This window comes from Canis lupus, chromosome 1 (genome assembly GCF_048164855.1).
Source record: "Canis lupus baileyi chromosome 1, mCanLup2.hap1, whole genome shotgun sequence".
NCBI lineage: Eukaryota > Metazoa > Chordata > Mammalia > Carnivora > Canidae > Canis > Canis lupus.
The window spans coordinates 36,538,473-37,546,347 of NC_132838.1; the positions used below are offsets into that span (position 1 = coordinate 36,538,473).

General features: G+C 37.5%; 2 protein-coding genes, 2 long non-coding RNA genes, 2 other non-coding genes and 4 pseudogenes across 25 annotated transcripts; 7 read left to right on the top strand and 3 right to left on the bottom strand.

Moving 5' to 3' along the window:
- The first annotated feature begins 1,901 nt into the window (after nt 1-1,901).
- On the top strand, nt 1,902-42,730 carry LOC140633723 (uncharacterized). 2 transcript variants are annotated; one of them, XR_012031313.1, is made up of 6 exons: nt 1,902-2,214; nt 7,358-7,417; nt 13,327-13,382; nt 21,748-21,874; nt 37,098-37,154; nt 41,586-42,730. It is a non-coding gene; the product is annotated as an uncharacterized lncRNA (long non-coding RNA). The 2 variants fall into 2 exon arrangements; XR_012031312.1 differs by lacking the exon at nt 13,327-13,382 and having other exon boundaries at nt 1,911-2,214.
- Nucleotides 2,136-2,217, top strand: TRNAL-UAA (transfer RNA leucine (anticodon UAA)). Its single transcript has one exon. It is a non-coding gene; the product is annotated as a tRNA-Leu (tRNA).
- Nucleotides 39,347-39,961, bottom strand: LOC140633720 (glutathione S-transferase P pseudogene; annotated as a pseudogene).
- Nucleotides 42,731-56,694: 13,964 nt separating the features above from the next.
- On the top strand, nt 56,695-554,643 carry UTRN (utrophin). Of its 12 annotated transcripts, XM_072826601.1 has the most exons (75): nt 56,747-57,214; nt 63,861-64,031; nt 161,402-161,463; nt 177,713-177,805; nt 179,246-179,323; nt 179,666-179,758; nt 180,070-180,242; nt 182,621-182,736; nt 183,816-183,976; nt 188,615-188,818; nt 189,737-189,918; nt 190,636-190,786; nt 192,024-192,143; nt 193,979-194,080; nt 197,326-197,433; nt 197,720-197,899; nt 198,768-198,937; nt 203,044-203,167; nt 206,296-206,383; nt 211,685-211,926; nt 212,089-212,269; nt 214,660-214,805; nt 215,474-215,686; nt 227,169-227,279; nt 227,945-228,100; nt 231,812-231,982; nt 233,805-233,984; nt 238,572-238,706; nt 240,317-240,466; nt 241,735-241,896; nt 242,354-242,482; nt 243,383-243,556; nt 245,253-245,408; nt 251,389-251,559; nt 258,633-258,812; nt 261,311-261,439; nt 261,748-261,918; nt 265,599-265,760; nt 266,126-266,263; nt 270,934-271,125; nt 271,988-272,160; nt 283,115-283,265; nt 284,533-284,708; nt 288,535-288,670; nt 290,627-290,776; nt 293,916-293,991; nt 301,892-302,106; nt 304,636-304,753; nt 307,951-308,156; nt 309,622-309,776; nt 322,222-322,411; nt 406,136-406,308; nt 418,007-418,163; nt 445,364-445,493; nt 459,634-459,902; nt 465,390-465,536; nt 468,020-468,098; nt 471,435-471,495; nt 485,232-485,293; nt 486,947-487,021; nt 493,698-493,899; nt 499,768-499,853; nt 504,496-504,653; nt 506,210-506,376; nt 507,291-507,402; nt 523,327-523,463; nt 528,622-528,660; nt 528,886-528,951; nt 530,012-530,077; nt 539,035-539,193; nt 539,583-539,823; nt 542,873-542,981; nt 544,194-544,286; nt 550,225-550,247; nt 552,623-554,643. In XM_072826601.1, the coding sequence occupies exons 2-75, from the start codon at nt 63,953-63,955 to the stop codon at nt 552,629-552,631; spliced, it is 10,299 nt and encodes a 3,432-aa protein (XP_072682702.1). In that variant the 5' UTR covers nt 56,747-57,214; nt 63,861-63,952; the 3' UTR covers nt 552,632-554,643. The 12 variants fall into 12 exon arrangements, with proteins under 12 accessions (XP_072682697.1, XP_072682702.1, XP_072682677.1 ...); XM_072826596.1 differs by lacking the exon at nt 550,225-550,247 and having other exon boundaries at nt 56,695-56,900; XM_072826576.1 differs by lacking the exon at nt 550,225-550,247.
- On the bottom strand, nt 166,893-167,021 carry LOC140609056 (U4 spliceosomal RNA; annotated as a pseudogene).
- On the top strand, nt 431,764-431,870 carry LOC140608871 (U6 spliceosomal RNA). The gene has a single exon (XR_012010857.1). It is a non-coding gene; the product is annotated as a U6 spliceosomal RNA (small nuclear RNA).
- A 66,930-nt stretch (nt 554,644-621,573) lies between the features above and the next one.
- LOC140633725 (uncharacterized) lies at nt 621,574-727,580 on the top strand. 8 transcript variants are annotated; one of them, XR_012031323.1, is made up of 7 exons: nt 621,574-621,849; nt 638,293-638,353; nt 642,661-642,845; nt 651,183-655,083; nt 656,894-657,033; nt 724,741-724,793; nt 727,279-727,580. It is a non-coding gene; the product is annotated as an uncharacterized lncRNA (long non-coding RNA). The 8 variants fall into 8 exon arrangements; XR_012031328.1 differs by lacking the exons at nt 724,741-724,793; nt 727,279-727,580 and adding an exon at nt 686,627-688,888 and having other exon boundaries at nt 651,183-651,268; nt 654,962-655,083; XR_012031314.1 differs by lacking the exons at nt 724,741-724,793; nt 727,279-727,580 and adding an exon at nt 686,627-688,888.
- Nucleotides 727,581-783,964: 56,384 nt separating this feature from the next.
- LOC140615209 (aurora kinase A-like) lies at nt 783,965-785,874 on the top strand (annotated as a pseudogene).
- A 119,210-nt stretch (nt 785,875-905,084) lies between these two features.
- LOC140604284 (large ribosomal subunit protein uL4-like) lies at nt 905,085-917,035 on the top strand (annotated as a pseudogene).
- Nucleotides 917,036-918,156: 1,121 nt separating this feature from the next.
- Nucleotides 918,157-918,777, bottom strand: LOC140615298 (large ribosomal subunit protein eL18-like). The gene has a single exon (XM_072795233.1). It carries the CDS (start codon nt 918,754-918,756, stop codon nt 918,346-918,348), a length of 411 nt encoding a protein of 136 aa, XP_072651334.1. The 5' UTR covers nt 918,757-918,777; the 3' UTR covers nt 918,157-918,345.
- Between the last annotated feature and the right edge of the window lie 89,098 nt (nt 918,778-1,007,875).

Genomic DNA, 1,007,875 nt, shown 5'->3' on the forward strand with positions numbered 1-1,007,875 from the left:
ACACCTTGTTTTGATGATACATGTGTCAAGCGTCCCAAGAGAACAAGGTGAATGACCTCAGAAATCACATAGTGCCATTCTGCCACAGACGCAAGGCTTCCCAGTTTCAGTGGGAAGAACATAGACACTGTGTTTTGATGATACATGTGTCAACATCGCAGTGGAAGAAGATGTCACATGTGGAGTGGGAGATACTGTGGTCCTCTTTGGAAAAAGACAATTCGCTACATAGCAGATTGAAACTTGTCTTCTCCAACACCTCAGAGTTACCTGTAACTCTGACTAGACTGACATGTGTTCCAAGGCCATCCTTAAGCAGTGGCTCAAAGATACTTAATATAATCTCAAGGCTGCAGGAGAGGCACTTCTAAGGGGTACCCTACAGTGCAGCAGTGTTGTTCAGAACCGTTTTATACTAGAGGCTTCTTGGAAGCTAAGTCTGGGGTTAAATAAAAATATCCTTCAAATAGTATATTCCCATGTTCCAGAAGATGATTGAGGATTTGACGGCTGCATGGTGGTGAAGCTGTATATTGGCCTTGAGGTGCCGCCAGCAGGTCTAGGAGGCATCTTGTTATATCTGAGTGAGTCTGTAACTGGGCTTCTATACTTGAAAATGGTGATGTAAACACTTGCTATGCAGAGTTGTTTAAAAAGTCAAGTTAGACAATATATGTAAAGAGCTTAGAGCAATGACTGCCCCACAGTGACCACCTAGTGCATTATTTTATTACCATTTTAAGTACTCTGAAAGCCCAATTTTATGAGATCTGAAGCCTCTTGACAATCTGGTGCAGTAAGATGGAGATGGCAGTAGTAGGAAGTGATCCTGTGTCATCGCCCCACGGATGCCTCCACATCCGGCAGAAGAGAAGTTCCCCTTCTTTCCCCGCCTGAGCGGGCAGCAGCTGAGGCACTGCCTGCGCCTGGCCGTCGTGCTCCTGCGGGGAGCCAGGCCTCGTGCTCAGCAGGAGGGACCCCGCGAGGCTGGGACCTCCCGATGTTAGGTGGCCACGTGAGCAGGATGCCGAGCCACCGGCTGTCAGCCTGGGGCTCTCGGGGTCGGTCGATGCGCTGGGCTGGACCCCAGGCCAGGGCCAGGCCCCCGGGGACCACCCGGGTTGGAGGAGGCGGCGGGGCCGGTGAGGAGCCGGTCGGGGCGGTCCCCCGGTCAGGTGCACTCGAGCCGTCCGCAGGACGATGGAAGCTCTTGGTCAGAGACAGCCGCCTGCACCCTAGGCGCACGGACGTGGCTGCCAGGTGGAGCTGTCCCCAGGCTCCCCGACGCTGCAGGACGCCCAGGCCTTGGCTCTGTGGAGGATTCGAGGTCCCGCGTGGTGGGGAATGGCAGCCCGGAGGTGACGGGACAAACCGAGTCTCCCGTGCACGGAATGGAGGGAGAGCGTTGCAGCAACAGTGCAGAGAAGGTAAAGGTCCAGGAGCACAGGCGGGTCGTGGGGACGCCGGCGGCCCTCGGTGCCTCGGAGGCGGTGCAGCAGCAGGTGCGGGGCGCGCAGCCGGCGGGGAGGCCGCTGCACACTCCCTGCCTCCGCCGCGGCGCCGGACACACGCCGCTTTCTCCGAAGCTTCCTTCCCGCGCCGCTGGCGAGGAGGGGCGGCCCGCAGGCCCGCGGGTCCAAGCACCCGGCAGCTGCCCGCGCAACTCACTCCCCCGAGATTTAGTCTCTTTCGAATAAAACAAACCAAACCCCACCCGCTGGGCCCCCGCCCTGCACCCCGGGCCCCCCGCGCCTCCCAAACGCGCCGCTAACAGCCGCCAAGTTGACGCGCGTGTTTGTTTCCCGCGCCCGCGCACGCCGAAACCGAAAGCAGGGGCGGCGGCGCGGGGGTGCGGCCCGGATCGGAGCGAGCCTCGCCGCGAGCCTCGGAGCGCCGGCCCCGGCTGCAGTTGCCCTCGCTGCCGCCGCGGGCCGGGGGCAACAGTGAGCTGCGGCGGCGGCGGCGGCGGCGGCGGCGGCGGCGGGAAACCGAGGCTCCGGCGGGGAGGTCGCTCCAGCTCGGCAGGCGAAAACCGGGGAGGCGGCAGCGAAGGATCCTCAGAAATTCTTGAGGGAGGGAGCGAGGACGATGGGATACAGCTTGTAGGAAGAGCGAAAAGCAGACCGTTCGCCTGTACCAGGATGGCCGAGTGGTTAAGGCGTTGGACTTAAGATCCAATGGACAATGTCCGCGTGGGTTCGAACCCCACTCCTGGTAGATGTTTGGTTTTGCTTTTTTTTTTCACCTAAACTTCTCATTTGCTTTTTGAACATCAATTTCACCGGGCACGCCACGCCTCGGGCCCCAGGATTCCGCCTTCTTGCTGGCAGAGACGCACCCTGTCCCCCCACCCCCGCGACGCGAACACGCCGCGCGGCCTCGCTCCCCGCGGGCGGGAGACGACGCGGCGGTCGGGTTGCGCGAGGGCGGGCCGCGGACTGGGGCGGGCGGGCGTCTCCCCGGCCAGGGCCGCGCGGCGCCAACGGCTCCCGGGGCCGAGCCCGGGTGGGGACTGGGGCGCGCGGGCCCGGCCAGGCTTCCCCGCGGACGAGCGGGCGCCGGGCCGGGCGGGGCGGGCGGGCGCCCCTGAGCTGCAAGCCTCGCTCCAGGCCTAGAAAGCTGCTCCTGCAGAAAAGGCAAAGATCAATCTCGACCTTTTTCCTTTTCGCTAAAATTAATTGTGCGCGCGCGGTTCTTCCATTAGCTCCTTGAAGGCGGAGACAGTATGCATGCATCACAGCTCTAAGATGGACTCTAACTTGTATTCCGTTTACAATTTTAGAATACTAATGGCATGGTCTAGTCTTTATATATATATATATATATATATATATATATATATATATATATATATATATTTCTTCAATATGAAAATAATCTAAAACCTAGAGGAAAAAGTTGCAATTACAGTGCAAAGAACAGTTTTAAAAAAAAAATCATTTGACAGTAAGATGCCGACTAGATGCTCCAATAAAACTATTAAAATCAGGAAGTTAACGTTGATAATTTACTACATCTAGTGTTTAAACCGCATTCAATCACCAGTTGTCGTTTGTAGTAACAAGCTCCTGTTCAGTATAATGTGTTGCATTTACTTGTCACATGTCTTTAGGCTTCTTCAATCTCTGACAATTTCTCAGCGTCTCCTGACTTTCATGATCTTGACACTTCCGAAGATAAATAGGCCAATCATTTTGTAGGATGTCCCATTGTTAATTTGGGTTTGTTTGATGTGATTCAGATTGAGTTTCTGTAGCAAGAGTATCACAGAAGTATCACATTGCATCTTCTCAGGTAGAGTAGTTTTGATGTGTCCTGTTAACGGACTTAATTCACCTGATTAAGCCTCTGCGGAGTCTTCACCACGATAAATTCACTCATTTTCCCTTTGTGATTAATACATAATTGGGGGGAAAGTGCTTTGAGGCTATATAAATATCCTATTACTAGTCAAACTTTCCATTTTATGCAGCTATTTAAAGGATCATAAGCAATCTAAGTGTGCACTCATGCTATCCTATTTGAATAAATGGTTACAATCCATGCTGTATTTGATGCTCAAAGTGTCCCAGATTGGCCAGTGGGAATCCATTCAAGCTTAATTTTGACGTGTCTCCATCATTTTTTAGCACTTCCTTACCTCCTAGACCAAGATATTCCATGCTTACCTTGTATTTGCTGTGACCCAGCCCTAGAATCAGCCATTAGAAACCTAGACCTCAGTGTTGGTGTGATCATTCTTTTGATATGTTATTGTTCCCAGGCCCTCTGAGTGGACAGAATTAGGGAGCCTGTGTCGACCTGTACACATCTATATTTATCTACTCTCCATTTATACTTATATCCAGGAATTTATAACAATATCTCCAATTCTCATGCATCGCTACAGATTTTTAGTTTTTCTATCCATAATTGTCATTCCCTAAATTTGCCAATGTAAAATTTATTTACCTTGCTTGAGCCTATACAATGGCTTTAGAATTGAATTGTTCAAGAAGGGAAGGGAAGAAAAGAGGAAAAGAAAGAGTGTCTGAGTAGTTTGGAAATGAGCACCCTGCCAGCATCTGAGAACTGGCTATGAGCCAGTCACTGTTAGACATTTGGGATGTGCAGATAAATAACCTAGCATCTGTCTCAAGGAGCTCAGTGAGGGATAGATTTCAATGAATCACATAATGACAAAATATGAATTATGTCCAAGAGGCTAAAAGACCAGTGTGAGAAGTCCTAAGTCTTTCCTAGAGAGGCAGCTTTAGTTGGGAACTAAAGAAAGGGAAGTAGGGCTCTGGGAGGGGAGGGAGAGAGGTACAGGTGGGGTAAGCCATCTTGAAACCAAGCTAAGTATGGTCTCTGCACGAAAGGATTCAAAACAAGAAGCAACCTGATTAGTGTTGCATTTGGAAGTTTCTCTAGCGACACAGACACTCTTGGTCCATCTATATAGGTTTGGAAGAAGGGGGAATATTGAATCAGAAGGAAATATTTTTGGGTGAAGACTATTTAATACACTCAATAGCCAGTTCAACCGAGTTCAGTGTACCTCCCTCTTTCTCCTTAAAGGCCAAGCAAGAGAAAAAAACCATATTGATTTGAAGCCTTTCCAGCCTGAACTTAGGGGCTTGTGCTATTTAAGTATTCTTATTACTATGTCCAAGTGCAAATGTGGAACAGTACTACCAAGAACAGGCAAAGAGTAGTGTGGAGTTTTACTTTGTTTCTTTAAAAACTATATTGTAAATTAAGCTTCTAGTTTGTATTAACCAGTTACTGTGCATTAGCAGAGATGGTAAAAGACTCATAAGTATTCTTGAGATTGCTGAAATTCGGCCAGGTTACTCTGAGATGCCACAAAGAGGGGTGAAATGATGTCTGAAGACTGCTGGCTCAGAAACAAGAGAATCTCTAAGATAGACATTGAATTCCAAGTTTTCTATTGATTAGTATGTAGGGACTACTTAACCACAGTCTTCACACACCAAATTAAGTGGAATCTTTCGCTTTACTCTTTCCTTCTCTACCTAATGTATTATGATCAGCAGGATTCCCTAACTGAATTTTGATTTACTGCAGCAAACATTAAGGATCCGATTCAATTTATAAAAGTTCAAATCATGTGGTGACTGAGTAGAAAGAACCCAGGCTTTGGGCAACACAGGTTTACCAATTTTCTCAGGTTACTAGTCTTCCTTTTCTCAGTTATAAAGAGGAAAATAATACTTACCCCACTGAATGTTTGTAAGGCTGAATCGACTATGATAATGCCTTCTTTGTGATAATAAGAAATATTAATAATATTATTAATATTAACTAATATTGGTCTCATAATAATGCCTCCTCACAAAAGCAGATGTTTCATACCTCTGAGTTCTCGTCCCCTCTGTGGGAAATACAGAATAACTACACTGTCCAAGTCGGAAGAAATCTTACCTTGCACGTAAAGATCACTTTGCGATTTTTCAAAACACTCTTACATTCACAATCTTCCTTGAGAGGCAGTTTTATGCAGGATCCATTGTACCTATGGGGTAGATACACTTATACACCATCTTCTTCAACAAATGTAAAAAGTAATGTTTTCTTTCACTCAAAATTATAGAGAGCTAGGAACATCAGTAGTTCTTAAAGATTGAAATCCTGTCCTAAAACGTAGCAGAATCTTTACTTTCCCATGAAAGTAGACCTGTTATATTAAACTCTTTATTTTTAAAAATTCTTAGAAGATTTTGAATTTGAATCATTTGTAGGTATACCACCACTAAGTGTAGACTGAGTTTCCAATAATTATTTGGACAATAAGAAATTAAGTCACTAGTTAATTAGAATTATAAATTATGAGTATGGATTGTAAGGCTTCTCTTTGTGAGTTTGAATTGGTTGTAAGTCATTCAAAATTATTTGATTATTTTCTGTTGGGCTTCTTTACAGAGAACTCTGTGGAAGACTGTTGCGAATGCATTTAAACAGTGACACCTACTGGTTAATTTGAGGCAAATATATGTGTTAAATTGCCTTATACGGACTATAAAATCCTGAAAAATTGTTGTTCCTATGTCAACTATGTGTAGGAGCACATCAAGGCTATGTCTTACGCAGCCACTATTTTGACTTTCTTTTTTCTCTTTTAGTCATTGATGATAAATCTGCCATTGAAAAGATTACTAAGTCACTGACACAATTTGCACGGGCCATTATTTAAATTGTATGAACAGGGCCCTTATCTCATCATATCCATCATCTTTGTTTCAATTTTTTTTTTCAAACTCGGAAACTGTGAAGTTGAATAGAGATTTGGGTTAGCCACTAACTTGAAAACACAGAAACCACGCCCCGTTTGAGAAATCCTGAACAAGGAGCTTTCTTTGTCCTTTGTACCAAGTTGGAATTTGGAGATCTTAATTAGTCATTTTGTATTATATCTTGCTTTTAGGTACAATTGCAGCTAATTAATGAACAACTTGAATGCACATCGCACATTTGCTAATCGTTCAAGTGAGATAAATGATAATGCCTCTAGCCTTCATGAGTCTGTTCGGTTACAAAGATGCCAGGTAGGAGTCAGGGAACATAATTCCAGGTTCCTTACATCTACACTATTGCCAGAAAGAAGGTCATTGTGAACCACATGGTTGATTTGTGAACTACTTGGTCTCATTTTCATCTAAATAGATTTTGATGTCTCTGAACCACTTATTGGAATACCTGGCAGAGAAGCAGTGATTTAACTGGGTCATTACTCAGGTGGAAACTGCCTCAAAGAGTGTCTATAGCAAATCATATACATTGTAGAAATGCCTGTGGAATAAATGAACAACTTTGAAATCCACTGACTATACTTCACACTTCATCTGTTTATTGTACACATTAATTCTCATTTAGGATGTGTGTTTTAAAATGTATTCTGGATTTGTTTTAGTTAAGTGTAAGACACATAAACACAGAAATGACTGACATAAGGGAACACTTTTTTATACTTACAAATCTCTAGAAACAAGAGTCATGGCATGCCATGTAGGGGCACATACATGAGGGATGTGTCAAGAAGCAGAGGAAGCAAAGGGCAAAGCATGGGCAAAAACCTTTTATAGTGGTTTTCACAAGAAGGAATGGGTGAGGCAGGGTAAGCCGGCTTAGGTTTTGGTAGTTTGAATAATTTCAGTAGGCTCTGCGGTGTAGGGACTTTCTGAGTTGTCTAGCATCCCTAGGAATTAGCTAACCCAGAGAGGGGCAGTACCTCCCTGATCAGCAAAGGCCTAGATGCCAGAATGTCAGAATATGGAAAATAGGAAAATATAGTTAATTGAGTATGGGTTCAGGCATTCTCACACTTCTTTTTCTTCTCTTTCTCCTTCTTTTGCAGCTAGAGTGGGTCTCATCTGATTAGAAGAATCAGGATCCAGAAGCCCAAAGAGGCAAACACGTAAGTGGTTTTTGAATCATTCCTATCTGGGTAGGCTATATACACTGTACTTGTGCAATTCTCATCTCAAATTTATCTTTGGGTTTAGATTATCTTTTCGGCCATTTTATTCATGGCTGTAGTATAGTGAAGCTCACAAATTACTGAAAAAGGTAACTTTTTAAATTGTACTGAAAAGATGGATTATTAAGAAGTGTGTTGAATATTTGTCTCAATTCTATAATCTTCTTTGTACATAAATACAGAAGTATGTGCATTTGTGAACTACACAGAATAGGTCCTAAGAGGCAATGCAGAGCTGTGACTAGAAGTCAGCCAGCCCAAGTTTCAACCCCAGCTCCAACCCTGATGAGCAGTGTGACTTTGGACTGGTTATTCACCTTTGCCACATCTTTGTTTTCTCATCTGTAAAATGGGGGTGATAGTAGAAGTACCTATCAAGTGATTTCTTGTGAGAGTTAAATGTGCTGTTGACAGAATGCTTAGAAATTGCCTGGCATTTGGATGATCAATTAGAATAAACTATTGCTATACTTTAGGGATTCTGATATAGTGTACCTATAGATTGACTATGAGACCAGTTTGATTCTGCTTTGGAAATACATTGTATTTGCCATAACAGTTGCAGTAAAGTGAGATTGTTAGCAAACGACACGATTTTTTTTTTTTAAGGGAGATAGAGTGTAGGCACATGTGCATGAGGTGCAGAGAGGCAGAGGGTGAGGGAGAGAGAGAATCCTAAGCAGGCTCTGTGCCCATCACAGACTCAGCACTCGGCTTAATTTCACGACTCTGAGATCATAACCCGAACCAAAATCAAGTCAGATGCTTAATTGGCCCACCCAGGCATCTCAAAAAATGCTATTTTTAAAAGACATGAAATTTGGGAGAAGGGCATAGATTGCATTTTTCATTTTGTTCACTAAACTTTTTTTCCCATTTAAAAGTCTTTTTTAAATGCCTAACTTTCCATCAACAATCTTTTCTTAAATAAAAATGGGTAATGCCTTGAATAAATTTTATGTTCAAAAAATAGCACAGAGTTCTAAACTCTAACTTTTCAAATTCATGATAAGTGAGCTTATTGTTTCCCCCTGGGTGTCACACCCACTGGGTTAGTCACAAACAGCTATATTAAGGATGTTGTTCACATTTTTTAAATGCTAACATTCTGGCCCACCCAGTTCTGCTTCAATTTTCAATGCAACCTGACTTATTTTTTTTAATTTCACATAAAGAAAAATAAAGACCCCTATTACTCAGAAGATGTTTAAAAGAATATGTAATGTCATGCTTTTAAGTGTGGCAAAGTGCTTCATACAATATAGACTGACCTTGGAGTCTATGATTATGCAGAAGAATCCTTTTACTATGATTCAGTACAATGCCTAATTCTACTAGTACACCACAAAGAACAACACATAGAAGGATACATGGAACCAAAATGAAATTTTTAAATGGCTTAATGAGTTGAAATGACACAGTTATATACTAATTGTATCAATTTCTTTTTTTAAAGATTTTATTTATTTACTCATGAGAGACAGAGAGAGACAGAGAGAGAGAGAGGCAGAGACACAGGCAGAGGGAGAAGCAGGCTCCATACAGGGAGCCCGACATGGGACTCGATCCCGAGTCTCAGGATCATGCCCTGGACCGAAGGCAGCGCTAAACTGCTGAGCCACCCGTGCTGCCCGAATCAGTCAATTTCTTTAATGCTGACTTTAGTCTCTGAGGAGGTATCCTCAGACCAAAGTAGGATGAGGATGAAGTTGGATAATTTGAGGTAGAGAGCCTCGGGTAGATTTGGAGTGAAGCAGATGTTTCCCAGTGGATTTCTCTGTTTTGCTTCTACATCTCTGTGCCATAAGCCAGTCTAATGCCTGCTTAGAAAACACACAGCTACTGCTGCCTTTTGCCCATGTTTTCAAAATGTCTAGGAAAGTCTTGTAGAGAAACACCAGCACTGAGAGATGGGCAAACTCTAGTTCTAACTGAACAATTCATTCATTCATTCATTCATTCAGTATTTTTTAAGTGATTAGAATGGACAATTCTCTGCTGGTTGCTCAGATATGGTTATGAATAAGAAAGACAAGGTCTTGTCCTCATAGATCTTACATTTAGGGAATACAGGCACCAAACAACTAATCATAATGTTAATTGTTTTCCCAGTCATAGTTTCCCTCCTAGAAGTGTGGGCACAGTTTGGAGCAGGAGAGGAGAAGCGAAGGCCTTTCACAGAACAGAAAAAATGTGAATGGATAGTAGCCATCTGCCCTTTGCCAGAAGAGAGCCTGAATTCAGCCCACAGACAAAGAAAGTGAGAGAAAGATGAGAGAGGGAGGGAAAGAAGAGGGGAGGAAGAAATAAAGACAGAGGATGAGCTAGAGGGAGGAGAAACAGACAGACAAAAAACCCAAGGCCTCAACCAATTTCCTGGAGCCAGTGGTTCTAGAATCGGCTCCACACTTGTATTTCCAAGTTAAGACTATGAATTCCTCTTTTGTGTGGCTTCCTATTTGAAGCTAAAAGAGTCCTGTCCTGAATAGCATAGCTTTTAAATATTGATATAAAGTTGAGTACCTTCTTGAATAGCAAAGGAGTTTTAAAAAACTGTAGTATTTCAGAAGGGGAACAAGTGATGGCTTTATGACATTTAATCATGGGTTTGTTGACTATAAAAGTTGGAAGGGATTTACTTAGACAAAGCTTCCAGTGAAGCAGAAATAACCCACTGACCACTCCCTGGCAGAGGTAAACTAATCTCTAAACCAGTGGTCCTTAATAGTGATAGCACTAACCCTGGGGAGCTTCTGGAAGAATGTGGTGGCACTCTGAGCTTGTCATGTTAATTTGGAGGGAGGTTACTGTCACTGGGGAAGGGGAAGGGATGCTGGGCATGCTGCAGTGTGTGGAAGTCCCACATAATAAAGAATTATCCTTCATCCTGCAAGAGTTTGGACTGTCCATCAGAATACTCCTGTAGGTTAAAAGTCTGTTTGTCTGGACCTATAACCTAACTGCATCTTCTATGTTAAACACAAAATGTTTTTACAAGCTTTCAGTATGCAGTGAATTTTCCAAGTACCCAGCTACCATGTAAATCAAGGAAAAATGGTACTTCATTTTATTTAGAATTTCATCAAGAGCTGGTTTCCATGTTAGAAAACACATCACTCATAGCAGCAGCACTATTTGAGTATCTGTTATTTGATTCACTAACTCAACACGCCTGCATCAGAATACATGTATTGCTGTTGTATTCTTCATGATTTGTTGGGCTCTGTCTTCTATGGTATGTCCATGCTCTAGCACCTACATATTGAGATATCCTATAGAACCAGATGTTTTCCACCTCCTCACTCATCAAGCTGGGCCTTTCATCCAGCCCTGGCTCATTTGTTCTCTTGTTGACATAGGCACAGCCTGCCTGCTCATGCCTCTTCTTGAAACATCTGCTTCCCACATTTACTGAAGCCACGTGGGCAGGATTACATCACCTCAACCTCCTTGCATCAGTTGACTCAACAGGGCCAATTATGTTCTCTTTCAACCATTTGCAAGGATCCATAAGGTCATTTTCGGCTATGTGCACAGAGAAGCAACACGATCTGATGTGTAAAGAGATAAATGGATGAAGCACATGCAGAGAAAAGCAAAGATGAGTGACCATGTGTCCAAAGAGAGGAAAAAACACCAGTGAGCAGCTGCTTTGGTCCCCAGTGCATTTCCTAATGCAAGTTTGTGACTTCAGGAAGCCTGGATGAGTACTCTTCTGCTTGTACCTGTGATCGAATGGTCGCTGACACAAAAGGTTGCCTTTGACCTGGTCATATCAGTGTACCAACTCTTTAAGACCTGAAAGTCAGATAGAATGAGTCTTGAGCTACTCTAAGGTTTGAGTTTCTCCCTCTAACACTGCTGATTCACGTGTCTCTATGTTGAACTTATGTAATTGTTTTTTAAAAACTTTTATTTGGGGGATCCCTGGGTGGCTCAGTGGTTTAGCACTTGCCTTCAGCCCAGGGTGTGATCCTGGAGTCCCGGGATCGAGTCCTATGTCAGGCTCCCTACATGGAGCCTGCTTCTCCCTCTGCCTGTGTCTCTGCCTCTCTCCCACTCTGTGTCTCTCATGAATAAATAAACGAAATCTTTAAAAAAGTAAAAATAAAAACTTTTATTTGAAATTATTTAAAACTTTCTGAAAAGCTGTAGAAACAGTGCACCCTTTACTCAGACTCCCCAGTCTGTCAGTTTGTCCTATTTCTGGTGATATTGACTTTTAAACTTAGATAAAATTATCTTGGCCAGGTTTTTCTCAACTGTGAAGCTAATTACTGAATATTTTGTGCTTCCACTCACTAGTATTAACTTCCATTGATAATTTGTATTTGAATCAATTATAACTATGATTTTTGCCAAATGGTGTTTTTTTCTATGTCCATCATTCCTTTTATGTTTCTTAGTTAGTGTTCTACTGTAAGATAGACGTTTCTCTTCTCCATCACATAGTAATTCAATTACTCAATATAAGCTCAGAGATTCCTATTTTATTCAATTGGTTATAATCCATACAGTCATTAAAATTTGGCTGTTCAAAATTTCCCGGATTTGGCCAATGGAACCCCTTTCAAGTTGGTCATCTCTTCTCCCTAACTCTCTCCATGCAGACCGGCCAAGAGGGTCCTGTGTACTTCCACTGGTCATACTGACCTGACATTATCCCCAACCCCGCACCATATCCATATCCCAGGTAACTATGACTCTAAATGCTGAATTCAACACAGCTGTTAATAGCCTTTATTTCAGCTATTCTTTTAGGTTATTGAGATCATTTCTGAACTTTGATTCTCCTCAAAGCATTCACTTTCCCTCCAACTTTTAAGCTACCCAAGTTTTTAATACATTTTTATTCAAGCCAATGATAAAATCTTGAATACAACAGGGGCTAAGACTTTCCTGCTCTTAGAGATACTTTTTTTCAGGTGGAATTGATACATTAATACATACTTTTTGTATGTTGTTGTTCAGCCAGCTCCAAACTTATGTTTAATGACTATCCAGTTTGCATTTGTTCATTGTGACCACAAGCGTATCTTGAGTTTTTTTCTAATAGTGTGCTGAAATTAAAGTGCATTCTGTCTATGTGTAGTGTAGTGACCTTATTAAAAAATACAATTATATTAGTTTGACCTAAGATGTAGTAAATGAACCCATGCTGACATTTATTGCTTATTGCCTTCTTATAAAAGGAGTTAAGTGGGATCCCTGGGTGGCGCAGCGGTTTGGCGCCTGCCTTTGGCCCAGGGCGCGATCCTGGAGACCCGGGATCGAATCCCACATCGGGCTCCCGGTGCATGGAGCCTGCTTCTCCCTCTGCCTGTGTCTCTGCCTCTCTCTCTCTCTCTCTGTAACTATCATAAATAAATTAAAAAAAAAAAAAAAGGAGTTAAGTAACTTGCTCTAAGTATAACCAAGTGAAGATCTGGAATCTGAGTCCAGGCTGGTGTATCTGTCTCTAAAGCTTTGCTTTTTTCACAATGCCTCCATCAGTTTACATGGGGATGGAGAAAGATCTCTCCTCTTTCTGTTTTTACATTCTATGTTACTTTATTGAGACATTGCCAGTGCAAGTCTTGGCACTTAGGTGTGCTGGAGGGTAAGATAAACATTACCCTGGTAGGATCCAGGAGTTATCACTACCTCAGTTCTCTGGGGGTATACAGGCAGCATTCAGGCCATCCCTTCACAATGTCCTACTACATTGCCCATGTATAGATTGATACCTAGATTAGAAAAGCAGACATGAGTCTCTTAGAGTAAGAGCAAAGCATTTCTAAAGCACAATTAGGAAATTACATTATTTGTACTGTGAAATATTTATCCAACATTATTTTATGTCTCAGAACATCAGTATTTCAAATATGATGGGTTACTCTGCAGCCTTTGAGTTCATGGAAAGGTAAGTTTGTTGTTTCCTTCTTTTTTTAACCCCTATAATCTAATGCTCACCACAACTTGGAAATGCTACAAAAGCCATGAAAGGTATACCACTCAATGAAGGTAGCTTTGCTAGACAAAGAAGGAAGACGAAATAAGCAAAAATCTCCTTAAGTACTAGGAATGGTCTATTGAAGCTGTTTTTCTGGAGTGGGTGAATGTTGTATGCAAAGATCACATTCTTGTGGTTGTGGTCGTGTTGAAGGGACAAGAACACAGGAAGAGGAAAGATTCTGAACAAAGGAATATTTAAGTTAACTAGCAGGGAGAAAAATTCCCACATAGGAGTCAGTAAATTCAAGAGAAGTGGTGGGAGTCATCATTTCAATGCTGAGAGATGAACTGCACAAAACAACAGAGGCACTTCTGTGGGGAACACTCCCAAGCTGGCAGCCGCTCAGACAAGTCCACCCTCCAGGACTTGGCAACATATGGCTCTATGGCTTTCCAAGCTTCTGGGATAATGGCTCCCTGCCTACCACCTCTCAGGAAAATGGCCTGTGGGCCCCAAAGCCCATCTATCCTGTGATGCACCTGAGCTGAGTGAGCATGAGTACCCCTGAAAAGAACTCTGCAAGTTCATTGATTTTTTTTCCATACAGATATCTTTTTTTCTCTACAAAATCTTCATAAAGAAGTAGAATTTCCATCACCTGTTGTCATCAAATAAATCTAGATATTTTCTCCTGGTTTTATTCATTGTTTGAACAGAATATGGTTGAGACTTCTGGTTACCCACCTTCCCCTATCTATTCTCCGATTCATCCAAAGTAATTGAAGCACAATGTTGGACAGGGACACAGAGCTGCCTGGAGTAAAGACCACATTGTACAGCTTTTCTCTTACCAGCAAGCAGCAATGTGTGTAAAAGCCAGTGACATAGGTAGAAGTGCTACTGGAAAACTTCCAAGAAGACATCCTTAAAGGACTGTGTGACATCCCCTTTGTCTGCTCCTGTGTACATGGATAAGATGAGTGGTCATACTGGATCACAGGAAAGAGGCCACATACTGGGGTTGGAAGAAAAGAAAGCTAAAAAGAGCTTTTTCCTGAGGTCTTATCTTAGTAAAGCAAAACCACCATCCCAACTCAGGACTACCGAACTTTAAATGCCCATGAAGACTGAAATAGACTGTTACCTAGGAACTCCACTAGTCCTACCTGATAGTAGCACAAATCAGTATAAATATCATATTAGTATAAGAAATACAAGAAAGAAGTCCCTGACCATTGCTCTATACTGACATTTTAGCTCTTTCTTTTCATCATGTGTCCTCTCTGTCTTGCCCTGAAATACTGAAATAGAGTTTAAGAGAATTGTCAAATTTCCAACCTGTCTACCTGAATATTAATATAGAAAAAACATGGTCAGATGCTTGATTTTTTTTGGTTCTAAGTGAAATTATAGCCAATGATACCAACATTAAGATGCCAGGAAAAGCAGATAGCAGCCTCTACATAATTTTTTTTTTTCTTTTTAAGTTTCTTTAGGACACTAAAGGAGCAACAGAGTTTCTGAAACTGAAGGCTCTGGTCTCATTTATGTGTTCCTCCTTTCTGGATCCCTCCATACTCTGCCTCCCCAAGGACTCTCAGTTATATGAGATTAAAACTGAGGAGGGAAATGGGTGGCTCAGTTGGTTGAGAATCTGATTCTTGGTTATGGCTCAAGTCATGATCTCATAGGTCATGAGATCCAGCCCCACACTGGGCTCCACACTTAACTTGGAGTCTGCTTGGAATTCTTTCCCTCCTCTTCTCCTTCCCCCTCTGACCCCTTCACTCCTTACCCCCATGCAAGTATGCACTCTTTCTCTCTCTCAAATAAATCAATAAATCTTTAAAAAAGAAAAAAGTTCAGGAGAGAGGCTAGATATACCAGATGGGAGTCATCAACCTAAAGGTGACAATGAAAGCAAAGGAATAAATAAAATTACACAAGAGTAAGGAGATGAGTAAGAAGAGAGTCCCTGATGGATTTCTGCAGAAAGCTCATATTTAAGTAATCCATAGAGAAAGAGACCTTCCTCATGAAGACTATGAGGGAGTAGTCAGAGATGCTGAAGAAAAAGCAAAACATTATCAATGTCTTCTATTGATCAACTGGTAAACAGCATCAACTTTCTGTGATCTGGAATATAAGACATGAATTGATATATGGTCACTTGGATCTAGAAACTAGGAGGCCACAGTGATGACCAACACAAGAGCAGTTTCAGGTGGCAGGAATGGGGCTTGGGGAGAGGTTCAGGCAAGAGTTGGGGCAGGCCAAGATTCTGCGCATCAACACATCCAAGACTATTTCCAGCACATAAACTATTGGGCTGCTTTTTGTTTGCATTCGCTGGCAAAGTCAGTGAAAAAGTCATTTGTTTGATAGATTGGACCTTTCGAATCCTGTGAAACAAATTAATATTTGTGTGCAAACCTAGTCTCTGTTAAGAGAAAGAGAAAACTGGCAAACAGCCTTTCTTGGAGGGTAAAATCTCCTTTATGGCACCACAGTCCTGCCAAAGTGCCTCTCACTGGCATCTGGAAAGGTAATGGAAGCCACCACTAGCTTGAATATTCACATTAGCCTTGAAAGGCTTTAGAGATCTAAGCAAGTGCTGCATTGCATCTAGAATTAAGCACTATTACCATATGGACAGAGCCTGAGAAGTTGGAAAGAAGAAATCCAGGCAAAAGGCCTGAGAAACTGACCTGCCTTTTGGGGGATAGAATTAGGGTGGAAATTTGGAGCTTGGAAGACTTTCTGTTATTTTTCCCCCACTGTTTCTATTTTCTACAATTATTTCTTTTTTGTAAAATCTCAGTATTTTGTAAAGTTCTTTAATCATGCAAAGACAGTTTCTTCTTTTATCTCTGTTTCTCAGTGCTTTGTATTATCGTGTGCTAAATATATTTCACCATTTTATTTACTTGAGGCTGAAGCACTGACACCATTATGTGACTTCTCCACATCCAACTCCGAGCTGCACATTTCAAAGATAAATCACTGTAATTATTTATCCTCTTAAAAAGGAGCAGGAGGTTTAAAAGCCAAACTAATATGCACCTTTAGCCCATTTGAATGAGTCTTTGAAAAAAACCAATTGCTTGGAACATTTAACTTTGACTCTGTTTCCAGATACTCTAATAGTATGAGATAATTGTGGTTTGTGGCATGAGTTGGGAAATTTTACTTATTTTTCCAACCATAGCTACATATTTATTAGGATTCTCATTGAGTCCTACAGTGTCCGTCCACAGGGTTGGTTAGCTCAACAACAACCTTACAAAGAACCTGAAAACTAGAGGTTTAGAATTCAGAGTGAACACTTTCAAAGCGGGTGCTCGAGAAGTTTCTATTTGGTTGCTTCTGGTTTATTTTTAGAAGGCAATTCTTGTCTCACTAGCGCTTTTCCTAGATAACTTAAAATGCAATCATTATCACAAATTTGAGTCTCCTTCCCTTCATGATGGCAGAAAATGAAGTTTGCTAAAATTTATTTCCTATTCCACTCTAAGATGGAAAGAATTTTCTGAAAAATTCTAACCTTAAGTGGATGGACAAAAAATTGCCCACATTATAACTTAACCTGACTTTAGAAATATAATATGCATAAAGGCAATCACTATTTTTATTCAGGAAATGTACTATCAGGGCCTTCATGTCAAATACAACCTCTTACACCAACATAGTCAAAAGTCCTACTCCTTTTTTTATCTATTTGCTGGATAGAATTCAATTTGCTATACAAATTTCTTGGTTCATTGTTGGAATTTCTCCCAGGTTCTTGGGAAAAACCTTGGCTGGTCAGAAGTGGTTCATAGTTTTCTTCTCTCTACTCCTGCCTTTTTTATTTTAAACACTTTCAAAATGCAGTCTCTTAATCACATGCTATACAAGGAAATCTTGATGGGAAATACCAGTTTAAAATTTCTCACATAAGCAAATTTTTTTTACATAATGGAAGCTAATCATAAGCAGAAGCCAAGAATATCACTTGCAGAATTCCAATTTGTTGAAGGCCAGTTTTCCAAAAGCTGATTTATAGAATATTCTGATCTATTACATTTATGGGAATTTTGTAAATTAAAAAAAATTCAATTTCTCAAAATTTCAGCATGTTCTGTGAGAATCCATCATACTTTTTTTCTTAGAATACAGGATCATTTTAGGTAAATTCTGATTCCTTTTAGATGGTTTTAAATTTGAAATAAAGAGAGATTCCTGGGTGGCTCTGCAGTTTAGTGCCTGCCTTCAGCCCAGGGCGTGATCCTGGAGTCCTGGAATCGAGACCCACATCAGACCCCTGCATGGAGCCTGCTTCTCCCTCTGCCTGTGTCTCTGCCTCTCTCTTTTTCTCTATCTCTCTCTGTCTCTGTCTCTCGTGAATAAATAAATAAAATCTTTTTTAAAAGTTTGAAATAAAAATTTAAAGCTGATGAAGATGTGAAAATATTTCTGTTAAAGTTAAATATGTCAGAAATATCTATAAATCCGCTAAGGTGGTTGTTGAGTAAATTTGCTTGATGCTAATTTAGTGTGTGGTGACTAGATTAAGACATGTCTACCCTGTATAGTGCAGTATGTACATTGCATACATCTAGGACATTATTCACATAGACTATCCTGTGAATGGGTCCACTCTGAGTTGTATACCACAGTGATCCTAAACCTAAGATAGATCATAAGACATCAGGCTCCGGCCAAGTAGCTTGTTGGCAGCTCCATTAACCAGACCAGCAGTTCCAGTCTAATTCGGAGGGACATACATATCCTAGAAGTTCAAACTAAGAGGATAAAACAAGGCCAGAAGCATAGCTTTTATATGTTAGAATTACCTGGAGGAAATTTTAAAAATTCTTATATCCAGGTTGCACTGCAGACCAGTTAGTTCTTGGTGGGATCCAGGCATGAACTTTTTTATTTTTAAGACTTTATTTATTTATTTATTTATTTATTTGAGAGATAGAGAGCACGTATGCACCCATGGTACACATGTGAGCAGGGGTGCGGGGAGGGAGAAGAGGGAGAGGAAGAATCTCAAGGGGACTCTCAGGAAGTGAAGCCCTTCGCATGGCGGTACCTCATGACACTGAGATCATGACCTGAGCAAATCAGGAGCTGGACCTTTAACTGACTGAGCCACCTAGGAGCCCCGGGAATGAATAAAGAATTTCCTGAGTGATTGCATTATGCAAGTGTTATATAATAAATAATTTGATTGGCATTTGTCCCTGGTTCTTGAGGAGGAGGGAAACTCCAAATTCTTGGAATTCCCCAGTGTTAGGAGTGTCTTTGTTTTTGGTAGTGGGCCCTAGGACCATACCTGAGTTTATGCTAAGTAGATGACTCAGACTGAGGGCTGGTCCTGCCTGAAAGACCAACCATTAGATTAGAAAACTCCGTCTTGAGCCATAAATGATATTAGCACAAACTTTCTTTTTTGTTTTTGTTTTTGTTTGTTTCTCAATCTCCATCATTTTATTTTTTAAATGGCTGTCATGCTCTTCTACCTATTATTTTTTAACAGCAGTATTATTGAGATATAATTCATATATCATCCAACTTGCTTGTTCATAAACTACAATTTAGGGTATCCCTGGGTGGCTCAGCGGTTTAGCGCCTGCCTTTGGCCCAGGGCATGATCCTGGAGTCCCGGGATCGAGTCCCACGTGGGGCTCCCGGCATGGAGCCTGCTTCTCCCTCCTCCTGTGTCTCTGCCTCTCTCTCTCTCTCTCTCTCTCTCTCTCTCATAAATAAATAAATAAATGTTTAAAAAAATAAAAATAAACTACAGTTCAGTGGTTTTTAGTATGTTCACAAAGTTGTGCAACCATCATCACTAATTCCAGAACATTTTCATAACTCCAAAAAGAAATCCTATATTCATTTGCAGTCACTTTCTATTCCCTCACCCCCACATCTGCCCTAACCTTAGACTTGAATTGAAAAAATCAACTTAAAAAAATTTTTTTTAATGTTAAGTAGACTCTACACCCAGTGTGGGGCTTGAACTCATGATCCTGAGATCAAGAGTCCTACATTCTACCTCCTAAGCCAGCCAGCCAGCCCCAAATCAACTCTTTGAGTCTGGAGTCTGCTGTCTTTTGGACTTTACACTATTGTTTCTCTAGCTTGCCAGCTGCAGATCTTGAGATTTGTCAACCTCCATACTAAAGTGAGCCATTTCCTTCTAAACTTCCTCCCTCCTGCTACTTCCCCTCTTCCTCTTCTGCTCTCATTCTCTCTCCATAATTGGTTCTGTTTCTCTGGAGAACCCTAATAACAGCCACTTTAGACCAATCTGTATTTCAGACATTGAAAGTTCTGTCATTATTATCCTTAACTGATGAATCAATCTCTCTCATAAAAGAGGAAGCTGTTATCTTTTTTAAAAACACATTTTTATTTAAATTCAATTAATATATAGTGTATTATTAGTTTCAGAGATAGAGCTCAATGATTCATTAGTCTTTTTTTTTTTTTTGTATATTTTTTTGTTGGAGTTTGATTTGCCAACATAGAGTATGACACCCAGTGCTCATCCCGTCAAGTGCCCCCTCAGTGCCCGTCACCCAGTCACCCCAGCCCCCTGCCCACCTCCCCTTCCACTACCCCTTGTTTGTTTCCCAGAGTTAGGAGTCTCTCATGTTCCGTCACCCTCTCTGATATTTCCCACTCATTTTCTCTCCTTTCCCTTTTATTCCCTTTCACTATTCTTTATATTCCCCAAATGAGTGAGACCATATAATGTTTGTCCTTCTCCAATTGACTTATTTCACTCAGCGTAACACCCTCCAGTTCCATCCACATTGAAGCAAATGGTGGGTATTTGTTCTTTCTAATGGCTAATACTCCATTGTATACATATACCACAACTTCTTTATCCATTCATCTGTCGATGGACACCAAGGCTCCTTCCACAGTTTGGCTATTGTGGACATTGCTGCTATAAACATTGGGTAAACATTGGGGTGCAGGTGTTCTGCCATTTCACTGCATCTGTATCTTTGGGGCAAATCCCCAGCAGTGCAATTGCTGGGTCGTAGGGTAGCTCTATTATTAACTCTTTGAGGAACTTCCACACAGTTTTCCAGAGTGGCTGCACCAGTTCACATTCCCACCAACAGTGCAGGAGGGTTTCCCTTTCTCCACTGCTGCTAGGAACATTGGGGTGCAAGTGCTCTTTCGGATCACTACATTTGTGTCTTTGGAGTGGATACCTAGTAGTGCAAAAGCACAAACTTTCAACTTCCAAGGAGGGAAGAAAGGCTAGAGATTGAGTTCAGTCATGTAACCAATGATTCAATCATTTATGCTTACATAATGAAACTTCAATGAAAACTCTGGACACCGCGGCTTGGTGAACACATTGATGTGCTAGGAGGATGATGGGTCCTGATCCCATGGGGAGAAGACATGGAAACTGTGTATGTGGGACCTCCCAGGTCTTACTCTATGTGACTCTTCATTAAAGATTTGTATCCTTTGCAATAAAACTGACAGTCATATGTATAGTACTTTCCTGAGTTCTGTAAGTCATTCTAGAAAATTATCAAACCTGAAAGGGGGTACAACGTCCAAAATTTGCAACTAGTTGAGCAGAAGTGCAGATGACCTGGGGACTCTGAACGTGCAGCTGGTCTGAAGTGAGGGCAGTCTTATTGGGGACTTCCCTGTGGAGTCTGATGCTAACTGTAAGTGATTAATATCAGAATTGAATAAGTAGTATTATAGCAATAAAGTTGAGAACCACTCTCCTAAGAAAAGATGCTTTAGAGCATTGAGAGAGTGCCAAAATCAAAATGTCCATCCATGTCAAGGCAGGGACACTATCAGGGTCCAATTAGCATGGGATAGTGTGAAAGGAGGTTGAGGACAGGCAGGACTGAGATAGAGGTGCTTGGCCCAAAGTTCCATATAGGAATGAGAGTAGAAGTTATGAACCAGGACACAGTTCAGTCATGAAAAGTACCTATATGTTGTGGGATACTATTGCTCAGTGCTCAAACAAATAAGCTCCATTGTCCCCAGAGACAGACACATGGTCCCCCAGAGGCTTTGACACAGCCACAAATTCTTGATGGTGGAGCACCACCACCAGCAAAAGTTGTTGGAAGGAAGCTCTCTATTTAACCAGGACCGGTTTTATGAGTAAGGTGGAATTGAAACAGCTAGTGCTGGAATTATAGTTGCTATGGCTGGATGGATCTGGAGTCAGTAAGTACAAGATTTAAATAATTTATATTCTTCCTATAAGTGGTTTCTTAAAAAAATATGCTGAACATACAATAATTTAAATATATCTTGTGTCTTGCATTTCTTGATATTGAAGGCTGAATGAGAAGCTCTTGTCAAGGTTGAGATGTCACTGAGCAAGGTCAGTTGACTGGCTGGCTTCCAAGAGGTGGCATTTATCCTGAAGAATTTGCCACAGTCCAGAGTCTTCCTCAGCTTTCCAGGTACATCATTTTCCTCTTGCTGCCACTCTAAAGTTGATTCTACTTGGACAAGCTGACTCACACTGAAGTAGACCTTAGCAGTCCAAAGCATATAACCCAAATAACCCAAATGTGTGTGAATTCATAATCTATCAATATGAATGGGCTTTCTCTGTACACAAGAGTAGTGGGAAAAAATTTATAAAAATGTTATATTGTGAGCATGCAGTTAAAACAAGACAAATCCATTAGACTGTAACTTAAATTGTCTAGTGCTCTGAAGTCCTGTGAGATGTACAGCATCCATCTCTATCATGGCGTGGGCACACCCACTCTGGGACTAGCCTTCAGCCTCACTGCATGGTATTGGTTAGGCCCTGCAACACTTGCCTCTGTGACTGTCCTTTTTCTTTGCTTTCTTTATTGATCGATGTTCTCTGCTGATTGATTCATCTTTCTTTAGGTGTGTTATTAACTGTAATCAGGCTACTGCCAGATCTTGCAGGCCCGAGAGCGCTTTTGTCTTTTTGTCAAGGTGACTTTACATAACTCTCTGCTGCTCCATCATATAGTGATGTTGTTTGATTCCTTTCAGAGTACAATTTTTCAAATTTTCTCCTGATTTAAAAACTGGAAAATGCATAAAAATATAAACATCATTCATAGTTTCACCACATATAATATAATTATATTCTCTTTACTATAAAATTTGTTTCTGGGTTGCTTTGAGTATTGTTTTATTTGTTTATTTAACCTACTGAGAGATAATTTACATATAAAATCCACCTATTTTAAGTGTACAATTCAATGATTGTTAATATATGGAGCTGTATAGCTATCATCACATTCCAATTTTAGAACATTTCCATCAGTTCAAATCGATCCCTTGTGCCCATTTGCAGACAATTTCCATTCTGACCTCCAGTTCTAATACCCACTAATCTATTTTCTGAATCTATAGATTTGCCTATCTGGACATTTCATAGAAATAGAATCATATGATCTTTTTGTTACTTAGCATAATGGTTTTGAGGCTCATCGATGTTGCAGCAAGTATTTGCAATTTGTTCCTTTTTATTGCATAATAGGCTTCCATTGTGTGGATATACCACATTTTATTTATCCCTTCACTGCTTGATGGAAGTTTGAATGGTTTCCACTTTTTGTTTATTATGGATGGTGGTACTGTGAATATTTATGTGCAAGTCTTTGCAGGACATATGTTTTCATTTCTCTTGGGTAGATACCTAGAAGTGAAATTGCTGTACGACATGGGAAATTTATGTTTAACATTTTAAGAGTCTGTCAAATTCTCTAAAGTGATCATGCCATTTTGAATTCCCACCAGCAAAATATAGTTTCCAGTTTGCTCACATCATTGCTAACACTTGGTATTGTTTGACTTTTTTAATATAGCCACTTTTAATAGGTATTAATTTGCATTTTCCTAATAACTAATGATGTTAGATATCTTTTCATGTGCTTTTTTAGCTACTGGTATATCTTCTTTGGTGAAATGTTCATCAAGCCTTTTCTCTCTCTCTTTAAAGATTTTATTCATTTATTTGACAAACAGAGACACAGAGACAGAGAACACAAGCAGGGAGAGTGGCAGACAGAGGGAGAGAGAGAAGCAAGCTCCCCACAACTCAGGGAGCCTAATGCAGGACTCTATCCCAGGACCTTGGGATCATGACCCAAGCTGAAGCCAGATGCTTAATCAACTAAGCCACCCAGGCACCACTTTTATCTCTTTTTAAAATCCAGTTGTCTTATTATTGATTTGAAAGAGTTCTTTATATATTCTAGCTACTACTCCTTTATCAGATATATGATTGACAAACAGTCTCTACCACTTATCCTTTCATTTTTTGAATGGCATCTTTTGAAGTACAAAAGGTTTTAATTTTGATGCAGTCTAATTTAGCATCCTTTTACAACTTGCTCTGTGATCTATTTTGAATTATTTTTGTGTATACAATGTGAGGTGAAGCTCTAAATTCATCTTTCTGCATGTGAATATCGAATTACTCTAAGACTATTTGTGGAAAAGATAATTCACATTGAATTTTCTTGACTCTTTTCCAAAAATCACTTGACCATAAATATTTCTAGACTCTAAATTCTGTTCCATCAATTGATATGTTTTTTATATTAATAACACACTGTCTTGATTACTGTAGTTCCATACTGAGTTTTGAAATTGGGAAATTTGTTCTTGGCAATTCTACTCTGTTTTTTGAGTTATAGTCACCACTTACTATGGTTTTTCTTTCACCTCTCCTGCTGTCAGTCCCCACACCTGGTTGCTCTCAGGGTGTCTAATACTAGAATAGTCTCCCCCACCTCCTTCTTTTTTTTCTTCTTGTTCTTCTCACCACTCATGTTAATTATATGCTTTGGTCTGGAAACCAAAGAACACTGTCATATATTGATACCATGCTTTCTCTTTCTCCCAACATGCATGGGTCACCAACACAGAGAAATCATAGACCCTGGTATTGTTTCAGAATGAAAAACACTCTCTCACTCACTCCTATATTGACATTTGAAGTTCATAATAAAGGAGGCAACTGTCCTACTGTATTTACTGGTTTTACCTTACCCAGAGAACTGAGTTCATATCTGGACACACAATATGAGTTTTTCAAGTAAATACAGTTTGGTTTCCCTCTGAGACATCAACTTTTTCCTCATCTAAGGCCATGCACTTCCAGTAAAGTTGTCTTTATTTCTTACTTCTGACTGAGTAGTATATTACACTCTTTTGGTGATAGTGGTTGCCTCAGAAGAAAGCATGCAACACATTCAGAGCTGCTAAGATACCAGGAGACTTTTCTGGATTGCTGAAAGATTCCCACTCTGCCCTACTAGACTTCAGATTACAAAAATGTAAGGCTGTACTTTTTAACCTTTTTGCTATTCTGAGGGAAAAGACTCCCTAGATTTCTTTCTTGGAGAAATGGGGCCTTGAAATGTGAGAGACAGTGAATTCTGATTCTGGTGATCTTCTGCGAGCTCCTGTTTCAAACCATGCCTTTAATGAAACTAACTCTGGAGCTTTTTTTTTTTTTTAAGATTTTATTTATTCATGAGAGACACACAGAGGGAGGCAGAGACATAGGCAGAGGGAGAAGCAGGCTCCCTGCGAGGAGCCTGATGCAGGACTCAGTCCCAGGACCTGAGCCAAAGGCAGACACCCAACCACTGAGTCACCCAGATGCCCCTAATCTGGAATTTTTTAAAATTACATGAGCCAATAAAGTCTTTTTGACTAAGATAACTGGGTTTTTTGTTTTGTTTTGTTTTTGTTTCTGTTTTTGCTACATGCAACCAAACTTTTTATTGATTCAGTTTAAGGGAGACACTAATAATTTAGAACAAACCCAGAGAAGAATTGCTGGCGGCAAGGGGGGTGCAGGGAGTGGGTGGGGAGTGTGACCAGAACGGTGTCAAGGGGGAAGAAATGAAAGAGTATGACTTGAAGAAAGAAGGTCTGGTGTGTACATGTTGCAGGAGAAGAAGGGTGTTAAAAGTATGGGGAGTAAACTAAAGAAAGGGAAGTATCTTCAAATATTTAATTAGAATTATGGATAGGAAAGTCCTGAGAAACATATTTCAACTCAAAGTGTTAAAATTTTAACAGCTGAATGTGTGTAAGTGGAATGAATTGCACTGATAATATTTGCTATATCTAGAAGGGTTTTAAATTATTTATCAGAGATATTGGAGAGTGAATTCAAGTGACCCAATGGATGGTTTTTTTTTGTTTTTTGTTTTTTTTTTTTTTGGAACTTTAGTCATTTGAGTAAAGTTCTTCTTCACAATTTTTGCCCTATTGGAAAGGTACAACTTGTACCATTCATTGTTCAATATTTTCTTTGCATCAATTTTTTTCTTGTCCAGACAAGTTTATTTTAGAATGAAAATTGAAATCAGTACAATAAATGAAAAAGAGTCAGAGGCCAAAAGGAAATATAATAAAAACAAAATGATGTTATTAAATCCTAACTAGAGTTTGCACAGCCAAAGCTCTGTATCTGTGATCTCTTTGTTAAATGGAAGATTAATAGTTGAAGATAAAACCAAACTGATCATTTATATTTCTCTAGTCAGAAAGATTAAACAAAAATTGAATAGGATAATTTTTTCTCACTAAGCAATCTAGTGTTTTTAATGGCATGCCTGTGCCACCTAAAATCATCAATCTAGTCATACATTTGGAAAGCCTACAGCCTGGGTGTAATTCACACCAGTGCTTCCCAGTCTTTTCACAACTCATCACACACAAACAATATTATGTGGCACACTGGGGTAAACTTAGTCAGCTGCTCACCACCTGAGATGACTAGCTCAGGGGAGCTGGCGGTGGTCCATGGGGCCTGCCACCCCCATTCTTGGAGTGGAGGAGATGAATATATTGACACACAAATAACTCTTGAAGTTAGCATTCTACTAAGAGTTTTTGCCAAGAATCTATAATTCTATACTATTTATTCTTCAAGTTTCTGGAATCCAAAAATTCAGCTTGAAGTAGTTAGTTACTTTTTCTATGTATGTCTGAGAGCTCAGAGGCTGGGTAAAGACCATCTCTACACCTTCTGGAAAATTCTCTTGTGGGATATTTGGCATCTCCTTTCGTGCATATGACAGAGGAGCAGCACTGACCACCAAAGGAAACCACAGGCAACTTCTCTTCTTGGATTTATACTACCCTTTTCTCCAACTGATACACTGGAAAGTCTGACTCAGGAAAAATGTGGTGTGTGTGTGTGTGTGTGTGTGTGTGTGTGTGTGTGTGTTTAAAGAAACCTCCACAATCCTTCTAGTCTTAGGTGTACAAATGCACTTCAGTTCTGACAACAGTTCATTCTAAACATATAGACAATCAGGTAAGAGGAAATTGTTGTCTTTAAGAGAATAGCTTTTGGCCGGGGCTATCTTATTTGGAAGAATTTCAAATGTTGCTAGCGCTCCCTGTGGCTCTATGACTGGAGAACATCTGATACCAGTTTACAGATTCCATGATTCATTAAAGGATTTTGGTCTGTTCCCTACTCTTTTAGAACTTCCTCACAGACTTTAGGATTTTTCTAAATGGACAGATTATTTCTCCGAGTTTATTTCTGTCTGTTTTTCCTGCATTGTCTTTTTTTCTAATTGTGGTGATTTACTGTCACTGGTGTTTTCATTTGAGTTCTTTGAGTCCGGGTGGGAGGTCATTTTTGGCTTCAGACTGGAATGTCCCAGAATAACTGCTGTTTAATAGGCTACTTGTGTGTTGCAATTTTAAGTAACTCTCATGATTGAGGCTGAGATCTATCTATAGGCACCAAATAGAGTGGGAATATTTATATTTGGGATTTCTGTTCTAAGACTCCAATCACTTCAAAGTACATTTAGCCCAAATCTCTACTGAGACCTGGAGGAAACAAAGCAGTAAGTGGACATTGAAGAATGTGCTATAGACTGTGTCACCTAAAATTCCTATGTTGAAACTGGTTTGGGGTAGTCTTGCCGTAAGCATCTTTGCCTCAAATGTTTTTGCTACATAACTAATTGGTTGTCAGGCAACTTTGCCATAAAAGACAAAATCATGCAAAATAAAAGAGGGACTTTCATTAAAAAGGATATAATGAAACATGAAAAATGAATGACAAAATTTTAAAGACTGTATTGCAAAATGCAAAACATTGGAATATATCTGAAATATATAGCACAGATTCATGGCAATACTGCCCAAATAACTGATTTTATTTTGTGAATTGTACCTAATTACTTGTCTTCAATCTTTAATTTAACCCCCCCCAAAAAAAACAAATCTTTCATTCATAGCATTATACTTTTATTCTTGTTGATTCATCTGTGTTCAGCCTCATACTTTCTCTTTTCTCACAAATTTCTTCCTTCGTTAAGAGAAGTATCAGTCTCTAAATACTAGCATGCATATTTGTAGATGTGCTTTGTATTGACCTATGAAAGCCTTTCACACTGTTGTTTGTTTTTGACGTATTGTTACATGCCCATTCATAGATGTTCCAAAATCCCATGGGAAATGGGGGTTAAAACTCTGTGCTACTGTGTAGACCATTATGAAGGCCAAGATTTATATAATATATATAATACAATATAAAAATGGATCTCTGCATTAACGGAGAATTGATAATATCGATAAGTTATTATTTTTTTATCATTTACAGCAAAATTGCCTTATAGCCAATTAGTTATGCAGTGAAAATGCTTATATTGAAGATGTTTACAGCAAGGATACTTACAGCAGAAATACCTGACAAAGTTTCAGCTTCAATCCCAGATGTGATGATATTTGGAAGTGGAGTTTTGGGGAGGCAAGTAGGTCATGAATGGGATTAATACCCTTATAGAAAAGGCCCCAGAGAGCTCCCTTTCCCCTTCTGCCATGTGAAAACACAGCAAGAAGACAACTGTCTGTGAACCAGATAGTGAATCTGCCGACACCTCGATCTTGGCCTTTTCGGACTCTGAAACTACAAGAAGTGCATGTTGTTTAAGCCACTCAGGCTATAGTATTTTTATAATAGCAGCCCAAACAGATTTAGACTAAATGATATAGTAAGAGGCAGGATTTCAATTCTAAGTGCTTTTCAATTATCCTGGGGTCTTGTTAAAATACAGATTTGGAATCAGGAGGTCTGTAGTGGGGACTGAGAAGTTGCCTCTTTGACAAAGTCCCAGATGCTGGTGCTGCTGCTGGTGTAAGCACTGTATTTTGAGAGCCGTGGTCTAAGTATTTCCCAAATTTGCCTGAAGATAAGACTCACCAGAGGTGGCTGTTAGATATATAAAATACTAAATCTTTACCCTAAGAATATTGATTCATCGACACCTGGGTGGTTCAGCTGTTAAGCATCTGCCTTCTGCTCAGGTCATGATCCCAGGGTCCTGGGATGAAGCCCCACATCTTGCTCCTTGCTCAGCAGGGAGTCTGCTTCTCCCTCTGCCTCTGCCCCTCCCCCTCCACTCATGCTCTGTCTCTCACTTTCTGTCAAATAAATAAATAAAATCTTAAAAAAAAAAAGAATATTGGGACACCTGGGTGGCTCAGTGGTTGAGCACCTGCCTTCGGCCCAGGGGGTGATCCTGGAGCCCTGGGATCGAGTCCCAAATTGGGCTCCCTGCATGGAGCCTGCTTCTCTCTCTGCCTATGTCTCTGCCTCTGTGTGTGTGTGTGTCCTCTATGAATAAATAAATAAAATCTTAAAAAAACAAAGGATATTGATACAGAAGGGCACCCAGGTGGCTCAGTCAGTTAAGTGTTCAACTCTTTTTTTAAAAAATAAATATTTAAAAGATATATATAGAGAGAGATAGAAAAAAATTGATTCAGGGGTCTGCATTGGGATCTTTAGCCTCCCCTTTCAAGAGCCACTTCATGCTGTAGTTCCAAACTACCTCTTCACCTGATCTACTAGGACTCCTCTACTGTTCCATTTATTCATTTTCCTCCCACCCTTTCAATCTGTCTCTTTCTTTCCCCTCCCTCCTTTCTTTCCACATATATTTGTTGAGCATTTCCTTGGGATATAGATCTTAAAAATAGAGATAGACTCTACCTTTACAGACAATAGACAAGTAAACATAAATAAATAGGTGAATTACAGCTTGTGATACAAGCTAAAAGGAAATAAATATGATGATATGATGTAAAGGGGTAAAGCCAAAGTAGGAAACCATTTAAGCCAAGGTTGTGAAAGATGTTCTCTAAGGAAGACAGTTTATTTGAAATACATATCCAACCCTCCAATCTAAGCCATACTACTTGCTGAACGTCTGCCTGTGTTTTAGGGATGCATTGCGTGTGTTCATGCTGTTTATTTCACCATGGATATCTTCTCACGAGTCCCATCAGCCAGTTAAAAACCAACCTAAATGCCACCCCCTACATCCAGGTTCCCCAGCCATATGTGAGATCTCACCCTTCTGAGCCCCCAAAGCACCTGCTACACCTGACTTTGTCTTGATCTTTCTACCTTAAATTGTAGTTGTTTTGTAATAATAGTGGCTGCATTTCCTGAAAGCACACTATTAATTTACATACGTTATCTAAATTATTCAACAACAGTGGCAGGTGATCCTATTATCTCCATGTCATAATAAAGAAACTGAAACTCAGGAGAATCTAAATGACCTGCCCAAAGTCACACAACAAATGAATGACAGAGCTGAGATTCAAATATGCCCTCCCAGTTGATCTGTCTTATTTCCTGTAGCAAATCTTAAGCAACATGGGAGAAGTGATTACTTTGTCTTTATATTCTTAAACAAACAAACAAAAAAATCAAGTTGTGGAAGAGCTCTAGCATTTGCGGAACACTAGGAGAAAAAAAAAAGAGAATAGAATTCCCCTCCCAAATTATATTAGTTAGGATGCTGTAACAAAGTACCAGATACTGAATGGCTCGACCAACAGAAATTTATTGTCTCACAGCTAGACAGTCTGAGATGGAGGCTAGAAGTCTGAGATGAAGGGGTCAATGGGACTATAATCTCTCTGAAGGTGCCTGGGGAGTATTTGATCTGGGTCTTTCTCCTACCTGACATAGTTCCTTGGCTTATGGAAGCATAACTCCAACTAATCTGAACAGTGTTTTCCCTGTGTGTGAATCTCTGTTCCCCAATTTCCCCTTTTTGTAAGAATGCCAGTCATATTGGATTAGTGGCCCATCCTACTGACCTTGATTAAACTTAACTGATTGCACATGCAAACAATCCCTGTTTCAAATACGGGCACATCTTGAGATAGTGGGGCTTAAGATTTCAATGCATGAACTTTTAAGGGACTCAGTTCAACCTACAATGCAGTTCTACCACATAGCATCTATCACAATGGTGACCCCTAAGCCAGACAATCTGGCATAGTTGTTCTAGTTGTCTTCTCCTAAAACCAACGTTATAGAGGGGTCACCTGATCAACTTAGACAAATTTTATTATGTTAACATGGAACCTGGATTTAGCTTTGGTCTTCAAATGATTCCATCAATCTGACATCAATATTAGTTAACTTTTAGCATAAGCAAATGAAGTCATCTACTTAGTACCAAAACTTGGTCTACTTGAAGCTACTCTAACTTGTGATTCCTTCTGCCTCTCATGAAAGGGGTGAGTCAATTTCTGTGGATAAGGTTACAATACCTAGAGGTTACATTTGATGGTACTTAAAATATTTAAATTTTATTTCAAAATTGGTTTAGTTTAGTGGGTTTCACTAAGTTTCAGCAGTAAAAGAAATGAAATATTAATATCAGGAAATTTTCCCACCAAGAAAGAAGTAGGGCTGGTAATTTAGGAATCCCTAAATGGGAAATGGCCTATACAGAGTATATCATAATGCAAAATAAGTTAGAATGTTGCAAAGTCAAAAATGTAAAGTCCAAAAAAAAAAAAATGTAAAGTCCAACCAAGCACAAAGCATGGACATGTAAATGTGAAGAATATTGAAGAAGCCAATTTTGCTTAAGAGACTGCAGGATTCCTGAGGACAGGGACTCTCTCATCTGATTCAGCTTTGCTCCCCGAAAGTGCCTAGCCCAGGGCATTACACAGAATCACTTTTTAAAAAAGATTTTATTTATTTATTCATGAGAGACACACAGAGAGAGGCAGAGACATAGGCAGAGGGAAAACAGGCTCCCCGTGGGAAGCCTGATGTGGGACTTGAACCCAGGACCCTGGGATCACGACCTGAGCTGACGGCATACCACTGAGCCACCCAGGTGTTCCTATAATAGAATCACTTTTTTTTAATTTTATTTTTATTTTTTTATTTTATTTATTTATTTTTTATAGAATCACTTTTAATACATTAAGTTGAATGAAGTGTTTTTTGGTTTTTCTAAAATCTTTTCCTTCTTAATAGAGATAGGAAGCATTCACAGTTACACTGAAGAAGTTAAATAAAGATGGTTGTTTTACTATATTCCAGGAACCATTTTAAGTACAAGCAAGAAATGAGGTAGACTCTATTATCTCCATCCTAAAGATAAGGGAACAGAGAGATGAAATAGCTCACACAATTACGAAATGGTAGCCATGGAATTCACACATAGACTATTTACATTGAAAGCCTACCTTCTGAAGCACCACTGGTGAGCAGCCAGAGAAAGAAAGCTTTTTATTTTTTTCTTTCCATAAAGAATTCTTTAACTGAGATGTTTACTATCAGCTAATCAGTGTGTTACTCCTGTTGAATTTCACAAATTCAGTGTAGTCACTAAGCATTCCATCTTTGATGGTTCTCTAGACCTAAGTTTAAGTCCTGGCTTTGGCATAGCGTGTCTTTGTAATCCTGTGTTACAAACTTTTCCAGGACTCCATTTCATCATCTTTAAAATAGGCTGATGAGGGCAGCCCAGGTGGCTCAGCAGTTTAGGGTGCCACCTTCAGTCCAGGGCCTGATCCTGGAGACCTGGGATTGAGTCCCTTGTCAGGCTCCCTGCATGGAGCCTGCTTCTCCCTCTGCCTGTGTCTCTGCCTCTCTCTCTCTCTCTTTCTTTCTCTCTGTGGTTCTCATGAATAAATAAATAAAATATTTTTAAAAATAGAGTTGTGATTACATGTTTAAGGTGTTGGACATAGTGCTTGATACATGATAAAAACTCAATAAATAATATCTAAAATGTTTACCTATTTACAAGCAGTATTTTCATTGTATGGATATTTGATTATTCACTGTTGAAACATATTTGGATTGTTTCTAGCTTTTAACTATTACAAGTAAAACTACTATGAATATTCTTCTGCAAGTCCTTAATTTCCCTTGGGTAAATTTCCTAGCGTGGAACAGGAGCATATTCAATTTTTAAGCAACTGCCAAAGGAATTTAAGAAACTTTCCAAAGGAGTTGTACCACTTGATATTCCCACTAGCCATGTATGAGAATTCCAGTTCCTCTACATTCAGTGCTTGGTATGGTCAGTTTTATTTATGTATTTGTAGAATTTATTTTACTATGGTAAAAAAAATTTACTATCTTCACCATTTTTAAGTGTACAGTTCAGTAGTGTTAAGTATATTTGCATTGTTGTGAAATTGTGTGCATAGTATTGTGAAACATCCTCAGAATCTTTTCATTTTGCAGAACTGAAATGCTATACTCATTAAACAACCACTCCACCCTACCCCTCAGGTCACCCCTGCCAACCAGCATTCTACTTTCTATCTCTATGTTCCTGACTACTTTAGATACTCATATAAGTGAAATCATGTAGTATTTGTCCTTTGGTGACTGGATAATTTCACTTAGCATGATGTCCTCAAGATTCACCCACATTGTAGCATGTGATAAGATTTCTTTCCTTTTCTTTTTTTAAGATTTTATTTATTTATTTGAGACAGAGACAGAGCATGAGTGCACAAGTGAGGGAGTGGAAAGGGGAGGAACAGAGAGGAGAGGGAGAAGCAGACTCTCCATTGAGCAGGGAGCCCAATGCAGGGTTCCATCTCAGTACCCCGAGATCATGACCTGAGCCGAAGGCAGACTCTTAACCAACTGAACCACCCAGGTGCCCCAATTTCTTTTTAAGGTGGTATAGTATTCCTTTGTATGTATAGACCACATTTTGTTTATCCAGCCATCTGCCGATGGACATTTGTGTTTCTTCCCCTTCTGGCTATTGTGAATAGCACCGCTGTGAAGATGGATGTACAAACATCTCTTAGATGGTGCTTCTTTCATTTCTTTATGGTATATATTTAGAAGTGGGATTGCTAATCATATGGTAGTTCTACTTAAACTAAAATAATATGAATAATTAAATTAGTAGTTAATTTAAGGTATTAATTAATGAGTAATTAAAATGGTATGAGGACCTGCCATACTATATTCCAAGGTGGTTGCAACATTTAAAAATCCCACCAACAATGCTCTAACTTCACACCTCTGTCAACACTTGTTTGACTTTCTTTCTTTCTTTTCTTTCTTCTTTCTTTCTTTCTTTCTTTCTTTCTTTCTTTCTTTCTTTCTTTCGTAGTCATCCTAATGAGTATGTGATGATATCTCATTGCGGTTTTAATTTGCATTTCTCTAATGATTAGTGATATTGAGCATGTTTGTTTGCCATATGTTGAACCCTCTAGGAATAAATTCTACTTGGTCATGGTGTACAATCCTTTCAATGTTCTGTTGAATTCCGTTTGCTAGTATTTTGTTGAGGATTTTTCAACAGAATTCATTGGGAATATTGGTTTGGAGTTTCCTTGTAGTGTCTTTATCTAGCTTTGGTATCAACCTAATACTCATAGAACGAATTTGGAAGTGTTCCCTCTTCAGTGTTTTGCAAGAGTTTGAGAAGGATTGGAGTTAATTCTTCTTTAAATGTTTGGTAGAATTTTCCAGTGACACCATCTGGTCTTGGGCTCTTCTTTGTTAGGATGTGTATATATTTTAGTCTTTGTCCTTAGAAACTATAGAAACTATATATGATTTGGAAATGAGACTACCAAACAATGGCTAAAGAGGCATAATCAATTCTATGGCTTCTTTTTTGTCTGGTCACCTAGACATGTGTTACCTGCTATAATGATCATTGCCTGTCATTTGGAATTATTTTTATCTGTGCATTCACTTGAATCTACTTTCCATCCCACATCAGTTCAAGATGCCCTTTCACCTGCTGGTACACCAAGTCTCTGAGGCCTGGCCATAATACTGATATTCTGTGCCATGCTGTGTTTTGACTGACATTGCCCATTTGGTATACCGCACTTTCCTCTGATTGCCACATCTTATTTGCTGCTAGAGAAAATATTGTTGCTGGATTTTTTTCCTTCCACCTATATCATGACAGAGTCCTGACCCACTTTCTCAAATAACTGCACACAATTTAGAGATCTATTGAGAACCAGACTACTAGCTATTTGAGACTCATGTCTTATAAACTGATGAATACTTGTAATTCAGGTCTTTGAAAAATGGCTTCTATATTTTCTTACAATCTAATCTTTAGTCTTTTCCTGATGCTCTAGCTCAGACATCTATGAGCCAGAGGAATCTGTTGGGAGGTTTTTGTTTACTGATATAATCTTCTTAGGAGTTATGGTCTGTTCAGACTTTCTTTCTTTAAGTGATTCAGTCTCCGTAGGTTGTCTGCTTCTAGGAGTTGTTCCATTTCTTTTAAGTTATTCTGTTTGTTGGCATATAATTAGTTGTAGTAGTCTCTTATAATCCTTTTTATTTCTGTAGCACTGCTAGAAATGCCCCCTCTTTCATTTCTGATTTTAGTTCAGTTTTTTCTCTTTTTTTCTTAGTTAATTTAATCTAAGGATTTCTCAATTTTGTTGACCTTTTCAAAAAGCAACTCATAGCTTTGCTGATTTTTTTCTATTCTCAATTTCATTAATCTCTGTTTTGATCTTTGTTATATCATTAAGATAATAAATTTTATGCCGTGTGTTTCTTTTATTACAATTAAAAAATAGTTTTTTTAATTAAAAAAAGAAAGTTGAGTGCCTGACTGGTTCAGTCAGTAGAGCATACAACAGTTGATCTCAGGGTCATCAGTTCAAGTCCCATATGGAGCTTACTGAAAGAAAGAAAGAAAGAAAGAAAGAAAGAAAGAAAGAAAGAAAGAAAGAAGAAAACAGATCAGTTTGCTTGGGGGAAGGAACAGGAGGGAGAGAATATAAAGGGTCATGAGGAAACTTTTGAGGCTAATGGCTTTACTTGATTGTGGTGATGGTTTCACAGATTTAAATATATGTCAAAACTCATCAAATTGTACACTTTACATATGTGCTGTTTATTGTATGTCATTATACCTCAATAAAGCTGCCAAATTGTAGATTTTCTAAAAACCAGTCAAATATTTAAATTTCTAGATATATATTACTACAGGTGATTTTTCCCCAAGTGTAGTCTATTCAAAATTTCTTAACTAAAAAGTTATTACGAATATATTTGTCTCCTTTATGTTACATGTTCATAGCTCTCCAGTTTTGATCTTGATCTGCTGTTACAATTCTGAGTCCATTTCTCTCAGCTTTCTTCAGAACAGGCAGTACCTCCAAGGATTGAAGTTCAACTGAGATACACTTTCAACCATTTTTCAATTAGGCTTTCATCATGTCTTCAGATAGATATTCATCCCATCAAAAAAGATTGTATCGATGAGATGATATTGTTCACTTAATTTTTTAAAGCATACAGCATTTATGACATTATTGCAGACATTTCATATGTTTAACTTTGAAGTTTATTTTTCAAGAGCTTTATCAACAACAAAACCAGCAATGATGTTACACTATCACAGATGGCTTTAGGATGTAATAGTGCTGTAGAATTTATATAGTTTAAACCACATATGTGACTACTTTTACACTATTGCCTTTAAAAAAATCTAAAACTCCTCTTTGTTAAAACAAATTGAACCTAAAACACTAATATGTGCTATATAATAAATGGAACTTTTTTTTTTAAAGTAGGCTCTACATCCAGCATGGAACCCAATGCGGGGAGGGGGGGCAGGGGGAGGTGGCCCCCGAACTCGTGACCTTGAGATCAAGACCTGAGCTGAGATCAAGAGCCAGATGCTCAACTAACTGAGCCACCCGTGCACCCCAAGATGAAACATATTTTAAAGCAGCCAAACCTAGGAGAAATTGGCATTTTTTTCTTTGATTCTTAATAATTACCAATGTCATCACACCAGGTTCAATGCAATTGCAAGATTCTTCTCTGCTTTTGTCTTCAAAACTAGAAATTCACCCTGTTCATCCAATTAATTCCACTATATACTTTACTACCTTGGGTACATATAGCAACTTCAACTCCCCATAGTGGGTTCATCTGCAATTTAAATCTTACTAGTTCCAATCACCCCTGTTGAAGGCTATAGCTTCTATGTGATTTATTAAGCATTTTGATCAAAAGATGTTTATTGAGCATTGAACAGGGCTCTAGACCAGAGATGCAGTAGCAGATTCCATAGTCACTCTCAGGGAATTTATAATCTAATTGGAGGACAGATATTGAACAAGCAATTATAAGACTGATGAGTGTTATAATAAAGGAAGTACAAGATGTTCACTATGAGAACATTTCTTTTTCCTCTGGGCTTCAGGAGAAAAAAAACAACAGGTTAAAAAGTGACTGTTTTTCCTCCAACTCCCTGCTCCTGGCCATCCAAAGGAAAGATTTCATGTAGAAAGTATCTGTATCAAGAACTCGAAACAAGTCTCCATAACTATTTTTTTTTCTTCCTTTTTTAGGAATGGAGAAGCAACCTTCTTAGCAACTGGCATATTTCCAGCTTAGCTGCTGACTGGGTAAGACCAGACATTTATAACAATTCTCTTGGTTTTCTCTTGGCGACTCCAGTTGTTCCCATTTTATTAGCTATCCCTGCCTGGGAGATACTTAGAAACAACCCTCAAAAAGAGGCTGCATTCCTATGTTTTAAAACAATGGTGAAGGCAGTTGTTTGACGGTATCTACAGATCGGTTTCATGAGAGCCTTGAAGAGATTTTTGTTTCCCCCTTCGGTCTTAGATTTCTTGAAATACCTGGGAGCTCTCAGAGAAAAAGCCTTTGCTGATTTTAAGGCTACATTTACAAGTCAATAGTATTTTTGCTATGAAAACCATTTGGTGGATCTCCATACACAGTTAAGAGTTACTTACTCTTATCGGAGAGTAAGTAAATGAACAACTTGGGTCTTCTGCAGGATCAGTGGGTTCAGCCTCAACCCCAGTGTCAGCAGTGGCCAAAACAACAGAAAAAGAGGGTCATGTCTGGTTAAGAATACAAAAGAGAGATAAGATGCTTTTCAAAAGGCTAACCTAGGATTATTTTTCAAACCGAGACTAAGCCAAATAGAAGATAAATGACATGTTTACGTGCAGAATCCTATAGAATTTATGCCAGGCCAAGAATGCAAGCCCGTTCAAGTGAGTTACCTTTTCTCCATGTGTGTCATCCTAGCTCACAGAGGAAGGGAGGTGAGCTCTGGCGCTTGCCACACAAGCCTTGCTCCTTCCCTCAGCTTTCTAACAGCCCTGGTACTTAGGAGGAGGGGTGTGGATGTGTGAGACTAGTTCAGCATTTCTAGTGAGTGTCTAATTCTTTTGGCTGGCAAGGGTGAAATACTGTCCTGGTGATAGACCTGGGATAATCAGGCGGGACATCGGTGTGAATGTTAACACCCTGTGGTAGAAAGAGTCCCGAACTTTGGGAAAGTCATGCAACCTCTCTGGGTTTTTCTCATTTTAAAATGGGCTCAGATAGAAAGCTGTGCCGCTGAATCGTGTGGGCTACTTGTTAAAAGTGAGTATTTCTGACCCACCTGATTAGCAATCAGACTCGGGGGTAAGAGGTAGGAGCGGGGTGAGGGCTGGGAGTATGGATTGTGATCTGTTTTTGAAAAGCTCTGCTAGTGATTCTGCCGGTGACCGGTATGGTTCTGCTCTAAAATCCTCCGGGATGATTTCAGGAAACCACAAAGTTAATATTCCACAAGTAATACACTAGTATTGTACTAGATAAATCTCACAATCTACTATGAAAAGAAAGTATTTGTTGCTCTTTCCTCCCTTGTCCCAAAGATGAATCTGGATTAATCCCAGGGTTATATAATTAGTAATAATAACAGTAATATAAAATTTACTACACTCCAGCCACTGTTCTAAGTATTTCATTTATTTCCATAAAATTCTCTCAACAATGCTGTGAGATAGACTATTACTATTATCCCCACCTTGCAGGTGAAGAAAGCAAGGAACAGAAAAGTCAAGTGACTTACATGTGGTAACACAGACAGCAAAGTATACTGGCTGGATTCAGGTGGGCTCTGGGGAACGTTCTATCTGGAGAAACCCAAGTAGTGTTCCTTCCACATTGGGTGGCAGTGGGGTTTTGTGGGAGAAGTGCAGGCTTTGGCAGCAAATACTTAACCAAATTCTGATGCAATTACTTACTAGCTGTATGATCTTGGGTGACCTTACTTAGCCTTGCTAAGTGCCTTAGTCAGCTCAGACTGCTGTAACAAAATACCCTAGACTGGGTGGCTGCAACAAGATTTATTTCTCACAGACCTGAAGACTCGGGAGTCCAAGATGAAGGTGCCAGTGGGTTTTCTTCCTGGGGAGAGGCCTCTTCCTGATTTGCAGAAAGCCATCTCCTCGCTGTATCCTCACATTACACAGAGAGAGGGTACTGGTCTCCCTCTCTTCTTAGAATGGCCCTAATTCTACCATGTGGGCTTCATCTTCTTGGCTTCTTCTAAATCTCATCAATATTCAAAGGTTCTGTCTTTAAATACTGTTGCTTCAGGAGTTAGGTCTTCAACATATGAATTTTGGGAGGAAATAAGCATTCAGTCCATAGTGCTAAGGTTCAGTTTCTTTCTCTGCAAAATATATATCACACTTGTTTTTTTTTTTTCTCACTTGAAAATTTTATTGGTCAGGGAGAAAGGAAGTCAGGCAGCCCCCCAGCTTCCCGCCCAGGGTGCCACAAGCTCTCAGTGCTTCCCGTTGCCATTGACGGGGCGGTTCATGAGCTCGGGGGACACCAGGAATGCCTTGAGCTTGAGTCTGGTGCTGAGGCATGCCACATAGGCCGAGAGTAGGAGGAAGGGGTCCAGCAGCTGGGGGCCGGGACCTGGTGAATCAGCAGCAAGTCCAGCAGGTTGTAGTCCGCAAAGGAGACCTGGTTACCCACGATGAAGACCTGGCCCCCCTCATTCTGGAACAACAGCATTTCAAAAGGCTTCAGGTAACCTGGTAGTGCCTTCACATACTCCTCCTTTCCTGCCTCATAGTTAGTGTAGATGAGGAGATCCTCCACACCATCGTTCACTACGTCCAGCAAGGCCGCCTCCTGCTGGTCCTTCCCGTAGAGCCCAAGGGAGAGGCCCAGGTGTCGCAGGATGGCATTGGACTGGTACAGGTGAGGTCTCCGTCCTGGAACTTGGGGAGCTGCCCATACACAGACAGGAGGCCTTGAGTGAGCCCTTCATCCAGGTCTCCATGGTCACCACCTCCTCCTTCCAGCTCTGCCCCTGGTCAGCCAGCAGCATGCGCATGGCTTCGCAGCACCCTTGAACAGGGAAGTAGATGATGGTGTAGGGTGGCATGGTGCAGCGTGGGTGATGGTGGCGGTGGTGGTAGCAGTGGCAGCGGCAGTGGTGGTGGCGGCGGCGGCGGCAGCAGACAGACATATCACACTTATTTGTAAGGTTTAGCAAAGAAGTAAGATTTTTATAAGGTCTCAGCTCAGTCTCATAATAAAAACAAAGTAAAGTATTCAAAACTTTCCTGACTATGTAGCAGGTACTGTTAAAGAAAATCTAAAGAATAATAATGATTTGTGGAATGCCATGCTTTCAGAACTATGCTACATGCACTTATGCATTGTATTCCCTGGATCCTTCATAACACCTGAAAAGCATTATTAGTATTTCTGTCACTATTTTATAGATGGGGAAACTGAGAGATTAAATATTTTCCTGAAGTCACAGCTGGTGACTAGCAGAACTGGGAATGGAAACACATCGTATGCTCAGAGTGCTAAGATATATGATATATGGCTTCTTCTGTTTATTTGGGAATATGTGAAATTCATTATTTGAAATTGTCATGAAATAAATAGAAATGAATATTTTTACCTAAGAGTTCTGAGTTTGCAAGAAATGTTTACTATGAGCCTCACAAGGAGAGAATTCAACTCTTTCTCTTAATGATGGCTTTATTTGCTGACTAAAAATAAGAATACCCAGGGAGGGGGAACTGGGGAGATACTAGTCAAAGGGCATACAGTTTCAGTTACACAAGATGACTAAGTCCTAGAGATTCACTGCATAGCACAGTGCATATAATTAACAATACTGTATTATATACTTAACTCTTTAAGAGAGTAGATCTTATGTTAAATTTTCTTTTTAAAAAAGGAGGAAAAAAATTAAAAAATTAAAAAATAAGAAAGAAGGAGGGTGGAACTTTCAGAGGTGATGGTTATGGTTATTGCATTGTTTATAGTGACAGTTTCAGAGGTGTATGCTTATTTTCAAACTCACCAAGATATGTACTTTAAATATGTACAGCTTTATTTGTATGTCAAGCATACCTCAAAAAATACATATAAAGATATGTAATCTTACAATGGGACGAAATGTCCAAAAAGGAATACAGTAGCCCATATCTCTGTTTTGTCCCTCTTTTCCCACCCTCCACTCTTGACATCTATTACCAAAGGCCAACTTTAAGGAGAGAAATATGGCTCTGAAATCATTTAGCCTGAGGGCAACATTCTTTTCTAGACTTCTTCTGTGTGTGAGCTGTCACCCAGCCCCTAGTTTTCTGTTTCTGACTCATCAAAGGAGTGTAGAAACATTTATATTCTCTCCTTTGGAAGAATTCTTCTGTGACCTCTTCCACCTCCAGTCCAGCCTGCAGGCTGAACGTGTTGGTTAAAGAGAGAAACACTTAATTTTTAGAAAAACCGATAAACTGGGATTGAGTTTCCTTTTTAGGAGAATCTTCTAGATTTAAAAAAATCAGTATTAATTTTAATATTTAAAAAATGTGTTGGTTATGAAATTCTTGGAAAAAATATCATAGTAATATTGAAATTTTTTGAAGAAACTGCAGTGTAATCATAAAACCCCACAATTGGTATTAGAAACAAAAGCACTGACAGAAAATCCTCTTTTCCAACATAACCGGAAAAATGAATATAACCACCAAATCTCTCTTTGGCAGGATCCAAACACTTGGCTACTCAAGGTAACCACTGGAGAGGCAAGAGGTCAAGTCCAGGGAAATGCCAGAGTAACCACATGATTCATCTCGCCAACCCCAGACAGTTAATCAATCACAAAGACAGAAAAATGAACAATGAGGACTTCTAGAGTTTAAAGAAGTTAACCCTGGGAATCTTGGTACCATTGATACAATGGCCTCTCAAGTTAATATTGAACAAACCATATCATTAGCCGAAGAAAGATAAGCAAAATATGTAGGTTTCTGGTGCAGCTGGATTGAGCCACTTTGGGGGCTAGTTCTCAGGGAAGATTCTACTAGTAATGGCCTGATAATAAATAACATTTTGTGATAATTAAACAAGGATTGTTATTCACAAAAATTGTGGCACAATGCCAAGAAATGAGCCAACATTTATTCATATGTTTTTGTGTTCTAATTTTGTTACTGACCTTATTTTCCAACTTATAATTTTGATTTGGTCCAACTTTCCCCCTCTAGTTTCAATTTTATTTAGTCATTATATAACCTTAAGTCCCGTAGAGAAATTGGTAAGTCACTCAATAGTTAAATACTTATTAAGATAATGACAGCAAGAAATTCTCTTTTTTTCTCCTCTCTATTTTTTAAACAAAGATTCCTTGAGAATCTGGTGACCTCAGGCCTAAAGTATTTGGCTTTCCCTTTTGTTCAGGACTCTTGGTAAGCAGGGGTGGCCTGGTGATCTACAATTAAGATGACAATCCCCCTCCCTTGCCTTTTGCCCCAAGCTTTGCACGTAAAAATTAAGCCTTTGGGATTTTACAAGGTGCTTGCACTTTTAAAGACTGTTGATATTATTGTCTTTTTGGTTAACAGCTTTGTAATTCTTGTGACCAACCTGAGCCAAAAGATGAATTAGAGGTTTTTGCAAATTCAAACAAAACCTACTAGTATTACTTTGCAAAACAAAACCCAAACAAATGAAATAACTCTGCTTCCATAATTAATTTCAAAGGACAACCATCTACACGGTAGCCTTTCCCAGAAAGTGGGAAAGTTTTAAAAATATGTATTTTAAATGATTTTGTAACTGTGAAACAAAAAGAAATCTCCCCACTTAAAATTTGAAGTTAATAAAGTGTTTAGAAATCTTGCTAAGTTAATGAATGAGACCTGTTTCCTCAAGCTGTCCCTGATATGTTGTATCTCAGGGAAGAAAAGCCTCCTTTTCCCACCTCTTCCCCCATCCTGAAGAGCAGGAGCTAGAGGCTTGCTGAGAGGCCACACCTAAAGGAGGGGTTTATTCCTTCCCAGTGAGCCCGGGTACAGTGAGTCCCGCTAGGACAGGATGCAGGTTGAGTACAAGTCTGGCTGGAATTCCCAAAAAAGAGGCACAGCTAGGGTGGGGCAGAAGCACAGTTCTTCAAATCCACAGCTGTTTGAGTTTCCCAAACTGTTTTTAGAATCCTCAGGGCTTGGGTAGACTGGGTTATGCTCACTTAGGATGGTTTGGTTTGCAAATCTGGGAAGAGAGCCAAATAGACCATTTTCTTCCATAATTCTGGAGATGATGTGTGCTCTCCAGAGAGATGTAAAATCATGGACTCATAGAACTGGGCCTTTGGAGATTATCTTGTGAACCCATTCACTCATTTTACAGACCAGGCAATGGAGGCATAAAAAGTTAAGAACTCAGGGTCCCTGGGTCACTCAGTCAGTTAAGCGTCTGACTTTGGCTCAGGTCACGATCTCAGGGTCCTGGAATGGAACCTCTGGTCCAGGCTCAGCAGAGAGTCTGCTTCTCCCCCCTCCCTCCCTCAGCTCATGCTCTCTCTGTCTCTTAGTGAATCAATCAATCTTAAAAAAAAAAAAAGTTAGGAATGTGCTCAAGTCATTACATAGATGATCTCTGATAGAGCTAGGACTTGAATCCTGTGTTTTCTTCCAAACCATTCATATTTGATAAACTAAGTAGTAGAAACTACAAGTTTCAGATATAATTTGAAGATATATAAAGCATGAACTTTGGGGTGTATATGTATGTATATAATTTTAATTATAAAATATACATAACATGAAATTTGCATCTTAAGCATTTTTAAGTGTACAGTTCAGTGGTATTGAATACATTCACATTTTTACCATGCCCTGTTTCTACATGGAAATGGAAGAAGTCAACCAAAAATATTTTCTCTTTATCAGTCTATTATTGAATGGACACATACCATGTGATCAACACTATGTTAGGATCAGACAGATTCTAGACCCTCAAGGAGCTTTTAATTTGTTCAGGCAACAAAGTACATAAATAAGAGGCTATAATTAACCATAAAAAACTGTGTATGATATGTTTTAAATGGGTATACTGACAACAAAATGTTAAGAATCCAAAGAACACAATCATTATGGGATGAATACTTAGGAAAAGCTTCCAAGAGAAGATGGACTGAGCCACATTGATAAAAGGGAAGGAGAAGCCATGAGAAGCCATTCCAAAAGAACGAACAGAGTGACCAAAGGCATGGGGGTTGCTCTAGAAAGGACTTTTTGACAAAAAGTGGATAAAGAAGTCTGAGAATAACAAGAGTAGTTTGCTACTAGACACAAATGACTGATTTTATCCCATAGGCAACTGCAAGCTGTTGGAGACTCTTGAACAGCGTCATTATCAAACTAACAAGTTGCTGTGAGGGAAAAGTGTAGGATGGATTGAAGGAGGAAGAATTGGATGAGTGAGGCCAATTAGGAGGCCATGACAGAAGTTTCAGTACAGAGAAGAGAAGGGGCAATCAGTTTGAGAATGAGTAATACAAATGTGTGAAATAATTCGAGGAAGTCAATAGAGCTTACTAATCCATTAGATATTGAGAGTAGGGAGGAGAAACAAGAATACTAAATTCAAGCTAAGATCAAGCTGGAGCGACCAGAATTATAGCAATTGAATGGAGTGAGTAACTCAAGAGAGGGAGAGAATACTAAACAGAAGTTCCATTCTGGATAGGCTGAAATGGAATGATAGAAAGACATCCAAGTAAAAAAGATAAAGTACTCAGAGAAATGTATAAAGTTGTACAGCTGAGAGGTATTTTTGAAAAGATTTTTAAAGCAATTCTCTTAGTTTTCACCTCCATCTTTGGGAACAAAGTATTGATCTTAGCTTAATCAGTTGAAATGGGAATGATTAAGCTGATCACAATATATGACATAATCTTCATATGGACATATAAAGATTGTAACTCAAAGGCAAATGTCAGGTTCACTTTAAAATAATGGAGAAAGAATTAGAGGCATAAAAACCTTTTAAATTATACTCAGTTGAGAATAGCCCTATGGAAAATTGGAAATATATACAAATTCAATACTGATTTACCTTAAGCTGCTGGGTTTAAGTGTTTCAACATGATGGTATTGCTATGAATTAAGTTTAGAAAAATTAAGAGAAAAACATTGTGTAAGATGGTTTTGTATTAGCACTATTGGGATCACAGCAAATAAATCTTTATTGTTTATAAAGTCATCTAATTTGCCATCATTCTGACCTAGAAATTTTGATTCCTAGCAAAAAGAGCTTTGTTACTTAGAGAGAAATCAGAAATCTGCGTTTTCCTCCTTTCTTCTTCCTGCAGGGAGGATTTATCCAGGAGGCCTGGTGCTTAGGGTCAATGATATTTTTAAAGACCCTGTGAAATTTTATTGAATTTTGCCTAAGAAGACAAAAAACTCTTTAAGTATTTTAAATTATATGAAAAAATAATTTTAAATATGCATATTATAGTGGGAGGGGCCCACAAAGTCTGAAATGCCTAGGACCCATGTAAGTCATAATATATCCTGCCTCCTGTACTTAGATCTGGGTCTCTGGTTCTAACCATAATCCACCGCTCTTTGTACTATTTTGTATGAACTTACAAATTCCATGAGCTTGTTACTTTTATTAAAGTGAAATGTGCACAAAATTTTAACAATTAGCTAGTTCCATAAAGTTTGCAAAGACAAATAGTCTCTAACCATTTTTCTCCATATCCCCTTTTCCAGAGGCATTTAATCTACTTTGATCCTTTAAAGACACTTCTTTTTTTTTTTTATCTTTTAAAGATATTATTGATGGTCATTTAGATCGATAGATGAATGGATAGGGAAAATGTAGTGTATATATGCTGGAATAGTACACAGTAACAAAAAGGATGAGATGGTGCCATTTGGGACAACATGAGTGGATCTAGAAGGTATTTCTAAGTGAAATAAGAAAGTGAAATAAGTGAAATCCTCTTATTTCAAAGTGAAACTCTCTTATTTCACTGCTAAGTGAAATAAGACTGAGAAAAACAAACTGCATATGATTCCACTTATAAGTGGAATAAAATAATAAATAAACAAAAGGCAGAATCAAATCATATAGATGACAAACTGATAGAAAGGAAAGGGGGTGGGAGGTTGGGCAAAATTGGTAAAGGGGAGTGGGAGATACAGGGTTCCAGTTATGGAATCAAAAAGTTACAGGGATAAAAGGCACAGCATTAGAGGGGAAAAGCACTACTTCTTCTGTTATTACCTGGATATATCCAAGTATGAAGCTTGTGATATTACTTTTTTTTTCAGATTTGGATATTACCTATTGACTTCCTATCATGAAGATGAGGATTTAGATATCTTGTCTCTTCCACTCTTACCAAACCCAGTCATAAACACTTCTCAGCTATTCATCCTGCTGATTGAGACTGATTGTAATTTTGATTGACTCAACGTTCAGGGTTACATTTTTATGACTCTGTAGGCTACTTGGTGTTGAGTCATATAGAAAACTATGATTACTTCTTTACTGCTCGACTTACAGTTTTCCTTCAGTTAAGAATTGTCTTGTTTTCTCATTTGCCTAGTTTTCTATGTACACATTTATTTCTGTGTACACATGTCTACTGGATGTTGAAATATCTTCTTGATACATTAATATGTGTTAGGTATTATATCAATTTGTATTTTCAAATCTCTTCTGAAGTCTTTAGGCCTAGATGAGTCCAGATGTGTTGCCACCATGCTTGATGCATCATCCTGGGTAAATATGATAATGCCTTGGTATTTTTTCCTGTGTTGGATCTCTTTTTCCTGTAAAGCATATCTTCCTTTTTCTTGGTTTACCTCCTTGTTTTGGTTGCACATATTCATTAGAAACTCTCTTAGAAAAGGTGTACGTGCATGTGTGTTTGTGTGTGTGTGTGTGTGCGTGTGTGAAGTGGGGGTAAAGTTTTTCTCTGAGAAATCTTTACTCTCATATTTAGTTGAGAAGTTAGTTATTTAATATTAGAAATAATTTCCCTTCAGAATTTTGAGTGCATTTCTCCATTTTCTTCTAATTTCCTGTGTTGCTGTTGAGAACTTTGGAGTTATTTGGATTCCTGTTACTTTGTGTGTGATCTTTTCCCCTCCACCTTTCTAAAAACTTACAGCATCATCTTCCCATTGTCCCCTAGGTCCTAAAATATCTCTGTGATGTGTCTTGGTGTGGGTCTGTTTTCATCACTGGACACTTGGTAAGCCCTTTCACATTGGAAATATATATCCTGAAATTTTCAGAAATCTTAAATTATTTCACTGAGGAAATCATTGTTCTCCCTAGTTTATCTTTGAGGTACTTCTCATGCACTGGTCTTTTAATCTGCTTATGCTTTCCCTCCTACCTTTCATGGTTTTTTTCTTTTTGTTTTCTTTCTGCAAGATTTATTCTACTTTCTCTTCTGGTCTGTCTATTGAGTTTTCATTTCTACAACCATGTTTACATTTGTTGTTATTGTTGTTCTCTGTGTCTTTTTTTTTTTTGGTCCTTCCTATTATTATTTTATTAATTGAAAGCTTTCTATTATCTTCTGCAGACACAAGTTAAATGTTTCTTTCCTTGGCGGCCTAATCATTGTTTCCTTTTTTTTTTTTTTTAAAGATTTTATTTATTTATTCATGAGAGGCACACAGAGAGAGGGGGGCAGAGACACAGGCAGAGGGAGAAGCAGGCTCCATGCAGGGAGCCTGACCTGGGACTGGATCCCGGGTCTCCAGGATCACGCCCTGGGCTGAAGGTGGCGCTAAACCACTGAGCCACCGGGGCTGCCCTCATTGTTTCCTTCAAGTTGCTTTTTTTCTTTTTATGTATTTTATTCCAACATGTATGCAAGGGCTTATATCCTTAGATGACTGATAATTCTTTTTAAAAATTATTTATTTATTTATTTATTTATTTATTTATTTATTTATTTATTTAGAGAGGGAGAGAGGGCCAGGGGAAGAGAGAAAGAATCCCAAGCAGGCTCCACATCCAGCATAGAGCCTGGTACAGGGTTCAATCTCATCACACTGACATAATGACCTGAGCCAAAATCAAGAGCCAGATACTTAACCAACTGAGCCACCCACATACCCCAGAGGTCTGATAATTTTTAATTCTGAAGCACGATTAAGGGTGTTCAAATAAAAAGCTGTGATGTAGGTGATGTGAGATAGCTATTTGTCTTGGAGCCTCTATTGTCTACCTTTAAATGTCTTCTTAGGTTGTTCAGATTCCCTGCAGAATGCGCTTCCAGTCTCCTGTGTGGAGGATAAATGCCCATCTGCCATTGTTCTGGGAGTGAGAGGGGAGACTGGGTTTGGCAGCTTTGAATATGCATACCCAATCCCCCTGGTTCTGAGCACAGTTCTTCTGCCCTTCACTTGATTTCCCAATCCAGGGATCCCCTGGTTTCTTGGGTCCAGAGAATACATTTCTGATGTTCTGCTGGGGGAGGGGGAGAGACAGTTGCCCTGCTGTCTTAAACAAGGCAAATGACCTGAGACACCTAACTACTACTACTTTTTTTCTAAACAGAGAGAGGCAGAGGCAGAGACACAGGCAGAGGGAGAAGCAGGCAGAGGGAGAAGCAGGCTCCATGCCTGAAGCCTGACATTGGACTTGATCCCGGGTCTCCAGGATCATGCTCTGGGCTGAAGGCAGCGCTAAACCGCTGAGCCACCCGGGCTGCCCCTAACTACTACTTCTTAAGACCAATCCTTTTTATCTTCTTCCTTTCACCCTCCTCTCCCAGGGTACCTAGTGCTTTTACTTCCTGGGATTCAGGCTGAGGTTTCAGGGGAAACTAGATTTATCCTTAGCAGCCATTGCTGCTGACTTAGAGTGAAGCCTATTCAGGCCTGCAAGATAATTTCTACTTGACCATCTATGTACATCCTTCAAAAGTGTTGCTGTCATTGCCTTCTTCACCTTGTGGTCTTATGTCTTTAAGCCTCTCTAGTGTAGTTTCAGTAGGATTTTGGAAGAAGCAATATTAGAAGATGTTTTCAATCTCCATCTTTATCTGAAAGTAACTTCAAATCACTTTTTGATTATATAGTTTGAAGTATTTAGCTTTTATACAAACACAGTGACTTCTGAGGCTTTTGATGTTTCTGATAATATTTTATAAAAATTTATGATCATACCAACCAGCCTTAACACAGCTATTGTGTTAGCCGAGCGCTTTGCAAACTTTAGTAATGTTCTAACCCTATTCAAGGAAAAATAAAATCTATGGACTTCAGGCACTGAGTTACATTAAATCTATTACTTAAATGTGTACAAGTGTAAGTATAGATTATTTATACTTATAGCTCTTGTGTATTTATATGAGCAAAAACAAAAAAATACAAGAAAATCACATATTTAATTCAAATTAACAATATAAATTTACATATTAACAATATAGATTTAATGTAACTGATGTTATTTTAATGCAACTAAATTGCTACCCTAAATATAAATGTGGTACTTAATGCTCTGTAATGTAATGCATTATTTTAAGTCCATTGTCCATGTGCTACCATGTGTTGCATGAGAAACAAATCTACCCATCTCTCCGAATTTGAAATAAGTACAGGGAAACCTTTATTTAGATAGCAAGGTTTGTCGTATGGGAATCATTTAGCAAGAATGTACCCTCAACCTATTAAGCCTGCATCTGTACTTTTCATATTAGTGTAACAAATAAAGTAGCACTTCATAATGCCAAGACAATCATAAATGCAAACAAGAATTTGGCCCTTATTTTAATTTAGAACTATCCTCTGAGGAAAGCTCTGGCTGCACACTTGAGTTGAGTGACAACCCCATAGGTCCTCAGATTTCTGGGACACCTCCTGGGTAGAGGGGACTGCTGCGTCAGAGCAGGAGCACAGTGTGCATCTAAGGACAACTACAGAAATGGAAAATGCTTTTTTCTTTGCTTTTCTTTGCGAAGAGCAGAAATCTGAATGAAGATGCGTATTGTAAGAACGGTACATTTGACGTGGTGACATGATTTCATTCTAGTGGCAGGCAGCCACTAGTTTGAGATCTGTGGTGATTGTAAACTATGCCAAAAAAGCAGTTTGCCCTAGCTTTGTAAAACAAAACAGTCGCATTTATTAAAAAAATCAATACTTGAAATTATCTGCCCAAATATTTTACCCTGTTACTGTCATTGGATCCTTGGGCTTTTCCTTAGGGCCACGTGGCCAGAAATGCCCAATACTCACCAAGGAGGCACTGACCAGTGCATCTGGGACCCCTTACTAGGTCTTCAAGGGAAGGAGGCCACTGCCCTCCAGGCAAACATAACATACGATGGTGAAACTATGTGGCAATGGCAGGGTAAGAACCCAGAAGAATTTGGTACCTATTTGAAAACAGTAAGAGTGTTTTCTAGATGTAAAAATGGAGGGCCGGTTGGTTAATATCATCACATGATTAGGCTCCGGTTTAAGTCATGCTGGCTCTCTTCACAATATAGAGGGGCTGCTGCCAGAGGGAGGAGCCCAAGAAAGGGGGGCCATGGAGACAGTCTGGGCTGTAAAGCTGGTTCATTTCAAATCAGTCAGCTGGACAATGGAATGCTGGGCCTCCAGAGGGGCATCAGGAGCCCTGACCTCACCTAATCAAGCCATCCTGTCTCAGAGTTGTGTTGGAACAGAAGGAGCACAACCCAGGCTGGATTCTGAATGCTAGAGGGCTGTATCTATTTGCAAGTGGACCTGAGGATACATCCAGGAGCCTGAAGCCTGGCCCTGGGTAGAGAAGCAGGCAGAGTTGGGTAAGGGTTAGGGCTCTTGCCAAAATGGGTTGTGATTTAGGACATGTTTCAGTTCCAATATGGGGCACAATCTAGGCAGATGAAATATATGCAAACTGCCTGGAAATCTCAATAGTGATCCCCACCTTACCAGAAGAAGGCAGTGGATGAATTTGGGTTAGCGTATCTAGCATTGTCCCTAGGGAATTGGGCGTGGGTGGGGGTGGGGGGCACATGAAGTAGGACTTCAACAAAAGGAAATGTTACTCCTGAAACTGAGCACCACACACACAAACCCTATGTTCTTCTTTATCCTCAAGCCTTCATCTAGGCCTCCTCTTTTCCTGGTTACTTTTTAAATTAGACTGGGCTTGGGTAGTTACAAGTGAATTCCAACATGCACTAACATTAATAAAAAGCGGGGGTTATAAAGAGGGAACTGCCTCTGTGTCTGGAAAGCAGGGACTCTTGGGTCCTCAAGACTTTCTCTGTATTTTTTTTTTTTTAGCTCCTTGTGCATTGGTTTCATTTTCTCCTTTTGCAGGTATAGAACTCCAGCTAGTTGCAGGGGCAGGAGAGGGATGGAGGGAGAGTCTCAATTTTATGCTACTCTAGTGTATTCATTCCAAAGAGAAAAAAAGAGAATTTTCCCTTCTAGGGTTATTCTGGAAATTTCTCTGGAAGGACATATGTGGGTATAGGCTAGATCTCCCATTGTCCCTCTTGGATAAATCACTATGCCTGGGGTTGAGGCCTGTGGTCAGTGGTTCTTGAGTAATAAGCATACCCCAAGGCTAGGTGGAGAGGTGACTGACAGCCCCACAAAATTTGATTGGAGCAGGGGAGGAGCAAATTATCCAAAGGAAGGGGTAATGTTCCTTTACAAAGAAGGGAAAGATGCTGGTCAGAGGCAAGACAACAGATGTCCTTCAGGATTCCTATTCATCTGTTAAGGCTTGACTCAGGTGTCACTTCTTGATACCCTCTGTCCCTCCCTGTCTTTCTCCTATTGGGTTACACATCCCTCTTCTGGGTCATGTTACATCTTGGCCTACTGCTGTACCCACTAATAACTTAAAATTGTCTAGTTATGTGTTGGTGTCTCTCATTAGACAGTAGCTTTTTAAACCTTTTTTAAAATTTTTTTTTTAATTTATTTACGATAGTCACAGAGAGAGAGAGAGAGAGAGGCAGAGACACAGGCAGAGGGAGAAGCAGGCTCCATGCACTGGGAGCCCGACGTGGGATTCGATCCCGGGTCTCCAGGATCGCGCCCTGGGCCAAGGGCAGGCGCCAAACTGCTGCACCACCCAGGGATCCCCTAGACAGTAGCTTTTGAAGACAACCACTGTAGCTTATTCCCATTGGCACACCCAGCCCTTCAGCAGATAATGGGAGTTCCAGAAATGTTTTCAATAAAATAATAAGTGAAGATGATCACAAAATGGCAGCAAGTCATCTCGAGTTAGGAAACAGAGGAAGGAACATCATCATAAAAAAATACCAGATACTGTGATAAATGTTTCATAGCAAATAACTCATTTGATTCTCAAAACATTTGAGGGGGTTTTCTTTCTATTTCATAGACAGGAAGCCTAAGGTTAAGCAAGTTCCACAAGCTCATACAGCTAATAACTGTCAATTTAATAATCAGCACTTAGGCAACTTAAATCTAACCTCTTTACCTTCAACAACTCTGTCTTCTGTTTCCTCCTCCTGTTCCTTCTGCAGGTTAACAATGAACTTATATCACCTAAGGATGCTCTCTTTACTTCCTAGTGATTCAGACCTTTTCCCTCAATAGATTTTTATTTTACCTAAATAAATGCACTCCCTAGCCTGTTTTACATCTTTGTCATTTGTTTCTTTAGCCACACAGTCAGAGGGTTGAAGGAGAAACCGTAAAATCACTTCCAGTACCAACATCACAAAATTATATAAAGTAAACAAAACCAAGTAAAAGTAACAAGTTTGACAACCCCAACATAGAACACCCCTTTTGCTCAGAAGGCTTTTGGTTCTCAGGGGCAGCACACCGTGAAGGTGTGGGTCTGGGGGTCCAGTTCCACTCTCAATTCGCCTCTTCCTTTACTTCTGGGGACTCCTTTATTCTCTCCTTTTGCTCTAACAGTTGCTCTTTTCTCCTCAACCGCTTAGTCTTTTTATTTTGTCCATAACTTTTTGGGACCTTGCATTTCACCTCCCTTGCCTTTATCAGTCCTTTCCTCCCTGTCTTCCTTCTGGCAGACTCTTCCTGAAGAGCCCTTGGTCAGAGCTGGCCTGGCTTCCTACCTAGGGCCCGCTGACTTGCCCAGGATGCTCCTGAGGTGTTCGTGATGCTCGGCAAACTCAAGGGTGAACCACAACTGAACAAAACACTTGAATTCAAAGAGATAAGGCTAATTGTGGGCATTTTGAAATTATGGTCGATCCAGTGGGCAATGTTTTTCTTGTAGCACAATTTTTAGACTCCTCCAATCATCCAAAGTGGCCTATTTGAGGCCAGCTCCTTAGGGAACAGTGGCTCTAAGTGAGATTCCCCAACCGGCCTGATCTAACTTCAAGCATTGTTAAAACTGCAGCTTCCTCACCAGACCAAGAAAATCAGAATTTCTGGGAGTTAGTAGGCAATCTGAATTTAAAATATTATTCTTGGTGATTCTTAAGCTCACTAAATTGTAAGAAACTCTGCTTTTGTTTTAATTATTCTCTAAAAGTTTTATGCGTTATTACTATTAGTTTCCTTAAATGTATCACAAAGAATTTTATTTATATCTATTTTCAACTTGCACAATAAATACTAGATATTTGACTGAAGCATGCAGCAATAATATTTAGCAAATATTCTGGTATCTATTCTAATAAGCTATTTTCTTGACCTGGAAAAGATAAATTCCCTAACCTTTGTCTCCCTTAAATGCTTCCATGTGGGGCTTTATTCATAGTTAACACCAAGGGTAAAGCTGAAGGAGTGCCTTGCTTTTTTATCCATTATGTATTTCCCTGTTTATATTGTCTTTTTAGAAGTTTTTATTTATTTATTTGAGATAGAAAGAGAGAGGGAGAGCACAAGGAGGGGTGGGCAGAGAGGGAGAAGCAGGTTCCTCACTGAGCAGGGCGTCCTGCTTGAGCTCAATGCGAGCTTCATCCCAGGATCCTGGGATCATGACGTGAGTTGAAGGCAGATGCTTAACTGACTGAGCCACCCAGGTGCCCCTCTATGTTTTTATTGTTGAAAGAGAAACTACATTTATATACTCTTGCTATATATACCAAATTCATTATATACAAAGTTAGGTAAGAAAATTTTCTTTTCAGTTCTAATGTTAGGATGTAGTTCCCTACACCCTACATCCTAACACATGATTCTACATAGATATGAACAGTATCTACGTAGAATCATGTCTCTCTATATTACATATACATACATACGCATATATTTCTATATCTGAATCTATAAGTACACTACTCAATATTTTCTCTTATGTTGAGGGCTTTGTCACAGTGACATCAGTTCAGTTTTCTTGAATCTTTACTGTTCTGTGGTGACTGTGGGGCAATTCAGAGTTTGAGTTAATGGTAGACTCTGGGCCACATTCCTATCACTTTCTCTGAATGTTCTACGTTGCTCTTTGGGGTGGGGAGACAAAACCCACCGAGTACTGTCATTACAAGCCAATGCCCCTGGTGCACTGACCGCGGATGGAATGTTGGTTGCAGGTGCACTAACTACTACCCAGCTTCTGACAGTTTCTTTCCACTTTCCCCACAACTTGATTCTCAGGGCTGGAAGGAAGATCACACTGCCTGCTGTACAGAAAGGAAGACTTCTGTGGTTAAAATCTTCCACTAACTGTGGTTTCTTCACTTGCAAGGGAAACAGGAATGGGACCAGTTTGGGACCTGTTTGTCATCCCAACAGCAAGAAATATTTGTTTTGTCTCTGCCCATGGCCTACAGAGAATATGTCTCTGTGTGTGGGGAAAGCCTGGGAGAAGGGTTAGAAACAGGTCACAGGTTCCAGGGAATGTGCCATCATCCACTAAAGCCAGGGGTGTGGGTAGAGTCACTTCTGTACAGATGGTGACTGTATTCTTATGACCTTTCCTTATGGCCTTTTTAGGGAGGCTTAACTAAACATCCCCTCAGAGTTTTAAAAACTCAGAAATTCTAGGTCCCCAAGCAGCCGTGTTTTTCAAAAATTCTGAGTTAAATAAGGTAACATTTGTCCAGCACTTTGCAGTTTACAAAGTGCTTTTCACTTACAGCCTTTCAGGCAAGGAAATCCTTAAATACTTAAATGTTTTATTTTATTTTATTAAGATTTTATTTATTTATTCATGAGAGACACAGAGAAAGAGGCAGAGACACAGACAGAGGGACAAGCAGGCTCCATGCAGAGAGCCTGATGAAGAACTTGAGCCCCATGTGGGACTCCATCCTAGAACTACAGGATCATGCCCCGAGCCGAAGGCAGACGCTCAACCGCTGAGCCACCCAGGCGTCCCAATGTAGTTTTATTTTATTTTATTTAAAGATTTTATTTATTTATTCATGAGAGACACACAGAGAAGGAGAGAGGCGGAGAAGCAGGCTCCGATGTAGTTTTATTTTAAAGGAGGAATCTGAGTTTCCATCAACTCAACCAAGAGGATACTGTGGACGATGAACAGCTTAAGGGTCTTTAGGATAACCAGTTAAATCTCATTCCCTTGATACAGAAACTCAAATAGCACTTGATCTGTCCTTTTCTTATGGCACTTACCACTGATCTTGCATATCCTTACTTGTTTACATGCCTTATCTCACTTGCTAGATTTGACATTCTTTAAGGCAAGATCTCTATCCGATTGTTATGTGCATCATTCACAGGGCTGATGGAACCAGCAGGCCACAAACTGGTATTTGTCAAATGAATGAACCAATGAAAGTGAATGAATACATTATATCCACTTCAAGTTAATCATCCGGATATGTTGTGAGGTTTGTATGAAGATTTCCCAAAGGAAAGAAGCTAAGCTAGAGACTTTATAAAGAACACTATCTTTCAGGACCTCTCACCCCCTCCAACAGCATTTAGGGACTGGGGAAAATTGTCACTTTATAACTAATAAAAAACGAGTGAATTCTTCCCGGCGCGGGGGGGGGGGGTAGCATTTGAGTCCCCTAGTGGTTCAACTTTACTAACTCATAAATTAACTTTCAAATATTAAACCAGCAATAAGCCAGAGCTGCTCGTGTATCAATCATCCTTTCCCTTTTCCCAAACTAGGAACTTGGGGTGCTGTCCCCACCCCCACCCCCACCCCCGAGTGTGATGGTCACGGAACAGAATCACAGGAACACAAGAGGGATGAAGTATGTAAATAGGCAAGATGCCCACGTCACACACGTTTCTCCCCAGATTTTTCTTTGACCAACGCCTCGACCGTGAGACAGGCGCTATTCTCAACGTGTGTGTCTGTGTGTGAGAGATTAGGCCAGCATAAGCTCTGTTTGCAGGCGTGACCGAATGCTCCACTTAATTTCAAGTTTTTCTTGACATCTGAAAGCGACACTAAGAGAGCGAAGATCGAAGCACCCTTGAACTAGGACCTACACAGCGGCAGCGGCAGCAAACGGCGGGGCGAGCGGGAGGCCCGCGGAGATCCACCTCCGGAGGAGCCAAACCGGGGCCGCGGGGTGTGCGGGGTGTGCCCGGGGTGTGCCCGGGGTGGGGGCGTGCCTCGCATTTTCGGGCGCTGGTGTCTGCGCCCGCCGAGCCGCCGCGGGAGGGGAGGGCGCGCGGTCAGGTGACCCGGGGCGCCGCGCTCCCGGAGCCCAGCCCGCGGGGGCCGCCTGGGCCGGGCCGGGGGCCGAACCGGAGCCGAGAGGGGCCGCTGTCCCCGAACAAAGTTGCTGGGCCTGCGGCGGCGGGGCCCCGGCCGCCCGCCCCGGAGAGAGCAGCCCCGGGCGCCCGCACGCGAGCGCGTCTCCCGAGGGCGCCCCCCCCCGCCCGGCCTCCCGCGCGGCTCTCCAACAAAGGGGCAGGCCGGCGGCGGCGGAGGAGGAGCCGCGGGGGCCGGCCGCTCGCGCACAAAGTTGTGGAGTCGCCTTTCCTCGGAGGAGGGGAGCGGGCAGCCGCGGGCCGCGGGCCGAGGAGGGGCCTCTGGCTCCCGCAGCCGCTGGGGCGGCGCGGCCGGCGGCGCCTCCTCCCCTCGGGGTCGCTGCTGCCGACGGGAAACTCGCCGGCGTCTGGCAAACTTGGTTGCCTGCGCGCCCGTTCCAGGTTTGCACTTGGACTGTTTTGTTTTTGTTTTTGGCGGAACTACCCGGGCAGGAAGATTGCACAAGTCGGGGGCGTTTTCCATCGGGTGTCCCCCCCCCCCCAATTTTTTTTTTCTTTTGGATTTGTCTGGTTTTCACATTTCCTTTTCCAAACACGTCGCCCCGCAGCGCTCAGGCTCGCGCAGCCCCCCGCGATCACGACGACCCCAACGCGCCGGGAGGAGCCCTCTGCCGGCTCGGGGCGCGGCGGCCGCGGCTGGGAGGCGGCTGGGAGGCGGCTGGGAGGCGGCGCGGGCCCGCGGGTCCCGGGAGCAGGTAAGCCCGTGCGGCGTGTCCGCCTGCGGAGGCCGGGGGATGTGGCCGCAGCGCCGGGGCAGCGCCGGGGCAGCGCCGGGGCAGCGGGGACCACGGGCTTCCTGCGGCTGCGCCCCCGCGTCCTGGGCCCCTCCTGAGGGCTGGCTGTAAGAGGTCACCAACTTTCGCGTGCACTTTCCCCGGAGCCTGAGTCCAGCCCCCCTCGGCGGGAGAGGGAGTGCGGGGAGCGTGGGGAGAGCCCGGGCGAGGAGGTCCGCACACTCGACCTAGTGGGGAAGGACCCCAACTCCCCCAGCGGCTTCCGTGCGGCCGCCCGGCTCCCGCGGCTCCTCCCCCGCTGCTGGGAGGGAGGGTCGCGTCTCCGTGCCCCGCGCTGTGGTCTCCGAGAGGGGACGTGGCTTCCTAGGATGGCCAGTGGCACACGCCCCGGCCCGGGGGGGCGGGGCCCGAGGGGTCCGCCAGGAGAGGGTGGGAAGGGGGTGCCGTCCGCCGGGCAGGAAACGTGCTCGACCTCCGAGCCGCGGCAGCTGCCGAGGGTGGGGCTCCCGGGAGGGGCCGCAGGCGGCCAGTCGGTGCTTCGTCCCCGCGGTAGCCTCCTCTTTCCCGGACTCTTGGCATCACTTGCTGCACCAGGTAAGGTCATTTGTGTCGCCTTCGGGCCCCGGGTCCGAGGTTCTGATTGTCCAAGGCCACTTGCACAACCAAGGAAGCCCTCATTTTAGGCTGTGCAACTTTTAGAAGGCACGCCGTTACAGGAGAACCGCCCCCCCCCCCCGCCCCGGATTACGAAAGGGGCTACTGTGCACGGTTGTTCCAAGGGAAGAAGACGTGCCCGACCTCCAAGAGACGCGGGACCCGCACTGTTTTGCTTCGAACTGGAGAGCCCCGGGGCTAACTTGGAGCTCTCCGCTGCGCGCTCTGGGCCGTCCCAGGAAGAGCGTCGTCGTTCCCAGCCTCCAGGTCGTCAGGGTCACCAGGGCCTCGCGGAGCAGTTCCCCCAGCCGCGCCCGGGCGGGGGGTCGGGGGGGGGTCGGAGGGGTGTTGGAGGGGGGGGTCAGTGGCCGGGCTGCTGCTCCCGGAACGCACCGAAGTCGCGGTTCCCCGGTCCGGCCGGGGCCGGGTCTCGAGGCCTCGGCGACCCGGGCCGCAGCCGCTTGCACTCGTGTGTAAGTTGCACGGGCCGCAGGAAGCGGCGGGGGCCGGTGGGCGTGGGGGCCGCAGCCTGCGCGGGGCGCAGCGGGGCGGGCGCGAGCTGCAGGAATGCGAAGCTCGTGGGCGCTTGGGCTTCCGAGTACCGGGCGGCCCGGGCCGCGGTTTACGCGGAGTCATTCCCCGCCCCCTCTGCCCGAGTTTATGGGACTCAGGAGACCGCTCTTTAACTCTCCTTTGGGTGTTTACCTAAAATTTATTGCCCCTGTAAACAGTATTAATCACCGTGGTGCTAACCTTCCCTTGGAGCGTTTGCGAGAGGGAATGGCAGTCCTTGGCACCGGCGGTTTCTTGTCCTGTGCTTCCAGAAGGGCGGCAGATTCTTGGCCCCTTGGCTTCCCTCTCCACTATCTTCAGCATTCCTAGGTTTTGGTTTCTAGTTTAAATGCATGGATAGTGTCTGCCCTGGGACCCATACCGCATTTCCATCCTAATGACACATTGTTGAACGTACTTGTATTCTTAGGTGGTCTGATTGCCAAATGGTTAATTTGGAAACATTAGCTTTACTTTTAAGGCATCTCCCCACCCCACCCTTTGACCCCCAAGTTTATTGCCACACGCTGGTGGCTTCTGTTCCATATGACAGCCAGACGTGTTCTGAAGAAAGAGTTGCTGAATGTAGCAGAGTCGAATGCATTGGTTTCCGAGAGAAAGATCTGGCTAACTTTGCAAAACGTAATTTTGAGGCAACAGAAACCTAGAGTAGTGGTAACAGTAAATTACAAAAATTACAATTATATAGGGCTTAAAGCTTGTAAGGCAATATCTAAGGCAATACCATTTATTCTCAGTTTTTCACTCAGCTTTGTGTGGAAGATGGCCTCTCACACTCCAGAGAGGTGGTAGGTCTACACCTAGGCACATTGTTCTTTTTTTTTTTTAATTTTTATTTATTTATGATAGTCACAGAGAGAGAGAGAGAGAGAGAGAGAGAGAGAGAGAGAGAGGCAGAGACACAGGCAGAGGGAGAAGCAGGCTCCATGCACCGGGAGCCCGACGTGGGATTCGATCCTGGGCCTCCAGGATCGTGCCCTGGGCCAAAGGCAGGCGCTAAACCGCTAAGCCACCCAGGGATCCCTGTTCTTGAGGAAACTTGGATTTTTGTCTCTGACAACCTATTATAAATAGCTGCAGCATTTAGTGATTTAGAAGGAGGTATCATTTTTTGTGTGTGCTCCTCAACCTAGGGTGGGTCCCCTGCCCATTCCTACCAACAAGTGGCAGTCAGTGGCTCTCTCTGTTCAAATGGCCTTTTGTGGGCAGCCCGGGTGTCTCAGCGGTTGAGCACCGCCTTCAGCCCAGGGTGTGATCCTAGAGACCTGGGATCAGGTCACATGTCAGACTCCCTGCATGGAGCCTGCTTTTCCCTCTTGCCTCTCTCTTTCTCATTCTCTCTTTCTCTCTCTCTGTCTCTAATAAAAAAAAAAATCTAAAAAAAAAAAAAAACCCAAAAACCAAAACACAACAAATGGCCTTCTGTGATTCTCCCTTTTCCCCATTCTTTCCTTGTCCTGTGATCCTCTTTCTGCTGTCTCTTTGCAGCATATATGGGATTTTGATTACCAGGAAGAGAAAATTTGAGAAATTATCTTACAGTGGCAAAATAAAAAAAATTATATGGCAAATATTTATGTGCAAATGAAGTAAAGTCCTGTGTCAACAGTTTACTTTTCTTCTTTAAGGAATGGGAAAGGTCTTTGGCAATTGCTGAAGTGAAGACCTTTAGCTAAGACTAGTTATGAAGGAGAGGAGTGTCAGAAATATCTTTTAAAGGGAATAGTTAGTTGCTTTCCAGTAGAGAGAATTTTTGCTGGGCAAACCGGGTTTTTCATAATAAAATTTTATTTATATTCTTCTGAATAAAGCTTTAAAGTCTTGAATATATTAAAATACTCTTAATTCAGCAAATCTTTTACAGGTATGTACCCCGCAAAAGGAACTTAATCACATAATAATCCCTAAGGTCTTAACGGTAGTAGAACAATATTAAAAAAAGAGAAAAAGTTTTTTATCCTCAAAATTTGACAGACTGATGATCCAGTCCACATGGTCCTCTCAACAGGAGAGGAGATTCTTCCTAAAGCTTTAGTAGTCCACCAGTTTTCTTCTGCCTCAGACTGTTAAATACTTCAAATATTTTTTAAAGATAATTTTGAACTCTTTATTATTAAAACACACCCTTTTTTCGACTGGTCAGGAAAAAATATAATAATTGTCTTTTATATGTATTGATATAAAATAATATGGTATTTCCTTGAATGTTATATATAATTAAACATAATATATAAAATACAAATATTACATAAGTATGCCAAATGAAGCATATCATACAATAATAATACTACATGGTATGTCCTTGAATTAAGTGATTGAATTGCCTAATTGTAGCTAGCAGAGTTTACTCTTGTTTTGATATCTGTTGTAATATATGGATTAATGCCCATTATTTGCATGCAGATTAATATTTGGATGTGTTGACTATAGCTAAGTTGCTGAACCTCAGATTGAATTCTGATTCTGTCTGGGTTGTAGGGCCACTATGTTCCAGGAAGTATTAGGGCAATGCAGAACTCTCATCATTGACATTCTTAGAGAAAAGGTGGTTCTGCCGAGTAGAATCCTCAATTCCTTAAACTTTGAAGATGATCCTTTTTTTTTTTTTAAGATTTTATTTATTTATTAGACACACACACACACACACACACACACACACACACAGACAGGCAGAAAGAGAAGCAGGCTCCAAGCAGGGAGCCTTGGCATGGGACTCAATCCCAGGTCTCCAGGATCACGCCCTGGGCTGAAGGTGGCGCTAAACAGCTAAGCCACCGGGGCTGCCCTTGAAGATGATTCTAATTAATCACTAAAGATTAAAATTATTTTATTGCTGGGCACCTGGGTGGCTCAGTCGTTTTAAGTGTTGACTCTTGGTTTCTGCTCAGGTCATGATCTCAGGGTCATGATGTCAGGGTCTTCACATCGTCCCTGCCTGGAGTCCCATGTAGGGTTCTGAGCTCAGTCCACAGGCAGCTTGAGATTCTTACCTCCTCTTTCTCTTTCCTCTTCTCTTCCTCCCTCTGCTCAGGTACTCTCTCTTTTTCAGAGAAATAAAATCTCTAAAATTATATTATTGGTAGGTTATACCTATACTCAGCAGAATTCATGTGATATACTTTCTAGAATAAAATCTGTGTCGATGGGTATAACGTGTAACTATCCAGATTTATATTGAATCCAGACCATTTTTGAGATCGGACCTATATATCCGACTGTCTTTTTTATTTTCTGCACTTACATAACTTGGAGGCACCTCAAACTCAGCAAGTCCAAACCACATTCATGATTTCTTCCGCCAGTGGCTTATCTGCCAGTGTTCCCCAGATCAGTGAATGACTCACCTTCTACTCAGTTGCCCAAACCAAAACTGGGCAGTCATTTTACTCCTTAGTATTCTGACCATCTCATATCCAGTCAGTTCCCAAATGCTATTGACCTTTTGTATTTGATATTTAAATATCCCACATATCTACCCATTTCTTTCCATGTATCCTTGTTTAGACCACAGTCATTTCCTGCCTGTAATATTATAGTAGAAAGATGAGTAAACACCCATTCTCTGCATTCTCTTTGCATTTCCAACATTTGTTTGCTTTCTTTCTCTCTCTCTCTCTGCATGTATGTATATGAATAGAGAGATACTTTTACATAGATAGACAAGTATATGTTACGTTGTCCTGTTTGAACTTAAGTTGAAGTTATTGTCACACTTCATTGATTAAATATTTTGGGGCAGCCCGGGTGGCACAGCAGTTTAGCGCCGCCTGCAGCCCAGGGCATGATCCTGGAGACCCTGGATCGAGTCCCATGTCGGGCTCTCTGCATGGAGTCTGCTTCTCCTTCTGCCTGTGTCTCTGCCTCTCTCTCTCTCTCTGCATCTCTATAAATAAATAAATAAAAAATCTTAAAAAAAATATTTTGTCAAGCGTCTCCCATAATAAAAGATACCCACTTGCATAATGACAAAACCGTTAACCAGTACTAAAGAACTTCACTATTGATATAATAACATTGTTTGATAAATAGCCCCTATTTGCATTTTTCACATTATCCCCCAAATGTTTATTTTTGAAATTCTAAATTCAGTCAAGGATTACACTTGATTGTCATGTTTCTTTAGTCTTCTTCAACCTACAAAGTTACCCCCTCCTTCAGGTGTTTTTGTTTTTCACGATGTTGATAATATTGAGCAGTCCAGATAATTTATTTTGAAGATGATCTACAGTCTAGATTTGATTATGATAAGCTTCAGGAGGATACTATATGGACAGTATAGTATATTTCCCATTGTGTCACATGATGCCCCATTATTGGTCATCACTTGGTTAAAATTAGGAATTATTTTTCCTAAAATTCTGTTATGAAAAAATTTCAAAAATACAGAGGAATTGAAAGAAATTTTCATTCAACACCCATGTGTTCATGGCCTAGGACATTTTTTCCTTTAAATATTTTATTTATTTCTTTGACAGTGAGAGAGAGACAGAGTGCACAAGCTGGGAGGGTCTGAGGGAGACAGAGAAGCAGGCTCCTTGCCCAGCAAGGAGCCCAATGTGGGACTCAATCCCAGGACCCTGGGATTATGACCTGAACCAAAGGCAGACACTTAACTGAGCCACCCAGGTACCCCTGGCCTAGGAACTTGAATGAACATTTGCTCTATTTTGCCATAGTCTTTATGGCTCCTAACTCATCATTCTGGTCCTCCTACAAACCAGAATGATCTTTTCAGAAGGCAAATCTGGTCATGTTACTTCCCAGCTTAAAACCATCCATTGGATCCTCTCTTCCTCTTTAGAGAAAGATCAAAAGACTTGGCCTGGTCTTCAACACCCTGTCATTGGTTCTGTCTACCTACTTCACCAGATTTCTCTACTCTTGGCTGTTTTTTCTCTAAAGACAGTGGTTCAGCTTCTAGAATGCTCCATGATTCTTCCTGCATGTAATCCTTTCAACTTCTCTTCCCACCTTTTTTTTTTTTTTTTTTTTTTTTTTGCCAATTAAATTTTTTTCATCATTGAAAGCTTGGCTCAAATGTCACTTCTTCAAGAAAAACTTTAATTGCCCAGGGCAGGTCAGATTCCTCTGCTGTATGCTCATATTACCCTGTGCTTCTCATTTGTACATTTGTAACATATCAGTATTATAATAAAATAATTCATTATATAATTAACAGCTTAGTGTCTATATGCTTCATTATGGCAGAGTCTTTTTTAGTCATATACCCATTGCCCAGATCAGTGCCTTATACATAGAAGGTGCTGAATAAATACCTGCTGAATGAATGGTTAGTATATTTAACTATATGATTATATATATTAAATAATATATATGTATACTTCCCCCCCCAAGTCAATATATTCCCTTTTCTCTTTAGGTATTGATGTCCAGCTGGACCATCATAGAAAATTGGAAGTCTTAAGAAGAGAATTTAATAGAGTCTTTGGATTAAATTGAAACTCCGCAAAGATGGCCAAGTATGGAGAACACGAGGCCAGACCTGATGATGGGCAGAATGAGTTCAGTGACATCATTAAGTCCAGATCTGGTAGGTCATGGAAGCTTAAGAAAATGATGGATTATTATGTATGAACTACTTAGAAGACATAAGTTTTTTGGCTTGTTTTTGCACTGTTCTTGTGAGACAAACTTTTGAGAAACACAGTTCTGACAAATGACTATTATATTGTAAAAGGTAATGTACTGTCTCTGAGTATCCTGTCTTAATTGCTAATCCATTTTGGTCTTGTTGTCTGTTGATGGGCACTGCTTGGTGAAACGCCTACCTGTAGTTGAATGCTTTTGCTCAGTGAAGCTGTGCCTTTCCACGCAGGCGTGAAGTTGAGCAGTTTTTTCTTGTTGGTCTCTTTTATGAAGTTGAAGGGATTGCATGCTCAAAATACAAAGTTGCAGTTTCTGGCCAGGTGGATTTTCATGAGTTTTTCTTCCATTACTGTATATCCTCACCCCTATCCTTTTTGGTGGCAGGGTTGGGTCAGCAGGTGTCCTACCTTTGCTGTCCTTTTTGAAACTTTTTGTGAGTGTTCTGAAGGTACAGTTTTCACAGTGTCACCTAAGACAGATTGATGGTTTTCATATGAACATTTAAATTGGAGACCTAAAGCTACCACTCCCTCCCTAAGTCTTTTATATAAGTGAGTGCTTTTTGACTCTGGCTGTACAAGTGAATCAACTGGGGAGTTTAAAAAAAAAATACAGATGCACTGGCTGTACTCCAGACCTGTTGAATAATTTCTGTATTTTTTTAAAAACTTCAAATATGATTTTGAGACAGGCTCTAAGGGGAGATATTTTTGAGTAGGCAGGGCCTTTCTGAGCTTTGGAAATTACATAGAACTCCACCCTGGGTGTGAACACTATACTTAAGTAACTTTCACAGTAACTTTGAGGTATAAAGTTACGTCCAGTGTCACTTTAAAAACGGAAAAGGAACTTAAACCCTCTGTTTGCTGTGTGAACCATCTTTATAGAATGTTAGGATTCTATTTCTTAATTATTTGAAATTGCAAAAATATGTACTGAAAATAAGCTATAAGTTAATAGAGATACACATTTTTAAAAAAGATTTTATTTATTTGAGAGAGAGAGAGAGGGAATGAGAGCACAGAGGGAGAGGGAGAAGGAGAAGCAGACTCCCCCGCTGAGCAGGGAGCCCAATGCCGGGCTCAATGTGGGGTCTGGATCCAGGACCCTGGGATCATGACCTGAGCCGAAGACAGACACTTAACTGACTGAGCCACCCAGGTGCCCCTAGAGATACACATGTAAGATATACTTTTCCCTCCATGATACTGGTATTTGTTGATTGGTAAAGATTTTGGTTATTACAGTCTTGGCTCTAAATATGTAGCTTCTATTGTGTAACTTTAAAGATCTTTTCAGGGCACAGCTTAATATCCTGTGTTAAAGTTCACTCTTAGGATGTTTTGTTCCTCTAAATTTTTTTTTTGTTCAAGTGTTTTAGTAGTGTATATATGTATATATAACAAAGAGGAAAATAAAAGACACTACATACCCATGCTTGTCATGTTTTATAAATTGTGAGGTGGAATATTCTTGGATAGTTTTCTGAGACATGTCCGTAACAGTAAGACCTTTGGTATTTATAACTATGTATTTTAGCCATGTTCATAGAAAGGTTATTATATAAGTTTGAAAATATTGGGTTTATATGATGAGTACACATAACTTCTAAACTCTTTTTTAAATATTATCATTTAAAAAGACAATTCTCATATATTTTTGGGGGACAGTGGGGCAGAACTTATCACATGGTTTTGTCATATACATACCAATTGGCTCAAGAGTTTTCCCCGAGGGAATGCACAGACATGTACAAGCAAGTTGATCACATTATATTTATAACAAATAAATAAATAAATAAATAAATAAATAAATAAATAAATAAATAAAACACCATAAAAACCCAGAATTAAAGATTGGTTAAGCCATTATTTCACAAAGTATTTATGAAGGAGCACAAGTTCTGATGTATAATTCAAAAAAGGATGTTGTGGGCCAATTACTTTAGGAAATAGCTGGTTAACGTACTCTGTTCCTTTAATGTAGGGCAACTGAACAGATCATATAGAATCTCAGTGGAGCTGTTTAAATTAGGGTGTATCCATGAAGTAGAAGATTGTACATTCACAAAAATGTTATGGATGTGTAGAGTAATACATTCTTGGTATTGTTAAGTAAAATATATGTACAATATGAAGTCTTCTAGATGGGAAATATTTTTTCAAGAAGATTTAACAGAGCATACGCTAAAATATTAATAGTGCTCATCTTGGCATTGTGGCATTATTATTTTTCTCTTTTTCGCTCATACTTATTTTCTAAAGTTCTTTAATGAGCCTGTATTACTTGGTCTTTATAATTTTAAGGGCTCTCAAATTGCTTAGAGTGTTTTAATGCCAAAGCTATGACTGTTACCTTGGACACACCTACTTCGAAACACATTGAAAAGCTAGCTGTTGCATGGCTGAGATACGAGAATCACATTCTTTTGGCTGGATTATGTTGCAAAAACCGGTAGATAAACTTGGATTTGAATGGGCCTATTAGTCCCAGTCTTGTTTTCTGGGAGGTACTTTTTTGATTCTTTTAAGGCGAATATTAGCATCCAATGGTCAGGTCTCATAGTGCTCTAAAATTTACATATTGAAAAAGGAGTTTCAGTTTACCTTACAGTCAAGGCATCATCTACATACAGAGATCCTCCTTGGATGTGTTCTATGCTGAATTTGTTGCCTTTTCAGCTTTTTAAAGGAATATTTTCCCATAGGAAAATTTTAATTCTTACCTGTTCTTCTGGGTTTCTTCCTTTTGGAGGACTGGATGTGGAGTAGGGGTAGAGTTTGGGTGGGAAAAAAAAACCGTTAAGAATATATTAATAAACTTAATCTCTTGGTTTATGAAAATTCTTCTCTTTCCTCTCCAAACCTTGAGTTTGGACAGTCTAAAAGCCTGGCATAATAGAAATGTTTGTGCATTTAAGTTATTAGGATTCTTTATATTGCCCTTATTCAGTATTAATTTGTTTTAGGCTCTGTGTGAGGTTTAAAATTTTTTTCAAATCATCTGCACCATCTGAACAGATGGATGAAATCATCAGGGGTAGGTGATAAAGTAGTGTCATGAATGTAAAAAAACGTACATTTCTTTATGGTTGTAGTACTTTTGTCTAGGATTTGAGTGAATTTCAGAAAAGAACTTGAAAGGATATGACCTTTAATGGTTAGGGGTTGGGTTGGGTAAAAATAGACCTTTCTGTCCCTAACTGAAAGTCACATAAGTTCATTGTCAGTGACTGCATCTCTGATGGCCTGAATTAGTGGGCTTCAGAAGGCTTAACAAGTTAGTAAATATTTTGAGAGAGTGGGCCAAGAATTAGAGGTTTGTTTTTCTTTTTTTTTTTTTTTTTCTTTAATGAAATATATAGCCAGTAGAGTCTGTGATGTGTAAGCTTCTGCTTGGGACATTTTTTTTTTTTGTTTAAGATTTTATTTGTTTATTTGAGAGAGAGAGAGAGACAGTGCTTGGAGTGCTTGCATGAGCAGGGGGAGGGGCAGAGGAAGAAGCGGACTTCTGCTGAACAGGGAGCCAGATGCAGGGCTCAATCCCAGGACCCTGAGATCATGACCTGAGCTGAAGGCAGACGCTTAACTGGCTGAGCTACCCAGGTGCCCCTGCATGGGACATTTTAAACATAAAATAATAAAATAGTTTGAGATGCATATAAAGTCCAAGAATATTCTCATTGCTATTTCATTCTTACAGTAGCTAACACACTTTAAAGCCAGTGATGTAGAATTCATCATCCTTTTCTGTCCTCAGTGCTGTTGTAATTTTCTTAGCACAGAGCTCCCTAACAAGGGTTGACCTCAGGGCTGAAGGCAGTGTGTCAGCTAGCTACATGTGAGGATTTTGAGAGTTTGGTGTTTGGAATCAGTAGACTCTGAGATTGGAGAGGGCCGTTTGTTCAATGAATTCGGTGAGCCACACACTGTTGTATGATTCAGTATGCTCTTTAAAAGGCCTTGGGTAGGAAGCCTGAGTGTAACAAATTTTATCTTTTCCTCCTTAATATTTTCTCTTTTTGCCTAATATCAATGTCTAATGATTGAAGGAGCCTCTCAGAGGCCATATAACCTGGCCCTGCCTGTGGAGTGGTTCCCCAGGCTCTGCTTTCACATGTCTAATGATGGGATCACGTTGGTGATGATGATGATGATAATTCTAGCAGTTTACATTTATTGAACATAGACTGTGTGCACATAGACTGCTATGAGTTTAATCCTAACAACCACTATTTTATAGATGACAGAAATGAATCATGTAGAAGTAATTTGACACATTAGCCTGCTTCCTATTTCTCCAAAGGCCAGGGGCCTCTACACATCCCTCTTTTCCTTATCTTTGCCTGCTAGCCTCCTTCTTGTCATTTAGATCTAGGCTTAAATGTCATCACTGAAAGGTCTTCCCTGCTGACTTTAGAAAGTAGATCTCCCAGTCACTCCTGACTATATCACTGTATTTAAGTTCCCTATATGTTTTTATTGCTATCTGGCATTTTTCTGTGTGTGTGTGTGTGTGTGTGTGTGTGTGTGTGTGTGTTAATATCCTTCCCACTAGAATTTAATTCCACAGGAGCAGGAACTGATACATCCCTTGCATCATGCCTGGGGCCTACCTCATAGTAGGTGAGCAATGTATGCTTATTCATTGAGAAAGGCTGCAGAGCTGGAAAGTGCCAGAGCTAGAATTAGAACTCAGGTGCTTGGGATCCCTGGGTGGCGCAGCGGTTTGGCGCCTGCCTTTGGCCCAGGGCGCGATCCTGGAGACCCGGGATCGAATCCCACGTCAGGCTCCCGGTGCATGGAGCCTGCTTCTCCCTCTGCCTGTGTCTCTGCCTCTCTCTCTCTCTCTGTGACTATCACAAATAAAAAAAAAAAAAAAAAAAAATTAAAAAAAATATATATAGAACTCAGGTGCTCTGACTCTAGAAACTCTGCATTTGACCTCTACATATTGCCAAGTCTCCTAATTTACAAGGTAGTTTATTCCATTGCTGCAGGATGATTCTTCATTTGTGCCTGAATCTATCGCTTATACATTTTGCACAGTATTAATTCAGCTTATACATCCCTCTGCCTCTTTTCTCCTATCCAACAAGGTTGGAACCCTGGGCTGTGAGGTGGAGCTTCTCTGGGCTTCTGCCAAAGGAAGGCCAATTGTAGGAGATACAGCCTGCTGCTCCCAGACTTGTCCTGGCCTTTCTTGGCTCCTGTCTCTGTCCCTTTTTCTAAGAGTGAGCAAAGGGGAAAATACCAAAGGACAGGCAGTCTTCTGGTTGGAAGGCAGAAAATTTGGTAATTTGTTTCTGACGTGAATTCCCTGTTCTTTTTGCCTCCTGCTGCTGGAGGCTTTTCACTGGCTGGTGAAAAAAAGGTAGTGGATTTCAGATGCACTGCGATTTGGCTCAGTTTAAGCCCTGGTTTGATGTCCAGATGGATATCTCTGGGATTGAAAGAGTTGGTAGAGGTAGGGAGAGGGGAGGGAAGAAAAGAGAAACCAGTGAAATAAAAAAAAATGAATTATTTAATATGGAATATTATACTGGTTACATTTATAGCAGGTCTCCTGAAAATACGCTGTGTTTGCAATAAAGTGAGCTTTCCTAACAAGATTCAGTTTTATAAAAATTATGAGGAAGATTACTGTATTTGTTTATCATTCAGTGGCCTTTCTTTAGGAAGGACGCTGGTTATGTTGCGTTTAGGGAGTCCTTGATCTACTTTCTCTTTCATTTAGAGAAATACCTGTGAGGGGATTTTTCTAAATAGCTTAAAAGACTGAAAAATTGTCTTTTACAATTTTACCCCCCAGCTTTACTTGGCTGGAATACCTGTTCTTTGGAGGGAGCTCTTTGAGTAGGTTTGTTTTTTTCCATGAGCCCTGGGGATTTGTGGTGAGGGATGGTAACCTCAATGGAAATCCAACTCTGACAGAGCAGAACAGCTATTCTCATAACGCGTGTAAAAATATTCTCCGTGTTATCGCCTCATTATGCTGAAGTAGTGTGATTGTGGAACAGTTTTCAGTATTAATGCAATTCTTGTGACCTATTACTGTGGTTGTAGAAGCTTTGGAGGTGATCCATTCCCAATCAGGAAGCATGAATTGCTGAGAATGTTGTAAGCAATGGAAGTACATTAATTATATGGACAGAATGGAAAACTCAATTTTATTGAACCTTACTTGAGGCCAGAAGTTTGAACTAGATGCTGATATGATGGTTTTCTGGGAACAAGAGAACATGCACGATCATTGCAGCAGTTGTAAATATTAGTTAAAATTTAATTGTGAAAGGATACTCAGGTGGTTAGATAGATTGGCAAGACTGTTTTTCCCTAAAGCTGTGTGTGGAGGCAGAGATATTTACTATATTACTATTTTTATTTTTTTTGGAATGCCTCAGCTGTTTAAAAATAAATCTACTCAATTCAGTATTTGAAATGTGACTCATTGTGAGATTTTTTAAATATATATTTACTCTTGAAATGGTGGCTTGGGGACTGAGAAGTCTAAGCCAGGTCTAGCTCTTTCACTTTTGTTTCCTCTGCCCTTGGATTTACATAGGTCAACTATAGGAGGCAGGTAGTTTTGAGCTTCTAGGTAGCTTTTTTACTGGGGCCATTGAACAGCCACTTATCTAAGGTTTATTTAAATCCTGTGGGTCTTCTCCATCAGAAGCTTGTACTCCTGGCCTGGTTAAGAAGGAGATTTTTTTTTTTTTTGTGCCTGCTCATGGGGCACCTGAGATTAAGGTTTGGGGTTGGTACAGTCTCACATTGGTTTTGAGAACTTTGTTTCTTTAAAAATAAACCAGTTCTATCACAGCTGTTGAACTCGAAGTATAAAGCAGTAGAATAATATTTCATAGGTGAATATTTTCAAATGAATTTTTTGATGGTGGGGATGGGGGCTGGGAGGCTGGGTGGTTAATTATTATGATTTCTGCCCAGTTCAGTAATTTTAGCATTTAATTATGTAACAAAAATTGTTTTTCAAGGAGCAGAAAAAGCACATAATAACATTTTTTATGTATCAGAGAAACCCAATTACAAATTGACTTTGTGGGATGCCTGGTGGCTCAGCGGTTGAGCGTCTGCCTTTGGCTCAGGGTGTGATCCCAGGATCGGGATCCTTACAAGGAGTCTGCTTCTCCCTCTGCCTGTGTCTCTGCCTCTCTCTCTATGTCTCTCATGAAAAAATAAATAGATCTTTAAAAAAATTGACTTTGTGGGGCACCTGGGTGGCTCATGGTTGAGTGACTGCCTTTGGCCCAAGTCATGATCCCCACGTTCTGGGATCAAGTCCTGCATCAGGCTCCCCACAGGGAGTCTGCTTCTCCCTCTACCTATGTCTCTGCCTTTCTCTCTGTGTCTCTCATGAATAAATAAATAAAATCTTAAAAAAAAATTGACTTTGTCTCTAAAGTGGTACAACTTTGAAATAAATACATCTGCTATAGTTTAAAAGGTATTATCTATTTAGATATTATTTTTTAGTCTCACAGTTTTAATATTGAGAATTTCTTTCATTTTGGTATGTGATATATATAATATATACTGGGGGATGGGGATAGCATTTTGAGGTTGATCCTCACTTATTAGTTCTCTTGCTCTTCATGAGCTGAGTCATGTTATTTAACATTAATTCAGGGGGATCCATGGGTGGCTTAGCGGTTTAGCACCTGCCTTCAGCCCAGGGCGTGATCCTGGAGACCCGGGAGTCCTGCGTTGGGCTCCCTGCATGGAGCCTGCTTCTCCCTCTGCCTATGTCTCTGCCTCTCTCTTGTCTCTCTCATGAATAAATAAATAAAATCTTAAAAAACCCATTAATTCAATAATTACCTAGATGTATATGTATGTTTTTATTTTGAAAGTTGGGTTTTGGACTCATCCCATGTGGTATTGTTAACTCATGCTGCACATCAAAACCGCCCTTGTGGATTCTAATTCAGCCGTGTGGGGTAGGATCCAGGCATCCCCATTGCTTTATGGAGAAAGAAGGCAGGTTTAAGACTTTTACAGCTAAAGTGAAAACTGCATTTCAGAAGAGTGAGGAGAGCTGGAGTCAAATGTTGAAGATTATTTCTACTTATAAACACTTCCCTTTGAACATTTTCTTTTTTTTCTTTTTTAAATTTTTATTTATTTATGATAGTCACAGAGAGAGAGAGAGAGAGACAGAGGCAGAGACATAGGCAGAGGGAGAAGCAGGCTCCATGCACCGGGAGCCCGACGTGGGATTCGATCCCGGGTCTCCAGGATCACGCCCTGGGCCAAAGGCAGGCGCCAAACCCCTGCGCCACTCAGGGATCCCCCTTTGAACATTTTAAAAGGATAATGGATTCTTCGTATTGGACAATTTTTCTTTTGCCTTGTATCTTGAAGATTGTGTTGAGCAAAGGTAGAACCATGGAGAGTGGGCCAGGAGAATGATGAAATTTGGTGCATTTCTTAGCATGGCCCCTTACACTAGATCATACCAAAATATTCAGCAGCAAATTATTTCTTCATTGAGGAACTTGGTCTTCAACTCAGTGTAATTAACTGCTTCCTGCTAGAAGTCACATCCTGAAGTGTTACATGGAGTCCTCTGATTAATTCATTGTAAAAATTTATTGTGTATATTTTTGGGGCATCTGGGTGGCTCAGTTGGTTAAGGGTCTGCCTTCACCTCGGGTTGTGATCCTGGGGTCATGATCTGGGGGTCCGTGACTGACCCGCTGGTTTGGTTCCCTGCTCAGTGTGGTGTCTGCTTCTCCTTCTGCCCTGGTGTGGTCCACCTGTGCCTCGCCCACACATGCTCTCTCTCTCTCAAATAAATAAATAAATAAATAAATAAATAAATAAATAAATAAAATCTTTTTTAAAAACTTATTGTGCACATTTTCTAAGAAGTTATTTCTAAGACAGATATGTTTTTGACTCATGTTGGGGAAAAAAATTCTCATGTCCAATCTTGTATGCTAGTTTTTCTTTTCTTTCTTTCTTTTTTTTAGTTATAATTTATTGATACAGTGGAATAATTTGAGATAAAAAATCACCAGGTATTTTTTTAATCAATATAGGGGGATTTCTAAGATGTGATATAAAGTAGGAAACATAACATTTTGCTAGTTTTCTTATGTTCTTCAAGATTAGAGACAATATTACTTATATATTTCCTTCCCTGTTTTGTCATTTTAAATAGGTGACATCCATTACTTATATTTAATATAACTAGACTTCCTTTTGATACAAAGTAATTTGCCTATCATTTTTAAATGAGTGCATTTTAAAATATGAATAATTGTTTTTATGTCAAAGATGATATAGGAGTTAAGTGGCTTTTGGCCACTATGGCAAGTTCCTTGAGGATCTGTAAACATACCCCAGAGGTCTTACGATGTCCTTCTATTCATTTAACTAAACCAAGCCAAACACTAAACTTTTACTCTTAAAGTCCTTGAGTTATTCGCAGTAGTGTTTATGAGCTCTAATCTTTAACTTCTTTGAAGATATAGGAAGGGATTTTCATTTCTTCATTGATTAAACAAGTTTCAGAGTAGATCAAAATATGTAATTGTTCTTACATATGCCACTATGTAGAATTTAAGGTCATGTATCAGAATTTAATGGGACTTGTTCCTGAGACATTTTTAAGATCGAGGCTTAAAAAGGGAGCATCTGGGGAGGCTTGAGCTGGATGACAATTTATATTTGAACAGAGACTTTTGTGTAGCGTTTGGCCATGTGGGAAGTATTGGGGAAGTTTCAATGAACTACTTAGGAGGGATCCTCTTCAGAGTTATTTGAAACAAACAGACCACAAAATAAAACCAACAGAATCTACCCCAAACATACATACTTAAACACAGCATTTGGTTCTGAGTTGTAAACAATCCATTTTCCAAAGTGAATTGTTGTATTGCCAGTTTAAAGATACTGTCTTTTTAAAATTGAGATAAAATTGACATGTAACATTCTATTAGTTTCAAATGTAATACAGCGATTTGATATTTGCATTTATTTTGAAATGATCACCACAATGAGTCTAGTTAACATTCATTACCATGTATAGTCACCTTTTTTTCTTGCAATGAGAACTTTTAAGATCTTTTCTCTTAGCAGCTTTCAAATATGCAATACAGTATTATTAACTGTAGTCACCATGCTGTACATTACATCCGCATGACTTATTTATTTGATAATTGGAAGTTCATACCTTTTTACTCCCTTCATGTATTTCTCCTATTACCCCACCCACCCCTGCCTCCAGCAACCACCAATCTGTTATGGGTGTCTTTGAGCTTTCTGGTTGTGGTGGTGGTTCACATTACATGTAGAAGAGGGATCCTAGGGCATTTGTCTTGTTTTGGCTTATTTCACTTAGCATAATGCCCTTTATGAAGGTGCATCCATGTTTTTGCAAATGGTGAGATTTCCTTCTTTTTTTATGGCAGTAAAAAATAATAATAATTGTCCTATATACACATCACATTTTTTTGAGGGGTGGGGGTCCATGCATCCCTTGGTGAATATACAGGTTGTTCCTACATCTTGGCTATTGTAGATAATGTTGCAATGAACTTAGGGCTTTATATATCTTTTCGAGATAATGTTCTTGTCTTCTTTGGATAAATACACAGAAGTGGAATTGCTGGATCTTATGGTTGTTCTGTATTTAGTTCTATTTTTGAGAAATCTTCGTATTGTTTTCTGTAGTGGGTGTACCAGTTTATACTCCTACCAGTAGTGCACCAGGATTTTCTTTTTTTCCACTTCCTTGCCAACATTTTTTTCCTGTCTTTTTGATGATAACTGTTCTAAGAGGTATTAGGTGATATCACATTGTGGTTTTGATTTGCATTTCCCTGATGATTAATGATGTTAAGCACCTTTTCGTCTATGTGTTGGCCATATATTTGTCTTTTGAAAAATACCTATTTAGATCCTGTGCCCATTTTTATTTTATTTTTTAAAGTTTTAATTTATTTATTCATGAGACACACACACACACACACACACACACACACACACACACACACAGAGAGAGCGAGAGAGAGAGAGAGGCAGAGACCCAGGCAGAGGAAGAAGCAGGCTCCATGCAGGGAGCCTGATGTGGGACTCGATCCCAGGTCTCCAAGATCAGGCCCTGGGCTAAAGGTGGTGCTAAACTGCTGAGCCACCAAGCTGCCCAATCCTGTGTCCATTTTTAAATCAGATTTGTCTGGTTCTGTTCTTTTCTTTTCTTTTCTTTTCTTTTCTTTTCTTTTCTTTTCTTTTCTTTTCTTTTCTTTTTCTTTTTCTTTTCTTTTCTTTTCTTTTCTCTTTTCTCTTTTCTTTTCTTTCTTTTCTTTATTACCTTTCTTTCTTTCTTTCTTTCTTTCTTTCTTTCTTTCTTATTTGCTATTGAATTGTATTAGTTCTATATGTATTATGGATATTAAACTGTTGGAGGAGGGTATTGATAAGATGTGACCACTGGTTGACCTGGAAGTTGGACCTGGGCTGTTGGAGGCTCCTCATTTCTTCATGTCCTTGAAATGTGTATTGTACCCACTGTTCTTGCCCTAGGAGCTGTTTCAAGGAAGCAGCCTTGAGAGAGTGATGTGCTCCTGAGACCATTTGGATGATATACGTGACTGAACTTTGTTAAAGCCTCTATATGAACTTTTAGGATTCTGTTGGGCAGGTGCAGAGACTTACTTGTCCTGCTGCTGCCCTCTCCCCACAAGGCAACCTTCATGTGTAAGTTCCCTTACTGATCGAACTTGCTACCTACCAACCTGGAATGGTCAGCTTGCTCTTTGGGTTCTCCTTGCCTTTTGTACGTGGGGGCAAGTTTCAAATTTCACCTGGGGAACTCTAAAGGTTGTAAGCCAACATATGCCCTTATCAGACCATATGATTTACAATATATTATCTTTTAAAATTTAAAAGTATTGCAAGAATTGACTCAGAGCTGAGAGAATGAATCAGTCTTATTTTGTGATGAAGTCTCCTGGCCTTATTGAAAATCCACCTGCTGGGGAGCTCTTAAATAAGTGTGTTCTAGTTTACTCTGTGACCCTATGTAGTTCCTTCATAGGTGGTTAGAAAATGTTATATCGAAAATGCAAAGATACTTATTTTTGTGTTTTTACGTGTGGCATCAGTGGCCAGTTCTATAACATATCAGACCCTTACTCATATATTAGATCCCATTTTAATAACACATGAATAGAGAAAAATCAGAGCAACTTGAATTCTTTTAATTTATATGTGCTTTTTCAAGAGAAGTAACCTGTTACAAGTTAGGACAGTATTAATATTTGGTGAATGGACATATATACTTGCTCTCTTTCTTGGACTGGCTTTATTGTGCATTTGGTGTGGGACAGATCTTATTCTGGAGACCTGGCATGGAGGCAGATTGCTCAGAGAGGGGAACTCATTTGCATGTATGTTTAAATGAAACATTTGAGATGTCTGCCACCATCTTATCTTTCTACCAGCCCTGTCTTTCCCCCTGTTACCACAATACCCTGTGAAGGAGGCAAATGGCACCATGTGAGGACTGCTCACGGCCTTTTCTTGCCTTTGCAGGGTGGCTTGCTTAGTTTTCTGTGCTTGGTTTTATTCCCCTTTCCCGCCCCCCAGTTTTGAGACCTCCAAACAGCGTAAGTGCCACAAAGCATTCTACTTTCCATCACCAAGCAGAATCAATCTCTCTCTCTTGTTCAGTCTTTATTTCTATTTTTGGCTCTTCTTGCTTGTGTATGGTCCATGCTTCCCTAATTTGACTTTCTGATGCCAGCCTTTAGCTTAGTCTCCACACACAGTAAGTGCTCAATAAAGACTTACTGTGTAGTTAATGGTTTAAAAAAAACTCAGACTTGCTTAGATACATATCTTATTCACTCAGTTAATATCTGTTGTTCAGTCATTATTGCTAGAGGGTGGGCTCAGAGGTGAGCAAGACCTTTGTCTGTTCTTCATATATTCTCAGGCTAGTTGGGAGGAGAGGAATAAATAGACATCTTGCACAAAAAGCAGTGTAAAGCACAGAAGGCCATGGGAACACGGAAGGAGTGAGGACAAGCTCTTGCCTTGGTGGGAATGAGGGTACGGCTGGTAACAGCACTGTGATAGGAAGGAATTTGAGTGTGCCTTCAAGGTTGCTTATGAGGTAGACATATGGACAGTGAGGGAAGGACATGCCAGATTGATGGAAAAGAGGAGTGCATTTTGAGGCTGTATCTGCTAGGTGAGTGTGGCTGGGCATTGTGGATGGTGAGAGAGGGTGGGGCCATGTTTTGAAAGGTCTTTTGATGCAGGCTAAAGGGTTTGATCGTTTTGTTCTCTGGAGCCACTGCAGGATTTTAAGTGAGTTCATGATGGGCTGGTAGTATTTTTCAGAACCATAACTTAGTTGGCAGTTTGTGAAAGGTAAATTTAGGAGGGAGCAGAGTTGGAGGGATGCAGAGAGCAGGTCGGGGGTGTGAAAATAATTGAGGTTAGAAATTATGGAGGCTTGAACCAAAGTGGTAGAGGTGGAGAGGGAGTAGGGGAAAGGATCTGAAAGATGGTTAGCAGTTAGTAAAAACTTGTGTAAAGGCACAATATAACTTCACCTTCACGGGGTTTGTTTTATATTTTTCAGTCGCTTGGATGGTTTTTTTCAAATCATGTTTAATTCAGGTTCTCAGCACTTTTAAGTATTAGCTTTTCCTCCAGAATTAATTTTCTTAATGTGCTTAATTTCTGCATTCTATTTAATTAATTATTATTATTTTTTTTTAGAGAGGGAGAAGGGGAGGTGAGGCAGAGGATCTGAAGTAGGCTCTACACCCAGTGCAAAGCCCAACATGGGGCTCAATCTCAAGACCCTGAGATCATGACCTTAGCTGAAATCAAGTGTCAGACACCCTGAGCTATCCGGGTGCCCCTAATTTCTACATTTTAAAGGTAGTTTACTCATCAGTTACATTGACTACTGCTGTTTTTCTAAAGTGTTGTCTCTCGGTCAGTTTGTTTCAGTAACTTTGAATTGAATTATTTCAGTCATATTTGTACTTTTTTCTATAAGTATATTCGGAAAGAAATGTCATGCTTCAGAAAAAAATAGATTAATTAAAATAAGAAGAAAGAGAAAGTTTATTCATGTTTACTTAATATAATATAAAAGTTCTTTGAAATGGTAGCAAAAGAGAGGTAGTATTTATCTCATCTTAGAGTACAAATAATGGTCTTGGACAGCTAAAAGAAAAGCCATATGCAAAATGAGCCTGAAAAACTATTTCAGAGGAACTTTGATTGAAGAATAGAATGTTTCATGTGACTGTGAAGATAACGTCGTCCGATATTACTAATTTCAGCTCCAACAGGTGGGCTAGAGTAAATGCAAATTAAAAATAAATTAAGAAAAGGTGTTGAGAAATACCCTTCATTTAGGGAGTGATTAAATAGTGGAAAGCTCTTCATTGGAGTTCAGTCAATAAAGCTGGGATGCTCAGAACTCAAAATTATTCAAGTAACAGATGCTTTTCTTAAAGTGGTGTTTTGCTCTGGAGGTTCAGGTAATAGGAGAAAGAAAAGGCAGTCACTGTCATATTGTTTTTCTTTTGAGTTCTATACTCCAAAGTCATATATTCAATGGGCTGACTTTAAATTCTGGTGTGTAACTTGGTATCTCAGAATGGTGGTTCTCTTGACCTTGTAGACAAAAATAAAAGGTCTCATTTGAAAACAGTGCATTGTTGGGCTGGGCATTGGTGGTGTGTAAGGTCTGGATTTGGCCAATTTAACTGCTTGGTTGTGAATCTAGCTTTCTTTAAGATTCAGCTCTATCTTATGTTATGGAGCTTTTTAGGGAAGGATTTGTCTGATTCTTTTTGTATCTATATTTATCTATCTTATCTATCTGTAAAATACATTTTGTTTTTTAAAATTTTAGTCGTTTTTAAAAATGTTTTTATTTTAAAGATTTCATTTTTAAGTAATGTGCACACCTAACATGGGGTTCCAACTCACAACCCTGAGAGCAAGAGTTGCATTGTTCTACCAACTGAGCCAGCCAAGCACCCCTGTAAAAGACACCTTGAATGGCATTTTGTTTCCTTGCTCGTACTCTGTGTCAAGCACTTGGATTGGCACTGTGTGATGAAGACACAGTTCCAGTTGTCAACTGTTTTTCACCTAGGGAGGGCTGATCTCGTCAGATTTGCTGTTTAGGAGAATAGATGCCTTGGGTTGGAGTGGTGGATGGGGCCAGGCTGGAATCCTGGAGGACTGCTGTGTGACCGACCATCACAAGTGAACCATAAGTAGTATTGTTGGCCTGAACTAAGGCATGGTAGTTGGGATAGAGGAGAGGAATGACATGGAAAGCTGTAGGTGGGAGACAGACTTAATGGGACATAGTGGTATAGGAGAAGTCTGCCTTCTGGCTTCAACACTTGGCAGGTAAAACTTTTATATTAAGATTTTGGTGTGAGGGAGGTGGGTAAGGGAATATATTTCAATATATATCTAACATGTAGGATATGTATCTATCCCAGGAGAGTGGCCTGGACAGGAATCACATCCTTGAAAATTGGCAGCTGGACTCTTGACTGTTTTCTTCAGTAGTTCATGGAGCTCTTTTAAATATATTCTTATTTCTCAAAATTTCATCAAGAGCTGTTTTATTTCACTTTATATTTTCTGACATTTTTGACTGACCCTAGAATGAGCATCTGGAGAAAGAATTTAAGAGATAGTAGATAGCAATGGAAGATGAGAAATTAAGAAGTGGTTTTTGATTTTTATTATTTTAGCAGATATTGGTACTAGACACCTCGAGAATTGACTATATATTTCACTCCTAGTGTTATAAGAAGCCTACTTGCAGATGTTTTTCTACCTAACCTGGTCAGCTTGGGGAGGGAGTGGGAGAGGTTATTAAGAAATGCTTGCAATATATAACTTTTTTTTTTTTTTTTTTTTTTTTTTTTTACAAATGTGCCTCTACACATTTTCTGGGCTAAAGTACACAGTCCATGGTTTTCATTATATTATTAAAGGATGCCTATGACCCACCTAAAAAGTTGAGTCTTACTAAGGTTGTGTCTCTCATGGGGTTTCATTCTTTTCTGATGAAAATGAAATGGGCAGTTGATACTCTGGCGTGAGGTTGGGGTCCTACACTATTGACACACTCAGATTCTGGACTTTATGCTATAGCCCCTGTTGTCTCAGAGCCATTCAAGCAAAGGACCTGATTGGTAGAATTAGGCTGACTAGACACAAAGTTTGAAGGGCAAGATTTCTGATAATGTTTGACCCAGTTTTGCATATAATGAATTTTTATTTGTTGATGAATCTTTCCCTTTTGTTGCTAAAAGTGGCAAATAATCAGACATAAATTACTAATTAACAGTCTGGTTCAGATTTTTTTTTTTAATTAATGGAACTTGTGCTTCATCAAGCTGAGGTGGAGGGGGTATCACAATGCTTTATTTTTTCTAACATCAAAGGTTATTTCTTTTTCAAAAATGTTGTTATATTTGTCTCTCCCATACTCATGGAGTAAGAGTAATAGTTCTCACTGAAGGACTCTATTACCTGATTGCTCCTCATTTTGCATTTGGACCAGACTCCTTGCCCCCAGCTTAAATCTCATGTCTTCAAATTGTGTCACGAACTAAAGATGTTGTTGAGATACCACTCTGTCTCCTATCATTCCCTCTTATTTCTTGGGGACTTTAGCTCCTGGTTCACTGTCACAGTCTCTAAAAGTTACTCTTGTACTTTGATTTCAGTGTAAGCATAGCTGATCCTTCCAATAGCTGTGTCTCAATTTTTGAACTTCTCTTTCTAGTGATCCTGTCTTCCATTGCGATGCTAATATCTTGGCAAAACCAGGTCATCATTTTATGACTGTGACCCCTCCATAATATGAATTTTAAGTGTCACACTTGCTACCCACCGCGTCATATACTTCTGGTTCACTTCTTCTTATATCACAACTCCAGCAATCTCTGATCCAGGGGGGTCTATAATCCATTGCTCCTGCCACCATTGTGCTGTTGGCCGTACCTTTATATCCCCTCTTTGCTTTTTACTGAGATTCCATGGTCAATCACAATTACAATCACTCCTTTACTTTCCTTGCTGTTCTTTCTTTATCACAGCTGTGTCAAACTCCACCCCTGGTTAAATCTGACTCCTCACTTACTCTGTACCAGCCCCCATGCAGAGGAATGAGGCTGGAGAAAAACACAACCCTGATGCCTTCAGTGAAATTCATGATCACATGTGAGACCTTAAGGCTGCTTGGCAATCACTGTACCACTGTTCTACGTGATTATTTCACACTTCCTCTCTCCTGAAACATTCACCCCTTCTTCCCTATCCTGATGCTTAACTAATGAGTTTGCCTATTCTTGTCCTAAGAAAATTGAAGCAAACTGAAGAGGAATCCTCAATCTGTCTCAACTAGCAACTTCCCAAGGCTACCTCAACCATACATCTTCTTATTTACTCAAGTACATCATCTCTCTCTCCTCTACATCCCTATTATTTCTCTCTCTAGTGGATCCTTTCCATTGGCATATGAGGTATTATGTTTCCTCTTCTAAAAGAACTGTACTTTTGATCCCACCCCTCTATCCAGCTATCACATTTTTTGGTTGTCCTTTATGAAGGAGTTCCTCAAGAATTGTATATGCCCACGGTTACAATTCCTCTCCATTCATTCCTCTTAAAACCACTTTAAATAGGCATAGTCCCTACCATTCAATTAAAAGTGCCCTGAAGATGCTATAGACTTCCCTATCGCTAAATCTAAGAGTCAGTTTTCAGTCCTTATTTTACTTAGCTCTTGGTAGCATCAACACCGTTAATCATTCTGTACTCCATGAAGTACTTTCTTCACTTGGCTTCTAGGATATCCCACATTCTCCTGGTTTCCCTCTCATTCTACTTTGCTCATTCTTCTTCCTAACATTGGAAGGCGTAGTCCTTGGACCTCCTCTTTGTCCTCCTCACTCCCTTTGTCATCTTCTATCTCCTGGTTTGAAAAACCATCTGACATTGGACTCACATTTCTAGCTCTGGCCCAGCACTCTCCCACCAAATTGTATACTTCTATTTCCTGTTGTCCTCTTGACATCTCCACATGTTTCTTCAAATCTGAACTCCTGATCATTCCCCATGAGGCAAACCTGGTTGCACACTCTTGCCTATCCCTTTTAAAGGCAATCTACAGGCAATCTGATTCTCCCATTTGTCCAGGTTGAACATTTGGGAGGCATCTTTGTAGTCTTTTCTTTCTCTCAGAACCATATCCAATCTGTCAGCAAATCCTGTCCTATATTACCTACCATCTTTACAGTTACTGACGGGCCACCATCATTCCTGCCTGAATTTCTCCAGTCGCCTCCCTACTGGTCTCCCTGTTTCCCCTTTATCCCACCAAAGCTGGTAGCAGCAGAGTGAGCCTTTTTAAAATGGAAATAGATCCTGTCACCCTGGGTTCACAATTCTGCCGTGACCTCCCATTTACTCACAATAAAAGCTAAAGACCTTACATGATTCACAGGGTCCTGAGTGATCCTGCCTGACTTCGCCTCCCCTTACCCTTTTGCTCATTGTTCACAGCCAGTGGTCTCCCAGTACAGGGCATTTGCCCTGGAGACCTCTGCCTGGAGCACTCATCCCTAGGGTGACCATCTGGGTGACTCCCTCCTCTCCATGACCTACCTGACCATGGGTGAAAACCACAAAGCCTCCCTTCAGCACTCTGCACCACTTTCCCTGGCTTTATTATGTTCCATAGCGCTCATTACCCACTAGCACACTTGACAGTTTACTTGTTGGCCTGCCGATGTCTGTCTCTTTCCATTAGAATGTGAATTCCAGAGGGTAGTGTTGTCTTGGTTCAGTCACTAGTGTCTAGAAAAGTACCAGGCACATAGTATATGCCCAATAAATACATGTTGAGTGACTAAACAGGTTGAGTTTTTTATTGCTTTCAACAAATGTAGACAAATATCATTTTGGTCTTTATTGTTTGTTTATTGTACTGATTGATTAGCTCCATGCTAGCCTATGACTGTTTTCCTAAATGCTGGTTGGCAGACCGCTTGATGTTTTCAGTAGTTAAATGTGAAATCAGAAGGCTAAGGCCAATGTAATGTAGATGTGTGTAACTGCAAGGTTGTCAACTGCACTTTGTTTTTCAGGTTTGTTCATTATTTTGAGAATATGTTAATTTATTTGGCATGAGAATACCTATTTATTTGGCAGTTGGAAGCCTTCTTTAGGTTAAGCATCCCAAAAGAGCCCAGGAATAGGGTTCTTGAAAGTAAGGATGCTAATATTCCCTTTGTTATGTGATTTTCACCCTCCCACTCTCCTCCCTTTCTTCTCCCTTCTCTCTCCCCTCCCTACATTCCTCCCGCCCTTCCCTTCTTTTCTTTCTTACTTTCTTTTGTCTCAGAAGTCCTTCTGGAAACATGTTTTAGATGGAGGATCGTTTTAGGAATGTGACAAGCATTGCTGTTCTCTTTAGAGTAGAGTGGACAGGCAAGATGTAGCTTTCTATAAAGCAGTGTTTTTAGGGAATGGGAGGAGTGGTAGGTAGCTCGTCCCAGGCTTCATGGGTTTTGGGACATAATTTACAATCACTGCATCAGTTGAGGGGCACCTGACTAGCTCCGGTGGTGGAGCCTGTGACTCTTAATCTTGGGGTTGTGAGTTTGAGCCCGACATTAGTTACAGGGATTACTTAAAAATAAAATCACTGTTTTGGTTAATAAATTCTAGAAAACTTGCATGCCCATAAAAATGAAGATCTTACCTTAGTCTCAAAGAGGAGTTTGGTTCTGCTTTTGGTTCTGCAAATAACCTTGAATAAATCTCTCGATCTGCGCAATTAATTGATTTGTTTGTAAAGTTAGGATTGTGGACTAGATGACCTCATACTGATCAGTTTATAAGCCCCAGAGAACCAAATTGTTAAGACTTAATTGTTGAAGTGGTGCTAGCGCAGTGTTGTGTTCTGTTATTTTCTTCCTCGTTGCTATAATTTCAGTTCTGTGTGTACTGATCTTGTGACTTTCCCAAATATTGTATACACTTGGATTCTTGCAAGCAATATTGTTTTGGGGATTATAGAAGGAATTATATGACAGCATTTGGGAGAAGCATGTTATATCTAAATTGGGTTAGGTATCAAGTATAGCATGATGTTATTATTTTATAAGATTTAAAAAGCAATATAAGAAAATCCTGTAGTATTTAAAAATTTTATTAGCACTCTCTTGTAGCTTATAATACAGCTCTGAACAGTGGTTCAGAGTTGTATTAGTTGATGTGGCTTTGAATCTAAACATAGTCACCTATTATTGGCTCTGTGAACTTGGGCAAATTGCTTCGCTGCTCTGTGCTTCAGTTTCCTTATCCATAAATTGAGGATAGTAATAGTACCTACTTCCTTGTGTTATTATAAAAATTAAAGAAACTGATATATGTAAAACACTTTGGTACATAGAAGCACTCAATAAATGGTACATAGAAGCACTCAATAAATGTTATTACCAACATAATGCAAATTCTTAGTATAATTGTGTGTATTCTTTTCAGCCTTTTAAAATAAGCATGTAAAAATAGTTTTAATCACATCACATAAGCGAAATTTGTGTTTTTCTTTCCTAAGTAGATCTTGGATTTTGCTTTATTATTATTATTATTGTTGTTAGTGTTATTTTTAAGTAAGCTCTATGCCCAACATGGAGCTTGAACTCATGACCCTGAGATCAAGAGTCACATGTTCTACTGACTGAGCCAGCCAAGAGCTTCTAGAATTTTTCTTTTAAATATTTTCTTTTTTCTATTTAATAAGACATTCTATGATAGACTGAACATTTATTTTCAGGTCATTTTATATGCTTTTAGATGCTATGGTTATTTTTCATATGGAACTCATTTACTTTTTCTTGTTTGTGTACCATACAAATTTTCTGGTAGGATTAAAATAACTCTGTACCCATATATATTTCCTCATCTCTTTTCCCGTTTCTTTTTTCCCCCTTCTTCAAAGGCTTAGTATTGTACTCTTGTCTGAGATCACTGTAGTTGACTCATGCTTTGCCTAAGCATACATTCCCCATATCTAATTTTTAATCAGTTTAATTTAGAACATTTGCAAATGTATTAGTGATAGGCTACACTTCTGTACCAAAGAAAAAATTCAATTACTCAAATAAAATCAAAGTTTATTTCTCTCTCACCTTACAGTTCAGAGTTGGTGGGTGGCTTTGGTGGCTCTGGTCTGAATGGCCTTTCAATGGTCCTGGTCCCTTCTTTCTCATGGTTTGCCGTTCCACAGTGTGGTCTCATCTTCTTTGTTGTGGCTGACCCCTCAATACTATGTCCATGTTCTAGTCCAAAAAAAGGGAAGAGAAGATGGAAAAAAACCAATTTCCTTTGTAAAGGCTGGGACGTAGCAATCTCTTACCATCCAACTGGCTGCAACTAAGTCATGTGGCCTCATTTTGCTGCATTGGAGCTTGGGTAATGTGTTTTGTGGTGAGGCTGCCCTGTGCTGAGCTCAAACTACTAGGGGAGAGGGGCGAGGGCTGGCTTTCTGATACCAAAAAGAAGGGGAGAATGGATAATGCTAAGTATACTTTTTTAACAACTTGGTGAGCCAGGTTCAAATTTAGAATTCTCCAAGTCCTCAGAGTTCTGTGCTGGAACCTGATGGCAGGGAGAGTTGGTGTGGACTTTATCCTGTGTTTTCCCATGTGGGCTTCATTCTGCACTGAGGAAAGCTTTGCATACAAGTCGGTGGTCACCCTGGCTAAACATCTGTGGTCTCCCTCCTATCCCACTTGCAATCAGTGGTGTGAGAAGCAAACTCCTTGGGAAGGGAGCTCAGGGCTCATTTGGGTGGGATTACAGGGAGCCTGGGTCCCTAGAGTATGTTTTGAAAGAGGTTGTATGGGCTTTCAGGGCACGTGTTCATCTGCTTGGCCCTGTGATCTCTCTGTCCCCCAGGGATGGTTGGGACTAGAAGAGGGGACCACAGTCAGAGTCTTGGAAAAGGCAGTGTTGCAGGCAGGACCCCTGTAGTCTAGGGCTTAGGGTGGTACTATAAAGAGAAGCAGTAATTTGATTTACTTCTTAGTTTTCCACTTTCCCCATGCTACTGCTTCATTAATACCCATATTTATCATTTATAGTGTACGTGCTATATGTTTAATCTACTAAGAGCGGAATATTTTTGGCATGAATGGAGTGTCGTTTTAATGGATGATAAGGATGGCTAAGGGCACAGTGAAGGAGGCTGGACAATATTCACTTATTTAGCTTAATGTTTTCAACAGCTTAAAAAAAAAAAACAACCCTTTGAGTGGCTCTTGTGATTCAGTGGCAGTTTGCCCAGACTCGAGGGAGCCAGTGTTAGGAATGAAAACTAGATTCACTTTGAAAATCTAGAAAAAAAGTGACTGAACAAGTTTTAAGAATGTGCTTGATGGCTTGGGTCCTCTGAGAGCAAGCGCAGTATACTACAGCAGGCTAGGTTTCCACATTCCCCCCTCCACTCAGCCTTCTGCTCTTTCCCCCTCTAAGCTCCATGCCTAGCCAGCTGAGACCAGGATACTGATTTAACCAGTCCCAGGGCAGAGCCACCGCTGCACTCAGACATCCTGACCACTTGTCTGGGGAAATGTCGTTGCAATCTAGCACATAAGACTGCACTTGGGTAGAGGCAGCAAACCACTACCTCCTTCAGTTTCAGGATGGGTTATGTATGATACACGCTCAATCTCTTACCCCAACACTTGGAACCAGGTGTGTTTCAGGATTACTGTTTTTTTTTTTTTTTTTTAAGGTTTCAGATAGCTTTTGGTACATATATCACATATTATGCAGTGTCTCTGGGGGAGATTGGGACAGTGCCCTATAATTAAATATATTAATATTTCTGTAGCAAAGTGTATGAATATTCATAGTAAATGGGACACAAACAAGGTTATAAATAGCCTCAGGTCAGTTCAGGTCATGTTTTGCTGCCAAATGGGTTATGACAAAACTGTTTGTTTCCAGAACTTTTCAGATGCTGGCATTGTGAATCAGGGATTGTGCACCTGCGATGGGGACTGTTTTCTCAATGTTTACACTGTGCCAGATACTCTCACTACCGAATTTTATAGTGTTTACAACAGACCTAGGAAGAAGGTATTTTATTATCCCTTCTTCTTTTCTCCCTTCCTCCTTTGTTTCCATCCTTGGAAACTGAGGTTTAGTGAGGTCAAATGACTTGCTGTGAGATCAAGAGGAGGCGACCAGGACTCCAGGCCTGGACACTTACCTGCTGTAAAAAGTTCCTAATTTGCTTGTTTGGCACTTTGGAATTGTAGTTGGCTTATAGAATCCGATTTCACATTTAATGGTAGCTGAAAGACAATACAGCACTAAAAGTGCCATTGGATGTAATGAACCCTTACAACATTGTTTCTTGATAAAATGCCTTTTAAGTTCACCCAGCAGGGGCAGGAAGTGGGAGTCCTGGGACTTGCCCTTGTCTGTAGATGACCCACCTTCCTGAGCTTCATGGGTCCTCCTCCAGGCCTAGCAGGGGTAGTAGGTCAGGGCACACTGTTCTTGGACCTATGGGATTGTGCTCAGGACATGGGCACAATGTAGGGTGGAGTGGGGAAGTTTGGGGTTTTTGGTGTGATAGGAGAGGTCAGGGATGGGGAAACTGGCTGAAGTTCTGACCCTACTTGGTCAGGGCTTCATTCCACACTAATGTTCCTGTTCTCATAGCAGTCACCAGACATTCCAGAAGGACGTATCAGAGAGGTAGTGAGTTTAGCATTATCTGTTAGGTAGGGCTGTCACTTGGCTGTATTTTGAGTGTGGTGGCTTGAATATGGCTGCTTGACATTAGTAGGGATCTGCCGTGTTAGAATCCTTGGAACTGTTTTGTGATGATCCTGTGGAATGAGTAGCTGTGACTGCCTTTGGCAGGTGAGGACACTATGGCACACTCACACTCACTTAAGCTGCTTAAACTCATCTCAGGAATTCATGCCTCATGGGTCCTTGTTATCCTGGTCAGGACAGTTCCCTGCACTCTCCCTCCTCCCAGATGGAAGAGACAGCTGAAGGATTTCAGGATCCGTCTCCTCCAAGTACTTCATCCTTCATTGCTACTCTTGTTTTATCACTGTATTAAAAAGCACATAGGCCGATATTGATTCTTATTTGGCCATAAGTGGGGCTGGTTGGCACTTGCCTCTTAGCTCTCATTCATGTAGTTTGTGTTACAATGGGCTCCTTGGTGTGTCATTTGGATTGGGAGATGCAGTTATATTAAAAGAAAACATCGGAAATTAGAAGGTCTGTGTAAATATATTAGTATACCAATCCCTTTGTTAGGGTTACCTTCATTTTCGTGACCCTTACTTAAAATTCAACATGATTTGTTAAACTTTTACTTCACGTAATATATAGGTCTAGGAGTCTTAGCCAGAGTCAGTGATTTTTATGTGAAGTACCGGATATACATTAACCTTTAAAAATTGTAACCAGTTAGTTACACCATAAAAACTAGCAATGTGTGTGAACTAATTGGTTGCTTGCTAAATCCAGAGCACACGAGGAAAATTAATTTTATATTGACAAAGTCGTTCCTGGGAGTCGTTCTACAGGAGCCTGAGAGCTAAGCTTATGTGCTGGGACTTTTCAAATACATAATTTCATTTCTTCCTCACAGTAATTCTGTGGGGCAGATGTAATTTTTCTGTTTCATATATGAGGATACTTGAGTTATTCATCAAGTCTTATAAGTTTTTTGCAGTATTTAAAAGATTACACCCCATCTTATTCCAGAATCCTACAGAAAGTCACATAAGGAGTAGAATTTGGAAAAAAAAAAATCAGCCAAAATACAAAGAGGGGAAGAAAGAGTTGATTAGTTAGATAAGGCCAAAGGGAGTTAGCGTTCTACTTGTTTTAATATAAAACAATGTCCCATTGTTAAACTTGGATGCAAATTTGTCTCAGAATGTTGTATTAGGTATTGCAGAGAGGAAAATGGTCGTTACAAGATTGATATGACTCATAAATTTTTATTTTTAATTTTTTAAATTAATTTTTTAAAAGTGGGCTTTGCACTCAGCATGGGGCTTGAACTTACCACCCTGAGATCAAGAGTTGCATGCTCTACTGACTGAGCCAGCCAGGCGCCCCTATCCATAAATATTTCACACGACATTTACTAATGTGAAATACAGTTTTTTCCCCCATGGCCTTGAGGCCCTGAAAACCCTTTTTTCTCTGGAACGTCATAATGGGACCATGAATGATAGGGAGAAAGCTATCTCCTCAGCTCTACGTGATGCCTAGACTAACAGTCCGTTGGCAAGTGGCATCCTTTATTGGATAAGCCAAGTACAAATTTATAAAATCATTTTTGAAAATAGAGATGGGAGGAAATTATCCAGTGATTTGCCTTAAATCAGCAACAACTTTAAATGATCCTGGTATCTCAGTCAGTTATCAGACTGTTGAGTGTAATACCTACTCTTGTCTTTGTTTTCATAAATTAATTTTAAAAATGTGGTCCTCAGACTTCCCTTTAAGAAATTCTTTGCTACTTGATTATATCTCATGGAACTTGCCCCTGTTGTTGTGTATGTATTTCTACTCTCACGGTTTGTAATTCTTAATAGAAGCTTTCTTTCTGGATTTTATTCTCTCCTTTCTTTTCCTGGAAATAGCTTCCAGATGGGATTTTTTTTTTTTTTTTTTGACAAACCTCAAGTCCTTATGTTTTACCATTGTCTGACTTATTATCTCTTTTCTGAGTTTCATTTTTGGCTTAGATACTCTGCTTTTAGTATTTTTTAATACTTTGTAATATATACTGAAAATACTTGGCAGCTATTACGAGGCTGCACAATAATCTGGTAATGATACAGTGCTCTGGGCTTCTCTGTCGCTCCTGGTTTATTAAGGAAAAATCTTTCTTCACTGTATTCTATTCTTTCTTACTCCTTTATGTTTATTTAGAAGATAGCATGAAATACAGTGTTGCTTTGTATAATTCTTTCAATGTCTGGAAAAAATAGAAAACAAATTTGTTTAAAATTTGTTTGAATTAAAGTAAATTTTTATAATACTTAATTGGGCTTTTAAAAATTAATCTTTCATATTTTTCTGAGTTGAGCCACATGTATCTCAGCCTTTAAACATCATGGCCCAAGGTGAAAGGTCCATTGATCAGGCCTTTCCCTAGGGAATGCTATTTTGGGGCATGTCCAAATGCAGTGCAGGGTTTCTGTACTTTCATGTTCCCTTTTGCCAGAGACCTTGACATTTAAACATTGGTTGCTTAAATGCTTTAAATTATTTATGAGACGTTTACTTGGACTGGGGATTTAGGTTATTGCTCCCCAAGAGTAATTTGGTTTACTAATATCCTTGTGCCCCTTTCTCTTGTCTTCATCCTTTCTGTGAGTAAGGGAGTCTAGTAGGGTTTCCTGTAGAATTTTATGTAAGATTTATTGGAGACATTGTATCTATCATCAGTTTTTGGACTCAAGTTATTTAAAGTCAGTTTTAAAAAAATGTAACCTCTGGGCACTAAGGAGAAGAAACTTAGTGGTTCTGCTACATTTGAATGGATCTGCAGAGTTGCTGCAATGGGCTAGCACAGATAGAGGCTCTTTTGTCCTTGTCATTATTACTGTTATTTCCTGCTTTCATTCTTGGCCATCCTTTCCCCTTGCATCATTTGCTCTTGACTCTCTACAGGTTGTTGAGGGAGATAGCCACTACATCTCTTGGGCCAAGTCACCTGGTCTGGCTGCATGGACTTTGACCCATGCCAGCCTCTGATTTGCTGGCACATGGCTGATGCTCAGGCAGACACAGTTTGACATTGTGGTTGGATTTAATAGGGTCAGGAGTTGCGGGGAGGGTGCAGCAGGAGATGGAGGAAGGATATAAACCCAGGCAAGGAGGGGCATTCAGGAGCAAAGGACAGTTTCTCATAGGAAGGCTTAGAGAGGTACAGGCATTGATCAAAACAAATTAATGCAAAAACATTAATCAGAGAAATTAGTGCCACTCTCTCTGTTTTCCACCCCTTCCTCTCAGTCATGGTGTAAAATGTTATAATTCGGGCTGATGATGGATTCACATAAGCCTCATTTAATACTGGGAACATTTACCCGAGTCTGCTGTTTAAACTCTGTTAACTACTTTTCCAACTCTGAGATTCTATTTGTGCTTTATGTACCAGATTCTCTTATGGGCTCTTCCTGGAGTGGGTGAGGGGGGCAGGTACTGTGCAAATAACTCAGATAAGCTGATTGTTCATCAGTGGCCATATGGGCACAGGTGTTGGGAATCCACTGACAATTTTAAATAATCTCTAACTCATCCTGTTAAATACATTTGTACATGTTTAGTGTTTGCTTAGCTCTAACCTGAACACTACATGAAGTAATTTGGTGTATAAGAAGCATTATAGTAACAAAAGTAGCTTGAATAGGTTTTTGCATGCTTACTATGTATGCCCTTACTATTTTTTTTTTAGATTTTTATTTACTTATTTGAGAGAGAGAGGGAGAGAGTGGGAGAGTACAAGCGTTGGAGAGGGAGAAGCAGGCTGCCCGTCCAGCAGGGAGCCTTATGTGGGGCTCAATCCCAGGACCCTGGGATCATGGCCTGAACCAATGGCAGCTGCTTAACCTACTGAGCCACCCAGGTGCCCCTGTTTTAATATTATTTATACACACATCCCACACCTTCCTTACATATCCATATATGTGTATGTGTGTTTGTACACACATATATGCATATATACATATATACATACACATATGAATTCATTTAATTCTCCCTATGAAAGTGGCACTTGTATTATCATTCCCATGTCACAGACAGGAAACCAAGGCACAGAGTAGCTAAGAACATTACCCAGTCTAGCACAGGTAGCGAGTACCAGGGCTAGAATTTAAATCTGCATAGCTGTGCCACACTCTCTGTCACTACCCTGCAGTGCTTCTCAGTGCCTAGTCTTTAACTCCAAGCAAATACTAACTATAGCTAATTAGTCCAAAGTTATTTTGTTGTAAGAAAATCTAAAAAGCTATATAGTTTTTAAGAATGGAACCTGGTTTCTGTTGCTTAGCATGTATGGTTTTTGTTTGGGGTTTGGCTGTTTCTGTGTGTTAAGTAAAGACTTTAGTTGTCTGGATGTTTGTGTGGCAAAGTCTTTATGACTCCCCACAGCATGTCCTATGTTAGTGAGCGTCCATTGAATGTGTGCACTGATTTACCATCTCTCATCAGGGTACTTTTATCAGCTGATTCCCAAAAGTTTGTGAGTGGCCTATCACAGTGGTCCTGCAGGTGACTCTGTGGGCCAGGGATTTATTTCAACCACTTAACTCACCCTAGTGACTTACCATCTAGGGCTTCTGTCTTTCCTTAGTAGGTATTGGGAATTAAAGAAACTGACTTAGAAATGTTTTCCATTCGGGGACCTGTTAAATGAGACTGATACTTTGGTGAGCAGAGTGTTGAAGAAAAAGTTAAAGGACTTCATGAACCATTTCATGTCACCACCATTGAACAGTGTTTGACATGTAGGGACTGGATATGTGTATCAAGGATTATCAAATAGAACACTTTAGGCTTAAGTCATAGAATATGTACAGGGAGGATTAGATTTTGACTTTTTTAGAAGACACATTCTGTTTGTTTATTTTTATTTACTTATTCATGAGAGACACAGAGGCAGAGACATAGGCAGAGGGAGAAGCAGGCTCCCCGTGAGGAGCCCAATGCAGGACTCGATCCTGGAACTCTAAGATCGTGCCCTGAGCCAAAGGCAGATGCTCAACCACTAAGCCACCCAGGCGTCCCAGGCACATTCTGTTTAAATGTAGAGAGTGGCACTATTTTGATTTGCCTAGAGATTCAAGGTCTGATTAACAAAAGAGATTTGTAGTTATGCAGGAAACTTGGTAATTCTTAAATTTGGTGATTGGATTGATTATACTTCCTTTCCTAGGCTATTAAATTATCATGACCACAAGGTAAATTGTGGATTAAATGCCATAAATATTGTTTGTAAATATTTTAACATCATTCATCTCTATTCCTCTTAAGACCAATTGATTATTATAATTGACAAAATTATTATTGTTTGAATGAGAGCAAAACAGCTCAAATTAATGACATGGTGGGAAAGAGCAAGGAAATAAATTTTTCGGATATTTTGTTTTGAATGTTAGGGACTGCTAAGTATTCCTGGATCAGAATCTATGGAGCACAGCATTAATGTTCATTTGGCTTTAATGTTTGAAGTTACTAATAGTAGTTACCTTTATTTTTTTACTTCAGCTAAATCAAAATATAAAGATTTAAGAAAATGAAGGACCTTATTGCATTTCTTGCTTTCTATCTTTTGGTGATACATTAAAGATATATCACAATATGAGCAAAATAAGGCTTCTAGGACTTCCAGTGACTTAATCAAACAAGCTGTATGTGAGCTTCAAAACCAAGTAATTTTTAAGAAAAGATTTATTTCTTTATTGGGGCGGGGGAGAGAGAGAGAGAGAGAAGAGAAGAGAGACTGAGACCTAGCAGGGGGAGGGGTAGAGGGAGAGAGAATCTCAAGCCGACTCTGCATTGAGTATGGAGCTGGACACAGGGCTCATCTCATGAACCAGAGATCATGATCTGAGCTGAAACCAAGAGTTGGTAGCTTAACTGACTGAGCCACCCAGGTGCTGCAAACCAAGTAATTTGGGCAAAAGTTTGAAATTTTATGAATTTGCTGGCAAACTTTTTCTTTCTTCACCTGAGAAGTTTCCATTCTCCTTAGGTCCCCATAGTCAGTTTCACTGGGTTTTGTGGGAAATATTGGCATTTAGCTGTGAAGTTCTTTCTGGTTCAAAAGAAGGTCTTGGAAAATTATTTCTGTATTTCATAATGTTACTATTAAAAACATGCATGTTCCCTTTCAGCCCAGATGGGAATTACTTCTGTGTGTGTGTGTTTTTTTAAAGGACTTTATTTATTTATTTGAGAGAGAGAGAGAGAGAGAGAGAGAGAGAAAGAGAGAGGCAGAGGCACAGGCAGAGGGAGAAGCAGGCTCCATGCAGGGAGCCTGATGTGGGACTTGATCCTGGGTCTCCAGGATCAGGCCCTGGGCTGAAGGTGGCACTAAACCACTGAGCCACCAGGGCTACCCTTATTTGAATTTTCAAATAAAGTTTTAATGTATTTTAGTATTTTCAGTATGTAAAGTGAATTGAGGTCCCCAAATAGCTGTAATTTGGCTGGATTGAATTACTGAATGTACAGTAAAATCTCACATTTAAAGATAAAGGAAAAAATTTAATTTGATGCTGTATCTATAAAATTTTGCTCTATATGAAATGACTGAATCATATTATAAATATTAAATTCAAATTCCAAGTTGGACCTAATCATGAAAAGAATAATTAGCTGACAGTTACATCTGATGTTTTGAATATTATTGTGCAAAGTCTGGTTTTGATCATAAGATATTCAGCAAGATTGTCTTCTGAAATTTGAGACTGTGAGAATCAAGTCTTCCGTGCACACTATCACCATGTGAAACCAGTGCCTGGCTTATAGTAATAAGACCATTTTTGGACTCTTCCTAAGAATAAATTGAAGAGAACAGAACTTGTAGTTAAAAGTGGAAGAGTAGATATGCGTTTGTCACTGCTTGCTGCTGTAATGACACTATAATTACAGCAAAATAACAAAAAAGAGGAATAAACAAATACAGTCAAAGGGAGGTAGAGACAAAGTGGCTTTGAATGGGCAAGGCATGTTGGAAGATGATAGCAGAGTGGTAACTACTGAGGGGTCCAGGGAAAAGGGTGGTGACAGGCGGCTTTCTGTTGCACCCTTCATACATTGTAAGCCCCCTAATTCGGAGTAACTAGTACTACCTGAGGTTGGGTTAGGGGGAAATGGGAGTTTATTGGGGCTAAAAACTAGCAGTTTGGTTCAGATCTGTAAACAGTGTGCCTCGACTCCCAGATCTTTTCTCTTCTTCCCTACCTGCATAGGAGAATATGGATTTGTATATTCTCTGGAGAAATTGAACTCTTGTCTTGGGATCCCTGGCCCAGAGAGAATGGCGAGGTTCTGGTTTGACATCAAGAAGATGAAGGGACACCAAGACTGGGAAATCCCAGACGTCCTGAAGCTATACCAGCCTCAAGTCAGAGGATGCTTTTATTGGGAGGATAGTATAGTTATAGGATGGAATTTGATTACCTACTTGAGTCCACAGTTGCCAGGTGACACCCAAGTACATAAAACTTGAGCATTTGACTGTCTCATTTTGAAATGTGAGGTGCTGCCAGGAGTCAGAGGTTTGAGGAAAGCTTCCATTACTCAAGCCAACAGGAAAAAGAAACTTAGGGGAAAGAGCGGGAAATGATCTAAAATATAACAAATATCCTCAGAGAAGTGGGAAAATAATTGCATTTTTAAAAAGATTTTATTTATTTATTTATTCATGGCGGGGGGGAGGGCAGAGACGCAGGCAGAGGGAGAAGCAGGTCCCATGCAGAGAGCCCGATATGGGACTTGATCCCAGGACTCCAGGATCACGCCCCAAGGCCAAAGGCAGGCGCTAAACCCCTGAGCCACCCAGGGATCCCCAATAATTGCATCTTTGAAACAAATGAATGCTATAAAAAATCAGATTCTGAGAATAAGAAAGGAATCTTGGAAATTGTATGATACCAGAAATAAAAAAATGGATAGAGACTGTAAGAGTAGATATAGCAGAGATAAATCTTGAATTACCATAACAAATATTTTGTAAGTAATGTCTGACTTAGAATCAGAAAATAGCAGTCTAAGTACAATATTTAGAAATGCATAAATGTCAGAACAAATAGCTAACAGATGGAAGGGGGTAGGCCCTTGAAAGAAGGACTGAGGCAGTTTGCTGGATTTTATTATAATCCTATTTGATTAAAAAAAAAAAAAGACCAACTATATGTATCTATCACTTCGATAAAAATTGAGATAGAAAAATCTCATGTAATGAGATATTTACTTTGGAGATCATTTTGCTGAAAAATCCTACTGACAGTGTAGAAAATTCTGCACAATATCATTTCTTTGGCAGTCACATAAGCCTCTGTGAATAATATGGTCCCCTAAATTTTTTTAGTAGTTGTCTTTTCTCAGCACCGGTTTCTAGCCGCAGTTTAGGTATGGTTATTGTAATGTTTTGTATACCTTCCTTATGCTGGGGCGGGACAAACTTTTAACAATCATTTATTGTGCATGTGAATTGTAAATGTCCCAATTATTCTGAGACAAGCTTCTCCTCACATTACAGCCACATACTTTCTGTACTGCTAGTGATTATGGGAATATTTTCTCTTAGACATTTCACATGTTGTGCTTGTAATGAAATACAAATGTAAGGAACTGAACATTTTGAGTGAGCCCTAGAAGCAAGCAGACCTTCAAGCTGAAATGGTCTCTTCCCAGCATTTCCTGACTTATAAACTTCTTTTTTGGTAATAAATGGCCTTCTTCTGCTCTTCTCTCTCATGTATCACCATGGATGGCTTATTGTGGCAACATGGACCTTCACAGAATTTTAGAGCTAGATTTTTTTTTAGATCTTGTTTATTTATTCATGAGAGGACAGAGAGGCAGAGACATAGGCAGAGGGAAAAGTAGACTCCCCATGGGGAGCCTGATGTGGGACTTGATCCCAGGACCCTGGGATCATGCCCTGAGCCGAAGGCAGATAATCAAACACTGAGCCATTCAGGCATCCCTGAAAGATGTTTTAAGGGATCATCTTCTCCACTTCTGTTGCCTGGTAATTGAGGAAACGGAGTCAAGGAGGAAGGAAATGACTTTCTTAAGATTAAGTAGCAGTCCCAAACTCAGTATGCTTCGGCTACCTGGGACATTGAGGGAGAACTTTTTGCTCACTTTCCTTCAGATCTCATTTGGTGGTTGATGGTTTTCTACTGGCTAAGTACCTGGCAAGAAATGCTTTCACAGATTTCCAGCAAATGTTCTGGTGGGAATGGTGGGGCATCTGAACTTATAGAAAAACTTTAGGTTTATATTTACTGTGTGAGGTTGAGGGGGTTTTGTTAATATGCTGAAAGAGATGTGACTCCTGCCTGTGAATTAAAGCAGGCAGACCTTGGGCTCCCAAGTCCTGAGTGTCAGCAGAAAACGGGAGAGGGGTAGGCAGAAGGGAAGTGGGAAGAAGAAGAGAGCAAGGTTGGGAGTATCTTTTCTATCTTGTTTGTTTTCCTTTTGGTGAGAGTGAGAAGGTTACTGAATATAACTGGAGCTGCTGAACTGAATTGGCCCCAAACTGTCTTAATTTGTGTGAGAGAAAAGCTGTGGTATTTAATCTTCCAGAGCAGTTCTCATCACACAGCTGGGGCCTGCTGGCTGTCATTGAGGTTCTGCAAAATTTGATTTTTGTACCTTCTCTGAACTTTTTTCTGGTGACCCAGCCTCTGAATGCTGTTCACTGGTCTTCTAACTCCATCCAGGCCTGGACTCTCCTTTCTTACCAGAGCTCCTTTTTTTTTTTTTTTTTTTTAATTGGTGAGGTGGATATTAATGGTTGGCTGATTAAAGAAACTCATAGTAAGATGTTAATGATTACTCTGTTACTCCTCCAGGGAGTATGTGCATATATTCACAGAGCTGTTACAGAGATGAGATGGGGTGAATCTTCAGTTGATAGGTTGTAACTATGGAAACATCTGGTAGAAAAGAGTGTAATATATTTTGTAACCTTGTCTGGCTCATATCCTCATTTTACAAATCCCAGGGGCTCATTGGCTCAAAGATGTGTCTTTCTGGAAAGAAGTTAGAGAAGTTTCATCATTATTTTTTTAAAGGGTTTTATTTATTTATTCATGAGACACACACACACACACACACACACACACACACACACACACACAGAGGCAGAGGGAGAAGCAGGCTCCAGGCAGGGAGCCTGACGTGGGACTCGATCCCGGGTCTCCAGGATCAGGCCCTGGGCTGAAGGCGGCGCTAAACCGCTGAGCCACCGGGGCTGCCCAAGTTTCATCATTATTAAGAATATGTCAAAAAAGTGCTTGATGTCATTAAAGACATGGAAACAACCTAAGTTTCTGTCAGTGGATGAATAGATAAAGAAGATGTACACACATGCACATACACACTGGAATCTTATTTAGCCATAGAAGAAGGAAATCCTGCAAAAATTCGCAACAATGTGTATGAACATTGAGGGCATTTTGTTAAGTGGAATAAGTCAGACAAAGATACCAGACAAAGGCCAAATACTGTATGATCTCATTTATATGTGGAATCTAAAAAAACCCAAACAAACCCAAACTCATAGATACAGAGAAAAGATCAGTGGTTGCCAGAGGCAGGGAGTAGGATTGGGCGGGAATGGGTGGAGGTAATCAAAAAGTTCAAACTTCCAGTTTTAAGATAAGTAAGTCTTGAGGATTAATATATAGCATGGTGACTATAGTTGACAATACCGTATTGCATATTTGAATGTTACTAAGAGAGTAGGTCTTAAAGTTCTCATCAGAAGGAAAAAAAATTCTAACTATGTGTGTTGATGGCTGTTAACTAAACTTACTGTGGTGATCCTTTTGAAATAGAATTTTCTTTTGAAATTTATTTCCATTTCAAATTGTTGTCTATAAAAATATTCTTCATGACATACTGCTGTCATTGCCAAAGCTCTAAGAATATAAATGTACATCTTAAACCATCAGCTTCATCACGGGTTATTACAATGCAAGGGGTCCATGAACTTGGACAGGAAAAACAATTAGCTATTTCGCTAACTCCTAACAAAAATTTGCATCTCCTTTTATTACAAGCATAGATCATAAAACACAGGATTGGTAGTAACTTTGGCTGTAATACCAACAAAAATCACAGCCATTTTCACTTCATATTACGGCTGAAAAATCATCTGGCTCATCATCCCTGCACAACATGTATGGACCCAACTGTTGGATCATGACTTTGAATGTAATCATAAAAAACAAAGATTACTCTGTCACAGGTCTTTTTACTATTTTGTAAGTGAATTTCAATATAATTGGTTTTCCTTTATAATGCCATCTGCTTTATTTTATGCATTTAAAAACATTGGTCTGGTGTACCACGCTGCCAAAGGGGACAGTGGGAATTAAAAAAAAGTAGGGGGGGCGGTGATAAGAATAAAGAATAAAAACTCTAATCTATATCATTATCATGAGATATAAACATTTGGTATACCAAAGAATGCTCATATTCTCTCTTCAATGGGTTGAACATATTTTTACTCATGGGGAAAAGGAATAAAAGACAATTCAAAATAAACAGAATTATTAAAAGTTATTTTTTATAATAAATAGAAATATTTATTTCATTAGTTTCAATATAAAACAACTATAAAAATTATCAAGGGACATTTACAAGTTTAATAGTTACTATACAGTTCAACTATTAGATATTCTTGACATACTCTTTTTTTTGAGATATAATTGACATATAACATCCTACTAGTTTTAGGTGTACAACCTAATGATCTAATTTATGGAAAACCTAAGGACAGTTGAGGAAGTGCTTGGCTCCTGTGTATTTTGAGCATTTTGAATGGTGATGTTTGTAGAAATGCATACCTTACCTTGCTGTTCCTAGGCAGGTAAGTGCTGTCACACCTGTGGATTTTTTTTTTTTTAATTTTTATTTATTCATGATAGGCACACAGTGAGAGAGAGAGAGGCAGAGACACAGGCAGAGGGAGAAGCAGGCTCCATGCACCGGGAGCCCGACGTGGGATTCGATCCCGGATCTCCAGGATCGCGCCCTGGGCCAAAGGCAGGCGCCAAACCGCTGCGCCACCCAGGGATCCCACACCTGTGGATTTTAAGGCCACAGGCTCCACAGCCTGGCAGAGGCTTAGATGGAGTAGACTGGGATTGGGCTGTGCACAGAGTCAGGAATGTGACCATTCTGGTCTGGGCAGTTGGGCAGGGACTCCTTTCTCCACAGTTCCCATGCTGTTTGCTTCTGCTTTTCAATTTGACTCCATCAAAGCACACTCTCTAGCGGAGGGGGTCCATATATCTTTGTGACTTCAGAAAATATGCATGGTTGGTTTATGAATCTTAACCACCTTTGAAGGATGTGCTGAATCAACGAGAAATGGAAGTGACATCTGATTCTATACATGGAGACGACAAAGAGTCACAGGCAGGTATGAACCCTTGTTTAGAATGTTATGGTTGCTTGAATTTCTGCCCAGTCGTTGTAGACAGGAAGCCCAGGCATGACTCAGTGAGCCAAGAATTAGTGTGAATATTACTGAGCAACAGATTCTAAATTATTTTCTCCTCTGGATGATCTTGGAATTAAAATTTTCTTCTCTCAATATTATGAAGGAAGTTAGTTACATGTAAAGAACCTTACAATGTCCGTCATTAACAGCGTTTCAGAAGTATGATTTGCTCTGCTTACTGGCATTGTAGATCTTCATGGATAGGGCCACTGCTGACCTGACAGCCTCATGCAGGGCCTGGCACTTGAAGCATGCTTATAAGTGTGTTTGAATTAGTGCCAGTGTCTAATGATACTCTGTGAAAATTATTCCATCTTTATTCTGTGATGCAAGATTTGCCCAAAAGTGTTTGTTGTATGACAGTCATGGGGGGATAAAAATCATGCTGCCCCCAACATATTCTCTCATATTCATAGGGTTGTGAACTGTATCCATGATGATGCTCCAAATTTCCAACATTGGGTAATGAATTAATGCTGGTGGTGCTCCTGCATTCATTTATTTGTTCATTCCTCTTTTGGTTTGTTCATTCATTCACTTCATTTCCTATCTGTTGGGACCAAGTTCCTTATGGACTGCTGGGAAACAAAGGCAAATAAGGCAAGATCCCTGCTTTATGGGTCCTCGAACACAGTGATTCAGCACAGTGTGGTAAGAGGTATAATAATGTCACATATTAGGTGCCATGGGACCACAGTCAGGAGGGATTAAGTCCTGGCACCTTTGCTTTTCCCTGGAGGATAAGGGAATGTTTTCCAGAGGAGGAACCTGTGAGGTGGCAGAGGAGAGTGTGGAAGAGAAAGATTCCCAGCCAAGGGAAAGTGTGTGTAATTTCAAAGGCATCTTGGGTGAATCATGTGGTAAGATGCCATTTCCATATTTATGATGCACCTCTTCTCTCACTGCCCATGGCCCCATCCATGGCCCCATCCATGGCCAGTTTGCAGCTCTGGGTACAGCCTCTTTATAGGTTCTTTCCTCTGCCTTCTTTCCTCGTCAGCTTTTGACTAGACCCTCCTATTCTTTCTGGAATTGGGCACTGGATTAATTGCATCTCTTTGGAGATGCCTGTCGTGACTGCCTGTCTGAAAGTAGTTTTCAGCCTGTTTTTCTCCTACCACTTGTCCTGTTGTTTGTTTTAGCATGCTAGGCACAATACCAATTGCTTTGTTGACTTGGTTGTTGATAAGTCCCCCAGACTGTGATCTCCGCAAGGGCAGGGACCAAGATTTTCTTGTTCACCACTGTGTCTGTAGTGCTTCATCTCTACTATATCTCATCCACACTCCTATTTATCTCATACATGTCACATTTAGCACATTTTCTGTAACATATTACCGGTGGGTTACTTTTATCTTATTAGAAAGATTACACAACAAAATTTATTTTGTATATTTTGTAGTAATGGCAGGTGGAAAATGCTATGTGACATGGCATGTTGGAAGAAGGGAAAATCTAAAGGCTGAATTGCTCAAATAATAATGACTGTTTTCCCTATTTGGTCTCCTCCAAATGAGATTGCTTGTGTGTAGGTCTGTTTAATGCCAAGGGGTGGCCGACAGGCCTTCTTGGTATCAGCCAGGAGATGGATGGTTGACAAGTCCTGATCTGTTCTTAGTGATAGCTCTTGCTCTTGGCTCTCGATTCCAACTTTCTGTTCTCTGAGGAAATGGGGAAAAAACTCATTGGCATACTACTCTGAAGGTAAGACTTTATCTTTATTTGTGGAGACAACTTTTTATTGTTGTTTCATTCATTCATTTGGTAAGTATATGTTACCCACCTACTATATACCGGATGCCATGCTAGTCACTAGGCATGAAAAAAATTTTAGTATGATCAACATTTAAATTATTTTGGAGTAAACTGGGGTAGAGGGCTATGTGAAAGAACTCACGTGTCAGCAGAGAGACATATTTTGTGGTCTGTGTGGTAATTTTTTTTTTTAAATTGCTACTGGTGAGAAAATGATGATGATTTGCACTTCTGACATCACTGCTAATGTTAGGTTTCTGGGCTTGGCTCTTTGTGCTGCAGAGGCAAAAGGCATGTGAGAGGCTTAATTTCACCAGAACGCTGCACCTGTTGCTGGCTATTCTTGCATATGAAATCCAGAACCTAGAGTCACTTGCTTTCATTTCCTTTTCCTCCCCACTCTTTCCGGTGTGGAGGGGGTCAGATTAGTAGCTCTTGTGAAGAGTCCGCACCTTCTTCCTTCAGGGTATGGTTGTGATGCCCTCTGGAGCAGCAGTGTTAGGTCCTTTTGTCCTTTTGTGGCTGGAAGACTCCCCTGTGAGCGGCCACAAGATTCGGAGGCTGATGTTTATGCCAGTTTGGACTGGGGTGGGGCAGGACTGGCTTTCAGCAGCTATTGCTGCTACCTGATACTTGGAACCTTCCTGCTGTTGAGGAACATAATTTCCTCTTGGTTTCATATGATTTTTGGCTATGACTCTGAGGAAGAGAGGAAATATTATATAGTATCACTTACTTTTAGGAAGCTGACCTGGGACTCCCTGGGCTCCATGCTGGTTCGGTCATTGCCCTTGAACGTCAGCGAGCTGCTTTGGGAGGCTCATGATCAGTGAACAGAAAAGCTCTGGGGCTGGGAGCTGTCTGATTCTGATTCTGAGGTTGAGAACATCCAGAGCGAACTTGGGTTTCATTTGGTGTCATGAGATGCAGTCATTTCATCTTTCAAATGGGAGTTGATACTGGCCCAGCTTAATTTGTAGGAACTTTGCAGGCATCAGTAACAATAAATGTGAAGAAACCGTGAAGATTAGGGTCCCCAGTGTCGGCGAGTCTTTACTGAGCAGTTACATATTCCTGTTCCAGTAGGGACATAAGGGCCTCCAGCCCTCTACTGAGTTGGCAACCTTCAGGAAGATATTTTAGTCCAATGTTTCCGATTTAAGACCAAGTCTGTTATATTCGCTTTATTTATACTTTCATAGATAGACAGGTTTACTCATGGACATTCCCCAAGGGGAAACATTTTATGGAAAGTTGAGCTTTGTGTGGAATGGTACCTAAGTGATCCCAGGCTGCATGGTTGGGCATGGCCTGTTCACCACCAGGGGCTGCCCTGGGATAAGAGGGCCTGTTTTTTGTTTTTGCTTTGTTTCTAGATCAGTGTTTTCTCCTTTGTACCTTCTGGAATTGTTTCCAAGTTCCACCCTCCGATCTTCCTCTCTGTTCTTTGTGACTTCTTAGACTACTTTAACAATAGGCTGCTTGTACATTTCTTGCCCTCCGAAGTGATCACTCCCACCGTGTTTGTTCAGCCTCTGCCCTCTCCTTTCCCTTTTTACAGGCTCCAGCCTGTCTCGGTGCTTTAGCTGGATCCCCGCAGGGATCGTGAGTGTCCCAGCACACCCTTCTGTGGCACTTGGTGTTGCGTCACTCTGCCTGGCTTCGGAACTGGTTCTCGCCACAATGCATGGAACAGAGTAGGCGCTCAGTAAACCTGGCTTGCCCCCCTCCCCCATTTCCCCTTGAGACCTTGTTGCTACGTCCCATGGCTCATAAATTCTTGACTGATAGCCAGTACTTGCTTTTCCTCTCCCTTACCTGGTTACCCCTTGGAAATGCTATCATCTCAGAAATCCTGGAGCTGATGAACACACTCCTGGTCAGTTCCTCGGCACTGGTTCTGCCTAGTTATTACCTGGATTCTTCCTTCGTCTTCTCCCCACGCTCAGCCCTAAGTGGTCACAAGCAGATGATTGCACCTCATTCCTAAGTTGAGAGGGAGGACCCGTGGCAGTTTGGGTGGGCGTGGCCATAATTAGACAGGGCTATCTTGGTGTGGTATCAGCTTTGGGAGGAATATACAGATGACTCACATGTGTTAATACCCATATCTTCCTGAGTGGCCAGCATCCTCGGATTTACATAAGGGCATCAGAGCTCCAAACAGAAGACATGGGCTTGAGATTGTCACTGCAAGTGACTGAGGGGCCAGGTGTTAAGAGTTTGCATCTGGATCCACAGGCTGGTGTGCCCTATGGGTGTGTGACTTAGGTCACTTCTCCCACTAAATGTTTTTTTCTGCTAAGAAAGCGTGCTTTTCCCACGCTTTTCTTCATACCTTCTCATGAAGCTTGGTGTTACTAGAACCCTCTGAAACTAGAGTTTTTCTCACAATGCCAGCAGATGCACTATAAGCAAAATCACTTGTTGACCTCTGCTCTGCACTGTTGTTAGTGCTATCGCCTCTACTTTTCAAAATGAGTCCACCTTTGTATCTGAAAGAGCCCCTTTCACCTGGCCACAGCTGTCTACTCCCCTGTGGAGTTCCTTTCTCCAGCTTTGGGATCTGCCCCAGAGCCACAGATTTTCATTCTGCCCCCATCGTAGACAGGGACACTTCCCTCTACATCGGCTGGGCCTGTCGCCCGGACTGTGCTCGTTGGATGTGAGAGCCGGTCTGGTTCCCCTCGCTGTCCTGCTCCGCTGTTAACCTCTGCTCGGATGATGTCTTCCACATCAGCTCATCTCTCTTCTTTTAGTGAGTGTTCATTAATTTCTTGTGCTAAAGGGATGGCAATATTTCTTTTTCACCTGATTTATAAAAACAGAACATGCAGAAACTTCAGAAAAATCACTTCCATTTTCTTCCCTTTTAAGTAATGTTTAAAAATTCCTCTTTCCTTTTAAAGTATTTGTGTGGTTATTTTATGCAACTCTTTTTATGTCCCCTTAAGTAACTATTCCTGCTCTCTGAAGAACCCAAGCAGTGACCTTCCTTTCTTCTGCTAGAGTGAGTTGCTTGTTTCTTGAGTGGATGTCCCATGTACCCCTGCCTTAAGCAGCCGGTACTTTGGGGCTCCTTCTACTGGCCTGGCAGACTGGATCCTGGCTTCTACAAAGTCTTGGCATCACTCAAAACAGCCATGTAGTGTTCGCCTGTTCTAACGCGGATCATGTCAGTTCCTGGGGACCTCACCTCTGTTGATTCCAGGTTGTGGCCATTTCTGTTTGGAAGTAGCATTGCTTGTGAGAAACCCTGCTACACATGAATAAACATACATGTGCACAGACACACACACATATGCACACACCAAGGCTGCCCTGGGAGGGAATCCAGGTTCCTGCTCAAAGCCCTCCTCACCTGTCTGGATGTAGGGAGTGGAAGTGTGCACCCACCATCTCTCTCTACCCATCACCTTAAGGGATTTGATGGTACTTGTTCCTTACTTCTGAATCTCAACTACTTTTGTGCAGTTTTCCTGAGATAATGGCAAGGACATTTATAATTTAATCTTGAAATACAACTTCTAGGAGTTTTTCTTTTAATTCATTATTCCAAGTAGGTATCTTTGGCTATTTGCATGCTAGGGAATAAAACTAATAATACTTAAAATATGATTTCTTTCCTCCTTCACTGGCATGTTCTTAAAGTCTGTGTCTGAGGTCAGCCTCTATGTGATTGGGGATAAATTCTAAGCTCTTCAATGGTAAGGATTTTAGCTTAACTCTCCCTAATGTAATTTTGTTGATTATAATGTCATTCCATTCCATTAATATACTAATATGGAAACAAAGGCATGATTTCAGATTTTATTTATATCTTCATGCTTTGGGAAAACAATCTCATGAGAAATCACTGAGCCCATTAAATACCATCCTTGATGTTACTTTTTTGGTTTTGCTTGTTTTTAGAAAAGTTTTCCTGGCTTTTACTCTTTGTAATTGTTTTAACCATACCAACAGTAGCGTCGTGAGTATTTTTAGATAGGTTATTAAAATCATGTGAAAAATCTTTTTCATGTCAACATGTGGAATTTTGTTAGTGATCTTTAATGTGATCAAGAACTAAGGTAGAATTTCCTAGCTAGGAAAAAAATGAGTAAACGTATCCTGATACAGTCTTTGATTTTTCTTTTTTAAAGATTTTTATTTATTTATTCATGAGAGACACAGAGAGAGAGGCAGAGACACAAGCAGAGGGAGAAGCAGGCTCCATGCAGGAAGCCTGATGTGGGACTCGATCCTGGGACTCCAGGATCATGCCCTGGGTCAAAGGCAGGCACTAAACTGCTGAGCCACGAAGGCATCCCTCAGTCTTTGATATATTAGAGAAGTTGTATTCTAAATAATAATTACTCTCATGAAAATATGAACGGGATTGGATTCATTACTAAGAATCTTGAGGGATAGAGACTATACCTTTTTTGTAATGCTGTGTAGATGGTCTGGACTGTCAGGGGACTTGGCTCAGATGGTGAAGACCTGTGTAAACTTCATGAAGATGATGGGACTCCAAACCTTCTTTTTCTGGCATGGGAAATCTTTGAGGATTATGAGTTTAGGGAATCGTAGGTATTTAAGAAAGATCCCTCTGGGGAGCCTGTGGAAAGGTGAATTGGAGTGGAGAGAGCCAGGAGGCAGAGAGGAGGAAGGACTCTACAGATGGCCTTGCCAGGAGATGGAATGAAAAAGGATGTGGTTGAGGCAGGTGTGAGATGAACAAGGCCATGAATTTCATAGGTAGTTCCAGCATTCCTCATCTGCAGTTACAGTAGTTTGAAAGAACTCTGAAAACCAAAAGGTACTTTCTTTGTAATTCATTTGAGAGTAAACCTGATCTTGACTTGAATTCATTTGTTGGTGAAATCTGACTTTTACTGGTAGGATGCTTTTAAAAGTTCTTCTTATCTATCCCACTTACCATTCATGACACACACGTATTTGTTGCAGGACTATTAATGTATTTGATTGGGGGAAATTGCTCTGGATCTTGCTGTTTTTGTTTTGTTTTGTTTTAGTGTAACATATACCCAATTTGCTCTATTAACTTAAGTGGGGAAGGTTCTAATTTGGCAGAACAGCTGGTTCAGGGGTTTTGGACAAGGGATTGTGAAGCTCTATTTGGCCTGTTTACGCGATAAGGTTGATAAGACTGACAGATTAAATATGAAGAGAATTGTGAAGGAAAAGCACATTCCTAGCCTGGAAGACTCCATGGTTAATGATGACACTTACTCATTAGTGTGAAAAGCAACAGAACTTTTGGAGGGATCAGAAACGTTCATTAGATAGTGCCTGATTTATTGGAAAGGACACATCCTGGATTTTTGAAGTGTTGCTTATGTGCAGAATCTTGGACTGAATCACGAATCCCTGGAAAAGACAAGTGGAGAATTTTTTTTTTTTTAAGTGGAGAAATTTTAACATGACCTGTGGAGTAGTTCATAGTATTGCAGCAGTGCTAATTATCTAGTTTGACAGTCGTACTCTGGTTATGTAATATGGTAATGTTTGGGGAAGCTAGGTGAGGGGAATATGATAACTCTGGATACTGTTTTCATACCTTTTTTGGTAAATCTAAAATTATTTCAAGTTTTAAAATATGAGATAAAGGGTTGCTTGTCATACCAGGAAATGGCATCATCCATGCTGCTTTAAGTAGAGAATATCTATTAGCTGCAGCACAGTTTTCTTGGAGATTCAAAGTCTAAAACAGCAAGTCCAGTAAAATTTCAGTCAGGTCTCCTTCCCCAGTTATTTTTAAAGCTGACCTTGTTTTTATCATAAGATTAATTTAGCATTTTGTGATCTGAGAAAAATGTTTGATTCTGGCCTAAGTGCACATAGAAGAATTACAAAGTGAAACCAGTTAATGTCTAGAGAGTTTGCAGGAAGCGCCTGAAGTCCAGTGTTCACTGGCACTTGGCCTCCCTCATGTTGGAAGGTGTGGTTTGTCGCTAGCTTTTGTCTGTTGTTCTGCAGGGTTAGATGTAAGTTCATTAGTTAGGTCTGACAGTTATAATGAGATGTTCAAAGCCAAGAGGGTTTGTAGATAACAGAAAGGATGAAGAAAATGCGTGCCTTCAGCAGCCAAGGTCAACTCACCTGTGCCTGACCGTGTTGAAGCTGCTGGGCGTGTGCCTCCCCAGTGGAGAGAGCTTAGTCTCCCAGGGGCTCTGTTTCACTTTCTTGCTTCTACAACACCTCCTGTAGTTTCAGCTGATTTTTTCTGTGATTCTCTCACCAGTCCAATCCTTTCTTTCCTTTTTGGTGAGACAGTAGGCCTAGGCTGGCAGCCAGTTGCTGTTGAGCTATAATAGAGCTAGTGGTATGTACAAAATTTGATTATTGCTGTCAACACCAGATTGAAGAAGAAAGCGTGTACCCTAGATGGATACTTGCAACATAAATGGTCTATTGGTTTCCCAACAACTAGAAATGAGGTCAACATGTATTCTAGAAGAAGGGGTCTGTGGATAGAGTGGGTTCTGATATTATAGAACAATTTAAAAATGTGCCCTTCTATTAGATCGTTTTAGAAGAACTTTCAGAAAACTTTGATAAGCTGATGGTTGCTCCTGATTTTCTTCACCACCAAGTATTTATAGCAACTCTGACAAAGCCTTTGTACTTGTGTTTGATCAATGGTTTGCTTTTCCTGTATAGAATCCATGTTAGAATTTGTACTGGTTGACACAGACCATATTTGCTCCTGAGCTATGATGACATTTCCACTTAGCTTAATATGAATGTTTTAGAAATTTCCCACAATGGAAAGTTCTATTTGACATAGGAAAGTTCAGCGGCCAGTTTCATAGTCAGCTGTATGCCAAGAAATAACTAAAACAATGGATTACATAGTGCAGCCTTGGGACATGGAAAATTTCTTAGAAGAGGGATGAATCATATTATTATTACATGTTGTAAGGCTTGAGGCCTTATCTTGGAAAATAAGGAAAAAAATATTATTTTTAAAAGTGTATGGCATTTTTGTGTTTTCTTTGTCATGTTTTATATAGGTTTTATTCTATTTTTCTTTTCTTAGGGATCAAGAAAATGAAAATCCTAAAATAGGTTGCTTTAGGAAAGAGATAGTTGACATCATACATGAATTTGTTCAAACACCATAAAGTCCGAAGAAAATTATAATTTCTCTAAATTAGATTGAATTAGATTAGATAATCCCCTCATTTTTTAAAAAAGATAATCTCTGAATTAGATTATAGTTTTTGAATTTAAAATTAGATAATTCTTTAAATTAGATTGATAATCCCTTTGAATGAGAATAATTACTGTCCTCCTCATATCACATTTCTTTTTTACTTGAAGTAACATGTGTAACATGTTACACAATGTTACATTAGTTTCAGGTATATAAAACATAGTGATCCCACAGTTGAGTGTGTTACACAGTGCTCACTATACTTAAGTATAATTACCATCAGTCACCATACAAAGTCATTACACAACTATTGACTATATTCCCTATGCTGTACTTTTCGTTCCTGTGACTTATTTGTTATTTTATAACTGGAAGTTTGTACTTCTTAGTCCCCTTGACCTGTTTTGCCCATCACCCCACCGCCTCCCCTGTGACAATCACAAGTTTGTATTCTGTATTTATGAATCTGTTTCTGTTTGTTTATTTGTTTTGTTTCTTAGGCTCCATATATAAATGGAATCATATGGAATGTATTTTTCTCAGTCTGATTTATTTTGCTTAGTGTAATACCCTCTAGCTCCATCTGTGTTGTTGTGGATGGCAAGATTTCATTCTTTTTTATGACTAATATTCCTTTCCATTATGACTAATATACATATACACACATACATACATACACACACATAATAGCTTTTTTATCCATTCATTTATCAAAGGGGTCCTTTGATTGCTTCCACATTTGGCTATTGTAAATAATGCTGTGATAATCTTAGGGGTCCATATATCTTTTTAACGAATATCACATTTTTAAGAGGTAAGGGGAAAATATTGCTAGTGTCTAGATCCTGACTTGTTCCTCTTGACTATCTACAAAATTTATTTGATTTTTAAGTCACATCTGGTCTAAAATTTCTTCCTATAAATATCTGTGGCTGTCCGAAAGCTGCTTTAGTTGAGCCTATGTAGTTGTTTTTCAATTTTATTTATTTATTTTATTTTAGAGAGAGAGTTTGTAAGTGGGGAAAGGGGGGAAGAGCAGAAGAAAAGAGAGAGAAAATCTCAAGCAGACTTCTGCTGAGTGAGGAGCTCCACGTGGGGTGGGGCTCGCTTCCATGATCCTGAGATTATGACCTGAGCCAAAACCAAGAGTCAGGTGCTTAACTGACTGAGCTACCCAGGAACCCCAGAACCTATTTGTATTTAAGAGGAAAACCTATATAGAAACACAGAGGGAAAGGAATGATTGTAAATGGTTAAAATATCATATTTACATTGAGAATTTCATCTTAAAAGTTTTCTTCAGCAGCCTTTTGGTAGAGAAAGAAGGGCCAACTGCTTTAGCAGTCTGTAACTGGAGATCTAATTCAAAGGTCAGTAGTTATTTAGCTGGCATGAAACCTGTACAGCAACACCAGTTCAAAATGTTGAAATTTTTTCATAGCTGTTGGAAAATATCCACTGTTAAAGCCAGACATCTTTAAGATCTTGTTTTGGAACTGTAGCCAGTTTTCATTTTGATTAAGTGATCTCCATGTCTTACTAGTTGTTCTGTATTTTGAGTATTGAGCCCTGCCTACAAGAATGGAGGCATTTTGGGGCTACTGATAAAATTAGGCTTTGATAACCACCAGAGAAATGTATATCAAATCACAATGAGATGTCAGTCCATACTGACTGTTTGTTTGTAATTAAAAAGACAGATAATCATAAGTATTGGTGAATATGTGGGGAAATTGGAACCTTTATACACTGCTGGTGGGAATGTAAGATGGTACAGTCACTTTGGAAAACTGTCTGATGGTTCTTCCAAAGGTTAACCATAGAGTTACTCTATGACTCAGCAATCGTATAGAGAAATGAAAACATGTCAACATAAAAACTTGTTTCTGAATGCTCATAGCAGCATTATTCACATCAGCCAATAGTTAAAAACAACATAAATGTCCATCAGCTGATGAATGAATAAATAAAATGTGGGGTATTTATACAATGGACTGTTATTCAACCATAAAAGGAAGTGAAGTGCTGATGTACACTGCTACATGGATGAACTGTGAAAACATACTAAGTCCAAGAAGCCTGTCACAAAAGACCACAAATTCTATAATTTTATTTAAATGAAATGTGCAGGAAAGGCAAACCTATAGAGACCTGCAAGTAGATTTTCATAGTTGTCTAGGGCTATCCAGTAGGGAAGAAAACAGAGGCTACCTTTTGGGGTGATGAGAGTGTTCTGAAATTGATTGTGGTGATGGATGCATGTAACTGTGAATATGATCTCTGAATTCTATACTTCAAATGAGTTAATTACATACTATGTGAATTATATCTTAATAAAGCTCTCAGAGAAAAGAATTGGGGGCACCTGGGTGGCTCAGTTGGTTAAGTGTCTGCCTTCGGCTCAGGTCATGATCCCTGGGTCCTGTGATAGAGTCCTGCATTGGGCTCCCTGCTCAGCGGGGAGTCTGCTTCTCCCTCTGCCTATGTCTCTGCCTCTCTCTCTATGTCTCTCATGAATAAATGAATAAAATCTTAAAATTAAAAAATAAATAAAAAAGTAAAAGCCTTAAAAGTTATGCTTTGGGGCACCTGGGTGTCTCGGTTAGAGACAGGCTCAGGTCACAATTCCAGGGTCCTGAGACCAAGCCCGGCATCAAGCTCCCTGCTCAGCAGACAGTCTACTTCTCTCTGTGCCTCTCCCTCACTCATTCTCTCTCTTTCTCTCTCTCTCAAATAAATAAAATATTTATAAAAAAAATTGGGCTTTGACCATGTGGTATAATCTGCAGCACTGCACTTTTCGCTGTCTCATTCCTCACAACAATCCAAGGAAAGAGGTGGGGCCACTACTCCCATTTTACAGATTTGGCAATTGTATTAGAACGTATTTTGCCAGAGTCCTACAGTTTCCAGTCTAGGAAACACACAGAGATGAGGAGGAGGAGGCAAGTTCCCTTTATCATACCTCAGCCAGTAGCAGGGAAAGAAGTGGCTTTTACCTTAAGCCCGTGTATATCCTGACAGGGGTCCCTATTCTATGAAATATGAAAATCTTTGCTTAGGAGAAAAAGTTTCTATTTCAGAGCAGGAGAGAAAAAAGAATAGACAAAGAATAGGGTGAGGTTCTCTGCGTAAGGATTTTCTTTGCCTGTTGTGTGTGGATACTGTGCAAGAGAGCACAGCACATACACAAAATAGTAGAGGCTGGAAAATCTGAGTCAAAAGTTTTACTTCTTATTTTATAACTCTGTGTGGTTAAGCTTATTTTTTCCCTCATAGTAATGTGTAAGGAACTGAGAAGAAATCCTTTGGAATTTCATTTCTCCAAGGTCTATATGCATGTGAAAGTAAAATCACAAGTCCAATTTGCTCTTTGAAGTATAGTTAATATATAATGAAACTCTTCAGCCCAATCTGTAACCAGGGCAAGTGCCTCTATTTATATACATAGTGGGTAGGAAGGTGGGTGGAGGTGTCCCTTACCAGCCAACACTGTCAAAACAGGAAACAGAGTTATAATCTCTTTGTAATAGATTAGAAACATTCAAAGGCCCTTATTTGTGACGACTAAACACACACACACACACATACACACACATTCAAAACAACAACAACAACAATAATAAAAATGACATGAAGAGTTTTCACTGACTGCTAAATGTAACTTCCTGTCTGGAGGCTGGGTTAGTTTTAGTCAGATCCTCTCATGGGAAAAATAAAAGCCACCCCAACACAGGACATCCCAGTGTGCAGTTCGCAGGCTGCTTTTGTTGTCCACTTCCTCTGCATCTTTTTCCTCGTCACTGAAGCAATTGTAGGTGATGAGCAGCCCGGCAGCCACCCCGTTTCGTTGGAAAAAGTGCAGACTTGACTTGCTGGGGCCAGGAGCTCGCCAGGCCTGCAAGCACTTACCAGGTAAGTTTGTCAACTTGCATGACTCCAAGCCTGTGAGGTTTTGGAAAGGGGGTGACAGCCAAGACAGGGCTCTCTTAGTTGCTTAGTGAACCCAATTTGTTAAGTAACAGAAGCACGGAGGGCAGGACCTGGCTGGTGATGGAAACATACTGGTTTGTGCTTCCTGATGCCACATCTTTCTAGACTCCAGATAGTGGAGACCCAACACTGCTTCATCCTTCTCTTCAGAATGTGACAGCCGGTTATTGGCTTCTTTGGAAGAAACACTCAAAGATCCATAAATCTCTTGTGACAGATGTGCTTCAGTTTATCTGCCTGCATTTTTCAAAGTAGCTTATTATGTTTTGACTATTTATTGTCATAGACAGTTCTCTGTGCTGTTGAATAGTGATGGAGCTCATCCCATGGTGTACTTGATTTATTGTACTCACTAAAAAGATATTTTACTTTTTAAAATACATTGTATAGAGCTGATAAAGGGGCAAATAGGACATTTGTACTTTGGGGGGTCTATAAATGAAGGGGTTTTCGTTTCAGTACAGTGTTATTGAGGAGAAACATAGATGCAGAACTTCACGTTGGATGTGCTCATGCACGTTTCCCTAGAAAAACTAGGGTCACCTGGTTTTTCTCATCAGGTCAGATGTCCGTATCTTGATTAATGTATATATTTGTGTACTGGTCAGATAAGCTTTCTGAGTAAGCAAAACAAAACAAAAGCCCAAGTGATGGGTGTTGCTTGACCTCACATATCATGCTTGGATGTTGTCATTGTGGGAAAACTTTCAGGCTGGTTAGAAGTTTTACAATATGTATTTCTTTCCTTTGTAATTACTCTTTACCTCGTTTCCCTTCCTAACTCCATGTGAATGAGGTGGTAAATGCTGGTAGGCATGTTTTCTATGGAGCACATTTAAACTAAAATAATTGGAGCAGGGGACACCTGGGTGGTTGAGCTGCTGCCTTTGGCTCAGGGTGTGATCCTGGGGTCCTGGGATTGAGTCCTGCATCGAGCTCCCCGTACTGAGCTTGCTTCTCCCTCTGCCTGTGTCTCTGCTCCTTTTTCTGTGTCTCTCATGAATAAAAAAAAATCAGAGCATGTTCTTTTAATAAAAGTAGCAAACCAATGTGTATATGATTTCAAATTCCACAAAGACTGAGGCTCTCTTCTCACTGGATTTTTGTGAACTGAATATTTCTGTGTATTTGCTGGGTAGATCTCTAGTGATCTTATTAGAAATAAAGATACAGGAAATACACTTTAATTTTTATTTTTTAAAGGTTTTTATTTATTTATTTGAGAGAAAGAGATAAAGAGAGCATGAGCAGAAGTGGGTGCAGGAAGAGGGAGAAGCAGGCTCCTCACTGAAAAGAGAGCTTGATGTGGGACTTGATACCAGGACTCCAGGATAATGATCTGAGCCAAAGGCAGACAGTTAACTGGCTGAGCAACCCAGACGCCACCTCCAAAATACATTTTTAATGGATGTTTGCAGTACATGGACTTTTTTGGCTTTCAGAGCAGTCTCCATAACAGATTAAACTTTGAGATGAATCCTTTTTTGTGGGGTGGGGGGATGAATCTTTTATTTACGGACCTTACTTTAGGTAGAAAGAATGAAACCTTAAGTGCTTTGCATTTAACTTTTGATAATGCAGAAGACCGTTGTAGAATCTAAAGGGAAGGGAATAATAAAAAACGAGGTATAAAGTGGAGTGAATTTTAGATATATATTTGCTCAAAATTAGCTATTCAGTGTTGTTTTTGAAATTGTCAATTCTTTGCTCTGTGGTGTCATCTGGATTGGGGAACTCCAGTGTATTTGCCTCCCAGTCATCCACTGAGATACAATAGGGAAAAACTGAGTAAGTTGAAATCTGAATTTCTATATCTATCTATCATCTATCTTTCTTTAATAGAGACCCTTTTTATTTTACAATATTAACCCTAAACTTTCATAAAATAATTCCTTTCCTTGTCTTAATCTTGATGTCTGTGTACAAATGATCAAATGTTAAAAATAATCTCATTGGGGGAGACCAAAGTTAATAAAAAAGTCTTGAAAATGTGAAATAAAAAATTACTTGGTACCATTCTAGGACTTGCAGGCATCTACTAATGATGATTTATGTCTAGAAATTGCCCTGCCCAGGAAGCTACTGCTGGGAGGCCCAGCTTTTCTTGCCATCCTTCCTGCTTGCTTGTTGGCTGACAGGATTCTGTGTCAGCCGTTTCCTTTTTTGATGGGTTGGTTAAGATATCCTCAACCTTGACTCCACTTTAGAATCACCAGTGTTGGAACCGTACAGCCAGAGATTCTGATTTAAGCAGACTGAGGCCTTGACTTTCTAGCCTTTCAAAAACTCTCTGAGTGCTTCTACTGTAGATTCAAGGTGGAGAGGCACAAGGGAATGTTACTTCTTCCCTACGAGACCGAAAGCTCCATGAAGAGGACAGGAAGGAAACTTCATTACCATTGTATCCAGCTCCTAATAACTGTGTGCCTGGCATGCAGAAAAGGCTCAGTGTCGCCTTGAGGAATGAATGAATGAATGAATAAATTCCTCTGAGCAACAGGAAGGGGATATCTTTGTTTCTGGTTGGTGCTGGTGTAGCAGAGTATGTTGTATTAGACAGTGGCTCCTCTGAATATCAGCTGTCATATGGGAAGAGATCACAGGGGAACAGGCTAACCTTGGGGCATACTGAACGGCCATCTCAGAAGAGACAAGCCTCCTGGTTGGTAGTGTCTTCGTGAAGCAAGGCAGGTTGAATATGTTGGAATAAGAATTTCATCAGGGGCTGGGGTGTCTATGTATGTGTGAATGGGGAGGTGGGGCCAGCTGGGGGCACTACCAGGAGGTTCTCTGCAAGGACCCGTGTAAGGGTTAGTTTGAAAGGAAGGAGTGTGTTTATCTTTGCCAATATTAGGGGCTTCCTGACCTGCCAGTTGACTGCATCAGAGTGTAGTGAGGTTTGTCTGGGAAAATTTCTCAGGGCTTGTGAATTTTTAGCTGATCTTAATGCTTAAAAAGGAAATGCATTGGTGGGTAGGAAGACCAGGTGGCATATAATCTGCAGAGGTTAGAGAGAAAATTATTAAATTGGGAGAAGGGTAGACAGAGTGACTTCTTTGAAACAAAAGAATTTCGGGGGAAAATGAGGTGTATGATTAACATGGTACTGGACAGCCATTCAAGGGATGACCTGGATTTGATCTCAGTTCCCCCTATGATCAGCTGTAAGCCACTGAAACTCTGAGGTAGGTCTCCCAACCAGTCAGATTCCCCAGGGGGCATTTTAAAGCACCTTGTAAGATATAGTAACATTCAAGGGTAAATAAAAAGAGTAAGATCTATAAAAATTATAAAAATCTAGTCAGTTGATAATGGGCTTTGCCTGGTACTAGAGTCTAGGAATAGGAATACAAATACTATGTTGATTATGGTACTTAAAATACATATAAGCTGAAGCTGTGCACCCTGCCATCATTTTAGTTGTGTTTTTCCTTGGCGATATTTGAAAGGTGTGCTCATGACTTGGGTCCCAGATCCGTTTCATGTTACAGCTGGGTTCTTTGACTCTTCCTTAGAGGGCACCACGTGCTTCCTATTACAACCATTTGCAAATTCCAGATTTGTTTGGAGGGCCAGCGAAAAGACTGGTAGGAACAAGGACAGGTAGGAACACTAGATAGGATCTGGGTGCAGTGACTCCCTTGATCCTGCCCCAATATTTTGACCTTGATTTGAACAGTTCAGTGAACTGGCAACTCAAGTAGTTTTTTTCCCACTGAACTAGAACTTTCATTGTTCTGCAGAGGAAGATGAGTCATAGCCTAGTTTTACCATTGTGTCAAAGTGAAATTTTAGTCTAGGACTAAAGGAACACAGGTCAAACTTTCTGTCTAAACCAGAGGATTGAAACTTGGATCGTGAGCTGGGCAAAAGTAAGTGTGTCTCCCTGTGAGGGTGACTGTCAAGTTAGAGAGGTATTTTATTGTAAGAAATTTTTGATCCTAAACATAATTTTTATTTTTTAAAAATATTTTATTTATTTATTCATGAGAGACACAGAGAGAGAGGCAGAGACATAGGCAGAGGGAGAAGCAGGCTTCATGCAGGGAGCCCAATGTGGGACTTGATCCTGGGACTCTAGGATCACACCCTGGGCTGAAGGGAGGTGCTCAAACGCTGAGCCACCCAGGCGTCCCTAAACATTTTTAATAATGTGTTTTTAAGTACCTTTAAAAAAAACTCTTAAGTAATCAACCTCTTTTTTTAAAAAAAATCATTGCAGAATAAACATTATACAGAGTAGAAAATTGTCATTCTCTCTTCCCCTCACAGCCATTGTTAATAGTTTTGTTTGTCCACCACACCTTTTCCTATGAATATACAAATGTGCAGCTTTATATCTAAGTTCCCACAAACAGAATGGTTTCTCTTTTTGAACCAAAGTCAGAACCATCCTGCTTTAATAGCCATTCCATTAAAAAAATTATTAGAAATAGTGAAACGTGTACATATATCTTAGTTCATTTGGGTTATTGTGGGATCAGGTAAGTGTTTACTGTTAATTTGCTGTCCATGAGGTATAGAAAGATGAAGAGTAGTATATAAATGTTTTGAATTTGGTTTCTTTTCTTTTCTTTTTTTTTTTTTTTTTTTTTTTTTTTTTTTTTTGAGAGAGAGAGTGCACACATGAGTGACAGAGGGGCAGAGGGAGAGAGGAGGGAATCTTAAGCAATCTCCACACTGAGCAGGAAGCCTGACCTGGGGCTTGATCTCGGAACCCTGAGATCATGACCTGAGCCGAAATCAAGAGACAGATGCTTAACCACCTGAGCCACCCAAGTGACCCAGACTTGCATTTCTTTTTCTTTCTTTCTTTCTTTCTTTCTTTCTTTCTTTCTTTCTTTCTTTCTTTCTTTCTTTCTTTCTTTCTTTCTTTCTTTCTTTCTCTTTTCTTTCTTTTCTTTCTTTTCTTTCTTTTTTCTTTCTTTTTTCTTTCCCTTTCTCTTTCTTTCCTTTCTTCTTTCTTTTGAAATTGAACTGCATGTGTTTAATGGCTCTTTGGACAAATTCTTCAGTGGATTTCATTTTCATACATTAAATACCTCCCAACCCCCACCCTTTTTTCTGTTGTTTGGATTTCTGACTTTTTTTTTTTTTAAGATTTTATTGATTTATTCATGAGAGAGAGAGAGAGAGGCAGAGATACAGGCAGAGGGAGAAGCAGGCTCCATGCAGGGAGCCCGACGTGGGACTCCATCCCGGGATTCTAGCATCAGGCCCTGGGCCAAAGGCGGCACTAAACTTAGCTACCAGGGCTGCCCTGGATTTCTGACTTTTATTTTTATTATTTTTTTTATTTTTTATTTATGATAGTCACACACACAGAGAGAGAGAGAGAGAGAGAGAGAGAGAGAGAGAGAGGCAGAGACACAGGCAGAGGGAGAAGCAGGCTCCATGCACCGGGAGCCTGACGTGGGATTCGATCCCGTCTCCAGGATCGCGCCCTGGGCCAAAGGCAGGCGCCAAACCGTTGAGCCACCCAGGGATCCCGATTTCTGACTTTTAAACTGATTCTGAAGGAAATTCCTACAAAATGGTAGATTTTGAATAACTAACTTGAATTTATTTTGAGTTTGAAGGCAGTTGACTTCCAACTTAAAAGACAGAGGTGATTTCTGGATCTCTGGGCTAGAGGTTTCAGATTTAGATTCTGTATTTTCTCTCTCTCTTCTGACTGATGTGGCAGCTGTCATCATCATCTGAGACCGTGCTGAGACTGGTGATTCTTTAGGTGCCCTCCCTATTTTATTACATTTCCCTATACAGATAAGTTACTTTCATAGGGATGGCAAATCCCAGAGTATCCAAAGGATGCCCATTTTCCATGTAATTTGTGGAGCATGATACAGTTCGTGGGAAGAGGCCATGTAGTTGGATTTAAAGTTGAATCTCAGCCATCCTGCATCCTGGGTCTCCTTCTTCACTTGCTAAATGGTGATAATGGTGGTGTTGTGAGTCTTTAAAGGTGTATCCGTGTAAAATCCCTTGCATATTACTTGGCAAATGGCAGGGAGGATTATAGTAAATGGTGGCTGTTTTGTTAGTAGAGCTTTTCTTTTCTTTTTTTTTAAATTTTTAAAATTTATTTATGATAGTCACACACACAGAGAGAGTGTGTGTGTGAGAGAGAGAGAGAGAGAGGCAGAGACATAGGCAGAGGGAGAAGTAGGCTCCATGCACCGGGAGCCCGACGTGGGACTCGATCCCGGGTCTCCAGGATCGCACCCTGGGCCAAAGGCAGGTGCTAAACCACTGCGCCACCCAGGGATCCCTAGTAGGGCTTTTCAAGTTAATCCAGGAAAAACAGATGCATCCTAGATGTTAAATAAAGATAAGACAGTTTAGATGAGGACCCATATGCATCATCATACTGAAAACTGACCCGTTTGTCCTCATCCTCATATAGATCTGTTAGTGATCTTCCACATCAGAGTGTCAAGGCTGTAGTTCTGTGCTGGACTCATTTAACTGCAGATCCAGTACATGGCAAGAGATACAGAGCTATACATGACAGCAGAGGGCCTGCAGTTGCTTGGAGAATATCTTTGTGGCAGGGTGCCCGAAATGTTTTCTTGGTTTCAAAGTTCACTTTCATTTGTTCAGAAAGGTTTTTATTGTTTTCAGGCAAACAAGGCAAGCACAGGAAAAGGGCATACAGCCTCCCATATGATTCTGTGCTGTACGACCTATTTGCCTTTTGGTACCTTATATAAAAAGCTTTATTTAGTCTGCAGAGAGGACTGCTTCTTCAAATAGAGGGGAGCTGTCATAATGGTCTGGAAACTTGATAGATTTCAGTTTAATGCTGCTGATCCAGATACTGTGAGAGGCTGGAATGCACAGAGATTGTAAGATAGGCATCTCGCACAAATTCTTCCAGGTCACTTGCATATCATCAATGGAAATGCCTCATCAGATAGCAATCTTCTTGGCCCTCTGAGAGACAGTTCCTCCTGTCACACCAACACTGACCCTTTTCTCCTGGCCCAGCCAGGAGCTAGGAACCTGCTGCCAGGGTAAGTCTCCTGGCTTTGACCTGGCCTGTTTTCTTGTTCTACTCCAGAATTTTGTACCTTTAGCTTTAACTCTTACACAATAACTCCCTTTCTGGTGTGAGTAGCTCCTGGATTGTGTTTGACAGAAGAAATCTGTTTCCCCAGCAAGTTCACTTTCTCTCTAGATAACTCCAACCCACCCATGCAATCTGGTATCTGGCATTCCTCTGAGAAGGGTTTAGTTAGTTTTTAATAAATATTTAATGGCTAACTCTGAATAACTAGTGTTACAGCCTGAAAAGGAAAAGCATAGCGTGTGTGTGTGTGTGTGTGTGTGTGTGTGTGTGTGTGGTGCAGTGACTTATAGGACTTTTGGAAATAAGAAAGACATCATGAAATGAAAATAGTTATTATATTTTATCTCTGCCCATGCAAATTCTTTAAAACAATTATTCTATTCTATCTTTGCTCATGTGGATTTAAAAAATGGTGGATTTCACAATGATGGATTTTAAGCTGGGAGGTTATGGATATTTTGCAAGTAGGTTGAGAAAACAGTTCTCAAGTCCTACTGGATCCTTCTTACCTATCCACCTCCTTCCTACCTATTTCTTCTACTGTTGCAAGAAGAATCTTTGTTTTGTGATGAGAAGTTGCTTTGTGGCTAAATAAGCTGTGTACTATTGAAAAAATAAAAAGTCTTTGAGATTCTATTCTGTGTATTCACTGACTTTGTTGCTGGGCCTTATACTGCAAAATTTCTCAGAATAATAAAATCTAAATAAAAATAAATGGTGTTGAAGGTATATCTACCTCTTGGTTACTGAAATAAAGAATTGGCATTTACTTCCTATAACTTGGAAATCGTGCCTGGTGTTTACAATGAACAATTTTTTTTTTTATGATGGACAATTCTTATAGTGGATTTGTAGTAAGAAGAAAGTCAGCATTGATTTCTCTGTAATTTTCTAAAATTTCTCATCTGTTTATATTTTTAAATCAAGTAGTGCTTACTTTTCTGCAAACCTCAAGTGAGCCACATGTCTAAGAATTAGAAGTGAGAAGGAAAAAAAAAGGAGCCCCAAATCAAAAATTGAGAGAACAATTATAGAGATTTGCTGTTTTCTGGGTCCTGTCGTTGCTGGGGCATTTTAAAAGTCTGGTTTTAAACCTAATGATTCTCCTCACTGGTAGCCCAGGACCACTGTATGTACCCCACAGATTGCACAGAGGTGACAGTGGACATTTGTTCCTTGGAGTGTGCAGTGCAGGAACATCTGTGAAACACATTAGGCCCTCTTTTAGTGACTGTTTTCTTAATTCACACTTAGGTATTTAGTTTCTAGATCTTGGGCAGTAAATCAGAAGGGTAGCAGGCCGGAGTGCTGCTAAGTATCAACACAGTGACGATAATGAGATGTGCTAATTATACAGAAGAGAGAGAGAGAAAGAGAGAGAGAGAGAGAGAGAAAAGAGCAGTGCGAAAAAGCCTCAAAGCCAAGCAACCTGGGTCAATATGGCACTAGATTTTGCAAGCCCTAATAGGCTGAAAGTGAAAAACCATTAACGTGTGAAAAAGCTTTTCCCTTGAAATGGCTATGCAGTTGAGGGGAGGCAGTCTGCTTTTCTGGGCTGCAGCAACTGTTCAGGCCCTAGAATCCCATTTGCATATTTTGTCAGACCCCACTGAATTAAGACAAAGCCCCTTTCTCCAGCCCTAGCAGAGGGTTAGGCTCCCCTGCATTGCTGGTTTCCCCCTGCTGTGGTTGGTACTTTGTAGCCTGAGCTCAGTGACTCTCAGAAGCAGTGTAAATGTTCTTGGTACTCTGCCATCCTTTCTGTAGGCAGGGTGTATTCTCAAGGTTTATTCTGCTGTTAAGGGATCAACAATTCACTTCTTTTCCAGGAATTCTTTGCTGACCTTCAGGTATGGGTTGGGTGTCACTCTCTTCTGCTCCCACAGCTTCCCTCCTTGGCAAATTCGGTGATTCCTAGATGTGTTCATCTATCACAGCATTTATGACAGATCTTATCGATCATTGTTTTTTAAAGCGTGGTCTGTCTCTGTAGAGTGTGGCCTGGAAACCTGCATTTTTTCTCTTCAAGTAGTCACTGAGCATGCTTCAGAATCTCAACTGTAGACTATGACCTTGAAAGACAGGCCCTTAAAAAAAAAAAAAAAAGAAAGAAAGAAAGACAGGCCCTATGCTTCTTTGTCTTTGACTCCTCAGACCCAACTCAGCGCTTGGCATATTTTTGTTGCTATTGTTTAATGAATGAGCAAGAATTTCATTAAAAAATGTATGGAAAGCAAGTGTTCATGTGGAATCCAGCACAGTCAACACCATGCAAGTGATTCTCGACCACTTTTCCTTATTGCTTTATAAATCAACAGAATGTGAAACTGAAGATGTAATATGGATGTACCAGAATTAGCTTCTCCTATTTTCTTGCTCAAGAAAATCCTGAGCAAGGATTTGTATCCTGTATGTGATTACTTTTATTTTTACCTTGTTTGAAATAAACTTTTATTTTAGGCTAGTTGTACATTTATAGAAATGTAAAGGCAAAAATACTGAGTTCCCGTATATTCCTCACCCAGTTTCTTCTTTCTTCCCTGATCAACATGTTACTATGTTACATTCACTGTGTCACAATTAATGGACCAATATTGATCCCTTATTGTTATTAACTTATTAGTAATCTCATTAATCAAAGACCTCCATAAGAGTTATTATTAAGTTTGTGGATTAAGAGATGAAATAATGTTTATAACATGTACTAAGTGTTTCTTGAGGTTGAGGTTTTGCACTTGAATTCTTTTTTTTTTTTAAAGATTTTATTTATTTGAGAGAGAGAGAGAGAGCACACTCATGAGTGGGGTGGAAAGAAGCAGAGGGAGAGAGGGAAGCTGACTCCCCAATGAGCAGGGAGGGAGCCCACTGCAGGGTTTGATCCCAGAACCCCTGGATCATGACCTGAGCTGAAGGCAGACACTTAACTGACTGAGCCACCAAGGCACCCTGCCTTTGAATTCCTACCTGTAATCCCAGTTGCAAGTATATTCACAAAATAAGAAGGCAAATTTCCTCGGATTATGAAACAGATTTTTCAGGTGCAGGTCTTTTGAGATCTAAAAGAGGAGAGAGTTATTATCAAAGACCAACATTTGGTTAATATATCTCAGGTACTCCATATTAATAAAAATATTTATTGACACCTCAGGTTTTGTTAGGATATTTTATCTATTTACAGTATATTCAGATAGAGTTACTATTCAAAATATTTAACAGCCCATAAGAGAATGGCCTGAACCAATCAGATAGTTGTCCAAATAATCAGAAGGGGTGATGGCTGATGAATATGATCGTCAGTTCTACTAATGTCTGAAATACCCTAAAATTGTCTCTTAACATTGTCAAATGTCTTGCAAGATAGCTGCCAATTGAAAGCCTCTGATAGAAAGCACTTAGAACGGCCTCCCTAAGTGCTGTAGAAATATTTGCTGTCATTATAATTGTTGGCATCTGCCTTCATTTCAGTTATTTATTTCTGGTATGTTTAAAAACATACTGCTAAGAAAAAGACACCTCTGGATTCTTTTCCCTCGTGCAGTCACCACATGTATTAAGAATAAGGTTCTGCTTGGTGATTAAATTTACTCAGTTTGTCAGAGCACGTACATATGGTAGGAAGAAATGCCTCTTCCATGGAGGATACTTTTCGCTGCCCTCCTCTACCATCTTCTTTCCTGGTAGTGCCCTGAAACCGGAGCCTGACAGGACAGTGCATAGGTGTAGAATTGGAGACCAGTTGTTCCTCTGGGTTTCCTCCCACCGCCTTGTATCCTGCTTGCCTTGACGATGGCTCAGCCAGGGTAGGAGCCTGTTACTTTGGCTTATGCCAAATTCCCCTCATTTCCTCATGATGATAGGTTATTAGTATCCTGATCCCTCTTATTTGTTAAGTTAATCTGTGCTTCAGGGATCTCAGCAGATCACAGCATTTTATTTTCAGTGACTTCATGTCATAATATATGCTCTGGGTAGGTGAGACTAGACAAGACATTTAAGCTCAACAGTTCGTTTGTTTATTTATTTATTTATTTATTTATTTATTTATTTATTTATTTATTTATTTATTTATTTATTTTTAAGCTCAACAGTTTAATTTCTACAAATAGGGATCCCTGGGTGGCGCAGCGGTTTGGCACCTGCCTTTGGCCCAGGGCGCGATCCTGGAGACCCGGGATCGAATCCCACATCGGGCTCCCGGTGCATGGAGCCTGCTTCTCCCTCTGCCTATGTCTCTGCCTCTCTCTCTCTCTCTCTCTATGACTATCATAAATAAATAAAAATTAAAAAAATAAATAAATAAATAAATAAAAGTTAAAAAAAATCTACAAATAATATTTTATAGTCAACCTTCCTATCTGTTCCTCTTCAGTATTCTTGGAAACAGTTGCTTACATTGTTTTACAGACAGTCCTGTTGTTGCTTATCTAAATTATCCATTTTCCTATTGATGGGATATAGACTTAATTTTTTAAATTCTCAAATCCGCAAGAACTGAATATCCAGTGGGATCTGTGGATCAACTGAGATCCTCCTATGTTAGAATCATTGATCATGCGGCTTCTGGTGGAAACTCTTGATAACCTTATATTTTTCTCCTTTGAATCCACTCAGCAGTTTTGGTAAACATTTATTTGTCAGTATCCATTGATTATTATAAAACATAATTTAAAAATATCTAAATATGAGATAAAAGATAGTTTTAGTAACTTAAGATTATTTAAGATAGGAGATACTATTGGTTAAATCATTGTTAGATCTATTCACACAATTAGTAGCTGTACTTCAGAGGGTAGGTTTTACAGCCAGGCATCAACTATAATCAGCTCATTGCTGATGGACTGGAGGAAGGTTAGAACCTATCTTTTTTTTTAAAGATTTTATTTATTTATTCATGAGAGACACGGAGAGGCAGAGACATGACATGGGCAGAGGGAGAAGCAGGCTCCCTGCGGGGAGCCCGATGCAGGACTTGATCCCAGGACCCCGAGGTCATGCCCTGAACCAAAGGCAGACATTCAACTACTGAGTCACCCAGGTCCCCGGGTAAAGCCTATCATTCTATCACCCCCACATTGTCCCCAAGCACACTAGGGGCTTTGAAGTCAGGCTGCTTTGAATTTCAATCCTGGGACTTCCACTTACTAACCCTGTGAGCCCTGGGCAAGTTGCTTAATTTTAAATGTTTTTGACCTCTGCTGAAAAATGGAGATCATGAAAGCATTCACCTCAAATGGATGTTGTGGAATTACATTACATAGTAATCCTATGTAGGAGGCATTCAATATATTGTGCTAATAATGGCAACAACAGTAATGTCACTACTACTAATTTTGCTATAACTATTGATACATTAAAAATATTTGAAATTACCTTATGTAATAGAGTTGCTAAAATGAATCAGACTTAGCTGAATTAAAGTTTGGTTTTTTCTGTTCATTCTCTTTAGGTGATCATAAGCCATGAAATAACTGAAAGAGAGAGTGGTAGATATAAAATCTAGGTTATCATTCTTACACTGAACTGTTGTATTATAACTTCAGAATTTAAAGCACTAACATTTGTTGCTATTCCGCGGAAATCCTTCTTTCTAATTTCTTGATAGTAACTGTCTTCTTAGCTTGTTAATTCTTGTGTTATTAAAATAATTAGCCTGGCTGGCTAATCGGTAGAGCATGCAGCTCTTGATCTCAGGCTTATAAGTTTGAGCTCCACGCTGGGTGTAGAGATTACTTAAAAGTAAAATCTTAAAATAAAATGAGGTATTCCTTTAGATTTTATTTATTTATTCATGAGAGACACAGATGGAGAGGCAGAGACCTAGGCAGAGGGCGAAGCAGGCTCCTTGCAGGGAGCCTGATAGGGGACTTGATCCCATGATCCCGGGACTCCAGGATAATGCCCTGAGCTGAAGACAGATGCTCATCTGCTGAGCTACCCAGGCGTCCTCAAAAATAAATCTTTAAGGAGAATTTCAAATTTCTTATCTCTAGTCTTGAGTGTTTTTCATTGAAAAAATCAGAGTAGGGACACCTGGGTGGCTCAGTGGTTGAGATCCTTTGTCCCAGGGCATGATCCTGGAGTCCCTGCTTCTCTCTCTGCCTCTGTCTCTGTGTCTCTCATGAATAAATAAATAAAGTCTTAAAAAAAATCAGAGTAATGTCAAAGAATGTTAGAAAAAAACGACAAAAATTGATTCCTATTTCTACCACGTTAACACAGTAACTTTAGTATCTTCCCATTTAGTCTCTATATTCATAGTTAAAATTATTGTAATTATATAATACTCCTAATTTTTTATTCTGATATTTTAGTTTTATATTATTTCATAGATATTTTTCAGTTTCTTTAAGTTGTTCTATAATTTAACTTTCTCCTTGTTTTTTGGTATTCCTAGTTTTTCAACATTATGGATAATGGTGAGTGAAAGTTATCTTTATTGATCTGTAAAATGGAGGTAATAAAAGTATCATAAGGTTGTCATGAAGATTAAAGAAATGGATACAAAAGAGGGTATCTCAGGCACAGTCCTCTTACCATTTTGAGCAGATAAATCCTTGCTATGGGGAACTGTCTTGGGCAGTATAGATGTTCTATAGCATCCCTGGCCTCTATCCTCTAGTTTTGACAAACAAAAATGTCTCCAAACATTGTCAGGTGTCTCCTAGGAGGCAAAACCATTCCCATTTGAGAACACCTGATTTAAAACACTTAGAACAGCCTGGCACGGCTCTAGTGAGCACTGTGTAAATATTTGCTATTACTATAATTGTTGTTGATATCATTCTTTGTTTCAGTTATTTATTTCTGATAAGTTCCTAGAAGTAGAATTTCTGGGACAAGGGTTTCTGACATATATTACCAAATGCTTTCTAGAAGGACTGTGTTAAGTTTAATGCTGTCAGTTGAATATGAATATGTCAGGAACTTTGAGATCCAGTCAGTATGCACTCAGTTGTGAATTCCACATATTATTTTACGTTCAGTTTCTATAATTACTAGTCAAGAAGAGCATTTCCTTTGTTTCTTTACTAGTATTGCCTTATCTGCAGGTTCTGGTAGTGGTTTTGTAGATTTATCCCTCCCCCCAGCCTCCCCACACCACCCTCCTGCCCTTTTTTGAGTTGCTTTACCATCTACCACTTGAGGTTGAAAAGTCATACCCTCAATAACCAAGTCTGTATTACATTTCTTTGCCTGATCTTTAGTAGCATCCAAGTTGAACATTGTTGAGATCCTTTCAGATTACTGTATTTTATCCAAACAGTCTTTGGCAATTTCAGATTAAAGCACGGTAATTGACAGTATCCCATAATCATAGAACTTTCAGGGTTTAAATATAAGGTGGCATCCTCTTTTTTGAAGGATAATTTTGTGGAGAAGTCAACTTTGTATTCTGTGATGTGTCACCTAATTTTGGAAATAATCCTAATCCTTGCTGTAGGAGAGCTGTTTAGTGCCCCATCCATAACAACCTCCCCTCCTCCTCCCCAACATTTAGCCCTTCATTGCCTTTCCAGCTGCAGTCACTTTCATTCCTTTGCCTGAGGGCATTCTCTGGCTGGAAAAGCTCACACCCAGGGTTGGCAGGAAGTGCCTTCCGAGCTGCCAGCAGCCAACAGCCAGTGACTGCTATAGTATAAATGAATCCCTTGCTCTCTTGCATCTCAGGTGAGCTCCTTTGGAGAGGAGCATTTTACCCTGAGGTTCTCAGAGTTCCCAGTTGGATTATGATTCGGTGGTCATTTGCTTGAAAATGACCCTTTTATTAGCTAAGTTTCTTTTACTGTCTCATTTCTTCGTTCTCCACCCAGTGATTTTTGGGATCACCTCCAAAATAAGTTGCAGTTGATCTTGAACAACACAGGTTTGAACTGTATGAATCCCCTTATATGCATATTTTTTTCCAGTACATACAATATTATAAATGTATCTTCTTTATGATTTTCTTAACATTTTCTTTTCTCTAGCTTGTTCTATTTTAAGAATACCATATGTAATACATATGACATACAAAGAACATGTTAATCAACTTTATGTCATTTGTGAGGCTTCCAATCAACAGTGGGCTTTTAAGTTTTTTTGGGAGTCAAAACTTATATGCGGAGTTTTGACTGTGGGGGGTGGGGAGTTGGCATCCTGAACACAAGTTGTTCAAGGGTCAGTTGTACTTATACGTGAATCCTTGTCTCAGAGTCTGCTTCTGGGAGGAACCTAAGATGTTAGCCGACTTTTCCTTTGATCTTGACCCTTTTGTTTGACTATGATGAAAGAAGAGGAAAAATCAGACCAGGAGAATAGAAATCTTTTGAGGACCTGGCTTTATAGAAAGTAGATGAGTTTCGTTCCACCAATTTAAGAGACAACCTGGACAAGTAAATATTCTAGTTTTGCTGCTGCCCAGGAAGTTTTCGAGAATGAGTGGCTGGACTGTATGATGGGATTAAAGCCACAGCTGGATGGCTTTTAGTGTCGTCACCTAATGTGACTTTCTGCCCACTTCGTTCACACCCTGGACTGACTCAGGGGCTTTACTGAGTGTCAGAAAACCTAGTTTTTCAGTTTGTGGCTTTCTCTACATGGGGGCTGACTAATGTTAGGAAGAAAAAAGAATCCTCTCTATTGCTTTCCTAATTTTGTCCTTGTTTTTGAGATATTATTAATGCTTTGGGAAATTTTCTGGCTTGTACCTCTGCTACTTTGGCAGGCAGGGCATTATTAGTTTCAATTGCAGACTTAAACCAGAGGGCTGTTTGAATTAAAACCATTTAGGAGTTGAGTGATGACCTGATGGGTCTATTTCTAGTTGCTAAAAGTGGCTTGGGAGGACAGTTAAGGGTGGTCCCTTTAAAATTAGAGGCACAGTGGGGCACCTGGATGGCTCAGTAGTTGAGTGTTGGACTCTTGATTTCTGTTCAAGTCATCATCTCAGAGTCCTGAGATTAAGCTGTAGGTGGGGCTCCACACTCAGCAGGGAGTCTGCTGGAGATTCTCTTTTTCCCCTCTCCCTCTGCACCTCCCTGTGCTCATTCTCTCTCCCTCTCTGTCTCTAAAATAAATAAATAATTTTTAAAATGAGAGACACAGGTTGGTTGATTCCAGGGATTTCTGTCATTATGCAGCCACTTTCTTACTCAGATTTAAAGAGTAGAAACAAAAGCCAAATTAATAATAGTAAAAATAATAGGAAATAAAGTTATAAAATAAATGAGGTAAATATTTGCTTTGTTAATTAAAAATAATCAACTCATTCAACCTGATTTCTAAAAAGTCAAATGTGGCTAGAAGAGCTCAATGTTAGTGGTGTAGTCAGAATGCTGAGGTACTATGTGGGTATCCCACGCTAAGATAGAGAGTTCTCTCTCAGGCACATCCTGAAAGAGCCCTCCCAGGGAGGGTAATTGATCAGCATATTACATGGGCACCTGTCTCCCGGACCCATTCCACACCTTTCCACCTGTGCCATCCATACAGCTGCTTTCCTTTGGTGTCCCCTCTTCAAACTGCAAACTTCCAGGAGCACCAGAATAAAAGTCTCATTGGTGTTTTGGTTCCTTTCTAGCAAAATATCGAAAGTAGTTTCTAAAAAGCAGAGGTCATTACACGGTTTTCAATGACCTTAGCTGTACATGAATGTGACCCAGAGTGAACCATAGTGAATGTTGGCCAGCATAGGTTTCACATTTTATGTGTGAAAGTTCTTCCTTTGTTGTTTGTGATTAATAACTGAATAGGATATAAAGCCAAATGATTTCATTGTTGAACACAGACTTGAAGGTCATGAGAAACTGCCTGTTCAAATTAAACTTTGCCAAGATGTGGGCAAAAGGTTTGCATTAACATCTGGATAGTTTTTGAAACAAGGCAGAGAAAAACAAAACAGTGAAACACCAACAATGTGAAAATTGATGTCAAGTAGATCAAATGATGTGTTGGATCCTTACCATATAACCTGAGTTTGCACTGGGAGAAATACTTTAAAACAAAGGTGTACTGAGGACCTATTGTGAGCCAAGTTGTTTAGAATGAGTTTGTTGTGCCAAGAAATGTGGCAAAGAGTTAGTTGTAAGCATGACTGCTTTAGTAGCCTGATTGTTAAGCTTTGTATTGTATTGGTTTGCTTTTTGAAATATGATTTTGAATTAAATTTCTTAGTCCTTGGCACTTTGAATTTTATTGTTTTCAGAAGAATTTAAGAGTCACACATAATAACTGATGAAAATACAGTGGTACTTAAGTTTAAAAATAGTGAGACTCCTGCACATGACACATAGCATCTTCAATAACTATATTTTCTGCTTATTTTCTATCCTGTGTATTGTCTAGGCTTTTGCATTTAAAAGTGATGAAAAGACTTTCGTCTAGTCTATCATCTTTACTTTCGCTGTTTGGAGAAAGAACTTCCCCAGTTCTTAGTTATGTATTTGTAAAGATATGTCCATTTGTTTGATGAGTTGCCCCAAGATCTTCCAGCTATGACTTCTAAACCCTAAGGATAGATCGTTTTTGAAAACAACATACTGGAAGCCTGGCTTTCCCAGGACTGGTGTGATGTAGGATGGTTAAGGGATGACTGGGCCTGGCTGGGTCCTGTTCCTTCCTCTATTATTACTTGCTTTCCAGCTGGGTCTTAAATCTCTCCTCCTGGGACAGCTTCTAGGCCCTAAGTCAACTGGTAGGAATTTGTGTGGTAGAAATAACTGCAGATGGGTGGAGATACAAACTACTCACTTCATTCCCATTAGATTTTTTCCCTGCTGAAAGCAAACAAACCAAACCAAACAAAATCCTCTAAAACATTATAATTTTATTGGAGTTGCATTATCCCTGTCAAAGAAGTTTTCTTACATGGCTCACTCTTAGTTTCTTCTGAATAATTAGGATTTTACTCTTTTTCCTAAGGATATATCAAGTTGTTTCTTTGATACCTGAGTATTTATTGTATAGTTATGATGTGTAAGAAACTATGTGAGAGAGGCCAGAGGTTAAGATAGTTTCTTGCTTGAGGGAACGAAGAATCTCATGAGGTGGGGTGCCCGGCTGGCTCAGCCAGTAGAACTAGCATGCAGCTCTTAATCTCAGGGTTGTGAGTTCAGCCCATGTTGTGCATGGAACCTACTTAAAAAAAAAAAAAAAAGATTCTCATGAGGAGGGGAGATGAACATGGGCACGCATATATGTAAAATTAACTCCCCCAATATTTTGTTATAATTAAGGAACAAAATATGTGAATTTAAAAAGTGGGGGTGGGGTGGATATAGGGCTGGGGAGGAAACTCTAAAGCCTTCATGAAAGAGGGTGTCATTCCATGTAGAAACTGGTGGGAGCTCTGGAGCCAGAGGAAGATGTTCCAGAAAGATGGTACTGATCAGTAAGGGATGACTATAGGGAAGCATGATGAATGTCATGCAAAGTAGGTTACTTCACGCTGTAACATAGATGTGCCTGACTGGAGGCAGTGGATGATGTTTGGTAGGTTTGGTGTGTGCAGAGTTTCATGATCACAGGAAATTAATCTTTCTTTTTAAAAAAAATTTATTTATTTTATTTATTTTTTATTTTTTAGTTGTTTATTAAGAGAAACTATTCCATAACCCAGTGTTCATGTTTCATAGCTCAGGAACACAGGTCAGTGATAAGCTTCAATGAAACACAACCCAAAGAAATTCTTTATATTCCAAATTCACTTTGCACTCTGAAAGATACCAGCTTTCTTCATCTCCTCAAAAATCTTTCATGGAATCATAATTTCTGTAGAAATCTGCATATGCCTTCTTTCTTGGTTCAGCCACAGCAAACTTATAGAAAGCTGCAACCCCCAGGGATACAGCGAAGGCTCCAACGATATGAAATTGCAGACGCTTGGCCAGAAGGCCTTGCATCTAAGGTTTTGTCAAAGCACTTGAAATCATGGTCGTTATTCTCCTCAAACCTAACGTCCTTCCTAACAGAAATGGACTGAAATTAATCTTTCCAAAGGGGTTTAGGATGCAAATAAGAGGGTGGATGGTATGAGAGGTTGTTGTAATACACTGAAGGGAGGATGCCCAGGAGCTGGACATTGAGGCTGATAGCTTGGGAATATCTTGGCTCTGGTGAAGAATTAAATTGAATTATGTCAAAGCTCACTTCATGTTTTTAATATTTAAGAATCTGCTGCCAGAAGCTGAGCTCACTCTTCTCTTGGGTGTAACTATGGCCGAAAGAATATGTGTGTGAAAGATTCTTTCCTCTCGTATTTACAGTATCAGTTTCTAGTTTAAGAGCTCAACTGACACCTGCAGAAATTGTTTCGGATTGTGACTTGCTTCCCTCTGCTGTCTTTTTGGTGCCTTTTCTTAGTTATTTTCCCTTGGAGGATAAAGGAAGTACTTAGGCCACATTTCATTGTTCTAGGTCAGTTTGTGTGGGATTGCTCCTCTTTAGTTGTGTTTGTATTTGGTGATCTGTGTATTTTGCCCCGTTAGGGCTAGAGGCTTGGACTTACAGTTGTCCTGTCCCTTTTCTGTTTCTGCTTTTGATTTTATATTCTAATTTGTGCTTCACAGGCAGAGATGAATGGCTGAGAAATGTTGCAGATGAGTGGGTGTGTTTCTTTCCTATCACTGCTGTAGCAAACTAGCATGAATTTGATGGCTTCAAACAACAATGCAAAGTTATTATCTTACAGTTCTGGAGGTCAGAAGTCAGATACAGGTCTCACTGTACTAAAATCAAAGTATTGGCAGGATTGCATTTCTCCTGGAAACTCTAGGGGAGAATCAATTTCCTTGTCTTTTCCAGCTTGAAGAGGCTGCCTCCGTTCCTTGGCTCATGGCCCACCCCATCTTCAAAACCAGCAGCTGTGGTCCAAGTCTTTCTCACATTGTGGTGTATAACCCTTAATTTTTCATTAAAAAAATTAGAAACTCTGTACAAAAGGTGTGCACAGTGGTTAATTACCCAGTCTTTCTGCTTGTTCAGAATAAATGTCATCACATTTTTTGGGGGGGGGCAGCTGATTTATAATTAATTTTAAAAAGTAGTTAAAATGGCCTTTCTTTTTTTGTGTATGTGTATGTATGATGTATACATTTGTCCAGTGATGGGGAAAAGGGAAGGAATGAACCAGGTGCTTTCAACTGCATGGTCAGGCATTGGATTGAAATTCTGGAAAGGGTCATGAAGAGTAGAAGTAACTTTGCTGTGACAAAAACATCTAAATCACTCATGATTCTCCACTTTTCACCCTTTGTTCTGAAGCCATATACTTCAATTAAATGTGATTTAATGGTGTTCTCTCAGTGTTATTTGGCAGGATGTTGTTAAGGAAAAACATCCAACATGGTGTTGAAGTGTATTTGGGAACAAAACAGGGAGTAGGTAAACTAAAAGTGAAATTTAAAGAGTTTTATTTTATGAGACTAAAGGTGATCAGAGGTTAGTTAACAGAGTGTTTCTTTGTTCATTTGTGAGTTCAGTGATAGTTTGGCCTTTGGAATTTATTTTAGGAAAGCCAAATATTATCAAAGCAGATTCTAGATTTAATGCTCATTGCGTTCTACTGCAGATATAAGAACCTGGATAGCGTAATTATCACAGAAATAAAAATTTGATGTATTATAATTATGCAATTCATGTTCATTTAATTGGAACTAGGGAGTCTACTTATGGGAGATGTCACCTCCATGAAATCTCTACCTGAATTTTTAGAAAGGAGTCATACATGAGTCAAGGATTTCTTAAGAAAACACTTCTAACACAATAATAAATAAGTCACTTAAACCCACCACTACTTCTGTGTTAATTGTATAGATAGGATTTTTTCTGACCTCCTCTCTACTGATCATTATATAGACAATGCAATTGTCATTGAATAATATTTAGACTTTTAGAGTGATAATATTTAGGATAATTTTTAGAAAATATGCATTTCTGAAATACTCTAATTACCATTAGAATTAGAGTTTTGTCATAGACAAATAAGGTGTCAGTTTAATAACCTACAAACTTAGCTACTGCCTAAATCTTTCATTTTCTTCTGATAAATTTGATTAGCTTTTATTTTCAAGGAGAAACTTATCTTCATGGAGACAGTTGAGTTGGATGAGGGCCAAGAGAAAAAGTCTAGGAAGGTTAATCCCCCATATAAGGGGAAGCTTGCCTTTCTTTTATTACTGATAATCCTTACTGATCTGAGGACTGAGTCCCATAGGTTTGTTAGTGCTCTTCCTTTCCATGTCCCTAAAGAGTCATTGTACAGGCAGTTGGCACATGTACATTTAAGATGGCCTAATGCTGGACATTTATTACTCAGTTTCTTCATTCTGCTGCATGTAGAATGACATTAATGAAACAATGACTCTAGCATGTATAGATGCTTAATAAACCATTTTTAAAGAAATGAATCAAATAACTTGCTTATGTAGTTAAAATTAGTTTTTATAGGGCAGATGATTTCTTTCTCTCTTTTTAGGTAAGTTGTTTGTATTGTGTCTTAAAGGAAAGAGAAACATATCTTTAATAGAACTATAAATCTCCAGCTTAAAAATAAGATTAGCCCAGTGTTATCCTAAAAACTACAGAAGACCAGAGATCCAGTGCCTATTCTTTCATGATTTGAAAAGGTGCTTCAACGTGGATGGAACTGGAGGGTATTATGCTGAGTGAAGTAAGTCAATCGGAGAAGGACAAACATTATATGTTCTCATTCATTTGGGGAATATAAATAATAGTGAAAGGGAATATAAGGGAAGGGAGAAGAAATGTGTGGGAAATATCAGAAAAGGAGACAGAACATAAAGACTCCTAACTCTGGGAAACGAACTAGGGGTGGTGGAAGGGGAGGAGGGTGGGGGGTGGGGGTGAATGGGTGACGGGCACTGAGGGGGGCACTTGACGGGATGAGCACTGGGTGTTATTCTGTATGTTGGTAAATTGAACACCAATAAAAAATAAATTTATTAAAAAAAAAGAAAAGGTGTCTTTTCTTTTTTACTGTGTTTAGCTTAAGGGGTTTTGTTTTGTTATTTGATCCTTAAATTTCTTTCTTGACCTTCCTGTAATGAGACCATGTAATATTCATTTAAGATATTCTTAAAGTTTTTGGGTCAGAGAGAACTTACAAATCAATAGAAACTATGGAATTTCTTGCCCCCACTCAAAATCATATATGCAAACACATAATTCTCCTCAGAACTTAAAAAAGTTTGTCAAGTCACTAAAACCCAGATATGTAGCAAAATATAAACTTTTGATCATTTATTCATTTTATTCATATTTGTCCATTCATTTCCATAGTTTTATATAGGTTTATAGGATCATCTAAGAGAATGCTACCTTTGTTTTTGTTTTAAACAAAATATTATATACTTATGTTTTAAAAATTTGTTTAAAATTTATGCCCTGCTCCCAGGGGAGATAATTTCCATCATTAGAGGAATAAAATTTTTTTTGTTTGTGTGTGTATTTAGTGTATATATTAATATGTTCCATATTGCCTGTTTTTTTAACAAATACAAGATCATATTATTTATATTGTTTTATAGGTTTTTTTTTTCTCCCTAGGTATACATACTCAGTCTTTTTCCATGACAGCATTGATAGATCTAGCATATTCTTTTAAACTACTATTTTATCCTTCATTTAGCATGAGTATAATTCTATAGACATACTAAAATAATTTACGGATTAATTTTTATAGTTAACATGGTTGGTGGCAGAAATAAGAGGAAAAGAAGGGGAACTGGTTGGAATGACATGTCTGTTGCTAAAACTCCCCTTTGTTCTTCTTTTCAGAGAGTAGTTGTGTACGGTATGGCTGGGGGAGGCATACATTCTGAACAGGGGGTTGTTGGCCAAGAAATAGGCCTCCACCTAACAGAACACCCACTGTGATGATTTACAATGTTTGAATCTCAGCAAAAATACCATTTGTATTCTGAATTCTTTTGTTTCAACTACATAACTCAATAGAAAGAAAGTTTCCTACAATTGAAAAGAATAGACACTGTTTAGAGGCCAAGTTTTGCCTTTTAAGGCTGAGTGTGCTTTATTTTAAGCTGCTCTTTCTTCTCAAGAAGACTGGTATAAACAAGAGAAGGGCCTTCTGGTATTTCTATGCAAAACATCAGTAATACTGTTTTTTTCTTTCATTTTTTTTTTTTTGAGAGAGAGAGAGAGCGCGCACGAGAGAGAGCAAGAGTGCTTGTGAGTGAGTGGGGGAGGGGAGGGACAGAGAGAGGGCGAAAGAGAATCCTAAGCAGCTCCACGCCCAGCGTGGAAACCAACGCAGGGCTGAATCTCACGACCCCGAGATCATGCCCTGAGCTGAAATCAAGAGTTGGATGCTTAACCTACTGAGCCACTCAGGCACCCCAATACTATTTGTTTTTACATTAACTATTTTACTCCTGTTTATCTACTTAGTACCCATTGCTGCAGCACCTGAGGAGCTCTCTGTATTTTTGACTGTACATCCTGTGGATGAGTGGAGACAGCTTGTCTGGGTTGGAAGCTCTGCCTCAACTCTTACTAGTTAGGAAACCTCACACAAGTTTATTACCTTTGTCTCCTCAGCTGTGAAATGGAGGCTACTTGCAGTACTCTCAAATGTTGTTGGGAGGATAAGGCAAGTGAGAAAACAACCCAAAGAATGGGGAAAAATATTTGCAAATCATATACAGTAGGTCTCCCTTATCCATGGTTTCTGTTTCTGAGATTTTAGTCACCTATGATCAACCATGGTCCAGAGGCAGGTGATCCTCCTTCTGACTTATGGTCGGAGGGTCAGTAGTAGCCTAATGGTACATTCACAATGACTATGGCATTTCCCTCACTTCATTTCATGTAGACATTTTATCATCTCATATCATCATGAGATGGAGGGTGAGTGCAGTATAAGAAGATATTTTGAGAGGGAGACCACATTCACTTAACTTTTGTTACTGTATATTGTTATAATTGTTCTGTTATTATTGATTATTTTTGTTAATTTCTTACTGTGCCTAATTTATAAATTTAACTTTATGATGGATATGTATATATAGGAAGAAATATAGTATATACGAGGTTCAGTACTATCTGTGGTTTCAGGCATCTATTAGGGGTCTTGGAAAGTATCACTCACAGATAAGGGGAAAGTATTGTATCTGAGAAGGTTCTAATGTCCAGAATATATAAAGAATTCTTATAACTCAACAATAAAATGATAAATAGCCCAAATGAAAAAAAGGGCAAAGATTTGAATAGACATTTCTCTATTGTATATATAGTGTATGGCCAATAGACCTGTAAAAAGATGTTCAAAATCATTAGTCTTTAGGGAAAGGTAAATCAAAATCACAGTAAGATTTTATGTAACACCCACTGGGATGGATAGAGTAAAAAATACGGAAAATAACAAGTGTTGATGAGGATGTGGAGAAATTGGAACACTCCTAGGCTGCTGGTATAAATGTAAAAGAGGTACAGTAGCTTTGGAAGACAGTTTGGCAGTTCCTCAAAAAGCTAAGTGTTTACTTACTATCTAACCTGGAATCTGCCTCTATATTGTATCCCCAAGAGAATTGAAAAGTATGTCCATACAAGAGCTTGTACATGGATGCTCATAGCATCATTATTCATAACAAGCAAAAAATGGAGACAGCCATAATGCCCCTCAGCTGATGAATAGATCAACAAAATACGGTCTCTCCATACAATGGAACATTATTCAGCTGTAAGTAAAACACACTATCTATATGAGTTCCAGCATGCGTGAACTTTGAAAACATAATGCTAAGTGAAAAAGCCTGCCACGGAAAGCCACATACCATATGATTCTATTCACATGGAATGTCTAGAATAGGAAGAGCCATAGAAGGTCGAGTTGTGGTTGTCTAGGCCTGGGGGGAGGGTGGGTTGGGAGATGATTGCTCGTGGATACAGGGTATTTGGAGTAATGAAAATGTCCTGGAACTAGATAGTGTTGATCAATGTGCAACTTTGCGAATATACTAAAAAAAAAACACTGAATTGAGCACTTTAAATGGGTGCATGTTACCAAATGTGAATTATATCTCAATTGACAAAAAAAATAAGGTAATGCATGGAAAGTGGTACCATCCCTTCATGGTAGGGACTACTCTGCTTGTAGTAGCTACTTCTGCTACTGCTATCATTATCATCATCATTATTGCAAAAAGATAATTGCTTTAATGTGGTTATGTATGTTATTTCTAGTTCTTTTTTTTTTCAAATTACACAAATACTAGCAATTTAGTGCTTGCAAAATATTTGTAAAGATCTGCATTTGTGAACAGGTTTCGTGATGGGGAGCCTTTGAGTTACTGTGTGGGTGTAAGTGTTTTTCCCATATGCTGGTACCACACCTTAGCATAAAACATGGTACTTCTTGGCAGGTCCTATGAATTTATAGTTTTTTTTTTCTTTTTACTTTTTTTTGTTTGATTTATCTGATTGGACACACTCAACTTCTTGAAGGAGAGAAAGCAAAACAAACAAACAAACAAACAAACAAAAAAAACCAGGAATAGGATAATCTAGAGGAACTCCTCAATCTTGGTGAAATTTCCCTTTTAGATTTTTCTTGTTCAGTTAAATGAGGTTTTTCTTCTGCGCAATAGATATATAGCTAGAGATTTACAGTTAGTACAATATGTTAACATAATCACACTTGGATGATTTTTGAAAATATTTTATATAGATAATATGTAAAAATCGATTCTTTCTTTAGTCTGAAATAATGTTTGGACTATGTTTGCTGAATATCTTGACTGTATCCTAAACCCTATGATCCTTTAAGAACTATGGGGATCCCTGGGTGGCGCAGCGGTTTGGCGCCTGCCTTTGGCCCAGGGCGCGATCCTGGAGACCCGGGATCGAATCCCACATCAGGCTCCCAGTGCATGGAGCCTGCTTCTCCCTCTGCCTGTGTCTCTGCCTCTCTCTCTCTCTGTGTGTGACTATCATAAATAAATAAAAATAAAAAAAAAGAACTATTAATAGGTGAGATTTGGGGGCATTTCATGGTTTTAAGGATTAAATGGTATTTATACAAGTATATAAACTTTAATTATAACATGTTAGAATATTTGATTATGGCTAGGGAGATGCATATTATCTGCCTATATTAGGGTCTAAAGTTGATCAGAGCTTTAATTTTCATTTCTGGATTTACTCCTTCAACCTTAAAGGGTATTCTGATTTCATTGTTGTCAATACTAGGACAAGAAGATCATTTCCATTTTCTGAGTATCATGGTGACCACTCCATCCCCCAGCTCCCACTCTTGCTCTTTGTATGGACATTAGACTTGTCTTTGGTTATTATATATCTCTACCCACTGTCTGCCTTTGCCTGGCTACTAGTTTGCGACTTTGACCTTTGATAGAGCTTTTACACTGACTCTCTCTGAATGGGGACCCATCTGGTTGTTCTGATAGTTGGACGCTTCGGTCTTGCTTGCTGGTTGGATTATGTCTCTTAATGGCTTTATGTGTTGGCATTCTTATTTCCTAGCTCTTGTCTGAGTGCTGCCCAGGGGCAGTCTCCTCTGTTCTAGTGCATAGACTGGTCTCCAGCAATTGCCACCTTCTGCATGGCAGCTTTAAAGCATGCTTCACCCACCCCCAAAGAGTAGCAATCTTTTAATGAATTGTGTGCTTAACATGAGTATTAATAGTAAAATCTTACTTATATGTGAATAAATTATATATAGTTATTGTTTTGATACCTTATGTCATTCTGATTTGAAATTTTATATTATGTCCTAAACATTTATATCATTTATTTTCTTATTATTATTGAGAAAAAAATAGTTTAATCAGTCTGTTAATTTATACATTAAAGAATTATGTATACAATTGCTATAGGTCTGTGGTGAAATTCTTTTATTAAAATTTCACTTTTAGTGAAGTGAAAAATTTACCACAGTAAAAATGGTCTAACTTTATTACTTGATTTACAAAGTGGATAAGTGTAATTAATATTAATGATATTATACTGTGAGCTACAAAAAAAAAAGTGTCCCTTATTTGTCACAGCAAGTGGAATGACCAAAGTGATAGTTTTTTAAATTCATTGACTATTATATCTTTTTCTCTAACAAGTGACGTTTATTTCTCTCTGTGCAAGTGTATAATATACCTGTGTTTATAGGTTTCATTGAGCTTATCATAATTTATCTCTATGTATTCACATGAATCTATCAAGTTAAAATATGTGCCGTTTATCAAAGTTCAGTACAATTACGTGTTTATCCATAAACCTGTAAGATGCTGGAATTTAGTCTTGGTGTGTGTGTGTGAATGTGGTTTAGATTTCTTTCCTCCCTCAGTGCCATGCAGTTTCTTTTTTGGTTAGTTGCTGCCAACACTGCTGTGGGGCTGCTCCCTGTGTGTGGCTTCACCTCATAACCCACACTGTCTGTTTCCAGACCCACTCCATCTCTGGTTGCAAGTCAGTGTAGTGTTTCCTGGAATTGTGACTGGGCGTTGCTGCTTTACGCTGTGCTTCGGCTTGCCCTTATTAGCATTTCTTGGTTCTCTCATCAGTGGTCTCTGATTTCTTTATCCACAAATAGTCTTGTGCAGAGTCATGATCCTCCTGCCTTTACAAATCAGCCAGGCTCTGGCAAGGGAAATGATTATTCATCAAAACTCTAAACACCAGGATAAAATGTTCCTATTTAGATGAATCAGGGGTCAATTTAGTTTGCTAATGAGCTTCAGAATTGCTCTGCCTTTAGGGACTATTTTTATACTAGTGTTTCTTCTTTTTAATGTTCCTGGAAATCAAATTTTCATTCTTTGCAAATAATATAAAAGGACCTCCAAACACATGAAAAAGGAGAAGTGAGAAAGAAAATCTGTGAATCATCTTAATCATCGTTTTAAAATTTTGTAGAAGGATGAAAAGGCCACAGATATAACAGAATTATTCTTTTTAATCGAAGTGGAAAAGTTAGAGGTCTAGATTGAATTATAAGGCAATACATAGTTTGATAGGCCTAATGAATATATTAAATAAATTAATCCAATGATTTTTTTTTTTTATGGAAACCTGTTTTGGAAGCTGCATGTAGTATGGCAAGCAAAGGAAACTTTTCTTGTCCTCATAAGCTTATACAAATAATATGTAATCAAATTGAGGTAAGTACTAGGGAGCAAAGGAAAAGAAAACAGATGCTTTGAGAGACTGTGAAAGTCCTAAAAGTCTGTTCTGAAGAAAAGATGTTTAAAATTATACCTAAGATAGCCATAGGAATTAAGCAGGTTGAGAATAGGGTGAAGAGTACTTACTGTAGGCAGGCATAGCAGCATGAGCAAACATCCTGGGGTAGGAAGGGCTGGGAACATATACACAGGACACAAAGGACAGTGGAGCTACTGAAAGGAAGGGAAAGTGTTGCAAGATAGGATTTGGCTTGGGTAAGAAAGGATCAGATGAGTCAGAGTCTCTTGTAAACCATGTTAATTTAATCAATCTGGCTACCTTTTGAAAATGGATTAGTAAGAAACAGGAGCAGAAATGTCAGGCTTTTGACTTTAGGTTAGTGGATTCCAAGCAAGAGATGACAGTAGCTCAGGTGGGAGGATGGCCAGGAGATGAAGAGCTGTATGTAACTGGATTCAAGGTATATTGAGGAATTGGAACCAAGAGAATTGGTGATGGATTGTGGCATCAGGTAGATTGTGGAATGCTAAGGATTGGTTTTAGAGTCCTGGCATGAACAAGTGAGTGGATGAAGGTGCTGGGTACCGAATTAAGAAAGATTAGAGACATAATTGTTAGGAGAAAAGGCCAGCAGTTCAGTTTTAGATGTGTTCAGTTTCAGATGAGTCCATGAGATATCTCAGTGGAGAAGTCAGATAGATGGTTGGATACATGCTGTTTTTATCTCTTGCCGCATAGCAAATTACTCTGAAACTTAGCAGCAAACCTACATTAATAAGCTATTGCTGTATAACAAATTACCTCAATCTTTAGCAGCTTGAAACAGCAAATATTTATTATTTCATATAGTTTCCTGGGTCAGGCATTTGAGAGTGGCTTTGCTAGGTGATTCTGGCCCAGAGTCTCTTAGGAGGTTGTAATCAAGGTGTTTGTTGGCCAGGGCTCCAATCATCATCATGAAGGCTTGACTGAGGCTGAAGGATGATTCAAAGATAGTTTATGCACATGGCTTTTGGCAGAAGGTCTCAGTTCCTTGCTGGCTATTGGTGGTCCAGCATATAGTTCCTCACCATGTAGACCTCTCCATAGGGTTGCTTGAGTGTCTTCATGACATAGCAACTGGCTTCTCTTAGAGTGGGTGATATGAAAGAGTGCAAGGAAGAAACGGCAATTGCCTGTTACACATAGTCTTAGAAATGTTACATCATTACATCTGCCATATTCTACTTATGAGAAGTGAGTTACCAAATATAGCTCACATTAAAGGGGAGGGGAATTATACCCTACCTCTTGAATGCAGGACTAACAAGTAGTTTGTGAACATATTTTGAAACCAATACACATAATTTTGTAATTTAGTAGAAAGGTTTTGGTTGGCAGTACATCAGTGGGGCTTCTGCACGTAGATGATATTCAGAACTATGAGAGTGGATTAGAAACTACTTGCTAAGAGTGAATAAACTGAGATGTGACTCAGGACTGATCTCTTAGGAAATCTGACCTGCTGCAGAGGAGTAGAGGAGAAGAAGGAAATCAAATCTGGAAAGACAAAAGAGATTTTTGAGAGGTGGGGAGTAGTCTACTGTGTGGAAGGCTACTTGAGATGTCTATTTGACTTCACTTTTCAGTGTTTGTTCTTTAAATGAATGAATGAGTAAGTAAATGAGTCATGCATATGTACAAAATTTTATCTCTAAATATGTTTGTTATAGAAATGCTTTTAAGCTTAAAAAACAGGAAATAACATCAAGAATGTACAATAATAGGGTGGTAATAAGAAAGAAACTATTGAATGCTCAGTCAATAAAATACCTATGGAGCTTTAAAGGTGACATTATAAAAGAATATGTACTGTAATGGAAACATGCTTATAGTATCTTTTATGTAAAGGTGATAAAATACTGTCGGGTTTTTTTTCATTCTATTTTCTTAAAAAAAAGACAAAAATGTCTAGGAAGATGGACAGAAACATGTTAATAGTGAATGCCTCTGGATTGAGGGAATTGGGTGATTTAAGTTTTCTTCCTTTTGCTTATTTGAATCTTTTATTTTTATTTATTTTATTTATTTATTCATGAGAGACACAGAGAGATGCAGAGACATAGGCAGAGACACAGGCAGAGGGAGAAGCAGGCTCCATGCAGGGAGCCTGACGTGGGACTCGATCCCGGGTCTCTAGGATCACACCCTGGGCTGAAGGTGGCGCTAAACCGCTGAGCCACTGGGACTGCCCTAAAGTGGTAAAGTTTGTAGTCTCTTGAGAATATAGTAGTCAGCATTCCCTTAGACCAGTCTATCTACCCCCTCTCTCCCCCATCTCTGTGTGACAGGGCACCCTCCTGGCTCAGTAAGCCTGGTTAGGGTCAGGGAATCTGTGTTCTGAGGAAATTGTCTAAGGGAGGCTGGTGTTTAATTACATCTGGGAATGTCTGCAGTTCTTTCTTTTTTTTGGATGAGGATTCCTGTCACTTTTTATTGAGCGTTGCCCTGAGCCCCATGCTACAAATACTTTGATCATATTATGTTTATTCTTACTACAGTCATTTGAATGTTGCATTTTTCTCCCCCTTTTACACAGGAGGATAATCAGAGAGACTGAATGAGTTGTTTAAGGCATAAGCTATCAAAAAGCAGGTCGTTGGAGTGATTGGGAGTGTGAGTTCCGCCTTGTGAGGTTGTTGGGATTTGCATTGCACAGAGAGTATCTGGCTTGTGTCTGCCATACAGCAAGCATTTAATAAATGTTACGTTTATTTTATTATGAAAACATATTGTGGGGGGAGGCTCTGACAGCATCCTCAGTATACTGTCTCCCTATTCTAATCATCTTTTAGTGTTACCTTATAAATGGGGCTGTTACATTTCAGTCTGACCCATGTCCCTTTTGCAGAGGTAGGATATAGAACTCCATCTTCTAGACCAAAAATATTCCTGAGTTTCTTCCCTCAGACTTAATCTCAGTGGTGTCAGATTGAAGTAGGATTGAGTGGAACTGCAAGGAGGAGAAAGCCTACTACTCTGGGTTATAAGAAATAATTCCTTTTTCTTCAGAAACCCTCAGTCTGTAGTTAGGCAATCCAGGGCTGGTTGCCTGCTCAGGGAAATTGGCTGCTCCTGTCTTCCTGGAGAAAGATGGAGGGGCAAGGGTAAAATGTTTATGCCAGCTGCATGTATTAAGTTTTGTCAGAGAGCTCATAGCTCACCCGGAAGTTCCACTCAACACTCTTTTTGCTCATCATTGGCCAAAATGGGGCTATAGTTTATCCCTAGTTGCAAGGGTAGGTGATTATTGTAATTGGTCACCTTGTCTCTAGGAAAAAAAAAATGAGATTAGATTTGAAGCAAGAAGAGGGGAGAGGTAGGTGATTGAGAGGGTAACCAGCAAGTATCTACCACAAGAAACATTTGAACGAGTGTTTTCTCTCTTGAGTAAGAGGCCTAGAGGAATGGCCATTGTGAATACAGTTTGATTCTAGAATTCAGAAGATCTGCATGTATATCAAAAGAATAATTATGTTGCAATATAAGTTTTGTAAGATGAAATTGGAACCAAGTGAAATTTCCCCATTCGTCTCCTTGGAGAATGTATGAAGTGAAGCATACTGAGTATCTCTTCTGTGAAAGTCAAGTTGAAATTGGAATGAAAAATGTTTATTACACACGTTTCTCTCCCAATTTTTTTTGTGGTGAAAAACATATAAAATGTAACATTTTAACCATTTTAAAGTGAACAGTTCAGTAGTATTCACTACATTTGCCACCCTCCATCTCCGTAATTCTTTTCATCTTGCAGAATGGAAACTCTGTACCCATTAAACAATAACTCCCAATTCCCTTCTCCTGCCAGCCTCTGGCAATTGCCATTTTACTCTCTGTCTCTATAAATTTAGCTACTGTAGGTAAATGGAATCATATAGTATTTTGCTTTTTGTGACTGGCCTTCTTCACTTAGCAAAATGTTCTTAAGCTGCATCTATGTTTTCTTCCTTTTTAAAGGCTGAATTGTATTCCTGTGTGTGTGTGTGTGTGTGTGTGTGTGTGTACATGGCACATTTTGTTTAACCATTCATCCATGTATGTGTACTTAGATTGCTTCCACTGTTTAGCTATTTCGAATAATGCAATAATGCATCTTCACACTCATACTCGATGAGTATGAGTGTGAAGATGTTTCTTTTTCTTTTTTTTTAAAGATTTTATTTATTTATTCACGAGAGAGAGAGAGAGAGAGGCAGAGGCACAAGCAGGCTCCATGCAGGGAGCCTGACGTGGGACTCCATCCCGGGCCTCCAGAATCAGGCCCTGGGCCGAAGGTGGTGCTAAACCGCTGAGCCACCCAGGCTGCCCAAGATGTTTCTTCAAGATCCTGCTTTCAGTTCTTTTGGGTATATTATTGCACGTGCTCGTACCTCAAACTCAGTCAGGTTTGCTAGCTTGTGTGTGTCTTGAGAACAGTGCTAAAGCTTTGTTGAAAAATTATCCAAATCTTTTTGTTTGATTCACTCTCTTGCTAAAACCTTCAAGAAAAATTTGTCACCATGAATTAGATTTTCTGTAGTCTAGCATGATGGAAAGGAGAGAGTCGTGGTAGTCCTCTCAGAAGACACTGGCAGTTGTCTTGTTGCACTCTAAAAGGACCTAGTTTTTAAAGCTTCATTAGGAAGGAAACAGAGAAGAAAACCGAGAACATTATCCTTCCTTTGCAAAGCTGCATTGACTGTACACATGGATTACTCTCTGCGATTCTGGTCTCCTAATTAAGAAGTGATTTAACAGTGAGAGGAGTCTAGTGAAGGAAACTTAGAGTGAATCCATTTGGTGTTTTTGTACAACTGACTAAATTGATTAGGGCTCTTGAGTCTAAAATGATGAAAATAGTGAAGAGATGTAATTACTGGGTATAAAGTCATTTATTTCAGAAGAGCAAACATGAACATGTTCTTCTGATCTTCAACTGAATTAATTAAATTAATCTCCAACTAAGTTAAATTAATCTAGATTTTTTGATGCTTAAAAGAGGCACATTTTAGACAAAAGAAAGAGCTGTTTTACACAGAAGTTGATCTCCACATTTACTGTACTCAGAGATGGTATAGTCTGAAGTTACGAATTTTCAAAAAAGGCAAATAAATGCTAGACCCCCAGTAAAGTATTAAAAATAGTGGTGATTTGAGTCAGGATCTTAATTTTCAACAGCAGCTTAGAGGATGAATGATCATGAAGGATAACATTAGCATGCTGGAGAAGTGGCTTGATTATCAGGGTTCTATCATTTTTGGTTCATACTGTGGATTTTATTTCTCTTGTCCAACTCCACCTGAATAAGCTTTTCAATAAAAAAGTATTAATGGCTCATGTGAACTTTTACATAGTTATTAGCTATGTAAATTGAAAATGAAGAAGTATGCTTTTCCAATATGAGACTAATTATTTAAATTTTACTCATTAACTTTCAGTTTATACAGTTTGAAGCAGAGTGCTGTCCTTCATCGACTGAATTCTTAAGTGTGAGGTCCATCAGAAGAAATCTTTGCCCCTGAGTTTTTTTTTTTTAAGATTTTATTATTTATTCATGAGAGACACAGAGAGAGAAAAGGAGGCAGAGACACAGGCAGAGGGAGAAGCGGGCCCCATGCAGGGAGCCCGATGTGGGACTCGATCCCAGGTCCCCAGGATCACACCCTGGGCCGAAGGCGGTGCTAAACCGCTGAGCCACCCGGGCTGCCCTGCCCCTGAGTTTTTAAGGGGAAACATAGTGTTCCTTTCTGGCATGTCCATCTGGCTTATTATAAATATTTTACTTGGATAAAGGATTGCATTTTAATGCATTTGAAATTTTGAAAATATAATTGCTAAAATGACTCTTCCCCCTTTTAAAATTATGTTACATTTGTTTTCAACTTTTTATGGCTTACTACTAGAAGACTCTGAAATAGAGAATTCAAAAAGTATTTCTGAAATACTCTATTTTCTATTTTAAAAATTCTATTTATAGAGAGTTGTATTTCATTAGAGTCTCTGAACAAAGGACAATCATACCCCATTTTTCTCCAGGTGTGTGTGCATATATATGCCCTTGAATAAGCCTTGGTGGCTTAGTGTGATCTGTCAGTAACGTTTTTTACATTAAATTTTTGTTTTTGTTTTAACATCTTAATAACTGATAAGTACCCTGATAATTTTACCTTAAAATACTTGGATTTATTGCAAAAGGTGTATTTTAAATGATGCAACTCCCTTTTCAATGTTTACATAACACATAGACTAGACGATGGGAGGAGATGACCCTCCATAAGCACAGTTATTTTACATGTACCCAATTATCTCCTCAGACTGAAGTGGGAAAGTCAGTGGAAAGACAGAAGGAAAAGCAATTTAACCTGGATAGTTTCATTTTTAGAAATGTGTCACCTTAACTGCACCTTGTGGAGGACCTTGAGGTTTGGTCTCTGAGGGAGCTCTTTCTTGTGTGTTGAGTGTTGGCATATAAAATCCTAGATCCTTCCTGTCTGCCTGTAATTACAGACAGGCCATGTCTCTCCTATTCTCACCATTTCCCACCAAGGCAGGGAGGCAGACTGCTCAGTCCAGGTTATTTTTATAGTTGCACATTCTCTTCCCTTCCTACTTATTTCCAGTAAGGTGGAAAACAACACACCTTTTGCAGAATGGGTATTTTAAAGAAAAAAAAGTGGTACAGAAGTATTATTTGTTATAGAAATTTGAAAATATAGCTCACAAAAATAGAATATAAGAATCTCTCAGGATCTTAGAACTAGATGGTGCTAATGTTTTGCTTTTTCTTTCTAGTCATATATGCACACAGTGTATAAATGAAACACCGTGCTCTTTAATAATCTGCTTTTTTATTCCTTAATATATGGTGAAATCCTTCCATATCTGTACATTTTCTCTTAGTATAATTTTTTGTAAGATTTTATTTTTAAGTAATTTCTACACCTAATGTGGGGCTTAAGCTCACAACCTCGAGGTCAAGAGTCATGTGATCTACCGACTAAGCCAGTCAGGCACCCTCTTAAATATCATTTTTTAAATCGTTGCATTTATGCATGAAAATATACTTTTAAATAACCCCTATGGATGGATATTTAGATTGTTTAAGGCTTTTTTTTCAATTATGAAGAGTGCTTTGAGGAAGTACATTCTTTTAAATGTATCTAAATACGTATGTCTAATTATTTCCTTAAAATAAATTTCCAGAATTTGTGGGTCAATGGTCATGTAATCTTAAATATGTTAGTATAGATGTTGTCATATTGCTCCAGAAAACTTATAATATGCAGTTATGTCTGCCAGCCCAAAGCCAACTTCCTTGCTCCCTTGTGTCATTGGATGTCAGCTGGTTCTTGATGGTCAGATTCACTATCCTTTGGGCATCCTTTTCCTGGCTCCTCTGGTGCTTTAACGCTGTTAAGTATGCCTTTCTTCTGAACCGGTTATGCTCGGATGGTCTCCATTTGGTGAAGACATTCTCTTTACTGCCCCGGTCTTGCGTTGTCATAGGCTTGCTTGACATCTTCACCTGAATATCCAGGTAATCTCTGACTCATTAGGTACAAAGAATTTTCTTTCTTTTAAATGGTTTCTCTTCCTGAGCTGCTATTTTTTCTTTTTCCTTTTTTAAATGGAGAGGCACTGCTATCCTTCACATTACCTGAAAGTACATTCTGATTTCTCTTCTTCGTTGCCCTTCCAGTAATTCAGTAGCCAAGTCATGGGAACCTCACCTGTATAGTCAATTCTTCTTGCAGCTATCTCTTCCTTTCTAATTTCATTGCTACCTCACTGCTTCTGGCTTTGAGATGTCCATCACAGGTGACTGTAATAAGCCTCACATTGGCTTCCTTGCTTCTAGCCTCCCACCTCTATGAAACCATTTTTCATATTAAACTCACTACAGCATACTTTGTGTTACTCCTTTGCTTAGAAAAAAGTCAGTGGCCTACATTGCTTGTTCATTTGAACTCTTAGCTTGATTTTATAAGTCCTCCACAATCTAGCCACAGTCCATTTAAATAATTCAATGATATCGCAGCTGTGATCAAAAATCGTCCAGCCAGAGAAACAGCTCATAGTTTTGTCTGTGTCCTGTTCTTTATGCCTCGAGGATTTTGCATGTTCTCTCTTCCACAAATGCCCTAACAGTTTTATATGCCTCAAATAAATCAGTTCAAATGCAATTTATTCCTTGCATCCTCTTCTGATTCCCTCCTCACCCCCATCAAAAAGAAATAATTTCCCTCTACATTTATGAATGTATCTGTACATAATATATTAATTATAATTGTCCATCTGTTATCTGTGTACTTATCCTTTCCCCACCCTCATGCTTACCTCCATGATAGCTTCTTGAAAGCATCATCTGAATCTCTCTTGGGGCCAGCATAGTAGATGCTCAGTAAAATACTACCTGGTGGTCAGTAAATGTCACTTTCTGTTTCTTTGTTTTCCACAAAATAGACAAATAACTAATTTTCATTAAAAGAGTAGAAAATAGGGACACCTGAGTGGCTCAGTGGTTGAGCATCTGCCTTCAGCTCAGGGCATGATCCCAGGGTCCCAGGATTGAGTCCTGCATCAGGCTCCTGCAGGGAGTCTGCTTCCCCCTCTGCCTGTGTCTCAGCCTCTCTCTCTCTGTGTCTCTCATGAATAAATAAATAAAATCTTTAAAAAAAATAAAAAATTAAAGAATAGGAAATATAAAACTTTAAGTGGTGATTGTAACAAAGAGGTGAAACCTTTCCAATTCTTAGTATGTCTGTTTATCGGACAGGAAGTCTTATAAAAACAACTTAAACTAATTTGTCCATGCATGACTGCTAATTTTTTATTTTTTGCTCAGTATTCGTAGCTCCCAGAGCTTAAAAGTAGGTTATGGGGCTATCAATTGTCCGCCTGTGAGGGCTGTGATAAAGACAGCTTCTCAAACCGGCTGTGCACATTGGCATTCATTCAATAATCACTATTAGTGGGTAGCTTGAGTGGCTCAGCGGTTTAGCACTGTCTTCAGCCCAGGGTGTGATCCTGGAGACCCGGGATCGAGTCCCATGTCGGGCTTCCTGCATGGAGCCTGCTTCTCCCTCTGCCTGTGTCTCTGCCTCTCTTTCTCTCTCTGTGTGTGTCTCATGAATAAATAAACAAAATCTTAAAAAAATAAATAATCACTATTAACAAGGAGGCTAAAAAACAGTTCATATAGCCTGTTTCATAAGCTTCGTAAGCTACAGTTCTCTGTCCTCCTGAAGGACAAGTAGGTTTTAGTTGGAGTCAATGCAGCAGTATTCCAGAACCATGCAATGCAGCGGAATGGCTACTGTGCACCTGAACTGTGCCCAATGTGCGTTGGGATGAGCTATAAGTGTAAAATTCACCCCAGACTTCAAAAAGTATACTAAGAAAAGGAGTGTAATAGTTTTTAAAATATTGATTATTTGTCAAAATGAGATTTTGCATATATATGGGGGGAAAAGACACATAGTTCTAAAATTGATTTAATCTCCTTTTTTAACATGGCTACTAGAAGATTAAAAATTTTTATATTATCTGGCTTGTGTTGTGCTATAGAACAATGCTGTTTTAGAGAGAGGACTTATAGGTCAGTATCAGGCAATGAGGATCATCCCAGCCAATGGCTAAACACAGGATTGAACCTCCTACCTATGTCAGATTTTTATCCTCATAGTCAGTGGTGGGACTTGTCTGTAAAATATTTTGGCCAATCCACATTTATTGACTAACACTAAACTCACCATTGGGAGAGTGTTTCTAACCTTCTAATTATGCCAATTACTGAGTGCAGTAAAAGCACATTTCTCACGTTCATTAAATTAATTGGCAAAGTCTCTGGTGTTAATGGTAACAAAGATAACATATCTTTGTAGAAGCCACCTCTAGGGTTTAGCCTTTCTAATTAAATTACAACTTCTTGTCTGGAGTTGTAATCCTAGGTTGGGATAACATTAAGCCCCTGGAATGGTTTGCGTACTGGAGTTTATGTGTTCCTCTGTGTCCAGCCTTTCCAGTGGTTAAGTAGCCTGCCTTTCCTTTCCAACTTTTCCTCTCAGGATTCCTCTCCTCCACTTTACAAAAGAGAGACACACCACTCACCCTCTCCAGATCTTGCTGTGCTTCATTACTGTATGGTGGCAAACAAGGGAGCAACAGTAGAATGCAAAGTAAAGAACATTCTCTTAAGAACTATTAAAATGGCTAGTGCTTTACTGCATCCAGGAGCAAGACTTTGTGCCTGCCATCCATTGACCATCCATCCATCCATCCATCCATCCTCTCTCTGTCCCTCTCTCCATCCCTCCCTCTCAGAATGAGAATTATGATGTGAGCCGTTGCCCAGTTACCCTGGAGACACATATGAACATGGTTTATAAGTAGAAAACTAAAGTCAGACTTCCTCTTCAAAAAATAAGTCTGATTAGCTCGTTAGTTTGACAATGAGGACTAGTTTTGCCAATTAGGTAGTAGAGACATTTCCTAATAATTGAGCTGAATTTGTGGCTTTTTAAAAAGATTATTTATTTATTTATTTATTTATTTATGAGAGACACACAGAGAGAGGCAGAGACATAGGGAGAGAGAGAAGCAGGCTCCTCCAGGGAGCTCAGTGTGGGACTTGATCCTTGGACCTGGGATCACGCTCTGAGCCAAAGGCAGATGCTCAACTGCTGAGCCACTCAGATGTCCCAAATTTGTGGCTTCTTAACAATGTGCTAGAAGTTATATCTTTTTAACTATTTAGATTTACTATAGATATTGTCAAATGTGCATGGGAGTTCTTTTAGAGGTTCGTGAACAAAAATGTTTGAAGCCTCTGACTTTAACACAAACGTAGCATCACACTTTCTATGTTGAAAATTTATATTACAGACACCATACAGGAAGTTTTAAGTAGAGAAAGAAAAGGTGCAGAAAGACACTACAGGAGAGAAATGGTACAGAGACTAATTCACTAGTACATGGTGTTGGGATTGCTTGAGGGTGACCACACCCGTGCAGCCAGGTGAGCTTTTATGGCTGAGAATTCCAAAATGGTGACCTAACCCAAGACGGGTCCATGGAGGGTTTTGGAAAAGAGTATCAGAGAGGCAGGATGGAGGGAAATTTGGATGTCTAAAAAAGCAAGATGAGTGGAAGAAGGAGGTGAGTAATAAAAATTAAGAGGAGAGGTGGAGGGAAGAATCTAAGCCCTAAGAATTCTCCAAATGATGGATTATAGTCAAGGAAGCTTGTAGCTCTGGACATTTTGGAGTGTTCATTCTGGCCTCTAAGGTTGTGTAGACTTTTGTGAGTCTAGTGTTGATGAGCTGAAGATAGTTTTTCCTTGATTCTCAAATTCCTTGGGGTCACACTGCTCTTTGGGGCTACCAGGGAACTGTCCTGAGTAGCTGAATTGACAGGCAGTACTTGAACTTGCATGAATTGTTGTCTGGGTCTTCATCTGTCCCAGGGTATTTATGTGGGCCATGACACACACAGAATTATTTGAAAATAGTTCCAAAGAGGGAAACTAAGCAGCACTGTCACACCCTTTAATTCATTGGGGTTGGTGGCTTCAGATAGTTATCACTGGTGTCTACAATGCTCATTCACTGATTATTAATTGCTTGCTGCTTTTCAGTATATATTTTTATCTGACTTTGATGACCCAAAGCTGTAATTACAGAAGACATGTAGTTTTCTTACATCAGTTCTATAGAAAATAATAGCATTCCTACATAGGAGTGCAAGGAGATATTTGGGTACTGAAAGTACTGTTTTCTTTTTCTTTGGATATTTTTTTCCCAAGATTTTTTGTTTGAGAAATGCTATTTGTTGGATGTTTTTGTTTTATAACATGGATTTATTAGGAATCTAAAAGAATCTAGAAGAATCCCCTAGATTTCCTCATCATGTGGGGAAAATAATTAAATAATTAAAATCAGAAAATTCCTGTGTGAATATTTAGCAGTCTTGACATGTTTTTGCTCCTATTTTAGAAAGTAGAAGTTGTCATGACAAAGTTTTAAGTCAGATCAGTGGAATGCTTATTCCATTCAAAAAAATTTTCCCTATTCTCATGAAAACTCATTTGCATAAATTTTCATACATCTGGAAATAATATGCTTATGAAGATTTCTGTAGACAGTTTGTAGAACATAATAGATCTTTAATAAGAATAAAGTAAAGGAATTTCACATTTTCTTTTTAACATTCTAGCTATTTTATCACTAAAATCACTAAAAAATATTAGTTTATTGACTTTTCATGACAGTGATTCATCATCATTATGACTCATTCAGCTCTTCCTAAATAACCTCTTCTTGTGCTATGACATTTCAAGTGATTTAAAAAAAAAAAGATTACTTATTTATTTATTTGAGAGAGAGAGAGAGTAGGGAGGAGAGGGGGCAGAGAGAGAGGGAGAAGCAGACTCCTTGCTGAGCAGGGAACCTGATGCAGGGCTGGATCCCAGGACCCTGAGATCATGACCTACTGAACCACCCAGACTCTTCTCAACTGATTTTATTTTATTTTATTTTTTAAATATTATTTATTTATTCATGAGAGACAAAGAGCATGAGAGAGAGAGGCAGAGACACAGGCAGAGGGAGAAGCAGGCTCCCCATAGGGAGCCTGATGTGGGACTCGATCCCAGGTCTCCAGGATCACAACCCCAGCTGAAGGCAGCACTAAACCGCTGAGCCACCCGGGCTGCCCCTCTCAACTGATTTTAATAAAACTCCTTCGCTCCTGGGACAAAAGTCCAAAGTGAAGTGTTTGTATGTAAAATTTGTAATTTTTGCTCCTGTAAATTGGGTGCTTGTTCTTTTGCATTTGCAACATATATACTGCTGTTTATATCTAAGATGTGAAGAGTTTTTCCAAAAGATATTTCCAAAGAGAAGGTTTCAAACAATTTTGAATGCCTGTAAATCTCACAGACTCAGTCTTTAGACAGAGTTTGGCAACTCTAGAAAATGAAAGTTGGAAAACATTCCCTTCTGTATTTAAAAAACTTGAATTCATCAAGTAGAAAATAGGTGAGAAGTGAATAAACACTCAAATTAAAGATGGTCAGGAATTAATGGGTTATATCTAATTTTGAAAGTAATTCTTTAGGGAATAGATTGTTTTGCAATATTTTGCAGATTAAATGCAAAAGACCTATCTGTGAACCCCAGTGACTTTGGAGTAAAATGCTGTTGAACTGGGACTAGTTCAGAAAGTCTTCTGGTATCTCAGAGTTTGGTGGTTTTGCTTGGTAGTTCTTGAGTTTTTGCATTTTCAAAATGCAGTCTTATGGTCAGCATCATGAATCATTATAGAAATGCAAATCTGAGCCCTGACATACCACTTCACACCTACCAGGATGACTATAATTAAAAAAGGAAAATAAACGTTAGCAAGGATGTGGAGATTGAAATCTGTGTGCATTGCTGATAGGAGTGCAGCCGCTAGGGAAAACAGTTTCCATGCAAGGCAGTTTCTCAGAATCTAAACATAGAATTACCACATGACCTAGTGATTTCACTCTATATACCCAAGGGGACTGAAAACAGGGATTCGAACAGATACTTGCCTGCCGATTTTCATTGTGGCTGTATTTTCAATAGCCAAGAGATAGAAACAACCCAAATGTCTATCAACAGACGAATGGATGAATAGAATGTGACACTATGGGACACCTGGGCGGCTTAGTCAGGTAAGCATCCGACTCTTGATTTTGGCTCAGATCCGATCTCAGGGTTGTGAGACTGAGCCCTGTGTTGTGCTCTGCACTTAAGCATGGAGTCTGTTGGTCCTTCTCCCTCTGCTCCTGCCCCCTGCCCCCGCTCACTCTTGCTCTCTCAAATAAACAAACAAATACAGAAAATCACTTAAAAAAGAGGCATATATGTACAATGAAATATTATTCAGCCATAATAAGGAAGAAAATTCTGACACGTGCTACAACATGAATGATTCTAGAAAACATGATGCTAGGTGAAATAAGCTGGATGCAAAAGGACAGATATTGTATGATTCCACTTATATAAAATATCTAGAAGAGGCAAATACATACAGATAGAAAGTAGGTTAAGGGCTACTAGGACCTGGGATGAGGGAGAATGGGAGAATTATCATACTTTATTTTTTTAAGTAGGCTCCACTTCCAACAGTGGGGCTTGAATGTACAACCCTAAGATCAAGAGTCACATGCTCTATGAACTGAGCCAGCCAGATGCCCCTGTGAGTGGGAGAATTATTGCTTAAGAGTTAAAAAGTTTCTTGCTTTTTTAAAAAGATTTTATTTATTTATTCATGAGAAACACAGAGAGGCAGAGACACAGGCAGAGGGAGAAGCAGGCTCCTTGCGGGGAGCCCGATGTGGGACTCAATCCCAGGACCCTGGGATCATGACCTGAGCCGAAGGCAAATGCTCAACCACTTAGCCACTCGGGTACCCCAAGTTATAAAGTTTTTATTTGGGCAGATGAAAAATGCTTTGGACAAAGTGGTGATGGTCGCACACCACTGTAAATGTAACTAACATCACTGGATTGTGCACTTTAATATGGTTAAATTGGCAAACTTTATGTTATATGTATTTCACTACAATTAAAAAAATTTAATAATGCAATATACCAAAAAATTGAATCGTAGACTTTACATGGACAAATTGTATGGTATGTGAATTGTATCTGAATCAAGATGTTAAAAAGTTTTGCAATCATGGGAGGAGTACTGGATAAAGACATATGGATTCTGATTTGATTTCTGGCTCACCTAACTTCATTTTATGGGATAAGCTTCTGACATGTCTACTTTCAGGTTTGATTAGATGTTCTTTTTATATGCTTTCCTGCTCTCATACTCACTGACTCTGTGATAGTAAGGTGGGTAGTTTGGGTGGGTTAGGTTGGTTCTCTGCTGAAACATTTTCCTCCAATAGTAAAAATGACAGAAATCCTAAATACAGTGCAAGTGGGGCTGTAGACTTTGGAATCCAAGGGTTGCAGAATTACCATAAATTTGGGAGCAAAGTGAATGGGTCATACTAGAAGAGCATGTGTTTACTTAAAGAGGTTGCTTTTCAAAGACTATGTTTTCTTAAGAAAACATTTTTGAGCATATATTCGTAACTCTGTACTCATCTTCTTCTTATGGATATAAACATTTTTCAGGATTAAAAACTTTCTAAAGTTTGGAGTATTTTAGAATTATTTTAATATTATATGTTAAATCCTCTGCTTTCTCATAGATATGCAATTATGTTTTATTTAAATATGCTCTTTTTTGTGAGTATTGATTTTGAGTCTGAAATGAAGAGGGTATTAATCTACTTTCACTTATTCTGTCTAGAATGCCCTTCTTTGCAGGAATCAGACTTCATCTGTCCTTCAAGATATATTTTTGATGCCCTTTTTTCCCCGATGAAACTCTGACCTTCTTGTACTTGGCATACATTGAAGGCAAGCTCAGGAGTCTGTGGGACCTGGTTCTGTCTGTGACTGTCACTTGCGCAGTAGGTGATGCTGGGCAATTCATTTAGCTTTTGTCCCCGGATTTCAGGCTTCTTATTTGATAAGTAAAGTTGTTTTCCTCTTGTCACTTCACCCACCTTCACATCTTCCAAAGAGACCATTGAATTGTTTTTTGCTTTTTATAAAGTGAAGTCAGAAAGACTGTTGCAAATGCAGTTTTTACCCTTAATAACTTCAAAGTGTATGTAAATACGATAAACTTACGAAGATAAATTTGAAATGCTAATCATCTAAACTCCACATATACTTAGGTAGTTTTGACAATTTTGAAAAGCACATTTTAAAGTTCTTTTTTTTTTTCCAGGCCCTCTGGGATTGTCAGATTTTGAAACAAATTTGGAGTTTATACACTCTAATTGAGAGCAGTCTGTCTCCTCTTGTCTCTGTGTCTTTGACTACATATTTGTAACATTTGGCAGATTAGTACATAATATTTACATATTTCTATGTGCCATTTTAATGCATGTTGTTTCAGTAAATGAATTGGTGGCATTCAGAGGCCAACCAAGTGGGTACAAGACAAGAGAGGAGAATGATCTCATTAAGCTGTGGTAGTAGGTTTCATTGGGTTTGATTAAATACAGTAGCCAGAAAAAGAAGAAGTGGGAGTATCATCTGAAATGCTGTCATTGCTTCTGAAATAATCTCTTTTGCTAATGAGAAACTGGCTTTCTAGGGTGAGTTGCATTTCATGAGAGACTTTAATAAAGCCAATCCAAGTTTTGAATCATCCAACAAGACAAATCTTTTTTGGCTTAAAGTATAGGGACTTTTTCTCTGAATAGTTGTATTCTATGGAACTCAGATTATTGCCAACCAATTAGACATTCTTCAGTTGTTTTGAAAGATGTAGAGCCGAGTAATGCTTTCTCTCTAATAGTGGTTCAGTTTTAAAGGCAGTATACATGTTCTTAGGACTAGTAACTTTCCATAAGGGAAACAGGTCCTAATTTCTCTACTACATTTCCAGTATAGGATTTAAATTGAGATTTGTTGCTATGTTCTGGTGAAAGAATTTTTGTATGCATTTGAGCTGGTGAAGTGAAAAATATTGCAAGCCGATTTCCTGGAAGATTTATCAGGCAGTTTTGTTGATGTTTCTTGCTTCACTTCTCTTACCCATCACAGAAATAAAATTCCAGACGAGACAGCAGCAGAGGCCCTTGGATCTGTGTGAGCATGCCAAAAGCATTTTAAGAGGAGCAAAATATTTAGGGGAAGAATTTGGAAAATCAGCCTTAAGGGATTTAACACATTTTTCTTCTCCTAATTCAGTCCCGTGTTTGTCCCCCTAATGGAGAAAGGTCATTAATGGAATAAGGTTTGCTAACTAAGCCCTGAAAGGCTTTCAGAAACTAAAGGGTTTTTCTAAAATCCAAATCTAAAGAAAATGCTTATTTGGAAACTGGAATGAATACATTTAAAGTGTAAATTATAGTAACTTATTTGTAGAAAATAATCCAATTATGTGTAAGATGGTGTTTTCTGCACATTTTTATTTTGGGGAAATTAAATGACAGATTGGCTTGATAATGGAGAGCTGGAATGACTTTGAGACTTTTGAAGTTCTCTATAAATTTCTAGGAAGGGCAGAATGATTGATCAGAATTGCATGACTAAGATTTTTAGTTGTTTTCCCACCACTTAGCTATCATATTTTCACCTTCCCGAAACAGGACCTGGGCCAGGGTTGTTATCTCAATTGTTGTGGTGCAGAGGGCAGTTTTCTATTAGTAAGTGTTCCAGATTTGTTACATTTTAATCTCATAATTGAAAAGCCACAGGCTAATTCCAGTTCTTTTACTAAATTCCTCTGTGTGTGTGTATGTGTGTGTGTGTGTGTAATTGAACAAAAGGAAATGTGAACTAAAACTTTATCGAAATATGAACTCTCCTCCCTCTTTTTTTTAACTGTATCAGGAAAATGAATACAGGGAATGTTTATAAATTTGGGGGTATTTTTGAAATATTTGGATGTTGGACAACTTATCTTTAAAATCTCATACTTTATTTCATATTGGTTACATAAATTCATATTCAAACTTTGATTTGACCCCAAAAGAACAAATATTATTATAGAAACATTAAGTTTTATAAACATCTCTGTATGGCAGAAATCTGTTTGTAGACCTTTTTTTATGTGTTCAGTTGAAAAACCTTACTTATCATTTGGTAAGGTGCAGACACTCATTTCTTTGACCAGTCTACATCTGGAGAGGTACCTATGAATTATTAAATATTTTAATATGTTTTTGAAAATAAGGTTAAATACTCAGAAAAGATAAGAAAAAAGCAAAATTTATTAATATGAATCCCTAAGAATTTTTCCCATTTTTATGGTGATAAAATCTTTAAGATGTATGAATGTTATGAAATTAGGAAAATATACTATTTATGACCTTTATATGTATTTTTATTCATAGCATTATGGAATAATATGTATGGTAAAATTTACAAACATAAATTCTTTCTAAGGTTAATGGGACAAATAATTACATTTTCTAAGAGCTCTGAAGACTGATATTTCATATTATATTCATATCGGTGGGGCTGTTTTAGTGCTCTCTGCAGGTTGATATATGTGACTGACATCTATTCTGTGTATAATCTCAGCTTCGTCCCTCTTAGGTGTGATTGCAAGGTGGGGACTCAAGAGTGTGTAACCAAGTCCTCTTGGTTAATAAATGGCAATGTGTGGCATTGATCGATGGTAGAAAGCCTGAAATCAGGTCTGATGCTGACTGCATTATCCTTTCTGAAGGGAAGGCCACCAGTACAGTTAACATCAAGACGGTTCTTAGACAACAGTTTTGCTTTTCATCCAATTGCCCCTTTTGTGTCTGAGTCAGTCTCTAGTTACCTTTATGGACATGTCAACATGCACTCTTCTGGAACTGCTGCCATTCTACTTATTTCAGGAATGACCTTTTAATCACAAACTCTCCTTCCAGAAGGGAGTTAAGGACCAAAGATATCACAAACTTGGGGAAGTGGTGGCTGAACTTCTAATTCTGCTGATAGAGATGAGCAAGGAGGTCTGTGTTGAAGGCAGCCCTTTGAAACTGATGCACAGAGAGCAGAGAGCACTTGGGCCTCTCTGTTATTATTTTGCTGTTGTGCTGTGGGAGGCAGCCTGGCAGGATGGATGGCACCGGGGCAGACAGTGTATTTATACACACCACACACACAGAACCTCAGCTTTCTGCACGATTCCAAATACTCCTGAGGCAGCTTTCAGAACCAGTTAGAGATTGTTAATGTGCTGTTTTGTAGGCTTTAAGCCAACAGTGACTCTTGCTGGTGGTAATTGAGAACTGGGGAGCTGCTGAAGAGGATACCATTAGAAGTAACAGGAAGGGTATAGTGGGTATTTATCTGCCATGTTTACACACATACTGTAGCAATAATTATAGCAATAAGGAAGAACTCAATGCCAGCTCTTTGCCAAATGTTTTCCACTCATATTCACTAATCCTCACAATGCCCTTGCAAGCTGGGTGTATTTATCTCTTTGGCAGATGAGAATCTGGGGTGACGAGGCATTGTAATGATTGACCCGAGGTCACAAGCTAAGTGGATTGGGGTGCGGTCTATTTTGTTCTAAAGCCTTTTTGTTTTTTTGGATTTAGCACATGGTTTCCTTGTACTTAACTAAATCATTCTGCCTATCTTCCAGAAGTTCAAGATGCTATAATTTTTAAAGTCGAATTTTACTGGCTGTGGCTTGGAGCATGAATTTATAATCAAAACCAAAGTTGATAATTTTTTTTAAACGACTCTGGTTTCTCCACTTGTAAAACCTGTAGATTATGTTTATAGCTCAGGATCATTAAAACCTCGTCCTGTCAATTTTAGTACAGGAAAACAGGTTGTGGAATACCGTTATACTAGTTTTTGTTCTGGAGGGTATAGGACTTGTATGAAAAAGGAGGAAGATCGTGAGTTTCCTAGGTTTTTGTGGATAACTTTGATTTTGTTTTGGACATGCTAACATCTCTCATGCTGAAATTTTAAACTGCAACAGGAAGTATGTGCAAGAGTGTGAAAATGAGGTGCTAATTCTATCCCACACACGTAGATGTAATGGTTGACGGTAGCAGGCTGAGGCCCAGGACAGGGCTCCCTGGGGAAGGTGCCTGAGCTTCATGTTCTATCTGAGCTTCAAGAACTACTAGTAGGACTACTATTTTAAACTCTCCATGATGGGGATGATTGTATTTAGAATCCTTCCCAAAGGTACAGACTTTCATACTTTTTCCCTTCTCTCCCTTTCCCTCCCACAGATGAACACAATGACGTGCAGAAGAAAACCTTTACCAAATGGATCAATGCGCGATTTTCAAAGGTAATGGAGACTTTATTTTCTTTTTCTTCTTTTTTTTTTTTTTAAAGATTTTATTTATTTATTCATGAGAGACATAGAGAGAGAGGCAGAGACACAGGCAGAGGGACAAGCAGGTTCAATGCAGGGAGCCTGATGTGGGACTCGATCCCCAAACTCGGGATCACTCCCTGAGCCAAAGGCAGACGCCCAACTGCTGAGCCACCCCCAGGAGTCCTGGTAATGGAGACTTTCAAACACTTTATGATGATCCAGTTTTCTCTTTCTGACTGATGGAGCTTGTTTGGAAGTGCAGTGAATTTTCCCATGGCAGGTAACCTAGCAGAAATCTTCTGAGTGTGCAGATACATTTATACTTTTTAGAAATTCTCAAATATGTTTAAGTGGAAATCCTGGTACAAACCGTTCATGGTATAAACAGCTTTTAATTTTTACCTGGCATTCTCCAGATAAACAACAGTTGGCTGCTTTTGACTCTGTGAATCCTGGGTACATTTAAGAAGTGAATATATCACTAGGCAAATTTGGTGTTCCCGTAGCTAGATAGATGATGATTTCACTTTGCCTGGTTAAAATCAAAGTTATACAGGCAGCCTTTCTACCCCATGCAGAAATGTTTAGGCATTTTCTTACCTGTGGATTTGGCTAATAATGTTAATCTGCATTGTGGTTCTATTTTTTGTGCACTTCCTCACTTCTTTCTCCAAGGATCTAATCTCTCTCAGCATTTCTAAACCACTTGGAACGTAATCAGTGTTTTGAGCAATATTCTTTTTAGGGGCAGGGAAAACCAAAAGAGTAATTGGCGGGGCTATTTTCAGACTTGTTCTTATATAATTATCCATTGGTTATTGACATTGGAATTTGGTTCTTTACGTTTGAAGTGGGAGGAAGATTTTTAGGACTCCATGATAGAAAGAGGAGAAATAAAGTTTTCTTGGAGAAATATCATCGTAGTCTTTTAAATAGCATGAACGCTACTTAAATTAAGAGTTATTTTTTTCAAAAGTTTCTGTTTGGGAAGGTTGCAAAGGTCAGGAAAATAAACATCAGTATTTCTTTGAGGCAACCTGAGAATGTTTTAGGATTACTTTGATTAGCAGCACAGTTTAAAAATTGCTTCATATCCCAGTATTTACATATGATTATTTGATTGCAGTGTTTTCTTAGGTTTTGCACGTTTTTGTGGAGGGATGTTTTATCTTGCCTCTAAGAATGTTAGGAATGTGAAAACTGACCTTGACAGAAGGGTAAAAAATATAGAAGTGCTTGCATAATTGGTGGTTTTATGTGTAGGATTTATTCTAGAGCAGATATAGGTATTTCTGGGGAAATTTTAATTTTTTTTAAAATATTTTATTTATTTCTTCTGAGAGGCACACACAGAGAGGCAGAGACATAGGCAGAGGGAGAAGCAGATTCCATGCAGGGAGCCCAATGTGGGACTGGATCCTGGGACTCTGGGATCACATCCTGAGGCAAAGGCAGACGCTCAACCACTGAGCCACCCAGGTGTCTCTTAATTTGTTTTATTTTAGAGGCACAGGTAACATCTGGGTTCTTTGGATTTGACATTATGTAAAACTTTTGAAGTATTCATCTGCACGTGACCATATTCTGTGCAACATAGTTATAGCAACTGAAAGAGTCTGGATATGAGATGTTTTATTCCCAGTGTTTTCTTTTCTTTTCTTTTCTTTTCTTTTCTTTTCTTTTCTTTTCTTTTCTTTTCTTTTCTTTTTTTTCTTTTCTTTTCTTTTCTTTTCTTTTCTTTTTTTTTAAGATTTTATTTATTTATTCATGATACACAGAGAGAGAGAGAGAGAGAGAGACAGAGACAGAGAGAGACAGATAGAGAGGCAGAAACACAGGCAGAGGGAGAAGCAGGCTCTATGCAGGGAGCCTGACGTGGGACTCAATATCCCATCTCCAGGATCAGGCCCCTGGACTGGAGGCGGCGCCAAACCACTGAGTCATCCAGGCTGCCCTATCCCAGTGTTTTTATGAGTGCTGAGATGTGTTAAGATTATCCCTCCTGATTTTTATTGAGGAGGATATGGTTATTTCTAGGTAGAGCAAATTAAATAGACCTACGTTTTAGCAGCTCAATTTAGTTTTGGGGGGAAGAATTGCCTTAGAACTCCTGTTAAAGATCATTTGGGGGCAGCCCGGGTGGCTCAGTGGTTTAGCGCCACCTTCAGTCCAGGGCGTGATCCTGGAGACCTGGGATTGACTTACACTTCGGGCTCCCTGAATGGAGCCTGCTTTTCCCTCTGCCTGTCTCTCTCTCTCTCTCTCTCTCTCTCTCTCTCTCTGTGTGTGTCTATGAATAAATAAATAAAAGCTTAAAAAAAAAGATCATTTGGGGAGTGCCTGGGTGGCTCAGTGGTGGCTCAGATCATTTGGAAGCATCATAATCTTGGTAGATCTATGTTTGAGGGACATTTTAAACTGAGTCAATGACTTTTACCCGTGTTTATGAGAATGGAGAGAAGTAGTGCCATAGGTCAAGGAAAGGTGGAGACAACTGAGAAGGAATAATTGAAAATGTTTATCAGTATTACCATGAATTTGGCTCAGACAAGATAGCACCTTGACAGTCTGTGACAGACTGTTGAACTGGAGCATCAGCCAGTAGGTCTGCTTCATCTCCAGGTCCAGAACCTTGTCCTGATGGATGCAAGCCTGGCACCAAAGCTTTAGCTCATACCCAGCATGGCTGAAGTACTTCCTTTGTTGAGCTTTAAAAATATCCTCACTACAGTTACTTCTTTTCCATTGGATGGTTCCCAGTGTCTGTTGATGATTTGGTCACGTACCTGAATTCTCTCAAGAAATAGCTTGGTATCAGATAAGCATCCGACTCTTGATTTTGGCTCAAGTCATGATCTCAGGGTTGTGAGATTGAGCACTGTGTTGGGCTAAGTGCTCAGCAGGGAGTTTGCTTGGGATTCTCTCTCTCTCTCCCTCTGTCCTCCCCTCTGCTCACTTTCACACTCTCTCTCTCTCAAATAAATAAATAAATAAATAAATAAATACATCTTTTTTTAATGACAACTTTGTCTTTTTGTTTTTTTTTTAAGATTTTATTTATTTATTTGTGAGAGACACACAGAGAGAGGCAGAGACGTAGGCAGAGGGAGAAGCAGGCTCCCTACGGGGAGTCCCGTTTGGGACTTGATCCCAAGACGCCAGGATCGTGCCCTGAGTCAAAGGCGGATGCTCAACCACTGAGCCACCCAGGCATCCCAATAAATAAAGAAATCTTAAAAAAGAAAAAAAAAAGAAATAGCTCAGTATTTATTGCTGGTTATTAACATCTTTAAAAAGACCTCAGATAACACCAAGTCCAGTACTACCAGGATAGTTTACTTAATGAACTTGATACTTAAATTTGTACATTTGTAATGTACATATTCTTCTGTTAAATGAAGTGAGGGTTTTAAGTCCCATGTAAATTATTTGCCCCAGGAAGCTTGTAATCACTGTGAAAAGACCAGGTAATATTATCATTTTTAACATTTTTAACATTTTAACAGTTCCAGTTATGTAAACTGACACAGAAGCTAAAAGCTTATTTTGTTTGGAGAAAAAGTATCAAAAGTAGAACTGACCCTGGAAACATTTCCTTTCAGATCCTTTTAGTAAGAAATCAAAGTAGAAGGAAAATTTGATGGTTCTAGAACACACTTATCAAAGAAATTATGACTATTTGGATATAAAGAGATGGAGGAGGGTTCATGGCAGTGACATTGAACTTCATCCACATTTTTTCTTTTCTTTCCTCTGGCTGTCTTAAATCCATAAATCAGATTGCTTCCACACTGGTGACCAGGAAAGAGAATACATATTTCTATGCTGGGAGATTTCCATAGATTCCCTATACAGCTTAATTCTACTCAGCTGGGAAAAGGTAGTTTTTGGGCTTGGTGCCAGTAGGTAATCCAGAGGCTAGCACGAGAAAAAAAAAATCCTGGTGAAGAGAATGAATTTGATTTCATTTATTTTTTTTACCCATGTCTTTTGGTATATTGTGGTAGAGTTTAAAATAGAATTATTGATTGAGTCTGATGCTTCCCTGCAGCATGAGTCCCTCCCCAGAGCATTTGGGCCCTTGTGCTGAAAAATGCCAATAGGTACGGATGGCATCTTTCATGATTAGGAATTTATTTTGAATTCCATCCCTGGGCATTTATTGGGGGTTCCCTCCCCAGTACATTGCAATCAAACAGCAAATCTTGTTGATTCCACTACCTGTGTATATTCAAAATGTTTATTTCCCTCCCTCTTTTCTGACACCTCCTTTTGACAAGATGCTATTATCTGAGATAGGAAAAAATGTGAAAGACTTTAAGATAGGCAAAAAGATTAGTGAGAATTCTGTCAAACTCAGACCTCTGGGTTATTGGCATTCTCTTATCTTTGAGCAGCTCTACAACTTTGAGAGTTTTAGAAAACAGATAATAATGCAAATGATTCTTATCCATAAAATGCAAAGTAGGTGGAGTGCAATTGATTGCTGTCCCTTGGCTAGACCTATTTTTGCATCTGTTGTAAATTTATTTCTGCTTTCCTTTATTGCATATAAACATGTTGTGTTTTGAATTCTCCTTTGGACCGGTTTAACACCTCACTGGTTCTCTTGTCAATTAATAAGTTAAAGTCACATGTGTATGAGAGTCAGGATTTTACTGCCCTTTTTTTTTTTTTTTTTTTTTACTGAAAATTATCCCTGAAGACGTGGACCACTGTGATAATCTACCAGCTGGTTCTGTCATGCCATGCTTCCCCTTACCTATTCTTTTCTACTTTCTACAGAGTAGCCGGAGTGATCTTAAAGTGTAAGTCTCAATAACCTTTCTCTTCAGTTAAATCTTTCAGTGACTGCCCACTGTTCAGGCTTTTAAGGCTCTAAATTGTTGCCACCTCCAATCCACTCCTGATTGCATTTTGCTTTTACTCTTATTCCCTCTTGGTGCTCTAGCCATCACGATGAGCCTACTCATGGCTTCTACCCTTGCTCCTTCTTCCGTCTTTTCTTGGCCAACTCCTTCTCTTTCTTGCCTGAGCTTAAATGTCATTTCCCCAAGATACCTTTTCTGAGCTCCCAGACTAGGGTAAGATATGCATATGCTCTATACTCCATACTCCTAATGCATTATCTGCTGATGCACTTATCAGAATTGTACTTGAAATATTTGCACCTGAAAATATTTGTCTCTCCTCTCCTAAACAGTGGGATGCTCCATGAGTGCAAGGATTGTTTATTTTGTTCATTGGCACCACTTCTGGCATTTAGGAGGCCCCCAGTGAGCATTTATAGACTTGATAGATTAGTGAATGATAGTGACAGAAACATATTTAAGTTCCTTATACTTTATATCTATAAACCAGTTGGAAGTGGTTATATTGGAAAGAGGTAGGAGTAAAGAATTGAGTGCAAAATGGCATAAATGGTGTTACTTCATGGATATGAATACGTTTTGGGAAAAGTTTTCAATTAGCAATAATTGCGCCTCGGATAAACCTCATTGGCTACGATACTGCCACTGTGCAAAGCTATATATGAATATGTTTTGCTGCATTACTTACAAAAAATGAACAAACAAGTCTAACTATGCAATTTCCCTATTTACCTGTTTATTTGGAGTTGCATTGGAAAGATTGTTAAATCACCTTTTGGATTTAATTCATGATTCTCACATTCGCTGCATAGGATTCTTCAAGTAGGATCCTCCTATTAAATTTGGTGTTGAAAAATGAGATTTAAAAGTTAAAATTGGCTCAATTCACTCCTGGATAAGGGATTGTTGAAGCACTTGAGAATATTCAGTAATACGGATCTAAAACCATTTTTGATTTTTCACTATATCAAGAAAAATGATAGCTAAGACAGCATTCACTATAAATATATATTCTTTTTGCTGCAAATTCTTGTTAATATTTATAGAAATATGCTTTGGAGTTTGGGAATTCTGAGAAGTCACCCAGTGTAGAATAACTTATGGTTGCTGGATTTTAAAAAGTTATGAAGAGCTCAGAGAAAGTGATTATCTAAAGGTGCTAAGAGTTAGGAAATTTAACACTTATTCCTGGATGTGCTGCTCATTTATTTATGACCTCAGGCAAATTATTAGCCAATTTTTCCAGGTCACTTGATTTTTATTCCTTTAGCTATAAAGCACACTTGATCATAATTACTCCTCATATTGCTAAGAGATATTGAGGCATTATTATGAAACATTATGGAAGATTATAATTACTTAGGAATGCTAAGTTAGGACCCTGTCAGGTAAACCCCACCTTGGGGTATCCCTGGTCTGTGCTACACATATATTTTAAAACAGAAATTGCAAAAAAAAGCATTGGCTCATTAAACCCACTTTATTCCATTGTCTGGTGGGTAAAGCTTGAGTGTTTGGTTCCCTCTCATTTTTGAGAGTGTCTGGTTTCTTAGTGGGCTGGTCTCCCAAGGGAGGCAGCGATGGCCTCATTGCTTCACTGTTGGGAACTTTCTTCTGACTCCCAGCCTGCATTTTCTTTGGCTGACTTTCAGAGGTGCTCATCTGGCGGAGCTGAGATGTACAAATTGCAGAAGCTCTTTTATCAGTTTGGTGAGGCGATTCTCAAAAGAGGTTTAACAAATAAAGGTTAGGTAGAGAATGTGCAAACTGAAAAATGCTGAACTTCAGTTTGGGCAGATTTCTGCCTTTCTCTTTTTGAAGACAAAGATGAGCCAAGTTTTCATATAAATTACTAAATTCCAAACTTGAAATTTGAATTGATGGAGCAGAAAAGGAAATCTATGAAGCCTTTTTTTTTTTTTTAAGAAAAAAAAATAGATTTCAATGTGGAGAGCTATTCAAAGGTGTTCCTTTTGGAGACAGTAGGACAGTGCTTGTAGTGTCTCATTGTTTTCTTCTCTTTTTACATTGGAAGTTGATGGTCCCGAAAATGAGAGCAGAAGATGTGTAGGGAGCTTTGTGGAAGATGGGGCAAGAAAAGCAGCCTGTAGATGTTCATCCTTCCTTTTAGTCTTGTGAAGGAGACAGCACAGGCTTCCTGTGTAACAATCTGTAGCATCCACAGTAGAGATTTGAGCTTTGAGAGTTACACATTGGGTCCACTGTTGATTTATTTTCATGAACATGAGGACAGCAACTCAACTAATTGTTTTAGACACTGTTAACTGTGAAGCTGATTCCTTAAGAAGTTTCAGTGTATGTTTTCTCACCATTACCCCTAAAAAGCAAACAATAAAATGCACTCTGCATTCCTAAACAGTTCCAAGCTATGTTTTGGCTACATTCTGTAAATTTGGTTCTGTTGTTATTGTTTGTTTTCATTCAATTTGATTTCTTTTGTTTGTATTGGTTCCAAATATTATACTTGCAAAATAATTTTCATCTGGTTACTGTGGTTACAGTAAAAAAAATTAATATGCTGTGTTTTGTACGTATTGAGTACTTAATAAATGATTTTGACTGAGCCTATTAGTAGTTGTAATTGTTAAGCAAATTTGATAGTATTTGCTGAGTTTTGTAACTAAGGGTCAGTTTTGAGATTGACCTGCTGAGGGGAGATGCCTTTTCACCTTCTCCCTTCAAAGGGGTGAACAGAGCCAACCTGTACCTTGATTTTCCATTCAGCCTGAGCGACCCTACAGTCCCACATTCAGAAATGGGCTCTGGTTGCTGCAGGGGTGGTAAGCCTAAGCCAGTATGGATCAGTGAGCTGTAAGGACAGCATTGTTGAAGAGGTGACAGTTTTGGGGGAAAGAAGCTTTTTCAGTTAAACAGAGCCAGGAGACAGTAGACCCATTTTCAGCTGTACCTAACCTTAGGAATCCTTTAGCTCCAATTGCTACATGTGGTAGTCACCTGCCAACCATGAGTGGAGCCAGATTGGTTGGGGAAGTGGGAGAGTTGATGCTGTTAGTTTTGTTTTTATCATCTGTTGCAGAAATAAAAAAAAAATCCTGCCAATAAAAAAAAACCTCTATTTGATAGACTACAGAGCAAACATAATTTATTATTATTGAGTGTTACTATGAGATTGGGTGAATGCAAACAGAATGTCTGGACAGAACTTCACACAAATATGCAGTGAAGTCGAAGAAAGAATGATGAACACTTATCTCTTGGAGAGAACAAGTGGATGTACCTTGCCTGGGTCTCTTGTGTATTTTCTCTTGGGAGACTCCAGAGTTACTCTGAAGTCTTTGCTATCTTGAATTAGAAAGCTGGAGTTGGGAGTTTATTTAACTCCTGACCAAAAAGTTGGTCCTGTTGTGTTTTTAAGGAGAGACCGTAAGGGGAAAGAAAGGGCAGGGCAGCTGCCTCTCCTTTATTAAATACAGTGTCATTTTATTTACCTTAATATTATCATTATCAGTATCATAATGAATGCCTTGCGGTGGCCCCATGGTAGCCTATCTTTTGAGGAACAGCACTTTCCAAACATTTCCACTGCTTTGCCAGTTGTACATATATGGAATGAGCTGTATTGTTACAGACCTTGCCTGGTAGGCAAGTGGGACGGGTTTATTCAGCCTGTAGACCTCACCTGGTTGTTTGTTCCTGGATAATGCAATTGGCCCTGCCTCTGGCTGCCAGCTGTGTGAGCTTCATGTGCGGTTACTTATCATCTGGATTTATCAGCCCTATCGCAGTTACTTCGCTTACCCAAAATCAAGGTAAAACTTTTTACATGCTGTACGACTTTTGATTCTCAGAAAGATACTATTCGGTTCTACTTGCGTTTTACAGTATTTTTTTTTTTTAAGGAATCATTGATTTGATTCCTATGTGAATAGTGCATAAATCATTGCTCTGTAATGTGTTGCTAGTGTGATGACCTGAGCCATGTTTCTCCAGTTACTCTCCTTCCTTTTCTTTCCTCCCTCCCTCCTAGCTCCAAGCAAGCTTCTAAATGGCATCGTTTTCAGTTCTTAAGAACTTGTGCTGACCACCTTGAATTCTTAAAAAGAATGGCCGAGAGCCACATGCTCACTGGTTCTTTGACTGTAGCAATCTTGCTGGCTTTCCTTTGGAAGGTATTTAAAGACCTCCTTAGGCATTTCATTGCACTCATTTTGCTATCACTCTTCCGGTGGAAAAGAAATGCTGCTTTCATGCTTTCCCTATGGGGTGGAATCATAAAATGGTTACTGACCATCAGAGGTCTTCATTTCATTGGTGAAGCTATAACTTTATAATTGTGATGAGCCTAATTTTATCAGTTTGCTTATTTAATCTTGGCTAGAGATACTATTGTTTGTTGTAATCTGTTACTTATTTTATGCAATAAAACATATTACAAAAAATCAGATAGAATAAATCCAAAGAAAATATTCTTCAACTACATTTAATCCCAACACCACGAGAAAAAGCATAACATTTTTGTTACAAAAACTTAAAAAAATACATTCATACATAAATACATTCATACATAAACATAATTAACCAAAATGGCATTGTTCATGGTGCTTACTGATAGATTTACTGACTCTTTAAAAAATGAAGTATTACAAGAGCTAAAAGGATGCTACATTTGCATCAGTGCTAAGATTTGGGATTCATAAATGAAAGATTCTGTTTTTAAAAATATTAAAAGAAATGTTAAGTTAAATTGCTTTTTTCTTTTGATTTTTGAAAATAACCAACCCTTTGCCAAAAACAATCAAAAAGAATAAAAGAGAGGGATGCTAAAGCTTATAATATGTTATCAGAGGCTGGGGACATTGGCTTAATCTCAGATGAATCTGAGAAGAATGCAAATATGTCATGGTATATATGGTATATATGCTATATAGTATATGTTTAATATATGTATATGCCATTTATATCCAAGAATACGATACACACGTGTGCGGGTGCGCGCGTGCACACAAACACACACACACACACACACACACACACACAGTAAACAGTGGGAATAGTAACTGAATTGCATTGGCTGCCTCAAATCCTATTTTGAGAATAGAGCATAAACAAATAACGAAATAGCTCAACAGTGTCAAAGAGCCCAAATTTATTATTTGTTTCTAAGATACCATATGAGATGTTAGTTGTGAAAGCATTTAAAAACTTTTGTTTTCACTCATCTTATTATGCTCAGTTGTAACTTAATTATTTATAATGAGATTAGGTAAATCATAGGACAGATTCTGTCTGTGTACTGTATCTGTCGGTACAGATTTGGCAGAAGCACACTAGCTCACGAGTCCCTCTTAATGTGCTCAGCATGCTGTGTTGATACTGGTTTTGTTTACGTCTGCATTCTGAGGGCCTTGAAAGCAAGCCCTGCATTTGTCAGCCTCCGGTGGTCAGTGTCAACCCAGCACCCCAGAGAGAAGGCACTGATCAGTCTTCCAGATGGAAAATCCAAGTTTCAATTCTATCTCTGGTTGATTGGTTGTTGATATACATAATTAGCACTTTTGCCCTTTTAAGAACTCCAAACTGCACTTCCTAAATTTTACTTTCTTATTCAATCTTCTGCAGATTTTTTAAAATTTCTTTTAGCACTAGTGCTGTTGCTGAAAAACTTGGCCTCTGTGACGGAAATAACTGTGATTTGGGAGTATCGAAGAAGGAGGAAAAAAAGACAGTGTCAGATTAGAGACAGGGTGGGGACCTGAACCCAGAGGATCTTTTACTTGGAGTTTGGATAGTCTTTACCTTTCATGGGAGTCCTTTGCCTATAATTAGAGTTATTCTAGCTCTTCTGCAGAAGCAAAGGGATCATTTAGGCTAGTCCTGCAGGAGCCATGATGACAAGGGGAAGTGGTTACGTTTGAAATGTGTGTTTGGAGGTAGAAACATGAGGTGGGGAGTGAGTGGGGAAAAAAAAGGATATGAAGCAACTACTTTGTGTTTTGGTTTGAGCCATTAATGACTGCTGGTGTTTTGTATTAAGTCATGTTCTCTAGTCTTCGGATGGTGTGGTGTCTGTGTGTGTGTGCATGTGTGTGTCCTTTCCACAGAGTTTGTCAATTCCTCAGAGGACTCACTGTTGAGTAAACTTACATCTCACCTCTGTGTGGTTATGTCCTGCATGGAGATGATCTGGTATGCCTGTGGACACAATTTGTTGATAGGCACCATGTTTTCGGAAACTACAAATATCAGGAGATTACACAGATCAATAGAGATTTCCAGATTCTATTTATTTATTTATTTATTTATTTATTTATTTATTTATTTATTTATTTATTTATTTATTTATTTATTTTAGTCACAGAGAGAGAGAGAGACAGAGAGACAGAGACATAGGCAGAGGGAGAAGCAGGCTCCATGCACCGGGAGCCCGATGTGGGATTCGATCCCGGGTCTCCGGGATCGCGCCCTGGGCCAAAGGCAGGCGCCAAACCGCTGCACCACCCAGGGATCCCGAGATTTCCAGATTCTTTTGAAAAACCAGAAGTCTTGCCAACAATGAGCTGGGATTCCTGCATGGCTGCCGGTGGCTGGAAGTGAGCTTGGCTGTTACTGCCAGGCTTTGGGCTGATTTCTCTGGGTGTGATAGAGCCCATCGGGTTTGCTTCATGCAGTTGTCCTGTCACATATTGCCATCAGTATTCTCTGCCGCTGCCCTCCAGCAGACCCTGGATGCTCCTCATGCATTGTGATGACAGTTTGCTTCTATCCTCTGACACTCTTAAATCCAGAAGCTTCTGTGTCCCAGCTGCTGGTATTAATGCTGGTCCCTCTTGTCATAATGGTGGGGTTAAAGCTAGTGTCAGGAGAGTGCACAGAAGTACAGGGCAAGAGGGTTGGAGGAGGAAGTTGCCAGTGCTAGTTGCTTGCAGCATCTGTCATCTGGACTCATATCATGTTGCTTTTTCAATTTTTTAAGGTTAAATGTGACCCACAACTTATCTATATTCCAAGTCCAAGATTGTTCATTTGTACTATTTTGTGTTTATTGGAAAACTGTGAGAACCCTCTCTTGTGAATAAAGAGGGTGGCCTGAACTTGGCATTTCTGCAGGGCCAAGCACAAAGGGGGTATTTACCAGATATTTGTCTGATTGAATTATTAAACTGTATTTTCTCTGTCAGAGAAGTCTCTGCAAATATGTCTTTGCAAAAAAATTAAAAATCTAAATAAGAGATTGACTGTCAGGATGAATCAGTTTTTAATTTTATTCAATGATGACCTCTGACATTTCCAAACAGTTTCCAGGGTGGGCCCCATGTTAAAGCTGTGTGCTTGGGAAAAAAAACTGTCTTCATTTTGAGTTCATTTAAATCTGATATATATTTTGTTGCTTTCTTTGGGAAGTCATTAAATATAACTTCCTGTATTCTATCCCTGATCAATTAAGTATTTTCTTCCTTGTATGTCACACTCTCATCCCCTTGTAATTTTATTGACAGCTTAGTACAAACTTTGAGAATATGCATTTGGAACCAGATTCTGTAGCATTAGATCCTGGTTCTTCCCCTCTCACTTGTCACGTTACCTTTCTCGTTTCCCTACTTTTAAATGTTATTATCAAGAAATAATGAATACATGTAACTAATACATCTAAATCTCTCTAAATCTCTTAGAACATATCTAAGTGGTTGCTATTACTCTGCCTAAGAACATTTCATGTTTCCACTGCCTGTTTTTGTATGGTCCACAAGCTAGGAATGGTTTTGACATTTTTAGGTGGTTGCAAATAATAAAGAATAGAATTATTTCATGACACATGGATATTATATGAGATTTAAATTTCAGAGTCGACAAATAAGGTTTTATTGGAATATAGTCATCATTATGATTGGCTCATTTGTTTCTGTATTGTCTAGGCTGCTTTCATATGACAATAGGATTGAGTAGTTTTGATAGAGACCACCTGGCCAGCAATGCCTAAACTAGGCATTCTCTGGATCTTTACAACAGAAATTTTCCAACCTCACCTTATAGGGCACAGAGCACTGAATAATTGTATGTGCAGGTGTTACTGTCTTGGGTGATAAGTGGAACTTGCTCTTTGGCAGAGTCTGGTTCTTTCCATCTGTATATGGGACATTCCTAAGTTGTATTTGTCAGGAATACATAATATTTTGCAGTGACTGGCCATGTGTGTGGTGAGTTTGGGTATGTGTTTTCTGTGTAAGCTTTGAACCACGGTTTTGGGTTCGTAGGAACCCAGGTACCTTTTTTTTACTTTGTCCAGTGAGGAGATTCACAGGCTGTGTTTTCCTCTCCTTGGCTATCCTGCAGGTGCAGTCCTTTTGAGGATTCTCAGTAGGAATATATACTGATAACACCATCACTGGCATGGAGTTAGAGAGTGTTGGAGAAAGGGACATAGCACAAAACACGTTTTTTTCCTGATTGCCATCAACATTCATCTGAAATTTGGAAACAAAATAAAGAAATTGTGTTGCTGTTACTGTAGGGTTTTGTTTGTTTAATGTTTTTAAAGAAAGTAAGGGCACTGGTTATACTGTGTGAATGATTGACTTCTAGAAGGACAGGACCCTGCCTGGGTCATGTTTGTTTCAACAGAATGCTCCGAGGGAGCCTTTCTTAAGGTTTGTTGCTCAGTAAACTAAGAACTAGACAAGCGAGAGAGGAAAAGAGCGTCTCATCTAGAGAAATTGATGCTACTTCTTAAGGCCTCCTACTTTGCCGTCCAACAAACAGTGGAACTTAGGGAAGAATCTAGTGAGTTTGCTGTTGAATTATGGCTTGTCTCATGGTACAGACCTATGGCACAGTGTGGTGTGCTCCAGTATTATCATGTTCATGGTTTTGGAATGGGCTATATCTCTCCAGGTCAGCATATTAGTGAATTTGGGACTTAAAAGATCTTCCTCTTTGAATTGACACTAATGTGTACTCCAGCTCAGAATCGCTTTTACATTCTTGCCTGGGATGAAGTGCTTATTTGCTTTTTTCATCCCTTCAGATATTGTTGAAATTTTATGGCACATTTATGGCAGTAGAAACACTGAAGTTATACTCCTAAAATGAATGATAATATCAAACATTTATTGAACATCTGTCATTTTAGTTCTTAACAGATGAGCAAATAGATGTGGAAGGGCCAAGTAACTTGCCCAAAGTTACATGGCTCATGGCCATTCATAATTATTTGTTTTTTTTTTTTAAAGATTATATTTATTCATTCATGAGAGACATAGAGAGAGGCAGAGACATAGGCGGAGGGAGAAGCAGGCGGGGAGCTTGATGTGGGACTCGATCCCAGGACCCTGGGATCACGCCCTGAGCCGAAGGCAGATGCTCAACCACTGAGCCACCTAGTTGCCCATAATTATTTGTTGAATGGACTAATATTTATATTTATATTATGTTGGTTTATGTTTTTTTATTTGTTTGAAAATGGATAGTGGACTTGAGAAGACATTATTTAGCAACACTTGTTATCAGTAATTTTTAAGATCCTTTTTATGCCTAGATATATCCCTCTTTGCTTCTCGCATGAGCTTTATCTATATTCTTGTCTTTTCACTCTCAGAGCAGAGTTATTCATCTGTCCCTGAAAGGGAATCTGATTATTTGGTGGTTAGTTCTCTAAAGTATATTCGGGTGGTTTAGAGAGAAGTAGAGGTAGTAGATGATGAGGGCCATTTCTTCCCTTTGCTTTTACTGATGGCAGGTAGGAAGTCTCAATGTACAAAGAGCTCTTCCTTGCTCTGCCTCCTGAAGTATCACCTTCAGACCCTTAGGCCCCACCTCCCACATCATGCAAATCAGTTTTTATTATGATTGATGGACATAATCCATGTGTCCCTGACACCGTCACTGCTCAGCAGAATGGCAGGTGGGACTAGAAAAGCAGCTTTGTTTCAGACACAAATAAGTCATAGTTTATTTTTTGACTGATTCTGTGGTGAAAACTTTACCCTACTTCTCCTCATGTAGAGCATGTGAACTATCGAAAAGCCATGCTAGTCATCATTAGTTGACAATACTTTATACTGAATTAAAAATGTAAAAAATCAGGAGAAGAGAAAGAATGGAAAAGACTGAGTTTTAGGAAACCTCAGAATGGCTCCCTTCACCATCCTCCATTTCAAGCATGAGCTTGTGGGGAAGGGCCAGAGGGAGAGGGAGAAAATTTTCTCTCAAGCAGATTCCCCTGAACTTGGAGCCTGACAATAGCTCCATCTCAGGATTCCATGGCCCTGAGATCATGATCTGAACCAAGAATCAGAAGCTTAAACAATTGAGCCACCCAGGTGCCCCTATGTTTTTTTAAAGTGAAAAGTGAAGACGATGAAATAGTTGTCAGTTATAAAATATCTTTATAATTGACAGAACTAGAACTATTAATCTCTGTGGAGATTTCATATTAAAGAGGAATAATTTGATAGTGATGTCACATTTATTACATTGTGCTTTATAGTTGTCTAGACATTTTCACATAATTTTATTTATTGGATTTTTAGCCTGTGATTTAGAGGAAGGTTAAGCAGTTGATTTAGGTTTACCAGTTTAATTCCAGTTAATGATCAAACTGGAATCAAAACTGAGGCTTCCTGATTTTCTGTGTAGTAATCATCCTTTTGCATACAGCCATCATATTACATAGGATCTGCCTGTCAGTGGCTATGATTTTCTGGCATCAGACACTAGGATCTGTTGGTCAGTGTAAATTGATGCTATTTATCAATCGGGGGATGAGAGTTTAGGAATTCTATAAGCTTTGCGATTCAAAATACTGGACTGGTACCTCACTTTAGACACAGAGCCTAATATGTCATAATTGTTTAGAATTTATAGCTAGAAGTATAGGTGTAGCACCAGAGAGCTGAAATTGTGGACAAAATAACCTGTTCCCGTAATGGAAATGCCACAAGACGCCATCATACTGTGAATGCAAAGTGTAGTAATGGAATGAGAGAATCTGCACACTTTTCATTGGCCTCTGCACCCGGGTGCTATATGCTCATTTACATTTTCAGTGCATCTTTTTATCATTCTTTCTCAGGAATATACACCATAGTCAAGGCATATGGACATTAACTATAGGTTTATTTACTCCTTTTGTAAGAAATAATGCAATTTATATAAGGAATAATGCAATTTATAGCATTCAGCTTAAAGTATTCGTGTTGGATTTCAGAGTTTCTCTGTATTACATTTCTTTCCATATAAGGCAAAGCTGAATAGTTGCTGCCCATCCAGACTTTTAATTGGAAAAAAACCCAAAACCACTCATTTATTTGCCACATATGTATGGAATTTCTGCTGCTGAAGAAACTGATAATTTACTTTTTCTTTTATAGAGTGGAAAACCACCCATCAATGATATGTTCACAGACCTCAAAGATGGAAGGAAGCTCCTGGATCTTCTGGAAGGCCTCACAGGAACATCACTGGTGAGAGGAGTCTTCTTTGAGAACCAGGCTAATGGAGTGTCTTCTCATCATTACTGATACTTGAAGATTCTCTGGGGGGTACTTACAATGTAAAGGCCCAAATGGGAACATTTTTAAAAAAGGTGTTTCAATGAGTCTTTGATAGTGTAATATTGAAGCTTTTATAGAGGCCTCTATTTTTTATCAAAGGTAAAACTATTTATTATACTTATTGCTCTCAGAAAGCACAGGAGAGAATTACAGAGAAGAATAGATATGGAAAATGGGCATATGGTTTTGATATGAGTTAGATATGTTGATATATGATATCATATATGATATGATATTAGTTGATAGCACATTAGAAAATAATTTTTTGTTTTCTTAGATGTTGTAGAAAACATATTCAAATGTTATTTATTCATTTTTAAAAATTTTTATTTATTTATTTGACAGAGAGCATGCACACATTCACACAAGTTGGGGGAGAGGCAGAGGGAGAGGGAGAAGCAGGCTCCTCTTGGAGCAGGGAGCCAGACATGGGGCTCATCCTGGTACCCTGAGATCATGACCTGAGCTAAAGACAGCTGCTTAACTGACTGAGCCACTCAGGCACCCCTAAAATGTTATTTAATAAACTCTTGGAGAGTTGTTAAAAGCTATGACATTTATTTTTATTGAGTTTTTCAGTATTCTCTTTGTTTTTATTTTTTTCATCAAACCCAACTCTATTACTTTACATGCAGGTGCTTTGTACTCACACAGAAATAACTCCACTAATGTAGAGGATGCATTTTATGGGTACAAACTTTTTTTTTTAAAGATTTTATTTATTTATTCATAGAGACAGAGAGAGAGAGAGGCAGAGAAAGAAGCAGGCATCATACAGAGAGACTGACGTGGGACTCGATCCAGGGTCTCCAGGATCACACCCTGGGCTGCAGATGGTGCTAAACCGCTGCGCCACCTTGGCTGCCCACAAACTTTAATACTAGAGGTAGAACTACTATAAAAGGTATAAAGAAATTCACTCCTGAAGATGAATTCCTTTCTTGCCGAAGTGTGAGGTGTTATAGTCTGCATTTTGCCTTCCAGATGGTGGGGAGGTACCTGTTGGAGAGGCTGATCCCTCTCTCAGATAAGATTCCCTGGCCAGTGAGGCAGAAAGGAACCTCCCAGATCACCTTGCCCCAGATGGCTCTTCCTGCCTTCCCAGTGGGCTTTTGTAATGCTACCTGGAATCTGGGATAGTGCCTCTGAATCCTCCCTGCCATCTCAGGATGTTAGTGGGATAATTTGCATTCTGTCAACATTAGCTTCCCTGGTGGCCCAAGAAACCAGCCAGAGCTCTTGGCAGAGAGGGGCTCTGCACGCCGAGCTGTTCTGTGTACATCTCAGGGTCTGTATTTGTTGGCAACGTGGAGAGTTCTGTCTCATTTGATTTCATGTTTTGTTTTCTAGCCAAAGGAACGTGGTTCCACAAGGGTACATGCTTTAAATAATGTCAACAGAGTGCTGCAGGTTTTGCATCAGAATAATGTAAGTGTGCATTGTGACTTTGGGGGCCTTTGGTGCGATCAGTATTATTTATTGTCAAACCAGCCACCTGCTCTGTGCATTGTCATCAACTGAGTTTTGGAAACATTTTTCTTATAAGTATTGAGCCTTTTCTGTAAGTGGAGGAATAGTCCTCCTTTTTCTGATTACTTTATTGATCTATTGTATAAATAATACATTTCTGAGATTTAGGTTTACCTGATTCTCTAAAGTGAAATTTCTTTTATTGACTTATATTGCTGTCCAAAGGTGCCAAAACAAAATCTTCACTTCTATGGCAAAATTGTCTTATGAGTTTATTTTTTCATTTTTTTATTTTAATAGGTGGATTTAGTGAATATAGGAGGAACTGACATTGTAGATGGAAATCACAAACTGACTTTGGGATTACTTTGGAGCATCATTTTGCACTGGCAGGTGGGGAAATTTTCAATTACTTCTTAATAGAAATTGAAAATGTATCATTTGTGTGTTAGTTTCTTAGGGTTGCCATCACAAGGTACCACAACCCATGTGTCTTCAACAACAGAAATTAATTTTCTCACAGTTTTTGAGGCTAGAAATCTGAGATCAGTGTGTTAGCAAGGTTGGTTTCTTTTGAGGCTTCCCTCCTTGGTTTGTGGATCAGTTACTTGATCTATAATGGTTAATTAATGGAATATTCCTTATTTAAGGACATGATAGCAGCAACTGTTTTAAGTTCTAGACAGCATGGTTTCTTTGAACAGGTAAAAGATGTCATGAAAGATGTCATGTCAGACCTGCAGCAGACAAACAGTGAGAAGATCCTACTGAGCTGGGTGCGCCAGTCTACTAGGCCGTACAGCCAGGTCAACGTCCTCAACTTCACCACCAGCTGGACAGATGGACTGGCCTTTAATGCTGTGCTGCACCGACATAAGTGAGATATGATCCTACTTAGATGTGGGCCTTACAAATTTGTATCTCCTCTCTGTCTCTCCCTTACTACCCTGACTAAAGCCCCCTCCCCACTACCACCACTCTTCTCTCTGAACACCCTTAAACATTAAGAAAAGAAACATTATGGAAGAAAATATCCACTGAGTCATTATTTCCATAGGACTTAAATGCCACAGTGCAGTGTCCACAGTTTCTCCTACATATTTATACGTTTAAAAAATGTAAAATAATTCACATGTTCAGTCCCACTATTCAGCATGAACCAGTAATATATACAATGAATTGTGTTAAGTTTTCATTCTCATACTGAAGGGAAACTAGAGATTCAGTGCAATCTCAGTTAAATAAAGACAATTGATTTTTTTTTGTGTGTGTGTGTGAAACACGTAATTATTCAAAAGACTAGAGGCCCAAGAAGAGCCAGGACATTCCTGAAGAAGAACCAGATTGAAGTACCTTCTGAACAGATGTAAAATTATTTATGAAGCTATATTTATTAAGACTATATATGTAGTACTAAAAATAAATACAATATAATAATGGTCTGAGTCATGTGAAATTGCCAACATTTTACCGTTTTGACAATAAGAATGGCAGTTGCATATAGATCAGCCTAACAGAGTAAAGAACTCAGAAATAACTCCATCCTGATATACCCCTGAGCTGATGTTGCAGATGAGCAGATGAATAGATAGTATGGGACAACTGGTTACTCATATGTGAATAAGTAAATTGTATCCTTACCTCACTATACCCAAAAGTAAATTCTAGATGCATCAAGATTTAAATGTGAAAGGCAAAATTTATTATATGTAAATTATTTATTGTTTCAAGTTCTATTTCCTAGAGGCTTTTTTGCTGATATATAAAAAATGCAATTGACAAAAAAAAAAAAATGCAATTGACTTTTCTATGTCTTAGATCTAGATACTTTTTAAATTTTTCCAAATTTTCCAAAAATGTTTCTGTAAGGGTTTTTTTGTAGATTATCTATGAATCATAATAGTTTCTTCTGTCCTTTTTTCTTCTCTTCCCCACTCATTTATGCTTAGTCCTTCAATACAATATTGATTTGAATTAGTGATAGTGAGCTGAATGTTTTGTTTTACATAATGGAGCGGTTTCATTGTTTACCCCAAGACTGCTATTTGCTGTAGCTTTTTTCATACACTTTTTATCTACTAAAGAATTCCCACTCCCAAGTATCTTCTACTTTTCCCTTATCAGTTTAAGAGGATTGGCCTCTCTTCCTAGCTGGTTTAGAGATGTTATTGAAGAACTTGAATTTTAGCCAAAACTTTTCCCTATTACTTAATTGGTTTAGCAAGTATATGTGGAGTGCTTTCTATATGCTGGATACAGAGCACACAGCAGAGAACAAAACAAGCAAAAATCCCAGTCCTCCTGGAATTTCCATTCAAATAGAAGGAGGAAGACAATTAAAAAAAAGATAATGTAGGTGATATAGCATATAGAAATGGTAAACATGCTGAAGAAAAATATATTAGGTAAGAGTGCAGGAGGTACCTGGCATGTTGGAAGTCAGTGGGTGCAGTGGAATGAGTAAGAGGAATATGGAGATTAAGTAGAGGAGGAACTGAGTGTGGGAGTAGGGCAGGCAAAGCCCAGAAATTAAGTGGTCTAAGATGCAAGAACAGATAGAGTTCAAAGAAAATGATCAACTTTTGGGTAAGTCAGAGCAACAATAATATCCAGTTTGCTGAATTAAAAGAACATCAAGATAAAAAGGAAATACTATATAATAGTAGTATGGTGGGGGATGATTGGTGAGAAGTTCTCTCAGGGCTTTGTTGTAGGAATATCATGTAAGCAGATCAGAGCTGGATTTTCTTTTCTGCTAATCTTGGTCTTTCAGTTGGATAATTTAGTCCATTAGCATTGATTGGAATAATTGATGTATTTAGGTTCATTTTGTACCTCTTGTTTCAAGCTTCTCATTTCTTTCAACTTTTCTGTATCCTTTTTCTTTGTTGTCTTATATGGATAGGTTCTTCTTTTTTTTTTTTTCTATTTGGGAATAATTTAGGCCATATTTAATCTTTCTGTGGTTACTTCATAAATTTTATCTTATTTTATTTTTTTTACTTCATAAATTTTAATAGGTGTACCAAACCAACACAAGAAACTTAGAATGTTTTACCTATTGTTTTCATATTGTAAATTACTTTAAAAAATATATTTAACAAGTTTTTAAGATATAAAAGATAAAAATTTCTTTGTTTAAACTTACAAGTAAAAGTAAAATAACCTAAAACTGAAATGTATTAAATTATAACAATGACTACTTTTGTTCACATATTTCATTTTCATTCAGTTTTATTTGCGTTATAATTTCAGACCTGATCTCTTCAGCTGGGATAGAGTTGTCAAAATGTCCCCAATTGAGAGACTTGAACATGCCTTCAGCAAAGCTCAAACTTATTTGGGAATTGAAAAGCTGTTAGATCCTGAAGGTACTGTTCAGTGTTTAATTTATTTTTCTTTTTTCTTTTTTTAAGATTTTATTTATTTATTCATGAGAGAGAGAGAGAGAGAGAGAGAAAGAGAGAGGCAGAGACACAGGCAGAGTGAGAAGCAGGCTCCATGCAGGGAGCCCAACGTGGGACTTGATCCCTGGTCTCCAGGATCATGCCCTGGGCTGAAGGCAGGCGCTAAACCGCTTAGCCACCCGGGCTGCCCCAGTGTTTAATTTCAACCTTGATTTTGCTGTGCAATTTTGAATACTTGGAAAATAGTTTTTTTTTTTTTCCTTTTTAGAAAAAATAATGAGGATTGTGGAGTGTTTTTTCTTTTGGATTATGGTGCAAGACATTTTATTGCAGACCAGCTATTAGTACTATTGTACTTAATTTGTAGGATAGTTTGGGAGGAAATTGAATTACATCATTGGAAAATAGTTACTTGATATAAGCATAAGATTTAAAGGTTTAGGAAAACATAATTATTAGAGAAACAGTTCAATCTTGGGTTATTTAATTAAAATGCATTTTTATCTGATCTTCTTGCATACGATGTGAAAACTTTAGTTACAGATGTTACAGAGTTGAATTCTAGACTTATTTTCATTTATTTATGAGAGACACAGAGACGCAGAGAGAGAGGCAGAGACACAGGCAGAGGGAGAAGCAGGCTCCACGCAGGGAGGCCGTCCTGGGACTCCATCCCAGGTCTCCCGGATCACGCCCTGGACTGACGGTGGCGCTAAACCGCTGAGCCACCCAGGCTGCCCTAGACTTATTTTCATATTATAAATGATGTCCGTGTCATCTTAAATGGTAGCTAATCTGAACATTTTGGGGAAGCTTTTAGGGAAGATTTTTAAGAAATGGGCTACTGAACGAAATAAATAATCTTTGCCTTTGTCCCTTTTATTATTATTTGAAATAGAAATTTACTGAGCTCTGGTATTGGAAAGATTATATGCTGGTATTATTTATGGGTATTGAGGGTAGTTCTTTTATAGCTAATATTGAGCAATTCACCTATTTTGGACATCTAATTTAAGCTGTTTCTTCTTTCCTTCCACTTTTAGATGTTGCCGTTCAACTTCCTGACAAGAAATCCATAATTATGTATTTAACATCTTTGTTTGAGGTGCTTCCTCAGCAAGTCACTCTAGATGCCATCCGTGAAGTAGAGACACTCCCACGGAAATATAAGAAAGAATGTGAAGAAGGAGAGATTAGTATACAGGTACAGGTCGATTTTTATTAAAAAAGTTTGACTTACTATATTTGTTTTCTCTTAGGTATTAGATAAAAACACTGTCAGAGGATTCTCTTCTTGACTGAGAACATCTTGGGTTCTCAGCTTACATAGGCATAAGAAATTCTGTTTATCAGCACACTGTCATTTATCACATGCATATAATGGAAAACTGTAGCTCAACTGATTTTATTGAGAAGGAACATACATTATTTCACATAGTAAGGCTGGAGTTAGAGTCCAGGACTATGAGCATGCTGCTGCATGATAGGCTTAAGAACCTAAATTAAAAAAAAAAAAAAAAAAAAAAGAAAAGAACCTAAATTTTCCCATCATCTGTTCATTTTATCTTTGTTGTCATGTGCCGAAGAAGATGGTTTTCCTACATTAGCCTAGTTTTGTTCTAACTGCTGATCTTCCTTTTTCTTTTTTTTTTTTTTTTTGCCACTGGGAAAAAAAAAGATTTTTATCATTATTCTCACAAAGACTATCAAAATACAAGCTTTATTTCCTCTTATATTTAAGAGGAGTAATTGACAATTGGCTGCTAGGCAAGTTTTCGATTAAAGGCTTCTAGTAGTTTTATTCATCAGAATATATTTGGGAGGAGATATAAAGTCATGAATTTTTCTTCCTGAAATATTGTGTTTTGAATCAATCTGTATTTTCTTACTCTGTTTTAGTCTAACTAGTTCTCTCAATTCATATAATAAGAGAATCTTAACAGTTGAATGAGACCTTAAAAAGTCATTCGGAAAAAAAAAAAATGTCATTCGGTCCAACAGTGTAGCAACCTAGCAACTAAGGGATACACATGGATTTCAAAATGATAAGAAATACATTTTAGAAAGGAAAGGCAGAAAGCATGGGCTTGGAAGCTCAAAATTTATTCCTGTTACTGTTTGTTTTGAGTTGCTTACTTACCTTTTCAACCACAGCGTTAGCTAAAAAATCTGGATAAAGCCACCTACTTTTAAAGGTAAATCAAGGGGATCCCTGGGTGGCGCAGCGGTTTAGCGCCTGCCTTTGGCCCAGGGCGCGATCCTGGAGACCCGGGATCGAATCCCACATCGGGCTCCCGGTGCATGGAGCCTGCTTCTCCCTCTGCCTGTGTCTCTGCCTCTCTCTCTCTCTCTCTCTCTGTGACTATCATAAATAAATAAAAATTAAAAAAAAAAAAAAAAAAATAAAGGTAAATCAAGGCACCTAACAGTGATATTGATAGACACTCAATAGGCAGCAGCTATCATCATTGTAACTTTTCCTTCTAAATTTGTTTTGGCATTGCTATTTATTCTCATTGAACAAGTTCTTTTTAAAAAAATGTTAGTTAATTCTCATATAATGACATTGGTTTGAATTGACATAGCACTTATTTTTCATATTCCAAGGCTCAGAGAACTTACTTATTATTTCAGATATTCTTTGGGTAGTAGGTGCCAATCCTTTTATGTTCTCCATTTAAAAAAATAGCATATTGAAAAAGAAAAAGAAAATAACTTATTGAAGGAAAGAGGGCAAGAGATGGCAGATTATTTTTTTTATTTTTATCTAAAAGATTTTATTTATTTATTCATGAGAGACACAGGGAGAGAGGCAGAGACATAGGGGGAGAAGCAGGCTCCCTGTGGGGAGCCTGATGCAGGACTTGATCCCAGGATTCCGGGATCACTACCTGAGCCCAAAGGCAGATGCTCAACCACTGAGCCGCTCAGGTGTCCTGATATGGGCCAGATTCTGAACCCAGGACTCTTCAGTAGTTTTGAAAAGTCCAGTGATATTGAGGAAAAGCCCCAATGTTTTATAATTGACTGAAAAAAATGCTGAGAAGCATTTGTCTTGAGTAGCATAGCTATTATCCTTTATTAATGATGTACCCTGCTGCTAAGTGACTCAGATAATCTTCTAAGGTTGCCTTTTGGTTTTAAAATCATTTCGTTATGGGATCAGGGTTCCTTTTGTTAGAAAGATAGTATATTTTACTTTGTACAATTAAGGCCATTCTTAAAAAGGAAGGAAATTTCATTTGCCTTTTAGGATATGTAGATAAAATAATCATTTCTGTTTGGTGCTCAGGATTACATGAGAAGAATTGCAGAAGCCATTTGCTGTTTGATTAAGAGCAAGTATATTAACATTAACCTCTTCATTTTCATAGTTTCATTAATGCTGTAGAGGCTGAATTAGGTTAATTCAAAAAATAAAATGTGACCAAGTTTTAATCATCTACTCTTTGATAGAGTTTGCCACCCACTACTTCCCAGTGATCACTGATAGCCAGCCTTCTTCTCTCTGGCTCTTCCTACAAACATATGCTGTAGAGCATTAGGTGGTCAGCAAATATTTCCTGCGTTTCTCTGTAGATGAAAATTTCAGTTGAAAGTCTCATCTGGTGTTTGAATTAATACCCTCTGAACATTTGCAGCTAAATGTCACCTTCCATCTTACCTCTAATGAATCCTAGTGCCTATCTAAGTGACTGTTGGCTGGTCACTGACTGTCCTTGTTCTCAGATGTCCTCATTGTAGTCTAGAAGTTTGGTACTAAATGATCCAGGGTTATTTTATCTCCATAGACCCTACCTCATTTTTCCTTTCTCTGTCTTTGGCACCATCTGTGTCTTAATTATCCAGTGTTTTGTCTGTCTGCTCCTTGATTGATTTTTTTAACTCCTGTATATGGATTACCAGGTCTGTTTGACTCTTCCACCAAAATGTTTTTGGTGTATGTTTTCTTTCTGTTCCAGCCTTCATGCTAATTAAAGGCTTCATCTTTTTCTTTTCGTTTACAAGACCCAGACTACCTCTGCAGTTCATCTCAGGCCACTGCACTGTAGTCATGGTGGACATTGTCTCTCCTTCCCCAAGACTTTGTTCATGTGGGTTTCTGTCTATGAAATGTTCCTCCACCTACTATTTACGTGGCAAGCTTTCCTGTCTTTTCTATTTCAATGGGGCTTTTTCAGAGAAGTCTTCCCTGAAATCCAACCCCCATACACACAACACATATACACACATGCACACACACTATTTCTTGCTGTCACAGTATTTTGGTAAACTCTGTTAAGAATTTTAAACTATTTCTTGAGCGCATTGGGAAAACAACAAAAGATTTTAAGCAGGGAAGTCTTTTGATGTGATTATGTTTTCCAAAGATGCTTCTGCTCCTCTGTGACAAATGGATGGAGATGGGAATGTGGGTAACAGTGGTTAGCAGGCAGTTGAGCTCTGATAACAGACATTGGTTTTTGTGGAGATGGAAGGTTCTGGATGGATTTGAGGTAGATTTTGAAGGTAAGGATTGCTTGTACATTAAATATGGGAGGTGAAAGAAAGAGAAACCAAGGCAGGCTCCCTAGTTTGTAGCTGGAGGAATTAAGTGCCCTTCCAAGGGGGATGAAGGAGACTCCTGAGGCAAAGTATACAGAAAAGAAAAAGGGGCCCGGAACTTAATTTTGAGGAGATGTATTACTTAGAGGTTGACAAATACTATTTAACCAGGAGGAAAGCCAATGTGGTGTTACTGATGCAGGGAAAAGAGACCCTGAAGACCGTAGGGAGTAGTTAGCCATGTGGGAGAAACATAGGGTGATCAGATCTCTGGGAATAGTTCTGGCTTATGTGGGTAGTCTAGCACCATTATTACCAAAAATGTTCTTGTTTGTTGGTTAATTACATGGTCACTCTAAAGATGATGCTAGAAAAATTAATTTTTCAATGGGAAGGTTATTGGTGACATTGGCCAAAGCCTTTCAGGTGAGTAATGAGGACCAAAACCAAACTGGAGTAAAAGAAAATGTTATCAAAACATAGGTGCAAAATATATGAGGATTTCATATATTGTTCTGTATACATTTTGCATGTGTGAAACAAGTACAAATTGTGGATGAGAGGTAATAAAGTGGAGGCAGGCTGCACACAAATTTTAAAGAAGTTTTGTTCTGAATAGGAACCGATGAGTGAGAGAGAGAGAGTTGGTTTGGTTATAAGATTCTAAGGTATATGAGAAAATACTGCTTTGCTTAGAAAGAGCTTGAGATAATTTTATTGAATGGGTCCTCAAAAAAAAGGCCAGTAAGTAAAGTCAAGGGCTGTTGGCTTCGAAATACAAAGTGCATACACCCACCTGAATGTGTGGCTGTGTTTCAGTGTCTAAAATGCAATGCTAAATGCTATTTAGTAAAACTGGGGGTCAAAGCAGAGTCCCAGTCTCTATTTTTCTTTAAATTATATCCATCCTTCAAAGTCTGACATGTTCCAGACTCACTATATAACTTTCCTGTTATAGCCCTTAGTGAACTCAAATAGCATCCCTTGTTGGATCCATGGAATGTATCACTTTGCTAATAGCCATTTTATTTTTGTTCAGAAGTGATTCAACTACGTTAGAATTTCCTTGAGTACAGAATCCATGAGTGCATTCTACTTTTGTACTCTTTGCCTTCCTGGCACTCTTAATAAATGCTTCCTGCTGAGCTCATGGCATTGCTTGCCCAGCTTCTGAGAACTGGATGAATGCCCGAGTCATGGTAGTACCTCCCTTACTGTTCTCCATACAGTGTGTCTTTGTTGAACACCTTCTCATTTTCACGATGCTTGTGGATGTTTCTTGGGTTGGTTTTTCCAGAGCTCAGCGCCAGAGGAGGAGCATGAGTGTCCCGGAGCTGAAACCCCCAGCACTGTCACTGAAGTTGACACGGATCTGGACAGCTATCAGATAGCACTGGAGGAAGTGCTGACCTGGTTGCTTTCTGCCGAGGACACTTTCCAGGAGCAGGATGACATTTCTGATGATGTAGAAGAAGTCAAAGAGCAGTTTACTACCCATGAAGTAAATAATCTGTAGCTGATGAACAGGATATATCCACCATGGTGTCTGTACCTTAATCAGGGGAGCTACCCTGATGTTTGTTGTTTACTGACTTCTCTGCAGAAAGATCATGCCATATTTTAGGACTTGTGATATTTAAATAGTGCTTTGTTATAAAATTGGTGTGGGTGATTAACTGTGCCTTGGAATTATATTTCAGATTTTAATCTTATCATGACTTATATATACTCTGTGGAGCCACTGACAAAAATTAATTTCTAGTACTGCTTGTTTCTGAAGTTATAGTTATATTGTTATAGTTAAAGCACAGCATGGCTAATGAATAAACCAAATCTTTAGATTTTGAGTGCTCCCTAGAAAGTGATTGTTTTTATTTATTGCACAATAAGCAAACGTCATATCCAGTATTCCTATATAATCTTATATAATGAAAATTTCCTGTTATTTTGAGGAAATATGCATATCATAGTATAACAATTTGATTATATGTGGAGATTTCCTATGATTAAGTAGTTTTTTGTGTCGGTATATTAACAGGTTTTATTTGCTCTTTTGATTTGAAAATAATAGAAAATGGTAATATTTCTTAAGCAGTTCCTCTTGGGTGACCATGGTGTTTTATTTATTCTATTTTTTCATAATCCCATGTTCACAATCAGTAACATAATCAATCAGCCTTTATTTAAAAATAGCTGGTATTATCAGATATCACACTGTCCCCTTAGATCTGTTCCCCTTTTTACTCAGGCCAGCTGCTTATTTCCTACATTCAGAGCTTAAACAATTGGATCAAAGTCGATTTTATTTCTGCTCTACATGGCTCCTTTTTTCTGCAGCACTGCTATTAGGCATTAACAATTTATTAAGATTTTTTTCTTCAGTGAGCAGCTCACAAATCATAATGATGTACCTTTCTAGGCTTTTATGATGGAGCTGACAGCGCACCAGAGCAGTGTGGGCAGTGTCCTGCAGGCAGGAAACCAGCTGATAACGCAAGGAACTCTGTCAGATGAAGAGGAATTTGAAATTCAGGAACAAATGACCCTGCTAAATGCTAGATGGGAGGCACTCAGGGTGGATAGTATGAACAGACAGTCCCGGTGAGTGGAAGCAAAGAAATCGACGCGTTATTCTGTCCACTGACTTGCCTACTGTAGCTTTAGTGAAAACCTGAGTGTCTGTGAAGACAAGATCATTTCAGAACTTGCCTTGTAAAATCTGCCCGTTCTTTTGGTAACATTGTTTGGATTTTGTGTGATCTTTGTTTCCCCTGTGATATGTTAGCCGAATGAGAAAGGTAAAGGTTGGAATACAGAAATTAGCAAAAAAAGGAGAAAACGTGTCATCTGGACAGTTGTCTCTTCCCAGTATTAAAATGGGAATCGGCTAACCATGTACTCAATATGAAGACAGGGCTGTGTAGTATTTATCTACAACCCCATCTTGTAACACTTTTTAGAGCAGCCTCCCCCCCACCCCCGTGGTTCATTTTATTTCATGGATTGTATATTAAGGAGCAAGCTGTATTCCGTTGCCATTTCCACCTATTTAATAAGCAGGAATTCCGGATTGAAGAAACAATGATTCTGATATGAATAGAGGGGACTGTTATTTGCATCCTTTGACTGCATTTAATTGACTCCATTTAGGAAGAAAGTAAAAGTTTTTTCTTGTTTCTCTATTTAAAGACTAAATGGTACTTCAAATGGTTAGACAAAACTGCATTCCCCTGCCCCATTTCTTTGGTGCCTGGAGCATGTGTTTGCTTTTGCAAAGGGAAAGAGGAGTGGGGCTGATGTGTGTTTGTCTCTGGACAGGCTGCATGATGTGTTGATGGAACTACAAAAGAAGCAGTTGCAACAGCTCTCTGCCTGGTTAACACTCACAGAAGAACGCATTCAGAAGATGGAAACCTGCCCCCTGGATGATGATTTAAAATCCCTACAAAAGCTACTAGAAGATCATAAAGTAAATCTGGCTCATATTTCTTTATACTGTATCAGATATAAAAAGGCAGCACTTAGCCTTCTCAGGGGCTGATGGCTTCTATCATTAGTGCAGAGATGGGACACTTTGTTCAGTGTTCTATTCAGTGTCTGATAGGGTGGAGTCGGTGGGGGTGTGACTTTCTTAAGTCATGGATGAAAGTTCAGGTAAAATGTTATAGAGGTATGTGTAGTTTTCTTATGAAAGTACTTAGCATTCATAAAGCTCTCAAGGGTTTTCGTTTTGGACCTGTAAGTGGTTAAGGACCCTAGTCTGTTGACATTAATGCAGGGTGTGGGGAAAGAGGCAAACCCTTAGATTTGTCTGTACCTAATCCTTTAATGAAAGCTGTGCTTTAGGAGCACATCTGATTCTGTGATGTAGTAGGGCATCAAGCATTAGATGATAAATCGAAATTTGGTAGGCAACTTAATTTGGTCACAAACTTAGAAGAAAACTTTTCATAGTCAAGGAAAGGCAGAGTGAAATAGCATCTCAGCAAATTATTTGATGAGTTATATTTTTCAGTGGAGTATCAAGATAACTGATTAGATAACTGATAAAACTTCAGAGATAGATTAAGCACAACTCAAGAGGCATTTGCCAACACTGTTGATAGCATTTAAATAGATCACCTATATACAGACATCTTATGGCTTATTGTGCTCTTCCTACAGAAAAGGGGAGAATGGAAGGTCCATATATCCTGAATTGCTTTCCTGGGTAGCTAATCTGAACAGCTTCTGACTTTCCAGTAGCATTCTCCTTACCTCTCTCACCTTACATTTTGCTTCACTTAAATGATCTGACTCTGTATAAGTTTTTTTTTTTTTTTTTTGTCTTACAAATTCTACATACTTATCTTAATTTCTAATATATTTACTCAAGTGATGGCTTGGCTATTCCACTTTTTTTGTTGTTTTTTTTTTTTTGTTTTTTTTTTGTTAGAACTTGTAATAAGAGTGATGGAATGCTGTTTATGATCTGTTATGGCACTGCATTTTCAACCTGCTTTGGTTCATAATGAAATGTAAAGATGTATCAGGGCCTTGTTTCATTAGTAGAACACTTAGGGTAATGATCAGAAATTTAAACACGATGCCTCATTAATTGTCCTTAATTACTATTGACAGCTGAGTGGATTTTAAATAGGTAAATGTGAAGAGAGTAGAAATTACCATGTACCTTAATTTTTTTTTTTTTTTTTTTTTTTATCCAGCGTTTGCAAAATGATCTTGAGGCGGAACAGGTGAAGGTAAATTCACTAACACACATGGTGGTGATTGTTGATGAAAACAGTGGTGAGAGTGCCACTGCTGTTCTGGAAGATCAGTTACAGGTATGGAACCTGGAGATGGGATGTTCGCAAGGACCTGTGGTCTGAAACCTTGAGATGGCACTTCTGTTCTTCAGCTCCTGTCTCACTGGTCATTTTGGGGAGTACGCTAACCTTTAGTTTGTACTTCCCAGTGGGGGTCTGCCAGCCTGTGGGTTTACAGGAATACCTCGGTATCTTTCTTTTCTTGCTGCCTTTGGGGTGGATGGGCAGGGCTGCTTGTGGTCACCACCTTCCTCATGCAAAATGGAAACAAGATCAGGAAGGATAAGAACTTATTTCAACGGGTGCCCTGCAGACAGACTTCTTGCCCAGAATTGCTTGAAGACTTCGTTAGGATGTAGATTCCTGGGCTCCACACAGACCTAAATCACTGGAAGTGGGGCCAGGGGGTCTGCACCTCTGGGTGTATTGAAGTTTGAGGATTTCAGCTGTGTAGGACTGAATATCCCTGATTCTTTGTAAAACTATTTGTACAATAATTTTGGGAACCCCAACAAATTGCTGCTTTTTGCACAAAGTCATTAGTGTATAAATCTTTTTTTTTAAGATTTTATTTATATATTCATGAGAGACACAGAGAGAGAGAGAGGCAGAGACATAGGCATAGGCAGAGGGAGAAGCAAGCTCCCTGTGAAGAGCCTGATGTGAGACTCAATCCTGGGACCCCAGGATCACTCCCTGAGCCGAAGGCAAAGGATAAACCACTGAGCCACCCAGGCATCCCTAAGCCTTTAATAAGAGATTTATTGGCATTTTATTTGAACAGTATTTGGATTACCTGAAATGATTACCAAATGATTTTCAGTCACTTTCAGACTATAATCTTACATGAAATTTTTTCTTTTGTAACATTTAGAGTTGGCCACTGGTTGGGAGACTTTTTGGTGTGGTAGTACTTAGTTATTACAGTAACCTGAGAGCTAGGCATTCATGTCTTGCCTGTTTAGTAGTGGGGAGACTGAAATTCAGAAAGGTCACATGATGCCACTGAGCTTTAAGCAGGCAATGAATTTTTATGGCAAGACCAGAGACCTGTCTTTTGGCTCTAACTTCGCTACTCTTCGTATTCTACAAAGCTCACTCTGGTGTTAAATATTGAAATAGTACAATATGAATTAAATGATTTTTTGAACATATAAATAATACAGAAATTAAATATAACATAATGGTAATCATTATTTATAAAATGGTAATAAAATAATTTGTTGGGAAAGTCATCATGAATAATGATTTTTAAACAACGAAATTTATTTATTTAGCATTGCTAACACCTCTAAGACTCTGTTCTTGATTTTTGCATAACATGAATAGAACAAATCAAGCATTTTAAAAAATCTTATAGAAACTCAAAACAATTTTTATAAGGTTAAATTTTTTTTTCGTAATTTTGCTGTTACATATGAAAATTTTCATGGCATGTAAAAGGTGGTTAATTGATGCAATGAATTTTTGAAAAGATCATGACAGCCTGAAAAATTTGAAGCACAAAAAGTAGATAAGTATGCTCTGTTTTGAAGGTATGTGGAAAAATGTCAACTTCCATATAAAAACTACTGATACGGAAAGAGCAAGGATTGAGAGTCAAAAGTTAAAGAGCAGAGTTCTAGTTGTACCACTTTCTTGCTATGTAATAAGGAACAGTTAAATTCTATTGGAAATCAGTTTTTCTCATCTATAAATTTATAGGATTTGTCTGTATTATTTTAAAGCAATTTTTATTAACAATATTCATAAATTTCTACTGTATTGTAAAGAGCTACAGATGTCATGAATTTCTTTAAGGATCATTATTTTTTATGGTTCTGTTGACCAAGGATGGTTTCTTCCCTTCCTAGAAACTTGGTGAACGCTGGACAGCAGTGTGCCGTTGGACAGAGGAACGTTGGAGTAGGCTACAAGAAATTAATATATTGTGGCAGGAATTATTAGAAGAACAGGTATGAAGCTGTCATCCGTAATGGGCAAGACAGATGGTGAAAAGTAACCTCTCTTTAATTATGGCATTATGATAAACTTGTTTATTTTCCTTTAAAAATAAAATATACAAGTAATGTTTATTATTTTCAAAATCAGATTTCTGTGCATTTTATAACTGATTAAGTAGCTTATTTATAGAAATCATATTATATGGCTTTATTGTAGTAACACTTGATTTGATGTGTTCATTATTTAGAATTTAGAATGTATTTAGACATTCTACTTTCATGATGATGATTTTTTATTGTATTTGTGTTGGGTGTTGTGTTTGAACTTGTCAACCTAGTAGTGCCTATCACGTTTAGCTCAGTAAAAAATGCATAATGCATAAATGAATCCATTCAATGCTTTGTGAATTTTAAATCACAATTTTTCTTGATTTTTAACCAGAGTAACTACTGAAATTAATAAGAAAATATTATTTAGCAACACTATTAATTTAATACTGGGCCAATACTGTATTTTTTTTTAATAAGGATTACTATAGCAAATGAACTTTTGGCACAAAGCTGCCAATTTAAGTTTTCAGTGGGATTGGTGGCCCTTTGCCCATCTTCCATCCTTCCAGAAGAGCAACAATCAAAACAGAATACAAATAAGCAAAACTTTTCTCCCAAAATGTCAAACATTTGTGGTTTTAGAAAATAAGCAGATACTTTATTCCCACATTTCAGTGTCCATTTAGATTCTTTTAAATGCATTTTATTTCTATCCACAAAAAGCAACTATATTCTTTTCAAGGGATAAAAACAAGTGTATGATGTTTTGTGGTTTACTAAATATGGTGGCAGAGAGAACATCTTAAAGAGTAGGTTGCAAAATTTGTCCCAGTATAAATTGTTAATCACTACCTCCTGCCCCCAACCTTTGGCCAGAATTTTCTTATTAAGGATCCTTTGATGAATCTTATTCTAACTTCTGAAATATTTACATTTCACTTCATAAATGTTTACATTTACTTGGACCCTTTTATTCAAAGAGTCATAGAGAATAATTAAATTTTCCTTCAGTAATGACAATGGGAGACATTGATTGCTAGAGAAAACCATTGTGTTATTCTTCTACCAAGGAAAATAATTTTAAATTTGAAAATACTTTGAATTTTTCAATTAAAAATATTTTAAAACTAGGGATTGACTAGTATTTTAGCCATTTGTATTACTTTAGATTTAAAACTAACCTTTGAATGGCTTTCTACTAGTGTTAGGGATGGAAGAAGCTTGTTTAGATGTAGAATTGGAAAAAAAAAAAGATGCAGAGTTGGAGCCAACATTGGCACTTAATACAGAGATAATTTGCTTTTGCATGGAAGGAGACCAAAGAAAATGGAATCTGAACTAAAAAAGTCTTTCAAGGACTATCTTTCACTTGGTTGCAGAGGCTTTAAGTTAGTTAGAAATGGGCTCTGGGGGATGCCCTGGTGGCTCAGTGGTTAGGCACGTTTGCCTTTGGCCCAGGGCGTGATCCTGGGGTCCTGGTATCAAGGCCCACATTGGGCTCCCTGCATGGAGCCTGCTACTTCCTCTGCCTGTATCTCTGCCTCTGTCTCTCTCTGTGTCTCTCATGGATAAATAAATAAAATCTTAAGAAAAAAATAGAAATGGGCTCTGAGAATTAGTTCCAACCTTATGCAAGATAGACTGATTTTAAGTGTGGCACGCAGGATATCCCATAAAAGATTCCAACCTACTTTTCCAACTTTAATTTTCCCTCCTTCCTTCCATGTACCTAGGTTCAAACCCTGAATTCCCACTTTGTGACCCATTCCTAGATTGTCAATGCTATGAGATTAGTGCTGTTTCTTTTTTTCACTGTTCTATTCCCAGTGCACAGCACATCACAGATTCCTTGTGGTTTGTGGTATTGTTTGGTTCTCGTGTTTTTGAAAGAGTGTATTTCATTTGTTTTATAGCCTCTCTGCTTTTAAGGTGTGATATCTGCTATGGAATGTCTTTTTACCAGTTTTTTAATTTTAAATTTTATTTTTGAGTTCTCTTCTTCCTCAAGGAACATGAAATCATCTGTAAACTACCTCTCTCTCCCCCACTATCCTGAAACTGGAAGTCATCTCATCTTCTTTAGAATTGCTGTAACATTTAATGTGTGTGTATGTGTGTGTGTGTGTGTGTGTGTGTTTGTATGTATTTAATTACCAGATTAAAATATAATGCAGACACCATTATATAATACTATATTTTATATTATATAATACATATTTTTATATATTATAAATACAAAATAAGCTATTATATACATGTTTTGCGATATTTGTACTTTCTTTTGCCACAGTTATTTCTGTACATATTTTATCAGCTTCACTCTATTGAGGACAGGATCTGTATTTGCTATTTAATTTCTTAATCTTCATTTTTTTGGCATAATATACAGGAAAGGAATAGTGGTTAAATAAAATGATAAATAAAACAGCTGGAGAAAGAATTGATTCCACTGCTAACACAGACCCAAGATTTTTCCCTCCAACTATATAGAAAAGAGCTTTTGCAGCAGATATTATATTTTGGGAAGAATTATCCCAAGTAGCCATATGGTTTTCCATACCTCTTTCATGTTTATCTTTGTACATTGTTAAACATCTTCTGCATGTTGATCAGTGAGGTTTAAATATCTTTATGTTGATTTTGGACTATCCTTAAACTTTATCTTCTCATCACAATTGCTGGTGAATCTGGAACATTAGTGTGGTTTTCCTGAATGATTCTATGGAAAAACCATTGGCTTTAGGATGTGAGTCTTTGATCTGATTCTCTCATTAACTAGCCAAGTGATCTTGGATATATAATGGCTTATCTCTCTGTACTCCCTAAAATGAGGGTCTGGGACAGGACGATTTCCAAGCTACCTTCTGCCTCGAGAGAGTTATGATGTATGATTCTTTTGGAGATTTGGACAGTTGTTGAACTTAGCTTTTTAGATCCACCTACCTCCCTGAGAATAAGGTTTAATTACCCAGGTCTGGGGCTAGTGTCAGGATGATCTGTTGCAAATCTGAGAAGAATAATATATTCAAGAAAGATGTATTTCTAGGCCATTCATGCCTCGACCTTGGTTATTTTAAGTCCTTCCTACCCTAGGTAAGAGTGAGGCCTCAACTGGCATAAAAGTTAGAGATTTGGGGACTTGATTGAATTGAATTACCAATGATTCTCCAAATATATTTCTTTCTAACTTTTGTTATTACTTGTAGTGCTTGTTGAAAGCTTGGCTAACTGAAAAAGAAGAGGCTTTAAATAAAGTCCAGACGAGCAACTTCAAAGACCAAAAGGAACTAAGTATCAGCATCCGACGATTGGCTGTAAGTGGTGTCAGTGTCAGCATCTGTCTTGACAGCCTGTGATATTCTAATGTGTTATATCATTAGTTAATGCAGTTTGGTGAATACAGATTATGACCCATTACCCAACACTAGAATTCTGCCCAGTAATGATCTAGAACCGGGACTCTTCTGTTTTAGTGTTAGTGAACTGCATGGCCAATACATTTTACTATAAAATGTATGTTTACATTTCCTGACTGAGGAGCAGGAATATAGAGAGAGTCCTTTTAAGAGGGAATCATCTAATAAATATTTGAAATCCTAGATTTTGAAGGAAGACATGGAAATGAAACGTCAGGCATTGGATCAGCTAAGTGAGATTGGCCAGGATGTGGGTCAATTAGTTGATAATCCCAAGGCATCTAAGAAGATCAACAGTGACTCAGAGGAACTAACTCAGAGATGGGATTCTTTGGTTCAGAGACTAGAAGATTCCTCTAACCAGGTACTTTTTGCTTTGGATTGTATGTTGTACCATGAAGTAGAAATTAAATATTCAGGTTAGTTTTAGTTTTTATGAAATAAAAGAATAGTAGGTAAACTGCAAAGTAAAGAGAAGGTTTCTTGCACCTCTCTTACCATAGTATTGAAAATTGACATATAAAAAATCTTTACTGTTCTGCAGTAAATTTTAATAGATCTTCAACACACTCCTTAATATCCAGTAATTTAACTCTTAGTAAACTGATGACACTTAGACATGAATCCATTAAATCATCTTTAAATCATAAATAATCATATTAATTTAAAAAATATATTAGTGAATTGATTGAAAGTACAACTTTGGTTTGTACGTGGATGTTCATAGCAGTATCATTTATAATAGTGCAAAAGTGAAGCCGCCCAAATGTCCCATAGATGGATGGATAAACAAATATGGTATATTCATGCAATGGAATATTATTTGGCAGTTAAAAAGCATGAAGTACTGACACATGTTGCAATGTGAATGAATCTGGAAAATGTTACATTAACCACAAGAAGCCATGCACAAGATTAAAAGCACTGTAACTCTTTCTATACAAAATGTCCCAAGTAGGCATATCCGTAGAGATAGTAAGTAGATTAGAAGTCACCAGAGCCTGGTGGGGGAGAGTGGATGGAGTGGTGGACTATTAATAGGTATGGAGTTTCTTTTGAGGAAATGATAAAACTGTTCTGTGGTGAGAATGTATGGATGGTTGCACAACTCTGAAAAAAATGATAACTACTGAACTGTGTATTTTCAAAGGGAGAATGACATGGCATGTGAATTATATCTCAATAAAGCTGTGACAAAACCTTAAAACATCTGGCTGATTTATATACTTCAGGTGACTCAGGCTGTGGCAAAGCTGGGGATGTCCCAAATTCCTCAGAAAGATCTTCTGGAGACTGTTCGCATAAGAGAACAAGTAACTACAAAAAGGTCTAAGCAAGAACTGCCTCCTCCTCCTCCCCCAAAGAAGAGACAGATTCCTGTGGATATTGAAGCTAAGAAAAAGTGAGAACAGATAGAGGAATTTTCTAAATATTGTACTGCCCATCATGTCTTTTGTACTGATCACTAATCATATGCAGTCTTAGATGTAATTTTTTTTAGATGTAATTGTTATGGAAATTCAACCCGGAACAAACCCCTGAGTCTTTTGAGTGTTCTCCTCCACTCTGGCTAGGCATCTAAATGGTCTCAGGTGATTTTATTTATCCTGTATTCAATCTGGAACACATATTGGGTTCTGTGTGACAGAACCCTTCCTTCTTCCTTTCCATTGTCTACCTTGGGAGGATGGGACTGTCTGTGATTCCTCATTTATTCTTTCTTTCACTGTGAGAATCTTGTCTGTTTTGCTTTAGACAGAGCTCCTTATTCTCTGCACCTCTTCATGCCATTCAAAAATACTTAATGCAGGGTAGTCATTCCTTTGTAGTCTCCCTCCCCCTCATACTTACCCACATTTTCTTTCTTCCTTTGTTAATTCTTTTGTCAGATTCACTAACACATTCTTTATGTTTGTCTTAAAGATCCATCTTTGACATAAAATGTCTTTTTTGTGTCTTATTGATTCAGAGGAAACTCAGGCTCTTTAGAAAAGGACTAATCACAGCTGATGGAAATTGAACATTTCCTAATGGCAGCTACTCTGTTGAGCTGTGCTGTGTGACAGCCCGGTAATGTACCTCACATGGGCTATAGCAGCAGCGCCGTACATCAGCCCTTCTATTCTCTCCCTTTTATGGGAGAATCCCAGTGCTTGGCTAAATGGGCAATTATTTTGGGCCCGAATAAAAATGATATGATTTCCCCAATGTAGCTTTTGTTAGGCGAAGTGGGATTCCAATTTTACTGGATGATTTTCATTTTGATCATAAGGCTGTGTTTCGGTCTCCCACCAGCATCTCCCTGTACCCCCAGAGTACCTCCAAGGTGCAAGCGCCGGCAGTGGGGCCTTTGCTTTTGGAGCCAAGGCAGCCCAGGAAGAAGATGCTTCTGATGTTCAGATTGCCATAGATCTTTTATCTGAGTGTTTATTTTCTGCCAGGTGGTGTGTCCCTCCAGTGTTGACTCCATGCATTCAGAAGCAGGGAAGGTTGTAAAAGACTGGGGGGGGGGGGCATAACTCTAATACCTTAAACACGATCATGTTGTAGAGAGTGTGTTCTGCTTCAAGACACAGAATGCTGTACCAAAAGTGACCTAAACAGTGAGGTCATCAAGTCACATTACAATAAATCTGGAGACAGGGCATTTTGATGGGTATGGTGGGGTTTGGCCTCCTGCCACCTGCCTTTCCAGGTCCTTTGGCTTTTACCATCAGGCTTGTCCTCTCATGGTCCCAAGATCCTGCTGGAGCACTGGGTATAACATCTTTGTATAACCTGAAATATGTGTAGGAAGGGCAGTTTTCCCTTATTTGTCTTTTTTCTTCCCTCTCCCTCTCTCCCTCTCCGTCTCTCCACCTCCCTCTCCCCCTCTCCCTCTCCCTCTCTCTCTCCTATTTTAAATCAGGGAGAAAGACTCTGCCTGGAAGACATGGGCTAACTTCCCCCGTGGTCTCACTGGCCAGGAGTCAGTCACTTGCCCAGCCCTTTAGATGCATGGGAGGTTGAGACTCGCTGGCTGGCCTTTTTAGCTTCTGTAATTGTGTTCTGGAGGACTAGACAGCAGAGAGAAGTGTGGGGAAGGGAGTGTGTGTTGATTGGGCAACCAGCTGTGAGTACCAGTCTTCCAGTCCATGATTTGATTGATGCAGAACTTCCTTCAGTTAATTCCTGGGCAAATAGGAGCTAGTGTATATGCAAATCATTATGATAAAAGGCAGTGAGATCTCATTATTAGAAAGGTTAGTTTTTTTTTTAAATTTATTTATTTATGACAGTCACACACAGAGAGAGAGAGGCAGAGACATAGCCAGAGGGAGAAGCAGGCTCCATGCACTGGGAGCCCGATGTGGGATTCGATCCCGGGTCTCCAGGATCGCGCCCTGGGCCAAAGGCAGGTGCTAAACCACTGCGCCACCCAGGGATCCCCAAGAAAGGTTAGTTTTATGGGCAGCCAAAGTCCACCCCCTCCACATCTACCCATGTATACTAGTTCTGCTTTTGGGCCCTCTTCAGTAGGTGCCTCATCAGTACGGAAGGGGTTTTCATGTTTCCATTTATGTTGGCCTACAGTGTAGAGTATCCTTAACCATGCTGGCTATTAGATGTCTTCCAGACCCTTTAATAGTTTCGGTCTGCTGTAGGAACAGCTATTGGCTGGTCTTAAAATGGGCTGTCAGAGCAGATGCCAGCTTAGTATAGTTTCTAATACATGTTTCAGAAATGGCAGTTTATTTCCCCTTCTCTTGGTGCTGCTGGTGGCTTTTTTTTTTTTTTTTTTTTTTTAACCAGCTCAAGGTCCAGAGGGACAACTCTTTCATATAATTGAGATCTCTGTTAACATGACCTGAGACCATTCCTGCTCTGTAAAAGCCAAATATTCATAATTCACTAGAAACACGTTAAGCTGTATCCCAAAAAGAATCAGACAACCTGTACTTACCTTAAAGTACCTAAAATTACCCAGAAGTTGTTTTGAGAAGGCCTGTGGGAAGTATACTGGTGAGAAGGATGGATTGCCTGGTTTGAACCCAAGCTCCACCATCTATAGCTTCATGGTCCGGGGCAGTCATTTCAAACCTCCATGAGCTCAGTTTTGGTTTTTTTTGTTTTGTTTTTTTTTTTGCATTTAAAGGGATAATAATAGTAAAGGCATCTCAGGGTTGTTGAGAGGATTACCTGAGTTAATAATACACGCAAAGCCCTTAGCAAAGGGCCGGGCATGTGGCCGACAACCTGTGAGTGCTTCTCTCTTGCCCCTCCTCACTGGTTTCCAAGGGCCTTCTTGGGTTTGTCCATGCTTTTTCCTTCCTATCGTCATGTTTCAGTTCTGGCTGCTGGTACTACCGCAGCCTATTATTTGCTGTTCTAGCCTCTCTTTATTCTTTCTGCTCAGTGAACACTAGAAGATAAATACAATCATGCCAGTCCTGTGCTTTTAAGCCTTCACTGGCTCTCTGTTGCCCTTCGATTGTGCCCAGACTCCTTAATCAGTCTTGCAGGGCCTTCCAGGAACTGGCTGGTGTGGCTCTCTGCCACATGGGCAGTTGATCTTCCCTGCTGGGTACTCACGATTCCAGCCATGCCTAGCCACTTGCTGTGTGCAGAGAGTGGTCCTCCTTTTCTTTGTTCTCCCTTTGCAAGGAAAAGTCCTGTGCATAATGCTGCTGTTGTGCTCCATGAGGCCATCCCTTCCTGACTGAATTAGGAGCCATTACTATGAATTCCTGGAATTAGCACCTCTTGTGATTGCTTGGTACTTTCCATTGCTCCTACTAGATCAGAAGCTCCATAAGGGCTGGGATTGTGTCTGATTCACCTTTGTTTCAAGAGCCTGGTCCAGGGGCACCTGGGTGGCTCAGTGGTTGAGTGTCTGCCTTCAGCTTAAGCCATGATCCATGATCCCAGGGTCCTGGAATGGGAGCTCTATACAGGCTCCCTGCTCAGCAGGGAGTCTGCTTCTCCCTCACACTACTGTTGTGCTCTTGCTCTCTGTCGCTTGCTCTCATTATCTCTTCCCCTCTCAAATAAATAAATAAAATCTTAAAAAAAGAAAGTGCCTGGCATATGCTGGACTCAATTACTGTGTTAAAGTAAAGAAGGCATTAACTTTAAGACTATCTGTACCTGCTGTTTTTCTGTTATTTTCTAATCAAATCTTTTTCCTTTTCTACAGTTTATAAAAATACAAGTGATTTCTTACAAAGTTTAAAAATTATATAAGTATTTAAAAAACTATTTGTTAAAATACAAGTGATTTCTTACAAAGTTTAAAAATTATTTAAGTATTTAAAAAACTATTTGTTAACGTTACAATATGATTCCTCTTATCAAACTTTTAATTGTAATTGTGTGATTTTGTGTGGTTACTCTATGTCTGTGTTGCCTTTTTTTGAGGAATATTTAGAACACGTGCCTGGTGGGTATTTTGCATGCTCTCTATCTTGAACCCGGTGAAACAATAGAAGGTTAGGAATGACAAATAGTAACATTTGAATCTTAAATCAGGTTTGATGCTGTAAGTGCAGAACTGTTGAACTGCATTTTGAAATCAAAGACTGCCATTCAGGCTGCAGAGATAAAAGGGTATAAGAAGATGCAAGAGACTTCAGAAATGAAAAAGAAGTTGAAGGTAAAACATAAAAATATCCTAGTGAATAAAATATTTCATCGGGTTTGATTTGCTGTTGACATAAAGGTGTGATGGGATCCAAAGGCTTCCTGTAAAATAAATGTAGCCAGAAGGTAGCTGTTAGAACACTGTAGTAAATTTTGAATAAGTCAAGCTGGCTGGCATTCAGATCCTTGTGTGGAGGGAAGAATTTTTTTGCCTCTTTTTTCTTAACCTCTGAGATGTACAGGAAGGAACACTTCTAAGGTGATCCAGTTATTAGTATTTTTTACATTGATTAGATCTACCTTAATCTAGTCCCTAATAATTTATGACTTTGTGTATGCTGAAGATATTTTGCTTTCTGAATATAACAAATTATTTCAATTCTCAAAATCCCTTTGATATGTTTTCTTTAGAGAAGAGACACATTCAAAAAATAAATACTGTTAAAATGTCTGAGATCTTAACTCTACAACTTTGAACCTCACGTGTGTTATTGTAAATTGTGACAGGAGATTGTAGTGACTTATGTCTTTGGTGTTCATTAAGTGTGTGTGCATCATTTCATGAAGTGTTTCAACACCTAGTGCACGTCTGTAGTCCATCTGGTCTACGTTGATGATGGAGTTTGTCTGTGAAGAGTTTGGAGAACATTTCCAAAACAAGATGTAGATAAATATCAGTGATCTAAGCCAGAAAGTGGTAGTACCATGGTGGTTGAGAGGAGGCCAGGATGGCAGTTATCTCTGTTCACTGGTGAAGTCCAGAGGGGGAGGTAGCATCATGCTAGAATCAGAAGGGACATGCTTGGAGCTGGATGGGAAGGCACAGCAGGCAGGGGTGCCCCTCAGCAGAGGCATGAAGGTGAACAAGTATGTTGTGATAGTTTTTGTTGTTGTTGTTCTGTTTAGTGCTAGGTGTATGTGTAAAAGTAGTGGAGAGTTAAGGTTGGAGAGGCGGTTTGGAGTCAGACCCTGGTTGACATATGTTTAGGTGAGAAGTTCAGACTGACTTCTATCTTATCATTGCATTGTAAATATAAATCTGATTAGGTGGCTCCTGTGGTTGCAACTAATGGCTTTCCACTGCCACGGGGACAGAATTGAAATGTCCCTGACATGCGCCCTGAGCTTACAGCCCTCCTGAATCCTGCTCTTTTCTCATCCTCTACCTTCAGCACGTGCTGTTTTCCATGCTCAGAATGACCCTTATTAAGCCTTTGTGCTGTGTGGTTGAAAAGCCTTCTACTCCAATAAACCTCTTTCAGCCTCATTAGGAAGAGTTAAGTGATTTATCTTTGGACTTCCATGTTGCTTTGACCATACCCTGGTGAAAGCCCTTATTGCATTTATGTCATTATTTGTTTCTATGCCTGCCTGTGAGTGCTTAGAAGTGAGGATAATTTCCCATCGAACCCCCTATTTTCGGCACTCAGCAAAGTTGTTGGCTGATGGAAGGAAGGAATGAATGATGGCTGTGGAAAGGGGGATGTGGGAGGTTGTTAGCCTGGAAGCACCATTATCTGAGCCCTCTGAGTAGGGAGTCAGGAGGTCAGAAAGGACAGCTGTGGTGCATCATTTCATATGCTTCTTACAGTGCTGAAAAACCAATAGATGATAATAATGAGCATTTAACAACCCTATTCTCAAAGCAGAGGATTTGGAAGTTATAGTGATCTTTATCCAAAAAATATTAATAAGTTAAATTCCATCCTATCTACAAACAATTTTACTCCTAGATTGTTACTATAATATTGGAGGGGATGAAAATAACCACTGTGTTTGTTACTGGAAGGCATGATTGGTAGTTCACTCGTTTTCCTTTAATATTTGTAGGTTCATTTATTTTGTTGTTTTAGACAAGTAGTGATAGATGGATGCCAAAAGAGTTGGCAAAATGTAACATGAAGAGAAGTTAACTATCACTTTAATCTCTAATTTTTCTTGCAAATTGGGGAAAGATCAGCTTAATTGTGTTTTAATGAAGAACTGCCTTGTTCCAACTGCTGCCTCACCTGGGTGGAGGATCCACAGTTCAATCTATCACCACAGAAAGTAGCAAAAAAATCAATTTGTATAAAACAGGTCATAATTCTTCAGTTTGTTGGTGACTTTTTGCATTGATACTTGGTTTAACAAAAACAAGTGGTGTTTCTTTGAATCTCTTGTTATTTCTTAATCTTTGTGAATTAGTCACATTAAAGCTGTGCAGCTCAAAGTAGGATTGTTTATTTGCTAGTGCTTTTATGTACAGAAGTTAGAAGGATTCTTCTCTGGGTTGTCTGGTTGAAATAATATGCCTAGAAGTTTTGATTGTGCTCTTATGGGCACTATTTGAGTAGTTAATTTTATCAGTTGTGGATTGAGGAATGGGAGAAATATCAGATATTGAGTGTTCATGCATACGTGTGTGTGTGTGATTTTGTTCAACCCTTTCTTACTAGTTCTGGAAAGATTTTGTCTTCCCTGTCTTTGAGATATAGGGACATTGAGAATATCAAACTATAGAGACATAAATATTAAGTACCATTCTTCAAACATAAGGAACAAAATGCTTTAGTTTGGGTCCCAAAGCAGATTGTCATAGTTTAGAAATTATATAAGAATTATGGTTGTGGTTGAAGTCTGCAGTAGATCCTAAACTTAATATAATATCAACAAATAATAGGCTCAAAATATTTCTATTTTTCATGTTAATTTTTGTCCAGTGATCTCTGTTATAGAATATTCAGTTAATTTGCCTAAACTGTTATTTTTATTGTGTGGCATAAACATTGAGGTTATGTATGTAAATAGATATCCTGGATCTAAAACACTAATTTTAATTGTTCCCTCTTGATAGGAACTATAAATGTACAATTTTTTTCTTATAAAAGTAATCAAAGTTTTTTTTTTAAGTCACCAAAATTTTGTGTGTTTGTGTTATTTGTTTAAATTTGCCTTTTGAAATTTAATCAGCTTTGAAATTTTGTAAGGCAGCCTGGAATTGCATAGTTTTGTCTTGTAGTATTTCTCCTGTGTCAACCTTGACTATAACACTGAAAGGGAATGCAGGAAGGCATGAACCATGAAACTTAGAATAGCGTGAACATTGCATTCATTGAGAAGAAAGTTTGCAGTATTCTTATGTTGGGATTTTATTTTCAGGGATTACAAAAAGAACAGACAGAAAGAAGCCCCAGACTGGATGAATTAAACCAAACTGGACAAGTCCTTTTGGAGCAAATGGGGAAAGGTGAGACCCTTGATCTTTTTTAAAAAAATGTTTTTTAGATGGTAGCATTGAATAACATTTACAGTTTGACAAATTACACATTTAACACTGTAACCTCTTTTTTTACAAGTGGTTTAGACTTTTTTTTAGACAAGTGGTTTTCAAAAATTTTTTTTAGGTAACAGTTTTTTTTTTTCAAATGAAATCCTATGCTAAAGTTTTTATAAAACAGATAAAAGGGAAGTTGTTCTGCTTTATAGAGTCAGACAACCTAAAACTCTGATAGCTTAGCTGAATAGTTGAAATTCACTGTTGTGGAAGATTTTAAAATCTCTTCCTTTGGGGTTATATATTAGGAATTTTTTTGGAGAGGGGTGGCAACAGAAAATTTTACTTTGGCAATATTTGGGAAATGAAGTTGTATTGAAGTGAATTCATTAAGGTTGTTCAATTTTTATCACTTTCAAATTAGTATATTAATTTAGTGCAGGTATCTTTTTATAGTTAAACTTGATGAAGTTGTTACTTGTATTTGAAATTTTTACCTGTATTTAAGGACTTTTTTTTTTCTTTACCATTAGCCCTCAGTTACTCAGGGTTGTATAAAGATAAATATTTTTCCTATCAGCTTTACATATGAAACTTTCTTTGGTCTAGCTCTGAAAGACCTTTCTTGTAAGTCCTATTCCTTATTCCAGTGATGGTAAATGCTTTGGAAGACTGCTGCAATATTCTTTGACAAAAGCCATGTACACCCAAGGCAGAATATTAGTTTGACAAGAATTTTCAGTGTAGTGATTTTCAGTCTTTTTTTTTTTTTTAACTTTTCATTCTGGAAAATGTAAATATATACAGCACAAACAGAATAGTGTAATGAACCTCTTTGTACCAATTACCCAGCTTCAGTAATTAATGGTATCCTGCCATTCTTGAATTATCTATACTTCTACTCATTTCCCACTTCCTGGGTATTATTATCATTGTTGTTTATAGTTTTCTAAAATAAAATTTATAGGCCACCTGGGTGGCTCAGTCAGTTAAGCATCAGACGCTTGATTTCAGCTCAGGTCATTGGGCTCTGCCCTCAGCAGGGAGTCTGCTTGACCCTTTTTCTCTGCTTCCCCACTCTTACTTGTCAGCTCTCTCTCTCTTTCAAATGAATAATTAAATCTTTAAAAAAATAAAAAGTAAATTTTACTTACATTGAAATACATGAAACCTAAATGTGCTGTTTTGACAGCCTGTATGCATATAGCAATATATGGAAAATTTCTATCTGTCCAGGAAGTTCCCTGGTGTCTGATGGATCAGTCACCCCTCCTCAAAATAACATTTTTAAAAACTTTAGATTATTTTTGCCTCTGCATTTAAAAAAATGTAAATTAATTATATACACATACAAACTATGGACACACATACACTTATACACGAAAATATGTGTGTGTCTAATATATGTCCATTTATTTGGAAATTATGCAAAAATACCAGTGTCAATTCATAGATGTTAGTATAGCTTAATTTTTTTCTTTCTTTCTTTCTTTCTTTCTTTCTTTCTTTCTTTCTTTCTTTCTTTCTTTTTTTTTTAAATAAATAGAGTGGGTTTTCACTAGCAGAGTACAGCTTTTGTTGCATGTGTTCTTATTGTGAAAAGGCATCCCCTAAAATATATACTCTGGAAACTAAGTTCATGTGAAAATGTTCCTTGTAAAATATCAAATGCAATATCAGAGGATATGTCATTGATGGTTTTGTAAAGGAACGAATTTTGTGATGTAATGCAGACTTGTTTAATTTCATGGGAAACCCTTTGTATTTTGTATGTTTTTGGAACATTGGTAGGACTGGAAATGCATTCATTAGAGGATACTAATTTTTATTTATGTACTTATTTTTTTAAAGATTAACTTAATTATTTTAGAGAGAGAGAAGGGAGAAGGAGAGGTAGAGGGAACAAGACAATCCTGAAATAGACTCCCTGCTGAGTACACAGCCAGATTGTGGGAGAGAGGGGGCTTGATCCTAGGACCCAAAGACCATGACCTGAGCTGAAATGAAGAGCCAGCTGCAGGGCATCTGGGTGGCTCAGTGGTTGAGCGTCTGCCTTTGGCTCAGGGCATGATTCCGGAGTCCTGAGATCAAGTCCCACATTGGGCTCCCCATGGGGAGCCTGCTTCTCTCTCTGCCTATGTCTCTGCCTCTCTTTCTTGTGTCTCTCATGAATAGATGAGATCTTAAAAAAAAGGGGGGGGGCCAGCTGCTTAACTGACTGAACCACTCCGGCACTCCCTAATTTAATTTATTTTAAAAGACACATTTAAGATGAGGTGGGAATGGCAATGGGGTATTGATCTTAATAGGGTGTTTATGTTCTGGGTTTAATGTCTTGCTTTTTGAAGAGTGTCTATGTGTTAGAGAATAAAAATGAATTTTAAAAATCTTCCCCAGTGTCTTCCCATTTTATCTATTATTCTAATTTTATAGTATTGTATATTATTTTTCTCCATATGGTTTTAGTGCTCTTAATCCTACTGCTCTTATAAACCAGAACTGTTGAACAGAAATGAAAGCACAATTGGGTCCCTCTTGCTGCTCCCCTCATCTTGGCCATTTTCCCCAAGCAATTTGAAATAAATCCTAGAACACAGATAGTTAGCATAGAGGGTGTTTTTAAAAGAGTGTAATTTGGCCAGAGCCTGCCTGGGTCAGGATGTAGATAAGTGACTCAGTCCTTTGGTAAAACAAATGTTCCAATAATCATGTCACTGATTTCCTCAAACTAGTTCATCAGAAGTCATACCACACTGAAATTTGATGGGACTTTTCTGCCAAGTGCATTTGAATTGCTTTGTGGTATCTTGTAAAACATAGAAACATTTTAAACAATGAAATTTTCTGTTTCATTTATCTTTTGTGGCTGTTTTATTCGGTTTTCTTGGTTCAGCCTTATCTTTTTCCTAGAGATTGTGAGCTAATAAAGTAGAGTAGTTAGGCATTTGGATAATATGGCTTTATGAATTGATGTTTACTATGACTAGCCTATGGAATTTGATAGTGGTCCTATGTTTTTTAAATTTCCCTAGATTCTTTTTTTTTTTTTTAAAGATTTTATTTATTCCTAAGACACAGAAAGAGGGTGGGGGAGAGAGAGAAAGAGAGAGAGAGAGAGAGAGAGAGAGAGAGGCAGAGACACAGGCAGAGGGCGAAGCAGGCTCCATGCGGGAGCCTGATGTGGGACTCGATCCCGGGTCCAGGATCAGGCCCTGGGCTGAAGGGGGCGCTAAACCGCTGAGCTACCCGGGCTGCCCCAAATTTCCCTAGATTCTAATAGTGATAGATTGAAAAATATAGTCAGGTGAGAGTAAGTGGCAGGAGTATGTTATATTTTATTCCTTTTAGTAATAAGATGACAGTCTATCGATTTGGGCTTTTGATTAGTCATTTAAGAGTTGAATATCCTGTAGAAATAGAAAATTTATAACTCAGGATCTCTGGGAGCAAAACCATTATTTTAAAAGACAATATATAGTTTTCCTTGCTTGATGTGAAAATTATGCTTTACTTACTACTTGATGTCTATCCAACTTACAATATCTTAAGCTTAGAGGAAGGAAGATTTAAATTTTGAGAATTGGTTTGAAGAGGCAAAATGAATGAATTGTGATGTATTATCAGTGAATAACTACCTCTTCCTTGTTTTCTAGATGAGTGGTGATATTTTCCATCTCAAAATTTTACCAGTTTATTTTCATTTTTTTTTAAAGATTTTATTTATTTATTCATGAGAAACACAGAAAGAGAGGCAGAGACATAGGCAGAGGGAGAAGCAGGCTCCCAGCAAGGAGCCTGATGCAGGACTTGATCCCAGGACCCCAGGATCACACCCTGAGCTAAAGGCAGACGCTCAACTGCTGGGCCCTCAGGTGGCCCCAGATTTTAGCAGTTTAATCCTTCTTTATTGTTTAGCACAAATTACCCTGACATGAATGTAAAGTGGCTGATGTTATACCTTTTGCCCTCTTAGAATATAAATGACCTGACAGAAGCAGAGCCTGGATCACCATTGTTCAGTTGGGTTGTTAGGAAAATGGTGAATTGTTTTGTTTATGACCCTATTAATAGAGATAAATGAACTTGGACGTGGTGTGAACGATTTGCTTGGGCCTAATATTCTATAACCTGTATGATGCTGGCTAGTGAACCTCAGCAACTGACATGGGTGGTGTATTCAGATTATGTCGTGTCATGTTTGCATTTCTAATTTTCAGTGGATACAGTGTGTTGTAGTATTTTAAAAATTGCATCGGCTGTGGATCATAAGTGACCTTTTGTTTTACATGCCATTTTATTCCTTAGAGCTCTTATTACCCTGATTTCAATCGCATCTATTTACAAAGCACCATTCTTTTTTCCCCTCCTACTCAAATAATAAAGATGGTAAGCCCATTCTTTCAACATGCATGCCCTCCTAAGGAGATAAAGATTCCTTTGTAGATTTTCTATACTTTTTCATAGTTATTTTCAGTGATTTGGTGTATTTCATATTAAGGGAAGGACTGTGATAAAACTTATTATTACATATAACTATTATTTCTCCGACCATATTTTACCTTTCAAATATATGAGACAAAATTGTAAGATTTCAGTAATAAACATAATGGCATTTTTTTCCCTGTTGTGTTTCTGAAGTAGATCGTCTTACCACTGTGTTGATATTTTCGTATTTTCTGGTCAATGTGTGGCATGCCCAATAGGCTTGCTAATACCTCTTGGGCCTGGCTGCTGGCTAGGTGCTCCTACACTCAACAGGTTGCTCCATGGACTAGTTCTTGCCATCCATTTTGCAATTCTTATGACACTGTGGTTTGGTCACCAAAGAATCTTTTGAGCTCCTCAATTGTTTAGCCAAATGTCTTTTTTTGTGATGATAGAAGGTTTACCTTCTTACCTCAGAACTTCAGACAAGTCTACATAATTCATTATATTTCCCTGCTTCTGTCTAGAAGCTAGCAAAGTGATACAGTGCACATACTCTATATAAGAAGCCATGGTTGCAGCTCCACTGATGTGCCTTTTGTGATGGCAGTACTACTCCTGAATTGCTATTTCAAGCTCCCCCTCTCCCATCTCAGCCAGAGAATGAAGCATAGTTATTCTTAACGGCATCATTATAATTTTGTTGTTATGTTAGAAGGGACTTAAGGAAGTGATCATTATATGTGACATCACCTCATTATTTTGAATAGGCTAGAATGTTTATAACAAATTCAAAACAAGTTTTATAATAACATATGTAGTGTCTGCTTATTTTTTATGTCTGCATAGAGGGTATTCCTACAGAAGAAATAAAAAATGTTCTGGAGAAGGTGTTCTCAGAATGGAAGGATATATCACAGCATTTGGAAGATCTGGCAAGAAAAATTCAGCTACAGGAAGATATAAATGCTTACTTTAAGCAGCTTGATGATCTCGAAAAGATCGTAAAGACAAAGGAGGAGTGGGTAAAACACACTCCCTTTTTAGAAGCTCCTCAGCGGCCCTTGCCAAGTTTGAAGGACTCCTGTCAGGTAAAGAAAGAATCATCCAGAACATGAAAGCATTCTCTGCCTAGTCCTGTATTTAAAGAATGCTACTTTTATTATGAACTTTAGGTTAATGCTGCTCTGATTAACTTTCTGTGAGGATAGTTATCTTCAATGAGTTCCGTGACCCAATTTTCTCTTTTGTAGCGGGAGTTGACAGATCTCCTGGGCCTCCACCCCAAGATTGAAATGGCGCGTGCCTATTGCTTAGCTCTGAAGTCTCGGCCTTTGGCTCCAGATTTTGTCCAGCAGGGCTTCGAGAGCCTTCTGGGCCGTTACCAAGCTGTGCGACAGGAGTTAGAGCATCGTCAGCAACAGCTGGAGAATGGTAAACCCATTCTTTTGGCTTTCTTATTAGATGACTCTACTATCTTCTCTCTCAGTTTGCTGTAATTAAAAAATTACCCTTGATATTTAGACAAAGAGCACACTTGCTTGTTTTGCACCAGCCACATTTTGTTTTCCTCTGTGCCTGCTACTGTTCGGGGTCTTAAAGTATATTCTTAATATTCCGTGGATTCACACTTCTTTAGAAAAGTACAAACAGCTTTCACCTGCTCTAAAATCATGCTACTAGGACATAATAATTTTTTTAAAGGATATAATAATTTTTAAGGAGTTTTTTTAGAGGGTGCTGTTCTTCCCTTTTATTGAAGGAGGCCGGCTAATATCAATACTAGTAGGGCTAAAAAGAATGATCACTTCTGTTTGCTCAGAATGGTTCAGGTTTTGGCAATACCTTTTCCTCTTAGAAAAGAAATTATGTTTATCTTTCAGAGTCTGAAATTATTTATGTATTTATTTATTTACTTACTTATTAGAGGGAGGGAGGGGCTGGCGGGGGGAGACAGAGAGAGAATATCTTAAGTACGTTCCATGCTGGGCTCAATGTGGGGCTTGATCTTACAACCCTGAGATCATGACCTGAGCTAACATCAAGATTCAGATGCCTAACTGACTAAGCCACCCAGGCGCCCCTCAATGTCTGAAAAATTTTAAAGAATTTTTACTTTTGGAATAAACCTGAGTTTGGCAAGTTAACTGTTAACTGTTTTGAGAGCTCATTTCTCATATGTTCTGGGTTTTTTTTTTTTTTTGTCCTTACCTATCATATAAGTCAGGAATTGTGTTGTATTATGTAATGTTATGGGTAATGCATGTTAAAAAGCTGTATGTTGAACCATACCCTTCTTGTAACAAATGTAGATTGTGTAATAACTTGTAGGAATCTATATGTGTACGTGATAAGCAAATATGTCATGTCTTTCTTCTGGAAAGGGTTTTGGACACCATGCTTTTTTGTTCATTGAATTTAGTTACCCTAAGGTGTAAAATAAATGTTTGAGAGTATTGCTTTTCAAATTTACTCTTATAAAACATGCCTTCATATCGATCCTTGTCAAAAACAAAAGTATATTTTGTAATAGTAAATTGAAAAAGCAGTACACTGAAACATCTATTTAACATTACAACACAGTTCCCAACCTGAAACTGAAAAAAAAGTTCAAAATCTATTTTTTTTTGTTTTTTTAATTGTGGTAAAATATGTATAACATAAAATTTATTATTTTAACCATTGCTTTATTTATTTTTTAAAGTTTATTACTTAAGTAATCTCTACACCCAGCAGGAGGCTCAAACTCACGATCACAAGATCAAGAGTCGCATTCTTCTCCAACTGAGCCCGCCAGGCACCCCATATTGTAACCATTTTAAAGTGTAGAGTGCAGTAGTGTTAAATATATGTGCAACTGCTCTCCAGAAGTTTTTCATCTTGTGAAAGTGAAACTCTGTACCTATTAAACAACAGCTCTTCACTTCCTCCTTCCTCCAGCCCTTGGCAACCACCATTCTACTTTCTGTTCCCATGAGTTTGACTCTTCTAGATACCTCATATAGGTGGAATCATGCAGCACTTTTTATTTGTGACTTAGTGTAACGTCCTCAAAGTTCATCTATGTGGGCAGCATGTTGTCAGAATTTCCTTCCTTTTTAAGGATGAATAATATTCTATTGTATGTAGTCTACTGCATTTTATTTCTCCATCCCTTTGTCGAGGGCATTTGGTGGTTGTGACTAATGCTGCTAATTTCTTAACGTTTGCTTCTCGTTGGTCTCACATCTTTGTATTCCAGATCATCTTACTTCCTTTCCACACAAGTGTTGCTTGTTTGTGATTTTTACCTTAATGATAGAGACACACACATTCCAACTGCCTTCTGCAGTCAGTACCTCTCATAGGACCTGCCATAGCTGGGCTGTGGCTTTCTGGAAATGCCCACCACTCTGTAAATGGCGGTTTGTCTACCCACTTGAGCTCAGAGGAAGACTGGTTGGGGGGATCCTGGTTTTCTTTTATTCTTTGTGTAGCTACTAGGGAAAAGGAGATTATATGAGACAAAAGAAACATTGTAGTACGATTTTTAGAGAGACATTTCATCATGTCTCATCATCATTTTTCAAATAAAGAAAAAATGATAGTGAGTTAGTTAATATTTCAAACATCAACCCCCAGGAATGAAGTCACTGTCTGACTCTCAGAAATGCCAATGGAATGATTTGTCATAGCAGCTAACAGAGGCCCTTCTAACTTTTAATTGTGGAGTTTAACTTATTAGGTATTAAGATTCACTTATATAGAGAAGATTAATGGTATGTATATAATAATATAAGGTTCCTAAAATTATTTTCTAAAAGTAAGTATTTTTAAATAAACAGAACTGAAGAGCCAACCTGGACGTGCATATTTGGAAACATTGAAAACACTGAAAAATACACTGAATGATTCAGAAAGTAAGGCCCAGACATCTTTGAATGTCTTGAATGATCTTACAAAGTTGGAGAAGGCCCTTCAGGAAAAAAAGGTAATATATATTTTTAGGTCTTAGAAGTCTGGTGTCATTTTAAATACCTCCTGTCACTTATTTTGAAATGTTTTTTTCCAGCTATTTAAAAAATAGTAGTCATTTTTGGTCAAAATTGGTCAAAAGTTCCTTATAGTTTAAAGGTTAGTTACAATAATGTAGTACCTTGGCTAAAAGAAGAGATACTTATTGAATACCACTAATAGAATAAAAGTGTATTTTCTCCTTCTACTGTAATTAGTCTAGAATTCCCAACCTGTTCATAATCTGCTAAAATATCTTTAATAAAATGAATATCACTGGAATTGATGTGTTCTTTCTTCTGTGTTGAATAAAAATGCTTATCTGGTTATTTAGGATATATGACTCTGCATTATTTCATCATACAAAACAGATCAGCCATTGAGCCCTGCACACACTTGATCCTCACTGAGTGCATTGTTTTACTGGATTTTAGTGTAGAGAATATATTATTTCTGGCCCACACACAACTCATGAAGGGAAAGCTTTAACTTTTTTTGGTTATGTGTATTTTTTTCATGATTTTTGTACAATTCTTTTTTAATTGAATACTTTTTAAAAAGTGACAGGCTTTTTATAGCCCATATTATTACGTCTGTACAGACAAATTATTGTGCATATTTTTAATCTTTAAAATTTTTTTCCAGGCCCTTGATGAAATCCTTGAGAATCAGAGACCTACATTATATACACTTGCAGAAGAAACAAAGGCTTTGGAGAAAACTGTTTCTCCAGATGTAGAAAAAATGTATAAGCAAGAATTTGATGATGTTCAGGGAAAGTGGAATAAACTAAAGGTCAAGGTTTCCAAAGATCTGCATTTGCTTGAAGAAATTACCTCCAAACTCAGAGCTTTTGAGGTAAATCCAGAGCTAATGGTGTGTAAGTTTATTAGAGAACAAAGTGGTAATTTATCAAATAAGACTCTAGTGTCTATTATTTGGATATTTTTCATTCTTTCATTTCCCATATTTATTATGTGTGTAAGTTGGGATTTCTAACTTGCTTTTGATGTGCTGGAAAACACACTTATTTGCTTTTTCTTTGCAAATGGGCTTATTTGTAGAGGTGAACTGGATCTTGAAGATAAGAGAAAATTACTTAAAACTGGTCAAAGTAATGTTTCAGGGATGCAGAGTTTGCGTGATATTCAGACTGGTGATTAGATTGCAGGGGAACTTTGTCGGAGTGGTAAAATTGCCCAGGTAGTAGCAGACGGCTGAGTCCTTGAAGCTGGTGTTTGAAGACTTTAGACATTTGGAGATAAAAATCTGAACTAGACCATCGATAAACAGTGTCCAATTGGGAAAGCAGGTCATTTGAGGAACATGAAAGTCAGAAGTAGGATCCTTTGCTACATCTGAAAATGCCCACGGATGAAACAGTGATAAAGTTCCAGACGAAAGAACAAAGGTTAGAAAGTAAGGAGAAAGTAATAAAAGTCAATTTCAGATAAGCTAAGATTTTAACATTTCACCTGTGAGGAATATGGAGAAGTGGTCTTGAGCAAATTGTCTGGTTTTCTCCTAGGAAAGGTTGGGAGGAAGAATGAATCAATCGGACTCTTTGCCCTATTTTCCTGGTCTCTCCTTACTTTGGTATTTTGTGTTGTATCTCATGATAGACTTTTGGTTTCATGCCTGGCAAAGAGAAGGCACTCAAGAAATATTTTTCAGTGAATGAAATGAAATTAGTAATAGGAGATTTAAATTTGGATATGTATATATATCCAACATTAATTAATAGCTAATATAATGTTATGTATATATTTGGATTTAGATTCTAAGAGATTAGATGAGACTTTATATAGATATATGTATTTCATATATACATGAGAGTTTGTGTAAAGGATGATGTTAAAAAAGTGAAAAGATTGAGAATGAAGACAAAATTCATGAAAATGATGTTTTAAAAATCAAAATCAGGGAACATGTGGTAGGAGAGGGGTGGGTAGACTGTACAGATCCGTGTGAAGATATCAAGAAAGATGAGACAAGTGGAGCATGGTGACTGCTAAAATTAGAGGGAGACTTTTTGCCCCATTGGACAGTTGTAGTGAATGACCAGGAAAATAAAGATGGTGACATTTCTGTGTGTGTGTGTGTGTGTGTGTGTGTGTGTGTGGTGCTAGTAGAAGGAACTTTTTTTTTCCTAAGTGCCAACTGCAGTTCTCTACCAAAACTGAGATCTCCTTAGAATAAAGCTTGATTTTTGAAGAGGGGTGTGTTATGTGTTGCTTAGTATTTTTGAATCATTTAATTTGTGTGAGCCGATCCACTTCCCCTTATGTGTCTTCAGGTGTAGTTTTTCCCAACTTCAAAAACCATAATTACTCTTATTCATGATCGTAAAATTTGTGGTTATGGTCCAAGCACTTGTTACCAGTGGTTCTCAGCCAGGGGTGATTTTGCCACCCCTACCCCTCCACCCCACCCCACCCCACACCCCCCTCCAGGACATTTGTTAATGTTCGGAGATGTTTTTTGGTTGTCACAACTGTGGAGGGAAGGGGGTATGCTATTGGCTTCTCATGGGTAGAGGCCAGAGTCACAGCTAATGCATAAGACCTCCCCCACAACAAAAGACTTTTCTGACCCTAAATGTCAATAGTGTGAAGGTGGAGCAATATTCGATTAAATATTTCTCATCTTTTCAAAAGAGCAGTGCTTTGTTTTCAATTTAAATCTAAGATGTAGTTAAGAGAAATTTACGGGTGAAGATTAACCCAAAGGTTATTAATCTTTTGACTCTCAGAAGTGTATTTTGGGGTTAGCTAAGTGTGTGCCAGTATTTAAATATGGAATTTTTTTAAAATATGAAATTTAAAGAGAATAAAGAGTGTTCCAAAACACAAAAGAGAGTCCTGTGGCTATAGTAATCCAGCCTTAGGCTTTAGTGGGTTGTTATACTAATGTAGCAAACCCAGGCACTTAGAGTGGCCAGTTGGAATATATGCCAAATTCATTCCATGATAAATAACCAATATTTAAATTTTTTTGTAATCACAGTAGCAGATTGATAATGTCCAGCTATTCTTTCTTTATTTTTTAACTACAAGATTGTTGATAGTCTGTGTGTATTTCCTAACTGTGCAACTTCTTTATTGACATATGTTTTTTTTTATTATAAAGAAAACTTTTACTCCTTTATTTGCTTTGCTTTGAAGGCATTGCTTGTTACTTAACTACTTACAATTCACTTAGGAAACCTTAATTTTTCACCAAAGCTAGTTACAAATAAATATTCTTTAGAGGTTAGCATTGTTTCCCTTCAGTGACCTGATGTACAGTTTTCTAGCCATTTAAGTTCTATTTGTCTTTAAGGCATGAAGCACAGTAGGTTTTTTTTTTTTTTAATTTATTTATGATAGTCACACAGAGAGAGAGACAGAGACAGAGACACAGGCAGAGGGAGAAGCAGGCTCCATGCACCGGTAGCCCGACGTGGGATTCGATCCCAGGTCTCCAGGATCACGCCCTGGGCCAAAGGCAGGCGCCAAACCACTGCGCCACCCAGGGATCCCCACAGTAGGTTTTTGATTCAGTGTGTTGGTTTAGGATGATGTTTCTTAGGAGAAAAGTGATTGATTTGTTTATTTTTAAAATGCATTTTTAACTATATAACTAATACATAGAGGCTGGTTGTTGTGAAGAAATTGAATAATAGAGAAGTATTAGAGTGAACATTTAGACTTCCCTGCCCCTCCCCCCAATACCATTTCCTTTCCTTTTTTTTTTTTTTTAAATTTTTTTATTTATTTATGATAGTCACACAGAGAGAAAGAGAGAGAGAGGCAGAGACATAGGCAGAGGGAGAAGCAGCCTCCATGCACCAGGAGCCCGACGTGGGACTTGATCCCGGGTCTCCAGGATCGCGCCCTGGGCCAAAGGCAGGCGCTAAACCGCTGCGCCACCCAGGGATCCCACCATTTCCTTTCCTGAAGGCATCTAATATTAATAATGGGTCCCAAGAAGACACAAAGAAATGGGAAGACGTTCCATGCTCATGGATTTAAAGAAAAATTTTGTCAAAATGTCTATACTGCCCAAAGCAACCTACACATTTAATGTGGTCCCTATCAAAATTACAACAGTGGTTTTCACAGAACTAGAACAAACAAATCTAATATTTGTATGGAATCACAAAAGACCCTGAATAGCAAAGCAATCTTAAAAAAGAAAAGCAAAGCTGAAGGTATCACAATTCTGGACTTCAGGTTAAATAACAAATATCGTCATGTGACATGAAAATAGACACATAGATCAGTGGCACAGAGTAGAAAGCCCAGAAATAAACTCACAATTACTTATGATCAGTTAATCCTCAACAAGGCAGAAAAGAATATGCTATGGGAAAAAGACCATTTCTTCAACAAACGGTGTTGGGAAAACTGGACAACATGCAAAAGAACGAAACTGGACCACTTGCTTACACCATACACAAAAATAAATTCAAAATGGATTAAAGACCTAAATGTGAGGTCTCAAACCATAAAAATCCTAGAAGAGAACATAGGCAGTAACCTCTTTGACATCAGTATAGCAAGTTCTTTCTAGGTACGTTTCTAGGGAAACAAAAGCAAAAATAAACTTTGAGACTACATCAAAATAAAGAGCTTTTTGCATAGCAAAGGAAACCATCAACAAAACTAAAAGGCAAACTATGGAATGGGAAAAGATGTTTGCAAATGACATATATGATAAAATGTTATTATAGGAAATACATAAACTTAAAAACTCAACACCCCAAAAATGAATAATCCAATTAAAAATGGAAGAAGATATGAACAGACTTCTCTCCCAAGAAGTCATCCAGATGGCCAACAGACACATGAACAGATTATTAACATCACTTACATCAGGGAAATGCAAATGAAAACTGCAATGAGATATCACCTCACACACCTGTTAGAATGGCTGCGCTCAACAACACAACAACACAAGGTGATGAGATGATGTAGAGAAAAGGGAGCACTGTGCACTGTTGGTGGGAATGCAAACCAGTGCAGCCACCGTGGAAAACAAAATGGGAGTTTCCTTAAAAAGTTAGAAGTAAAACTACTCTATGACCCAGCAATTGCATTACTGGGTATTTACCCAAAGAATACAAAAATACTAATGCAAAGAGATAATGTACTCTGGTGTTTATAGTAGCATTATTTACAATAGACAAGATATGGAAGCAGTCCAAGTGTCCATTGACTGATAACTGGGTAAAGAAGATGTGTGAATACACACAAATACACACACACACGCACATACACACAGTGGAGTATTACATAGCCATAAAAAGAATGAAATCTTGCTATTTGCAATGACATGGATGGAGTGAGAGAGTATAATGCTAAGCAAAATAAGTCAGAGAAAGACAAATACCATATGATTTCACTGGAATTTAAGAAAAAAACCAAATGAGCAAAGAGAAAAAGAGACAAACCAATTGTAGAGTGCAAACTGATGGCCACCAGAGGGGAGAGGGGTGAGGAGATGGGTGAAATAGGTGATAGGGATGAAGGAGGGCACTTGGGATGAGCAGGGGGTGATGTATGGAAGTGTTGAATCACTAGATTAAAAAAAGGGGAACTTTCTGGGGGTTAACAGATTCCAGTCCAATAGAAAAGCTCATGAATGTTACCAATTCTAATAATTTTTTTCACCTAATAGAAATGAATGATGTTGGAGCTCCATGAGGGTGGGTTGGTTATTTATTTATTTATTTATTTATTTATTTATTTATTTATTTATTTTCATGAGGGATATTTAAATAGCACACAAATATATGAGCTTGGAGTGTGAATCCCAGTACTGCTAATGATGGTGCCTTTCATTGGCACAGCATACTTCAGCTTCGAAAGTATTTCATAGCTACGTGCTTACTTTTTCCTGCCATTCTACGGTACTTATAAAAACATCTTTTTGTTTGTTGGTGTGCAAATTTTAGTTTTCTGTTACTTGTTGGCAAATAGGGTTTTTTTCATCTGCCTCTATTTCCTTTGTCTTCATGGCTGGTTTCTCTGTACAGTTGGAGATTTGGCCTGCGTATTCATATTCAGTGTTATAAGTTCTTAAATTCTTTTTTTATCTATACCATGCCAAAGTAATGACCTCAGTTCCTGTACTTAGGAATTAAAATGTTAATTGGTATTTTAAAAACTACTTCACAGAAAATCCTCCCACTCCTTCCAGGCAGCAAAACATTTAAAAATACATGAATATTAATATTTTCATTATTGATTTTACTTGATTTTTTTATGAATTATGGGGATTAAATATTATAAACTTTTAGGAGGCTGGTTGTATATCTCTCATCACCAGTAATGGTATCTTTGCATTTGGGAGCTATGGGTGTTTTGTATTGTTTGTTGCTTCTTTTTTCTTCCTCAAGATCTGTGATGTGGTATAACTGCAAATTGTGAAACAATTCATGAGGCCCACACAAAACTCTGTCTTATGTTTATCACCGTTTCGATAGCCTCTCCCTGCTGTGTTCAGACTCCCATAGAGTCCCTTGCCCTGATAATCCCATTGCACTTTAAAGCTGGCTCTCATTTCCAGTCTCTTCCCTCTCGAATTCGACTTCCCCAGTGGTGCCAGAGTTCTGCTTCTGGAAAGGATCTGGTTGTCTTTGCCGTGGTGATAGGGTGCATTCACATCGTCTCCTAGCTCCTGCTTCCTCCTTGCCCTGAAGCCCTTCCTGCAGCGCCACCCCCTGCCTCTCCCCTCCTTCATGAGCTTAGTCTGGCGAGGAAACAGTGTCTTGGATCACCAAAACCACATTGGACAATTTCTCCGGAAATGTCACTTCCTTGCTAGGAATTCACATCTTCTGAGCTCACCCTTTAAGAGTAAGCTTGTTCTACAGTGTTCTGTCTTGCTCACCACCATCCCCACGGCTAATTATTCCCTCCTCTGTGATTCTACTACACACTGTTGACACCTTCCCAAACCCTCATCTCAGACCAGCTTTTATTAAAATGAGACCTGTGTGTGTCTCTCCTCCCCCAGAATGGAGTTCTTTGACTACAGGAGCCTTGTGTGGCCAACAGCAAGTAAGTGGATGTGAAGTAATTGCTTTGTAGGTGCCTATAGACATCTCTACAGATGCATTTCTCTCCTGAGGTTGGATCTGTAAAGTATAGATGGACCACACATGGAAGGACCCTATGTCATCAGATCCCTGTAGTCAGTCGCTGACCAGTTGGATGGGCTCTGACCCAGGGTGTGGAAGAGGCTATGCCGGACCTCTGAGACATGCAGAATCTGGCTTTGAAATTACTGTAGAAAGAATTTCAGAGTAAACACACATTGGTCATATCTTGTTAAGAGTGACCTGAAATAAGGCTGATTTAACTCTTTCTAGGTAATATATGATTGATATAGTGATCTTATAAAGTTTTTTCTTTCTCATTTTGAATGCATTTTAGTTTATTTTTTATTTTTATTTTTTTGCATTTTTTTGGGTTTTTTTGCATTTTAGTTTAAAAGGGAGTATTGGTGCATTCTAAACCTTAGATTTAAGAATTCTTCTTAGTTTCAGGTAATTAATGTTGTAGTGATGTCATCATGGCTCTTCCCTATTAAATGAAGGGACACTTTTTAAAGAGTATTTTTGAGGTGCATGAGTGAAATAGAAACCTCATTATGTTAAATTACTGTTTTAATTCTGGTTTCACACTTGCCTCTGTCTTGGGTTAGAAGTTGCTTAAAAAGCTGTGGACATTCCAACAGATGGGGAAGGAGCAAAATGAAATGCCAAGAATTTAGCCGTCAACAAAATCTTGGGAGGTAGTTGTGTACTTTGGAATCTCATTGTCTTAAATCCAGAGCTACCAAGCTTCAGATTTCCTCCATCTCTAGCTCAGGGGCTAGGCTGGGAGTTTTAGGGTTCAAGGAGTTATTTTCATGACCCTGCATTCCATTTATGTAACCAGCAGCTTGTATCGCCCATCTCAGATATGTACAAATCCGTGCTTTTGAGCAGTGATGGTCAGTGTACAATTTTGGCCCTTCTAAAACTTAAATTTTTGATACTTTGGTTTTCAAAATACCCTTAGTCATTTTATATTTGTATCAGAATTTGCGAATATAAATAAGAATGAGAAATGGTTGCCCTAGGTTAGTACTTACAGTTTATTTACTTTGTGCATATGAAATAATGGCAGATATTTATTTTAGAAGTTTACTGGGATTTTAAAATGTTTTACATTGCTTCAAAAGAGATGAGGTCCCCTAAAGGAGAGAGAACATTAGAAATTATCCAATTCTTATATATATTAGAATATATATGACATATATATAATTCAGAACATATATGTAATATATAATATATTATTCAGAACATGTAATATATATATGTAATGTATATGTGTGTATTCTGCAAATGGATGGAGGTGGAGAAAAAATACTTGTTATTGTACATAGAAACTCATAAGTGTGTAAGCTGAGTGATTTTTTAATGTGCAGAGAGGTACTTTTCATGGGAGCTCTTGCACTTTCTTTGGAATTTCTTTCTTGTATGATTGATTTAAAGATGAGCAGACTTTGGGTATTTTTTTTTAAAGCATAGGAAATACTTGCCACAGGTAGACTGAGACAATATTGTCTTTCTGGGGAAGAAGAGGTATTGGAGGGTGGAGCAGAGCTCCCTGTCTCCCACACTTACCTGCACACAAGCTGTAGCTAGTATTGATCTTACTAATCTATTAACCCTTCCATATGGTGTGGCCACAGGGTGGAGATCCTGTGAGAATCTGCTGCCACCAGGAATTTCTAAAGTTCAGGCCTTCCCTCATTTACTGGGTTTCCTTCTGCTGAGCTGAATTCAGAAGATCTAGTAGGTCTTCCAAACAGTTGCTTTTAAACACCAATAGAATAGAACAAGGATTAATGCTGGCAACAGTTAAAAACATTACACTGATTCATGCCAGCATGTACTCTCCCTGGCCACTCATTCCTAAACTTGGAAGTGGTAGCTCTTTATGGGTTCATCTTGATAATAAAGCACTTGGTTTTATAGATCTTAGTAATAATAGCATTTACTGCATGCCTGCTTTGTACCAGACCCTGTCCAAACATTATCTTTGTTTTTCAGAACAACCAGGCGAGCTGGTTGTTATTATTCCTATTTCATAGATGAGCTGCTGAGCCTCAAAGAAGAGAAATTAGTTTCTCAAGACCTTGTGACTGGTGAGGTGCTGACCTTGGTATTCACACTTTTGTCTTTCTTTCCATGGGTCCCACTGCTTCTCTTAGAAGTTAGTGTGGCCAGGATTACGTGAAGGATTTTTAGTAGAAAACAAATTGTCAGATTCTTGTCTCTTTCTTTTGTTACTGTTGGGATGATCAATTGAACTTCATGGCTTATCTGTGTCTGTTGCTTTCCTCTTTCTTTTTTCTCGTGTTGAAGTATGAGAGAAGGAACAGGTGTGTGCGAATTGTGTGTGCTCCCCTGGGTCTGTATCTGGCAGAGGGAGGAAAGGAAGGGGGTTGATACCATTCCTCACATGCCAATGATGGATTGTTGAGGCTCCTCACTTCAGTCAAATCAGATTGTGATAAAAAACCTCTGTAGAGTGTAATGCTTCCCTACAAATTTCAAAAATCCTTGGCCCAGAAGACCATCAGCTTTTTAATTCACAACTAAGAGTTAATGAATTGCCAAGGTACACAGCAGCAACACTGCTTTGAGTTCTTAAGTAGTTTAGAATGGAGAGTAACCATGCAGGATGTGCCAGGTTAAATGGACAGTTTAAAAAAAAAGTCCTCCATGAACTCTATAGATACATTTGTACTTTCTCTCATTTTGTACTTTTATCTTTTTGTATCCCACTGCCCCCTGCCCTGGGTGTGTCTTACTGAGTAGTCCAATGTGGTGAGATCTTAGGACGAGGAGCAAACACAAAGAGAGAGATGTCGCCAATGAAAATAATACATTAGAGGAAGAGTGCATGAGCCTGTGAGAACAGTGACAGGCTAAAGAACAGAGGGAAAGGCTTGCCGTAAGCACACAATGAGACTGAAAGGGTTTTTGAAGCTGTATTTGGAAGCATTTTCAGAGTGCACAGTTGTCAACAGGGGAGGCTAAAAGGCCAAACAAGTGCATTTTGCTCCCCGTCTTCATTAGAAGAGAGCCCTGTAAATTGGGAAGTATCAGATGATCATTATTGATGGAGTATAAGTGCCTCGATTAGGAGTTAGATAGGAAGACCACCCCAGGGCCTACAGATGCCTAAATCTACATCCCAAGTAAGGTGGGAATTTTACTTTCCGTCTCCTGGCCACATTCTTCTCTTATGAGAAGTTACCAGAAAAATGAAGATGGATGAATGTCCTGATTTGTGGGGAACATTATTTTCTAGAAGTTTAAGATCTGAAGTAAGCTTGATGCCAGTTCCTGGCAGAGCTATAGGTAAATGACAAGCCAGAGATCTTATGTGTGCTTAGGAAAGAAAGTGACAGTTGCTAGGAATCATCATGGACACCACTGAAAAGCCTTGCCCAGACTTCTTTCCTTTAATTACTGTGTTCATGTATTTATTTTTTGGAAGAGGGATACTACATTATTAGATACACAGATTCATAATCTCACATTTCACGTGTGCTCATTTGGTTCAAATAATGGGTCCCAAACTCATTTTTGGCAAGTCTTGACTTCTTTGGTAAAGTATTTGAGAAATCATTTCCAATCCTTTAAGAAGGAGGTGGCAAGCTGGTTAGATGTGTTATGTAGATTACCATATTTTGAAAACTAAGCCAAAGCTTTGCAATTAATGAGTGACACAAGTCGTCTTGGTAGAAATGCTCAGGTAGTCACTGTCATTGGCCCTGGTTTTCACCAGGAAAAAAACTAAAAACCCAACAACAACAAAAAAATCAGAAAAAGAACAGCCCACTGTCAGATTTGCAGATAAGAGGAAGCCAGGAGTAAGAGCTGGTTCAAAAGTGGTGAGACTAAAAATTTGAATCATTCTGTTGGCTTTTTATTATTATAACTACTATTGTTGACATAACAAGGGAAAACATAATATTTATAAATATCAAGTGTTGAATTTATTCCAGAAGTCATTTAAGTAATATGAGATAAGGGAAATGTAATTTTGAGGTAGTTATGGCAATTTTGGAATTCTGGCTAACCATAAATAATACTGTGACTAATATACCTATAAACAAAGGAAGAAACAAAAACAACCCTACAATAAGAAAAATAAAACTTAAACAGTTTTAGATGGCATTTTATGAGTGTAATAGCCATATGTGAAATAGGTTGTATTGTTACTATTTATTCCAGTGTTATAAGGAGAAGAATTATTGGTTCTGTGTGGTATGTTATAAGGACATTCAAAACATTGGTGTAGTTTCTTGAGCATGTTGATGAGTGTGATGAGTGCCATACCTGGATCTCATGCCTTAGAGACATCCTAGAAGGAATCCGGAATGCTTAGCCAATTGGAGACTAATGGAAGACAACAATGGTTGCTGAAGGTCATTTTTGAGCAGGATTGTAAATGTATCCCCATTCTTAGGGTTGAACAAGAAGCAAAGAATTGACAGGATATAAGGGAACAGATTCAGCTCCATTTAAGGGAAACTCACAAGTGAGACTGACCAGTAACAGAATGGGAGGCGTTGGGAAGAAATGACCATTGCTTTGCTCTAGTACTGGAGATCAAGTTGGATATACCTATTGGTGTTAGTGGCCCAGTTCCAATGTTACTGTCTCTCCTTCTCTCTGCAGTGTTATCTTTCTCACTTGTTTTTGAGCTGCAGCACCATACACAGTTAAGATTGTAGTGGGTGCCTAGTAAATATTGGAGGAAAGGATGAAGCTGAGTGGTAGACTATCCAGGGTTCTTAGGTAACAAGGTGTCCAGCAGCAAAACTAAGAGCAAGCAATCTATTGTATTTATTCCAGGATGCTATTAATTTATTCCTGCTTTGAGTAGCTAAGTTTTGGAGAAAGTCTGTTCTAACTTCTGTGAGAAGTTGTAGCTGGTTTGTAGCTGGTTACATCTAGAAAAGCATTTCCTGTAATTTGAATTTTTAATCATTGATATTGCTTGCGTTTAAGCAAAGTAGCTTGGTTCACTGTAGAGCATTTTGAAACTTTGAGAATCATCACCCGACTGTCATCTCTTGAGGATTTGAGTCAGTCATCAAGAAAATCAAATTTGGAAGATTTTTTATTTTCAAATTTGTAAGATTTTTAAAAAAGAAATACAATAAATGAAAATGATGCTATCAAGGTTGTGAAACGTTGCCTTTCTTTCAGTAGGTATAGATCTTGAGATGCAGTAGGTTGAGTGTCACTGAGTAATTTCCCCCTCTCTTATTGTGTTCTACTTAGGCTGATTCAAAAGTCATTGAGAAGTGGATGGATGGTGTGAAAGACTTCATGAAAGAGCAGGCTGTCCAACGAGACGCTGAAGGGCTACAAAGTCAACTTGACCAGTGTTGTGTGAGTTCTGCTGATTTAGGGACGCTGCTGTAATAAATAACATTTCCTTCTTCTTCTTCTTCTTTGTTATTTGCTATTATTAAAATTGCAAGAATATGACATGACAATAAACCGAGATAAAATATCTCTCATCATAAGCCCTTTTTTTGGACTTTATAGTTATTAAAAGAATGACTGGTTATTCACATTTTCATTTTTGGCTAGGGTTATAGAATTTTGCATGGAGAGAACAAGAGCAATTTTAATTCATTAGGAGCTGCTATTTCATTTTCCAATGATAATTTTAATGTCATATTACCAATTGTATATTGCTCTTACTATGCCATACAGTGAGACTTAAAGAAAAACATATTTAATGAGTAAAATTGCTGATAATACTGCATGCAATTTATATTTGGTTAAATCATTAGGCTTCTCTAAATTAATTGGGAGTACTATTCCCTGCTGAGAGTCAACTATTTCCAATCTGATTTGGCAGATGGCTATATGAAGCACCCAGGTGAAATGAATTTCTCAGGGCACACTATTTCTTAAGTAGTTAAAGGTCCTGACTCCCAAGCATTCTGTTTTTATAATATTTTCAGGGATGCAAGCAGAGACAAATTAAAATTATGGTACCCACTTATATAGGAATGAACTCAACATGGGCTTGTTTTATATTTCAGGGCTTTGTTAATGAAATAGAAACAGTGGAATCATCTCTGAAAGACATGAAAGAAATAGAGACTAACCTTCGAAGCTATCCAGTTGCTGGAATCAAAACTTGGATGCAGACAAAACTAGTTGACTACCAAACCCAATTGGAGAAATTTAGCAAGGAGGTAAGTTTTTCAACTTTGCTATCTGTGGTTTTTAAGAGGCAGATTGTACCTTCTCTTCAGTGATTGAATTGATTTTATAGCCCATCCAGTTTGAAAAACAGTGGCCTAGAATAACTATAGCATGGATGCCAGGTTGGGGCAAAAAATGGATTTTTCTTTTAATTAAGGGAGGGTACTAATTGTCCAATTTGGCTCCTTGGGGCAAATGAGCTTGACATGTTCAACAAAGAACTAGAAAGGCAGTGAAGCTGGAATAGAATGAAGAGAGCAATTAGCAGGTGGGTAAGGTCTGAGGTCAGAATGTAGGTGGGATAAATTGTATATAGCCTTTGAAACAAAATTTTATTCACACAAAGCAGAGGGTTTTGAGCAAGGAATTGACATTATCATATGAGTAATTTGCTCTAGGAAAGCCAGAATGAAAACAGACTTATTTAAGAGGTTATTGCTGTCTTGGTCCTTTAGACTAGAGAGATAGTAGTGGAGGTGATGAGGAATGTTAGGTTTGGACTATTTTGAAAATAGAGATAGGAGTCTTGTAATGGATTGGACATGTGATCTTGGAAAGGGAATGAATAGTCCAGGACAGCTGAGGGTTTGCTCAGAGTTTCCACTTGAGTTGTACTATTTGCTGAAATGGTGGAGACTCAAGGAGGGGAAACTTTTGTGTGAGAGCAGGTGGAACAGTGATTTCCATACTGGAAGAGTTAAGTGAGATTATGAGGCCTGCAGATGGGGCTCTTCAGGACTGACTGCTGAAAAGAGGAAAGGGTAAGTCCAAAGATGTTGAGAAGTTAGAGTCAGCCAGTAGAGAAATGCCAGGAGGCTGTGAGACCCCAGGGCCAGGTGGAGAAAGCTCTCACTGGTGCCCATCTTGAGGATTGCTGAGGCCAGGGAGAACTGAAAGTCAGGCTTTAGATCTGACAAGATGGAGGCTTTAAATGACCTTGAGAAAAGTAGTTCCAGTGGCATGGGGGGAAGAAAGTCACATTGGAGAGTCTTGAGAAGAGAATGGGAAGTGAACACCTGGGGCAACAAGTATAATAACTTTGAGGAATTTCTCTATTCAAGGGAGCAGAGAAATGGGGTGGGTGTGGGGACCTGGGGACCCAAAGAGGTGTTTTTGTAATTTTTAGAAATAAGAGATATTACAGGTTATTTGTATGCCAAAGAGAAGGACCTCACTTAAAAGGAGAAAATAATGACGCAGAAGAGTTTGAGAGAAGATAGTTTCTAGAGGGAAGTCTGCCCTATGTGAGAGTGATGAGGTCCACTCTCTCAGTGAAAGAATTGCTGTTGGATAGTTTCTCCAAAGTAATGGAAAGAAGACAACTAAGTATAGTAGGAATGTGGTGTAGCTCTCTTCTGATTGCTCTGCTTCACTTAGTGAGGTTACACAAAGCTGACATGAGTGAGGAAAGGGGAGAATGGGAGGAGAGGGTGAAATACAGGAATGTTCCACAGACAGCCCTTAGATGGTCTACATCTCTTCGTGCAATATTTTTTGGTTAATGTTTATGTAGGAAGAATTTATATTTGCATTCTTGAATATTTTGTTTTCATTGTTTTCCTCCAAATTTCATATTTTGAATATGTTCAAACTTAAAAGAAGTTTGAAATAATGGTAGAGGGAGCAGCCATATACCCATTTTAGTTTGCCAGTTGTTAATGTTATACCACATTTGCTTTCTCTCTCTCCTTCACTCTCTTCACACACACATACAAACGCGCGCACGCACTCGCGTTTTTCCTAGATGTACTTTTGACAGGAATTTGAAACTATCATTATGCTTCATCCCTAAATACTTTATCATGAATATTAAATACTAAGTACTTATGTCATGAATAAAGACAGTCTTCTGTCTACTACAATACCATTGCCACATTTAAGAAAATAATTTTATAATATCGTCTATTCTGGCCAAATTCTGATTTCTCTAAGTGTGCTATAATCTGATGGTTTGTGCATGAGTTTATTGATATTTTGGGGAAAGTAAATAAGGAAAATGGTTTGGGAGTATCAGCAAGGAGCAAAGAAAGTGACAGATAGGTAGGTACATACATACATAAAAACATGGATATTTAAGGCAGCCTGGGTGGCTCAGCTGTTTAGCGCCACCTTCAGCCCAGGGTGTGATCCTGGAGACCCCGGATTGAGTCCCACGTGGGACTCCCTGCATGGGTCCTGCTTCTCCCTCTGCCTGTGTCTCTGCCTCTCTTTCTCTCTCTGTGTCTCTCATGAATAAATAAATCTTAAAAAAAAAGACATGGATATTTAGATCTATGTATCTATCTACATATATACATACATACAGATATGACAACATAGACATAATTATGAATTACCATTAATTCATTGTATGAGAGTAAATATATGGGAAAATTTTAAGTGTCCTCAGCAAGAAGGAAACCATGTGTTGTGTGAGCAATTATCTAAAAGCAGTTCCAGCTGTTGTGTTCCGTTGAGGAATATAAAGGTTGAAGAAGTTTTGGACAAATATAATGCTGCCAAATTTTTATTTTGCTAAGAAAGGATAGACATATAAAGTCAATCACCAAATAAGACAATCTAATCTCATATGTCATATCCATGATATCATGAAACATGGAACATTTTAATGTGAAAAAATATGAGGTATATAATCTCAGGATAATTAATTATGGTTTTTGAGTCCCCCCCCCCCCCCGCTTTTTTTGAGTTCATTACAGTGTCTTTATTTGTTTCTGGATCTATGAGAATTATATAATTGACTAGTGTCCAGAAACTACTAGTGAAGAGAGTATTCTGGAGGCGGAACCCAAGGGATCTGTATTTATATATATATTTAAGAACAGCCACTCCACTTAAAGTGCTGATGAGCAGGACTTGGGAACCACGGCTGCAGAGACTGCTGGCAGGAGGCTTCTGGGGCACCGTGCAGCTTCTTTTTGGTCTCTTTCTATTTTTATGTCTGTGATCCTGTTTGGAGAGTGGGAACAAGAAAGCCTCTAAGGATTCTCCCTTTCTCTCAGGAGAGCCGTCCTATTCCTGTGCTGGCTTTTGGTTACTATCAGCTTTGCAGCCAAGCAAGCCCTGGCATGGTGACCACAACTCTGAGACTCAATTTGAGTGGGAGGAATAGTGAATAATGAAGCCAGCACTGGGTGATCTCTGTGGGATGGTATCTACTCTCACAGTAGAAGTCCATTTGTGGTTGGAGGGAAAATCAGACAAAACCTTTTTCTAATGTAACTTTTTTGCATCTGTGTGCAGTACAGAAGTATAGTAGATTATAAAAACCAAAATTTTGTACAGCAGTGTTTTATGGGAGAAAATGGGCATTTCAGTTGCTTCCAGGTTTTTTTTTTTTACTATAAACAATGTTAAAGTAAATTTCCTTAAAATATCTGCTTTTTTTTTGCTATAGATTAGATTCCTTCCTTTGAGATTACTCTATCAAAAGTTATGCATTTAAAAATTATAGTAGATATTTCCAGATTAGATAAATATCTGAAATGTGGTACAGAATCCCAGTTATAATTATTGTTTTCATTGTTGCTTATATTCCACATCATCAGCACAAAATGTATAAAGGATTTTATCTGAAACAAGACTCTTAAACAAGACTCTTTGTGGAAAGTTATCACCATGTCCTTAGATATTAGAAACTAGAACTTGACATTTCATGTTTTAGCATTTGCCTATTCGAGTGAATGGCTTTTCCTTTCCAGATTGCTATTCAAAAAAATAGGTTGTCTGAAAGTCAGGAAAAAGCAGTGAACCTGAAGAAAGACTTGGCAGAGATGCAGGAGTGGATGACCCAGGCAGAGGAGGAATATCTGGAGAGGGATTTTGAGTACAAGTCACCAGAAGAACTAGAGAGCGCAGTAGAAGAAATGAAGGTGAGTCTGGGCCAGTGTCAATAGGCTTTATAGCTCCCTTTCTCCCTTAAATATGAATGAATGAATGAATGAGTGAGTGATTGAACCAATCTATCTTCTGTAAAGCACAATATGTACATATAATCTTTCGTAGTTGGATTTCAAATTGGAAAAAATATGGAAAGATAGGTATTATGATCATAGGAGGAAAAGGAAGCTGAGACTCCACTTGTTCAGTTTGGCCCATGACTTGAATCTATGAAGGCCCCTGAGACCATCTCTTCCATTCGAACCTCAGAGAGCCATAGAGAATGACTCAAAAATTTAGTTTTATCATTTATATTCAGTGTTTTGCAACCATCAGCGCTGTTTCCAGAATTTTTAAAGAAGAGTTGTCTTTTGTTAGGAACAAGGGCAACATCCCAGTTCAGTTATGATTTGTCTTCATTTAATCAAATGTATTCTTCTGTTAATTCATGGGAAACCCATGAATATCAAAATTTTTTTAGAGCAGGTAAGAGTAGCAGTAGGTACATTGTCAAGGGATTTAATAGGAATTGGATCCACAGGATGGATTTCCTATAAACTTATATCCTTGTGTCAGTAGTCTTGAATGCTTTCTTTTTTTGTATAGTGAAAGAACTGGGCATCATTCCCAAATTTCTGACATTGCTTCAAGTGTCCTTCAGTGTTCATGCCAAAGGAGATAGTGTTTTAAAGGCTCTTTCTTAAAAAAATAAGATTAAGCCACACATTGACTGTTTTTTTTTTTTACATTGACTGTTTTATGTTGAATTTAACTTGCCTAAAAGTATAATTAAAGCAAAAATCTCTGTGTAGCAATTTAACAAAAGGATTATTATTTCATCAATGCATTATTGAATATGAATCAAGTAAATATGATTAGGGGACTTTTACTGTACTTGTATGTAGTGTTTTCACTGAAACATCTTTTTTTAGGGTTGTTTTTTGAAAAGCTTTTAAAATATTCAATATGAGGTATTTTAAAGGTAGCCTACCATGTTAAAAACCATCTTATTTAATTTATTCTTTTCCCTTATATTATTGACATTGTAGTTTTGTGGTTTCTTAAAGTCACTAGGGATGAGAGCTTGGAGAAATAAGTTTAAAAACCTTGATTGGGCAACATTCTATTTATTTGTTTTTATTCTTCCAAACCATTATGATTTTAAAAACCACTCTACTTAATTACTATACCACAACCAGGGGAAATTTAAAACCATTAAGTAGTGAAGAAAGCTGAAAGTAAAAGGGAAAAACGGTTTTGGACTGATTTTCCTGAAAATGAGACTTCATGCCTAGCACAGAGGGAGAGTCAAGAAAGAGGCTATTTCTAGATTAGATTTTCCTAGTATAACTTCATCATCTTAGAAATGCTATTAGTTATCAGAACCATAGCTACACCCATGTTCCAGGAGAAAAAAGATATGTTTAAATTACTTAAATTACTTTTAAATGACACCTCTACTCCATCTCAGTTTTTGTGAGAATTTATTAAAGTTTAATATGCTTAGACCTCTCCTGTTTAATTAAAATTACCTCACTTATATTCTTATCATGAGCCTAGATTTTGAAAATACTTCATGTCCGTTACGGAGGGGTGACTTAGGTGTTCACATTGCTTGTTATTAAATGTAAACGTTATGGTTAGCATTCTTATTTGAAAGGTACTCTCTGTAGTGATTATCTAAACACTGTCCCATTTCGGTAGTTAGAATCTTGTTGGCATTTTAATTTTGGTTTAATTATCTTTTTAAAAAAAGAAAGACATTGGTTACTGAGAAAGGGAGACAGTTTTCAAGTTCATCCTTTCTTGGAACAGAGGGCAAAAGAGGACGTGTTGCAGAAGGAGGTGAGAGTGAAGATTCTCAAAGACAACATCATGTTACTAGCTGCAAAAGCGCCCTCTGGTGGCCAGGAATTGACGTCTGAGCTGAATGTTGTGCTGGAGAATTACCAACTTCTGTGTAACAGAATTCGAGGAAAGTGCCACACGCTAGAGGTATGTTATTTTATTAGTGACATATTTCTGAGACCCAACTCTGTAAAGTATTGATCATTTCCATATCTTGGAAAAAACTCGATTTTTCTTTTCTGGGATGAGATCATAAGGGAAAAGTCGTTCTTGGATAACAGGTGTATAAAAAGAAACTGGGATAAAAAAATTGGAAACCAAGATCCGCCTTCAATTAGTAGAAGGTTCTTGGGACAGCTGTTTTGTATCTTTAGAATTTACTTTTTTTATATGCGACGTCAAGATTTTCATATTTCAGATGATCTGTAGGATCCGTTCCAATTCTAAAATACTAGAACAATGTAATGTGAGCCTCTCCTTCGTTTTGTTTTGCCTGGTTAGTACATGGAGGTGAATTGAGGTTCTTTTATTATGATTGGTGTCTGAAGTTAGAGAATCACCTGACAGAAGAAAGAACAACTTGCATGTGTTGGTATTTTCCTGGACCATTTTCTCTCTCCTAGGCTGTTGGTTGAAGATGTAGATGTGATTCTAGGAGTTTTTTTTTTTTTTTAATTAAATTTTTACTTGCTTGTTTTGACATTGTTGTGACTTTTGTTGCATCCTACTGAAAAGATTTAAGAAGCATTTCAGTTTATAAACAATATAATTGAAATTCAGTTCAGCCTAAAATGAATGTATTGTGGTAAATCCTAAAATAGTAAACAATCACAGCTGTGATATTTAAATTCATTCAATACTTGCTTGTTCTGAATCTATTTTGTGCTAAGATAAGTATGTATAATTCAGACTGGTTAATGAGAAAGCTGTAAGTCAAAAAAACCTCATTCCTTAATGTTAACATACGGCTGATCTTTGAACAATATGGGTGGGAAGGCGGGTAGGAGCACTGACCACACCTAATGTCTAATGTCACCCAGTCGAAAATCTGTTTATAACTTTTGACTCCCCTAAAACTTAACTACTAACAGCCTACTGTTGACCAGAAGCTTATTGATAACATCAGTGGTCGATTAACACGCATGTTTCTTGTATCATACTGTATTATTACAATAGTAATAATGTAAGGTAAGAAAATGTTAAGAAGATTATAAGAAAGAGAAAATACACTTCTAGTACTGTACTGTAAAAAAAATCCATGTATAGATGTATCCACACAGTTCAAACCTGTGTTGTTGTTCAAAAGTTAGCTGTATTGTCTAACATAAAATACCTGAGGTTACTCAATTGAGAATTTAAAATTTAAAATTCTGTAAACATAATATGTAATATTATGTATGCCTAATCTTGAGACCTAGTGAATGATCTTAGACTTGAATTTTACTGTAGTTTTTTTACCCATATTTTTGTTTTCCTATGTATCTATAGCCAAAATAATGACTCATAATATGTGTAAATAATGAACAAAGTCCCCAAGTTGCCATAAGCTAATAAAAGACCAGTATGTATTCTGTGTCATTTCTTCAAGTTGTGTTTGTGACCCAGAGGTGAAAATTTGAGGATGAGAAATAAAATATGCATGTTGAAAATTTGGAATTGCTTTGAGAATTACCTTGGAATTAATTTGGCAGAATTACTTTGAGAGAAAAGGAAAAATGCCAATAAAAAATGATAAGAGAGAAGAGAGATGAAGCTTTGATATCTTTAAAGGGGGAAATGAAAAGATGAAAAAAGAAGTTTAAAAACTGAAATGCTCTTAAATGATGTCCAAGATGACTAAGGAATCTTGGGCAGAAATAGCCCAAATTCCTAAATTAGAGTAAGAATGCTTTTTTTTTTTTTTTTTTGGCAGTGTCCAACTTTATTTATTACCTTGATTATTTTTGGATTCCTTAAAAATGTTTTTTTACATCATGAAATATTTCAAACTTCTAGGAAAGTACAGATAGCACTACTATCACCTACATAGTCTGTATAACCTACGTATCATCTGTGTAAGTATCCTTCAGATACAGCTTAACATCTTGCCCTATTTTTCCAGATCTTGTTTTCAAAATAAAACAAATTAGCATTACAGGCTGTTTCCTCCTTTTCCATCTCATACCATCTTTCTCAGTCCCTTTCTCGAAGTAATCATTATCCAAGAGTTGGTATATATTCTTCCCATCCATGTTTTTATATACTTAATATATGCACTTATATTTCAGTTTATCAATTGTAATACCAATTGCTAATACGCAAACCTCACCGAAACATACATAGTGGCTTACAAAAATAGCCGTTTATTATTTCTTATGATGCTGTGGGCTGATTTGGCTCAGCTGAGTGACTCTTTTGCTCCATATGGTATAGGACAGCTCACACAGGTAGCTGCATTCTTTTTTTTTTAATTAATTAATTTATTTATGATAGAGAGAGAGAGAGGCAGAGACATAGGCAGAGGGAGAAGCAGGCTCCATGCACCGGGAGCCCGACGTAGGATTCAATCCCGGGTCTCCAGGATCGTGCCCTGGGCCAAAGGCAGGCGCCAAACCACTGCACCACCCAGGGATCCCCAGGTAGCTGCATTTGTCTGGGCGTTCAGCTGGGGCATTCACGATGGCCTCTCCTGCCGCAGGTCTTTGTCCATACAGGCTCTCTGTTTTATGGCTTCTCTGCAGCAGGGCAGCTGGATTTTAGGAGGGAAAGAGCAGAGGCTGCCAGCCCCCTTAGAGGCTAGGTCTACAGTTTGGTAGAGCATCACCTCTGTAGTATTCTTTTGTTCTAAGCAGGTTGCAAGGCCAGCCCACATCCTAGGGGAGGAGAAAACAATTTTGCCACTTAATGGGAGTAATGGCAAAAATGTGTTGTGGTTATTATTGGTCTGCCATATTTTGCTCTCTGACCATAAATCAGTTACGTTGTTCCCTCATGCAAAATGCACTTAGGCTCTCCCAGGCACGCCCAAGGTCATATCCAGTACAGCATCAAGCTCAAAATCCAGTGTATTGTGATCTGCATCAAGTTCAGATGCAAGTAGCTTCTTGAAGCAGTTTCTTCAGATGCAGGTGTGTGGGAGAAGTGCCTCTGGATCTGGTGACCCTGACATAAAAAAGATAGGTTAGCTGCACCTTATAGACCCAACATACCGTAGCGGGATGGGCACAAGAAAACCTCAGTGGACACTTCCATTCAAAAAAGCTGGCAGAATAGAAGGCAAATAACAATCACTGGTAATGGTGACTCTGAAATCTAATAATAGTAATTCTGGAATCCAGCTAGGTGCATGTGTGGGGTCAGTGTCCTACTCCAGAGGTAGGGCTGTTAGTGTGATTAGGGACCAGTTTGTTTCTTGGGAGTGCCTCTCTGGAAACCATCCTTTTTTTCTCTGTAGGAAATAAGGTTCTGCTGGCAGCTGAGTAGATCTTGGTCTGCTTTCTGTCTGTAGAAACTTGGAGGACTAGACACCTCTTTTCCCCTGTTAAGTCTTAGCTGGATTGGCAGGTTATAGCAATGATTAAATACACTTCATGGCCTGTTTCTGTATGACTTGTGAACTAAAAGTGGTTTGTATATTTTTTAAAAAGGTGGTTCAAACACCAAAACACATACACAATAAACAAAAAAGAATCTGGGACAGAGGCTGAACATGGCCTCTGAAACCTAAAAGATTTACTGTCTCGCCTTTTATAGAAAAATTTGCTGCCCCCTGACCTGGTAAACACACTCCCTATGAAGTCCTGGAATATGCCTTCTCTTAGTAAATGGATCTGAAAAAGGCTCTGTGCTGAACTCTTTCTCCTAAATTTATCAATCATATAAGCTCATCCTGTATGGGAAGGGGCAGCCTCTCTCATAATTTTGCTTCTAGAAAGTGCAGTATAAATTTATCCCTCTTCCCACAGAACTCCTCTTAGGAATAGGAGATAAATGATTGGGACTAATAGAGTGAGCGTGGTCTAACTCCATTTGGTTGATTGTGATTCTCTTCATATATAGACACATTCATAGGAATTTAGGAAAAAATTGGAGAGAGTATACAGCAAATTGATATATTGGTAAGCTCTCAGTTGGAATAGGGTAGACGCCAGGGAATTCTAATTTCCTATATAATTATTAAAAAGTGTTGCAGTATTGAGTACATTTTATGTTTCTATTAAAAAAAACTAATAGTTTTCCCTCTTGTTTTTTTTCTACTAAATATATAGTTTTGTTTTCAGCATTTCAACAGATCCTTGGAGTTTAGTGTACAGAGAGGGGCAACTTGTTTTTCTTTGTCCCCTGATCCCCCACCAACTGGTCTAATTTGATTTGTTGAAGATTCTTACTTTTGTCACTTAAAAAAAAAAGGATTTTATTTATTTATTTGTGTGAGGGAGACAGAAAGCGCAACAGAGAGCACAAGTCAGGAGGAGAGGGAGAAGCAGACTCCTGCTGAGGAGAAGAGCCCGCGTGGGGCTGGATCCCAGGATCCTGGAATCATGACCTGAGCTGAAGGCAGACACTTAATTGTCTGAGCCACCCAGGCACCCCTTGTTTTTTCCACTTATTTGAAATTCCACCATCATCAGTTTGTAAAATTTCAAATATACTTTGAATGAAATTGTTATTGATTAGGGAGACTGTGTAGTACTGGAGCTGCATTGCATCTGAAATGACTTCTTATATAATAGAGCTTTCTTCTTCTCACTTTAGGAAGTATGGTCTTGCTGGATTGAACTGCTTCACTATTTGGATCTTGAGACCACCTGGCTCAACACTTTGGAGGAGCGAATGAAGAGCACTGAGGCCCTGCCTGAGAAGGCAGATGCTGTCAATGAAGCCCTGGAGGTGGGCATCTGTGTTGCGGGTGGCGATTCTTTTCATTGCAGTGAGGCCAAATGAGTAATTCAATGAGGAACACGGTGCTTGATGTTGACAAACGCATTTGCTTTCTCCATAGTTTTCAGCGTAACTTCCGTTGCCTGAAGTATTTATACAGTCATGTATGTTTAGATTATTGGTGACCCACTAATAATCTAAATAATCAGCCTTGTGGGTTGGGTTAGCTGTTTGATAATTAGTACATTTTAGACATTAGTACACTTAGTGAGGCACTCTAGTGGTTTTCCAACTTGTTTTTACCATTCCCCAGATAAAACTCTGCCTTCTGTTATTTAGTTTAATTGCTCTCTTGTTTCTTCATAAAGTTATTTTTGCTTGTTCATGGCAACTGCTGTGTTTACAATAGCTCTTGCTCTGTTATCTTTCGATGTGAAGAGATGGGGACAGGTTAGAGTGGTTAGTATTTGACGCCCAGGATTCTGTCCTAGGAGCTTGTGTCCAGGTCTGGGCTTGAGCTCCACGAGGCTAAGAAATGGACCTGCTATCTCATTGTTTCCAAGTTACCAGCACAGCATGTGGCACACGATTAACTTAATACTTGTTTCTTAAATGGATTAAAATGTGAAGAGAGTAGATTTGCTTAAAATAAAAGAGGAGGAAGAGGGTACATTTGCTTTTAAAATGGAAAGGACACAGTGTGGTGACTGAGTGGATCACTGGACTGAAGGTCAGAAACGAGTCCAATGTGATAACTGAAGTCTAAGAGCCAGACACTAAGAGAAAAGATGTCGCTTCTAAAGTAAGATAGAGAAGTTGAGAGAATACGTAAAAGTATGAAACGCTTACTTTAAAACGTATTTTTCTAATATGAGAACTAAAATATGTGCTTTCTAGAAATATGAAAAATAGAAGTAAAAAGCAAGTAAAGCACTTTTAAACATTTTGGTATATTTTTTCATTATTATTATTATTATTATTATTATTATTATTATTATTTTCTATCCATACTGGAAGGCAGTACATTATAGTAATGGAAAAAAGCCTTTAGAGTCATAAAGTTGGAATTGTAGATCTTCTTTTTACTGTGTATTTTTGTATTTATTCTCTGTGAGCTTCAGTTTTCCCATCTGTAATATGGAAATAGTATTTATCCCATCTAGCTAATTAGATTTATGAATATAAAAAGTGTATATATAAAACAGTGCCTAACATTCTGTGTATGTTGTAGAAAAATGAGTACCTGTGTTTAGTGATATAGTCAATAAAAATTTGAGATAATTTTGCTTGTATGTGTTTTTGCTGTGCATCAAACCATAAATTTCTCTATAATATATATATTATATATAATATATAATATAATTAATAATTACTAAAGTTATTTTTATGAAATTCTAGTAACATGTATCATCTTCATTCATAATGAGTTTTCGATTTTAGGTATTTATTAATACCATGATGGATATTTTTGTAAATTAATCATCTACCTCATTTCTGATCCTGTTCTTTAGGTAGATTTCTAGAGAATGGAATTACTTATTTAAAAAAAGTAGACATTTTTAGGATCCTTGATACAGTTTGCCTCAGTAAATGCATATTTTTCCCCTTTCCTTGTCTAGTCTCTGGAATCTGTTTTGCGACATCCAGCAGATAATCGCACCCAGATTCGAGAACTTGGCCAGACTCTGATTGATGGGGGGATTCTTGATGATATAATCAGCGAGAAACTGGAGGCTTTTAATAATCGATACGAAGAACTGAGTCACCTGGTAAGAATTGGGGGATACCAGGGGTGTTGATAGGTCTCACGTTATAGAGCTGACCTCAAGAACTTTTACCGAGGGGACGAGTTGGGGTGTTGAGGACATTGAAATACTGGGGGGGAGGGGGGAGAGTAAACTTAACACTTACAGAGCAAGCAGAAGTTTGATGATTAAAAAACTCTATCTTTGAGATTGTTTCTACTTAAGAACTATGTAATTTCCTTTAAGGATATTGTAGCTGTATATAAGAATAATAACTCATATTATCCTAGTAAATATTAGGGCCACCTGAATTTCATATAAGTTGCTGTTATAAAATGTCATTGTCTCTTAGACACACATCCAGAATGTATCACAACATGCACGTTCATATCAGTAAGTATAGAACAGAGATTTTTCTTCATAGGAGGGTTGGATGGATATTACATGTTTTCAAACACATATTAAATAATGATTGATGTTTAAGTCATGAATAGTATCAAACTTACCCCAAAAGTGCAGCACATAGTGGTTCAATACATATGCCAATCTGTAGAATTTGAAACTGTGGGGAAAAAAAGAGATTTAAATGTTCACTCTACTGATGGGCAATTATGTTATATTTTATATAGTTATTGATAGGCTTATTGTGGACTCCTAAAAATGTCTAAATTGGTAATAAATGACATTTTTATTGTCTCTGTTTAATGTTATATGGGAAAACTTTACTGTTTCCTTTTTTTATTGAGATATAACTGAAATACAACATTTTATTACTTTGAGGTATACAACATAATGATTTGATATTTGTACACATTGTGAAATGATCACCACAGTAGGTTTAGCTAATATCCCTCACCATACATAGTCACAATTTTTTTTTCTTGTAATGAGGACTTTTAAGATCTACTCTCTTAGTACTATCAATTTGTTCTTGTATCTGTGAGCTTGGTTTTCTTTTTGTTTGTTTTAGATTCCACATATAAATGAGATGATATGCTGTTTGCTCTTCTCTGACTCATTTCTCTTAGCATAACGCCCTCAAGGGCATTCTTATATTTTGTCATTGTATATACAAAGAAGTAAAAATTAGTAATTCATTGTAAGGTAAATAAGAGACTAGAAGAATCTTGTCACTGTTATCTTTGCTAGTTATTATTTATTTACAGTGTAGGCCAAATATACTGCTTTTACATTCTGTTTCTTTCTTGGTGACCAGAATATATGGGTTTTCTTATATTCAGCTCTTTATATTTGTGCTGAGCAGCTAATGATTTGATTTTTCCCCTGTGTAGGCAGAGAGCAAGCAGATTTCTTTGGAAAAGCAACTCCAGGTCCTACGGGAAACCGACCACATGCTTCAAGTCTTGCAGGAGAGCTTAGGGGAGCTGGACAAGCAGCTTACAACGTACTTGACTGATAGAATAGATGCCTTCCAAGTTCCACAGGAAGCTCAGGTACTGCCATGGATTTTGAGGGCTTTTGAGTTGTAAAAAGAGCATATTTAATTGCTTCCTTACCCACAAGATAACTGGCCCCTCTTGCCATTCCAAACGGAGTCATTGAGAGAAAGATTGACCTCATTTGTGGAGCAGCATATGGGTTTTGGAGTTCTTTTGCTTTCTCTGTGAGACCTGACAAATGTTAAAATAGTATTTATGAAGTTGGGAAATTTCCTTCTTTATAAATAAGCAGTGAGCATTAGAAATGACAAACGCAAAGATCTTAATTTTATGTTCACATAGTAGTCCTGCAATACAGGTGGCCCGTATTATTATTAAACTTTTTAGAGCTTAAAAAGTTTACAGTTACAGATGCTAATGTATACTGGTCAACATATTCTCATGTATTGTGTGACTATCTGGAACTTTTAATAAAGAAGACGTTCTCCCCTTTCTAATCTCTTTGTTGTAGAAAATCCAAGCAGAGATCTCTGCCCACGAGTTGACTCTGGAGGAGTTGAGAAGAAACATACGCTCCCAGCCTCCGACTTCCCCAGAAAGCAGGAATGCCAGAGGAGGAAGTCAGATGGATGTGCTACAGGTGAAGAGGGAGAGCAGCTCCTTTTCACTTTTTGATGCATTGGGTGTAAAAAAAAAAAACAAGAAAAAAAAAAAACGAGAAAAAGCCAATTACTAGTATGCTTTTGCTCTTCTTTATGATGTAAAGAGTGGGATGGAGATAATGTATCGGAGGTGCATTGCATCCTGGGCAAGGCAGCAGAAACAAATTGTTGTATGGGTGGAAAATATTGAATCTGATTTTATAATTGCATTGAGAAGAGAGAGCAAGCTAGATTTAGAAGTTATCTTTCTATAGATATTTCCATTAATGCAGCGCCTCTGGCAGTTCTGGTGTGACTGGTGCATGGGGTAGCCTGAGAGCATGGGACGCAGACCACCTAGTTGTTTCATGGTGGATGCAGGATTGACTTTGACTCTGAGCTTGCTTGGAAGGGCATTTTGAGTTTTAGGTTCCTAAGCTATATCTTTCAAACAGGTGAGAAATTTTGCGAAGTTTTAATTTCAGCGAGGCCAGTTTAGCTTTTTATTATGTCTTAGACTGATACTCTGTCAAGTAATTCATGACATTGTGCTGTGTAGTTCACTCAGGTGATTGGGTAGCCTCTGTTTCTTTAAGGAATTAAAAAAATTTATCTATGTATTCATGAGAGACACAGAGAAAGGCAGAGACATAGGCAGAAGCAGAAGCAGGCTCCCTGCAGGGAGCCCAATGCAGGATTAGATCCTGGGACCCTGGGATCACGCCCTGAGCTGAAGACAGATGCTCAACCACTGAGGCACCCAGGTGTCCCTTTAAGGAATGTTTTTATTGCTGCTTTATCTTGTAGCTTTTTAGTGGTGTGTATTGTACTAATATCATCTGCTGAGAGAGATTATCATTCTGATGTGAATTGCTTCTTTTGTTCATTTCTGGAAACAGAGGAAACTTCGAGAGGTGTCCACAAAGTTCCAGCTTTTCCAGAAGCCCGCTAACTTTGAACAGCGCATGCTTGATTGCAAACGTGTGTTGGATTGTGTGAAAGCAGAACTTCATGTTCTGGACGTGAAGGACGTGGATCCTGACATCATACAGAACCATCTGGACAAGTGTATGGTGAGGCCATTGGGTGGCTAATGTGTTCAGTGGGTTTTTCAGCAGCTAATATGGCTTCATCTAGTGCTTACATACATGCTTTAATAATTACTAGTCTATGGTGAGCTAAGAATAGAGTTTGATGGTGAAGAAGAGGCTAAAAATAAGAAGTGTGGTCCTGTCCTTCAAGGACATTAGAAGAGATAAAGAGAGACAGGTAGGAGAGAATAAAATCAATTATTACAATGTAACAAGATAAGGAAGCTGGAATAGACATGCATATAACATGATTTAAAAAACAAGGGTAACACATCTTAATCACAGTATGAAGTTAGGGAAGATTTTGACAGAATGTGACTAATAAGTTAAGCTTTAAAGGATAAGTTTGAGTCACCTAGAAGAACCATACTGAGAATAGATGTCAGGAATATTATAGTGTAAAAGAAAATCATTCTTAAAGAAAGTAAAACTTTGAATTTTAACTTAAAAAAAGTTTAAGCCTAAAAATGACAGAAATTATACTTAGAATGAATGTCAGGAATATTATAACATAAAAAAGTCATTCTCTAGGAAAGTAAGATTTTAAATTCAAGTTTAAACCTAAGATGTGAAAGAAGAAGTTATTTATAAGGCCTTATTACTATTTTAGGCTTGAACATTATAGTGCAGTTGAGTAGAAATTTAAAAATAATGTGGCTAAGTATACACAATCTTACAATTAGTCTTCTTTTTGAGGAGAATCATGAAGAAACTTAACATGATACTTGTTAAGATGAAAGTCTGGGGAGAGTTTTTTATGCTTTTCAAAATTGCAGTCTCTTTGTTACACACTGAAGTTTTGTGTACTCGAAAGCTGGAATGGGTAGAAGAATAAACAGGGTAAATTTGTGGCTGTATAAGTATATGTGTTTGTGAAAGTGTGTATGTTTGCATTTGTGTGCATGTATGTGTGTGTGAGTGTAGATGTAAGTATTTATTGATTTAATGAGACACAGAGATCAGCAGAGTAAGCACTATCCTTGACCTTGTGTAACTTAGTCCACTGATTCATTATTATGTGACAACGCCACAGGAGATGTTTCAGGTCAAGATCATGGTAGACAGAACAAGAGAAGTTACCCAGATAAAAGCTTTTTGGTTTCAAGGTAACTAGGATGAGGATAGCTCTGAATTTGACCTACATAACTCCAATTTCTTATAGTTACATACATCTTGATATATGGAGTATACATTCTTATTGAGGTAGACTTGGTACTTCAGAGAATTCTAAGAAAAAGCAAATGTTAATACTCCAAATTTCAACAGCTGGAAATAGAGTCAGTGTTGGCTTTTTTTTCTAGTAATAGCATTTATGGTTTTTAAAAAATGTAATTTAAAAAATGGTAGACATTCAATTTTTAGTCTTAATATTTTGCGATTTTATGTAGGAAAAATGTTTTTATTACTAAGTATGTTCATAAACCTTGAAAATACATGTTTGAGGGTTTTTTAAACAAGTATAATTCCTGTTAGTTTATTTTTTTTATCTGACTTTAAAAAGATAATGCAACCTTGATTTCATTTCATTTATCCTTTGAGCCCAAGCCGAGGAAGATAAAGCCCTTTGATCTCCAGAGTTACTTTGTAGCTGTCAATCTGTATAAGCTGTGTTCCGAAGTGATTCCAATTAACAACTTTTCACCACAGTGTATAAAATGTGTTTTGCTTTCTTTTAAAGAAACTCTATAAAACTTTGAGTGAAGTCAAGCTTGAAGTGGAGACTGTAATCAAAACAGGAAGGCATATTGTCCAGAAGCAACAAACTGACAACCCAAAGGGGATGGATGAGCAGCTGACTTCTCTGAAGATTCTCTACAATGACCTGGGTGCCCAGGTAAGGGCAACTCCACTGCTCGCTGTGTCTCTCTCATTTATGTATTTTAAAATTTTGCTCCTAGAAGAATGCATGTTTGAATTTTATGGCACTGATAATAGTCTTCTCAATTATCCCAGTATTTTTTTATTGTATTTCTTTACATCTGTATGTTAACATTACAATGATGAATAATTGTAGAGAAATTTACTTTTGATATTTAATCCAGACTCATTTATACACACACACACACACACACACACACACACATATATACATTTTAAAGATTTTATTTTTCATGAGAGACACACACACACACACAGAAAGAGACAGAGAGAGAGAGAGAGGCAGAGACACAGGCAGAGGGAGAAGCAAGGCTCCATGTAGGGAGCCCGATGCGGACTTGATCCCCAGTCTCCAGGATCAGGCCCTGGACTGAAGGTGGCGCTAAACCGCTGAGTCACCTGGGCTGCCCTTATTTTTATATTTTCAATGGCTAGTCACACTTCCTAAGTTATTCTAAGAAAATTCTACCAGTAATAGCCTCTGTATAAACTCAAGTTATTGGTCCTTGGATTTTTAAATGGAATAGTCTACTGAGAAATGTTAAAACATTGGGACTCTAATAAATGGTAAGCGTCAGCAAGTTTACAGTAATCTAGCAGGATCTAAAAGCCTTTTAAGAAACATATAATTTGTGCATCTTAGTGCCTTAGTGAATCTGCAGGGGGATTTTTGGCCATTTATTATGGATGACTATATTCAGCAGATTTAATGTCTTATCTTACTGAGTACTCTACCCTGAAACCAGGAAAGCAGAGCAAAAGAAAACAAAATAACAATAAACATGTTTAAATAAAACCTTCTTGGCAATATTGTGATGTGTTAGATAATATTTTAGATCCTTCTTGGGTTATTAAACATTACCTAAGTTTCTGCATAAGCCCAGAGAAACCTAGCTGAAATTTTGTTATCATTTTTGGGTCAGTAAGAATGAACAGTGCCTACATTTCCTGGAAAATTTTGACTTTCTTACTTTTGCAAGATAAAACTGACAATCTGATACATGTTATATTATTTTTATACATTGTATATCTGGAACATATAGTGTCAAGCTTCTTTTTGGTATTATACAGTTGAAGTTATTTATCAAATATTATAGTTATTCATCAACTGGGCATATTACAGATGGGAATGATGTTGCTGGTTTTAATATCAACTCTCCAACTGAGACTGGTTTTAGTGTTAATTTTCTCATTCAACACAATTGAGACTGTGCTGTGTGACAGGAATCATATAGGCAGTATAGATCAAGAGGTGAGCAAAAACGTAATTTATCCTTGTCTAGTAGAACTTAGGATAATGAAAGAAGAAAACACTAATCAAGTAGCCAGACAAAGTAATGTCACATTAGCAGTCTGAAGTGTTATGAAGGAATGTATGTGGTGCTTTAAGAGTATATGTAATGGAGAATTTGGCCCAGTCTGGGTTATAAAAGCTTCCTTGAAGAAGTGATGCATAAGCTGAGATCTGAAGGATGAGTAGGAATGGCCTGGGTGAAAGCAGTGGAGGAGACTTTGAGGTTGATGGAACAGCATGTGTAAGGGTCCTGTGGCAGGAGGCAAGCATGGTACATTTGTGTGGCTGATTCAGAGAGAGCAAGTGTGGGGAACATGGTGTTGGAGAGAGGGCTGAGACCAAGAGCAGAGTAGTATCTTAGGATTTGTGATAAAGATTTTAATCTTAAGAGCAATGAGCAGTTATTGCAGGATTTTAGCAGTGAGATAACAAGCTCATGTATTTGCTTTTTAAATGATCACTCACTGCAGTTTGGAGGATGAATTGGAGAAAGGCAGCATTGGATGTGAAGAGAGCAGTTAGGAAGTCATTGTGTTCTTAGTGAGAAATGAAGATGAAATGAACGAGAATGGAACAGTGGAGATGGCATGAGCAGATGGGCTTAGACATATTTAAGAAGTGAAGTGAGTAGGACTTGGTGATGGATTAGGATGTGGGAGTACAGGAGGGAGGGAGATAAAAGATGACCCTTGGGTTTCTGGCTTGGTTACATGGAAGATCATGATGCCATCATTGGGAGGGGCCACTGGAAAGAAAGGCAGAAATGTGGAAAAGTCATAAGTTGGACATGTTCACATTTTAAGTGCCTTTGTGAGAGTGAATTGAATATGTCAGGTACTCACAAAGTTATTCAAATCTGGAGAATATATCTGGGCTGAAGCTAGGAAATTTATGAGTCATCTGCATAGAGATGGTAATTAAAGTTTTCAGTGGTGATGAGATTGTCTTGGGAGAGGATATAATGAGAAAAGAGAAACCTGTACAAGCCACAAAATAAAAAAATAAACGAGTGGGATGACATCAGACTAAAGAGCTCCTGCACAGCAAACAAAACAAAACAAAACAAAACAAAACACCAAAAAACAAAAACCCATCAACAAGATGGAAGGACAACCTACAGAAGGGGAAAAATTTGCATATCATATATATGATAATGGGTTAATATAAAAAAGTATATGAAGAAGTCATACAACTCAATAGCAAGAAATCAAATAATCCAATTAAAAATGGGCAGAGGATCCGAATAGACATTTTCTAAAGAAGATAGTTGAATGACAAACAGGTACATAGAAAGGTACTCAAGCATGACTAATCATCAAGGAAATGCTAATCAAAACCACAGTGAGATACTACCTCACACCTGTTAGATGGGTAGTATCAGAAAGAGATAATGCTGGCAAGGATGTGCACTGTTGGTAGGACTGTAAATTGGTGCAGCTGCTGTGGAAAACAGTATGGAGGTTCCTCAAAAGGTTAAAAGTAGAACTACACTACACTCCAGTAATTTCACATCTGGGTATATATCTGAAAGAAACAAAAATACTACATTGAAGAAATATCTGCACCCTCATGTTCATAGTAGTGCTAGTTAGAATTGCAAGGCATGGAAACAACCTAAGTGTCCATTGATAGAAGAATGGATATAGAAGATATGGTGTATATATAATGTCATATAATTCAGCCACGAAATGAAGGAAATCTTGCCATTTACAACAATATAGACCAACTTTGAAGGCATTGTGCTAAGTGAGATAAGCTGACAGAGAAAGACAAATAATGTATGATCTCACTTATGTGAAATCTAAAAAACAACAACAGCTAAACTCATAAAAAAAGAGATCAGATTTGTGGTTACCAGAGGAGGGGGACTGGTGGGCCTGGGAATTGGATGAAGGTGATCAAAAAGTACCAACTTGTAGTTACAGGGTGCATAAGCTCTAGAGATGTAATGTACAACATGCAGATTAAAGCTAATACTGCTGTATATGTACATATGGAAGTTGTGAAGAGGATAAATCCTATGAGTTCTCATCACAAACAAGAAGCTATTTTATTTTATTTTTTTGTTTGTTTGTTTTTTTGGGGGGGATCTATATGAGATCATGGATAAACGTTTAAAGTTTTTGTGGTTTTCATTTTGTAATATATGTGAGTAAAGTCATTGTGCTATACACCTTAAACTTATACAGTGTTATAACTCAATAAAACTGGAAAAATTAATTAAAATAATTTTTAAGTAAATTAAGAAAAAAGAAAAATAAAAGGGTCTGGAGCAAGTCTTGAGGAATTAGATCATTTAGTAAGACATTTGAAGAAGGTGTGTTTGCAAAAGAAACTAAAGTATATCTGTACCACATTTTATTTATTTTTTCATCAGTGGACATTTAAGTTGTTTCAATGTCTTGGCTATTATGTGTAATGCTGCCATGAACATGGGCATATAATATATTTTCTAAATACTGATTTCGTTTCCTTTGGACATATATGCCAATGTGGAATTACTGGATCATATGATAGTTTTATTTTTAATGTTTTGAGGAACCACCATACTGTTTTCTATAATTATATACTTGAAATCTACTAAAAGAATAGATATTAAGTGTTTTCACCAAAAAATAAAGGTAACTATGGGAGAAGATGGATGCATTGATTAACTTGATCGTGGTAATCATTTCACTCTGTATATATACGTAAAATGATCACATTGTACACCTTGAAAAATCACGATAGAAACTACATGTATGTATATGAAACAGTAGCAAGAAGTAGTAGACACCAGGAGAGTGCTGGGTTGGGGAAGCCAGGAGAAAAGGGTGTTTTGGGAAAGAGTGTAGGCCCTAGTTTTGAATTATTGTACATTACATATAATGTCCACTTAAAGATGTCAAATTAGATCTTTGCCCTTGGAGTTATTATTGAACTTAGCAAAGATAATTTCTGTGAAGTGATAGGGGCAGAAAGCAGAGCAGGAGGAGGTAAGAAGTGTGAGGAAAATAAGAAAATGCTTTTCAGGTTGGTAAGGGGTGATGGGAGAGAGCACGTTCTTAGGAGAGATAGAGCCAAAGAAGGAAAAAAAAACATTTTTTTTAAATGCAAGAGACTTATGTATGTTTCATAGCTGATGGGGATGATCCTATTGAGAAAGAATGGTTCCATAAGAAGTTCCATAAGAAGAAGAAAGGATAAATGGTTAGGTAAAATCTTTCCAAGTTGATACTGCTTAATTCAGAATGCACTATAGCTCATAATGTATTGGTTAGACTGAGAAGAGTGAATTGTTATAAGTGGAACTGTAAATTATTTTCTTCCTGGTAAATACAAATCTTTGGTAGCATTAAATTTTATGATTGTATAGCTTCCCAGTCATGTCAGAGTCCAATAAGATCCCTTGAATACCTAATATCTTTTAATAAAATTCATGTATTTGTCTCCTAAAGTCTGCATTGAGGGGCTATTAATTTAAAGTTATGAATTCTAATTAAACTCTGTAGAGAAAAATATTTCACTTTTAAGAAGGAATTTAATAAAAATCCATCCTTGAGGTAACAAAGAGTAAAATGGAACCAAGGGGATCAGAAAAAAGAAATGTAATTCCACATTACTTATTAAGAAAATTCAATCGTTGTATCATCTAAGAAAATTTCATCCCATACCTGACTTATTTATCACTCTACTACTTAGGTAATGTGAATTGTCTCTACATACATGCTCATGAAAAGAGGGACACATTTTTATTTATGTATTGTGTTTTGGTGCCCTTAAAAATGTTATCTCAACTTTAGATTATGAATGATAGTTTTGTTTGAGAATACCATCCTGTAACATGAAGGGTCAGACCAGGCTCAATCCAGTGGTCGTGTGCCCCCCTGCTCATGGCTTTAGACCCTGTAAGCTTCACTGCCCTGACCTGCAAATAGGAAGGAGAGGGCCCATTATAGATGCCGTTGTGGTGCTTGTTTGCATGGCATGTATCAGATTCTTCAGCATGATATGGGAGCTATGTAAAGAGCCTGGTAAATGTTAGTTCAGTCCATTTTGCTTTTCTGTCAACCACAAAAACAAAATGATAAAGGTCTATGTTGCATAGTCATCTCTTATATTTTAAATTAAGTACTTAATTGCTAAACTTAATTATGAAAACCATACTATTCCCCCTCAACTTTCTAAAATATAGGGTATATGTGTGTGTTTTTTAAACAGAATTCTTCGTTGAGAGGATTGTAAGGCATTTTCTGTTCAAAATGATAAAAGATACCATTTACTGATTCTGTAACTTTGTTACAAGGACTGGGCCAAGCCCTCTGTGTGTGTATCTTTCTCATTTAATACAGAACAACTTTTCAAGGGCAGTGCCTCCACCAAGGTCAGTTAGAAAGTAAGTGGGAAGAGATAAGATGAAAACCCAGGGTTGCCTGACAATTAACCTCTACACAGTATATTGTCTCCTTGTGGAATTACAAGAGTGGAGTGATTCCAGGTGGGAGAGGTAAAGGTTATATATGTCTTGGGGGTTAAGGATGGATAGTTTGGATCCTTAGTTATTATTTGGATTCATTCTTTTTGTATTCATTTCCCTCTTCCTTGCCCTTTCCCTCTCTCTCCCTTCCTCTCTCTCTTCTTTCTCTCTCTTTCTCCTTTTTAGGTGACAGAGGGAAAACAGGACCTAGAAAGAGCATCACAGTTGGCCCGGAAAATGAAGAAAGACACTGCTTCTCTCTCTGAATGGCTTTCTGTTACTGAAACTGAATTGGTACAGAAATCCACTTCAGAAGGCTTGCTTGGAGACTTGGATGTAGAAATCTCCTGGGCTAAAGTAAGTTGTGGTTCGGTTACCTGCCAATATTACGCTAGGGTTTCTTGTGGCATTTTGTTCGGGATGTCATTTATCTCCATTTCATGTTAAATATAGCATTTTTTTTAAAGATTTTTTTCCACTTCCCTGTCTTAAGAAAAAAGAAAAGACTTTTAAAAGAACAATTTTAAGAAGACATTTTTATATTGATTCCAAAAGCATTAAACTCACATGGATTATCAGTAGGGGCTTTATAAGCATTGTGCCTATGTGATACTTAAAAACATTCTAATCATTATTACCTTCACAACTGGTGACATTTTTTGAGTATTCATTTTTCACAAAGTAGTGTACTGAGTTTATTCATTAATTCTTCTATAATAACTTTTATGCCAGTAAATAATATTCTATTGCAGATGAACTGATATAAAGAGCATAGGAACAGAATTAAAAAAAAAAAAGCAAAGGTCCAAGAGTTTTCTGTAGTTCCATAGTTATTTTGAAATCACAGAGATTAGAGAGTAGATTTGCCAATTCTCTCTTTTAAGGTGGACAAAGAATTAAACACAAAGCACTTTTTCTTTCAACCAAGGCATTCTCTTTTCGTAAATTTATTTCCTAAGAAAGGAGCATGTACTAGAGATAAGTGCTGAATATAAATGATCAATACTGTGACAGAAATTTATATAAAGCCACAAGTATCAGTGTTGACATCTAAACACTCCACTTTGCTTGTGGAAAGTGGAGAGCAGGTGCTCTGAGATCATGAATGATACAACCATTTCTTAAATTTGAACACTTCGTAGAGGTAGCAGTTGAAAGAAGATCAGGATCTGAGGTACTACAATAGCTCCTGAGAAGTATAATTATGCCATGGGCTATGTGACATGACAAGGAGATGGAGAAAGGGATGAAGGAAGGAAAGGAGAAACCCCACTGATTTGAGATGCTAAATTCATGTATTCTTTTTGCCTATTGCTTTTCTCTGTTTTCTGCTTCACTGATCTGACCCTCTGAATTGTTCTTCAGCTGTTTAACTCTATGGCTTCATAATATATTTCAACATGTAGTTAGTGGATTCCCTGTCTTTATGCTTCTGTTTGTGTGTATGTGTTTATACTCATATAAACTTTAGAAATATTAGTCTGAAATTATTTTAAAAATTTGGAAATTTTGGTTTGAATTGCCATTATTTATAGATTTTTTTTGAGGAGAATAAATATCTTTGCTATAAGTCGTCTTAGTAACATGGTATGTTTCACTCCCCCTCCCCAATTTTTTTATATTACTACATAATGCCTCAAAGACATTTTATATATATATACAAGGATATTTATTCTTATATACTTATTTTTATAGGTATATAAAAAGTATGCTTTTTTTCTTTTTTTACTCATTACTTGTAGCTTGTTCATAGGTGACACTGATTTTTTGCATTTTTAATTTTTAATCATCCATCTTTGTATACTGACATCAATTCAGTTAGTTTTTTACTCACATCAATTCAATTCAGTTCAATTAATTGATTCTCATAATTTTTAAAGGTAAAGAGCTAAAACAGTGGTAAGTTTGCCTCTTCTGGTACTACTTATTTTAAAATTCCCATTTAATCTTATTTCAGGTTTGAAATAATGAAGATGGTAAATACAAGTCATGAATTCACAGTACTAGAGTAAATCAGATGAAACATCAGTAGGGGACCCACTTTTTCAATATTGTTTCTAGATTTAAGAAACATTAAGATTTCACAACATTTTAATGTATTTGCACCTAAAAATTGTGTAAAAGTTTTGCATTGTAAATATTTATTTATTTATTTATTTATTTATTTATTATTTATTTATTTATTAATTGGAGTTCAATTTGCCAACATATTGCATTAACACCCAGTGCTCATCCAGTCAAGTGCCGTACTCAGTACCCATCACCAAGTCACCCCAACCCCCCGCCCACCTCCCTTTCCACTACCCCTTGTTCGTTTCTCAGAATTAGGTGTCTCTCATGTTTTATCACCTTCACTGATATTTTCACTCATTTTCTCTCCTTTCCCTTTATTCCTTTTCATTAATTTTTATATTCCCCAAATGAATGAGACCATGTAATATTTATCCTTCTCCGATTGACTTACTTCACTCAGCATAATACCCTCCAGTTCCATCCACGTCAAAGCAAGTGGTGGGTATTTGTCGTTTCTAATGGCTGAGTAACATTCCATTTTATACATAGACCACAGCTTCTTTATCTCTTCATCTGTCGATGGACACCAAGGCTCCTTCCACAGTTTGGCTGTTGTGGACATTGCTACTATAAACATTGGGGTGCAGGTGTGTCGGTCTTTCACTGCATTTGTATCTTTGGGGTAAATCCCCAGCAGTGCAATTGCTGGGTCGTAGGGCAGATCTATTTTTAACTCTTTGAGGAACCTCCACACAGTTTTCCAGAGTGGCTGCACCAGTTCACATTCCCAGCAACAGTGCAAGAGGGTTCCCCTTTTCCACATCCTCTCCAACATTTGTTGTTTCCCGTCTTGTTAATTTTCACCATTCTCACGGGTGTAAGGTGGTTATCTTATTGTGGTTTTGATTTGTATTTCCCTGATGGCCAGTGATGCGGAGCATTTTCTCATGTGCTTGTTGGCCATGTCTATGTCTTCCTCTGTGAAATTTCTGTTCACATCTTTTGGCCAGTTCATGATTGGATTGTTTGTTTCTTTGCTGTTGAGTTTAATAAGTTTTTTATAAATCTTGGATACTAGCCCTTTATCTGATAGGCCATTTGCAAATATCTTCTCCCATTCTGTGGGTTGTCTTTTAGTTTTGTTGACTATTTCTTTTGCTGTGCAGAAGCTTTTTATCTTGATGAAGTCCCAATAGTTCATTTTTGCTTTTGTTTCTTTTGCCTTCGTGGATGTATCTTGCAAGAAGTTGCTGTGGCCAAGTTCAAAAAGGGTGTTGCCTGTGTTCTCCTCTAGGATTTTGATGGAATCTTGTCTCACATTTAGATCTTTCATCCATTTTGAGTTTATCTTTGTGTATGGTGAAAGAGAGTGGTCTAGTTTCATTCTTCTGCATGTGGATGTCCAATTTTCCCAGCACCATTTATTGAAGAGACTGTTTTTTTTTCCAGTGGACAGTATTTTCTGCTTTGTTGAATATTTGTTGACCACATAGTTGAGGGTCCACTTCTGGATTCTCTATTCTGTTCCATTGGTCTATGTTTCTGTTTTTGTGTCAGTACCACACTGTCTTGATGATCACAGTTTTGTAGTACAACCTGAAATCTGGCATTGTGATGCCCCCAGCTATGGTTTTCTTTTTCAATATTCCCCTGGCTATTCGGGGTCTTTTCTGATTCCACAGAAATCCTAAGATGGTTTGTTCCAACTCTCTGAAGACAGTCCACGGTATTTTGATAGGGATTGCATTAAATGTGTATATTGCCCTGTGTAACATTGACATTTTCACTATATTAATTCTTCCAATCCATGAGCATGGAATATTTTTTCACCTCTTTGTGTCTTCCTCAATTTTTTTCAGAAGTGTTCTGTAGTTTTGAGGGTATAGGTCCTTTATCTCTTTGGTTAGGTTTATTCCTAGGTATCTTATGCTTTTGGGTGCAATTGTAAATGGGATTGACTCCTTAATTTCTCTTTCTTCAGTCTCATTGTTAGTGTATAGAAATGCCACTGATTTCTGGGCATTGATTTTGTATCCTGCCATACTGCCAAATTGCTGTATGAGTTCTAGCAATCTTGAGGAGGGAGTCTTTGGGTTTTCTATGTACAGTATCATGTCATTGGCGACGAGGGAGAGTTTGACTTCTTCTTTGCCAATTTGAATGCCTTTTATTTCTTTTTGTTGCCTGGTTGCTGAGGCTAGGACATCTAATAACTATGTTGAATAGCAGTGGTGAGAGGGGATATCCCTGTCCTGTTCCTGATCTTAGGGGAAAGGCTCCCAGTGTTTCCCCGTTGAGAAGGATATTTGCTGTGGGCTTTTCGTAGATGGCTTTTAGGATGCTGAGGAATGTGCCCTCTATCCCTACACTCTGAAGAGTTTTGATCAGGAATGGATGCTGTATTTTGTCAAATGTTTTCTCTGCATCTAATGAGAGGATCATATGGTTCTTGTTTTTTCTCTTGCTGATATGATCTATTACATTGATTGCTTTACGAATGTTGAACCAGCCTTGCATCCCAGGGATAAATCCCACTTGGTCATGGTGAATAATCTTCCTAATGTACTGTTGGATCCTATTGGCTAGTATCTTGCTGAGAATTTGTGCATCTGTGTTCATCAGGGATATTGGTCTATAGTTCTCCTTTTTGGTGGGGTCTTTGTCTGGTTTTGGAATTAAGGTGATGCTGGCCTCATAGAATGAGTTTGGAAGTACTCCATCTCTTTCTATCTTTTGGAACAGCTTTAGTAGAGTAGGTATGGTTTCTTCTTTAAACGTTTGATAGAGGGCAGCCCCGGTGGCACAGTGGTAGGTGGCGCAGCGGTTTAGCGCCACCTGCAGCCCAGGGCGTGATCCTGGAGACCCTGGATCAAGTCCCATGTCAGTCTCCCTGCAGACCCTGGATCAAGTCCCATGTCAGTCTCCCTGCATGGAGCTTGCTTCTCCCTCTGACTGTGTCTCTGCCTCTCTCTCTCTCTCTCTCTCTCTCGTTTCTATGAATAAATAAATAAAATCTTAAAAAAAAAGTTTGATAGAATTCCCCAGGGAAGCCATCTGGCCCTGAACTTTTGTGTCTTGGGAGGTTTTTAATGACTGCTTCAATTTCCTCCCTGGTTATCGGCCTGTTCAGGTTTTCTATTTCTTCCTGTTCAGGTTTGGTAGTTTGTGGTTTTCCAGAAATGCATCCATTTCTTCTAGATTGCCTAATTTATTGGCATATAACTCTTCATAATACATTTTAAAAATCATTTGTATTTCCTTGGTATTGGTGGTGATCTCTCCTTTCTCATTCATGATTTTATTTTATTTTATTTTTTTTATGATAGGCACACAGTGAGAGAGAGAGAGAGGCAGAGACACAGGCAGAGGGAGAAGCAGGCTCCATGCACCGGGAGCCTGATGTGGGATTCGATCCTGGGTCTCCAGGATCGCGCCCTGGTCCAAAGGCAGGCGCCAAACCGCTGCGCCACCCAGGGATCCCTCATTCATGATTTTATTAATTTGAGTCTTTTCTCTCTTCTTTTTAAATAAGACTGGATAATGGTTTATCTATCTTATTAATTCTTTCAAAGAACCAACTCCTGGTTTTGTTGATCTGTTCCACAGTACTTCTGGTCTCTATTTCATTGAGTTCTGCTCGAATCTTTATTAATTCTCTTCTTCTGCTGGGTGAAGGTTTTATTTGCTGTTCCTTCTCCAGCTCCTTTAGGTGCAAGGTTAGCTTTTGTATTTGAGTTCTTTCCAGTTTTTGGATGGATGCTTGTATTGCGATGTATTTCCCCCTCAGGACTGCTTTTGCTGTATCCCAAAGATTTTGAATGGTTGTATCTTCATTCTCATTAGTTTCCATGAACTTTTTAATTCTTCTCTAATTTCCTGGTTGACCCTTTCATCTTTTAGCAGGATGGTCTTTAACCTCCACGTGTTTGAAATCCATCCAAACTTCTTGTGGTTTAGTTCTAGTTTCAAATCATTATGGTCTGAAAATATGCAGGGGATGATCCCAGGCTTTTGGTATCGGTTAAGACCTGATTTGTGACTCAATATGTGGTCTATTCTGGAGAAAGTTCCATGTGCACTTGAGAAGAATGTGTATTCGCATTGTAAACATTTAAATGACATTTTCATTCCTGACCTTTAATAGCATTTTTATTCAATAGCTTAAATATTATTTTCAGTGTAGTCACTTTCTTTACAGTATAGTCTATTAGCATGTTATTTACATTTAATTACTTGTAGATAATTATTTCATATAGTTTTTAAGGACTGTTCTAGTCAGTCAGTACATTCCCAGTGAAATAAATGTATGTAGAAAGTCTTAACTGTAGAGAGCATGGCTGTGGGTTGTTTTTCTTTTTTTTTTTTTCTTCCTTCTGGACAAGAACATTTAAAGGAAACATTTTAGTGCCTTTATAAATATACCAGTGTTTGATATGGCCAAGTAAATGTTTCAACCTTGACTCATCTGGGAATTTGCAATTTTTATATCTTCCAAAATGTCATTTAATGATGTGAGATTAAATATAAATGAGCTCCTTGAAATGATTTGTTTAAATGTTGGTTTAAAAAGGTACAATAGCAGTGGGGTAGATATGCTCGTTACTTTTGATTTTATAACTTCATAGTTTTAATTTTGGAAGATAGCATTTTTGCTGTATTTCTCTGAGTACATGTCTTGCCTGGTCAGACTTACAAATGTACAAATCAAGTTGTCACTATACTACCCAGAGTATTATCTTTGCATATGGCAACTATATGACTACAGCTTAGACATGCTAGTTCTCCTATGATTTAGTTAAGATGAGGTATTTTTTGTGGTGTTATCCTTCCAAATAAATGTCGTACACAGTGTTGGTTTCCTGTAGTAGTCTAGGAGATAAATTCATTATAAAATTTGTAGAATTGTGACTTCTGGGATAGTTCTGTTTTGGCAGCTTTTAGTTACTGAAAGTAAAATTCATTTTTTATGTCTAAAGGAATGATGAAGATATTTGGTGTTTGTGTGTAGCAAATAGCATTTGTATGTAAAATTAATGAAATGATCCTTTTTCACAACTGAATTTATTTTTTGTATTTGCATAATTAAATGTTTTATTTTTTATTAGGAATTTCAGAACCCTCAACATATTAGTAAGTTGTGGAGTTTTGGAAGCCTTTGACATGTTGTGAATAATTATATAGGGGAGTTGTGGACTACTATACATAAGTAAAAAAAAAAGTCATTTAAAAATTTAAGTTGTATAAACTGGGTGTTATATTCAAGTGCTGAATCACTAAATTCTACCCCTGAAACTAATACTACACTATATGTTAATGAGCTTGAATTTAAATAAAATCTTGAAATAAAAACAGCAACAAAATAACCTTCATACAATGTTCTGAAAAATCAAGTAGATCATGGTATTTTTCTTTTCTAGAATGTTCTGAAGGATCTGGAAAAGAGAAAAGCTGATTTAAATACCATCACAGAGAGTAGTGCTGCCCTTCAAAACTTGATTGAGGGCAGTGAGCCCATTTTAGAGGAGAGGCTCTGTGTCCTTAATGCTGGGTGGAGCCGTGTCCGCACCTGGACAGAAGATTGGTGCAATACGTTAATGGTATGTTTTAGAGAAAATTTAATGATGAAACCTTTTCCCCTTTAATTATTTAAAAGCCAATACAGCTTTGATTGGAATCTCTTTTTTGTGTGTCACTATAATATTTTGCTTCAAGTGAATTAGTTTCATTTGGTTACATGTTATTTTTTCCTTTGAAAACATAGTAAATAGAAAGAGTTCAAAATGTCTCTATTAAGTGAAAAACCATTTGTGACATACATAGGAACATGTACTTTAGTATCCTAGTAAGTGTACCTCATTTGTTATATTTTAATGATTTTATTTTATATTTAATTTTCATGCTATTATAAACTATATATATATATATATATATATATATATATATATATATATATGTATAATGTTCTAATAATGGCATACTAGCATCTGGTAGCCTAAGTAAAAATTTTGACTATGAGCTGTATGACACTGGTCATCACTTGAATGCTCTCTAAATCTCAGTTTTCTTGGGATGCCTGCGTGGCTCAGTGGTTGAGCATCTGCCTTTGGCTCAGGGCGTGATCCCGGGATCCTGGGATCGAGTCCCATATCGGGGTCGGGCTCCTACATGGAGCCTGCTTCTCCCTCTGCCTACGTCTCTGCCTCTCTCTCTCTCTGTGTATCTCTCTCATGAATAAATAAATAAAATCTTTAAAGAAAATAAATAAATCTCAGTTTTCTCATATATAAAATGGACATTACTATAATTTCTACCTCATACAGTTTTTGTGATGATTATGTGATATAAAACATGTATATATGATCTATAATTAATACTTAAAATAATCAATTGTAGATATCATGATGATGCTTATGCTACTTATTAAAGGTTGTATGGTTTTAGTCTTTGATTATACTACTAGTAATGACCATTTAAGTTTCACAGTGGTTTTCTGTCCCTCTTATATTAACAATAAATATATGGCAACTTCCCTTCTCTCTTCCCTTAGAAGAAGTTTTATTTATAAATTATTGTTTTGTTTTGTTGTATCTGAGATAGGACTTTTTCAAATTCATAGAATTATTGGATAATAATAAATAGAGACAAAAATAAATTATTTTGCGTTTGAGCATTTATTGAAATCAATCAGAATGTGTAGGGCATTGAGTTTCTTTCATGGGCTCACATCCTGATCTGTCAGCTTCTTATCCAAACACAATTTATCTGCAAAACTTGGGTAAATTACTTAAATATTGTTACATTTTAATTTCTGTATATATAAAATTAGAATAAAAGAACATATCTCAGAGTTCTTAAATGTTAAATAATGAATATGAGACTCTTGGCTCGTAGAATATGTTCATTATATATTTTATATATTCATTTTTATTGTAACTAACTTTGTTCCACGTTCTCACAACCCTTACTTCTATATTCTTAAATTTATACCTTCCAAATTCTCCTTTCAAATTCAAATGATACCTTTATAGTCCTATTAGAACATTTTTTTAAAGAGATTTTATTTATTTATTTGAGAGAGGGAGAGAGAGGGAGTGAGCATGAGCCTGGGGGAGGGCAGAGAGAGAGGGAGGAGCAGACTCCTAGCTGAGCAGGGAGCCCAATGCGGCCTGATCCCTGGACCCTGAGATCATGACCTGAGTAGAAAGCAGATGCTTAACTCAATGAGCCACCCAGGAACCCCTAGAACATTTAACATTAAATAAGTGGTGGTCATCGGTTCTTTGTTAGACACCAGATCACTGTCCAAACTGTTCTTATTTATGAGTTCTCCTTTTCTTTTTTTAACTATTCTTCCATATTATGGATTAACAATTTGTTTTCTTGTCTTTTAAATACTTCTAAGATTTTTTTCTAGTTTCCTTTATTCTATAAAACACAGCTCTTAAAAGCTGTTAATTTCATCAAAAGGCTTCCCTATTCTTTTTGGTCAACTCCTAAATTCTTGCCTTAGCCTCAGCTATTTTGCTTTGTTTTAATTGGCTTAACTGTTTTCTGGTGGTTTTCACATTTATTCCCTCAATCACTTTTTCTGTCCTACTCCAGGAAATGTTAGTGAGGACTGTGCCAGCTCTGCTGTTAAGTGCTGGCGGCACTGAGCTGACAAGCCGCGGGCCTGCCAGTCAGTTATAGTCCACTGAGCAAGGAATCTTCTTCAACCCATACTTTAAGCATTCTTTTATGTTATTACTTTTTAAGTTCATTAAAAAATATGATCAAGGGGTGTAAATGGAATTACTTAGAAGAATGAAGAATAAGGGAGACAAACAAAATGAAATTGAAAAAGTTTTACCTTTTATCCTTCTTCAAATTTTTGTTGTATTGAGGCCTAAATCAAATAGATTTACAAAGTACATAACCATAACTGTGCTTTTTTAGGAATGAGATTTATTTACTGGGAAGGTACTTCACAGAAAAACAGAATCCTGTCTTGAAATTCAGCATGTATTTGGCTTTTTGCAGGTCTTTTAAAGGTCATCTAAGTTTATTGTCTTAAATACTGCATCTGATTGCAAGTATTTTATTAATTCCTTTCTAGAATCATCAGAACCAGTTGGAAGTATTTGATGGAAATGTAGCTCACATAAGTACCTGGCTTTATCAAGCTGAAGCTCTGTTGGATGAGATTGAAAAAAAACCCGCGAGTAAACGGGAAGAAATCGTGAAGGTACCAAGCACAGAGCATCAATAACAGTGGGAGTGGAAGGTTTTGGTGTGGTCTTTTCTTTAATGCTCCAAGTTACTGGTGCACTCATTCTTCCCTTGCAGTAGATTCATTAGTTTTTATTTTGGTGGGAGAAACTGTGGTCTTGGATGAGTCCGATATGAACAGCTCTTCATTAAATTGATTGTTCTAAAATCTTTTCCAGGGATCCAAGAAATTCATGTAAACTGCCTGTAATTCTGAGTTAGCGTCATGCCCATGTTTGGTTTTGATATTTCCCACGTGATAATTCTGTGTTTTCTTACAATTAGCGTTTAATATCTGAGCTGGATGATGCCAACCTCCAAGTTGAAAATGTCCGTGATCAGGCTGTTGTTTTGATGAATGCTCGTGGAGGCTCAAGCAGGGAGCTTGTAGAACCAAAATTAGCCGAACTGAATAGAAACTTTGAAAAGGTGTCTCAACATATCAGGAGTGCCAATGTAAGTAATTATATTTTAATATAAAACTATTTTTTCCTGTGGGCATGCATCTCCATAAATGATTTTATAGTATATACATCAAAAAATTTTGAAATAAAGTGATTTTAATCACTTGGGAGTGATTTTAATCACTTGGGAGTGATCGGTCCCTATTTGTGATTTTATGTATAAAGGAGAGACAACAGGAAATTAGTGTTGAAGAAAATAACCCATTTGAGAAAAGCTTTTGAAGTGTCAATGAAAAGGGATCCCTGGGTGGTGCAGCGGTTTGGCGCCTGCCTTTGGCCCAGGGTGCGATCCTGGAGACCTGGGATCGAATCCCACGTCGGGCTCCCAGTGCATGGAGCCTGCTTCTCCCTCTGCCTGTGTCTCTGCCTCTCTCTCTCTCTCTCTGTGTGACTATCATAAAATAAAAATAAAAAACAAAAAAAAAAAAAAAAAGAAAAATGAAGTGTCAATGAAAAGTTAAAATTGGTTATAAGACCACCCCCTGCCCCTCCCCACCCTGTGCTCGTGTTCTAGCTCTCTCTCTGTATGTCTGTCTGAAATAAAAAAAAATAAATCTTTAAAAAGTGGGGAGGTGCCTGGGTGGCCCAGTTGGTTAAGCGATCAACTCTTGGTTTCTGCTCAGGTCATGATCTCAGGGTCATGAGATTGAGCTCTGCTTCAGGCCCTGTGATCAGTACAGTCTGCTTAAGTTTCTCTCTCCTTCTTCCCACTTTGCTATTCCCCCTCGTCTCTCTATCAAATCAATCAATCAACCAACCAGTCTTAAAAAAAAATAAAATTCATTCTCAAACCAGGCATGTGTATTAAACCCAATATTGTGTAGTCATACTTTATAAATTTGTGCATACTACATGCTTGTGAACTTGTTTTTATTTTGTTGCATCTAAAAGTTACAAGAAATTTCACAATTTAAACCTAATGCAGAAAAGCTGCTATCTGCTTATAAATTTGAAAAAGGGCTTTATAAATTTAAATAAGAGGATAATAAATAGAAATTTCCCTTAAAAAAGTTATTTATGCTACCGTATTATAATTTTTCTCTTTGTATGTATCTTACTAATTCCCTTTCTTCTTTCCCTGTTTCCTGAGGGGAGGAAATGAAGCATTTTACTGTAGTGTTCTTAAGTCCTGGAGTGTGCCGAGTGCTCAGTAAATGTTAAATTGAAAAGATGAGAACATTTTGATGGTTTGCTAGGGCAAAAAACAAAGCAGCATAGCTGACTTTGGGGGTCACCCAAACCAGGTGTTCATTCTGACAGAGGATTATGAGGTTTTCAGAATCCCAGCTGGGCCCGTGGGTTGACATTTTTGAGTATTTGGTTAATTCTACCTCTTGAGAGTTGTGTGTGTAAATTATCTAAGAGGAAGCACCCTCTTTTTTTTCAGGAAGTAAATATTGTCTAAGTCTGCTTTAACTTGAAATAGCTGATAAGAAAGGGAGACAGAACATGAGAGACTCCTAACTCTGGGAAACAAACTAGGGGTGATAGAAAGGGAGGTGGGCGGGGGATAGGGGTGACTGGGTGATGGGCACTGAGGGGGCACTTGATGGGATGAGCACTGGGTGTTATTCTATATGTTGGCAAATTGAACACCAATAAAAAATAAATATATAAAAAATGAAATAGCTGATAAACATTATATGGTTTCATTCATTCAGGGACTATAAAAAATAGTGAAAGGGATTAAAGGGGAAAGGAGAGAAAATGAGTGGGAAATATCAGAGAGGGTGACAAAACATGAGAGACTCCTAACTTTGGGAAATGAACAAGGGGTAGTGGAAGGGGAGGTGGGCGGGGGGGATGGGGTGACTGGGTGATGGGCCCTGAGAGGGCCATTTGATGGGATGAGCACTGGGTGTTATGCTATATGTTGGCAAATTGGACTCCAATAAAAAATATACAAAAAAATAATTTGAAATAGCTGACATAATAGGCTAAACTGTCTTTCATAGCTTATGAATATACTTAGATTATTCACAACATAAAGAAAATAAATAACTGCTTTAACTCTCTCTTCCTTAGCTTTGATGTTACTTCTCTACCTTCTGATCTAAGCTCATTTGTACTTTTCAGAAGGTATTTAGGAGGATTTTCCTGGTATAAAAGAGGAAGGCATGAGATAGGGTTGGAGTGAGAGGAACTACAAAGAAGAAAAATTATTATTGTTCTGATCAATAACTTCTGTTACTATTTGGGCACACATGTCTACTTTTACTCCTATGTATGTGATATTAAAATATCAAAATTTTTATATTGTCTTATATGTTCTCCTTTGACATGATTTTTAGCAGCTATGAGGTTTTCCGTTATATGATCTGTTATACTTTTGTAAGTCAATTTTCCACTTTCAGTGTGCTTTAATAATACTGAATTGTCAAAATCCTTTTATGCATGTCTTTTTGCTCATTTGTTAACATGCCCTTAGGGTCAATTCTTAGAATTCCTTGAAATTGTTGTAAAAGTTGTGCATATAAATGCCATTAAATACATTTTCCAGAGTCTTACAAAAGTTTGTGCCAATTTCTACTTCCATAATCAGTGTGAGAACCTTGTTTCCCTATGCTCAGCCAACATCCTGTTATTTTCCTGCACGTTAATTTTATTAAAGTTGTTACACTGAGTTTAGTCATATAATTATAAAGTTTTTCTGTAGTGATACTGTCTGAAAATACCACATTGAGAAATATGTACTTTTTCAGTTTGGATATCAAAATCCAAAGGGGATTCCATGGGGGAAGGTTACCTGGGAGACATTCTATGGGATGTACCTATACTCCGTGGTGGCCCTTTCTCTTCTCTTCTCTTCTCTTCTCTTTTCTTTTCTTTTCTTTTCTTTCTTTCTTTCTTTCTTTCTTTCTTTCTTTCTTTCTTTCTTTCTTTCTTTCTTTCTTTTCTTTCTTCTTTCTTTCTTTTTTCTTTCTTTCTTTCTTTCTTTCTTTCTTTCTTTCTTCTTTCTTTCTTTCTTTCTTTCTTTCTTTCTTTCTTTCTTTCTTTCTTTCTTCTTTCTTTCTTTCTCTTTCTTTCTTCTTTCTTTCTTTCTTTCTTCTTTTCTTTTCTTTTCTTTTCTTTTCTTTTCTTTTTCTCTTTCTTTCTTCTTTCTTTCTTTCTTTCTTTCTTTCTTTCTTTCTTTCTTTCTTTCTTTCTTTCTTCTTTCTTTCTTTCTTTCTTCTTTCTTCTTTCAGATTTTATTTATTCATTCATGAGAGACACAGAGAGAGGTAGAGACATAGGCAGGAGAAGCAGGCTCCATGCAGGGAACCCAGTGCAGGACTTGATCCCAGGACCCCGGGATCATGACCTGAGCTGAAGGCAGACACTCAACCACTGAACCGCACAGCTGCTTCACCCTTCTTCTTTCTGTGGCCAGGGCAGGGATGGTTTTTAGGCCTTGGTCCTATTTTGTGTTGTGCTCATATGGGATCTCAGAATCCTCCACACAGCACTCCAGGGAGCCACTGTTCTTTGCACACTAGCTCACATCTCTGGCTGGAGTTTGGAGAAAATGGATAGCTCTGAGAAGCCCAAATAGATAAACTCATTGCTCTGTGAATGAATGAAATTAAAGTTAATTCAAATAAATGCTAGCTCCTCTCTTGACACTCTATCCCTCTAATTAATGATGGTCTAGTTAAGAATGTATCTTTTCAACGAATATTTTAACTTCTGCAGTTGCTAATTGGCCAGGAACCATTATCGTACCAACGTCTGGTTACCACTGAAGCATTTGAAGCTGATGTACTTTTCTCTGATCTGGAAAAATTAGAAAGTGACATAGAAAATATGTTAAAAGTTGTGGAAAAACACTTGGAATTCAGTGGTGAAGATGAAAAGGTTAGTTCAAGGAGATTTTCAAAGTCACGGTGTTCTTACTTTTCTGTTAATTATATTTTTATATCAATGATGTTTAGCCAAAGAATCTGCCAAATCATGCCAAAGAATAGACCCAAATGTGATTTTCTGCCAAGTGTTGTCTAAATGTTCTTTAACTTCTGCTAAACTAACATTCTTTATAAGATATTTTAACTTCAAATTTGAAATATTTTTAAAAAACATGAATTTTTGTTACTTATTCAGATGAACAGATCTTGACTGATCTCACACTTTGTAGGTTAGTTCTCCTTCTTGGGAAATGATTAGTAAGTGATGCTGTGCATTTTTTTCTTTTGAGTAAATTGTTTTTCCTATTAAACATTCAGGTGGATGAGGAGAGAGCCCAAATTGAGGAAGTTCTACAAAGAGGAGAACAAATGTTACATCAACCTATGGAGGATAATAAAAAAGAAAAGATCCGTTTGCAGTTACTACTTTTGCGGACAAGATACAATAAAACTAAGGTATTATCTCCCAAGGGACTCTGTATTCTTTAAATAACTTATTTAGCTCTTGCCATTCCAATATTTGATGCTGGTTTCATGGATACCTTAAAAAACAGGTGGAATAGTATCCCTTTCTCCTTCCTGGTATGCATTACTAAATAACATTTGTATTTTTAGATGGGACAGGATTCAAAGAAAATAGAAACAAAGTCCTATTTTTGGGATCTCTTTTGGACTTCTGATAATGTATTAAATCTAAAAGGCATCTATCCTTTTAAAAGTGACTTCCTGGGCAGCCCCGGTGGCGCAGCGGTTTAGCGCTGCCTGCAGCGCGGGGTGTGATCCTGGAGACCCGGAATCCAGTCCCACGTCGGGCTCCCTGCATGGAGCCTGCTTCTCCCTCTGCCTGTGTCTCTCCCTCTCTCTCTCTTTCTCTCTCTCTCTGTGTCTCTATGAATAAATAAATAAAATCTTTAAAAAAAATAAAAGTGACTTTCTCCTTCAGTTCTGTATTTTATATATGGAGGTCTTAATCACCTCAAAAAATATTCGTTTACAAATAACTAAATTTATGAATTGATGAACTATGATTATATTCTAGAAAAAGATTCACTACTAACTTCCTTTTCAGTGGCCATCTTCCCAACTGCATTGTTAAGTGTGTTGGTGTTCTCTAAAAGTCTGTTCTTAGGTAATCCCTCTAAGAACCATTTTTATTTATTTATTTTTAAATGTTTATTTATTTATGATAGTCACAGAGAGAGAAAGAGAGAGAGGCAGAGACACAGGCAGAGGGAGAAGCAGGCTCCATGCACCGGGAGCCCGACGTGGGATTCGATCCCGGGTCTCCAGAACCATTTTTAGTTGAGGATGTTGAACCTAGTAGAAGATTCTACTCCTCTCAGCTTGCTGCCTGTGAGATGTCTCTGTTTGTATGTGCCTTATGCATGCAATATTGTAACATGTCCCAACCTAAACGTGTCCTCTCGCTTCCCACCCATATTTCCTAATGTATTCCCTTAGTATTCCTTATATTTCCTCAAAAACGATGTATTCTCAAAATAGAAACCTCAAAATCTTTTCAACTATTTCTTGTTCCTCACACCACATCAAGTAGGTATTAAAACCATCACTTCCGAAGGAAGTAAGATGCAGCTGAGCCTGAAATTAGACACAGCTCTACTTGCTTTACAACCCTGGGGAAATGACTGAATCTCTTTGTCCTCTCTCCTTTCCATAATTCAGACTCCTGTGATTTTTCTCCTGTTAGGCACTGCAGTGTGTCCCAAGCCGGGTTTTCTTATGTCTAGTTTTTCTTAACTCTAGCCCATCCTCCAAGTGGTCCTCAGAATTATTCCCCTCCAGAGTTATGGCTGGTCATGACATTCCTTTAACTAAGAAAGTGTTCAAGAAAATACTGCAAAATACAGAAGAAACTACAAGTGCAAAGTTCATCACTATAATGATACACTAAGGCTTCTTCTGTCTGGCTTCCAGCTACCTCTTTGACTCACTGGCACTCACCAGGAGTATAGCTATGCTGGCTTTCTGTGCATTTTCCCAAACACACAGGTGCCTTTGCATCTTTGAGATCTTGCTAATTTTATTCCTATTCCCTGGTGTGGGTTTTATCTCTTTATTTTACCTGATAAATGTGTTATCTTTTTAAGGCGTGGCTCCATTTTTATTTCTAACATTTTTGAGATGATATTATAGTTCTTTGCTTCATTGATACTTTGAAAAATATCTTGTTTTCCTAGAACTTTATTTTTGGGTTTCAAATCGTCAATCATTACTGGTCTAAAATAGAAATAATTTTTGGACTTTTAACAAATGAATAAATATGTTTCTTAAGAGTACTAATATACTTTACAACAAGTTCATTTCGTTTTGGATTCAGTAGTTTAGTTATTGTAACTAAAATGTTTTTAAAATATTTGAAATGTTTTTGTCCTTGTTTCATTAGGTAATATACTTCTTCGAATTTGCAATTTTTTAAATTTGCAGTTTTAAAACCGTGTCTTACGTATAAACATTAGAATCTCTTGGGGAATTAAAAAAATCTGACCCCCAAAGCAGTTAAACAAAATCTCTTAGGTTGGACCTATATGTGAACTCTCTTGAAACAAACACAATTCTAATGTTCAGTCAGAATTGAGAACCACATTTAAAGAACTCATTTTCTTACTTGAAATGTGTGTAAATGACCTTTTCCATTTGTTTATTGAGAGTATGTGTTACTATTTTTAAAATATGTGTGAGCCCTTTATAAAATAAAGATATTAGTCTCCTGTCATATTTGCTATAAAAGTATTTTCTTGTTGATTTTCATCTTCTAATTATTTTATCATTTTTTTAAGGCTTTGTTTATTTGCGAGAGAGAGAGAGAGAAAGAGAGAGAGAGAGAGAGAGAGAGAGAGAAAGAGTTAGTTCATAAGCAAGGGGAGGGGTCTAGGGAGGGGAAGAAGCAGACTCCTCTCTGAGCAGGAAGCCCTTTGTGGGGCTCCATCCCAGGACCCTGGGATCATGACCTGAGCTGAAGGCAGACATTTAACCAAATGAGCCACCCAGGCGCTCCTACTTTTTTTCCTAATTATTTTATCTTTAACATGGAACCATTTAAAATTTTTGTTTAGCCCTGCATGAGTGTATTTGTCCTGTGTGAGTGTGTGTGTGTTTTCCCTCAGCCTGTTTAGGATCTGAAAAGTACTTATTTTCCACAGAGATAATGAATATTCAGTTCTGTTTAGTTCTGGTTTTTCTCTATGGTTTGATAAAAACAAAACCTATGACCTTTTTATAAAATGTTCATGTAAAATGAACTTTTTAATCTATTTATCTGGAATTTAGGTTGTATATTATATGAGTAACATCATTTAACACTGTCTAATGTTAGCATTAGCTTGCAGTATATTTGCATTTCTGTGTCCTGCAGAATTTTTTAAAGATAAAATTATCCAGAAGTAAAGTCTGGGTCAGATCTCGAGGACTTTTTTTTTTCTTCTCCTAAGACATTTTGATTGATTACTCTCTTGGGATAAAATCTATTTTGGGAATACAGAAAGCTCATGTTTAAATTTCACACTGCCCTTGCTGCTTCTACAAGAGTGTGGAGACTCAGAAAATCCTAGGTTATCTTTATAGTCTGAATAGGAAAAGGTAGTCTTTAATGAATGTGATTTTTTTTTTTTTTTACTTGGAACTTCCTATTTACAATACCTGCAGACCTTCCCATTTTTTAATATTTGCTTAAAAAATATAATTTCCCTTCTTGGACTCATGGGTAAATATCTAGAAATGCTTTCTGAGTAAAATTTGAATGTGTGGCATCGGGATAATAAAACTAATATTAGAATCAAGTATAAATAATCCTGTGGATAAAATCAGGAAATCTTTGGCTTGCCTCTATCTTGCTAATCAATACTATCCAATTGCTAAAAGTATTTTATCGCATTCTAGGAGACAAATAAATGCACACCTCTATATTCAACACCATGTTGTTGATTCACTGGTTTTAGTCTTGAATCTTGGTTTCATTTAGGAAGTATAAACATAACCATTTTTTAAGGTTTTTTTTTGAAAGATTTTATTAATTTATTCGTTTGAGAGAGAGAGAGAGAAAAAGAGAGAGGCAGAGACACAGGCAGAGGGACAAGCAGGCTCCATACAGGGAGCCCGATGTGGGACTCGATCCTGGGTGTCCAGGATCAGGCCCTGGGCTGAAGGCAGCGTTAAACCGCTGAGCCACCCGGGCTGCCCAAACATAACCATCTTTAAGATAGTACCTCATTGAACATGTATTTATGATCATTTTCACTGCCATATTTGAATATGCAAAGGTATACCATTTTTTTAGAGGTTCAATAGAGGAAAATAGTGAAAGCATCTGGGAAGCCACCTTAATTCATGAGAAGATGCACTTTGCTGTTTACAAGTAGTAGATGGCATTTAATGAACTGTAGCCATTTGGAGTAAAGGACTTGAATGCCTGCAAGGCTGGTAGCCCATCCCAGAGAGCATTGTTTTGTTGAGAAAGCTCTGATGGAGGATATATGAATAAATGTACCCAAATAGGTAGTCCACCCGCCTAAGGATCTGTCTGAATTGATTGTGTTATATAGGAGTCATGTTCTGTAATATTGTTCTCAAAGATTAAGGTCATATACTGAATTACCTGGATATTATTTTAATCAAAACCACTGTTGCATTTCTTATGTTATGAATACTTGTTTAACTTATTTATGTTTTCAACAGTGAGGCCCAGAAGTTTTTAATCTAATTGTGACATTTTACAAAATGGGTAAAATGATAATGATATTAAAATGTTTTATTTCATATAAGATTTTATGATTTGTGGCATATTCTCATTTCCCCAACAGGTCAGGAAAGGAGTTGTTGTATTTTCTTGTTTACTAAATAAGTTTAGTAAGCACATGTCTTAAAAACCTTTCAAACTTTAACTTCTTTATACTCTTTCACTGCAGGCTACAGAAGAAAATCAGAGTAGAGATTGTTAGAGTTTCTACAGCAAGACAGGGCAAAAATATAAATAAATAAAACTTAGTTTTTTTTATTTGTGTTCATGGTATTGAATTGCTCCACAAAATAGTACGGTGTTTTCTTCTATTTGCTACTATTTATTGTGAGGATATTATAAGAGATGTATCCTATTATTATTGTTTTTATAGACAGTCCCTAATCAACAGAGGAGAACAGGTCAGCTTGCTCCTGGAATTCGATTGTCACCTCTCCCCACAGATTATCTAGTTGAAATTAGCAAAGTTTTACTTTCCATGGATGATGCTGAATTATCACTTAATGCTCCAGAACTAAGCACTGTTGTCTATGAAGACTTCTCTTTTCAGGAAGACTCTCTGAAGGTAAATCTCCAGGCACCTCATCTGAGTAGCCACCATTAATGTAGGAATAAAGCAAATCTGTCCTTGTGCCTTTATAGATGGCCTATAATTTAAAATTTGTGCCAAGGAATTAATAATGTATATGAATAATAAAACTTTCCCAATTCACCAATAAAATATTACCAAATTTTTAATTTTTAAGAGCAGTTAATGGATTTTTAACTATGCAGTTAGTAATTCCTGGCAACATCAAAAACTTCTTTAATCAAACACGTGCATGAACCATATACCTTTCTTATAAACTTGATTGTCAGTTGATGTACAATATCAGCATTTATGTTGTAATCTATAACAAGTTAAGATTGGCCAGTTTTTAGGGTATGGAATAGCATGTTGCTTAAAGTTAATAGAGACTTGGGAAGTTTTTAGTTATTTATAAGACTCTTAAATATCATCAAGGCCTTTTCATATAATTTGATTACGCTTACATATAAATTTCCAATAAATTACTATTAGATTTGATAGGTTTGATAGCTTATTTCTGTCATTTAAATTGGCATTGTTAGCTATTTGAAAATATAAATCATTCCAGCTTCAAACATTTCATTACCTTTACAGAATATTGAGGCTTTTGATATTGTACAAATACTGCTTTGAACAACTGTGAGGATTTTCTTTTCTGCCATTAGGATATTAGGTAGTATTTCTCACACTTTGGCAAATATGGGGTATTATTTCATTAAAAAGCTTTCAGTTTTGATGAGCAACAATTATTATGTCTCATATTTTAAATAAATGTTATGCAAGATAAATTTTTGATCTGGGATTTCATTCTTCATGTCTCTTTGCTGAATTTTATTGATGTGTGATAATATATTTGTAGAATATCAAAGAACAACTGGACAAACTTGGGGAACAGATTGCAGTTATTCATGAAAAGCAACCAGATGTTATCCTCGAAGCTTCTGGACCTGAAGCCATTCAAATCCGGGACACACTTACTCAGTTGAATGCAAAATGGGACAGAATTAATAGAATGTACAATGATCGTAAAAGGTATGTGTAAATTAAATTAATACCTACTTTTCCTAAAAAGGTCTATAGGTTCATGGGCATGACAAAGGTCATATGTATGCTAAGATTAAGTGTAAGCTTAGTAACATAACATAATAACATAATAACATAAGCTAAGATTCACATCCTTGTCCTATGCCTTGTTTAATAAATTGTGATGAGTGTGGTTCCTTAAAGAAAGAGGAATTGCATCACACATAGATGATCATTTGCAACATAATATTTAGATAATTAAAGGAAACACCTTTAATTTTTAGTATCTAAATGGTGTTCATTTTCTTTAAAAAACTTAAAAAAGATTTTCATTAATACATCTCTGAAACACACTTGATGATTAATGCAAGTGAAGAACAGAAATAGCTATTGATAATTTGAATCTGTGTATAACCCAAAACTGTTTTTTAAAAATAATTTTGCTTAATGTTTTTTGAGTCTTCTTCTTCCTAGATTTTGACCAGGCCTATTAATAAGTAGAAATAAGGGCAGCCCGGGTGGCTCAGCAGTTTAGCGACACCTTCAGCCCAGGGAGTGATCCTGGAGACCCAGGATTGAGTCCCATGTTGGGCTCCGTGCATGGAACCTGCTTCTCCCTCTGCCTGTGTCTCTGCCTCTCTCTCTCTCTCTCTCTCTCTCTGTTTCTCATTTTAAATAGATAAAATCTTTTTAAAAAAAGCAAGTAGAAATAAAAACTGATAAGATTTTTGCCAGTAGCTGTGTATGTGGTGGAAAGGCAAGTGAGGTGTGAAATAGCCCAATATAAAGTACTGTGTGTAAGAGGAAAGTTAACCAGAAAAAGGTATTGGAAAACTTAAGAGACACACACACAAAAACTAAGCCTCATGTACTTTGTCTTTGTTTGTTTGTTTTAGCCCTCATATTTCAAGTGAGTATACAGTCCTTGAACGGATCACTGTTAATGGCCTTTGGGTGTATTCCTTTCTATGGATTTTTAAAATCATGTCTGTATGTTTAGAGAATTTTTTTACATACATCTTTATGCATAGTTTTGCTTCATTAGATTTGATTATTAGAAAATGAGTAATTTGTTAAAACATAGCAACTTTTTAAAAGGATTTTATTTGAAAAAGTGGGAAAAAGAAAGCGCACACGTATGCATGTGCGTGTACAAGTGGAGGGTGAGGGAGAAGCCGACTCCCTGCTGAACAGGGAGCCCCATGGAGGGCTTGATCCCAGGATCCTGGGGTCATGTCCTGAGCCAAAGGCCAATACTTAACTGACTAAGCTCCCCAGGTGCCTCAAAGCATAACTTTTAAGGCTTTTAGTTTTTTAAATTTGTTTATTTTTTGAAAAGATTCTATTTGTTTATTCATGAGAGAGGGGTGGGGGGCAGAGACATAGGCAGAGGGAGAAGCAGGCTCCCTGCAGGGAGCCTAATGGGGGACTCTATCCTGGGACTCCAGGACCACGCCCTGAGCCACCCAGGCATCCCAAGGCTTTTAAAGCATAACTTTTAACTTAATGAGGATTTGGATTGCATCATGAAATTAGTTGTCATATATCTGCCAACCATATTTGTCAAAGGGATCTTATGGAATCTGGTTAATATCAACGGTTTATTTTTGTTTTTGTTTTTTGGACAAACTTTTGATAATTGTGTTGTGATGGATTGCATCTCAGTTTTATTTTCCTATTTTCATTTTTTGGTTATCAGTGAGATTTCAATATTCTTATATATGTTTACTGACCCCAGTGTTATTTCTTCTGTCAATTGTTAGGTGATCCTCCTTGCTTGTTTTTCTATCATGATATTACTGTTTACTTACTAATATGCAAAAGTTAGGGATATTAACTATTCATATTTTTTTGTTTATTCATGGGCCCTTTAATTTTGTTAGTGGTGTTTTTTATATATGGAAGTTCTAATTTTATATAATCATATCTCATAAGTCTTCCTTTGTGATTTTGTTTTGTTTATATGCATATAAATTACCTTTTAATTATGAGATTAAGTATGTATATTTTAAGGACAATTTTATTTGACTTGAAGTTTATATTAAATAGCTAACCCATCTGAATTTTATTATGGTATGTATTTTGGGTTAAGCCTCCACATTGGTGGTTCTGTACACTGCCTCTTTAGTAACAAGAGTAGATAGAGTTCATGCATCCTACCTTTTAAACACTCCTCAGTTCATTTTTTTGGTATAATCTGGGTTAAGAAACACTAATCTGCTTTGTCTTATTTTTCTTATATGAACAACTAATTTTCTCATACTTTTTGTAGAATAATTTAGCTTTTCCTTATTTTTGGTGATAATTTCTTTATTATAAATTTTAAGTGTATTCTCATAGCTCATTTTTATTTAATTTTTCTAATTTACTTTATCACACTGTCATTTTTACTCTTATACCATAATACTTCCATTTTTAAAGCATTATAAAATATTTTCGAGTAGCATATCCAGAAAATTTTTTTATCCAGTATGTCTAGGAAATTATTTTGAGTATATCCAGAAAATGTACTTTCCCTAATTATTCTAACTTTAAATTCATATTATTTTTCTATATTTTTCTTCTGGTAAAATTTTTGTCATTTCAAACCAATTTGTGAAAACGTGATCAATTTGAAATATAGTTTTTTTTCTAATTTTTTGAATTCTTCTCTGTCTTCTCAGTAAAGATTTGAAGGTTTATCTATACCTCTCTCCCCAGGACTATTATTGGTAGTTTTGTGCTTTACTTTTTTTCTCTTTTTTCTTTTATAAATGAAGTATTTTTGACATATAGTGTTATATCAACTTGAGGTGTACAACCTGGTGATTTTATAATTCCATACATTATTCAGTGCTCATCACAACAAATATAGTCACTGTTTGGCCCCATACAACATTATTATTACAGTATTATTAAATATATACCCTATGCTGTACTTTTCATCTCCATGACTTACTTATTTTATAACTAGATGTTTATTCTTCTTAATTCCTTTCACCTATTTTGCCCATCCCTTCTCCTACTCCTCTTCTGTCCAGCAACACCAATTTGTTCTCTCTGTTTATGAGTCTGTTTTGTTTTGTTTTGTTTATTTGTTATGTTTTTTAGATTCCACATATAAGTGAAATCATCAGTGTTTGTCTTTTCTCTGCTTGACTTACTTCACTTCACATAATACTCTCTAGGTCCATCTATGTTGTTGCAGATAGCAAGATCTCATTCTTTTTTTGTGGCCGAATAGTGTTCTATTGTGTGTGTGTGTGAGTGTGTGTATAAAATCTCTATTCATCTATTGATGGTCATATAAGTTACTTCCATATCTTGGCTATTAAAATCATGCTGCAACAAATATAGGGTTGCGTATATCTTTTCAAATTAGTGTTTTCATTTCCTTTGGGTAAGTATCCAATAGTGGAATTCCTGGATCATGTAGTATTTCTGTTTTAAGTTTTGAGGAACCTCCATACTGTTTTCCATGGTAACTGCCCCAATTTACACTCCCTCCAACAGTGTATGAGGGTTCCCTTCATTCTACATTCTTTCCAACACTTGTTATTTCTTATCTTTTTGATACTAGGCATTCTGACTGGTGTAACATGATATCTCATGTGGTTTTGATTTACATTTCCCTAATGACTAGTGATGTTGAACAATTTTTTCATGTGTTTGTTGGCTGTCTGATGTCTTCTTTGCAAGAATGTCTATTCAGATCCTCTTCAATTTAATGGGATTACTTGTTGTTTTGGATTGAGTTGTAGAAGTTCTCTATAGATTTTGGATAACAACCCTTTATTGGATAAATCATTTACAGATATTTTCTCCCATTCAGTAGGTTGCTTTCTTTTCTTTTCTTTTCTTTTCTTTTCTTTTTTCTTTTCTTTTTTTCTTCTTTTCTTTTTTCTTTCTTTCTTTCTTTCTTTCTTTCTTTCTTTCTTCTTTTTCTTTTTTTGATGATTTTCTTTGCTGTGCAAAAGCTTTTTATTTTGGTGTGGTTCCATTTTAGCTGTGTGTGTGTGTGTGTGTGTGTGTGTGTGTGTGTGTGTTGCCTGAGGAACATATCCATAAATATGGATATTTATGGCCAATGTCCAAGAGATTGCCTATGTTATTTTTATGGTTTCAGATTTCACATTTAAGTCTTGACTGTATATTTGCTTTTACCAGTGATTTTTTTTTTTCATTATTCTCTTACTTTTCTAGTTGTGGCCTTTTATTTTTACTTTGAAGAATGGTGATGAACTCCTTTAACTTTTGTATGTCTGGGCAACTCTGTCTCTTCTTCAATTCTGAATGACTTTGCCAGGTTGAGTATTGATTATAGATTTCTTCCTCTCAGCACTTAAAATACATTATGCCGCTCGCTTCTGGCTTGCAAATTTTCTGTGGAAAAATCACCTCATAGCCTCATGGGATTTCCCTTTTATGTAATGGTTTGTTTTTCTTGTTGCTTTTAAGATTTCTTCTTTATCTTTAGTTTTGCCATTTTAATTATTATGTGTCTTGGTGTTCACTTCCTTGAGTTCATTTTGTTTGGGACTCTTTATGCTTCCTGGACCTGGATGTCTTTTCCTTCCCATTGTTAGGGATATTTTCAGCTATTATTTCTTCAAATAATTTTCTGCCCCCTCTGTCTTCTATTTTTGAGATCCCTATAATGCGAATGTTATTACATTTGATGATTTTTCAGAGTTCCCCTAATCTATTCCCAATTTTATTTTTATTATTTTTCTTTTTGCTGTTCATTTTGGTTGCTTTCCATTCCGCTGGCTTCCAGATTGCTGGTCCATTCTTCTGCATCCTCTAATCTGTTGATTCCCTCTGGTATATTTTTCATTTTAATTATGGTATTCATTAGTTTTCTGACTGATTATTTTTTATAATTTCTATCTTCTTGTTGAAGTTTTTACTGAGTTCAAATATTCTTCTGTCAAGTCTGGTGAGTATCTTTATGACCATTACTTTGCTATCTTTATAAGTCCTATTGCTTATCAGTTTTGTTTAGATTTTTTCCTGGGATTTTGTCTTGTTCTTTCATTTGGGACATATTCCTCTGTTTCCTCATTTTGTCTGCCTCTCTATGTTTGTTTCTGTGTATTCGGTAGGTCAGTTACATCTCCTAGTCTTGAAAGCATTGGATTTGTGTACTGCCCTGTAATGCAGTCCTACACTACTGCATGAGCCCTCCTGTTGTGGCTGAGCTATGGTTTTTTTGGCATGCTTGTGTGTCAGGCTAGCCTTTAGCCCAGCTGGCTACAGTGACCTACTTTGCCTGCTATGGGCCCACTGGGCAGGGTTTGTACCCATGAAGAGACCTGGGTGCAGCCTCCTTGGGTTTGTTAGTGGGGGGGCCAACACATAGCCTGGCTCTCTGCAATTAGCTGTGGCAACAGCTGCTGGTGCAGAGTAGGACAGGGCTTGTTCCTTATAGCCAGCTCAAAGGCCCAACTGCAGAAAGTGTGGGCACTTTGGTGTGTGTCTTCTCCTCAGGTCAGGAGTCACGTTAGAGGGATGCCTGCCCAGGTGAATTGGTTGACTGTGTGGGTCTGCATGGGAATGCCAGGATAGGGCATATGGTGCTAGCAAGGTGAATGGATGCAGAGTGTCAGAATTAGCTTCCAGCAGCATCTGGCTATCTATTTTGGGCAAGGGCAAGAAAAAATGGCATCTGCTAGCACTTTTGTCCCTGAGGAAAGTTCCTGCAGATCCCTGTCTTCTGGTAGTTTTGTGTTTCTCTTGTTTGTTGCTATAGAGTTGGTGTGTGATAGCTTTCTTCTACACTCTGGGTGTGTGTGCATGTGTGTGTGTGAGTATAAAACTTATTTTGTTGACTTTTGTATATATTGACACATCAGTTGTATATAATGATAACTTCTTTTTAAAAATCTTCCTATTCGTATATATGCATTTGGCTAATGTGGTAAAATGTCAAGAACATTGTGGACTAGTAATACTGATGGCAGAAATTCTGCCATTTTCTTGATTATAAAAATGTTACCTTTTAGAAAAGAGTTTATTCCATGGGAATTTTCAAAAATTTTAAGCACTAAACTATATTTTCTTATGCTCGAAAAGTCTCATCTACCATAACTTTTATTATCTTCTGTCCTTTGTTAACTTGATTACATTTGCTAGAGGGTTATCTCTTTTATTTTATTCCAGCACTTGGATGCCTTATGTTCTTATTTTTAATTTTCATTCTCTCCCAACTTTAGTACCCTATCCTAAATGTTTATTTTTCTTTATCCATGTTTATCCATCTTTCACAAATAGTGAGAACTTTTGTATATTCTGTTTTTTTTTCCATAAAACATCTAGGCAATGGAAAACATCCTGTACTTTCATGGTTTCAGTTATCAGTTATAATCACATGAGGGTGATCACCAAGTCCATTTGTCTATACGAGGTCCCTGTGCTATTTGACCTATAAAACTTTTCAGACTTCTTCAGGAGTAGAATTTAGTGATTCATCACTTATGTACAACACCCAGTGTTCATTGCAACAAGTATCCTCCTTACTACCCATCACCCATTTAGCCCATACCTCCCCCCACCTCACCTTCAGCAACCCTTAGTTTGTTCTCCATAGTTAAGAGCCTGTTTTATGGTTTGCCTTTCTCTCTCTTTCTTTCCCTGATGTTCATCTGTTTTGTTTCTTAAATTCCACATATAAGTGAAATCATATGGTATGTGTTTTTCTGTGAAATGACTTATTACATTATATGTCAACTAACTAGAATTTAAATAAAAACTTGAGGGATCCCTGGGTGGCGCAGCGGTTTGGTGCCTGCCTTTGGCCCAGGGCGCGATCCTGGAGACCCGGGGTCGAATCCCACGTCAGGCTCGCTGCATGGAGCCTGCTTCTCCCTCTGCCTGTGTCTCTGCCTCTCTCTCTCTCTCTCTCTGGGTGACTATCATAAATAAATAAAAATTAAAAAAAAAAGAAAAAGAAAAACTTGAAACAAACAGAAAAAGAAATAAAACTAATCTATGGGGAAAAAAGCTTTTCATCTTTGTTGACCTGTCGTAAAAGTAAGATAAATACCATGAAAATATAAATCAATCATCTTTCTTTGAAAACTGTCTTATGCCTCTTTAACACTGGTGCATGGTATTAATTTTCATGTTTTTCCAAATAAGTAGTTTTCCAACCATCTTAGGTAAATAATGAAACCCCCTTTTTCTGGATGAATTTCTTCCCTTTCTTTGAGCCACTTATTTCTTCCTTCTTATCATGGATCCTTGGATCATCATGTATCTTCTCTCCTAAGAATGTCTTCTCAGGTATTCATCCTCTTTATTTCCTTTGGTGGTGAACAAAGTTCAGACCTCTCATCTTGAACTTAGAAGCTTTTTAACAGTGTTCTCCAGGTGGCCTAATTTCTTATACCTTGGGCATATTGCTCAGAAAGAATTTCCTTCATTCATGTCACACAAACTTGATTAAATTTTTCTTTACCTTCCAGTTTCTGATTCTTTTTTTTTTTCCTTCCAGTTTCTGATTCTTACTCAGAATTCCATCTTCTGCAAGGAGTAGTTTTCCTTCTTAATTTTCTCAGTCATTCTTTTTCTATTATTTAAAAAGTTTTTGAAATTCAATTTTAAGACTTTACCCATCCACCTACCTCTGTATACTTGTCTATCCGTCTGTCCATGCACCATCTGTTTGACCAATATTTACTGAGTAAATGACTAATTCAAGGTATTCATATAAGTAGCTACATATAAGTAGTTATAAAAGGGTTATAATGCAGATGTACTAATAGATACAGTCTCTGTCTCAGGGTCCAAATGTACATAGTAGAAAAATAATGACAGGCACTTATTAAATAGTGCTATGGTGGGGAAAATACAGGACCGTGCTAAGAACCTTCAAAGATGAGAGAGAGAGAGAGCACGTGTGAGTGCACTGCTGTTGAGGAAATGAAAATAGTCCAACAGAGTTAGAACTCATAGCAGAAAGATGAAACTAGAAAGGTCTGAAGGGACTCTATTAGAAGGACCTTATATATCACGTTAAGTACAGTTGACTCTTGAACAACATGGGGATAGGAGCACTGACTGCCCCTGCAACGTAATAAAAAGTATGTGGGGGAACCTGGGTGGTTCAGTGGTTGAGTGTCTGCCTTTGGTCAGGTCATAATCCTGGGGTCCTGGGATCGAGTCCTGCATCAAGATCCCCAAAGGGAGTCTGCTTCTCCTTCTGCCTATGTTTCTATCTGTGTCTTCCATGAATAAGCAAATAAAATCTTTTTAAAAAGTCTGTGTATAACTTTTGACTTCCCCAAAACTTAACTATTACTGCTTACTGTTGAGTAGAGCCTTACTGGTAACATAGTTTATTAATGTATTTTGTATATTATATGTATTGTATATTGTATTCATATAATACAGTAAGCTAGGGAAAAGAAAATGTTATTAAAATCATAAGGAAGAGGAAATATATTTACAGTATTAGAAAAATCCATGTGTAATTGTAGGGAGCCATGACAGTATTTTATACCAAGGGAATGAGAGTTTGCTGATTGTAGAATACACGGTAGAAGACAAGACTGAGAGCTAAGGGGACCTATCTGTGCTGCTCACATGATAATAACTTGATTAGGATAGTGACTGTGGAAGTAGAGATTAAGGGAAAAATTGAGAATTAAATAGTTGAATCAGTAAAATGTGATTGGTGGGGTGTCCAGAGTAAAGAAGAGGGAGAAGTAAAAACTGAATCCCAAGTCTTGGGCTTGAGGATGTAGGTAGGTGGTGGTACCATTGCCAGAGATAGGGTACATCGGTGGTGAGAAGAATTTGTGGGGAAGATGGCAAGACCAGCTGAAATATTAGAGAGAACAAACAAATATGCTTATAGTTCAGGTCTAAATCAAGGCTGCAGTAAGGCTGGGACTTGGAGTCTGATTCTCTGGAGGTCCACAGCTCATCACAATACTCTGCTGCCTCCTCTGCAAGCTGGTTGGGTTAGAGAGGAGGTGATGATGGCTTTGTGAGTCCTACCTGAACATGCATCTCCTCCTTTCCTTTCCTTTCCTTTCCTTTCCTTTCCTTTCCTTTCCTTTCCTTTCCTTTCCTTTCCTTTCCTTTCTTTCCTTTCCTCTTTCTTTTCTTTTCTTTTTTCTTTTCTTTTCTTTCTTTTTTCTTTTCTTTTCTTTCTTTTTTCTTTTCTTTTCTTTTCTTTCTTTTCTTTTCTTTTCTTTTTTTTCTTTTCTTTTCCTCTTCTTTTCTTTTCTTTTCTTTTCTTTTCTTTTCTTTCTTTCCCTTCTCTTCTCTTCTCTTTTCTTTTTTCCTTTCTTTCTTTCTTTTGACTTCCTATTTAATCCATAGCTATGCTGCTTACATTAGTTTGAGATTTATGTTCCATTACAATGATACTTATTGTTACTAAATGTCATGTTTGTATTCTCAAGGTCTTCAGATCTTTGAGGCAGCCTTTTTTTTTTTTTTTAGCAATTTTCTATTCACTATTGCAACATTTGAAAAGTTAGCATCTATGTTTGTTATTTAGTTATTGCATAGTTTTATGAAATGTCATGAAAATTGTCTCTATATCTTCTCTTAGTGATGTGTTAGAAGTGCTCTTATTTTTGTCATGCCCAATAGAATGCTGCTTCTCTCTGGGCACTCAAAAAATATTAACAGCATTTTCAAAGTGATTTTCATGGAAGAAGGGAACATGAACATTTTTAGGAGTTAGTGATGCCAGGGACCATTTCATTATTTTTTGAAATATTGTTAAAATCTCAGGGATACCATCTAACCCTCTCCTAGCAGTGCTACTTTAAAAGAAAAGGCATAGGGAAATTTGTTAGGATCCTAATTCAACAAAGATTTTTCTTAATTCAACAAAGATTTTTCTTCTAACTTAATGTGTTCCAAATGTGACAAGAAGTGTAGTGTGACTTTATCTCCTTTCTAAAGGAGTTATGTTTAAATAGAAATCTTGATAGCTCTTTCATTGACGAACAGTTCTATGCTATGTGAGCACCTCCATACTGTTCTATTATCAGATAAAGGGGACACTCCACATTAGCCATTGCACAGAGGGTATTGACTGGCTGAGGCTGCCATCCTAAGATGCCATCCACAGATGGGGTGGCTTAAACAGCAAACACATTTCTCTCAGTTCTGGAAGCTTAAAGTCTAAGGTCAAGGTGCCAGCAGGGTTAGTTTCTAATGAGGCCTTTCTTCCTGGCTTGCAGATGGTCACCTTCCCACTGTGTGCCTACACATTGTAGCCTTTCCTCTGTGTTCTTGCAGGGGGAGAGAGAGAGAGAGAGAGAGAGAAAATGATCCATTTGTGTGTCTGTTTCTCTTCCTATTAGGACACCCGTCTCCTGGGATTAGGGCTCCCCTCTTATGACTTCACTTAACCTTAATTACCTCCTTAAATTCCCTCTTTCTCCAAATATAGTCACATTGGGGGATGAGGGCTTCAACATATGAATTTTGGGGGACACAATAGGGTCCATAACACAGAGATAATAGAGCGCAAGGAAACTTTGGGGGTTTTTCGCCTTTTAGATTTTGTTCTAGCTGGGAACTACGTATTCTGGAAATAAAACTCCTCTTTTTTCCCCATAAGAAAATAGAATAATTAATCATATTTTACATTTCATGGTATTTAACATGTTAAGTATGGAAAGTTGGGTGGGTTAGTGTGGCTGCAGCTAATCAATCTTGATTTTCCAAGCTGGAGCAGGCTGTCTTTTCAGGTAAAAAGCTGCCCAGTGTGTTTGTATATGTATGCCCACATGTTAAGACAGGGCAGGGCAGGAATCTTCTTGATATGATGCATGTTTCTCTAAGAGGCATCATTAACCATAATCTTTCATGAAAACTGGTCTTAGAGATCAGTGAGCTGTGAATTCACTTGTTTGGGGGCATTCAGTTTCGATGAGACTTGAATTTCCATGTTGGAAAAATTGCCTCTAGACAGTCCTGGAAACTTTGGAAACCTCTTTTGTTTTTTGTCCTTTAGTCATTTTGATAGGGCTGTAGAAGAATGGAGACAGTTCCACTGTGACCTTAATGACCTCACACAGTGGATAACGGAGGCTGAAGAGTTATTGGCTGAAAGCTTTACTCCCGATGGTGGCCTTGACTTGGAGAAAGCTAGGATGCACCAGCAGGTGAGTGCTCTCCATCAGAGGGTAGGGGTCTGCTCAACAGGTGGCACATTTCTTTAGGATGTGCCATTTAAGGCTGATTTTGAAAGGAAGGACTAAATATATTAACTTTTCAGGAATATGTAGAGAACCTATAAATTTGTTCCAGTTCTCCTTTCCAAGTTCCAAAATTTAAGAAACATTGGCGTTTAGAATTTTTTTTATTTATTTTTTATTTTTTATTTTTTTGGCATTTACAATTTCTAATTAGGGTTTTAAAAATTTAAGTTAAAAGTGCTCTTTAATGGTTAATGGAAAAAAAATTTATCTTTAAGGTTTTATGTTCAGTGTAACATTTGTTAAATTTTGTATATAAGACTTTATTAAGGACAGAAGGATATCTGCATATCTCACCTGTTTTCTGTACTTTAATACTCTTCATCTTATTTTTCTTTGCAGAATTGGTAATATTCATACAAGGAAATTATTCTGGAGCTGAGTCAGGGCCACTGCTCATGTGAATCTAATTCAGTCTCAGGGAAATATAACATAATAGCTAAATCAGTTCTGTTAATATTGGGTCTTTAAAAATAATGGTCAAAGCAAGCAAAATTTCAGTTTACATTGTTAAAGATATTTTCTCTTTTATTAAATCCTTAAAATCTACTTTATGTAGAAGTCTCGCAAGGAGTTAGAACATGTAAAAAAAAGAAATTAGAACATGCTTTTATTTTTTTCATGAGCATGTTAATTTTCATGAATTTTACTTTTAGAGTTATAGATAAGAACTTAAATTTGACCTTACAATATCCTTTTTTAGTTTGTTACTTAAAAATTTACAGAGTTATAAAGCCATATCTCAATAAAATACACACTGAGGTTTATTTACATATGCTGGGACATAGGAGTTGTAGTGGTCTATACATATATATGCATTTAGAAATGCTTTCAAGCACATATTTGGAAGAAGAGAAACAGTCCACTTTACTCAAACATAATTGATGCTTAGGCTTCAATATAAACAGCTGTTATTTACATTATTGGTTGTCCTCTTCCAGTGTATTTTGCATGGTGACGTTCAGGAGAATGGGTTAGATTTCAAAATAGATTATTCCATTTAGTGTGTTGATTGAGATGTTAGTAAAGTGTTTTAAAATGCCTTTTTCATGAGCAGAAAGATTCTTCTAGGACTTTCTCTAACACTTAAACTGTACCTGGTACACATAGTAGCTTTGTGCATCCATTGCATAGTTAAGTAGTGGAGTTCATCCTGAGTTGTACTCTGTTACAGGAACTTGAAGAGGGGATCAGCAGCCATCAGCCCAGTTTTGCAGCCCTAAACAGAACTGGGGAGGGGATTGTACAGAAACTCTCCCCCACGGATGGAAGCTTCTTGAAAGACAAGCTGGCAGGTTTAAACCAGCGCTGGAATGCCATCTTTGCAGAAGTGAAGGACCGGTGGCCAAGGTGATTTAGCTGTAGTAACTTGAGGGCACAGGGGTAAAGATATTTTGGTAGAGCCTTTTAAGATGCAATCAGATGAATTCAAAAAATCTTCTATTGTCTGATATCATGATAGGAGTTGTACTGACATTTACCTCTATTGTGATGTTCTCTATTTTTAGAATTTTGTCTCACTGTATTTTTAGGTTACCTGCAAAGCCTCACTTTTCTACTCAGTCATACAATGTGAAAGATTTATTTTTCTCATTTTTGACATTTTAGTATCATGTGGTGACTATGTGGCAGGAACTTGAAGTAGGCGAAGAGCAGTCTTGACTTGCAGTCTCAAGATCTGGGTTTGGGGTCAGACTTCTTACACATTTCCTGATTGGGCCTTGGGATCTTCCTCTAAAATCCCTCTTACTTGGTTATTCTTAAAGTCAAAGGGTGTGTTACATTCATATATGCCAGTGCTTTGTAAATAGTATAATTCCTCATCTATGTAATATAATAAACATAATGAATTATTGTTTGCTTTTATGTCAGATTATGTTATAATGCCCAGCTTTTACTGAGTGTCTTCTGGTTGCAAACATGTTTGATTACCAGGGAATATAGTACTGAACATTACAAATTATTTTATATGTTACTTTAAAATTATTTGAAGTTATTTTTGAGATTCAAGATTTAATGGTGGACTTCTACTTTGCTTAACATGTTTCACCCCATTAATGATCTTATTTTTAGGTTGATGATAGTTTGGGTTGGAAAGTCCTCTTTTTTTTTCTGCTAATTTTAACTCTGTAGATGATGTGTTGGTTGAGGAATAAGCTATCGTTTTTGTTAAAAAAAACTAACCTAATATTTTATTAAGTCCTATTTCATAATGTGAAATACAACAAAAAATATGGAACTATGAATATTTGGCATATGGCAGCTTTTTATAAAATAAAATCATCTATTGTTTTGTGTGTTTTGGTAAGAGGCAACTGATGGCTTGTGCATTTGGGTGGAGAGATTGCCATGTGGCAGAGACTGTGTTTGGCACCTGGCACACATTGTTTCATTTTATCCTCTCAACTCCTCTGAAAGGACTTAGACCTATTGTGCAGCTTTTGAAACTAAGGCTCAGAGAGAAGAGGTTAAGTAGCTTGTCCAAGTCTCATACAGAAAGTTAGTGATGGCATGAATTTAGGCTCTCAGATACTGTGCTTGAACAAATTCGGCAAGACCATAGAACTCTCCAAGGGGAGGGATCTTGAAGCTGAGTGTTGAAGCATTTGTAACAATTTCCCATAAATTAATCCTCGAGAGGGCGTTCTAGGGAAACGAGTAGAACAGGCTAAGGTTGGAAGCATGAGATAGCATGGCCAGGTGAGAGATCTGCAAAATTATATGATGAGGAGGGTTCGAGGGACCCTGGGTGGGATTGGAAGCTGAGGTCCCAAAGGGTTTTATGTGCCTAGCTAACGCATTTGCATGGAGAGTTCTCCTGGTTTGTAAGTCATCTAGCTCCCAGGTCATCTTAAGGAAAAAGATGTACCTGCTGGCATGATATTAGCAATAATAGCAGAAATTCTCCTAAAGATTTTCAAGTGGGTCTCTGGGGAATATGGTAATTATTGCTCTAGGAACTAACAAGGTGAAGCTAATACATATTTTACTCATCTTGAGGACAAGATAATAATGAATCTCTTCTCCAGCTTCTTGTATTTTAACTAGAGCAATATTTATTTTCATAAATTTATGTTTAAATTCATTTCAGGTTGTAACTTATCTTAAATTGGGGCCACCTTGCAATTTTAAGAGCTTGTATATGTACTGTTATCAGAATCATTGAGGAATAACACAGTGTAATTTGTTTTTATATTGAGTGCTTGTAGTTAAATATTTGCACAGTTCATCAACGTATGCTGTTATTCCTTAATGAGCAATTGTTATCTCCTGTTTGAACATAAATTTATAACTTGTTTTTACTCTTAGGGATAACATTTAAAATAGATTATATTTTGCTGGTTTGCAGATGAAAATTTTGTGTGACTCAAGTATATCTTCTTGAAATTACTTGATGTTAGTTTTTTTCATAGATATATTTTCAAAATACTGTTAGTCATGATCACACAACATTGGAAATATAAATGCCAGCCTTTTTTTTTAATACAAGGTTTAAGGGGATCCCTGGGTGGCTCAGCAATTTAGCGCCTGCCTTTGACCCAGGGCGCGATCCCGGAGTCCCGGGATCGAGTCCCACGTCGGGCTCCCGGCATGGAGCCTGCTTCTCCCTCCTCCTGTGTCTCTGCCTCTCTTTTTCTCTCTATGTCTATCATAAGTAAATAAATAAATCTTTAAAAAAATAAATAAATACAAGGTTTATAATAGTGTTTGGGTGCTTACAAAGTTGTTACATTAACTAGTCTTCGATATAGAGGGTAAATTACCTGTTTTGGTATTGTCAGTGTATAACAATTAGTACCATTGCTTTCTTGCTTGATTGATTTTATCTTGAAGTAATGTTCCCTCTTGAAGGATACTTAAAAATGTAAACTTGTAATTTTTTAGTGATTTTCTTTAGTTTTTAACATTAAAATACTCTTCTTCAAGTATTACTCTCTGTTAAATATACAAATATTTCTTTAGCATTCGATTATATTTATATATTGCATCATGTGTTAGGTATTTTGTGATTAAAAAGTCATAGCCATAAAAAATGTAAATTTTTATTCAGGTTGACACAATGCAATTAATTAAAAAATTGCACTCAATTTTTAAACCAGCAGCTAATAGCCACAACTATAAAAATGATGATACCACCACCAAGCTGTAAATAGCTTGCAAACCCTCTCTGAAAAATATATAATCTTGTTCATCTTATGAGTTCTAGTCATATTCTCATCTTCTGACAGATGGTTTATATACTTATAAATGTTATTCTTATAACATTTAAAAGATCTAATTAAGGCAGTTCCTTTTTTATATTCATATGACTATTTGTTTCCTTATATCCTTTAAAACTTTTGCTTTGTTTCTTCTAGATCTCTTTTTATAACTTGGTGCTATATTCAAATATAATACTTATTTTAACGAGCTAACAAAATTTCCATTTTTTCTTAGACTTTCCTAATACTTGTAAAAATTTTCCATTCTCAGTATCTTGCCTTGTTCTTATTCTTTTCTTCCTATGAATAAAGTAGAGTAATGGTTGCCACCTAATGTGAATAATATGTCATATAATGATGACTTTTTATCTTCATGCACTACTCAAAGAAAATTAGGTTTTTCCTTTTTTTTTGGAGATAAAGACATTTTCTTTCTTCTTCTTCTTTTTTTTTTTAACCATCCATTATGTTGTACAATGGTCTGTAGCTTAAAATCTTTGGTATTGGGACTCCTGGGTGGCTCAGCGGTTGAGCATCTGCCTTGGGCTCAGGGCGTGATCCAGGAGTCCGGAAACGAGCCCACATTGGGCTCCCTGCAGGGAGCCTACTTCTCCCTCTGCCTATGTCTCCGCCTCTCTTTTTTTGTGTCTCTCATGAATTAATAAATAAAATCTTTTAAAAAAATCTTTGGTATTAAATTTCTGCAGAATTTTTCATAATGGGAGAAGATAATGCATAGTTTCAGTGTTTTTTAATTTAATGAAGGTAGAATTTTTATTCTCATATTACCAAATAATCTTTAGTATTGCAGCAAGTATACATTACTATTAACACTCACTTAAAATATATATTAAAGATAATTATTGAGAATTTTTATGTGTGGTGTATTTAGTCAGGATATCCAAAGCAAATATATAATGTTCTTCCTAGTTGGATAATTTTTGTCAATGTTTTTCGATAATATATTCTTTTAGGCTAAAAGGAGAAAATAAGCAGGTGATGGAATATAGAAGAAGACTAGGTGAGATTATGTGTTGGTTAACAGAGGCCGAGAATGCCATGCAAAAGAGATCAGCCGCTGAGCTGGAAGAAAACTTTCAAGAACTGACAGTAAGTGGTTTATTTGTTTCCGTATTTGCCAGTGTTTTTTGGTGCATGAACACTCACACCAAAAATAAGATATTGCATGACTGAAGAAGAAAATGGGAAGAAGCTTTGCACTATGTGGTAAATGTGGTGAACTTTCATGAGGAATTTTTTTTTAAGAGCTGATATAATTTTGTTCTTGCAGAGGCAAGGTTTCACACACAGAAAAGTGGTAAATCATGTATCCTCAGTATTAGATCAAATATTTTTAGGATATTTTAAAGAGAGTTTGTTTTAGAATATAATAGTATTGTGAAGTATAGTTCTTTCCTTTTAGATTGAGAAAATAATTACTTGATTACTCACTATAAAATTGAGTTTTACAAGAAAACTCAAAGTGACTTGAGAGCAACTCATCTCAGCGTACTTCAGGCTTACCATGATGGTTTTATGAATCAAATATCCTTTGTTGATCCACAACCAACAGGAATTGTTTATAGTTGTATATGTATACAATATATAAAAATACATAATTATGGATATATGTAAATGCATTAAAATACATTTTTATATCTATAAATTTCATAATTTTTGTGTTAAGAATTAAAACTTATTGCAGAACAATAAGACTTATGTGCTCACATTTTTACTAAAAAAAAGAAATTGTGTATGAGTGTTGATACATGTGCTGAAGGCACATGTGCATGCATTAAAGTATGCCTGAAAGGATACTCACTAATTTGATTAAAGATTTTAAGGAGGATGATTGAGGCATTTTGGGAAAGAAACTTTGCATAATGATGAAAAATACATGGCAAACGATGACTAAGAGTTCTTTTCAAAATGTGACAAATATCTAACAAACTTGTTCCTTTTTTTTCTTTTTTTCAAAGACTCTATGTATTTATTCATGAGAGACACAGAGAGAGAGGCAGAGACACAGGCAGAGGAAGAAGCAGGCTCCATGCAGGGAGCCTGATGTGGGACTCGATCCTGGGACTCCAGGATCATGCCCTGGGCCAAAGGCAGGCACTAAACCGCTGAGCCACCCAGGGATCACACTTGTTCCTATTTTATCTAAAAATTTCAATAGTTTTCTTGGAACATTCCATTTTGTAAACAATTTGGGGACAGTCACAAAGAGTGGGGCAGTATATTAGGGTAGGTAAAGAGAAGGTAGAGATGGATGCATAAAATGTTCCTGGTGCTTCTTTTTTTGCCTTTGATTAGAATACACATTATTTTCATTATCTAAGGACAGTATGTTAAAGTATCAAAGAAAGTATGATATGATATGACCCTGTTTAAGAGATGGGGGTCGAGGAGGGACCAGAACACAACTTCATACAAATGCATCCTGAAAGTGTGTGTTCATTCCTGGATCAGTTACAGTTTGTTAACATAAGTTTAGGCTTCTTACAAATTTATTTTCCAAGAGAAGTTAAAGACAATAGAAGACATTCATAAAAATATTTTAAAGAGAGGTTTTTTTTAAAAAAAATATTTTATTTATTTAAGAGATAACAAGCAGGGGGAGCAGCAGAGGGAGATGGAGAAGCAGACTCCCCTTGGAGCAGGGAGCCCCAGATGTGGGGAGCTCAAATGTGGGGAGTCTCAGACGCAGGGAGCCCTAGACACGGGGCTCCATACCAGGATCGCAGGATCATGACCTGAGCTGAAGGCAGATGCTTAACTGACTGTGCTACCCAGGCAGTCCTTCCCAAAGAGATTTTTTTTAAAATTTTTATTTATTTATGATAGTCACACACAGAGAGAGAGAGAGAGGCAGAGACATAGGCGGAGGGAGAAGCAGGCTCCATGCACCGGGAGCCCGACATGGGATTTGATCCCCGGTCTCCAGGATCGAGCCCTGGGCCAAAGGCAGGCACTAAACCGCTGCGCTACCCAGAGATCCCCCCCAAAGAGATTTCTGATATAGTTCTTGACCTTATAACCACAACTCTATTCTGACTCTTTTAGGACTTAACCCAGGAGATGGATGTACAAGCTGAAAAACTCAAATGGCTGAATAGAACTGAATTGGAAATGCTTTCAGATAAAAGTCTGAGTTTACATGAAAGAGAAAAAATTTCAGAAAGCTTAAGAATTGTAAATTCAACATGGAATAAGGTGTGCATTAAGGATTACTGTGATGACTCTCTCATCGTTATTGATTTTGTTGTCAAAGGAGTGAGATCATGTAACTTTTGCTTTTAAGTGTATCCAAATTTGGGCACGTTTACTAATGCTTTTTAGTTTGTGATTATTATTTTTTCATCTGTCATAGAAACTTATATTCTCAGAGAATACTTTTTATTTTAAGTGGGATATTTTGGTCTGGGGTTTTTATATTATATACTATATTACATAAAGAATATATTTTAGAATGAGGCAATAAAATGCCAAATAAAATTATAAAGTTGTAAATTAAGAGCATTAAAATAATTCTCTGATGTTGCACATGACTTTTTACCTATGTAGGTTTATTTTTATTGATTTTATTCATTTAATTATTTTTATTTTTAATGATTTATTCATTTATTCATTGATTTACTAGGTTCCAGGTAGAATGTAATAGCATGTGCTACGAATATGACTAATACAAGATCCTTTTCCTCAATCCATTATTATTATTATTATTATTATTATTATTTGCAGTTAAGACAATCACAAGCAGATAAAGTAATAGATTTCTATTTCTTTTGCGCTGGTACACACCATCTCAGAGTGTGAGGTCTGTCTGAAATACTGAATGGATATGTCTCTGTCCCTGGTTTGGTAGATGCCTTATTAGTCATTTTTCCCCCTTCTTGATCCTCTTGAAATGATAGCCATCATCCTGTATCTAATGATGCAGATGCTTTAGTGATCTAGACTCTCTAATTGAGAATTACTGCCTTGATGATTCACTATTACTGATGACTCAGATGTGTATATCTCTGGCCTTGACCTGTCTCCAAACTCTAGATTTGCATGTACAGTGGCCTGTTCAGCATGCCCGCTTGGATGCGTAATAGGCATCTCAAACATACAAAATTGAGTTCCTGTCCTCCACCTCTTCCTTGTGCTTTACTGTACTTCTCCCATCTCAGTTGTTGATAATTACTCATTATTCTTTGGCCAAAACCTTTAGAGTCAATCTAATGTGAGTTATATCTCAATTTTAAAAAACTCCAAAGCTTGGAGTCACCATTGTCAGCTTCTTCTTCAAAATACATATCAACTTTAATGGATGATTTGATGAATGGCTACATGGCTAGATACATGATAAAACAAATATAGTGAAATTCTAACAACTGTCAATGTTGGGTGGTACAACTGGTATTCTCTGTATATTTTTTTCATTTTTTTTTTTTAGGTTTGTGGAATTTCAGAAGTTTGACTGCTTTTCGCTAACATCATTGCCACTAACTTGTTTTTAAGCTGCCATCATCTCTTGTCTTGATTACTGCCATGGCTTTCTCACTGGTCCCTGCTTCCTCCTTGGCTCTTTGTCGAAGTAGCCAAAATATTTGTTAAAACTTAATTCAATCCAAGTAACTCCTCTGAGCAAAGCCCACTAAGTGTTTTCCATCTCACTCAGAATAAAGGCCAAAGTCCTTAATGTGACTTATTAGGCCCCTGATGTTCTGGCTTCCTGTTTTCTCCCTAACTTCGTATTCTCTTCTCTCTGCCTTACGCTCCTGTCCAGACATGTTGGCTCTCTGTCAAACATGCCAGACTCAGCTTGTGCGTATTCAGTCAGAGCACACATCTATTTTTAACATAAAGAATGACAGTGAACATTGTGTAGAATAGGGCACCCTGGTTAATTTGGGGGCACTGTGTTAGACAAAGCCAGAACTACCTTTATCATAGGATTCCATGTAGAATTTACTCTACTTAGGTAAATTATGACTGTTCAAGGTCAGACAATGCTTATTGTGCAGAAAATTTTGATACATGCCTGTTGGAAAAGACTAACCTAAGGTATTTCATTCATGCATGCATTTATTCATTCAGTAGTTTTTGATGGGACTCTTGCTTTATGCCAGGCACCATTTTTAAGAATTAAGAATACAGCAAAGAGTATGACACTGCTTCTAACCCAAAGAGTTTATTGTGGATGAGACAAGTAGGCAAGCAGTTATAACATAGAGATATCCATAGGGACATAAAGATAGAGCACTTACCTGGCTTTGGGTGGTAATCATGGAAGATTTTCTGAAGGAGATCATATCCATGTTAGTTTATAGAGAATGAATGAGTATGGGTCAGATGAATAATGGGGGAAGGGGCATGGCAGGGAGGAGAAGCAGCAAGTGAAAGGGTCTAGAGGAGACAGAGAATGAGCATGGTGCATTTGGGTCTTGGAAGTAGCTTAGTGTGAAGTGGATGGACAAGAGATGCTTGTAGAGACCAGATCCTAATGGCCTCAACATGCATCACAAGGAAATTGAGCTCCACCTTGAGAACAGTTTACCACCTGGAGAGCAGTGGGCAGCTACTGATGGGTTTCAATCAGAAGAAGGTTACATTTTGAAAGATCACTATAGCTGTACAGTAGAGTGGATGGAGCGATCCTAAGATAGATAGCCTTAGGACATCAGGATATGAGGTAACTCCTCTGAACAAAGGCCACTATCCAGATCAGGAAAACTGATCTGAAATGGTCAATTAGAGTCATTAGACTGCCTTGTGAAGGGGGTTATCAGGAAAATGGATGATGAATTCAGTATTGGACATGTCTGAATATCCAGTTGACAAATGAGCTGGACTAAAAGATGTATTTTTTGGAGTCTTCAGCCTCTTAAGACTCCATATGATAAATGAAACCATTAGAAACCAGGACACAGAGAAAGCCAGGGTCAAGGGTAAGAAGACCAAAAATCCTACCCTGTAGAATGTCAGTATTTAATGGATGGGCAGAGGAGAATGAGCTGGTGAAGGATGCTTAGAAGATCCATCAGAGAGGTAAGCATAAAGACAGGATTGCAGAATATTAACAGTATCCCAAGGAGGGGGAGGGATAGCATTAAATATTCCAAAGGGCTCGGCCAACTGAGGACTGGATGGCACTCTTCACAGTAAAGTCAGTGGCGGCGGGTGGTAGGGGAGAGGAGGGTGCTCTGGGAAGACTGCAGTGGATATGAAGGTGGAGACAGAAGCTCAGGCGTTGAGGGGGAAGAAAAGCAGCAGAACTATCACTTAGAATAACACTTCCTCTTTCAAAAATATAATCATCTTTATTTATATAGTATTCTTCTTTTTGTTTGGCCTGATGCTGTAGATATGCAGAGAAGTGCCTAGCACATTGAAGGAACACATCCAGGAACCCTGTTCTGTGTCTCAGACAAGAATTGCTGGTAAGATACAGTTTATTTCTTAACCAAAAAGTTTTTTTTATAAGCATAACAAAATTTTATGATTATAAGTATCATATGTGAGTTAGAAAAACTTATTTAAAAACACAATGCCATTGTGATTTATTATTCTACTTTTCAGTTATTTGAAAATAATTTTTTTTTTTTGAACACAAGACAGGGATCCCTGGGTGGCTCAGTGGTTTAGCGCCTGCCTTTGGCCCAGGGCGCGATCCTGGAGACCCGGGATCGAATCCCACGTCGGGCTCCCGGTGCATGGAGCCTGCTTCTCCCTCTGCCTGTGTCTCTGCCTCTCTCTCTCTTTCTCTCTTTCTCTGTGTGACTATCATAAAAAAAAAAAACACACACACACACACACAAGACATATGTCACTGCCCGGTGTGTGCAAGGCATTCCTTTCCATGGCACCTAAGACTTCTCACCCTTCCTGGGCCTCCTTTGCAGAGGCCGCTGAAGGCAATGGGAAAGTCAGATGCGGGATTGAGGAAGATCTTCTGGGGACCTGCAGTTTCTCAGGACATTGGCTATAATCTGCTATGTTAACGTGTTCTGGTGTTGTGTTAATTAGACACTGATCATGACTGAAAACAAAAAGTTTAGATGGATATCCTTGGAACCAGATGGGAGATGGGGATTTAGAAGAGTTCTCCATCCCAGGGAAGGTATTTACTGACAAATGATGATGACTAAGATTGGGAGAAAGAAGAGTTTTCTCACTTTTTCATTTCCATATCTCTTTGTCTGGAATAGAGGGCAGGCTACTGAGCCAGTAGCCACTGTGGTCACTGCTTATCACTGCCTTGTGGGCTCTCAAGACCTCCTTGCCCTGCTCTTCTTCTGTTGAGTTACCAGGCAAACCCCCAAGTGTGATGAACCCTAATTTTCCACTTTCTCTGTGCCAGCTGATTCTCTCCCTCCTCCTCTTCCTCTCCTTCCCCTCCCCTCCTTTTCCTCCTTCTTCCCTCTGCTTTGCCTCACTCTTCCCTGTCCTCCACCCACCATCCTTGCCCTCCTTTTCCCTCTTCCTTCCCCTTTCCCTTTTCCCTCCCCTTCCTCCTTCTGTTTCTCATTAGGATTCTGAAAAAGTGGTGAGTGACAAGATTTTTAAAAAAAAAACTTTTTTGAGAGCAGCCCAGTGGCGCAGCAGTTTAGCGCCGCCTGCAGCCCAGGGCATGATCCTGGAGACCTGGGATCGAGTCCCACGTCGGGCTCCCTGCATGGAGCCTGCTTCTCCCTCTGCCTGTGTCTCTGCCTCTCTCTCTCTCTGTGTCGCTCATGAATAAATAAATAAAATCTTAAAAAAAAAACTTTTTTGAGGTTGCAAGCTTGGTAAGGGCCAAGTTAGTGTTCTGTTTTACTTATATTTCTTAGTACCTTGCACAAAAAAAATACCTGGGGCCTGATTGGTTGGTTGATTATATTAAAACTATTTGAATTAACATGTGGGCACTGTTGCCTTGCAAACACAGCTCCATTCTATACCTACAGGGAACAGACTTGATGCATTTTATGAAAGAGCAATAGGTTATCGTACCTTTTTAAACATCATTGTGACAAAGTAACAGAGAATATTTTAATACACATTTAGAAATATAGAAAAGCTAACAGCAGAACTATACCTTCCAGTAGGTTAAATCGTAATGAATAAGATATTCATCCCTGGGACAGGTAAGAGACCTGAAACTTATTTCAGTATGTCCTTCTCCTCCTACACAGTGTTCTAATTCAATTTATTCTTCTTTTTATTGTGTTAGAAAAAGAAAACCATTTTTTAAAAGATTATTTATTTATTCATTCATTCATTCATTCATTCATTTATTCATTCATGAGAGTCACAGAGATAAAGAGAGGCAGAGACACAGGCAGAGGGAGAAGCAGACTCCATGTAGAGAGCCCAACATGGGACTCGATCCCGGATCTCCAGGATCACGCCCTGGGCTGAAGGTGGCGCTAAACTGCTAAGCCATCAGGGCTGCCCTAAAATTAACCATTTTTTAAGTGAACAATCCAGTGATACTTAGTACATTCACAGTATTGTGCACTTCAAACCTCTGTCTAGTTCTAAAATATTTCCATTATTCCAAAGTAAAACCTCTTACTCATTTAGCACTTTCTTCCCATTCCACTCTACCCCCATTTTGTGGTGACCACCAACCTGTGTTCTGTCTCCATGGACCACCTAGTCTGGATATTTCTCATACAGTGTTTCTTTCACTTGGCATATTGTTTTTGAGGTTGATCCAGACGAACTTCTTGCTAACCATCCTCGAATGGATGCTCAGCACTGGTAGACAATCCTACTGCACTTTTTTCCGAGTGCTCCTTGTTCCCATCTCTCAACTAATGACCTCTTTTCGTTTTTAAAAGATAAAATACTTTTTGTCCAACAAGATCTTATTTTTCCCATCAGAGAATCCCTATAAGTAGGTTTACCTACATCTGTTCTCACAAACTATGCGTACTTCCTTCCTATGCCATGGAAGAATGATCTCCCTTTCTTTCTAAGATCATCTCCTCCACTTGTGCTTTGGATTACAGCTTTTCTTGATTTTTTACTTACCCTCCTTCTCTCCTCCCTACTGGATCATTCTCACTGGCATATATTTGATGCATGCAGCTCTCATCTGTGCATTTTAACTGATGTATAATGTTCCACCGCACAGATCCACAGCGGTCCTCAGAGCTCTCTCTTCTAGTATGCTTACCAGTTCCATGGCATTAGCCATGTTTTAACTTTAGAGGGTTCAGCCAGTTCTTAGGCCAATACATTTGAAGTCACCCTTGACACTTCTCTGTGTTTAACATCTAATCCATCAGCAAATTGTTAGTCCCTTGTCTCATCCCAGCCACTTCTATGGTCTTGAACACCATCTGTTTCATCTGTGTTTCTGGAATAGTCTCTCACTGTCCTGATTCTACTCTTGCCTTACCAGTCTTCCGTAGTCTATTCTGATAGCAGCTAAGTCACGCTTTATAAACATACATTTTATTGTGTCACTCCTGGCTCACCACAATCTTGCTGTCTCTTTCGTCATCCATAGTGAGTGCTAAAGTCTTACTGTGGGCCAGAAGACTATGATTTGCCTGCTGTCCCATAGCTCTAATTTCATTTCTTATCACTTTTCCCTTTGTTTATTCTACTTCAAATGCATTGGTCTACTTGCTATTTCTAACATGCTGAGGATGTTTCCATTTATGGCTTCTGTGCTTGCTGTTTATTCTTTCTTCTTCAGATGTCCTTTCAGATCTCTACATGTTCTACACACTCCCCTTCATTCAGTTCTCTCCTCAAATGTCACCTTAGATAGGCCTTTCCTGACCTTGCCCACCATATCTCAAATATATCCTGTCTCTCTCCATCTTGGATTGCTTTTACTACATATCCTCTGTCCATTTACCCCACCAGAATGCAGGCTCCATGAGGGTGGGCTCTTCGTCTTGCATACTCCCATACCTGCAGCATCTAGAAGAGTAACTTGTACACAGTAGGCCCCCTACTAGATTTTTGAAGGCTTGAAACAATGAATGTTTAGGTTGTTTTGGGTTTTTTAAACTATAAAGAAAGTTACAGTGAAGATTGGACAGACTGTTATGTGAGGTATTCTTTAGGGTATATAGTAGTAGAATTGCTGGATCATAGAATATGGATAACTTCTACTTGACTAGATACTGTCTAGACCCTTTGTTCCAGTTCACACTTCCACCAGCTGTGGGAGGGCTCTCATTGCTCTACATGTTATCAGAACTTAAACATTGTGTTCTCAGGACCCCTTTATACTTTTAAACATTATTGAGGACCCTCAAAGAGCTTTCCTTGTGTGAGTTATGTTTATAAAGATTTACCTAATTAAAAAACAAATTTGAAGAATTATGTATTAATTTGTTTAAAACAGCAATATCCATTTATTGTTAGTAAAAATAATATTTTTTATAAATATAATGTTAGAAATGAGTTTTTTCAAGACAAAAACAAATTTAATTAGAAAAGTGGCATTGCTTTACATATTTGAAAATCTTTTAGTGTCTGGGAAATTAGAGGACACCTGGATTCTCATTTCCACTTCTGCATTTAGTTTGTTACGATATCACATGTCATGTAGCCTTGAGTAAAAAAAATACTCAAAACCACAATGAAATACCACCTCACGCTGGTCAGAATGGCTAAAATTAACAACACAAGAAACAACAGATGTTGGCAAGGATGTGAAGAAAGGGGAACTCTCTTGCATTGTTGGTGGGAATGTAAGCTGGTGCAGCTACTCTGGAAAACAGTATGTGGGTTCCTCAAAGAGTTGAAAATAGAGCTACCCTGCAACCCAGCAATTGCACTACTAGGTATTTACACCAAAGATACAAATGGAGTGATCCGAAGGGGCACCTGCACCTCAATGTTTATAGCAGCAATGTTCACAATAGCCAAACTACACACAAAGGCCAGATATCTATCAACAGAGAAATGGATAAAGAAGATATGTAATATAACTCAGACATCAAAAAAAAAAAAAGAAATATTGCCATTTGGAACAACATGGATGGAAAAAAGAGGGTACTATGCTAAGTGAAATAATCGGTAAAAGACAATTATATGATCTCATTCATATGTGGAATTTAAGAAACAAGCAAGATCATAGGGGAAGGAAGGGAAGAATAAAACAAGACAAAATCAGAGAGAAACAAACCATAAAAGACTCCTAGGCATAGGAAACAAACTGAGGGTTGCTACAGGGGAAGGGGTAAGAGGATGGGATAACTGGGTGATGGACATTAAGGAGGGCACATAATGTAATAAGCCCTGGGTATTATAAGACTGATGAATCACTGAACTCTACCTCTGAAACTAGTAATACACTCTATGTTAATTGAATTTAAATTAAGAGAATGATTAAAAAAAAGAATGAGCATGAAAATGTAAATCACTCATTATGATAATCATAATTTGGGCATCCACAGCCCTTGGAAGGATTTCTGGGTACTTAGAGCTTCCTAGATCCTACTTTGAGAGCCTGTGACCTATAGAGATAGGGCATTTCATTTCAATTAGCATTTTCTCAGATACTTGTGTGATTGAGCCCTTTTTCCATGTTTATTTCTTTCTTGTTTCCTCTTTCATGGATTGCCCATTGATATTTTTGGAGTTTAAAAAATTATTTTGATTTCAAATTCTTTGTTTAGAGTGTACATTGCAAATACCTTCTTCCTTAGTCTATGGCTTCTAACATTTTTGTTAATGTTGACATTTTCAGAATTCTTTAACATTAATGGTCTATTAATAGCTTCCCCTTTATGAGAGTTTTTAGAGCATTTTTAATACTTTCAACTCATATTCTTTTTTAAATTAATTAATTTATTTTTATTTTTATTTTTTTAAAGATTTTATTTATTTATTCATGAGAGACACACACACACACACACACACAGAGAGAGAGAGAGAGAGAGAGAGAGAGGCAGAGACACAGGCAGAGGGAGAAGCAGGCTTCACGCAGGGAGCCCGATATGGGACTTGAGCCCAGGTTCCCGGGATCACACCCTGGGCCGAAGGCGGCACTAAACCGCTGAGCCACCAGGGCTGCCCAAGATTCTTTTTTAAATATTCTCAACTAACAGTTGTACAGTTTTAGTTTTCATATTCAGGTCCTTAATCCATCAAGAACTAATTCTCTCAGGGTATATATGAGGTCAAATTCCATACCATCGTCTTCCTGCTCCAGCTTTGGGTGTCCACGCTTGCCAGTATCATTTATTGACCAGTAAATTTCTCCTTATTGATCTTTAATGCAATCTGTGCCAAGGTCAGATTTCTCTGCCACCTATGGACTGTGGCTCTTATCTTCCAGTAGTCTCTTTGAATGTCTGGGTCCATAAAACAGTGAGTTAATCATTCGTTATTAGCTAAGTGATACAACTAAATATCGGATAGGGCATAACCCTCCAACTGTTTTGGCTGTTTGTGGTCCTTTTCTATATTGATTTGTTTTTTGTTTTTTCTCTTTTCTCTTTCTCTTTTTTTTTTCTATATTGATTTGAAAATCAGACTTTGAATATATGATTTTGTCAAGTTACACACAAACTAGCTGGGATTTTTATTAGAATTGCACTTATTTTACAGATTGACTATATTTTTGGAAAATTATTTGTCTCACTTAATATACCATATGCTAAAGTGGATTCCAGATAGATCTAATAATTAATTTGATGCTCTCATTTCAAAGCTAAAGAAAAGCAATAACCAAACTTCCATTCTTAAAAACAAAACAAGACAAACCAGAGAAAAAACAAAAAGTAGAAAAAATATTTATCTCATCTTTAGAAAAGACAAGAGTCTAACTTAAAAAGTTCTAGGAAAACATTCCCTCAAGACAAATTTGTGGGTTTGATCACTGCGTTTGTTATCATCTATATGTTAAAAAGAAAAAAAAATTTAAATCCTAAAGTAGAAATGTTATTTTCAGCAATGGCAAAGGCTCATCTTTCCTGTAAAAAGAATTCATCCCAACTGATAAGAACACAGTTATAAATTATACCATATTTAGTTAATAAACATAAAAATATTTGTGTTCATTGACAATCAAAAAAAAACAATAAATGAAGACAATGGTGAAAGATGTGTTTATCCACGGAACTAGAATATTGTCCATGTGGATGTAGGAATTTCATCTGTTCCACACACTGCTGCTGGAAGTCTAAATGTTCGATTGTTAAGGAAAACAATTTGTCAATAAGTATTAGATACATAAAACTTTTTCATTTTCTGATCTAGTAATTCTACTTTGGGAATTTATACCAAGATGATAATCAAAAATGTGCAAAATATGTAAGATAATCCTTGCACATTCTTTTTGAAGTAGAATTTCAGAATCACTTTAAAGTAGCTGCAGTGCAGGATAGGGGTTAGCTAAAAGTTAGTATATATGTAGATTATAACAGAAGTATTCACAATGATTTTGGAGCTGGGGCCCAGAGGTGCAGGGGCACCTGGCTCTGGCTCAGGAGGCTCCCAAACAGATGAGTTCAGCCACTGGCCGCTGAAAAAATCCAAAAGCAGAGGAAACCAGTGGTGGTAAAATAAGAAACAAACTTATTTCAGTAAGGCCAACATCAGGAAGACAGTGGACTAGTGTCTCAAAGACTGTCCCCAAGGTGCTGAAAATCTTTCCAGATTTATTTTAGGAAAATGTGGGACAAAGGTCGGTGGGTTACCTGCAGGTGGGTGGTGAAGGTCAAGTTAGTGAATGCCCTGTCATCAAGCGGGTGGGGTCTTGCTGGGTCAGGGTGGTTGTTATTGCTTGAGAGGTTTGTTTCAGGTGCTATCAGGGGATGCTTTGCCCTCAGGGTCTTTTGCCTGAGTTTAGCGTACACTGGAAAGCAGAACTTAATTAGAAAATTTGAGGTTGAAATGGAGGTAGTTGAAGCCCCCTTTCAATTTTATTAAGAATGACCCATACTCATATTATAAAAGTTAATTAGAAAAGAATAGAAAGTAAGAATAAATTGACATTATAATTAAGTCAAGCATCTTAAAATAAAAGCGCGGTCCTCATTTTCCTATGATTGATTTATTTTTTATTTTATTTATTTTATTTTCTCATGGTGTCAGTGTTCGTTACTTCTGAGTTTTCCTGCCCTGGAATCTTGTGGGATGATTTAATTGATTTAATTGGCTTTATGGCTACCATGGATATGTAGATACTACAGGAAATGCCATTGTCATTTTAGTATGAAGAAATAAAAACTTTCTACAATTTTTTTTAACTTAAACTGCATTTCATTTAAATACACACACACACACACACACACACACACACACACATCACCCCTAGGCCACCACAATCAGAGTAATATCCTGTTGATGTATTAATACTTTGCCATGTTTTCTAAATTTCAGCTCATCCTGGTGTCCAAAAGGTGGTGCTAGTATCATCTGCGTCAGATATTCCTGTTCAGTCTCCCTGTACTTCGGAAATTTCAATTCCTGCTGATCTGGATAAAACGATCACAGAGCTAGCTGACTGGCTGGTCCTGATCGACCAGATGTTGAAGTCCAACATTGTCACTGTCGGGGATATAGAAGAGATCAATAAGACAGTTTCCCGAATGAAAGTAAGTACATAGCGTAGAGACTTGTCAGGGAAATACCACAACACAGAAACAGACAAGATCTGTTTGGATCTCCTTTGTTTGTCCTAAACTCTGGGACAATGAGCTTTAAAAAACTCTTTATCTGTCAAAGAGCCATGCTATGTTTGGTTAGTTCCGAAGAATAAAGCTTTTCTTGCCTTTCTAGTCTTTTCGTGAAATGAAGTTTACCCACTTGAAGTAGAGATTCAGTGTATTTTAAAATCTAAAACTGATAGACCATCAAGTGAGGCACATTAACACAAATGTAAATTCATGTGAGATTTAATGCCTACTGCGATGTAGGATATTTTCCTATAGCACCTTTTCAACCTATATTTCATAATGAGCTTATTTAATTGCTGACTTTAGAAATAAGCATCTCCTGATTAGAATTTTGTCACTATACATATGCCATCTAATAGAAATGTTTGATATTCACTGTGTGCTAGGTTCTAGGCTATGTGTCGTGTAGGGATTCTAAAAAGAACATACCAGATAGAAATTGTGAATGTGTCGTACAATAGTTACAGCGGCTGTTGCTTTTATTAGGTGTTGAATCTGTACTGGGTGGTTTTCTAAGTGTTTTAAATATATCATCTCATTTATTTTTTTGACAGTCTTTTGAGGTGGGTGTTGATTTTATTCTCAGTTTACAAATATTCCTGAAGTGAGGCAGAGGCACCAAATGCACATAGGTAGACAAGTTGGCTGCAGCAAAGCAGAATCTAAGAGCAGCGGAGGATAGGTCTAAGCCACCTGTTAGGGGAGCCAGGGTGAGGAAGGAGGGTAGTTCACAGTGGTGGAAGGCAGACCGTGGAATGTTGACCCCTGGAGATAAATGCATGTAGGGAACAGAGTGAATGAAGTCATGAGGTAGGGGAGTGTGAAGGATGTTGGGTCAACATTTGTGCAATAAAGAAATGTAGTGGGAAGTCAGAGAGCAAAGACAGGTCCAAGTTCACTTTGGAAAGAAGCTTGTTGACTTGCTAGGTCTAGGCTTTTAGTCTCTAAGCGGTTGGCAAGCATCTTTTCGCCCTTTTCTTTTCCTTTTTTTAATGGTGGGGGCAGACTGATGATAAACAATGCTTTGCTTTGATGAGAAGACTGGGACGCTTTTTAGTGCTGAGGATAAATCGGAGGTGAGAGATGCTTAAAGCAAGCAAAAGAGCCCTTTCTGAGTGACTAAGATGATGCTGTTGCAATTAGCAGAAATCAGGAATAGAAGAAATGGGCTGTGGATGAGGTTTTGAGTGATTTAGTTTTGGGTATGTTGTGTTGAGAGGTTCTTGGGCCATTTAGAATGAAATAATCAGCCTTCATTGAAATGTCTCTCTGGGATTCAGGATTACAAGATGTGAGTAATCCATTTAGAAATAATATTTGACACTTCAGGGCTAATTGAAATCTGCAAAATTAGTGAATTTATGAAGAGGAAGAGCTGAGAGAGAATCTTTGCTACCCTGTTTGTACTTATGGGGAATTGCATTTTCTAATCTTTATGGCTATTTATTAGTTCTGTGCTTTAAAAAAAAAAGATTTATTTATTTATTTATTCATGAGAGACACAGAGAGAGAGAGAGAAAGAGAGAGAGGCAGACACAGACAGAGGGAGAAGCAGGCTCCACACCCGGGAGCCCGATGTGGGACTCGATCCCAGGACTCCAGGATCTTGCCCTGGGCCAAAAACAGGTGCTAAACTGCTGAGCCACCCAGGAATCCCCAGTTCTGTGCTTAAAACACACTATATTCTGATTTTTAAAAACTCTTTGCCGCTGTTAATTAGTACTGAGGCAAACTCTCTAGCGCAGCATTTTTCATGTCTGAGATTATTTAATTTGCAATTATTCCAAAGCATTTTTTGAATGCCTCACTACCATTCCTGTAGGTGACTTTGTTTGTGTTTGTATCTCATGTAGGGCAGATACATGAGGTGTCATCAGAAATCACTGCCAAGGTTTTCAGACCATTTTTCCGAAGGAATTTTCTTTTCTTTTTTTTTTTAAATATTTTATTTATTTATTCATTAGAGACACAGAGAGAGAGAGAGAGAGAGAGAGAGAGAGAGAGGCAGAGACACAGGCAGAGGGAGAAGCAGGCTCCATTCAGGGAGCCTGACATGGGACTCGATCCCGGGTCCCTAGGATCACACTCCGGGCTGCAGGCAGTGCTAAACCGCTGAGCCACTGGGGCTGCCCCCGTAGGGATTTTCTTCATCAAATCTTCTCCAACTTGATATGGCGGAGCTGTAAGTTTTCTGTTATTTCTTTTCGTGAAAACAAAAACAGTAAAGTGCCTTGCCAGGTGACCCAGATGATAAGTGGCAGAGCTGTATTTTAAACCCAGGACCTTTGACTTCAAACCTTGCTCTTTTCTGCTATCTTGTTGATGCCTCACTATCTTGTATAAAAGGACAACAGCAATTTTGATGTCAGCACACCAGTTCTGTTTTGTTAGCAGTATCTTTAGGGTAAGGCTTATTAATCTATCTTAATTATCATTTTTTATTAACAGATCACAAAGTCTGACTTAGAACAACGCCATCCTCAGCTTGATTATGTTTTTACATTGGCACAGAATTTGAAAAATAAAGCTTCCAGTTCAGATGTGAGAACAGCAATCACAGAAAAGTGTAAGTTTAAAAAAAATTTATATATCTTCCTCTTCCTCTGAAGATAGTAACACACACACACATTTTCACATATTATTCAACCAGAAATTAATATTATTTGATATTTAGTACCCTATTAATGACCACAGTTTTCCTTTGATTTTTATTTTTTGTGAACCTTGTTACTATTCCCTTATGAATTCCTTAAAGTGCTAGCATTATTACTCTTAAGTAATTACTGGTACATTGGATGTTTTTTCTTTTAAGTTAGGATTTCTTTTTATTTTTAATTTTTTAAAAAGATTGATTCATTTTGGGGAGAGAGTGAGAGAGAGAGAGTGCACGTGCAAATATGAGTGCAAATATGAGTTGGGAGAGGGGCAAAGGGAGACTAGGAGAGAGAATCCCAAGCAAACTCTGAGTGCGGAGACCCAGGCAGGGCTCCATCCTGTGACCCTGAGATCATAACCTATGCCAAAACCAAGAGTGGGATGCTTAACCTACTGAACCACCCAAGCACTCCAGGTTAGAATTTCTTTTAAAGGAATCAAAACACAAAAGTTAGAGAAAACATTGGAATGCAAACTCATACTTCCATTGTAATTAATAAAACCAGATCTTGCTGTGTCTTTTAACTCATCTTCTCCAAATTCATTCCAAAAAGAATTTATTGAGCAACACACTTGTACCATTGGGCCTGGTCCTAATTTGGGAACAATTTATTTAAGAGCAAAATAAATAAATGTACAAAACAACCATAGCAAAGATCCTTGTTTCATTTGCTTTCTGGCTTCAGAGCATCTGTTAAATCTGTATGACAATAAAACAAAGTCTCAGTTCTCAAGAATGTCATGTAGGGATGGTCACAGCCTGCTTTCATCATCCCCTCTCCCATACGGCCCTCTATCTGTCTGTAGCCATTCTATATTGTAGGTATTCTTTAAAATGTCCTGGAAGTTCCTAATTATTTGCAATAGTTTTTTTCCTCTTGGCCTTTTTTTCCCTGGGTGAAATTCTACTCAGCAGCTAGAATGTCACCCCTCTTTGTGAGGTCTTTCCCACCCTTGAATAGTCCTTGGTGAATAGGATTTTCTGTCTTTAGTTCCTGCTGTGCCCTCTCCCTCCATAATGTCACTATAGATCTCACAATTATTTTAATTTTTTCTCCCATAGTTGGTGAACATTCACCTATCTGGCCCTTGGGCTCCCAGTGTCCAATACAAATTAAGTACTTAGTAAATATTTTTGGCAGAATATAAACTGGAAGGTATTTTATTACCTCGTCTAATATTTCTGAAAGGAAAAAAGTCACCTCTTCCTCCTCTTAAAAGTGTGTTTTGATTTTAAAATAAATGTGGCAGCAGCAATGTTATTACAAGAGATGAGTTAACAGAGAACTTTTAGTGTCTTACAATGTTGGTTTATTTTTACTACATAAGCGATCTTTCTTCTTTCTCCCTCTTTTTTTTTAAGGATTTATTTATTTGAGAGGGATAGAGCAGGGGGGGAAGGGTAAGAGGAGAGGGGGAGAATCAATAATTCCCTGCTGAGTGCTGAGCATGGAGTATGATGTGGGACTAGATCCCATGACCCTGAGATCATGACCTGAGCCAAAACAAACCAAGAGTCAGATGTTCAACTGACTATGCCACCCAGACACCCCATCCTTGTTTTTGTTAAATTGATGGATTGTTTGTGCCTGCTTTGGAACTCTGGAATGAGTTCCTTTCATCGTTTCTTTTAAGGTTTTTGACAAGACTTTTCTTTCTTCTGAATATCTTCCCTTTCCAATTTAACTCCCTCTCTGTTTTCTCTCCATTTTTTTTATCTGCATAGAGGTTGCATAATCTTTGTCATTATTCATTATATGAAAAAAAATTCTCAGCAGGAGTGTACTGCCTATAATAACCTGCTCTTAGCGCTTATTCACAAAGAATAGAACAATTTGCTTATTTTTAATGATAAACCCATGATAGGTGCTCTCACTTGATGTCTTTCATTTTATTTGTTCAGTATTAAAGGATTCTATTAGTAACAGAATTGGTCATAAGTACTTTATGTAACTTTTTAACTGACAAGTAGAACAGTATTATTAAAAACAGGCAATCTGTTTAAACTCCTAAGACAGCTTAAAACAGATAATCTCATTGAACAATTAAAAAAATTATTATATGTAAGTATAATTTTCAATGTTCTGAACAATCTTAAATTGATCACTCTTATGGCTTGCTATAACCTTTTGTTATCCCAGGAATTTTACCAATAGGTCCCAATATGACTTAGCTGCAATGTTCTTTTATAGTTAACGTCTCGTTGGCCTGGTATTTAACTATCACTCTCCAGTCTGTGTGACATCCAAAGCATCTTCTAGAAGTTTCATTTCCTAGCTACCTATCATCAGTGGGTTGTTGAAGTCATTCAAAGCTATTGTTTATTAGTGCTTCAGTTCAAGATGTTGAACTGCCCATGAAGTAATTAATCAAAAGCTTAAGTTTTTTTAGGTCACTCTTTCTTTAGCCCCATGTTAAAAATGAGAAGAGGAGAGAAGGGAGAGGATAAAAAGAGAGGAGACGGAAGAAAGAATGAGAAATAGAAACAATAAAAAAAGAAATAGGAAAAGAGCTAATATGGACTTTTTTATGATCAAGAGCTACTGGGTACATAGAACTTGAATCTGATTTGCTTTTAGTGTTTCTCTTAAGCGTATAAAAATACTTTCTTTTAGAGAGGTTTCATGCTAGAGTAAAACAAACATGAAAAATATTCTTATATAGATTATTTCCTTTTAAAATCTTGACAACCTTAGAGTATCTCCTTTGAGGATGACAAGTGATTACATCTGTGTCTTAAAGCTCTGTTATGAAGTATTGTTAAACTCTACCTTCATCAAACCAGGTTCTGTGAAAATACATTAGACAGGAATTTACTTTCTTTATAATTTTTGGTTTGTTCATTTAAAATAGTAGATATTTGTATTGTGAGATATTTCAGTGGATTTAAAATAGTATTTAATTCAGGATTCTTCTTAAAGAAGAGTTTCAGAAATATATCAGTTGTATTGTGTGCCAATATGTATTAAATTCCCTTAAAAGGTACATGCCAACTTGCCTTTTTCTTTTCTATTTATAACCTTACTTGTGATAAATTTGGTATCAGGTATTTTTTCCCTTTCCTAATCATTACTTTTACTGGGATTATTTTTATAATGCCTCCACTAGTGGAAAAGGTGAAGAACCAGTGGGACAGCACTCAGCATGGTGTCGAGTTAAGACAGCAGCAGCTGGAAGATATGATTATAGACAGTATTCAGTGGGATGACCACAAGGAGGAAACTGAGGAACTTATGAGAAAATACGAGGCTCGGCTCTATATTCTCCAACAAGCCCGAAGGGATCCTCTTATCAAGCAAATTTCTGATAATCAAGTAAGACTCATTTGATTTGTGGAGGGATTTTTGGGGGCATTATCAGCTTGTTGGATGTACTTTTTTGTTCTATTGTTAACTGTAATTTTTAGGACCCTTGTCATGATGTTGCCTCAAGTGCTGAGAATATACATTGAAATTTATGTAAAGAATTTGACCAGGAAGGTTTTTGAAAAATTTTAGGATGTGTAACAAATAGAAATGTATACCTGTATACCAGATGTATTGCTCACTGCTCACTGACTCTTGGCAAATGGAACATGACCATGAGCCAGCATCTAGAAAAAGAATATTTTCAGGATCCTTGAAACCCTCCTTTTTTTGCTACCTTCCATGTCTACCCTGAAGGTTATTTTTATTTATGAAGTTTTCTGGGATTTTCATTTGAGGCTACTGTACTGAACGAACCAGGTAATCCGTTTAGTTTCTTTTAATAATTTTATAACCAATCTGTTTTATTTCTACTGTCAGAGTAGGTAACTTTTTTGGATAGGTTTAAATATAAAGATGATGTTGAACATTAATGGTATTTTTAAAGTGCTATTTTAAATTCTTGCTATAATTATAGAAAATGTTCTCAAATTGGAGGTCATAGTTTTTAGGTTATATTTTGGTGTAACATTTATTTACCCTTCAGAGGCCTAAGATGATTGTGTGCATTTGTAAAGAATATATGGGAAAAAAAATCTAAAACATGAGAACAGGGTTTTATAATTCACACATGTAGACTTTCCATGGTTACAATTTAAAAACCAAGTGTGGCCAGTTGTCCTGGTTTTGTGGATCATTTTCTGTGTTTATGATATCTGCTGATTGTTTTCACCAAATGACTCAAATATAATAATCAGCAAAGCCCCAGGATACTTAACCAGAAGAATATACTTAAAAGTGAGATCAACACTTCAATCCTCAGATATTCAGAATATTCCTTTCTAAACAATAGTGTACCTCTTTTCTACTCAGACTTTAGGATGGATTTTTTTTGCCAGTTGCTATTAAAAGCATTATAGGAACATTTATTTGTTATTTAGATTTCATGGGGAGTATCTTGATCCAGAGGCTCTGAGAAGTAGAAAACCAGTGCCTGTAGGCACACTCAGCTTCAGTTTAGTTACTTACACAACTCTAAGAAAAAGCTTGTTTGGCTGATTGATCCACCCAAGCAGTTAACTTTGTCAACAGACACAGTGATCCAGGGACACAGAAAACTGCCGTATTGTTGGCCCTTTTCATTTCTGTAGCCTTTTAATAGCATCTTCTGTATACCTGATCATTTCTTAGACATTTGCCTTTTTACTTCCAGAATTATTTTTATTTGAGCTCATGTTCAAGAGTTTGTCCCATAATTAGCTTTTTTTTCTTTTGATACTTATGTCTAAAACATGTAAAATGGGGAGACCCAATATTTAGATAAGTAGTTACTGAGCGACCCAATATAACAATTACACCTGCAATTACACCTTAGATATTGCTGCAAGAACTGGGTCCTGGCGATGGTATCATAATGGCGTTTGATAACGTCCTGCAGAAGCTGTTGGAGGAATATGGTAGTGATGACACCAGGAATGTGAAGGAAACCACAGAGTACTTAAAAACATCATGGATCAACCTCAAACAAAGGTAACATGAAGGGCCTGGTAGGTGAGTGAATGTAAAGGCAAGAATTTGATTGCTTTGGCTTTCTCATGGAAACTGGCCAAATATGGGACTACTAAAAGTACATCTTATTATATTGGTTTTTAAAAAATTTTTGTACTGTGCTAGGTTAGTATTATCACACTTAGTACAGAAGGTGTATTTGTACATTATCTACTTGAATTTCTACAATGGAGTTTTTCCTTGAATGAGTCTAAATCTTGACAAAGATAATTTTATGTGTTCTGGTTTTTCTCTACCTCCCAGCATTACCTAGAAGGCATCCTGTAGTAATCTGAGGGTAAGGACTGGTTAGGTATTTACAGATAATATTAGGGTAATATTATCCCTAAGTATAACTAAAATAGTGTGCTGTTTGGCCAGGTCATCCTTAGTTGAAGCTGAGAACACATGGATCCAACATCAGACTTCTGAAATATACTGCATATATTTAGGGCTTCAACTAATTTGTTTTCTTTCGATTACCCTGTCTAGTCAGTATATTTGGAACAGTCTAAAATAGAATAAGAATAGAATAGAATATAAGTGTTTATAAGAGAGATTTTTCTGTCACTTGAACACCTAGGGTCTAAGGAACTATCAGCAGTGGTTAGCATCTCTTTAAGATAGAATATTTATATTCATCATCAGGAAACAGCGTTTACTTCCTGCATAGTATGGGGAATGCGTGTGTCTAATGAAATTATGGTTTCACACGCACCATTATATATTCAGATGTAACTACCTGAAAGCTAATTTGTATCAAAACACATTTATTTTGCAGTGAATAAAATGGATAATACTAGAATACTTTATGATACATGTTACTAGAATTAAAGTATGGCCAAGCATTTAATCACAGTTTGACTTGGAGGTCTTTTATACGTTTTTAGGATGTCATTTTTAGTTAGAGTCTATAAAGTAGATGTTTGGAAGAATTACGAGGCAGCATATGAATGTGAATATATATAAATATGTGTATATACATGCTGTTACATATACCTAGGATTCGGGAGGAAATAAGACTAGGGTAGCAAATTCAAAACTTCAAAGTAGTTGAAACAGAAAATAGCTATAATACTGCTCTTTCTAGCATGTTAGTATTATGGTTTTCCTTTGTTGTAACAGGTTACTTGGATATAGTAAGGATCCCAAAACTAAGGCAGGTAAGAAGGTGAATTAAAAATGGCTTTAAAGTTTAAACTTCCTGTTACAGGATAAATAAGTCCTAGGGTTGTAACATACAGCATGGTGACCATAGTTAACAAGACTGTATTGGATATTTGAATGTTACCTAGTAGATCTTAAAGAAAGAAAACCTCACAAGAAAAAAAAAAAGTGTAACCATTGTGGTTGATAGATAATAACTAAACTTATTTTCTTAATCATTTTGCAATATATACACATACTTAAATCATTCTGTTCTACACCTAAAACTAATACAATGTTATATGTCAGTTATATATCAATTAAGAAATACAGATTTCATACTAAGATAGTTCTTAAGTATACTTTAACTGCGTATTTCCAAAAATCTGTATGTAAGAATTATGGCTTTGTTTTTGTTGTAAACGATACCAGAAGAACTGATCACTTAGGAATGTGAAGCTGCTTTATTTTAGCACCTCAATTCTTTTTTTGCTTTTACTTTGTAAATATTTTAAGACAGCCTACAGCAGTAGTTAGATTAGATGGAAGAGGCAATTAAAAATGAATTATATTCCAAGGTGATCTTTCATTTATCAGAGCTAAGACAAGCACAGTGTTCCATTTTTATGGTAGTTACAAGTTGTTGTGCTTATTCTGTTTTCTTACTGCATTTTTTGGGGAAATACATCAACATTAATATTTAGACATGATTTAGGTATATTACTATCTATAAAGCAAGGAAAATAAAGCAAAACTGTGGCTCACATGATCCTTTTCATGAGTGACAGCTGGGGTTTCTATGTATTGTGAGGATTTTGTCTTTTTAACAGTGATGTTTACAATTTATAACTCTTTAAATTGGAGACTTTTCTAGAATATACAAATCTTTCCTTGCCTTAAACAAAATATATGAACCTATGAGTAACATTTAAAAAAAATTTTGGCTTTATTGTTGTGAGGATAGAATTAAGGAACTCTAAGAGCTTTACATAGTCTTACAGTGCATTTAAGGCAGTGTTTCTCAACATTTTTACATTATCAATCCCCAAAGAGCCTTGTTAGATCCCCACTCCCATGAAATGTTTATACCATGGATATACTGTGTATCTGTTTCTGTACTTTATAGTTGTGCTTTATACATAGAAAGAGTAGATTTTTCCACACCTCTCCCCAACTTGCTCCACCAAAGAACCACTTCTCACCTCCATTGAGAATGCGTGGTCTAAATGTAATTAATGCTCCTGGGCTCAGAGAAGGTGAATGACATGTTCAAAGTCACGTAGCATAACCAAGATGATTTTTTCCTATACTAAGTTATGATAATGCTCTTACTGCTCTGAGTTCTGAAGAATTGGTAGTAAATTTATTCAGGCTGTTATGCTTTGGAGATTTTCTGCTTTATTTTTAGGGTATGGATTTTATTGGGTGTCTTCCCATTGTCAGACTCTGTGCTAATCTCTTCACATGCTTTATTTTATTTAATCCTCAAACCATAAGAGACAGGCAGCATTTTCATCAGCACTGTGTCAGTGAATAAACTGAAGCAGAGGAAAATTAAGGAGTACCCGAGATCACACAGCTCATAAGAGCAAAGCTGAGACTGATATCCAAACCTTTTTGACTGTGCAGTCAGGCTCTTACATTCTTTAAAAATAATTTTGTTTTCTTCCTTTGTTATCAGAATGTCAGCTATTGCTGGTGACTGTTCTGTGTACCCGCCTCTCAGATCTGTCTGTCATTCTACTTACTGTTTGTTATCTATGTCGAGTTTAGAAACCAGATCTGATTACAGATATGGGGGCCTCTACTATGAATAATGTAACATTCTCCAATATGTGACCACTGTGCCCTCTGCAGTGGTCTCTGAAAGGACTTATATGAGGGCTGTCTTATCTTCTAGCTGTGTTCTGTATATGCGTCATTGTCAGCCAAATTCGGGGTGGTGGTGGCGAAGGGTTATTATACTTGCTCATGGAAAACTGTCATTGAGGCATAATGTGTGAAGTTTAATATCAGCTTTCAAAGGAAATGTTTTGTATGAATTGCAATTGGCCTAAGTAATTTGGCTATTCACAGTTACAGGGCCTCATTCCCTTATCTCTGATGCCAAAAACCAATATGCTCTGATAACAGAAAGCTTTGAATTGACATGAGGACGTTTATCATAGTCTTTATTTATCCTGCTTAGTATAAATAGCCTTGTTCCTAGCTGTAGAAATATTAATGTTTTTGCTGCCTCAGATCCTGCTTGGGTGTAATATGTCATACCAATACATTTATAATAATCTTTATTATACAGAAAATTCTTAATTCTGTAAAACAACTAGCTCCCACTATGTCAGATTCTGCCAACAAAAGTCCCATCTCTAACATTTGTAACTAACTGATATACATTGACCACTCCTGTTTCTCATCTGTGAAATGTTTCCCCCCTTGTATCTCTTAATGATAATTAACAAAATTTTTAGTGTCAATTGAGGTGTAGTGAAAGTTGAAAAGTGCTCAAAGTAACTTTTCACGTGTGGATGCCTGATTTGGATCTGAAATGTTTAGCCCAGAGTGCCTATGTATATATACCCATATACTCACATACATGCATACACATATACACACTTAGTTAATATGTTGAAATAGTGTAGAGGAAATGAGACAATATAATTTTGTGCTATAAGGAATGTCTTATACATCATTAATCACTATGTGGTAGGAAGATGGAAGATTCTCTGCAGTGAGTCTGCTCTCTTTAGGCTCCATGAATATGGGGTCAGTGAGGCTGGAGGTGGGGCTGGCCTAGAGAAATTTGAGTAGGATCACAGATAACATCAGAATCCCGGTGGGCAGGGCAGAGAGCTTCCTGGGGGATCTTTAGTTTTGCTAGGCAGTGATGACTTCCTAATTGTGGTTTATAATAATAAATGTAAAGAGAAGATAGCCCTGTGACAGTGTTCTTTAGCAATGCTCGTTTACTCAGAGGCACGTACAAAGATTGCAGATGGAAGATTGGGAGCAAGGGAGAGAGGAAGGTGTTTGACCCGATCTCTGTGTAACAAAGACTGGTCACCAAAAGATCATAGATTGTGGGGTATAGTTGCAGGGACTAATTCTTCATTAAATCAACTGCATTTCCCCAAAGTGTGCTTTAATATATATATTTTTAGCTAAATGTTATTTTATTGACCAAAGAACTTTAAAATTACCTTGTGAAAGTATCCATTGAAAAACTTAAAGAATTGTTTCACTGTAAGTTTTCTATATGCTGCTCAATTTTTGATGCCACTATTTTCCTCTCAAAAGAGATAAATATATTTAAATCTCATGTAACTGTAAAGGTCACCTTTTAAGTATACCAAGATTTAGCAACACATAACTGTGGGTTTTCCATTAGAATAATAAAAAAGGCATATCTATTTATGTTCACTCTTAACCAATTATAATAAGCACATGCACATTTGATTAATATATCTTATAGCTTAACATACCAAGTACTATATGACATCTTTAAAATGCCATTAAAAAGTCAGTTATGTGGATGGCCATGTTTTCTTATGCTACAAAATAACTATAAGTTATTTGTAGAATATCAGCTGCTTTATAGCTAAGAGTTTACATTTAAAAAATCCCAGTTCCCTTTAATATAAACTATTATAAATTTGTCGCCCATGGATTCCTCAAATCTTTTGTGAGAAGTTATTTATATTTTCAGTGTGCACCATTTCCTGTCCCAAAGAATTCTATAGTCTATTACTCCTGTTTGAAGTAAAAACTCTTGTTTCTGCTAAAGTTGCCCTTCTATACTTCAGATATTGTTATCTTTTAGGCTTCCAGGCTATCCTTACTCTTTATGATTTATAGGCTAAAAAAGATTTTAAACAAATCTTCTGTCTAGTAGCCACAATTCTCTAAACTTGAAATCTTTTTTTTTTTTTTTTTCTGTGACAGTGCTCCTTCTCCTATATTCTCAATTTCTTAGAACCTCCTTTGGTTCTTCTGATCTTGAGATGTAGCAGCCTGAACTGCCAAATATAAACTCTTCCCTGAGAGTTGGAGACAAATGGGAGTTCACTGCTGGATGTGTTCTTAGGAACTTGCATATGGATCTTAGGAATTTCCCAACCTTTTTGCTGCCTGCACAACACTCATCTTTCCCTATCGGTAACATTTCATTTATATGCAGTTATATGAAGCTGAATTTGAAGATAGGGACGGGGGTGATATTGGAGGGATCTCTTCTAGCAGGTTTTATAATCTCTGTGATGGATTATGTAGTTTTATTTAAAAGGACCCTTGGAGACTCTGATATGGGTCCTTTACTCATTTAGTCTAAGCAGCTTATTTTAAGGATGGAAAAAACAAATTGGAGATTTGAAGGATTTATCCTAAGCCATATAGCTAGTAAATGGCAGGGGTGGTAGAAGTAGGTCGTTTTCTTCTGAGAGCAATGCACAAATGGCATTAAAGGTAATTTATTAGCCTTTGCGATAAACTGTGCATACACATTCCTGAACCTCTCGTTTTACCAATTATTTTTGGCCTTACGGTAGTATGATAAATCATGTGAAGTTCCTTGGAAATGGATAAAAGTTTCTTGCAGTGTCTAATATACCATGCTCTGGCATTGGATCTAATTTTAAGAAGACTAACATAGGTAGTATGGTTACTCAGAGGTTACTCTGAGCTATATTCTACTGACATTACATATGAAATTACATGAAAAAATCAGCCTATAAATTAATATACATTATTATTAAAAGGTTTTAAAATATTTATTTATTACAATAATATGAAGACAGTTTGGGCTGCTATAAATAGTGCTTAGTTTCTAGGATGGTTATTATTTTTATTTTTATTTTTTTATTTTTATTTTTTAAGAAATTTTACATTTCTTTTTTTTTATTTTTTTTATTTATTTATGATAGTCATACATTGAGGGAGAGAGAGAGGCGGAGACATAGGCAGAGGGAGAAGCAGGCTCCATGCACCGGGAGCCCGACGTGGGATTTGATCCTGGGTCTCCAGGATCGCGCCCTGGGCCAAAGGCAGGCGCTAAACCGCTGCGCCACCCAGGGATCCTGGTTATTATTTTTAAAAACTGATTACATTCATGATAAAAAATATCTGACACCCAGATATATGTGACCTTGAAAAAAATCTCCAAGATCTTTATTATTAAGCTGCACATTTGCACGCTCTAAGCAAAATGAATTTCCCAGTATTTCACTCAATTAATGTACAGATTAGGGAAAATATTATTTCTTGGGTATTTACTACATCTTGATACATTTATGTATGTATACCTCATTTTTTCCTTAAATTATTGCAGGAAGGAAGGTGCTATTCCTATTTTTGTATTAGTTTATTTAGTACATACTTGAGTTGCTACTGTGTGTGGGGCCTGGGGATACCAGGGACACTGATGATACAGAAGCTTTAAACAGACAACAAAATAGTCACTTACAGTCATGATTAGAGATATGAGGTGGGATATGGACTCCCACATCCCACCTACCATTCCAAAGGTAGGGAGTCTGTCTTGGATCATCTGAGTGGGCCTAGTTCTATCACATGCATCTTTAAAAGTAAAGATGGCAGAAGTCAGGAGCCAAGGAATATGAGTGACCTCCAGCCAGAAGCTGGAAATGACGAGGAAAAAATACTGTCTCTAGAGCTTCCACAAAGGGACACAGCCCTGCTGACAACTTGATTTTAGTTCAGTGAGCCCCATTTCAGAAACTAACTGACAGAACTATGAAATGATAACAACCTTCAGGTGCTCTAAGCTACTGTGTTTGTGGTGATTGTCACAGCAGCATGGCATGATAGCCAGGTTAAGGGATGTCATGTGATGTGTGGGGTGAGGTGCCATAGAAGGTGTCTGCACTGAGTTCTGGAGGGGAAGTAGAAATTGATTAGGTCAGAAGGGGAAGGTTAGTGGGAATGGGGAGATGGGGTAGAAGGATATTTAAGATAAAAGAAGTAAAAAGTAAAACTCTGGACTGAGGATTAGTAATTGCTTCATTTTTATAGGTAAATAAATAACCCCATAGAATTCTCAGACATTGCATCCTTTTCTTCTAGTCTGGGCATTCTTAAAGGTTTAATAGAGCTAATCTATAATGATCTGCTTTTACATTAGCTGTTTGCCACATAACCTATTTTATTCACATGAATAGTCTTAAAAATAAGTGATATTCTGTAAAATTAAAGTGTTTGACTTTATCAAATTTTATAGTCATTAGTTTTATGTGAGTGTTAAGAATTGCCTGCCTGTTCATGATCGATTAATTGCATGTGTGTACTCCTTTAATTTTTTTGCTTTTTCAGTACCTTTTGGGAACACCCTTTTTTTGGATATTCTTAATGTCTTTTTATTATTGTTTTAAAAATTAAAAATGTGGCTGGGGTTAGGTGGAAAATAAAACACCAGCACCACCAACAACCACCCAAATTCTAGTGGGTAACGTCTAAATTTTAGAAAGTAAAGAAATACATACGTATGATTTAAAAAATTAGAAGGTTTATTACAAAATACGGCAGTTCTCTCACTACTCACCACTGTCCAATTCTCTGGGGGCAACTGCTTTTTCTTCTTTTGGCTTTTCTGTATATCATTTATACATTTCTATATTCTAAATAAAATGCATACACCATTACCTTCTAGTACATCAGTATTAGACTTATTTGGTATCCTGTTCTACTAAATATATAAAGTATAGTTTCTCATGTTTTCCCTTCCTCATCATTTAATTTTTTCACTTTTTATTGTGATAAAATACACATAACATAAAATTTACCTTCTTAACCATTTTTAAGTATACAGTTCAATGGTAGTAAATATTCATGCTGTTGTGCAACCATCACCACCATCCATTCCCATGATTCTTTTCATTTTGCAGAACAAAAACTCTTGTCTCATTAGACAATAACTCGCTATTCTTTCTTTTTCCCATCCCTGGCAACCACCATTCTTATCTTTGTCTTTATGAATTTGACTACTCTGAGTACCTCATATAAGTGGAATCATCCAGTATTTGTATTTTTGTGACTAGCTTATTTCACCTAGTATAATGTGCTCAGGGTTCCTCCATGTTATAACAAATGTCAGAATTTCTTTCCTCTTTAAGGCTGAATAATATTCCATTGTATGTGTATTACATTTGGCATATCCATACATTTGTTGATGCACACTTGGGTTGCTTCCATGTTTTCCTTGTTATGAATAATGCTGCTATGAATGTGGGCATATAGATATCTTTTCAAGATCCTGTTTTTAGTTTTTTGGGGTGTATACCCAAAAGTGGATCATATGTTAATTCTATTTTTAAATTTTTGAGGGATCACCATATTGTTTTCCACAGTGGCTGTATAAACTCATTGCTGAATTTTTAAATAAACAGATATTCAGTGTTGACATTGTTAGGTGTGTCTAAACATTATTAACAGCCAGGCGCTAAAGTTTACTCTAATTTTGCTTCCTCTCTGTTTTTTTCACCTGAAATTAATAATTGCCTTGCTTTCATGTGCTTAGATTTCTTTGCACCTATTATGAATTCTTCCCTCATTTTCCAATGATCTGACAGTACAATTTCCCACAAAGTCAATCATAGTAAGCAGTCTATCACTTCTAATATCTTTTCTTAGAGACATTTCTTCTGTAGACATACTTTCTTTCTTTCTTTCTTTCTTTCTTTCTTTTTTTTTTTTTTGTAGACATACTTTCTAGGCCTGCTGCAGAACCATAATCCTAGAGATTTTCTGTGCTTTTCTCCTATTTTGGAATCCCTATTTCCTGGATTTCATGTGTGGGTTTGTGTGTGTGTGTGTGTGTTTCTTTTCTCTTTTGGGTTATTTCCTTGTTTTGTCAGAGTGTATCCTTCATTGGTTTTGTCAAGGTTTTGTCAAGTTAAAATAAGAAATCATAGCAGTTGGAATGGTGATGACAGTCCTCATCTGGCCCAGTTCATCACTGTCCCTTCTGAGATCTCTTTTCACCATTAGCACAAAAGCCTGTTTGCGCTCTCTCGCATTCTCTGTCTCTCTCTCTCTCTGTCTCTCTCTCTCCCTCAGATCTTTTGTTTTTATGCTTTTCCTATCTTTTTTTTCTCTTTTGATTTACAAACTGATTTTTGTGGAGGCCTTCTCTTAGTAGCTTCTTGAAAACTGGTGATTGGGAGGTAAGTTTAAATACATTATAGACTGTCATTATTCTATAAGTACTTATTAAAATACTGTAATAAGGACTCTGAGAAATATGGAGATACATAAGACTGTTTCTGCCCATAGTAAGTCTATAAAACAGGAGAACAAAAAACAAACCTATGTAATGCTGTCAAAGTATTAAATTCATTTGAAAGTATTTGAAATTCATTCAAAGCATGAAACTAGATCACAATCCAGAGGCTTTTCCAGGATACATGTGATAAATTTCTGTATAAGTAGGAGTAATGACCTTTTATAATCTCAGAGCAAGGAAATCTAATTGGTCTGGATGTTCTAAAGAAGGTAGACCTTAACCTTAAGGATCAGTGGGATTTAGGTAAGTGGAGGTGTCAGAAGGACATTTTGATGTGTATGCGAAGTTTTGGGGTAAGCACAGGATTAAGAATATCCTAGAGAAAAAAAAGAGTATAGTATCCGGATCTGACCAGAGCATTGGCGAGAACTGGGGGATAAGCTAGAAAAGTGAATTAACGATAAATTATGGAGGACATTGAGTTTCAGGAAAAGCATTTGGGTTTATTCTGCAGGCAGCCAAACACTATTGGAGGTTTCTTAGTAGGTAAATGCTCAGATGAGGTTGATGATTTTCTAGAATGGCTTATGAGTAGAAACATAGAGCTTTTGTGTCTGGCATTTTTCACCTAGCATAATGCATTTGAGATTTCATCCATGTTGTTGAATCTATCAGTATTTAGAGTAGTATTTCATTGTATGCATATACCATAGTTTATCTGTTTTCTACTTGATGACATTTGGGTTATTGCCTGTGTGGGGCCATTATGAATAAAGATTTGCGTATAGGTTTTGTGTGGGTATATATTTTCATTTCTTTTGAGTAAATACTTAGGAATAGGATTGATTGTTGGATTGTTCTTGAGTACATGGTTAACTTTATTTAAAAAATCTGCCAAACTGTTTTTCAGTGGCAGTACCATTTTATACTCCCACTTGCAATGTATGAGAGTTGGCAGTTACTCTGCATTGTCACTAGCACTTGGTATATTCATTTTCTTAAAGCCAGTTTAATAGGTAGTGATATCTTATTGTAGTTTGAATTTACATTTCTCTGATGATTAATGATGCCAAGTATCTTTTCCTGTGCTTATTTGCCATCCATATATCTTCTATGATGATCTCTGTTTAAATCTCTTACCCGTTTATTTAAAGAATTTGTTTATTGATGTGTGTAGAAGATACTTGTTCATTATAAATTCATAGAATACAGGAAAAGTACAAATAGGAAAGTAAACCACCTTAAATCCCAGCACCTAGAAATAATTTTTAATATTAACATTCTGGACATTTATCCTTTTATCTATATGTACACAGATAATACTGTATATAGGACAGGTAGATAGATGCATGTTGTATGGATAGATGAGTGGATGAGATAGAACATATATATGTGAGATCATATTACACATGCTGACTTTTTATTGTGATATAGTTCATATTACTATGAAATTAACCCTTTTAAAGTGTACATCTTAGAGGTTTTTAGTATTATTCACTATGTTGTGCAACCATCACAGTGCTCTTTTTTTTAAAATTTTTTTTTAAATTTATTTATGATAGTCACACAGAGAGAGAGAGAGAGAGAGAGAGGCAGAGACATAGGCAGAGGGAGAAGCAGGCTCCATGCACCGGGAGCCTGACGTGGGATTCGATCCCACATCTCCAGGATCGCGCCCTGGGCCAAAGGCAGGCGTCAAACTGCTGCGCCACCCAAGGATCCCCACAGTGCTCTTAATTTCAAAAAATTCTATCACACCAAAAGAAACCAAATACCCAATTAGCAGTCAGTTCTGTTGCCTTCCACTCCAGTCTTAGACAACAGCTAATCTCTTTTTCTCTCTGTGTAGACATTTCTTATAATATGAAGGGAATCACACAAAATGTGGCTTTTTGTGTCTGGCTTCTCTCACTTGATATTTCAAGGTTCATACATGTTAGGACAAGTATTAGCATTTCAATCCTTTTTATGGTTGAATAATTCATATATGAGTATACTACATTTTATCTATTTCTTTATCAATGGACATTTGGGTTGATTCTGTTATTTGGCTATAATAAATAATGATGTTATATGAAAATTTGTATACAAATTTTTGTGTAGATATGTATTCAGTTCCTTTGGGTTTAAACCCATAGGGTGTAATTGCTAGTATCCATTTTATTTATTTATTTATTTATTTATTTATTTATTTATTTATTTATTTATTTATTTATTTATTTTTGAGAGAGTGAGTGGCATAAAGAGGGGTAGAAGGAGAGAGAAAGAGAGAATCTTAAACAGGCTCCATGCCCAGCACAGAGCCCTGTGTGGGACTTGATCTAATGACCCTTAGATCATGAGCTAAAAGCCAAGAGTCAGATGCTTAACTGACTGAGCTACCCAGGTGCCCCTAAAATTGTTTGTTTTCTTCTTAAGAAGCTTGAGGTTTATAAAAATTTAAAGATTGGATTTACTGGTTTGAAAATCCTTAAATCATGCAACTCTACATTTCTGTGTATTAATTTTGATGTAGATTTACTGAAGGGTTTATAAAAGCTTGATTTTCCAAATATAATATTATTAAATGAGCTTAAAGAACCAATTTGTATTGACCTGAGTTGTTTTAAAATACGTAAACTAAGCCCTTTAAATTATTTTCCTTTTACTTAAGTATTCTGATGTTACTGCTTCTTAGAACTCATTTAGTCACTTATTGCATGAATATTTATTGATATTTCCTCTGTCAGGCATAATACCAAGGTATCAAAGGAAAACATTGGAGGATAACTTAATATACAATTAGGAGTTGCAAAATGGAGTCATAATTATTTTATGATATGGATGTGATTTTGTTAATATTTATATGTCTCTCTCCCTCTCCCTCTTCTCCCTATTTACATTACTCCTTCCATTAAGGATGATTCCAGACACCCATAGAAATAAATGTCTGAGTTACATTAGGTACTTAAACAAATAAAGGTTCCTTGGAGGCTGGCTGTTAATTTGTTTTTTAGGGTGTGCATGATGTGGACTGTCACACTGTAAGTAATGTCATCCTTTGACTTGCAGCATTACTGACAGACAGTGTGCCTTGGAAGCAGAGTTGAGGGCAGTGCAGGCCTCTCGTCGGGACCTGGAGAACTTCCTAAAGTGGATACAAGAAGCAGAAACCACAGTTAACGTGCTTGCGGATGCCTCTCAGCGGGAGAATGCTCTTCAGGACACTCTGTTGGCCAGGGAGCTCACACAGCAGATGCAGGCAAGTGCATGGGAACCTGCACCCGGCATTTTTATTTTCCCTGTGTTGTTTGACCCAGCTACATGCAAACATTACTGCGGAAGGGGGAGGTAGTTACCTAATTCTGAGATCCACGCTCCCGTGTGAATCATTGGTTTCTGGAAATCAGATCTCTAAAATATTATACTTAATAATAGAGAAAAAACACCTTGTTTTATGGAAGTAATAATTGTTTATTTAGACTCATAGGTTTATAGCTGTTCTGTTTTTGTCATTTTAAACCGTGTTTCACTTTGCCTTATTGAATCCTAAATTATAAGGGCATTTCTTTTTAATATGTAGTTTCTCTCTCCATTTATTACAACATACTTAATATAAAGCTGTAAAGGCTCTGTGGCTTAATTTACAACTGCAAACATTAGGCTTTGGAGGTATTACTTTTATGTCTTTAGCTTGATGGCTATGATTGTATATGCAGTCTGAGGTTCAAAGTTCTCTCCTCCCAAAATGTGCTAACACAGAATCTTCCCTTTACAAAAAATTGTTGAGGAATGTCACATAGCATGTCTGTATCTTTCTCTGCCCCAAGTACAACTGCTTCAGTGACCTTGAATTTACCATATTTGTGTTGAATGACCTACTCTTGCCAGTTGCAGACCATCTCCTTCAGAACTTGGTTTTAAAACTGATTTTAATGGAGGGACGCCTGGGGGTCGCAGTGGTTGAGCATCTGCCTTTGGCTCAGATCGTGATCTCAGGGTCCTGGGAGTGAGCCCCACATCAGGCTCCCTGCAGGGAGCCTGCTTCTCCCTTTGCCTCTGTCTCTGCCTCTCTTTCCGTGTCTCTCATAAATAAATAAAATCTTTAAAAAACCCAAACAAACCAATTTTAATAGAGAAGTTCCCTTGCCTACTACAGTTTCACATCTGCTTACTTCTGTATGCCATATCATCCTCACATCATTTTGACCATCATTATTCCTGATATGCCTGTGAACTTGTGAACCAGTATCATCTGGGGCATGTCTCCTCTGGTCCCAGCTGATCACATGACTTCTCATGGGTAGAGATTACGGTATTCTAGGTACTGTAGAATGTGCACATTCTAGGTAAATACTGACTGTGGCCCATGGACCCCGACTTCACCATTATGAAATTCAGCATGATGACCTTTCTGAGTCTTTTCTTAGAATTCTTTTCCCTTGAAACTCAGAATGTTCACAAATACGTGGATCTGGATAGCCTTCTTAGAACTATTCTTATTCTTACACATTTTCCCTAAGTTTGAAATTGTTTACACTAAAAAGAATAAACATTTTTTTTAAAAGGACCTTTTGGGGAATGGGCCTACTTTAACTTGTTCCCATGCATAAGGACTGTTAGGGTGTTTTATGGTGGAGTTCTCAAGACTAATTTACCGGAAACCTATGTTTACTTATATTACTTCTTATTTTGTATTCATTGCATTATACATTTGTGACTTAGTAATGAGGGTGGCTCAGCAAGTGTCAAGGTTAAATATGTTCTTTTGTGTCACCATCTAGAATTTCAGGACGCCACTATCCATGTTATTTGAAAAAAGATTTAGCTATTACCTCATTTTCAGGGGGTTTAAGAGGGATCCAAATGTGTGCTGATGCTAGAATGTATTATTTTTTATGATTTAGACAATTGGAAGCCTGACCTATAAATGTTCATGGGTGCTTACTTTGTGTAATGGTGTTAAACTCAAAAGATATGCAGGTTGTGCACTTGACAAGGAAGCAGCAGTTTTTAGACAATGAGCAAAAGAGGCTTGAAATGAACCTAGATGATGAGCATTGGCAAAACATGGACCTGTTTTAGAGTTTACGTCTCCTAGCGCATTTTATCTTGGGATATATTCTTAATATTTAATGAATACTCAAACTGTAGAAATAAATGTAAATGAAGATGTTTAAAATCTTTCTAAATAAAAATAACTAAGCACAAGATTTCTTGTCTTATGGCAACTGGCACCAAGAAAGAAAGGTTACTGACTAAAATAATAAAGCACATTATGACATGTATAGTAAATGCCTCTCAAAAATAGTTTAATATTGTTGAAATTTAATGTTGTGGCTCATAAGAAGTATTAAAGAGTACAGTTATTAAGAGCCTATTTCAGTCTCTTTGTCTAAAGATAAACACATGTATTTTTTTTTTTGTTTAGAATATTTCCCGTTATGGTAATTTGCATGATTTTTCACTGCCTTGCTCCTTTTAAAAATGATCTTCATTTTAAAACATTCTCTCCGTTTTATTTTTAAAAATCCTATGGCTTTATTTTTGGCACTTTATAGGTGGATGCATTTAGAGACTTAGTACCTTTTGCTGAGTATTTCTGAGACAAGAGAATTTTTTTAAGAGATTGTATTTATTTGAGAGAGAGAGAGAGAGAGAGAGAGAGACAGCATACTAGTCAGAGAGAGGAGCAGAGGGAGAGGGAGAAGCAGACTCCCTGCTGAGCAGGGAGCTTGATGCAGGTCTCTCCCAGGATCCTGAGATCATGACTTGAGCCAAAGGCAGACACTTAACTGACTGGGCCATCTAGGCGCCCTGAGACAAGAGAATTTAAATTATGCTATGACTTTTTGTATTAATGACTTCTCCATTTGTGTGACTGAACAGATAGTTAAAATGCAAACTTGTTTGGGAGTGGAAAGATGTTTGTTGAAGAAAATGAATATATAAACAAAAGTGTCTGAAATTATAAAAGAAATTTTCTGGTGACGTGGTAGTGGTGGTGGTGGTGGTGGGGGGAATTTATGGGTGCACTAAAGAGATGGAATAAGGGGCAGCCCTGGTGGCTCAGCGGTTTAGCGCCGCCTTCAGCCCAGGGTGTGAACCTGGAGTCTCCGGATCAAGTCCCACGTCGGGCTCCCTGCATGGAGCCCGTTTCTCCCTCTGCCTGTGTCTCTGCCTCTCTCTCTTTCTGTGTCTCTCATGAATAAATAAATAAAAATCTTAAAAAAAAAGAGAGAGAGGTGGAATAAGGATTTCAGCCCATGTGTGCTCTGTGCACAAGGGGTGTATGCAGAACTGCTTATGTGACACTGGGTTGTACTTGCTTCATGTCTTTATGACAACTGGATGCAGAGTCATAGGACCATTTCATGAAGATTATTAAGCTATTGTGTATTCAGTTTAAGGTGAATTTGGGTAAGTTTTGATAAGGGATAGTTTAGAAGCACAGTAGAAAGTGAAGATTAACTGGTGGGAGTATGCTATGATCCATACCATTTCTATTAAGGTTGGTTGATCATTTGGACTTACATATTTATGTCTCATTGCTTGTCTGCAAGGCAGTTAGGCTTTACTCCTCCACACAGTTGGCAAGAGAAAACCCAATCCTTTGGAGAGGGAAGCTCCTGAATTTCTGAGTGGTCCAAATCATAGAGGGTCTTGTTTGACTTGCTAAGGATTTTGTATTTTAACCTGATGGCAACAGGGAGAAATCATTAAAGAATAGTGAGTAAGAGAGTGATGCTATGGGATTTGTATTTTATAGGGATCCAGCTGATGGCATTGTGAGGAATGAATTTGTGCTGGGTAAAACTGACAGTAGTGTGTGCAGTCTGCTATGACAGTCTTGCAGCCATCTGGTCAGAGAGGTAATGACCAGAAATGAGGCAGTCACACAGGGAATGACAAGACCTGATGACTTGATAGTATGGGTAGACAAGGGAAGGGTAGAGACTAAGAAGACTGCCAGCTGGGATTAGAGGTTGATGGAATATAGGGCAAGAATAAGTCAGGGAGGTGGTGCAAGTTAGTGTGGAGTGTGAAGGAATGATAAATTTCATTTTGACTACAGTGAACTAAGCCATTTGAGTAACATCCAAGAGGAGATGCTTCACTATGCAGTTGTCACTGTGGATCTGTATTTAGGTAACAATTTGACTCAAGAGCAGAAACTTTTTTTTTTTTTTTACACTTTTGAATGAAAATCTATTATTGGCTTCTCTGTACATTTATCTGTTGGTTCAAATGCATTTATTCTGAATTTTCATGTCTACATTCTAGGATATTTTATCATTTTAATTACATTTCAAAATACAAGTTTTGCAGTTTAGCAGTAACCAGGTAATTGACATGATCTGATTCTTTCCTGGATGAAAATCTGCTGCCCTGTGCCTTTCTGAGGTGGTCTTATAAGAGGTAGCTGTTTCTACTCTCACACAGGATGTGTTTGGGGATTATTATATTTTCATCTCTCATGTTCTCTTTCAGCCTAATTTTCCTCCTCCCATTCCATAGGTGCATTTGATTGTCTAGATGGTTGTTGATCATGCCCGGTACTCAGCTCCATAACCAGCATAGTGTTTGACGGGTACTACCTTCATCATGTAGCTGGTTCAGGGACAGGAATGAAAACTTCCTATATTTTTTAAATTGCAGCTTTATTGACATGTAATTCACATTCCACACAAGCCATCCATTGAAATTCTACAATTCAGTTGTTTTTAGTGTATTCACAGAGTTGAGCAACAGTCACCATGATCAAATAGAACATTTTCATCCTCCCTAGAAGAAACCATATAAAGCTTAGCAGCTATTGATACCCCTCACCAACTCCCCAAATCCCCAAACTGACATCATTATGAATCTACTGTTTGTTTCTCTGTTTTTGCCTTTTAATATTTTTAATTACATCATTGACTGCCTCTTCCAATTTTGGCTTTGTGTAGATATTTTGATGTTGCTAGCCTGTCCAGAGGGAGGCAGTGTAGGTTCTCAGTATAGACCTACAGTGAAAAAATATATAAGCAGAAGCAGAAAAATATACAAAAACACTGCTTGGTAAACACAACTCTGAGAGCTGGTATAGGGCTTTCAATCACACTAACATGAAGGACAGAGAAGAGAAAGTAAAAGAAGAGAAACAAATACTTTCAGTATTGCATTTCTTTTAAAGAATCATGACAGTAGTAGAGAAATAGCAGCCTTACCTGGGTTATTAGTTTGAGCAGGACACTGATAATGAGAAACGTCTGGCTTCTATTTCTGGCTGTGCCCTTTGACCCAGTCATTTAATCATTCTGGGTTATTTTGCTCATTTCCTTAGAGTACTTTACCTCAATTGGTATTTGTAATAGTATCCAAGCCACAGTAGAAAACACATCTGACATATACACATACATATAAAACCCCCAAATTCTGTCCTGGGTTTTTATATCATATAATCCTATTTTATGTTTCTTACTCATAAAATTAAAACAGCATTATGGCAAATCAAATGAGATCATGAAGATGCTAAGGGGAAATGTGGTAATTTGGAATGTTAATAGTCACAGACTTTTTTTTTTATTTTTGTATTTTACTAACTTCATTGTTTAATTAGAGAAGTCCCAACCTAACATTAGAAATTTGATTTCTTGCGACTTTTCTCCCAGGCAGGCATCTGAAAGCCCATGGACGAAGCTGCTTTTAGGGTATCCTAGGTAAAGCCACATACCCCCTGCAGGTATTTCTTGTTTTGTTTTAAGGAACTTGTTCTGAGATCTGTCTGGAGGTGATTTATTAGCACTTAATGTATGGGCTGATATCATTTAAGCCAGGTACCCTTCTGCTCTTCTCAAGATTTATAACAATGTCTATTCACTCATCCCACAGAGCACAGCCAGAGCTGCATTTAGTCTGGTAGTGAACGCATCTCTCTTAAGAGTGAGTGAATGAACACCACTCGATCTCTTAATATAAACTCGTCTTGAGGCATGCACCGTGGTGGTGATGTGTTGAATCTTTGTTCCCAGGGGATGTCTGCCATGTATCTGCAGCTTTAATGTTTCACTTAATATCCTTTTTGGCTACGGAGTGCACTCCTCTCCGGCAGCAGGCGTTTGGCTCAACAACTTGCTCATTGTCTGGCCATGCCGTGCTGAGCAAGTACCGGCTGTGAGCATCTGCTGGGGGGCTTCCTTTGTGTCGTTTGTATGTGTGTGTGTGTTTTTTTTTTTTTTTTTTTTTAAACTGAGAAGAAGTTGAAGGAATACCAGTCTCCTTTTGCCTAGCACCTAAACCCCTGTATCTTTCAAATGCATTCCTGGAAACGAGCATGCTCAGAGAACTGGCAAATCATTGTCCAGTGACCGGGAGGAAATGATCATTGCTCTTCATTTATAATGCAAATTCTGAGGTGTCTCCAGAAGTGTGGTAAACTTAAAATGATGGCTGTGGTGAGAACGTCTCTGCAGAAAGTTGTGGTTTTGTTACATCGTTTACAAAGGATGGCAGTTTCTTCTCCTCGGTATCAGAAGCTCTGTAAGGTAACTGAGTGATTGAAATGAGGATCTCGGGTGTCTGACAATTCTGTTTCTCAGGCTCTAAAAACTAACCTTTCAGCGTTCTTACCAAGGAAAGATCCCTTCTCTCAGTGACTGATTATGAAAGCTCTTAAAGGGATTTGCTTCATTAAATTTTGTTTGGGGTATCTGAAACAAGTATTGTTTTAGTGCATGTTTTATTTTGCATTTGACAAAATCTTATCTTCTGAGAAGGACTGATAAACTGGAGAAAATATGGCAAAACTACATTCATTAAGACCTGTTACCTCTGTGATACTTTGGAGTGTCTTAATATTGAATGATATATTAATCTTGTGTAAATTTCAGTAAATTTAAAAGAAGAGTTTAAAATAATTCAGTAGATTACTTAATAATCATCTGTCCCTTTACAGCTAATTGTTTTTCAATTAAAAAATTGAGGCATATTTTAGAAACTACTAGACTGAATCGCATCATAAAATATCCCCTCTCTTCTTGAATCTTCATATATTATAGTTAAAACTTGAAGAACTTAATTTTATTTGAGCAGGTGGATTAAGTACACTTTGAGGAGGCAACTTGTTTGACAGTTGCAAATTTCAGATACTACGTCATCCTAAACATACCCCATTGAATAAGCTGCTGTATTTTAAAGAAAAGTTGGCTCTTGTATTTTTGATCATAGTTTTGATTTGTACCATGTTCATACTGTCTCATTACTTTGTCAGAAATTGGAACAATTTGATGAAAAAGGAAGGGGGGGAATTGCAATAGGAATGTGAAAGCAATTTACACAGCACCGCAGTACCACGTTCTGCCTTCATAGTACCAATTTCAAGAATGCATTTTGCTGCCCTATTAGCTGCTCAAACTCATTTGTAATTGGAACAGCTGTCTCTAGGACAATATGACTTTTCTGATGATAGAAAATATAACACGCTCGAGCACCTAAACCGCATCTTATGTGGCAGTGCATTAGGAGGGTAAAGCAGTATTCTATTAACTTTATCATAAATTTTTATTTTTTCAGCTTGATCAATTAAAGGTATTTCTGTCTAAAACTTATTTTGGAAAAGTTTTAGGAGACATCGTTAGTGGGGCATTCTTTGCAGAAATACTTATAAGTGTTTTCATTTGCATAAAAGTTGATTAAAACTTAATACAACTTAATAATCACTTTAGTAACAAAAATCCATAAATTAATTATTTCAGTGTGTTGTGTTTTGCTTCACTTCAGAGAACAAGCTTATTCTGGTATTATACATTTTATGTATTTCAGAAACAGGCAGCTTTGATAATAAAGCTCATTCACTAATGCATGTTATTTTACCTCTTTAATTACAACTGTGAATATATAAAGCATTCTTTTTTTAGTAGTTGGGTTATTTTCCTCACCCATCTATATGCATACTTTCACAAAATCAGGTCTTTTTCTCAGGTCATGTGACCAAAGTATTACTGTGAGGTCGGAAACAGTAGAAGTTCAAATAGTAGAGAAAGTTACGTAGTTTCTTAATTATGCCCCAAATAAGCACAAGTTCAACCTACTGAAGTCATTGGGTAAGTTGATTACTATCAGAAGTACTCTTTGAATAGATTTCTTGAGACTTATAATTTCCTAAGGAAACCATTAAAATTTAAATGTTTAGAACAAATGTACTTTGGCTTTTAAAAAATTAAAGCTTGTATTATTTGCAGTTGAAATGTCTTCCAGATTTCTTTCCTCAGATGCAAAATTAGCTGCCCAGATAATCAAATGAGAAATATACAATTCCAGTACTTTCCAGCAGGTGTCAATATAAGGCAGTGATATATGAGATTTTGGCTGAGGAACTGGAAGTCTAGAATAGGAAGTGGCAAAATTACTATGAAATAAATCAGCTGGTAACAGATATTATTCATTTGCTTGGTTGTATTTTGAAAATTGATCTTAGTTACTGAGCTATGCTAACTTATATGGTATAAATAAAAGTTTTAGTTGCAGAATTAAATATTAACAGTTATCCCAAATACTGACATAGGAGCTATCTATCTGTAGAAAATGAAAATACATAATTGTATTATAATTATCAATAGTTTGAGTGTACTATTTAAATGTTTAAACAAGTTTGGTGTTGATTTGCTTTAAGATACCATAAAGTCTTTCCCCCTTAAATTGTGAATGTTATAATGACTATCTCTCTGTGTACCTCCTACATTCTCTAAATTTAGTGTCTTAGAAAGGAAATGCTGTAAATTTCAGTGTTTCTTCATAAAAATATAGAGGTCTCTTGTAAATACATTTACAGATCAAAGTGAAAAAATGTTGCATAATCTAAGGGAGATGTAAGTTTTAAATTCATATTGGCATTTGAAATTTAATGTCTGTTAATATTCTTATCCTCTTTTTTATTGTTTCAGGATCTCTTTACATACATATAAAAATTTAGTCTTTTATCAGACTTTCCTCTGTGATACCTTGTCTTTGCTTATTTTCATACTACTCTTGGGTGTCAGAAGATAGTCCATATGTTACACATTTGGAAATTTATGTTGAATATTCTCATTTTGTGTTTCCTCTATGTTTTCAAGGCAGAGGGTAGATAGAGCCTGGAATTCATGGCTCCCAGAGTTAAAATATGCTTTTCTTCCTCTCCACCTATTTACACATTCACTGGCATTTTGTTTTTAAAAATATTACTTCCTTATTATATATATCCCATAAAATTTAGGCAGGAAACTAAAACAGAAGTGCTGCTTAGTTGGAGATATAATTAGCAGCAGTGAAATTGCCCTGATGACCTAAAATCATCTCATGCTGGATGCTAATTTTTCCAGATTTGGTTTTGATTGCTTAGTTCCTTTAAAATATTAATGATTATAAAACAATTTTCTTCTTATGAAGCACAGCAAAACAACTGAATGTAAGTGATTAAAAAAACAAAATTGACTTTAATTTGCTTTCATTGTTATGTGATTATTTGGGGATATTTTATCATTAAATCTTGGTATGAAAAACTGAATTTATATTGAGTCAGAAAGGAATTTTTTAAGTCCTGTTTTCTTCCTTAGTGTCAATTTTCATAAAATATTTATTAATTGAGGACATGATAAAAGCAGCTTTTTTTTGGTAAAGCAGATTAAGATATGAACCATTTTGGCAAAATAAGAAAAAAATATACAATTAGTGTTATAATAAATTGGAATCCTCATGACTTAAGCATTTAAAAATTTTTGATTTAAGTAATATAATTTCTATTTGCCTACATGTGTATATAAATCACTTTAGCTTATGTGGCTTTAATCATATGCAAACTTTTTTGATCTTGTAGTCCTACTAGTAAAAATATCTTAAGCATATATACACATATAAACATGTATTCATTTTAAAGGCATACACATACACTATGGGCAGATCACATATTAAATATTAGTAGAGCATAATTTTGTTCTTACATCTACTGTTCTCTTCTTATACCCCAGTTAGTTGTCCTTTTCTCTCTGTGTTATACACACACTATTTTGGTGACCACTGATTCAGTGAAACCATGGCTATGCCTACTCTTGGCTTATGGAGCACTCAGACTTTCATGATGGTGCTGATCTTGAAGTCATCCCTATAAAACCGTTATCTTCTGTGATGTCAGAGTGGCTGTCGATGAGTACTCTGAAAAATAGAAACTGGAAGATCTTGAGATTTTGCCCTGCAAATATGGATGGACTGGTGATGTCTATGGAAGGCTTGCCATCCATGTATGTATGTGTGTATGTGTGTGTTTGCATGTAGACAACATAGAGCCATGTGGAGGACTGTGCTGTCATGGGGCAAGGATGTTTGACCACAAAGGCACATAGTCCCTGAACAGAGCTTTATATATATATATATTTTTTTTTAATTGAAGTTCGATTTCCCAACATACGGTATAACACTCAGTGCTCATCCCATCAAGTGCCCTCCTCAGTTCCTGTCCCCCAGTCACCACATCCCCCTGCCCGCCTCCTCTTCCACTATGAACAGAGCTTTAGATTCACTGAACAGAGTCAATTGACACACATTTTTTATCTACATGTGTAGGTTCCCTTTATGTAGAGGTAGTTAAGGTTGATTATGTATTTTTAAGAAGATGTAGAATGCAATGGTATATTTTCAAAAGATTTACACCCCACATAGTTAAATTTTATGTTTTTTATTCCCAAATATTTCCCCACTTTGTTTTCCTGCTGGAAAACTCCTATCCTCGAGTAATCAAATCTTAACATGTTTTAGGGTGCTGGCACTTTACTTTGTCATGATCTGAATGTTGAGATGTAGGTATTTTAAGAAGCTCTCAGTCTTCACAATCAAATCATATACATAAGTGTTTGGTCGGTAGAAGGTTAGTTATGGTCTGTAGCCTGGAGGTAGAACTCCAGTTGATAAATGAAGCTTTGGCTCTTCTTAGTTTTATGAGAAATTCTCAGTTTGGTTACTTCAGAAAATTTGTGAAGGCTGAGGTTTAATGGAGAAAAATCCATCTGTGGAAGGATTTGCATACATCTAACCAGTCACCATTAATGAATTAGACATGTTGCCTCACAGCTGTATGGACCCCGGGCAGACTACTTGTCTTACTCTCCATCTTTTTCCGGGCTCTTTCAGGGGGCTGAGATAATAGATGAAATGAGGTGGGCCAAGGGATACAGTACTTACATCTCTACGTGTCATCGGATATTTCCTGTCATGGCTTCTAAAAGCAGCAGCATGATTTTAGATGATTCTCTGATCTCTGTGTTGCCATAGCTCTCCAAGTCAAGGTGTATATCAAAATCATTTTATTTTATTTTATTTTTTTTTAAATTTTTTTTTATTTATTTATGATAGTCACACAGAGAGAGAGAGAGAGAGAGAGAGGCAGAGACATAGGCAGAAGGAGAAGCAGGCTCCATGCACCGGGAGCCCGACGTGGGATTCGATCCCGGGCCTCCAGGATCGTGCCCTGGGCCAAAGGCAGGCGCCAAACCGCTGTGCCACCCAGGGATCCCTCAAAATCATTTTAAAAACTAGTTGTCTAATGTTTTGGTAATCAGAAAACTCGTGTTACCAGTGACTTTTAGCTAGATGTAGTATAGTTAGCTATGATATGATGTTTTGTCAATTAACTAGAAAGTAATTAAAAACATTCTACAAGATGTATTTTATTTTTTATTTTTTTTTAAATTTATTTTTTATTGGTGTTCAATTTACTAACATACAGAATAACCCCCAGTGCCCGTCACCCATTCATTCCCACCCCCCGCCCTCCTCCCCTTCTACCACCCCTAGTTCGTTTCCCAGAGTTAGCAGTCTTTACGTTCTGTCTCCCTTTCTGATATTTCCCACACATTTCTTCCCCCTTCCCTTATATTACCTTTCACTATTATTTATATTCCCCAAATGAATGAGAACATATAATGTTTGTCCTTCTCCGACTGGCTTACTTCACTCAGCATAATACCCTCCAGTTCCATCCACGTTGAAGCAAATGGTGGGTATTTGTCATTTCTAATAGCTGAGTAATATTCCATTGTATACATAAACCACATCACAAGATGTATTTTAAATAGTTCCTAAAGGGGCACCTGGATGGCTCAGGTGGTGATCCCTGGGTCCTGAGATCAAGCCCCACATCAGGCTCTCCACAGGGAGCCTGCCTCTGTCTCTGCCTCTCTGGATCTCTCATGAATAAATAAATAAAATATTTTTAAAAATAAATAGTTCTTTAATAGCCAAGATATTATTTGTGTAAGTCTAGAAATCAGGGACAAAGTCAATCTGACAGAGTTAGAATAGCATTATGGATACGGATAAAAGTTCTTTATTTTTAGAGTAGCATTTGATAATTGTAACTAAAATGTTGATAATCTGTGTTTACCTAGGGGTAAGGTATATTAAATTTCAAGGGGAAATTTCCAAGCTAAATGTACTGCTAGATTTTAAATGTACAGACATTATCCACTCCCTCTTACTAGGGACTGTGAACACTGCCAGCTTCTCTTGGTATATTTGGTAGTTTATTTTTAGCTCTCTAAAATAAGCAATTAGTAGAACTCTTACCATAGAGATAAAAGAATATAGAAAATTTCATGCTATGGTAGCTTTCTCAGTTTCACAAAGTTTATTCATTTCTGAGCAAGGTAAATGAGCCCAAATAATTGAAATTGGAAAGCATATGAAGTGCATCAGACGGTTTCTTTTCATTTGTCTTCTACTTTGTTCAGTTCTAGGGAATTATAGAAGATTAATTTATAACAAAGCTCACTTATAAAAGGAGACAGAGCCTTTTAATGCTTAATAAATAACAGGCTGATATGAGAGTATGGCTTGATAAAGCTTAAGCAAGAATTTTGGAAAAACATCAAATGGAAGAAGGCATTGTACTCTAAAATAGACTATTTTACTTTTGCTTTAAGAAAATTGAAAGAAAAATAGTCAAATACAGCAATAAAATAACAGCAAGCTTTCATGACTGAAGAAAGTCTTGTTACTACTTATTTAATTTCCTTTCATTTTTAGAGTTTACAGAGTGTTTTCTCATATTGCATCATTAATACATATGGTGTTAATTAATAATTATATTATTACTTATCCTTAAGAGATAGGAAAGAAATCATCATTCTTCCTATTTAACAAATGGAAAAATGGGATTGGTAAATTGACAGGTTAAGGAGCATGTCAATAATTGCTTACCTATTGGCACCTGGGTGGCTCAGTTGGTTAAGTGTCTGACTTGAGCTCAGGTCATGATCTCAGGATCTTGGAATCAAGCCCTGTGTCCTTGGCTCCGAGGTCAGTGGGAAGTTTATTTCTCCCTTTCCCATTGCCCCTCCCCCTGCTCATGCTCTCTCTCTCTCAAATAAATAAATTTTAAAAAATTGCTTAGGGTATGTGGCACACTCTGAACTAAACATATGTTGTCTAAATCTAGTGTCTCCTTACATTTAATTTCAGATAGTTTTAGGGATTATACTGGGCTAAAATGAGCCATGCACTATAGAAGGTATAGAAAGAGAAATCACAATTAACTAAGTAGTAGATATTGTTTTATTCTACATTATCTTCCTATGCATTTCATTTTCTAAAGAAATTTAGCCTATGGTATCCTTTAAAACACTAGGAGATGTTGGAAACTCTCTGATTGAACTATTTCATTTCACAGATGAGGAGACAGATCGTCTATAGTGGATATTTTATTTAGTTTTGTTGGAGGGAAATGTATTTGTTTTCTCCTAGAAGTTTAAACCTAGCAAAATATATTCTTTTCAAAACTACTTTGATATTTGAATTCTGGCTATATAATTTTAAGAGAACAAAGATTTTGTTCTAGTTTAAACTTATACATTGCATACTCTTTTAATGAGCTTATTTTGCAGTTTTATAAAAAATAGATTGGTTCATTTTAATGCAAATTAATATAGTTGGTTCTGGATTTTGATTCATAATTTAGTTTGGTTTGAGTCTCAATACACAAGTATTGAATTATGTATTCACTGAAACTTATTCTCTATACTCAAATGTAGTTTTTTATCATTATATCTAAAAGTACATAATAGCTCCTTAAAAGAGTAAATTGAAAATAGTCAACTAATTTTCTAGACTGAGTCTTTTCTAATAAGAAATTTGTGGGGGGTTTTTGTCATTATTTTTTTTTCCGCAATTTAACTCAAAGAACATGTATTGAATGGCTGTCATGTGCCAAGGCACATGTTAAGCAGCATAAGCATAAAATACAATATTGCGTTTCCAAATAAAATAAAGAAGTTCCAATAACTTGTTCTGAAGACTCAGCTTGAAATAGTGCAAGGAAAAGTTTCCCTTGACCACTAAGCTTGTGACAGAAACTCTGTAGGAGGGAGTATTCCTCAATTTATGGGAGCTCTTCTAGATTATTGATTTGGCCCCAGATAGCACTTGAAAATCTAGATAATCCACAGTGAAATTGATGTTATCTTAATATACAAAAAACATCACATCTGGAAGAAGTTCTTTTCCATTGCCAAAAATTGAACAGAGCATATCTTTACTATGACTGACACAGGAGGAAAAACAAGTATGTTTGCTTAGAGGAGAATGGAAAGAAATTGCTGAACCTCTTAATGTATTCTTATCATCCTTAAGAATCATGGGTATGGGTGCCATCAATTTTGAGTCCAAGTTTACTTCCAAAGCATTTGAATAATTGTTCTTCGTATAGGTATACTATTAATTATAGCCTTTTGTGGAAAGCTCTTGGCATGTGGCTCAAAATCAATATAGAGTAAGTTGTTTTACTTTTTTTCAGGGCACACTTTGCAAGAGTTTAAAGACAGAAAGAAAACTTTTTTGCTTATAAACATTATCTGATGCTATATGTATGCCAGGTTCAGCATTTTAAATGACCAAGGTGTGTGCATCTACCCAGTGTGAGCTCCCAGGGGACTGTCATTCCTAGTGCCAGTGCTTGCAGTATGCATGCAAAAGAAGTGTTGTTTGTGATTAGGGTTTTTTTTTTTTTTCTTTTAAATAAACTTTCTTTTCAACTTTATATATTGTGAGTGGTTTTCTATGTCATTAAGCTTTTCTTATGTTGTGATTTTTTTTTTAGTAGTGTTAAATATAATTCTGTTGAATGGCTGCAGGATAATTTATTTAAGGAATTAACTATGGTTAGTTAGGTTATTACCAATTTTCTCATGATAAATAATTCTGTGATGGACATCCTTATACATCACTGAGTACATCCTGATTATTTCCAGAATGTGTTTTTGGAATGGAATGACTGGACCAAATTAACATTTGATGGCTTCAGTTTATATATTGCCAAATTATCCTCTTGTGAAGTGTTACCTGTTTATATGTCCATTGGCAGCTTGAATGCCTGATTTCGTCTACTCTCCCACAAAACAGGCAATATTAATTGAAAAGTACCTTATGAATCATTAGAAGAAAACTGTAGCTGTGCCGTAGAATGTAAACTAAAATCTAGTGAGGTAAACTGATTCACCTAAGGGTGGGAACACCTAATCTATTCCAGGTCTGTCTGAATTCCAGATCCTGGGCTGGGAACCCAAACACTGTAATGTCTAAAACAGGTATGACAAATGCCATATAATAAAGCTAACAGTTTTTTAAACACAGAGGGGAGAAAGTAAACTGATTTGAAAATGTCAGGGAAGTATTTAGAGAAAAGGTAGTACTTCATAGAGATCTTGAGGAGTAGGTTGAGTTTAACACAGTAGAGAATTCTGAGAATAGACAAGTGAATGAGCAAACACACAGGACACAAAAGTGTGTTCACCATAGTTAGAAAACTTGGGGTACTTTTTATCAGAAATAGCTATGAAACTCATTCACATATTCATTTCCATAAAAAATTATTCTTTTGGTGGCCAGCTGTGCATGTCAGATTGACTTTTGATTGTTTCCAAATTTAGTCCAGTTTTTTTTAATTTAAAAAACATTCATTCATTCATTCATTCATTCATTCATTCATGAGAGATAGAGCGAGAGAGAGAGGCAGAGACACAGGCAGAGGGATAAGCAGGCTCCATGAAGGGAGCCTGATGTGGGACTTGATCCTGGGACTCCAGGATCACGCCCTGGGCTGAAGGCAGTCACTAAACTGCTGAGCCACCCAGGCATCCCTAGTTTTTTGTTTTTTTTTTAGGATTCTATTTATTTATTTGAGAGAGAGAGAGAGAGAATGAGCCAGAGAGAGAGAGCAAGAGCATGAATAAGGGTTTGGGAGAGGAAAAAGCAGACTCCTCGCTAAGCAGGGAGCCTAGTGGGGCTTGATCCCAGGACCCTGTAATCATGACCTGAGTAGAAGGCGGGTGCTTAACCACCTGACCTACCCAAGTGTCCCAAAATTGAGTCTAGTTTTAAAGGAAAAATGTTTGTGAATATTGGTAATATTCAGACATAGAGGACATTCCAAAAGGGAATTCTAAACTGAAAAATGGCATAATATTCATGTGTTTGAAATAACATAGTTCTTTCAAGTGTCTCCTTGAAATGGAGCAACCTTCCTTTGGATGTAAGTCATTTTGGTATGAGAGTGACAAAAACAGTTATAGTTTTAATTGTAACTCAGTTGATGAGAGAATGACACAATATTTCAAGCAAAAATAAAAGATAATTCACAGTGGAAGTCAATCTATTCACTATTAAATTATAGATTTATAGAACTTTAGTTTTTGAAAAATGAAACTATTTGGCCAGTTTCCTTGTTTTATATATGAGGAAACAAAGCCTTAACATTTATGTGGAGCTTTGCTCTTAATGTTCTTTGCTATATTTTTGCTGCCCTGGATCACACAGCGAAGTGATTCTTGGCTACATATTTAAGTTTCCAGGAGATTACTCTAGTGTTCCTTATACTTAATGTGTGCTTATTTTAATAGAATATGTATTTAACTTTGCCTAATACTATAATTTGATGTTTATTTCTGTGTTTCTCTTTTTAAATTGTCAGTTTCTTGAATTTAGGGCCATATCGTATTTTAGAGGAGTCTTTTTGATAGGACAAGTATTTGCAAATGTTGAATAGAGAAGCCAACTTTCATTTTTGCCTGAGATCTACAATGTTGTTATAGTATAGTTGAAATAATGTACTTGGACTCCATGTTTTTCTTTTTTAAAGAGTTTTTTTTGAGACATAATTCATATACAATACAATGCACTCTTTTAAAGTATACAATTTGGTAGCTTTCTTTCTTTCTTTCTTTCTTTCTTTCTTTCTTTCTTTCTTTCTTCTTTCTTTCTTTTTTCCTTTTCTTTTCTTTCTTTCTTTCAGCATGTTCACAGGTTGTGCAACCATTACCATGATTAAATTTTAGAACATACTCTCTCCTGAAGGAGTCATAAGCAGTCTCTCCCCATTTCCCCCAACTCCACTTTCCTTGCCCTACCCAACCACTGATCTATTTTCTGTGTTTTTGTTGTTGTTGTTTTGTTTTTAACATAAGCTTGTTACTAAGAGTTTGCAACCTTAAGTGTTAGTTAATAAAAGGGCTGGAAAAATAATCCTAGATTATTTTTTTAGATTTACTACCTTATAGACTTTGTTAGTTTTGGAGTTTTAATTATTAATAGCAGGATAGCTTTTGTTAAACAATTTGTAAGCCTTATAGCATTAAAAAGTATGGTAGTTATTTTCATATTAATTATTTAGCGTACTGTCAAAGTGGAGTATAATGGGGAAAATGCTGAATTTGGAATCCAAAGATCTGGGTTTGATGACTCTTGCTTGATCTTTTGTAATGTTCAAGTAATACATCAGTCCTCAATTTCTTCATATAGACAGTGGGAATAATATGCATTCTGGTTACTTTAGAAAGATTTTGCAGAACTGCTAAGTTAATGTTTATGAATTTGCTATAAGTGCTAGAGTATTACTAAAATTAAAATACTAAATTTTCTGTAATTTCATTTTTTATAAACCAACTAACCAACAAAAACAATGACAGTATTTATCCATGTGTGCTTTTACCTTGGCTCACTGCTGGAATAATTTTTGAAACAGTGAAAGAACATACTAACTTAAAGCTTCTATTTGTCTCAACTCAGGCGGCAGAATGTTGAATAACCAACTACCTCATGTCTTTGCAGTGTGGGGTCATCTAATTTTTCTTTTTTCCCATGGCATCAAGCCAGCTTCCATTAAGGTTCATTCTCTGCCAGCAAAATCATACTATTTCCAAACAACTTAGATTCACACTGAAGCTACATGAAAGGGACCATGTCTTTAGAGAAGATACTGGTGCATCAGTATCTAGTCAAAAGAAATATTCTGAAATTTTTATGCAATCCAAAATTAGGGCAGTTATAATTTTTATAATCTATACATTTTTTGTCTTACATGCTGGTGGGCATCTGACTTAAGGAAGATCTTTCTTGAATTTCAATAATGATTAAATATTCTGGTAATTGTCAGATGATTTTGCATAATCTCTATTTTGAGAGTGAGGTTTTGATAGGTACTAAATAACCTGAATTAATGACTATAATGACTAGTGCTGTTTTGAACTAATTCTTGAAGCAAATCCTAGATTGCTTCATTACATAGCCTGTCATTATGGAAGATCCTTATATAGTGTGGTGGTAAAGAAAGGGAAACATTTGCTCTTTTTGAAGTAATTATGTCTAATGGAAGTCTAATGACCTATTATGCTTATTTCTAAAAGCTAAGCAGTAGAGCTTGAGAGGAAGCTAGTGAAAGATTCAAGAAATGATAATGTAAAGCAAAATCTCAGGAAGTCTCATGTGGTTGAGAATCAGTACTTTATGACAATTAAATAATTCAATAATTTACTTGTGCCAAATGTCATCCTTACTTTAAAAGCTGGAGTGATTTCTTGAAATGTGCCCATACTACAGAGAGCTGGGGTGCTTCTGGGTCAGTGTCTTGCACTTTTAGGTGTCTTACAGCTTCTCTGAATTTCATATGCATATTGAACAAGGCAGTGCATATTAGTGTTCTTGCGGGTACTGAAATCATAGAAATTAATAACCAATGATGATTTTGGGTATTTTAAAACTTATTTTCTTCATTTTTTACAGATGAGAAGACAGAGGCTTAGGGAGGTTAATTGATTAACATATTACATATGTTAATTACATATACCACTCACATATTAATGTTGAGTCGCAATAATTGAATTGCTTTGACAAGGATATAGTCTATTTCTGGATTTCATGGGACTATATGATAAAAATGTATTTTATAAGTTTCTGAGATAGGTTATTGACACGAAATGAATCAAATAGTTGATATAAATGATTTACTTGATGAGCCCTGAAAATAAATGAATAAAACTTTATGTTTAGATTAAACACATATAGGAACCTCTTACAGTTTTAAATTTGGTTGTCAATATAGCAGTGCTTACCTTGCTGTCTTTCAACTATTCTGTATCCTTGAATATTATCATGATAAAATGTTTCAAAAGTAGTAGCAACTCTAAAATGATAAAGGTTGGAGAGATTACCTGAAGCTGTGCAAACTTAACTATTGAGACTCGAAAAAATTTCAGTTGCCATTTATGTATATTCTTCACATTTTCAAAACTTATGACTAGGACAAAATGCAAAATAGTTTAAAAGTGTCTGAACTTACCCAACAGTAAATATTTATTGAGTCTGTAGCTTTTCATTCTTTTAACTCATTTGAATTTGAACAAGTCATTTTAAAATGATCATTTTTCCTTTACAAAAGTTGCACATGCCTACTACAAGTTTGAGAATTCCTGAAGCATGAAATATGTAGTGTTGATACCCTCATTTAGTATTGTTTACTCATTCTTGTGGAGATTAGAAAGAAAATTGTCTTTGTGAAAGCATTCAGTGTTTGAAATGTAATATAATAAGAAAGTTTGGTTTGTACCTCTATTTAACAAGACTTTGCAAGTCCTGTTTGGAACTGATAGCTTTTGTCCAGGCAGGCTTAGAAGTGCTTGACATAATGTCTTTCTTTTGGGGTACTGACATAATGTCTTCATCTTTCATATTTATCAAAGTGATTAGAAATTCATTGACACAATTCTTAAACTCCTTAAATTCTAGAACTATCCTTACATCTATTTAGGAGTGACACATCAGTTTTACCAAAGGAACAATCTACTTGTAATACATTACTACAAAAACCATTTATACTGGTATCGTTTTGTTTTGCTTTTCTCATTTCTTCTGAGTCCCTACTTAAAGTTGCTGCTTTATAATAATTTGATTTAATTATACATGGTATGGTTCTTTCAGGACTCATGATGTTATTTTTAAGCTTTCTATCTGCCCCGCCATCCGATATATACACATACATATATATGTATGTATACAGAACACTTTCACATTGCCAAATAAACCAAAATTTCTCATCTGTTGAAAGAATGATAGAAACCATACTATATGAAACCTGGAGTTGTTCCTTATTTACTAAAAATAGTATGAAACAATTTTTATGCTGTTTTCCAAGAATGAACTGGAATGGCATATTTGGATTAAATTGGAATGAGGGCATAAATAACAGAGAGTGGTTGGGAGATTTCAAAATTATTTATTTATATTGTAGTTTGTGCTTGTGATTAATTGCTCTTGATTAACCTCCCTGCTCTTTAAATTAAATCAAAATTAGCAATTATTTATTGCAGTCTCAGAGAAACCTCATTTAAGGCTTAAAGCACCATGGAGAGCAGTAGGATGTTTTCTTTAATAAAAGCCAGAATGTGAAGACTAGGAAGCCATCTCCCCATTTCTTGATATATACCTGTTTAGGACAAGTGCATATCAGGAAATGGGGTGGTTGATTGGTCTGGAAGGAAGTGAGGAAGGAGGAAGGATACTCATTTAAAGACTTGCCATGATACTATTTTACATTGATGAAAATCTGGATAAATAAAGAGAATAAATAAAGAATTAAGGTACTTGTGAAACAGTGTGGGGCATCGGAGGAGGGTCCCCTGCAGAGGGCCTGAGAGATTTGCTTTCTGGACATGCTTTTTACTGTTTTGAATGAAATAGGTAGGTTACCGACCTTTGCTGAATTTTGGGGTTTCATCTTGAAGTTGGTATAGAAGAATGTTTTTTAGAAAATTCTGTGAAATAACACTGCCAAGGAAGTATAATGACTGCTCTTAAATATGCATGTGTAGTAAATCACTTTTAATTTTGTTTGGCAAATTAAAGCATATTTCATTAGTTTTAAAAATAGCATTTACAGGTTTACTCCTGGATATATTAAAAAGGAAGTGCTCCTTTTGTAAAATGTAGAGGAGAGGAAAAAGCAAATAAAACTTAACCATTAATTCTGCAACTCAGAAGGGAATATTATTGTCTTTTCCTATTTTATGTCACTCTTGCTTTCTTTGTGTACATATATTTGTATGAAGCATATTCATACAAATTTGGAATCATGTTTTATATAATACTTTTGCCTTTAAGGATATTAGTGTTTTACTTCTCATAACAGTATTCTATATACATTTTTATATTTCTTTATTTAAAAAATCATGATTTTTTATGGCAGTGTTAGGTATTCCATTATGTTTTGTGAACTGGACAAATAACTTTTTTCCAATTTTGACCTTATAATGCTGCAATGAATTCTTTGTGTATAAATTTTGACTATAATTGATATTTTTTGTTAGGATGAATTCCTGTAAAGGAATTTTTGGACCTTTGCTGGATCAAAGGTTATACACTGCCAAGTGGCTTTCTGGAGAAAGGCTGTTCCAAAGTATACTTTAAAAAATGTTTTTAAAATAAAATAAAGATTTTATTTATTTGAGATGAGGAGAGAGAATGAGAGCAAGTGACAGCTAGCAAGAGCACAAGAGTAGGGGGAGGGAGAAGCCAACTCCCTGCTGAGCAGGGAGCCTGATACAGGGCTCTATCCCAGGATCCTGGGATCATGACCTGAGCAGACGCTTAACAGACTGAGCCTCCAGGCTCCCCCCAAAGTATACTTTAATAGTGTATGAGGATATTGGTCCTACCATACTTTAGTTAGTCTTGAATTTTATAATTTTAAACTATTTATCAATTTACTGGTTTTATACTGCATCACTGATTACTTGTTATTACTCTAATAAGAATTTTTTTCTTACTGGCCCTTTGTCTGACAAAATTTTAATTTCCTTTGAACTGGTTTACATCTGTTTGATGTTCCAACACCTGATCAACATCTATTTGATGTTAGGGAATTCAAATTACTTAGGAAGGAATTCTGTCATTCAAGTCATTAAGTAAATAGTTTCCAAAGTATTTCAGTGCAAAATCGCAAGTGAGTCCCTACAGTAAAATTTTTGATGTGAGAAAAAAAATCAGACATTACAATGGTTTATAAGAAAATGTCAATTCATAGGTTTCTTAGTTCCCAAAATGAAAACAAGCTACAAGGATAGTGTCTACATTATTTGAATAATCATTATTTCATTTTTCTTTTTTTTAAAGATTATTTACTTATTTATTCATGAGAGACACATACAAAGAGAGAGAGAGGCAGAGACACAGGCAGAGGGAGAAGCAGGCTCCAAGCAGGGAGCCTGACGTGGGACTAGATCCCAGAACCCCAGGATCATGCCCGGGGCTGAAGGCAGGCGCTAAACCGCTGAGCCATCCAGGGACCCCAAATAATTGTTATTTTCTAGAGAATTCACTTTTATGGTTTTAATTAATTCTGAAAGGTCTAGTCCACTTGTGACATAGCAGTAGTATCTCAATATTCATATTCTCATTAAGATTTAAAAAATATGTTTGAATTAAATGATTTCAGAATATGAATGAATATCTACTTATGTAAAAAATAAAATCACTCAGGTCTGCAAGTATTTGGTCTGATCCTCTCCTCTTGTAATGTTTATGGAAGGACCCTCTCATCATTGTCAACCTTGCCTTCCCTATAGCTCTTTTGGTGTTGAGCGAAATTCCAGTGCCATGAAGTCTTCCCAAGTTCCCAGTGAACACAAGATTTCTCTTTGACACTGGCTTGACATTACCTTTTGGTTCTCAGACCGGACTGTATTGCCTCTATACCAACTCATAGGACTTACTCAAGTCATCATTTATTTCTGACAGTTATATTCAAATCAGCAAAGTGCAAACTTTATAACAAAAATGGATTTTCCATGCATCAAAGTTCTGTAGCACATCTGTCAAAGGTTTGCTGTACATGGAAAATCACAGCTTTGGTATCCAACAGTTGGCATGTAATAGATTATCAGAAATATTTGATGAAATGAATTAGAATAGAATATCAGTTTGCTAGGCAGGGCATTGATAATAGAACTTCTCATGCAGTTTCATTGTTAAACTCTGATGTTCAGATCTGTTCCCACTCTTCTTTTATTAACCACTAAATAACTTTTGCCTTATCATCCATTTGGCAAGAGATAACCTGTCAATTACTTGTAGAAAATTACTTAGAAATGAATCAATATTCTATTTATTGTGTCACCTCTACTTTAAAAGGCTACAGTCCCATGTTTCTTGTGCTTAATCCCTGAATTCTTTCATTTTAGTGAGGGCACCAATTTGCCTTCTATCTTTTATATCTAATTCCTAAACTTCATATTAAGAATGAAGTAATAAATCTTCATTTTCAGATTTCATTAGTATAGATGCAGATTAAGATAAGTTTCCTGATATGTAGGATAGATATTTAGACATTAAGCAGAAGAAATTATTTTGACGATTTCAGACAGGTTTTATTCTCATTTTGGATCTCCCCTTTTTTTTCTTTGTAAATGTTTGCTTTTGTGAGTTGCTAAAAAGAATAATTTTGAAGTTATATTCCTATTTTAGTAGTATTTAAGTTCACACTGCAATGTTTCTTTCTTGAAAAGCTAACATGGAATATATTTTGAATTCTTTTTTTTCATGTCTTAACATTGTAATTGAGTGTATTTGATTATCTGAACCTAATCTAAATAAATTCTGATTTTACCTTCTCAACCTGAAATGTGGCAATGATCAGAGACCGTAGATGAACTTAGTTTCATTCAGTATTATTTATAAAACAGTGTTCAACATTGGGAAATAAAATAACTGATTGCTTTGCTATTTTGGTGTGATGACATCATCCTACACAAAACACACTTTAAGTCATGTGCCGTTTATACATACACAGATGTAATTGCTAATACAAACCAAAAAAGAGGGAGAGACAGAGCAAGAGCTAGCTAGATGGTGTCTAGGGCATATAATAATTAGCATTTTTAGTAACAACATCTGTTGCTGGCAATATTGCTGGCAGTATTGTAGGAGAAAGCAGTCATTAAAATTAGCTAATGTTCAGTTTAAGTGCCACACAGTGTACTGACATTTTCAATATTTTTACTAGTTTTACATTTTCTCATTCCAATAAATTTGTGTTTTTGAGTTTGTTTGAATGCCTTGTATTATATTAAAAATGTTCTTCATATCCCTCCAAATTGATCTGGGGCTAATGATTGTATTTCCAGTGGGTCAAAGTAGCATTGTTCCAAATTGTAGACATTTATTATCCAACACCTTGGAATGGATCTCTGAGTTTGCTCCTACTTGATTGAGGTCCTCTCTGAGTGAGAAAGTACCCCCCCAACCTGCAACACACATTTTCCTCAAATCTTATCTTCTTACCATTGTTAACATTTTATTCTGGAATTCTTATTTGCGGCTTAAGTAAAGTCTATTGAACTTAAAAAATTTAGTGAAGCTTAAGTCAGTTGGATTAACTTGACAGGTAACCCATTGACTCCCAACCTGTGATTCCTCACTTGTACATGGGTGTGTTGCTTTCAAGTCACAGGTGAACCCCTCTGAAGGAGAAGGAAAAATGAGAGGCTTCTGTTCTACCATGTGGTGTCCTTGATCTTTTTGTGCAGCTTTTGTTTTACGCTTGTTTGCTAGTTTGGGAGTATGTCAAAGTGAAAAAGGAAAAGGAGTCTATTTTCTCTTCAAAGATAAAACTCGCTAGTGAATCAACATTTGAATCATATACCAAACCAATTTGGAGTCTGCATAATTGTTTATGAAAATAAATACAGAGTCAGAAATTACATTTCTGGAAATATTTTGATGAGCTGAAATATTTCCCATTTATATTTTGTTAGTCCAAACTGAGTATCTGTCAAACCTTGTCTGGGAGATATTAAAATGTCTACTGTGAAAGTGGTTTCTGTGGTCCAATTAGTTTGGAAAATTCTGCAAATTATGTCCTCCTTCGGTGCCCCATGGTGCACATTATATATTCAAGGCAATGAAAACTCCTGCAGTAAAGAAACATTCTGAACTTTGCTCATCTCAGTGTTTTCCAAACTTTTTTTTTTCCTGAGTCAGTTTTTATTATGGAAACCAGTTTAAGAAATGCCCATCCAGTCCTCCTATAGTTTAACTTGCCATTTATGTTTGTTGGAGGTTGCAGAAAGGGCCTCTAGGTAAAGGTTAGTTGTCTGACTTATAGCAGGCTTTTTGGCTCTTTGTGATTCTGACAACATCTTCATGGCAGAATGGACTCCTAGACTTTATTAGTATCATTAGAGATGGACACAGATGATGGCAGAATTCATAAAAAAAAACTGTATAAACCACAATGAATTTATTCATTTGTATCGGACAGTGTCTCTCCCAAAGACTGGGATGCCCATGAACTTAAATAAATGTAACTTAGAAGGTCAGAGATAAGTTGAGAGAGTTATTGGCAAGATTTAGACAAGTATTCCCCTCATTCTGAGGTTCCTAACAGTTCCCAACAAACCAGGATTGTTAGTAACTCCACTGCGCAGTAACTCAAAGCACATCTGCAGTGGCTTCTTGTGTTCCCCACATTTCATTTTTCTCTCCCCTCATAATTTGTGATGGTTAATGTTACATGTCAGTTTGCCCAGGCCATTGTACCCAGATAGTTGGTTAAACATTATTCTGGATGTTTCTGTGAAGGTATTTTTTTAGATGAGATGAACATTTAAATTAGATTTTTTTTCTTCCAAATTTATATTTAAATTATAGTTAGCATGTAGTCTAATATTGATTTCAGGATTAGACTTTAGTGATTTATCACTTACATATAACATCCAGTGCTCGTCATAATACATGTCCTCCTTCATACCAAAAAGAAATAAAAAACATCCCAAAAAGCAAGGAAAAAGTCAAACTTTAATGGTTTGCAGATGACATGATAGTTGGTAGACTTTTAGTAAAGCAGATTATTCTCCGTAATGTTGGTGGCCTCATCCAATTAGTTGAAGGGCTTAAGAGAGAAAGACTGACCTTCTAGATGGAGTTCTGCTAGCAGACTTGAACTGCAACTTTTCCATGGGTCTCCAGCCTGATAGCCTGTCCTATAGATTTTGGACTTGCCAAGTCTCTGCAATCATACAAGCTAGTTACTTAAAATAAATCTCTCACTCCTCCTTCCCTTCCCCCTCTGTCTGTCTTTCTCTCTCTCCCTCCACACGTATACACACACACACACACTCTCTCTGTCTCTCTCTCTGTCTCTCTGTCTCTCTCTCTCTCTCTCACACACACACACACACACACACAAAACACATTTTGTTGGTTTTGTTTTTCTGGAGAACCTGTTTAGTACAGATGTTAAGGACTGGTTACCAGATTTTGTTCTGCTCTTTTCTTGTGTTGGCCACCATTTTTTCTTAGACCTTTGTTTTTTTAGACACATTAGTAAATTTGATTAAACTCTTCTCACTTCCACCAGACCCAAGGGACAGGAATTCACTTTCTTCTTATTATGATTCAAATGTAATTAACTTTACTTTTGAGGGCAATTTTCCTGGGAGGTAACTCTTTTGTCACTACTGTGTGCCAGTTTTTTAATACTGAAAATCCACAACAGTGTGACTAAGCAAATTTTGCCTAAGAGAAGGATTTGTGATATATAATTGTTATCAGTCATGACACCCAATAACATTATAGACTCTAGCTTGGGCAGACATCTCTTAAGGTCATAGTCTTACAAAGAAAGAGGATAGTAAATATTAAAATTCTGTTTTACTTTCTTAAGGAATGTTCAAGGAGAATGATTCTGCAACTCTGTTTGGTAGTTTCTTCTGATATTTAATAATCAGTTTTACTCTCAAACATTTTTTCTTTGTCAGAATCCAAGCAATCTTGTAATTAAACTCATTTTTTATTTTATTTAAGGATCTCTCTCTTTTTTGTAAGTAATAAGCCCAAATATCCAAGACATTACCGTTCTGAAGGACATGAAGTACATGAAGATTAAGGGGCCATCACGTTGTATGGCAAAGCCAGCACTGAAAGTTAGCATGGCCTTCTAGGATTCTAAATCTTGCTCAATCCCAATGAAATTGAATTGAGCAAAGATTTCAGTAAATTCCTGCACTCTTTTAAGAAAATAACATGTGGAATTATAGGATAGAGGGAACTCACTGATTTTTTGCTTATTTCAATTGAAAGGGTGTCCACATAACACAGTATATAGTAGAGAAGTTTTGAGAAAACACTTAACTTTTTCTGTTTCGGTCTTATTGAGTGAGCACGAAGCCAGTGCTGCCCTTCTCACTGGAGCCTCATCCTTTTCCTCTTCCCTAACCCATCCTAGGAGAGGAACATCATTGTATTTTTAAAAGACAAATTTTGGATTTGACTTTCTTCTTGGAGGAAGATAGGCAGGCAGGCAGATGGACACTCACACACATGTGCAAACATTTTCAAGGGAGGAGAGAAGAGTTTGGGAATGATTTTGCTACTGAGGCAACCTTAGTAATGACTCTTGGGAAGGACTTTGCATTTTATAATGACACAGAAGGGCAGTTAGGCTGGATTATTTGCAAGGAATGAGATAAACATAGTTATGAAAAGTGAATATTAGTAAACAGCCCTGATCTGTGATAGTGTCTCATCATTGATCCCCATCAGGGAGGCAGATGCATCCTTTTCTTTCATTTATTTATTCATCCAGTTCCAGATTTATCCACAAATATCAGTTGGAGTACCTGCTGTGGTGCAGGCACTACCCTAGAGCTGAGGATACAGCAATGGGCAAGTTCAACCAAAAGGCCCTGCCTTCCTGGTATTCACACTCTTGCTGGGGAGTTGGGGCAAGGGTTGTGATGGGGAGAGAACTCCATTCTTGAGTCCTCAGAGGACAGACTTTTCATACTTGCAAGTTCATGAGCAGTCAGTTCTATTTACCCTCAGTTGTGTTTGGAAGAATAACAACAGCTGCTTTGGGAGATATCTTTGCCCTGCATAGGAGCAAGGGCCACATCAGTTTCCCATGTATTGTGAATATTGATTTTGGCCAACTGTTTTATAAAGGATGTAGGTTTGCAGAGAATTTTCACCAAAGTATCACTGGAACTTTATAAAAAAAAAAAACTTGTGAGAGCTCTTTTAAAGCTCTAGGTCCAGTCATAAAATAATTGTCCAGAAATGGCTCTTGCATTGTCAAAATGGTAACAAGAGTGACTTCCGTATGCTTTATATACTGTCCTTTTCCCTGGTGGCCCTTAAATGGATTGAAAGTTCTCTATGGAAATCACTAAATTAAAAAAAAAAAACAGAATAGCTCTGTTAATGGCATTTAAAAGTGTTTAATGATCAGATGAAGAAAACAACATATATTTTCCACAGTTGAGTCCATGAACTGTTTTTTCATCTGGATGTTTTATCATCTCTCATCATCGCAAGAAGGGTGAGTATAGTACAGTAAGATATTTTGAGAGAGAGACCACATTCACATAACTTTGATTATAGTCTGTTGTTATAATTGTTCTATTTTGTTACTAATTATTGCTGTTAATCTCTTACTGTGCCTAATTTATAAATTAAACTTCATCATAGGTACATATATATAGGAAAAAACTTAGTGTATGTGTAGGGGTCAGTATATCTGCGATTTCAAGCATCCACCGGGGTCTTGGAACATATTCCCCACAGATGAAGGAGGAACTACTGTAGTATATAATATAATGCCAATATATCATGCTTTCTCCTGCTTCCAAAACATGCTGTTTTTCAATGTGTTGAATTGAGATTCCTGGTGGCAAACAGGAGCATAAATTCAAATATTGTCTTAAAACAGAATAGTAAAGCTTGGAGAAAAGATCCAGGAATGTTCAAGATTCTAGGAAGAGCAATTGAAGGAGAAAGAGGAGTCAAAATGTACAAAAGTTTCTCAGGATGCTCCCTGAAGATGGACTCCTAAGTTTTGAACCTAACCATTAAGTCAGATATTTAGTCTCAACTGGTCTTTCAAAATGAGTAGAAATTCTAAATAATTATATTCTTTTGTTAGGTATCTAAGATAGATTACAGGCCAGTTCCATATACCTCAGACCAGGTGGTTGAATGAATGAACAAATGAGCAAATGAATAGAAAAGGAGCCTAGTTGTCATCTTCCTTTGGTCTGTGGTCTGCTCCATCACCAGCAGCAGATTTGTCAGCATGAATCCTAGTAATTAACTCATACATGAAATTGTTGAACGTGCTTCTCTACAGCAGCAGTTTTCGGTATTTTGGGCTATGGAATCTGCATCAGGTTGGAAAAATAAACTTTTCCTAAGTTGTTCCCCTCCCAGGGAAGTTATTTCCATGATAATTATAGGAGTTTGGAAGCAATTCAGCTCTTAAACAAATATAATTTCTGGCCTTCAGTATATGAATCTTTAAGAAACCCTGAATATTCTAAGGGCATTCCAAATTAGAGGACTTTATTTCTTTTTATCAAAGCTTTGCCTTGGGTGATATAAATAACAGACCTCTCTTTCCTGGTGTTTATTTAGAAGGGTGTAGAATATTTGATAGAGAAGATACAGAAAAATATAATATTGTTATAAAATATGGTTAAAAGCAATTCTAAGTGGTTTAGTTTGTGAAAAACTTGTAATCACAAAGAAATGGTTTGTTGAAGGATTGTCCCAAACTGGAAGATCTATAGTTTCAGTGAGGAGTCAGAATATATATTTTACAGAATTGCACACTTCCTAGGGGTCTACTTTCAGGAGTCATTTTCTTTATTATTTGGCTGTAAAATATATTAATTCAGATTTTCAAATGTATGGAGGTAATCTTTTAATTTGGAGCCTTTATAAGTATTATTCCCTCTGATTAGGTAGACTGTTCTCATTAGGAGTCACATGTCTAATTCCTTCGGTTGCTTACTCAGATAGTACTTCATAGAAAGCTGGTCCCAACTGCTTCCCCCTGTAGACATCTCGCCTCAGAGTCAGAGTCTCTTTGTGCCCACACTGTGCCCTTTTCCCACCCCTGTCACTGTCATCCTGGTTAGTTTCCTTGAATTTTGTTGACTCAAACCAAAACCCTCTGAGTAGTTCTTGCTTGCTCCTTTTTTTCCACCTATCTTAGGCTCCATCCATGTTCACACCATGTCCAAGCAGGTATATTGGTCTCTGCCCCCAAAGTATATTCTCCATTAGGCCATTTCTCTTGATCTTCATTGTTAATCAGTCAATGCCGTGCCATTTTAACTTGACAAATGTAGTACCCACTGACTGTTCTTATTGCTTCCGTAATTATGTCCCTTATAGTCTGATCAGCAGCCCCAGTGATCTGTCAGCAAGTCATGTGTGTTCTCTGCTGAGAATACAGTAAAGGCTTCCAATCACACTTAGAATAAAATTCAGACCTTTTAACCTGCCCTACCAGGCCCTGCATAATCGCCTTCCATTTGTCTGTACAACCTTATATTTTTTTTAAAAAATCATTCTTGTTCCCCTGACCCACCACATTTGAGCCACACTGACCTCTTCCCTCTTTCTTGTACACATCAAACTCATTCCCACCACAGAACCTTTGTGCCACTGTCCCCTTATCCTGAAAAGTTTTTGCTGATCTCCATGTGGTAATTCCTTATTAGCAGTGGCACGGGTTTCTAAGGATGAATGCCATTTTATCCTGTGTTTAATTCAGTTGTTTTGAACTAGATAAGTAAAGGCCCATGTAATACATAATGGTGAAATCTTGAAACATTTGAGAAATTATTGACTCTGAACTACCACTTAAATAATTCTCGCAGTTAATGATAATTAGCATTGTTATTTAAAAACTACTTAATAAAGCAGGGTTTAGGGCTAGAAGACAATTTATTGGATATCTTCAAATAATAAAAATGAGTCACACAAATGAGAGAAAAAACTATTGCCATATTTTTTTGGATTAAGCCATAAGCCATAATAATTTGCTGCAGCAAGCATTGTAATACTAATCACAATTGTGAATCACTTATATTTGTTTCTTACTTAATCATGGTTCAGTGGTTGCTTTGGAAGTTTGTATTTTCTCTGACAAGTTTTTCTTTGATAGCCTTTTAATTTAATTCAATTTAATTTAATTTTTTTTTGGATTTTAAAAAGAGGTTAAATTCACATTACATAAAATTAACCAAGTTGAACATCTCTAATAGATGTTAAGTTTTGATTCTCATCTATATCACTACAGTTATTTAATATGCTTTAAAAAGACCCAGCGTGTCTCATCCAGTGTTTGAGAAGAATTTTTTCATCTCCCCAGATCATATGCCCACTGGCACATTGGACAGGCTCTCTGAAATCTACGCCAGGTCTGCTCTTGTAAATTGCAAGCCTGCATTTCTTGTGCCAGGTTCCACTCCAGGCGCAGGTGGGCTTTTGCACGGCCAACCCACCATGGCACTGTACCACCTGGTGAAGAAATCTGTTAGGAATATGGGGAGACTCTTTGTGGCTTTTATCAGCTATTCTTTTGCCTTTGAATCTGTGAACAAAAATCCACTATTGAATAAAGCTCCATGAATTCAATTCAGACCCTGCATTATTGATTTTCAAGCAGAACCAGTGCCATAATACTGTTGCACTGTTGGTTACATTCAAGATCAATAGGAATGTCTCTTGAGAAATCAGAGGGCAATTTTCATTGGGATTAGACAGGAATGTGTTTTGTCTTCCATCTGTCCACCAGTTTTAAGTTCTTAATGATTTAATTCCACTTTTGGATGAATTAGATCTACTATATCCCTACTCTGGCAAATAGAAAGAGAAGCATTCTCTAGTATGCAGATGACATATTTAGTAACAGAAACTAACAATATTTAAAATCACTCATTGACCCAGCTATTCAGTACTGCCATTGGTTAATTATTTTAAAACCATCATTGTGATTTCACTTGATATTCCTTGCATTGAAACTAGTATAATTGGAAGTCTGAAAAAGCCAGTCGTCTCAATTTGGTACCCAGGTTTGCATTTTAGACTTAATTCCTCATACCGGCATTGGGAAGGTATATTTCTTAAAGCTGGACCTAGTGAGGGAATGTTTATGAAGGCTGGGGCTTTGTGAGTGTTGCATTAGTTTGCTTTGAACATCTTCTAGTCTAAAGTCATCGTGGCCATGCTTTATGGATGAACTGCAGGAATTTTGATCACCCTTCGGTTTGTGTGAGAGTGAACTTAGCCTGAATACTTTTCAGGTCATCCTGGGAGAATTGAGTTGGACTTATCCTTAGAAATACATTCCTTTAATTGAGCTCTTCATACACGTCCATCAACTCTGCTTTACATAGTCAGGTTGTTGAAGCAGAATCACTTTGCATTTAATAACCTACTTGGAGTTAGTTACTGTTCTACTGGGGAGTATACTTACAAGGAGCATACTCTCAAATTTATTGCCACCCACTCAGTACTATTCAGAGCTTGCTTGAGAATTTAAGGAGAACTGTCTGACCTAAGTGGTCCAGCCATTCTTCCAGATAACCAAAATCTATCCCCAGATTTAGCGGGCCTTTGGATAGTCCCTTAACTTTGAGAAGTGTTGGTTCTCTAAAAAGTTGCTTTGATTAAATTGCACCTGAGTACTTTAAAAAGAGAATACACATGAGTATTAACATACTTCCATTACAATTCAGGAGATGTATCTTTTTTGCAAGCTAAATTGAAAGGTATAGTGACTATTCAGAGAAACCATCTGTCAGTATTTGCAAATTCTAATTAGAATAATAATTTTTAATGTCATTGTCATACATTGGAAAAGAAAAGCTTTAGGATATCAATTGGAGATCATTCCCCTTCTCTGTAAGGCCAGACTAGTTCAAAATTTGGAAGTGGCTTTAAATCTTTCTTTCAATTTTTAAATTATATTTATTTTTTATTGTTGATACTGCTGGCATAATAATGTCTTCTTGCATGTGATATTCCTTACCAAATATTTCAATTATATGAATACTCTGTGACAAGTCTTCAATTTGAAATTTGAATTTATGCTTCTGTGTATTAAGTAAGTATAAAGCACAGGAGATTAGTAAATACACTTTAGTTACAGACTAAAAAACTTTAGAGTTGACTTCAAAATCCATCATGCTTCAGGTAATTTTACTAGTCAGCAGTTAACCATGAAGTTAAAAAAAGATAAACGCTGGGATGCCTGGGTGTCTCAGTGCTTAAGCACTGCCTTCAGCTCAGGGCGTAATCCTGGAGTCTCAGAATCGAGTCCCACATCAGGCTCCCTGTATGGAGCCTGCTTCTCTCACTGCCTGTGTCTCTGCCTCTCTTTGTCTCTCATGAATAAATAAATAAAAACTTTTAAAAATATATAAATGCCATTTCAATTTTCAATATTTGTTCAGTTATTCATTCCTTTGATAAATATTTATTTTTGTGCCTCTTAGGTACCTGGCACTATGAAAACCTTTGCTCAGTTCTTTTCCTCTGTTACAATTATTTAATGTTTGAATATTAAAATATTTTATGTTTATGCGTTCTATTATTTAGAACTAAGTATGATGCTGTATCACCAAACACAGCAATAATAACAGCCTCCCCCCCAAAGTCAGGATGCACCAAATTATATTTGATTTATACTCAAAGATTTAATATATTTAGATGCAATATTTAATAAAGCATGTGTTCCATCAGAATTTATATTCTTTCAAGAAAAATCGTTTTTGAGTTGAAAATTAAATTGACTACGCACAACTCTTGATAAAACTAAACTATTTCATCTTTAAAAATTGAAACATTTGATTTTGATACTTAGCAAATAGTCCACGATATTAGGTATAATTGCTTTGTGATCTTAGGAAGTTTAAAATCATAAATGACTCTCTTAAGGTCTTGGTGTGACATATTAGAAATTTGCTATCTATATGATTAAATAAGCACAGCAAATTCTTATCAAATTGAGCATTATACACATTTTATTTTTGTGCCAGTAGACTTGCCAGCTTTCAGGTTATTATTTTTTTAATCAGCAAATAGAAGTATAACTACAATTTCTTATTCATTGGTAAAGTACAACTGTTTTTTAAGCCATTAGTATTATTAGGCCTTTAAGCAATTTTTTTCTACTTTAAATGATGCAATTATCGTTTGAGAACTCTGCCTATCAATTTGGTAAGTCTAGAAATGCAACTTATTATAGGATGAAGTAGAATAACTACTTAATGAAACAGAATATGACTTTACAAGCTCTTAAACCAGAAAATGGGAGAAGTCTAGTTTACCTTTAAAACTGTTTAGTGTCCGTATGGCAAAAAGTGTTAATGTGCCTCATAAAATTTCTCAAGAAGTATGCAATGGTTAATACATTTCTTGTTCTACATGGTTTCTTTCTGAAGAGTTCCTTTCATCTTTGTAAAGTTGCCCTGAAATTTGGTTGAGTTTGTCAAAATAGACCAAAAATGCAAAGTATCTCACCTTTACTACTTGTTGCATATAATCTGGAGAAGACAAAGTTAGATGGACTCTATAGGTACAAAGAAAATGTAAATTATTTCTTGAGATCTCTCCCAATCCTGAGAATATGATTTTGTGAATTAATGTTTATATTACAATTGGGTTAGAAATAAGGAAGCATTTGAAAACAGTGTGTCTGATTGAAATACTAGACCACCCAGAAAGGCCATTCTGTGTCCTAAAACAAAGGTCTTTAAACCTGGGCTAGTTTACCACATGTCTTATGTAACTACAGACTTCCTTGAACCAGAGCTCTATGTTGGATATCCTGTGCGCCTATATGAATGCCTCTTTCTTTCTTTCTTTCTTTCTTTCTTTCTTTCTTTCTTTCTTTCTTTCTTTCTTTTCTTTCTTTCTTTCTTTCTTTCTTCACTCTTCTAAGAATGCAAAAGGAGTGGAGTATATTGAATTCCTCTAGTATCATTGATTTACTTAGTCTCCTTCTGCTTATATTGAGCCTGGTTTATTTTGGGTTAGCTTGTGAATTTAATGAGATCATAACACATTGTGATGGCCATGATTGCAGAATGGAAAATGTCACTACTACGTGCCAGTTCATTTAAATCATTTTTAAGTACCCACCTGTGCTCTGAACTCTGCATTTGAATTTTATTGGCGAATATGTTTTTGCTCCAATTTCGGTTCCTTTAACTCTTCTACTTTGGTAAGTTAATCTGGGAGCATGTGCTGTTGCCCTTTCGGCTTCTGTTCTTGTTCTAATAAAGGCCCCCTCTGCTTGATGGGTAGACACATAGGCCTTTCTTTTTTAAAAAATCAATTTGTAAAAGCATAGTTTCTAAAGGGCAAGAAGAACCATAACACTTTAAAACATATTATTTGGGAGATGTTCAGTTTCTGCTGTCATGTGCTGAAATGTACTGAATGAGAAATTGCATCCAAAAACAATACTGTTTTTTTTTTTTTTGATTACTTTTTTCCATCCTTTGTGCATGTCTTTTTCTGTATTTCATGAAAGTCTGCCTTCTCTGAGAGAGGTTTGGTGAGCTGGGGACAAGACAGCTTTGGGGATTAACCTGTCAGACTCAGACTGACTACCTTTTTGCTCTTAATCCTGCTGCCCTATTGGTGACATTACCATGAGAATGAGGAGAAAATAAGGGATTAGTGTAGAGAAGAATGGCAGTTTTGAGGCCTGAAAGGATAAGAGGAAAGAAGGAAAGTGAGTGGAAAAATCTAACTGGTGGCAGGAGGTGAGCTTGAGGTCTGGGATGCCCTTTCTTTTTGTCCAGAAAATACTTAGCTTGGGCAGATGTGAGGAGATGTATGTACAGTAAGAGCAGCCCTGATGCTGTGTAATTAGGATTGAAACTTCAGTATGTGGGGCAGAACATGACTGTAAGGGCCTCCTGAGGTTGAACTGTGTCACCTTGGGCAAATTAGTTAACCTCTCTGGTCCTTGGTTTCTTTATCTGTATAATGGGAACACTGATAATAGTGTTTGCTTATTACTTCCTAGGGTTGTTGCGAGGATTAACTGAGCAACTATAAGTAAAATGCTTAGAAAATGCTTATTTCTTTGTAATATTCATTTTTAATAATTATTAGGGGGGCATAGCAATGTGGATGAGTTAAAAACATGAATTGTGGATCATTTTAGAGAAATAGTGATTTCATTGCTGATGTGAACAGACAGACCATAGTGGATCTCCAAAGAAACCATGTAGTTTCCTGATTTCATGCCTCTCCTTTTGCCTAGAATATATTCCTCTTAGAAATTTTTACTAATCCTTTAGGGGCCATCTCAAATGCCATCTTCTCAGTGAATTCTTTTGACACCTCCCAGTTTGCCCATGGCACTTAGTTAATATCTTCAATATGATACCGCATTAAAAGTAGATCATCTTTTTAACATTTGTGTATTTTCTCCTTGCTGACAAATGCAGACTCCGATCATTTTAATAATCAGCATGTGTAGCTGATGTATGCGAGACAGGTAGATGTTGATATTTGGTTAGGAAAAGTATAGGATTCTAGTAGTGTTCGGGTAGGATTCTAGTACCTGTATCACCTCTATGCCTTTCACTCTGTGTATGGGATCCCATTTTGAGGGTATAATAAGTACTTGCTTCAGATCCTAGGAACTGCTCAAAGGAACTGGCAAGCTAATCTGGATGGTTATGGAAGAAAAATGTTTATTTTATTGTCCTTCATCCTTCCCTTCCTCCTCCATGCTCTTATTTCTCTTCCCCTCCTCTTTTTTTTAGGGTAGTTTATTTAAAGCTCTTGTTGAATTTTGCTCATCTATTTAGAAATTTACTTAATCTTAGTATGAATAGATTTTCATTCTATTCATGAAGTAGTTACCACATTTTCATGAAATCTTAAGTAATAACCAGTTGAATATTTTCTGTTATAAACTACTTTTGTATACTTATAATAATTCCTTTCCAATCTGTTATTAAATCAGTGTTTTACCTTATAAGAGATGATGTCCTATAATTAAGAAAAAATAGTGTTATTATGACACTGAATTTAAGAATAATGGCCATATACAAATTTGTGGGATTGGCTGATAAGAAATTTATACTGATTTATTATTCTTAAAGGGCTTAATAATATATGTTTTGTTCTGATATCTTTATAAGTATGTTAGAAATCATCTGTATTATAATGTATCATCTAATCCAAAGGAAAATAAGGCATGGACATTTATAGGCTTTTATTTATAAATGGATCATTTAGATATGTTTCCTCTCAAAGAGGAAATTTAGCTACAGAAAACAGGAAAGAATTGTAGAAACTCCCATGTGCTTTGGAAAATGACTTTTGCTCTCATACTGGACCAGTGATTGTTACAGATTATATCCATTTCACTCTGAATCACCTATACTTAAAAATTAGGTAGAACTAATTAATATGAGGAGTATTAGCAACTCTAAGTATTAGCAACTCCATAGATAGTAGTATATAATGACAGTGCTGGTAACTGTCCTTGGTTTGGAATGCCAGTTATGAGAGATACTATAAAGAAACAATTTATCAGGTAGTACTTTCAATTAATCAGGATTCTTCCAGAAATTTATAAGGCATCTTCCATATAAACTTATTTTCTTGCTGGCTGTATTTTATCACCCAAAGTAGTAGTTCTACTGAATAGAGAACTGGATGCATGGGTGTGGGTCTTGATTTTGCAACTTGCCTAACCGTTTGAATGAGTCAAGTAATTTGTTCTCTGAGACTCAGTTTCTTCATCTATAGGATGAGAAAGTTTTAAATGGTACTACATTTTATCAATATGAAAAACATCGATAGAACATTAGTAATATCTGTAAAGTTTAAGCCTATAAAGTCATTATTTCAATAACTTGAGGAATTCAGATATAAAATGTATCTTTGGAAATCTCTACAGTTTTGCATTGGTAAATGACAGTGATAGTAAGGTTTAGAATGGAAAGCTATTTTGCAGATGACATTAAATGATTCTAATTACCTAGACTCTATTTCATTCATAGGAGATAGATCCCCTTTAGGACACTGGAGAAGGTTTCTTTTCATTTCATTGTGACACACAGAATTTGGTGAAGAAAAGAGAGCGCCCCCTTTAAAGTAGATTACTAAATCAGCTGTTTGAAATCCTTGGTGTAAAAGGTCCTAGGGCCTTGCCAGCTATGGAGATAGGAAATGTAATTGCTTTCAATATTCCCAACTCTTTCTTTATTTTATCAGTGTTTTACAGATTTCAAGGTGGGTTTGAAAAAATAGAATTTATTCCATTATTCGACACAGGTTATATGGCACAATCTTGGGGAAATCATCCTGCATTGATAGGGGAAAGAAAGATGTAAAGATGAAAGATATTATGATGCCTTTAGAAAACTCTGGAATTTTGGAGGGCAGATAAAGTTATGTTGCTGAGGCAATAAAAGAAAATAAGGAGAATGAAGTTATTATCTAAAGAGAACTACAGAGTCCTACAGTAAGTCAGACCCAGGAGACGTTACTTCTGGTTGTGAAAATTGGCAAACTGGTGACTGTTTCTCTGGATGGATGGGAATGATAGGAAGGAGGTGGAGGACATTGGGAGCAGAGGGAGACAGACAGTTTGAGTGGTGGCTTAGGAATGGGATGAAGCCAGTGTTGCTAAGGAGTACCTATTAAAAGGAGCATTGTGAGAAAATCAGGAGAGAAAACAGCATAATGGGAAAATAAGAATAGAGAGATAGAATTAAGTCAGATTTCAGATTTCTTGGATTTCTTTCAAAGAGTTTGAACTTGATTATATCTAAATTTGAAGAAATTATTAACGGTTTTTGAGCATGGGGGTACATCACTATGCTTTAGAAAGGCGAATCTGGCCACAGCCGTGTAACGTAGAAAGAAAATAGGCAGAAACAAGAGGGAGAACCAGTACAAGGATGTTTTCATACTTCAAACAAGAGTCAGTAAACAAGAATGGAAATGTCAATGAAAATCAACAAGCAGTAGTCAATTTGGGTAGTTAGAACTAGCGGGAAATAGTCACTGGTACTTGGTTACCAGGGCTGTATGAGAGAGGGAGACAGAAATGGTAGAGAAGCTTCCAAGACTCAGCTCAGAGGATAGGAGGGGGTGGCTGGGAGGACCATTACCTGTAGGAGGAAATGAGGCTAAGGTTGGTTGGGACTGGGCAGAGTTGGTTAAGTGGGAAAGGATGAGGATTCATGTTCTGAATTCATTGAGATTTTGACAAACACATTGGCTGTCCCACCAGAGATGCCTGGCTGACAGCTGGCAATAGGGAATAAGCTAGTAGAGGAAGTCAGACCTTTAGGATAGCATTAGAATAAATCACCCTGGGAACTTAGATTAAAAGTCAGTGTTTGGGCAGTGAAAGTAAACCAAATACCATGAGTAGATTGAGGGAGTGAGGTGACTAAGGGGATTTCTTTTTAGGAAAGTAAGATAGCCAAACATGTTCTCACCCTGAGGGAGAAGAGCCAGGACATAGGACAAGGTGAAAGATATGAGAGATGAAATAATGAAATTCCATGTCAGTTACCATGACATTGGTGAAAATTGAAATTAAGACACTTAGATGGCGGGACGCCTAGGTTGCTCAGCGGTTGAGCACCTCCTTTTGGCTCAGGGCGTGATCCTGGAGTCCCGGGATCGAGTCCTACATTGGGCTCCCTGCATGGAGCATGCTTCTCTCTCTGCCTGTCTCTGCATCTCTCTCTCTCTCTCTGTGTCTCTCATGAATAAGTAAATAAAATCTTAAAAAAAAAATAAAGACACTTAGACGGCTACCAAAACTGAATTACTGGATTGGTGATAAAGGCCTAATGAAAGTATTAGGATTTGTACCATTAGACCATATACATGGAAGAATTGATGAGATGCCCTTGGGAAGAAACCAATGGTTGTAACTGAGCTTGAGCAAATAAGCAAACCGAGTATTAAATACAGAACAAGCATGGTAAACTTCCATAATTCTCAGTCAACAATGAATTCATGCAAACTGGGTAGATTTCTTACAAAAACATCTCTCCTATGTTCATCAGATATTTCTGGTACCCATATAGGATACTTGGCTTATGAGAAGCTGTGTAATTATACAATTGTGAGTTACATTCTTGTGGTTTATACTTTCCATGGAGAGATTTGATAAAATAACTTGTTGGTGAGGTGTTTTCTTTGTGTATTTCATTCCTTAGTCTATCTGTGACTTCTCTGCTTTGTCAGTTCACAGAATCAAAAGCTCGAACTTGGTTCGAAGCATTTTGTTTCTTTTTGGTTTGTAAATAATACCTGATGTAATGTTACTACCATAAAATTCCCTTGGATTTTCAAGGGAGGTGGTTGAAAAGCTTGAGGATTCAGGTAGAGAAGTTGGTATGCTTTGTTCAGTGAATAGCTACCAAATTCATGAGTAAGTGCAATCATAAAATGTTTATAAATTGATTTCATCTAAATATGTTCCCTAGTGCCCTTTACTCCTTTGCTACTTGTTAGAACCAACCCTACGCAGCATGAACAAAGCCTAAATGCACCCCCCAGCTAAGGTTCTTTCGGCTCCCTCTGGATTACCTGAATATACCTCATCTCTGCTTTATGCATGCATATATGACAAAAATGATTAGGCAGCATTGAGTGGTGCATCATGACTCTGAAACCATAAACACAGACATTTTATAAAGCCAAGTCCTAAAACCGAAATGGGGGAAAATCCACTTCTGGCTGAAAAACTTTCTATTGACTCTAGCCGAGTAAACAATTTTCTTCTCAGACAGACAGTATTTCTGTAGCTGTATCACAGATATTACCGCCCAACAGTGGCCAGGAAATAGTTCATTTTCGTTGGCTCAAGCTTAAAATAAAAAACAACTAAAACCAAATATGGACTTCGAAAATTACTCTTTAAAATATATATATATATAAGTGTTGGGTGTTTATTTAAAGAATTAATTTACATTTTTAAACTAATTTTGCATTTTTACATTTTTTTAACTGGCCTCCCTATTATTGCTCATCTTTTCAATTTGTGTTCCATGGTACTACAGAAATCGTTTCACTAAATCTGAGACACCCTATTTATTCCAGCATCAGTAATAAATACCCATTATTCTTAGCATGGCTTTCAGAAACATTTACAGATTTTCTGTTCATACGGTACCCCTCCAACATCTTCAGAGTCTGGATCTCTCTCTTGTTAAAGGACCAGGCTCTGTTAAGTATCCAGCACAGTGTCTCCACCTCAAATATGTCATCTGCTCCCTTGCCCCATTTTTTTTTTTTTTTTGCATTTCTTCTCTATCCTCAAGAACAAACTTAAGGACTGTATTTTATGAGAAGTTTTATTGGCTTTAGTTGAAAATAATTTATCTTGGAAATTGGTAGTTTTGGCAACAATGGATTTGCACATGGCAGCAACAGCCTGGCAGTGTGCTGCTGCTCCCCAAGATCCTGGCCAGCTGTCACGTTGTTCCCAACACTGAGGTTGTCTCCTGTGTACTATCAAGAGTGTGCTGTTGTTTTTCTTATACACAGATCAACTTTGCGCATATGGTACCTGTATTTCTGCTTGCAGCCTCTGGTGTATAGCTTATGTCTGAGTAGATCACTGAGGATCAAGATTTGATCTACACAAAGGAGACACTTTACCAGCCTCAATGGCATTCTGGGAGGAAGTGGAGGGGTGGGATAGTCTGGGGTGGGGTTGATGTTGGCTTATCCCCAAGAGAAGGGCTGTTGGGTGCAGATGTGTTTTGCCAAGAGTATCACGTCTGAGTGGTGTCATTCTCACTGCAGAGACCAGAGATTTGTCTAGACTGATAGCTGGTACAGTAATTTGTCAGTTTACTCTCTATTTCTTCACATGGTTTCAAATAAAAGCCATATTTTGAATAATATTGTTAACTTTTATCTTTCCGTCTTTGGATTTGCAGCTCTATTTGGTTAGTTTGACTGTAAACATGACCATTTTATTGTTCTAACATACATATTGTATAAAATGTACCATATTAGCCATTTTTAAGTATACAATTTAGTGATACGAAATACATTGACAGTCTTGTGCAACTATCACCACTAGTGAGTTCCAGAATTTTTGTATCCTTTCAAACTGAAACTCTTACCCCTTAATAATTCTTCATTTCTATCCCACCTCAGCCTGGTAACCACCATTCTACTTTTATATCTATGAAATTGACTACTCTAAGCACCTAGTATAAGTGGAATTATGCAATGTTTGTCCTTTTATATCTGGACTATCTAATTTAGCATAATGTTTTCAAGGTTCATCCATGTTATAGCATGTATCAGAATTTCATTCCTTTTTTTATTTTTTTATTTTATTTTGTTTTTTTTTTTTTTAAAGATTTTATTTATTTATTTATGAGAGACACAGACAGGGAGAGAGAGGCAGAGATACAGACAGAGGAGAAGCAGGCTCCATACAGGAAGCCCAACGTGGGACTCGATCCCGGGATTCCAGGATCATACCCTGGGCCAAAGGCAGGCGCCAAACCACTGAACCACCCAGGGATCCCCCATTCCTTTTTTTAACCTCAAGTATAGAATATATTCATATTTATTTTGCATGTAGCCACTAGAGGGAAAAGGCTATTTTGAACCATTGTAGGGAAAAGGCTATTTTGAACCATTGTATTTGAACCATATGTATTTATATATATAAATTTATAAAGTTAAATACTTGTATAGTTTTAATAACAGGTATGCTATAAACTAATTTTGGTATCATATTGGTTGATTTTTTTTCTCTTTTTAAAAAATTGTGCATAGTATATATATCACACAATTTATCGTCTTAACCATTTTTAAATATATGGCTCAGTGATATTAAATACATTTACATTGTTTTGCAAGTATCACCTGCATCTGTCTCCAGAATTCTTTTCATCTTGTAGAACTGAAACTCTATTAAATGATTGCCCTCCATTCCCCCTTTCCCCTAGACCCTGGCAATCACCATTCTACTCTCTGTCTCTATGATTTTTAGTACTCTAGGTACCTCATAAGTGGAATCATACAGTATTTGTATTTTTATGACTGGCTTATTTTGCTTATAGTGTCCTCAAGATTCATCCAGGTTGTCAGAATTTCCTTCCTTTTTGAGGGTAAATAATATTCCATTGTATATCTGTAATACATTTTGTTTATTTGTTTACTATTAATGTATACTTGGCTTGTTTCCACCTTTTGGCTATTGTGAATAATACTGCTATGAACTTGGGTGTACAGTAAGTCCCTACTTTCCATTCTTGTGGGTATTTATATATGCATGACTTTTTCATCTGATATGTTATTCATCTCCCAAAGCTCTTGTTCCAATTTATGTATCTTGTGAAATCGGTATGCATATAGCATTCTTTCATTATTTGTATTACTAGGAGGAGGTTGGTGGCCCTTTTCTTTGAAATGTGTACAGTGCTAGAAACTTCCATCTAAAATCATTGGTTCCTATCCCATAAGAATTCCACCAGAGCTCTAATCTTTAAAGCTGTGCTGAGCTGTTTAAATCATGTTTCTTTAGAACTTCCAACATTTTTAGCTTTTCTTTGAATTTTTCCCTGGTAGAGTTGCTTTGGGAAAGGCTCCCTCACTTATCCATCCATTGCTGTTTGAACTGGATTTTCTAGCTTACTAACTCATTATCTAAGTCGAGTCATCTAAATAGAGGACATAGAAATGTTCAGTTGGTTTTATTTTAGTTGGTGTGCTGAGATGGAGAATTCTTACTCTGTAATGGATCTGTGTTCCTACCCTGAGTGCTCTGAGATGTTATAGATTGGATAATTCACAACCTTCATCTCTTCGGGGACCATCAGCCATCTTATAGAGGAGCACAGCCTGCCTGGGAGATAGGAAGATCTGGGAGTAGAATTGGTTCAGCTAATCAGAACATTGGACATTCTACCTGTAATACATCGTGAATCTTTGGGCTGTATAAATAAGGCTCTGGGGATGCCTGGGTGGATCCGTGGTTGAGTGTCTGCCTTTGGTTCAGGTCGTGATCCCGGGGTCCTGGGATCGAGTCCCACATCAAGCTCTTCACCGGGAGCCTGCTTCTCTCTCTGCCTGTGTCTCTGTCTCTCACTTTGTGTCTCTCATGAATGAATGAATGAATGAATGAATAAAATCTGTAGTAAATAAATAAATAAGGCTCAGCACCTGTTAAATTTGATTGATTACCATGCATATGGAAAACTGGTGAATAAATATGTAGCTCTCTTTTTGAAGTTTTCTTTTATGCTGAGCATGGGCACCAGCAGCATTTACTTCTCTATTTTTGGAGAGATTTCCCTTTAACCATGAGATGTGAATCTTCATTGCTTATCTTTAATTTTAATGTGACATATGGGCAGAGTTGTTACATATTTACTTATTAATTTCTCCTACTTATTTTTCCAAAGGTATTACATATATTTAGTTAAAAAAAGGTGGAAAGGATGTGTAGTGAGGCATTTTCTCCCAGGCAACAGCCACTGATGCTAGTTTTTTGTGTGTTCTAGAGATACTTGCTGTATTGCTTTTTTTGTCAAGTACAGCATATGTACAGAATGGTGTGTAAAGCATATACAGAAACTATAAAGAATCATAATGAAAACAAGCATTCAGGAAAAAGTTATTGCTGGTCTTTTGACGCTGTCTGCCTGTGTCTCCCTGGTGGACCTCTCTTCTCTTAAGAAGTAACCACTATTCTGACTATTGTGATAACCATTCTCTAACTTTGGCAAGGATGCAGGGACACTGAATTAGAACTGTCCTTGTTACATATAGTATCTAAATATAGAGACAAAGTCTTTTTAGCATGGATGAGTTGTTCATTGTGTTTTTTAACCACATTGCAGATACTTCCATGTGGTCACAGTGCTGCTCCTCCTCTGAGCTAAGACTGCTTCTCCCTTAGCCATAGCATGATTTAGATATTTGAAAGGCATTTCCACTTATAAGACCACTTTAAAATTTAATACATTCATGTTATTTTAGGCATGTTGCACACCTGCTCATGTAGAATGGTGATTTGGAAAATAGAAGACAATTATAAAATTTTAGAGCATTCAAAAATAGTGTTCTGATTGGAAATAGCTGCATTTATTTATTATGGGAAGGATTAACATTCAAAAGGAGAGCTCAGCCTTGTTAATGTTCATGATTTGCAGGGAGCTTGATACATAGCAGGTTATTACTGAATGTTTATTGACTAGTTCTGAATTGAACCCTCTGTCATATACATACTTAAGTCATTCTGCACACCACTCATTTTGTGCTGTGTTTGGTAGCTTGAAGATTTGGCTTGAGTTCAGTGTTTATCAACTTGACTACATGTCCTGTGTTCCAGTTGTTACCCCTCCTTGCCCCTTACTCACAATGAGCGTCCTAAAAAGACTTCGGGTGTCTTCTGAGCTGTGTGAGACAAGAAAGAGGAAAAGAAGATGTAATTATTATTATCATTGTATTATTTTGGTTTGGGTTTTTTCTCTCTTCCTTTTGTCCGTGTAGGTGTATTAGCAGTGATGTCCCCTGACTGGTTGAACTGAAGCAGGGGCTGTAGTATCCGTGCTGCAGTGGAAACTCTCAGTCCTGGTCTGTTGGCTGAACCTCATAACTGGCTCTGCTTCCTTGGATGAAAATGGAGCACAAGGTTTTGATACTGCTTTACTAGAAGCAAAACCAGCGTGTGTGTGTGTGTGTGTGTGTGTGTGTAACTATTGTTAAGATGTAATGGGACTGTGCCTCAGTAACATCCTGTCTGGAATTCACTCATTTCACCTGGCAAACTCCAGCTCTGCGGATCCTTGGAACTCATACCATAAACTTGTATTCCAAATGTTGAAGCAAAGAAAGGAAGCTTGTAAAGAAATTTCATTTTACAAAAGTTGTAAAATAGTCACAGTTTGCCATTCCTTAAATTCCGGAAATAACTGGGTAATGTGTGGGGACAAATAATTAAGGGGAAAAAAAGATTTTGTGATGGAAAGGAGGAGCAGGGAAAACGGAGAGGCTGGCACATATATTGGAAAATCATGGTAATTTAGCAGGTAATCAAAGACATTGAGAGCAGTGCTTGTCATGATTTCAAAGGAGTGTAGACTATTTTCTCTCATTTCCTCTACTGTGGATGGATTCTCTTCCAGTTTCCCCCACCCACTTCTTGTTTGTGAGGGTTTGGGGCTCTTTTTTCCTTGTATATATAAATAAAACTTTTTGTTTTGTTTTATTTTAACTGATATTCCAGTGGGCTTTGGGAAGATAACATGTCTTCTGTTTCACCGTGGCATACTATTGCTCTGAAAAGAAAGAAAAGAAAAGAATTTAGAAGAAATGGAAGCTAAATTTTCCATGGTGAAGTAATGCTGAACTTTTCTTAGTAATCCTAGAGGATCAACATTCAGATGTTAAGGAAAAAGTCAGATTCTTTGGCTTCTGAGAGACTTGAGGAGGCCCCAGGGTCCATCAAAATGTAACAAAATTTATTAGAACATGCACCTCCATAAGCTGTCTGAGTACCCTGGGGGTCACCCAGCCTTCAGAGTATCTTGAGAGAGTTATAGTGAAAAACCCATTTCCCCTTAACTCAGTCTTGTTTGAAAACAGCTTAAATTGTAGCTGCTCTAAAGAATATGAAAATGAATGAACTTGTTTTTCATTTATTTATTTGTTTGTTTGTTATTCATATTCTGTATTCTATTTGACAATTGTATCCAATAGTTAAATCTTTTCTGAATATACTGAAACTGAAAAAGAAATCAAGAATTGGGGCGCCTGGGTGGCTCTATTAGTTAAGCGTCTGCCTTCAGCTCAGGTCATGATCCTAGGGTCCTGGGAAGCCCCATGTCGGTTCCCTGCTCACAGAGTGCCTGCTTCTCTCTCTCCCTCTGCCACTCCCCCTGCTTGTGTTATCTCTCTCTCTCTCTCTATGTTAAATAAGTACAGTACTAAAAAAAAAAAAGAAAAAGAAAAAAAAGAAATCAAGAATTGAGAGACATTTGTGGCCATTTCTCAGAAAGAGAAGGACATCTCTCCAAATATCAGATCTAGGAAGTAATAGAAACTTGCAGGCAGATTAAGCTACAGTTTTTTATCTGAACTGCCTTTTCCCTCAGAAATTCCAGAAATACGAGGAATGAGGTAATGGTAAACATGGCTCCCTTGTCCTCAGACCTTTAAGTGGTTTTTCATAATGACAGAGGTGTATAGTTTGGTAAAATGTTTTTAGTATTGAACCATGGAAATCCACCTCTCTTATGGCCACTAATATTTGGTGTTCCATATTTCTTTTCACTCTTGGATGACAGAGAACAGACCAGTGATTAATTTTCACAAGTGTTTGAGGTGTGTAAGAATACACATCATTTTATATTCTAAATGTTCACCTTTTTAAGGTTCTTACGTAATTAATACATAGTATAATTTAGTACTTGGCCAGTACTTTATTATATCTTTGCCATGAGGCATTTAACAGAATAAGTTGGAAGTATGTATTTATTATAATTCTTTGACCTTTCAGTCAGTGTATTTCTGAAGGAGTAAAGAAACTCGAGACATAACCTGCTGTTCTTCATTTTGGTCACAAAAATATTTTTTCCTGAGAAGTGTAGCATTGAATGTGTCTATTGTTTTATAATGAAGACATTATCTCAGAGAACGCACAATTTCTTTCAGATAGTTACCAGAGTAAACATCAAAAGGAAAAGCAGTACCATCTAAGGTGCTATACTCCATGAATATTGTTTAGAGTTCTGTTTGAGGAATTGACTGGATATTTTCAGTGATCTGTTAGGATAGTTTTCTTTTTCTCTCTTCCTTTCAGTATGATACATTCTTTCAAAATGATTTTATTTTATTCATTGAGAGAAATGACAAAATCTTATTTTGCAGTTTCTTAGAAGAGATTTCATCAGAACATGACAGTGTCATAATCTTAAGGGTGGTCAGTATAGTATGTATTTACAAGGTACAAGGTTCTGGGGTTAGATGAGCTATGATAGACATTCTCTCTGCCTGGTGGTGTCCACCTGCACAGCTGGACAGAGGCTCAACCTGGCAGCTAGCTGAGGTTGCCCAAGAGAATTCCCATGGTCCAGCCAGGCAAACCATTGCACAGTGGTAGCCCAGTGTCCAGGCTGGAAGTGGAGCTCAAGCAGGACAAATAGGAACATGAGATTTATTGATGTGTAGTCTTTCCAGCGGTTGAGAACTCAGGAACTTAGAGTCCATAAATAGGGTAAATAGGCTAGAAAACTGGGGTTTAGAAAAAAATTGTAATAGCTAGGAGACCAAGAAGTATCTTGGGTTGTGAAATTTGGACACAGAAGCTCTGTTATCAGTTGGGAGCACTTCAGATACCTATCACTTTGAAATTGTCCTTTGGAGGAATCTGGTGGTCAGTTGGGGTTGCCATGTGGGTGACTTTTGGAAGACTTTGCACTAATTCTCCACAGATGCATGGCTGAGATGGTTTAGACTCTTGCTGCCCCTGCGAGTGTTGGCTCAGCAATAGGGTTTGTGAAGTTGAGATCAATGAAGACAATAGAGAAGGGTCTTGACTCATTAATATGTACCTTATTTATTTTAGTTTTAAAATAATAATTATTTTTTAAGATTTTATTTATTTATTCATGAGAGACACAGAGAGAGAGAGGCAGAGATACAGGCAGAGGGAGAAGCGAGCTCCATGAAAGAAGCCCAACATGGGACTTGATCCTGGGTCCCCAGGATCAGGCCCTGGACTGAAGGCGGCGCTAAACCGCTGAGCCACTCGGGCTGCCCTAAAATTATTTTTAAAAATTCTTTTATTGAGGTATAATTGACATAGCATTATATTAGTTTTTTAAAAATATTTTATTTATTTATTCATGAGAGACACACAGAGAGAGAGAGAGAGAGAGAGAGAGAAAGAGACAGGCAGAGGGAGAAGCAGGCTCCATGCAGGGAGCCCGATGTGGGACTCGATCCTGGGTCTCCAAGATCAGGCCCTGGGCTGAAGGTGACGCTAAACCGCTGAGCCACCCGGGCTGCCTGCATTATATTAGTTTTGGTGTACAACAAGACAGTGAGATATTTGGATGTATTGGAAAATGATTGCCATGATAAATCTAGTTAGCAATCATCACCATACATAGTTACAGATTTTTTTTCTATGCTGAGAACTTCTAAGATTAATTCTCTTAGAGAATTTCAAATATGAAATACAATATTATTAACCCTAGTTGCCATGCTGTACATTGCCATGACTTATTTATTTTGTAACTAGAAGTCTTTACCTTTTGAATGCTTTCACCTATTTCATCCACCCCTAACCTCCTGCCTCTGGTGACCATCAATCAGTTCTCTGAGCTTGGTTTTTTGGTTTGCTTTTTTTTGGATTTTGAGGGGGTTTTGTTTTAGATTCTACATATAAATAAGGTTATATAGTTTTTGTCTTTCCCTGTCTTATTTAATATAATACTCTCAAAGACCATCTGTGTTGTAAATGGCAAGATACCATTCTTGTTTACAGCTGCATAATATTCCATCATGTATATATACCATGTCTTCCCTTTGTTTAGCTTGTAAGATTTTTAAAGTTTTATTTATTTATTTATTTATTTATTTATTTATTTATTTATTTATTTATTTATTTATAGAGTGCAGCTGCACAAGTGGTGGGAGGGGAAGACAGAGAAGGAGAGAGAATCTCAAGCGGACTCTGTGCTCAGTGTGGAAGCCTGACATGGGGCTTGGTTTCACTACTGTGAGATCATGACTTAAACCAAAATGGAGAGTTGGATGCTTAACTGACTGAACCATCCAGATGCCCCTACCATGTTTTCTTTATCCATTCATCCACCAATGATACTTAGGCTATTTCCATGTTTTCACTATCATGACTAATGCTGTAATGAACACGTATACCTTTTTATTTTAGTATTTTCATTTTGTTTGGATAAATAGCCAGGCATGGAATTGCTGGATCACATGGTACTTCTATTTTTTAATATTTTGAAGAACTTTCTTAATGCTTTCCACAGTGATTGTACCAACTTACATTCCCACTAACAAAACACAACAGTGCATAAGAGTTACCTTTTCTCTGTATCCTCTTCAACACTTATTTCTTGTCGTTTGGGTAATAGCCATTCTAACAGGTATGAGTTGATGTTTCATTGCGGTTTTGCTTTGCATTTCCCTGATGATTCTTGATGTTGGCCATCTTTTTGTCTTTGGAGAAATGTCTATTTAGATCCTCTGCCTCATTTATAAAAATGATTGTTTGTGGGCAGCCCCGGTGGCTCAACGGTTTAGCGCTGCCTTCAGTCCAGGGTGTGATCCTGGAGACTGGGGATCGAGTCCCACATCGGGCTCCCTGCACGGAGCCTGCTTCTCCCTCTGCCTGTGTCTCTGCCTCTCTCTCTCTCTTTCTGTGTCTCTGATGAATAAATAAATAAAATCCTTAAAAAGAATGATTGTTTTCTTATTAAGTTGTATGAGTTCCTTATATATCCTGAATATTAACCTTTTACTAGATTTATGACTTGCAAATATTTTCTCCTATTCAATAGGTTACCTTTCATTTCATTGGTAGTGTGCTACATGGGAACTTTTTAGTTTGATGTAGTTTCATTTGTTTAGTTGTGCTTTTGTTGCCTTTGCTGGGGATGTCAAATCCAAAAAAATCACTGCCAAGAGCAGTGTCTAGGAGATTACTGCCTGTTTTCTTCTAGGAATTTTATGCTTTTGGGTCTTACTTTTAAGTCTTTAATCTGTTTTAAGTTAATTTTTGTGTATGGTGTATGATAGTAGTCCTATTTCATACTTTTGCATGTGCCTGTCCAATTTTCCCCATGCTACTTTTTGAAGAGACTGTCCTTTTGCCATTGTATTTTCCTGGCTTCTCTGTGATAAGTTAATTAATGTATGGGTTTGTTTCTGGGCTCTCCTTTCTGCTTCATTGATCTATATGCCTTTTTTTTTTTTTAATGCCAATACCATACTGTTTTTATTGCTTACCTTTGTAATGCAGTTTGAAATCAGGGAGTATGATGCCTCCAGCTTTGTTCTTTCCCAAAAGTATTTTCATAGTTTGGGATCTTCTGTAATTCTACACAAAATTTAGAATTATTTCTAAAAGGTTCTGCGAAAAGTTCCCTTAGAATTTTGATAGGGATTGCACTGAATCTGTAAATGCTTTGGGTAGTATTTTTTATTTGTTTTTTAGATTGTTGAATAGTTTCTTTGAAATGTAGTTCATATATACCATGTAACTTAACCCTTCTAAGTTGTACAATTTAGTGGTATTAAGTATATTCCTACAGTTGTATAATCATTACCATAGTCTATTTTTAGAACATTTTCATCACCCCCAAAAGAGACTTCTTACCCCCTTGGCAGGCCATATTAATCCCCACATTCCCCCAGACCCTGTCAACCACAAAGTCTGCTTTCTGTTTCTGTAGATTTGCCATTCTGGGTATTTCATGTATATAGAATCATACAATCTGCAATCCTTTGCAATTGGCTTTTTTCACTTAGTATCATATCTTTAAGATTTGGCTATACTATAGCTTGTATTAGTGTTTCCTTTATTTTTATTGCTGAATAATATTCCATTGTATGATTATACCACATTTTATTTATCCATTCATCAGTTGATGGACATTTGGGTTATTTCCACTTTTGAGATATTATGAATAATGCTGCTATAAACATTGTGCACAAGTTGTTGTGTTGATATGTTTTCATTTCTTTTGAATATTCTACCTAGGAGTAGGATTGCTAGGCCTGTTAATGTGTTTTAAATTTTCTGTGTATATTTGGGAACTGAGTGAAATAGTTTGTGAATACAATCAGTAGTATAAAACCTCTAGTTATTCGTGGTTTCCATTAAAAAGCTTTATATTATATTTTATATAATATTTATAGATTTTATGTATATGTATTATATGTTTAATATATATTTTATACATATATGTATTTTGGTGCAATAATGTTTTCTGAGTTGAGAGACCTCTCAGTATTACCAGCTAGCCCCTCCTATTTATAGGTCAGGCTCCTATTTTTTCATTTTGTTCTCTAGTTATATTGCCATTCACTATCCTCTTTACTGTTTTGCATTTATTTATATTAGATTTTTTTATATTATAAAGTACTGCATGTTTCTTGTGAAAAATACATGAATATGGTAGCATATAAATACATAAAATGAAATATCTTCCCCACTATGATTCTCTACCTCCCAAGTACCACAGCTCCGAACAGTTTCCTATGTAGCCTTCCTAGAAATTCTCATATATATACAAGCACTTATATTCACATATATATTTTTTAAAAGAAATGGTGTTATTCTGTACATTACATATGTTTCCACATCCTGCCTCCCCCCCATCTATAATTGACACTGGATAGTAATGTAACTAATTTCTGCTTTTCTGTTTGGTTTGGCAGCCAGGGAACTCTGCACTCATTTACAATTGCCAGGAGAACTGTACTCAAAATACTTGCCTATTTATAGCTCCAGTTTTCTGATTTAATTGGTCTCCTCCCTTAAAATTTTTTTTTTTTTTTTTTTTTTTTTTTTTTTTTTTTTTTTTTTTTTTTGTGGGGTACGCCTGGGTGGCTCAGCGGTTGAGCGTCTGTCTTTGGCTCAGGGCGTGATCCTGGGGTTTCGGATCGAATCCCGCATCGGGCTCCCTGTTAGGAGCCTGCTTCTCCCTCTGCCTGTGTCTCTGCCTCTCTCCGTGTGTCTCTCATGAATAAATAAATGAAATCTTAAAAAAAATTTTTTTGTTTTATTATGGCTTCTATATGTCAGCCATTTAAACAATTTTAGTGAATAGGAGAATTGAATAATTATGATTAATAGGAGAGATATATTTGACCTTATGCACCAGATTTTGTTACATGCTACTTTGTATTATTTTAGTACCTTGGAAGCTGTAATTATCAAGGTGATATTTAAGAAATTGCTTTTTCAACGTAATAGTTGGTACTGAAGTACTTCAAAGGGTTACTGTAGTTCACAAACTCTGAAAAGCTTTTTATCTTACCAGAACACTATGAAAGAAAGACCCACTAATGATTTTCTAGTTGAAACATCTAAACAATTTTGAAATGCAGGTTAATTTTTTAAAGGCAGTGACCATTTCATCCTTAAGATAAGGTTTTGTGCATCTGTCATCATCCTTGTTGATGTAATTACACTGTTTTTATTCTTTGGTGTTGTATTTAAATAGAAAATATATTTTGTGTTGTTGTTGGTCTCTCAGTCTGCAGTGTTTTATTTTGAATGTAGTAAATATTGGTTTTATTACCCTTGGGACTGCTTATCTCTAAACACTAGGTCCTTCCCTTAAACATGGATTCACAGACGGTAAATCACTAGAATTTTTGTTCAACAGCGAAAGAAGTCACTTAGTACAGGCCTATCTTGTTTACCACTGTTTATATAATTTCTTAGTAGCACAGTATCCATTTGCTTAGCAAGGAGATTCTGGGACATATCTGTTTGGAAAATTAGATTAAAATTGATTTTCAATTCATTGGAATTACTAATTAGTGCTCCTGATTACTGGTGGTATTTAAAAAATTAATTTTGAAAGATGTGTGTCTTGTTTGTTTCCTTTTTTTTGGATGATAGAAGCCCACACATTAAATTATGGCTCTTGGTTGTGATCCTTTCAGAGAGCAATGAGGTAAATTAGCTAATCTGTCATTGTCAAGTAACTTTAGGGGTAGGATTCCAGTATTTAACTAAAAGAGCTAGAAGTTACTGTTACCGCTACTGTTCTTACATTCTTCCAGTTGCTCATGGTTAACTCAGGCAACTTTCTTTTTTGGTGTTTTCTGGATGGGTCAGAATAAGCTTTCTATACCATTCATTAAGTCATCATTTGTTTTACAAGCGTTTTGAAACAATTACTACTCACATTGTCTTGAAGTCAGTCACTTCCCGTTTGCTGTCAATATAATGCAGTCTAGCTTTTACTTCAACCACATGTTGCCATTGCCAAGATCATTGGTAACTTTACTGCTTTACCTCTTCCCAGGTTTCACCTGATTTTATCTTTTCTTTTATTTTTTTATTTTTTTTTTAATTTATTTTTTTATTGGTGTTCAATTTACTATCATACAGAATAACACCCAGTGCCCGTCACCCATTCATTCCCACCCCCCGCCCTCCTCCCCTTCTACCACCCCTAGTTCGTTTCCCAGAGTTAGCAGTCTTTACGTTCTGTCTCCCTTTATCTTTTCTTTTAAAGAAAAGATATGGGGCAACCGGGTGGCTCAATGGTTGAGCACCTACCTTCGGCTCAGGTCATGATCCCGGGGTCCTAGGATCAAGTGTCCCATCAGGCTTCCTGTAGGGAGCCTGCTTCTCCCCCTGCCTATGTCTCTGCCTCTCTCTCTGTGTCTCTCAGGAATAAATAAATAAATAAATAAATAAATAAATAAATAAACAAACAAATAAATAAGAAAGATTTATTTATGTATTTGAGAGAGAGAGAGAATGAGCAAAAGGGGCAGAGGGAGATAGAATCTGAAGCCGACTCTGTGCTGAGTGTGGAGCTTCCCTCGAGGCTTCATCTCAAGACCCTGAGACCACAATCTCAGGTGAAACAAGAGTCAGAAGCTTAACCAACTGTACTACCTGGGTGCACCCTGATTTTATCTTTTGTACCATTTTAAACTGATGGTACTCTTCTTCATGTGTTCTCATCTCTTGGTGTATCATGTACTGTTTTTTTTTTTTTAATATTTTACTTATTTACTCTAGAGAGTAAGCACGGAGGGAGAGGAGAAGCAGACTCCCTGCTGAGCAAGGAGCCCAACTCAGGGCTCAACCCAGGACCCTAAGATCATGACCTGAGCCTAAGGCAAATGCTGAACTGACTGTGCCACCCAGGCACCTCTCACATACTCTTAATTAATTTTATTGCTGCAGTTGTCTATTCCTTCCCTCTTTATTCTTTATTGGCTTTCCTTTGTTCAGTACTTAAGTAGTTTTCCAGAGTTCTGTCCTCAAACCTCTTTTGTTTTCACTTGATGCATTCTTCCTGGGTTCTGTAACTTCTGTATTTTCTTGTGACTCTCAGGTCCAGTTGGTGATTTCACAGACCCATTAAATTCATATCCAGTTGTCTTACTGAATTACTTTGTTTGGTTAATCTTGCCCAGTTACCCAAGCCAGAAATTTGGGTACCATTCTTAAATACTTTCCATCACTCCCCGTATCTAATCAGATACCAAGTCCTATTGATGCTTATTTTTTTCTTACCTTATTGCTTCTACTGTCAGTATTTCTTGAATCATGAAGCCATGTAAACAGGGTTGCTGCAGGATACTGCTATGGGAGTTTCTATGTGGAAGGGGTGGGGGATACTTAATCAATTTTCAAGATGTCAGGTTCAAAGAATGTGTCGCCATTATTGTGGCCAGAGGGATATATGCACTATCAGTGGGAGGAGAGAGGGGCTATTTTCAAGAAAGGCTCTGGCATGTGATAGAGACCATGTAGGCAACATTAAAATAAAACTATACAATCTAGCACCAGAAAGGAACATGGGAAAAATGGCTTGGTGAAAGAAAGCATTTTAGGGTATATAAAGCAAAACAAAACAGAAAACTGAGTGAGTCATGATAATTACATTGAAGTCGAGGAAGATTATCTTTTAAAACTGTGAAACTTTTCCTATAATATAAGAAGAAGTGGGAAAATGAGGCATATAAAAGTTCTTTTTATCTACTTTAATATAAAGAAGCAACTTTGGAACTGACATAGTGAAAAGCAGTTCTCCATTGTGTCAATGTTCACATAGAAATTGGAAAATACTTATCGATTATATTATAGATGGAATCATTATATTGATTATTACAATAAACATTGACAGTAATGTAGTGATGTTGAATCCTTATATTAATTGAAATGTTTAAAGGTAGACTCTAGAGAACCTCTAAAAGCTACTCCAAACATAATATGTTGAGTGTATCTTTTCGTATAATACTAAAGAAACTCAGAAAGTTTATGATTCATTAAGCATGAAAATATTTGCAAGAATATACTACTGAATACACAGAATATAACCCCTTTTACTTCTGTTTTCTCAACAATTATCATAAGTAAAATTTATAAATTTTTCTTTATTAAGATAATTAGCTTATAATTTCTTGAGAAATTGCCAGGAAAAAAAGTCTTATTAGTTGTTATGTCCCCAAGATCATATTGCAACATACAGATTTGAGTCAGGGAGATATATAACCATGAGTACAGTTTATATTTATTTGTTCAAAGCTCTGGTCTCATGAAAATTGCTATATAAATACTTATTTTAACAACTGTTGTTATTAGGGGTTTGTATGAAAGTCTGCCAACGTGGTCCCAATATTTATATCCTAGATCAAAATGTTTTGAATAGAGCTGATTCTCAACTGTGATCTTTATTGTTTTGAAATTCAAAATGTACTGGAGTTATTTTCATTTAATGTAATTGAAATGGTTTCTATTGCCAGGTTTTTTCCCTTTTTAGTTAAAGACCAGAAGTCCTTGGACAAAGAATATCTATTTTAGACTAATAAGTAAATAAAATGAAATAAGAGAACTTTTTTTCTTTTTCTGGAACTGAGGAATAAATAAAAGTTCTGCCCTTAAATGTTATTATCTTAGTGATCCTAACCCACTGTCACCAGTGATAATAACCCATTATTGAAATTATTCCTTGGCTCTCAGATAATTATAGATTCTGGATACCATGCTTATATTAAGTGATAGAGCAAAATGCTAATTTTAGAGTATGTGTTTGTCTTATGCTTTTAATCAGTTCAATTGAGCACAACTCAGTTAAAAAAATACTGAAGATTTGAATAATATTTCCTGAATAAGGTAATTAATTTGTGATTGGTTGATTTTATGCTTTAGGTTCACAGAAATCTTATTGCTCAGGAATCTTGATACAGGCAGTGCAGGTGTTTACATGAATATAAAACTAGCAACTATATTTAGCTATAATTAAAATCTAGTATGGTATGTAAAACCTGTTTGTCTTTGACTGGAACTTTTTCCAAGTTAATGAGATCTCAAACAGGGCATAGAATGTATGTCCCTTTTTGAAATATGATGATATTAATTACTTTGTGTGTGTTAGCCCATTTTGACTCACTTAGGAAGCTGCAAAAGTATGGTCTGAACTTCTTCGTATTATGGCTAATTTTTCTTTAAATTTATACTACTTGTACAAATACTCTGTAATATGAGCCAGGAAATTTTATAGGTGTGGATTTAATTTGTAGTGTTGTCCATAGGGGTGGTATATATGTATAAAAGGAAATTTTATAGGTGTGGATTTAATTTGTAGTGTTGTCCGTAGAGGTGGTATATATGTATAAAAGAGGTGGTAAATATGTATGTCCATAGAGGTAGTATATATGTATATATGGTATATGTATATGTAGTGTTGTCCGTAGAGGTGGTATATATGTATGTAGTTTCCTTTTTTGATGCCCTAGTCATATTTAGATACTCTTTCTAGTAATTTCTTTGTAACTTCCTGCTAATTCTACATCCTTCTCACTGTCATAAATTTCTTTTTTTAAGGCAGTTTTTTGTTTTTTAACCCTAATCATACCAAGAGGCAAAATTGATCTATTTTGAGTAATCAGAGAGGGATGTTTCTTAATTTCTGAGTTCTCTGCTTTGCTTTCCTCCCTTTCAGACAAGCTGTACTGCTTATGGCTTAATGCCAAGTGTTTTGTGCACCAGTGACAGAAGGGCAATTTAGAGATAAAATGTCACAAATCTACTCACCTCCTCCATCTTAAAGAACTCTATAACTTCCTATTCTCTTAGCTGGAAATGCTTTCTTTGTTTTGGAAAAAATAAAACAAACAAACAAACACTGATATACTCTGTCCAGCCCAGGAAGAAAGAGATGTTTTTCCAAGAGGACATTTTTAAAAATTCTGATTATAAGAACTAGAGGAATAATATGGGTATGATTTTATTATATGGATTTCCCTGAATAGATTATACTTATGTAGATTAAGTGCAATGTATTATGGGATATGCTTCTTAAATAGATATTCTATAACCAGGAAAATTTTCACCTTGAGCCCGATTTAATACTTTTTGTGCTCCTTCTGGGTTTACATAGGCAAACTTTTAATTTTCCCAATGGAGTATGTCAGAACCCACAGCATTCTGTTGCATGCCCCCTTTCATTCAACATAATCATGTAGCTTTAGGGAAAATAATAGAAGATTGTCCTGGAAAGTTTACCGATGCATGGAAGAGAAGTAGGAGGCAAAAAGTTAAAGATACTGTGTCATCAAAGGCTCTTGTCTCCATCAGAGAATGATGGGGTCTGGGATGTAAAGTACATGAGTGATGACCAGTTTAGAGTTAGAGCAGATGTCATAGAAGAAGCATAGATAAGGATTTAAAGGTGGAAGTTTACATTTTGATTTATCAGAGGGGATTAGAAGATAATGTATTTTAAGGGAACTACAAATACCCAAAGTCTAGGTTAAGGTTCAAAATATTGTGTGTTGGTGAAATAGAAATGAAATGAGTTTAACTTTGTTTAGTGAGACAGTAAGTTGAATTGGATAGTTTTCATGGAAATATGCAAGTTTTTGTTTATTTTGTAAATAATTAGGTTTTGTTAAAATTTGTGTTAATTGTGCTTAAGTGATTCTATGTCTGGATCAAAAATATTATTGCATACTTCTGCATACATACACTCATGCTTTCTAAAATTGTGTACAGTTGAGTCCATGGTATTTATGGTTTGCTATATTTATTGTTTTGTGAATTATTTTCATCATCTTCCTAAAAAGGGCAAGATCACTGGGGAAGTTTACTTCATAATACTGTGTCACATATGACTTTATTTTTATATTTGCAAAGGATGGGTATATGTAAATAAAAGCATGGCGGCATAGGTACTTAAATCAGTCCGTATGTAGGAAAAGCAAAACCCTATGGAACTATGTACAAAACTCAGTAGTTACTAAGTAAATATTCCTAATCTTCATCTTTGTCAAATGACAGAACTATAACAGTTTAGTAAAGGAGTTTGATATCCTTTATTCAAGGGAACACAGTCCATGGGCGGGAGGAGTACAGTGCTTCACAAGCAGTGGAGCACTATTCCAGGAGTATTTGGGGTAAAGAGTGAGTTTTATAGAACCTTAGAAAAGGCAAGGTGGATATAGGGCTTGCTTGGCTGAGAAGTGGGATTTCCTTATATGGCTAGAAAGTCTTATTTTCTAGGATAAGGGGAGCTAGCTAGAGCTGAGCTGGAAGATGGTGATTAGCGTGTGGTGGGTGTGCTTGACAATGGGGTGTTTTGTCAATGCAGGCTGATTTTGGCTTAGATTTGTGACATGGGCTGGGCCACTAGGGCAGCCTCCATTTGGTAGGTCCTGATTCATAACAGATTACCTTTATCATCCTATTATGCCATTTTAAATGAACTCTAAAATTAGTACTGAAAAACTTTGACTAGTTGAAATGGCTTATATTTATATGTCACTTGGATCCAGAGATCCAAAATACAGAGTTTCATAGAAGTACAGTCATTTTCTAACTGAATTAGGCTTATATGTAGAATACTAGGGTATTTAAAATTAATGGTCTCTCATCTCAGTGACTGAGAATTTAAGAAAATATTTTATAACACGTAATATTATTTAGTTTTATAAACTGTTAATATCCTAATAGTAATCCAAGGAGCTATAGAAGTGAAGAGAAAATTATGATAGCTAGGTTTATGTATAATTATGTATTTGCTTATATGTTAGTCATACATTTATTTTTAAAGGCCTAATTTATATTTTTTCCTAGCAGTTTGTTTTTAGTTTTATTTTTTCATAGTGTTTTATTTAAAAAAAATTTTAATGTTCATAGCTTATCAGAGAAATTAACTTCATCTTAATTTCAATATATAGTGCTAATGAATTTAAATCATGTTGGCATAGAATTAGCTAAAGGCCTGTGAGTATGTCCATGCCAGTTGTTAAATTGAATTCTTTTTTTTTTTTTTTTTAAGATTTTATTTATTTATTCATGAGAGACACAGAGTGAGAGCCAGAGACACAGGCAGAGGGAGAAGCAGGCTCCCTGCAGGGAGCCTGAGTGGGACTCCATTCCAGGACCCCAGGATCGTGACCTGAGCCAAAGGCAGACGCTCAACCACTGAGCCACCCAGGCATCCCTAAATTGAATTCTTCTCATGTGATTTCTTTTTTTGAGAATACTATAGTTTGTTTGTTTGTTTATTTATTTATTTATTTACTTATTTATTTATTAATATTATAGTTTAAAGAATTATTTTTTCTGTCCTAACCACAATAATAATAATTTTGTTTTTTTAATGTAATAGAATCATAGTCTACCTTTTTAAAAATAGTCATAGAACTTAGATACTGTTTAGTTCTATTTTGTTTTGAAAACGTACATAGATGTGGGCAGCCCCGGTTGCCCAGCGGTTTAGGCCCACCTTCAGCCCAGGGTGTGATCCTGGAGACCCGGGATCGAGTCCCACGTTGGGCTCCCTGCAGGGCGCCTGCTGCTCCTTCTGCCTGTGCCTGTTCTCTCTCTCTTCTCAATCTCTCTCTCTCTCTCTCTCTCTGTCTCTCATGAATAAATAAATAAAATCTTAAAAAAAAAGAAAATGTACATAGATGTAATGGCTGCAGAGACAGCTTCTGTATAAATGATGGAAATATGATCCACATAGTAGAATGGTGCTTGCAGTATGAATAAGGTCATTGATACAAGTCAGCAAGGTAATTTGAACTGAGCTCTTTGATTAATAAAAGGAGATAGAATCTTAAGGGTTAAAGAAAATACATAAAAATCTGAAAAAAGTAAAATAAAACGAGCCAGAGAAAGCAGCCTTGGTGTTGGTGATCAAGAAATCTCTGCATAACAGAGGGGCTGGGGCAGCCTAGGTTTGGGGAGACCTGCAGAAAGCTGTGTTGGGGATGGAGTGTTTAGAGCATGGTTCTGAGTGGCAGATTGTAGGAGATGCCAGAGTGATACTGACTGCTAGTAAGGTGGGGGGAAGGTAGAGGAAGGAGGGAGGGGAGGGGAAGCACATCTTTAAAAAAATTTATGTCAAAATGGTGTTCAGTGGTCCATCACATTGAATCAACACACCTCTATTGAAAACTTATTATTTAGCACACGCTGTGGTGGCACATTTCTCTTATTCTTTGAACTTGAAAACCTTTTCTTGTTGATCTTTGATATGGGTCACTGAACAGATTCTGTTTTACCTGATTAAATAAATGGTAACGAGACTTAGGTTGACTTCCTCTATTTTACTGGACTTACTTAATCGTTCACTTTGTCAAGCATCCACCCTTTCGACAAAATTAAGGAAATTAGTGGTTACAGTGTCGTGTAATTCTGTTTAGTTTGAAATGTTACTGAGGCATATATTTCCCTGCCTTTTTAACATTCATTTGTTAGAAATGTTATTCCTTAGGTGTATGATGAATCAACATTTCTTTTGCCTAAAGTCCAGTAAAATCAAAGCCTTACTTAATTTAAAATGTTATAAATCATATTCATGTTAATGTCTTTTCCTTAACATTTAATTGGAGACTTTTTCTCAGTTAGCTCACCAAAATGTTACAAGGTTCCTCTGTGGCTGTCTGGTATTTGAACAGAGAGGCAACTAATTAGAATAATAGAACAGCATAATTGTCATTCCTGCGTTTTATATGGGTTGTTTTAAAAAGAGATTTTTTTAAGGAAGCTGTACCAAAAATGTATTATATTAGTAAATACTAGGCCCATACTCTTCCTTAAGGCACTTTTTCACCTCATTATCCAGACACTCCTTTATTCTCTATCATAATACTAATCAAGAAATGGAATGTTTTCCTAAGTTAAGAAAACCTCTGATGCATAAAAATTCAAACTGCTAAAGCAAATAAATCAGGAGATGTCTTTTAATTTGAAAAAAAGTTCTACATTACAAAAGAATTTCCTGAAGATTACTTTAAATATACAGCTCCCTTACAGTGCTGAGCATCAAATCAAAGAATATTCTAAATTTTAAATGTGTTCTTTTATGGGCACACCTGTTCCTAATATTCCTATGTTAATGGTAACTATTTACATGTGTGTCCCAATGTGGTGGGTAAATGAAAACTGGTTTGTGAATTACTCATGTTTGGGTAATGTTAGAGAGAGATCAAGATGGTTAGTTCTACTCTTACTATATACTCTTTGTCCAGCCAACCTCTCATTCTCTTCCCATCCTAGGCCCAGAGAACAGGATGGGAGGGGAAGCAAAATCTCATTCTAAAGAAGCTCACTTCTTAGAAAAAAGGGAAACACTATGGGATTGACACTAATTTTTCTTTCTCCTACCCTAGTTCTTGATACCTTTAAAATTGAGATGATCTATTATTTGTCACCCAAGTAAACTGACATGTTTAATTGGATCCTTAAAGGCCATAGGTTTTATAACAGGCATTTCTGTGAATTGTGAGTCTACTCACATTTGTTCTTCATGAAATTAGGGAATGGTTTTCCACGTATTTCATAGATAGCTCACAATGTGAGCTCCTTCAAAGTAATACTTTTATGTCTTTTTTATGGCACCTGGTACTTGAACTGTTTAATAGATGCCCAAATAAAAGATTACATATATTGCAGTTGTTAGACGTTCTGAGGGATTTTATTGCTTAAATACCTGTTAAGAATGTAATCTTATTTATGGTAATATTATTACTGTTGGCTCAACAATCTTTAATAAACACTCACCATATGACAAAGATTTTGCTAATTATTTTACCTCTGATATTTCACTTTTCTCAATACAAATCTTTGTAGTTTGAGGTATTATTAAAATGCTTTCTATGTAAATAAGTGGATTTAAAACAGATTAGACTCTTGCCCAAGGTTAATGAGTTGACTCAAAACTTCCCACGTTATCAGTGACTCATTTTCTCTGTCACTGGCTCTTCCATGGTATAGAGTATTTAAAAACTACAGTCTTTCATTCATTCCTGTTACAGTGAAGATATTCAGATCATTCATTTTTTATTTTTCAGTTACAGTACACTTGTGAGGAGTCTAACCTGATGACCCATTCATCATTTGGGTGGAAAATTAACTGAGACCAGAAGGGAGAGACCTCAGGGGAAATAGATACAACTTTGAGATAAGCTCTGTTTTGTTTCAATGTTAAAATTTAACTTTTAATACCTTTGCAATATTTACTCAACTGTCCATGAAAAGATAAATCTTCTACCTCATTTCACAAGAGGGCAGCACTTTCTTTTAAAATTTAAAGTATGACTCTTAAAAAATACAGTCAAGTTAACTTTTTGTCAAGAAGTTAAGCTTGAGTGGTTTACAGAAGAAGGACTGGAATCTCTGGAAATTTATGAGTAAGAAAAGTATAAAATCTTTAGAGTAACTTGGGATCCTTTCAGAAAATGGAAAGATTAAAATAACTCCTAGAATTTTTTACCTGAAAGTTGAATTAGATTAACTACTTTGGTACCTTTGTAAATATATGTGTCTGCCAAGATCATGGCTTTCTCTTCAATTGTAAAATCACATTAAGGATGTGAAATTTTAATAAATTATGATTGTTTTATTCTTATTAATTAAAACTGTTGAACAGTGATTCTATGTTTAGAATTCTATAGGTTATTTGGGGGACAAATAAATTCAACTTTTTTTTCTTCTTCCTCTCAAAGAATCTACTCCCTATTGGGGTTGGAGGGAAGATAAAACAAATTGGCAAAACAGCCTGCAAGCAAAGCAAAGCAATATGTAAGAAAAGTATAGGATAACATGCAGCCTGATAGAGATGAGTGCTATGCATAGGAAATTCTTGAATTAAAGCTATGGTATAAAGCTTTGAACAGAAGATGGAAAGTGAATTGGACCTTGCTGACTGGATAAAATTTCAATGGATAGAAAAGAGGGAGGCTACTGGTTAAGAGATGAGAATCCCATCAATGGAGAAAAATTAGAGTGTATATTGGAGAAAGTTAGAAAAGCACATCCTTGAGAATGTTGTGAACAAATCATACCTGATATGTTTAGGGATGCCACTACCCATATGTGACTGTCTACATTAAAATTAAAATTAAATAATTAAAATTTAGTTACTCATTCACACTAGCTACATTTCAAGTATTCAGTAGCCATACCACTCCATTGGGCATCAAAGATAGAGAACATTTCTGTCATCACAGAAGGTTCTGTTAGATAGTGCTACATTACAGTTTAGATGTTTTTGGGTTGGGATATGGAGAAAAGAAAGAAAGAAAGAAAGAAAGAAAGAAAGAAAGAAAGAAAGAAAGAAAGAAAGAAAGAAGAAAGAAAGCAAGCTGATATGGTAGTATCAAAAACTTTTGGATTTTAAAGCTATGAGCAGGGAATGGGCTTCTATTTATTATTATTGCCTGCTTTCTATGGATCAAACACAGTTTGCCAGATATAAAGGATGTTTGAAAAAAGTCATGGTTATTAATTTATGTTTGAAATTAGCTGTTATGTACTAGTTTTATAGATGAAGCAGTAGAGGGGGAGATAAAATAAGTGACTTTTTGATTGAAGTAGTGTTTGAAGAGAATGTAGTTTGGTTTGTCATGCCAAATGATAACAGAAGAGAATTTGAGGAAAGAGCATCAAGAAATCAATTGCTTGAATCAATTCTGTTAGGAGGTAAGTGACAACTGCAGCAAGAGGGTATCAAACAATGTTAAGACACTCTGATATTTAAATAGTTGGTCATTGAAGTATATTGGTGATTTCAAGTTTGTGAAGTCTCAACATTTTATGAGCTTACTTAGAGATTGTATGTATAACTTTGATTCAGTAATACAATGACTATTTTTTGGTTATCTACTACATGTCGGGGAGTTGTAACCTCTGGGGGGTACATTAGGGAAAAAGCTATTTCAGGAACCACCTCACTAATATAATGGATATTTTATTACTTAATATTGCTTTTTAATAATTAGCAATCTGTGATGAACTTTTTAATAATTTGTGTATATTTGTTTTTAAAATTTTTTTGCTCGGGATCCCTTGGTGGCTCAGCAGTTCAGCGCCTGCCTTTGGCCCAGGGCGTGATCCTGGAGTCCTGGGATCGAGTCCCGCATCGGGCTCCTGGCATGGAGCCTGCTACTCCCTCTGCCTGTGTCTCTGCCTCTTTCTCTATCTCTCTATGTCTATCATGAATAAATAAATAAAATCTTAAAAAATGATTTTGTTCCTCATAATAGCTGATGTTAACACTTAACAAGTATGAACATTTTAGTGAAAATATACAGGAATATTAAGAAAACATACATATGCTTCTTAAAATAATCTATTGTATAATATATTTTTCAAAGTTTTTATTAATTTAGGGGGAATATATGAAAACATTCCTGGTAATGGATAGAATTGTATTAAAGTCTCAGCTGTGCTATAATTAAAATTATCCAACTATCATTGAATTTTTGTTGAAACTAATGATCAATCAACTATATAGTGCTGGTGAATGTCTTTCTTGATAAGAGTATGTGAGTGTTTAAGTATGAGCGCTTCATTTTACAAAGAAAAATCAAAATCTAGACAGGGGTTCAAGTATCTTTTTCTGGGTCAAGCAGGCTAGATAAGAGTTACTACAGATCAAATCACAAGCCGGATCTCTTGACTTTAAGAGTATTATTGTTTCTTATTTATCCTATGAAAGATATATTATACTAGGGCTGGGATGTAGTAATATAAATAAGCAACCTAGTTCATATGTAACATTTGAACATATGTAACCATAAAATGGTTCTATTTTAGACTATTATAGTAGTAGTATGATATGATTCATAATTTCTAGTGAGAAAGTTATGTTCTAATGATATGTTGTCATTCTGAGCCATAATCATTTTTATAAGAATATGCGGTGTTGACTGAAAGGTAATTAAGAGACAGTTAAAAAAAATATGCCCAGCTAAGAAGGAACAAACAATGGCTGTAGGAGAGGGAATAGAGGTGGAGTGGGATGAATCTAAGAATGTTGAATTCTCTCAAAATATCTTGTAGCAATGTTTAGATTGCATTTAAGTTTTATAAATTTGTTTAATATTTTCCAGTGTTGTGCAATATTTGTAGCATCCTTAATAACATGGATCATGTTTTGAATCTACTAATTAATGGCAAACTTTAGACTTAGGAGTGTATACTTGGTTTTTGAACATTACCAACAGTCATTCTAGTGACCAATAAATCTAGTCATCAAGATGGGTATTAGAAGTTTGGTAAAGGAGGAATTAGAACTGAAAAATGAAATCAATTTTATTATATGGCTCTCATTAATTGTAAAGGTATTTCTGACGTGATATTTTAAAAAAATATTTGTGCAATAGCAACATCATTTGGGTATTTGTTTAGCTTTTTGAGCTTACGATTTTGATGCCAGTACCTGCTCTATAAGCATAAATATCAATTCAATATTGTGCATTTAATGGCTCTATTACATTACATTGTAATCATCCCATATTTTTATTTTAAAATTTTGGATTTATTTATTTAAATTCAATTAATTAACATATAGTGTATTACTTGTTTCAGAGGTAGAGTTCAGTGATTCATCAGTTGCATATAACAGTGCTCATTACATGCAAATTCTGAATTTGAATTGTGCTTTACATTCCTTGGTTTGGCAAATTTAAAGTAAGCTAGAGATTATAAACACCCCTCTCTTACTTGATTTAGTCCTAAAGAATAATGTGCCTGACCTCGGTGTCTGATGGCTGCTTCACTGGTAGTGGCATATCTCCTTCAGTATTATGTTAAATTCATTGATAGTTGGATAATTTTAATTATAGCACAACTGAGACTTTAATATAAGTGAAGCATACCTTCTCCAGACATAAGAAGCAGCCCTGCAGCTAGTATTTTCTTGTAGCTTCTGTAACTTGTTACATGAACAAAATTGTAACTGTTGTGTACCATCTCTATAGCCAGTAGTAAACCCTGGCTCTCACTTTGCAGTTCCCTTGATTGGATTACATAACTCAACTTGAAAGATGAAAGGAGGCTTCAGTTGCCTTGAACAAGACAGGCTAGATATTCTTTTGTGGGTATAGGTCAATTGATTTTATGAACATTCCAAAAAATTATATACCATAGAATATCAAGTATTAGATAACAGAGATAGATACCAGTTTCATTGGAAAGAGAACAGTTTGAATTATAAACGCCTATTTAGACACAAAGTTATCATTTAAGTAAATTGGAGTTACTGGTTATTGAGTAACTTACAAGAACAAAAAGGCTTTGTTTCCCCCTTTGAAAAGTTTACCATTGACCAGCCCACTGCTGTTGAAGGCTTATTTCTATTAAGGGCTGATTGGCTAGAATATCAGACCATCTGGCACCTCGAAACTTCTGAAACTTTCAGAGGCCAAAATGATGGTCTCTGATGGCATTTACTTTCAAATCTAATTATGCCATTAAAGTAGATACTTACTTGGAAAGACAAATGTGTTTTGGTTGGGAATTTCTAGTTTATTTGATTTAATTTTGTGTGGGAAAAGGATCATGTGCTTGTGGTAAAATTTTTACACACTATAAAGACTGTGTCTATTCAGGACCCTCAGATCTCCAGTCTCACTCGGAGGTGACTGTCATTGCTATCCTCTTAACACATCTTTCCAGAGATATTATCTGTATTTCATATAACATACTTTTGTGTGACTGTGTCAGCCCCCCACCTTTTGGCATATATATATATATATATATATATATATATATATATATATCCTATAATACATACCTATATATTGGGTATTATTTCTTATGAGCACATAGAAGCCATCTCCCTCTTTTCCATAGTGGCATAGCATTCTGTTGTGGGAAATCTGCCATAATTTATTTACATAGTTGTCTACTGATGGACATTTAGATTGTTTCCAGCTTTTTGCTGTATCAGACAGGACTTACTGAGCATCCTTTTACAACTATGTCTTTCCACGTTTGCAAATTAGATTCCTAAGGACAGAATTTCTGACTCACAGGTTATATACGTTTTAATGTTTGATGAATATTGCTAAATTATCCCCTACCCCCAATTTGACAGATTTTGAAAAATCAATTCTGCTGCTTCTGATACTCTCCAGGAAATGTAATGGCTCAACTTAATTCTGTCAAACATGAGAATTTTTCTTTTTTTTTAATTTTTATTTATTATTTATGATAGTCACAGAGAGAGAGAGAGAGAGAGAGAGAGAGAGGCAGAGACACAGGCAGAGGGAGAAGCAGGCTCCATGCACCGGGAGCCCGACGTGGGATTCGATCCCGGGTCTCCAGGATCGCGCCCTGGGCCAAAGGCAGGCGCTAAACCGCTGCGCCGCCCAGGGATCCCGAGAATTTTTCATTTTGTGATCAGCCTATTGATTTTATTATGAGCTGTGTACTACATTGTCTGGACTCACTGTCGATCCAGTGCTTTATTGAAAATTTTGGGGGAGTAAACAAAGACATCATGTAGAACTCATAATATAGGACTCAGAGTAAACATATGAAGGAAGTGATATAAAAGTGCGGAAAGGAAATACAAGTAAAGATACTCAGAAAAAAAGGATGATGATAGTCTGTGTCTTTTGGAGGAGCCATATTTGCAGGTATAAGTGGCTTAAGGGGTAAATGCGTTAACTGGTTACCGGTGAGACTGGTGCAGGTGAATTGTGATAACGGAGTCAAAGAAATTATGCGGTATGATTTTGCAAAGAATTCCAGAATGGATGCTAAGCAGGGAGATGGCAGGAGCGTGGAACAGAATTGAAGCAGGAACTATTCCCCATATGGATTGGCCTACAGGCATCAGTAAAGCTCCTCTGCTTAGTATGATCCATAGAATCATAGCAGGTCTCACTGGGTCAGTTTGAACTTCCTCTGGGTTCACTTAATGTATAGCTCCTTCAGTATATGCCAGGGACAGTGCCCTCCTGGGAAGAGTATCTGTTTCTTTACTTGTGACTAAAAGCAGTACCTACAATTTTGATTTATCTTGACATGTTCACTGTTACTGTTAAAATTTGTATTTTAATTTCGGCTTTAATTTTCTAAATCTGGAGAGCTGCAGAAAATTACAAAGGCTTTCACAAAACCTTCAGAAAAACCTGTAAGAACTTTCTCCAAAGCCCTCTGTGATTTAGTTGTATGTCCCACAGGCTTCTGCTGTCAATAGACATCTGGAATTATGAGGCTTGGCTGCCTGGGATGATTTCACTCTTGTCTGATACTGCATTTTTTTTTGAGGAAGGATATGGTTTTGAAACATTAACTTGTCTTGGCATTATTTTTAGTCACCTAATAAAGTGGTCTCTGAATCATTAAATATTTAGAAGTTTGCTGAAGTCTGACCCCTGCACCTGGTTGGCTAATTCAGAAGCACATCAGCTGGCATTTCTCTTCCCCACCCATCGACTCCTCTTAAAAAGAAAAAGTTCTGTGTGCCTTTTAAAATGTCTTGTAGAATCTTCTGGCTGTAGGTTATGGAAATTAGAAAAGTATTGAATCTTTTTCCTATGAAGTGTAATTTTTATTTTCCAACTGCCACCTGTATAATTATCAGAATAGATGACATTATTGAACAGATGAACGTTAAAAATAATTCTTTGTGTACAAAGCGTATTGCTTGAACTTTCTGGGATAAAAGGAGAGTTCCGCCTTTCATCAGGGGGCTCGGGCCTCTATTTTAGATTGAACCTCCTGCCCTTTAGGGCTGTATATTACTTTAAATGGCTACCAGCTGACAGACTTGGTTGCTGGCTGATGTTAACTAGAGAGCTGTAATGTGTTGAGTAGACTCCTCTTCATAGAACTGCAGCAGAGCAGGAATTGAAATCTCAGATCATGATTAGGCCTTGAAGCTATTTTATTTTTGAATTATAAACCCTGAGTTAGAAGGGTTAGAAAAAGGAGAATTGTGTATATTCTTTTCAAAGGCATTATAATCTGGATCTTTCCTTAAGTCCAAATGGGTTTATAACAAGTACATTTTTTGTACCCATTCTTGAAGCTCTTCGATTTGAATGAAGCCATGATGTACTGATTTATTTATAATCACCTATTGACCTCCATATGCTTCACTTTAGAGGTTCCCAAGAAGCTTTTTTTTTCTTCTCTTTTCTTTTCTTTTCTTTCCTTTTCTTTTTGTTCTTTATATTGACCAATGTAAAAAGAAACCTGTTAGGCATTGCATAGAAAACATACTTTATATATCATTAAATATATAAAATATATAAAGAGTTTTTAAAGCTCTGAATTCTGTGTATAGACTACTATATGAGTAAGACATAAATTGCTTTTCACCAAAACATTTAGGCTGCTCCTTTTGCTTATATTTGAACCCTAGAGGATGTTTTATTGCCTTGATGAAGTGGCTAAATAAGTCATCTTTTAATAAATTAAATGAAATATAGTTTTTTAGACATAAAAAGTTTTTAATTAGCCTAGCTTTTGAAAGTTTTTGCCAAAACCATATATACATTTAGCCCTTTTCATATTGGCAGTGGAATGTGGTTTTTATTAAGTAATTTAGATTTAGATTTTATTGATTCCATTATTGAATTTTTCTTTGCTTCTCTCTGGTTCTATAACTTTTACTTCCTCATGGAATCATGTGTCCATGTTTGAGACATGGCTTATTTAGCTGGAGAATCATGCATATTCAGTGTTGATCTGTTATAGGGATTGGCAGTATTATGTTTTTTTCACCTCTTGAGGATTAGTGCACAATTTATTTGCACACTAGTTTAGACTGGCAAAATGTCAACTACTTCAAATTTCATCATCCAATTTATTAAGTCTCTCTGGTGATGTACTGCTTTCACCAGAGGCCTCTTATTTTTTGTGTTAATGATTGCAGGATTATAAGAGATAATGTATCAAAGAGGTGCTTGGTAAAAATAGAAATGGCTACGGAGATGTAAGGTGTATTACCAAGATGATATTTTGTATACAGAGTTTAAACTGAGAAAGTGTTTTTATTTATAGATATCAAACAAATAACATAGTAAAATGTGCTTACAGTTATACAAGCAATTAACTTTTTTTTTTTTTAAAGATTTTATTTATTTATTCATGATAGTCACAGAGAGAGAGAGAGGCAGAGACACAGGCAGAGGGAGAAGCAGGCTCCATGCAGGGAGCCCGATGTGGGACTCGATCCAGGGTCTCCAGGATCATGCCCTGGGCCAAAGGCAGGCACCAAACCGCTGCGCCACCCAGGGATCCCTCAAGCAATTAACTTTTATATTTTACAAGTCTCATTCTAATGTGCCAGTTATCAAAGAGCATAGTACTTCTGACTAATATATTAAAATTTAGCTATTTTAATTTTATAGAATATTTTGGATTTTACATAAATAATTTGTCTTTCAAACTTTACATTTTTAATGTAAATTACATGTCAAAAATAATATTTTAGTTGCTTTTCAGTGTTTTAGGGAGAGTATAATTACCCCATTATTAAAATTAGGTGAGAATTAACATTTTTTTTTTCCCTTTGGAATGATTCCATATGGATCCACTGAGTATATTTTCCCCTTTTCCTTCTAAAAAGGATGTCATCATAGCTAAGTTTGTCCATATCTTAGTTTTTGGCATTTTATAACTGTAACTCAGGAGCTTTATTCAAGTATTTGTCTGACCGAGGATGTCCGTTCTGAGAATGGGTGTCAAGCATTTGCAAAGACAGTCAGAGAAACTAGTAGTTGTTACAAAGATTGACTTGACTTCTGAACACTCCACTTTAGAATTCCGGGTGGGAACATACTCTTCCCCTCTTTATTTATCCTGTGTTTGTCTCTTCTAGGACACAGGTACCTATCATGCTTCTGGGAAGATTCCCTAATATGCAGGATCATGTTGCTTTTCCGTCATAGATTAGCCTTGTCTAAAGGTAGAGGATACTTGGAGCTCTAATAATAACAATCATACTTGCTCTGGTCTAAGAGCCCTTTTAAACATAAGACTCTACTTTAGAGAAAGACTCTGTTGTTCCACAGAGTTTTTATTTAATTCATTCTTCTGATATGTGCATGAGGGATTGCGTGTTTGCACGTGTCTCTGATCACAATCATCCAGCACCCTGGGTGGTAGTTGGAAGTTTGCCCAGCTGAGAAAGATTGTTCTTTTTTGCTCTCTCCTTTATTTATTTATTTTTTTGTGGCGGTGGTGCTGCTGCTGGTGGTGTTGGTGCTGGGGCTGGTGGTTCCTTTTGTTTTGTATTTATGTAAAAAGTTTATTTGTTGCTGCTGAAAGATCTCAGCATGTGGCCCCAGAGCCCTCACAGATCAGGGTCATCTTGGTCAGTTTCTGATGATTGGTCTTCAAGCTGATGTCAGTGCTTTTTGATACAAACTTCACAGATTAATTTTGCTTATAAATTTCTGCATAATCACTAATTTACCATACTTGTTTTTGAAATTAATCATGTGTGTGTGTATAAATCTGAATTGGGCACTTTGAGGTGAAATACATTCTGCTAGAAATCTCATAAAGCCATTTTCCCCCAGAGACATGTTGGTTTTATGAATAAACGATGAAAATATTTTAAAAGCTTGTTAAATTTTGTGTAGATCCGCATATGTAAAACACATGCTATTGAAATACTGATATGAAAATAAGCTGGGAATGAAATGGAAAGAAAAGTGGTTTGCAAATCCAAAAAATAATAACCATATTGTATATTGTTCCCTGATAGGTATTTTTTTTCTGTTGTTAATGGAATCGCTTTCTCCATGTGATTGAGTGCTAACAATTTTGATATTTAACTAACTTAAGTAGCCTTTTAGAAGATATGTATTCTAATTTCAGGGTTTTTTTTTCCTTTGCTCTCTGCCCCATGCAAAAAGTAAACTTAGTTATATTAAGATTAATACCATTCTGTGTGTGATCGTGTCACCTTTAAGAGCATTATATATTTATGAAAATTTCTACACACAGCTAGAGAAGTATGTTTCATATGGACATATCTGTCAGACTTTTATTGGCCTACTAAATAGCTATGTAACGCAAAAGCAAAACCACATTTTTGCCTTGGAATGATGTCCATAACATCAGTGCCGAGAATATATCATTTGGATTGAACTTTTCCCTTTAAAGCAATTACACTTAAAAGTTCGTGGAAGTGTTTCTGTGAGTGGCAGTAATAATATAACATCAAAATTTAATATTAAAAAGTAACTGGCTCTTACGTTTTGGGTATTTTCACTTAAGTTTTATTTCAGAAATAAGCAGATGTTCCACATGAAAAGAGCCTGACTGTGTTTTCATTGTATCAGTGAGATAAACTTTCCTTTAAAGTTCTTTTCCCCATCACTTTACCAATAAAACCTTTTTAGAAATAGTACAACCAATCACACACATTTTTCTTGGTGTTTTGTGCTGTTTGCACACACACACACACCCTTTGATTTTTATGGGTGGGCTCCGAAGCGGAGCATGCATCCCACCATCTATTCTGGACTGAGAGCATCTGAGAGATACCGCATGGCAGTTTGGGGAAGGGAGGCCTCCAGGAAGTGGGAGTGAGCTTCACTTCGAACTGCGTGAAGGGTGGTGGAAGGGAGGATGCTGATTAAAATAATAAACAACTGCTGGAAAGAGAAGGGGATTACCACACTCCTGTCAGATCAGCGAGGAGAGCAGGGGAGCAGGGGAGCCGCCTCCCGCCGCCCTCCCGGGCCTGCAGACCCTGCAGAGGGGCCCGTGAGCTCTGCCGCTGGAACTTTTCTCCGGACTGAACAGCTAGAACAACTTTCCAAACTACTTAGTTCTGTTGCACTGACAGCATCCCTTAGGCAGAGCCTGACCTAGGGAAATGGAGTGAAACTAGCTTGGTGGTTGCCATAGCGACGCCGGCTGCGGTGTCTGGGAGAGCAAGCCGTGGCCTCTTGTCCCGTGTTTGGGTGTTTCTTCAGACGAGAAGAGTACACTCCTTGCTGTTCGGACTACTACACAAGCCATGCTCTTTGCAAACTGGCTTCTTACCCAGGATTTTGTTTTCCTCCTTTTTCTTTCTGAAACCAGTCTGAATGGAGGAAGTTGGTAATACTTGGCCTTTTTTTTTTCCCTTCTTTTCTTTCTTTCTTTTTTTTTTTTTTTTTTTTTTTTTTTTTTGCCTTCTCTCATGCAAGTTTCCAGGATATAGCTTCTTTTTTGCTCTGTGTAATTGAGACCAAACTCTTAAGCTTGGGGCTCAGGAGAAAACAGTTGTGGGCTGCAGGTCATTAGTGAGGTGAGCAGGAGGGAATCCTGGACTTCCCAGAGCAACAGGAGACCATGCCAGCCTCGTGGAACACAGCTACCTGGAATTATAGAAGCAGGTCTATTCCTTGCGAACCCCGAAGTCCATGAGAAGACGGACCCACGGTGGGGTGGCTAACATGTCCCCGCGCAAATGCAGCTGCTCATGGACCATAGCTCAAAGGCAAGGCTTGTCAAGGATTTTACAAAGGATTTTAAAGTATAGCCAGAAAAGATACGGATTTTAGAAGTTAAAAGCTGTTATCTGAAGGAAGTTCGCTGGAAAGATGTAGGCTTCAAGGGCTACTGGACGATGATTGGTTTGAACTTCAGCTTACGGGAATTGCTGACAAAATTTGAAAAGGTATGCAGAAAGTGGACTTCATGAATGTACTTTTTTCCCCCTTCCTTGTCTGTTTTTTTTTTTTTTTAACTGTGCATTTACATGGCAGATCTTCTCTTGACTCTTTGATTATTTAATTCCTAAGGCATATTTGATTTGATATCCTCTTTTACCTTTTTTTTTTTTTTTTCCAACTAAAGAGCAAATTCGCAATTCTTTCCTTTGGTCAGGAGGGCTTCTCATGATGCCTGTCAGTGTTAGAATTCCACATCAGAAGTGATCCTTTGTACTCAAGTCGACTGGTAATTTAATTGAAAGTTATTTTGGAAAGAAAAAAAAAAAAAACAGCAACAACACTGGGTTTTCATGCCAAAGTCTGACTTCATCAGGCATGGGTTCTGTTTTCCATAGCCCATCAGGCTTCTCTCCCTGCAGTCGGAGGAGCTCTGCCTTTCCCAGCCTGCTTTCTGAAGATTCAGTTCTGAGTAGGAAGAAGATGCCTCCCAGTGACAAGGGCACATCCGATCTTAAACATTTTCTTTTCATTTATGAGTGTCTTGTTTTATATGTGGAGTGCTTGCATGCACTGTGAAGCTTTAACGCTTGGATCATTAATTTTGCACTTAGTTCTTTTTTTCCATAGGAAAGTTCTTGGCACACTCTAGGATTGAGCCCAGCCTGCCAAAGCTACCTTACATTTATAGTTAAACAAAACAGAAAACCTCAACGTGCTGCTTATGGGCTCCTGCCCTTCCCTAGCCTTTGGATGCCAAGCACTTATCTTCTTTCAACTTCCAGTCTTTAAAGAAAAATAAAGAAGTGAAGTAATTGCACTGTGTGCATAAATCAATTATCAGTTGTTAAAGCTGTGCTCGGTGGCTTCACCGTGAAAACCCTGTGGTTCGTTACAAGTAAGCAAGACTGTATTGAGTCATTAAAGGAATAATGGGCTTTTTCTTATGAAACTACAATTGCCAGAGGAAAAAGGCATAAAACCATGTCATCTGAAAAATTTAGAAGTTTTTCCAGAACAATTGCACTTATTGCTTCCCTCCTGGTGATAGAAACAGTGTAGTGGGAAGACTATGGATAAAGAAGAATGTAGCTTCTTCTGGCTGGAAGCTCCCCCCTCCCCCATCTCTCCTGCACCCCAACTGTAGTAATAAGGATTGTAACACAGGACGCACTTTGATCTCTCACTTTAATATGTTGTTAAGCACCTAAATTCCTTAGAGTGGGGATGGTTCCCACTTGGTCACCATTTAAAAGGGGCAGAGGAGGCAGAGAATATCTTTTTTATGGCATCTGGGAACAGCAGGTGACAAACTTTATGACCATCAAGAGATCTGTTAGCTTGGTTTGTATAGATTTGTCTGTTTCTTCCTAAAAAGGTATAGGGCATATGTTGCATGAATAATTCATTACTTAGACCCCCTAAGAGGCAGTAATTGTGGGCAATAGCTGGACTTTTGTATTGTAATTGCTGCTATTAGTCTTAAAAGCCTAGGTCAGATACCAGAGGTTATTAACCTGCCTGGTCTTCTGGCCATTTTATTGGCAGTTACAAGTTCTGGTCATATTAATATATTTCCTCTTTTAACTCCCAGACCTTACTATCTGCCTATTTCTTATTCTTACTTTAGTAGTTGAATTGACAGTAAAAGAAGTCTGCTGGCTTATTCCTATCAAAGGCTTGATTTGAGATTTTTTTTTTTTTGAGACAGAGGCAAATTCAAAGAAACAATCCTGTTGCCATTCACAATCTGAAGTTCTCCGTATATGTTTATGTTTTAGAGACGCTTTTATAAAAATCTGTTTGAGAGTTACTCTCTTTGCCATATTTCTTTTGTAGGAAGTTGTCGTACATGAATATATTTTTTCTCCACGTCAGGTATTTTTTTAAAAATCCTTTGTGTATTTTCACAAAAGCTGTCCCATATAGTATAGCCTTTGCTACATTGATTCATTGCCAGGAAAACTGGTGTTATGGAAAGGTGCCACTACCTCACACTTCTCAAATACAACTGCCTACCTTCCCCCAGCTCTGAAAGCAATAATGCCATTTTTAAGCAAGGACCAAGGCCTTCTGCTGTAATGCAAAAGCCATATGATACCTTCAGAAGCTGAATAACAGATTTTTCCTTAGTTCTTTTACTTTCAGTTCCCTTAGACCCGTCTTTTCCTCAGTATTAGTGATCTGCTTCTTGAGAGAATACTGACCATAGTGATTTAACACTTCTCATGTCAGTAGTTGAAATTCTGCAGTCTGAGATTTAGGTTGTCATAGCAAAAAAGGTAATTTTGCTGTGCTCCTGAAGCCACTTCAGGCTGTAAGAACACAAGGGTCCAAAGTTGGGATATGGTGGGTCTTCCAGTGATGGTTAATCTGAAAAATTATAAACTGCTCAGTAATTGAAATTTCCAAATGACTGCAGACCTTCACCATAACTTCAAGACAGCAATTGACTTGTGAGACAAATTGAAAGGGAGTATTCCGATTGACATTTTTGAATTTCAGAGACATCCAGTGGTTTTGTGATTTATATTGGAAATCTGTATAAACATGAATGATTGGCACATGATTGCAGTCTGTGATTTTGTTATCTAGTCTCAAAATGGGTGATAACCAGGATTGGTTTTCCAGCATAGGCAGGGTGGACAAATTATACTTGTACTCATTCCTAATCTCTTAGAGCCAGAAAAGGCAATGCTGAATATCCCTGGAAATCCAGAAGGCAAGAGATGTTCTCTACTACTCCCTCAAGGTGACAGCTCACCAAGGATCAGGAAATCCCAGCTGACAGAAACCACCTGTATCCCAGACTGGTGGTAAAGAGGAGGTTGAGACTGGAACCTCTTACCAAGGGAGGATGACCTTGTGGCAAGATGTGCCTGCCAGCAAGCAGACCCTTTTCATTAAACCAAGTGATGAGGGGTGAGCACTGTGACCATGTGCACAGCGTGATTGATTACTCTGGCCAAACTTACAGTTGACTTGACATAGAAAGCTGGTGTACCAACATACCTCTCTGAAATCCTATGAGTTGGTGTTAGTGTCACCTTGATTTTAGTGAATTAATTTTCTCCTTGAAAGTACTAAGTAAAAGGAGGTATCTGATGGCTTCAGTGCCTAATATACTGTCACACTTGAGCCATTTGCATTGTGTACTGTCTATTCCATTTATTTAGTAGTCACAGAGGATAGAGTAATGGACAGTTGTAGCTCGTTGACATTTTGAGAGACTGATGTCTTTTTATTAATTTATGCAGTTCTGCTGCTAGGTGATTAATGGTAATGACAGTTTTTTAATTGGGGGGGATATGTGTGCATGTGCATATGTCTGTGTCTGAGTAATACTACTCTCTTGCTGAACCCTATGGGGAAGGTGACTTCCCATAGTGATAGAAAGAAAGCACTCAATGATAAATTTGCTTTATGGCATTTACCTCCTTCAGGAAGAGTACTTTTAAAAATTATAATTTGAAGCTATATTTTATTGCCCAATTTGCAATGTTTAATATTCAAACAAATGTGTACTTGAAGACACAGTAAACTTCCAATTTCAAGGTCTATTCATTTGTTCAACAGTTAGCAAATATTTATGAGGTGTAGAGTTTGTACCAGGCATTGGGCTGAGTTCAGGGATGGAGTAGGGGATAAGATAGGCATTCCCCCCATTGAACTTAATGGCGTAAGGGGCAGATACAGACTTTAAACAGGGAAAATCTCTTACTACAAGTGTGTCATGCAGCAAATGTAGAGGGAGCTATGAGGGTAACAGGTAGCCCTAATCTAACCCAGGTGCAGAGAATCTATACTGCAGAAATTACATTTAAACTGGGACTTAAAAGATGGGTTTGAGGTTAATGGTTTTGAGGTGAATGCATATGGAGAAAGAAACATCTTTCTGAGCAATAGGACAGATCAGGAGGTGAGAGTTGGGTGCTCTGGGATTATAGTTTTAAACATTTAACATGTCATTATCTTTGGGTTTTCAGACCTGTTCAGTTTTGATTCTGTTGTCTGATTTGGGGGAATTAAGGTGGGGCAGTAATATGGCTACACAAAGCATTTAATAACTGCTCCTAAGAAACTTGTGTTCATGTCGATCAAACCTGCTCAGTTAAGGAGGGAGGCCATTGTGTTTTAATTCACTAGGATTTTAATATGTTTCAGTAACAACTGGTATAGATTCAAGGATTTGGAACACTTTTTGGTTATGAAAGATACTTTGATTAAGAGCAGTGTTTGGTGTGTTGAAATTTAAACCATATTTTGTTTATTGATTCTTTATCATTGCAAGTTGGCTTGTTCAAATTATCTTGGAAGGGCAGTTAATTGTGAGCCTGTTCCACTTAGTAATTTAACTTTTTTTCGACCCTGTTGTCTAACATTTTTGTAATCATAGATAATGGGAAAAGGCATTACTGGCATTGGTTTCTTATTTAACAAATGCTGCTGTAGACCAGGTAATATTACTTTCTGTTGTCTGTCAAATGTGATTCCATAATTATTAATAGAGTGATTAAAATCTATGCGATTAGTTGTTGAATGAAAATGTAGCTTATAAATAATTAATTGAATAGTTTATTGAAATTAATCATAATAATTAGTTGAATAGTTAATTGCAATTACCATCCCAGAGGCTTCACAAAAGCCCCAAAGCATATTTACATATCATATAATGACCTCTCATGATGTTATTTGGTTGTTATATTATTTTTGGGTAATATCTGACTTGTTACAAAAAAGTTATGATTCCTCCTTTTCAAAACCTAAATCTCTGGCAACAATCCCACTGAGCTCCTGTTAATCAATCCCATACTGTCTCTGAATTCCAGTCTTGTTTTTGAAAGGAACAGTGGATTTCTTTTCCCCTAATGGTTAACTTTGTTGATTTAGCCCGAGCCTTTGGATACGGTAGGGAAGTCGTTGCTGACCTTACTTCTTCACCTTCAGGAAAGGGGTTAGGACTCCTTCAGAGAAAACATTGCTGTGGCCATGTAGGGTTAGGTAAATATGCCATGCAAAAATAAACCAAAATTATGTGAACAAGTTCTGAAGAGGTTGAATATATTCCAGCACCAATTCAGTTGCTGAATTCTAATGGTACTATATTCTTAATCTCTGTTTCCTAGCAGAGGGTTCAAGCAGTTCTGCTTATTATAACCCAGTTTTTTTGCTCACATGGTTATAGCCACTATTGATTATAGAACATTAGAAAGAAGTAAAATTGGGGCACCTGGGTGGTTCAGTCAGTTAACATGTCTCTCTTCAGCTCAGGTCATGATCTCAGGGTCCTGGGATTGAGCCCCATGTCAGGCTCCCTGCTCAGGGAGGAGCCTGCTTCTCTCATTCTCTCTCCCCACTCATGTAGTCCCCCTTGCGCCCCCCCCTCCACTCTCTTTCTCAAATAAATAAATAAATAAAGTCTTAAAAAAAGTAAAATGTATGTGACTTACATTGTAAAGTGTCAGCATATAATATCTCTGTAGGTTAGGTAATTAGAGAAATGTCCAGTTAGGGGCAAAATTGGTATGGAAATATCAGTTATTAAATAAGCAAGCAAATACATATTTTCCTTTATTTATGAGGTTAATTTTGACCTGGGCAGTGGGTGTTGTGCACAAGAGACTTATCAGTGAATCTCTGTGAGATTTGTAGCTATCTTCTGGAAGGCTGTGCTGACAGTGTACAGCTTATGCATTTGATGGTGTTTTCCTATATAGTCCTTTTATCCTAACCCCTGGCTTCTCCTAACCTTCTACATTATGCTTATATTCTTAGAAGGTATGTTTCAATTGAATCCTTACATACCCCTTTGTCTTGTTTTTAAATGTTAGTTCAACTGCTTGAATACTTTGCTTTGGCCTCTCTCTGCACATGACTGGCTTATGTTAAATGCTTGGGAGAGCATTGCTTTGTGCTTCTGCATGGATTACATTCCCATAACTAATTATCAATAACTATTTTGTGCTGCTTAATGTTCAGAATGGGTTACAGGTGACAGAGGTGAGCATTATTAGGGCAAGTCCCTCAGCTATGCAGTGAGAGTAAACTCTCCTTCATGGAATTTCAATTTATTTTAGCATTTGGTGTGCTACATCAGGGTCATGATCTAACAGACTCCTGTGCTGGCATCTTGATTTTAAAACCAGTGTATCATTGTACAATCATCTATGAAGGAACGTAATTCATTAACTCCATATAATTCTAAATTTCCAGTGAAAGATTAGGCAGGGTTTTGCACTGCAAGCTTCTAAATAATTGTAGGTTTAGGTTCCCATATTAAATTTTTTTAATGAAGAGATTAAACAAAATGATTACTGCACTCCCTTCCAATTGTGTAATTGTCTGATTTTCCTTGGCATTATAGTGGTTAATATGTCAGTCAAGATGAACTTGATATTTTCATTCATGCATTTATACATTTATCTATCTACCTATCTGTTTTACTCTAGGCTCATTCTGTGTAGCAGAGACTGTGAAGAATACAGAAGAAATATTAAGATGATTTTTCTGACTTTAGGAGCTTTTAATATATTTGGCCAAGTAAATATGCCACCCAATTTTAGTTACATAAAACAAAATAATGTAGGCTGATTTCCTTTTCTCTGATCATTTTCTGGTTGTTGATCTTCTTCCTAACTTTTGTGGAGGCTCATGTGTGAAAGGGTTTTTCACATACTGAAATATGCATATATGATGTTTGGTAGTTTTCTTAACCAAGTCCTGATAGAAATACCTACAATCATGACTGGCCAGTGATGGTGCTCTGTTGTACTCCATTTGTCTTTGTGGCCGGGTTGGAAAAGGCATCACTTGATTGGATATCAGGAGCCAAATTTGGTCTATACTCTTGGTAACCAGATTTCCTGATGTTGTAGGATACTTCCATGAAGCTTAAAAAGTGTTTATGGATGTTAATATACTTCTGTCTTCCTACTTCTCTTGACTATGAAAGGAAGCAAATATGTCAGGCTACTTCAGGAAGTAGTAGTTGGAAGTTTCCCTGTGATTTGGGGTGTAGTTCATTAATAATGATTAGGAACCTGTACAGGAAATTTGAGTGCAGATTCATGTTGGCATTAGAGAGCAAAGAGATGCCTTGCTCATGGTGTCATTGAGCTTCTTTTTGTTAAGATTTTATTTCTTTATTTTAGAGAGAGCATGCGGGAGCACAGATGGGGGGAGGGGCAGAGAGATAGGAAGAAGCTGACTCTCCTATGAGCAGGGAGCCACTTGCAAGGCTCAATTCCAGGATTCTAGGATCATGACCAGAGTTGAAGGCAGATGCTTAACCGACTGAGCCACCCAGCACCCCTATTGTTGAGCTTCTTAAGAAAGATGGTTATCGTGCATATGTACAACATGAACCTAAAATCATTGATCTTTTTATATATCTCTTTAGATGTCTTAAAATGCATTTCAGAACACAAAAATAGAACAGTTACATCCTAAAGAATAAGGACTAGGTTCAGATGATGACACCAAAGAACCTTTCAATACAATTTTACTTACCTTTTTCTTTTTCACCGAGAATTTCTATTTGAAGCATCCCAAACTGAAATTATATTGAGATTGCCATTTTCCATGCATAATGTCCAGCCTGAGTACCTTGAATCAGGACCTGGCTCTGTCCCCTGTTCCCCTGTTGGTGTCTGCTTTGCAGTCTGTGGGATAGAGGTGCTAGGGAAATGCACAAGAGTCATCAAACTCCTGAGTTTTTGTTTGGTGGTGAACACCAATTATGTGTGTACCCAAATCACACTTTGCAGGTAAACCTTTGGCTCAGGTCATGATCCCAGGGTCCTGGGACTGAGGTCCCTGCTCAGTGGGAAGTCTTTTCCTTCTCCCTCTGCTGCTCCCCCCTGCTTATGCTCTCTCACTCTCAAATAAATAAATAAAATCTTAAGAGGAAACAAAAATGTCCTTTAATTTTTTTGTATAGATATTATACTATTTTGATATTTTGTACAGTTTTTGGATGTATGTATATACAATGATATATAAAAACATATGCTAATTTAAACACCTATCTTAAATAAACATCATAATGTATAGTTTTGTATCCTTCACTTTTAAACTTAATATTATATACCATTAAAGTATTATGATAGTTTCTAGTATTTTACTTTAAAAACAATTAATGTGATAAATGTGTTTATACATAAATCTTGTAGGATAGGTGATTTCAACAATATTAAGGCTTTTGATACAGATTGCCAAAATACGTCTTCAAAGTCCAAACCATTCTTTATTTTTAATTTATAACAAGTCTTATTTTATAGTAAAATTCACTTTAGAAAAAATTTTTTTCTATTTAACAGGACAAATATTATTTTGTCATAAGTTTTTAGTTCTTAATGAGGGTAAACATTTTTATGAAAATGTTCTTTTTTTTTTTAACTTGAATTCTGTTAACCAACATGTGGTACATCATTAGTTTCAGATGTAGTGTTAAATAATTTCTTTTAAAAGTTTAGGAATAAATTTTATTAGATTGGAAGGACAAACTATTAAATTTGTCCAAATGTAAAAAAAAAAAGAAAAACAAACCCGACAAGTAAAATTATGTAATATTCCTGTAAAACATCATACTTTGATACTTTGAGGGCAGTTTTCCCCACTTACAAAGGGGAGAAAGAATCTGGGTATTAAGCAGGAATCAGTGATTTGGCAATAATAATTATGTAAAATTTCAAAAATTTCTCATGAATCTGAAATACTAACATTTGTGGTGCCTAGGTGGCTCAGTCGGTTAATTCTGCCTTCAGTTTAGGTCAGGTTCTTGGAGCCCTGGGGTCAATCACCATATCAAGCTCCCTGCTTAGCTGGGGAGCCTGCTTCTTTCTTTGTCTCTGCCCACTCCCCACCTCTCACCCCTGCTCATGCTCTCTCTCATATAACTAAATAAAGTCTTCTAAAAAAAAAATGAAATACTAACATCATCTGACCCATTAAATTTAGATTCTAATACATTCCCTTTTTAAGAAATGGAAAATCAATATACTGAAGATTTGAAGACTATTATTTTCAACATAAGAATTGTGGACACACTTGAATTTGTTATCATTTAAGATGAATTTAACTGTTTTGATTTAAAAACAAAAAACCAAAAAAAAATAAAAAATAAAAACAAAAAACCTCATTTGTAGAATAGAAAAAAATAAAGTTCTAGATAGCAACCCCAAGGTAGTGTTGGTACTAATATCTAACATTTACATTGTCTCTGCTCTTTTCTCTTTAGGACATCCAGGCAGAAATTGATGCACATAATGACATATTTAAAAGCATTGATGGAAATAGGCAGAAGATGGTAAAAGCTTTGGGAAATTCTGAAGAGGCTACTATGCTTCAGCATCGCCTGGATGATATGAACCAAAGATGGAATGACCTAAAAGCCAAATCTGCCAGCATCAGGTCAGAACAGTCAATAGTGAAATAAAACTGGTGGGGGAGGGATATTTTATGATTTTCGTGTATCGGAAAGAGAACTGGAAGTCTTACCATCATGCTACTTTCTGAAATTTAAACGCAGAGGTGCCTGCCTGGCTCAGTTGAAAGAACATGCAGCTCTAGCTCTCAGGCTTGTGAGTTCGAGCCTCACATTGGTGCAGAGATTACTTAAAACCTTAACAAAAAAGATATAAATGCAAAATTTTTTTTAAAGCTGCAGTTTTAGCTCCATTCATATACGGGGCCTCCTGCCAAATATTGACTGTTCACAAATTTAAACATCATATATTTTTTTAAGATTGTATTTATTTATTTGAGAAAGAGAGCCCTCAAGAGAACATGAGCTCGGGAGAGGCAGATGGGGAGGGAGAGGCAGACTCCCCACTGAGCAGGGAGCCCTAAATAGGACTCCATCCCAGGACCCCAGGATCGTGACCTGAGCCGAAGGCAGATGTTTAATCAACTGAGCCACCCACGTGCCCACACATCTTATTTTAAATCTGAAACTAAGAAAAATAATTTTACCAACACCTGCTGGTTATTGAGTGTTTACCTTGACCAAGTACTCTGTTAACATCTTTACAGACATTACTTAGTACTCAAAATCTCCCATTAGGTGAATAGTAACATCCTTCCTTACATGAGGAAACAGAAGCTTAATGAATAATGGGAACTTGCCAAGTTTTTGAGCTAACAAGTGCCAAGCCAGGATTTGAACCTAGATCTTTCTGACTCTTGGCCGTAGTTGTTTTGCTTCGTCATGCTATTTGTATATCAATTGGTAAATATATTTATAGAGATTAAATATTGTTCATGGACACTGACATGGAAAACGTATGATTCATGTCTCCCTTTGGAGAGAGTAAAATTAAATCAGGGTGAATTTGAGGACCAGAGTGCTGGCTAGGAAATGACCCTGAAAAACTACCAAGGGTGACAATTATTAATGCTATTAAAAGTTTAGAATTACATTTAATAGATGGTGAACAGTACCCAATGGATATGAGTTTACAGGAAACTGAGAAGGTGCTACTGAGCAAAGATCAAAAAGAGGGGGGCACCTTGGTGGCTCAGTGGTTGAGCATCTACCTTTGGCTCAGGGCGTGATCCCGGGGTCCTGAGCATGCTTCTCCTTCTGCCTGTGTCTTTGCCTCTTTCTGGGTCTCTCATGAATAAATAAATAGAATATATTTTTTAAAAAAAGATCCTAAAGAGGAATGCTGGTAGAAAGACCTAGATCTTGGAGTACCTGGGTGGTTCAGTTGGTTGAGCATCTGACTCTTGATTTCAGCTCAGGTCATGATCTCAGGGTTGTGAGATGGAGCTGTGCATTGGGTTCTGTGCTCAGCTCAGAGTTTGCTTGTCCCTCTCCCTCCTTCTGCTCACAGACTCTCTTTCCCTTTTTCTCAAATAAATAAAACCTAAACAAGCAACAAAAACACAAAGAAAGACCCAGATCTTACATCTGGGTCAGTTTCTTTTAAGGTTCAGAAACTGTATGATGTATTGAAAAGTGTACAACCTTAAACAAAATGATCGTAAGTTGGATTCTTTGACTTTGCTGTTTACTTACTGATCTTAGACAAGTCCCTCAGTTTCCCTGAGCTATAGCTTTCTCATTCACACAATCAAGATATAAATATTTAATCCATAGGATTGCTGTGAAGATTGAATGGGATAATCTGGTAGTTCCTTCACCTACATAAAGGTTGTCTAATATAGTATCTAGTTTGTTTTTGTTTTTGTTTAAATATAAAGGGGCTCAGTGGATCTGCTTCATCTGGCTTCTGGATTTTGTAGAATCAGCATCTAGAGAGTAGAAATCTTTCGTGATTATTTATTGTGAATAAACTTTAAAAAAAATTTCTTTCTAAAGAGGTGTCCTGAAAGGTTTTATTCTTTGGCATCTCGTAGAGGGAGATTCACACTTCTTTTTACCCTTAAGGGAAGGGGGTAATTTATCATGACCATGGCAGCCCCTTTGTAAAGATCCTCTTGGAAATTATGTCAACATCAGCCAACTACTTTTTTTGATGAGAGGAAAATTTGGGAGTATTGCATAGTGAGAGAATATACTTATGCTTATTTTAAGAATGAAATATCAAGGGATGCCTGGGTGGCTCTGTGGTTGAGCATCTGCCTTTGGCTCAGGTCGTGATCCTGGGGTCCTGGGATCAAGTCCACAACAGGCTCCTCACAGGGGGCCAGCTTCTCCCTCTGCCTTTCTCTCTCTCTGTCTCATGAATAAATAAATAAAATCTTAAAAAAATTAAAGGATTGAAATTTCAACTGGCCAAATCCCATTGAGTTGTAACTTTCTGTTCCTCAGAAATAAAAATAAATAAAGTGATTTAAAATGTTAATTCAGTGAAAAACATTCACTGAGGTCCTAGCAAAACCAACATCTGATCTAACAAGTAAAAAGTTACAGTGTTGGCCCTGGGAAGGATTGTGTGTGTGGTGCTGGAATTTTGATACTTTGGAGGATGAATTCTGTAGGAAGGAGAGTTTATTGAAGGCTTACATCATAAAGAGATAATTCCAAATGGAAAGCTACAGACAAAAAACATCTTTGATCTTCCACAGATGCTATTCCTAAGCCAATCAAGTCACATTTTTTTCTGACCTGAAAATAAAAATCTCATAAACTTGCAATAGTATCTTTAAAAAAAAAAGATTTATTCATTTATTTGACACAGAGCACAAGCAGGGGAAGCAGCAGAGGGAGAAGGAGAAGCAGGTCTCCCACTGAGTGTGGAGGCCAACACTGGACTCTATCCCAGGACCCTGGAATCATGACCTGAGCCCAAGGCAAATGCTTACCTGACTGAGCCACCCAGGCACCCTGTTGCAATATTATCTAATAAATAAATTAATATTATTTTTAGAATATGGGAGAGTAAACTTTTGCTGGTAGATTTCTACATCAAGATAGATCACATATTCCAGTAAAGTGTGTGTGTGTGTGTGTGTGTGTTTAAGATTTTATTTATTTATTCATGAGAGACACAGAGAGAGAGGCAGAGACACAGGCAGAGGGAGAAGCACGCTCCATGCAGGGAGCCTGACTTGGGACTCGATCCCAGGTCTCCAGGATCACACCCCAGGCTGCAGGCGGCACCAAACCGCTGCACCACCAGGGCTGCCCAAAGTGTGTGTTTTTTAAGTTTAAAATTTTTTAAATTTAAATTCTAGTTAGTTCATATGCAATTCAGTCTTGGTTCAGAAGTAGAGTTCAGTGGCTCATCCTTTACATATAACACCCAGTGCTCATCATGGGCTCCCCATGCTCCCCTTAGTACTCATAACCTATCCCATCCCCCACCTCCCTCGCTCCATCAATCCCCAATTTGTTCTCTAGAGTTAAGAGTCTCTCATGATTTGTTTCCCTCTCTCTCTCTCTCTCTTTTCCCCCTTCCTGAATGTTAATTGGTTCGTAAAGTGTGTTATTAATGTGATTAGAATTAAAAGAATTTTTAGCCTCATTACCGACCTCTGGAGATTCAGGCATTTATTCAAGCAGTTAATAAGAACAAACTTCTGTGTTTAAGGCATTGCAAATAATAAACAAGACATGCTGCCTGTCCTAGCAGGCTCACAGGTCTATCCAGGTTAAGGTGGGTTCAATGAAGGGTGGTTACTTTCTCTTCAGATGATTATCAAAGGCTTCATGAAAGAGCCATTCACTAAGCTGAGCCTCAAAGGGTGTATATTCTCCAGATGGACTGTAAACCCTGGAGAAGGACATGTAAATAGGAGGCTTGACATAATACTGTTTTCACAGAATAGTGAAGAAGTTCAATCTGTCTGAGACTAGAGTTTTCTGTGGGTATGGAGGGGAAAGATTGTGGCCAGAAAAAAAGGTGGAGAGGTGAGACACACTCATGGAACAGCTGTGTGCACCATGTTAATTCCTCTAGTAATAGAATTTGAAAACTCTTAGGTGACATGATTAAATGTGAGCTTTGGAAAGATCCCTCCCACATGCCCATGGAGGATGCTTTATTCAATAGTGTAGTTCCGAAGACAAGGAGAGCTGCTAACAGATCTCTTCAGTATCCAGGAATGGAAAGACATAAGTACTCAGTTCACGTTATTGAGACACTAAGTGAGATATCTAGAAACAAATTGCCAGTAGCCATTGGATGGACATCTCTTTGAAAGAGAGCTGTAGGCCACATAAAGAAATGGTGAGATGAGGAGTACCTAGATGGAGGTGGCAGGCAAGGCACTGTGAGTAGGCAAGAGGGCACAGCAAAGAATCCCAGGAAACCCTATTATATCAGGAATAGGTGAAGGAAAGGAAAGCCAGCAAAGGAACCTGAGAAGTGGGTGGCTCTGAGGAGAGGAGAACCAGGAGTGTTGTCAAGAGCTGAGAGAAGAAGGTTTTTCCAAGGGAGAGGTGTGGTTGGTGGTACCAGCCCCTCAGGAGGTACAGCAAGATCAGGATGACAGAGGCCAGGCGCAATGGGAAGAGCTTTGGTGACTGCTGGGACAGAGATTTGGTTGAGGTGAAAATCTGATTTCAGAGGAACCAAAGGTCAGAATGGGAAGTGGAGAAGTGGAAACAGAACTAGTCTACATAGTCTCATTTTCTCAAATAACTGTTATAAAGGGAAGAAGCGAGAGACAACACATTGCTGTAACTATGTTATGACACATAACAGCATTATAAATGTATAAGAACTGGAAGCCTAGATCTATACCTGTATTGACTTGTGTATGTTTTTTTTTTAAGATTTATTTATTTATTCATGAGAGAGAGAGAGAGAGAGAGGCAGAGACACAGGCAGAGAGAGAAGCAGGCTCCATGCAGAGAGCCTGATGTGGGACTCAATCCTGGGACTCCAGGATCACACCCTGGGCCAAAGGCAGGTGCCAAACCGCTGAGCCACTCAGGCATCTCTTGTGTATGTTTTCATATAGATCAGATATGCTTCACTAAATAAGTGAGTGATACATTCTTCATTATTAACTTCAAAAAATGGGCAAAACAAATTATCTTAACATTCATTCTTATTTGGGTATTTATAAAATATGTATACTTCTTTATACAAATATATATCAATTTGTAACTCTATGTGGTGATGGATATTAACTAGACATATTGTGGTGATCATTTGGCAATACACACCTATATTGAATCATTGTGTTGTCCACCTGAAAGTGATAGAATGTTATGTGGTAATAATATCTTAATTAAAAGAAAGATAAAACAGTTTATTATACTCAGCAATAGGCCCTCATATAGGAAGCATACCTCAAAGAGCAGTGGTACAGGATGGTGTTTAGTAGTGTTAATGCTATGGAGCTGTACTGCCTAGGTTCAGAAACCGGCTTTGCCACTCAGCAGCTGTGCCACTATGGACAGGTTATACGTCCCTTCTGTGCATTCTGTATTTCAGATTGTGCTGTAATTGTGTTAAAGTCAATGTTGTCATGGCAGGGAGCATTGCCTCTAATTTATCATCATTTTTAGAGAGAGAATGTCTGCCAAAGATTACAATAACAGCTAATATTTATTGAATATTCATATGCCGGACCTACAGAAAGTGCTTTACAGACATTACTTCCTTTGACTATGGTGTGGTCATTGGACCACTGTGTAATAATCTGTGGCTCAGTACCTTGGGTTCATATCTTAAATATTATTTTGCACTCCTTTTGGATAACTTTGATTAGACTTTTAAATACTGAAGTCCAGTGTGCGAAATATTCTTTGCAATCTACAAATTATACTCACAAGTATATATTTCACTTAGACTGATAGAAGAGACAATAGCTAATGATTTGAAATGTCAGCTAGAAGATAGCCTCTTAGGGAATTTGACAATATTTTTTACTCTCTGGAAAAATGTGATCGGAAATAAATTCAGTAATATGAATGACATGGCTTAACTTTTTATGTTAGATTTATTTAATTTAGGACTATGTTAATTAAATATCCACTTATCAGCTTAATGATGTTTAATATAGATTCTTATTAACATATGGTTTCAAAGGCCAGTGAAATTGTCAAATCTAATGAAAACAGAGTTCAAAGATAAAATTCTATCTTTCCTTTCTTTTATGAGCCTCTTAAAAATTCAGGGAACTCTTTTAAGAGCCCTGAGAGAAGATTAACCTTTAACATCATGATTACATCTAATGTTATCACATCTTACAATGTCATTGACACCACTTTTAGCTTTAGCCAGTTGATTTTACTAACCATATTGTAAAACTACTAAAATTTCCTTATCTCAAGTCGAACAGAGAAAGATTCTGTTCCTCTCTTTTTTCTTTTTTCCCATCTAGTTCAGCACTTTCTGATAGAACTTTCTGAGAAAGTGGAAGTGTTCTGTCTCTATACTGTTCAGTGTGATGGCCACTAGCCACATGTGGCATATTGAGTGCTTGAAATGTGGGTAGTGCAACTGATAATGTGAATTTCAAATTTTATTTAATTAACTTCAGCTTAAATGGAAATCGCTACATGTTGTTGGTGGCTGCCATATTGGAAGCATAGTTTTGGTGTTCTTTTCAACACAGACTGAATTCCCTTTTTCTCCTAGTCATCTTAACTCCCTTTCTCGGAGCAAGAATAACTCCTACTGTAACTGGTTATTCTTGCACTAATAAGGGTATTGTCTTTCATTATAACTAGATTTATAATCTATGGGTTTTACCACAAATTAAAAATAAATTTCATTTGTCATAAAAATGCCAAATTGGACATTTACTTATGTGTGTTCCTTACATGATAGAGGATAGTATGTATTTGTTCCCCTTAATTTGGGTCATTGTATTCTTTGGTAGACCTACTTTGCAAATGTATCTTCACTTGTCTATAAATATGTCTGGGCAGTTTTTTCTGGCCTCTTTAAATGCTGTCCATAATGAAAGCAGTGAAGTGGAAACAGTTTAGACTTCAGTTTGAATCCCAAATTCTGTCCTTGAGCAAGTTTTTTTCTTCTCCGAATTGTGGTTCCTGCAGAGAACTGTTGTTAAATTTCTTATATCAGAGTATATTTGGCTAACTTGTCTTTCTCCTAATCTGACCCCAGGACTTTTTATTTCTGAAATCATGTAGTGCCTGGTATCAGTGCGAGTGCTCCATAGATGTCTGTAGTGAATAAATGGAAAGCTAGATTTTATTTTTATAAATGCCCCTGCTTACTCATACTGTTTGTTCTCTGTTTTCATATCTATACATTGGGAGAAGGAATAAAGACTTCTTTGAAGAAACATTGAAAAGTAGAGGATTTTGTGATTGATTGATTTTAGATAGAGATCGTGAGCAGGGACAGGGCAGAAGGAGAGGGTGAGAGAGAATCTCCAGCAGGCTCCACTCTCAGCTTGACTCAGGGCTCAATCTCCTAGCCCTGAGATCAGTCATGACCTGAGCTGAAATCAAGAGTGGGACATTTAACCTGCTGAGCCATCCAGGTGCCCCAAGGCTTTTGTGATTTAAAAACATATTAATTTAGAGTTTCCTCCATATTATATTTGAATGGTAGAGTATCATTTGTGTGGATCCTTACCTTCTAAGAAGTTTTCACATTATATATATATTTTTAATTTTTTAAAAATTTTTTATTTACTTATGATAGAGAGAGAGAGAGAGAGAGAGAGAGAGATTGAGGCAGAGACACAGGCAGAGGGAGAAGCAGACTCCATGCACCGGGAGCCCGACGTGGGATTCGATCCCGGGTCTCCAGGATCGCGCCCTGAGCCAAAGGCAGGCGCTAAACCACTGTGCCACCCAGGGATCCCCCACATTATATATTTTTAAAAATAGTTGGTTACTTAAAAATGTTTAGAGACTTGTAAAATAAACGATTCAGTGTAATGAGAGCTAACTTGTGTAAACCCTGTTCTGTAGTAGACATCATCCTAAGTTGATACATTCAGTGAAGGTACCTCTAGTTTTGCACATGTCAAGCACCCAATGAATAAACTGAAACAAGTGAGAATTAGGCTAATAAGTCAGTTATGCAGAATGTGAGTGCCCGCAGATAGGAGTTAAAGAAATGTTTTAAGGTAGGGCAACCTGGGTGGCTCAGTGGTTGAGTGTCTGCACTCAACAAGTATTTTTCCATTGAGCACATTAGGTGGTATTCCAGCAATAGACATTCAACAATATCCTAAGTCCTTGTTTAAGAGTTCATAATGCTCTCAGAGGAACAATTTGATCTCTAGTTCATAAAATAATGACCATGGTCTATCAGCCAATATTCTTGGCTAAGAAAAATAAATAAATAAAAATGGAGTTCTGCATATCTCCAAAATACCACATACTAGCATTTAGTCACATACAAAAGGCCAGTTGTTGAGTCCAGGTCATGATCCCAGGATCCTCAACCTATGTCTCTGCCTCTGTGTCTGTGTGTCTCATGAATAAATAAATAAAATCTTTAAAAAATAAAGAAAAACGTTTATAAGATTCTGAAAATTTGATGACTGACTGGTCATCCGTAGTTGTGGGGAAGGGAAAGCTTTAAAATGTTTAGAGTAAAACTGAGAAAGTACAGTACACCAAAAACAACTTTAAGTTTTCTACGTGCAAAGCATTCAACCCGGTGCCCAAGAAAAGGCTTTCATCTTAAAAGATGAAAGAATTGAATTGAAACGAGAACACTGAAGGCTACTATGGAAGCATGCATGTATTTGGGCATATGGTAGTAATCCACTGAACACACATAATCTATTGGAGAATAACCAGAACAGATTTTCCAGGCAATGACTCTGGCACATCAGCTTGCTTTTTATGTTGGAAGAAGGAAGATGCAGAGAAGTACGGACACTAATATTATCTCATTTATTTCCAAGTCACTTCAGTACTCTCTATAAAAAGCATTGTCTTCATCTTTATGAACATAGAGTCCTTCAGGTGCTGAATGCAGTAGATTTCAGTGATCAATTTCATTATTTTATGCAGTCGAAAGAGTTAACTACATTGGGGAAAAAATTTGCTTGCTCTTCACTGGAAAAAATTTGCATGCTCTTCAAAATCCAGTGTGTAACTGGATTTCAAAGGAATGTAACGTCCGATTTAGTTATTGATTAGAGTCAAACTGCAGATACTGAAGAAGCAGGATCAAATAATCTAAAAAAGGAGGTCAGGGTATATGCCTAAATGTTTTGCACACAGACACTCAAGCGCATCTTGATCGACTAAAGGCCTCTGATGTCATTCTTTTTTGCATTTAAAAATATTAGAAAGAGGGCAGCCCGGGTGGCTCAGCGGTTTAGCGCCCCCTTCACCCCAGGACATGATTGTGGAGACCCGAGATCCAGTCCTGCATCAGGCTTTCTGCATGGAGCCTGTTTCTCCCTCTGCCTGTGTCGCTGCCTCTCTCTCTCTCTCTCTCTCTCTCTCTCTCTCTCTGTGTCTCTCATTAATAAATAAATAAAATATTTAAAAAAATACTAGAGAGAAATTGCAGCACCTTAGTGGAATATATTTATGGCAAAATAATTTGTAACCGGCAGAGTTTTCAGTTAATATAATTGAAATTATTTGGTTCTGCTCTGTGACAAGTAAAATTACTGTTTATCACAGATAGGTAATTATATATTTGGCCTAAAATTAATCAATATGAACACAGAAAAGCTGGCACTCAGGCAGAATCTGGGTCTCATTAAAGCAAAATTTTGTAAAGTGAGGTCAGTCATAGCACCTGTAGAGTGAATAGAAAAGATTATAAATGCTAGAGAATATAACAAACTTTTTAATTGTACAATTCTCAAAGAATTATAAAATACCTCAAACTTCTTTCTGTATTTACAAATTATTTTTTATTATTTCATATTGAGTTCTTTTGAATAAGACATAGCATTTTAGGGTTTGAATAGTTTGTTTTATATTAGCCAGCTGACAATGGAGCTATAAATAGATTGCAGGACAACTGGCCTTTTGTATGTGACTAAATGCTAGTATGTGGTATTTTAGAGATATGCAGAACTCCATTTTTATTTATTTATTTTTTTTAGCCAAGAATATTGGCTGATAGACCATGGTCATTATTTTATGAACTAGAGATCAAATCGTTCCTCTGAGAGCATTATGAACTCTTAAACAAGGACTTAGGATATTGTTGAATGTCTATTGCTGGAATACCACCTAATGTGCTCAATGGAAAAATACTTGTTTGAATTAACTATAGTGGAGCTATCAGCTCCGCTGATAGGGCTGAGGGACAGTAATGGGTGTCCCTTGTTGATTCGTCTATTACTCAGAGGAGGAGCAGTTTTGTGGAAGAGGGGATCCTAATGCCAATGTCAAGGTCACAGCTAACTGAGAGGATGTGAAGCCTGGACAACAGAGGTTTCTTGCACCTGAGGTTGCCCCAAATGAATCATCTTTTGCCATCATTGGCTTTAGTCTTTGGAAGCCAGTGTGTAACAAACCTAAGATCTGTTTCCATCATCCCTCCACCTCTCATTCTGAAAGATCAAGCACACTTAAGTCCACATTCACCATCTGCCCACTGGGGTGGTACAGGGTTGGGTAAACACTGACTCTTGCAGTGCATGGAGTTATTGATCTGATCTCTCCTTTCAATTCCAGCCCATGAAGTGTAGGCTTGAGGCTGGGTATGTGCCCTTTCTTTAGGGCCCCAGATTTGTGCTTTTATTTTCATTTCTATTCTCAAGAGCTTTTACTCTTATTGGAATCTTCATCAGATAAAATTGTATTTCTGAAGCATGGTTTCCTGATTATAAAGTTCATAATTTAAGAATCTGAAGATACTTTTCTGTTCTAAAAGCAGAAATTGTTACTGAAAAAGACCTCACCTTTAAACCAGAGTATGAAGTACTGTAATCAATGGTTTTTGCCCAGTTGTTTTGTATTCCCAGTAGACATTTGTCACTGGACACCAATCAGCTTGAAGCCAAATAGCGTTCTAGCTGAGCAATGGGTGATTGCTTCCCAACTTTGAGGTGAATGCTGGTGATATTCTGCTTTCAGTAATTTATTGAGTTCTAAGGGAAATTAAGATATTAGTAATTATTTACTGTGTTTTCTGTAGTTACCCCATCTAGTATGTATCTTTCTAAACATGTTATATGCATATAGTTGCTTCTTTTCCTCTCTCTACCCCTCTTTCTTCATGTATATGGATGAAAGGAGAAAAAATTATATTTGAGTATGTATATATACTTACATAAGCTACTGAAATTTGCTTTTATAATTTTATATTTTATCACAGACATTCTTGAAAGCCTCATATTTATGCCTTTGTGGAGTGTAGTTACCTATTGTAAATTTTGATAGATATTACCAGCATATCTGCATATTTCATCTTCAAATTAACTGTTTCTTACAGGATCTTTTCTTTTTCATTTATTTTATATATTTTTAAAAGATTTTATTTATTTATTCATGAGAGACACAGAGGGAGAGGCAGAGACATATGCTGAGGGAGAAGCAAGGTCCCTGCGGGGAGCCTGATGTAGGACTTGATCCCAGAACCCTGGGATCACATCCTGAGACAAAGGCAGATGCTCAACCACTAAGCCACCCAGGTGCCTTGATTTCTTTTTATTAAAAAAGAGTCCGGCTCTCTTGGATGTGAACATTAGTTGGTCATACAAGATTATGAGCCTAAGGGAAGATATATAATTTTTTTTAACACAGTTCAAGTTTCTAAATGTGGTCAGTGCTGTCTCTCAACAGGGCCCATTTGGAGGCCAGTGCTGAGAAGTGGAACAGGTTGCTGACATCCTTAGAAGAACTGATCAAATGGCTGAATATTAAAGATGAAGAGCTTCAAAATCAAATGCCCATTGGAGGGGATGTCCCAGCCTTACAGCTCCAGTATGATCACTGTAAAGTAAGTTGACTGCATATGGTGGGGACCTTTCCTATTTTTTTTTTATTTTGGCAAAGTAAATACTCAAAATTTAAGATTAATATCTGAGTTGAAGCAATCAGCACAGAATTTCACTCCCAACCCCCCATTTCTTTTATTTATAGATTTAATTTATTTATTTGAAAGGGGGTGGGGAGGGCAGAAGGAGAGGGAGAGAATGCTTAAGCAGACCTCTGCTGAGCATGGAGCCTGTTGCAGGATTTGGTCCCATGACCCCGAGATCATGTCCTGAGCTGAAACCAAGAGTTGAACCTGAGCTGAAGCCAACCCAGGTGTCCCTCTACCTGCTGTTTCTAATTGTCAGTATTTAGACACTTAATTTAAGTTGCATGCATTGCTTCCATTTGTTTGTAATTAATTAGTCTCTTCGTATTTAATTAATTTTTTCCCAAAGATTACAGATCTCTAAAGCCTTGTACTGCTTTTAATGTTTCATGACATTTATCTAACTTTCTAAATAGATTTTAAAATATTAATATATTCTATTGCAGAATTTTTTTTTACTGTAAGTCTTAAATTCAGAAGGCATAGTTAAAAAGAATTACAAACTATTGTGTTCATAATAAATGGAAGTAAAAAAAATAAGGACCTATAGAAGTAGAGTATAGAATAAAGTCTTAAAGCAAGTGAGGGTGAGTATTTAGATCATTTTATAGGTTTTATTTTTCTAGACTTAGACCTTTTTTTGAGTTACATTTTTATTCTGCTCAAATTTCTGTCTCTATGCAAATTTGTATTTTTACTCTGAGAAGTAGATATGCTGAAATGTTACCAAACTGACACATTAAGTCTTAGGTCTTTGTGTTATTTAGAGTCTGACTTATTAATTTTACATTCGTTTATTTAATATTCCTTCATGCCCATTTTCTTATGTACTACACATTGGCTTGTATTGTTATACAACTTTTTACTCTTCACATGCATGTTCTCTTTCTAAATCTGTACATTTTAATATGATGTTAGAATTCTGTTTCCTTTGGAAAAGTGATGAACACTAATGCATGCATCTTCTAAAGGAAGAAAGGAAGAGGTCATCTAGGTAATAAGTTTGCTTCAAAATGATAAGAGTTTGAAATTTATTTTACTTTGGATCCCTGTTGACTAGGTTATTCAAATTATCATTTGGGTAAATTTTCTCTTTCTACTTGAGAAGAAACTGATAGAGAAATAGTTCTAAGATAAGAAAAAAGAAAACCCTGTGGAATATAACATGCAAAATAACAACAGCAAACCATGATAGAAGATTTTAAATCACTGATTTAGGAAAATCACAGTTCTCCCTTTTTTTCAGCTTTTTCTTCTATTGATTATTCATAGACCTTTTTTGTGGATTCAGTGATGAAATAGAATAATACAAAGCTCTTCTAATAGAAGTGCTCTGTTAAGGAATAAAATCTGCTTGTGACCATCTTCAACTAGTTTTGGTTAAAACCTCAATTCTTGAGGCATGAAATGATTTTCCTCTTCTGGCCTTAGCAAGTAAAGTGCACATCAGTGTTTCCAGTAAGTGCTGGCTATGTTTTTCTAAGTCCTCCTACCAGCAAGGTCAGCCTATTTTAGACCGTGTTTCACTTAGAGTCTTAGAATGCAGTTGCTCTGCACCAACCATTTTGGCCTGGGCATTTAGATAATAAAGATAATGCTGATAATGATACTGATGATAATACTGGTTCATTCATTCAGCAAATATTTATTGAGTGTGTAATATGCACCAGGCACTATTCTAGGCATTGGTGAGTCAATGAACAAAATAAAGCTCTTGCCAGATTGCAAGTAGTAAGAGACAGACACTAGACAAGCAATAAATACATAATATGTCCCATGGTAATAAGTGCCATGAAAAAGGTAAAGCAAGGTCAAGGGGAGACAGAGGGATGGGAGAGTATAAACAGCAGAGGTGATGTTTTATGTGGAGAAGGTCAGAAAAGTGCCATAAATGGGGTGTTTTTTGAGAAGAGAACCAATGTAAATGTGATGCAGTAAATAATGCTACTCCCTTTGGAAGATACCATCAGAAAAGGGGACAGAAACACATGAGCTATAGAGATTTCCATGTTCTAGTCATATTTGAGGAATAGCATGGATACCAGTGTTGTTGAAACAATTCAGCCAAATAAGAGGTAGGAGGTGAGGTTGGGGTAGAGGCAGGGGCAAGGGGCTTAAATCACATAGATACTTGAAAGTCCTTTGTAAGGACTTGGCTTTTACTCCAAGTGAGATGGGAAACCATTGAAGGTTTTGATAATTATACTGCTGTAATATGACTTACATTATATAATAATTATAGGTGAAATTATGAAGAATAAATTATAGAGGAGTTCAGAAGTGTATTTCAGTAATCTAAATGGGGGATAATGATGACTTGAACAAAGGTATAAAGGTGGAGGTAGAAGTAACTGGTTTCTGAATATATTTGGGAAGAACCAACAGGATGTGCTAATGGATTGGATATGTGGAATATAAGAGAAAGAGAAGGGCTTATAGTGACAGGAATCTAAGGTTTTAGGACTAAGCAAATGGGGGCAGTACCTGGAAACAGAATGTGGAATCAGATAATGGTTTTATAAGGAGAAGGACAAATTCAATTTGTTTCTCTGCTAATGGGAATGATCTTGTAAAGTGGGAGAGTACCAGGTAGGGGATGGGATGGGATCCAGTGTAAAAGTGCAACAGTTGATCTTGGGTAGGAGGATAAAGAGTTCATCTGTTCTAACAGAAAGGTAGGTTTGTAGATTTGCATTTGACAATCATTAGATTCTCTTTTTGATTGCCTCTGCTTTCTCAATGAAATAAGGAGCAAGGTCATCAACTGAAGATGAGAAGAAGGAAGACGATTTGGAGATTTGGGGGAGAGAAGTGGCAGGAAATGTAGTCTAGAAATGGGTGAGTTAAACTAGGAATGTACAAGAAGACCACAGGACATTCTGGAGAGCCCACTTGAGGTCACTGCTCATAAATTTAAAGTGAGAAAGGCCAATGTGAATGTTTTTCTTCACCCATGTTGAGTTGCTTTACTGAAGATGAGGAGTGCATTGAAAAGTTGAATTGAACCAAGCATATATAATGGAGTAAGAGAGAGGCAAGGGAGTTACAGAAATAAAAGAGACCTATAATAATGAATGCATGTGACATTGAGACCGGGTAAAGGAAGATATGAGGATCTCAGAGATGAGGGACAGACAATAAAATGATGTTAGAAGTCAATGAATGGGATACAGCAGTGGAGCTAAGAAATCATTCATATTGGGGAACTGGGGAGGGGTACAAACTATAAAGAAAGCTGGTTGTGGCCAGAGAAGGGATACTAGAAATTGAGTTTGTGGAGGGATGCATTTATTGTTAATGACAACTTCTAATGTCTTTTTGTGAGGGTGAGTTGCACAGGTAGGGTGGAGAACACAGTTCTTTGGGAGGAGTGGATAAGGAGCTGAGAGGCTGGGTTAGCTACAGGGACAGTAAAATCACCATGACCAGGAGAGAGACCCTGATGGCAAAATGGGGATTATGAGGAGGAAGGGTGATGGTGGTATAGGCTGGGATTAGTATAGTTGGAAAAATGATATCTTCACATTCCTTTTATCTTTTGAGTCTTATAACTATGCACAATACCCTTGGTTGCGGCCGAGAGAGAGGAATAGTGTAAGTTGGATATAGTTGAGCACATTTCTAAATGTCTTAGTGCCTTCTAGTAGACTTTTGGGTTACTGTTACATCTTTATCACAGTTGCCATCACTTAGCACATTGTGCATAATCCTGACTACTGTTGAAGGATGTTCTTCATCCTGAAGGATGTTCAGTAAGTAGGACTTATCAATAGTTTTCATTTAATAGTCTGTACTTTGAGTTTTATATTAGAAAGTTTATATGAATAGCAGGGATTAAGTCTCTGAGTATGGGGCCAGGTGGTTTCTCACCTCATTGTTACACCCTCATTGTTAGAATAATCCTTTGTGGAGTTTCGTGTTGATTATAGGTTCTAGAATATGATACTTTATTGTGATCTATTATGGTCTGCCTTCTAATTTATCAGTGATAAAAACTAAACTAAAACTATAGGCTGCCTTAATATCATATATTATTAATGTTTTGACCCGTTTCATATTTAACTCTGAAAACTAAGCAGGCTCTTACGCCAGAAATAAATCATGAAAGAGATTTCCAAGTAGAGTTTGTGGAGGTGTGTAATCGTTTGTGGGAGCCACCATAACAAAGCACCATTGATTGAGTGACATAAAAGAAATAAATCTTCTCACAGTTCTGGAGGTTCAAAGTCCGAGATCAAGGTGTCTGCAGGGTTGATTTTTTTCTGAGGCTTCTCTCCTTGTCTTGTGGGTGGCTATCGTTTCCCTGTGTCTTCAGATGGCCTTTCCTCTGTACCTGTTTTTAAAGCCGCTCAAAATACCCTCTTTTAATAAGGACATCAGTCTTAATGACCCATCCTAGTGACCTCATTTTTACTTAACTACTTCTTTAAAGACCCCATTTCCGAATATAGTCACATTTTGTCAAAAGCAAACTTCTTTGCCAACTGTCAAGTATCATGTTTCTAATCACTATAAATTATTACCATGAGGGCAAATCACTATGCCTCAGTACTAGTAGAGTAATATTTAAAGATGTGACGCTATCTGCAGTTATTTACCTTTCTTACTAAACTTTGCCAATCATAATCATTGAGTAGTCTAACTGTAGTTGAATCTCCGACTTGCCAATGTTCTAACTTAACTATAATTCTGTATTTTGTCTCTAATCTTTCCTTAAATTTAAAATCCTTTTGGATGTACATGTGGTTACAGTGTTTCAGGGCAGCTTTTTCTTTCCTGTGTCCCTAGAGATGTCTTATCCCCCTGCCTTCAGATTCTTTTTATCAGGAAAAAAATACTTATTTAGAATTAGAATTAGGAATGATTAAAATTGAAAGAAGCCCATGAAATAGTTTAGTCCAATCCCCTTATTAATAGTGGAAGAAAATGAGAGCCATGGTGTGTTTTGATGGAATCTGAGTTTTCATCCCTCTCTTCCTTTCTCACTTCCAACAAATCCTTATCATTTACCCTCATGTCGGACAGTTTCTGGGACACCAGAGAGACACAGATACACAGAAAAAATGCAGTCCCTGTCTGCATGGAGCTTGTAGTAAGGAGAGAGCCTGTGCCTGCCCTTCCTCAAACTTACAATGCCTGTTTCTTCCCTGTGTTATGAGAAATCATTTCCAGCAAGCAGTGGGGCTGAGCTGTGAACTAACTGCACATTGCTGTCCCAAATCTCTGGTTATCTGCTTAACTATCCATTTCTCTAACCCCCAACTTCAGTCCCTTGGTGATAATTCAAGCGTGCTGTCAGTTCTTGTACACTTTTATATCTCATCTTTTCTGTTTAAGGGATTCTATAACTGTCTTCAATTATAACTTATGATGTAGCTTTAAACAGAATAAAATAATTTAAAAAAATTTTTTCATAGGTATGTTTAGCATTAAATTTAGGTGCTTTTTAGTTTTGTCCATATTATAAACTGTATTTTTTCTAGCTTCTTGCTATATTTGGTCTTTAATTGTCATAATAAAGTTTTTTTAAAAAATCTCTGATTCTAAAGAACTCTTGCTTTATAACTTAAAGTATATAGTTAGAATCAAGCCTTAAATGGCTTGATACTAATATTAGGCAAGTTATCTTGAAATTTCCCTATAGAAAGAATGAGATTTTATATTTGATTTCTGACTTTCTCTTCTTGCTGATAGTTGTCTGAATTACTTTATTTTGAATAACACAGTACAATGTCACATAATGTGACATAATCTAATAATACTAAATTAGAATGTCTAGAGATTCCCGGATGGAATTTTTTTTTAAATGAAACAAAGAAATCTAACACTGATTTGTTTACCATTCTAGGAGATACAATCTCATAAATGCAAGTGTTGAATGTCATTGTATTCAAGTCTTTTAAAGATCAATTTAAAAAGCAATACCACATGTCTTTCTGTTGTGGACAAAACGAATACACATTCACAAGATGCATTAAAAACCACCTGTGCTGATGTCACACAAATTAGCACTTAAATTCTACATTAAAATTTCCAGTGACATCATATACAAAGTAAAAAACCAAAGCTATAGCTTAGGTGGATTGGGGATTACTGTATGCTAGAAGACCACCGTGTAATTTAAAAGCTACTTCCAGAGATGTCAAACTCTGATGTCAAAGAGTTACGTTAAGAATTTGAATAAGATAATTCTAAGTAGAAATCTGACGAACCGGGTATCTCTGGGTGGCTCAGCAGTTTAGCGCCTGCCTTCGGCCCAGGGCATGATCCTGGAGTCCTGGTAACGAGTCCCACATCAGGCTGCCAGCATGGACCTGCTTCTCCTCTGCCTGTTTCTCTGCCTCTGTTTGTGTGTGTCTCTCTCATGAATAAATAAATAAAATATAAAAAAAAAAGAAATCTGACTAACCTCTATCCTCAGCACTTTATAAAGTTGAGTGAAAATTTTTTTGGCTCTTCCCCTCTGGAGAATGGCATATTAGCCACTATTCTGAGGCACCTTATGCTGGGACTTCCTATACAAAGTTAGGGAACTAGCACCTGGGCTTAGGTAGACATGGTTTTAGTGCTCCTCTCCTGCATCACTAGGTCTGTGATCTAGCCTCTGTAGCCGATAGTCCCATCTCTTCAGTCCTGTTTCTGACCATCAGTATGTATAAACCACTTAGCATAGTAAATTCAGTAAGTGCTCAATAAGCAATGGCTGTTAGAGTTCTTCTTTGAACTAGGACTTATATTTTCTAGTGTATTTTTCATTTAGTTGTTCAAAATGTCCAAATTTTAAATTTTTTCTCAGATTCATGATGTTTGGGCAACCATAAGTTTTGATGTCATAACTTACACTTATTATTTTAGCCTACTGGTGGCTTCAGAGATAATTTAGACTACTCAGGAAATGGGATGAAGTCATTGAAATGACATTTTTGAGAATTTATATAGGATAAGATATGAGTCTAGGGACTGCAAGATAATTTATATCTTGTTCTTAATAAAGAAAACAGCTTATCATGGAAAGGCCAAGCTCATGAGATGTGTCTGTATGCACTACTCTTAGTAACTTATCAAAGGTTTATAGGCAAATGATAAATGTTTAACTATGAATCTAACTACCTTTAAAAGCAATATTTGAGGGGCAGCCCAGGTGGCTCAGCGGTTTAGCATTGCCTTTAGCCCAGGACCTGATCCTGGAGACCCGGGATCGAGTCCCATGTTAGGCTCCCTGCATGGAGCCTGCTTCTCCCTCTGCTTGTGTCTCTGTTCTCTCTCTCTCTCTCTTTCTCTCTCTCTCTCTGTCTGTCTCTCATGAATAAATAAATAAAATCTTTAAAAAAGCAATATTTGAATGTTACCATAATCTCTAAGTAAAAAAAAATATATATATATGATCTTACATTTGCATTTGCATGACCTTATCCTGAGTCCAGTCTGCTTTCACGGTCACAAATGACTATGGTTAGAGACCCTGGTATCTCAGATTTATGTGTGCAGTCACCTTGGATACTTGGAGGTTGGCTTATGGGAACTTACATACTCTCAAAGTCTTCTGGTTCCTATCTATATTTCTATATTCTAGATCTTTATATGTGCATCAGTGATTTAGTGATGCTTTTATATAACCATTCTTCAAAAATGGCAGTGCTAATCACTTTCCCACCCACCTACACTATTCACCGAATGCCTTATGTGTTGAAAACAATGTTAAATATACAAAGGGCAATAAGGCACAGCCTTTGCACTTCAGTGGCACATTTTAATAATTTCTATTCATAAAAGCTCTGTGCTTGTGGCTGTATCCAGATGGAATATTACATATTTAAATGTTTAGGGGACAGCTCTGAGACTTTTAGTTAGAATGGTACTGTAAAGTCATGCTTCAGACCACCTTGTCTGCTTAAAACCTAGCAATTATAGATAAAATGTAACAAAAAAAAAAAAAAAAAAAACAGGAAACCAAGCATGGCAAAGATGGGCTCCAGAACATAGCAGACATTCCATAGACCAGAAACAGAGCAGAAAAGCAAAATAGTAGGGTTGATGCTGCTGGGGAAAAGTACGAGTCTTGGATGCTGAGCAAGCAGGAAGCCATAGTGCGGGCTCTGTTTAAAATTTCTCTCTTACACATTGAAATGAGTGTCTCCCAGATTGGCATTCTTTTCTCCTGTAAAATAAAAAAGGAATGTCCCAGGACCCAGTATTATATAGCATCAGTGTATTTTGGATACTTAATTAATACTCTGCTTATACTTTGGATATGTTGGATATTTTAACCAGTGAGTCAGAACATTGATAAATTTTCAGCAACAACAATAAGAAATACTTTGTTCGGTGCCTTAACAACATATGTGCATAGGCAGACCCATTAAATAATAATAAAAATTAGTAATATGTCTAAGGGTTCTGACAGTAAAGCATTTGGCACTGAGTCTGGTGCACAGTAAACAGTGCTGCATATTTCTTCACATAACTGCTGTGAGTCTGTCTTGACAGTTTAGATCATTTTTATTTTGTTTAAAATTGTCTAGGCTATATGAGTTATCTAAATAAAACCAAATTAATACCTACTATTTACCATGTAATACTGCCCAGCAGAAGTAACCCTATCCCCCCACCTCACTATCTAGGATTAACTTGTAAAATTAGTCACTTTCCAATCTTACCAGTATCAGTTTGTAAACAACACAATCGTATTATTTTTTTTTCTTATATGGGTACGTATTTAATATCCTCAAATATCAAAATATTGCTACTTTAAAACATGTTTTTTAAAAAAAGTGTTTTTAATTTTTTTAGAACAAATGGATAGAGTTGAATTTTCCCATCAAATGACCCATATTTTTTGTACATTTTTAAAGTTTTATAGAAAATGAGGTCACTCATATGCAGCTTCACTTTCAAGAACGTGAGATTATCATTTAATCAAGAATTACTTAGAAAGTACTTACAGTGCATGTAGCATTGATTTGTGGGTTTATTTCAGTCACATACTTTAACATTGGATAAAATTGCAAATGCAGTGTTTACTACTCACTCTACACTTCATTTTCTACACAATGCAAATTCTAAGTTATAAAGGGAGCAGTAACCACCTTTCTCCAAAAGAATGCGTGATTGATTTTAGACAAGGAAACCAGGGGCACCTGGATGGCTCAGTGGTTGAGCGTCTGCCTTTGGCTCAGGACGTGATCTCAGGGTCCTGGGATCGAGTTCCACATTGGGCTTCCTGTAGGGAGCCTGCTTCTCCCTCTGCCCATGTCTCTGCCTCTCTCTGGGTCTCTCATGAATGAATAAATAAAATATTCAAAAATAAATAAATAAATAAATAAATAAATAAATAAATAAATAAGGAAACCAAAAATAATTGAAAGTGTATAATTCTGGTATAATGTTTTATAGGTTGAGGTCCATTCCCTTAGGCCTTTCTATCCGTTACTTAACTCAATTTAATTTCTCTATTCAAGTCTCATTATATGGGCAGCCCCGGTGGTGCAGCAGTTTAGCGCTGCCTGCAGCCCAGGGTGTGATCCTGGAGACCGGAATCCAGTCCCACATCGGGCTCCCTGCATGGAGCCTGCTTCTCCCTCTGCCTGTGTGTCTCTGCCCCCCCCCTCTCTCTGTCTCTCATGAATAAATAAATAAAGTCTTTAAAAAACAATCTCATTATATAAGAGTCAGAACATTTGGGTCTTTAACTGACTTGCTGAAATACATTTGCAAAGTTGTTTTCTTAACACAACAAATTCAAACATTGTCTTTAAATCAGCAACACCCCACCATGAAATTGAGGCTGTGTATGTGTAAGATCATTGTCCCTCTTAAAGTAATCTGAGATTCTACCTGCAAATCTGTAACTTCAAGGTCTTGCTGAGTGATGAAGTTACCCAATGTGGGAGATTGACCTTTTTCTAAAATTGATTAAATTAATTTCCAAGTTCCCCCTCCAGCCTTTGGCACCTCTGTTGACTTTCTTCCTATTAAATGCATAGCCCACCAAGGACTGTTACTTGTATTCATCCCTGAAGCAGCAGTTCTGGAAATGAGGCTACACCGAACTGCCGTAATCCATTTAGCTGTCTGCAGTTGATTTATCTCCTATGCCTGCTGGCTGTCATTGAGACTTTACCCCAAAGGGCAATGGAATATCCAAGTTTAGAGGGACAGGTAAGATAGCCTAATAGCTGGCATTGTCTAGTGGTGAAATTGAGAGTGGACAGCAAATGTAGCAGGAAGTAGAGGTATGGGAAACTAAGCAGTTACAGTCCACCCCCTGTTAATATAATAGCCCACTTCCAATGAACTGCCTCTAGATATGTTTAGCCCAGTTTCATTTATCTGACAATTTATGTATCCATTCAACAAACTTCTATGTTCCTGCTATTTTCCCATACTTTGTTAGGCACTGGGCATGTATCACTTCAGAAGACTCATTTTGCTGTCACAGATTTCACCATCTGGCAGCAGGGACAGGCCTGAAAAAAGTTAACCGCATTCGGTACCAAAAGCACAGTAATGTGAACAGGAGCACACAGCCAGGGAGGCACAGATGAATCATGATTATCTGTGCTTGGGAAGATTGGGTAAGGCTTCACAGGAGAGAGTAGCCTTTGAGCTAAAAAGAGATCTCAGAATAAGAATTCACTAAAGAATGTTATCCAAACTCCTGGAGGGAAAATACTCCAAAGCAGTCATGGTATGACTTGGTGTATTCAATAGAACAAGAGGTGTTGCTTGCCTCCCTTTTCAGTTATACTTGAAAGAGAAAAAAAATACAAGTTCACCCTATATGGTGCCTGGTAAGAGTAGATATTGCCTATGTTTGCCTAGTGAGGAATACATTTGTGTGTGCGTATATTTTGAGAAGCTTAAGGAAGAATACTCTTTTATTACTGTGAGAAGCTGGAGGATTCCTGCCGTAGTTTTCACATTCATACTTGGTGTTCTGACTCAGGCATCACTTTTTATGTCAATGGGGTGGAACCAAAATGAATTTATATATTAAATGTTCATTTAGGAACGTTAACCAAAACTTTTAAAGCTCTATGAAGGAGGGGTTTTTTTTATTTTGTCGGCATACTAATGAAAAGTAAGCCTGTTTTCTCTCCCTTTTCTCATGTAGTTTTATTAGTGCTATCAAATTTAATGACTCTTCTGCCCTTTTTTGCTGTCATACTATAATGACTTCAGATCCATATATGCTGATTTAGCTTTGAAAGCAAGTTGGGAAAAAAAAGTAAATTACATTCTAACAGATTCTCCTTACGTTTGTATCATTTATTTTTTTCTGCTTATATTCTCCGATAAGTAGTTAAATGTTTTTTTGAAACCAGAAGCTAGGGAAGCCTGCTGTACCAGCAGTACATGTATTTGTTATAGTTGAGATGCTTTGCCTCTGGGGCCAGCTTCATGGGTGTGTGTCCCATGCAATTACAGTCACATGAGGTCCACTCTTAGAAGGGCCCTGCACTTGGTTTAATGCTCTACTGCTGCCATCTTGAAATTCTTAGTAATATTTGAAGAAAGAGCTCCATGAATGACATAGTCAGACCTGCTGGCATTAAGAAAAACATTTAAGTTTTGACATACATAAAACGACACTTTTACCGTAATGAAAGCTCTTAAAACTTATTTCAAGCATTCTCTTTCTCAAGTAAGCCATCCTGAGCCTTTGCTCTCACATATATGCTCCTCATTATACCTTATACTGTCTCCATATGTTAGTGTCAGTGGAGTATAACCAGGGGTCTATTCTCAAACTTTCCTCTCCTGTCAGCTTACTAACCGTTGCTCTGTTTGACCTCTTTCCTTGACTCTTAGGATACCACTCTGTGCTGATTTTCTTCTCACCTCACTGGTAGTTCCTTCTCACCCTTCTTTGCTGGCCCTTTCTTGTTTCCTCAGCCTCCTAAAATTGGGATGCACCAGGGATCAGGAGATTCCAACTACTCCATACCCATTCCTTCCTGAACTCATCAGGTCCCTTGGTTTTATATGCCATCTATATGCCAATCACTGCCAAATTTACATCTTTTTACAGATCATCTCTATTGGGTATCTAAGAGACATCTTAAACTTAGTATGTCTAAACTGAATTTTTTGAACTTGCTACTCAAAATCATTCTACCTACTTTCCTCCCATTTCAGAGGAAAAAAATCTATTCTGGTTGCTTATATAGAAAATAATAATCACCTTCAATCCCATCTTTCTCTCATATTCCATTTGTTAGAAAATCTTGTTGGTTCCATGTTCAAAATATATAATCAGAATCTGGTTACCTTTTACCAACTCTTAGGAGCTACAGTGATCAATCTCTTATTCTTACTACAGTGGCTAGAGTGTTCTTATTCCAATGAATCAAAATCCTACAGTGGTTTTCTATTTAATTCAGAATAAAAGCCACCATTCTCAGAATGGTCCGCAAGACCCAACATGATGTGCCCTATTTCCCACTCACACCTTGCTCACCTCATTCTTTCTATTCTCTCTTTAAAGTCTGGTTTTAACCACACTGGCCCCTAGCTGTAACTTTATTACATCACCGTGTTGTCTTTTTTACCTAGAATGCTCTTTCCCTGGCATCCAAATGGTTAACTCCACTATTTTCAAATGTTTGTTCTGTAGCACCTCCTCAGTGAAGCCTCCCAGACTTCTTTGCACCAATCACAACCCCCTTCCCAGTGCCCCTAATCTCTGTTACCCTGTTCTGCTTTTTTCTTTTTTCATAACATTTATCATCCTCTAACACAATTACTTACTTATTTTCTGTGTCTCTTTGTCTACATCTGACATGTTAGATAATCTGTATTTGTTGAATGTTAAATGAATGGAATATATCCAAAGATAACATGTCCTTTGGTATGAGTGTTCCTTTTTTTCTCTTTATCTCTCTGTAATCCTTTTTTACTTATTCGTGTTCAAAAGAATATTCCCTTTTTAAAAATATTTCTATTTTAAATAGCCGAATCTTTAATAAAGATTAGCTGACAGAAATGTAAGTAACAGTATTTCCTCAAGAGCTAGAGATAATTTCAATTATATGCATACTTGTAAGAAAATTAATCAACACCATTATACTTTATGGTTTAATATTATAGCCAGGTAAGAGGCTACCTTCTTTCTGTTTTACTACCTAAATTATTCAGATCAGAAATTGGAAAGATTTTTATATAAGGGAGAAAGAATTGACATATCTCTAATTGTTTAGATAGCCTTTAAAATATAGCATGTTATTTTATCCTTATGTACTGAATGTTGCTGGGTTCTCTCTCATGTGGAAATTTGACTTCCTGAAAGTGGGATGGATTAAGATTCCTCATAGACATAGGCAGTACCGATAACATAGGGAATGCCCCATTCAGTAACTCTGTTGTCATGTATTACATGTTTAAAAGAAGTCTAGCTTCAGAGAGGTTATGAAGTAAAACATAATGGGAAAGTTTTATGGTTGTCATAGATACAAAACTATGCTTCTAAAATACCTTTGTAATTATTAATAATGCCATTCTTTAAAAGTAGTAATTTGTGCTGGCTTGGGCAGTACCTATACTAAAATGGGAATGATACACAGAAGATTGGCAAAGCCTTCATGCAAGGAAGACATGTAAATTCATGAAACATTCCATATTTTTTCAAAAAATTAGAAGTAGAACCACTGTATGATCCAGCAATTCTACTTCTGGAAAATTATCTGAAGACATTGAAAACATCAGTTTAGGGGATCCCTGGGTGTCAGGGGTTTAGCGCCTGCCTTCCGCCCAGGGTGTGATCCTGGAGTCCCGGGATCGAGTCCCATGTTGGGCTCCCTGTGAAGAGCCTGCTTCTCCCTCTGCCTGTGTATCTGTCTCTCTCTCTCTCTCTCTCTCATGAATAAATAAATAAAATCTTTAAAAAAAAAAAAAGAAAACATCAGTTTGAAGACATATATGCATGCCTGTATTTATTTACAATAGCCAAGATATGGAAGCAACCTAAGTGTCCATTAATAGATGAAGAAGATGTGGTATATATTCGTTGGAATATCACTCACCCATAAAAAAACAAATTAAATATTGCTATTTGTGACAACATGAATGGACCAAGAGGGTATTATATGCTAAGTGAAATGAGACAGAGAAAGACAAATACTGTATGATCTCACTTACCTGTGAAGTCTAAAAGTCAAAATAAATGAATAAAAAAAAAAAAACAGAAATAGACTCATAGATACAGTAAATAATCTGTTACCAGAGTGTGAAGGCGGTGGTGGATGAGTGAAATAGGTAAAGGGGATTAAGAGGCACAAGCTCAGTGTTATGAAATTAAGTCATGAGTATATAATGTACAACATAAGGATTATAGTCAATAATATGGTAATAGCTTTATATGATGATACATGGTAAGTAGACTTATTGTGGGGATCATTTCGTAATGTATAAAAATATCAAATCACTATGATATACCTGTACTAATAGAATATTTTATGTCAATTATATTTCAATAAAAAACCAAAAATAAAAGTAATTATTTGTTCAATGATAAATGAGCTAGGTTCCATTTTGTATTCCTTTCTTAAAAGTATAATTTTAAATTATGAACATAATATCATTATAGATTTTATAAAAGCAAGAACAAAATGTGGCCTTAAGTTTACCACTGTAACATGACCATTTTCATTTTGCATGAATATTTCCTTTTTGCATATTTATCTTTCACAGAGTTCTAAGAGGGTATTTAGTTTTATCTTGTCTTTTTTTTTTTAACTTAGATATATGTCCTATCTATTCCTTCATGTAGCTTTGTAGTCATTATCACAGTAATTTTTCAAGGTTACATAATGGTCCCTAGTGTAGCTGTACTGTAGTGATCCTAAATATTTTCCAGGTGTTAGATATTTAAATTGCTTTCAAAATTTTTTGGTCATAAATAACTTTATAATGAAAACTTTTGTTTTTGTAGCTTTTTCTGGCACATTTTCCTAGGACGTACTCTCAAAGGTGAAATTCTTGTTTCACACAATATGAACATAATAATGACTCTTGATATATTGCCAACCTACTTTCCCAAGTGATTGAACCAATTTTCCGCCTCTAGCAATGTATGAAAGTGAAGTTTCACTGCACCCTTGCTTGCGATTTCTTAGTTTTTCCCCCCTTTCCTTGAATCTTGTATTGTTAACATTAAAATGCTGGTGCTCCATGCCAAGATGGGAATTTAGAAAGCAGTTTTAAGATGTCAGATGTCCAACTCTGATTTTCTCTCAAAGAGAAGGGAGATAATTGGTTGGATGTGTTTGATTTTGTTGTACCTGGAAAGATTGGGGTAAAGATACACATTGTTGGGATGATCAGTTGAAGAAATTTGGTATTTATATCAAATGAGTGTATGTGATATAACCTGGATAATCATTTTTGCCATCACAGAGCTTTACCTTGCTGTTTTAGTCTGGAACAAATTGGTTTACAAAAAGACATTACATTTATATGTTTGTTTTCTAAAAATCTAAAGTGACAGAAGAAGCTTGCAACCCAGTTTTATACTTTCCGAATATTTTTGCTTAATTTTGGAGGATCATATGATTCCAGTTTTCTTAAAATTAAATAATTTATCCCTTAAAAGAGTTAAATGTAGTTGTTCCTGCTAATGGAGGGATGGAGACTGGTATTGGTCATCGAAAGCTATAGATAAAACAGCTAGAACTTTCTTCCACAAGTAATGGTGAATAGAGGCTGAGGGAAGAATTCTGTCCTGGAAAAGAGGGGAGAATGTTGGTAAGACTTCAGGTTAGCATCATTTTAATAGTAACTAGATACTCTAGAACACTAAACCGTTTTGAGATATGTTCAGATCCACTCTTTCACCTGTGGAGTTAGTAGGATGGGAGATCTTGTTATAAACATGCAGAGAAGCTTTGGGATAAACCCAAGGGCTGGTGGTGGGTAAAGATGTGCCTTCATGGTGTGTACTGGACTGTCACACAACCTTAGCTTCAAATCTCTGATTTTATTATACCACAGAATAGGTTTTTTAAACATCTCCTTATTCTCTCATACATAAATTCATTGAGTTCCTACCTATCCTCTGTGGCATAGGTATGTGCCTTCATAGATGGCTCAGGTGGTGTAGGAATCAGGTCTGCAAAGAAAGCAGGATAGTATGTGTGGTAAATGATTCAGCAAAGCAGATGCCAAGATCTGGACAGTTCTCAGAGGCGAGAGGGCTGGCTCTTCTGGAGAACCAGGTGATATTTATATTAATGGAGAGGGTGATAACGGTGCTGGGTTCTTGAAGGGTCAGGAGGGACAACCCTTGTGAATCTCTTTGACTTTGACCAATAAGGGTCAGTGATATTGCTAAGAAAGTACACAGGTCTTGTGTCAAGAAATAACTTTTTCTATGAAGGGTACAGGAGATGGCTCCTTCCCTCCTCTGCTGCTCAGAGTTGGTTATTCTGTGCTGCTTTCTTTGCAGACGAGCTTCGTAAGAGCTACTCTCATTTCTCAGGAGTTCACCTTCCTTGATTCCTACATTTTCTTTCAAGTCAGTTTACCCATTTTTTCATTTATTTATCCAATAGATGTACTGGTTGCTGAGATCTAAATAATGAGAAGGAGCCTTTGAAGATTCGAAGCAAATACTTTCAGGATTACACAGGACATGAGGAGTGAACACTTGGCATATTCTAGGAATAGAAACAAAGACTTTGAGACTGGAAATTAGGGGATTTAGTAGTTGAAGTTGGAGAGCAGAGAAGGCCCAGATCTGATATGAAGTTTAGAATTTGCTCTAAGTACAACAGGAAGCCATTGGAGGGTTTTAAGCAAATAAGCCAAAGGATCTGTTTTATCTATAATTTTAATATTATGGTCTAGAAAATTTTAGGAAAAGTGCATCTCAGTGAATTGAGGCATGTAATATACAGACAGTTTGGATGATGGCTTTAGGTTAAAGAAAGGGGAGACAGTTGTTACTTACAGAAAAGGGGATGACACCAGGATTTAGTTCACACTCACATGTGTGCATCTCTGCTTGTCTCAGCGCAGTGGGACAGATTGCCAGGTTAGGACCGAAGGGAATACCAGGAATTCCTCTCCTCCCTCCAGGTTTCCTCAGATCTTATTTTCATATCAAGTGATTTGCAAGATACTGCCCATGTCACTGCTCCATGAATAACTGATATTACTGCCCTTTGCTTGGCAGCAGCCCAGCCACTCCAGTGAGCAAGTGCCATGTTTCTGATGAAAATGACAGCTGATTGACTTGAGAGACTTTCAGACTCAAGCCACCCCAGTCACTTCTTTATGCAAACAGTCCCTGATGTAATGGTGGTAGACTTGCAATTTTTCAACTTTATGATGGTGCCAAAGCCATAGGAATTCAGTAGAAACCGTCCTTCCTAATTTTGAATTTGGATCTTTTCCTGGGCAAGTGTCATGCAGGATGTCCTCTCTCATAATGCTGGGCAGCAGCAGCCTCAGATCCCAGACCCCCACACAGTCACAAGGGTCAAGGACTGATCCTATTGACAACCATTCCGTCTCCATGCAACTGTTCTGCTTTTCCACTTTCAGCACAGCAATTTAAGAAGTTTCATGCACTATCCAACTTTATTTGAAAATAGGCTTTTTAAAGATGATTTTGCCCAGGGGTAGGCTCATGTAAGTGTTCTGAGCACATTTAAGGTAGGCTAAGCTAACCTGTGATGTTTGGTAAGTTAGGTATATTCAGTACATTCTTGACTTAGGATATTTTCAGCTTACAGTGGGCTTATCGGGTCTTAACCCCATCGGCAGTGAAGGAAGATCTGTACCTTCTTATCCTTTAATCCCCTCTCCTTCCCAATTAGAGCAAGTGGGGAAAAGTGTTCCTAGACATTACAGGAGGATCATTGAGGATCTCTCTTTAGGCATTTAAAGTTGAATAAGGAGCAATAGACTCTGCTGCCTGACACTCATACGACTTTGCTGCCAAACAGTAGCTTGAGTTTGAAAGAGGACAGAGAAGTGACCGGAAAGGTGGCCTCTGCTCAGTGGGGTTTGGGGCTTGGGGAAATTCTGTTGGGAATGCAAACACTGAGATTTTACTAGTTGAGTTCTAATATTCAAATCTGGTCTTCATTAATCTGACATTCCAGGGCTTCCTTTAGTTTAAATGAGCATGCAGAAGCTGCTTAACAGGGAAAAGAAGGACAGACTGGATGACTTTACCTGTGTATTCTGTTTCCTTTAATTGCTTTTCTCTTAATTACCTTTAATCTAATTTCAGTTTCCTTTACAACACACAGCTCATGTATTTTTGGAAGGGTTGCTTGTGCCCCATCCACCTCCCACCATCTTCTCTGTATTTCTCTGATTGGAATATTGGCTTATTAATTACTGTGCCCTTTGTGCTGGCATATTTCCTTCAGATTATATGAATTTAATATGTCTTAAATTTTTTATTTTGGTGGAAATCTTTGTTGAAAAATCCTATCATATACTCTTATGCCACCTTAGGGTGGGAAAGGAGTAGAACATTTTCTTACGGCCATGGGACAATCATTTTGCTCTCCATTTATTATTATTCCTGACTTCTGAGGTATCTGATACCATATTTCCTTATATTAAAAATTTCAGAGCATACAACTTTTAAAATACAGTTTCAGTTTTTGAAATTATTTTATATCTCTTCCTTCTTATAACTAATCTGGTCTACTGCTACAGGCTGGAGCTTGATTTCACATGTGCTTGCCTGGAAGGGGAATTGAAGTCTTTGGACTATTAGAATGGAAAATGCATAAGCTTTGTGCTCAGGTTGTCACACAGGGCTTTCATAGGTCAATGGCCAGGCCTTGAGTCAGTAAGGTAGCTAGATGTCTGTTGTATAAAGAAGGATGTAGTTACTAGGTGCCTTTCCTATCAGCTAGAAAGATTTATTTCCTTCTAACATTCATGATTCGAAACATTTTTACAGAAGCAGCCACCCTCATCCTTTGTTTACCCAGCTCTGACAGTGCCAGCCTGCTGAGCCAGGCAAGCACTTCCCTCAGGACTTTTGTATTTGCTGTTCCCCTGCCTGGAATTCTTTTGCCAGATATTCTCATGGTGACTTCCCCACTTCCTTCAGCTCTCCAGATATCACCACTGATATCTGGGACTGTCTTTGAGATGCCTTCCATGACTACTTATATAAAATATTACCAGTCCCTGTGCCTCCCCCAGCCCTCTCTGTCCTCTTTATCCTGTGATTGATTCTTAAAATAATGAATCGTGATTCTCTAGATCTCAGGCCCTATGCTGAGGATCATTGCTGTTCTCCTCACCAAGCAACGCATTGTACTTCTCCATTCTCTTGAATCTGTGCTGAGCCTCGTGACTTGCTTTAAATAATAGAATGTGGCCTAAGTGCAGATTCCAGAGCTGTACTGTGTGATGTTGGTAACCCTTAGCTGTATGTGACCACTTATATTTGAATTAAAACAATTACAATTAGATAAAATTTAAAATCTGGTCCTTCAGTTAAATTAGTCATATTTCAAGTACCAAATAGTTTTTTTTTTTAAGATTTTATTTATTTATTCATGAGAGACGCAGAGAAAGAGCGGCAGAGACATAGGCAGAGGGAGAAGCAGGCTCCATGCAGGGAGCCCGACGTGAGACTCAATCCCAGGACCCCAGGATCACATCCTGAGCCGAAGGCAGACGCTCAACCACTGAGCCACCCAGGTGTCCCCAAGTACCAAATAGTTGCAAGCAACAAGTGGTTACCATTCTAGACAGCATGGTTTTAAAACATTTTTAATCATTGCAGAAAGTTCTATTGGATAAGTTCTAGAGCCTATGTCTTAAGATATCTTGTAGCTTTCACTCTACTCTTCGGAAACACTAATTACCAGGCTTCTAAGGAGCCCATTCTAGCCTACAGGGCATTTAGAGACCCTATGCAGGGAAACTGCTGAGGTATTCCAGCCAGGAGCCTATAATAATTTCTAGACATGTGAATGAGCCCATGTTGGATTTGCAATCCTAGTTAAAGGGTAGATGACTATAGCTGTAGGAGTAACCTTTGGTGGCACCAGCAGAGGAGCTGATCAAATTGCCAATCCAAAGAATCTTGAATAATAAATCGTCATTCTGCTGAGTGAAGTAAGTCAGTCGGTGAAGGACAAACATTATATGTTCTCATTCATTTGGGGAATATAAATAATAGTGAAAGGGAATAAAAGGGAAGGGAGAAGAAATGTGTGGGAAATATCAGAAAGGGAGACAGAACGTAAAAACTGCTAACTCTGGGAAACGAACTAGGGGTGGTGGAAGGGGAGGAGGGCGGGGGGTGGGAGTGAATGGGTGACGGGCACTGGGGGTTATTCTGTATGTTAGTAAATTGAACACCAATAAAAAATAAATTAAAAAAAAATAAATCGTCATTCTTCTAAGCCAATGCATTATTTTATTATTTTTATCATCATCATTATTATTATTCATGAGAGACACAGAGAGGCAGAGACATAGGTAGAGGGAGAAGCAGGCTCTGTGAGGGGAGCCCAATGCAGGACTCGATCCCTGGACCCCAGGATCATGCCCTGAGCTGAAGTTTCGTTTCGTTTCTTTTCTTTTCTTCTCTTCTCTTCTCTTCTCTTCTCTTCTCTTCTCTTCTCTTCTCTTCTCTTTTCTTTTTTCTTTTCTTTTCTTCTTTTCTTTTCTTTTCTTTTTTCTTTTTTCTTTTCTTTTCTTTTCTTCTTTTCTTTCTTTTCTTTTCTTTCTTTTCTTTTCTTTTCTTTTTTTAAGATCTGATCCATTTATTCATCAGAGACACACAGAGAGAGAGAGAGAGAAGCAGAGGCATAGGCAGGGGGAGAAGCAGGCTCTACTAGAGAGCCCGATGCGGGACCCAATCCTGGGACTCCAGGATCATGTACTGGGCCAAAGGCAGGGGCTAAAACCACTGAGCCACACCGGGATCCCCTAAGCCAGTATGTTTCAAATGGATTTGATACACAATAGTAATAACAGATTCAGCCTTCAGTCTAATGACTACAATAGTTTTGAAACTATGTTCTATGCAGTTACCTCAGGATTATGGAGTGAGCCCATACCACCCCTTTCACTGAAATCTGTTACTTGTTTATCTAGGGAGAAAAAAAGACTTTTGCTATTAGTTAAATGATAATCAATAATAAAGTAAAATGCTTAGTATTTACTAGCTGATAATTAGAAGATAGGAAGGGGTGCTTGGCTGGCTCAGTCAGTGGAGCATGTGACTCTTGGTCTCTGGGTTGTACATTTAAGCCCCATGTAGATGTAGAGATTTCTAAAAATAAAATCTTTTAAAAAATACTTCTGACAATTAGATGATAGGAAAATCTAACTGTGCCTCAAAAAATATTTACTAAACATTTGCAAAGTATATAGTTTAAATAATCCAGAGCTAACTGGACTCCAGTAATTTAGGATATCTAATTTAGGTTAATCACATGTGGGAGACTTTGTTTTATTTTGCTTCACCATATTTTGGAATCCTACCTAGTATTTAATCTGAAAGCATTCCTTGTTTCATTCCTTATTCCTAAGCATTTATTGAGTACTTTCTATATGTGTGTAGGCAAACACTGAAGAGAATTTTGAATGATTAAGATGTGAGCCTTATCCTAGAACTGACAATATAATGGAGAGGACAGATGCATGGTCACAATATATCAGGATGAGCTGTGCTAGAGAAATAGAAAGTGCTCTGGAAACTCTGAGATGGGAACATACTGAACATATAGAATGAGCTACTTCTTTGCAGATTGGTGGGGATAGAGGTTAGAAATAAACAGATTATCTAGAGAACTTTTTTGGGAGAAAGAACAATTATTATTTTCATAACTTTATTGAGATACTATTCACACAGTATAAAATTCAAGTGACCAGTTCAGCAGTTGTTAGTACGTTTACAGAATTGTACAACCATCATCACTATCTAGATTTAGAGCATTATCCCAAAAGGAGACCCCACATCCATGAACTGTCACTCCACCATTTTTCCCCCAAACATCCAGCCCTAAGCAACCACTCTTCTACCACATGTCTTTATACACTTAGCCTCTTTGGACATTTCACAGTAATGGGCTTCTGTGTCTGGCTTCTTTCACTTAGCATAACGTTTTCAAAGTTCATCCGTGTTGTGTCATGGATTCATCCATTCATTTTTATTGCTGAATAAGATTTTCATTATATGGATATACAACATTTTATTTATCTGTTCACCAGTTAATGTTTGGGTTGTGTACACATTTTGGAGACTATGAATAATATTGCTATGAATATTCATGTATAAGTCTTTATATAGACATATACTTTCATTTCTCTTGGGTATGTACCCAAAAGTAGAATTGCTGGGTTATATGGTGATTTTATATTTAACATTTTAAGAAACCGCCAAATTGCTTTCCAAAGTGGCTGCACCATTATCATTCTACCAGCTGTATATAAGGGTCCCAATTTCTTCACATCTTTGCCAATACTCATTATTGCCTGAGAACAGAATTGTTTTGAATGAAAATATAAAGTCATTAAAATAGAAAAATTCCTATTAGATTATGTTATACTCACTTAAGGCACTCTATATATGTCATGTGATTTTAGAACCTGCAGCTGAATGCCACTTTGTAGCTCTGTATACAAAACAGCCCTGTCGGAGTCTAATTATCTTATCATTAATGTTCACCAGGTGGTTAGGAAATTCTGACTTTCTTTTATGTCTAATTGAGAGGTAAAAGGTAGTGAAATGATTATATATAATACTGTTGAAAGTTAAACCCATTTCTGATGTGCATTTAAATGTAATTGAAATAGGACAAATTGAATAATAAAATTAAATTTGCAAAATATATGAACAGGTATTATTAAATGTATGTTCTTCCCTAAGATATTTGGGTGGTGAGTTGGCACATAGGACTCGAGCCCCACATTTTTGTGGGGCTTGCTTGGCGTGGTTCCCACCTGCCCACACTTGCCTCTTCTATTTCCCTCCCTTGGCATATCAAAGGAGTACATGAGACATTCCCCTGCCAACGCCCTATGCAAAGAGATTGTTTTAAAAAAGTGCTGAAGTTTAATGTTAGGAAAGAAAATGGATTCTCCAGTCCTGTGGGCATTCTCAGAATCAAGATTTGTTTTTCATGCATCTGGGAGCCCCAACAATGATACTGTAAAAAAACCAGAAATGTAAATTTGACAGTCATGGCCCCCTACTACCTTGTCCGGCTAGTTAGTGGTTTCCCACTGTCTGTTATTGGTTGCTTCAGATGCTTAATTAGGACCTCATACAGTGGTTTTTGTGACCTGCTATCTGCTCGGCTCTTCAGCACTTAATGTTTGTAATTCCCTAAGTGCACACACTACCATATTCCCTTGTTCTTCTGCTCGTGCTTTGTTTCTTCTTTTGGAAGTACTCTTCTCTCTCTATGAGACTCCGTTTAGACACCACTTCCACCAGGAAGCGTTTCTGAGCCCCCTAGCTCTACTAGGTCCTAAAGCACTGCTGTGGGTGCCTTGTTTACCACAGTGGAAAAAAAAAAAAAGGCAAACAAAAAAATAGAAGGTATCCTTGGCCTTGTGGAACTTATATTTTATCTGTGGGAAACAGATGATAAACAATAACCATAATAACGAAAGACCTAGTTTGCCTAGTAGAAGGTGATGGGAAATGTAACGAGTGGGAGAGGTGGAATTCTACACTAAATAGCATGGTTGGGTGGGCCTCATAGAGAAGGCCTCTTGGGATGAGGAATATGCCATGTAGATTATCTAGGGAAATTGCCTTCCAGGCAGAGTCCACAACCAGCCAGTGAAATCTCCCTTCATGAGAGCATCTGTGTTAAATTGGCACAATTCCAGTCATCAAGGAAGTTGACTGACTAGTTTTCCCAAGTATCCTTTCTTTAGGCAAATATATATTTCCATTTGGATGTTTGAAATTCTAAAAATAGTTTTAATGCAAATCTCTCCTGTACTGTTTCCCCTTCCCAGATCTGTAGCCAGTGCACGTATTGTGGACTAATAATAATCCAGAACTTACAGGTGGGCGCTACTGTACACCTAAATCGTATGGATCATATGATCTTCTCTCTCCACCGTGAGATCAGGATTCACCCTCTGTGACATATAGGCCCCATAATCATTGTATGTTTCCAGAGGGCCAGGACTGTTTCTGTGCTCTGTTCACTGAGTCACATTCCTTTATGTTCTGTCTTCTCTCAGTTTTTAATTTCCATCCCCATCATCACCCAGTTGGTGTTTCCTGGTTTCCCTTTTGTGCCTGTGCATCCTTATCCGATTTGATCAATAAGATGGGGGAAGTATTCTTCTGGTTCCTTCAGTTTCCTTTTAGAAACTTGCATTAAATAGGTTCATGTCTGGGACGTCACTTTCAAAAAGAAGAAATCTAGCATAGCTCTTGCACATTAATTGAAGAATCTTTACTTCTCCCACATTTACTGGTTAGATTTGGGTTTGGAGGAAATACATACTCTGGATCACTAAATTTTATGTAAATCTGCTGCATTACCCACTGTTTTTCACTGCTGTCTTTTAAGCAACATGCTCTTTGCTATCATTATTTTATATTTCCAGGTGGTTTTGGAAGTAAATATTGGAGTATTTTCAGTAATCTGGAGCTTCTTGCTGTAACAACACAATAATTTAAATTTAAATAGGCTCGGGCAGCCCAGGTGGCTCAGTGGTTTAGCGCCACCTTCAGCCCAGGGCGTGATCCTGGAGACCTGGGATTGAGTCCCATGTTGGGCTCCCTGCATGGAGCCTACTTCTCCCTCTGCCAGCCTGCCTGTCTGCCTGTCTGTCTCTCTCTCTCTCTGTGTGTCTCTCATGAATAAATAAATTTTAAAAATCTTAAAAAAAAAAGAATAGGCTCAAGACCTGAAAATGTATATGTTATATATATTTCTAGATTAAAATGTATTTTCCCCACAGCTGGAGCACCTGGGTGGCTCAGTCAGTTAAGCATGTATCTGTCTTTAGCTCACATCATGATCCCAGGGTCCTGGGATGGAGCCCCACAAGAGGCTCTGTGCTCAGTTGGGAGTCTGCTTCTCCCTCTGCCCCTCCCCCTGCTTGTGCTCTCTTTCTCTGTCAAAATAAATAAATAAAATCTTTTTAAAAATGTATTTTCCCCATTTCTCTTACGTTTCTTATATCTCCACATATCAGAAACTTTAAATGTCAGAAGATAGTCTTGAATGTCACACCTTGGGACTTCTTCACGAGCTGCATTTCTCAATAGAGATGGTGAAGGTTTTGTCACATAGTCATTTGATGCTCACAGGTGCTAACTGATGTGAGAATTTACTGCCTTGTGCTTGCTTCATTGTCTGGTTATATAAATGCTATAAATGTATCTATGGATTTTAGGGAATGGTGCTTTTTTGCTGTTGTTCGCATTACTCTTTTAATTTAAATTTTTTGTCAAGGTAATAATTATAAGTAGCTTAAAAGTCAGATAATATTTACATTGCTTATCACAAAAAATCAAAGTTCTGTCACTCATCTCCCTTCACCCTTCCACACCAGTAATGTTCTCTTTTAAATTTATTATAGGTGGGGCACCTGGGTGACTCAGTCTGTTGAGTGTCCGACACTTGATTTCCACTCAGGTCATGATCTCAGGGGTGATGGGATCGAGCCCATGCTCAGTGGAGAGCTGCTTAAGATTCTCTCCATTTTCTTTCTCTTCTACCCCTACCCCCTTTCACTCGCTCCTGTGTGTGCTCTCTTTCTCTCTCAAATAAATAAAATCTTTTAAAAAATAAATTCATTACTGATGTTTTTCTGGTGTTTAGCTCTGGTTTTCACATCAGATGATTGTTCTGGTGTTTTTTAGATTTTTTTTCCCTTTATTTAGTATGGAAGATGAAGATTTAGCCTGCAAATATCCTGACATTCCAACATAGTTATGTTAAATGCTACTTAAAAAAACAGTTGTGGGATCCCTGGGTGGCTCAGTAGTTTAGCACCTGCCTTCAGCTCAGGGCGTGATCCTGGAGACCTGGGATCGAGTTCCACATCACGTTCCCTGCATGGAGCCTGCTTCTCCCTCTGCCTGTGTCTCTGCCTCTGTGTGTGTGTGTGTGTGTGTGTGTGTGTCTCACATGAATAAATAAATAAAATATTTTTTTAAAAAATTGTATTTAGAGGCAAAACCTGTATTGATTTTAAAGTAGTACTAGAATACAATATTTTAGAAAACAAAAAAAAAACAGAGTTTTCATAATGCATTGTCAGAGAAGTGCACTAGAAGCAAAATATTAGACCTAGCAGGTGTTTATGTACATAATTTTAAGAGGATAACAATAATATTAGCAACAATTCTATTTGGCTCCAGCATTCAAATAGTACATGAGGAAATCTTCATTTCCTCTTACCTTACAGTAGTCAGTGAGTGAGCTTTGTTTTTAAACTCTAGTCAATTAGAGTCCTAATCATCAAACATTTTATGGGAGCATAGGTGAAAGTTTAACCCCACTTAAAAGAACAAAAGTACTAAAGGCAGACTGTTCTGAGAATCATAAATTTGCATGAAAAACCTCACAAGGGAAAAATCATAATTGCCTCAGCATGAGAGATGGAACGTATTGGAAGATAATTGGAGACTGTCTTTTATGTGTTCTCTTTGGTTTAGTTTTGATTTCATGTACTTTAATTTGTTTCCATCTCTTAGTTTTTTTCCTTAATATATTCTAAAGAATGTAAAACACTTCGAGGATCTCATTACTACTTGTGAAATTGCCTTCTTCTGTACCATTGGATGTAATTTTTTTTGTCAGTCTTACAAGACAAAGGTATCTTTGAACAGGCTATTTTACTTTAGCAATCTGACAGTAGTGATAACCCTAAAACTACATTTTGTGTAAGTTCAAATATACTATAACAGTTTCCCTTAGGTAAACACGTTAAAGATTTTTGTTTTGCATATTTAAGCCCTATCATCTTTGCTTTTATTCATGTTTCATCATTCGTATGTGTCAAATTTATATTTTCACTTCGAACTTTGCTTAAAGGGTATATTAGTCATTCCCTTGACAAGTATGGTCAGTAGTCTAATTGAAGATGTTTCATTACTTGGTGAACACAGTAGGTTACAAACTCAACTTTTGCTTCTCTTTGCAAAGGCCCTGAGACGTGAGTTAAAGGAGAAAGAGTATTCTGTCCTGAATGCTATAGACCAAGCTCGAGTTTTCCTGGCTGATCAGCCAATTGAGGCCCCAGAGGAACCAAGAAGAGACCTGCAATCAAAAACAGGTGAGATTGGGGCGCCTGGGTGGTTCAATGGGTTATGCATCTGCCTTTGGTTTAGGTCATGATCCCAAGGTCCTGGGATTGAGCCCTACATTGGGATCTGGGTTTGGCAGGAAGCCTGCTTCTCCCTCTGCCTCTGCCCCTGCCTTTCTCCCTGCTTGTTCCCTATCTCTCTCTCTCTCTCTCTGTCAAATAAATAAATAAAATCTTTAAAAAAAAAACAAGCTAAAAAAACAGGTGAGCTTTTTTTTCATACATCATAAAAACACATGTGAGGGGAACAAAAACCCGACATCAAGTAGGAAATTTCCTCTCAGCATTTCAGGATCTGATATAAAAAAAATTTCTTCCAAGTATTCGTTAGTTTAATCCAATATGTCATTATTTAATATCCAGATTTTTATATTAAAAAATAAAATGTATACGTCAATATTCTTAATTTAAAAGGAAATTAACTGCAAATAGATTTGGTAAAAGGCATGCTGTAACTAAAAGTAATTTCTTTGAGAAAGAAAAATGTACATTTCTTCTATTCAAACACATTACGTGATAAATGATTGCAACTGGAGGAGTGATATTTAAAATACAGTTCAGGGTAGCCCGAGTGGCTCAGCAGTTTAACACCGCCTTCAGCCCAGGGCCTGATCCTTGAGCCCCGAGATCAAGTCCCATGTCGGGCTCCCTACATGGAGTCTGCTTCTTCCTCTGCCTGTGTCTCTGACTCTCTCTCTTTCTGTGTGTCTCTCATCAATAAATAAATTAAAAAATATATATTAAAAAATAAAATAAAATACATAGAAATATTTAAATAATCATAAAGATCTTTTTAAGCTTCTGTTTTTACAGATTGCTTTTTAAAATTAGACTCCAAAGTAAACACTTTTCTTTTCCAAGCAGACAACAGAATTTAGGTAGTTTAAAATTAACCTGGGACACTTGGGTAGCTTGGCGGTTGAGCATCTGCCTTTGGCTCAGATCATGATCCCGGACTTCTGGGATCGAGTCCCGCATCAGACTCCCTGCATGGAGCCTGCTTCTCCCTCTGCCTGTGTCTCTGCCTCTCCCTGTGTCTCTCATGAATAAATAAATCTTAAAAAAAAAAAAAGTTAACCTATTTATGCACTCTTTATGTACTTTGGCTGAAAATGGAAACAGTAACTGCCTTAGTAGGAAATAGCAGTCAGTCACACAGTAAATTTAAGAGATGAATTTGGAGGCCAACATAGATCTTTATTGTGATTTTTCACTGTTGGCAATAAAAGCATTCTGATGCATTTTTAAAAACAAACATGCCATTCAAAATATTTTTTCATCATTCACTTCACATAGTGAAGGCAGATCTGAAAGACTGCCTCATGCTGTGTCCAGCAGCATAATTCATGAACATTTATTACTTGTAAGGAAAGTACATTTGGAAAAATGCTTTCTTTGTGGCCGAAACTGGAGCAGGCCTTTGGAAAAGTAGCTATTTTCCTACTCAGCCTTTGTCAGAGTAGTTCTACTTCAGACTGAATAAATTTACCATCAAGATCACTATCTTCTAAAAAAAAAAAAAAGATCACATTTATGTGTGTACTATACACACACACACACACACACACGTCTATGCACCCAGCTTACACACATACACACAAATTGGGTGCTTAATGCACAGTTGCTGAATGAATGCGTGCATGAGCTGAGCGCACCTGTGACGATGCTTGGTCAGTGAGCAGGCTCAGTTAAGAGGAATGACCCACCGGGACAGGATCATCACAAGCAGCAGTGCAGCAGTGAGGAGCAAAGCGGCCCTGTGCCTGGGCAGGAGGTGGCAGTGAGGGGCTTGTACGTGCTGTCTGGTTCAGATTGCAGAGGACCTGGAAAGTCGGACAGAACATTTCAACTCAATACAAGAAAGAAGGCACTATTACAATTGCTGATGTTAAGCGTGGAAGAAAAATAAGTTTACTCATCTCACCCTATCCAATTTGAAATTCACCTTAAATCTGAGTTTCTTGTCTCCCTGCTTCCCCAGTACTTTCCAGTGAATAGAGGAAGCATTTTATAATCTACTTCATAGCAGTAAAAAAGTGTTATTGTATCACTAAAGCTTCACTTTGCTATACATTTTCCTTCTCCTGGTTAGTCCATTTCAGGGGTAAGATAATATCACTTTTTTGAGTTCTTATTTTGCTGTTACATTAGGTATGTTTCTAAGCCCTCTTTCAAATATTCTATTGGGGGGGGCAAGAGAAAAAGTCATTAATGTAACTTTATGATTTTCTTTCTTTTTGTTTTTTTTATGATTTGCAATTTTTATGCTTTCCTCCTTTTGTGATATTGCTTTCTGCAATGGTGGCTGATTTTACCTGCTGTTAAAAGTAAATGAAAGAAAATTATCCGTAATAGCTTTTATACTTTTGTTGTTTACCATGAATTATGTAGAGCTGCTATCAGAAATAGAGAGCATTTGAACATTAGTTATCTTGTGTGATGCTACGTGAAGTACTCACTGTTAAAGGGAATAGAGCGGGGAGAAATGATATGATTTTTTATTCTATTTAATAAGCATTTATTTATTGAATATGCTCTGTATACACCAAATGGATCCATCTCTTTACTTTTAAGTAACTATTTCAGAAAGTACTTCTCTGCATGTTTCTAAATGCCTTTTTTCTTCCAGCTCCTTTTTTTTTTTGTTTTTTTCAATTATCAATTCTTATAGTGTTATGTGTTTGTGTGTGTGTGTGTGTGTGTGTGTGTGTGTGTGTGTGAGGCAACCTGTGGCATTTTACTTTACTGCCCAGTAATATAGGTATGAATTGCTCTCAGGCATCTGTTAATTGACAAAGGCTATTAAAAAGAAGCAAATTAATTATTTCAACCAAATGATAAGTTGCTGATAAAGAATCTCATAAGGTATGCTCTGCTAGGTATTTCCCCTCCACCCCCTTATTATTGAGATATAATTGACACATTGTAGATGTTTAAGGGATACAACATAACGATTTGATGTATGTATATATTATAAGCCAATCACCATAAGTCTAGCTAATATCCATCACCATATACAGTTACATATTCTATTTCCTTGTGATAAGAACTTTTAAGATCTAGTCCCTTATCATCTTTTGAGTATGTATATTTTAAATATTTAAAAATCACTACTGGGTGACTCAGTGGTTGAGCACCTGCCTTCGGCCCAGGGTGTGTGTGATCGCGGAGTCCTGGGATGGAGTCCCACATTGGGCTCCCTGCATGGAGCCTGCTTCTCCCTCTGTTTGTGTCTCTGCCTCTCTCGTGTCTTTCATGAAAAAATAAAATCTTAAAAAAAAATAAAAATCACTAATATTACTGCCTGGCTTTAAGCCCTTGCCATTTCTTGTTAGGAGTATTGTCAGTTCTTTCTCAGTTGGTATCTTTGCATCAACATAGACAGTACAATGATAAATTGGAAACTCAGAACTGGCATTTGCTCCCCTGGTTTAAAAACCACCAATAGCCTCTAGGATGGCACCTGAGCTCCTACACCTGGCACACAAGCTGCACAGGGATTGGCCTCAGTTTACTGGGTAGCAGTCTCTCCTCTCTCTCTCTCCTCCCCAAACTGATGTCCATTTGACACCAAACTGCTAGGGACGATCTGCCAGTTATGGTCTTCCTTGCCTTTATCCTGTTGCCACCTATCCTGTTTTGTTGTTGTTGTTGTTATTGTTGTTGTTGTTGTTGTTTGTTTGTTTTTTTCCGCCTGCGGGTCTATTTTACCTGATTTCTGACTCCTTCCTTGTTTGCCCACCCAGCCCCTGCTCATCCTGTCCCAACTGTCGAAGGCTCAGTGTCTTCCTGATGCTTCTCTCTCTCATCTCTTCTCCATGCTTTCCTGTCATCTCTCTGCTGTGTTGCCAAGATCTGTGTCCAGAGCTCAGCCCTTCCCTGGCTTAGTGACCTTTCTCACTTATTGAGAAGCTGAAAGAGTGTGGAAAAATGATCTAGGCAGCCAAAAATAGATATTATACAGCAAATACAGTGAAGATCCTCCCCTTACTCATAGCAAAGCTGCTCTCTCAGAGGTATTAACTCCTACTTTAGATACTGTTGTAACTAGTTTAACTTGATTCCCAGTGAGTTGTGGATATGTGGCAAAGTGGAAATGTCAGGACAGGGAAAAGGGTAGCAGTGAGCGATGACTGCTGGCAGTTTGACAGCAAGAAAGAGAAAGAAATTATAGAAAGGATATATGAGACTTCTAAAATAAAACAAAACAGAGAGTCTTTGGGGTTTTTTACAATAAAAGAAAAACTGAGCTATGAATTATGGTTTATTTTTGAAGACAGAACATAAATCAGCTATGAGAAGGCATAGGAATTTATACTATATTTTAGTATATTTCTTTTTTAAATGGCAGCCATAAAAACACAGGGCTAAATAGGTAAGGTGTAGCTGTCTGGAGCACTAACTCAGAATAACTCATTCCACTTATAAATGGTTCTTAAGTAAATATGATTTTTAATTGAACTGAAATCGTCTGAATAATTACAGATATTTTGTGGAGTTCACAGCTTTATCAGTAGCCCTCCCTTATCTGGTTTGAGCAATATGAAACTTTTTAATTTGATTACATCTGTATCATGTCATTTAACACATTGAATTGTTTTTCATTTGATTTTAATCACCTGGTCTATATCTGTGAAAAGGTAGAAAGAAGAGTAAATCTCTCATCATCTTTGTATTGTTCTTTGTACTTCTTTTTTTTTTTTTTTTTTTTTTGTTCTTTGTACTTCTAAAACCACTCTCTAACTATCCCAATGAGTCAGGCACATAAAGCAAGATGCTTTTTCCTTTCTCTCTCTGTCTTCCTTCCCCTTTCTGTTTCTCCTTCCCCCTCCCCTCCCCCCTTTCCCCTTTCCTTCCTTTCTTTCTTCTTTCTTTCTTTCTTTCGTTCTTTCTTCTTTCTTTTTTTTTCTCTCCCTTCCTTCTTTCCTTTCTTTCTTCTTCCTTCCCTCCCTCCTTCCTTTCTTCTTTCTTTCTTTCTACCAAGAAAATACTGTGATGTGGAACAAGGCCACCAGCTAACATCGGGGTAGATCCAGGAACAGAGTTCAAAGCTTTTATGTGGGTGACCTTTCTTAACCTGCAGTGTTTTGGCTGACTTTTACCATCTCTTCCTTTTTTATCTCCTCTGTGTCTCTGCTTATTGGCCACTGACTTGACTCCTCTACTTTTGGAATCTGGAGCCTATTCACCCTGCACTGCTGTTCCTTGGTTTCTCCCTTAATTCCCCTGCCTTCTTTTACCCCTGACTGTTCTCAGCCCAGCTTGCACTTCCTTCTGAAAATCACCTGGCTGCATGGTGAAGGTAGACGTACAGGACACCTGTGGACTTAGCCATAGTCAGCCTAGCCCACTTCAGCCCCTAAACCTCTCGAGATAATAAAGGAGAACATGTGCTTTCTCACCTCTGTGTCACCTGCAGTTCAGGTTAAAAGTCGGATTTGCACAGAGGAGTTAGTGATTTCACATCAGCATCCCTGTCTCCACACCGCATAGAGATGCCGGCGTGCATGTGCACAAATGTGCATCTATGTTTTATGATTTGAGGTTATGGTATCAATTGCTAAATAAGCCTGCGAACACTTTTATAGGATAGATCACCTCCAAAAGTATTTAGAAAGTTGTACAATTTATTGTATCTGTGGGTATAGACAAGCTCTTTTCCTCTTCTCAGCTTTTCATTTTTAAGATAAAAAAGATTGCATTATTTTATTTATCAATTCCCCCATGAGTCCTCTTTAGAATCTATTCCAGTTAAGGCATTACTATTGCTATAACTATTATTTTATTCCAGGCTCTTAGAACATCATTTCTTTTTCAGCCTGTTATACTTGATGAGTTGATTCTGTTTCATTTTTAATGATTAGTCCTGGAAAAAGGACATCTATTATTTTATTTATTCTTTTTATACTTTGTAAATTATTGTGTGTGTGTGTACTTCATATAATTATGTATGTCTGTACTTCTGATTAATGGTTGATCATTTTTCAGATACAAAAGTATTATGGATTAATATTTTTCATCTTTGATCTTTGACAGCTGGCTATTTTTCTTTACTAGTAGTTAATATTTAAACTCACGGTGTACTATTTTCTTTTAAATATTAAATGTTTCATAGTATTTTAAAAAGATAATTATTAGGAGTATTTTTCTCTTATGCAAAATCTTATATATGATGTAATGAAGTAATAAATGACATTTTCAGTCCACTGTGTGAGTCCATTTTATGCCAATATTAGCAAACTTGTGTGAATAAAATTTCACGATCATTAAATGAATGAAAATGTGGAATTATCATATAGTTTAGTAGAAGTTACTTTTATACTGATTCTTAATATAACTTAAGTTTACAGGAAGAGATGGCAGTAATTATTTCCTTGCATCTCATAAAATGAGACCAAATTACATATTATAGCCTAAATAATTAGGCTAGTAAAAATGATGGGTGTTTTCTCTCAGGGCATTTTTGTTTTCCTAGTAACAGCTTTATTAATTAGAACCCTAGTCATAGTAAATGGCAGACACCCAACATCCATAAGCAAAGGCACAAGGGGAAATGTATTAACTCCCATAGCCAAATTACATTAAGGGCAAGGTCACAGCCAGCCACAGGGACTGAAATGCCACCCAGAAGCCTTTTTTCTTTGTCTTCCTGTCTCCCTCTACAAGTTTTGATTTTCTTAGCTTTCCTATGATCACATACCTCATACCACCAAGGAGAGACAGCGCTTCTTTCAATCCAGCACATTACAGGAGAGGGCTCTTATGGACTCAGCTTGAGTAACATGGAGCTCAGAGTCTACTGGGATTTGGCACACCCATGCTACAAAAATAATATTAAATGGGGGAAGAGCCAATGCCCAAGAAGAAAGGGAGAGAAATGTTAGTAGACATAGATGTTCACAAGGCAACATTGATCAGGTGCTTACAGTGTGCCAGGCACTATGCCAGGTACCTCACATACCTTGTTACCTTTAATCCTCGTAACGACTCATTGAGGTATGAATACTGTTACCACCCATTTGAGATAAGGAAATTAAGTCTTTGAGAGGTGTGGAAGCTCCTGTCACTCATGACAGAGCTGAAACTCCCATGTCTGGCTTAGTGTCAAACTTAGTGCTCTTAACCACCATAGTATACTCTCTTCATTACCCCAGTAATCATAAGTACTTCCAGCTATACAGTAGAAATAATTTTCTATATTTTTTGACTTTAAAGAAATGTCATACAATAATTAAATACATTTTGTAACTCTTGACTTTTCCCTTTGCTGTTGCTTTTTCTTTACTGAAATACCAGGCTGCTTAATAGAATGGCATACCAGTTCACTAATTTCTAGCATCAGGAGAAAAGGTGGTTGGGCAATGTTAGACTTTGTCTTTTTAATTTTCATATAAAAACTTGAAGGATAAATCATAGCTTTCAGGCCTATAGACCAAGACAATAATTTAATTAGCTTCTCAAATCCAAACTAGATTAGTAATGTTGTAATGCATGAAAAAGCATAGAAAAATATAATGTTGCTTTCTTTTTCAGTATTCTTAAATACAGAGCAGCAATGTGATCCTTCCCAAATTAAAGTTCTATAATGTATGTATGGGTGTAATGAATCTAGTCTTCAGCTTTCCTAAAATATATGTGTTGGCTGACTAAGCCTACTGATTGGGTAAAAATTTCTAAAACTTTTTTGCATGACAATGAGTACCATAGTAATGAAATCCAATTTAAATAAACATATCAACATTCTTGATGAAGAATTATATAATAACAAAGGTTAGTTTGATGGGCACAACATTTTAAATTAATTGTTTACCATCTGTTATATTCTCTAATCACTGTTGCAACCATCCATAAATTACATTTGCCTCATAAAAAGGATGACAGTATTTTACATGTATGTATTCTGTTGTAATAGACATCTGGGAAGTTACTTTTTTAAACATAAAGAATAGGGGGATACTAAACTCTTTTAATGGGTTGGTGTACTTATTTTGTTGTTGTTTCTGTTGTCCCTCTGGAAAGCTGTAATCTTCTAGAGTGAATTAGAGGAGTTGCCATTTTTAAAGAAGTTTAAGGCTAGCAAAGACGTAAAATCTTCTCTTCAGTTAAACTCCTCACTTATTATGGCATTACATAAACATAAGACATACTTCACTTCTTCTGCAAGAATGGCTAAGTATTCTAGATACTGAAGATACAATAGTGAACAAAACATATCCTTTCCCTCCTGGATTTTACATTCCCAGCTTCCCTTCTTTCTTTGCAGTGCCATCCCTCAACCCCCAGTGACCTGTCTGCAGCTGTTCTAGCACTCATAAATGACTTGAATAAATTACAAAATGGCCATTAGGATGAGGACATTCAGGGAATACTAAGTTACAGAAGATTGAAAGCTGGATGTCAGGTGGTTTAGCCAGTTCTGTTCCATGGCATCTCTTATATTCCTGTTCCTTTCCTTAGAGGTGAATTTTCTTAACAATCTGTCCTTACTTCTTGCGCAACTCAATGCTGGGTTTATTTACTTTGGCTCACTTTACAAGAAGAATAAAACTTAGAAGTGTCTTGACTTTGGTTCTACCTCCATTTACCTCTGAACAGAAGCACCATTTATCTCCCTCCACAGTGTGCTCTGCATTTCTAGCTTCCTCTCCATTTTCCTTCTCTCTCTTAAGACTTTGCATGTGGGTTTTTGTGGAAGATACTCCCTAAATTTCTTTACTTTGGAGTTCTTGCTTTTCTCTAAATGTCTCTGTTCACTGTCCTTTTTTTCCCCACTTAAGGATTTAAGAAACCCCTTGGCAGCATGGATGAATCCATATCATCTTTATGATATTCCTACTGAAAGATTTAGGCTTCACATTAACAGGTTAATCTAGTCTGGGTAACATCTTACTATTGTCACTCTTACAATATATAGATTAACATAATTAGAAATATTACAGTAATCAGCTGATGGCCCTTGATGATGCACTTGTAATCTAGTTCATAATGATTGTTATCATCATACAAAATAGGAAATGGGTGGAGTCCTCTTAAACACTGATCATCAGAGAGATTAAGTTAATCTTAATCATGTAATCAGAAAACGTGAAGAGAATATATTTCCCATTATTTTAATCACCTTTTGGTTATGAAGGAAAGAGAGAAATGGAGGGCAGTTAGAGAACGAGAGAAAGAGCAAGTCGAGTCTCTAGACATGGGAGTGCTTTGTTTTTTTCCTATGAATTCTTGTTAGCTAATCTATTGGTTTGCTTGTCTAAAAATCCCTACAGATGTCTAAACCTCCCAGACTTAGTAATAAAATCATAAAAGGAATCATAAAAGAAATTGACCTTTGTTGACGCCCTCCTGTGTGCCAGGCATGTGCCAGTTACTTTATAGTTACTAACTGAAGTTCAAAGAGATAAGGAATATGTTTATGATTACATAATTTGTTAGTGTTTGAAATGGCATATGATCTCCTAATCTTTCCATACACTAGATTGTCCAGGAGTGAAAATGCTACTCTGGAAGGTTTTAATTTTTTTTCCCTATGTTTGCTTGTCTTAATATTTCCTTTTCATCACTTGGTGAAATACATGTTAAAAAAAAAGAACAGTGCAAGTAAGATATTTGGAACTACCATACTTGAAATAACTTTGTAAGGTTTATCCTTCTCTTTCACGGTAAAAACCTTTTTTATAACTCACTTTAGATCAGTGTAGGGAGGAGGAAGGAAAAATAAATGGAAAGATTTCCACTTGAAGTTATAAAGTTGAGTATTCTCAGGAAAGAGTTAAGCTAAAAGTTCCATTGAGCCCAGCTCAATTCACTAATTATATATTGAGGACATACTGGTCTCTAGACTGGATATTGCCAAACCAAGATGGAAAGAAAGAAAACATGTATGACATAAGACTTTAGAACCTATAAATAAAAAGTCACAGTGAAGTTATAAATGTCAATTTCCTATTGAAAAAAAGAGGATGCAATAAATATGGAAGATCTTTAAAGCAATTGGGCTGATTCTAATAGAGTTTTATATTATTTCATTGGAGAAACATGTAATTTAATTTTTTTATTGTAAAATGTTTTTGTATAAGCATGCATAAGGAGACTATTTTCCTCTCTACTGTTAAGATTTCTTTGAGATATATGTTGGCTTTGGCTTTCTTATAGAATTCAATTTTAGGGATGCCTGGGTGGCTCAGTGGTTAAGCATCTGCCTTCAGCCAGGGACATGGTCCTGGAGTCCCAGGATCGAGTCCTGCATTGGGCTCCCTGTGTGGAGCCTGTTTCTCCCTCTGCATGTGTCTCTGCCTCTCTTTCTGCATCTCTCATGAATAAATAAATAAAATCTTAAAAAAAAATTCAATTTTAGAGGTAAATGAAGCCCTTTGTCCAAAAAGTTTTCCCACTGAGAAATATGAGTTCCCACTTGATAAAAGTGAGATGAGCATCATTTAGCTCTCCTAGGAGCAAAGGGCATGATACAATCATGGCTGGCCCCAACCCTAGACTCTGCTCTTGGTCCAGTTTTGTTTGCCACCTCACTCCAGGGAATCATGGGGCAGTCTTTCTTTCCATGGCATAGTAAGGTATAAATACCACCAATTAATTTGCATAGTTGAAGAATAAAAATAATTGAACAAGAGAGGAAAATTTAGGTCTGATTGTTGCTTTCTTCCCTCTTTTGTTTTCTTTTTCTTCTCTTCTTTCTAAAAGATTGTTACTAAATCTGTCTTAAAAGATAGGTATCTATTGTAACATAATAAATCACTATTTTAAATTATATAACTACGAAATTAATATAACAATATGGTTAACAAAAATTAACCTGTTACATGTTTTGTATAAATGTATAATATAAATCTAGAAAGTAAATATAATTGCACCTGAAGTTAAAAAGGGAAGGCCTGAAGTTCAGTTAAAAGGGAAGGCCTGAAGTTCCGGACGAGAATGGAAAAAGAGTGCTGCCCCTCAAAAATATCCAGAGAAGGACACACACGCACGTGCACACACACACACACACACTTCAGGGAATAGGAAAGTGACAGAAAAAGCTCTTCTGGTCTGAAAATTGTCAGTAAATTTATTTGGTTTTTATCCTGCTGTTTCCTCCTTCTCTCAGATTAGCCTCTATTACTGCCTTTTCAAATGCAAATTAGATTACCCTCTTATCTCTGAGCTTCATTTGCTCTGTGGTCTCCAGTATTTAGTGGCCCTGCCAGTTGCGTGGGAATGACACAACTCACCGGAGTGGAAATACTCCAGCTTCAGCAGCAGGGACCAGAGAGATCAATTTGTAAGCCAGGAAGCTGGCGGTGCTCTGTCCTGGCAACACATTACAATCATCTGGGAAGCTTTTAAAATATACCCATCTTGCCCTTCACTGTTGACCAACTAAATCTGATCTCTTAATTTTTGGGGGTAGGGCCTCTGGGGATCTGTATGTAAAAACAAACAGGCAAGCAAACAAACTCTCAGAGGGGTTTCTAATATGTACTCTGAATTCTGAACCACTGGGTCTGAAAGATTCTCCACTTCCTGCATGAGGGTCTTAAAATTTATGGCAAAAAAATCTCTTCAGAAATTTTGAAGGAAACAGTCCTTTGATTTTCAAACAACTAGAGGATTTTACAAATGTAATTATATCCTTTTATTAGTTTCTTCTCTTTTTTTGTTTTCTGTGTGTGTGTGTGTGTGTGTTTGCTGCTTTCATTTGTTTTTCTATTCTCTTAACCCCACATCATCATGACTTGATATTTCATCTGTTGCTACCTGTTACCTGTTTCACAAACGTTCTGAAAAATTTTTGTTTGGTTTCACGCTTCCCTCTGTTCTTGGTTTAAAGTATGCATTAAACTGAGATTGGTACTGTAATAGGGAGGCACTTTTATTCTGACTCTGTGATCAGTTAATAGGTATCCTTTCTGGCAAACAGATGGGGAATTGAACACAGAGCTTTTCTTTTCTTTTGACTAGCTGCTTGTGTAGGAATTATATAATAAATACCACACAAAGGGACTGCTCAATCAAAAGATTTTACATTAAGTGAAGACAAAAATGTCCCATCCATGTTGAGTGTTTTGTCACAGGACAAAGAAGCTGTGTGTCTCCCTGCCAGGTTATTCAGTGACTGACTCAGAAACAGTTTTTTACTTTATCCAGGGAAAAATCATCATAATTAAGTTGTCTGTTCAGAAATTAGTACTGTATCTTTTTCTTTTACAAAAGCCAGTGAAACACAAGTGCTTAAAATAGATCTTTGGAAAAGCCTGAGTGACTTATTAACAAACACAGGTGCTGCCATCATAAAAATTACCACTCCCTTTCTCATGGGACTAGTAAGAGTGACTTTTTTCATCTCACATAAATAACATTTATTTATTTTCTATATTTTATATTATTCATGATAAGCATTTATAGAAACAGAGCATATAAAATATGGCATTTTATATTTATATTAAATATATTGTATATAAGTGTGATGTAGTTCTCATTTTTTAACTTAGGGATTTAAATAAGGTTTGCCTAATGACCTACTTTTCCTCCAGCACTGTTGTCCTGGACTGTATCCCAGCTCAAACACTCCTAGAAGCTGGGTGTTTAATTCACTTGTTTTCCTTATTTATCACTTCCTGGTGGAATCAGTTTATCTATCTATCATAACATGGAATCTCCTGGTAATCAGTTCAGTTGCCAAGGGATTATTCATGACTCTCTATAGCCTCTAGCAGTTCAGCAGTGTAATTCGGAGTTCTGTAGCTTCTGAACTCTTCATGGTCCATTTGGTTCGCAGAGATTCATTACAGCTGTTTTTAAGTCTAAATATTGATGTCTAGAATTTTTCTGGAAATATAGGTAGGTAAGAATATGTGTTCTGTCCCCTTCAACTTGACTTGTTATAATACTAAAGAAAGACAGGGGGACGAATTTATGTTAAATATGAGTTATGATTCGGGAGAGCTGGCTTTATTTATTTAGTTCCTCTTACCAGGAACTTCAGTGAACTTCAGTTCATGTTTACGAATGCTATGAAATATTTTGAAGTGAAGTGGAGTTGCTTCACTGTGATTGATACTAAAAGTTGGGATCTTATCACAGAGAAGAATAATTATTTCTATCTTAAACTAATCCAAAGTTTACCTTGATTGTATGTTTCTGACTTGCTTCTGTTTTCAGTGGACCCAGCAGAACAACCATCAAAGCAGTGAGATAGGAAAGGGGATTGCCTTGGATATGGAGAGAACTGAAGACCAGGAGTGTTCAGTTGGCAATCTACCTAAACTGCTTTGAGGGTGTCTGCTTTATTTTCATCAAATTCCTCTGCCCTTGTCTTCTTGTCAGCTTCTCATCTCTGTGTTTCTGACAGCTGGATTTGAACTTGACTTTCATTTCTGCCTCTTTCTTTTGCTCGTCTTGTAGCCTTTGCAGGGCCTTGCATTATGCCTACCCTTTCCTGTCTGAAAGTCTGACTTTAATTCAGATATCCTGGAATCTTTGAAATCTATGAAATATTTGGGATGGTCCTTGAAATCTTGCTGTATTCCTGTTGAAGTGTTTGTGAATGTGCTACATGTCTGGACTATAGAAAGTACCCTATATTAAAGGTGAACTGCCATACAGATTCAGCAATGATGAAGTAGCTAAGATATATTATTTGTCTTCAGTTATTTTTTTCTAAGGAACATGATAATTCAACCTTATTTTCTCAGAGTCTTTCCTCGTAACTTAAAGCTGTTTCTCTCCTAACTATATTTCCCATTTTTATTGAGGACAATGAAATGAAAAAGACTGTCTTTGGATTTTATATAACTGAATTTATGTTAAAGAAAAATTCTTTTGTTTTTTGAGTTATTGTGTTACATTTCAAGGTTTGTAAATATATTAAAATTCAAGTCACTGAAGCCACTGGGCCACTTATTACTCTGTGTAACTATTTTCTTCTTTTGATAAATAGCAGGGAATCCATTGGTGAAGGTGAAGGGAGTAGAGAGAAATTTTTTCTTCCCCTGATTTGTGTAAACAATGTCTCCATGTACCTGATGGCAACCCTTCAAAAGGTGGTGTTCACACCTGGCTGTTGATCAGGTTCCAAATTTTTTTTTTTTTTTTTTTTTTTAAATCACAGAATTGACTCCTGAGGAAAGAGCCCAAAAGATTGCCAAGGCCATGCGCAAACAGTCTTCTGAAGTCAAAGAGAAGTGGGAAAGTCTAAATGCTGTCACTAGCAATTGGCAAAAGCAAGTGGACAAGGCACTGGAGAAGCTCAGAGACCTGCAGGGAGCCATGGATGACCTGGATGTTGACATGAAGGAGGCGGAGGCTGTGAGGAATGGCTGGAAGCCTGTGGGAGACTTACTTATCGACTCACTGCAGGATCACATTGAAAAAACCATGGTCAGCACCACTGCCTCAGATAAGGATTTTAAGAAATGTTTTATTGTTAAATATAACACAAAGAAAGTCATATATAAAAACTGTCATAAGAGATTTTATGAAGCCAACCCCGTGACAACTCCACCAAAATCAGGAGATAGAGATTTCCCACACACAACAGATGTTTTCCATATGCCCCTCACCATCAGAACCCCTCCCCACCAAAATAACAACTAATGAAACTTTCACAATAATTTACTTTTATTTTTCCTTATACTTCTTTTTTACCCAACTCTGTGTCCCTAAACACTTAACTGCTTTAAAAAAATAATGCGAAGTCCTTTTTAATCTCTAGATTTCCCTCTATACCCTTTTGGTTTTCTTTACAATGTGTTTGTTTAAGAAACTGAATTGTTTGTTTTATAGTATTTCTTATAGCCTGGGTTTTGCAGAATGGCATCCACATAGTGCAGTTGGGCAGGTTCCTCTCTACTCTGTATTTCCTGAAAATTGGTAGTTGGACTTAGGGATTTAATAAAAAACATACTGTTTCAGACTGAGATCTTCATGTAAAAATTTCATCTCACTGTCTGAATATATTATGGAAGGATTAGCTTAGCTATAAATTTTGTCTGCGGTCAGGAATTGCCCAAAATTAAGGATGATAGATCTGTGGTCTAGAGCCCCTTTGGCTCCTATATTATAGAACATACCCCCAAAAAATTTAGTAGAATTTAGGCAGTAAGAGACATAGTAGTAGGGTTTGTGATATTGTGATAGCATAGTAAACTATAAGGTAGCCATGAGTCAAATCAAAGAATAAATCAACAAAAAAATCAGAAGGTATTAGATTAACAATATCAATATCATGAATGGGATTTTTATTGCAAAAGACCTACGTTTTGTGCACAGACTTGGATAACATTTTCCCTTTGTTTGATGCATGTGGCTGAAAAGGAAGGAGAAGGGTGTAGGAAGTGAAATGAATATACAGGCAAATTACATAAGTAAATATATGTGTGTAGATATAGGAATAATAATGTCTAGCATTTATTGAGGATTACTGTGTGACAAGCTATGTACCCACTTTACATGGATACCTCTTTTAATCCTCACACCACCCCGATGAGGTAGGTATTATCATGCCCATTTACAAATGGTGAAAGTGCAGGTATTGCTCAAGCCCACATAGCTGGTAAGTGGTAGAGTTTTCATAATTTCTTTCTTACTCTTCTCTTTCATTGTAGAGACCTCACTCATACTAAGTAATTAAGCACAACTTTTATCCACTATTGGAATTCAAAGCTTTAAAAGTCACCTATTAAATTTTAAACTTAAAAAATTTTATTACTAAAAGAATGTTGATGTCTGCCACCTTTCATTATAAATATACAGAAATATGCAGAACTCTATAAATTAAGTGGGCCTCTTCCTACAGCTCTGGCATCCTGAAAACCATTTCTGTGGACGAATCTGAGTTTAAAATAATAAACTGAAAATAAAGCCTTTTAGTAAAGATTATTTGAAAGTTACACACTTCTTGCAGTTTAAAAGATGGTTTTTAAACACCAGAAATCTTGAAGTCACTGGTTTATAAACAGTATATTTTTTTGGACTACAAAGATGCCTCTCGGAGCAAGACTTTATTCATTTGAATTTGAAAGTATCAATTTTTAATGCAGTCTGATTAGTGTTGAAGGAAAAATGAAAAGTGATATGTAGGCTTGTTAAAGACCTAAAAGTCTGAGAGGTGTTAATTCCATTTGATTAAAGAAATTACGCACCTCTGCATCCAAATCCTTTTGTTCAAATCTCTACTTAAGTGGAAAGCCAGGAAAAATGCAATTAGTATTTAAGAGGAAGAAATAAACTGTGGATTAAAATATTTTAACATCTTATTAGGAAAAAAGAAAATAAAAACCCACATCTCATTAAACCAAATAAAATGGATTCAAAGTCTGAGATGTTTTACCTGTACTCTAAAGTACATGCCAAATCCCAATGAAGCTGTTGGCAAATGAAAGTAAGCACTGATTATTGTATTGCTAAATATTATTAAATATGTCAAAGCAACTGGAAAACAAAAGCTTCGGGGGCAATCAAATAATTTTAAGGCCCCAAAATTATCCTTAATCATTCTTATTTGCCGAATACACACCTTCCAACAGGAGAAGGTTTTTTCTTTTCCACATCTGCCAGCAGGCTGCCAGTCAGCACCTTTAATGACAGCAGATGTTTCTGTTTTTTATAACAAAGAAGACCACATACTTTTCTTCTTCTATAGGAAAGTGCAGCCAAACGTGATAAATTGGTTCTTTATATTAAAACACACAGTGGATCTGAAACCATTTTAAAATTTGCTTTACTTCAAGCCTCTTAATTTGGAAGCTCTTAAAAAGCAAAAGATAAACTCTCTTATTTTTTTTAAGATTTTATTTATTCATGAGAGACACAGAGAGAGAGGCAGAGACACAAGCAGGCTCCATGCAGGGAGCCCGACGTGGGACTCGATCCTGGGTCTCCAGGATCACACCCTGGGCTGGAGGCGGCGGTAAACCGCTGAGCCACCTGGGCTGCCCGATAAGCTCTCTTATTAGAAAGATTCCACACTGCCATAAAACACCCGTGAAAATAAAATCCAACGACCTTTTTGGTCAAAGGTCTTTTAATATTTTCACCTGTGGCTTATAAGAGAAAAACATTATTTTTACAGAGAAAGAATTAAAACTCCTCAATGTTCTATAAGACTTTAAAAATCTGTCTTGAAGTTATTCTCTAATTTTGAAAACTTTCTCCATCTTTTGAAATCAAGCTCATATTATTTAAAATTATGGAAACCCAAGAACACTTCCTAGCATTTCATTTTTCATCTTTGGTACCTGCAAAACGCAAAGACATTGATTTTAAAAGCTGATTAAAATTCTTGAGTCCCCCCAAGTAATCTAGGAGAGAATATTAATGTATACTGTTAAAATGCAACTGAGGAAACCTGGAAGGATTTGAGTTCTGTCATTATTCTAGACTGAATCTGAAGGAACTCAGGTTTCTTCCAAGTCCAGACTGAATAATTCTCCTTCCCCACCCTAACCCCCCTTCTGTCCATGCTTCCATGTTAGTGGTTCATTCTTTAGGCTTAGAACACCTATTATCATATAACTGCTTTTCTCATTGAACTGTTTTTGTGCATCTGTCTGTCATCCGTGAAAGCTCAACATCTGCAGCCATGGGAGAAAAACTATCACAACTTGAAAAGATTTTTCTTTCCATTTTCCAGCAACTCACATGCCTTTGTGAGCTTCCCTTCTTCTGACTTTGAAATATGGGTGCTTTCAGGGTTCTAGCAATGTTTCTTACTTTACACACATTGATTTTCATGTTCACAGTTCCAGATGTTATTTATACACTGCTCCCTCCTAGATGTGTAACTTTCACTCTGACTCTGGGCTCTAGGTCTGTTCTTCTGACTTTCCATCTTGAGTTTCTTCTTGTGGTTTTTGAGCATGTTCAAGAATTTTGAAACACTAAAACATATTCTCTGATTAACCTAAAATTAATTTCCTTTTTAAAGTCAAGTACTTTCATAATACTATTTTGATTTTTATCAACCATAATGATTATTTTTAGCCAACCATAATGATTATTTTTAGCCTGTGCATATTATATAAGGGGGAACTATATAGAGTAACTGGTTTTGGAGAGAGAAGGGAGAAAGGAAGTGGTTAAAGAGCCATTCTTTTTATTAGCGTAATGAAGAAGCCAAATTAATATTGCAGTGTGCCAGTGAAAATTCGTGCTCGTTAAAGCACTCTGATGTATAATATTTCATTAACTGAACTTGGTATGGTGAAAAGGAAGAAAGAAAGTTTGTAGACATATTCTGTCTCTTAAGGGGTGGGATGGTAGAAATAATGTAATTTGAGGGCTGGTGCTGTGTGTTCACAACATCTATTACATATAAGTTCAGTTTGGTACATGATTAGCTCTGATTTTGTATTATATTAAAGAAATAACAATCTGCTGTTCTCTTTTAGTAACTCAATTCTGTTCCCAATTATACATTGGCATTATCTTGCCTCAGATATCATTTTTATGGGCCTTCATCAATAGAAGTGAATTCTCCCCTCTTGTATTGCAGACTTTGTGCTGAATACTGGAGAGTGTCTGTTCTCAAGAAGCTTCTGTTCTTCTTTGGGGGCATCAAGAATATGCATGTACTAAGAGCTCTGATAAGGAATGATATTTAAAATGTATAACAACTGGCTTGTATGGCACCAAACAATCAGTATGACCTCCACCGTAAAGCCCCATTTGTGTGGCTGCAAATGTGCTGGCTGAAAGTCCTACCTGGATTCAAGAAATCAGAGAGAATGCTGGGGAACATGCAGAGGGGCCTTCAGCTAAGAATGCTGAGGGAAGGGCCTCAGGGAAATCTTCCCTGAAATAGGGTGGATGGGGCACCTGCGTTGAGTCTTGTAGGGTATCAATGGGATGTAGGCAAAGACTTTCTTGGAAAAAGGGAACATGAACATAGAGGCAGGGCGAATTATGTGGAGAATGGAGAAAACTTAGTGTTTTCATTATTCTGTTTGCTTCTACAGGACATATTACTGTTACTGGCCCAAAATATCTTTTGTTTTTTTCTTTCCCTCTTTACATACATCCTCCACCCTGACTTGTACCATTTCTTTGTCCTGTGCCCAGAGATAGCATTTGTCACTAAGCCTCATTTACCTCTTTTCTTATAGACCTCACTCTTCCTGACCCTCCTCTAACCATGTGATCATAATGATTTGGAAAGGATGAAAACTTAGCTCTTGAGTTTATAATAGTCATAGGTTTTGTGGCTAGACAACTTGTTCTTACTGGCCACTTTCTAACTTATTTTAAATGGAAATGTGTTCAAATCAAATTGTTGCATCAGGTGCAAAAGTAGCAAGGTAGCCATATTAAGAAAGAAAAAAGAAGGAAAATATGAAAGAAAATGAAAAATCGAGTCAAGAGTAGAAACTAGTGAAGTGGATAATAATGGCCATCATTTTCCATATGAAATTATATAAAATGGTAGATTCATTTCAATGAGTTTGCATTATGATTTTTCTTTTCATGCAGCTATTTAGATTCTCCATGTTATGTGGGATGCCTGGGTGGCTTAGCAGCTGAGCATCTGCCTTCAGCTCAGGGCGTGATCCCACGTTGGGGGATCGAGTCCCGCATCCGGCTCCCTGTGAGGAACCTGCTTCTCCTTCTGCCTGTGTCTCTACCTCTCTCTGTATCTCTCATGAATAAATAAATAAATAAATTTAAAAAAAAGATACTCCATGTAATGAAGGATGACTCTGTGGCCAGTAGTCCGCATTGCTAAAGACCTGAACTGAACTGTCATTGAGTGTACAACTGCTGTCAATGGCCTCTCAGCTGGTCTTGCCATTTTCATTGAAGGAAAGTTCAAAGTACCACTTTCTGTTATGTTCTTTTCCAAGGTCGTAATTTTTGTTTTTATTCTTCCAGGCATTTAGAGAAGAAATTGCACCAATCAACCTAAAAGTTAAAACAGTGAATGATTTATCCAGTCAGCTGTCTCCACTTGACCTGCATCCATCTCTAAAGATGTCTCGCCAGCTAGATGACCTTAATATGCGATGGAAACTTCTGCAGGTATCAGTTTATCCCTCTTCATGATCCAACTTTTACACCCCAGGTGGTCCTTAAAACCTGCCTCATTATTTTACTGCACATTGTCATTTTCTCCTTCTTTACTGGTAGGTGTAGCATATAATATCGTCAAGTATCTGTCTTTTCATGTCTTGAACCCAGAGGCCTCATGTATTTATGAATCTAGGTTTTAGTGTAATTTTATGATATACTATTCATATGATATTTGTAGAAAACTGCACAGGGTCAAATCACGGTAATTGAGACCTGTGATAGGTCACAGAAACATTTTCCCATAATGGTTCATGAAGGAGTAATTTTTCTTACTTTAATCATGTATTTATTTTTTCCTTTTGAAAAGTTAAGAAATCTCCCTTCTTCCATTGTTTGCTATTTAGGTATCTTATTCATTTTTTTTTCAGTTAACACAGTTGTACTGTTGTGGTGTTTTTACCTTTAGCTCTGTTGAGTATTACTAGATATTAGCATTTGCAAGTCACATATGTGAGTCAATAGTTTTGGGTTTTAGTCTTTGCAGACTAAATGTTCAGTGGCTAGTTCCTTGGAGTCATCATAATCATTTTTTCCCCCTGAAAACTAGCAGGATAACTTAAGTGGAATATTGAAAAAATAATTCTTACCTATTTCTCTATTTGGAGCCTAAAATGCAGTATTTAATGAGACAAATGTGCAATTGGAGGTGGTACACAAAAGCATTTTATTTTAAAGATATAACATACTCGGTTTCCTGAAATAACTCAAAATACCACTGAATACCTAGTGGTTCATATGTTTTTCATGAAGTTGAAAATGTAAGAAATGACTGCATAGTGTTAAACAATCTTTTCTATCTTTGAAAAGTATGTTAATAATCTGGTATTAATAAGGCAGGATCTGTTAAACTCATGTAATTTTCTAAAGAGTGGAACACAGATGGGTTTGACTTTCTCTTTTTTTCCTTCTGCACCATTTCCCTAATTCATTACCTTCATGTAGGTATTCCTGTGGCCCATCGTGATGCCTTTTGCTTGTATTATCACTATCTCCAAAGATGAGAAGTCAGGGAATACATTATGCTTAAAAGAGGATATGTATTCTCTTATCCTTATCTCTGAGTGTTGTAACTGTTAGAGCACAGATGTTAGTTGCTGGTTGAATATGAGGGAAAAGAATCCATGCTGGTAGTAATGTCACTACATTTCAGGACTAGTATCTTCTCTTCTTAATGTAAAGTATGGAACTTGAGTGCTTTTTGGCTTTAGTGAACGAAGCACTTGCTAATGCAATTTAAATAGCTAACCAGAAGAAACTAGAACTTCCCAGTGAACCAGAGGTATACATGTTTCATTTAAAGGCAGCTGAAAATAAGATCGACAATCTAAGCAGAACATCTGACTCGCACTACATAGACCAGGACCAGGAAAAAGAAGATGGAAGTGTCAGTAGGCTATGTGCAGTCATTACTAATTTGCATTTAGTTTCTTGGTATACCAACTCTCTGCATTTTCATAATGTAGAGAGCTAACAGTGGAAGTTTTGAGGACAAATTTAGAGATTACACTAATTGACTGGTATACACTTGAATACCCCCAAGTCGAGATAATTGGACACAAACATGAAGGCAAATAAGAGATTCCATTCTCATAAATCTTTGTACTCTCCGTCTACCTCTATCTATCAATCCATCATCTAATACTATCTCTCTGTCATCTACCAGTCTTTCTGTCTGTCTGCATTTATCTGTTTTTTTTTTGTTATTTTGTTTTTGTTTTTTTTGTTTTGTTTTGTTTTGATTTGTTTTGTTTTAACCCTGGGAGTATTTTAGACTTGTTTTTCATTTGCTTCCTGTGGCACTTTTTAAAAGAGTAAAAGAGAGATGAGTGGCCCCTGGCCACAAGGCCACATCTTAACTTTAGATGCTTTAGAGCTTTACTGCTTTTAATGCAATGTAGAGGAACAGTAAAGCAATAGATTCTGGCACCAGATTAATACTGTCCTGTACTCACTTTCTGTCCTTGGACAGGTCTTTGTGTCCCAATTTCTTCATCTGTAAAGTGGTGATAACCCAATATGATTATTGTGAGGGTTAAAATAGTTAATTTGTATAAACTGCTTAGAAGAGTACTGTTTGCTGTCTGTCACTTTGTACCAGAAGTCTGTTTTAATCCTAGTACTTTGATTCCAGAGATAAAGAGTCTTTACAGGAATCCTATCTTGGGCAGTAGCATCATTTAGTAAACTGAGGGATGCTGGAGAGAGAGGTGGGTGGGGGGATGGGATAATTGTGGGATGGCCATTAAGGAGGATACCGGATGTCATGAGCACTGGGTGTTACATACAAATGATAAATTATTGAAGTGTACATCTGAAGTTAATGATGTACCATATGTTGGCTAACTGAATTTAAATAAAAAAATACTTAAATCTAGTATATTATTAAAGTCATTGTTTTCAAAACAAATTATTTCTTGCATTTATATGTGTAGGTTTCTGTGGATGATCGCCTTAAACAGCTTCAGGAAGCCCATAGAGATTTTGGGCCATCCTCTCAGCATTTTCTTTCTAGTAAGTACCAACAAAGTTGACTGTTCTCATTAATTGAATGAATGAGTATATTCTCTCACTTTCCCTCAAGGAGCCATATTCTTTGCTACAGATATATTTACTTACATTAGATAAATGTATAAGAAGTAATATTAAGATTAATTACAATATTGTTTATTGGTTATTACTTGTAATGATCTGTCACAGTCTTTAAAATGGAGCAAAACAATATGTCTTTAGCTATGGATTTTCACTGGACCATCAGCTATAATAACTAATGTAGTATCATATTGTCATTGCTATATCATCAGCAAAGGTTATGAACTTTTTCACAATAAAGAGATCATTTTTATATTTTAAGATTTCTAATTAGTTTTTCTTCTTAAAAAGTGTTTATTAATTTAAAATGTACCTGTATCTTTAGAAATTAAAAAAAAAATAGCTCCCCATGAATCTTTGAGATTTTTATTAGGTTCACTGTAATCATACTTAGTTTTTCTTCTGGTCAAGTATTACAGATGTAGCCAAACCACATATTTAGATTTTTATGTAATATTCTCCAATCGAAATGTTAAATGTTACAGACTGCTAATAAGATCTTATGTAAGTAATTTAAGCTCCTACTTTATCATTCACTGCTGGGGAAGCTCAAGAATGTAGGACTCAGAATCATCCAAATTAAGATTAAAATATTAATTCTGCCTTTCATTAGACCTGTTGATTCCTGAAAGTTAATTTCTTTTTTTTTTTTTATAAATTTTTTTATTTATTTATGATAGGCACACAGTGAGAGAGAGAGAGGCAGAGACACAGGCAGAGGGAGAAGCAGGCTCCATGCACTGGGAGCCTGACGTGGGATTCGATCCCGGGTCTCCAGGATCGCGCCCTGGGCCAAAGGCAGGCACCAAACCGCTGCGCCACCCAGGGATCCCGAAAGTTAATTTCTTTATCTTAAAATTACTATAACAATACTTATGTTTTTCGGATCACCTTGAAAATTAAGTGAGAAAACACAATGAGTTTCACAGCACCTAACACAGTTCCTGGCACTGGTGCTTTCACTATTAATTTCTTTACTTTTGTTTTTCCTGGCAAACGTATGTCAGAAAGGTTTGTTTAGTTCAATATAAGTGAAGTTTAAAACTTAAGGCTCAAAAAAATAAAAAAAATAAAACTTAAGGCTCAGCTTATTTCCCAATATGGCAACTTCTTTGTATCTATAATAATAGAAAAAACTGAAGTAATACCATGTCTTCCAACTAAATTGATTTCATTTAGGTTTTCCATTAATCATTTGTTATGGTCAGTAATCTGCTTTACCTCAATTCAAGGTCAGGCTTTTCTATTTTCACAGTTTTAAGAATCTGAATTAGTCATTTCCTGCCCTTCCTGTCCTCCAGAGTCATGCTCTCCCTCTTCCCCTCCTTCCCCTCCCCACAGGCACACATGTTTTCCGTTTCACACACCTGAACCCTTAGATAGCCTGTCTTTGAGGATTGTAGACCTTCCTGCAATATACTGAGTATAAGGATGCATTTCTAAAGTTGGGATGCTATCAGTATTGATAGTCATTAAGTTTGCAGTATCCTCATTAGGTATGAACTACTTCAGATTTCTTAATCTTAATTTAAGCTATGTGCTAATGCCAAAATAAGGAGGAATTTAATAAATAAATAATTGTGACACTATTTACAGTTTTTAGGATTAGTTATCTATTAGTATTGATGAAACCAAACCCTACACTTTCACCTACCCTAGCAACCATTCTTTCATAGTAAAAATCCAACTCATGCACTTTAGGAAAGGAAACATGGTAAAATTCACATGCACTTTGTGAAATTCAAGTATGTTGCCTTTTAGTGTATGGCACTGATATTCCAAGGAGGTCGGAGTTTTTCGAATCAAAACAATTATTAACATAAATGGAGAAGTATAAACAAAATACCAATTAATAAATTGAATAATTGTTATCTCTTGCTGCTTGGAATCATTGACCTTATAATATTTCTTGGACTTCAGCCATGGTTATAAAAGTAGTCTGTTTAGTTAGACACAAAATAAAAATGACTTGTTAGCCTGGTGCCAACACTGAAATGAGGTTGGCTCTAATGAGAAATTTAATATACCTACTTCCACGTTTTCATCATCCTTTTCTATTTTCATGGACATAATTGGAGGAGGGAGTGCTCACATGTTACAAAGAGAAGGATAATTGTTGAATAGAAAAGTTGCTGAACTAGTGGTCAGAAATCTTGAGATCATATCTGAGCTCCGCCTTATTTCTAAGGCAAGTTATTTCACTTCTGAGTATTTATTAAATTCTTTATGTATCAAGTGGAGCTCTAATATGTTTTTGTTGGCTTCCTTATCAATGGATATATTTGAAAATGGTTTGCTAAGTTTAGAATGCTCTATTTTTGTAAGATATTAATATGACATGAATTCAGAAAAAATCATTGACGACAATTGGCTATATGAGGGTCTAGTGATAATTGCAAAGATTTGTTTGAATTGCTTGTTTATTAGCAAAATTCCTTAGTTGCTCTAGCTTTGCATGTATAAGTCTTAAAATAATTGATTTATATAGGAATAATATGTTTTTATAAATAAGGAATAACTGGAAGTGTAAAAAATAAGTACCTCAACAAAAATAAGTACCTAAAACAAAGTATGAAATCTCAATCATAGTGATATCTAATGTAAAATTAGGAAACTGTGTTTTTTGGGCATTTCAGATGAAAGTAAGTATTTGGAATTCTTCTATCCAATAATTACCTTGGTTTTTGTTGTTGTTGTTGTTGTTGTTTTTTACAACCCTTTGCCTGTGTTTATCTTAATCTTTCCTTTTAAAAATTCATACAAATGAGTTTGTTTAAATGCCATCTGTCCTAGATAGTTATTCCTGTGAAGCAAAGTAAAGTACGTTATTAATGATCTGGAAAATTCAGTCGTGCGAAATCTAGTGTATAATCTGGATATACCAGGTAAAATTAATTTTGGCTTTAGCTTAATCAAAAAGTATATACAGAGTGCATTTTCTGGTTAGCACAAAGTTTTCAATTGTGGTGGTTATAAACAATAAAACTTGATTTTTAACAGTATTTTTAGCAACAGGTTCAATTAGTTAGAGTTGGCATTTGAAATTGAACCTGTGTTGTTTCTTTCCTGGCTTCAAATGAATCTTTAAAAAAAAGCCACTCTTTGTTTAGCCTACAGATTTCATAATTATAGGAATCCAGCTCAAAAACCAGAACAGTTCTCATTGAATTGGCTATAAAATGTGTTCAGTTGTTCTGCATTATGGCATGAGGCTTTTGGGTGAGCAGTGTTTCCAATAACCTCCCTTTGTTTCTTCAGCTTCAGTCCAGCTGCCATGGCAAAGATCCATTTCACATAATAAAGTGCCCTATTACATCAAGTAAGTTGATTTTAATTCTCCTTTATGATACCAAAAAAGCTAAGTTATGTTGATAACTTAAGAGGCTTTCCCTTGTAAGTTTAGAAAATGGAATTCAATTCTATTATCTGAAGGAAACTATATATATTTAATATTTAAAAGAAGTTAGTTTAAAAATCAGAGTAATATTTGTAGTTTATTAGGTTAGGCTATAGGTATGTTTATTATATATTTTTTAAAACAGATTTTAAAGTATTTGAGGAAAATGACAAAATTTCTAAATATGTCAGACTCTTGGGGTGCCGGCTAACTCAGTCAATGGAGTTTGAGACTCGACCTCAGGATCATGAGTTCATACCCCTGTTGGATGTAGAGATTACAAAAAAAAAAATAAATCTTTAAGTAAATAAATCTGTCAAACTCTTGACATGATGTTTCTCAGACTGTACTGATTCTAAACCATTTTTATTTCTCCCTAAAAATCCATGTAAAAAGTGCTGTACTCTTCTAATTTTAATCCATCAAAAAGAAGCAGTGTATTTATCCAAAAAATGTTCAGTATTTTCAGGGTTTTTTGACTTATGGAAATTACCTGCAATGTTAGTTTAGGTTTATCATCCTTCCCTTTTTATTGTCAATTGACATTTCTCCTTTTTACATACTAAGTTTCTCCTTATTATGTAACATTTCATGCATTTTATACCATTTACACAAGGTCTGAGTAGGATTTGATCTTTGGCTTAGCCTAAGTATCATCCTAGGACAGAATGATACAGTCCCTTGAGGTGTAAATTAGCAAAGCTGTTTCTTTACAATGTGTTAAAGTGGCAACAGCTGACTAGCTGACTCTGTTTTATGTGTATGGTGAATAGCATCATAATTATGGGAAAAATAATCACTATTATTAGAGTCAACTCTGTCTCAGATTAGCTAACTGACCTCAGGCGAGTTAGATGAAGATCTCTGGGTCAATTTCCTTTGTAACTTTCGTAAATGGCATGTAGATCTCCAAAATCCATGTTGATACTAATAGTCTACTCTTCCAATATCCCTCTTCCTGAAAAATTTGTGAATGAAGTCAATGTTTGTGAAATAGTATATGCTTATGAAGGTTTTATTGTAGTCTGAGATGTGTCCTCAGGGTAAAAAAATCACCATACCATATATGAAATATAAAAACAGTATATGTTACATTGTCTTAATGGAATTTACTACTTCTTGCAGTGTACAGTCTGTCCTTACTGGGTTGTGATAAACTTAAGGATAAGGTAGGAAAGCAGTTGGCTGGTGTCAGATTTGTGCAAGCATGAATGGAAAGAAGTCGGAGGCTGGGTAAATTGGCATGTCTTTATTGAGAGAGGGTGTAATCCTCTCATTCAAGTTTAAACCATTTTTAAAATGTTTATATTTTCATTGCTATAATAACAATAATAGCAGCAGGTGGAAAAGGGAGCATGAGTCAAGAAATGCTTGAAGCCTCTAGAAACTGGAGGAGGCAAGCAAATGGGATTCTCTTTCAGAACCTCCAGGGAGGAACATGGACCTGCAAACCTCAATTTTAGCTTAGAGAGACGTTTATTTTGGAGTCCTTTGTTACAGCAGCAATAGAAAACTGATACATGTATTATACAAAATCAAGAAGTCCATGAAATTATTTGAAATTAAATTGTTTTTACTATAAGTGACAAAGAATCCTCATTATCTGATTTTTTTAAAAATGTAGATTGGACCCAACAAGGCAGATTTTTGTCTTTACTGGATAAAGAAAATATTAATTCTCTTGTTTGATTATGTCATACAGTGGTTATCTATTTGATTTGTCATTTTAAAAATCCATCTTTAACTTTAGCACTGCTATTGAAAAGGAATTTCTATGTCCAAGTTGGTTATATATGACTAAAAACAATGTTATAAAAGTCAGAGTTTCACTGATTCAGAATTTTTTTGGTAGGCTCTCACAGAATTATATTCTTGCTCAGACTATGAGTTCTGATGGGGCAGACCAGTACACTAAAAGCTGGTTTCTCTGGCATCTCATTGGCTAGAGCACCATGACCAGCACTTCAAAATATGTATAATACAACGATGGCCAATATGTTTAGTGGGACCCATAGGATTGTAGCATCTTCCACATTAGTGAAAGATTGAATTGTCTTGAATATATATAGTTTTACTGTTCAGTATCTTTTAGGATTTTGAAATATTTAGAAATCTCTCCAGGTATATAAGATGAATTCTCTTATTTTTAGAAAACTTTTTAGCCAGATTCTTTCATTACCTGCTCTGTTGTGTAACTTAACTGTTTATTTCTTTATTATAAAGTACATCAATCTCTGGAGGGAGAGTTAATGTGAGCCAGTATTTCCAGATGAAAAATTGTTATGAAAACAGAATTTAATTCCCAAGTAAATTAATAAGCAAGTAAAAAAATGAGTGAAAGGGCTTTTAATATACACTTCCTTTTGCATGGCTGCGCAAGTAAGTAGAGAATGCATGTTAAAAACAAATTTAGCATGATTGTCATGCAGCTAGAGTTTCCTGGAGCATATTAGGATGTATTAATTTGGCCAAAAAATAATATGAGTCGGGCAGAAATTTAGTTATATTCAATATGCACATACACTGTTTTGTATACTCTAATGCCAGAATATAGAGAGAAAGTTACGGGAAGAACAAATTGTCTTTATTTCATATTTTTATTTCATAGATTAAAACATATTTTGATGGCTTCCCAATGCATTTCTTTCTCTAGAGGTGTTTTCTCATTAATATTTTGCAATGCGCTGCAGCGATTCCAGGACTCACTTGTTTCTGTAATGACAGAATGCAGATCTGAACTGTAATAGTCGGTGTAGTATAAATCTCTCTATGTTACTATCTTAAGTTGAAACTCATATCTTTAAATTATATTTGGTGCTTCTAAGGTAGGTTTTCCAAAGCTGATATAGTTATTTTTTTTCTAGTATAATCCAATGACAGCCCATTGTTCTATCAGTTTAAGGAAACCTAAAATGGCTCTTGCTGCCTTTACAATATACAAAAATCTACCATAAAAGCCAGATTTCTTTCTCTGTGAATTTTTAGTTATGTGTTTGTGTTTCGCATACGTTTTTCATTTCCTCAGCTAAAAGTTAGTATCCAGGGAGTTTCAGTCATCAAGGGAATGATGAGTAAAAGTTTTGAGTTGAAAAAAAAAAAAAAAAGTTTTGAGTTGAACTTTCCTAATGTCACATTAACCATATAAAACTCATTGCTTCTCATTTTGACCCAGAAATAATAATAATAATAATAATAATAATAATAATAATAATAATAAATAGCCATAGTGGGTGATAATAATGATCATTATATTTTTTGAATATTCATTTGCCAACGCTGTGCTAATCCTGTGCATGAATTCTGTCTTCATTCTCGTTGAAGTGTGGGTACTGTCGTTACCCCCATTTACAGGCAAGGCTTAGATAACAACTTAGATAACAAGTACACACATAGCTTGCTTGAGTTCCACAACCGGTATGTGGAAGAGCTAGTGTTGAAACCCAGGGACTGACTCCAGCTCCTACCCTCTTGACTGCTATGCCTCCAGTTCTCTGTGTTGCCTGAGGTAGAGAACATAAATTTTAGTCACATGGAAAATTTGGGTAGGATGAAGACATATTAAGGAAGGAGCAATCAGGTGGAGAAAATTTGAGCAGACATACTGTGGACTGATTGCCTTTTACGATGGACCTACTATGTGCCAGCAATTGAGTGCAGAGCTAATTTTCATAGGCTAATTCTGTGCGGTAATATATGGTTTATATGTTTAAGGAAATGTCACACTGCAGTACAGTAATAGACAAAGGCGCTTATCTGTAGGTAGAAAAATATTCTCCACAGTCCTGCCAGTCAACCTTGACAGGAGTTCAGAGGTAGTGGAAGAAACTCTGTGGCCCCCGTTACCTTTCCTCATTTACAAGGTCAGAGATTTCTGTCATTGGACAGATTTCCATTGATGATTAGGATGCTCAGCAGGGCTGACTCATAAGTCCCATAGGGCTTTTAGCATATATGATTCAATACATGTCCAGGCTGTTAGTAAGTCATACTCTTTCATAGAAGTTAGTAAGGTGAAGTTAGGAGAAATGGTTTGGTTTTCCTTTCTCCCTCTACGATGTCATCTATAAACCCAGAGTGTGTGACTTTTTGGTAAGCATTAGCTTTGGATGGAAGTGATTATGCAGCTCTTGTGACAGGGCTGCACATTCGCATCTTAACAGGTTTTCCTCTAGAATCTGAGGTGCAAACCTAAATTCTTTATGGAGTCTTAAGTGTGCTCATACACACAGCTTTAATATGAACATTTAGTAATCTCTTCTTAACAGATAATGCATATCACATTTTCTAAAACTGGCATTCCTCAATATTACAATGTATTCATCAGAATAAACTATATATACAGATACCACTACTATGCATTCTCTGTCTTATTCACACTCCTCTTGATGAATAGGCCTAAATCAAAATTTTGCTCAGTTTATTACATCTCCCTTATATTTTCCTTTTCTTTTCTCATGTCCATTAAGGATAATTCTCCTTTCTTGCCTCCCAAGGGCATTCTCTGCTGCCCTAATCCATCAATTGCTCGGGGAGGTGGGGGGCAGGGGACAACAACCAAAGTTTATAGTTGTAAATGAAATCTTGGAGAGCAAGTTGCTGTTTTTTATAGCAGTCATGCAGTTTATTTGCATAAACTGTATATACTTGTCTCATTACATATGTACAATCTAAAGGAAAGAATTAATGCTTATTTCTTTAGAGAAATTGTGGACCTGTTTAGTGATGTAGGTAAAATATGTCTTCCTTAAGTAAGAGCAGAGAGGAGTGGCAGCAATGGGCTATCCAAATATTCAGCCTAACAAGAAAGTCCAGGCTAACAAAGGTGTGTGTATAACAAAATAAAGAAGAAATCAACATAAAGCGTTTTATGTTTAAAGATTGGAGAAAACTCATCCCAAAACAAAATAAATCCATAACAAAGATGTAACTAACAATGAAAGATAAATACAGTTCTCTCTGAAAGGTCTCCTCAGCTGTCTTCATCTCTCTTCCTCCTTAATCAAAATGAGAGATTGCATCCTTTTGGTGCCAGACTTTTAAGTGGAGACGACTTGAGACACACGTGAGTCTCTTTCCAAAAATACAGCTTGTGTTTTGGTTTTAATGATAAAGAAATGAAATAGAAGCCTAAGAGAATGTACTGGAGAGTCCATTTTTACAAGAAATAGTCTGAGACTTTATCTATGTTGAAAAGAAATATTTCAAACTCATTGGGCCAACTCTGCTGATGAGGGAAAAACAAAATTGTTTCATGAAAGAATGTAAGCATCTTGGGATCCCTAAGCCTCCTCCTGCATTTAGAGACAGCTGCAGACAAGTGAACACACCTTGGCTAATGAGAAAACTTAGGAGCAGACCAGCTGCCCTACAACAGCCTTTTGCTGGCAAACGGTAACCGGACAATTTCCAGTATATTTACCAGGGCCCTGATGTACTAAGATAATTCAGGTGAAGTTGACACTGGGAAGAATATTGACTAATGCAGGACTTAAGAAGTTATTATTTTCCTGTCATTCATCTATACATTGCTGGGGTACCATGAAGTGGAATTGGGGCTTGGCATCTTATAGATTACTTGGTTCCGTTGTATTATAGTAGCACCATCAGCCTTACTCTACAGTTTGACTTTTAGGGTCAGGGATCCAATTAATAAAGGTCTACTCGACAGAACAGAAAGGTCGCTATGGGGCCACTGGAGAGGAGGAGATTTTCGTGCTTTGATTTGTAAAGATTAAATTTTTAAAATAGTCACTGAAACTAGCAAAAGTACAAAAGTGATAATGATCAAGTAAATTGTGAAATAGATCATCTTTTTTCTATGTGGATTATAAAGTAAAATGATAGTGTAAGATTCAATACAACCATATAGAAACACTTTCTCCTTTAAAAAGTTACATATGAGAGAAATAAAGTAGTACATTTTAAAAAATCTAAATAACATAAATTCAGCTTTAAAAAAAACAAACCAGAAGGATACAATGATAAACTCAACTCTGGTGAGAAATAATCCTGGAATTGACACACCGGGTATGGATATAGAGGACTCCCCAGAGCCAACTCAACAACAGATGACCTGCAGGAATTTTGATTAATGTCCATTACTGGTCTGACCCTCCCTAGTTTGAGAACTTATAGGGACATGGGGGTAGAGTTTGGGTCAGAGGTGAGGCTCCTTCTGAGCTCTGGGCCGAGTTTATGGAGTGTGATACAGGTATCACCTGAAGCTCCTGGCACACCCAGGCACACCCATTTTGGTCATGAATTCTACTGCTTTACTTAAAAACAACTACAAGCAAACTTTGTCGTTTTGTTTTGTAGCAAATTGTTCTGTCAACTGTGACTGGAATATTGACGTTTGTATTTTGAGGTGCTGTAGCCTTGATCTCTATATAGCCCTTCACATGTTTGTGTTTTTTAACTTACTCTTGAGCCTGAAATTATTTTAAGTGCATTTTAGACTTAAACCCAATATGTTTGGAGTTATCCATTGTTGACAGTTTAGTGATCCTGCCTTGTGTCTTCATTATCATGACAAGCTAGTGGCATTTTTTTTTAAGATTTTATTTATGAGAGAGAGAGAGAGGCAGAGACACAGGCAGAGGGAGAAGCAGGCTCCGTGCAGGGAGCCCGATGTGGGACTCGATCCTGGGACTCCAGGATCATACCCTGGGTTGAAGGCGGCGCTAAACCGCTGAGCCATCTGGGCTGCCCGCTAGTGGCATTTTTTAAGGAAGACTATGCATTTACAGTATCTTACCAAATCGGATCCTGTATCCTATTTGGAATTTAAACAAAAAAGTTTTTTTCTTGAAATGTTGCATTCAAACTTTCTTAGGTTTTCCCTTAGATTGATTCTTACATTTCAAAAAAATGTAACTTTGTCTTTCCTGCCTTTAAAAGCCTCGAAGATGGCAGAAGGTGTTTGTTGAGGGTTCAGGAAGTTCTATATAACCTGAACCCTTAAGTCTCCCCAGTGGAGGAAGGAGCCTCCTGATTTCCTGCCCAAGCCATCCCCCATGGGCCCCTCCATACAGTCATGCACACAAGCTTACACACAAACAGTAAGAATCTGCATACTGGCAGGAGTACTCCAGATTCTTCCTATTTTCTTTTTATTCTTTTTATTTTTTTTTTATTTTTTTATTTTTTTCTATTTTCTGGTCTCAAGTGAACTAAAGATTGGGGGGATTATAAATTCCAAAATGAGAATGTCATCTCTTAGATCTTTAAGAAGATGCTACTCAGATAAACAACATTGCATCAGATTGCCAGAATTTGTTTTCACTCTTTATACTTTATTCACCTGAGTGCAGATTGATGATTTGGGAGCTCCTGCTTGACTCCTATATTCTTCTATGAACTTTCAGAAGCATATGTAAAGCAGATATTAACAGAGCAGGCAAAAGCCCAAGTCAGCTTCATTCTGGAGATTCTCTTTTACACAGCATCTCTTCGCTTCCACTTTTGCTTTGTGACTTTTGGGGTTTTTTTCTTCCCTATTTCTCCCCATCCTGAGAACTGGTCTGGGGCATTGAAGACAGAAAAGCAGCCACTCCATTGGACAACATGCAGTTCACTTGTAATTTAATAGGGCCAGTTGGGTAGAGGAGTGAAGTTGGAAACTAAATAGATGTGCATTTAGTAGTGAATAGGACATGAGGTTGTACACTGTTTGAGAATTTTGTCTGTCAAGAGGAGAAAAAGGTAATAGAGAACAGGAAATGTAGATTCAAAGTAGGGATGAGAGAGAGAGAGAGAGTGTGTGTGTGTGTGTGTGTGTGTGTGTATGCATGTGTATGTTTGTGTAAGGATGGTAGACACTCCAACATTTATAATTTAGAGAATGGTCTTACTGAGAAGGAAGTTAAAAACAAGTTCTTAAAGAAATCTTTGGAAAGAATCAGCCTTTGATAGGGAGGAATTCCTCAGGAAGGAGGAGAGAAGAAGACAGTCTGGCAGATAGAAGGAAATTTATTGATTTGATGGTGGTAAAATGAAAGAGTCCTAATCTGGTGGTTTCTAGTTTTTCAATGAAGTATGAGATCAAGTGAAATGATACAAGGCAGGGAGGGTAACTTACTTAGGTTTGGGAGGGAGAAGGCAGTAGTAAATTGTCTTGGGGTCTGGGAAGCAAGTTTATTAGGGAATGTTGTGTAGTTGCCAGCAGTTGGACATTTGAGGTTTGAAGTTAAATATTTAAAGTAAAATTAGTCTGTCTGTTGAGTGATTTTCTCCAGCTGTATTCATGCACAGCTGCTCAGGTCCAGCGAAGGCAAGTAATTGAGCTGATCCATGCTTGGGTTTTGCCAGGAGTGAGAGAGAAGCAAGGCAGATGAGAGTGTTTACAATGATTATAATGATGGACCATGGACTCAGATTTAGACAGATTCATCAGAAAGATGTTAAAGTCTCAGTCATGCAAGTATACTTCCATATTAAGAACTCAGGCTTGAAATAAGACCATCTGGGTTTAAATTCCATTTCTACTACTTACTCTGAGACTTTGAGCAAGTTATCGAAGTGTTCTCCCTACCCTAGTTCCTTCATCCGTAAAATGGGCTACTATTGGCACTTAATTCATTGAATTTTTATGTGGATTGAGTTTACACAAGGAAAGTGTTTGGAAGAACACCTGGTACAGACTGGACACTCAAATAATAGGTCATTATTGTAATTAATATTATGCATCCTGACCTGTGTTATCTTTCACTATTCACAGCAAAGAAGAAATAGTTCTCTTTCTGAGATTGTCTTATCCCTGAACAATATGGGTCATTCTTTTTCTCTCATTTGCATTTTCAATTAACTGACTCACCTTTAATTTTTTCTCTTATATGTCCTTCAAATGGTAATTGAAATGAAAAGGACACATGGCAAAACTCAAAAAATCCAGTTTCAAGCATAAAATTGAGTAGATAAGTAACAAGTAAATGTGTTTGTCAGTTTTGGGGTAAGCAGTATGCTTTCTTGTCATCATTTAAGGTTTTATGGAAAAAAAATGAGACCACTCTAATGAGGACAGATGGGTTTAAAAAGTATCTTCCTCAGAGCAGTCTGTTGCCCAGAAATCAATATCTTACCAATCTATCATAAAAGTTACTTTGCCATTGGTTCATTGTCTCATATATTGGACTGTTGTTTTACAACATTTTGTGTTCTATACATTGATGTACAAGCTTGTGTTTTACTTTTGATGGCTCATTAGAATACATATGAATAATAATAGGTAGAAATGTGTATGCCTTATTAACCTTATTGGTTCATTATTTCATCAAAATCCATAAAATACAGGGAGCACATGTTACCTCAGCTGGGACATATAAGAGTAAAGGAGTCCTCTTTTAATAAGTATACAGGATAGCAGGTATAAACCAGAACTATCCAGGGTGTTAAAGGATGATTTAAAAAAAAAAAAAAAACAGTTAACAGAGATCTTATGCACAGCACAGTGATTACTCGAAACAGTACTATGTTTTAAACTTCAAAGTTGCTAGGTGACTACATATTAAATATTTTCACCATAAAACAGAAATGATAATCATGTGATGGGATAGAGGTATTAGCTCACAGAACCGTGGTAATCCTACTGCAGTGTATAAATGTATCAAACCAACACATTGTATACCTTAAACTCACAGTGTTACATCTCAATTTTAAAAAATTAAATAAATAAATAAAAATTAGGTAAAATCTTGAGTCACATATAAATATAAAAAGAACATGTGTCAAAGATTTCATTTAACTCACTAATGGAATCAGAAGTTCTAAGAAGTCCTTCTTTATAGTCAAACAAGGGATGAAGTGAAGTTTCCCACAGGTGCAAAGCTGATAAACCGGTCAGAGTCCACAGGTAGTAATCACTTGCATCCCAATGAACACGATTTACATTTCTATGCATAAGAAACATTTGCATTGCTATGAGTTTTCTTCAGTTTGCTGAGTTTAAAATAGTTCAGAGACCACTAACTCTTTGCCCACATGAAAGGCCTCAGTTTTTACCTATACAAGTAAACCTAGCCTCCCTCAGCCCCTACTTATATGTCATATGCTCTCACTATCGCTCGCTTCATATGATTTTGGACTTACCTGTTGATGGCTGCTTTGTTAGTTTTTTTAGTAGTTTAGCAAGCTGCGCAATATTAGGTTCTAAGAGTCTTCTTTCGGATTTGAGGTAGGCCAGAACCTAAACTGTTGTTATTTGGCGGGGGTTGAGGGAAGGTGGAATGCTACTTTGATTCTGTTTTGGTTGCCTACTCTGGGAGGACTTGGAAGCATTTTGGCTGGATGAGTTGAGCCATCTGCAGCTGTTCAAATACTTAGAGCCTTTGGGGTGGATTTTTGCTTTAAAACCTTGCCCCCACTAGAAAAAGAGAGAGAGAGAGAGAGAGAGATAAAAAAAAAAAAAGAAAATCCAACAGTCAACTATATATTACTTTTTTTTTTAACTGTTGTTTGGTAAGCTGCAGTTATACTTCTGTAACCAGAGGCTGTGTTTATTTTCAGCATTGGCAGTTCTGCCTAATGAATCAACTGGTATTGAATTCACAAAGGGAGATGCTGTTTCCCTCCATCTGTTTGCCAAATGTGTGTGTTCCCTCAGCTTCTTGTCCGGGGTTTCACTCAGAAGAGCCATTAGCAAGCCGGTCTTCTCATTGAATTCTTAGCCACTGCCACACTGCATGGTGGTATTTCCCCCTTGTGGCTCCATAGGAGTTGTTTGCCAAAGCTCCACACTTGTGATTCTAGAGAAAGAGTACTTACATTAGTTATTTAAGTATAAAGTTTGGCTCCAAGTTACTCAGAGCTTTAGTTTGGTTCTTGGACTTTGATCTGGTCCTTCATGATGGGATGTCTGCCTCTGGACAAATTGCCATGGGGATTTAAATTAATTCAGAGAGGGCAGCCTGGGTAGCTCAGTGGTTTAGCACTGCCTTTGGCCCAGGGCATGATCCTGGAGACCCGGGATCAAGTCCCATGTCAGGCTCCCTGCGTGGAGCCTGCTTCTCCCTCTGCCTGTGTCTCTACCTCTCTGTCTCTCTGTTTCTCATGAATAAATAAATAAAATCTTCTTTAAAAATTAATTAATTAATTAATTCAGAGAGATAAGCATTGTGGGAATACTAGTTGGCTGTCTTAACATTTGGATCTCCTGATGGATTTTTTTTTTAAATTACAGTGTATTTCCAGCAAATCCTTCTTTAATTCTTATTGATGGTAGGGAGGAAGTTGTTTTATTAACAAATCTTGGAGGTGTCTTTATTTTTTGTTTTGTTTTGTTTTTTACTTCATGCGTTAGAAGCTTTTGAGGTCAATTACTTCTCACACATGAGTGTACATACTGATCCCATGGGATTTTGTTAGATTGAAGATCCAGTTCAATAGAAGGAGTAGAGGTCTAAGATTCTGCATTTTTATCAAGCTCTGGGCCACACTGAATTGTAAGAATTTTAGGTCAGACAGCTTCAGTACTTTCTCTGTGGTTGTTGGAGCAACTTACAGAGTAAACTGGTAGAATGGTTTGGTTGGTGTTCAGGAGCAGAGTACACAGCGGAAACATTTTGCCTCTGCATTGGTGTCAAGAACCAGGTAGGAGAACTAGACAACTTTCCAGCTCTTCCTGAGATAGACCTTCACATTTTAGGCATGTTAATCTGTGTGAGATTTTAGAATTCTCAGGACATTTTACTTACCCAATTTCATACCTAAACTTTAAATATTTTTCAAAACAAATTATGGGTTTTTGGACAATTCTGTTATATATGCCTGTGTAACAGTGATGATGTCCTTTTCCTGGTGACATGTCCCACTTTTGGATATATAACATAGATTTTTAAAAATCTCTTTTATTTGATTGTATGAATATTTTAATACCATTCTCTTGTGTACTGTGCCATTTCACTTAGCTTACTAAACAGTTTTGTAAGAACTGCGCGTTATCCAAGAAGTCTTTTGAGTACTATTAAATGTTATTACTCTATTCTGACCTAGAAAAAGGACAGTAAACTATTTTTAAATATAAGGACACTGACCCATGGAAGTTAAGAGCGGTTGACCACATACACACACGCACACATACACATACACAAATGGCAGGAACCTAATTTAAGCACTATGTGGATCTGTTCTACCTTCATCTTATTCCTGAAAGACTTCAAATTCTGTGAATTAGTTTTAGAATTTTTAGAAAAAGAGAAAATTTAAAACTTAACTTCTCAAGTGCAGAATAAGTACCAGGAGAAAAACTGTTTGATGCCTGTTAAAAAGTCCTGGTTAACCAAGGAAGGCTGATTGCTGAGACAAGCATGAAGTCACATTGACAAGAGAGATTCATGCAGAAGGGGAGCGGAGAATTCAGATACACACCAAGAAGGGTGTGTTGGGAGGAAAAACAACTTTTCTTCCACTTTCTTAGGTTTAGTTTCTGGGGTTCTGTGAATTATGTTGACAAAAGACACATCAGCAAGAGAAGAGCATTTGTTTACACATACACTGATGAGTAACTCAAAGGGGTGGTTAGAATTTGGGGCATATAGACCTCACTGAGTAGGGGAAAGAAGTTGGGGAGAAAAGGCTCCTTTGTGAAGACCCAATAGGTTTCTTTAGGAAAGATAAATGGTTTTTTTAGGAGAATAAACACAAGATAAGAAAGTTTGTGATAATGTTTGTTTATGCAGGTGCAAGTGGTTTTTCTTCTTCTTCATAGCCACAAACCTCACCCAGAAAAAGGATTTATGGAAGCCTCACTTCCCAGAAGTTTCTGCTTTTAGTCAGATAAAGGAGGCTCTGAAAAGACTTCTTTCCACATCTGTTCAATCTCAGATGTCTTTAGCTTGAAATAATCTTTGTATCAGGTCTAGGGCTCTGAGTGAGCCCCTACAGGGGCAAAGGACTAATTTACACTGAGGCAGGAGAGACTCAAGGTTAACAAGGAGGGAGGCTTACTTGATTGTGAGGTGAAGATGTTATTCAGAGTTAAACTCTTCATTTCTCTGTTCTTTGGAAATTTGATTAGGACTTCTAAAGTTTAGCAACTCTTTACAGCACTTCTGCTCTCGGAGGATTTTATTCTGAATAGGGATCTATATCTGCCTAACACAAGCAGAATTATTCTGGAAACTACATTGATCTGGCTGCATCAAGCCTGAGGCCCCTGGGTCACACTTCCTATCTCGGTTCTAATTTTTAGTTGTAAATCTTTTTGAAAGAGACAAAAATTTTTTACTTATATTTTCACAATATATTTGCCCAAATAAAAATTTATTACTGTTGTTTCAAATGTTATGTAATAACTGGACATCAGGATTCAGAATGACCCAATATAGGGATCATTTTGCATGTATTTTAAAAATTTAGGGGATGCCTGGGTGGCTCAGTGGTTGAGCATCTGCCTTTGGCTCAAGTCATCATCCCAAGGTCCTGGGATTGAGTCCCGCAATGGGCTCCCCACAGGGAGCCTGCTTCTCCCTTTCCCTGTGTCTCTGCCTCTCTGTGTCTCTCATGAATAAATAAAATCTTTAAAAAAATAAAAAAATAAAATAAAATAAAACAAAATCTTTAAAAAAAAAACCTTAAGATAAATACTCTCTTTGCATATGTTCTGTGTGATATACATTAATTTGTATGCTCTTTAATTTTAATATATTACCTTTTTCCCCCAGCCATCAAACACAGACAACTTGTTGGGACCATCCTAAAATGACTGAACTCTTTCAATCTCTTGGTGAGTGCTATTTTATTTAATTAGCCTAAACAACTGATAGTTGTATATTCTTAAATGGAAACTAACCACCAGTTTTTCCTCCATGACACAGTATGTTTAAAAGCTTGTGTCACTGACATAGAAAAGCAGTAGAATTTCTGAGGGCAATGCAGGAAACTGTTTTTACCTTTCTTCTCAAGGGAACATGTGGTTTGAAATAGCACGAGGTTGATTTTAAAAACAAGCTCCTTCACATTGAGTCATCTTAAACTTCAGCTTTCCCTAAAAACAAAACAATTATGGCACAGCAACCTCCAATTCATTGCTTTAAATTTCCTGTTAGCTCACATTTTATTCAATTAATCTTACTAAATTAGCTTACCTAATTTCATTTTGTCATGAAAAGCTACAATCATTTTAATATAAAAATGTAAGAAAACACATGAGACGAGAAATCTGATCTTGTAGATTTCTAGTAGCATATGACTTTGAATTGATGATCTAGTCTGTTTCCTTTAGGTTGGTCCAGTGGTTTTGAAAGAGTTTTCTCTTTGGGTAGATAAGGCACTGTTGGAGAGGCAAGTAACACCCCAAGACTCACACCCACTCCCATTTCAACAGGGAGGGAGCACCCCTTATTAATCTCTTTAAATGTCAGGCTTCTATTGAGCTTTCATGTGGATAGTTGATGGCGACCCCAAGAATTGAATAAGTGGGAGAAAATCAATGGGTTTCTTTTGTTTGTAAAATAAGGGTACAAACTGATGATTTCTGAGTTTGCTTAAGTTCCAGTCTCTAATACAGATACTCTGTCTATAAGAAACAGAGAAAGAAATTATGATATCTTTTTTTTAATTTGATACCAAATCTTTTTAGGTACCAAAAATTTGGTACCAAACTTTGATACCAAAGTTGTTTTTTTAAACTGCAATATAATTGGCATACAAGATTATATTAGTTACAGAGGTACAATATAGTGGTTTAATATTTGAATGTATTGTGAAACTGTCCACCAGAATAAGTCTAGTCAGCATCTATCACCTCATCTCACTACAACATGTTTTATTTTTGTGATAATTTTTAAGATCTACTCTTCTAGCAACTTTCAAATATACAATACAGTATTATTAACTACACTTAACCTTTTGTTTCTAAAGATCTGAATATAGATAATGAGATAATTTTAACCATATCTATAAAAGGGCAGAAGAAGTAAACAGATCAGGATGGAAGAAATAAGACTAGCTTTATGAGTAGTGAGAGGGACAGGACAGCCTCATCGACAGAAAACTAATTGTCCTTGCGGAAGATTCCCTGGGAGGAGAGTCCCTCCCAACAGTAGAGAAGAAACAGCCCTGAGCCTACAATGTGATGGATTTATTAAGCATTCAGAAGTTAACAGGCCATGTTTCCTTTTCCTCATTTCCCTCCTTTTCCTATTGGATAACGCCCTCTTGAAAGCTGTGTAGCACTGCTTTGGAATGTATCTCACTATGGTCCTGGTGAACATTTAATTATTCTCTTAAATAAATGCTGTGGAATTTGAGAGAAGACTTCTTAATGAAAACAGACATAATACCTTTCCATCATCTGAAGTAAACAAATATATTCTTGCCACTCAGTAGAAGTTAAATAATAAACATGCTTTCAAATGTGTTCCCTTTTCCATTTCAGCTGACCTGAATAATGTACGTTTCTCTGCCTACCGTACAGCCATCAAAATCCGAAGACTACAAAAAGCACTGTGTTGTGAGTTATTCTACCAAAGTTAATCACTCTGTTCTTTGGATTGCTTTTTTTTTTTTTTTTTAAGGCAGAGATAAATGAAGAGGGTGATGTATTTGTAGAGTTAATCTCATTTTTAGTGTATCTCACTCAAGGAATTGGCTGTGTTTCTATAAATGCTGTATTATTTGTCCCATCAGCACGCATGCAGTAGTAAAACAAATGAACATATGCCATTCTCAGTTGGAGAACAAAATTAGCCAAAATACAAGAGTAACATAAAAAGCTTTTTCAAAAATTATGCTGCCACCCAATTTAAAAGGATTAAATTAGAAAATCAGAGTAGTAGATCATTGCCTTCTTAGTACTTTGTCTTCATTTGGAAGTATAGGATTCCAAACAGTTTGATTCAATGAAATAATACAATAAAGAAATACTAAAAAATAACTTTCCTGATCCAAATTTGAACTGGCACCTAGAAAATTAGATAAAAGCTCCGTTTTTATTTAAATATATCTTGAGATGTTTGGTATTATCAACATGAATTTCTCCTGCAGAACGTTTTCTCAGAGTAATGTTCTGTGATAGCCATTTTTACCAAAGAGTTATTCCTCCCCCCAATACAAATGCCCAAACAACCTAAATTTAAATAGAAATATGAATACTTGTAATAATAAAGTATAGATATAACCTATCTGAATTCTCTTTGTAGTCATAGTTTTAATGATCGAGTCTATTCAAAGAACATGTAGGTCTCATCAGATAGTTAATATGGAAACTGCCTATGTTTTTAAGGCAGGATAATCTTAATAATTCCAAGTATTCTTGCGACCTTTTGTTAACAATTATATTATGTCTAGACAGTTCATGAAGCTTTGAATATTACTCTGTGGAAAATGATATATTAAGGTTAAAAATCTTCTCTTTAAAAGTCAGTAGAAATTAGAGTTACATTATGAGCTGGTTACATGAGGAGAGGTAAGGAAAGAGAAGTGTAGAATCATTCAGAAAAAAACCCCACAGCAATGCAAAGCTTTAAAATGAGAGAAACTTAAGTTACATGTGGAAGAGAAGTCTCAAGGGCTAAAAAAAAAAAAAGAAAAATGCCTCCAGATTTATGGATGAAAGAAAAATGAGATGATTTTGATGCACATAATCCACAGAGCCCCAGATAACTGGAAGCAAATGGTGCAGAATTACCAGTTCAACACAGTAAAGCCAACACTCTGGCCAGTGATCTGTATGTTGAGCCAGAGGGGAATAGGAAGTGAATTAGGAACACACAAAAGGGATGTTCAGTGAGCTCAGTGAGTCCATGGTGACAGCAGTTTTGAAAGAGGCTCAGCTGCATGTCCAGTATCCAGCTGACAGATCTGGAAGGTCTTCTGAGGCCTGATGAGCTATAAAATGAGGACAAATGACTCAGCCCCAAATCTCCATTGACCGAAGACCACTTTTTGTCGTGATGAACTTCTGTAGCACTTCTGGCTGGATAAACATATTAACACATTTGGTGTTTTCCTCCACTGGTTCTTTTGAGTTCTCAAGAAAGAACTCCCTCCTTCGGCTCCATCCTTCAAACCTGAAAGGAACAGAAGAGGAACACCTCCTCCTTCCAAGCTCCATGACATTTAGAAATGAGGGCTAAGAGGACGCCTGGGTGGCTTCGTGGTTGAGCATCTGCCTTTGGCTCAGGTCATGATCCCAGAGTCCTGGGATTGTGTCCCACATCAGGCTCCCTGTGGGGAACCTGCTTCTCCCTCTACCTATGTCTCTGCCTCTCTCTGTGTCTCTAGTAAATAAATAAATAAATAAAATATTTTAAAAAAGAAAGAAATGCACTGTAAGAAAAGGGCTGGGTTGCATTGGGTTTTAAATATTCGAGGTGATGTGTTTGGAACCACCTGGCCTCACTTTCACCTCACCTCTGCCTCGGCCCCTCTGGCCCATCAGCCTGAGGCCTCTGGATCACTTGCTGACTCACCTGTTCATGATTAATCTGTTCCTCCTCCTTCCACCCTTTCTGTTTACTTGAAATGCCCTGACCCTTCCTCTGCAAAGGTCCATAACCCTTTATTCCTTCCAGACACTGTTAAAAATTTACTTCTTTTGGAAATGTTTACAAGCTAATCCCACCTGCCTCCAATTGTTCCAGAACTTTATGATTGCCTGTAACGACTGTTTCTCACCTAAGCGCCATATGCTTGCCTTTGTTTGATAGATAATGTCAGGAGGAGTGCCCTACCTCCACTGCGAACGGCTCAGGTCAGGGGTCGTCTCATTTTGTCTAAACCCCCACCCAGCACATGGTCTTAGTGTAGAGGGTGTGCAGTCACTGCTCTGTCGTTGTTCATTCATTTATTGGATGCCACGACTGTGCAGGAGATAAGACTGTGTAAAGAGGCTTGGTTCCCACACTTGAGAAACGTCCATTTAGAGATAGCGTGTTACACATGGACATGCTTTCAGTGGATTCCTCAGAATGGAATGGTCTTTGCCATCGCGAACAAGGCAAGCTTCCTTGAGTATGAAGCACACAAGCCAGGCTTTAAAATTCACACAGGATTTAGGCACATGGCTATTAACCAGGGGTAAGAAGAAAGGGACTTCTATACATCAGCATCAGAGGTGTGGATGGTTTTCAGGGAATGCAGTGGAGTCTGAATGGAGTAGGTTATGAGCTATCTGTCCAGGATTCAGAAATGTCCTCAAAATCAGTTTAGATCCACTTGGAAGGCCAGTACTTTTTTTCACAAAACCTTTTCTGATTCCTTTAATTTTTTGTTCCTCAGTCTCTCAAAATGTTTCATTTAATATTTGCAGTGTTTTTCATAGACTCATTTTCTGTTTTGTGGGAGTTCAGAGATAGGCCCAGATGCAGATGTTTCCTTTAGACAATACCTGAGGCAAAAGGAAGGACCGAGCGAACAGGGACAAATACATAGTTCAGGTAAAAAAAAATCACAGGGGCTAAGCTGGCAAATGGTGGGAGCAGGGAGGAGAGAGTAAGGATTTATAAGGAGGAGGGAGAACTGATGACTAAGGGGGATTTGCCAGTTGATAACTGGCAGAGGGTGAAAGGAGAATGTTAGCACACTTCAGGATTTGCAGACTCCTGGTCCATAGAAGATGGTAACACCATTACTGGATTGCAACATAATAAGTCAAGACCTTTATTTGGAACATATGAAGATGGAGGTCCCCAGAAGAGAATAGTATAGTTCTTTTTGGGAACAGAACAGCAGGAATGTGGATTGGGTGTTTAGACGGGAGATGGGGGATGAGGAAACAATCTGGAGCCATCCAGAAAGAAGGAATTACTGAAATATTGAAAGAGAGAGAGGGTATCAGTAGTACCGAGTGAAGGGACATTGATACAAGACCTTGAGCACCACCTGTATTTCTGACATGTCTGGGGAAGAGGAAGTAGGAGAGTGTTGAGAAGGAATGGTCAAACAATTCAAGAATATAAGGGTTCTAGAAGCCCAAGGTCAAGTGTTAAACTGTGTGGTTTTGCAGAACAGGAGAATGATGATCCATTTCCACTCGATCCCCTGTGCCTCATATGTGAGATTAAAGAGAAAGCCTGAAAGTCAGTTAGAAAATGATTCTGCTGTTTGTTTCATTTGCCACATGACTGAGCTGTCATATGTCTCCCCTTGAAAAGAGAAAATCATAATTTTGTGTGATTTAAATGTAGTCAGTTTTTTAAAGGAACCTAAATGTGACACATTTCAGGAAGGATGTATGCCTGGCTTAGGCACTAAGGCAAAGTGTCAAAGTAAATCACTAAAAACTGAAGAAATGATAGTCTGTGAGATATGGCAAATTACTGTCACAGCTACAAAGTATATCACAAAGGAGGCCGTTCTAGAAGAAATGCAAGGGCAAGCACGATTCAGGAAACAGTCTTTTTGGAATTTGGTCTCTTGTCTCTTTATGACATGTGTGGATACAATAGCAGTGCTGATTTGTTGGCATAATTAGTGTTGGAATTCAGAAAACTTAGAGCATTTTGGCAGTAGTTGAATATGTTTCTTTGTGACTCTGTGGAATTATAGTTCTGTAGCTACCACCATGAAGCACTTCTCCTGTGAAGGATGAGTTTGAATTTTGCTCCTGCCCTCTGGAAGTTTGTAATCTAAAATGGTGTACAGTGCCAAGAAGTGGGGTAAAAATGATATTGAAGATCCAGATGGTTCTTAGCTTTTTCTGATACTGTCTCTAACTCATGGGAAGCTTACACAAGTTATTTTCATACTTAGCTGAAATTTTACCAATGATATATTTGACACTGGATGTAAATGGATTGATCTATTATCCAGACTTGTGTTTTAATTTGTCTCTTTCTCTCTCTTTTATAAAGTCTTCCCTATTGAGTTGTTTTAGAAATAATTTTAATCTGTGTAACTTTAAAGCAGTTCTTTTCCATTACAGATCACTTGAAAAAATAGATCATTCTATGGTATTTAAGTAGCAAGAGTAGACACATTTCATAAGCATCTTTAAAAATTCAAAATGAGTGGTTATTCAGTGGTTAAAAATAGAGAAATACAAAGGAAGCCATTCATTTTATTTAACTGTCAAAATATGTTCTTATATTTTTTTGAGGGGATAGTTTTATATCAGTCAAGGAGGAAATAGTTGGTTATGTTAAAAAGTTCCCCTAAGCTTATTTCTTTTAATGTTGAAAAGTTAAGTATGGTGGGGCACCTGGGTGGCTCAATCAGTTAAGCATCTGACTCTTGATTTGGCTCAGATCGTGATCTCAGGGTGCTGGGATGGAGCCCCGTGTTAGGCTCTGCACTTAGCAGGGAGTCTGCTTGAGGATCTCTCTCTCCCTTTCCCTCTGCCCCTCCCTGTGTTCATACTTTCTCTCTCTCTCTCTCTAAAATAAAAATAAATAAATCTTCAAAAAGAGTTAAATGTGGAGATAAGGAAAACATTTTATAAAGCAGGAATTTCAGTGAACAGAACTTAAATTCATATGGGTTCTATAATTTTCCAAACCCATATCTTTAGATTTGATCATCTACTATTTCCCTGTTTTCCATTAGCTAATGAATAACTCAAAGTTAATTAAAAAGAAAGGTTATGTGAGTTTTTTTCTTTTTTGTCTAAGCTTTTCCTTCTGGCTTTTGAGGATCTCCCCTAGTGCAACACATGCCTTCCCCTTTCATGACAAGTGTCTGCCTCACTGTAACCAATGCCACCCATGTGTAAGCCACATATTGTCCATACTGCCATTGTCATTTCTGAGAGCCTCCTAGACTTCCTTGAATTCTTGTCTTTTCCTAGGCAGTTCTATTTTCCTGGAATTCTTTCCTTGCTTTATATGGTCTCTTGTATCTTCTCTTCTTTATTATGTTTTAAAGATTTTATTTATTTATTCATGAGAAACACACACGAAAGAAGCAGAGACATAGAGTGAGAAGCAGGCTCCCTGTAGTGAACCTGATGTGGGACTCGATCCCAGGACCCTGGGATCAGGACCTGAGCCAAAGGCAGACACTCAGTTACTAAGCCATCCCTCTTCTCTTCTTTAAGGCCCATTTCAAATCCCCACCTGCCCAGGGAGCCTTTTCTGGGCTTCTTCTACTCCCCTGTGGCAATAGAAATCTGTGTATTCTGGAGCACCTGGGTGGCTCAGTGGTTAAGTGTCTTGCCTCCGGCTCAAGATATCGTGATCCCAGGGTCCTAGGATCAAGTCCTGCATGTGGCTCCCCTCATGGAGCCTGCTCCTCCCTCTGCCTATGTTTTCTGCCTTTCTCTCTGTGTCTCTTATGAACAAATAAATAAAACTTTAAAAAAAATCTATGTATTTTTGTTGCAGTTTCACTCCTTTTAGTAAAGTTATCAGTGGTATGCTTAACCTCTTCTTCTGACTGGCCATCTTTGTGAGCAGGAGCCCCAGCTTGTCCTTCTGTGCCCACTCTGCTCTAGTACCAGCCAGTCCCACTATAAATGTTCTGCATGTGAAGTGTAAAAGTGGGAGCAAATATATGAAGACCCATGGATGTGGGCCTATACTGTGGACTGCTGCAAATCTCATGTAATTTAAATGGCCCCTATGCCAAAGGATCATGGGCAGCAAACCAGGTTAGGGCCAGACTGGGAAGGCATTCTAGATCAAGTTTGTTTGGCAAGCAATAGAGAACTACTTTGACAGGACCCATTTTTTTAACTGAACATTTTCAGTGAATTTTGTATACCATGATGTACATGTTGAGAAACAGAATGATTAGTTTGGCAGTGGTATAAAGAATGACTGGGAGGGGGTGAGCAGGCTGTTCTCAGGAGTTAGGAGAAGAGCCGTGTCATATTTTAGATGTTCTACTATTTGGACTAGATTTATTTATGCCTTCCTATATTTAAAAGTAGAAAGAGCCTAAAGAGAGGAAAGCCAAAAAGGGAAAGTGGAAAGAGTTGATATTCCAAAGAGAAAAAAAAAAATGGGATCAGATTGAAAAGTAACAGAGTTTAGATGCAAAAGCATGAAAATAAGAGATACAAATAAAAGAAGTGTTTAGAAATGTAAGAATGGAAATGCTATTTATTTCTTTAAAAATTGAAATTAGCTTGAAAGGATAGATTCTTAAGTTGAAGAATCAAGCTAAAGATTTAAGATTAGAAATGTTTCTGTTGCAGTGTTGTTGTGTAATGTAATGACAGTGCATATTCCTTTTTCTCACCTGATTAGTGGATCTCTTAGAGTTGAATACAACAAATGAAGTTTTCAAGCAGCACAAACTGAACCAAAATGATCAGCTTCTTAGCGTTCCAGATGTCATCAACTGTCTGACAACAACTTATGATGGTCTTGAACAAATGCATAAGGATCTGGTCAACGTTCCACTCTGTGTGGATATGTGTCTCAACTGGTTGCTCAATGTGTATGACACGTAAGTTGCATTTTTTCTTCTTAAGATATAATCATTGAATGAAATATATTGATAAGGCAAAAATGTCTCAATTTTGAAATGAGTTTTTAAAAAAGTACTTTCAAAGTACTTTTCATAGTGGAAATATTTACGTTAATTGTTGAAAAGAAGGACTTTCCAAAATTTGAGCTCTTAACCAACAACATAACAAAAAAGCATGTCCACCTATTACTTCAAGATTTTGCTTCAATTTATAAATGTTGTCAGATTTGTAGCATCACGCTGGCTAGGGGAAACCTAATATGAATAAGTCCTATTTTCTCCTCTCTTCTTTTGAAAGACAAAAATTTATATTTGTTGTTATGGGTTACAATAATTGACTGGCTCCTAATAATCCACTCTGCAATTTTTGTATGACAACTTAAGAGCAATTTGAATGGCAATTAAAGGGATTTAATTTATCTTTTGGTATTATCTTTATTTATTGCAATAGCAGTTATGTGTATGTGTGGTGTTTTAAATAATTTATGCTATAAGACACTGTAATATCTGTAATTTAATTAGATGCTCACTGTTACATAAAGAGCACTCTCAACTTGCAACGTAACTCATTCGCCATTAATTTGGCTTTTTTTAATGTGACAGTGCATTTGTGAAATAATCAATTCTAGAAAGACCTGCTGTGGGCTGACATTTCTAAAACATTAGGAATTATTCATTCTTCTGGTAGGGGGTTAAAGTATGCAAAGATGAAATAAGAAAATGAGAACTGTTGATTTTCTTTCAGAACCTAAAAGTTATTTTCTATTAATTAGCTGCATGAAAATTTATGTTTGTCATCCTTTTATTTGATTTAGAGAGAAAGAAGATAGGTGATAGTTTATACATGCACATGTATTTAGCAGTGGATTGATTCCATATAAGAAGTAAATGGTGACAATTGCTTTAGGGATGATTTAATTAAAATTGTTTATTCTTTTGATTAGAAAGTTTGTTATCTTTCAATATTCACAAATGTCACAACAAAGTTGTTTTTTTTTTCTTAAATAATTAAATAGCCACCATGTGCTAGAGGACTCTTAAGAAAGTCACTGAAGAACAGATAGGTAGCATAAATCTCAATTATAATAATGAATGTGGGATTTACTATATCCCTGTCTGGTATCTTTTAATACATTTCATTTTATCCTTTTTTTATCCTTCTAGAATAAAATATGGCTTTGGCATTAATTCACTATTTAGCTGATCTTCAATTTTTTATACCTCAAAAAGAAAAACATTTTCTATATAGTAAATTCACCAAGATAGTTGGTCAATTGAATGTGTTAACTACAAAAACTATAACTTAATTTGAGGGCCCAGGAAGAATGCTACATTCATAGATTACTTGGTTGAGAACTCCATTAAGTTCTATAAGGGCATGGTAGAGGTGGATGTTTTGAGCAATAATTTCAGGAAGAACTGGAGAAGATGTTAAACCACCCTCATCTAGTTCAAACACCCTACATTAGTTTGCTAGGGCTGCCATAACAAAGTACCACAAACTAGGCGACTTAAATAACAGGAATTTTTCTCACTAGAAGTCTAAGATCAAGGTGTCAACAGGATTGGTTTCTTCTGAGGCCTCTCTCCTCAGCTTAGAGATGGTTATCTTCTCCCTGTGTCTTCACATGGTCTGTCTTCTATGTGTGTTTGTGTCCTTATCTTATAAAAATATCTGTTGCATTGGATTGGGGCCTACCCCATGATCTCATTTTGGGTCAATTGCTTCTCTAAAGACGCTGTCTTTGAATACAATCATATTCTGAGTTACCAAATGGTTAGACCTTCAACACATGAATTCTAGGAGAATCTAACTCATAACATGTCACACACACATATGTTGTTTTCACTGGACAGCCCAAAGGGAATAGTGCCACTTAGTTGTGAAGGAAGCAGAATGTGAAATGTTGTGATTCATATTTTAGGGAATCAAATGTTGGCATATTTCCACTTTCCATCATCAAATGTGAACACATGGGAAATGCTACACTGAGGTACTGTTTCTTATTTAGACAGTTTCTTGAAATTTTCCATTTTAAAGGAAAAAAATAGCTTTTAAGATTTATTTCCCTTCCATGCCAAAGAAATATAGTGAAGACCATGCTGGATCAGAATGCTGTATGCATCCAGTCTAGTGTTCTGTCCTAGAGAGGAATATCATGCATTAACGTAAAGGGAAAAAATATAGCTAATCATATGATGGCAGTCTCAGATAGCCAGAGTTGATTACCCAAATTTCTGTAACAACCATAATTTATCTAAACAAGACTTATTCAAGTTACTAGTTTTCTTTGAGCATTAGAACATTTTGGACCCTAAGAAGTCTCTGAACCTTGGAAATAGTACTACGATCTTACCTTTCCATTCATTCAGCTTTTTTGATATTCACTATTTAACTATATATTTTTGACTGCCTTTGTGTAGTATGCTACAGCCAGAGCTGATACTTTGAGTTCTTGAAGTATATTCAAACAGCTCTTGAAATAATGAGTGATGCATACACAGGAGATCTTAGAATTCTAAAAGGAGAAGACTTTGAGGACCTTCCATCTTCCATTCTGCCCTTTTCATTTTACTCTGCTCTCTTCATTTTACTGATTAAGAAATTGACCCAGTGAAATAAGACAATTTATCCATAGCCACTTCTTGCACATTAGTGGTAGATAGGGAATTAATACTCTGGTTTCTTTAATAATCACTTGATTATTTCTTCCATATTGCCATATCTAAGAAACATAGTACTTTATAAGTTATATTAAGCTTACTATTTTTTTTCAAGTTTTAACATGTATCCAACTCCTAATACTCTGAATTTTACCAAAAAAAAAAAAAAAGTCTATTCTGTTGTGAATGATGAGAATCCAAATTTTTGATTCTGGTTGCTTTGTACCTTGGCAGCCACTCAACTTTTGGCATCTCAATTTCTCATCTGAAAAATTGAGGTAAAGATATCTACTCTGCTTACCATACATAAGATATTTGTGAAGGGCAAATGAACTAGTATATGTAGAAAGGGCTTTCTAAACTATAAAGATAAAATTTATTCCATCTATGAGTTCACAGCCTCACTCAGTCTTCATCTTCCCAGGTTAAAATGCCTTAACTTCTGATCTTCCTTCTAAATTTAATAGAAATAAAAAATGTTTAAATCATGATTTAAAGCAATAGTCTGGAACACTTGGTTTAAATATTTTTGTCCCTACAGAAAATATTAACCTCATTTACTGCAGTGTTTTTTTTTTCACTATGCCAAGATGGATATAATTTTATAATATACATATTTTTCCAGTTAAACTAATTCAGGAGTTACTTTGGAAGACAATCAGGGACCAAATATTAAATATTGGGTTATATCACTCACTAATAAATTTCTTTGCCTCCCTCTTCTTTTTCAAATCTAGATGTCTTATTTAACATCAGAGCTCTCTATCGTCTGGTTCCAGATGGTAAAACCTGGACTACTTTATCAACTGTTTAGCCTTAATACAAGTCTTTCCCGCACCTGAAAGCATCTAGTGTCTGGTGCTCCACTCCTGCTTTTGTCCCCTTGCCCATGTTTTTCCTATAATAATCTACTCTCTTCTAGGGACAGTCCAGCTATGTCATGCCTTCAGTGTTTGATTTGAGACTTATCTCCTCTACCAAATGTTATGAGACTAATAACAAGTCAGCCACAACTTTCTTATGCTTGTTTATTTCCATGCATAAAGGTTGCTCTCCTGTTTTTTGTGCATTTCCCATTGTTTTTTTGTCCCTCCTCTCTAGCTGTGTGTGACCTTATCGTGGGTAGGAATTGTGCCTTAACTTTTCTGCTGGTCCTTCTGGTACACAGAATAATGCTGGGACCACAGTAAACCTTCATAACTGCTAATGGTGTGATGATTGGATGATTGACATTTTCAGTAGCCTTCCTGATGATGCCCCTTTCTTCTATTGTCACCATAGTCTGGAGGTTATCCTCTAATACATGACATTTTTATCTTTTTTCCCTTAAGGGACTGCTTTGTCTTTCCCTGTGTCCATGTGCTAGTCTATTTACCAGCCTTTTGCTATCTTCTGTAACTCTATTGCCTGATTATCCAGAAAATAAAATTTCTTGATTCGTGAGAGAAGAAAAACAGACATGGTGTATTTTGGGGTGATAATTAGGAAACACTTAAAAATGTAAACTAGAAAAACAATTTGTAGCATGGCTCAGTTTAACTTGAAAATATTTTTATAATGGCAAGAAACTGGAATGAGTACATTAACTTAGATTTCTGCTTATAATGGCTATATGTATTTAAAAATTTAAGTATTAATTATTTCATTGGTCACTTTTGAATGTTGCACACATGCATATTAATGGTTTAATAAGTTTATTGGATGTGATTTCATATAGATTATAAAGTCTAGGCTATTAAGTGACTGTTTTGAAAATACATTTTACTGATCTCAGCATGTTTTTCTCTTTTATTTATTTTATAACTTATATGTCATGGTATATATACAGAAACTTACCTGCATATTTATAATTTGAGAATAGAAGATATCCATTAGTATTAATAGTAGGAATATCAATAAGAACAAGATTTAAACACAGTTTGACAAAAATACCACCTAAAATTAAAATGACATGACACAAATATTTATCTGTTTTTTAGATAGCATGAGTTACTAAATTTTATGTAATGATATGATTTATCAACTTTAATGATATTTATCAACTTTTAAATGATATGATTTATCAACTTTAATGATAAAGTTATGTAGATATTAGATACAGGTATGAAGTATACTGTACTTATATATTGAAAACATGTCTTGAGAAAAATTAATGTTAAAAACCTAAACTGAAAGCAGATTCTGACTATGAAATAATAAAGATAGCAAGAAAGACTTTTTTTCTAGATTGTGTGTTGCTCCTTAGCAAAGATCAGGTTATCAATTTTTGTGGTTTCTGCATTTCCCATTCTCCATCCCCAGGATCTAATACATTAGGACATTTGGTAGACAACTTAGAAATACTTTGACACATAACAGGAATAAAGACAGCTCTATGCTTTTAAAAATAAAAATTTTCTTCTAGTCAACTTATGGTCTCTCGTCGGCATAGTACAAAGCTGTTTCCTAGTGTTGATTAATTAATACATTTTGTATTTAATTATAATTTGAGTCTTCCCCAAATAGAAATTTCACACCTGTCTAAGATCACCATCTATTATAATTGAAATAGTAACCTGAGAAAACTGAATTGACAGAGACCAATGAAGACAACAGCTTTAAAGTATCTAACAAGTTATTAGCCCTCAATATAGTTAATTTTATATAGTTTTTGTACATGTAGTTTTGTACATTTTTGTAGTTCTGGTACATTCTATAGTTTCTGTACATTAATTTTCTATAATTTTTGTATATTTTGTACCTTTGTTTTTAGATACATCATATTTTTCTCGCTATATTAAGCCACATGCATATTATATATACCTTTTGCTATCTATTTTAAATTTTGCATTTATGATTATTAACAGATAGATTTTAATTCATACTATTGCCAAAAATATCTTTTCAGCTTTGTAATTATCATTTTCATTTTACTTTTATTTGTTCTTCCAAGTTCATGTATTGCATGTAAAGTGACTTCAGGCTCTATATTCTTCAGATTGGGTCAAACATGCTATTAAAACATGCCATGAAATTATGGTATGGGTTTAAAATTAATTGTTCAAAGTGAATAGAATATTTGCATCTCTAAGGTGCAATCATCTTTCAGTAATTTACCGTCAAGAAAACAGATATTCAGAAACAATTAGTGTCCTATCTACAGCTTTAAATACATCTAACGTGTTGAAATTCTTACAATTATAGGGGTCGAACTGGAAAAATAAGAGTGCAGAGTCTGAAGATTGGATTGATGTCTCTTTCCAAAGGTCTCTTAGAAGAAAAATACAGATGTATGTAAGACTTTTCCTGTACAATTGTGTTTTTAGTAATATTAATGATAATAGCAATTGATTGGAGGTTTCCTTTATATGATTTACTTGTAATAACAATTTCTATTCTTTTTACCCCTTACTAGACACATCCTGGGCTAGACAATGGGTCTCAGTGAGAAGTGATGTGGATTTGTGTGAAATGAGGCAAGGTGCCTCAATGAAGTGAAAACCAACTGCACATTATATCTCATCTAAGTCTTAGAATAATCACTTCAGAATGTAGGCATTGTGACTTTCGTGTTCCAGCTAAAAAAAATTAATTCTGAGATGGGTTAAAAATCTCATCAATGGCTGCAGAGACAATAAATTATGGGAGTAGAATGAGATCATGCAGATTTTTCTGACTCTAAAGCCCAAGAGTCTTTCTCTCTGTACTTCTACTGCTTGAAAAAAAATTAAGATGGACTAGAACTTTCCTATTATTCTTTATTATAGAACCTTGTGTACTTCTAATGCCCCCTCAGGAAAAAAAAAATGAGATGGACTAGAACTATTACAGGCTTTGGCAAAGAATTATATTTTATAACATGAGAAAATAATAAATTTTGTTTGTCCTTATTCACCAAATAAATCAGTGGTATCCTTTTAGCTTTCAGTTAACAAAGGGCAGGCATCCTGACATTTTGAAAGGGATAGGCTCAGGAGCCAAGGAGACGTGCCTTCAAATCTCAGCTTTGCCACTTAGTGGCTGAGTGACTTTAGGGATTACAGGATCCCACTAAAGACCACCAGCTAAAAGGCAATATTACTCACATTTCACATTTCAGCCTCCAGAATGGATTTCCTTCAACTGAAGAATGAAGCCAATAGTTCTTGCTTTGAAAGCAATTAGAGATAATATGTGAAAAGTACCTATAAATCACAGCTGTTGAATAAATGGTAGCAGTTGCTGCTGTGCCTCTAAACTCTTTTAACTACTGTAAAGTTTTTCTGATTTAATTTGTTCATAAAGTCTGGGTAACTTGGTCCTATCATGCGTATCACCAGATGATTCTTTTTTTTAAAAAAAAGATTTTATTTATTCATGAGAGAGAGAGAGAGAGAGAGAGAGAGAGGCAGAGACATGGGCAGAGGGAGAAGCAGGCTCCATGCCAGGAGCCCGATGTGGGACTCCATCCCGGGACACCAGGATCACACCCTGGGCTGAAGGCAGACGCCCAACCTCTGAGCCACTCAGGCATCCCTCACCAGATGATTCTTCACAAAATATATTCATAACATTTTGGGGAGAGTGGTAGGGATATTTCATGAATGTGGAGAGACGAAAAACAAGAGGATATTTGTTTTTTTTTTTTTTTAATTTATTTTTTATTGGTGTTCAGTTTACTAACATACAGAATAACCCCCAGTGCCCGTCACCCATTCACTCCCACCCCCCGCCCTCCTCCCCTTCTACCACCCCTAGTTCGTTTCCCAGAGTTAGCAGTCTTTACGTTCTGTCTCCCTTTCTGATATTTCCCACACATTTCTTCTCCCTTCCCTTATATTCCCTTTCACTATTATTTATATTCCCCAAATGAATGAGAACATATAATGTTTGTCCTTCTCCGACTGACTTACTTCACTCAGCATAATACCCTCCAGTTCCATCCACGTTGAAGCAAATGGTGGGTATTTGTCATTTCTAATAGCTGAGTAATATTCCATTGTATACATAAACCACATCTTCTTTATCCACTCATCTTTCGTTGGACACTGAGGCTCCTTCCACAGTTTGGCTATCGTGGCCATTGCTGCTATAAACATCGGGGTGCAGGTGTCCCGGCGTTTCACTGCATCTGTATCTTTGGGGTAAATCCCCAACAGTGCAATTGCTGGGTCGTAGGGCAGGTCTATTTTTAACTCTTTGAGGAACCTCCACACAGTTTTCCAGAGTGGCTGCACCAGTTCACATTCCCACCAACAGTGTAAGAGGGTTCCCTTTTCTCCGCATCCCCTCCAACATTTGTTGTTTCCTGCCTTGTTAATTTGCCACAAGAGGATATTTGATCCCAGGTCCTATAAACTTAGTTAAGTTTAGCGTCTTCTGTGAACAGACATAAGTTTTTAAAAACTTATTTTCTGGGATGTCTGTGAGGTAATTTGTGAATTTTAAGTCTAGATCATGATGGCTTGTTTTTCTTAAACAGTTTGACAAGAATGTCAGTGATAAGAGATGTGGGATTTGTATGAAACAAAAAGCTGATAGTAAGATCAGGTGAGGTGCCTTGATGGGAGTCAGAACCTAGTAGAAGCTTTGCAGAAGGCTTTTATTTGGTTGGTTTTTATCCAAAATTTAAATCCTCTACAACATCGTAATTGTCAAAAGATAATCATTTTCAAAGCTAAAAAGATTATTTTTTGTAATGAGTGGGAAAGAAAAATGTTAATAAAAACATCACTGTAGCACTATTTTAAAAAGGACTTTTTATCATTTATAGTTTGGGGTTTTCATGTGCTTCTGAAAGAATGTAGGTTCCTTAAAGGTAACAGTTACATCATGATGCTCATCTTACTCTGAAACAAATACAAATTCACTCTCAAAGTATACCATAAATATTAAAATATAAGAATGTTCTGTTTTCCTAGATCAATGATTTCTCCTCCCTTCCTTTTCAAGTTGGCTATCAAAATGCAAGCTAAGACCAAAAGAAAGAGTTATAACACGGTGACTGTAGTTATAGGGCAAAACCAAATATAATATATAAAGATTTCTTTTATCTGTATACATACCTTCAAACATATGTCTGAAAGGTATAATTTTCAAATGAGGAGCATATTTCAGCATACCTGTATTCACGCACTCGTAATACAATGGACATACTTTCTACAAATACCAGCAAATTCAACAATAAATTTTCAGATTATGGCAAAGAAAGCAGAAGCCCTGCAATGAGAATTTCTGATATTTATCTTAATCCATGAAGTATGCCATTTTAGTACTTAATTAAATAAGACATCCTTTGGGTTAAAATCTTTAAACTTTCCTGCAAGTATTGAGACTCCGGAAATGTTCTGGAGTTTTGTTTTGTTTTTTATTTTGAGGTCCTTAGCAACTCTGATTTTAGTTTTGATTTCCCCAGTGATATCAGAACACTTCATTATTATTTCCATTGTTAGATTAATATTGAAGACAATTTGCTCTCCAAACTCAATGGCATAGGTGCTATTCTGGTTCAATTGGTATCCATCTGCACAGTGATTTTGCAATGGCTAATGTCAATGTCTTGACCCTGGTGACACCTCCTTCTCTCTTAGCACCTTCTTGAGAATATCCCTTAGTTACATTCTACCAACTGCTGGACATTCTTGCTTATAGCTGAGTGGCTTTCTTGCCTCATCAAAAAATGCATTTACAAGAATGCATTTTGCATCTCTTCTGTGTTGATTTGTTGGAACTTGATTTTTAGATTGTGACCTGTTCCTACATCCTAATACTCCTCTTTGTTTCTGACTATAATATGAAAATAAGAACTTTTATCAGAATTCAGAAGTATGTCAAAATGTTAAAGAATCTTTTCTTCTGTGTTTTATGTGTAGCTTTACCTTAACTGTGGCAGAGTGGTATAGCTGTCTTCCTCAAAAGAGGAAAATTTGACATGATTCATGTCACTGAAATGTGTACTTCTCTGTATAGAGAGCATTATTACTTAGAAGGTCTCTTCCTAGCAGTGGGTTTAAAACAAGAGTCATAAGAGTCCTAAATAAATATTTTCTGGCTATGAGAGTCTTATTTTTTTTATTTTTTTTTTGAAAGTCTTATTTTTAACAAAGGGAAGAAGGGTGAAGGGTAGACAGAGTGAGTGAAGGGGAGTGGGAGATATAGGCTTTTAGTTATGGAATGAGTAAATCACAGTAATAAAAGGTATGGCATAGGGAATATAGTCAATGGTAATGTAACAGCATTGTATGGTGACAGATGGTAACTATACTTGTGGTAGTGAGCATAGCATAACGTATAGAGATGTTGAATCATTATGTTGTACACCTGCAACTAATATAACATTGTGTGTCAACTGTACTCAAATTTTTATGAAAGGAAGAAAAAAAGAAAAACACAGAATTCTGACCAAATCTAAGTGAACAAATGATAATAAAAATTAAATTTATCTTACTTGGATTCACTTCCTCTGTGTAAACTTAAAGTTACATTTCACTGTGATTACTATGTCAGTATCACTGAGCTTGGTTCAGTTGTTTGAAAATTCACTGTTGGCAGTGTTAGATTTAGCTTTATTTCCCTTAAAAGAAAAATACATCAAAATGATAGACTTTCATTTGATGTCTATTTACCAAGTATTGTTTAGGAATGATTTTTAGGACCAAATACATATTTACTCTCCTTTTTTTCTGTTCTCATTAAACTTCACATGAAAAGCATTTAGAATTTGTGTGATTTTTTTTTAAGTTTTTAAAACCTGGAAATTCCTTTCCAGAAAATATTTGTTTCTATAAGAAAGTGGATTGCTTTTACATGAAATTTAAATAACTCATGTGATACATGTCCACATAATTTTTTTTTTAAATCTACATCATTCACTTGACAAAACCAAAGATATCATTTACATAAAAGAATAGTCTAGGCAGATGGAAGTTAACCTCTGGGCTCTCTTCTTTGTAGATCTCTTTAAGGAGGTGGCAGGTCCGACAGAAATGTGTGACCAGAGGCAGCTTGGCCTGTTACTTCATGATGCCATCCAGATCCCTCGGCAGCTGGGGGAAGTAGCAGCTTTTGGGGGCAGTAATATTGAACCCAGTGTTCGCAGCTGCTTCCAACAGGTAAACGAGAAGGATCGCTGGTATGTAGAACGTATCAGGAATGGTGTTGAGGATGTTGTGAGAATTGGAACAGGGAATTTGTGCTAGAACTGAATTGTAGAAGATGTTGGGTACCATCCCAGTAAGTTTGTGTTTTAAATTTTTTCAAACACATTTCATTCAAGGAATAGCAACCTTCTCAAGGAGACTTACTGTTTGTAAATGGATAAAACGCCACATCTTTAAAATGTGCTACTAGATTGCTGTGATTGACCCTCACTTTGCCCTGGGCCTCACCTTTTACCACTCATCTCCTTCCTGTCTGTTTCCAGTGGCAATTTTACTTCCTTCATTCCTGCCCTAGCACCTTTGGACATGTGCCTTTTGTTTAGTATATTCTTTCTTACTCTTCACCTACAAACTATTCTCCTGCTAATCCTTATTCTTTCTTTTGATCTTTGCTTATTTCACATTCTCTGAAAATCCTTCTCTGAGCCCTTCAAGTGAAGGGCTTCAGTATGTGTTCCTACTGTATTCACCTGAATCTCCTCTGTCTTCTTATGATGTTCATGAAAGTATAACCACATACCAAGTTATATAATTGATTGGGGTTTTTTCTTCCATACAAACCCCCAAATTCTTTTTAATGCATATAAAAGCATTCTGGAAATGTTACTACTGACGTTATATGTATGCATAAAGGAAAAAGCTATAGATATTTTGCCAAAGCATATCCAGTGATTTATTGTTGCTGAGAAAAAAAAAATGCTCACACCATCTCTTTAAGGAGAATTGATGTTATGGGTTATTACATTTTATAATGGCCCTTTTACTTGTTTTAGAAATACAAAAAATACCAAATGAAAATTCTAAATATGGTTCTACCATGTACTGGTTCATAGGGTGACCTTGACAAAAGTGGGAGAAAGATGTTACAAATTTAACTTTGCACATATGAAAATTAGTTAGGATTAGGTTTATTTTTTTTTTATTTTTTTTTTTTTTTTTAGGATTAGGTTTAAAGAGAGATTCAGACTTGAATGCAGTTAATCATAATAAATTTGGAAATGTTGCCAAATATATTCATAGTAATATATTCCTAGTATGATGTTGTAATGGGTGGACCAGGACACAGAAATAATAGTTTTTATTTAGCATCTGTAATGACCTTCAAGTTTGGGAAGTTACCAATGAGTTTTTCTCAAATTTTTACTTAGATAAACGAGTTTTATAGGATTAAAATATTTATGCGAAAATAGTACCTTGAATTGTGTGGTTTGGGGTTTTGTTTTTTGTTTTTGTTTTTAATCTGAGTCTATTAGGGAGGGCAATGGGATTTTTTTTTTTTCTTCTTCCTTATAAGATTATTTGTTTTTTTCTGATTTTAAATTCTAGATTTTTCTCTCCATTAAGAACCTTAAATATTTTGTGATTTAACTGACCTGGAAAGAGTTCTATAACTTTTCTTTCACTTCATACAGATTTTCAGAAGATTATAAAGCAATACCTGCTGCAATTTCAATGAAGAGATTTTCTTCACTTTTAATATATATATATACTTTTTTTTTTTTAACCAGAATAACAATAAGCCAGAGATAAGCGTAAAAGATTTTATAGATTGGATGCGTCTGGAACCACAGTCCATGGTTTGGCTGCCAGTTTTACACCGAGTGGCTGCAGCTGAGACTGCAAAGCATCAAGCTAAATGCAACATCTGTAAAGAATGTCCAATAGTTGGGTTCAGGTAAGATGATCTGTTGCCAGGGATAGCAGGAGACTATTTTCTGTTCTGTTGTTATAATTTCAGTATACATTTACCATCCCTTCCCACTGATTCCATTGGGGGTTTGTATCCTCAATAAATGAGAATCTTAGCATATTCCATCTATCTGAAAATGGCATTCCTTCTTATAATTACTACATGAAGCTTATTTTATTATTATTGTTATCTATACCACTTGGCTCCAGAAACGGAGATTATTCTGAATTTCTATTTACGTAGATTCCAGAAATGTTCATGCATAATAATTGTATGACGCAATTTACATATATGGCTCTGATGGAATTTGCTGATGTTGTAAGGCCTTTGGGGTCAAACTTAGTAAGCAGAGAGCAACATTTAAATAGTGAGAAGTAACTAGATTTCTTTATGTTACTTATGCCCAAGTTTGCTGTGAAATCAATTAACCCTGATTCATTCTCACTGGAGAAAGCTTTGTCAGGGAATTTTGAGATTCATTTCTTATTGACAGTGTAATTTAAAAATCTGATGTGTCAAGCTAATAAACATGACTCTCCTTCTCTGCCATTTGCATTCACTTTCATACATTACAGAAAAATGTCTGACATGGATATTTGTCTTCTCATAATGTTGAAAACAATGGCAAAATGCTTTAGAGACTTGGATTTCAAAAATTTGCTTTTCTTTTTTTTTTTTTTTTTTTTCACTTGGGAGGTGGGTTACTTAATTTCCCATGTGAAATCCAAGATTTTCTTGGCCCTAATTTGGAGCTAAGATACAAAGAAAATTCTACATTTTGTGACCAATCTACCTTTATTTCCATGGTGATTTGGATAAATGGCATTCCTGCCCACAGCCGAATGATTTGGACTAAAATTAGGCATGCAAGCTAATGAATTTTCTTTTCTTTCCTCTAGGTATAGAAGCCTAAAGCATTTTAACTATGATGTCTGCCAGAGTTGCTTTTTTTCGGGTCGAACGGCAAAAGGTCACAAATTACATTACCCAATGGTGGAATATTGTATACCTGTAAGCACTGAGCCACTTGGTTGGTTGGTTGGTTGGTTGGTTGGTTGGTTGGTTGGTTGGTTGTTTGGTTGTTTAGAGAAGTGGGGAACAGAGAGAGAGGGAGAGAAAGAATCTTAAGCAGGTTCCATGCCCAGTGGGAAGCCTGACTCAGGGCTCCATCTCACCACCCTGAGATCGTACATGACCTGAGCCAAAATCAGGAGTTGGATACTTAACCAACTGAGCCACCCAGGTGTCCTTCTTGTTTGTTTTTTTTTTTTTAATGACATATTGGTTTTGTATTAATTAACATCAAAATTATTTGGTGTATTTAGACTTAAATTTTTATGGAAAAAATCAATTTTAAGATTATTTAACTAATTTTTTTGTGTTTTTGTTTTCTTTTAAACAAATACTTCTATGTTGAATTCATTAACAGAATAATTAATTATCCTTTTTTTCAGAAAAAATTATTTATTACATTTTGTTTACATCTGTGCTTTGATTTTAAACTTAACTTTCTTGGTAGCAAACTCTTTTTAGGAACTTACACTGGTCTGCATTGAAAATGATACTGTGTGACGAGAAACCGTCTCTTTTAGACAGTTAAAGTACATTTCCATAATTAAATATATTTATATTAGCAAAAAGTAGAAAACAGAGAAAGTAAAAAATTCATAAATCTGACTCCTGAATCAAATCAAATCAAATCAAATCTCTTATTTTGTCAAGATTAATTTCTGTATTTGCATTATTTCAATCCTGCTTTAATCACTGAACATGTGGTATAGTACATGTTCCCCCTAGTTAACTGAGTAAATTACTAAAATTTATCCAACCACTCCCTCAAATTTACTTGGACACTTAAGTTTATTTTCAATTTTCGGATATTACAGACAGCAATCATATGAATATCTTTGTGAAAATAGCTTTTTCTCTATATTGCATAAATTATGTTTCCATAGAATAAAACACTGAAAATAAATTATCTGGGTCAATGAATATGAGTATTTTTATGGCCATAATTCTTCATGTCAACTTATTTCCAAAATATACTTATACTACTTTACATTATTACCACATTTTGTTAATATCCTGATTCTATTACAATCTCACTAGCATTGGATACCAAGTCTTGTTCCTTTGATTTAAAGCTATTTTTTTCTGAAGTTATCTTCATTTGCTATAAAGAGCTATTTTCTAGCTTCCTTTCAAATAGTGAACCAAAATTTATTCATAGAGTTGTATATTTTCTTTAGGTTTAAGCAATTGAGTTACTTTTGGGATTATAAATTGACAGAAAAACAGCAATACTTATAAAACATAACCATATAAATCTCTCCATCTTAGGTATCTTATCTCAAATAAATAGGTGCTGCATTTGTGGAGAGGAAATCTCTAGAAAATGCTGTGAGATTATAATAGATTATAATAGATGAAATAGTGCATGATAACTAGGAAAAAAATCCCCCAAGAAAATTTATGAAACACCATTTATTACTATGATTAACATATTTATTCACTCAACAAATAAGTATTGAGTACTTGCTTATGTCAGACACTATTCTCAGCTTTAATTCATCAGTGTACTACCAGGGTAGACAAGATTACTGTCTCTCCTGCTACTTTCCATTTAGGTGGAGGGAAAGTGTGACAAGGAACAAGGAAACAAATAAATGAGATCATTACAGATTATAGTAAGCGCCTTAAAAGAAATAAATGGGTAATGAGATAGAAGATTAGAGGAGGCGCTTTAGATAAAGAAATCAGGAAAGGTCAGCCAGAGAAGTTAACATTTGAGTTGAGATTGAAGGATGAGAAAGAAGCAACTGTGTGACAAGTTAGTAGGAAGGTATTTCAGAGAAGAAAGAGACACAGAAGTCTGGACATGGGAAAGAGGTTGGCATGGTTGGAGCACAGAAAAAAATGGAGCAGATTCCACAAGGAGAGGGCAGTAGGTAGCACCAGCTATGTCATTTGAAGTGCCCAGAGCACAGGGAAGAGGTGGACCCCTTATTTGGAATGTCTATAGCTTTTAAGATGACAACAGCAGAGCATTAAGCCAAACTTAGGGAGCTTGTGAGTATGAGATCCCTGTAACTGCACAGGTCACACATCCATGAAGATGGGAAAGAAAGAGGTAGGAATGTTGGGGGAACAGAAAAAAATGGGTGAATTTCTCTGTCTGCAAAAGGGAGAGTGGTAGGAGATGAGATGAAACATAAAGGCGGCACAGATTGTACAGAACCTTGCTGGATGATGTAAGAAATTTGGGAGAAATATAGCATTAATATTTACATGATTAGAAGTAGGCATTTAGGAAACTGATTATAAAGAGCTAAGGTCAAAACAGAAGAATCACAAAGTAAATATATGTTAAAGATGTACACAAATGTGACAATATGTTTAAAGATGTATAAAATTAAAATTACGGTTTTTCCTGCGCTTAAATATGATTCCTAATGATTTTGTAAAATACACAATTCAAAATATACATCTCTTCAACATTAGTCATTGGCCAATTGGGGCATGCTTGCAAATCACTGATACGTTGATGCATTTCACTGATGCATAAAAACTGTCATTTTAAAATGACATCTGTAGGTTACCCAAAGCTCCTCTTGTTACATAGATTTTGCAGAGTCATTGTTGTCATATCTAAGATCACAGCTTTGTAAGGGATCCTGCGTTGTAAGGGATGGCTTCCTTTTTTGTAGATGTTCTTTGGGAGGTCCTTTGCCCCTTTCTGGAGTTTGTATAGTGATCTTAATTAGCAACCTACTCATAAATCATCTTATGACAGGTTATTTTCTGCATTTGACCTCACAACTTTTGATAAAGTAGCTAGAAATATATGTAAGTTGAATTTTTGAATGGTACACTCCAATTTAATAGTAACGAATTACTACATTGATGAGTTTCCAATTTTCTTTCTTTTCATCAGCATTCTTTGGATTTTGCTCTCTTTTCAGTAAACTTTATATATATATATTTTTTCATCTTTTATCCTATATATATATATATATATTTCATCTTTTACCCAATATTCCCTAAACTCATTTGATTTCTGCCTTAGAAGAGAAACTCAAATGTGAGTTTTTCAATACAATGATAATAAGCACCGTTTGCAAGTAAATGGATCAAACCTTTCCATACAGATCTTGGTGTTTGCATTTCTCATAGTGCTGGGATCTCCATTTGTGGCTGGGATGGTTCTCTCATTATATTACTGACTTCATTTCTTTCCCCTTTAACTTCCTTTTTCGGCTGAATCTCAATGTGTCTATTGTTAAAGGTTTTCTGAAGCCTTATTTTAAACCCTGAAAGCTCCAGAAATATTTCTTCAAATATATCAGCTTGCTGTGACAATGTTTGTCTTTAGATGTAAGCAGACTAATAGTGTGTGAACTCTTGATCATAATTTATGAAGGCATTTTATGAAATTGATAGCAAAACGTTTATACATAGAAGTGAATTCTTCTTTCTCTAGAAGAATCTTTTTTTTTTTAATATTTTACTTATTTATTCATGAGACACACACACACACAGAGGTAGAGACACAGGCAGAGGGAGAAGGAAGCTCCATGCAGGGAGCCTGGCGTGGGACTCTATCCTGGGTCTCCAAAGATCAGGCCCTGGGCTGAAGGCGGCGCTAAACCACTTAGCCACTGGGGCTGCCCGAAAATGACTTTTTTAAGCTCCTATTTTATTCCATTATTCTATAACCCAACTTTGTACATTTAAGAAGTTTATGATTGGACTCAGTAAGAGTTCATCTAAAACAGCCAACATAACATAGATTCTGTTTAATCCCTGTCACCACTCTCTCTCTTTGTCCCTACAAATCCCACCCCTTCACAAAAACAGCTTGACTCTTACTGTGTGTATAAAATCTTCCCAATGTCCTCTGGCTTCCCTTCCAAGGGTGCTTCTTCACCATGTGGTCTCCAACAATAGCCTCTGTTACACCAGTTAGCACTGGATTGTATATTATCTCATATTGTTTTCCATGTGTTTTTCCCATTTACTCTCTTTTTAACTCCTTTAAGACAGAAATGAATCTTACTCTTTTTTCTTTTTCTTTTTTTTTTTTTTTTTTTACTATGCTTAGTTAAAGCCTGGCTCATAAAACGTAAATGAATTCATATCTGACATTATAAACACTAATTATAGTATATTAAAGCTGGAAAGATCAAGCAATCATCTAATTCATTCTCATTTTAAAGAGAAAACTAAGTCTTAGAAAAAAGGTGATTTGTTCAAAGTTGGTGGCCTGGATTTAATGATTTTACTCCCTTGGGGAAATATACACAATTTGGTGCATTAGCAGACTGTTTCCTGTATGCTTGCTGGAGTGTTATGTTTGTTGAGTACCCAATTGTACAGGCATTTTGCTGGGGACTGGAGGTACAGTGAAAATATAATGAAGGAAAGAAAAGACCTCTATGTGGAGAAATTTAAGACTATGTATTTTTTAAATTGACCGAATTTATGGATTAAAATAACAGTCAAAAATGTATATTGTTACCTGTGACCTCTACATTTGAACTCGGGGATTCTTTATTATTTATTTAAAATAGTGACATTTTATATTAAAGATGTACAGATTTTAAGTTTCTTTTTTTACATAAAGATTTTATTTATTTATTTGAGAGAGAGAGAGAGAGAAAGAATGAGCAGCCAGGCAGTCGCAGAGGGAGGGGGAGAAGCAGACTCCTTGCTGATCAGTGAGCCCCAGCTTGGAGCTTGAACCCAGGACTCTGAGATCATGACCTGAGCTAAAGGTAGCTGCTTAATCACCTCCCAGGTGCCCCTAAATTTCTTTTTTATTGGAATTAGAGTTTGTAATCATTTAATTTCATAATTAAAATTATCCTAATTTTATCTTTTTAAAAATTGCCTATATTCTCTGTTGCAAATAACCAAAACTTAATTGATGTTAGACACATTTTTTTTTTATGTTAAGGCACATAAGATAGTCCTTTAAACTAGAGCAAGAGGATGATGAGTTTCATGTATGATTTTAAGAGTTTATGCAATTGCTACCAGTGAGAGAGAGCTGGATAGGGTTAAATATTAAGGAGAATGGAAAATGTTTCAAATTGCTACTGGGGGCAAGCATGAGTCAATAAGACATGAGTAAATTGATTGCTATATTGCCACAGGGGTGGATCTGAAGTTAACTGGCAGGGATTTGCACTTGCTCAGTCACTTTGGAATTAAAAGACGGTGGATATAGTTGAAGGCCAAGGGAATGAATGATACAAAGGCATTAATGATACTGGGATACCAGGATTGCTTTGAACTGTCCCCATACTGTATAAACCAAAAGAAGTTGAAGAGGTTTGTTCATTTTAAAGAAGTAGGAGTAAGGATCAGGCTTTTTTCCAAGTTAGAAATTTGGAACTGAATAATGTTTTGAGTTGAGATGAGGTCTGAGGTTTGAACTTACCCCTGTGTGTGTGGCTAATGTGGAACATGAAGAATTCTGAGCTGAGATGGCATTTAGAAGATCATAGTATATCTCTAGAAATGACAGGTGATAGCTTGTCTGGCCACGTACAGTCTAAGAGGAGAGTGGATGGGCACATTGGTTTTCATTGATGAGAAGACTAGGGCTCAGGGCAAAATGCTGTAAGCCTCATTTATTCTTGGCCTTGGTGGGGGAAGAGATTATACAGCCCATCATGGAGAGGAAGGTAGGGGAGATATGGTATCACAGGAGCATCCAGATTCGTCAAAGGAGAAGGTTTTGAAGCCACAGTTATGAACAAGATGTAGTAGAGTGTGTTTATACATCAAAGGGCACAGAGTCCATGATAGTGGGGAAAGAAAGGTAACTAAGCAGAGACTGTGTGCATCTGGTGAGGGACAGTGGTCCAGGAGAGAAGAGAAGAAATGGGGAAAGGTAATAGGATACTCGCTTGTTGGCAAATACAGGTACAAGGAACGGAAGGGTGAGCCGGAATAGGAAGATGGTTTGAGAGGTGTTAGCTTAGGGAGAAGAGATGGGATGTTTGCAAAATTTTATTGCTGAAAAAGTCAGCAATGTTAGCTATTCCCAGCATTCAAATTAATGGAGTGGAATCATTACAAAATTCTCTGCTTATATGCAAGGTTTGGGCAGGACTAGTTTACAGCTGACAGTTTCATTGAGATTTTGTTAAGAACAGTGGAGGACAGGAAAAAATGTATCTCTATGGGAAGCAGCTTGTTACATTAATAACACTTAAAACACATTTGTATTGTATTTTTTAAGCAAGTACGTGTTACTTTCCAAGCAACAGATTCAAGCATATTCTTGCCAATATTGATTAAATATATGGGGAAATAAACCAAAGTTTCATATTTTCAGCATTTCTAGAAACTGTAGAAAAATCTATTTTCTTACAAGAAAAAACAAAAAGTTTCCTTTTAAAGTTAAAAGTGAAATCACGTCTTTTCTTTCCAAACTATATGTTGTTAGCAAGAATCAAGCATGAACAAAGGGAAAAACTAGAATTAGTTGTTCAGTCCAGTTCCCAGCATCAGTGTATTTGTAAGAGTATAAAAATCAAAAATAAGAAAATGCTGGTTCATTCTTTGGAAAGCTCTACATTGTGTTAGTGTAGTTTGTTTTTGGCAGTCTTGCTTCTTCAGATGAGACTTGGGATGTTTGCCAGCAGACTAAAGATGCAGCATCATTGCAACTTCTCTGACCTCAGCATGCTGAAGTAGCTTTTCAGTTCTTGCTCACCTTACCCTGTGTTCCCAGTAAGTTGAATAATTTAGAGAGTGTCATTGGCTCTTAAGTTGAGGTTTGGACGATATCCATTTTCCTTTGGCTGCCTTATTACCCTACTTATTTTTGACCCCATGGTGATTCTGTTAATGCTAATTTTTTAGTTTCATGTTTTTCCATTAGAACTTGAAAGACTCCAAGCTTGTCTGACTTATTTCATCCATTCATGGAGTTCAGTGTATCTGAATTTCAACTTTTGACATCAGTGAAACTTAGCTCAATCCTGAGAAGTTTTTTTTGCAATTAAAAAATATATTGGAACATCTTTAAGATAAGTCCTGTGATAATGATATACTCCTTAGAAGTATGCATATACCACTTGGGATTATTGACTTCTGTGTTTAAGAAATAAATCTTTCTAATGATGATGCTGTTTAATAGTGATTTTTGCACTTGTGCATAATCCAAATGGTAGTGTTTAATTATTCTACTCATGTGCCCAATGACTGTGTTGTTATATAACTTTGGTTTTCCTCCTTGTTTTTCTCGGTCAAAAAGTTACTCATTTTTGTAGTTAACAGTTAAAGCTCTAATGTTAGGAGTATTTGTTAAAGAATTAGAGAATATTGCCACCCAAGTTATGAGCTGACTAGAGGAATTTGGGGAAGATTTTAGATAAACATGATTTTGCTTATTTATTTGCAGTTGTTTTGGTGTTTTGCTAAAATTGCTAGGTAATTAGAAGTTGGATGTTTTGGCCTCGGGCTTATTTGACATCATTGTGAATAGTCCCTTTTACGTTTTGCTTTGTGGCTCTTTTGTGTTATTAGGAGGAATTTTGTGAGCTGAAGTAGTAAAGCAATGTATTCAAGGATCTAGTTGACTATAATACTATGAGAGTTCACATTCCTAACTTCTAGACTTTTTTGTACTTTAGCCTTGTAGCTCCTTGTAATTCACATTAATGAGAAGGACAAGACTCTCAGTCACATATCCATGTTTTTGAAGTTCAATAATACATAGATGTCAGCATTTACAATAAGAATATACAGTTTAAAACATGAACAGGGATATATATAATAATACATATGGATTTATATGTAGATATACAAACACAAGTGAAAGATAACTCTAAATTTGGTCTATATGATGTCTATATTTGTCCTCAATCAAGGAATAAAATGAAGGAAAATTTAAAATACTCCCAACTTTGGCTTAGAAAATAGACCTTGAGTGAAAAATCATCTGATACCAGCTTGCACAAAAATTTTTAAGACTTTGGTAAGGAGTACATGCATAGAGTTACCCCAGGGTAGCTTTTGTAATTCAGCAACATGTTTTTATATTTTATGCATTCATTTGTGTTAGTCGGTGTGATGCAAGTTGAGAGCTAATTACTTTTTATTATCCAAATAAGTTTTCATCATTATCTCTGTGCTACTTAATAGCAGCATAGTGGGGGGAAGTATAATTTTGAGTATTCACATGCCCACTTGTCTATGTAGGTTTAGTTTTAAAATGTTTTTCACAATGACTCAGCTTCAATGAGCTTTCCAAAAATGACAATTTGAAAGACAGTCCTCATTTGGATAAGTGAGTTCTTATGTGCTTATTAAAAATCAAGCCAGAAGGATTTAGGGGAAATGGCAGTAGAAGTGGCTTTAGAATTTTTCAAAAACTTTTGTCCTTGTCATTTTCTTCCCATTTCTAAATCAGTTACATAAAAAGAGAGCAACTAGATAATAAAACTAAACCCCTGGGCAACATTTACAATAAAACTAGGTACTAAGATATCTGCAAAATAAATCTGGTGCTGACAAGCCACCATCAGCCACAAAACCTGCATGAAGATACTATTATCTCTAAAAGGAAGGGAAAGGATGCAAGGTGCGTGAGAACTGGAGAACCCTAAAACAGACAACAGGTATTTAGTGGAAAGCTCAAAGAGCTGGTTTGGGAGCAGAGCTGTGAACCTAGAAGTCACCCAGAGAGGAAGATCTGAAGGTGCTGGGGGTGCTCTGAGCTTCTGGAGCCCTTAGACCCAACCCACTAGGGCTTCCTTCCGGTAAAGAGCCTCAGACTAGATAAACTGCTAGGAATGACACTAACATAGCAGGTCAACAGAGATGAAAGAAATGATCTAGTCCAAAGTAGGGCAAGGGAATAGGACCAGGAAATCCCCAAACTCAACTGCCCTATTTTTGAATACCCCACGAAAGCAAAAGAAGAAGGAACCCTATGAAGTTAGAGAAGGTTTCCTGAACTGTACAAAGCTTTCTTGAATTAGGAATATTAATTTCACAACAATGACAAAATTCAGCAGCAGAAAGTATCAAGATCAACTCTCATGTAAAGCAATTATTAAAAAAAGATAGAAGAACCAAAAAATATAAGTGTAGTAAAGCCTACCAGAAATATGTGCTCCTTGAACAGGTCAAAGGTATAACCCACCATTGCAAAATAAGCTTAAGAAAATGATCCCACACATAAATCAGAACTGGAAAATCTTGGAAACGAGGTGATAGAACTCAGGGAAGAATTAGAAACAAAAGAAAAATCATTTCAAAAATTAAGACTAATTGTAGTCTTAATAAACAGGAGAGGTAAATATTTTGAGAGAAATAGAAGGTAGATAAGAGACAAACTCTGAAAGTTAACAAGAAATGAAGAGAGCAATATGAAATATCCAAGAGAAAATGACAGATGTTGAAGATAGGAAAAAAATTGAAGATATGCTGGGAAAATTGGACATCCACATGCAGAAGAATGAAACTAGACCACTCTCTTTCACCATACACAAAGATAAACTCAAAATGGATGAAAGATCTAAATGTGAGACAAGATTCCATCAAAATCCTAGAGGAGAACACAGGCAACACCCTTTTTGAACTCGGCCACAGTAACTTCTTGCAAGATACATCCACGAAGGCAAAAGAAACAAAAGCAAAAATGAACTATTGGGACTTCATCAAGATAAGAAGCTTTTGCACAGCAAAGGATACAGTCAACAAAACTAAAAGACAACCTACAGAATGGGAGAAGATATTTGCAAATGACGTATCAGATAAAGGGCTAGTTTCCAAGATCTATAAAGAACTTATTAAACTCAACACCAAAGAAACAAACAATCCAATCATGAAATGGGCAAAAGACATGAAGAGAAATCTCACAGAGGAAGACATAGACATGGCCAACATGCACATGAGAAAATGCTCCACATCACTTGCCATCAGGGAACTCAAATCAAAACCACAATGAGATACCACCTCACACCAGTGAGAATGGGGCAAATTAACAAGGCAGGAAACCACAAATGTTGGAGAGGATGCAGAGAAAAGGGAACCCTCTTACACTGTTGGTGGGAATGTGAACTGGTGCAGCCACTCTGGAAAACTGTGTGGAGGTTCCTCAAAGAGTTAAAAATAGATCTGCCCTACGACCCAGCAATTGCACTGCTGGGGATTTACCCCAAAGATTCAGATGCAATGAAACACCGGGACACCTGCACCCCGATGTTTATAGCAGCAATGTGCACAATAGCCAAACTGTGGAAGGAGCCTTGGTGTCCATTGAAAGATGAATGGATAAAGAAGATGTGGTTTATGTATACAATGGAATATTCCTCAGCCATTAGAAACGACAAATACCCACCATTTGCTTCGACGTGGATGGAACTGGAGGGTATTATGCTGAGTGAAGTAAGTCAGTCAGAGAAAGACAAACATTATATGGTCTCATTCATTTGGGGAATATAAATAATAGTGAAAGGGAATATAAGGGAAGGGAGAAGAAATGTGTGGGAAATATCAGAAAGGGAGACAGAACATAAAGACTCCTAACTCTGGGAAACGAACTAGGGATGGTGGAAGGGGAGGAGGGCGGGGGTGGGGGTGAATGGGTGATGTGCACTGAGGGGGGCACTTGACGGGATGAGCACTGGGTGTTATTCTGTATGTTGGTAAATTGAACACCAATAAAAAATAAATTTATTAAAAAAATAAAATAAAAATGAAAATTCAAGAAAAACTTTCTTCCCCACCAGAAAGGAAAAGGTGAAAAACTATGTACCAAGAGTATATCACATGCCTGAGAACATTGACTCAGAATGACTGATACTATAATATGTTCTGATAAAATTGCTGGACTTTAAAGTCAAAGAAAAAAAATCTTCCAGTCATAAACAAAAGGAACAACATGACTTAAAAAGGAAAGAAGATCAAATAATAGCAAAGCTTCATGTGAAAAGGAAAATGAAAGGACTTTTTTTTTTTTAGAAACTCAGGGAAAAAGCATGTGAGCCAAGGATTTTATATTGAGAAAAACCAGCCTTCTACTGTCTAGTAGGACACAGGAAAATTATCATCAACATACAAGAACTCAGGTAATATTGGTCCTATGAGCACTTCTTGAAGATTTATTAGAGACCAGGCTTCAGACAACCAAAATAACCAAGGAAATAACATCCTAAGAATAGGTAGAGACCATTAAATATATTGTTACCTGTAGAGCTTAAACAAAGCGGGGCTAACTGGAAGGGGCTTCTACTGGCCAAAGGTAAGACAATTTGATCTCCAATAATGATAATTGCAAGACCCAAACCCATTAAATATGTTAAAAAGCTATGAGCTCATAATAACATGTGAAAATAATTTTAAAAATTGGTTATGTTTGGGGGATAATAGGAAACCAATGTGTTACTGCAGAAATTGGTCAATAAAAGGGAAAATCAAACATGTAATCCTGCCTTTCCTGAATAAACTATATTCCTGAGTGTGCCAAATAGCAGACAAGGGGACATGTCTTTATATAGTTATTTCAATTAATAAATGAAAATGAATGATAGAATTAGGATGTCATCATTTTGACATCATTTGACATCATTTTGAAGCCCCCATTGGATTTTCATTTCACATGAAATCTGCTAGGATCACAAAAGAGTGATAACCAGACACTACTGATAGTCTTGCCAGATCACACCTGAAGTTGATGCATTCTCTGGATCCAGCTGCCAGTTTGCAGGATATCCAAAGGACTGAGGAGCATGCTGAACTGCATCAAACATATGCCATCCGCAAAGCCTAGCTAGGTCAATTTGCCTGTGTTTTCCAACAGATGAACTATAAGGAAATGGCAAGTATGGAGGAGAATCTACAAAGTGAGTTAAAATATATCAGATTTTTTTAAATGAACTACAACACATAGGGATAGACTTTGGGGTGAAAAATTTATTTTTTTAAATACAAGATAGTTGTTGCTTATAAAAAATGAGGAAAATGGTTATTATGGAGACAACAGAAGGGTGAACAAGGCAAGGTTATTGCTAGGTGGTCAAAGAGCAAGAGATTTTAATTTTTCTTTTTTCTCTCTCGTGTATTTTTCCCCCTAATTCTGCTTACACTAACATGTCTTGGACATGCAATTTAAAAGTTATAAAATGAAAAAAATAAGTCATAAAATGACATTTCAATATAAACTTGGTAAAACTCAGCTTAATGGGTAGCTTAATGTAGTAATTAATAGTATTTTAGTAGATGGCTATGGGCTCTTTCTCTTACAAAACCTAGAACTGTTGTGTTTTTCTAGGAGAAGGGATATAGTGCTGGTATAGTGAAAAAGACCCAGGCGTGCAAGAGCAGCTTTTTCATTACTGACTTGTAGGTCTGAATCCCTGCAAGCTTTCAGAGGGATCAAAAAAAGTGATGCTAATCTCACCACTCTTGATGGTAAAATGAGAATTAAGGAAAGCTGTTTATAATGTGCAGAGTTCTATGCCTTTATGTTACCCTTGTCTCATATGATGAGATGTGCAAAATCTTTTGTCCTCCTTCTTTCTTTTCTTATAGCAATAAATAAAAACCTGGTCTTTCAAGAAATACTTGATTAACTTAAAATGTGGGATAATTTGTGTAGTAATGAGTGATTCATTCCATTTCATCCTCAGATCATAATATCAATAGTTATTTGCTTAAAAAAGAAAACGAACAAAGCATTATACCTAGCATGAAGATTGAGTTGAATTTGATTATATTCATTACGGTAGGTGGGTGGTCTTCCTTTTTGCTTTTTACCAAACTATTGCTCTAGTGCTTTGAAATAGATAGATATTAGCTACTGTCATTAGATAGCAAATTAGACCAAATATGTAAAAATATCTTTTAACTTTTTTTTGGTGAGAAATAGGTTTAAATCATTTTCTTAGCTCTCCTTCAACTAAAGAATTACATTTTGCTAACCTGAATAGAACACCTAGTTCTTGTGGGATGAATTACTTTCATTTTTTCTTTTAATATTGCAGAAAGTTTATGGCATTAGTGAACTCAGTGCCTTTAGATTATAACTATTGGTGAAAGCTTTTTTTTCTCTTCAATATGAAAATTGATGAGGAAACAAAAATATGCTTTTTCTGTATGAGAATGCACTCTTTTTTTCAAATATTAAATTTGAACATTATCACAAATTCAAATTTTTTTAATTTATTTTTTATTGGTGTTCAATTTACTAACATACAGAATAACCCCCAGTGCCCGTCACCCATTCACTCCCACCCCCCGCCCTCCTCCCCTTCTACCACCCCTAGTTCGTTTCCCAGAGTTAGCAGTCTTTACGTTCTGTCTCCCTTTCTGATATTTCCCACACATTTCTTCTCCCTTCCCTTATATTCCCTTTCACTATTATTTATATTCCCCAAATGAATGAGAACATATAATGTTTGTCCTTCTCCGACTGACTTACTTCCCTCAGCATAATAACTTCAGCCCCTGCTATAACTTTTGGGGAGGCCAGTAGGTGCTTTTTATTTGTTTCTTTGTATTTTTGTTTTGTGGGAGATGAGTTTTTTGTTGTTGGTGGTAGCTGGTTGGTTGGTTGGTCGGTTGGTCAGTTGGTTTTGCTTTGTTCTTCCATGTCTTGAATGTATTTAGTTAAAGAATGTTAGATGTGGAATTGGATGTGTACTTTTGGATGATGTGTCATTTTTTTCCCAAGCAAAAGTTCATGTTGAAACCTAAATATAGATAAGCTAGAAGAACATTATGCTAAGTGAAAGAAGCCAGTCACAAAAGACCACATATTGTATGATTCCATTTATAAGAAATGTCCAGAATAGGCAAATCCATAGAAACAGAAAGTAGATTAGTGGTTGCCAGGAGCTAAGGAGAGGAGATAGGGTTAAGGTGGGAGTGGGAGTGACTGCGAATGGGTACAGGGTTTCTTTTTTGAGGTGATGGTTGCCTAACCCCATGAATATATAAAAAGCACTGTATTGTAGACTGCCCTGGAGGAGGCAGGCAGGGCAAGTAGCGTGGTACCTTGCTCACATGGCCTTTTCTCCCACTACCCCACTCAAGGACTGCCTGAATTGAAAGCCTGGGTACGATTTGAAAACCACAGGGCTAAGTGGTAAAAACTTTTTTATTCACAGCTGGATGTGGAGCCGGAGGCCAGTACTTCCTTATCTCCCTGTATATTAACAATGTGTTAAGAGCAGACATAAAAATAAATGGAGTCATAAATGCTTATCTTTGCATAGGAGCCTTCTCTTTCTATTTCTATCATGGAAAGCTTCTTCCCTTTTTTTCTTTTTATCAAAACATTCAGGGAGAACTTACCTATAAATGTAATGATCTGCCGCTGTGAAACCCATTGCCAGAGGTCCAAATGTCCTTTTACAGTAGGTGATATGTCCTTTTGGCTTTATTCTCAGTCCCAGACATTCCTTCTCTAAAAATTTCCTTGTTTACTCCCAAATGTTATTCTGCTTATTTTTCCTGTTCTATCTGGTTAGATCTTAGGACCTCCAAGCCATTGTCTCTCTTAGCAACACTTTCCCCTACGGAGCGCCTTGGATTCTTTTTCTTTTTGCTAAAAGCTTATTTTCTATACTTCTTCTTTGTCTTTGGAAGGATCTGTACCTAAATAACTATGGACATTATATAGTTTATTTTGAGTTATTCAGAAAAAGATTTGACATGGGTCTGATGGTAAGGCCCAATGATAATGTGAGTGGTCCTTGCTGTGCTTTTTATTTTTTTATTTTTTTTTAGTAAAATGGAAATTGATGAACTTTAATTATAAATAGCTTGGGCTTATTCCTCTCTTCTCTGCAAGCCTAGAGAATCAGAAGTTCTCTTAATTGTGTGCTAGAAGCAGACACATGTAGGTAGAATGAGAGCAGATGGAAGGCAACAAAACCACATAAGGGCTGACTCAGAATTTAGTTGTTTTAAAAAATAATTATATTTTTTAAGCTTCTGTTTGCAAACCAAGTTTGTATGAGTCCTGGGCATGCTTGTCATGAAGGAAAAGACTGACTGGGGAGTGTATTTAGCACTTGTTTTGTTATTATCGAAGCGTTCTCTTCGTTTGGTTTTGTAAAGTGATAGGAGTGAGGTCTATCCAGGTTTTTAGACTGAATAGCCAACTGGGAATCAGACAAACAAGGTTTTAATTTAGTTCTCTGCAGGTATAATAAATATTTTATATTCCTCTTTAGAAAGACTAAAGTTGGTGTCTGTATAACATATTGCAAATAAAAATTAGAATTGGTGATAGTAAGAAACTGAAGCTTTGGGAACAGTTCATGGGATGGGAATAAGGGATGAAATAGGGATAGGTTTTGGCCCACCTAACCCTAAATCATCATGAAATGGTTAAGGAAACAGTAACATGACAAATTAAGTCTGTTTCAAAAAATTATATATTTGTATAGTTGGGAAAGACAAACTCGACAATATTCCTTACAATATTGTCACCCTGTTCATCTCTTTTATTTATTACTTTCTCATTTTCCAGACATTAACATATGCTGGCTCGTGTGAAGTCAGTAGGAGCTATATACTCACCCTTACTTACTCACCTTAGTTAAAACCATATTATATGAATCTTTCATCATGCCTAAACACTTAATAGCAATTGCAACTCTTTTATTAATAGGAAGCAACCAGTAAAATTACCAAAACTAATTTTACTTTTTGGCCTAGTTTTTTAAATATTGGGGAAATGAGCTAGTTACGGTTTATTTTCAACAGAAAATTTTAAAAATTATGAACTGATTGCTGGATATATTTAATAATAATGAGTCCTGGTTGTGATTTCGTGACATGACTTGTTATCCCAAAAATACATAAAGCTACTGAAACTGTTGATTTATATCTGCTCAAATTTTATTGTAGCTAGATCTCTCCTTCCATTTTAATGAGAGAAGTATAATTTTTTCAACTTCCTAGACAACATCTGGGGAAGATGTACGAGACTTCACAAAGGTGCTGAAGAATAAGTTCAGATCAAAGAAATACTTTGCCAAACATCCTCGGCTTGGCTACCTGCCTGTCCAGACAGTACTTGAAGGTGACAACTTAGAGACGTAAGTTTAATTTTAATATTAAAACTTCTTTGTACTCTCTTCTCTGACATCATCTGTTATTATGTCAGAGACACAAGAGAAATGATCTGATACCAGAAAGAGTTTGTGTTTTGGTAAAATGTTTCATTTTTAAGGAGGTAAATTGAACTTAGAATCAGTCCTCATAACATGAATTTTTACTGCTTGCTTTTGACAAAATACCACAGGTAAAATTTTAGGTTTAATTTTGCATGTATTGCTCTATCTTAAAAGTATGTATTACTGTGTGTTCAACCTTGGCCTTGGTCACCTCTTTTCCTCTTAAAAATACTTAAAGTAAATTGTGTTATATGCTGTTTCATGATTTTATTTATTTTCCATTTTTCCTCCTGTAAGGATATTTTGCTATTTCATGTAGTATGTTTTACTTATTTTACGTTTTTAATGTAAATTTATTAATAATTTTGAATTTCTTATTTCAGATACCTCTGTGCTAAAATCTCATCAAAATCTTATATTTCTAACTTTTGTCTTGAACATGAAGTCAGCAAAATGAGATAGCTTTATATGAGACATAAAACAGACAAAATTTCTTCTAAGTATATAACTTGAGTTTATAAGCATAAATGAAACACAATCTCAAGGTAACAAAATTATGATAGCATTATAAGGAAAAGAAAAAATAACAATTCATAACCTGAAATGAAAAGAGAAAGAATTTTTAAAGCAAGCCAGAAGAAATGCAAGAAGTAACGTTAAATTATTAAACAATTACATATCAGGATCAAAGCAGATCTGATTTTAAGTCTTTGAATCACTTTTTTAAATCTCAGCCTAAATACACCTGCTGAGGCAATTTTCTTATGCTTGAATCTTGGGAAAAATTAACTTTTATTGCTAATCATTAGCAAAGTGCCTAGTCATAAAAATAGTGATGTTCTAGTTACAGAAAGATACCCTCCCAAATGACTACAGAAAAGTTGAGGTGTGAAGTGTGAAACTTTCTACATTCTCCAATAGAGAAAATTGTAGTGAGATACATAAAATGTGTGTTGAATGCAATCTTTGTGAAATCCGTCTTTCTTTAATCTTCAAAATTCAGTTCCTTTTATTGTGTGTACAAGAGATGCAGACAGCAGTCATGGTCTAGTATTATGACAGTCCACGACTCAACGATGTCAAAATAGAGGGATAGACTATTTGGGCTGGATTTTCTTTCCATATAGATTTGCAGACCATTGACTTTGCTGCATTTGTGTACAATTGTATGTGTTTTTTGTTGATTTGTGGAGCTTCTAAGAAGAAGAAAGACCACAGCCAAAACACAGTAGATATTTGATCCCTCTATAGAGAATAAGTCCACAACAGTATATGTTGATAGATCTCAAAATACCACACACACTTAAAGCATACAAAAAAAATTCCTTTTGATAACTTTGCTTGATATCAAACTGTGTACACTTAAAATATTATGCCTCCTGGTTATTTTTGCACAGTACACTTCTGAACAAATTTTATTGGAGAAATTTCAGTTTAAGGAGAGCTATTCATTTACTTTAAATCCATAAGAAAAAGTCGATTTTTGGTTCTCTCTTTGTTTTGTGGGTATATTTTTTTCCTTTTCTTCAAATGGTTATATGGTGCTACACTCTTGTTCATTTTACTATCTAACATATAGTTTAACTGCTGAACACCTCATGATAAAGGCACAATTTTACTTCCCTTGATATCAGATCTAATTAACCTTCAGAATAGCTAGCTGCCTGAAGCACAGAATTATCACATAGTGCTTTTATTTACAAGATATTTTTGATAGGCTTGTACTAGTGATGTGCCTTTCATTCTTAGGATAAACCATTGGCATTTTGTGTTCCAAAAGTCTACATCTTTCATATGAATCGTGCAGGCAGATCGATCTTTTATACTCCTTTTAAGCATTTTGGGTAATTTGCCTTTTAATGTCAAAATAATCATTGACATCAATCATCCTATTCTGAGTGACACAGTAAAAGTGAAAAAGAACAGAAAAGCATAACAAATAATTTTGTGCTATGATTTTTGGCTGTAATTCTGAATATGCTTCATTTCATCTTCATATTCATCATGAACTTACCAGCATTTCCAGGGAGAGGAAAACAAGAGAAAGAATGGAAGTAGTATAAGGTTAAATCAGATGCCACAAGTTGCTTTTTGAAAAAGATTTATGAGATAGAGTGGGTAGGCTTTCTTCTTTTTTTAATTCTAGAATGCATTCTTAAAGTCAGTATAGTTCATTTTTCTGCTGAGCCCTTTCCAGTATAGGGCCACTTAATCTTCTGGTGTAACAATTTATGTGAGTGGGTAGTAAAGTTTGATTTCATTTATTCTCCTATTTGTGGGAGAACATTGGAGAAAAACCAGTCAAGTGGTAAATGTGTTGAAGTTATTTATGAAGCTGATTAGAATTTCCTTTTGCATCTTTCTCTTTCATCCCTGCAAAATGTAGTATCTTATCCCCTCTCCAGTAATTATACGTGCATACATAAAGGGAATTTATGAGAAAAATGAGTCATAACTAAAAGGAGCTAAACAAACCCATGGTTAGGTTTATTCAATTAATTTAGTAACTGTGTGCAAGAGTTTTCAAAAAATAAATAAAAATAAATGAGTAGAATTCGATTAAAGACTTAACCATTGAAAATAAACCTAAGCAAAAGTAATTTGAGAATTGGGAGAGATTATTATTGGCTGCAAGGTAGGTTGGTTTCCCTAAAGAGTAAAAAAGTAAAAATGGACACTTCTGCCTCGTATTGGTTGAAGTGGAATGGATAAGTTTCATGGTCCAAGTGTTGTTAAGTGTAACTGTGATTGTAGGAACATTGGACTGGGAGGCAATGACAGCTAAGCTGAGACCTAGAAGATTAATAGGGCCAGACGTTCAGGGTTTTTCGTGTGGGAGAAGGAGAGGGAGAGTTTCTAGGCAAGGGATGTATTTTCAAAAGCCCAGAGACCCAAGATCGTTTTTGGAAACTGGAGGGAAGCTGGGAAACATGGCAAGAAATGAGAGGGAAAGGGAAGCAGGACCCATAGAATGAAGGGCCTTGTAAGTCATGCCAAGGATGTTTGGATTTTATCCTGAAAATAGTAGGGAGCCTTTGAATGTTTTATATGTTAGAGCACACTGGGAACCCCACCTACTATGGTGCAAATGGGTTGAAGAAGGCAAAAGGCTTGGAAGCCTAAAGCATTGAAAGAATCATGAAGTTCTTCAAGGAAAGAGTGGATTATATTTCAAAAGTATATTTAGTAGAGTCTAATTCATTGCATATTAGTGTACGATTAAGTAAAACACCGCATTCAGTCCCTGCTTCTGGAAAGTAGGGATGGGCCACATTATGGACTGTGTCTTATTTTGAACCCTCTTTTAACTATAAACTCTATGCAGTGGGGATATTGCCTTGTTTTTGCCAGAATTAAATGAGAAAATTTATCACTTAGCCTTTGTCTTCTACAAATCAAAATACTTTGAAGTTAATGAAGCCTAAAGCTTGATTTTTTTAATCTTTATTTCTTTTCTTAGAAATGTTCTCAATATGTAAGAAACTTTCTTTTGAGAACTTCCGTTCAGCTTTATACCTCTGCCGTTCTTATCTTAGTTCAATGAATCACTTTTGTGCTAACTGAATAACTTCACAAGAACCAATCATGCAGTTTCACAAAGCCTTTCCGAGTTCAATTAAGATCAAAAATACATATTCTTTTTGGACTTAATGTTTGCTGCAGATGTCGTAGTTACACTTGAATTTTAGAAATGCTCTCTTGAGTAGCTACTGTTTTTTGGAAAGTGTATAAACCAGTCATTCACTTGACATTTAACATCCACATCTCAGAGTTAAGGAAAGGTAATGACTATTGAGTAATGCTGTGTTGTTTCATTGTCGTAACTAGCAGGTATGTGGATGATTAAATTTATTTACAGATATTCTGACAAACACAGTCTGGATAAATGCCTGTTTTTGAAAGTAGGGCTTTGTATTTTCTTTTTCAGCCCAGTAAAATTCCCTTCATCTCCTTTTAATCTTTGCTATTCAGACATTAACTTGTACTTCCCAGTAGAAGCTAATGAGATCGTTAACTTTTTCTTAAGTTTCTGTGTATAATAGAAATACAGGATCACGTGGATCTAGAATAATTTAAACATTCCTTCTTTGTTTCTGTCAACATGAACTTGTACAGGAGACTTTTATTTATTTAATTAAATAGAGAACTAATTTTCCTTAGACTTTTAAATTCCCACATTCATCAGTACTTCCCCCCACTCTCCTAAAAAAAAAAAAAAATAGGGTTTTTCATTATGTTCAGTTGTTTTCAAGAGATATTTCATGGAGACTTGAGGATTTCTGGGCAGTGGTTGAGGTTGGAGGGTCCCCAGGGCTCGGAGTCCATACTGAAGGATCAATCTCCAGAGTCAGGCCCAACTCAGGCAGAACATGTTTCCTTATCATTTTCATTGACTGAACTTCTGGAAGAAAATATGTTTGAAAAAAGTATAGCATCATGTAGTCACTTTCAGCTTTATTGATAATTTGAAGTTTTTTTGGCTGGGTGTAGGAGAGAGAATCTAAGTAGCATCTTTTTGCAAAAAAATAATCTTTTTGCAGTGTCTCTGGGAGGAGGGGATACTTTGTGCACTCTCGGATTTGCATTTTTACATTTAAAACCGGACAAAGAATCAGAAAAGAAATCTCATTTTATTGCAATTCTGCCATTAGTGTTTAATGTAGTCTTTGGAATTTCTGACCAGGTTTCTTCAGGAAAAATAAAGATCTGATTGCATCATCCCTCACTATATTATGGAACATTATCTTTAAAATTATTTCATGTTTTCAAGCCATTTTAGCACATTTCGTTTCCTTTTTTCAATGAGACTATTTAGACATGTGTTTGCTATCCTGTAACAAATATCCTGTAATATCTGTGAAAAGCCCCTCCAGGCACTTGAGTACACAGCATCTTCTCTAGAATAAACAGGGACTTCTGCTACTTTTGATTCCCCGTGGTGCACCTCAGGGCAACCAAACGTGAGAGTGGAAGACAGTGGAGAATGTCCTCCCCACCCCACCCCCCGCCCGCTGCTTTTGTCTGAAACCGCTCTCAAGTGCTAGCTCTGTGACCTCTGTTTCCCTCTCCCCCTCTGCAGTCCTGTCACACTCATCAGCATGTGGCCGGAGCACTATGAGTGAGTATTCACAGCTCCATCTGCAGGAGTTGGTACTCTGATCCGTGTCATTAGCATGGGGGTGATTATGCAACTCTTGAGCTAAAAGAATAGTCTGCCTCCTGGGTAACAATCCTCATGGTTTGTTTGCATGGCAAATTCACTATTTAACTAAGCTAACATTCCTAATAGTAGCATCTATCAATATTTGGGCATAAAACTATTTCTTTGCTTTTTCCTTTATAGCCCATCACAGTCTCCTCAGCTGTTTCACGATGACACCCATTCCAGAATAGAACAGTATGCCACACGGTAAGAGGCTTTGAGAGGAGTCCTCTGCTGCGCTGCCACCCAAAATGTATCTATTTCTGTATGAATCCTATGTCATCGACATGCCTTGATTTGAGAGATGTTTTGCAAGAGTCTTGACTCTATTTTATTTGGAATCTGGGCTCTCATCTTTCCATGTTGTGATTTCCAATCTACCAAACACCTGCTGTACATTCTATGAAGAGTAAATCTCCATGGGATGTGATTATTGACCTCATTAGAATCCATATGCTAGACAAGCAGGATTTAGATAATGTAACTCATTTCAATGAATGAGAGTAGGAACAGAAAGTGTTCTCAGGAGATGGTGCACATGTGAATTAAAACATGTAATTAAATTTATGCTAATGCTTTCTTAATAGAGGCTTATTTTAGAGTCCTTAAACAGTATAGAGTATAGGCAGGTTTTGATGGCATGTACAAACTTTCAGAAGTGTATAGAAGTGTCAATGGTGCTAGCAACTAGCTATTCCTAAAAAGGTTAGTTCAAGTATTGTATAAATAATAATATATGAGCTGAGTCTTGGCCAGATAGAATTTCTGGAAAAAGGTAGGCTTAGACTAATGAAAAAGCATACTTAAAAGCAATGAACTGAGAAAGAACATGGTTTGTTTAAAGGAGTGAGGAGTCAAGGAACAGAAGCCAAAATCCAATAATGAAGGCCCACTTGCTAAGGAGTTGGATTCTGTCCTCAGGTAAAGGGGGAGTCATAGTGAGTGTTTAGACAGGAGAGGAGCATAATCAGATTTATGAGAATGGAGACCCACTGCAGGGTGCAGGAGATCAGTGAGGAGCCTAAGTTAATTAGAAGTCTATGTAACATGGTAAAAGATGAAAGCCTACAAGCTTTAAGGCAGGTGTGATAGAAACATAACTCAACATTAGATGTTCTTTTAAGTTCCCAATCTTTTTAGGAGACCTAAAAAGACCTTTTCATATTTTGTCACAATTAGGACCACTTGAGAACAACTAGAGACTGTAGCACAGTTGACCATGCCCTGTGGAACCACATGAGGGAACGTCTTTATTTTCATTTTTCAGGCTGGCCCAGATGGAAAGGACTAATGGATCTTTCGTCACTGACAGCAGCTCTACCACAGGAAGTGTGTAAGTAAATCATGAAATAAGTGGTGCCTGGGGAGGTGAGTTCTTGTGTCATGGCTGTCGGGAATAATCTTCATTGATGGTGGCTCTGAATTTTGATCCCAATCAAAATTGATAAGTGTGGTTACAAAAATGTCTAGACAGATTTTATGCTTTCAAGCCATGAGAATATAAATGGGATATGTTTATTTTGTTTCATAGAAATTAATGAAAAAATCCTGTATTTGCCAACTAATTTGCCTCAGGAAGATTAGATTGTTCTATTTAGAATTACAGGTATAGATATTAATTCCATTTGTCGTATATTTCTTGTGGATTTAACAAATGTATTTCCACAGAATACATGCCCTTCTATAGAATCCTCTTCCTTCTGCTGGCTCACTTTTTCTCTATAATCCCTGCCATTTAACAACTTTGAACCACACAGGCTTGGACATATTCTCCCCATGCTTCATGGAAAAGTGTTATTTCTTCTGCCAGTATTTTATTATATTAGCAACCAGGAAAAGTCTCGTTGACTTTAGAAAAATACTTAAAAAGACTTTCTAGGCAAATTTTTTTTAAGGATTGTATGTATTTATTCATGAGAGACACAGAGAAGGAGACACAGGGACATAGGAAGAAGAAGAAGCAGGCTTTCCGTAGGAAGCTGGATGTGACTTGATCCCAGAACCATGGGATCATGCCCTGAGCCAAAGGCAGATGCTCAACCACTGAATCACCCAGGGTCCCAACGAGGCAAATATTTTATCTCTGATCATCCTACTACTATGTGTCATCTTGCTTTGGAACTCTTCCCTTTTGCTCCCCCTCCTTGGAATTAACATTTTTTATTTTGTGTGATGTCTAAAAGATTTCAGTAGTGTCAGGTTTACTTGACTTAGGTAAATTCACTGTTGTTTGGATCTGGTGGGAGCTGGAAGGCAACCCAGGAAATTACAGAACATAGTGCTCAGGTGTTTTATACTGAAAAAAAAGACATGGAGAGAGCCAAGGAACAGTACCTGAAGCAGTCTACTATAGACTCCCTATCAATATTTCAAAAACTGTTTTACTGTCCATTAAGCTTACAAATAAAAATGTCTGGAGGTTTTTCAATTTTAAATTTCAAACATTAGCATGTTAATACTTTACAAGAATAGAGTAGTGATTTATACATTATTATTCATGTGCTATGAATATGAAACAATTCCCAAATCAAGATAATAGCATATTTATAATGCTTGTTTCATAGTTAGCTACTAGTATGTATTTTATAAAAAGCAGTTAGATGACTTGAGTATTCCCTAAATCAATGTAATTTCCACAAGGTTGAATTCGATGAAATAAAAAATAATAATTAAAACCAAAATAATTAAAACCAAATTTAAATTATTTAAAATGAGTTTGTCACGCCCTGTGAATGGAGGAAAGGTAATGCTCAAATTTAGTACATCCTACTTCAAGGATTTTAAACTCTATTTTAAAATTTAACACTGATGTCTGAGAAAAAGTAATCAGATGACTAACAGCTGAATACATTTTAATACACTGTCATTAGCTATATTAACTCATTCATCTGTTCAAAAATATTTATTATATACCTACAGTGCAGTGGTGTGCTAGAGCCAGTTGTTACCTTTTTCCCAAAGTTCGTAAGCTGTTCATTAAACACAGCCATTTATAGAAATTAATTTGTATACACTTACAATTAAATAAATTAGATTCAAATGATAACAAAAAAACAAACCCCATCATGCCCTAGTTATCTACTTCATTTTACTATTATCTATGTTTTCTGGGGTAATTTATTGTATTTGTCAGTTGGTGTTCCACTGTGTATCTTTTCCAAACTCTACTTTCAGTAAAGTCATTAGCTTGAAATTGGCCTTGGTGAAAGTATTTAAGCCATAGAAATTGCAAAAGCTACAATTCAGGGCCTTTTTATTCATTTATTTTCTGGAAAGTTTTTTTTTTTTAAATAATAAATTTATTTAAAAAATAAATAAATAAATCTTTTTTTAAGATTTTATTTATTTATTCATGAGAGACACAGAGAGAGAGAGGCAAAGACACAGGCAGAGGGAGAAGCAGGCTCCATGCCAGAAGCCCGATGTGGGACTCAATCCAGGGACCCCAGGATCACGCCCTGGGCTGGAGGCAGGCGCTAAACTGCTGAGCCACCGGGGCTGCCCTGGAAAGCTTGTTAAATCTATCAGCATGCCACTGCTACACACCCAGTACTGTAAAAGTCTACTGTAACTACTGTCAAGTAAGACTGTAAGTACTGTAACTACTTACTGATGTAAGTACTGTCTCCATGAATCGTGCTGGCTAGAGGAGAGTCCATTGATGTTTCTATAGAGGAAGAACATGGGAAGGGAATTTTTTTTAAAAAGATATATTTATTTATTTTGAGAGAGAGAAAGCACACAAACAGGGAAGGGCAGAGGGGGAGGAAGAGAGAATCAGACTCCCCACTAAGCAGAGAGCCCAATGCTCAAGCCCTGGACCCTGACATCAGGACCTGAGGCGAAACCAAGAGTCAAATACTCAACCGACTTGATAGACAGATTAATGACCCCCCCCAAATAACTTCACATCCTAATCCCTGTAAGCTATGAATGTGCCACTTTATTTTTTTTATTTTTATTTTTTTCATTTTATTTTTTTTTAAGATTTTTTTAAATTTATTTATTCATGGAAGAAAGAGAGAGAGAGGCAGAGACACAGACAGAGGGAGAAGCAGACTCCGTGCAGGGAGCCTGACGTGGGAATCGATCCCGGGATGCCAGGATCACGCCCTGGGCTGAAGGCAGTGCCAAACCGCTGAGCCACCCGGGCTGCCCAATGTGCCACTTTATGTGGCAAAAGGGACTTTGCACATGTGATTAAGTTAAGGATCTTGAGATGGGGAAATTATAATATTTCCTTAAGCATTTCCGTTTTAGCCAGTACTCTTGACAAAGTGAGTAAGTATTGCACATCCTACCATAAATACCTTTTCTCCCAGTGCATGGAACCTTACAATGAGGATGCTTCTTACCTCCTTTGGGCTAATGACTCCTCAGAATTTGTGATGGGAGGGTTAACAACCAAGCCCCAGTGTTTCTTTCTCTGACTGCCCTTCTGTGTTTCTCATCTAATAATTGAATACCTTGGATCACAAGATACATGAAGACATCTTCACTGCTCTTATCAGGATGCTGTGCTGTTCTTTCTTTGCTCTCACCTTGTTTCCTACACCATCTTACTGTGGAAGCAGGAAGTATGCCACATACTCTAACCTTGGCCTTCTTTGGAAATTTCGTAAAGCTCCAGTGTTGAAATGGTCATGACACAATCCTGCGACTATAGATGACAGTTCTCTATACCACTTGACAGTATTATCAGCTTGTGAGCAAGGGTTCGGTGGCTTCTTAAGGAAGCCTTGGCTCTTTTGCTTCAGTCTGAGGTCTGCCTTGAGGCAACCAGCTTCAGAATATTAGCAACTTGTATTGTTGTTGGCTAAAATGAAAAACTAACCCAGAATGACTTAAGCAAAAGAAAAAAAAAGTATTAGCAAATTTCTAAAGTACATTTTAGAATTTTTCTCATTCCTGAATTCCCGACCTTTCCTCCAAGTTCTTTTGAATGGTGGTTTTGTTATTCTAATAGGTAATAAAAATATTAGGTTTCTCTTAACAAAAGGTATGATTCAAAAACAACCACCATCTCTCCCTCCATGAATAGCATATTAGGAGCCTGGCACTGCTCTAAACACTTTGCCCACCTTTGCTTATTTAATCCTCATAGGACCCTTGGAGGTGCTATTCTTGTTTCTGTGACTGCCATTTTACAGATGAGTACATTGAGGAGGCCCTGTGAGGTTAAGGAGCTTGCCTAGGGTCTCGCTGTCAGTAAGTAGTGGGATTCAGACCCAGGCAGCCTGGTTCAAGACACAGGCCCTCCTGACCACTCCTGACCACCTCTGACCTGTTGCTCCTCCACTGCGTGGGAAGGGAGGGCTTCCCAGATAGGAGCACTGCCATAGGGGCGGGGATGAAGAGGGTCAGAGCATCCACAGTCTTTGAGTTCATCACTTTCCTTGGCCCAGTCTTGTCCATTCTCTATCCACACTTCAGCTTCATAGTGCAGACCTAATTAAAAGAGTTTGTAATTCACTACCTCCAATGCTGATCTCCTAAATGTGGTTTGGGATGATGTCAGCAGTGGGTAATAAAAGAAATCTTTATGCTTTCAGGTGTGAATTTTGAGATTTGAACCTGTGATTCTAAGTTACCCAAGGTCCTTTTAGTCATTTGTGTCTTCAAAAGCAGCCATCCTACCCTGCAGTTTGAGCCTTTCTCTGTTCCTCAGATTGGTCTATGGAACCAATTCCCTGGCTCCCGACAGTGTTCATCTTCGGTGAAGCTGGTTAATTAGCTGCTTCGTTCCCATGCATCACAGGCTGCTGCCTCCCCAACCTAGACATGAGTCAGTTTCACAGCTCTTCCCCCACACAGACCCAATTCTCAGTGCTCCAGTGCTCCCTTTCCTCCTGAAAGTCTGACTCTGGATGATTTAAAAAGGTGTCAATTTTGAGGATATTAATTTTCTTCGAAGGAGGAATTGAACATCCATGACTCAAACAGAAACAGGAGCCAGGATAGTCCTGGGGAATCTCAGTAGCAGGAACTCAAGGATAGATCCTTAGGCCACTGCCATCAGGATGTCTCCCTCCATCTGCTATCTGCCCTTGAGTGACACTATTTGATGTGGAAAGATCAAACTTGGGTATGGTTTGCACTGGCATCGCTGTTTGCACCTCTGAATCCTGGAACAGAACAATCTTTGAAAGGAAGGAAATTATTGTTATTTTTATTTATGTCTTACCTACTTTCAAAAGGTCATTGAATGACTCACAGTTCTTTTGTCATCTGATATGTACTAATTTTGTCATCTAGATAGTATTTACTATGAGTGACTTAAACATAATATAATTATATTCCATTTAATGGTATTTCAGTGGTGCAGACTTATATTTTTGCAACCTTTTCTATTTTAGTACTAATGACATTTAAAGGCCCTCATTTGGTACTTCATATGAAATCTGTATTGAAAGGGTATACTCTTGGTTTTTACTACATATAATTAAGAACTTGAATGTATTTATTTTTGTATTTAAGTTTTAGGCCTAATAACCTTGAGAAACAAGGCAAAAATTATATGTTATACATAAATGATTTTTTTTTTTTAGAAATTGCCTTATATCCCTTTCAGATGCCTTAATGAAAAAGTGTAATTATGGTGGTGATTATGGTGATTACAATAATAAATTAAACCGTCAGCTCCTCAGAAGAAATGACGCTTGTAAACATGTCAATGTTTACAATAGAATGTATCTCAGATCTAATTTTGACTTGTTTGTGTGTGTATTTGTTTCACTGTGGCTAGTCCTCAAATCTTGAAAACAAAAATTTAGTTGGTGTTAATATCGAGCACTGAGTATAGTACCTGAGTCAGATAGTTGCTGGAATGAATGTTCTAAGGGCATCAGTGGTCTGATGGTGTCTTGTGACAGGGGAGGAGGTCTAGCTAGGATCCATTATCAAGTCATAGACCCACCAGAGAGCTTACGGGACTTGAGTTTTCCTTTAGCTCTTCCTGTCCACATTAAATATTTTTTTTAACTTTTACTTTTAGTCCTTTATTTTCCCTTACGTGAATTGTTCATAGGAATCATATGACTGTTTTTAACCAAAGTGAGGGGATGCCTGGGTGGCTCAGTGATTGAGCATCTGCTTTTGGCTCAGGGCATGATCCCAGTTTAGGGATCAAGTTCCACATCAGGATCCCTGTGAGAAGCCTGCTTCTCCCTCTGCCTGTGTCTCTGCCTCTCTCTGTGTCTCTCATGAATAAATAAATAAAATCTTAAAAAAAAATAAATAACCATAGTGAAATCAGTTTACCTCTTATTTATTGCAATACCTGAGATTAGTATCTCCTTTTGTTTTATTTTGCATTATTCTTGCTTGTTCTTTTTGCGCATTTGCATGATCTGGCTAGTCACATGCATGGCTGGGTTAGGACTCTAGACATTGCTCCTTAGCCTTTTGAAACTGGATATTATAGAGAGGCTAAACCTTTTGCAAGAGTGACTGTTTTGTTTGATTTCTGGTTGATTGCTTATGATGCTTTATCCTTAAAATATAGAAATTTCATGAGGGTTTCTCTTTTGTTTTTGTTTGGGGGGGATACTCAGTCTTTCTAGTTTCCATACTTTTTTTGTCTCAGCCTGAGAAATATTTACAAAATGTTGTGTTATACTCTTACTTTGCTATTACTTTATGTCCACTGTATCTTTATACTTTTATTGTTCCTCTCTATGTATTAGTTCTCTATTTTTTAATCCTCTCTTACTTTGCCTTCTCTCTCCACCTGAACTAGATAAAATGCCTCCAAACACTGGCAATGATAAAGATCACAGACTTAAAGTCTTTCCAACCTTAGCAGCTAATTGGTGTTGCATCATGTTGATACATTAGCCTGTAGCCAGCTTCTGCCCTTCATAACAGCTAGGGTTAGCCAGGCGCCTGGTGGCTCAGTCAGTTAAGCATCAACTCTTGATCCTTTGCTCAGGTCTTAATCTCAGGGTTGTGAGTTCAAGTCCCATGTTGGGCTCTACACTGAGTATGGAGCCTAGTTAAATAAATATATAATAGTTAAGTTTAGGCTATTGACCATATATTTCCCATCAGGAAAATGGCCACCTGTCACACATACCCTTGCCACATTTCTATCTGATTTAGCTACATGTGCAGCCCAGGGGCTTTTAAATGCTACTGCTCTGCAGTGATGCCATACCTATTCCCTCCTCTTATCCTCATCCTTCTTAAGTTAGGAATAAGCATGGGATTCTTCTAGAAGCTACTTTATTTGTTTTTCAGCTCACTGCATTTTCTCTGGAAAGGTCATCAAAAGTTGGTGCCATAGCTTATTTCAGTCTTTATCCCATCCATGTTCCTTATTTCCAGTTTCTCACTGAGTGGTAAAGGTCCTACTCCTTCCCATCTGAAGTTGATAGTAGAAGGATGTGAGGTTAGATATTGATGTTTATATTGTGATCCTAAGTAAAGTGTATGACCTTTATTTTTGCTAAATATATGTCCACACACACTCTCTCCATGTAGAACTTTGAGAGAAGGAGAGGCTACCAATTAAGGAAGCAAAAGATATCAATCAGTAGTTTATCTGAACCTTTGCTTTGGCTGTTCTGCAGGCATAACACTCATCTTTCTCTTTTGCTTCATCATATCATTCTGCTCTCAATGCTCAGGACAAACCTTTTCTATGAGTTCACTAATTCTCAGAGGCAATTTCAAGTCCCCTTTAAATCACATAGGAAACTGTGATCACACAGTGTTGCAATTTCAAATCAGACTCAGAAGAATCAAAGAGCTTACCTCGTATCAAGTGTTGCTCATTAGGCACAGGGCACAAATAAGAGGTCCCAGACTGCCATCACAGCTCACTAGGTTCTTTCTGACTGCGTTAGGGTATGCTCTGACCCCAGTGTGACAAGACGAGGTCTCTAAAGCGACATTTGCAGTTACATCACTTTCAGAGGAGCTGGTTCATCTTGAGATAGCTCCATTTTATACCCTAAGAGCTACATGTTTTACATGTTTTTCTGAAGCCCTATCCTATAAATCCATAGATTCTAGGATTTGTTTACCAAACACTATCAAAACAGACCAGGTCCAATCTGCTAAAGTATATATTCCACAGCTAGAGCATCCAGCTAGCATTAGCCAGGAGGTCTTTCCTTTCCATGACTATAGAGAGATCCAACTGAATCTCCCCATAAAAAAAGAGAAGGTCTTCCAGGCATGCTGCTGAACATTTCCTTCTCAAGATTGTATCAATTTTGTCTATTTTATGATGCTTCTGTTTCTGTCAGTTGTTACATTCGACCACATGATCGATATGTCTGATTCATTAGACAAGTAGTTAGAAAAGTAGGAGAGTCTAAGTAACTGTAGTTTCTTGTTTTAATGCAAAATGATTGATCCTAGTGAAGACATGCTGATAAATCAAGTAAAATATCTGCAGATATTTTATAAATATCTACAATCATAATTTTTGCTATGTCTTTGGATGAAAGAATCTGAGGATTATATTCTTCCATTCTGTGGGTTAACAAAGCATGACAAAATGGCTTTCAACCAAATGCTAAAGACGGTGAAATCAGCTTAGGCCTTAGTCCATTTGTGCTGCTTTAACACAATATTATTGGCTGGGCAGCTTAGAAATGACATTTATTTATCACAGAGTTGGAGGCTGGAAGTTCAAGATCAAGATACTAGCAGATTTGGGGTCCAGTGAGAGCCCTCTTCCTGGTTCATAAATGGCTTTCTTCTCACTTTGTCGTCATGTGACAAAAGGGGGAAGCCATCGCTCTAGACTCTCTAAGGACACTAATCTTGTTCGTGAAGCTCCACCCCCATGATCTGATCACCTCCCAAAGGCCCTGCCTCCAGGTGCCATCACACTGGAAGTGAAGTTTCCACATATGAATTTTGGTGATATACAGTTTATTTTTAAGTCTTTTAATCTACTCTTTTGGCATTCAATTACTGATTATGCCTAACATATCTTTTATATTAACTGTTTAAGTAGTGTACCTTCTTGGATACTTCTGCTGAGTAGAATCTCTTCTAAGGTTTGTCATATGTACATGTTAGCCTAAGGCAAAACAGGAAATGGTGGTATGTAGAGTACACGTACCTTTTAGATAAATATCTTCCTAGAGTTTTAGAGGTACATTAGAGGGATTTTGAGCTTTAAGGCAAACCTGGCCCAGCAGCCATCCCCATCATCATTATTTCTATTTCCCTAATATCCAAAGACATCCATACCCACATGGGAGCCTCCATATGTGTGTGTGTGTGTGTGTGTGTGTGTGTGTGTGTGTGTGTGTGTGTGTTTTGTCTCCCTAGGGAGGACGAGCATGCCCTCATCCAGCAGTACTGTCAGACGCTTGGAGGGGAGTCCCCAGTCAGCCAGCCCCAGAGTCCAGCTCAGATCCTGAAGTCGGTAGAAAGGGAAGAACGTGGAGAACTGGAGCGGATCATTGCCGACTTGGAGGAAGAACAAAGGTGCGCCCAACCTGGGAGAAGAAGCTAAGTCCCCCTGGGCAAACTTCTGAAGGGAAATTCTTTAATAATAACTTCAGTATGATCCCTACCCATTCTTTTTTCAGAGGTGTTTTCTAAGAAATCAAGGTGGAGTCCAGGTTTTAGAGGAGACTAATAAACTGGGACACTGTGATCACACATGTGAGGGTTCCTGGACCGTGTCTGTCAGAACACTTGCTTAAAGCTATAGTTTTGTTCATGCGTACTCATCTCACTGTCAAGAAATGTTTTTAGAAAGAATGTTTCTAGAAAGAAAGAAGTAGCCTCAGTTAAATCTGGAGCTCATGGGCAGTTTCAGAGAGAAGACGATGCACCCAATGGTAATTCCAATTTTTCCTTCTCTGCGTTAGAAACCTGCAGGTGGAATATGAGCAGCTGAAGGAGCAACACCTGAGAAGGGGTCTCCCTGTCGGGTCACCTCCAGACTCTGTTGTATCTCCTCACCACACGTCTGAAGACTCGGAGCTCATCGCAGAAGCCAAACTCCTTAGGCAGCACAAAGGGCGGCTGGAGGCTCGGATGCAGATTTTAGAAGATCATAATAAGCAGCTGGAATCTCAACTCCATCGCCTTCGACAGCTGCTGGAGCAGGTAGAGTGTGTGGAACTCAATGTGGCACCCGTGCCCCCCACCCTCAGCTCCGTCTGTCTCGGGGGGTGGTCCCAGCTTCAGCAGAGAGGCTCCCCTACAGCCTCTCACCTCTGTGCTTAATTTAGGCTCTTCAGATGGAAGCATCATATTTTCCACAGGCTCAAAAAGTGGGCTTGCCCCACTTAAAATGGAATTTCCCATTCTTGTATAACCCTGAAATCTAACCCAGTTCTGAATATTTAAAGGGAAAAGACCCTGTAACATACATCTGCATAAATGACATGTGGGAACTCTGTAGAGACTAAGGGGAAGGAAGCCATTGGAGCTCTTCATACTACAGCCTTCCTTTCAGTGAGCTCTTTTCAAGAAATTCAGTGACAGATGTTTATTAATGAGCAGCTATCACTTCCTAACATCGAGCCATGTTTTATGGCAGTTGTTGGCACACTTTTCTGATAGTAAGAAATATAATTTACATTATGATGAATGTATACCTGCATGATGAATACAACATAATAATTGCCATTATAAAAAATGCTCTCATTTTCTTTTTTTTAAGATTTTATTTATTTATTCATGAGAGACATAGAAAGAGAGAGAGAGGCAGAGACACAGGCAGAGGGAGAAGCAGGCTCCATGAAGGGAGCCCGACGTGAGACTTGATCCCAGGTCTCTAGGATCACACCCCGGGCTGAAGGCGGCGCTAAACCGCTGAGCCACCGGGGCTGCCCTTATTTTCTATCTTTTTAAGTTTCTTTCCTTCCTCTTTCTGTCTGTCCTTCCTCTCTTCCTTCCTGTGTTTCTCGTTTCTCTTTCTCCCTCCCTCATTCCCATTTTTCATCTCTCCCTTTTCTTTCTTCATGCTGGGTCAGTACCTACCAAATCAATTTTATAGCTCATCAGGGGATAATAGCCCACAATTTTGAAAAACACTCTTCTTTGGGATATAAAAGAAGCATCAAACGTAGTTTTTTTCCTTCTTGTTGCTTTGCAGTCCTATTAGAGACGGAGACAAGACAGTATAATATACAGCAAGATAGTATCACACATAAAGACACAACACTATGGAGAATTAGCTACTTGCTTAAATCTAGCAGTTAAAGAATAGGAGTTGTATCAGAGAACTAGACATGAAGATGCCTGGGTAGCAGGTGCATATTGGGTAATCCCCACAGATGGGGCTAGACTTTATCTTTCTTGAAGAATCCCTGACATCACCATTCATGTTGTCTTTCGCCGTTTCCTCTGGCCTGTGTAGCATGGGGCCCCAGGCAGTGAATAGGCCATGCCTTTCTCCAGAAAGGATTTATCCAGTCAGAGGCCGAAACAACTTTTCCTCCAGTGATCTTCTCAAATGTCAGAAAACCATCTTGTCACAGTTGCTGTCAGTATCTTTTAACTTGTCAGATTCATCCAGAACAGCGTGATTTCTGCATTACCTACACAGCGGGCCACAGATCACCCCTTTTGACCATATACTTTTCTGTATATGTCTGTCACTGTTTCAGGATTTGTGTCAGAATGTTTTAAGGAAGGCTTGCTTTGGACCTCCAAACCGAGCATCATTAGAAAACACTAGTTCCCCTCGAGCTTTCCTGAAGCCCTCTGGAATGTTTGAGTCTTCTCTGGTGCTGGTCACATACGTTGGAACAGCCACATTGCAAGCCCCGTGTTTTTGAAGTTTCCCCATGGTGGCTGTAGAAGGGATGAATTTTTCCTTGAAATCTCTGATTTAAAATATGAAGTGTTATTATTAACCTAGTGCAGCGATAGAATCACTGCGGAGGGAAGCCGTGCTCAAAAGCTTTATTTGCCATAGCCTGTTGGAGAGCTAACGGCTCTTCTGCTTCTCTACTCCCCTCCCCCTGACTCTCTCCATCCCATTAGACAGAGCTGCCTAATGGCTCATGTGCCTTCAGAATTGCACAGTAATGCTTTTAGAGATAGCTGGTATCTAAATGGCTCTGTATATCCCAGACTGTGGGCCTCTTATCTCTTCTTAATGATTTAGCATGAATGCCAGAAGTAGATGGAAAAATCACCTGACAGTAAAAAACGGGCAAAAGCACCAGACTTCAACGAATATAAATTGAATGGGAAGACTGGCATCAAAAATGTTGTAATGTCTGCCTTCTCTGTAAAATGGATCACACTTTGTAATTTGAACACATACTTGTCAGTGTGTCCGTCACCATTTCAAAGCTTTGTGCAGAGCATGTTTACAAAATGCTTACTGTGTGTAAGATTGTATTCTAATCTCTGTGGAAATACTAACCGATCATCCTCCTCACAGAATCCTTTGGCACAGGCACTCTTTTTACCATCCCCAGTTTCTAAGTAAAGAATCCAAGGCACATAAGGTTATAAAATTTGCTCAGACTTAGGTAGGTTCTGAGTGGTGGAGTTTGAATTCAAGCATGTGAATCCAAAATTGTGTCCTTACCTTTCCAGTATTGCCTTCAAATGTTAATTTAAATAAAGAAATTAGCTGATTTTGAAATTAGATAAATTTACTGTATGAGAAGCAGTGCTCCTTTTTTTTTTTTTAATTTTATTTTATGATAGTCACAGAGAGAGAGAAAGAGGCAGAGACACAGGCAGAGGGAGAAGCAGGCTCCATGTACCGGGAGCCCGACGTGGGATTCGATCCCTGGTCTCCAGGATCGTGCCCTAGGCCAAAGGCAGGCGCCAAACAGCTGCACCACCCAGGGATCCCAATGCTCCTTTTTAAAAGATGAATGCAACCTGTTTCTAAATTCACTTGGTTGACATAAAAATCATAGAAAAATTGAGGGATGAAACTGACACTGGTAAAGGTCACATTCTAACCCACTGAGCTCTTCAAGGAGCCCAAACTGAAGGAGACAGATCACTCAGTACTCATGTAAAGTACTAGGGAGCCCACCAAACTGATGAAAACGTGTATTCTAAATTTCTGTGGCCCAAGAACCCCACATGATTTAATTATCTACAGATGTAAGAACCGAAAATGCTTTCTTTAGCAGTTGTTTGAATCCTTCCCTGCTTTAACTTCTGAATGTGATTGCAGCCTGAATCGGATTCCCGAATCAACGGCGTCTCCCCCTGGGCTTCACCTCAGCAGTCTGCTCTGAGCTACTCGCTGGATCCTGACCCTGACCCACAGTTCCACCAAGCAGGTTGGTGTCCCCAGGACCTAGCTAACCGCCCCCTCCCCAGCTCTGCTCTGCACTTTGCCATTTCATTTTAAATAGTCTTCTTACTCACCCATGCCTTAGAGCATAAAGGAGTTTCATATTCTCTTTGTGTGCAGCTGCATACAAAGACATTTTAACAACATCCAGAAAGCAAACATTTTAGAATAATAATCTATAATACATTTGCTTATATAATGTGTCAGAGTGGATTGAATTTTGGCAAAAGATGAAAAAAAGTGCTCTTTCCTTTTGAGATGAGCAATAATTTGATTTTTGCTCTGCCTTCAGAATGATTTTTTTAAAGTAAATATTCTGTCTCTAAAATTTATATTTGTACATATTTGGAATATAATCCTAAAGTATATTATATCAAGGATGGGTTTCTCTGCCCAGGTCTGGAAACTGAATAGTCTGCTTTTTCCATGCTAGCTTCTATCCTATAGATATTGCCATCTTCCTTGTCCCCATCTGAAACCAAGGTCTCACTCACTCGGCCCGTCCTTGGTCCAAAAGGGGCTTGCCACTGCTGCTAGGAAGGACTCTGTCAACCAGCATTCAGGAATGACATTTTGTTATTGATGAAATTTAAGTTCTAAAATTCCCCTTAGGACCACACATTTTAACCAAATTAATTTGTTTATATCTTTTACTATATTAATCAGAAAAAAACTAAAATATCAATATTCTCTTGTTTTAAATAAGTGAATTAGTTTGCTATTGGTTATAGAATAAAAAACAGCAAAGTAAAAAGTATCTTATAAAATACTTCTAGATTTGTGGCAATATAAGCTAGCCCATGCCACACTCTTTAAGAAGAAAGAAAGAAGGGGAAAAAAAAACTGATAGAATATTTTTTTTCTCTGAAAAAACACTTGGAATGCAAAATAATGGAATTCCATTTAATAAATTGAAGTAATGGGACTGCATTACTTATTTTTCACTACTAAATTTTCCCCTGGCACATGGAATCTTCCAACAGAAACATCTAATACATTTTATTTATATGAAATTACCAACAAAGTGATACAAAAATGGTTTTGGTAGTGTTCCCTAAAATTGTCCTCTTCAAGGAGAATGATTTTCATGTTGATATTGAGAGGCTAGGGTTAGTACTTTCTCCCAACATTGGGTTTTGGTAGATGGCTGGGCATTTCTTTCAAAACTGTTTGTTCTTCTTTTCCTCTGCTGTGGCAGTGGCCGAGGACCTGCTGGCTCCCCCACATGACACCAGCACGGACCTCACAGAGTTTATGGAGCAGATCAATAGTACATTTCCATCTTGCTGCCGTGAGTATGAGAGATCCTAACACTACCACTACGACGTTCCCTTCCATTTCTTTTTTCCTGCTTGGGGCCCTTTGTCTTCTTTGGTAGGATAGCAAAAACCAGTATTAGAAAGAGGATTGAATATTATTTGGAAATAAATCAAACTTTCTATGTGTCGACAAAGCAAATGAAGCTCAGCTTAATGCCATCACATCACTGGGCTGCAGTGATATAGTCCTGTTCTTTGAGAGGTTCCATTGTCCCTTATGAATGATATAGCCTGACGGCAAATGAAACAAGCCCCTTTGTAAGAAATTACCCCTCTCCAGCACAAACTATAGTAAGAAATGTGTTATTATTTCAAAAAAGAGCTTTCGGCAGCATACCAAACAAAGCATGAAAATAGCTTCTTCTGATGTAATTCCCTCTTTAAAAAAAAAAAGTTATTTTTAACTAATCTCTACATCCAACATGGGGCCCAAACCCACAACCCCCAGATCAAGAGTCGCATCTCCACCGACTAAGCTAGCCAGGTGGCCTCACTCTCTTTTCTTTTTTTTTTTTTTTTTTAAGATTTATTTATTTATTCATTCAGAGAGAGCAAAGAGAGAGGCAGAGACACAGGCAGAGGGAGAAGCAGGCTCCATGCAGGAAGCCCAATGTGGGACTCGATCCTGGGTCTCCAGGATCACACCCCGGGCTGCAGGCTGCAGGCGGCGCTAAACCGCTGCGCCACCGGAGCTACCCCTCACTCTCTTTTCTTCACACATTGTTCCCTGATGTCATCAGATTCAGTTCTGCAAGGGGATTATCTTCAGGATTTTTTTTCTCTTTGATTTTCTTTCTTCTGGTTTCTTTCCTTGTGGAATAAAACAATCACTGCATAAAGGCCAAATAATTGAAGGCATCACAGATTATGACCCTGTGACTTTTCTATATGAACTATCAAGAGCCAGAAAATAATCAAAAGAAAGCAGCTGAAATCCCAGGGGAAATTATGTAATGTTATTTATTGATTTTTTTCCCCCAAACTTTTTGACTTTAGCCTCTTGTCACCTCACAGTTTCTACTGAGCTCTCACCAGAAACACTTATGCTATTTCAAACAGAAGCAGCTTACTTGTATGTATGCATACTACTTGATGCCACAGTTTATTTTAAATAATCTTTTAAAGAAATATGAATATATCATTTATTTTAGGGTGATTTCCTCTCAAATTTATTTTAAATCTAGACAGCCACTAAATTAAGATTTTAGCATGTATATATACTACTGTTATGTATAATATATATTATATCTGGTACCATATATATGAAACAACTTCTCATATATATCTTATATATGGTGGTACATATATAAAACAGCATCTTATGTCACCCTTTTTCATACTGTCCCAGAAAATACCATCCTAAATGATGAAAAAAGGCTTTACCAGGCAGGTATTTAAATAAGATATATTGACTTCATTAAAAAATATGCTTCAACTTATACAACTCTACAGTTTATAAAAATGCCATCATTAGGAGGAAGTGGAAATAGCTATTTGAAATATAGTCTTCCCTGAATTTTCAGAAGTATTTGCCTAAGGGACATAGTACAGCTTCCACAAGCACATAAATATATTTATATTTGAGAATGTGTCATTTTCCAATTATTATCTGTGATTATACTTCTCGAAGTTTCCTTAATTGTATTTACTGTATGTCAGTCCCCCTACTCCCCAAAACACATGTGCCCACTTGTGCAGATGTATGTGCCCTCTAAAGTCTCACAGAGGCTTAAGAGGTCAAAGACCATATTGCTATCAGACTGTTTCATATATTCTAGGCCCTTAATACCCACAGTAGATGAGCAGATTAAATATTTTATATTAAAGTTGGATTTTTTTTTTAGAGATTTTGATTCAGAGTCGTATGTTACTTAATGGCTAGATAAGACCTCATCATGGTCATGATAAAAGATAGAATTTCAAGATTGAATTGGTAAATGAAATTACTTTTTAGTTCAGCTTAAATCCAAATACATTAATTATCAGTTAAGAACAAATTTGGTAAATCAAAGTCTGTTTAGAAGTTTGTATTTAAATGTGATAGACATATTCAAATGTAAAAGTCAGTTGGCAGTGAGAGTTAGGATGTTTAATTATGTTTATGTGTATTTAATTAAATTCTTTACAGTGACCATAGATGTAGAATTTCCATATTAACATTATGTTAGAAATTCATGATGTGTCTTTTTTTAAGTTTGTCATACAGCAGTGACACGTAAATCTTTTTCCTAGTATATTCTTGTATCTAGATAGTATAAAAGATTAATCTGTCTTATTTTAGAGGAGAATATAAATAATAATCATAATTATAAGGCAAAACGAGTAAAAAAAAAATTATGTTCATCTAATTTCATGGCTTCCCTTAAAGGTACATATAAAATTCCTTTTGGTTGGAATCTCATTAACAGATGCTATTGGTTCCTGAGCAGAGTGTATACCTTCAGTGGTACCTTCATGACAGATTGAATTCTTACTCTGCACTGGTGCCCTCTTCATCCGTGTCCTTTTGTGTCGTGAAGGTGGATTGTGGAGCACTAAGAATTCTTCATGGGACGCTGGCCCCATGTTCTCATAGTCTTAAGTTTGTATATTCACAGATACTTAACAGAATTATAATTTTCTATGCATGACCATTACTGGTCATCTGTTATTTTGAAGAGTTCAGGTACCTTCCACATATGAAACGATGAGTGGGGTATTTTAGAATCCTCTGACTTGGGATCCCTGGGTGGCGCAGCGGTTTGGCGCCTGCCTTTGGCCCAGGGTGCGATCCTGGAGACCCGGGATCGAATCCCACATCAGGCTCCCAGTGCATGGAGCCTGCTTCTCCCTCTGCCTGTGTCTCTGCCTCTCTCTCTCTCTCTCTGTGACTATCATAAATAAATATAAATAAATAAATAAATAAATAAATAAATAAATAAATAAATAATTAAAAAAAAAAGAATCCTCTGACTTTTCAATCTTATTATTTTTGGTTTCTGAAGTTCTGCTATTTGAGTTTAGTCTGATTTTGTTCATATCTATATCCTGTATTTTGCTTTGGTAATAAAAAAACTCTCCAAGATAAGGAACAGTGTTCCCTAAAAATAAAAGATTAGTTTACTTATTTATAAAGTTGATACATATTTTTAGTTGCATCTAAAGTTATTAAACCTTTTAAAAATTGGTACAGAATAGACATAGCACCTGATTTAGACTTTGTGCCCTGTTCATGTTCTGAATTGAATGAATGAATAATTGTATTTTCTAACCTGGAAGATTTAATTGGTAAAGTTTCCCTGGGTAGTATATAGAAGGTTTGTAGGATTCATTTTCTTTGTGGCCCCTTTTAAATTGCTCAGCTAGCAAATCTTTTAATAAACCTTTGCGTTCCCAAAGCTTCCTGACCACCTTTGGAGGATTTTTCTAAGCAAATCAGATTGGCACTCTCCCAATGCCAAACCAATCCCCTGAGCCCCTGTTACTAATGAGAACTTTAAAACTGCTTGTCACCAGCATACAATGCATTGATCTGCATGTTAATCTTGACTTTTGATCCTTTGTGGATTAAAAATTAGCATGGTCACAAGTGAATTTACACTCCTGGCAATCCTGGAATTATAATGAAACTGTATTCATAAATCGTAATTGCATGAATTGCCTACTTAAACATGGCATTTTTTTTTTCTGGGTCTGTATACTATAGCACATAACACTTTAGAATTTCTGTCTCAAATTAATATCCCAGTTGTTCCTGATAGCATCCTTGAATTATGGCCTTTTAAAGTCTTCTTTTAATTATTTACATAAGTTTCAGAGCAGAGAGGAAGGCATTTTCATCTTTTCCTGACAAGGCGTTAATGAAGGGAATTTCACTGTGTTGCCCATTAACTAATACACATACCAAACTTTTCAGACTGCCTAATTTTTTTAATGTGAAATCCTTTCAGTTTTTTCATTTTATGTCATCCAAATATACAGGATACTAATACTGAGTATTTTTGGCTGACAGACCATTATTATTATTATTATTATTTTAGATTTTATTTATTTATTCATGAGAGACACACAGAGAGAGGCAGAGACATAGGCAAAGGGAAAAACAGGCTGCCTACAGGGAGCCCAATGCAGGACTTGATCCCAGGACCTCAGGATCGTGACCTGAGCCGAAAGCTTATGCTCAACCAGTGAGCCACCCAGGCACCTCAAATGCTTTTAAAATTATTTTTTATCTACAGGCAAATTTTCACTGTGAATTGCCCATGTCTATTAAACTTGAATGACATTCATCATAAACTCAAAACCTACTAAAACACAAGGATTTCCTGATTTTTCTTAGAAATAGATTGTACAGTTTGTTCGGTGGAGTACTCATAGCCTTTTATTTGGTAAAAAGCCGTAGAGTTAGGGGATCCTAGGTGGCTCAGTTGGTTAACACTCCCAACTCCTGATCTCAGTTCAGGCTTTGATCTCTAGGTTGTGAGTTCAAGGCCTATGTTGGGCTCCACACTGGGTGTAGAGCCTACTTCAAATAAATAAATAGCTGTAGGGTTAATGATGCTGATTTGGAGCAAATGGATTCAATTTTGGTTTGGGTTTGGCTGTTCATTATGCTGAAGAGAAGTGTAAGTAGCTCTGGTGTACTTAATAGTAATGCAACGGAGCACTCCCTAGGTGTAACTTAGTGGGAAGCACGTCTACTCTTGTGTTTTCTTGCTGTAACTTATGTATCTGGTAGAACTAGGCTGGATTTTAGCCTCATTCTTCCCCAGATATGATGGGTGCTCCTACTTTCCCTCCAAGCATCATAAATAGGCCCTTGTTCATTCTGTTGTTCTCACAGAGCACCCACTGTGTGGTCATGGATGTCTTTTTTCCCCCCCTCAGCACACAAAAAAATGAGAGATGGAAGGAGTGCAACATGGTAGATAATAAGGGACGATTCTTATTTGACGCAGAGCAGATGTTGCCATCCTTGAGAGGCAGAACATCCCCAGACCCACTTCCTGTGCCCCCCGCTACAATGCCCACTGAATCATCTATGCTGGCCGTGCTTTCTGTAACCAGGAAGCAATGGAGCAACTCAGCCACAAAGGCGAATTGGCCACCATATTCCAGCTTCTCCAGTGCTCTTGACTGGGCCCCTCCATAGCACAGTGATTAGCCTAGGTGCCCACAAGACTATGGGGGTGAGGCCAGCCAGCCCTTTGTCTGAGGCAAGCACATTGCCACCAGCTTCCTAGGCCTTTGGGGCCAGGATGAGCCAAGGGGGTAGAGACTGAAGATGCTTGCCCCTTCATTTCCCTGATCACCTGTCAGTCCGAATTTGTGCTCTTCAGCAAAATAGGCAGAACTTGCTGTGTGTGGATACATAAACCAAATCCAGGGCAGGATTTCAACAGGGAATTTTAAGATTTTTTTTTTTTTAAACTAGTTATTCAGTGAAGGCTTTGGTGTACATACTTGAGAGCCAGCATATGTTTTGCATGTTTTGGTAGAATGTTTATATCCTAAAGGACATAGGATATGAGAAACTAGGGAAAAGAAACTAGTCTTTGTTAAAGAATCTAGCCAAAAAAAAAGGAAAGAAAGAAAAACCAAAACCTGTTTCGTATTTCCTTTTTTTTTTTTTTAAAGATTTTATTTATTTATTCACAAGAGACACAGAGAGGAAGAGACATAGGCAGAAGGAGAAGCAGGCTCCATGCAGGGAGCCCATGTGGGATTCGATCCTGGATCCCAGGATCATGCCCTGAGCGAAAGGCAGACGCTCAACCTCTGAGCCACTCAGGCATCCCTGTTTCGTATTTTCTTATTAACACCCACTTAACAGCTGGGAGCTGTGCATTCCCCACTTTTGCATGCCTGACAGGGGGAGCCAGCAAGGCAGCCACAGCACCTTCCACTGATTTCTTTTGTTTTCTCTTTCAGCCAATCTCCCCAGCAGGCCACAGGTAAGGGTCAGTGGGTCGATGGGCTCAGGTGCTGCTGATTATAACCCAGAGGGAGCAGATTCTCTGCTTTTGATTTGAGTGCCAGACATTATTCCCCGTGTAAAACAGTAAACTTGCTTGACCTTTAAATGCTAGTTAATTCCGTACAACAGTTGGTCAGTCTGGAGAGGGAGAAGCCCCTCCCATGCCAGTTCTTCCAGATGCCCCAAAATACCTGGTGCCTGATCCTTTGTGTTCTAACAGCATTTTACTGGCCTCATGCATACTGTGCAGAGTCGCCCTGGGTAGATTTGGGGGACCACCGCTCTCCCAGATATGTACTTAAGGCAGCTGTCACAGACCGTCGACTTTAAAACTGTGACTGCAGCGGTACACGAAGTGGTTTTGTTACTTGGAGGAGGCTCAGGTTTTGATTTTTCTTTTAAAAGTTGACTGAGGAGGGGAGGGGAAGAATTTGCTGAGAAAGGTGGGCAGCTGTACCTTTATACCTTGCAGGGTTTTCCTTATCTGGTCCTCTTAGCACTAGGGAGCCACAGGACCTCAGCACATCTTTGGAGAACATGTTCTTTCATGAACTTGTTTATGAATCTTTAACCTTCTGATTGTGCTCTTGTCTTCATGGCATGAGGGGCCAGGGTCCTAACAAGAAGCACAGACAAGTGGTCTTTAGAACCTGGATGGGAAAAAAGGAAATCTCAAATCAATTAGCAGATGGGAGGTGAGAACTCCAGAGATGGCAGGACTTCACCTCAGTGAGGAAAATTGCTTGTGCTGTCTCAGTGACTCGGAAGCCAGGGCTTCAGCAGAGAGTGAGGATGGGAGGGGGTGTCAGAGGTGTGAGGAGAGACTGGAGGATGTGCCCTACCTGCTTGGGGACCAGGAGGTCGGCAAGGAAGTCGTGTGACTGTGAGGTGGCATTCAGCATGACTTATGGTGCCTGCATATGAATTTAATGTGAGGCCGGTCTGCAGGGCTGTGTGTTGTCCCATGGCCACATTCAAGTTCATAAGCACAAGCACCAGGGTTGGCTGAGGGTTGCTTTTAACCAGAGTTGAAGTTGTGATTTGGCCGAGAGGGTACAATAACAATTCAAGGGAGGCATGCTGATACTGATTGAAGCAGGCATCTAAGCTTGTAAGGCAAGAAGTGATGACACTGTAGTTGCAGGAGACAGAAGAAAACGGGGGAGGAGGAATGGCTTGTGGTAGCAAAGGGTGGGTGGAGTTGGGGTCCTAATGGAAGTAAATGGGAAGGTAGAGGTAGTTGTCAGAAGACAGGGTGATTGAAATTGAAGTGTTGGAGGGGTTGAGGTATTGGCAAGGTCCATTTGAAAGTTTGAGTGGCTGACAAGGGTGGAGGAGAGGAGCTCGAGGAACTGAGAGGCTAGAGTTCTGAAGACTTAATCTCTGTGGGTATTGAAGTCATTAAGATTTAAATATAGTTTTTGTTTGGTGACAGTGAGCCATTCTTCAAAAGTAGAGGAATGTGACCCAAGGGGTCAGAAGATAACTGCACAGTGGGTGATATAGTCTGATGGCGTGAGATTCAAAGTTGGGTGGGGGAGAGGGAAGAGAAAGAAAGGCCTGAAAAAAACAGAGTATATGGACCTAGAAAGCACTTATCCAATATATAAAAAGTATGGGAGATTAAAAATAGTCAAGTATAAGAAGGTTGTGGAGAAGGCTGTATCTTCAGGAGAGATCCAGATATTGGTGGGAGCAAGCAACTGGAGGATGCATTCAGAAGTGAAGGGTATGATTTTAATGATGATGGATCCTGCTCTTTGACATTTCCTTCAAAAGATTGATGCCAGTTGTCTAAGTGCAGCCCAGATTTATATCCTCTCTGGCCTATATGGATATTGGCCCTGGTCCATTAACTGGCACCACTACACACCTTTAGACGATGAGTCCTGTCTTTCATTCCTCTTGTCTGGACCCCAGCATGAGTTGGAGACCAGTTGAAATTGTCAAGGATCCCCCCTCAGCAGTAGACCTCCCACAGTTCCCCAGGGAGAGACAGGGTGCTTGCACCAGCCTAATTCATTCACCCTTGGTACCTCTAGCAAGAAACAGCCAAGTGCTTTCGATTTTAACTTGGTTTCCAACTTGGACAAGGGAAAAGTCTTCCAAACGTCCTCTACATCAGCTGCAATGATAAAAAGCAGACTAGATGCCTTCAGGATGAAAGAGAAAGACCTCATCCCAGGGAGCAAAAGTCACACAGCTGTAGAGGGTCCCCTTCACACACAGCAAAATGGGATTTGACTAGTTCTGAAAGAAGCACTTTTATTTCTCAGAAGAGTTGACAGGTCTCCACTACGTGTAATGTTCTATGTAAATGTTGTTCTGACAGTACTGTTTCCCCTCCCGCAGGCAATGTGAAGTGTTCATCTAGCCAACCAACATTTCCTGACATACAGTATTGCCCTTTGCAGCAAATGCCAATTCCAAGTTCCATTTAATCAGAAGCTCCATGGCTCCTTGAAACATGCTGTTGAGCGCTGTGTCTTCTACTGAAGGAGTAAAACACTGACTATCCAAAGAGAAAAGGATATTTTGTTTTTATAATAACCATATATTATTGTTTATTGTTTTCTTCCTCCCTTTCTATGCAATTGTAAATTAATGAACAGAGTGGTATTTGGAAATGGTAATACATTTGTCACTGATTTGTATACTGTATTCAGCATTGGGAAAGTGGGTGGGGGCTTTATAATATGATACCTTCTTTTTAATAACCATGACAAAAATTGCATAAGAATTAGAAAACCGTGTTACATTTTTACATTCCTTCATATTAACCTTGTACAATAACTTCATTTATTTTTTTCCACTCTTTTACCATTATGTCTTGGTTATTTATAATTCATCAGCCACATGACCAAATGGATTTCCTTGTATTTGTTTCCATGATTTGGCCAAATTAATAAGTTTATATATTTCAATCAAATATTTATGTATATGAATTAAGCTACATCTCTGTGTACTGCTAAACTTTATTTGACATCATATACTTAACTTCTTTAGTAACCACTTGGATAACCACAATAAAAGTCCTATGGGGCTTACCTGGTATTCCTATCAGGACTTGTTTCCTGCATTTTATTTCCCTGCTCTATGTAAGTAGGTCTTGATTTCTTTATTTATTTCATGTCCCAATCTATATGATAGAGGAGACTCAAAGCAGGATTATGATAATCTGAAAGATTATTTCACCAAAGGTTACCGGATTTAAGTATATTTTCATTTTGACACAGAAACAAAACATAGGATAACATTTCCTTAGTTGCTAGATCTTGATTTTCACCATTAAATATCCAGCAGACCTTTACTTATTTCTGCTACCAGGACACATCTTTGTCTTTCATTCCCTTTGAAGAGACTTTTATTTTTGTTTATATATACTCAAGCCATTTGTAATCCTTGAAATTTCCAGTTGTTTTCTTTCTGACAGCAAACACAAATTTAATGCATGTTTCATTTTACCTTTTGGGTGAATGATTACATTTTTTATTACTTTTCATTTGATCAATATATTTGGAAAGGATGTTTATCAAACGCCTATGTCACTGCTTCCATAGAGGAATGAAATTAATACTTAGATGGTGGTACCCTTGCCTGTACCTTTGAATACATTCAGTTAGTTATTTGGTTCAGCTTCTGATTTAACATTTACTTGATTCAGTTGAAACATGTAATTACCAAATGTAGAGAAACCAAAAAAAAAAAAAAAGAAAATAATGTGTTTTAATTCAAGCATATGTGTATTTAAAACATCAGGACATTTTAACTTTGGGTTCTCTTGACTGGGATTTGGCCAGAAGGAGGCTTAAAGTTAGAAATTGCTATTCTTTTAGAATAGGTTGGGTGGGTTGGGGGGCAAGGGTGTCTATTTGCAGCATAGATATTTTGAGAAGAAAATTGTTTTATATAAGAGGAAAGCCATGACCACCTTTCTACCTCAGATCCATCTTCATCCATTGTGTTGGAAATAGCTTTATGCCGCTGCAGTCTGCGAAATCTAGAGCTTTTATCAGGCCACATCAAACCCAAGAAAAGCACCTATTTAAAGAAAAAACGTTCCCTGAACTCTGAACTACAAGTTGTAGATTTGGTGTCTTCCTTGTTCTTACTTTGAAAAGATATGTATTAATTTTTTTCTGCTTGTAATTGTGTGTAACATGTCTTCTCTCTGCTATTAAGGAAAAACTACATAAAACACTACATTGTAACCTTCTAAGTAATAATAAATAAAAAAGAAATATATCACAATAACAAGGGGAAATAAGTATGTAGTTCTTTTGAAATATGTGGTAAAGAACTAATCATAGACTATCATCTAATCTGGTCACATGTTGTATTTTTCATCCTGAATAAAAGTAATTTTAACACAAGATGACTTTGATATTCCTCAGCTGTGTTCATTGATAGATGAGTTCTGAGCATACATTCATGAAAATAAAATACAAAAAAGCCTTATACTGATAAATCTGCATGTTTTCCTCTACTTTCTGTCATACACACTACTGCATTGTTCTTGTTCTCATTGTCTCATTCTTTCCCGTGTCCCTCTTTTCTCTCTTCTTTATATAATTCTCAATTTCCTTTACAAATGGAAGCTTATGGATAGGGAAGAAATAATGTCGCTGTTAAGAACGTGTACGTGAAGCCTATTGGGCTTTTGTTTTAATAACCTAGGTGCTGTTGGTATTTACTTGATTACTCTTCCAAATCCACTTTTAGCCTCCTGCCCTTAAATAATGTGCTTTTTCTATGTGCACTGAATTTTAACCATTCTGGTACTAGCTTTAATCTCTTCCTAAAGCCATCCCATGGCAAATAGTGGTGAGAACTGTATTACTTGATTCTAAAAGTAAAAGCAATATATGAAATAGAAAAATCCCCAAACGTGTAATTTGTTAAAATAAAATGGATATAGTCTAATGAACATAAATTTTATACATCCTGTCTACCCCAAAGTAATAGTCCCATTAAATATTCCTAAGGAGACCGTTGTTGAGTTTTAGTGACCTATTGAGTAAGTCTTGAAAATGGAAATAAGGACAGAAGAAAATGTTTTGTCTTTACACAAAGACTTCAGCTTATTACTTCTCTCTGCCTTTGAGATTATATGAGCATTTTTTTAAAAGGGTTTATTTATTTGAGAGAGAGCATATGGGGGAGGAGGGGTAGAGGGAGAGGGAGAAAGACTTTCAAGCAGACTCCACTGATCAGCGAGCCCAAAGCAGGGCTCGTTTTCCCTGAGAGCATGACCTGAGCCAAAACCAAGAGTCGGATGCTCAATCGACTGGGCCACCCAGGTGTCCCTCTACAAATACTTCTAAAGAATGTAGTTTGCTCTTGGATATCTCCCTGCCTACCCACTCCCATATTAACTGTTTCAGTTAACCAGCTTTTTCAGGGACTTTTCTGAGTTCATTAGTTGAAAATTTAATATAAATACAGTAAAACACCACTAACACCACACCACCCAGCACTATAGGCAGGATCCAAGAACTTCATTGCCATACAAAATCAGCTAGTGTTTTTGTGATGTGACATTAAATAAGTGATAGGAGTGAGCCCTTGATGGAGGCCAAGAGCCAATCTCAGTCATGCTGTCTACTCCCTGGGGTATGAGTTTTCTGTTGGGCATGATAATCAGTATGGCAACTATAAAACCTCAGCAATCAGCAGGTTTTTAGCTCATAGGATGTGAGGTTCAGCTGACCTCAGCAGGACTTTGCTGCTCACAGCTGGACTTGCCCATATGTCTTGGGTTGACTGGCTATTGAGTGGTGTGGTGTGGTGTGGCCAGACTGGATGATTGCAGCAATCTGTCTGGGTTCTTTAACTCACTAGTGGGCTAACTGGGTATGTTCTCATAGAGTGGCCCAAGCTGCAAATGGAGGGCTCTGCTGAGAAGTGACACACCACCACATCTCCTAAGTCCTGTTAGTCAAAGCAAATTGCAAAGTTAGGTTTGGGGACTAGATCCCACTTCTTTTATGAGAGCAACTGCAGAGTCACTGAGGGTGTGGCTACAGAGAGGGTTTCACTGTATGAACTTCGGTTCATCAGTGAACCAAAGGTTTCACTGTATGAACTTCGAGGTAGGTAAAGCAGGGGACTTAGGCCAAAATATCAAAGTGTCCATTTCCTTGGGCATTATGTACACTGTCTCAGTGGAATGAGAAGGGGGTGGACTTCGTATGAAGCATTCTTTTAAAACAAAGGTCGAGATAAGTCCCTCCTCCTCAGGCTACCAATCCAATTTCAAAAAGAGACACAAGTAGGAAAACTTGGCATGTCTGTGTCCAAAACTCTCTGAGTGGGAAGGGACCTCGGGGCTGATATTAAAATTAGAAAAAATAACACCAAAGAAAAAAAACCTAGATGAGAAATGAAATAGAAGCGATACTATTTTAACTGCTCACAAGGTTTGCTCAAAATGAATTGTTAAATTGGAAGAGCACACAATACATAGGAGATTCTTCACTTTGACCAAATGAGTAGGCACATGTGATACTGTGCCCCTGCCAAGCATTTGTTTAGAAACATGTAATTCATTTGCACTTTTTATAAAGTTAACCAACCTGGCACTAATCTCATTTTGAAGGCATTCCAATTGGTGACACAGTCTCATATTTTAGAATATTTGCAGTGTATGCTCTGCTTCAGATAGTCTTTTACAGACAGCTTATTTTTTTTCGGTACTCTTTCGAATTTTGTATGTGAGTAATTAGGAAAAATTAATTGACAGTTTGCCCTCAGCCTAGCTCTGTCCTCTTCTAGAAAGCACAAATGTTGAATTTGTAATTAAATGAGATGAGTTCCCAGGCTGCCATAGGATATAATTACAATCAGTTCCTGATACTACTTTTTTAAGACTACTTTTCAAAAGTATTAAAATACTTATTTTTAAGTTTTTACTTCAATTATTTTTTTAATTTACATAAAATAAAATGACATTCTAAAACTATTGGAATTGAGGCATTCTAGTATAAATCTGACCGAAGTGAGCCTATCAAAATCTAGAACATTCTGATTATTCTACCCTGTGAATCTCATGAGCCATGTTTACTACCTGGCAAATTGTGGACAGCCACACATACCAGTGGAGATGTCTACGGGTACACTTCACTTTCAAAGGCTCACCCCTACCCACCCCACCCCCCACCACTGATCCTCCTGTATCCTGTTCTCTCAGTTCCACCCACACTATGCAGGTTTATATTGTCAGTGATGCCTAAAATATGGTGCTGCTTAGTATCAAACAAAATGCAGCCTTGATACTATCTCCCCAAAATGTCAATGATGAGTTAATAAAGTGAAAAGTGTAAAGAGGAGTCTTAGGATCAACCATGGATCAAAATTTTGCCTTGACTTGAAATGTGGCTATAACTGCATTAAAAACAAAAATATCCATGCGCCTAGGATGTGTGAGGAGGCGCTGCTCAAGTTGCCAGACAGAATTAGGAAATAAATCCCTGCCTTAGGGAGTTCCTAATCCGATGGTAAGCCCCATAGTAAGCAAGGAGTTACAATAATAGTAACAGAAGCTGGATAGGTCCCTATAAAAACATGTAGTGTACTCTGGACCCCACAGGATGCGTATCCAAATACAGAGATATAGCTCACAGGAAAACATGAAATTTACCACCACTTATAGAGATCCATATTAACTTCACTGGGATGTTCTCAATGTACATATTAGTGATGTTAGAGTCCTAAGAAGATACCACAATGACCACTAAAAATGCACTGGATATAGCAACATTTCCCCAATAAAAAGATTCCCTAGTTAAATAATTTGGGAAGCACTGCATGCTCTAACACCCTTTAAAGATTCACAGTGCACATGAACATATTACAAGTTTTTAGAAATCCTGAAGAAACCTGCCTATGTGTCACTCTGCATTTCTAAAGCACTTAACAACAGAACCCTTTTGCTGCTTGCCTATTAACATCCTCCAGTGTACACTTTGGATGCTGAATTGATGTGTAAGTTTTAATCTTGCAACTACATATGGGTGGTGATCCCATGAAATCTAGAGAAGTGGTAAGTGAATAGTAAAATAATCATATTAATTCAAGAAAGTAACCTCGGATGACAACCAACATATTCCTATCATTAAAGAGATATGCTAAAGCGTGGGTAAGAATTAAGACAGTTTGCCCTTAGCTTAGCTCTATCTTGGGCTCAGAAAACCTATTTCTAGAGGAAAATTATTTTTATTTCTAAAATCCATGTCTTCCTAGATGAGCTATGCACATGCTAAACCAGGTATGAATTATAAAAACAACAGGATTTAGGCATGGCTGGGGTATCCAAATACTGCTTCCTGAGATCCCACTTTTTATTTATTTTCTTAATTAATAATGGGAATTTCTGGAGTGCCTGAGTGGCTCAGTCAGTTAAGCCTCTGCCTTTGGCTCCGGTCATGATCCTGGAATCCTGGAATCAAGCCCCACATCAGGCTCCCTGCTCAGTGGGGAGTCTGCTTCTCTCTCTCCCTCTAACCCTTCCCCCTACTCATGCTCTTACCCTCTCTCTCTCTCTCTCAAATGAATAAATAAAAAATCTTTAAAAAAAGGGGGGTGGGGGAATTTCTGGTTCATGCTAAAACAGAATGTTATCCAATCACAATGTGGTTGTCCTGTAATAAGTAGAGTTATAAATACCATTTGTTTCCTCTCTTCCAATAGTTCCTTCCTTTTGAATTCCGGATCCTTTTGCATGCAGGTAAAAACTTTCATTCCCTCCACCCAGACCTATTCATAAGAGTTTTTTTTTTAATATATATATAACAAAACAAAGTGCTAGTTTGTCACAACCTATTTGAATTATTTTCCAACTCTATTTCTTTAGTGTATTGAGCACACAATGCTCTAAATTGTCACAAACTGTTTGAATTATTCTTTAAATCTGTTCATTTTATGTATTAAGTAAACATGTACTGATTATTAATTTTATTTCCCACATTTTATTCATAATAAGAAGAGGAGTCCTAAATAACGGTTATTAGAAACGTTCACTAGTTGTGAACAGATCCTTTTGAGATTAGGTATCAAGCATCAGAGCTCCTGGGTGTTATCTCCCATGGATAAATTGTTTAAGTGGAGTTCCTGAACCAGAACAGTTTAGAGTCAAACCCATGAACAGAGGGACTAAAGTATATACCACTGCAACTAGCCTAGCGTCAAAGATTAATGAGTTGACTAAGTCAATCTTAATTAGTTTTTGAAAGGATAAATGCAACTAGATGTTAGAGCATTAAACTGTGGTCCTTATATCACCTTCTTCAGAATCACTGGAAATCTGATTAGGCCCTTCGCAGACCTACTGAATGAAGCTTTCTAGACCATACTCAGGAATCTATTATACAGGCCTGCTGCTTCCTCAAATAACCTGTTGATAAGACCAAGTCAAGTAATTTTTTGTTTGTTTTGGTAAAAGTAGTAAGGGAGAAAAATACTACTTGACAGAATTCTCATAGTGTCTCTGAGGAGAAAGGTCTTGGTTAGGATTGCAGAACAGGGATAATATAATAGTTTAGGATTGGAAAGCATAACAAGGTGAACATTCTGAGGGAAGAATTTTGAAGAATGTAGGGGAATACAGTTGTTTGATGCTGCCTGCTGAAGAACTGAATAGTTTGATGTTCACATACTAAGTTTTTCAGGAAGTTTCTGGAACAAACAATGAAGTTTTAATAAAATCATAATGAGGAAGGCAGAGGAACACCAAAACTATGTTAGTGAAGACAATGGATTTCTAAATTCATGACCCTGTAGACAAAGCCAAGTGGACTTAGATATCATGGTTTTCATGTTTCTGAGAACATCAAGCCACAGCTTCACCGCAATTTGAGGTGTCATAATCAAGGGTCATGTTTCCAGTGTGGTCATTTCAACTGACATTGAGTGTCTGTTTTCTCGTTCTTTTTGCCGGATTTGTTGGATCATTAGATGGGATCACAGCTACACACAGTATGCAAACCTCTGGAGATCACAGATATGAACATTGCAACCCAGACAAATAGCAAGAAAAGGCTGGTAATCAGAGTTTGCATTCCAGTTTTCAGCCAGGAACCATGAGTACCCAAACAAAACTCACAGAGTGGGTACTATCACCCATCTGACAAGCCTACAGAATTGGATAAAGGAGTTACTAGCAAAAAATCTTTAAATTTGCAATTTCTTTGTTCGCATCCCGGGATTTGTTAGTTATGTTTTAGACACCAAAAAGGTCTACAGAGCTGTAGTCACAACATTCTTTCTCTAATATAGCACCTGTTCACTTTAGAGGTCGATATTACAGGGCAGCTCTATTTTGAACCATCTGTACTTATCCTTTTTTCTTCTTCTTCAGTTTTTCAGTCTTAAGATCTATCCCATCAACAAACAAAGCTAAAAGCTAAGTCTTGATTTTCTAAAGTAATTCCTAGCAGCTATTCAAGGATCTAGACAGGTTGCAAACAGATGCGAGACAGTCATAAGTGCCTCCTTCTTTAAGATAATGGAAGAAGAGTAGCAGGATTCAAAGCATTATAATGATGTATAGAAATATGTGAGGGAGAAAAGAATAGGATTTTGTAGGAGATAAGCCTACTTGCAGAGAGATGTTGTTTATTTTCAATGAGCAACAAAGAATCCCGCCCCCCAGAGGGATTTCCATTTGAAGGAGATGCTAAAAAAGGAAATTATAGAGCCTCCACTAGTTTAGCTGTTGTGCTAGTGCCCGAAGCAAGGGGAGTAGACTTTTGCCACCAGGTCAAGAGAGAAACTGTAGTACACTGTTGGGATCTGATGATTCACAAAAAGTTGGGTCAGAACACCCAGGCCTTGTTCAAATATCTCATATTATATATAATTAGACAAACATGTGATAATTAGGTAAGGCCCAGAGTGGGAGGTTTTTTTTTTTTTTTTTGGTTTTTTGTTTTTAGTTTTTTGTTTTTTGTTTTTTGTTTTTGTTTTTGTTTTTGTTTTTGTTTTTGTTTTTGTTTGAGTGGGAGGTTTTTGAAGAGTTAATTGTACCTCAAGAAAAGAATGTTTGTCCTTAGAATCCCGAAGGGGTTGGTTATCGAGGATTTGGTTGAGTCACACAGTGATGTGAAGTTTCAGAACAGCTAGGAACTGCAGTAGCCAGTGAGGTTCAAAAATCCTCTTCATCATCTCTCAGTTCCTGTGCTAGGAAGGTTCGGCAAGGCCAAGCCTGTTAAGAGAAAGAAATTTACCTCCTTGGGATAAACCTTGTTCTAGGTGATGAACTTTACTTTGACAAAATTATAAGTTTTCTTTCAAAATCTTATGCTGCCTCTGGGCTAAAACAGTAAGCAGAGGGATGGAATCAATCTTAGAGCTCACCGCATCTCAAGAACACAAAAAATGGTAGTCCACACACTGGATAAGAATAGAATCCCAAGGAAATTTAGATCATAGAATTGGCAGTTGAAAAACTTCTGAAAAATAGGAGGGAGATTTCATAGTACTTTTGGCCACAGCAGTCAGTTATATTGTGGATTTTTCTAGGAGAAGGCAACAATTATTGATTATTTTGACCTAAAGGGACACAAAACAAGCAGAACACAGATGTACTGGTGTACAGTGGATGCCTTCTAGGAGTCACCTAACAGGAAATAGTATTTAGGTTTGCTAACTACAGGGCATCAGGGAGTAACAATACTCATGGCCTGGACAAATATATATTCCATCTGGGTTATTAACAGTGATGCTACCAGTGTTAAAAGGAATGCTCCAAGGCGCTGAGTCTATTATTAGACTTTTTTTTTTAATTTTTTATTGGTGTTCAATTTACTAACATACAGAATAACCCCCAGTGCCCATCACCCATTCACTCCCACCCCCCGCCCTCCTCCCCTTCTACCACCCCTAGTTCGTTTCCCAGAGTTAGCAGTCTTTACGTTCTGTCTCCCTTTCTGATATTTCCCACACATTTCTTCTCCCTTCCCTTATATTCCCTTTCACTATTATTTATATTCCCCAAATGAATGAGAACATATAATGTTTGTCCTTCACCGACTGACTTACTTCACTCAGCATAATACCCTCCAGTTCCATCCACGTTGAAGCAAATGGTGGGTATTTGTCATTTCTAATAGCTGAGTAATATTCCATTGTATACATAAACCACATCTTCTTTATCCATTCATCTTTCGTTGGACACCGAGGCTCCTTCCACAGTTTGGCTATCGTGGCCATTGCTGCTATAAACATCAGGGTGCAGGTGTCCCGGCGTTTCACTGCATCTGTATCTTTGGGGTAAATCCCCAGCAGTGCAATTGCTGGGTCGTAGGGCAGGTCTATTTTTAACTCTTTGAGGAATCTCCACACAGTTTTCCAGAGTGGCTGCACCAGTTCACATTCCCACCAACAGTGTAAGAGGGTTCCCTTTTCTCCGCATCCCCTCCAACATTTGTTGTTTCCTGCCTTGTTAATTTGCCCCATTCTCACCGGTGTGAGGTGGTATCTCATTGTGGTTTTGATTTGTATTTCCCTGATGGCAAGTGATGCAGAGCATTTTCTCATGTGCATGTTGGCCATGTCTATGTCTTCCTCAGTGAGATTTCTGTTCATGTCTTTTGCCCATTTCATGATTGGATTGTTTGTTTCTTTGGTGTTGAGTTTAATAAGTTCTTTATAGATCTTGGAAACTAGCCCTTTATCTGACAGTCAACAAAACTCAAAGACAAGCTACAGAATGGGAGAAGATATTTGCAAATGACATATTATTAGACTTTTGGCTATCAGCTGCAGTCTATCTTTCAGTCTGGTTGAGAAACTATCATGTGAGTTTGAGTTGACATTTAGACAGGACAGTCTCAACCCTGATGGGCCCAGCCCCAGTAATGCTATCTATATGAGTAGAATATTTGCTCACAAGAAGTCGAGTATCTCCTTGAGATCTGCAATGTGGGCTTGATTTAGACACACAGACATTGGAAATCACTGTCCAAATTCGTTATGCCATTAGGATGAATGGGGGCCCTCAGGAATTTCAGAAAAGAACTATTAGCATATTTAGTCTGGCAATTCAATTTGCACAGTAAACTACTCTTTATGAAGTTAGCAGGTGTGCATGTTCATTAAGGAGGAAAACATGTTCCTTGGTTAGAGACCCCAGGGCGATGGTTATGGACTGGGACACAGGGCGTGTCTGAAGATATTAGAAGCAGACACCCACCACCTGAGTATTCGAATAGTTCTGTGTTCTGTTTTAATATAGTCTAATAGTTCACTCCAAAGGCAAGGTTGTATAACTGGTACAACCTCAGGTGGATATTGCAGCACCTGTATCAATAAAAAATTTGCAAGGTTTCCCTCTATTATTTAGAGAAATTTCTCCCTGTAAGTTTGAGGCTAACACAGTTCCCCCCCAGACCACCTCTACTGATTAGTTACTACATTTTGTTCCTGTAGATTCTTGGCTAACAAGATAATTCTTTATCCAATGCATTTTTGTTTAGTAACATTTTGTTTACGCTTTGTGTCTATACAAAAGATGATCTTGTCCCACATAGACGGATGGGATCATCTAGCTAATTTTTTGTTTTTGCTTTCCGTAAAACCACATATTCATCCTGAGTCTTTTTAAAAAATATTATTTATTCATGAGACACACACACACAGAGGCAGAGAGATAGACAGAGGGAGAAGCAGGGTCCTCGGAGGGAGCCTGATGTGGGACTTGATCCCCGGACCAGAATCATGCCTTGAGCTGAAGGCAGATGTTCAACCACTGAGCCACCCAGGTGGCCACCCACCTCATCCTGAGTCTTATTCTAGTTTTGTTCTTTTTCAAAATATTCGGCAAAGTATTAAAGATCTGGTAATGGGGCTATTAACCATTCTAGTTTTTCCTCTCATATTAAATTCCCTCTTTCTCATTTAAGACTATTAACAAAAAGTGAGGAGAAAGGCAGGGTCACATCTGCCTCAAGTCTACTTCTAAATTTTGCCTAAAAGTAGTACAGAGCCTGTTTCTGAAGTACCAGATAAACTCATCCTTGCTTTGCCTTTGAGACTGTATCATAGCCCAATCCATTCTCAATGGAAAATCTCTGGAGCTAGCCACCAGACAGCTGTGCCCTGTGCTTCCATCTTTTCTAAACCTCTCTAGATCCCTATGTAATTAGGACTCTTTTCAGCTGCTCTTGAGATCCTCCCAATCTGGTTTATTCTCCTAATTTTTTTGCATCTGAGTTCCCACTAATGCACCCATTAATTGTTGTAAACCTGGAAACCTTGGATTATTGGTTTCTGAAGCTCTCCTGCCTTCCTCTGCAAATTTCCTTCTATGTTATATAGGGTTTGGAAACTGTTTGACAATGGCTTTCAGCCCAGAGTGAGACCTGGACTTAAAACCAAGTGTAAGAGGTTTTTCCTGCTCTGTGTGTACTTTAATTTCAAGAGTTAATTGAGCTTTGGGGGTTTCTGACCAGCCAGGCAACAAGGGGAGAGTGCCAGAGGGAGAGATCCCATAGAGGAGAGATGTGTACTGTGGTGGAAAAGAAATAAAAGCGATTAAGTTCATCTTGTGATCTGAAGAAATCCAAGAGGGAGAGAACTTTACATTTTTCACATTTTCTTTTGCTTTGGTTGAAAATGTTCTTAAGAATATGATTTTGGATCGGAATTTCTTTGAGATATTTCCTTATATCAACCTAAGTTTGCAGATGGTATGTGTTTGCACTATGTTCCCTTTGTGTTTTTACAGGGCTTCTCCAATGAACGATTTTGATTATACCGAAAGTCCCCAAAGTACTGTAATTCTAGATTATCCTTGGTGAACGATGTCATTTAGAAAGTAAAACTCATGATTTGGAATTGGAGTGTAAAAATGTGGGGACTGGACACCCAGCCATAGGGTGTGTAGTTGTATGCGTGGAGGGAGAAAAACCCATGGGAACAGTCAGTCAAAGGGGGGCTTGTGTACCTCATAGTTTGACCCCTCAGCCTGAAACCCAGGCCATCTCTGATTAATCACAGAAGACAGGAAAGCTTGAAGGGATCTTTCACAGAACTGGACTCCCATAGACAAAGCAAATCAAGACTGAAGAAAGTTCTCTAGGTGTGAGAAGTGATCAGGATAATTTGTTCAAAGGTTAAGTTCTAACAAGAAAATTTCTAAACATCTCAGTCCAAAGGCCAGTTTGATGAAGGGATTTATTGGTATCTTTTTTCTATATACTTTCTCTTATAAATGTACAACCAAAGTGACAAAGACAGATAGAAATGAGGAGTTGTACTAAAGCAGTTTGCAACAAGAATAAAACTTTTTTTTGGTCAAATTTATGCAGATAATAAAGCATTTCTAAAGTGAGTTTCATTTTCCTGAAAGTTAAATCAGCATTTTGGAAGCTCACCACCAGAGTTTTTGATTAAATAGGTTTGGGGGTGGGGTTGGCGGTGGGGATGGAGGTGGGGATGGAGGTGGGGATGGAGGTGGGGATGGAGGTGGGGTAGGGTTAAGAATTTATATTTCTAACAAATTCTCCTAGCAGAAGGCCAAAAACACTCAGAGTAGCAATCTCCTAGTCAAAAGCCTAGGGCTGCTACACTAAGGAAGTCTAAGTAGAATGTTGATGAGAACTCCAAGATCGTCAAATTCTGGCTCCCTATAACAAACAACAACCCACTAAAATAATCTATTGTGAATACAAAGCTGACTTTATTTTTATTTCTTTTGAATGAGAGCTCTCCTTGAAAAGTCCTAGATAGTCATGTATATGAAGTTCTGAAGCCTGGTTTATAGTGAATCGTTCAGTGCAGGTATTTGATTAGGCCTGAATAAATATCATGATATCATAGTTTAGGATTTGTGGACACAGCAAAGCAAAGATTTTAAGTCATAGGCTTTAAAGAACAATGAGGAGACAACAGATGTCTAATGCTATCTATTGAAGAGTTGAATGCTTTGATGTTCATTTAAATGGTGTTTTGGGAACCTCCTGGAGTAAGCAAATGGGGTTATTTGCAACATTTATCTTCCTGGGCAAGAAATTCCTGAAATAGTAAAACCATGTTGACAAAGAACTATAGTGGCATGCTGAAGTTATGTTAGTGAGGATAGCCTAATAGCAAAAGTACATAAGCAGTAAGCTGTACATGCATTGGTCTTGGAGATATATTTTTACACTTCATTTCAGTTATACCCCAAATTGACTGCATATGCAACTATCATATCATTGATAAAAATAGACTGCAAACTTAGCAATGTTGATATTAAAATCAACCAGTGAGCATGTGATTAATAGAGCTGAAATAACACATCTTCATCTTCTACCTTCATCTTCTATATCATAAAAACATTTATTCAAGGTTACATTGTGATTTTTACATTTTGAACTTGAGGAAGCCTCATGACAAGGGTTAAGAAACAGGATAGGGAATTTATTTTGCCAGAGATGAGGCATGATGAGGTAGGGAACAAAAGGGATTGTCTGATTTTACCAACTCAAAATAGAAACACAATGCATACATTTGTTGACTTACTTTTGAATAAAAAGATTTTGGGTGAAGGAAGTGGGAACAGTGGCTTAATATATTTAAGAGAAAACCCAGAAATCTTTAATCAAATGAGAAAATGGTTGTCAAATTTATGAGGGAAAAAAAGCTATTATTGATAAACTCCAAAGCATCTTTGGAATAATATTAGATGATCCTTCTAAGTAATATAGTTCGTATATTTAGAGTTACTTTTTTTCAGATAGCACTTCTCAAGTGTTGTCCCTGGATCATCAGTATCAGCATCACCAGGGAACTTGTAAGAACTACAAATTCCTGGGCCCCATCTCAGATCTATTGATTCAAAACTCGGATTGAGTCCACCCATCTTGCTGGTTCTGATACAGGTTCAAATTTGAGAGCCACTCGTGTAGGGGGGAATCAAATTGCACTGAAACAGATCACCATGTTTCTTCTGGATGTTTTGGGGTCCAAAGATTACAGGCACTGAAGAAGCCAATCAGAAACTCAACTAAGAAAAAAAAAAAAAAAGAAACTCAACTAAGGCTGGGAGAGTTTCTGTTTTTAAGAAAAATCATGACTCTCATAACATGAAAAATATAAAATGAACACATTTCAAAATTTTTATGTAGCTCATTACATCAAAAGATCTAGAAGTTAAACCCATGCAATGGAATATTTGAGACTGAAGCAAAAACAACAAGGTTATGACTTGGGATTTGCAAGTGAGAATATGTGAGTCCACAAACTTTTTGAAGGAGGAAGTGTAGATAGGAGAAAGTAGATTTCCAATGCATTCAAGGAACTTATAGATCAAGAAAAGACATGAAAATTGTTGTGGAGGTCATTAGAAACTTTAAAAGTACATTTTAATGGAGGGTATATACCGATTGCAGGGGACTAATTGGAAAAGGGGATTATAGGAACTGACCCATATTAACTCGTTTAAGAAGTGTGAAAGGGAAGGAAAATGTAATATAAACCATAGATTAGCAGTGGAGACATAGGAAGTTCCTTTAAGATGTGATGTCCATTTCAGAGGGTTCTGGTCTGCAGGGCAGAGTGCCAAGATAAAGGAGAAGAAGTTAAACCCAGAGCAAGAGAGAGTGCATCTGGAATCTTAATAGTCTCTTTCAGTCAATCTCCATAATCCATGAGGAGCCTGGAATTTAAGAAAGCTCTGTATCTGCTTACTTTACAGTTAACAAAGGAGGAAGCCTCTCTGAAACTTCACTTTGGGGACTCTGATCTTCTTTCGAATAGAGAGTTGACCTATATTCATTCTATTAGTAACTGTCTAACTCTGTCTCTCTGTCTCTCTCTTTCATCCTCTCTCTCTCTCTCTCTCTCACACACACACACACACACACACACACTCAAAGGCAAAGGAGAGTTTGATTTAATTCTTTCATTGACAAAAAAAACTCCACATAGAAGTTATAATGTTCATTTGCTGCAATCATTTCAAGGGGACTCCTATTTACCATTAAGTCTTGTGGAAAGCAGTAAGGAAAGATGGAGGTTTCTAATGCTGAGAAAGTAATTTTCTTCTAAAAATAGGAGTTTTCCTGTTGCCCACAACAAGCACTCTGTGATCCTTTGAACAGGAGTCTTTCCTACCTAGCTATCTTTAAAAGTTAGTAAGTCTCCAAGCAGTACAGGACTTACATATTTGACCATCTCTCCCTCCAAGGTCACCATTTTCTTTGTGATTAACAAGAACTCGCTGTTTTCTTCAGTGAATCATGGGATAATTCCTTTGACAACATAATTTCTGAAAAAACTGAGAAAGAACATGTGCTATTATTATTATTAAACTCTTTTAAATACCTTTAATCATGGTGAATATTTAATAAGCACAGAACTTCATGGCTTCATGCTTTCATATGGGGCTTCCCCAATGTAAAACTGGTCACTAAATCTGGTCACTTTTTAATTGTCAGTGGGCCTTGGGAAGATACATCACCTCTAAGCATATCAATCCAGTCTTCCCTGACATTTCACTTGAAATTAAAAGAGCAAACTCTGCCTTTATTGTCTATGTTGTCAGACACTCATGATAGAGTCCTGACACACATTGCTCTGGCCCTCATAAAATCCTAAGGGTGGGTAATTTGGTCCCATCTTATAGGCAAGAGAACCTGTTCATCATGGCTCCTTCTCAGGTAACAGGAGGGCCTGCGCCTTGAGCCTAAACATGCCTCTTGGTCCAAAGTTGTGTTCTCACCTCAGAAGTCGGCCTCTCAAAAAAGTAAGATTGCCACAGATAATTCAGCATCAATCACGGTAAAACTTCAAGGAGGCAAGGACACTGTGACATAAGGTATGGAAATGCCAATCGCTCTCAGCAAAATTCCAAGTTTTTCTTTATGTTTATTACAAGATGGTGGCTCAGATAAGGCAGATTGGATGGATATTTCAGGTGCCTTCCCCAACTCCCTCACACTGGAGACGTTTTGGACATGGAGTCTCCTTCTTTCCTTCTCTCCTCCCCCTACTACCAAGGCAAACATTTTAATGTGTCTGATGCTATCTTCTTATTTTCTATGTTCTTGAAAATGCTTGTTTTGGTTTCTGTGCAAATGTGTGCATGTTGGGCCTCACTGTGAGGCATAAATCCTGTGCTGGAAACATCGTAGAGCTAAGAATATGGACTCCAACCCAGCTCCATACCTCACCAGCCAGAGGTGGCTGGTGATAGCAAGACCAGCTATCCTCTGTGAGCCTGTTCCTCCATCTTGAAGTAAGTATAAGGCTACCTTACTGCCTTGCCTTTTTTTTTATGGTTCTAATGACCAAATGAGATAATGATTCTAAAGATATTTTTAAGCTATAAAACATGTTAAATCTATAAAGCATTTAAAGCTGTAAAACTCTTATGTATGATTTTATCTCAGAAATCACCTGTGTTATGAATAGTGGTAGCTGTTTTGACCAAAAGGGCCACTTTTTGAAGTTGTCCCATTTGGGAGAACTTTGATCCAAGGTATTATGGATTGATATGTGTTCCCCCAAAATACATTATGTTAAAGAACTAACTTGCAATGTGATTGTATTTGGGGATGGGGCTTATAAGGGGCTTATAAGGGGCTAAAGTTAAACGAGGTCCTAATTTGGTGGTCTTAATCTGGTGGTCCTGGTGCCTTTCTATAAGAGGAAGAAGAGACACCAAAGATCTCTCTCTCTCCCCCGACGCATGCATAGAGAAGAAGCCATGTGAATACAGAGGGGGAGACAGCCATTTACAAGCAGGAAGAGAGGGCTTACTAGAAACAACCCTGATAGCACTTTGACCTCAGATTTTTGACCTCCAAAATTATGAGAAAAGTAATTTCTGTGGTTTGAGTTACCCTGTCTGTGATATTTTGTCATGCCAGTCTGAGCAGACTAATGGAGAGGCACTTCTCAGAAATGTATGGTTTGAATGCAAGAGAACACATTTAAATGTATGTTTCCTAACCCTTGGATATGTCTCAGACCCTGCAGTGACAACAGTTTCTCAATATGAAGTTAATTTGCATTTTACTTAACATAATATGTGATAGATGGCACTTTTAGGGCGGTGATGCTGGGTACAGTATACTTCATTGATGGTGCATGACTAGGCAGGGCTCCACAAGCCCCTCCCATTGTTCAGGGGGTCTGGGATGGAAACTGTGGAGGTTGAGAGATTCTCAGGGTGTTGGGGGATGAGTTGGGATACATACTCTCCAGAACTGAGGGCCTGTCTCTTCCTCTTGCTTCTTCTTCCACCAGTCACTAGGGCTGGTGATCTAGGTTGCTCTTACTCCTTGGAGGCCATGTAGACCATATGGTCCACCACTTGGTTGCAGTAGCCAAATTCATTGTTATACCAGAAAATGAGCTTGACAAAGTAGTCATTGAGAGATGGCAATCAACAGATGGCACTTTTGAAAGGGAGCCACAAAATCATCCAGCACTGTTTCAAATGAGAGCAGAGTGGTAAAGCACGCATAAGGGAGGTCATGCTTAAGACCTGGTGACCCAACAACAGTTCCTCCAAGGTTGTGTCTCAATATAAAAACACAAAATTCTAGAAAATCCATTTGTTGCTAACACCTAGAACAGGAAAACATAAGACCTGAGAAAAGTCTGGTTAGGTAACAGATAACTAACTTTAATTAACTAACTTCCATCCCCCGACTCCCCACTTTGGTGCCTCATTTTTCTATCCCTTCTTTAGCAATAGGAAACACAAATGCCATTTCTGAGATGGTCAATATAACTGATAGACATCTGACATCAGAATTTCCCTTTAGAAGAGAACTGTTTCCGTATTTGGAACAATACCCTGGCAGAGCTTGGGGATAATGTAGTGATGTTTCATGGTCTACTGGAAGAAATACAACTGTTCTATACAAGATGAAAGGAGAAATGTGCTTTTTATTCTGGAAAAGGGGTTGGAAGGAAGGAGACAGAAAAATGTCATTGAGGTCAAGGAGGATTTGCTGAAGGCTGCCTATTGTGGGATAGGACCCTTCCCTGAGTCCCTACACCTCCAGTAAAGTTAACATCCTCACACATGGTGTGACATGAAGACATCTATTATGGACTTAGGTGAAGGTGAGGCGTTTGCCTTGGCAGTGACATAAGTGGCTCCCCTAGATACAAGGTGGAGGCAGAAGGCAGCATAAACATCAAGAATTGGGAGAAATCTTGTATGGGCTCTAGGTTCTTACAGGCCTTAAGATTAAGTATGTGAGTTAAACTGACCTACAAAAACCAAGGTAGACATTCAAACCACATGAATTGAAGGAGAGAACCAGGGATGCCTGGGTGGCTCAGCAGTTTAGCGCCTGCCTTTGGCCCAGGGCATGATCCTGGAGACCTGGGATTGAGTCCCATGACAGGCTCCCAGTATGGAGCCTGCTTCTCCCTCTGCCTATGTCTCTGCCCTCTCTCTCTCTCTCTCTGTCTCTCTCTGTCTCTCATGAATAAATTTAAAAATGATAATAATAAATAAAATATTAAAAAAAAGAAAGAGAGCCAAGTTGCCCCACATTTCTTAAACATCCAACTGGAGTTTGGAGGTATGTGCCTACCAAAATATTGTCACTGCAACCTAATCCCCCTCTCTCGTCCTCAGCTTCATGCTTCCTCCTGGTTGGCTTTCCCAGGAAGCTTGAGACCGCAGTGGCAGACTGAAGAACAAGAGTCAGGTCAGGTTGCAGGGAGGACCATCAGTTGGCCAGTCAACGTACCTTGAAAGAGCTGGCTGGCTTGTAGGTCCTGAGCTTAGTGCATCTGCCATTCTGCTCCATGGCTACAGCAAGCATGGAATCCTATAACTTTTTCTGACACACAGGGAGCAGATTGGACACAGATGTGAGTCTGAGATGGCACATCATTTTCCTAGATATTTCTACCCTCCTTCATCTTTTAATTGCAGCAATTTCCTGAGGCTTGTCCTCAGTTTCTTCCTCTGTATAGCATCTTAAATGGTTGCATCATTTTAAACTTTGGAAAAATAGAAACAGAAAGGCCTAAGGTATGTAGGACTGGCAGTTTTGCAATGAACTACCTACCAGGATAAGAGGCACCTCTCTGACTCCTGACGGTTAAGGGGCCAATTTCATTTTTTGTGCCTTCTCTTGGTGAATAGCGCTAACCAGCTTTTAATCTCTAAAACAGAGGAGAGAGTGGCAAACAGTGTCTCTGGTCAGATGCCTCTCCTTGGCCTCTGAGGCTCTCTCTGCAAGCAAAAGAGTGGTTCTGACCTCTTTCTTTCTAACAGTAATTACAGTCCCTATTAATTTTCCATAAAAAGATAGATCAGGGAAAAAATGAAAACTTGATGGAGCAAGACATGAGGTTGAACAAGAATATCACTTCCCCTCCCCTGCTCCACATTTTTATTCACTGTAATGAACACATTCCCTTGGAGGCAGAAACCCAAGGCACGTTGTGACAGAAACGGATATCAAGCAATTCAGGTTCATTGCCATAGAAGTGTTATGATTCAGTTTCAGTAGACAAGAGGTACTCAGGGAGTCTTCTTGTCTCATACACTCTCATACATTCTCATCTCCACTCTTCACTAAATATACTTAATCAGAAATTAGAATTTACATTATGGGAATAAGGATGTTCTTTCTCCCCCTCTAGGGCCATCATGTGGGTGGAACAGCCTTATCACGGTGTCCACTCACAGCAGGATAGAGGGGTTGCAGGAGACAGAATGCTTCCCTGGAAGAGAGTTGATACATTCAGGTTTTATCCTTCCAGCCAGCACATGCACTGGGGATACAGTAGAAACCCCTAGAGATGTTAATGTGGAGGTAACTGGAAAGAAACTGGCTTTTCTAATGAAGTTGTTGGTTATTTGGAAAGCCCAATTTCTGGGTGATGGGCATTAAAAGGGGTATACAATGAGATGAGCACTGGGTATTATACTATATGTTAGGAAATTGAATTTAAATTTAAAAAAATAATAAAGAAAGCCCAGTTTCATGGTAAATGTGTCACTAGGCTTTCAAACATTTCGTGATGGCAGAAAGCAGAATGGGTGTATGACTGGAAGCTGTATGTGACTCACAGTTTTAATGGTAAGGATGGGGGAGTGGAGGACACCAAAACGTTGGGTGAGATAGACATGGAGAAAGAAAAGAGACTAGAGGAAGCCTACAGATGGCCTGCCTGCCCTTGAGCCCTGCTCACTGAAACTTTGCAATGCATCTCCTCGTCCCTACCACCTGAGATGGATACGACAGAGATTTCCTGGTTATGTCAAAGCCCAATTATGCCAGGGTATAAACACTTCACTGTAAACCCAAGAGGAAAAATACAACATTGCAAATATGGATGAAACAACATTAAGTGTTTGGAAATTGGAAAATAATTGATAAAAACATCTCTTCCTTTTCTGCTCTCATATATGACTAATTACCTGTTTCCCAGATACAAATGACATGAGACAGCCCCAGGAGTCTCATTGTGTGATTGACAGTGACAGTTTTGGAAATGTTCACTCTGGTTGGCCAACAGCAAATACCCATTGCTTTCCTAAAACTCACAGAGTTTAAGGTCAGCCTGCTGTGTTCATGGGAATCCTTGGTAGATATCCCTGCATGTTAGCTGACACAGAAGACAGAGATTTTCAAGCAAACAGACATGTGGTTAAACATGGCTCATCTGCTTTGATAAATATTCACAAGAACAGCACTATCCAGTGTGTGGAGCTAATACCTGCTTGACTCGAACTGTGGGAGTCCTCAGAGTCTGACACTTTTAATGGAGTTCAGCATCCTGATCAGTCAGAGAATGAGCCCATGACTTTTCAACAGGGATGGAAATCCAGCAAGCCTGTCAGTGGTTATTGTTAAAAATATGAGTTTAAAATGGCCCATGTGTTTCTGAGCCAAGAGGCCAACTCCACTTTGGAAGCATCACGCAGGCTGAGCACATGGGGAAGAGTGCAGACCATGAGGAATTCTTGGAGCTGAGCCTGGGTTCTCATGTACCAAATGGGCATGAATTTCCTAAATGTTGCAGAGAAGGATTCCATGGAGGATTTTTTTCCAGTGGTGCAACAAACCCTTTCCTTCCCTGTAATGAGCTGGATTGTGTCCCCTGAAATTCATTGTTTGAAACTCTAATCCCCAGGACCTCAAAATGTGGCTGAACTTGGAGACTGGATTTTTAAAGAAGTGAGCAAGATAAAATGATGCTGTTGGGGTAGGTCCTAATCCAATGTGATTGGTATCCTTCTGGGAAGAGGAAATGTGGGCACATAAAGAGACACCAGGTGTGGGCATGCTGAGAGAAGGGTGTGTGAGGCCACATGGAGAAGGCAGCCATCTGCAAGCCAAGGAGAGAGGCCTCTGAAGGAACCCAACCTGCAGGCATCTTGATTTTGGACATCCAGCCTCCAGAACTATAAGAAAGTAAGTTTGGGGTGGTTAAGCCACCCAGTGTGTGATGTTTCTTTATGGCCACCCTAGCGAACTAAGACATTCTCTTTATCAGGACTTTTGTTTCCTTCCCCTTCTCTGTTCTTCCATTTGAAAACTCAATCTAAAGAAAAACATCACAAATTCATTTGCATAAAGATGCCTGGAAATGTCCCTTATCTCGGGGCTGTCATATCATTGGAATGTAACATAATCCCTACCGGGATCCTGGGATGGAAGATCTAAGTGAATGGCTGGGCACTAGAAGGGATATGGGCAGACAAGGGTCCTCTCCGAGTGTTCCATTGACATCAACCCTCTCACTCTTTTTCATTTCCTGGAGCCTCAGGCCAATGGTCAAGATATGGACCAGAAGCTGACTTGTGTTTCCTGCTGCAATGGGAACCAGGCCTGAAATATCAGGACTTCTGTTTAAAATCTTCCCCTATCATAGGAAAACCCCAATGGCTCACCAGATTTCTCCAACATCTTCATTGTAAGAAATCTTCAACTGAAAGGAAGGGGAAACTCAAAACTCCAAGTACAGTTTCTACATGGTAATAGGAACTCAACTCAAACACGTTTAAATGTAGAAGACTTCTCATTTTGACTAATGGCAGGGCAAGGAGTCAGATTGGCTTTAGGTTGATTTAATGGCTCAGGTCTATCTCCAAAGACCCTGTTTGTCCTTTTTGTCTCTGCTTTCCTCAGCGTCCACTTCCTTCTTGGACACACCAGCAACCAGAAGCAAAGGAGACTACATCTTCCTGTAGCCTTTTCTTGGGATAAGAACACTTCCCAGGAGCCTCCTGGAGGATTTCTCTCCATTTCTCAGGTTTCTCCAAATACGGAAGGCCACAGGTGGGAATAGATATCCAGTAGTGACTCCTGCATTACACCCAAAGTAATTATCAGATTTGAGAGGCTAGCACAACAATGAACGCGTAGGAAAATGTGTACTGGTTTAGGCCATTTGATGGTCCAGAGCTAACTGACAGCCTCCTCCATCAACAGAGCTGCAATCAGATCAATGGCATGAGGAGAGACTAGACTAAGGGACACCAGACAACTGTGCCCGAAGATTCAAGGCACCTCCAGGCCAACCTAACTTATTTACCCCTATGACTGTACTACTCTTTTGCTTCTGCTTATCTTCGTGTATTTTGTTTTTATGTCTTTCCTTATCTACCCACTGCCTATTTGCTCTTAGTGCCCTATCCGAATCCCATACAGAGACAGGCTGTGTGGTCTGCCTGGCAGCACCTTTTGTTCTTGACCTCATAGTGGACCTGCCTAGCCTATGACCAGGTTGCCCTGAAATGGAGGTCTAGCTCTGGTCCCATCAACGACTACTTCTTCCCTTCAGAAAGAATCTGGGGACAGAGCAGGAATTTCGGTATATTCGATATGGTTACCAACCTCTCTCTTACAGACTCCAAGAGCAAATATATATTTAAATTTTCTTAAATATGTCAACACCAAAAGAGAAAATTATGTTATAGTCCAAATCAAAATTAAATAAAAGCCTAATGTCATTATCTTCTTAACTAACATAGCATATTTTCTTCAGCGTAGAAAAAGAGAGAAACAGAAAAGATCAGGGACTATAATTATTTATGTTTATATTTTACTTGTTAAACCTAAATTAGAGTTTTGGGTACTGCAATATTAAGCCATATTGGAGTATATAAGGATGTTAAACAAGTCCCCAAGTCCTTTATTTTCATGTTATATAAGTGTTCATCTCTCAAATGCCATCATGGAGCATAGAAGAAGGGAATAATGATGTATGAACTTAAAAATGAATTTAAAAAATCCTGATCCACATATTGTTCCTATAAAACACTCAGCCACCACCCAGGAGAGCTTACATACTGTCCGGAGCCAAGACTATGAGAGGCAACTTCTCTGTGTGTGTGTGTGTGTCTGTGTCTCTCTCTCTTTCTTTGTCTCTTTTTCCCTCCTTCTCTCCTGGAAACATCCAAAGAGAAAAGAGGAACTAGGGACATACCTCCATCATTACTTCTACATCTGTCGTTTCTAAGATATTTACTAAGAGTCTGCTACTGTTCTGAGCTACCCAAGTATCCACTTTGGCAAGATCTCATAACTGGACAGAATAAATAGATGAAGGAAATGCCTGCAGAGAAATCTGCATAGATGAGAATGGGGCAAGAGGAGAAAAATAGTCTGTGGGAACTCGGGAGCAGGTGTGCGGGGAAGAAGCAGTAGGAAATTTTCAAAGGGAAGAATTTTATTAAACTCAGCACATTTTATTGTTTTATGACTTGCTCTGATTGTTTCATGTCTCTTCTCTTCTGTCTGGCTTATTAACAGAGACAAGCCTTACACATGAATACCATGTAATAGTAATACTCTGAACACATAACAATCAAGGAATCCTTGTCAAGTTCACCAACCAAGGAATGGCTGTGAACTGCCATAATCCAAATTATAAGGACAATTGCTATAATAATCAGTTCAATCATGATTGTTAAAAGTTATTGTTGTGGCAAAAAGCTAATGCTTAATTTGATGTTAAGGGATCAGTCCAAAATGGATTATAATGAAGGTTGAATAGTACTGAAGCTGAGTGAGTAAAGGAGAGTTAAAGATGTGGGTCCATGTGTGTGAACTCAAGTAGACAAAGTTAATAGAAAGTTAAGATAAAGTGAAACACAATGGGAAAATGACAGTTATATCATAATGTCCCTGGAGTTGAAGCAGAAATGAAACAGGACCAATAAAGTGGGAGCTGGTATGATCTGATAAGCATACTCTGTTAAGATCACCGATGCTAAGGAGAGTCTGAAGCAAGAGAGATTAGAAATAAGAAGACACTATGATAACACATGAAAATAATTTAGAACTGTGCTTTCTATATGCTAAGAACTTAGTAAATATCAATATTGCACAAAATTGTATCTCAGTTAATTGTTAAATTTTCAGACTTCTGCGTGGGTAGCTATTTTTTTTTTCCTGTTCGCTACTGCACAAATCCATGTAATACTGGAATAGACAGATGTGTGACTTTCTTCTATGCCTGCAAACATGCCTGACACAGTCATTGTGGATGCCCAGAGAAGCCTTAATAAAAGGTTTTCTTTTTTCTGTTTTAATTCTAACAAAGGCATATATATATATATATATATATATATGCCATATATATATATATATATTAATTTCTGTTTTTCAGTGGTAGAGAAAAACCATACCTGACTGAAATATTAAAGTCATCTTGCCATTTTTTAGTAATGTTCATTTGGTTATGTTGACCAGCAAGTGCTTTCTTATCCCTGTTTGTTCACTAGCAGCAGTGACTGGGCTAATTGCTAGTCTAGTAGATGTTTCACTTTTTAACACTTTCATGCTCACCTATGAATACATTACATATGCAGAAAGACTGGCATGAACTTGGATTTTCATTTAAAAAAATAAGAAAATGAAATTTCCTCAGGGTATCACATCAAATAGAGTAAAGCTGCCATCTGCTTCTCCCTGATTATCGCTGGCCATTCTGAATGAATTATGGTACCTATTAACTACCTGTGTTTCTTTCTCTCTTGCTTTTCCTATATAAAAGTCAAAGAGATTTATTTGGAAATTAGAATGCTGTATCTGTTCATAATGTTTTCCTTTGCCTTTTTCTTTCACATTTTTCCATATAAATAGTATTATTTTAAGAAAAGTCCAAAGAGACTTTTGAAATATTTTTAAAAACATGAGAGTAATACATTTGTAATTAGAGGTTCAAATCTTAACTAACCAAGTAATCTTTATCTTGATGTCCACTTTAAGATTGAGCACAGAGAGGCATACAGTTTACTTTGAAAGCCTTCACTGAAATAATACTAGAGTTTTAAACCCCCCAAACATGAAAAGAATGAAAAAGAAGCTAACAGTAGATTAAAATTGCAGCAAATATATGGTGTCTTAGTCACAGTTCTTCAGAGAAACAGAACCAATAGAATATTTTTGTACATATTAAAATATTTATTTTAAGGAATTGGCTCATATAATTGTGGGGTCTGGCAAGTTTGAAATCTGTAGGGAAAACCAGAAGGCTAGAAATTAGGCGGGAGCTGATGCTGTTGTCTTGAGGCAGAATTTCTTCCTTGGGAAACCTCAGTTTTTCTTTTAAGGCTTAGTGGTTGGGTGAAGTCCACCCACATTATAGAGGGTAATCTCATTTATTTAAGGTCAACTGATTGTAGATGTTAACTGCACCTACAAAATACTTTCTCAGGATCACCTGGATCAGTGTTTGATTAAATAATTGGGCATTGTAAGCCTAGTCAAATTGACCAATAAAACTAACTGGGGACTGATGAAACAGGGAGAAGAGATTTGTAAACAGAAATGACTACAGAGGAGCTAATCATTCTCCTTCTAGTTAGGAAACACACACACAGACACACACACATACACATACACATACATGCACCTGCTCTTGTGCCTAAGAACAAAACACTTAGAAGACAGGTCCTTAATGATCTCCAATGATCTGCACCTTTCAGTATTCATATCTTTGTAGAATTCCTTCCCCCTGAATGTGGCAGGACCTATGTAGTTTCTAACTACCTGACTATGACAAAGTCTGCAGGATGTCACTGCTGTGGTTGTGTTACATCATATAAATTTCTGTTTTCCAAGACTCACGCCAGAGGTTCTTTTTGTGAGTTTTATAAAGTAAGCAATCGTGTTGAGGAAACCTGTGTAGAAAGAAATTAGAGGCCACCTCTTGCAGCTGAAGGTGACCTCCAAATGAATTCTTTCAAGAACCTAAGTGTTCTTGGAAGTGAATTCTTCCCCAGTTGAACCACTAGATGAGAATTGTCTTTATTCATAGATGTCATGATCTTTTGTAAGGAAAACATGAAATCTACAAAAAAAGCTACTAGAAATAAAAAGTGAGTTTAGCAAGGTTGCAGGATATGAGATCAATTTACAGAAATCAACCGTATTTCTAAACAAATAACAATTGGAAATTGAAATTTAAGAAACAATACCATTCAACATGGCATAACAAATATAAAATGCTTAGAGATCAAATTAACAGATATTGTGTAAGATCTGTGCATGTAAAACTATAAAGCTTTACTGAGAGAAATTAAAGAAGCTTAAAAACACACTCTGTCAAATAAATAAATAAATAGATGTCTTTGAAAAAAGAAATTAAGGAAGCTTTATACCTATTAAGATATATATAGTATGATCATGAATCAGAAGATTCATTTTTCCAGATGTCCACTGTCCTTAAATTAATCTGTATTTTCAAAGTAACTTTAATCAAGATCAACTTAGATTCTCTGTAGATTTGATACGTTTATTCTAAAATTAATGTGGAAATCAATGCAAGATATCTAGAATAGTCCAAGTAACATTGAAAAGGAAAATAGAGGACTTATTTTTTATTCCAAATGTTATTATGAATCTATAATAATCAAGACAGTGTGATATTGCATAGTGATAGATCAATAGATCAAAAGAACTGAATAGAATCCAGAAATAGATTCATACATATGTGGTCAATTGAAAATTCAAAGGAGAAAAGATAGGCTTTCAACAACTAGTGCTGGGACAATTGGATATGTATATTGAAAAAAGAAATAAACCTGAAACTATATAACAAAGTGAACACATAATGAAATAGAGTTGTGAATGTAAAACCTCTAGAAGGAAGATACAAGAAATATTTGACATTGAGTTAGACAATGATGTTTTAGACATCACTAGTAACACAATCTACAAAAGAATATATTGCTAATTTAACCTTTATCAAGATGAAGACTCTCTGCTCTTATAAACTCACTGTTAAGGGGCTAAAAAGACTTGCCACAGAATAGAACTATTTGCAAAATACATTTTTGATAAATTACTTATATGTAACATTTGTGAGTTTCAAAAGATTTGAAACAGCACTTCGCAAAAAAAAAAAAAAAAAGTGTATGTATAGAGAGCTAGTCCAAGAGGCTTAATACTGTTAATCATTAGGACAATGCAAATTGAAACCACAATGAGATACCACTATGAAGCTATCAAATGACTAAAATTAAAGACTGACTGTACCAAGTGTTCCTACAGGTAGGGAGCAGCTGAAACTCTTATACACTATTGAGAATATAAAATGATATAACCATTTTGAAAAACAGTTTGGCAGGTTTTTTTTAGCATATTATATATATACACTTACCATATCACCCAGCCATTTCAATCCTAGTACTTATCCAAGAGAAATGAAAGCATATATACTCACACAAAAAACTGTACAAGAACTTTAGCAGCTTTATTTGTAATAGGCCCATATAAGTTTCCTAGGGTTGCCACAACAAATTATTACAAACTTGATGGTTAAAACAACAGAAATGCATTGTCTCATGGTTCTGGAGGCCACACATCTGAAATCAAGATGGCAGCAGGGCCATACTCCCTCTTAAAGCTCTAGGGGAGGGTCCTTTCTTACCTCTTCCAGGTTGTCATGGTTCCTGGAATTCCTTGGCTTGTGGCTGCTTAGCTTAGTTCTCTGCTTCTGTCTTCACATGGCTTCTTCACTGTACTTCTATATATCCTCAAATATTTCTTCTCTTTTCTTATAAAGACACTGGTCATTGGATTTAGGATGCACTCTCAATGAAGGAGTACGTTCTCAAGTCCTTAGCTTAATTACCTCTGCGAAGACCCTATTTCCAAATAAGGTCACCTTCACATGTACTGGGGATGAAGACCTCGGCATATCTTTTTGGGTGACACAATTTACTTCACTTATATCCCTAAACTAGAAACAATCCAAACTTCCATCAATATGGAATGCATATACAAATCACAGGACATTTTTACAATGGAATACCACTTCATAATAAAAAGGAATGAACTATTGATACATGCCATATGTGGATGAATTTCAATATAATTATGTGACTGACAGAAGTCAGAAGAGAAGGCATGCTGTATGATCCAACTTTTTTAAAATTTAGAAATTAGAAACTAACTTATAGTAACAGAAAGCTGATTATTTCTCACCCATGGAGAGGGATGGGGTGGAGGAGTAGGAAGAGATGAGGCAGGAAGTTACAAAGGGACACAAAGAAAACGTTTTGGAGGAAAATCATATGTTCATTATCTTGATTATAGTGATGGTTTCACAGCATATATTTGTGCCAAAACTTAGCAAATTAGGGGTGTGGTTAATATTTGCTCTGTCTTGGAATCCCTGGGTGGCTCAGCGGTTTAGCGCCTGCTTTTGCCTCAGGGCATGATCCTGGAGTCCTGGGATCGAGTCCCACATCCCTTCCTGGAACCTGCTTCTCCCTCTGCCTGTGTCTCTGCCTCTGTCTCTTTGTGTCTCTCATGAATAATAAATAAATAAATAAATAAATAAATAAATAAAATCTTTTAAAAAATATATTTGCTCTGCCTCTGAATGCTTCCTTTGCTTAAATTCCCCATTCCCTACTCCATGTGATTCTGATAAGCCTGACTATCAAACGAGTACCCAACTTCTCTACCAGGTAAGGTTAAACAGAGACCTTTGCAGAGACTAATGTGTAGGCTGGAACAAAGAAACCTCGGGTATGGACCATGAATGCCTGGAGCAGGTGCAGCTTGGAAGGTCACCTCTGCTACATGGAGAGAGAGTCTTGGTTTAAATAAAGTCTGCAGAAGAAAACAGGGAAAGGGAAAATAAACTCTGATGACATTGTTTCAATCCCTAAATCCAACCATTCCTGAAGCCGGCGATAATCTTGGATTTCCCAAATAAGTGAACTAAATGATGCCCTTTCAGGCTTAAGATAGTCTAAGTTTGTATTACCACAACTGAAAAGATGAATGACTCGCAAAATGCTGAATCCAAATTTGTGTCACAGCTTACAGCCTAAACTCAAAGCAGCGGTGCTACTCCACCTCGGTGAGTGTCTTAGTGTGCAAGAATCAATCCAGTGGAAATGTTGCCTCGGAGGGAAATGTACAATTAAATGAAGTACAATCCAGATGTATAGGGAATGACAGTAGTATTTTCTCTATATTAGAGGAAGATATAGACGTCAAATAATTTAGAAATAATTCAGAAATCTGCTAGAAGAATGGAGTTGTATGTCTTTTGAAGACAACAGAACATAGGGCAGAATTATTCAGAGTGAGAGTGGGTACTGTCAAGCTAACCTAATTTCTTTCTCAGAATAAAATGCCTGCCAGGTAGATGAATGGCAAGTTTTGCTATAACAGAGCACTAGGCTCCAGACAGCCCAACCTCAGTGTTTGACCTTGGGAGAGCAGCATCTTCCCTTGGGCCCTCAAACACTGCATCTGTAAAATGAGGTCATCTCAACATTTCCATTCTTCAATTCCATAATTTCATTTTATTTTTTAAAAAGGGAGGGGGATATCTGGCTGATGGGTTGGAGGGGTGGGTTCTAGAAACCTTTCTTTGGAGGGACCTTACCAAGGCCCTTGAGGGCTAAATATTCCTCTGGAGCAGAGTCCCTCAGGCTCAGCACTACTGGCATTTGGGGCTGGATAATTCTCTGTGGTGGGGCTGTCCTGAGCATTGTAGGATGTCTAGTAGCACCTCTATTCCCTACCAATTTGATGCTACTAGCAACCAACTCCCCTGAGTTGTGACAACTGACAATGTCTCCAAACATAGACAAATGTCCCCTGGGGTCAAAAATCACTACCAGTTGAGAACCTTTTTAGGTTTTGCAATGAACTGGAATGCTCAATCTGGAGCTGCTTTCAGGAAGGTAATGAGGCAGGTAGTTTCAGCCCCGTGGTAAACAGGATCTGAATGGATCTTGAGGACTTAAAAGAATCAGACAGAGGCAAAGAGGCTGGTGCTCAACCAGATCCAGTAGAAACTGGGGACCTAGGAACCAAAGTGTGCTCCTATAAAATGGGAAAACAGGCTGGGGGTGAGAGTACAAGCAAGAACATTTGGATCTCAAGGGAAAAAAAAAACAATAGCATAAAACCAATGGCAAAAGGGCCATTTGTGACTTGGGGTGTGGAAGAAGTAATTTTAAATGAAAGTCTGGAAGAAAAGCATTCTCCTTTGATCCAAACTAGCTGCACTTGGTCATGAACTTGTGCTACCCAGGTTTCTGCCCCCCAGCCCTAGAGAACTGGGGGGGGGGGTAATTGGAGAACTTATAAGGAAGGGCTGGTCAGCCTGTGGAAAGAGTGGCTGCCATTGTCCATTATGGATAGATTGCAAAATCCAGCCAGAGAAGTCAGGGTCCACTTCTTGTGTGGGTTTCTGGTATTCCCCTCTCTATCCCACTGCTCCAGGGGAAAAAGTATTCTTTTCCTTCCATTTCTTCTTATTTTTATTTGTACTTTGCAAACTCTCTTTGATCTACTAAAACTTTGTTCCTTTCTCCTGTTCATTCTGCTCGCCCTAAAGGGCTGACTTACTGCTGTCATTGAGTTTCTGTAGAGACTTAAATTAGACCCTCTGTGTTTAATTTGCTCCACCCCTTTGTTTGGAGTCCTGCCTTTTGCTTGTTGAATGTCATGGGCAATTTAGTTAAAGGATACTAGGCAGGTTGAGTAGGAACTATATTTGAATTCATGCGAAGATGACAAAGGAAGCAAAGGAAACAGTTGTTGAACCTGGTCCCTCTCTCCCTCCTTCTCTCTCTCTTTTCGAAAAGACATGATTAATCTTTATCTCAACAAAGAGAACCTATAAATGGTGGGAAAGATAAATAAGGACCAAATAGAAAATATGTCAGAACTGTGGGAAAGTAAGACACATAGGATTGTTTGTCTCTGAGGGATAAAGGCTCAGAGTCTTTATAAGTCAACAAAGCGACAGCACAGGATCAGAATTCCAGGTGTGGCTATTGGTATTAGGAGGCAGAAGGTGGTGCAAATTTATTCACCCAAAATTGAGACTTCAGGGAAACTATAATTTTTGTTCTCCTGTCTTACTGATCATTTTTACACCCACCACCCACTAGATAGTGGGAGAAATAGTATGTGTGTATGTGTGAGGGAAATAATTGATTTGTCCAATCCAATAATCTTAATATGATAAACATAGCATATTTTTTCTGATTAGATAAATCATTCAGGCTCATTGAAGAAAATCCAAACAGTACATAAAACTAAGAAGAAAGTGAAAATCACTTGAAATTTTGTCACCCCTGAATATATTGGCAAGCATCCTTTCACTGATTCAATAATTAAAGCAGTCCTTCTGGGTTGAATGTTTGGTCTTTCATATCTCCTCCCCTCCCTTCCCTTTCCCAGGATAGCATCTGGTTGTGTGAAGAGGCTTCCTGTGACTTCCTGCCAGCAGAGCAAAGGGTTCTTATATTTGATTTCTCTGGTTTCTAGAGCACGGTTTGTTGCTACAGTCTCTCCTGTCATTCATAGTCGGAAGTTGGAGGCTGCTAGAAGTCATGGTTACATCTTTCTTGGCTTGGTCAGGGCTCTTTAATTGGTCTTCCCTCAGCTTCTGCTGAAACTATAGGCCTGCCAAGCTTCTGTTTGGCTCCCTTGTTCCTACCAAGACAGGCCTATGGCAGGCCCTTTCATGGTCAACTGAGGTATTTTCTGAGGCCACTTCAGGGAGGTAAGATGAATAAGTTCCAGGGTTGGAATACAGTATAGTGAGCCAGTTAATAATACTGTATTGTACTGCTTCAAATGTGCTGAGAGTAGATCATTAGTGTTCTTACCCCCAAAAAAGTGACAGATGTATTCATTTCATAAAGGATATGCATATCAAATCACTTACATGGTACACTTTAAGTATATATAATTTTGTGAATTGTAACTCAAGGTGGGGGAGGGGAGGATCTCTGCCACTTGTCCATGAGGTGAGGGCAGCCTCCAGATGATCTGTCCAGAATCCAAATGTGAACAAGTGCAAAATCCTGTGGGCTCACATCACTCCCCTTGGTTTATTTATTACTACATTCCACCTCTAGGTCAAAGCCTGGAACAGGGCCATTGGCTCTGTTTCACCACTGTCCATGCGCCATCCCACAGGGCTAGAAATGATGAGCCTCTCTCCCCTATCAGCCCTAACCTCCTCTACATGCTCCTCCTTGCTCAGCAGCTATTCTGGTGGACGAGATGAGAAGAGAGATGAGCTGGTTTACCAATAAGGGGGAATATAATGCCTGTTACAAGGCACAGAGACCGGATGTTCTTGAATCTGAGGATTGGCCCACTGGAGAAAGAATAAAAGGAAAGGGATTATGCTTCTCAGATGAGCCAGCTATTGCAGTTTTGTTGAAGATTGTGATTTCTCCCATTCTGGAAGTTTTAAAATTGGATGTCTCAGATCTATTAAATCTTCAATCTATTAAACTTCAGGTCTATTAAAATCCCCCTTCCTCCCAGACAAAGAAAGATGCTCCCACTTTGTTTGAAGACCCCATGGCCCTTAGATACTCTGGCTGTTTCTCAGTGACCCTGGGGGAGGAGCTGGAGTTGTACATGACTGAATACTGTGCACCTAACCCAGCTCCTGGCACATAGTTGGCTCTTTACAAACATCTGTTAAAGCGGAGAATGAAAGAAGAAATGATAGGTAAGTGCTGTTCTACAGAGCTAGACAACAGTTTATTTTGTTTGAAGACCAAGGAACAGAGACAATGCCCCTCCAAGGTCGCGGGTGAGTCTGTGAGTCTGTGTATACATTCCCATGGCTAGACACCAAGATATTAAAATCTGCCAACGTTTTCATGCTGTCCACCTAGCCGCCTGCTCCGCTTGGCACTGACATCTGTAAACAGGTCATTTGTATTCTTCTGTCACCTACATTCCTCTGAAGGAACATCCCTCAGGTTCACAGAAATTAGTTATCCCTCAGGCTGGACAGATGATGGATAGGTGGCTTTTCCACGAGCCACACTTGGTTTGGAAAATGCCAGATGCCTCCAGTGTTCCACCTATGCTGTTGGTGCACATGATTAGAGAGCCTGGGGCACACTCAGAGCAGGAGCACAAGAAGCAGACGTTTCTCCCCTAAGGGAGCCGTCTCAAGTGACCCAGGACTGCCCTTGCGCTGGGACCATCTGTGACGTCCTCTCCTCTCCCCAGCTCTCCTCCAAGAGAACCTTGACAGAGTTACAACCTTGGAGCAAGGAGGCTGCCAACCTCTTATCTCCATGGTTCCCCGGCGGGGTCTTTCTCTGTCTAATTGTTCCATTTACTCTTTCTGTCCTCTTTTAAAAGCCTGGCATTCAAAGCAGAAATCATTCTATTCTAGTATGTGTTGCAAGGGAGCAACAGAAACCTACCTGCATTTGGATGCCAAAATCTACTTTATTCCTCTGTTTAAATAAAAGCAGGACATTTGTTGGTATGTGTTCTTCTGATACCTCCCTCTCTTGTCTTGATTTATCAGAGCTCTCTGTGTCCACCATTCCATCGATTAAGATGAAAAAGACACTCACATTCCTAATGCCACTGGGCAAGCCTGGTCATAGCATTAGGTCACACTGGGACAGGAGATTGGCTCAGGGGATATGCTCATATCCCGACCCTTTTATTTTATTTTTAAAAAGATGTTATTTATTTATTCATGAGAGACACAGAGACGCAGGCAGAGGGAGAAACAAGCTCCATGCAGGAAACCTAATGCGGGACTCGATCCTGGGTCTCCAGGATCACACCTTGGGCTGAAGGCGGTGCTAAACCGCTGAGCCACCCAGGCTGCCCATATCCCGACCCTTTTAATGTTCTAGGCCATTATGAGCATTTCATGAAACAATATCTGGATTTTGTCCTCCATTCTTATCTTTTGTGCCTTAGATAACTCCCCAGAAGGCAAACTTCAGTTTACTACTTTCAACTCTCTAAAGAGTATGGTATTTTATGTGCTGTGTAGTATATTATTGATAGAAGCACTAGCAAATGTTCTTTTTATTGTTTGTTGATAGAGAATCCACAATGCCAATGAGAAAGGCTCTCTTCTGGGTTCCTTACATTTCTTACAAATACATATTCCCCATAGCTTAAACATGTAGCTCATATTCTTGAACATGGGCTTGAAACTGTATTAGCTTGCTAGGGTACTCATAATGAATTGCCCCACCCTGCGGGGGGGTTAACCAACAGAAATTTATTTCTCACAGCCTGGAAGCTGTGAAATCCAAGACAAGCTGTCAGCAGGTTTGGTTCTTCCGAGGCCTCTCTGCTTGGCTTGCAGACAGCTACTGTCTCCTGGTGTTCTCGCATGGCCTTTCCTTCATAGGTGGGAATCCTTAGTGTCTCTGTGTGCCCAAATTTTCTCTTCTTATAAGTAATACTTATATATTATATGTATACATACATATATACATATATATATATATATATACATATATAAGTCAGATTGGATTAGGACCCAACCTAATGGCCTCGTTTTCATTTAATTACCTCTTTAAAGGACTGATATTCAAAAACATTCATATTTTGAAGTATTAGAGGGTCAGGGTATCAACATATGCATTTGTGTGTGACACAATTCAGCCATTAGAAAACACCTGAATATTTTTCCCGAATATTCTTTTGTGACAGCCATTGTAATAAGCACTTATGCTCTTGTTTGAGCCTCACCATGATCCTGAGTGGTAATATTAATTGTCTACTGGGTCAGATCCTGTAAACCATTCCAACCTTCCATAGATTACCCACACAATTGTCTATGGAAATTTCCTGGCAGTCAACCTCCATTGTGAGCTATACCTCTTTATCCCTCTACAACTGCAGCCCCATCTTTCACCGATGATCTCAGGTTCAATACATGCAACCCTCCTACATGTTGTGGCCTAGAGCCTGCAGGTTCCCAGTTCCCTCTATACTGAGTCCAGTCCAGTAAGAGTGCTTTGCAGATGAAAAAATGAGATGAAAGAGATCCAGTGACCTCCCCAAGGTCCAATGTATGACAGAGCCATGATTCTGACCTCTGGGTCAAGCCCAGCCCTGCCTTCTTTACCCATGTAGCCCTCAAGCAATGATTTGAATCATTTGGAATGAGTAACATCTCTGTTTAGAACCCTCAAGACTCTCATCATGTCTTTAAAACATGTATTCTAAATAAGTAGCCTCATCAGCTCTATGTCTATAAAGCCCTAAATCAACTAATTTCTCAATTGGAGATAAAATAATTTATTCTTTCTCTGGGTAACAAAAATTCCTCACTGCCTTTAAGAAGAACCGGGCAGGAATCTATTTTCATCCTGATATAGTTATAATTCTATTTGCCAAGGGGGTGCTGTAAGCAATGTGGGGCTCAGTCATTGAAGTTTCCAAGACTAAGTGAAGGTCAAAGCCTGTTGTCGGTTAGTATCTCTTATTTCTGCAAGTGACTCAGAGGTTTTTCTTCCTGAATTGCCATAGCCCTCATTTTTTATTTACAATGCTCAAGAAAGATACTCTGAGTGTGTCTGAGTAAAAGCATGATTTAGGGTCCTGTGCACTGTTGTTCACAGCCCAAACTGATTCTCTGAAGTTTCTTTTTTCATGATGAATTAGAAATTTCTCTTGGATCTGACTTTGATTTCTGTTCTTGGGGATTTCTTGAAAGTTCCTCCTAATTGATGAGGTAGTTGTGAATCAGGTGATGTAAGGCTTTATGACAAAGACAACCTCCCTTCCTCTTGCTTCTGTATGTCTGCCAGGAAAAAATGTGCCCTGGGTTCTCTGAAATGACAAAGACATCGTGGAAAAAATATTCTGCCCCTGCAGTTTTATTAAGTACTCACTCATTCTTGGAAGCTTGTACATATTTTGTTAAATTTATCCCCAACTATTTCATGTTATTGCTGCTTTTCTGAAATGAACCTTGATATTTTTAAAAATTTCATTTCCCAGTTGTTTTTTGATAGTATTTAGAAATGCAATATATATCTCGTATGCTAGTGCCTTGCTAAATTCATTTATTAGTTTTTTGTATTTGTGGTTTCATTATGAGTTTTTACTCACATGATTATGTATCTGTAAAAAGAGAAGTTTTATTTCTTTCTTTCCAATACATGCGCTTTTTCTTTTTCTTACCTTATTGCACTGACTAGGCTCTTTAGAACTATGTTGAATACGAAATGATGAAAATAAAAGCCTCTCTTCATTTTTGATTTTAAGTAAAACAAGTTCAGGCTTTTTCTAGGTATAAAGCCAACTGTTGGGTTTCATGCACACACACACACACACACACTCACAAAGAGACACAGATACACACACAGTATCAAGTTGTACAGGTTTCCTAATATTAGTTTATTGAGAGTTTTTGTAATAACTTGAGAGTTTTGTAATATCTTAGAGTTTTTTGAATTATCTTAGTTTGTATTTGATAAAATTTTTTCTTCTTTTTCAAATTTTGCCTGTTTTTACTAAGATAAATTCACACAACATAAATTTAATCATTTCAGAGTGTACAATTCAGTAGCACTTAGCATATTCACAATGCTATCTCACCATCAGATATTTTATTCAAAATATTTTCACTACCCTCAAAGGAGACCCTGTACCCATTAAGCAGTATTTCCTCATTTCCTCTGACCCTCAGCCCCTGGCAACACTAAAAATATGGATTTACCTATTCTGGATATTTCATATAAATGGAACCTTACAATATATTGACCTATAACACATGACTTTCATTTTGTATAATATTTTTGAGGCTGATCCATGTTGTAGAATTTCACAGAACTTTATTTTATAGCTGAATGATATTCTAGTATATGGACATCCCATAATCTGTTTATTCATTCAGCCATTGATGGGCACTCAGGTTGTTTCCATCTTTTGGCTGTAATAAGCAATCTGGTATGAACATTCTTGTATACTTGTTTGAGTCTCTGTTTTCAATTCTTTTGAATATATAGCAAGGACTGAGTTATTGGGTCATATGCTACTACTATGGTTAACTTTTTGATGAACCCCCAAACTGTTTTCCACAGTGGCTGCAGCATTTTACATTTCTACTAGGAATGTCATGCGGATTCCAATTTTTCCATATCCTTGCCAACACTTGTTATTTTTCTTTTTTCTTTTTAAAAAGATTATTATTATAGCCACCATAGTGGGTGTGAAATGGCATTTCATGGTGGTTTTTAAAAAATGATTTTATTTATTTATTTGATAGAGAGAGCATGAGGGGGGAGGTGGGCAGAAGGAGAGGCAGAGGCAGATTCCCTACTGAGCAGGGAGCCTAACAGAGGGATTGATCCCAGTACCTGGAGCTCATGACCTCATCTGATGCTTAACGAACTAAGCCACCCAGGTACTCCTCTTTGTGTTTTTTTATTTGCATTTCCCTAATGGCTAAAAAAGGCCATTGGCATTTTCATAGCAAATGCATTGAATCTGTAGATCACTTTGAGAAGTATTGTCATCTTAATATTTAAGTATTTCAATCCAGGAAGACAAGATGTCTTTCCATTTATTTACATATTCCTTAATTTATTTCAACAACATTTTATAATTTTGTAGAATTTCCAGTACAATGTTGAAAAGAAGTGGTGAGAGAGAGCATCTTTGTCTTATTTCTGATCTTAGAGAACAAGATTTCAGTCTTTTACCATTTAGTATGATGTTGGCTATGAGTTTTCACAGATGTGCTTTATCATTTGAGGAAACTCCCTTCTAGTCTCAGTTTGTTTAGCATTTTAAACAAATGCTTTGTGTCAGATGCTCTTTGTGCATCAACCTCAGTTGATGCATTTCCCCTCCTTCATTATATTAATACAGTATAGTACAATGTTGATTGATTTTTACATTTCGAATTACTCTTGCATTCCTGGGGTAAATCCCACATGATTCACTTAACCTTTGAAAGGCATTTTTGCTGGTTATAGAATTCTAGATTGGCAGTGTTTTCTTTCAGGAATTAAAAATATACTGTTATTTTCTAGCTTGCCATTTTTTCTGACATAAAATCTGCATTTGTTATTTTTTCTCTGGCTGCTTTATAATGTTTCTGTATCACTGGATTTTTGTGGTGTTATTAAAATGTGTTTTGATATAGTTTATCTTTGTTTCTTCTACTTCTAGCTTGTTAATTTTCTTGGATTTGTGTATCAATGATTCCCATTGCATTCAGGAATTTTTTTCGTATGTTATTTAATCAAATGTTTTTCTGTGCCCATCCCTTTCCTCTGGAGCTTCAATTACAGTCTATCAGATTAGAATATTGTCTCAGAACTTACTAAGGAGCAGGTCTTTTAAAATTATTTTAGGTCTTTTTTCTCTCTGTGCTTCAGTTTGCAGAGTATATATTGCTGTTTTCAAGTCATTGAGATTTTTTTCTAAAGCACTGATTCTTCTCAAAGTAGCAAGACTTCTGTGTTATTCTTTGTTTTCTCTTTCCTGAACTCCAGTAGAGAAAGTGTTTCCAAGCAGAAATCCAGAGCAATTATAATGCTTACCTTGTTTGATTCCCTTTCTCAGGAATCACAGTTCAATGCTGTTTGTTGTCTGGTGAAGGTAACTATTTCATATACTTCTTCCAGTTTTTAATTGTTGGGGAGAATACTTTTGGTATTAGTTTCTCCATTATGTCCAGAGGCAGAATTTTCTTATTACTTTTCTTTATTTTAGTGCCCAAATGATAGTTTGACTTCACCTTTTAAACTGGTTACCTCAATATGCATGCCTACAAATGGTTGACTAAAACGATTGATAAATCAAGTGATCTGTCATCTTGACTCCAGATATTTGAAACAGAAAGTAGGTATTTAGACTAAAACAACTGCATTGAACAAATCCAAAAGTCCAATGATCTATGTGAGGGTCTAAGTCTTGAAAAGGTAGGATAGGATTAATGTCTCTTATTCTGAGATTAGTTCTCTTGACAACACATTTGATTTCCATCCCATCTGTTCACAAAGAGCAGGTGTTGGCCCTAAATATTCTAAGAAATATCACTATCACCAACAGCAAACCATCAGTGGCCATCACCATATTGCTCTCATTCATATTTCATGTATCTTTTTGCAGAGTACCATGTATGATTTGATTTAGCACATCAAATGCAGAATAAAATAAGTATAATTTTGGGACGTCTAGGTGGTTCAGTGGTTGAGCATCTGCCTTTGGCTCAGGGCGTGATCCTGGGTCTGGGGATCTAGTCCCACATTAAGCTCCTCCACAGGGAGCCTACTTCTCCTTCTGCCTGTGTCTCTGCCTCTTTCTCTCTGTGTGTATCTCATGAATAAATAAATAAAATCTTTAAAAAAGAACTATAATTTCAAAAGAATTGGAAAAACAGTTTCAACAAAAATTTATTATCACATCCATCATATATTGAATGCCTAGTATGTGCTAGGTACCTTGTTCGTAATACTGCTAGTCTTCAAAACCATGCTAAAAGGAAGAGATTCTAATTATCATTTTACTGAGTTAGGAACTAATATACAATGAGACAAAGTACTTCCAAAGTCCCAGGCTATGTGACAGACAGAGCTAGAATTTAAATTTCTATCTGATGTATTCAGAAGACTTCTTTCTACTATATCATATTGAAACCAGAAAATTTTGGAAAAGAAGCAAAACCGCAGGCTCTTGTTTATCTCTTATTTTGCATTCTGTGGAGAGATGATCATCATGCTTCTCTCAGCAACAATTCCCTACTGGACCAATACCACTACTTGGTTCTATTGCTAAAGCACTGATGGGATTCTCACATATAGGGATTCTCATAATCAGCATAGTTTCCTTTATGCCTCCAGAGACTTCATCCTGTTCAGATCCCAAATACTCCTCTAAGGTCTTCATTCTCTTTAGCAATGACAATATACTTACAGGAAAATCACAGAGATTCATTATAGTAAAACACTAGAGATTCCAGCTCCAGCATGGATAATCTATGTATTAGTCACATGGCTACATTCAAATTTTAAAATACTCAGGTCAATAATCACACTCACTAAAATTGTATTTAACATCCAAAATGTGCCTTTTGTTAATATAAAAATTAAAGAAACCTCTATATAAGCCTACATTCATGTATGTATTCTAAGGGCTATTAAGATCTGGTTATGTCCCTTTGCCTATTACTTGAAACTTAATGTGGAAACAGTAAGGTATAGTTTGAAAATATTTGCAATAGTTTTGGATTGAAAGAAAGCATTCTAGGTACAGAAAACAAATTGTGTCTGTCTAAAAATCACTTGCAGTATGAGATTTGGAGCCCCTATTAGAATAAATGCACTTTTCCTCCTATTTTTCCAATTGACAGTAATATTAGCTTCTGGCTTTTGTCAATGGTTCATTTCCAGTTATCTTACAAGTATGCCTGAAAGCAAGGAGATACTATTTTCCTTCCTATAAAAAACGGCACACTGAGTAATTTCTAGCAGCATCTAAATAGCAAGGTTGTTTCACTTTCATAATTTATCAGTGATTTTTCTGGGACTAAATATTGTATTTTGGCCAGAAACAGTGAACTAAATTTTAAAATTACAAATATTTCTTTTTTTTTTTTCAAATATTTCTTTTTTAAAAAAGATTTATTTAGGGAACCCTGGGTGGCGCAGTGTTTTAGCGCCTGCCTCTGGCCCAGGGCATGATCCTGGAGACCCGGGATCGAGTCCCACGTCGGGCTCCCGATACATGGAGCCTGCTTCTCCCTCTGCATGTGTCTCTGCCTCTCTCTCTCTCTAGTGTGACTATCATAAATAAATAAAAATTGAAAAAAAAGATTTATTTATTTATTTGAGAGAGAGAGAAGAGGGGGGTGGGGCGAGAGACAATCCTCAAGCAGGTTACTTGCTGAGCATGGAGTCAGACTTGGGGTTTGACCCCAGGAACCTGAGATCATGACCTGAGCCAAAATTAAGAGTCGGCTGTTTATTTTTATTTTATTTTTTTATTCATGATAGACATAGAAAGAGAGGGGTGGGGGGCAGAGACACAGGCAGAGGGGGAAGCAGGCTCCATGCCAGGAGCCCGATGCGGGACTCAATACCGGGACTCCAGGACGGCGCCCTGGGCCAAAGGCAGGCGCTAAACCGCTGAGCCACCCAGGGATCCCCAAGAGTCAGCTGTTTGAGCACCCAGGTGCCCCAAACACCAATACTTCTAACAAATTTAAAGATGAAGTATGAATGCACAAGCAATAATGTTTCCTTTGCAATTCCTTTTATAATTTCTTATGTAATTTGAAATGTGTATTTAAGTAAATGAAAGTTCAAACTATTTCATATTTCATTCCCTAAAATGTTCAAAGATACATTGTCAGCCTTGCTGTTGGAGATTCTCATGAAAGTTTATTGAGGATTCTTCATTGCTGATATATACATATCATATATATATATCAGCAATATATATTTTTATATATTATACACGTATATATATATATACACACACACACACATATATATATATTTAAGAAATTTTAAAAATTGGAATGGTAAAAATAATTCAAGTACCCATATTCCTGCCATGTTGAATTAATAATGGTTAGCATATGCTTCTATTTTTTTCCTTAAAACAAAACTAAACAGCAAAAGAGCATTGTGTAGATACAGTTAAGGTCTTTTTAATGGCCTTTCTCCATTGTCACCCCTCCTATATATAGGACATAACCAAATGCTACTATTATATATATATCCAAATAAAATACATATTTGGCACATTTGTTTTAATTTGTATAATATGATATGTATTAATATTTATTCTGATTTTTTCACTTAACATGGTGTTTTGAGATTTATTCATGTAGATATGTTATGCATCCATTTCATTCTATTTAATGTCTCTGTAGTATTCCATTGTATAGAGTTTAATGCTATTTATTTATCCATTCTCGTGTTGGTGTTTATCATTACAAAAATTATTAGTTTATGTAGTTAATCCTTATGTAGATTTATCCACATTTACCTGAAATTTGATCATAATTCCTTTTCTAGTATGTAATAAAATAGAAAACGAACACAAGCTGTGACCAGCAATCCTACGTATGGTATGTAATTTGGAGACATTCTTATGAATGTACACAAGGAGAGCTACAGAGTGTGTAGCTTAGAATAGGTTGTATTAGGCTTGCTCCACTTTACTTTTTTTCCTGGAGTAAAGTAAATTTATTTAGAGCATATCTATCCAAATGGCTTCTTGTTCACCTTCATTTTTTGTTGGTCTGTATAAGATCTTAAACACACAATATTATTTTCTCTCAATGATCTGAAGATATTATTCAATTCTTTTCTGCTTTCAGTTATACACATTGATATATCTCTAGTTTAATTCATTCTGTGTTTTTTTAAAAAGATTTTATTTATTTATTCATGAGAGACACACAGAGAGAGAGGCAGAGACACAGGCAGAGAGAGAAGCAGGCTCCATGCAAGGAGCTCAATGTGGGACTCGATCCCGGGACTCCAGGATCAGGCCTTGGGCTGAAGGCAGATGCTCTACCGCTGAGCCACCCAGGTGTCCCTAATTCAATCTGTGTTAACAAAAAATATATTCTTTCTTTAAAAAAACAATTTTGGTATACCATATATTCATTCTACTAGTTGTAGATTTTATTTATCTTGCCTTGGATTAATGAAGCCAAAGCTTCCTTATTCTGGCTATTCATATCTTTGATCAATGCTGGAAAATTCTCATCTCTTCCCCATCTCTCTAATCTCCTCTTCTGAAACAATGTTTAAATGGAAGAAATGTATGTTGCATCTTCACATTCTGTATATTTTCTAACTGTTCAATTCTTCTGATGAATGTGGGTTAATTTCTTGAGCTCATTCTTCCATGTTATTAATGATCTCTTTAGCAGTGCCTAATTAGTATTTAGCTTATCAACTGAGATTTTAAATTATAAGCCAATTTAAATTCCACTGTAAGTATTTAATCATTTTAATTTTGAAACTATCTTTGACAATTCTATTATCTTAGGTTTTTAGGGCATTAAGTTTGTTTTTGGTTTGCCTGCTGGCTTCGGCCTGTGAAAAATTTCTTCCTTGTGTGTGAGCTCATGTTTGGTGGGGCATGATTTGTGGGGCCCTGTGTATCTTAAAGAAGGTAACTTCTTCCAGAGAAGGTAACCTTCCCCATATATGGACTATCGCCATCTTGTGATAATTTTCCTGTTAATTTCTCACCCTAGAATTTCTTAGATAACAGATAGTATAAATTCAAATTTGAAATTTGTGTGAACACAGGCCTAAGCACTGTCTCTTTTCACCTAGATGCTATCCCTAGGCTGATAAGAGATATTGTGATCTCCCTGGGCTAATGGAACATAATACAAAACAATCACCATACTCAAGAAATACTATAATACTTGATAAACCATTGTAATAAAGGACATTAAAGACATTTCCTAATTTAAATTTCAAGACTCACATATAAATATGGATGAAGCATCGTTGCTATGAAAAGCTTAAAACTGGCTACAGAACAGAATAAAATGCAAAAACAAAAAAATCTATGTTTTGATGAATTGACATGATACTTCAGTGGGAATAAAGTGCAGATATCACCTTGGCTTTTGGAAAGATGTAGGTCACTGCTGACTTTAAGAAGGTTTGCTCTAGGACAGTGATAACTATAAAAGTCTTTATTGGAGTGGATGGAAGAGAGAAAATGGTGGAAGGAGTTAGAGACAGTGAAGCCAGAAATCCTTTGGAGAAATTTCATCATGAAGAGAAGCAAAGAGGACATGAAGTCATGGAGGATTTCTTGTTTTAATTTAATTTTAATTTTCTTTTTTTAATTGAAAGGGGACATGAAGTCATGGAGGATTTCTTTTTGTTTAGTTGATATTTAAAGTGTGTTTATATGTCAGTTGGAATAACCCATCAGAGAAGAATAGATTAACAAGAGAGAGAAAGTTAGTTAATTGTACAAATGACATCCTTGAGAAGGAGACTGTACACAGTAAGTGGAGGGATAGTGGTGGCTGGAGGAGGAGTATTTCTTTTGTTGTAATAGTGAAGCAATCAAAGAATGAGTCAAGCACTAAGAGGTTAGTGAGAGAATGGACTTCTTCTAGGCCAGAAGTTTTCAAAGTTTCTCTGCAAGGGCAAGATAGTAAATACTAGAGACTTTTCAGGCCAGACTGTCTCAGTTGCCACCACTCGGCTCTGCTGCTGCCTCATGAAATCAATCAGACACAACATCAGCAAATGAGCACGGCTGTGTTCCACGAAAAGTACTTTATGGACACTGAAATTTGATTTTTCATGTGTCATGAAATAATTTTTCTTTCTCTTCTTTCCCAGTCATTTTATAATGTAAAACACATTTTTAGCTCATAGGTAGAGAGAGGAAGCTGGGGACCAGATTTGAGCTGCGGGCTATAATTTGCAGAAGTCTGCTCTGCACTTACTGTAACTATTTTAGTATTAGGTGTGAACCAGGGCCACCATCATCTGAGAGCACGGAGAATGTGGGTATGGGATGATAAATTATGAGAGGTGTTAAAGAAAACCAAAGCCACACAGTGGTTAAAGTGGTAAAAACAGATTTCAATCAGGAACTCTTACAATAAGGGAAAAGAGATTTCTGTATAGAGCTGGACTCAATTTCAAATCGACAACAACAAGTGGGATTGATAAACCAAGAAGCAGGCTTGGGGTGGGGTCAGTGGATAGAAACTACTGAGGAGACATCAAGGGTGGAGGAGGGGGGATGTCCTCACTCATCTGAGTGAACAGGATTCCTGCTGAAGGTGAGAGGGATCATACATCACTGAGGGGGTTGATGGAGGATAAGGAATTTGATCAGGTATTGAGGGAGATCTGATATCAAAGATGAGAGATTCTCACTAAACTGACTTAGCAGGGTGTTTGCTAAAACCAGGCCAGGTAGGCCTATTTGAGAAGGGGGGTTTCAGGAGCCTGACTAATGTTTGGTCAGAAGAGAGGCTTTGTTAGAGGAGAAGAGAAGATGTAGCATAATCGCTTTGAAGTGAGCCGGATAAACTTTATTAAGGTTATATAGTAGAACTATTTTGCCAAGTTAATTGTCCAATTGAGATTTGTGGTGAAAAAAAAAATTAGAAAAAAGCAAATGAAGGTGAGTTCATCGAAACCAGCTGTGTGAATTTCTCCAGGCTCATCCAAGCTGACTGGGTGCCGGTGAGATGCAGGAAGTTGCTCAGGTACCACTAGAACTGAGTGTTGCTGATGGAAGTTGAAGGAGAGGGATGCAAAGGCATTAGCAGTGTTGGTTCTGCCCTGAACCCCAAATAGCTATAGGAAGTGAGGATGTTAGCATTTTATAATTCAGTGAGAACATGGCGTTACTGGTGGTCTCCGCAAAGTCAACACATCATGGCATTGGAGTTACCAGCGTACCCTGAAATACAAAGTTGAGAGTCTGAAAGAGAAGTTAGGAGATGATACATTAGAAATGGTGAGCTCTGTTGATGAGGTGTGGCCCTGAGTTGCATGGCTAAGGTAGGGTTGAGAGAAGAATTGGAACTAACAGCAAGAACCTAGGAAATGTCAACAATGTTTGTTGATATCATTCAAGCCAGCAGGAATGGTGGAGATTGAGGCCAGCATTCAGGTCCTCAAAGACTCCAGTGAGTAAGGGGGAAAGATTAAGGGGCTGTATTTGAAGGAAATAGTAGTGGTTTTGAAGAAGGAGTTTTGAAGTTGGCCTATACTCAATTCAAGAAAGCAGGTGGAATATTTTGTTTTGTTTTCTTTGTTTTCCAGAAGAAGAAAGAAATTCTGGCCCGTCAACATCTAGGCAGGTATTTATTGTTTGTTTTCGATTGACTGTTTCCATGAATTAAATATTCTAACTGAAATGCTTCTCTCTGGGTCCAGTTTAGAACTTTTATACTGCCTTCTTGTTGATTATGTTTCGATTAGGATCACTAGTCTTTTTAACTGTGTCACACAAAGGAGTGCCCTTCTTAGACTTTCAAATAGCTCCCAAATAGTACTTAAGAGCTCTCTGTTCTTCATAATACTCAAACTAAAATTCAAAATGTAGCACATAAAGCACAGTTTAGCTGCATATCTGCATATTGTTGGTAAAATGTATGAATTTGCCTTTGACCCGCTTCGCAAGAATCAATAAGCCATTGCAAATGCAAAACACAGAAGTGGGAAGAAACAGTTTTCTCTCTGGGCTGAAGCCACATTGCTTCTTCTAGCTGAAGACTAAAAATCCCCTTAAAGAAGCTCTGGGTATCATAGTCCCAAAACATAGGACAGCAGTTGGGTCATACAACATTCACTGAGAAGTTTGGAAAGAGCCAGTGTTTCCTAGCACCGGTAGGGGGCAGTAAACACAGGCTAGTTAATATTGGCTGGACCCACAGAGATAACTGAACTGGTCAGTTGTCAAGAGTTTATTATCCATCCGATAAGAACTTGAGAGCAAATCATTAACATAAGGATCAGATTTTTTTAAGATCAAGAGAAACAAGATTGTTTATGGAAAAAATAGGAAACGGATGAAATGAACATTTTTAAAAGAAAATGACAGATTAGCATAATTGACTTAAAAGCAACTGAAAGGCTGCATAGACTAATAACCATTAGAAAAATCAAATTCTAGTAAAATTTATTCCTTTACCTATTCACCCACCCAAAAAAATACCATGCCAAGTTTATAGGCAAATGTTTACAAGTTTTTAATGAGTAGTTAAACCGTATCTTTAAAAAAATGTGCCTAAAAAATATTTTAAAAGATAAAACTATCTGACTTATTTTTATTACCTTGATATAAAAACTGGAAAAAAACAGTTCAAGACATAAAATTGTAGGCCAGGAAATTGAACCTAACAGTGTATTACAAATAATCATCATAACCAAGTTGGTCCATTGCAGAATGAAATGGTAGTTCAACATTAGAATATCTGTCAATATGATGCTCTACATTACCTGGAGATTAATAATGAACCACTTGCAGAAAAAAAGCATTTGATAAAGTTCAACATCAACTAATGATAAATCTGGTAGCAATAAAAACTCTTAGCAAGCCAAGAGCAAAATGGAATTGCCTTAGCCTGGTAAAGGATATAAAATATCAAAAGTAAATATGATGTTCAATGGTCGACTATTAGAGTGTATTCCCATTAAATTCAGGAATAAGACACCATGCTTGCTACACCCGCTCTTGCTTACCCTGAGACTGTAAGTCCTGGTCATTTTAATAAGAAAAAGAAATAAAAGGGAAGATATGATGATCAGAAAGCCAACGGTAAAACTGAAACTGTCATTGCTTCAAATTCTTAGTATCTCTTAAGAAACAAATTAAGAAAATAAGTGGGCAAACTCTGGGCTAAAAAGGAGCTTGACCATATGCGAAATTCAGTAATGTTTCATTACATCACCCATAGCAAATGAAAGAATGTAATAGAAAAAGTAACACCAGTTGCAAAACTACAAGAAATATGGAAGTCCTTTTTGAGAGCTAGCCCAAAGTATGGCTGGGCTGAGGGTTTAAAAAGATGAATGAATGTTATTTCAGGGGATAGGTGGAAGCAGAATAGAGCAGAGTCAAGCAGTATAATGTTTTCAATGACATGTCGGTGCTCTAGACTCCTGTTTTTGGTTGTGTTAAGTCCAATAATTCTCCCCACTGGATGGTTGCCCTTCTTAAGCATCTGCTTGTTACTCTGCCAAAGACTGAGCTCCTGGAGGGCCTGTGTCTCCTTCACCTCTGTATCTTTAGTGCCTGACAGTGCTGGGCACAGGGGAGGGCACAACATAGCTTCTTGAATGGCTGACGTGCAGAAGAGATTTTTTTGTGTACATATTTTTATACATTTTCTACATGCTTGGTCACCTGATGTGATAGATTGGAAATGTTTTTGTGTGGTGCTGCCCACATGTGGAAGGTTAATATTATAACTTGCATATCACATAATGATACCATATCTTAAAAATTAGATATCTTATAATGCTTGGTCAAAAGAGACTCATCTATAGAAACTTTAAGCCAAGTTTGTGTTTGTGATAAAGTGCACTTTTCCCAAGAAAAGGTTAAGCAGGGCAGTATTTCAAAATAAGGTCAAGCCCAGAGGCTACTGAAAATATACCCTGTCAAGGATTCTATGTAGGCCCCTACCACTTGATTGGGAGTTGCATACGCCATTCATTTGGAGCATTTACCACTCAGGTTTTTGTTTTGAAGTAATCAAACCAGGATCAAATTTCTTATTCCTGCTTTCTCCATTAAATGATCTATTTTAGTGGCTTCTGATAGATTACCTTTTGCAAACTGACTCAATCTCAGAGAGGGATATAGGATTGTTTTGCTGCACTCCATGCCCTATCCTATCCCTGCAGCATCTGTGGCTATGCTGGTATTGTAAGTGCATTGCTGTTTTTCTTTATGATTGCATTTTTGTCCTAATAGAAAAACAGCAATAGTTTATATTTTTACACTGTTTTATAGTTTATAATTTTCTGTTTTTTTTTCAAATAAAAAAAATTCCTGTCTTCAAATAAAATCTTACTTAGAAACTTAACATAGATAAGTAGATTAAATGACCATACTCTGTGTAGAAGGTGGGAGGAAAGATGTGTCTCAGATTCTGAAGAGCTCCTAGCACTTGGGGGAATAAAACCACAAAGCCACTGAAATGATTATTACCTCAATCCTTCAAACCAGATTGGGCTTGTATTTTTCATTCGAATTTTCCAAGTAACTGAATTTAAGCAAACACTCAAGACCTTCTGCTAGTAATTTGGAATCTAAGAAAGATTACCAGGCTCCGGCCAACATCTTTTCAAAGGAACCTGGTAATTTTTTCACAAAAATGATGGGTAATTACAACCTTGGTAAAAATGAATCTTACATGTGAAATGAGTAACCATACATAGATTTTAGTTAAAGTTATCTTACACATAAATATTTTTCTTCAACTGAAAATTGATCCAACGGATTAAATAAATTATGATACATCCTTTCAATGGACACTTTTGCAGTCCTTAAAAAGAATAAGGCACTCTATATGTACTGAAACAAAGTAATTTTATTATTAAATGGAAGCAAATAAGAACAGTGTCTTGCATATAGTTTTTAATGTGCTATCATTTGTGTAAAAATGTATACATGTATTCTTGTATGCATGTATGTATATGTATATGAATAGAGTATAATGGAAGGATATACCAGACATTGACACTAGTCCTTCCAGACGAGGGACAGGATGACTGGGGACTCCGGGTGGGAGGAAGAATTACTTTTGGCCTTATATCATGGTATATTTGGAATTTATATCACCTGCATTTAACCACAATTAGAAAGTATTTTATATAAAAACTTGGCCTATGACAATGCATTTTTAGTAAGGGCTACTTTCTGACTCTCAACCATATCAGGTTCCCCATAATATGTTCGCATGCCACTCTATACCACGTCTTTAAATTATTGATCAATTGGCCATTATTCAGCTATTTTGTGATTAATTGATTAATATCAATCTCTTTCACAAGACTGTGCTCCAGAAGATCAGGATCCTATTTTTGCTCTTATAGGGAAAAATTGTCTAGGACTTGAAAATGTGTAAAAAGAGGTTACTGGATGTCCTTTCCTTTTCTAGTGGATCCTCTAAACATGATCTGACTCTCTAAGGGTCTGCATCTTTGATTGTTTTTCTACTAAGCTATTTGAGAGCTCTGTATGTGCAGAACTTACATAAAACTGGTAGCTATGAAAATTATTCTTGTCCACAGGACTGCAAAAAATTTGTGATAACTTATGTATGCCTTATTAAAAAGGTAATAGCCCAAACATGACATTTTTTTTGCCTTATAGAATACTGACCAGTTATGCATCTATTAATCAATTAATTACAGAATGCTTGATTATAAAATCTAAATGAGCATGGATTACACACACACACACACACACACACACATACACTTCTTTGAACCGGTTTTTTAACATTTTAGCACAAAGTCAGAACCTGTGAAGGATAAAAAAAAAAAAAAAAAAAAAAAGAACCTGTGAAGGATCTGAGATGTTCTCTTAACTTGCAGAAATATCATACTCTGAATAGGATGTCACACCTTTGTTATTCACAGCAATAGCAGCATGGCATTGGGTCCTCATGCCCAACACCTCAGTAGGTGATGTGATGAGAGCCAGAGTGCACAGGGGGGTTATACCACAGGATAGAAATTCCAAAATTGTTATTCTCAGAGCTTACATAGGAGCTAGAGTATCTACCTCTCTTCCTCCTAAAGTAAGAGAGATTATTTTTTACTTAGAATGTAAACATATTCTATCCTTTTTTGAAGGGAGGGAAGATTATGCTGGAAAGTACGTCGTTGGGTGCTGGGAGAGTTAAGAATGATTTTATTCATCTGAATGGGAGCAGATATCTCTAAAAGAGGCAAACAAATTAAAATGGAATATCCTTAAAATGTAAAGAGCAAATGCTGCTGGCAGAGAAAAAGGAGATATTCCCTTTCACTGTAGCATGGCAATTTCAGTGCTCGGAGGCCCACACTGTGCAGAGATATGAAGTAATATAAGATGGATTGGTTGCTAACAGTTACCTCATTAATAAGTTGAATAAAATCTTTGACATGTATTCACCTTGTAATTATACAAAAGTCAGAATTTTACTTCTGCAAATTTTTCTTGAGAAATCACAATGTCTTTCATAGTATCCAAAAATAAGAGAGGTTCAATAAATATTTATTGAATAAATAAATAGTAAATAGATTTAAAAATGCAAGAATTTAATTTGTTCTATTTTCCAAAAATGAGTATAGAACCTTAATGACTTAAACAATATTGCAGAAAATGCCTATCCTCCCTTCCCTTTTCCATTTTTTTTACTGGTAGGACTTGTGAAATAAGTATTATTAATTGAACTGACTTTATTCTAAAAATAGGTTTGTCTCATTTTGCACATTATGTACTGCGTTCCTTCACTTCTTTTCAAGAGACTAGCCCTTAGACATAACATATCTTGTACCAGCTAGCAGTGAGAAGGGCTCGATGCTCATATGTGATGCTTTGAGAAGGAGAAAGGGCCTAAATAGGCAAGTTCTAAATTCTTTTGATTGCAGTTTATATTGATTAGGACTCTTTTGCTTACAAATAACAGGAAATCAATTCAAACTATTCTAAACAAAAAAAAAAAAAGAAAATTTATTGAAGGGATAATGGACAAAGTCATTGAATTTGAGGGTAATAAGCATCTGAATCTTAGGAATAAAACTAAAGATTGCAGTGCTGTAGGGAACCCCGAGAGCCCTTTTTCCATCTCTCATTTCTGTCACTTTCTTTGGACATATGTTTCATTACTCTCTCGTACCACTTTCTTATTTGCTGCATGGCCTGGTAGAAAATGGCTGGTGCTTCCTACTTCTAAGTAACAGTTACTTATTACAGACTGGTGACCCACTAGGAGAAAAGATCTCTTGCTCACTCAGACTAAACAATTGCTTTCCAATTCCCCGGAAAGAGACTGATTACCCAGCTGGGTCAGGTATCCAATCAATGAGACCAGAGGGTGTGGGCATGGACTGACACACTATACAGATATGTGTTGGTTTCTGGCATGACCTTGTGGATAGCAGGGAAGAAGGTAATTTCTAGAAAAGTAGAGTTAGTCAGAAAACTCCGTAAGGACTCACTAGAGTGACTTTCAAAACAATTTGTGAAAAAGGAGAATATCAACCCAGCAAATTGGGAAAGCCTAAGAGAGGGCAAAGTCACAGTCTGGGAATTAAGGAAAAGAATGGAGACTGTAGTTATGGGAAAACAGAATAAATGAGACTCAGGGAGAATGGAGAAGGTGGAAATTTTCCAGTAAGGTGACAATGATGCTTCATGTTTTCCTAGAGGTGTTTGAAAGTTTAACAAACAAATTTATGAAAGTGTTTTGTTCAATAGAATTTTCTGCCATGGTGGAAATGTTCTTTACCTTTACTACCCAATTCAGCAGTCTGTTAGCCACCTGTGGCTATTGAACTCTTGGAACATAGCTAATGTGACTGAGCAACTGAATTTTACATTTTATTTAACTTTAATTAAATTGAAATAGACACATGTGGCTACCATATTGGATAGTGCAGCCTCATACTGAGGAACTGAATCTGCAGACAATGGTACTACCACAAATAAAAATAGAACCCACAACTTACAGCAAGTTACCAAGGAAACCAACCCGCTTATCTATAATAGTCAGCCCGGGAGGCCAGTCTGCTATATGTCAGACTTGTAGGAAGGTAGGCCATTATGTGTAGTAACAACCAGGAAGTCAATCAACCACTGCTGTAACATTCAGCCTCAAATGTTCAGGACTTGATCAGTAATGGATAGTTTCACTAATTTTTCCCCATGTTTCCAACTTAGGATTAATTAGGAGAAGCCAAATATGTACCCCTGACCAATCACGTAAGGATGCTCCACTTCCAGTTGGCTGGCTACAGCTTCCTCATACCAACAGCGTCCAATCTGGGCACACCTGAAGCTATCTCTTTCTTCCCCTATAAAGCTTTCCCACTCCTCTGCCTGCCTTTGAGTTTCTGCCAAAATGCAAGTGATGATGGTTGACTTTCTTGCTGTAGCAACTGTGAATAAATAGCCTTTGCTTGTTCTCATTAGTGTGGTCTTTGTTTATTTCCACATAGCATTGATTTGATATGCTTTTATTCTTTCACAGGAACCTAGGTGGAGAGTTAGAGATGACCATGCCTTTAATTGGTTTGGCATGTGGTTCTTCGTGCTGTATTCTCATGGTATCCTAATGGGAAACCATATTTTTTAAAAAATGATAACCTAAATCAGCCTTAATATGAGGACATGCATTCAGTTGTCTATGTGTATTTATTACATGTGCCTGTTCATAAGCATACAGTTTAAGTTGGCCAGAGTGCACACAAAAACATAGGATTCTCAGGGTGCCTGGGTGGCTCAGTTGGTTAAACATCTTGCTCTTGATTTTGGCTCAGGTTATGATCTCAGGGCTATGAGATTGAGCCCCGTGTCAGGCTCTGTGTCAAACTCCCTGCTTAAGATACTCTCTCTCACTCCCAATTCTGGGAAAACAGAGAGTTGCAGAAGGGGAGGTGGGTGAGAGGATAGGGTAACTGGGTGATGGGCATTAAGGAGGGCACATGATGAGATAAGCACTGGGTGTTATAATATATGTTGGCAAATTAAATAAAAAAAGATTTTCTCTCTTTCTCTCTCTCTTCCTCTCTAATAAATAAAAACATAAGAAAAAATAGGATTCCCAGTTAAATCTGAATTTTAGATAAAAAACAAATTAATTTTTCATATTATTATTTACATGTAATATTTGTCCTATTATTCTTAAAAAGTGATTCATTGTTTACCTGAAGTTAAAATTTAAGTTGGCATCCTATATTTTATCTTGTAGCATTAGTATACATGGTCTTCTCAATGTGTGACCATCTCTTATACAGCCTCATGCTGGGTATGTTTGATATAGGAAGAAACTTCAGGAGACAGGATAGGCAGAACCAGAAATGTTTCTGGTTACCCAACTTTGTCATGTCCCCCTTTTCTTAGGTGGAAGGAAAGAGTCAGAGGACAGTAAAACAGGAAGATATAGCAGATGGCTGGGAAGTTTACATTTGCTCAGGTGGGCCAAGGGTACCAGAGTGGTTGGAATCCCCAGGAGAGCAGCCCTGTGTCACCTATAGCATCTGTGCTTAGTGGTTCAGTGTTGTGCAGGGTTCCCAGGGAGAATCTATAGCCTCTGTAATCTTTCCAGGTACTGAGAAATACTGTTCATCTCACTGAATTTAGATAGATTTCTGTGTCTGCTTGTCTCCTGATTCTGGCTCGGCAAATATACAGAGCTCACTCATTCTTAACAATTTTAATGAGATTTTACTGTGTGCCAGACATTGTTCCAGTTGCTAGAAATATTGCTGAGAGTAAGACAAAAAAAAAAAGATCCCTGCCATTATGGATCTTATACTCTACTTTAGGTGAAAGATAAATGGGCAACAAATAAATGACTATATATGAACTGATAGCAGTAAATGATATGAATAAAAATTACACATGATAAGTAGAAAGAAAGTGTCCAGATTCAAGAGCCAATTTCTCTCCCAAATCATCAAAATAACCTGATAAAGCAAAGCTGAGTAACCATCTCTGTGATTTCAGTGCTGAAAGGGAGAGCTGTACCTTGACAATGTCAGAAACTGCCTCCAACATGGAGAAAGGAAGTGGGATCATGAGAGTTTGGAGGGTCTGGTGTAAGGCAGGTTTTTCAATATCAGGCCTCGTTGGGATTGGTATACACAAAGAAGCTTGGGTTTAGAAGAGAGCTTTGAAGAGGAAACTCTGATAAGCCCAGATGAGCAGTCTGTTGCTCTAAGAATTTACCTGAATTAATTCTGGTGTTGCTTACAAATGGATATTGAGGATTTCCTAAAATAAGCAATAACATTATCTACAGATTAATGTTTCTGAGCAACAGTTTCTTAAGATGGCAAAGTCCTGTTCCTGCACATAGTGAGCTGTGTGGTTGAGATCATTTGAGGGCTAGGTACTGTTTTGGTTTGGGTTGTAAGGGAAGGCCTCTGAAGTTGATGACGTCTAAGTAGAGGCCTGAATGATATGAAGGGTGAGCCACGAGCAGTGCTGGAAGAGAGCATTCCAGGGAAGAGAAAGACAAGGACCAAGGCTCTGGAATGGGAATGATTTTGAATTTTCAATGACCAGTGAGAGAACCAGTGTGTCTGGGGAGCCTAGTGAGCAAGGGAGATACTACTTTGGAGATATGGTCAAAATCTAGCTTATTCAGGACAATCTTAACCCCAGGAAGGGGTTTGGATTGAATTCTAAGTAATATGGAAAGTCATTAATGGTTTTCAAAAAGAGGAGTGAGCTAATTTACAGGTTTAAAGAACTCCTTGGGCAGGATACCAGTTTTGGCAAGGAGGGTATTACAGTTGTCCAGGTGAAAGATCAGGTGGCTTGGTCTTGGTTGTAGTTCTGGAGGTGAGAAGTCACTGATGTAGCAATATATTTTAAGGTAGATGGGGTAGATGTGTGGCGTGAGGAAAAAAGAGGAACCAAGGGTAACTACTAGTATTTTGGCCTGAACAACTAGGTGAAAAGTTACGCTATGGGTTATAGACTGTATTGTGTTCTCCTCAAATTTATATGTTGAATTACTAACTCCCAATGTGACTATATTTGGAGATAGTGCCTTTTGGGTGGTAATTGAAGTTAAAAGAGTTCATAAAGGTAGGTCCCTAATCTTATTGGACTAGTATTCACTGGAGATCTCTTTTTCTTTATGCTCATACAGAGAATAGACCATGTTAGGACACAGTAAGAAGGTAGCCATCTGTAAGACAGAAAGAGACCTCTCCCCAGCACCAACCCTGATGGCACTTTGTTCTTAACTTCTGGCGTCCAGAACCGTGAGATTATACATTTCTGTTGTTTAAATCACCCAGTCTGTGGTATTCTGTTATGGCAGCCCTAGCAGGCTAGTAACCTGTCGCTGTATATAGAACACTATGGAAAGAATAGATTTGTTGGGATGGGAGGGTGGGCTGAAAATCAAGAGTTCTTGTGGAGATGTGGTTGGTTATATGAGTCTTAAAATCAAGGTAAACAATGTTAAGATATAGTAATGGAGTCAGTTGGGTGGCTCAGAGACTTTGATTATTTTTCTGTTCTTCCTTAAACATCTGACTCCATCATCACCATCAGCTTCCCATCCTGCCTTCTCCAATACTTGTTGCTTTAATGCCATTTCTTATCTTCTTACTGAAAACTGCTTTGTGAAAAAGACTAGCTGTGGTGGAGTATAAAAATCTCTGGACTGGATATCAAATATGCTCCATTCAGGTGCCATCGCTTATCATTTCTAGCCAGGAAGTCTTGGGCAACCAATATACTTACCTCACTAGGCACCAAGCTTCTTCCCCAAATAAGGATAAGAATAAAGATATTTGCCTTAGACGGTTACTGTGAAATAACAACAGTGCAGGAGAAAAATGAATGTGAAAGCATTTTACAAAGCGAAAATTTCACTAAAAATGCATAGATAGGTTCATTAGTTTTCAATTACATTTTGGTGTGGTGAGTTAGTTTCCTTGGGGTGATTGCACATACAAATATTTGACCCATGCAAAATATGTCTGGAATTAATGGTGCAAGAGAACTTCTATTCACTTGCTTTCCCTAAATCTCTTCAAATAAATAAGTGACTAATCTATTTACACCTGAAACCAGTATGGCCCTCAATTCTCTTTGGAATGTGTCTATTTCTTTGCACAAATAGACTGCCTTGTTCTAGAAGATATAATACAGAGCATAGCATAGAATTATAGAATCATAGAATGTTAAAGTAAAATAATCCTCATATGTATTTCTAAGGATGGCAAAATTGCAATTTAAATCACTGCTTCCCTATCCTTTGACCATGTTTGATGGAAAACATCACCTATCCAAGACATTGGAGTACACTTTTCTACTAAACTATTACATAGCTTCAAATCCTTTTCTTAAATCCTTTAATCCTTTTCTTTGTAGTATTCATGTAGCTTGCCATCCAGTTTTAGTGAGTAAATTTCATTTCCCATCTGTGATTTTAGTTAAAGCCCCTCATTATTCATGTGGAAAAACTGAGACACTGAAAATTAGTCCAACAGTGCTTAATGTTTTCAGTAGGTGCTAAAACTATCCAAGCACATAGTTGATTCCATTACTATTCCTGTGTAAAATTAATGTGCTTGTTATGAATGTGTGTGTCATCTCCCTGATATCTCCCCACAACCTATGTCCAGATCATATAGATGATTCCTCGTTTGAAGTATTTCTTTTTGATTGAAGATACACCTAGAGAAGCTAGAGATGGCATTCATCTAACAAATCTTTCTTGATCAACATTGGCAGTATTGAGGCATTGTTTCCTTAGAGATATGGCTCTTGTCTTTTGCCTAATAATTAATTATTAAGTGAGTAAAATTAAAGTGAGGACAGGGATTATTAGATTCTTATAATCTGTTGTTTATTATATTACAACTAAGATCTTCCATTTTTAAATCTCTTTGAAGTTCTGAAAAAGACAAGCAGAGAGGTCTCTTCTCCTTTGATCTTCTTAAGGACAGTGATACATTAAGGGATGCTATCATTTCTCTGGCTGCCAAAATAAGATACTAATAACACTGTAATCTCTCTAAACATAATATCCCTCCTACAATATCTTCCTTTGACTAGCATAATTGAGTATTCACAGGGGCCTCTTAATGAAACTTCCCATGTTTGTGGTCACTTTTGTTTCATTTAATTAGCAGTCTGCATGAATAAGGAAAGGAAAATGTCAACTCATTTCTAAGAATGGATGAAACTGAAGGTACCTAAATTAGAAGACTCACTTTCCTTTTGGGCTAAGCAAGCCCCAAATACAAGAGCCCTCATGTTACAATATATCTTGTCACCTAATCTTACCTATAAATTTGCAAACCTTTCATCAGACTACTCTTGTAACAAGATGCCAAATTGGACTCTTCCTATCTCAATGTTAATTGAGGCCAAAGACAGTAAGTGCTAGGTGCCTCCTTCAAACGTGAATTTTAACTCAAACTACTATGGTTGAATTCACTCTTAAACCACACTGAAGTTCTAAAACTTGTTCAGTTTTTGAAGGTAAAGAGAATTGGAGAGGATTTCTTTGGAGAAATCCACCCTTTTGAGATTGTTCTATCAAAAGAGAAAAGCATGTGTGTATAGGGGGCAGTGCTTCCTAATCCCAAATCTAGTGAGAGGAACTCCAATGAGATTACATTGAGAGCTTGGTATGGAATCTTTGAAGGTGTAGGACACAGATGCATGAGGTTTGGTTCATGCTTGAGGAAGCTAAGGTGGCTGGTGGCATGGAAGTGGACTGTATCTGGTAAAGTACTACCTGCCTTCCTGCAGATCAGAGAGCATGAATTCTAGGGACCAAATGTGGAGCCCACACAGGTAATGTCAGCCTGAGATAATTTTTTAAAGGGCTTTAAAGGGATTTCCAATTACAGTAGTACGAAAAAAACTGGTGAATCCTCTCAAACAAGCCGGACAGAATTTGAAAGAATTCTTTCTTTCTTTCTTTCTTTCTTTCTTTCTTTCTTTCTTTCTTTCTTTCTTTCTTTCTTTCTTTTCTTCTTTCTTCTTTCAAGAAAGTTAGGGCTCTGAGCCAGAGAGCCCAAATTGTGTGGACCACAATTTGAAAAGCAAATATTCTTCAAAAACAGGAATGCTCTGCATAAAAATAGCAGAAGTGTATGGCCTTTTTGCTTGAGCTACTTTCATTCTCTCTCCCACCCAGTAGAGTTAGCAATAAATGTTGGTTTACCAGCTAGGAGGTGGTCAAAAAACCCAGCAGCTTTATTGTCAGATGGGACAGAATCTATTTGGGGAAGGTGACAAAAATCAATAGCCATGTCAAACAAAACTGAAAAATTTGGCAGAAAATAAGTAGAGAAGAACTGTACATTTATTTGCCCAGGCTTGTGGTCCTAGTTAAGGTGAGCAGTGGACTAGCTGAGGAAGTCCTGGAAAAGAAAGATCTATTAAAGGACTGAAAAGCTCTCCATACTTCCTTTATTTACTAGGAAACTATTTATCCCAGCTTTATTGCAGTAGAAACTGTAAATCAAGAGACCTGAGAAATTGCTGCAACTTGAAATGTACTTGCCAGGGGCTCCTGGGTGGCTCAGTCCATTGCGCATCTGCCTGTGGCTTGGGTTGTGATCCCAGTGCTCTGGGATTGATCTCTGTATGGGGCTCCCTGCTCAGTGGGGGAGTCTGCTTCTCCTTCTCCCTCTGCCTCTCCCTCTCCATTCATGCTCTGTCTCTGGCTTTCTCAATCTCAAATAAATAAATAAAATCTTTAAAAAGAAAGAAAGAAGAAAGAAAGAATGAATAAATGAACTACTCTTGCCAGTCCATATACAGATCAATAAGCAGAAGGCATCAACCCAAATGACTGGGTTATCACTAAGCTATGCAGCCACAAAGATGACCTATAACAATAAAAATTGAGAAAAGTGAACCAAATCATCAGTAGGTGCACATTGTGGGCAGGCAAGCATTGCCATTTATATCCAGGCAAATGAAAACAAATCTCAAAGAAATAAAACAGAATCCATGGTTGCTATAATTGGTTATCTAAATTGTCCTGTTTTTAACCAAAAATTATAAGACATGTACAGAAATAGGAAAATGTGACCCTTACTTTACTCAAGGAAAGACACTCAAGAAACAATAGAAACCCACCCTTAGTAGGCCCATCTATGGGCTTTCATAGACAGATTTCAAAGCAGATATTATAAATATGCTCAGAGAACTAGGGAAAAAGACTATAACAATGACTCAGCAAACAGAAAACATGAGAATAGAAACTCTAAAAAAGAAAAAACAAATAAAATTCTAGAATTAAAAATTGCAAAAACTGAAATGAGGAATTCACAGGGTGGGCTCAAGAGCAGATTTGAGATGGCAAGAGAAATTATTTACAGAGTAAACTTGACATTGGATAAATCTGCAGAACAGAGAGAAAAAAGATGGAAGAAAAACGAACAGTCTTAGCATCTGGTGGGATAATGTCAGTGTACTAATATACTTGTGATGGGCCTCCCAGAAAGAAAGGAAAGAGAAAACAGTATTTGAAGAAATAATGGCTGAAAAATTCCCCATCTGAAGAAAACAGTTATTTTCAATTCCAAAGAGTTCAACAGATGTCAAGTGAGATAATCACAAAAGACCTAATTCTGGGGCTTCATGGTACAACTGATGGATGATAAAAACAAAGAGAAAGTACTGAAAGTATCAAGAAAAAGGTGACTCATTACATGTAGGGGAGTTTCAATATAATGAATGGTTGACTTCTCATCCAAAACAATGGAGTCCAAAAAAAATGTTGAGAAAATGAAGAGAAAAATAACTGTGCATTAAGATTTTTGTATCCAAAGAAATTCTCTTTCAAAAGTGAAAGAAAGCTATCTCCAGATAAAAACTGGGGAAATTTGTTGTTGACAGACATGTCGTACTAGAAATTCTAAAGGAACTCCTTCAGGCTGAAAGGAAATATCAGACAGTGACTTGAATTCACAGGAAGAAATGCAATAAATATGTGAGCATATATAAGACTGTATTGCGTGTATTTATATGTATGTATGTGTGTGTGTATGTGTGTGTGTGTGTGTGTGTGTTTGTGTATTCCTCTCTTTTACAGAGATGTTGGCCTGCCAGTGAGGAGCCAGCCAGTGAAAAGGCAGGATGGTAAACTCAAGGGGAATCAAGAGTAGTTAGTTGGGCACAGGACCCTGTGAATGACGAGGATTGCAATCAGAGGGGCCCACAAGGAGGATCTGTGAAGAAGGCACAAAAGTGCCCTTGAGAAAAGAATAAGCTTTAAATACTTGCCAGATTTAGAGAGCATGAAGCCAGCTTTAGACAGGAATAGTCAAGTCAGAAATTTCCAATCCCTCCCTACTCCTCCTTTCACCTGGCTCTACTTTCATTCTGGCAAGGGTTGAAGAAGCAGTTAGCGGGTGGGGAGAAAGAGAGAAGAAGCCAACCACACCCCTTCCAAGTGGTAGACGGCCCACCTATAACAAGCTCTGACTCAAGACAAGGAGAGAGACAAGCCTCGCCTTCTAATGGGAATTGAATTGTGGACTGATATAGAACTGGACAGTTTTGATTACTGGCTTGTCTGTGAATGAAAGGATCTATAGAGCTGTTCACTACCTGAGAAAGGACAGAAGAGTTTCGAGTCTGCTTACCCAGGAGCAGAGGACATTCTACCCCTTGCCCTTACCCCACAGGTTTAAAGAGTAAATGGGAGCCAAAAGTAATGTTCCTTTTATAAATTCATCTCATCCTTCCCGTGTGTTACACATAAATGGTATCCTTGCTTGTTCTTTGCCATCATTGAGATCTCCAAAACCTCAATTCATTTTTTTCTTCCTGTTCATTCTTCCTATGATTTTTCACTTTCTTAGCTATTCAAAGCAGTTCTCAGAATTTGTTACTTCAACCAAACTCTTCCCTATGTGTTTAATGATTACCTCTGTTTGTCCATCACACAAATCTTGAATCAATCTCGCCTTAGAGAAAATCCCCCACCTGAGTTCTTGGCACCAGGATTACTTAGTGGCCTCCAGTTTCAGATGGGCCATTTATACACTCATCAAGACTTTCATCTGCCTCTAGTCAGTTTCCTTTCCCATTCACTCCATGGTTATCACAGATGTTAACCACACTGTTCAAATTTCTTTTTCTATACCAGCTCTTTCCTCTTTTAGCTGGTGAAGAAGCTGCTATCTACCTTTCAAAGATAATTGAAGTTGAAGTGGGATATAAAGAGGAAAAATTTAATGCTCACTCACATTGTGCTTCTTGCCCTCTAGCCTTAGGAAAAGAAGCTTCTATTTATAGCTGAATTTGAGTTCATTCATCCTTTCCCATCTCTTCTATATTTACCCCTCTTCTCTATTTTTAAACTTATTCTCTTCACTGTCTTCTGAGCATCTTATGCACATGCTAAAGGTGTTCTCACTTTAAAATTATCCCTTCTGTCAGACCCTGTATTCCTTCACATAAAGCCCTATATCAGGGCACCCTTTTACAACCAAGTCTATTGAAAAGGGGTCTCTATTTTCTGTCTATATTTTTTTAGAACCCATAACTTTCCTCCTTAAAATAGATGTTTACACCTTGTATTTGACAAATAAAATATATTTTCTCATTAGCCCTGTGAGATTGGATACTGTTGATGACTCTTCCTACTGTAGACTCTCTCCTCCTGTGAGGACCTTCTGGGACCCCACTCTCTTCTGGTTATCTTTCTTCCTCCCTGATGCTTCATTCCCTTTGCCCACCCCCTTATTTCTGAGAGTTCTGTTATTAGAGTTTTATTCTTTTACTCTATTTTTTCTGTCTAAATGATGGCATCTGATCTCAAAGTTTTAACTGTGGACTTGTATAACCTGGGTCCCTGGACCGGAGAGCTGTGTATCCAAGTGCTTGGACTTCTTTGCTTGGATTTCCATCTCCCAAGCACTACAAAGTGTCTAACAGTCATCTTATCTCATCCCAGCACATGTACCATGCTTATCTTGGTAAATGGCATCCCCTATCATTTTACTATTGAAACCATTTACCTGAGATGAATTCTCACCTATGTAATTTACTTATTTTTATCTACTCATATTCAATTGATTTTCATATCATATAGATTTTACCACCTTGGCATTTAGCCTATAGTTCTTAACCTCTTCTGTAAAAGTCTCAGTCTAGACCCTCAAAGCTCTAATGAGCAATTACTACATTCTGTTTCTACAACTCTGCCAGACAAATGTTTTAAAATGCACTGTCTTTAATCTCCATGGCTTTCAAGTTAAAGCCTAAATTTTTTATCAGATTTATAAGGTCTTGCATAATATAGTCTCTGCCTCTCTCTCACACACTGTTCCCTACCTCCCTGGATGCAATCCTTGCTCCTTACCTTCCCAAAATAGCTTAGGTCTTTTTATCTTCACTCAACTATTTGTTCTTATTCAAATCTACTATGTGTTTCATGCCTCAGTCCCCACAGCATGCTATCCCCACTGCTCCTATGCCTTCCCCTATTGGCCCCTTACGCTTCAAGTCTCAAAACTTTCTCTTCTTCATTTCTGCTTCCTCCCTTATTGCTGTTTTCACTCTAATCTATAAAAATACTGTTGTGTCACCTGGGATTCAGGCGGGTTTCCTGTAAGGTTCTTGGGGGCAGAACCTCATCTCATACATTATTGTATATATAACACAGAGCATAGTGCCTGGCACATGGTAGGCATTTATCAATATGTCTTCAACATAACTGAGTACTAGCAATAAGTTGCTCTGTGTCTATATAGCACACTTTTTTTTTTTACCAGTCATATTCTTTCAGGCTCTGTGTGGGGGTCAGGACTGACAGCCCATATTTAAATAGGTCCAATTTCATCACTTGCAGCCAAGTTGCAGGTGGACTCCTAGATCTTTCTTTGGATTACTACTAAGATCCTTTAGTGAGCACTCAGGCAGTCAGTTAAAGTGGAACATGTTATACGCCATTATTGTTTCTCTTATTTATGTATCTATTTTAAAAATAAATAATCAAGAATTTTGGAATACATGCTGTATAAACTCAGTCAATATTTTAGTGTGTGGCACAGTGCAGGTCATCTAAGCTTCTTAAATTAACTGGCCTAGGGCTATGTCTTCATTTTTTTCTAGAAAAACAAAGGCATGTGGGGTTCGATGACTTGCCAAAGAAGGTTTCTAAGTTTTTGGTGAAGTAGAAAGAAATGCTTGCTTTTCTTATATCCAGGCCTGGACCCCTTCCCATGTCCTTTTTAAATGAACCAGAAAATGAAATTGAGGTGTAATAGAAACATTCTTCTCATATTGCTAGTTTTTTAGATTTAATTTTTTTTTACTTCATTCATTCTCTTATCACCCAGTCCATCAAACAATATTGGCTGACTAACTACCCTTTACATAAGACATGGTGCTACAGATGACTTACAGCCACCCAGAGCTGATCTTAAATCTCACCCTGCCACCTAGAAGCTGTGGGATCTTGGACCAATTGGTAACCCTCCTTAAGTCCCATTTTCCTACCAAGTAGAATGGGTTTGGAGGAATTATAAAAAGTGTGATTGACTCTGACCCTAAAGATTTGTTCTTTAACTGGATGCATGTGCATGGTAATCCATAGAATAACAATGCCATAGCATAAAGGTATCATTGCTGGGCTGCAGTTCCGTGTGAGGTAGTTAGGGTACAGGAGAAGGGAAGGGTCAGCTGGAATCCCAAAATTGTGAAGTTGTGAATAGAAGCCACTGATTTCTTTTTTGTAAACTTTAAGTGCCTTCTTGGCTCAGTGATGGTAGAAGAAATTGCCCTCTTTAAATCTCTTCCCATCCTCACTTGTTTTCCTCTATTGCCTCTCTCTGTGGTGGCTGTCCTCCTTTAACCCAAGTCTTTTATATGGTGCTTATTTTTCACAAACTATTAGCCTGTCATGCAGGCTTATTTTCTACCTTCTCCTTCTTTAGAACTTGGAAAGCTCATTGGTCTAGTTGATAAAGCCATGGCTTGAAGCTCCAGAATTCTAGAGATCTAATCCCGGGACAGAAAATCTATGGTGAACTCAGGGAAAGAAGCTGTTATCACTGTATTTTGTTTTACTGACTTTGTAGATTCGATATAAGTATAACCTGAAGAATGGATGTCAGATACTCTGCTTAAGTATTGATAATTCAAGATAGTTTATGTATTGAACACATATTAATAAAACAACCTTTTGAAAGTAGAGTCCCTTCTATGGATTGATTCCTTTTTTGTTTGTCCCACCATACCTTTGAAAATTGTCAAGAGAGATACATTCTATAGCTACAACACAAATAATGTTGATGAAGGAAGGCTGCTTAGCAAAACATCTGAGTTTCCCCTGCATGGTTTCTTCTGTTCCTGACCCCAACATCCACCCCAAACATCAAGGGGCAAGTCATACTCCATTTGTGAAGCAAATGCTTCCCTTTATTTGAAGTATAGTCAGGATATACCAAACGCCTGGGTTGTTTTTTCTTAGTAGCAGGGAAAACCAGGTAAATGGAAGGGGTGGTCCAAGCACTAATCTCTCTGTCAATCTAGGCAAAAGTGAGTTAAGAAAAGATATCACAAAAGAGTTGGTGACACTCTTCCTTACCCTATAGTGCTCATGTTGAGAGGCATGGATTTCTGAGCAAGCAAAGTTCTTTTTTTTCTTAAAGATATTTATTTATTTATTTAGTTAGTTAGTTAGTTAGTTAGTTAGTTAGTTGTTAGCTAGTTAGTTAGTTATGAGAAACAGAGAGAGGCAGATACATAGGCAGAGGGAGAAGCAGGGTCCATGCAGGGAGCCTGATGCAGGGAGCCTGATGCAGGGCTCTATCCCAGAACCTCAGGATCATGACCTGAGCCAAACGCAGATGCTAAACTAATGAGCCACCCATGTGCCCTAGAAAGGTTCTTTTTAACAACTACTTTCTTCTAGCATTAGAAATAAAGAGACTAAAATCTTGAGATAATCCTTGGGAGAAAGTAGAGTAATACAACTCTTATTCTTGATGCCAAGTAATTGTTTTGCCTTCTGGATTATGGCTATGAAAAATTTGTGAGACCCTAGTTGGTGATGATTTTCAGGCATGTCTCTTCAGCTCCCTAAAAATCCTCATGGACTTGATTCATTGAAGATTCATTAAAAATCCTTAATTATGAAAAAAAATCTTTAATTATGGCCAATTATAATTTAGGTAAATGGCTTGGAAAAATGTATCATAGAATTTAGGAATATAGAAATAAGCAGAAATTATGAAATTTAGGGAAAGCATGGTGAAAGGATGATTTACTTAGAAGTAAATAGTGCAAAATGGGACAAAAATCTTCCATATTCAAGGATAAGATGACCTGATAAGGCCAAGGCCAAGCAAAAAAAAAAAAAAAAAAAGCAATATTGATTAAAGTAGTTACTGATGAGCTTTGGGACATTCTTCAAGTACATTCACTTCTGTTATCCAATGCCATTGCAAATACAAAGGACACTGTGATATGTCTGTGAATCATTCATGAAGTGACGTTAAAATGTTCTCTTTAATTAGTGATGACAACCGGCTGGCCAGTTTAAGGGCCTCAGTGGACTGGATTAGATTAAGTCCACCAGGGAGAGTGTTCCATAACCCAGCACATGGGAGAAAGTCCTCCCACCTCATCAGAGCTTCAGTGAGAGTAAACTCTATGTCTGAGCTGGCTGGGAAAAAAAAAAAAAAAGAAAAAGAAAACAGCCTTTTGACTTTTAGAAGAGACTTTTTAAAAGTGGGCATAATTGGAGCAATGCATTTTCTAGGAGAATGAGACATAAAGGAAATTGACTCCACAGAAAGCTAAGGCCTTTTTATATTAAAAAGGAAGAAATGAAAAACAGTGTGCCTGACTCTCCCAGGGATCCAGAGAATGCACTTTTCTAGGGAGTAGAATAAGTATTATGTTTTCGAAATCCCATGTTTTTTTCCCCAGGATGCCAGCCCCGACACAGAGAATCTCTAGACTGAAATTGATGGTACCTGCCTTGTGCCAGTTAAAAATGGCATGGCCTCTTCAGAAGACAATTTGACAGTTTCTTTCAAAGCTAAACATGGTCTTACCATATGATCCAGTGTTTATAATCCTAAGTATCTACCCCAATGAGTTGAAAGTTTACATCCATACAAACCTGCATATGGATATTTATAGCGTTTTTATTCATAACTGCCAAACTTGGAAGCAACCGAAATGTTCTTCAATAGGTGAATGGATAAACAAATTTTGATACATCTACACAATGGGATATTACACAGCAAAAAAATAGAGCTATCAAGCCACAGAAAGACACAGAGGAAACTTAGGTGCATATGGCTAAATGAAAGAAGCCTGTCTGAAAAGACTACATACATAAGATTCCATCTATATGATGTTCTGGAAAAAGACAAAACTACAGACACTAAAAAAGATCAGTGGTTGCCACAACTCAAGGTGGGGGTGGGGTGGGGATGGTATGAATAAATGGAGAACAAGGAATTTTTATAGTAATAAATCTCTTCTGTATGTTACTGTGATGGTGGGTACATGACATGCATTTGCCAAATCTCATAGAACTATACAACACGAAGAGTGGATCTCAATGTGACAGATGGACTTTACTTAATAGTAATATAGGAATATTGTTTCATCAATAGTAACTAATGTAAGATCTAATAATAGAGAAGACTTGGTCGGGGGACTGAGGACTTAAGGGAACTCTCTGTATATTTTGTTCAATTTTTCCATAAACCTTTAATTACTCTAAAAATAAAGTCTATTAAAAAAAAAACTTTGGTATCCTACTGGACTCAGGAGTAGAGATGAGAGAGGGTAGTGGGGTGGCGGGGAGCGGGGGGATCAATGGAAGGAAGACAAAATATCACCTCTTTCCTCAAACAGTATATTAAAGAGTCCAACGTGATCCAAATCACACTTTCTAATTAATGTTAGAATAAACACCAGCTTCTGAGGCTGGAAGAAATCAGCACTAGATTGGGATATGGACCAAAGATCAGTTGCCCAAATATCTCTTGGCCCAAATATTGAAGCAGAGGAATATAGTCTCTTTAATGATGTATTAGTGCCTGATTTTTGACAGAAAGTTATTTGCAAGATGGGCTATGACCTGAGTTATAGAACAGACCATTAAAACTTCAAAAGAAGATTTTTATTATATCCACAGTGCTGGTCAATGTCAGTGAAGGGCAAGTAAGATTTCTGTTCTTGGGAGAAACAGCTGTGCCAGGCTATGACTCTATGTGCCGTCAGAGCATCATACGTTTAAAAGTTGTTTTCCTAAGAGTGAGGATGAGTTGCCCTGTGATAAGCACCCACATTTGCCCAATCTATCCTTGCAGGCTGGCGTTGAGCCTGCATTTTAAGCCCAGACAGGAGACTTGTTTGTTCTTTCTAAGCATTGAGGACAAACCTCAGAGCACAGAACAATCTTTTAAAATATTAAAATCTGGTCATTTAATTCTCCTGCTTAAAACCGTCAAAGCTTCCCAGTGCTCTTAAAGTAATGCTCAACATTTTAAAAGAGCCTCCAAGGTCATACAGTGTATGACATGTATCCACCAGCTTTGTTTTCTGCCACCACGCTTTGCTCACAGTGTGCCAGGCATAGTGACCTTCTCAATGTTCCTTGAATTGTACAAGCTGCTCGTCCTTTCTGGAGCTTCTTTCCTTGGCACACCTCTCCCTCTATACTTATACAACCAATTTCCTCTCTTTATTCAAGTCTTAGATTAAATGTTACTTAAGAGGAAACTCCTTGTCTGAAGTCTCCAAAGGTAGGGGCCTGGGATTTTGTTACTGCACCTGGTACATTTTTATAACCATCATCATGATTGTAATTATTTAGCTATTTTTGTCTTTATTGGACTACAGACTTCATGAGGTTAGGAGTTGTCTCTGTCCCAGACACTGCTCTAACTTTATTCCTTGCTTAGGGTTTGGCACAAATTAGGTGGCTAAGAAATACTTTCTGATGACTGAATGATTGGTAACCATGAGCTTAGTCATTTTAGTCTCATGCTGAGATAGTTCTATGATGAAACTGCATTGCTGGAAGATCCTTGAAGACAAATATTTTAAGCTTAACAAAGGGGATTTGTTTTTAATGTAAAAAGGCAACAGCAGAACTCTAGCAGAAATAAAATTGCAAGAAAAATTCGGTCCTCATGCTTCAGAGAGTAAACCAATCACCATTTCAGGGTAAGTTGAAAGATTTTTTTTTTCCTCATCCATCAAAATATTATAGTTGGCAGACTTCTTTATGAATTCACTTTTCTTCCTCTGAATGATCTTGGATGTGGCCTGGCACATTTCTCAGCGACACTACAAAGCAGAGCATCAGTACATTCCAAAAACAGAGCTGACTGTGTCCCCAGCTTAGTGCAAAAGGTGAATATCCAAAGGGTACCACTTTCTCAAAGAAGGTTTGGCCTACTACTCCTGAAAGCTGAAGGATGCTTGTGGCAAGTTAATTCATTTAGGTTCATATCTAGTGCTATGGTGACCAAGCCCTTTAGAGTTCTGAAGAGGAGAGCTTCTGTTCTTAAAATAAAGGCAGCTGTGTTCCAGCTCCTGAAGAAGATCTCAGAGATGTTCTATCATCTCACAGCTCAGAGGCTCAAAACTCCTCTTTGTAAAGAGGGAGAGAATTTTCTTATTATCGTAGAATTCAGGATCTTGACAATTTTCATGATTAGCTCTTCTGAAACTTGAATGCAAATGAAAAGATATGATGTAGATTATGGTATTTTATGTGTTTATAAATATGCAATATATTAGTGTTTATTAATGCATTAACATTAGGTAGAGATCTTTCTAATATGAACATGTGTGTTCTTCTTATTTAGTAAATTCAATGCCATGGAAATAATCCATTTTTCCTTGAACTGGTGGAATTCTCCATATCTCCATGCTATGAATATTAGTTTTTATTTTCTAGAATTATAATTGCAAATACAGAAACTGTGAAAGATTGGAATAATGTTTATAGACCCAAAGACATAATCTGAAAATTTTGTTTCTTGGAATTTAAATTACTAATATGAGTTTATTTTCTCCTTACTTGATCCTGCCCTCTAAAATTAAATGCCAAGGAAAATTCTGAGTAAGTCATCTAATTTGAGGAGTTCCATTTTTTGGAATACTTGTCATAAATTTAAGAGTTGTAATAATTAATAAATCTTTAACTATGTCTCCTACAGTAATCCACAGGGATGATATTTGTTTGATTTACACTTAGGGGAGAAAAACCCCCAAACCAAATTAATCTGATTTTTTGATGTCTAGGAATCAAGTGTTTTTACAGAGTTTAATAGGCAAATTGTAAATAGATCTGTGTGTGCCTGTGTGTGTGATTCTTTCATCACAACTCCCTATGGAGGAATAACTTTTATTTTATTAATGTTTTACTTTGATTGCTTATGCCAATGTAGGAATTGTACTTCTAGAAGGATAAAATTGTACTTCTAGAAGGATAAAACTAGTTGTAGGATAAAATTGTAGTCAGTAACTAGAGCATTACAAATAGAAGGCAAGTTGCATGAATAAAGGTGATAAAAGAGAAGGGAGACTAAGATAGTTTCTCCTATTTCTTAACTGGGAAAGAAAGATTTGTTTGTAGATGATGTGTAAAAATGATGACCTATGCAAAACATGAGCATTCCATAAATAAGGAAGCTAACATTGTGGGCCTACTATGTGCCTGATATTACATACACCTGTATTTCATTCAGTCTTTATGGTAGACTTGTGAAGTAACCGCTATCATCTACATTTCATAGAAGTTAAGTTTTGCCATAGTATATGTGAACAGTAAGGAACAGCTCTCTTTGACTCCAAATTTGATATCTTCCTATTATACTAATAATATATCACATAAAAATAATGAGATTTTTGAGCATATTCAAAAGTGAAACATCTAGGGATAATGCTTGTCTAGACCTTGGTTATCAATGAAGGAAAAGTATCCCTTCCTGAGAATTGATCATCACAATCCTGCCCACAGGTGGGTTTAAAAACCTCAAACCAAAAATGTCATTTATAGTAGTTTCAGATTTGACCTTCCAGCTAAGTAAAAATTTCATTTAAAGTAGTTTCAGGTTTGACCTTCCAGCTAAGTAAATAAATAAAAGACCCCCCCCCCAAAATCTACAAGGAAGCAAGGCACCATGAGCAAGAATAAGAATTACCAGTATCAGATCTGCACAGTTTCAGACTGAGACTATGAAATAAATATCTTCAGCATGATTTGAGACTCTGAAGAGACCTATCAAAATATGTGCAAAGATCAAGAAACTATAAAAATGACAAAAATACTGTCAAAGAATTTTGGAATTTATAGGAATAAAAACATTGTAATTAAAATTAAATGCTAGGACTAAAAACATTGTAATTAAAATTCAAGGAATGCTAGATCTAAACAGAGGTTTAGAAACAGAGCTAGAGAAGGAATCAAGAAAACTGAATATGATTCTGAAGAATATGATCCTGGAAAGAAAAAGAAAGCTGTTAATCCATTTGGAACAGAGAGTGATAACTTCTAATATATATCTAATCCCAGAAGGAGACAATATAGAAAAATGGAGAAAAATAAATATTTAAAGAGATGATATCTGAGAATTTAGAAAATTATCAAAAGACATCAAATCTCAAATCCATAATTACCAGAATGGAAAATAAAAAGCCACATCGTGGTAGAGAGTGAGATGACAAAGAATAGATCTGAAATGTGTGGAGAGAAAAGGTTGGTCACCTTAACGGAAAAGTAGTTGGACAGAGGGTTGGTTAGTGGCTCACTGACGAGAAAAAAAAATGAAAAATGACTTTTATATTATCTTTAATATGCTGAGAAAATAAAAACTCCTGAATTTAGAATTCTAAGAATTGGAACTCTAAATGAAAGAAACTACTTTTCAATTACAAGAGCACAATACAGACATTTTCAATAAGATTAAAAATTGAGTTTATCACACTAAATATGTGTGAAGGGAAATTCTAAAGAATGTGCTTTAGGTAGAAAGAAAATAATCCCAGATGGAAAGTTTGAAATCTAGACATGAATGGCAAGGGGTCGGGGGGAATGGTAAATATGGTGTGAATCTAATAAACTTTAACTTCATAAAATAATAACGTCTAATTTGTGGTGTTGTAAAACAAGATGAAACCAAAATATTGGACAAAACTAAAATATAAATTAGTAGGGGATGACCAGAATTACATCATTCAAAGAGGCTTGTATTCTTTAGGTAATGGAAAAGCTTGACCTTAAATGTAGCAAGAATGCATGTTATGATACCTAGTATAGAGAATATATAATTTGTAAACTAATAGGACAAAGAAGAGTGAGAAAATGAAAACAACAGTTACTTTAAAAGTAATGTATAATTTATATAAATTTAGAAAGTAACTTATAAAGAAAATTTATAAAGTGATCTCTAATTAATCCCTCAAACATAAGGCTAGAGCAATGGTTTTCAACCAGGGGTGGTTTTGCCAACATCTGGAGACATTTTTGATTGTCACATGTAGGGGACGGGAACACCACTGGTATCTAGTGAGCAGAGACCAGTGTTGCCATAGGACAGGTCCCTATGACAAAGAATTATCCAGCCCAAAATATCAATAGCACTGAGATTCAGAAATTCTGGAATAGAGAAAGATTAGAAGTAAAAGAATCAAAGAAGATATCCAGATATATCAGTTTTGACTGGTTTGTTGTGGTGTCAAACAACTCCAGAATCTCGGTGGCTAAAAACAAAAGCATGTATTTGTCACTCATGCCTATTGCCAATCACTTAGGGCTCTGTTCCTATGTCTCCTGCCTTCAAAGCCCTGATGACAAACAGCCATTTCCTTGAATTGGGCTAATCATAATGATAGCAGGAGGGTCTAACATCTCCTTCTTGAAAGTGAGGCACTTTGTTTCCATCTACAGATCACTTGCTGGAATTTGTGCCATAGCTCAACAAATCACGAAGGGTCCACAAAGTACAGTCTTAATCTGTGACCCAAAGGAAGGAGAACAGAGGCCTTCGGCAAACCAGAAGTATGACTACCACATCAGGCACATATTACCCAAAGAAGGCTACCATAGCTACATTAGCATCAAATGAAACAACTTTGAGACAAAAGCATTCCTAGAAGGGGAGCCTGGGTGGCTCAGCGGTTTAGTGCTGCCTTTGGTCCAGGGCCTGATCCTGGAGACCCAGGATCGCGTCCCCCATCAGGCTTCCTGCATGGAGCCTACTTCTCCCTCTGCCTGTGTCTCTGCCTCTCTCTGTGTGTGTGTGTGTGTGTGTGTGTCTCATGAATAAATAAATAAAATCTTTAAAAAAACAAAACAAAACAAAAACATTCCTAGAGATAAAGAGTCCCTTCACAATGATAAAGGAATTCAATTCACTCAAAGCTGTAACAATTCTAAATTTGTATTCACCCAGTAGCATAGCCTTAAGATCAACAGAGCAAAATCTGACAGTCTACAAGGAGAAGGAGAAGAACAAGAATCCATCAGCAGGGCTTCTGAGAAGGGGTTTACCCAGTGAAAACCAAATTTTCAGGTTCTTCAGCAAAAATAGATCAGGTCCAAATCAACACAGGTTTTGCCCCAGACTTCCTTAAGATGGGCGTTCTAATTTGAATGAGATTTCTCCTTCTCTCAGGAGACATGTCCGCCTCTTATAACCAAAAGTTAACATGTGAAATAATTTTACTCTTCTGCTCAAAACACTCCAGTGACTTCCCGTATCACTCAAAATAAAAGGAGATGTCTTTACAATGGCCATTAGGCCCTTGTACAATCTGACTTTTCTCCCACTTAACCTTTCTGATCTAATTGAATACTGTGCTCCCAGGTCACGTCTCTCCAATCATACGGTCCTTCACTCTTCCTCGAAAACATTGCTTACACACTGTTGTGGACTGAGTTGAGTTTCCCCTCCTTCTCCTAAATTGTTATGTTGAAATCAGAATGTGATTTTATATGAGGACAGAATCTTCGAAGAGCTGATTGAGTTAAACAGAGGCTGTTAGAGTAGCCCCGATTCAATTAGACTGGTGTCTTTGTAAGAAGAGAATATTAGGATACAGAGAGATGCCATGCACAGAGGGACAGCCATGTGAAGAGGGAGCAGGAAGGCAGCACTATGCAAGCCAAGGATAGAGGCCTCAGAAGAAACCAACCCTACTGATATCTTGATCTTGGCCATGTAGGCTCCAGAACTGTAAGAAAAAAAATTTCTGCTGTTTAACCACCCAGCCTGTGGTATTTTGTTTTGGCAGCCCTAGCAAGTGTATATACAAAGTCACCCCAGGGCATTTGAACATGTTCTCTTTGCCCAGAACCCTCTTTCCACAAATACACACAGGTCTCATTTTCTTACTAACTTCAGGTATGCCTTTATACCAATATCTTCTCAGTGAGTCCTTCCCTGGTACCCTATATAAAAGTGAAACCTGCCTCTCCCAACACTCACTCTACCCCTCCCCTGCTTTATTCTCTGCACAGCACTTCTTACCACCTGCCACCTGTATATCATACCCATTTCATTGTTCTCTGTGTCTGTCACTAGAATGTGAGCATGTCCACTGGGTAAGATCTTTGTCTCTTTTATTTCCTCCTTTATTCTCAGAGACAGAATAGTGCTTATCACAAAGTAGGGATGTGATGAACAATTATCAAATACATTTTAGCAAATTCTCAGTAATCCAAATATTAAAGGCTTAAATGACTTATTTTTAAAGGAGAGGGCAGGCATTGCCTACAGAGAAAAGCAAGCTCACTGGCAAAGGGATCCAAGGCCTGACGAGGCAGGTGGGCTCATGGAGCAAAAGCATGGGACTCATCATAATTTCACCAAGAAAGCAAAGTAAACATACCATTTGTAGAACTTCTCTAGGATTTCAACATTCAGTCAGTAATTCCAAAAGCTAGGGAAAAAATGATTTCCTTTTATCTAGGGTGGCATTAGCAGATACAAAATTTTCTCTTTTAATGGGTAGTTTCTTCTACTTCCATTTTTTTTAAGAAAGTAGAACTTCTTTATCTAGTTTAGAGAATAGATGTTTAATAATATAATATATATATAATATATATAATATAAACTATAAAGAATGGTACTCAGCCTGTTTGTGTAAGTGTATTAATAATAATTAATAGGTGGACTCATTTAAATGTTAAGATACTGAAATGTTTGGGGGGACCTGGCTAGCTCAGTCAATGGAGGTTGTGACTCTAGATCTCAAGGTTGTGAGTTTGAGCCCCATGCCAGGTGTAGAGGTGACTTAAAATCTTAAAAAAAAAAAAAAAAGTTGTACTGAAACGTCTTAATGTGAATACAGCAGGCTTTCAGACTTTTTGGCCCTCGGGGCTCTCCTAATTTTTATTGCGCTCTGTAATAATAGACGGATTTGTCATCCTGGGATAGTCTCCACTGATTTGAGTTTAAAGATATACTTCCTTTCATTCTGCACCCATGCATGACACAGGAACTCAATTGTGCGTAAAACATGTTACTTTAAACAAATAAGCAAAACCAAAATATTTTCAGATGACTTGGCTTTTGCCAGTAGGGTGAAATGTGGCCAGGAGTGGTTTGAATATATTTCATTTCATGGGCATTGAGAATAGTTATGGATCTTGACTTTGGAGTTGTTCAGAGTTGGTTTGAATCCCGTGTGACCACCTCCAAATTACTGTGGTCAAACCATGTAACCTCTTTTCTGCATTTGTGGAATTCATAATTCAGAAATGTGTAAATGAGGATCATAACACTTACCTCATTTAATTCATGTAAGGTTAGATGAGATAATGCACATAAAGTATTTAGACACCTAGTAAATGTGTAATAAATGTTAACTATCATTAATGTCATTATCTCATGCATTGACTTTTATGCTTATTTCCTCTGTGGTTTTCTAAGTTTTCACACTGACAGGAAGGTTTCTTTAAAAATATAATAACACACAAAGAATCCATAATCTTAAAATGTACTCCCCTTTTAAGATTATTTAATGAAGGGCCTTTTTAAAAAAAAGATTTTATTTACTTATTCGTGAGAGACCAGAGAGAGGCGGAGACACAGGCAGAGGAAGAAGCAGGCACCATACAGGAAGCCCGATGTGGGACTCGATCCCGGGACTCTGGGATCACACCCTGAGCTGAAGGCAGATGCTCAACTGCTGAGCCACCCAGGCATCCCAAATGAGGGGCCTTCATTAAGAAAAGTCAAATCTCATGAATCAGGCCACCTTTTCCCTTCCTTATGAGATCTCCATAGTTAGATGTAAGGGAATAAAATTGAGAACCTGAAGAATCTTTATTACTGTAGAGACAAAGCAAGTTTCTCTCTGACAGCTTTGAACACAATAGAGTGCAAACAAGGGATTACCAAATAAACCTATTGTTTTCTAAAATGTTTCTATTTATTGTTTTATTAGGTTAGATGTGCAGAATTTCTTTTTTTATTTTTTTTTATTTTTTATTTATTGAAGTTCAATTTGCCAACATATAGCATATCACCCAGTGCTAGATGTGCAGAATTTCAAGGCCAGAAAAATAAATTAGGGACAAAACAGTTATTTGGTAACTTGTTTGCCTTAATTTGATAGTTGTAGGCTCTGGAGTCATGGGCAGTGCAGTACCTTTCTTTGACACAGAAAAGAGGATCCCTGCTTGGAAAGTCATGCTTTATAGGACTCTCCTTTGGCCTTCCCTTGTGCTACTCCCTCCCTATCAAATGAGGAGTTCAGGGGGCCAACTGTCTACCCCCCTTTTAGACCATACATGAAGTACCTAGGACCCCCATATTTCCAAGTTTGTTTTCCTTAAGCAGACTTAGAAACTCTAGGTTTGTCCCCTGAGTATCACCCTTCCTCTTGTCACCAATCTGCCAGTCTTCTCCAATCCATCACACACCTAACTGTGATGGAGATTGAAGAAGTGTTTTTCTAAAGGATCAAATTTCAGAGGGGATGGAATCTTTTTCTAAGGAAAGTGAACCATGGAAAACTTTCTCTCCTGTTCTCCTTCATCTCTGCCCTTCTCCTGTCTATGCTGCCTTTCCCATCAATTCCTTTTCTCTGGTCTTCCATACCTTTCCTTGATAATTTCCACTACTCTCCATGTAGAGATGCTCCCACCACCATTTCTACCTTCCTAAACCTTAGTCCAATTATTAATTCAAGAAGTTTTTGTCTGCTCCATCATTCATTATTCAGAGGAGAGACTATGGGCCATAGTCCTGCAAATGATGATGGTTTGAGAATTTCCAAATCCACTGCAATCTCCCAACCAGAGATACCCAGGCCAATCTCCTCACAAGTTTACCTGGGATACTGGCTCACACTGCCACAGCCCAAACTTACTCTGTGATAATACACTCAAATTTCTTATGCAGTCATCCTAACCCCCTTGAGAACAATAAACTCTGGCATTATTGTAAGGGTCTTAGACTCTTTTCTGAGCTTGGATCAGGTTACCAGAGCCTCTACTAGGTTCAAGTCTGTTTCTTTTTGTTGTCAAAGAAGGATAAACCATTTCCGATTAATTTTTTAAAATTTCAAATCCTTTCTTTCTCCACAACAAACTCAGTTCCCCTTTCCCAAGGGAATGGGGTTAATTGATTCCAGCACAGTGTAAGAAAATGGAGCCTTAGAGAAATTAAGTGAATTACCAAGCAATGGCAGACACACACACTACAATGTCTCACTCATAAATATTAATTGTCTACTTTGCAAGTAGAGATTTACTGGCAGCTCTGAGGAAACTTCTGATGGTAAATTATTGAATCTATTTGTTGATCTCATTTTCCATATTTCTTTCATTTCCTTTCCAGCTCCTTCTTTTTTTTTAAGTGTTAAATATATTCAAAAGCTTTTGATTTAGAATGATCCAAGATGTAAAGTTTTGTCTCTTACATTGACAAAGTGGAAATGTCTGAAGACAAGAAGGAAAAGGTTAAATATTCTTTATGTCATAACTTCTTCACAGATCCCCAGAGTTAATGTTCATAGCATTTATATTCTGATTATCCCCTCCAACAACCCTCTGCCTTACACAGAGTAGGAACTCAAGAGAATCTCTTAGAATTCCATGTATGATATATTGAGAATTTTTAAGTAAAATCATCCTGGAAGTCTGATCCTTGCCAGTAAAATTCATGCCAGGTCAATTCCCTACCAACCAATTCTGCTCAGCTGTTGAGATTGTTCTCTCTCTCTTTTTTTTAATTTTGTGGAAGTTAATGTGTTTACCAAAATGGAAGGATCTGAAAAATATTTTTTCCCTTTATTTTGAAGAGTTCCATTTCTGGCAGAAAAATAATTCTGGCGCATTATTTTCTTTGCAATGACTTGCTTAAGGAGATGTGTACTTCTCCCCCTTCCTCACTCAGCTTTTCGGGTCAAGCCTAAAGACAGGAGCTAAACAAACACAGCTCTTCCTCACTTTGCCTCTGTCCAAAAATTTCATTTCACCTTTGTGAAGCCCCCTCTCTCCACCATATTTTTCTTTCTCTCTCTTTCTCTTTTTCTCTCCATCTCTCTTTCTCTCCCTCTCTCTGTCTTTCCTATATCTAATATATACCTGCAGAAAGTGGAATTTCCTTTGGTAAATGCTTGTTACATATGTTTTTAACAATTGCTTTAAGTGCCAGGAATTGGTCTTTTCACTTCTGCCAGCAGCCTAAGCATCCCTGGAACATATTTCCAGATTTTCAAGGAAAGAAGCCCTGTTTTCAAGCTAAGAGTAATGAGCCCTCTTTTTTCATACTGGTGAGTATGCCACAGGATGGGTATGACCCATGGTCTTTCCAGTAGCCATGAAAGAATGTGATGGACTTCAAAGGCATTACTTTCAAGCTCAGGGAATTGTAGATGAAGGTGTGCCACACAGCAAGAGTGCAGACTGAGTAAATGTTTCATGGGATGGAAAATGGAAGTCAAATAAACCCAGTAAGACCTTATTAGAATAAGACCTGATTATTACAGTCATGGTCAAGGGAGCCTTTTTACTCCTTATTTTTCCACCCTTCTGCCACTACTCCCCTTTCCACCGACACCAACGACAGCATAGTGAATTGGAGGACAGTGAGTGGGGAAGCGGAGCAAATGGGAACCAGACGGAGTCTCTTCCTGCTGCTCTATGGGTTTTTGAACCTGAATCAGGCTCAGGCCGGAGGATCCAGAAAAACTTTGTATCAGTTGAGAGATTGAAATGAGATACGACTAGCTTTTTTTATATATCTAAAGATGATATGTTTATTATTTCCTGAAAACCATCAGAGATGCTATGAAATCTCTCTAAGAAATGTCCCAAGAGAATGAAGAAAGGCATACATGAGAAAGGATAAAGATTTATTTTTCTTCCCTCTTCATATACAACTGTGCCCAACTTACTCAATAAATTAGTGATATATTTCATGAATAAATTTTTGGCAAAAGCTTTACATCAATTTATTTTACTTTGGTTGAGAAATCCACATGACCAGATCCCCTGCAGCACGTTAACCTTAAATAAACAGAAGAAATTCCGAATGACTTGGGTGAGAAGAAATCGTTCCTCATTTAAATAATGAAGATTTAAATATCCTCTATAAGCTTTTCTAGCATTTGCTCAAGATGCTTATGAGCTCCTTTCAGTTAGGCAGTACTTCAAATAAAAATGCTCTCTGACACTGGAAATACAGCTTGGAGCAATTCAGATAATGGCTCATAGCCTTGGTCCTTGCTAGAATCTTATTTCACATAACACATTATGGGGAATTATGAAGAAGTTCATAATCTTCCTTTGAATAAGAATGCAAGAGAACTATTTATTCCAAGTATTATCTTAGATAATGTGTAATGTTCTCTTAGGCTAGCTAACTTTGGTCTGGCCATGTGCCAGAGTGTAGTTAGTACACACGGGCTTAGGGGAAATTTTACGGTGGTGAATTGGATAATTTCTTGAGGATGGATATTCCATTTCTTCCAGTTATATAATAATTTTGATATTTACTCTTTGGAGACTGTTACCTCTTGCTCTATACTGTGCCAAAATGTAGGCTGGGCCCCTGTGCAATAATTAAGACCCCAACCAATGAAATGTTAGGGCTTCTGTGAAAGCAATGGAAGTGTCATGAAACAGAGAATGTGCACACATTGAGAATGTCAGACTCACCCCATGTGATTGCCAAGAATTAAATGCATTTTAAATGCATTTTTCTTTCCAGAAGAGATTAGACTGTAATCTCCAAATACAGTAAGAAATGTGTATGTGAAGGGTAATTGGTTTCTTCTTTCTTTTCGTATCCCATATGGTTAAAGAATATCCAAAGAATTAAGTAGAAAATATTACATCTAAGATTTAGATTAGACAAAATAAGAAAAACTTTAAGTAAGGATTGCTAAGAAAGAATGTGGAATCCCTTGGACCAGTTCTATAGTAAAGGCAGTACCCTGGTTTTGTTGTTGAGATATATGTCACTGATGGCAAGTGGTTGAGCTCTAGAAGTTCATCCAGTGCCCTAAGGTACATTCCTCATGTTCCCGGTTTTCACAAACATTTCAGTTTAGGATATAGAGAGGTCTGTGAAATGCTTGGTGCCTCCTGTGTTGCCTTCCACTTGTGGGTTTCCAGAACATTAAACAAAGATATCATTTAAATTTAAACTAGAACCTAGGCTTAAATGTTTTCAAACTGAACTGCTTTTCCTAAAAAAAAAATTATAACTTTGACATTCAAAAATAAAATCAAGAATCTTATTTATAACCAACTATTTAAAAATCGTCAAACATTTTACTCATTTCCATGTGGGAAGGCGCCTATTTCCAAAAAGCTTGGGAATAGGCATATCCTTTCAGAGATTCTACCAGAAACCATCCTTATAGAAGTTGTGAATGCCCATGTCATCAAATAGGATACTCCTATTAAGTTGTATGGTTGGTGGTAGATTAGTGAAATCTAATCTATGCTCCCAATTGATTGACTCAATGAAATTATACACAAAAAGTCTATGATCTTGAAAAATAGAAGGCAGAAAAATGCAAGTTTCTATCACTGTTGTGCAAGCAAAATCCTTAGGAAAAATAATGATGACAGATTCAATGAACCTGTGAAAGTTATAGTTTCAATATTAGCCTACATATTTATATAATCTATTGGCATAAAATCATGATAAACATACTCATGTGAAAACATCATTTATTTTGAAAGTTCCTTATTATAATCTTCTTAGAATTATCCAACCATTTAATGCATTATTTAATACCTATTAAAAAGAAAAATCATTCAACTTAGAAGACAAATTATAGGATTGCTTTTCTTCAAAAAAGATTTGATTTTCTGTAATCAAACGCAAAGCTTTTTCCCTTTGAATCTCCATTTCTTCCCAATTCATACTACCAACAATTTTCTTCTTGTATTTTTATTGTAACCTTGGAAAAATCTATAGGCTATAACTATGTCCCTCTGAGTTTTCTCTTTTCAACTACATAACTTTAGCTTTCCTTGGCTCTTAATATGTTGTCTTCTCTAATGGCTGAGTTATTCCAGCTTGTCCTTTGCATCTCCATGGAGTTGTTATTATACATGTTGCCCAAGTAGTTGGGAGCTGAGATGCACATGAGAGCCTTTGTACAATCAGTCCCAATCTGCATCTTCGTTTATACTTGGGGCATAAACCAGACACAATCTCAGATTAGGTGGAATCTACTAGGCTCTCTGCCGCCTCATAGTGGGGCAAGGGTGGAAAGAGCTTCTTGTATCACTGGGTTTGGCTTAATGTGGCAGTGGCCCTTTCAGACCAGAGAAGGAAGAGATCCAGTGCCTTCTCTCCCATGGCATCCAGCATGGAACTTTCTTCTAATGCATCGCCAACAACCAAGAAGAAAGGCAGGTGCTGAGAAACTGATTCTTCCCAGAGCTTTAGTTTTATCCTATATCCAGGGCTTCTTCCTTAGGTAAATCGAGGGCTCTGGTCTGTTTGTTTACACAGCAGCCTCATTATATCATAGTCAGGTGGTGAATGAAGCAAAAGATGCCATCATAAATATTTGAAAAAAGAAAGATAAATACCTTGGGAATTCTGGAATCCCCTACATATGGCATTTGAAAATAGATCCTAATTCTCTGAACTTTGTCTGACTCTTCTATAAGGAAGTAGTAGAAACAGTCACAGCACCAATGGTGTGCTAATGAGTGTTTAACAACAGGCTCTCCGAAAAAAAATTATGCACTTATATATGTATATAAGTGTATTATAAATTTTACTGATACAACGATGTGTAGCACACAACTGACAAATAATAATAAAATACACAATAATCTTTATTATAAATTCCATATAGCCAATTGATTCTTACAGACTGATGTGATTGAATTTTGCTAAACTCTTAGTATGTAGCCAACCTACAGTTGTAATTAATGAATAAGTATTGTTCTGAAGTGAGTGATGATTGATATTTCTATTTACATTAATGAGCAAGACCAAAGTGAAAGTGAAACAATGAAGATGTATGTCAAAACTTCATTAGTGTATCAATGATGTCAGCACCTTTTTGCTTCAAATCTTGGGAGAACAGTCCTTAATTTTTTTGTGCTACTTGCATTGTAATGGTGACAGATACAAGTTTAATCTACATTAACATTTTTCTTCATTACTTCTCATGACTAGACAATGGAAAAAGGAATAAATCAGGTTCTGACTGGTAGCTACCATGATCAATTTAAAGCTACCAACATAATATTACTGATTGCAGAGCTGAAGAGATGCACAGCTGCACCTCGTCATATATTCTTCCTACCATAAAAATGGAATATGTGTAATAACCTCAAAGGCATAAATAATAGAAAAATGTAGTATAATAATGAGGATGTGATGAGTTTGGGATATTTGTTATGTTTCTTTTTAATATGATTCATTTAATACGTAAGTTTGCATAATGTAATTTTTAATAATGGCTTTAACAACTGGCTCACAAAATCCCTGAAAAGTTATTAGCCCTTGTAAGCCAGCACAAGTGAGCTCCAGAATATCATGGATCATAGCTCAGAGGAATTAAAACATTATAATAATAGGAAATTAGAGCTGGAATGAATCTTATCCATTGTTCCTGGTAAGTGTGGACTCTGACGTGTAATGGTTTGTGGAAAAGACTATCAACATAGTAAGTTCTGGTCTGGTTCCCAGATCCCTGGTGGTATGAATCACTGAGAAACCATCTCTAGTACGAGTTGGCCCTTTTCATGGGGAAGCTTGGCAGGGGAGTGGCAGTTCTTAATAAAGTCCAGGCCAATTTCTGTGTCTGTTTGTCATACTACATGTTTTGTACATATATGTGGGGAAAGGTGCAGCAGAGAAAAAGGCACATGTTGGGAAGCCATATCCTACTGCCCAGGACTCTAAACCCTAAGCAATCTGGAGCTTTGGGAATGTCTGGGTTCCAGGAGGAGAAAGATTTTTCTTTCTATGTTCAGAAGCAATCAGTGAGAGTAAGCATGGAAATGGTAAAGATTTAGGAGAGAAATGAAGTTTCAATATTGTGATTATGCAGAATGGGAGACAGAAAAGTTAAAATCATCAACTCCAGCTGGTTCTAGAATCATAATAGCTCAGAACAGTTAACATTTACTGTTTCACTGCATATTTATAATATGCTAAGTGCTTTACATGCATAATTTCACTTAAACTTCACCACGACTATAGAAAATAGATATTATTTTTCTTGCCATTTTTCAGATAGGGAAATTGGATGAAGTAGTTGCACAAAACAATACAGATAGAAATGGGAAGAGCTGGAATTGGTAGGAACCACAAACCTTTGAATCATGAATATATGCAGTTGTCTTATTTTCTCCATCAGCTGCCCACTTATTGGGACCAAGAATAATAGGGTTGGGTTAGTAACCAGTAATCTACTGGTTAGATTGGAGAGAAAAACAAGGGAGAAGTGGGGAAAGAGTTGTTTATGGTTTTCTGGAATTCTTATCTATGACCAGGATGAAAAAGGAAATAGACTATTTCTACCACCATTAAAACCTGGGGTCAAATACCATCAAGAACAAAGTGTTATGAGTAACCAAAAGATTGTCAAATTCCAGGGTCTTGAACTAGGAATGAAGACTGTAGTAATAGTTCCCTCAACGTAAGTTTCTGGAATCACTTAACTATTTGTCTTCATAGAATGTAATCTTTATCCCAAAACTGGCCTGAGAGAAACAGAGGCAAATGCCTGCTGGCTGTCAGACTAAAGATAGGGATTAATTAAGAAGTGGCAATGGTATTTGTCCCTGGATTTGGAGTAATGTCTCAACAGGCTGGTCTATAGCTGCCTGAAGCTCTGCTGGTAGTGGGAGTAGACAAGACAAAGTGGGAGAACCTACATGGATCTGCTCCACTGTAGTTCTGAGTTGGTGATTTGGATTCAGTATGGTTTTAATTCCATACCTTCAAGGTGGCAAAACTACTGGCAACAATTTTCTTTCTGTTATACAAATCATCTCTCAGCTCATTTAATGTCTTAAGATAGGGCTTATTATAGCTTTTATTGTGGTGGTTTCAATGGCTAGACCCAAATGCAAGTCAGGACAAAGATGAAGGAAAAAGGACATGCTTGCTAATATCATCCATGGCAGTTTTAAAATATGACCCCAAAATATCAAGGTGAGAGTCTATGTCTTTTCAGTAGTTGCAGCTAGAAGCTAAGTGGTGATCTCTGAGCCCACATCAGAAAGTGCTGTGTAGCTCCTACCTGGTCTTCTTAGGACTCTCTGGGACACTCCCACTCAGAATCCAGTCTGCATAGTGTGAGATGCATATGCCTCATGGAAAATGACAGATAGATTCTCTGTTCATCAGTTTAGTGGAACAAAGTCATCTCAGCCTGCCAGACAAATGAGTGAAGAAGCCATCTTATAAATGGCTCCCCTTCTTCCAGATATATCTTGTTCCAGCCATGTAAGTCTTTCTGGCTAAGTCCCCAGATATTGAGGGCAGAGAAAAAGCTGTCCCAACTGTGCCCCTTCCTAATTCATGACCTACAGAATCTGTAAGCATGGTAGGATGGTCATTGTTATATGTTACTAAGTTCACAATGCTGTTTTTTCAGAGGTTAACAAGAACACATACTAACAAACATCTCTGCAAGCGTAAACATTAGAGTGCATCTGACATGTGAAACACCAGGAAAACACCAGGATCACATTGTTGTGTGCTTCAGGGGCAAGAGTTTCCTGGGTTCTTGGCTCTTGGAATAGTGGAGGTTCTGTGAGTCAGAGTCCCCTCATCAACTTTCAAGAAAACTGGCAGTGACTGAGTATTTCAAGCTAAAGTTGATAGAAGAAACACAAAAAGGAATAAGGACAGTTATTATAATCCCTATAATAATTATACTAGACATCTATTTTCACTGCGGCGCTGATTTGGGACTATTTCTGTATCTTCTTATTCTATTGCACTTCAGTATTTTGGGTACATAGTGTTTGGGGGCTATTTCCTTCTCCTTATTCTATTTATACTTGAATCTTGCATGTTTTGGGTGCACATTGGCAGCAAGCATTCAGAGCAGTATTATGTGCCCAGTGGCAGCATGAAGCACAGGCAATGATCATACTTTGGTCCAAATCAAATATGGAGTTGAATGACTCATGTCTCTGTTGCTCTCCAGAGGCTACCAGGAATGTAATTGGTGAGATGCTTGCTCCAGGTTCTGGGATGATCAGACCCAGGTGAGCTGTCGTTGAAAATTGTTCTGGGGGTAGAATATTCCTATTTCCATACTTCCAAGATAATATAACCAAAGTGAGCTCCATATTAAAAGAAATGTGTAAAGGATGCCCAGTTTCAACAATTGTATCAATATCAAAATTGTCTTTTTAATATGGTTTCCTGTTGATATTTTACTGAATGGTTTCTGGGTTAAAGTTCACTTTTTTAAGAATGGAAAAACTGAAAAAATTGGTACTGACTTGGGTATTGTTATATACAAATTAGGTTAATCTGTGGGTTGATAGATCTGCTTGTTCAATCCAACAATTTGTCATTTCCCTCAATCTTTGGTAGCGTATTTCCTAAAAATCATTCAGCAGTATTATTGAATGAAATAGTTGTTTTTATGTAACATTGTTATGATCTAGGGCAGACATTATTAATAATATAAGTAAATAAATATTAAATAATGTACCAATTAAATATTTGCATTATCTGCAATCAAAAACATTTCCAGGAATTATAGTAACTTTGACATCCAAAGTTCTTCCTACAATTACAGAAATCAGATTTCTGGGCAGTATATTAACTTTTTTTTTAAAGGAAATTTATTTTTTTTAAGATTTTTATTTATTTATTCATAGAGACAGAGAGAGAGGCAGAAACACAGGCAGAGGGAGAAGCAGGCACCATACAGAGAGCCCGACGTGGGACTCCATCCGGGGCCTCCAGGATCACGCCCTGGGCTGCAGGCGGCGCTAAAGCACTGCGCCACCGGGGCTGCCCCAGTATATTAACTTGAAAGAAAAGGAAATATTGTATATTCTGGAAAAACTCTCATTAACCATAACTTTCTTCTAAAAATAAAGATGGACTGGTGAGGTAGGCATGACTGTTTATTTTCCCCCATTTAGAGCTCTACAGTCTGAGTGAGGCAGAAAATGTCCTCCCTCTCCTTATAAGGGGTGACCATATATCCCAGTTTGCTCTAGAAACAGTCCAACTTTATATCTGCTCTCCTGATATAATTATTATTAGAACCCCCTTACACTCTCAAAAGTGTTCTGGTTTGTATGATAAATTATATGGTCACTCTATTCACAAGTCTAAGAGAAAAATTCAAGCTCCCTACCTACACATACATCCTCGGTATAGATTCCCTTCATGCACATGAATTGCTGGCCATAGCATGAAATCTTGTGTCCAATTTCTTCTATCATGTGTAAAATGGAATCCATTAAATCTATATTCCCCTTGGTTTTTCTCTATAAAACCAAATTACCTGCAATCAAGGCTCAGTTTATTTCATTTGTATGAATCAAACACCCATGACTTTCATGGAACATCATTTAGGATTGGTTTAAATTTTGCAAACATTTATAATTAACTACGTTTTGCAAACATATATAATTTAAACAGTACACACTCTAGGATGGACTAGGTGCTGTTTTCCAGAAGAATGTCTTAGTTTCAACTATATCAAAAGGCCAGATACAGTAGAGAGGAAAGAACCTCAGACTTGGGGTCTGGAGCTCTACACTCAAGTCCATACTCTGCCCTCTATGTGGAGAGGGACAATAAATGACAGTTTTCCCAAGATTGTCCTGATTTACACCTGCTATTCAGTGTAGCTATTAAGAGTACCCCTTCTCATTCTCAAAAGTGTTCTGGTTTAGAAAGTAAATGATATAGTCACCCTACTTACAAGCCATGTAGAATCAGGCAAATAACTAACCCTTTTGTGTCTCCATCTCTTATTTGCCTAAAATACCCATCCCAGAACTTTATCTTGAGGAGTGAATGAGAGTGCAAATATGAAAAAGCATTTAACAACCCAATATACCAAGCAAGTGTAACATATTAGATAAACTTGCTATTTTTCATACTTCTGCCTGGGGTAAACAAGATCAAGGATTTGTAGATTTCCTGTGGCTGAGGCTGATTCTTGCTAACAGTGCAGTTGCTGCCTCTTCTCTCAGGGGCCCAGGCAGCTCAGTGAAAGGGACAGTGCACCTTTTTTTCACCCTGTCAAGGCTCTCCGCCACATCCTGTGTATACCACACTCACTCCTGCTTCCTAACCGTTCTGCATGTTCTCCCCATTTTCTGGAATATCTTCTCTTTGCCTCTCTCACTGTTCACATTCTTAGTTAAACAACCCAAGATCACATCTTTTGAAAGAAGACTTTTGTTAGTATGTTCAGGGGTTTGGGGGTGCTAATATTCTGGCCACTTAAGTTTAGGTACAAAACAATGAGTAAGAAATGAAGTATAGTTTTATCAGTAATGGAAAGCAATGATGCTACAATGAATGGAGAGCTCTGACCAATGGCTGGATTAGCTCTAGGCTGGAGTGGGGAATTCTATTTCCTTCTCTATCTAGATCTTGAAATTCATATTCTTAGGTATGCCAAAAAGGGAGAGAGGAAAGAAGAGAGAGGGCTGACCTATAAAGCTAACTCTGAGCCCACTGGTTAGAAGACCTCAAACCTTCTCACATTTGAAATCATGAAAGGATGACAAATTCTCTCATCCCAAACTAATTATGTTCTTCTTTAAACACCATTTTTACTTAGAGACAACACTGCACACTTTAATTAATTGTTTTCTTATTGTTTCTTGATGGTCAGTTTTTTTTTTTTTAAAGATTTTATTTATTTATTCGTGAAAGACACAGAGAGACAGACACAGGCAGAGGGAGAAGCAGGCCCCATGCAGGGAGCCCGACGTGGGACTTGATCCCAGGACCCCAGGATCATGCCCTGGGCCGAAGGCAGACGCTAAACCGCTGAGCCACCCGGGCTGCCCTGATGGTCAGTTTTTAAACAGTGATGATATTATTAGCTCTCAGATATCACTGATTGGTTCTTCATTTCTTCAGTATCTTTGAGAGAATCTTAGGAAAACTGGACTCCTACTAGGTAACTGTTATTGGTTGAATGATTGAGTTGCAGGCTTAAATAGCTATACTTTTGGGGCATAAACCTTGAACTTTTAAAATTTGATAAGATCACATGGTGGGACTGTCCCATAATGCTGAAAATATCCCTGTCACTATATTACTGTAAAGACCCTAGTCCTGCAGAGAAGGAGAGGAACTGAGATTGTATCTCTACAGTTGATCTGCTTTGTTTGCTCTCATGTCCCACACCTGCATCTCCTCGTACACTGCAGGAACTCAGTAAAATTTGTTCAATGATGGACTAATTCCACATTTAAGAAACTAAATGGTAATTTATGAATTTGTGATAAGAAATCTAACTTGATCATGCTGCCTGCAGCATTCAGGTCTGTGTGAGGAGGAATTCTCCATCTGCAGTTAAGCCTCATGGGAAAGTGAATGACAATGAGCAGCATGGATTCAAAATCCAGAGGTATCGGGTGTTTAATGGCATCATGGCGTGATGCATGTTAGCAGGGCTTCTGAACCATGTGAGAGGAAAGTATGTGGAGGCAGAAATCTTACCTCTTTATGTGGACTCCTGAAGAGATGCCTCAAGACTGCAAAGCTGAGTTTATGTATTTATTTGAATTGCAGTCTTCTGTGTGTTTTTTTTTTTTTAATCTACAAAGCTGTTTGCTCTATTTGGCTCTAAATAATTTCAAGTGGATGATTTGTTTCTGATGACTATGTTTAGGTCTCTGTGAGGATGTCTCTGTCACTGGAAGAGGAACACACACCATATAAGAGCTTGCCCTACTCAGACATGCCTTGAATTGGCTCTTCATGGCAGAGCAGTAAGCAGGGACTGTGTCTTGCCCATTGCTGTATCCCTAGTGCCCTGGCACTATAAACTCTGTGTATAGCACCTGGCACAGAGTTTGTGCTCAATGTATATTTTATGAGTAAGTTGTAACTATTAGCCAGAATGGGTGTAAGGATGAATCAAAGCTGAAAATCATACCAACTCCTATCTGGAATTGGAAGATAATATTAGCCCTATTTTTCGAGTTTTTTTTTTTTTTATGAGCCAGGCATTCTGCATATATCATCTTATCTAATATAAAAGGAAAACACTGGGATTGTTTCTAAAATAGAATTTGAGAATCAGAAGGACAAGCCATTTGCACAGTCACAAAGCAACAGAGCTCAGATGTAAGCTGAGGTTTGATCTCTGATTAAGCCATTCTTGCCCACGATGCCTCATGAGAAATGGTGTGCTTTGAGCAATGGAATAGCACCATTGCTCTGACATGACACAGCTCCAGCTGTGCACACTCCTACCTTCTTGATGGAGGCGCCTGACCTCAAATCAGCAAGTCCACACAGAAGTGAAGAGTGCTATTTTTTGAGAAAAATAGTTCTCAGTTGAGCCGTGCTCTTTCAGGTACCAGCCTGAGGCATCTGTGGCACCAGGTGAGAGTAACCATGGACTGATTAACCACAAGCCATCTATTTCTTCAGCTGCTCAGGACCTGCAGTGAGTTCCAGATGCCAGTTTATGCAGCATAATATTATAGGCTGAGTGACCAAAACATTTGCAAGGACAAGAACTTCTTCGAGGTGCTAAAGGTAGGTCTCCCTTGGGAAATGAAAAGGTTGCAATGTCATCATTCTTTAAGTTCTAACAAAACACTCATAGCTTTCCTTTTAATCTGAATGAAAAATCAATACAATTTTACCCTGTGGCAGAAGAGAACTGAGACTTATATTTCAAAATAAACATCTCTGACATCCTCTTTGATGCACAGTTTATTTTGATTCAGACAGTTACAATTTGTTTTTCCTCCAGGAAGTAGGGGTGGCAGTGTGCATGTCACCCCCTTTGTTCCTTCTCCGAGTCCTCACCATTCTTACACTCATTCACAGCCTCGTACAAGCCACAGATCAAAATGATTTTTACATGTGCTGGAATAGTTCAAGAGAGTTCATGTTTCAGGTTGGTCAGCAAGATAGCACCTCTATTTTATTCAGTGCTAGGAACGCAGCTCAGTGAGATCATTCTCAGAGAGCTGGTTATTTACCCGGCATTAGTTTCTGTAATAGTAGTTTGCAGAGGTCACGAATGCAATGCTCCCTGTTCTCTGAGTGCTGATTGGAAACCAGGACATTTTGTAAACATGGTGATTATGCCTAGAAATTTTTACGTAGGTCCAAGACCAGTTAGGGTCGCTGATTACTGTGCAGAAGCGGGCAGTAGAGAAAAACCAATCAGGACAGAATACTGTACCCTAACGTGACATGCTTCTACCCCAATTTTTGGCCTAAATAATGAAGAAAATAAGATGTTCTACAGAACTTAAAGCCACTCACTTTCTACACTGTGTCTGCAAAGGAGAATAGGAATTGCAATCTTTAGGTGACATGGACTGTCTTTGAAATTATTGTCAATGAAAATAAAGCCCTTAATATATTCTTTAGCTAGTATCACACCTTGTCTATAATGACACAGGTCTGTTACTGGCTCTCTGATGGTTGGGATGGCTTTTAGAAATAAGTGTCTCTCACGGACTATTGACATAATAATGGTTGTGGACTTGCAACCACAGTCTCAATCTGAGCATGCAAGATGTGTCATATTGCTCTGTTGTCAAATAAAGTCTATCCTGAGCCTCCATCTTGTCAAGCTGGTGAGAAGTTGGTCATTGTTGGTGACTAGGAATTTTCCAGTTTATTCTAGAACAACAGTGGCAACCACAATGAGAAGAGTAACAACACCTAACCCTAACTTCAAGGTGGCCCCTCTAGTTTCCTGTTAGAATGCAATACTCCAAGCCTTTAAGGGCCTTAAAAGTCAGTGTCTATGTGGCTTCCATGCCTCATTTTGGCAAGAGATATTTTTCGATGCCAAGAATTCAGCTTCATCACACATCACTATTTCTTATATTCTGCATATGAGTGAAACCATATGATGACTGTCCTCCAATTGACTTATTTCACTCAGCATGATACCCTCTGGTTCCATCCACGTCGAGGCAAATGGTGGGTATTTGTCCTTTCCGATGGCTGAGTAATATTCCATTGTATGTATATACAGCACATCTTCTTTATCCATTCATCTGTCAAAGGGTAGATCCTGTTCAGTGCCTTCCACATATGATTGTGTTATTGCCAGCTGTAGGTAGAGCGTAGGAATGGCTTCCAGGGACCCTCCTTATATATGACTCATTCAGCATTGTAAAACAATGGTATAGGACCAGAGATTGGTTGTAATATATGAACCTATCCTGAGACACTGGAAATATGTGGGTATTGGAGGAAAAATAAGGTTTGAAATGTTTAGAGCCAGAAGCTAGTCCGTGGGGTATTCTCTCAGTCATCAGGTGTTTAATGTTGTAATTCCTACTGATGCCTCTTGAGGACATTCTCTAAAAGGAAATATCTGTTGATGCATTATATAATTATAAATGTAACATATATTTTTCTTTTTAAATTGAAAATAATGAAAAACATTATCAGAATTTTTGCATTTGTAGAGCATGAATCTATAGCAGAATTTTAAGTACTAAGTACTCCTCTATGTGAAATCACATGTTTTATGCATCCCAACATATTAGCTCACTTCCTGGTATATCTGAGGTACATTGCCCTGAAGTAACCTGGAGGTTCCAGAGGAACTGGCATACAAAATTGTTACCAACATAGCAGAAATCCTCAAGAAATAAATGGTCTAGTGACAGAACTAGATTCATTGATATGTCACTAATAGTAATTATATATTACTATATTAATGCTATAATGTTTAATATATTAGTTTTATCAGTGTACTTAATAATGTTTTAATCTATGTAATTGGATAATTAATGGAAATATCATATAACTAGCTAGCTCACTATAATAAGGCAGCAGACTAAAAATAAATTTTTTATATGCCTTACTTTCAGATTAGGATAATTTCATACATTATTATCCAGAATTATTAATTATATATAAATCTGGATGCTATGGGAAGAGAATATTCTAGTGGAAGCCAAAAATGTAACAGAGACAATTCTGGCAAAAGACAATTTGGTTCAGGGATGCTTGGATGGCACAGTCAGTTAAGTGTCTAACTCTTGGTTTTGGCTCATGTCATGAACTCAGGATTGTGAGATCAAGCCCTGCATGGGGCTCTGTACTAAGTATGGAGTCTGCTGAAGTTTCTCTCCCTCTCTCCCTCTACCCTTCCTCACATACACTTACATACTCTCTGTCACTCTCTCTGAAATAAATGAATAAATCTTACCAAAAAAAAAAAAAAAAAGACAATTTGGTACAAAAAGACAAAATTTGGCATATTGAACCTCTCTTACTGCAACCAAAACTAAAAATTTGTATGGCCATCAAAGCACACAGGGATTTCAACAACTTTATTGGGAGAATTCATTGACTTTGATAAATTCCATACTTGGCTTTGTAAATTGACTTTAGCACTGTTTTATAAAGAAAGTAGTTGTTTTTTTTCCCCCCAAAGCATGATCCTCGTTATATTTATAGGGAATTAAACAGAATGTACAACAGACAGTAGAAATATTTTTTAAGTAAATATGAACAACAACAGCAAAAACAAAAAGAACAATGTTCAAACTGCTATAAAATCCCAGGTAGTGCATCCAAGATACAATGTTGTATATATTGTATAATTTAGAAAGTATTTCAATGAGTCAGACATAACTTCCTGAAAGTCAGGAGGACTTTCTAGACAAGGAGGTACTTGAATGACACATCAATCAAATACAAATGTGCAACATGAACACCTTGAAGAGCAGAGAAGAAAGAAGAGTCACTTTTATTGGTAATAGTTTGTATTATTTTTAAGCATTCAAAAGAGTAGTTATGCCTATTACATTTTAAAGTGAATAGGATTTGCCCTTCAGAGGGTACAATGAAAAATAGTGTTCTTTAAATAATGATAATTACTGAAATCATGGGAATTTTTTTTAACAAATTGTTGTATTTGATTTACTTCTGTATAAGCACACTGAAAAATGTCAAAATGAAAAAGCAAATGTGACTCAATTATTGCAAATCATTTGTCAGAATTAAATCATGGGAAAATGTGTAAATATGAAATGTTATCTAGATAAACAAAATACCAAATATTACTACTTTATTGTTGAGTCTACATCAAATGTGATTGGGTGACCTTATTGTATGCTACAGTTCTCAAACCTTATGAATACTTTTAATTCTTTTGTCAACCAAAGATTCTATGAGAGGAAGTGATAAGCAGAGATAATGAACATGCCCTTGGCTTGCTTGATAATCCAATTAGAGAAGAGGAGTGACTCATATGAACACATTGGAAAAAGATTTAAATTGGTTGCCAATTTTGGATACCTGGGTGGCTCAGCGGTTAAGCATCTGCCTTTGGCTCAGGGCATGATCCCAGAGTCCCAGGATCGAGTCCCACATGGGACTTCCTGCATGGTGCCTACTTCTCCCTCTGCCTATGTCTCTGCCTCTGTGTCTCTCATGAATAAATAAAAAAACCTAAAAAATGTATATAAATTTCTTGCCATTTTGACATAAAATAGTGACTTCGATGACTGTATTGTAAATGCATAATGCAACCCTACAGTGAAGACATTGATGTGCCAAATGGGTCAGTAGGAATCATCACTGAAAGAGTATTTAAAATTGGTCACCCCAAAAAAAACAAAACAAAACAAACAAAAACAAAGCTTGAAATGACCTGAAATCCTCCAGCTCATATATAAAATATAGACTTGATAGAGATTTCCTAAATTTGACAATTCTAAAGATTTACATGATCTTACCAAAAGGAGTGTAGAGCTGCAAGAAATGCTTCTAAACCTAAATAAAGATCATGATACTGCAAAATTCAGTGGACCATGCTAGAAGAAATACTGAATTATCCACCTTTTATATTGAAAATACACAAATGTCATATGAAAAAATCATTGAAGAGTATGCGGCCGAAAAGTGTAAGCAAAAGCAATTTCACATAGGTGTGTGAGACAATTCTTTTAAGAAAAGTAGTTGTACAAGTAAAGCTACTATATTTATGGATTTGTAATGTTTTCCTTTTTTAAATGCTTTTAAAATTTATAATCTGCTATGATTTCTCCTCCTAAATTTATTTTTAAATCTAATTGTATATTCAAAAATTTTTAAAGATTTATTTATATGAGAGAGAGAGAGAGAAAGAAAGAAAGAGAGAGAGAATGAATAGGAAGGGCAGAGGGAGAAGAGGAAAGAATTCTGAAGGAGATCCCCTGCCGAGCGTGGAGCCCGAGGGGGGGCTCTATCTCATGACCATGACATCGTGACCCCAGCAGAAACCAAGTCAGATGCTCCATTGACTACGCCACTCAGGCACACCCATAATTTTTTTATTTTTTAAAGGAGACTCACTAAATTGTATAAGCTTCACATCCATGAAACCCTTGGTCTATCACTCTCATTTTAAGTTCCATTCCAATGTGAAGGTTTCTCCCTTTCCCCTTTTTGGACCACTCTCCCTTCTTGCCTAGAACACATTGTGCTTCACACTTCAGCTGGGAAGATCAGAAGATGACTTCTGCTTTAGGAGCAATCACCTACTTCCCAGAGAGAGGCAATGTCAGGGAGAGTGGGGGAAATAGCAACCAGAACAAAAGCTCTTCCTCTGGGTAACACTCTGCCACATTCAGCTTATTAATAAGCGTGCCTTCCCCTTGCTATGCCAGTCTCCTCTCCTGTCTCCTGTTCATTCTTCATGGCAAAAGCAAAAATTAAAGCAATAAATGAAGACCTTACCTGATCATGTGACTCTCACTGGTTTATTTATGGGGCACCTGCTCTGCCTGAATGATTCTGTGCTGTCCACTGGTGTTGTTTTCAAAGATTTTGGGCTTTAAAGAATAACCCTGTATGGTAGTGGGAGATAAGGTTGTGGGTAGCCACTCAGGAGCCCAGAAGAGCTGTCATTTTCTAATTGATATGCTGGACTTCAGCATAAGATTTCCTGAAAGAATGTGTCTGTGTTTAAAAGGATTTCAAATATCATTAGTCTTTATGCAATTTAAAATTCATGATTTGTTAAGTCTCCTCAAGATCCAGCCTAATCTCATTGACTGCTGGTCCATGATATATGTTCTCTATTTCAGCCACAGAGAACCACTTCTTTTTTCTCAAACATGCCAGGTGCTCGGGACCGCCCCACCTCGCACACACTTTTCCCACTTGTATCCAGGAGTGCCTTCCTTCCCTGTCCCAGACACAAACTTCTTTTCCTCTCACTTCCAGCTTAAAAGCCATGTCTGCTCAGTGGTGGCTCTCTTGACCCTGTTCTCATTTCCTCTTGCCCTCTGGCAAGCCCAGGCAATGATTTATTGATTGATTCAGTTTCAGCACAGGACTTTGACATTGCCTCATAATTATTTGTCCTGTTCACTCATTATGAGTTTTCCTACAGAATTTATCATGTTAATCTTGTATCTTTGAGACCTAGCTCAGGACCTAGTAACATAGCAGGTGTTTGGGGAAAAAAAAGTATTCAATGAATGAGATTTAAAAAATAAGATAAGCTGAGTGAAGTAAGTCAGTCGGAGAAGGACAAACATTATATGTTCTCATTCATTTGGGGAATATAAATAATAGTGAAAGGGAAAATAAGGGAAGGGAGAAGAAATGTGTGGGAAATATCAGAAAGGGAGACAGAACATAAAGACTGCTAACTCTGGGAAACGAACTAGGGGTGGTAGAAGGGGAGGAGGGCGGGGGGTGGGAGTGAATGGGTGACGGGCACTGGGTGTTATTCTGTATGTTAGTAAATTGAACACCAATAAAAAAAAAATAAAAAAATAAAAAAAAAAAAAAAATAAAAAATAAAAAAATAAAAAAAAAATAAAAATAAAAAATAAGATAAGCTAAACAGTGTTTGTCAAGTCAAAGGAATACTTCCCTGAGAAGTCATTTCTTGAGCTACAAGCTTCCAATTTGTGTTTGTGCTAAACAAACGAAATGACAGATATGTCTTGCCTTCATTTTACTCAGTATTCCCTCTTCCCCTCTCTGATTCGCACAGCCTTAGGCTCCCCACATGATGTTTCCTTCTGGTCAGTTCGAGGAATTGTATAAATCAACAGATTCTTCCCTATTAGTTGCTTCTTTCCTTTGAAAGGAGAAAGTGCAGGGTATGTGTTTGTCCATTGCTTTTAGCTATTTTTTTCCATTGCTTATTCCACTGTGAAAAATCTAAGGTCTCTGTTTTCAGGCATCTAAGGAAAATCCTTTTCCTCTTCTTTTGCATTTCTGAGACAATCTCCTCAAACCACTGCAAGGTGTAGGATCATGTGAATATAACAGTTTTATCAAGAAAAGGGAAAGTTCCTTTAAAAATACATGAAGACAACAAATATTTACTGAATACAGGGTATGCTATGTAATATGTAATAGCGGTCATAGAGGTGACCAGGATAGACAGGGTCCCCGTGGAGCTAGTTGTCTAGCTGTGGAGATGGGATAAAAGGAATACTCAGTAACAAATTATAATTTTTAGTAATTATGGAGACAAATGCATGAATGCCCAGCCCAGGATGCTATGTTACTGTAGAAGAGCCCACTGTCAGGTGCATGGGCCTCTAGTTTGACATCTGAAGATGAGCAGCTGTGTGATGTGGGGAAGATGGGTGGAGGAGGGGAGCTTTAAGGACAGAAGGAGCAGCATGTCTAGAGATTCTGAGCTCACAGGAGCCAGCAAAGATTGAGGAAGAGAGAAAACGTCTGTGAGACATGAGCAGAGAGGGTTAGAGAGAGTGGCTGGAGATGAATGTCATGGACAGAGTAGAATAACAAACCATTGTGGTCAGCCTCGAAGCTCTGATACTTCTAGAGGTTCTTTTTCAGACTGACTTTCTTATCTCCGCTTTCTTGCTTCTTTCTGCTGTTCAATTATGAATAAAACACAGTATTTTCTCCTCTTTTCCTCCCAACTGTAGTGCATTTTAGCCAAATTATGGGTAATTTAGGCATTTGTGGAGATGCATGGAACTCCCACCATCTTTTCTGTGTTTGCCTCTGGGAAACAAAGCCTCCTGCAATTAAAACAGCCTACTTCCTGTGTTCTTCTGGAGCACCCCTGTTTCCAAGTTAGAAGGTGGCTGCCTTGCCACACAGGTGTCTTATCTCTGATGACTGCGAGGAATGAACATTTAAACTCATTCTGAATAGCAAATGATAAAGCTCTTCTATCTGCCAGGGAAATTGTGGTTTCCATAATTTTATTGCTGAAGAAATAGTTGTCATGGCAATAATTTACATAACTTTGAACAGCCATTGGTTAAATGCTGTTAATGGTGTGCTTTCAATGCACCAAGAAAGTATTGTATAATGAGGATTTGCTCAATGCTTTGTCAGAGATGGTGTATTTCCTGGTTTTGCTGACATAATTTATCAAGTTTTGAGAGCCTCAGGTGATTTCTATACATGTTTATTTTAATCCCTCAAGGTGTTCCATTATGTCAGGAATTGTCCCTTTGCTTCTTTGTGCTTTAAACCTTCATACTCAATCCATCCAGTTTGGTCGTGTGGGTTTACAGAATGCGTTTGTGAGATCTGAATCTTAGCAACTCTAAAATAATTTAATTGAATTAAAAAATATTTTTGAGTGCCTACTGTGAACAGTACATAATACCAGGCTTGGGAATAGAATGTATTCTGAGGCATGTGCCTAAAAAATGCAGAAGGAAATTTGGAAATAAAATGTGGTGAGAAAAAAATTTAAAAAAAATAAATAAAATGTGGTGAGATGTTATGATTAATATCAGAACATTATGAAATAAATATAAACATTACTTAATGTTATGATTATATTGCTATGAGTTAGAACTTGCAGATCATGCCACATGAGACAGAGGTTGGTGTGTGAGCACTGGAAGTCACTGCTGAATTTTCTGTACTCCCTTCTGGTTTATTTTCTTACAGTTCTTGTAAAAGGGAGGCAGCATAATGAAGTCATTAAGAATGGAATCTGGGACTCCTTCAGTTAAGTACATTTCTTATCTTCTCTGGTGAGCCCGTTTCTTCTGTAAAATGAGGTTATAAAACTATTTTCTTTAGAGATTCCTTTTGAGGAATAAATGACTTACTACACACAAAGTACATAGAGGAGTGACAGCATATGCTGAGCAATTAATAATAATAATGACAACCTTATGATGATGGTGATGTTGATGAGTGAAGGACAGTGAACCACTTAGGTACATGTGGCACAAACTGGTTTCCTGATTCAGTCAGGAAAACTAAATTTCTTCAGCAAAGTTGGATTTAGTCCAACTTTGGGTTTTTCTTTTTTTTTTTTTTTTAAGATTTTATTTATTTATTCATGAGAGACACACAAAGAGAGAGGGACAGAGACACAGGCAGAGGGAGAAGCAGGCTCCATGCAGGGAGCCCGACATGGGACTCAATCCCAGGACTCTAGGATCACGCCCTGGGCTGAAGGTGGCGCTAAACCACAGAGCCACCGGGGCTGCCCCACTGGGTTTTTCTAATCAGTGAATTGTCTGGCTTAAACAGATGGACACATCCATCAATCCATCCATCCATCCATCCATCCATCCATCCATCCAGTCAGTAATCACTGATTGAATAAATATAAGTTGGGAGTCACAGGTTAGATGTTAGAGGTATAGTGATGAATAGACATAGTTGGGGTAGGAGAACAATCAATGGTTGTAGCTAGTTTGGATTTCATGGAGGAGTAACATTGTAAATACACATTGGGTTACTGGCGCTGGGCTGCTAACATTTTACTTTGCCGATTCAGGGTGCTTAAAAGAGCCAATTTCATTTTCATTTTCATCACCACATCTTAACCCCAAAGCAGTAGAAAGAATATGATATCAAAATAGATGTCTATAAAATTAAATATATTTAGCATTTAGGAGAAAAAGCTATTAACCTGGCCCAAAATAGATGCTTGATAATTTCTTGTTGAATGAACGTACCATTTCCTTATTTTCTTCAGGCCTCTACAGACCAGTGAATCGTTGTTTGCAGACCAGTACTTAGGAATATGGAAGAAAGTGGTCTTCTTTTCGTGTATTTAGATTAGACTTTGCAGACACCTTTTACTGCGTACCTCTTCAAGGAGAAAACTAGATGCAGAGGTGTAAGGTTATCCCTTTAACAGAGGTAGTCAATGATGTTTAAATAAAAACGGCTTTCAAGGGGAAGGCTTGGAGTGTTCTTTGATAAATTATGGGAATGGATTTTAGTTCATAAATCAAAAATTTGTATGAGCTTTTTGTGAATTTTATGTGCTTTGTGGTTGAAGGTTATATTCCTGAGAGTTTAAACAGAAACTTCATGGTTAACAGTTAAATATCTTAGGGAACACACTGCTGATGCTCAGTAGAGATAATGAGACAGGACCCATAGACCTATAACTTGAGAGACCTTTTATTCACCGGGATCATCTTTTATCAATTTCCCTTTGTTCACTGTGATCCTGTTTTTGAGGAATGTTACTATTTTCTCACCTTCTATCCTTTATCTTTCCAGCACACAACTATAATAGACTTGTGTCAGCAGGATGTTTCTTCCTAAGGCTTATCAGATACCACCATGTGCAACATTTTCATTTAATTTTCACCAAGGCGGAACAATTTTTTTCTTAATAGTTTTATATGCATAGGAACCACTGATCCAGGATTAGCTATAATCCAACTGAATTCTTAAGATTGAAAGTAACAACTTTTCTTTTCATAAGGATAGAATATGTTTATCTAATAAAAGGGTGACTTTATGCTTTTTAAAGTGCCACAAGTTGAAGGACAGCAAATTAGTGTGGGATTGGCACATTGAAAGGGTGTACCTCTCTGCCTTGTGATTGTCCCCATAGACTTGGATTCTCTGGGGCTTTGAGAGGCTGACTGATGAATAGTTTTTTTTTTTTTTTCTAGAGATGTCAAACTTGCAGGAATGAAGAGTCACATTTCCTGCAAATCAGAGAGTCTTCTTAAGGCCTGTCTCAAGTGGGCTGTGACAGACAGACACAGAATGGTGATAGGGCCAGGAGTCCACCTTAGCTTCCTTGGGATATAGAAATCAAGTTATTTCACCAAGAAATGGCATTGTTATCATTTAAATTTTCTATTTTGATTGATTTTTCAACTTCCTGTAATGAAAACAAGTTACTTTTATAATCTCTGAAAAAGAGCATTATGCTTTTTCAAATAAGAGGTCAAGTATTATATGCCAAACACCTAAAGTTCTTAAGGAGTAATTCATATTTTTATTCAAAGCCTATTTGCTCTCATTCTAATGTGTTAGTTATTGTGTTATTAGCTTATATCAATGGAAAAAGTGTAAACAGCAGAAGATAAAAGAATTTACAGTTGCAAAAGCACCAGTTATAATTTCAGAAGAAAACACATCCTGACAGCATGAAAAGTGGCAAAATATTCTGAATCTAAACATAAAAGAACTTTTTTAAACGTAAAAATTCCAATCCATTCCACTGAGTATAGGGGCATAAACTTTGTATTCCTTGATTCTTTCCCCCCAAAAAAGTAACATTATATTTTATATCTTTTAAGTAAGAAGACAGAGATCTATGTATTATGCATACATTTTTTTCTTTTAAATGTGTTAAAAAGGAAATTCATTATATAGGTCATTACATGGGTTGGTCTTACCTTATTTGAATCTCAGCTTCTTCATCCCTAAAATGAGTATATCAGTCAGTGTTCTTCAGAAGTGTAGAACCAATAAGATATATAAAAATGATTTTTATTTATTTATATTATTGATAATGATTGGTTTATGACAAATAATGGTAAATGATGAATTTATATTATATTTACTTATGTATAATGTGGTTAATTATAAGGGATCAGCCCACATGATTATGGAGGCTGAGAAATCTCATGATCTGCCACCTATAAGCTAGAGTCCCAGGAAGCCAGTGGTGTAGTTAGAAGGGCTGAGAGACAGATTCAGTGATGTAGATTCCAGCCCAAATCCTCAATAGCTGAGAACCAGAAGCACCAAAGGCAGAAGAAGATTGATGTCCCAGGTCAAGTAATCAGGTAGAGAGCTAATTCATCCTTCCTCTGCCTCTTTGTTCTATTCAGGCTCTCAACAGATATCATGTCCACCCTCGCTGGGGAGGATCATCTACTTTAAATGCTAATCTCTTCCAGAAACACTTTCATAGACACCCAAAAATAATGTTTAATCAGATATCAGAGCATCTCATGGCTCAGTCATGTTGATGTGTAAAGCTAACCACCATATTAATATATGATGCTAATGCTACCTGCCAGTCAGTGTCTAACTAGAATATAGAAACTACACAGGAATTATTAAAGATGTTTCATATAAAAAACTGTACTCTATAACAGAGGATTACTGTAATGAGGGACTGGCTATTAGGAAGGAAAAAACTCCAAAGAGTATAAAAATAGTGAAAGTAATGGCTGAGATAGAGCCCCCAGGGAAAGGATCCTTCAGAACTAAGATCCAGACCTCATTGGAAAGGGCATGGCCATGGCTCAGTGAATGGCACAGAAGATACTGTGGTACCATGCTTGTAGCTCTTGCCAGAACTCCACTGAGGTGCCAGTGGAATATTTTGTGAAGCTGCCTTGGGGAGTAGGGGGTGTTGGGTGGGGTGTGTCAGAAGTTTCTGGATAAGCATCCAAAACACAGGAGTCTCTTTAACCCTGTTCTCTAGTTAACACTCTATCTCTTGCCAGGTATCCCTGACTCCAATTGTACTCTGATATGAAATAGGGCAAGTCTCTGGAAAGAGTATAATGAATTTCAAGTCCTTTGAAAAAAATAAATTTTGAGCCGGAAGTGAGGAGAGAGTGAGAAGGTAATATACATACACTGAAAATGTTGAGACCTTTCTCCAGGAGGATTTAAGGCTTATTTTGCTGAAAATATAATTAGCTGAAAATATAATCAGCTTGGTGGTTTCTCAGCTACATCCCAAAGGAAATATTAATTTGATTTCTTTAGGTTGCAAGAAACATAAAAAAATTATTTCTAGCTTAAAGAAAAAAAGAATTCATTGGAAAGATATTAGAGAAGCTCAAAAAATGAAAAGAAGGGTTGAATGGCCCTTGAAATATGGAAGGGAAGGTCCTAGTGCAGCACTGGAGTTTCAGAAGCAGAAATAAATACTATTTCTATCTTCACCTGTGCCATGACCTCAACTCAGCCGCAAGTGAATGTCAGTCCCCAGGCCTTGCCAGTAGGCATAGGAGACAGCCTCTGACTGATCCAGCCTGGGCAAGATTAAGCCTTGCCTGAATCCTTCAGTGATGACCCAGAGCATGGGTCACAGGGTGTGATCATTACCAACAGACATCTGAACTGAGAGTCAGAGTCAGAACTAGAAATACTGGCATCCTGTTGAGTTAAGCATCCAATGGAGAGAAAGCTACACAAAGAAGAAATTTTATTTGTAGCCTGTTCTTGCTAATAAAAATGTGACGAGCTATCTGGAAGCAGCCAGCCCTGTTCTCTCATTTGATAGCTGGTCCTTATTTGGGAATCTTCAATTTGTGACTGGTAGGACTTCATTTCCATCAGATAAAGCCTAGCAATAATAAACATCTTCCTGATAACTGCTGTCACTCCTTTCCAAGGAACTGAAAATGGTAATTAATGCAAAAGCTGTGTTTATTGGTTCGTGAAATTGAGTGTGTACAGTCCTTTGATACTGTGTCTTCTTGATAGTGAAAGTTTGGGAGGGGGCAGGAAGCATACTGCACATTAAAGATTCAATTTATTTTACAAGATATTACAACAAAGGCAACCTCATGTATATGAAAGTCTTGGGCTTTTGTTTGCTTTGCCAAAATAGAGACAACAGAACAAGAAGCAGGTGTTCTTTCCATTCTCTCTCTTCCCAGAGTCTCAACCCACTCCTGTATTTTACCTGCTTAATAAGGCAGCCACAGAGTTGGAATGACATTCTGTTTCACTCAAGGACACAGCTTAGAGGTCTGTCCCTAAAACTCCTCTCCTTGTTGATTTTTTAGTGGGAGGCCAGGGTGAGCAATTTTATCTGATAAATTCCCAAAGCCTGCAAGGGGGCATTGAGGCATGGAAGAGTAGAAAGACACCTTCTTCAGTAGAAGGAAATAAGAAACTGTTTAACTAATATGGATTCTGGAACTAGTAGCCTCACAGGAAGCCCTGAATATGCTCTACGTTTCATTATTTTAAGTTGTGAGTTTCAGCTGTGGACAATTCTGAGTTGGGTGGAGTTTTGTGATCAAATATTAGTCATGATGGAAGTGAAAGAAATACTGAAGGGAGTCTCTGAGGAATTTTACACACACATACATGCACACACAAATGAGGAGGAAGCTGCATAACCACAGAGACAGAGACTGGAGTGATGCAGCCACATGCCAAGGAATACCACCAGAAACTGGAAGATGAGTTTAGGCAAGAGTTGGAGACTTTGAACAGAAATAACAGGAAAGATCGTCAAAATTTGGAAACTTTCTGGATTGGAAAAATCTAGTGCTCATTACTGAGTAACGAAAAGGAAAAGAAGTTTGAACAAAGACTCGTGATTTTTTTTTAGTAAAGCAGAAATCTTATAATTAAGACTAATTAAGAACTTATTAAGAACATTTACTTCCCATCAACATCTATTTTTTTTTTAGGTGACTTCACAGAGGCTACTACCATTGAGCTGAAAGAAAGACATAGTGGCAAGAAGACCATGAAATTAAGCAGTATTGGATAAAATGTCACAGATTCTTGGCACATGGAGCTAAATAGAAACAAGTGGATCAGAAGCCCAGTAAGTTTTTGAGGGAATTGTATTGTTAAAGTCATCACAAGCCTGGACTCAAAAAAAGCCTGTGATTATAAGTCAACCAGAAGACTACTAATTTACCTGTAGGATATGGGCTAAAGAAACTGTGTAGCCCCCCAAAAGGGAACACTTCCCAATGCCCAATTCAAAGGTGACCATAGAGTATAATAGAAAGAAACTCCTCAGAATAAACAGAGGCAGAGTCCAAGTGCAAATTTTTTTCCATTGCTAAGGCAGAGATTCTTTATTTCCTCTTGGAAGGGTTGCTTTTTACTGTGAAATCTCCCATTCTCCCTTTTACACAAGGAAATTTTAATTCCTTGAATAAATTCAGTGAACTATGGGTCACTGGTATATAGGAGACACACCTATCCCCAAACACCATATGTCACCAAGGGATCCTGGCCTTTGTCCCAGACATGGTGCCTGGATGGGACTTTGAGATGACCAATTTAGGGAAGCAGTGAGTGTGTTTTACTTGTAGGGAAAGGGTGCACCAGAGGGTCAGACTGTGCAGAGGTGGTTACTGCCCATAAACATTTATGCTTCACCTTCTATCATACTGCTGAACAATGGTGTCTTGTTGAGTGTCGCTGTTACCAGTCTTGATTGCTTCAGGGTGAGGTCATATGATCAGTACTCATCAAGAAACTGAAAAAAAAAGAGATATGTATAATTTCTGGTTTAAGAAGTGGGCTTGCCTTCTCTGCCCTTTCCCTTTCTGCCTGGATGCAGTGAACTCTGAGACCTTAGGGAATGGCAGAGCCATGAGATGGCAGGAATGAAGGTTCCTGAATACAGGTGAAAACATTCACTAACTAGGAACACCTGAATTGGGTTGTTACACGAGAGAGAAGAAACAGCTTTTATATTAAGTTGTAGGATTTATTTATTATAGCATTTTGTGTCATACTAATGTATGCCTCGGTATACATTTATACCACACACACGTATGCACACACACACTCAGACATACACATACCACATACTACTCACAGCCACACAGACAGAAATAGATCATACTCAATTTTGTATATTCCATTGGGAGCCTGTCTGACTTCAATGCTTCTGCCAGCCAGCACATGTGCCAGAAGGTCCTCAGATCCATGATCTCTTGGGACCATTGAGGACATATTTACAGTTAAAAGACCAAGTTCTTGGTTAGCAAAGACTAATGCTGTGGTTTGGGATTTATCCAAAATGCATTGCTCCTTTGAGTCTTATCTCTATTAAAAGGGCTGGAAGCCTTTCGCTATACATGGAGATGGGTACATGAACTGGTAGGGAATAGAAGCAGCTAGAACTGGAATGGACTTATGGATAATTACGTAGGTGAAGAAGTGAGGCAGTTTTCAGGAGATGATGACTTGCTGGTGGTAGAACTAGGTTTAGGGGTAGTATCTGCTAGTTCTTTGTTCAGTGGTCTTTCTGCCTTACTGGTTTTCTTCCCAATTTCAGAAGCCACTTAAGTCACACGTTGGGGACAAATCAGTAGCTCTAATAAAAGGCTTATTCCTAGAGGAAATTAAAACTATTGGCAACAATAAAGTTCAAGATTACTTGTAAGCTCCAATCATCCTGCTCTACATAGCTTCATGAAACATTAAATAGAAGGTGGTTATGGGGGATGCCTGGGTGGCTCAGCAGTTGAGTGCCTGCCTTTGGCCCAGGGTGTGATCCTGGAGACCTGGGATTGAGTCCCACATCAGGCTCCCTGTATAAGGCTTGCTTCTCCCTCTGCCTGTGTCTCTGCCTCTCTCTCTCTCTGTGTCTCTCATGAATAAATAAATAAAACCTTTAAAAAAAAAAAAAAAGAAGGTGGTTATGGCCAAGAATCAGCACTGACTCTTCACTCATTATGAGATTTACTGTTTTCTTAAAAAGTATTTTCTAATTTGCATCCTTAATATTTTATTTTATTTTTTAAATATATTATTTATTTATTTATTTATTTGAGAGAGAGAGAGAGAGAGAGTGAGAGAGTGTGTCAGAGACACAGGCAGAGGGAGAAGCAGGCTCATGTAGGAAGCAGGACGTGGAACTCAGTCCCGGGTCTCAGGGATCAGGCCCTGGGCTGAAGGCAGCGCTGAACCGCTGAGCCACCTGGGCTGCCCCAATATTTTATTTTTTAACTTCATTATTTCTCAAAGTTCAAAAATGTATTTAAGTGTATCTTCTGCTCCTTGCTTCTTAAATTCTAGTAGATGGCCTTGCCATATTAACAAGGATCTTGGGTACTATTAACATGAGCTATTTTATTTTATTTTTTAAAGATTTTATTGATCTATTCAAGAGAGAGAGAGAGAAAGAGAGAGAGCAGCAAGCACAGGAGAGGGACAAGTAGACTTTGTGCTTTGTGATTGTGAAGCTGGATGTGGGGCTCTGTCCCAAGACCCTGAGATTATGAACTGAGCTGAAATCTGGAGTCAGACACGTAACCAACTGAGCCACCCAGGTGCCCCAAATGAGCTGTTTTGAATTGTGACTTCCATCCAGATCTACCTCTACTGCTGTACTATCTTATCCAACTTCAGAAGACTGGAACTTTCACTTTCCATCTAACAGTGAACCATTCACCTGACCCCTAGTACCATTTCTGTCTAGTGCTTCCTGAAGTTTGCACCATCACCAACTCTCTCATTCTCTGTCTCATATGTTTAAAGTCTCAGCCTGTATACATGTTTATGTCTCTAAAAACAATCCCCAAATTAAATCTCTCAACATTGAGCCTAAATAATAAAATAATACAATAAAGTTAATACTTTATCTCCTTCTTTCCCTTGGCTATCTGTCATCAAAATTCTTGAGTTTTCCATATTCGCTCTCTCCATGTCATTTCTCCTTTGCTCTGTACCTCATTGTAGTAAGGATGTCCTCCAAAAGTCATCAGTAATTTCCTAATTACAAAGCATTGGAATCATTTTATTCCTACCTTCTTTGACTTCTTTGTAGTATTCAATGTTGGTTATTACTCTCCTTTTCCCTTGGCCCTCTCAGTTCTCCTTCTACCTTTCTAACTGCACATTCTCCATCTCCTTTAACAAAACATCCTGTTTCCCTTGGGATTTAGCATTTAAACCAGGGATTCACATAGCATCTACTCTTGAGATTATTGTGTGAATGAAATGATATAATTTATATAAAAGTTATGACAACAACTTGGGACAGAGTAAGCGCTTAGAAAAAATGTAATCACTATTACTGAGTTCAATTTTAGATTGGTTGATTTGAAATGAATGTGTCAGCTAGAAATAAGGATCTTGATTTCAGGGGTGAAAGCTGGGGTTGTGGATCTGGATTCATCAGTGCACATGTGACAGCTAACGATATGGCAGTCCATGAGTTCACCTAGGGAGCACATCACCAAGGTAGGCTAAATTAAGTTGAGGTAACATCCCCAAGACTTAGTGACTTTCAGCAACAAATGATTAGTTTCCACTCCTGTTATGTGTCTACTGTTGGTCTGCAGAGGAGTTTTCTCATTGCTGTCATTCAAGAACTAAGACTGCATGAAGAGCTGTGGATTCAAATATGGACAAGAGGAAAAAGAGCTCTAGATAATCTGACATAAGCAAGGAAGTACTTTGGCCTACTAGGGATGCAAATTTCTTTGGCTCACAATTTATTGGGTAAAGCTTATCATGAGGTGCACTCATCCATAAACATGGGCACCAATCACTACCAGAGTATGTCTAGAATGAAAAGCAAAGAGAATACTTCAGAGAACGTGCTGTATTGTCTTTTACTACCTTCTACATTTCCCTTCCCCACCCCATTGCCTACATTGTTTTTCAAATCTCATTTTTCTAGATACTCGAGCCTAATACTTTTTTTTTTTTTTTTTTTTTTTTTTTTAAGAAATAAGTGGCTCAGTCAGTTAAGCATCTGCCTTCAGCTCAGGTCATGATCCCAGAGTCCTGACATAGACTCCTACATTGGGCTCCTTGCACATTTGGGAGTCTGCTTCTCTGCTCCTCCCCTGGCTTGTACTCTCTCTCTCTCTCAAATAAATAAATAAATAAATAAATAAATAAAATCTGAAAAAAATAAAAAAGATTTATCTATTTATTTTAGAGAGAGGGAAGGAGGAAGAGAAGCACGGGGGAGGGGCAGAGGGAGAGGGCAAAATAGAATTTCCAGCAGACTCCCTGCTGAGCATGGACCCTGACTCCAGGCTCGATCCCAGGATTCGGAGACAATGACCTGAGCTGAAATCAGAAGTCGAAGTTTAATTGACTGAGCCACCCAGACGCCCCTCCATCTTGATACTTCTAAACATCTGTGACTCTTTACTCTCATTCACTCTTTCCCTCTAATTTAAATATAAAATTCTATCAATTCAATTAGCAGCATATTTGCTAAATTCATTCCCTCCTCTCTATCAGCTCTGGGACTATTATTAGAGCCTTCAAACTGCTTTCGATCAGAATGACCTTCTAAAACACAAATTTTGTCATCCCTCATGGCTTTAAAAATAGATTTTTGTAAATAATAAAATAACTATCAGGATTGGATAAAGATGGAGTGATGTGGTTATGTACTAGAGTTTTTATTTATTAAAATACAGACTGGGAGTGGAAAAATTGTAGAAAACAGAAAAAACATAAAGGAACAAATGTACATGTCTCCCTGTGGCATTTGATATTATCAATTGCTCCTTTTTGAAACTACTCATATGGTTCTATCAGACTCTCTAGTTTTCTGCTCACTGCTTATTTGCCTATTTGCCCTTTACTAGCCCTTTCTTCCTCTGCAGGGTGCTTAAATATTGGTAATCCTTGGGGCCCTATTTTGGTTCAGCTTTCCTCCTTCCTCTCTTACTCTTTAACTTCTCTCTAGTGATCTCATCCATATCTCACCATCAGTCCCCCTGCCACACCCAGCAACAACCTTTTTATTAATGTTCTCTTAGTATGTAAAGTATAGTATGTTGAAAAGTTAGCTCATTTCCTCCCCCCACCAGTATTCTTCTGCTCAATTCTTTACAGGTTGCACAAACCAGACATACGAGAACAGTCCTACAGTCCTAAGTTTCCTGTCTTCTCTACTCTCTACGCACAATTAGAACAAGCACTTTTGCTTCTAGGCTAACTCCCTGCAACCTTCTTACTATCTTCCCCATCCCCATTGCCGCTGCCTTGATTCAGGCACTCATCTAACTGCAACAAAGATTCTTCATGTATCTCCCTCTACCTCCTTAACTTTCTCCCAATTCTCAATCCACCAGTATATCCTGTCTCTACTGCAGAAGTAGACTGATTCTTCTAAAACCCAAAGCAGATCATAATATTCTCCTTTATTTCTTCAACAGCTTTCTATTGACTTCAGGATGAAATCTGAGGTCTTGAGCATGGCACAGGTTTCCATAACCTGGCTCTCATTTGCTTCTCAGTTTTACTTGCATCTTATCTCCTCCAAATTCCTCAGGAGCACCTTGATATTCAAAGATGCCAGTTTTTGGTCTTGTAAGGTACCACACTGTTTATTTCTCTGTAAAGATCATACACAGTCCCTTCTGCCTGAGATGCTCTTCTCTTACCCTTCCTCTCTCCACACACCTGTTTCCTTATAGGTCAAGTATATTCTACTCATCATTTAAGATGCCACTCTGGGGTAAATTATTTATAACAGTTTTCCCAGCACTCTTGAAACCTCCCTCTCTGTTCTAGGTCCATTCTCTGGCTTCCATAACATTCTTTATTCACCTTTAACCTGGCAATTGGTTATCAAACTATAAAGGAATTTTGTATTAATCATTTTGTATTCCCTCTTGAGGGAAAATACTTTATTTGTATCCCTAGCACCTAGACTAGTACCTGGCACAAACATGGCATTCAGAAATACTTGCGAAATAAAGGACCATGTTTAGTGATCCCATGGCACTTTGTCCAACAATTTTCTCAGTGCCTCGTAATTATTTCATTTATATATCTTTCTCTACTGAATCATGAAATATCCCTAATATGCATGCAATTCGAGACACAAAGTACTATAGAAATATTACCTGATATTGTCCAATTTGAAATTCTTTATATTTCAAAATACTGTTCAATATAAGGATTTATTTCAGAGTTTAATATAAAGAAGGATATATGAACTGTTATTATTTTAATGGTGACTGTAAGATACAGAAATGGAGAAAACCTGATGCCAATTTCATTTAGACTTTTTTCCTCCTCTATAGTTATTTTAATTCTCTTAGTTTATCAAGATTGTCCCCAACAATCTTAGGATAAGATTGGACAAAGTCATCCTAAGGAAATTTGAAGGAATAAGAAGAAAGGAAGAATAGAAGGGGGAAAAATGAGCAAAGAATAAAGGAAAGAAGGAAAGGGGGAAGAAAAGAAAAAGATAAGAAAGTTTACTTATCCAGAGTTCTTTTTTTAAAAAAGATTTTATTAATTTCTTTGACAGAGAGAGAGATAGCGAGAGAGTGGGAGAGAGAGCACACAAGCAGGGGGAGTGGCAGGCCAAGGGAGAGGGAGAACCAGGCTCCCTCCTGAGCAAGGAGCCCTATGTGGGGCTTACTCCTAGGACCCTGGGATCATGACCTGAGCTGAAGGCAGATGTTTAACCAATTGAGGCACCCAGGTGCCCTCTTATCCAGAGTTCTGATGTTTATTTAAAAATAAGGACAATTTTTTTCTTAAAGATTTTGTCCATTGATTCATGAGACACACACACACACACACACACACACACACACACACACACACAGAGGCGGAGACACAGGCAGAGGGAGAAGTAGGCACCATGCAGGGAGCTGATATGGGGCCCAATCCTGGGACCCCAGGATCATGCGCCCAGCTAAAGTCAGATGCTCAACCACTGAGCCACCCAGGAGTCCCCATAAAACAGATATAAAGTTATCTTTACATATATTTAAAACCACATACAAATATTTATACATTTTTTAAAAGATTTATTTATTTATTTATTTATTTATTTATTTATTTATTTATTTATTTATTTTAGAAAGAAAGAGAGAGGGTAGAACAGAAAAGAGGAAGAAAGATCTTATGTAGACTCTCTCTTGAGCATGGAGCCCAATGAAGGGCTTGATCTCACAACCCTGAGATCATGACCTGAGCTGAAATCAAGAGTCAGATGCTTAACTGACTGAGCCACCCAGATGCTCCAAAGTACTTATATATTTTTATTTATTTATTTTTAAATATTTAATTTATTTATTTGAGAGTGAGGGAGAGGGAGAGAGAGAAAATCTTACCCAGACTCTCCGTTGAGCATGGAGCCTGACTTGGAGCTTGATCCCACAACCACAACGTCATGAACTGGGCTGAAATCAAGAATTGGAGGGACACCTGGGTGACTCAGTGTGTGAGCCTCTGCCTTTGGCTCAGGTCGTGACCCCAGGGTCCCAGGGGGGGTCCCTGCATGGAGCCTGCTTTTCTCTCAGCCTGTGTCTCTGCCTCTCTCTGTGTCTCATGAATAAATAAATAAAATCTTAAAAAAAAAAAAAAAGAGTAGGATACACAACTGACTGAGCTACCCAGGCGCCCCATAGATTTTTAAAGAATTAATTAACAAGTGCACTAGATCTAACATCATGTTTAACTTGTAGATTTAACATTTATTAGAAGAAATGAGTAAGTTTTGTTCCCTCTGATATTAGGTTTAATATCACCTTTTGTTATATACTACAATGAGGAGACACTATGATGCTGGTGTAGAAGAAACTTTGTTTCCAGCACATCTTAAATGCCTATAGGCAATATTTGAGAATAACAAATAATTTCTGATGTGTTTTCCTTATCTGTCCCCTTTTTGTATTTTAACAAAACTCTTTAAATTTATCGGTTAAATCTATTCCATCAGTTTTGAATTATTTTCTTGGGGGAAATGATTAAGGGAAAAAAATCCCTGTTAGGGGAAAAGTTCTCAGTAACTTGAGTTAATCAAAGTACAAAAAAAAAAGGATTAAATTCAGCGAGGCAGCTACACTTCTAACTATGTTTTCCATCTCTTCAGTCAAGACAAGGGGCTTGTTTTTAAGAGGCTTATAATCTAATTAGGGAGACAGAGCATATACATAAAAACATGAATAGCACTATAGGGAATCCAAATGAGTAGTCCAGACAGTAAATGTTTCCAATTTCAGAATCCGGAGGAGGGCCTGAAAGCTGGGGTGGCTGGACTTGAATTGATCGTCACAAAAGTGAAGTGATCTTCAACAAGGGGTGTGAAGAAGTGGGGAATGACTGTTAATGCATACAAGTTTATTTGGGGGTAATGAGAATGTTCTAAAATTGATTGTGCCAACAGTTTCACATCCCTGTGAATACACTAAAAATCATTGAATTATACATTTCTAATGAGTGAATTGTGTATTAGACTGAAGTATATCTCAATAAAGTTGCTATATTAAAAAAAAATCAGCTATGATCTTGGCACCAGTTACAGAAATGGGGACTTCAGGAGCTGTGGATATCATTTCTCCCCACCCTTTCCTTTCTCTTCTTTATTGTAAAGGGAGGCTGGTGGTGCTTAACTTCACAATTTAGTTCACAAGTCATTAGGCAGACCAATGAGAAGCCATATCCAAAATAGATGATAGATGTAGATGACTGCATATTACCTGGAGTTCCTGAATTGTTGAGACAATGTAAGGACTGATGTACTCGTGTCTCCTTTCTTTGAAACAGCGTTGAGAATGACATTCTACAAAGAATAGTTGCAACATGTTAGGTAAAACCTTGATAGTGCTCTATGAGAGTAAAATATGATGGAATTCCAGAATGGATGCAGAATGACACATCTTTGGCTTGTTTTGTTTTTAGATACATTCCCAGTTCCTTTCTGACTAGCTCTGTATAACCCACCCTGTGTCTGTGGAGTGCATTTTTCAGGGTATAATGGCTACTGGTATTGGTTTGACCAGTAGGAGGCACTAGCTGGTTGGAGGACAAGAAGAAATCAAGGGTATTTTTCTGTCTTCCTGCTATAAACAGCATTTCTGGCAACAGCTGCATCTTCTCTGTTGCTGTAGCTTTTGCCTTGGCTGCAGCTTTGCTCCAGTGACCTTAAATCTTGAGCTTTCTATCAAAACCTCCTCTCTTCAGTCTTCTAGCTGAGATTAGCTGGTGTTATTCTATGTGTTGTCTCACTATCCCTTGGTTGGCTTCTCAGCTCTCCCATCACCTGTGCAACCAATTTTCTGTCCTAAATTCCATCTGTTTAAAGCATTTTGAGTACTTTCTGGTGTTTGGAAACTTAAACAATATGAACTTAATAAATATTTGTTAAATTAGTACACTTAGTAAATGGGGAACTAGAAAAATTCTGGGGCTGCTACAAACAAAAAGGAATGCAAGACGTGGAAACATTTGGGTGGAGATGAGTTTGATTTTAGACATTTAGAATTTGGGAGAATAAGGTGGTAATGAATCATTGGTTAAAGGAGGGAAGAGCACTGGGACTGGGGACCAAAAACTTAAGTACCCCTATATTCTGTTTCCATAGAACTAAGTTCTGAAGTTGAAACAATTGCAATAGAAAACATGAACAAGGGAGAATTTGTAGAAGATGAAGAACAATAAAAGATTATGGAGGAAAACTTGGGGACCCAAAGAGACAGACTACGAGAGAAGCAATAAAGGATGAGAAAAGTTAGCCATAAAGATATAGAAGGGGTCTGCTTAGCATTGAGCATGATGTCATGAAAACCAGGTAAAATAGAAAAGGAAAAATTAGCTAAATGCTAAGCAATACAGGGTAGTCATGGAAAAGAAAGACTAAAAACGATTACTGAGTTTGGTGATTAGGAGGTCATTGTTGATCTTGAAAAGTGTGGTTTTATTAATATGTGATGGCTGATTACCCTTGCGAAGTGGTTAAGTGGTTTAAAAATAACAGAGAATGTGATTATAGAAATGAAATGAAAGACAAAGCTAGGGTAACAGTTAAAATGATAAGGTAGGCAGCATGTTGTCCTTTTTTGTTGTTTTACTTTTAAGATAAGTAAAATCTAAAAATATTTGTAGACAAAGGGGAAAATAACAATGGTTATTACATGAATGAAAATGAAGAAATCAAAGAGGAAAAATGATGGAATAAAATTCTGGGGAAAAGAGCAAAAAGATCACTCAGGACACAGGGGAAGAAACACATTGGGGAAAATGTGAACTGCTTATTTGGAAATAGAAAGTCACAGATACTTACAGGGAGAGTGGAGATTGGGGAAGTTAAGGAGCTCGTGGTAGATAGCCTGGTGAGAATGAAGGGTCCCACATAGTGATGAGCAGTTTGGAGAGAGTGTTTGAGGACAAAGAGCAAGAAATCCTGAAGGCTGTCAGCAGAGAAAGTGATTGGTAGGCTGGGTTAAGGAAATGCTGGTGGACAAGGGTCAGTTAGAGAGAAGTGGGGTGTGGTAGGAGAGTCAATAGCACTTGGTAATCATATGAAGGAGACAGCCTAGAAAGTGTTAAGTGAAGGCTGCACTAAGTTTATTGCCAATGATAAAAAAAGTTTCTGTGTATGGGAGGGTAGATAAAAGATAATGAGCTTGATGGATGGCATCTTTAGTTTGAATTGGAAATCTCTAGTATGCAGTTAGAGATTTTGGACTAAATCTCAGACAAGCAGATGCAAATTTGAAGTCAATGAGAAAGAGTTGTTAAGGAGGCCAAAAAAGGGAGTAAGAGCTCTTAGGTACATAGTGTAAAATAAGAAAGTTAGAATGCCAAGGACTGAATGCATCACCACATCTGGGGATAAGAGAGGAAATGGAGCCAGAAGAATATGCAGATATGAAAAATTAAGAACTTTTCTCAAGTGGAAAGTAGCAGCGCTTCTCTCTAAGTTAAATTTCCCTAACTCAAATGTTTCACAAGTAGAGCTACTGGTTTTGTCCATATCCTGCACATTTGCATCCCTAATAGATATCTTGCAGAGTGCTTTGAATGGCCTTAATGTTTTTCCACATTTAAGAAGATGAGCCCATTCACAGAGAAGCACTTGAAGTGAAAGAGAAATTTCTGCAAATAGCACATTCTTGGGCTACAAAGCACACTGCCAGTTCTTGGAGATGTGTGTGTAAAAGCTTAACTCATGCGTGTGGATAGTTGAGAGTGAGAACATGGAGCTGTCATAGCCAAACCATCGAATTCTTTCTTAAAAATTAGGAAGATGACTTTTCTGTTCCAAGGTCTCTGAAATAGACTACTATTCCCATGTTCTTTCAGGAATTCATTGTGGCCAAAGACTGTGCTATGATAATTTTGTCTTTTGTAAGACATTGGGCACATTTATGTCGTTTTATTCATCTAAGGTAAGCTGTTTATGACATAAAAAGCTCTAGGTCCTCAGAGCTGACATATTTTTGAAGCTGTGGGCTACATCCTGGTAATAGTCATTTCCCATTCCCAGTGGGGTCAAGCTGAATTACTTAGATCAGGGGCCAATAAAGTGTATGGAGGCAGAAATAGGGGTTATATCAATACTGGCAAAACACAACCAACTTAAATTTACTTTAGGATACTTTCTCGTAGTTGTTAAAAGAAACTTATACATTAAAAGAAATCAAACTTTCTTCTTTGAGGCCAAATTCCTGATCCAAAGATCTAGAAGCATCTAAATATTTCTGTGCCAGCCATCTAGGAATTCCTTCAAACTTATAGATTATGTCCTGGTTTCAACATAAAATCTTACCCACATAAGAGGATTCTAACTACTTGATAGGATTCAGATTTGCTCTCCCCTTTCCATTTGACTGTCATGTGCAGCTCAAACAACCATCATCTCTGGCTTGATTATGACACTTACTTCTTGACCCTCTCCTTACCTTTCATCTTGTTCATGCAAACTTGTTTTCTCACATTGTGATTGTCATAGACTTTTTAGAACACAAGTTGGTAATGTTATTCATTCATTATTTTTGAAGATTGAACACCAACTATTTGTCAGACACTATCTTTGATCCTAGAAATAGAATAGTGATAAAAAAAAAAGAGTCCAAAACAATCAAGTATTCACATGCAAGAACATGAATATATAACAAAAGAAACTGACCTACACAGTGATGTCAGGAAAGTGAAGCCTGATAATGGAGGAGGGGCGAGAAACAGGGAGGGGGAAAGAGAGCTTAATCCAGATGGAGGGAATAGCATGTGCAGCAGGGGTAGGGGTAGGAGGATGTGGTATGTTTGAATCGCTGAGAGAAGCCGAGAGCAGGATAATAGGAGTTGGGAAAGGTAGCAAAGGCCAAATATGCAGATTCTTATGGGTGCTTTTAGGGTCTTTGGTTTTCATCACAAAGAGCTTTGCAAAGTAGTAGCTTGACCATGTTTAATGGTCAAGGTGGGATTAGATTTACATTTTAAACAGATCTGGCTTTGCTGTATCAGGTTGGAGGAGAATCAGTACATTTGGGAAGTCTGGACAGTTCTTTACCACCATAGGCCAGATGAGAGATAATGACAACTTGGACCAGGGTGGTGATAGTGGAAGAGGAGATAATTGATGGATCAAAGAGACATTTTCATAGTGATATGGGGACAAGATGAATACAGGAATGAAGACAATTTAATATCAAGGATACCACTTATGTTTCTGGCTTATGAACCAGCACAGATGATGGTGACATTCACTGGAATATGGAACACCAGATGAGAGCAAGTTTTGGAGGGAAACTAGATGTATTGAGTTTAGATACATTGAGTTTAAAGTGACTTTGAGATTTCTAAGTGTTTAATGGCTTCCCATTGCCCAAAGAGTTAAATTAAATCTCTTTAAAATGAACATTTCAAATCTTTGTGACTTTATCCCAGATCCATCTTCTGTCACACTCACATATGCTCCATATTTCAACTATTTTGAATTAGCGGAATGCTCTTGAATACCCCAAAGTGTTTCACAGCTTGGTAGACTTGCAAATACTGTCATTTTTGTTGGACAGATCTTTTTCTCTACTCCCTTCTAGAATACCAAGCTAATGCTTCTTCTTCAAGACTCAACTTAAACATCATCTATTCTGGAAATTTTTTTTTTCAGTTTGTCCCTAACCTTATATCTGTGTGTGTATTTCTGTGTGTGGGTATGTCAATATGTACATACACATACATAAGTATATATATCTATTGTGTGTGTGTGTGTATATATATATATACATATATATATAATTTTTTAATGATTGCCAGTTTATCGATCTCAGCCACTAGATTGTGAACTCCTTGATGTCAGGAACTATACTTTGCTGTTTGCTATGAACAAATTTCTGTAACTGCAGAAGTCAATGAATGAGTCCAATGATGAAATCAATGAAAAAAAAGGAATTTTGAATTATTTCCTTCTTTCCAGGAAAATATTTTCTTAAATAGGCTTTTTTAGTTAACATAACCACTGATAAGATTGCAAAATTAGAGCTCTTTTCTTTTTCCATTGAATAATTATTTACTGAGGATCTACTTAGTGGCTCATCAGCAAAAAGACACATTGGAAACCAAAGTAAATACAAGTTGTCAGCATCTAATGTCTGTTTCACGAAGGGCAGGATACAGGGTGGGGATACAATGACAATTTGCCAGCCCTTGAGGATCCTGGTCTGATGCAGGAGATTGGACAAGGAGTTTGACCTTGAGGTAGGCCTGGGTGTGAGTAGAGGTGGATCAGGAGCTCTTTGAGCTCCTTGGGTGTGGGTGTGCTGTGCACCATGGATGGTAAAGAATGAGGCTACAAAGCAAGAATTTCTGCTTAGATTTTGAAAGGTCTAAGTGACAAATTTTGTACAGCTATATAAGACTTTAAACACTAGGGCAGAATCTAGATTTGAGCTGATAATGATTACAGTTTTGAGCAGGAGATGTATTGAGGACATATATTTTGACACCAAACAATCACTTAAGCAGCTGATAAAGCATCATAATTATTATGATGTTTTTGAGGGTAAAATACCATTATTCCTGTTTTACATAAGAGATTAAGAAGTATGCAGGTAAATAGTGACAAAGCCAAGTTTTGAACCCATAGAACTCCTTTCCTTACAAAAGATTCCTATTAATATTATTGAATTAAAGAATATATCAATCTCTCTTTCCCTGCCTGATCAAAAGTAAAACTCCAACGAAAAGCCCTAATGTCTTTCCTAAGATTCATAGAATATCATTTTAACATGACCATAAACTAAAAATCAAAACCAGTATGAAAAATCTGATTTTAAATGTTTTTCCTGTTTATAGAAATTACATAGGTCCACTATGAAAAATATAGAAAGAGTACAAAAAAATACAGAACATAAATATAATCTCACCACCAAAAGAAAGCCACTTTTCATATTTTATTTGTAAATCTCTCCTGTCCTTTTTCTGTGTTATCACCTACACTCTGACAGCTTTCCTAATGAAGGAAAGCATCTAGATGTGCAAAAGGCCAACATTCCAAGCCACCTTCCAATGGGTGATCAGAATGATTATGTGCTCAAAAATACATGAAAGATTTCTAGTTCTCTCCAGGGCCTGAACCTTTTGCATCCTCTCCAGAAAAGGTTAGAGGAAAAGTCAGAGCCAGGCTCTTATGGGGCAGGCTGGCTCTTCTGTCTGTCTCTCTCTCTCTCTCTCTCTCTCTCTTTGCAGAAATAAACAAACGTGGTAGCTTTAAGAATCAGGTTTGGGAGGAGTTAGGAAAACACCACATTTGGCCCTCAAGGCCTGAGCTTTGTGCTCAACACAGTTTTTAGACAGGCAGCTTTGCTATCGGGGATATTTTTCAACTACTGGGAGTTATTAGCTCAACTGCTGGAATGGATGAGTCATACTCTAAGATTTACTTTCTTATAGATATATCTCTAAAGAAGTATGTGGGGGGGACAGATGATTGTTGAGCGAGTACGCAGGCATTTCTAGCTTCCCAGGACACAAATGAATTTGTAATTCCACATCTGAGTTTTAACACCATGCATCTCATAAGATTAAGGGAAAAAATGGTAGCAAAAGTGTATACAGACCACATGTTTGTCTAGACAGGTGGGATATCACAATACAGTCTGAGGGATTATAAATATATATACACATACAACACATATATAATTTATTCATAAATGTGTATACACATTCACATGTAGGCACATACTATTGCATCATCAAAAAAGTAAGGTCCAGACCTATGATATTTGTCAGAATTATTTCTGTTTATTTTATGGCAATTTTGGAAACCCCAAATATGTTTGCTTTACTTTTGTTTGACTCTACAAAAGGACTGTATTTTTAATCAGTTAGTATAGTTCAATTCTAATATGGCAGAGTGGCTTGTTAATTATTAGACATCTTTTCCCCTAAGTGTTCATTCATTCTCTTATTACTCACTTGGTTACTTGGCTGAGGAGAAATGTCACAATAATTGGCTGTGGATTTCTCAGCTTCATTTTTAAGGCAACATGAACACTGTCAATGTTTCCCTTGCCTTGTCTGTGTTTGTGTCTCATCCTGCCATCTGCTCATGCCTAGGTATAGCAGTTTGCATATACTTTATTCATGGCCCCAGATCCCAGTCTGCTCTCCTACCCTATGAATTGCAGTGAATTGTGTGGAAATCTGGAAAGAAGGCAACATGACAAAATACCAAAAGTACCAAATCAGCCTCTCCTGTTCAGAGCTTAGCTGGTGCCATCTTTAAATACATTGCTTGTATGCCTCATTTTCCCAAAGCCCTCATTTAGGAGGCTTGTTAAAGATTTGGAAGGAATCATTGTATCACAAAACACCATTTCTAGGGAAATATCAGACTGTTCAAAGGAATCAAAAAGACCTTCTCAGATTTCTTTTAACTGGAAGATCTGAGAGGGCTACTCTCTATGAAGTGCGAATGAATCTTCAGAAAAAATGTCTTGTTCGACAGTGGTGCAGCATAGTCTGACGATGACTCAGAAGCATGTATTCTGTTAGGGAGCCATTGAACAAAAAAGAGACCAATTTCTTAGCTTAAATTATCTGTTATTACTCTTAACTTTCCTCCTTTATTGTTCCTTTTTGTCTTTGTCTTAGTTTCCCTAGAAAGAGTAATTTAAAAATCAGGCCGTTATGTTATTTTTATTGTTATCCAAACTTTCACTCTGAAATATAAGTGACTTTTATTCAAATCATTGGTCCTTCTTTGAAATATCATATATTCTTACTTACAGAGAACCCAGCATATAACATAAATGCAACTATAATCCTATACTGTAGATTATTGATGCACATTAATCACCTTAAATAGTTTTCCAAATAAAGAAAATGGGCTTTATCAACTCATATTTTTAAGGATGTTGTTAGATATTGAATAAATTAATAATCATGTTTTATCTGTTTGAACTTTGTGTTCCAAATCAATGACACATAAAAGTTACATCATTAAAAACAAAGTAAAGCAAATACTTTGAATACAAAGATTACATCAATCAAAAGGAAGATATTTGTGGTAAATTTGTAGTATTTTTTATTTGTTGCATTTTACCTAAATTCTTTGTTGAGGACCAAGGTTTTTTTTGTATATTTTTTTATTGGAGTTCAATTTGCCAACATGTAGTATAACACCCACTGCTCATCTCGTCAAGTGCCCCCCTCAGTGCCCATCACCCAGTCACCCTAGCCCCCCTTCCACCTCCCCTTCCACTACCCCTTGTTCGTTTCCCAGAGTTAGGAGTCTCTCATGTTCTGTCTTCCTTTCTGATATTTCCCACTCATTTTCTCTCCTTTCCCCTATAATCCCTTTCACTATTTTTTATATTCCCCGTATGAATGAGACCATATAATATTTGTCCTTCTCTGATTGACTTCCTTCTCTCAGCATAACACCCTCCAGTTCCATTCACGTTGAAACAAACGGTGGGTATTCATCGTTTCTAATGACTTAGTAATATTCCACTGTATACACAGACCACAGCTTCTTTATCCATTCATCTTTCGATGAGCACCGAGGCTCCTTCCACAATTTGGCTATTGTGAACATTGCTGCTATAAACATTGGGGTGCAGGTGTCCCAGCGTTTCACTGCATCTGTATCTTTGGGGTAATCCCCAGCAGTGCAATTGCTGGGTCATAGGGTAGCCCTATTTTTAACTCTTTGAGGAACCTCCACACAGTTTTCCAGAGTGGCTGCACCAGTTCACATTCCCACCAACAGTGCAAGAGGGTTCCCCTTTCTCCACATCCTCTCAAACATTTGTTGTTTCCTGTCTTGTTAATTTTAGCCATTCTCACTGGTGTGAGGTGGTATCTCACTGTGGTTCTGATTTGTATTTCCCTGATGGCCAGTGATGAGGAGCATTTTCTCATGTGCTTGTTGGCCATGTCTATGTCTTCCTCTGTGAGATTTCTCTTCATGTCTTTTGCCCATTTCATGATTGGATTGTTTGTTTCTTTGCTGTTGAGTTTAAGAAGTTCTTTATAGATCTTGGATTCTAGCCCTTTATCTGATATGTCATTTGCAAATATCTTCTCCCATTCTGTAGGTTGTCTTTGAGTTTTGTTGACAGTATCTTTTGCTGTGCAAAAGCTTCTTATCTTGATGAAGTCCCAATAGTTCATTTTTGCTTGTGTTTCTCTTGCCTTCATGTATGTATCTTGCAAGAAGTTGCTCTGGCCAAGTTCAAAAAGGGTGTTGCCCATGTTCTCCTCTAGGATTTTGATGGATTCGTGTCTTACATTTAGATCTTTCATCCATTTTGAGTTTATCTTTGTGTATGGTGTAAGAGAATGGTCTAGTTTCATTCTTCTGCACGTGGCTGAAGGACCAAGACTTTTATTTATAAAAATAAATTATTTTAATTATCTCACAAATGATTTTTGAGCATCTTTTATATAGTAGGATGTTGAATAAGACAGACATGGTCTTTATCCTCTTTTAACATAGAATCTATCAAGGTAAATGGATATGGGACAAGTAATACATTTGATAACTAACTTGATAAGAAGCACAAGATAATGTGGGAAACTTATATTAAAAGTGATATCTGGGATGCCTGGGTGGCTCAGCAGCTGAGCGCCTGCCTTCAGCCCAGGGCATGATCCTGGAGTCCCAGGATTGAGTCCCACATCGGGCTCCCTGCATGGAGCCTGCTTCCCCCTCTGCTTAGTCTCTGCCTTTCTCTCTCTGTGTGTCTCTCATGAATAAGTAAATAAAATCGTAAAAAAAAAAGTAATATCCTACTTTTTACTTCCCGGATTGTAGAATAACAAGAAGACAATTTCTTGAATTTGGAAGTTTCTCTCAATAATGAGACTCCTTTGCAACAGACAGAAATATAGTTTTATAATTTCAGTGTGGAAAATAGAAATAGCACCCTGCTTGGGGTCATCCAGCTTTAGCTGTTTTGCTATAAGCCTTTGCTCCTAGCTTTCTGATGGTTGGCTCCATTACCTTCTTCAAGAATAGTCACCATTCCAGTATTTTTCTGAGCCTGTTTCTTTTCTGTATCTTGCTTATTCTCATCATAGCACTTAATACTATTAGTAATCAATTGATATCTTTTATGCCTATTCTTTATTCCCAAATGGCAGGACCCATATTTTTTTATTTACCATATTTTTTTATTTATTTATTTTATTTATTTATTTTTTATTTTATTTATTTATTTATTTATATTATTTATATAATACAACTATTATTATGTCAACATATAGTTTGCTCTGAATAAAAATTTGATGACTGAATGGATAAGCAAAACGCATAAGACAAAGAGACAAAGTAGTGTTTCTAGTTGTTCTAGAGAATAAAAATGATACTCTTATCCACTTGACTATGTTTATTAAATTATGACCAATGAAGTTTCAAGAGATTTTATTAGTTGTTTTTTAATGGGTGCTACAGTTGAATAAGTTTGGTAATCATCGACTTAAATGAACTTAATCTGATTCCCTCACTGCTGGATTTCCCATAACATGTATATATTTTACATATAACTTCTAGTAGACACACATGCACACACACACACACACACACACACACACACACACCCTCCAAGGGGTATGGTTTAGAAAATGCTGGCTTACTTTGTTAGCAGGTGGGACATATTAAGTGACAGGTAACCAAATTTTGCAGTCTTGTCCAACAGTTTGCAAGAGTTAGCACAGCTGGATCTGATTCAAAGATGGCCTCAGGAAAGCACTAGGACATGAACTGATCAAATAGGTTGTGCCTCCAGCCTTTGACTTCTGTGTAAAGAAACTTCCTAGTCACAGCATAGACCTCTGCATCCTGTGAAGGAATCGAAAATGATCAACTTCTTGCCCTGCTTCTTCTTGCTGAGCTGTTGCCTGTGTTCTCCAAGGTTCACCCTCCTGAGATTTTCTGTCCTGGAAAAGCCTTTTATCACACTTGCCACTTTTTTCTTGAAAGTAGTTTGCTGGTCTTACCCCTGCCCTCCAGGAATCCTATATTAATACACTGCAGTGTAAGAAATATTTTAACATCAAGAGAAGCTGATTTCTACCCCCTGGACAATTCATGCTCAGAGTCCTTGTCTCTGTCCAGTGGGTATTCTTATTTCCATGTCAAAATGTAAGATTCTCTGATATGACAGGGGGACAGACCTCTGGTAAGGGTCCATCTGGCCTTCCACCTCTGCAGATGGTCAAATAGACAACTTATAAAGAAGAAAGGAGGACTCCTTTGTGTCTTTGCCTCAGTGTGGCTACCATCTGGTCATTCTCCCTTCTCCCGGTAATATAGGTCTTATCGGATAACTTTATAGGTCCTCATCTTTCCAGAACTATGCTCATTTGGAACAGGGCAGTTGGTGAGTGTTAGGGAGCCTTCCAGACACTAGCCACTTCCATTAAGCCTGTGCAATACTATCCTCATCTGCCAAGGCCTGAGGATGGTATCCTCACCCATCTTTCCTTGAGGAGCCCAGATTCATGTATTACTTATAACTAAAATTTAATTTGAATAGCAGTGTGTTTCAAAATTTCTATTTGCTCTTATCTTGACTCTAGCCTATCCAGTTGTATTCCAATTCTACACTGTAGAAATGAATTTGTCTAGCATGGCTACGTGTGCCACCTGTCCCAAGAGGGTTATATTATGGGTCACTGCTTCCCCCTTTCTGAAAGTGTCCCTTAGCTATTAGGAATTGCTAGTGTTGCAATCTACCTTAAAAACATTAACATTCTCTTGAAGGCAGCCATTTTTTGCTCAGATACCATTACATCATTCTGACTTGGAGTAAACTCTTTATTTCTTTATCTTTAAGTTGACCACGAAACTATTGGAGACATGAATAATAGTGTCTTCAAGGTGTTTTAGCACCATAAAGAGTTGAGATATTTTCTTACAACAAGTTTATTGTGCAAATGTAATGAAATATGTAATGAGATTTGCACATTGCCTGGCACATATCAGATACTCAGTCAAACTTAATTCTTTTTTTTTCTTTCATAAATCTAATACAAAGAAAATGAAAATACATTTTTATGCTTGCTTTCAGTATCCAATTTTTCTCTACCAGAACCCTAATGCTCCTGGGTCAGAATTCTCACTGTTATAAGGTATAAATTAAATTCTTTTGCAGGTTATGCTGATGATGGGGAGGAAGTTGGGAGTATCTCCTCTGAACTATATTTTTAAATCAGTGAACAAAACGAGAAGAGCCAACTGCACAGACTGAGTATTCATTTCTCCGTATCTCATTGACATGCAGCTGAGTTAATACCTTCAGCATTCCCAACCCTTCCATCTCGGTGGCCCATAATCTCTTCTTTCTGCGAGAGAGGCAAATAGTATTTTTGATCCTGATTACCTGGATTAATATTGAAAAACCTCTTCAGGCTGGTGTCCTAAAGAAATTGGAAAAGTTCCCTTTCCATTTGAAATGACTTAAACTGTTAGGCTGGAACAAAAGACTCATCTCTCCGATAATCATCTCACCTTCTTGTCACTCGGAGTCCAATTAAATAAATGACTCCCTGATCTTTTGTCAATTGTCAGCAGATCTGGCTTTCACTTTTAATCAGCCTGCACATCATGTGGACTTTAAATTTTCTTTTCGCCCTTTCCTTTGTCCATAAATATGAGGAGAGCAGGAGTCGAAAAGAGGTGGTCTAAGAATAAGATAAATATGCAGATTTCTCTACGCATTCTTCATATTCCTCCTGAGCCACCTTTTCTCTTTCCTCTGCAAAAATAGTTGGGCCACTTCCATTCAGAAAGATGATTTTAAAGACTGTTTTTTCTCATTTTCACTGCTATTTCTATCTTTAAAGCACATAGCTTCCATTCAAACAACAAAAACATGCTCTTTAACTGGAAATTGGTTAGGGGAAAAATAAGTGCTTGAAAACAGGAATGTTTTGTCTCTTTGAAAGACTTCAAAGTCTATCCTCCTCATCAGTGGCTCAGTCCCATAATGAATGTTTCATTCTACTCAGAATGGATGAGATCTGATCCTTTTTCTCAAGAAAAAGTCCTTGACTCAAGGAGGAATGCAAGACAAGGGGACACTGGAAGAGTAAACAGAAATATAACAAAAGAGGAAATAAAGATACAGTGGCATCACACACATTTATGTAGAGACTGGAATTCAGTCACGCCCTGCAATGCAAGCAGCAGTGCCATTGGGAGGGGAGTCTGGAAGTTACAGTCTTTTCTGGAAGCAGTACAGATGTCCTGCCTGGCTCCTGGGATAAGTTTACCTGCCATCTTTTCTTTATCTTCAACTCAGATGCAAATGTAAGCTTTCGATTAATGTGAGTCAAGACCAAAAGCAAAATGACAAAGGAGAGTTAAAAATAGCTTGTAAGCCTTTTATTTTTAGCACTATGACCTACCAGTATTCTACTACCCTACTCCTCACCACACACACACCAAATGTTGCTAGGCAAAATTTAACAAGACACTTGGATTGTATGGCTGAGTTTTGAAGCTAGAAAATGAAAATCCCTGAGAGGAAGGTGAAAATCAAAGCACTGAGCTCTCTCAGGGGCATTTGGTGGATTTTGTGACAGATTTTAATTGCCCTTTGGAGTGGTAGACAAAGACTTGCACTCCAGAAGGTGGGGGAATCAAAGAACTTTTCCATGTACAACCAGTATCCTCACATTTGGTGAAAGGGTGAACTAAGAAAAAATATGTATATAACTTACTAGCTGAGCTAGACTATGAGGAAAACTACCTATGTTTGCTTTGGTGGTGGTAGAATTAAAAAAAGCCCTGTTTGAGAGTTTGTAACCCAAGGCCTGGCCCCATTTCATTCAGTATTTTGAAGAGATAATGTTTACCTGTTGAGAACACTGGAGGTGATCGTGCATGTTAGCATAGTCCCCAGGGAACACTGAATGAAGCAAATGCATATCCTCTCAGTAGAGCCATGCTCTCTACATAGGACATGAGTAGGTGTCATTGGAATTAACAGAAAGGAAATTAGGTCCCCCAAGAACTATAAATGGAACATCAAGATTCATCTGACTTTCTTAAAGGTATAATACAAATAGTTCTAAAAAAGAAAGATGAAATAAATCTATGATCAATTAATAAGATAGTAGAACAAAGCAGGCAGGTTGAGAAAAGAATCAAAATATACTTTCTGAAAATAAAAAATATAATTGCAATGAATCATTTCATAGATAAGTTAAAGAATAGACAGAAGAGAAAATTTATGAACTAAAAGCTAGACATAATGGAATTCTTCAGAATACAGCAAAAAGAGGTAAAAACGGAAATCTGAAAGCGGTGTTAGAGGATGGAGAACAGAATGAGAAGCTGTCACATACATTCCACTAGTATCTAGAAGACAAAATAGAAAAAATGGAGAGGCAACATTCAAAGAGACAATGAGTGAGAATTTCCAGAATTGAAAAGAGATATGAATCTATAAAATACAGTTGACCCTTGAACAATGATTGGGTTATGGGTGCTGACACCTTGTGTCTTTGAAATCCACATAGAAATCTTGACTCTCTAAAAACTCTACTATCAAAAGCCTACTGTTTTTTTTTTTTAAAGATTTTATTTATTCATGAGAGACAGAGAGAGAGAGAGGCAGAGACACAGGCGGAGTGACATTGAGGGAGCCCGACGTGGGACTCGATCCCGGGACTCCAGAATCACACCCTGGGCGTAAGGCAGGTGCTTAACCACTGAGCACTCAGCGATCCCCATCAAAAGCCTACTGTTGATTGGAAGCCTTACCAATAACATAACAGTCAATCGACACATATTTTGAATGCTATATGTATTCCATACTGTATTCTTACAATATAAAGTAAGCCAGAGAAAAGAAAATGTTGTTAAAAAATCATAAGGAAGAGAAAATGCATTTACAGTAGTGTAAATGATATTTAGTAGTCAATCAGTGCTGTACTGACTGAAAAGAAATATCCTCATAAAAGTGGACCTGAACAGCTCAAACCCATGTTATTCAAGGGTCAGCTGCACCTAAGCAGGATGCATTCCTTTTAAAGAAATCTCCACGTAATCACATTGTAATGAAATTGTACAATACCAAAGACCTTAAAAGCTGCCAGAAAGAAAAGACAGATTACTTGCAATGAAATCACTCTGAGTGGTTTTCTCTACAATAGTAAGAAAGAAAAGAGGAAAAAATGCTTGGAACATAAAAGCAGAATAGAGAGCTCAAACTGGTTTGAATCAATCTAAATAAGCCAGTATTTACAATAAAATCAGTGAACTAAAACTATTACAAAAACATTCTTCACTGAAGAATTTTATGTGATTATTTTCCCTAAGCAGCACAAATTAGTCTTTTGCTATCAATGAGGCCATTCATTCATTAAATATGAATAAATTCACTTCGCTATTTCCAGTATCTAGTAGGCATATAATGCCTACTATGTTCCAGGCATTATTTATTTTATGTGCTGGAGATAGCAAAGTGAATAAATGTGGTGAAGTCTCTGTTGTCATGGATCCTACATTCTTTCAAAAAGCCATTCACTAACTGGCTATAATGTACAAGGTATTTCTTAAAAGATATCGCATTTAAAAAAAAAAAAGACAAAGGTTTTTGAGCCAAGGATATTTTGTAATTTTCCTGTAAGAAAATTAAAATTAAAACTTCCTCATTTTTATTTAAATAAGTAACAAAACCATAAATAAATGACAAAACCCTGTAACCAAGATTATGAACTGTACTTTTACAACAAGATCATAGTTCATAGCGTTTTTGCTTCTACATTAATAATATCTGAAAATTTTCTGCCGAAACAGCCTACTGAGAGATGAGTAAACGTCAAATAATTAAGCTTAATTCAATAATTAAGTCCATTAGGTAATCCCATCTTATTGGACAAGGAAATGATCCAAAAATTAAGAAATTAAACCTCTAGAATTTATTTCCAGTTGACTAGAAGAGCATCCAAAAGCTCCTCAGAAGTAGGAACTGTGTCTGTTCTGTTGAGGCTCCTATGCCCAGGATGTAGCACACTTCCTGGCATGAAGTGAGTACTCAATAAATATTGATTGAATACCATACTGTGAATGAATGACCACTGCAAGTCAAGTAAACTAAATGGCACCATGGAAGGCCAATCAGAAAAATAGAAATCAAAATTAATTCCATTTTCCTGTCTACATTCTAGAGAACTAGAGAAAATAAATGAGGACATAGGAAAATATGTATGATCCTTTAAATGAAACCTTATATGAATTAAGCTGTGATGGTTATTATAGTTTTAAGTTTTATGATCTGAATTTGTTCTTCACCCAATTGTGTTAAATAACAGAATAAGTAGAGAAAACCGAGTCTTACCATACTTGTCAGCTAGAATCACTCATTGGCAAATCTTCTGTGTCTGGGATTAAATGGATAATGCAGTGTGTATAATGTAAAGGAAAATTAAATACAATGGCTGTCTACCTCTGATAAAAAAATATCTTTAACATTTGCTGATCTCTTCATTTTTCGGATAAGAGGATGAGCTCCGGATTAGCATAAAATGAAGTAAATTGAAGATGAATTTGTGCCAGAAAATTCAGTCTGCATTTTTCAGCCAGGGATGGATGAATGAATATCGTAATCCTATGTGAGATCTAATTCATCTCAAAAAGAAAGCCCTTAGGGGCTAAAGAGCACCTCTTTTAACATCTTATGCATGGTGGGCAACAGGTGTAGGTCTGATCCATTCTCCGTTGCAGAGATGGCGGCGAATAAAAGCCCATCCAAAGATAGGAATTAGCCACACCTCAATATGGACTTTGAAGCGGCAAATATTGCTGCAGGGCAGAAGCTCATCATTTCAAAATCTTAAGGGAAGAAGCTTCTCAATAAATTCTAAGGATCATTAGCAATTGACATAAATATATTAGAAAAGGACATCTTTAGACCATTAACTGATTTGTTTTTTTTTTTTTTTTTTAATGATGCTGGTGATCATTTGAATGCATGAAATCATTCCCATGTGCCTAGACTGCAGCAATAGGAGGAGGAAATGGGTGACAAAAGTAATCTCAATGCAGGATGTCAAAGCAATTAGATCACCTAAATCAAACCAAACGCTACAAGTGGCCCTTTGGGCCAGTTACCCAGAATCTAACAAGTAGGAGAAAGGGCACATAGATAAGTAAGCTCTTAATTACTAATTTTTTTAAGAAGTGAGCTTATTTTTTTTTTTTAATTTATGATAGTCACAGAGAGAGAGAGAGAGAGGCGCAGAGACACAGGCAGAGGGAGAAGCAGGCTCCATGCACCGGGAGCCCGACGTGGGATTCAATCCCGGGTCTCCAGGATCACGCCCTGGGCCAAAGGCAGGCGCCAAACCGCTGCGCCACCCAGGGATCCCAAGAAGTGAGCTTATTATAAAGATATTGGGGAGACAAGAAATTGGAATAAGCACTAGGAATATACTTGTTTGGTGGAGGGTATCTGAACTGGCCTGAGATCCTCTGGGGGCCATTTTTCTATTGGGGAACATCATTGGCAAACACTGAGAAATAATATCTTAACTTTCCCTCAAGACCCAGCATAATCATATGCACTGTTTTTCAATTTACTGTTATAGGGATTTTTCCTTTCCCCAAATAAATACAGAAAACAGAATACACATACTTTTTGCAACCTCTCATCACTGTTCTATTGTAATGACTGAAGACACATTAAGTTTTTAATTATTAGCAATCTGGCTAGTACTTCATAGCAAAGTCTACTCACAAATAGAGATGAAATGTGTTTTGTCATCAACAAATTGAAACAGTATTGTCTATGCATTCTGCAATATTTGTTTCTTTCTTTTCATAGCCTCCTATGAAAACATCATTAGGTTAGCACCATTTGGTCATCATACCCTCTCTGAGTTTCAGAGTAATTCCAAAAGAATCAGATAGTCTAACACAATGCATTCAATATGTTCAGCTCCACTCATTAATTTTGGAAATTAAATAGTTATGCTTATTAATGTGACCTTTCACCACTCTCTAAGCTTTCAAAATGGAACTGAAAAAAAATGGCATTACATGAATCCACATTGGGAAAATGTGGATAATGCCAATGTTCTTTTATGGTGGGGGAGGGATTCTTCAAGGGCAAATCAAATTGTTCCTGTTCTATATGCATAGGTTGGAGAGAAGCAGCTTATCAAAAAGACAGGAAATAAAAGAGCAGGGTAACTACACTAGAACTTCAATTTAGAATTTTTGAATTCTTTGTGCTGCTCAGCCTATTGCTCATGGTGGTGCATCTGAAAGTCACAAAGATCAATTTGAGAGAGTTTTAGAAGACAGATAGCATGCAGGCCTGATCTGCTGCTTTAGTGTCTAACTCCTCCAGGCTGGCAAGGGAGTTCACCAACATATATTTTTTTGATTTACATGTATTTCAGGTTGGGGTACCTTCTTTGAAAAATGGAGATATTAAAAAAAAAAAAAAAAAAAAGAAAAATGGAGATATGACTGGATAATTGGCCTCAGTGTTACCTCTTAACCACAGTATTTTCTCTGTAAGTCAATGAGTCTAGGAAAACAAAACAAAACAAAACAAAACAAACCGAGGAATGCCCTAGGTTTTATCTTAGCACTCCCGTATACTGATGCAGCATGAAAGAGGAACATGCCAAGAAACATGAGAAAAAATCCAGTGGTGAAGAAGCTTCAGATGAATGGTGAACTCTTTGTTACTCTCTGTATGTAATCTTTCATGGCAAAAATCCATAGCATTGAAAATCAGGCATTTCCGTTTCTGGCACTTTCTGCAAAAAAGAGTTCATTGGCCTCACCTGGAGAAAGAATTATGCTGACAGGCAGTAGCCAGCAGTGACCTGAACAATTTCATCTTCCACGCTATCTGTCATCTTGTGTCCCAACCATTTGTTTTAGTGTCATCCTGTGCCTTAAAGAAATGAGACTGCCATCTTCTGGTGGCCTTCAGTGTAGTTAGGTGACTGTCATTAATATTGTCATTTTCTTTGCTCTCCAGGTGACTCTATTACTGTTTGTATCATTAAAATATGCTTGTCTTAGGTATTAGGAATAAAAATTCAGATTTAGTCAACAAAATGGGGAACCAACTGTGTGCCAACAGATTTGTCATTTTTTTCTTTTGATGTTCGAAACAACCCATCTGTGCGGTAGGTATTGCAGTAGAATAAAAAAATACTTGATGATTCATTTGTAGAATCAGCACATCAAGTGAATATTGCATGTAGTCACAACTATATGAGAAAAATCATGTGAATTGCTCATAAAGTAAAATAAACTTGATTTTGTGTATACAATCATACATAGTAATATGTATATCACCAGTACACAATGTATGCAGTGATTATACATAATAGAGTGCACAGATACAAATTATAACTTTCTGGTATATTTGAGTTATGTAAAAGACAGCCATATGGTTGAATATCCAAAGTTAAATGCAACATTATATCTTTACAAACGAGATAATTAAACCTCAGATAATATATACTCCAAGTCATATAAGAAGCAAAATTCAATTGTACAATATTGAATGTTTTCTGAATCCAAACCTGAGACCAATTGCTGTGTAGTTATAAGACCTTAAGCCTTATAGAAATACCAAATGCACTGGCATACAATACTTTTTCAAAAGATAAAATTTATCTGACTTCTATTTTTCTGCACTAATATTTGTTGACTAGATTAGTGATTTGAAAATATTTCTTCCTTGTACCTGCTCTCTCACTCCTGACCTTGTCTGTTTGAACATATACCGTGTCTTAGCTCATTTCTTTTCTCTTTTGTCAGGGAGAATTCAAAGAACGTATAATTTCGGTTGGGAAAAAGCTTTTCTAGTTTTCACACTGTTTATCCATATTTATATGCTATCTTCTTCCAGAAAGGATTTTAGTTTGTCCAGTATACAACATGAAAACATGTCTACTGCTCAAGAAAAATCTATGAAAGCAGACATTTATAATATGCAATGACATTTAATAAACATGGTCTATTGCTATGGGTCAAAGAACACTAATAACACACCTGTATCAAACAAAGTTAAATTTATTAGTGTTATTATTGATATTTAGCAAGATTACTGTAGAATGTTTCCCCAAAAAGTGAGTTAGGGAAAGATTCTTGCAGGCTGGAGTTGATCACAGGCTGAGCTTTTCAAGGACTGGTCAGAATTTGTGACTGAGAGAGTTTTTCAAACAGTCAGAAGTTTTATGAATCCAGACAAAGTTAGATCAGTTTATCTGTGGCTTGTCATGGCACACATGGGTCTGAATAAGGTAGGAATTTGAGTTTAGATAATTTGCTTGCATGTCATGATTTGGTATAGTTTAATCTGTTTTGTGAGTCAGAGAGCAGTTTTGCAATTTTTTTTTTTCTATTTCAGTTTTCAGTATTAAAATAATTTCATTGCTGGCAGCCTGGATTCTGTAGAGATAAAATTTGTGATTCCTCTCTCTTACCCTCTAATAGCTATTTTTTTCCATTCATTAATCAAATATTTATAAATGATCAGACATGTGGCAAGCATTGTGCTATTGTTATATAGAGCTTATAATCTAGCTAGACAATAATTTAATTATATGATTAGAACAACTTTATTTAATTTTTATTATTGCTTTTTAAGATTTTATTTTTAAGTAAGTCATCTCTATACCCAACATGGAGTTTGAACTCACAACCCTGAGATCAAGAGTCACGTGCTCTACCAACTGAGCCAGCCAGGTGCCCTACAACTAGAGCTTTAATTTGACTTTTCCAGTCAGCATTATTAAGAATGATTCTAATTTTTTTTAAGGAAGATTCTACTTTTTTTTTTTTAAGATTTTATTTATTTATTCGTGAGAGACAGAGAGAGAGAGAGAGAGAGAGAGAGAGAGGCAGAGACATAGGCAGAGGGAGAAGCAGGCTCCATGCAGGGGGTCTGACTTGCGACTCAATCCCAGAACTCCGGGATCACACCCCGAGCCAAAGGCAGAGGCTCAACCACTGAGCCACCCAAGCATCCCAAAAGATTCTATTTTTTAACTGAATTACTCTCTGCAATGAACTGAATGTTTGTGTCTCCTTCAAAATTCAGATGCAGAAATCTTAACCTTCAATGTGATGCTCTTAAAAGGTGGGGCCTTTGGAAAGTAATTAGAACATGAGAGTGGAGTCCTCATTAGTGGAATTAGTGCCTTTATGAAAGGGACCTCAGAGAGCTTTTCCAATTTCTTTCTACCATTAGAGAATACAAAAGGAAGAAGGCAATCTGCGATCTGAAAGAAGATACTTACCAGAACCTGGCCATGATGGCAGCCCCATCTTAGATTTCTAGTCTCCAGAACTGTGAGAAATAAATTTCTATTTTCAATACGCCATCCAGCCTACAATAGCTTGTTATAGCAAACCAAACCAAGATAACTCCAAACTAAGGTGGTGGGAAAATGTTTGGTTTTTACCTATGTGACAGAGAATGTTTACTGCTCTGAGCTATAGAGGCATTGTTTTGTAGATGAGCACATGGCTGTATTAAATTACAACTTGATTTCTCTAATTTTGTAATTAGTAGCAGCCATTCGATGAAGTTACAGCAATGGGGTGTAAGTAAGAATGGTATTTCCACACCAGGAAGTGTATTCAACTCAAAGGAAGGCGAATGCCCTCTTAAAAATTTTTCCCCTTCTGATGGCTGAAACGATGTAATGGCTGAAGGCTGACCAGCCACCTTGAGCCATGAGGTGGGATGTTGTTACAATGATAATGACAGAGAGCCACAATAGAAGAAACCAGAGTCCCTAAGGATGATTGAGTCCCATGGACCACTAACCTCCAGAGTTCATTTACTTGAGCAAGAAATAAATATGTATCTTCTTTCTATTCCAGCTCTACTTTAAGCTTCTGTCACTACTACTGAGATCTACTCTGCTCAAGAGTTTAAAAGCAAGAATTGAAATTATTGCATATGATAAGCACCCCCAGAGATGGACAATGGTTGTAATATTGAATATTTTAAACTTTAGAAATTTTCAATCATGAGACTCAGCAAAGCTTCTTTTGTTGTTCTTCTTACATTTCAGGAAATTTCGCAGACATGAGATTGTTTGATCCCCATGGCAAACTTGTAAAGGAAACAGGAAAAATATTAATGGCCTCATTTTAGCATTGAGAGTACTGAGATTTGGAGGAATTATCACATGCCTAAGCTTACCAAGTTGAGTAGTGACACATCATGGTTAGATTCCAGGCCATCCCTGATCCAGGGGTTTTACTACCACAGTTCTTAAGTGGCAACTCATGCTTTCTCTTGCACTCAAGATCATGAAAGGTTAATTCAAATTCTATGTTTTTGTGGGAGCAATTTTCACTTGAATCTCAATCACAGCTGAAATCTTTTTGGAGACTCCTGACTGAAAAAGGTAGTATCTGGGAGCCCTGGATCCTAACTGTGACTCTGTTCTAACTTGACTTCTTGTGTGTTAATAAAAGAGGTAGAAAAATTATCTCTAAGGAATGCATTCTCTCTAGGGTTTCATTCAGCCCTGATACTCTTTGATAACAAGAATCTAACATATACCTTATTGCTAACAAGAGTCTCACTGACATTCACCTGTGTGCTTCCAATTTTGGGAGAAATTATAAAGAACCAGAAAATGTTTATTGGTTTAAAAAAGAAAATGTTTTCATTAAGTATTTGGGGCATTCTATTGAGGGAATCTTTAACTGAGAATAAATATTACCAAAGCTTTGAATGAATTGGGAATAACTTCAGCTTTTATTGATTTCCATGGCAGTAGGGTTGCCATGCTTAGCAATTAAAGCTACAGGAAGCCCATTTATGTCTGAATTTCAAGTAAGCAATAAATAATAACTTTAGTATCAGTATGTCCCTTGCAATATTTGGGAAATACTAAGAATCATTTGTTGTTTATCTGAAATTTTAATTTAACTGTGAGTCTTATATTTTATCTGAGAATCTATGTGGCACATACTAGAGACTGGCTTATTCACTCTCTAGGTCAATCCCTTTTCAGTGCTTCGCTATACCATGGAAGCTGTAAAGCATTTTGCATGTGATTTAGGTACCATCAATCTGACTCACTTATCCAAGACTTAAATTCAGAACTGGCTTACACAGTGAGAGGAAGAAGGCATGAAGCTCCATCTCACTGGTGCAGATCATACAAAGGCAATGTTCTCCTCCTGGAGCTAACAGATATGAGCAGAGCTTTTCAGTTTTGCAAGTTGCTTGCTGGTAATGGCAGGAGAAGCAGCCCTTTTGGGATCCCAGTTCTATGGTATAGCCTTGAGAATTATCCCTGGCAACTCAGCCTTGTCTATTTCTCTAACCATTGCCTTGATTCTGTAATAAATGCCATTCTGCTTCATTTGGTCAGAATGGTTTCTCTTCTTTGTAACTGGACCATGACTGATAAATTCCAAAATTATTTTAACTGGCAAAAGGAAGCGGGGCAGGAATAAAATGTTCTCCTCCATTTTTAAGCTTATAAACAACACAATAAAAATAAACATTTGCTAAAAGCGAAATAAAGCCTCCATTTTACCATCCTAAATAATACTATGTTTCAATTCATAAAAAAAATTCATTTTGTGTTTCTTCCAGTATTAGTTCATATGCAGAGCTTGTTTCTCACATTGTAATCACAATGCAAATATAATTTTACATTCTACTTTTCTGCGTTAACATTATACCATAAATACTTTCTGTGTTGTTACATAGTTTGCATAATTGTTTTAATGGCTATTTAACAGTTCTTCTAGTTGAAGTATCAGTTAATTTAATTATTCTCTTATTTTTGGATATAAAGGGTTTTTTTTGTCATTATAAATAATTCTTTCATTAATAAGAGGTTTTTTTTTCCCTTCTTCTGAATTATTTCCTTAAGATATATTCCCAGCAGTGGAATAACTGGGTCAAAAGGCTGTGAACATTCTGTGTCTCTTAAAAAGCTTTTTCAAATTGCTTTCTGCAAGGGATGTGACAATTTTAACTGGATGGCAAATTTTATTGATGACTGAATTAAGGAAAGCCAGGGAAAGCTAAACATCATTCAGAATGTATATGGCCTGACGATACACAATCCACACACAGAAAGGGAAAATGCATGGAGCATGTGGCCAGAGAGTATGAAACCAGCAAAAAACATATGAGAAAGCTTTGTTTTTAATAAACATTATATTCTCTGATTCTTTAAATGAAATATATCTAATTAATTTAAAAAAAAAATTTTAAAGTCTTTGCGTGAGGAGCCAGAAACAGCTTCTCCAGCCTTCTGTCTTGTGTTCTCATTTTCCCAAACTTTGCCTCTTATTCAGTTGGAGCAAACCAATCAAGAATTTGTTATTGGGATGTCTGAGTGTCTCAATGGTTGAGCATCTGCCTTGGGCTCAGGGCGTGATCCCAGGATCCTGGGACTGATTTCCACATTGGGTTCCCTGCAGGGAACCTGCTTCTCCCTCTGCCTATTTCTCTGTCAAGAATTTGTTTCTTTTATTAATGCAAATTAACACCAAGTGTTTATTATTTGGTTTCATATTTGGCTCACAAATATTGCTGTTGAATCCACTTGGATGTACAGTTAGCTTCTTGTGAGGAGAAAGGGGATAGGAACCTTATTTACTTGTTTTAAACTAGTTTGTTCTTTATATTTTCTTTCAAAGATTTTCAAATTTGGAGGACTTTTTTTCAGTCACTAAATTTAATCTAGACTTATGAATGTCACATCTTCCTATTTTCCCACCAAAATTACCCCCAGTATGGCTTTTCAGGTGTTCAACTCTAATGAATTGGTCATTTCTGGGAGAGGATGCTTAAGTAGAAGATCCTGGGTGATTCCCATTGGAAGATCATAACTTTGGTTTCATTTTGAGCCATTAAAATAGAAAATATTTTCAAGTGTCAGATCTCCTTTAGACATGTTGCTATCTTGGTGGAAAATTTTGGGCAAAACTGACTACTTAATAATCATGACAATAGGCAACTTTTTCTCAGAGACAACCAACTTTTGTCATAGTGGTCTGACAGTAAAGCTTTCTCTGACATCTCATGTAGTAAATATTTCAGCTTTGCAGGAAAAACATTCTCCACCCCCACTATTTAATTATGCCCTTTTAGTGTGAAAGCAGCTACAGAGAATATGTAAATTAATGCATGATTGTTCCAATAAATGTATATTTACACAATCAGGCTGCAGGCCTTCTTGGCCAGCTGGCCATCATTTGCCGACCACTGACTTCAGAGATCTAGCTTTAGATGTCCTGCAGTTGTAATACAACTTCATTTCAGGAATCTCTTAACACTAATAGGATTATCAACTTTACAATGAAAGAAAAAATTTAATAAGAAAAAGAAAACTTGGCTTAAAATAAACTCATATGACATTTTAAAAAGAAATAGAGGTTATGTTTTTATGAGATAATCCAGTAGCTGTAAGAAAGGATGACTAGGAATCAACTTGGAAGAATGATCCAGAATTTGAAAACGTTTTGGAAAGTGGATTCCCTTAAAAAAGTCCACCCAAAACTTAGGATAGGGATTGAGGTAGCTGACCAGCCTCAGCAAGGATACTTCTGCCCTGGCCCTCATCTTATTATAATATTCCCTCTTTCAGAGTCTGAGTCAATTTAAGTATAGGGTTATTGACCCTTGGACAATGCCTTTCACTGCCTAGAGTTGCCCAAAATCCTTGGGGCTCATGAGACAGACTGCCAACCACTGCACCCTGCGCCCTCTGATGTGGAATCTCTGGGGGTCTTTGGAGTCAGACAGGTCTGACTGAGTCTCTGGAGTGAGGAGAACTAGGGGAGGGTAGGAGTCATCACTAGTCTTTGGTAGCTGCCAATCAGTGGGAGAGTCAAAGCAATAGCTAGAAGTACTACATATATCGTTAATGTGTTGCTGATATAAGTGAACACTGATTTTTCACTTTTTAAATTCAAGTTTAGTTAATAGGCTCTCTTTAGTGATATGTGCTTATTATTTATTCAGAGTTGGGACCTGCTCAACTATCTTACTTGTAGTAAATATAATGCACATACTGAGAGCTGACTGTTGAGTGTATGTGGAGGTCCATGTGGAACTGAACATAATTCTCCCCACAACTCTTTTAAGTGGGGAATATGATTATTCACATTTTACAAGTGAGGAAACAAAGCCACCAAGAGATTAGAGAGTTGCCCTGAGTTACACCCTGAACGTGGATCATTACATACACTCAAATATCTGAACTGTAATGCTCTTAAACATGACACTATAATAAGCCTCCTTTTGGTTAGGTAGGAAACAGAACCTTTTTCTTTTTTTTCCCTCTATTACTTCAAGTAAGCAAGTGGGCAAAAGTGAAAAATAGAACACTTCCTTTTACGTCAGAGAGGTCCAGTACCCTTCAAAAGGGCCTGTGAGAAACCTGAGAAGTAAGACCTTTCTGCACATACAGAAATGCTACTCTGGTTGCTTTTCTGCTGCCTGTTCACTAAAGATGTACCTTCACGAATGAATGCAAGTGTCCCTTCAGCGGGTAAAACCCTGCAGAGGTATAATACCAGATGAATCCCACAGAGGACAAGGATTTTCCTTTTCTTTTCTGCATGAGCAATAATGTACATATTTCTTCTCAATCTGACTTCTCTTCCTACCATTGGACTCTCCAATTGCTGTTTTTCTTCTATCTTTAGTATGGTCTTGATTTTTCACTCTCTTCAGAACGATTCCCTTGCTGTCTGTCTCTAGTTCCTTGATGGCTTGGTCACAATTAGAGAGCCTAACTTTAAGTTGAAGTGAGATCTCTCCAAATTTCACATGTTGATGTGAACATGGAATAAATGGGGGGAATAACCTATAAAGATGCAAAGGCGCCCTCTTCCTCTATGTTCCATGTTAAATCCCCTTTCCTACAGTCCTGGTTCCCAGGCTCTGGAATTCCATGAGTGGCCAAAATATTGAAAACATTCAGATTCCATTAAAGCCTGGCCAAGTTTAAATTTTATCCAGTAATGATGCTAAAGAAACCCAAAGCAAATAATTATCACCATAACCTCTATCATTTTGTAATAGAAAGAACATTTCTCACAGCAGAAGTAGGCCATAATCTGAGAAAAAAGAACAGTAGTTTAAAGTGAATTTTTCTTTTATAAAAAAATTTGTGACATTGTCCTAATATTTTTCACTTTGCCTCTGACAGCTTATAACTTAATTTTGAGCTGGCCCAGGTCCAAGGGCTGGTATTTGGGAAGTGCTGGTATAATGGAAAGAATCTTGTTTTGGAGTCAGACAGGTCTGGCTTCAAATCCTAGCTTCTACGCTTGACCTTGAGCAAGTCAAGTGATGAGTCTGAGACTCTCCTTATGAAGGATTTTGGAGGCTTCCAGGAGGTAGTCTTACCAGGCACCAGGTGTGCACCCGGTAAAAGCCTGTTCCTGATTGACGTCTGCTCTGTCTTCCTTTCCTCCATGATGTATCATAACCATTGAATTACAAGAAACAAAGCAACCTTACCATGAAGCTAATGCTAATGGTTTGGTTAATGGTGTTGTTACTATTGATATAAGCATATCAGTTATTTTAAGTGTCACCTTTCTATAAATTCACAAATACTAATTGGTAAAAATGATTTGGATGATTCCTAAATTATACCCTTTGGAACAGTTGGCAAATAAACCTAACGTAAATAAACAAACACAAAAACGTGGGGAAATCTGATTCATTTCTCAGACCTCGGGCTAATACGTACAGTCTGTTAATATGAAAGCTACATGGGTGTATCATTTGACAAGGGCTCTCATTCCTAGATCAAACTTTAGTCAAGCTCCCATAAGCCCTCTTCTCGACTAGGTCTTGTCCTTGGCCTGCTAATCCGGTTCAACAAGAATCCTGCCAAGTCAGTTTAGCAGGATTCCCTCCACCCTTGATACCAAACCAAATTCCTCTTAATCATTTTCTACCCACTCTCTTACCCTGTCCATTGGCTATAACTCCTCATCTGTCCCAGGTTGTACTCAGAGTTGCATTTAATCTCTCTCCCCTGATGTGATAGTATTGAACCGTATTGTGGTAACCCTGAAAAAAGTTTTCCTTGTCTATTTAACTCCATCCAGTGCAATTTTTCTTTGTCATACCACATACCCACACGGTATTGGAAAGAGACCTATACAGGTGAATGTGGAAGCCACATGAGGAATTAACCTCAGGGACAGTCAGCTCCAGGCTTTATAAATTATTAAAAAATTAAAATTCAAGGGTTAAAACCAGATGAAATTGTTTTATTTGATTATTTTGGAGAAAATAGAAGTCAATTTCCACCCCTAGGGGATAAACTACTAATTTGGGAAAATATTGGGTAAAAGAAGAGTCATTCCTTTTTCATTCATGAAATGGTTGTGAAATTTTTTCCATTACCATAATTATTTTTCTAGTGTTTGGAAGACTAGCAAGGAAGGCTTCACTGATGACAGATTTGTTATACGTAAAAGTGCCAGAGGTTTTTTTCTCCAGCAAGTGTCCAGCACTGATGCTGCTATTAGTAATTACCTCCCCACCAACGCTTGTCCTTCCCGCTGCTTCACGTTGGCTTCTTAATTATGAAAGAGAAAGGAATCCTGAGGGAAGGCGGAGAAAAAAGTAGTTCAGAAAGAGTACTTTTCTTTCCAGAGCTGCTCAAGAAACCAGATAATTTGCACCGTACCTTTTTGTCCTAAAGTTCTTTTTTTTTTTTTCTGTGATAATTTATAAGTCATTTCATAAAGCAGCCCACTGCCAAGTGCTCACAACTTTCATCCTCTTCCTTGTGTCATTCTGTGGCCTATGTTGCTAACCTGACAGGATTGTGCTGACATAAGAGCATTTTGACTATGTGGCAATCAGCTCATTGGAGTGTGCTCGTGTGAGCAAGGGCTTTCTGGGCACTCATTACACACCTTACGGCCTCTGACCTGGGCCTCTCTGCCCTGCTTACAGTGCCATCTTTCTGGCGGTGGTGGTAAGAAGGACCTAGAAGACTCCAAAAACGCTCGCAACTTGTAGGTAACACCAAAGTCTGAGAAATGGAAAGTTGAGGTGAATCAGAGGGATGAAACATGGAGATATTTAAATGGCATTTTGGAGACTTGTGGTGAGCTAATTTCTGTAGTGGGCAGGACTGTGCCTACATTTGAGAAAACTGAACTCAGATGAACAAGGGAGCCTGGACCGTAGTTCTGAGGTCTGAACAATAAACTTCTTTCTGGGCCCCCATCTCCTCTTAATGTCAAGGGCTGAATCTGCATTTTTTTTCTTTTTCTTTCTTTTTCTTTCTTTTTCTTTCTTTTTCTTTCTTTCTTTCTTTCTTTCTTTCTTTTTCTTTCTTTCTTTCTTTTTCTTCTTTCTTTCTTTCTTTCTTTCTTTCTTTCTTTCTTTCTTTCTTTTCTTTCTTTCTTTCTTCTTTCTTCTTCTTCTTCTTTTTTTTTTTTTTGAGAGAAAGGGGAGTGTGGAGAGGGCAGAGGAAAAGAATCCCAAGCAGGTTCCACAACTAGGTGGAGCCCAACTTGGAGCTCTATCTCATAGACCTGAGATCCTGACCTGAGCCAAAATCAAGAACCAGATGCTTAATTGACTGAGCCACCCAGGCACCACTGCATTTTTATTATAGAACAAAATCCAGTCAATTGTTTTCTATAGAAATGCCTTGAAATTTGCTAAAACACATCATTCACGTTAATGGAAAGGCTAATCCTTAGTGCCAGTGGAGGGAGGGGGATGTCTTAAGAATATAGTTTGAGTGGGATTCTATTGTTGTTTCAGAGCCTATGTATGAGGCTGGCCAGGTACTGCCATAGTTATATTAGTGTAGTAGTTTGCTAAGGCTGCCATAACAATACCATGAACTGTTTTTTGAGTGGCTTAAAACAACACAGCTCTTATTCTTATTCTTATTCTTATTCATTTTTCTCTCACAGTTCTGGAAAGTATAAGACTAAAATCGAGGTGTTGGCAGAACCACACTCTCTTGGCTTCTGGAGGCTGCCAGCCTTCTTGGCCTTCCTTGGCCTGCAGCTTCTTATCTCTCGTGTGTGCTTCCATCCTCATGTGGTCATACAGCAGTCTTTTCTCTGTGTCTGTGTTTGTACAAGGTGCTCTCATCTCTGCACATGTCTGTCTCTGAATCTCCTCCTCTTCTTATAAGGACAATTGTCATATTGGATTAAGGGCCCACCTTACTCCAGTGTGACCTCACCTTAACTCATCTTAATTACATCCTCAAAGACTCTATTTCCAAATAAGATCATTGTCACAAATACTAGGGCTTAGAACCTCAACACACATTTTGGGGGGAATATAATTCAATCCACAACAGGAAGTGTACATCATTCTTTTTAAGCAGTATTTCATATATGGATATACATGGTTTATACAATAATTCTTTTAGTATTGTTTAGGTTGTCTCTAAATTTTCAATAGTACAAATAAGCTTTAATCTTATCTTTCAGCCCTTTGTTTCACATTTGTTCGTTTGTTATTTGTTCATGTCTCCCATTAGAATATAAGTGTCCCTGATGTTAAAGATGATATTTATCTTTTTTGTTATAGTCATCCTAGTGCAGAGCACTATGAAAAGCACATGGCCAGTGAATGTAAATATCCTTGTCTACTCATAAAAGTACTATTAGTAGGAAGAACTTCTGGAGGTAGATTTAAAAATGTAAAAGCTATTGCCAAGTTGTTCTAAAAATCAGCTGTACCAATTTACATTCCCCTTATCTTACGCATTGCCACATGTACTGTTTATTATCAATAAAGTTTTCCCCAACCTGATGGGTGAAAAATGGCTATTTGCTGTCATAAAATGATTTTATTTTAAATCTATTTTATGAAGTTATTCAATTCTAAGCTTCTTTTTTTTTAAAAAAATATTTTATTTATTTGAGAGAGAAAGAGAGAGAGAGAAAGAGTACAAGCAGGAGGAGAAGTAGAGGGAAAGGGAGAAACAGACTCCTTTCTGAGCAGGGAGCCCAATACAGGGTGATTCTAGGACCCTGGAATTATGACCTGTGCCAAAAGGCAAATGTTTAACCAACTGAGCTATGCAGACACCCCTGATTCTAAGCTCTTTAAAACCAGGATCTGGTCATAGGTATATTCATATTTTTTGCAACCTTGATTTAGGGCATAGTAAATACACAATAAATACCTATTGAATTGACTTGCTATCCATTTTTGAATTTTGATTTACTTTTCTTCTCAGGCCTATATGAGCTTCCTAGAGTGGCTGTGATAAATTACCACAAAATGGGTGGTTTACAACCACAGAAATTTATATTCTCATAGCTCTGGAGACTAAGCATCTGAAATCATTGTGTTGGCAGAGCCATGCTCTCAGAGGCCTCCAGAGGAGAGCCCTTCCATTTATTTTCCTAGCCTCTAGAGTTTGTGGTAATCCTTGTCATTATTTAGCTTACATCACTACCATCCTTGCCTCTGCCTTTACATGGCCTTCTCATGCACCAAATTTTCTCTTCTTGAAAGAATGCCAGTCATTGGATTAAGGCCCATCCTTATCCACTTTGAACTCATGTTAATTTGATTATGTCTGCAAAGAACTGATTTCAAAATAAGGTCATATTCAGAAGTCCTGGGTAGATATGAATTTTGGGGGTTACTGGTTAACCCAGAATGCAGAATCCTTTACCTAAGAAGAGTAGCAGACTATGTCACCACAAAATATGCCACTTTGGCATAAGAATTATTTTGAGCTGAATGCAATTGAGAAGAAGCAGATGTAAGGAAAGTTCCCTGTCCTCTCACCCTTCATTTGCCCAAATATATTTTGCAGAAGTTAGATGTGTCTCTCTTCTTCTCTGTACCAGCAAAGGTTAAAGTTAATTACTGGAAACAGTTTTAGACCCTATTGAGTTGGAAACAGCAAAAAACCTGTAACTTTGCTAACTAGTCTTCATCTACCTTTGATTTCCTCCCATATATCTCCTTTCCCATAGTTTGCCACCATTGGAAGCCAAAAACTGCTTTCTTTCCTCCTGTCAGTTCTCTATAGATTTATGTTCTTTGTTGAAGATGTTCTGTAAGCTGGAGTTTTAAGCCATCACTTTGAGTTACTCAGTTTTCCTTGGGTGTCTCCCATGTGTACATGAAACATAGTTGTCAATAACCTTGTTTATTTTTCTCTTGTTAATATCTTTTATTACAGAAGTTTCCCCCCAGAACTCAAGAGGATAGAGGAAAATTTTTTTCCTCTCCTACTCTACATGTCTCTTAAGACTTTTGTCATGATCTTTATAGGTCCAATACCTTGAGATAGCTCTGGGCTATGCCAGGTATCAAAACTTCCTTTGGCTCTGAGTGATACCAAAAATTTCTTGAATGCCTTTGATCATCACTTGTTTCAAGGTGCTCCCCAGCTCCTCAGTTTTTTGCCCAGGAGAAATAAATGGCATTTTGCTCCACACAGCTCAGCTAAAAGCAGGTGACAGATTACAACAATCCCAGGAGCCTGCCATGCTGCTGTGAATCTTTCAAGACTGTCCTTTTTCAATTAGTATGAATAATTTTCCTCCTCTGACTACTTTTTCTCAGATTCTTGCCCTTTGAAGCCTGGAACTGGTATAAATACTAATTTGAAATTAACATACAATTTATTTCTTTGCTAACCTCTCCTGGCTAACTTCCAACTCCTTAACTTGGCCTCTTACAAATACCTTAGGCACTGATTTAATTCCTTTTTAAGGAGCCCATAACCGTTTTTCTTCAGGTAATTTTGAAACCTTTTAAAATTCTCTGTCTCTAGTGTGTATGTGTGTTGCGGGTTGTACACATGTGTAGGTACACGAGCACAGCTTAAGAATTGGACTAATTTCTTGTAACGTCCTGTCTGCCTCCAGTACCTATAAGAGCAATACAAAATTTCATCTGGAAGTAAATGGTCACTTTTCTCTATCCCTAAATTTTACAAGTTTCTGGCAGTACTTACTCTTCAGGGATAAATGGTTGAGAAGACACATGAGCAGGTGGTTCCAAAAGACATCACCTTCCAGACCATCCCTTTGCCTTGGAGGATAAAATTTTTGCCAATCATTATGATTTTTTTTTATTTTCACATGATGCCAAGTAGCTTCCTCTAACTGACATCTTTTTGGACTGCTGCACACGATATTGATGTTTTCTCCTGCTGTTTCAATGTGAGCCACTGCTAAGCGATGCCACCAGAAGACATGTTACCCAAGACCTTGTAGAGAGACTTCAGTGCATTTCTTCTCACATGGATACCTCTCTTTGCTAACCATACTTAGAGTTTACTGACATTTGGGCTTTTTACTTCCCTCCCTCAATCCTTTTCTTCTTCTCAAATATTTATGGAGCTTCTATTCTTTCCCAGGATAGGGGCTAGAACTTAGTGAGAAAAATTAAAACAAAACAGGATTTTCCCTGAGAAACTATATATACAAACAGGCAGTGGAAAGACCATATAATAATAAGACTTTGACTCACCGCCTCTACAGCAATGGACCTGAAAAGTCAAACCACTGCCTCTGCAGCAATCAGCCAAGAATGGTCAGAACTTGGTCTATGAATGACAGCTTTCCACTTTTTTGTGCTTGCTTCTAACTCAGGACTAACAAGAAAAAGCCAGTTATACTCCCCAAACCAATCACATAAGACATCTTGCTTTTTAGATAGCCTAACTCCTGCTTCTTCATGTCATCAAACTTCCAATCAAAGCCTACTTGCAACTTTCCTTTTTTGCTTATAAAATTTTCCACTCCTTTCCAGCCTTTGAGACTCTGCCAAAAATAAGTGATGATGACTGACTCCTTTGCTATAGTAAGCTCTGATTAAGAAGCCTATTTGTTCTCATTTGGATGGTCTTTGTTTATATCCACAGTTTCCCTGGAGGTTCCACTGGGATCTGCTTTGCACTGCCCATCAATTGTTTGAACAGGTGTGATTTTATGGAGGTCCCCGTGCTTTGCTGCTTGAGGCTTACTGAACCCATGCCACTGTGGTTAAGTCAGCCTATGTCTGATTTACATTGAGTTCCTTGGTGATTTATTCCCACTTTGGTGCCTGACTTTTTTTATTGATTCCCACTTTTTTGGCATCCTTGGTGGAATCGGACCATTCATTTTTATATGTTTTGCTCTCTTTTGTGCTTCCATTTTGTGTTGTATGTCTAAAAGATTTTTTTGTAATCAGAATGAGAATCACTAAATAGAACATAGGCATAAACCTATAAGCCTATTGTTTGCTGACAGAGGCTCCCATATAAAATTCTCATCAAAAATTGCTTAACAATAAGGTTCTTTGGCCAACAATAATGAGTAATTGATAAACTCATGTAATGAAAGATTAGGCTCATTTCCTAAATAAATTCTCCCTATCCTTGTCCTCCAATTGCCTCTCTATTCCAACACTTCCTTTTCTCTTTTACCTTTCTGATTTCTTCTTCTATGCCTCTGTTGACTCTTTCCTTCTCTTCCTCTTATCTAGCTCACCAATCTTATCCCACTGATTCTCTTAAGAATCCAAATGCCAGTTTCCTATAAATATCCATTTCTCTTCAAGTTATGCATATAAGCCATTGTTGAATTTAAACCATGGGATTAAACTAAATCAAGAGTTATAACTGAGGATTCCCTAAACCCAGACAAGACCAACAAGTAGTCATAGAAGAACTTAACATTCTTTGGGAGCATATGCCCCAGGACTACTTGATCTATGTTAAATTGTACACATGTGGTTGGAAATTCAGATGCTAAATTCTGAATGCCAAAAGGTGTTTGGACTAATTTAAAGGGAACTATAGGATTCTTCTCCCACAATAAATTTGAGACTAACCCCCACCCCCATCCCTATAGGGCAAAGTCTTCTAAAAGCTAAAATTTTTCCAATAAGAATCAATTGAAGATCTATTGCCTGATAATGTGAATGCAGTTAACACTACTGAACTGTACATCAAGAAATGGTTAAGATGGTTAAATTTAAGATTTATTTATTTATTTTAGAGAGAGAGTGTGTGAGTGGGGGGAGAGACAGAGGGAGAGTGAGAGAGAGTCTCAAACAGACTCGCCATTGAGTGAGGAGCCTGATGAAGGGCTGGATCTCACAACCCTGAGATCATGACCTGAGCCAGAATCAAGGGTTGGATGCTATTGTTGTTAAGATTTTATTTATTTATTTATGAGAGAGAGAGAGAGAGAGAGAGAGAAGTAGAGGAAGAAGCATCCCGGGATCATGACCTGAGCCAAAGGCAGATGCTCAACCACTGAGCCACCCAGGTGCCTCAAGAGTTGGATGTTTAACTGACTAAGCCACCCAGGCCCTCTGAGATGGTTAAGTTTTATGTTGTGTGTTTTTTTTACCACAATTAAAAAATTGTTTTTTAAGTTGAAGACTTGATTGAACTATAATTTAGTCACACAAACAGTAAAGAGATGAAATCAGGGGAGATTTTTGGAAAAATTAGAGAATACCTTCTAAAATTATTTGGGAATTTAATAAAAGGCAGTCCTTTCATTTCATTTTGACAATGGAGTTCAGCATGAAATTGAAGATCTAATTGAAAAGCAGAAATTGGAATGGAAAATTGTCCCTTTACCTGAATTATACCTGAAAACATTTTTGAAGGGCATTAGAACAAAAATGAGATGGAACCCCAAATAATTTTAAGACTCTATGGATCAAATAGGTGCCCATTTCCCACTCTACTGACAAGAATGCTTGTAGATATATGTAAACAAAAATGACACTGGAAAAGAAGGCAGTTCCATCTTACAAAATGAAAACAAAAACAAACCTAGGTAAAGAAAAATCTTTTAATTTAGATGATTGAGGGATACTTCAATGAAAGAAAAAAGCAAATACCCTGCCTTACCTATAAACACTCAAGGTGAACTAAATATAAATATGCATGGCCCACTTCATCAATTACTGGGAGATATAGATATTTCTCATTCTACATTAAACTATGCTATGTTTGCTCAACCTCCTCCAAGGAGTAAACATACCAGTCAAATGGTAGGTATTTCAAATAGCCACAGCTGTTCCCTATCTCCCAGTCTTTAACTGTAACCCTTGGGCCCTAGACTGTAAAACATTCCTCCTTGACCTATGACAGCACTCCTGCACACTTTTTTTTTTTAAGATTTATTTATTTTGAAAAGAGAGAAAGAGTTGGAACAGGAGCAGGGGGAGGGGCATAAGGAGAGGGAGAAAGAGAATCCTCAAGCAAACTCCCTGCTGAGCATGGAGGTTGACTCAGGGCTTACTTATTCTCACAACCCTGAGATCATGACCTGAGCCAAAATCAAGAGTTGGACACTTAACTGACTGAGCCACCCACATGCTCCACCCATGCAAATTTAATAGACAGAGACTTACTTAGAAATGAGATTGTACTATTAAATGCACTCCAAAGGGACCGTTTCTTGATATTTCAGAGGTTGCCTCTAATCAAGTCATGTTTTTTTCTGGATATTGTCTTACCTTTTCCATTATATTTGATACATAGCTCAGATAAAAGATCTTCACATCATAACTGACTCTGAACTAAAACTTCAGCTGACATACATAAAAAAAATAAAAGGAGCAGAACCTACTAAAGTTCAAGTAGATCCTCAATTATCCAAACTTCCCTAATATGTCTTGAAGCCAGAAGCAAAAGAAGGGATCAAATTTGTAAATAAAAGTCTTACACATACAGGCCTTCTCATTTACATGCCAGCCTACATACATGCTACATACACCTGTCCTCCCAGTAAAAAAACCAAACAGATGAGGATATCAATTTGGTCAGACTTCAGAGCTGTCAATAAAATTGTTATCCCTTACTTCCTGGTTATACCTAATATGAATGCCATCCTGTCATCAGTTCTAGCTGAAGCTACTTGCTCTACTGTATTGGAGCTTTGTTCAACCTTTTTCAGTATGCCTTTACACTAGAATTACCAGTACCATTTTGTCTTTACTGAAAGAGGACAACAATATACTTGGTCAATCATACCCCATAGTTTTTTCCTCAAATCAACACTTAAATTTCCCTTGTGACTCAGTTCTGATAAAATTTGTGGATGACCTCTTACTTAGTTCTCTGGAACAAGGAAGCCTGTAAAGAGAATGCAATTTACTTTCTCTTAGTCTTAGCAGGAAAAGAACATAAAATTTCAAAAGACAAATTAGAATTTTTCTAAAATGCAATTCATTATTTAAAGTATGATCTATATAATGAGAGAAAAAGCACTCTCCTTATACAGTAAAGATAACCTAAACTTATTTTAGGTGCTTCAAAAAATGACTATTGATTTTCTACATTTTGCTGGATATAGTAGATAATGGGTGCTAAATTTCACTGAAATTGCAACATCTCTTTAGGAATTGACTAAGTCTGCTGCAAGAGACTCTCTTCAGGAAGCTCAAACATTAATGGGCCTTCAGCAACCAAAAGAGGGCTCCTTAACAGCTGTACTTAGGCATCACTAACTGCAAAAAGTTCTTTTGAAGTTCTGACTCAACTTCATGGCAATCAGCAAAAACCTATTTTTTTTTTAAGATTTTATTTATTTCTTCATGATAGTCACACAGAGAGAGACAGAGAGGCAGAGACACAGGCAGAGGGAGAAGCAGGCTCCATGCAGGGAGCCCGACGTGGGATTCGATCCCAGGTCTCCAGGATCGCGCTCCGGGCCAAAGGCAGGTGCCAAACCGCTGTGCCACCCAGGGATCCCGAAAACCTATTGTTTACCATAAGCTCACTCTTGACATGGTAGCTGCTTCTGTAAAACTTGTCAGTGCTGGCTAGGCTCTCTGTGTGGCCTCATGGTTCCTCATGAAGTATAGACATCAGTGCTGACATCAGTGTATAGACACAGCATTTTTCAGCTAGCCAATTAGCTTCTTATGAAATTCTTTTGCTCTCTCCCTCTCACATTACTGTTCTCCATTGTAACACCCTGAATCCCACCATTTTCTTCTTCCTTCCAAAAGAAGGGGAGACTCATGATTGTCTTACCTCAGTTGGAAAACTCTTTGTACCCTGATCAGATTTATGGAAACTCCCATTAAGAACTCTGGCCTAATTATTGATGGGTCATACCATCAAAACTGAAACTGAAAATTATCAAATAGAATATCATATGCTATCCCTAATTTAAGTTCTCCTTTAAACTACAGTCCCCTACCATAGATATATATAGTTCTGTACCATGGGCAAAATCAGCCAAGATGAAGAGGTTACACCACTTACTAGAGCTTGTCAACTAACCAAAGACCAGAGAGTAAACATACGTCAGATAGATATATATAGTTTTGGAGTAGTACATTACTTTGCGATATTTTGAAAACGAAAGGAGTCTCTCACTTTGGCAAGAACCCCCATCAAAAATGAAAAACAAGTTGAGGGAATTTTAAATGTACTACTACTTCCTAGAGAGGTTGACTATTTTAAGGGGTTCAGCCTATGCAAAAAGACATAATATGGAAGAAAAAAGAAATGCTCTAGCATTATGATAGATAGGTTATGATCCTATCTAATCCCTGAAGAGATTAATTTCTAGAGGGATTCAAAGAATCCGTTATAAAATACTATATAAGGCTCCACTTTTGTAAGAGTAAAATAAGAAAAATCCAATTGCACTCTTTGTGCAGATAGTATTTGGTGCTCCTAAAATGGCCTGAAGCCACTGAAGCCATTCATCATGGTACAAACTGGTTACCATCCTAAATCAACATTGGTGGGAAATTTTAAAAAGGTGGCTGAGGTTATTTTTGGGTCCAGTGTCAAAAACACAAAAACATAATTTTGGGAAAATTATAAAGGTAGGACACGGTCAGAAACCAAAGCTTCAAGGTCCATTTGAACACCCTCAAATACATTTTATCCAGCTTCTACTTCCATGGGATTTGATTTTTTTTTTTTTTTTTTAGTTGTTGCATATCTCTTTTCAGGAAGAGTTGAAGCATTTCCTTCATATAAAACTACAGAACTTGTTAAAAAGCTGCTTGATTTTGTTTTCAACCTGTTACATGTCAACTTTTATGCCAGTGACAAAGATACACACTATATGGGAAGCAATATAAAAGAATTCTGTAAGTGTTACCCCTTTCCCACAAGCTATTCTGTCCTTACCATCTTCAATCTTCTGGAAAAGTTGAAAGAACCAAAGGCTTCTTTAAATTAAAATTAGAAGAATCTTCAGAAACCTCTGAGCTCCCTTGGCCAATGGTATTCTCATTAGTTCTTCACTTGATCCACTCCCTTAGGGACACATCAATAACTGGAAGACTCATGCATTTAGTAATTACATCTTCAAATCTAAATTCCTCCTTGCTACATGCAGATAGGACAAAATACTGCAAGGGACTCATATGCTATACACGTTCCCTTTTGTCAACAACATCTTCCCACGTAGCCTCTTTATGGTAATCAATCAGGAGATTTCACATATTATAAGACACACCAAAGAAAACCTACTCTTGAACCTTCCTGGAAGTAACCTTATCAGGAAGTGTTACCAACAAATACAGCAGTGAAACTCCAGGGAGTCAATTTTGGGTTCACATTTTGCAAATAAAGAGATGATTCAGAATTCCACACAATTGGAAAAATCATAAGGGTAGGACAAAAATAGGGGAACTTGAAGTGAGAATTCTCAGAAATTCTCTAGAACAGCTTATCTTCAGAAGCAAACTCTAACTCAAAAAGTTTGGAACAAGCAGATGACCTCAGATAGCAGTGCCCAAGACATTGGACCCAAACATCTGTCTAATTCTCACTTTGTTTTTGATGTGCTTGTATATATTCATTCTTTCTCTCATTTTCTAAAAGCCATTGGTTTTTTACTACCTGTGACCCTTTTTTCCCCTTCCTTCCTAATAATAGTGTTAAAGCATACTCTAATGCCATTTTTAAATTATCCCAAATGCTATCCACTCCCCTCAATGTTACTGACTGCTAGATATGTCATCTGCCACCAGAGCCCTATGATCAAAACCTCTGGGCAATTCTGGTCTCATCAAGTGAGACCATAGACAGTTACAGCTGGTCACATTTTCACTTGCACCTACATAAATAGATGACCTTAAGAAAAATCAACCTGTGACATTGCTAGTGTCCTCTTCCAGAAAAAGAACCAATTATTACAATCTCTTGATCACATCCTAGGTAATTCTAAATTTTAATTCAGCAAACTTTGAAGGGCAATGGGCCAAATACTTGTCATCTGAAAAAGACTAATAGAGACTCAAATATATAATTCAGTTGATGTAATGTCTTGGTTCCAACTTTGTGTCATAAATGTCTCTTTTTTCCCTGGATCCCCATGTGTCCCAACAGGATAATACTTCTTTTGTGGCCAAGACACTAATCTTGTTTGTACCACACCAACACCTCATTTACCTTAGGAATAGTACTCTGAGAACTCTCTATACACTGAGAACTTAATTATATAAGTCACTAAGGCTGAAGACAAGTATTTTAATTATAATTGAATAAAAATGAAATTCTATATGTAATAATTTTATAAATTAGATGCAAAATATGCATTTTGCATAATTCCTAATGCAAAATTCCTAAATAAGGAATTATTCACTCTACCTGGAAGAATTACTATTTATACAAACAGAGCAATATTCACAATAATAGAAATTAGACAAACAGAAAAGACTCCAGGAAACTTGGAAAAACCATGAGAGACTCTTCACTATAAGAAACAAACTGAGGGTTGCTGGAGAGGAGGTGGGGGATGGGATAACTGAGTGATGGGCATTAAGGAGGGCATGTGATATGATGAGCACTGGGTTTTATGCTCAACTGATAAATTATTGAACACTACATCTGAAACTAAGGATGGCTGAAACATCTGTTGGCTAATTGAATTTAAATTTAAAAATAAAAGAAGTTATTAATGATACTATCTCTGCCTTAGATGGAAAACAGATCAGTTACAAATGGATGGCATAAGTAGTGATACATGTTTGTATTGCTGTTTCTTGCTAATTCCTGAGGCATCTGTGACATTGCTTATACACCTTGCTGTATTTGGATCAATGAAATGGGTACAAGGAAGGTGTAATAGGGGCGCCTGTGTGCCTCAGTTGGTTTAGCATCCAATTCTTGATTTAGGCTCAGGTCATGATCTCAGGTTCATGAGATTGAGCCCCGAGTCGGGCTTTGCACTCAGCAGAGAGTCTGCTGGAGCTTCTCTCTCTCTCTCTCTCTCTCTCTCTTCCCCTCCCTCTTCCTCTGTCCTTCACCCCACTCACATACTCTCTTTCAAATAAATATATAAGTAACTAACTAACTAACTAACTAAATAAATAAATCTTTTTTAAAAAAGGAAGGTAGAACAGAAATAAGTAAAGTCCTTAAGGAAAAATCTACTTGGCTCTCTAAGGCTGATCTTCATAGAATATAGGATTTATTCTTTCAACCGTGGTTAGGCAACTGAATTCCTAGTTCTGAATCATCTTTCAGGGACAATTTGTTATTCTCGTTTTTGTGATAGTGGTTGATACTGGTTTGTTATATTTTACCAAGTCTTAAATGCTTCTGCATATCCTAGTCAGATGATTGCTATGATGTTATAACAAAAAGATCAAGAAGATTTTGTGATACTATTGAGTATGGAGACGATGAAACAATCCCTATATAATGAAGATATGGACATCTATCTTCTACTAAATTGGTCAACTTTCTGCAAGAGAGTTGATGATAAAACAGGAGACTTAGAGACTGATATAAAAACTGACAATGAGGGATCCCTGGGTGGCACAGGGGTTTCACGCCTGCCTTTGGCCCAGGGTGCGATCCTGGAGACCCGGGATCGAATCCCACGTCGGGCTCCCGCTGCATGGAGCCTGCTTCTCCCTCTGCCTATGTCTCTCTCTCTCTCTCTCTCTCTATGTGACTATCATAAAAAATTTTTTAAAAATTTAAAAAAAATGACAATGATAAGTCTTCATATGATAATAGAATTTTGACCTACAATTTCTGCAGCGATTGGTCCAGAATGCCCAGAACATGGTAAATGACTTACCAGTCTCCTATTTTTTTCCCTCTGCTTCCAACTCAAGACCAAGACTCAAGACTCAATACTCCACAAACCAATCACATAAGATCCACCACTTCTATTTAGCTCACCTCTTGCTTCCTTATGCCAACCTTTAATCAGAGCATATCTGAAGCTTTCCATTTTTGGCATTATAAAGCTTTCCCACCTCCCTTGCCCACAAGTGAGTTTCTACCAAATACAAGTGATGGTTGGTGACTCCCTTGTTATAGCAAGCTCTGAGTAAATAACCTTTCCTTGTTTTCATTTGTGTGTTTTTATTTCTATAGCTCTTTGAGTACCTCACAACCCAAAGCGAAGAGACAGTATTAAATGTATAATTATCACACCCTAATAAAAACAAAGCAATAGAATTATAAATCAAAAGGTATAGAGGAGGCAGCAAAAAGAAAGCAATAAATATTTCCTTTTTTGATTGGCTTATTTTATTATATCACTCTTCTTCACTTTTGGTGAAAAATGTTAGAGTAGCCCGAGGATTCTGGTGAATTCCTCAGGAGACTTAGGTTGTAGCTGAGAAAGCCAAGAACTGTGGATGATATCCAGTCATCATTAGCTAGAGATGCTGACTCTGTACCACAGCCACTGATACTACTTACTACTAAAGGCAGTAAAGGACACTACAGCCACCAAAATATCTATGGCAACATGATGGTGAAAGAACTTGTGTAGGATAGTTCTTGCCAAGGCTTAGCTGATAATACAGCATGATCTGACTGTATTGAGGCTGAGCTGGAGGAAGAGCCGTACAGTTGGGATATTGTAGTTATGATTCTAGTTAATAGAATCATTGATGAGGCTGCAATGAAAGGGGAGCTTTCTGAGGGAAAGGATTGTCTGCAGACTTTTCCTAGGTTCAGTCCATTGGTGAACATATTTGTGATGGTTGGATGTTGTGAAAAAAATTCTGGCTACTCAGAAGAGAATGACAGATTTTGGCTTGTCATTCCACCTGGAAATTGAAGCTTTCTGGAATAAGCCCATCCATCAGTCCATGCAAAGCAAATGGCCTTCTCTTGCCATATGGGCCTCATGATAGTTATTGCTCCTCCTTTCTAGGTGCCAAGAACAAACTGAGTGTAAAAACTGGGAGTCTAAAAATTTCAGTGGCTAGGGAGTTTTACCAAATGTTCTGGCTGCCATACAAAAAAAGCATGATTGCTTGATAATCTGTTTTGGGGAGCAAGGGAGGCACAAGGAGCCCACGTAGTAGAATTTTACTAGTAGAATATAACTAGTAGTAGAATTTTAACACCATCATCACCAACATTAGCAGAGGTTCAGTTTTATAAAAATGTTTGATAATTTCAAGAGAAAATGGCCTAATACATCTATCTTCACTATTTGAGTATGTCTGCCACTGGGCCTGGACAGTCAATTCTTGGGCTGGACACACTCTAGTGGGGACAAAGTTGGCTCAATAATGCCATGGTTGCTGTTGAAGCTGCTTGTTCTCCTCCTCCATGATTAACTAACCTTATTTTATATGGCAAACTATTTTTCTTTAGATATAATTATATTTTCATTCTGATCATAGTTAACATTTGTGGGCCTAAGTACAAGTCTTCCTTTTGAAGATGAATTTGCTTAATTCTTTTCTAATTTTTTAAGCATTGATTTTTTAAGCTCTCAGAGAAGATATTTATTTCAGAGTTTGAAGAGATGCCTCCCTGTAGCCCATGAGAACTATCAAGAATTCTTACTTTAAAAATAACCCCTTTTCTTATTCACTGATTGGCCTGTTTCTTGAGTGTCAATTCTTATAATTATTCCTTGGTGTAAAAGATCAGAGCTGTAATGAAAAGCTTAAAAAATTCACTCACGTATTCCAGAGGGTAAATTTGAAGTTATACTCTTATTGAATCTATCTGATTTATTATATAAAAATCTTTAGTGAGAAAGTGGAAAGCACTCTTGACTTCATATTATGTTTTTTTTTATCATTTGATAATTATGCTAATATCAAATGTTTGATATTTGTGAAATCATCCACATCAAATTATGGGTAATAATTTTATTAATAAAGGAATTAGTTTAAATTCCCTGAGCCTAGATTTTTTTCAAATATATAAATTAAAGATAAATTAAAGATAATAATATCTAACCTAACCACCCCAAAGATGTTGTGAGGAAAAATACAATTTTTCAAAATACTTCATGAATAGTAAAGTATCCCAAAGTCATATGATTTTATAAAAAACAGTAATAATAATCATAACAACTCTTAGGCTACTTACTTAATTTTGTATAGAGCCCGTGTTTTACGGTTTTGCCCAGAATCTTTACCCAGGCTAGAGCAGAGCAGTTATTTGCAGAAAGGCTAACAGAAGATGACCCTCTGTTGTCAAACTTTCTTAGGAATTGTCTCAGTTGAGGTCACACCTTACTCAAGATCATGCCTCTTTCCTGGGGCAGCCTACATCCAAAGACTAGTTAATACAGTGTTATAAAGAGTTGACCAGGTCAACTCAACCATCCAAATTGTAGGTCTCCCCTTGAGGTCAGCTAATGCTTTCATTGGGATTTCATCACAGCTCAATCTTTCCTTGGGCCAATCCTGTTTTTTTCTGTTCCCTTGCACAGGTGTTGAAACACAACCCTTCTGTAATAAACAGCTTGCATTTTAATCTTCATGTCAAAATCTACTTTCCAGATGTATCAAAGTGTGAATTTGGGTGCCAGATCCAAGACAGCACATGCTAAGATGGAATTTTGAAGCTAGATCACCTACCACCCAGTTGGAATATGGAACTGTTTGTCCGTGGAATACAGGGAGACCTTGGCAATAACAGGGGAATTATTTAAATGTTCACTGGTGGTCAATTGGGATGATATGCTTAAGAAAGGGAATTGTGCCATTAGTTGGTGTCATGTATCAGGCTTTTGAGAAATAGTAACTGTAAGGACAGTATAATTGGGTAGCTATTGATAAGATTGCACTCTGAAAAAAGATAATGGAAAGCTAAGAGTGATTAACTGGCAATAAAAGCCAAGTGTAAAAGCCAGGGGATCCCTTGGTAATGTGTAAAGAGGCTCTCATTTCCTTCAGTTTAAATGCAGAGAAAGCAGAAGTCTGACTCCAGACTTTAGTCAAAAAGAAATTGAGATTCAAAAAGGGTAAACTCCAAATGAAGGCTGGTCTGTCATACCAATGTAAGAGCCCTGGTTGGAAGAGAATGGGACTCACAATATGGAAGGGAAATATCTGAGTTGAATGTGACTTTCAATCTTGCATCATTGGGTTCCTCTGAGCCTATGGAGGTGAGAAGCTAGCATTCTCTCCTTGTTTGAAGAAGCCTCTCTCTTGCAAGATAATATATGCCCCTCAGAGTCTGCCCCTCTGAACTACTAAGCCAGTAATTACAGTCAAAGATGGGGACATACAAGGCCTTCTAGGGGTGGAATGGGACTACATCCCCTAGAGGAACTGTAGGACTGAGACAATACAGGCTATTAGGAGCTAGAAGAGTACATGTGGGACTGTATTTTCTTTTTAAGATTTCATTTATTTATTCATGAGAGACATATAGAAAAAGGCAGAGTCATAGACAGAGAGAGAAGCAGGCTCCCTGTGGGGAGCCTGATGCAGGACTCGATTCTGGGATCCTGGGATCCTGGGATCACGACCTGAGCCAAAGGCAGACACTGAACCACTGAGCCACCCAGGTGCCCCGTGAGACTGTATTCTAAGAGTAATAGAACAAGAGGTGGTAGGACATAAATTTGGATTAGGAGAATTTGTTAATTTAATGAGAGCACTCTCCCAGAATACGTAATTTAATACCCTGCAAGCACCCGGGAGATGCCATGAATGTTCTGCTAAGATGGCTCCTGGAAGTGTGGAAAAATTATGGCCCCCACCAAATGAGGTAGAAATGCCAGAATTGTCCTAACCAGTAGTGAAAGAAGGAATTAAAACTTCACAAAGGTGGGCTTGTTTAGAGCAGATATACAATGTAATTCTAGAAATTCTATTAGATGACCATATGTCATGGGAAGGCCTAAATAATATGCCATTTGCCAAAGCAATAAAGAATGCACTGGTGAGGACACAGGTAGCATCACAGAGAAAGCCAGGGCTGACAATAGGCAGATCTGGACTTTGTAAGCGCACTTAAAATCACAGAATCCCAAAACAACATTGAAGCCAGAGAGCAATATTTAACCATCTTAAGTCAGGTGGACTCTGTTATCATAATTAAGAATAAGATTGGAGTAACCACCAAGTGAGCCTAACTCATAGAGAGTTATCAAGATGGTTAAGAGAAAATAGCATACCTAGGGACAAAATAGATGGGCAGTCAACAAGTGTTCTCAAATTTGTGCAAAGGAAATCAGGTTGGATGATCAGGAGATTGTGAGTAGATAATTCAATAAAATATCATAATTTCTTACTTGGTTTCTGGACTTGAGACAGTTTTCAAATCCAGAATTCATCGACTGAAAGACGGGCTGGGTCCCCAGGAGGACAGGCCATATAATACTGGCCAAATGTAGCTAGTAATAATTTCCCTAGTATGCCCTCAAAGGCACCTAATGCCCACCTGTGAAATTAATTGTATATTGAGGAAAGGGAGTGCCTAATCATTTTGAGGCCTACTGGATAAAGATATGCATTGATTCCTGGAGACTGGAAATATAATCATGCCTCCTTCTCTGTTAGAGTAGGAGTATTATGGGGATCTTGCCCAGATTATCCTGGGTCCTGCGGGTCCACAGAACAACTTGTGCTCATTTACTTGGCGCCAAAATGTATAACTGGAATAGACAAATTTGGTAATTGGCGCAACCCCTTACCATACCCAACTGCCTTCCTGCCCAAGGATCACATTGGATTCTTAGCCTATGAGGTAAAAATTATTGAAGTAGGGATGGCCAAGTGAGAGCCCCTGAAACTTTCCCCTATCCTCTATATTTTATTATTAAACTAATAAGTATGACCCCCCCCAAAAAAATATCTTGGGTAGATGGCAGAAGTTAGTGCCATTCTTTTTTTTTAATTTTTATTTATTTATGATAGAGAGAGAGAGAGAGAGAGAGAGAGGCAGAGACATAGGCAGAAGGAGAAGCAGGCTCCATGCACCAGGAGCCCGAAGTAGGATTTGATCCCGGGTCTCCAGGATCGCACCCTGGGCCAAAGGCAGGCGCCAAACCGCTGCACTACCCAGGGATCCCAGTTAGTGCCATTCTTAAAGCCCTAAAGAATTAAGTTGTGTTGATTCCACCATATCTCTACTTAAGTTACCAATCTGGATCTTGCAAATACTAGATGAGTCCTAGAGGATGACAATGGATCACTGCAAACTCAACCAGGTAATAGATCAGTTGCAGCCACTGTACTTGAAGTGGCATCTTTGCCAAACTGTGTTAACGTAGTTCCAAGTATATAATATTTGGCCATTAATCAGATATATTATTTTTCATTTCTATCCAAAAAGGAACAGAAATAGCTTGTATTTGTTTGACTGGACGGTAGTGTTAATCATTTTTTCCCAGTGTTCTGTTGACTTTCCCTTCAGCTGTCATAATATAGACTAGATGAACATCTTCTAGAACATTATACTGGCCAAATGTATTGATAATATCATGCTAAACAGAATGAATAAGCAAGAAATGACTAACAGGTTGTAGAAATTGGTAAAGACTTATGCACTCTAGAGAAAGGAGAAGAAAGCCAACAAACAGGAGCACCTGGGTGCCTCAGTGTTTGAGCGTCTGCCTTTGGCTCAGGTCATGATCATGGGATCCTGAGATAAAGTTCTGCATCGGCTCCCTGCAGGGAGCCTGCCTCTCTTTCTGCCTCTCTCTGTGTCTTTCATGAATGAATAAATAAAATCTTTAAAAAATAATAATAAAAATAAAAAATAAAAAGGCCAACAAACATTCAGGGACACTTTTCATTCTCCACAACATACCCCTCCTCCAAATTAAGTGACATTATTTATTTTACAATTTCTACCATAAAGAAGAAAACCCAATGCCTTTGTAAGTCTTTTCAAGTTATTATTCCAGACTTTCCCACATCTGGAAACACAGCTCCGACCTATATATTCAGTGATGCAAAAGGCTACCAACTTTGAGTTAGGCCCAGGACAAGAAAGAGTCCTGCAGAATATTAAGGCTGCAGTGTGAATACTCTGCCACTGGAGCCATATGACCTTACAGGCCCTGTGGTATGAGATACCACTGGTGAAGAAATATACCATGTGGAGTTTATGTAAGTCTCAAATAGGGGAAACCACAGTGCAAGTTCACAGGACTTTGGGGCAAGAATATGTCATGTGAAGCAGAGAATTATACACCTTTTGAAAAACAGCTGCTCATCTATCACCAGGCCCCAGTAGAGACAGAATATCTGACCATGGGGCACCAAGTACTCATTTGGACAGAACTGTGCATGATAAGCTGAATTTCATCAGGCCCACTGTGTTGTAAAGTAGAGCACATCTAACAACTAACCTAGATGATAGGATAGAAGATGTTCATCTGAATCAATTATAAACAGGACCAAGGACACAAGCAATCTGGATGGGCATGTAGGCCAGATACCCACTTTCTCTACCCATATTGACCCAAGATCTCTCATTCAGTCTCTCATTCAGACTCACGGGTCATCTTTTATACCAGCAAACAGAGGAAGAAAAAGTCCAAGTATGGTTTGTAGGAAGTTCAGCTGAAAATAGACAGTAGTTGCACTACAGTACCAGAGTATAGAACATACTATTCAGACATGTTTTTGAAACAGGGTGGTGACAAAAAGTCCTTTCAATGGGTAGAGTTTCAAGCAGTACATCTGGTCTCCTACTTTGTGGCTTAATGTATGAAACATATACACATGAGCAGTGGTGAATGGTTTAGTTGTCTTGCCTGGGCCCTGGAAGGCAAAAGAGTAGAAGACTAGGGGCAAGGAAATCTGGAGTAGAGGCACATGAATGGACATATGGTATGAACACAAAGTATAAAGATATACAAAGTACACCAATATGCCCACCAGAGCATATCTACCATGGAAGAGGCACTGGACAACAAGAGAGAGTGTTGAAATAAGCCAGCTTTTGTCCTTGAAATAAGCCAGCTTTTGTCCATATACACTCCAATGTTATATATAGATGCATGAAATGAATAGCCATGATCGCAAGGATGTAAGTTCTACACAGGCCCAATAGTTCTTAAGAAGCCCTGACAACTGCCAGTAGCAGAGACCAAAGCCAAGCTACAAATATAGCACCATTCCTTGGGAAGACCGGTATCTACTTGGTGGCACATTCTGACTACATTTGAACCCTTCTATTATGGAAAGAGCTGTGATTCACTTTCATAGGAAGAGACACATATTGCAGATAAGGATGGTTTGCCTTTCCTGCCTGCAAGGCTTTGGCTAGCACCACTATTCGGGGGCTTATAGAATGTTTGATTCCCAAGCAAGGATCCCTCTGTATCAGAACAACAGACACAGTTTACAGAAAAGGAGGTACAGATGGGGGCCCATGACCATCGAATTCACTGTTCATAATGCATACTACATTACCCAGGAGTTGCCAGCCTGGTAGAATAGAGGGGCAGCCTGTTAAAGGCCCAGCTGAAGACAAAACTCAAAAATAATACTTTAGGAGGATGGGACTTCATTCTCCAGGACAAAATATTTTGAATCAAAGACCTTTTGATGGTGCTATGTCCATAATAGTGAAATACATAGTTCAAGGACCAAGTGTGGAGGAAATAGGAGTTACCCCACAAGCTATCACTCCCATTGATCCTTTTGGGAAATTTGTGCTTCCTATCCTGTCAATTTAGAGATTCTTGTCTCAAAAGAGAAGTATTTTTTTAAGATTTTTTATTTATTTATTCATGAGAGACACACACACACACAGAGGCAGTAACACAGGCAGAGGGAGAAGCAGGCTGAAGGCAGGAAGCCTGATGTGGGAATTGATCCCGGGACTCCAGGATCATGCCCTGGGCCAAAGGCAGGTGCTAAACCACTGAGCCACCCAGGGATCCCAAAAGAGAAGTATTTTCATCAAAGGGGGAAAAAAAAGCATTTCCAGCAAAAGTCTCATTGAATCATAAGCTAAATCTGTCATCTCAGTGTTTGGGCTCCTTGTGTCAAAGAATAGTAGGTAAGAAGATGAATTTCCATTTTAGTAGAGAGAGTGATGCTGATCAGGAGGAGAGTGAGGCTGCTGTTATACATGGAAGCATGAAGGAATACATCTTGCACCTGAGTGATTCACTTGGGTATTTCTTGGTACTTCTTTGTCCTACATTGACTATAAATAGAGAAGTACAGTAACCCACAATCAAGCAAAGACACAGTGATAAGATCTCAGGGATAGGGTCTAAGTCATATCGTCAAGAAAATTATGGAGACCAGAAGGAGTGCTGGTTGAGGCTGAGAGGAATCTAGACCGTGTAGTAGAGGAGGGAGACAAAGACCATCTGTCACAGCATTGAGACCAACTCTAGCAGAGGAGGGTCCAGTTCTTCTCATTAGCCTTCCTCTTCCAAGCTTCCCCCTAAGAGATATCTGCACAAATCTTGGAGGAGCTGTTCCCAGAACCTATAGGAAGAAATGGATTCAAATGGTTCAAGAATAGCTTGTGGTGAATGATGTGCTGTGCTGCCCCATTGCCTTTCAAGAATAAAGGACTTTGTGTCCAGCTGGTGGGAAGGCTGTGAGATGCCCTGAGCTGTCAGCCTTGTGTGAGAGTTGTTTCAGCTGAAAGAAATGGGCTCACCCAAAGTCACACCTCTTTCCGGGGGCAGCCTGTATTCAGGGACTGACAGTATGGGGGCATATTACCCTGTATCTTGCCCCACTTGGATCAACTCTGGACTGTTGCCGTGCTCTGACTGAGGCTGCTGGTAGCCTTGCATTGCATTCCATTTCTCTCTCTGTACAATCTACTTTCTGTCCTCCATTGGTGTAGCTCCCACTGTTCTGTGCAAGACTGGCCTAGCCTAACATTTTTGCTGGGGATGGCAACAGACACTACTGAGGAAAGAAAATCTAGTTGGGGAGTGGGGGCCTGAGATTATTGGGGTCATATTGTTTCCTGCTGTAAAGGTAAAGTTTGGACCTTGAAAAACAGGGACAATTAAGCTATATGGAGCCAAGAGGGAAGGTTGGGTAGAATGAGTGTTTGGTTGGAGTTGGGGGTAAGGTTAGTGAAGAAAGGAGGGGAAAATGCATCATACATGATGAGAGGCTGAGAGAGAGAGAGAATAAGAGAGAGTCTCTGATATGCCTACTTTCCATTTCCTGGCTCTGGTTGAAGCCCAATGTACCTCCCTGACATGCCTCTGAACCAGAGACCTACTCCTCCTGAATCTCCAGATACACACAAACAAATGAACTGCTCTAAGTTAGCTTGAGGTGGTTACTCTCTTTCAACAAGTCTCCACTAGAAAATTATATCGTATTATTAGCTTTCCAAAGTGTTTTTATATGTATTTTTGAATTAATATGGAGATTAAGAATCTAAGCAAATGTTTTAGATGCACAGAAAGGAAATGAATTGAAATTTGTATTAGACAATGACCCATCGAGAATATTCCAATACTGTATGAACTCTTGGTCTACAAGTGAAGTAGAACTAGGACAGAATTATCATTGTTTTCCTTGCATTCAAATGTCTTTGGAATAGCGAGGATTCCATGAGAATGAAAAAGCTGCTTCATTTTCCCCACTGAGACATTTTACAAAGAGGCAGGTTTGGGAGTGAGGGCCAGAGAGAATAAGAGTGAAATCATACTAACATTATTTACTAAGCATAAATTTATAATTAGAATTCTGATGAGTTTGTCACTTCTAATTTCAAAAATTAATCATCATAGAGAAAAATATTAGTGAGATTTGAGGAAATATATTGTACTGTTATCAAAATAAATATGGGAAGTTATTATAGATGTACCACCATGCAAGTCTGTTTTTGTGGACGGGATGAGATAGCACTGTGCCTGAATTCAGGACATCTGGAGATGTCTGGGCAGGTAACCATGAGAGGAGGAAGGGAATTTATTGGCAGACCAGTGGTTTTCACAGTTAGGGCCCCAGACCAACAGCAGTACCATCCCCTGGGAGCGAGTTGGAAATGCCCATCACCTCATTCCCCACTGTGGGAGATGCTCTAAATCATAGCCTCCTAAAAATAGTATCCTGTAAACCCCATTGACTTTGGATGTCAGTAGCTAGTGTTATTTGATTTTGTTTTCCCAGATTGAAGTGATTTCGTTAGAACAACTTTTAGCCTTGGGTTTTAAGAATAGAGATTGTAAGAGTTCAGTGCCTGCGGCTTCCAGGCCACCTTGTTGCCTCAGCTGCAGGGGGTTTATAGTTTATGGGGTCTGAGGTTTACACTACTCAGATGGTAGAAGATGGGAAACCAAGAAAGGAGAAGGGGAGCAGGAAGTGTAAGTTAGAATCGTATTTTGCCCTCTTGCTTCTAGTTTATACATGCACCCCTTTGAAACATAATACATTTTACTTAATGATGGTAGTGAAAGACCTTTCTGGGCCAAATACTTTAATTACATAATCACATAGTCTTTTAACTAAGTTTGTTTTCTAAACACTTTCTTATTAGAAATTAACTAGAATATACACCCAATACATGGAGTCTATGTATATCTTTGTGACTCATTGAATTTTCTGAATCCGTTTGCTCCTACTCCATAGGCCAGCTGTATTCATTCTGGGTCAAAACCAAAAATCACCAGACTGAACTTAAACTCCAAAAGGTAGCAGTAGGGCTCAGAAAATGTGTATTTATTTCCCTATCTTCTTTAAGTCTTCATGAATATTGTTGAATTTTCTGAAAATTCCTCTATCCAGAGCCATGTCTACTCATTACTCACTTATTAGATGGTCACGGTTGTGTGAGAAAACTTGGCATTAAAATGCTAGCATCTATTATCATAAAGTAAGTGGTGAAACCATTGTTTTCATTGAGTCTCAAAATACTAGTACACTAATAGTAGGATAGCATGTTAATGAATCACCAAATTTATTGAACTTCTAAACAAAAAACCTAAGTCACTATCACCTTGTATTACCAGTTACTTAGCATCACCTGAGAAGGGAAAAATGGCTACTAGATTACAATTAAATATGCACTTTACATCTTTTCCCACTGTCTTTTTATTTTTCCTCTTATGTTGTGTTTATTATACCAAGTGAGTGAGGAAGTGTAAATTTGATTGTTCAGTTCCTAAAATTTGATTAGAATTTGGGTCTCTGGGTGGATGCATGGAACTTGCCACCAAGAGTATAAGCTGATTTGAGTAAGAAATGGGATTTAAGGTCTCTGTCATCATAATCAATGTATTTCATCCACCTCCATCTTGTTCAGGTATTCACGCAGAAAGAGCAAATTCTTACCTGATCCTTGAAACTTCTTGTTATCACCCAACCCTGTGTGATCCCCTGATTTCTCTGCACTTGTATGTACTACTTACTTGACACTAATCAGCTACTCCCCAACATATAATATCTGCTTTGTTCTGACAGCTGGCTTGCAAGCCCCCAGAACCAGGGACACGTTTTTAACCTATGGATGTTAGAGCCGTATATTCTTGTATAAAATGTTAGGAAAAATCTAGACTAGCTTCCCACTCACTTGGGTCAATAAATATTTATTATTTTTAATGTACTATGCTAATAGCTCTCCTCAAAGATTTTCTCATAGCAAGAACAACAAAATGTTTCCCCAAGAATCTCAGAAGCCATGCAATTCAGCAATATTCTAGAGAATGTTGTTCTCTAAGGCATGCTTGAAAAGAAAGCTGTAAAGGGAGAAAAGAATATTACAAAATTAAGCAGAAGTAAATTGTGCCACATCAGAAAAGACTGCATACATAAGTAAAGAAAGCCAGATGGTTTTCTTCAGATATGGAATCTGAAACCAACATGCAGAAAGAATTTTGGTTGTCAGCTCTTCAATTCTAAACTTCACCTTAGAGTACAAGTTAAATTGATGCTTCCAAAAAATTGTTGAGTGCTTTATAATGACTTTGAGTTTGTTTTGGGGGATTAAGCTGATATTTTCCTTATATAGATCACACTTTCCTAGCTCTAGAATAAATCCATACTCTCTCTTTTTAAACAATGTTTCTTTTAGTTTATGTAATCTAGATATTAAATCTTGCTTCATGTCTTACTGTCTATTTTTTCTAGGGTCCAAAGTGTCAGAGTTCCATATTTTTCTGCCTCTGATGTTTTTCTGGGCTCACTACCTGTCCTTTCTTTTCCTATTTATTGTGTGTACTCTTGCTTTCAGTGACTTAAGATATTATGTTATTGAGTTCATTGCTTAGTGTCAATATAATACATGAATATAGTTAAAACCCTGTCGTGGCGGTTGAGCAGTGTATTTTTACTATAAAGTGAGATTTGGTGCTAAAGTTAAACAGTTCTATTAAGACCTTATCTGCATTGGTTATGTAATAATACATATTTGTAGTGTTTAAAATATGACAAATATGGGGATCCCTGGGTGGCGCAGCGGTTTGGCGCCTGCTTTTGGCCCAGGGCGCGATCCTGGAGACCCGGGATCGAATCCCACATCGGGCTCCCGGTGCATGGAGCCTGCTTCTCCCTCTGCCTATGTCTCTACCTCTCTCTCTCTCTGTGTGACTATCATAAATAAATAAAAATTTTTTAAAAATAAAAAATGAAAAATATTTGTAACTCTTGAGAATTCCAATGATGCCAATGATGTTAAGTATATAGAAACTCTCTGTCCATAAGTTGGCAATAGACTTTGAAGAATATTCTTTAGTATCTGTGATGTGCATCCTTTTGCAGTCCTACCACTCATTTTATTGTGATACCAGATGTAGTTCTTAAATCTGGTTACTGGCATTTAGGGTGATGTCCCTCCATTCCCGAGGAGAATGCCACCTCCTTATCTCAAAGACACATTTGCACCAAGGGAAGTCACTGAGGCTTTTCAAATGAATCAGAGCTAGTAATTCATTACTCAGGTCTCCATTACAGAAATCTTAAAGGTGTTAAGTATCTCCAGAGGTAATGTGGCTGCCTAAGTGTCAATAACTAAATGTCTACAGGCCCCTAGGGAATCAATGTATGGGCTTCAGAGAGCCTAGAAACCCTCTGAAGTATTAGATATTTGTGCATTTGTTCATTTTTTTCTAGGTAGCATGAGCATTCTATCAAATTTGTGACAAGGTTAAGAATCATGACCCGAAAGGGAGGCAGCTTTGGAAAACTGGAGACTTCAGTGTAAAAACCTGTGTTTAAGTCATTGATGTAAGAATGTTAGATGATAATGACCCCTGGGAAGCTGATTGATTGTGCCATTTACCTTCCAAACAACTCCATATTTTATCACTTGCCATTGTTTTGAAACTTACCAGCACCCAAATGTGGCATTTGTTTTTCAATTCATTCATTCATTCATTCTATATGGAAAAGGCTGTGATTTGTTGCAAAGCATAATTATATAGCCAATTTAAAGGAAGGCCAAATAATTTTCAAAACCAAAATTTTAAATTTAATGGCCTGGGCCAAAGATTTAGTTATTTTTTGGAGATCTTAAATGTATTAGGGGGGAAGACTGCTTTTCCTCTTTGCTCTTCTCTTTTTCCTTTTGTGGCCTTTCCCCTCTTTTACTTTTTTTTTCTTTTCTTTCTTCTGATATTCTTGTTTTGAAGTGATCTTTCCAGTGGAACTGGATGAATGAGACCTTTTCCTTTTTTTTTTTTTTTTAACTTGACTCATCAACATCCAGGATCCTCAGTCAAGGGTGGCATAGAGGGGAAGAAAAAGATACTACCACCCCTCTAAGCCATGCAAGCCAGTTCAGAAAGAATGTGCTGGACTTAGAAAAGGTTTCTGGAAAAAGACTGTTGGCAGTTGTGCTAGCCCTTGTGTCAAGAAGTACATTGGAAAATTCCCTACATGTGTTCAAGATGGTCTGGATAAAGAATCCAATCTCCAGGCAGAGGGATGCAGTGGAAGTTATTTTTGGATATTAATTGGTTTTACATTTGATAAGAAATAAAGGCTCAGTGAAACCCTCCTGGCTATCTTTTGATGCTCTGGATTTTCCAGCTCAGTGCAATAAGTAAGAGTTAGAGCACCATCTTACCTAGAGAGGGCAAAACCCCATTTTGTACAGGCTTTGGAACATTAGAATTTTTAAGGCTAAAGTATTCTGATGGGCCTGTGCTGTGATTTCCTCCCTCAACCTCAACCTCCTGTTACTTCTTCTTCCTCATGCCTACACAAGATGAGAAAGCTCTTGAAAAGAACCCTGAATTTACCCAGTAAAATTATAAGATAGTTACTCAAACAAAGAAGCAACCCAGTTCAAACTCCTATCACATGTGAATTTATTCTAAAATATCTTCAGATTTGGCTGTTTTAAGATTTGCTTAAACAATACCAAATAGACTGAAATGTAGGCTATACATTAAGGCTTTTAAGGCATGGAGGATGATTCCTAGGGATCTCCGTGTAGGAGAATAGTGAAGATTCTGGGATATCAGATAGAAACCCCCAGGCTGGGTAGATGAATACAGACAGGCACACTTCTTCTTGGCCAATGTCCTCCAGATGTCCATGGAGCAAAGAGCTACATCCTTGTGCATCTTCCTCAACTGAACTCACACTAGTCTTCAAAGAGGGTTTGAATTGCCCTTTCACTGATTCCTTCCTAAGTGTCTGGAACCAGAACAGAGAGTATTTGGAATAAGTGCTGGTATAACACAGGGTCTTTTTGGTAAGCCTTTCTTTAGAAAGTAACTCAGATAAATGCTCCTTCCTTCCATAATGCTAGGCTTCTGTTGACAATCTCTATCCTATTCTAACCCTTCCCATGCAGAGTTAACCCTTTGCTACTCACTGTTTTCACACTCTCCCTCAGGACACACCAAACTGATCAAAGACCTTACTCAGTCCTAATGTGCCTTTTCAGTCCAGTCCTTGGGTATCTTGGTTGGATGTCAGTGAGCTTTTATCTGCTCTTACAAGTCCTGTCTTCTCATGGCTGAATGGGGCCTTCTCATCCCAGGTAAGATGGGGTGGAGATGATGGAAGATTCTTCAACTCTTGTTCTACCTCTGTCCAAAAACATATCTGTGGTCTTATTTGCTCCTGAATTTTTTGACACAAACAGTATGATAATAATGAGAATTAATTTTTTTCTTTCAATACTCTACCAAATTTCATTTACATAAGAACTCTATAATCCTGCTTTTAACAAATATTAGTCATACTTTTTATGAAATAAAAAATCAATTTTTAATATATAAAAGTACATGATTCTCTCTTTTTTTTAGATGTCTCTCCCCCTTACCTCTCCTCTTGATGAAGCCATATATTGACAATGTTTCTACAGTTCAGATAAATGGCACTTTCTTCTCAAATTTCTTTCTAATCCTCAAGATTCCCTTTTATCCAGAGAAAGGGGTTTTGGTGCTTCCTCTCCAATTAGAAATTATGATGGCCAAGGATTCTTTAGATACGAGGCCAAGGATTCTATCAAAGATGATGTATTGGGGTTTTAAATATCTTTGCCTTTGAAATCTTGGTCTTCAGTTTCCACTTAACTTTTCTAAAGTGGATTTATGGTTCAGAAATTGAGAATTAGAACCAAGTCTTGAAATATATTCAGAGCTTGAAGGGAATCTGTTGTGATAATTAGTGTGATCCAGCCATTAGCTAGACCTGTCCTCATGGTGCATATTCCCTTAAGGTAGAATTTAATCAACTTTGCTGGATCTACACAATACCTAGTGATACATCTATATGAACAGGTAAGTGCTCCCAGACCTTTTTCAAATAGATTAAAAAACTACCTTGTTTCACAATCTCTAGAGGTGTATGTAACGGTGATGATTTACAAAGTTATAGGAAAAGACAGATTGATAAGAAGTAATTGGTCCTAAGTCGACAAAGTACTTGGGAAAGGTAGACAAAGGATTTGGCCATCCAGGCAGTGAGTTAAAGAAATACAACACTGAGTATGTATGTTATAAAGTAGACATCTTTGTCATTTTGTATAAAGCCTACAGAATATTTGCATAACTTCATTTCATTTTTGGTGAATGTTTAAAAATGCACATTTAAACAAAAGAAATGTAGTTAATTTTACATTTTTTCCAGTTTTTCAACTTGCCATGTACAATGACTATGTATGATTATTGTGTTGTGAATGAGTCATTGTGTCAAACTAAAAGAATTTCTGATATTAAAATTTCATTTTTGTCCTAAGAAATCTAATCAAAGTAATAGTAACATATTCTCACAAAGGGTAGTCTATGATATGATGGAGTACATTATTTACATGTTACAATATAACAATCAGAAGACCATTACACTTCATAGAATACTATGCCCAATGACAATACCTGTGATAATTGCAGCCATGAGCACTGGGGGAAGAAGGTGTATGAATCATTGAACAGACATTATTGTCATTAATAATAAACACTGGAAATAAGGCATTAAGGTTTTCATCATGACTGCTCCTGCTCAGACTATAGATTTATTTTCAGAGTTTGAATTGATGACTATATAAAACTAGGAACCCATGCACAGAAATAACAAAATGTAAGTTAATATATTACAGAAGCTTTGAAAGCCAGTCCTTACTAATTGTTGTAATGGATAGATATTTACATTTAATGGTTAACTGCTGAAATAATTAGGTAGTATTTTCCAAACAATGATGTGGAGCTTTAATGATTTCTATACACTCCCTTTGGAGCTGCTTTTGGTTACAAGTGGGAGGTGGATATAGTGGTTGAATGCCTTTTCCTTCTAATTTCCTATTCAAATGCTAGACTACCTTTGAGACATATTTAAGACTTTCTTTCCAGAATGCTTTCTTTGGTTCCTAGACCCTCTGTTCTCTCAATTCCCAAACTGTTTATTTGGAGGCTGCCTTTTGGTACTTAGGCACATATAGTCCGACACTGATGGACTTCTCCATAAATATTATAAGTTTATTGAGGTCAGAGACTGTGCATTATGTTAGTTTTTATTTTCCAGGGCACATGGCATTGTATACATGGCAGGCACTCAATAAAAATTTGCTGAATTATGTGCAAATAATGTTATCATAGCATTTTTGACCTTATGAGACATTCAGAAATCATTTAATTCAAGTCTCAGTTTTGTAGATGAGGAAAATGAATCCAACAGAAGTTATGTTCTTGATCAAGGTTATATGACTAACGTATAATTTAAAAATAATCCAAGCACTTTATTTGCTTAGGCAGTAGATGTCTCATTCATATTCTTACTTACCCTGTTTGTTTTCCTAACAGACTTCCCTTTTCACAGACAATGCAAAATTTCACCTCATCCCAATACTGCTGGGGTAAGTGAAAATTTGGCATATTTGATAGTTCTCTTTGCAGCTCTGATGCTGTGGTTAATATGCACAAACACATTCGCCAATGCTTGTAAACTTTCTTTTTTAACTTGACAGTTACAGGTTTCATCGCCCAACCTCTATCCTTGGTCCCAATCAGAATTATTGCATCCCTCTGGTCAAAAACAGCTGTGTTTCTGCTCCAGTTTTGTTACTTACTACAATCAGACCTGTACTGTGGTTTGATGAATAGATGTTTATCTCTCATATTATTCTGGGGTTGTTTGAGGGTGAGGGATTCATATAATAATCACCTTGACTTCTCCATATCACCTAGCTCTGTGCTTTGAGTATAGTAAGAGCTTCAGAAATGCTGAAAAAAGGTTTTCCAGTCTAACATGATTTAATGATGATTATAAGAATCTGTCCCTGAGAAATCGTTTTGTATGAAAATGCTAACCAAATCATGTTGCTCATTATTAAAAAACAATTATGATATATTACATGTCAACACAAACCAACCAACCAGTTTCCTAAAATGTAATTAAAGCCCAGTAAAATATCTAGTTAGAATTAACTACCAGGTTAGGAGTAAAAAGCTTAGCCATTTCATATTATAATAGTGATGGATTGGGACAGATGGCAGCTACACTTGTGTTAAACTTGTAGAATCACTATACTGAACACTTGAAACGAACATTGTGTTTCCACTATACTCAAAAAAAAAAAAAAAAAGCTTAAACCATCTCTTCCTGATCACTGGACACTTAGTAAGGCTGTGCACAATGTTTTGTATGCAGTAACATGTATAGTTTTAATTCCATGTCATAAATATTATGTTTGTGATAAGGTATAAAATGGATACACAGCAATAAATATAGTTGTTAGGGAAAAAAACAAATACAAATTTACAATAAAAAGTTCACTTCTTATAATGAACTTGTCATTTGCAGCTTGAAGAAAGTTGAGAATAGAATTGGAAAGAACAGTTGAAGCCATTTTTTGTCAAGAGTTACAGAAGGAGATAATGTGAGGCATTGGTGTGACTGGGTGACAAAGGGGCAACTTTATGCAAATATCAGACTCAGAGGAAACTGGTAAAGGGGCACCACCTTTCTGATACTGAAATAAATCTTCAGGGAACTCACTGAGACTTTAGGATGCAAAAACACTAAAATAAATAGCCAATTTTGCTTTTTTTAAAAGAGGAAAAGTTTTTAACCAGGATTCTTGTCATATTCCACTATATACCAGCATGTTTGTCATCTCATCTGCATGACTCCTTGCGCCATGGTCCTCTCTTAGGATCTACTCTTTCAGCATCGGCAACAGTAGGGACACTCCCATGACCTTTAAATTCCTGTTTTTTAGATGTAATTTAAGACTTTTATCTGCACATCCTATCGTTAATAATGCCGTACTGAGTTTTAACAACCTAAGTATATTTTTTTTCCTTTATCAGAAATGACAGGAAAACATTGTATTTAAAGATACATGTGTTTTATGAAGTTTGCATATTAAAATCTAAGAAATGGCTAATATAGGATATAGTCTGTGGAAATATATATGATAAGATCTCAGTTTGCTTTTTTCCTCTTCAAGGGGCATACCATTCTTCCAAGGGAATAAAATTCTCAAGTCATTAAAAGTATTTATTGGGCGCCTAGAGTGTTTATAGCACTGTCAAGAGCATTGTAGAGGCAACGTAGACAGATCAGATAATAATAATGAGATAAGGTCTGTTCAAAATCAGCAGCACAAACCCATGGGAAAGGATTATAAATAAGCAAGGTACAGGAGTCTAGAGGAGTGGGGTTCTGTGTCATAGAGGGAATAGTAACACCTAGAAAGAATTGGTGGCATCTTCAGGGTAAAGGTAGAAATTGGGTATGGGTATGAACAAGTTGGCCCTCTTATTTAAAGGCATATTTATTCTTTATATGGAGAAGTATTCCCATAGGGAATAGGGAGTAGGGGAGAGGGTGATTCTATCTGGGAGTTAGATATTCAGTAGTAGAGAATGGCTTGCACTAAGGTGGTTCTTTGAGAACTGTAGCATATTAGAGATAGTGCTTTTAATCTGAGGCTTCGATGTAGAGAAAATTCAAAGGCCCTGTTGTTATGAAGCTTTCTGTCTTCAGTTCCTTGAAAGAGGGGAGATAGGAAATGGGGTCAGAAACACATCAAAACTAATACTAATTAAGCATTCATTTGGGAACTGAAATTCTTGCAAGGGACTCTGCCTTAAGGCAGCATGGAGTGTGTAAGTCCAGATTTTTAGGGTATAGGAACTAAACAAAATTATAGCTAGCACCTACTATCTGAGGTGAATATCTGTTGTTTGCTGCCTAGCATTCACTGCCCCCTCCTTAATTTCTTTTGGTCACACCCCTCATTCTCAGCCATCAAGGGTATGGTTTTGACCTCACTGCTGTCTCCAGCAATGGGTCATGACTGTCTTGAGTCTTATCAGTGTATTTCTTTCTTTCAGTTGATTGACTGGATCAAGGATAGTCATGTCATACCAGTGGACAGAATTCAATGTGAGATGTTTATAGGGGAAGCCACCAAGGAGAAATTTCTACAGGAAAGAAAGAAGCTTCTTTTCTTTCTTCTTTGGACAATGTAAGGAAGTAGGGTCCAGGGATCCCTGGGTGGCAGCGGTTTGGCGCCTGCCTTTGGCCCGGGGCGCGATCCTGGAGACCCGGGATCGAATCCCACGTCAGGCTCTCGCTGCCTGGAGCCTGCTTCTCCCTCTGCCTGTGTCTCTGCCTCTCTCTCTCTCTCTCTCTCTCTCTGTGACTATCATAAATAAATAAATAAATAAATAAATAAATAAATAAATTATTTAAAAAAAAAAAAAAAGAAAGTAGGGTCCAGAACTGACACTGTGACTTCTGTTGTTGCTTTTTGTGGTTTATTCTGTTTTCATTTGCTTTTGATTTGCTTCGGCTTCCTAAGAAGAAAACTTAGAGCTCTTGGAGGATAGAGTGGATGCCTCAGGGTGGGTCAGGGGTGGGCTGTGATAAAACAGATACTAGCAGAATACAGAGATGGAGAAACCAGGCCCTTGATGACAGTGTCAGGGCTACTGGATCAAGCTTTACCCTGAAGCTGGCCCCTATAGGGATAAAGAATATTCTGACACTGTCATATTATAAGTCTCCTAGTTATTGTTTTGGCATGATTATGTGTATGTGTATGCACACGTGTATTGAATGTGGGGGTGAGCACAGCAAGGGCTAACCAACTTTGTAATAGGACAATTGTAACAATGAGCATGGAATGGGTCAGAACAGAGTGAGTCTACGTCATCTTAAGCAATAAAATGACCTACCATCAGGGTCCAAATACCAAAATTATCTTGGAAAATCCAAGTGAAGTAAGTGAAAGATTCTCAATTAACAATAGTTCAAAACCACCTGAATCAAGAGAAATACACAAAAATCAATATTTCTCTATACCAGGAACAACTGGTAAGCAAATATAATGGAAAAAAATTCCACTTATAATTGCACCCCAAACCCATTAACTAATTATGAGCCAATATAAAAAGGTTTTATATGAAGAAAATTACAGAAGCTTGAGAAAGACATAAAGAACATTGGGGGTACCTTTTAGCTAGATGGAAGGAGTCACTATTGGAAAGGTATCAATTCTTCTTAAATAAATATTGTAACACTATTACAATTTATATTTATATGATTTTTTAAAGCTTAAATGATTCTAAAGTCTTTAGGAAGAATTTATTTGTGAGAATAGGTGTTTTAGAAATTGTTATTTTTGTCTAAATCTCAAAGAGGGTCTCTTCTTGCCTGGACCCACATTAACTGAGTCTTTTTATAGAGCTATAAGTATAAATGTCAGAACTTTGAGATAGACATCAGTTTGAAGGGTTTTTCAACAAAGATATTTGATTTTTCTCCCCAATATAATATTAAGTTAAAATAAAATATCACCTGAATTGATTTCTCAGTCCTCTATTGATGGTAACCGTTTCTAGGAATCCCATTCAATGTTCTAGAGGAACTAGGGATTTATTCCTCCATCTTATGTGGGACAATAGTCACAGCCTTTCCTCCAGAGGGACATACCCATCTCTTTAGAGGCCAAACAGGCATTTAGTGATATCATCAATTACAATGTTTCTTTCTCTTTTGAACACTGAAGTACAATTCCTCAGTCCTCCAAAAAAAGAAAGGTGAAGTTGCACAGACTCAAAATTTTTGTGAAAAGATGCAGCCTGAGAAGAGATTATACTTTGTCTCTCTTTCTCTTACTAAGATTTGTATAATTCATCTCATGAGAATAGAATGATGGCCTCAGCCTGGCTGCATTCTGCTCCATGAGTGACATACTGTCACAAGCAAAGAAGGTACTTTCACATTCATGTTCACACTTCATATTCATTCAGCAGATGTTTACAGCATCAATTATCAAAGAAGTACAAATTAAATCAAGGAGACAACCAGCTTTGGATAGATAGGTGGTGCATACTGGAAAGCTTTAAAGTTGCTGATGGGTACATACTAGAAAGTGAACATGCATATCAGTGAAAGAATCACAGCTTCATACTGGAAGTATGCATGCATAATGGTGCAACCTTTCATTTTTTTTTTTAATTGGAGTTCGATTTGCCAACATATAGCGTAACACCCAGTGCTCATCCCATCAAGTGTCCCCCTCAGTGCCCGTCACTCAGTCACCCCCACCCCCTGCCCACCTCCCCTTCCACCATCCCTTGTTCATTTCCCAGAGTTAGGAGTCTCTCATGTTCTGTCTTCCTTTCTGATATTTCCCACTCATTTTCTCTCCTTTCCCCTTTATTCCCTTTCACATTTTTTATATTCCCCAAATGAATGAGACCATATAATGTTTGTCCTTCTCTGATTGACTTATTTCACTCAGGATAATATCCTCCAGTTCCATCCACATCGAAGCAAATGGTGGGTATTTGTCGTTTCTAAAGGCCGAGTACTATTCCATTGTATACATAGACCACATCTTCTTTATCCCTTCATCTTTCGATGGCTCCTTCCACAGTTTGGCTATTGTGGACATTGCTGCTATAAACATCAGGGTGCAGGTGTCCCGGCGTTTCACTGCATCTGTATTTTGGGGTAAATCCCAAGCACAGATCTATTTTTAACTCTTTGAGGAACCTCCACACAGTTTTCCAGAGTGGCTGCACCAGTTCACATTCCCACCAACAGTGCAAGAGGGTTCTCCTTCCTCCACATCCTCTCAAACATTTGTTGTTTCCCACCTTGTTAATTTTCCCCATTCTCACGGGTGTGAGGTGGTATCTCATTGTGGTTTTGATTTGTATTTCCCTAATGGCAAGTGATGAGGAGCATTTTCTCATGTGCTTGTTGGCCATGTCTATGTCTTCCTCTGTGAGATCTCTGTTCATGTCTTTTACCCATTTCATGATTGGATTGTTTGTTTCTTTGCTGTTAAGTTTAAGAAGTTCTTTATAGATCTTGGATACTAGCCCTTTATCTGATATGTCATTTGCAAATATCTTCTCCCATTCTGGAGGTTGTCTTTTAGTTTTGTTGACTGTTTCTTTTGCTGTGCAAAAGCTTCTTATCTTGATGAAGTCCCAAATAATTCATTTTTGCTTTTGTTTCTCTTGCCTTCATGGTTGTATCTTGCAAGAAGTTGCTGTGGCCAAGTTCACAAAGGGTGTTGCCTGTGTTCTCCTCTAGGATTTTGATGGAATCTTGTCTTACATTTAGATCTTTCATCCATTTTGAGTTTATCTTTGTGTATGGTATAAGAGAATGGTCTAGTTTCACTCTTCTGCATGTCCAGTTTTCTCAGCACCATTTATTGAAGAGACTGTCTTTTTTTCCAGTGATAGTCTTTGCTGCTTTATCTAATATTAGTTGACCATAGAGCTTAGGGTCCATTTCTGGGCTCTCTATTCTGTTCCATTGATCTATGTGTCTGTTTCTGTGCCAGTACCACACTGTCTTGATGATCACAGCTTTGTGGTACAAAGCTGAGTACAACCTGAAATCTGTAGTACAACCTGAAATCTGGCATTGTGATGCCCCCAGCTATGGTTTTCTTTTTCAATATTCCCCTGGCTATTCAGGGTCTTTTCTGATTCCACACAAATCTTAAGATGATTTGTTCCAACTCTCTGAAGAAAGTCCATGGTATTTTGATAGGGATTGCATTAAATGTGTAAGTTGCCCTGAATAGCATTGACATTTTCACAATATTAATTCTTCCAATCCATGAGCATGGCATATTTTTCCATCTCTTTGTGTCTTCCGCAATTTCTTTTAGAAGTGTTCCATAGTTTTTAGGGTATAGATCCTTTACCTCTTTGGTTAGGTTTATTCCTAGGTATCTTAAGCTTTTGGGTGCAATTGTAAATGGGACTGACTCCTTAATTTCTCTTTCTTCAGTCTCATTGTGAGTGTATAGAAATGCCACTTCTGGGCATTGATTTTGTATCTTGCCACACTGCCAAATTGCTCTATGAGTTCTAGGAATCTTGGGGTGGAGTCTTTTAATTTTTCTATGTACAGTATCATGTCATCTGAGAAAAGTGAGAGTTTGACTTCTTCTTTGCCAAAAGAACTCAAATACAAAAGCTAACTTTGCATCTAAAGGATCTGGGGGAAAAACAGCAAATAGATCCTACACCCAGCAGAAGAAGAGAGTTAATAAAGACTTGAGCAGAACTCAATGAAATAAAGACCAGAAGAACTGTGGAACAGATTAACAAAACCAGGAGTTGGTTCTTTGAAAGAATTAATAAGATAGATAAACCATTAGCCAACCTTATTAAAAAGAAGAGAGAAAAGACTCAAATTAATAAAATCATGAATGAGAAAGGAGAGATCACCACCAATGCCAAGGAAATATAAATGATCTTAAAAACTTATTATGAGCAGCTATACACCAATAAATTTGGCAATCTAGAAGAAATGGACGCATTACTGGAAAACCACAAACTACCAAAACTGGAACAGGAAGAAATAGAAAACCTGAACAAGCCGACAACCAGGGAGGAAATGGAAGCAGTCATCAAAAACCTCCCAAGACACAAAAGTCCAGGGCCAGGGGAATTCTATCAAACGTTTAAAGAAGAAACCATACCTATTCTACTAAAGCTGTCCAGAAAGATAGAAAGAGATGGAATACTTCCAAACTCATTCTATGAGGCCAGCATCACCTTAATTCCAAAACCAGACAAAGACCCCACCAAAAAGGAGAATTATAGACCAATATCCCTGATGAACATGGATGCAAAAATTCTCAACAAGATACTAGCCAATAGGATCCAACAATACCTTAAGAAGATTATTCACCATGACCAAGTGGGATTTATCCTCGGGATGCAAGCCTGGTTCAACACTCGTAAAGCAATCAATGTGATTCATCATATCAACAAGAGAAAAAACAAGAACCATATGATCCTCTCAATAGATGCAGAGAAAGCATTCGACAAAATACAACATCCATTCCTGATCAAAACACTTCAAAGTGTATAGAGGGAACATTCCTCAGCATCTTAAAAGTCATCTATGAAAAGCCCACAGAAAATATCATTCTCAATGGGGAAATACTGGGAGCCTTTCCCCTAAGATCAGGAACAAGACAGGGATGTCCACTGTCACCACTGCTATTCAACATAGTACTAGAAGTCCTAGCCTCAGCAATAAGGCAAAAAAAAGAAGTCAAAGGTGCAACCTTTCTGATAAGCAATCCAACAATACACATTAAGATATTTTAAAGTGTTCATGTCTCCCCCAGTAATTTCACTTCTTTTTCCTAAAAAAATATTTTATTTGAGAGAGAGAGAGAGAGAATGGGCAATAGAGTACAAATGGTGAGGAGAGGCAGAAGGAGAGAGAAGAGGAGACTCCCCACTGAGCAAGAAGCCTGACTTCACATGTGGGGGAGGAATGGGGGCTTGGGCTCCAGGACAGGAAACTGGGATCATGACTTGAGCCAAAGGCAGACACCTCACCAACTGAGCCATCCAAGTTCCCCAGTAATTTCACATCTAATAATGTCTCCCATGTAATAGGATATACACTCAAAGATTGACAAAGGCTTATTTTCCTCATATTAAAGTCAAAAACTCCGGAAAAAGAGACATTAAACATTTTTAAATGGGAAAAAGGTCATTAGGAAATAACATGAAGCCCTTAAAAATCAAAACATATTTTTCCTGCACATTGTATAATTTTTAAATTGAGCTCTAACACATATGAAGTGCACCAATCTTAAATCCAAAATTCAATAACTTTTATATACATTCATAACCACCATCCTGATTGAGAGTACCCTTGGCACATCAGAGAACTCTCATATTGCCTCTTACTTAGTATCACTCCTCAAAGGTAGCTGCCATTTTTGTTTACATTGATTACAATTTCCCTGTTCTCTAACTTTTGTAGAGAGTTGTACATTACACACTCTTCTGTGCCTCCTTTCTATGATGCTGAATGTAATTATAGTTCATTCATTTTCATCGATGCACACTGTTTCATTTTATGAATATATCAAAAATCGTTCATCCAACCTATTGAGGGATATTTGAGTTGTTTCCAGTTTGGAGTTATCGTGAGTGAAGTTTCATCTTTTTTTTTTTTTTTTTCAAATTGTATTTCTGAAGAGTAATGATGTAAAAAAGATGTTAACATAAAGTGTTAATTTTAAAAAACTTGGAAATGTGCATCTGATAAAATGTGGTATCAGTTTGAAAAACTAAGCTGCTTAGAAAAAGAGATTAGAAAGAAATGCAGGAAATAATTGACAGTGGCTTATTCCAATGGTAGTACTACTACAGATAGGATTGTGCATGAAAAGTATATTAAAATGGGACTCTATTTCAGTTTTGAGAAAAGGTGCCCCAAATATGAGTACAGGTGGATTCAGGGCTGTTGGTATCCTGCATTTTGGCTATTAAGGTATTGAAGATGAAATGCCTTAGAAGTTTGCAAATATGCAAGAGAACTTGATCAGGGAGAGGAATTTCCTGCAGCAGAGGAGTTTTTTCTTCAAACCTCAAGATAGAAGATTATTAAAGAACACTTGAAAGACCTCCTGCATATCACCATTGTTTCAGGCAGTATCAGACAGTATCAGACAGAAGTTGAAGGAATCTACAGGTGAGTAGCTGTGGCTCAAATTGACAGAGTTGGCATGGGATAGGGACAGGGTTGCACTGAGAGTTGGGTTCGTAAGTACCAATGGCAGGGCAAGGATGCTCCTATATCTTGCTTAATGGGCTACCCTGGGGACATTGGTGGTGACTTATATCCTCTACTTGAAGGGTAGCTGGAGGAGGAGACTGCTGGATTCTTAAGAGGTTATGGGAAGAAAAGTTAGTGGCCAGCTCAAGGAAACTCATTGCCTGTATAAAAAGCACAGTCTAGTGATTCTAGTGAGGTCTCCCCTCACTAGAACCCATGAAGAGTACTGCTGAGGCAAAGATCAACTTTCCTCACCCACCAGATGTGGAAGAAACCATCACCAATGGCACTGGGATCACTCAGGGCAGGCTTTTCTGGACTCTCCTCCCACCTTCCGCTTCTCTGATTTTATTTTATTTATTATTATTTTTAAAGATTTTTATTTTTATTTATTCATGAGAGAAACACAGAGGGAGGTAGAGACAAAAGCACAGGAAGAAGCAGGCTCTCAGTGGGGAGCCTGATGCAGGACTGGATCCCAGGACTCTGGGATCATGACCTGAGCCAAAGGCAGACAAACACTCAACCACTGGCCACCCAGATGCCCCTGCCTCTGATTTTAGAGGCACCAGACAATGCAGCCAGTGGAGGATGGGAATGTGAGGGCTGGAAGCAAAAGAAAGGAGTCAACCACCTTCTCCCATCACTATAGGCAGAAGAAAGGAGCTTTATATATTTCAAAACCTTAGGATTTTTATTATTACACAGACCTATGCACTTAAATTACTGCAATGAGGTGATTTTTATGACTAACAGTGACAAGGACCCATTTTTATTATTTAAGAATGAAAATAAATATCATAAAACCTGCCTTAAATTTCACCAGGGGAGTTGAGAGGAAGCAGGCACAGAGATTAACCTACATAGGCAATAAGGAGAAGAATAAAGTGATATTCAGACTGTACTTTTGAGATTCCTGTTGACACTTCAGTATGTTTTCCAGATTTTATGCAATAGTACTAGTTAATTTTTAAATAAAAAATGAGTTAAAAATAATAAAAGAGAATGAAATACAAAGTATGGACACATAGAAACAAAGAGAGGGTTAACCAAACGTGGCAATGTCCTCTGCAACAGCATTTGTCATATTTTATGGCTACCTAACTTCTAATGTTTGAGAAATTTCTCATATTAAGGGCAGCCCTGGTGGCGCAGCAGTTTAGCACTGCCTGCAGCCCGGAGTGTGATCCTGGAGACCTGGCATCAAGTCCCGCATTGGGCTCCCTGCATGGAGCCTGCTTCTCCCTCTGCCTCTCTCTCTCTCTCTCTCTCTGTATAAATAAATAAAATCTTTTAAAAATTTCTCATATTAAGATATATGAGAAAGGTATAAACACTTTCCCAGTGAAATTCACTTTCCCAGCCTTTCTTGTAGTTAGGGTACAGTCAGGGGACCTCAGCTTCACCAATCAAATGCATCCATATGAAATCTTGCATTAGAAGAATGTAATTTGAGGAAGCAAGTCCTCAGCAAATTCCAATTACTCTGGCATGAAAGGTAGTGGAATTGTTTTGTTTTCCCTAGAATCAGTGGGTGAGTCTCCTGTGCTCAGCATCAGCAGTGTGGGCAGCAGTGTCTGTGTCCAGCAGGGACAGAAGCAAGGCATCATCTTCTCCCATGGTGTGATTGGTATTGCCCTTGGCTTGTAGTCTCCAAGCCTCTGGCCTTTTGAAGATTGAATAAACTAACTCATGTCATCTCACAAGTAGTTCTACTGCTTAAGCTAGCTAAATTAGATTCTTTTATTTTTAACTAGAGGAGGGGATGCCCTGGACAAAGTATCCTTCACTCTTCTCTCCATGGAAACGTATGCATTGAATTACCAAAGCTTGGTGCTATTGAAACATTTAACAAACTCCCTTGCTCATGAGACAGTTTCATGATTATCACTTGTGTCTGCTGGGAGAAAATGCACAGAAAATGCTGATGTGTTCTAGGCATTAAAACAGTTATGTTTCTCATTTTTAATTCACAAATTATAATTCTGGTTTATGCACAAGTCTTTTGTGAGCTTGCTTTATTACGAATTAGTACTAAGATACAGATTTAGCCTCTGTATGCTGACAAAATCAAATTGCTAAATTTAAAAGCTAGGATTGCAAATTGGGCCTTGTAATATTTTTTCTTTGAATTAGTTGACCTCTTGTCAAGACACAACCGTGCTTATTTCTTGGTGACACTTTGATATTGCCATGAGATTTTCCTTTCAATATTTACAGTTATTTATACAAGCTCAAGAAGAATTACTTGTGTGACCTTTTCTGATCATGTTGAATATATCAATAAAATATGCTTTTAAAAAGGATAGAGCAGTTCACCTTTAACAGCAATTTCTACATAATGCTTTAAAGTTTCAATTTCAGATGCGGAGGGGCAAGATGGTGGAAGAGTAGGGTCCCCAAGTCACCTGTCCCCAACAAATTACCTAGATAACCTTCAAATCATCCTGAAAATCTACGAATTCGGCCTGAGATTTAAAGACAGAACAGCTGGAATGCTACAGTGAGAAGAGTTTGCGCTTCTATCAAGGTAGGAAGACGGGGTAAAAAGAAATAAAGAAACCAAAGGCCTCCAAGGGGGAGGGGCCCGCGAGGAGCCGGGCTGAGGCCGGGGCAAGTGTCCACAGGCGAGCAGGCGAGCCCCGTCCCGGAGGAGCAGGAGCTGCACCAACCTTCCCGGGCGGAAAGGGGCTCGCAGGGAGTTGGAGCAGGACCCAGGAGGGCGAGGATGCCCTCGGGCTCCCGGGGACACTAACAGACACCTGCGGGCCCAGGAGAGTGCGCCGAGCTCCCTAAGGGCTGCAGCGCGCACACGCATTGACCCAGGACAGCTCGGAGGGGTTCAGGCAGAGGAAGAGGCTCCGCGCGGAAGGGGCTGCGGGGCAGGAGCACGAATCCAACAGCGCAGGCTGCGGAGCACAGGGCGCCGGGACACAGCCCAGGATTCAACCTCCCCCCGGGACAGGCAGAGGCCGGGAGGGCACAGGACCGCAAGGACGCTCCTGCCCCAGCTGAGCAGATCAGCGGCCCCGCCCCGGAGCCTCCAGGCCCTGCAGACGGAGTGCTCTGGAGTTACTGCGGGGGCTGAATCCAGGGCTCCAGAGCTGGCCCCGCCACTGGGGCTGTTCCTCCTGGGGCCTCACAGGGTAAACAACCCCCACTGAGCCCTACACCAGGCAGGGGGCACAGCAGCTCCCCCAAGTGCTAACACCTGAAAATCAGCACAACAGGCCCCTCCGTCAGAAGACCAGCTAGACGGACAAGTTCCAGGGGAAGACAAGGGACTTAAAGTATACAGAATCGGAAGATACTCCCCCGTGTTTTTTTTTTATTATTATTATTATTATTATTTTTTTGCTTTTTGATTTCTGTTTGCTTCCCTCCAACCTTTTTTTCCCTTTCTTTCTTTTTCTTTCTCTTTTTCTTCCTTTTTTCTTTTTTCTTTCTTTTTTTCTTTTTTTTCCTCTTTTCTTTCCTTCTTTCTCTCCTCTCTTTTTCTCCTTTTCCCAATACAACTTGTTTTTGGCCACTCTGCACTGAGCAAAATGACTAGAAGGAAAACCTCACCTCAAAAGAAAGAATCAGAAACAGTCCTCTCTCCCACAGAGTTACAAAATCTGGATTACAATTCAATGTCAGAAAGCCAATTCAGAAGCACTATTATACAGCTACTGGTGGCTCTAGAAAAAAGTATAAAGGACTCAAGAGACTTCATGACTGCAGAATTTAGATCCAATCAGGGAGAAATTAAAAATCAATTGAATGAGATGCAATCCAAACTAGAAGTCCTAACAATGAGGGTTAACAAAGTGGAAGAACAAGTGAGTGACCTAGAAGACAAGTTGATGGCAAAGAGGGAAACTGAGGAAAAAAGAGACAGACAATTAAAAGACCATGAAGATAGAATAAGGGAAATAAACGACAGCCTGAGGAAGAAAGACCTACATTTAATTGGGGTTCCCGAGGGCGCCGAAAGGGCCAGAGGGCCAGAATATGTATTTGAACAAATTCTAGCTGAAAACTTTCCTAATCTGGGAAGGGAAACAGGCATTCAGATCCAGGAAATAGAGAGATCCCCCCCTAAAATCAATAAAACCGTTCAACACTTCGACATTTAATAGTGAAGCTTGCAAATTCCAAAGATAAAGAGAAGATCCTTAAAGCAGCAAGAGACAAGAAATCCCTGACTTTTATGGGGAGGAGTATTAGGGTAACAATAGACCTCTCCACAGAGACCTGGCAGGCCACAAAGGGCTGGCAGGATATATTCAGGGTCCTAAATGAGAAGAACATGCAACCAAGAATACTTTATCCAGCAAGGCTCTCATTCAAAATGGAAGGAGAGACAAAGAGCTTCCAAGACAGGCAGCAACTGAAAGAATATGTGACCTCCAAACCAGCTCTGCAAGAGATTTTAAGGGGGACTCTTAAAATTCCCCTTTAAGAAGAAGTTCAGTGGAACAATCCACAAAAACAAGGACGGAATAGATATCATGATGACACTAAACTCATGTCTTTCAATAGTAACTCTGAACGTGAACGGGCTTAATGACCCCATCAAAAGGCGCAGGGTTTCAGACTGGATAAAAAAGCAGGACCCATCTAATGCTGTCTACAAGAGACTCATTTTAGACAGAAGGACACCTACAACCTGAAAATAAAAGGTTGGAGAACCATTGACCATTCAAATGGTCCTCAAAAGAAAGCAGGAGTAGCCATCCTTATATCAGATAAACTAAAATTTATTAATTTAAATCATTTATTTAAATCATTAATTTAAATCAATTAATAACCAAAGTGAAGAAATACTTAGATAATAATACACTTATACTTGGTGACTTCAATGTATTCAATTTATTTATGTATTCAATGTATTCAATTTATTTATAATGTATAATACACTTATACTTGGTATAAGTATAATACACTTATACTTGGTGACTTCAATGTATTCAATTTATTTAAATCATTTATTTAAATCATTAATTTAAATCAATTAATAACCAAAGTGAAGAAATACTTAGATAATAATACACTTATACTTGGTGACTTCAATCTAGCTCTTTCTATACTCGATAGGTCTTCTAAGCACAACATCTCCAAAGAAACGAGAGCTTTAAATGATACACTGGACCAGATGGATTTCACAGATATCTACAGAACTTTACATCCAAACTCAACTGCATACACATTCTTCTCAAGTGCACATGGAACTTTCTCCAGAATAGACCACACACTGGGTCACAAATCGGGTCTAAACCGATACCAAAAGATTGGGATCGTCCCCTGCATATTCTCAGACCATAATGCCTTGAAATTAGAACTAAATCACAACAAGAAGTTTGGAAGGACCTCAAACACGTGGAGGTTAAGGACCATCCTGCTAAAAGATGAGAGTCAACCAGGAAATTAAGGAAGAATTAAAAAGATTCATGGAAACTAATGAGAATGAAGATACAACCGTTCAATATCTTTGGGATGCAGCAAAAGCAGTCCTAAGGGGGAAATACATCGCAATACAAGCATCCATTCAAAAACTGGAAAGAACTCAAATACAAAAGCTAACCTTACACATAAAGGAGCTAGAGAAAAGAGAGCAAATAGATCCTACACCTAGCAGAAGAAGAGAGTTAATTAAGATTAGAGCAGAACTCAACGAAATCGAGACCAGAAGAACTGGAACAGATCAACAAAACCAGGAGTTGGTTCTTTGAAAGAATTAATAAGATAGATAAACCATTAGCCAGCCTTATTAAAAAGAAGAGAGAGAAGACTCAAATTAATAAAATCATGAATGAGAAAGGAGAGATCACTACCAACACCAAGGAAATACAAACGATTTTAAAAACATATTATGAATAGCTATATGCCAATAAATTAGGCAATCTAGAAGAAATGGACGCATTCCTGGAAAGCCACAAACTACCAAAACTGGAACAGGAAGAAATAGAAAACCTGAACAGGCCAATAACCAGGGAGGAAATTGAAGTAGTCATCAAAAACCTCCCAAGACACAAGAGTCCAGGGCCAGATGGCTTCCCTGGGGAATTCTATCAAACGTTTAAAGAAGAAACCATACTTATTCTCCTAAAGCTCTTTGGAAATATAGAAAGAGATGGAGTACTTCCAAACTCATTCTATGAGGCCAGCATCACCTAAATTCCAAAACCAGACAAAGACCCCACCAAAAAGGAGAATTACAGACCAATATCCCTGATGAACATGGATGCACAAATTCTCAACAAGATACTAGCCAATAGGATCCAACAATACATTAAGAAAATTATTCACCATGACCAAGTAGGATTTATCCCCGGGACACAAGGCTGGTTCAACACTCGTAAAACAATCAATGTGATTCATCATATCAGCAAGAGAAAAACCAAGAACCATATGATCCTCTCAATAGATGCAGAGAAAGCATTTGACAAAATACAGCATCCATTCCTGATCAAAACTCTTCAGAGTGTAGGGATAGAGGGAACATTCCTCGACATCTTAAAAGCCATCTACGAAAAGCCCACAGCAAATATCATTCTCAATGGGGAAGCACTGGGAGCCTTTCCCCTAAGATCAGGAACAAGACAGGGATGTCCACTCTCACCACTGCTATTCAACATAGTACTGGAAGTCCTAGCCTCAGCAATCAGACAACAAAAAGACATTAAAGGCATTCAAATTGGCAAAGAAGAAGTCAAATTCTCCCTCTTCGCAGATGACATGATACTCTACATGGAAAACCCAAAAGTCTCCACCCCAAGATTGCTAGAACTCATAGAGCAATTTGGTAGCGTGCCAGGATACAAAATCATTGCCCAGAAATCAGTGGCATTTCTATACACTAACAATGAGACTGAAGAAAGAGAAATTAAGGAGTCAATCCCATTTACAATTGCACCCAAAAGCATAAGATACCTAGGAATAAACCTAACCAAAGAGGTAAAGGATCTATACCCTACAAACTATAGAACACTTCTGAAAGAAATTGAGGAAGACACAAAGAGATGGAAAAATAGTCCATGCTCATGGATTGGCAGAATTAATATTGTGAAAATGTCAATGTTACCCAGGGCAATTTACACATTTAATGCAATCCCTATCAAAATACCATGGACTTTCTTCAGAGAGTTTGAACAAATTATTTTAAGATTTGTGTGGAATCAGAAAAGACCCCGAATAGCCAGGGGAATTTTAAAAAAGAAAACCATAGCTGCGGGCATCACAATGCCAGATTTCAGGTTGTACTACAAAGCTGTGGTCATCAAGACAGTGTGGTACTGGCACAAAAAGAGACACATAGATCAATAGAACAGAATAGAGAACCCAGAAGTGGACCCTCAACTTTATGGTCAACTAATATTCGATAAAGGAGGAAAGACTATCCACTGGAAAAAAGACAGTCTCTTCAATAAATGGTGCTGGGAAAATTGGACATCCACATGCAGAAGAATGAAACTAGACCACTCTCTTTCACCATACACAAAGATAAACTCAAAATGGATGAAAGATCTAAATGTGAGACAAGATTCCATCAAAATCCTAGAGGAGAACACAGGCAACACCCTTTTTGAACTTGGCCACAGTAACTTCTTGCAAGATACATCCATGAATGCAAAAGAAACAAAAGCAAAAATGAACTATTGGGACTTCATCAAGATAAGAAGTTTTTGCACAGCAAAGGATACAGTAAACAAAACTAAAAGACAACCTACAGAATGGGAGAATATATTTGCAAATGACGTATCAGATAAAGGGCTAGTTTCCAAGATCTATAAAGAACTTCTTAAACTTAACAGGAAAGAAACAAACAATCCAATCATGAAATGGGCAAAAGACATGAAGAGAAATCTCACAGAGGAAGACAGAGACATGGCCAACATGCACATGAGAAAATGCTCTGCATCACTTGCCATCAGGGAAATACAAATCAAAACCACAATGAGATACTACCTCACACCAGTGAGAATGGGGAAAATTAACAAGGTAGGAAACCAAAAATGTTGGAAAGGATGCGGAGAAAAGGGAACCCTCTTGCACTGTTGGTGGGAATGTGAACTGGTGCAGCCACTCTGGAAAACTGTGTGGAGGTTCCTCAAAGAGTTAAAAATAGACCTGCCCTACGACCCAGCAATTGCACTGCTGGGGATTTACCCCAAAGATTCAGATGCAATGAAACGCCGGGACACCTGCACCCCGATGTTTAGAGCAGCAATGTTCACAATAGCCAAACTGTGGAAGGAGCCTCGGTGTCCATCGGAAGATGAATGGATAAAGAAGATGTGGTTTATGTATACAATGGAATATTACTCAGCCATTTGTCGTTTCTAAACGACAAATACCCACCATTTGCTTCAACGTGGATGGAACTGGAGGGTATTATGCTGAGTGAAGTAAGTCAATCGGAGAAAGACAAACAGTGTATGTTCTCATTCATTTGGGGAATATAAATAATAGTGAAAGGGAATGTAAGGGAAGGGAGAAAAATGTGTGGGAAATATCAGAAAGGGAGACAGAACATAAAGACTCCTAACTCTGGGAAACGAACTAGGGGTGGTGGAAGGGGAGGAGGGTAGGGGTGGGGGTGAATGGGTGACGGGCACTGAGGGGGGCACTTGACAGGATGAGCACTGGGTGTTATTCTGTATGTTGGTAAATTGAACACCAATAAAAAATAAATTTATTTTTAAAAAAAGAAGATGTGCTATGCATATACAATGGAATATTACTCTGCCATCAAAAAGAATGAGATCTTGGCATTTGCAACAACATGAATGGAACTAGAGGGTATTATGCTAAGCGAACATACAGTAATCAGAGAAAGACAAACACCGTAATTTCATTCCTACATGCACTTAAGATACAAAACAGGTGAACACAAGGGAAGGGGGAGGAAAGAGAGGGAGGCAAACCATAGAAGTTCAACTATAGAGAACAAATGAAGGTTTCCCCAGGGGAGGTGCGATGATGATGGGCCAAATGAGTGATGGATATTAAGGAGAGTCTTGTTGTAATGAGCACTGGGTGTTTTATGAAGTGATGAATCACATCCTGAAAGCAATATTACACTATATCTTAACTCACTAGTATTTAAATAAAACCTTTTTTAAAATTGATAAATAAATAAACAAACAAATAAATAAAGTTTCAATTTCAGGGACGCCTGGGTGGCTCAGCGGTTGGGCACCTGCCTTCAGCTCAGGTCATGATCCTGGGATCCAGGATCGAGTCCCACATCAGGCTCCCTGTGAGAAACCTGCTTCTCCCTCTATGTCTCTGCCTCTGTCTCAGTCTGTGTCTCTCATGAATAAATAGATAAATCTTAAAAAAAAATTAAAAAAAAATAAAGTTTCAATTTGATCGAAGTAGCTTCTTCTTCTTCATGAGTCCATACAACCTAAATGAAAAACAAAAGAATAAGACTCTTATTGGAGTTAAATTCAGGTTTACAGCTTTATATGTAAAGTGGGGAAGAAGAGCAATAAAAATAACATGTCAATTTGGATATGGAATCAATAATCTCTCTCAGATAATAGGACACATCTTCATTTTGCAGAATTCTTTTTATAGGAATGATTCCCCTTCAATATTTAAGCAATCTTATCAAGTCTTATGAGACTCTTGGTACCTGAGTTACAATCTCTCCTTCAGTCAATATATCACAATTTCTTCCATATTCTTTCAAGTAATTGAATCAACATAAAATATTGACTTGGTGACCAACTAAATAAGGAGCTTGTTGACAGATAGTGATTTAGATGTGATGATTATTATTTAGTCTCAAAAAGTTCTTCTGTGAGAAGCATAAAGTAAAAGTATTCAAGGATACTTCAGGGAATTAACAGTAAACTTGAAAATGGTTTTAGAGGGAGTAGAAAGTGCCTGACCTAGATAAAGCACAAAAGTTGCATGGGAAGCATTTAAAGTGACTTAACCATCAGAAAGTAAATGGTTCTTTTACACAAAGTTGTCCTTTGTGTAATGATTTCTATAAATCGTTAAAATCAGGACACTTCAGTCAATTGGTCTTAATTTAAATTTGATGGAGCAAAATCAGTTGAGGGAATAAATAGATATTTTTTGAAAATATCAGAGAAGCAGTGGAATAACTGAAACCTTCTTACATTGCTAGTGAAGAACAAAGAACATGGCAATCACATTTGGAAAACAATTTGGCAGCATCTCCTTTAACAGATGCCTAATCTCTGACCTAACAATTCTACTGCTAGATATATATCCAAGAAAATGAATGCATGAACTCACAAAAATACATGTGCAGCAATGTTCATAGCAGCTTTATTCATAATAACCCAACTGGAAATAATAACCAAAATATCTATCAATAAGACTGGATAAATAAATTGTGGAATATCTATATAACAGAATGCTACATAGAAAAAATCAAGAAGAAACTCCAGACACACATGATGGTAAAAATTTCATAAATATAATGTAAGAGTGAAAGAAGTTAGAAACAAAGGAGTACAAATTGTGTGATTATATTTTTGTGAAGTTCAAAAACAGGCAAAACTAAACTATAGATTTAGAAGTCAGAATAGTGACTACCTCTGAGTGAGGTATTGAGTGGGAAGGGGCACATGGCAAATTTCTGAGGTTCTGGGAATGTTCTCTATCTTAACAAGATGGTGATTGTAGAGGCACATATACATGAAAAGTACACTTGTAATTAGTGTGCTTTTGTGTATGTTATACCTCAATAAAGGAACTTTTCAAAACATAATAAAGTCAGTATTCAGAGGAAAAAATCATACTTGATCATATCTTTCTTTTTTTCCTTACTTCTCAACTACTTTCAGCTTAACAAACAATATTATCAGATATTATTAAATAGAGCCAAAGGTTAATTGGTTCTCTAACTACAGCTCAGCTGCTGGATTGTTTTAAGTCTTAGTTGGGAAAATCTTTTGTAACTATTATATTTTCCATCCCTTAAATCTAGTATCATCAAAAGCCTTTCCTATTATATCATTTATTCCTCCTGAGTGGCATTTACCATAGTCAACAAAAGGCACCCTTTTCTGAAAGAGATGTTTTTCTCATTAGTTTGACTACCTATCATCATGACTTTATCAAAGCATCATTCAGGTGAAAATTGGTGGTTTGTCCATTCAAACATATTCTTGTCTCTACACAAAACTGCTGTGCGTTGAATTGGTATAACTTAAAACTTTTTTCCAGTTGCAATAAAAAGCAAGCTAAAATTAAAAAAAAAAAAATCAAAACAAGAAACAGTAGCATGTAACCCCTGGAAAACTAAAGGGCAGGAGTAAAGTTTTGCTAAAAAACTAGACTTTAAACAAAAGCCTACAAAATTTATGTTGATCCTTATACCCCACCCTTTCTTCTCCACCTTATTCCCAAAGTGCTGGCAACCATATTTATGACTTTCAGCTTTTCCTGACCAGCCAAGGAGAAAAGAGCAATAGATATCATTTGGGTAGCTGCTTCCCTCCCAAATCCTGATTTCCTTATAATCACTATGCAGAGTAGTGTTATGAAACTTATAGTGCCCCATTCCCAAAGATGAATGAACAACCCAGGGTACTGGAGATTTCAGGAAAGATTTCAACATGAAAGACACTAAAGTAAAAAGAAATAAAAAAAGAAAAGGAAAAAACCACAGAAAACTAATGCCATTTAAAAACCTATAAATAATATTCTTCAGAGAAGATATTTTCTTTAATTGAGAAGATGATACTGTTAAGAAGTAATGGAGATAAGAAAAAGTTCTTAGAAAATAAAAAATACCATAGTAGAAATTTCAAAGAGATCAAGAGAAGAATGGAATGCAAAAGTTGGTCAATTCTCCCAGAAAGTGGGGCTAAAATATTAAGAGATGGAAAGTAGGAGAAAGAACAAGTTAGAGGAGCATTCAAGAAGGTATAATATCTGATGAGTAGAACTTTTAAAAATAAATAATAGATAAGATGGTGGTGGTGGTGATTGGAGGTGGTTATCAAAGAGAGTACAGAACATGATTTCATGTTAAAAGGGCCCACTACGTGGCCAGCAGAATGAATAAGATGGGTCTTCCACCACCAAAGTAGTTTTGGAACATATACTGGGAGCCAATGAGTGGAACACAGCTGAAGAGAAGAGGGGAATTTAAGTTTCATGCAAAGGACTGTGAGTCAGACTGACACTGAACTTTTTAATAATATATTGGAAGCTAGAAGATAATGGAATAATGACATTAAGAACACCAATGGAAAATTCTTTCTGACTTGGAATTTTATATCCGGATAACCTTGAATAAATGTATAAAAACTCATTTTCATATAAGCAAGATCTCAAAAACTTTTACCTCTCACAAAGTCTTTCTGGTCAAGCTAATGAAATAATTATGCGATAAATAAATCAACAAAGAAGACATATCATCCATAAAACAGAGGATTCAACAAAGGAGAAAGGGCACAGGCTAATGATTAATGGAAGTCCCTCTGAAGACAACAGAATACCAGAGAGAGAAATTGGCATATAATGGATTAGAAGGAGCAAAGCTCTAGGAATAATCTCAGAAAGGGAAAAAATAGACTTGTAATATTCCCTGATGTGAATGACTACACTGAATGGTGATTTTCCCAGTTCTGTTGAAAATTTGGGAAGGAATTAGCGATGAGAAAGCAGATATTAAGTAAAAAAAAAAAAGAGGGGGGAGAGAAAGTATAATCATTAACTTAATTAACTTCTAAAAAAGTGAAATTATGTAAAAGAAAAGTGACATAATCATTGTATACTGTGTGGCTAAGCATGGAGAACACCGACATGGTGATAATATGCAACAATGCAAACACTGAATATTGAGAAGACAGAGGAGGCATGTGCAGATTGGAATAAGTGCTGCAGCAGATTGTATTCTTCCAGGATGGCCCTATCAATGCTTCCCATCCAAATGCTCTGCTACTATGTGATCTTGCCAATCTCCCATCCAGGGATAGAGTCTAATCTCCCTCTGGCCTTATAACCCAGTTGTTACCAACAGAATGCAGTCAAAGCAGTGCTAGATGCTAGATGACTCCAGACACTAGTCAGAAAAAGCCATATAACTTATATCTGGTTTTCTGGGTACTCTTGCTTTTAGAGCCTTCACCTGCTATGTAAGAAGTCCGCTTTCCCTGAGACTGCAATGCTGGAGAGATCATGTAGAATGATAGATAGAGGGCCCCAAGCTTTAGATGCAGCAGCCTCCAGCCATGTAAACGATTGCAGCAAAAATCAGATTATGTGAATGCTGAGGATGATTCCTTCAAAATGACTCCAGCCTCAGGTGCCGTTTGACTGCAGCCACATGAAGGGCCCTGAGACACCGGGATGAGCCCATCTGAGCCTCACAGAACCAAAGAACTATGAGGAATGATTATAATTGATGGGCATTTTAAGCTTTTACATTTTGGGGTAGATTTTTATAAAGAAATAGCTGAACGAAGCAAGGGCTCAATCCTTATTATCTGTAGTTGGAAGTCAAAGAAGAGAATATAAAGTAAAAAAGCCAAGAAACAGAAGTATAAACATCTAGTTTAGAAATGTGATTATAAATACAAGAAACAATCCAAAGAGATAAAAGTATTTGCTTCTAGAGAATAAAATGTTGAAAGCTCTTAACCAACTTTGGCCTCAGTTTTCTTATTAATAAAGATGTGGGTAGGCATAGATTTGACATTAAAGGTGTTGCTTCCAAAATATTCCATAATTTATGAACTCTACCCTAAAGCTCATCCTACTAGGTTCTAAGAAGATAAATTTTAAACGGTCTAGGACAGGAGTTGTCACTTCCTGCTCTCAGAAGCTACTTATGCTTTTTAAATCACTGAGGAACTAGCTTTAGTTTATATGAGTGACTTCTTTTGATATTTATCTTATTAGAAATTAAAAACAAAAAAATAAAATATATTTGAAAATAACAATAAACCTATTACATGTTAACATATTTTCTTATAAAAAATCAGTTTTCCTAAATATAACAATGAGCAGAGTGGCATTGGCTTACATTTTTGCAAATTACTTTAATGCCTGGCCTAAAGGATGAGAGTTGTATTATCATATCTGCCTTTGCATTCAATCATTGTATCACTCATTAGGTAACCTCTGGAAAACTCTTCTGTGCAAATGCTTACAGAATTAGAGTGAAAAGGGCAATTAATATTTTGATATGATTATAAAAATAGTTTAACGTCACATATCCCATGGAAAGGCTTTGAGGACCTCTGGTGTAAGACATTAAAATGCACTGACTTTGAAGAACTTCAAAGATGTAACCTCTAAAAAGCGAATCTGACTTTAGAAAGTTAGCAAATAATACAGATGAGCCATTTTTCTTTGTTTAAAAACCATGGTTATGAACAGGGTGTATCAATGGACTCAGAGAAGCGGCATAATGCAATTGGTTAAGAGCACTGCCTCTGGAATCAGACTGCGCAGGTTCCAATCCTGGCTCTGCTATTTATCAGCTGTGACAACTCAGGCAAGTTACTGAGTCTCTCTGTGCCTCCAGGGTTGTTATCCCGGTTAAATAAGTCAGTATCTCTATACGCTTGCACATAATCAGCACTAACATATGTTTATGAAATAATAGAAGCTTCTTCCAGGGGAGAAAAGCAAAACTCAGTTCATCATGCGAATGCTGATCATGAGGCAGAGGGTCTGTGTCTGTCCAGGATTTACCATTCATAGTTCACATGACCATAAGCAACTCTTCTATCCCCTGACCCCTACTTGCTGGAAGCATGTATTCTCTGCAAGACTGTTGTGAGTCTCAACTGATAAGATATTTGTGAAAACATTTGGAAAAAGTTCAGTGTTGTGCGGCTTTGCGTTTGTAAAAGGTTATTCTGATTTATATTCTCACCTATGGGATGATCTGCCTTAAGTAACTGTTATGATTTTGATAACTTTAAGCATCTGCTGTCCTTCTGGATTTCCTTTGCCTTTGGGTGTCAGCAATGTAACTCATGAAACATTCTTTTCTCTGCCTCTTGGCATTCTGATTTCTGTTTTCTTTGGTGTTCCTTTCCAAAGTAACCTCATTAGGCAGCTTTGGGATATATGATTTAGTTTTCACATCATGTAACATTTGCTGAGTTTATCAGTCCCCTGGGGCCTCCACAGGACAGTAGCAGGGAGAGAGACAGAATACTCTTAGAAATACCATTATTATTGTAATTATTCACTGTAGGCAGAGATGGTTTTATTTTAGATTCAAAGCATTGCTGGGAGGAGGGGAGAGGAAGGAGAGCCTAGCCAGTGACGCTGTGTGGCCTGTGAGCACCTGAACTGGGAGAGTAGGCAGATTGAAAGGATGAGAAGCCTTGGAAAGTCTGGCCCCTTCCATCAAGTTTAGATGAGGGAGATGAAGTAGGTCCTGCAGTTCAGTCTCCTAGACCCAACATCAAGCTCTCAAGCAGAGCTAGTGATTGATCGATCAATCCACTTGAGCTGCAGCTAGGAGTTTGGTTTCTTAATTTAATGATTCTGTAGCTTATAAAATACCATCAAAAACTTTTTACATAACAAGGTCCTGACAGTCTCCCTTTGTCCTGTCATGGTCATGGAACTATGATAATTTTCAGAATCTGCTGGGCTGCTTTTGCATCTTTGCCTTTGTACATGTTAGGGCCTGAGTGATACTTTTTTTTTTTAAGGCTTGGTAAACTTTTTTTTTCCTTCAAGATTCAGGTTAGTTGCTAATTCCTCTGGGACCCCCCCTAAGAAAGTTTAAAGGGTTCATTTCAGTCTATTTCCGTCTAGCTCTAACTTCCAGCACCTAGACTTACTTAAAGCCTCTATGGCATTTACTTACTCATACATATTAGCTTGGCATGTATATTTCTACACTGGACAATGAGTTTTTTGTAGGGAAGAGGTCTTACCAGGGTACACACATTTCTGTAGCCTTAGGACCCTTCACAGTTCATACTGGAATATCAATAAATGTCTGTGGAATAAATGCATGAGAAATGCCAAGATTGCTATACATTTAGAGTTCTACCGTAGAGCAATAATGCTAACCATCTGTGGGAACCTTCCTTCCTTGGATCCTGGGCATCACGCTCTTGAAGCAGATAGTGAGAAGACAGGCAAAGTGAGTGGTGCCAATGAGGGGACTGTGTAGATGAGGATAAAATTAAGCTTCCTATAGACTTGGTTGCATGTGGATGAGGGCAGGAGCCAGTGAGGTAGGAGCATGGCTAACCAGAGAACACTGCGATTCAAGGCTCCATCCATCCAGCACTGTTTAGATAATATAAACATGTAGATTTCAGTCTGAATTCAAGAGGTAAGATGGTACGCTAGATGGATTTTGGGCTTTGGGCAGAACTGGGTTCACATCTTGTCCCCACCACTAAATGGAAGCTTGATTTTGAATGAGTAATAGAATACCTATCTCTATTTTCTTGTTTAGTTCTGTTTGAAAACAGTTCTACATAGTCTTAAAACTCTGAGTAGTTCTATAAATTGATGGTGATTGATTTTGTCACCCTCACACTGATGGTAGTGTGAGGGTTTTTTTTCTGTTAAAATGGGTATAAAAATAGTACTTGGCATGTTGTAAGCATTAAATGAAAGAATACATGTAAAATGTTTTCCATAATACCTGACAAAAGAGTTTAATAAATGTAAGCCAATATTTTTATTAGATAATATATGAAAACATCCAGCACATAACAAGCACTCCTCACATGTGAGCTCCTTCTCTTTCTGTAAGATGAAGTGGGACAATTACATTGGTTTGGCCCCATTCCAATGGTCATTTATTTTTATAAAGGTCAGATGAAAAAGTTGTATGTGAAATATGAGCTCCTTCCTGCCTTACTGCTTTCCTGCCTTCCTGCCTCAGTAGAGCATTTGAAACGACATAGGTATAGTCCTTATCTTCCTGGAACATGTGTTGGGTTTCACACAATGCAAAAATCACATACCTATAGTGGTAAATTTCCTGTGCAGCCTGGGGATGAAGAAGCAAAGGATAATGGCCATTTTCTCTATGTTAGGTGACTATGCATTTATTTCCCCCAAACACATAAAACATTGCACTGAAGAGGGTCAGCTTCAGAAACTCTCATTCCTGCTAACCTGTGACTCTAAGGATAAATCACAAACTCACTTCCACATTGGTGTCTGGGAAGAAACATATTGGAGCTAACAAAATATATTTTAACTAAAAATAGAGTTATAAGTATTTAATCTCTCCTGAAAAAGTATGAGGTGGGAATGGTTAGGCCCTGGAGGAGAAAGGGAAGGTGAGGAGCCAATATTACCAGCTCAGCTGGAGTTTCCCCCCCTTTTCCAAAGGGCATTTGAAATACAGGTTCCTGAGCCATGGCTGGGAGAGCCTCCTGTGGGGTTTGGGGCTCAGGTGGATTCTCAGCCTTATCTAAATCTAAATCAACTCTTTTTCCCTCAAGCCAGTGAGAAGCCAGAAAAGTCCTTGCTTCTACAGTAAAGGAGAGTGGCCTGGTTCAGGGGATTAACAAGTATAGTACAGCAGCTTCAGCTTCAGTGATTTTGATCCAGGCAAGATAGTTAGGAATATCTCAGGGCTGCCTGTGAGCTGCTCAGTGCCTTATGAGAATTGCGTGTGGATAGTGCAGTGTTCTTTTAGACAAAAATTTTTATAAGCCTCCAGAAAAGCCTACTTCACTATGCTATAGTTTAATGAGTATTTACTCCTAATTCCTGAAAACATTGACAAGGGAGATTGCCCAAATGTAAACTATTATAGCTATAGTAACATCCATATCCAGAAACAATTTATATTTTAATTTTATTTATTTATTTTGAGAGAAAGAGAGGATGTGTGAGCAGGGTGGAGAGGCAGAGGGAGAGAGAGAATCCTAAGCAGACTCTACACCCAGCCTGAACCTGACACTGGGCTTGATCTCATGACCCTGAGGTCCTGACCTGAGCTGAAATCAAGAGGCAGACACTTAACTGACTGAGTCATCCAGGTGCCTCGGAAACAATTTCTATTTTATTATTATTATTATTTAAAGGTTCTATTTATTTATTCATGAGAGACACAGAGAGAGAGAGAGAGAGAGAGGCAGAGACACAGGCAGAGGGAGAAGCAGGGTCCATGCAGGGAGCCTGATGTGGGACTCAATTCTGGGATTCCAGGATCATGCCCTGGGCTGAAGGCAGGCACTAAACCACTGAGCCACCCAGGGATCCCCACCAATTTCTATTTTAGACAGCTGTCTTGGTCCACTCAAACTGCTCTGTAGCAAAACTGGGTGGCTTAAATAATCTTTATCTCTCACAGTTCTGAAGGCTAGGAAGTCTAAGATCAAGGCACTGGCAGATTTGAACTCTGCTTTTAAAAGAATTTCAGCCCTTTAAAGGGCACTAATCCCATTCATGAGGCCTCCTCCTTCATGACAGGATCACCTCCCAAAGGCCTCCTAATGCCATCCCCTGGGGGGTTGGGATTTCAATATGAATAGGGGACCAGGCACAAACATTTGGTTCATAATGGATAGCTTTATCCAAATTATAAATGTTAGGATAGTTTCTGGTACTGATAAACAAGATCAATGGCACTGACCTTTACTCTGATAGAAATAATTGTGTGGTTTTCCTGACTCATCCAGCCTGCCACCCAAAGAATGTATGTTATTATCTGTTGACTGTATTGATCATGGCAGGTGTAGACCACTGCATTGGGACAGTCATGGGTCTTTGTGCAGATAAATATGCAACTTGTGTTCAGAGGGTGTGCTGCTAATACTTTGGGGATTAAATACTTGTAACTAGAGAAAACAGAATAACATACCATGTTGGCTCATCCAATGAGCAAGAGCTCTTCAGTGAGACCTTTTATGTGCAGAATGACTTTGAATAAGACTTCTGAATAAGTCTCTTTACCTCCTTACCTTTTGAAGTCATGGATTTTAAGACATAGAATTTACTTTAACAATTTTATATTTAAAGTGGGTTTTAGGGACTCCTGGGTGGCTCAGTGGTTGAGCATCTGCCTTTGGCTCAGGGCATGATCCCGGAGTCCCGAGATTGAGTCCAACATCGGGTTCCCTGCATGGAGCCTGCTTCTTCCTCTGCCTATGTCTCTGCCTCTCTCTTCTCTGTGTCTTTCATGAATGAATAAATAAATAAAATCTTAAAAAAAAATTAAGTGGGTTTTAGAATCAGTTCTAACACTGACTACTTTTGTGCAGTTTTTCAGCTTTTGACGTTTAATTTTCTCAATGTGGCAATTGGGGTGGAATCAGGATTGTACTAGATATTTAATCAATTTCCTTCCTGCTCTATAACTTTTTGAAAAAAATCTTTGGTTATAAACAGTTTCATACCAAAGAGAATTTACCCATAAATAATTCATAGACACCAGTAAATAGTGGTCCACTCATTGGCTCCCAGTATATGTTCCAAAACTACTTTTTTATATAGGAGAAGAAAGAGTACTTTGTTGGATGTTTTTGAATCAGAGTCACAGTCTCAATAGTAAATAGCTGGGACACTCAAATTGACACATTTAAGAGGATTTAGGTGAAAGAACTATTTATATATGAATGGGATTGAACTATACTAACAAAGTATAATGAATAACCCCAAATAAACAACTGTAAGAACTATCTCTTCCTCTAGGCCTGAAGGTGTAAGAGAACAGAGTGGTTTCCAGGACCCAGAGAGAGACCTAGAGCATTAGGGTAGGAAAGGGCCATCAGACAGGCGCCATGATCTTAAGTAGGAAGGATACAGTTCTTGCCAACCTGTGGTCCTATAGGAAGAGAGCCAGGGAATACCTCACTCTCCTTCTTTCCTCTAATTCGTGTCTCCTATTGACCAAATCAAATCCAAAGCCTGAGAATAGGGGGCCCAGGGATGTATACACAATGTATATATATGGGGGGAAGGGAGAGAGGAGGAAGAGAGAAAGAGAAAAGGAGAGAGAAATATATTTTAAAGAATTTTTCATCACAATTAATTAATCTATTGAGTTGCCTGCCAGACTGAAGACCAGGGAAGAGCTGATATTGCAAGTCTTGAGTCTGAAGGCAGTCTGAAGGTAGAATTCCTTCCTTCTTAGAGGACCTCAGTCTTTCTTTGTAGGCCTTCAACTGATTATGAAGCCCACCACCATTATAGAGGATAATCTGCTTTACTAAAAGTCTACTAATCTAAATGTTAATCTTCTCTAAAAAATCTAAATGTTAATCTTCTCTAAAAAAATCTTCACAGCAATATCTAGACTGGCATTCGAACAAATAATGGACCAATCCAAGTGAATACATATAATTAACCATCATGGTACTCCTATAGGTCAGCTTTTATGGGTACAGAAGATTGAGAAAGGTGGAGAGAGGATCTGAGCAGAGATGGACACAAACAGGGATTATTTGGCAATACATGTATATAGAAATGCCTGCCAGGCTTCCTGAAAGTAGAAGGTAGAAACACTTTGTACATTGCTGGGTTCCTAGTGCCTAGTCTAATACCTGGCACATACTGGGGTAGGTTCCCCAAGAGTGTTGGCTGAATTGACTTCAATGTTATAAAAACAAATTCAGAGAAAAAAGTGTTTAGTGAGGTGGCCCTGGGGAGTAGCAATATCTCAAGAGCTATTTGCAAGAAAAAGGTAAATACCACCATGGTTTTCTATCATCTTTTGAGTATAGGAAAAAGCACTACATCAAATCAATCAGATGCAATGATATCTTCTAAGGTTCAAGACCAGATGACATTTCCAAGCTTTGCTCTATATCTTAATAGAATAAATTTAGTCATTGAACTGGATGATCACCTATGCTGGTGAAGACTTTAAATTTCTCCCTTTTTAACCATGCAATAATATAAAGGATTGGTTATATTGCTGGGCTATGATGGAAGTCATTTATCAGGTAAATAATCCTGAAAACAATCTAGCCTTAATGGTCCACATCTGCAAGGAATGTGACACCAGATTTACTCCCAACAAAGAAATGAGCTGGGAATCAGAATGCATCTTATGTGTCTTAGGACAGTGAAGATAGAATGCAAATGAATAAAGTTGAAAAGACCTGTAAGTGAGGCACACCCTGGCTTATATGACACATTATTTTTGAAGTCACGGAAATGGTTGTTCAAAAGTTACCAAGATATTACCCTTTGAGAAATCAGTTTTGGGCCAGTTCATTTTCATCTTCTGAAAACCAGGAGCAGGGCAGCTATAAAGGGAGAATGGAATGATGAAGGTCATGGAAATGCAGAATGACACCTCCAAGGCCATTGTGTCACCAAGGAGTGCAGCAGCTATTGCTCAAAATGCCAGCTTGGCTTTATGTATCAGTTGGTTCTGATAAGAATCTTGCTCTTCTTTCTGTTGCTTTCCTGGTTTGCTGTCATAATGAGCAGATCTTTGAAATGGAAAATTAGTCACTGAGCATCAGAGACAAAATTAAAGGAAATATGTAAATACGTCATACAGGCATGTGAGGCACAGTGGTGCTGCTTCTTGTGATATTATAAAAAGAATTGTCATACAGGGACAGCTTGAGGCAAAAGTATGAAGTGACTGAAGGTTGTCACTGGAACACATGCTTTCTGCACCTGTTTCTGCCCCTCGTCTAAAGTCCTCACTATTCCCATAACGCATGTGCACATGTGCATACCCATGCACACACACACACACACACACACACACATCTCCAGCAGTTATCCTGGGTCTTATTCCTATAGAGCCTGATTTAGCTATTTCTCAACGAAGTTGGAGCCACCGGATTTAGCTCTGTGTCCCCAGAGCTTAGCACACCACCTGGACTAGTGAAGGTGCCCAATAAATCTTTCATGAGTGAATTTAACTTCAAAAAGACATTAGATGAAAGTGGCTCTGACACTTCTGGGGCTGGGAGTGTTTACAATTTATTAAGAGATTCTTAAAGCTAGAACCTCTGAGGACCAAATTTCTGGCAATGTGATAGGCAGCAGCCACAAATATGAGCAGCTAGTCTTGCCTAGTGGAGATGACATCATGGCCCTTTTCTGATTGTCAGCAAAGGCAATTCCTGGCATTTCTCAGAATTCTGGGTTCTATCCCCATCAGGAGCATCAGTCACAGAGGGCTTCCAGAGTTGGAGGCCATCTGTCCTCTTCTCCCATGTAAATGAGAGACTCTTTTGCCAGTCTTCCGAGGGAAGCATGGGCTAGAATGGTCCAAGCTATACTTTGTCCCTTTGCAGATATCGCCCTGTCTGTTCGGCTGCCTCTCTTCTCCAGATAACCTGTTCTACCAATTAACTCAAGCTTTGTAACGTCAGGCCTATCTGTGTCTTTGTTTTCCACCAGAGCCTAGTAAAATACTATGAGATAAAAAGGTTTTAAATGAAGACTTTTTTATTTATTTATTTATTTTTTGCTTTGTGGATTTCAACTTGCTGGTAAGAACTGTAAACCCTGAACCCCTGGCTTCCCTAAAGAAGTTACTTTTGAATTTTCCAATATCTTCTTTTTTCCTGGTTTAATATTACATATGTAAATTCTTGTTTAGAATATTCTTTAGTGAGTTCTCTTTCCAAAGGTCAGTTTTTCCCAATGCATGGCCAAGAATAGATCCCAACATGCTGAAATACTGACCATCCTTCCAGCCTGAGACCATTCACAGGGGGCTCTGAGTAGCTCAGAGCTCTGGCCTGGCTGCAAGGAACAGCGTCTCTGTTCAACCTAAGTTTCTGTTCAAATATTATCATTTTCCTTGTTCACCATGATGTGGGGAGAAAGAATTGAAAGCATTATTCTATTGCAGAAGTCAGCAAACTTTTTCTATAAAGAAGCAACTGGTAAATAATTAGGCTTTGGGGGCCATATGGTCTCTGTCTCAACTAAACTCGACAATGTAGCATGAGAGCAGTCAAAGTCAAAATTGAATAAATGGATGTGGCTGTGTTCCAACCAAACTGTAAAAAAATAGGTTGTAGGATGGTGATTTGGCCTGAGGGCCATGTTTGCCCACCTCTAGTGTGCATAAGATGAACTGTATTTTCCTTGCTACAGGGAATCTCCCAAGGTCCTCTCCCTGGTCAACCTTTTCAGCTCTTGTACTGGCTCAAACTCCCCAAATCTTGAGAGGCAGTCCCCCTCATCTCCAAGCAGAGTGATGTGGCCCATGTCTGCTCCCACAGCAATGAATTCACACATCTTCCCATTTTGATATAATAATATGTTGTAAGGTCAGTCTTCTCCTTCAGACTGTAAAATCTTTTATGGTACAGACTGTGTCACACTTATATCTGTACCCATTAGATGTAGCATAGTATCTGTCACATTTGGTTTGGTTCTCCAAATTTATTGCATGAAGAAGGAAAAGAAGAAAGGAAGGAAGGAGGGCAGGAAAGAATGAAGAAAGAATTCTCTCTGGTTGAACATTTTATGTAAAGTTTCATTGCCTCCAAAGGGGGTCAGGGGTAAGTGTTGGTGATAAAGATGAGTGAGGGCAGTAAAGAGAAGTGGTAGATGGAAGATTTAGGGAGGAAGTAGAGCTAAAGAAGTAGGTAGTTATCTGAATTCTACAAAGTTCATTGGCTGCCATTGAGTCTGCATTATGTCTGAATTACTTGGTATTATCCCCAAATAAACCAGCATCATAAAAATATATGCTTTAAGCAGTTAAATAAAAGGTTACTGTGGCAAAAAGCAATTCAGCAATGCACTTGCAGTACCTCTGGGGCTCTAGAATTTATGACAAGCAAATGAACCAGAAGTAAATGAATCAGAAACCATAATAAGGAACAACGGCAAGCTACAATTTAGTTCATAATATACCTCAATTATAAAGTACATCTAGAAACTTTATGAATTAATTTCTTTTTTCCCTCTTTCTTATGAATTGTCTCCAGGTTTCCCCTGTGGTATAAATAATCATATAATGGTATTTTCAGTGTAATTTCATTTCATCCCAGGCAAGACCTAGAGTAGAAACTTCTCCAGCCTAAAAAAATAAAAATTAAAAAGCACAAAGTTTCATGAAGTAGTCTTAAGTGTATTTCTCTGAGTCATGTTTTTCTGACTGCTAGGGCTTAATGCCTATATTTTAATGATGGGTAGTATATAATGAAATATAAAAAATAAAATACAGAGAATGCCACAAGTTAAAATAATATTCCTCTATTCATGCCATAATTTGTAAGCTACAAATGATTTACTTCTATATACATCATTTTTACTTGTCCTTAAGATCTGAATATTATAGGAATCTAGACTATAGATACTAAGGCTTTCAGTCTTTTGATTTTTCGATATTGCCTTATATGCCTGTTTAGAGGCATTGAAATGACAGGCAAATCCAAAACTTGGTATTTCCCACCCAAATACCAGTTTCCTTCAGCATGCAATGCTGTCATGGCTTGGTAAAAATAAGTTTTTTTTTTTTTTTACTGACTTGTTTAGCTTATATTAAATGTTCTATGCATAGCACTATGACTTAATAACAAATAAGTTGTAATAGGTACAAAGATTTGCCTGATAACAAGTTGTTTTTGAAATTTATTTCCCAGGCTAGAGTTGCCAAACTTTTTCGGTCCTTCCAAAGTAGTCAAGGCATTACCATCTAGAAGGTAAAATCAATAAGTTAGAAGAGGCCAATTATTCAAATAAAGGCGACAGTATAAAAATGAAATAAAATATGCATGCTATGCCCATTCTTGGGCAAGAGTTACAATGGGTTGAGCTATGGCTGTTCAGTTAGGTCCATAAGGATAAGGCTTTTTCCCTTTGCAGTGTTTATGGCCCCTCTTAAGGGAATAGTCATTCCTGATGTCCATTACCAAAGAAGAAAGAAGTTCTCAGGTGAAAAAAATGAAGACTGTGAACATAGGTCTTAGGTAGGGCAGAGAGAGCACTACCTTTGTCTCTCTGAGTCTTGTTCTCTTTGTTCTAAACAGAGTATAAATATCTAGCTCTGTGTTCTCAGGAGACTGGGAGGATGTGATGGTACATGTACATACTCTGTGGACATGGACCCAGAAAGAGGATGAGTTAGTTACTGTGAGCCCCAGAAAGCAACTGATATTTGTTATGCCAAAATATCTACAATCATGTTTCTCTAGAATTTTTTTTTTAATTTTTCCTTTTTTTATAGCTGAAACAGAATAAGTCTTACCTAAATGTTTAAGCCTTGCATCAGCTATCCCAGTAGATTCACAAGGTCAGGTCTGGAGCTTCTGCTAGGTACTTGAAGAAGTGGCAGGGTTCTCTGAGACCAGAGTAGAAGCACCAGAAGGAAATAAGGAGAGCTTTTCTAAAGGTAAATGGGTCTTATGATACAGTTCAGTGTATCCTAAGCCTGTACCGAATAGAACTTCATAGTTCATTGGCCACCGTCCATGTAAAGACTCTTTTTCAGGTTCATTATAAATAGAGCCATGGCTGCTTAGGCCAGATAGGGACCTTCCAAAATCATACAGACCATTCTCCAGGGTCTAGATAGGATTGAAGCAAATGCAGTGTCAAACCTACACAGCTGTGAAACAACATATTGGCTTATAACACTGCTTTAAATCATTTCAACTTATGGTAATAATTCTCTGATAACATTAAGCATGTAATTTGAAAACACAAAAGATAATAGTTTATATTTTTAATGAGCTTAGTTTCTCAGCTTTTAACAAGATTAGTTTTTCCTTCTTAGCCTCACTTGATTCTTCTATTTATTGCTACTCACAACATACCAGAGGACAATATTTTTTTAAAATCCTAAATGTATACTATGGTGATGGAAGTAAACAAATATGAAAAATTTTCCCTAGTTGTCCTAACTCAGTTAACCTAGGACATTGTCATCACTACCAAAAGGCGAATATATTTTTGGCTTTTACTCATGCTTAACTACACCTTGTCATACCCACAATAAAACTTTTCTTCTCATGTTTCTCAAAAATTGGGGAAAAAAATTGGGAGACTAGTTAAATTATTAATCACAAGGTAAAGTACACGTTAAGCTCAGCTTTTGCTAAAACGTTTTTTTCCTGCTGTCAGTTATGCCCCTAGGATACACTGGATTTATGCAGAGGCAACATTCCAGGGCATTTGGGTAATAAATCTTGCACAAGTTCTCTGAGGAAGCATATTTCACTGGCCAAGGGAAACGCTCCTTTTATTTAACCAGCAACATAAAGGAAGCAAATGTTTTCAGCATCAGCATTTCCCTTGGCCTAATATATGTTTTAACGTTCTATAAGCTTAAATGATTTTAATGGTCTTATGTTCAGGAAACAAACACATAAACAAGATGCAGAAGAATTTTTCCTTCAGTGTTTTCCTTTCTGATGCCTATTTGGGGAGGGAAAAAAAATCCAATTTCTATGTTTTGAAGAAAATATTCAAATCCTTGAAGTTATCCCTGGAGCATATCAAGGGATATGTATTATTAATTATTAGAATGTAATAGCTAGCATTTATTTAACGTTTACTATATGAAACAATTTTTTTAAAAATGTTTTGGTTGTTTAAAAATGTTTTGAATCCTCATAATGAAAGCTCTGGGATCTAGATGCTTTTATCGTTTTAATCTTCATTTTATAGTTGAAGACATAGAGATACAAAGGGATGACATAACTTATTCAAGGAGTGCCTGGTAGCTCAGTCGGTTGAGGACTGACTGTTGATTTTGGCTAAGGTGGTGATCTCAGGGTCATGAGATTGAGACACCCCTCCTCCCCCATTGCCCCAGTTCTGTGCTCTGTGGGGCATCTGTCTGAGATGCTCTCTCCTTCTGCCCCTCCCCCTGCACTCTCTCTCTCTCTCTCTCTCTCCAAAATAAATAAATAAATCTCAAAAAAATAACCTACTCAAGGAACCACATCATTAAGCAGTGGACAAAGTGTTCAACTTGGGCTTGTTATAGAACCTGTGCTCTTCACCACCAGGCTACACCCTACTGTCTATATGTGCCGCCTGGCAGGTACCTGACATGCAATATTGCTAATATCTGCCACCATGGTAAAGTAGGTATTTTTGCCTTCCATTTTCTAGATGAGACACAAAAGGCTCACCACACCCGAAGAACTTGCCATGGGTCACATGGCTCATAAGCAGTAGCTCTGGGATATGAACTCTGATCTTATGATGTTATAAGCTTCATTCTTTCCAAGACCACACATTTTTGCTCCAAGATGAATTGCAACAAAGATGTTTAAAGTTTTCACTGTGCACTCTAAGATCTACTTTGGAAGAATAACCTAAGAGCTAATTCTAGAGCTTTCAAATAATCTTTCCAAGAGACTTTACATATTTACAAAAGAAATCAGGTTAAACTCGGGACTAGATTCCCAGGGTGCTAGTAAACTCAGAGGCAAGCTGTGAGTTGGGGATCAGGCTGGACTGGTTTTCTAAGAAGGTCCCCTGGGAATTTAAAGTGGGTGGTGAAGTATTAGGAAAAAAGGAAAAGATGAGGCAGCACAAAACAGTACTTGTGAATGGTATCTAGAATCAGGATTTGGGGTTTCTGGAAGCCCTCATAATGCTTTTATGAAATCAGCTGAAAATGGGTCAAAAGCCATAGATACAAATAGATAAAACTTTTCCAAGTAGATTTAATTTTGGGGGCCAAGCTTTAAGAAGGTGAATTCTAAAGACTACTAATATATCCCAATATTTTCATTTACAGCTGTCATTCAAATTGTTGCGTGCTCTGCAGCAACACGATCAGGGTCCCGAGGGTAAGGGGATGAGGAAAATAAAAGAAAAGTAAAGAGATGGGGACAGGAGGGACACAGTGGATGATGTCCAAGCAGTGTCAACTTTATTCAGGGTTCTTACGGTATTATATAGCACAAGCAGAACAAAAATAAAAGAATACCCACATGCGTGACAGACCCTACTGACACAGGAGGGTCCTAGTTAATAGATAAACATGCTATTCTAGGTGCATACACTTTCAAAAGGACAATGGATATGATTAACAGACCAGTAAGAATAGCACAGACCCGTATTTAACTTTACCACTAGGCTAGAACACATTATATCAATTGTATTATGTGGGTGATCATGTAAAAGCGAGCTCCGGAAACCATTGCTCAAGCCCTTTCTCAAGCGTCAACCAATTATTTACCCTTTGGGCTCCCGAGCCTTAGGAGTAAATGAGGGACACAAGTCCGAGCTTGGTTTGGTTTAGTAACTCTAGCTAGTCCGTGGCCATCCACATCAAAAGTGTGACTTCAAAATAAAGAAATAGGGGACGCCTAAGTGGCTCAGCAGTTGAGTGTTGCCTTTGGTCCAGGGCAGGATCCCAGAGTCCTGGGATCAAGTCCCACATCAGGCTCCCTGCGTGAAGCCTGCTTCTCTCTCTGCCTATGTCTCTACCTCTCTCTCTCTTTCTCTCTGTGTGTGTGTGTGTGTGTGTTTCTCATGAATAAATAAATAAAATCTTTTTTTAAAAAAAGAACAAAATCAAGAAATACCCGGGGATGCCTGGGTGGCTCAGTGGTTGAACATCTGCCTTCAGCTCAGGGTGTGATCCTGGAGTCCAGGATCAAGTCCCATGTCAAGCTCCCTGCAGGAAGCCTGCTTCTCCCTCTGCTTGTGCCTCTCATGCATAAATAAAAAATTTTTTAAAATACCTGGACTAATCTTTTTTTTTTTCTAGAACATCCAAAAAAGAACCTTTAAACTACCTTAGGGAACACAGTGACTATACTAGTGAAAGCCAAGGGTTGTTTAAAAAACAAATGGTTACTCTATTTAGGTGTTCATCATTTATTTAGTTATTTTAAAAGTGTCCATCTATAAAGTGTTTAAGACACACATACGAGAGATTAAAAAGATAGTTAAGATATTTAAAAGACCTAGTAGGAATGCTAAGTACAGCAGGACAAAACCAGAATTAGTTAACTGGTATGACGCAAAGTAGCTGAAACCTCCTGTCCCGGCAGGAACCACAGTTTGTGATAACGTCACCCTGCGGATGGCAGAGAGGGAGCGGGCTGCAGTCCACCTGGCAGGATGGTAACAAGCCTCAGCAGCAACCTTTGTATTTACAACAGTGGCTCACTCCTGGTTCTGAAGCATGTCAATGTGCAGGTTCTCCAATGTGCAGGATGGGGACAGACTTAGGCAATTGGTGGAGTAGGTGAGCTGCATTTCTCTATCCTATTCTTTTTTTCATATTTCCTCCTCTCTCTCTAGGCAGGTCCTCCTGGACTTGTCCTTTTCCTTATAGAGTGAACTGTCCAATAGTCCCTTCATTCTGAGCCCACGGGGATTTAAGGGTCATTCACCCCTGGAACATGTTTAAAAGCAGGATTGGAGGTGAAGGAGGGCTGATGAGGCGTGGAGAGGTCCTCACACGGGTTCTGTTGCACTGCTTTTTGTATCGCTTGTCATAATCCATGAGAGCATATGTATCGTTTTGTGAAGCTTTTACTTTAATTATAGTGTGCGCGTGCGTGCACGGCATGCACACGGGTGCTAAGAGGTAATGAGAACTACATTTCAAACCATAAGTCATGGTAAAGAACATTTGCACTCCAGGGCAGCTGGGTGGCTCAGTGGTTGAGCATCTGTCTTTGGCTGAGGTCATGATCTCGGGGTCCTGGGGTAAAGTCCCCAATAGAGCTCCCCACAGGGAACCTGCTTCTCCCTCTGCCAATGTCTCTGCCTCTCTCATGAATAAATAAATAAAATCTTAAAAAAAAAAGTTGCACGCCAGTGGCAGTGTGGTTAATAACCCAGTTTTGTGAACCCACGTGTCATTGTTCAAACCCCCGCTATGCAACTAAGTAGTTTTGTGACTTTGGGCAAGTTATTTAGCCCGCTTGCAACTGAATTTCCTAATGGTAGATAGGTATAAGGGCCTTTCTCCCAGGGCTGTTGTTGCCATAAAATAAGTTAACAAAAGCAAAGCACTGGAAAAAGGCCTGACATAAAAAAAAAAAAAAAAAAAAAAAGTGCTCAATCAGGGATATTGGCTCTTCTGATTGTTACTATTCCAGTCATTACTGTCACTTGGGTAGGCTGGTGGCCTTAGTGCCACTATCCTCTTTGGACAGACCTCCTGAGAGCCGAATCACTCCTGCTGTCCACAAAGTGACTGGGTTCCCCAGGGCCAGTCGGGAGGATGGCTGGGCAATAGCTGATGGATGTCTGATTGCACCTGCTTGCTTTCCTAAGCCAGTTACCTTTAGATTGACTCATCTGTGGAATGAGGACAGGTATCTGCTCACCCACACATACATTTGCATTGTGCAGTGCATTCATAGAGTCCTCCTAGAGCTGTTCCACATGCTGATGATCCAGCAGTAAGCAGAATGGCTGAGGTTCCTGTGTTCACAAATTTTTCAGTGGGAGAAAGACAATAAACAAGTCTGTGTTTAATATGATAGATGGTGGTAAGTGTTATAAAACAATGAAGCAGGGTAAAGAGAGTAGAGGTTGAAATGGTGGCAGGGGATATTGGGATTATGTTATTTTAGTTGGGATGGGCAGTGAAGGCCTCTCTGGTAAGGTAACATGGGAGCAGAGATCTAACTGAAAGGTAGGGGTAAGGTGTGCAGCTGTCTGGGAGAAAAGCCTACCCTACAGAGGTCACTTAGGCTCTAAGTGGGGGGGTTATTCAGTGTATTCTAGGAACATTAAAGAGGCTGGTATGGATAAAGTGCAGAGAGTATGAGACAGAATAATGGAGATGAAGTCAGAAGGATCAGAAGAAGCTAAGTTATGAAGAGCCTTAGAGGTCATGATAAGGACTTCGGATTTTATTCTGAGTGAGATGAAAAGTCATTGGTGCATTTTGATTGGAGAAATGACTATCTTATTTAATTTTTTAGTTAATTCTTTTTTTTAAAGATTTATTTATTTATTCATGAGAGACAGAGAGAGAGAGAGAGGCAAAGACATAGGGAGAGGGAGAAGCAGGGTTTTCACAGGGAGCCTGATGGGGGACTGGATCCCAGATCCCAGGATCATGACCTGAGCTGAAGGTAGCTGCCCGACTGCTGAGCCACCCAGGCGTCCCAAGAAAGCTCACTCTAGCCATGGTGAGGAGAGCATAATGGAGTACGGGTAGAAACAGGTAGGGGGCAAAAATCCAGGGGATGACAGTGACGAGAAATATGGGGTAGTTCTCAAAGTAGTGAGAAGTTCTGGGGTCCCGAACATCCACTGAGGAAGGAGCCAATGCGATTTGCTGATGGATTGCATCTGGATTGTGAGCACAAGAGAGAGGTCAGTTAGCCTTCTATTCTTTTATTATTTTTTTTTAAAGATTCTATTTATTTGAGAGAGTAAGTGAGAAAGAGAGAGAGCATAAGCCAGGGAAGAGGCAGAGACAAAAGGAGAAGCAGACTCCTGGCTGAGCAGGGAGCCCGATGCGGGGCTCTATCCCAGGACCCCAGGATCATGACCTGAGCTTAAGGCTTAATTGATTGAGTCACCCACGTGCTCTCTCTCCGTTCTTAAGTGTTGCAAACTTAAATGTTCCACCAGCCAGGCTTCTTGGTTGCAAATAACAGAAGCCCAAATCAAACCTGCTTTTTTTTTTTCTTTTTTTTTTTTAAACAGTGAAACTAAATGGAAAAACACAGAGGTAATGCTACCCCCAGTCCACTCTTTCTCAGTCTGTCCCATATACTCTCTCTGCAGGCAAGCTTCTTTCCCTCAGAATGATGTCTTCATGCAGTGGGGACATGGCTGTGGACATTGATGAGCTGAGGTTCTTATCCACTTGTACTTGGAGAGGAAAAAAGCCACTTGGTCCTATGTGGGTATGGGTCACTTGTCAAAAGCATCCTTGAAATAAAGTCTTTCTGTTACCACAAAAGTATTGACCCAAACATCCAGGTGAGTTTCTGCCCACCAAGCTCAATTAAGAGCTATCTGAAGTACCCCAAGGATAGGTCACCTCTCCCCTGTCCCACTTCAGTCCCCAAATAAGAACATAGACCAATTCAGAAGCTACAGACCTTCTGCCTGACAAAGTAAATTTGGGAGGAATTTCAGTTATCTGTATAGACCAAACATTAAAAAAAAAAAAGAAAAAAAAAAAAAAAGTCAGCAGTAGGCACCAGCACGGGGGAGGACGTGGATGGCTGGGAATGAGTAAGGCCTGGAAATTTACAGCAAACCCATCAAGACTGGTAGGGCCTTTTTCTGGTTTTCAAAATCCTTTCACAGTTTAGTTGATCCCCATAATAGTTCCTGAAAATGAGTAAGGCAGGAAAGGAACCTCCACCTTCTCTTCATGCTTCTTCTCTCTCCTCCTCTCCCTCAACCATTTAGGGTGAAGGAGATTCAGAGTTTAAGTCATCAGTCATGGCCAAAACTATTAGGTGGCAGCTTCAGGTATGGATTCTTCAATCTTCTCTCTGCTGTTCCCAACTGCATAGAAAACCATATTCGATCAATCACCAGTATGTTCCCTAAAAGAAAATGCTGATGATTCTGTGGCTTTTCTAAAGAGACTTACCAGATAGTGTAGGTGCTGTGTGACAATAAAACAGAAGAAACCCAAAACACCAAGCAAAGAAAAATAAATCAGACAACTCTCAGGCTGAAAAATGCAAATTGCTGCACAGAAGTATTATGGGAGACCTTTATAAAATATTTTGGACAAAAACATCAACACCATATCTGATGAGAAAGCAGCCTACCCAAGGAGTGAAAGACTCTGTAAAACAAACAAACAAACAACAAACAAACAAGAAACAAACCAACCCAGAACAAACACGAATAAGAATGTAGGGGAAGGGTTTTTGGTCATTCTCTGATTTGAGTAGCCTCCCTACCACCCATTTAGAGCTTGGTGAACATGGCATCTCCTTCAGAAGTCAAGGGCAGCGATCTGACCTCATGAGATAAGTTAGTCATGCAAACCAAATTTTTCATGATGGGAGGTCATGAAAATTCTTCTTAGTTCGGCTCCTGGCACTGTCTGAACTGACAACAATGACAGACACAGCTTTCTAGGCTTTGTCTTTCTGATGTCTAGAGACAATATATGTATTTTTAATATACCACCCACAATTAATCTCCCTTTACAAATGGCTATACAGTCCTTAGATTTTTATAACGAAGTCTTGATACTTGTTGATGTGAATGATTTTTCTCAAGCCACTGTATTACATATCAGTTCAGCATTTATTTCCTTATTCACTCACGCATTCACTCCCACTTTCTCACCTTCCATAATTTCTCTAAACATGTCATGAGTGCCAGTACTGTACAAGGCTCCAAGCTAGATAGGACAGGGTTTGGTGAATGGGGTATGAATATCCTGAATGGGTGAATTCTGCAGTCAAGGCTATTGATATGGTAAATCATCAGAATCAAGCCTTTGCCTTGAGCTTGAGCTGTAAACAAAACAGAGACTATTTTGTTAAGGAAGTCAGCCACTCAGCCCACCCCTGGAGTCTTGCTTTTTTTAGTAGTTCTCATTTCCTCTCCAATAATGAGGACAATTAGCTCGGGGTAGAGATTTATCCAGGGCAAGCAATTCTAAATAGACTTTGGTCTGTATGTGCTTTCATTGGATGCTGACAAAATCTGCCATTCAGAGGTAGGTGGCTTCTGATGAAGGGTTTAGAATTTCAAATTTATTTCTTTGATTGAGGTGATAATTGTTCTTGAGGATTCACTTTGGAAAAGCAAATAATGACTTCACTGGTATTTTGTACTTCCCAAGACTTTGAGACTAATTTCCTAATCTCATTGCCTATCCATATAAGTCAAAAACAGTATCTATGATTTGGAAGCTCTTTAAAAAAAGAAGGGGCATTGGGAGGTAGGAAGTGTTTTGAACTTAGACGTTATGACTGAAGAAGTAGGGAAGGAAACTTAAATGATGATTTTCTATGGCTTCCTTTTAATTAGTGCCCACAACCTGATTTACTGAGTCTTCAATAAGAGTGATATTGTTATTCTGACATCTATGTCGACTTTGAAGAAGCCACATAATTTTTTGGCTTGTTTGAATTAGCTCTGAGCCACCAAAAAACATTATGATTTATTCATCCCACAGTGGAGCTGGCAAATGAGCAGGAGTTCAGATGGCATCTTTTATAATTATTCTATCTACCTACATCCAAACAACTTAGATCTTATCTAGATAATTTCTGGAGGTTTAAAACAAATCCACAAACTTCATATTTAAGATCAAAGATTCTTTCCTTTGTCTTAAAAAGAAGTAAATCGCCTTGAAATGCTCTCATTAGTTTAACCCAGAAAGGATACACATTGCCAACCACTTCATTAAAATAATGTTTGTCGTTAGGATTATTGCTCACTTCACATTTGGAGCATGAACAGGAGCTGTGAAATAACACAACACCATTGACTTTTTTTTTTTTTTTTTTATTGTGGTGCTAGTTTAATGTTATGACTCTGTGGCCCCATTTGCCCATGCTATAATCATACCAGGGGCAGGCTAGAATTTGTCTTTCTGATGTATTGGCTCCCTGGTGTATTTAAGCAACCTATCAGTCGTAGCCTTATTAGATGCTCACAGGGCTTTTACACTCACTCAGCTCCACTTAAAACTTCTCTGCCAATGCTCCTCTTTCTCCAATAAGAACTCATTTTGGCCTGTATTATTATTATTTTTTTAGAGTGTGTTTTTTTAAAGGGGGCGTGGGGTTGTGGAGGGACAGAGGGAGAGGGAGAAAGAGAATCGCAAGCAGGCTCTATCCCCAGCTCAGAGCCCGAATCAGAAGCTACAACTTTGAGACGATGACCTGAGCTGAAATCAAGAGTCGGATGCTCGATCAACTGAGCCATCCAGGTACACCTGTTTTTTATCTTTAACAACCTGAGTGAGGTCTGAGCTGCCTGGGCAGTGGGCCCTCCTCTAACAGAATGATTGACATCTGAGAGGCTGGCGAATACATTTCTCTTTATAAGTGGACACACCAACATGTAAGGATTGCTTTGAAAGACATTGGGAAAAAATCCTCTTTTTCTCAAAACTATAGGCTTTCAAATACTCTTCAAGATTCATACCAAAGTCACAGTATCTGAACCCCATGTGGAATATCTGTCAGCAGTTGGCAACAACATATATTCTGATGCCAGACTTAGCTGTATTCCCCTTGGTAATTCTCTAAATTCTCTAAATGTGTCAGTCTTCCAAGGTTACATGGCACTATATTTCTGAGAAGCAATGAGGGACATGTGTTGAAGATTCCTTTGGATCTGGTGTGTAAATCTTTTCTTTTGTGTCACATAATGTGACAAATCCCCAAAAGACTTTTTTTTTTTTTTTTAAGATTTTATTTATTCATGAGAGACACAGAGAGAGAGGCAGAGACACAGGCAGAAGGAGAAGCAGGCTCTATGCAGGAAGGCCGATGTGAGACTTGATCTTAGGATGCCCGGAGTCAAAGGCAAACACTTAACCACTGAGCCACCTAGGCATCCCCTCAAAAGACTTTAAAACAGAGATGTAACTAAAAGAAATATTTATTTGAGGGATATGGCTATAATGAGTACTTTAGGTAGATTCATGTGTGACATGTATAATGTTTTCCTGGGGAAAATATTTAACATAATTTTTTCTTGTATTCAGGAAATCAGATGAAGCAACTGGGGATGCAGTGAAGCCTGAGTTAAAACTTAGTTAAAAAAAAAAAAAAAGATGGAGAGAGATAGAAATATGATCATGTGTGAATATCCAAATAAATTTGCTGATAACAAATTTAGCTTCCCAGTAAAAAAATTAGGGTTTTTTGTCTTTGCTCTCTCACTCTTTTCTGAAATATTGGAGCTATCTTTCAATGTCTATTTTTAAAAGATTTTCTTCTGATGGTCTATTTTGAAAAATGTCAAACCTACAGAAAATTTGCAAGAATAGTACAATCAACACCCATATGTCATTTACTCTGATTCACTAATTGTTAGCATTTTGTCACATTCAATTTCTCTTTCACTCTCTGATTATTTGATGATCTATTTTAATGTCAGTTGCAGATAATCATGAACTTTCAGTTCATGAAATACAGATTTCAACAAGTATTCTCTAAGAACAGGGACTTCTTATAAAACTACACAACAATTATCAACTTGGTAAATTTAGCCTTGATTTTATATTATTACATAGCCTATAGCCCATATTAACCTTTCTACATTCATCTCAATAACATCCCTTACCCATTTTTTAAATCCAAGATTCAATTAAGGATCATATATCTCACTTAGTTGTCATGTTCAATATACCATTTAGGGCAAGAAGAAAACCATACCCTTTGAAACACTTCCATCCAATAAGACTTTTTTTTTTTTTTTTTTTAACCTACGAAGGTACCACCTTTTTTCCAAATCAAGAATGGTTGCTGGGTTTGCTTGCTCTCCACATGCACAAGGGCCTGATTCTATGCTGTTTACTCTGTCTAGACTTTTCTGATAGCTCTCTATCAACTTAATTGATGCCAACATTTTTTAAAAGTTCATATTTTAAATTTTATGCTCATGGGACTATTCTTTCTCCTGAGATAAAAAGGTAACACATAAATCTAGGCCAGTGGCAAATCTGTTATGTAGAGGACCAGATAGTAAATATTTTAGGCTTTATGGACTTAAAATGGTCTCTATTTCAACTATTCAGTGCTGATGCTATACCTTGAAAGTATCACAGATGATATGTAAACAAATAGACATGGTTGTTTTTCAATAAAACCTTATTTACAAAAACTGACGCTGGCCAGAATTTGTTCCTTGGAGAATATTTTGCTGACCTTTTACCTAGGCTAACATGATAATTGATGATGATAGTTAAGGAAATAGTATTCTTGGGTAGCTTAATTTTTATATTAGCTTCAGCAGTCTGGAGACAGTCCTTCTATAGGTGAAAAAAATTTCTTCTGGTCCTTGGAGAATATGAAGCCTGATTTAAAGAGACCCACAAACACTATTTTAAGAAATTATTAAGTCTTACTCTCTGAGAATATTTTTTACTTGTGGATCATCCATGCAAAAAAGAAACTCAGTTTTTACAATGACAGAGTATTCAAAGATTTTCATGCAAATAAAAGAACAAACAAAATTAGAAAATTCTACTGGAAACTTCAGACCCACTTTTTTAGGCTTTTATTTAAATTCCAGCCAGTTAATATCCAGTGTAATATTAGTTTCAAATATGCAATAAAGTGATTCAGCACTTCCATACATCACTTGGTGCTCATCACGGCAAGTGCCCTCCATAAGTCCCATCACCTATTTCACCCATCTTCCACCCCGCCCCCCGGTAACCATTTAGAGTTTGTTCTTTAGAGTTAAGAATCCTCAGACCCATATTTCATAACTATTTTAACCTCCTGGTATGACTTTTAGGGATTGTAACCAGTTATTGGGAACTAAGCTTTCTTGAGGAAAGAAGGGTGGTTAGTGAAACTTCCATGACCTCAAAATATAACCTTATGCTCTATCTACACTGGGTGGCCTGCCCGGCTGCTCCACTTGTTCAAATACACATTGGCATAAACTATGCAAATCCTGGACTGCCAGGTGATCAGTCCTAGAGCCTTCTGGTGCTTTCAGAAGCTGCATGCCAATTTACTTCCCTCATCCTTCTTTTCCAACTTCTTGAGTTTGGTTGTATATATTATTAAATAGAAAAACAACATGAAATCGTTCTTTACAATCATTTTTTAAGGGACATCTGGGTGGTTCAGTGGTTGAGCGTCTGCCTTTGGCTCAGGGCATGATCCCAGAGTCCTAGGATCGAGTCCCACATCAGGCTCCCTGTATGGAGCCTGCTTCTCCCTCTGCCTATATTTCTGCCTCTCTCTCTGAGTCTCTCATGAATATAAATAAAATCTTAAAAAATAAATAAATAGATAAAATCATTTTTTAAAAGTGAAATTTAAGGAATGCCTGGGTGGCTCATTTGTTAAGCATCTGACTTTTGATTGCAGATCAGGTCTTGATCTCAGAGTTGTCAGTTCAAGCCCCATGTTGGATTCCACACTGGCCATGGAACCTACTTAAAAAAAAGAAAGTGAAACTTAACATTTCTATAGAAAAACATGCACAATCCTAAGTTTACTACATCAGTGAATTTTTATTAAATAAATACAGTAAATCAATAAATAAAGCATACCAGACTGCTACCAGCCTCTCTCATCATCTGTCCCAGTAATTGTTTCCCCACAAAGGAAACCACTACTGTTCACTTTTATTCCATGCATTAGTTTTGCCTGCTTTGGAATGTTATAATCAGAATTATATACTGTGTACTTTTTGGTGTCTTCTTTTGTTTGATGTTATGTTGGTAAGATTTAAACATTGCTTGTATGGCAGTAATTTATTCATTGTCATTGCTATAGAATATTCCATTATATGAATATTTCACACTTTATCTATTTTGCTGTTGATAGAAGTGGAATTGTTTCTAGATGTTGGCCAATACAACTAATGCTGCTAGGAACCTGCTTACTCACATCTCTTTGGTCTTTTGGATCTCATAGTACAAGGGGTAGAGTTGCTGAGTCATAGGTTATTCATAAATTCAGCATTAATAGGTAGTGATAGTTTCCCAGAGTAATTACACCAATATTCATCCCTACCAGCTGTGTGAGAAAATTTTAGCAACTCTTTTGAAATTGTTTATTTTTTCTTATTTATCTATAAGAGTTCTTTTATACTTCAGATACAAAGCCTTTTTAGGATATGCATATTACAAATACCTTCTGCCATTCTATAACTTGCCATTTCATTCTCTTAATTATGTTTTTTGATGAACAGATGAACTTGACTTTAATAGCATTGCATTTATCCATCTTTTTCTTTAGAGTTAGTGCTTGCTATGCTCTAAGAAAACTTTGCTTATCTCAAAATAAAGAAGATATTCTTCTGTCTTTTTTCTAGAAATTTTATTGTTTTACCTTTCATATTTTATTCTTCAAGCCACTGAAAAATGATATTTTTGTGTTATATGAGGTAGAGATCAAGATTCTAATTTTACAATATGGATACCTGGTTGCCCTTTATTGTCAGTGTTCTCCTAAATAACCATACATGGTTCTCTATTCTGTTAAATTTTGTACTTTGTCTATGTGATAAGTAATTTGCTACAGATGCTATCTGAGCCCAGAACTTTTTGTTGTTATTGGAAGGTATTAAAGATATATATATTATATATAGACATAGTATATGTATAGTACAGATTTCTTGTGTCAGTTTTGATATTTATGTTTTTCAAGAAACTTTATTTAAATTTCAAATGTACTACCATATAATTATAGCATAATCTCATATTTTTAACATACATAAGGTTTGTAATTATATACTACTTTTATTACTAGTATTTATAATTTGTTCCTACTCTCGTTTTTTCCTTAAGCTATTTTACTAGGGTTTACTCATTTTATTATTCTTCTCAAGAACCAACTCTGGATTTAGTTAATTCTTTTTCTGCTATATACTTGTTTCTCTTTCATTTAATTCTATTATTATCTGTATCATTTTCTTCTACTTTCTTCAGATTTAATTTGCCATTCTTTTCGTAACAGCTTAAGATGGACATTTACATAATTTTCAGATTTTCTTCTTTTCTAATATATGCATTTTAAGGATATAAATTTTCCTCTAAGAATAGCTTTAGCTGCATCATACAAATGATGTTATACCACGTTTTGTATTATTATTCAGTTGTATTACCTAATATCCACTCTTGCCCCTCAAAATTAGGCAAATACCTTGAGGAAGAATATGATGTAGGATATCATCATATGTATCATATCAAGTTCATTTCTTTGAGGTTATCTTTTCTTGGGGATCATGACCTCTCAAGTACTTAATACTTTTTTAACCCCTGATCTTATGGCTGCCAAAACCTTCATGGTGCCAAAAACACCAGTTTCTGCTCAGTCTGATTGTTGCTCTATTCATGAACCAGGAAATAGCTAGACAGGGAAAATGGTGACGAATAGTGGGAGCAACTTCCTTCCTTCTTTCCAGATCTTTTACCTTAACCTCTTGACTGCCTTCATTGCTGTTCCATTTTTCTTCAAACAGCTCTTTCTTAAAAGTTTTATTCAGTCTTTATAGATCTCCTCAGCAGGAAAGCTGCCCTGAATCAGATATTCTGTCAAAGCAGAACCAGAAATTGCCTCAGCAAATAACTTTGGAGCTGGGGAAGACCTTAGAGATTAAGGCTTCATGGCTGATCAAATTTCATTACCTAGGTTTCATTACCTAGTGACAGAGGCAGCACTAGAATGTGTAATTTTTTATTCCTTATAAAGTACAAAGAGCATAGGGATGTGGCTCTGGGTTCACAGATATGCACACATGGCAGCTGGGACTTCTCATTCTTCTCTACAGTCTCAGATTTAGGAACAAGGATTTTCTAATCCTGTAAGATCTCCCAAATGTCCCAACTATGTGAATTATAGTTTTGAATACAAGAAAAAGTAGACTGTGCTCCTAAGCCCCTAAACCATCTGTTGACAGTTGATATTGTATGAAATGTGGTTCCTGCATTTACACGTATTAGGACTAAGACCATGGGTATAAGAATGAAAAGCACAAGTTTTTCCTCAAACCCTCAGGGGAAAAGAAAGAGACAAACAAACAATAAGAAAATGGTTTTTATGTGGGAGCACCTGAGTGGCTTAGTCAGTTAAGCGTCTGACTTCGACTCAAGTCATGATCTTGGGATCCTGGGATTAAGCTGCAAGGGGGGCTTCCTGCTCACTGGGGAGTCTGTATCTTCCTCTCCCCCTCGGGGAGGGGGGGGAGCGGTGTGCCATCGCTCTCTCTCTCATAAATAAATAAATAAATAAATAAATAAATAAATAAATAAATAAAATAATTTTCATGTGATTTATACAGTGCAATGGGAACACTGCTGAGGAGCAAAGAATTGCCTGCGGAGTCAGGAAAGCCTTCAAGAATGAATGTTGAAATAACTTTCTAGGCCCACGATGGAGCCGAGCCACTCCTGCCAGAGGTTCCACACCAGTAACTTCGGTGTCTCTGTAGATATCTGCTCTGCTTGACCAGAAACAAAGTAATGCCAGTCATCCAGTCCTCAAATGCCAAGCCACCTCTGGTTCTATACTCACTTCCTGTTCCTTATTCATTTTCTTATGCTCACTTCCTATTCCTTATTCATTTTCTATTTTTCTCTTCCCCATTCCTTATTCTCTTTTTAAAAAAGATTTATTTATTTATTCTTGAGAAACAGAGGGAGAGAGAGAGAGAGAGAGGCAGAGGGAGAAGCAGGCTCCATGCAGGGAGCCTGATGTGGAACTCAATCCCAGGTCTCAAAAAAAAAAAAAAAAAAAAAAAAAAATCCCAGGTCTCCATGGGCTGAAGGTGGTGCTAAACCACTGAGCCACCCGGGATTTCCTCCTCACCCCCCATTCCTTATTCTTTATTCCATAAAAGCTTCTTACTTCCTACCACATTTTGTGGTTATCTGGACCCTTGGGAATGGAGACTGTCCACTTCTCAAAGTGTTCAAGTTTCTTTTTCACACCTAACTGTCTTTTAAAATCATTTTAACATGTCCTAACATATATACTCACATGTTGTATGTGTACAAAGCTTGCCCACACACACAGATAAACAGATCAACACACAGACTAACAACTATGCATCCAACTTTGTGCACTTTCATGTTCCAAATTACTCTCTTCTGTAGAACTCAGGCTGGCAATCTACTTTTGATCTCTTGGTTTGTCCCCTGCCTCAGTTCTGCATTCACCTCTCAGACCTGCTGCTAGATATTGACAACCTCTTCTAGCTCCCTCCCCAGACATGAGTCACAATTTATTTCCACATAACAGCTCCCTCAAGTCCGCAAAAGCACCAAGAACCACCCAGCGGTGTCCATGTGGTTCTGGAGTTGTCCTGAAAACCCTGGAAGTAAGTTAAGCACATGTTGACCCTGCCGGTGAGTCTCAATCCTGAAATTTTGGTAACTGTGTGAAGCCCTTTCCACTCCCTCCATCTCATCTTTTCCTTTGAATCTTATGAATTTTTTTTTTTTTTTGTATTCCCAGGAAAAAACAATGGGTAGCCAGTGAATAATTCATTCTACCCCATCTGTTATGAATAAACAGTTAAGGCATAGAGGCCTTCTGCCTTCCTCTGCTATGCCCCCTCCCCAGCTCCTTCCACCCTACCACTGGGAGAGCCAGGGGATTTTCCTTCCCTGATGTACAATTACAACAGCAAATGGCACATGAAGTGAACACTGGAAAGCCTTCAGTGTGCTATTTATTATGGGCTGCATCACTGGATTTCCATTTCTGTCTGCTATGATGCTTCTTTGGAAATATAATGGAAACTAGAATAAAAATATTAAAAGTATATATAGACATTTTTCTCTTAGGGTGTATTAATGTCATACTTATGACAAGAAATTACTAAGAACTAGGGATGTGGATATGAATAAGAAAAATCACCTGTGTTCAAAGAAACTCGATAAAGACACAGATAATGAAAATAAATATAAGAATTATGGGATTACGGAGAATAGAATAATTAATTTGGGTATTTTGAAGAGAAAATAATAATAATTGTTCAGTATTTGAACTGTGCCTTGGAGGTGGGATAGAAATTACATAAAATTTCATACATGTAATTAACTGGTAAGATGAGATCTGCCTGCCTTTATTTCCTTTAACTTCATAAATATATAGAAGTTTAAGGAGCAAAAACCTTAAGACTGATGTACTCCTGAGAATGGATTGACAAGGAGATTTTAAGGATGAAAGTAAATTCAAGTAAACAGCCAAGGCACCAGGACCCACATTTGTTATGTTTAACAGGTTTGTCTACTGTCCTTCGTGGCAAGATAAGAAATATTGACCTGGGAGATGTATTGCATAGGACTCTGGCCAAGGAGTTAGGTGATATTCTATTCTTGGCTCTACAATAAATATGCTTCCTGACCTTGAGTAAATATCTTAACTACCCTTTGTTTTCAGAATCTCTGTATTCCATTGACATTTGGATTATTTTGTTTTTCATAGATTGCCATCACCATGGTCCTATCTCCCAACATGCTCTCATTTCCCAAGGAGAATAGAAAATACACAAATCATTTTGCTCAAATATGCCTACCAAGTTAAGAGGTTAAAAGTCCAAGTCTTTGTAATGAAAATAGTCCCACTAATCAGGTTAACTAGTGCAATCATAATCGATTCTTAAACTCTATGATGAAATCTGTGGAGAGCCACAGGTTTGAGTGATGAATGTGTATATTCCTTGTTTTAACATACAGTTTCAAAGTGAACAAAATGTTAAGGACAAGGGAAAAAGATGGATACATGTTGACTAGAGCAACAAAGACAGATATATATGAAAACCAAATGGAATATACAGGGGCCAGCTCTAGTTTACAGAAGAACCATATAGAGCAGAGGACGTGTCCTGGAACTAAAATGCCTCATCAGAGTCGTCTCACACTGAGCCAGCCTGTCCTTGAGATACAGGTATCCTTAGAGTACAAGGGTAAACTACAACAGGATATATTGGCTTGGTGCAAATATTTTTATGGCAAATATTCTTTTGGTGGTTTCCTTACCATGCACCTTCATGTATCACTTAGTAGCCCTCAACATGTAGCCACTGCACCTTATTTCCAAGGCTTATCTAGTCAGAGTAATAGGTTAACAGTCTAACAGTGAACCCAGTTTCTTGTGAGTCTAGAGAGCTTTTGGGCTACAAGAATGAAGTTTCCGTGCCTGCATGTAGAGAACCACCCCAGCACCATGTTGAAAAGGCCACTATGCCCTCACTTCATCCACATAGCAGCCTTCTTCACCCTGACCTAGCTCATAACTGGCAAGGCAGAAAACAATCGAAACTTTAGCCATAACCGTATTTAGTATCTATAGCCATATATCCACATCTGTACAGCTCTAGATCTAGGTCTATAACTATCTGCCTTGCTATCTATCACTTTCCCTAAAATACTTGCATTTGAATTGAGGGAAATCTTAGGTGCACATTCAAGACTGCAAGTTTTCTTGGAGAATGCCTTCTGTTCTTTAGAGGTGGCCCACAGTCACCCCCAGTTGTAGGAGTATGAAGAGTAGTGTTGGGGAAGCTGGGAGAGGGATGATGTAATCCAAAAGCAAGGCCTCTGATGTATCATTAAGTATTTCTTTTGTCATATGAAACCCATGAGGTGGAGATAGAGGTGGATTTTCCTGTCCCACTGGAAGCCTTCAGGAATGAGGCAGGGACCAAGAATGTGCCTCAAGGGAACTTGCAAGTAACCACAGTGGTGGGTGGTGTGTTGTATTAGCTGCAGTCATCCACAGCCTGAGGCAAGGAGGCAGAATGAATGATGTCTGTGTGAGAGGTGGAGAGCCTAAGCCCTGGGAAATGGAAAGGACACCTGGCAGCTAGACACACGGCCATATTGATGGAATTCCCAGAACACTGAGGACTCTATTTTTCAGGTGGACACTTTCAAGGTACTAGATGTATGGATTTGCTCCCTTTCTACTCCTTTTGCTCTGCCATAATTTCCTCTGACGGTTGGAGAAATGGACCTGAAAGCAGAACAGGAATTCTTCCCTTGAATATTTTTTTCCCTTAAATTTAAAATTTTTTATATGTTGCTTGATTTAGACTATTTTAAGAAACAGCAAAGGTATTGAATAGAGTTACACCCCACCCCCCCACCCCCAAATAATGTAAATAATGATTACATTATTTGAAAGTAATGTAATCATTGTTGTGTGGATAACAGGACTCTGTGTGCCTTCAAGGCGCAGAGGGCTTTGCAGAGCTCCACTTCACTACTGAAGAACAGCATTCACATACAAAAGCTCTAGCGCAGCACCCTACGGAGGATACATGATAACAACTGATCCCCCCCTCCCCTCCACATTTTACAGGGGAAGAGCTAAAGCTTAGGGAAGTTAAATAGCCTGTCTTGGGTCTCACTTTTGAGAAGAGACGACTTCTGTTCTGTTTGATCCCAAACCTCAGGCTTCAAACTACTGTACTCAAAAATTGTTCAATAAACATAGCACAAAGGAAGCATGTTTCCAATGCTGCTATTACAGAAATGTAGGAGTCCTGTAAGGCAGGAACAGCCTGACAGTCTCATCTTCAGCACTTTTCCTTGTTTTCATTTCCATGGGGCCAGCAGGTAAGGACGGAACAGAGGAATGGAATCTATTAGAAAGCTGCCGATAAAACTGTGCCTAGTTTCTATTACTGCTTATGGTTAATGCAAAGAGGATCATTAATTAAAAACAACCCTCTTTATATGGCTGTTTGCCATTTACAAAATGTTTTTGCTGACATTATCTCTTCCTTCATTTGATTATGTTGCAATCCTATGGAATTTATCAGTTCAGCCCTATCTGCATGATTTCAAATATTGAGTAAAATGTTTCAAGAGGGAGGAGATGTGAAAATTAGTCATTCAGCCATGGCCAGATGCTTTGCATCCCAGAGACACAGCATCTGTATGATTGATTGATTTTTTTCTTATTCTGTGTGGATGTTTTGTTATAAACCTCAAACTAACCTTTAAAAAAGGGGAAAAAAAACCTTGAAAATATATTCAATATTTTTTTATCTGGCTGGTTTCCCAGATATTTCAAATATATTTTATTTACTAGCATCAGAAGTTAAAGTAGGCCATTGTGTGGTATGATCTCATTCAATCACTTCTTTTTTTCATCCATACCTACCTGCCTTTTAAAAATTCATTTATCCATCTTCTAAGATTCACACCAATATAAATACACACACACACACACACACACCAGCACCAAAATATATAATATAATATTTGGGTTAGGGACATTCCATGTGATTTACTAACAAATACTCCTACAGAAACTGTGAGCTCTGAATTATTAAAACTTAGGTCTCTAATTGACATATTAATTGATTAATCAGAGTAAAATTATTTTACGATTATTCCCTGAAGTATGTATTGATTGTATTTGGTTATCAGAATTGCAAACTTAAGTAGATGGGAATTAGAAAAAGGACATAGAGTCTCCTCCAATTTTCACCCAGATAACTCTTAATCCCTTTATTCCCACCGATTGCAACTTCTCAAAAATTATTGTTTCCTTCATATCTTAGAAGACCATTCATGAAAGTCAAAGTTTCTCATTTGCCATGCACTTGAATTAACTGTTAGAGAAACATGCATATTTGCTAAACTGTTATTTTTTTTGTTATTGCCCTTACTTTGTGGTTAACATAAAGGTTCTGATACCCTACATGTATCTTCCCCCCCTCACGCTTCTAATTCCCAAGAGAATGAGAGCTAAGTGTTACCTTTATATACAACAACTGCTGTCCTTGATACCGACTTTGGCCTAGGTTCTTTAAGCATCTTTTACTCTTCTTTGCTTAGTGTGTATTCTTCTTGTTATAAGAGCATGTAGTTAGAAAATTTCTAACAGATTCCAGTGTCTTATGGACAAACCCTTGTCCCAATTAATTCCTGATATATATAAAGGCCCTAAATTTATACAGCAATTGCAAAGTCCTTGATGAATCATCTTTCCATTTTTGAATGGAGGATCTATTCAGCCTGGATGTTGCCCTTACAGGTGTAGTCATGACCACCATGACAGCCTCCATTAGAGTCACTGGGAGTTGATCACACTGTGCATCCTCTGTAGCTATCCTCAAAGAGCTCCTGGAGACAATTCACCTATCTCAACACAAGAGTGGCATCTGAAGCTCTTGCAGTAAGAGCTTAAGAAACACATCAGAAAGATGTCCAAACTGTTCATTATTTAACCACTTCTATGTACCCTAAGATTTACCTCAAAGTGTGCCAACGGTTGGCCCACATCACATCACCTTTGGAGCTGCAGTGCTCTTCTGGGTTGTAGGTGAGTTCAGCTATTCACTGTATCTGAACTGCAACCTCAGAGCTAGTGTCTTTTCTTCCCAGGTATGGTAAAGTTGAATGTTCCACCCCCAAAGATCTCCCACTCTCTTCTTGGGAGGTTGATATGAGGTCTTACTTACCCTCCAGTCTCCACATATCAGGCACTAAAAGGCCCTTGATATTATTACCTAAGACTTTCAGAGAGCAGTAATAGCACAAAGCATATCTCAATTTAAGTTGAAATCTAAACAACCTGCTAAAGGCACACACCTAGGAAGCCCTGTACTCAGTAGTTCCAAGACCATTGGAAGGGGAGACCTCTTAAATTCAATCCATTCAAGGAGAGATAGAGAAGTTCAATTTAAGCTGCAAGTTTCTATCCTAGAAATCTTTTTGATAATTCACATTTTCTGAAGACCTGGTCAGCTATTCTAGCAAATAAGTAAAAAGGCTTTCTTGAAATATGGAAATTCCTAGTCTGGGAAACAGGAAGCCAAATTTCAATTTCTGTTTGTTTGTTTTTTCTCTCCCAATACTACATAATTACAATTAGTCAAACTACTCACCTTCAAGTGATTATTCAAGACTTTTGCTTCTCTGCAAAGAAATTACATTTTGAATGGAAAAACAAGGTAATATACAACAGAAGGCAAAAATTGTATACCAATGCAGGGATCTTGGAAATAATCCACAAGCTATGTGGAGCTTATGGAGATACTTTGGAAGATGTCAGAAATTTTTTTTTAATTGAAAGTTAAGAGCTGTCTTATTGACAAAGATTACAAAGCAAACAACTATTGTGCCAACAACTCAAAAATTCAGAAGTCTGAATTGACATCATGTCATTGCCAGGGGAAGAGAGTTCCTAATTTTAAAGACTTTCACTACAAGGGCTGAGTTTACTAGTTATTTCACCAGCCAATTAAAGAAAACTAGCAATTAGAAAGTGATTATAAAATCAATGTAACAGATTGTAAGATAGGGAACAGAGGGGAAAAATGGAGTGATTTTACATTTACATGATTACTCATAAAGAATTGCTACAATCAGTAGAATGTGAAAAATATTTTTTCTTTTACTTATTGCATAAACTTGGTTTTAAAAAACCTGCCACTTTTATTTTTTATAGATTTTCACATGCTACTATTAAATGAAATCCATCTCTTTTTAATTGTTTCCAGACTTTATCATTTCAGTCTCATTAATTCTATGTTATAGCATCAACAGTTTTTATAATACCAAATATATGCCCAGAAATGAGCACACAAAAGCAAGCCAACAGAAATGCAGCAATTTGGGGGTTTTTGTCTATCTCATCTCTGCTGCAGGTGAATATTTTTTTCTGACTTATTCCCAGGGTACCCCTAATTGTCTTTTCCCAATATAATCTTGGCTTTAACAGTTTCATAGACCAAGGGAAATTATAGGTAGTTGGGTCAGACAACCTGCATTCACATTCTAGCTCTGGTTCTGAGAGTCAGTTTAGATAAATCATGTAATATTCAGAGGCCCAGCATCCTCATATGTTATGAGTAGATAATAATGTCTTTTAATGGTAGACTGTGAAGGACAGGTGGAAACAGATTGTTTCCCCAGACAAATTTACCTTGTTTTTTTCTTTTTAACTAGTCTCTACTTGGCTTGGTCTCTCTTTCTTTTTAGATAAATACTATTATTTATGAGGGGAAGGGCATACATACTTTTTATGTAAATAAAAATGCTCTAGCTATTACATTACCCAGAGTTGTCAGCAACCCCTTTCTCAAATTCTTTGTCTCCAGCTCTCTCTATCTCTCTACCCATTTACTCTATTCTTCATTTGGACAAAGAATAAGTATATATTCTTACCTGGATCACCTAATTCTAAATTGCTTATGCATATTCTATATGAGTGCATGGAAATATTTTTCTTAAGGCCTGAACTGCTTTGAAAATAGCTGTTATTCCTTAATGATGTGAGGTCTTTCAACAGTGAGATAATATATGCAAAATATTCAGGAGACCATGTCACAAGATAGAAACTCAGGAGAAACTTATTTAAGGTCCCTTCTCAGTGTTCTCATCTTTACTCTACCACAGTAGTTATTACTCCATAACATATTTTCTGGCTTATACTGCCTCTAATAGATTGTGAGTTCTTTTTAGGGCACAGTCTTTGTATTTAAAGAATCCAGCATGTAGCCTAGCTCATGATAAGTCTTCAAGACAGATTTGTTGAATGAATAGAATAGTTTGCCAATATTTTAATATTTCTTTACTAGTAAAAAATCTAATGATAAATGGAATATAATTTTTACAATAAATAATATTGCTTCTGCCTCTCATGAGATTTTTTAAAAATCTAAGATTTGGAACATTTAGCTGTTTAAATGAAACTGATGAATAAATGGTAAAATTAGGCCTTCATTCTGGGTCTAAAATGATTTGCATATATAAAGTAAAGAAGTGGTCATCTGGCAATGCCCAGCCTTAAAGATAGCTCATTTATTGTCATTTTAGTCAAGTTCAAAGTCCTAAGACCAAAGACTCTCTGGCTTCTTCTGCAGAGGTCCCTGCTCATAAAAGAGAACATGTATTTGAGCCATTCTCTGTGACACCAGGGAGTGAAGACAGGACAGGGGAGTTGGTAGTTACCAAGTGAACTAGTCCAGAGAACTCGGGTAGAAAATTAGGTTAGAGAATCCCTAGTGACCTAAAGTAAAGTAGGCAGAGTTAGGAGACCTAACCCTTTGGCAGGGAAGCAGAGCCTCTGCTCTGCTTTCTCATCCAGGTGCATGACCTTCAACAGGTAGAATTTCTGTCTAGGAAATCACACTTGGACAGAATGCATCAAATCTTATGACATTGGAACTGATCGTTAGCTAGTAATAGTGCCTGCTGCCAAATAAATTAACAAACAGGTTGATTTGGTGCTCCCTTCCGTGCTTACAATGCCCTGTAATGTATTAAGATTCATTTAAATAAAACTTATTTTAGATAAGTTGAAGTACTGTACAAAGAGGCTATTTCTGTAGAAACTGGCAGACGGCCAATTGTGCTATGCTTTACAGATTTGTTTCCTTGCCTACAATTCATTTTGTTCAATGACAATTCTTGATGAACCAGCTTGATAACCACTTCCTGACTGTGGGGGAAACACTCTCTGTAATGAAAACAACATTTTCTTTCCTTCTGACTTTATTTATTGCAAATACAGTATTGTTGCAACAGAAAAAAATCCAAGTTACATTTGTGGTAAGTCAGTATTTGGGTTTTTAAGTCATGATGTGTGTCTTGTGGGTGACCTGAAGAACCAACTATTGAGAGGTATAGGGGAAGTAATTAGTCATTTCAATGGAAGAAGGAGTGAGTTGAGAAATATCTCAGAGGACATACCATACCTATCTTGCTTTGTGAAAAAAGTTGCATTAAATTCATTGGCAGGGCTTGGGTCGGAGGCAGCTGACGGGCATCATGGACAAATCTAAAGAAAACTGCATTGCAGGGCCTGTTAAGACTACAATTGCACTTGGTGATGGTCCAAAACGTGTTCTGGTGACTCAGCAAGTTCCTTCACAGAATCCGTCATCTGCAAATAGTGGCCAGGCCCAGTGGGCCTTTTGTCCTTCAAATTCTTCCCAGAGAGTTCCTCCACAAACCCAAAAGCTCATCTCCAGCCATAAACCGTCTCAGAATCTGAAGCAGAAGCAATTGCAGGCAACTGGTGTCCCTCGTCCTGTCTCTAGGTCACTGACTAATACCCAAAAGAATGAGCAACCCTCGTCATCAGCTCCTGGAAATAATTCTGAAAAGGAACTGGCAACAAAACAGAAAAAATGAAGAATCAATAAAAAGGCAATGGGCTTTGGAAGATTTTGAAATTGGTCGTCCACTGGGTAAAGGAAAGTTTGGTAATGTTTACTTGGCAAGGGAAAAACAAAGCAAGTTTATCTTGGCTATTAAAGTATTACTTAAAGCTCAACTGGAGAAAGCAGGAGTTGAGCATCAGCTGAGAAGAGAAGTAGAAATACAGTCCCACCTTAGGCATCCAAATATTCTTTGGCTGTATGGTTATTTCCATGATGCTACCAGAGTTTACCTAATTCTAGAATATGCATCTCTTGGAGCTGTCTACAGAGAACTTCAGAAACTGTCAAAGTTTGATGAGCAGAGAACTGCTATTATATCACAGAGTTGTCAGATGCCCTGTCTTACTGTTGTCACTCAAAGAGAGTCATTCACAGAGACATTAAGCCAGAGAACCTATTCCTTGGATCAGCTGGAGAGCTTAAGATTGCAGATTTTGGGTGATCAGTACATGCTCCATCCTCCAGGAGAACCATCCTGTATGGCACCCTGGATTATTGGCCCCCAGAGATGATTGAAGGCCAAATGCATGATGAGAAGGTGGATCTCTGGAGCCTTGGGGTTCTTTGTTATGAATTTCTAGTTGGGAAGCCTCCTTTTGAGGCAAGCATATACCAAGAGACCTACAAATGAATATCACGGGTTGAATTCACATTCCCTGACTTCCTGCCAGAGGGAGCCAGGGATCTCATTTCAAGACTATTGAAACATAATCCCAGCCAAAGGCCAACTCTCAGAGATGTACTTGAACACCCATGGATCACGGCTAACTCCTCAAAACCGTCAAGTAGCCAAAAAAGCAAAGACTCAACTAGCAAACAGTCTTAAGGATTGTGCAGGGGGAGAAATCTGAGAGGCAGGCCTGCCCATGACAGAGGGCATTACAGACAAAGGCCTACTGCGCAGGTAGCACCTCAGCCTCCCCACTCGAGTCTACTTAAGTGAACAGTATGCTCTGGAGTGAAAGTATCCACAGGAATTGTGGGAGTGTCACTAGTTTCACAATTTGGAGGTGAGGTTCACCTGGACCTCCCCACAGCCTGTTTCGAGTCAGGCCTCCTTGTGGAGGACCCACTCTGGGTCTTACTGCAGGGAGAGTGGCTACCTCCCCGTGACTCCATCAGTGAAAGAGGCGTGCAATAACCTTCCAAGTACCTACATGTGTGTGTAACTTATTGGGTGGCCAAATCTGGTAAAGCTGTCAGGATGAACATGTGATTCTTTCTTTTAAATGTTAAAATAAAGATTTTTATAAAGACTTCTAAAAATAAATAAATAAATAAATAAATAAATAAATAAATAAATAAATAAATTCATTGGCAGGAAAGGTTATCAAATATAAAACTAAACTTTTAAATGTTAATGGAGAGATGAAGTAACATATTTACGAATGTTCATAAGAGCAAAGGTAGTATATTTTACCAACAAACATGTATTAAGCATCTGCTGTGTGCTAAGCATTTTAGTCCCTGTGAACACGTAACCTTAAGGGAAGTATGCAAACAAATGTTTATAATCAACTACAATATTGGCAATAAAAGAGGTTCATACAAAATGCAATAAAATCACAGAGAAAATAACACTTAAGTTGGCACAAAGGAATCAGAAAAGATGTCACTGGATATTTTGACTCAGTGCTTCTTTATTCCTTTGACATCCTAAGAAACAACTTAGACTGACCTGAACTGATATTTTTTCTATCACCACCAAAACCAGTTCCCCACACCAACCCCACTCTATCCTCCCTACACACATTTGGACCAGTTCTGTGCAAGGCACTTGGGCAAATATCTCCCCATGCCTTTTCTTTTCCTTGGGCTCATGAATCCTTAACTGCAGAGTGACAAGATACCTCTTTGATTTGCTTCTGGGAATAAAGGGAAGGGTAACAGAGGTCACTAAGCCTACTTTTAGTGAAGGCCATAGGCCAGAGACAGTTAATAAGTCTTTCCAGTTCTTCTGTGGCCTAGCCCAGACCCTAGCCATTTGAAATCAAACTGTTTTATCTATTTATTCAAGAGATGTTTATTGATCTCTTCCAGTATTACCCTCTTATTCTAGGAGCTGAGGATAAAGTGGTAAAAGTAACAAAGTTTCCACCTTCTTAGGAAATTGAGGTGGGGAGAGGTGAATTTATGTTCTGAAGTAAATGGAAATCCACTGGCAGAATCAGGCTAGCTAGCCCCTCAGACCTCTTAGCTCCCAGAAGTCACCGAGGTGTTTTTCTACTGTTTTGCTACTTAAATGTTGACCTTGAATGTGCAGGATTCTGCAAGTGTGTGTGTGTGTATGAGAGAGAGAGAGAGAGAGACAGAGAGAGAGAGAGCACAAGTGTATGTGGTATATACTAAGCTTATTGGGTTCTGCTATTCATCACTTAGCCCAGTGCTTACCATGACCTTATATTTGACAAAGTCCATGTCCTCAATAATTTTCTCTATTAGGTAAATTTTAGATAGTGCCTTGAGCCTAGTATGCCCTCAATAAATATTTATAGAATGAATGAATGAATATATGACAAGTAAAATGCCTGGTGGACAATTTACTAGGACTATATTAATCATGCAGAAACATACAGTAAAATAAATGATTCACAAATGGAAAAGAACCCCAAATGAGGCTGCCATGAGAAAGTCAACCCTCTAATTTGAAAATGTTCTGTTGCCAAAACGGGTTCCCTTCTAATTTCTTCACCCAGGGTCAGTTATTGAATTGGTTTGACCTACATTGATATTGTTCCCATGCCCATTTTCAAATTGAGCTAGGATTTCTGAAAGGCTGCCAGTGGTCTTTACACAAAGCAAGTGCACTCTCACCCCAAATGCCTGGACTGTCACACAGCAGGTGATGCAATCACTTCCACTGCTTCCCAGTCAGTGCGAATTACTCTGCCATCAGGGCTGATGGGGAAAGTGGCTGAAATGACCAGGAGACATACATGGGGTCAGCCCAAGTTTGCATCTATTTTCCCTCTCAACCTACCTCTTAGAGCTTATTCGTTATTAATAATCACCCATTATTATAACTTGAGAGATTTCATGTGCACGAAAGAATTAATTCCCTTTGCTGAAATGAGCACCATTTTTTGAAGTTCTAATATCCCCTCGATGGCATTTTTCCTCCCTTGGCCATAGTTCTGTGGTAAATTATTTCTGTGGTTGTCTTTCATTTCTCTAGGGCCTGCTTTCCCAGTAAGGAGGCAAGCTTTAGCTCTGACATCGCAGAGTATATTCAAGCCACAGTGAAAATTGTATCTAATTTATTCTCTGAAATGTGGAAAACAATATTGGGGAAGAAGCTAGAAATCAAACAGTAATAAGGTTTGAGGAACAATTCTGACATGGCTGTCAGAATGTTGATAAAAGACAGTCTCTCTTCATTTAATCAGCCATTTCAAAGCCAGGAGAATGAGAAAGACAAGGAACCAGTACTTTGCTTTCCAGTGACTGAAAGGAAACTCCAGGAAAGAGACAGATTGAGGTTCCGGTGCTGAGGGTGTAAGTACCTGTGTCATTCGTGATAAATCTCATGCTTGAGTCTGCAGGACTGGCATCCTCATGAAGATAGGAGCCTGGCTGCCACCACCGCACACCCTCCCAGGGAGCAGCACATTGACCTAATGCCCAGTGGCCCCCCTGGAAGTAGAGAGGAGGGATGCTCTTGAAATAATTTCCTATGATGGAGAGCACCTGGAGTAGGGTGTGACGCACATTGGCTCTTTTGGTAAAACAACTTTGCACTAAAGGATCTTTATGAATCTGAAAAATGTCTATTTGTGCAGGAGTCAATAGGAACTTAGTTTTATAATATTTTAATTAGTTGATATGTTTCATTTTGTATATGTTTATTTTATCTTTTATACTTATTTATAATTATAATGCAATAAATATATATGTATTAATACATTATATATTAAAACATAAGAGGTACTTTGTGGAGGGTGGGTTATGTTACACTGGGTTTTCTGGAGGCAGAGCCAGAGGCAAGGATTTGGGTACACACATTTCTTTGCCAGAGGATGCTAGGAAGCAGTGACAAAAGCATGGGAAAAGAAAACAGGGATGGAAGGAAGTCAATACACATACCATGTGTAATGAGCAGACACTGTAGGAACTCTGTTCCTCAGGAAACTTCTGAGCTACTTTGTAAAAACCATGGCACAGAGTTCTCCTTTCCAAAAAGTGAGGAAGCTAAGGTGCCCATCCACCAAAATCTACTCCATCACTGGTTGAGGGTAACTGCCAGAGAGGCAGTATTAACACTAAGGAACTTTGAGCCTGAGTTTCAACCAAACTGAGCACCCTTCTGTAGCCAGACAAAACCCTTGAGCTGAAAGTTAGAAGTTGGCAGCAAGAAGCCGGGTGTATTTGGGAGCAGTGAGTATTGGGAAGGGAGAGACGGAACATCCACAGCACCTGCCACAATGTGCTGGATCACCTCCTGTGTGGGAAGAATCATTTTCAGAAGGACACTAACTGTACAGCTCAGGACAAAGGATTCTTGTCCTGTCTACCACTTGTCCTCTGTCTACCCCAGAGATTTTTAAAAATGCTTTCCAAAAAGAGAATTGCCTTTGAGAATTGCATGTAAATAAGAAAAACACGAAGGCATTCTCCTCATATTTTCTGCAGACAATCTCCAGTTCTGTTGCCTTCTGCAAACAATTCTGACCCCAGCTCATAAAAAAAATAATGTATTGGTTTCTTTCCTTTTAGTTTATGAAGTGTTCTCACACTTTTTCACTCCTTTGATCTTGAGGACACACAGTCCGTTCTCACATTTTCACAAGAAGAAGCTAAAAGTATGTAGTTATTAAATGAATTGCTTAATAGAGCAGGGATTGAATCTACATCTCAATACATATTTATTGAGCATCTATATTCTAGAAGCCATGCTCAGTTTTAGGGATATAGAGACTAATGAGACATGGCCCTCATCCTTGACATAGTCAACCAACTCACCAACTCTCCTCCTGCTGATTCTATTAGATCCTTTATCTAACTCATGTCTTATTGTCTGACCCATCTTCTCATGATCTTGCCACTACCTAGCCTGCCAACCTCTTTTCCCAGTTTTGCATTTTAAGTTCAGCAAAGGGGAAAGAAAAAAGAAAAAACTTATAAATTCCCCAAAACACATTCCACTCAGGGTTTTGTCTTTTTGCACATACGGTTGCCTCTTATGGAAATCCCGTGTCCTGTTTGTTTACCTTGAAACCTCATCTCAGTCTTGCCTCCTGTTGAAATAACTTTCTAGTCCCAAGGTGGAGCCACTCCTGCCCCAGTGCCACATCAGCAAACTGAAGTTTAAGTAACTTTGGCATCCCTCTTGCTGTTCCACTTGACCAGAAACACACTATGTCCAGTCAGCCAATCCTCAAACACCACACCAACTCTGGCTCCATACTTGCCTCCTTGTTCTTCATTCATTCTCTATTTTTCTCTTCCTCATCCCTTATTCTTTATCCAGAAAAAGTTTCTTGCTCCTGCCCCATTTTGTAATTCTCTGGAACTTTAGGAATGGAGACTGTCTGCTTCATGAAGTGTTAATAAAGTTTGTTTGTATCACTGGATTTGTCTTTTTAAAATTATTTTTGATAGACATTAACTACTATAGGACTAGGAAATTGCACTTTGAAAATCATGGTGTTTTATGTTTTGGGGGGCTTTTGGGTACATTTAATTTATGTATGGGTCTTTTCATTTTTAAATTAAAATTCCCATGGGAGGAATTTTTATCTCAAGTGTGCTAAGGGAAGCAAGATAGAATATTGGTTTGTTGACATGCAAACTGTTTTATCGCTTGACTGATTAATCATTTTATATATTGTTGGGCTCTGCAACCTTAAAAAGGAACACAGCAAGGTCTGGTTAAAAATGGAAATAATCACTATTGAACTACTGGGCTGTGGGATTGCAGAGGACTGCATGTGTTCCCAGAATGAGATTTCATTTCAGCCTGGCCAGCCTTCAGATCCCCCAACTTCCATTGAAAATACAGGCAAGTGTCCTTGTACGGATAATATGTCACCTTCATCAGTCTATACCTGGTGTGAATTCATCAAAGGTCTTTGAAAAATGTCCAGGGCACAACTTTGGAGGACTTGAACTGTCAGCCTACTCTTCACTAACCTATCTGTCCTGATAGGCTGAATGAGTCTAGTTACCTTGTGCTGAATCACTGGCACAGCACAGAGAGCCCACATTCTGTGGCCTCCTCTTTCTTCTTGTTCTCACTCATAGGAAGCGTTCTTAGGATGGCCCCCCTCGGGTTTATCCTTCCATGGACATTAGTCTCAGTTGATGAGACACCATTTACTCCTTTGGAGGAAATACTTTTTTAATTTTCTAATTTGACAAGAGGGAAGGAGAATTAGAAGCAGAATTTTAAGGGGAGATGATGTGCTCTCCTGAGGTCTGGTGGAAGGGCATATCAGTGAGAGACCCACTTTGGTGGGATCTTGTCTCCCATCCAGAAATTTATTCCCTGCAGCTTTTCTCTAGTCTTTCTTTCTTTCTTTCTTTCTTTCTTTCTTTCTTTCTTTCTTTCTTTCTTTTCTACTCTAACTTTAAAAGGCTTTTTGCTTGTTTGAGTACTTTGAAACAAGATGCTTTTCCCTCACAGAATTCCATTTTATTATAATTAAGAACTATTGTTTTAAAAGATTTATTTGAGAGAGAGTGAGAGAGATCCTGTGTGAAAGCTAGGAGAGGGGCAGAGAGAGAGAATCCTCAAGCACACTCCCCACGGAGTGGGGAGCCTGACATGGGGCTCAATCTCACCACCCTGAGATCATGAATTGAGCCAAAATCAAGAGCTAGACGCTTAACGGACTGAGCCACCCAGGCGACCCAAGAAGTATTTTAGATAAAAACTCCTTCCTTGATCTTGATGCTTTTGTTAAAAGTGACCAAACAGTGATTGTAAGGAGCATTATTTTCCCTCTTGTTTTCTTAGAGATCACATCATCATTACAAGGAGAACAGAACAGGAACACAAATGCCAGATAAAAATAAATCAAAGGGCTACCAAAACAAGTGGAAACAAAGCAGAGGAAGTGTAGGGAGGGAAACAGAGAGGACTCCAACCTTGGGAAGCACTGGCTCCTTATACCTCTCTGATGGGAATAATACAGACCAAATCCTGGGCCTGCCCAATAGGAACAGGTCGATGCCTGGCTGCAGTGGAAGTTCCTCTGCTGACAAAAGATGTTTGTTAGAAGCTGAAATTCTATCGCAGGGTGGAGGGGAGAGACTTTACGCTAACCATCAAAGTTGACTGGGAACCAGAAGTCTGCCGTTTGGTCTAGGTCCTGCTGCTCACCACCTACCCCTTCCCCCAATTAATTACATAGTTCCTCATTATTTCTTATTCTTGTCTTTCCCTGCACTTCTCTTTCCAAAACATTTCATTTCCTTCTAGAAGGCTGCCTGTTTGGTTTTGGTGTTACCTGTTGTTGCTTAACTTAATCTAAGTTGACTTTTAATTTTTGCTTAACTACAGCAGTTTCTGACTTTGTTAAAAATGATTAAAGAAGACAATTTAGGTGATACACACTTTATTTAACACTTCATAAAGCAGGCAGTCTCCATTCCCAAAGGTTCAGAGAACTGCAAAATGGGTCAGGAGGCAGGAAGCTTTTTTAGGATAAAGAATAAGGAACCAAGAAGAGAAAATTAGAAAATGAATAAAGAAGAAAGAAGTGAGTATAGAGCCCAGAGCTGGCGAGATGTTTGGGAATTGGCTGACTAGATATGGTGTGTTTCTGGACAAGTGGAACAGCCAGCAGGACACCAAAGTTACTTAAATTTCAATTTGCTGACATGGCACCAGGGCAGGGGTGGCTCCATCTGGGGACTAGAAAGTCATTTCAACAGCTTTAAAAATCAGTCTTAAGCTTCAACCAAAAGCGGGCCAATTTTTGAAGACAATTCACCAAAAACCAACTTGCTGAAATATCCATTTGTTGAATGGAAATTCTTTGAATAGACAAAAATACAAAACAAAAGGTCTATATACAATCTTTTTAAAAAGATTTTATTTTAAAGTAATCTCTACATCCATCTTGGGGCTGGAAGTCACAGCCCCGAGATCAAGAGTCGCATGCTCCACCAACTGAGCCAGCCAGGAGCCCCAAGGTTTATATAAAATCTTTTAAAAGAAAGAAATTTTCTCAAATGTATACAATGATGAGAATATTCTTGTCATGAATATTTTAATAATGGCATTCTTCTTGAATATTCAATAAAAAATATTACATTGAACACATTGTTTTTAGCTAAATTTTAAGGAATGCTTAATTTGATAAAAGTTAAGGATAATTTAGCTCTTTTGAATATATGCTTTAAAAATTTATATACATAACTTTTTAAGAATTAACTTCAGCTTTATTGATATAAAATTGACAAAAATTGTAAGATATTTAAAGTGTACATCATAGTGATTTGACATATATTGTGCATACATTGTAAAAGGATTTTCACCATCTTCTTAATTAACACATCCATCATCTCATATATTTACCTTTTTGTGCGTGTGAGATCATTTAAGTTCTCTCTTAGCAATTTTAATTATATAATACACTGTTATCAACTATAGTCATCATGCTATATATTAGATCCTCAGGGCTTATTTATCTTATAACTAGAAGTTTGTACTCTTTTGCCAACCTCTACCTATTTCTCCTACTCAGCAGCTTCTAACAACCACTTTCCTACCTCTCTTTCCATGAATTTGGCTTGGTTTCTTTTCTTTCTTTTTTTTTTTTTTAAGATTTCACATATAAGTGATACCATACAGTATTTGTTACATACACGTGCACACACATATCTTCTTTATCTATATCTATGGATGGACCATTTGGTTGTTCTCATATATTGAGTATTGTGAATAATGCTGCAATGAACATGGAAGTGCAGACATGTCTTCGATATCTGTTTTTCATTTCCTTTGGACATATACCCAGAAGTTGGATTGCCGGATCATATGGTGGTTCTAATTTTAATTTTTTTGTGGAATCTCCAAACTGTTTTCCAATGTATGTTTGAATATATTAAATACATTATTCTTATGAATCCATCCTGAGCTTCAGCATTTCACTTTGAATTTTTAAATTTTAACCTATTCTTTTTTTGCCAATCCCTTTGAAGTCACTTCCTATCTTATAAACGTTTTGGCATTTTTAGGTTTAGCTTTGCTGTATGAATAATGACTAAATTTACCACACTAACAAAAGATAATTCTCTTAACTATGTAGAAAGTTTATAACAATTAGTGTGGAATTAGGCCTGGAATTTTTTTTTTAAGATTTTATTTATTTATTCATGAGAGACACAGAGGGAGAGAGGCAGAGACACAGGCAGAGAGAGAGAAGCAGGCTCCATGAGGGAGCCTGTTCCAGGACTCCAGGATCACGCCCTGGGCCAAAGGCAGACACTTTACCACTGAGCCACCCACCCAGGCATCCCAGGTCTGGAATATTTATAACAGTTTTCATGGATTTTGGTGTTTTTACTCTGTATTGAGGTATAACAAGGTCACAGCAAAATGCTTGAATGCTAAGGATACATAGATCTGTGAATTTTAATATATGCACATACCTGTGCAACAGGGTCCAGATATAGAACACTTCCAGCATCCAAAAAAACCCTCTCCCTGCAACCCCTTTCTCGTTCATAACCCTCCATATCTATTAAGACCTCTATTGTCATAGATTAGTTTCATCTTTTCATACAGGTTTTTTATTTTTTAAAGATTTTATTTATTTATTCATGAAAGACACAGAGAGAGAGAGAGAGGCAGAGACACAGGCAGAGGAAGAGGCAGGCTCCATGTAGGCAGCCCAACGTGGGACTCGATCCCGAGTCTCCAGGATCACACCCTGGGCTGAAGGCGGCACTAAATCGCTGAGCCACCTGGGCTGCCCTTCACAGGTTTTAAAAGAATGTGGAAACAACAACAACAACAACAACAACAAAGAAAACAACCAACCAACCAACCAACCAATGTGCAGTTTGCCTCTGTTCCTCCTCCTTTCTACCTCAGCAGCTTGAAGCTGAACAAAGTAGAGGAACCTTCTACTAGCGGAAGAGAAACAGAAGCTATCAGTCCCAGGGAAGGCAGAGCCTGAGGGGAGAGGAAGACACTGAGGCAGGGAGAGTGTGAAGGAGCCTCGCTTCACCCAACCTGCAGAGACCCTGCTAATACTAGAGGCATTATAAACAATTTTTAAAAATCTATTTTTGGTCAATAGGTAAGTGTAGAAAATAAATCATTTCAGTGTGTCTCTGTCAGTGAGTTAGTCCCTGATTGCAGATTCCAGGTGAAGGTAGTTCACTGTAGCCTCTTCTTATAACAGCCAGGCTATGCTACTAATTAAAGGCTGGCTTTGGAGCTAGAAGAAAGGAATGGGTGAAATGCACAGGCTTGAAGAACTGCATGTCAGCAAGGCCTTAGCTGAGCGGCTCCAGCTCCACCCACCATGAGACAATGAGAGCAGAAACAGACCCAGGGGGCTCATAGAAAGAGGGAACTACCAACTCATGACCCATGAAGGATTTGTCCTGCCCTGACAGGCTGGTACAAACAGCTGTTGCAACACAGGGAAGTGAGAGTGGCCTTGAGTAATTCCAGGGAAAAAGTCATAGCTTGCCATTAGATCCCAGTTGTCACAATGATCCTGATGATGGTCTCAAACTCTGCAGACTTGACCAGACCTGATCATATATCCTGTTTTGTGTGTCAGTCAGGGAAACCAAGGAGAGGAGAAAACAAGGTCTACCCAGAGTTTTCAAGCTTGATCAGCTGGGTTCAAAGTAGTGTCACTTGCTAATTGGGAAAAGTAAAGATTTGTTGGAAAAGTAAGGACCTCAATTTTCACGAGGTTACATTTGATTTTCTTACAAGATGGGCAAACGGATATGGCAGGTAGGCAGCTGGTTTCACAAACCTGGAAGTGAGAGGAGAGAGATGAATTTAGGAATCTTTAGCATAGAGATGGTATTTAAAGTCACAGGAAAAGCAGTGTTTTTGGAGCTATGAGTCACAATTCATTATCGTATTACATCAATTTAGTGGGTTATGACCAATATTTTTTTAAAAAAATGAAATAAAATAGGATATAGTGTAGTAAAATAGAAAATATCAGAAAGAATCATATAGACTCCTAAATGATTATTTTGTAAAACAATTAATTACAATATATGAATCATATAAGCTATATAATACATACATACATATACATATATATATGTATCTGACATGCATATCATTAAGGAAAGAGTGAAGAGAACCCAGAACTAAGTGCTTAGAAGTCTTGCAAATGAGGAATTGGGAAATAGTACTGAGATGGATTAGCTGGTGTTGGTATAAGGAAAACTGGAACTAGAGGGATCATAGAATTCAGGGGACAATGTTTCAAGTATAGAGAGCAGCTATGTCTAGTATTGCCAGGAGGTGGGACAGATGAGGGCAGAACTCTCTCTATAAGATTTGTTTCCCATAGAGTATTGGTGACCTTGGCAAAAGTTCTTTGAGTGGATAGTGGGAAAGATGCCAGATGGGTGTGGGTTGATAGAATGGGAGGTGAGAAAGTGCAGAGAGCATATATATGTAATTCTTTAGCAGGTTTGACTCTGCAGAGGCTGAAACTGAAAGGGGCAAAGGCTGCAAGATAGTTTCATCTTAAATCAAATAATAATAATTTAAATAAAATTATTTTTAGATATGAGAGAATGTAAAATATCCTTGCATCTCTACTCTATTAAGTCTAGCCCCATCATTGGTTTCTTCACTTAGACCAGAGGGCAGTGTAGGTGGACTAGGAGTGGCTGCCTGAAGCACACTATTGAGAAGAGATAGGACGCTGTGTTTAGTAGCACATTGCTATCCTTGATTTAGATGGAGATGTTGGAAGACAGGTAAATGAAAAATGATTTTAAAGGAAAATGACAGTGTTCAGTGGTTAGATTTTTTTAAAAATATTTTATTTATTCACTTTATTTTAGAGAGAGAGAGAGCACACCCTTGAGCAGAGGGAAGAGCCAAGGGGGAGGAAGAATGAATCTTAGGCAGACTCTGTGCTGAGTGTGAAGCCTGACATGGGGCTTGATCTCATGCCCCTGAGATCATGACCTGGGCTGAAACCAAGAGTTAGATGCTTAACCAACTGAGCCACCCAGGTACCCCTCAGTGATTAGAATTTGCTTAGTTGCCTGAAAAAACCCAGAACAATCTCATTAATTGAATAAAAATATGTTGAATAACTATGAAACAAAACAGAAGATGGTATTATACCATCAAAGAACTTTTTTTAAAAAAGATTTATTTATTTACTTATGATAGACAGAGAGAGAGAGAGAGAGAGGCAGAGACACAGGAGGAGGGAGAAGCAGACTCCATGCTGGGAGCCCGACGTGGGACTCGATCCCGGGACTCCACAATTACACCCGGGGCCAAAGGCAGGCGCCAAACCGCCGAGCCACTCAGGGATCCCCCATAAAAGAACTTAAAGATAGGGAAGTAAGGCATACACACAAAACTAAATAGTAGTATATAATTACATGCCTAAGCAGTAGAGAAAGTAAATGCTACAAAGTAGGGTCATTAAAATCTGTGGCAGGAGTTGAGAAAACGCTCATAGAGCAATGTTTTTTGAACTACAGATCTCAACCCATTAAGGTATTGTATTCACTTGCTAGGTCTGTCAAAACAAAAAGCAATAGGTGGGTGGCTGAAACAATAAAAATTTATTTTCTCATAGTTCTGGAGGCTAGAAGTCCAAGATCATGATGTAGGCAGGTTGCTTTCTTCTGAAGCCTCTCTCTTTGGCTTGTAGGTGGTCATCATCCTTCGGTGTCATCACATGATCTTCCCTCCATGTGTGTCTGTGTTCTAATGTCCTCTTCTTGTAGGGATAGCAGTCATATTGGATTAGGGTCCACCTCAATAACTTCATTTAACTTTAATCACTTCATTAAAAATAGTTACATTTTGCATTACTAAGGATTAAGATTTCAACATGTGAATTTTGGATGGGCGCAATTCATTCCATAACAGCCATCACTCTGAAATCAATTTAGCCATTTAAGACTGGAATTATAAAAGAAATAAAGTACAGTAGCATAGAAAATATCAATGTATATCATATAGAGCCATGTTAAATAATTTCTTTTTACAGGTTATAATAAAAACAATAGTTTATAATATAAACTATCATAGAGGACTCTGGAATACAGTAATATGTGAAAAATGGAAGGACAGAGGGAAAATTATGGATAAACAGGAGATAAGAGGATATAAAACATGGCATTTTCTTGGGAGGCTAGTAAGACTCATCTTCTTGGAAGTGAATTCTCAAGCCAAGCCATAATTAGACCTTAAAGTTGGATTATTCTATAGTCTTGAAGCCCGAGCTAAGAACATGGATTTTCATCCTATTGGCAAAAGATGATTTTAAGCAGTAATGAATTTGATAATTTATAAAGATACTCTGGCAAGTCTAGAAGCAAGAACATTTTTGGAGACTGTTGAGTTTCTCTGACATAGATTGAAGGGATCCTAGACAAGCTGGTGACAGTGGAAACTGAAAAAGAAAGATAGCTACAGATATACATCAGAATAAAAAATCGGTAGTACTTGCTAACTGAATAAACATAGGAGACAGAAGACAACCTGTGAAGGTGGGAGGGGTTCTGGTTTGGGGGAAGTAAATAGAACTGTGTTTTCTGATACAGTAGCCAGTAGCCACATATGAATATTTAAATTAAAATTAATTAAAATTAAATAAAAAATTTAGTTGTTCAGTAACACTAGACACATTTCAAGTGCTCAATAGTCATTATGTGGTTGATGATTATAGTATTGGATAGTGCAGACATGAAATATCTATTATCCAACAAGTTTTGCTGAACAGTGCTAAAGAGAGCTTCCTCATAGAGAACTTACCTTTGATATACTAACTAGGCATCCATGCCTTTCATGCTCAGAGGCATTTTCAGCTATAACTTTGATAAAATTATTTTATGGTCATTAGAAAAGCCCATCTGTTCTCAAATCATTTATTCATTGGCCTATTATATTCCTACCATTATGCTTGGGCTTAAGCCCTAGACAGATCTATTTAAATCTCAACACTCTAAAAGAAGCATGAGTAAACAATCATACGATACAGGTGTGTTAAAAGTTATTATTTTTTTAATATGTGAGAGGTAAGAGTTTAAAATCCTTTTTAGAGTTAGAACCAACTTTTAAGCATCTGTCAGAAATTGAAAATGGGATAATAAAATATGAAATGTGATTTAAAAAATTATTTCCAAGTTAATTAGCTATTTATTCTATGGAAAGAAAATGAAACCCAAGAAAGTCAACACCTGGGAGGGAAAATAAGTGTTTTCAGGCCTGATATTCTGGTCAAGGGCAGGTTTAGAATAGAGGGGAATGTTTGCATATATTCACTAATTTCATCCTGTGAGATAGTTACTATTTTCCTATTTTAGAGCAGGAAGAAAGGGTGTATGGAGAAGTTCACCAACTTGCTAAAGGTCATTTAGCTACTCAGTGATAGGTGCAGGAAATGCACTCAGGTATTTGGCCAATTCCAGAGTTGTCATGTGATTTAGCCACCAGTATAATGGAACACAAGCATCTCTGGTTGCTTACTGATTGAATGATGGGCTGAGCCAAGTAACTGAATTTTTATTGAGAGACTAGTATGGCCTAAGGGTATCCTCTTTTTACCTGGCTTGAAGTTGGATGGTACCCCAAAGTTTGGGATATGATCACCACTGGGGAAAACTGGTAGTATTTAAACATTTCACTCTATTATACCAACTTAGTTCTGTCTAATAGCCACCATAAAACAGCTCTCTGATTTAGTTCATTATTATCACCTATCAAAATATATTTTACCAGTATGATTTTCTCCACCTTTACTGGCTGACCAAACACCCTAAACAATCCACTAAACACAACCACAAATAGAGACAAATCACATCGTTGGGCACTCAGGTTCCTTTGTAGCATATAAAAATATTACCATACTTTAAGTGTCACAAGGGATGTGAGTAAAGTGGGAACTAATGAAGCTGATCTGTATGCCAACTTTTTGGATTTTTTTTTCAGGTTTCCAGGCAATATGATTTAGGATTCTTAATGAGTTAGATTGTTGCCAGAAAAATATTTGGTTTTATTTTATAGGGGTATATACTTCAGCTCATATGTAGATGATGTCATCCCATATGAGATTTCTCTAATTATTAATACATATGTTCTCCCCACTTGTAGGCATTAATGGTGCGGTAGTAAAAATCCTGCCAACATTTCATTGAGGCCATGATTAGCTTGCTTTTCCAGATGTATTATACACGACAATATGTCAGGAATTAATTTTTCTTGTAGGCTTCAGCAATAAGAAGCCTGGATTTTATTCCTGGGAGGTTGAGTATAAAACACTGTAGAACTGGAATGTGTTGGGGGAAATGTGGCCTGCCTCTGAAAACAACTAGATGAGCAAAGAGGTGAAAAAAAAAGTTAAATTCTTTCCATAGTCCCTGCAAGTGCAGAACAGTATTTATAGGTTGCTAACTTTTGCATAACAAAAGGGAGACCATAAATTTCTATGTATAACTGCTTAATGTTATACTATACTAGCATTTTATATTAAATATTAATTAGGTATTTATGTATGACATGCCATATTAATATTTTGTATTTGACATGGAGAGTATTAATATATAACATTTCCATATATTATATTTATATGATATATTCCTCATATCATGTTTTTCTACTATATCTTTGATAGAGATTCTGAGGAGTGGGATTGCTAGGTCAATGAGAAATTAATATGCATGTAGTTTGGTTATATTTTGTCAAATTTTGTGCCATGTGAGTTATGTAATTGTGCATTCTCACCAACAATGCATTACAGTACTTGTTTCTCCCACAGTTTTATCAAAAGAAATTATGGATTTTGCCAATCTCATAGGTAGAATATGGTTTATTAGTGAGTTAAAATTTGTATCTCTCTCATTGTGAGGCTAATCATTGTTTTCTGTGTGTAAAGGCCAGTTGTATTGATTGTTCTGTGGCTTTCCTATTCATATTTTTTGCTTATTTTTCATGTGTGTGTGTGTGTGTGTGTGTGTGTTTAATTCTCAATTTTTAGGAGTCCTTCATGTACTAAGGATACTGGCTCTTTACTACAAGTTTCCAAAATTGTTATATACAATATGTCATTTGTCTTTAGACTTTGCTTATGGTGTTTCTTGTCATTCACAAGTTTTCATGGTTATATTGTCAGATTTATTAATATTTCAACTTGCTCTTGGATTTTGAATTACCTGCGTTGCTTAGCAGTACTCATTTCATTTTTAATTTTAGATCTGATTCCTTTCACTTCAGCATTATGAATTCAAAATCAATATATCAAAAAAATAATTTCTTTTCTTCCCCTTCTCTCTACCCTCACTTTCTTCTCATGACTTCCTTATTTCTACTAATGACTCCTCTTCATCTCCTTGTCATTTGAACCTCAAATGTCCAACTCCTTTTTGATTACTTGCCTACCCTTCTTACCTCTGAATAGATTTCTTAAAATTCTGGTTGTAATTTTTCTTACCTGGTAGGAGAGAATTTCATAGAATACTGTTAAGATTATAGAAAAAGAGTCATAAAATTTAGGCTGACTTAGGAGTAAATATTGAGTCTATTTTGGTTTAAAAGTATAATAAATCAAATATAATATTTGTTAATATTATTATTTGTTACTGGTCAGTAATATTTAACTGGAAGGATATATTTATTTTTATGTCTGATAAATCAGTTAAACAAATAATTAATAGACCCTCAATTCTCTGAATAGATCTTAGAAAAAATTAATCAATGAGAAATAACTTTTTTTTTTTTTTTTTTGACAACTTAGGTAAGATGATCACTCATGACCATGCCTGCTTGTAAAGAACAGTTAACTCAGGGATGGGGCAACTGAGTGCTTATCTTGTTTGGTCTAAGATCAAACATTCCTGAGAAAAATTGTCCAACAGTTACCAAATTACAGCTTAATAGGAGTTATCAGCGTGAAATCTGTTTACAGTTACATCCAATTTGTAGAAGAACACCACAAGAGCAAAATGTTTGGACCAAGAGTACGTGAATAAGGGCTTGGTGATTGTCGTCACTTCTGTTTTTCTTTTTTCTTTCTTTTTTTTTTTTTTTTTTTTTGCCTGTAACACCCAATAAATAGGCTTATTTTATTTTTGAGACTGTTTGATGTTTTAAGATTCTGTGTGGGAAGTTTGTGGTCATTCACATAAGCTATTGCTTAATTGCTAAAAGGAATCCAGATGTCCAATGTCATTTGGTTACAGACATTTAAGGCCAAATAAAGTTTGTAGAGAGCAGATATTGGAATGTTGTTAGTGGTTTGTGTAGATGACAAAATTTGTGGTCAACAAGACCAGAATTTTACTTTTATGAGTATTTAGCATAGTACACACAGTTCTAGGGCTACTGCTGTATCCAAAAATTATGAGCAGATCTACAAGTAGGCAATCAGAGTGTTAATTTTTTGTATGTGTTAAAGGAGCAACAACATTTTTTTATTTTAGTTTGTCACCTTCATATTTGAAAGAAAGCTTTTAATAATTGTCAACAATTGGGCAAAATAAGGTTAGCTTTAAAGACTGGAAAAGGATAGTTCTGACAAGCAACAGCAATCTTCTTGATCGATGATATTTAGAAATAGATTTAGAAAATGTTAGAGTTAAATTTTGTAGTCCAAACTGATCATTGATTCAGAAAAACTATGAAACTAAAAGATAACTTATTTGGTTGATTTCACAAATAATAGTCAAAAGTAAAATGTCCAAAGGTATAAGGATATAATGTAAACCAAAGTATATAAACACACTATTGATAGTTAGCTTTCTACTCAGCTTTCCACTCTACTTTCAATTTCTGTCCCTTATTCTACTTACATCATTTTGTGCTAGTCAGTGCTGTAGCAATTTGTACATGATTTGTGATTGACAAATAAGTGATGTGCTTAGAATCAGGTTTGGTCCTGGTCTTACACTATGACTGATGAAAAATTAGTGACACAGTTTTCCCCAATTGTCTAAATTAAATACTGTGCTTCTAGACAGGTCTTAGGTAAGTTGGCTATATTTCACTTTGTGTGTTATTGTTTATTAAACATCAATTAATACACATTATCCAATACAAATAAAATGAGAGGAAGGTACATTCATAAATTGTATTATTCCAAATTGCATAGCAGAGCTGTGGAAACTGCCCTATGAAGTAAAAACAGAGTCTAAAAATAAATATTTATTTATTCATGAGAGATACAGAGAGAAAGAGAGGCAGAGACACAGGCAGAGGGAGAAGCAGGTTCCTTGCAGGGAGCCCAGCGTGGGACTCCAGGATCACGCCCTGGACCAAAGGCAGGCGCTAAACCACTGAGCCACCCAGGGATCCCAGGATTTCTATATCTGTCAATATAATGAAATAGATAACTTGAAGGACTCTTATGACTAAACCAAGTAAAATTCTGAACAAAATATATTTTGAAAATCTTTTTAAACACTAGTAATAAGGAAACAATATGCAGAGGCAAAACCAAAGTTAAATAGGAATGCTGGTGGGCAAGCAAGTATTGATGCTAGCTTTTATTCTGAAATTATCTGCACTGAGATTTTGAGCTTTCCATCTGAAGGCTATACAAGTAAAGAGGATGGATACAAGGCCTCAGAACTATGTCAGTTGGATAACCTAAGAAGATTTACTAATAAAGATGGAAACCCTAGAGAATTATAATCTTAATGTAAGAAAGAAAGCTCAGTGTGAAGAGGGACAAGGCAAGAAAACTACCTTTATCGTGATGTGAGGTAGAGGAAAAAATAATCTTATCTGAGAATTTGTAACTAAATCCAGCCCTCATTAAGATGTATGATTTTAACTTATTCTATCTATATGATTGGAAAAACCTTAAGTTTAAAGTGGCCCATGTTTGGAAGTGATCCCAAGCTAGTGACACAAGCAAATATAAATTACCTCTGGAAAAAATACCCAGTCTTCAAAGAATTCTAAGGAAAGTATCAGCCCACAATCAAGAATCATAAAGCACACAAGGATCCATGACAATAGGTGAGACAAGAGACATAAGAACAGAACCCCAAGGACTTCTGGTATTATCATAAGTTGAATGTAAACTGACTATGGAATATATCTAAATAAATTGAAAAGAAGCTTTCAAATTGGAGCAGACAAGACTATAAAAACCTAATAAATTAGAAGAATCAAATAGAACTTCTAGAAACTAAAAATATGCAAAATAATTTAAAATCCTATGGCTAGATTAAATAGATGAGACATAGCTAAAGATAAACTGAGTAAACTGTAAAATAGACCTGAAGAATCCAGCATACAGATCTAAAAAGACAAGGTAAAGTAAATTATGAAAGACAGATTAACTCCTATGCTTATGAAGGTGATAGATAAGATAAAAAAATATATATATGATATATTACAAATAGGGAAAAAATCCAAATGTGGACTTATTATCATAAAGTAACTGAATATAAAAGAAAAACATATCTTCAAAGAAGACAGAGAAAACAATAGGCCACCTAAAGAAGAACAGAAATTGCATGAATTTCTAATTTCTCAAAATCATCAACAAATGCCAAAAGACAGCAGAATAATATCTTCAAACATGCTAAGAAAAAAAATCACTGCTGACTTAGTATTTATTCCCAGGAAAACTATCTTTCATTAATGAGGGTAAAATAAAGACATTCAGAAGCAAACAAAGAGTGATTAATTTATCGGCCAAAGTTCAGGAAACTCTAAAGGAATATAGGTAGAGTGTTTAACAGGAGTATATGAAAGGTGAATAAATATATTGGTGAATGTATGGGTAAATTGAAACAAACATGAGATATATATAATAGCTATAATAATTATTAATTTGTAGGCATAATAAAGGCTAGAACTAAAATATGGAACCATAATAACATTTAACTGGAAATGTGAGTGATGTAAGTTAAAATATTCAAATTTGTTTAGATAGTTTGAGAAGTGTATATGGATATTGATAAAGCTTAAACTTTGTTAAGTATACATATTAAAAGAGCCAGGGTCTTAATACAATATGAAGCCTTAACTGGATACTGGAACAACAATATAAAAAGGGTTTTAGTAAAATCAAAGTAAAACATGAAGTTTATTTGATAGTAATGCACCCAATGTTGGCTTCTTAGTTTGATAAAAGTACTATGGTAATATAAAATGTTAACAATAAGAGAAACTGGGTGAAGGTTATGTGAAAACTTTCTGTAATACCTCTGCAACTTCTTTGTAAATCTAAAATTATCCCAAAATAAAAACTTCATTTAAAAAAATATCTAGGGTAACTACAAAAAATAGCAAACACAGCCAAACAAATAGAGGGGACAAATGGATAGAAAAAAAAAAAAGAAAAAGAAAAAAAAAGAAAAAAAAGAAACCTCAATTGATCCAGAGGAAGAACATAGCACACACACATATATACATGTATGTGTGCATGCATGCATATGCACTTGCACATACACACACAGAAAAAAGAAAAAAAATGATCAGTACCACAAGATTAAATGGTAGAAATAAAGACAAACATGGTATCACAATAAATATAAATGGTCCAACCTATCCAGTTACAATGACAAAGAATATCAAGTAGATGAAAAAAAAAAATACCTAACAAGTATTCAAAATATTCATTGGAAACACTAGAAATCAGGCAGTTTGGTGGTAAAAGTTTGAAAAAGACACTAAGCAAATACTTACCATAGTAAGGTTGTAGAACTATAGTAATATCAGACAAAATAGACTTTAGGGCAAATGTTCATTAAAGATGGTGATTAAAAAATGAAAGATTCAGCACAGTACACACAAAAAATGTTTTTATGGAAAGTTGCAAGAATTCCATATTTTATATGTCTAATCTAAAAGCTGAAAAGAGACAAGATAATGGATTCTGCCCTAGAGCCTTTGAAAGGAACACAGACCTAGCAACACCTTGATTTCTGCCCCACAAGGCTCATTTCAAACTTCTGACCCCACGAACTCTATGATAATAAATTTATGCTCTTTTAAGCTACTACATTTGTGTAATGTGTTTTAGCAACAATAGGAAGATAAAAGGAAATACCTCTTAAAGGAAATACCAACAACCTATAAATGTACAAAATGATGCTCAACTTCATTAATAAAAGAAACTGAAATAAAACCATAATGAGATAATATTTCAATACCATCATATTAGACAATGAAAAGTTGATTATTCCAAGTTTATGGAGAGGATATGGAGCAGTTAGATTCTCACCCACTACAGGTAGCGTAAATTTAGAAAAACAGTTAGACATTACCTAATAAATATGAGTATGCACATACCCTGTGATCTAATTACTCTACCCCTAGATATATACACCTTCATGAAATTCTTGCATATGAGTATCTGGAGACCTGTATAAAATCTTCACAGCAGTATTGTGTATAAAGCAAAAACTTGGAAATGATTCAAACGCTCATGATTTAAGAATGGTTAAACAGTGTTGGCTTTTCCCTTCATACAATTGTACAATATTGTATAGCAGCAAAAGTAAATGAATTAAATTTATACATATTAATGTGGATGTATCTCAGAAATGTAATGCAAGTAAATGAGGCTGGTCTGAGTGGATTGCATACAGTGTGATTTCACATACTTAGAATTTAAACATGAAAATAAATTACAATATAATGTCTGGGATAGCAGAATCATGAAGAAAAATAATGGAATGATAAATCATATTTGAGATTGTGATCACTTGAAGGGGAGAAGTTAAGTGGGGTGAGCCACAGAGGGGTTTCAAAGATATTGCTAATATTCTATTAATCTTGCTGCTGAGTTCATGTGTGTTCATTTTATTATTATTCTTTAAACTACACATTTATGTTCTTGTAGACTTTTATTCACATGATTTTTCATAATATAAAAATTAAAAAAAATTTATTTCAATAGAGAAGAAATTAAGGAGAATTCATTTTTAGGTTAAAACAGATTAAAAGGGCAGCCCGGGTGGCTCAGCGGTTTAGCACCGTCTTCTGCCCAGGGCGTGATCCTAGTGCCCCGGGATTGAGTCCCATATTGGGTTCCTTGCATGGAGCCTGCTTCCCCTCTGCCTGTGTCGCTGCCTCTCTCTCTGTGTCTTTCATGAATAAATAAATACAATCTTTAAAAAAAAAAAAAAAAACAGATTAACATGTCTATGCTCCAACAGTTTAGGTAAATATATTTAGTGATTCTAAATTTGCAATTTAGAAAAGTACAAATCTTTACCAAAAAGCCTTCATTCATTTTTTAATTAATTTATTCATTCATTCATAAATCCTTTCAATGTGTATTTATTGATGTCTATCAAGTGCTGGAATTGTTCTATTTAGATTACTATTTGATTAAAACATGTAGAGCATTTGTTTTAGATAACCAAGAAGCAATATTTTTAAAAGACCGCATGAATATACTGACCATGCTTAAATGAAAGGTAGAATAAAATGGGTTGTGAGAGAATATATTGGAAAAATTAAACGACAAAAAAAAAAATTACTGAAACAACTTATCTTACAATATGTAGTCATCTGGGAGAGATGTTTGTTAAGAAATGGTAGCCTAAATTTAAGAATTAACTCCTGGCCAACATCCTCATTTTCTTATAATATTTTTACTATATTTTGTAATATCTCTCATAATATTCTAGTGTATTGCATGTTCATTTGGTAAAGCTCATGCTTTGTGTTCTCAAGTTCAACAGTGGGTGTAGAGAATTAATCTCAAGTCAGAATCAGTCCTTAGATACAGAAGTTTAAGGCTTTGCATCTATTCTCGTTTCCACAGCAACAAGATTTTCCCCCCAGATTTTAGGTCCTAAATGTCACTTTGATGCTTTTACCCTAAATTTTAAAACTATATCTTAGCTACTGCTAATTCTATTTATAATTTTTCAGAATTCTAACAGGCATAAATAACTCCAGACCTTACTGTAGTGGAAAAAAAAAAAAAAAGATTACTTCTTTGGTCAATTTTGGAAAATGTAGATAAGATAAAAATAAATAGCTGGAAGGAATTTCTTTTTGTTTGTTTGTTTTGTTTTACATATTTGTTTAAATTTTAAACCTGCTTTATTTTTCCTCAGGAGAGTAACAGGGCATTTGAATAAAAAATTATGGTAGAAAAAAAATTATGGTAGAGAAGAAATGTGTCTGAGACATATAATAATGGAGACATTTCTTATGGTTAGTTGGTTACCAGTTCTTGATGATGATAGGTTCAGTTGCATGCTTTCCTGAGTTGGGTAATTTCTAGTGAAATCCAAATTCTAGTTCTGTGCTGTCTCAGAGACCCCTAAAAATATAAATGTTCAAATAGTTCCCTTAGTTGAAAACTCATGCCTTATATTATTTTAAAACTATCACATTTTGGTCCTAAAGTGCACAGGTAACTATTTTTCCAAGCTATCAGGAAATCTGATTGCCATTTATACTTGAAATTCAAAACTTCTAAAAATTCTCTTCTCTACTCCACAAGATGAAGGCAGGATACCTAATAGCTCTTCTCTTGAGTCTCAGAGATGAGTAATTATAGTCCTAAAATGCTATACAGAAATCACACACCATCCTTAATTGTACAAATACCAAACTTCCAAGGATGAAGCTATGGAAAGTATATAGCTCTCCATAGGAATTTCCGTAAACAATTAAAAATGCAGGAACAGTAAGGCCTGGAGCCCTGAACAAGCAAGTAGATAATAGCTCCATTCGAAGGGATTGTCACTTCTCTCTTGTCCTTTTCATTAGTCACTGCTACTCTTCTGTATTGCCAGTTTCGTTTTTTCCTCCAGGCAAATGTCCTGTAAGGCATAAGAAAAGAGGGTGGGAGACTAATTAGTGTGTCAAGAAGAACTAGAAGGTATGGTGAGAAATTCAGAATCTCATTTTCCTTTTCCCCCCTTAGAATTGATTTTGCTGTCACCATTTAAAAAATAACAAATGGATGTGCTTCTATTATTTGATGGAGATAAAGTACTTTCTTCCTCTCTACATATAATTCGCTGCAAATTCTATTAACCAAATATATATTTCAGAACCAAAATTAATAAAAATTCTGCATAAGTCTTAAATAGTTTAATTATCTAAGGCTATAAAATGGATTGATTTTTATTTGTTTATATATGTCATTAGGATAAATCCAGATAGAAGTAAGGTAAAAGACATAATCAGATTAGAGTGCTTGCCAGAAAAGTAATGATTTTTTAAAAGCTATGCATTAGGGGGAAAACTTTGCAATCTGCTATTAAAAGCATCCTATTTATATCATTTATTTGGTTGCAGATTGAATGCAAGATAAGGCTTTGTTGTTATTTGTTTTTAATCCACCTCTAGACTCTTATACTGATAGAAAGTTTTGTTTATAGTGTGGTTTGTGATTGTTGATAGAAAGTTTTCACAGATGAACTTTTATATTAATGCCTTTTTTTTTTTCTTACTGAGGAAGGAGGTGGGCAGGCTGCAGTGCTTTCTGTAAACTACTTTTATTTAATACTAAGAACCTGGTGCAGTTTGACTCTTTTCTGTTGTTATCATTTTTTGACTGATGCTCACATCCTTCCCAATTGGGTGTTTGTGATATGGAAAAGTAAGACTCTTGCCAGGTCCTCATTAATCTGAGGTGTTAGGTATTGATTAGGTAAATGTTAACCCTACACTTGAGTTTCATTACTTTGTAAGCTTTGCTGGTTTCTGTTCTTTTCCCTTATCCTGTTTCCCAAGTGATCAATTTCTGTAACAGGCCTATTTGTTTCCAATGGGACTGTTTTCCTATATAGTTTGATTCAAAGAGATTGATTTATTTTCCCCCTCCTTCCTCTGGAATGGTATTTTTGATCTTATTTTACTTTATTATTTATATTTATTTATTTGCCTCATTAATTTGCTAGCAAAAAATTTCCCCCCCTGCTTTCTTGTGGAAAGTTATTTCAATGGTCATACCCTGTGATTGGTTAACAGCAAAGTTGCATGATAGGGGAATAGATCTATTCTTTCTGTGGAAAACGTAGTCTCTACCTTTCTCCTGTCCTCCCTCCCTTTCTCTCTCTCTCTCCTCCTCATTCTTTTTCTTTTCATTTCTTTTCTTTTCCTCACCTGTTATCTGCTTCAGTTTTTAAAAATGGAATCAGAGAAAGTACCAGAAGATATTGAGTTAAGAATCAGGGTCCAAAAAAAAAAAAGAAAAAAAAGAAAAAAAAAAAAAAAAGAATCAGGGTCCAATTCCCATGCCAATAAGTGTTAAAGAGATTAAACAGGACAAGGGAAAATTAGGCAGGTTGAAGAAGTGGGTATAATTTCAAGAAATGGATATAATTTTCTCTAAGCCCCTTTAAGGTCTGGTTTTCATGATCACCTGTGGAAGGCTGTAACAACACCAAATTTTGTTGTTTTCATAGGGCTTTCAACAACTAGATTGAAAACTAATTGACTCTTATCAGTTAAAAATGCCTGACTTCTCCAAAGGGAAAAGCTAAGGAAAATGCTCAGAAGTTAGAATGGAAGACCACTGGGGAAGTAGTGAGGAGCAAGGGCAGAGTGAAGCAGGAAATCTATGAGGCTGAGTCCTGGCGGAAAAGCTAAGGGGCTGCCCCTTGGTTCAGTGTCCACTGTGCCTCACCCTGACTGTGTGACTTTGGACATATTCCCTCCGTTTCTGACTTCCAGTTTCCTCACATGTAAATGGGAAGATATCAGGTACCTCACAGGGTTTTGTGAGGATTAAAGGGGATCATGTTCACCCTCAACAGTGCCTCCCTGAGTACAGGAAATGTGTCTTCTGTACCTTTCTATGCCACAGAATCTAAGATGGGGCTGGCATACTGTAGGTGCTCAGTAAACATCTGGCCAGAAGGGAGGAGGGATCAAGGAGCCTACAAGAGCAGTGTATTAAATAAGTGGGTGGGGAAGATAATAGAAAACAAAGGAGGAGACATGGAAAGAAAAAAGAAAAAAAAAATGGTGAAGCATAGAGAGCTGACGAGGACCTTCAGGTTAAAACTGTGAACTATCCGTGAGCCACCTGTCCCATTACTTGTCTTATCTACTGCAGAGGGGCTCTTCTGCTGTTTTTTTTTTTTTTTAAAGTCCACCAAGACCTAAATTGCCAACATAGGATAAAAGTTTACAGTGTTAGTAAGGACACTGGGGATAGTCTTTTTTTTTTTTTTTTTTTTTAATAAGTTTGTAAACTAAACCTCACTTCCCCACCCTTCCAAACACTGATGGTAATTGGTCCGAATATTCCCATTTTAACCTATATGGGTATGAAAACTATAATTTCAGTGTCGCTACTCACCCTGATTCACATGAGGCAACCACTAAAATTGTCCTCTCTGTCATTGTTTAATTTATTTGGGCTAGCAAGCACTGAGAAGTGGTGGTGAGTTGTTTCTTGTTTTCTCAGTGATTTTTATTAATCTGCATTTGATACTCTGAGAAACATTCATGGATTGTAGATGGTCAGTTCAGAAAGCTCATCTAATGTCAGCTCAGCCCATGGTGTATTGCAAATGAATCCTGACTGTAGTGCCCTTGCATTTTGGTGCTTTATTTATCATAAGTTTTAAATCATTCTCTCATATTTCACCCTACAAATTCCATCATGTCTTGGTGGATCTGGGGGGATCACTCCCCTCTGTTTATATCAAGATCAAGAACTTGGGACGCCTGTTCTTGATCTTGACCAAGAGTGACTCAGCAGTTAAGCGTCTGCCTTCAGCTCAGGGATCCTGAGTCAGGGGATCAATTGTCTCGTCAGGCTCCCTGCATGGAGCCTGCTTCTCCCTTTGTCTGTGTCTCTGCTTCTCTCTCTCTCTCTGTCTCTCATGAATAAATAATAAAATCTTAAAAAAAAAAAGATGAAGAACTTGAGGTTATCATGGGATTTTTTAATGCAGATCTACTTTTGAGTTTCTTAGTGTCTTAACACTTAAAATAACAAAATCCACATGTGCTAATAAAAAAGAAGGCAATGGTAAAAACAGGAATGGACATTTCAAAAATCATCAATATCAGAGAAGTCACCTGATTAAAATACAACTAAACAAAATATTAAAACCTCAAAATAAAATAAATCTACATTTTAAAAACCTGATGTTTATAGCAAAATGAAAGACCTGAGCATCTGTTGGGAAGGGCTAAAGGAGAAACAGAGCCTTTACCTCCAGCCAGAGGCACTTGCCTCCTTTATTGTGGGCTGTCATCCCAGCAGCTCCTTAGTCATCGCTGAGCATTGGATGGTCAGGGTCTGTAACATCTGGGCTCTGAGCAGGGATGGCTGCTACCCTGTTTCTGCATCATTCTTTTAGACCCATGGGAGGAGTTCTTCCATGTGAGGTTAAAGCATAGGAGTGATTAAGTCATCTACTTTGCAGCTCTATCAATTTCATGACCTTTGTACATATTAAATTCTCCAAAGGTTTTCCATGTATGAAAATTTCTTTGAGCACTGAAATTTGATCTTTCAGAATGCTGACTTTCAACACAAGAAGAGTGTTAAGGAGGAAAGTATAAGATATTAGATTCAGTTGTCAATGAATTTTAATTAAAAAACTACTATGTTCCAGCACTGTCCTGGGCATTTTCAAACAGAGCAAGGAACATGGTAGCTACAGAAGGTTAACACATAGCTCCGTACCCTGGTAATTGTCAAGGTAATGGTGCAAGTGTAAGTCTTATAGTAAATTATGTTGACATAGCACCTCAGATGGTAGGATCTTTCTTACTTGTTTTACTATCTTGTGCATTTTGTAGCCTCCTGAAATGCCAAAGTAAAGTTCCATTTTGGGGAATAATTCACTTACTCTATTAGAGTGATAAGTGGTAGGCCTTTACTAAAGGAGAGAGAGTACACAGAGCCACTGAAAATAAAACGTCCTTGGATTCTATCATTACTCATACACTTGTGACACTTTGTTTCCTCTGTGTTATAAAATGGCCTTTCCTCATGCTGTTATGAGGGCTGAAAGGTCATATAGCCTTTGGTTTATTATTCAGAGCTCTCAGAGAAGGGTTAGTATTTTTTTAACAGCATTTCTCCCACTACATTAGATGCATGTCAGATTGGAAAAATCAGGCGAGAATGGGCTAAGGTGCTTCCTTTATTTGTCATAAGCAACACATTTTTCATTATTAAAAATATGAAATATGAAAAATTTGGATGGAACATTTACTCTGAAGGACACTGTGTTCTCAACTATTCCCCTATTTGTCTCCAAAACAGCCCAGAGAGGTAAAACAATGGAGCAAATATTACTGTTCCCTTTATACAGATGTAGCAACCGAGGCTCACAAAGATTAGGTGTCTTGCTCAAGGTCATTTGCGGGTTTATTTGTTGGGTCAAAAAGTATTTGTTGGTCATAGAGTAGTTGGCAGAGCTGAAAATACAATTTGATTTTCTACCTCCGTTTTCCCACTGAATTAGGTTTCTACTACCTTTTAAATAACCAGATACAAAATGTACTTTGTAAACACATGAGTGCATAAGATCTCAGACGCAAAAAATGTCTACTATGGAAGAGAATTGTCCTTGATGCAGAACTTAGCTTCCCAGACTTGAGTAGGAGGTGTCTCCAAGTAGGAGGTGTCTTCTTCCTTTGGAAATCATTGCAATACATTTTTGAAATGATACCAACCATTGGTCACATGTAATAGACTGACAATGAAATGTAATATAAAAATATTCCTGGCATGTTTACAAACAACCTCAGAAAATATTTATATTGTTTTTCCCATTATTCTAGGCTCTTATCTTATAAATTTTAGATTTTTTTTTTCACTCCAGTTTTAAAGATGTCACCTCATTTCTTGTGACACTTAGTTGGCCAATCTCAACAGGGTTTAACAGCAAAGCAGAACTTTTTTATGGAGGAAGACCATCCTTAGAAAGAGGGATCTCGGTCAACGAGTGTGGGTAGGGTGTACTATGTTCAATTAATGGAATGGCAGTGTACCAAACGGAGATCCTTCTCTTTTCATCTCCTGTGCAAACACCTGCTCATCACATCTGTTCATTTCTCCTTACTTTTGGCAGTTAACACAAGGGACCAGTAACAAAAGAATGCCAGTGTATGTTTTTGAAGAACATTCCTCATTAGGAATGTGTTTTAAAATGTTGCTTGCCTTAGGTTTCTATGACCTAGCTTTAGAACGAACAAGATTTTAGTAATTATACTCCACCAAGCACCTTTATTGACGCTTCCACCCTGTGTGGGCAGAGGAAAAGCCAACAAAGGGAACTGGGCAAAAAGGACGGGGCAAAGAGGAATTCAAACACAAGAGACTTTAAGCCCTCAGTAAACATTTATCATTTTTTCTGATAAGTGGAAACCAATATTTGTATTAAATATTGATCTTAAATTACATCTTAAATAGGACATTATTCTTACAAGTTCTCAACACAAGAAAAAAATTGTAACTATGTCTGGCATCAGATGTCAATTAGACTTACTGTGGTGACCATTTTGCAATATACTCAAATATCGAATCATGATGTTGAACATCTGATACTGATACAATGTTATGTGTTAATTATATCTCCATAAAAATTTTAAAAAGAGGCATGCCTGGGCGGCTCAGCATCCACCCAGGTTCAGCATCTGCCTTTGGCTCAGGTCATGATCCCAGAGTCCTGGGATTGAGTCCCACAACAGGCTTCCTGTGAGGAGCCTGCTTCTCCCTCTGCCTGTGTCTCTGCCTCTCTCTCTCTCTCTCTCTCTCTCTGTGTCTCTCATGAATAAAATAAAATCTTAAAAACTTTTTTTTAAAGAATAATTGTTATTATTCTAATATCACTCCCTTTTTACTGATACTCTAATTCACCCAGCAGGTAAATTGGAGAGGAGAGCCTCCTTGTAGTTCCCTGCTACACTTTGTTCCCTCTCCATTGTCTGTTTAATTACAACGGGAGCTCTCTCAGGGCTAGGACTGTGTCTTTAATAGTGTCACCTCCCCTCCAAGCATACAGAGTCCACACACAGTGGTAAGTCAGTAACAGCCGTCATCTGTCTGATGGGTAATAAAATTTTGTGCATTAGTGGAATGGTGATTTTCCTTCTCAGTGTACTGTGGCTGAGCAATCCCATCTGCTATCTGCACTGCTTGCTGTAATTGTGGCAGTAGCCTGTGGCTAGAGGGCCAGTTTTGGTTCAGAAAGCCATCTTTTGGTTTCTCAGATACATGTGGCTTTCAACAAAATGGCTGATTTTCAAGCATTTTCGAGGAAGATGAAATTTCATACCCATGAAAACAAGACAGCAACTGCTCTGGTAAGCAGACATGGTAATCTAGCTAAGTTTAGTCTTTATGATGAATCATCTATAGACTATTACTTGCTCTGGGTCATTAGCTGTTTTATTTTTAGGAAATCTGAATTTCAGTTCAATCCATTTGGTGGTACATAATCAGAGTGGATTTAGTCCAAACTAGGTAATTATAGGTCAGCTGGAGGTGATTATCTCCATCTACGAGACTGCCCGGGGGTAAGAAGCTCTCTATAAGGCTTTGAAAGCAACATTTTCTTCCTCAGCACCAATTTAGTATAAATGAGGCTCTTTAAGGGCTTTTACTGAATCATCTTAACTTGATTTGTTGTCTTTCTGCCTTTTCTGGGGGTAAAATAAATCTTCTGGCCAGAGTTCTATCTGAACCGGTGAAGAACAAGAGGGTGGTTGTGCTGAGGTGACACCAAGAGACATGTCTGCTGTCGTCAGGCCACCTTTATTTTGGGTGTCCCTTTTGGGGTCTAGTTCACAAAGGCTTTCCAAGACAGCTTCAAACCATCCTCCATGATCAGAGAAGAGATTTCACTGGGATAATCTTTCTCTTTAAATTTTGTAGCCCTTAAAGAAAGTTCTAAAGATTGGCAGTACACTTTTCTTTATAGCCATTAACAGGAGAAAGCACATGCAACTGTCTTAAATGGTTTAAGTTTGCTAAGCTGGTTTGTGTCTTTAATGGGAGGGAGAATGCTTGGTGTGGCAGTGAGAATTTTTCAAATCCAGCAGGTGCTTTTCCCTGGGCACCTGATGTTTTTCTAGCTGTCAGCATCTCTCTCATCTGGTTGGCTCTTCATCAAGCCTCTGCTTCCTCCGCATCCCACCTAACTGACATGATGAAGTTCAAGAGGTCCTAATAAATGTGTCATCCACATTAGGGCTTTAGATCTTCTAGTTGTCACTATCTGCTTAGGGATCTTAGCAGGGAAAAGAAGAAATGTCTATCATTTAGACTCTGCTAGAAAGAAGCCTAAATTCTTCTAGTGGTGGTTGTATGTTATTTCAGAAAATGTTTTTTGGGAACCCTTTTGATGACCATGTAAGCCCAATGGCTTCCTTCACTTACCACCGGCTGCAGACATTTCTGGCTTCATATAACTTGGATATGCACCTCTCATGACTCTTGCTTCTGTCTTTCACTCTTGAATCCAAATTGCAACAAGTGCCATATGTTTGTGCTGCTGAAAACATGATATACTGAAAGGAAATTAATTTGTTAAGTTAGAAGAACATGACCAACCAGTGGAGTAGTGATTCATTGTTTGAATCATCCTGGCATGTTTAATCTCTGTGAGTCTCATTTCTTCATTTAGGTAGTAGGATGATACGTACTCCACAGGATTATAGAAATCATCAAATGTGGTTTATGAACCAATACTCCAGAGTGTATAATTGTTAGCCTCCTCCCAATTTATGCATCTGTATGGTCTAATTTTGTCACATTTATAGGTAGCAGAATTCATTATTGTATATTAGTATGTGTCTGAGGTCTGTGAGTACTACCTATGTGATCATTTCTAAACTAGCAGTGTGACAGGTACAGATAGAAACATGCCATGTGAGTATGGAATGGATGAGCTAATAATTGAGAAAAAGAAAACTTAATTATAAAAAAAAAAAAAACAAGCACAGAGTTCTAGAATCATAAAGCTGGAAAAGATTTTAAAGTGTAATGTGTTCTGATTTATGGGAAAGTAAAGTCCATAGATGATATGGAACCTGCTCGAAGTCTCCCCAGCGATGTAGTCACAGACCTGGTTTAGCCTCAAATCTAATCCAAGCCGTCAGCCACCCCTGCACAATCATTACAATATGATCTGCTTAAACTCTGTATGCGAGCACATTAGATAGGTATGAAATGTTACCAATTAGAAGAGAGAGAGAGAGGGATGCCTGGGTGGCTTGGCAGTTGGGCGTCTGCCTTTGGCTCAGGGTGTGATCCTGGAGTCCCAGGATCAAGTCCTGCATGGGGCTCCCTGCATGGAGCCTGCTTCTACCTCTGTCTGTGTCTCTGCTTCTCTCTCTCTCTCTCTCTCATGAATAAATAAATAAATAATCTTAAAAAAAAGATACAGAACATTTCCCAAAATTCAAATCAATTCCCAAAACTTATTTTCAGGGGAAAACATCTGTTTTCCAATAATTTGACCAAATGACAATCTTATCAGGCCTCAATATCCTCTGTAAAACAGGGATAATAACTATTAGTAGTGGTAAAGTGTGTGATGAGGTCATGAACTTAATGTATTAGCACAGTGCCTGGCATATAGCAAGTACTACTGAAAACGGAAAACTCTTCCCCTCCCCTCGAAATCAGAATTTGAAGAAAGAAAAAAAAATCTCATTTTGTAATAAAAAGAAAGAAGGGTAATATCTGCAGGTTGTATTAGATAAAGTGCAGATGTGAGTTTGTGCTGTGTTCACTACTTTGATTAGAGGACACAATGAGTCAGGCTCCAGGTCAGCTTACTGGCCCATCTCTAACTTTGTAGGGTGTCAGCTTTAGACACTTGAGCTATTCCAAATAGGAAGCAAGATACCCATTTTAGATAAAGTTTTATAGGTGAATATTAAGAACATTTTTGGTTCATTAAACTTTCATTTAGATTGGTTTAAGTGCTTCCTAAACTGATATTTAAATTCAGGGAACACTTTTTGATTCCAAATGTCCCTAACCTCAGTCCCTGGAGTAGCTATAGTTCTTGCTTCTGAATTATCACTAACTGATTTCTGGAATTGTCTGGCCAGTGTAGTCCTGGCCTTAGATAATGGCACAAAGAAAAAGTATAGAAAATCTATAAAAAGACTCTCTTTCTCTTATTAGCTGTATGGCCTACAGATAAGATGTAATGCTGTGTAAAAAAAACCCTAGCTGATTAGAATGGATATTTAAGAAAAAAACAAGCTAGAGATAATGAAAACTTTTGCCATCTATTAAATTTTAATAAATTGCCTTTTCATATTTTATTAATATATGTTTTATCTGACTCATTTTAAATTGGTAGACATTATTATTTTAAAACAAAACGAAATAACTAGACTTTTTCATTAAAGAATCTGAATTCATAGTTTTCTGAAAATAATTTGGAAATTAAAGTGTATTTTAATAAAGCAAACTTCAAAAAAATTTTTAAAGATTTTATTTTATTCATTCATGAGAGACTGAGAGAGGCAGAGACAAAAACAGAGGGAAAATCAGGCTTCCCAAAAGGAGCCTGATGTGGGACTTGATCCCAGGACCCCAGGATTACGACCTGAGCTCAACCACTGAGCCACTCAGATGCCCCAATAAAGCAAACTTTAATAAGAGTTTTAGACTTGAGATACTCACAAAGATGACTGAATTCTTTTAAGATTATTCTAATTTGAGAGGAAAGAAGAGTGATAACTTCAACCTAACTTCTCAAACACTTCTAAAACTTCTTATTTTTTCCTGAAAAAATAAGGAAATTGATGTATTTCTTCTGTCTCCTCCCATTCCATGGATCCTCTTTCTCTTGTACAAGATCTCACAATGATGAAAAATACTCATTCAGGTTTTAAACTGTTTCCCTTCAGTTTTTGCTCTGTTGATAAACCCTTGAATTACTCTGTTGGCTAGGCATCTTGTCCAGTATTTTATTTCTATATTTAAACTTTAAAGCATAATAAATCATCCATCTATTTATTCAACAAGCATTTATCTAGTGCTTACTGTTTCCCTAGGTTATGAAAATATGAACGTGAGTAAGATCTACCTCTGTACGCAAGGAGCTCATTAACCTTTATCATCTCTCCCTATCAAGGCATCCAGGGACACTTACCCAGCACATTCAGAGTATCCGAGTTAGTCACAGATTCAAGTTATTAATTTTCCTTTATCTTCATCCCTATGGCATTTAACTCTTGCTGGTGACATGTTGTTGCCTTCTTTCCCCTTTTTTGACTGAAAATTAACTACTGAATTAACCAGATTTTTTTTTCTAAACAAAGGTGGTCCATCACTTTTTAAGGGTATGATAGGCAGTTTTTCTCCAGAAATAAGGCTCTAGAATCGTATTTTTTTCCTTTTTTCCTTTTTCTGCTACTAATTTTTTTTGTATAACCTCATCAATTTCTTCCACAGCAAAATTCTATTAATAAGTCTGCTAAGAGCTGCTTGATGATTTGCCAAAGTTAAATCGGACATAAAATTTTGAGCTTTTGAACAAAGTAGCACAACTAAGTTTATCACAGGGTGATTTTTATCTTCTTTCAAATTACCTGATACAAAACGTTCACTTTGCAAAAATCTAATCGATAGCTAATTCCTTCGTAAATGATAGGCAAAAAGATCTCAATAGCTTATCTCCTTTTTACAGTAGGAGATATTTCTGATTTCTACGGCAAACTACCTATTCCCACTATTGTATTGTATACAGGAATACTTTCCCAGAAGGAGAAACAAAGTATGACAGTGCCTCCCCTATCACACAATACCTAATTTATTAACGAGCATTCTATTTTACTTGTTTTTAAAATAGACCATTTAAATAGTTTACCTTTTCCCATGTACAAGCTTGTTCATGTAATTTTCCTATCATGCCTTTTCAATACATTAGTCAAATGGCTAAATTATTGAAACTTGCAAACTCATTTGAGTATGGGGCATATGTTTAAGTGGAGCACACAATTTCCCCAGCCTCAGAGGTCCTTACTGACTCTGGCTTTGAATATTTAAACAGTCATACTGGTATGTCATTGCTTCAGTTACGTGCTAGGCCATGCTAATTGTGTTAGACCACTGGATGCATGATTTAATCAGTTCACCCACAGCAGATGCTCTATGTACATTTTTAAAATGTAACATTTTTTTTAAAAAGATTAGACTTCTAGAATTAGATCATCTAGCCCAATCTTTTACAAGAATCTCTTTTAAGGAAACTTTGAGGGATGGTCATCCAAACACCATTTGATTATGTCAAGAATTGGGTGACTCACTACTAGTTTGTGGGGCATTCCATTCCAATGGTGGTCAGTACAAAGTCCCTTTGCAAAGGTCTAGTTATGGGCCTTGCAAAAAAACAAAGGACAAATCTTCCTTTTTCTCAGAACTGATTCTTAAATATTTGAAAAAAGAACTGTTTCTTAAATATTTGACGACAATATTAGGTGGAATCAAACTCCTAGCCTATTATTGTCTCCATTTACATTTTCCCCATATTTGGAATTCAGAAATGCTGACTGAGAAGGCTTTAAAGACCTTGGAGGTTTCCAATTCCATTTATAAACAGCTAGGGGCAATGTGGAAGGCAAGAGTGTGGCAGACCTGAATGGTCATTGTGAAATCTGGTAGCTCGGCAAGGATAGAAAAGTATAAGCCTAGTAGAAGAGAAGGTCAAAGGAGCAAAGGATTTACACAGCAGAAAGTCAGAATATCCTGACAGTGGTTACTCCTTAGCTCCCTGAATATATGTGCTTGAACCTTGATAAGTGTGAAATTAAGAGGTGCTATAAGAGAGAAATTAGTGGTAAACTATGTTGGGGAAATCCTGGATTAAAGAAGATTAGACAGTTTTCTTTAATGCAGGACATGTCAGTCTTCAGGTCCTACAGTAGACTGTCATTCTCCAATGGAGGTGTAAAATACAGTGTTTTAAAACATCGTTAAACCTAAAATCCTGTTTTTTGCGAGCAGTTTGTGTCTATCAGCTTATCCTCAGTTTGGCTCACCAGCTTCTCTGGGCTTAAGAGTTTTTAGTAATTTCTCAAGCATTTAAAATAATCCCAGATCTAAAAGTGACAGTAAGTCTATGCCAATTCATGGGAAATATGTATTCGTATTTCCTGCAATAGTTATCAAAGCCTGGTGTACATCAGAATCACCAAGGGAGATAATAAAATAAGATATTTGGACCCTATCTCAGAATCAGAATTTCCAGTGTGGAGACCTCAAATCTGCAAGTTCAAGTTTCTCAGTGTCTTCTATTCAGCCATTCTGTCACTGACATCAAGTCTACAAGACCCCTGGTTGGTTATTTGACCTGTCTCTTAGGAGCTGGGGCTTTGTGGTAGACCTCAGTCTCAAATTGCCTGTTACTTGCTCTGTGGCTGTGGACAAACTTTTTAACCTTTCTAAACTTTGAATTCTTCATCTACTTAATAAAATCTTCCTCATAGTGTTTTTCTGAGGAAAAAAAGAATTTTTTAAAGTAGAATGCATAGTATGTTTCATGGCACACACTTAGTTCTTATACAATACTTGGGAGCAATTATTATGGTCATAAATATGTTAGAATTAATTAAATGTAGCTGAAGAGGATAAATTATTCAACATCAAAGTTAGGAGCATGTGGGCATCAGGTACCTTCTCCCTCCTTTTACAAAGAGCAACACCTGCAGCTCAAAATAGAAGGCAATCGAATGTTAGAGTTGACTCAAGGCTTTGTTTCCTCTTCCTTAGAGGTTAGGCTTTGACTCCAACAATGGCATAGGCTCAATACAGCTTGAGAAACTTCTCTATGTTATGCGATCTGTCATTTAACAAAAGCTAAAAAGTGTATTTATGAATGTGTTTCAAGGATCCCACTGAAAGAGCCTCTTTGCCAGATGCTGACTAGTGTTTTAAGATTCTACCAAAATCAGTGTTTTCCATGGTACAAATGGTGAGGAGCTCACCAGCTCTTGAGGCAGCAAACCACATTTCTGGGAAGCATCAGATGAGAGAATATTCTCTCTTATAGCAGAAGTCTAAGTAGCCTGAGCTCTGGAAGTTTCCTTCTACCAAAGCAGAGATAAACTTCTCTCTGAATTGGTGAGCAGTTTTCTCTAGGGCATATCCTCTTTCTTTCTTTCTTTCTTTCTTTCTTTCTTTCTTTCTTTCTTTCTTTCTTTCTTTCTTCTTTCTTTCTTTCTTTCTTTCTTTCTTTTTCTTTCTTTCTTTCTTTCTTTCTTTCTTTCTTTCTTTCTTTCTTTCTTTCTTTCTTTCTTTCTTTCTTTCTTTCTTCTTTCTCTCTCTCTCTCTCTCTTTCTTTTTCTTTTATTGGGGGTATATCCTTCCAAGTTTCTGATTTATGCACAGGTTTCTATTCCAACTCTCTACTCCACTCTGGGATCCAAGAATCTTAAACTCCATCCTTGTCCCAGTAGGTCCTTTTGGTCATTAGGGCCAATTTCTGGGGCTAATCAGTCTTCTTCCTCGTCCCATCTTAATTCCATCTGTGTTGGCATTCTTTCTCCTTCATTTCTGTCCCATGGAGATTTTCCTTTCCACTTACTGGTTTTTTTGCTATCTTCTGATGTCGTCCAAAAGGTCTTATTCTTTTTCCACACAACAGTCATTTGTATATTTGCAGATAGTTATGTCATTCTATTTCCTTCCTGTGGATATAACATTCACAATTGCTCAGTATATACAGACTGTGGTCTGCGTTCTTTAAATGCTCTTTACTTTTTCAATTTGCCTTAAAATTGCAGGCCCAAAGTAATGCCTCAGGTGCATTTCAACCTATGTAAATAGACTACACTATTCCCTCTTTTGCTCTAAATGCTATTCTTGTTAATTAGCAATCTATGATTGTACTGGTCCACTCTGACAATTCTGGAATGTGTTGACTCAGATTCAGTTTGGAGAAGAAAGCTCTTCTATGTGCTGCTGTAATAATGGGTGGAATTGAAGTTTAATTTTGTTGACCGATTTCAGTCAATTAAAAGAGATTGAAGATATACGTTAATTGCATTGGCTTTGGAAGACTCAGCGATTTCTATTATCTGAAGTTTTTGGTTGGGCTAAGGAGAAACGAAAATTCTCACAAGTGAAATTAATTCAGACACCAGAATTTACCAAGTATAACGAGGCAACACTTTACTAAAATGTAGTCAACATGTGACCGATTTGGCCTTTTCCCTTTTTAAAAACTTTTTTTTATTTAAATTAAGTTTACTTAATATATAGTGTATGATTAGTTTCAGGGGTAGAATTTGGTGATTCATCAGTTGCATATAACACCCAGTGCTCATTTCAACTGCCCATAACCCAGTTACCCCATTCCCCAGAGGTCCCCTGCCTTCCAGCAACCCTCAGTTTGGCCTTTTCACTTTTATTAGTTCCGTTTATAGTTTTTATTTTTCTTACAAAGGTCAAAGTTTTGTATTTTCTACTTTGATTCCTTTTAATTTTTTGTCATTGGGCTTATGACTGTATTTTTAATTTAACATATAAAGTATTCAATCTACTTATTTTTTTCGCCATTGTTCCTCCCACCAATGAAAATTTAACTCTACAAAACACATGGAGATAAATTTGTTTTAATTCAGCAGGTTGTTTCCATTTTTAAAAGAATAGGCGGTGCATTTACTGCCATCTGGTGGAACATTTTATAGGAAAGAGAAATAGAAACGAGATTACGTATAACATTAAAAATACCTAACCAGGTAAAACTTCATTGAATCAGCATTCCTGTTTAACTGGACGTGTGGAAAATTAATTCAGGTCCACATGAAACCTACACTAATTGAAACCAAAGAAAAAAAGTGGTATTCAATTTTCTCTCTTCTAGCTGTTACTTTACTATCCCAACTGTGTAGCAATACTTCAGATTGTAATTCCACTTTGGTTGCTTACAATGGAGGTGAAAGTCAGAAAAACTTAAACAAAAAGATTTATATCTTAAGTTTTCTGAATTTTTGACTTAATATATCAATGTTTGATTTCCTTAGTGGATTAGCTTCATTTGGACTTTTTTTCTTTTTTTTAAACTCTCATCTGAGTTTCACAGGTTGTCCTGTTTAACATCCTTACAAATAAAAATCAGGCAGATTTTATACTGGTGTTTCCTCACACTCTTCCCTTTCTTCCCAAGGATTCTTCATTATTCATCTCCTTTGTTCATGAATAAATAGTGAAAGCTCTAGTCCCATCTTCTTGCTAAATATCTCAGACAAGCAGTTGTACCTTTCATTTTCAGATTACATATCTATATAATGACAGGGGTTGACTTGTTTATACTAAATGGTCTCTTACAGTTCTGAGGCTCCATGAAGTCATGAACAAATCATTAAAATTGGTTTGACCAGTTATATTCAATAGAGGTGTTAGCATTTCACTCAGAGTAGTAAAAGCTGGTAGAATGGCCCAGACTTCAACGCAAGACTGAAAGTAACCTTCCCTTAAATCATACCACATGGATAACTGCCTGGTTTGTTACTTAAAATGTGTATCACATTTATTATTATTTTTATTTATCGACATAATGAGTCTGTATTAGGTTTGGGGACCTAGTCATAAACAAATAAGCAAACAACATTAGGGGAAGATAGAAAAATCAACAAATGATTATAATATACTAAGTGGTTATCAACCTAAATATCCATAAAAATAAACTTCAATGTCAAATTGATAAAATTGAAGGTTTCTGAGCCCTACTCCTGGAGATTCTAATTGAATATGCTTGGGTAAAACCACAAGCCTGTATAGTTCAAAAGCAATTTAGGTGGTCTTGGTGCAAGTGGTAGGACACAGTAGAAGAAAAGTTGATATGGGGGATGGATGTTATAGGAAAGGTAAACACAAATTACAACTGGAAGGAGTGTTTAACTTAATTAGCAGGATTCACGGAGGCTTTTTAGGAGTAATGAAAGAAAGAACTGAATCCAGGAAGAGGTTTTGAATTCCAGGCAAAGGAATGAGAATTCCAGGTGGGAGAACTTGGCACTTTGAGAGGATAGGAAGTAGTTCAGTATTTCTGAGAGATACAATTTGGGGATGAAATTGACCACATATTCAGATATAAAGCAGGTGGCAAATTTCAGAGAATTAGTCTAATTTGGACAATGCTTTCTGATCACAATGCAATTCATTTAGAAACCAGTAAGTTATTATACTTACTGGTGTAAATCTGCTTATGTCTGGAAATGTAAAACCCAGATGGTTAAATAATACATAGGTCAAAGAAGAAATCGTAAAAATAAACAATGACAAAACTGAACTTTCACAAAAATGCCACACATCGGAACTAGAACAATCTAGCTAAAATAGCATTTAGAGGAAAAATTAGAGCCTTAGGATATGTATTTGAAAAGCAGGAAGATGGGGCATCTGGGTGGCTCAGTCAGTTGAGCATTTAAATCCTGGTTTGGGCTCAGGTCATGATCTCAGGGTGGTGAGATTGAGACTGTTGTCAGGCTCTGTACTGGGTATGGAGTTTGCTTAAACCCCCATCAAATAAATAAATCTTAAAAAAAGAAAGCTGAGGGGCACCTGGGTAGCTCAGGTAATTAAGTGTCTGCCTTCAGCTCAGGTAATGATTCCAGAGCCCCACATTAGGCTCCCTGCTCAGTGGGGTACCTGTTTCTCACTCTCCCTGTACTGCTTCCCCTACTTGTGCTCTCTTGCATGTGCTCCCTCTCTCAAATAAATAAATAAAATAAATAAATCTTTAAAATTAATGTATAAGCAGAAAGTTTAAACATTAAAATGGAAGGAAATAATTAAAATATAAGCCACTGAAAGCAGAGTCCAAATACAGCTGGATAGGAATATTGTATCAATTTAAAATGTTTTTAGAAATTTAAAAAACGGGCATGGACATGTGTGTATATTTTTGACTTATGAATTGTTTAAACATGTGAGCTATTAATTATTTGAGCTTTGAATTGAACCTATGAATTGTTCAAACATGTAGGTTTTAAACTTCCAGACATATGAAGTTTAAAAAATAAGATTTATTGTAGTTATTGATTTCTACATCCAGACCAAGGTTGGTTACACATGTTAATCCACCATAATATGATCTCAGCTGCATCCAAGAATATATATATATATTTTTTTCTTGAAATGCATTTTCATGGAATCAGTTACCAGACAAATAAGAACATTGTTAAGCCATAGATCTTAGTGTGATGAATGAGATGACTCCATAAAGTTTTCCCACCCAATGATTAGAAAGAGATGTATTGCTATCAGGGCTATGGAGAAAGATCCAATCCTATAGGTATGTATCACATAAATATCTTTCTTCATTGTATGTCAATAGGTAAAGAAAAAACTTATTTTCAAAGTAGTTGATATTCATAAATAAATGAATAAAAGCATTATTTTTGGCATAAATCTTCAACCTCAGATGAACAGCACAATACCATTATTTCTAATCGCAATTATAAAAACAAACAAGTGCTGATAATTAGTAATTGAGACAGAGATTGCCAAAAGTATTTCTGAATACCTAGTGTAATGCTATTGTAGTAGCCCTTATTTTTGTTTAAATTTTGCCTCTAACAAAGTGATACACGAAGAAAACTATCTGCAGCAGTTTATGACTCATAAGCATGTTAGGTTGGAATTATAATGAAAAAATGTTGATAATCCTAGATACATTCACCAGCCCTTCCCCAGAATCCTGCTGATACTGCAGGTGTTGGGAATTTCGGAGGATCTTTGATAAGGTCAAAAGCCTTAAAAAATTGACTTAAGAACTTGCAGAAGAATTAATATAGCATTGCCATATTATTCTCAGAAGGATCTGAGATATTGCTATTCTCAAAAAGATCTACCTGCAAGGTCTACTTGCAAGACTTGTCTTGACTGGCGTTTGGTAACTTGGCTGGTAAATAGTTCTCTAGACTGCTATAAAACTTTCTCTAAGTGAAGACAATGCTTCACTGTACTTTTTCTTTTTTTTAAGATTTTATTTATTTATTCATGAAGACACAGAGAGAGAGAAAGGCAGACACACAGGCAGAGGGAGAAGCAGGCTCCATGCAGGGAGCCCAACGTGGGACTCGATCCCAAGTCTCCAGGATCATGCCCCCGGCTGAAGGCTGTGCTGGACCGCTGAGCCACCCGGGCTGCCCTGCTTCACTCTACTTAAAACTATTTGTACAAACAATATGATTTATATCGAATGCTTGCTTTCCTTACTGGAGTTTGGAATTTGGGTACATGGTTGATAGTTACTAGATTCCAATAAAAACTTTGGGCACTGAGTCTCTAACAAGCTTCTCTGGGAGACAAGATGTCACAATTCAAAGCTGGGGGGACTAAGAGTATCCTGCATGACTCTAGTGGTGGAAGTTTAGACGTGGTTTCATCTGGACTTTGCCTGTCTGACTCTTCCCTTTGCTGATTTTTTTTTCTTGATCCTTGTTTTGAAATTTTTTATTTAAATTCAATCTAATTAACATATACTGTATTATTAGTTTCAGAGGTAGAATTCAGTGATTCATCAGGCTTCAAGTTCCTTCCTTAATGCCCATCCCTCAGCTACCTACCACCCCTCCAGGAACCCTCAATTTGTTCCCTGTAGTTAACTTTGGATAAATACCTAGTAGTGCAAGTGCTGGGTCATAGAGTAGCTCTTTTTTAATTTTTTGAAGAAATTCCATACTATTTCCAGAGTGGACTATACAAGTTTGCATTCCCATCAACAGTGTGAGGGTTCCCCTTTCTCTATGTCCTCACCACCATCCGTTGTTTACCAAGTTGTTATTTTAGCAATTCTGACCAGTGTGAGATGGTATCTCATTGTGGTTTTGATTTGTATTTCCCTGATGCCCAGTGGTGTTGACCACTTTTTCATCTATTGGCCATTTGTATGTCTTCTTTGAAGAGATGTCTGTTCACATTTTTCTGCCCATTCCCTGACCAGATTTTTTTGTATTTTTGTGTTGAATTTGTTCAATTCTTTATAGATTTTGGATACTAGCCCTTTATCTGATAAGACATTTGCAAATATCTTGTCCCATTCTGTAAGTTGCCTTTTCATTTTATTTGCTGATCTTTCTCTATATCCTTTCACTATAAAAAGTCAGAGCCACGAGTAGGACTGGCCCTCCTAGTAGATCTTCAGCTCTGAGGGTAGTCTTGAAGACCCCAAACACAGTAACACACAGGATAAATGTTCAGGGAAGATTGAACTGCCATGTGATGTTCCTTATTCATGCTGCTTGAAAGTGGAATAGTACAAAAGAAAAAGAGGCATGCATTTGATTAACTTGAGGTTTATCTGAATTAATAAACATCCTTTCAAAGTGTAAGTGTCTTTTAAAATTACCAAGGGTTATCAGTTACATACTACATGAGCATTAATACTAACACTTGATACCACTGTAATGGTTATACTACGCATAGTCCTAAATTCTTCACATAGATTGTTATTCAACCCTTGCATTGCCTTATGACAGTACCTATAATTATTGCTACTTTACAAATGCAGATTGAGGCTCAGAGTGATTAAGTAACTTGTCCTAGCCACATTTCTGTGAGTAGCAGAGTCAGGATGCCAACATAGGGAGTCTGACTCCAAAGCCTATCCTCTTAATCACCAATCTTTATTGCCATCTTGAATTTGGACTGGATCTGTTTTTTCCAATCCCCATAGAAAGAATGATACTTTTGATTGCAGAAAGGAGAGAAGAGTAATTTTGGAATATGGAACACTTGATTCCTTTTTTTTTTTTATTGGAGTTCAATTTGCCAACATATAGCATAACACCAAGTGCTCATTCCACCAAGTACCCATCACCCAGTCACCCCCACCCCCGCCCGCCTCCCTTTCCACCACCCCTTGTTTGTTTCATAGAGTTAGGAGTCTCTCATCTTCTGTCTCCCTTTCTGATATTTCCCACTCATTTTTTCTCCTTTACCCTTATTCCCTTTCACTATTTTTTATATTCCCCAAATGAATGAGACCATATAATGTTTGTCCTTCTCTAATTGACATATTTCACTCAGGATAATACCCTCCAGTTCCATCCACATCAAAGCAAATGGTATTTATCGTTTCTAATGGCTGAGTAACAGTCCATTGTATACATATACCACATCTTCTTTATCCATTCATCTTTCAGTGGACACCAAGGCTCCTTCCACAGTTTGGCTATTGTGGACATTGCTGCTATAAACATTGGGGTGCAGGTGTGCAGGCGTTTCATTGTATCTGTATCTTTGGGGTAAATCCCCAGCAGTGCAATTGCTGGGTCGTAGGGCAGATCTATTTTTAACTCTTTGAGGAACCTCTACACAGTTTTCCAGAGTGGCTGCGCCAGCTCACATTCCCACCAACAGTGCAAGAGGGTTCCCCCTTCTCCACATCCTCTCAAACATTTGTTGTTTCCCGCCTTGTTAATTTTCCCCATTCTCACTGGTGTGAGGTGGTATCTCATTGTGGTTTTGATTTGTATTTCCCTGATGGCCAGTGATGAGGAGCATTTTCTCATGTAGTTGTTGTCCATGTCTATGTCTTCCTCCGTGAGATCTCTGTTCATGTCTTTTGCCCATTTCATGATTGGATTGTTTGTTTCTTTGCTGTTGAGTTTAATAAGTTCTTTATAGATCTTGGATACTAGTCCTTTATCTGTTATGTCATTTGCAAATATCTTCTCCCATTCTGTAGGTTGTCTTTTAGTTTTGTTGATGTTTCTTTGCTGTGCAAAAGCCTCTTATCTTGATGAAGTCCATAGTTCATTTTTGCTTTTGTTTCTCTTGCCTTCATGGACTTATCTTGCAAGAAGTTACTGTGGCCAAGTTCAGAAAGGCCGTTGCCTGAGTTCTCCTCTAAGATTTTGATGGAATCTTGTCTCACATTTAGATCTTTTTATCCATTTTGAGTTTATCTTTGTGTATGGTGTAAGAGAATGGTCCAGTTTCATTCTTCTGCATGTGGATGTCCAATTTTCCCAGCACCATTTATTGAAGAGACTGTCTTTTTTCCAGTGGATAGTCTTTCCTCCTTTATCAAATATTAGTTGACCATAAAGTTGAGGGTCCACTTCTGGATTCTTTATTCTGTTCCATTGATCTATGTGTCTGTTTTTGTGCCAGTACCACACTGTCTTGATGAGCACAGGTTTGTAGTACAACCTGAAATCTGGGATTGTGATGCCCCCAGCTATGGTTTTCTGTTTTTAAAATTCCCCTGGCTATTTGGGGTCTTTTGTGATTCCACACAAATCTTAAGATAATATGTTTCAACTCTCTGAAGAAAGTCCATGGTATTTTGATAGAGATTGCATTAAATGTGTAAATTGCCCTGGGTAGCATTGACATTTTCACAATATTAATTCTTCCAATCCACTATATTTCATCATACTATATTGTCAGATATATATATTTAAGAAGTCACACACTACACTGAAGACATAGGAGAAAGGTATTGGAGTCTACGGGCCCAGAGGCCTCAAAGAAAGATTTGGAAACATCAGGTAGATGAAAAAATAAATCAGGAAAGTGACAAAGGTAAACTTTAACATATATTTTTAAAGTATGCCTGGAACCCAGCAGTTAAACTGAAGGAAAAAGAAAGAGCTCAGAGTTTGGAAATCCAAGGAAGCTAGAGTGTGAGGCAGGTCTGCAAAGGGGTCATCTCAAGTGTTGGTAGAATTCTGACATATGTTTGCATGCAAGGGACTACAGGAGTCAATGGGAAAAAGTCACAGGAGGAGCAGGAAAAGCTTTTAAGGAATTCCCTAAGAAATCACATAGGATGAGGGAAAGTCACTGTTTCCAGCAGCCAGAGTGGAAAAATATCTTCATACACATGGCACTGGATAGATTTTTTTTGGGAATTTTTGTCTTAGTGGTCCAGATTAGCCACCAAATTTCACCAGGCAGAAGGAGCATAAAGAAACCACAAGATATGTCATAATAAAATCATTTAAATCAGTGCTGAAGAGAAAGTGTTAAAATTAGCCAGGCAGGGAGAAAAAACTAACAAACAGATATGTGAAGTATAGATGAATGTCAGCAGAAATCCACTCAAGCCAGAAGAAAATAGTGGAATATCTTTAAAGTACTGAAAGGGAAAAGACAATCAACCTAGGATTCTATATCCAGCTAACACATATTTTAAAAATAATATAAAAACAAAGACTTTTTCAGACATAAAAGTGCTAAGAGAATTTATTGCTATCAGATGTCCACTGGGAAAAATGTTAAAAAGTAAATCTTTCAGGAGGAAAAAAAAATATTACCAGAAGTTTGATCTACACAAAGGAATGAAAAGCATTTGAAGGAGAAAACATATATTTTGAAGAAATTTAGAAGATAATAGACTTTTAGAAGCAAAAATAACTAGATTTTGGAGTTTATAACATAAATAGAGGTAAAATCATGACAAAATAGCACAAAGGCCAGAAGCAGAAAAACGGAAATACACTATTTAAAGTTCTTATATTATCTATGAATATATATATTATTTGAATGTAGAAGTTAAAGATGTGCTTACAAACCTTAGAGCTAACATTAAAAAAAAAATAAAAAAGATTTAGTTAATAAGCCAACAATGGAGATCGAGTGGCAGAAGCAAAAACATGCAATTAATACCAAAATGGCAGGAAAAGAGAAACAAAGATTGAGTAGAATAAATAGAAAATGAATAGCCAGAGGGTCAGCTTAAGCCTTAGTCTATTAATTGCATTAAATGTTAACAATATATTTAAAAGGCAGAAATTGTCTGATTAATACAAAAGCAAGACCCAATTATATGCTATCTAAACAAAATTTAGTCTAACCATAATGGAAGAGGTAACTTAATGGTAAAAAGATGGAAAATTATGTACCGTATAATACTAATCAAAAGAAAGCTAGAGTGGTTATATTAATACCAAACAAAGTAGATTTTGAAACAAGGAACATTACCAGGAATAAAGAAATTCCCCTCATACTAATAAAGATATTAAATTATTAAGGCATATTAGTCTCAAATGTCTTACACACTTAATAATAAGCTTCAAAGTGCATGAAACAAAAACAAATAGAATAGACAAGAAAGAAAAATCCACAGTTATATTTACATATATAAACACCTTACATTCAATAATTAATGAAAGTAGAAGACAGAAAATCAGTAAGACTACATTAGTCCTGAATGACACTATCACCTATATAATAGGATTAACATTTATATAACACTCCACCCAAAACAACAGAATGCAGGCTCTTTTCAAGTGCACATAAAACATTTTGTAACACCATTTTCTAGGACATAAAACAAGTCTCAAGAAATTTAAAATAATTGAAAAAGTATGTTCTTTGACCACAATAGAATTATATGAAAAAAAAAAAAAGACATTGGAAATATGTGGAAGATCACCACATATTTGAAAATCAAATAACACATTAGTAAATAAAACATGGGCCAAAGAAAAAGTTTACATGGAAGAATAAAACGTATTTTGAACTAAGCGAAAATTAAAATGCTACATCATGAAAGTTATGAAATGCAGCTAAAATAGCCGTTAACTGAAAATTCACAGCAATTATATTACATTTGTATGATTTCAAAATAACTGATATAAATTTCTACCTTAAGAAACTATAAAAAGAAGAGAAAATTAATCCCAAAGTAAACAAAAAGGAGAATATAATAAATATGAGAAATAACCATGAAAAGGAAAATAAAAACAATATAGAATATCAGTGAAACAAAAGCTGGCTGTTTGAAAGATCAACATAGCTGAAAATTCTACAATCAGACTGAGGAAAAAAAGAGGATATAGATTATGAATAACAGGACTGAGGAAAAAGATATCACTACAGATCATGCAAACATTAAAAGGATAACAAGAGAATAAAATGAGCAACTTATAGCAATAATTTTCAACTTACATGAAATAGACAAATTTCCTGTAAGGTGCAAATCACAAAAGTTACTAGTAAATTCTAACAAACATTCAAAAGAGAAATAATATCAATTCTATACCATACTATACTAACTCTTCTTGAAAATTGAAAACTCTTCCCAAATCACCCTATGAGGCTGACATAGGTTACCCTGTAACCAAAGCCAAAGACAACACAATGAAAATGGAACTATTTATTATTATTTCTCATAAACAGATGCAAAATATTCTTTACAAGTGTTTAGCAAGCCAGATTCAGCAACATATAAAAAAGAGGATTAATCACCATCAAGTGGGATTTAGCCTCCTAACACAAGATTGACTCAACATTTGAAAATCAATGATTGTAATTCTCCATTTTAACAGATTAAGAAATGGAAACAATATGAGCAACTCAATAGATGCAGAAAAATCATTTGACAAAATTCAACACTCATTCAGAAAAATGTCTCCTAGCACATCTAGGAAAAGAATGAAGTTTCTTTAACCTGACAAAAGGCATCTAACAAAAAAACCTAAAGCTAACATACTTCATGGTGAAAATTTGAATGTTTCCCCTCATACGTTAGAAAATGAGGCCAAAATGTCCACTCTTACAATTTCTATTCAGCATTGTATTTAAAAGGAAACTGGTCCTAGCCAGTGTGGTTAAAGAAGAAAAGGAAAAATGGGGGAAAAAAAGCACACATATTGTAAAGAAAAAGTTAATGTTTTTATTTACAAGCAACATGGTCAGTTATAAAGAAAATTCTGAATCGACAAAATATTACAAAAAGAGATCTAATTGATTTTCAACAAAAGTGCCAACTGATTTTCAACAAAGTTGGCAAGGTAATTCAAAGGGGGAAAAAGATCTTTGCAACAAATGATGTGGAAACAGAAAACTATAAATATGAAATAAAAGTGAAAGAAAGAGATTAAACGTTGGCCCTTCATTCTTATCTCATACCATCTATAAAAAATTAACACAAAATTAATCATCGACTAAGGGAGCTAAACCTATAGCACATCTAGAAGAAAACATAGGGGGAAATCTTTATGACCTTTGGTTCGGCCAAAAACGATCAATCTGCTCATAAAATGTCTGTTCTAACACAAAATAACTCCACAAAGATAAAGCAATTTTAATTTTTTAAGTTTACTCTTCAAAGGATAAGGTTGCCATTCAAGAGAAAAAGAAGTAATTTCAATGCCCATAACAAAAAACTCGATTTATTTTGACTTTTCCAATTAGAGCTTTTTAAATTGTTTTTTTGTTTTTGTTTGTCTCCTAAAATAGGAAGCACACGAAGTGGGAAATTCAAGAATGGTAGATTAATTCCATGATGCTACTAGAGGCTCTGGCTTTTTCTATGTTTTTACTCAGCCTGCAATTAGATTCCTCATGCAATTTTCTCAGGGTCAAAAAAATGGCTACTACATCTCCTGTATCACATCAGTGTTCCATGCAGGAAGAAAATTAAGAGCAAGAAGCCAAAGGTGTTTGTCCATCAGCTTTTAAAGAACTTTCTGAGAAGGCACACATAGTAACTTTTGCTTACATTTCATTAGCTAGAAGAATGTCGCTGGCCATGCCTACCTGCAAAGAAGGCTGAGAATCAATCTTTCTCTTTCTGTCTTTCTTTCGTTCTTTTTTTCTTTACCTTCTCCTTCCTTCCTTCCTTCCTTCCTTCCTTCCTTCCTTCCTTCCTTCCTTCCTTCCTTCCTTCCTTTTTTAATCAAGAGACATTAATGTCACAGCAACAATTGGAATTCTGATGGTAAGGAATACAGGAAAATGGATATCTAATAGTAACAAAATGTCAGCTATAGGTTCTCTTCCCTGCAATCAATGGAAGGTTTTTTCCACTGGTTGTCTCATACTGAAGACATTTTATCTGTATACAAAATTATAGCCTAATTAGATTTTGAATCTTTATAGACCTAGAGAATAATCCAGCCATATCTTTAGTAACCTCTGCTATTCTTTGGTGTAAACTTTGAAGAAAAAGTGAAAGAATGGTCTCCTGAGGTATGGAATGACTGAAGTCTCTCTCTATCAAGTACAAATATTGTATTTTGGGTGCCTGAGTGGCACGGTCAGTTAAGCCTCTGCCTCTTGGTTTTGGTTCAGGTCGTGAGCTTATGTTCATACTCAGCATGGTGTCTGCTTTAGACTATCTCTGTCTCTATCTCTCTCCCTCTGTCCCTCACCACCCCCAAATAAATAAATATTTTTTAAAAAGATTGCATTTTTTCAAGCTCTCCTAATCTTGACTTGTAAAACAGTAAAGAAAAGGATTTTATTTTTTCCAAGAAATACATGGATTAGGTTACCCTACTTAAGCCTTTTAAGTATATGTCTGAATTGTGCTTACTCGAAATACTAATTCATTAAAAAACTGCACAAAACATCAATTATTTAATATTACTTTTTTTTTTCTTTACAAGTGTATGGGTACTTGATTAATGGCAACTTGGGATGTTCATCAATTAGGAATTTTAATCTATCATGATTGCTTACTTTGTCTCAAAGATAATCAGTAAGTCAATGAATTGTGAAATAATTCAGTTATTTTAAGAAGAATGACAAACATTTTCAAAAGCAACTGTGATTTTTTGAGAAAAAAACATTAATTCAGAAACAATGAGGGACACAGGAGTATTGCTGCAAATGAATGAAGTGATGCTAAAAGATGGACCTAGAAAATCTGAATTTTGTTCTCTACTCTGATATTCTAAGACTTGCAAAAATTTACTTTGACTCTACATAATGTCAAAAACATTCTGATGCAAAATGAAAACGATTTTGATATCTTTTAGACATAGCTTTCATCTATTTTCTCTTCAATTTTCTTGACACTAAGAAAAGCAATGACTGTTTCTTACCCACTGTGAAGAGATTTTCTTTTAAAGTTTGAATTCTTTAGCCAAATTGATTCCATTGCTTGAACAATACACAATTTCGCCACGAGGAAAAGGATTTTATTGCCATCATTTTGGACCTCTTCTTCTTCTGTTCAAAACCAAAGCAGGTTCCCAACTGAAACAAGCTTGGAGCAGTTGTAATTAGTAGAAGCTTAACTTGGAGTAGATGAAAAGAAAAGCAAAGGGAAATAAAATTAATACTTATTGAGTAGCTGGGTGTTAGAAGACTTGACCTACTTTTGTCATAAACTAGATTTGAGATGTTGGACAAACACACATCCATGTCTGGGCCTCACATTTCTGTTACAACATGGGGCTATAATACAACTGATACCTAAATTTAAAAATGTAGGATCAGTTCATTTTCCAATAGTACTGTTTTCTCAAAGAGAAATGTGGATATAATACTGAGCCAAAATAACTTCCTTTGTGGTTTGTTATAACAATGATTCATATTCTTCAGGGAGAATCTGACTGGGTCTCTCAAAGCAAGGCATCACTTGGGTTTGCATTCAGCCATAGCTGAGCTGTTCAGCTTTAACTGTTGAGCTGAGCCTTGACTGACATATCTCACTTAAGTCCTAGAAAAACTAAATGAATTCTTATGAAGCTTATGTATAGACCAGGCTTGAATAATTGACCCACTAGAGCCAACAGTTTTGCTAGTTGACTGGACAGTAATTTTATTTGGCATTTTCTTAGCATATACTTTTTTTTTTCTTTGCTAGACACTGGGATTTTTATATATTATTTCATGTCTGCAGAACAAAACCTCAGAAGCAGGCATTAGTATTCCTATTAGAAGAAACCAATTCTCACAGAGGTTTAGTAATTGCCCATGGCCAACTAATTGTGAAATCCCAGAGATGAGATTCAAGCTCAGTCTGCTAGAGTTCAAAGCCCATGCTCTTTCTTTTACACATTTAAGGCTCAGTCAGTTCCTAAGCATGTGGGGGAGGGTATTAGGTTTCTTCTAGGTCATTGTCCAGGCACCATTGCCTTTGGCCAAATTGGAATTCCCTGACATTTTCAAAGTCGTATGAAACTTGTAGATAGTCCCTGGAAAGTGTAGTAAAATACACAAGAATAAAAAGCTGTCTAGAAAAACCACAGAGCTCCCTTAAATAAAAATACTAGGCAAAGGATTATGGCTGAGTTAATATTTAAGTTGGGCCTGAAGGAAAAGGGGGGTGGGCAGATGGGGTAAGTAGAGGCAGATGGGAACATTAGATATATTGTAGGAGACACTGGGATATCCCTATCCACAGAAGCATAGCGGGAGTTGTAGTTGAGTTGGGCAATAATATTCAAGAGAAGGCAAAGAACTACTTAATGTATGCCAATTATATCCCAAGCATTCTGCTAGATTCTTTATAGTTAACATTTCAAGGCCCTTTTCATAGGGATGGGGGTGTCAAGACAAAAAGTGTGTGTTTGAATCATTTGACAATGACAATCAAGTGAAGTCTTTTGAACAGAATGTAACCAGATTAGTGCCAGGTTTTAGAGAGATTACTCTGTCAGTCCTCTGCCAAACATATTAATCATATAGGGGAAAAGTTGAAAGGAGAATGGTTAAAGGTAAATGGGATGCTAACCCATGGACACAAACAAATACCTTAGATACACAAATGCTTTCCTCTGCCCCACCTCCCAAGCAATGATTTGCTTTTTTTTTTTTTTTAATTTTCAAGGCTATTCATTACTTTTTAATTTATGACAGTGATTTTAATGAATAACAGCTCATATTTTCTAAGCACTTATTTATGTACTAAATTCTAAGTGCCTCGTGCATTTTTTTCAATGTCTATAGAGGCAGAGAGCTAGCCTTCTTTGATAGAAATGGAAACTAAGATTTAGACAGATTAAGGCACATGCCCAAGACCACACAGCTGGTAAGTGCTGGTGCTGGCATTCTTACTTAGTTGTGAATCCAGAGATTTTGTTCTTAACCACTGTGCTACTAAAGAACAGGCCAAGGAAAGAAATGCCTTGCCATTTTGAGAAAAATTTCATTTCTTTTTAGTAAAGTTGAAAAATTGATTTTTAAGGCCTGGATAGTAAGTGAGTTAGCAGAATGTTAAGAGCATTCCTGATATTAGTCAGACTGTTAGAGAGAACTCTTTAGGTAGAGAGCCAATAAAACAGGCCCCCGAAGAAGGAAGAAAACTTCAAAGTTCTATTTAAAGGAGATCCAGTGAGAATCACTTTGAAAATAGGAAGTGGGGCCAAGTGTATCAGTGAAGCACATCAAATGCCCATTGTGCTTCCAAAATCAAGATCCAGCTGAAAGAGCTGAGGAGAATTATGGAGGAGTCTCTGTGTGAGCAGGTGGGTGGTACTGCAACGTGATAAGATAAGGGGAGAATGTGTTGGAAGGACTGACTCATTCTACTCCCTGCTGTGGTTATTCTGAGCTTAAAGATAAGGTTTAACCATTGAGCTCAATTTGCTGTTAAGGTGACTTGTTGAAAGCTGAAGATAATTGCAACTGGATCTCAAGTCTCTCTTAAATAGTCTCTTAAGTGACATTATCCACAGTGTCATGGATCCTTGTGGAGTCCAAAGTGTTCCCATTGTAGTTCCAATACTTATGAAAGTTCTGCAGGTTGTTTCAGGTGGCTTAACAGAGCGTCAGCATTTTGGTGAATTCACCATTGTAAAGGATGCTAATTTATAAACCAGAATTCAGTTATTAAGTTTGAAACCTCAAATTCTTTTTGGAATGATTCAGAATATAAATAATGGGAGGCTAGGTGAAAAAGTGGAGAGAACAGATGGTCTAGATTTAGACAAAGCTGTTTCTGAGAACCTAGTTTAGCTAGATGACCTTGAGCAGCATCATAACAGCTCTGAGTTGCAGTTTCCTTTGGGAAATGGAGGTGATGTTATGGAATAAGGCTAGTCTGACCCTAGAATACTCAATTCAAAGGCAAGAGACTGCAGGCTGCTAAAGCTAACCCCCACAGTCATGGATTTATGATCCAATACTCAGGTCCCAAGAGAAGCAGATGTCAAGTGTGAGTTAGACTAGGGGTATTATAAAGAGTCTCAATAGGATGGTTGGACTGTAGCAGTATCAGTAGATCCTTTCCATTTTAGAAAACCCTAGACTATTGTATTCTTCACCCCAAAGTACAGAATTGATATGACATTAAATCAGGGGTTTGATCAGATGGCATTGAGTTCAGGTCTGGCCCAAATGATAAAAGAATGGCAACGTAAGGCAGGGTACCCAGGGCAATTTCAAATGGAATGCTGTGCACTGCGCCGTATGTTGTTGTTGTTGTTGTTCTTGTTGTTGTTATTATTATTATTATTCATTATTGGTGGAGGGTCCCTGATGCATCTGATCTAGGCCCAGCACTTGATTCCAATGCCCTCTGTGTGATGAAAGCAGGGGTGTTATCTTTCCTGCTATCTGTATGGCTAACTTTGGGCAATTGTCAAAGATCAAGTCAGGGAGGCAAGGCAGATTCTATTAGCATCAGAGTAAAAGACATTGGATAATAGTGAGGCTTCTCCAAGAGAGTTTTAGAAAGTGTCCCAAACTCATAACGGGCATCTCTTCCTAGTGCCAGGAAGTATCAGCTGGGGCCACCTGCATGTTGCCATCTATATAGCATTAGCACTGTACCCTCCCCAATCTCTCAACAAATGGAAGCCATATACCAGGATTTCTCTGATTTTTTTTTCTGCTTTCAGGGAGATACTTTCTTCTTTTTTCTTTCCATGTCTTTCTTCCTTCCTTTCTTTTTTTCTCTTTCTTCTTTCTTTCTTTCTTTCTTTCTTTCTTTCTTTCTTTCTTTCTTTCTTTCTTCCTTCCTTCCTTCCTTCCTTCCTCTTTCTTTCTTTCTTTCTTTCTTCTTTCTTTCTTTCTTTCTTTCTTTCTTTCTTTCTTTCTTTCTCTCTCTCTTTCTTTCTTTCTCTTTCTTCTTCTTTCTTTCTTTCTTTCTTTCTTTCTTTTTCTTCTTTCTTTCTTTTTTTCTTTCTTTCTTTCTTTCTTTCTTTCTTTCTTTCTTTCTTCCTTCCTTCCTTCCTTCCTTCCTTCCTTCCTTCCTTCCTTCCTTCCTTCCTTTCTTTCTTTCTTTCTTTCTTTCTTTCTTTCTTTCTTTCTTTCTTTCTTCTTTCTCTTTTACGTTGGGAATTTCTGTTATACACCACAATGGCCAAGATATGAAATCCAGTCCATTCTTGAAGGTTAAGATACACCTACCACCTAATCACCCCTACATTCTCAAACATGATCATGACCCTGGTAGACTTCACTAGTGATTTTTAGAAATGAACAAGTGGAGAGGTTCACAGAATAGCATTGGGAAAAATAAGTATAACGGATAATTATCCCATCCCTGGAGATTTCATTACTCCTCTCTTCCTCCTCCTGTCTCCTTCCTCCTTATTCATCTTTCCCATTTCCTTTTGGGTAAAACCCCACAAATTATTCTTTTCTCGGGCAAAAGAGCTCTCTTCTACATCAGTTATAATATCCTTTGTTGATGTTCATGCCTTCTGCTAAGTTCTCATCTTTCTTAGGGGAACATGAGATAGTTTTTGAGGATCATTTTCTCCCTAAGAGATTCTTATTTGACCAGCGAAGACAGTAAAACAAATTTGATTTTAAATACTGGTAACCAGAATATTGGTGCTCAAATGATTCAGAATTTTTCTTGAATGATGCTAACTAAGTAAATACTTAGCAGCTTTTTGTTAAAAAGCCAATTTGCTTCCTTTTGTTATTTTAGTAAAAGGCTTTAATAGTCTAATGTTACCTAATGACAGTCAAGTTTTAAATAGTCAAGTTTAGTTTTCCTTGTTTCTATTGCATTTTAGATGAAAGTTGGAGCATACAGATTTTAAATGGTACTGTATTCTTATCAGGAGTAATTTTTGATGAAATATCTATTAGATTAGATTTTTTTTTTTCCCTAAAGAATTCCACAGGAGACTAGCATCTGTTTTATCTTGTTCTTTGGGTCAGTTTCTGAAAATGACTTTTTAACCTTCTTCCTTGATTCTGAGGATGGCCCTGTATAAAATGTGATTCTCTGTGCTCTGACCATTGCTTCCAAGTTTTATGACTGTACATTTTGTCAAATTAATTGTTGCTGCCAGTATAAATGGAGGCACAATTGACAGGATTTCAAATATGTTGATTCTGAATCTGTTGTACACAAAAAGGTGGTTTGTTTAATCCAAATTTTTGCTGTGATTCTGCCAAAAATAATATGCAACAGGAGAAGTTTACTTTTGATATACCTCATCATGATGGTGGCCAGCAGTATTTTTTAGAATAAAAGTTACCTTATTTAACCACATTAACAATAAAATATTCCAGGTATTGAAAATTAGGGGGGAAGTGATAAGGAATAAGTAAAAGAGCTAGTAGGTTAGAATAAAAGAAAAGTATAATATATTGTACATCAATGTCAAAGCATAACACTTTTTTTTTTTAAGATTTTTAAAAATTTATTTATTCATGATAGACACAGAGAGAGAGAGAGAGAGGGAGAGGCAGACACACAGGCAGAGGGATAAGCAGGCTCCAGACCGGGAGCCCCATGCGGCACTCGATCCGGGACAAAGGCAGGCGCTGAACCATTGAGCCACCCAGGGATCTCCCATAAAACTTTTTATAGAAGTTTCTTCTAACATTTACCTAGAAATGTTTTTGGTAATTTAAAATATTACATATATTTGCGTATAGTTTTACATTAGTTAGTGCTGCCTAGAGTTGAGACATTTGGGTGGCGGAAGTTGATGCAACATCATGAAAGGAAAGATAATATAAAACTAAACTAAAAACTGCACAAGGATGTGTCAGTAATTTACTGTCAATAAATCAGGCAAAATCAAAACTTTCTTGTCGTCATTGTAGTTTGAATGGCACATCCACTGACCAAAAACGTTGTGGGTCTGTTTTTTCTAGGTTCCAGCACACTAAACAGAAGAAATAATTAATTGTTTGGTGATCCATAATTCCATTGGTAGATTAACATGCTTAATCATGCATATCTTTCCCACTTCAATTCCTAAAACAGAAAAGAAATATCAGGAGTAATAAAAAAAAGTTTCAAAATACAGAGCATAATTTAAATAATAATTCCCACATAGAAAGTAGATCCCCAGGGGATCCCTGGGTGGCGCAGCGGTTTAGCGCCTGCCTTTGGCCCAGGGCGCGATCCTGGAGACCCGGGATCGAGTCCCGCGTCAGGCTCCCGGTGCATGGAGCCTGCTTCTCCCTCTGCCTATGTCTCTGCCTCTCTCTCTCTCTCTCTCTCTCTGTGACTATTATAAATAAATAAATAAAAAAAAAAAAAAGAAAAAGAAAGTAGATCCCCTCCATTTGTACTAATGATGTGGCCCCAGCTCTGCTGCATTATAAGCTATTCTCCAAGGGAGAAATAAGCAAAATAGGACCAGATTACAGGCTGGAGTAGGATGGGGGAAACCTGACTAAGAGAAAATGGCTGCTTGTTTCTTTCCTCCATCTTCAGAAGGGACCAGGAGACCAAATCAATGAGTGAGTGGCAACCTGGAAGCCTTGCCCAGGCATCACAGCTCTAGGAGATAAATATTGCCCCCAACCCTTTGGAGAAGAGTTCTTCTCAGGGTCAAGTGAAAGTTTCCAGGTTCTTAGTAAGAAAGGATGGTGCAAGCTGATACCAAGAACTGTGGGAATAGTTCTGGTAGAGATAGGCAGGAAAAAGAAAGACTCAAGGCCTCCATTCCCCCAAGCCAGGCAGCTGAATACTCAGGGCTGGCCTCTAATTCTGCAGAGAGCTAGAGAGCCACAGAAAGAAAGAAAGAAAGAAAGAAAGAAAGAAAGAAAGAAAGAAAGAAAGAAAGAAAGAAAGAAAGAAAAAGAAAAGAAAAAACAAAGATCTTAGTAGAAAGACCATTGAGGCTGGTTCTTATATGAAGTTGAGTAGTAGGAGAGGTCTAGCCTGATGCCCACAGAATAAAATTCCTTTTTGAATTTCCAGGAGTATTGCCAGATCCCCATTGCTCATTTAGAGGACCTCCTAATATACCTGCATTCCACTGGCTCAGAGCCTGAGTGGCAGGTAAAGGTATCTAGGTCCAAATTGTAGCTACTGGATAACTACAGTTTTGATATAGCTTAGAGAATGGTTTGAATATATTGCAAATTAAATTATGTACTTCTTCATTAAAATTAAATGTTGCAAAAGTTAGCATAGGTTACAATATCATCTTTATATGGGCTTTTTGTTCTTGCTCTTTTTGATCCTAAATAAGAGTAAAGAATACTTTCTTTCCCCAGCATCCTTAAGGTTGAATTCTTTAAGACCTGGGTGTACAGCTTGTCAAGTAGGAAATAATTTATTATTACAACTGATACATCCTGCTTTATCAGCGTGGGATACTAAAAAGTATCGTATTCTTTTTCATATTCAAATTAGATGATGCTGAACCCCTATCCCACAAGAGTATCTCTTTTGTCTGTCTGGGCTCTCTCTTGTGATAACTGCAACAACTTTAGGAATGCTTTTTAAGCTCAAGTTAGAGAGCCTCAGAGAGAGCCCCAAGTTTAAGCCTCAGAGTCAGCCCTGGTTGATGTTCTATTTTTTACTATATTGTTGCCATATCAGATCATGAAAATTCAGGTGGTCTTGTCATCCTAATATCTACCTTGTCTACTGAGGAGCAATCTGCCTTGAGCAGACCAGGTGCCTCAACACTGGGCTGGTGACACAGTAAAATGGTACAATCTTACTTTCTCTTGAGATGTATTCTCTGCTGAGGTGCTTCCTATAGGAGGAATGAAGTAGAACATATACTTGGGTATACTAGTTTCCCAGGGCTCCTGTAACAAATGACCACAAACTAGGTAGGTGAGAATAAAATAAATTTACCATCTCAGAGTTCTGGAGGCTAGAAATCTGAAGTCAAGTTATTGGCAGGGCCATGTTCTCTGAAGCCTCTAGAGGATCATTCTTTGCCTCTTACTAGCTTCTGGTATTGCTGACAATCATGGTGTTCCTTGAGCTTGTAGACACATCCAACCTCTGCCTTTATCACATGGTGTTCTCCTCTGTGTGTGTGTCTGAGTTCAAATTTGCCTTATTTTAGAGGAACATGAGTCTTTGGATTAAGGCCTTCCCCAGTCCAATATGAATTCACCTTACCTTGATTATCAGCAACTTGATTATTTAACTTTTCTCCTGATTCTGCACCTAACTGCAGTGTTCTTTCCTCTGACTTGTGCCATGATTTCAGCTTCACAAAACAACTTCATTGACCTGATGTCCTCATCTTGCAGACAGACAGTCCAATTTAAATAGATTTTTTTTGGGGGGGGTGGCAGAGCATCTTCTTTCTACACTTGCTCATGCAGCCTGATATATTCTTCTGTGGACACTGTATTCACCTTCAAAGTTGGACACTAGCCTAGCTATATATTTATAAGAAGCATGTCTATAAAAAAAGAGTTGAGAAGTTAAAAAAACATACTGAAGAAATCTTATCCAAGTTGGGCTGAGGAATTAATTAATTTCTTTAATCATTTAATCTAGTAGTGTCCAATGTAATTTTCTGTGAAGATGGAAAAGTTTTATTTCTGTACTGGCCAATTCAATAGCCACTATCCACATATGATTATTGAGTACTTGAAATGCAGCTAATGTGCTTAAAGAACTGAATTTCTAATTTTATTTCATTTTAATTAATTTTCATTTAAATTTAAATAGCAATATGTAATTAGTGATTACTGGATTGGACAACACAGATCTACTCCATTCTTCGAATATAAAGAAATATGTGGCAGAACAACAGTTAAACCTTCAGGAGCAGATAATCAAATTGAATTCATTTGTTATGATAAGAGCTTTATAGGATCTTAAGGGTAAAAGAAAGAAAAGGTGATGAACTGGATATGGCAGTCTAACCAAATAATTCCAGGGCAAAATGAGTAAGGTCCATCATCATTTATGTGTTGTTGGAGATTGATATCTTCATTTTTCTAGCTCCAAGCACACTTTAAGAGCTATGAAAATCTGACAAAGGTGAAAATGTTTGAAACATATTTAGCCACATTTTCTAGAAGCCAGATGAGACTCTGGAGAAGCCAATGACCTAGCTTCTCCTGATGAGTATCTTAACCACCTGATAGAATCAGTTAGCTAACATTTGAAGCTATTGTACCAGTAAGAGATAGAGTAAGGTATTATCTTCACATTTCCAAATTGTTTCTCTTAATTTCTCTGAGTCCAATTTAGTGTTTTCTTTAGATAAATTGCTTCAATAGCATTCATGTGCAAAATGTTATTCAGACTTTAAAAATAGAAGATGTCAAGGTTGAGGTAATGTATCTGATTGGGAGATTATCTTGCTCCTGAACTGGAAATCCAAAGAAAGCAAAGAGAGAAGAGAGAGCAGTTAAGCAGAGACATGTTATTGATCTAGGGAGTGTGTCCATCATAAGGCCTGAGGGAAATATTTTCTTATGCCACACAAAGATGAGTTACTTTATGAAGAACTTTAATCAGTTTGATTCAACTGTAAGATGTTAGGGCTTCTGACTTCCATATGTTTCAGTGGTTGTCAAGAAATCCTTTCAAAGAAAAGTTTTAATTAAAGGTAGTTGAATCTTGAATTAGTGTAATTTACCTTCTGATCTCATGGGATAGCTCTAAAGAAGATATAAGTGTACTGAGTAGACAGGGAAACGGAAATGGATGAGTTGAGGAATAATTTTTTCACAGATTTATTTCTTATTTTAGAGAGAAAGAGAGAGTAGGGAGAGGGGCAGAGAGGGAGAAAGAGAACCTCCAGCAGATTCCCCATTGCAGGGCTCAGTTTCACGACCCTGAGATCATGACCTGAGCTGAACCAAGAGTTGGATGCTTAACTAACTGAGCCATCTGGGTACCCCAAGAAATAATTTAATAACATAAAAAACTCTTAATTCCTAAATGCAATTGAAAATAAACTTATATAGGTGCAAAACTCTTGATCTGTTTTCTGATTTCTGCTCCAAAAACCAGGTAATCTCCAGCTTATATGAATTTGAATGTCCATATATTTATAAAATGTCTTTCCAGTTATTCCCCAAACAACTTTTTTTAGAATACACTTGTAAATAAAATCCTCACTTTCATTAGATAGGAATCATCTCCTCTGAAATGTTAATTTGGGGTAATTTGCTTTATTAAAGCAAAATACTAAGTCTGTGTGTTGTGTGTCTATGTAGCTAAGGAGTCAAGGCCTCTCTCTCTCTCTCTCTCCTTCCTTCCTTCCTTCCTTCCTTCCTTCCTTCCTTCCTTCCTTCCTGCCTTCCTGCCTTCCTGCCTTCCTGCCTTCCTGCCTTCTTTGTTTTTATTATATTACTTTTTGGATGTGGGTGAAAATTATGAGGATTGACTGAGAAAATAAACTATTTTAATATTTTGTCTTTCAAAATACTAGTGAAATTTTTAGTACCCAAGTCCAGCCTGCATAGAAGTGTTGCCAATTTCCATGGTGAGGTGGGACTCAATCGGTTATGAAACCCTTCCACCTCTGTTACCCATCCTTCATACTTATCTCCTTAAGACAAGAATGCTTTTCTTTTCATTCTCAGATTCTTCTTTTATTTATCTTATTAAGTCCTTTATTCTGTATAAAGATGAGGAGACATTTTACTGTTCATATCATTGTCATTTGTCAGGGAACTGATTTATCATATGTGACACTAGAAAAAATAAAACACTAATTTATATTCATGAAGTCCTCATTTGTGCTTTCTAAACAGATACAATACAATCTGTCTAACCTCTCCAGGATGTTCTAGAGCCCTGTCATCTTCTGACATTTTCTGTCCAGTATAAATAGGAGAAAAATAGTACGTGAAAGGTAAAAATATTACAAATAAAATTGAAGTGAATATTTTTAGACAAATGAAAATTAGAAGGAATTCCTAAATTATGTTTTAGTTCTTAAAGTTAATTTTATAATATGTCAGAAGATGGAATAGAAAACTTTGACTTGAAATTTGAGGATTATCATAACATTTCTCTCAGGTACCGAGAAATCTAAACTGACAAACAAGCAAACAAAAACCAAAAGACACTCATCAGTAATAACTAGCACTTTCAACTACACAAACCTGTATAAGAGCCTCACCTATAAACTTACAAGATTCCAAATGTAAATTTTTATCATAGAGCATATATCAACTAACCAAACAAAAATAAATAACATTTATCATTTTTTATTAATGCCATAATATTCAAGAGTCCTAGGGAAGGCAGATAAGATCATATAGTTTTAAGTCTTAGTTTAAAGATCACTTCCTTAGAACAAGTTCCTCCAAGTTCCCAGACTTGGCTAAGTTCCCCTGGTATAAACCTTTGCAGCCCTATTTACCCCATAGACCTTTGTACAGCTGCAACGTAGGCAGTACTTTTGCAAACATTTGTCTCATGGCTGTCATTATTAGACAAACTCCATGATGGAGCTGCTGCATTGATTTGGTTCCCCCTGCACACTCATGGCTGAGCCCAAGACCCCCCTGATATCTGTACTGTATTTGCTCAAAAACACATGTTGTATTAATCATCTTTAATGTATTTAAAGCATTTAACTTTTGCATAAGGACAGAGAGATAGCTCTCTCTGAAGTGAATTGGCTTTTGAAGTAAAGCTACTAGGCTGGCCCAGCATATCACAACATTGGGTTCTGTCAAGAGCCTAGTGATACATTCCCTTATATTTGTAATTATATCCTAGAAATAAAAACAGTGAGTAATGTGTGGTTGAAGTATTTATTTACATGATGAGGCCACAATTAGGTTTACTCTGTGACTAAGCTAATTCTTCTTCCAGCAGAAGTTCAAAGCTAAGGAAAATAAAATACTGTTGAACAGGGAGATGAGAGCATCATTGACCAGGAGTTGAGCAGGCATAGGAAGCTTCAGAGTTGGAATCCAACACTAAACAATTTCCTGTCTCAGCAGGGCAGAACCAAATAAATTGAAATAGGGTAAGAAGCTTTTGTGAAGGGTGAGTTGGAATACAGCTAGTTGGTAAAGATGCCAACCAAAAGGCTGGTAATGAGTCTGGTCTTTCGGAGTATTGAATTTTGGCAGTCTTAAAGTTCCACTAAAAAGCCCCGATGATCAGGAAACTCTGAATTTATTATTTACAAAATCAAGAAGAAGGGAGGGTAAAGTCAGGATATTTTTGAGGCTTTAGAGTCTGATTTAAGGATTAAGATTGGGTAAGAATCATAATATAATAATGAATAATGCTGCAATGAACATAGGAACACAGACATCAAGACCTGGAAACAATTGTCTGTCAATAGATAAATGAATCAAGGAAATGTGGCATATTTATAGAAAGGAATATTTGTTAGCTTTACAAAAGTAAGAAATCCTGCTATTTGTGACAATATGGATGGACTCTGAGGATATTATGCTAAGTGAAATAAGGAAGGCAGAGTCAACTAATAGAGGAGAAAAGTAATTGCCATAGCTGTGAGATTGGTGAGAGAAATAGGAAGGAGTTGGTAAAACAGTATAAACTCTCAGTTCTAGGATGAATAAGGTCTGAGGACCTAATGTAAAACATGATGACTGTAGTTGATAACACTGTATTGTATACTAAAATTTGCTAAAAGAGTAGAACTTAAATGTTCTCACCAAAGAAAAGAAAAAGGGTAAATATGCTGAGGTGATGGATGTGTTAATTAACTAGATGGTGGAAATCCTTTTACAATACACATATGTATCAAATCATCACATTGTACACTTTAAATATCCTACAATTTAATTTGTCAATTATACATTGATAAAATTGATATGGCAAGGAAAGGACTTTATGGTGAGGTTTCCAAGAATCTCAAAGAGTAAACTGTCATGTGATGCTATCTGTTGAAAAGCTGGACAATCTGGTATTAGGTGAAACAGGATTTTGGAGATATTTCCAAAATGAACAGTGAAATTATCTGCAATTTTTATCTTCAGGAGCAGAAAGTCCTGTTGATGAAGGCAGTGGAGTAGTTAGGTCCTGTTAAAAGTGGACAGTGATCTGCGTGTGTGTGGATGGTTTCAGGTTTCTGTACTCTTCTTGTTCTATGACATTCTTTTGTTTCTGCAAAAGGAGACTCATTGGAGGAGCACTGGGAAGTAATGGTCACCTTACCTCAGAACTGTAAAAGTCAGTAGTGGGAAAGGGCGGTATCTTTCAACCTACCTACTCTATCATGAGCAAGACTGATTCCTTAACCTCTACTTCAGAGTGACTATTAGGGCTCATGAATTTAAATCTCCTCACTCCCAGATTTCTAATGAAATAAATATAAAGCAATAAGCAGGTATTAGAGCAGAAGAAAAGGGAAATAAAAGATGCTATATTTACTTGTATAATTCATGCACTTTGAGACTTACAGAAATATTTGGTGGGGAAAATTATTTGTAGTGGGAACAGATAACATAAATTTATAAGGTTAGTTATTAATGCATATGCATAATACAATGATTGTATAAGCAGTATAATACTTCTGAAAGGTATATGGGGAAATGCTATTAAGTAGGCCAGCTATAATTTGTTTTGTCTTATTATATGCTTGGTTAAAAATGGCCATTCTCATAATCAAATGAGTACTAGGCAAAGTGAATGTTGTGATTCAATTTTAAAACATGAAAAATGTTTTTAATAAAATACTTCTTTATTTTTTTGGAAACAAATATTGCAACTTGACAACATGCATTAAAATGCTAAGCAGAATTTTGGAAAGAAAGCTAGCATGTCAAGGACACTCCATGGAATGGGAGACTAGCAAATTCTCCCAACCTAACTGAGGAGACAAGAAAAACACATTAAAATTCTTAGTTATGGGACTCTATATGGACACACATCTGACCAATAAGGGTCAGATGATAGCAACAGCATCATCCTAATTTTAAGTAATGTAGAGGGAACTGGAGTGGCTTGGTTATGCCTGTTGTGCCTCCCTTCGCAGGGCCCAAACAGGATCCCTCTTTTTCTTCCCCAAATGCTTCCCTCTGAGGTGATGATGGCAAGCCCATGTAAAAGCAGAAGTCACAAACTCCAATTCACACAGAGGCACTCAAAAAGTAGATGGGGACGTGGGCCACAGTAAGATTAAAGTGAGCGCTAGGGAACAGTGGCCATGGATGAACTAAAAGGAGCATGACTACTCAGATCTAGTTGATTGTTAACATGTAAGAATATTTGCTCAATGTGCCAAACGTTTCAATATTTCAAGAAATGCTAGCAATTCAGATTTTTTTCAGATTTTTGTATGCTAGTTTTCTATTTATAAAGCACATTTTAATGGCCAAAAAAATTCCACACATCTGCAGGTTGAACTTCGTGGGCCTCATCTTGTTTAAACAGCTGAAATCTGAAGACATAATAGTTACCTGGAAGGCTTGTCCTAGCACAGACTGCTGGTTTCTGTGCCCAGAGCTTCTGGATCAGTAGGTCTAGGGTGGGGTCCAAGGAATTTGCATTTCTATCCTAGCTTCAGGTGCTGCTGCTGCTCTGGGGACCACACTGCATGCAGGCAGGTTGTTTGGGCTGAGCATGGTAGGTATACACAAGGACTGTGAGTAAGGACTGAAGAGGCTGGAATAATTCCATCTGCTTCATCACGGTGCCTTGGATCTGGTGCTGGAGCTTGAACCTAATTGCATTGCAGATTTTGCAGGTGGTTCATTCATTCATCATATATTTAGTGATACTTGGCATGTGCCAGATACCATGCTAGGCATAGGTCCATTAATTAGTTATCTTATTAAGTCACTAAATAATTAATTCAACAAATATCTATTGAGCATCCACCATTACCCAGGCCTTGGGCTAGTTGCTGATAAGAGTCGGGTCTCAGCTTTCAATGACTCAGGAGCCCAGAATCTCTTGGCTTCACTGCTGTCATTCATATTCAGAATACGGCTTGAAGAAAATATTGGTTCTTTCTGGGTAAACAAGACAGAGCACAATGTGGTTGGCTTGTTGTGTTATCCTGTGGAAATGGTGTTCTGCACAGATCCCTGAAGCTCGGAGGGGGAGGCACTTCTGTCTGAACCAAAATGACAGCTGTGGTCCTGCCGGCCCAGCAGGGACAGTGGGCATTTTCCCGTTAGGAGCAACCAGGCTTCTCACAGTCACCCTGTGCTTGGCAGCAGGACCCCAGACACACTTTTTCTAGAAATGGTGCCTTGTCAGTGAAGACAAACGTGTATGAGATAGCCTGTCAAAACCTGCCTTGTAGGGGATCCCTGGGTGGCTCAGCGGTTTGGCGGCTGCCTTCGGCCCAGCGCATGATCCTGGAGTCCTAGGATGGAGTCCCACGTTGGGCTCCTTGCATGGAGCCTGCTTCTCCAACTGCTTGTGTGCCTCTCTCTCTCTCTCTCTCTCTCTCTCTGTCTTTCTCTCTCTCTCTCTCTCTCTGTATCTCTCATAAATAAATGAATAAATTCTTTAAAAAAAAAAAAAAACTGCCTTGTTGCAGCTCTACTGCATTGCTTCCTAGAAAGTGCCCTGTATGCCGTGCAGGAGGCCTGCCTTTTTCCCTGTCTGCAGCCCATGGGTTATAGAGGGCATGCAGGTCAGAAGCATATATATTTCTAAAGTTACAGAGGCGGCCCCACACTTTACCTAATGACAAATAATTTTTATTTTATTTTATTTTTTGTCAGGCCTGGAGGAGAACTGTAAATCTTCTGGTAGCTCTGCATTGCTACCTTGGATTCGGACCTCTTTCTACAAATATGGTACAAAAAGAGACTTTTGATTCTGTTTGTTTGTTTTTTTCTTTTTTTAGTTTCCTGGGTCTATCCATTTGTACAAAGTCTTGAAAAAGTGAATTATTATCTAGGCAATAAATATTGAGGTTTGCATATGTTTACGTGGATTAGTTCCTTTGTCTTCAAAATATAGATCATTTCCTTGAGATAGCCTTGAGATTGATACTATGCTAACTTTTTTTTTTTAATTTTTTTTATTTTAATTTTTTTATTTTTATTTATTTATTTTTTTTATGATAGTCACAGAGAGAGAGAGAAAGAGGCAGAGACACAGACAGAGGGAGAAGCAGGCTCCATGCACTGGGAGCCCGACGTGGGATTCGATCCCGGGTCTCCAGGATCACGCCCTGGGCCAAAGGCAGGCGCCAAACCGCTGCGCCACCCAGGGATCCCTATGCTAACTTTTTAAAATCACAATTATTTAACTTGCAATAATTGCACTAAAAAGTCTGAGAATTGGAACTGGCTAACTCAGGACTATGTCTCCAGGGGAGATTTAGACTTGCATATAGTGGACACCCAATATATATTTGTTGAATATATGCATAATAGAGTGAAAAAACGAATAAGCATTGGAGAATATTGAGGAAGCAGGCTCAGGGGAGTGTAATGATGTCTTAAAGATTTTCTTCCTACAAAAGTAGGTTAAGAACCTGTCTCTTGCCTTCCAGTATGGGGTTTACCACACTACCTCTGTCAGAACACTGCTGACTTTTATTGATAAGTATGGATGCTGGTTCTCAGTTACTAAATTTGAGATTTGAAGATGCCAAGGAGAAGTGAGCTATCTTTAAAATAGTAAATATTTAATACAAGCTGAAATTAAAAATAATTTATTGGGAAGGCAGAGTTTTTTTTCCTTCTTGGGGGCAAATGTAAGTGGAAAATTTGATGGAAAATTTAATTTATAATTCTAGATTCAGGTAAGGATTTCCATTAAAAACTCCAAATCCTGTTAAAGCAGTTTCAGGGAAACATAGGTCCACGTTTTACTACAGGTATTTTAATTGACTTGATAAATTGAGTTTACCAGTAGGTGGTAAAATCTCTGTTAGACTGGAAGGAGGAATATTTAATTTCCATATCTGCTCAGAAAACTATTTAAACTTAGAATGTTTATCTTTATGGCCAGACAATATGGATTATTTGACACTAATGAATATAAAAACTTAAGTAGGTCTAAGAATTCTCTGTGTTGATCTCCTACGTGCTCTGTCTCAGTTAACAGACCACTCATGTCTCACGCTTCTGTGGCCCTCATCTAGTCCTGCCGGTTATGCCTCTGAAATATCTCCCAACTCCTTTTCTCCTTTCCATTTCCTTTGGCCAGAGTCACATGCCCATCACCTCCCTTCTCTTTCTGCTTCACAGTCCTGTCATTTCTCATTCTGAAACACAAGGCAGATTATGCCATTTCCGTAAAACTCTAGGATAGCTGTCTACCATGCAGAGTGACATCTTAGCCTTATAGCCAAGCATTCAGAGCCCCCTACAGCTTTGCTCCAGTCACTGTTTGCAGACTCCTCTTTTACCACTTCCCTCCACACAAACTCTGTTCCAGCCATGGTCACTCCTCACCATCCTTCCTCAGACAGTAAATGAGGAAAACCACGGAGTGCAGGTATTGAGAGTAGGTAGGAGGGGGTGTCTGGGTGGCTCAGTTGGTCAAGTGTCTGCCTTCAGCTCAGGTCATGATGTCAGGGTCCTGGGATCAAGCCCTTCATTGGGATCCCTACTTGTTGAGGAGTCTGCTTATTCCTCTCACTCTGCCTGCCACTCCCCTTGCTTGTTCTCTCTCTCTGTGTCTCAAATAAATAAATAAAATCTTTTTTTGGGGCAGCCCGGGTGGCTCAGCGGTTTAGCGCCTGCCTTTAGTCCAGGGCGTGATCCTGGAGACCCGGGATCGAGTCCCACATCAGGCTCCCTGCATGGAGACTGCTTCTCCCTGTGCCTGTGTCTCTGCCTCTCTTTCTCTTTGTGTCTCTCATGAATAAATAAATAAAATCTTCAAAAGAACAAAGATTTTTTTTGTTTAAAGAGTAGGGTAGGAACTCTGGAGACACATTGCCCTGCCACCCACTTGGTGACCCTTTGTAAGTTACATCGCTCCTGAGTCTTGATTTCCATCTCTGCATAACAAGTAATGATGGAACTTCCCTTGTGGGGTTACTGAGTTCAACCTGAGAGGACACCAGAAATGTGCCTAGAACAGGGCACATCAGTCATCACTGCCATCTTTCATTCTGTTGCTCAGGATCTCCTGCTGGCACCATCAGGCTCACATGCACCCTGCAGTCAACAGTTGACATACCACTTTGGAAACCAACAAGGAGAATCAATTATTTTTCTGGATTCCCTGCATCACTTCAGTTGCCTGGAGTGGTGATGAGGTGTTTTGCTATCTTCATATTCCCTCCTTCCAAATGATGAAATCCTTGAGAGCAGGAGCACCATGTGATCCTCTTTCCATCTGCTGCTACCAGCACAGTGCTTAGCACCTGGAAAATGTACATTAAACATTTGGTGATTATCTGTGTGACACTCAAAGCACTTATGATTCAATACATGCATCTAGGAAAAAATTCTGATTTGAATTTGAAACTCCTCCTACTCATTTACCCTATGTGAAAGCTAATTTCACTAATTCAGCAGATATTTATGGAGTACCTACTATTGCCAGCCACTGTTCTAGGCCCCAGGCATAAAGCAATTAAAAAAAATAGATAAATTTCCTTCCCTCAAGGAGTTCTTAAAATAGAAGATGGATGGAAGTGGATGAAACAGTTAATTAAAAAGATTTAAGAATGTAGGATGCCTGGGTGGCTCAGAGGTTAAGCATCTGCATTTGGCTCAGGGCATGATCTTGGAGTCCCGGGATCGAGTCCCACATCAGGCTCCCTGCATGGAGCCTGCTTCTCCCTCTGCCTGTGTCTCTGCCTCTCTCTCCCCTCCCCTCTCTCTCTGTCTCTCATGAATAAATAAATAAAAATCTTTAAAAACAAAGATTTAAGAATGTGATAAATGCTACGGGTAAAAGAAAAACAAGGATGGAAGAGTGTTGCTTTATGTGGTCCACGTAGACCTCACTGAGAGGTGACCTTTGAGGAAAGATCTAAGGGAAAGTTGCACCTGAGAGAAGAGCTTTCCAGGCAGAAGAACAGCCAGCACCAAGACTGTGAGATAAAACTTGCCAGAGAGATTTAGGATGAGCAATGAGACCTGTGTGGCTGGAATGGTGTGACCCCAGGAGGGAATGGTAGGAGTGACATCAGAGGTAACTGGAGCTGGAGCTTGTAATAGTGGTGGTGTTCATGCTGTTTGAGTGTATGACTCTCTCCATCCTCACCCTGTCACAAGCCACCCTTACCATCCATCTCTTCTCCATCAGAGAACATTGTGCGGCCCAGTTCATAGTCTCCCTCTCCTTCCCACCTTTTGGACCTTAGCTCTAGATGTGTTCAACACCCATATAGACAAAGCATCCAATGATGCAGCATACAACTCCAGGTCCCTGGCCTCAGGAGATCTTTACTACTTCTCCAATCATCCACTCTCAGTCTGGACCATGACAGCACTTGGAAACTGCCTCATAAGACATTTTTACTTAACTCCTTTCCATCCCCGCCTTCACGGGAGCTGTCTGTGGAAACTTCCAGATCTCTAGGCTGCTGATGCTGCACCTCTCTCATTCTACCTGTTTCTCTGGAATGTCTTTCTGGTCTGTTCAGGCCAGACCCAAACTTAATCACCTGAGTTCTTTTTATGCTTCTAATATCCATTTATTGCAACTTAACCCTGCTGCTGCTGCTCTGTCCTTCAAAATTCTAATCTTAGGTTAAATGTTGAAAATGTACCTTCTTCCATCTTAATAGCAGAATTGTTTAGTGTTGCTAGAAAACAGAAAGGCACACCTACGCATGCATCGTTACTGCTGTAAATTTGTTGTCCCACAATTTAAATGCACCATTAAGCCTGCCCGCGGATCTTTTATTTCTCCTTTTTTAGCTCTTGTTCTCCCTCCGTTCCACTGCCATTCTCAATGGCTAAGGATGGCTGTCAACCAAACAGGAAGGCTACCTGGTTTTACATAATTATTTTCACTTTTAAAAAGTCAACTTATTGTCAAGTAGTCAACACATGTACAACATCAAAATTCAAAAGGTCAAAAAAAAGGTATAGAGTAAAAAGTAAGTTTTCTATAGAAGTGTCCCTTCGATGCCTAGTCCCCCTTCAGATGACAATTGTGCTTTGAATTTCTTCTATATCTGGCTAGAGACATGCTATGAATACAAGTGAAAACATTTGTGTATGTGCCTTTAAACTCAGGCTGTAAGCATATAAGTGTGTGTAAGATTGTGTGTGTACACACGCATGCTAACACGTTATAGACAGTACCTTGTGTCTTTTCCCTTCACACCCTCATTTGGAGATTGTTCCATTTCAGTAAATGTGGATCTGCCTCTTTATTTTAATGACGGTAATATTCCTTTTTCTGCTCACATCACCCTTTATTTGATCAGTGTCAAGCCGACGGACATTCAGGATATTTTAACATTTTGCTACCACTGACAGCTCTGCCATGAGAAATTTTCTGTATGTGTCATTTCTCACACGTACTAGTTGTAATAGTCATAGAATGTTCCTAGAAGTGGAATTGCTGACTTAAAGTGTGTGAACATTTTAAATTTTGAAAAACATCTTAAATATAGATAAATAGTACCCAAACGCCCTCTATAAGAGTTGTACCAAATTACACTTCTGCCAGCAATTACTTTTGAGCCTGCCTGTTTCTCCACTAAGTGAAAATGGCATTTCACTGGAGTCTTAATTTGCATTTCTCTGATTGTGAGTAAGGTTGACCATCTTTTCATATGTTTATGAGACATTTGTATTTCTTTTTCTAGGAGCAATCTGTTCCTATTGGAGTCTATTTTGGACTCTGCTTAATTGTCAGATGTTTGGAGTTAGATTGTTCTAGTTAATATTTCTTCCTATTATATTCCTGGGTCGAACAATGTTCTAGCCTCTTCATCCTGCTGCTTATCTACCAAACAGCTCCACCTGAAGAGGTTTCCTAAATATTCCCCTAGTGGAGATTTGTGTATTGCAGATGTGAGCTGGGGGATCAGAGTGGGGTGGCCGTATCATCCCAGGACGGTCGGCAGACTTAATTGGATCCTCAATTCTATAGTCTGTGAAAGTCCAACAGTATCCCTCCCCCAGCTCCCAATCTCTCGTGATATTCAGGAGTAGGGGAGACTCTACCGTCTGAGTGTCTCACTTTCCACCTTCTGTATCATTGTGGGATATCTGTGTTTCCAGTCTTCACTTTATCCCCATTCTCTCAGGAAGGGTAGTAAAATCCCTCACACTCTTTACTGTCTCTCTCAAGCAATTCCACAGAAGTATTTCTTGCATTTGGTTAAATTTATCAATGGTGTAGAGTCATAGGAAAGATCACTCCTCCTTCTTTATGTCTCCCTCTCCTGCTTTATCTCCTTTTCTTCAGTGAAGTCTTTCTCCACTTTCTTCTCAAGAATAAAATACATTCCTTTTTTATAAGTGTGTGTGTGTGTGTGTGTATGCAATCACCTTTCGGTGAACATATTTGTAGATTCTGTGATCTCACCTTCTACACAAAATTGCACACTCAAGTATTTCTCTTGAACAATACAGTATTTCCTCCAAGAGGAATTCTGGTGAACAAAGTTTCTTCCATAAGTATATACCTGGAAATCTCTGTAATTCTGATGTGTATCTCACCTACTAATGCTAGGCATAACGAATGGACTTAAATGCAATGATGTTCAGTTAAATGCCACTCTTAGGATGCTAAGAGTTTATGAGACAGAATTTACAAGGTTCTTCTAATGAAATATATTTTGAGTCAAGTACAAAGGATTCTGTGATAAGAGAGAGGAGAGTGCCTACCTCTTTCTTATATGAATTTGTTTGGAATAGTCATTTATGGGAATGCATGCCCAAGTTCTGATGATATTACAGACTCATGGCATCAGTATAAGATTCTATATAACAGATGAACTCTTGGATTCTATTAAACTTTCTTTAACGGTCCATGTATTTTGCGGGAAAAAAAGAGTCTAGGACTCTTTTGGACTATTATTCCCTAATATGTTTATGAGCCATTTATTAAATGACCTCTCTACCTTCTAGAGAAAAATGAAGTCATTGGACATAATGTTTATTATTCAACTACTGTCTCTGTTAACAAATTTATCTACAACCATTCATTCTTCCCATATTTCCAACATTTCTAGTAGATTAAGTGCTCTTCTTCTCAAGGCCAACCCATTCTTCTGTACCTTTAACTCAAACCATAGCAAACTTCTTCTGATACTTTACCACTCCAATTATTCCTCTTCATTTCCTTTCAACTGATTTCTACATATAAAACCATAAACTTGCTCAGATCTAGGTAACTTTTTCCCTCAAGAAGAAAAACCACAATCTCCTCCAAAAGTTTTGACTTTGAGTCTCATCTAGGAATTCATCCATCTTTTTTCTCTACCTCGTCTCAAAATTCTAGAAAGTAATTCCATCTAATGTTCTCACTTCTTTCCCTCCCATTCACTCAGCTAATAATTGCAGCTTGACTTCTGTCCCCACCAATCTGATTTCACCAACACACCAATGATGACATAATTTCCAAATAAAAGTGTTTTCCTAAATGTTATTTAATTAAATCACTCATCCACCCTTGTTGCTCTTGACTCTTCCCTAATTCCTGAAAAAAAATCTCTTTCATCTTGCCTTCCATAGAACTACTGGTTCTCTGTAAACTTGCAATATTAATCTTAACCTGTATGGGTTTAGTGTGATCTTCTTTGTCCCATCCCTAAAATGTCCCTGTCCCCAAGCCTCCATAACTTCCCACTGCCCATGTAATCCTCCTGCTGCTTCTACCCTTCAAAATTCCAATCCTATATTTTATGTGCAAGCTGCTGTATTTCCCACCCACTCCCTGTGAGATTCTTCTTAAACTTCTTGGTTTCACCCACTGATAATAACATAAAGACCCTCAAATCTCTGTCCAGCTCCAATCTCTCTACCTACTCCAAACTTGAACAGAGTTATTTTTAACTTATTTCTGTACCTCATCTTCATTGCAAATCAATCTTAATATCTCACAGATCTTCCCTTTTTGATGCATCTTGGCCATCACTACCCCAGCTAAGGCTTTTTTTTTTTTTTTTTTTTTTTTTTTTCGCTTGCCTCTCATGTTTCAGCAGCTTCCCACAAGCCTTCTAGCCTCTCCAATCTTGGCTTCCTCAGTTGGTCGGTGTATGCTAAAGTCATGTTTGTATAATGGAGGTGTGACATTATCCATCCCTACTCCTGCTGTCTCTCCATCTCATGTCTTATCCCTCCTTTCCTCATAGCACTTCTCCCCCTTCATGTCACTATGTTTCTTGTCCCAGGCCTTTGCACTGACTCTCATATCAGAGGCTTTCTCACTCATCATTTCCAGTTAGCAAACCACCCAGTAAAATGTCAACTGCTACTTGTTTTTTAATTAGATCAAGTATCACCAGCTCCAAGTTACTTTGTCATATATAGCCTTTCTGTCCAGGTCTAGTTTAGGGGATCCATTCCTAGACCCCTGAACCTACCCCTTATCATCTTAATACATTTTACTCAGGATCATCTTTTTGCACAATTCTGTCTCCCACTAGATTTGAGTACTTGAGGGCAGAAGCTTCTTTTGCCTGCTCATGTATTTCTAAAGACTATGTCTGGGCTTGGCACATAGTTTATGCTTAATAGTGTTATTGAATGAATATATGAAGGAATGGTTTAGATTAGAACATGGAATGGATAGCTCAAAGTCAAACACTGAATACTGGACCAATTTAATCTTTTCACTTCTTTTAATTATTCTTTTTATTATAGAATGGGGATAGTGGTAGTAATCACCTTACACCATTTTTTTTTTTTTTGAGGCTTAAATGAGATAATATTGTGGAAAACACTCACCATAATGCCTGACCTAGTAATTTCTCACTAATATTGCAATGTAATGTTGACAATCCGCTCTATTATTCCTAGTGATACTGTTGGGGTTAAGCATCATCAGGAAAACAATATGCAAAGTCTATTCTTTTCACTTACCACTATTATTAGCCTTAACAGTGAGGAAATTGGCCTTCAGGTGGCTCATTTTCTTAATAACTGAGCTCCAGGATCATGCTGGCTTTATTACTATTTTTTAATTACAAAGCCATTTGCTTTATTTTCCCAATTAAAAAACAGAGAATGGAAAGAACATGTAAAAATTTCTTATAACCCCGTCATCCAAATACAACCACGGTTGATGTATATTTTTTTTCTTCTGTAAGCCCCTTTTCTAGGCACATGCTGTTAGGAGCTGTTAGTGATGGCAGTACCTTTGATGTTAAATCTGTTCCTTAATGCAAGGACCACAGGCACTGAGAAAATGCAGACCAAAAAATATGCAAGGAAAGGAGACAAGTTTAATCTGAGTCCAGAGCTTATCAACAGCCCCAAACAAAGACAAAAGTGAGGCCCACTCTTGGTATCAGATCCTGCAGTGGACACAGAAACAAGCATTTTTGTTTGTTTGTTTCAAAACTCTAAGACCTAGAGTTGGTGATGTCTGTAAATAACAGTGGTAGCTCAACTATTTGCTCAGCTAATAAGGATTCAAGCAATATGTAACTTCCAAAATACTTTGTTTCATTATATTGTGATTTCTCAGCATGTTATAGTTATTGTTTTATCAACAGCCATATGTTGTCGCCCTCTGGGAATGAACACCTGTCACTCTCAAATAGACTTGTCACAAATTCACTACTTATTTAGCTACAAATATTAAGCAATAGCAGTGGACCTTATTTCAGTTTATTGAGTCATGCTAAGACTAAATTGCAAGGAAAAAAGGTGATTTATTCATTCCTTCTTTAATTAATCCAAGTTATCTGTTGCCTGACTTTTATAAACCAGGCATAGTCCTTGTCTTTTAGTTTACACTGTGATGAACAAAACTGGCATGGTTAAATATCTTCAAGGTACACCAGTATAGCCAGAAAACTGAGAGTAAACAAGAAAACAATCAAATAAATAAAAACAATTAGGATTATGATAAGTGCACTAAAGAGGGAACATGCATTACTGAAACAGAATAATACAGTTGGGGAGAATGGGTAGGAAGACCAGCCTCTAGTTAGGGAAAGCCTCGCTAAAGTGGCAATATTTCAGCTGAGACCTAATGCAATGTTAAGGGTCTACCAAGCAGCAGGTTGGGAGAACAGCCTTCTGGCCTGGTGGCTAGAAACAACTTGCTTCCTGGGGCAACCAAAAGAAGGCCAGTGTGGCTGGAATGTGGAGGTGAGCAAAGGAGTGAGAGGCCTGGATGAGGCTGGACATGCCAGACCTGACCATACAGAACCTTGTAGGCTATGTTAAAGCATTTGAGTGTAACCAGACCCTAACCTGCCAGGATATTATGAGAGCCAAACAGATATGAGAAAAAGAAATAACCAGCCCCAGCCCCATCCTGTCCCAACTATGGAGATAGGAAAAAAATGAGAAACACTTATGAAGTTCAAAGTCCACAGGCATAGGCTTACTAAAAGACTGAGACCTAATCACAGGACTGTAGAATGCTTCCCTTCCCTCCACTCATCACCAACACCTTACTAACAACTTTTTACAGCAGTTTCTTTTACCCACTATGTCATGCCTGGCAAGCAAGAAAAAATTACAATGCATACCAAAAGGCATAAATAAATAAATAAATAAATAAATAAATAAGCCAAAAAGAAAAATTGAAGACACAGAGCAAACATCACAACTAGATGTGGTGGGAATATTGGGATTATCAGGCCAGGAATTTTTTTTTTTTTTACATTTTTTTTTTAATTTAAATTCAATTTACCAACGTATAGTGTAACACCCAGTGCTCATCCCATCAAGTGCCCTCCTCATTGCCTATCACCTAGTTACCCCATCCCCCTGCCCACCTCCCCTTCCATAACCCTTTGTTTGTTTCCCAGAGTTAGGAGTCTCTCATGCTTTGTCTCCCTCTCTAATTTTTCCCATTCAGTTCCCCTCCTTTCCCTTATAGTCCCTTTCACTACTTCTTATATTCCATGCATGAGTGAAACCATATGATGATTGTCCTTCTCCAACTGATTTATTTCACTCAGCATAATACCCTCCAGTTCCATCCACGTCAAAGCAAATGGTGGGTATTCATCTCTTCTGATGGCTGAGCAATATTCCATCGTATATATAGACCACATCTTTATCCATTCATCTATCGAAGGACATCGTGGCTCCTTCCACAATAGTTTGGCTATTGTGGACATTGCTGCTATGAACTTTGGGGTGCAGGTGTCCCCGCATTTCACTACATCAGTATCTTTGGGGTAAATACCCAGTAGTAGCAATTGCTGGGTCATAGGGTAGCTCTATTTTTAACTTCTTGAGGAAACTCCACACAGTTTTCCAGAGTGGCTGCACCAGTTCGCATTCCCACCAACAGTGCAAAGGGTTCCCCTTTCTTCACATCCTCTCCAACATTTGTTGTTTCCCGTCTTGTTAATTTTCCCCATTCTCACTGGCGTGAGGTGGTATCTCATTGTGGTTTTGATTTGTATTTCCCTGATGGCCAGTGATGCGGAGAATTTTTTCATGTGCTTGTTGGTCATATGTATGTTCTTTGGAGAAATTTCTATTCATGTCTTCTGACCATTTCATGATTGGATTTTTTGTTTCTTGGGTGTTGAGTTTGATAAGTTCTTTATAGATCTTGGAAATTAGCCCTATATCTGATATGTCATTTGCAAATATCTTCTCCCATTCTGTAGGTCGTCTTTTAGTTTTATTGACTGTTTCTTTTGCTGTGCAGAAGCTTTTTATCTTGATTAAGTCCCAATAGTTCATTTTTGCTTTTGTTTCCCTTGACGTCATAGATGTATCTTGCAAAAAGTTGCTGTGGCCAAGTTCAAAAAGGTTGTTGCCTGTGTTCTCCTCTAGGATTTTGATGGATTCTTGTCTCACATTTAGAACTTTCAACCATTTTGAGTTTATCTTTGTGTATGGTGTAAGACAATGGTCCAGTTTCATTCTTCTGCATGTGGCTATCCAATTTTCCCAGCACCATTTATTGAAGAGACTGTCCTTTTTCCAGTGGATAGTCTTTCCTGCTTTGTCAAATATTAGTTGACCATAGAGTTGAGGGCACATTTCTAGGTTCTCTATTCTGTTCCACTGATCTATGTGTCTGTTTTTGTCCAGGTCAGGAATTTAAAATAACTATAATTAAGATACCAGGGGCTCTGATGGTGATAAAGTAGACAGCATACAAGAATATATGGGCACTGTAAGAACTGGAAAAAAAAAGAAAGACATTCATTCACTAATTCTTTAATTATTTCAATAATTATCTTTAGAAATCCTAAGAAGGAACCAAAAAGAAATAAGAGTTTGAGTGTCTCTAGACCTGCTACTTCCAAGCTTACACCTTCCCCATTGAATGCTTTGCTCTAAAAGATTGCCCACCAACATTAGCTGTCCAACACACCTGTGCATAATGTTACTTTTGTGCCTTGGTGACCCAGTGTTCCTTCTGCTTGGGATGGAAATAGTATCAACTCGAATTAGAATGTCTGCTCAGAGACCTACCAGCAATAGAATTATGGGCAGGTTTTGAAACCCTGCTGGGCTGCATATCTTATAAAGTTATGAAAAGGTGTATCTCAACATTTTGATTGGAGAGTTAAATGAAATACTATATATGAAATGCCTTTGGATGGGGCCTGATCTACTCAATAAATGCTAATTTCCCTGTATCTCTCCATCTATTGAATTTCTATCCATTCCACTTCATTGCCCCTTCATAAGATTTGGTTCTTACCACCTATTTTCTCTTATCCAATAATTCACTGTGGATTCAGGTTTGTGTGTGTGTGTGTGTGTGTGTTCTCCCAAACCCTACAGTCATGAGTAGCATTTGACACAGGTGATGCCCAGTAAATCTGTTGTGTTTGTGTAATTATAATCCAGTGAAGCAAAGGAAATCTTGACGTGGCAAAGCCACAGAGGTTGCAAGTAACAAAAAGGAAAATGCAAATGGATCTCATGGCTGCAGGGAAGTTAAGGGAAACCTGCAGAGAGAACTTTGGATGAAGAGAGAATTCTGTTAGAGTATGGAGAGAGGTCCTTTATCTAATGATGGATACTCTAGAGTTACCTGTGGTTATGCCTATAATCCCAAACTGCAGTGAATTCACTGGTGAACTAAAACAAGCTGATTATTTGGACTCCCCATTAATTAATTAATTAATTAATTAATTAAGTTAACAATTATTTAATGTTTACTATTGACAAGTGTTATCTCTTAGACTAGATGTTGGTATTTGCTGGAATAAGTACCTTAGTTTTGGATAGATTGAATATTATGTCGTTTGATCCAGCTATAATTGTGAGTTGAGGCACAGATATTGTGTTTTTCTATGTCAATATTGTGAGATTTGAATTAACATAGGTTATCTGAATATATTTGGGATTTTGTTACTATTTGTTAAGTTAGCCAGTGAGATTTTCAACTGCTGAAATATATGCTTTTTTAGATAGAAGAAAAATAGTATTTCCAAACATTTTTCTTTAAAAATTATTTTCGTAGGTACATTTGCTAGGAGTCTTGAGGCATTTTGATAGGGCAATGCAAATATATAATCTATAAAATATAAATAATTTGTTACAAGTCTTCATGTGGAAAAGAGATCAGCAGAATTTATGGGCCATATTATATTTGTTATTTTAAAACTCTATTTTTAAGATCATTTTTAAAGCATGTATGTCTTTCACTTCCCAAATAGTTTTTTTGTGTTTTATGTTTAACTTTCCCTTAAATTTTTTAAGGTAAGCACTTTGAAAGCAGAGTAATTTATAAAGTCGAATAAGCCCTTGAATATTTTGTATGTTCCACTGTTTGGTTCCTTTATTCCCCCAGTCTCCCAAAGTAATATTTCCTTTTTCCTTTCAATAAGCAAATTTCTCAGATGTATAATAATTTGATTTAGAGATGCCACATTAATAAGTTTATCCCTCTAACTAGAAGAAAGACCTTTATTATATTAGTCAGGGTATTTCTCCAAGGTATTTAAATTTATCTTCAACCTCATGGTCCAAGTTCCAAGAGATACCTGTAATTAGATGTAATTACATGTCCTATGAATCAAATGGTGGCATATCCGGTTCCAATTTTCCTACTGTCTACCTCGCACATTTTCCACCTTATCTTCCCACCTCCCTCTTTAGAGCCTCCCTTATGATCCCCACCAAGAAAATGTCTCTAAATTATATCCTATTTCTAAAACTGTCTGGGAACCAACTCCCCGGAGAGCCTGAAATCCAGTGCGGTAACAGGGGCACAGCACTGTTATAATGTCCATTTTTTCCCTGAGGAGCATATCTTTAATTTTGGACTTTAAATCTGTTTACACCCCCCTCAAAAAGGCAGCTGCAATTGACCTGGCTGTCTGGCTGCGAAGGGGCTCCTTCTGCTTTTGGGTTTGCGGTTATAGCTCAGTGTCCAGGTACAATGTTTCTGCTTTCTTTTTTCTTACAGTTCCTTGGAGTGTAACAGCCAAATGACAGACACTATGGTGTCCCATGGATGTCACAGGCATAGTTCCTGGCCTCCTTTCCCAGGATTTGCTAAAAAACCCAAAAGGCTTCGACTATGGCTCAGGCGAACTCTGGGTGGAGTGTAAGTTCCACAGCTGTGAGGAGGTGACTGTCTACTGGAGATTTGTTCCCATTCTGCCCTTTAGAGGCTTCCTCCTAAAGGATTGGGTGTGGACAAGAGTCCCTGAAAATCTGGTTGTCGCTTTCCTCCTTTCTTCTCCTTTTCTTCTTTGTAACAAAATTTGCCTTTTGTTTTCCAGCATGCACTGTTCCCCTTGCAGATTGTTTGAAGCTCCTTAAATGAACCGCTTCATATAAATAGCAGTTTGTTTGTTAACCTAGTTAGTATCAAACTTACAATCCCCCTCCTCCCCTAATTGACTAAGTTTTCCTCAGTTTTACTGAGCAGACCCAATTTGCTGGTTTCCTAGTATCACACTGAATCATGGGCAGATCTGCTGTTGCCATGGAAACAAGGTAATTGCTCAGAGGATTCATCCTGCACGGGTAATATTGAACTAACTGCTGTACAGTTTCTCATTTATTACAAAACATTTACAAGGAAAATGTGATGTGTTTCCCAATGTTAAAATGTTTGCCTTTTTTCAAGAAGCTAAGTAAAAATTTCTTATTAGAAGAAATGCTAAATGAGATGGGACCTCTTCAATGAAAAGCAAGTTTACAATATATAGAGGTAACTGATGACACACAAAACATCAGTTGGTGGGCCTTTGGCCTCGACTGGGTGGAGGATATGAACACATCTTTGTGAGTCTCAGGTGAGTTTCTTCAATGATTATCATCAGGCACAATAATACGTAGATGGAGTATACATTCTCTTGTGCAGTTGGGACACCATTTCATATTCCCTTCTCTTCGACTTTGCTCGTAATGACCTGAATGACTTTTTCTGACCTACTTTTATTTCTCTTTGTCTAATTTCCCGTATTCTCACCCATACTAAGTTCCTATAAAAAAAGGAAAACATTTTGGGGGAACCTGGGTGGCTCAGTCATTTAAACGTCCAACTTGATTTCAGGTCATGCCACGATCCTAGGGTTGTAAGATTGAGCCCCATGTGGGGGTCCTTGCTCAGCAGAGGGTCTGCTTGAGATTCTCTCTCCCTCTTCCTCTGCCCCTCCCCATCCTCAAATTAATAAATAATTTTTTTTAAAAGGAAAGCATCTTTTTCCTGTCCCTGTCCTTGGACAGAACAGATTTTACCACACATTTTAATTCTATTCTTAAAACACCACCTTGTATGTGATAAGATCTCATCAAATTGTCACTGGAAGTACCTTCAGACAGGGCATTCATTCTTTGTTTCCAGTGCTATCCATAAAACCAACCAACTATATCAGTGTTTTCCAGCTTCTTGTCCTTAGCTCACAAGTGGCTTCATAGATACCAGGCTTCTGAGTAGGATTGCTTTGTTTTTCTAGTTCTAGTGCAATCCCGCCCAACAAAAATCTCTTTGTTAAGAAAGCCCATCATATACTTTCTCAGTGCACACCTGCTCACACTACCTACTTGTAGTTTGACATTGACACTCACGATTAGAACCAGAAGACCTCCAAATTCACTTTCTGTTCTGATGCTCCACAGTTCGATGACACTCTCATCCAGTCATCTTAAGGAAATCTGCTCTGATCAGGCTTCCTTAGCACATCCTTTAGGAACCCCCAAATAGCCCACACATACTTTTATTGTTGCCCTCACCATGTTTCATTGATGTTAGTTAGCTCTTTAGCTATCTCCAGTAGTCTTGAACTCCTTGAGAATGCATCTGTTACTTATTTAGACTTGTTTACCTGTGGGCCTGGCACAAAGGGTAACAATGGATCTTCAATTAATAAATTTGTGTTGGGGCAGCCCCGGTGGCTCAGCGGTTGAGCGCCACCTTCAGCCCAGGGTGTGATCCTGGAGACCCAGAATCAAGTCCCATGTCGGGCTCTCTGCATGGAGCCTGCTTCTCCCTCTGCGTGTGTCTCTGCTTCCCTCTCTCTCTCTCTCTCTCTCTCTCTGTGTCTCTCTCATGAATAAATAAAAAATAAAATATTTTAAAAATAATAATAAAAATGAATGAATGAATGAATGAATAAATAAATAAATAAATAAATAAATAAATAAATTTGTGTTGAAATACTTATGTTGTCCAGATTATAGCTCTATGCATGCATTAACAGCAGACCCCAAGTAGGGAGCTATTGCAAACCTTTGCTAACATGGCTGTCACAACTGCTAAAATGTATTCAAGGTCAACTAGCACCAAGAAGGGTTAAGAGACTGGTAGCGGCTTAAATGAAAGTGACTAAGCTTGTGGAACACATTTGAGGAACACTTTTGGGAATTTGTTTGTATTCTTATTTGTATAACTTCCTCCCCATGCCAAGTTTGCTTGGCTTGCTTAAGCGGTATAGTATTAACATTCATGCTTTACAATGCTTAACCAATTGTTTATTCATAGTGTTGTTAATTGGATGGCTACTTTGTTACTTGCTTTTAAAGGCCACAGGATGGGGATGCCTGTGTGGCTCACCAGTGGAGCGGCCATCTTCGGCTCAGGGCATAATCCCAGGATCCAGAATCGAATCCCACATTGGGGTCCTTGCAGGGAGCTTGCTTCTCCCTCTTGCCTGTGTCTCTACCTTTCTCTCTGTGTATCTCTCATGAATAAATAAATAAAATCTTTAAAATAAATAAATATAGGCCACAGGATAGAGAAAAATCATGACACCTCCATTTCCTCCAGATGAATTACAGAATTGGATTCCAGTTTCACAAAAATAAATAATAATAGAATATATGCCCTTATATGAAATGTCAACCAAAATTAATAGTAATCTATTTCCCTTGGAGCATGAGCTGGACCCAAACAATCAATTAGCAGTAAGCGTGTCAAAATGTACAAGACACAGGTTGCTAGGTGCTTTATCATAATTTTATTTGCCCAAGGCATTTGAATAAATGAGGTGAAATGTTGCCTCAAGTCCCTGAATCTTTGATAGATAATTTCTGGACCTCCTGCTGAAATAGTGTTGGCTAATCTTCTGCAGTAAATTCTCTCTGTGATTGTCACAGCCTTTAGTAATAGATGACTTTTCTCCCATATGTTACTATGCCTGAGTGCAGAGAGATGACACGCAGGCTGTGTGTATGTCTGTGCAAATGCAGCTGTGTGTGCATTTTTTTTTTATGAAGAGAAATAGCTTTCTCCAGAGATTCTGCTGAAAATCCCATTCCTTCTCCCAAATAGCAGGCGCTCAATAAATATTCATTGAGTCACACTCCATTTTGTGTTATATATTGGTATTCCCCGCATCTGTAGGATTGGAGAATAAAGTGGAAGGGTGATTAAGCTAGGAAGAAAAGTCTGGTATGATATCACACCAACATGGTCACAGGTAGATGTACAAATTAGACACACAGGGCACAAATAAGCTTTAAGGTACATTTCCTTAGTTTTATAGAAGGATACAAGCAGGTGCCTTAACAAGTATAGCATCATCTTGTGGAGACCCAGCAGCTACTCAAGCACACAGGTCTTTTTTCCTCCTCCCCCACTCAGGGCATATGCAGCTGTTGCAGACAAGAGCCAAATCTCCCGCATATCTTTCATACTGTTCTAGTCACATAGGTCCAAATCCTACCAGTTTTCAGCTCCACAGCCCAAGTGTGGTTCTACAGATCAGGCGTAAATACAACAAACCAAAATAACATTCCATCTTTATCTTAATGCTGCAGTTTTCAAGGAAACAGTGCAGTGGGAAGACACTGTGTCCTGCACCAGCCCATGCCTGATGAAAAACCCTTGACGCAGGTATTAATTTTCATATCACTTGAATTGCAAAATAGGCACATGAAGTGATTTTTGAAAAGAGAATTCTATTTTCCTCTGGTTTTCATTGTCCAGTTGGAGAGGTGCCCATGGGGGAAAATCACTCTATTAGAGTGAAATGAAAATTTCAGCCATTACAGGCTTAAGATGCTAATCAATCCCACAGAAGAATAATTGTCTGCACACCTAACTCAGACAATTGGATGCTTGAATTAAAATCCACAGAGTCTCTTCTTCACAGTGTTTTTCAACTCTTTCCTTGGTTCTGGACACTTCAATATCTCTCCCAGTTAGAGATCTCTCTCATCTGGCTAACAACCCACTTACTCTAAATTTCTCTCTTTCATAATTTTGCACTTCTTCTCACCTAAAAGAGAATCTAAAAAATATATCTGTAGGTAGCAACTACAATTGGGTTAAAATCCCTTTAGTGCAGACTTTATTCCAAAACTGTATTCTACTCTACTGATTACATAAGTTCAAAATTCCTAGTTTAATTCTGCCCAGTGTGATTCGAAGTTTGTCAATTCTCTGAAAGGATGGATATTCTCTGAATGCAATAGGAACTAATTCAACTCTTCATTTTTTAAAAAAGGCATAATATCCAACTCACAGTTTTTCCAGAACTAAGAATTCTCTGCCATTCATATCCTCATAAGGAGAACAAACGTCAATTCCAAAGGCAAATCTGAATCACACTTTGCTTCCACAAAGGACGTGGTTGTGTACTATATCTTCATACGCAGACATCTCCTTTGGGAGTGAAATAGAAGTTCATTCCCACTTGACTTCTCATTTCCATTGTTGTCTATTGCACTAATGGAGAATAATTTAAGTATCTATGTATATGAGGCAATCACTATTAGAAAGTATACACATTAAGCATAGTTCCTGAGAAATACGGAAACAAATATACTTCCGGTTTTAGGAACAAGGTCAAGGTTTTAGGAACAAAGAAAAATAGATAAAAATGATAGAAATTGTCTAAAAATGTATCATTTCAGCATTATGCTTGAATTTATATTCTTCATATTTGTATGCATTTTATATGTAGAAGTCCTCAGAGAACTTCTGTAATTGGGATGATTACCTTTTAGTGGAATGCTTAACCTAGGTTTATTATTAACATAGGTCATATTATTCAAAATAGGGTACTCAGGGAAAAATCACTAAATATGGATAGTGGAAACATAAAATTATAAGGATTAATTTATGTGATGTTATAGTGCAAAACTTAGTATGATCGCCCCCAAACACTTGGCTAAAAAATGCTGAGAAATACGGATTATCATAATTCTTAGATGTCTGTTTTTGCTGTAGATATGCAAAGTACCGTTTGTGGTTTCTCTTTATTACTACTTAATTCCCTATAATTCCACTTTTTAAGCTTTAATAATATTCTTATCATTTCTTCAGTTTTCTCCATTTAGGGACTTCATGCAATTTATACATAACTTTTATTAATACAAGTGTCTTGCATTCTCCATTTAAATAAAGATTTGCTCTCAATGACAAGAGTCAGTAAATTGATACTGACATCTTTTTTGTTTGTTTGTTTTTTAATGAATTGATTATTTCATTCAGAACATATAACCAAATTAAAAAGTCTTAAATTCACCAAACTTGTTGTGAGGGGGAAAAGAAGAATGCATTTTTGAACCCATAGGAGGATAAAGATGAGTAAAAGAATGTTTACAAATAGGACAATCTAATCAAATACTTGCTAACCATCCCACCCCCATTCCCAATTACTTTGTGATCTTTCTATTGGAGAAAAATGGATTTTTATTCCAAGTAGATCCTGCCTGCTATGCCCCAAGACAATTCAATAACACATATGATACCACATAATATCCTTTCTGCTTTGAAACTCTGCCAACACTATCAGAAAATCAGTCAGAAAGTTCCCAATTAGGTCCTTTTTTGTTGATTTATAAAAGAAGAATACATCGTAGTTATTATACCCCCATTTTTGATGGAAGAGATTGGTGAAAGTGAAAAATGTATGTCTCAGAAGTCACTGACTTAAAGCATACATTGCAAATTCATATTCATATTCATTTTAATCTGAAAATTACAATTTAGTTCATATCTCCTGAACTGACCTTTATCACTTGATAGGCTCTGACTCAGCAAGCTCTGAAGAGGATAGATAGAATTTTAAAGTGCCAAATTTGATTGCAGCTAATTTGTTAATACTTATGGCCTCAATCCACAAGATGAGTTATGTGAGCACACAGCAATTTCCAGTGGAACATTCATGAGAAGGTGAGATTTGGAGTAGGAAATGATAGCTTTGAAAAAAAATCACAGATAAAACTTTAAGATAAATTTTAGTGACTCTAAAGTAATATTGTGGTTATTTTGCATAATACATAAAATTTGGAAACACGCAAACACATCCATTTAACTCACACACTCATAAATATTTATCACCTTTTGAGATCACTTTACTATGGCACACTAAGTTTCAAGACACCAATAACCATCGTCTGATACCACTTTTTAAATTAGAACAGTAAAAGAAAATAAAATGATTTATTTCTATCCAATATACTCTTTAATTTGATTTGTATAGTATCAAGGAAAATTGTTGTTGTTGTTGAATATGTATGGAGTTTGTACATCCCTAGCCAAGCTCTTAAAGTATTAAGAGCTGCCCCTGAGAGGCTGAAATAATAATAGAGTGTAATAATACATATCCTAAATACAAATAGTGTTTATATATACATTTTAAAGCCATTGGAAATTCCCTACTTGTAGCACAGATTTTAGGATGCTGGGAGTTAAATCGTGTTTCTCTACTGATTAATAGTACATGGTTCTAAAATACAACATGGAAAACAGGAAATAAGTGTAATCCTTGCTATTAGCATTGTTTTATAATACTATTTACATGTCAAAAAATACTATTTACATGTCTATGGATAATTTGCTATGTAATTTCACATTTGGTCAAGGTCTAATGAATGTAACTTTATTGATTTATAAGTCATCACGTTCTTAGTGAAAATAGAAAACTAGAGATCTGTCATTGACTTTGCCCCTGAGTCAGTAGAGACTAAGACTAAGTAGAGACTCAGTAGAGACTAAGACTAAGACTAAGATTATGACATCTTCTGTAAAGTAAGGAATAAACCAAATACCAGCTTCATGCTATGAAGATATGGTACCAAAGACTAAGAAGGGCTTGTCTTAAAAATACATCTTTAACAAATACCATAGCAGAAAAAAATGATTATTTAAACAGTAAAAAAATTACATTTTTCCCCTCAAGACCAACACCTAAAAGGTGTTTGAATTAATCAATAAGTGAGCAATGGCTATTCATCTCCAAGACTATTTTGCATGAAGATGAATTTTATGTATGAGCCATTTTTATTTAAGTCCATATATATTTTAAATTACATGAAGAAAATGTCTACTGTTTATTTTTTCATCCTTGGCAAAGGCACTATTACCATCATCAACACTGAAATTGCGATCATGATTTTAAAATTCACATTTTATCTTTTTAAAATTATTTTATTTATTTATTTCAGACAGAGAGAGAGAGAGAGAGAGAGCATGAGTGGGGGTGGAGGGGGGGGCATGCAGAGGAGAACCAGACTGCCTGCTGAGCAGGGAGCCCCATGGAGGCTCCATCCCCAGACTGAGATCATGACCTGAGCCAAAGGCAGATGCTTAGCTAACTGAGCCTTCCAGTCACGCCTGTAATTCACATGTTATTTTCTGGTTCTCTGTAGACCACAGCTTTAGGAATGACAGATCTGTACAAGATCCAGGAAAGATCCATTTCCATCACGTGTGTAATTATTATATAGATTCCTCTTTGTCTTGATTTGACTATGGAACCTGATATGCATATCCAAAAACAAAGGGTTTATTTCAGTTTAATTTTGCTGAAAAGTTTGGAGAGATTATCACTGGATGCAGAAGAAAAGCCGTCACTGGCCAATAATGTTCTGCTGACCTTGCTGAGATAGGAAGCTGAGACCCAGAGAAGACTGAGACTGCATAGTCGCCAGCCAAGGGCAGGCCTGACCATCTACACTGCTCATGGGGGGAACTTCAGTGCAATCTCCAGCCTCTCTATCCAGGGAGTAGTCTTCTGTCTGCTGGCTGATTTTTTACATTTCACTGAATCTTCATGAGCAATGTGTTTAGAATAGTATTTCATACCTGAAATACTTCTGCATTTAGAAGCATTGAATTTTTGACCTGAGAGCTAAGAGAACATTTACGCCCACCTATCACTTAACAGATGAAAGCACTGAAATTCAAAAGATTAAGTAGCTTTTCTGAAGCCATGTAGCTTTTTGGTGATGGTGTCCAGATATTCTCAATGATAGTTCAGAGCTCTTGCATTTCCACTTTAAGATAATTCTTCCTCAAATAGCTCATAGTATAAAATCTATGTTAAAAGACTGTATCTTTCCATCTAGGCTTTCTTTTTTTTTCAGTTTTAGCCATGGAGAATTTTACATTTTATTTATGTAAATCACCCAGTGAAAGGTACAATATCGAGTTGAGGAGGAATCCAAATAAATGAATGCATCTGACATTTCAGGACTTGAGTATTAATAATCGATTATGTGCAACAAAAGAAAACACCAATTAATATTTCTGAGAGGTTGTAAATTCAAAGAAAGCAGGAACCATGTCTAATGAAACCCCCTGTTGCTAGTGCCTAGCAACTCATCTAGCACATGGTAGATACTCAATATATTTTTTAATGACTAAAGAAAACATTTGGTAGTGAAGAGTCAGAAAGAACCAAAAGCATGCTCTTAATGTGTATTTAAAATACTTCTGCTACATACAATTATAATGGCAGACCCTAAGAGGTTCACATACCTTAGGGACATGTCATCAAAGAGAAGCTCAGGAAAGTGACAAAGCTGGCAAATGGATCATGGAAAAGTTTTATCATTTAGAAAAATCAGGGGCCTTTTTAAGTGTACCTGTTTCACAAATGTGCTGAGAATACAAATGAGCCCAGAGGATTGGGAAAAGAAGCAGGGATAATGCCAAAGTAGGAAGAGACAGGTTCAAAGCAAAGGGTAGAAAGAACTAGAAACTTATAAGGAAGAGATATGATGTTGGTGACACTTGCCTAGTTCTTAGTGAAGTCTGGAAATGACACTGGTTTTGTTTTGCTTCCAAAGCTGACAACTATAAGGAGAAAAATAATGGACTCTTGGGAGAGAATCAGGACCAGCAGGGGTAATAGACCCTTATTCCCAAGGGACATTGTTGTGCTCAATTTTTATTTCAACTTCATTTCTTACTGAGCAAGTCAGCAAAATAGTTCTTCTTTCAAACACTTATATAGAAATATGTATTCTACTGGAAAATGGAACTGGATCCAAAGTTACATAAAAAGTGAAGGAAAGAAATGTTTTTTGAAGAGACTCACACAAGAGGAATGAAATTAAATATACATCTGCAATGGAAGCAAAGTAAAAAGAAATTAATTTATAAATTAAGCTATATTATTAAGGTAAGTTATAGTGCAGGGTTGAAGGGGTGATGTATAACAACAAATGTGAATAGGTTAGTATGCCTAAACATGAAGATTGAAACAAGAGGTGTTAGGAGCTGTTAGGCCCTCATTCTTGAGGAGTACTAACTACCTTGAGGATACAGATTCCCAACCCCCTTACCTGCTACTAGACTTAAATAAGGGAAAAAAATGAATGAAAGGATTTGTGTCAGAAACCCAAATGAAAATGACACAAGATTTTGGAGGTTTGGGGGAACTATGTCTTGAGGGTCTTACTTCTGAGGCTCTGACCTCATGTAGATGCCTCACCTGAAGTCTCTTTTATGGTTGAAGGGAGATTAAGGTTTTCTTACTTAGTGTATGCTGCTAAAATGGCTTCCAGGGATTAAATAAAATCTATCTTTTGCCTCAATTTTCCTTACCCAGGTTGGAGCTGAGATGCCAAATATCCCAAAGAAAGAAGCCTGAGGAAAATATACTAATACTATATGAGGTCTCTAAAACAAAAGCTTTCAATGTATTTGGGTGCTGGGTGTAAAACATAAGCTAAGTGGTTGAGATCTTCATGAAATGTGACCTCAGAAAGCTGCGAAATGCTCCAGAAGTTTTTGAGACCGACCATGAGATAAAATGCTAAAAATACATTGTGACTAAATTAAAAGGAAGGTCAGGACACAGCCATGTCTGAATGGGAGATATAAAGCACAGTGAACACAAATTGATAATGCTAAGGAGAGAGATCATTTATTGCTCTTCCATTTTTCTTTTAGGGAACAAGCAATAAAATTGAAATGAATGAGCCAATTTTAGACCTAATTTTCATACAGCATCATTTCTCCTGAAGGTTCACCAAAGATAGAAATCAAAGAGAAAAATAAAGAGAAAACCAACTTATTCCATTCTCAACTCAGCTCTTTAAGAAAGACTCCATATTTTGTCTGAGGGACACTTTTTAAAATACAAATTCTGAACTACAAATTTTGAAACACACACTTTATTTTTATGTGCATATGTTCTTTTTTAAATATTTTATTTAAATTCAATTTGCCAACATATAGTATAATACCCAGTGTTCATCCCATCAAGTGCCCTTCTTAGTGCCCATCACCCAGTTACCCCATCCCTCTACCCTCCTATGTGCATATGTTCTCAACTTGCATATTAATGCAGAGCTCGATAGCCATACTCACACATGAAAATACACGCATACATTCACACATCCAAATCATCCAAATATGCACTCTATTCTTTCTGTCTCTCTGTATCTCTGTCTCTTTCTGTCTATCCATCATCTATTTATCTTCATCTGTCTCTTATCTATCTATCTATCTATCTATCTATCTATCTATCTATCATCTATCATCTATCTATCTATCTATCTTTACTTATTTATTTATAAGTCTTTTAAAATATGGTTTGGTTCTGTGCTGGATAATATTTTTCTCCTTCTGCTTGTACCTATCTTTTTCTCATTGACCTATATTCCTGCTTTAATTTTTTTCCTAGGAAATAGAAGTTGTTGTTGGATAGAGATTATTTAAAGATCCTATTTGATTCTCTCCTTGGAAGTTCAAACTGTCCAGAGCAGTGAAAGGTCTGAACTTTTACCCTGCTTGCAAGCTAAAAAGGTAGCCTGTCATGATTTTATGGATACTAGCAGGAGACATGGAACTCTTGTACCAGAGACAAAGGACTTTATTACTCATGGCACAGCAGGCGTTATAGGGTTCGTGTTCACATTGATTTCCTTTGCTCTGTAGTCTCAAGGTGGGCCACGCAGAGCAGCCCATGTGGATGCTACACACACGGTAGTTCTGTGTCCCAGGTGATGAACCTGAGCCGAGGAAACATAGTCTTTTAAAGAAGCTGCTAACAGACAATGCTCAACCTTTACCCCACAGAAGACATTATTTTTATTACTCTGGACAGCAAAAAATGTCTGCCCTCTTCCCCAGAGGGAGACATTCTATTTTCCAAAGTTGTTTGCTTTATAAACGTCCTTGAAAAGATAGTCCAGAAAGAAAGGCTTTCTGTGCCTTTCAGCTGAAGTATGAGAGATCCATTGAGAATTATCTCCCAATACAGACTTGCTCCTCTAATTCTCTGCAAATATGTTCCAATTGTTCATATTATTAATAGCCCAAGAGATACTTACCAGTTTGCCTGTCAGTTTCCAGAAAGTTCTCTCATCAGATAATAACTCTATCTTTTTCTTTCTTATTCTCCCTCACTCCCCCTCCTCCTCCTCCTTCTTTTAAAAATCAGCCCTGGTACAGAGGCATCAAACTCTTGCTTCTGTGTTTTGTCCTCAACACCTGAACAGTTTTTCCAACATGTGCTACATTTGTACATTTTATCTTTTCTTTCTTATTACCTTTCCTCTTTCCTAGTCCTATACTACTTGGCTGAACGTTCCAACTTCAGTTTTTATTTGTTGCCAATGCCTACTGCAATGGATAAGCCAAATTGTCTGTGCTTTTCAGATCTCAGGAGAGGGGGATTGTAGCAGTATCTGATTGCTTTATCCTTGTATTTTTAAAAATATATTATGCAGTGTTCTCCCCTACTCTTCCAAGATTCCTCTGAGTATATATATTCATTTATCTTATGTCAGTTTTACACTGACAAAGGTCATGCTCATAATGAAAAAACGTAGTGCCACAAGTACCTCTGTGAATTACAGGTTCATATCCAATGTTCTGCCTCTAGATTCCTAAAATTGAGAAAGAAGAGGGTCTCCAAAATTTATTTCTTTAATTTTTACGCCACAGGTAGGAAATGCTACTTCGAAGGTAATGAAAATGATAATAAATATACCCAACTTTGGCATTCAGAGCAGTTTGAGCCCCTTCAAAAACAAACTCCTCAGAAGTTGTAGACTTACTCAGGCTTTTCTGCATTTGCTCAAAATATTTCTAAAATTGTTTGTAGGATTTAACACACATTTTTTGGACCATCTTCTGCAGTAGCCAATCTTTATCCTTTAATACTGAATTTCATTTTTGGTGATACCAAAAGCTATTCAGAGTCTAATAAAAAGATAGATAGAGAAGTTGGGTTAAAAAAATGGGAATGTGTGCAAGGAAACAGATATCCTTATGTGGTTGATAAATTGTTCTTAAACAAAATTCTAGCAGAGGAGTTCCAAATGTTCCAGGTTTCCTGTACTTTGGAAGAAACTAAAAGTAGTTCTTTCCAAAAAGATTGAGAGCATCTTCACTAAAAGTATAAATGATAAAGAATTGTTCAACTGTATTCTTTTCTTTTTCTTTTATTTCTTTAACAGGAATCATTTTTAATCTAAAGACATTATATTAAAGTGGAGGGATTTTGTCAGTGAGTGTCATCTGGGTGTCACCAGAGCCCATGAAAATCACCTACAGAGTTGCCTACATTACTTATAAAATGACTGTTAATTTCTCTAACTTTTATATATTTCCCATCCTTCTTTGCATTGGCTTATTTTTGAAAGAGAGTGTGTTCAGTCAGAAATAATAAACATTCAGGAGTAAATCTTATAATCTACATGACATTGAGTTAAATTTAAGCAAGTCACTTAACCATTCAACTGAAATTTACCCAAATATAAAAATGGAATAGTAATACTTGATTTACAGACAGGTTTTAGATTAATGAGACAGCATATAAGAAGGTGAATGGCAAAATTGAAAGGAAATCGATGCTCAATAATTCTCTTCCCACCCACCTTGGTCACCATTGAACATTTTACATACCAATTCAATATCTCCTCTAGAATACAGAAATAGGTTGGAACCTCTAAGTTCATGATGGCTGAACTGCCAGCTTCAAATTTATTCTCAAAATGCCTATCTTGGGACAAAAAGAAAAGACTGAAAGGGCTTGTTCCTGCTAGCACCTTCTCTGTGTAGAATATGGATGGATGATTATAACGTGATGGGAATACAAACTGACCCCCCCAAACTACTGGGCTAGGCTTCAATCCTTTGATGTTGGGCATGGGATTTAAAAACAATTTCCCCCATATATAACACTCCTCTGTGGAGGAACTATCAGGAAAAACATAAGGCCGCCCCCTTCAGAGGGGCGATGGGAAGTAATGACAGCAGTGGAGCAGAAGAATAAAGGAATTCTCTTTCCACATATGTGCTTTCTTGCTTCTCCCCTGGGTGGCACATGGGCACACCACACCTCAAGGGAGACACGAGAGACAATCAATGAAGCACTGGGGAAAAAAGGGTTTTGAAAATTTTGAAGATTCTATTTTCAGACTACTGAAAATATTCAAAGATTTTGTGGGACATGAGCATGCATAAATGTGACCCTTTGGCTGAGTCTGATTTTCCAGGAATCTAAAAGAGATCCCTGGAAGGATCTGGGTCCAGCAGAGGTGAGGAAAGTGGCATCCACAAATCTCAGATAAGGTCCTTCTTTGGTGATTCTCAGCTTCTGCTTTCAAATTTCTACAGTTATTTCAGCTGTTAGGGTGGTTGGGTGGTGGGAGTGGGGGCGTTTAAATGCTAGTTTAAATATGTGTTCAACATTGAATTTTGAAGAAGGGAGGAAACGATAAATGGGGTGTTGTTTTGGCTGTCCTTGCCACCATGGTTCTGTCCATGCTTCCATATCCTGAGATTGTCAACCACACAGCTTGCGTCCTGCAGGACCAATCATTAAGCTCTCCAGCAAGATGGAAAAGAGTGTGTGCAAAATTGGAATGGGCTGAAAAGAAAAGATGGGGCTCATCAGAAAGATGAATACCTACCATTTGCTTCAACGTGGATGGAACTGGAAAGTATTATGCTAAGTGAAATAAGTCAATTGGAGAAAGATAATTATCATATAGTTTCACTAATATGTGGAATATAAGTAACAGTGAAAGGGACTATATAAGGGAAAGGAGGAAAACTGAGTGGGGAAAAATTAGAGAGGAAGACAAACCATGTGAGAGTCCTAACTCTGGGAAACAAACGAAGAGTTGCAGAAGGGGAGGAGGGGGTGGGGGATGATGGGGTAACTGGGTGACAGGCTTTAAGGAGGGCACTTTATGGGATGAGCACTGGGTGTTATACTATATGCTGGCAAACTGAATGTAATTAAAATATTTTAGAAAAAATAAAAGTTGGGGCTCAAGGAGGGGCCATGGCAACCTGTATCTAATTCCCACTATAAAAATGGACATTCCTTTTTTTTTAAGTCACGAATGAAATCTCTGTTCATTAAAATCATAACTAACCTTTTTCACCAGCAGAAGTGAGTACATATCTGAGAAAAAATTCCTAATACTTTTCTACTGATAAGATTCCTGATAGCTGATGAACAGTCAAAACAAAAACATACAACTGCAACTTAGTTAAAAAAAGAAGAAAGAAAAAGAAAGAAGGAAGGAAGGAAGAAAGAAAGAAAGAAAGAAAGAAAGAAAGAAAGAAAGAAAGAAAGAAAGAAAGAAAGAGAAAGAAAGAAGAAAAAGAAGAAAGAAAGAAAGAAAAGAAAGAAAGAAAGAAAGAAAGAAAGAAAGAAAGAAAGAAAGAAAGAAAGAAAGAAAGAAAGAAAGAAAGAAAAAAGGAAGGAAGGAAGGAAGGAAGGAAGGAAAGGTCAGGTGGATGCTACAGGGAACTTACCTTTTAAAAAGATTTAAGGTAACAAACAAAAAAGGGGAAATTAACAAAAGACCCCAGAGTGAATCTGGAAAATTAGACACTAATTACCATTGTCCTATACACTTATAATTGTAAATATAAGTAGACATTTCAAGAGAAAAATGTGTGTTGGTTCCTTTGCCTGCGATCACTGGCCTGTAAGGCGCTAACTCCCCAACTTGCTAGTGCCTATGGAATGCTGCCTCCAAGAAATGTGATTCCAAGCTCGGACTGCAGAGGGGGGGAGTGGGGGGTGCAGAGACAATCCTTGGGCCCCAAGATTTTCCTTTCGCGACCTCCAGGTGGTCTCTTGGTCTAGCTTTGTGACCAAACCTGTAGCATTGCACACCCTGGGTGTGTGAGCGCTGCTGGTTTACACTGTCGGTGTAGAACTTGGAGGAATTCTTACTGTTCCTGCAGCCCCCCCGCCCCCCATATTCGCAGGTCTTGGCTTTCTCTGACCCTGGCTCACCTGGCTGCTGGTGCGAGAGGAGGGGGTGCAGAGGGACAGACGTAATAACTGTTGGGCATGCAATTTCTCAAACTCAGCACATATTTTAGAAGCTTTCTTCCACCTTCACCATTTTCAAAGTAGCATTTTAAGGTGACTAGGATGCAAGTGAATAGCTCTCAATGTGCATTAAGAACTACGTGGGAAACCAACAGGCCGTTTCACGACTATTTAATTTCACAGGACTTTTCTTGACGGCTGCTCAGAGTTCCGGGCCAGATTTTTTATTTTCCAAAAAGCCCCACAAAACCAATGGTACTTTGTTGCCTTTTAAGATTTTTCTCAGTGAAATTCCAATGGCTGTCCAAACTTTCCGAAAATGTTTGAGATTCTTTTTGATTAGAGATTCGATTTTTTCCTACTACAACAGTCAGAGACGTCGATCATGCGTTATGTACCCCTCCACCCAAGTGCCAAGGCAAGCCCCTGGGGCCTATCTCCCCATGGTCCATCACAAACCAGTCCATGTGCCTGTATCCCCATCGGTCATTTATCTGTGGTGGGCTCCCCATATATACATGGAGGGGGCGGGAAACAGAGAGAGGGAAAAAGGATGAGAAAGAGAGAGACTGAGATTTATTTGAAGGAATTGGCTCACGAATGGTAGTGGAAGCTGGCAAGTCCAAAGCCCACAGGGTAAATCAGCAGGCTGGAAACTCAGGCAGAATTTCTGTAAAGGTCTCAAGCAGAACTCCTCCTTCTCTGAGAAACCTCACATATTTGCTCTTAAGGTCTTCAACTGCATGAAGCTCACCCACATTTTGAAGGCTAATCACTTTACTTAAAGTCAAAGTGATTATAGATGTTTAACCATATTCACAAATCCCTGGAACCAAACAATCGGATACCAGAGCCCAGCCAAGTTGACATATAGAATTAACCATCACGATGCGCAAGCTACCTCAAGGCCTTCCACGCATCTTTACCTTGGCTGCTACCTTTAGTAGTTAAGCTGCCAGCTGCCCTCACCTGGACAAATACAACAGCCTTCTAACTTCTCTATATGGGGCTTATGCTATGGTACCAAGCAATCCCCAATCTCAGTAGCTTACACTGGTAAGGGTTTGTTTCTGGCTCACATTGCATATTGGCTCCTTGAGTGTTCCTTACCCGAGGATTAGGCTGAGAGAGAAGCTCCTATTTGGAACAGGCTGCTCTCGTGGCCAAAGGAAAAGAATAGCAGAAAACTGCACAGTGGCTCTTAGAACTCCTGCTCCTATGTGGCATCTATTATTCTGCTCATATTTTATTGGCCAGAGCAAGTAATAAGGTCAAGATTGATTCGAAGGGGAAGGGAGGCATGTTCTTTTATAGGGAGAACTGAAGAATATTTAGAAACAAAAATATGGGCAGCCCGGGTGGCTCAGTGCCTTAGTGCCACCTTCAGTCCCGGGTGTGGTCCTGGAGACTCGGGATCGAGTCCCACGTCAGGCTCCCTACATGGAATGGAGCCTGCTTCTCCCTCTGCCTGTGTCTGTGCCTCTCTCTCTCTCTCTCTCTCATTAATAAATAAATAAAATAAAAAAAAAGAAACAAAAATATATTTACACACAACCTCCCTTCAATCTACTACTTTCCACACTGTATAATCAGTGGTGTCTTCAAAATAAAATTGGGTTATGTCAATCCTCTGCTTAAGAAAATGTTCACTGCTCTGTTGTCAGGGTTCTTCAGGGAAACAGAACTAATAGGATGCGTGTGTATGTAAAAGAGATTTATTATAAGAAATTGGCTCATATGATTATGGAGGCTGGCAAGTCCCAGCATCTGCAGGGTGAGTCAGCAAATTGGAGACTCTGGAGAACTGCAGGTATAGTTCCTATCCAAATGCCAGTGGGCTTGAAACCTGGGGAGAGCTGATGTTTCCGTTCAAGCCTGAAAGCAGGAAAAAGTCCAATGTCCCAGTTTGAAGGCAGTCAAGCAGGAATAATTATCTCTGACTTTGGGGTCGATTCAGGCTTTCAACTGATTGGATGAGACTCACCCACAAGGAGGGCAATCTGCTTACTTACAGTACTGATTTAAACATTAATCTCATCTAAAACACCCTCACAGAAACACTCAGATTAATGTTTAACCAAATATTTGGGCACTTGATGTCCAACTCAAATTGACACATAAAATTGGCCATCACAAATGAATTCTCAGATTCCCAGCATACTTAAAATAAAATCCAAACTCAGAGTACCTGATTGGCTCAGTTGGTCAAGGGGGCTGACTCTTGATTTCAGCTCAGGTCGTGATCTTGGGGTCCTGGGATTAAGCCCTGCATTGGGCTCTGTGTTCAGTGGGGAGTCTGCTTGAGGATTCTCTCTCTCCCTCTCCTCTGCTCCTCCCCCTGCTCATGTGTGCATGCTCTCTCTCTCTCTCATAAATAAATGAATCTTAAAAAAATAAAGAAATCCAAACTCCTTTCCATGACCTCCAAGGTCCCACAGGTCCTGGCCCTTTTCACTCTCCAGCCTCATTTTAGGCCAAATTCCCAAATTGTTCATTCTATTCTAATCACAGTGCCATCTGCCCATTGCTGAAAGATGCCAATCTCTTTGTTGCTATTTTTATGTTTGCTGATCTGTCAAGCCAGGATCACTCTTCTCTCAGCACCCGCACATTTCACATGGCACAACTGGATATTTCCCACTTTTCTGGTCTCAGTTTAAAATGCCTCTGCCTTGGAGATGGCTCCCTTGATAATTCCATTTAAAGTATATTCCTAACCCAGGATTTCTATTAAAGTATCTTGTTTATTTTTTTTTATTTTTATTTTTTAAATAGGCCCCATACCCAATGTGGCAGTTAAACTCATAAGCTTGATTAAGAGTCATATGTTCTGGGCAGCCTGGATGGCTCAGTGGTTTAACACCGCCTTGAGCCCAGGCCCTGATGGAGACCCGGGATCGAGTCCCATGTCAGGCTCCCTGTGTGGAGCCTGCTTCTCCCTCTGCCTGCGTCTCTGCCTCTCTTTCTCTCTCTCTCTCTCTCATGAATAAATAAATAATCTTTAAAAAAAAAAGGGGGGGTCATATGTTCTACCAACTGAGCACCAAGTGCCCCACCACCTTGTTTATTTGTTCAGAGTCATTTTACTTATCTAAAATTATTTTAATTTTTGTATCTCTCTTTTACTAGATATAAGTGCCACAAGGACTATAATCATATCTATTTTCCTCATGATTGCACACCCAACCATGATAGTTCATGCTGCATTGTAGGCACTCCATAAATATATACTAAATAAATGAATAATTGAGTGGGCCATGGGAACACAGAAATAACTAAGACCAATTCATTGGCCCTAATTATGATTATGGCTCAGCCAAAGTGGAAGACCATTTTAAATAGAAATTAATTAAACACCTTTAAAGTTCTCCACCAAGACACTTTTAAAAATAGTTATTGCCCAGAGTTTTTGAGTTTTGCTTGATTATTTCATCTTCAGTTATAATTGAGAGAGTTTGGATGATAATCCTGTGATAACCCCAAAATTTCTTTAGTTGTTATTAATCATTTTATGCAACTAACAGAAAGATTGTCTTACTTTGATAGAGGGACTTACATCTGAATTCTTATTTAATGATTTATTTTGTATTATACTGAGTTGAGTTAGAAATATCACATGACTCATGGACTCCTCTGAGTTAGACTCATCCAACAAACCATTGTCATATACAAATAATTGGTTTCTAAGCCCCAGTTTCTTCACATAGAAAATAACAATGACAAATAATATCTTCCTTCAAAGTGCTTGGCACCGATCTTGGCCCACTGAAAATCTCAATGATCTGTATCTGTTTTCAGTGTCTGTGAGGTAGGATGGGAAGTCTTGGCAGGTCAGCTCAGAGTCAAGGAAGCCTTGCCTAAAAAGCCTGGTCATAGGACAGACAGAAATCAAGGATATTAGGTCACAGGTCAGGACCAAGACTTTAGAAACCAGAATTGGTGAGAGCAAAGTAGTATAGATGTTTGAAAGGAATTAAGTTAGAGTTCAGAATACGAGAACAGGGACTAAGAAATGGGGAGAAAAGGCCAGAGATCAGTTAGAGAGCTGAGGTTCAGGGCAGAGCAGAATCTACAAGTCTGGTTTTATGGTAAATAAAACTTAAGTCTTGTTTGATTAGAATGAACTGGTTCAAGCTAAGTAGCACCAGTGTTGGGAAGGGGCTTCTGGGCAAGGAAATAGGAAGGTCAGAGAGTTATGCATTAGATCCTAGACTTTATTATATCCTCTGTGAATTTAAATAAGAGGTTAGGGGAAGATGGGATAACTGAGTGATGGACATTAAGGAGAGCATGTGATGTAATAAGAGTGATGTATAATAATAAGATGCATAAGAGTGATGAATCACTGAACTCTACCCTTAAAACTAATAGTACACTATATGTTGATTAATTGAATTTAAATTAAAAAAAATAAGAGGTTACTATTTAGGCGATAATGCCTTTACTTTATAGCACTGATATAATAACCTTTTATCCAAACAATACTTATCTATGTAGATTGTACTTCTTACTGTCATTTACCAGGTGTGAAAGATGAGGGTAAGAATGGTTTAATCACTGAATTCACCCAGGAAGCTGGAGTGGGAGCATTATATAGGCCTTTTGATATCCAGCTCAGAATTTTACCATTTCCAGGAGAGACCCACAATCAGTAAATATTAAAAGTGTATAATACATTTTCACCAGCTTCACTTCCCCAGAAGGATGTCTCTCTATGTTGATTGGGTACTCTTGGGGAGTTCGATAAGGGAAGACTAGACATAATTCTGTACTGGATACCACCAACAAAATGTATTTTCCAAAATAAAATGCAGTCAGGTATCCTTTCCCCTTATCTTGTGAATCTGAACTGTCCTGGCTGTCCATATTTCATTTTCATTCCCACCTGTGACTTGATTCTCATTTCCCTTTTATGACAGATTTTGTAATTTTCTTCACGTGGCATGATGTTACTCCTCATGCACAGATGGAGTAGGTAGCTACCAATCAAGTACAATTTGCAAAAATAGATGATCTGATTCCCCTACACCCGCCATCTCCACTACCAGGCTGGACGCCAAGGTAAGGTGCTGCTGAGATCTTTATGCAGCTACACTTGTCACCTGGAAAGAAAATGCAGAAAATGCAATGAATCATTAGTCATGAACACGATCTCAAGTCACTTCAGCAGCTTAAGGAAATCACATTAATGGCTTTCTGTGTGCACACACATTTTATACACTAAAAATAAGCATTTCCTTCTTTAAGAGTAACTATGAAAGAAGTTTCTGTTGGAGAAAAAAAGTATATTCTAAAAACTTTCTCTTCTGCCTCTCCACTTGGACAATGGTTAGAAACATTAGTTTGGGAAGACTTTTTTTTTTTATTTGTGATAGTCGCACAGAGACAGAGAGAGAGAGAGGCAGAGACACAGGCAGAGGGAGAAGCAGGCTCCATGCACCGGGAGCCTGACGTGGGATTCGATCCCAGGTCTCCAGGATCACGCCCTGGGCCAAAGGCAGGCGCTAAACTGCTGCGCCACCCAGGGATCTAGTTTGGGAAGACTTTAAAATTCTTGTCCCCAGTCTGCACCCAAATAATATATCTGAATCCCTGTAAGCTGGACCGTAGATCCAGTAACTTTTTTTTTTTTAACTTTTATTTATTCATGATAGGCACACAGTGAGAGAGAGAGAGGCAGGGACACAGGCAGAGGGAGAAGCAGGCTCCACGCACCGGGAGCCCGACGTGGGATTCGATCCCGGGTCTCCAGGATCGCGCCCTGGGCCAAAGGCAGGCGCTAAACCGCTGCGCCACCCAGGGATCCCCCGATCCAGTAACTTTTATAAAGATCCTCAAGTAATTCCATTATGCAGCCATGGTAAAAAAACAAAAAAAAAACAAAAAAAACAAAAAACAAAAAAAAAATCTGCTCTAAATGTTTTCCAGAATAAATAAAATAATGCTCTTAAGCATTTTTATTTTTTTTTATTTTTTTTTTAAGCACTTTTAAAGAAATTTTAAAGAAAAGGTTTTATTTCCTCAAGTGGAATTTAAAGATTGAGTTAATTATTCAAAAGGTAGAGTTAAAATAAATTAATCATTGGTCCAAGATACATGGAGGCTGGGGAGGCGGGACAAGGCTTTCCTCTGTATGGGGCCACAATGGTTTTCTTTAATGAATTTGCCAGCTTCGAGAAGAGAAAGGAGACCCAAAGGAGAACAATTGTAGTGTTGTAAATAAGAAGAGAGTTTGAGCAATAAAATTTTGTATCGAATATTATTTTTCTCATAAAACTAAAAAGGAAAACTAATAAGGGCATGTCAAGATTTATATTGTGTAGTTCTTCCTTTTTTTTTTTTTTTTTTTTTTTTTTTTTTTACACTAAGGTACAATATACCTTACTGGAAAATTCTGTTTTTAGTGTTCAGTTCTGCAAGTTTCAATGAACATATATAGTGTGCAACTACCTTATAGAACAATTTTGCTATCTCCCCAAATTACCCCCTGCCTATTTATAGCCAACCCTTCCTTCAACCTCAGACCCTGGCAACCAGTGGTCTGTTTCCTATTCTCATTTTTCCTTTCCTGAATGTGGTATAAATGGAGTCATGCAGTTTCACTGTATTCTTAATAGTAATATGATAATAGAAAGGAATTAATGTGGGTATGTTGTGCAATAAGCTCTGAATTGACCAAGTATCCTTGTCTGAAAGACGAACCGAGCTGTCATCCCTACCTCGAAGCACTTGGGAGAGCTTGGCACTGTCCTTATACATGGGGACTGGGAGGATCTGGACTTCTCAGGAGGGCAGAATTTACTGCTTTAAACCAATTTTGATGATACAAATGTTGAAATCAACTTAAAGAAACACCAGTCACATAATTAAACCCAAGAAAATAAAATATAAGACACAGAAGGGGTATATATATTTTTAATTAATAAAAAATAAATGATTCTTCATCCTTTTATAAAAGCAAGAGTAGTAGAAAAGTCAGAAACAAAAGTAAGGAAGGAAAAACCTACAAACAGCCAAAGAAAAATCATGGTATTTATCTAGACTTTAAAAATATTTCACACATAGTTATCACATATATTCATCTAGATACATACAGAAATATATCTTTTTTTCTTACAATACTGGGATGTTTTACATGCTGTTTCATAAAAGATCTTTCTCTCAAACTTTTTTGCTGCATTATGAATAGTTTCTTTATGCCAATAGTACAGTGTAGGGGTTAAGAGTATAGTCATTAGGAGTGTGGATGAATCAGACAGACCTAGCTATTTTCTCGGCTCTTCCACTTACTAGATATGTGACCTTGGGCAAAATACTGAGCTCCATTTTTTCTTATTTTCAAAAGAGAGACAATTATATCTAATTTGTATATTTGATGTGAGAGTTAAAATAAAATGAGATAATGCATGAAAAACACTTAGTAATATAGTGGCTGGAAAATAATAATGGCTCAGTTACTCTACCAAGTTAATGAACAAGAAAAACTCAGGATGTAATTAAAATAAATGTTTTGCCACTTCATAAAATGTATTCATCACCAGCCTTGAGCTGAAATTTCTCACAGTCCCCATGCTTTTCTGTTCATTTTTAGATAACTGAGTCCAAGGTCACTTCAAGGAGCAGTATGTTCCCATTCAGAAATTAGGTGGATGGTACCTGGGTGGCTCAGTTGGTTAAGGGTTAGATTCTTGGTTTAGGCTCCAGTCATGATATCATGGTCGTGGGATCGAGCCCCAACTCAGGCTCCACGCTCAGAAGGAAGAGATTCTCTCCCTCTCTCTCTCTCCCCCCCTCTGCCTCTCCCCCCACTCATTCTCTTCCTCTCTCTCAAATAAATGAATCTTAAAAAAGAAAAAAAAGAATTTAGCCAAAGCTTTGGCCTGCTACTTTCTGGCACTTGGAGTTGAGGAGAGAAGAGTATAAGTATGTAAGAAAAGTATTGCTTGAACTTGTTCCAGATAGACTTGGGTTCTTGGGGCCAATGGACAGCTGATTTCTTGGGGGCTTTTTGTTGGGCTCTTAGAACACCCTCTGGACATTCCATCCTGCAGTTCTCTCAACAAGGAGAATGTATTCTGGTGAATACTCTTCAGCTCCAGGAATCTGGCCTTCACCTCTAGGTTCTGGCTGCTTTTATATTCCTCTGCCCCTTTTGCAGTCATTTGAAATATACCACTAATGACATTCCTCTGACATCTGAAAGCCTTTCTCTCTTTTTGGGCCATGGGAGTTCTTGTGTATCCCTTGCCCTAGTCCACTGGCCATGCAAGGGCACCCTCTAACTCCATGACCAAAGGTGTTAGGAATGAAGAAGTGAAGTCAGTGTTAAAACAGTAGTGAGAAAATTGATTTCAATTTGCTATCTTCACAGCTCAAACTGGGAATGAGCTGAGATTTGCAACAAAGCTCATCTGATTCCAAGGATCTTTCCATCATATTTTCCTATAAATGTGTAGTCAGTGTTCAATAAGTATTTGCTGAATCTGCATCTAAAACGAGGTATAGACGTGACTATCCAGAGCCCTGGCAAAACAAGAAGGACCTATACGATTAAGTAGCAAATGATTTTTCTCAAATATCTGAGAGAGTCATTTACTGTTCTGCCAAGCTATAACCTCAATGATTTCTTTTGAATATTAACTCAGATTATCCATGATAATTTTTCCCTATTCTTTTTTCCTCTCAAACACTGAGCACTCATTAGCTATTACAGGGTAAATACTCTCACTAAATGACACAGCAGTATTACATCCCAGCCACCTGACTCTTGATAATAAAATACCACCTAACTTGAGAACGATCCAGTTAAATAAAATACAGGCTGTACTAATGCCACAGCTTTGGCTCTGATTTAATTTTTTACTACCTAGTCAATGTACCATGTTAACCACTGCTCATTTTAGTGATAGCATTTTAATTCTATGCCTGTCTCCACTCCTGACTTGGCATTTGTCTAAAATAGTGGGACAGTGGGGGAACGGTTTCAAGATTTTGTTTTTCCTCTTCCTCACTAAAGCATTCTCACTGGGGAAAGAATCTGAGGGAAATTTTTTAAAGAGGGTGGAGACTTTCATTTGTCTTTAAATTCCATTATTCTGCCCACATGGAGCCTGGCTCACATCCTGCATCCCAGAGCCTCTGGCTGCTAAGAGACCCACTGCCTGGCTGAAAAGTTGCCTAAGGCAGGTAACATTTTGACCCAGGAGCAGCAAATAGAGGTCAAAAGAAACAGTGTATTCAGCATGCTTTTGACATATGGGAAGCTTTATTTCATGACCCTAGATAATAAATATAAAAAACAACTATATGTCCCCAGGCAAGTAAAACTGTAAATGAATAGTTTCATTGATAAGCCTGGCCCATAAAATTCAATATTCTTTCTCATCTATCCTTTCAAAGGGTTAAGCTTCAAAGATTGGTGTAGCTCGTAAAAATATTTGATGAATGTTTCAGCAAAAGAAAATTTAAGTGCTTTCCTATTGTAGATTTCATTAAACATAATTAACATATAAAATATACATACCTTTTCTAAATGCAATATTTTGTTTTGTTTTTGAAACTCATTAGGATTCATTTGGTTGCAAGTAATAGAAATACAACTAGAACCAGCCAAAGCAAAAAGAGAAAAGATATCAGAAAGATATCCCAAAGCATCCATGGATACCAAAATGTATTATGGGATCAAAAGGCACGAAGCCCAAATGGCTCAAGAAAATGGACCACAAGATTGGAGCTCTTATGGAAAGCCTGGAATATTACTCTTGTCTTCTGTCTGGCTTTTCCCCCTGAATGTACACTGTTCTTTCCTTGTGCTGTCCCCAAGTCCACATAGTGCTGCATAACTTTCAAAAAGGGCTTGCATTTTATGTGTTGTAGCTGAGTCACCTAGGGAGAGCACCTGTCCCCAAGTTCCCAAGGCAGAGATCATTTGGTTCAGTCTAAGTCATGTGCCCTCCCAGGAATAAACTGTGGCTGGGGTGACTGCGTCACGCTGCAAAATTATCACTCCAGTTTCAAATCAATGGATTGCGATGTTTGGGTCAGTTTCCAAAAAATTGGGGTATTTCCTTGAAAAGTTTTGTGAGTTGGGGGTGGTATTGGGAAAACTCAAAATGTTGGCATCTTATACTTTGGACTTTTCACATGAATGCTAAGTTGCTAAAGTTTTAAGCAGAATTATGAAGATAATTAAAGGAATTAAGGAGAGAATTAAATACATATAGCATTGCCACCAAATTAAAATGCTACTTGTGTTTATTTGGGAAACAATGAACATAAAGTTATGTAACAAAAGTTAAATATTGACTCTGGAAGTTTTTTCCCCATATTGAAATCTTACTCCACTATTAACTAGCAATGGGACTGCTCTAGGTCCAAGTTTTCCTTATCTGTATAATGGGAATATTAGCATTACCCATTTTGATGGGCTATTAGGCAATTAAAGTGAATTAATATATATGTAAAGTGCTTTTAACAGTGCCTGGTACATAGGAACCCTAAAAAAATGTTAATTGCTCTTGCTTTTTTTCTTCCAAATGTTGAACATGAGAAACGAATTCCACTTTTCCCTCACTCCACTAAGTAACTGAAATAATACAAGATGCGATTTTTGCTGCATCAATGTGAACTCAGCTCTTTATGTAGCTAATATAGGCTTTAGTTGTTTTTAGTGAGATCTTAGATCACTCAAAGTCATTAAATTCTTTAATAAAGCAAACAGCGAAGAAATGGGCAATATCCAATAGTCAGATGAGGTCTTGAGTTCTATTTTAACATTATGACTTAAAATGAATCTATATGACTTTGGGGATTTCTCTTTCACCCATCATATAAGAAGACAGATGCAGGTAAAAAAACATTGCATCTCAAAATTAGTCATTTTATGCACACATAAAATCAAGAGGCCTGTCGTTAGGAAATAATAATATGCCATTGTTTTCAGCTTCATAAATATGCATATCTGCACATAAGTCTTCAATTTTTCATAGGCTCATGAATAAATCCTTGGACATGAATTTGGCACATATTTTTTATTTAGTGTTTATGTGTTTGTCCATCTGTTGTCTAATCATTGGATCATAGCAGAGCATCCATGCAGCTAAAAGACCTATTTCTACTCCCATAACTATTTTCACAAAACAATAAGTCCATTTTTAGATGCTATATTTGATGATGGAAGGCCACTGTGAGGTAGGTTACATACAAAAAGCAAATTCCACTCTTTGTTCTTCCACCTCTCTCTCTCTCTCTCTCTCTCTCTCACACACACACACACACATACACACACACACACACACACACAAGGCCCATGCTGTTTTAGTAATTACTTGAAATTGAAGCCAGCAGCCACATAGAAGGTTGAATAGGTTATTAGGTTTAGCTGTGTCTACAAAACTTACTGAGTTACACAACAGTGCTGAACTTATTTTGACAATTCCAGGAGTCATATTTTTTAAAAAGAATATTAACAAGGCAGACTTTGACCAGACAGGGACAAGTGTATTGTTAAGGGGTCTGAAAATTGTATATTTGAGAAATAATGGAAAGAACCAGAAGTGCCTTAGGCCCTTGTCATTCAATGTAGCTCAGTGGTAAAACCTCCTCATGGCTTTAAAATTTGGACCAGGTCACCATTTTTATGCACAAATTTGCATTAGTTTTATTAAAATAGTATATAATTTTTTAAACTCTTAAAATGCATATAAAAATTAAACAGGCATTTGTTTTATAAGACATCATGCTAGGTACTGGGAGTTGTGGGTGAAGATTTTGATAGGCTTGACTTTGGACATCAAGCATTAGAAATGTTCAGCATAGTCATATACTACAGGCCGGCAAGTGGTCATCCTGGCCTGAGTCTGGATAGAAAAATCAGGGCTAAATGTGAATAAAAGTGGATGTCATTTAGGTAGAAATTATGATTAATGTAGTTGCCACAGCAAGATGTGAAAAGGTCTAGGAACAGAATTGGGGGTATTTTTTTATTTTTATTTTATTTTTATTTTTTATTTATTTATTTATTTATTTATTTATTTAGAATTGGGGGTATTAAGGTTGCCTAGATTCTTTTTTTTTTTAAAGATTTTATTTATTTATTTATTTATTTGAGAGAGAGAGTTGTATGTGTGCGAGAGACAGAGCGCACTAACAAGGTGAGGGGCAGAGAGAGAAGCAGACTCCCTGCTGAGCAGGGAGTCCAATGCGGGGTTTGATCCTGGGACTCTAGGATCATGACCTGAGCCAAAGGCAGACACTTACTCAACTGAGCCATCCAGGTGCCCTGAGGTTGCCTCTGTTGTAAGAGAGTTAAATCTCCATGTCCTGCCACCTGGTGATTAGTCATTTTCAGTTGAGGGCGAGAATAGACATGGCATCAATCTTCCACGGGCAGCTTTTATGTGCATGCATATATAAACGTGTATATCTGTGTATCTGTGTATATACAAGAAGGTAGGGCCGCAATAATTTGTCAAAGAAGTGGAAGTTACAATAAGAACCAAAAGAATAAAGTATCACCTCTGACATCAGGGGTGAAGAAAATTTTGAAAGCCGAGGGATCAGCAGTGTCAGATGGTGTGGAAAGGAAGAATGTCAGTAAAGCAATAGACTTGGATAATCCATTTATTGCAGTTATTCTAAAAAACAAGATACAGTGGAGTGTTAGGTGAAAATCTTATTTTTCAAACCATCGGAAAGTAAATTGAAGTGGGAGGTAGGGGATAATATAAGTGAAGTCTCTGAGCACAGTCTGTTATTTTTAGAAGTTCCCTATTAAGGGGAAGAGAATAAACAGTAGCTTAGGTGAAAGGAGAACCAAGGGAGGGATTTGTCTTAGGACCAGGAATATAAAGACATGTTTGTAGTTGGAAGGGCAGAAAAGAAAGAGGAAAGTGAAAGGTTGAATATGAAGAACAGGGATGATTGATGGACTGAGAAAATGGAAGGACAAAAGGCAGCCAGATAACAAGTGGAATAATTATTTTACAAAAAGACCAATTCTCCCTCTGAGACAGGACTAAAGGAGAAAAGAATGGGTCCCAACCCAAAGAAAATCTGAGGTCAAGGGAAAGATAACAAAGAAGCTGTCCACATGAGTCTCATGTCAATGCACCCAGTATTTGGTCATCTCTAGCCTAGGCAGAAAAAGCTATTGGCTCATAGCACTGTGGGTTTGCTGTGAATTATAATTAAGTCAAATCAGCACCAAGCAGTAATTTCTGTTATTACATAAGGTTCTGCTATATAGTGAGACCTGATGATTAGGTCCAGATCTGAGGCTTGGAGGTATTGTGAGGCCAGCACTGGAGCAACCTTCTCATCCCTGCACCTGCATTCCTGAGACCAACATTCTTCCATTACTGGCTGCTCTGTCTTGGCTTTTCATGAGCAATCCTGACCACACTTTTCTATGGTTGTTCTCTTAAAAGGCAGTAATATTTGAACACTTTTTAGAAGCTCTTGGGATGGGTGAGTGTCCAACCCAAGAAGACACATGGAGCTGCGAAACAACATAAAATACACCTGGAACAAGTGGAGTTTGAAATTTGTTTATACTTCAATGATGAAGTGGAAGAAAGTAGAGCTAGCATGGACTATTTGGTAAATATTGAGTAATTGTGAAAAAGTTAGAAATTCATGTTTGTATCAGAAGTCAAAAAAGATTATCAAACAGAATTATGAGAAGCCCACACTAATCAGTCAATTCTTAGACTGGCTTTTTGATTTTTGTCTTTATACATTATGCAACAGCTAGCCATCCAGAGAGTTTAAATTTCATTCTTAGATTAAGTCAGATCCCCTGCAATCTACATCTTATTTAGCAGAGTTACTTTTACTGCACTATACTTTGGTAGTTTGCATTGAGACACCATGGAGAGATTGTATGAAATGTTCTCTTTTTAAGTCCTGTAAGAATATTGCTCAAAGTGTTACTCATCATGGCAAGCAGTGTCTCCTTTATGCAGGCCTAGGGAAGAATTTTTCTTGGGCCCTGGGGCTCACATTGAATTTTTTTCTTAGCAACTAGAACATTTTGATTCTATGGGCATTGGGGGTATTATAATTGATTGTGATTCTTTGCTTTATCTTTGGCTGTGTATCAACTGAGAATGCTTTTAGCCACATTGACTTACAGTAACTTAAGCAGGTTTTTTTTTCTATCTTTTTACAAAGCAAGAAGCCTCAAGATAAGTGTGGGATGGGTCCAGCACTTCATTTGGGGACCAGTGTCTCTGAATCTCCTCCAGACACAGGATGGCTGGTTGCAGCTGTAGCTAGAGTTCTCAAACTTTGATGTGCATTGAAATTGCATAACTGATAAAGCAGAGGTGCAGGCTCTTTGAAGAATAGAGCCTGGGCTCATGGTCACCAAGATCTTCAAGTGAGTCTAATATCAATGAAAGCTTGAGAACACTAGTCCCTGCCACTCCAGACAAGAAGGGAGAAATACAGTAAAAGTCTTTCTCTTCACCAGGCTCCATCTTCTTAGCTCAATAGAAAAAAAAAAATTTCAGAGTCAATCCCACCGACTTTCTCTTATTTCTCCTTTAAGGAAGCCTGGGGAAAACCCAATTTTCCAAAAATCAGACATTTATCTTTGTCCTAACCTAAACATTGATGTTAAGAAGGAAGCAGGTTGTTGGATGGGGGCAAAAGACAGTGGTTTGGAGTCAATATTGCCTTTAGTTATTACATAGAAACTAATTTTATATTTCTTTATGTGGTAACTTTATTCTGAAATAATTTTGCTTTTTCTCTGATTTTTCTAGTAAAATTATTTGTCTTGGGGCACCTGGGTGGCTCAATTGGTTGAATGTCTGGGATCAAGACACCGAGCCCTGCTGAGCCGAGAGCTTGCTTCTTCTCTCTTTGCCCTCCCCTCCCCGACACATTCGTGTTCTCTCTCACTCACCCTGCTCTTTTTCTCTCTCAAATAAATAAAAAAATCCTTAAAAAATAAAATAAAATAAAATTAGTAGTCTTTTTTTAAAGATTTTATTTTATTTATTCATGAGAGAGAGAGAGAGAGAGAGAGAGAGAGGCAGAGACACAGGCAGAGGGAGAAGCAGGCTCCATGCAGGGAACCTGATGTGGGACTTGATCCCGGGTCTCCAGGATCACACCCTGGGTGAAAGCGGCGCTAAACCGCTGAGCCACCAGGGCTGCCAAAATTAGTTGTCTTGTACGAACTTATATTATCTACCTTAAATTGTTTTTAAAATACTATGGGTATATGGTGAATGTGATGAAGTTCTTGTACCTTGTGTTCAAGGATGGCCACTTTCGTCATCATCAATGAAAGAATCTAGAGGTGTGAAGTTCTGCTTTCTGAGCTGCCTGGGGCCATATTGAGGAGAATGCTATCATGCTCCATTCTCCTCTAGTTCATGCTCTGTGTCGTGAAGCAGGCTGACTTGGTGATTTCTCGGAGTCAAAGTAAAGCTGAGACTCCATCTTGATTGAGCATAACTTGGGAATGGCCTTTCCTGGCTATTCTCTCTTAGCCCAAGTATGAATCCTGTTCACTTCTTGACATTTTGTGCTTCCAGCTTGTTAAATCATAACAGCCATTGTGCATGAAGCTCATCTGAAAAACACCATGTTCTGTCCCATCCTGATTGGAGGCAGGGCTCATGTTTTTCCCTAAAAGCTCCCCAGGTGATTCTCATGTGTAGTCAGGGCTGTGGAACCAGTGCTCTGGCTGACTGACTCACTGACTCTGATGTAACGCCATCTTGTATGCTCTGCCTTTAGCTTGGTTCATCTGATTCTATTTCTGATTTCAATTTCTGTTTGTGGGTTTCATTCCAAGGATCTCTGTCCTTCTGTTCCCATATGGTAACCTGGCTACGTTTATGACTGCTCTCTGAGTTCTGGATTGATTTCTTGACCCTAGACTGTGGACTCTAATTAACCTGCTCCTACATTTCAGTGGCAAGAGCTGAGTCCCCTTCTCTGATTCTTAGCAGAAGGCCAACCCACCGATGGCCACAAAGTGTGGGGAAATCCTAGGGCTGACAAAGTAGACATAAGGAAGCAACAATTGACCCTGCACAGCATCATTGCAGAGTTCAAACTTCAGGAAACTTTTTGTTTTTAGTACCATCCAATTTCACCTCCACATCAGCAAGAGTCTCCTTTGGTCTCACACAGTTTCTAATTTAATTCTTCTTCCAAGCGACTTCTTGAGACTCAGAGCTAATGGTTTTATCCTATTTTCTCAAACCAGAAATCCCCACAGCTTTGCTCTCTCCCTACAGATAGCCAATAGATCATCTTCATACGATTCCATTTGTTAATTTAAGCTTTATACCCTCACCTCAATTTTTTCCTTGAGTTTCAGACCTGTCTTTCTCACCAAATTCTTTCACATTCTCAGCCCTCTTTTTTTTTTTTAAGATTTTATTTATTTATTCATGAGAGACACACAGAGAGAGGCAGAGGCAAAGGCAGATGGAGAAGCAGGTTCCCCACAGGGAGCCTGATGTGGGACTCAATCCCAGGATCCTGGGATCATGACCTGAGCTGAAGGCAGATGCTCAACCACTGAGCAACCCAAGTGTCCCCATTCTCAGCCCTCTAACCACACTCTATATACCAAGTTTCCTGTAAACACCAAATCTGCCTCAAACATAAGTAACAAAATAAGTGGCTCTATATTGTTTCAAATTTGGGCAGCCTGGGCCCAAATTCTAAGTCTGTGACTTCCATGTCTGTTCCTTCTCTGACAGAATGGGGTAATAATAGTAGCTAATTTGTAAGATTGTTGGAGAAAAAATAAGATAATGCATATAAATCTTAGAGGATTCCCTGGCACATCATAAGGGCTCAAGAAATGTTTGTTAAATGTTTGCTGCAGATGCTAAGGTAGAACTTGGCTAAAATTTATTTATTTGTTGGGGATCAACACCAATGAAAGGAAGCAAGGGACAGGGCTTGACAGAGGACAGGTTCAACTTCTGGAAATGCCAAGTTTTCAAGTAAATATTGCCTGACAGACTTCTTTTATTGACCTTTGCCTGTCAATCACCAGATGTAGGTTGCCTCAGGGAAGCTTATGGCCTTGGGTGAGATGGCTTTCCATAGTTTGAAGTGACTATGAAGAAGCTGGCACCTGGCAGCTGTTTACTGGCCACATTCTGGGTCTGTGAGGCAACTGCTGTCATGGAGGCAACATCTGTTTGGGCAAGCCTCTCCATACCTACTATAGTTTTCCTATTACCTTTCTTCTAGGTGAAATATGCACAGGCCTGACATGTACCCAGCCAAGGTGAGGTAGTTATTCCTCACATTGCCTATGCTTAGAAATACTGTTCTCTCTAAGACTCCTTGCCAACAAACCCGTGGGCCAAAAGCATTGGAGAAGGCTTTAAACATGCATAATTTTAGATTATTGGACCCTAGGACTAAAGTCTAGGTTTTTATTATCACAAATAAGAAGAAAGAAATAATAGGAAAAAAAGAATGAGGATGGGGTAATTTTAATAATGTATCAGTCCTTTGTCTGATGTCGTACCTGGTGATTCTACTAATATGATCTGTCAGCAAACAACAGAATCTGTGCACAGAACTCCCAGGAACCCACTTCCCAAAATCATTCAGCCTAGGACTAGTCGTGATTTCTAGACAAACTAGTTTCAATAGTCTGCAATAAGTTTTAGAAAAGATACCTAATCCTTCATTTGCTGCTTGTTTTCCAAAGGAACTGGAATTCACACTTGAAATGGTTGCTCCAGTCCTAATAAATGTTTAAGTTTCTCAGATGCTATGGTCTTTCAGCAGGGACTAGATTAATTTCTGAAGAAAGACAAACTAAAAGGGATTTTCAGTGGGCTTGCATAAATGTTTTCTGAATCCCCATAGCTGCTGTGGTCCTAAATACACAGCATAACCAGACCTCTATGGAACCTCATGGATAGAGGGACAGGAGATCCCTGGACTTTGGACCATCTTCAGAAGAACATAGCACCTGTGGCTCTCCTTGATAGCTCCTTAGTGTATTCTCATATCATTCTAGTCAAGCAGGAAATGCAGCATTGTGGAGACATTCTGTCTACAACAGTCTGAAACATGGAATTGGATTCTTAGCATCTACACAAAGGTACTCTAGCTAAGCAGTGAACAGCACATGTTTTGGAACAATAAAAATCTAGGTTTGAATCTCACCACTGAAAGAATGGCTGTGGGATTTTAGGCAAAATGCTTTGCTTCTCTGAGCTTTAGTTTACTTATCCAAAAAAACCTTGGGACAACAATCCCTAAATACATAGTGTCAATGTCTATTGTAGTGCTTAGCACATTCAGTATTCAACAAATGATAAAGGGTATGAACACCATCCTAGTCATCATCTTTTTTTTTTTCAGCCTGGCAATGTTCAAGTGAAGAATCATCTTTCTATAAATGCATTTCATGTTTTTATGCTTATTGGGTTTAGTTCTTTTTCCTTTTCCTTTTTCCTTTGCAAAGGTCATATGTTGATCATTCCTGGTGTTATTTCTTGTACTCCCAGTTTTTGATTGATGAGGAGTTGTGTACAGTAAGTGGCTCATGGAGTTAGGGCAGGGTTTGGGTTGTGCTCATTCTCAGTGACTTCCAATGATTACATCACTGTCGAGGATTAATCCAGTGACTACATTGGACCAGATTATGTGTCTTGGGAATAGCTTCGGATTCTGCACAGTTGACAAGGTATTCTTTAAGCTCCCAGTAGGCAGTATGTGAGGACCTCAATAGTAAAGAATGTCCCTCTGCCTTGGGAAAGATATAATCTCCACCTTGGATAGAATAAGAACTTCTCTGTTGGCTTTATACTAAAGAAAATCTACATTTTCTTGTACTATAGAAGCATTATCTAGCTTAAAGTTGAGTTGAGACCAAAATTAATTCCTTTTACTGCTTCTCCTAGCTTCTTATCTGTATTTTTACAGTTCTTGAAATTCCATAGCCTTGGCAACTGTTCTTCTTTTCTGAACTTTTGAATTAAAGCAGGGAACACATATTAATAACTGTGGGGTTAAGACTTGTGACACATGTGGTGGCTAGGAGCAAATGTATCAGCTGTAGATATTTGTTTCAAGGACTGTTCTATGTCCAAGAGGTTCAGCCATCACACTACGAAGCCCTCACCAGCGAGGGACTAGTACCTCTATATTCACTGACCCTCTTCCTCTTTGCTTCTCTGTGAATCTTATCCCAGTTCAGAATATCTCTAATATGATACATTTAGAATCAGACTTCCTGGGTTCAAGTACTGGTTTTGCTACTTACTAGATTTTAAACTCTTATGGTTTAATTTACTCATCTCTAAAAAAGGGGCAATGATACTACCTCTCTAGGGGCATCCTTGTAAGGATTAAAGGATCAGGTGAGATAATACATGTACTATACTTAGGCTATGCCTGGCATAATATCTATTGGCTGCTAATATTTTATTGTTATTACTATTACTTACATGCAACCCTCTGAGTTCATGACAGGCATACTAGCCAGATTCCAGTGGAATTGTTGTTATTGGTGGTGGGGTGTTTTTTTGGGGGGGGAGGGGTCACCAATTTATAGAGCAACAATCCTCCGGTGCAGGCAATGAAAGTTTTAACCAAAAGAAAGAGATGACAAGGCTTAAAATCATCTGTAAAGCAATACAAAGAATGTACAAATGAATCCCTTCCACAAAGTTACAAAGGGTGGATAAATATAAGCTTGGTTATAACCACCTGTCTTAATCCAATTTGCTATAACAAAATACCATACACTAGGTGGCTTATAAATGACAGAAATTTATTTCTCACAGTCATGGAGATGAGAAGCCTAAGATCTGGTTGCCAGCATGGCTGGGTTTTCGTAAAAACTTTCCACATTGCAGAGGACTGATTTAACATTGCATCTTCACATGGCAAAGAGAACAGAGAGAGACAAGCAAGCTCTCTCATTCCTCTTAAAAGGGTACTAATCCCATTCATGAGGGCTCTATCCTTATAACCTCACTAATCATAATTATTTTCCAAAGGCCCTACCATCCAATACCATCACATGGTTGGGAGGTAGGGTTTCAACATGTGAATGGGGAGGCACAAATATTCAGTCCATAGCACTGCCTTACCAAACCCCCATGACATTGTCACGTGATGCAGACTTCACATTCCTTCCCTCATCTCTATCAGCAGACTTCAATGCAATAATAGATCAAAGGATCAAGCCCCCAGTAGAGGGTATTACAAAATATTAGTTAAAAAGAAAGAATAAGATCTTCAAGTTTGCTTTTTAGTGGCTCCATTTGGAATAATTTCTGAGGTCATTACTGGCTTGCTACACTAGCAAATGTACAAACCGGGTGTCCCAAAAGAATACTTCAAAGCTGGCCTTATTTAGCATAAAGGTTTCTAAGAGTTAAAGAGGCTTTGGGAAGAATAAATATATGACCACAAATCAATAAAAGGGAAAAGCACTCATAATTACAAATGCATAACTAGACACTCTGACCAATTAGCCAGTTGTCACACATTATCTGAATTAAAATAAAAACATTGTGAGAGGAAATGAGTCACAATGTCTATAAATGTAAAATATATGTTTTACCACAGTTCCAAGATATTTAGGAGTAAAGGGACTGTAATATGGATTAAGTACAGTATGTGACATTTGATGGTGTTTTAAAGATTGATATCTTTTGCAGTTTTAAGCATTCCATTCCAGTATAAGGCCAATGCTGTCACATTTACCTGTCATGGCAGCACTAGAAACCACATCCTTATCTCTAGTATTGATCAGATTCCCTTCAAACCTCCCATGATTAAAATGCCCCCCAACTCCTTAATTCAAAACATTCTTAATCTGTCTCTTGGAAGTCTGCATAAAGACACATGAAAATGCAAGATAAAATATAATCCCCCCAACATACAGAACACAAAATGACCGCTATGGTTGCAGGCATGCATAATTTACACGTTACTGAACAGCGTGCGGTATACATTTGCATTAAATAAACAAATCCGTTAGCAATGCAGTGCAAGTTTTCTGGACAAAAGAAAAAGATTCCTTTTTAATTAGGTCTGAAAATAGTGTGGAATAATAGTGATCTATACCATGGAGTTTATAATAATAACTGATTTCTCCCAATAAATTGTGATGAATTTACAATAACTTCATACCCTTGTATTTTGATTCTGTCTTTTGAAAGAGAGGGGCCTATATGTCATTTTTAGTGAATAAACAAACAGTCTGGAAATGCATTACTCCATGAATTATAGGAACAAAAACCCAAAGCATCTTTAGTGGAATAAGCTTGAACAATAAAATATGAAATACTCTATAAACAGAAATGCAATGCCTGAAGGCATGAATATTTTCTCCCTCGTTTAGTTTTGCTTTTCTAGATAACAATCCATCTCCGATTTTATATCACTCCAGCTAATAATTAACTCATTTCTGGGTAATATAACCTGTAAAATGAAGGCAGGGAGGTACTAGTACTACCTCAGGAAGACATGATAATGATTTCTCTCAGGTGTCTGAAGAAAAAATAAGAATATGAAGGAGGAAGGGGATCTGATAAGCATTAAGTGGCAGTGTTGCTTTTAGAAAGAAGTAACATGAATAATTTATCAAAGACATCAGCGAATATATTTAGCTGTGTGCCGTGAAGGTGAACGCCTGGGTCACGTGTTTCGCTTTTACCATAGGAGCTCACAACAATGTGTGTTGGATCACTAGCCTTTCCAAGAGTATTTTAAGACAGAAGTGTGATTTTTTTTTTTTCTGGCAAGATAACCAAGAAATATTTAAAAGGTATGTTGCCTGAATTCACAGAGACTTCAGTAAGGGAATATATCATAAAGAAGGCATATTGTATTCCTAAAGACTATCCGTTCCATGATGGATTTTGAACCATGTTGTGAAATGACTTCCTCCGTGCTCTCTAATTCCCCTGTGTCTCTTTAGTAACATGCTTCTGGCCTCACTCCGAATCTATTTATTCAAGAAACAATAATAGTAAGGACTGCAAAGTAGACTCCAGAGGCAGCTGGGCCATTGCTACTTTTTCATTCTAAACCCAAATATATGCTCTTCGATACTGTTGTCATTTTTTAAGAGTTAAATTGTGTTTCCCAGAAAGATATGTTAAAGTCCTCCTAACCCGAGATCCCTGTAAACATGATCTTATTTGGAAATAGTCTTTGTAGATGTAATTGAGTTAAGACAAGGTCAATGGAATGGGCCCTAATCCAACATGACTGGTGTCCTTACAAGAAGAGGAAAAGTGACCCCGCCTCAGACACATAGAAAGGATGCCATGTGATGGTGGCCAAAGAGATTGGAGTGATGCTTCACAAGCCAAGGAATGCCAAAAATTGCCAGCAGCACAAGAAGCTAAGAGCAAAGCCTGGAAAGATTCTTCCACAAAACTTTCAGAGAGACAATGACTCTTATTTCAGACTTCTTGACTCCAGAACTGTAGAAGAATAAATGTCTATTGTTTAAAGTCCCCCAGGTTGTTGTATATTGTTGTAGCAATCCTAGAAAACTAATACATGACCTAAACTTAGATCTCCAGAGGGAGGGGCAGTGAGCTAGCAAGCATACCTGGCAAACCAATAATACGGGAGGTGTGCATGCGCCAAGGGTACAACTGTTTCCACACATCCACTAACAAAAAGGCATGTTACTGTGTGAGTTGGTCAAGTTCATCACAAAGTTTGTCCATGCAGTCTCTGTTTCTGCTTACTTTCTGGGCATAATAATTAACAGGCACTTTTTCACTTTCAAAATATCCCAGTTTGGATGTTAAATTATAGTTACTCTACCTATGTGTACCGACTTAAGCACTCAGCAAAAAAAACAAGTAGAATTTTACCACTTGTGTCAGTATTTTTTAATTTAAACTTCATTAGTTAATAGCATAATATTGGTTTCAGGAGTAGAATTCTATGATTCGTCACTTACATACAACACCCAGTGCTCATCCTCACAAGTGCCCTGCTTAATACCCATCCCCCACTTCATCCATCCCCCCCCCCATGTCCCTCCATCAATCCTTAGTTTGCTTTCTATTATTAAGAGTCACTTATGGATTATTTCTCTCTCTCCTTTTGTAGTTTTGATTTTAAAAATTTATTTCTATTGTCACAGTCAAAATATCTCCAACAATGCAGTAAATTAAAGCTTCAAGATTCCAGGAGTTAATTACTTTAGTTTTAATTTTACTCTGGGACTCACAAATTTACATCTCTCTTTCCAGGGTCACTTTCCTTGGAAATAATGTTCCAACTTGTTTAAACCAATTAGAATAAACAGGACTAGTAATACCCCCTGGGATTAGGAAGTAATAAGGAGAAGGAAGAAAATGGCACATCAGGTGAAAAGCAGCAGGAGTAGTATTGTGAGCTCTATAGTCCATTGCAAGGGGGTGGAGTCCAGTAGTGTGGATTCTGAGAAAGAGTTAGAGATATGGCTTTTATTTCTCACTTTGTCACAAATCCTCCCTGACTTTGAGTAAATCTGTCTTTGTTTTCCAATTTGGCAGGTGAGGGCTATAATAATTGGTTTTTAATTCTGTTGATGTTTGTTGGTTAATTAGGGAATGCTGATAAAATGCCTGAACAATTTGAAAAACACGTTGAATGCTCTCTGCCTTGAAGATGGGCCTATATAGAATTACTGTTCAGTGTTAGAAGAAAAACTAATTCCTATTTCTTGTCAGTTGTATGCTTGTTATATCACTAAATCATGCTACTGGTCAAGTGATTAGTACATGTAAAATGATGTTACATATGTCTCCAAATCTTTGTTCACTCTTTGTTTGCCTCTCCTATCTATTGTGTTCAATTTAAAATAAGGCAGTCGACATCATTTGACTAGTGACTGTGTTTAGCCTCAACTCTGGCTTCTGAAGTTAAGATGAGGTTCTCTGTTTCTTTCTACACTTAGGACTCAATCTAGCACCTTGGAAAGAAAGTAGGTGATGTTGCTGACTACAAAATGCAGATTGGAAGTTGCTGATTTGGGGGCAGTGTGATGTTTCCCAATAACAATTATTGTTATTGTAATTGTAACCCACAATTAGGTGGCCTAGTGTAATCAATATCCTGCATTGCTTCCTCTCTGAGTTCGAACAATGCCATATGAATAGCAATTCCATGCAATGACATTATATTATGATTTTGTTTATAGCTTTGCTTCTTCAACTAGAAAGCGATTTCTTGAAGTTTGGAGCATATATTACTCATATTTTTATCTCCAGTATTTCCCAAATACCAGAAAATAGGTGTCACTCAATTCACATTTGTGGAATAAGTGAGTAGTAACTTTTTAAAGAACAAAGGTCTGCTGCTAATTCCATCTGTGGACTGGTGTCGGGGCTTTACAAAGTATTGACTTGACTAGGGTGAACTGTTTACAACATCTCTCTCTTATGAAATTTTTCTTTTGATCCATAAGATACTTTTTTGCAAAAGATTTGGAAGTGGAAGTGAAGCAGCAACTGTCTTTTTTTAGTGTCCAAAGGTTGAAGCAAGGTCATCAGGTGTTTTTGTAGCTCATGAACACTGTTGAGTATTTGTTGACCCACCTCCTCAGTATGGGATGGCAGCCAAATCTGCACCTGTTTCATCTGTCCCCACATCCTTCTGGAGTTTTTTTTAACTCCTGCCACATGTGTGTTCAGATCCATGATGACGACTGCCAGTGGGTTCTGTGGAATATTCACATCTTCTAGCTTGGAAGCATTGAGATTTGAGAACTGGTTTCAATTTGTCCCTGTGAGATCCAGTTTGCCCCTACTTTCCCTGACTCCCCGGACATCTTATCTTCAGATAGCTTCTTGTTTACTTGAAGCTGTGGGATCAGGTGTAGAATCAACAGCCTTACTGAGTCTGCTTAACTCTCACAACTGTGTAAGGTCAAATCCTTATAGCAAATACCTTTACACACATGCATGTGAATGCACACATCCCACACCTATGGAAATATATAGACATGTATGTATATAGGGGTGGCACTTCTCTGATTGAACCCTGATTAATACAGTTAGTCTGTGAGATGTTAGAGGTAAATTGCCTAAGAGTGCTGATCTTTCTGTGTGTATGTGTGTGTGTGAAGACACATGAATATGACTGACATAAAGGCATTATTGGTTGATATAATGCTAACTATTGAAACCAAAAGATCTTAAAACAAACTTAGCAATTTAACATAAGAAGTATTTTTTCTTGGTCTGTAAAAGTCTAGTATATGTGTTCTTGCTTGGTAGGGAGAGAACACACTCTTTGTACCTGTTTAGAAACCCTTCCTGAGGAGATTAAAGAAGTGGCTTCTCAAGTTTCTCTGGGCAATAAAATTTAGCCAACAGATGGGAGAAAAAAGAGGGTAGAATATATGTATGTACTTTGTAGCCACATCAGGTTAGAAGTGGCACCATTCTGCTTATGTTCCATTGTGAGAACCAGTCCCACAGCACTACATAGAAGATAGGGATGCTGGGGACAGACTTACAGATGCAGCAGCCCATTCCCGCCCACAACTGCATTGTGAAAGGAGAGCACAGTGATTGGGGAACAGCTAACCATCATTGCCACATAGAATTGTATGTAAACAAATTACTGTTAAATCAGAAAAACCTACCATCTTTATTTGATATTGAATTTCAGCCTGGTTCCTGGCTTGGATAAAAATAAAAAAGAACTAGAATAAGTCTGTAGGGAACCAGAGAAGAGGATCTGGCCAACTTCAGGATGGCTTGTTCAATTGTATCCTAAGGCAAATGGAAAGCAGTACAGCTTGCAGCCACCTTAGATCTGGCTTTTGGAGTTCAAGCTAAACTGAAAGACCCATTTGAAAATTCTACACTAACTGCCAAATCCATTAATGTCTAAGTTCCATCTGAATGTGTCTTGAAGGTAGCTCGCCAAATCCTGGATGCAACAGTTCCACCACAGTTTGATTTCTTTGTTCCTTGATCTTGGCTAGCTGCAGGTACAGATATCACTGGCCTGGAGGAAGCACTTATGTACCAGCATTTGGTACACCTTTTGGAATAAGTTGGCTGGCTAAGTTTACAGGCCTTTCCCCTGCTTTCCCTCCAGACGTGGCAGTCTTTGTGCCAAAGTCAAAGTCAACTTCTACTTGAAATCCAATTCTGTGTTCTTTAAATATGTTTTATATTAAGTATTTCCAGTTTTCTATATAGCTAAGTGATCATATATTTGTCATTTAGAAATAAATCAACATCTAATTAGAACTCACATATGTTTGTGTTTTTCCTCCATTTACTCATTTGTATGTAAAATTATTTTTCTTTTTTTTTTTTTTTTTTTTTTTTTTTTTTTTTTATTTTTTTTTAATTTTATTTATTTATGATAGTCACACAGAGAGAGAGAGAGAGAGGCAGAGACACAGGCAGAGGGAGAAGCAGGCTCCATGCACCGGGAGCCTGACGTGGGATTCGATCCTGGGTCTCCAGGATTGCGCCCTGGGCCAAAGGCAGGCGCCAAACCGCTGCGCCACCCAGGGATCCCGTAAAATTATTTTTCATTGCATTTTTTTCCTGATCTGATTTTCTATTTTGGCATTTTCCCCTTATGTTTGTTTCATGGACTGAGACTTTGTGATCTAATACAAATCACGCAACTATCAGAGAAGCAAGATTTAGTAAGGACTATGTGTAATTCAACAAGCTGTGCATCTGCTGAAAATCTCTTTTCACTAAAAGCAGCACATCTGATAAATTTTTGACTTACTCCTTTGACAGTTTGCTCTCTCTCAAGAAAGGGGAAACAACCAGAATTACTATTCTGTACTTAATTCTAATCAACAAGAATGTCTTTTTGGTGCTATCAAGGTAAGGTAAGACTCAAAAGAAAGTACTCACCATCTTAGCATTTTTATATCTAAGAGAGGAATGCTGAGACCAGACATTGAACAAAAGCATAAAAAAGCAGGTTCTACAAGTTTGGGGAGAAAACAATCCAGCAAACCAATTTTGGGAAAGAAATTAGCTCAAGGCTGCTGAAAATCTTTCAAAAAGAAAAGTTTGTAACCTAGGCACAAATGATCCAAGGAAGAAGAAAGACAACCATTTATAGTGAGTGTTCCAAAATTTTTTGTGCTTTTAAAAAACACTTAAAATAATGGGGAAAAATTTATATAATCAGTAATAATTATAGAAAAGCATCATGGAACTATACAAATGGCGTTATAAAAAGCTAAACACCCAGAATCAAAAGAACGTTCCAAAAATACAGTAGATCTAGTACATAAAAAGCACTGCCCATTAGGTACAAAAGGATTCAAGACTGAGTTAGTCATGCTTTTAGCTCTCAATGAATTTTCAACCAGTTGCTAAGGGAATTAAATGTTTCTAAATCTCTTTTAAGAGCAAAAAAAAAAAAATCAAAGATAGAAGAGCTCATGGCTTTATCAAGGTTTCATCAGTGATTTACTGAAAATATAAAACTGTGAGAAATGATTACTTCAATTCCTAGTTTGGTTCTGTTTTTACTGTAAAGAATGATTTAAATTAACAAGATAAATTTCAAAGTAAAATTCTGCATTTAAGTTAAATAAATTCAACTAGTAAAAGCACTGCTTAATAGCTGCTCATATGAAAAATATGTGGGAGTTTTAGACTATAAAGTCAATGTAAGAACGCAGAATGGCAAGGCTGTCAAAATAATATAAATGTAGACTTTACCAAAAAAAAAGAATTCTGATTACTAGAAATGAAACTCACATTATAGTTTGAAGTGGTCACATGTAAAATCTCAGATTTATAAAGAATATGTCAGGGTTGCCTGTTTTAGGTGGTATATGTTGCTACAGACTAACATCAAAATAAAAAGAATTAACAATACAGCACGTATGTGTGTGAATGCATATACATATGTTCAAAGGCATTAGAAGGCTCTCTAGGAAGCCATGATTTGAGGTATCAGGACCCCAGAAATAAGAAAAATGAATTGATTAGGTCTGGATTTCTGTAGAAATTTTCCTCTGTGATATTTCAGTAAAAGTCTAAGAAGCTGAGAATCAGTGGCAGATAAGGAGTTGGGATCCTGAGTTAAGATTTCAACAGTCTCACTAAGATTCCAAAGTTGCTATAGCAGTCCAGAGTTGAGAGAAATGAAGATGTTCGGAAAACAAAAAACATATCACGGTGATCCCAATAGTCTGCACTGTTTTCCCCCTTGAGGTATCTGCCAATTCATAAACAGTGAAGAACCAAAAGGCTACAAAGCAAAGCAGAAAGATTTGACTAAGAGCCTGGGAAACTGAATTCTCAATAGTTTCACAAAGGTGTGAACACTACACCTGGAATCAAAGCCTGTAAGCAGAAGAGAGGCCTCTGGACTTGCAGTTAGGACCGTACAAAATCAGCACTCTAAGATTAAGATTCAAAAAGAAGTTAACCAGTGTATAGAAAAAAATTTATCTGCAAACTAGTTATGTTCCAGTCTAGTTTAAGATGACATGTCCTATTCTGAATATACGCAAGAAACAAAAGTTAATTCTATCTGGAAAAAAAGAACATTAACAAGATCCTCAAATTCTTTCTACAACAGTTCATAAGCAATGATTGGTCTATAAGGTAGACTAGAAGATGGTAACAAGTGACTGAAAACTAAGAGGAAAAAAGTTAATAAAAAAAGAACCACAGGAATTTAGATATTGGTGTTAATAGACTTGGATTTTTAGCGTAACTATGATTAATATGTCAAAGGAAAGAGATGAGAAGATATATGACCTTACCAGAGAATTGGGATCTATAAAAACATCAAATGCAAAACATATAAGCAAAAAATAGAATAGTCGAAGTTAAGAACACAACAGATGGTTTAACTGTCGATTAGACACGTAGAAGAAAAGATTAGTGAATTAGAAAACAAGTCAATAAAACGTATTAACACTGAAAACAAAAAAGAACAAAAAGTAAAGGTATATAAAGGAATGCAAGAACCATACGGGATACCAGTAAAGATCCAGAGTTATTTCCCAGAAGTGGACAAGCATAACACAAAGGACAAGATAGTAGGCTTACATTTAAAACTATTACTATTTACATTGAATTTAATTGCCAGACTGGATAAAAATAACAAAACTCAAGTATTTGTTGTTTATAGGAGACATACCTAAATACAAAGATACAAAGACACAGAAAGATAAAAGTCACAAAAAAGAAGAGATCCAGACTGCGCAAACCTAAGCAAAACAAAGACATACACACACACAAGATAAGGTCTTACTGTTAGTCAAAGTAGATTTTAAGGCAAGATATATTATTACTGATTAGAAGAGATGTTTTAATATAATGTAATGGTCAATCTATCAGGAAGATATATCAATTCTAAATTTGATGCAAGTAATAAAGTAGCTTCAAAATATATACAGCAAAAATGAATGCAACTAGCAGGAAGCATACACAATCACCATCATAATAGGTCTTTTTAAAATGCATTTCTCTCAGTATCTGATAGAATATGCAAACAAAATCATCAAATATTTAAAATATTCAGAAATCGGGAATGGGCTAAATGGGTAATGGACATTAAGGAAGGCACTTCTTTGTGATGAGCACTGGGTATTATGTGTGAGTGATGAATCACTGAATTCTACTCCTGAAACCAATGCTGCACTGTATGTTAACTAACTTGAGTCTAAATAAAAACTTGGAAGAATAAGTGAATAATATTTGAAAAATGCAATTAATGAACCTGACCTAATGGACATATTTAAACACTGCACACAACAACTTCAAAATATATATTCTTTATAAGTGCATCTGGAAAATTTATAAAATTAACTTTTCATACAGCCAGTTTCAACAAATTTTAAAAGATTGAAATCATTCAACATATGTTTTCTGGCAACAATGCAATTAAGCTAAATGATTGTACTTTTAAGGGGGAAATTCCAAAATGCTTAAACATTTGAGTGTTGAAGATTTCCAGGGCCACTCTCAGGTTCAGTGACTCACTGGGAGGAGTCAAAGATTCAGTACATAGTCATACTAAGCTATGATACATTACATGAAAGGATACAGAGCAAAATCAACAAAGGGAAAGGTACATGGAATGAAAACTAGGGGAAATTAGGTGTAAGTTTCTGGAATCCTTTCCTGGTGAAGTCACACAGGATGCCCTTAATTTCCCCAACTACAATTTGTGGCAACATATGTGAACTGCTGCCAACCACGGAATCATAGACACCTCATGCCCAGAGTTTTTACTGGGGGCTGGTCATAAGGGTAGCCTCTGCCTGGTATATACCAAAATTCCAGGCTCCCAAAAGGAAAGTAGGTGATCGGTATAAACTATGTTGTTTGTATAGTTTAGGAATAGTGAACCACTCTTACCAGTTGGTGGGGGGATGATGATAAGGTTCCCAGACGTCAGCCAATGGCCAACCTTGTGATCAGGCCTTTCAACAGATAGCAGTTAGGTTTGGTGTGTTAACTCGTTTCTGCATATAATGGATCAAAGAAGACTTTACAATAGGAATTAGAACATACGTTTACTTAAATGATAATGAAAATATGATGTATCAACACCTATGTTGCCACTAAAGCTACACTTAGAAATTTCTCTCTCTAAATGCATGTGTTAGAAAAAAAAGAAAGTCTGAAAATCAAGTATTCATGTAAATAAATCAGAAAAATAACAAACTAAACTCAAAATAATAAAATTTAAAAAGACAACCCCATGGAAAAGAGAAAATAAACATAGTCAAAAATTACTTCTTTGAAAAATGTAATAAAAACAAAACATTAATCAGGAGAAAAAGAATAATGTGAATTGCATACACCAGGGATAAAAAAGGAAACATTACAGATATTTTAACCATTACAAGAATAATGAAAATATAACCAATTTATGCTAATCAATTTAAAAATTTACATGAAATTTACCAATTCCTTGAAAAAACACAGCTTATTAATACTGATACAAAGAACATAAAATCTTACTAAGATACATAAATAAAATAAATATGTAATTAAAAACCATTCAATAAATTAAAGCTCCAGGATCACCTGGCTTTAGCAACAAACTCTATAAACTTTTCATGAAGAAATAACACTAAGTACACATGAGCTTGTCTAAAAAATAAAAAAAGAATATTTCCCAGCTCTATTTATGAGTATAGCATAATCTTGATACCAAAACTTACAAAGACATTGCAAGAAAAGAAAATTATAAATGCAAAAATCCTAATCCAAATATTAGCAAATCAAATTTAGGAATATGTAAAAATGGGAACATATAAAAAGTTGGATTTATTCCCAGAATGCAAGTTTGGCTTAACTCTCAGAAATCAGTAGACATAATTCAGTACAGTCACAAAATAAAGGAGGGAACCAGATCAGCTCATTACACATGAAAAAGTGTTGGATAAAATTTCAACACCTTTTCATTATGCATGGTTGTATAGCCAATGTAACCGCAGGAGGGTATTAAATTTGTTTAAATGGAGAGTTGCTGTTTGAGAGGGAATATCATAGGGAGTATTTTCTTGTGAAATTACCAACAGCAAAATAGAGACATGTCTTTCTCTCTCTCTCTCTCTCTCTCTCTCTCTTTCTTTCTTTATCTCCTTCTCTTCCTTTCTTTCATTTGGTCAGAGGAGCAGAAAATCGATTGGCCAAAAGATGCAGGGCTTCTCTTTTCCTCCCTTCAGCCAAGCAACCTCATATTTGCCCTTATGGCAATGCTCTTTGTAGGAAGAAATTTCCCCCACAAAACTACACCTGCCTAGCCTTTGTGTTATTTGACATAGGAATGAAGCAACAGGTTCATGAATATATTGGTACTTGCTAGTTTATCTTAGTAGCTAAGTCCTTTGGAGCAAAAACAGGACTTGAAAGAATGGTCCACAGGACAAGAGCATATTACAGCAGAGTAAGAAGAGATTCAAGATGGTCCAGATTCTGGAGACTGAGCCTCTTTGGGGAAATGTCAAACTCATCTGGGATACCACAATAGGGTACCCAGGCACTAGTGGAGGAAGGTATCTGAATTGGAAGGGAGAGGAATGAGACAAACTGTGAATCTAAACCTAAAAAGAGAAGATATGGAATCCATACTAGGAAGAGACCTTGGAGAACATCTTTGAATGCAGGGAAACCAAAGACCTTAGGGATAACTGGCTTCTTGAAGGTCACAGGGCTAGTCAGTAGTAGCAGGAGGAAAATAAAAGCCCTAGTGTTTCGATTTCTAGAAAAATACTCTTCCTATCACATGAAATGAAAATATTACAGCTGTCCCTATCTAGGTTTTTTAATACTAATTGAACAGCTAACCATTAAGCCTGCAGAAACTGATAAGAATACAATTTCTACTTTAAATAAAAAATGAAGCACTGAAAATAGTTTTTAAGTAGGTTTTTCTAAAATTGAAATACATTTGACATATAACACTGTGTAAATTTAAGGTGTACAATGTGTCGATGTGATACATTCATATAATTTTCACTGTAGTGATAATTAGCCCCTCTATCATGTCACTTAATTATCATTTCTTTTTTAGGGATTGGAATAATTAAGATCTAGTCTCTTAGCAAGTTTGACGATTAAAATACAATGTCATTGTCTTTCTCACTATATTGTGAAACTCCATTAGAGCTGCAGAACTTATTTACTACTTGTTGCAAGTTTGTACTCTTAAAAGAACACCTTTCCTCCTCTCTTATCCCCCTACCTCCAAGGCCCTGTAACCACTATTTTGCCCTCTGTTTTCATGGATTTGGCTTTTTTAGATTCCACCTATAAGTGAGAACATGCAGTATTTGTCTTTTTCTGTCTGACTTATCTCACTTTGCATGTCCTCAAGATTCATCCATGTTGTTGCAAATGACAAAACATCCTTCTTTCTCATGGCTGAATAATATTCCATTGTATATATGTACCATATCTTTACTTATTCATCCATCAAAGGGTTCTTAGGTTGTTTCCATATCTTGGCTATTGTGAATAATGGTGCAGTTAAGTAGAGGAGTGCAGATATCTTTTGAATACCCTGTTTTCATTTCTTTTGGGTATATACTCAGAAATGGAATCCAGCTTCGTTTTGTTAACAAATGCAAAAAAAAAAAAAAAAAAACACAGCAGTTTGTGAAGACAGATAAAAGAAATGACAATTGAGGAAACTTCCAAGATTTGCCTTTATCTTCACTCTTAGATTCTATGTTCCTCAAGAGAAAGTGTTTTTACCAATTTATTTTATTTCTACTTCATTGTGTTACAAGAGGTGTGTGGTTATAGCAGTCCAGTAATAAATGCTTATTAAATGAATGCAAGGAAATATCTATTTTTAAAAACCCAATAACCCCTCTTATTTTCACTATAAGATTTCTGTTTCTATGCCCATCTAATTATAGAAGAGTTAAAAATCCAGGTTAGACAATTTGACATTGTGTTGATATTCTCTCCTATCATTCCTGTAGCAGAGACTAAGTCACCAAATAGCCATTGTCCTTTGCATTTCTGGTCCCCCTTTGTAGTTGCTTAGGCTTTATGACTGTGTTCTGGCCAATGGAAAATATGTCAAGTAATTTCAGTGCTTAAAAATATTTCCCAGTTCCTCCACCCCAGTCTGCTGTGCTTTGGTAACTTTGAGGCCACATGTTCTAGACTCCATAACCTCATGATGGAGTGAGCCACTAAGCCTGTGCTGGGTTTTGACTGACTGAGAAAAAAAATCTTCATTATGCTAAGCCTCTGCAATTTGAGTTCACCTCTAACATCAGCTATTTACAATTACCTTATATGTGTTCCTTCTCCCACCAAATGCTATAATACAATGTGTTTTGAAAACTTAAACTCTTTTGTGCTGACCGTTCTTAAAACTATATTATTCAAACCATATTTTCTTGGAGTTTTTTTTATAGAAGGACAGAGGGATCAGAGCTATATAGTAAAACAAAACTGCTTAATTATTTTCAACAGCTTTACCTGATGCCATTGGAACTATCTCTCTTTAAAAGTACATGTGGTGTACTCATATTCTCGAGACATTTTTTACTGATTTAAATTAGTAGATAATAAAAGTTAATTCTTGGTCTTAAGTTCAGAAGTGACACAGAAATACCTTCTTTATGTCACATCAAATTTTGAGTGGTTACAACAGACATCAATTGAACACATACATATTAAGAGCTGTGTTAGGTAGTGCCAAGAGAGTTGAAAAGAATTTAAGGCCTTGCTTTCAAAGAATCTACCAGCTTGCCAGACCAATGAGACATGCCCACATCCAACAATGGATCTATAACACTTATTCACATTTAACCAGAGAATGCGCCTTTTCCAAAGCATCAAGTTTCCTTTGCTGTGTTTTGATTCAATCTTAATGTGTTTAACACCATAGTTTGGCATCAAATTATAATCTCAGCAGCAGGCTAGGAAGATAACTCTGAAGTTAAAAAAGTTAGGAATAAAGTTGTAATGGGATCTGAAGAAGGTTGAGTCTTGTCAGGTACATATGATATTGAAATAATATCATCAGTCTAAGCAAGTAAAGGAAAACTTTGGGTTTCCCTTATGCAAAGAAATCTCCCCCCACTCAGATAATTCAAAACTCAAAGGATTTTTAGGGGCGAAGAATCCTAAATTAGATTTAAAATAAGTAAGAAAGAAGCCATGAGGAACTTTCCCTCCAGATTTTATAAAAAATTGCTGGGCAGCCCCTGTGGCGCAGCGGTTTAGCGCCGCCTGCAGCTCAGGGCGTGATCCTGGAGACCTGGATCGAGTCCCACGTCAGGCTCCCTGCATGGAGCCTGCTCCTCCCTCTGCCTGTGTCTCTGCCTCTCTCTCTAGCTGTGTCTCTATGAATAAATAAATAAAATCTTTAAAAAAAAATTGCTAATTTCTCAGAAACTGTGTACTTAAATATTTTAATCAGAGACCATTACAGCACATACACTACAAATAATAGATTGAAGAAAAAGAAAGTGAGAGCCAAAATTATTGCAGGTGGGAAGTTTTCATCAGAGAATTGAAGTTTGTAAAAGAATAATCAAACAAAAAGTATATAAGAGAAATATAATAATGGATAAAAATATTAAAAGCAACTAACAAGGCTGGGTTGAGAGGAGTGGGCCCTCTCCTCTCCCTGGGAGGTCGTGTGCTCTTCCGTTGATATCTGTGTACTCTGAAAAGGGGGAATCATCTGGCAAAAATGTTACCTTGCCTGCTGTGTTTAAGGCTCCCATTCGACCCGATATCGTGAACTCTGTTCACACCAACTTGCGCAAAAACAACAGACAACCATATGCTGTCAGTGAATTAGCAGGTCATCAAACCAGTGCTGAGTCTTGGGGTACTGGCAGGGCTGTGGCTCGAATTCCCAGAGTTCAGGGGTGGGTCTCACCGTTCTGGCCAGGGTGCTCTTGGAAATATGTGTCGTGGAGGCCGCATGTTTGCACCAACCAAAACCTGGCGCTGTTGGCACCGCAGAGTGACCACAACACAAAAGCGATGCACCATCTGCTCTGCCCTGGCTGCCTCAGCCTCACCAGCACTGGTCATGTCTAAAGGTCATCGTATTGAGGAAGTTCCTGAACTTCCTTTGGTGGTTGAAGATAAAGTTGAAGGCTACAAGAAGACCAAGGAGGCGGTTCTGCTTCTTAAGAAACTTAAAGCCTGGAATGATATCAAAAAGGTCTATGCCTCTCAGCGAAGGAGAGCTGGCAAGGGCAAAATGAGAAACCGTCGTCGTATCCAGCGCAGGGGACCCTGCATCATCTACAGTGAAGACAACGGTATCATCAAGGCCTTCAGAAACATCCCTGGAATTACTTTACTTAATGTAAGCAGACTGAACGTTCTGAAACTTGCTCCTGGTGGGCATGTGGGACGTTTCTGCTTTTGGACTGAAAGTGCTTTCCTCAAGTTAGACGATCTGTATGGCACTTGGCGTAAGGCTGCCTCCCTCAAGGGTAACTACAACCTTCCCATGCATAAAATGCTTAATACAGACCTCAGCAGAATCTTGAAAAGCCCAGAGATCCAAAGAGCCCTCCGAGCACCACGCAAGAAGATTCATCCTAGAGTCCTGAAGAAGAATCCACTGAAGAACCTAAGAATCAGGGATCCCTGGGTGGCGCAGCGGTTTAGCGCCTGCCTTTGGCCCAGGGCGCGATCCTGGAGACCCGGGATCGAATCCCACGTCGGGCTCCCGGTGCATGGAGCCTGCTTCTCCCTCTGCCTATGTCTCTGCCTCTCTCTGTCTCTCTCTGTCTCTCTCTCTCTCTCTCTGTGACTATCATAAATAAATAAAAATTAAAAAAAAAAAAAAAAGAAGAATCATGTTGAAGCTAAACCCGTATGCAAAGACCATGCGCTGGAACACCATTCTTCGCCAGGCCAGGAATCACAAACTCCGGATGGATAAGGCGGCAGCAACCTTAGAAGCCAAATCGGAGGAGAAGGGGGTTCCAGGCAAGAAGCCCATGGTAGGGAAGAAAGGAAAGAAGGCTGTTGGTGTGAAAAAGCAGAAAAAAACTTTGGTAGGAAACAAGGCTGCAGCTACCAAGAAACCAGCAGCTGATAAGAAACCTGCAGAAAAGAAACCTACCACCGAAGAAAAGAAGCCCGCTGCCTAAAAACTTATATTTGTTTATTCCATAAAACTCGATCATTTTGGACAGCTAATTTTAAATTAAGACCTGATCAAAGACAGTGAGAAACATTAAAAAAAAGGGGGGGGGGCAACTAACAAAAGGGACACATTAAGTTCAAAGGATCAATAACAAGTTTTATCTGACTTTTGGACAGGTATTATAGAAATAGGAGGCAAAAGATTGACATCTTTAAATGCTGAAAGAAAAAACTTCCAACCTAGAATTCTGTAACAAGTGAAAAATCTTATTTATTTATTCATTTATTTATATTGATGTATAGTTGACATACAATATTATATTTCAGGTGTACAAAGTAGTGATTGAACAATTATATATATTACATAATGCTCACCACCTTAAGTGTAGTTATCATCTGTCACCATGATTTATTACAACAATGTAATGTTATTACAATATTATTGACTATATTCTCATGCTGTACTTTTCATCCTCATGAATTATTAATTTTATAATTTGATGTTTGTAGGTCCTTGTCCACTATGTCGCCCATCTCTCCACTCTTCTCCCCTCTGGCAACCACTAGTTTGTTCTCTATATTTACAAGTCTGTTTCTTTTTTTGTTGTTGGTTTGCTTTGATTTTTAGATTCTACATGTAAGTAAAATAATACGGTATTTATCTTTCTTTGTCTAACTTAATTTCACTTAGCATAATATCCTCAAGGTCCGTCCCTGTTGCTGCAAATCCCAAGATTTCATACTTTTTATGGCTGAGCAATGTTCCTTTATATATATATGTAATGTAATATATATATATATATATTACATCTTCTTTATTCATTCATCTATATTGATGGACACGGGTTGCTTTAACAACTTGGCTATTGTAAATAATACTTCTATAAACACAGGGGTGCATACACCCTTTTGAATTAGTGTTTTAGTTTTCCCAGGTAAATACCGGAGGTGGAATTGCTGGATCATGTGGTTGTTCCATTTTTAATTTTTGAAGAACCCCCATACTGTTTTCCACAGTGGCTGCAGCTATTTGCTTTCCCCCCCAACAGTGCACAGTGTTCCCCTTTCTCCACATCCTCGCCAGTACTTGTTAGTTCTTGCTTTTTTAATACTAGTCATTTGATGGGTCTGAAATGATATTCTTTTTTTTTTTTTTTTTTGCATTCAAAATCTTTTTAATAACAAGGCAGGATCTGGGGTTAGTTTTTGTAGCCTCGGCTGGCCCTGCGGCCTCTGGCACGCTCGAACTTCCGGCCCTTGGATCTCACGTAGGGTTTGGTGTGGCTGTGTGGGGTTCCTGGGGCCTTGCCAAAGTGTCTGTACACCTCTCGGCCCTTGCGTGGACCAGAGAGTTAGACGGTGCCACAGCCCTTGGGGGAGTCCAGGGCCAACTGATCGAAGGTGAGCATCTTGCCTCCAGCTTTGAGGATGCGGCTCCGGGCATGGCTACTCACGCGCAGTGCACACACCTTCAGCTTGGGCACCTCCTGGACACGCACATCATCCGTTATGGTCCCTACAACCACAGCTGTTTTGTTTTCCCAGCCAGGCAGTTTCATCTTCCGGATCATCCGGGAAAGGGACAGAGGTGGCCGGTTGGTGCGACTCATGAACAACCTCTTCAACACAACCTGGTTAAAGGTAGAGTTGGCTCGTCTGGCCAGAAACCTGTACAGCTTGACCAACAGTCTCAAGTAGATGTCCTGGCTCTTGGGCTCCTTGCGCCGAACCTTTCGGTCCTTGTGGCGGATGTCGACTCCCATGATGGTGCCTCCTGCTCAGCCAGGTCTGGAAAAAGAGAACATGAAATGATATTCTCAGTGTGGTTTTGATTTGCATTTCTCTGAAGATAAATGATGTTGAGCATCTTTTAATGTTGTCTGTTAGCCATCTGTATGTCCTTTTTGGAAAAATATCCATTCACGTCCTCCGCCCAGAAAAATTTTCTTTAAAAATTATGATAAATACTTTTCAGCAGATAAAAGATTTACACTACAAATAATACTAAAGGGACTTTTTCCAGGCTGAAGGAAAAGGGATCCTGGATAGACACACAAGACTACAGGAAGAATGAAGAGCAGCAGAATGGGTAAAAATTTGGGTGATTAAAAATGGTAAATTTAAAACAACAATCACAACAATATTTTGTGGGGCTTACACTCTATGTAGAAGCAAAATGTGTAACTGTAATAGCACGAAATTGGATAAAAGGAATAAAACTGTTGCAAGATTCTCAGCATGTCTGCAAGGATGGTAAAGTGTTAGTATTAGGCAGATTGTGGGGAAATAAGGATACATGTTTTGATCTCTAGAGTAGCCAGTAATAAAAATTACACAAGAATTGGGATGCCTGGGTGACTCAGTGGTTAAGCATCTGCCTTCAGCTCAGGGCGTGATCCGGGATCCGGGATTGAGTCCCACATCAGGCTCCCTGTGAGGAGCCTGGTTCTCTCTCTTTGCCCATGTCTCTGTCTCTCTCTGTCTCTCTCTCTGTGTCTCTTATGAATAAATAAATAAATAAATAAATCTTTAAAAAATACATAAGAATGTAAACCTCAAAGATAAAAGAAAATATAGAGGGGAATAATAAAGGCTATCAAAAGAAGGTAGAGAGGACAAAGGAGCATAAAATAGATAAGACAAAGAGAAAATAAATAGTAACATAGTCAGTTGATCAAAACTCAAAACATCAGTAATTAAATTGCATGCAAGTGAATTGAGAGGTGGGAGCAATGCAAGTGTTTGAGGGGAGCGCTCAGAGGTCTCCTTGAAGCAACTCTTGGCAGCTAGTAGGAAGTAATAGTTGGGCTCTGCCCAGCTGCATATCAGCCCTGCCTAGGTTGGGACCATGCAGTTGAAAAGTGTAAAGGCCATTGTTGTTTGTTATCTTTCAGATTCTCTGTGTACTCTTCTTAAATCATCCCATTCTTTCCTCCCTCATTGGTAATGATCATTTTATCTTTGTATTTACCATTTCCTTGCTTTGCTTTATAGGTTTACCAAATATGCACCAATGCCTTCATAATAGAGTTATTCTGTCTTTAAACTTCATATAAATGGAATTATACTGTCTGTACTAATCTTCAACTTTGCTTTTTTGTTCAGTATTATGGTCTTGATATTTATCAGTTTTTGCAGGTAGCTGACATGTGGTTATTTCCCCTGATATATAGTAATCTTTCATATGATGATTCCAATTTTTTTTTTCAATTCTACTGTAGATAGACATTTGTACACATCCAAGTTTTTCTCTAAGGTATATATCCAGGAGTGGAATAGTTGAGTTATATTCACTGTACAAAATCAACTTTACCAGATAATGCTAAATTGTTTTCTGAAATGATTTCTGAAGAGGTTTTCTGAAGTGACTACCAGCAGCGTGTAAGTTTACTAGTTGTTCCATATCTTTGACAAGACAATTTTTGTGAATGTGCTAGAAAGAAAATGAATTCCGATGAATTTGTGTGCATTTCCTTGCTTACTCATGAGATTGAGCCTATTTTCTACGTCTGTACTACAGGGACTTCCTCAATGAAATGCTTCTTTCAAGGCTTTTGTCAACACTTTCATGTCATTTTCTTAATGACTTGTAGGAGTTATTTTCTTGAAGTTACTTTTAGATTATTACATTTATAATGCTATTTAAATTCTATATTTTTAATAAAATTATATATTCTGTTTTTATTCATATATTGAAATTCAAACTTTTAAAAATTTATATTACAACTAGCAAACTTGATCAATTTTTTTGTTACTTATTTTATTTTTAAAATTTTTATTCAATTTATTTAACTAAAAAAATAGTCAACCGCAGTTCACTCATTTCTCCCATTGCCTCCCACCTCTGGCAGCCACCAATCTGTTCTCTGTATCTCTGAGCTTGTGTTTGTTTGTTTTGTTTGTTTGTTTATTTAGACTCCACATATAAGAGAGAGAAAATGTGGGCAGCCTGGGTGGGGCTCAGTGGTTTAGCACTGCCTTCAGCCCAGGGGCTGATCCTGGAGACCCAGGATCGAGTTCCACATCGGGCTCCCTGCATGGAGCCCCTGCTTCTCCCTCTGCCTACTTCTCTCTCCGCCTGTGTCTCTGCCTCTCTCTGTGTGTGTGTCTTTTATGAATAAATAAATAAAATCTTTTAAAAAAAAAAGAGAAAATATTTTCTTTATCTAACTTCTTTCACTTAGCATCATGCCCTCAAGGTCAGTTCATATTGTCACAATAGCAAGATTTCATTCTTTTTTATGATTGAATAATATAATTCCCTAATTTCCATTCCATAATTTCTTTGTTCATTCATCCACTGATGGAAATTTAGATTATTTCCGTATCTTGGCTATGGTAAATAATGTTGCACTGAACATGGGGATACATGTATCTTCTTGAGTTAGTGTTTATGTTTACCTCAGATAAATACCCAGAAGTGGAACTGCTGGATCATATGGTAATTCTATTTTTATTCTCCTGTGGAGCCTCCATACTGTTTTCTACAATGGCTGCACCAGTTTACCTTCCCACTAATGAATGCACAAGGGTTCCCTTTTCTCCACATCCATTATTTCTAATAATTTATGTGTATAGTTTTTTATTTGTTGTGTTAGCATATCATCCATGAATAATAAAACTTTTGTTCTTCTTCATTAACCTTACAACTTATTTGTTTTTCACATCTTACTGTACTTACTAGGATCTTCAGCATAATGAATAGTAGTGAGAAAAAACACAATTGTCTTGCTCCAGATCTTAAAAACAATGTGTTTCCCCACTTCAAAAAAGTATGATGTTTGCTGTAGGATTTTTCTAGTCCTTTAATATGTTAAGAAATTTTCTTTTTGTTCTTAACTTACTGAGAGTTGTTATTGAAAATCAATAGTGAATTTTATTGAAAAAAATATCTCTCTTTAGAGGATCATATCTTTTCTCATTTCATTTTTAATGTTGCTCATTATATTTATTACTTTTTAATACTATGCCACCCTTGACATGCTAGGGTAAAACCAACATTTAAAAAATAAGTGACTTGATTCATTCTGCCATGAATTTGTGTTTGTATCTCTAAAATCTGAGATGTATAGTCAGAATTTGAAGGGAAGAGAATACCCAGCAGCCCTACTCACAATAGTTCCAGACTAAAGACAATATAGACACCCATCAAGAGCAGATGAATAAGCAAATAGTGATCTTTTCATAAGATAGAATACAATACAGTTATGAGAATGAATAACTACAATTATATAGATATATGTCCTAAACAGAATGTTAAATAAAAGAAGACAGATGCAAAAGGTATGTATACTATGCAATCCCATTTACGTAAAGTGTAAAATTAGAGAAAACTAATCTGTGCCCAGAACCGGAGACTGTATATGCCTCAGGTAGGGGGTAGAGCAGTGACTGGAAGGGAGTATGAATGGGGTTTCCAGGTTGTTGATAATATAATGGTGGGCAGCCCAGGTGGCTCAGCAGTTTAGCGTTGCCTTCAGCTCCCAAAGCCTAATCCTGAGGACCTGGGATCAAGTCCCACGTTGGGCTCTCTGCATGGAGCCTGTTTCTCCCTCTGCTTGTGTCTCTGCCTCTCTCTCTCTCTCTCACTCTCTGTGTGTGTCTCTCATGAATAAATAAATAAATAAAATCTTAAAAAAAGGAATATGATGATGATTGGTCTGGTTGGTGGTTATATGGTTTTGTTCAGTTTACAGAAATTCATTGAGGTGTACACTTTTCTCATGGGCATTATACTTCAACAAATTTTTTTTGAATGACAGAAGCAGCATAGACTAGGAAGCAAAAGACATCAATTTTTGTCCAAATTTTGTCCTTTAAGAGTGGTATTATCTTGTTCAATTAACTTGACCTCTCTGGTCTTGTTTTATTCATCTGTAAAATAGGGAAATAATATCTGCTATATGAAGTGACAGGGTGTAATTAAAACCCATTTGCTCCCTGAGACACCCCACTTGAGAGTTAAATTATGAGTCAGCATGTAATGGATCAGGAAAAAATATGCAAGGCCATCCTGAGAAGCTAGAATGACTCCTTTCTATTGAAAGAATCAACAGAAATTTGGCTAGCAGCATACATGTATTGAGAGAGGAATGTGCCCAGAAGAACAGAAGTTTGGTCAGCTACAAAACCACAGAACTGAAGAGTACAGGACTAAAATGTATCCCAACAAGGAGTCGGTCATCTTGGAAATGCAAAGACCAGATGCCACATACCTTGTCATCAAAGAAATGAAGGTGCCATTGCTTGGCAGCTATATTTCTAACTGAGGAACGATTAAACTGACAAAATAGTTTTAGACTTAAGAATCTTGTGACATTTGCTCAAAAGATTAAGCATCTTCAAACTGAATACATGCATCCATTCATTATTTATCAAACATGTATTGACACCCTCCTCACAGGGAGATATAGAGAAATAGACAGGACCAGCCCCGACCTCAAGAAATCAATAGTCTTAAAAAAAAAAAAAAAAAAAAAAAAAGAAATCAATAGTCTGATAAGGGAGACAGACATGCGTATTAACAATAGTGAGTTAAGGGCTTGGACAGAGGTAAATGCAGAATCTTATGGGACCATTTAGAAAGGATGTCTAATCCATGTTTTTGAATTCGGGGAAAGCTTCCTGGAGGGGAAATATTAAAATTCTGACAAAGTCACTGTAGCTGAATTTCCGAACTTTCAAGACTATGGGCTAAGCCTCGGACCATGGAGAATTTACTGTAGTAAAAGTCACTTTGTGAGATTTCTTGGCTGCCAGCCATACAGCCTGTCTTGGTTGTGACACAACATTTGCCTGGTGGCAGCAGGGTGGGGGAGGGGTGAAGGATGACGCTGGACTCAGGGAGGGGGGGAGGCAAAAACTAATAATATCTTGTGTTCCTTTGATGGTGGCTTCTGTTATGCCACAATTTGTGTTTGTGGAGTTACTTATGAGGTTAAATGCAGCATGCATCAGGTTCCTTAGGAATCCTAAAGACTGGTTCACTTATTAATCACTATCATTTTCTCAGGAAAGTTAGTCTGTTTGTTAAGACTGAAATATTCAAAATATGTTTCTTCTGATTAAAATATCCAATTCAGCGAGCATTTCCTGAGCACTGCAGAGTGCCTGACCCTACTAGCCAGTGGGACATAGGAATGAGAAAGCTTCTGCCCCAAAGGGGTTCAAATGCAGGTGTGAATAGAAGATGTATACAAATGCTCTGTAAATTCCTGCTGCTCAGATGGACCAGAGGGGTTCAGCGCCCCCTACCAACCATATCTCCATCAGCATCCTTAAATTACCCAAATGAGCATCCAGTCTACAGAATCAGTGTGTTTGCTTAAGCAACTACAACTTAAAGGCAATAAACCCAATCCCAAATACCCACGTCCAGCAGATGCCTTCCCAAATGACACCCCCATTACAGGATGATGCAACGATATGTTTACAGGAAGAAAAGGAGTCTGAGGAGGAATCCCTGCAGAAACTATCTCTGAGGGGCACCTGGGTGGCTCATTGGTTGAGTATCTGCCTTTAGCTCAGGCAGTAATCCCGGGAATCCTAGGATCAGTCCTGCATCAGACTCCCAACAGGGAGCCTGCTTCTCCCTCTGCCTATGTCTCTGCTTCTCTTGTGTCTCTCATGAATAAATAAATACAATCTTAAAAAAAAAAAGAAATTATCTCTGAATATGAATTTGAAGGACCCAGAAAAAAATGCAGACCAGAGAGGAAGGACCCTCAGCATAAAATCTTGAGATGAGGAGAGAACTTGCAGGGGGTGGGGGACCCATGGGGCTGGCAGATGGTCCTCATCTGAAGGGACAGAAATCAGAACTCAGAAAGCACTGCTGACAGTGCCAACAAGCTCGCAGACCTCATTGTACACAGAAAGGGAACATGGAGGAGTTTTAACGGGTTAAAATCTAAGTAAGAACATTTCTGTGGCCCCGTGAGATTGTACTGTTAGAGAGACAGTCGGGGAAGGGGGATGGACAAGGCAAGCGAGAAGAGCCATGCTCGATTTGCTCACATCATGTTCCTTAGTTCTCTGATTCACGCTCACCTTAAATGCTTCTAAGCATTTTTAGCATATGATGCAGACCATTCCGCCTTGCCAGATTCTCCTCACACTGGTTATTTTAGTGCTGTTCTACCTTGCAATAATAGTTGGCGGTGGGGTTTCATCTTAAAGCTATATTGCAGAAATCTTTAAAGTTTTCATAGTCATTGTCAATTTGGCAAAAGAAAATTTTGAGGCCACTCTGCTGGATTTGTTTTTTAATCAGTGTGGTTATTTTATGACAGGGAGTAGATCTTGTGCTTTTTTATAATGCATCATAAAAATAACCACTCATTTAATAAGATAGTGCAACAAGAACCCTGGATGCTTGGGTGGTTAATGAATGTGGCAGGATTCTTTCCAAATCAGCAGCTCTGAGCAGGAGACAAACATCAGTGTTTAAACAAAGAACTTTGAATAGGGAATTAATGGGGTGGAGAATTGCTACTTTTAAGCAGAAAAGATCTCATAACCACCCCCACAATCAAAAATTTTTATTCAAAATGATTTTTCTGATTGAAGGAAATGAGACATTCTTGCATATAACTAGCCTCTCTCTCTCTCTCTCTTTTTCTCTCCCCCTCCCCAACTCCTCTCTCTCTCTCCCCTCTCTCTCTCTCTCTCTCTCTCTCACACACACACACACACACACACACACAGGAACGTCATAGAAGCCAATTTCCAGAGGATGAAAGTACAGTGTGCTTTCTGGAATTACCAACCACAGGTAAACCCACCCCAAGGAATTTCTTATGTTTACCGTTTATCTCTCGAGCCTTGACCCCAACAAAGCAATATTTCCTCTTTATGCAGTTTACTTCTTTCAGAACCTTAAAGAATGATGTCGGCCACTGTGGTTCTTTCTGAGTTCGAACATTAAACATTTCATCACTGATTGCTTTTAGTAAATGTGTGTACAGTGATGTCTTTTGTTTCCTAACTATCTGTAATTATGGTTCTTTCACACTTTCTAAGAACTCAAAAGAAAAAGTGAAGAGACAGCAATAGTTTAAACTGAGACTCTAAATAAATCAAAAAGAAAGAAAGCTTCTTATAAATAGGTATGTGACAGCTCTGGGTTACTTATAGTACCTTCAAGAAGTTAGTAAAGAAAGACAAAGGAAATTAACAATTCAATCCCACCTGGACCTGAATCAGTCAATATTACCCCTTCTTTCCTGCTTGAAAGCAAAAATATATGCTATTAGTTTTATTGGAATAATGTGAATACCCTCACAGTCTTCCCCAAAGTTTATCTTCTACTTCTGAACAACTTAATGGTAGAGTTCTCAACACATAAAATTTCTTGTCATCTGTTTTAATACTCAATTTGTTCTATTCAATAATGCTTATGTTACTTCTCACATTAAGGAGTCTTTGCTCAACAACATTTGACATGGAAATTTAAGATAATTATTAAATTATTTTTAATGGCCTTATCAGCTGTCTAATAATGGTCACATTTCAGAAGAATATTTTCATATATCAAAGGTGCTATTGCCCCTCAAATTACCTCCATCATTTTCTTGTCCTTTGCTCTTTAGCCACTATCACAAGTTTATTTATTTAAAGAGTTAGTATTATCACATGCAGTTGTGGCACCAATGCATGGGGTCACATAGGGTATATACTATGAAATTCCAGATAGCGCTCACTTAGACTGCAATGGAACCAATACCCTTGAAATTCTCAGGAAGATGGAATAGTGGAAAAATGGTTCTCACCTGCACACCACCTTACTGAACCTTGATCTGTGTATGCATGAGAGTTACTAGTTGTGGAAATATGTGGAGGTAGGAGTAGAGGTTGAGGACTGTGATGTTGAACAGCCCAGTTTGAGCCCATAATCCCCAATAATAGTATATTTATCTCAATTTCAGATTGTTCTTGAGGAGATCTTTAAAGATTTTTTTCTTGCATTGGACTATATTCTACAGTTCAGTTTGGAAAACCTGATCTTTATGTGTGTGCAATGTTATGGCTAACAGTCTGCTTAAATTAAAATAACCCTTATTAATTATTGAATACAAACTAATGAGATTCTCTTGAGAAAGAAGCACTTTGTATTGAAGTTTCAAACAGCAAGCTGATTGTTCATGCTGTGGCAGAGGTGCAGAGTATGGGAGAGATGCACTGAAGCTGAAATTTGGTGAATTCCTCTATCTCTCAGGAATATATTAATGTCAGCAAATATTAAAATATATGTATATATAAATATAATAGAATGTACATAATAGAATATATATTATAGAAATATATAATCACATATTTGTCTACATCTATGTATTTCTATAATGTATAATATACATTCTATCATATATAACAGAATTTATTGGTAGATAATGTTATTATTTAGTATATGTTATATAAATCTATCCATAGTGTCTAGAAACAGCTATATGCTACACACACACACATATTCACTCACACTCACACACAGTCCAGAAGGGCTTTACATTCTCTTTACAATGAGAAATATGACTGGCTGTCAGGTAGATTTGCATACTCATGTTGACAAAGCCATTCACACTTGTATGCAGACTACATAAAGTTGGCTTTATCTAAATGCTGCTTGGCATGCCTAGGCTCAGAACAAGGAGGGTTAAAATATGGCTTCAAAGGAAACAGCATATCTCTGCAATAAATGCAATTTTCAGGTGACCTCTGGGCTTGCCTGCCTGGATATGCTCCCTGCTGGGTAGTGATTTAACTACCACTGTGATCTGGAATTTTGCTTTTCATCTTCTGGAAATGTGCCTGTTCTCACAGCACAATACAACTGACTAGGCTTCTATTTCCTGAGCTACAGTCAGGAAAAAGTTACCCTGTTTACCTGAGGTACCGGGTCAGCCATGGAAAGAGGTCTTCTAGTTGTCCTCAGAGTATCGGCCACACCTTTCTGAGATGTCCCTTAACACATTGTGGGTCGTTTTTGTATGATACGTCCCTGCTCCCTTGGCTACAGCTGATTAGGACAGGCTGAGTGACCTCAAAGCAGTGGTTTCTGTGTGGCCAGAGGCCTGCAGGCCAGCTCGATATGAGACTCCTGTCCAGCAGGATGCTGTGCAGCAGTGATTTGGCCAAACTATTTAAATCCTCTCACTTGAAGAGTGGTGCACCTGAAGGAGATGCACGCAAAGCAGACTGGCAGTGGGATCAGTAGAAGCAAAAAAATAAGTTTAAAAAGGCAGTAGAAGAGAATCAAGAGGAACATCAAACCATGAGGCAATGAAGCTGTAAATAAGGGGAAACCACCACATAAGGAGAGAAGAGAGTCAACAGTTGCAGAAGCGCAGAAACCTGGAACTGTAGACTCATCGCAATGGCTAAGAGTGGAAGTGGAGCAGGAGATGTCCAGTTCTGATGAGGAGAGTCCATTGGCTCCTGTTGGCTTATAAGCAGGCTTTCAGGATCTATAATCCCTGGTTATGAGGCTCTTGAGAAGAATTCCTGTATCTTCATTTCCCTATTATTTACAACAGTTGTCTATTATTTGAGGCAACCTGAGTGAGTCTTTGCTTCTTGCCATCTTGAAAGAGCCTGATTAATAATCCTGCAATTACTGCCTGATTGAATCTTTTGAAATTTTGCAGTCACCTGTTGGTAATCCCTTAGAATTTGCTCCCAAAGGTAATCAATACCACATGTGGATTTTACCTGCCACACTGGTATTTTATACACTGGCAAATGTATTTCCAGATTCTCAGCAAACACCTAAGAGCTGCCCTGGTGTCCTGACTCGTATAAAGGCAGACCAGGCAAGAAGCGGTGTGGGTTCCCTTATCAACTCCTCATTCTGCTTACAAGCTGAATCACCAAATCACTGAGCCATTCTACCACCACCTTAATTAGGAGGACTGCAATCTTGTTCTTGAAAGTACCAGTGGCAAAGCAGTTTTCTGATAACCAAGGCCTTAGCTTGAAGAAGTGACCTGCACTTGGAGTAATCTAACTTTGTTCTAATCATCAGTCATTTGCAGCCAAATTGAGCAGAGTCTGGTTCTGGCTGCTGTCTTCTTTTTTTTTTTTTTTTTCTGGCTGCTGTCTTCTAACCAAGATGTAGTAGTTGTTTATCCTTTAAGTTTCAGGCTTCATTGCCAGATCATTCATGCATACAGTTTTATAGCAACAAAATAGCACTTAAGCATCATAGAACTTTTAACCATACCAGTAGCATGAGAAGGTGCCTTGTAGCCTGTCCTTTCCACCCAATCTAATGCCCAAATCCCAAAGAGAAAAGCAAAATGCATCACAATGGAGAATGAGAAGGAACCCTCAAACATTCTGTAATTAGATGGATAAATTGAGAAGAGAGTCGTGATTTTCGTTGGTCTAATTTTTCATCACAATAGAAAATAGAACAAAGCAAGATTACAACTGTTATCTCCTTGCCATATTCGCCTCTAGCACACACTCCCTCCCTTTTCTGTGTCATACTTGCCTTCAGACCACGTGTTGCCTAGCCCTTTAAATGCTGGCCTTTGCACGGTTCCAAGCTGAAGTCACGATCTGAAATGTGAGGGCTGCAAAGATGTGGAAAAGCAGAAATTAGCTCAAGAGAGAGAAAAAAAAAAAAGAAATGGGAGGCTTTGGGAAGAATCTGGGCAGAAGAGTATTTGATGGTAATAGCACAGAGCTGCAGAACTCCTTGCCCCAAGTTGCCTTTCTGGCCACAACTCTAGAACATTCTTGTTGATCTGGGTTATTTGGCTAATTCCTCCCCTGGCAATGGAGCTGCCCAGGCTGCAGGACTCTATCCAGGTAAAATCTCACTATTCCTCTCTGCATTAGAGCGAGGACTGATACTCATTGTCTAATGTGTGGCCTGGTGTTAGCAGCTTTCCTTGAAGAAAGAGGAAGAGGTATTCATTTGCCATCATTCACTCTAATTGACTGAAGTTTAGGGGAGACAGGGTAGTTCACTGGTGATGTCGTATGAAATGGAACACAATTCTGTATAAGCAGATGAAGAGACTTAAATTCATTAATCCACAAGTGATTCAATAAATTATTGATTCCTTTGAGCAAGAAATATTGTGAATTTAGAAATGCTGGAAAACTGCAGTAGGGTTTCGAAAGGACATGTATAATAGAAATTTGATGTTACCTTCCTCTTGTAAGCAGCATTTCCAAATGAACAGTATCTGGCTAGATGATTTGACTTCCATGAGAAGGGGAGATAGCCAAAAATAGAATCAGAGCATTGAAAGACATCCAAAGCATGTCATTTTTTAGCTATCTTTGTTCTTCCTACTCTCATAGATAATAATAAAAAGTCTAAGAACGGATTCCTTATTGTGGTGTATTTCAGAGTAGTCTCTATTCTATAGGGAATTCTACTTCCACTTAGGTATTTGAATGACAGTCAACATTTATTGTGGCAAAATTTCTTCCCCTAGAGGTTTAAATTAAATTTCTACACTGCTTTCTCTTCATATCCCAAACCTTTCTGACGATAGGTTGAAAGTCCTTGCTGGTGATTATTTTCCATCACTACCATCGTCATAGAAACAAATGATAATGCAGGAAACCCAAGGACTCTAACAAACTCCTGATCAGATCTTAGCAGAGAGGATCAGTGTCACTAAATCTCATTTAAGCCCAAGGTTCCCTGTGTGTGTGTGTGTGTGTGTGTGTGTGTGTGTGTGCTTATTTCCAAGTTATGAGCTATGTGAGCAACAAACTGTAAAAACTGAAAATATGTGAACAGGCTTTCACACTGAGGTGAAAGAATATTTGTAACAAAGACAATGTGATACTTCTTAATGATCTGCCTTAGAATTGTGGAATGTTGTATTTTACACATAAATGGTAAGCTAGTCCCATTAAAATATGTCTTCTATGAATAGCCAAACTGGGCATTTTGGAGATTAAACTGGGGATGAGAAACATAGTCAGGTTGGGAAAGATGTGGACTGTAGGGTCCATGGGTTTGGGAACAGAATCTAAGGTGAGCTCTCCTCACTGCAGGAGAGAATCCTCCAGCAGAGCCTTAAGGCATGGAAGTGCTGGTTAAACTAGCTTTCTGTCCAGGGTGCTGTCCAGGGCTGATATTTGGTATTTGGTGGTGAACAAAACTGGTCATTGGGATCTCCCAGGACACTAAGGCTATTTGGTACCCCCATTTAGGAAGAAAAGAAAACAGAAAGCAAATAGGTGGTTTGATGATTCATTAGTGGCTTAGGTTGTAAGCTACATCTCTCCATGATAAATGAATCAGTAAAAGTCTACCTATGGGAGGGTTTTAATCCTCATAAGCTGTTTTTATGTGTCTGCAGGGTGGTGATATTTGGGAAAATCCAGGCAGCAAGATACCATCATGACTGTTTTCAGCTCCAACTCATAATATTTGCAATTCCATTGAAGCTGTGAGCACACGGTCCTGTCAGAAGCCAACAAGCATGGAATTCATGCAAGTTCTCAGAGATACTTCCTAAAAGTCCCTGCTTCTCTCCCACCTACTTTCCCCCCAAATCCCAGTTTGTCTGTACCAATCTCTTTCCAACAACCTCAGCGCCCCTCCAACCCCCTTTCCTGTTGAACCTATTCCACCCCATCCCTGTATCCCCTTTCTATGTCTCCAAGCCCCACTCACCCTATGGAAAGAGTCTTTCTTGGGAGAAAAGTTCAGGAAGAGGTCTTCTTAGTTCTCAGGGGAGAGGAAAGCTGATGAGTAGTCATAGAGTAATTCTTACCCCCTCTTATATTAGTTCATTATATTGTCTTACTAACACCAGCACTAACAAAGTAGAATTTTTTGGGGGGAGGAGCAAGAGAGGGGAAGAGAAAGGTAATTTTAGAAACATACTACAGAAGAAATGAGTTCATGTGCTCATATGCAATCATCTATTCAAACTCTAAAAGGTACAGATGTGAACACCATGGAAAATCTGCTGCTTTCTCTATGCCCCGTGTGCCCTCTCCCCACTCCCTGACCCCCACCTCCCCCCCCTCACCCAGCCTCTCTCTCCTGCTGTGTGAATGCAGCCAACAATATCAGCTTCCATTGTCCCCTTTAGGAGCTATGTCATACAGATACAGATGAACATATGTTCTCTCCTTCACTCTTTTTACCCAAATGGTAGCATTCTGGACATGGTCTTCTGCACCTTGCTCTTCTTTTCTCCATTTGACTTGGAGATGATCACCTACCTGCACCACAAAAAGATTTCTCATTTGGGTGAGAGGAGAGGATGAAAGGTATGTACTATGTAAATGACACCTATCCTTTTCTTACCTAAGTTTGGAGTTCATATTTTTTTAAAAAATAAGACAAACACAAAGCAGATAGAGAGCAAAATGTTTATTACCGATAAATTGATTTTAGAGACTGCAGCTCAGATGCACAACAACAATTTCCTGATACTGAACTCCCATATTAGACAGACTTACCATCAGTCATAGGCAGCTCAAGAGCCACAGGCCTGCCTACATGGCTCATGCCCTGGTGAAACAGAAAGGAAAGATGGACAAGCTTAGTTACATGGCCCAGTCTCTCATTCAGACTCACTAATTAGGCCACTAACTTCAGTAAATGATTGAACAAGAAATTAGAATGTTTAGGAAAAGCTCTTTTTGATGAAAACCAAAAAAATGTGGCAATAACATCCCCCCCACAAACCAAACATTAGGAATGAACAGTAATTGATTTAACTAGTCTCCTATTGATAAACACCACAGATGCTTCCAAACTTTTCTTATTACCAAATGTAATGAATATGAATCTTCAATCTTTTGCTTTTACAAAAAAAATGCAATGAATATGAATATTTGAAAATGAATAACATTGTACATATAGTTACGTATAGTTTCACACATATGGGTTTATGTCAGAATGATGAATTCCTGGAGAAAAAGAGTATGTGCATTAAAAATTTTGTAAGATATTATTGGGATGCCCTATATGAAGGGTATACCAATCAACTCAGAAATGTGTGAGAGATTGATATAACACCCTTTTCTCCACATTTTTCAACAAAATGTATGAATAAGACCTTTTAATTTTTGCCAATCTAGTACATAAAACATGGTATCTTTATGATGTTATTTTTTTCTTTTATAAGGGAGATTAAGTATCTTTTCTTATATTTAAGAAATATTTTAAATTTTTTAATGTCAATGATCTCTTTTTGTCCTGTGTCCATTTTTCTATTGGATGGTTGTGGGTTTGTTTTTTTAAGAGACTTTTTTTTTTTTTTAAAGCAGTTTGAGATTCACAGAAAAATTGAGCAGAAGGAAAAAAGTTGAGCAGACGGTACAGAGATTTCCACACACTCTCTACCCCCATATATACATAGCCTCCCCATTATCAACATCCTGTTTTGGGGTGTTTTATACATTCATTTGCAGACATTCTTCATAGTTTAAAAAAATTTGATTATGATACAAATTGCAATTTTTTCCTAGGTGTTGGCATTCTTTTGACATTGCTTATCGTGTTTTGCCATGTTTAATTTATTTTTAGCACAGTCTAATTTATCATACTTTTTATTATGTCTTTCAGTTTTGTATTATTCTTAGAAAGAACTTCCCTACTCTGAGATTATTAAATTTTCCCCCTATTTCTTCAATTATTTTTATAGTTTCATTTTTTACTTAAGATCTTTGAACAGTTTGAATGCAAAGGAAAGGATCCAGCTTAGTTTTGTTTTTTTCCTGTATGGCTACCCAATATTATTTTTTTAAAATAAATCCAGTTTTTCTTCACTACTTTGAAATTCTAATAACTATGAATCCTAGATTAATTGGGTGAGATAAATGAGGCTGAAATATTCAGATAAAGACGCCAAGCAAGAAATCATCTATTTGAAAATGTGCCCATGATTGTTCCTTTCATTAACACTTTGGAAATAAAGACATTTATCTGGATTCAAATTCGTACTCTTCCACTTAGTAGTTGTGCAACCTGAAGTGAGTGAATATTTCTGAGAGTATGGCTTTGGGTTTGTTGTGAGGATTATATGAGGGATTACAAAAAGTACGGTAAAATATAGCAGTTGTTAATATTCATTTATTGTTTAATTCTTATGAAATGCTGCTTTAGCTCATCCTCCCCTCCCTCCCCTGCAGTGACATCTGGTTGATGGATGACAATGCTACCATTCCTCTTTTGCTTATATAACCCCAAAGGAGTGGCCAAAATGCTTCAGAAACCTTTTCTATGGAAATGCTGAAGCAAGATAGGTCTGTTCCAGACTTCCTTGGGGGCATACTTGTGTAATTGATGTGGCTGATCTTATATATATTTTATAGAACCTATGTTTGGCAGTGTTATTTATGATACAAACTTGGGAATAGAGTCTCAATTTTTGTAGAAGAAAATAGAAAGATGTTCTTGGTTGCCTGTGAAATACACTGAGGTCTTCTGGAATTAGGAGTAGTGATCCTGGAAGACCTATAGCAGGACTGGTAGGCTGTTAGTGTTCTTCCAACCACTTCTCCAATAGGATTAGAAGAAAAGTTAACTTTCTGTCTTGTTTTCAAGAAGCTCTTAATTTCACCAACCCCAAATATATCTGCCATATTTTCAAATATATCCAGAACAATAAGTTTGCCAAGTCTCTTGGTATCAAATTCTACTGAGTAACAATGATCAGAAGGTATTCTTTTTTGGTAATCACAAACTTTCTTGTTGCTGCTTTAGTCTTTGTTCTTCGTAGAGATGAAAACTAGCTGATCGTCATCTATTGCTTCACATTCCAAAAAGTAATTATTAACTGTACCTCAGCCTCTACTTTTATTATGAAAATACCAATTCCTTTAATGTTCCCCTAAACGTTCATTGAAGATTGTATAGCTAGGGAAGAACAAGGGAATTACAAACCAATTATGATAATATGCCAAGAGGAAGTTAATCACAGCAAAATAAAAATGAGTATTAGTGGTTGATGAGTGCACTTTGTAAAGAATTCAATGTTCGGAATTTTTAATAATTGTAAGAAACTGACTCTTGACAAACTATAGCATTTGTAGTTAATACCAGTAGATATTGCATGGTAATTATGTAATACAATTTGGTATACTATGCATTTAAGTGTTCAGAGATGTATACTAATGATGAAAGGCAAAATATATGTTTTGCTATCTTGATGTTTATTATCTATTTTCTGTTAAAAGTAATTCAGTGTTAATGGAAGAGTGAGTAAAGTCAAATCACAAAATCATAGAGTTTTCATACTACAAGAGACGTAATAGGTCATCCTGTTCCAGCCACTTGGCTTTACAGATGAAGAAATTAAAACTCACATATGGAGGGGAATTTGCCCAAGTTGAACAGTGTGTTGATGGCCAGTTGGGCATAGTACCCAGCATTGACTCTCAGGATGTATTTTGTATTATTTGCTGTTTAAAGCAAACACTTATTTGAATGGCAGTGATGTTACATACATTTTGCACTAATTCTTTTCTTTACTCATTTACTTGTGATGACAGGTTTTAATAGCATTTTCTGGCATACAGTGTGGGCATGTAAAGTTCACAGCATCCAAATTTTTCAGGATAGTTTCATTTTCAAATTCTCTGTTTTACTCAGTATCTAAATGAAGCTTAGATACCTATTCAGACTTTCCACTATCTTACTTATAGTAGGTAAACCATAAACATCTCTTGACTGGTCTCTCAGCATTGCTGATTTGGTCAGGCAACCAACTTTCCCCATAATAAACCACAACCAGACAAATGAGTCAGGCATGTGTCTAATTTGTCATTTCTTTTTTCTTTTAATTTTTTTTTTAAATTTATGATAGTCACATGGAGAGAGAGAGAGAGAGACAGAGACACAGGCAGAGGGAGAAGCAGGCTCCATGCACCGGGAGCCCGACGTGGGATTTGATCCCGGGTCTCCAGGATCGCGCCCTGGGCCAAAGGCAGGCGCCAAACCGCTGCGCCACCCAGGGATCCCTAATTTGTCATTTCTATAGAGAAACAAGACCACTTTGGAAGGTGTGCTGGTAAATAACAACCCATGTCTTAAATGTGTACTTGGAATCTAGATTCCAGAATAAATCTTTAAACACATCCCTCATGTCAAGTGGGCATTGACTTTGACAATGATTCCAGGCTATTGTTCCAGAAAGAAGCAGTGAGTAGAGAAGTGGAAGGCAATTTTGCTGAAGTAACAGAGACAAACAGGATGCTTCTCCTAGAGTTTCAGCATGCACTTCATTTTTCTGCTTGTCTGAAGACTTTAGTGTTTTCAGACCTGATACATGAGTGGAAGATGTCAGAGAAAATTATATATATATATATATATATGGCAAATTGGGCAGGAATTACCTGGTGGGTTTGTGAGGCAGGTATTGATCCTGATTAATGGCCTGTTCAGAGCAATCCCTTTGTACTCCTGTCTCTTTTGTAACAGACACCAAGATTTTCTTTAAAGCAATCACAGAGGTCTCACTAAAAGAATGAAGAGAGGAGGGGTCATTATTCCTCTCTCACCATTACTGCCTAGATAGTCTGTGAGAGACTGCATCTGACCCCCAATGATTTCAATAATTTAATTATAAATGTGTCTGCTCTGTGGTGCTGCACGTAGGGAATGACTCCTCAAGACCATATTCATCTCTGTCCTCTCACTTGCTTCAGATGCAGATTTGCAAAGGAGGAATGGAAAAGTCAGGAATTGGGACTGAGGGCTTTCTCACCTCTACCTTCCATCATTCAAACGATATTTTGTTTGAGAAGTTTGCTTATTGCTGAGTCACTATAAACTAAGAGTGTGGCAACATAGAATACAGAAAGGTATAATTTACATTCAATTATCTGGAATTTGATATGAGTCCCTTATTTTTGAGGAGCCTGATTCTAGGACCAGCCTGCCTTTGCCATGGTGATCCCTGGAGCAGGGACCCTGGAGGTCATGATTTTGCTTTCTCCATTCACACTATAATTGCTAAAGGCACAGAAAGCATATTTCTGTCTCTAGAAAGGCAAACTGGAAATTTAGCTCTTCACCGTCCTTCTTATTTCTCCCTCCCTCTCTCTCTCTCTCTCTCACGCACACACACACACACACACACACAGAATGAAGAAGGCACTGTAAAATTTTACCTTTCAGATATAATATATAAAACATCAGATAATTTGTACTGTATTTTATACCTAAAAATTCAAATTATACTTTACAAATCCGCAAACATCTTCTCTGGAAAATTAGATCATATGCAGTGGAAGAGTGATTTTTGAAGATGCATGGTCTGGTATTTTTGAGAGTTGGGATAGTCTCTTATGGTAAAATTAAATTTCATTGACTTTTCTGTCCTTCGTTTTACCCACTTTAGTGGGGAAGAACTTCAGTGTTTAGGTAAATAATTTTCGTGGTTCAATCACAAGGATTTTGTGTAATGTGTGAGAAAAAGCATTCCCACTTTTCTCTTGACCCATTTACTCACCAAAGTATCCTTGGAGGACTTGTTTCCAGAGTGGTCTATTTATGACATTCAAGGGAGGGGATAAAATATTTCCTTCTAATAAGAGGACTCAAACCTCAGCTTTGAGGATTAATGTTATATCGGTCATAATGGCTAAAAGAAGTTCTCTTCATCAAGCAGGGGGAAGATCCATCTACTTCCCACTAATCTGGGTGGCTTAGGTGGCTGATTAAAAGCCAGGAACAGAAATTGCCCCGATCACTTTTCCAAAAAGTGGGGGAAACCTATCCTTTTGGGTACAAGTGTCTCTTACTACAGAATAGCCACAAATGGCCAGAAATATACAAATAGCCTTTTTGGCAAGATGTCATTGTGTGATAAATGGAAAGGAGTAACCAAAAGTTTAGCAGAAGAACAGCTGGAAAGTCCAGCTTCAGATAAGTCTGCCTTGCTTTGGGATGGGCCTATGAATAGTCCAGTGGGTAGGATGACCTTCTTCTTTCTTGTATTGCCACAACTCCAGTGTTTAAAGCTCAACAGGCCTTAACAGGCAGGTAAATGTTCTATGGACAAAATGCACATGCCAGCAAATGCCGTATGATCAGACCCAAGCATGCACACCCCGTTGTACTGCCGGTAGCATGAATATATCAAGATGCATTACACAAAGACCATGGGTTTGTGATTTTGAAACTAAATGGTCATGCTCCTTCCTATGTCTCTTTTCTCCACCAAGCTGATGAAGCACAAATATAAGAGTTCTCTCATCCAAGGCAACTTTTCAAGTAAGGAAGCTAGACAGGGAGACAGAAGCCAGGGGACCTTTCTTCCTCTCTGGGTGGCGAACACCCACCTCCCAAAGTCTCCTCTCTCTCCCCTTCCACATTTCACCTTGACTCCTGGGATACTGATAGATGCAGGTCACATCCAATTTTCAATTCTCTTTCAATTTCAGTGCCTTTATTGGCATGACAACATGTACAGGTATGATTCGGTGTCTTAAAATGAGTAATGTTTGGTATCTGATTCCAATAACTTCTTATTTCTGTGAAAGAGACAAAGCTGACTGCTTCTAAGTTTATTTTTTTAGATAAGAAGTACAGGTCTACACTTCTCATTTGCTAATCAAGGTAAATTTGCTAGTTTTGATAGTTGGGAGAAAATGTAATTTCTAACCTTTCTGTGCACAGGGCAGATGAGCCCTGATGCTAGAAGTCAACAGTGCTGTGGTTAAGAGCATGGGTTTACAGTCAGCCTGTGTCAAGTCCAGGTTCTGCCACTTGTTAGGAAATAAGTCATTTAACTTCTCCAAGTTTCTGATTTCTGTCTGTGTGACTTTTGAATTTTGTAACATGAGCAACTTTACTTATTCATAAAGAAATAAAAATATTTTTTTAATAATTAAGCCAAGCAGATGTGATGTTCAGGATGTACCAGAAGAGGAAAACCTGAAGGAGTTGTTTGGACAATATCATAGTATTTAGATCTGAGATGAGGAGGTCCTATACTTGAGTGGTGGGGAGGGATGGATCAGAAAACACAGTCCAGGCTTTTATCACTAAAGGGAGGGAGTGAGATTGGGCTGAGCTGTGGCCACTGGCAGATGGCTCTTTCAGGTCCTTGATGGGGCTTCTCCTTCTCAGACGCTCCTGCCCTCACCATCCCTCCTCTATTCTCTGTCCCCACTTCTTCCTTCTTTCTCTCTTTCCACTCTCAGGACTTTCCTGATGAATTCCAAACTAGAAATCCTCCCCAGTCTCCCTTATCTTAGCATTCTCCATCTCACTAGAGATTTCCAATGTATGTTATGTGATTCTAATACATTTTCAAAGGTTTTCTGCTATAAATCCTCTCTTCTGTTACAACGTGGAATGTGGCAGACTGTGCACAGGGTGGTCATATCTCTTCCCACTCCTGAATGCATACTCATGACTTTGCAGCTCCTGTCATCAAAAACTGGAATCTACTTCCCTACCCTTTGAGTCTGGGTGGCCTTGTGACTTGCTTTGGCCAGTAGAATGAGACAGAAATGTCATTATTAGCATTCCAAAGCTTCTGTTCTCACCCTCCTAGAATGTTGCTCAGAGCTCACTATGTCAAGACACCTGGCCCAGGCATGTGGAAGAGAACCCAGTGCCTGTCCCTGCACTCCCCAGTAATTGCGATGTGCAAGGGGCCATCTTAGACCACAGTTGAGCTGCTAGGTGAGTGCAATGGCATGAATGATTCTGGCCAGCCTAGCCCAAGTTGCTGAATCACAGAAGCATGAGCAAATCAACAGTCTCAACAGTCGTGCCTTCAAGCAACTAAGTTTCGAATGGTATGTCACACAGCAACAGAAAACAGAGGCAAGGATTCTGATTAAATATGGTGTCAGAACATTCCTTCTTGTTTATTGTTAGGTATAGCTGTGAATTCGCAAGCTGGCAGGTGGTAGTCACAGTTAAGGGAGAAAATAGCAGGTAAGCAGGTAGAAATCTTGGGCCTTTCCCTGCTGGGACACTTCCTTCCCAGAAATAGCAGCATAATTGCTAGCAGCAGTTTTCCTGTAGGAGATTTAATTTTTCATTTACTGAGCAAAGATATATGGCAGAGGTCACAAAATTTCATTCCTATCTTTTCTTGATCGTAAATACCAGGACTAATGTACATAATTCTCCCCAATTTCTGTGAAATTTTAAGAATATAGGCATCAGAGACAAGGTTGTCTTGTCTGCAAAGTTTGGATGCACCATCCTGAATTAGAATTGAAGGGAGGTGTGCAGCAAGATTATAACTACTAGAAGCAAAGGCATGTGGAAGAGGTGGCAACAAAGCAAGAGTGTGCTGAACTGAGCTGGTATGGCACCAAATGACCCCCAAGTCTAGAAGCAAGCACAGCTCCTAGCAATTTGATTTGGGGTTATTGTAGAACCTGGTGTGGAACATAAACATCCACGGGGTAACTAGTAACATAAAAAGGTGCAATCCAGTGGCTTGACAATGAGAGGTGGTAGCGCCTGCCAATACAGATTGTATACAGTGTTTCAAGGGGACGATTGCTGCTCTACTCCATGACTTATTTGGGGGGGGGGGCAGATAAAAGCCCAATGTTATGGGTACCTCCAATTATTCAAGAGGAAATAAAAATGTGGATTATTACATGAAGCCACCGGAATTTTAAATGCTACTTAATAATTTCAGAAGAATATAAAGCCCTGGGAAGGCCACACAAATCATGTCTGTAGTTTATAACTCTGACAAATATAGTAAGAAATGATATTTACTATATTTTATAGCCAGTGGGTACACCATGTATGACATCTGGTGTGCAAGCTACAGCTGTAGTGCTGAGCTCCTACTTGACCAGGTGTCAAGTTGAGTTGCTGTATCATAAGAAGTTGCAGAGGACGTTGGGCCAGGAACATGGGGTAGTACTCAATGGACTGCCAGGAGCATTGACTCTTTTCAACTGGTGTGGGATTATTCCGAAATCTTCACAAGGCTTTTATCACTAAAGGGTGATATCATTGGTATGTACCAGATGATTATCAGCTTTGTAACAAAGAGAGCAAGTTCACAGTACTCAATATTTTTTCTGTATTTTATTCTCAGTTTTACTATTGAAAGCAAAAAGATGAATGTAAAATCTTGCTGTTGAATATTATAGCACCTCTTGCTTTTATTCGCAAATGGCTCCTCTAGTGCCCAGCAATTGTCTCCACGGCAACTACTTATGTTTTTATAAATCTTAGATTGCGATGAGCTGGGGAAGAAGCAAGAGTAATAGCAAAACCTTTACAAGCCAAGATTTTCTTTCAAACATGAAAAAGTTTCCAATAAAAGCTCAGATCCTTTGCTTTCCAATTTATACCCACATCTCAAGTGTCTGAGTACTGGTTATAACCTAGACAAATAAAATTTATAGCTCAATCAATCAAATATTTATTGAATATCCACTGTGCATCCAGCATTTTGCTAGGTGCTTTCAGAAATTCAAAAGAAAAAACAAGCTATGGAGGACCATCACAGTTTCATGGGAAAGCAGAAAGGACACCACATCCATAGCTGAATCAGAGGACACAGAGGAGAGGGACTGATCTGAGTGGAGGTGCATGTGGAGGAATGATGACAGGAGGCCAAGGAAGTGAGAGAAATTTGAATTCTGAGCTGACAAAGCTTGTCTTCTGCCTCTAAATACCCTGGTGTTTAACTTCAACCATTGCCCCCTTCCTGTAGATACCTCCAGGGTATTCCCACCGTGTATCACAGTAAGTGTCAGATGCTCAAGATTCCCAGATGAATCTCCATCATCCCAGTATACATACTCTTGAATATATTACCTGATTTGGCATGATCTCCAGCCCACCTCACCTTCCCTCATCTTCCCACACACTTGGATTGTGCCCTCTATGGAACATAGTTAATGCAATAGCATCAGCCTCTAGCAATTCTCTGTCTCTTTCCTGGACACTGCTTCAGGATCCAGCTGTAACCGACTTGAGCGACCCCATGAGCATCCTGCCTCCCTTGGAGTACCATCAAGGAAAGGCTCCCCAAAACTCAACCTCATATTCCAGGACCGGCATGTATTTGTGGTCTCCTTTCTTTTCATTTACTCTTTAAAATATTTTCTCTCCCTTGTTTATTAGAACAAAACAAGAAACAAAAACAAACCAAAAACACAGGTCTTTTGAAAATCTGACTCTACCACATTGTCAGCAGAGACTTATCGACTTTGCCCAGGAATTCATTAAAACTGCCCCATGCTTCATCTCCATAGTTGTGTTGTAATTCTGGCCAAATTCAAATTCCAGAGAGAGGATTGATCTAGCACAGTGACTTTATAGTTTTGTGACTTCCTCAACAGCAATGATCTTTTTCTTCCTATCAGAACCATCCACTCCACAGATGTATTACAGATTTCATTATGACCCTAAATCTTGCATTTCTGAAACTCAGTTTCAGGCATCTGGCTTCTAACTTTTGTCTCATATCCTTCCAGATCCTTTTTTCTAGTATTTCCATTCCAACAAACTTTGAAACTTATTAGGACATACAGTGTGTTGACAATCAGATTTATCCTCCTTACTCTTCCTTACTTTACCTTACTCATAGAAGAATTTATACACTGATGTCAAAAGAAAATTCAATGAGCTTTATTTGATAGAAGTATTTTATGGAATGGGGAGTAAACTATTCACAAACAGGTGTACTTTCAACGTGAAACTAGTATGAAGTTCACAGGCATGATATTACAGGATAGCTTACAAGGTAAAAGTAAGGAGGTTGTTCAAGTTTTACAATGATTGGTTATTAAAATGAGAATCTCCAGACAGCAAGACATTGGTTAAATTGATTATCTTATACTATTTTAGGAAGATGACTTAAGTTTTGTTAATGATTATCAGAGGTATTTCCAAGAAATAATGTAAGCTTAGCCTACCTTCATGAAAAAAGATAGACTATTTTACTTATATGGCTTGACTAGTTTTGTTCTGCCTAGAGGATCTTTAAGCCTGGTCTCCATTTTATTTTATTTTATTTTATTTATTTTATTTTATTTTATTTTATTTTAACACTAATAATATTCCAAACATAAAAGATAACTAATGATTAATGTAATGAAAACCCATTTATCCTCTCTCCTACTTAAAATATGAAACTCCTTCTGAACTCATTCCTACCTTCAGGACCTCTGAAGTAACCAGAATACTAAGTGTTTTTCTGATGTTTAAATTTTTTTTGAAAATCATTTCCTACATATCTTTTCACTTCATATATATATATATATACACACACACACACATCCCTAAAGATATGCAGAATTGTTTAGCATATTTTTAGGCTTTATAACAATCATATTATACTATATATATTTTATCAATTGCCTTTGTTACTCAAAATTATTTTTGTGAGATTCACTTGTGGTGGTGCATTGTCTCCCAATTCCACATTTTCATTTGTGGTACATTATTCCATAGAATAAATGTCACAATTTATTTATTTATTTTTCTTATAATGGACATTATGTTGTCTGTTGTTATTGTGAACTTTGTTTTTCTCCTACGAAAAACAATGCTGACTATATGGGTTCTTTAATTTATATTGTGTCACACTATTTAATCTTCTGTTTAACTATTGTAGAACTTCCAGAATGAACCAAAGTTTGTCATTGTCTTAATCTACTCAGGACACCATAGACTTGGTGGCTTATAAACAACAAATTTATTTCTCATAGTTCTAAAGGCTGGACATCTAAAATCAAGGTTCCAGCAGATTTGGTGTCTGGTGAGAGCTCACTTCCTTGTCCATACATAGCTGTCTTCTTACTATATTATCATATGGTGGAAGGAGTCGGGAGTGCTCTGCAGACTCTTTTATGAGGATGATAACTTCATGCATGAAGGTTCTGCCTTCATAACCTAATCACCCCCAAAGACCCCATCTCCAACCCGCATCATACTGAGGTAGATTTCAAGATATGAATTTTGGGGGAAGACAAAAACATCCAGGGCATATAGCATAGTGGCTATATTGAATTCTTTTTAAAATAAACATTATTTATTTTATTTGCTAAAACCTTTTTATCTCTGTTTATATGTGAGATCACCTTTGATTTTCCTTTTCTTTATGTATGCCCCTTTCCCATATTTACATGAGAAAGTCAGATTCACCATCCTCATAGAATGGGTTACAGAGTGACTGTTCTTTTTCCATTTCCTGGAAGAATTTGTACAGGTAAGTAATATCTCTAATGTGAATGATTGCTAAGTTACACCAATAAAATAGTTTAGTGTAGCGTGATTTTATGGGTAGATTTAGAATTGTTTTTCAAAATCTTTAATGGTTATGAGGCTTCTTAGATTTTCAACTTTATTTGGAATTCACTTTTACAAGCCATTTTTTCCTTAGAAAATAACTTACTTCCTCTTAGTTTCCAAAAATTATTGTCCTGAAATTATTTTAGCGTTGTTTTGTCGTTGTTGTTTTTAATATTTCAAATGACTTTGCTGAAGCTCTTCAATGTAAAAACTGACCATATTTCTTCTTTAGATAGACTCAACTCTAGACTTTAACAGGTGCTGTGTGAGTTAGTTGAAAGTCTTCCCTTTGCTCTTTCAATTTACTTATTATAAAAAACAATTTGGGGAACCCTGGGTGGCTCAGGGGTTTAGCGCCGCCTTCCGCCCAGGGCGTGGTCCTGGAGACCCAGGATCGAGTCCCGTGTTGGGACATGGAGCCTGCTTCTCCCTCTGCCTGTGTCTCTGCTTCTCTTTCAATCTCTCTCTCTCTCTCTGTCATGAATAAACAAATAATAAAAAAAAAAAGCCAATTTGTACTAACTCTCTCAATGTCACTCTTCCTTCCTACCTCCCTTCGTCCTATAACTGGTTCGACAGTCCAGTGCAGATGCCATTGACTGACTGATTGATTGATTGAATAATTTGACATATAACAGTACATTAATTTCAGATATACATTATGATTCAATATTATCTATGTATTGCAAAATAATCACCACAATAAGCTTAGTTAGCCATCACCATACATAGTCACAGCCTTTTTTTTCTGGTGATGAGAACTTTTTAGAATCTATGCTCTTGGCAACTTTCAAATATGCAAATGTAAAAAAATTAGCATTCCTTATAGTCTTTTTAATCTCTCCTTTTTTTGTAGTTACATACCTCTTTCTGTTCCAAACGTGTCTTTGTGGCTTCTCTCTTTTCTCTTCATTAACCTTCTCAATGGTTTAGTGCTTCTTCAACCTTTCCAAAGAACATGTGTTTAGTTTTGTTGACCTTCTCTGTGAATGTTTATTTTCAAATTCATTTATTTCCACTTATCTTTATTGCTTTATCTATTCTACTTCCCTCATGATCATTCTCCTTTTCTTTTTCTGTAATAGTACTTTAATTTTAAAACATTCTTATAGTGACTACAAGAGCTGTTGCTCAAAAGTTTTGCTATATTGTCTATTTGTTACTGAAGAGTTCTAGGTATTTTCATGTATCTTTTATGATTTTTTCACCCTTGGATTATTTAGAAGTATGTTTTTTTTTTAATTTTTATTTATGTATGATAGTCACAGAGAGAGAGAGAGAGAGGCAGAGACATAGGCAGAGGGAGAAGCAGGCTCCATGCACCGGGAGCCCGATATGGGATTCGTTCCCGGGTCTCCAGGATCACGCCCTGGGCCAAAGGCAGGCGCCAAACCGCTGCGCCACCCAGGGATCCCTAGAAGTATGTTTTTAATTTTCAGATCTATTTATTATTTTAGTAACTTTTAAAAAAATGTCTGCCTTAATTGTATTATAACCAGAGTATGTGGATACTATGATATTAATTCTACAGAATTTGTTAAAAGGTTAAAAGGTGTTTTATGGTATACTCTACTGTCATTTTCTTCCCTAAATGTTTCAAATGTGCTCAGAAAGAATGTGTAATCTTTAAACTGAGATGCAGTGTTCTCTATATCCATAGGGCAAGTTTATTAAGCCTTACATAGAATTACTGACTTTTCTTCTGCTTCATCTGCTCATTACAGAGAATAGTATAAAATTTCCCCAAATTATAGTTTGTTAATTTCTCCTTATAATTCTATAAATATATTTTGAAGTTAATTGCTGATTACATTTTAGATTATTATTTTTTCTGAACTTATTGAGAAATTATTGACATAAAACTTATGTAAATTGAAGTTACAATGTGGTGATTCTATACACATATATATTGCAAAATGATTACCACAATAAGGTTATTAACATCACCATCCTTTCACATAATTACCCTTTTTTTGTGTGTGGTAATAACATTTAAGATCTACTTTCCTAGTAACTTTTTTTTTTTTTTTAAAGATTTTTTTTATTTTATTTATTTATGATAGTCACATAGAGAGAGAGAGAGAGGCAGAGACACAGGCAGAGGGAGAAGCAGGCTCCATGCACCAGGAGCCCGACGTGGGATTCGATCCCGGGTCTCCAGGATCGCGCCCTGGGCCAAAGGCAGGCGCCAAACCGCTGCGCCACCCAGGGATCCCTTTTTTTTTTTTTTTTTTTTAAAGATTTTCTTTCCTAGTAACTTTTAAGTATCTAATGCAGAATTCTTAACTTTAGACATCATGCTGTACATTACATTTCCAGAATTTATTCATCTTATAGCTGGGAGTTTGTAACAACACCTCTGACCATCAAGTTTGACCAACATCTCCCCGTTTGCTGCATCCCCTAGCCTCTAGTAAGTGCCATTCTACTCTCTATTTTTGTGAATTTGGCTTTCTTAGATTCCATATATAGGTGAAAACATATAGTATCTGATTTATTTCATTTAGTATAATGCCTCCATGATCTAGCTCTATTATTATTACAAACAGCAGGATTTCCTTCTTTTCTATGGTTGAATAATATTCCATTGTACTTACATATATGTATACCACACCTTCTTTATCCATTCATTTGTCGATGGACACTAAGGTAAATGCCATTGGGAATAATGTTGCAATGAACATGAAGTGCAGATATCTCCTTGAGATAGTGGCTTCATTTCCTAAAAAATATATCAGTGGGATTGCTGGATCATATAGTAGTATTATTTTTAATTTTTGAGGAAACCCCATACCATTTTCCATAATGACTGTACTAGTTTGCAGTCTAACCAATAGTGCATAAGGATTTTTTCTTCATCTCCTCACCAACATTTGTCTATTGTCTTTTTGATGATGGCCATTCTAACCAGTGTGAGGTAATATCTCATTGTGTCTTTGGTTGGCATTTCCCTGATGATTAGTGATGTTGAACATCTTTTTATGCATCTGTTGGCAATCTGTATGTCTTCTTTGGAAAAATGTCCTGTTCAAGTCCTCTGCACCAGTCAGCCTGTATGGAGACCCAGACTAGACCATCTAATAGTATCTCCTGGCAGGCTTGCTGCTGGAGTCCTATAACAGACTATTCTGGTTCCTAGGTCAGCAGATGGGCACACTTGGTGCTTGGGTACATAAGGATTGGTGTAGAGTCTGGGTTCACAAGGCCAAACAGGTGCCAAGAACCACTGGGGTATACCCGGCCATCTAGATCTACAAGAGCCAGTCCAATGCTGTGACTGGTCGGGAGCATGGTTTTGCAGGAGACAGCCTGGAGACTTGTGCTCTGGAGGCCCACCTGGTGCTAAGGTTAAACTGGAGCTTGGTTTATAGGCGTTGGCCTGAGGTTTTGGAGACCAACCTTAAATTTAGGTCTGCAGGGGCTGATCTAGACTGGGGCAGGTCAGGAGCCTGGGTCCTTAAGAGCTGATCTAGAATCTGGGTCCACATTAAATAATATTAATATTGCTATGCCATCTTTATTTTGTTAATATTTTCTGGCCTATACCTTTTATACCTTTATCTTTTAACCTTTCTGTATTCTTATATTTAAGAGTGCTTCTGCTAGAAACCTATAGGTACAGCCTGCCTGCTTTCTTTCTTCTTTCCCTCCTTTTTTCCCTTCCTGCCTTCTTTTCCCTTTATCACTATATTGAAATGGAACTTTACACCATTTATATTTCTTTAAATTACTGATACATATACATATTGTGTTTTGCATTTACCTTGCCTCTCCTGTAATGTTTTTCTTCTGCTTTGTTTCCATCTTTGCCTTTTTAAATTGAAATATTATCTACACTTGTTTAGATTCTATTTCTATTTTACTAGTACTTCTTTCTAAATTATGAATACTCAGACCTAACAAATCCTAAAATATATCAACATTTTTGTTCTCCTCCTGACTAATGTAAAAATATCCATATTCTTTAACATTGTATGTCTCAATTTACTGTTATATTTCCTTGTATTTTAGATTCACTATTTGTACCCTCCAGATTAGACATTTTATTATTGTTTATACTACCAATGATAGTTTAGATGCACTTGCATTTCTCAATTTCTTTTCTTGTCATGGATTTCTGCATCTCAGACTTCTTTCTGGAGTCACTTCCTTTTTCCTGAAATATATTCTTTAAATTTTTCCTTTATTAATAATCACTTATGTGCAAACTCTGCCAGTTTTAAATTTTCTGAAAATCTCTATTTTAGTTTTATTCTGAAAGATGGTTCATTGGGTGTATAGATTTCTATGTAAACAATTATTTTGGCTCAACTTTTAAAAAGACTATCTTAGAGGCCTGGGTGGTTGGTTAAGTACCTGCCTTTGCCTCAGGTCATGATCCCAGATTCCTGGGAACAACCCCCATGTCAGGCTCCCTGCTCAGGAGGGAGTCTGCTCCTTCTGTCCCCTCCCCTCCCTTCTCTTAATTGTTAATCTTTTCCTTTCTTTCTGGAATTCCATTGAGATACATGTTAGGCTTTCTCATTTGTAATAAATGCTACTGTAATACTTCCTGGTATTCCAGGATTATTCCCTCCCACATTGACTCTGAGCTTGTCCATGTGACTTCCTTTGCCTGTTGAACATTTAGCAAATGTGATACAAGAAGGTTTAATAATGCACTTGCATATGAGAGCTTGGTGCCTTGGAACAGTGTACTGCCATGTGAAGAGGTGATCTAGCCTTTTTGGGGCTGAACAGCTATCCCAGTTTTCCCTGCTGAACACTTGAGAAATTCCCAGGTATGTGAGTATGAGTCTAGGAGGAATTATCAACAGAACTGCCCAACAACCCAGAGAATGAGAAAAAAATCTGCTCTTTTCAGGTGGTTTTTTACACAGCTCAGTAGATAACTAATACCTCATTCCCTCTTCTACATCTCCTAACCTCTCTTTCAGAGTTTCCATTCTCTTGTGTCTCTGTTCCCTTAGAAGTGATTTCTTCAGCTCTGTTTTCTAATTTACTTATTTTTTTCTGCTGGGTTTAACATGTTATTTTACCACCCACAGACTTTAAATTTCAATTATTATGTGTTTAATTTCTAAATTTCTGTTGGGTACTTTGTTCAATCTTTTTTTTTTTATTAGCTTTTCTCATTTATTCAATTCAGCATTTTATTTCTTTATACCTTTTAATACTATTTCTTTAAAGCTAACTCATTAAAGAAAATAAAATAAGAAATCAGCTTTCATTATCTGAAAGTCATAGGAGTCCAACTCTGTTCTTGATTTTTCCCTCTACAGTTCAACTATGGCAGCTTGTTTCCTCTTGTGTGTATAATCTTGTATTTAGGGTTAGAAATTCTATGCTTTCTGGATTGAGAGTACACCATTATTGTCCAGAGTAGATTTTCTTAGTCTTCTTTCACCACCCAGGGTTGTTGTGAACCAGGATCACTTTTATTAATTTCTTAGCATTTACTGCCCCAGACAATACTATAATTTCAAAACCCAACCCTTGTGAATAGAACTGTGGTTAAAATTGTCCAGATTTTTTTAAAATCCAGATCTCAGGTCAAATTTGACAGATTTTGCTGTCATCTTTCTTTCTAGAAAGCAAATATTGCCATAAATCATATCTCACAGCAGGTTTAGGTATGTATCTCAATACCAAAACATTGTAGCCATTAAAGATCACATTTTAGATGGACAAATACTTCCAAACCAGCAGAACTTCTATAATGGCTTCACCCTCTGTTTTCAGCTTCCTCTTTGCTTTGGAGCTCTGAAGATTTCTATAATTTTTTTTTCTTTGTGAGTTCTGCCATATAGTTGAGAGGATGTTTGCTATATTTTATCAAACATTTCAAGTTCTTTTTTTAAACTGTGAGGTTGTCAGATTATTGAGAACACCATACTGCCCGAAATAGAACTTCCATTTCCTCTTCACCAATTTTACTTGGAATTTTATGTTCCCCACTCACTAACTCTTCTTTACCAAAAGCAATAGCTGATTCTCTATCCCATCTCTGTCAACTCCTCAATTCATCAGTTCCTTAAACCTTTTCAGGTTTAGGTGCATGTGTTCAGCTCAATATTCCTCTCAGATGTTGTAGTAGGCTGAAAAATGCCCCCATCCCACTCCCAAAAATATCCACATCCTAAGCCCTGGAATCTATGATTGTGACCTTATTAGGAAAAAAAAAAAAAAACCCTTTGCTGATGTCACTAAGCTAAGAATTTTGAGATGGGGAAATTACCCTGAATTATCTGGGTGGAACTTAGATGCAGTTATATGTGTCCTTATAAAAAAAAAAAGAGAGAGAGAGAGAGAGACAGGAAAAAATTACACATAGGCAGAAGAGAAGACACACAGAAGAAGAGAAGGCAATGTGACCATGGAGCCATGTAGTACCAGCAGTCATTAGAAGCTGGAAGTGGCAAGAAATGGATTTGAGCCTCCAAAGGACATGTGGGCCTGTTGACACCTAGAATTCAGTCACTGACATGGATTTTGGACTTCTAGCCTCTAGAACTATGCGAGAATAAATTTCTGTTTTTTAAGCCACCATGTTTGTGGTATTTTGTTAACTACAGCCACAGGAAACTAATACATATGTCTAACAGGCAATCAACTTAGTGCTCTAGGGCAGGACTCCTGATTGTCTACCCTAACTCTGCTCTAACTTCTATTCATAATGACCACTACCACCTCTATTTTCAAGAGTTATAAATTATCTTTAATATTCCGATTTTCTTCCTCTACTCCTCCAACAGTTCATCTAGTTGACCATACCTTCAAAATATAATCTAAATTCTTTCTCATCATTTCCACCTCCATCCTGAGCCACCATTATCTCCCACCTACAGTGCTCTCCTCTAAGATCCCATACTTGCATTGTGCAACCTGACAGTCCATTCTCCACATAGGTACCTGACCAATCCTAATCTTTATGTAAATTAGATCAGTATCTCCCTTACTTAAAATATCCCCAGTGACCCTAAGTCCCATATAAGAACTTATATGACTTACTCCTTATCTCCCCAACTCTTCCCCTTCCTCACTATGGCTGTGCTTCCAGTACATTAAGCTTGTTTCAGTCTCAGGCTTCATATTCAATTTTTCCTTCTCCCTGGAACATTCTGCCTTGAAACTTTCATGTTAGTGCCTTCTCATTATTCAGATCAAATATCACCCCCCCAGAGAGGCAATCACCATATATACCTATCTTTATCTTTGTCTCTATCTCTAGCACTTCCATGACTCTATCTGCCTGCCTGCCTGCTTGCTTGCTTCCTTCTTTCCTTTCTTTTTCTTTCTGCCTTCCTTCCTTCCCTTCTTTCTATTAGTCACATCTCCATCTGGAACTAACAGAACTTCTTGTAATAATGAAAGTGTTCTCTGCTATCCAATATAATAGCACTAGATATGTGTGACAATAGCTCTTGAATTCTTGAAGTACATGGTACAACTGAAGAAAGGATGTTTTTCACATTTAGTTTTAATCACTTTAAATTCAAATACCTGCATATAGCCAGTAGCTACCTTATTGATCAGTGCAAATCTAAAGTAAGCCCCCCTTTATCTGTACCCCACTCAGTAACTATATATCTCATTGTGTTGTGTCATTTTATTCAGAGCACTTTTTACTACCTGAAATTATCTTATTTATTCATTGATTTATGTGGTTATATTCTATCTCCATCCTACTTGCTATAAGGTCAGAGCAGTAAGAGCAGGTCTTGTTCACAACTTTTCCCAGTGCTAAAATTAGTAGTTACAGTCAAAGCCCTGTCAGGAGGCTGTAACAACATTGACGTAGATGCTTGACTTGGCCATCAGGCAACATGTGACCACAGATATCAATACTAGCTAATAATTAAGGAATACTTTCTATATGCCAGATTTTGAACTAAGCTATTAACTTAAATTGTTACCTAACATACAATAACTCTATGAGGTGTTATTAAAATCTCTACTTTACCAATAAGGAAATTAAAGCTTAGAGAAGTTCAGTAATTTGCAACTCAAACCATGGTCTCTTTTAAACTGAAGTTCTTATTTATTACTACTCTCTAGTATTGCTTCTGTCTCTTCAGGGAACATCTACAAATTGAGGGAGTTTGGCTTAGATAATCTTTTACTTTCCTTTAGCTTTAATATTCTTTAACTCTTAACTTGGAACATAATATTTTCTACAGGGATTCACAAACTAGAATCTGCAGGCCAAATCTACCCTACTAACTGTTTTGTAAATAAAGCTTTATGGGAACACAGCCATGTTCATTTGCTTCCATATAGTCAATGGCTACTTTCACGCTACGATGTCTGAGTTGAGTAGTTGTGATGGAGATCTTTTGGCTTGCAACACCTAACACATTTATTATCTGGCCTCTTGCAGAAAAGTTTGCCAACCCCTGTTATAGAAGTTTATAATAGTCAATTCTCTGTGTATAAGTCATTGATTAGTAATCAAACTCAAATCTTAATATTGTAATTTAAGGTGAACATTGCAAAATTATTGCCACCGTAGCATTAGCTAACATCAGCATCACATCACATAATTATCATTTCTTTTATATAATAAGAACATTTATGATCTACTTTCTTAGCAATTACCTTAATAATTAATTTTCCTGTGTATTTTCTATAATTTTAAAGCAATTCATATTACTTTCCATATAATTTTTAAATAAACATACATTTACTCTAGAAAAAATTTTTTAAAGATTTTATTTATTTATTCATGAGAGACACAGAGGGAGAGGCAGAAACATAGGCAGAGGGAGAGGCAGGCTCCTTCTGGAGAGCCTGATGTGTGACTGCATCCCAGGAACCTGGGATCATTACCTGAGACAAAGGCAGACACTCAACCACTGAGTCACCCAGGTGCTCCTACACTAGAAAATTTTTAAGCAACATAAATATTTAAAAATCCATTATCAGTCTATAGCAGTCTATTTTATATTGGCATATTTCTTTCTACACCTCTTATTTTTACAATTAAGATCATACTGCTTCTGTGTCTGTTTTCCTAAGGAATATTTCTGAGGGACAGTCTCAGGATGACAGTGGTGACTTTCTATGTAAGTAATTTAATTTCTATTTTCAAGGGATTTAGCAAATGTGACACACTTCACCCGATCCCCAGGTGGTCACTATGGTTTCATCACTGTTTTGTTTCCTCCTCAAGATTTCCATTAAAAAATGCATGAAAGCACAATAAGCATTAGCATCTGGAGTGCCCAGAAGCTCAAGTGAGAATAAAGCCTTTGGTGTTGCTTTATTTTATTTGATTCTGAAATCACAATGACTACACTTTCACATTTCTTATTGTGGAGTAGAAAGCATGCAAAATAAAATGTTGTATTTTATACTTGGCAGTAATTTTGAGGAAAGAAAGCTCTTCACTAAGAAATTTTATTGTTTATGATGTTCTACCAGAAAAATGCAGGTCTGTTGTTTATTTAAAACACCAGAACCTAGTGTTAAAGTAAAAGTTGTGGGACAGATTCAAACTCTGTCTCCGCTAGTTATAAGCTGTGTGACATCAGGAAATTTATTAACCAATTTATGTCTCAATTTCTAAATCTGTAAGATGGGCATAATTATTAGGACAAATTGCTAGGGTTACTGTGAGGATTCAATCACAGTTAAAATATATAGTTTTACTTAGAAGAGTACTTGACATGTAGTAAATAGACTTAGCCATTTGTTACTTAAAAGAGAACATCACATTTTGGGGAGAAAGAAAAAATTAATTTTATTTAAATTGAAATGGAGTCACTTTTTAGAAGATAAAAATACTCATCTAATCTATGGTAGTTCTGGCTCAATATAGTACATGTATTGAATCCATTTTGAAGTAAGTTTTCAAATTCCAACACTTTGCGATTGGGAAAGCCTTGGCTACTATTTATACTAAGGACTTTATTTATTTATTACTATTTATTCCCAAGGACTTTAGTTAAATTGGCTCTCCTTTTTCATCCTTTCAGAATCTTCAGAAAAACATCCCTTCTTAGCAAACTAAGCCTCACTCTCTCCTTCCTCCCTATGGTTAACTTTTTTTTTTAATTGTATCCTGTAGGACAGAGCCAGAGAGACAAAATGGCCCAAAGCTGCATTTCTTAGTGACAATGTGAGTAATGTTAGCCTGAACCAGCTCTTCAGTCTTTCTGAGCATTAGTTTTCTCAACTCTGAAATGAGTATACTAGTAATAATTTTCTCTAACTCACAGAGATATTGTTAGGCTCAAACTAGTAATGTGAAGGCTATAAATACAATATTAAACATACATATACAGTATATGTATACATATACACCATACATATATATATATGCTATATTTATATTGCTATAGATAGATAGATGATAGATAGATAGATACAATTACCATCATTCTTCTGACCACATATAGTCATAATTTTGGAAGGACCATCCGTATATTATTATAGTCTCATAGACTATAGACTACAATGACTAGTGAACAACATGTTGGTTTATTCACTTGTCGATCATCATACAATTGCCCACGATCAATTCTTCCACGACTGGTTCTACTGATGCCAAACTCACATCCGGTGAGGCAATATGCCTCAACAGAGCAGCAAGAATGCAAATCCTCGGTGTGAGCAACAGGCAGGCATATATAGAGAAAACGGGGGCTTTTTAGGAATGCTGGGGAACAACATCTGGAAGGATGAGGACAAATGTGCTTTTCCCACATAGCTTAAATTGTTATTGCGATAAACCCAAACAGAATTCTCTTAAACATCTAAATACCTCTTCGGTGAAAGAGAGGGGTATAGGACAGATTATTTTTCAGAAGATTGGCAATCCTGTGTGCTTGTGCCCAGGCAACAGGCTCTGCAATTCCCTGGGTAGATTCGTCAGTAATGCTACTAGATGGCACGAGGTTAGGAGACTAAAATTTGGTTTCTCTTGCTCAGGATAAAATTTCATCCTGAAAAATTATAGCTTCAGTGTGAATTTTTAAACCTATTATTAGAATTTTGGATCTCTCTGGAATATTCAAAGGCTCTCCCATCTCCCTACTCTCATTTATTCATGCATTCATGTTACAAGCATACTAGATACAGGCATTGAAACAGGTACTGAAAATGTACAACCTTATCTCCGTGAGTTTATACTACAGAGCATATAGTATTTATAGCCTGCTTATTCCCAAGAGGATTTTGAGTAGTACATACAACTGAATTTAAAGTCAAAAACAGGAGAGAAAATTAAAAATGAAAATGAAAGAGAGCCCCCCATATGAAAACCACATAAGTAGGTTTTACCTGTCTCCTACAATGAACTAATCACTATTCTTTGGAACTGGATTGGGTTGAATTATGTCAGCTGCTAAAGAAAGAGACTCACTTCATGTTACACAGTCGTATACTCCAATCAACTATTTTCCCTCACCACTGCCATACAAATTTTTCTGGAAAGGCAAGGGTTTATCTGACACTAAACTCAGAAGGGCCATTGTAATCCATGTTTTATTAGAGAAACACTGTTCAAATAGGCAAATATGGTATTGAAGTTTTTAAAAGGTAGAATATATATGAATCGAACCCAGCCAAGATATTTTTGTTTGTTTTTTGAAGAGGCCTGAAATAATTATGGCTCAGCCACTTCCTGGGATAAAGTAAGGATAAACTCGGGCAAACTACAGTCAGGCATAAACTTGGACAAACTAATGGATAGATGCTCTATCCTTCAGACAGGTTCCTTTAAGAAATGAGACTCATTCCCTCAGGCACTTATCAAATATATATAGTATTTCCTCTTGTAACTTAAACCCTTTGCTGGCTCCAGCATGGGTGTTTTTGAAATCACAGGCTGGGCACGGACCAAGAAGCCTGAGAAAAACATCAAATATGAAAATTTCGAACTAACAGGCACATTAGTATTTGAGGGCAACAAAATTCTACCACTTAAAAGATAGTTTGAAATAAAATTTATATCTACTCTGAGGATGTCATAGCCGTAGAGTTAATCAAGTAAATAGTTCAACAAGCGTTGGAATCTACCAATTAGGATAGATGCTAAATTATTCAGGTGGCAAGAAATCGTTTTGTAGAAACTTTTATGATGTGAAAAATTGATCACATATTTTAAAGCGCCTACACAAACTACACCTACAGAACCTCAACTGATGAAATCTCTGGAATTCATAATTCATGGGCCATATAATTAATAATGGTAGGTAACATTTACTGTGGGTCTACTAAGTGACAGAAATACTGCTAAGAGATTTACACAAGTAATATACTCTCTGTTGTTGTAGAAAATATTGCTTCCTACGTCTTCCCACACTAGGAGTATCTGTTCCAGAGATGTGAATTTTCATGACTCAGCTTACCAGAACAACTCCACTTTAGTCCTTTGTTCCACAAATATTTATTGAGTGCTTACTAGACATCAGGCATTGTGCTAGGTGCTAAAGATGAAAGAGTCTATGTTCTTAGGGAATATAAGTGTAAGTAGTTTTACCTCGAATATTTGATATGCCCAATATCCACAGGGCCCTGGCATCAGCAGGGCATGCCTGGACCTGGAGTACAAATGGAAATCCACCTGCTGTTCTCTGAATGTTTAAATGTTTTTAGTCAAGCTCACAATCTGTTAAATAAAATATGTTCTATTCTCCTACTTTGACAAATATACTTTCATAATGCGCTGGAAAGATAGGATCTTAATTAGAATTCTTGGGCCTTTGGAAATCTGTGCTGGAACCAAAGGTGAGGGAAAAGCATGCCCCAGCATTTAATCCTTAACTGAGTCACCTCTTTTGCCATCTTTGGCTTTATCCCATATCAGGAGGTAGCCCACATTCATGCATGTCCAGACTCTGTCTACATGCCTGCACACAGCTTCCCTTTGACTATCTCTTAGGTATAAAAGTGATCATATGTGTGATATATTATACATATCATACATATGTGTGATATGGCCCATCCTCAGAGGAATCAGAAACTGAAAGAGTCTCACAGAGCCCTGAAAGCAGGTTCAGGGCCATTGGGCAGGCAATTCTGAGACCCCGGGTACCCACACATGATTAGAAGGAGAGAGGTTTGGGGTCCAGGTGGCTATGTTTCATTTGCCCCAGGAACTCCAACTCCAGGGGGTAAGGCACAGCCAGAAGAGGGTCAAGAGGGGCCCTCTATAATGTGAGGGTGGGGTGGATGTGAGAGTGGGGGTCCCTGTTACTTAGGTCTAAGGGTAGAAATAGTTGCCTATAAATAGAGGATATCCACCCTACAGCTCACTCCCTGGATCCACTCATAATGACCTCTGGCAAGAATACAGAAGAATAACTGGAACATTCCGAAGATGCCAAAGAACCCCACCCAACTCACACCCTTCTGTTAAGACCCTTTCTGACCTACTGTGCACATACTAAGCTTCCATTCTACATAGCCCTGTTCTAAGTCCCTAACAAGGAAAGGACTAACATTCAAAGGCCAAGAGAGTGGTATCTTGGTTCCCTTCTCGCTGTTTTGGTATAACTCAGCCTCCTTTTGTTTATAAATGCTCCCAGCCATTAAAGTATAAGTGCTTTTATATTTTCTGAGATACCTTCCTGATCTTCTAGAAGAGAATATCTATATATTGTTCAGAAAACAATGTTTCTTTCAACTAATTCTTAATACTTAAAATTTTTTGAGGAAGAGTCTTCCAAATTCAAATGTGGCTATTTTCCCATTTTTCATATGCTCTAATTTTCTTTTGACATCATAATAAGTTTTGCAAACTAAGTTGGAATAACAGCACTCTCCAAGCATGATCTGATAATCATTAGGAATAATTTTTACCTAGCAACTTTTTCTGTGAATAAAAATTGTACATATCGATAGAAACTACCATAATATGTGTTAAATAACTGGTACTATTAAAAGTTGCTATTACTATCCTTCAATATTCTTTTAAATCTTCAGTAAGAAATAGCAGGAAACTCTAGTCACATGAAAAAAAAATCAGGTCAATAAAGTGCAGACTTTCCAGCTTAAGCAGTAAATAATCTTTCAAACTCATTTTATAATCGATGTTAATTCAAAAATAATTCTACTCTTACATTATACTTATGCTTCTTAATTCTATTCAGCATCTAGCTTTTGTCCTCATAATGCTCCATAAATCAGTCCTTTTGGATCATGAATTAGCAAGCCTCCAAAATAAAGTGACAGGTTAATTAAATTATGCAAGGAAAATGGTTTTCAGTTCTATATCCCAACAGAGAGGAGAGGGACATGGAAAATTTATGATTACATCAAGTCTTCCCTGCATTTTCTATCATTGCCTAATAATAACTCCAGACCCAATGACAGAGTAATCACTCTAAACTGTTAAGGATGTGAGTATCATCAAATTTGACCTGGTTAAATCATATAAGCAACATCAATGAACATGTTACTAGCAAAAGCTTCCCAATGCGAACTCTAAGGTCAGGGAATATTTTTATAACAGCTTATCTCATTAAAGATGTCATTTCCTTAATTTACCCTACACAACACATCTTATGGAATAGGCTTGGCATTGAGTAGCTATATATTCACATCCACCTTGCGAAACATTCTTTGGGAACAGCCTATATTTGTGAATAGCAATTTTTTTATTACTTTCCTTTGCTGTTATTTTGATTGTTAAGAATACTATGTCCTTTGGGAGAATAATCAGGGTAATCAAATTATAGCAACAGATGGAATAATCATGTTACCTCAATATATTTCAGTATGTATTTCAGATTCCTTACATTGTCTGAAAACCAAGGCAAAATCCAGGGAAGAGGAAGGTAATTGTTGACATAACAGTCATGAAAATAACCACTAGACGATGAACCCTAGGTCCTAAAGAAAGTAAAATCGAATGAGAATCCATGGGCCTGAGGTAAGTTTAATCCACTTTGTCCTTTTCTCCTCTTTTTTTTTTTTTTTCCACTTTTCATCAGCAAGGGATCTACACTCAAGATAATTATGTGATGTCAGTTACATGCAACATTATGAAGGAGATCAATCTTTTCTTTAGACATCTCTGAAATGTTTCCCTTCCATGATATTTTCCATATTTTCCCTTCCCTTAAGAATGCATTTCTTGGAGCCCCTGGGTTGCATAATTGGTTAAGCCTCTGATTCTTGGTTTCAGCTCAGGTCGTGATCTCAAGGTCATGATTTCAGGGTTGTGATCTCAGGGTAGTGAGATCGAGCCCAAGTGGGTCTCCACGCTCAGTGGGGAGTATGCTTTAGACACCCTTTCCCTCTGCCCCCTCCCCAACTCTCTCTCAAATAAGTCTAAAAAAAAAAAAGAACGCATTTCTCTTATTCTTCCCTGTTTTAAGCACACATATGGTTCCAATCTGTTTTGTTATAGGACAAAGCAGTTCATCTTCCGGGCATATTCTCAGACTCTGAAAGGACCATAGGCAGAAAATGTTTTTCATAAAGGAGAGCATTAATATGAGCATTAATTTCAGACTTTATGGATAAGCAGTTAGGATAACATTTCTGGGGAAATAATGGCTTTCTTGGAGTTGACTGGGCAAGTTGGGAGGGACACTGTGGCCAGGGCTCAGTTATCACATATTAGGCACCTGGCCTGCGTCTCTTTTCGCCATGGATATAGCCATCAACTCACACAGCAGGTGCACCCTCAATCAAAGCTTATTATATGAGTGAACATAATGGACACATGAAACAATATGGGAAGTCTATTTCTGAAGGATTTCACCTCTGGCTGTGCTCTCCTCCATCATAGATAGAAAAGTGCCCCTAACAAGGTGTTCCAGAGGTTCACTATGGAGAAGTAGTATATGACCCAGGACACAGAAAAGATTGCTGTCCCATCCACTGACTTCTGAGCTGGTAGCCCACAGGCCAGTGAGGTAGACTGAAGTCATTCCAATAACTCTTTGGATACCTAAAAATTATCTTTGCTTTCTTTCTTCTCATATCTCTTTGTCCTGCCCCAGAAAGGGGCTCTTTAGTGTTTCTGATGTTATATTTACTAAATCCTGAGAACAAAAACACCTCACTCCCAAAGTTGGGTATAAAACCTCTATTTTATAAAATATTGCTCACTTTTTTCTTTTTCTTACTCATTTTGACAAGTGGCTTAAAATAAGTCATTATTTAGAGCTCTGTTTTATATCCTAAAAAATATCCCATTATAATTACCTTAAAATTGCATTCCAACATTACTCCAATAAGCATCTAGCCTGAAAAGCTTACTCAAGCAATAATCTTATTTCTAAAAATTTTACTTCTTTTTAAGGTGAAATTCCTTATTAATTGCTATAGGTGAAAAGTTTAATGTCTTATTTTGGTGCAGCAGTTTATAGGCATATTGCTAATGAGAGTCTTATTAATATGTGAACTGCCTCTAGACTTTTCCTCAGAGTAATTAAGTTAATTACACCAAAATTTTGGAATAATTTTCTCACCTATTTATGGATCTAGTTTCCAAAGTAACTTCCTGGGAATTTAAAGAGCCTTGGAATTGTCTTTCTCAGATAATATTTTATATAGCATCATCGACTTTGATGAAAAGGAATAATTAAGTTATGGAATTATTTCAAATAAATGGCAAGAAGGCCTTGGAGCATGGTGGATCACGTCTAATTCATACTTGTATCTTGGGAAAGACTAGCCAAATTTCAGCATAGATGCTTCATTGTGGGATTGAACAGAACATTTGGTGAAATTGTTAAAATTTCAGAAAACTTATAGTATCAAGTGTTGGCAAGGACGTAGGGTGACTGGAATTTATATATACTGTTGTAAAAATAAAAACTGATATATATGACTTTGGAAAACTGTCCAGCTGAATTTCACTAAAGCTAAGCATACCTATACAATGAACTAGCAGTTTGACTCTTAGGTGTATATACAACAAACATGTATACCTATATGCGACAAAAATCACATGCAAAAATGCTAATAACACTAGTCATCATCACTGTAAAATGGGAGCAATTCAGATGTTTATTCACAGTAGGATGAATAAATTATTATATGTATTCACAAAATTGATACTGTTCAGCAGTGAAAATGGACAAAATACTTCCATACACAATACTAATGAATCTCTCCTCCTCCCATCCCTACACACACTATTGAGCAAAAGAAATCAGACAGAAAAGAATACACGTTGTATGATCCCATTTATAGAAAGTTTAAAACAAGCAAAATTAGCCTATGCTGTCAAAAATTGACTGGGTGGATGGTTACCTCTGGGGAACCAACAGGAAGAACTCTGAGATGCTTTGAAGTTCTATTTCTTGATCTGAGTAATGGTTACATGATACGTTCTGTTTGTGGTAACTCATTAACCTGTCATAGGGACAATGCACTGTGTTCTTCTTCACTCTTACACTACTACCCTACTCACATTTCTGACCCACACATTGGGTTTTCCACATCAAGCAATTCTAATGCAAACTGGCTGGTGTTAGCAGCGGACCCCCAGGTTAAAGTCTCAGTGCCACAAGAATGTCTCCCACTTCAGATACCACTCACAGGTTGCCTAAAACTTCTGTTTGACTTGACTACAAATCAGAGATTCACATGACCTTCTCTTCAATCATTTGTTAGAAGAGCTCACAGAATTAAGGAAATAAGTTTTCCTACATATTATTATTTTAAAGAATGTGGTAAAGAACACAAATGAACAGCCAGATGAAAAGATATATAGAGTGAGATCTAGAAATGTCCTGAATGCAGGGGCATCTCTCTCTCTCTCTCTGTGGAGTTGAGATGTATGGCCCTCCCAGCATGGACATGTGTTCACTAACCAGGAAGCTCTCCAAGTTTCATATTTTGGGGATTCTTACGGAAGCTTCGTCACATGGAAGTGTTCAGGTATGAACTTAATCGCCAGCCCCTCTTCCCTTCCTGGAGGACGGGGGTGAGGCTGAAAGTTCTAAGCTTCTAACTGTGATATAGTCTCTCTATAGCCCACCAGAAGTTGCCTCATTAGAACAAAAGACATTCTTGTCACTCAGGAATTTCAAGGGATCCAAGGAGTTCTCGTGTCTGAAACCAGAATCAAAGACCAAGTATTAGAACACAAGATGTTCCTATTGCTTTCCTAGTGGCTCTTATCATTTAGAAAATTACCTGGGTTTTAAGAACTCTGTGCTGGGAACCAGGCACAAAGACCAATACATATATTTTCTATCATTTCACAACCTGCAATATGTATTTTATAAATTGTGTACTTTACTGTGTGACTATTATAATTCAGTACAAAATTAATTTTTTAATCTTTCTTATTACTTACGTGTTTTGAAATGTCTAGTTATTTTAGCTAAATATAGGTATTAAGAGATTTCTCTTCTGTTCCCAGAAGCAGTCAGCCCTACTAGAATGAGAGGAATAATGACTGAAGATGTAGTTTAGGAAGCAGCTTGGACATTAGGTCTGAGGTTGTGGTGCTAAGTATAGACTACTAGCCAAATATGTTGGCATGACATACAATGCCTCTTGTGACCTAAGCCCCATTCATTTCTAACCCTATTCCTTGCCATTCTAATATATATGCCATTATCCAGCCACACCAAATCTTTTATAGTTTTACCTCCATACACTGGTATTTAATACAATTGTTCTCCAGGTGGAGAAATCTTTCTTCATAATATAGTTTAAGTATCATGTACTCTGGGAAGACTTACCTAATCTTACTTTTATGATTGTATGTGTTTATACATATAAGGAGATGAAGCTTACACATATGTAAAAAAATTTAAAGATACTTTTAGTTCATACTAAGTCAACAAGCACGACAAATTAAATTCTGTCTGTATGAGAGATTGGTTTATCCAACTGCTGCTAATTTTCAAAGTTTTCAAAATGAAGTTTCACAGCTAATCATTCAAATTATCCTGATAAGCTTCCAGACATAAGTTGACATTTGCATTCCAATGCACATTTTAAAAATTCAGTTGATGGAGTAATTTTGAATGACCGTGATCATCCTACATTGGGTAAGGTCCAGATGGTCACTTATATCTCATGGAATGTAACATGTACAGAAATTTCACTTGTCAGACTAAATAGCAAAAATACTCATCTCTGTTATGAGTCAGATTTATCTAATATTTCGAATTAAGTTATTTTTTACCTTAGGGCATGTAAATTAATTCAAATTATGCTCACTAGAGATTTAATGTCCAAGATCCCATTTGAAAACATGTGAGAATAATTAACTGGGATATCAAATATTTATTTGTATTTAAATGGATATGTTTAATCATTGACAGTATTTATAATATTTGTCTTAAAATGTGAATATTTGCCTTCAATTTTGGTTAAGTCAGACTACTTTCTATTTCATGAACTTGTCTAGTATTTACTCAGCTACATGCATGTTCATCTTATTCTTCTTCTCATTTAGAGTGTATTTGCCCCATCCTACAAAATTTCTTGGCCTCCAGTGCAGTCTCCACTGCAATATGTCAACATTTCAGTTGTGTGTATCTAAACTGCCCTCCCATTTGAAGGGAATCTCTCTTGATATGAAATGGGTGGAGAGAAATGCCCCACTTCCATCATGATTCCAAAGAGAGTCGATGGTTTTATCCCGTACCCAGAAGCAGCTGGCCTTGGAAAAATAAAAGAAAGGATGATTGACAAGCTAGTTATGGTTCCTGCCAGCTTAGAGACAATGCCATGAGAGATTGTTATGCAGAGCTGTTGGATGTAATAGATGCTCTGAACCAACAAACAATATATAGAGTAGTTACTTTCATGTCAGAATACATGCATTCAGAAAAAAAAAAAATGATCTACTGACAAAATGTCTGCTTTCCATTCCTGCAACTCTGATTTCTGAGGTGTTGGGTTTTTAATGTCCAAGGAAGAATTTGCTTCCCATAGTGGGCACAATTCTTCCTCAGAATTTAAATAAAACAGGTGGATTTGCTCAGAAAATAGACTCTGAGATGAAGATTTGCACACAGATTTTTCAGGGAGTGCTCTAGAGATCTACACCAGTGAAAGGGAAGAGATATGGACGCAGGACTTGGTGAAGGGTGAATTCAAGTTGTGCTGTGATCTCAAGAAAATTCAGTGGACCCTATGGGTAGCTAAGATGGATGGTCCTTTAGAATTATTCTAAATTGGGTAAGAAGACCAGGTCTTTACATCCCTGGGTCTTACCAGTCAATGGATGCAAGTCACCTCAAAAGAGAATGTGGACTTTAGTGAGATGGCTCTTTCCAACTGAGGCAGTCCCCAAAGGGGGATGACAGCTGAGGCTCTTTGCCAGCAGATATCTTAGCAGTTGGAGTATTAGGCCCTACATAACAGAAGGAAGATTGGGTGACTGTGCATCAGAGTCCACCATAGACAGTCTGCTTCTGAATAGTTCATGCTATTGGTAAAAGAGTGAAAGCTAAAGTTAGGTGTTGGATAGAATATGAATTAACCCTATTAATATGGCCAAGTGTTGCTATTTTACCAAGAGGGAATAAGGGTATATTGATGGGATTTAGGAGACTACTGAGGCCCTTCCTTCTATTACCCTATCCAGAGGGAAATCTTAATGGAAGTTGACCAGTTACACAAAACTGGCAGGACTAACAGATCAAGATCCCTCCAGAATAAATTTCAGGTCACCAAACTATCTAAAGGGCTCTAAGAAGTACAGGCGCTAGCTGGAAACAAAAGCAGAATAAATCATGTGGGAGCTATAAACACAAGTTACACTCATAACCCCTTCCTGTAAGCAGACTACACAGGTTAGTTATAGGGGTAAAGCTCTTCTTTTCTCTCCTTTTTTCCTACTATTGTGAGTCAGCAGTGGTAATATTAGAGCCCTACACTGCCTAACAGGATAATCACTAGCTACACGTGACTATTAAAATTAGAATTAAATTAAATTAAAAATTTAATATTAAATTAAATTAAAAATTAAATTTCTACACTGTAGTAACATTTGCTCAATAGCCACATATATCTAGTGACTACTATATTGAGTGGTACAGATACAGAATATTTCCATCATCACAGAAAGTCCTAGAAACCAGTGGCTCTTATAATCAACTAAAGGGTTTATTAAAATTCAGATTGCTAAGCACTGTGGTCAAAGATGCTAAATCAGTAGACGTAGGTAATGATCCAGGAATTTGCAGTTCTAACAAGTTCCCAGATTATGATAATGCGATTGGTCCGTGGTAGATAGTGATATAGGATCTTCATTGTACACCACTGTAGTGGGATTGTGACAAACTTGAAGATAGAAGATTTTAATTTATATGGAGGGGAGAGGAGAGATTCTGGTCTTGGGGTAGGGTAAGTACAATTTTAGACAATACAAATATTAGTTATATTAGACACGAGTTTTTTATTTTGGAATAGTAGCATAAGGATAAAGGTATATATACATAGATGTTGGGCAAGCAGCCAAAAACGGTGAAGTATATTGCATATTTATCATTTTCCTGCTCAGAATCCAATCCTCTTTCTCATTTCAGAGGAATCCCTTTGTGTGAGTCGCAGTAAAATGCAGAGCTTTATCTCTCATTATGGAAGCCAGATGTAACCCTGCCCCCTGATCCAGGAATGGAAATGATATGTTGCCTCAGCAGATTAGATGCACTTGCCTGGGACTTTGAACTCATAGAAGTGATTCAAGAGCATAAGACAGTAACAATTTGGTTTTTTTGGTGCAGTCTATGAATGGCTGTGCCAGGAGTTGCCTCCCTCATGGAGACAATGTCCACAGCAGTGACTGTGGCATAAAGAAATGGTGACATGGTGGCATGGTGGCCAAATTTTTGCTACTGCATAATCTTAAGCAGCATCTTGTTTCCTGCCTGTTTGCCAAGACTGTTCTTCCATTTCTCTACCACTCTTGAGATCCCCTCTACACACACTCAACAACTCCTCATTCTTATGAAGTTAGCCTGAGTTAGATTCTGAAGTTCGCAACCAAAACACTTGACTGGTTTGCTCTTCCTTGTCTAAGAAGACTTCTTCAACATGGAGCTAGTCAGTCATTCTCTTGGTTCTCACAGAGATTAATTCCAGCTGGATGTATGTTACAGAGCTATTTCTGAATGAGTGTATAGAACGTTATTAAAAGCTTTATACTTTTGTTGTATCCTGTTCCTCCTCTTAGACTTTAATTACCTTGCAGATCAGAACTACCATTTCCATCTTTGCATTCCCTACAATCAACTAGCAAAACATTTGAACATAAACTATTTCCAAAGAAAGAAGGGCATCTTAACTTTGCAGTTAGCTTAAATGTCATCCCATTTAAAAGCCCTTTCCTCATCATCTGTAGCCAGGCCAGCCCCAGTCAACTGTTTTTAATACCCTGATTTATTTTCCTTATCACACTTATTTGCTCGATGAGAGTAGCAATCTTTACTGTAGATCAGCTTGGACACACACATTAAACATCTCACTTTTCACAAAATTCTGTCCACACAAACTAATTTGAGTTTGACTAAAATTACCAGTGAGAGTCACAGGAAAATTCTCTTCCTTCAAACCACAGCGATCTACAATGTCACTGACATTTGCCTCTTTTTTCTCCTTTTCCCCTCTCCCCTTTCTAAGAAGTAAGACAAAGTTCCCTTTTTGTTTAATGCCCAACACTTAAAAGATCATCATCTGAAGGTTGAACAGACTCTAGAATACAATTCTTTACCTTTATTTATCCATCAAAGTGTAATCTCCCCAAATAGCTCTTTCTAGAAGGAATCAAATATAGTTTTCCCTAGCTTGTTACATTAATGTCTACAATCTTCTTCATCTAGATTGCTTTTGTTACAAATCCAAGATTAGTGGGATCAGAGTATGTGTATGTAGACGTGCTTCTGGGTGAACTTTGAGGCAAAGACATTTCCAACTGCTTAGCCGCTTTCCCTGTAGATATTGCACTGAATACATGATTCCTACCCTGGCTGCAGCACCAATCAGTAAACAAATCACCAAGACTCCTGAACTTGCATTCTCTTGCTTATGAAAGTAATGAAGTCTATCAATTATTCGTGCATATAAATAGGCAAATACAGAGATGGAAGGTGATAGATGGCTTTTGTTTTATTTAATAAAAGGTGATTCACAGTCAAAAACTTTATTAGGTTTAGCCTTGGCAAACAAAAGCCCTGAAATGTAGGCTTAGTGACTTGTCTTCAGATATGCCTACCTTGAGTGTCAAACTGATTGTAGTCAACAAATCCGACAGAGATGATAACAGGAGGATTAGCGTGGAGTTTGAGAAAAACAGCACAAATCCTAAAAGACTGCATTTCAATTGGGCTGATAAACTGTCATCTTCCAGAGCACATGAGTGCTGCCTTCCTTTAGGCAGAGAATTTGAGCCTGCGAGCGTGGTGTTAATGCAGCAACCAGGGAAAGGAAAAAAGTGGCAAAAGATCTGTAGTCGAGTGGAGTTTTAAAGCCCTGCCAGAGTAGACAATACCCGGTCTTGCGGGAATAGAGAGAAAAAAAGAGATTTAAAAGGGTGTCTCGCAGAGGGCTGACACCTGACATCGCCCTGCAGGGCTTGGGCTTCCAAGCTCAGCATGGTGTCCGGCAGAGACCACCATTCTCTGTCAATGACACACAAACTCTTCACTTTGGATTTTGTTTGCTTTTTGCCATTTTCAGTACATTCCACTTTCATACCCCTCCACTCTCCTTTCCTTAACGAACACAGTCCCCCTCCTCTACCATCACACCCACAGACTTACCAAAAAAAACGCAAACAGACCAAACAAATCCTGTTTTATGGACTGTTGACTGAACAATGCATACACGAGCAGCGACTGGAAGGCTGAGAAAAATACAGCCAGGTTTTACAGCCATCATCTGCTACGTGGCACTTGTCCCTGCCAAGCCCTAGGATGGGATTCTTACATTTTCCCTTTGCTTTGTGGAAAGTGATTTTTTTCCTTATTAACTTTATCACAACCTTCTCCTGCCTTATTTTAACTTGTTTATTTTAAAATATTTCTATAAAGTGTATGACTGCCCTAACTATGCTAATATTCTAGTGATTGGTGACTTGCTTACACAGATTAAATGCCAGGACAGGAAGAAGCATGTATGCCTCTGACTGTGAATCCAGCATCACATCTCAGAGATGTTGGTGTTGTTCTGTGTGACAGAAAGAACAAATGCAAATCCAATCAAAATAACTACATTTTTTATGAACAGAAAAAGTTCGAGACAAAAATAGACACATTTGAGGGCTTAGGGCTTCAAGGAGGAGAGTGGAGTTACATAAAACCTAAACCAGCTTCGGAATATAATATAATATAAATATAATATAAATATAATATAATTTATCAAGAGGTTATTTGGTTATTTTTGGTTCTTTAACATTTTTCAGGATGCTGACACATCTTGCCACAAAGATGTTGCATGGCATGGCTGATGAGTGACCTTGCACAGTACCATTTGGAGGGTACAACAGAGCAGGAGCTGGGGCTCAGTCTGGCTGGAAGACAGATATAAATGTGAAGGGATGAGAAAAGACTGTAGGAACCTGCTAATGTACCTCCACTATCTACACTAGATAGATGATAGATAGATAGATAGATAGATAGATAGATAGATAGATAGATAGATGATAGATAGATAATAGAAAGACAGAGAAACATACACCTAGAGGTTTGAAGTGAATATTTAACTTGATGGCCCTAGTTGGTGAGAAGCAATATTAATGTCTCCAATACTCCACAGCTCTCTTCAGCCACGTGCTGCTGTTTTATGAAACCCCTCCTCTGACTTCTATTTCACTCAAGATTGTCCTTAAGTGCATACAACCTGCACAGAAATGTGAGCTGTGCTGAGCAGAATCTCTATTTTCTCAAGGCACTTCCCCTCATTCTTTTTTCTTTTTTACTTTAATTAACAAATTGATCCCTCGCCCAATCTAGATGCCACCAAAACACAAGTTTCTGTATGAACAGAGCAGAGAACAGAATTTGGCCAGCAGGCTATGCCAAGGACTATGATGAGTCTGAGACTTTATTCTACTTTACAAGCTTAACAAGTTGGTTTGCTAGTTATGGATGCCGGCAGAAGCATGAGGTTTCTGGGTCCGAGACAGGAGATGTTATTGCTCACAGCACAGCAAGCAGTGGGAGAATTGGCATATCTGCATCAGTTCTCTTTGCCCTCAAGTGCCACGGGGGCAATATGTATGGGCCCAGATGGCAGCTGTATACTCAGTGGGTTGCATTACAGAAGAGGAACCCTGAGCTTAAAGGACCCAAATCTTTTATAAGAAGAAGTTATCAGAGGGTTACCTTGTCTTTATTGTACTGGACACTTGCATGCTTGCCCTTCACCTGGAAGAGACTTTTCTCTATCTTCTAAGGCTACTTGCTATACAGAATCCTCAAAAAGATAGGTTAAACTATAACTCGGTGCCTCTTTGTGCAAGAAACGCCCGAGATTCCATGGGTAATCACCTCCCAACAGATTCCCTGGTTCTGTTGTTCACTACCTTCATCATGCCCCCATGCCTGTCCTTTCTGACACATTAGGCTGTCACTGTGCTCTCTTCCCACCCTCTCCCCACCACTAATCATTCTGCACTGTACCTCCTGGCCTAGTGATATGCTTCTCCAACTTGACTATAAAATTCTCCTGAGATGAGACTGTTATTCATTTTGATATCACCAATCCAGCACAGTGTTTGACCCTCAGGGGAACCCAATAAACGTTAAATAATGAGGAACAACCTTTAGAAAGTACCTAAAGGGCAGGGGCTGCATCTTACATAGCTTTGTATGACAGACTATAGCTCCTAAAGAGTTTCTTTCGTACAACAGTCATTATTATGGCAATAAGATTAAATAATTAGTGCTTAATTTCCCAAGCAGGCTAACAAAGTCCAACATTCTAGCCCAGGAGTCTCAAACTGAACTGCAAACTAGACTTCTTAAATCCTAGTTGTGTTTTGCAGCAACATCACTTTGAAAAGCAAAGTATTTTAAATATTGTTGTTTTTCTCATTTTTAAGTCAAGCATATTTCCCATACTTTTATAGTTTTTACCACAGCCTATTTTTCATAGTATCTCAGGTTTTTTTTCTTTTATCACAAACATTCTTTATATAAAACTCATAGGGGTAGTCTTCACTTTAGCAACAAAATATGTTCGCACATTTTCTTCTTGAAACACACACTTTTATTTTCCCACTTGGAATAGAAAAATGACTGTATGAATTGTTCTACCTGCCTTTTAATTCCTTTCTAACAAAATCAGCAGCGTGGGACAGTTGCAGGCAATGCTTTTTGGCCTCAGCCATTGGAATTTGGTAGGGAGGGTCAGGAACAGAAAGCCCACCCCCCCACCCCCACCCTCACCCCACCCCCCCTCTGGGATGCTTGCTCCTCACTCCAGACCAGTTCTGTCTGGTCTCCTGACATAGCATGAAGTGTCTGAAATCTGGATGTTTATGTGAAAGCTCCTAATTTCATTTGTTGACCATTTATTCAAGGAAAAATTAATGCAAGGCACAAACTTCTCAGACCAGTCCCGGGACCCTCCTCTGGCTGCCTCTGAAATTGCCTGGAATGGAGAAGAGAAAGGTACTTATAATGGGGGGGTTAAAGGCCAAACTAGGAACAGTAAAAAGACAGTTGGCACACCTACATTGTGTGCAATTGGCAGAGATAAGCATCTTATGGTGCCTACAACACATGGGGAATATTCAACAAGTAAACCTGGATTCTTCTCTGAAGAAGCTTCCAGTCCAGGGGTAACATGTGAAAGCCAGGGGCACTCTTGGTGTTTTATTTACTGAGTACTTCAAGTTCCTACATAGAGTCTTATGTCTTTTGTGGACCCACCTTCTGCATAAGGCTTTCTAGGTCTCAGGGAAAGTTTTATGAAAAGGATTTGTCCTGATTTCTGTTTCCTCTTAAGAATAGGCAAACTGGCAGTCACGCAGGTACATACCCAGCCACACCCCCACATGTGTGCATCCACTGGGGTCCACAACACCCCTAGGGAGAGAAAATATGGGTACTTTGAGGGTCAATGCGCTGGAAGAACGAATAATCAAAGATCAGAGGAAAGCTGTCCCTGCTTCAGGGCAAGTGAAGTTTTGCAGAGAAGCACTACAAGAGGGATATTCGGTGACGCTTCTCAGAATACTGCTTCTGCTTCGTGCACCAAGGCCAGGTGAAGATCCTCAACATGTATGTGTGTGGCTTGTGGTAAAGAAAGGAGCCTGAGAAATCAAACCAATCGGGTGCAAGTTCTGGTGCTTTGGGTCCAGTGACTTCATCTCCCTAAGCTTTAGTTTCCTCCTCTATAAAATAGAAATAATAATATCAGTAAGTGCTGCATGAAATTTTGTGTACAAGATACAACTAGAATAGAATAGAATAGAATAGAATAGAATAGAATAGAATAGAATAGATAGAATAGAATAATTAGAATAGAATCCAAGGCAGAGAAGAAATGGGGACATGTGGACAAGTCCCAGTGGTTTGTAGTCTGAAGAAACAGAGCAGAGGCAGGGCCACGCAGTAGCTGAAGCGAAGCTGCCCAGCATGGCATCTGATATGAAGCCCAGGTAGAAGCAAGGGTCTCATCGAGAGGAGGATGTAGATGAGAGTAAGCACATAGAGGACTTGATGGCATGATGGCCCACTGACTGAGCTTAGCCGTTCCCTAGACTCTACTGGCCAAAAACAAAAAAGGAATACATTTTTATTTTCACTGGCCCATACCCTTGGTATGAAACTCATTGAAATTCCCTCCCCCCAAAAAATACAGGAGACTGGTAACCTAAAATTACCACAAGGAGTTGATACAACATGGATTGTGAGAGGGATCCTTAATTTCTTTGACACAAGAAAGAAAACACAGTCTCAGACTACTACTATTGCTTCTCAGGTTTGAGTTTATTTCGAGAGGCTTTAGGAAACAAACTCTTGGATAAAAATAAAGGGAGCCTTAGGCTCTTACTCTGGCTTTGCAAGTAAATCTCTGGGTTATGACAATTGATCACTCTGTGCTTCGTGTTTACCATGTGGAAAATGGGAATTAATAAAAACTGCATCCTCTTTCTCCATGAGAGTGTTGTGTAGGTGAAGGTGGTTCATGAAGCATTTAGCATCTAGAATAAAATGTGTAATAAGAACTCTAGGTTCCATAATTTATTAATAACATATGATTGACTTTATAGAGGATGAGCCCTCTTATTTTGGATACAAGAGAGATTGTTGTCTCTGTTGTTCTTAAGAAGAAAACCATAATACATTATCTTTTGACAATGTTTGAAAAAATTGGCAAAGAGAATTAAAGAGTGAATATTAACTTAAATTTTTATTACTGAGGATATTGGCTAGTCCAGAAATAAAAATCTCATTACATTAATGTTAATAGTGGGAAATGAACCATTTCACTTACATTTTTAAAGGCTAGTAATATACTGTTTTCTTAAGATTCTCAAAACCATGTTTCATTGAATACCTATGGGAAGAGTAGCATCAAGGTTACCCATGATTGATGCTAAATAATTCACTATGAATATATATATTGCCTTCAGGAAAAGAGCATGAAATTTGGAATATATAAATATTAAACAAAAGTAAATCCTTCAGAACCTTTCTATCACTGAGGAGCAAAGCAGGCTCAGAATCATCTCTAGGATAGTAATTAAAGGGAAGAAAGACTTAATATCTACAAATTCTGAATTTATTTTTAATGTACTTACAGAATTTCTGTTTTTAAAATACCAAGTGTTTTAATCACTTTAAAAATCACTTCACACCATACCATTACTCCGACAAATTAAGTTATTTCAGACATAGAATTTATGGTAGGTGATCTGGACTGAATATTTTCAATTGAAAGTATTCTGAAATCCTTTCCCACCAAAATATAACTATATACTCTACATAATAAACTGATTATTAAATTTTGGACTCTCAGGAAATAAAAATTAAATTTCTGAAGATTTCCTCTCTTTCCCTGAAAAAAAAATAATAATAGCAAGCTAAATCCAGAGATTGAAACAACGAACACACAAGAGATTGGAAAAAAATGAATTGTCCTGAGTCAAGTGTTTAGAGCATCACTGTGATTCAGAAACTCTGATGTATTCTGTAGGATGAACCAAAAACAATGCCAAGAAACATTTTATTAAAACTGTAGAACTCTAGGTGTACCTGGGTGCTCAGTCCTTTAAGTATCTCCCTTTGCCTCAAGTCATGATCACAGGGTCCTGGGGTGCAGCCCCCTGTCAGGTTCTCTGCTCAGTAGGGAGTTTGTTTGTCCCTCTCCCTCTGCCCCTCCTCCCCTGCTTGTGCTCTCTCTGTCTCAAATAAATAAATAAAATCCTTTTTTAAAAAACTGTGGAACACTAAAGATAAGAGAACTTAACAGGGAAAGTGAAAATTGAAATACAGAGAATCCTGCAAAGGATATGACAACACATTTCTGGACAGGAATACAGGAAGTTGAAAGATAATGGAATCATGTTTTAATTTTCTTTGATCATCTCAGGACCACCTGCAGGCCCAAATCATTGATGATGTCATGCTACAAGTACCTTACTAGATGCTCTAGGAGGCCATAGGCAGCTGTTTTGAACAGACAAACCAGATCATCAGGGATACTTTCTGGGTCCTCCCAAAAAGATCTGCTGTGCGAAATCAGCTGAGATTATACTTTCTGTACGTGGGTACCTCAGAAAATTGGTGGTGAATTCTTTGGGGTTTACTCCTGAGAACCATGTCCACTTTGGTGCTATAGGCAGCTGGAATCACTGATAGAGGCTCCCCTATTACCCTAGTGCTTCCAGATTTCCTTAAAGTAGCCTCCTGAGATTTTCTTTCCCAGTGTTTGCAGTTGTGTAAGCCTCTAATACTCTCTTTTTCTCATTGACATGCTTAAAATGGGCATTTTTCCCCCAGAACCATGATTAAAACAATCACCTATTTTTAAAAAACATTTAAAGATTGTATCAAAAAGGAAATACAATTCTGTTTGTAAGAGCTATGTAAGATAGATTCAATAGAATAGCAAATAAAAAAATAAAAGAATATTTAAGAAAAGATGGAATTTCAGCCAAAAATAGTTAAATTACACACACACACACACACAAAAGACAGATAATGATTTTAACACTACAATTCAAAATAAATACCTAATACTTTTGCATATTTATGTACCAAGTAACATAGCAGCAAGATTTGTGAATAAAAATATCAGGTGACATAGGAAGAAATAGTATGAACAGACCAATTGCAGCAGTTATTTATTTCTCTTGGTTGATGATGAAGAAGTGGAAAAATAATAAGACTAAAAAGTCCTGCAACATATTTAATAAGTCGTTCAGATTGATAAATATGAATTCCAAACTCAGAAAATCAAGAATATATGCACTATCTCTTTAAGGGACCATGAAACACTAAAAAAAAAAAAAAAAAATCAATAGCAAAACTGGTAAAACAACTATTGGCAGAAAAAGAATCTAGCACAAACAATTTTACAGAAGAATTTTAATAAATACAGAAAGAGATGATATTTGCAATGCTTGCAATATCCTTTCTAAACACATACTCAAGGGGAAAAATTCAAACGCTTTTGTTAAATGTGACTATAATATTGAATTAAAAACCCAAAAAGTTTTCTATTAAAAAGAAAAATTTATCAGTATAAAATCTGTAAATATTAGCAAACATCTGGTAGGATATTAAGAGAATGCACATCTTAAGCTTATGTTATGCAAGGATGATTTAACATTAGTAAATCTGTTAATATAAACTCACCATGTTAATAGCTCTAAAAAATCCTATGATTATTTCCACAGATACTAAAATTTTATTTGACAAATGTCTTCAATTTTTTCTTCAATTTGTTATACAGGTATTCAATTAAAGAATAGATGGATATTTTTCTCCACATAATAAAATATATTTATCTGATATCCCCAATCTTCATCATGCTTAATTCTAAATATGACGTTCACTTAAGTCAGAAATAAAATAAGCCTGCCCAGTTTTATTACTGTTATTTGGCATTTTATGGGTAGCACTAACCAATGCAATCAGACAGAAAAAAATGAATGTATAAAAATTGGAAAGAAGGAGCTAAAATTATCACATGAATATCTTAACTATAAAATTCAAGAAAACTAATTAGAAAAATCCCTGCAAATAATAAAATTTAATGAGATCTCAAGGCACAAAATAATGTATAAAAATGTATAGCAATATGTATAAACAATACCAATTTGAAAAAAGCAATGGGAAAAAGACCCCATATGTAATAGCAGTAAAAAAGAAAAAAAGTTCCAGGAATAAACTTTGCAGAAGGTGCACAATTCCCACATGAGTAAGATTTAAGAACATTCTTGAGGAACACCAATGATGTCTTGAACAAAAGGAAACACTGAGTTTCTCAGTCAGCAAAACTCAGCATCATAAGTATGTTAATTCTTCCCAGATTATGAAGGCTATAATCTCCCAATATATCAACAAACCATGGGAGATAGGTTTCAGGTACACATAAGTTGACCCTACATTTATATGGGGAAAAAAATCCATATACACATAGCCAGAAAAACTATAAAATCATTGAAGGGAATAATCGAACTACCACATATTAGTACATATTATAATGATTATAATGCCTCAGTAATTAACAAAGTAGTCTTGCTTCATGAAACATAGATAGAGTCACAGTATAGAAGACAGAGTCCCGAAACAGATCAAAACATATATGGGAATACAGTATGTGATAAAGGTGGCATTTTCAAACCATGTGGAAATTATGGACCAGTTAATAAATGAATAAATGAAATAAACGTATAGGCTTCTAAAAGATAACGTAATACAGTTGGACCCACACCTCACACTACTTACCAGAAAAAATTTCAAATAGATCAAAGATTTATATATAAAAAAAATAAAATCATAAAATTACTACAACAAGAGAGATTCCTTTCTAAAGTGTTAGGAATCAAAAATCTATAAATTATAAAAGGCAAACTTGACATATTTAACCACATAAAATAAATAATTTGTACATAGTAAAAAATGGGAAAGAACTTGAAAACAAAGTCAAAATAAATGACAGATTGGAAATCCATTTGCAACTCATGATGAAGGACTAATCTAATGCTTACAGTGCTTGTTATAGGCAGAAAAAGGCCAACACTGGAACAGAAAAATAAGCAAAAGTTATGAACAGACATTTCACAGATGCCCCTAAAACTCATTAAAATAGCCTTAATGTTAATCATAAGAGAAATGTAATTTCAAACTCTACTTTCACCAAGCACATTGATAAATATCTAACAGTGTGATAATGTTCTCCCTTTGAGTCTATGAATTCTCGTGCGTGGTTCTTGGAAGTTCAAATTTGTGCAGTCTTCTTTAGAGGGCAATTTGGCATCATGTTTCAAAATTACAAATGCATAGACACTTTGAGCCAGGAACTGCACTTCTGGAAATCTATCCTCCAGATGTATTGTCACATGTGAAATGTGAAATGATACCCAAAGTTAGTACTTGTAAGAAAAATGCTGGTGATAACCCAAATGTATATCAGTAGAACTGTTTCAAAAGGGACATGATGGGACACCTGGGTGGCTCAGCAGTTGGGCCTCTGCCTTTGGCTCGGGGCGTGGTCCTGGGGTCCAGGATCAAGTCCCACACAGGGCTCCTACAGAGAGCCTGCTTCTTCCTCTGCCTGTCTCTCTCTCTCTCTCTCTCTCTCATAAATAAATAAAATCTTAAAAAAAAAGGAGGACATGATGCAGAGAGTGGGTAACAATAAGTAGATGCCCTATAGACCACTATAGAAAGCTCTCTAAGATGTCGTGTTAAAAGAAAAAAGCAAGATGAGAACTTTGCTTATGTTTTGAAGATTTTGAAAAAGAGAGGAAAAAATCGAGAACCTGTATTTAAAATTCTACCTCTAATACATAACAATAAGCAATAACAATAAAAGTTATGTACCTGGTGGTACAATGCCTTTTACAAGAAACATATCTGGGAATTCAAAGAAATAAATATATTGACATATAGCTATCAGGTGAATACTAACCAAAGAAAGCTTGCATAGCAGACAAATAGATTTTAAGACAGAAAAAAATATATTATAAGGATGCCATTAGGGATGAAGAGAAAAGGTTCAACTGATCAGAATATCAATGTTCTGAATCTATATACACATGAATTATCCTCACAATATAGAAAGAGATTTGAAAAAGTTTACCAACATAGTGGGAGATTTCAAAACAATCCTCTATTCCTCATAGGTAAAATTAGTAAAGATATAAGCAATTTGGACAGCCTGATTTAATGTAGGTCAGCATCCAATTGCTACTGCCTTCCTAAGCAAAATGGAAAAATGAAGGAAAGTTCTACTAATTCCACTAAATAGGTCTCAGTAGCATCAAAGAAATTTCTTATAAAGTATTCACAGTCTACAACACAATTAAGTTAGAAGTCAAAAACAGAAATAAAATCTCCATGTATATGCAAATTTAAAACAATTCCAAATAAGTCATAAGACTGAAAATCTTCAAAAGGGAAATGTTTAGCTTTGAATGGGCTTGTCTATTAATTTTGAATGCAAGGCAAAATTAATTCAAGTAAATAAGAACAACAGAATTTCTTCTTTGTACTATGAAAAATATAAGTTCTGTTATGATCTTAAATATTATAACAAAGATTGAACAATGATCCATGTAGCTTAGGGAATCTGGAGCATCTAAATAATTCGATTTTAGTTACATGTATGGTTTATTTTAGAAAGTAAACAACTAGTGAAAGTCAAGGTTGTAGAATCTCAATACTACACAGGAATTTTAAAGAACAAATTTAAGTCCATATTATCAGATAAGGAAAATTAAAATTGAGAGAAATGTCTCATAAAATCTCTCACAGCTAGTTGATGTCAAAGCTAGGATCCTAAGCAAAGTGACAGCAGAATGTTATGGATGCAGACAGACAGGAGTTCATGTATTGTCTCTACAACTTACCTAAGTTTAGCCTCAGTTTTCATATCAGAAAAAAAGAGAAAGTTAATTGGTTAATCATACTTTCTTCCAAGTTTGTAGAATTTGTAAACATACATGAAGTTTATTACATGTAAGTAAAGAATGTTTACCAGATAATAGTCTTTCTATTGAACATTAGGTCTGAGAAACTTGCTTTTATAATTTAAACATGAGACTGTGCTCATCTAGTTCTTAAGGACGTTCATGTATAAGTTATATTTCTTACATAACAGCTACTTTGCAGATATGCTAGAAATTGTAATGCCCGTTTGTGGATGTGAATGGAACATATTCTAACATATTCTAGGGCAATGACTTAGAGTTTCAGTCATAAGGATCTCTGATTACCACTTGACATTAAGCAACTTTCCTTTTTCTCTATTGTCTCCATTTCTAAAATGAGTATTATGATCACTCTGGCCTCGAATACTTCAATTTGGCTTAAATGCCTATTTCGCATGACTCAGTATTTTTTTGTGTGAGCTCACTCATGAGCATTAAGCATGCATGGCAGGTGATGCTTTCAAGGGAGTTTAGCTAGAGCAGCAACCTAGTTTCTAGTTTTTCAAAACCTAAGGGATTCAGTTCAGGGAGATCTTCTAGAGAAGAGAGAACCCTACAGGTCTCCTGAGGTGATGGAAAAAAAATTTCTGTCTCATTCAGAGAAATAGAAACCACGAGTTGGCAAGCAAGATCTCACAGAACTCTTAGATCGACCCCCATAAAAATATATCTGCCATTGACATAGCATCATGGACTTTTAGACCACCCATGGAAATCCTGGCCAACAGATTCTATATTCCACATGGAAGCACCAGGCCTGTATATTTTAAAAGCTCAGTTTAGATTCTGATAGATACCAAAGATTAGGAACTAAGCCTTAAGCTTCCCTCCTTCTAATTCACAGCTCTGATGCTGTCATTCCCTTTGCTCAAAAACCTTCCATGGCTCCCTACTACCCCAGGAATGAGGTACTAACTGCTTAGGGTGTCATTTGCTTCCCACTACATCATCCAAAAATCGGTGTTCCCATGTCTCACATTGCATCGTCTGTGGTGTAAACCCAAGGCTATAAACTGAACATACTCTAATCCTTTCAAGTGCCTGTCTGTAAAGCAGCCATATGAGATCACCTCAAGAGCTTGTTAAAATGGCAGATTCCTGCTGTCACTGCCACCCTTCCTCAATCCAGTAGGTATGGAATCTGCCATTTTAACAAGCAACCGAGGTGAGCCTGAGGAAAGTATTACTCTTCGTGCTGATTTTGGAACTGCCACTTCCTCTCCAGGTGTGCCCTGGCCCACCTGCCAGACCCTTGGGGCTCAGCTCAGATTTACCACTTTTCATCAGTTCTAGATTCCCCCTCTAAATAAAATTATTTTACACAGGACCCCCATATTTAGCATCTTTTGTCTTTTATTTGGTGTCTTTTGTACTCTCCTTGCTAATAGGCTCCTAAGGACAGAATCTGCATCTTTCTCATTTTTATACTCTCCATAATGTTTAATACAGTGACTTCTCTGAGCTAAGTTGTTCAACCATTATCTTTGGAATCGAATTGGATGCCAAAAATGGAATGGATCCTGGGCCTGGTAGGGAGAGTAACAGGGCTACAATGAATGATGGGGAACAGGCACAAAAGGAGTCAATTCTCAGAGAGTAGAGAGGGAATTTGCTCTCAAAACTTTAGATCTGTGGTCCTGGAAACCAGGAAACACACACACATATAATACAGAAAATACCTTCACTACATAATTAGTAGTGAAAGGAGTGAAATATACCAAACCTCAATAGCGGTTATCTCTAGGGCTCTGGGGGCTTTTATCTTTCTAGCTATGATTTTTTGTTTTCTTCAATAGATATTTTATTTTTACAATTACATAAAAAGTGGTTTTTTAGAATTAATCATCTGATATATTTCCATTTTTTTCTGAGAGTTACTGTTTGACTTGGGGAAGGATTACCTGAAGTGACATCAGGTCATTTTAGCATCAAATTGGCAAACATTCATGAAATAACATCAATTGCCAGGAACTTTGCTAGAGCCTAAGAATACGGAGGTGGATGACACATGGTCCTCATTCTTACCCAACTAACAAGCTGGTCGGAGAGCAGACACATGGGCAGAGAGGTTCAATATTATGTGATAAATGCAGTGACAGAACGCACAGGGTCCTGGGAACCACATACCTATGCCACCCAGCCCAAACCCACTGGGGAGGATGCTTCTTGGATGCAGAAAGACCTGAGTGGTTCAGAGGACAGAGTTAGTCAGCCCTGGGTGTGAAAGGTAGGAATTCCTGGCGAGGGAAAGAATAGAAGAGATGAAGACAGGAAACAGCATTCAACTCTGGGAATGCTTCTATTTAATGAGGTTTTAAGGAAGAAGTAGGAAGTGATGCAGAAACAAGCAGGTGTCAGCCACAGACACCCTTGTCAGTCACAGGAAGGAGCTTGAAAACCAATTTTCTCTACTTCTGTTTCAAAATCTCATTTGTTGCTCGCAGCAGTTTGGTATTTAAAACAACACAGAAGATTTACACCACAAAGTCCCTGGATAAAGCCGGTGGATAACTGAGAGGGTATCTTCAAGTTGTTTCGGAATCTGATTGGTAATCAGAATCACTTGTGAGTTCTTGAAAAAAACACAGACTCACTGCCCACCCCAGACAGGATGTTAAAATTCTCAGTTAATTCTAGTAACAAATTCTGTTTGGGAACTACTCTTCTAGATTTGCCTTTATTCTCTCAACTCCTTCTGCCACTAGAGTCACCTGGAGAACTTCTCAAACCTACAGGTAGCCGGGCAGGCCCATCCCTAAGGGTTTTGGTTCAGTGCTCTCAGGCAAGGCACAGCCGTATGCATTTAACAGAAAGCCCCCGGCAACACTGCTGTATGGTCTGGGCTAAGGACTACTGCTAACTTCAAACTCTGTTGTTGCACCAAGTAAGATAAACCAGAAGAAAAGGGAGAAGAGAAGAGCCTGGAAGGCAGGTGGTGGACAAAGTGCCATACTGATTAGAGCTCCAGCTTTGGGATCAGACACACAGAGTTTGAATTCTGACAGTTATAAAGATTTCATCAAGCTACTTAAACCCTCTGAGCCAGTTTCCTCATCTGTAAATAAGGTTCACAATACGGTTGGAATGTTAACTGCAAGTAAAATTCTTAGCATCACGCATGTTAAATATTAACTATTAATATTAAGACAGTATTTTAAGTAGGAGGAAGTGGTAAGTGCTGCCAAAAGGTGAAATGATGTTAGGCCTAAAGGTTTCCAAAGAAGTTAGCAATGGGCAAGTCAGGGTAATCGCAGTGAGAGCAGTTTAGGTACAATGGTAGGGAGGAAATCCAGAATTTATCCTGAACTCTGCTTCTATCTTCATTTATAAAACCATCTCCTGAAAACCGTAAACTATGATGCTATAATTTTACTGTCTGGTAGAAAGCCCTTCAGAGAACTTTAATATTAGGTTCTCATTTTTATTAAGAACTAATAAATGAAATGATTATATGAGAACATTAAACATTAGTGTGCCCTCCACTTTCAAAAAGAACCATTATTTGCACATGGTTACATGTATAAGACCCATACGTTGTGTGTAAAGCTGCCATCAAAAGCATCATTCTTAAGCTATAAAATGATATTTTACTTCTTTTAATCTTTAAAGCACAGAGCCAGGCCTCTTCTGCGGGTAGAAGAGTGAACCGAGCTCTGAGAAGCTGTACAGGCCAATGCTGGCCTCTGTGCTCTATCTTCAGCGCTCAGTCCAGACCATCCAGCCCGCTCCCAGCTTTGTCTCTTCCCTGTAGGACATTCTTCACCTATGTTCCACTCTTCCTCTCTGTTCCTTTCCTCAAGAAGAATTGGCATTTGCATTTTCCTCTGGCTTCCATTTCCCGTTTTTCTGAGAGTCCCTACACCCAGACTGCAGTAAGTGATCGAGCTAAGATATGTACCTAAAAGGTGTCATTTCCCAAGACACAAAATTGACAATGGCCCAGGTGACCAACAGAGAATAATTAAAAACAATGTAAAACAAAACACAAAAGCTGAAACCCTACTTTTGATACCCTAAAAAGACATTTTAAATGGCAAGTATTTGGGGGCACCCAGGTATTTCAGACGGTTAAGTGTCCAACTCTTGATCTCTACTCAGATCTTAATCTCAGAGTTGTGAATTTGAACCCCATGTTGGGCTCCATGCTGGGAGCAGAGCCAAAGGGAAGGGAGTGTTTTGATACCTACAAAATAGATACATGGGGCAGGATTACATGGGAAGGAGCTCAATTTAACATATAGGCACTGATGATTAATATGTGGAAGGGAATTTACATACATGACAAAACAGGAAGGCCATTTAGAAAGACATAAAAAGTTAGAGTTTAATATTTGTCAGACTTACTAACTCTGCAAAAGTGGCTTATGTGAAAAGAAGTCAAACTGGAACCTACTTGACCGGTTTATGTTAAATCAGCCTTCCTAAAACTCTTACTAATGAAAGCAATTTGTCCATCAAATCTTTCATGGAAAGATCAATTACTTAGGATATGCAGTGAATAAGCGTTGGTTTCATCTCTTAAATCAGTTTCACACTTCTAAAGAGGTGGCATTTTTTACTTCTGCTTTTCGTTAATCAGAGCCATAAAAATCAAAGCTCAGCAGGTCAAAAGTAAATTTGTATTTGGGAATTTAAAGAGAGGTACTCTATCTAATGAAACACAGAGTTGGATGCCTTATAAAATAAAAAATCTGACTTGGAAAATAAATTTTAAGGGAAATAAACTACTCTGCATTTGTGATGTATTGCATGCTTGTACTAAATAAAAGGGCAAATAAATGAATGGATCCTAATTATCATTTTTCATTTAACTGGGAAAAAAACTCACATTGTCTTGCCTTAAAAATTCAACCACATAGTCGGTTGGACACTCTCTTGAACACAAATGGCATTTGCTATGTATTTGTATGTCTTCAAAGCCTAAGGATCAACTCTAATACTTCCATCTCCTTCGGCATGGCCAAGGACATGACTGCCCCTGCCTTGTAGAAGGGGCCTGACTCCAAATAAGCTCCTCAGGGGTCTCACCCCTGCGTACCGTATATCCATTCCAGATTCTGCTCATTCTGTCTTCTGTACTCACAGCAGACCTTTTACCCAGGGGCCAGTTTTTTGCCCTTTGTCTGAGCTCTTTGGATGAGCTCTCTTGGGCTGCTTCCTTTGTTCCTTACCCTTGCTCTGCCTCTAGATGGTGCGCTTAGTTTTCTCTTTCCTCTTTCTGGGCAATCAAAAGCTAGACCCACTACACTTCGTGCCTGTCATCAGCTTCTGGCACCAGAATGGAAGGCCCCCTGCTCAATTTGATATATACTAAGTATCTGTCAAACTCCCCAATTGGATGTGCAAAGGGACCTTACATTTTTACATTCTTACACACACACACACAGTCAAGGGATCAGTGAATATGTCCTGGCATAACAGGTTCCTTGAAATCTAGCTTCCTTCCCTGTACTTATATCCCCACCCTCCCTAGTTATACCTGACTTTTCCCTCTCTTCTCTTTTAGGATCTTCCCATAGCAATTAGCTGTTTTCTCTTTTCTCTTCAATACTTTTTCTTTACTACCTCTTTATTTTCTTATCACTGTTATTGCCATAAATAGTGCCACTTTATGACCCAAACCTTAATATTATCTCTAATTTTTCCTTCTAAGGACTTTTTATATCCACTTAATTGCCAGGACAACGTTGCCTCTATAACACTCTGGAATGGAAACTATCTCTTTCTATCCACAGCCTGGAAATCCTCGAAGGGATCTGAAATTCAATTTTCTCCCAGTGAATTAATTTTCCCCTCAAATTAAAACTTCTAGACTATTACTTCAGTTTATAGCTTCGTATTAATTATCTATACTAAAATAACTTAGGAAGCAGATTTGACTTCCCCATTATACTATTAGGTAACAACTGATGTAGAGTCTAAATCTAAAATACCAAGGTTTTTTGTTTCCTTTTCCATTTCCCCTAAATCTTGTCATTCCTTCACTAGCAACACAACTGGCGATTCAGATGAGACCACTGCTCTGGTGGATACGGCTGGCTTCCAGCCAGGGCTTGCCACAGGAGAGCAGACGCAGTTCTCCATCCAGCTTCACTTGTAGGAGGAAGCCAGACCTTTCTTTGTTCCTATCTGCACAACTGAGATAAGGCAGTGACATTTGGCAGGCTTCAGTGAGAGGTCAGAGTATTGGAAGCAGGGTCTTGTCACCTACAGGACACTGGGAATAGCATCTACGGTCCACCAGACAAATCTGAGATGTGGAAAACACAGTAGTGTCCAGCTCTGTGGCTGCAGCAAGACGATCCCAAGATATTTCTCAAAATATGGGTTATTAGATACACAACAAAACAACTATTAGCTAGGTGGGACATACACACACATATACACCCTCCAACAAACTTTGTGAGTACTATGTAAAGCCATATAACTAACTCTCATTTACTTAAAGAAATAGAGGTTCTGTCTGCATTTATAGATCAATATCCTAAAAGACAAGAGTGCTACGTTGACCTTTTGAATGTTGGGAGCTGATTTATCTTTAAAGAATTTTTGGATTGTGCTTTTTTGGCTCTGTTGGAAAAGTCTTGGACATTTGCAAAGGAGGAGAAAGTTCATTGGCTTCATTATCATATCAATTAAAAAATACACCATCCAAGGAAAGCCTTTAAGCAGTTCCCCTCTTGTGGATGCCTTTAATAGATTAGAAGGTTACATTAAACTTTAAAAAATGTATGCCCTCCGGCCTGTCTAAGGAAAACCCTCCAAAATCTGTCAGTAGTCCCGCAGAGGAATTTGTGCCCAGTTTACTGAGGGATAAAATAAACTCCAAAGATTTTTAGCACTGGAACAGTTCAGGAAGTTGAACTAATCTCTCCCAGTGTTGCTAGAAGTTTCCAAACATTACTTAAGAAAAGCTGCCTTAAAATGTGACCAACATGAACACCCTGAGGCTATTTTCTTTTGACAAGACCCAGAAACTCTTATTATAATGGAGTTTGAGAACAAACACAGGAGGTCAGACTTCTGCTGGAGGGGTTCCTTAACAGAGACCTTTTGAGCCATTTCTAAAGAGAAAAATAAAAATCAGGAAATGCCGAGGGGCAAATACTACTTGTCAAGTCTTATTGTCACCACAGGAAGGAGTCACATGTTCAGAATTTTCCTCTATAATTGAAACCTTTGTCTTTCAACTGAAGACAAGATATTTTAGGCTATGATGATTGTTAACAGTCAGGGGAACAGCCTTTTACCCTAGAGTAAGTGTCCTCCAATTTTATCAAGAATGTCTGTTACACAGTTTTATTTGGATACTGGGCACTGGGAAAATTAGTATTTAATTATATAGAAAGTACTTGTCACACTGCAGCTCACTCCCATATTTTTCTTCTCTTATTAAAAACTTCCATTATTTCATCAATGTTTTATATATCCATTGTAGAAAACAACACAGTATAGAAATAACTAGGGGGAAAAAAACAACCCAGCACCTGTGGAAATACTACTCTATTATCCTAATATTTTGGTGTGTAATATTTTGCTGTATATTAGTATAAAACAGTCTAATCCTTTATGCAAATGAATGCGTGTAAATTTGCATTAAAATAAGACCATCCTATCTATCTATCTATCTATCTATCTATCTATCTATCTATCTACCTATTTATCTATCTATAGCATTTTTTTTTTCAATAAAATGTTAAATGAGTTAGGGACAAACAGGGTTAGGTAAGGAGAGATAGGTAGGGGGCCATGGAATCAGGCTCACAAAAATCCCAAAAAAACACTGAGGTGTAAGAAAACCAGAGATAAGGAAGCAAGCCAGAGCACCCAGCCCTAGATGTAAGCAGGGAAGGTGTCTTTTATGACTGTCACCTGTGACAAAGAGGGGTAACCAGACCCCAGAGAAGTAAGCCATTAAAGATGTTATCACTAGTCCTTATTCAATGGATTTCAATAGATATGTTAAAAGGATTTAGGTCCCCTGGTTAGCTTTCAATAAAAGACCAACCCTACAAGCCCCTAGTGGCAACCCTGAAGGAACCCTCTCACTTCTGAGAGCTTTCCCTGTATCCTCACTTAATAAACTTCTATGGCTTTATTCACTCTCCTTTGTCCTTGAGATTCATTCTTCGACTCCGTGAGACAAGAACCAAGCTCTCCTGTAACAATAACCATCGCTTCACTTCAAAGTATAATCTGACATTAAAATTCTTAATGTTATGCAGGGTTCTAAGTTATGTTACATCATTAATCATTTAGCCAATTCTGTACTGTTTAATATTTTAGTTATATATCAGTTAAGATAGCCTGGCTTTATCTCTGGCAACAAATAACTCCTGAATTGCAGCAGCTTTAAACAACAAAGTTTATTTCTTGTCATGAGACATGTCCATTGTAGGTTAGCCTGGGGCTCTGCTCCACATTAACCGCCTTTCAGAATTTAGGGTAACGCAACAGCAATCATCAGTTTTCTGCTTGTCGTGAGAGACACGAGAGCCCCGTGCTGTGTTGCATGGGTCATAATGTTCTGCTTCTCACGAATGATTGGCCGGGACTTGTCACATGGTCCCACCCAGATCCAAGAAGGCAAGGAAGTACAATCCTATCACATTTTCAAAGCTGTCAAGACTGAATTGCACTAAATTGTTGAAAAGTAAATTAAAAGTGAATAAGGAACTGGAAAAAGAATGGCAACATTTACAACAGACACATTTTAAGAGAAAACTCAAGCCCAGAAATGCTTAGTACCTGGTCCAAGAAAATCAGCTACTGAGTGGCTGAGTCAGGATTCACACAGTAATGTGAGGGGGTGGGGGGGGGCATCTCACAGTGCTAGTTGGGAAAGAAAAACTGATCAGCCCTATCTACATTTCCCTTTGAAGTTCTTTTCCCCATACACTGAAATTCTCTCATTGCCCTAGGTTTTTTTTAGAAACTATTATCACTCGACAAAATTACTTAATTCATAAATCACAGCCTGAGCTTTGTTTCATGAGTATTAAATCAGCCCTCAACCTCTGAGTGCATAATTTCCAACTTTTTGATTACATTTAATTACAGCAATAAAAATACTCTTCCTTTTAGGGTTTTAAATTTAGCATGTTTTCCATCTTCTTGGAAAATTCTATTTTCAGAGGAAGAATGATAAAAAATCAATAATATTTATCAAGAAATTTCAAATTGAGCTGTATTCTGAGCATTCCAAGACAGCTGGCTTCTGTTTATTGAGTTTAAGACTTAGTTCCTGGGGCAGCTGGCTGGCTCAGTCAGAAAGTGTGAGTCTCGGTCTCAGAGTTGTGAGTTCAACCCCACATTGAGTGTGGAGATTACTTAAATAAGCAAAACTTAAAATGTTTTTAAATACTTAGTTCTCTTCTGTTCTTAGTAAATTTACTGATTTTTTTTCTTATTATATGAAATGTTTTCACTGTGACATTTTGAATTTTTTATCTTCAAATTTTCCCAAGTAGAATTTTAGGCTTTTTACTCATAATCTAGTTTTATTATCCACTTTTTAGCTCAGTATTGAAGATTTTTACTAAAGCAAAATCAATATAATTAAGTTCAAGTTTGGGCTTTTCTCATCATTCAGATTTTAAATATATGTATATTATATACATAATTTCCTTTTTTGTGATTTTAAAAGATAATTTGAAAAGCACACAAAATATCTTAAAAGAACAAAAGTAATATCTATGATGCTATTAACCAGGAAAAAAAGCGCAGTTAACATCTGGCATATATTTTTCAATACTTAAAGAAACTTTTAAATAATTGAGATCACATAATCAAAATGTTGCATCATTCCTTTTTTTAACTTCTAGACATTTTTCTATTACAAATATTTTTGTAAATAAAACCTTAATGGTGGTATCAGGGAGCAAGAATTACTTTTCCCCTCAATGGTCCTTCTAGTGGCACTAAGAATGAAAACGGAATAGATTAACAGTAAATAAAATTTAACAGTGAATGTTCAGGAAATCCACACAGACACAAAAATTGCAAAGACAGGCATAGGAGGTAATATATGTCATTCTAAACTAAGGAGAAGGGGGTAGGGATCTGGGACTTCAAAGGGAAGGAATTCAATTTATAGGAAGATGAAAAAGAGAAAATGTTTGGTAAATAAATGTCTGCCCTGCCATACTGTTTGGTTACTCAGATTAAATTTATCTCTGATAATAACCCTTATTCTGGAAAGATCCTCAAATTTACATTCTCCTATGTAGCTAAGGGAGGGGCAAAAGTTTCTGTTGAACCCCTAGGGTCTCGATCATCTTCAATTCAAAATAAGCCACATGCCAAAAATGGCCCATTTTAGGGCCCTTGGCCCCTCCAGTGGTATAATATATTCCATTATATGACCATGCAAAATGAGTTTCTCAAATATTGAGTATTTGGGGTATTTTTAGATATAAGTTGTATAACAATTTTTTATTAATGTTTTATGCACACATTTTTTGATGTCTTCCTGATTATTTTCGTATAAAAGACTTAAGTGTATAAAACAGAGTATATTATATATATTCTTAAATTGTCTGATGCTTATTTACAAATTGTTTCCTAAAAACAAACTGTGATAGATGAGAGTGCCTATTTCACTCTTCACAGACAACACTGAGCACTATTCTCAGAAGTATGCAAATGAGATTAATAAATAATGAAACAAATGGTTTTAATTCCCTAGATTAGTCAACTGTCATATGCTTTTAAGCAATTTGTGTGTCGTCTTTTACAGATTATTGCTTACAACCTTTGTGCTTTAGCAATGGAACAATAAGATCCTAGTATTTTCTTTTTAGAATTGTATGAATGCTTTACATCTGAAAAATGCTAAGCAGGTTTCATAATGGTAGCAAACAGTTCCCTGGGACAAGGGATGGCAGGGCCTGAGACAAGTCCCACTGAAGGCTTATGGGCCTTCTCTACTGCCCAATGTCTCTGGCTTAGGCAAGGATAGGAGGCCACCAGTGGCCCCCACACCTGGCTCGTGGGCCAGCACTCTGAATCTGAGAGGTGATTCTGTCCAGGCTGGCTTCCCTTTGCCACCTGACTCTGTGCTGCCTCTGACTCTGAGGTGTCATTGTCCTTCTGATGGATGTATCTGCTCCAGGGAGAGTGACCAACATGGCAGAGAACCAGATCCTGCTCCCTGGAGGCTGGAGATGAACGGGCTCCTCAGCATGGGCCTCACCAGAAAGTCCTTCTAGGGAAGGATATGGACAAGTTTGGCAGGAACTTGGAGCCATGGAAGAGCAAAGAGGAAGCTGATGGTCATCTTCTCAAAAGTGGGTGTGAGCACTGGCCAGAGGATCACAGTCCGGCGTGAAGGTGAGGGATCAGAGCACTGCTAGGAGGTGCCAAGCAAAACAAGATGCTTTTCTGCACTGTGGACCCTGAAGGCAACAGTCACGTGTCATGGGATAAGTGTAAAATGAAGTTTAAAAAAAAAAAAAAAAAGATGAGAAAACACACAAGTCCTCAAGAACTTCAAACAGGATAGCATCAGGCAAACACTTCCAACCCTCTCTCCTAATGCAAACACCTGTCTCACTTCCTGAGGCCTATGTAGTAGACTGCAACAGGCTCCTCCTAGAACCTTTAGTGGAAAAGCCCATGAAATATACCAAAAAATAATCCTTTACAAGAACCAAAATAAAGACTGACAACACCAAAAATGCTGACAAGAATATGGAACAACTCGGATTCTTGCTCATTGCTGGCAGTAAGATCAAGCAATTTTTTTTGGAGAATCGTGTGGCAGCTCTTAAAATTTTAAACACACATATGCCCCATGACCCAACAATTCCACTTCCAGATGCTGACCCAAGGGAAACAAAAATATATGTCTACATAAAGACCTGTACACAAATGTTCACAGCAGCTTAATTCACAATAGTCAAAACAGTTTCAATGTCCATCAGAAGAGGATGGGATAAGCAAACTGTGGTACATTCATTGAGCACAACATTACTGACCAATGAAAAGGCTTACTGATACAGCAGCAGGGACGACTGGATTGTCAAAACATTGATTTGAACAAAAAAGGCAGATACAAAAGATTATTTACTAGATAATTCTTTATATATGTATATATAATATATATAATGTCTAAGAAAAAATAAAATTTACCTGTGGGAATGAAAGTCAGAATATGGTGCTGCTGAGGTGAATTGACTGAAAAACTCAATGAGGTTAATTCCTGGAGTGATTGCAGTATTCTGTATTATGTTTTGGCTTGTTAGTTGCACAGGTACATGCAATTGCCAAAACTCATTGAACTTGACATTTAAGATTATGTGCACTTTACTCTATGTAGAGTATATCTCAATAAAATAATTCAAGATACTACATCCATTATTCAAAGAGAAATTATTTGTAAACACTGAATCCATCTACAAATATCTACATTTATTAGGCTTTCCTCAATACTTTATGTTCCACTGAATCATTTTCATTGGAACTATGCCCAAATGAATAGCACTCATCAGTTCAAAAATATATATCATGATAGAGTACATGTATTTGGATGCAACAAAATATTAAAGTGTGTTTTCCTTGATTTGCAAAATAGTCTATAAATGTGCTGGCAAGTTGCTCAATTTATTGATTTTCATTCACCTGAAGAGACTTTGTTATGTACATCATATGTGTTCTAGGTTTTTTTTTCACTTATAGGATATTTTTTCCTAGATGAGAATAATTGTATCAAGTTGGATGAAAATACTGTGTAAATATTGTGTCAAAAACTCTCTGTCCTGCAAAATAGTTCACCAGAGTAGATTTTTTTCTTAAAATTGTGTCATATAAAATATAATGTGATGACATGGAACACAATTAAGTGGCAGTTGTACATCACAAAAGATAGTCAACAAGATAAATCAGTGATGTATCTTACTTTATGCCTGCTCCAGTGAGTACATAATTTGGATTAAGAATTACTCATGTTTGAACCGAAGAAAGAATGAAAATACCAAGAAATACAATTTTCTTATCGGATTTTCTTTGATACAATCTAGGAGGTTACTTGTTTTGAGACAGCAGTTTACCTAAAAGGCTACTTGTTTTTAACATAAATATTTGAATACAGCTTGAATTTAGCTGCCATCTGCTAAGAGGACTAGTTTTCTTTGGCAAGAAAGCATATCTCAGAGCTCCTTTTAAAAGAAAACCATTAGAAAATAGATGTGCATGTATGAGAGATTTCACAGCTTTTGTTAAAAACAAAACTTGTCTCTAGACATTCCCACTTACAAAGTATTTCTGTAAGTCACCTGTTGGTAATAATAGGAGAAAAATGGAATTGGAGGTTGAAGCATTGGAAAAATAACAAAACACAAGTGTTTTTGAATTGCTATCTTAAAAATGATAAAGGAAGGGGCCCCTGCGTGGCAGTCAGTTAAGCATCTGACTTCAGCTCGGGTCATGATCTCAGGGTCCCAAGATCGAGCCCAAGGTGGGCTCCCCACTCAGTGGGGAGTCTGCTTCTCTCTCTCCCTCTGTCCCTACCCCTGTTTTGTCTCTCTCAAATAAAAGATTTTTAAAAAATGATAAAGGAAATTGAAGTAAAGTGAATCCTGGAACTTTGTTCTGATTCTTCAGTGTGGTTGAAAACAGGAACAAATGAAACCAGGTACAGAACGCTTGCTTTATTCTGATGTATTCTGGCCTAAAATCATAAGCAAAAATATGGCAATATAACATCAGGTGCTACTTGAGAAATAGGGTTATATGTATTTACTTCTCTGTGTGATGAATAAGAAGGCACAACTAAGAAATCCTCTCTTAACTATCCTAAGTAAAGAATATAAGTAAATTATATCAAAAGGTATATTTAAAAAAAAATTTTAAGTACAATCTACACCCCCAACTTGGAGCTCAAACTCATAACCCCAAGATCAAGAGTTGCATGTTCTGCCAACTGAGCCAGCCAGGTGCAGTGCCTGTTTGATTGTTTTTCAAATTAAAAAGTAAGACATATTTATTGTAACTAGTCCCACAATACATGCATAAATAATAATCGATACACTCCTTACCCTTCTGAAGTCACCAAATTTGGACTGGAGCCTTAAGGTCAAATTCTGCTGGAAGCAACTCCTGAGACAATTCAGATGGAAGTGATTTATTAAGGATTTACTCCCAAGAGAAACCAGTTAAGAAATAGGAGAAATGAGGGGTACCTGGGTGGCTCAGTGGTTGAGAGTCTGCCTTTGGCTCAGGTCATGATTCTGGGGTCTTGGGTTTGAGTCCCACATGAGGCTCCCCACGGGGAGTCTGCTTCTCCCTCTGCCTATGTCTCTGCCTCTTTCTGTGTCTCTCATGAATAAATAAATAAAATATTTAAAAGAAAAGAAACAGGGGAAATAGGATAGGAATGAGGAAGAATCCAGGTAAGGGTGTAACTTCAGGGGAAGTCCCAAACTCCACCTTCTCTCAGAAATCTTTGGAGTATGAATTATGCCCAGAAGCAAAGGTTTTATGCTCAGCCCAGTACAAAGCCCATGAAGGACATATAACTCTAAGTATTTCCAGTTCTCTTAATGAGTTAGCTCCAGTGCCCAAAGCAGTTTTCTCAGTGTCACAGATGAAGTTTTAGTAACAAAGCATCTCAAAGCTGGGATGAGTACAACAGAGCTGAAAGAAAAAGGCATCTAGATGGGGCATAGGCATTGCCTGCTTACACCTGGGATCTATCCTTCCAAACCTTTCTCCAAGCTTATACGAATATGTACGTGTACGTACACTAGCACTACACATATATGTATATGTACATGTGCACATATATGTAAATACACATTTCACAAATACATACACATATATTTTTGTGTATACATGTGTATATATCTACTTGTGTTTTTAATATTTATGTGTATGTGTATACACACAATCTGTGTTTTTTGTTAAGAAATTAAATATATTGGGCAGCCTGGGGGGGCTCAACGGTTTAGCGCCACCTTCAGCCCAGGGCCTGATCCTGGAGACCTGGGATCAAGTCCCACGTCGGGCTCCCTGCTTGGAGCCTGCTGCTCCCTCTGCCTGTGTCTCTGCCTCTCTCTCTCTCTCTCTCTCTCTCTGTGTGTGTGTGTGTGTCTCTCATGAATAAATAAAATCTTTAAAAAAAAAAAAGAAATAAGAAATATATTACTCATTATTTGTCAACTTGCTTTTCTCACTAATTCATCATGAACAGATATATTTGCTCAGTTCAATAGATGTAGCACTAATCATTGTTTTTAATGGCTGCATAATACTCCATAATTTGAGTGCACTATAATTAATCCAGATATTCCTTAACTAATAAGCATTTAGTTTTGTTGTTTTTGCCACCACAGATAATTGAGGCATTAAAAAACAAACAAAAAACCTTATTTCTATAGGATAACATTTCAAAAATGAAACTGCTAAATTGAAGATATGTATGTATCTTTATAATTTTTACAGATACTGCCAGATTTCTTTTCCAAATAAAGAAATCTGCCTGCCTAGCAGTAGTGAGTGAAGGTGCCTGCTTCCCTGCATCATCACCCAGCAGCACGGTGTCATTCTTTAAAATTTTTGCCGATACAATAGATAGGAATGTTTGCTTTGCTTTTCGTTTCCCTGACTAGTAGAGATATTGAGCATATTTTCCCCTATTTACTAGCCATTTGGACTTTTTTCTTAAATTGCCTACACATATACTGGTCTCATTTTTCTATTGGGATTAATTTTCTGATAAATTTATAGATGCTTTTTGTAAATTAGAGTCATTAAGTTTTCTCTTTCCTGTGTCTTATGAATATTTAATCTAGTCTATCACTAAATAAATAAAACATAGGCTCCTTAAGTTTTGTTTAGCCAAAAGTATCTATCTTTCTTTCATGACCTCTGGTTTCTCCTAAATCTAAGGTCATAAAAAATATTTTAAAATATGTATTAAATAAATAATAAAAAATATATATTTGTTTTTGGTTTTATTTTAAAGATTTATATATTTGAGAGAGAGAGCATGTGCTCATGCATGCAGGCATGAGTAAGGGGAAGGGCAGAGAGAGAGAATCTTCAAGCAGACTCCTCGCTGAGCCTGGAGCCCTCTGGAGGCTCAATCCCTGGACTCTGAGAGCATGACCTGAGCCAAAAGCAAGAGTTAGACACTTAACAGAGTGAGCCACCCAGGTGCCCCAATATATATTTATATATATATTTGTATTTAAAATCTCCAGGAGTATCTTTTTGGAAGATGTATGAAAATTTTTTTCTACTATAACAGTGATAAATTATTCTGGCACCAGTATTTTCAACATTTTCCATTGCAACAAAATACAAACCTGCCATTTATTAAAATCTCAAGTATTCATACTGAGTTCCGGGCTTGCTCATATCTTACATTGGTTTGCCTATTCCTGCATCAACAAAAAAATAAAAATCAGTATTCTTACTGATTTTATTTGCAGTAAGTTTTTCTTTTTTAAGATTTTATTTATTTATTTATGAGAGACACAGAGAGAGAGAGAAAGGCAGAGACACAGGCAGAGGGAGAGGCAGGCTCCATGCAGGGAGCCCGATGTGGTATTTAATCCTGGGACCCCAGAATCATGCCTTGGGCTGAAGGGGGCGCCAAACTGCTGAGTCACCAGGCATCCCTGCAGTAAGTTTTAATATCATATAAGGCAAATATGTGATTATATTTTAAAATGTGCCTAATTTCCAAGCATTTATTTTTCAGCATGAAATTAATGACTTAATAGTATTCCAAAAATCTTAATATTGATTGAACTTTCATTAAATATATCTATCAATTTGGGAAGAATTCACATTGTTTATGAGATTAAGCTTTCTTATTTAAAATATTTTGGGACATAATTCATTTATGTCAATAAAGCTTTATAGTTTTCTCTATGAGAAAACTATATCTCTCTTCATAGAGATCAGTCACAATTCTTGGAAAATTTATTTTGAAATATTTTGTAGTTTTTAGCACAATTATAGTTCTTTTCAATTTCCATTCATAACTGAATAGTGACCAAATTATTGATTTTAGTATGGATGTTCTAGGTATAAAAGATTATCATTTGCAATTGCAAATAATTTGGGGGTGCTGCGTGCCAGACTCTTGGTTTCAGCTCAGGTTGTGATCTTGGTTGTGAGATCGAGGCCTATGATGGGCTCCGTGCAAAGTACAGAGTCTGCTTAAGATTCTGTCCCCCTCTCCCTCTGCCCTGCCCCATGCACTCACACTCTCTCTTCTCCTCTCTAAAATAAATAAATAAATCTTTTAGGAATATGGTAACTTGAACCTTTTTTCCCCAATTTTTGTATGGATTTTTAAAACTTTCTTATTAATGAAAATTGTTGTTAAAATAATGCTTTATAAGAGGTATCCCTGATTTCATGGAAAAGCTTTCAGTGTATTAGTTATTATCATATCTACTATTACTTTTTGGTGGTCTTTATCATATTTATTTTTATCCTTAGAATTTCTATTAGGAATGCTGAATTTCTGTAATGCCTTTCCGTTACTATTACCATCTACATATTTTTCCTCCTTTAATGTATTAATGTAATAAATTATGTTGACAGATTCCTTTTTTTTTTTTTGAAGATTTTATTTATTTGAGAGACAGAGACACAGACATAGTGAGAGAGAGCACAAACAGAGAGGAAAGAAGAAATAGGTTCCCCACTGAGCAGGGAGCCGGACATGGGGCTCAATCCCAGGACCCCAGCATCATGACCTGAGCCAAAGGCAGGAGCTTAACCAACTGAACCACCCAGGCACCCCATGTTGACAGATTCTTAATGTTGAAGCATCTTTTGTATTCCTAGGAGAAGTCTTTTTTTTTTTTTTTTTTTTTTCTAGGAGAAGTCTTATTAATAGAATATATTCTTCTTTTGGTAAACTAGATTTGATTTATTAATATTTTATTTATATTTGTTAGAAATATATTTTTCTAAGGCATATTTATAACTGAAGAAATTTTTCCATATCTCTCTATGTTCTAGAATCTTTTAAATAGCTCATGCTGTCTCAAGGACTTCTTATTTCAAGCATCTAGTTTGCCCTGATTCTTGAGTGCTATCAAGGACCTGAGATTGGTGTTCATAATAGCCATGGCACTGTTCTTCCCTCTATGCCTGTCCTTGCCCATTTTCTTCCCCCTTTTAGTATTTTTGGGGGGAGTGGGGGAGAGTCCTGAGATTATTTTCCAATATATCTGTGGGAGTCCTTAGGCAGTCAGTAATGACTCCTACCTATCAGGGGGAAAATCACAAAGCCTAAATTTTCTTCTTTCAGTTAAGTGTGGTTTGCAAAAATGTAAGTCCTAACAAGGGCATGTAAAATCTATGTTAAGAACATTTCAAGAAAAAGATGTACCTCTTCTTTAGAAAGATCACTGTTGTAGATTGGATTTCTGGGAAAGCAGTCTCTGAGATGGACATTAGTTTCTCAGGGAGTAATCTTGAAATCAACACCTGCTGGAGAATGGAAGGGCAAAGGGAAAACTTGGCTTAGGATTTCTTGTCAATAAAAGTGCAAAATGACTTCACAGGAAACTCTAAAACTCGTCAGTCTGCAGAGTTGTCATTTGGGGCTTGGAGGCTTCATACCCCTTCATGACCTGGCATGAGCTGCTGGCTGCCTCAGAAAAAGTGGTGGAAGTCGCTCTTCCTGGGAAAGGCTGTCAGCTAAAAGCACTCCCAGCTGCTGGGGAATGTCTCTTGATCCTGGAGAGAGCTTTTGGTGGTGCTTCATACTACTCACCATAATTAACAAAAGCAAAAATGACGGTTCTAGCTACCACTTTTCTTCCCCCTTAATTTAGTAGAAAAAAGATCTTCACATTGGAAAGTGTCCTAGTTTGGGCTGTGGTAACAAAGAACCCATAGACTGGGTGATTTATCAACAACAGAAATGTGTTTCTTAACAGTTCTGGAAGCTGCAAGTCTGAGATCAGGAGGCCAGCACAGTCGAGTTCTAGTGAAGACTCCCTTCCAGGTTGCAGATTATCATCTTTTCATTGTATCATAACATGGTGGAAAGAGAGCAAGAGAGTTCTCTGGGGTCCCTTTATAAAAGGCACTAAATCCATTTATAAAGGCACTAAATCCATCCTTGAGGGCTCCACCTTCATGACCTAATCACCTCCCAAAGGCCCAAACTTCTAATACTATCATGTTGGAGGGTAGGATTTCAACATATTATTAATTTTGCAGTGGGGGGCAGGCGGTCACAGATATTCAGTTCAAAACAGAAAGTTTAGAATAAACTTCTTGAGGAAAAAGATGTAGAGATAAGGGAACAACTAGGTCTTCATAGAAACATAAATCCTATCTGGAGGAAATAAGAATACACAGACAGGGCTATTGAACCACTATTAATAATCTTTTAAGTATTGAGAAAAATATAATTGATATATTAGTAATAAATGTTTTTAAAACTTTTTAAGTGAAACAAAAAATTAATTTAGAGTCCTACAAAATGGTAAGAACCTTTTGTTAAAAAACTTCAGAATGGCTTTAAAAATCACTTATTCCAAAAAAAATAAAAATAAAATAAAGTAAAAATCACTTATTCCCACTTGGAAAAAAAAATATAGACATTACTAGAAACTGGCATATGACTTCAAGAACAAAAGATATCATGTATTTAGGGAGGTGCTAAGGATAGAGAGGTCCTTGCCTTTGAGTAACCTCCAGTCTAATAAGATAACAGGGTTTTTTGTTTTGTTTTAAAGAATTTATTTATTTATTTATTTATTTATTTATTTATTTATTTATTTATTTATTTATTTGAGAGAGAGAGATAAAGAGAGCAGGAGCAAGTGGAGGGGCTGAGGGAAAGGCCAACTCCCTGCTGAACAAGAAGCCCAATCCTAGGCTCAATCTCAGGACTCCAGAATCATGACCTGAGCCAAAGGCAGACGTTCAACCATCTGAGCCACCCAGGTGCTCCAAGATGACCAGTTTTTTGACTGGATAACTCAGATTGTGTATTTGGTTTGGGATCTTATAATTTAGCTCTACCTTCAAAAAAGAAAAAAAAAGTTCCTTCATAAATGGGAAACCCTTTAAAATATTCTGGTGACAACATTGTATTCAAGCCATTTATTGAATTTTTGTTTTATACAAACATTCAAACAAAGTTACCAACTGGGTGGGATTGATTTTGTTTTTATGACACATTGCAAATATCACCAAACTCACATAGGCTGCACTTGATTTACATGACATTGGATGAAATATTTTCATATTTCAAAACTTTTTTCAGTCAAGAATTGGGCATAATAAAAAATTGTCAAAATGATAGACTTTCTGTATCCAGACTTTCCAATCTTATAAACCTTGATGATAATTAGAACCAAGAACAGTTTGAATTTTCCCATTTTATCTGTGTGATAACCTGTTGCTTGCCATATATGAATCTGTTTTTTTTTCCTACTTTTTATCATTTCATACCATACATTATTTCTTACCCATTAATTTTTCTCATTCAGTATTTCTTCATATTCTCCTCTCAGTTTCCTTTTAGCTAGAAAACAAGGATTTAAAATTGAATGTAAAGTTCAGATTCTTGTAAACGGAACTATACTACAGGGAGACTTCATTTAGATCTCTAATGCTTTCCAATTTCTACTATTTTATTGGTTACTAAATTAATGAACTACATTAGTACTACATTCAATAGCAGATTCTTGAAAATATAAATAAGATTTAAGGGAAAGGTATGATTATAGCCAGCTATATTCAATTTCTAAATAGCAGAAAATCCAAGATAGTTATAATTAATATAATCATAGTGTCTAGCTAAGCATTTTGCAGAGCGGCCACTCAAAAGCTATGTTAAACAAATAAATGAGTTCATTATAGCAGTTCCTGCTACTACTTCTATTTATGAACACTATTGATTTTTAGTCTGTGCTATATTGTAACAAAACTGTATTTAAAACAAATAAAAAGCCTTTTGTATAACACAAAAGGATACTATAAGTAATCTGAATTATTAAACTGTTCCTATATTTAGAAGTTTAGCAATTATTTTACATACTTCTAAAACCTTTGAAATTGAGTTTCAATCATGTAACAGAGGCCTTGCTAGATATTCTACTGATGCTTGGCCTGTTAAAATTGTATTGTTACAAATAGGGAAAAAATGAAAAGTTTTGGTGTTTTTCTTTAAAGTTCTCCATATTTAATAACCAAGTTTAGAATGCTTAATAAGTCTTAACTATAGCCATTTGTCTCAGTTAAATATGTGCCCTAGCAAAAGGGAAATTAAAGGACCATATCCAGATACGAGATTTCCATATCATGTAGTGTGGTATCACTACAGGTAGGCAGATTTAGGGATAGTTAAAAAGATGAAGACTGGAATCTAAAAGTATGAGCCAGGTATGGGGCAGGCAATCTTACACCAAATTTCATCATCTGTCATAATCAGAGGCTTTTTCTCTTGTCTTAGGATCTTTTGAGTGCCAATAACAGACATCTACTTAAGTAACTTAAGTTTTGTTTTTGTTTTTTAAAGAATTTCTTTCACTATTAAAATACTTTAGGGCTTCCAACAGCAGGTAGCATCCTTGAGCATCACAGAGGACTAGAGGCAGGAACAGAAGAATCTTCAGGTACCTACTTGGTTTAGGGGAATTCTTGGCCAAAACAGCAGAAATATCCCTTTTTAACTAACCCGCAAATGAAGTAGCGGTTTCCTTTTATAGTGAGTTAGAACCATAAGAAATAGACAGTTGTTCCAGAAGTTTTTCAACAGGAACTACTTTATTATCTTCTCAGAATAATATTATACAATCAACAATATTCTCAAGGGCATATCTACACACTGGGACAAAGACCCTCCTTCTGCAAACTTTCTACCTCTGGATCTTTGGGGACAAGAGAATTCTGTGTTATAGGAATATCATGGAGCCTCCCCAGACTTTCTCAACAAGGATCAAGTTCGTGACCCATACATGGGGACTAAAGACACTTTTCTTCAGATGGCCTTGCTTCTACCAACAGAGATTAAGGGGAAGCTCCAGATACAACCCTTCCTTCTTCCCTAATATTCACTGTCTGTCTTCCAGGATAATTTCCTAAGCTCTTTATCCTGTTTTTCTCAGATAACTGGAGGAAAGCACTCCATGGCTTGGTGTTTGGTCCTCATCTCCTTTCTGTCTACTCCCACAGTCTGAAGGTCTCATCAGGTCAGGGGTAGTTCCGTATGTGGTAGGAGGGTGTGAGAAGGACTTTTGCTCCCATGGTAACAGCAAAGAGGAAAAATGATATGACATATATACTTTTATAAAGCTTTGAAAAAATGTGGATTCAAAAATTCCAGATGTGGATGAAGTTATCATGAGTGAGCTAAACGTCACAATAGTTTCATTCCTGGAGACGGGTGCATAGTCTGGGTAAAGCAGATGAAGATTGAAAGAGACTATGATGATAGACACTCGAATAGTGGTTTCCTTTCCCATTGAATGGATTTGACCAGAAAGGAGCATAAGGGAACTCTCAAGGGTAATGGAAATGTTCTATATCTTTATTTGGGTGTTGGCTACACAGACATACACAATTTCCCACCTCATCAGACTTTGATTTTGAGACTTGGGTGTTTCACAATTAAGTTAAAAACAATAGAGGGGAATAATTAAAACAAAGATGGCAGAACATTAGTGGTTATTGCAGCTTGGTGGTGAGTGCTTGGGGATTTGATATACTACTACTCTCTTTATTTGTGTCTTAAAATTTTTCATAATGAAAGTTTTTTTTCAAAAAAATCAAATTCTGTCACTTTGTTCAGAACCCTCCAAAAGCTCCCCGTCTCACTAAGAACAAAAGCCTAGTCCTTCTAACAGCCTATGAAGCTCCAGAGGGCTCCATAAGAACTGGACTCTCCTGTTATCCTTCTTGGCCTCTTTCCTTATTAATGTGTCCCTCCCTCGCTCCACTGTAGCATTCACAGCAGCCGCTCCAAGCTGTTCCTTGAAGGTGTCAGACATGTGTCCAAAGGTAGGTCTTCATAGTGATTGTTCATTCTGCTGTTCCTCTTTCCCCCACACAACCCTGGGCAGTGCCCCCTTACCTCCTTTAATTCCTTACAAAAATATCACATTCTCAATTAGGCTTATCTTGATATCTATATTTAAAAATGCAAAATTAACCCTTCTCTGCCCCCTTTTTTTTTCCCGCAACTGTTCACCACTTTTTAATACTTTACATATTTATTATTTTTTTACTCTCTACCACCCACCCCCTTGAATGTAAGCACCATAGGATGGGTAGAATGGTACCTAGAACAATCCCTGACACATAATTGTGTTCCATAAATATTTGATGGGTGAATGAATATGTGATTTCTCAACCTTATTCTGTGAAGCTTCCTTCCTTGATAAGCAGTAAAAGTCCCCTACCCTCCATTCTTCAAGAGTATACAGAGTGATTCTTCTGTCCTTGACATTTTTGGTCACAACCTTGACCATCTTCCCCTGGGAAACTACTACTAACATTTACTGTCAGGGAGGACATTTGCTTTACTTTCCTTTGCAGTTGGAAATTGGGAGGAGAACTTACAGAAATATTAGAAAATATCAAACACACATTCTCATGGCAGAACAAAATATAAAGGATTAAAAATGATTAAGACTTCTTTTTCGACTTTGTGCATTCATCAGGGAATGAGAAACCAAATCAACAGGTGTGGGTGGAGGGGCAGAGAAGGGAGAGAGGAGAAAAAAAAGAGAGAAACAGAGGCTGTGTTAATTTAAGAAATTGGCCTATGAATCCAAAGGCAATTTGTTGGTCAAATTCCTTCTTGCTCAGAGGAAATCAGTTTTGTTCTAGTAAGGCCTTCAACTGATTGAATGAAGCCCACTCAAATAATGGGGGACAATCTGCTTCACTCAAAGTCCACCAAATTAAATAATATCTCATCCAAATATCTCATGAGAGAAAAATACAGAATAACATTTAACTAAGTATTTGGGCACCACTGTCCAGTCAAATTGACCTATAAAATTAGTCTTCACACCTTGTTACAAATGACAAAAGGTGTCCTTTGTGGCATAAACTTTCTAAAATACATGTTGTCAGCTTTATGGCCAAACCTTCCCAGTACGTTTAGCAAGAATACCTTTTTTCTCAGATACACAAAAGGATTCATTCTCTTTCCGTATGTGTTTACCCCTGTGTTGCTTTCATTTTCTTTCTTTTGTATAGTCTCACTCTCTTCTTGTTTTTTTTTGTTTTTGTTTTTGTAGGATTTCTTGTTTGTTTCCTTTTGTTGTTTTATTTTTTTTTTTAAGATTTTATTTATTTATTCATGAAAAACACAGAATGAGAGAGAGGCAGAGACACAGGCAGCTGCCTAAGAGGGAGAAGCTGCCTAAGAGGGAGAAGCAGGCTCCATGCAGGGAGCTCAATGTGGGACTTGATCCCGGGACTCCAGGATCACGCCCTGGGCCGAAGGCAGGTGCTAAACTGCTGAGCCACCCAGGGATCCCGAGTTGTTTTTTTTTTTTTAATTGTTTGCTTTTGGGTTTCTTGTTTGTTTGGTTTTAGGTTGTTGTTGTTGTTGTTGTTGTTTTTTGGTGTTTTTTTCTTTCCCCCACTCTTACTCTCTTCAAGTATACTCTGACTATTGCTGTCTTGGTTTTGCTCAAGTTTGCTACACGTGTACATCATCTTTCTTTTTTTCTTGAGACCAGATTGCTCTGCCTCAATATGCAAGGTGACTGACTGGTCAGCCTCAACCTTGAATGTCCTTGCCTATAGCTAACTTTCTATATTTTTTGTATCTCAATACACAATTCCTAAGAAGCAGTCAGACTAGTTCAATTTGATCAAGCTTTCCAATTGTACTTGGTCAAATCATTTATTTGTCTCTGGCCAGAAGGATGGGTGATGTGTGGCTTGCTATCTGCTTGTTGGGGCTTTAGAAGTAATCTAAATTCCCTAAAAAAGAGTATTTCTGCAGAAAGAACCCTATTAAACTAAGAAATCTCTAATAAAGTTAATTTTTGACTTGGCTAAGGGTTTAATAATTTAATATAGCCCTTAATATAGTACTTAATACAATATTTGTAATAATGCACCAGTTTAATAGGACAGACATTTCTATTATTATTATGTTTCATTCATCTTTTTTGACAGTAGTCAAGCCTACGAAAATGGGTAGGAAAAATACACATTAAGGTTCAATAGAACAAAAAAATTAAGCATTAAGTTAATGGGAAAATGAAAGCATTTATTATTCATGGAGCATTTATGTACATACTTCTATCCATGAGTATGTGTGTATAATATTTTGTTTTCCTGATCTTTTCAATTGAACTTATCCTAACTTTATTAAGATCTTTGATCACTTTTTTGAGATATACCACAATGGCAAGCAGTGCCCCCTTGTAAATGAATGTATCTCTCCAAGGAAAAATAAAACTTTTATCTCTCTCCAAATGCTTCTTAATTACAAAACAGAAAAATGGCAACTTGTAAGTGGAGAAAACTGGTAAATGCTTCTTATCCAAGTGACCAAAAAAAAAAAAAAAAACATTATAATGGAACAGATCAACATTATGTGTCTCCCGTTAGACACACTGAGGATGCAGTTTTACCTCTGCATTATTCCTGTCAAACACACACAGACTGAATGTAATCAGAAGGAAACATTGGATAAATCCAAATTAAGGAGATTTTCAAAAAATAATCAGCTCATCACCCTTTGAAAGTGTCAGATGTCATGAAAGACAAAAAAATGACTGAGGAAATCTTCAGATTAAAGAAAACCAAAGACATGATATTAGAATGCAGTGCATGATCTGGCATTTTCTTATGCTATAAAGGATAAGATTGGGAAAATTAATGAAATTTGAATAGGTCTGCAGATTAGGAAATAATATGGAATTAATATTAATTATTTCCTGATTCTGATCATTATATTCTGGTTAAGTGAGAATGTGTTCTTATTTTTAGGAAACATTTGTTGACATATTTAAAGAGTGAGGGGACATTATGTTTGCAACTTTTTGTCAAATAGGTCAGAAAAATAATTTACTACAGATAAAGAGTATGAAAACATGCAAATAGGTTAACATTTGGAATATCTGGGTGAATTATTTGCATTGTTCTAGATACTTCTCTGTAAGTTTGAACTTAAGTCAAAGTATAAAATTAAAAGGAAAAAATACTTCCTCATAGAATCAAATCTACTTTATACCCATATGTGTGTCTCAGTTTTTTTCTGTGGTATGAACCTGGATTGGAGACTTCTTTTCAAAGAATATGTGGATTTTCTATTTTAATGCCAAATTACTCCCTAGAGTTGTTTCATCAGTTTACATTCCAGCAGTGTAGAGTTCCCAAACTTCCATAACTTTCCTGAAACCTGATACTATTACACTGAAACGTTTGCCAGTCTGATAATTATGAAATTGTATTTTGTTATTTGATCTGTACTTTTCTGACTAGTCTTATGTTTAAATGTGTTTTCCATGTATTTGTAGACACTCTAGTTTTTTTCCTCCATTGATTGTTCATATATCCTTCCCATTCTTAATCTTTTTGTTTTTGTCTTCTTATTATTGATGCATATTTCTTTATACACTAATCTTTGTTATAGACATTGGATGTCTCTTAAAGTGTATACACATTTGTCTAAAAATTACATATGAAGATCAGAATAATGGTGTGTAGACTGAAGAAATCAGTGAGAGCTCACCATTCAGTCATGTGCTGACTTGAGGCTCCAAGGAAACCTGGAGTATGGCCATGGTCACATGACACCAGCTGGACCCCTACTGCATGTCAATAATAGCACTCCTTAGATTTATTTTTTTTTAATATCATTAAAGCTTCCTATTTCCTGATTCTAAATTATGTGGTAAAATAGGCTCAATAACATTGTCAATCCTGGAAATCTGATAGAATAATTCAGTTCTGATTCTGTCCATCACCTCCTGGAAGACATATTTAAATATAGCTCCTAGCAGTTTGCAATTTGCTTGGGGATTCGCTTTAAAGTACATGTTCCTTTTCCTCACACCTCATGAAAGATTACTACAGAAACTAGTTTAAACCTGGTGACTGGAATATTTCCAATTTAAAAGGACATAAAAAATCTGGCAGAGTTGTTTTGGAATACAAGCAAGTTGATCTTTATCTTTCCTAAAAGATGTAAATATAATTCAGAAAACTTGATGTCTGCAAGCTGAATGAAGATTTGCAGAGGACAATAACGAACATCCTCAATGCTGTACTTCTAAATTAAATATGACATTAATGGGAACCATTTAATGCAGTTCAGCTCTGCTCTGATGGCCATTTTAATTGGATCACTGTTGCTGTGAATAGAAAAGCTGCTGACAGTGTTAGAAAAAGTGGGCTTACAGGAAAGCACCACCTAAGAAGATGGTGGATTTGAATTTTCATGTATAATCAGTCAAATTCACTCATTATAGCCCTCTTTTAGAAGTGCAATTTGATTCAGTGGTTGGACAAACAAACACAGTGGCTCACTGTCAACTTTATGGCCTATGTTCTGATGACAATAGTCTTTTTCCTGAACCAAATTCCGTAACTGTTTGTTGGCTGTGGCTTCTGGTTATATCATGTAATTACCAGACAGCCCTTTCATCCTAAGGCGGGGCTTTCTATCAGTGCCGTGAGTACTAAATGAGAACGAGTTCAATAAGAAACTGATAAAAGATAAAAGTTCATTTCAGAAACAGAAATGACTATGATAAGATTCCCCTGAGAGAACACTGTCCTATGCAGACCATCCTATTTTTTTCTTTTAAAAAAAATCTTAAAAATTTTTCCAGCTGTATTGATATATAATTGACATATGATATTGATACATATAAAGTATACAATATAATGATTTGATATACATATGTATTATAAAATGATTACCACAATAAAGTTAGTTAACACATCCATTACCTCATATATTTAAAAATTGTGTGTGTGATGAGAACATGTATTCTATTCTCTTAGCAACTTGCAATATATACCTCGGTATTGGTAACTATAGTCGCCATAGAGAATATTAGAACCCTAGAACTTGCTCATAACTGGAAGTTTATACACTTTGACCAAGATCTCCCCACCACCCCCCATGTATCAGGTCCTAGCACTACCATTCTACTCTCTGCCTCTATGAGTTGTTTTCTTTTTTTTTTTTTAATTCCACAGATAAGTGAGATCATACGGTATTTGTCTTTTTCTGACTTAATTCACTTAGCATAATGCTCTCAATTTCCATCCATGTTATCACAAATGGCAGGAATTCCTTCTTTTTATATCTGAATATACATATCTAAATATATACCGTTATATACATATACCATATTTTCTTTATGTACTCATCTATCAATGGATACTGAGGTCGCTTCTATGTCTTGACTTTTGTGAATAATGCTGCAGTGAACATGTGTGGTGCTGCAGATCTCCCTCTTTTTAAAAATAGGTTTTATTGATTTATTTGAGATAGAGCAAATGAGAGAGCAGGAGCAGGGGAGCAGAGGAAGAGGGAGAAGCAAGCTCCCTGCTCAGCAGGGAGCTTGGGCCTCTATACCAGGACCCTGGGATCATGACCTGAGCTGAAGGCAGACGCTTAACTGACTAAGCCACCCAGGCACCTCTGCACATATTTCTTTGAGATAATCATTTCATTTCCTCCAAATAAATACACAGAAGTGGAATTGCTAGATCATATGGTGCTCTATTTTTAATTTTGAAGGAACCTCCATATTGTCTTCCATAGTGGCTGTATCATTCTATATTCCCACTAACAGTGGATCAGGGTTCCTTTTTGCCATATCCTCACTGACATTTATTATCTCTTGTCTAATGTTGATAATAGCCATTCTAATAGTTATGAGATGCTATTTTATTGTGATTTTGATTGGCATTTTCATGATGATTAATGACATTGAGCATCTTTTCATGTACCCCTTGGCTGTTTGTATGTCTTCTTTAGAAAAATGTCTATACAAGTTTTCTGCCCATTTCTCTTTTTTTTTTTTTTTCTAGTATAACAGAATTGACAACCATTTTTAAACTAGATTGTTTGCTGGGATGCCTGGATGGCTCAGTGGTTGAGCATCTGCCTTTGGCTCAGGGCATGATCCCAGTTTCGGGATCAAATCCCACATCAGGCTCCCTGCATAGAGCCTGCTTCTCCCTCAGCCTATGTCTCTGTCTCTCTCATGAATAAATAAAAATCTTTTAAAAAATTAGATTGTTTGCATTCTTGCTCTTAAATTGTATGAATTCTTTATAATTTTTTTAATATTATCCCCTTATCAGATATATAATTTGCAAATATTTTTCCCATTCCATAGGTTGTCTTTCATTCTGCTGATTGTTTCTTTTGCTGTGTGGAAGCTTTTTAGTTTGATGTAGTCCTACTTGTTTTTTTTTCCTTTGTTGTTTGTGGTTTTGGTATCATATCCAAAAAATCACTGCTAAGAGCAACGTCAAAGAGTTTTGCTCTGTATTTTCTTCTAGGATTTTTATGATTTCAGGTCTTACCTTTAAGTCTTTATTCTATTTAGAGTTAATTTTTGTGAATGGTGTAAGATCGGGAGCCAATTTCATTGTATCCAGTTTAACCAATGCCACATATTGAAGATATTATCTCTTCCCT

Excerpts from the sequence above, each read along its gene's own strand:
- UTRN (XM_072826574.1), top strand. The coding sequence starts at position 113,183 with ATGAGCAGCCCGGCAGCCACCCCGTTTCGTTGGAAAAAGTGCAGACTT. Across the intron at positions 242,483-243,382 it reads GTCAGATGGATGTGCTACAG|AGGAAACTTCGAGAGGTGTC; the intron begins GTGAAGAGGGAG and ends TTCTGGAAACAG. Across the intron at positions 544,287-552,622 it reads TACATTTCCATCTTGCTGCC|GCAATGTGAAGTGTTCATCT; the intron begins GTGAGTATGAGA and ends CCCCTCCCGCAG.
- LOC140615298 (XM_072795233.1), bottom strand. The coding sequence starts at position 918,756 with ATGGGAGTCGACATCCGCCACAAGGACCGAAAGGTTCGGCGCAAGGAG.